Here is a 1,121,806-nt window from a genome sequence, read left to right as displayed (position 1 = left end):
GCCAATAACACTGCCTCCTTGCTATTCCACAAATAACACACTCTGTCTCTTGGCTGTTGTCATTTTCTCTGGCTGGCTCCCATGCAAAGAATGCTTTTGTTTATTATCTCTATATTCTTCCTTTCCTGGTTTCCTTTAAGTCCCATTGTCTAAAATCCTATGTTCTGGAACTCCTCTTATTTCAAATATACATATTTGTTTGTTCATGCTTTCCTCCATTTGCACCTTTTTGTATCCCCAGAACTTAGCACAGTTGCTGGCACATAATAAATGTTTATTGACTGCCTGATTGAGTTTCGAGTAAAGAAGTAATCTGTTCAGATCTATGTTTTATGAAGATCAGTTTGATAACTATGGCAAATGCATTAGTGAAAGTAAAAGACTGAAAGTATACAATTAGGAAGCTGCAATAATCCATGCAAAAAAGCCTAGAGTAGAGGAAATATTGGTGGAGAAAAAAAGAATGCTAGAGATATTGTGAAAATAAGATCAACAAGGCAACTGGTTAAATATGGAGGCTAGAGAGAAGGAAAGAGTTAAGGATGACTTCAAGATTGTAACTCTGAGCAACTAGAAATATAGTAGAGCCCTCAGCAGAAATAGGGAAGATAAGGGACAAGATACATTTAAAAGAAAATATGAGGAATTTCATTTCAGATATGTTATAGTGAAGTTGTCTAATAATCAATTGCTAATGCAGTATTAGAGTTTATCAGAGACTGTATATGCATTTACAGACCAGGATCTCATCTTCATAAATCTTATAATGAATCCAATAGAAGCTGATAAGATCACCAAAGTATGATATACTATAGAAAGAGAAGAAAGCCCAAGTCAAGCCTTATGGGTTTCCAAACTTAGTGGATAAGAGCAAGATGGTGATTCAAAAGAAGAGAGAATGAACAATAAAACAGGAAAAGGAACAAGACTGAACAAGGGTTATGGAAGGCAAAGGAATAAAGCACATCCTAGAGGAAGGAATGGTTGACAGTGTCAAAATCTGCAGAAAGGTCAAGCCATATGAAAACTAAGAACGGACTTTTGGATACAATAATGAGAAGATTGTGGGCAATCTAGGAAAGAGAAATTTTAGTAGAGCAGAGGAGTTGGAATCCAAATTGCAAGAGGCTGAGAAGAATGAAGGGTCAAGAAATAGAGAAAATAAGTTTAGACAACCCTTCTTAGCGGCTTAACTTTGAAGAAAAGGAAAGAGATCTATGGTGGTTTGCATTTGTTTCCTTTATACTTATTCTTTATATACCTACATAAGTAGGTACATAATTTTACTTAGTAAGTAATTACAACACTGTAATGTTAGCTTATGGAAAGTAAGGATTTTTTTTTTTGTATCTCTAGCACTTAACATAGTATTTTATTAGGTGCTTAATAAATACTTAATAATTGATTAATGTTTTTCAAGGATAGCAGAGTAGAATGTGGGTGACTGGGGCAGCTAAGTGACAAAGTGGATAGAGAACAAGCCTTGGAGTCAGGAGGATTTGAGTTGAAATCCAGCTTCAAATACTAGCTATGTGACGCCAGGCAAGTCATTTAATCCCAATTGCCTCACCAAAAAAAAAAAAAAGAATGTGATAACCTTGATACTTTTATGGAGAAAGGAGAAGAAACCAATGGATATGAAAAGATTAAAATGAAGGGATGAAAAATCAATGGGAAGATGAGGTATCATAGGGAAAGAAAAGGAATAACTAATTATATAGTATTGTGCTAAAGATTTTATGAACATTTCATTTGATTCTCACAACAAAGTAGATGTTTTTACTATTCCCCTTCTTTTACAATTGAGGAAAACTAAGACAGAGGTTAAGTAATCCTTACCTAGGGCCTCACAGCTAGTATCAGAGATCAAATTTTAATGCAGGTCTTCCAGACTCCAGGCACAACACTGTATCTATTCCACTACTTACAGCTGCCTAGGAGGAAATTAGAAGGAATAGAATTAAAAACACAAATGGGGAAATTTGTTTTGGCAAAGGAAAGGGCCATCTCTTCACCAGAGACCAGAATATAAAAGAGAAAAAGCTCCTTAATCAATCAATCAACAATTATTTATTAAGTTCTTTTATGTTTCATGCACTATGGTAGAAGTAGGGAAGAAGAATGAGTCCTTAAATGAAAATCTTTTTTTTTTCTTATCTTTTCTTTCTTTCTTTCTTTCTTTTTTTTTTTTTTTGATAAAATGAGACATGAAATCTTCTCAAAACAAGATGATCGAGGTATAGGAGTTTTAAGGTGGAAGGAGGTTATATGGAACAGCTAGTCTAGAGGAAGTGCTCAGAAATCAAGGAAGAGAAAATGGATTTCTAGATAGCAGTAATGGCACAGCTGAAATTAACTGACATTTGTAATGAACCCAATCAGTGATGTTATATGGTATGAATGACCTAAAGGTTTTGCATGACACAACTAGTGACAAGAGGGCATGGAATTCAAGAATAATAAAGTATATGATTGAAATGATCAACTATGCAGTGTATACTGAGAGAAGTGAGGCTGAGTAGAAATAAGAGACTGGGAGAATAGGCAGGGATGGGATGGTGAGACTGAAAAGCATTAGGAAAATAATGATTTTATGAGGAGTGAGATAAGAAGAGAAATTGAAGAAAAAGAAGCTGGGTTAGAGAAAGGTATTTCAGAGTCCTGGATTACAGAGGTGGCCATCAAGGCAAAAGAATGACTATACCTGTAAATGAAAGCAATGGAATGAAGATGAAAAATATGAAAATTTAAGAGACTTAACTGGGAAGCTAATGGTGAGAAAGAAGATGAACAGATCTAATGTGAAGGGAATTTATTAATAATGGCATGGTAGGGGCAGTAGGTGGCATGGGGCAGCTAGGTGGCCTGTTGCTAGAGCACCAGTCCTGAAGTCAGGAGAACCTGACTTCAAATCTGACCTCAGACACTTAATACTTCCTAGCTGTGTGACCCTGGGCAAGTCATTTAACCCCAATTGTCTCAGCAAATAATAATAATAATAATAATAATAATAGCAGCATAGTACATGGAAAGAATACTGAACCTGACTTCACAGGATCTGATTGTGGATCCCATCTTGCTACCTATGTGATTATGGACCATTTACAACTTCTCTGAGTCTTGGTTTTCTTATATGTGAAGAAAATGGGATTAGATAATCTATAGGGTCTCTTCTTGCTTTGGAAAACTAGATCTATGTTTTCTATAAACAGAGCCAGGATTCTAAAGTTTGCACTGGAATTAGAAGAGTAGAAGATGATGTGGATTGTGCAGGGGTGGGGTGAAGGGGGAAAATGGATGAGAGTATGCAGAAAAAAGGATGGGAGGAAAGGAATTTTATCTCAGTAGATACTGTCTCTAAATCATAGAAAAGTAGAGAAAAGGAAACTGGGAAACTGAGTCAGAGCATAGAGAATGGCCAATGGATAGGGGTTCTCTGAAATCCAGCTAGGTGATCCAGTAGAAAGAGCACTAGGCTTGGAATCAAGACTTGAGTTCCAAGTGACATCAGACACTTACCAGCTGTATAACCCTGGGCAAGTGACTTCTGTTTGCTTCAGTTTTTATTTCTGTAAAATGAGAATAATAATAGCATCTGCTTCACATGGTTATTATGGGGATCAAATAAGATAATAAATGTAAAATACTTAGCACAGTGTCTGCCACATGATTACTCTATATGAATATTTGTTATTGTTGTTGTTGACTAATTATTTAATCAAGTATTAGATAAGTGTTAGAGAGTTGCCTGAGGTTCAGAGAGGATACATGATTTCTCCACATCTAATAAATGTTTGAAGTAGGATTTCACCCAGGATTTTCTGACCCCCAGCCCAGCCCTATGCCATGCTACCAGCCTCCCACCTAGTACTCCAGTTTATTTGTGGCCATATCATCCCATCCTACTCCATCTTCCCTCTCTCCCCACCCCCAGCATGAGATTGTAAATGTTTCTGTGAATTTCATCGGTAAAAAAAGATTGTCCTTGTTGATGAAATCATGATTCTGTGAAAATATCAGCATCTTTGAACTAGATAGTTCATTATATATAATCACAGTTTCCCACAGGAAAAAAAATTACAAAGGAGTCTCATTTTTATTTTTTAAGTTTTACTGATTTTTATTTTTGCAGTGCTATCCATTCAGCTCTCCTTAAACTATTCGTAATAACAAAAAATTGTAATTAAGCAAAACCAGAAGCATGTTTGCAAATATCTGTCAGTATTCTGCACCATGATCTTTATAAAAGAGAGATATGGTTGATCATCATTCTTCTGGAATTAAGATTGATAATTGCATTGATCTAAGTTCTGATTCCTTTTAGTGCAAATCCTTCATCCATGTATCAAATTTATTGAATTTCATTAGCATGACATCTGAGATCATCCACAAGCTGACAAGAGTCTTTCTTTTCTTGTATGATATTATTCCCCTCCACCAACTCTACATTGCAGACAAATTAGACTATTCTTTGTGCTTCCAACATGCCCTATACTTTCATACTTCCAGGATGTATGAAGAGCTCTCAAGAATGACATTCTGAAAAAAAAGAGAGAAACAACACTGATGAAGATTGAAAGAGAAAGCTATCCCAAAAAGATCAATGTAGATACATAAAGAACTCATGAACAATCTTAATTTTTTAAAAAATAAGCAGAAAGTGAAAGCAAGGATAGCTAGTGCAGGGTGAATAGAAAAATATGGCACAACCCTTTAATAAAATTGTCAGGAATGCTAAATTTGGGAATGAGATGAGCCTGACAAAGATAAAAACAATAAAAAGGATTTGGGAATGGGGGGTCTTATACTGAGAAAGTGGGGAGAGTATCATGGCACAGAGTAAAAAAGATGACAATAACAGATGACAGAAAGCAGGCAGAGATTATATATATATACACATAAATATTTTGCTTGTTTCTCTGTCCAGAAGAATGTTTTCTTGGACTGAAAAAAAAAATCAGAAAGAAATAGCTAATGGAGAACTGATAACCAAGATAATTAGAAAGACAGTAAGAATATAAGTACTCTTAAATGCAAATTAAGAAAACTCTAAAGTACCAGTATATACTACTACATACCTCTCAGATTGACTAAAATGACAAGATAACGTTAAGTGTTGCAGGGGATGTTGGTGGAGTTTTGAACTGATCCAACCATTCTGAAGAACAATATGGTGCCATGCCCAAAGGGCTATCAAACTGTGCATAGCTTTTGACCCAGCATCTCTGTTCTACTGGTCTATATCCCAAAGAGATCATAAATAAACTGTTTGTAGCAGTCCTTTTTATAGTGGGAAAGGAACTGGAAATTGAGTGGGTGCCCATTAGTTGGAGAATATCTGAATAAGTTATGGTATGTGAATGCTATGAATTATTATTATTCTATAATAAGGGATCAGCAGGATAATTTCAGAAAGGCCTGGAGAGACTTACATGAACATGTGAAGTGAGTAGAACCAAGAAAACATTGTACACAGCAACAAGATCATGTGATGATCAATTCTGATGGACGTGGCTCTTTTCAACAATGAGGAGATTCAGGACAATTCCAGTAGACTTGTCATGGAAAGAACCATCTACATCCAGAAAGAAAATGTGGGCACTGAATGTGGATCATAACATAATATTTTCACCTATTGTGTTGTTATTTGCTTGCTTTTTGTTTTCTTTCTCATTTTTTCCTTTTTAATCTGATTTTTCTTATGCAGCATGGTAAATGTGAAAATATGTATAGAAGAATTGCACTTTTAACATATATTGGATTACTTGCTGTCTAAGAGAGGGGTTAGGAAGAAGGGAGGGAGAAAATTTTGGAACACAAGGTTTTGTAAGGGTAAATGCATATGTTTTGAAAATAAGCTAGGAAAAAACATAGATAGTTTTGAGGAGTTCAAGTAATCAGACCTTGATGAACTACCATGGAGGTTATTGATAAAACTGGCCAGCTTGATGATAAGCCCCTACCAATGAACTTTGAAAAACACTCAAGAATAGGAGATCTGCAGACAAGATTGGAAGACAAATATTATTCAATGTTTAAAATAGATCTTAGAATCTATAAACTATAAGGCAATGGACATGATTTCAATTCCTTTCAAAGTTCTCATAGTTGTCCTTCATTCTCGAAGAGGACCAAAATGATATAAAGTTGAATTATGCTGTATGCAACTATGACTAATCAGATCAATACAAGCTTAGGATGCTCTGCCACAGATCAGACACAAATAGTACCTACAAACATCTGGGGTAGATTCTTTAAATTTTACACATCTCCCATTTCTTTGGAGCTAACCAATTCTGCTTTGCTCATAGAGCAGAAAACCTTGTCTGATGAGAGTACACTGTTCTGGGTGGTCCTTTGCCAGTGTCTTCCATGTCATACAATCAATCAATTCTTCTGTTCTTAAAAGATACCTTGAGAATGTCTTTGTATTGCTTTTTCTGACTACCTTCTAAGTGCTTGCCCTGTGCAGCTTCTCCATAAAATATTCTTTTTGGCAAGTATACATTTGGCATTTGAACAATGTGGCCAGCCCAATGGAATTGTGCTCTCTGTATAGAATTTGCATAGTTGGCAGTTTAGTTTAAAAAAGGATCTCAGTGTCTGGCACCTTATCCTGCCAGGTGATCTTCAGAATCTTCCTAAGACAATTGAAATGGAAGTGTGGTGCTGGTATACTTTCCAGGTTTCACAGGCACATAATAATGAGGTCAGCATAATGAATCTATAGACCTTTGGTTTGATAGTCAGCCTATTTACTCTCCTCTCCCACACTTTCCATCTGAACCTCCCAGAAACTGAACTGACTTTGGCAATGCATGTCAACCTCATTATCACTGTTTACATCCCTACAAAGTATATAACCAAGATAACTAAACTTATCCACAGCATTCAAAACTTCTCTATTTGCTGTTACCATCTATATGTAAAGTGGTGCTGGCTGATAGAGCACCTGGGTTTTTTTGTTAATTCTATAAAATATTAAAAGAATGGCTGCTGGACAGCAAGAAAAAAAAAGCATTGTTTATAAAGAACCAATATAGTTTCATCAAGAATAAGTTGTAATAGACTCCAAGAGATAGCAGATTCCCTATCACTAGAAATCTTCAAGCAAAAGTCGTTTGACCACTTCATGGAATTGTTGGAATTGTTATTCAGGGCCAGGTTGGAATCGATGTTTTGTTTTTTTTTTTTTTAATTTTTTATTTAATAATTACTTTATATTGACACTCGTTTCTGTTCCGGTTTTTTTTTCCCCTCCCTCCCTCCACCCCCTCCCCTAGATGGCAAGCAGTCCTTTATATGTTGGATATGTTGCAGTATATCCTAGATACAATATATGTTTGCAGAACCGAACAGTTCTCTTGTTGCATAGGGAGAATTAGATTCAGAAGGTATAAATAACCCGGGAAGAAAAACAAAAATGCAGATAGTTTACATTCGTTTCCAGTGTTCTTTCTTTGGGTGTAGCTGCTTTTGTCCGTCATTTATCAATTGAAACTCAGGTCTCTTTGTCAAAGAAATCCACTTCCATCAAAATATGTCCTCATACAATATCGTTGTGGAAGTGTATAATGATCTCCTGGTTCTGCTCATTTCACTTAGCATCAGTTCATGTAAGTCTCGCCAGTCCTCTCTGTATTCATCCTGCTGGTCATTTCTTACAGAACAATAATATTCCATAACATTCATATACCACAATTTACCCAGCCATTCTCCAATTGATGGGCATCCATTCATTTTCCAGTTTCTAGCCACTACAAACAGGGCTGCTACAAACATTTTGGCACATACAGGTCTCTTTCCCTTCTTTAGTATTTCTTTGGGATATAAGCCCAATAGAAACACTGCTGGATCAAAGGGTATGCACAATTTGATAATTTTTTGGGCATAATTCCAGATTGCTCTCCAGAATGGTTGGATTCGTTCACAACTCCACCAACAATGCATTAGTGTCCCAGTTTTCCCGCATCCCCTCCAACATTCATCATTATTTTTTCCTGTCATCAGCCAATCTGACAGGTGTGTAGTGGTATCTCAGAGTTGTCTTAATTTGCATTTCTCTGATCAATAATGATTTGGAACACTCTTTCATATGAGTGGTAATAGTTTCAATCTCATCCTCTGAAAATGGAATCGATGTTTTCTAAGTTCTCTTTGAACTCATATTTATAATTCAAGGAAGAGATGACTCAGATGACATCTGAGATCCCTTCCAATTCTTTTATGACTCATGCAAGCTAGATATTTCCAGACTCCAAGATTCAGTCTTCATTCCAAGGAAGCCATTCTGTTCAATGTTTCCCCAAACTGGTGGTGTTGGAAAAGGAAAAGATCTAAGATGATGAGACTGAAAAGATTACAAAAATGAATATTTGAAAGGGAGGGGGAAGGAAAAAAAAGATTTGGAATTTTTAGAAGTTAAATGAGATTTTTTTTAAAAAAGCCTTATTTGTGGTCCCTAGTTAGAAAGACTAATCTATATTTGGACCATCTTCTTCTCCCCTCACCATAGCAGATACCCTAAAGAATTTGATTTGCCCTGAAGGATGAGAAGATAAAGAGGATTTCAAGATGAATCCTACAGTGGAATAGGACTAAATCAATTGAAAAGATTTTGCAAAATACTTTATAAATAGTGTAGACAACCAAAACAATGTTTAAAAAAATATGAGGTTTTGTGTTAAAATTTTCTTCCTGACACTGTGAACCCCAGGTAAAGATGGGATTCTCTCACTTGCCTGACTCTTTGCTCTCACCAAAGGAATCTGAGAAATTAAAATTAACATATACTCCCTAAGAAATAATTGGATGTCAAATAAGACTGACTAAATGAAATAAAACTAAAACTGAAGGACCACTTAGAAAAACCCAGTAGCACAATCTGTGCTAGCTGAGACCTCTAGACTGATCTACCATGGGCAAGTCATTTAATCTCCCTAAAAGTTTTTTTTTTTCATCTGCAAAATAAGGATAATATGCAAGACTGCTTGTTTTGGAAGAAAAGATTCTGAATGTGAATCCTAGCTTTGCCAGTATTCTTCACACACAATCTGTGTGACTTGGGAAAAATCCCTTAGTTTCTTCATCTTTAAAACTAGTCAATGAAATTTGACTTAGTTTTGATACTTCTAGCTCTAAATCTATGACCTATATCTATTTTAAAGAATTGTCTTGAGGATTAAGTGAGGAATCTCATATAAAGTGCTTTGTAATCCTTAAAGGATTATATAAATATATACTCAATTAAAGGAAGTAAGGATGCTTTCTTGGAGAAGAGAAGTGCTAGGGAGTAAAGAGGCTAATAGCCTGCATTTAAAAATCAAGGAAGATATTGCTAAAATATTGGGAGAACATCCCTGTGTTTTCACATAAAAATATCTTGAAAACATATCAGTGAGCAGAACCAGGAAAACACTGTATAAATTACTATGACAACATAAATGAAAAAACAAACACAAAGAAATCGAATGCTACATAAAGGGATAAAATTTAGACTCTAAAAAAGATGACAATATGCTGAAGCAAGAGACTATCTTTGCTTTCTTTATACAGGTAGGGAACTATGTATGTATAACACCATACATACTTTGAAGATCTGTTAATGCATTAGTTTTACTGAACTACTTTTTTCCCTTTAATTTAATCATTGTATTCATATTTTCATATCACAATATTCATATATTATACCATAACATGTACAACCATTCTCTACTTTATAAACACTTTTATTTCAAGTTCTTCACTAAAAAATTTGATGCTTTTACTAATTTTATACATATGGGCCCTTTTTTTCTATCATTGATCTTTTTGTGTTATATGCATACTAATAGTGTTTCTGGGTCAAAGGGTATGCAGGATTTAATAATTTTCAAAATATACTTCTGAATGGCTTTCCAAAAAGATTAGACCAATTCATTTCCACCAATGGTGCATTAGAGTGGCTTATCCCACAGACAGTTCAAAGTTTTCATTTTCTCATAAGATTCATGATTCTGTTCTGTGATGACTGCATATTTAAAATCAGCCGGATTCAGGAATTCAGGTTAAGGGAGAATTCTTCAAAATTTATTCTTTTTGAGGTGAAGGGGAATTGCGATAGCAATATGGGCAGCTGCGACAGGAAGCTAGCCAGCAGAGGTGAAGGGGGGATTGCAGGAGAAAGAGGGATCAAGGTGAAGGGGGGAGGTCGCAACAGCAATGCGAGCAGCTATGTCAAGAAGCCAGCCAGCAGTCTTTCTTTCTGCTTCCCTTTCCACTCCCCTATCTCCACCCAACGTCATTTCCTATACAACTCATCAAGACTTGCACAAAGAGTGGGAGGGGCCATTCTTTCTCCAAGCATGCATATTAATAGAGTATGGTCCAATTACTATTTAGCCTCACATGCTTGGGACCTCAGTGCATCAACTCAAGCCTCAGCCCATTACACTGTTCCTTTATCTAAGTTTTATTATTATCCTTATTCTATAAAGTAGCACTCTAATTTAAAATATTGTCATTTTTGTTGTATTAGAAGGTCCAACCCTGAGTAATTAATATCTATTCATTTCAGTCTTTATTTCAGTGAAGAGTAAAATTATATTCATATAATTCCCAAGTGTTTTGTTATGAGGATTTCCAAATATCTTATACATTTTATAATTATTTTGACAGAAATTTCTTTTTCTAGCTATCCCTGCTGGGTCTTATTGGTAATATAAGAAAAAGCTGATGATTTTTATGGGTTTATTTTAGATATTTCTACTTTATTGGAGTTAACTGTTCCAATTAATTTTTAGGTAATTCCATAGAGTTTTCCAAATAAAACATTTTTTAACTAAAAAATCCTAATTTTCTTTCTGCTTCTCCCATTTATTCTCTCTATTTCTTTTTTCATGTCTTATTGACATAGTATATCTATATAAGAGAGATATTCTGATTGGAAAATCCTCTGGTGTTTCTCACAGTTGATGTTAGCTCCTGGTTTTAAGCATGTTGTATATTATTTTAAGGCAAATTATATTTATTTGAATAATTTTTAATGTTTTTTTAGCATCACTATATGTAGTATATTGTCAAAAAGGGTTTTAGGTACATCTTGAATTATAATTTTTGTTGTTTTTCTTAAGTATTATGTTTATAATTTTCTTAACATTCACGCTACTATTCAATCCTAGTATATATCCAGCATAATTACATCCATACATAATTTGAATACATACATATATATACTTATATCCCTTCTAGTATTTTATTTAATGTTTTAAAATCAATATTAATTAGGCATGTTGATATATAGTTGTTCCCCCCTTTATCTCACCTTGGTTTAAGTATTAAATTTATATTTGTCATTTTATTTAACAAGACATTGTTGGATTCTGTTTTCAAATCCATTCTATCACAACATTCACTTTGATAGTTATAATAATATAATAATAATAGTTATAATATATAATCAATTATGTGTTTTCATCATGACCTTCTTTTACTTTTTCTTTTTTTAGTAGATTTTAGTAGAATTTTATTTAGAAAATTAAGTTTTAGTATAATGCTTTGCTTTAATATATATGAAAACAATTAATATTATATGGAAATTAATTGATCTTTGAATGTCTGATAGAATTCACTTGAAAATGCATGTAATTCTGCAGTTTTTTCTTCTTTGGGAATTCATTTATGGCTTGTTCAATTTCTTTTTTCATAAACTAGATTGTTTAAATTTTTCTTATAACTATGATCTGGGTATTTTATGTTTTGGTATTTCATGTATTTGCAACTTCCTAGTTATTGTATTTTAGATATATTTTATTGGCATGTAATTAAGCAAAATAGTTCTTAGTAGTTTTCTTTATTTTTTTCTTTTCTTTCCTTTTGTGCATTACCCTTTTTCATTTTTAATTTTGATAATTTGATTTTATTCTTTTTATATCAGATTAGTAAACTTCTTGTCTAATTTTTTTTAAAAAATTCTTAGTTGTATCCATTCTATAATGGATAATTATTTTCGTTATATTTTATTTGACTTTCATAATTTCCATTTTTATAATTAATTAGGATTTTTGTTAACTTCCTCTCCAGTTTTTTTTTGTTATATACCCCAAAATTACACTATTTTTTGTTGATAAAATTGTTTAGTAGCGTTTTTTGCCTATATCCCAAAAATTGTTCTATGTTGTTATATTGTTGCCATTTTTTGCTGAAATTATTTATTGCTTCTATGATTTGTTCTTTGATGCATTTATTGTTTAGGGTTAAATTTTAAAAATTCCATTTAATTTTGAATTCTCTTTCTTAAAATACCACTTGAAGATTATATAGTTGTTGTTGCCTTGTAGATAGTAAAATATATGACTAATATTATTGCTTTTCTGCATTTTTATGTTTGTATATCCAAACATGAGGTCAGTTTTTGTGAAGATAGCAATCATACCTCAGAGATATTAATGCTCATTTTTTTCATTTAGTGATTTCCACAGAATTCTCATAAATTTTCTGAAATGCAATTTAGTTCCTTAATTTCTTTCTTATTTATCTTTTTGTTAGATTTTTCTAGATTTGAAAGGGGTAAATTGGTATGTCCAATGATTACAGTTTTACCATTTATTTATCTTTAAGTATCTAGATACTATATTATTTAGTATATGTGTTAAATATTAATATTATTTCATTATCTAGACTTCTTCTCTCTCTCTTTCTTTCTCTCTCTCTCTTTTTTTAACTGAGGCAATTGGGGTTAAGTGACTTGCCCAGGGTCACACAGCTAGGAAGTGTTAATTGTCTAAAGTCAGATTTGAACTCAGGTCCTCCTGACTTCAGGGCTGGTGCTCTATCCACTGCACCACCTAGCTGCCCCAAGAGTTCTTTTAAGCATAATTTATTTTCTGTGTTTTTCTATTTTATCCATATCTGTTTTACTACTGATTTTCTAGATCATTATTAGTACTTTCTGCCTTTTAAAACTTACTTGCTGATTCAGGCCAGTCGAATGGTCTCATGATGAAGAGAGCCAATTGTATTCCGAGAGAGGACTGTGTGCATACTGAGTGTGGATCACAACATAGTATTTTTACCTTTTTATTGTTTTCTTACATTGTGTTTTCTTTCTCATTTTTCCTTTTTGAGTCGATTTTTCTTGTGCAGGATGATAACTGTGAAAATAGGTATAGAAGAATTGTACATGTTTTATATATATTGGATTACTTGCCATCTTAGGGAGGAAATAGGGAGGAAGGGAGGGAGAAAAAAATTTGGAACACAAGATTTTGCAAGGATGAATGTTGAAAATTATTTATCTCTGTATTTTGAAAATAAAAAGCTTTAATTAAAAAAACTTACCTTAGATATAACAAATTCTCTGCTAGCATCTACCATTCCCCATTTTAATTCTGTATGAGTCTATATTTTTCAAATGTGTTTCTAATACATAAGACATTGTTATATTCTATTTTTGAATCTATTCTGCTATTTTCCATTTTATGGGTTAGATCACACCATTCATATTTATAGGTATGATAGTTAACTGTGTGTTTTTATCATTATCTTTTACTTGTTTTTACCAGTTTTTTATCTTGTACAATTTGTAAATTTTTTTGTCTTTTGAGTTATTAAATTTTAAGATTTTTCTCCTTTTTAATAGTTAAAGAATATGTGATTTTGAATGTGTATCCTTGGTGTTTAAACTCTTAATTCTATCTTCCTGTAGTATTTTTAATTTGATATGAAAGTTTACATTGTTTTCCAGGTCAGTTAATTTTTTTTGTATTAGTTACCTTCTATTTTCTTCTAATATTTGAGTCTTTTGTCTTCATCCCACTATCATTGTTGTCACTCAGAATCATTGAATTCTGTTCATTTAATTCTATTTTTCAGGAAGTCCTCTCTATAAGTAAGTTTTTCTATCTTCTTTTCTATTATTTAACTCTTTCCAATTTGACTTCTCACAAACTTTAATTTAAATTGTAGTTTAATTTTTTTTTAATCTCTCTCTTCTTTTCCACTTATTCTTAGACTTGTAGATTTATTATCTTTTTCTAGGTTTTACCTTTTGGGCTTTTCTTAACCTATAGTGTTTTTTCAATGTGTTCATTAAGTTCTTCTGTTTACTTTTATTTTCACCTTTAGTTTCTGGATTATAACTTTATGCTAGGACTAGGCTATATTCTCTCCTATGCTCTTGAATAATCTGTATAATCCCTTTATATAGAATGGTTTCTGATATATTGCAGTTCTGGCTGGGGCAACTGAGACTGGATACCATCCTCAACCACAAATCCCTGGCTTATGCCTCTTCTCCTGTTAACTCACTTAAGATATTAACCCCAACCCATTTCTCTCCGCAACTTGGGGTTCCATTTCCTTCTATTATCCTAATTAGTCTCAGTTAGATGAAACACTGCTTTCAAACTCCTGCAAGTCACTCCAGTGAATATGTCCAGTTATTGAGCTGGTTTTGTCCACCTTGTCTCTCAGAACATACAAAGCCCAATTCTGTCTCTACTCAGATTGAGGCCCAGTTCTATCCCTGGATGCTGCTGTAATAGGTTAGGGCTTAGATTTTTCTTGCTGCAGAACCCAACTGCTTGAGGTGTTTCCACAGCTGCTGACATGTTCCCACTCAGAGTGGCACATACAGAAAGAGAGACAGAGACAGAGACAGAGATAGAAACAGAGAGACACACAGAGAGAGACAGAGACAGAGAATTCATTAAATCAAGGAAAATGTGTCATGTAATGTTTATAATTTTTTATGGAACAGAAATAAGAAGTATTCTTCTGAGTCAGGTTTCCTAAGTCAGAGATGATTACTCTATATTACAGTTAAGTCAATTGTGGTGATTTGTTACTATTTTCAGATAGTCAGAATATAAAAGACCTGAAATGATTCCACATTCTAACCATTCTCACTTTCCCCTCCTCTACCTTGTCTGCCTCTTACCCCCACTAATAAAACAAAAATGAAAAACAATGATATCATCTCTGTCCTCAAGGAACTTATGATCTTCAAATATGTGAAATACTATTATTTGAAAGAGAGATTTGTTTTATTCTATTAGGTCCAGAGGACTAATTGTTGAAAGTTATAGGAAGGCAGATTATGCCTCAATGTAAAAACAAACAAAATACTTTTCAATTAGTGCTTTCCAAAACTGGGTCAAGCTACTTCACATTGTAAAACACACCTGATTCCTGGAGTTCTTCCAACAAATGCTAGATGCTGACTTGTTGAAGTTATTGTAAAGGGCATGCCCACTTAGTTATAGATGAGGCTCATTTAGCTTTAACTGTTAAGCAGTTAGGTGGCACAGCCCATAGAGTGTCAGGTCTGGAGTCAGAAAGAATTTTCTTCTTGATTTCAAATCTGTCTCAGACATTTAGGAGCTGTGTGATCCTGAGCAACTGACTTAACATTGTTTGCCTCAGTTCTTTATCTGTAAAGTGTTCTGGAAAAGGATATGGCAAATCATTCTAGTGTCTTTACCAAAAAAAAATACCAAATGGGGTCATGAAGAGTCAGACATAACTGAAAAATTACTCAACAAAAACAAAGCTTCAGAGGTCTCTTTCAGCTTTGTGAGACTATAATTGACAATCATATTGTTCTATAATATCATAAAAGGAATTTCTGACTAGATGGCTTTAGAAATCTATGAATTCTATGAAGTTTTCCTTATGTTCTACTTCCTCTCTCCTCTATCCTTTCTCTATTCATCTCTTCTTTTCTTTTTCCTTCATATTAGTTTTCCAAAAATTCTTGTACACATACATGTTATAGCCTTCCTATTAGATAACATTGTGCGTTAAAAAAAAAAAAAAGGAACAGTTTTTTTTCCTCATATTTTTGTCCTTGGAAGGAAAAAGTAAAATTATTTTTAAAATAAGGAGATATTCTAGGAGATCTTTAATTTTCTAATACTGAAAATGGCACCATGCTTCCCTGATTGGTTTTGCTTTTGATATGGAGTGATCATCTCTGGCTTAGGAAACCTGACTCAGAAGAGCTTTTGTTTCCTATCTCATTTTTATTCCTTAAAAAGGCATAAACATTTCATCCCACATCTCCTTTGAATAGCTCATATGGCCTTGATGCGTTTTCAAACTATTTTTACTTAAGAGCATAGGGACGCTCACCCAACATTTTAGCAATATCTGTCTGTCATGATACTCTAGAGATTTTTGAAATGCAAGCTGTTAGTCACTTTACTTCTAAATAAAAAATCCTTGAAATGCATCAAGGTTACATGAACACTTCTATTGAGGTGAAGGACAAGCAGAATAATACCAGTTTACTGATGCTAATATCTTAGAAATGCCCAAAGGTACATACTCAGTTCAATCATTTCTTATGTATATACTGCCCTGGCCATTTATATTTTCATTAAACATAAGTCACATCAAGTATCTTAAGTTTATATAGTATTTTGTAGCTTATATAGCTCTTTTCCTCATAATAATCTTATGAAGTACATCCTGTGAGAATTATTGTTCCTGTTTTATAGATGAAGAGGCCAACCTCATAGAATGTAAAAGGACTCACCTATAAAGACATAGCTAGTAGATATATGGCACCCAGTTTTCTTGATTTTAAATCTAATTTATCAATAAACATTTATAGTGGTTATTCAATCATGTTTGACTCTTCGTGATTCCTTTTTGAGATTTTCTTGGCAAAGGTACTAAAGTAGTTTGTCATTTCCTTCTCCAGTTCATTTTACAGATGAGGAAACTGAGGCAAACAGGGTTAAGTGACTCACTCAGGATCACACAGATAGTAAATATCTGACTGAATTTGAACTCAGGAAAATGTCTTCCTTTTTCCAAGCCCAGTGCTCTATTCTCTGAGCAATCTAGCTACTCCACATAAATAGATCAGTTATACATTAATTCACCATATCCCACTTGTGCATACTGTGAAGATCATGCTGGTGTTTTCAAAAGTCTTGGAGTTGATAGATAGAATGAATTTTTGTAAGTAAAGAGGACAAGTAAATTCATAGAAAGCTTAAACTCACCTAGCTTAAAGATGAGTCCAAAACTAATTTTTTCCCCTGAGGCAATTGAGGTTAAGTAATTTGCTCAGGGTCACACAGCTAGGAAGTGTTAAGTGTTGACTTCAGGGCTGGTGCTCTATGCACTGAGTCACCTAGCTTCCCCCACAACTGTCATTTTACAGATAACAATTTTAAAGTTCCATGAAGTTTAAGTCATAGAGTGGTAGAGCTGGAATGGAACCAAGTTCTTAGGCATCTTTCAACCCTCATTCTGTAGCATCATACTGCCTTGTAGATTAGGAAGAAAGACGCTTAGATTCTTCTATTAATCATGTCCAGTTTATCATTATTATGATGATTAAGATCAGAACTTGTGAATCCATTGGTGTATAACATTGGTGGAGAATAACTTTACTACCAATGTAGATCAGGCCCTTCTTTCCAGATTATTATCTTAAGAGAGCTGCCTAGAAAGCTCCCTAAGAAAGCATTAAGAAAGTTCTCTGTCCACTGTACCCTTATATCTCTATCATTATTATTATGGTCATTAATATTTCACATATGGAAATTCTACAAAGGACAAGGACAGGACACTAAAATCCACAAGAAGAGTACTTCACAAAGTAGGGAGAAATATTGGTAAGGAAACGTTCAAACAGCTTTGATTGGGTTTGGTGAAGTAGGATTCTGGACAGTCTTAGGCACTTTGAAAATTCTAAGCCAATCAGTGAGTCAGCAAGCAGATATTACTTGATTACTGTGGGTTAGGCACTGTAGCAAGTTCTCAAGAAGCTCCTCATTCAGTGGTTCTACCAGCCAGCAGCCATATTAGTTATCATTACAATACTACTTTGGCTTAAAAAATGATTCTACTATATATTTTGTTAAAAAGAAGATAGAGTCAAAAGTATTTCTACTTGAGTGAAGAATAGGCAAGAAATTCTTTCATGATTTTAAATTTTCTAGAAATAGCATGCTTTATGCTTGTTATTATCCATGTAAATTTTGTTAACCATTTAAACTACCTCAGTTTCCTCATGTATAAAAAAGATGGGATTGAGACATAATGAATGACAATTATATTAATTATTAATTTATTAATATGGAATTTTAAGATTTATATACTAGTTTACATAATAACATAGAAAATTTGAATAACAGGTCCTCGGCCATAATAAAGTGTCATTGGAGACAGTCAAACTCAAGTCTCCCTTTCTCCAGGTACAGCACTCTCCCTTCTAGCTCTAAATTGTAAGACACCACAATTATATCATCATTTCAGTTTAAGGATTTGTATATAAGTGGGATAATTGTATTTTATTGTATTTTTGGTTTTTTGGCAGCTGCATGGTTCAATTGATGGTAGTCTGATGTGCCCTGCCTGAATCTTGATCTCTCCTTTTCTTGAGCCTTACAGCTTTTGTGCCTCCCTTTGTCTAGGATTCTCCTTAGTTCCCAACAAGTGATGTCTCTTACATATGCTTCCAAAGTCCACTTGGTTAAGTTAATTCCCTTGCTGTGGTAGAATCGCAGATAAATTGTGAAGCTAGCCCAGGGTGACTACTCTAAAACTTCTTCCTTGTTCTGTTGTCCCCACCAAACTTTAGCCTCATAAAAAGTCAGGAATCATAACCCAAAAACCTACTTGCTTCATCTTGATCCACACATTTCTATCATTGATGACAGGCTGAACTCTCCATCTGATGGCTGCTTCCTCTGCCTGTGTGAGACTTTTCACATGCCAAAAGCATGACAAAGCATCATCATTTCTCTCCAATTGTCTCTCAAATCCCACAAATCCTAGGCACAGTCGAGTAGAGATTATTCAAATTACAGGGGATTATTGCTCTTACTAATCACAGAGGTGAAAGAAGTGGCAGTAGCAACAGCAGTCGTAAATTTACATTGAGTATGTTATATATAGATGTAGATACTTGTCACTTTCCTCAGTCACTTAAGATTGATAGCAAACATATTCTCATTCCCATTTTATAGATGAGGAAACAGAGGATTAGAGAAACTAAGTAGCTTGCCCAAAGTTACTAGGCAGCAAACATGATTCAGCCCTGGATCTTTTGACTACAAATTCAGAACTCATTCCTCCACTTCACACAACTATTCCATTAAAGTAGTACTCTGTAGGTGTTATTCCATGAGTACTAAAGATAGGGAGAGATGGAGATGGGGAGGACAGAGAGGTTTGGGAACAAAGAGATAAGGAGATGATCTCTCACTAAGAGAGGAGATCACATCCCAGAATGAGGTTCTTTTCCTTCCCAAGGATGGATGTTTTTATAATCAAAGCCTGCTATTTATTTGCAAAGATAAATACAAAAAGAAAAAATGTGAGACAGCCGAATGCAGACTCAGTCTACTCTGCTATTCAATGTAGTACCATCTCCAGGGAACAACATGCCCCTTTAAGGTTAAGTTCATTATTTCATATATGTATTTGTACATGTGTATGTATATATTCTATTTCCTCCAATTACATGTTAAAAACAATTTTAAATATTTTAAAAAGTTTTCAGTTCCAAATATTATTCACCCTCCCCTTCCCTCTTCCTGAGACAATAAGCAATCAGATATAGGTTATATAAGTACAATTATGTAAAACAATTATGACATATTAGTCATTTTGTACAAGGAGACTCAAATAAAAGAAAAAGAATCAAAGGAAGACATGAAAAATAGCATGCTTCAGTCTGTATTCAAACCATATTAGTTCTTTCTTTGAAGGCAGATAGTATGCTTCATCATTTGTCCTTTGGGATTCTTTTGGATTACTGAATTGCTAAAGCTCACCATTTCTAATATCGTCATTACACAGCTAGCTCAAGTCCTAAAACTACCACCTCCCTCTGTTTCCTATCCTCTTTGATCGAAGGTCTGAAGGATGGAGAGCAAAACTCCTTCCAGTGCCTTTCTTTTTAGAGAGCAGAAGTTGGACTTTGGGACTCCCGACATTCACATCTGAAGTTCTGCCTGGTTTCAACTCCACAGAACAAAATGCACCCCACCTCCGTGTACCCCTCTGATGTGTGCTCATCTCCCACTCTTTCCTGCCTCCTTTCCATATTGCCTCCTTCTCCCCAACTCTTTAGACTGTAAGTTTCTTGAGGGCAGAGATTTCTTTCTTTTTATTATTTATAACTAACTAAGAAATGAGGCTATTATTACAGATTCATTGTCCTTGAAGGCTGATTATTTAGCATACAGAAGGCTAGTGTTTATCATAGTACCTGTCTCATAATAGGAACTTAATAAATGTTTATTGGATTGATTGCCATTACTGGCCTAGGCAATTGTGGAGAGGAGGGGAAGGAAATTTATTTTGTGATTCCTACACTGTATTATGCAGTATATCTAGGGGTCATAATGGACAGAATACTGAGCCTGGAATCAAGAGTTAAGAAGTTAAGAAGATTCACATTTCACAAATGAGGGTAATAATAGTACCTACCTCCCAAGATTGTTGTGAGGATCAAGTGAAAAATAATTGTAAAGTGCTGAGCACAGCATTTGGCACACAGTTGACAAAATACATAAATGTTAACTATTAGTAGTATTAGCAGCTGAAGAAGGAAAAAGCATTTATTAAGCACTTACTATGTACAAACTTTTGCACGTGTGATTTAATTAGTAGAGAGGACTCCCTTTACCAATGCTGGTCAGTACTTTTGCTACAAATTACAGTCTCAAAGAATTGCGTAGAGATTCAGTGACTTGTCTGAGGTGACATAGCAAATATGTGTAAGAGGCAGTATTTAAACCTAGATCTTTTTTTATTTAAAACTAGCTCTCTATCCATTACAGTGGCACTTTTAAACGCTCAGGACACAAACTAAAAAAGAAACCAACCCCAGCCCTCAGGAGTTCATATTCTATTTTCTCAGAGATTGAAGAAATAGCTTGAAAGAAATGATACTTCTGGTCTCAGGAGTCCACGTTGTAGGCAGCACAATGTCATGTGCTCCTGTGCTTTCCGTGTTATTCCAGACAACTTGAAGAAAGGGGTACAGATGCAGTTCTCTTTCTACCTCTTTGACTTGCAGAATGCTAGATCTTTCAATCAGGCCATGTTTCACCAGTTGCCAATGGATTATTTAAATCCCTTTGACTTTCTCAAATGGAAGTTTTTACACTGAAAAAATAGTTCCCAAGTTACTCCTCCATGGGTTGCATGGAGAGAACAGATTCAGGACATTGAAAACATCAGTGCTGCTAGCAAATAAATCAATTTTAATGATCCCTGAAGTAAATTATTGCTAAACCCCAACCAACAAGCTGGAGATTTGAAGGTGCAGCTATGAAAACTGAGGTAAAGAAAGTGAAATATAAAGACTCATTGCACTTGGGTAGCATCTCCATTTTCTTCTTCCATGGATCATTGTGTTTGCTCTTTTGTCTGCCTGCTGCAAGGAAGCAAATGTATCTTACCTAAATACATTAAGAATTTATAGTTAATCTTGAGTTGTGATGAGCCTTATCAATCTTGGTGCTGGTACATTTTCCATAACTGTGCTGCCTATATGCTCCAAGATTAGACTATAAACAAAAATCCTATGGACAATGGCAGTCTTCTCTTAGAATGTTAAATGCTTAATGGAGCAGAAGCTGAAATTTAAAGTTCTTTTTATTCCCTCTTCTCTCTTTAGGTCAATAGCATTTGCCAGAGCTCAAAACCTATGCAGTTGTCAGAGATGCCCTAAAGAAATGAATGATTTCCTCCCAGGTGTTTGCTATAGTCCCTCCTAGAGAGTCAACCTTCATGAGGGTTGGAACTGAATAGGTATTCATGACACTGAGTAAAAACCTTTGGTTTAGAGAAGAGCGAGGGGAAAAAGTCAACCAAAAAATTTCTTTCCTGAGTGTGGCCAAGAATCCAGTGACAGGGAGTCCAGTAAACAAGCAGAGCTAGACAAAGTGAGAGTTAGGGTCTAAAGTAGAGAAACAGCATTAAAAGGAGAAAATACAAGAAGATTTTGGAGGAGCTCAGTGAGCTGTGAAATATCGGATTCAAATTACATAAGTCCAATGCCAGGCAAGAAGCTGTGATTTAAACTAGTTTGTGGAAAGACCTCAATTTGTTGTACTTGCTAGCCTCATAGAGATAGATAAATTTTGAGCATAGACCATGTAGTCTTATCTATATTACCTATATTAATAACCTCCTGTAATTTTGGCAAGTATATGCTGTATTAAGTTAAATAGTTGATAATGGTTTAAATTTACTAGGAAAGACAAATCTGTTTACTCAAAGTCAGCACATTTCTAGGACCATTTTGGCATTAGATAACCTGAAAGTTGTCTCAGTTTTTATAGGGGTAATAGGTTACATGTATTTAGCACTTTTAGGTTTGCAAAATGATCTAAACTTTATCTCAGTTGATACAAACACCCTATGAGGTAGGAACTATTATCCTTATTTTATGGATGAAGAAACTGATGTTGAGATCATGAGCTGATTTATTAAAAGCTGGAAAATTTCTAAGACGGGATTCAGACTGAGATCTTCCTAACTCCAAGTCCAGTGTTTAATCCAATTTGTTATCAAACTGTCTAAGGGTTAAGTGTTAAGAGCAATATGAAAGGATTGTGGCTAAGGCTAGGTCAGATATCCTGAAGTCAGGTGCCAGACTCGAGTTACTATGCCTGTCTTTCTAGTAGCTGCCACCACCTGAATAACGGTGTCTTATTCTTGGTTATATAGACAAAGCAGTTATACGTATTGGTTCTTTTAAGCCATGGAAGATGGATACCAGCTGGCAAAGGGTTAACAACTGTTTGATAACATGAAATGTGTTGCTATGAATATTTTTTCTATATATGGACCTTTCTTTTTATCTGTCTTCTTTAGAGTATCAGTTTGTTGGATGTGTGGCCTTGGGAAAGTAAATCCCTTAATCTTTCTTATCTTCAGTTTTCTCACTTGTAAAGCAAAGTGGACCACTTGTGACCTGAGATTTCTTCCGGCTCTAAAACCCTATGCTCCTATAATCTTTGAACCTTCCATTTGATATGGAAATAGAACCACCTGGATATGAATACTAGTAGCTGGGAAATGGGAAATAGCAAAGTGAGACTTTATTATTTAATTTGTCAGCCATATCACCTTGCCAAATTATTTATTTCTTCTTCCCACTCCCATCTTGATTTTCCCCATCTATAAAATGTATTCGATTAGATGATCTCTGTGGTCCCTTCCAGTCCTAAATTACATTATCCTATGATCTTCTGCTCTATAATCTTCCATTAAAATCCCACTCCCAGACTTATTTTTTCATCTCACTGTTCTATTATTACATTCATTATGCATGTGATTTCTTAGAGCAAAACATCCTTTCTTGGCTACCATTTTCCTTTGTGTTGTTGTAAAGGGCAGAAATTTTGGAGAAATATACTTAAGGCTCAGTATGGTTAATTTAAATAAGGTGTTAACTAGGTGGGATTGATAATACAATGGTTATCTAGTTTAGCATGTAAGTTCTCTAGTTCAGTATGTTTGCTCTAGTGATAAAATGATTGGTTTATACTCAGTATACTGTAATGATGTAATTGTAATAGAGCATATAAACTGGGACAAACCCAGCCAGAGACAGACTTGGAGGAGACAGAGAACTGGAGGCTGATGCTCAAGCTCTCCGACTCAGGGAGACTTCCTGGTGGCTTTCCTGCCTTCATAACTTCTCTACTAAAGACCAAGGACTTGGGGCTGGTCCGGAGATCCTCCAGATAGTCGTCTGGATGCTATATTTTAACCACCCCGATGTAATGATACGTTTTGTCACCACAATTTGGAGGCTCTAGAAAGCAGGATATTACATTTGGATGTGCAGAAGGCTGACTGGCTGATTGGCTGAGACTGCTGACGAAGACTGTGAGAGTATGAAGGAGATAATAAAGAATTTGGACTTTACCTTTGCTATTCTCATGGTGATTATTCTGCTGGAATGAAGACTGGTCCCAAGACCTCCAGAAAGCTAAACCAGAACGTTACATGTCTTGTCCTTGAAGGCAGGAATTGTCTAATTTTTAAAATTTGTATTTAATTGTATTTGATATTTAATTGTGCTTGGTACAATACACAAAGTAGGCACTTAATAGATGCTTTTTAAAAATTCATTTACTTACTCATTCATATTCATAGATATCCTTTGATCTCAAAAATTGACTCAGTTACCTAACACTCCAGATATCAACATTGCTTTGATTTCCATCTCTTTTCTGAATCTTGAAGGTATTATTTTTTTCTTAGGTTTTCCTGCACTTTACCCATCTAATTTGGATTGTGCTGATATACAGTCTTTTCCACAAAATTACAACTCCATCAATTGGATTTCCATTTATACAGGGAAGCAGAAAATATCTTCTTGAGTCCAGAAAGAAAAGAGAGGGGCATTGTTAGCAAACAATTTTGTGAAAGCTTTAGTTTTGATCTTACCTTCCCTAGGATGACATTGTTCATTAATTACATTTGAACCTACTTTATAGAAAAGTATTAAGAAAAGAAATATCTGTATTTGATCATTCAAAGCAAAGTGGATGCTTAGTTACAGGGACAATGTACCATAGTAACAGATATTGGGCTGTTCATGCATCTAAGAAGAGCAAGGTGACTTCAGCCTAATGCAGTCATTATTTAGAGGTTGGTTATCTACTGTGTAAATTATCCAGCCTTCTTACTTGTCATTCTTGTGTCTACAGGCTTTTATCTAAGTCAGTTTTGAGTGGTATATTACCTGAAGGTAATCTGAGAAGAAAAAGTAAAAATTCAGTGTTTTATCAGCATCTTTACAGGAAGAAAAGTTGGTGAGAAAGAAAAGTGAAGCTCTTGGTTTAGAGGTTTGGGATTATCTGTGGATTTCAACTACCTAGTCTGTATGTGACCCCTTTTAACAAGGACAGGTGAGATTTCAATGAAACTAATGAAGAATTACAAAAGGGTATCTCCTAGTCCTTTTCTGGCTTTTTAAAAATATAAATGAAGGACTTAAAGCTTAATAGGGATAAATATAATTGAGTACACCATAGGAGCATAGATTTAGAGCCAAAAGAGGACTTAGACATCATCTAGTCCAAATTTTCAACTTTATATATAAGTAAGCTGATCTAAAGAGGTTGGAATTTGTTAGAATGTGAACTCTTTTATACTCTTTTATTCTTTGTATTTGAATTGCTCAAGGCTTAACAACACTAGTATATCATAAGCACTTAATAAATGCTCATTGATTACATAGGCTGGTTGTCCAAGAACACACAGGTGTGTTAGAGCAAGGTTTCGAAACTAATACTCTTTCAAATATGAGATTTTTTAAAGTCCTGATTTTTATTATTCGGTAAAAGTAGAAATTCTAGCTTGTTCATCTACAAATCTGATAAGCATGATATCTACAGTCTTTCATTTTATGTCAGTAATTTAAACGATTGAACAAAATAAGGGTCAAGGACAAGACTTGACTCACTTTACTAAGGCCTTCCATTAGAATGATATTGACCCATTAATCAGCAGTCACTGGATTTTGTTATGTAACTTGGGTCAAATCCATCCAAATGTACTGTTAAGTCATGTGGTGTGTGTGTATGTATGTGTGCATCTTTCCATTCTTTTCTTAAGATCACTAAGACATACTAGAACTACTCCTAGGCCTAGTCTAATTAGATTCCCTCTGATGATACTATAGATCATATAGGATACCTTTATTATCTACTTATATTATAACATAAACAAGTTATCCTTGTTTAGTCCATTTCTTTTTTTCATTCATGTTTCCTTTATATTTTTCTTAACTCCTGTGTTTAAAACTTCAAGGTTTCTATGCAACTTTGGTCTTTTCATCAGGAATGCTTTGAAGGTCTCTATTCCACTAAAGGTCCATTCACCTATAACATTATGCTCAGTTTTGTTGGGTAAGTTATTCTTGACCATAAGTTTAGATCATGTTCTTTCTGGAATTTTGTATTCCAAGTTCTCTGTCTCTTTATAATGACAGCTAAATGATGTGTGATTTATTTGGTTCCAGCCCACCAAATACATATACTATGCTTTCTTTTGAATTGGAAACTGAATTTTAGCTATGGTCTTCCTGGGAGTTTTCTTTTTATTTTTTTTAAGGAGGTGAATTTTAGATTCTTTCTATTACCACTTTTTCCTCTAGTTCTATGAGATCTGGGAAATTTCCAGGTCAGTGTTTTTTCTATGAGAAATCTTACATTTTCTTTAATTTTTCTTTTTTGGCCTTTTAACTTTGTTTTAATGGAGTCATTGGCTTCTATTTGGTCCATTCTAATTTTCAGGGATTTTGTTGCTTGGAAACAAAGCTGTTCCCAAGCTCTTCATTCCCAAGCTATTCTAATTCTTCTATTATCTTTATGATTTTTCCATTGTTTGTTCTTCATCTGTTTTTCTCCATAATTCTCATTTCTCTCCTATTTTTTTCCTTCAAGTGCTCTCATTTCTTTGATTTAAAAAAAATCTTTAATTTTTAAAAATTCTTGTTTTAAATCATTTCTAGGAATTATAATTGAATTTTTGCCCAAACTACATATTTCCCAAAGGTTTTGCTCATGTATATCAAGGAATCTTTCCCTTTTGTATTTGTGTCTCAAATGTCCCTGCTATGATAGTAGCTCATTATGGTGGAATTCTTTTTTTTTTTTTTTTGTTTACCCATTCTTCTAGCTTATTTTCTGATTTCAGACTTGTTAAAGATAAATTCTGCATATTTTTGTAAGGAAAGTCTGGGCTGGTCCTGATGCTGCTTTCTTGGTACATTAAAGTGTTCTCTTATTTCAGGATCTTATAGACATGTTGAGGACCTGAAAGTTCTCAATACTACCAAGGTACTTCACCTAGGCTAAGTCTAATTATTAGCCTCCTGGTCTGAAAGTTTTTTACCTCAATTTCAGGCAGAATAACAATAGAATGGTGCTGGATTCATCCCCTATCAACCAGTTAGGAAGTTCTTCCAGTTCAGAATGATGGAACTATAATAGGTTCCTCTCCGCTCTGGGATTCCTGGCCACAGACTTGAGTTCGATGCTGGAATTGAGATCCCGCTCTGTTCCTGGCTCTGAGTTAACTCTCCTTGCTTCTGAACTTCTTCCTTTCTCAGAATACCACCCAGGATTTCCTGTCCAGGAATGCCACCCCCATGTATAGGTCCCCTTCATGGTCTAGCACTTGTCCCCACACAGAAACCTTGATATGAATCTGGGGGTGCACTGGTATGGATCTGTGACTCCTTCCAGCCCTGATACACAGTCTCTCCTTGAACCCTGAAATACTCCACTCTGCATGTTCCTGGTCTAACCCTGTTCCTAATGCCAGGAGTCTTCTCTGACACCTTATGCTTTCCTGGACAAGACAAAAGACTTGTGATTCTTTTTGGATTTCCCATCATGATTCATTAGATCTGATGTATTTTCTAGGTCTATTTTAGAGGAGCTTTGTAGATGGAAACATGGTTACATTACTCTATACTCACCATTTCTCACAACAGTTATATTCCATTACATTAATGTACCATGGTTTATTTAGCCATCCTCCAACTGATGGACATTTACTTAGTTCTCTGCTACCATGAAAATTGCTACTATAAATTGTTTAATGCATATAGGGTCTTTAAAAAAATTTAATGTTCTTGGGATATATGCTTGAAAGTTGAATCTCTGCATCAAAAGATACAGACATTTTAGTCATTTTTGCATATTTCCAAATTGCTCTCCAGACTGTTTTATAGTCTGACAATTTCATAGTGGAGTAAACTGGAGAAAATGTGTTTGAATCTGAATGATAAAAGCAGAGATGGCAGTAGAGAGAAAGGAATATGCCATTTTTTCTCCTGGTTCTGTGCTTCCTAAGTTGTAAGAGAAAAAGCAGCTCATTTTGTTGAGGGTACCAAGAGATATGCCGTTTTTAAGAAAAAGGTATATTTGAGAGATTACCAGAAGAAAGAAGAATTAGGAGAGAAAGAGATGTCGAAAAAAATTTGATAATGATAGAGAAAAGTTTCATAGGGCACAATGGAAAAGGAGAGCAGAGAAACATAGAAATTGGAGAGGAACAGAGTTGATTTACTATTTGTAGGAGGAGTGACACACTGTCTTGGCCACTAGCACCACCACCCATCTTTTGTTTATCCTGGGGGTTATAGACCACGTGGCACACTGCTAGTAGTCTAACCCAGTGATAAGGTGGCCTGGGAGGAGGTGTGATGTCCATTGGAACTTGGGGCCAGGGAGAATGGCTCTATTATCCTATGCTTGATTTAATCCTGATTGTTAATATCTACATAGGTAGAAACGAAACTCACACCAATGCATTCTCTGATCCTTGAAACAAACCCTTTTATTTCATTTATCCTTTTCAAATTTTGTTCAAGAAGATTTTTCCTAACCAAATTTTATAGCTTTCTTTTTTCTTTTTAAATTTTTAAATAATTTTCTTAAGAACATAGCCCTGTGATATTCATTTCTTGTCCTCTTCCTAAAAACTCCTCTTTCCATAAGTAATATCATTCCAGTGATTTTTAATGTCCTTATCTTTTGGTGGTTTTTTTCTTTTTTTGGCTAAGATGAAGTACATTTAATGGAACCCACTTGCATCCTTCCCTCAGCTCTTTTTTTCTGATGACCTCTATCTGCCTCTTCCTGACATCTTTTTTTTTTTTTAGTTTTTAAATTTATTTTAAAGTTAAATACAAAATAAGAAAAAAAATGCCATGTACACAGAAGAATGTAAAAGAGGGTTCAATATAAAACAATAAATTTACATTTTAAGAAAACCTATATAATAAATAGTTTACATTGTTTTCAAGCTGAGTTAAGTCGCAAAATATCACTTTAAGCCAAGCCCAAACACTTCTTGAAGAAAGAAGCCAGAGACAGAGAGAATGTACCACTTGTGTACCAGAGCAAGTACAAGGCTGAATTCACATTTATTTGATTCTTCTCTAATATTCATGATTATAGTCAGAAGAAAGATTAAGTGACCAGGCCTTTCTCTCTTTAGGGATTGAATAATACTTGTTTTCATTACTTATCTTCTATTATTTCATCTTTCTGGGCTTCTCCTGTCTTCTCTGAATTCTATGATAATGAGAAGATGCATTCAGTTTGGGAAAGGGAAGGGAATAAATACTTATTAAGCACCTATTATGTGTTGGGCACTGTGCTAAATGTTTTATATATATTCTCTCTTTTGATTCTCACTATTATTATCTCTATTTTATAGTTGAACAACCTGAAGCAGACAGAAGTTAAATGGCTTGCTCAGGGTCATACAATTAGTAAGTGTGGGGCTAAAATTGAATTCAGGTCTTCCTAGCTCAAGACCCAGTTCTCTATCCATTGTACTTTAGAGAACATTGTCAAAAGAAACAAGGTTAAGAAGTCTGTGTTGCATTTGGGAGGTAAGAGGACCTGGGTTCAAGCCACTGTTCTGTTATTTTCTAGAGATGTGGTTTGAGCAAATCTTTTAACCAATTTAAGCTTGTTTGCCCATCTATAAAATGTGAAAATTGAACTAGGTGCTCATTATAATACTTTCCAGTCCAAATCAATATTTCTCTGATCTTATTTCTACTTTAGAGTGAAATTCCTGGACTGTATATGTTTGTTATATTAAGGGCCACTAGTATCTCCCATCTACAATTAGTTCATCTTGCATACCATCACCAGATTTGGAGTCTAAAATCTAGAGCTGGAATATACCTTAAAGAACATTTTGTCTAACTTGCATTTTATAGATGGAGAGACTGAAGCCTTGAGAGGTTAAAGGATTTGCCCAGGGTCACTTAAGTAATGAGTAGAATTTAGAAATCCCAGATTTCCCTAAACATATCATTTCCCCATTCCCAAACTTTTGAGTTTTTTTTGTTTTGGGTTTTTTTTTTGTTTGTTTGTTTTTTTTTTTTTTTTGCTGAGGCAATTGGGTTAAGTGACTTGCCCAGAGTCACACAGCTAGGAAGTGTTATGTGTCCGAAGCCAGATTTGAATTCATGTCCTCCTGACTTCAGGGCTGATACTCTATCCTAGCTGGCCTTTTTTAATTTTTGTTTTTGTTTACTACTATTTTTAAAGTATGGCTGAGCCCACCTTTCCTAAAATATTTTCTTTCTCCTCAATGTGTCTGATTGGTTCCAAATAGACTTATTGTCTATTTAACTATTTAACTATTTTTATATATTTTTACTATTTAACTATTTAACTATTTATTTATTTTTAACTAATTTTTACTATTTAACTATTTTTTTAAACTATTTAACATATTTAACTATTGCCATCTTTTCACCATTGCATCTGAGATTTTTTTCCCCCATTACCTCTTCAGGTCTGACTTAATCTGACTAGAGGTGTCTCATTTTTCCATGAAAACTACTCTGATCATCTGAGTTCACAAACACCTCTTCTATTCCTAAATTCCTATTTCATCTTATGATCTAGATCCCTCATGTAGCATTTATTTCATTATAAGGAATGATTGGTTCATTGGATTTTATCGCTTGAATAACCCTTAAAAATGACCACATCAAAACCCCTCAGTTTTATAGATGAGGAAACAGTGCAGGGAATGAAAAGTGACTCGCCTATGGTAACACAGCTAGTGACTGGCTAAATTTGTATAGAATTATCTGACTCCTACACAGATCTATCTACTATACCACACAATTTCTTTATTAGTTTGTATTGTTTATTAACGTATGTGTATGCATGCATGTCTTATCTCCTTAGCCACACTGTCCTTGAGGACAAGAGCCAGATATTATGCTGCTTTTTAGCTCCCACAGTATGTAACTATGTAATAATGTGTAGTAATGCCATAAATATTTGTTGAGTGAATGCTCAATAGACAAATTGTTATTATTACTATTGTTGCTACTGTTAATAATAGTTATGTAATAATAACCTTCTAGCAATCTGTTTTAAATAGGTACTAGATTCTGAAAGGCTCTTTTCAAATGTCTTCCACCAGTTTGTTACCCAGAGAGAAAGAATGAAGTTGATAATGACATTCTTAGAATGATCAGAAAAGAGAAAGAAATGATTGCTGAACCCTGCCAAGCTCTGAGTTTGTAGTTCTTTCAACTGCAGTAGAAAATATACTTTTTCCTGGAACATTCAGAACTAACACATGAATACGAAAATAGGATGGTGGAGAGGTCCATGGTGATACTGACCATGGATTTTCTCTTCTACATATGCAAGGGTCCTCAAACTTTTTAAATAGGGGGCCAGTTCACTGTCCCTCAGACTGTTGGAGGGCTGGACTATAGTAAAAACAAAAACTTTGTTTTGTGGGCCTTTAAATAAAGAGACTTCATAGCCGTGGATGAGGGGGATAAACGTCCTCAGCTGCCACATCTGGCCCGCGGGCCGTAGTTTGAGGACCCCTGATTAGGCCTTTGGAATATATTTCAGTTCTGAAAGAGAAATTAAGGAAAACATATTGCCCATGAAGAACAATGTTCCACACACATGCCAGTATGTATATACAAACATTTTGGCCCATATCTATGATTTCATTGGTTTAGGGAAGTACTGGTATAGGAATTCTTCTCTCTCATTCAGTTAATAAGCAAACATTAATTAAATGCCTACTATATTCCAAGCAGTATACTAGCTAGGAGGAATACAAAGACAAAAACTAAACAATCTGCTATAAAGGAGCTACAATTTTATCTGGAAAAAAAACATGTCATATTATATTTACATGTATGTATGTATATATATATATAATATATATATATACAAGGTAAATAAAAGATAAAAAGATTAAAAAATAAATCTTGGAATATGGGAGAACTGGAGAATCATGTAAAAATGCCACTTTACTTAAATATTGGATGGAAAAAATTGGGGGGAAAGTGCCATGTTATCTGAATGTAGGAAATAGGATTACTGAATCCCATATGAATAAGGAATTGATTAAATGCAGGTGGTGACATCAGATTATTGATTTAGAAAAAGTTGTTTCCAGGAATTTTATCTTATTTCAAATATGTATTGTTGCCCTATTCAACCTGCTGGTTTTAAAGAAGAGGTTAATGCAAGCTCATGTTGTTAAGCTTTGGTGATGATAACAGTGGAATCAGCATGAAGGGCAGGAGGTGTTCAAGTAAGATAATCAAGTGGGGACAGATAACATTTTGTTCCTTTGGGGTTTTAGCTTGCTATTAAACAGAGATGAAAGGAAAAGAGAAAAAATTGAACAAAAGATAATCTGATTCCTTGCCTAACATTTTTCTCACTATGGACTCTGAAGGTAGATGTGTAGATAGCAAGAATATCAATGTCATATTTGAGGAAACAATGAAGTGTCATGATAAAGTGAACTGGATGAACTGGAGTCCCAATTCTGTTTTTCAATAGTACTGGCTGTAAATCCAGTTCTACCACTTGCTAAGTAACCTTCACCAAGATATGTCACCTCTCTTAGAATGCAGCTTCTTTTTTTCTTGGAAAAAGGAGAAGTTTGGGATCTTGAGATTCCACTGTTAGCCATACTACATGGAGATGTGAGAAAAATAAAGTCCTAGGTATATCAAAATGGTTATAGTAGCACTTTTTGTAGTAGCAAACAACTCCAAACAAAGTAAGTAACCATCTATTGAATAATGACTAAACAAGTTGTGGTACTAGAATATAATGAAACAATACTGAGCTTTAAGATATAATAAATACAATATATACAGACAAGCATTTGAAAACATATGAATTCATGCAAAGCCAAGTAGGAAGAACCAGGAGGATATAAAACATGATTACCTTAATGTAAATGGAAGGAACCACAATAGCAAAATAATTAAAACTGAATACTATGAAATTATAATTACCTAGCATGGCCCCAAAAAAGAAATAGGGGAAAGTATCTCCTTCTTCTTCTGTGTAGAGAAGGTAGACTCTGGGTATGGAACATTCAATAAATATATTGTCATATGTTTTTTAATATGTTGGTTAGCTTTACTAAACTGTTTTTTCTTTTTAATTCTTTGTTATTTAGAGATAACTATCCTGCAGTAGATGGGGGAAAAACATTGGAAGATATAAATGATGTAAACACAAAAGATACAAAAAAATTTTTATGAGGGGATTGACTAAATAGCTTCTGAAGTTCCCTTTACTAAGACCTTCTATAATTCATTCCAGAATCAGAAGATAACTGGAAGTCCGACTTTTGCCTCCACTTCAACCAATGTCTCAAAAGGGGTTTCAGTTATATCATTCTTGACAAGTGATTAAGAGGCTGTTTAGCTTCCACATGAGGACTTCCTCTGATGCAAAACCCATCATCTCCTGAAGTATCCATTCCACTTTTAGACAATCGTCATTGTTAGGATCTGTTTCTTTACATATGGCCAAAACCTATCTTTTTGCCACTTCCTCCTGTTGTTCTTAGTAATATCTTATCAGAACATACCTGATCTTTTTTCTGTGTGATAACACTTCAAATATTGGAAACTAGCTATGTGATAACACTTCAAATATTGGAAACTAGCTACCCTGACCCCTCATTGCCCCCCATCAAAGTTTCCTCCTTTGTGGTTAAACACCTCCAAGCTATCTCCATTTGACATGGTCTCCAGTCTCCTTACTGACCATACTGGTCACTCTGCTCTGAACAAACTCCATGTGATTTACATGCACTTGATATCTAAGTAGCATAGTAGATGACGTGTTGGGTCTGAGACCAGGAAAGCTTGAATTCATATTCAGCCTCAGACACTAGTTGTGTGAGCTCTGGCAACTTAACCTCTGCCTGCCTCAATTTCCTCAAATATAAAATGGGCATAAATTGGTACCTGTATCTTGGAAATAAATTTATATTTATAAAGCAATTAAAACAGTACCTGTTATATATTAAGCATTTTTAAAATGCTTATTTCTTCCTTCTTTTGAAATGTTTCAGACAGTGAAAGAAAAAAAAAACATTCTAGATGTTTTCTGATGAAGAGAAAGTATATAATAGTTATCACCTCCTGTATTTTGTGATTTCATTAATGTAGACAGAGATCAAGTATTGTTTTTGCTTGCCATGTCACATTGTTGCTTCATATTGATCATGGAAATCCACAGAAGCCACTGAATCTTTTTCATGTGAATTGTTGTCTAATAATGTCTCCCTCATCCAATACTTGTCCTGGTAATTTATTAATCCAAGTATATCACTTGCCACATGTCCTTATTTAATTTAGTCCTAAAAGATTCTGCCCATTATCCAGTTCCCTGTGGAGACCCACTCTTTCATCAAACAGGACAACAGTTATTATGAAGCCAAGAAATCTATGTAATTTAATAAGCATGTTATCTATATTTTGATTCCTCACTTAGGAAGCTTCAAACAGAGATGAATATGACCAATTGTTAAGTTTGTTATAGTGGGGAAATCCTTTTAGTATATGGGTTAGTATGTAGATATGATGGTCAGTATGGCCCCTTCCAACTCTAAAATGTTGTGATGTCATTGATGTAAATGTTGAAAAGCAGAAGCCAAAACACCCATCTCTGAGCACATTATTAAAGGTCTTCTAATATCCTGCCAATCAACCTATTTTAATGGTGACTTTTTAGTCCCAGTTATTCAAGCAGTTATGAAATCACTCAGCTGTGATATCTAACCTTCGTCCCTCCTTTCTTCATCCCAGCAAGAATAGTATGGGATGATTTATTGAATAGTTTTCTAAACTACAGAAAAACTATATTGATGTTATTTTCATGAACTAGAGTTTTATTTGGCCTATTCTTATTCAAGGAATTCATTTAACTGGGCAGGTGGGAAGTACAGTGAGGTAAAGGGCTAGACTGAGAGTCAGGAAGAGCCAAGTTCCGATCTGGCCTCATACATGTACTAGCTATGTGATCCTGGGCACATCGCTTACCCCTGTTGGTCTCAGTTTCCATAGGCCACCAACAGGTCCTAGGCCAAGCCCCATTTGGTCATTGTTTGGTCAAAAAAATGTTTTGAATGTAATTAGGGAAAATATTAAACAAAATTTTAAAATTGATTGACTCAGATTAACTGTAAATAGCATCATTTCTGCTTTGGCCAGAAACCCTGAAGGTCTTTCCCTCCCAGATTCATTCATTCATTCATTTAGAGGCTTGGGTTTTTTTTTTTTTGGGGGGGGGAGACTAGGTGAAAGAATAAATTCTTTACTTCAATTGCTTTTCAGCCTTAATCATTGAATGGGCACAGTCTCAGTCGAACTGAGACCTGTTGAGACGTTAGCTTAAAAATAAGTGGTCTCCCATTGCATCCAGGGCCATCTCCAGTTGTTCTGATCTATATCTGGCCACTGGACCCAGATGGCTCAGGAGGGAAAAGTGAGATAGGTGACCTTGCACAGCCCTAACTCACTGAAATCCAAATTGCTTTCGTGTCATGACATCACTTACCTGATGTCATGGTCCTCTTTCAGAACAAAGGACAAACAACAACAACAACATGTTAGTTTTTAGTGATTTGTTCCTTTCTTAAACCTCCCAAAATCTTTCTTTAATCATATATTTTATAATTTTGTAAGGAATTAAAGCCAGCTTCACCAGTCTGTAGCTTAACTATTGACCCTCTTTACTTTTTTGAAAATTATGACAATATCGATTTTCAGTTTTGTAACACTTCAAACATTCTCTATGATTATTGACAACAACTCAATAGTCACTCTAGTCAACTCTTTCAAAATCCTAGAATGTTGTACATTTGAGTCTGTTAACTTGAATTCATTGAGAGCAACAGTTCTCTTACAAGCTTCTTATTTATCTTGAGTTTTACTCCCTGTTGGCCATTTTTGTTCTAAACTTCCCAGACTGTAGATGATTCTTCTGTATAGAGAAAAAAATCAATATAACTATTAAATAATTCTGACTTTGTACCATCTGTTATCATGAAGCTATTCCACCTAAACACCAATCTAATTCCTTCTTTCATCTTTCTCTTGCCCTAAAAATAACTTTTAAAAAAGTCCCTTCCTATTGCTTTTGGCATTCATCATATACTTACTCCGAGTTTTAGAGTTTCTGATACCAATTCAGTCTAACAGATATTTATTAAGTACCAACTTCATATGTGAGAACTAGATCCCAGCCTAGGGACCTAGTAAGATAGTCTCTGGCCTCAAAGTATTCTTAAAGGAATGTGGTACTCTTACTTTGATGCTCTGTTACTTGTTCTTGCTTTTATCTTCTGTATATAGCCTTAAAAAATATCTTGACTCGCCACTGAGTTCCCTTTGCATCCAGATTCATCTCTTTAGGCAATTTTACTTTTTCTTAATCCTTGTAATTATATCATTGGAATTTTAGTCTTGAATCTGAAGGAGAACTTAGTTCAGCACAGTGAATAATGGATGTTTAATAAATATTATTTAAAGTCTTTGTTGATTTGAAATCAATCCTTCTGAATTCTGAAATCAGTCTCAAAAAAGGCTTTCCCCATGGTTTGTGTCTAATATCATGTACCCCCAGCAACAACTTTAGAAAAATTTACCTTAATCTTTATTTTAAAGAGTGAAGGAGGGGCAACTTATGATTCAAGTTGCAAAACTTTCATGATTCTTGAAGCAAAACTTTGTGGGCACATTTTATGCTTAATGTCTAAAACATGTTACCTTTTGTTTTTTAACCCAAGTCCAAACTGAAGAGCAGCAGCAAAGTCTAATGAGAGTATTGTCATTTCCATCAGCATGTTTATTGAAAACCAAGTCCTATACCTAGATTTTGAGGATGTTATAGTTCCAAAGGAAAGAGAGTTAGGAATAAGGATACTTGATTTTAGTCATTAATGCTTCTTAATTAGTGATTTGAACCTGAAAAATCACTTAACTGCTTTATATTTCCATTTGTTCTCCTATAAAATGGGGTTAATTATATCTTCTGTCTACTTTATGAATGAATGAATGAAAAATTATTTAGTAAGAGCTTAATATGGACCAAATCCAGAAACCTTTTCATCCTGGAAGATTTCTTTAGCACTGTAATTCACACTTCAGAAATATCTTCTGCCTCTTTGGTCTCTTCCTCTGATTGGATGGCTCCTCCCATTTAAGGTAGACACCTAGTTCAGCCATCTCTTCATTTCTTACCAACATATACTTGGGACTTCGTCATGCCCCCTAGACTGGTATCTCCCTATCTCCTTTTCAGCTCTCTTTTATGTATGGTCTTACTTTTATTAGAATGTAAGTTCCCATGGGTGGGGATAAGGGAAAGAACATAGAACTCAAAAATTTTTAAAAACAAATTTTAAAAATGTTTTGAATGTAATTAGGGAAAATATTAAACAAAATTTTAAAATAGAATTGGGCAAATAGAAGCTAATGACTATACAAGACATGAAGAAAAAAATAAAATGAAATCAAAAGAATTTAAGTTTCTTGAAGATAGGGATTGTCTTTCTTGTTTGTATTTGTATTCCTAGTACTTAGCTTGTTAATTGACTGATTGATTGATCAGGTCCTGGTTCTGATACTAGGAATTCAAATAGAACAAAGCAAAACAATTCCCACTGACAAAGAGTTTATGTTCTAACAGAAGAAAACCACCTATTTTGGGGAGTGATAGTCAGGGAAGGGTTTTGGTCAGGGAAGTCACAAGAATGATAAGTTGAACCATAGAATGATTGATTGAAATGTCCTTTCTAAGAATGGAAATAGATTTGTTTGTTGTTCTCTGAGCCAGAAGTGAAAAGAGAAAAGAGTGCTTCCATTTGGAAGCATGGCAGGAAGATTGTTATAGAGTAGCCATGTCATGGTCTGGGTTCAGTCACAGATGGTGAACATTCACCCATTCCCTAGGGAAGTAGAGGGAATGCCATGTCATGCTATATAGATGAGAGATAACTGATGGGAGAGTACTTTGGAGAATAAATAAAGAGCCCTGGGTAAATACACAGTTGTCATCCTTGTTAGATCATTTGGTTGGAAAAACTAGAATTCTATTCACAGCTTTCCTACTGGCTCCCATAGGTGACTTTTGCTTTCATCTCCTCTCCCTCTGACTACCCAAGTAAAGTCAGCCTTTCAACACGGGTAGCCCTTCTGGACAAATAAACCAGAGGAACCATTAGCTCACCCATATTACCCCGTGGCAACTCTCCTTGCTAACTCTTTTCAGCATATAGTCATTAGTTCTAATAAAAATACTTTATTGGAAATAAATGTCATCCCCCTGTTGTACCTGATATTATTGCTCCTGACAGGAAGAGTGCATTACTCAGTGTCTCTAAGCAAGAGGACACAATAACCAAGAGGCACAGAAGTAAACTGAATTATATTCCAGATGGTATTTCTAGCAGAGTGTGGAAGATTCATAAGTGAAACAGTAATAACACATGAGATATCCTTTTATTATTTTTCAGGGCGGAGGGAGTGTTTCTTAATGTGGATCTCTCCAAAGGTTTTAATTAACTTGACATCTGATTTAGTGGGAAAATAATCCAGAGAGGAGGCTAGAAGCCAAATTAGATTTGGAGTTTTTGTTTTCTTTAATTTTTTTTATTTGGCTATGATTCATTGTTGTGGGAAGAATCGCAGTTCCCACTCAATATTTGTTGCACCTAAGAGAATGATGCATAATAATTAACTAATGGCCTAGTGGATAAATAGCTGTTCTCAAAGTTAGGGGCAGCTAATTTCAAATCCTGATTTCCACTCTGGTTGGGTCAGTGATTTCACCTATCAGTGCCTCAGGCAATTCTGTAAGATTATAAAATTATGAAAAGGTACAAACAAACCTGTATTTGTAGAGGAAGTTTTCTTATGGAGAACTTCCTTATATCGATAATATGGGTCCAGTTCCTATCCCAAGGCGAGAAAAGAGAATTCAATTTAACTTTTAATGGATGCAAAGTTTCCCAGAAGGAAACAGATAGGCTCCATTTCTTTTTGTACCAATATGTTTATTCCTCTAAAGTTCAAATCACTCTTCAGGAGCTTCATCAAAAGTTCAGCTTGGTCTTTAGCTCTCCTCGCTGTGGCAGACATTTTTCTTAGCTACCTGGACTTTAAATGTGAACTTGAGCTTCCTGGAGTCAATCCTCAAATGTCATTTTCACCCCCGATGCACCTGTTGATTGGACAACATGCCAGTGCATGACTCCATCTGTCACAATGGCGCAGTGCCTTTTCTGTAAGATGGCGTGCCAGCATCCACCAGTCTTAAGCATCAGCCAAAGTGGCGTGAGCAATAATGCCCTGCACGATACAATAAATTGTATACCTATTCAGTGAGAATGTCCTCTTGGGGATTGGAAGGACTGCCAAATTAGGAACACATGGCCCATTACAGTGAGGAACACATGGCCCATTACAGTGAGGAACACATGGTCCATTACCATGTGGACACTGTCCCACCAGTTAGCGCTTTAAGCTCAAACTGCTTTTATGGAGAGTTCCCTCAGACCAAAGAGTCCTGCCTTTCACATTTCCTGTGGAGACCTGCCAGTCTTCAAAATACCAGGAAGTAACTCTACAAGAAAATGCCCATCAGACATATTCTTCCTTGACCTTGAGGCTTGTTCCAGCCTTGCTTTTATCTACATTAGGGTAGAGAGAGAAAGGAGGGAAATACTATCCCTGTCCTCAAGAAGATTGTAATTGTAATATGAAAACTTACTGACCCAAAAGAAATAATAGTGTGAGACATCATAGGATAAAGTGTTAAATTAAATATAATTAGCTACCTTTCAGTATTACAATTTGACAGCTGAATTTGCTTTTCTACACAAAATGTCTATTATCATGTGAAATATATCTTTTTTTCCTGAGGCAATTGGGGTTAAGTGACTTGCCCAGGGTCACAGAGCTAGGAAGTGTTATGTGTCTGAGGTCACATTTGAACTCAGGTCCTCCTGATTTCAGGGCAGGTGCTCTATCCATTGTGCTGTCTAGCTCAAAATAAATACATCTTTAAATTTAGCCACTAAGTCTTTTCCTCCCTCTCCCTCTTCCTTTTCTCCTTCTCTCTCTTTTCCTTTCCCTCTTTCTACATTCTTTCTTTCTCTGTCATACACACACATACAATGCTGGAAACATTCATATTCTTTGTTCTTATTTTAGACTTCTTTCAAACCATGAACCATGTTGTCAGTCGCACATCTAATGTCTAAGATGATGATTCTTAGTTGAGTTACTTTAGCTAGATTAAATGATTTAGAAGAAAGCTTCTTAAATTGTGGATCATCAAACAACTGTAGAGGTCATGAAAAATCTAGCAGTAGTAAAAGAGATCAATTATTCTGCCAAGATTTAATTCTTTAGGTAAAAATAAGCAAGCACATACATATCATTAATATACAAATTTGCTTTTGTCTATAATAAATTATGATTATATGTATACCAAAGGATTGTTTGAAAATAAATTTCTTTGTGATTATCAGTATGCCTATTTTATATAACTATATACTTGGGGTTGCATAAAAATTTTTTGGACTAAATGGGGTCACAAGTAGAAAAAATTTAAGAAACCCTGATTCAGAAGATACATTATTCTCTTAATGAGATTCAGGAAGCACCCCAATCTTTACAACAATCCATTTGCAAACCACCCTTTCAAATGTATTACTTTTTGGATGACCAACTATATCCTTTTCATGTTGACCCTTGTTAGCATCAATTTCAGTGGATAATACTTTATGATTTTGTTCCTCACTTCTAGGGATATGTCTTATTTGGAGCTTGTAGCTGCTTTTTTGTGTGTGTGGATCCTCAATACTCCCCCAAACAGATACAACTTGAAGTTGAGGGAGAGATTAGAAAAGTAATATGAAACAGTGCTGTGATACTAATGGAGAAGAAGAAAAAGTCAAACAGATTAAAGCCTATAGTTGGAAATATCTTGATGGGCATGTGTGTATGTGTATATACATTTGTGATGTCAAGCATAGCATCTGAGATACCCCCTCACACATGGGTCCCCCAGAAAAACTAATCCACAACCAGAGTACTCTTTATTCACATCTATTTAAAACTCCTAACTCCTGAGCCCCTAACAATGTACTTAGATTTATTAGTGAGCCAGAAGATGTAATAAACTCAAAGCAAAGATTTTTTAATGAAATACAATTATAAAAAAAGAATCAAAAGAATATTTTCCTAACAAAACTAGGGGATATTCTTCCATAATTACATACATCAGTGTGAAGTTAAAAAGTGAATACTGATAAAAGAGCACACATGTAGAAAATATAGTCAAAACTCCTGCATGAAAGAAGTAATTCATGTTTGCCTTGCTATGGGGCCACTGGAACTTTATGTTTTTGCTAAACCTGCTCTCTGCTGACCACAAGTGGTGTATAGTCTCTGATGGACCATATTCTCATAGTTGCTATTTGGCATTATTCTGTTGGTTATGAATCTTCTGTTTCTAACACCCATCATGCATTTAGTATCAGAGACCAACTTCTACATGAAGCCTTTCTCAGTTCCAATAATGCTGTTAAATATTTTCATTTTATCTTATATATATTTTATTAACACATAGTTTGTCTCCCTTTTTTTTGGTTGGTGAGATTCTTGTGAGCAGACTATTGGGGTTTTTTTTTTGTTGTTGTTGCATTCTACCTGTTAATCATGGTGATGACACATAGTAGGTGCTTAATAAATGTTTGTTGACTGATTATAAAAAAGCTCTCAACTTCATTTTCTCTATAAAGATAACCTATCCATTCCCAGAAGTTTAAGTGTGTGTAGCTTTTCTCCCTAGAAGGATCTTTGTCTCCAGAGACAGCCTACTCTTTTGGAGTACAGATAAGCCAGTCAGATGAGTAAGGGGCTCTGCAGGCATTTAATTTGCCTTTGAATTTATTTTATCTCAGTCTGAATTGCAGTGTTTTGCCCCACAAAACTATCTGATATAGAAGTAGAAATTCTTTGTAAATCTGGCTTAAAACCTTGTGGGGATTCTGCATCCCCAAATCTCATTTCAGGGAAAATCCTTGCCAAAGAAACTCCAAGAGCTGTATGTGTCTCAGAACCCATTGTCTTTACTTCCTCTCTTCCTTCCTTCCAGGTCTCCTAATTCAAATAAAAGGTAGGAAGGAAAGACAATGAATGAATGAAAAGAGGTGGAACTAATGAATGTCACCCTTCAGCTCAGTCATTTGTTCCAAATTTCTTCCCCATCTCTAGACAAATATCAATGCATAAAACACATATAATTATCTCTATGGGTAGTCAGGGAGGGGGAAAGACTCATGGTGGTAGGAGTTATCAGAGAAGGCTTCACCAGGGGAGATGGACTTTGAGAGCGACTGAGGCAGAAGGGGTCACTTATTAGGTGGCAGTTCCCCTTCACTAGGAGAGCTTCATGTAGAGGCTGGATGTCTGCTTTGGAGGTATGTTATAGAAGAGATCTTGTGCAAGTACAAGTCAGAATAAAGGACTTCTGAGATCTCTGAGATCCCTTCCTGTTCTGGCTTATCAACTACTGAGGTTGCATGTGAAGGAGTATCAGTAGATTTGGGAGTTAAAAGTAGATCACAAAAGACTTGAATGTCAAGATGAAGAGTTTGGACTTGATGCAATAAACAATGGGGAGTCATTGAAATTAGTTATGTAGGAGAATAGAATGACATAAGTGATATTTTAGGATTGGAGGCTACTGCAAAAAGAGTCCAGACCTAAGTAATGAAGACCTGAAATAGGAGCAGACAATGAAAACTAAATGTAAGAATTTAACCTGAGAGATTCTGCAAAGTAAAAATGGATAAACTAGCACATTCCCCAACTGGGGAGAGGTTCTAGTAGCATCGCAGCTTAGAAGTAGCTGGGTGGCACAATGGATAGATCATTGGGCCTGGAATCAGTAAGACCGAGTTCAATTCTGATCTCAGACATTTACTAGTTGTGGGCCTATATGAGTTTATTCATCTGTAAAATGGGAATAATAACATCTCCCTCCCAGGGTTGTTGCAAAAGTAAGATGAGATAATATTTGTAAAGTACTTTGGAAACCTTAAAACCAGAAACTGCACTTTATGGTTGGATGGAGGGAATGTGAGATCACAGTTGAAGGTCAGAATTTTGGTTTTAAATAGTAATTCTGGGGGAAGTTGTTGATCTGATCTGTAGATTCTAGAACAGATTGTAAAAAGTATCTTCTGTTCTGCTTTCTGATTTTCTTTTGGGGCTTGAATGGGAAGATTGTCTCATCCACCTACTTGAGTATATGTAGGAGGTTCACGTGCCTGAGTTGAATTTCCAGTGGCAAGAAAATTACTTCACAGATGGAGTATCACAGAATATAAGGGACTCCACCAATTAGAACATTTCCATTTCTATTAAAGTCATTTTCTTTTTTCTAGTATTTAGCTTTTGCTAAGTAACTTCTACCATATGCTTCAAATATCACTAATGCTCTATGATTTTAAAAACGAATCCCTTTTGGTACTATAATTAGTACCACCAATTCCCTAATGCAGATGTTGGGGTCTTATAAGAAAAATGTTTTTAACCTTTGACTTGAACTAATGAGAATAATCGTCATTGTTGTGTAGTCAATTCAATGTAATTCTACAAAATACAAAGTCAAAAATAAAGTGTACAAAGAAAAGCATTAAAACATAATATTGGAAAGGTAATTGGAAGAGAGTGCTCTAAGTGTGAGGCTGGAATTTTGCATTTTATTTGAGATGCAATAGGGAGCCACTGCAAGTTATTTAGTAGAAGAATGATCTGGACAAATCTGTGTTTGGTGCATATAAATTGGCAACTGCCTGGAGGAAGGACAGGAGAAGTTAAGCGACTAAATGGGGGAACATCAGTCAGGAAGCTATTGCTTTCTAGTCTAGGTTCCTATTGTTAGTCTAGATGAGAACTTCTAAGGGCTGAGCTAGGTTTAAGGCAATGTGAGTGAAGAGAAGGGGGCAGAGGGCAGAAATTTATAGAATGTTGAGCAGATAAAACTTGACTTGACAAGTGACTGATGTAGGAGTGAGGGAGAAAGAAGAGTCAAGGATGATCACAAGCTTACAAACTCAGCTATGTGGTAAGATGTCATAACCCACAACAGAAACAAGGAATTTTTGAAAGGGAGGTTAAGAAGAAGAGAAAATGATTAGTTCCATTTTAGACATTTTGAGTTTAAGCTGCAATGAAATGTATAAGAGGTGTTTAGTAGGTATTTGATAAAGATGAAACTAGAATTCCAGAGAGAAATTAGGGCAACAAATATAGATTTAGGAGTCATCTATATAGACATTATAATGAATGGGAATTGGTGAGCTCACCAAAAAACAAGGTATAGAGAAATAAAAGAAAAGAGAATAAAGACTTGGGGAATTTTCTGGTTACATATTGGTAAATGGATGATGAAGCAGCAAAAGAGGCTAAGAAGGAATGATCAGACATATACAATGAGAACTAAGAAAGTAGTTTCACTGAAGTCAAAGGAAGAAAGTGTCCAGGAGAACATAGTCAATGGTTTAAAAAGCTACTGATAGATCAAATAAAATGAGAACTGAATTAGCAGTGTAGATTCTTAATAACCCTGGAGAAAACAATTTCAATATAAAGGGAAGAGCCTTGGATTTGAAACCAGAGGATCTGAGTTTATTTCCAGTTTCGACACACATACAAGTTGTGTGACTAGTCACTTCACCTCTGTAAACCTTTGTTTCCTCCTCTGTAAAATGAATAACATTTTCCTTATATTTCCTACCTCTGGAAGCTGCATGAGGATCAGTGAATATTTTGTATGTAAAATGCTTAAAGTAAGATATAAATGTCAGCTATTATTATTATTTAAAGTGGTAATAATAAAGGCAATAAGGAGCTGGGGAAGGGAGGACTGAACCCATGATTTCACCAATGCAAAAAATTTCAGACATGAAAAGTCCAATCACTGTAACTTATTGGCAATATGATAATAACTCGTAATCTTAAAGAGTCATGTGAGGGCATTGAGAAATCCAATGGCTTCAGCATGTTCTCTTTCAAAGAGATCTTTAAAAAGTTCTTTTGAAACATTCAGGAATTTATAGCATGAAGATAGCAATGATACAATAAAAAGAAACTAGTTCTGGAGTCAGAGTACCTTAGTTCAAATCCTGCCTCTCCTGCTTATTACTTACATGATTATTGGAGTTTCCTTCTTCCTTGAGCTTAGAGTGGCTGGCCTCTGAGGACGAGATGTGAGCTGGAGCTCAACATCCCGAATCCCACAAACTTTATGCTGAAGACAAAAGAAAAGGGAGGCATTGAAACTAATACTTCCATGGTTTTGCTTATCTTATAGAGTTTTAAGTCACAATTAATGATTTTGACTGTTAAATGTTCTTAGAAATTATTCTGAACAATATGGCTAGGTACCAAAGGACTATAATGTAAACAAAGCTCCCCAGGACTTAAGGGAGGTCTCCTAACATGATCCCCAGGCTCACCAGAGGAGCCACTCCTCATTTTCCTAATATGGAAGATCCATCAGTAAGAAATGGAAACCCCTCAAACTTCTGCAGAGTGGAGGTAACTTTGGGTTCTCAATGCTTATTATCCCAGTGGAACAAAAACACTGACAGATTTTACCATGTTGGAGTCTGGCCTTTGCAACAGATTCTCCCTGCTCTTTGAGGACCGGGCTGACCTGCTCCAATCTGCCATTCCTGGGCTTTTTACCATTTATAAACCTGAATGGAAGCCATGTTTTACAATAAAGAGAGCAATTACAGAAAAGCTTAAGGATATGGGAGAGTTTGCTTGCCTTAAGGTAAAGGGATTCTACAGGGCCCAATGTAAGGACAAGGAGAAGAGTGAATAGCCAGGAGAAGGTCCAATTGGATCCAATATAGGAGAAGTAATCAGGCTCTTGTGGCAACGTTTCCCAATCAGGAAAGTTTGGAGCTGCTGACAATTGGAAATATCACTCTGAGTTAATCTTAGAACCATTTGAACATTTTTTTTTTGAAAAGCATTTATTATTTTTTTGGATTTTTTTATTTTTATTTTTATTTATTTATTTTATAATAACTTTTTATTGACACCATTTGAACATCTGTGGAGGACTATGCTCTTTCATGAAGTCTGACCTTTGGGGTAAGCCTCTTGAAGTGGAAGACTGAATTTCACACCTGGAATGGTAATTTCAGAGAACTTGGTGATGTTGTTCAGACTCTGTAGAGCTCCTGCCTACAGCATTTCAACACTTTGTCAGTGATGTTCCTTGGGATTTGCTTGATCATTCATAATCACATGCCTTGATAAAATTTTTCCTTCCCTTAAGAACACATCAAGGACAACCATCTTGTCTTATAAAGCCTCAGACAACATATCTGCAAGAATGAATAAATGTAAACTATATCAGGAGAAAATGGACCCCCCCCAAAAAAAGTGCTGCTTTGAAGCATCTATTATAGAGGTGATCTTGTGAACTCAATATTATGCAAATAGAGTTCTATCTTGCTACAGATGCTCAAGATGTGTGGTCCTGGCAACAGACTGTGCCTGTTCTCTGAGGACCAGGCTAAGTGCACAGAAGTTCATCACCAGAGAGTCAGTCACCAGATGATAAATTAGACCCTAACAGAGATCTATGAAGCATATTCAGGGGAGGGGGAGTTGTTCAAATAGAACTCAATAATGTCAGCACTATTGATTAGGAAATACCTGCTCTTGCCTGGAGAGGCAATTTTGGGCTTTGCCAACTTATATAACTGGTTCTTTCAACACACCGATTCTTTTATTATTGTTATTATAGCTTTTTATTGACAAAACATATGCATAGGTAATTTTTCAACACTGACCCTTGCAAACACTTCTGTTCCAACTTTCCCCTTCCTTCCCTCCACCCCCTCTCCTAGATGGTAGGCAGTCTCATACATGTTAAACATGTTAAAGTGTATGTTAAATTCAATATGTGTATACATATTGATACAATTGTCTTGCTGCAAAAGAAAAATTGGATTTAGAAAGAAGGTAAAAATAACCTGAAAGGAAAAAAATGCAAGCAAACAATAACAGAAAGAGTGGAAATGTTATGTTGTGGTCCTCACTTATTTCCCAGTGTTTTTTCTCTGAGTGTAGCTGGTTCTGTTCATCACTGATTAGCTGGAACTGATTTGGTTCCTCTTGTTGATGAAGAAATTCACTTCCATCAGAATACATCCTCATACGATATCGTTGTCGAAGTGTATAATGATCTCCTGGTTCTGCTCATTTCACTTAGCATCAGTTCATGTAAGTCTCACCAGTCCTCTCTGTATTCATCCTGCTGGTCATTTCTTACAGAACAATAATATTCCATAACATTCATATACCACAATTTACCCAGCCATTCTCCAATTGATGGGCATCCATTCATTTTCCAGTTTCTAGCCTCTACAAAATGGGCTGCCACAAACATTTTGGCACATACAGGTCCCTTTCCTTCCTTTAAGAACTCTTTGGGATATAGGCCCAGTAGTAGCATGGCTGGATCAAAGAGTATGCACAGTTTGATAACTTTTTGAGTATAGTTCCAAATTGTTCTCCAGAATGATTGGATCCTTTCATTGTTCCACCAACAATGCATCAGTGTCCCTGGTTTCCCACATCCCCTCCAACATTTGTCACTATCTTTTCCTGTCATCTTAGCCAATCTGACAGGTGTGTAGTGGTATCTCAGAGTTGTCTTAATTTGCATTTTTCTGATCAATAATGACTTGGAGCACCTTTTCATAGGCCTAGAAATAGTTTCAATTTCTTCATCTGAGAATTGTCTGTTCATATCCTTTGACCATTTATCAATTGGAGAATGGCTTGATTTCTTATAAATTAGAGTCAATGCTCTATATATTTTTAATCTATATCTTTATCAGAACCTTTGACTGTAAAAATGTTTTCCCAATTTATTGCTTCCTTTCTAATTTTGTCTGCATTAATTTTGTTAGTATAAAAGCTTTTTAACTTGATATAATCAAAATTTTCTATTTTGTGATCAATAATGATCTCTAGTTCTTTTTTGGTCTCAAATTCCTTCCTCCTCCACAGATCTGAGAGGTAAACTATCCTATGTTCTTCTAATTTATTTATAATCTTATTCTTTATGTCTAGATCACGAACCCATTTTGATCTTATATTGATGTACGATGGTAACTGTGGGTCCATGCCTAGTTTCTGCCATACTAATTTCCAATTTTCCCAGCAGTTTTTGTCAAACAGTGAATTCTTATCCCAAAAGCTGGGGTCTTTAGATTTGTCAAACACGAGATTGTGATAGCTATTGACTATTTTGTCCTGTGAACTTACACCTACCCTATTCCACTGATCAACTAATCTATTTCTTAGCCAATACCAATGGTTTTGGTGACCACTGCTTTATAATATAATGGTACAGCTAGGCCATCTTCATTTGATTTTTTTTTTCATTAGTTCCCTTGAAATTCTTGACCTTTCAACACACTGATTCTTGAAAAGGGATCCATAAACTTATATTTAAAGTACTTTTATTATCATTTTTAATATATTTGATTTCCTTTGTAGTCCTATCTTATTTTATGCATTTAGAAACATTATCATAAGAAAGGATCCACAAACTTTACCCGATAGGCCAGGGGTTACATGGTACAAAAAACAAATTTAAAAAACCAAATAACTTTTAAGAACCACTGTTCCAAGTCTTTCATATCATAGTTTTCTTTTAAAGGTTTCTTTCTTTTTTAAATAAAATGTAAGCTTCACATCATCACTGTTTTACTTGTCTTTGTCTTCCAAATGCTTAACATAGTGCCTGGTATATACTAACCTCCTGTTAAATATGTTTTAATTGGTTGCTTGATTGAAAAAAAAAATCTGAATCCTAATGTTAAAAAAGCAAGGGAAAGGGAAAGAGAAAGGATGGACTCACCTCCATTAAATCAGCTGTGATTGATCTGTTTCAGAAAGCCATAGCTAAGGAAAAGCAGCTAGAACTTTACCCTAAGTATCAATATCAAATGGGGGCCATACTTTCTCTGTATGGTGGTCCAGAGAATATTGAACTTGTGCTTTGTGGTTCTCTTTCAGCCTGAGTCATTCTTAGGAACTCTGTGTGTGATGAGAGAGGTGGAAGGAAGATCTTGAGTAGGGAAAGGAAAATAGATTGAAATTCAGGACAGGAAAAAGATGAGGCACATCTTTCTCTTTCAACTATCAAGTAGGACCTATTTCCCAGGGCTTTCTGGTATCAGAGCACCATAACCCTTACCAGCTAATCTTTCCCATCCCATAGCTCTAGGGTTCTGGACTTCCCAATTAGAGCTCCATTGTCCCATCACCAAAGGCTAGTACTTATTATGTTCTTTCATTTTTCATTTGAAACAGTTGACACTAATAGGATAAAATTATAACATCTAGGTTTTTAAGCTATTATCCATCAAAATGACCTTCAAGGAAGGGAAATATATAACCAAAGGTGCATAGCAAGTATTTGATATATTAATCACTCAGCATTGCAATCTTCTTATGATCCATGAGATCCCAAAAGCTTTATCAAGCCCAATGGGGCTTTAAAAAAATTTTATAATCATCCATTGCTAGTAGAAGTCAAAAATAGTAATTCAAAATTGTGTCAGAGAAAAGAGCACTGAATTAAGATTCAGAGGATTGAGGTTTGATTCTTGTCTCTGTTGCTTACTAGATATGTGTCTTTAAAAAAAAATCATCTCATCTCTGTGGGCCTCAGTTTCCTCATCTATAAAATGAGGAAATTGGATTGAGGAAGCAATAAGATTCTTTTCAATTTTAAATCCTTTAATTTAAGATTCCTTGTTTCATATATAATTGTTAAGGTGGACATCCCCAGTTCCTAGAGCAGTGGCTGCCACATACTAGGTACTTAAATGCCTGACAAATGAATGCTAATAATATTTACCAACTCCAATTTTGATATTGTCCTTTTAGGCCATATTTAACATATGCTCATTGAAATCCCCATGCTTTCCAAAATTACCTTGACTCTTAAGAAAGGGTCATAGTTTCATCTGACTTTCAAATATACAAAGGCTATGTTCTTTTTTAGGACAAAGTAAAAATCCTTAAAGGTCTTTTTTTATCCTTTCTAATTTTTGAACTTAAACATAGTAAACACAAACATTTCAAATTACAAAAAAAGAAAGGGAAAGAGGGCTATGAGAAACCATGAACTTTTATTATACATATAAGTTTAAGAATGGGTGTGCATATGTGTGTGTATAAAATTTAACAAGGTAGTAACAAAATTGCTTTGTTTATATTCCTTTCTTCATTTCTTTTTCTTTTGTGCATATAAAAATGTTTGTTAATTTTTTTATAGTTACTAGCACCCACTAAACTATCTTCCCCTCCCTGTCCCAGTAAGAACTCTTCCTTGTTCTGCTCATTTTACTCTGTATTACTTCATGCAAATCTTTCTACACTGCTTAGAATCTGTCTCTACCATTGAGGGGAATGGGAATATCATAAGAACCAATCATAGAAACCAGCTCCTCACATCCACTTCATGTACCAGCAAAGGGAATCTCTTCCACCTATTCTACCTTGACAATCCAAGGCCATTAATTATGGCTGAGTTCTGTCATGATCTACTTTTAACTCTGATCCACAGTCCTTATGCCAGTCAGATTGGCTGACTGTTTCTTTAATGTAGCTCAGCTGAGCACATTGGACAGCCGTGTGCTAGGATTTGCTTCTTTACCAGGAGGAAGCATGCAAGTGACTTTTTAGTTCAGGAAGAAGATGCTGATGCTTTCTGGCTTGCCTTATCCATTGGTATCTAATTTTTTTTTGTTTTGTCTTTCATTTTTGAAGAGGACCCATGACATTATAGGATGGTGTCATGACTCCTGAATGAATTGAATTTAAGAAAGGGAGAGTTGCACAAAGTCATCAGCCTCCCTCTCTCTTCCAGAGTTACCAAAAGTTCAGTGGCAAGACAAAAGTTAGGATGACCAGCAATGGCCTGGGACAGAGTAGATGTCTTCAATATCTGATCAAGCTCTAAGTATTTCACAGTTAGTTTCTGCTTTAGATGCCTTCATGACTATTGGAACAAATTGTTCTCATTCACTGGTTCTACCAGGCAAAGGTTTCACATACTTTAAGTCACTGACAGGTTTGAGGACTGACAGTTACTCTTAACCTGATTGATTTAGCCTGCCTGCCAAGATGTTTTACTGGGATAGAGTCACTGCACATGCTACAGTTTCTTGGAGCCACAGGTGAGAGTTAAGTGCCAGGTGGGCACAAAAGTATTTGAACAGTTCTAAAAAGGTCTCAGCAAGTTATTCATTACACCAGAGGTATTAGTTTTCCTTGAATACCCCATGCACACCTAAGTATTGCCTGGTTCATGACTCTGATTTCCTTGATATTCCTTCCTTAATTCCTTACAGTTTGCCAGGTTGCTAGTCAACTACCTTGGTATCTAACTGTTGGTACATTCCTTAGGCACTGGTTGAAGCCTTCTTTTCTCTTTATACTCTTTTCTCTTGGTAATCTCATCAATTTTCATGGGTTTAATTATTCTCTCTATAGAGATGACTCACAGATCTGTATTTCCAGGCTATGTTTCTTCCACGAGCGTCAGTCTCATTTCACTAATTGCCTATTAGACATTTCCAATTGGATGTATCAGAGACTTGTCAATTTCCCCAAATGACAATCTTTCCAATCAGTTCACAATCTTTCTATACAGATATTCCCATTTTCTGGATTTCCATATTTCTTTTGAAGACAGCACTCCTTTTTTTCTCAATAGTATTTTATTTCCTCAAATACATGTAAAGGTATGTTTCAACATTAATTTTTGTAAGACTCTGTGTTCCAAATTTTTCCTTCTTCTTCTCTTGCCTCCTCCCTCCCCAAGATAGCAAGCAATCTGACATATTAAACATATTTTAATTATATATGATGCATGCATATGATACATAAATTATAATTATAAATTAAATATATTGATGTATATTAATATATATAGTTAAATATGTGCAATCCTTTTAAACATATTTCCATATTTGTCATGTTGTGCAAGAAAAATAACAGCAAATGGAAAAAAAGAAAAAAATAAACAAATTTTTAAAAGGTGAAAATACTAGGTTTTAGCCTCCATAGTTCTCTCTCTGGATGCAAATGGCATTTTCCATTCCAAGTCTACTAGAATTAGAAGGCACCACTCTTTTTTCAGAGTCTAGGTTCATAACCTGATTATCTTCAACTCCCAAATTCTTGCTAGTTCTACAACCACATCTCTTCCACTAAATCCCTACTTTCTGCTCATATCATAATGACTTTAGTCCCAGCCTTTTCCATTTTTGCCCAGATTATTGCAATTATTCCTCTTCTCAACCAATTCCAATGACTTCCCATTGCCTCTACAGTAAAATACAAACCCCTTATGTTTAATTTTTAAAACCCTTTATAATTTTACTCCAAACTACGTTTCCAATGGAATCATACATTACTCCTCTTCAGACACACTACAATCCAGTGAGACTGACATTTTTTCTATTCCTCACATAGGATAGTGCATCTTCCTGCATCTTCCATCTTTTTGCCTTTTTTCCAACTATGTCCCCATCTTAGAAAACAAATACATATATAATCTCCTTCAGAACTCAGCTCAGGGCCCACCTTCTATATAAAATATTTTCTTATTCCTTATATTTTTTTTATTCCTTCCTACTGTATTTTGGGGCTATTTATTTTCTATAGGCTTATAAATATGTACTTGTTATGTCCTTTGTTAGACTCCTTAAAAGCATAGCTTGTTTCATTCTTTTTATTTATATTCTGTTTGATCTTTAAAACCATTCATAAGTTGACCTTCCCCACTGCCAGTCTCCTCACACCATACTCACCCCCATGCCCTTCACTAGCATTGACTTTCTTGCTGTTCCTCCTGCAAAACATTCCGTCTTCTGCTCTGGGCATTTTCACTGACTTGTCCCCACATTCAGAAGGTTTTTCTTCCCCATCTCTTCATGGTTTTCCTGATGGCTTCCTCCAAGTCCAACTACCATTCCATCTTCTACAAGAAGCCTTCCTTATGCCCCTTAATAATAGTGATGCTGGTGATGTTGATCATCTCTAATTTATGCTCTCCATATCTTGTTTGTATGTAATGGTTTCCATATTGTCTCCCTTTTAATCTGGGAGCGCTTTACAGCAGTTGTTATTTTTTTTTAACCTTTCTTTGTATCTGCAGCACAGTGTCTGGCACATAATAGGCACTTAATGAATACTTATTGATTGACTGACCGACCCAGAACTTAGCACAGTCCTTAGCATACTGCAAACACTTAATAAATGCTGATTGATTAATTCCTAATACTTGTGTGCTCCCTAACTCCTGTTTATCTGACTTCCTTGCTAATTGTCTTGATTACCAACTTGTAGGCCTTTCCTTGGATATATGTCATTTACTTCCCTGCTCTTTGTTCCTAATGTTGGCTTCCCTCTTCCAAAAGCAGCTTCCTGTCTCTGTGACTTACTATGGCCCCGAATCCCAACAGAACAGGATGATACCAGAGATGGTTGTATCTTGAAATAGGAACTCGGCCCAGGGCTTGTGAAGAATGACACCTGAGTTCTGTTTCTGCCTTCTACTTCTGTCTTGTCGTCTGCCCTCAGGTGATCTGTGTTATTCCTAGAGATGTGAAGAGTTGTTTCTGCTGAAATCAAGGACCACGAGCTTCATGAATTTAACATAGAAATGAGGAAGAGCCTTGCCATGAAAGTTATTACTAGGATATATTTGCTTCAAGAAAGCAAATTTTGTGGACCCACGTAATATTGTCAGCATGAAGTGGGAAAAGAAAAAGCCCAGAATCCAGGTGCTATAATCAAATCTCCATAGGCCCCAGTGCCCCTGAACACAGAATTTCAGGGACAAGAAGCGTCCAGTGTAGCTTCTGAGAAAAAAAAATAATTTGTAATGGGAGAGAAGAGAGCTGAAAAAGGAATAAACTGTTATTACCAGTTAAGACTCTTGGGAGGAAGAGGCAGAAGGGCAACTGCTAAGGCAATATTCAGTGATCTTCCATTCCTTACTGAGCTAAGCAAGGGAACACGAAAACAAGGTGGCTGTGATGGACTGGGGGATGGAGTCAGAACCACTCGAGTTTCCCAAACCAGGCTTTCCCCAGCTGTAAAGCAGAGACTGCTCTCTCCCAGGGGAAGGCTGTCAGGGAGGCTGTGAGGCACAACTGATGAACATAATCATAAAACAATTTGCAAACACGGCAGATCACATGTCTAAAGGTGTATTTGTGTATCCCTTGTGGAGATCTGGCTGCAAAGAAACCTCGTGTCAGAGAGTAGAAAATAATTTTTCAAAAACTTTTTCTGTTTATGAGAAGAATCAGAGCTCTGAGTTTGAGAAATAGAAAGATGGAGCAGATCGAGTGCTGGACAAGGAAGCAGGAAAATCTGGGTTCAATTCCTGCCTTGTGTACTTTACAGAATGTGTGATGAATGAATGAAAGAGCCTTTAAAAGCTTACTATATAGGAAGCACTGGACCAAGGGTCAATGTCAGAGTGAGACAGTTTCTGCTAAGAGCTTACATTTGAAAAAGGAGAGGCAACATATAGAGAGGGTTCAGCTGCCAGACGGAGGGAAAGGCCAATAGTTCTTAAGCTACAACAACCAGGTAGATGATAGGGCAGAATCTGGAGGAGCAGGAGTGTGTGGCAGGTAACAATGTCTGAAAGTCCTCAGGACAGAAACCTTTTATCTTCTTAACCTTTTTTCCTCTCCTTCCCTTTTTCCTCTTTCCTCCCTCCCTCTCCTTCCCTCTTCTTTTTTACTCCTTTATCTTTTCCTTCCTTCTATCCAGCAAGTCAGGTAGTAAATTAGGAAAGTCCAGTGATCTAAGTAGCAAATAATCCAGTTTGGCTAAAATATATACTCAAGAGAACATAAGGGCGATGCACAAACACATCTTTAGTGTTTCATTGAACAAAGTTCTATTTCTGACAATGAACCATTTAACAATGATAAGTGCTAGTCAGAAAAAAAAAAAAAACCTTCTTCTTGTCTTCATCTCAACCTCTCAGAGTCTCAGTTTTCTTCAACTATAAAACAGAGATAATAATAAGACCTACCTCACAGAATTCTTGTAAAGCTCAAATGAGATGATATACATAAAGTGCTTTGTAAACTTTAAAACATGCTTTAAATCACAATTGATCAGAGAAATACAAATTGAAGTAACTCTGAGGTACCACCTCACACCTCTCAGATTGGCTAAGATGACAGGAAAAGATAATGATGAATGTTTAAGGGGATATGGGAAAATTGGGACACCAATGCATTGTTGGTGGAGTTGTAAACTGATCCAATCATTCTGGAGAACAATCTGGAATTATGCCCCAAAGGCTATAAAACTGTGCATGCCCTTTGTCTCAGCAGTACCATTACTGGGTCTGTATCCCAAGGAAATCATAAAGGAGGGGGAAATGTTTGCACATGTGCAAAAATGTTTGTAGCAGCTCTTTCTGTGCTAGCAAAGAATTGGAAAATGAGTGGATGCCCATCAATGGGGGAATGGCTGAAAAAGTTGTGATATATGAAGATACTTCATATTTTCATATGCTACAAGCCACAGTTTTCTGCCTCCATATAATAAAAAGACGGATACCAATAAAAGGAAACATACCGTAAATGCTAAACGAGAGTTTCAGTCACTAAACACTATGGGAGTTTGGACGGTGTGAGCCTGAAGGAAAGTAAGATCCCAGTATGGGGTCACGAAGGATGAAGAGGATATGGAGAAAGAAGAGAGGGCATGTTTAGGAGGGAGCCTTTCAGGCAGGGAGAACAGCATGAGCAAAGCACAGAGGCTATTGTTTGGCACATACACATTTTCTCTTTAATCCAAGGAGCTCTTTGTGCCTTACAGACATTATTACCTCATTAACTCCCACTGTATCTCTTGGGGGCTGGGTTTTGTGACAAGTGCCATTACCCATAGAGTAAGTGAAGCAAAGTATGTTCAAAACACAGCTCCCCGAGAAGCTTGGGTTCTGGCAGGTCTGGGAAGTGTACCCAGGCCCGCTGTCTCTCAGCTCACTGCTCCAGCTCATCTCAAACCACTGCCCTGAGGACACACATTATCCCCTTAAAAAAAAAAATCTCAGATTCCAAGAGGATGATGAAAGAAGAGATAATTGACCAAGAGCAAAACTCCCTCCCTCTCCTCCCATCCCTCACAAGGGCAGGGGGCTTCCAAAGAGAACAGATAAAATTAAAAATCACTTATCCTTGTGCAGTGACAAACTGAAGTTGCTATAAATGTCAAGGCAAAACAATACAAAGAAAATGGATGTAGTTACTGAAACATGTTCATAAATTTACGTGACAATTGTACTGCATGCACGCCAGTCGGCAAACAGCCCGATCTAAGGCAATATTAAGGCACAGCATAATCTAAGTTAATATAACATTTCTCTGGTTTCCAATTTAGATTTATGCCCTCTGTAGTTTATGGGTTTTAAACAGCTTTTTCTTTGGCATTAAATATTTAGCAGCTACAGTTAATTTGTCACTTTAATCTTGAATTTTTTTTTTCTGCCATGGTGGGTGACAGAAGTTATTCAAGAGAAAAGAATGATGAGGCTGTAGTATGGGTCGTGGGAAGGAAAGAGTAAGAATGTCAAACCAGATAATTTCTGTGCAGATTTCCTGTGTGAAATGGAGAAAATGAAGTGTTTTCTACTTGGGATAGAGCTGGTTTTGTTGCATGATTAAAGTAGATACTGTGCTTTCTAACTGTGTGATAATGGGCAGATTACTAGCCCTCTCTGAGCCTCTGTAAAATGGAGATAGATAATAATCCTTGAATTTCTTACCTCAGGGAAGCTGCGAAGAAAACCTCATGTAAACCTTAAAGCACTATAGAAATGTGAGCTATTACTATGGCAAAGTATTCAATAACTTCATTTTATAAGTCAATTTAACGCTACAAATTTGTTCAAGAGGAAGAAGGCAGATGCTGTTACCCCTCTTATGGGGGAAAAAAAAAACTGAGGTACTACAAGCAAGTTCTATAACTAGCAATCAAAATCAAGACAGAATTAATCTCAGAGTTACGACCTCTTTTTTCCCCAATTTCTCTGATTCATAGTTGTACCTTTATCATTTTCAACCCAAGACTGTAGCATCTGGTCTCCCCCACGAGGAAAGAGGGATTCTATTTTCTTAGGTCCAGAAGAAAGAAGAAAACCTAATTTTTTATTTATTTGGACCAGACCAATGATCTCATGAGCGCAGAGAACTCTAAATGAGGAAGTTCTCCATCTACGATGCTGATTTTCATCTGCTCTGCGATTTATCATCTAAGTAGCTTTGGGGGCACTGAGAGGTTAATTAAAGGACCTTAACTGAGCAGAACCAAAACTAACCTCCAGAGAAAATAGTGGGCAATGATGTAAACTCAGACCTCTCTTTACCCCCACTCCCAGCCCCGGAATTAAGAGCATTTGTACAGGGAGAGGAAGGGGGCAGTACTTGATATCAAACAGCCAGAGTACTGGTGACCAAGACCCTGACCCTATTCAGTGAAGACTGTCAAATAATGGTTTCCCCAGTACAGTCCACCAATCCAAAGAAGCCTTTGGGTAACTCTAAGATATTTCAGGCCCTCTAGTTACTTCTATCCCTTGCAATGTCTTTTCATTAGTCCAGTGATATGGTATATATGAATTTGAATCAAATAAATTCATATGTCTCATGGAACCTGTATCCATTGGGAAACTCTAGAATCTCCCCCCTAGCTGCTAAGATTCAATAGTATTCCTCCCGGTGAAGGCAGGTATTGAACTGAACAGTTTACAAATAGTGGGCCCAGTTTAATACAGTGAGTTGTAATAGGAATAAATGTAAATTCTAATACTCGAGTTTACAAAATTAACTATATAGTTGCAGAATGGGATGTACTATAGTTTAGGTGAAAATTTTTTAAAGCACAACAAGTTCAAAATGATCTTTAGTATTACTTTAATAGAGACACAAACAGAAGAGAAGAGGTTTTTTTGGACTCTGGTCAGATTACGTCTGAAGTATTGCATTAGCTCTTGGTATTATGTTTTAGGGATGAACTGGAATGTGTCCAGTAGAGGGAGGCAATATGAAGCATTGAGGATGCTCAGCCTAGAGATGACGAGACTTGGGGGCTGGGAAGAGGAGAGACACAACAGCTATCTTCAAGTATTTGAAAGGCTGTTAAGTGGAAGAAGAATTTGATTTTTGTCTGCTTGGTCTCAGAATGAATGAATGCATGGATATAAGAAAAAATCATTTAGGTCAGTTCTCACTGTGTACAAAGCAGTGTGCTAAGCCCCGAGGATATAAATAGAAATGTGGAAATAGTCCCTACTCTCAACAAGCTCACATTCCAATAAAGGGAAATAACAAATATGGGTTTCAGCTACATCAGGTGAAAAGGCCCCATGATCCTTAGGGTACAGCAGCAAAGTAGACGGTAATGTGTCTTTTTAAACATTATTGTCACTGATAAAAACCATGTCTGTTTCTGATGTTGAATCAAGCGATAATGTCAAGGATCTGGATGGCAAGAATTTTCTTTTCTGGGTCTTTCAGTTCTTGTGGCTTCTGAGGTTGGATCACCTGCAGAAGAAATTGCCAGAGGGTTGTTTCCATGAAGGTGTTTTAATATAGTAGAAAGGTTAAGCAATTGATGCTAAACTAAATATCCAACTTGGTTGTTTCCACGAATGGTTATAGGGATTGGGCTGGAATCAGCCCTTGAAATTCTGTGGAAGCCGCTTCTTCAGGGGATAACGGATCAAAGCTGTAGAGAAGCAAATTTCAGTTTTATATGACAAAAAACTTGCTAGTGATTAGTGCTGTCCAAAAGTGAGATGTTCTGTTTCAGGAGGTATTTTAATATAGTAGAAAGGTTAAGCAATTGATGCTAAATGAAATATCCAACTTGGTGCAGTTTCCAAATATAACAATGGTGGGAAAATATTTTCAGTGTGAGTTCTTAAACCATGGATTTAACTCATATCTTTGATTTGTTGCTTTCCTTAAGAACGATGAGTAGTCCTACCCTTGAGTGATCAAAACTAGCAGGAACATTAAGGAAATTGATTGCAGTGTTTGGGAGGGTAGAATCCTGACTCATCCTCCCCCTGCCCCCCACTCATTCTGTCTCCCATTTAGCAGGACCTTGGCACCCTGGCTCATTTTTGACAAGAAAATGAAAGCCCGAGTAAGGAACTAGCAAAGAGAAGATGGAAAAGAGGTCAGAAAAGAGAATCATTTCAATCAAACATGAGACTAGGAATCTGGAAGCTCAAAAATTCTCATCCCAACATCACTACTGATTGGCTATACTGTGTATAAAATAGAGTGAGTGATTTCTGCTACCTCTGAGAACTGCAGTGAAAATGAAAGAATTTAAACAAAATAGATGTCTCCATAATGCATTATCCACATTGAACAGAGAGAGGGAGAGCCATAAATTCTAGACGCGGATGATAGAAATCAATGTTAACTGTTGGTGTCATTATTTTACCCAGCCAATCCTCTATAGCCCCAGGCTATAGCAACTGGAACCTTCAGTCTCACCTGTCTTTTACCCTATTTCCTTTTGAAGCTGCTATATATTTTTTTCTATATCAAGTTGCTACATGTATTTAAAAGAAATAGGATAAATTAAAATAGATTTCCCCCAAAAAACTTAACTGTAATGAAACAAGTTGGGGATGGGGATACAGGTGGCACAGGGACCTACCTGTACTTGCTTCTATCTAACAGTTATGAAGCTTTCAGTGATTCTCCCGTTCATAGCTTCATGGCAAACAGAAATGCAGGTTTGCTCCCTGAATTCACTAAGATCTTCTAATCTATCAGGTTCTGGGAATTCAGCACCAGGTTCTGTTTGTGTCTCTCTCTTTGTGTCCCTGCAACTTTCAGTTCTGAAACAATTTTATTATAAATGTAACAGTAAAATTTTAAAATCTCTAAAGGTGAAATAGATTAAATAATCAAAACTAAAACTGATTCTTTAAAAAAGACTCAAATAGTTGTGGTATGGTTATATGGTAGTATGTTACATGGTAGTATCCAGACTAATTGCTCTTTCTTGCTTACCCCCATCTTCATGTCAATCGGGCTACTCCTTATAAGCCCAATTCCCTTGGCTCATCCCATCTGGAGAAGTAATTTTCCTTCCAATTAGGGCTTCAGAAACAGTGAGAAATAAGGTGGTCACACCCTACACCCCCAATGCCATGTAGCTACTCCTAATCTCAGGAAAGATCCAGACCTGTTTTAATAGCTAATTATAGTTTCTGTTTTTGTGGCACTTACTATGCTCCAGGTACTGTGTTAAGCACTTTAAAATTACTATCTTATTTGATTCTCATAACAACCTTGGGTGGTAGGTGTTATTATCACTTCCATTTTATAGATGAGGAAACTGAGGGAAATAGGATTACATGATTTATCCAGGATCACACAGCTAGTAAGTATCTGAAACCAGATTTGAATTCAGATCTTCCTGACTTTAGAACTGGTACTGTATCCATTGTGCTGCCAAGCTGCCCCCATTTCCTCAGTTAAATATGCAAATATATTATATGAACACTACAATCTCTCTCTCTCTCTCTCTCTCTCTCTCTCTCGAACACTACAATCTCTCTCTCTCTCTCTCCCTCTCTCTCTCTTTTTCTCTCTCTTTCTATCTCCCTCTCTTCCTTCCTCCTTCTCTCCCTCTCTCCCTCCTTCCTTCTCTTTGCCTTCTGACATGCACAGGGCCCCAGAATTATTCTGGATCTTTCTCTCTCTCTTTTGGCCCATCAGCCCCTTATATAATTACCCATACATGATTTGGGTAAACAGATACCCAAATACAAGGAGACAAATTTGTTTTCATGAGTGTCACTGACATCCTCATGTATTCACCCGCTTCCCTTTTGGAGATGTGATTGTCTCTCCACCCACTCCCTCAACTCCATCTTTTGAGTAGGACTTTTCCTGGAGCTATGCTTTCAGCTCCATTTTTGTTGAATGGTGGTTCAAACTGAGCCAGTGCAAAAAAATGGTGGCCAAGGGTGGCCAAGATCCTACCTCCTATTCCAGCCAGCCGGTCACATTTTTCTTCCCTCTCCCACTCTGTGTACTCATTGACTAGAAAGAAAAATCCCAAATTAAGTGTTTTCCTACTGTCTCTGATTTGATGACTGTATCTATGTAAATATATCTATGAATAACTAATTATATTGCCAAGTCCTTAGCCAGAGAAAAGTACTCTAGTAAAATGCTTCAACTATAAATGTCTGCCCATCTCTGACATCGCCTTATCATCCCTCTCTGCTAAATTGCCTCTTTTGCAGCTTCATCTTGCTTCCCCACCTAGCTCCTGGTCAGATAACTGAATCGTCACATGTGGTTCTGGCGTCAGCACTCTTACTCCAAGCTTATTTTTAGATTGCCTGGATAAAATTAATCGAATGAAGTACAGTGGATAGAGTGTCAGACTTGGAGTCAGGAAGATTCATCTCCCTGAATTAATCTGTCATCAGACTCTTATGTGACCCTGGGAAAGTCACTTAACACTACCTTAGTTTCCTCATCTGTGAAATGATCTAGAAAAGGAGATGGTAAACCATTCCAGTATTCTTGCCAAGGAAACTCCATACATGGTCAAGAAAAGTCAGACAGGATTGAAATGACTAAATAACAGGTAGAATCATGATGAGTAAAGATCTGGCTGGTTTTATTTGCATTGCCCAAAGATGGCCAATCTGATAATTCTGATACCATTCTCTGGCTGAAGGGAACTGCTATTGATATTGTGATTATGAGTCTTAAAAGTTTGTCACTATTTTATTAGTTTGAAGGAAGAAAAGATTTGTTTAGCAGATAAGTGGTGGGACACATAAGGAAAAAAGTTAGCAGACAAACAGATGGCACAGATGTTGCTGAATGGACCAATGATCTCAAATATTGGAGCCTAAATTATTGTGAATTACCCACACTCATGGATTTTCCTTACTAACATGTTTTCCTGTAAGATTTCTATAAGTGAATGGTCACTCTTGCTCATTTTACTGATTGCATTGGTGAGAGGCTGGGACCCAGGTTTATATGTGGACTGTCGTGTACTGATTCTTTGTAAATTTGTTCTATATTGATTACTTATGATATGCTTATTATTACCACTTTTTCCTTATTATTTAGTAAATTATATTAAAAAGCTAATAGTATTATCCTGGTATATGCCTGATTTTGTGAAAATGAAAATTGGACCAGTGGGAAGTTAAAATTGGACCAGTGGCGAGCAAGGGGTAGTTTATTTCTCCACCACAGGACCCTGAGAGAGTGATGGTGGTCCTTCCAGGAATCACAGACCTACCAGTGTGAGGGAAGCTTGGGGTGAATGAGGCAGGATGGACAGTAAGTGTGAGATCCCATACTAGATATCCTATATTATTAATAATCAATAACCATGTCTTTTATTGCTTTTGTTAACCCACACAATACCTATTTATATGTAGATGAGACATCTGATAAATTCTTTCTAGTTTGAATCTTCTGTCATCCTATCATTCCAAATATAGGTGATTGACCACCTACAAATTAGGTAAAGGCAGGGTCCCAGGCTTCACCTGAGTGACATTCACTAGGTCAACTGGATGGACCACCCTTAACAATTCAGAAGATTTGTACTTTTATTCATATGGGTATTTCTTCTGTCTACATAAACTGCCTATCTGTGTGCCTTAATTGATGGTTTCATTAGCTCCAATGTCGAAAAAATTCAGCATCTGGATGAAAACCTTCTGATAAGTGTTTCCAAACATAACTAGGTTGATCTCAGGAGAACAGACATAAAGTCTGTCATCATCATTTTACCTGAAGTCTTTCTAGCTTCATAAGTACTTGAAGGAATCTTCATTTTGCTAACAATCTTCCAGAACCTAGAGTCATTTCCAACATCATGAGGCATATAGCAACAACAACAATAATAGTATTAGTAACTGGCATGAAGGTTTACAAAGCACTTTTAGATACTATCTTACTTGATTTTCACAACTATCTTGGGAGATAGCTGTTATTATTATCCCCATTTAACAGATTAATAAACTCAGACAGATAGTAGGTAAGTGATTTGTTCAGAATCACACAACTAGTAAGTGTTTGAGACCAGAATTAAATTTTAGTCTTCTTGACTCCAGGTCCATCACTCTATTCATTGAGCTATTTAGCCACCTGTTTGCATTGGTGACATTTGCCAGGCTATTGAGGAATACACTTTAAACTCTACATTGTGTAAATTGTGTCCATGTGCCAAATGGCCCAGGGTTATAAGGTGCTAGCTTTTTTCTTTTAAGTTTCCTTCGTGTTGTGTCATCTTTTGAATGGAAATAGATCCATTGATTTATGGTTTCTGATTAGTTTTGAAGCAATCAATTTTAGTCATGTTGAAGATTGACTCCCTTATTAACTAACTGCTATATTTAATAGAAAAGGGACAGATGTTGGATTTGCAACATTTATTTCCATGTTAGGCTTCAATACTTCAATGAATCTATGATCTCATCTATGTGGGTCATTTCTCAAACTTGATGGATTACAACCTCTAGGAATTTTCACATTCTGAGTAACCCTTATTCTTATCCTTCCATAAATTTTCCAAGTGGGTCCATTCAGTGTTATAGCAGCCTTCCTCTGGGTCTTTTGATTTATGTGAATATTAATAGCAGCCATGGACTTTCTATTGGTTTTTTTTCCCCCCATTCTTACTCTTGACTATATGACTAACCAAACTCTTTTCCTGTCATACCATTCTCTAACAATATTTTTTACTCTGCCTCTCCCGGGCAGTTATTTTTATGTGGTACATTTTAGGCTAAAACCCCCCGTTTACCCCTCTTCATTGTCCTCCATTTCTTCAGAACCTTAGTTCTTTGGAGACAGTGACATAACACCCAATAGAAGCTTAATGGATGTTTATTGATTCTTTAAACTGATTTCATGATTCATATCCACATAGCATGATTGGAAAAAACAGTGGTGGTTAAAAAGATAGACTTTTCTTTCAGGGAGAAACTTGGGGTCATCAAAGTATTGTATAATATTCCAAAATTAATATTGCATGCTCACCTATTCTTTTTCAATTCAGAACCCAGTTTATTGTCAATTTGCACTATCTGCCCAAGATATCTATAGCTATATATCTGTCTACACATAGCTAGATATAGCTATAATCTATATAAAGATATATATGATACATATACATATAAATATATATATATATGTGTACTTACACGTATGTATGTTTATATGTGTAGACACATATATACAAGTTCATGATTGTCTATCCAACTGCATATCATAGTATAGACAAAGGGAATTTTTCTTTCACATAATTTATTCCTGCATGTATAATTAGTCTGAATGTTTTAAAGCAGCTCTGAATTCTTCTGGGCCTGATTGACTCAATACAAAGTTTTCTGTAAAAAAGAGTATCCAGGGGACCTCATTATCTATAAGGAATCAATCTTTCTTTCATTTGAACTCTGTGCTAGACATTGTCTATGATAGCGGAAAATACTTTTGGCAAACATGTCTCCCTCTTTTATTCCTTACTTGATATTACCAATCAGAGAGTTATTGAACAAAGTTATCTCTGTTGTTATACTTCCAAGGAAGTTTATATTTGACATATGCATGAGAAATACCTTGTTGGAAAAGAGTCTGTAAAAACAGAATTTTGTTATACCAAATCAAATGCTTCTTTTAAAACTGACAAACTATGAAATACTATAATCTTATATTCTCTATACTTTTATTTCAGTTGTTTGACAGTAAAGATATGGTCTGCTATGGAATATCTTTTGTCAAAAACCTGCCTATTCCCTTCTCATCTTCAATGACGGTTGTGTATATTATTCATTTTGTTAAAATTTGTAATGATGTCTAATTAAAGTTGATCACATTTTCTTTTTTAGTAATAATAATGTCTGTTTTTTCTTTCCTAAGTCTTTGTTATATTTGACCATTCACAGAGATCTTAATAATTGAATACTCAACATACTAAAAAAAAAAAAAAAGTCATCTGTAGTATGGGCTTCCTCTGTGTACATTTGATTTAGTGGTGTATGAGATATTTAGGGATGAGTTTGCAAATCACTTTTCAGAGCTGCTCATCCACCTTTGGGGTCCACCTTTCACCCAACTCTCACCTGTGGCTCCAAGAAGCTGGATCATGTACAGTAGCCACAACCTGATAAATTGTCCTAGTTGAAGTTTACCAACTCAAATCTGTTGATGACTTACTACAGGGATCCTCAAACTTTTAAAATAAGGGGCCAGTTCATTGTCCCTCAGACTGTTGGAGGGCCGGACTATATAAAAACAAAAACTTTGTTTTGTGGGCCTTTAAATAAAGAAACTTCATAGCCCTGTGTGAGGGGGATAATCATCCTCAGCTGCCGCATTTGGCCCGCGGGCCGTAGTTTGAGGACCCCTGTGACTTGGAATATCTAACTCAAGCATGTAAAAACTTCCTTTAGTGGAATGAGCAGATGAGAATAATCTATTCCTGTGGCCATGAAAGTGGCTTCTAAAGCAAGTGCTGGGGAACACTTAGAAGTTGGTCAGACTTTGAAGACATCAAGGTCTTGCATCTGGGCCATTGCCAGCTGTCCTAACTTTTTCCTGCCACTGTACTTCCTTGACTTTGGAAGAGAGAGTAAGACTGAGAACATTGTGCAATTTAACTCAATTTACACACAAGTCAAGACCTCACCCCATTATGTGTTTTTCAAAATCAAAGGCAAACATTTGATTTAGTTCAGCTCCATTTTCATCTTTTGTTTTCTTTAAAGCCATCTATTTCTTAGATAGAACATCTAGAACTGATGTTCGAGTCCAAAGAAAGTAGCTCTACTGTCATCAAAGGGGGAAAGGAGTTTTTTATAGAAAAATTTTATAGCTCGTTTCTTTTGTTTTGTTTTTTTCCCTTTCATTTTCCTTAATTTTGAGATGATTTGGCTTGAGTCTCTAATCCAACTTTCACTAACCCTATTTTTTTCCCTTCTAAGTGTTTTGTGAGGTAATGCTGCCCATAATATTCCATTGTTGTCCTTCTTGGTTCAGTTTTACAAGTGAATTTATATTTTAAACTGATGTTGCCCTTCACTGCCCCATAGCTCTTCTAGACAAAGGGATGGTGTTAGCTGAGTGATTTGTTGTTATGGTTATTTGGTCTTCCCACTAAGGGTATTTGACTTATAGCCATTAAACTTCCTTAAATATGGTGATGGTCTTTGTGCTGATATCTGTTCTTTTAATCATTTTCCATTTTAAGGGGGATTCAAAGGATCATTTAAGGATATCACATGAAATTACCTCAATTACACTTTATTTTTCTAACATTTTTATTCTTTCTTCTGATTTTGTATAGTTTTGATCTTTGCCTTAAAAAATAAGCAAACTAGGGGCAGCTAGGTGGCAGAGTGGATAGAACCGCAGCCCTGAAATCAGGAGAACCTGAGTTCAAAACTGATCTCAGACACTTAACACTTCTTAGCTGTGTGATCCTGGGCAAGTCACTTAACCCCAATTGTCTTAGGGGGAAAAAAAGCAGACTTACCTTAGAGATAACTAATTTATAAATAGCTACCTTATTTCTAGCCTTTCTGTCTTTTAAAGGTGATTGACTTAATTTTTGTGACATTATTTGGTGCTCACCATATCCACCATTTTTCAGTTCTTAAAGAAAATATTCAGGATATGTAGGCATGAGGTTTCTACATGCTCTACATATTCCTGCCCTCTTCTGGTAAGATCAGCACATACAACTATTACCTTAGACCCTGCTTTAAAGACTAAGATGAATAAATCCAAGAAAATTAGTGTGGCAATAACTGGCTAAAGGATTTTAAAAATTCTCAGAAAAAGAAAGAGCATTCATATATTGTCAGTTAGACTAGGGGGTCATTATCATGTGCCTAACATGAATCTCTACAGAGTCCTATTCTAATTTCTTATTATGATGTAGAGGTAACCCCAAAGGACATGTTAGCAGAGGACAAGCTTTTCTTATGTCTTATTCCTGACACATGTTTATGTGTTTTCCAACATATTTTCTACTATCCTTCCTTAAACACACATATTAATTTGTCACCAAGGATTAAAATACATGTTAATTTAATTTGGAGAATATTATTGAATTCTACATAGAATTGTTCTGCCTTTTTATCCTCTGAAACATATGTTTGCTCATAAGCTACAGATGGTATGAATGATCTTTATTTTGCAGATGTTTACCAAATGTACTACAACACAAGGTGACACAATATACCTTGACATGATCTTTTTTATTGCATTTGAAACACAATGAAAGAATTGCTATCAACCCCTTTATTTATCTCTCAAGAAGGAACCTGTGGGCCATCTTTGCATTTAGTTGAAATTTCCTTTTGTCTTCTGAATTCACTTAGATCTAACATCTACTTAACATTTTGATCAAGGAGTTCTTAACTTGGGAGTTCATGAACTTAGATGGGAAAGATACATTTTTATTTTCATTTGTCTCTGATTGAAAATGTATGGAATTATGGAATTTTACAAACATCATTCTGAGAAGGGTTCCCAGTGGTCGACAGAATATTTAATGGGTCCATGACACAAAAGTTTAAGAACTGCTAGACTAGATGATTTCAAAACTATGATTCTGAGTATCCTATGCTTGCTTTTCAAATACTGTATAATTCTCACTATAAAAGTGGAATAAAGACTGAGAGTCATTTTATATGTTCCTTTGTTTTATGTGACTCTATATCCAAAGAATTTATCACTAAGTGACCAGCCCACTGGTGATGAACTTCCCTATACTTGGCTAGGCTGGATCTTAGAAAAGACTGAATTTGTTTTCTGACCTACATTTGAAGGGTTTCCATGACAGAACCTACCAGAGTTTGTTCTCTGCTGACACGTCCTTCAGAATCCAGAATCAGATAATCTACATTATGATAAAGAATTAGAATAGGACTCTGTAGAGATCCACGTTAGGCACATGATAATATAAAGACTCCCATGTCCAACTGACAATATATGAATGCCTCTCCTTTTTCTAAGAATTTTCTAAATCCTTTAGTCAGATATTGCCATCCTTATTTTCTTAGATTTGTTCATCTTAGCTTTGAAAGCAGGGCCTGGGGTAATAGTTGTATGTGCTGATCTTACCAGAAGAGGAAAATTCCAGGCATTTCAAAGTCTTTCTTATTAAAACTACACACATACACATTGGGATGAAATAATGATTGCAATCTGATCAGGCAATATTACCAGCCCAGTATTATATAAATACAAAGTATATTACTTAGATGACTTCCCCATTGATTTAGTTGGGGCTGGTATGATAACTATCTCTAAGCTCAGCCTAAAGGATTTATCACCTAGTAGTTCTACTGCTGAAACAAGAGTCCACCTCAGATATGATCAAGGGTTGACTTTAAAAATTGAAGTTTAATATGATTTTCCTATGAGAATTTATCATTTTCACATCCTCTCTTGCTTGTCTGAATACTCCCTGTAGGAGAAAACAGATATGGTCATTTCTAAACAGCGGGGTCTTAGGACTCTGCACTGTCCTTGTATATAGGACAAACTTTCCACTGGATTCAGGATTAATATAAAGAAATGTACATAATTTGCATTCTGGAGGGGAAAAGGGACATACTTAGAAGAGGAAGAAGCATTCAAAGAGGGACAAGTTTCAACAATAATGAAATAGGATCAAGTTACAGGATGGCTCTTAGCAAGTAATCACTGCCAATGGATAAAAGAAGCAGGTGGTGGTGGTGGGAGCTGTCCAGCTGCTGCAGAGCTGGAGGACAGGACAGGCTTCACATAATGGGGCATAAAAACATGTTTGTGTTCATAGAAAATGGAGGGCAACGAATGCAATGAAGTAATCCTTGGATTTCTGCCCCTCCCTATTATCTATCTCAGTGTCAGACCTTTGCAGCCCAACTTCATGTCTTCATTGCATTCTTGATACTATCCTCAGTTCCACTCTAAATAGTGTATTCTGTCTCAGCTTCTACAATTCAGCTGCCTTGGAACCCAGTGACACCCGCTGACTTATTGTGGGATGTTTCTGCCTCAGCACTCTTTTTGGAACTTTGTAGCTTTCCCTTATTCCCCAATCTGGAAAGTTTCATCCTCTGTCATGGAACCCATTCAGTTTCAGCACAGGGATGGACTCATACCTAACCCAGATGGAATAGTATATTTTCTACCCCAGGCAGAAAAATGTGATGGATGCTTATTGTTAAGGGAGGAGTTCCTTGTACTGTCCCAAAAGGTGAATATCTCACATAACCCATGTCTAGGTGCCCCCAGCCATGCTTTACTTTATTCTTCTGACTTCTTGTGGACAATCAACCTGCTGCAAAGCCTTTTGAACAGAGATTATTCCAGAGAGGACTCAATGCTTTTTTCAGATTCTGAATTCCTGCCTTCTCTTTCTCCACAATGTCTCAATGAGTGAGTGCTTCACATGGTCCTTTAGGTCTAAGCAGCCTCTGCCATGTATCATTTTAATATCACTCCCGTTCCGGGAACATTTTACTACCAGCCACCCTACCATGGCATGTGCTCTTGCCCCCTCCCCCTCAAACCAACTCTCTACTTTCAGTTCTGGAACTAAAATCAAATCAATCCTACTACTGTTATTGGAAAGGTTGTGTCAATCTATTCCCCTGTGGCTCCACTCACCATCTCTAGAAATTTCCAAACCAAAATGCCCTTCCCTGGTCACCACTTCTCTAGAAATAATCCCTTCTATATTTGAATAGAGGTTCCTTTTGGGCTTGCTTTTGTATTTGTATCCAGGATGCTTAACACAACTGTTTTGTCATTGTTCAGTAGTGTCTGATTCTTCGTGACCCCATTTGGGATTTTCTCTGCAAGAATATTAGAATAGTTTGCCATTTCCTTCTTTAGTCCATTTTACAGATGAGGAACTGGGCCAAAAAGGGTTATGACTTTTTAAAGGTCCCTCAGTTAATTAGTGTCTGAAGTCAAATTTAAACTTAAGAAGATGAGTTTTCCTGACTCCAGGAGTGGCTCTCTATCTACTATGCTACCTAACTGCCCTTTGGCACAGTGTTAAAGATGTCATTATTGAATAAAAATTGATTCATTCCATAGGAGATAACATAAATAAGCCACATGCCATGACTTGTATCCCCTGATACTTTTAGTAACCAGATCGCCAGCTGTTGAAACAAGGGAAGAAGCAGAGAGTATGTGCATCTATCCCTTGTAAAGAAATGATCAGCCACAAAACAAAAAGCAGGCAAAGACACAAGTCTTTTCATAATCTGTGGATTCAGGGTCAGCCACTCTGATGCTCTAGAGTGTTCTTTTAAGTATATTCATTGTGCATAAGTGTCTTTACTCACTCCCTTGGAATCCAGCAGTATTGCTTTGACTTGCAACTCCCTCTGGTTCTTTTTTCTGATTTTCTATCTGTGTGAGTTTGGTCTATTCTTTGGTTCTTGATTCCAGGATGATATTCTCAGTGTGTATGGGGCAATTTGGGAAAACATCATCTAGTATTCCTCTCTGGAGATGCGGAAGAGAGTTAGACATGGCTAGAGCATAAGCTGAGTGGTATAAGGAAGAGCTGTGATAATCACTGGGATCAGATGCAACTAGTGAACATATACACTTTTGGGATGGGTGTGGACCCTTTCCCCTTTTGTACAGTGAGATGCCACACACATTGGACCATTAAATCACCTGTCCCAGCATGTCAGGAGGCTTCCCTGAAATATGGGAATTGGAGCATGAGCCTTCATGACAAAACAGTGCAGTGGGTTTGATTCCTGCTTCTGACGCTTGATTTCTTTGTGATCTTTAGTAAGTTACTCATCTCCCTGGACTTCAGTTTTCTCATCTGTAAAATGAAAGCATTAACCTAGATAGATCTAAAGTCTCTAATAGATCTAACGTTATAATCCAAAGACTCACCCATCAAGTACAGTAGAAATTTTCAGGACTCATGGGACTCTTGTAGCTCACTCTTGCTTGCTTTATTCAATGGAAGAAAGGAAACAAATATTTATTAAGTGGCTACTCTGTGCCAGGCACTGTGCTAAGTGCTTTATAAATGTTATCTCATACAATAATCCTAGAAGGCAGATGTTATCTTTTTTCATTTTGCATTTGAGCAAACTAAGGCAAACTGGTTAAGTGACTTGCCTAAGATCACATAGCTAATGAATGTCTAAGGGCAGATTTGCACTCTAGGTTTTCCTGCTTCTGGAGCCAATAGTTTATCCATGAAGCCACCTAGCTGATTCAGTGTTGGGAGGTAGAGCCTCTTTGGGGAAATTGGCAGTGGGGATTATAGGACCAAGTCCTTGGAGAGATCTTAGAAACCATCTGATCCAATCCCTGTATTTTACAGACTGGGGAATTACGGCCCAGAAAGAGTCTAATTTGCTCAAGGTCACATACAAGTAGCATGTAACAGAGCCTCCATTCCCATTTTTCCTGTGTTCCTTCTGCCACTCCACACCATCTCCCAAGCTGGGACTATAATTCTGGACCAAGCACTAGATATATGGGAAGGTCTCTGAGGGTCAGAATTGCAGTCTTCCTCTTGTCCTATGCCTTTTCAGGACTCCTCTCAAAATAGACTAGAGTAAGCACATTGTTGTGGATTAAATTTCCAAGATGGATTGAAAGAGGAAGGGGTGATTCCTCTCATGTTTCAGAGACCAGCATGGGGGGCAAAAACTGTGGGAGGCAAGGAAAGCTCTCCATTAGTAAAGAAGTGCTGGACAGTGGGTGGCAGGGAACTTTATTACAGGAGCAGCTGCACACAAAACTCTTTTCTTCTCAATACTTCCTTGTCATTTAGAGAAAAGACAGTAAGCTGTTTAAGGACGCAGAAGATTGCAAGGGATTGATGGACCTCCATGGTTGGCTGGGCTGGTGATTTTGTAATTACGAAGCAGGTTTTTTAGACAGAATGGTTACCCCAACAGTGTAATTAAGAGGATCGTTAAGAAATGTTGCTGGGCTTTGCATCACCCTGGGGCTGGAGCAACCACATGCTTACCATAGAATAATATAGTCAGGCTACATCATGGGGGTACTGCTAATTAATTGAAACAAATATTTGTGATAACAATTCCTATGCAAGTTATATGTGAAATATTTGGATGCTACATGGATCCATCGGGGTCCGGTCCGACCTAAAAAGGCCATAAAACACCTTTGGAAATTCCTGGGATAGAGGTTTGCAACTATGACATTTAAAACAAGGTGGTCACGACATAGTCGAATCAGGACCGTACTATGTGACATTTGGTCAAGCTCTAGGTCTATCCAACCTATTCATTTTCAGAAGACAGTGGGAAAGCTGGAGTATACTGTGGAAATAGAAAAATCAATTAAGGAGTTGCAAAACAGGGTTTATGAAAGAAATGAAAGTGACTGAGGTTATAGGGAAGTCTAGGGAAAAGAAAGCGGGGTGAGGAAAAGATAAATACATTCAAAAATGTGATGAATTCCTTTGGTGAAGTAGGTAAGGAGGTAGGAGGATGGGGCTTAGTTTTTTGTCTCCATGGAATAGAAGAAACAGGCATTAGTTGCCCAGGATAGAATTTGGATTAAGTACAAGAAAGAGCTTCCTAATTCAACTTCCCTTTTAGACACTGACAGGTTATCAGACCTATAACTAGGGCCTAACAATGTGTACTTTTCCCCAATGCACTACAATGTAGAGGGATTTAACAATACTCAATATACCTGAGTTCAGCACCACATTAGCAAGAATAATTTGTTAAAATGGGAAGGTATCAGAACAAAATAGCAATCAGGTGAATAGCTCTCCCACCTGCACTACCCCAGTTTTGCCCACCCCCACCCACCCACACCCACACTCCAAAGTAGTAGCCTCCCAAAATTGGCCTTGTATGCTTGTCCTGGGCGTGTTTTGTGCTAATTGTCTTGCCCCAAGTGCAAAAGTCTCTACTTCCAGCTCTACAGTTGATTTAAAATGCAAAGTTCATTCAAAGCATTTCTGAATCTTCTATTGCAGGATTTAAGACTTCCCTCTTAGCACAAGCAATATAATGTATCATAAGGTCAACCTATCTAGTGTTGCAGGGACTCAGCTGTTGTCCTGAAAACAATCAGGGTGGTGATGGTGAGAGCTCCCTCTTAAAGTAAGGTTTTAGAAGAAATGGGAAGTAGAGAGCAATCATACATAGTAGGGCATAAAAACCATTCAGATGTTGAGAAATCAAGATATCTCTTATTCTAGCTCAATCCCCAATTACTTACCCAGTACTCAATTTGCTGAAGCCTAAAATCTAGACCTTTGCACTCACTGCTCTGTCTCCTGTCAGGTTTATTGTGATATTCTTGATGTGATTTTGTTTTTGCTTCAAACATTGCTTCCCATCTGTGAAATCCTCTGTCCAGTATTTAAAGTCCCTACAGACTGGCTCCCTCCGATCTTTCTAGGCTCCTGACACTTTATACCCATGAACTCTACTGTTCAACTATACTCACACCCACTGTCCATAGTCCCCATGCCTGGAAGGCTCTTCCTCTCCTCCACCTTCTAGTTTCCTTGGATACCTTCAAGCCCCAGCTCAAATTCATGTTCTGTGGGAGCCTTTCCTGTTTCTCCATCCTTAGGCAAACCTGTTCCTCTCTCTTGTGCCTCAGTTTCCTCACCTGATAAAATAAGGTGAATAGATGATCTTTATGTTCTCTTCTAACTCTAAACACTATGATTCCCATTCCTCTCCCAGCTCCTTGATCTTAGGGGATGTAGTGGTCTGGAGAGGGAGTTTCAAATGATTACCATGGATGTTACTCAGTAACAGTCCTTGATGAATATCTCTCTGAGCTTTGCTCCTGACTGGAATCAGGAAAAAACACTAAGTGTCAGAGAGAATATAAAGACAAATACTAATATTATTCTCCAAGCAACATCCCACCTTCCTACCCCGGTCTTTGTTCTGGCAAACAAAGTGATGGAATCTTTTTTGCTGGAAATTAAAGCAAGAGCAGATACCCAGCTTCTTGCAATGCATTGTTGAGCAATATTGTACAGTGGAGAGAGTAATGGACTTGTAGTAGACCAAGATCTGGAATTTAGTCTCTGTGTGACTATGGATTAGTCTTTCAAGACTGATTTTTTTTAGTATGAGCTAAGTCTTATCACTCAACCTCATGGTATCTAGGCAACTTTCTAAGACAAGAAAATGTAAGGAAGGAACTAATTTGCTTTAGTAAAGGAAGTTTCCTCATCTGGAAGTTCTGATTACTAGTGAAATCACAGGTTCAGTCCTTATCCTTGGTCCTAAAATGTATCATTCATTTCCCCGGGATATACATGTTACAATGATGAGAATTGTTCTAATTCTCAATTAGTTAAGTGACAAGCATTTATTAAGAGCTTGCTATATACCAGACATGGTTGGTCGTTGGTTGGTTGTTGTCCTTTGTTCTTGAAGAAGATCAAAATGACATCACTATGTTTGAATTGAGTTACAGTGTGTCTGAATGTGGCTGATCAGACCGATAGAAGCTCAAAACGCTCTGCCACAAGTCAAACACAAATAGTCCCTATGAACATTTGGGGTGGAATCTCTTACTTTGCACTTCTCACTGTCTTGTGAGATAATTCAATTCTGCTTTGCTCATAGAGCAGAACACCTTCTCTGATGAGGACATGTCATGGGCAAGCAGATCGAAAGAAATGAAACAATCTCTACTCTTGAGGAGCTTATATTCTATATGTAAGTACATATAATAAATAAAATCTATGTTATATATCATATGTTTATCATATATTATAATATACATTATTATTATATTTATTACATATTATTATATTTATTACATATAATATCAATGATATGTGCATATCTTATGTTTATTGTATACAGTATATTTGGGTGACTAAATGAAATAGTGAATAGAGTATCATGCCTAGAGACAAAAAGTTCAAATCTGGCCTGAGACACTTACTAGCTATACAAACTTGCAGAAGTCAATTAACTGTCTCAGTTTTTTTTTTTTATCTGTAAAATGAGCTGGAGAAGGAAATGACAAACAATTCTAGTATTTTTGCCAAGAAAACCCTCAAAGGGGTCATTAGGGATCAGATATAACTGAAAAAATGATTAAACAATAGAAGTATATTATTTTTAAAGTTTTTTTCCTTTGGAGGGTCAAGAAAGTAATACTGAAGAGTATCCTACCAGAAACTCTACACAGAAAACATCACCACCACCATCCCCATTATCACCATCAACAAAACAAAGATCAAAGCCTTAAAATCAGAACTTTTGTCAACATGGATGGAAGCTGTTGTTAAACAAAGATACCTTGCAAAGGGCAAGGAGCTTCTCACATCTGGCTGAGAAATGTTTCTAGGACCCAAAAAAAATGGATTTGAAAAAATTCTAGTGAATCTAGACATGATTAGTTTCACAGGCAGGAAGTGGCTAAAAATGGAATAGAATGGAAGAAAACAGTCTTAGGAGCAGGAAAAGATGCTACCTATTTCTTCCACCTCACTTCCATAGTTCAGCATCTCAGTAGGAGGATCCTGGCCAAAGATAATTTCTAACTGTCCCCTTTGGGATTTCACCCTGTGTTCTTGGCTTATCATAGCTGTATTTTAATCTGTATAGCCTAAAGAGAAAGGAACAGCAGAGGGTGAGATGGATAGACAATGTTATGGAAGCAATAATCATGAGTTTGGACAGAATAGGATGTAAACCAGGGTCCATTATTCAGGAACATAGTCCTTCCATCTTACTTCCACAGTTCAGCATCTCAGTGGGAAGAGCCTGGCCACGGTCAGAACAGGATGTAAAGCAGAGCTCCATTATTCAGGAACATAGTCCTTCCCAGTTAGGTATACCTCTGGATGTTGGCCAGCCAAAGAATGGCCTCATGGGTCAGGTGCAAACCTGAAGAGCTCGAGTGATCCTGCTCACCACATGCAAGACTCAGCTTGGTTTCTCTCCCAAAGTGGAAGTGGAAGACGCAGGATTTGGAGTTTCTGAGAGTGCCTGTTGGTGCAGCTGTATGAATACAACCTAGCATTGAGCAGTGGCTTCAAAGATATAAAGAGAGCCAATTATCCGAGCCAGCCAGCTCTCCCTAGATCACTGACAGAAACAGGATCAGTTAGGAAGCTGGGCTTTCTGTTGTGATGAGTTACTCCCACTGAGAACCTGCTGCTTTGCAGGCGGGACACGTAGCATCACATTATACATCTCCCAGCTTGCCACATCCTGTTATGTTGCATCCTATCAACCTAAGCAACGATGGAAGCGAACACAACCTGTGGTGACATAAAGCACTTTGTAATGCGTTGTAGCATTTATATGTACATCAGCCAAGGTGCACACATTGGCTTTTACACTGGATGCTCATTATCCAGGAGAATGTGATCTAATGTGCAGGAGCTGCTGGCTAAGGGGATAAAATGTAGTCAAGTGACAGCCACTGTATTCACCTCCATCTAAGCACTAGAGTTCATCCACCACCTTGAATTACTGCAAGTCCCTCCTCAGTTCTCTGCTTCTAAAAAGTAAATAGCCATCGGACTGAGAGATGAGAGAGAAGTAGGAAATAACATCAACATTTGTAAATGAAGATTGTTTTCTAGCGACAGTGTTAAATGGATATGTCATTGGATTTATTCCTGAAGAAGCAAGAACCAGTGACCAACAGCAGATCTTTGTAAAATGACTCCAATGCTAAAGTCTGGATCACTGAGTGAAGATAATTTCTAACTGTCCCCTTTGGGATTTCCCTCTCTGTTCTTGGCTTATCATAGCTGTATTTTAAGCTGTGTAGCCTAAGGAGAAGGGAACAGCAGAGGGTGAGATGGATAGACAATGTTATGGAAGCAATAATCATGAGTTTGGACAGACTTTGGGAGATAGTGGAGGACAGAAGGGCCTAGTATGCTGTGGTCCATAGGCTCATGAAGAGTTGGACATGGCTAGAAAAATGAACAACAAAAGCCTGTTGAGCCAAGTGGGTGAGACATTGCAAAGGAATCAACACCCACTAAATCATTTGATGAGTATCTTGAGAAGCTAGGGGTTCCAATAATGAAAATGACTCCCTATGCCTCAATTTTAAGATGCTACCTAGGTGAGCTGAGTCCCTCCTCAGGCTACAGAGACTAGTACTATTTGGCCCCAGAGGTCAGCAAGGGTGCAAAAATGAAGAATTACATTTGCTGTAGGAAAAACAATGCAAACTGGAAATAGATTGTTCTGGAATGGGATGGATCCCTTCTCTTCAGGCAGAGACTGAAGGATAAATTATCAGGATTGTTCTGGAAGGAATTCCTGTTGAAAGACAGATTAGATAGAAAGAGTTCAAAGGTCTCTTCCAAATTTACAATTCTGTCATTCTGAGAAAACTTGAGCTCCCCAAATTCCAATTCAAAAGTTAGAGTAATAGAAAGACTTAAAGCCCAACTGTTGAGAGTCCCTGAGACGGTTCTAGGATTTAGCAATAACAAAAACAACAACAAGCATTTATAATGCACTTTAACTTTTGTGAAATGTTTTACATGTTATCTCATTGAATCATCACAATAAATGGAAAAATCTAAAGCAGGCTGGGGAACCCCAGCATCTTCTTATTCTGAGTGTTGCAAATATTTTTGTTTCAGAAATTCTGTGAGAAATCTAAGCCTTTCTCTACCTTTAGCTACAGATAATTTCCATCCTATTCCTCCTGGAAAACCATGCTTGTAGAAGAAAGAATTAGGGTTTTTTGCTCCCCCTGTGATTTTATGGGGCTCTGAATACATCAATCAAAATAATAACAAAAGCTAGCATTTTTATAATGCTTTATAAATATTACCTCACTTTATCTTCCCAACAACTTGAAAGGTAGTTGCCATTATTATCACCATTTTTATCCCACCCCTTCAAAGGAAGAACTGAAGCTGGGAAAGATTAAGTGAGTACAGATTTGTTTTCTGTTCTGTTCCTGACTCTAAGCCCAGTGCTCTATCCACTACCACTTAACTGCTTCTATTAAAAGTTTATTAATTTCCTTTTTTGTGACAAGTATGAAGGTTAAGCACCAGATGTTCCAACAGTAAAGTAGTTTCTGGGCAGGTGGTGGTTCAATGGATAGGACAATTGGACTGGCGTCAGGAAGATTCACGTTCCTGAGTTCAAATCTGACCTCAAACACATACTGGCTGTATGATTCTGGGCAAGTCACTTATCCCTGCTGGTCTCAGTTTCCTCGTCTCTAAAATAACCTGGAGAAGGAAATGGCAAATAACTCTAAATAACTGAGCCAATAAAACCCCAAATGGAGTCACGGAGAATCAGGTACGACTACAATGACCCGATAGTGACAACAAAAGTTTTGCTGTTCAGTAAGCTTACATTGAGCATAGAATACATGTCTTGTAGGTACATACTTTAGGTAAAAGTAATTAGGATAAAAGGCACTAGAAGCTGGGATGATTAGGAAAGGCTTCATAGAAAAGGTGGTGCTTGAGCAAAGCCTTGGAGGAACCTAGAGATTTTAGGTTACAGAGATGAGGAAGGCATGTATTCCAGGTATGGATGATATGCATCAAAAGGCAAATGGGAGAAGTATGTCATGGATTAAGCTATGATTATAGGTAGAGAAAATATATAGGAAGAAAGATACCTCTGTCATAATAGAATTGATTCCCTCTACCCTTGTCCCCATCCCTTACACAAGATGCCTCATTGATTTGGTGAAAAGATCCCTAAGCCATTGTCACTGTCATATAATCTATGAGTGGCAGCTTGACATAGCAGGCAGACTGCTAGATTTGGAGTCAAAAGATCTACTAGCTATGTAATTATGGGCAAATCACTTACTATGGGGATTGGTCTAGCTGACATCCAAGCTCCCTTCTAGTTCTAAGACTATAATCCTATAATCATATGATCTCTCAGTTTCACAGTTTTCATATCTGTAAAACTGGAGTACTATGTATATTGTCTAACTCAGAGGCTTAAAGTTCTAGATAAACATTGTCCTTTGAGTTTCTAGATCCTCTGGCCATCTTCATCTTAATTAAATTCTTAACTTTCTTCTCTGTATTCCCATTTAGCTAATGTACTTTCCATTTCCATGTATTCCCCATTTTCCCCGTGTCCTACTGCCCTACGCCTTATCCAAACTCCACATACTTATTTCCCTTCCTCCATGTTTCATTGTCATTCATTCATTCATTTATTAAATGCTAAGAAAGTTGTTAGTGATACAAACTTTTTGTCCTTTAAAAGTTGTTTTTAAATCCATTTCCATGAAGTTTTTGTTGATTAAATAGAATAAATGGGAAGATAAAATGCAAGATCCTATGGCATTTAAACTGTTTTGCAACTTGGCCTCTTTTTACTATAATGGGCCATCTTACACCTTATTCCATTCCCCATGTATAACATACCACATCTCAAATCTCTGTGCCTTTGCTTTGGCTATTCCCCATTCTCGAAATGCCCTATCTCCTTTGCTTTTGCTTCCTCATTTTCTTGGTTTTCTTCAGGATTCAGCTCAAATCTCTTCTTTGTCAGAAAAGGTTTCTCAGGACCTTCTCTCATTAATTCGCTCACCTACTCAGTCCCTTCCCTCTGACATTATCTTGCATTACGCTGTATGCATATAGTTTTATGTATGTAGCTATTTGAATGTCTCTCATTCAAATGTGAGCTCTTTGAGGACACAGACTTCTTCTTTTCTTCTTCTTTTTCTTCCTCCTCCTCTTCTTCTCCTCCTTCTCCTTCTCCTCCTCCTCCTCCTTCTTCTTCCTTTCTTTTTCTTATTTACTTTGTTTTTGCACTCCCAGTCCTTAGCACAGTAACTAACACACAGTAAGCATTTAAATGCTTATTGTCTAATTGAAGCATTACTCATTACATAGCTATTTTCTTCAAAAAGGTAGGTAGGCAATGTGCAAATCCAAGACAATATTCAAAGCCAGACAATGTAATTGTGACAGTTAAGGGGAAAGGAAGCATTAAGGAAAGAGATTGTGGTGCTGATAATAGTTTAAGTATCAAATTGCCTCATATTTGAGTTTTTAAAAAAGATTATTAGTGATTTCATAGAGGGGAATGATGAGACCCACAGACATTACTATGATGACTTTGAAATGTACTTGGGTAGGATCTCTGCAGAAACAAGAAGGCAGGCTTCTGCACAAGGTAGATGGGTGGCTTAGTGACCTGCCACCTACATTCACTATCTCTCATGTACCAATTTGTAGAGAGTTATGAAGGTGGCAAGATAGGAGAAAGAATTTATTGGCTGCTTTCCAGTGTCTGTGAATGTTGAGAATAGATATTTAGCAAGGGTGAGATAAGGAATCGTGTTTAGGGGGCATTATCAGTATTATCAGTCTGAGACATAACCACTTGTCTGCATGCCTAAGGCCAGCAAAAATTAAAGATAGAATATTACTCTTTGTTTTGTCTAGACACAAAAAACTGGAAGGGAAAGAAATTGGTTAACACAAAGAATATTTTGACTTTAGTACATATGTGTAAAATCCCAGAGAAGCTAAAATATAGAGTATTCCAAAAGATTTAGAGCAGTTTTAACCAATTATGATATTTAAAAGGTTTGAAAGACATAGTTTCTGGGTAGTTTAATTATTTTATTAATAATACCAGCATGCCTAGTAATAAAAGGATGATCATTTGGCCATCTGTGTCAGAGCTAAAATCCCTCATAATGGTGAGCTTACAGTTTATATGCTCTTAGAAGAAATGTGTTCCTGAAAGTGGCAGTCAACTCTGATTGGTTAACAATTAATTATCATACAGATATTTACACATATACATTATATATATATACATCTGTATAAGATCATATTATGCTTGTTTTTCCTCTTTTCTATAAAGGTGGATAACTTCATATTTCATAAATCCATGTCTTTCCATATTTTTCTATATCCCAAAATTCATCATTTCCTTCACTGCAGCAATATCCAACTCTATATTATTTTAAATAGTCCAAAACAATATTGATTAATATGGCTGATACATAGTGCAGTTTCTCTGTTTTTTTTTCCTTTGGATTAAATCTATTTTAGCTTTAACTTTGTCTGAAATCAATGATTGCTACCCCTACTCCAAAGAAATTGTTTCCTCATCTTCCTCATGAAGGGAAAAGGAAAATGTTATTTCTGCCATTTGGGAAAAAATCCAGGCTTTCAGGGCATCAAGATTGAATTTAGTCATCATCACATGCATGGGTCAAGGCATAAAGGAACCTTTTAGCCCACAGGGAGAAGGAAAACAATGTGTCCTACCCTCTTGAGCACAGAAGTGAAATTGTTACACACGCATTGGCCGTGTTCTGAAACAATACACTTCGTTCTGTAAGTCTAGTTACCTCTCTAGCAACAGGCAAGAAGCATGAGCCACAATTATCAAAGATCCAGAAAAGAAAGTTTTTTTCCTACCACCAAAGTCTTTTTGAATGACTAAAGATCAGAGATCACTTGGCTTTCTTATCATTTACCTTGATGCTGTATTGAAGGGACCCTTGGACCTTTCAGTCTCTTGGGCAGCCTGGCCCTTTTATCTGTGCTGTGTCCCACCACGTGAACTCTGGGAGCAGGGATTGCTTCATGCTTCTATCTGCTCCCCAATGCTTAGGACAGAGCTTTGCAGTAAATCATTCATTCATCTATTGCAAGGGCATTGGCTCACTCCATGGAGAGATGAGAAAGGGGCGAGATGCATCCTCCTTATTTGAACCCAGGAGGCAGAAACAGGAATGAAGAAATGTTGTCACTTTATATTTACCACGTAGACAAATCTTGACGTATCACTAAAAGAAGAAGGTAATCCCCTACTCTCACCCTCCAGGAAGTTCTGGGGAGTCTCTAGAGAAATTCTGGTGAACAAGCATCACGTGCATCCCCACTGACTGCATCCAGGTAAGGTAGATTGTTGGTGGAAAGCAGGTGCAACTAGTTGTTGGCAGAAATATATGCTGTGGTACCACAGGGTTAGCTGGTGGCTCTGTCGATAGCGTGGCTTTATTCCCCATCCAAGGATGAGTATTAAATATCATTTATGTCACCATGCCTTTCATAGAAATGCAGGTAGAAGCAGACTAGAGAGACCTTAGGGATTGAAGCAGGCTACCCAAAAGCTGCTAAATCCAGGGTATTATAGGCTCTTATCTTCCTACAATTAAACAGATAATTAAGACATAATAGCATATTTTCCCAATATAAATTGATAAATGCTGGTTGGTAATGTTATCATTAGGAATAAATTGGGCCATAATCAGCAAAGGATGTTATTGCTATTATAAAAATAAAGATGTCTCCACAACCAATCAATTCAACAGATATATACCAACAATCAAATTGTTAAAAAACGACTTCTATAAATTACCCAGTGTTCCATCTAATGGTGCCAGAAGCAGCTGTGATACAATTTGGGGCTGATAGAACCATACGTTGTGAGCCCTTTTTCATTCTGATGCTTTTCGTTCCTTTCAAAGTGGTTCTACCAGAGCCGGCATCTTTGTTTAATGTCCCCATGTGAAAACAAAGTATATTTCACACCGGGTTAGCAGAGTCATTTTGGCAGAAACACTCAGGAATAGATGCATTTAATATGGGAAGAATAATTCAATTTTCCTTCTATTATTTCAGCGATAGTAAGGCAATATTCTTAATTCTTCATTAAGTCCTCTGGGTTGCAAGGAAGCTGCTATTCTTTATGAGCTGCCATGTCTCTTTCAAATGAATGTGGAAAAGACCCACAAAGGAATGGTTATAATCATGTATTTTTTAGTCATGTCTACCAGCCATTTCTGTAGAGTCAGAACAATTTAGTACCTTTACTCAGTACCTACAGCACTCCCACGGTCATCCTGTCCAAACTTTTATTGTTTGTGATATTGTCTAATCGCCAGCCCTCCATGCAATTTTGCCAGTGGCTCACTTTCTTTTGCATATTCATGGCAGCTGGAAAATTCTGCTAAATGCTGGCTGAACTGAAGGCAATTTTCCCAGCTGGAAACCTTCATACAGCAGGAATCTGCCTTTAGTGCGATGTTCCCAGACTTAGCTCTCACACTGTGGCATAACTGCTCCCTGTGTTGCACAAGGCAGCCTAAGCTACTGCCTAGGCTGGAGGAGGTTTGAGTTTCTCTAAGTATCACTAGAAAAATGACACAAAATTTAGATTATTCAAGAGAAACTAAGCATCCAAAGAACAATCTCCCATAGGATATATCTGCTTATTGGAAAACAATAAATTACTTTCCCCTCAAAGGTAGAAGTGGTATGAAAAAAAATCTAATTTTTATCCTCTCCTTTTAAATGGCGTCCTTCCACAAAAAAAAATAATAATCCCATTTCTTAGGTTTGCAAATTCATCAGCCATTGTCCTATAAATTTGGTGGCAACACAAACATTGTCTCTGACCTCAAGGAGCTCACAATTTAGTTGGAGAAAGAAAGTTGTATGATCATAAATTTAGAGCAAGAAAAAACCATCATTACCCAATCTAATCCCTCATTTAAATAAAATTATTATTGATAATTTTTATTTTTCAAACACTTTGACTGTTGAATTTATTCCTTCCTCTTCCCCTCTGCAGCAATTCATTCCTTGTAAAAAAAAATTAAAAATTAAAAAAAGAAAAAGGAAAGGGGGGAGAGGGAAGACTTTCAGTAAAACTAGAATATCAAGCAAATCTAACACCATGTGCAGTATTCTACAATCATTGCCTCTCATCTCTTCAAAGAAAGGAGGGAGGCATGGTTTCATTTTTCATGTTTTTTTAATTGAAGTTTTTATTTTCAAAATATGAGATAATTTTTTTCAATATTGATCCTTGAAAAACCTTGTGTTCCAATTTCCCTGCTTTTCCCCCCAGCCATCCTCTAGATGGTATGTAATCCAATATATGTTAAACATGGTAAAAAAAAATTTGTTGAGTCCAAAACAGGCATACATTTATACAATTATCTTGTTGAACAAGAAAAATCAGATAAAATGAGAAAGAAAATAAAATCCAAGCAACCACAACAAAAAGAGTGAAATGCTATGTTGTGATCCACATTCAGTTCCCATAGTCCTCCTTCTGGGTGCAGATGGCTCTCTCCATCACAAGATCATTGGAAAGAGTCCGAGTCATTTCATTGTTGAAAGAGCCATGTCCATCAGAACTGATCATCAGGAGGCATATTTTTTCAACCATTCTCTAAAGTCAAATTGGGCACTATAAAAACAATATGTTCCATTTCCTTTTTGTTTTATTTTTTGAGGTTATTTTCATTTTTATAGTTGTAGCCTTTGTGTATATTCCTTCCCCAACAATTCCCTTTTTCTAAATGAGAAATTGTGGCCCCAAGAAGAAGAGAGACTTGGCAAAGGATGCATAGGTAGTCAGTGGCAGAGCCAGGATTCAAAGATTCAAAGGTGCATCCTCCAGCTCCAAACCAAGGGGCCATCCTATGGTGGAAACATACAAAAATAAGACAACTTAAGGCAGGAAACTTAGGCAGACCAAATAAGTGGCATATGCAGTAGGTATCTGGGAAGCAGAGAGACAACAATCATTTCAAGGAGAAATAATCAGGGTAGGGATGTGATCTGTACCTTAAAGGCTAAGTCATATTTGCATATGATCTGCTTTATAATCAACCTCCCACTAAGAGCAGAAAAAGCTCTTTTTCCCTAGTACCTCAGGTTCCTGATGGGTGACTGTCTCTGCCTATCAACTCATGGACAATGGATACTCTTTCCATGCAACTTTCTCACCTTTATCATCCTTGAATGATAAACAATCAAATTTGCCATCGTTCCTGCATGGACTGTGTTAGAATTCTTCCCTATGGTCCAATCACTATCCCTGTAAACTTCTAGAGCAAAGTGTCCCCTCCTTGGTTATTACCCCTCTTATGATATAAGTTCCTTCGTGGCTCTTCAACCATGAGATGATTCAGACCAGTTCCAATTGTTCAGTGATGAAGAGAGCCATCTACATCCAGAGAGGGGACTGTGGGAGCTGAATTTGGTTCACAACATAGCATTTTCACTCTTTTTGTTGTTTTTTGCTTGCATTTTATTTTGCTTCTCAATTTTTTTCTGGTTTGATTTGTTTTTTCTTGTGTGGCAAGATAATTGTATAAATATGTATGCATGTATTGGATTGAACATATACTTCTACCATGTTTAAATTATATGGGACTACTTGCCATCTAGGGGAGGGAGTGGGGGAAGAGGGGAAAATTGGAACACAAGGGCTAATGTTGAAAAATTGTCCACACATATATTTTGAAAAATAAAAAGCTTTAATAAAAAGAAAAAATGATATAAGTTCCTTGGAAGCAGGGACTCCTATAGACTTTTGCTTTGGGCATTTGGGAAGTCAAAAAGAGGTAAGCCCAGGGGGAAAAAAGAGAGAAAAGGGAGGTATTTCTATTTGGGCGACTTGAGGGTACGGGTTCATTCTGCTCCTAGCTTCATGGTCTCTGCCTGAATTCAAACTTACTGCATGATAGACAGGACAGAGAATAGTTTGTTGGTCTTCTATTCCTTCCTTCATTTTTGTGCTGTGACTGCATTTGTTGCTGAAAACAGTGTTCCTAGAAAGGGGAAATCCCTGATGACCCTAATCCAGATTCAGCTACAAGGCTGCTTACCTGATTAAGCACTTTCCCTTTTCCTTTCTTTAGGAATTTGTCTGAGTGATCCTCATGCATGACAATTGCTGAGCACAATGTTCTGCCCATAGGCTCTGATGAGTAGATGTTTGTTAAATATTGCAGGATGAACTAAATCAGAACAACCTCAACCTTGGGAAAGTAAAGGAAACCAGAATACAGGAAGAAGTCGATACTAAATGAAAGGCTGGCTCACTAGTTCTCCCTGGGGAGGAAAATAAGGATTGGCAGATGTTATTTTTGTCAGGTGACCAAAGGCAACAAGAAATATCATTTCACAAGACATAGGTTTAGCTTGTATTACAATGCTCATGATAAGTATTTGGAAAATGACCACCATGAAAATAATTATATCTCCTTCCTCCTGCCATTGTAGAGGTGGAGGACTATGGTATGGGATATTGTATGTGCTGTCAAATGTGATTGATGAATTGTTTAATTTGGCTGAAATGCTTTTTTTCTCTTTCTTTCAAAGTCTTTGTTATAAGGGAGGACTTGGAAAGGGGGAACATATTCAGAAATAATAACTGGCATTTACATAGTGGCTTAATGTTTGCAAAGCATACATACACAGATACAGACATATATGCAATTTTGATCCTCAGTCCTGGGAGGTTGGTCCATATTACTATTCTGTGTTGTTTTGTTTTTTCAGATAAGAAAGCTGAAGCAGACTTTATGCCTTGCCCAGCCAGGGTCATACCACTAGTAAGTATCTGAGGCAGAATCTGAACTCAAGTCTTTCCAAGTTTAGAACTAGTGTTATATTAACTATGGCATCTAGCTACTTAAATAAATGTGATATAAAAATATATACCAATAACAAATGGAAAAATAATGTGGGGGGACCACAATTTATGAAATATCTATTACTGAATATAAGATAGAAAAATTTTATAAAATAAGAAGCCTCAATAAAAAGGTTCCAATTAAAGATAATTAAATTAGCTTAGTGATTTTAATTTGAATAATTAAGAGTGATGAAACTTAACTTAGGTAGTAAGGATCAGGAATAAGAAATGAAAGAAATCAAAGGTTTATAGTTTACCCAGAAGATTTGTGCCTGTATATGATAAACACTTTCTTGAAGAATGGAATTTAGAGGCTCTGGACATGGCAATTACCAATGAAACTGGTCATACAGAGCATATATCACAGATAGAAAGCAACTTCTTACTAAAGTGGGAGATAATCCTGCATAAACTGTCTATTTATCAGTAGAACGTTCACTCGTGAGAGCAAATATCAAAAGTAATACACAGCTCAAAGAGTAAAAATTTTAAAAAAGGAATTAGCATGCAATTAAAACAATTATAAGCTGACCTATTTGAGCAAATTTTAAACTTTGTTTAGTTGGTATCTTTTATTTTCTGTCATCTTCCTAAATATATCTATCCCCTCTACCTTTGAAGGCAACCTCTTGTAATAAATTAAACAAGTTATTGATTAATAAAAAATGGGATAAGGGTGAAAGAAATGTCATAGATACTAATTATACTAACTTCATATAGAAATTTAACATAAGGCTATTGCCTCAACATGGGAAACAAAAGAGCACAAAAGTCACCTTAGCAAACATTTTACTTACTTCCCAAGCAAAGAAAGGACACCCAAAGATAACTCCAGTTTAGAACATAAACTTGTTTGTAAAATTCTACTACAAAGGATGATGGAAGATTATGGGTGGTATCACCTCATAAAACAAAGAGAAGTAATAGAGGATAAAACAAGTTTAAAAGAAGCTTGCCAAGATATCCAATGAAGAAAAGTCATCCCAAGAGCATTTAAAGATGAACACAGGAGGAAAATAAACAGAAGAAAAACAGAAGAGATCTACAAAGAGTTATTTTTGTTTTGTTTTGTTCTTAAGTCACATACTTTCTTCACAATCAAGAATACTAAATCTCTGCCCTTGGTCTCTGATATCATAATTCCAGATGTGTTTATAGGAGAAGGAGAAATATCACTGAAAGCCTCAAGAATAAGAAAAGAGTCTTGGAAACAATATACATGCTACAGGTACCAAAGTTTTGAAGGACTGAGAGATCAATTTACAAGGTAACTAAAAGAGGAAGATATCAAAATTCATATTAGAAAAAAATCTCAGATCTTTAGATAAAAAAAGACAATCCAATAGAGCATTACCAATTACCAATCTAAATGCTTACTTTCCTAACTATATAATTTTTTTACATGAGAATACCATGCATATATATCAAGAGCATCCTTAATGAAGTTATTATTAAGGAACAGATAAGTTTTTGCAAGCAATATTCTACAGTAAACTGTTTTTACCATCATATAATTGTCTAAGAAATATAGAGAATAAAAAATCCTGCTGTGCCAAATCAATATTTGTCCACTATAAAAGAAGCTTTTGATCTGGTAGAACAAAATGATGACTTAAAGGCTTTCACAATGAAGTTCTTTGCGTCTTCAACACAGTGCATCAGAAGATTCTCTGAAAGATATAATGAAGATAACCTTATCTGATGATCCCTGACCATTGTTATCGGAGAAGCATAAAATAAGGAGAGAAGTTTTCTTTTTTGTTTTGTTTTATTTATTTAATATTTTCCCCAGTTACATTCAACATGATTTTTGTTTTACATTTGTTTCTAAAATTTTTGAGTTCAGGTTCTCTCCTTTATCCCCACCCACAATTAAGAAAGCAATTTGAAGTTATACAAAACATTTCCATAAAAGTTAAGTTGTGAAAAAAGCATAGATCTCTAATGAGAATTAAAAACCCTCAAGAAAAATTGAGAGGAGGAAGGTAAGGGGGCAGGGAAGGAGGGAGAGTGAGAGGAAAAGGAAAAGGGAAAGAAGGAGAAAGAGAGGGAGAGGGGGAGGGAGAGGAAAGAGAGAAGAAGAGGGAGAGAGAAAGCTTCAGTCTGTATTCAGACACAATCAGTACCTTCACTAGGTATGGATAGGATTTTTCATCATAAGTCCTTCAGAGTAGTTGTGGATAATTTTACTACTGAGAATAGCAAAGTCATTCACAGCTGGTTGTCCTGGAACATTGCTATTATTTTGTATACAGTACATTTCATTTTGCTTGAATTCATGGAGGACTTTCCAGGTTTTTTTTTCTTCTGGGAAGCATCCTCCTCATCATTTCCCAGAGAACAATATTTCATCATAAACATACACCAAATTTATTGAGTCATTCCACAATTGATGGGCATCCTCTTGAGTTCTAATTTTTTTGCTCTAAGAAGAAAGATGCTCTGGATACACAAATCAGTACATGAGTACAATGAGAATACATACATGAGTACAAAAAATGCATATAGATCATTTTCTTTTTTTTCCAAATCTCTTTTGGTATTCATGCCAAGTAGTGGTTTTATTAGGTCAAAGGATATGCATGAATTTATAGCCCTTTGGGATAGATCATATCTTCTGATCATTTATTGACTGGGACATGGCTTTTATTTTTTTTTTATAAATTTGACTCAGTTCCCTCTATGTTTGAGAAATGAGGCCTTATCAGAGAAAGTTACTTCAAAATTCTTTTTATAATTACTCTCATTAATTGTATTTCCCCCCATTTATTCTCTCTCTCCTTTCATCTTGTCTTTCCTCAAAAGTGTTTTGGTATTGATCACTCCTTCACTCAATATGCCCTCCCTTTTATCACCCTCTTCCCTTCCCATATTCCATTTCCATCCTATTTTCTTGCAGGAATAGATTTCTATATTTCTGTTGAGTGTGTATGTTATTTCTTCTGTGAGCCAGTTCCTGATGAGAGTAAGATTCATTTTCTTACTCTTTCTTTCCCCTCTTTCCCTCCAATGTAAAATTTTTTCTTGTTTCTTTTTTTATGGCAGATGATTTAAACATTCCATTTCTTGCTTTCTCTTTCAGGGAAAGATAATTTTTTGCAGATTTTTAATTTTTTTCTTTTTTTAAATTAAAGCTTTTTATTTACAAAACATATGCATGGGTAATTTTTCAACATTGACCCTTGCAAAACCTTGTGCTCCAAATTTTCCCCTCCTTCCCCCCATCCCTTCCCCTAAATGGCAGCCAGTCTCATACATGTTAAATATGTTAAAATATATGTTAAATCCAAGCATACATATTTATACAGTTATCTTGCTACACACAAAATATTGGATCAAGAAGAAAAAAAAACTAAGAAAGAAAACAAAATGCAAGCAAACAACAACAGAAAGAGTGAGAATGCTATGTTGTGGTCCACACTCTGTTCCCATGGTTCTCTCTCTGGGTGTATATAGGAACTAGTCTGAATCCTGTCATTGATGAAGAGAGCCACGTCCATAAGAACTGATCATCATATAGTATTGTTGTTGCCGTGTATAATGATCTCCTGGTCCTGCTCATTTCACTCAGCATCAGTTCATGTAAGTCTCGCCAGTCCTCTCTGTGTTCATCCTGCTGGTCATTCCTTACAGAACAATAATATTCCATAACATTCATATACCACAATTTACTCAGCCATTCTCCAATTGATGGGCATCCATTCATTTTCCAGTTCTAGCCACTACAAACAGGGCTGCCACAAACATTCTTGCACATACAGGTCCCTTTCCTTTCTTTAGTATCTCTTTGAGGTATAAACCCAGTAGTAACACTGCTGGATCAAAGGGTATGCATAGTTTGATAACTCTGAGCTTAGTTCCAAATTGCTCTCAGGGAGAAATATATTTTCACCCAAAGTGTTCACCACCATCATGGAAGAAGTCCAATGAAGAGTTCATTTTCATTGAAATTTGTAGATGATGATTCCCAATGCTCCTGTTTGATTATGATATTACACTGGTAATATCAAACTCTAGAACACTGCAAAATTTCCCAGATGAGATTTGTCCTTTTCTATAAGTTTGACCTAACCACCCATACTGGAAAAACGAGGTGGACGAAGAACGTCCATTTTCCAGATGATGACATATATTTACATGTAGGATCTAAAGAGTTCCTCCTAGTATATTTTTGGACAAATACAGCAAATGGACAGTGACTAGATTTGATCATTGGAAAGGAGAAGAATGAATTGGATTTTTGATTGGAAACTACAGAGGTTCTTTAATGACCTCAAATATCTTCCTAAAATGAATAATTTTTCAAAATTGTTACATTGACACAAATTATGAATTACTATGGTCTCCTAAGAATTGAAAATTGAATATCATTCAGAGGTCAACATAAAGGTTCATGGTAGGTATGACTGGCTGCAACACATAATATAAAGTGAATTATGAAGGAATATTGAAAAATTAATGAAATGTATATTTTAAACAGAATATGGGTTAGTCATATGTTAAGAGTGGGTTCCAAACTTTTTGGCTATACACCCCATGAGTAAAAATTTTTGAGCATCTCCAAATAAGTTTATTTATTTGTTTAAGTTATTTGTTATCTGTGTAGTACTATGGTAATATATGTTACAAAATTCAGAAATGATAAAAATGTTAAAAGATTCATTCCATCAACTAAGAAGCATTTAATAAATACCTACAACTATGTCCCAACCACTGTGCTCAGTATTGAGGATACAAATTAAACACTCCTTTTTCTCAGGGAGTCCACATCGTATCTGAGGAGAGAATGGTTGAAAAATATGTAGGGGAGAAGGAGCCTGAACCAAATTGTGTTTTATTAATATTTTAAAACTTAAATACTATGGTATTAACTTTTAACTTGAGTTACCCCAAAGAAGAAAATTTTAAAAAGCCATTTCCTATGCTTTCCTCTGTGGTTCAAAATAGAAATCAAGCTATTTTTCTAAATGCTAAAAAAATTTTTTAAAAAAACAGTTTAGAGAATCTTTCTAAGGCTCTGTAATGACAGAAATAGATATCATAAAAATGTATGGATCTGTGGATATTAATATAAAGTATGAAAATTTTCTGGGTTGAGATTTATATGATGTCATTATATCTCCCTAACAAGGTCTGATCTGGTGTGTGCATTTATTCAACTTAACCTCACATTCATGCACCAAAAGTGTTATTCGATGCTCCCTGAGTTTGCACCTATGTGCTATATCTTAAGTCCCACTGTGATTTCCTCTAAAATCTGACTTCTCAGTTCCTCGCTCCTACTTCCACACTCTATGCATTTTTCCTTACTAAACACCCAAATCTGCCCACCCAATTTCTACCACAAATCTATCTTTCCTTGTCTAAATTTTCTTGTTTGTGGGTTACACTCCTCAGATTTTCCCGCAGACTTAGACTTAGCACCCCTGGATCCTCCTTTGGTCAAAAATCTCAAAATGATATATTGCCTCAAAAGCCCCAACCTTCACTTGATCACCAAATGCCCTCTCCACTGCCTCATGAACACAGCATTGCAGGTGTTTGGGAGTCCTTCCCTATAGTTCCGAACCGATTCCTTTCTCTGTACCTTTGACTACCCTCTGTACCTGGAATTTTCTCCCTCCTCACCTTGGCCACTTACAATCTTTGACTTCCTTAGAGATCAGTTGAAATCCTGTCTTTTTTAGGGGGCTGTTCCTGGACCTTGAGGTACCTGTGTCTTCTGCTTTAAAGTCACCCAACATCTACTCTATATCATACATACTTATTTATGTATGTGGGATTTCTCCCATTAGAATATAAACTCTTTAAAAAGAAGGACTATTTATTTTTTCCTTTTATCTCCAGCACCTAACACAATGTCTGGCACAGAATAAATGTCTCATAAAGGATGTTGATTGATTAACTGATTCACATCCCAATTGGGTTATTTGCTGGTCTATTGCTTCCAGTCCTATCTTAGTTTTCAGGATTATATCACTTTGTCAAGTGTACAAATTACTGACCGGTATATATACTTCATTCTGTGATACTGGCTCGTGGTTCCTGACTTCTATTTTGGATTTTTCTTTCTGTACCAAAATGTACTTGTTACAGGATTTTCCACTAAAGAACCTTAAAGAGAAAAGAAAAAAAAAAAAAACTTCCATAAAATCTATAAAGCTAAAATTGTGAGTTTCACAAGGATTAAGATTAAAGCTTGGTGTAATAGAAGGAACACTGGATTTGGAGTAAAAAAAAATCTGGATTCAAATTCTGACTGAAGTTTGCAACTTATGTGACCTTGGGAAAGTGACAATCTTGTAAAATTTCACTTAATTCCATTGGTCTAGATAATATCTAAAATTCCTTCTAACTCTTATGATACTAAGAGTCTATAAAATGACATCCATCTGAATATTTGTCTATTCTATTTGTTTTTTATTTCCTCCATTTCTTCTACCCTGCCACCTACTTCCCAATCCCATTCTAGTTTTTCTAGGCTAATTTCTATATAAATACATTTGTGACCATCAGCAAATTATTTTTCGATGCCTACCTCAAAAAATTGTAGTGAAATAATCATAAAATCATACAATTCTAGAGTTTAAAATGTGTTAAGAAAAAAGCCATCTAGTTCAAACTTTGCCTAAATCACAAATCATGTTTTTTAACAGGCTGACTTTAGTGTTATTCTTCCTTCCCAGTTCTTGGACCAAAAGGAACTAAGTCATATGACATTAATAATTTGAAGCCTATCCTTAATCCTTAATCATGGAGTTCAGCTCCAAGTTCAGCTATCAGTGAATACAATGAAAACCAGCATTAAAAAGTAGATGTGACCTTAGAGTTCATCTAGGAAAATCCTGATCTTCAAATTTTAAAAAACTTCTGTTTTGTTTTTTTTTTTTTTTTTAAGTTAAGTGACCTTCCCTAAGATCCCATAGACAACTCTTTGGACCTGGCGATATCACCTTTTTTTTGTTCTTATGGGGGCTATTGTGATGGCCTAAATCATTGTTGTGGAAAGCTGGCAAAGTGCACCTGTCAATGCATATCTTTGCTGAGGGTTCATATGTAGTAAAAGAGTTGTTGTTTTTTAAATTATCTGCCTCATTAGCTCTATCTCTCCAGATCTTGACCTTGTGAAATCAGTGTGAACCTGCCCTAAAATACATGCCTTGCAAACTGCTTTGCACACATGATTGATCTTATTTGATTTTCTCAGGAACCCTGTGAGGTAGAAAGGTCACATTTCTTCCTCAGTACTGGTTTGTCTATTATTCAACAAAAACTAAGCTTACTGTATTTTGCTTATGCCTATTTACATAATTAAGAATTGCCCATTTACTTTAAATTTTAGGAAACTGAGGCTGGGAGGGATTAAGAGACTTGCTCCAGTTCAAACAGCCAGGAAGTAATTAAGACAGAATTCCCAGGTCCAAGTCCCACATGCTATGAACTGTATCTAGCTGTCTCTCCCATTGATTGCCTGCACCCCATAGACACACTGAGTAAATTAATGAGTTAATTTTTAGTCAAGGTCACATAACTAGTAAGTATCAAAGCTGGATTTAAGCCCAATCCCCTACATGCCATTCTGGCACTTTTTCTATGCCTTTATTTTGAAATTTCAGACTTCTAAAATTCTGAAATGCTAATTGAGCACAGTTTGAGTGGAAAGCTCACCATTTCCTTTTGCCAGATACCTAGAAACCCAATTCACAGAATGGTAGAGTTACCACAATAGCCAAAACTAACCATTCGGGAAATTAATAGAAAGAGTGGCTGAAGAAAAATGAAATTTTGAAATTCTGATCTTTTCACCAGATCATTAATTTGGCTAGATGCTTGGGAAGCTTCCCATATTCCCTCCTAAAAAATGAGCTTATTTAACTCTGACTTAGCAGCAGGAGCCCCCTACGGATTTTTCAATGAATCCGAAGCTGCTTCAGCCTAGGCCCCTACAATCGACAGCTTGTAAGTAACTCTCAAACCTAATTTATTAAAAACTCATTTGTTCTCAACAATACCAAATTTCTGATTAATTTCCTAACACCATGGGTTACTTAATGCAGTGAGGTTTTATTGTCATTTCAGATTTCCCAGAGTACTTGATTGATAGAAGCTATTGTGGTCTTAGTCTCAGATATATTGTTCCCTTGTCAGATGACAATAAAAACCTTATTGATGAAATTGCTAGGTGTCTCTTAAATAAGGCAAAGCCATTGTACAGGATTGCTTTCCCTCTTTCCCCCTTTTCAGATGCCCAGGGATGCCTAGAGGATTTGGAAAAATTCATCCCAGAAAAGTTGACCTTAATGCAAGAAGCATTCTTCCCCTTACTCACATACATCTTTCTACCCACAAAGATTTGCCTGCAGTTGTGTCTCCTGATATGATGTTAATCAAGGAAAAAGGCTCTTTTTATTTTCATTTTGCCTTTTTATGAGAGCTGCAAAAATGAAGTCATGTAGATTCAGGATCATAAATCACTTTTAAATTAAATCAGCCTTATAGGTGTTTCTTGAAGTTTTTTTTTAACTTCCACAAAGTTAAAGACCCACTGGAATGACTTTGAAAGTACTTGACATGTCACTTTATATTCTTATAAAGAAAAGTTAGTTCCCTCTCTTCTTAAGTTAAGAACAAGACCAAGGATTTCTATAAATTTCATGGTATACTACTTCAAGGAATAGTGGATTCTATTAGTGAGAGTATTTCCTTCAGGTATCCACATTATAACCTCTCCACTCTTTCATAGGTAGCTTCAGGAATTGCTCTGGCCCCCCCAAATCCCCTATTTGACTATCTTGGAATGAGCGTCTCTGAGTTCAGGCTGACTTAGATAATAGCAGATGCAGTTCAAGGCTAAATTTGAAGTTTTTAGTTTGTCTGAGCTTGTAATCCATTGGCATTAGTCAATCATCAGAGTCGAACTCCAGTGAAGAAACAAAGTTCATACAAAAAGAGTTCCCAGATCAGAGAAGCTGTTAGATCTGTCTCACCACAATTTTGCTGTCTCTCCTTTGGTCAAAAAAAGTATCTTATAATTCCTCTAATCCACCTTTCCCATTTTACAGATAAAGAAAGAGGTCTAGGGAAGTTCAATAAATATAAAATAATTTCATGGAGGAATGGGGTGAGCACTGACAGGTACTAAGCTTGAAAGGTTTCATATAAAAACAGACATGACTTAAGGCTTAAAGGGGTCAAGAGGTTCCCAAAAAGTGAAAGTGAGCAGGGATTACATTCTGAGTATGGTTATTCCAGGCAAAGGAACAGAGGAAGAGAAAAAATCTCTTATGTGAGGAAAAATAAATAAATTGAAATGGAGGGTGTTAGAGAACATCTTCAGCTATGACCAGGATCAGCAGATCACAGCATAACCAAAAATACGAACTGGTCTTCTTTTTAAGACTATGAACTCTTATTATTTTTCATAAATCTGAACCTAGTGTTGAGTATATGGGAATTTATGTGATTAGAGATATAGATCTGAAAGGGACCTCAAAAGCTTCTATTCCAACCATCCCCTCCCCTCTTTCCTATAAATGAAACAAGATATAAACTAAGCTCACTTTCAAGATCTCAGTACAAATTACATTTGTGGAACTGAAAAGCAGGATATCTGAAAATTTAAATACTGTAAAAGAATAGGCTACACTGATGCTTTCAAGTCCTTAGACTTCTGGAGCTTGGTAAATCACAAGAATGCCTAGCATTTATAGAATGCCTACAAATCATTTTCTAGTCATTGCCTTATCTGAATTTCACATCAACCATGGGAAGAAGATACTACATGTATCTTTTCTTTATATATATATATATTTGTCTGTAGATATGATTCCAAGACCTGCAGTCTTTTATTGTAGTTGCTGATAAGTCTTGTGTAATTCTAATTGTAGCTCCAGTGTATTTGAATTGTTACTTGTTGTTGCTGCTCGCAAAACTTTCTCTTTGATCTGGGAGTTTTGAAATTTGGCAACAATATTCCTGTGTGTTTTCCACAAAGGTGTCTTTGAGGTGGTGTTATAGGAAAAAACTCCCTATATGATTAAAAAAGACTGCTGAGAAAACTAGAAAGCAGTCTGGCAGAATTAGGATTAGACTAACACCTTGCACCATATATCACAATATAGTTTAAATGGATACATAACCTTCATATTAATGATTCTACTATAAAAAAAAGTTAGAAGAGAAACAGGTCATTTGCCTCTAATAGTTATAGGGAGATATTAAACTAATAAAGGCAATTGCAAAAGATAAATAAATTTGATTACTTAAAACTGAAATGCTTTCATACAGCATTAATGCATCTAATATAAGAAGGGAAGTGGTCAAATGGGGTAAAAAAAACTTTGTATAAAATTTCTTTAATAAGGCTTTGGTATATAAACAATGAATAAAAATATATGACCAATATCTATTCCTCAATAAATAGTCAAGGAATATGAACAAACATTTCTCATAAGAAAGTAAAGTATTCACTACCACATGGGGGGAAATGCTCCAAACTACTAGTAACAAGAAAAATACAAATCAAAACAATCCTAAGATTTCATATCATACACTACAAACTGGCAAAAATGAAAACAAAACAGTCAATACGGGAGGAGTTGCAGAAGGTTAGACCCCCTACTCTATTGTTGGTAAACTGTGAAATATTAAAACTGTTTTAGAAAGCAAATTGGAATTATATAAATAAAATGACTAAAATCTCCATACTCTTTAAACCAGAGTCTCATTATGGGCTTATACGCCAAAGAAACCATCAATAAAGAAAAGATCCCTCATATACTCCAACATATTTATAGCAGCATATTTTGTGATAGTTAAGAATTGGAAACAAAGTAAACATTCATCACTTGGGAATAGCTAAACAAAAGTGTGCACAAATATAATGGAATATTAGAGTGCAGTAAGAAATTATGTATGAGTTGAATACAAAGAAGTATGGAAACTTCTATATGATCTGATGCAAAGTAGAAATTATAGAGCCACAAAAATAATATTCACAATAACTTCAAAAATGTAAGTGGAAAGAACCACCTATCATAAAATCAAAAGTAAATATTAAATCATTCATTAAATTAAATTCATTTATTAAATTAAAAAATTCATAAATTCACCTTTCTCGGAGGAGGTGAATGATATGAAACTATCTACATTTAAAACAAAACAAACAAAAACCTCTGGAAGTAGCCCAATATTTTTAAAAAGTAATTTAGAGACAGGTATGATGGAGCACTCTTATAATCCCTGCTATATGGGAGGCTGTCTGGCAAATCTTTTGAGTCAGGGATTTCTAAGTCTCAGTGCTCTATATCCATTGTATATACACACTAAATTAAATATTAATATGATAAAGCCCCAGAGACAGAGGCTAGTTTGCCTAAGGAGGAGGCAAAGCAGTCCAAGCTAGAAATGGAGCAGCTCAAAGTTACCATAAAAATCAGCAATGAGATCTTTCTCTACGTGGCCCCTACATTACACAAGAAAAGACGCTGTCTTTTTTAAAAAGTGTTTTCTAAAGTAACAATGCAAAGTACTACATAAGTTCTGAAGGGAATGGTTATTACTAAAAGGGGAATAGGAAACGTTTCCTGGAGGAGGTAATAACAGAAGATTAAATGTGAAAAGCAAGGGAAAGATAGGAAAATGCTTTCCACATCCAAAGAAAGTACTGATAGAGTCTGAATCCAGATCAAAGCATAATATTTCACTTCATTTTTTTTCATGGTTTTTTTCCTTTTGATCTATTTCTTCTTTTACAACATGACTAATGTGAAAATATGTTTTTCATGGTTGTCATATATAATGTGAATTAAATTGCTTATAATTTTAGGGGGAGAGAAAGGAGAAAAATTTGGAACTAAAATTTTTTAAATGAATGTTAAAAATTCTTTTGACATGCAATTGTAAAAATAAAATACTATTTTAAATTATATAAATAAATAAAATAATATCTAGTATGCTATATATAAAAATAGAAATATAACAGAAATATAAATAAAATACTACATAAATTATATGTATATATAAATGTACATATACAAATCTATGTAGGTATATATATGTTTGTATATATAGTACATGCATTATGAATAATATTATATTTTTAAAAAGAAAAGTAAAAAAGAGGAAGGAGTCAAAGATAGATAGAAACCAAGTGATGAATATGGGAGGCCATGTTCTCCCTGCAGACAGAATCTTGGGAAATGCCTAAATTAATGAACCAAGGAAGAAAATAAAGAATGAGTGGTTCAAGAGGTAGAAGAAGAACCAGAACAAAGGGTGATATAGTTTCTGAAACTGAGAGAAGAAAAGACTTCAGTATAAGTGGATCAATAGTGTGAAAATCTGCAAAGAAGTGAATGGATTTAATGATTCAGACCTTGATGACCTCAAAAAGAATTTTAGCACAGTGGTAGGGGTTGAAGTCGAGTCTCTAGAGGCTGAGGAGAATAAATGTTGAGCCTTTGGAAGCATCAAATGTAGACAACTTTTTCAAAGATAAGTAAGGTCTCCAATCTGAGTGATTAGAAAGATGACTTCAATGGAAACAGAAATCTGGAGAAGGAGCAAATTTGGAAAGGAAAAGAATGAGTTTGTTTTATATATAAAAATTATAAATATAAATATAAATAAATATTTAAAAATTGAGTTTAAGATTCATACTGAACAACTTTGGAGGTGTTCAATAGGCAGTTAGTGCTGTGCTGATTTGACCTCTAAAAAGAGACAAGGGCAGAATCATTTAGATTTGGGAAACATGCATAGAGAAAATAATTGTGCTTATGGAACTGATAAGATCTTCAAGAGATAGGTTGTAGAGAGAAAAGAGAAAAGCATCCAGGACTAAACCTTAGAGGACAGACACTGCCACTGGAAGCCAAAACTCAAATTTGTTATATATTTGGCATAAACAACAGGCAATACTGGATAATTTTCATTAATTTTAGGTATACTCTTCCCACAGGAAAACTTTTCCACTTTTTTCTTCTGATTTTTGAGATAGTCCCCTATTTTTGGAAATGAGAGATGGAACATTATGCAGAAGAAAAATGTAAGTTTTTTGAAGGCTGGAACTCTTTAAAATTTTGTTTTTGTTTTTGTATGGCTAGCACTTTACACAGTACTGTTGGCAGGCAGATGTTATAGTGGATGGAGTGCTTGACTTCAAATTAGGAAGGCTTGAGTTCAAATTCTGCCTCAGCCACTTACTAACTCTAAGTTAACTCAGGTTAATCTCCCAGTTTCAGTGACATTATCTGCAAAACGGGGATAATAATAGTACCTATGTTATAGAATTTCTTTATGTCTCAAATGAGATAGTATCTGTAAAATTCTTTGTAAACCATAAAGTACTATGCAAATGCTAGCTCTTATTACACTTTAACAGGGCTAAATGAATATTTGTTGAATTGTTCAGCTTAACCACTGCAACTTACTCGATGTGTGCCACTGGGGAAGTCACTTAATCTATGGGATCTTAGTTTTCTCATCTGTAAAATAAATTAAGTTGAACTAGGTGATTGCTGTTTCCTTTCCATTCTAAATCCTAAATTGTTACAGAAAATAGTCTCTGATTATAAACAGACTCTTTCACACATTACTTGGCTTAGATTACAATGCTGCTTGCAGAGGAAAATATTTTCCTTCCCTCTTGGCAGGAAAAGGGAAGAGCAGGACAGGTGAGTGCTGGTGAGGCGCTTCCTCTGTTCCTCCCCAGAGCCCCTTCTCCATCGGAGGGCTTCCCTCCCAGACGGATGTCAGCGTTCTCTGTGCGTCTCAGCCTCTGCGCTCTCCCCATCCCCAGGAATACGGAGGGCATGGAGAACACCTGCCTACACAGAGACAGCCGGAGGAATTGCCAGCCAGCAGCCACTGAGCAGCCATTAGATGCTGATGATTCTTGGCCACCAGCACCTGGGCTAGATTGGAAGTTGATGCAGTGAGTGGAAAGCTACCACAGCTCATTGCCGTTCCCATAAGCCATCCAGGTCCCCAGAGGCCACTCAATTGGAGTCTGTCGAATGTCTTTCTCCTAATCTCATCCCTGTCCCTCTTTGTATAAATAGAAGCAGTGTCTGCCCAAGCGGTTCAAATTTGCTCCTTAGGTGTTACTTCAAGGTCAGTCTTGAGATCTACAGTGGCTTATTCAAATCAGAGACGTGGCCAAGGTCAAGGCTACTGATTGAATTGTGCCCTGATTCCCCGTGTGTCTTTCCTTTGAGTCAAAATACTTACCCTGTACTCCAAGCCCTGTCCTATTGATTCTGTTAGTAATAATCTCCCTTAACCATTAGATCAGAGTGGGTCTGACAGGAAGTCTTGGATAACATTTAAAATCCCAACAACCAACATTCCACCAGCCTGTGGCTGGGTTATTCAGGTACAGTCGGGGCTATTGAGCCCCCTCCGGGAGCCCCCTGCCTCAGGCTCCTTAGGCAGCTGATACCTCCAGAAGCTCCAGGGCAGACGGCTTAGACTCTAGGTGCTTTAACAGAATTGTCATATCTTTGGATCTTGATTGCCCCAATAAGGCTGTGACGTGTCTTCAGCCTCTTGATAAATCATGTAGATTCTTCATTTGGTGAATTATCCATTGAACTTTTTGAAATTGGTTCACGTGGGTGACTATGAGGTCAGTTGGCGTTAATGAGACCAAGTTCAGGGATTTCATCCTGTTTCTGCTCCTCCGACTCAGTCCTCAACCCTTTACAATTCAACTTCCAATCTCATCACTCAATGGAAATGGCTCAGCATCCTATTCTATCTCTGCTACATTTGACCACTTGTTATTGACTACACTCTCCTCCTGTATACTCTCTACTCTCTAGGTTTTTGTGACAGTAGTCTTTCTTGATTCTGTGGAATCATTCTTCTATCTCCCTTTATAGCTCATCACTTATATTATTTCCACTTATTGTAGGTGTTCCCCAAAGGTTCTGCCCTAGACTGGTGTTCTCTCTCTCTCTCACTCTCTCTCTCTGTTTGTCTGTTTTTCTGTCTCTCTGTCTCTCTGTGTCTCGCTGTCTCTCTCTCTGTGTCTCTCTTTCTCTCTCTCTTTCTCTTCCTCCCTCTCTCCCTTCCTCCCTCCCTCCCTCTTTTCTTCCCTCCCTCTCTCCTTCTTCCTTCCCTCCTCCCTCCCTCCCTCTCTCTCTTTCCTCCTTCCCCCCTTCCTCTCTCCCTCTCTCTCTCTGCTTCTCCTTCCTTCCCTCTATCCTTCTCTCCCTTCCTCTCCCTTTTTTCCTGATAACTTTAATGCTAATATATGATTGTGTATTTAACTGCTTTGTATATGTTTGTGATCATTCATTTTGCATTTGCTAATATATGAAATGCATATTATATATTTTACATACAATATTTTATTTATGTTTATATATTTATATTATAAATTTGTTTTATCTATTTATCATATATATATATATATATATATGTTATGTTAGCATTTTCTAATGGGCAAAATACATATTTTTATTCAGGGTATCCAAGCTTTAAACTATTAAAAATTAAACTTTTTAGTTTTTAAGTTATAAAGTTTAAAATTTCCTCAAGATTTTTGGAATACCTTGTAAATGTATTTGTCTCCACCATCAAAATACAAGCTCCTTATCAACAGGAATGGTTTCACTCTTTATACTTATATACACTTAGCACAATGCCTAGGACATAGTAGGCACTTAATAAATACTTGTTAATTGATTAAATATCCTCCTGAGCCTTTTGCATTTACAGCTAACCCAGACTTTTTTTTTTGCTCTTCTGAATAAACTTGATTTGTGAATATTCCTATCTCTTTTTAGCTTTTCTTAAATGGGGAAAACAACAAAACAAAATTGTATTTGTCTAGGTAAAGACACTAGCCATCTTCAGATATCACAAAGAGAGCTGTACTGAGAGGAAGATAATTTGAATGACTCAATATAAATCACCATTATATCAGGAAAATCCACCTAAAACATTTATCAGCATAAAAAAAATAATAATCTCAGTGTCAGCTGGAGCCTGATCCTTGACATGAAAATTGATAGGAACCTCTTTCAAAAACAATCTTCACATTCCCACCCAGATTGTTTTCTTAGAACATTAGAATTTGGTTCAGATATCTCTAAGGGCCCTTTACCAAATATTATGGCCAACAAAACATCAGGCATAGGACCAGTTTTATTTAACTTACATAAAAAGCCTTTTCCAAGCCACACAGCTTGAGCTCGTGTCCAAGCCCCCTCAGTGGTTAGGAAAATTGAATTTCCCTTGCTTTCTTTGTTCCCTTTGAAGGTAAAAGAATCCTCTTGTTCTGGTGGTCACCAACTTTCCTCTGGTCTATGTAGTTCACCTGACTCATAATAATTCACAGACTCACAGGCTGCTCCAAGGTGCTTGTGATTCCCTTCTGATGGACCAATTCTTCTTTCCCTTGGGGACCATACAAATGGTATCTGATGTCCTGAAGGTCTCATTCTAAGAATGAGACTCAGCATCTCATTCTTGTCTACTGATTTCTCTGAGTCACTGAAATACTTTTTTCTTTCTCTCATTGAGACTTTCTCTCTCCTTCTACATTCCTGTCTGATCTGGCCTCTGAGTGCATTTGGTTTGCACCTTGTCCAGGAAATTTATATCTAGTTAGAAGACAGTAGAAGGAGAAGGTGTTTATTGGACTCTTGTGTGTATATGTCTGGATATGCTCACTATGCAAATGCTGAGGAAAGTCATTATTGTAGGATTTAGAGCTAAAATTTTATGGATCACCAAATCCAATCTCTCTATTTGATTTAGAGTCAGGGAGGTGACTTAGTAGATGGAATACTGAACTTGGGGTCAAGAAGACTTGAATTCTTATTGTTATAAGAATCAATTAAGATAATAGAAGTAAAAGCCATTTACAGACTTGAAATTGCTATAGTTGGGATGGGGAAATTAAGACTCAGAGAGATTATATGATTTGGCCAATAAACATAGTTGATAAGTAACAAAGAAAGAATTCAAACCCAACTCTTCTGACTCTAAATCAACTCTATTTTATGCTTTAGTACCGTCTTTGTTAGCCTGTGTTATTAGAATATCTTGAAGGATTCATTCATTCATGCTTTCATTCATTTAAAAAATATGCATTGATTACCTGGCACTGTACTAGGGATTTGGGGGATGACAAGATTTCTGCCCTTTAGAAGCACACAGCTTGATTAGGAAGGCAAGAAATACCCTCATGAAATAGTTAAGTAATTGTGCAATGTGACCAAACCTTTCATATCAAAAAGTCTGAAGGAAGGAGAATTTAACAGAAAGAGAAGTCTATTTGTAATGGATTGGTTTCAAAAATAAAAATAAATCTTTGAAATGTATGTGGGGACTAAAGGGAGACGGAGTGGAAATAGGAATCTGGCCATGTTAGAAAAATATGCTTTAAAGGTTAGTGGATTTCACAACCCTAATAATAGAGTTTACTATTAAAACTTAATGAATTCTACCATTCAGAGAGGGTTGCAGAATCTATCAAAAGCCCCTTCCCGTACTGCCATTGCCTTTCACCAATTATTATTATCAGTCTTCCACAGACTTTGAATGTCAATATACACCATTTGAGTTGTTCTTGGTGAGTGAGGAGATGGAGAAGGGCAAACTAAACATGAAGAAAGTTAGTGGGTGGAAGGATAAAGGTGAGGGTCTACCTTGATATAGATTCAAGACTCTAGAATTGTTCATCTTAGCCAGTAGTAACATTTTTATTACACAAACAATTCAAAAACCAACTAATCAGAGACCCAAGGATAACTTACAGTCCAAGTGTTCTATTGGCACTTATGAAATGGCAAGAGAACTAAAAGGAAATCCCTGGAACATAAGATAGATCCCCTGAGAGGAATTTATTTATGGAAGGATTTATAAAGGGAGTTGTCTGGGAAAAGAGAGCATGATTGGTTTCTGATCTATATCATTAGAGAATGTATCCTCATCCATGAAATCAGAGTCATTGAGATAGAAGTTTTGAAGTACCCATAGATGCAATCAATTTTTAGTTTTTGTTATCATTCGCTGTGGAAAAAAATTCCTGTCCCAGTTAATTGTGGATTATATTTTGTCTATTTCCCTATCTAAAAAGTTAGAACATGCAGATATTAGTTTAATATGCTAACATAATGATGATTTGACTGGGGAGAGAACAATGAGACCAGGTAGCCAGCGGAGTATTGCCAACAGACTTGGGGAAGGTCATAAAGATGAAGAGATAAATGAAGCTCTTTAATTGATTTGGGGATCAAAAAAAACAGATTGATTTGATAGATGGGGGAGGGCTTTAGGGACAGTTAGATATCAATATATCAACTGGATACTTCAGAGAATGTTCTAAGATAGGAGGAATGTTCCTAGAGGAGAAAGTACTTGATGGTGGGATTACTGTATGGTGGGATTTGGAGGTGTAAGGATCAAATTTCTAGGGCTAGAAAGGGCCAAAGAGTTATTTAGTCTGATCTCCTTCTTTTGCAGATAAATAAACTGAGTCTCAGTAACAATAATGGGCAGCTGGTGGTGCAGTAAATGAAGTGCCAAGCCTGGAATTAGGAAGACCTAAGTTTAAATGGGGCATCAGACATTTAATAGTTATGTGACTTTAGGCAAGTCACTTAACCCTATTTGTCTCAGTTTCTACATCTGGAAAATGAGCAGGAGAAGGAAATGGCAATGCACTCCAGCATCTTCGCCAAGAAAACCCCCGAAAGGAGTCACAAAGTCACTCAGATGATACAACTGAAAATGACTAAACAACATTGAGAACAAATGACTTAGCCATGATCACCTTGATAATAAGCATCAATTTGGTGATTTGAACCTGGGTCTTTTGATACCAAATTCAACATTCCTTTTACTCTACCCTTCTAGAATCTTAAAAATCATTCATCCCGAATCTCTCATTTTATAGATGAAAAAAGAGAACCAAACAGATTTAGTTTCTACTTGAGATTATCCCAATAGTAAGGAGCAGAACTGAGATTTAAATCTGGTTCCACCAATTTCAAATCCAATGGTCTTTTCACTATATCACGGTGCTTTTCCTACATCCAAACTTGTCAGGAACAGTTTTTTGTTCTCTGTGTTAGAAAGAAAATTGTTTCATTTTTAAAATATCTTTTTTTTTAATTTTTTGCAAAACAATTGGGGTTAAGTGACTTGACCAGGGTTATATAGCTAGAAAGTGTTAAGTGTCAGAGGCAGGATTTGAATTTAGATCCTCCTGACTCCAGGGCCAGTGCTCTAGCCAAAGAAAACTATTTTAAAGGAGCTGCTGTGGAAAGATTCAAGGGAATAATTAGGGGCTTCCAAGAGCCTAGAACTAGGGAGTGTGAATGAGAGAGATGTCAATTAGACACCAGAAGGGTTCAATTTACAAGGAAGCAGGGAGAGAGAGAACATGAGAGTTTATAATATGGGTAGATAAGTTTATTAAATTGAATCTAATTGAATTGAGTGATGTGACTATCTCTAATTTGCCTACTGGAATATAATTTGAATTCTAACACTTTTATATGATATTATAGGGGTTTCTAACTTTGACCAGTTGACCATACTAGTTTCTAACTTTGACCAATTTCTGTTTTAGAGACTTATATGGAAGAAAGGTACAGGGGAAAAAAGTATAGAGTAAAGGCCACGTCTCCTAGTTGTGGTCTTTAGAAAAGAAAACTGAATCTTTGATCAAGGTTCCTGAGAATCTTTCTTTCCCAAAGATATCTGCCTTGCAACTTTGTTGTACAGTAGAAATTATCTAAAATCTTTCTTAGAGCTTATTTCTTTTACACTCAAAACATCCCTTCTATTTTCTCCTCTCTTCCTCTCTCCCCATCCTAACTGCTACTTAATTTCTTTATCTTTCATTTTTACCCTCTTTTAATCTTCTCTCGAAGGCCCAAAAAAGGAATTTAAAATGTTCATCATTCAGCATTTTGGATTTAACTGGGTTTTGATTAATATCTATAGATTAAGGTCAGATCCCTCATCTGAGTTCTTCGGCATAGAGATGATGAAAGTGTAAATGTAGTTCTGCCTGAGGCATCAATCCAAAATGCTGCAGTAAATCTTACCTCTCCCAAACTCTGACCAGCCTCTCTCTAATTCAATTCCAGTCCACAGCCACTGGCTCAGTTGAAGACAGATTCCAATGAACAGAAAACCAGCTCAACAAATCACCTGTCAAAATAGTTATATCCTGTGACAGGTTCATAAGGCCTGGATTCATAATTTCCATAGGTCTTATTCTTCCTCTACTTTATCAGGCTCACCGGGTATTTCTCAAGTAAGCACTCACCTCCATAACTGGATTTTTTTAGCGATATGCTTTGTCTGACAGATTGAACAAACACATTGGGTACAAATTTTTCCTGGTGACATAGGTTAATTAAAAAGCATCATGGCAAATCACTTTATCCAATAAGTCTCACCTTTCCCAAACACTGCTACCCTCTAGGGCAATTCAATTCCAGATCAGACTTACTAGCAGATACCATTGAAATCTACCATTCCGATGATCTTTCCATTTCAGGTATCCTGAAATAGAGGGCCTTCCACATGACCTCCTATTCTGCTCTCCGCATATAAAACCATACTATGGGTAACTTGGGGATAATTCTAACAATATTCATCAAGAACTATTCCAAAAAAGGATAGGTCTGAAATTAATTCCTGAATCTTATTTTGTAACTGTCTGTATCAGAAAATCAGTTAAAGTATCTAAAATATTGGTTGTCAGAACTACATTGGTCTACCTAGTTTCAGATTTCTTATCTCTTTACTGGGTTTTTGGCCTTATCTTGGTCCCTCTTATGGTGAATAACTGTACAAGTTGTAATATATGGATATAATGGGATATTATTAGCACACCATAAAAAGGACTAAATATAATAAATACAGAAAAGCATGGAAGGAATTATGTGAACTGATATGAAGTGAAGTAACCAAACCAGTAAAACAATATACACAATAACTACAAAAACATAAATGGAAAGAACAAAAGCAAAACTATTTAAACTGAATCTGTTCAGATATAATGACCAAGTCCAAGCCCAGTAAAGAGTTATGGAATTATCTCTCCTTTTATCCATGGGGGGACATGGGTATAGAAGTGTGTCCTAGTGGAACAATGGAAAGCCTCAGACTTTTTCAATAAGCTGGTCAGTTCTGCTAAACTTTATCTTTCTCTTTATTGTTCTTTGCTGTAAGGGATGGTTCTCTGGGGGAGAAATGTGAGATGTAAGTAATGAAACAACAAAAGACATCAATACAAATTAATTTTTAAAAGAAATTACTTTGTGACTTGAAAGCTCATTGTTTTCAATAATGTTATTCCATTATCCACTAACAGCTTACCAAGATTAATTTGACAACAAAGAAGAAAAAGTTGTGGGCATAGTTGAAGTGCCTCAAGGCACTGACTAGGATGCAAAGGAAGGATTGCTACTCTCCCATCCAAAAAAGGGATAACTGCAGCCACCTTGAAGGGAGCTGCATCAGTTCATTGTTTCTGAGGTACGCAATTCTTTCTATACATAACTGGTTTCATCCCAGTTCAGCTAAATGTTTTATAGCCCAATGATTGAGGCCATAGCTTGGCTGTCTTACACGGAAGGAAGCACACTGCTGCCATGGAGTTGGTTTTCATGATCTTTCTCTGAATAGCCTCCTCTGGCTTTGGAACTGAAGCTCCCAAATTCAGATCACGCTCTCCTTCTTGCCCTTTCAGATTGCTATCTTGTGACCTGAACATTAGTTATTCTCTTAGATCTCTGTAATTGGGCAGCGTACTTAGACATACCTCTCAGGGATAATCTAGACTAAGTGAAGATCACCAAAGCCAAAAGAAGAAGAAGAAGAAGAAGAAGAAGAAGAAGAAGAAGAAGAAGAAGAAGAAGAAGAAGAAGAAGAAGAAGAAGAAGAAGAAGAAGAAGAAGAAGAAGAAGAAGAAGAAGAAGAAGAAGAAGAAGAAGAAGAAATCTGGAGTGATCTCATGACATTAATAAACGGAAGCTCAACCAGGGTTTTTGCTCATCCAGTGACAGGGTATCCTAGCAGATGCATTCATATTATATTACATATTAAACTATATTATGTCCATTAACTTTTGAAACTAATTAAATGGAAATAGAATTACATTCAAGATGGTATAGATGTGTATGGATTCAATTCAATAGTCTAGAAAGCCTATGGATTTGTGGTATACTTTTAGTCAAAGCAATCACTAATCTGGACTCTTGAACCAAGACCTAATTCTCCTTCTTTAGTAAAAGTCAAACTATTGGAAACTACAACTTCTTCAGCTAAGAAGTGTATGTTTTACACTGGCAAATATGGCAGCTTTCTATGTTAAATCAATTGATTGATGTCAGATCAATAGTCAATAGGCAACATTTATTAAAAGCCTCAAGTGCTAGCACTGTGCTAAGAGCTAGGAATACAAATACAAAAAAGAAATACAGTCTTTGCTATTAAACTTAATGGGGGAAGAGAACATACAAAATAAGTCTGAGAAAAGATCAGGGGAAAAGGAATGCAAAGAAGGTGCCTGGTACTTGAAGGCATTACAGAAAATTAAAAGATGTAGAAATGGGTTCAACTGGGTAGGAAATGAGAAGTCTTTCCTGTGGCCCTCCCTTAAATGGAAATTGATGAGTTCATGACTCTACTCTCTAATCAAAGGGATAGAGCCACAAATCAGGCTGATTGGATCTTGCAAAATGATGAGATTTCTTCATGATAAGGTTCCTAGGCAGATGGGGAAGAAGTCAAAGAAGATCAAAATGAATATAGCTAAATGGGAAATGGAGAAGTGATTGCCTTCCCACAGCATAGACATGGAACATCAGCTATACTTAGCTACAGATGACAGTTCCAAGGCAGCAGGCTCTCCGGAGTCTGCATATTCCAGCACATTATTGCCCAGTGGCCATGATTTTTATCTGAGAAAATTTTTACTTTGCTTGCTCTGTAGGATACCCTTTCCTACCTCCTGAAGGAGGTCAAATGGGCATCATATGTCTTTTGGTGATGTTGTTGTTCAGTCACGGTTTGCTGTTTCCTTCTTCAACTTACTCTACACATGAGAAAACTGAGACAAACAGGATTATGTGTCTTGCCCAAAGTAGTCATACAGCTAGTATGTGTGTGAGACTGAATTTGAACTCAGGCCTTTCTGACTCCAGGTCCTAAGCTTTATCTAATGCCCATTCTCTTCTATGTTCAGGTGAATAAGCCAGGAGCTTTGTAAAAAGACAAGAAAATCCCTTTAAAATTTCTATCCTTTTAAAATCTACTTTGGGAAGCCAAAATGTTCATCTTCCATCAATTCAGAAATCAAGTCTCAATATCCTTTCAAATAACTTTATATTAGTTTGTTTATTGTTGAACCTACAGGAAAGGTACCTATCTATCTATCTATCTATCTATCTATCTTTATTTATTTATTTTTGCTATTTGACTGCTTTTAAATTTTTTTCCTTTTTTATTATAGCTATATATATACGAGTAATTTTTCAACGTAGACCCTTGCAAAAACTTCTGTTTCACCTTTTACCCTCTTTCCCTCCACCCCCTCCCCTAGATGGCAGGTACCTATCTATCTTTTACTGTTCTGATTTCATGAAAGGGAGTTTCAGAACTAATAATATCTTGTTTTCTGAGCAGGGCAAAAGCCTAATTCAAATATATTTTTTTATTTAATCAGAGCTAACTTCAGAGTCTTATTTTGTGTTTCATGAGAAAAATAAAAAGTACCAATTAGCATAAAATATAACCAGAAGCACTTTAGTAAATAACTGCTTGTCCATTTGTACTGGGAAAATATAATTTATGTTAGGTAACTAGTACAGGTATTTGATTTCATGTATTTTATTACCTGTATATTTCTAAATGGAATTGTTTATAGACCATAATAAAATAAAATCTATAAATTGATCAACTTGGTCAATATCATGGAATTAGAAAAATCTTAGCGATCACTCAAGTTTATTTCCTAATTAATACAAAAATATACAACAGCTGGGATGGATGGTCATTTGGTTTCTTCTTAAATATTTCCAGCAATACAAAGTATACTTCTTTCTGAGGTCATTTTCCCATCATTGAATAGCTCTAAATTTGCCCAGTGTTTTGTTTCATTTTGAACTCAAACATCTTCTGGTTCTCTCTTGTATAGACAAAAGAGAATACCTATCTGTTTTATGCATAATAGTGCTTCCAGTTATTTAAAGACAGTGATCATTTCTCTCTCCTCATCTTATTTCCTTCCTTCTTCATTCTACTGTTCTTCATGTTTCAAGATGTCTCACCATCTTAGTCAACCTCCTTATGCTCTAGAGGCCGTTTATTAGATGGAGTAGAAATGACAGTGTCTCTAGAATCAAGTGGTGATGGTGGCAGCCAGGAGGGAAAGATAACGTAGGCTCCTGGAAAATAAAAAGATAAAAAAGATTATTTTACTTAGTTTCCTAAAACTAATAGTACTAAGCATAACAGAAGCAGTCTTCTTGGAGGCAGAAGCCGTTAGTAGAAAATCCACTAATAAAAAATAAAATATAGACAAAAAAGGGTTCAGGGAACAGAACCAAATTGGAGGTGTGCTCAACAAAAAATAAGAAAATAAGTCCTTTCTGATCTTAGTGATTTTTGTGTGCAGATATATAAATCACTGACATTTGTTACTAAAATGAAGAGTAGGAAGAGGGATTGGAACTATGATTTCACTGGCATAGAGAACTCCCTCTATCAATATAAGGCACTACTTTCTGTGTAATGTGTAGACTTAGAGAGTTGCCAAGAGCACAAGCACTTAAGTGCCCTTGGAGATATCACAGAGCCGTTATGTATCAGAGACATGATTTGAGCCCTGGTTTTCCTGCATTCCTATCCACTGCCCCACACTGCCTCCCTTAGCTATGTAATTATAGCAAGCGTACTATTTACATGTTGGGGTCATCATAGCAGAGACAAGAGGTGAAGGAAAGCCCAGCAGTCAGAATATCCTGGAACTGATCTGGAGATTTGGAATTGATGAGAATCCGCCCATATACCAGCCAGACGCAAGATCTGATTTTCATTCTGGGCTGGATCTATAGTTATCAACAAAACTAATGTTCACATTTCCATGATTATTTTTGTAATACTTGGAAGGCCAATTATGTCTATGTCACTCCCTTCTCAACATGTTAGTGCAAAGTTACTTCGCCTCTGTGTAGTACTCTGTTGGGAGTGAATTTGATTTTTTAAATAAAATTGTTAACAAATTGTCTGAACATGCTTTAAAGGAAAGAATCTGTCCAAAGGAACTGAGAGGAAAAATGGAAAAGCTAATCTCCTGCGGGCTGCCCCTTTTCCTCCTCCCTCTTTTTTCTGCTTATTTCCATGCCTTCTTCATTTATTTGAGAATCCCCACTGAGAGCTTCCTTTCTACCCCAGAGAGAATTGGAATGGTAAGTAAGGCCTACTTACTGATGTTAACCACCTCCCACCTTGATATGTGAACATTTTCCATTGTCTAAAAGGTTTGCATAGTTGATGTTTGTATAATTTATACAGCATATATGTAAATGTTACCACATGCAGAAACCTGCCCTTTATAGCCAGCTGGGCCCAGTTCAAGTGCATTTGAAAGTAATCAAAGCCCCCTGTCTCACAAGTACCTTCTAATGGATTCATGGTCTTGTTTATTTTTGTTAGTCTGAAGCAACTTGATAGTAATGAAACTATTTGTGGAATTGAACTGTCAGCTGCCTTCCAAAGTGTGTTGATAATAGTTGGTTTTGAATGGTTATAATTGGTTCTTGGCACTTAGACAGGGTTCACCTCATCAGTGCAGCTAAGTCATTTGTCTATGAGGAAGTGGGCATTTTTCCATCTATAAACTACAAAGAGAGACTCAAATATGCTCTTTCCATCTGAAGATGGTACCTCTCACAGTGGTGATTATTGCAATAAATGACTGGAGACTCACATGCAAGATAAGCTATCTTCCAAATTGTGTTCACATAGTGAATGACTTTGGGTTTTCAGTAAAGTTTAAGGCTTGAGGATCCAATGTCTTTTTGAGACATTACACATTTAACTTAATGTCATGGAACAGTCGAAAAAAAAAAAGGCTGTTCTTGGTTGCTAAGCACTGGGCTTCTTTATCCCTGCCCTTGTTTCATTAGCAATGATAGCAGTGTTGTTTAAAACTATGTTTCAGAGCATTTTTATTGGTTTAAAATGTACAAAATCCAGTCAAGAGCTATTTCTAATGGCAAATTCTACTAGTGATTAATCTACGACTGGCAAAGCACAGGTGAAATATGTTATTTGATTTGTTTATATCCAGGTCAGCATCTCAGTGATACTGTAGATTCAGAACAACTCACTAATATTTAGTAGCTGAAGCTCATAGACAATAGGGATGAGGTTAGGATAGCAATTCCTAGTTTGAAATAAACATGTGACTCAATAAGGGTATAGAAATCTATGTTACCCTGCAAGAAAATAGGAGAGCAATGGAATACAGGAAGGAGGGAAGGGTGAATAAAAAAAATGGTATATTAGAGAAGGCAGTAGTCAGTAGCAAAACATTTTTGAAGAGGTACAGGGTGAAAGGATAGAGAATAAATGGGATGAAATACAATTGACAATAGTAATTGTAAAAAAAAATTTTTTTGAATTAAGTTTCTCTATAAGGCTTCATTTCTCAAATAAAGAGGGAATTGAGTCAAATTTACAAAAAATAAGAGCTATTCCTATTGATAAATGACCAAGATCAAAAGATATGATCTGTGCCCCAAAGGCTATAAATTCATGCATATCCTTTGACCTAATAACACTACTACTAGGCATGAATACCAAAAGAAATTTGAAAAAAAAAAAAAAAGAAGAAGAAAAAGAAAAATGACCTATATGTACAAAAAAATATTCACAGCAGCTCTCTTCTTAGGACAAAAGATTGGAAACTGAGGGGATGCTCATCAATTGGGGAATGATTCAATAAACTATGGTGTGTTTGTGATAGAATATTATTTTTCTATGGGAAATGATGAGCAGGATGCTCTCAGAAAAAAAAAAAGTCCTCCATGAAACAAACCTACTGTTTACAAAGTAATAGCAATGTTCTGGGACAACAAGCTATACATGACTTTGCTATTCTCAGTAGTATAATCATTCATGACCACTCTGAAGGACTTATGATGAAAAATCCTATCCATACCCAGAGAAGGAACTAACTGTGTATGAAATAGATTGAACCATTCTTTCTCCCTCTATCATCTTTCTTTTTAAACTTAATTTTTGTTGAGGCTTTTTATTTTCATTAGGGTGGGAGATCTATGTTTTGTTTCACAGCTTAACTTTTATGGAAATGTTTTACATAACTTCACATGATTTCTTAATTGTGGATGAGGATAAGAGAAAGAATCTAGAACTCAAAATCTTTAAAAACAAATGTAAAAAATTTAAATGTAACTGGGGAAAATATTAAATAAATACAATTAAATTAATAAAAAGAAATAAATATGTAACAAATTCTCAATGGTCATTCCCTTTACCAAGACATAGGTGTATTTAGGAGAAGAGGTTACTCAAAGGATGTAAACAGATAATTTTCAGAGGATGAAATTGAAACTATTACCACTCATATGAAAGAGTATTCCAAATCACTATTGATCAGAGAAATGCAAATTAAGAAAACTCTGAGATACCACTACACATCTGTTAGATTGGCTAAGATGACAGGAAAAAATGATGAATGTTGGAGAGCATGTGGAAAAACTGGGACACTGATGCATTGTTGGTGGAGTAGTGAATGAATCCAACCATTCTGGAGGGCAATCTGGAATTATGCCCCAAAAGTTATCAAACTGTGCATACCCATTGATCTAATAGTGTTACTTCTGGGTTTATATCCCAAAGAAATACTAAAGAAGGGAAAGGGACCTGTATGTGCCAAAATGTTTGTGGCAGCCCTGTTTGTAGTGGCTAGAAGCTGGAAAATGAATGGATGCCCATCAGTTGGAAAATGGTTGGGTAAATTGTGGTATATGAATGTTATAGAATATTGTTTTCTGTAAGAAATGACCAGCAGGATGAATACAGAGAGGCTTGGAAAGATTTACATGAACTGATGCTAAGTGAAATGAGCAGAACCAGGAGATCATTATATGCTTCAACAATGATACTGTATGAAGATGTATTCTGATGGAAGTGGATTTCTTCGATAAAGAGAAGATCTAACTCAGTTTCAAGTGATCAAGGATGGATAGAAGCAGCTACACCCAAAGAAAGAACACTGGGAAATGAATGTAAACTGTTTGCATTTTTTGTTTTTCTTCCTAGATTATTTCTACCTTCTGAATCCAGTTCTCCTTGTGTAACAAGAGAACTGTTCGGTTCTGCACACATATATTGTATATACTGCAACATATAGGACTGCTTGCCATCTAGGGAAGGGGGTGGAGGGAGGGAGGGGAAAAATCGGAACAGAAGTGAGTGCAAGGGATAATGTTGTAAAAAATTATCCTGGCAGGGGTTCTATCAATAAAAAGTTATTATAATTTAAAAAAAAAAGGAGAAGAGGTTACACACAAAATGAAGAGGTAAAATAGGCACCAGAAGTGAATAATATGAAATTGAGTTGGGAGAGCAATAGGTTTACCAAGGAAAGGAATTTGGAAGAAGCCATTAAAGGACTATGCCATTGATTGGCAAATTAAATCCACAGAGGTATTTGCAGACTAATCAGAGTTAGTTGTCATAAGGAGAAAGACACCAGTAAAGGGAAGACACTATGAGGAAGAAGAAAGAGTACCTCATAATGGGCTTAGTTCCTTAAAAGGACTTAGCAAAGATCTTCATTATGAGCAGATTTGTTATAGTGGAAATACTACCTTGGGGGTTCTCAATTGATCCTCACCCCCCACCCTGTCAGAACCGGATTGATGGAAGGCAAGAGAGAGATTCTTAAACTGAACTGTGCAAGATCTGCCCTGAGGCCTTTTGTGGATCTCAGAATCCAGTCCTCTGGTACTTCCTAATCCATTTTACTCACTTGTTGCTACTATGGTTGCTGCTTCCTGACTTCTAGAGCCTCTAAATAATTTTTCTATGCTCAATGATTCTGTGCAAGGTATTTCATCTTCATCCAACATAAATCTATTGGTGAAACTCAAGCCAAATTTTCTTCTTAATTTTCCTTGATAGAAACCCCCAAACAATGCATCAATGAGACCAAATTTCAAATCAGAAGCAAATGATAGTCAGAGACCAACCCTAAACCTAAAATTTTAACAATAGAGTTTAGTAGAGCTGGGAGAGACTTCAGAATTCACCTTGGATAAGTTGCTCCCACATGGATGGTAGTGAATGTGGCTAATGTGGCAAATGATGTGGCACCAGGTGATGTGCTTTAGGGGAAGTACTAAATATTGAGATTTGGTCATGTGAAGAATTTACAACAGCTGTTTTCTTTGGCAAAAGGTAGATTTACTTAGGAAAAGAGGTTACAGACAAAATTGGAGAAATACCATAGACACTAGGAATGGTAAATATGAAATAGAATTGGAAAAGCATATGAAAGACAAGTTCCTCAGCAAAACTCACAATTACCCAGTAGAAAGGGAACATCCCATGAGGTTGGGGCATGCCCTTAGCTGGCAGGCTAAATTCTCAAAGGGATTTAGCACCTTAAACAAGTTAGTTAACTATAAGGAGGAGAAATGGGATTAGGAAGCATAGCAGAGTTAGAAGAGATAGCATGTGACATGGGGAGGGATAACGGGAAAGATAATGTGAGAGAGAGTGTCATAGCAGACTGACTCAAAATGGTTTGGCAGTGATGACATGGGCCATAAGCAGATTATAGGGAAAATTTAATCTTAAGAGATCTGTCATAACTTGGATTTTTGACTGGATTACCTCTACAAAGGGTAGGATCAATGAGCTAAACTGATCTCTATCACACCCTTCTTCTTGTCTGACGCAGGAAACAATTTTATCAATGTTCCAGTTTCTCTCTACCAATCATACCCACCATTCAAGATCTCATCAGTAGTGGCTGGGTTAAATTTTTGTCATGGATACAGAAAGATTTCCAACTGATAAAAAGAATATAGAACACTCTACAAATACTAATGTTTTTTTCTATAAATATAACTTTTAATTAAAGTAATAAACTATTGTAATGCTGGAGAAACTGAGGCAAGATAGAGATTAGAGTTTTTAATATTGTATTTGGATTTCTGAAAGGGAGAGATTTTCTGGGGCCAAAGGATTTATTTTGGTCCCAGGGCTGATGTCTTAAAGCATTCAGCAGCAAATGTGAAATTCCTATGATTTTTATATATATGGCTCCAAGATCAGGAGAGACAAGGGCAAGGGGTGGAGTCAGAGCATTAGTGAGAATTTCCAGAAATGGACCATCAATCCGGTTCTGACAGGGTGGGGGGTGAGGATCATAAATTCTGATAATTTAGGAGGACTTAGGAGCCAGGATGGCTGAACTAGAAAATCTTCCCTTATCTGAGATTATACATTTACAGTTTGACTCTTTTGGAATGCCAGAGTGGCCAGATCTCCACAGCCTTAATTATCTCAGTCCTAATGAACAGAAAAAGGGGGTTGCAACCAGGAGGATTGAGGCAGAACAATACAAGGAACTGAGGCAGAACAATTTAGGGAAACTGAGGCAGGACAATAAAAGGAAACTGTGGCATAACACTATGTTTACTGATCATACAGATAGAACTCAATTTTTCCCCTCATTTTACCAGTTCATCCATTTGACACTAACCAGTAAAGAATAATCTACCACTTTCTGTAATGTCAGAGAAACTGAGGCATGATAGAGATTAGAAAGTATGTAATAATTTATTTAAAAGAGAGAGATTTACTGGGACCAAATGGATCCATTGTTTGGTCCCAGGGCTGAATGAGACTGTCATCTCCGAGAATCCAGCAAACAATATGAGTTCTTAATGACCTATATACACAAGTCAAGGGAGTAGACTGAGGCAGGGGCTGAATTAGGGTGCTGAGAGCAAGAATGGGACTCTGACAGGGTGTGGTGATCCCCTGGAGATGGGATGACATAATGGGGGGAGGAACCCAGAGATGGGGAGAGGCATCTTGATAAGATGGTATCTGACGTTCCTGTAGCTTGGGATGGGGAGATGCATTCTGATATTCTAAAACATAAGATTTTTATCCTTATCAAATATTCTGATTAAGAGGGAGATGTAGTTTTGAAGGACTGAGGAGAACAATTATAAACTGAAGCAGAACAATTAGGGAAACTGATTCAGAATAATTAGAGAAACTGAGTCAGGACAATAAAAGAGAACTGTGGCATAACATTTCCAGACAGAGAAGTCAACAGTAACACATGAGTAATCAGTATGGAAGACATGTGGCCAGGTTTTTTGCCACATAACGATATATAATCAGAAAAGCTTGATAGCCTTAAATATTTTACATCCATAGTGACATGGTTTGGAATAGAAACATAAACACTTAATATACTGATTGCTGCTCTCTCAATAGCTTCTAACTTTAAAGTCATTGCTTCTTCTCAATATGATTAACATTGAATAAAATTGTCCATGGTGTATCTACAACCTTGAGATCTTGAACCAATTTCATTGCTAATCAACATGCCTATGTCTTCTTTTCTGCTTTAGACCTCAGCCAGGAAACTTTTTAATCACCTTGATGCTGTTTGAATGGTCTAGATTAGTGGCTATTAGAGAGTTGTTAAGAATCTCCTTTAAATCAGCCACAGTTTTTAGGAGTGGAAAGAATTCACTCATTCCTGAATTATTAGTTGCAAAATGAAAGTTTGTTGTTAGATAAAAATCAGTTTATCAAAAGACTGACTTCTATAGTGACAGATCTATTGGAAAATAGAATTTTGCACTGAGAATGCAGTTCTCAGTGGACAGAAAGTCCTGGCAGCCAAGAATGCTGCCAAGGTCCATCTGCAAAAGACCTTTGTTGAAGGAAGCCATTATATTGGGACTTAGTAGGGGTTGGGACAGCCCAAGTTGGCTCATCTACAAGCTGGATTTCAGCTTGAGCTGGAATTTGAATAGAATAGAAGATCTTTAATTGCATAGGGTTGGAATCCTTTTGCTTAGGACTGAACCAACTCCACCTAGATAACAGAATGAAACTGTCTTGTTTCCCTCACACAGTGTCCCTCACTGAGGCAAAGTTGAAGGAGATTTCCTCCTTCAAGGATTTTTAGAGTTTCAGGGGCCCTTCTTCAATCTGAGATTCTTCTAAGGATGCTAAGTGGTACCCATAGTGCATGGAGTGCTGAGCCTGGAGCCAGGAAGGTTTTATTTTCCTGATTTCACATCTGGCCTCAGATACTTCCAACAGTATGACCCTGGGCAAGTCACTTAGTCCTGTTTACCTCAGTTTCCTCACCTGCAAAATGAGCAAGTAAAGGAATTAGCAAATCATTCCTTTATCTCTGCTGAGGAAACTGCACTCAGGTTCATGAAGAATCAAACCTACTGAACAAATGAACAATAGGTACTATGTTTTGCTAATTTGATTTTGACTATCTAGGTACTGAAAAACAGGCTCTATTGCTTCGCTAATTTTATTCTGACTATCTAGATATGTAACTAACCTAAGCCTTTCTGTGTGTATGTATGGTTTTGTATTTTGGCTTTCTGGAAAAAATGGCTTTCTGTTGGTTTAGCAAACTGAAAAGAGTTATTCCTTCCTCTCCCCCAATCTATTTGACTACATATTTCAGGAGAAAGAATCCTCCAAATAGTTCTTTTACAATTAAAAAGTATTTCCATAATCTTTTTTTTTTAAATTCCCCCTCAACCTTTCTGATATTTAACCTACATTTGCATACAATTGGTCTCCTTAGTAACAGCTTCCTTTTCTGCTGCTGAGTTTGGCCTCTTTTCACAGACTATCTACTCTTAAAAGTAACATGTACCACCCCCACCCCTAACACATTTTTACAGAACAAGGTCTTGAAACAGGTACTTGACAATGGTTTGTTAAAGTGTTCTATCATTTTTACACAGAAACTTTCTTTTTCTCCCACCTTTCTGAAGCCTGGAGCTCTCTTTGACAAACTTTCAGTACCATGGCTAGCGCATATTTACACTTGTATTCCTGAGATCCAGCTAATTTCATTTCAAAGCTAATTTATCAACTATATCAGCCTCAAAGTATTAAATCCTGCTTTCTCTGTGGAAGCAGATTGAGGGAGTTGTTCAATATCAAAGACACTGGGGGAAACTTCTCTGATGTCCCAACTCTTAAGATGGGGGCAGTGAAAGAGTAATATGAGGACTTGTAGATAAGCAGAAAACATGCTAGCCACTGCTCCTAGAATTGACATTTTAACATTTAGAGCAAGAGCCAAACAACATCTGATCAAGAGTGAATTGTGTTGATAACAGTGCAATTGACTGACTTATTATTACTTTAATAGATGCTGAGGAAATTAGAGTACTATATATGTTGCTTCCATTCCCATTTCATGATTCTAGAATAAATTAGAATATAAAAAACAACTGTGTGTAACAAAGAATGCTCTCTCAGAGCTGGGCATATTATGTCTCCTTTTCCTGAAATTCTCCTTTTACCCCACCCTCACTCTGTATCCTAAAGGAAATAGAGTGTCTCTTTTCTCTACCTTTACCTAGAGCCCTTGTCAACTGTGTTATCCCTAACCTCAAGGTAGCCAGTGATTTGCAGCCCTCCCCATTTAAACAATTAGATTAGATTAGCCATTATAAAGAGATACTTACTTTAGGTTCCCTAGGTTCCTAATGCCCTTGTATTTGACTTTATTATTCATTTTGCATACATTTTGTACATTTTGAATTGTCTGATATAATGTAAGCTTCTTTAGATAAGGATTGCTAAATTTGTTGTAGTATTTGTACCCTCATAATAGTACTTATTAGTACTACTTAGGTACTTAATACTAGGCACTTAATAATCTTTTCTTGTTGATTAGTTGGCTGATTTATTGAGAAAAGGTATACCACCAGTTGATAAAAAATTTGGAATATCACAGAAACTCCTAACATCTCATTGCCTAAACCAGTGAAATCAAGGATGCTGAAATATTGTGTAATGCCAGAGAAACTGAGGCAAGATAAAGATTAGAGAGTTTTTAATATTTTATTTGGATTTCTGAGAGGGAGATATTGTGCTGAGTGCATGATGCTCCCAGAGCTGATATCCAAAGTATCCAGCATCAAATATGAGTTTTCAATGACATATTTATAGCTGTTAGCTCAGGTAGCTAAACAAAGGCGGCGGGGGGGGGGGGGGAGAGCCCAAACTCTGGTGAGCAGGAATCTCCAGGCAGTGACCATCAATCCAGTTTTGACAGGTTGTGGGGTAGGACCATAAATTCTTGATAACTTGGGAGGAATTAGGAGCCAGGAAGTCTGAACTCCTCCTTATCTTGAATTTATACATTTACATTTATAACTTTAGAGCAGTGGTCCTCAAAGTATAGTCCAAAGAATTGTTAGGATCTCTGAAACCCTTTCAGAGGATCTACAGATTCAAAATTATTTTTTATTTCTAATATAGTAAATAGCTATAAATATAACCCATGTGAACAAAAACTCTTTGAACAGATCCATGATATATTTTTTTAACAACATGAAGATACTGAGAACAAAGGTTTGAGAACCACTGCCTTAGAGTAACTAGCTCTGAGTTATATCAATCCTAATGAACTGGAGGGGGAGTTTGCAACAAAGGGCATTGAAGCAGAACAATTCAGGAAAACTGAGGCAGAACAATTGGGAAACTGAAGCAGAGCAATTAAAGGGAACTGTGGCACAATTGAAGCAAATCTGTTTATAGCAGACAAAGAACAGGAAACCATTTTTCCACCCATTCCAACATAAATGATTGCTGATCCTATATAAACATCAAGGCAGCAATTTCCTGAAAGTCTCAAATTTCCATAAGTCGGTTAGTTACCTGTCTACAAGTACAGTAGGATCTTAGACTAACAGGGGAGAAGGCTATATGATTTGGGGCTAGTCCATTCACGCTGCCAAGGAACATCACAAGGAATACACAGGTAAACCTCTCTGAAGTCAAAAAGCCTTGCACAGTAATATCTACATATATTTGTACTTGCTAAGTTATCTGTAACATGGTGTCCTGCCAAGAATCTTGAGACTTCTTAAAAATCTCCATCAGGACCTCCTCCTTGCAAGGCAAAATAGCTCTCAACTGGTAGAAATTGTTCATGTACTTGAGCAATAGCCTTGCTTCCTGCCTATAATCATAGAACCATTACCAGATACTCCACTTAGGAGAAAAGCCAACATCTCTGAGAAGGCTTTCAGGGAGATGGAAGAGAGTAATTTACTTAATGAACAGAACCAGGCAAAGAACAAATCTCAATAAAACCCCTATTCATCGGTGTGGGTACTATATCCACAGACATAGATTGCAATCCCCCTCATACCTCTGCAGATGGTGTTTGTGAGTTTTTGTGATCTCCAAAATATGATCTTCTCAGTCTGATTTTAAAGACTCTATAATCTGGCTCTAAAACATCTTTTCAGGTTTCTTGGGGTTTTTTTGGGGGGAGAGGGTTGTTTTTTTGCTTCTCAAATCCTGCATTCAGAGTCAGAGAAACTGAGTTTAAATTCTGTCTTTGCTTGTTACTTATTATCTATGTGATTTGGGGCAAATCACTTAATGAGGATATTGGACTATATAATTTCCAATCTTCCTCCTATCTCTAAATCTGTGATTCTGAATATGATTCCCCCCATCATGAGAACACAACATTCATATGTCTGAAATGCATTCCAACAAAAATCTTCCTTCAAAACTCAGGTCAGGTTTTGTCTTTCCAGTGAAACCATTCCTTCCTTACCTCATACTTACTTATCTATACACTTGCCTTGTTCAATCATTTCAATCAGTCATTCAATCAAGATTCTTCATGACACCATTTGGGGTTTTCTTGGCAAAGATACTGGAGTAGCTTGCCATTTTCTTCTCCAGCTCATTTTGCAGATGAGGAAACTGAGGCAAACAAGGTTAAGGGACTTACCCAGGTCATGCAGCTAGCAAGTTTCTGAAGCTGGATTTGAACTCGTGAAGATGAGTCTTCCTGACTCCAGGCCTGGTACTCCCTGCATTACAAGCATTCCCTAGCTGTCCTTTACATTGCCCTGAGTACTTGGTGTTAAAGCCCTGGAGTCAGGAAGACCTGAGTTTTAACTCTGATCTCAAATATTTACACTAGTTATATGACCTTAAATAGAAGTAATTATAGCCTCTATCTCAGCAATGAGATGAACCAAATCAGTTCCAGTAGAGCAGTAATGAACTGAACCAGCTATGCCCAGTGAAAGAACTCTGGGAGATGACTAGAAACCATTACATTGAATTCCCAATCCCTATATTTTTGCCTGCCTGCATTTTGGATTTCCTTCACAGGCTAACTGTACAATATTTCAGAATCTGATTCTTTTTGTACAGCAAAATAACGGTTTGGTCATGAATACGTATTATGTATTTAATTTATATTTTAATATATTTAACATCTACTGGTCATCCTGCCATCTAGGGGAGGGAATGGGGGTAAGGAGGGGAAAAATTGGAACAAAAGGTTTGGCAATTGAAGAGAGCCATGTCCACCAGAATTGATCATCATATGGTATTGTTGTTAAAGTATATAATGATCTCCTGGTCCTGCTCATTTCTCTCAGCATCAGTTCATGTAAGTCTCTCCAGGACTTTCTGAAATCATCCTGCTGGTCATTTCTTACAGAACAATAATATTCCATAATATTCATATACCACAATTTATTCAGCCATTCTCCAATTGATGGGCATCCACTCAGTTTCCAGTTTCTGGTCACTACAAACAGGGCTGCCACAAACATTCTTGTACATACAAGTCCCTTTCCCTTCTTTAAGAACTCTTTGGGATATAAGCCCAGTAGAAACACTGCTGGATCAAAGGGTATGCACAGTTTGATAACTTTTTGAATATAATTCCAATGTGCTCTCCAGAATGGCTGGATGTATTCACAATTCCACCAACAATATATCATTGTCCCAGTTTTCCCACATCCCCTCCAACATTCAGCATCATCTTTTCCTGTCATCCTAGCTAATCTGACAGGTGTATAGTGGTATCTTAGAGTTGTCTTAATTTGCATTTCTCTGATTAATAATGCCTTGGAACATTTTTTCATATGGCTAGAAATAGTTTCAATTTCTTCATCTGAAAATTGTCTGTTCATATCCTTTGACCATTTATTAATTGGAGAATGGCTTGATTTTTTTATAAATTAGAGTTAGTTCTCCATATATTTTGGAAATGAGGCCTTTATCAGAACCTTTGCTGTAAAAATGTTTTCCCAGTTTGTTTCCCTTCTAATCTTGTCTGCATTAGTTTTGTTTGTACTAAAGTTTTTCAGTTTGATAGAATCAAAATTTTCTATTTTGTGATCAATAGTGAAATTTAGTTCTTTGGTCACAAATTCTTTCCTTCTTCACAGGTCTGAGAGGTAAACTATCCTATGTTCTTCTAATTTATTTATAATCTCATTCTTTATGTCTAGATAATGAACCCATTTTGATCTTATGTTGGTGTGCAGTGTTAAGTGTGGGTCAATGCCTAGTTTCTACCATACTAATTTCCAATTTTCCCAACAGTTTTTGTCAAACAGTGAATTCTTATCCCCAGAGCTGGGGTCTTTGGGTTTGTCAAACACTAGATTATTAAATTTATTGACTATTTTGTCCTTTGAACCTAACCTATTCCACTGATCAACTAGTCTATTTCTTAGCCAATACCAAATAGTTTTGGTAACTGCTGCTTTATAATACAATTTTAGATCTGGTACAGCTAGGCCACCTTCATTTGATTTTTTTTTTTATTAGTTCCCTTGAAAGTCTTGACCTTTTGTTCTTCCAGATGAATTGTGTTGTTATTTTTTCTAGGTCATTAAAATAATTTCTTGGGAGTCTGATTGGTATAGCACTGCATAAACAGATTAGTTTAGGCAGTATTGTCATCTTTATTAAATCTTCTCGACCTATCCAAGAGCACTTAATATTTTTCCAATTGGTTAGATCTGACTTTATTTGTGTGGAAAGTGTTTTATAGTTTTGCTCATATAGTTCCTGACTTTCCCTTGGCAGATAGATTCCCAAATATTTTACACTATTGGCAGTTATTTTAAATGGAATTTCTCTTTGTAACTCTGTTGGATTTTGTTAGTGATATATAAGAATGCTGATGACTTATGTGGGTTTATTTTGTATCCTGCAACTTTGCTAAAGGTGTGGATTATTTCTAATAGCATCTTAATAAAATCTCTGGGGTTCTCTAATTCCTTTAATCTCTTTTTCGACTCTTATAGCCAAAGCTAGCATTTCCAATACAATATTGAATAGTAACGGTGATAGTGGGCAACCTTGTTTCATTCCTGATCTTATTGGGAATGGCTGCAGTTTGTCCTCATTACATATGCTTACCGATGGTTTTAAATAGATGCTACTGATTATTTTAAGGAAAAGTCCATTTATCCCTATACTCTCAAGTGTTTTTAATAGGAATGAATGTTGGAGTTTATCAAATGCTTTTTCTGCATCTATTGAGATGATCATATGGTTTTTGTTAATTTGGTTATTGATATAGTCAATTATGCTAATAGTTTTCCTAATATTGAACCAGTCCTGCATTCCAGGGATAAATCCTACTTGGTCATGGTGTATTATCCTGGAGATGATTTTCTGTAATCTTTTTGCTAATATTTTATTTAAGATTTTAGCATCAATATTCATTAGGGAGATTGGTCTATAATTTTCTTTCTCTGTTTTCAACCTACCTGGTTTAGGTATCAGTACAATGTCTATGCCATAAAAGGAATTTGGTAGGACTCCTTCATTCCCTATTTTTTCAAATAGTTTATAAAGCATTGGGGCTAATTGTTCTTTAAATGTTTGGTAGAATTCACATGTAAATCCATCTGATCTGGAGGATTTTTTCTTAGGGAGTTGATTAATAGCTTGTTCTATTTCTTTTTCTAAAATGGGACTATTTAAGCAATTTATTTCCTCCTCTGTTAATCTGGGAAGTCTATATTTTTGAAGGTAGTCATCCATTTCATTTAGGTTATCAAATTTATTGGCATAAAGTTGGGCAAAGTAACTCCTAATTATTGCTCTAATTTCCTCTTCATTGGTAGAAAGTTCTTCTTTTTCATTTTTAAGACTAATAATTTGATTTTCCTCTCTCCTTTTTCTAATCAGATTTACCAAAAGGTTATCTATTTTATTTTTTTTTCACAAAACCAACTCTTAGTTTTATTTATTAATTCAATAGGTTTTTTTTTTACTTTCAATTTTATAAATTTCTCCTTTTAATTTTAGAATTTCAAGTTTAGTATTTGATTGGGGGTTTTTAATTTGGTCTTTTTCTAGCTTTTTAAGTTGCAAGCCCAATTAATTGATCTTTTCTTTCTCTATTTTATTCAAGTAAGCCTCTAAAGATATAACATTCCCCCTTATTACCATTTTTGCTGCATCTCACAAATTTTGGCATGTTGTCTCATTGTTGTCATTCTCTTGGGTGAAATTATTAATTGTGTCTATGATTTGCTGCTTTACCCAATCATTCTTTAGGATGAAATTATTTAGTTTCCAATTATTTTTTGGTCTGTTTACTCCTAGCTTTTTGTTGAATGTAGTTTTTATTGCATGGCAATCTGAAAAGAATGCATTTACTATTTCTGCCTTTCTGCATTTAATTTTGAGGGTTTTATGTCCTAATATATGGTCAATTTTTGTATATGTTCCATGAACGGTTGAGAAGTGTACTCCTTTCTGTCTCCATTCAGTTTTCTCCAAAGATCTATCATATCTAACTTTTCCAGTATTCTATTTACCTTTTTAAGTTCTTTCTTATTTGTTTTGTGGTTTAATTTATCTAATTCTGTGAGTGCAAGGTTGAGAGTTTTGCTGTCTATTTTTTCTTGCAATTCTCTTAACTTTTCCTTTATAAAGTTAGATGCCAAAACACTTGGTGCATATATGTTTAATATTGATATTGCTTCATTGTCCATGCTACCCTTTAGCAAGATATAGTTTCCTTCCTTATCTTTTTTAATTAGATCAATTTTTGCTTTTGCTTGATCTGAGATAAAGATGGCTACCTCTGCTTTTTTGACTTCACTTGAAGCATAGTAGATTCTGCTCCAGCCTTTTACCTTTACTTTGTATGTATCTCCCTGCTTCAAATATGTTTCCTGTAAGCAACATATTTTAGGATTCTGGTTTTTGACCCAGTCTTCTATCCATCTCTGCTTTATGAAAGAGTTCATCCCATTTACATTTACGGTTAAAATTACTAATTCTCTATTTCCTGTCATCTTATTATCCCCAGATTTTGCTTTTCTTTTTCTTACCTCTCCCTCCTTCCCCCTTTCCCCAGTATTAAACTTATGGACACCACTTGCCTCACTCAGTTCTCTCTCTTTAGAATCCCTCCCACCCCCTTTGAATCCCTTCTCCTTTTTTATACCTTTCCCTTATTGCTCTTTTCCTTTTCCTTTTTCCTCTCCCACTTTTTAATGAAGTGAGAGAAGTTTCTCTCTAAACTAAATATGTCAATTATTTTCTCTTTGAGCCAAATCTGATGAGAGCAAGAGTTACACAATATTCCTTCCCCTCCATAGATTCTCTCAGTTATGATAGGTTTCCTCTGCCTCTTCATGGAATGTAATTTCCCTCTTTTTATCTCCCATTTTCCCTTTTTCTGATACTATCCCCTTTCCATTTCTACTTCCCCTATTTTTTATATTATATCAATAAAATCAAATTATATGTGCACTCATTATGTATGTCCACAACAGAAATACAGTTCCCAAGAGTTTTTTTTTTTTTTTTTTTTTTTACCTTTTTCTGCTTCTTTTGAGTCATATAGTTGGAGGTCATATTTTTTGTTTAGCTCTGGTTTTTTCACTAGAAGCTAATAGAATTCACCTGTTTCATTAAATGTCCATCTTCTTCCCTGGAAGAAAATGCTCAGCTTATCTGGGTAGTTTATTCTTCGCTGCATTCCAAGTTCTTTTGCCTTTCAGAATATCAGATTCCAGGCCCTTTGATCCTTTAATGTGGAAACAACTAGATCCTGAGTGATCCTTATTGTGGTTCCTTAGTATTTGAATTGTACTTCTGAAATTTATTCCTTGGAGTTTTTATTTTAGGATCTTTTTTAGAAGGTGTTCAATGAATTCTTTCAATGCCTATTTTACCTTCTGATTTTTTTATATCTGGGCAGTTCTCTTTGATGATTTCCTGTAAAATAGTGTCTATGCTCTTTTTTTTCATCATAATTTTCAGGAAGTCCAATAATCCTCAGATTATCTCTCCTAGATCTATTTTCCAGGTCTGTTGTTTTTCCGAGTAGATATTTAACATTTTTTCTTATTTTTTCATTTTTTTGGTTTTGCTTGACTGATTCTTGATGTCTCAATGAATCATTCATTTCTAATTGTTCAGTTCTGATTTTTAATAGGTTATTTTCTTCATTAGCTTTTTAAACTTCTTTTTGTATATGTCCAATTGAGTTTTTAAATGAGTTGTTTTGCTCTGTGGAATTTTTTTTTTCCATTTCACTAATTTTTTTTTTTTTTTACTGAATTATTTTCTTTTTCCAGTTCACAAATCCTACTTTCTTGGGAGTTCTTTATCTTTTCCAGTTCACAAATTCTGTTTCCTTAGAAGGGAAACCTTCTCAATTCACATTTCAGGAAATTGTTTTCTTTTTCCACTTTATCAATTTTTTCCTTAAGTGAATTATATGCCTTTCTAGACTCTCTTACAAAGCTTCTCTTTCCTTTCCCCATTTTTTTTCTAGCTCTCTTTTAAGATCTTTTATAATTTCTTCTAGGAGAGCCTTGTGTGATGGGGATGGGGATCAGGTTACATCCCCCTTTGGGGTTTTGTCTGGAGACTGTCTGCTAGTAATCTCCTTAGGGTTGAAAACCTGCTCTCTTTTTGTATAGAAGCTATCAAAGGTTAGTGTATGCTTGGCTTTTTTACTCATTTTTTAAAAGCCCTGAACATCTGCCTTCAGGGCAAGGAGATTACCAGCTTTCTCTGCAGAGCAGGCATAGATATATGGACAGTAGCTGTCCTGCCAACTGGCTGCTAAGAGTGGCCGAGCTGGGAGGTGCCCCGGGAAAAGCCCCAAACAGCGGAAGTAACTCTTGCCCTGGGAAGAGCCCCACACTGGAAGTGTTTCTGCCCTGGGAAGCATAGCAAGGAAATTCTATTGCCCCAGGCAGAGCCTGCCCATTGTGTAGATTTGTGGCTGCCCCAGACAGAGCCCACTGCTGTGCAGATTTGTAGTTGCCCCAGGACAAAAGCCCCATGCTGCAGAATGTAGCTGCACAGCTGTGCTGTGATCTGTGCTAAGTCACTTCTAGTGCTGGGTGGGTGTAACCAGATTCTGTTAGATCCTATTAGATGTTAGGTTCTATTTCTTGGAGTACAATCCACCTTTGGCCTTTTTGTAACTTCTCTGCTGATCTACTGCTTTGCAACCAAAGCAGAGCAGCCAACCTGTGGTAGAGTCCTCCCTGCAAAATCTTCACCCATGGAGACTGCCCCTGCCCCTGTCCGCTCAGTGTGCTAGCCTCTGCCTTTTACCTCCCTGCCTGCACTGGCCTGCTCCAGGCAATTGGGACAAACCTTTTCTAGCCATCTTCCAAATTTTCTTTGGTGGTAATTTTTTGTACTCCCAGTATTCATGAATTTTACCAGTCAAGCTCTATTTCTGAGGCTGAATTTAGTAATTAGTAGTGAGGGTAGGAGAGGAGATAAGAATAATGCATGTGTCTTCTCCACCATCTTGGCTCCACCTTCCCAAATATATAGTTTTGAAGATCATCTTTATAGAGATAATAATTAAAGAGTTTTATAGAGAGCAATGTTTGTTTTTTTCAGAATACAAGCATGGGGTATAGTTTAGTTCCTCTCTCATTAATCCTTCACTGATCTCAATCTTGCTTAGTTTCACATTAATCTTATTCTTAGACTTGTTTAGAATGCTTCTTTCTCATTACCCTATATCCTTATCTCATAATCAGCTCAGTTTAGAGTCAAAATTCCTTCAAATTTCCCATAACTCTTGCCTCTGTTTGCAACAGTTTAAGAACTGAAGATCTCATCTGTCCCCCTTCACAGCTGCCACTGACATGAGCTCCCAGTTTCTAGCCCCTTCAGATTTCCTTTTTCATTTCTTCCATACAATGGAAAGAAGAAAGATTACAGCTGCTTAGGGCATCTAAACACTTTTACATGAAACCACTAATGATCAATTCTTTCCAATCCCAGGTTTTTCTCCTCCTGACTGCTTCTTATCTTTTCAAGTTTTTTTTTTCTTTTTGAGAATATTTTCTTCAAGCTTCCCCCTCTTCCTTTTGATCAATATCTTATTTTGCAAACAATGAATTCCCTTATTAACTCCCTAACAACTTACAACTTTTATAAACTGTCTTCATAGAAACTGCTTACTGAAAGAGCTGCTATCTTTACTATGGAGCTTTATTTTTTGAAGAATGTTTTTTAAAGAAATTTTAAGGCTTTTAAAATGAGATTTTTAATGATTTCATGACAACAGGATTAGAGCAATTATTGGGATAATATAAGTAAAAAAAAATAAGCCAGTGGGGGTTTGGTTTTGAATAAACTACCTTCTCTGAATCTTTTACTCTCATCCTTGACAAAGAAAATTTATCTGTGAGGCACAGGAGGATGCCACAAATACATGGTCCTGGGAAACTAGCATTGGGGAATGGCAATTCAATTCAATTCAGAATATAAAACATACATTTATTAAATGCCTACTATGTATAAGAAATCCTACTAACAACCTTCTCTGATGCCTCATCATTGGGTGAAGGTCACTATGTTTTACAAGGTTATGCTTAAAAATCATAAGCTCTGAAATATCCTATCAAGCTGGGAAATCTTTGAGTAGGAGACAGACTGCATGCTTAGATGGTCTGAGTTAACCAGTCTAGTTAAGTTTGGAAAGATTCATCTTCAGGCTGACTGCCGAATTATGAGTTTTTCAACTATCTCTTTTTTTTAGATTTTTACTTTCAAAATATATGCATAGATAGTTTTCAATATTCACCTTTGCAAAATTTTGTTTTCCAAATTTTTTCTCCCTCCCTTCTCCCTATGCTCTTCCTTATACAGCAATCCAATATAGGTTAAACATGTGCAATTCTTCTATACATATTTCCATAATTATCATGTTGTACAAGAAAAATCAGACCAAAAAGGAAAAAATGAGAAAGAAAACAAAAAGCAGAAAACCACAACCAAAAAAAAATGAAAATACTATGTTGTGATCCACATTCAGTCCCCATAGTCCTCTCTCTGGGTGCAGATGGCTCTCTCTATCACAAGTCTATTTGAATTGGCCTGAATCATCTCATTGTTGAAGAGTCAAGTCCATTACAGTCGATCATCACATAATTTTGTTGTTACTGTTATAAGGTTCTCTTGGTTCTACTCACTTCACTTAGTATCAGTTCATGTAAGTTCATATAAGATAATGCTGCTGATCATTTCTTATAGAACAATAGTATTCCATAAAATTCATAAACTGTAACTTATTCAGTCATTTCCCCAACTGATGGTCATCCACTCAGTTTCCAATTTCTTGTCACTACAAAAATGGCTGCTACAAACATTTTTGCACATGTGGGTCCTTTTCCCTTTTTTATGATTTCTTTAGGGTACAAGCCCAGTAGAGATATTCCAGGATCAAAGGAAACATACAGTTTGATAGCCCTATGGGCATAGTTCCAAATTGCTCTCCAGAATACTCAACTAAAGTCTTTAAGACTGTGAATGAAATTAGGGAGAATCTTTAGCATAACAGGGAGAAAGTTGGCCTTGGTCTCAAGATGTCTTGGGTTCAAATCTTTCCTCAGATACTAGTCGGCTGTGTGGTCCTAGGCCAATTGCTTAAAATCTTTTGATCTCAGTTTCTAGACCGACAATTCTCAATTTAAGTAGTCGAACCATCCCACAGCTCTCTACATAAGGCAGTTTTTTTTTTTACTAATGCAAATTTCCTTGAAGATATTGGGGAGAGGGTTAAGTAGGAAAGAAGGGGGCCCACATACCTATGGAGGGAGGGGATCGGTGCATTGTTCAAGGTCATGTGGAGATTGAGAACAGAGAAGTGAGAAAAGGAGGAGGAACACACGGGGGCCAGGGACAGAAGGCATATTCAAGGAGGCTGGACTTACCAGCAGGTGGGAAGATGGGGCAAAAGTCTCTTGTCTTGGTGCCAAACTCAAACTAATCATAGATCCAGACATGGCTGCAGTAATCTCTCTCCCTTCACTTGGAAGGGTTTTATTAGGTTTGTTTGTTTTTTGGTGGAGGAGTGGGAGGCCACAGAGCACAGAGCCAAGGAGAAAGATGAAAGAGAGACAGAGACAGAGAGATAGACAAGCAGAGAGAAACAGACAGACAGAGATACAACCAGCACACATTATTGTACAGCAAAATTAACATAGATGGGTTTTTTGGAATGGGGCTTTCTTTCAGAATAAATATAAAATAGAATTTATTTATTCTACTTTACTTGTGTAAAGTAGAATTTATTTACTGTGAATTTAAGGAAAGCAAAAACCCTGCATTTTGGATCTTATGATCTGAGTTGCTTCTGGCAGTTTTCACACTAATGAAATGAACAAAAGCTTTAAGTGCAGCTCAAAGTCTGGGAAACTTGATGTTGGCTATTTGTCAATAATAAAGAAAGGCATGTGGAACAAAGAATACCAATATCAGCTAGAACCAGCCTCTAACCTATGGGTGGCCCAAGTTGCACAAAGCAAGCTACAGACAGGAGAATCAGGACACAAACAGAAGTTTAATTACCTTCCGTGAGAAAATGACACCTGCAGGTGGAAGCCCACCTCTGAAGTAGGAGGACTTAACACTACTGACACTGGGGACCACTTACATAGATGAAAGGGATTGATTCATAACACAATCATTCTTAGCTCTTGAGATAGTTCTCATGATTGGCATTTTTGGGGACAATTCAAGTGTTCTCTGGTCCCATAGGAGTAGTTGTTATCTCAGATTTGGAGGAGTCACAGCTAACCTATAGGGCACAGAACCAGATTTCTATGATGGGAACAGTAGTGCAGTACATATCAGGGACTAGGGACAATTGTGAGCATGTGATGGACAACCTTGGGAAATAAGAGGAGCTAACTCCCTCAGTGAATACCTGGTGCTGATCCAAGCAATACTCTTTGCCAGAGGATGATGTCCTGATTATTGTTATACCAAGTTTAAGATTCAACCTGCTTGCAAGACAGAGATTAAGTTTTTAATATTTTAATAGTGGAGAGTTTGGACTAGTTGGCTGAATGGGACTCTTGTCTCAAAGCATCCAGCATCCAGCAATTAATTCCAGAGACTTTTATAGGGCTCCAACTATCAGGGAAACAAAGGCAAGGGGGGAGAAACATTTAGTAAGTCATAATTTCAGTAAGGACATAAATTCTGATAAGTTGGGGGTCAAGAAGGTGATCGAGCAGGAGACAGAAAGTCTGGGCCAAAAAGATACTGAGTGCCATCCAGGTATTTGAGATAAGCCATCTGGAGTTTTGACTCTTCAGAATGTGAGAGTGGCCAGAGCACTGAGGCCCTAATCCTCGCAGTCCTAATGGCCAGGAAGGGGAAGGGGGAGGGGGGGGGTTAGACTCATCATACTAAGTCAGGGAAATTGAGATATTATAATTCAGGGAAACTAATGCAAGATAACTGAGGTAGGGAAAATGAGATATTACAATTCAGGCCTTCACTCTGGGAAATAGGGTATCTTCAAAATTTTGCCACCAAGTAGAGGGACAGCCTACCACCACCCATTTATCTCAATTTTTTTCATTGCCTTTCCCTTGATTTTCATTTGCATGGGAGTCTCAAGGAATACCAAGCAGAAGAAAAGCTAAGGTAATCTTTCTAGAGTTTCTTTGCCAGAAGGGCTTCTTCTAGAGTTTCTCTCCACCCAAAATGGGTATAGGTAAGCTCAGAACAAGGAAATTAAATAAGAGGTATAAGAAATTTCTCATCCTAAATAAGATTGTCTGGGATAACAGAAGACACTGGTAGCTTGGGAGATAAATTGGTCCTCTATGCATGTGCCCTGACACATATGTTCACTGCATATATATTCTTCCATGTTTATGACTCGGCCACATTTACCTATGTGGATGTCTCTTCATTAATATTCATCAGATATAGCCAGTCTTTTCACCAATTGTGACAGTATATCCTAAGTTTGTGGAGAAAATGTTCATTTGCTACTTTCTTATTTTGACATTTCAATAAATGCTTCTGCTCTGAACTACTTGTATCTTATGGCTAAGAAAAGAAAGTACATTGTTGAGGGTTCTTGAGCCGCCCCTCACCAATGGTTTTGAATGGCTACCGACTGACAGAATCATTTAAACCTGGGCTAGTCTGTGGGAGGAAGGGCAGGGCATGTGGGAGTGAGATTCCATTTAGGTACTGAAAAAGACCCCAGTCCCCAAAGTGAAGGAGAAAACAGTTACATAATAAATATATATAAATCTGGTACCTTCTCTTAAAAAGCTCACAATCTAATGGGGGAGAAAACAAGTTTGTGATGTGTGTGTGTTGGGGTGTGTGTGTGTGTGTGTGTGTGTCCTATGTACAAGATAAATGCAAAATAATAAAAGAGTTATAGTCAGAGTTGACAGCAGAGCCCATGGAAAAAGCCTGATGAGTTTTAAAATTTTTGGCCATAGAAATGACCATGCCTCAGGTTGAATTTTTGCAGTGCAATTTTGCAAATTAGTATTATTTGAAGACAGTTTTCTTGCACTGTTATTTCTCCTCTGTGCATATTGGTTTCTCAATTCAGAATACATTTTTCTGCCTCCCCTGTTTTTTGTTTCATATGATATTTGGATTTTGATCTTTGAGTTATTTCAAATAGTTGGCTATTTGAACCTTGGATTGAGCTATTTTACTTAGATCAAGTAAACCAGTCCCTAAAAAATTTGTTACCTTTCCCTCTCCTGTTAAACACTTGCAAATCTCTTTCAAGAGCTTTAATCACCTTCTGAAATTCGCAGGAACAGGTGACTACTATAATCTCCAATTATGCAATCATGTGCATCCATTTCCTTTTCTTCTGCTAACACACTCTTGAAGGCCCTATCTACTTCCTGGCACATTTTCCCCAATCATAAGAACGATTTTTTAGGATCATAGCTAAAATGAATGTCACTTTACTTCATTCCTTTGAGTTTCTTCAAGCAAAAATCAACATTTATGCAGGTAGATATATATGCATGTATACATACATACATACATACATACAGATATATGCATGTAGATATAACATGTGTGTATACATATAGATAGCAAGGGGGTAGACTGAATAGAGTGCCAGGTTGGAAGATTCATCTTACTGAATTCAAATCTGGCCTCAAACACGTCCTTGTTATGTGATCCTGAAGAAGTTATTTAATCCTATTGCCTTAATTCCTCATCTGTAAAATGAGCTGGAAAGGGAAATGATAGAGTATTCCAGTATCTTTTCCAAGAAAACCCCAAAAGAAGATTGCAAAAAATCAGATACAGCTGAAAAACAACTTAACAAATAATATACATACACATACACATATTGGTATATGTGTATATGTACAGACACATGTATGTGCGTATGACAAAATGAAATATCAAATCAATTGGCTGATGAAAACTTATTTCCAATAAAACCAGGCCTCAGCTGCTGAAGAAATGTCATGGTCTTGGCATTTTATTTAAAAGATTCAAAAAAGGCAGGGTTGAGATAGAGGTTCAGCTTTCTTGAAAACAAGCAAACATTAGCTCTTACAGTGTGTACAGAAATATAGTCTAAAGTTCAGAGGATAAGAAAGTGAAACATTTGGGACATAGTGGCAAGGCTTGGTAGGCAATTCCAGGAATGAAATTCCCTTGAGCCCCTCACCCAGGCAAGCAAAGAGCCAGATGAACAGAGGAGGCCTTCTCCCTACTTTGCTCTCTTGGGAGCTATGTCTGGCAAGCGATCTTTAGATAGTGTTTCAGTTTAATATTTCTTAAGCATCTGATTCAGTGGGACTTGTATAGAGTTGGGACTGGGTGATCTGTGCTATAATCCTGACTGAATTGTAAGACCATCTGGAAGGACTTTAAAGTTGTAGAAGCAGCCTTAGCCTATAAGGTAGATCATAGAAGAAGTTTAAACCTTCCGAACTGGAAAGAACCTTAAAAATCAGAGATGATCTGTTCCAACCCTTGCATTTTACAAATAAGGGCACTGAACTATATAGAAGTCTTTAATCTTTACTACTTTGTAAATTGTTTGGGTTAAAATCATATTTCAGAGCAGTCATCTAAGTATCTAGAATTATTTGTCTCTGAAATGTATCTATCAATAAACATTAAGTGCCAACTATGTTCTGGACATGTACTAAACAGGAGTACAACAAAAAGCAAAAGATAACCCCTGTCTAAGGAACTCACACTCTAATGAGGTAAGAAAGTAAAGAAACATACAGAAATGCTATGAACAGGATAAATGGAAAAAAATTATCAGAGGAAAGGCACAAGAATAAAAAGGGTTGGGAAAGACTTCCTATAATGGAAGGAATTTTAGATGGGACTTAAAGGAAGCTAAGGAAGTAAGAGAAAATGTCTGGAACTGAGAGATCCAGCGTCTTGTTTATGAAATGACAACAATTAGGCAAAGAGTAAAACGTAAGAAGACTGGAAAAGTAAGAGGGGACGGGATTATAAAGATATTTGAAAGCCAAATGGAGGATTTTGTATTTGTTCCCAGAGGTAATAGGAGACAATGGAGTTCATTGAATCTCTCCCCCGCCACCTCCCGCAAAAGACCTGAGCTTTAGGAAATTCATTCTGATGACCAAATGGAGAATGGGTTGGAGTGGGGAGAGCCTTGAAGCAGATAGAGCCTTCTCTCTTGGCTACCATAATAAGCCAAGCACAAGGTGATGAGAACCTGTACCAGAGTGATGGCAGTGCCAGAGGAAAGAAGAGAGCCTATATGTGATAGTGCAAAGGTAAAATTAGCAGACCTTGACAACACATTGGACTGGGGAGTGAGAGATACAAGGAATTGTGGATAAATCCCAAATTGCAAATCTGAGGGATTGGGAAGATGCTGTTGCCCTCTACAGGATAGGAAAGTTAGGAGGTGAGAGGAAGGTTTTAAAGGGAAAGTAATTATTTCTGTTTTGGATGTATTGAGTTTAAGCTGTCTAGTGGACATCATTGAAGGTCCAGTTCAGATTGTATAACAAATTTGTTATAGATTCAGTCAGACTTAGACCCAGAAGGGACTCAGAGACCAGTTGGTCCAAATCTTTCATTTCACAAATATGGAAAATAGATGACTTAATCCATATCACCCTGGTAGTGAGAAGAAAAGGTTTTAGCTCAGGACCCCTACCTCAGGACCCAAAGATAAAGGTTTTAAAGTTGATAAGCATATAGGGTGGAGGTGGTAATAAAGGAAATGATGTGATGTATCATTACCTTTCTGGGGTAGGAGGATTTTGAGATTTCTCCTCTTTCTTTGTAGACTAGATCTTAGGAATTGATGTAGCAGTTGATATAGCTCTAAGTGGTTCCTCTTGGGAAAGCAATCCTATGTCAAGCAGCAGAGCCTTCCTTACAGCTACTAAAGACACAATGAGCCTTTCTTCAGTGAACAGCAGGGACTATTTTGCATGGCAATTAGAGTATTCCTCTAGCATTGGACATGTTGCAATTCCAGTTCTCGAACTTGAAGAGTAGATGGACAGCAAAGTTGTTGGACCTGAATCAGGAAACTTTTTGACCTGGGAGCAATAGTTGGTAAGTCGTTTGGCTCTAATCTTAGCTGTTGAGAGTGTTTGTTGTTAATACCTATTCCTGACTTTATCCTGCTTTTTTTTTTTTCTTGAAGTGTGATGGGAGATTGGTCAATTTTTTTTTTTTTTAGCAACTTAGCTGACCTATCAGGTTTTTAAAGGAGAATAATAAGAAAGAAAGTAGGTCAGAGCCAAACTTGGAGGTCCTTAAATACTAGGCAAAGGAAGTTGGACTTTTCCAGAAGTCCAGTAAGTGACAGGAACAAAATGACCATTTTTAAGCAGAGGAGTGATGTGGACAGAGTTGCATTATAAGAAGATTAATCTAGCAGCGATATATAAGATGTTGGTGATAAGGCTGGGGGAAGCTCATTACAACATTCTTGTACAATGTGCAGTTCAACAGCAATGGAGGACTTGAACAGAAGGAACAGACTTAAGACATGTTATACAGGTCCAATAGAAATTGTATTTCTTGTTTTTTAAGATAAGAGAGAGGGACTTTTTTTTTTTCATGGAAGGAATTAATGGAGCAGGAAAGAAGATAAATGAGGGAGGCAGAATAGTTAAGGCACAGTACACAAAATTACATTTTCTTTGTATGGTATTTACTAATTCATGTAATTCTAAAAATTTTGTTTTACTCTTTTTTGTATATTATCTTTAGACAGTTATTAAGCTTATATCTTCAGAGTCAAAATCAATTAGCATGTATTAAGTACCTACTATGTACCAAGCATTGTGCTAAGAGCTGAGGAGAAAGATATAACACCACCCCTGCCCTCAAAGAGATCACAATTTAATGAGGGAGACACAGAGATAGAATGTAGACAGTAGAAATAGGTTACCTAAGCAAGGCATAATGAAGTCATGCATCGGGATGGAAAATTATATGAGGTGATATGAGTTTTTGAATTGATTTCATCTTACAGAATGATAAAGTGATCTCACTGATCATCTGCCAATGAGGCAGATGACAATTTACCCATAATCTCTCATTCTTTATGACTCTTCTTCATGACTGTAATTCTTCCATAGAAAGTGTACACAATGTAATAGGACTTTCTTTAGATCTCTTGACAGTTCATGGATGCTGATGAGGCAAGTAAGGAAGTGTCCATAATTTTTCAACATTTTTAAACCTAATGAAACCTTGGTTTTGTCTTCACTCTGTTCAGCCTACATGTGCAATCTTTGTCAAACCTTGTTATTTCTACTTTCATCTGTGCTTCAAGACTCTTAAATTGTATGAAAAAATTGTTAATATATATTGGTAGAGAGAGTTTTCCTAATTGGAACTTTCCTGTAACAATGAAATCACAGATTTAGTCCCTATCCCCTATGTATCCATTTATTTATATGTTGTTTTCCTCCTTTAGGATATAAATTCTAATTATTGTTCTATAAAAAATGGTCAGCAGTGGGAAAACTGGGACACTGATACATTGTTGGTGGAACTGTGAATGGATCCAGCCATTCTGGAGAGCAGTTTGGAACTATGCCCAAAAAGTTAGCAAACTGTGCATGTCCTTTGATCCAGCAGTGTTTCTACTGGGCCTTATACCCCAAAGAGATACTAAAGAAGGGAAAGGGATCTGTATGTGCCAAAATGTTTGTGGCAGCCCTCTCTGCAGGAGCCAGAAACTGGAAACTGAGTGAATGCCCATCAATTGGAGAATGGCTTAATAAATTATGGTATATGGAATCTTATGGAATAGTATTGTTCTATTAGAAACAATCAGCAAGATGATTTCAAAAATGCCTGGAGAAACTTATATGAACTGAGGCTAAGTGAAATGAACAGAACCAGTAGATCATTATACACAGCAACAACAAGACTATACAATGATCAATTCTGATGGACGTGGCTCTCTTCAACAATGAGATGAACCAAACCAGTTCCACTTGTTCAGTGATGAAGAGAGCTATCTGCACCCAGAGAGAGAACCGTGGAAACAGAGTGTGGAACACAACATAGCATTTTCACTCTCTCTGTTGTAATTTGCTTGCATTGTGTTTTCTTTCTCAGTTTTTCTTTTCCTTTATTCTTGATCTGATTCTTCTTGTGCAGCAAGATAACTGTATAAATTATGTATACATATATTGGATTTAACATGTATTTCAACATATTTAACATGTATTAGACTACCTGCCAGCTAAGGGGGGTGAGGGACAGGAGGGGAAAATTCGGAACAAAAGGTTTTGCAAGGGTCAATGTTGCAAAAATTACCCATGCATATGCTTTGTAAGTAAATTAATTAATTTTTTTTTTAAAAAGAAAGTAACAGTCAGCAGGATGGTTTCAGAGAGGCCTAGAGAAAGTTAGATGAACTAATGCTAAGTGAATTGAGCAGAACCAAGAGATCATTGTACATTGCAACAGCAAGATTATATGAAGATCAGTTCTGATGGACATGACTTTTCAACATTGAGGTGATTCAGGCCAATTCCAATGATCTTATGATGAAGGGAGCCATCTGTATCCAGAGGGAGAACAGAGGACTGATTGTGGGTCACAACATAGTATTTTCACTTTTTTGTGGTTGTTTGCTTTCATTTTGTTTTATCATTTTTCCTTTTTGATCTGATTTTTCTTGTGCAACATGATAATTGTGGAAATACATACAGAAATATTACACATGTTTAACATATATTGGATTACTTGCTGTCTAGGGGAAGGGGGAGGGGAAGAGAGGGAAAAAATTTAGACCACAAGATTTTGTAAGGGTGAATGTTGAAAATTATGTATACATATGTTTTGAAAATAAATAATAAAAATTTTAAAAAGAATATAAATTTTTTAAGCGCAAAGAGTATTTGGGCCTTTCTTTATATTCATAGCACTTAATACAAGTACTTGGCAGACAGCAATAAGTGTTGATTGATTGATCAGTTGATTGACAAGCATCACTGGTGAATGTTAGAAAGTCCTTGAGCTAAATCTGACCAGCAGCTAAGAAATTTTGAGACTGGAATGAGGATGGTTGAAGCAGCAAGATGAAAGCAGACACAGTTGCAACCTTGACAATGCTGAGCTGGGGAACTGATACCATAGAGATCTTTGTATTTCTAACAACCTGAATCAGTACCAGTCTTAAGGATTTCAGTGAGGACTAAGTGTTTCTGGAGGAAAAATAAGCAAGCTCAGCTTCTTGACTTAGAAGGATGTCAGTCCAGGTCTTACAGCTTACTTGGAACTTTCCCTGATAGATTTTATGAGCATTGACTGCTGAGAAGTATAGAAATCTATAATGAATAGAGATTCTGTGTTCTGAGAGTGAGAATACTTTGTACCAAGGATCAGAATTGGAGGCAGCAATAAACAATGCCCAGAGTTTCCAATTTCCTTAGTGTTCTTTAGATTTAACTGTCTTGAGCACTACCCAGGTTTCTGCTTTCACTTGTTCCTAAAATCTGCAGTTAAATCGATCAACCTATTCTTTTATTGATTTTTAAATTCTTAGCTGAGATTTATGGAGCAGTCTATATAATGTTGGTTAAGGATTGGTTTTATAAGGGTTTAAAATATATCTATTTATACTACAAGTTTGGGTTCATTAATACTAGCTCATGGTTTGATGTTTTAATAATCAGAGCTGACGGTTCAGCCCTAGAAGGGAAGATGAAATAAGGGGGAGAAATGGTGGTGGTTCCTTGAGGCCAGTGACTTTCATGCATTTATCTTGTGTCTACCTCAGAGAACAATTTCAGGAACAAAGCAGGAACTCAGTAAATACTTGTGAATTGGATTTTAAATTACCACTTTGCCGATGTAATAGGTCTATGTATTAGTTGTAGAAAAGCAAATGAAAGAATAGCCAGGTTTTGAGTGAGAAGACCTAGGCTGAAATCCCAGCTCTGCCATTCACTAGCTATATAATATAAACATAGATTGAGAGTTGGTAGGGATCTTAGTTGTCATCTCATCCACTCATTTTAGAGGTCTAGGAGATTAAATGATTTTCCCAATGTCTCCACAGGAGCTCAATTAACCTCAATGAAAGCCCCTTGGGTGTCCCCAAGACCCTTTTAGGAGATCCTTAAAGTTGAAACTATATTTATAAGAATATTGAAAAAATAAATAATTGACAATTTCAGGAAAGTTGTAGTATGTAAAATAAACCACATAAATTATCAGCATTTCTACATACCACCAACAACATCTAGTAAGAAGTGGTAAAAAATTTCACTCAAAAAAAAATGCAGGCATTATAAAGTACATGGGAATCTACCTGCTAAGACAAACTCATGAACCTTATGAATACATTTACCAAACACTTTTAATAAAATAAGTAAGATCTAAATAATTGAATGTTAATTGTTTGTGGGTATGTTGAGCCAGTATAATAAAATAGCAATTCTACCTGAACTAATTTACTTATTCAGTGCCATACCAATCAAATTACCATATAGAAAAAAAATCATAAAAAAATTCATGGAAAAAAACAAAAGGTTAAGAATATCAAGGGAATAATCCAAGTTCAGAGCCTTAGACTTCTCCTTGACTCTTCTTTCATTGTTATCTCCCATATCCTATCTGTGGTCAAGTACTGTCAATTCTACCCTTATAACAACTCTTGCATGCGTCTGCTTTTCAAATGACCAGTGCAGGTCATTACATAACATCTGGTGTTTTGCTTGTATTGTTATTATTCAGTCATTTCAATTGTGTTTGCCTCTTTCTGGCCCATTTGGAGTTTTCTTAGCAAAGTCACCGGAATGGTTTACCATTTCTTCCTTTAGCTCATTTTACAGATGAGAAAACTGAGCCAAATGGAGTTAAGTGACGTGGCTGGGGTTACATAGTTAATTAAGTGTCGGAGGCCAGGTTTGAACTTAAATCTTCTTGACTCCACATCCAATGCTCCCTCCAGTGCATGACCGACCAGCCCTTTTTTGCTTTGCTGATTGGCTCCCTGCTTTTAGTCTTTGCTAATAAGATGCACCCTTTATCCAGCTGCCAAAATTTACTTCCTAAGTCATGGGTTTGACCGTATCACACTTTTCACCATAACCCTCAGTGGATCCCTATTGTTTCTTGGATAAAAACTCATCCTGGACTTTATGATCCTCCATATGCAAGGCATATTTTTAGAAGCTAGAAATGCACAACCAAAAGCAGGAAACCATCTCTGCTCTCAATAATCTTATATTCTACTGGATCAATTAATAAATAAGAGAGAAAATTGACATTTAAATAGTGTTTTTGAGTGTCCAATGTGTTTTGTCTCATTTTGAGTATCACAACTATCCTATAAAACTGATACTACACGTGTTCTTGTATCTATTTTACAGATGGCAAAACTGACATTCCAAGATATTAAATGAATTGCCCATGGTCACACAGCTTAGTGTTAAAGGTAAGACCTGATCTCGGTTTGTTTGATCTCACATCTAGCTCTCTGCCCACTGTATCACAGGAATCTGCTCCCATTGGTTATGTGATTAATAGGACTTTAGCAGTCTACAATGGAATGCAACATGGAGATGAAAGGGGATAAAACAGTTGCAGAGACAAAACCTATAACAAATGACATACCCCAACCAAATTTTTATTCCAAATCCCAAAGGTTTTCTTCTTAGGGCAGATTTTATAGAAGAATATGCCAGTCACTCATTGAACACACAGTCTTTAAATACAAAATTTCCAAAAAAAAAAAAAAGTTTTCAAAGGTGATCATTCAAATGCTTATTTTTCTGCATATTATACAGCAATTTGTCGTTTCTTTTGTGTTTTGATAGATGTTTCCTGGTGTTTAGCTCCAGAAACGCTTCCTTTCATACATTTGAAACACTGTCATTTCCTAAAGATTCGAGGGATGCTTTTAAAAATAAGGCACAGCACTACCTATGTGACCCTTTCTTTGAGGAAGGTACCTTACAAAAAGAAATAAGAACCTGCTCATTTGTCAGAGCCAGAATTCTGCCAAAATTAGTTAAGAAACATCTGCTAATTGTTGTATGTGGAGCCCTGAGCCTGGGGGAAAGAGAAAAGTGAGTGAGGAAATAAAAGAGGCTGCTAATAGTAGTGGTCAAGATTGACTATTAAAAGAGAAACATTATTAGCCTTTAGGCTGCACTGTTAGAATAGCATGGATAGAAAGCTGACTTGGGATTCAGAAGTTGGATTCAAGTCCTGCCTGTGATGCCTGCTGGTATTATGACTCTAGGCAAATCATTTTATTTCTCAGTGCCCACAAATAACTCTCTGATGTCCTAAGTCACAAACAAATTTATTAATCTGTATGAATGAGGGAGTTTTCAAATAACCATCATAATTTAAGGCTATTTCTGTTTTCTGTATACCAGTGGTATCAAACTCAAAAAGAAATAGATCTCTACAGATTATATGTTGACTTATAAAACATAAATTAATAGGATCAGTTTTAGTGCCTTTCTATTTATTTTGTTAAACATTTCCAAATTATATTTTAATTTGGTTAGAGAGTGTTGGGACCCAGGTCCGGAGATGACTGGAAATTTCACCTTTTTACTCTTAAATAGTATTATTGACTACCATCTCTGTTCATTCCCTTCCGTCATGCAAGTTTCTTCTCATTTTCCTGCCACTGTCTCATAAACTAGAAAAAATCATCACACTAAACATATACCTATTCACTTTCCTCTCATTCAAATTTCATTTTTTTAAAGATAATTTTACAAATTAAATGGGATTGATCACCCCAAGAGAATGTTAAAAAAAAAAAACAGGGGAAAATAAAACACAAAAAACCCTTTTATTTTCTTTGTGTCCTTTAAAATTACAGATACGTATAACAAAAACGGACATGTATACATTCCAATCTTCAAATGGGGACCTTCCTCTAATACTCTTTGCCCAGGTATCATTTTGCTTTGGGTCATGTACAATTTAATACTGAGAGACTTACAATTGGAGAAGAAAAAGAATCCATAATTGACTGGTAAACCAGGAAAGTTGATGACTTGTCAATTTACAAAAGGTACGAATTTGACTCCCCATCAACCTCTTACTTCTGGCTATGAAAGATCTAAACTGTGTTGAGCAGAGTCCCAAGATACGGACGAAAGAAAAATGTAATTTTCCCATTTTCCAGTCAATTTTTATTTAACTTTTTAGCACATGGTTACTTCTGCCTTCCTCATGTTTGTTATTTCCTGTCTTAGTCAAATGAAAATACCCTGGTGATCACGTGCAAGACTGATGGCAACCTGTGGGTTCTGAAAGGATGCTGCAGTCTTGGGAGATTTATGGATATTCATGGAAGCTGCTGTATGCCTGGAGCAGCGATGACTGAGCGCCAGAGGAAGTTTCTATATTAGAGAGTCTAGTCTCTCACTTTGTGGGAATCAGTTATGACAATGCCAGGCCAAGGTGAAATATACTGTGGCTAATTAGTAGTATTGCAAAGTTAAATATTACTCTCATCCAATTGTAACTGTTTATCCTAAATTGTTGTGTTTTCTTCTAATCATTCTGTTTATGAGTATAATGATTCTTTCATACTAAACATTTTTTTCTGAGTTGGAATAAATTACCTTTTCTTTTTTCTTTCTTTTTTTTTTTAATATTTATAACTTTTTATTGACAGAACCCATGCCTGGGTAATTTTTACACCATTATCCCTTGCACTCATTCTGTTCCAACTTTTCCCCTCCCTCCCTTTATCCCCTCCCTTAGATGGCAGGCAGTCCTATACATGTTAAATATGTTATAGTTAAATTACCTTTTCAATACCCACTTCATATTGTGCTTTGGATACCTTGTTTATTCCCCATTTTGTGGTAGCTCTTAAACTTTGGAGTCATAACCTTTGCTATATAGTTAACTCTGTCCCTTACTGAATGCCAGGGTTGGAGTTTTAATGAGCTTATGATTATTGTGGTGGGGAGAAGTTGATAAGGAGACCCTTTTTAGTAATGAAAATGTCCAATAAATATTGAACCTGGCACAGTTCATTGTAGAGGGCTGGAACTCTGGAAAAGTATACTTGAAACAAGGATACTTACAGCAGGGTGTTTATTCAGTATGACTGATGAGATAATGGTTCTGTAGTTCACATATACTTACTTAGTATGGTGATGTAATGGTTCTACAGTTGGCACATGCTCAGTGTGCTGTAGTGATGTGATTGTACTAGGGTACTTCAGGGCTGAAGGACTGGAGACAGGGGAGAGTGTGAGTGAGTGTGTGCTCCAGGTCGATCTCAGACTCCAGACTCCATCCCTGACCATCCTCAATCATCCTCATGGTAACTCTCCTACTAAGACCAAGAGTTGTCCGGTGATCCTCCTCCAGAAAGCTAGTCCAGACATTACAATCCATGATGACTAGGTTCAGTAGCAATGATATAACTATTCAATCTCCAATACCTCAGCAATATTTTTTCTCTTTTTTTCATAAATTATTTTATTTTTCTCCTTTAAATATTTTACTTTTTCAAATTACATATATTTCATATTTTATTTACATTATCTACAAATTACATTATTTTATATGAAATTTTGAGTTTCAAATTTTCTCTCTCCCTCTCTTGCCTTCTCCCTACTCTCTCCCTAAGACAGTAAGCAATTTAATATAGTTATATGTGTGCAATCATATAACACATTTCCATGTTAGGCATGGTTGTAAAAGAAGAAACAGAACAAAAGGGAAAAGCCATGAAAAAAAAAATTTAATGAAAATAGTATGGTTTGATCTGCATTCGGATTCCATCCATTCTTTCTCTGATATGAATAGCTTTTTCCATCATGAGTCTTTTGGGCCTGTCTGGGATCATTATATTACTGAGAAGAGCTAAGTCAATCAACTTTATCATTGCACAATGTTCTAGCAACAGTTTTTCAAAGCTAGTAATTCCTGAAACCTTACTGTGACTATCCTCACTGCTTAAAAAGTTTGAATTTGCAAGTTGAATAGAGGTTAATTAAACCCTTGTAGGTAACTATGCTAGCTGAATGGCAATAGTCTCAAGAGCTAAAGTCTTTTGGGACATGGATAACTCAAATAAGCAGTTATATAGTATGTTTAGCCTCTTTTTGTCGAATTTTCTACCAAAACAAAATCTTACCAATTATATATTTTGCTCAATTTTTATTTTTTACACATAATGTTAAAAGTTAAACTACTTGAGTCTGGCCTTCATCAATTCTAATGTGTATAAAGTCTGATTGCTGTTGTGCCTGGAGAGACTTACTTTTATCTGCAGTCACAAACTTTATTTCCACTTCTCCAGGCTTATTCATATTCCAAACACATCTAATTTGAATTTGCAGGCTTAGCATGGATCGCATGCTGAAACACAATGCATTCATGTACAACATTAGCAGGAGTCCCAACCAGGCAATTAACTTAAAATTTTAACTATGTAGTATAAGCCTGCAACACTATAATGCTTTACTGGGTATCATTAGTGGGCAGAGGGACGTTGAAGAGAAAGGTCTCAGACATCAAAAGGAATCTGTGTTTGCTTCATGGTTCTCTCTGGAGCTAATCCTCAGATTCCTTCTACTATTTTCTTGGTCTCTCTCTGCTAGTTCCCTTTCTTCCCCCTCCTCCCCAGCAATTGTTTTGTAGAGTCAATAAGAAGTAAGTGTGTTCTTGGTATCTCTATCATTGTGAATACAAGATATGGGTAATCCTGGAAATTCAAGACAGTTGTGGTTGGCTTAGGAAAATTGTGAATATGATAGTTGAATTTGTTGTCAGGAATTTCAGCAAGAGATTAGAGTTCTATTGAGAAATCTTGATATAGAGGGAACAAAAAATGTAGAACATTACAAATCTGTGCAATACAGAGTTGTGCAAAGATTAGACATTTTTCTTTGTAGATGCTTTTGGTGATAGCAAAAAATTGGAAACTGAGGAAATGTTAATTAATTGAGGAATGACTAAACAAATTGTGGTATATAGTTATATTGGAATACTATTGTGATGTAAAAAATAATGAAAGTTATGTTTTCTGGAAAACCTGGGAAGACTTACTTTATCTGACACAAAGTGAACAAAACTAGGAGAAAACTGTATATGGTAGTAACAAAATTATAGCAATAATCAACCATGAAAAACTTGCTCTGAACACTGCAATGATCCATGACAATTCCAAAGGATTCATAATGAAAAATGCCATCTATTGCCCTAGAGAAAACTGATGATCTCCGTACAGATTGTAGCATATTTTTTTTCTCCTTTAAAATTCTTCTTACTTTCCCCCCCACAATGTGGCTACTGTGAAAATATGTTTTGTATGATTTCACATGAATTATGGCTAAGAATAATATTGAATACAATTTGAATAATATTGAATAGTAATGAATAACAATAATAATGAATAATATTTCTAAGCTTCTCAATGGGCTGGGGAGGGGTAAAGAAAGGGAGGGAATGTGAAACTAAAAATAAACATTAAATTAAAATTTAAAAATTGAATAAAGATTAGGCAATTTGTCATTCTACAACGAGTAGTGCCACAGAAGGCCCTACAAAGATAAAACATTGAAATCACCTATTGCCTATTAAGGAGTTGGTTGAGCTCCTTGGTGAACAGGAAGAGAAAAGCATTGTTGAGTCAGCCAAATAGACTCTTAAAGAGTCACCTCACTAGTAATAGATATTAAAGCTGGATGTTTCATATGGAAAAGGTCTAGATATTGGGGAAAGGGAGAATGGGAGGAGACATTATGAAATAGTGTCCAATATAAGATTAAAGACAAGTCACTGAATCTGTTCTGAATCAGCTCATTATAATATTAGCTTTAAATAACACATTAAGGTTTTTAAAGCATTTACAAATATCATCTATTGTATTCTCACAATGACTCTGGGAAGTAAGTCCTATTATTTTCTTCATTTTACAGATAGTAAAACTGAGGCAGATAGAGGTTGAGAGGGCCTAGGATCATACAGCTAGAAAGCATCTGAAGTCAAATTTTAGTCTGAATCTTCCTGATTCCGGTCTAGCACCCTACCCTACCTAGCTGCCATCCTTGAGGTAAGTCTCCTTGATTGACAGCTAAACCTGAAAACTCATGCTGTGAGCTCCATGTGTGGTTGAAGCTTTGAAAACAGTTTTTGAGAAGACTAGATATGATTACGTTAGAGGAAGACAGAGGAAGGAAAGGTCCTATATTTTAGCAGAACAGTGAGATCTCCAAGCCTGCTCTCCACATAGAGTATTGACTCAAAAACTAGGGCTTATAGCAGAGGCCTGTGGGTACTTTTCCTTTTCTTTTAAGAGGAATGCTATCTAGTATTAACCTTTTGAACATCAAAAGGTCCTGGAAGGCCTGCCATGGGCACTATCAACTGGAGCAGTTAGGCTGTAGCAATAGCAGTATGACTGGGCTTTCAGCAAGAAAAGGGTTAGTTTAGAGAGCTACCCTCCCCAAACCGCCAGGAAAATCCCACTGATGTTTAATAAGGATTGTGTCCAGTGGAAGTGAAATGTAAATGGCTAATTAGCAACCTTGCAATTAGGAAGGTTTCACTATTAGTCTCCCAACACATTGTGGTAGGACTGGTGTTAAGTTAATGGATTCGGTTCTAGGCACTCTGTGATTCCTTCAAGGAGTAAACTAGTGAGTCAGTAAACATTTATTAAATACCTGCTTTGTGCCAGACATTGTACTAAATACTGGAAATGCAAAGAAATGTAAATGACATTTAAGCAGTTCACCTCCTAATGGAGAAAACAATCTAAATAACTATGTACAAATAAACCAAATGCAGGATAAATATTAAATAATCAACATAATAAATGTTTGAGTTATATTCCCCTTTAGGAGGGAAGACCCTAGAATAGAGTCAACAATAGGATTGTCCCCAGAGTAGTTGGTGATACGTGGAAGAGCGACCAAGAGAGCTTAATTCCCCTATCCTGGAATCAGGTAACTTCAGAAAAGTGAACCCTAAGATCAAGTAAAGGATAAGGATTGGGGCAGACCATCTGCCTTTATGGCGTTAAGTCTACTTTCTAGGCTCCATTTTTTGATATATTTATATGTAAGTTATTCCTCTCAGTAGAATGTAAATTTTTTGAGGGCAGGAATCGTTCCATTTTTTTATCTTTGTATTCCAAGCACCTAATATAATGCCTTTCATATAGTAGGTGTTAAAAAAAAAAAAAAAGTTACTTTCTCCAAGTAGTCATACTTTTGGAATAATTCAAAGGAGTGGATCTGATAGGGATAATTTCAGAACTGGTGTCTAAAAGGGGACAGGGGTGGGAGCCTCCCAAAATTATGCCCTTTATGTGGGCTGCATTTTAAATTTATAGCCATGACCACACACAGATATATCAGAGGAAAGCTACTTGGGTAGCTTTCCATTATTCTCCTGAATTTTTCTTCAGGTCTATTTAAAATATGTGGGAGTAGCCTTCAGGTTATAGCTGATCCTCCTGGAGGTTGGCCTGGATATGGACTGATTGCTAGATTGGACAGTGATGCGGCAGGTATGGAGAACATGCTATGATCTGGTTAACCTGGGTACCATTCCCTAGAGGAAAAACTTCTCATAGCGCCTCTTCGTGTTGGAATATATTGTTATATATATTAACATGTATAACATCTATTGGATTACTTGCCATCTAAAAGAGGAGGTGGGGGGAAGGAGAAGAAAATCTGAAACACAAGGCTGTACAAGGGCCAATGTTGTCAGATTATCCATGCATATGCTTTGAAAATAAAAAGCTTAAAAAAAAGGAATATATTGTTACATGTGCAGGAAGATGTAGACAGAAACAGACTGATTGACTGATAGGTCCATGAAGCTCAGCTCCTGACACCAAAGAAACCCTACCAAATCCTGCATGGCTCTCAGCTGGCTACTCTGGAGGAGTGTTTGGGGTTTGTTTTTTTCTTTTTTTATTCCGAATTTAACAAATACCGGATAAAACTAGGATTTTCATATGCATAAGAAGGCTCCACATAAAACAAGGAATTGTTGTGAACAGCTTGTTTTTCTTTTTAAATATATAATAAATTCAACAAGTTACTTTCAAAACTGCCCTGCTTACTGTGATTCTTTCTCACCTTTTCTTTTCTATGAATTTATAACACTTACACTTACACAAAATGCTTCAGTGATCCTCCCTTCTTTTCTTTTTCTTTTATTTCTTTAAGCAGCTCTACTTCTTAGTAATCAGAAGGCTCTAAGGCTTCTTTCTTGTCCCCTCTCCCCCAAAGGGAGTCTTCTCATCATTGCTCTTTGTGTTGGTTCCTCTTGCTGATTGGTGGGGTGATGATGTGGGATGAGAAGGAAGAGAGGCAATCACAAGAACACAATCTCCCACTATAGCCCTGCTTGGAATATGAGTTCACTATACATCTGCAGCAGAGCAAGGTTTTAGATTGTGTGTGTGCGTTTGTATATTCTCTTTTCTTTCTTCTTTCTCTTTTTTCCTTTTCTTTCTCTCTCCTCTTTCCTCCTCTCTTTTCCTTTCCTCTTTTTTCCTTTCCTCTTCTTCTCCTCTCCTCTCTTAATCTCCTCTAATCTTAATCTTCTTTCCTCTCTTATTTTCTTCTCTCTCCCTTCTCTCTCCTTTCTCTTTCCTTTACCTCTTTCTCCTCTTTCTTTTTTCTTTCCTTTTCTGTCCTCATTCAGATGTGATTGATATTTACTTAATCTAGAATAATACATTTGTTCCATTTCCTTTTTTCTACTTTCCTAGGCCAGTTCAGCCCTCAGAAGCAGTTTGCAAAGTTTGGGGAAGGGCATGTTGCCAAGAACTATTATTCTATCTGTTTTAGCTCTTTTGAGCCAATACTGAGCTCCGAGGAGGTGATTGAGACATATATATCATCAGTATCTTTTGTGCACTAGATTGATTTATCTAATATCAATTAACCCCATATTTAGATTAACTAAAGCTATGTCTTTGTATTTTGAAACTTAGGACCAGAAAGGTGGATACTTAGTGGAAGAGGATCTCTGTGAATAGACACACATACACACACACACACACACACACGGCATATATACTAAACCTAGTCGCTTTGCCCAGCTCCAGATGTTAGTGAGTTCATACTGAAGGGGCACCATATATGAGAATCTGTGTTCTTATGCATTGTCTATGTTTTCTCCCCCCCTAACCCCCATTCAGCAAGAGGGATCAATATGAAGAGTGATGCTAAACAAATATTATTTACTGAAGTGACTGGTTATGTTTTTTGGGGGTGGAATGCCTCTGAGACACAGATAATGTAGTAAATGTGATTATAAGTGTAAGTATAAGTATGATTTTAGTCTTCTGGGATATTAGTGATTTGCAAGGGATCTTCAACATTAAAGCATCTTACCCACCTTTGATTGACAAATTCACCACTTGAATTCTGTTGGATGATTGATTTGTGGGATTCCATTGCAGAGCTGGGATGAAGATTGGGCTGTCTAAGGCAAGAAGAGACTAAAACAAGATGGAAAGAAGAATGGCTTTGGAGTCAGAAGGCTCAGTTCAACTACTAATTAGCCTGAAAAAAACAGTATTGAATTTGGAGTCAGAGAACCTGGTTTCAGATCTTGGTTCTGCCACATAATAATAGAAAAGAAACATGGCTTCATAGATAACATGCTGGCCTTGAAGTTAGGGTAACTGGGGTAATAGGGTTATCCTGACATTGATTTACTGTTGTCATTTAACTTCTCTAAGTTTCAGTTTCCTTATCTATTAAATGAGACAATTGGATTTTCTGGCTTCTAACATCCTTTTTAGAACAATGCTTTCTTAAGGAAGAAAACAAGTATTTATTAAACACCTACTATTTATAAGGAACTGGATTTAGTGCTTTGTAAATATTGAATCAAATGGTGTCATCCTTTCTAGAAAAATGTTTTCTTAAGGAAAAAAAAACCCCACTATTTTATCAGGCACTTTGCAAATATTGTCTCAAATATTTTCTCACAACAACTCCGGTTATTAGGGTATTATTACCCCCATTTCCATTTTATAGTTAAGGAAACTGAGGCAGACTTGCCCAGGGTCCCATAGCTAGAATCTGAGGCTAGATGTGAACAGGGATCTTAATTTGTCTTATTTTGTGTTTGCTTCTTAGGAATTAGAACAAGGAGCAGCTGAATGGCACAGTCAATAAATAGAGTGCTGGGCCTAGAGTCTGGAAGCTTCATCTTCCTGCGTTCAAATATGGCCTCAGACACTTAATAGCTGTGCAACTCTGAGCAAGTCACTTTACCCCTTTTGCCTCAGTTTCCTCATCTGTAAAATGAACTAGAAAATGAAATGGCAAAACCACTCCAGTATCTTTGCCAAGAAAGTCCCCAAATGGGTCATGAAATGACCAAACACAAGTTGGGACAATAATGGTCCCTGGCCCTTGTCACCTATTTACTCTAGATGCTAAGAGGCTTTGTGAGATAAAAGGTACTTTAAGATTCAAGGTGAAAAGTGCTATAAAATAACAAAGTGTTATTATCTAAGCACACAGCACACATTACCCTTTCAAAACTAATGCATTTAGACAGACTGCACAGAGAATACGGCCCCCTGGGAACTTGCACTTTCAACAAGAAATGGTTTATTATGATAATGGAGTATTCAATTACTGGCACTAGGGGTGGGGGAGTCTCTAAATTCATTGTATTAATTTAGAGTTTTTTGGAGGAAAATAATTAAAACTGTAGGACACCTATGGGTGCTACATAATATGGATGATCTAGTGTGGTTATAATGAGAACGTAATACATTTTATTTATACAGTCTCTAGCCACAAAGAGTATATTAAGTACTTTGCAGTAGGGCTCAGAAGCTGAAAAACAAATAAGATTAAAATCAGCAATAAACCAGATCGCTAGATTCAACAGTAGTACAGTTCAGCAGTAAATTCTATGTAAAAACTGATGTGATGGGCCCAAGGCTTTTGAGCATTTTCTATATATAGATGCTCTATGGTGCTTTGGTTCAGGGATACAGGGAACAAATCAAAGTCTGGATGGGTGTGTGTGTGTGTGTGTGTGTGTGTGTGTGTGTGTAGAAAAAAAGGATAGTACTGAGGAAACATTTAGTAATCTGGATAGAATAACTGATCATTCCTTTATCTCTCTAGTAGATGTTTTCTCCTCAAAAGAATGTAAATTCCCAGAGAGCAAGGGACTTTTAAATTTTTGTTTGTGTATGCTTGGCACCTTACTCATTGCCTGTAGCATACTAAAGACTTAGTAGATGTTTTTGAATTGAATTATAGATATTAAAGCTGGAAGAGGTCTAATTACCATCTAATATTATTCCCTTATTTGGTGAAGTCACAATTCCCTATTTGTGTGTTTTTTCATATAAATTCCTTATGTGTATAAATTCTTTTTACTGATATGTGCATTTGTGAGTGTGTCCCTGCTTCATGGGGAAAATATTTTATTGCTGCTTATATTACTATAGTGTTTAAATTAGGTACTTTAAAACGCCTACTAGTTAATTCTGTTCTCTGATTGAAGTGGACATGTTGATAGGGGCTTTTGACCTATAGTTTAGAGTGAATATAGACCCACAGAATATCTCAAACTGAGGGTAGCCTTGGGGGATCAATGTGCAAGATCAGAGATTACTGTTGGCCACGTATAACATGGTCTCTTAGTATTCCATGAAACTAATGTGTCATATTTTAATCATTTTTGCATTGTTGTTCATTTAGGTTGTTAAAATTTGTTTATGTTTCAGTTCCCAGTCAAAATTGCAGATTGCTGGCACCTATTTTTAGATTTCCTTCATATATTACCTAGGATAGTATGGTGTATATAATAGAATCAAAATTGAATGCTGCTATGTGAATACTAGGATTTTTTTTTTTCTGGGGAGGTGGGGTTATTTGTTTGTTTGTTTTACAAAAATCTATTTCTATAGTACAGGAATATGAAAAAATTTCTCCATCATTTTTACCCCTAAGATTTTTATGATTCTTAGTAAATAGAAGAAAAAAAATCATGTCAGAACTAGGGCTAGAAAGATGAAAGTTTATATAAATATGTGTGTGTGTGTGTGTGTGTGTGTGTGTGTGTGTGTGTGTGTGTGTACTTCTCAGATCCAGAATATAATCTACACCTATAACCTATGTTAACCAATGTTGAGGGGAGCCTGAAACTGAAGGGGGGACCCCAAAACTCTCTCTCTGAAACTCCTTCAAGGAGAAAGTCTCCTTTAATTCTGGCCTCTGTAAAAGACCCTGCCTAAGGGAAACAGGATAAATAGCTTCATTCTGTTATAGACTAATCTTTAATTCAATAAAGGGTATAATCAGTAATGAGTGTTATCAGTGTGAGGGGGGGGTGTCCTCCAGGATAACAGAATGAAACTCCTTTTCTTGATTCTCTAGGGAGGGTCTTTCTCAGGGGAGAACTTCTCCAAGGGTTCAAGGAGTTTCTCAAGAGTTCCCTCCAAAATCAGAGAGAGACAGTTTCAGGTTCCCCTGTCATTACTGTTATTGTATAAATTATTCTCCTGATTTTGTTCACTTCACTTAGCATCAGTTTATTTAAGTTTCCCTAGGCTAAATAAGAGTTTAACTGGAGTCTCTTCAGCCTAAGACTTCTGGCCTTGAACCACTTAACTGAAGCTTATACAGCGCAATATGTTTAGAAAGCTTATGCCTTCTTCCAGTGCTACAATTCAGTAAAATCAATACATCATGTTTCATCAGAGAGAAAATCATGGGAACTCAGTTGGTTCTAGAGAAAAAAGCAAAGATATTAAACTCTGGTGCCTTATAATAGGAAGCTTTACATCATTCATGTCATTATTATTATCAAGCTCAAACCCCCATTGATAACACTCACTACTAATTAAGCTCTCTATTGAGGTGGAGATTAGCCCAGAGACACTGATTCACTTCCAAGATTTTCTATTCTGATTCCAGCTGAAACTGCACCCAGTCCCCACCAAGAGCAACCCCCAGCTTCTAGCCATAAAATGAGCCAACTTGGGGCTCAGTCCTGGCAGAGGACCTAACATGCCATGCTATGCCAAGGAACCTCTCTCTCCCCTTTGCATAGCAGCAACTCTCTGCCTGCTGAAATGGTATTCTCTTTCAGCATTACCTCCTCTTTATCTCTTTCTCACCTATTTCCCTGGTAAGACTTTATATCTCTCTGTTGGGATTTCTTTGCTAGAAACTTTACTTCTCTGTCGGGACCTTTGCCACCAAAGAATTCAGTCTTTCTATTCATGCACAGCAAAGGCTGACTTCCCAATGTCAGTAATAAACTTCTTTTCCCAGTCTAGCTTTTCGGGTTCATAAATTCCTTTATGAAGGGCCTCTGTGCCGCCAGAAGGGATTCCTACAACTCCCGCCCTGCGCCAAATCCTAGGTTAATCCAGGGGAGCCAAACCTCTTTATTTGGTTCTCTGAACCCCAAACCAGCTACTAACCTCGTCAACAAGACTATACAACAATCAATTCTGATGGACGTGGCTCTCTTCAACAATGAGATGATTCAAACCAGTTCCACTTGTGCAATGATGAAGAGAGCCAGCCCTTCTACACCCAGAGAGAGAACCGTGGGAACAGAGTGTAGACTACAACATAGCATTCTCACTCTCTCTGTTGTTTTTTTGTCAGTTTTTCTTTTTCTTCCTTTTTGATTCAATTTTTCTTGTGCAGCAAGATAACTGTATAAATATGTATACATATATTGAATTTAACATATATTTTAACATATTTAACATGTATTGGACTGCCTGCCAGCTAGGGAAGGGGGTAGGGAAGAGGGGAAAATTTGGAACAAAAGGTTTTGCAAGGGTTAATGTTGAAAAAATTACCCATGCATATGTTTTGTAAATAAAAAAGCTTTAATTTAAAAAAAGATAATTACCCATTGTTGGAATCCTTACAACGTGTTAACTCATTAGAGTTGATGAGAGACAATAATTATCTAGTAACATTTTAACTTAAGAGGATGTAGTCCCATAAAGAGTGCAACCCTTTTTCAAATCTTTAATTTTTTCCAAATTAAAAGGAGTGTATCTTCTCCCTTTTTTTACCTGAAGAGTCAAGGTCTTCCATCACAGGGTATGCATTTATAAAATCAGATATATCTTCTCCTTTGTTTTTTGCTTTAATTAATGCTTTTTCTAATCTTGTCATATTCTCCTTCACAGGAGACGCTGATTGTGTTTTTGCCTCTCTCCCTCCCCCTTCTTCCTCCACCCATGAAGGGTTAATTGAGGGGGGAGGGTCATGAGATGTGGAATGATCTAATTTCTCCTGCTGTAAAGTATCACACTCCAAATTGTACTTAATTCCATCCTTATCTGATTCTTCCTCCTTTTCACCTAGTTTAGTTGCCACTTCCCTCTCCTGCTCTTTCTTCTTTTTCTTCATTCTAACACATATATTTTCCTAAAGCCAGTTGTATTAAATTATATGTATTAAGTATGTCTTTGAAAATTGCATTTTTATTGCAGAATTGACAAAAGATCCTCTCCTAATTTCCACTCCATTGAGTTTGGATTAGAATTGTAGTATTCACCCAGTTGCTCTCTGAAACTCTGCTGGATTCTGATAGATGATCTTTCACCTCATCTTCCTTAGAATAATCATACTTCCCAGCTAAGTCCCCATTATGTGACTGTGTTATAGGAAAAGCTACCTCCCTCTTCTAGTTCCCTTTTATATCTTACTTTCTTCCATTAGAAGTTCTTTTATGCCCAAAGGACTATAAAACTGTGCATACCCTCTGATCCAGCAACGTCTCTACTGGACCTATATCCCAAAGAGATCATAAAAGAGGGGGAAAAGAACCACATGTGCAAAAATGTTGTAGCAGCATTTTTAGTGATGGCAAGGAATTGGAAAATGAGTGGATATCCATCAGTTGGGGAACTGCTGAACAAGTTGTGATATATGAATGTAAAATGGAATATTATGGTTCTAAGAGAAATGATGAATAAGTTAATTTATGAAAAGCTTGGAAAGACTAACATGAACTTGATGGGGTACAGCCTTTAGGGGAAATATAGCAGTGATTCTTAGGTTCCCTTACCTTAAAGTGCTATTGTTCTAACAATGTGTCAATGATCCTAAAGTGTTCTGGCCTTAAAATCATCCTGCAAACATTACTGTCAGATAGATAATCTATTGATCAGTTATACTCAATTTCCTGAGACAATAGTGAATAGACCATTCCTCAAACCAAATTGTAAGCCATAAAATTAGCAAATAAGTGACATGAAGCTCTGGTTTCTCTAACTTTGTCCCATAAATGTATCTTCTTTCTCCTGATTCTTTGCTAAATTCTTTTGGAACTTAGTCCTCTTCAATTGATATTACAATTACAATAAACTTTGCCCCTTGACTTGGAGATGGATTCAAGCTTGCAAATTCTTTTGAGATACTTTGCAATACCAGTCTGTGACCCCAACCTTTTGGGGTCTCCTTTTGAACATCAACAAACTTATGCTGAGTGAATCAAGCAGAACCATGAGAATAATGGACACAGCAACAGCAAGATTATATGATGATCAACTATGAGAGACTAGGCTCTACTCAGCAATTCACTGATCCAAGGCAATTCCCATAAATTTTGTTTGGAAGATGCCATTCACACCCAGAGAGAGAACTATGGAGACTGAATACAGATCGAAGCATACTATTTTCACCTTTTTTCTTGTATTTTTTTCTCATTGTTTGTCCCTTTACTGATTTTTCTCTCCCAACATGAGATAAAAATGAATGCATATGTATAACCTAAAACAATAAAATAAAAGGTAAAAAACAAGCAAACAACAAAACATCAGTTCTTTGAAGGCAGAGATAGTACTACTTATTTAAATTTATATCTTTAGCACTTAGCATACACCTGCTATGCAGTAAGCACTAAATAAATGCTCTCCCTGTCTATTGATATGGGTTCTGATTCCAGAAGTTCTCCTACAGCAGCCCAGGATGGTACAAGGGGTAGAGTCCAGGTTCAGTGACAGTATATGGTAAAGAGATATTCCTTACATTATTCAGAGATCCCAAAACAACAAAAAGTAAATTTCTAAAATGCACCCTAACTTAAATCTTCTCTAACGTTCTCTGCTTTTTCATCCCCTTCCCCCTCGCCCCCCAGTTTTGGCAGAGGGCAGAAGAATATATTTGGAAATTCTTTAGTCAATGCATTGTTAGCTGCAGATATTTTCTCTTAGCATTTGCTAATTTTTTTTTTTTTTTAGCCTTGAAAAGAAAACCCAAAGTATTTTAGTTAAATGGATTTGATGTTTTGATGAGCTAGGTTAGAATATTGTCCTATATTACATCTAAACCCCTAGTGACAGGGTTAGCTTTATATAAAATTGTGAAATAGAAGAAGCTTGTTTGCAGAGGCCATTGTTTTCTACTTTGGCATTTGGGTGATACTCCCTCTTAGCTGTACACGATTTTCCTTTTGGTTCCCCAACCTGCTCAAGTATCACTTTCTACAAATCTTTCTTGATCACCCAGGCAACTAGGATCTTTCCTTCCAAAAATCAGCTTGTTTATTATAATAATAGCTAGCATTTATGAGCTAGAGATAACTAAGTGGTACAAAACTTGGAATCAGGAAGACTTGACTTCAAATTCTGCTTCAGACATTTTTCTTGTGCAGCATAATAATTGTGGAAATGTGTATAGAAGAATTATACATGTTTAACAAATATCGGATTACTCTGGTCAAGTCATATAACCTCTGCCTGCTTCAGTTTCCTTATCTGTAAAATGAGGATAGCCATAGCATCTTCCTCTCAAGGCAGTTATGAGGACAAAATGAGACAATATGTGTAAAGTGCTTTATAAATGCGAGTGCTGTTATCATACAATGCTTTAAGTTTTGCAAAGCATTTTATTCATTTGAAACTCATAATAGCATTGTCAAGGAGGTAGAGCTACACTATCCATTTTACAGATGAGAAAAATCAGCTCAAAAAGGAAAAAAAAAATGAGAAAGAAAAAAAGCAAGCAAACAACAACAAAAAAGATGAAAATACTATGTTGGGATCCATATTCAGGCACCATAATTCTCTCTCTGGATGCAGATGGCTCTCTCTATCACACGTCTATTGGAATTGGCCTGAATCATCTCATTGTTGAAAAGAGTCACGTCCATCCACAATTCCACAGTTCTTAAGAGAGACCTAAGTATTCTTGTATCACTTTTTCTGAGCACTATGTGAATTCTTGCCCTATGTGAATTATCCATAAAATAGTCTTTTTGGCAAGTGTACATTTGGTATTCCAAGAATGTGGCCAGCCCAATGGAACTGTGCTCTCTGTATAGAATTTGAATAGTTGGCAGTTTAGCTTGAAAAAGGACCTCAGTGTCTGGTACCTTCGTCCTGCCAGGTGATCTTCAGAATCTTCCTAAAACAATTCAATTAGAAGAGGTTCAGTTTCCGGCTTGGAGCTAGTGAACTGTCTAGGTTTTGTGGGCACACAACAATGAGATCAGTACAATGACTCTGCAATAAAATTATGAGCTATTGGGATGGATTTCATATTGCTCTATTAATAGTACCCTCTGTTCATAGCCATATAATTATATACAACAATCTAGTTCAGGAAAATCAAAAGCCTCTATTAGGTGAAATAATTTATGAAAATGAGAATATGGTAAAATCTAAAGATTCACTTAAAACAAACTACATAAAATGACATTAATTTTTAAAAATATTTTGAAAAAGAAATGATCATACTTTGAAATTTCAAGAACCCTTTTTGAGTTTGATAACATATATTCTAATTAAGATGCTTTAAATTCATGAATGATGGATTGAATTTTGAGGGGATTATTATTTTTGCTGTTTTTATTACTGCTACTCTTATTGCTGGGGTAAATTAAGTGGCAAAGTGGATAGAATAGTTAGCCTGGAGTCAGGAAAATATATCATTTTGAGTCAAATTGATTTCCAGCACATTCTAGCTGTGTGACTCTGGCCAAATCACTTAACCTTTGCCTCAGTTTCCTGATCTGTAAAATGAGCTAGAGAAGGAAATGGCAAAGCATGCTAGTATCTTTGCTAAGAAAACTCCAAATAAGTCCATGAAGAGATGGATACAGCCAAACAGCAATAGCAACAACTTACTACTATTATCTCCTATTTCTTTCTTTCTTTCTTTCTTTTTCTTTCTTTCTTTCTTTCTTTCTTTCTTTCTTTCTTTCTTTCTTTCTTTCTTTCTTTCTTTCTTTCTTTCTTTCTTTTTTCTTCCTTCCTTCCTTCCTTCCTTCCTTCCTTTCTTTCTTTCTTTCTTTTTTATATAGTTCAGATAGAATAGAATCGATGCTATATGTAGTGTCATGAATTTAAAGCTGGACAGGAACTTAGAGGCCACTGAGCCAAAACCTCATTTTACAGATGAAGAAACTAAAACAGAGAAAGGTAAATTATTTATCCAGGGCACAGTTAGATGGCTCATTGGAGTCAGGAGGACTTGAGTTCAGATTCAACCTCAGACTTAACTCAAAAAACAAAAACAAAATTACTTATTCAGGGTCACACAGCTGGCAAGTTTCTGCGATGAAATTATCTTTTCTCCAAGTCTAGTACTTTATTCATTATTCCACACATTATTATTATTATCATTATCATTATTTTATATTTAGCATTTTGGAGATTACTGCCTAGGTGGATAAAATAATTGATATTTGCATTTTAATAGAAGTGTTGGGCTGTAACTTTATCTTCCTTAGGCTTATTGAAAACATCTTTGAAATAAGTCCAAAGGAAAGAGGCTGATGATAATATATTTTGTCCTGTGCCTGAGTAACTTTGATTCCTTAGCTTTTTGTAGGTTAATGCTATTTGGGAGCCACTATGGGCAATGTGTTTAATAGATCCTGTTGTACTAAATACTTATAATCTCTGGGCAATGTAAAAGGAAAATATTTAAAATATAGCAAAAGAAATCATTAAAAAATGAGTTTCCACTGAATAAAATGCCCATCTGTTGTGGGATGGCTGAATAAATTATGATATATGAATGTAATGGAATATTATTGCTCTATAAGAAATAATGAGCAGATTGATTTAAAAAAAAGTCTAGAAAGACTTACATGAATTGAAATAGCGAAGTGAGTAGAAACAAGAGAACATTGTATACAGCAACAAGAAGATTATGTAATGATCAGTTCTGATGGACTTGGCTCTTTTCAACAATGAGGTGATTCTCAGCAATTCCAACAGATTTGTGATGGAGGGAGCCATCCACATCCAGAGAGAGAATTATGGAGACTGAATGTGGATCACAGCATAGTATTTTCATCTTTGTTGTTGTTGTTTGCTTGCTTATTTTTCTCATTTTTTTCCCTCTTTTGACCTATTTTTTATTGCAAGCATGATAAATGTAGAAATATGTATAGAAGAATTGCATGTGTTTAACATATATTGTATTAACTTGCTGCCCAGGGGATGGGGGGGGGGGGAGAGGGAGAGAAAAAATTCGGAACACAAGATTTTGCAAAAGTGAATGTTAAAACTATCTTTGCACGTATTTTGAAAAATAAAAAGCTATTTTTTTAAAAATGAGTTTTCAAACTATGAGGTCTTCTTCCTCCCTTTAATTCTCCTTTCTGTAGTTCAGACCCAGTACAGTTTATTTGTTGAATTCTCAAGGATATTTTGAAGTATTTGTGGCTATTTCTCAAGGAAAAACTCCCTGGGAATACTACCCCAGGATATGCAAGCAACCCATGAACACAAAACTATGTGTTCATAATTGTTGCCTGGTACTGAGATATTATTTTCCTCAGGGCCATACACCTAGTATCTTTTGCAGAGGGAAAAATCACAAGGATTAATCATGATACCATGCATGAAGATGCTTTGACTTATGAAAAATTGCAGCTATATTGTTATTGAAATTAGTCTAGAGGTTGGGATTCCAAATTAACCAGTCCCTGATGGAGAGAGATAAGATGGTAGCGGCTCCCTGAGCTCTGACCACATCTAGGGCTGGTTCCTCTAGAGCCTTTTCCCTGAATACTCCTCCCCAGCATCATTTGTAGCCTAGATAGATGCTTGGCAAATAGCAATTTGATACAGATCCCTAAGAGGCCACTGAACTGCTAGGCTGCCTTCACTTACACACTTCATTTATCTACAATAATAAGAATATCAATACTGTGGATTTATCTTCAGCTTTTCATCTGAGGAGGTCAAAGCATTTTAATTTAATTGTATATTCCCCTGACTTTAAGACCCACTGGGTGTATTTACAAATGTAATAATAAAAACTCAGCTTCATCTCAGTTCACAATTGAGCAGATAATATCAAATCAAAATCTGCACATGCACTAGTTCCTGCCCTGACTACACAAGTACCTTAAAGAAATTAGCTTTGGGTCCAAGGAACTGCATTCATTCTAAATTCAACATACATTTATTGATCATATACTGTGTGCAAAGGGAAAGGCTGTTAATCATTACAGATAAAAGTCTAGTCTTAGAACTGGGAAATCTAGGGTTCAAGTTGGTGTCTGATATCTAGTTATATGGCTGTAGACAGGTAAATTAACCTCTTAGTGTCCCTGGCAACTTTTTAAGATTTGAATTGTAGAAAAGTTGTGGATTTATGCCACTGGATTTATGTGGATTTATTTCCACACTGAAAATTTGCTATTAAAAGGAAATCACAAAATCTTTCTCCTAGACTTCTAGAAAACAAAAATAGAAACAAACCAGAAGTCACTTATAGTCCTAAACACGATGCCTTTTCTGATGAACTATCATCTCCCTCCATGTCCCGTCTTTTGCTTGCTGTTCCCCTGCTAATTGAAATAGATTTTTTTTTTCTCCTTCCTCCTTTCTAATCTGCTATTTCACAGGCAACTTCCAAATGCCCAGTCTTGTTTCCTAGTCCACCAATTGCTAAGAGAACTTGAAGATATGTTTCTAGGTCTGCCTAATCTTTGGTGACTAAACCTCCAGAATCCTCTTCTCCCTGATTTTGGCCTCTTAAGTTTGAACCACATCAGAAAAATCGAGTTTAATGCTCTTCCTGAATTCTGCAAGTTCAAGTTGCTTGATGAGAACAGAGAGCCTTGTGAGCAGACTGGGGTAGCAAAGACTGAAAAGCCTTGGGCATTATTGGTTGAAGTTTTAATTTAGAATTATTGATTCAGGTACACTCACTGAATCATCTATTTGGCTTGCTGCCTTTGTTCCTTGCCTGACTTCAATTTAAAAAAAAAAATGCAGTCTTTGGAGAATGCTGATTCATAACATTAGGATGCCTGAATCAATTTGATTTCTTCTCTTCTCGAAGTTCTTTAATCTTCACCATTATGTGTTTCTTTTACATTTTGTGGCATGATCTTTTTTTCTAGCTTCTCCCTATTCATCTTTCCCCTCATTTTTCTGTCATTTATATTTCTTCCCAGGCTTAAAATATTTTTCCCCTTGTATTTGACATGGTGAATGATCTGTTGCCTGATTTCTAGGAGAACTCGTCAACTAAAGTTATTGTTTCAAGTAATGTAAAAAAACTATAAATAAAAATTTAGCCAGATTGTTATTATTTCTATATATCTTAAACTTTATTCTGACAGAGACCATTTTAAAGTTCTAGACACTTACTTTGTACTTCTTTTATTCAACTATGAATACATAGTTTAGCATCTGGAGATGCTGTAATATTGGCATAAAACAAATGTGTAAATCAAACTCCCCCAAAAAGGCAGAATTAAAAATATAATTTTAATATAACCCAAACAAAAATGTGCATTTTTATTAAATTTTAGGGTTTTAGATAATTATCTTTAGTAATAATGTCTTAAGTTTTCAAAAATTCACAAGTCAAATTTGTAGAAACTTGGGATATATCAATGTCTCCTATATATTTTTTCCATCTGAGAATTCATAGGACAAATGGGCAATAATTTCTAAAACTCCAAAAAGAGATTTAAATTAAAACATCACGTGAAAAACACTACAATTAAGTATAATAAAAAAATAAAACCGGAATAAAAATAAAGAACAATGATAAGAGTTTTATGAAATTGTCATTGGTTTAATTTTCCCACGCTTCCAACGCCTGCTAGAGGGAAATGAGCTTGACAACGGAAATTCACAGTTCATTGACCGAACTACAAGTACCAAGATGCTTTGGGGAAAAAGCCGCGCCACAGAAGCTTGAGCCCTCTGTTCCCGCCTTCTCGTTTTTTCTATTGGATCCTTGGGCGTACAGCCACGCCCTTGCCATCATACGATTGGTGCAAACTCCTAACGGGTTCGCGCTCAGTGGTTGAGCGTTCTTTTTCCGCTTCTTCCCTCCTCCTCACCTCTTCCCCTCTCGCCCCGTACCAAGATGGCGGCAGAAGCAGCTGGTGGGAAGTACAGGAGCACAGTCAGCAAAAGCAAAGACCCCTCGGGGCTGCTCATCTCCGTGATCAGGTGAGGGAGGGCAGAGGCAGAAGGCCGCATTCAGGGGCTGGGGGCCGGGATGTCTGGACCCCGGCTAAGGGGCAGGGGAAGAGCTGTCAGTGGTTCTCAACCTCTGGACCCTCCCCTCTCCTCCCTCCTCACCTCTGATGGGAAGCTCGTTCCAGGGCAGGTGCCCCCCACTCCCGACCCCGCTTCCTCCCCTCGCCCACCACGTTGGCAGTGGTTTCCCCTGAGGTCCTTCTGCTTTCCAGGGGGTCTCAGACCCCCCCCAGCAAGGCTAACTGGGAACCCGGGACAGAAAACCAAGGAATTTCCATCCATCCATCCATCCAACATGGACCTGGGGCCCTGAACGCCGAGTTACGTCTCAGGGAGGGTGGTCTGCAGTCTTGCCTAGGTTTTTTTGGAGGGTCTCTGAGGTCTTGGTCAGAGTTGTACTAGTTGCCCTGGGTCACCCACTCAGGGCCACAGGTTTGAAATACAGAACCCTAGCTGAGAGGAATGCATGAGCATACTCATCTTACGGAGTCGTGCCTCCTTCAGGTCCTTTCCACTCTCCATCTCAACCTGCTCCCTTAACAAACGCTATATATTGTATTACCTTGGACTCTGTGTTTGATTTCTAGGCCCTGTAATTAAAATAGCCCGCAAATCTAAATGAATTGGTTGAGAAAGGGGCTGAGGGTGAGGGGGAAAGAGAAGGAATCCTCACATCCAGGACCTAAAGAAAGAAGGTGCTGGTTCTATGGAAGCTGTTAGTCTCATCCTCTAGTATTTCATTTGGTTTGGAAAAAGCAAATAGGCCAATTTACTTGAGCTCTAGTCAGTTTCATTCTGAACTTCTGCTATGGTGATTCTATTTTGTGTTTCTGCACTGCCTGGGGATGTTTGACATATTAAGAATTAAGTAGAAAAACATATTGAATAAAAGGTTTTTTGAAGTATGTGGGAATAGACATCAACCCCCTTCCCTTTTTTAAAAATTCACTTTTTTTCAACATTAATATTTTAATTTGTGTTGAGGTATTCTCAATTTTTAAAAAATCCTCCAAAAATAAAGCCAAATAGTCATTGACAAGAAATTACAAGTAATTATCCCAGGAGATGATACTGATAGATTAAATGCCACACTTTTTGTGGTGTTCTCTTCTTTAAAATATAATGGTTCTCTCTGTAAGCAGGTTTCTTGGGGAGGTTTTCTGGAGGTAGCCTTAGTTTCAGTTCAGAGTAATAATCACCCCAAACGCAGCCAGGTGTTAAAAGTTCAGATCTTTTATTGCTTCCTCCAATATAGCCCGGTTAGCTTAGAGGCCTATCTCTCTGCTTGGTTCCAAGAGCTCCCTCCGAATGTCTCCAAATCCAAAGGTTTGTCCTTTATCCTCCAGCCAGCGCAAAGTTGGAAAATGGAATGAATCTCTCTTGCCTTTGAGAGAGGGCTTCTGGCTCTCAGTCTCCCAGACTGCTCCTTTGGAGTTTTGTTTCCTTGCCTGGGACTGGGCAGCTTTCTGGAGAACCTTTCAGACTAGCCTTGGTCTCAGTGTGGAAAGTGCAGGAGACCAGCCATGCTGGTGTGAGATGGGATGAATGAATCTGGTGTGCCTCGGAGAGTGAGCTTCTTCTGAACTGACTGATTTGGCTCACTGAAGCTGTTTATGCTGGGTGTAAAAAGTTGACTCCTCCGAGGGAGGGATTAAGAGAGGTGTGAATTTACAAAGTTACAAAGTTAACTTTGTGAATCTTCCATACTTGTGAATGAACTCCAATGAGTACTTAAATACATTAGTGAGTTAGAGAATTTGCTAAGTACTATGCTAAATTAGATAATTATTGTCTCCATTAACTCTAATGAGTTAACACTTTGTAAGGATTCCAACAACTTTTATTCTTTCTTTCTTTATTTTTTTACTTTTGTTCCTTCAAAAAAATGTTTATGAGTACCCATTATGTGCTTGGCACTTAGTGGCATCTGTATATGGATAAGACAAAGTCCCTGGCTTTAAGGAGATGAAATGAAACCCATGTAGCTAATTCACTGTAATTTTCTTACCCTATTTATGAAAGTAAGACTGGACAAAATTGAAAAGATCAAAATTTGTAACATTAAAATAGTTTCATCCTTCCGTTACTCCTGTTTCCATAAAAGTGGGGAAGCATTTGCCATTGATTTCTAATCTTTTTGCTACAAACTTAGGGTGGAAATTGTGAAGACCTGAAATCCACTCCCTGTGTTTTTTCTTTTTTCTTTTCTTTTCTTTTTTTTTTTTTTTTTTAAGACAATAAGAATAAAATATGGTTGCGCTTGAAGAATTGCTATATTTGTGTTTGTCAGGGTTGGTGTAACGTGTATTGACTGTTGAAGGCTGATGCACATTTGACCCATTGCTACCTGTGGATCCTTGGTTCTTTTGTTTAATAGATGTTTCATCATCTGCCAAATGCCTTAGCACTTTGTATTTTGAGTGCAATTAATAAAAACAAAATAAAACAAAAAACACAACCATAGTGCCTCAAAGTAGCATCTGAGAATTTTATATGATTTTATATTCTTATTGTGGATGAGCCTATTCTTTCCTGATCAAAATAGATTCTAGAGAAGATGATCTAAGACTAGTACAAGGTTTCTATCTCCTGAAGATGAGAAAATTAATTGTCTTGAATATGATGAAGGGTTTCTCATTTTCTTATCTTTTTTTCATTGTTTTGTCACTCTTTTCTGTATTAAGGCACTGGGCAAAAGATAAAAGTTAGGAAATAGCTATTTGAATTTCTAGGACCCTGAACTTAATGGTCACATGAAATCACAGTTCCATAAGCTTTTATCATATAATTTTAGGTTCTTGATTTGGTGGAATCTCTAAGTTGGAAAAAACTTCATGGATCTTTTCTCATCCATCCATTCATTCATTATTCAACAAATATTTATTGAATGCCTACTATATACATAGCAATATATTCAGTATTGATATTTTGTGATGACCTCATTAGCATCCAGGGTACTTTAAAATCACCCGGAGTCAGGATAAGCGAAAGTCCTTGATCTATATTCTCTGTGGAGGTGAACAGGAATGGCAATACGAAGTGAGAGGAATTGCGACACAAATCCAGCCAGCAGTGCATCTGGCTCTCACACTCCACCCCCTAAATCCTCTACCCAGTCTCCTATATAACAGATCAAACTTGCCCAGAGAGTGGGCAGGGCCATTCTTTCTCCAAGCATATACTAATAGAGTATTATCCAATTGGTAATTAGCATTAAGTGCTGGGACCTCAGTGCATTTGCTCAGCTTCAGCCCATTACAGTATTTCATTCAGTTTCATTCACCAGGACTGATATTTCAGTCCCACTGACCTGTATTTTACTTTCATGCTTAGTTGTCTTTTTTTTTTCTATCTAGCAAAAATCTTTTTAGTCAGTTCATATCTTGTGATTGTGCTAATAATTATGGGGCTAGAAAGTTTGATAATTGAGACTTCCAGTGAGAGGTGGGGAAACAGTCTTCTCCATCTGCTACTTCAAATACCACTGGCTACCTTTTTACTGTTTAGAATATGATTTCACTACTGTGAAATTGATTCCTATTCAACTTCTTAGGACCCTGCTCTTGCTTATTGGGCAAAGGCAACTGGGGAAACTGTTCATGTAGTAAGATGAAGATAGACAAGGATAGACTATTATGGACCTATAGATTCATATTGAATGGGAAGCAACTAGTAATCCCCTGTCTCTCTGCTCAAAAGTTTCTGAGTAGTTTGGGCCTGAGAATTTTTTCACTTTTATTTCTTTGCTATTATGTATTACTGAATGTTCCTTCCTGTATCTTTGTCTATGCTAGACCAAAATGACAGTACTTTCCTTTAAAAATTGAGGATGAAAAGGTGTACACACATACATGGTGTTATACTGAACTGGGGATGAGGATCCAACTTACCTCATTATCTAAAAGTGTGGGTCAGGTTGGTGGTCTAATGTTTTTATTCTTCTGTCAACATTTCTTGAGTGGCTCTCAGAAATCTTGTCAATTGTCTTTAATTATCTTTCCATTGCAATTCTGTTTCTGTTTCTATCCTATACCATAACTGGGAGAAAAGACAGTGTCTGTGGATGAGAAAATGGTGGCATTCATCACTTTGAAGAATGGAGAAAGAATGACAGATATTTTTAGGTATTTCTGGGGTAAAAGTTTTACTGTTTCAATAAAGATAGAGTTTGAATTATTGATACACCTGTTCCATTGGGACTATTCCATTGCTTCTTTTTTTTTTTTTAAGTAAATTTTTTTATTATTATTATAACTTTTTATTGACAGTACATGCATGGGTAATTTTTTACAGCATTATCCCTTGCACTTACTTCTGTTATGACTTTTCCCTTCCCTCCCTCCATCCCTTGCCCTAGATGGCAGGCAGTCTTACACATGTTAAATATGTTATAGTATATCCTAGATACAATATATGTGTTCAGAACTGTACAGTTCTCTTGTTGCACAAGAAGAATTGGATTTAGAATATTCCATTGGTTCTGACTAACCTGGACAAAATTTCCTCACTCTCTCTCTGATCACTTCCAAATTCTCTGCCAAAGATTGTAGTTGAAGTACATTGTGTGTTAAGGTAGTTTCTCTGGTGGTCTTGTTAATAATAAACTGAAAGAATATAATTGAGCATTTTTATATTTGTTTATGCCACACTGACTATTACAAAACTAGCTGTGGTATAAGGACTCTTCTGGACCCTCCACATGAATGAGAAGCTCTCACAAGAATCAGAAAATATTCCAAATACAGTGTTCTCACACAGAATTGGGGATGTTCTTTGGGACTTTGGGACTGCTGAGATGAACTAGGTTGGTTTGTCCACCCTAGATACATGATCCTCTGTGGAATATGAGTAACTTGTCAAAACAATATGTAGAATATTTGGTAGCTATTTTATCCCATTTGAAGTCCACCAATCTCTTTAATTTTCTTTCATATTGAAAAGGGGAGTTTTTTCTTATGTCCATAAACACGACAAATTTTATAATTTATTTCCTCTCATATTGAATAGGATGTGTAGGGGATTATTTATGGAACATCAAAGAGTAGAGGGATCAAAAAGGTTGGGGATTCCTGATCTAGATTGTAAAATTAGTTACAGAATCATATGCAAATGCTGTTTTAAAGAAGTGACTGTAGAGAAGCACAGAAGGACTCCTTTGCTGGGGGTAAATCGCTTAGATGTTTCAAAAAGCAAAATTAATGTGCTGCAGAAAACTTGGACACTAGTGATATTGCAAGTGTGTGTTAGTGTAGGGGCTTTAAATGAAAGAAATAGAAGGAGAGGATTGGGCAGCTAGCTAATGTAGTGAATAGAGTATGGGGCTTAGAATCTAGAAGATCTGAGTTCAAATCTGTCCTCAGACATTAGCTATGTGACCCTGGGCAAGTTAATTGACTCTCCTGGCATCTTGGGTCATCACTAGTAGTCTTGCCTTTTTCTTGTCACTGAACTTTGATTACTTTGGAGGGAAGAGTGAAGCTGTGAGCTTTGAAGTTCTGCCCCACTCATATCCAATTCATGAGCAAGTCAAGATACCATCCTAGTAATGTCTTAAGTCCTCTTCGAGAAAGAAGTATGAACAAAAGAGTTCCACATGAAGTCCACCCAGAGAGAAGGACTTCTAAAGCAGGTGTGCTGAGTTAAACCTTGTGATACATCTTTCTTAAACATGGGCCATCATTACAGGGATAGTGGTCTAAGTTTAAACTGACTCCTCCCATGGAAGCTGTATTTATTTGAATAAGTGAGCTAGGTTCATAGGATATTTTGTATTAATTGTTTTTACCATATTTTTGAAAGAAGTTGGGGACTGCTGCTATTTTTCCTTTTCCTTCTTACATACCTATTTATCATGTTAATTTTCTTTTTCAATAAACAAGGACAATTTACTTTTTGTCCCTTGTGGTTTTCGTTTTTGATATCTTGAAATGTAGGCTTTCAAAAAGTTCATTGTCTTTTAAATGGAGCTCCTTGATTCCATCTTAAAACCTAAACATTGGTTTTCAGTGAATGGCCCATAACTCCAACCCAAGCTTCTGTGGCTCCTTGTTTAGGTTTTGAGTGCAAATACCAATTGTTTTCTGTTCTGGCCAGAAACTTTGAGCATCTTCACTTCCCATATTGATGTCTTTGTGCTGGTAAATTGGGCCATCTTTTGTCTGAATTCTTATCCAGCCCTCACTCTTTGAATGGGCTCAGCTTCAGACCAACTGAGACCTGGGAAAGACCTTCATTTAGAAAGGCCAGGTTGCCACTGTATCCTAGACCACGGTCAGTTATCTTGACCTTTGTCTTGCCAATGAACTTCTATTTCTCTGGAGTAAGATTGATGATTTTGAACAGCTCTGCCTGACTATTCATATCCAATTCATGTACAAGTTAAGACATGATCCCCACAATGGCATAACTCCTCTTTGAGAACAAAAGATAATCACCAACACTAGCCCTTATTTGTCTCAGTTCCTCATCTGTAAAATGAGAGCACATTGGAGAGGAAAATGGCAAACCATTCTAGTATCTTTGCCAAGAAAATCCTAAAACAAAAGTCCATGGGGTTACATTGAGTCGAACAAGACTGAATGATTGAACATCAACAATAACAACAAAGCAAGTCTGCTAAGTTTGATACCATGGAGAGTAACTTCAGAATAGGAAGAAACAATCTATACCTAGAATTCACAAGAAACAAAATTCAAGAAAAAAGCTAGTAATAAAACCCTGGCTTCCTAACACACAAAGTATAGTTATTCCTTCTACATCATAGGCTTAATTGGCTGGCACCTCAGCAATCTGGAAAATTCTCATAAAATTTTTTGACTCTCCATACCAGAGAAGCCCAAATTATTATGGTATTAAAAGATAAAATATGTTAATATTATTTAATTCTATATGTATATTTTATTTATTTCTGAATTTCTGAACTTTTTCTGTGCTGTCTACTGGCCTTTGTGTGTTGTCTTTAGCTTCCACAGAACTCCTCCCAAATTCCTATTTCATTTTTAATGCTGACCTGTGATATATCAGATATCTGTAATTATGTTGGGGAAAATTGCAATGTGGAAGGAGCCAATAAAATGTACCAGAATGCCTAATTGCTTGGAGACTTCTAATGAAGTTTTCAAAAAAGGATGTATGTCAAATGTTGAAGGAAGAGTTCTTTTCTGGGTATGAATTGGATTGGATGTACACTGAGGTTCCTTCTAAATTTGACATTCTGTTAATTCTGTGCAGGAAACAAATTTGACCTTATGAGTATTGCTTAATCTTGGTAGAGTGAAAACAATGGCTGGAATATGCTCTGGAAGGATGTAGTTTATTGAAAAGAAGTAGCATAGGTAAAAGAAGGAGTAGCATTGTAAATTAAGACAATATACTCATTGAAGAAATTCATGGTTTTCTTTTTCTTTTTTTTTTAAATAACTTTTTATTGATAGAACTCATGCCAGGGTAATTTTTTACAACATTATCCCTTGCATTCACTTCTGTTCCGATTTTTCCCCTCCCTCCCTCCACCCCCTGCCCCAGATAACAAGCAATCCTTTACATGTTGAATAGGTTACAGTATATCCTGGATACAATATACGTGTGCAGAACTGAACAGTTTTCTTGTTGCACAGGGAGAATTGAATTCAGAAGATATAAATAGCCTGGGAAGAAAAACAAAAATGCAAGCAGTTTATATTCATCTCCCAGTGTTCTTTCTTAGGGTGTAGCTGCTTCTGCCCATCTTTGATCAATTGAAACTGAATTAGCTCTCTTTATCGAAAGAGGTCCACTTCCATCAGAATGCATCCTCAAACAGTATCATTGTTGAGGTATATAATGATCTCCTGGTTCTGCTCATTTCACTTAGCATCAGTTCATGTAAGTCTCACCAGTCCTCTCTGTGTTCATCCTGCTGGTCATTCCTTACAGAACAATGAAATTCATGGTTTTCATCTGAATTTGATGATGAAAACATGGTAGAAAACATTTGGATTAATGAAGGCAAATTGAAACAACAAACTTCTCAAAAAGCAAATAGATAAGGAGTTCAGAAATACCATTAACTTGGCATAGAACTACTATATGGTAGTGATACACTTTATCAAGATTTCTGCTGGAATTCTTTCACTGCCAAAGCAGAACAGCTCATAACTTCTAGACTTGACTTAATGGAGAATTAACAAGTGGGATTCTGGTCCTGATTCTCTCAATAGGGTAAAATGATGGGCCAAATTTAATCTCATTTAATACAGATAAGTATCACTGTTTCTTTTAGTATAAGTCAATAAAACTCCTACCCCTTCTTAAGATAAATGCTGCTTAGATGGGCCTCTTCCATTTTGTATTCATGAAGATCATTGCTTTCAAACCAAGCATAAGATTTTTTTTTTTTTTTAACGTATTTGCTTTAATCTTAGGCTTCACTAGGAGCAGCATAGAACAGAAGTTCTAAACTTGGACCCTGGGCTCTGGACACTTGCTTTTTCAGTATTTTGATAACTATTTCAATAGAATAGGTTTCCTTTATAATACTATATGTTTTATGCATTTAAAAAACAACATTCTGAGGAGGATCCATATTATTCCATTAGACTGCTACAGAGGTCCCAGTACTAAAAAAGGTTGTGAATTTCTGATCTTGGACTTGGAAGAGAGATTGTATTTTGGCATCATTGTCCGATTTGGTTTGGTTTAGGAAGTACATTGCCAAGTTAAAGAGCATTCCAGGAGCATGATGAGGATAATGAAGTGCCTGTGTCTGTGTTATTTGAGAATCATTTGAAGGAACTAGGGATATTTAGTCTGGGATAAAGAAGGATTGCAGGGGTAAGGAGCTGATTGGGTTCACATACACTTTGTCTTCAAGCATTTGAAGGACTGTCTTATGGAGCTAAGGGCAGAATTAAGAAAAAATGGGTGGAAATTTACAGAGTTAAGTTTAAGCTCAAGCTGATAAACAGAACTGATCCTGATAGAGCAATCCACAAATAGAATGGATTTCCTTGGATCTAGTGAGTGACCCCTTTATTGGAAGCAATTTCCAGTTATTTCAGAATTTCAGTAATTTAGAAGCAAAATGACCATTTCTTGACCATATTATAAAATTTACTCTTATCCAGATGTATGTTGGATTAAGTAGCATCTATTTCTAAGCTCTTGAAATTCTATGATTCTTGAGTCAATAAATATTTATATAATTAAAGAAAAGTATTCTTTCTTCCTCTTGTTCAACACATTTTGGGGTTGCTCAGATAACTTATTTATTTAGACCCAGCTTTTTCAAAGGTAAATCTAGTATATAATAATTCTCATCTAGGTTTCCATGAGCCCATGACTGTGTCTCAGGATTTATCTTTTTTCAGTGACATGGCAGTACTGCCACTTCCTCTGGTGTAGACTCTCATCAGCCCCTGCTTAGACTACTATCATAGCATGGTTTGCCTGTCACAAGTCTTTTCACTTTAATCCATCCTCAGTTCAGCTGTCAGACTGATCAAAGTGGTTTCTCTAAAGCACTGATCTAAGTGTGTTATTCCTATCAATAAATTGTATTAGACAACAGGATTAAATACAAACCTGCTTGGTTTGTCTTAGCTCTTTGCATCTTTCCAGTGTGTATATTTCTTTATACTTTCCTGCCCCAAAGACACTAGCCTTCTGCTGTTGGTTGTTTCAACAAGACATTCCAGCTCTTGTCTCTTGAGTATTTTCCCTGGCTGTCCTCCTGGCTTTCTTCAGAACCCACCTACAATTCTGCCTTCTACAGGAAGCCTTTCCTAGGCCCTCTTAATTCTAATGCCATTCTGCTTTTGGCTATTTTCTTTTTATTCTGTGTATAGTCTGTACATAGTTGTTTGCCTTGATGCTGGTGCTGGTTGTCTGACTTTTGTCTTCTTTTTGTCTTCTCAATGCTTAGTATGGGACCTTATACAAAGTAGGCACTCAAAACATGATTGGTGATTGGTTGCCTGGAATATTGAAGACTTACCTGAAAAACTTCAATGTTGGGTTCCCCCCTCACCCCACCTCTGCTAAGGAAGCTTAGAATATAATTATAGTGCAAGGGAGATAAATATTTGTAAAGTATATCTGGAGGACTTTGAGGGAAATTGGCATTATTGGTAAAACTACACTTTGGGGGAAATATTCATATTTCCCAAATGAAATATAGGGGTGTGGGAATGTCTTCAGGTCTATAAAATAATATTTTGAGAAAGCTATGGAAGGAATGAAAGAGAGAGAGGGGATTCTTAAAATTTAGTTACATACTAAAAGGGTGTTGGGTTAAAATATAACCATTAGATCAGATTTTTGGTTATTTAACTTTGCTACTGGCCTTTTAAAATGGAACTAATTGGATGGACAGAGTTCTGGCTACCTGCTGTTTTTGTTTTTGTTTTTGTTTTTCCTATATAGAAGACATTCACCTCCATTTGTATTGATTTTTCCTAACCTTTTGTTTGGTCTGAAGTTTGTGGAGGCAGCCTTTTTACATGTAAAATAAGCAAGCTGGCATTTTGGAGATGCTATTTTATTTTGCTAGACCTTGTCAGATTTTTAATTGGCAAATGTGTCTGCCTCTTACAGTTAGGTGATTCGCTTTCCAATTAAATTTTTTTCTTTTTTTACAAGTTGGCCTTTAATAGCTGCTTTAATTGGGAAGACAAACTTTGGTTGTGACTTGAGAAAGAGACCTCATTGAAACCTCAGAGCAGAGCTTTTAAAGACCCAGATTCTGGTTACAAATGACAAGGAGGATTGAAAACAGCCAAAGTATCTATCAACTTTTATGTCTTCACAAAAGTTGGACTTTCAAAAATCCTCTGAAAATCCTTTATTTTAGACACCTATGAAAACCCTTCCTCAGAGTATTTTTTTGGTTAGCACATTTAATTCAAAGGCAGCCTTACAGAAAAGTCTAGTCTTTGATAAGATCTCTGAAAAAAACAACCTTGATTTCAATGGCATGGTTGGTAGAAAGAAAAGAACATTCATATGGTGGCCAGGGCTCATAACAGGGTTGAATGTCATTTCTTGAAATGTGTTTAGGGAAATATTTTAATTTTTATTAGTTATTCCATTTCCAGGTAGACTGGGGAATACCAGGTACTAGTGGAAGCTGGAGTCTTTGAAAACCATTTCAAGAATACCTAGAATTGGATTCTTAATAGAAAGTCTCAGAAATTTTAGGAATACTTGGACAGCACATTTAAGTTTAAAGGAAAAGAAATAATTTAGACATGGCAATTGGGATCATTGTTAACTTTAGAGAGAGATTTTCAGTTGAATGATGAAGATAGGCGTCAGACTGCCAAGAGTTAAGAGGAGAGTGAGAGGAAGGAAGTGTAGGCACCTTTTGTGGATAACAGTAAGTTCAGCCACAAATTGGACATGCAATGTAGGTCTGTAGAAGTGGAGATGAACATATCAAATGACAAATCAAACTTTAGTCTTCTAGAAATCCCTATATGTAACCTTTAGGTTCTTTTAGTCTAGGACAGTAGAACATTATATGGTGGGTAAAAAAAGGGAATGCAAGCTTATATACAAAAGCAAAATAGGTAAGATACTATGTATCTTTTTATCTTTAATCTTTATATTTATATCTTTTTAAAAGTAAGTTGATGATTCTACTATGTCACTGGTTAAAACCCTGCAGAAACAAATTTAGATTCTATATAAAGGAAAAAGCTTCCTAATAGGTGAATTATCTAGAAGTTGTGTGGGCCTGCTTTGGGAGGTAGATAGTACATTTCCTCTGATTTGAGGACTTCAAGCAAAGGTTGGGTGATTACTTGCTGGATATCTTGCAAAAAATACTGGATTGTATTGGATTGGCCACAGAGGGCTCTCCCAACTCTCAGAATTTTCTGTAATTCTTGGTATAATTGTCTATAAAAGTGTAGATAGAGGATAGTGGACTTGTTCAGCATCTCTTCATTTATTGTATGGAATCATAGAGATTAAAACCCTGAGCTACCAATAGGATCAGTGTTCTCTTTGCTTTACTGAATGATGAGATTTCTTATGTTTTAGATCTTGTTAATTTGGCTTTTAGAATTAAAGCTTACATGCATTTTCTTGGTCAATTTTTGAGATGAATGTAGGCTTGGATTTCAGATAGGTTGTGTCTAGAACAAAAATAAATTGATTTAGTTTCTCTAGGATAGTTATCATTCTGTTTGCCACATTTCTTATCCTATGCCATTTCAGTTAAAAACTTGTAAACTGGTGGTTCTCCAATCATTAGATTTGGAGTCAAGGGACCTAGGTTCAAATTCTATCCCTGCACTTCAGACATTAGTCCTGCTCCTAATTTCCCCATTATTTTGTAGAGCTGTGTTTTCCCCCAGTTCTCCCTCAGGCTCACTTCCTCAACTCCTTATCTGCTGCCAAGGCTGGTGATAACATCTCTGATGTATGCCTCCTTTTCAAAACCTAGGTTGTGAACCTGAACGATTGGGAGAATGATGGTATCTTCAATAGTAACAGGGAAATTGGGAAGAGGGCAGGGTTTTTTTTGGGAGGGAGATAATTCATTTTGGGGCATATTGAGCTTAAGATGTCCAAGGGATATCCAGCTTGATATGGTTAATGGGGGCTTAGAGATGTAAGACTAAATAGGAAAGACATTACGGTTGGCTAAGTAGAATTGAGAATCATCAGCATAAAGATGATAATTGAATCCAGGGAAATTGATGAGAAATAGTCTAATGGGAGAAAAGAGGAGGGCCCCAAACCATAGAAGATAGCCAGTTTTAGTGTGTGGGACAAAATGAACATTCAGCACAGGGAGACTGAGAATCAAGAGACATGAGAAAAGAGTGTACAAAAGAAAAAAGGTGATCAGCAGCGTCAGAGGCTGAAGAAAGGTTAAGACAGGTGATGAGTGAGAAAAGGCCACTAGACGGGGCAGTTGGGATTATTGTTAACTTTGGAGAAAGATTTTCAGTTGAATGATGAAGATAGAAGTCAGACTGCCAAGAGTTAAGAGGGGAGTGAGAGGAAGAAGAGGTACCTTTTGTGGATAACAGAAGTTCAGCCACAAATGGGATATGCAATGTAGGTCTGTGGAAGTGGAGATGGACAGATCAAATGAGAGTTTTTTGAGGGCATTTTTGTAGGCAGTACATAAGGAACCAGTAGAGAAGAAATGATAGAAGACAAGCGAAAGGATAGGGATGATAGTGAGAGCAATCTATTGGAGAAAACAAGATGGAATAAAATGACCCTGTACACATAAAAGAATTGGGATCAGAAAAGAGAACCACTTCTTCATATGAATTATCACTGAGGGAAGAGATGGTAATAGAAGACATCTCATGAAGTGATAGGAGGAGAGGAGAAAAGAGAGCTCCTGGTAAATAGCTTCAACTTTTTTTTAGTAAATTGTGAGTGAGGTTCTCACCTGAGAGGTGGAGGGAGGAGGGGCTCTGAAGGGTTTGAGGAGAATGAACAAATTGTAAAAGTTCCTCTTGTGGATAAGGCCCTAATAAGATTAAGGAAATGTAAAACCTTGCTGCAGTGAAGGTTTAGTTAAGATTATGTAACAGATTTCTAGTGGACTCAATCAGAGTAATTTCATGATTTTCTCCTTTTTCTACTATAAGTAGGAGCAAGGGCTGGGGATGGTGGAACTAATACATAAAGCTGAGGCTTGGGCAGGACCAGATTGTTAATAGACAAGAGATTCAAGAGAGAAGTCTAGTGTAGGGTTGAACTGTTTAGTCAATAGGACAAGATAAGGAAGGAGAAAGAGTGTAGATAGTTCAGAATTTAAAAAGCTGAGGGATAAAAGGATTATAGTTTACAGTAAGGATGAAGAATAGGAATTGAAATTGCAAGGCAGAAGAATTGGAATGACAACAGATGGCTATGAAATAAAGGAATTTCAGACTTCATGAACATAGAAGTGGAACATTTTAAGTGGTGGCAAGATAAGGGTCTGACCATCTCTGGGGTCAGAAAGAGTATATCTTAGAAAATGATTAAGTTGAGGAATTGGGAAGCAGGGTGTTTGAGGTCCTAACATAAAAGCAGGAGTTGGGGAGGAGAGAAAGGCCATGAATTCACTGAGGAAGAAAGGAGAGAGTCCTGGAGGTCCATTGACTACAAACGTCAGAATCTTGATTGGGTGGTAATGCATTTCCTCCTTACTTATGCCACAGAGAATTTTTCCTTTTCCTTCTGAATGTAATTGAAGCATCATCTACCAAAAAAAAAAAAAAGAAAAGAAAAGAAAAGAAAAGAAAAAAAAAAAAGATTCCATCAGCTCTTAGTGACCTTGCTTCCTAATCACCATATGTTTAATACTTCATTTCTTCTTGGTATTATTTTTATTTGTATTCCATATACTTAGATATGTACTTATCTCTCCATTATAATGTAAGCTCCCTGAGAGTTGGTATTTTCATTCTTTATACATTTGTCTTTACTTAGTGTAGCTGAAACCTAGTATTCTCAGTAGTACTTAATAAAGCAACAAGTATTTAATAAAATTGGAAAAAGAAATGACAAACCACTCTAATACTTTTGTCAAGCAAACCCTATGGAGTTGGACACAACTGAACTGATTGAACATCAACATCAAAATTTAATAAATGGTTTAATAAAAGATCAATAAGTTCCACTAATACTGATTATGACAGTAAGACTGTCATGCCAGGCATTTATGCTCTATCTACCGTCTGGTTTTCAGCTCATTGAAAATTTTAATTTTATTTCTTCTTCTACTTGAAGTAGTGATAGTCTCAGTGAATTAAGTAATGCCAACTAAATTCAGAACAGATGATTTTCATATTAGAAATTCATTTATTAACTTATAATAAGAAATTGTTATTGCCAGACTGGAATGTTTATATTGACTGTCAGCACATTTTTTTTGTAGCATGCAAACCTTGTAAAGTTTGATTAAGATCAGAAGATTGCTTCCCTGAGGGCATTTATTGTTAACTTTTTGGTTTTTTGTCCCTAGTCAGCATTTGGACAGTCTGCGTTTGATTAGTGTTTCTTAGTTTGGATTGTACTGTATATAGAGTTATAACAAAAGAAAGTAGGAACTTAGATTAGGGTTTTTTTTTTTTCTTAATGAATCAACCGTCTTCATAAAAGGGATACTTATGCCAAATATATTGGATATATCTCTTAAGAAATTGCTGAGTCTCAGACTTGGGAAAGGAGGATGAGACTCAGGCTATCTAATTCAATTCCTGCCTGAAAAAGAATTCCCTTTATGACCAAGTCAACAAATGATTATGCAACATTTTATTTTTTTAAAATTGGGTTTTGAAAAATTGATATCTACCTTTTGTTTACATGTTATATCCATTCCAGTTCCTTTACATTTCAGTTCCTTAATTTCTCTATATCTGTTTTCATAATTATTTTTGTTACCATGAAAACATTTGAAGCTTTTTGGTGTCTCTGGGATCTTTCTGATTTTGAAACTTTAGGTTTTCACTTATTTTTCTATAATTCCAAATTTCCTTACAGAATAGTTGGATCAGTCAATAGCTCCACCAGCTCTGCCAAATGAGTGAAAGACTGTGGATCTTAGGTGGCACTTGAACTGGTCCTTTACAAATGAGTAGAATTTGGATAGTATGAGAAAAGAGGGATGGGGTTCCAAGCTTTCACATCAGTGATAGTATAACTGTGATATCTGCCTTATGTGTGGTCATGTGACTGATTTTACTTAAAATTTCAAAAACATGCTTTTCACTTGCCTTTCTTTCTATAGTTTCTCCAACATGGATGATGACTTATTGAGATGACTGAAAAGGAATTGTCAGATATTTAGGAAAAGAGCCTAAGTGTTCTGGAATCCCAAGAGGATGGAGGTGATTGATTAATAGGGTCAGATGTTGCAAGGAGTTGAAGGAGAAAGTCTAGGAAAAAGCCTTTGAATTGAACAGTTACAAGATCTTTTTGAAGGGCTGTCATGTGGAGATGTGATTAGTAGGGCAGCTAGGTGACCCAGTGGATAGAGCTATGACCCTGGAGTCAGAAGAATCTGAATTCCAATTTGACCGCACACACTTGCCAGCTGTGTGAATCCAAGGAAGTCACTGAACCCCAGTTGCCTAATGCAAGGGAGAGGGAAAGAGAGAAAAAGAACTGGGATTAGATTTGTTTTACTTGTTCCCAGAGTGGAGAATTACATGGATGTTTGACAGTGAAAAATGCCAAATTAATGTAAAGACAACTTCTTAACAGTTTGTTGTCCAAAAATGATATGGGTTGCTCCAGGAAGTGGTTAATTTACAATCTGGGGATTTTCTAGCTCAAGTTGGATGATCACTTTTGGGGGACATAATAGTTTCTGCTCAGGTACCAGATCTCATCTCACTTAGAGGTTTCCTCTAAGCTTAAAATTCTGCAATTCTTTGAAGTTTTGCCAAGAATTGAGTGAAAGATTTTGTGGATCTCAAGTTGAACTTGAGCTGGTCCTTTAAAAATGAATAGAATTTGGGTAGACTGTGAAGAGGGGAATGGGATTCTAAATTTCCACATAAATGGTAGTATAACTTTATATCTGCCTTATGTGTTGTTAGGGGACTGATTTTATTTAAATGTGGATATATGCTTTTCACTTGATTATGCAATTTTATAGCTCATTGTCATCAAGAGTATTTTGTAAAACTGAGTTAATCGAAATATTGAAAAACTGTATTGTGTGTAGCAATTGGCACTAAGTGCTGTTTGGAGCAAGATATCAGTGATTTTTCAATTGATATCAAGAGGGAGATTGTTTAATATCACTTTATATAAAATGGATTTCTTGTATTGAATTTAAGGATGGTGGTTTAATGTAAAAATATTTCAGAGAAACTTGTATTTTTGAGTTATAAGTGAGTTGGTTCCTTTCCCTCTCCTATCCCCTCCATGTTTATGGCATCTGAAGAAGCCAGATAGAAATTTTCAGTGAGAAAATAACTCCATCACAAGGTTGCTTGATGGATTTTGCCATGCTTTGAATAAAATAATATCCCTTGGGTTCATAGTGATATAGATCCTTTCTCACTCTGCTATGAAGAGCCCATAACATTATTCTTAGCTCTCTATGCTAGCATTATGATGGACTTATGTTATATTTATAGTTCACTGGTAATGCTAATAGTGTACCTAACACAGACTAAGTGCTCTACTCAATGTAGTGTGCCATTTTGCAAAGATCATTTACTTAGTTCTTACCCAGTTTTCTGTAGTGCTTAAATACCTTGCAGTCTCTTCTCAGTAGCTTACTCTTCAATCTGCAGTTTTACTCAGCCAACACTTTCAACTGACCATGAGTAGTAATACCGATGCTGACAAAACAGGTATATTCTGCTGTCAGACAACAGTCTTGAGTTGGCTAGTATACACTTTAAAGGAAAAGAAAATCTGTGAACCTGACACCTTGAAATGCAGGTTAAATAGATGGTGTAGCCTAATCTAATCTCTCTTGGTTATAGGCAGTTTGAGGAAGGAGATGGAAAAAAGCTTATGAAAGAGCATGAAAGCTAAGACATCATCCTTCAGTTAATTTAGCTTAGTTATCTGTTCACCCAGATGGGCACACATACTTGATAGCCTAAACATAGTAGAACACTAGGGAAAATGAATGTTATGTCCCCTGTCTCTCTATGATTCAAGATAGTACCTAGGTCTTACTCCTTAGAAAGAGGACCAAAATCCTATTTATCCTTATTGCATTTGTGTGGAGTGTTGTGTTTTAAATTAAATATTTTAATTCTTGAGTATCACTAGACTTCTCTAGGCTTCACATCAAGATTGTAAACAAATGTCTTTTCATACTATGTGTGTGAATTATTATCTAGATTATAACCAAGTCAAGGTCTGTTCTACTTTCTATATTACGTTTAACTTGTAGATTTAAGTGATATTTGCAAATCCCATATGTAGTGGGAGTGATTTCATTTTTTAAATTGATGCCTTTAAAAAATACCCCTTATTTTCTCATAGATTATTGTTCCCTGCTCCTTTGTTTCAGGGAAACAGGTTCCCTGAACAGGGAAAGGTTCAGGGAACCGAGGTTGTTTTGAAGTTACTCTGTTAGCTGCCTTTTCATGTTTTGACAACATTGTAGTCATTGTGTATATTGTTCTCTGGGATTTCTTTTATTTTGTTTTACATAACTTCCTATATTCTTTTTGTGTCTTTCTGAATTTCTCATGTCTTTTATATCTCATGATAGTAATATTCTGTTACTTTTCATATGTCCATAGCAATTCTCCAAATAATAGCCATTCACTTTCTTTCCAATGGGTTTTGTGAATGTGTTTGTTTTTGCTGCCACAAAGAATATGTTTTAACATATAACTTTGGTAGCCCAATCTGTCATAGGTTTCTTTGGGTTTAGTTTTTGCTTTAATTTATTATTTTCCCCCAGTTACATTCAAAACAGTTTTTTACATTTGTTTTAAAAACTTTGAGAAATCACATGTAAAGTTATGTAAAACATTTCCGTAAAAGTCATGTTGTGAAATATCTCTCACCCTAATTTTAAAAAGCAAAACTTCAAGAAAATGAAATTAAAGAGAGAGAGAGAAGGAAGGTGGAGGGGAGAAAGAAAAATGGGGAGGGGGGGAAAAAGGGAGAGACAGGGAGGGAGAGAGGAAGAGATACTTCACTCTGTATTCAGATAATTATTTTCTTCTCTGGGTATGGATAGAATTTTTCATCCTAAATCTTTCAGAGTAGTTGTGGATCATTGTATTGTTGAGAATAGCAAAGTTATTTATAGCTGGTCATACCAGAACATTACTATTACAAATTATATTGTTGAGGTCTAGCTTTGGGGTACCTAAATGAAATTAGGGTTAAGGTCTAGTAGCAGGTTTGGGGTACAGATTTGGTGCAAGGGGGTCTAGTAGCAGCGCGAGTTCCCAATAAAAGCATTTATTGGCCCAGAGAGCTAGATTGATAAAAGAGGTTTATTATTAGATAAGCAAAGTTAAAGTATAGGAGAAGGTAGAGATAAAGAGGGCACTGGACAGAGGGTCCAGTGGACAGAGGGTCCTCACATGATAGCCATGTTTGGAATCTCTGCAAAGAGGGGTTCCCAGCGTGGCCTTTTTATAATAGGAGACAGCTCGAGGGGCTTTCGGGTGTAGCCCCAAAGTTGGCTCATATCCGGGTGGGGCTGGGAACAGGTCAGATCTTCTATTGGAATTCAAAGGGACCAGGATTTGTGAGTTAAAGGGCAATTTACATTATTAACTAGGAGAGGGTGGGAATCTAGAAAGGAATCTTTCCCGCATCAATATTACAGTGTGTTTCACTTTGCTTGAGTTCATGGAGGACTTTTTAGGTTTTTTTTTTTTTTTTTTTTTCCCTAAGAACATCCTGCTCATCATTTCCTGGAGAACAATAATACTCCATGACCATTGTATATTACAATTTATTCATTCATTCTCCAATTGATGGGCATCCACTAAGTTTCCAATTTTTTTTTACCCTGAGAAGAGAGCTACTATAAATATTTTTTGTACATATACATCCTTCCCCTCCCTCCTTCCCCCCCTCCCTTTTTTTTTTTTTTTTTTTTGGGTATTCATACCTAGTAGTGGTATGCTTGCATTTATAGTCCTTTGGGCATAGATCATATCTTTTGATCATTTATCAATTGGGGCATGCCTCTTATTTTTTTATTTTTTTATATAAATTTGACAACATTTCCTCTGTGTTTGAGAAATAAGGTCTTATCAGATAAACTTGCTTTAAAATTCTATTTACAATTACTATTACTAGCTATTTTCCTCCATTTATTCTATTCTCTCTCTTTGGGTTTAGTTTTATGCTGCAAACATTCAGGTAGGACAGGCTTAATTTTTCTGGGTAGATAGTATAGTACTAATTTACAATCCTTGAATTATATTTGAAAACTATATGAGTCACTTGTCATCTCACAATAGTAGCCTTTGGAATTTTTTCTTAATTTTGTTGCATATGTTATAAACAGATCCTACATCCAGGTAATCAGATAGGTAAATTAGGATAATCCAGGTAAAGATCTGAAGATAAAGATAGGTGGATTCTTTGTGGCACACTTTGAATGAGTAAAAGGGAGAAGGCCAAGGCTTTAGATGTATAATGTCAATGGGACTGAGACTTCACTTAAGTGCGGTAGCTAGGTGGTACAGTGAAGAGCACTGACCTATAGCCAAGAAGATCTAAGAACAAGTCTAGCCTCCAACACTAATAACTGTGTGACCCTGGGCAAGTCAGTTAGCCTTTGCCTCAGTTTCCTCACTGGGGTAGCTAAGTGACTCATTGGATAGAGAGCTGGGCTTGGAATCAGGAAGACCTGAGTTCTAATGTGGTCTCAGACACTTACTAACTATGTGACCTTGGCCAAGGCACTTAATCTCTATTTGCCTTAAACCACTGGAGAAGGAAATAGCAAACCCCTCCAGTGTTACTTGCTAAGAAAATCCCATGAACAGTATTGGCACGTGGTCATGGGATCATGAAGATTCAGATACTACTGAACAACAAATGCTATATAAATATTAGCTGCTATTATAATTGTTATTGGCTACTACATAAGTATTTCAGATAATTTAAGTAGACCCCCCTTACGTGACAGTGCTTTAAAAATGATTTTGATGGAACACTTCCTGAAATGCATTACCCACCGCGATATTTTAAACATGACTAAATTTTTCTTAAGAACTCATAACGTTTGTCTTTTGGTCATTGTACTCTCTTTAAGATGAAGCTCTCCAGGCCATAATTGGGTATATAAAAGATATTTGCTTATAAAATAGTGTCTTGGATCTAGTGTTGCAAGAGATGTTAAATGCTCAAATTCCTTATTTTCCAAATGCAAAAAATGAGGCTACCAGGCAATACGTGACTCCTTCTGGGAAGTGGCAGAGTTAAAATTTAAACCCAGGTTCTTGCATCCTAAATCCATAGCTCTTTGCACCATACCATGCAGTTTCTACCACAGACCCAGACTCTAAAATAGCCCAAACCTAATTTATTTCTAATTTTTGCGTCTCATGTCTGCCTCTTATTTTACTTTTCTTCTTTCACTATCCAAATATCAATTTTCTTTTCTTGCTGCTTGTTGGCTTATCTTTAGCTGTGCTTTCCTCTTCTCATTTGCTTCTTCTGATTTGCTTTGAGTTTCAGAAAATAGAGCAGAGATTTTTAGAGCTAGAAGGGAACCTTTGAGATCTCCTCATGAGAGAATAATTATTCTAGTGCCCTCATTTTGTAGATGAGGAACTTGAAGCCCAGAGAGATTAAGTGAATTGCTTGGAGTCCCCAGGCTGGTTAGGAGCAGAGCAGAGCTACACTCTAGATATGCATGCTGGGATAGAATTTCATGATGTCTCTGAACTTGTTAGACTTGGGACTAAATCAAGAGTCTATTGATGTTTGTGTCTCTGAGCAAATTGCATAAACTTGGGTTTTTCAGGGGCTTTTAAAATTCTTTAATATTAAATTCTTAATATCCTTGCGATATATATTATGTTTCATAGTTGGGATTTGTTAGATTAATGGTTGCCAAACTTTTTTGACCAAAAAGTTTTTGATAAAATTTTTTGACTACCTTTCTCCTGCCTATATGTATCTTGAAAGATGAAAGATTAAAAAAAAAATTTGATCCCATGGTCTACTCAGGGAGATTTTGAGTAGAATGACATGGTTATTAGATGTGCTTTAGGAGAAATGTCAGCTATATGGTAAATAGATTAGAAGAATAAGGAGAGCCTAGGTGTAGGGAAAATAGGAAGTTAGTGCAGTAGCCAGGGGAGAGGTATTAAGGACCTTATATAGGATAGTGGCTATGTGAGTAGAGATAAAGAAACAGAGGTGAGAGATGTGGAACTGATTGGCTGTGGGAATGTGGGTAAGGGAAAGTTGAGAACTGAAGTGACTATGAAGCATTCAATCACTGGGTGACCATAAAGGGAGTTTGGAAGATGGATGGGATAGGGGAAAAGATGTCAAAATATCTATGATCCTGTGATCCAGATTACAATGCTGGGTCTAGTTAAGTATTTTTTTCCCCATCCAAAATGAAAATGGGCAAGAAAGACGTTTATTTACTAGGTACTGCTCCAATTTATAGCCTCTCCTAAAATGGTCTGTTGCCCCTTAAGGTGATCTGAGGGATTATACAGGATTTTCCCAATAATAGTGGAACAAGTTTTGTAGGTAGCTGTCAGTTTATGTTATCACAGCCCTCGGGGCAGAGGAAGAGTGCTAAGTGGGTGACTTTTTGAAGATAAGATTTGGTATGGTTGTTTTGGATTCAAATCACATTATTGGATATTCAAGTGGGTGGGTTGCTATTTGTCTTCCTTCTTTCTGATTACACATACACACACCCACACACACACACACACACACACACACACACACTCTTGATCACATAGCCTCGTGTCAGAATGTATCCCTCTATGATAATGAGACTACAAACCTTCAAGGGTTTCTGTTCTTCACTTTGGAGACCACAGTGCTGAATAACTGAAATCTATACTCATTTCCACATGGGTATGGTGTTAATGTGATTGATTTTTTTTTAAATTGCTTAAAAGATCTTATGTTTATCACTAGGTTGATTTCTTTGCCTCAGTAATATTCTTATTTATTAGATTTGAATTTAGTGGTAACAAGGGTTCTGTCTTATCTTGTAGTAGTATTTTTAGGGGTGCAGTTGTATGAGTTTATTGGGGGTGGGATAGATGATCTTGATCCTGTTATTCGCTGGTGGCTACAAAAATGTAGCCAAAATGATTGTAGTTTTCCACCTGAGTGACAGGTCACACAAATTTCCAAAGGTTTTTTTTTTTTTTTTTTTTTTTTGTCTTTACTCTTGCATGCCATTCATCTTTTCAGGGCATACTGATATATATTTTATGTATCTGGATTTCATTATTTTAATAAAGTGAAGACAAAATTGTATCAAGAAGGTGCTAGTTCAAGTTGCTTGATCTATCTTTCTGAAACACATGAAAAGGAATCTGACAAACTCATACTTATACCTCCGTGGGTATAGAATTTTTTGGAATTGACAGCTATGGATTTAGTAGTAGAAGCACATTGCATGTTAGTATTTATATACATATACATATATATATATTTAACATGACAGCTTTAATATTCTCTTTCCTTTCAACTTCTTTGTCTTTTTGTGAAATGAGTGAACACCCCAACACCCCCATAGGCCAAGACAGACATAAACTTGTACCCAGAGAGAAGAAAAATGTGGGGAGGGAGGAGGCAAGCCAGTGTTTGTATTTTGTATTATTAGTTATTGCTATGCCAGTACATGGATAATACATCCCAGTGTCTATTGGATAAATAATCCTCTTTGAATAGTAATGAGACATGTTTGGAAAGATATTTTTAAATTTACTATTACTTCATTATTTTTCTAAGGTAGCTATTTACTGAAAAGACTCAAGTTGCTGTACAGGGTCTCTCTTGTTACATGTGCCATCTATTTTAATATATTAATCTTCTGTGAACTTAATCTTGGTGAAATCATCAGATTTTTGAGGTAGAAATGGAAAGATTCAGAGGGAGGTTCAGTGACTTCAAAAACGACAGGTTTGATGGAGTCCAAATCAATTTGGCCTCCTATTTCTGAGTTCATGTTATGTATTCCATATCTGCCTACAAACACCTGCTACCTTTGCCCTAGACTTAAGACTCTTGCAACTTCAGAAGCTGCTTGAAGATCTCTTTGCTTTTCACTTATTCTTATCTTTATTAAGTTCCTCTAGTTGACCATTGCCTCTCTCTAAAGTACAGTTTTGACATGAGCTGTTTTGATTAAGGGAGAGATCCCGCATCAGGAGTTGAAGAGAGGATGTGTTGTAGAAGACAAGTTTTGTTGTGAATTCTAAGCCTGAGCTTTAAAAAGGATAAATATGAAGTCTTGAAAAAAATAAATGTATAAGTGTAGCATGGGAGAGATCTGTTGACTAAATTTATGAAAAAAAGCACTGAATTTTAATTAATCAGATACCTTGAATGTGGAAAAAAAGATAATTCAGCATTGGCATTTATAGTGATTTTCAACATTTTCTGTATTACCTATGGACTATACCTAGAGCACTGTATTTAATTCTTAGTTCTTTGCTTTAAGAGGTTAATTGAAGAATCAAGACATTAAAGAATCTGGATAACATGTCATTCAGTGAATGATTTAAGGAATTGTGGGTAAGAAATCTAGTGATGAGAATATGAAATAAAAATATAATTATTTTCTTTTTTGCCTTTTTTATTAAAGCTTTTTATTTTCAAAACATATGCACAGATAATTTTTCAACATTGACCCTTGCATAGCCTTGTGTTCCAAATTTTCCCCTTCTTCCCCCTCCTCCCTCTCCTAGATGGCAAGCAATCCAATATATTATTATGTTAAATCCAATATATGTAAACATAAACATATTACAGTTATCATGCCGCACAAGAAAAATCAGATCAAAAAGGAAAGAAAATGAATAAGAAAACAAAATGCAAGTGAACAATAACAAAAAGAATGAGAATGTTATGTTGTGATCCACACTCAGTTCTAATAGTTATTTTCAAATATTCGAAGGATTATCATAAAGAGAAGTTTTCTATTGTTCTGAACTACAGATTTAAATTATAAGAAGGACAAAGGATATGAAAAGGCTTAAAAATCCCAAGGTCTCCCATTTCATTCAGAGCCATTTCCAGTCATCTTGATCTATATCTTGCCACTGGAGGGGAAAGAGAAGAGAAATGAGCTGACCTTGCCCAGCCTTCCCTCACTGAAATCCAATTTACTTGCAGGTCATGGCATCGCCTCCTTGATGTCATGGTCCTCTTCAAGAATGAAGGACAAACAACAGTGACACCATAGTAACAAATTATAGGGGCAGCCAGATGGCACAATGGAGAAGACACTGGTCTCGCAGTGAAGAGGTCCTGAGTTCAAATTCTACCTTAAACACTTATCACTTTTTATCTCTTTGACCCTAAGCAATTCATTTAACTGGAATTAACTTGCAAAAATAAAACAAAACAAATTATAGGTAGGTTATAAAGTATTTAAGAAATAGAGAAGGTTAATGATATGCAAACTACTTTGCATACTTTTGTTTTGGCTTTTGTTTTTAACTACAGCTAAAATATCCATATCAAAAATCTAAGTGAAGATATATTCTCTTGAGTATCATTCTTTCTTCCTTGGACTTCATTCGCCTACTGTACTAGGTCACTTTTCAAATTTTTTCTATAGTCAGTTACAATAGCAAGAACAAAATGTTCTCCAAAAAAAAAAAAAAAATTAAGAAGCCAAGGAAAAGGTCTCATTTCATAGAGATGCAAATGAATCAAAGTTACACCATATAGACTTATTATTTGGGAAGTGTAAACCTGAGGTAAGGATCTAAATAAGGTCATTTGAACTGGGAAGTTTGACAGAGACCTGGCTCTTATTCTTAAATGAAGCAATTGCTTCTTTATGCCTCAGTTTCCTTTCATGCAAAACGAAGATGGAAACAAAGGCCAAAAACCTGTGCAGTGTAGTTAAGTAAAAGTTGAATTCAGCAAATTAATTTAATATAGAAAGTTATGATTTACATAATTGTTAACAGAGCATGTAGTTCAAGGTTGTATCAGTATAATTATAATTGTGTTTGTAAGTCATTTGACAGGATGAAATAGGAGACTTTGGCCCCCTTTTTAAGCTAAGGTCTTTACCAGGTCACAGTTTGACAGATTCATTCAGTGATTGAGGCTAAATAGCAATTGAGTTATCTTTAGTCTCTCACTCTGTACTGAGATATTTATTGTGCCATCTTTCAATTCACAAAACATTTCAAATTGCCCTCCTTATCCCAGCCTAAAAAACCTTCTAGGACCTTCTTACCAGAGTGTTCAGCTACCATTCCATCTTTCTCTCTACCTTTTCTACCAAACTTCTTGAAAACCTGTCTACAATAACAATTTCTTTTATCTCTTACTGTCTTAGTTGACAGAGAAGAATGTGTCCTCATTGCACCATTTATTTAATGGCTATTTCACTAATTAACCTAAGCACTAAAATATTTTGTACTTTTCCCTCCCATAAATGAGACGTATTGAGGATATAGAGAAAAGCAACTAAGTAGGAAAGACTAGAGAGGGACTTGTAAAGCTCTAGAGAGATAGGGAAATCAATCTCAACATACTTTATTGCTCCATGTTGTCACCATGGTTATACTCCTTGATGACAACAAAGAGTGGCAGTTAAATATTCAAAAAGCCACTCATCTTGAGACATTTGACAAATTAAAAGAAATCTAAAATCTTGCTCTGCTCTTTACCAGCACCTTGGAAGTCTTCAGATTTAAAGAGCAGAGCTAAGCATTCCAGGTACAGTTGTTAGACTTGCTCCATTATTATCTTGGATTTTGGTTTTGAAACAAATCTTTGTAATCCTAAACTTACAGTGAATTTTCCAAGTGCTCTTCCATCTTCACCTCTTTCTAATCCTTTCCAGATGCCATTTTTTCTTCATAGTTTTTTTTATAATCTCTGCTTCATATTTGATGACTGACTGATGGATTTTTCACCCTCTTTGCAGCTTGTAAGATCTTTAATTCAGCCTTAAAGTGGTATTGACTTTGTGATCCTGGAAAAATCACATAGTCTTTCTGAGCTTCATGAATCTCATCTGTAAAATGAGGGGAATTTCTACTGGATAATCTCAAACCTCCCTTCCATCTCTTAATCTGGTACATTATAAATTTCTAGGCTGCTCAGATTTTCTTCAAATAAAATAAGAAGGAATATTTCTATGCTAAATAGCTCCCGAGTTGAGGTCTCTTGCTTTAAATGTTCGTTTGGAGAAACTTCTGTATTTTTCATGGAAATACTGAAAGTAGATTTATAATTGACTTACTGACTGCCCTGTCTCTTAAAGGAGTTCTAATGATGGTCCCACAAATAATGGCATTTGTCACTGAGTGTCTAAAGTACCCCTCCCAAATTAAAAAAGAAAATGAAATGCATGTGCTCAGGATACATAAGGACAAACCTGAGGGGATTTAATGAAACCCTGTAGTTGTAGCAACTAACAGATAAGAGGAAGAGAGATTTTTCTCTGTTACTGAATATAAAACTGAGTGAAAAAAAATTTAACTGCAAATAAAATAATGGAAGAAACAAAGATCTGGCTCGTGTATCAAGCTGAAATATTGAGAGATTTTTTAATAAGCGCCTTATCCCTTGGTTATTGTTGATGTCTATCAATCTCTTAGTACTGTTATTAGAATAGTAAATACAAGATAACCTTTGCGTAGAGTTCAGATTTCTGTGGCTGCAACATCTTCACAGTTCATGTAGCCTTTTGTTCTGGTCCAGTGCTTGTATGGTACCTAGTTCAGTTAGATCAGCTGTTTTTAATCCTCCCTGAGAAACTTTGATAGTTTACAAAAACGTTTTTGTTTTGTTTTGTCCTCTTAAAGATCTATAGAATTCCATTAGATTTATGTGCAACATGCTTCCTGTGTTGTAGGCACATCTCCTCCCCCTGCCTAACATCCATATCTTGCCTCTTTTGTAGTCTTCGTAGCTGGAGGGCTCCATAGTGGAATCTTCCATGCACGTGGTGGAGTAAGAACCTCACTGGCCAGTCTCTAGCATTTGTCTTTCTGATAGCAAGAACAAAATCCACGAGGTGTATAAATAAGATACTTTATATCCAATATTGTCGTCTTCTCCTTACTGGTAGGAAAAACAAAATAAAATGAAACTTGGAGTTCAGCTGCATTGTGGTGTTGTCTAGGTGTGGAGGATGAAGTCTGGCTATCTTTATATTTAAATAGGAGTAGTAATAAATGTGTGGTTTAATCTGAATGTATCAAGTGCTGAGAACTCCCTTCTGTAGACCATTAATAATCCCTTTCCTTTTCTTGTGAGTTGGAACTCATCCCCATGCCTTGAAGCCTTAATTACCTCAAGTAATACTTGATTTCTATCAGATACATCTGTAATAAAGGCCTACCTATTAGTGACACTGGCCAGTCTAATTCTTGTGTTTCATTGTCCTGAACCAGGACAAAATATCATCCTTTCTCAGAAAGTAGTGTTTCTTTTGGTTAACTGATTTTGATGTATTTATTAAAATTAGACTTTAAATGTTTTTGTATTCTGTTTCTATCAGGACTCTATCTACCAGTGATGACGTGGAAGACAGAGAAAATGAAAAGGGCCGTCTGGAAGAAGCCTATGAAAAGTGTGACCGTGACCTGGATGAACTGATTGTACAGCACTATACTGAGCTCACAACAGCCATCCGCACCTATCAGAGCATCACAGAGCGCATCACTAACTCTCGAAATAAAATCAAGCAGGTGAATGGCTGACTTGTGCTCACAAGGAGCTTCTTTCTTAATTAGAGGCTTCATGTTGTAGGGGTTGGGGTTTTTGAGCCCTTGCTTACTAATAGTTGTGTTAGGTTGTTTCCAACTTTCCTTCAAGTGCACAGAGCTTTACTGAAGAAGACCTCATTGAGTACTTTGTATCTTGTTTCTGCTCTGTCCTGTATTCACTTCTCTGCCTATGTGAGGTAACACATTATGTTGGGGTGAGTATTGGACTTGGATTAGAAAGAACTGGGTTTGAAACCACTCCCTGGCATGTACTTATTGGTTGTGTTACCTAAGCTCCTTAGGGTCCTGATTATAAAATGTCTGTAGTATGGCCTTCCCACAATTTGGAGAGGCTTAAATGGTAATGTGTGGAAAAAGCTTAAGAATACCTATTAGACTTTTGGTTTTGATGTGCCTGGACCTGTGCCTTCATCAGTAGGGAGCTTCCCACTATGGAAACTACTATCAGCATAGTGAACTCTCTATAACTTAGTTTTGGAGACTTGCCTTTGGAATAGAGCGATTAATGACTTGATCATGGTCATGTAACTCTTATGTGTCAGAGATAGGAATTAAGTGCAGGTATTTCTGGACTAGAATACTAGCTCAAAGTGGGGGATTGTGTCAAGTGGAAGATATTTTTGATGGAGCCAGCTGATGAAATAAGTATTGCAGGATTTCTTTTCAATTACAGTTATGTTTATTTGTCTTACCATTTGACTAGTTTGCAAGATCAAGGAGGATACAGACAGTGCTTTAGCTAAATGTTGTCTCTCCCCAAAGCGAGCACAATACTCTGCATATAGTAAGTGCTTAATATTAATTGAATTTAGTATCTGCTGAATGCCTGCTATATTTGAAGAATTTGTCCTGTGTATTTTGTTTTTCATCCAAATGAAAAACCATAGTTTTGGCTTTCCTAGATTGTAAATAAAAATAATTAAAGTATTGGGGTAATGGAATTGCCTTTAAAAGTATCTCTACTTTCATAGTCATAGCAATTCTTCTTTCTGTATTTTCTGTCCTTGAGAGCTTACAATGTTAAGATGTTGGAGGCAGATACATATATTATTGTTTTGTTTGAGAGGAGCTGTGGAGATCATGGCTTTAAACTTTCAGAAGATCACTGTGGAAGCAGAAAGCCATAACCCTATTTGAGCAGAATGCTGACCTTGCCACCTTGTAAAATTAACTGGAGTATTTCCAAAGGGAAGGCTGCAGCTCTTATCCTTTACAAGTTAAGAGTTCATCATAATGGATTTATGTTTGAAACCAGGGGAAGCTTGAGATCAATTGCCCTAGATTTCAAATAAACTGTAGTCCATTTTGACCCAATATATACTAAGCTCCAGAGGGGTCAACAAATGAATGTATAGAGCCACTGACCTTTTGGTTTTACTTAGAGTAATCACAGCTTGGGTGAAGGATCTTTTGATATTTGTGTTTTCTGATTAGTTTTGGTTGATGTGTACTAAAAGGACTTTGTTGTTATCTCAAAGGAAGAACCATCAATGATTCCTGACTTGACTTCTCTTCACTTTGAGTTGATATTATCTTTGCTGATAAGAAAGAATGTTCACATTGGAACAGACTTGAAAAGACAGCATTTTGAGCTGATTTTTCTAATCCCTTTTTTGATTATTTCAGATGCTCGTTTTGGGAGCCAAACCATTTTCTACCACCTTTTTCTCCTTCCGAGTTTAACCAAAAAAATATAAAAATATAAACATAACCCATATAATCAAAATATAAAAATATAAACATAACCCATGTAATCACTACATCAGTCACTTATCAGGAAACTAATTGTCATATATGAAATTCCACATTAATGACTTAACTATCAGATCATATAGGAAGAATATTAAATTTAATATTAATTATAATAATTAATCACAAAAATATAATTATCGTATTATATTTAATATAATTTAATATAAAATTTTAAAAATGATAGATGCCTTTACTAATTGGCAAGTATGCAAAAAAAAAAAAAACTGGTAGAAAAACAAATGAAAGGTGAGTAAACTAATTTTAAATGGATAATTTGACAGTTTCCTACCAGGAGAGCCCACTTTCAATGCATTAAGGAAACATTGACATTTCTTTTCCAACCTTTTCCTTTATGTGTGTGTGTGTGTGTGTGTGTGTGTGTGTGTGTATGTGTATATATATATAAAAGCTTTTTATTTACAAAGCATATGCATGGGTAATTTTTCAACATTGATTCTTGCAAAACCTTCTGTTCCAAATTTTCCCCTCCTTCCCCCCACCCCCTTTCCTAAATGGCAGATAGTCCAATACATGTTAAATATGTTACAATATATGTTAAATCCAATATATGTATACATAATTGTACAGTTACCTTGCTGCACAAGAAAAATCAGATCAAAAAAAAAAAAAAAAAAGAGAAAGAAAAAAAAATGCAGGCAAACAACAACAGAGGGAGTGAGAATGCTGTGTTGTGGTCCACAGTCCTCTCTCTGGGAATTGTTCAGTGAAACTGGTTTGAATCATCTCATTGTTGAAGAGAGCCACATCCATCAGAATTGATTATTGTATGGTCTTGTTGCCGTGTATAATGATCTGGTTCTTCTCATTTCACTTAGTATCAATTCATGTAAGTCTCTCCACTTCTCTCTGAAATCATCCTGCTGATCATTTCTAATAGAACAATAATATTCCATAAGATTCATATACCATAATTTATTCAGCCATTCTCCAATTGGTGGGCATCCACTCATTTTCCAGTTTCTAGCCACTACAAAGAGGGCTGCTACAAACATTTTTGCACATGTAGGTCCCTTTCCTTCCTTTAAGATCTCTTTGGGATATAAGTCCAGTAGAAACACTGCTGGATCAAAGGGTATGCACAATTTGATAACTTTTTGAGCATAGTTCCAAATTGTTCTCCCGAATTCCAACTTTTTCCTATTGCTTTTTGGTTTCATATATGTGTGTGTGTGTGCGCGCGTGTGTACCACACATACGTGTGCGCGCACACACACACACATACACACCAAAATTGTTAAAGGTATGAATGTGAATGATTTTGTTGTCTGGCACACACACACACACACACACACACACACACACGTATACACATACATGTATAATACACACATATGTATACACATACATGTATAATACACACACACACACATACATATATATACCATAGTTGTTAAAGGCATGAATATGAAAGATTTTGTTGTCTGCCCAATTGCCCAATGGATTATTTGGTTTCTTCAGGGATAAAGACAGCAGAACATTGAAAATTCACTGGGCCATGAACTGAAATTTTCTTCTTGCTCTTAGCCAACAAAATATAATTAGGAAATGGCAAATTCTTTGCTTTCATGTAGAACATGACACCATGGTATTCACACTTTGAGTGGGCTGGCAGCATAAAGATACTGAGTTGTGACATTGTTTACATATAGTCTCATGGGACTTTGTGTATTTGGTAAAATCCAAACTTTTTATGGTAATATAGACAAATGGATTAGGATTAACCAACTAGTACTTTGTCAAATGCAATTGATTCCTTTTTCAGATCACATAAAAATTCATTGGAAATTTTGTCCAATTAAGAAATTTATTTCTCAATAAAATGACCTGATTTTTAGACATACAGTCCAAATAATGTGAATTTTACCAAAGGAGTCAGGTATTTTGTAAAGTGCTATTGATCTATATAAAAATTCAGCTGCTTTGAAAAGCAGTTGAGGATTTTTTTTTTAATAACTTTTTATTGACAGAATCCATGCCAGGGTAATTTTTTACAACATTATCCCTTGCATTCACTTCTGTTCCAATTTTTCCCCTCCTTCCCTACCCCCCCTCCCCCAGATGGCAAGCAGTCTTATACATGTTAAATATGTCACGGTATATCCTAGATACAATATATGTGTACAGAACCGAATAGTTCTCTTGTTGAATAGGGAGAATTGGATTCAGAAATAGAAATAACCCTGGAAGAAAAACAAAAATGCAAACATTTTACATTCATTTCCCAGTAATGAATGGTTTTTTGGAACCCAAAAAGTTCCATTTGGGTGTAGCTGCTTCTGTCCATCATTGACCAATTGAAACTGAGTTAGATCTCTTTGTCAAAGAAATCCACTTCCATCAGAATACATCCTCCTACAGTATCGTTGTTGAGGTATATAATGATCTCCTGGTTCTGCTCATTTCACTTAGCATCAGTTCATGTAAGTCTCTCCAAGTCTCTCTGTATTCAGAGGATTGGTTTGTTTGCCTTTATTATAACTATAATTTTTATAGCTTCAGAACTGTAATGGATAAATACCAGTTTAGGCAAATGAGGTGTGACAGTCATTTTGGCAGAATTTACCAAAGATTTTGGACTACAATAGACCTTAGCAATTACCTAATCCAACCCCATCATTGTATGTATAAGGAAACTGAGGACCAGAGATATGAAGTGATTTCACCAAGTCTACATAGCCAGGAAAGAGCAGACCCAGTCTTGCTAATGATAAGTCCAGGATTCTTTGTTATTTCACCATATTGCCTTGTTCTGATTTAGGAACAGTTAGTTTAGTGATTTCTCAATTATTTTTCCAGTCTTAGTATTTCTATATTTTCCTCATATACTAGTAGGGAAAAGACTTAAAGTTACTGGTAATCTTACTGTTTGTCCTTCGTTCTGGAAGAGGACCTGATATCAGGGAGGTGATGCCATGACTTGAAAGTGAATTGGATTTAAGTGAAGAAGGCTGTGCACAGTCATCTGCCTCTGTCCTCTGGAGCCCAGTTGGAAAGAAAGAGATCAGAATGAGTGGAGATGGCCCCAGACACAGTGGAAGACCTTGGCCTTTTTAAGCTTAAGTCTTTCCCAGGTTTCATTGTGACTGAGGCAATGCAAATCAGTGATTAAGGCTAGATAGAAAATGAGGCAGAGAATGGCCTCTTCTACCTACTCAAAAAAAACCTCCCAAAATACCAAAATCAACCTGGGAGGGCAAGACCCTCAGGGTTTCTGAGTAAAACCAGAAACAGTTATTATTTACATTCACTCTTAGCCAATCAGGACCCAAACAATGCTAACCAGTCAGTGAGAGTCAAAGGGATTTGGGTTTCAGGCATGGTCCTTCATAAAGAAATCTAGCCTGGAAACCCTAGGATGGCTTGGCAGGTTTTAGTAATCTAAATTTACATCCCTTGCTGATGAGGGTACGATTCTTCTGTGTGGGCAGAGGGAAGGGAAGAGAAACATGGTGTCAGGAAAGTGATGACTTGCAAGTAAATTGGACTTAAGTGAGGAAGGGCTATGCAAAGTCAACAGCTTCACTACCTCCTTTAGAGCCATTCTAACCCAGTAGCAAGTTGTAGGAATAGAATGATTGGAGATGACCCCAGATGCAGTGGGAGACCCTGGACCCTTGAGAATCCCTTCAAGACCGAAGAGTCTCTGGAAGATTAGAGAGGAATAGCAGCATAAAGTTTTCATTTCAGTCTTTTCCCCATGAAATGTATTTAACATTTACATAGCACTTAATATTTTCAAAGTGCTTTATATCATTAGTTATGTCTTATGGATTTACTCAGAGCTAAGTCAGGAATAGTATTCTCATTTCACAGCAGAGAAAACACAGACAGAGAGAGGTGAAGACTCATTGAAGTGAGTCAGTGTCAGAGCCAGGATTAGAACTCAGAAAACACATTAACCCAGAGGATTAAGGAAAAGTGGGAGTTAGCAACTGTATAAGTATACTTAGCACCAAGGAACAATGTTAACTGGTTAGTGGGCTTAAAATGGGGAGAATTTGGACTTAATCAAGATTGAAATTTCTCTTTTCTAGGTAAAGGAAAATCTGCTTTCCTGCAAGATGTTGTTGCATTGCAAACGGGATGAGCTCCGGAAACTATGGATTGAAGGAATTGAGCATAAGCATGTCCTAAATCTGCTAGATGAAATTGAGAATATCAAGCAAGTGCCTCAAAAACTGGAACAATGCATGGCCAGCAAACACTATCTCAATGCCACAGACATGCTGGTAAGATGTAATGTCTTCTACTAATGGACAGTTTTTCTAAGACCTAGAAGCTCTCCTGGCATCTCAGATTCCTATTTAGTTCTTCTAAATCTGGACTGATGTAATGATTGTAAGAGGTGGCCTTGGTCAGCAGGTCATACAATAGTACTTTACAATTTGAAACCATCACTGAGCCCTGATACTTTCTTCTTAGAAATAAAATGAAGGAAAGGTGGTGATTGGTCAACCCTTCAGAACAACATAGAAGAAAAAAAAATGCTAAGTGTGGTTTCTAGTTAGATCTTTTAATTAGGGTTTATAGTTGTTATAATGAAGTACCCTGTCTCCTTAATAATCCTTTTCAGTTCTAAAGGACTGTCCTTACAACAATGCTGTGAAGTACATATAAGGAAGATTGTAGTTTTCATAAGAAAACTGAGAATCACGGAAAGATGATGTGTTTTGTCCACCTTTGTGCAGCTGCCAATTTCTGGAGCCAGAATTTGTACCCAGATTTTCTGATTCATGCTCTGTATAGTTTCCACTGTTCGACAGCTTCCTACATCTCTGACTTATCCAATCTGCCCTTTATCATTCCTTTTACTTTTTAATTTCTTCCTGTCACTTCTATTCAGAGTAGTGTAGGTTTACTACTCTTATTTTCTTACTGTCTATTCTTTCTATAACTTTTGTTTTCTGATTTACAAACCTATCTTTTTCCTGAAATTCTTTCCTTCAGGGATAATAGCCATCCCCTAATTGCCATCCCTTGGCTAAAATAATATTTCTAATGTACAGGTTTAATAATTGCAATACTCTGTTGTTCATATTCTTTCAGTGGCTCCCCATTGCCTGCCATATAAAATACAAACTTCTTATTGTCACATTTAAAGATCTTTATATTCTGCCTCCAGTATTTTTTTTTCCGTTTTATTTCATCATATTTATATGCTCCAAGCCCATACTAAACTGGATTACTCCTTGATAGCATTTCTTAGCTCCTTGCCTTTGGCTAAATCATCCTACATCTTTGAAATTGACTCTGTTCATATCTTAACCTATCGACATTGGATCTTTTCTCCCGAAGACCTACTTTAACTTTTCATAAAGCCTCCCCTGGAAGATCTCTACTATAAATGGTTTCTCCCTGAACCTCTCAGGCCATTTATTTGGCCTCTACTGTCCATTTAATTATTTTCTACTAGACATTTTACTCCGAAACTTCTTCTCTTTTGAGATTCACCCCATTATCCAGTCTGGATCCTTGTTTCAGTCACCTATTGGCCTCCCTCCCTCTCCCCTCCTCCCTCAAGTTATTTAGCTCTTGGCTTCTGCCTTCATGTTTGGGGAATTAATTATGTCCATGGGAGTCCCCTTTAAGCACCTTGGTATCCTAGTTTATCTACTTTTTAAACTCCCAATATCCATTATTTGCCTTCTTTATTAGTTACTCACAGGTGTAATCATACCTTATGCCAGAGATTCTTAACCTGGGATCTGTGAACTTTTTCATCATTTTTCATTAAAAATTTTTCATTATTTTTTAATATGACTTATTTTTTTACATTTCATTTGTTTCATTTTAAGCACTTAACATTATTTTAGGAAGTGATCACTAGACTTCATCAGATTATCTAAAAAGTCCATGACACAAAAAAGTTCAAGAACCCCTGCCTTAGATCATAGCATCACCCATAACTGTACTACTTCTGTTTTGAATATAACCTCCTCTATTTCCATCTTTCCCTGTACTTTACTCTTCCTAAATCTATCCTCCCTCCTTTCTGTAACTTTCAATTTTTATTTCAGGTTTTCCTAGTTCTTCATCCCTGCTGTGCTCTCACTTTTGTTCTTTGATAGTCTTCAGCTTATTATTGACCACTTCAACTATTCTTGTCATCTATCCTTGAGATCCTTGGCTTTTTGTCTGTTTCCATTTATACCTCACCAAACCATAATCCTGGGTCACTTCCCCCATCTGCTGCCTTCTTTTCTATATATGTAAGAGGAAGGAAGGAAGGAAGGAAGGAAAGAAGCATTTGTTAAATGCTTTCTAAGTGCCAGGTGCTATTAGAACCTTTACAAACATTATCTCATTTTAGCCTCACAAAACCCTGGGAAATATGTGCTATTGCTACTCCCGTTTTATAGCTGAGAAAATTGAGGCAGATGGAGGTTAACATTAAACACCATGTATGTTTAATACATGAAAGGACAGTTATCCACAGTTAAGAAATTTTCATGGTTATAGGCCACACATAAATTCAATATTGCATTTAGAGTCAAAAGTTCTACAACTACATGTTAACTCTGTAGTCATCTTTCCTTGAAAGAATGGAGGTCCTGTTCCTTTGTTAGGCCAAATTAGATGTGCTGCAATATTAGAACATACATGTAAAGTGACTGGAAGGGGAACAGGTTAAATGATCTAAGTAAGCCCTTCGTGTCTTATTTTCTACAGTCTAATTTATTCATACTTACAAGGAGCATTTTGATAAAAGTCCTTTATGAGATGCTTTTAAGGATATTTGGTAGCCATGAGGTGAGAGATGCTCTGATATCCTGTCATGGATTAAAGCCTACTTATGTGATAAGGAATGAATGGTCAATTTTCACAGTTATTCTATGTTAATAGTGGTCTGCCCTTGGGAGTAGTACTAGAAATGTTGATTCCCAGTAACTTGCTCAAAGTGTTATCATCTGGAATAATAGTTATAGAAATTCTAATGGAAGTCATTCCTATATTAATATTGGTTTATAGATCCTGAATACATGTATATTATATGGATGTTTAAATGTAAAAGCTTTTCTTGGTTACATTTTTATAGAGACTTTTAATAGGCTTGTCACTTTTTGGATCAAGTGCCTTTTTTTTTCCCCAGTCCCACAGAATATCTTCTGTATTTAAGGCAAAGAAGAATAAAGTTTGCTCTTAGCAGTCATACAGATTATAGTCTAGTAGGAGAGAGTCATGAACATGACTTTCTTATAGGGTAAAAAATCAGAGAGGTGTGAAAAGATACACCATATATTATGGGAGTTTAGAGGAAAGGAAGAGACCATTTTCATGTTCTCTAGGTTATTGCTTCCTGCCAACACACACGTAATTTCGAGAGCATTAAATGCCTTTATTTAAAAAATACATGCCAATTAAAGTTGTGATGTGAAAAGGCAGAAGACAGAATAAAACAGATTTGTTGCTGAAATACTTCTATGTGGTTCAGTTTTGAATTGGGTCTAATTTCAAGTGTAGTCATTAAATGGGTCATTGGAATTTTTTTCAGATCAGATCTTTATCCCTTATAGGATTTCACATATCTAGTTTGAGTTAAGTAAAGTAAGGCTTATCTGTTTACTAATTAAAAATCAAATATTGAAAAGACTTCCCTTTACTTCTAATCCTTGGTTTATATTGCTTTGGAAAAACCTCAACAAGGCTTTATTTTGTATTTAAGACACTGACTATAAGAGATGATATAAGAGAAAAATTTATGTAGGGGACAATCAGCTATCTAATCTTGAGCAGTTGAAGAGTCACAGGATTATCTTGTATACGTATGATATGTATTACATATAGATTCTGGCTCATTTATAGCAATCTTTAAAAGGGATTTACTATAGTTCTTAAAATGATCCATGATTTTATTTGGTTCAATTAATATAGTAGCTCTTTGACAACTAAGTAAACCATCTTCTTGAATTGATTGACCAAATTCATCTCCTGGAGACAAACCTTTTGTTGATGGTAGTGAGGTTACAGCATAATAGAATTTGAATTTATTTTATGGCATGATGTTTTCATTAATGATTCCTTCAAACCCCAAGTGCATACGACTAGTATTTGGAACAAAGAGAGAAGATAGAAAACTCAGATGGATGGCTAGACTGTGACACCGTAAGCCTAAGATAACTAGTTCCAGTTTTGATGTAGAAAAGATTTGCTTTCTTTTTTCAGAGAATTCAGTAAAATTTATATAAAATTGGAATTCTGTTGCTAGAAAACATTTTACACATTCTCAGTAACATATTTAGATGTAAAATTTGCTTCTCTGTTATATGAACTTGACAGCAGAGGGAGTTTGAGTGGAAGTGTTGGTACATGTCAGGCTCAGTGCGCATTTGTTAATGTGGGCTCAGAATTGAGAGGGGGCCAGTCCCTCTTACCTCTGCACTGAACGTGGCAGCCCAAAGGGCTTAGAAGATCTGAGGCTGGAGAGCAGGAGAGTGTCCAGTGCAAGGACAGTGATGGCCTGACGATAGTATCCACTGCTGAGATTGATGAATTGAATTGTGTCCATAAGAATGTGGCTAGGATTATGAGGACTCAAATCTAGGTCATTTGCAAATAAGTTGAAAGAAATTAAGGTATTTTGGTTGAAGAAGAGGTCCTTTACAGCTGTTTACAAGAGTCTAATTCCTCTCCTATCTTTAAAAGAAGTAATGGAGGGACCAGGCTCTGGTTTCACAATTGTGTAGTGGTGGCGATGTGACCATAGAAGTCTGTGGAAGAGGTATTCCTTTATATATAGAAAGATATTGTTTCTCTTTGCTATGCTTTTAAGTGTTTTTACTTTGTGAAAAAAAAATGACTTGGGAAAGTTAAAGGAGGAATTAGATACATTGTAGTGGTGTTCAAATATTTAAATAAAGGGCTGCCACATGGATGTAGGATTATTGGTCAACAATTTTATTTTTTGTATTTTTAAATTAAACTTTATTTTCCATTGCAGGAAGCTGGTCAGGAATAGAGGTTTTTAGTCAACTCCAATCTCTACCCAAATATAGCAATTTCTGCAAACAAGCTGGGCCATTCGAATATCCCATTAGTGTTCCATCCTAATAGAGAAAAGGTATCACCTCATCTTTCATAAGATACATGGAGAGTCGTTCTTTACTCTGGTTCAAGGGTAAGGTTTCTGGAGGCTAGGTACTGTAGTCAAACTTGGCTAGCATTTCCTTCTTATAGCCTGTCACAAGTGGACAAGATGTATACCCACTATGCTTGTTGACTGGTTCTTGATTCTTCAATTGTGTGGTCAAGCATTCTAGACTGAGTAGCTACTGCAGGTGCTGTCTTTGATGTGGAAAGGTTGGTGCAGTCTCCAATGCCAAAAACATTTGGGTATTTCTTGTGCTGCAGTTTCTTTGTTCACATCTGTCCAGCCAGCAGCATCTGTGACAGAACCGTCCCTGACCATATCTGGGGGCTCCATGGGTAGGGTAACATGAAGCATCTCATAAGAAATCACTTTGGCCTCTCCAGGATTGTCCAAGTCCTCAAACACTGCCTTTTGTTTTTCTGGCCAAATTTCAATAAGGTTTTGCTGATAATTCATATTGAGGCTCCTGGCCTTGATCTTTTAGGGCATCTGTTTACTTCTTAACCCCTCCAAGTATTGAAAATTATATTGGCTTTGGCCTGCTTTCCTGTCTTCCTCATGTAGGCTTCCAACAAATACATGCTGTTCTGTGGAGCTTCTGCACACTTAATCAAAGCGTTTAGGAAGGTGAAGATGACATTGCCCTCCTTGAAGCCCTGCAGAGCTTTCCATGTTTTCTCCACAGTCCCAACCTAATAATGGATCCTATTTTAGAATATCTAAAACCTTCAGGCAAACTTTTGATGTTTTCAAATTCCAGTTTGATTCTAGGAGTGATGATGCAATATTTATAAGCAATCTCTACCACCTTCATCAATGAGGATGCAGTTCTTGTCTGGATCCAGCTATCTCATTCTGTCTCTCTCTTTTTTTTTTTTTTTAATAGCTTTTTATTTACAAGTTATATGCATGGGTAATTTTTCAGCATTGACAATTGCCAAACCTTTTGTTCCAATTTTTCCTCTCCTTTCCCCCACTCTCTCCCCCAGATGCAGGTTGATCAATACATGTTAAATACGTTAAAGTATAAATTAAATACAAAATAAGTGTACATGTCCAAGCAGTTACTTTGCTGTACAAGAAGAATCAGACTCTGAAATAGTGTACAATTAGCCTGTGAAGGAAATCAAAAATGCAGGCAGACAAAAATAGAGGGATTGGGAATTCTATGTAATGGTTCATAGTCATCTCCCAGAGTTCTTTCGCTGGGTGTAGCTGGTTCAGTTCATTCCTGCTCCACTGGAACTGATTTAGTTCATTTCATTGCTGAAGATGGCCACGTCCATCAGAATTGATCATCATATAGTATTGTTGTTGAAGTCTATAATGATCTCCTGGTCCTGCTCATTTCACTCAGCATCAGTTCATGAAAGTCTCTTCAGGCCTTTCTGAAATCCTCCTGCTGGTCATTTCTTACCAAACAATAATATTCCATAACATTCATATACCACAATTTACCCAGCCATTCTCCAATTGATGGGCATCCACTCAGTTTCCAGTTTCTGGCCACTACAACCAGGGCTGCCACAAACATTTTGGCACATACAGGTCCCTTTCCCTTCTTTAAAATCTCTTTGGGGTATAAGCCCAGTGGTAATATTGCTGGATCAAAGGGTATGCACAGTTTGATAACTTTTTGCAGCTCTCTCACTCTTGATTTGTTCCATTCTACTCCTGTTAGAATAACTCTTGCCATGCAATGGCTAGATGATGTCAACTTTTTGGAATTAGCACCCAGCAGTGTCCACAGAGGCTGCTAAAAATGTTTCTCACTGATTCTTCTTGTACAGCAAAATAACTGCTTGGACATGTACACTTATTTTGTATTTAATTTATACTTTAACGTATTTAACATGTATTGATCAACCTGTATCTGGGGGAGGGGGTGGGAGAAAGGAGAGGAAAAATTGGAACAAAAGGTTTGGCAATTGTCAATGCTGAAAAATTACCCATGCATATAACTTGTAAATAAAAAGCTATTAAAAAAAAAAAAAAAGAAAGTGAGAGAGCTGGATCCAGACAAGAACTGCATCCCATTGATGAAGGCAGAAGAGATTGCTTATAAATATTGTATCATCACTCCTGGAATCAAACTGGAATTTGAAAACATCAAAAGTTTGCCTGAAGGTTTTAGATATTCTAAAATAGGATCCATTATTAGGTTGGGACTGTGGAGAAAACATGGAAGGCTCAACAATGGCTATATTTTCAACTGCTTTTTTCTTTATTTGGGAGCCACCGCTCCCACTCAGGATCAGGACCTCAAAGTAGTCCTTGGCAGCACAGAGAGTTTCTGTGTGTCACTGAAACCTGCTAGCCTGCTGGAGAGATGGGAGCAGAAGGCCCACATGACTGGGAGTTGGTCAGTCTCCAAGTTAGCTGTCGCTGACCTGGTGCATCTTACCCAAGAGAGCTGTTGGGAGTAAGCCAGTAGGGGAGTTTGCAGAGCAATAGGGTCCCCTCAGTCCTGGGCAGCGCCCCGAACCCCTGTGAGCTCAATTATAGACATATTGAATTTGTGACATCTGGTTTTTGTTGTTGTTGTATGAGAAAATTGGGGTTAAGTGACTTGCCCGGGTTTACACAGTTAGGAAATATTAAGTGTCTGAGATCAGATTTGTACTTGGGTCCTCCTGACTTCAGGGCTGGTGCTCTATTCATTGAATCACCTAACTGCCCCGAGTTTATGATGTCTACAGAATATCTACTATGTCAAATAGGCAGCTGATTTTATGAAAACAGAGGTTTGAGAGAAGAGAGAGCTGGACAAGTAGCTCTGAGAATCTGAATCTGTGGAGAAGTGAAAAGGACCCAGGATGGAGCCTTGGGAAACACCCATGCTTAGTAGGTGTGATCTGAGTGAAGATCCTGCAAACGAAGCAAGGAGGTGTTAGCTAGGTGGAAGGAGAGCAGGAGAGCATCATCATGGAAATGCAGAGAGTATCCGGGAGTAGAGGGCGATCAGTAGTGTCAGCAATGAGAGAGAGGTCAGGAAGGGTGAGAACTGAGAAAAATCCATTATTAATGTTGTCTGAGCCTCAATTGTCACATCTGAGATCAGAGGCTGGAACTTGTGGAGAGGTAGCTTTCAACTCAGTATAACACTAAACGTTCTTTAGTGTCTCCATTTCATTTCTTTCAGCCTTTTTCCTCTCTAATACATCTCTGTATTCTCTTTATTGTATTCACACTTTTAGGAAAATCACTACAGTCCAAAACTTGTTAGGGATATGGGAGAGGGAAGAGGAAGGGAGAATCTTTGCATTCTGATATTTGGTACTTAAATATTCTATCTTGTGTTGTTACATATTCTTGCTAATATAAATGTTGCTGTCACCTGAGGAAATGGCACTTACCATCCTCTGTGGTTGAGTGCCACTTGGCATTATCAGTATTATGAATATTAACTTAACAGCCACATGTCTGCACTAGGTGAGGGAGGGCTGCCTCTGGTAAAGAAAGAAAGGATGCTGTCCCAAGGGAAAGCAGAGACTTCTTCCCTGCTGATGGTCTTGTCCTTGCCCAAGAGATTGGGACTAGAGGCCTCTTTGCCCTTGGTATCTGCTCTGCAAGTTCCATTTGAAGAATTGGTGTGCATTTCCATCATGGGACCCCATTGGGCAAGGACCATCACCTTCCAGGAGAAACCTGGAAAGAATTGACACTTTCCTATTCTGGCTGCTCTATATTGAGATGAGTAAAAACTTCAGTGACCCCAGCTTTAGTCCTTTGACCTTTTAAATCTTGAGAACAATTTTACTACCTTCTGTAGAAAAACTAGTTTGATTTGCTGGATTTGCAATCCAGTTTAGTGATTTGCCATCATTGAATGGAAATACTCTTATTCTTCCTTTATAGACTATCCTACTCTCTATAGCTACTATTTTAAACCTTTTCTCTTCCTCTAGGCCTTTCCCCATCCTCTGTCTCTCCTGCTCCTACTTTTCTCAGGGCATGTATTGTATGGTGCTTAGGAAATGTTTATTGCATTGAACCAAATTATCTCTTCAAGTAGAATGCAAGCTAGGGATTAAGAAGGAGTGACAAGCTTCCCTTGTCAGTTCTATTCTATTTATTCATTTGACCTTATTGAATTAAGATTTTTATAGTCAGTTCCTGCAAAGTGGAAAAGCTATGGCAAACAGATGGTTAACTTTGGTATACCTTGTTGATTCTTTTGGTTAGAGACTTGTAGAACTTTGCCTTAAACTTTTACCTCTTTTCACCACTAGATGGTGTATGTGTTTTCATATGTATACGTGTGTGTGTGTGTGTTTTTGTATGTATACATATATATACAATTTCTTTTGCTTTTTAAGGGGCTCTTGAGGGAACCAGACAAATGAAGAGATTAAAGATTTTGAAAGCAGAAATATAGGGTCTTTTAAAAGATCCTGTTGAGTGATTGGAGTGACAATCTGCAAAGGATTAAAAAGTATGTGCATTGCCTCAACTTTATTTTTGGGGAGCCATATTTACCTGATGATTTCCATCAAATTAGTTATAGTAATATGTAACATTTACATCGTACTTTTACGTTTGCTAAGTGCTTTAGCCTACTCATATCTTATAATTACCCACTGTGGTAGGTACTATAGGTATTTTAAATCTCTTTTATAGGGAAGAAAACTGAGTCTTGGGTTATGATATGCACCAAGTCATTTAACTAGTAAGTGTCAGAGGAGATATTTAAACCTAGACTTCTCATTCAAGGTCCAATATATTTTTCTGTGATAACAAATTATACAAAGATTAAGATAACCACTGTGTATATCCAGGGACCAGCCTGAGCAAACCAACTCACATCAGGAGGCTTCAGATTGGCTTTTCATCTATAAAATGAGAAGATTGGACTAGATGGTCTTTCAAAGCCCTTGTAGCCCAAAGTGTATGTCCTGGGGCCAGCCAGGACCTTGTATGTGTATAATCAGGGTTATCTACACTACAGTCTTGTCACAAGTGCTTTAAGTCTCCAGAATACTTTGAATCTGAAAATAGGAGTTGCCTGTGAAAGCTGTGTATTTGGGAAAGCTTACTTGTCTCTGTACTATACATATAACATGGTACAGTGGAAAAAATAATGGATTTTAAATGAAAGGACTTGGATTTAAATCCTAGCTCTTCTGTTTAATACTTCTGACCAGAGCATTTAACCATCAGGACCTTGGTTTCCTCACCTGCCAATTGAGGATGTTGAGTCACTTTCTGCCCTAGATCTGTGATCCTAGAAGCAGAGTCTCCCTGCACAAATGAAAGACTTGGAAATCATGATAAAAAATTTCATTTCATTACAATTTGGACTACTTGTTCTAGAGAAGAAACTCTTAACAAATTCATTAATTAGGTCTCTATATTTCTTTGGGAAGCATTTCTCTTACTCCCTAAGTTACAAAGCTGTAAGTACATAGACATTAGTAAAGGTGGTTCCTTGCTAAGAAATGGGCTTATTATACCTTTTGAAATACTTATAAAATTCAAGTACCATCTTTTGACAAGCATGAATTTTTTAAAATAAATCTGAGGATTCATTTTAACAAACAACTATTTCTAGTTAACAAATAATTGTAAAATGGCTTAATTAATGGATTAACTGTTAACCTGGGGAAGGATATTGGCCCAAATTCATTGTCATCTGTTTGAGTGAGGGTGTGTGTGAAGAGAGTGAAACAGAGGGAATATATTAGTAGAAGAGGTTGGATGCCAGCAACATTATAGTCATTTTTGGTGTAAGGTTCTGGAATCAACACTTGAAATTTGTTGATGGGAAGAGAAGAAAGGGTAATCTCAAATGATGTCTGTGACATTTATCTTTATGCCAAAGAGAGGCCCTTGACTCAAAATGTTTGAGAGCTACTGATATGGAATTAAATTTAGAGATCTATTTTGGTTAACATTATCCTACCTTTATACATTTGATTGCAGTGGCTTGGCTTCTACAGTCTTATTGCTTTCATGTGAATTCTGGGGAGCATGAGCTCCCTTTTAGGGGAATAGAGATAGGTTAATATCTTCACATATTGTTGTAAACTGATTATGTACCTTCTATGAATATTCTTGTTAAGGAGACTTTTATCAGTTTGTTAATCATGAAACAGCTTGATGTTACTGTGCTGCAATGTATAGGAATCCATTTCAGTCTGAAATATAAAGGTTCTTCAATTTTTCTAAGCAATCGCTTTTTATTAAATGCTGGGAGTAGGTTTTGATGATGAAAGCAGGATTAAGGAGGGGCATGAAGGAAAATGTTGAAAAAGCTTGAGGCTTTCAAGACTACTGTTTATAAAGAATTATCAGTCTAACTGAAGAGATAATATATGAAAATGTCTCACAATATGAGACAGTAGAGTATTTAGGAAGGAGACATCACTGTGGGAAGGCTTAGCCAGGGAAGAATTTATAGAATTAAGATTTAGAATTGGTCTTTGAGGTAAATTGATATGATGTAGGAAGGCTTGATATGTACATAGGTAATCTGGGTTAACGATACAAAGATATGGTAGTGGGAAAACATGAAACAGAAAAAAGGGGGGGAAAAAGGTTACATCTCTTTATATTAAAAATATTAAAAAGCACAGAAATAAATGGATTCTTTGTTAGTGTTGTAAATAGTATCTGTTTAAATCAAGAGCTAGCATTATGTGTATTTAGAGGAAAACTAGAGTTCTTTGAATAAGATTAGTCATACCAAGGATATCCATTGTCATTTCTGTATAATTCTAAAGATGCTAATCATAGCAACAGTGCAAGAAAAGAAATTGAGGAAATAAACAGAAGTAAAAAAACATATTTTTTGCAGATAAATGGAACCCTATAGAATCAACTAAAAGTTAGTTGAAACAACAACCACTAAAGTAGCGGAATATAAAACAATCAATAGATCATTAGCCTTTCTGTATATTTCCAACAAAATCTAGCAGAAAGAAATATAAAAAGAGAAATTCCATTTAAAATAACAACATATTGTATAAAATATTTAGGAATCCATCTAATAAGACAAAATACAAAAACTATTGAACCTTTTTTACAAAAATAAATACCTAAGTAGTTGGAAAGATTAATTGTTCATGGTTAGACTGTACCAATGTAATAAAAATGATAATACTATCTAAATTAATATATTGATTCACTGCTGTGCTAATCATATTATAAATAGTAACTTTATGGAAATAGAAAAAAGTAATAGTTTCTGAAGAAACAAAAGGTCAAGAATGATCTTTTAAAAGTGGGAAATGAAAGAGACTAATAGTACTGTTTCTCAAATTGTTCTGCAAAATGGTAATCATCCAAACTGTTTGGTACTAGTTAAAAAATATAAAAGCTGATGAGTAGAACAAATTGGGTACACAAGATTTAGAAGCAATTGAACACAGTAGCATAGTGTTTGATAAGACCAATTACTGGTTTAAAGACTTAGTATTTAACTCAAAATGTTGGGAAAGCTGGAAAGCAATCTGACTGAAATTAGGTTTAGATTAGCATCTTATATTATATAATATAATCAGCTCCAAATGGATATACCTATATATAAAAAGTTGGAAGGAGGACTAGAATTGTTAGTAACTTTTTGCAACTGATTTTTCTGATAAATGTTGCATATTAAGGATATTTGGGAACTTGATAGAAATATATAAGAAAAAAAGCCATTCTTCAATAGATAATTGCTCAGAGGATATGAACACGGATAGATTATTTCATTAGAATTAAAACAAAGAATAGTTCTGCTTTTAATGGCACACTATTAAGAAAAATATTTTATTCTGGAAAAATATAGATATTATATTAAATTAATATTGGAAGAAATCAGCCTGGCAATCACTTAAACCCAAACTTTGTCAAATTTTTAAAAAAATAATATTTTATTTTTTCCCAAATATATGTAAAAACATTTTTTTTAATTTAAATTTTTCATTGGTCTTCTTTGATAGTATTTTTTTCTAATTACATGTCAAAAGTGTTTTCAACATTCAGTTTTATGGGATTTTGAGTCCCAAATTTTTTTCCCTCCTTCCATCCCCTCTTTCCTTCCAAGGCATCAAGCAATCTGATATAGACTCTACATGTTTAATCATGTTACACATTTTCATATTAGTATAAAGATGGTTTTTAGCATTCATTTTTTAAAACAAATTTTGGAGTTGTAAATTTTTCTTCCTCCCCTCTTCTTAAAATAGTAAGCAGTTTGATAAAGATTATATTTGTGCAATCATGTAAGACATTTCCATATTGGTCACAATGAAAGAAGAAACAGATCAAAAGAATAAAAGTCACACAAAAAAATGAAAATAGTATTTTTTGATCTGCATTCAGAGGCCACCTTTTCTTTCTCTGGATGTGGATTTCTATCATAAATCCTTTATAATTATTTTGGATCATTTGTATTGTTGAGAAGAGCTAAATCATTCATAGTTGTTTATCACACAAGGTGGCTACTACTGTATACTGTGATCTTCTGGTTCTGCTCATTTCACTTTGTACCAGTTCATGCAAGTCTTTCCAGATTTTTCATAAATGAGCCTGCTTATCTTTTCTTAAAGTACAGTGGTATTCCATTACATTCCTTTACCACAGCTTGGTCAGCCTTTCCCCAATTGATGAGCATCTCCTCAATTTTCCAATTTTTTGCCTCCACAGAAAAGAGGGAGGGAAAGACTACAGGAATATTTCTGGACTATAATTTTCCCCTCCCTCCTTTTTAGTGATCTCTTTGGGATGTAGTCCTCATGATGATCTTGCTGAATCAAAGCATATGCAGTTTGGTAGTAACCAAACTTGTAATATATTTTACATCATTTTTGGGGGGGGAGGGGGAAGGGAGGTAATGTTATCATTGTAAATACTCTGATGCCATATTCTAATTGTCTTATTCCAATGACTTTGAAAGTAGAACAAAAATTTAGGGTATGGTCTATGTGTAGATAGAACAATATATAGGTAAAGAATTTGTTAAGCACTTATTTCAAGGCTTTGTGGAAAATGCTGAAAATACAAATATAAGTAACTCCCCCCTTCCCTCCAATATCCCTGCGCTCAAGGATTTTATATTCTAAAAAAAGGAAATGATACAAAAAAGGGAGTTAAAAGTTAGAGGGGTTAAGGGAGTTAACTATATATAGATAAAGCCCAAATGTAATCCAGAGAGATCTTTGTGCTATGTTTGCAGAATGCACAGTTGGTTAGGAAAGCACAAACAGCAACTTCTTCTGTGGACATTTCCTAAATTGGAAGTTCAGGAATGAATCTAACAATCAGAGGAGGAGACTGAAAAGTTAAAAGTATTGCAGAATGAAGAAGGCTGATAAAAGTAGTTAAAGTAACATTGATTACAAGTAGTGAATATGCCAGGTACTTTTAGGAAATGTGAACTAGAATTGTGGAAACATATTATCCACCAATTTAGAGGCCAATTACCTTATCTCTACATATTTTTATGGCAATTTTATTATTTGGGCTTCAATTAATCTATGTTGAAATGACTGAGACATGATATAGAACATGCAGACAGCCTAACCATTCCTTTAGAAGCTATTGGTCCATCTTATTTCCCTTCCTAGTTTTCTAAATCATCATTTAATATTTCCTTCCTTTTTCTCCTTCCACATTGATAACTGTTCATAATGATTTGGTATGTATTTACTATATCTTTTTTTTTTTTTAAATGAGGAGAGAGACCTTTAGTTTTGTCCTCATTCTTAGAACTATGGAGAAAAGGATAGCAAAGGGCAACAATAGCTCTTCTGTAAGCCTTCCATGGAGGGTGGGGAGGGAGGGAAATCACATTTCTTTCCCTTCTAGTATAGTTTTGGAAGCAAAATGTACTTATGGCCTCTCAAGGGATCAAATGGAAGTCTTTGCTGAAAGATACCAAAAGGAAAGTGATGACAAAATAGTTTAGTTCTTAGATGCCAATTCTCTTTTTACTTTTTTTATCAAAAGATTTGTATCTTCCATTTCAAGAAGATACATAATATATTACACAGGATGCCCAGTAAATGTTAACCTTGCCAAGAGCAATGTTGCTAAATCCAAAGCAAATAAGTCAGTGGGTTGCCCTTGGATATTGCTAACTCCTCTTGTCACCCCCTTCAATATCAAAATCATAGGTACATTGTCTTGATTGGATTTTTTTATTTTTACTTTTGATATGATAACTCAAATATTGTATGAAATAATTAAATTGTCATAACTAGGAATGTTTGCAAATAGGCTTGTCCCTTTGTTTCCTTCTTCAAGGTAAACAGCTGCTGTTGGCTTATGAAAAGCTAAAAATGATCCGACAAGAAGCCTGTTTCCGTCACATTGAAATCGGAGACTTGATTAATATTGTTGCCTGTAGCTTTGTGATATGTACAGTCTAAATTAGACCTTTGCAGTCATTGTGCTGGGTGGATGCAAGCACATTAATGACATAATTTCTGGTTGCTGCATCACATTTCTGCAGTCTGTCTTTTGTATTCCACTCACATTAATTGAAGTAATTTTGCCACTGAAGCGTGTTTCAAACCTCTGCATTTAAATTGAAATTTTAATTCCCTTATTGTCTTGAAAAGACGGCTGAAGATGCCTTGTTACAGGTTTCATTATCACTCAAAACACTCCAGCTGCTGGTTCTAATGTACAATGACTGATTAATTCTGGGAAGAATTATTAATATAAGAATAGCAGCTTTTCCCTGGTGACATAAGCTAGCCAGGAAGATATTTCTGTGACAGCTCATATTTTTATGAACTTAGGTTTATTTTTTAAAAGAAATTTTTGAAAAAAAAATAACAGTTTACATCAAACTAAAATTGCACAGATGAGATTTGAAGATCACTTATCCAAGTTCTGATTTATCAGCCTATAGAAGTCAGTTCATAATTGCAGTAAAGCACTGCAAAACCAAGCCAATGAGAGTAGTTCTGGAGCACTTTAGCTGACAGTCACAAGGCTTGTGACTAACAATATATATATATATATATATATATATTTTTTTTTTTTCTAAACCTATTTCAGCATGTAAAGCTTTGAATGTCTCTTAATCATTTTATTTGTCTCTTTTTTATTTATATGCCTTTTTAAAAGAATTTATAGCTGTACAATCAGATAAGGATTATTATGATAATTATAATAATAGCATATTTATATAGCTGTGTTCCTCCCAGAAGGTGTCAGAATACTTTTCTGAGAACTATAGAGAGGAATTGTTTTATTCCCACTATTAACATGTGGCTATATCTGAACTAGATTAAATGAGACTACTCTGTTAATTGGGTAGATTTTCATGCAGGATAATAAAAACGTGCTGCTGTAACCTTTTCTGTTTTCAAAACCCCATCCTGTTGTTTATTGTTAGGTTTTTTTTTTTTTTTTTTTAACAATACTCTGGTGAAAGACAGAAGTAGCCATCATCTTAAAATCTAGAAATAAGTCTCAAGGTTGAATTAGTATACTTTTTTTTTTGAGTCCTTGAGGAAGTTTATATAGAGGTGAGATTAGCATTCTGATTCCTCATTTTTCTGTTTGTGAAAAGCAGAGGAAAGACCCAGAGGCCATCTGCTAGACTTCATTCAGGCACATAACAGTTTTCTTTACAACGTTTTATGGGCTTCTATTATAGGGATAGTGGAATTGTATGATATTATGTGCCTGCCAAGTCACAAATTTAAAGTATAATTAATATCATGTTTTATTCTTGGTTGGGAAAGATTGAAGTAATATTTAACATTATACACATCATTTGATACTGTTATGTAACGTATCTTCATTGGACAGGGAATCTTTGAACAAAGAAATCTTTATTTTCAGCATGCACATATGTGCAGATGCACACAGGGCTGTGGCAAAGAAGCTTATTTCATTTGATCCTCCCAAGAACCTTGTGAGATACAGCAGATCAGTATGATTATCTCCATTATATAGACAAGGAAACTGAGGTAGAGGAATGAAGTGATTTGTTCAAGGTCACAAGGTAAGCAATTGCTGACTTGAAACTCCTGTGGACTCTTGTCTCTCAGGCCAGACTTTTTCCATTTTTCTTTGCTGCTGGTCATTACACTCTGATACCAGCCTCCCACTGGAATCCTATAAGGGTGCTGGTATCCTCAGGAATATTTGATTCTTAAATTATTATTATTTTTTAAATTTTTATTTAATAATAACTTTATATTGACAGAATCCATGCCAGGGTAATTTTTTTTTTACAACATTATCCCTTGCACTCGTTTCTGTTCCGATTTTTCCCTTTCCTCCCTCCACCCCCTCCCCTAGATGGCAAGCAGTCCTATATATGTTAGATATGTTGCAGTATATCCTAGATACAATATATGTTTGCAGAACGGAACAGTTCTCTTGTTGCACAGGGAGAATTGGATTCAGAAGGTAAAAATAACCCGGGAAGAAAAACAAAAATGCAGATAGTTCACATTCATTTCCCAGTGTTCTTTCTTTGGGTGTAGCTGCTTCTGTCCGTCATTTATCAATTGAAACTCAGTTAGGTCTCTTTGTCAAAGAAATCCACTTCCATCAAAATATGTCCTCATACAATATCGTTGTCGAAGTGTATAATGATCTCCTGGTTCTGCTCATTTCACTTAGCATCAGTTCATGTAAGTCTCTCCAAGCCTCTCTGTATTCATCCTGCTGGTCATTTCTTACAGAACAATAATATTCCATAACATTCATATACCACAATTTACTCAACCATTCTCCAGTTGATGGGCATCCATTCAATTTCCAGTTTCTAGCCACTACAAACAGGGCTGCTACAAACATTTTGGCACATACAGGTCCCTTTCCCTTCTTTAGTATTTCTTTGGGATATAAGTCCAGTAGAAACACTGCTGGATCAAAGGGTATGCACAAATTGATAACTTTTTGGACATAATTCCAGATTGCTCTCCAGAATGGTTGGATTCGTTCACAACTCCACCAACAATGCATTAGTGTCCCAGTTTTCCCGCATCCCCTCCAACATTCATCATTATTTTTTCCTGTCATCTTAGCCAATCTGACAGGTGTGTAGTGGTATCTCAGAGTTGTCTTAATTTGTATTTCTCTGATCAATAATGATTTGGAACACTCTTTCATATGAGTTTCAATTTCATCCTCTGAAAATTGTCTGTTCATATCCTTTGAGATTCTTAAATTATTGAATCTTAAATTAAGGGTGAGTAAAATGTCTGGTGGTTGTATATCATACAAAAATTTTATCGCCTGGGAGTCCTAGAACCACAGGCAAGGCTCACCTTAAGTGGAGCTTAAGAAAGCTTCCTATCTTTGTAGTATGATTTAAGAGGAAGTGAAAAATTTCTGGCTAAATCTATCTTCCCCCTTCATGGAGGCCCAGACCTGAATTTCCCTGATTTTTAATGGAATGTTTATAATCTCTGACTCTTTTTTTAAAAACTTATTTTAAAAACTTACACAGAAATTTCATACTAGAGAAGTAGTATTTAGCAAATCAAAGATATGAGTACTTTAGCATATATTCAGTAAACATTGAACTATTGCTGTCTGTCGACCTTTGAGGTAGGGCCTGGGGAAGAGGCATAAACATATATAGCTTTTGCCCTCAAGGAGCTTAAAGTCTTGTAGAGTATTAAACAACTCAAGTAGATAATATTCTATAGTATAGGATATTAGATTCAAAATGTAAATCCTGGGTGAAATTCAAGGGAAAATTCACTTATAGGAAAACTGTGGAGAAAGGGGTGTTTGAAATGGGTAGGAATTTACCTGATAAAATGGGGAAGGGAAGGACAACAGTAATTTCTCAGGGCCTGGGCTCCTTCTTTGGGCTTCTGAGGATTATTCCCTTCCTTCTACCAACTGATGCATCCCATCTTCAGCAGCCTTATGTAGTTTTATGTATTGGTTACCATTTTGACCTTAGTGTCCATAACTTTTCTATTTAAATTCTGCATCTCTAGCAGATGTTCTGTTCTCAAGTCAGATGTTGTAAGTCAGGCTCTGTCATGGATTCTGAGAGCCCTTCAACTAATGTCTATAAATGATCTATTTTGTACCAACTACTGCGCTGACTACTGGGGTTACAAAGACATAAGTACAAAGGCAGCAATTGTAACTGTTGGGGGCTTGATTTACTTTTCCATGTTCTTGTCCTTAAGTACCTCTTGCAGTTAAATTTTTAAATGCAAAAGTAGCTTCAACTGCAGAAATTTATATGCAGGAGACTGAGAGATGTTTTTGCCTTTCTTTGTATTTCCAACCCTTTGAACAGTTCCTGGCACATAATAAGCTCCTCATAGGTGCTTTATTGACCCACAGAAACTTAATTAGAAATTAAAAAACAAACCTACCACTAACCCCCAAAACTTGCTAAATCAGTGACTTTAACTTTATACACATAATACAAAGTAAAGAAGTAAATAAGGATGGTTATAGCCTTGTCCAATATAATAAAGGCCTTGTCTTTATTAGAAATGCTGCTCTATCTTTTTCACTTTTGGCTTTTAAGCTTATTGCTGGAAGTCTAACCATTGGGTACATGGATCATTTATTGCACTAGTTTTAGTTTCTTTTTGAAATGAGACATTTTGACATAAAAAGTAATTTTACTTTTTAATCTTTACAACCTGTATTTTTTGTTATCACTTTTAGTCCAGCTTTATGAATAACATGAATGTGCATCCTTTTGTTGGGGAGGAAAATACTGACTTGCTGTCTCATTTTCCTAGCATTTAGATCTCAGAGGATCACCTAGTCCAACTTCTCATTTTATAATTGAATAAACTGAAACCCAGAGAGGTTAAGTGATGTTTTTAAAATCATATAACTAATAAGATTTGTTTTCATAATGTGTATGTAGGGGTTCTGATTTGGTTCTCTTTAGGAACCAATTGCACATTTTTTCATGATGGCAAACTTTGATTAAAGGGATAGCTTGTGGCAATGGAACAGAGGAAATCCAAATGGCTCTTCATTTTGAACCTGTGACCTTGGCTTTGGGCATATTGGAAGCTGCCCAACTGAGCTAACTGGCCACAATCAAATGGTGAACTCTTTATATAGACAGACCTTACCCTTATGGCCATGTTTAGATTTTCTTTAAAAAGTGCTGTAACATTAGATTTGCTTTGTTGCCACCTTCTGTTTTAGCTCTGTAATTGAGCTGATGGAGATTTCACTAGCATTTGCATTTCATTGAGTGTTCAGGCTGACATAATCTGTTAAGAATATGAGCTTGGCTTGTTAAATTAGGGTGTTTTTGATCTTTGTGCTGATTTAACATGCTCCAAAACTGCCATGTTTACCTTTTGCATCCTGATGCTGTGATACTGAATCTTTGCTGTGGCTCAGAATCTCATTTATTGAAATGAAGCAAATTTCTACATAACCCTGCCAAATTGTTATCATGCCAGTCTCTTCCTTGTATGCCGATCTCTACCTCTAATGGATAAAGCACAAAGCAATGCTGTTGATGGACAAAATGCTGAGATCTCTAATATATGTAGGAGAGAGCTATTCAGTAAATTGAAGATGACCAAGATGTCTTTTGGGAGACGGCCTAATGATGATGGTATGGTGCCAATGACAAACCAAATTAAGAACACATGGAGCAATTCTAGTATGCACTGATAATCCAAGGATTTTCCAGATCATTCACCTATTAGATCAAAACTCAAGGTTAGGTTGAGGTCTGGCCTTAGGTACTGTTTCCAGTCAGCTTAAGGAGAAGAAAGGTGTATGTAATTTATTCTTAAGTGACTTTATTAGTGGCAATTTGTCAAACTAACATTAGATCATCAAACAGTCATTGGTCTGCTACTGGCATCATTGCATATTGGCTATCAGTTGGCCAGAACAAGCCATTAAAACATTGTTTTGTTTAGCTAGTTTTTGACAGCTGGGTGGGGAATAGTATGGTCCATTTAAAATGTAGCTGCCTAGATTTGATGACAGGACCTGATGATGCTGATTTGTAACTTTGGCCTGGTTTAGCAAGATGAGAACTTATTGGGGAGTCTTTTTGAGATTATGTCCAGTATTAATTAGTTGTGGTTGCTCATAATTTTGTTTAAAGTCATCTTCTACTGAGATTCCTTTGTAATATTTTAATAGTTTACATTAGTAAAGTTTTACCTGTTACACCTATTTCAGTCATGTCTGACTCTGTGACTCTATTTGTTGTTTTCTTGTCAGAGATACAGACGTGGTTTGCCATTTCCTTCTCCAGCTCATTTTACAGATGAGGAAACTGAGGCAGACAGGGATAAGTGACTTGGCCAGGATCACACAGCTAGTAAGTGTCTGAGACCATATTTAAACTCAGGAAGATGTCTTTCTGATTCCAGACCTGGCACTCTGTCCATTATGGTGACATCTAGAAAGTGCTCTTATTGAGGACAGGGATAGTGGTAATTTTTTTTTTTCCTTTTCTTTATGTCTCCAACACTTCCCATAGTGCCTGGAACATGGCAAATGCTTCATAAAGGCTTGTTACAAGACTGATCAGTGATATGACTGAAAATAATACTAAAAGTATTTTGAATATGTGAACTGTTTGGTGCATCTTAGAGTTCTGGATTCTATATGAGCTCCTTTTCATCTTAAGTGATTATTTCAATTCTTTATTCCTTTTTTTTTCACATTAGGAAAATAAGGATGGTAATAGTTGCTTCCTAACTACCTCACAGAGTGTTATACAAACAAATTAATTTTTCAGATATGAGAATGCCTTTAAAACATTTTCTATAAACATAATGGTGCTCATTATCATCATTACTTCTTCCAAATAATTTTCTTTTTTATTGATACTTTTTGTTTTGACATAGACACATTCCCTTAAAAAAGTGATTATTGATTACAGGTCCAATTATGAAAATGAAACGTGACATACTGTGGTGTATTATGAAGTTATGCAATTTATAATCTAGAATCAGATAAGCAGGTTACTTGCCACATTAATTTTCATTTGTCTATCATGAAAATTCTAGTGGACTGATAAACAGTAAGTCTAACTAGTCTAATTTAACTGAGAGCTTAATGCAGTGGATCATAGAGTAGACAATTCCTTATTGCTTGAATCTGGTCATATCATGGATGATCCAGCTAGATTAACATTCTTGGCCACTCTTGCTCAGTCAAGGCAGCTGGGGAAACAGCAGATAGAGAGCACTAGGCCTGGAGTCAGGAAGATTTGAGTTCAAATATAGCCTTGGACACTTAATAGCTGTGTGATCTTGGACAAGTCTCTTCATTTCTGCCTCAGTTTGTTCAACTGTAAAATGGGTTAACTATAGCCTGTGAGAGGATCAAATGAGATAATATTGATGAAATATTTAGCACAGTGCCTGGAGCATAGTTGGCCCTTTATAAATACTTATTGCCTTTCCCCTTTCCTTTCCCATTCTGACTTAGTAACTTTGTAACTTTGATGTGATGTCAGATAAAATCAACAGACTGTAAAATCCTTTTCAGGCATATAGAGGAATAGGTTTGGCAGAAAGACTGAATTAAATGCACTTCTTTTCTGATCTCTTAATTATTTATATTACCCTAGGACATAGTTGTGGTTGTACTTTTTGAGTGATGGGAGTAGTTAAGTGGTGCAGTGCAGGATAGAGCATTGTTCCTGGAGTCAGAAGGATTTATCCTTGTGAGTTCAAATCTAGCCTCAGATACTTACTGATTGTGTGACCCTAGCAAGTTACTTGACCTGTTTACCTCAGTTTCCTCATCTGTAAAATGAGCTGGAGAAGGAAAAGGCAAACTATAGTGTGCTTTCTAGAGGCCCCACACAGGGGTCCCAAAATATACCACCCAGACTAGCTCTCCGGAGGATCTTGGGACAGCCCAAGTCCTTGGTCTTAATGGAAGAGTGATGAAGCAGGAGACCCACGAGGATGGTCAAAGATGGAGTCTTTTTATTTCAAGTCTTCTCAGCCCCTAAATATCTTAGTATAATTACATCACTGCAGCACTCTGAGCATGTGCCAACTGTAGAACCATCACATCACCACAACACACTGCATGTTTTAACTATAAGCACTTTGCTATAGATACGTAAATTCCTCTTTACTGTAAGGATCCCTTGTTTCAAGTAGAACACAAGTGGTCCCACCCTCCCTGACTTCTCAGGAAGGCTGAGAGGCACCAAAGGGAGGTGGGGAGCCGAAACAGACATTGTCAGCAGGTTTCCTCTGGGCTGAAGGGTCTTATACCTTACCCAGAGTTCCCCCATTATCTGCAGCCCTCTACAGCAAACCACTCCATATTTCTGTCAAGAAAACCCCAAATGGGGTCATGAAGAGTTGGAAACGACTGAAAATGATTGAACAGCAATGACACTTTGAGTTATCTCCACATCAATGTTAGACTGGAATCACTTTCAGGGTATAGGTCTATACCTTCATTTCTTTTTCTTTTAAAATATTTTTTATTGATCCTTTTTTTCTTTATCCCCTTTGAGTCATGACTTATAATTAATAAAAAGGTTAAGAAAACTCAGAAAAAGCATCCATCCCTGCCAGCATATTCTGTACTCAAGATTCTCCCTTCTACCAAAGAGATAGTTATTGGTTTCATTATTGTTCTTGGGAAAGAAAGGCAGTGAATTTCAATTAATCTGAGTTCAGTCGCTCTTTGATATTGTCATTTACCTTAAGGTCATTTTATTTGTGCTACTGTTTTTTTTTTTTTCATTTGGTATCATTTCACACAAGCTTCCCATGTTCTTAGAATTTTAAATTGTTATTTCTTGTGATATAATATCATTTCATTATGTTTACATACCAGAGTTTGTAGAGACATTCTTGAATTGATGAGTGCTCCTATTTTCTAATTGCCACAATAAATGTGCTGCTTATAAGGACTGTATGTGGGATCTTCCTTTATGATTGCTCCCCTTGAAGTATATGCCTTGTTCTGAGAGGGTGAGTCAATGTACACAGATACTTTAGTGATCTTCATTTTTATTCTTTTCCCCTTAGTTTCTGTAGTAAGTGTATAATAGGTACTCAGGAAAAATACTGTTTATCCCTTTCTTTGCACATTTTGATCTAATTTCAGAGATTTGGTGGGAGATTTTGATCCAGTCTTTGATCAGGATATATGAAGGATGAATTAATATGAGCACCTTGTCAAGAATAGTTAAGGAAGAATCAGTTGCTTACTGTCATGACTCAGAGCCTACCATTATCTCTGGTGTACAGGGATGAGTCAAGAATTCCATGCCGAATTGGGAGAGAGGGGGACAAATGTACAGCCTTTTTCCTGAATCAGTGAATCTGTATGTGACCCCTATAATCTTTGTATTGCTGGGGAAAGAGCCAGGTTTTCCAGGAGGACTAGATTTCTCTTTTTTAGCTTAGAAGATTAATGTACCAAACTGTTGGACAACATATCTGATCTTGATATCTTTCATATAAGTATATGTATATACATATGTAAATTTTCTGAATATATATGTATATAAACATATGTAAGTGTGGGTGTGTATATGCACTTAGACCCCCCCCCCCCATAACCCTTTCCCATACATCATCCTCACCCTATCCCCCGATTATAGCTTTTAACATATTCTGGCTCCTTACCAGAACTGGCGTTCTATTGAACTCTTGGGTAGGATGGGTATTTTGAATATATAGAGAGGCATGTCATGTTCTTAAAATGATTGGAAATAAAATCTATGTGCACAGATATTAGAATTGTTTGCTAAATAGGGGGAACATTTTGAGATTGCATTGCATGATAAGATATTTTAGTAGCTATGAAATTCTATGCTTATAACAATTTCTGTTAAATATTTATTAAAATTGTTAGTGATCATTAATCCAACTTTCTGCCCCTTAACCAGTACTAGCTGAAATATTTTATATTTCATCTAAATATTTGTTAGATTAAAAACATTATTTTAGCATCTTTTTATCCTTTAAGAATGCAGAGAAACTATAGAAAAAAACAAACAAATTTTAGGTAGGGCAATGGAAATTGGAAAGTTATGTATAAAGAAGAATTTGGAGAAATTTCACACATAAATATGGACTTATGTATGGAACTTTTTCTGCTTATTGTGGCATGGTTAGGGTACTCATTGCCACCATGAGAGTCCTTTCAGGGAATAGTCTAGTATCTCTATTCTTTTCCCTTCAGAAAGAAATAAAAGAATTACATAATATTTAAGCTGGAAAGTCCCTTAGATTAGATTAGTGGCTCTCAAACTTTTGTCCTCAATATCCCTTTATGGTATTAAAAATTATTTTAAAAAATTGAGGATCTATCCAAAGAGTTTTGGGTTATGTGGATTATGTTTGTAGATATTCACCATATTAGAAATAAAAACTAATTTTGAATTTGTAGACCCTCTGAAAGATTTTCAGAAACCTCCAGGATTTTTTGGACCATACTTTGAGAACCACTGGACTAGACTACTTTGTCCATCTCCCTCGTTTTATAACAAACCAACATTTAGTTTGTGTGATTTTGAGGCCTTTCCCCCAGTAGGTTTTTCTCTTTCCTACCCATAGATGGTCTGTACCTTCAGAATGGATTTCTTTCTTTCTTTTTTTTAATGTAGTTGATAGAGCATATTGGCTTTTCTTGATTTTATCTCCATAGCACATATTTTAAGATGCCATATAATGAGGAAGATTCCAGAGGAATAGAGAAACATCAAATGGTATTTTAACAGGGAAAAAAAAGGTGCCTGAGAAGATTTTGGGAACTAGTTAACCAATTCCTTTTTTCATATTTTTGAAGATAATATAATAATTGACATTTATAAAATACTGATATAGTGCACAAAGTGCTTTGTGTCCGTTATCCCATTTTATGATAGAACCGTATCATCTTAGAGCTAGAAAGGCCATCAGGGACTTATCTGAACTGGCTCATATCTGAGCATCTTTTATTACATCCTAAATCAAGTTGGTTATTTAGCATTTGCTTGAAGATTTTCAGTATAGGGCAACTCACTATGTCCCCAGACTGCCTAGTCCACTTTTGGATGGTTTTAATTGGAAAATTTCCCTTTCAGTAAGCCCAAATTTGCCTCTTTGGAGCTCTAGTCATTGTTGCTGCTAAGTAGATCTGTGATCATTCTACATGACTGCATTTTTAATACTTGAATATAGTTATCATATTCCTCCCAAGTCTTCTCGTCTCCTGGCTAAACACATTTAATTTTTTCAATTGATTAGTTATTTAGCTGATATATTATGGCATAATCTGGAGGCTTTTCATCATCCTGGTTACCCATCCCTGAATGCTTTCTAGTTTTTTTAAGTGTTTCTAAAATATGGCATCTAGGACTTAAGACAGTACTTTAGATGTGATCTGAATAGAGCAATATATTCTAAGACTCCCCACTCTTTCTAAACACTTCTGCCTTTCTTAATGTAGCCTCAGATTGCATTAGGTTTCCAGGCTCCCACTTCATAATGTTGATTCATATGGTACTTTTAGTCGACTAAAACTTCCCTATTTTTCCCATTTAGACTGCTCTCTAGCCATGTCTCCCTTATCGCATACTTGTAAAATTGATTTTTTGATCCCAAATATAAGACTTTCCATTTATTTCTCTTAAATATCATCTTACTAGATTTAATTTGTTCTAGTATTTCAAGATAATTTTTTTTGACTTGGTAATATTATGTGACATATTGGTTATTCTTTGCACCTTTATGTCATCTACAAATTTGATAAACTTGTCATCTTTATCAAAATCATTGACAAAATAGTTGGTCATCACACTGTCAGGACACTTAAAATAGATTAATTTTCATGTTAACATAGAATTATTAATGCATACTCTTTACATTCCTTAATGTTTAACCAGACTATATTTACCTAATTGTACTCTCATTTCAACAATATCTCCCCTTGTGTATACAAACAAGAGTTTGTCAAATGCTTTGATAAAGTCAGTCAGTTAATAAACATTTATTTTTATTTTTAATTATTACTAATTTATTTTTAGATTACACATATACATTCATTTTTTACATATTTCCTTATGAGTCATGTTGGGAGAGAAAAGTCAGAACAAAAGGGAAAAAAATCATAAGAAAAAATACACATAAGATGTGTATTCAATCTCCATAGTTCTCTCTCTGGATGCAGATGACATTTTTTATCCCAAGTTTCAATAAACTTTTAAAGTGACTGCTATCCCAGGTACTGGATCAAGTGCTATGGACATATATACAAAAAAAAAAAAAAAAAAAAAAAAGACAGCCCTTTTCTCCAAGAGCTTACTATCCAATGGATAATATAGAAAAGAAAGCTGAAACGCAGGGCAGTGGAAAGTTACGTGGCTTGGTGACGTACTTGGTGTACTTGGAAAAGTACAAAGGAGGGCAGCTGGTGCGCAAATGAAGAGGAAGGCTGGCCTGGGCCCCTCCTGGACTAGAGGTTTGGGGAGGCGCTCTTTGCTGCACCCTCTTTTTCAGAACAGTCAGAGGTGAAGGATGACAATGACATCTGAGCTCCAAAGAGGTTCCTGATAACAGGATTCCTGAGGGCGTGTTGGAGATCCAGAGGAGGGCAGCTGGGAAGGAGTGGCCAGCTCCTCTAGATCTAGGACTCTGCCCGACACATAAGGGAAGTGAATTTAATTTGATTCTTAGATGACTCCTAATGGTTCTTTTTGACAGCATGTTCTAGATTGTTCTCAACAATTAAAGTCATGCACATTGGTCTATATTCTTTTTCCTTTAAAAAAAGTCAAATCTTTCAATCCTGTAGTATCTGTCCTGTTCTCCCCAGTCTCTCCCGGTTACTGACAGTGACTCTTCATTGACATTAATCACTGCTTTCAGGCCCTAGGAATGCTCTTCATCAGGGCTAGGTGACTGGAGTTCATCAGAAGCAGCTGAACATCAGAGCTGGTGTTTGAACTACAGGTCTTTATGACTTTGGGTCTGTCACTCTTCAGGCTTTTGTTGTCTACTTTGTATAGAGGATCCTAGCCTTACAGTGACACTGCTGAGAAGGTGGAGAACATACAATCCTGATGTATAGCTTCTTTTGGAATTTTTAAGAAAGTTATTGACAACAATTTTAGTCTAACAGGTTGTCCTCAGACACAGTATATCTCTTATGGTGTGACAAGATCACTTTGTTCAACTGTATTTGTTGAAGGTGCTTGCCCTTGTCATTGGGTATGCCTTGCTAAGTCCATGAAGAGAAGGATTGCCTCTCTGGTGGAGTTCTTCAATTTTTGATCACATTGTACCATTTGTATCAGATTCTGGAGTTTTTTCAGCTTCTGTAGTGAAATCCACAGTACAACAAAATAGTGTGATCTAATTATTTGTATTGGAAAAAAAAAAACAAAAAGTGCATATTGCTTAGATCATGATATGATGATATGCAGCTGGATGGGCAACCTGTCAAATTAGTCCTTCAGTAGAAATATCTTGGACAAGTGCTGCAGATGGTTAATTAGTTGGACTGGGAATTTAGTAGGAGGAAGATATTGGACTTTATTGCATTTGGGAAAAAGTGTAGTGCTTTCAATGATCCTAAAATGTCCCTTATTTCAAAAAACTATTTCTTTAATATCAATATTTTCCTAACTATATTATCTGACTTTGAATCTTGGAATACAATATTTTCAAAAGAATTAAAATAAAAAGGCAATGGAGAATCAAATAGGTAATTATGTAACAAAATGAATTATAGTAATTGTCATTTTTTTTTTTTTTGGAATTGCTTTGACTAGAAAAGAAATGGGTTAGTTTTGTGTCAAGAATGAAAGACAATAAATAGATAAATTAATTGCTTCATTTATGATCCCAAGCTATATATAAACTGGAGTCCAGTATCTTGCACTTAATACTCATTTGTATTTTGTTTGTTGAAGATTAAAAAATGAAAGGAAGGCCTTCAGTAAAATGAAGAGGTAAAAAACAATTTAAATTTATTTTGAGATTAATTGCATAGACACAGAAAAACAAAGCATTTCCATGAACATAAAAAGAGGATTCAATATGAAATCATGAATTTCCATTTCACTGTTTATTTTTTTTAGAAACATATATAAGAATTACACATCATTTTCAAAGCTATCTTGCTTTTTGTGCTTCCTTCTAAATTTTCTTTTGTTCTCTGCTGTGTGCTTTTTATTTTCCTCTCTTTCTCCCCACCCTATATTAGAGAAGGCTATAAATATGTGTGTGTGTATATATATATATTATATATATATGTAAAACTGTACTATAAGTACTTCTTTTCATCAGTTTTTTCTCTGGAGATGGATAGCATCTGTGTTCATTGGTGCTTTGTAGTGGATATGAGTATAATACTCAAAAATGTTCTTAGAACAGTGTTGCTGTTACCATATACAACATCCTCTTGGTTCTGCTCATTGCAGTCTTCATTATTTCATGCCAGTTTTTTCCATGTTTTTGTAAAATCAACCAGCTCATCATTTACTATATAGCACAATAGTATTTCATCACAATCATAGACCACAACTTGTGCAGTCATTTCCAAATCTTCTCACCTTACAATTCTTTGCCCCACCACAAAGAGTGCTGCCATAAATATTTTAGAATATGTAAATTCATTTCCTTTTTCCCCAGTCATCTTGGGAAAGAGATCTAGTAGTGGTATTGTTGGGTCAAAGGGTAAAACACAATTTTATAGCTCTTTGGGCATAGTTCCAGACTGCTCTCCAAAATGGTTAGAGCAATTCACAATTCCATCAACAGTAAATTAGTGTCCCAATTTTTCCATATCCCCTCCAAGATTTGTCGCTTTCCCTTTTTATCATTTTAGTTAGTAGAATGCTAAGGTGGATTCTTTATAGAAAACTAATCGAGAGGTTTGGGCAAATATTATATTGAATGATCAAGCTTTGTAGGCATTTCCAGACATACTAATGAAGTAACTTACCCATACTGATAAAATCATGACTCCATCAAAATATCATGAAGTTTGAGAAATCGTATAGTTTGGGAACTCTTGGCAAGCAATATCTTGCTAACAAATGTCCATGGAGTACCTCTTGTTTATGTCTAACATGATCCTTGTTTCCCAGGAATTGAAAAGAAAAAGGATGAACTTTTGCTTTAATAAAATGTTTTGACTTTTTTGGAATTCTTTTACTTGTCTTTCATTGATTTTCTGCTCTCTCCCCCCAAACCCCTCCTCTCCCCCTCCACAAACAAAGCAAAACAAAAAACAAAAGTAAAATGCTTTTAATGAGAAGTTTGGTACCCCATTACTGGTCAGGATATTATTTTTGATCAAAGTGAACTGTGACATTTACTTGCTCTTGTGGTTTATTTCTTGTGATATATTTGAAAGAATCTTTTAAAGTAGAAATTCACAATTAAAATGGCCTTTTCTTTGACAGCACTTTATCTGTCAAACCTCTCCCCACTTCATGCACTTATCAATAACTTCATCTCATTTACTTGATCTTGTGAATTCCATTATCTCTGAGGCAGTCTATTGCATTAAGCTGTTAGTACCTAATATTGCCTCATTTACATTGACACATGCTTGACCTCAACCCTTCTACTCTCTTAGTTAATGCCCCAACAAGCACTGATATCTCTCTGGAGCATTATCATTTGGCTGTTAGCTCAACTAATAACAGCCATTCATTTGAGCTGATGAAGGTTTATTAAATAAAAACATGCAATAACCCTGGCAGTAATGAAGGTAGAATGGCGGTATAGATAGCATCCTGGTTTTAATGGTGAGACTATGCTGAGTCCACATTATAGATATTGGGTTTCCTGAGGGATAAGAGAGGACATCCAAGTAAATCTGATCAATATTTTGTTATCAAACTGATTTAGAAATGGGCATATCTAAATGCCTGAAATGCTTATTGAGAATTACCATCCAGGCTGAATAAAAATGATGCTGCTGTTGTTGCAGGTGTTGATGGGCAGTTGAAATTGCCCTTGTGATGCATCTTCTATAGGATATTTCCAAGTCGTTACCCTGAGGGTGTTAATGGAAGAAAACTAGCCAAAGCAAGCCAAAACTTTCCAGTGAAATGGTATTACTTCTCTGAACTTAAGTTTTTTAATCTGTAAAAGGAGATAGTTGCACTAAATTTTAAAGAATGATCCTCGAAAGAAATTTGTGACCAAAGATGAACTAGAGACCATTACTGATCACAAAATAGAAAATTTTGATTATATCAAATTAAAAAGCCTTTGTACAAACAAAACTAATGCAAACAAGATTAGAAGGGAAGCAACAAACTGGGAAAACATCTTCACAGTTAAAGGTTCTGATAAATGAGAAAAAGGTTCTCATTTCCAAAATATATAGAGAACTGACTCAAATTTATAAGAAATCAAGCCATTCTCCAATTGATAAATGGTCAAAGGATATGAACAGACAATTTTCAGATGATGAAATTGAAACTATTACCACTCATAAGAAAGGGTGTTCCAAATCATTATTGATCAGAGAAATGCAAATTAAGACAACTCTGAGATACCACTACACACCTGTCAGATTGGCTAAGATGACAGGAAAAAATAATGATGAATGTTGGAGGGGATGTGGGAAAACAGGGACACTGATGAATTGTTGGTAGAGTTGTGAACGAATCCAACCATTCTGGAGAGCAATCTGGAATTATGCCCCCAATCAAAAGTTATCAAACTGCATACCCTTTGATCCAGCAGTGTTACTTCTGGGCTTATATCCCAAAGAAATACTAAAGAAGGGGAAGGGACCTATATGTGCCATAATGTTTGTGGCAGCCCTATTTGTAGTGGCTAGAAACTGGAAATTGAATGGATGCCCATCAATTGGAGAATGGCTGAGTAAATTGTGGTATATGAATGTTATGGAATATTATTGTTCTGTAAGAAATGACCAGCAGGATGAATACAGAGAGGCTTGGAGAGACTTACATGAACTGATGCTAAGTGAAATGAGCAGAACCAGGAGATCATTATACACTTCGACAAAGATATTGTATGAGGATGTATTCTGATGGAAGTGGATTTCTTTGACAAATAGACCTGAGTTTCAATTGATAAATGGTGGACAGAAGCAGCTACACCCAAAGAAAGAACACTGGGAAACGAATGTGAACTATTTGCATTTTTGTTTTTCTTCCCGGGTTATTTTTACCTTCTGAATCCAATTCTCCCTGGCAACAAGAGAACTGTTTGGTTTTGCAAACATATATTGTATCTAGGATATACTGCAACATATCTAACATATATAGGAATGGTTGCCATCTAGGGGAGGAGGTGGAGGGAGGGAGGGGAAAAATCGGAACAGAGACGAGTGCAAGGGATAATGTTAAAAAAATTACCCTGGCATGGATTCTGTCAATATAAAGTTATTATAAAATAAAATAAAATTAAAAAAAACATTTTCAATTCAAAGTAATTAAAAAAAAAAAAGAATGATCCTCCTTCTAGCTCACAATCTATATAATTAGTTTACATATGTAGTTGTCTCATTTGATCCTTGTCCAGCTTTGTCTGTTTCATAGTCAGTGTAAGTATTGTTCTCATTTTATAGATGAGAAAGGTGGGATTCAGGGCATTAAGGCTTGTTAAATTGTTAATGTTATTTGTGGACAAACTTTCCTAATCCCAGCAAGTACATCTTTCAGATCTGTATGGGTCACAAGGCCAGCATTTTAGGACAAATAAGTGAATTATTAGTGAAGTAATCATCTGAACTTTTACTTCTTTAAAATTTGCACTGACATGTAGCATAGTTCCTTAAAGTTGAGATTTTTAGCCCTCAGGTGCTGTTATTGACCTGAAACTTTTATGCTGATGTGCAGTGGTATTTGCCCTCCTTTCAGCTTTTGTTCTCTTGTGTAAGTGAACAAAGTAAGGTACAAATCAGTGTTTTGCATTTATAGAATCTGACTAATGATCTTTTTCCTTTTTCATATATGCCAGTACAGATGATCATTGTTATGCAGTATTAGAAATCTATCCTTATCAGATCCAGTATATTTATTAATTGGATAACTTCTGGGAAATTGATGTCTTTTCAAAGTAATAAAACCATGAGCCTATATTTTTGTAGCCTCCTTTGTATCATGGCATGTGTATTATACAAATCTTTCATCCTTGGAACTCCTGAACAAATGGAACCTTTAAAAAAATTTTTTTTTGAGGTGATAGTTTTTGTTCCTAAAAACTCCTGTTTTGGCCTGTTCATTTTTTCTCTGAACTATTGGCTCCTTTGCTGGGAAGTCTCAGGAGGATTTTGGTAATATAGACTCTCTACATTTTGGGATTTCTATTTTCTGTTTCTAATCTTTCCTAGTATTGGAAGATAATTGGTTGTGACCAACACATGTGCTCTGATTTCCCTTGCTTCTATACCCCCTCCCACATCCATCTGTGCCTCCTTAAATATCTCTTCCAAGTGCATGTGGGTCAGGTACCATTGATATGCAGTACATTACAGACATTAGTTTTCAGTCTACATATTTTTTTTCATGTCTGGGTTGTTCCCCCCTCTTACCGTCTCCCCTTCCCCAGGTTTTCTGCCTGTTTCCTAGTGACTTTCTTTTCATACACATTTGGTTAATTTCTGTATTATGTAGCTCAGAAACTGATCCCTTTAAATTAGACTTAATCTTGCTATCTCTCTTTCAAAATCTGTTTTTTTCTTCTTTTTGGTTCTGTCTTCCCCGCTGGAGGAAGCATTTGTAACTCTTTAATTAATCTTTTTCAAGAGTGCTTTGAAGATTAAAACGCTCTATAGAAGTATTATTATTAATTTGTTACAGACTGTGTGACTGGCGAGTACTGAAACCTGTAAATAGACTGCTGCAGGGATGGTAGTTTTGTAAGCTTTATGGGGAAGCCATATTTCTGTTTATTGAATCTGCAGATAGTCCATGTTTCCTTCATTCCCTTTAGTTAATAGAATATTATTCTGGTTTTAATGGCTCTAATACTTCAACATGTTTTTGTTGAACATACACTACTGGGCTTTCAAAGAGATGTAGAAATGTGAACCTTGCCCTCATACCAGTTTATAGCTCAATTTAACAAATGTTTATTAAGTCTATGCAAAGCATTGTAGTAGACACTGGTTATACAAAGGAGAAAAACCAAACAATTCCTTCAAATATATGACCTTGGGAGTTTGTATGTATGCATAAAAAGATAAATGGCTGAGAGTGGTGCTCACTTACCTGTAATCCCTGCTCTTAAGAGATGCTAAGGTTGGAGGATTGTTCATCCTTGGGAGTTCTGAGCTACGGGAGGACTATACTACCTGTGTCCATATTGGAGTAGAAACCCACCAGGCTGCCTAAGGAAGGATGAACCAGACCAAATTGGAAATGGAGCAGGTCAGAGATCCTGTGCTGATAAGCAGTGGGGTCAGACCATGAGTAGCTAATGGATTTCCATCCTGGGAAAGTTGGGAAAACTCAGTCTTCCCATAGGGGAAAAAAAGATAATTTATGGAATTTCATACTCCTTATTTTCTAAATTTAAAATAGACTTTTAAAATGGAGTTAGGATGTAATAATAGAATCATAAGTTAGCACTAGAAGGGACCTAGTAATCACTTACTCCAGTCTTTTAGTTTTATACATGAGGAAGCTTAGGTCCATAGGTACTATTACACAACAAATTCGTTTCGGAATTTATATTAGGACCTGGATTTTCTGATTCATTTTCCAGTTGTATTGCCACTTTGCAGTACTATCATTTACTAATTAAACCCTGGTTCTGTTTAGGCTGTTTTAAAAGACCATATGGTTTTAGGTTTATCTCAGATTTCATTTTTATTTTCTTTAGTAATGCACTTATATCCACGTTGTACTGTTTATGCAAGACTACAGGAGGTAATCCAATTCTGGCAGTCCCCGTTATCGTCCAAAACAGTGAATTGAGACATGTGATGCTTTGTGACAGTAGCATTTTATTTTGGGTAAGCATAATTAAATTTGGGTAAGCAAAATCCAGATTATAGATAGTAGTAGAAGGCACTGTATTAAAAATGTGTTGAAATGTGATCTTGGTTTCTTAGAAATTGTGGTGTTCCACATGATATTATCAGCCTGTCATCTATAGATTATGAACAGTAAGTGTTTTTTCTAGTATTGATAACTGGAAGAGAAGTAGAAGGAATATTGGATAACATCTGATCAATTATGAGTTCTTTTCTTCATTGCTATTTGCCTTCATTGATGGATATTAGATGATGGATTCCTTGGAACTATCCATGCTATCTCCTGTAGTTCTTTTCGCGACAACTGCAGGTTCTGGAGCAGAATTTTTCACTTAGTTGGTCCATGGAGTAGTGTCTTGTGTTTAGTAAACCCAACCTAAGAAAATGCAGACAAAAGAAAAAATTAGGTGTATCATTACAGAACTTTAAAAGACTTTTGAGATAATCTAGTTTAATCTTTTTTTAACAGATGATTCCAGAGACCCAGACACATTAATTGACTTTTCCAAGATTGTAATTTGTAACAGAACGTGGACTAGTAGGATTCTCTCTTCTCAGTTCAGTACATGTTTCTTGGCATTTTACTGCATCTCTCCATTGTATAAAAGAGATTTACAGTGGAATTTCTTTAAATAGAAAGTTCTCCTCTTGCGATGAAAATACAATTTGATTTACAAAATTTTGTTTTATTCACAACTTTGAGAAAACACATATTGCCTAGTTCCCAAGGGGAATACAGTATGCAATAGTGGCCTCATTATTAATAACAACAATGGCAATAAAAGAAAAGCTTGTGTTTTTTTATGGTGCTTTCTAGTTAGAGTACTTTCATGTTATCTCATTTTAATCTCATTAGTCTCCTACTCTAACTCAGTGACCTAACAGACTCAGTGTATTGTTTCAGGCAGGATGAAAATGTGTTCTGCTGTTGGAAACATTTCATGATTATCTTTTACTGCTCTTCTTCTGACACAGAGACAGATAGGAAGTGATTTGTAGTCTAGCAGTAACAGGAGCGCTAAAATGACTGCTTGAGAAAATGAAGTGTTTCCAAAAAAGTAACCTGGACTCTGCCTAGCCATGAAAGTTTCATGTCAAGCGGGGCTGAATGAGAATACCTGAAGGAGACAAGCTTGGCAATAGTGATGGAGGAGACCAGTGTTGCAGTTCTCTTGAAGAAGCCCTTGGATGACAAGAAAGTTAATAAATGAATAGGGTACATCTCATTATTAAGTTGAGTGCTTATAACTTGGTGATTTATTTAATTTCTAAATTAGTACTATGTCTCTTCCTCTGTATCACCTGTATCTTTTTAGTTTTGTTGTGATCCCAATCATTAAAGAAGAAAGATTTTGAAGGGTCTTGTGTCCCCTTAGACTTATTTATGTGTCATCATGTTACTAGGAGAAGGTATAAATACTCTGCAGTGCCCTCTGTTTGCCTACATGTTAATTGCATGTTTAATTTTATTCAAAGAAATAATTATAGAATGCCTATATTGTCTTTATGTTCAATATGTTTCCCTGAGAGGTCAAGAAAGCAACAACCATTTTTAAAAAGTCTTTGGTTATCTTGACAGTTATAAAAGAAACATTTATTTTGGCCACAATATTTTTTTCCCAAAAAATTTTCTTTTGGAAAAGAAAAAGAAAAGTTAGTAAAACAAACATTTTTATGAAGTAACAGATGGTATAGTTGTAAAGATGTTTTTCTTTTTCTTTTTTTTGCCTAAGTCAGATTCCTATTTAGAAACACTAATGTTGTCTTATACATTTCTTCCCTAGGTTTCTTTTACAACTTTTTTCTAATGAAAAAGGTGTTGAAAATGGCAAAATTTCTCATTGCCTCCATAATATTTCAATTGATTCATCCAAAACAATAAAAGTAAACATTTCTGGTTAACTAGTGTTCATGAGTAAGACTGACAAAAGGACACCTTCTTCTTTACTGTAGGAATAGCATTTTTTTGACTTTGAAGTGAAAATGTGAAATAAGTTAAGGAGAAAAATTTTTTATAGGTAATATTTGAAAATCACAAAATTTTCTTTTTGTTGTTGTTATATTGTATTTATCGCCCCAGAGGTGAAAGCAATAGACTGCTAGAGCAAGGAGGGACATCAGAGATTATCTCATTTGTTCAAATTCCTTATTTTACAGATGAGGAAACTGAGGCACAGAAAGGTTAAGGTTTAAACATTTTACCACACACCACATGAATGGCCACTTGTGGGCTGGAATTAGAGTTCTCTTTCCATTAGATTGTGGCTCAGTTTAATTGCAAAATCATCAGCTCTGGACTTCCAAATTAGCAGACAACAGAAATCTGTTATTTAGAATGTACCTATATTTTTGGATTTTAAAAAATATCATATTTACCATTATCTTTTTCAGAAATTTATACTTTGAATGGATCTGTGGTTTCATCAGTGTGGGCATTAGGCATAGTATCCAGACTGTCTTACTTTGTGTCTATGTCATTCCATCTGTTCCCCACAGGAGATCATACCAATGCATTAGAGAAAAGATACTTAAATATACATTTATCTGTAATTTGTACTGGACATAACTACTATTTAAATATGGTACTATAACTCAGATAATAATAAGTTCCAACAGTCGTAGAATTTAGAATGAATAAATCATGACTGATTTTAAGAGAACTCCTTTAGTAGCATGGCTTTCAGCTGTCATACTGCTTTTTATCTCTTTGGCTAGCATAGTGGGAGTCAATGCTCTGTAGTTGGACAGAAACTTAGTGATAAAACTTGGAAGAAAACTGAGGATTGACCATGTCTGGTCATAGCAGGATTAAACTTATTACTATGTCTACTTTTCAAATAAGATTGACTTGGTCTAAGTCCAAAGCTAATTAGATATCTTTGTTGTGATGAAAGCATCATTATAAGGTAATCATTCTTCAACATGTTCATCTGCAAATAGAAAATGCATAAAAAGCAAAATGTGTTTTTTAACCTAAGGATATTTTTATCCTATAAATTATGGACCATTTTCTTTGTGTTGGTAAAGGCACCTTTGAAAGTTTTAAGCTGATAGAATAACTTAAAAAAGACTTTGAATGATGTTTTTTTCCTCTCCGTCATTCCAAATGGGAATATCAAAAATAGATTTCCTTTCTTTCTATTTCCCATCTTATATGGGAATATAAGATGATAATATAAAAAATATTATTGAGTACCTAACTAAAAAAAGATAAAATATAGACTTAAGAAATCCTGTATTAGTGCTGCCCAGATGTGCAGAGGTGAAGATGTTGGGATTTTAACAGAAAGTAAACTGCTAATTAGTCCCCAGGGAAGCAGCATCTCTTGCTTTTGGAGAGATAGTATTTTCAGGCTTCTTTATGCAACTTGCTTATAGGATTTAGAGCTGTAAAGGACACTTGAGACTGTTCAATCTATCCTCAAAAGACAGGTAAAGCATATACTCGGTGGATTGTAGGCAAGGTAATACAGTGAAAAGAATATTGAAGTTGAAGTTAGAGGCCTTGTTTGGCTAGTTGTTTGAACTTGGGCAGGATATTTCCCCTCTTTGGGATTTAGTTTTCTTACTTGAAAAAAGTGAGCATTAGATTAGATCATCTTCTAGTTCCTTTCTAGTTTTAACCTTCTTTTGAACTGAGTTTTCCTTAATTTGTGAAATATATGATGTGATCTATGCAAAATCAGATGAGAAAATGACATATCTCTGATGATCTAGAAATCATCTGTTAAATTGACAACTACTTACTTCAGATCGGTGGTGCAGTGTGGGTAGAATGCTGGGCCTGTAACGAGAACACTCATATCTGGCCTTAGACACTTACTGGTTGTGTGACCCATGTCAAGTCACTTAACCCTGTTTTTTTCGTAGTTCCTCATCTGTAAAATGAACTGGAGAAGGACAGGGTAAACTACTCTAGTATCTCTGCCAAGAAACCCCAAATGGACTCAGGAAACATTGGACATGACTGAAATTACAGAATAGGAACAACTATGATATTTCAAATTCATTGGACCCGTCACTTAGAAAGGTTAGAGTTTTAGAGGACTTTGATCTTGTAGAATGCTTTTAGTATAACTTTATAAAGATTTTATTACACGTAGTCCTATAGTAGAGATTCATGTTTTTCTTGAGTAGAAATAAAAATAATATAGAGCTGGGGAACTTTTTAGCTATTTCTCATTTTATTGATCATGGATGGAATCATTGATGAAGAATAATTTTGTTTTTTATCAGAGCCTCTTACAAGACTTTTATGCATTTTGGAAGAAATTTAATAATTAAAAAATGATGAAAATAAATTTAAGATAAATTGTGGAAGAAGTTAATAAGAGCTTTGAAAAGTATTTTCTAGAGTGTTTGGATGTAGCTTTGAAGCCTAGGTAGTAATAATTTTTCCTGAGCCAGCATATTTTCTGAAATTAACTTTTAAATAAGGATACTTTTCTGATTTTCACATTTTTCAATTTTGCTACTTTTAAATTTCTTATGCTTTCCTAGAGAGACACTGTAGTTTTATATTTTTCTGCTGCTATAACCTGAATACCTAAAAAATCTTTCTAAAGAGTATATGCCATGAAGTGCTTAGCATCTGAAGATTTAGCCGCTAGTGACAGACAGAATCTGAATGCCGCATACTATATTGCCTCTGGATACAAGGAATATTATAGACCTAATGTTATGTGAAAATGGATGTTGTCTTAAAGTGCAAATGGTAAGAAACTTCCCTTCAAGAATGGAATTTTGGGGGGATTTTTTTTGGAGATTTCGGTATACATTTTTGGCACATTAACAGAATGATCCTTATCTCTGTCAGGTAAGAAGGCCTCCATTATTCTCTTTGCCATTTCTGAAAGAGGAAACTTAATAAAGTGTCAGAATCTGTTTTTGTTTCTTCTACTTTTAGCCACTTAGCTTGTTTCTATTGGAAAGGAATTGGAGACAGTTACTTTGCCAATCAGTTCTTGCAAAGATTAAACCGCTAAAGAAGCCCAATACAGATCTTGCCCCCATTTAGAGGTAAGAAAGCACATCTGCTTTTTAGATTTGGATCTTAGTGCTGTGTTGCTGTCATGGTACCTGTCGCTTTTTCTATGTACAAATTAACAATTTTGATTGTCAACTTCTTCGATTACTTAATATATTCATGTACTAAGAGTTCAGAATGTTGAATTTAGAGTCAGAGAAGCCAACTTGGCAAGAATTTTGGCAAGTTATTTTCTCTCTTTGAATTTTAGTTTCCTTATCTGAAAAATGGAAACATTAGACTAGATCACCTTTCAGTTTTCTTCTAGTTCTAGCCTTCTGTAGGGCTTAGTTTTCCTTAAATTTTGAAATTTATGATGTGTTTTGTTGAAGATCAGATGGGAAAATGGCAAACTATTGATGAACTATGCATCAGTTGGTTTTTTTTATTTTAGTAAGTGTATTTTTAATAAACTTTTCTTTATAAATCTTGTTGGGAGAGAAAAATTAGAGCAAAAGGGAAAAATCATGGAAGAGATTAAAAAAAAAACAAACAAACAAGAAATGCATATTAGCATGTGTTGATTTACATTCAGTTTCTGGATGCAGATAGCATTTTCTGTTCAAAGTCTATTGGGATTGCTTTGGATCACTGAACCACTGAGAAGAACCAATCTTTTCATAGTTGATCATCACACATTCTTGTTGTTATTGTGTAAAATGTATACCTGGTTCTGCTTGTTTTGCACAGCATCTGTTCGTGTAAATCTTTCCAGACCTTTCTATAATCAACTTGTTCATCATTTTTTAAAAATCAATAATACTCCATTACTTGCGTCTATCACAACTTGTTCAGCAATTCCCCAATTGATGACTATCCATTCATTTTCCAATTCTTTGCTGTAATGTTCCCTGGTGGGTTTCCTTGGGGGTCTCGGGGAACAGCCTTTGTTTAAGTTCAGTAATCACCATAAGTTCAGCCAGCTATTAAAATCCAAATCCTTTATTATCTCTTTCAAAGTCTTGTCTCCTTTCCTGAGCCCCGGTTAGCTTTCTTATAGTCCAGATCTTTTATTATCTCCTTCCTGGGACTAGGTAGCTTTCTGGAGAGCCTTACAGTCTGGCCTTGCTCTTAGTGGGGGAAGTGCAGGAGGCCAAGCCAGCCACCAAGAAGATCGAAGATCAAATTGAATTTTTTCTCTTGGTTCTGAAAGCTTAAGCTCCTGCTGCCAGTCCTTTGCCTTCTCTCTGACTCCAAAAGTTTGTGCTTCAGCCTCCAGCCACCACAAAGGTGGATGATGGAATGAATCTGTCTCAGCCTCTGAGAGCTTCTAGTGTGCTTGTCTTTTTTGGCCCTGAGAGCTTCCAACTTATATGCTCTACTCTGAGTGTAAACCAATCATTATATCACTAGGAAACCATTAATTTGTTGTAGGATTAAATCAATCATACTGAACCATGCTAAATTAGATAATCATTTTCTCTATCATTTCCACTGACTTAGTACCTTATAAGCCTTTGTTTCAAGTTCAGAGTCTGGCCCATAATACGTTGCTACCACAAAAAGAGCTGCTGCAAACGTTTTTGCCCATGTGGGTCCTTTTCCCTCCTTTGTGATTTCCTTGGAATTACAGACCCAAAAGAGACACTGCTAGATCAAAGGATATGCACAGTTTGATAGCCTTTTGGGCATAATTCCATATTGTTCTCCAGAATGGTTGGGTCATTTCACAACTCCACCAACAATGCATCAGCGTCCCAGTTTTCTCACATCCCCTCCAATGTTTACCATCATCTTTTCTTGTCATTTTAGCCAATCTGAGAGGAGTAAGGTGTTACTGCATAGTTGTTTTAATTTGCATTTCTCTATTTAATAGTGATATAGAGCATTTTTTATATGACTACAAATGGCTTTAATTTCTTCACCTGAAAATTGTTTGTTCATATCCTTTGATCACTTATCAATTGGAGAATGATGTACATTGTTATAAATTTGACCCAGTTCTTTATAGATTTTATAAATGAGACCTTTATCAGATATACTTACTGTTTTTTCCCCAGCTTTGTACCTTTTTTTTTTTTTTAATTTTTAAATAACTTTTTATCGACAGAACCCATGCCAGGGTAATTTTTTACAACATTATTCCTTGCATTCACTTCTGTTCTTATTTTTTCCCTCCTTCCCTCCACCCCCTCCCCCAGATGGCAAGCAGTCCTATACATGTTAAGTAGGTTACAGTATATCCTAGATACAGTATATGTGTGCAGAACCAAACAGTTCTCTTGTTGCACAGGGAGAATTGGATTCAAAAGGTATAAATAACCTGGGAAGAAAAACAAAAATGCACAGCTTTGTACTTTTAATCTTGTTTCTGTTGATTTTATTTGTGCAAAAAACCCCATAAAACTTTTAAATTTAATATAATCAAAATTGTCCATTTTACCTTTCATAATGTTGTCTAGTTCTTCTTTAGTCATAAATTCTTCCCTTGTACAAAGATCTGATAGGTAAATTATCCTTTGTTCCCCTAATTTGTTTATGGTATCCACCTTTATGCCCAAATCATATATCCATTTGGACCTTATTTTGGTATGGGGTGCTGAGCTTTTGACATATATTTTCCAGTTTTCCTAGCAATTTTTGTCAAATAGTGAGTTCTTATTTCAGAAACTGGAGTTTAGGAGTTTTTCAAATGCTAGATTGCTATAGGACTTGCTTATTGTATTGTGTGTATCTAATCTGTACAGTGAGTACTGATCCACCACTCTCTTTCTTAGCCAGTACCAAATGGTTTTGATGACTGTTGCTTTTATAATATAATTTTAGGTTTGGTACTGCTAAGCCAACATTTTGTATTTTTTTCATTAATTCCCTTGATATACTTGATCTTTTGTTCTTCTGAATGAATTTTATTATTTTTTTCTAGTTCTATAAAATAATGTTTTGGCAGTTTGATTGTCATGGCACTGAACAAATATTCCAATGTTGGCAGAATTGTCATTTTTATTATATTAGCTCAGCCTAGTCATGAACAATTGATATTTTTCCAGTTATTTAGAATCTGGTTTTATTTGTGTAAGAATTGTTTTGTAATTGTGTTCATATAGTTCCTGGATTTGTCTTGGCAAGTAGACCCTTCCCTTCTCCCCCTCTCTCCCCTCCCCCCCCCCGCCCCAAGTATTTTATTTTGTCTACAGTAATTTTAAATGGAATTTCTCTTTCTATCTCTTGCTGATGGACTTTGTCATTAATATATAAAAATGGTGATGATTTGTGGGTATTTATTTTATATCCTGCAGCTTTGCTAAAGTTATGAATTGTTTCTAGTAGATTTTTGAATGGTTTTTAAAGATTTTCTTCAGTATATCATCATATCAAAGTAATAGTTTTATTTCCTCATTGCTTATTCTAATTTCTTTAATTTCTTTTTCTTTTCTTATTGCTAAAGCCAACATTTCTAGTATAATGTTGAATAATTTTGGTAATAAGGGGCATGCTTATTTTATTGCTGATGCTGATATTATTGAAAATGTATCCAGCTTCTCTCCATTGCAAATAATACTTGCTATAGGTTTTAGATAGATACTGCTTATTATTTTAAGTAAAGTTCCCTTTATCCCCATATTCTCTAGTGTGTTTAATAGGAATGGGTGCTATATTTTGTCAAAAACTTTTTCTGCATCTATTGAAGTTATCATGTGATTTCTTTTGGTTTTGTTATTGATATGGTCGATTATAGTAATAGTTTTCCTGATATTGAAGTAGCCCTGCATTCCTGGTATAAATCTCACTTGATCATAATGTATTATCCTGCTGATAAATTGCTATAATCTCTTTACTAATATTTTATTAAAAATTTTTGCATCAATATTCATTGGGGTGGGGATAGTCTGTGATTTTCTTTCTCTGTTTTAGCCCTTCCTGGTTTAAGTATCAGTACCATATTTGTTTCATAGAAGGGATTTAACAGGACTCTTCCTTTACCTATTTTTCTCAATTTTCATAATATTGGAATTAATTGTTCTTTAAATATTTGGTAGAATTCACTTGTGAATCCATCTGACGCTGAAGATTTTTTCTTAGGTGCTCATTAATGACTTGTTCAATTTCTTTTTCTAAAATGGGATTATTTAAGTATTTTATTTCTTCTTCTGTTAACCCAGGCAATTTAAATTCATCCATTTCAATTAGATTGTCAGACTTGCTGCCATAGAGTTGGGCAAAATAGCTCTTTATTCCTTTAATTTCTTTTTCATTGGTGGCAAGTTCATCTCTTTCATTTTTGATGCTGGTGATTTGGCTTTTTTTTTTTCTTTCCTTTTTTTGACCAAATTATCTAAAGGTTTATTTATTTTGTTAGTTTTTTCATAAAACCAACTCTTATTTTATTAGTTCAACAGTTTTCTTAGTTTCTATTTTATTGATGTCTTCTTTGAGTTTCAAAATTTCTAATTTGGTGTTTAATTTTAAAATTTGTTCTTTTTTCTAGCTTTTTTAGTTGCATGCCTAATTCATTGATCTTCTCTTTCTCTATTTTATTTTATGTAGTTAGTTAGAGATACAAAAATTTCCCCTAAGAACTGCTTTGGCTATATCCCATAGATTTTGTTATGTTGTCCCATTAATGTCATTTTCTTGGATGAAATTACGCATTGTTTCTGTGATTTGTTATTTGGCCCACTCATTCTTTAGAATTGGATTATTTAATTTCCAATTGGTTTTTAGTTTATCTTTCCCTGCCCCTTTATTTAATATAATTTTTATTGCATTGTGTGTGCAATGTGGAAGCATTTACTATTTCTGCCTTTTTGCATTTGATTGTGAGCTTTTTATGCTTTAATACATGGCTAATTTTTGTGTAGGTGCCATGTACTGCTGAGAAAAAGGTGTATTCCTTTCTGATCCTATTCAGTTTTTTCTAGAGGTCTACCATATCTAGGTTTTGATGATCCCATTAACCTCTCTAGTTTCTCTCCTGTTTATTTTGTGCTTAGATTTGTCTGATTCTGAGAGGAGAAGGTTGAGATTCTCCACCAATATAGTTTTGCTATTTCTTCCTGTTACTGGCTTAAATTTTTCTCTAGAGTATTTGCCTGCTCTGCCACTTGGTGCCTACATATATAGTATTGTTACTAATTCATTATTTTCTGTACCCTTTATCAAGATGTACTTTTCCTCCTGATCTCTTTTAATAAGATTTATTTTTACTTTTGCTTTATCTGAGATCAACGTTGCTACCCCTGCTTTTTTTTTTTTTTTTTTTTACTTCAACTGAAGCATAATAAATTCTCTTCCAGCCCCTTACTTTTACTCTGTAGGTATCTCTCTGTCAAATGTGTCTCTTGTCAACATCATATCATAGGATTGTTCTTTTTAATCCACTCTGCTATTTGCTTCCTTTTAATGAGAGATCATCCCATTCATATTCACTTACAATAGAATTTCTCTATTTCATGATTCATGAATTCATAAATTACTAGCTCTGTATTTCCCTACATCCTATTTTATATGTATATACTTTTGTCCTCTCTACCATTGCATAAATTTCTGTACCCAACTGAATGATTAAATTATTCCTTCTTAAAGCCAAAAGGGATGAGATCAAGCTTCAAACAATGCTCATTCCCCTTCCTTTTTTTCCTCCATTGTAATAGGTCTTTTGCACCTCTTCATGTGAAGTAGTTGTCCCATTATGCCTTCCTTTTCCTCTTTTTCCAGGTCAGATCTTTTTCCACTCTTTAATTTCTTTTTCTTTGATGTCATCACATCAGAGTCCACTCACAACTATACCCTTAGTCCATGTGTGCCAGATACAGTTCTCAAGAGTTACAGATTAAATTTTCCCATCTAGGGATGTAAACAGTTTAATCTTTAGGGATGTAAACAGTTTAATCTTTATATGTATATATATGTATATATATATATATATATATATTTTTTTTTTTTTTCCCCCCTGTATATATTTCCCCCCCTCCCCGCATTTATCTTTTTATGGTTCTCTTGAGTCCTGTGTTTGTCGATTAAATTTTATGTTTAGTTCTGTTTTTTTCAATAGAAATTATTGAAAATCTCTTCATTATATATTTGTATTCTGAATTTTATATTGTAATACTATATTCTATGACAGACGTACAATACTTTGTTTAGCCTTTCCCAAGTTGAAGTGCATTAGTTTAAAATTTTTTTGCAATCTTAAAGAGGACTTTTATGAGCATTTTGTACATCCTTTTATATTTTGTATCACTTTGCATTATATGCCTTTTATTTGGATAGTTGTATCACAAGATATGAACAAATTTAATAACTTTTTTCTTTTACACAATTCCAAATTGTTTTCTATATTGAAAATAATCTTTTAGAAGTTTTGTAACATTTTTTTCATCTCGTTAAGAAAGAATATATGCAAAGACTTAGACTTAGATGCTCTATTCATATAAGTTGTATGGATCATGAAATGGGTTCTTATTGATGCTTTCGTCATTCCTAGAATAAATTGTTAGCTATTGAGTAGTTTTGGAGATTGTGCTTTATTACATAAATGCAAATTCCTCCAAATAAATTATATATGTCTGTTCAGTCTGTTCACATTATATGTGATTTTAAAACTCCAAATTTCATCAGGTTTTGATTATCTTAAGGGATAAGGCTGCATGATGACATGGTTTTACCAAATCATTTTTTCATTTTCTGGATCTAGATGTCACAAGGTTAATTTATCTTTATTTTATTGCCCAAGACATGGGTTAAAAATTATTCTAGAATACCAGGACAAATATGTTCGTTGTTTTCTTTCTCCTTGGGGAATGTTTGATCATTTTGTGAAGCTGTTAAATTTTCCTTTTGGAGATGTTGGCAGCTTGTAAAGAGCCCACGGGCAATGACGAGTCAGACTGAAGACAAATGGGCTGGTTTCACAAGCAGAATTGGTTCAGGGATTATCACCTCTGGATTTCTGGGAACTTATCTTTTTCATAGTCTCTGAAATTATTAAGGAAAATGACTTTGCTATTGATATTTGAATGGAGAATATTTTGTAAAACAAAATATTAATTCAACAAATATTTATTGTTAATAAGTACTTACTATATGAAGAGCACTGAACTAGGTACTGGTGAAGAGACTGCTTTTTTTTTCTTTTAAGTTAAAATGCAGTCCTAGTGGTCATGGAGTTTATAGTCTAGGAGTATAACAGAACAGTTGAATGTACAACAATAGAGATCATGGAAAAAAAAATCAGAGTATTATGTGATAAATGTTATAAAACAAATTGCTATGTGAGGTCCAAAGGAGAAGGTAGTTTTAGGTAGGGAGATCATGGGAAAGATCTGGGAGAGGTGACGTTTGAATTGGGCTTTAAAGATTGGTTGGAAACTCAAAAGTGATAAAGAAAGAGTATAACAGATACTAGAAACTGTAGGGACCAAAGCGTAGAAACAGGAGCGTACTGAATGTGTTGGGGAAGCATGGAATAATTTTATTTTTGGTGTATAGTGTATAGAGAGGAGCAATGGAAGATTGGGCTGAAATCAGATCATTTCTAGATTATAGAGGATGTTATGTATTAGGCAGAAAGATTTGAAATTGAACTGATAGGTAATAGGGAGGCATGGAATATTTTTTCAGCAGAGGAACGACAAGAATATGTGCAAGGGATAAATTTTTTATATATTTTGCATGAAGTTGCATGAGACATGGATTGAAGAAGGAAGATCTGTAAGAAAGCGCTTGTAATAATCAAAGTCATTTGAAATGAGAATGGTAGCAATGGGAATAGAGAAGTGAAAGTGATTTGAAAATATATTGTGGGGATGCAGTGGACTGGATTTGGTAACTAGTATCTTCTTTGCCTTATTTCCTCAGTCAGTGGATTGTTTTGCATTAACAGTCATGTTTAATGCTTGTTGCATCAACTTTCCTACAATACTAACTTTGTTGGTGATTGTAATCTTAGGGCTCTAAAATCAAATATAGACCCTGAGTGCATGTATTCTTGTTGATTTCATTTTTGATCAATAGCATACTTTATAGTGCATATACAATTTTGGCATAATTCTATTTAATATATTCAAATCAGGCTCTTTAATATAAAGGCCCTGTAGGGTATTGAATAATTTTCATCTTTTAGCTCCCCAATGTTTTCCTTTCATTCTATAGTACTCACTTAAAAGGGAATACCTGCAGCATAGAGTCTATATTTGTGTTTTAAGTGAGGGCATCTTGGACTACCGGAGTTCTCCTACCTTCTGCAATCAGTTGCCTCCAAAGCTTTTCCAAAATTTCTTTATGTACTTGGCATACTTAGCAGTATGCCCTCTCTAACATGCTGGGTCCTTTTTCTTTCATCTTTCTTTATTCAAATGTTGCCTCATTCTTGAAAATGAATGGCTGGGGAGTGGGTAAATGAACTCTCCTGTCTAAAATTCCCTTGGCTCACTACCTCTTAAATTTTTGCCTTTCATATGTAGATATTATGGTTAAAGGCCAAACTCCAGTTAGTAGCCACCAAAGAGGAGAACAATTAGCAAATTCGTGAATTATTCTTCTATATATTCTATTCCCTAGACTAGTTGTTTAAGTAAGGACTGGTACATTGATTAATATGGTTATCATGTGGAAGTATTTTCTCAATTTTGAACTATGAGACATGAAATTCAGAAATGCTTGGGTGAATTCAAAGAGTTATTTGATTTAAGGGTTCTTTTCATATTTTTATTCAGTAATAGATAATATAATTCTTGACTGTCCTTTGGTATTCTCCATCCCTATAATTTGTGTTAGAATTGTCTTAGATTTTAGATTCCCAAAGTGTAGTCTTTTTAAAAAAATAATAACTTTTTATTTCCAAGATATATGTAAAATTGGTTTTCAACATTCATCCTTTCAACATTAATACTGTATTCCAAATTTTTCTCTTTCCCTTTTCTTTATCTCGTCCCCTAGGCAGCAAGTAATACAACTTATGTTAAAAATGTGCAATTTTTCTCTATATATATTTCCATAATTTTCATGCTGCAGAAGAAAAATCAGATCACAAAGGAAAAAAAGAAAAGAAAGAAAAAAAAAGCAAACTAACAACAACAAAAATGGTGAAAATACTATGTTGTGATCCATATTCAGTTCTCACAGTTCTTTCTCTGGGTGCAGATGGTTCACTTTTTCACTAGTTTATTGGAATTGGCCTGTAGCACCTCATTTTAAAGAGCCACATTACATGCATCAGACTTGATCATCACATAATCTTGTTGTTGTATACAATGATCTCCTGGTTCTACTCACTTCAGAATTCACAGATTTGGTTATGCTTACTTCACTTATTAGTTTATACAAATTTTGTCACATTTCCTTGAAATTATTCCCTTCGTAATTTCTGGTGGCACAATAGTTAGTATTCCATTCCATAAATTCTGATATCACGAATAGTAGATTTGTGTACCATAATTTGTTCAACCTTTCACCAATGGGAAGAAAACCATTTAGTTTCCAGTTCTTTGCCACTACAAATGAGCTGCTATAAACATTTTTGTGCTATTGAGTCCTTCTATTTTTTTCTTTAATTTCTTCTGTGATGTAGGCCTTCTGTAATTTATAGGTCACAGAGTTGTACAATCAAGTAACTTTTATTATGTCATCTAGAAAATAGATGACAAGGAGCTATAACCAAAGTTGCCTGTTGGGAGATTAACTTTTCAGGCTGTACTATGCTACCCTCTCCATTCTTAATGATTCAGTGACACTGACCTTTTATGTTATTTTATTTATTTATTTATTTATTTTTGATGAGGCAGTTGGGGTTAAGTGACTTGGCTAGGATCACACAGTTAGGACACTGGCCTCTTTGCTTTTTTTTGCATTCAGCATTCCATCTCCCAACTCTATCCTTTTCATTGACTATCCCCTATACCTGGAATATTCTCCCTCTTGTTTTCTGCCTTATTTCAAAGTTCAGTTCAAATCATCTGTTCTTCAAGAACTATACTCTTCCCTGTGAGATTATTTACAATTTATTCTGTATATATCTTGCATATATATATATATGTATAGTTGTTGCATGTCTTTTTTTTTTTTAATCCTTAGGGCCTATTGTGAGGTTTTACACATAATAAGTACTTCATAAATATTTGTTGTTTCAATTTTTTTGATTGTTCTAAGTAGCTTTTTAGCTACTTAATTTTTTAAATTTAAATTTAAATTTAAAATTTTAGCTACTTAAATTTTTGGACTAATTTACAGCTCTAATATTAGCAGTATATTAATGTACCTATTTTTAATGTACCTATTTTCTTTTAGCTCTTCCAGATTTAAAGTTTTCTCTCTCTCTCTCTCTCTCTCTCTCTCTCTCTCTCTCTCTCTCTCTCTGTGTGTGTGTGTGTGTGTGTGTGTGTGTGTGTGTGTGTGTGTGTACTTTGAGAGATCTCAGGATGTGAGGAATTGCTTCATATGGAATTTTACAAAAATACTTTTTGATGAGGGATTTTTCCTAAGTCTTTCATTAAAGACATTGAAAATCTATTTGCTTATAACAGCAGTTTCCTTTTCCTTTTCCAGGTGTCAGCAGTAGATTCTTTAGAAGGCCCTCTCCTTCAGGTAGAGGGTTTGAGTGACCTGAGACTGGAGCTTCACAGCAAGAAGATGAACCTTCATCTGGTTCTCATAGATGAGTTGCATCGACACCTGTACATCAAATCTACTAGTCGTGTTGGACAGCGCAATAAAGAAAAAGGAAGAATGAGGTTGGTTTCCAAAATGGTTCTCTGAAAAACCTAATTATCTTAGAATTCTGTGGAACATCCTGTTTTGTACAACTATTTATGCTTCTTTTGGCTTTTCCTTTACCTCACTGATTTCCTTTCACCACATTGACTCTATAGCTAAACAACTGTGCCATAATATTAATGGGGACTGCTGCTGTATGTATTCTGTGTCTGCCTTACTAAGAGCTATATTCATGACTATAATTTTAAAGAGTGTTCTATGGGCAACAGCAACAATGGCTGAGATTAAAAATTCATAGACACCTCTTTTCTATTTGAAAAAATACCTTGTATGGGGAATAGAAGAACAGGACAATTGGTTCCAATGTTTATCTTGGGAAGTATATTAAAAATTTTAGTGATATGCAAAGAAGCCCCAAAATGCTTGTTGCCTAGCATAACATCTAACTTTAGGGAGCTTTAATTTTTAGGAATTAGATTAATAATAATCTGAAGAATGGACCCTCTTTTTACTTCTGGGTTGGTTTCATTGAAATATTTTAGAGGTGTATATTAGGAATTGGATAATTCAAGAGGATTTGCTTCATTTCGCAGTATACCCAGTAGCGAATTAACCCTATCCTCAAGTTATATTTTGTCTTGTCATGGCTCATTTTCTATATGTAGAGTCTTTGGTGGGTGGGACTTTAAAATCTTGTGCCAAAGCACAACTTTCTTGGTTTCCTGTAGAAAGAAAGAAATTTTGTTTTATTTTGGATTTAAGCTCTTGTGTGGTGAACCTAGATCCCAAATGAACTTTTCAAATTGAAGAATCTATACTTTTTCCCAGTGGTTGTATCTATTCTCCGAGTATTAATCTTGCATTCTTTTCTGTTATCTTTTATTTTGACCTTTGCCCTTCTTCTGTTTTATCTCATTTTTATCTTCCTTTTCTTTTCAAATCCTATGCTTTTGTCTATAACTAACTATTGCAACTTGTGTCTCTTTATTTTTCTCTCATTCATTCAACACAACTTTTCATCTTGGAAGATCATTTCAGTCCTGGAAATCACACTTTGGAAGTCCCCCTCATCCCTCAGGTACTCCATGCCCTTCCTCTAATGGATGGCTTCTCTTGGAACTTACATTTAAGGAGCATGTCCAGGCCAGCCATCTATTCATTTTTCATCATACTGAGTTTCAGAATTATCTCAGAGCTGGCTACTTTCCTCTCCCCACACCTTTTCAGCTTCCGTTTGCATGGTGTCTTCCTCCATTAAAATTTAAGCTTCTTGAGAGCAAGGACTCTTGCCTTTCCACTATATTTGTATAATTAATACCCAGCACAGGCCTTGCCACCTTAAAATGTGACTTCCTTATTATCTTAAAGTTTATAGTCTAGTATATATCATATATAAATAACTATGATATAAAATAACAAATCATAAGTATAGGAGATGTGTAAAAAAGTGCTTTGTGAGATTCAAAGTAAAGGAGGGGTATCATCAGCTGAGGGATAAAGGAAGGGTTCATGGAGAGATGACGTTCAAGATAGAGTGATCATATATCCCTTCATATATTTTAGAGTCGTTTATGTACAGGCAGTAGTTGAAGCCATTAGGGTAGATGAAATTATCAAGGAAAGAAGAGACGATCAAAGGAGAATCTTAGGAAGCACCAATATTCTGTTTCTCTCTTTCTCCTTGCTTGATCCTTATCCTGTTCTTCTAGACTCATAAAACTCTGGCCCTAGGTACAGTTGGATAACATAGGAATAGATATGTAGCAGTATGCTGGGCACCCCCTGTTTTTGGCTGCCTTGTTGTATGACTATTTCTTTTTCCTTGCCATCATTTCCCTTGTCTTACTACGATGAGGTTTTGGCACTTTAATCCTAATTGTTAAAAGATGTACCTAGGGATCTACTCACTGTCATCGCTTTTTAAATTTAACAGTAATTCCCTTTCTCCTACTCCTAGACAAGCTTTAATTTTTTGCACAGTTAGACCTACTATGTGATAGTATTGAAATTAATTTTTTCTGATGAAAGAAGAGCACTTCTGATAGGCTAGGAACCTTTTCAATAAAGCACGCTTATCTATGGTTATGACCCAGAAGCATTGAATTAAAATTCCTTGAATTGAGACCTCTGGTGGCAGCAGCTGTTTAGATTGTTAGTAGACAGAAAATATTGAAATGTGTTGTCTGTGTGTTAATTTACTACAGTACATTTCCTCTTTTCACCTGTGATTTTGATTGCCCTTGTGGTTATAACCAGTAAGCCTCATTTAGTCCGAATCTTTCTGGTTAGACCTATGTTGAGTTCTTGTACCCTGTTGGCTAAGAATTCTGAGAATGCTATTTCTAGGAAGTGGTCTTTGTATCTTAAATTAGTCTAAATTAAGAGTTTAGTTTTGACATGGAATAACATATACTTAAAAATAAAAATAACTACAACCAATCAATATTCCTTGCAAAATGGTGTTCTAGATACATTCCTAGTTATTAGAATTCCTCCTCACCCCAATACAGCAGTAATAAAATTTTTTGTTTTGTTTTAAATGCTTTGGCATCTTTTCTCTGAGACATTAAAAATCCTCTATGAAAATTAATTAATTCATTGCCAACTTTCCCTGTGATGTATGAAGAGGAGAGATATTTTTACACCAGTAAGTCCAGGTGGAAATTGAGCCAGAGTATATTTAAAGAAAGTCTTTGGTAGTCTTAGGGCTGCTTGTGTCCTCTTTGGGACAGTTCATCTTTATTTTTTCCTGATAATTCAGTGACTAAGTGGGCCATGGATGGAACTTTTTCTCTTGAACTCTAAAACAAATCTACCAATTAAAAAATCCTATATGGAACTACTTGCCTGTGGGTCACTGTTCACAGAGGAGAAAATTGAAGCCTATGGGGAAAATTTCAGAGAGAAGAAGAGATAGATATGAGCACATGAAGATAGTTTTGAAGCAAATTGGCTTTCCCCCTCCTGGCACCTGTGATAATGTCTGCAGGTCATATTGCTTTAAAACTATGATAGATAGAGAGTCATTATTCTATATATAACCAAAATAGTTTAAATTTATGGCTGAAACATCTAGATTTTAGCTTTGGGGGGTTATGGAAGCAGGTTTTTATATTTGTATATATTATAAATATTTGTATTTAGATATAAGGTATAGATGATTATAATGCCAGTATGAATACATATATACTGATAGATACACAGTATATCCCACATTGACAGTGTATATTGATACCTCATTGGGACATGAAGATAACCTAAATTCTTAAGGAGTACTGGCTCTGGTAGACCACATTAAACTACAAAAGCTTTTGATGCAGGGTATCATTGTGTGTCTTTTGTCCATGAAGCATATTACTACAAGTTTGGCCACCAGGTAATGAAGTTTTTGACTACAGTAACATGTTAAGACTGTTGGCAAATGGGCTAAAGTTTTACAATCTGCCTCTGTGGAGAGAGGGTTTAAGTGAATAAATAAGTCATATTAACACATATATGTGTTTATGTGTGTGTGTGTGTGTATGTATATATTATATATATATGTATATATATATATAAAATAATGCATATGTAGATCTATCCATGTATATATGGTGGGAGGGGGGAGGAAAAGAGAGAGAGAGAAAGAGAGAGAGAGAGAATGAATATGAGTTTGTGTCTAATGAACATTTACTGGACATCATTATGCAATGATATATTCCACATATCTGAATGTTTTGTAACAGATATTTCCCCCTTTATGCATCACAATTTTTTCACATGTTTGCCATTATTGGCAAAAATCTTATGTATTATTCTCCTTCTGCCTTCTTAGTGTAACCTCAATATAATTTAACTTTAAAAAAAAATTTTACTCTAATTCACTAATTTGAATATCATTGTTTAAGGATGGTGTTATGTTACCCTAAAGTAGTTGTTCCCGGTGTTTTTGCTTCTTTGAACCCAGTTGAAAAACAAACAAACAATGATGAATTCCCAGGTAACTTAATAATCTGCTTATAAAAATATTCTTTTAGAATTAGTTGTTTTATCACAACTTTATTGATAACTCCCCAGCTTCAAGTTAAAATTTCATTATTGAATTATAATTATTAAGTACTCTATACAATTATAAGCTCAAATTAAAAAAATAATTATTAATGTTTTTATTTGGGACATTCTGTAAGAATTTGAAATTTTAATTCAGCACGATTTCATATGCTTATTGTAATCTTTGTCTTCATTTTAAATTTATTTTTACAAATTTTGTTGAATATAAATAGTATTTTAAATGAAGTAAATTGTAACTTGGAAGATGTTTTTATAATCATATAAAAACTTTATTTCAATGTTGAGGGTTTTAAAAAAATTTACATAAAGGTTTCTAGTATTTATTGGACATCAGATGAACAGGGTTTGAAATTTGGTCCCATGTTGAGTTTCTGTATTTTTACTTAAAACAAAAATAAAGTGAAAATGCTCACATACAAATATGTAGAAAATGGTAGAATTTCAATGAGCTTTCCTGCTGAAAGATGGAAATTAATTTAAAAAATTTTTATACCCAAATAATTGATGAAAATGAAGTTACATTATAAAATAGTTGTTTTTCTATTGACTAATGACAAACACTATATTAAATGATAAATTGTACCTAAAGTTCAATTGATTTTTTAAATTGTTTATCTATAATAGCCTTTATAAGGAAATAATTTCTTCAGATGTGACTTTTTTCTCTTCTAATAATGGCACATGGACAACATTCTCACATACTAACTCGGGACTTCTTACACTTCTTCCATTCTTGATCCCTTTTTGTCCAAGAAATTTTTACATGGCCCTAGGTATACAGATATATAAAATAGGCATGCAAATAAAATATTTACTGGCAATAAATCATAATTTTGCATTTCCCACAACAGTTATGAGACCTCATATGGAGTCGTGACTTGCAGTTTAAAAATCTGGGTTAAAAATGACCAGCATTGCCAGGTTCATTTGAAAATGTATATTAGAAGAATTAAGTAGAGGATAAGTTTAAATCAGAAAATGGCCTTACTACTGCAACAGTACTATAATCAGAACATTTGTGAAGATCCATGAGGATTTCAAGATGGCATATAATATGTTTGCTCAGTGATATAGTTTTCACATAGCAGATCTTGGTGCTACAAAAATTGAAATGTTGATAGTATCTTTTTTTTTTTTTTAACTTTTTATTGATAGAACGCATGCCAGGGTAATTTTTTACAGCATTATCCCTTGCATTCACTTCTGTTCCGATTTTTCCCCTCCCTCCCTCCACCCCTTTCCCCAGATGGCAAGCAGTCCTTTACATGTTGAATGGGTTACAGTATATCCTAGATACAATATATGTGTGCAGAAGCGAACAGTTTTCTTGTTGCACAGGGAGAATTGAATTCAGAAGGTATAAATAACCCGGGAAGAAAAACAAAAATGCATTTTCTTGACAGGTTGGCAAACTTAAGACCATGTTGCACTTAGAAATGGTCAGAATTTGACTCAGTTACTGCATGTGCAGGGCACCCATACTGCTGTGCACATCATCATGGTTATTTAGAATTGTTGCAGAAACAAGCTTATAACGACTCGAATAAACATCTTTGTTGTCACAGAGGAAAAATGTATATATAAATAAATGAACAGCTATTGATTGAGTGAGGTGCCAATAAAGAATTTTAATTGCAAACCCCTTGAACCATTGTGGTTAGCTAAGTGACTACCACTGTCCTGAGGCAATATTGTTTGTAAGTATTTGTCCTCATGCCAAATGTAGTCCACACAACAGCTTAGCAAGGACAGGACAGACAAATAAGTATTTATTAAGTATTCACCATGTTCCAGTCACTATGCTAAGTATTTTGCAAATATTATCTCATTTATCCCCACAAAAGTTCTGAGGGATGGATGCTATTATTATCTCTATCTTACTGTTGAGGAAACTGAGGTAAACAAGTTAAGTGACTTGCCCAGGGTTGTATGGCTGGTGCATGTCTTGAGCCTGAATTTGAACCTATTTGAACTTGATGCTTCATGACTCCAGGCCGAGGGCCCTACCTGATGCACCATCTAGCTGTTTCTCTCACAATGTAGAAAAGCAGTCATTTTAAAAATAATAAAGGTTTGGTTTTCTTAGGAAAAGGAGAATAGGATTAATATGGAGTGAACATTGAAATATGGAGTGAACATTGACTTAAGTGCATGGTTAAAGGGTCAGTAATCTTTTGAAAGGAAAAGTGTTTGGTACACTAGTTGGGAAGAATATCTTGTATAAAGAGCAGTTTTGACAAAAGACAGATCAAAGTGTGCTGAAAACATTGGAGCAAGTGCTAACGTCAGATTCTTTTTGTTCCTTCTAGCTCTCTTGTGAAAGATGCTTCCCCAGTACCCCTGATTGATGTCACAAACATGCCGACACCTCGAAAGTTTCTTGATGCTTCTCAATTTGGTACTCCTGGAAACTCAACTGGTAAGTATCTAATTTTCCAGTTACTCAAGTTTTTTGGTTTTGTTTCGTTTCTTCATGTATTTATTTTTTTTTCATTTCCATTCTTTATAATTACACATGAATTATTCTCTACTTTGGTTTCTATGGCACTATTGCTTATATTGGTAGAAATCCAAGTTGGCAGACTAAAAGAGATTATTGAAATTCAACCCACCGGTCAATATGCAATTTTTGTGCTAGGTAATGGGAATACAGACATAAAAATGAAAAAAACTTGGCCCTCAAGGAGCTTACATTTTAATGAGGGAGACCATATGTACATATATAAATACTTAAAGAATATATATGAAATAAGTGCAAGATGATTTGGGGAGCTATTTTAGGAACTGGGGCAATTGGGAAAGGCTTCATATAGAGGATGATACTTGAGGTAATTCTTGAAGAATTTAAGGGACTCCAAAAAGTATAGGTGAGGAAGGAGGGCATTCCAGGCATGATGGACAGTCAGTTCAAAAGCTTAGAAGTGAGAGATTTTTGTCCTGTGTGAAAAACAGCAATTTGTCCTGTTTGCCTGACATGTAGAATACAAGAAGGGGAGTTAATGATAATGAAACTGGAAAGGTAGATCAAAGCTAGGTTATAGAGGAAAGTGAGAGTATGTAGAGAATATGTAGAATGTAAGTTCCTTGAGGGCCAAGTTTATTTCATTTTTATGTCTGTATTCCCATTACTAACATAAAAATGCATATTGACCAATGGGTTGAATTTCAGTAATCTCTTTTAGTTTGCCATTTTGGATATCTACCAATATAGGCAATAGTATCATGGAAAACAAAGTAGATAATAATTCTGGAAACCAGGCTAATGTGGTCCCTATGGGCTTGTTGTCTGAGAAGCAGCCAGTGCCATTTAAAGAGGTTTACCTCCAAAGTTTACCTCTACTTTGGGGCCAAAGAAGATGTTCTTGGCCATACCGTCTTGCAAAGAGTGCCTATTCAAACTTGGAGTGTTTTTCATCTGTATTAGTGGCTAGAGTGCTCACAATGATCAAATTGCAGATTATTGAAATATGTTCAAATGATTAGCAATGTTAATAATAGTAATCATGATAATAACAGATAGGGATTGTTTTATGGTTTGTATATATTATCTTTTTGATCCTCATGATAGTACTGTAGGGTTGGTGCTTCTACTTTCATTTTATAGATGAGGAAGTTGATGCTCCTGGATTTTAAATGACTGATTTGTAGTTACTTAGTAAATGAGAGAGACAGGATGGGAATCCTGCATGATCCAAATCTTCCTGATTTGGAGTCCAGCACTCTTTATACCATGACCTACTGACATTCAAATCCTTGTGCTAGGTCTGAGAGAGAGAAAAAAAAAAAAGCCGTTCTGCTTTCAAGGAGCTTCAGTTGAATAGAATGGAAAATTGTTAAAAAAATTATAGTATATTGTTAGAATCCTTACAAGCTGTTAAGTCATTAGAATTGATAGAGACAATAATTATCTAATTTAGCATGGTTTAGTATGGTTGATCTGATCTTACAAGGAGATGTTATGGGCTAGAACTTGAAACAAGGTACTAAGTGGAACTGATAGAAACAATGCTTGTGTTTACACCTTTAGAAAGTTCATATAAGGAAGAAGCTCTCAGGGCCAAAGAGCACTCTGGGAGATGCAGAAGCCCACAAGCCCACTCTCGGAGGTGGAGTCAGATTCATTCCATTATCCACCTTTGTGCTGGCTGGGGGCTGAAGGACAAAGCTTTGGATTTGGAGGTATTCGGAGGGAGCTCTTAGAACCAAGGAGAGAGATAGAAAATACACGTTTGGATTTTATCAGCTGACTGCATTTTGAAGTGATTATTACTCTGAACTGAAACTAAGGCTCCTCCAGAAAACCTCCCCGAGAAACCTGCTCTCAGAGAGAACGATTATATTATATAAAAGAAGAGAACACCAAAGAATATGCCTTGAAAATTCAGAAGAAACAAACTCTGTGTGTGTGTGTGTGTGTGTGTGTGTGTGTGTGAGAGATTTGATGCTTTTATTGAGAATGTAGGTATTGTCTGTGGTTTGGAAATTTTTTTTTTTTTACAAAGATATTTATTAAAAAAGAGTTGATGACAGACAGCTAGGTGCTATAGAAAATACAGTAAAGGATTTGGAATCAGTAAAACATGATTTCAAATCTTTCTTCAGACACTTTGAAAGTATGTGACCCTGAACAATTTACTTGGATTCTCTTAGCTTCAGTTTCTTCATCTGTAAAATGGAGATAATTATAGCACCTGCCTTACAGAATTGTTGAAAGAATCAAATAAAATAACTTCTTTAAAATGCTTTGCAAACTTTAAAACTCTTTCTATATGTTACCTGTTACTGTTATTTTAAAAAAAAAAAGTTCAATTAATTGTGTTATAAGAAATGATGAGCAGGATGCTCTCAGAAAACCTGGAAAGATTTCCATGTAGAAAGCAACAGCAAAATTGTAAAATATTCAGTTATAAATGACATTATTATTCTTGACAATACAATAAAAAATGCTAGACATATCCAGATAAAGAACTGATAATCTGCAGATCAAGCATCTTTCTTTTTATTTATTTTATTCTTTCTTGTGTTTTTTTTCCTTTTGATCTGTTTCTTCTTTCACACCTGTTATAAATATAGAAATAAGCTTTACATAATAGCACCTGTATAAATTAGATCAAATTGCTCATCTTTTTGGAAGAAGAGAAGGGAGGGAGAAAAACTCAGAAATCAAAATATTGCGAAAATAAAGACTAAAATTTTTTTTGTAAAGTATCTGTGGAAAAAACAAAATACTGTTGTAGATATAAAAAATTTTAAATAGGAAAAAAACAAAACAAAAAACCGAAGTTCAGTTAAAGGCAAATAGTTAGAATTCTTCCTTTAAGTAAATTGGAGAAATTAAAAATAAAAAGGATATTTGGCTGCATTTTACCATGTGATTAAACTAAAGGTGTTACAATGGAGTGGGGAGTTTTAAAAAAGTAAAATAGTAATTTGGAAGCACTTGAACTTCCGTGTAGGCAACCTCTAATTTACTGATTGGGAATGCATTTTGAAAAATTTATCTGTGAAATCAATTTTGGGGAACTTGGTATATATTTGCTCACTGAATTTTATATGTTTGTGTCTCACAATAGTTCACAAAAACTTTTTTAACATACAACATAGTACAAGTTTCACATTGTAATAGTTACACCACAGAAACTAACCATCAGGCAAAATTTATTTCTTTGGGGAAATAAATTCGTAAATATTGGGAAACCCGAAATACATCTTTTTTATGCGGAAATTATGCTGTTGTTTTTAAATGGAGAAAGTGTCTGCTCCCAAATGTTTACCAGTACGTGGATGTGTAAACCTCCTTATGGCCGAGATTTGTGCTGACTTGGGCTGTGAAAGGCTTGGAGCTGGAATTGGAGCAGTGAGAATAGATTCAAATGATGAATGGGATAAGGCTAGAAATCCAGACTTTTTCCTATGAAATTAGCATAAACAAAGGCATGGCAATAGGTATGTATTAGTATGTTTATGAGACAGTGAAGAGACTGTTTGGGCTGAAGCTATGATTCAGGTAGGATGGTGATGAGTGAGAAGACTGAAAAGGTAAGTTGGGGAAGACTTCAAATTCTGTACAAGAATTTTTTCCTCTTGATGGGGAGCCTTTGAAGATTTTTGAGCAAATGTATGATATGACACAAGTGGCAGTTTTAGAAGATTAATCACTTGGAGACATACCAGTCTTTTTTTTATATTGAGGGAGGATGAGGTGATGTGGGACCAGTTAAGAGGCTTTTGTAGTTGTCAGGGACTAGATAAGACTAGATTAGATTGGGATGAAAAGGATAGAATGAATATTGTGAAAGAAAAATTGATGAGATTTGAGTACTGATTTGGTATGGGAAAAAGGGATAGGTTTTAAAATATATCCTCAAGGAAAGGGTGGGCTTTCAAACCTGAGGTCATGAGAATGTGATAGTTATATGAAAGAAGTCAGGATGAAGCACTGGTTTTGATGAAAGATGATGGAAGTTTGACTTTGTTTTGCTGAGATTAAAGTGACAGTAGGAAATCCAGATGAAAGGTGTAGTAGGCTTTTGAGAATTTGGAAGGAGAACTTGTCTTGAGTACTCAGGCATGGAGATGTAGATTTGAAAATCAAGTCATGAACCTTGAAGACACAAGAAATGGTTCACATCTTCTAGGGATCTTCTAAACCTTATAAGGATCTTCTATAAAATTTAAGTAGAAAGTTAAGGACTATGCCCTGGAAAAGATTCTTTTTCACAAAGGAGAAAAATCACAGGATCATAAATTTAGAGACAGAATCTGAGAAATCGTATTACATATTACATATCACATTACACTTAAGGAAACTGGCCTATAAAAGTTGAGTTTCCCCAAGTAGGTCACTCAGTAGGTAAGTGGAAGATCTGGTCTGTGACCCCTGGTTTTCTGCCTCCAGGTATGGCTGTCTCTGTCCATAAGTTTGAGAAGTAGAATGAGACAGTGTAGAGGGACAAAAAGTATATGGGAATGGTCAACAATTTGTAAAGCCAGGAGCTGGTGAAGGGACATAAAGATGAAAAACATGAGGCCAGTTTCCTCTGAGGTGCTAGAAATAGGTGTAAGACTTAAGCCGGATGATGACAGGGACTGTGGCCAAGGAGCAAAACAACTGATGAGGCTTCCCTTTGAAAAGAAGAAGAAAAATACAGTAGTAGGTAGAAGGGTGTAGGTCAAGCGAAGATTTTTCCAGACATGGGTACACATACAGGTTTGGTTTTTTTTTTTTTTAAGCCAATCAGAGTTAAGTGATTTGCCCAGTGTCCCACAATTAGTAAAGCAGGTGAATGAGGTAGGATTTGAACGCAGGTCCTCCTGACTCAAGGGGTGGTGCTTCATGCCCTCTGCTACTTAGCTGCCCCTTCCCTTCCATGTGCATATTTGAAAACAAAGGAGAGCAATGTACAGCCTGACTTGAGTAACAGAAATAAAAAAGCCACTAAGAAGAGGCCAAATTCTATATTTTTTAAAAACTAGGAGTCTTATTAAATGAAACATCCTCCTCCTAGGAAAAAAAAGACCTGTCAGGGATGGGGGGGGTGGGAGAAGGGGCAGGTGGTGGTGATAGTGCAGAATATTATATACGCCAGCAGATGTGGTCATGGTACTGAACTTTTTTGCTTCTTTGCTTTTCTTTGTCACAAGAGGAAGCATTTAATCAATAGGAGGAAAGGTATTTCTCTTCCTGACCCCACGATACTTGTGCTTTAGAGACAAAGGCATCTTTTAGATATATATGTTTTTTAAAAAAGTGGAAGGAAAATCTAAAGAGAAGTAAGGGAATTTGATTTGAGAGCATGAAGTCTTGGAGGAAAAAAGAGGGGATAGAATTGTAGAGTAAATTGCCTCTGAAATAGTAAGTGGATGAGGTATCTTAGATCCAGAGATATCTATATCTATATCTATATATGTATATATATATATATAGTGACAGTTTAGTTGATATGAAACTTTATATGTATAATAACCATATTTTTATAAAGTAATTTGGATTATTCCTTTTTTGAATAACTATTCAATGATCCCTTATTTCAAGATAAAATTTTCTTATGCCTCTTTAAGCTTAATAAAAACTTGCAACTTCATGTACAAAGAAATATTTTTGTTTTTCAGTCATGTCCAACTTATTGTGACCCTATTTGGGATTTTCTTGGCAAAGATGCTGGAGGGGGCTTTGCCATTTCCTTCTCCATCTGATTTTACAGATAAGGAAACTGAGGTAGACAGAGTTAGTGATTATTGAGTGTCTGAGGCTAGATTTGAACCCAAGAAAAGAAGAAGTCTTCCTGGCTTCAGGGCTGATACTATATCCATTGTTCCATTCAGCTATCTCTACAAAGAAATATACGGGTGCCTAAAATCCAGATGAAAATTCTAAAAAATTATTCTTTATATTTATATGTATCATTTACTGACTTGCATTAGTATCCATTTTTCCTATCTTTATTGAGTACCTCTCTCCTATTTCAAAGCACTACAAGTATTTTCATCCATGAAGGAACGCTCTTAGTATCTCATTTTACACAGTGTGGGGGAAAATATTGCCACTCCTATAGAGAGTTCAGAGAAGTGTAAATAGAAGCATCTTCCCCAAATAATTCCATAGAGAGAGGGGCTATACAGTATTCATTTTTTATTGTTGAAAAGTATATATAAATAAAATAGCAGCTTTTCTCTTTACTATGTTCTCATAAATATTTTTAATAAAATATTCCAAACTAGTTCTTTTAAAAACATATTATTATGTAACTTTAAAAGGATTGCTATTGCCTCTATTTTGGAATCAAGAAAAGTATTTTACCTTATGGTGGAGTTTATTCTACTGTTTGCAACCTTATATAGTTTTAAAATTAGACCAAAGATCTATTTCTAAATTTAAATAGGCTTCTCTCCCTACTTTGGGTTTTTATTCCCAGGTGTTAGTTACACTAATGCCTTTGTCTAATGTAGATTATCACATTTTAGCTCAGACAGGTCATCAATTATATTTATTGCTAAGCCACTGCAAATGATTCTATTTAAAAATCCTAAAAAGCTTCCAAGTGAAATAAAAAACTTCTTATTATTGATAAAAAAAAATAATTGGGAAACATTGCAAATGAAAAGTACTTTACGAACACCAAATTTCAAATGGTAATAGTGGCAGTAACTGCATAATTCAGTTAAATGGTAGTATTTTTATCTTATGTATTTTTTAATAAGGAAGCTTCTATTCTCTTTTGATGGTAAGTTTTTCTTTAAGCCCTTAAAGTTTGCCGTTAATTTTGATTCTTTTGGTAGAGACCATAACAATTCTATGATTTTAGCATCTGTTTTCCTTTTATCATGAAAGTCTCTGAAAGGTCCAAATGATGGTTCACCATACTGGGGACCATAATGGAAGCTATCTGTGGAGTTACGCAAAATAAGTCTTCTTTTCCCAAGAGATAACTCTTTGTAGACTGGTGTTCTTGGATTTTTCTGTGAGGAAAAGAAAGAGGAGACATTGAAGAGATGCAAAAGAAAGGTAAAAAATTTTCAGTGTGGCTCCTGTTCTGTCTAAAATTGTCTTCACATAGCAATGTGGATGGATTAGAGACTCTGGAATTGAAGCAGGTAAAGCCTTTCATCAAATTCCTAGATTTTAAGATCCTATTAATCTGCATCATCTTGTCTAAGAGGATTAGTGCCAACAAAAGGGTATAATTTGGGATGCCATAAATCAAGCAAAGAACGGTATAACATTTTACTGGGTACATGTACAGTCTTGGGACTAATGAAATATACTATGATAAATGGCAGCAATTTGGTATCATTTTTAGTAGTGAAGAGTAAGCCCACAAAGCTTACTCTTGTACAAGGTAGGACTCTCTTACAAGCTGGACTTTTAACAAGAGGCCTTAAAGTTTTTTCCTTAAGAGTATAAAAGAGCAAACATGAGGGTGTCATCCATTACAAGAGACATTTATATCTTCCAACTGCAGATCCGATGACAGAATAGCTCTTCTAGACTATTATGAATTAAATGAAAATCTTGATTGCTTGAAAATGGCCCTTTTTCAGATGTCTTGTTCTGTTGCAGAGTTCTAAGAAAGACTTTTCATTGAGAGTAACCACTTCATTCAGTTATCAGGGTTTTCTCTTGCATTGTCTTGTCTGACATTGTGTTTGCAATGCGAGGGAGAAACTAGTGTCTAATTTAGATAGAGTAATTCAAACATAAATTGGATGGAAAAGATGGAAAAGTGTGGGGGGAAAGCCAGTAATAGTAGCAATTTGTTGGTTTAAATCATTGGACCCACAATATATTTTTTCATTTGGCAAACTGCCTTTGAAACATTTAAACTGAGCAATTACTCCCAGGGCACACAGGCATTTTATTTGTGGTTTCTTTATTCATTTTATTCAAACTCCTATTGGGATCACTGTGAATATGACTGTAATGAAACTGAAGGCCTTGCTTCTTTTCTTTTTGGTTTTGGCAAAGGTTAAGCAATAATAAAACCTTTAGAGAACACAAATCAAATGACTTGTTACAGTGCTTATTTAACTGTCTTCTTTCACAGCTGTGATTTTGGCTTACATTTTATTTCATAAAGCCTTGTTCTAAGATGGGATTTCTATCTTCAGAATTTTGTGGTCCAAGATACTTAAGATTCTCTTCATATAGCATGAGAGAGAATATGTCTTAAAACTCTGGGGAGATGGAATTTGTCTTGACCATCTGCTATAGGATGGGACAGTGGAGATCTTGATGATTACATTTACTTGAGCTGCTTCCATTCTCATGTCAAAGCTCCCAAGCATCTTCAGTTTACCTTTTCTGCATTATTTGATATTGTTGACTATCTTGTTTGAGAATATGACCATTGAGAGCCATCTAGAGCCAGAGAGAAGACTTTGGGGACTGACTGTGCCACAACTTTTTTTCACTTTTTTTGGTTGTTGTTTCCTTGCTTTTTATTTTCTTTCTTTTTGGTTTTTGATCTGATTCTTCTTGTGCAGCAAGATAATTGTGGAAATATGTATAGACAAATTGCATGTTTAACATGAATTAGATTACTTGCTGTCTAGGGGTGAAATGGGGGAAGGGAAGGAGAAAATTTGGAACACAAAGTTTTGCAAGGGTGAATATTGAAAATTATCTGTGCATATGTTTTGAAAATAAAAAGCTTTAATTAAGAGAGAGAGAGAGAGAGAGAGAGAGAGAGAGAGAGAGAGAGAATGAGAATATGACCATTCAGGTAGAGGGGAGCTGGAGGAATATGGTATAGTAGAACGTACATGACTCTCTCCCTGTGGTCTTAGCCAAACTGGTCATCTTGTTGCTTCTCACACAAAGGACCCCATCCTGGCTGGACAGAGAATTTGCCCCAACTATCCCCTTGCCTGGAATGCTCTCATATTTCAGCTGAGTCCTAAGTCCTTCAGGATTTGGCTGAAGTCTTTTTTTTTCTGCATGAATCCTTTCCTGGTACCCCCATCCTAGCCTGCTTTTGTCCCCAGAGCTCAGCATAGTGCCTGGCACAAAATAGGTTTTCAATTAATACTTGTTGATTGAATATTATTAAGTGAGAATTTTCCAATTGTGTTTTACTTTTAACATCTTGTGAGGGAACAGAGTGTTTGTTCTGTGACCTACTTTAATGGAAACTGTGAGAGGGACCACAGAGGCCATGTGTTCCAGTAGAAAAAGCCCTGACTGTAGATTTTCAGCTTCAGGGCTAGATCCTGCCCCTCCTGCTAGCCACCTCTGGGACCTTTGGAAGGTCATTTAATTTTTCTGGGCCTCTCTTTGTTTGTATGTAAAATGAGAGAGTTGGGCTGGTAACCCTGAGGATTCTTTACAGTTCGAGTTTTTTGATTCCCTCACCCATGTCATTTCTAAACTTACTATTTTCTGGTACCCCAGATGCAATAAGCTATTAATAAATGTTTGGTGAATTGGGACAGCTTTATAAGTATTGCTTAAGAGAGAGTATTAAGCCAGACTATACTGGGCAGGGCCCTTGATCTCCAATTTCAGTCTTTACCTTTCGACTACAAACATAGTGCCCTCTCCATTAGGCCACATAGACCAACTGAAGTGGAAGAGAATAAGAAATGAGACCTGACCCCAGCTGACATCACGAGGTCACAAGGATGGAGCCCGTCATTGTCAGAGTCGACTTGGAGTCTCTCATTTCACTTTTCTTCCTCCTTTCATTTTTTCATTGGTGAAGTGTAATGCCGGAGAAACTGAGGCAGGAGAGAGATTAGAGAGTTTTTAATATTTTATTAATGGGAGAGTAAGATTGACTGGACAGGACTCTCGTCTCAGATTATCCAGTCAGACAGAGATAAGTATACTGGGACCAAGGAATCCATATTGGTCCCAGGGCTGGAGGACCCAAAGAATCCAGTGTCCAGCATACAGCTGCCAGCCGCCATTCTCCAGCAATGAATGAAGGAACCCCAACTTCTTAAATACCTTTTTGGAGACAAAGAAGAGAAAGGGAGGGAAAGTTTTTTATCAGGGAGGGGAAGCCATAAAACCTAAAAATTCCAGAGACAAAGAAGTAAGGATATCATGGGTTGATCTTGGAATATTCTAAAGGAATATTGTAAATCCATAAAAGAATCAGGAGATCTACTCTTTTATCTTGCTAATTCATAACCCGAGAGCGAATAATCCTTAGTTTTACTGGGTCAGAGACAGAACAGTTAAGGAAACTGAGACAGGGAAACTGAGTCAGGACAGTTAAAGAAAACTGTGGCATAACAGAAGAACTTTGGGTCTGCTTAGAATTTCTGATTTGAGAAATTGCAAGAGGGAAAACACAGGTATTGCCAGTGGATGTAACTATTTTTTTTGTGACTTTTTTATTTCATACTAGTTTGTAGACTCATGAAGACTAGCTTTGTGACCCTGAGCAAATCTTTGCCTGCCTCAGTTTCCTAGGGATAAAATGCAGATCATAAGACATCTACTTCTTAGGGTTTTTGTAAGGATCAAATGTTATAATTTGTGTAAAGCATTTAGCATAGTATCTAGTACATAGTAAGCATTTAATAAATTCTTATTCTCTTTGTTTCTTAAGTTGTCAAGTTCTTAAGATTATGTTGAGAGAGGCTTAATTAAAGTACCTTCCAGGGTTTTGCTATCTAAGAAAGATAACCCTGATAAAGATTCTTGTTTAAAAATCCTACAAGACATGAATACGTGATAAGTAAATAGGTCAAGGATAAATGTTTGTTTACTATGGGCAACATAAATAAAAATGTATTATAGTACTATTTGAAGCATATAACTATAGAAACTTTTAGGGGCTTTACTTAAACAAAGACTTTCACCTATATATTTGAGATATTAGGAGCTATTCAGTGCCTTCCCATTACATTAAATAGAAGCTTACTTTTTATAGTCTTGTGCTTTCTGGCTTTCGTGAAAGTCAAAGAATTAGTAAGAAAGATAGTGTCCATTGTTTGGCAAATGACAAATTGAGGAATTCAGAAAAACATGGAAAAATTTGTATTAACTAATACTGAGTAAAATAAATGAAACAAAGAGATGAAGGAAGATACACAATAACTGCAACATTGCAAATATTGTATAAATGTTAGTCACGGTTAATTTGTTGGGGGTCCTTCATTCTTAGAGAGGACCAAATGACATCACTATGTTAGATTTGAATTACAATGTGTCCAACTGTGTCTGATAAGACCAATATGAGCTCAGAATGCTCTGGCACACGTTGGACACAAATAGTCCCTGTAAACATTTGGGATGACTTCTTTAACTTTGCATATCGTGTGTTTCTCCTGAGCTATTTCAGTTCTCAGTTTTGCTCTTAGAGCACAGCATCTTTTGATGAGGGCATACCATGTTGGGCAGTCCTGTGCCAGTGTCTCCCATATGATACATTCAATTCTAAAGTTCTTAAGAGAGACCTTAAGAGTTCCTTGTATCACCTTTTCTGACCATTGTCCCGTCCACCGGGACCTAGTAATTCGTGGGGTGTCGAGGAACGACTAAGACCTGCAAGAGAAATGGGAGAGAAGGAGGAGGGAGACTACATTGCGGTGGAAAAAGGTCTCGTTTATTGAAAAAAGGAGCTTAGTTATATATGGTTTGACTGCCTGCGTTTTCTGGGTGGGGGGGTGGCGGCAATGTAAAGAGAAGAATGTCAGAACACGGGTATGGCTGACCTCCTGGGGCATACTTGTTATCTAGTTCCAGGGCGGATATGGCCGACTTCCTGGGGCACACTCGTTATCTTGTCTCAGGAATTTAGGACTTATTGTTTGTTCACAATGTTTTAGCTAACCGTATCAGAGTTTACTCACAGGTCGCCACTTCTTCTTGGCTCTTCTTTGTTTCCTGTCTCCAACAGACCATCTTGTAAATGCTTGCCGTGTGAATTCTCCATAAAATAATTTTTTTGGCAAGCATGCTTTTGACATTTGAACAATATGGCCAACCTAAAAAAGTTGTGCTCTCAGCAGTAGAATTGGAATGCTTGGCAATTTAGTTTAAGAAAAGACCTCATTGTCTGATACATTCTCCTGCCAGATTTCAGAATCTTCCTAAGACAATTCAAATGGAAATGATTCAGTGTCCTGGCATGGCCCTGGTATACTGTGTAGGTTTCACAGGAATACAAAGTGTAAGTCACTAAAAGGAGGTTGAGCTCTGAGGAATGGAAAAACCAATGAAGGTTCTGAAGAAGAATTGGTGAAACATATGTTTTCCTTCATGGCAGAGAACTGAGTGACTAATGTTACAAAACATCATATGCATTGTCAGCTATGGTCTCTATTGGATGCTTTTGGTTAATTATTTTTCTTGGTCACAAGAAAAGATCTGGTATTGAAAGGAAGAGATGAGAAATTACTACTGTGTCAAGATAAAAGGTATCAATTCAATGAAACTTCGTTTTTAAAAAACAGTGCATTCTGTGAGCCTCAGAAATCTGAGGCTTTCCAAACAGCTTACTGAAGGGAGGTTGGAAATGTAAGAAAAAGAAGTTACTATATATGACTCCAGTTTTCACTCTTCTTTATTACTTTCTTTTTTGTTCATTCTGGAAAGACATTTGTCATTTCTAGACTACTACTACTTTTATTCTTACTGTAGGATTTTTGCCTAGTGACAGTTATTCAGAGAGATCTTTCATCAGCATCAGCAAAGCTGTGAGATCATTTGTACTATATATATGTGTTCAAAAGAAAGAAAAAAAAAGGTTTTTAAGAAATTTCACTTTCTTATTTCTCTTCCCTGAAAGCTTTTCTCTTTCTGAAGTCCATTGACTTAGAGTGTACTAGAATTAGCTCTTCCATTGCATTTTCTCTGCTATTTTAAATTTTAATTATTTATGTGCTTTTTAAAATATTCATTGTCTTTTTCATTGTCCTAAGGTCTGCTCTATTAGTTGAATTTAGGTTACTGACTTTCCTCCAAAGCTTACAGTGAGAATGCTTAATTTTCTTTTTTTCTCTCTATTTTTTATTAAAAAAACAAAACAAAACAAAAGGTGATTTTAAAAAATCGATTGTTCTTTCCCCTAACCCCCAAATTACCTCTTCCCATCTTGCCATAACTCGCCATCACAACCCTACTACCCTCAACCATGATCATCACTTATCATGGGATCATAGAAATGCAAGAAGATCCTCAGACCAGATTCAGTACACCATGCCCCTTCCCTGTCTCTACCCACTCCTCAGACAGCCTATTTGTTCCCTTTCTTGGAAAAGCTGAGGGCTGAGGCAGAGCTCAAGAGAGAAGGAAACATGGGCCTGCTGGCTACTGTCTACCTGATCCAAAAACTACCCACCAGAGCCTCCTGTCTATCTGAGAATGCTTAATTTTCTTAATCTGTTGACAAGACAAATGAAGTGGCAAGGTAGGCAATTGAAGATTCCCTGTGGCAGACTTGCCAGCTTTGTATAATTATAATAAATGTTTTCTGCCTTTCATTCTTCATTGGTTGAGATGATGCAAATAGGGATATGAATGTTATATTTTTAAGGAGCAACATCTTCTTTAGTTCATACCTTATTCCTTCTAAAGAAATATGGAAAAATAACCAGCTTGTTTGTTGAGGATTACCTCTGTGTTAATACTCTATTTTTTACATTTGATATTTTGTGTGTTTTCAGTCAGAGAATTGAACCTGCAAGACATCAAGGAAGATTTGGAGCTGGATCCAGAAGAGAATAGTAACCTCTTTATGGGCATTCTCATCAAGGGGCTAGCCAAACTGAGGAAGATCCCAGAAACAGTTAAGGCTATCAAGGAACGCCTGGAACAAGAACTAAAGCAAATTGTTAAGAGGTCCACGACTCAGGTAGCAGACAATGGCTACCAGAGAGGGGAGAACCTCTCTTTGGAGAACCAGCCAAGGTATGTGTGGGCCAGAAAATGAATTTATTGAAGTCCTCGTGGGTGAGAAAATCTGTATGACCTAAAGGTCTTTTACACTTTGGTTTTACCTAAGTGTCTGCCACTAACTTGCATTCTTTCTTGGTTTTAGATTAATCCTTCAGATTATGGAGTTTCATTTTATAATCTCTTAGGCTACTTCTCTATTTCAGATTCTGTAATTTCATTATTTCTCACAATATATCCAAAGTAATAATTATAAAAACAAGTAATTTTAGGTCTGCATGTGGGCCAGCCAATCATCTTATTTCTAGATGAAATCAAGGAGGATGTACATTAGGAAAACAAAATAAATTCTACTCCTAAATAACCAAAGTAAGTCCTCTTTGATAATTAAGAAGTGTTATATGTCCAAGATCCAAGCTATTTCAGGAATCTATCAATAGGAGACCCAAGAGCTTCAGTTACACAGTATAGCTAACAGGATTTAGAAAGACAATCCTGTTGTATAGGGAAAAAGAAAAAGACATCAAGGGAAAAATGCAGATCCTAATTAGGTTGTACCTTTATCCCTGATTAATGCAGAGTCCTCTGGGAGAGACTGGGAGTGTATGTATAATCCTGGAGTCAGCCATGCAAAAAATAAACAGGGAAGAAGAAAAATAGAAAGAGGGGGAGGAAAGGAGGAAGGAAGGAAAAAGGAAGGAGGAAGGGCATGGGAAGGGGAAGGGGATTAAAAAAAAAATAAAAGAACCCTTAAATGCAGAATAGGTCCTGTTTGCTAGGAAGTCTTTAAGTATGTGGAAAGGAGGGGTTAATTTCCTCTCAGTATAGGTCAGCTTGTGATATCTAATTATCTCATTGTAACCTTTTTTAAGAAAATGCAAGCTAGTTCATTACTGTGGGGTCTTTGCTTCTCTATTCTCATTCAGTTCTTGGCACTTAGTAAGGACTTCAGAAATGCTATTGAGTTGGATTGTTTCAGCTTCTGAATTGTGAGACTTCAAATGAATAAATATTTCTTTTTTTTAAATTCATATATGCAGTCTAAAAGCCCGAGTTCCCTAAAAATTTTCATTAAGTACTCAAGATTTTGAAACAAAGTTTTTCTTCCTTTCACATTTTTGGTTCACTATTTTGAATGTTATTAAAACTATTTCAGACATTAATTTTCCTGAAAACTTTTTTTCTTTTTTTTGGTGGGGGTGGGGTGGGGTGGAATAGGGTGGGGAGGAAGGAGGAAGAGAGAAGTAATTAGAATGGTAGGAACAGGGGCTAAAAAATTAAAATAAATTTTCAAAAGTCTGAATTAATCAGTCACTGGCAGTAGATAGTAATCAGTATTGGACACTCCCAACTTAGGTCATTCATTTTGTAATGAGGAGAAACTGGAGAAGGATTTTGAATTTGATTTTGCTTTCCCTTCACTGCCCTGACTTCTCCTTATTGATTGAATTTTGACAAAGACCTATTTGTTTCCCTATTAACAAAAACTCCCATGCATTGGCTTACTATTTACCCTCTTACTCTATGTCCCTAGGTAACTGTATTGAGCTTTCATAGGGAAATACATTACTAAAATATATATATTGGAAATAAAACAGAGGTGCATAGATCGATAGCTTTTTCACAGAACTCATTACAGTGCCCTTAAAAACGTGGTATCTTTCACAAGTGGATTTTCAGTAGACTGCCCCAGGAAATAATAAATGTTCCAGTACAAGGAATGAGTCAGCAGTTATTTTTATTAGTTTGTTAGTATTTAAAATGGCTCTTATTGGTAGGACACATTGGACACTAACTAGTGAACAAATTGTTTACCATGGTTTTTGGTCAGTAATATGATCGCATTTTGTAAAATGTACAACTCTCACTTTTGTTATCAGAAAAACCTGTGAACACATAAAATAATGAAGATCTTGTACATTTTTCTCTGAGAGATTGGAATTTAAATTCTTTAGATTTTCCATTGCAACTGATAATTTCGATCCAGTTTCCTATAGTATTATGATACTACCCAATTTAGCTTGATGGACTGTGTCTGCTTGTTTGATTTGAGAATTGACTAATAATGGATATTTAAGGTTAGTTTGCTAGTCTACATTGTCAGAATTATAGTTGTGAGAAGCTTATATTCATGATTCTTCAGATTTATCAATTTTGTTTCTTATGTGAATAAATAACCCTTGCTTTTATAAATAATTAAATCCCCTAAATCTGGCACATTGTAATACAGCTAAAGGAATCCTGTTAGTAATCTTACTCTAAGAATGATTCTTTCCTTATTTTAGCCTTTAGAGAAACCGAACAACACATGAAATACAAAACCTTTAAATTTCCACCTATGAAAGAGCTTCAAAATAGATCCAAATATAGTAATTTTTCCTTGAGGGAATCATTGTAGAACATAATCTCATTAAATACAATCTGGTTGTGATGCATTACATCCATGTTTGCATCTGTCTTTATGTAAAGGAAGTTAATGTTGCATGTTCTTTTGCTGGAAACACATAAGAGAGCAAGGTATGAATCATCTTGCTTTGAATTCCATTGGAGTTAGGATAGTTTTTTCAATCAGTTTTCACTCAGTTAGGAGAATCACTCATTAATTTTTGTTTCTAAAAATTTCTGTTCCCTGTTTTCAGCAGAAGTACTCCCTCTTTCCTTTTGCTTCAATGCCATCCTGATTCTGTCAGCCATCTTTCAATTACCAGTGTCTTTTTTGGAAGAAAATTTTGTATATTGTTATTGCCATGAAAATAAACATTCATATATGATGTTTCCATCTCAGTGCTGCCAGGACCACCTTCCTCCTATTGTCCCTAAAAGGCCCTGTCTCTGGCTTTACAGTTCTAACATCATTTTCTCTAAGCTTAAGCTGTTTTTATTACTACTTTGTTTCCAAAGTAAGTCTAGCAACTTTGGCATTTCCTGTTTTGGAAGAGCCCTTATTTCTAAAATTATTACTTAATTAAGAATGACTTGAGAAAAGATTTAAAAGTAGAGAAGTATTTATCTTATGGGTTCAATACAATCTTCCAACAATAGAAAATGGAGAAAGTAGACTAGACAATTAAAGGCATGATTAGTGTGTGCATGAGGAAATCACTTGTTTTCTTGAAATGTATTTTGAAATTTTCTGAAAGTAAAAAGTATTACGATTTTGAGAAAGGGCCAGAGATCTGCTATACCTGAGTAAAGAAATCTATTCAGTGTTGATTAGACATTTGCTGAGGAGGAATTCAATAAATGAATAGTGTGGCTACCAAGGAAATTCTTTCTAATTGTAGAGAGATCTGTATTGGATTTTTACATAGAGTCAGGGGACTTCATTCTTCTTATTTTATTATTATTATTTTTTAAACTCTGAATGGCTAAAGATATAAGAACTAATAGGGATATTGTGATTGCAAGATAAGGTGGTTTAAAACCTTGCCTGATATGAGCAGAAAACCATTTCTCATTTATATATAGAAAGATCAGGTGGGATACTCCAGAGCATATTAGGAACCTTGAAGAAGCAAACTAAAACCTCCTTTTAGAAGAGTTACAAGCAAGTTGAAAGTTTAAATCAAAGAAACTGAAAGCTTTGAGGCTCATTTCCTGGTCAGATTCTGATTTTAAGTAAAGCTTCAAGATGAATTTTCTGATTAGGAGTTAAAAAACAGGATTAGATTAGGCAGTGATTTATAATAGTTGATATTTCTTGGCAGAACAATACCATATTGTACTTTGGAGTTTTTGTGTCTTTAATTCTATTCTTATCTTTCATTGTTTATTCTTAATAAATAGTGAATATATTTGATTGCATCTGGGAAATGGTACAGTACCAATTTGTTTGCAGGTACAGAAGACTGTCTCTTTAATAGCAGTATATTTCCATATATTCTCTTATATAGTATGGTCCTTTATAGATCCCAATCTTGGAACATACAACATAGAATAGAAAGATGCATAGGGCTCCTAAGTAGCTGCACCATGTTTTCTGGCAATGATTTCTGTATAAAAATGACAGAAAAGACATTATTGTGGATAGAGTTCCCTGGAAAACAAGATAGATCTGTCATGTAATAAGAATGAGAGACAAAAAAGGGATAGCTAGAGGAGATGGGGTACATTACTACCCTCAATATACTTAAAGATGGAGTAGAAAGGCTTCATTGTGATGGGTTGTTCCTTTCTAAAAGCTTCATGGGAAGTCATACACAAGAACTAGACAAAAAGTATGAAAGAGTTGTGACCAGTGTTGATGAAGGGACTACTCAAAATGATATCATAGAATTATTAAAGTTCAACATTTAAATAATTTGTTTTATTAAAGTATATTATTTTTGTACCAAAAAATTGACTAATTATAAATTGAAAATATATTGCTTAAAAGAAAATGTATAGTTGAGTAATCCCAATTTTTGAAAATAATTGTATCTTAATGTAAAAGGCACAGAGGTGAGTAGAAATTAGAAATAATAGAAATAGCATATGATTCAGGCATTGAAACAAAGGATATTTAAATTATAAGATAATTTTATTCAGGGGAATTTTATTCTTGTATTATATTATGAAAATATGGCACATGTGGCCTTAATTTTGTCATATGTATAGATTGGTTTCTCCTAGGGTTCAATTAATTATTTCATTCCTTTATACTAGAACTCAATGCAAAGACCTTCAGTGAGTGACATTTCAGCTGTGATCTACCTTGGAAATATTTCTTACTGAAAAGAACTGATTAGAAATGTTTGATAGAGAGTTGATACTCAAAATAAATAAATGGTTAGAAAATTCCTGGCAATCTTGGAGGTCACTGTACCCCCATGAATTATAGTCTGAGCCATTGTCAGTGATTTATGAATTTTTTGGGGAACTAGAGAGATACTATAGGTCTGGGAAAAGGCACATGTTGCACATTTTGTTTTTCTTAAAAGGAAAAAAAGGGAATCTTGCAACTCCAGTGAATGTGACATTGATTCGGGATCATGAAATGAGAGAAATAATGAGTAAACATTAAGACAAGGAGAAACCATGATCACAATCCTCTCTGTCCTAAGCCCTCCCCCTCCAAAAAAAAAATCTTACCAAACCCAAAAAAACCCCTTGCTTTTATTAAGTACAGATGATAGCAAACTCTTATTAGTATCCTTTTTTTTTTTTTAATGGGATGCTAAATTAGTAGATCAAGGGACTACTGTGGATGTAGTTTATTCATATAAAGTTTTGAATTTTAGTAAAACAGTTACAAGGTTTCTCATTCTACTATGATCAATAAGAATAGTGTAGACTATATCCCAGTCTCCGCTATTCTGTTTGGAGAAGTAACTTCCTTTATGTTTCTTCCCTTACTCTTTGCCCTAGGTTTGTAAAGTTAGCAAGCTTCCCAGCAATAGATTAAAAGAGAAGTGTATAACCTTGATAATCCACTTTTTAAGCTATACTAATGCCAAGGAACATATTGTTTCATAGAATGTAAGCTATTAGGCAAAGATTCATTAAAATCAGGTTTACCACAGAATCCAATTCAAAATAAGGTAGATCTATTTTGTATCCCATCCCAGAAAGGATTTGATGTCTTTAATGTCTTAGTGATTATCTCCCATACATTGTAAGCCCCTTGAGGGCAGGGACTTTGTTTTTGCCATTCATTGCGTCTCTAGTGCTTTAATATAGTGACTGGTCCATAGTATGTGCTTGCTTAACAAATGCTTCTTGTCTTGACTTTGTTTCCTTGATGAAACAGGCCAATAGTAGTTATGGGCCAGAACTCTGTATTTGAAACAAGGATTCTTACAAGGTGCTAACTCAGTGGAATTGATAAGACAATGGTTATCTACTTTAGCTTGGTGATTAATCGTTCTCAAGTTGAGTATGATTGATTTAATCTTACCACAAATAATGGTTCCCTAGTGATATAATGATTGCTTTATACTCAGTATATTGTAAATGATCTAATTATAATAGAGCACAAAACTCAGGGACAGACTCAGCCCGGGTCAGACTTGGAGAAGACAGAGGACTGAAGGCGGGAGCTCAAGTTCTCAAAGCCAGGAGAGACATTCACTCCATCTCACACCCCTGTGATGACTGGCCTGTCCTCCTGCATTTCCTCCACTGAGACCAAGCTAGCCCGGGCCCCAGGCAAGGAGACAGTAAAGGATTTGGACTTTAACACCTGGCTATTCTTGTGGTGAGTAATCTGTTGAAAGGAAGGTTGCTCCAGAAATCTCCAGAAAACCAACTAGAACATTACAAGTAGTATTAATACCCCTTCCTCTTTCCCCAGCTCAGGGACAGCATTAGAGTGAACTTAAAACATATACCTAAAGACAGATTTAGTAAGGATTCCCTTAGAACTGCAACAAGCATGAGACTTGTTTCTATTCAAATATAATAGTATTTCTTTCATCCTTCTTTTCTGCAATAAGCATTTTCCTTTTATATCTGAAGATATGAATTTTAAGATATTTGTAGAATTGGTTACTTTCATTTAAAGAAGAATGGTTGAAGAAGAGTGTTGTGGTCAAATCAAGAAGCATTTGTCCTTGTGGCTTTTTGTAGCCATTCTCAAGTAGTGCATATAGCACCTGGACATACTTGGAATCAGGAAGGTCCTGACAGTAATTTAGATGACTAGTTAATTTGAATCAAAGCAATCGAGGGAAGCAAGCAAATTTAACTTCAGTGATTATGATTCCATTTGATTAAATCTCTACTTTTGATTGCATGTGACAGTGAAAATATGCTTTAAATATACCCAAGAATCAAATACAGAAGGGGATAAATAGTATGAACAAGGAGATACATAGATGAAAAGCTATATTCTGAAACTGTAGTCCATTTTCAGAATATTTATACTAAGATATTTTGAAAAGACAAATAACATTTATATAATTTTAGAATATTAAAGGACTTGACTACTCATAGTATTATAGATTTAGGCATGAGAGGGTATTTGTTACCTAGTCCATTTTCTACATTAGCATAGATGAGGAAGCTGAGATAAAGAGATTATTACTTGACCTGTCATTTCACAAATGTGAAAACAGGGACCTATAGAGATTCTGTAGCTCACCCAAAGTCATATAGCCAAATGAGTGACAGAGATGGGGCTAATCACAATTCACATTTGTGAAGCATTTTTCCTCACAAGCATTCTGTGATGTGTAGATAGTATAGATATTATTAATTTTCACATAATGAAACTGAAGGTTTTAATGTGTACACTTTTAGAAAGCACATAGCATAAGTCTTCTGATATTCATTTGGGTGTTCTTTTCCCTATGTTAAGCTGCCTCCTCAATAAAAAGAATTTTTTTTTTAATAACTCAGAGAGTGAACACAGAGAACTTGTTACTTTGAGCTGTAGTACTAGCTAGAAAATATAATTTCACAAGTGTAAGATTCAATTTCATACATATTTGTTAAGCACCTGCTTTGGAAAGAGAAATCAAACTTCTTGGAAAAAAAGGTCACTATTTGTGGCTGCATTCGACATTGATATGGCTACCTAAACCAAAATTGCCTCTCCTAAAATACGACTTCTCTGTGTGTGTCTGTGTCTGTGTGTGTGTCTTGCCTTGTTAGAATATGAGCTCCTTAAAGATGGTTTGACTTATTTGTTATCACTACTAGCACCGGGCCTGTTGCACAGCAAGCACTTAATAAATTTTTTTTTTTTTCCTATTCATTCATCATGGAAAGGAACTATAGGATTTTCCAGCACACTTCCACTGGACCCTGCAGCAGATTATAAGCTGTTCTGCTATAATAAAACTTATGTTCCTCCAAAATACTACCTTATGGAGAAGATGGGGTTAGGGATGCAATGCTCAAAAACTTCATTAATAATCTATCTATCTATCTATATGTACACATATGTATATGTATTTTTTTTAAAGATAGGAACCAAGTAAAAAGAATCACACAGTTTTATAAATGTTAAATGGTTATGAAATTCGTTAATACTATGATAATTAGTATACGAATCTATAATCCTGGGCTGCTATTGTGTCTGTACCCTGAGCCATAGGAACTAGTTAGGCAGGATAGGCCACAACTCCAAGCCAGAGACTGTGGCAGAAGCAGGAGTGCTATGGGCCAACTCTCCTCTTCTCCCAACTCCTGCTGTGCCAGAAAATACACAATAAATATGGCATTTTACCTCTACAAAGGCTTGAGGAGTGCTTATGGAAGCGTCCATAGGATGACTGTAGCTTATGAGTTACTGTGAAGTAGTACAGTTGTCTGCATCTCGATGTTTCCCATATAGAAACTCAAATTTTGCTCAAAATGTTTCCTAATATATCAGTTGGTTCAGAACAAAGTCACATTTTTGAAACACATGTTATAACAGAACTTCCTTTACTAATATGGAGGGACCACTGGCCTAACTCATTATTACATTTCATAAGTTGTGATGTATTTTCAGCACACTTCCCCTCTGCCTTCATAATCAGATTTTATCAACTTGAATTTCAAGTTAGAGACCAGACCAATAAAGAAAGTATTGATAAAATCTACTTAGTGAATTGTTTGATAACCTTATTTAAGTGCCAACCATCATGTTGCATCAAGATATATTTCTTCATTTAGCAGCTAATGAGAACTGCCTCAGGATTTGTCACTTTCTGCCTGTGAATTTGCCGGGTGTCATAATAGGGAAAATGCTCCTGACTCAAACTCTTGTGCATGCTGAGTCTCATTTTTTCATTCTTCATGCCTGATTGGCTTAGGTCCTTGATCCTGAGAGGGAAATGCTTGTATAGAAAGAAATCTCTCCCTTGAAGAACAGAAACAACCTAGATGGTTGTGTTGTCTATAGTTTGGAGTAGACTTATTGTAAGAAAAAGGGTCAAAGGGGAAAAAGTACAGAGAAAATGAAGCCTGATTAGTGTAGTTAGTTCATAACTGCCCTTTCATAAAATTTGACATTCTTTTTGTTTAAGTATTAAGTTTATTTTTTAAAATTTATTTTATCTTCAATTCACAGAACAAAACAAGCATTTCTATAATACAGTACAATAAAAGAGATGATTTTACATGGAACTGCAAATCTATAATGTACAACTTTCTATTTCCTCCAAATTTACAACAAAATTATCATGTAAATTTTTTTCATTTTTTTCTTCCCTTCCTCCTTCCTGTTCTAGAGACAGCTACCTTAGACACAAATATATATATATATGTATATATATATGTGTGTATATATATATATATATATATATATATATATATATATATATATATACACACACACATATACATATATATGTGTGTGTATATATGTATATATATATATATATACACATGTGCATCTACATATTATATATATATTTATATATATAGCATTGCTATTATTGTATAGTGTTCTCCTTCCTTTATTCCTCATCATTTCGTGCATGTTTGCCCATGCCTTTCTAAGATCCTTGAACTCATCATTTCTTATAGCATATATATATATATATATATATATAATATATATATATATATATATGTATATATATATATATATATATATATATACATACATATACACATACATACGTACACACATACACATTCTATCACAATCATACGCCCTAATTTGTTCAGTTATACCCCTATTGATGGGCATCCCTGCAATTTCCAGTTCTTGGTCATCACAAAGCTGTGATTCACATTCCAGATTATAATTTCTATTTGTGAATTTCCTTCCATCTTATTCCCTTTTCATGTTACCTTATCTTCCTCCTCCCTCTCCCCTCCACCCCCACCCCCAGCCTTCACAGCCTTAGGTAGAGGAACATCTGTGCTTTCGCTGGTACGAGGAACTTGGTGAAGAAGCTTCCTTTACCAGTGAAAGTTAATACCTAATTGCCCCAAATTTTGTGAGGTTATGTGATTTGACTGGAGTCATATGACTAATATCTATCAAAGATGGTATTTGAGTAACTTCCTGGCTTCATAGTCTGCTCTATCTGCCACACTCTGATGCCTCTCAGTTATTTTAGTAACTCCACTTAGCTCTGAGGTTTTACATAGAACTTTCGTTTAAACAACACTGTGGCATAGGGAAGTCAGCAAGCATCTATTAATGCTTTCCATGTGGCAGGCATTGTGCTAAGCACTAGAATACAAATATAGAAGCAAAAACTACCACATAACAACTCCTGCTCTTTAGGGTATGTTCTAATGGGAGAAGACAACATATCAACAAAGAAACTGAAAAGAATAAGAGGGAAGAAGTGGAAGGAAGTCTTGAATGTCAGGAGTGGAGCGTGGAGACTAATCACCTATGGCTGTAGGATGAGGAGGTTTCTGGGACCTGGTAGAGAAAGAGTTTTAGAGTAAGAAGCAGAGTCCGAGAATATAGATAGTCTGTGTAGTAGCAGAGGAGGAGGGAGCCTGTAGCATACACCTAGGAGGCCTCAGGGTCAGGATCCTAATCTGGGGGTCCTTATTCTTTAGAGCCATTGTGCCACACGCATATGACATCTCATTTGGTCCTTTTAACATTTTCTGAAGTAGGAAATTAAATTATTTATCATATTCCATATTACATGGGATTCTTTGAACACAAATGTGGTTTAAAATCCAGTTATTGATCTTTTTCTATTTCACATATCAGACATCTGTATGCTCAGAGAAATTAAATGACTTTCTAGAAGTCACATGAATGATGATGGATGGAGAGAAGACTAGGCCTCTTCCTCAGGCCACAATTCTTTCCATTAAACCAGGATGTTTCTTATAATTGTGAAGATTATTTTGTTCAGTGTTCCTAGAATATGTACTTATTTCTCTCCATCTATCCTCATTCTCACATAGTTTGCACTGTGATTAGATATAGGCATTTGTGAGATGATTGGTTATGATTAATGTTGCAATCTGTGGCTGTGAAACCGAATAAAACTAACTCACATTAACTCACAAGTTATTGACCTTGGGGCCTTCAGAAAATTTTTTTTAACTCATCTGGAGTCTCTGTAGACTCTGAGTTAGAGCAGTGTCATTGAAAGTGTAGGGACTTGGGTTTATTTCCCAAGTTTAGTCACTGATTTGCCACATGATTTTTGGAAACATCTATTGGTTTCTTTGTGACTCAATTTCATTACCTTTAACACAGGATGCTTTATGGCAGGGGTTCTCAGACTACTGCCCATGGCCAGATGCAGCAGCTGAGGATGTTTATCCCCCTCACCCAGGGCTATGAAGTTTCTTTATTTAAAGACCCACAAAACAAAGTTTTTGTTTTTACTATAGTCCGGCCCTCCAACAGTCTGAGGGACAGTGAACTGGCCCTCTATTTAAAAAGTTTGAGGACCCCTGCTTTATGGTATGGTATGCTTCCAAAGTGCTGTGAGGCATGTAGAGCTCTGAAGAGAATGCAATGTAAATATATGCAAGTTCTTTTAAAATTATTGCTGTAGAGACTAGAAGGGATATTTAATATGAGAACAAAAGCTAAAGTGACAAAGGGTTAACTAAACTCTAAGTTAAACTTGACTACTATAGAATTGTGCTGTTATAATGTAGTAAAATATATTGAAGGAAGAAAAGGAGGCAGAGAGAAGAGTGTGCTGAAAAGAGACCTTTGTGCTTCTCTCTTCAGGGATGCCCTTTTAGAGAGCTAGAGGGGGATTTAGAGGCTGTCCATACAACCCTTTTCATTCAGGTGATAGTTCCAAAACTGTTTCAGACAAATACCAGTCTATTATATTCATGAACAGCTTTAGGAAAGAAAATTGAATAATTTTTTTCTGTTAGTCTAGTAATATTTTAAAAGAGCCATAAAAAGTTATTCCTATGTCTGAACTATATTACCTTGCTTATTTGAATTCTCTTTCATTGATTCTTCCTTCACATTTTAGAGCAGGAAGGAGATTTAGAGGTCAGCCAGTGTAATTCTGGCCTTTTACAAATGGGGAAAATCCAGTCCAGTGAAGTTATGTGACATCCCCCAAATCACACAAATAATTAATTGCATAGCTCAGATTAGAACCAAGATGTGACTTGAGCTCATATCTCATTCTGTTTCTCAGAAGGTATTTCCTCTTGTCTGTTTCTGAGTGGAGATGGTGGCTGCTGATTACATTTCTATATTGTCTCTTCCCTTTTAACTTAAATACCCATTATTGAATTGTTGCTATTAGAAAACTCAGGACACTTGAAAATAGTATTATAAACTTTTAATGATTAGTGACATATACTCCTTTTAAAGTGGAAAATAACTACCGAGTAGTCAGCGTCATTGATGGTATAATATGGTATATATATATATGGGAGGCATAGCTGAATCCATTGTTTCATGGGATATTTATAATCAGTTTATTTTGTAATTATCATGTAAGACCTGAGCTCAGGATTTGGTATTATTGCACATTTATGGATTTGGCAGTAGAGGAAAACTCCTTGGTTATTGTCTTTGACTGTCAATAGGAAAGTAGAGGACCCTGAAATTAAGTTTTCAATAGGTACATAGCAGAACTGAACTGATTTATATCTCATGTATATCTTTGCTTCATGACCAAGTCCGACATACTTTTGGCTGCAGCACTGCATTTTCTGGCCAAAGGACTAATTTAAAGTTCCTTGTGTGCTAAATTTAGATTTAGGGGAATTTTTCTCCTTACCTTACATATTAAGCATTTTTCACAGTGTGTTTGGATCATATACTCTTGCTTTTTTTTTTTTTTAATCAGTGACACATATTCCTTAAAAATATATCCTTTCTACCATTCTGTCTGGTTTTTGTTTATTTATTTATTTTTGTTTATTTATTTATTTTTTTTAGTGGAAGGAGACACCATATATTTCATATGTTAATATTTAGATAAAAGAAGTGAGTTCCTTAGTGGTAGTCCTGTATGAAATATTGTTTTGTAGCATATAGTACATCATTATTATTTACTTAAGGAAAGAACATGGTCTTAAAATTTTTCTGGAATTAGTAGTCAACATGCTCAGATTCTATTTCTTGACAATTAAATATCTCCTTAACCATTTATAGTTTTTTTTGATATCTGTCACTTTAATTACATTGCTCTCCCTATAATCACCAGAGACTTCCTAATTGCCAAGCCCAGTGACTTTCTAAATCCCTGTTTTCCTTGACTTCACAATTTTTATGTCCTTGATTTAACTCCTCCTCCCCCACCCCCTTAATTTTAATGATAGGATATAATCCTTGTTTTATAGCTTTCATCTCCCACCCCCTAACCTCCCATTTTTTTGGTGTGAGTTTTTGTTGTTGTTCTTTTTTTTTTTTTTTTTTTTTCCACTATTGTCTCTTCCATCTCTCCCTAAATTTGGTCAGAGGGGTGTAGGGGTGTGTGTGTGCGTGCGTGCATGTATGTGTGTATGTGTGTGTATGTGTGTGTATTTAGAGAGAGCCAGAGAGGTACAGAAAGGGACAGATAGAGACATACAGAGACAGGGAGAAGAGGAGATCTATTTTTCATTGCTTCACCTGATATTTAGAAATTAATGAGTCTCAAATTTAAATCTCTAGCCTTGTCTTCCCTCCTGAAATCCAATTGTACATCTCTATCCATTTGTTAGCTCTTTCTGTCTCTTATTTGTCTCATATTCAACATTTACAAACTCACCATTCCTGATACCCCAAAACAACTCTTTACATATATTATTTGATCCTTATGATAATCCTTTTTACAAATGAGGAAACAAATAAGAGAGGCTTTTGACAGAGACAGTGTTCGGGGTGGACTTTGAATTAACATTTTTCTTTCTCCAAATCTAGCCCTCTGTCCACTAAGGCACCTAGCTGTCTCAAGATTAAAACTTTTGACCTTTTCTTTACAAAATCCTTTTCTTCCTATTCCCATTTGAACAATTCTAGTTCAAGGTTTAGTCATTTCCTTCAACTTCTTAACTAGTTTTATTTACTTCTAATGTTTTTCTTCTAAACTATATTGTTCACCATAACTGAAATTATTTCAGAGATCTGTTATCTCTTACTTTTCTAATCATTTCCTTAAATTTTTTCTTGTTTATTTTATGCTTAGGTTTATTTGATTGATCAGAGAGAAAGTAAATTGAGGTCTCCTAGTATAGTTCTTTTTTCTGTTTCCTCCCATAACTCATTTAACTTTTCCTTTAAAAATTTGTATCTATGGCATTTGAAGCATAAATGTTCAATATTGATATTAATTCATTGTATATGATATCTTCAAGCAAAATGTGATTTCCTTGATTATTTCTTTTCAATAAGTCAATTTTTGCTTTTGCTTTGTCTGAGATCAAGATTGCTACCCCTGCCTTCAGGGCACATAATAAGCACTTAACAAATACTTGCTAATCAATTCTTTAATACCTCAACTATCTTGAATAAATATGTAACTACTGAATATATAAAATATATCTTAAAAACTACTAAAGAAGAGATTTTACCAATCTTGCATCTTGAAAAGGCAGAGCTAGAAATATTAGTTGCACCTGATTGAGTTTCTAAAGAAGAAATGTTTGCTGGAGGTGACATAGTTACTTGGTTATAAATTCTCAAACTATGTGAAAGAGCTGCAGAGATAAGATGAGGTCAGCAGGAAGTGCATCATTTTCAAAGAAATGGAAAAGACCAGGGATGACATTATTTTTTTAAAAATGCCAGTAGGACCACAATAGCAATGTTTGAAGGGAAAGGGGAAAGAAGATTGAAAGAAAAAGAGAGGGAAAAGGAGAGGTAGACAGAGGGAGGGAGTAAGGGACAAAGGAGGAGGAAGAGAGGGAAGAGAAGCAGGAGGAGGAAGAGGAAGAAAAGAAGGGGAAGGGAGGGAAAAAGGAAAGAAGGGAAGGAGGGAGGGAGGGAAGGAGAAAAGAAGGAAGGAACAAACCTATATTGTAATCTAATGAGAAGTCATATACCAAGAAGTTTTTGGCTTCTCAATCTTCCTTGTTTAACTCTTCTCCCAAGAATCAGCACTGTGTAATAAGAAAAACCATAAGACCTCGGTTAATAGCCAGTACAGGTACATCATATCATAGCTTACATTTATAGGATACTTTACAGGTTACCAAAAAAAAAAAAAAATGTTAGATTAACTCTTTTGATCCTCAAAAGAACTGTGTGAAGATTGTTATAACTGAGGTGTTATTTTCAGTTTTCGAATGAGGAAATGGAAGCTCAGAAGTAATGATAGGGCTAATAAGTATAAGAAATGGTACTGAAACTCAAGTCTCTTCTGAAACCAAGTCTACTACCCTCATGCTGCTCTTAATGGGTCTATGACCTTGAGAAATTAATTTAGTGATGTCATGAGCTTTCATGATCATATAGCTAGATAAGATAGATGGAGGGAGAGATACATATAGATATATGTAAGTGATAAAACTCTAATTCATAGGGTTGCTATGAAGATCAACTGTGACAATGAAAGTGAAATTATTTGGAAAATTGTAAAACATCATAAAAATAAGGAATTATTATTAGTCTGTTCTCATTCCGATTTCTCTTTTCCTTATCCTTTTCTTCTTTCTTCTTCCCATTTTTATTTCAATTTCCTCTGCTTCATCTCTCATCTTTTTCTTTTTCACCTGCTGTTTTATAGTCCTTTTTCTTTTTTTTCTTCATTACTGATATTTTTATCTTTACCATTAAACACGACTTCCACTGTGCTCTATGAAATTGTCATACCATAATGAAAAAAATCTCCATTTATTTTGGACCCCTTACTTTCAGACTCCTATCTACTATCCTTCACTGAGATTTGTCTTCCCCGTGATAACATTGCGTCTGCAATCATTCTCTCAATCATTAGCCAAACCTTCTCTCCTTCTGAAGCACTGGATAGTAAGTTGGAATACTTTTTGCTCTCTCACAGTCACTTCTAGATTCTCCCTTTACTACCTTCATTCAACATTTCCTCCCTTAAAGGTCACTCAATTAAAATTTTCCAATCTAACCCAGATAACCTCCAATGTTCTTTCTTAGTTTTAACTCTGATCCTGTAAATGTATTGCTGTAAAAGTTATTAGTATTATGAAGACCAAAAAGTTTATTAGTAATGAAAGATAAGCATGACACAAAAATATAGCAGTGGCATTGTTAGAATAAAAATAAATACTTTATAGTCATGGATTAGTAACATTGAGAGAGCCCCAATTTTACCACGAATAATCCTTCTTATAGTTGGATCCTATGGGGGAACATTTGTAATACTAGAAAAATCCTTTGGTGGAAAAATCTATATGTGGATTTAGATAGATAGATATAGATATAGATAATCTTCCTATTAAAAACATTATTTGATATCAATACTTATGGGATCATTGAATAAAGTTACTTCTGCTATCACATCTCTCATAATGTTTTGTTTGATTCTTATGTACACATGGAAGAGACCTTAATTGAGAAACACCGCTGAGATAACATTGTACTCCAAATCAAATGCCTTTTTAGAAATCAATAAATAATCAACGCTAAGATATTCTTTTCTTGACACTTCTGATTTGATTGTATGACTTTAAAGATGGAGTCAATTACAAAAAACTATTTATTAAAATCTTGTCTTCTCCCTTCTTAAATCTTCATCAGGGTTACCTGTCATGTATAAACCTTTGTCAATACAGATATTTTCTCTCTCTCTCTCTTTTTTTTTATGGTAACTTTTTTATTGACAGTACATGTACATGGATAATTTTTTACATTATCCCTTGCACTCACTTCTGTTACGATTTTTCCCTCCTCTCCCTCTGCTCCCTCCCCTAGATGGCAGGCAGTCTTATACACATTCAATATGTCACAGTATATCCTAGATTCAATATATGTGTGTGGAACCGAACAGTTCTCTTGTTGTACAGGAAGAATTGGATTCAGAAGTAAAAATAACCCGGGAAGAAAAACAAAAATGCAAACAGTTTACACTCATTTCCCAGTGTTCCTTCTCTGGGTATAGCTGATTCTATCCATCATTGATCAATTGGAACTGAGTTAGATCTTTTCTTTGTCGAAGAAATCCACTTGCATCAGAATACATCCTCGTACAGTATTGTTGTTGAATTATATAATGATCTCTTGGTTTTGCTTATTTCACTCAGCATCAATTCATGTAAGTCTTTCTAAGCCCAATACAGATATTTTAGAAATATTTAGACATTGCTGCTATATTTTTGCTGGCTTTTTTTTTTTTTTAATAATATCATCCCTAGTCTTTTCCATTTTTTTGAAAATGATACATTTTCTCTGTCTTTGTCTTATATTTCCCTCTTTTCCCTGTTTCTGCCCAGTCTCTGTTTACCTCCGTCTCCATGTCTCTCTCATGTCTCACAATCGAGGAGATGATATACTATTAAGCTGTCACTTTTTACTTAGATGATCCGATATGTGCTTAAAAATAGTTATCATCTCCTTGTTATGTAAGAGCTCTGAAGATTTTCTCTTGCTGGGTAGGACTTGGTGGTTGATGTGGTATGAGGTTCCTTTGGCTGAAATGAGCAGAAATGGCCAACCCTGGTCAGACATTTACTCTCTCAGTATCCCTATCTTCTCCAAATGAAGTGATTCATCATCGGTAGTTAAGCAACTGCTGTGGGATGGAACTAGGACTTGGATCTGGATCTTCTGAGTTTCTAGCCTTCATTATCAGGCTGTCTTGTCTGTCATGTTGCAGTGCAGTGACCTACTTGTAGCTTCTTCGTGATGTAGCAGCTAGAAAGGGAAGGGAGCTAGATGTTGTCAACATACTGCAGGGTACCCTTCTCTTCTGTGATACTGAGACTACATTCCATCTGTTCTTTTTTTTTTTTTTTTTTTTTTTTCATTCCATCTGTTCTTGACCATTCCCTGGAACTCTTGTCTGTGTCCTCTCAGAAAGTCGCTATGAGGGGATCTACCCACCTTATAGGAAGGTTTCTCTTTACATGATGTTAAACAAATGTTTTCATTAGAAGTATTTTGTTTTAAACTACATTTACTCTTTTTGATCTTATGTGCAAATGTAGCCTTACTTGGTTAGTATAATGTTTTCTGGGTCCAAATAATATTTGAAATTGATTTTAAGTTGTACAAATTAGTTCCCAATTTAGAACTTACCCCTGAGAAACCTTACTCTCATCTGTTTTCCCATTGGATGACATTATGAGAACATTTCAACAACATATAAGGGATGCAAAAAAATATGTGTAAATATCAGCTGCAGACTGGAAAGGATAAAGAAAATCCTGTTATTTGAAAGGTTAGAATAACTGGTCACCTATACTATTTTATATATGTACATATGCAATGTAGATCAATATATAAATTTCCATTGATTCTTTTTCTTCTAAATTACAATGTCAAATGTAAGTTAGTGTTTTATCACAAGGTAGTTATGGACTGTTGCATTGTCACATTAATTACAATAATTGGGCAGTAAAGAAGCCATAGGACCAGATTATCTGCTGTACATTTTGATGAGCTTGTGGTTATGGCCTTTTATGGATGATAATAAAATCTTGTTAATTGACACTTCTGATCTGCTCTCTTGCTCTCATTTCTACTTTTCAGGTGGTTTATAAATCTTTTCAGGAACTATGCATCTAGATTTTACAAATGAATATTTCCTATAATTCTCTGTCATTATTTTTTTAATTCATTTGTTCATTCATTTAACAAATACTTGTTGAGCAATGGGCAAGGCACTGTGCTAGGCTCTGAGAGAGACCTATGTAAGTCATGACTCCTGACTTTAAGGAGCATTATGTTTTAGACTTCTGTATGAATCACCATAACATAAAGCAATGTGTAATAATTGGGTACAGTGTACTATAGTTCAGCAGAGAGCGATTGATCACTGAAGGCTAAAGTACATAGTTAATGTTAGAGAAGCAGGTTTTGTTTTGTATGTATGAAAGTCCTGAGTTAAATTCTGCTAGAGATGGTCAGTTGTTATATTCTAGAAGAAACTGTTCTGTGGCAGAGGATAGATGATATAAAGAGAGCTTTGGGGGGCCAGCCAGTAGAACTCTGACAGTGGTATGGACAATTTACTTTATTTCAAAGATGTCATTATTAGGATAACCTTCTAAGAACCTAGAAATTAAGGTCACTGAAAAAAAAATGCCCAGAGAATCTTAGCAAGGAAAGGATATAATACACAAAATTGCAGGTTTTGACAATGAGAGTTAACAGTCAATAAGCAGTTATTAAGCAGCAACTTTGTACCTACTATTAAGCATTTATTATACACTCAGACCTGTAGATCTTAATTCTTTCAACAGAGCGATGTAGTCCCTGAAATGGATCAGTTATTGTTCAGTAAACTGGAGACTGATGGCCACTTTTAAATGTACCCATGTCTTGAATTGAATTTTAAGATAAAAAGAGGTACCTAAAATTTTGTTTGTAGTCTTTATTTTTTTAAAAAGAAGATAAAAATTAAAAAAATATATATTATATATATTTTTTACTAACCATTGACTCCCATCTCTTGTTAGAGATCCCTCTTGTTTAATTTAAGCGAAACAAAGCAACCCACTGGCCTCTTAAGAATCATTCTGCTCCAGTAGACTATCATCTGATGGAAGGAAAATAGTACTGCATTTGAGTCATAGGAACTGGGGTAAAATCCCATCTTTCTACTTGAGTAATGTTGGACAAGTCACTTCTGAATTTCAGTTTTCTTACCTGTAAAATGAGGAGTTTGGAGAAGATAGTTTCTTTAAGGTTCTATGTAACTATAAACTGATAATCCTTTTATCATTACATTGCTTACTGTTTTGATATTTTTCAGTATTGTTTTTCTTTACATTATTATGGTCTTTGTGTAAATTGGTCTCTTGATTCTGTTTTACTTCTTTTTTTTTGTATTAGTTCATATAAATCTTTTCAACTTTCTCCACATTCTCCATATCCTTTATTTCTTACAGTGTAACATTATTCTATTATATTTATGTAACATAACAGTCTGTTCAGTCATTTCATGATTTTTTCCCTACTACCAGAAGTGTTATTAATGAATATTTTGGCACAAATGGGACTTTTCTGTCTTTACCCAACCATAGCATAGGGTCAAAGAATATGTATGGTTTCTTGATTTTTCTAGTATCAATGCAAAGTTGGATTGATTCATATGCACCTTGTGGGGAGCTCCCTTCACACCCTCCAATATTCTGTAATTTTAATCTTTTCTCACGTTTGTCAGTTTAATGGGTGTTAGATGACACTTTGTTTTTCATCCATTTATCTTCATGACCTTGAGTAAAACCCTTTCTCTTTGTGTCTTGAGCTGTTTTTTATTTTTATTTTTGTAAATTTGTGCCCTAATAATTGTGCCCTAATGAATTACAGTGAATGAAATGTATGTGACCTAGACAATTTGCTTGAGTCAATGTTAGGCTTTTTAAAAGGTGGTTATGGGTTTGCTTTTTTTTTTGTTGTTGCACCTTACTGCTTAAGTGGTAGGCAATAAAATTGCATTGGCATTGGAAAAAGTCAATATTCATTAGAAAGAGCCTAGTTTATAGGAAGGCAATGGCTTCAACTGTATGTAAAACCTGATTTATTGCACTTTACAGTGTCTCTAGTTTTAACATCTAACATTTATGTCTATGTGAGCTTGATAGGGTACACACTCTGTGAATAGAAGTTTTATTATAAGCCTCACCATATACTATTTATAGAACTTGAGTGTTAAGTAACTTAACTTTTTGAATATCCAATTTTATTATGTGTAAAATGAAGGAGTTGGATCATAGAATCTATAAAGAACCTTTCAGTTTTAGAGGTTTTGTGAATATATTTGGTTTTTTTCCTTGAAGAAGAATGAAAACCATTTCTCTTGCATTGTAGATTGCTTCTGGAGCTTCTGGAGCTTCTCTTTGACAAATTTAATGCTGTGGCTGCTGCACACTCTGTGGTCCTGGGATACCTCCAACAGACTGTTGTACCTCCGTCAACTCAGCATGAAGACATCAAATTGTATGATATGGCAGATGTTTGGGTCAAGATACAAGATGTTCTGCAGGTGAGATTCCCTTCTAAAATATAGTGATAAAGCATAAGATTTTAGAAAAGTATCACCTCCCAAATACTATCTTTAATGGCAGAAAGGCTTAGAAGAGAATTTAATTATCAGGCAATCTAGTGCTGTCGTGGACATCTATCAACTACCAAAGTTCTCATGATCTAGTTTTCTTATTGCATATGAGTAGACTACTGATTTTCAAATGGTATATGTCTTTTAACTCACAGAAATCCATTACATTTTTAGATAATTTTGTAATTACTATGCTTGATCATCTCATTGTTTTATGGACAGTATAAGCTTATGTATAAGTTCCTTTGATAGGCTTATAGATGTATAAGTGATATATGGAGGATTTTAATTAATTAATTAGTACATAATTGCTCCCTTGTTGCATGATGAATTGTATATTTAAGAAATGAATCTCCATAAGTACATACCAGTCTTACAAATGGTTTTTGATGACATATTGTGTTTATAGCCAATTGTAACATAAAGTTTTTGAATTGTGTGTTTAATCTGTCTAGTTCTCTATATAGTTCATTCCTTGTGAATTTATATTTCAAATTACATAGGACAAGGTATTAATATGAAACTTAAATGAAAGGCTGAAATTTTCCATTGCAGAATTATATATATTACCTTGTCTCTCTTAATTATGTGGTATTTTCCATTTTCTTATAGACCTTTCCAGGAGCTAGTACTGGTTTAGAAAATCTTGCAGTTTTTGAATTTATTGGAAATATTATAACTTGTTCATAATAATATTATCATAAACTATTTGATCAGTGAAAAAAAGACAATAGGTTAAATTTGCAAAGTGAGCATGCTAAACATAGAATCAAATTCCACATTTTTTAAAAAGTAGGATAATTTCTCTGATATTGTAAAATGATTTATTCTTTTTAACATTTCTTGTATTTTTCACTTTCCTTCTTTTTCTTCTTTATCCCATTATCAGCAATTTAGGCAGAATTTAACCCAAATTTCATCTGTGTCTACTGTTTGCTTACTAGTTTAGCTCCCATGTCAAGTGTGATTTTACTTACAAGTTCATAAAACGTTTTGAAACAAGAGAGCACTTTTCTTCAGTTCTTCAGTTGCTTGGAGCAGTAGTAGATATTTAGGCTTTTCTGTAAAGAAACATTGATTGAGCATAAGCTGCCTGTAGAATATAGGGGAAAAAAAAGCTGACATGGTCAGTGCCTTCAAATAATCAATCAGCAAATTATGTTTTGTGCTCCCACTGGTTCCAAGGACTGGAAATATAGGTACAAAGAAGGAAACAGTCCCTATTTGCAGGCTGCTTCTGTCCTAATGCAGAAATAAAAAATACATAAATACATACAACATAGACCTTAAGCAAATAAATAAAAATACAGGGTTCCAAAAAGTCTTAGTTTATGCTATTAAAGCTTAAAACTATATTGAGACTTTTGGGATGCCCTGTCTATGAAGTGTAGTTAGATACAAGCTTAGGAGAGAAGGTACTAACAAGTGAAAGTAATCAAGAAAGACTTCATATAGAGTACATTGCTGGAGCTACATCTTTAAAGAAGAGAAGAACTCTGTGAAGTAGAGAGGAAGTACGTTCCAGGCATGGGGGATGGTGTAGGCCAAAGCTCAGTAGTGGAGATGCAGTATCACATGTGAGAAAAAGATAAAAGGCCTGATTGTTTGAGAGCAAAGAGTGCAGGAGGAAGAGTATTGCTCAGCAAAGATTGGAGTCAGATTGTATCATCATTTTAAAACTTTTTTTATCCTAGAGACAATAGGTAGATAACTGGAGTTGGCTTAGTAAGGGAGTCATTCATAGTCAGATTTACATTTAAGAAAAATTATTTTGGCAGTAGCATGTAGGATGAATTAAAATGAGGAAAGACTTAATGTAGGGATGTCCAGTAGGAGGCCGTTGAAATAATCAAGGTGAGAAGTGATAAGGACTTAGACTAAAGAGGTTACTATGTGAGTTCAGACAAGGGGGTCAATGTGAGAGATATGTAGCTAGAAAAAGCAAGATTTAGTAAATCATTCAATAAACATAGGTGAGCTGACAAAGAGTGAGGAGTCCAAGATTATACTGAGGTCATAGACCTGGGAGACAGGAAAAATGAGTGTACCTAGAACCGAAAAAGAAAGGTTTAGAAGAGGGAAGGGCTTAGAAAGAAAGCTAAATGGGATCAGTTCAGGATGTCTCTGAGATACTCTCTTTGAAGTGATCTATAGTCAGTGTGAGCTAGAAGCTTAAGAGGGAGATTGGACTTGAAGTATTAATATGTGACTATGAGAGAGTTAAACTCCTGGGAGCTGGTGAGGTTATCAAGACAAATATTGGGAGAGTAGGAGATAGAGCCTTTTTTTTTCTTTTAAATTGTAGTAAGTTTGTTTATTTTTAATACACATTGCTTTATAAATCATGTTGGGAGAGAAAAGTCAGAGCAAAAGGGAACCATGAGATAGATAAAAACATAGAAAAAAGAACCATGTGTTGATTTATAGTCAGTCTCCTTAGTTTGTTTTTGTTTTTGTTTTTCTGGATGCGGATGGCATTTTATGTCTAAAGTCTATTGGAATTGCTTTAGATCACTGAACCATTAAGAAGAATCAAGCCTTTCATAGTTGATCATCACATTTTCTTGCTGTTATTGTGTACAATGTTTCCTTGGTTCTTCTAGTTTCACTTAGCATCAGTTCATGTAACTTTTTCCAGGTCTTTCTAATTTCAGCATGTTCATCATTTTTTATAGAACAATAATATTCCATTATCTTCATGTATTACAATTTGTTCAGTCATTCCCCAGTTAATGGGCATCTACTCATTTTCCAATTCTTTGCTATCATAAAAAGAGCTTCAACAAACATTTTTCCAAATGTAGGTCCTTTTCCCTCCTTTATGATTTTCCCTCCTTTATGATTTTCCTCTCAGGAGGAGATAGAGCCTTTAGGAAAATCCACTGATATGGTCATCATTTGGATCATGGACCAGCATAGATGTCTGAGAAGGAGCCAGTCTGAGAGGGTAGAAGGGAATGAAAAGAGATTAGGGTCATGAGAACACAAGTGAGAGCATTCAAAATGGAAAGGTCATTAATTGTGTCAGGTGCACATTCAAGTCATTTTGGAGTAACTCCCAAATAAATACTCTGGCTACTTTGGGAAAGAAGAAATCTCTTCTTGTTGATGTGCAAGGTTTCAAAGAGGAATTGTGATTTTTGAGGTAATCTTTGAATGATAGAAATAGGCGTTGGGTAATCAATTTTACATAGCTATTGAAGAGGGGGAGAACACTTTTTGAATAAGAAGACACCTGGAAGGAAGGAATATACAAAAGTATTTAGGGAAAAGTGAGTATGTTTGGCTTGAGTTATTTGATGCTGGTATACAGGGAGGATTATAAAAATGTTAACTGGAGTTAAGGAACACTATCTTATTGATAACATTGAGTTCTTTGAAGTTGTTTAGGAAGTAGTTTACTTTTCTTTTTTTTTTTTAATTTTCAAAACATATGCATGATAGTTTTCAGCATTCTCCCTTGCAAAGTTTATATTCCAATTTTTTCTCCCTCCTTCCCCAGACAGCAAGTAATCTAATATATGTTAAATATGTATAATTTTCTATATATATTTCCATAATTATCATGCTGCACAGGAAAAATCAGATCAAAAAGAAAAAAAATGAGAAAGAAAACAAAAAGTAAACAACCACAAAAAAGTGAAAATACTATGTTGTAATCCATACTCAGTGCCCACAGTTTGCTCTCTAGGTACAGACAGCTCTCTCCATCACAAGTCTATTGGAACTGGCCTGAATCACCTCATTGAAAACAGCCACATCAATCAGAATTGATCCACAATATAATTTTGTTGTTGCAGTGTACTCTTGGTTCTACTCACTTCACTCAGCATTGGTTTATGTAGATCTCTCCAGGCCTCTTTGAAATCATCCTGTTGATTGTACAATAATATTCCATAACATTTATATAATATAACTTATTCAACCATTCTCTGACTGATGGGCATCCACTGAGTTTTCAGTTCCTTGTAAAGTAGTTTACTTTTCTACTGTGTCTCTTCTACTGTAAAGGACTTGAGCTGTTATTTTGGACATTGGTGGAATTTAATGTACACTTTTTTAGTTTTCAAGAACTAGAAGGAGAAGAAATAACTTTTGTTTTTTTCTTAGTGTCTTAGAAAATGCACAAATGTTCCAGTGGATATGCCTGTTCAGTTCTGTTGAACACGTGCTGGGATATTCATAGTTTCATTTGAGATAGTCTTCCTTACTAGTTTTTTCTTCTTGATGGCAATGGTGATCTGGCATAAAGGATGATACTAGGAGCTGACTGGAATATAAATTAGGTAAAGTCTGTTTGTATGTAATATTCAGGGAAGAATTTATTGTTTTAAATGTTTATGTAGACTATACATATAGTCAATTTCATTCTGAAGTGGAGCTGTTGGTAAGATCCTCTTTGGATAATATAAGCTACTTTTGAAAATTAAATATTTGGTTGAGAAGAATGAGACACCTGCTGCTAAGCATGAAACAACATAAATAACTGAGGCAGCACATTATGATTAATGGAGTTAAACATTTTGGGGACAGAGTTAAAGATACTTTCTTGAATTACTTTTTTCTTTTGCTAGAACATTGAAGCATTCCTTTGCAGAGTGAATTTTAGAAAAGAAAACATTGCCTCGTATTGAAAAGATGCTGATGATGGAATTTACATTTTTTTTCTGTGCCTTCCCAGCAGGTGGGATCCAGCCTGTGGTTGGAAGGCTCATTTGTCTCAATGTATTTGTGTCTGAGGACAGACAGCTGGGAGACAAGGCCATCACAGAAACAGGGTGTCAGAGCTTCTTCCTGCCTGGTGTCAGTCCTTTGACTTCACACCACTGCTCTCCGTTTTCAGGTTTACACTCTTTTGGAAACTGTGATAATGGAAACACTTGTCTTGGCCTTCAGAGCCACAGTAGCACCTTCTCAAATGTCAACTACTTGGTGGTATGCTTGTCATCCTGTCGACTGTACACTTTCAAGTATGAGGCTCTGAGGTTCACTGGAAAACACAAAACATCCCATTGTGTCATGCAGTACAAATGATGTGGCAGGATCACTTTGAATGAAGTATATGCTTCTGTTACTTGTGCCTTAGAAAAATAAATCCAAAACTTGATGGAGAAATGGTTCCATTTTAAGACAACATAATTCATATAGCTGTTGTGGAATGAGTTTTATATCTGATTGTATTAAGGAGTGACTGTGAATTATGTGTTATGGAGACTATGATTTCCAATAATAATAGCTCATGTTTATATAGTGCTTTAAGGATCATAGAGTCAGGAGTTTAGAACAGGAAGGGATATTAGAGGCCACCTAGTCCAACACCCTCATATTTTAGATGAGGAAATGGGGCCCAGAGAGGGGAAATTATTTGCCCAGTGTGATACAAGTAGTAACAAAACTAAGAAAACAAACTTGTACAAGCCAGATGTGCCCAGCATAACTCAGAGGCCTTGATTAGTACAAATAATGAATTCTCTTTGAAGTGATCCCATTATTGGAATTAACAATGCATGTTTCCATTGGTCTGGAAACAATGTATTTTGCATCATTCTAACTTCAAAAGATATGAATTTGAAGACAAGCAACTACTTCAGAGGGTTCATTATTTGCTTTTTTTGAGTCTTGCTTGTAATCAGGAGAAGGCAGACACTAACAAGCATTGGGGAGTGAAGTCAGGAAAGGCTTCTTGTGGAAAAATATGGGACTTGAAGGAAGCCCATAAGCAAAGATGGGGGGAGGGAGAGAGTTCTGGGCATGGGAGATGAAAAGTCAAAATGTTCATGATTAAGAGTTGAGGTATGTTGTAAGAAACAAGGAGACTAGCCCCAGTGGATCACAGAATAGATGTTGGGGTATAAGGTATTAGAAGATTTAAATAGATTATATTTATAATATAATAGAATTTATTAATTTATATTTATATGTATTTGTAATATATAAATGTAATAATTTTAAAATATAAATATTATAATTATAGATTTTTTTTTAATCTGTTCCTGGAGATGATAGGGACCAATTGAAGGATGCTGGTGTGGGACATAGTCAAACCTGTGCTTTGGAAAGATATTTAACAGTCAAGTGGGAAGGATGGACTGGAATAGGTAGAGACTTGAGGCAGAGAGACAATCATCAGGCTATTATAGGTTCGGAATGACAAAGAACTGTACTAGTGTCAGAGGAATGAGGGGGCAGATAGAGGCTATGTTGAATAAGAGATGTGACGGAGAGGAATCAAGGATGGTGTACAGATTGCAAGTCTAATGGACTAGGAAGCTGGTAGTATCTTCAACACCAATAGAGGAGTTTGGAAGAGAAAAAATTTTTAGCAAAAGATAATGAGTTCACTTTTGGACAAGTTAAGTTTAAGAAATATCCAATAGATAGTTAGAAATGTTAATCTGGAGCTTTGGATAAAAGTTAGGGCTGGACTTAACTAAATTAGAGAATGAATGACATGGAGAGGATATTTGAATTTAAGGGAACTGATGAGATCAGAAAGTGAAAGCAGGGGGAGAGGAAGAAGAGAAACAGCCCAGAACAGAGCAGTGGGGATTCTCCATTGGATAGCAGGCATGATGTGGGCAAAGATTCTGCAAAGGAGACAGTCAGACAAAGCAGTCATCCAGGTAGGAGGAGAACTGGAAAAAAACAATCTCAATAAAAACTTAGGGAAAAAATATTACAGGTGAAGGTGATTGACAATGTTAGAGACTATAGAGAGTTCAAGAAGGATGAGCATTAAGAAAAGGCCATTAGATTTGGCCAATAAAAATCATTGGTAACTTTGAAAGAACAATTTCAGTTGACTAGTGAGCTTGGGAAGTCAGTTTGTGAGAGTTAAAAAGAGAGTGAGGGGAAAGGAAATGAAGGAACTGATTTTACACAGAATTAGCCTCAAAAAGGAGAAAAGAAAAAGTAGGATAGTTAGAGAGAATGTTTGAATAAAATGAGATTTTTTTTTTTTTTAAAGTTGAGGGCACAGGTATATTTAGGGAAGCAGCCAGTGAGATTGGGTACAGAAGGGAGAATCTTCCAGATCCTTCACTTTGTTGATTATCTTCACCTATACATATCTTCCTTGAACATAGTTGGTTGTATGTTGCCTCCTACATTAGATATGAGCTCATTGATAACAAGGTTCTGTCTTTCCTTTTCTGTGTCTTCAGTGCTTAATGCTGTACCTGGTACATACTTGGTACTTAATAAATGTTTGTTGACTTGACTGTCCATTGTGCATTCTATTATCCCATCCTGCCTCTCAAGATTTGCCAAGGACCTTTCCTCACAATTACCTTGTGAGATAGGTATGGTATTTTTATCCCAGTTGTAGAAATGAGAAAATTCTGATTCTGAAGGTTTAACTTACCTGTTATCACAGAGCTAGAAAATAAGTGAGACAGACTTCAAACCCAGATTTCCTTATTCCAATTTTATCCCTTAGGCTACACTCCTTTTCAAGACAAACAATGATACCCTGGACCAGTAATTTTCCTTTCAATACCTTAGTTTCCTTAGAAACTAATTCACATGGAGAGAAAATATAAAAATCATGCTAAGGCATTTAAGGTATGTCAAATGCTGCATGAATGTTTAATGATGATAAAATTAATCTCCTAGACAGGGAGCCTAAAAGCTGCTGACAAATTAAGAAAAGTTGCAAAGACAAATGATTCTGATCTGTGACCTGGAGGGCATTTTTCAGGAGACAAACGCAGTTTTTGTTCTGTGTCCAAATCTAGAACAAGGTTATTTAGAAGTCTTTGCACATTCTGTTTAATAGACAACCATTCTTTTGGAAGTGAAGTTAACTTCCTATGGTGTTTTAGGCCACATGAGAGGAATATGAGAGGAAGACTGTCTAAGCTCAGTTTCTCATTTTTGTTGGCTAGGTACGTGGCTAGTTATTTTGGGGATCTTAATTCTCTAGAAAGTAATTATCAATTTCATGATTTTCTTTTTTGGTGCAATATTTATGACTTTATCACTGGATGATGTTTTGCTTAGATAGAGAACCTGATGATTATATATACTGAAGGATGTGAGATAGCTTGTGAAGCTTAAAGTTAAAATATTTTCCCCTAAATTAGTTTGCAGACTAGACATATTGGCAGTTAAGTCCGGCTATCATTGATGCTTAAAACCATAACTATTAGATAATATGGGAGCCCTTTTAACCCTACCTCCCTGTAATAGCTGAAATGTACAGTCTTTAGGTTTTTGTTTTGTTTTGTTGCCAAAATATTTGATTTGTTCCATTGCTTTGATATGAATAAATCTGCACACCCTGAGCTGATTTAGAACCTCAGGAATTCTCTTAGTCACCCTCGGGTTACTTAAAGGGACTACAGGAGGTCACTTTGCTTGCAGACACTGGCCATCCCCAGAAAGCTGTTTTGGCTGCAAGTGATCACTAGAGAGGAAGCCAGCAAATAATTGAGTTATTTTAGGCTTCAGATTCCTGCTCTGTAAAGTAACTTAAGACATCTTCTTCTCTAATTTAGTTCCAATTCTGAAATATTGTGGTTAGAGAGAAAGTAAGCAAGAGGTTTCTCATCAACCTTTTGTCATCATTGCTTTCCTTTGTTTGACTTGCTGTATTCCTGCTTATTGTGCTTCCCTTCCAGTCTAGAAGTTGAGGCAGAAGACTGGGATTTTTGCTTTATTTTTGTCTTCATGCCTGTAGAACCTAGTATACTTACTTGCCAGTGTGATGCTTAACAAAATGCTTTGGGAATTGAGCTGGAAGGTTTATTGAAATTTCGAGGGATTTTCATTTAGAAACCAAGAATGCTTCCCTTAGGAAATATGTTTGACCTTGTGGTTCTAGATTTAGGATCCTATATTTAGAGCCCTCAAAGAGCTTTAGAGGCCAGCTAATTTCATCACCTCATTTTACAGATGAGGAAATTGAGGCCCAGAGAGGTTAAATGACTTCCCGAGATCATACAGATAATAAACAAACATCTTCTCTCCAGTTTACTCTTTGAGCTTTGGGCCAAGGAGATAGCATTTATAGGAATGGAAGAAGTATCAGCAGGGAGCATCATCACACCTCTTTTTCAAAAGAGATGAAAAGTATTGTAGCTAGGAGAGTTTATCCATCAGCAGCATAGCTGTTTGTGGATGCCTGTGTAAACATATTATGGCAGCTGTGTGGGCATTTTGTATATCTGTATGGGTGTGTGTGTGTGTGTGTGTGTGTGTGTGTGTGTGTGAGAGAGAGAGAGAGAGAGAGAGAGAGAGAGAGAGAGAGAGAATGAGAATGAACTAGAATGATATCAATATGGGGAGTTGCTGATGAGAAAATTTCTGTTAAATGCAAAACTTCCTCTATTCTGCAATTTAAAATCTTAAAACTTTTTCTCCTTCCTTATCTCCAATCAGTTGTCAAGAATCATCCATTCCACTCTCCACTATGTAGTTCAAATCCTATCCCTTGTAGCTACTCACATGACAGCTGCCCTATTTTGGATCCTTACCTATATAATTTTAAGAGTTTTCCTGTTGCTTTTCTTGTTTCCACTTTACTGTCTACACAATTGCTAAACCAATGTTTCCAAAGCACATCTTGACAGTAAAACTCCAATGGCTCTTCCCCCATCCCTATCTGTTTCTGTCTCTGTCTCTGCCTCAGTCTCCACCTGTCTTTGTCTCTGTCTCTGCCTCAGTTTGCCTTTGTAGTTTTCTCTCTGCCTTTGTCTTTCTCTGTCTCTCTCTTTTCCTCCTATAAAACAAAATGCAAAAACTCTCCAGATTTTTTTTAAGCACTCTCCACAATCCAACTCTACTTTCTTTTTCCAGCCTTATACATGCCTGCTATGCTTTCTGCATTCTAGTCAAAGTGATCTCTTGAATGTTCCTAGTACATTTTTACCTTCTGTTTCTGTGCCTTAGACAAAGTATGCACTTATTTTTTCCTTTTTAGAATACCTGCCTTTAAAAAAAAAAAAAGTTAGGGTTCAAGTGCTGCATCTCTACAATAAGCTTATCCTGAGTCCTTCAGTTTGCAGGGTTCTCTCCTCAGAAATTACTTTGTTTATGTGTTTTGTATTTAATATCTATGTACATGTTTCCCCCAATAGAATGTAAGTTCCTGGAGGGTAGGAGCTGTTTCATTTTTGTCTTTGTATTCTCAATGCCTATTCTTCACATAGTAGGTGCTTAATATATATGTATTGAATGTGGTTATTGAATTATTTAATTGCTTGTGGTACTTAGAAGTTAAGTGATTTAGCTTGAGTCACACAACCATTATGTCAGGGGTGAATTCAGGGAGGGAACTCAGACCTCAGAGGCAGATCTCTCTTAGCTAATTGAATTCTGTTTCTCAGTGTTTGTTATATGTCAGGCACTGTGAATATGTTAAGAAAGGGGAAAATGCCATGTGGTAATAGGTAACTTTATTTCCTGGTGTTGCTTTAATTATAATTATGTGTAGTCCATGTTGTTTATATGGGAAAATATTTTAGCTCATTTGATTCAAAATAGCCTTTGGTTCCAGTTTCAAAAATAGTGATGATTGATTTCTTTGAGTTTCCTTTTAGTAACTGAACCAGAGGTACATTGACATGAAACTTTTGCTAGGTCTTCATTACAAAATAAAGGTCAACATTTTACTCTTGAATTCATCTGCTTAATTGGTTGGAGAGTTTTGAAATGGATATCCAGCCCAGGAAATGTTAATGGATTTAGTCAGATTAAAGCAATGCCCATTAAAGAAAAAATTAGAAAAATAAATCCCCCTTTTTTCTTTCAGAATTGTTAGGTACTGGGTTTATAGAAATTGTTATAGTATATTATATACCCTGTATTTTGTCTGTCACTATTTTAAGGAACTAAAACTTCTCTATACATCTTTTCATATTTTTTTTTTATCATTTGTCACATTATTACCATTAGCGTTAGCAAAACTAAGCCATGAAATTTAAATTTAGCATTTCACCTTTGAGAAGCAACATATTGTAGTGGAAAGGCTGACTGGTTTCAGGAATCAGGAAAGTCCAAGTTCAAACTGTACTTTTCGAAATATTTACAGTTCTGTGAACTTGGGAAAATCATTGAACCAAGATGTGACTCAGAAAACAACCTGTTACACCTGGCTCCCTGTTCAGATGAAGCCAAAAAAATCCTACACCGAATTTAGGTTAAACAGGCTTCTTCCTCTGAATGTGTAGACTCCTCATTCCCAATTCTGCTTTTAATATTTCTCGGTCATGCTGCCATTTACTTAAAGGGATTTTACTAGATTCTTCTAACAAAGGGAAATGAACTTGGGAAGTAAGTATGTATCACACATAGTTCTTTTGAGGCAGTTTTTCAAAATTGGTATTGTATAGTCAGATGAACAACACTGGGCTCATGCTGGCCCAGAGGGCTCCAAATGAACTATTTTATGTTTTTTGTTGATCATTAAATTTTTTTTTTTTAAAGTACACTCTTTTCTAGAGCCCTTCTCCATCTTCTGCAAGAAATCATGACAAGAAAAGATGAGACATTATTTCTTGTCCTCCTTGTTTATTCTAATTGTGTGATTGTACTCCACATGTTACTTCACCTCACAAGTTCTTGATAACACATTCATTTGGTGGCAATTTTTGTAAAAGGGTTGCCTTAAGCATCTGCATCTTCCTGTAGATGCCTTGACACAGCTTTCTCCTCCCCCCCCCCCCCCCCCCCCCCCGCCCCTCCTTCCTCATAGGGTCTTCTGCACCTACTCCCTACCTTGATAGTAGCCTTTGGTTATGTTAGAGTTGGTACTGTTTTTGATACTATGAGTGGACTGGCCTATTGGGAGTTGAATCAGACGACTTTTGCTGGAGGGGGCCTTGTGGAACTGGAAAATGCATGTTACATCTGGTGTTTTGGAATCGGATATTTCTCCATGGGTATTTTACAAATACTTTTATTTGTTTATTTATTTATTTAAAAAAAACTATTTTGTAAAATACAAATATCTGGTTTTTTTTTATAAGAATAATACTTTGATTTTATTGATAATACAGTGGCCACTAAAGTTAGTGATTATTGTATTTTGGTTGGTTCTGTGACCAAAAATCCCTGGATTCCTCATTCACACTTTTGGACTTCCCTTTTATTCTCATTCAGGATTTGTCTGTTACTTCACAAATTAATCTAAATGTGATATCATTCCTTCCTCAGAGCTGCTGTGGCACCTGTTCTTTGTCATTTCTTTGATATACTGCCATGATTGGGATTATCAGTCTTCTTGTGTTCTTCCTCCTTCCTAAATCCTCCTAAATCTCAAGGTCAAGAACCACACTGAATTTAGCACTTAGAATCCACCTCTATTAGGGACAGCAACAGCTATAGCAGCAGTGACTGACATTTACATAGTACTTTGGTGTTTACAAAGAGCTTGTATACATGAGCTCATTTCAGCTTCACAAGTCTGTGAAGTAGGTGCTACAGGTATTTTTGTTACCATCTTTTACAAGTGAAGCTGAAGCTTATGTGTCCATGATCACATAGTTAATAAGCATTGGACTTGGGATTGGAACTAGGTGTTCATGACTCTAAGTTAATTTTTTCTACCTACTCTGAGAATGGTGGTAAAGATGGTGGTGATGATGATGGGGATGAAGATGATGGTGATGGTGGTACTGATTATGTAGTGGTGGTGGGGTGGGCATGGTCATGATGATAATGGTAGTGTTTATCAATACCACTTTCTTTCTGGGCTTCAGTTTCCTAATGTAAAATGAGGCAATTAAGCTAACGAACCCCTACGATTTGTTGTTTTAAGCTCTAAATTTTATAAATTCTGGCATTATTATTTGTGTATTTTATATCTAATTACTTACTCTTTATCATTGTGTAGGGATGGTTTTTGTTTTTAGTAAAAAGAGGAACAGATATGACCCAGGTACCTTGTTTTTATGTAATGCTTATCTGCAAAGAGCACAGATTGCTTTCATTTACTGCTGCTTTGGTGTCTTAGAGGGAATGAGTTACTTCTCTTCCTAGCTGCTTCTCCATTGATGGATTGCATTTAAATACTGGCTAAAGTAATTCTAGTATTTATTTGTGGGAATTTAAATTATGACCTTAATTTGAGTATGCAAAGCTTAGAAACTAAGTTTCCAGATATTAATATTTTGTGACTTAACCTTAAACCTTCTGAGGCAAAAGGCAATGAAAAATTTGCTATTATAATATTCTTTCCAATTTGACCTATAAAATCTCCATTAGTTGAATGGATTCTGGTAATGAAAGAATCAGTGAGTATTTCTCTCAACATGGTGCTTTTGAATGAGAAGGGTTGAATTGCCAAGGTTAAATGGTGGTAAGAAGCTCTGAAGGTTCAGAAATCACACACAAGGCCTCTTTTGATCATTTGAAGGTCATAATTCAATCTTTTTTTTTTTTTTTTTTTTTTAGTTTTATAAGTGTGTTTAATGTGGTTGGCAATGTGTCCTGATTTGTAGGGTTTTTTTTAATTTTAAGGGAATATTTTAAAAACATCTTAAAACATTCAGTAATTTTAAAATATGGCATATATATTTGTAAAGGAGAGTGCAGGTTTGATCAATATTTCAAAGAAAAAATAAATAGAATTTAATAAATGATAGGCGATAAAGAGGATATGAATCAAAGATGGTGGCGTGATGAATGGGTGGCAAGGAAGATAAGTCTCATTCACATAAATGTGAAAGTTATCAAGAGAAAATAGTGTGAATGTATATTTGGGAAACTTTACTCCCTAACTCTCTCAAGTCTCCATGACACTAAGACCTTTTCCTGTTGGGCTGTGCTGATTCATGATTGCCTTAGTCATCAGGATTAACGTTACCCCTGCTTCATTTTTGTCTCTGACTATTCCATCAGGTGCCATGGCACTACCAAGTAAATCCTCCTCTCTTTCCACTTGTGAAACCATAATCAAATCAAGTATGTCATTGTCCCTGGAAAGAGTGTTCGAGTTCCTTGTGACTCTACTAAGCATTTCTGTAACTTTTTAAAACAAAATATCCCTCTTTGGACACTACTTCTCTGTTTCACTTCGTAAATAACTGGAGATGTATGATTTTTCCTACTCTGTACTTTTCACCAGTATTTGAGGATGATGCTAATGACATAGCACAGAGGCAAATGTTATTATAATCTTGTCTGATACCTAACCCCAAACTGCAATATAGGTTGAGTGAGTAAAGCTTTTGAAGTTTTTGGAATATAGCAAATTAAAAAATATTGCACCTAAAATAATTAGTTGTTAATAACAATAAGGAGATTGCTGCTAAGTGAGCTGCAGAAAATAAAGAAAGCTCTTGAGAGGGATATCTGTTCTCATGGGGGACAGGCAGGGGTGATAACTGACAGCAAATTAGTATGTTAGCAACATGATATGGCATTGAAAAAGGCCAGTCCTGTTTTTGTCATTGCACAAAATGAAATAACGTCAGAAAGCTAAGAAGTGATAGTCTCTTTATATAGAGTTCTGGTTATGGCATATGCTTCATTTGCTGCTGTTTTGGACATGTCAGTACCAAAATCATACAGACAAGTAAGTGGGAATCCCAAGAAGAGCAACTAAAACAGTTTGAGAAGTAAGCTGAGAAAAGAGTATATACAATTTAAAAAAAAAAAAAAAAGAGTGAATGCTGTGCAGAGAATGGTAAGAGTAGAAAATTTCGGGTCTATGTAAGGAAAAGACTTCCTAACAGAGCTGTCCACAACTGAAATGTAATTCCTTGGAATGGTACTCCATCTTTTGAGTCCTGAAGTTGAAGCTTATTGTCAACTTTTCAGGCATTTTGTGGAGTGTTCCTGTTTAGGAATGGCCTGGACTAGATGACCTTTGACACTCTTTACAATTCTGATTCTTTCTAGGAGAAGAAAGTGATAACTTTTATTGCCTGGGCAATAAACTGCTTTTGAAATAACAACATTGTTAAGCTAGTCACTGAAAATGAAGTTCAGCCCTCCTAATAATTTTCAGGAGTTTAATTTCCACACTTCAGTGGAGTTACCTTGGCATTTTCACAGGTGATAACAAATAGATTCATTTAAGTTATATAGATAGCACAGACTAAACAATTTCTTCAAGGACCCTGAAGTTATTTACACTTGTTTAGGTTTTGTCCTAAGCCATCCTCAGATTCAGTAGGGTAGAACAAATTCTTGAATATTAGACCATCTACCTGTGTTATATTTACTAAAGACAAAAACGGAAAATATTTTACAGGAGGAAACATTAATGCAAGTAATATGCTTTATTTGGGAATTTCAGATCCAAATTTAAAATTTGGAAATGATTGAATTTATAGCATTTTTAAAAAATGTAAACATAAGGAAAGAGGGAGAATTAATATTTCTTAGGGCATAGATGAGGTACATACAGCAGAAAGGAATCAAATGCAGGCTGTAGATAATGCCACGGGAGATTTCTGATAGTGAGAACTGTTAGACTGTAGGATACTCTCCAAGGGAATTGGCATTATATTTCTTTGGACATTTGAAACCATATTGGATTGAATGTAATATCAGTAGAGTTACTGAATCAATGGCCCGTTAGATCTTTTTCATTTTTCCTTCCTCAGACTCCCTGTGATGCTGAATTGATCACCTACTGTGATCAAAAAAAGAATTGTATGTCTTGGTTTTATAAACCTGACGCATTTTTAGTACTGCTAAAGATTGACAATGCAACTGAGTTGACTTGCAAAATTGGCCTGCAGTGTTGACTGAGACACCATCCTCTTGGGTTTTTTAAGGGATGAGGAGGTAGAATGGAGTGTGAAGAAGATTTCTTTTCCATAGTAAAAATGTAATAAATAATATGAGACTTTACTGGAGTGCAATTACATGATTTCAGGAAAGACTGGTCCATTTGAGGTCAGGTATTGTTTTAGCAGGAAATGAATCCATAAGGAGTAAAGTATTTATGTCTGGTGAGTGTCTGATCTTATCTTGAAACTCCTACTTATCCTCTCCAAAAAATTTCAGATAAAATATATATCAGACCAAGTCATCACTGCTTCAGACTGTGCCCTGGTTTAAGTTGGCAGTACAAATAGACTTTGATTAAGATGAAAAACATGTACTATTAGAACTTGGCTCTTCTAGTGGTGATATGATGAAGGTATATGTGCAAGACTCTTATTTCAGGTAGCATGTGTTCTTAAAACATTGTCTGTTGTTTTCCTGTTTCTGTTGTTTTTTGCAATCAGTAGAATAAAATCTAAATTCCTTAATCAGATATTAGAGACCATTCAAAGTGGGAGAAAGAGCATTGAACCTAAAATTAGGGACCTGGGTTTGAATCCCAGCTCTGTTACTTAATTCCTAGGAAAACACAGGTAAGTCACCTAATATCTTTGGGTCTCATTTTCATAGATCACATGAAAAACTCCTTTCAGCTCTTAAATATGATTCAGCAAGCACTCATAAAATCTTAATTCTTATCAACCTCTTTTTTCCTACATATAAATCTTGTGCTTCTGTAAAATTCTAACATAGGCATTTATAACTTGGGTTCCATTAGATTTAAATATATATATATATGTATTTTAGTAACTGTTTCAGTATAAATATTTTCATTTGTAATCCTATGTATTTTACTTTATTCATTTAAAAACATTCTAAGAAGGCATATTTAATAATACTTCACCAGACAGCCAAAGATCGATCATGTCACAAACAAACATTAAGGTCTTTCTAGATCATTTGGCTTGTAGAAGTTATTTGAAATATCACATATTGCTTAATGTTCATAGTTTCTTTTTTGTGTGTCATCTGATGCCTCCAAATACCTTACTCAATGTGGGCAGAAATCTTGGCTTCATATTTATGTTTTTAAAAAATATATATTTCATTAATATATTTTATTATATTTAAAGTTATAGTCAATTCCAAATATCCTTGAATGAAAGAAAAACAGTGAAGCAAAACTGGCAGCATGAATTACATTTGACTGTCTCTGTAACTTTCACCCCTGAAGACCTTCCACCTTCTTTCCAATAAAAGAGAAGTGTATTTAATCATCTCTGCTGTGGGACCAAGCTTGGCCATTGCAGCTAATTTGATTTCAGCTGCCTTTGAGTATTGTTTTCTTTGACATTATCATAGTCATTATATATATTGTTCTCCTGTTTCTGTTTTCTTCCCTTGGCATTCATTTACTTGAACCTTCCAATGTTTCTTTGAATTCTCCATATTCACTATTTCTTAATGTACAATAACATTCCATTATATTCTTGTGCCTAATTTATTTACTCATTTCCCTGTCGATGTCTCTGTACTTTGTTTCCAGTTCTTTGTTAGCACAGAAGTATCATTATGAATATTTTAATATAAATTGTATTTCATTTGGGTATGTGCTTCATACTAGGTAAACGAGTACCAACAAAAAAAATTCTATGATTTTTCTCACAGAATTCCAAATTATTTTCTGAAATGGTTTAATTTCTTTACAATTCTGACAGCAGGATAGTAGTGTATCTACCTTTCCCTTTACTGAGGCTTCCTTAGAGTATTTAGCAGAATTTCTTTGCAAATGTTGATATGTATTAATTACATATTGATTAGCATGATGTACTTTCAGATGGCATGTAAAACTGGTGTTCTTTTGTGGGTATCAAAGTTAGTTTTTCATCATTAGAAATTTATGTCATAAAACTGTAGTAAAATTCTAGGAGGTCAATTTATCCAGCTTTCTATTTTTTGAAAGACATTTTATTAAATCATGCTAAACCGAAGATTGTTAATCGTTAAAATTAATACAGGCTTGTCAATATCGGTCCTGAAATGTTGTGGGTGAACAAAATTGTCATGTCATCAGTACCCTGTATCACTCATTGTCAATGACTACATTGTTGCCCTGGAACAGTGTTTCCTTGGAAAGCCTGGCAAAGGTAGTGACAGTTTTAAATGTGAATAATGATAATAAATCTATTCATACAGTTGGTCTATCATTTTCTTTAAAAACTTCCGGAGCAGGACATTTCATACCTACATGGTCATTCTGTAATGCTGGAGAAACTGAGGCGAGATAGAGGTTAGAGAGTTATAATAATTTAATTTTTTGGAGAGTAAGTCAGTTGACTGGATCAGACTCTTGTCTCCAAGTATCCAGTCCTGAATGTGAGGTATAGAGATTCTTTATAGGGAGACAGAAACAATGACATAATGGGGAACAGATGGGGATGACATAATAAAGAGGCACTGGAGATGGGAAGGTTATCTGATATTCTGATGGGGAAAGGTATATGATAGGCTAATAGATTGGGATGTGAGAGCATTTGATATTCTAAAATATAAGATCTTTTATCCTTATCAATTATTCTGATGATCAAGAGGGAAGAGTGGTATGAAAGCCTGAGGTTTGGGGCAGGAATGACTGCGGTAGGGCAGTTCAAGGAGACTTGTAACATTACAATTCATTGTGGTGTACTTCATCTTTGGCTTACTAATTCCTCATTTTTTTTTTTCTGTCAACCATTCTTCCTTTTGTAGTCAATCACTTTCTCCCATTCTCAATTCTTCATTCAATATCTTTTGAGTTTCCTCTCTATAACTTGTGAATAGTGAAGCTCTTTAATTAGAGAGTGTATTTCACCTGAGGGGTGGCTATGCTTAAGTGGTATCAGAGGTGTTTTCTCTAAGTGTAGCTTATAATATGTTTTTGTGGTCCTCTGGGAGGAAAGGTGCTATAGAAATGTAAGACTATTATTATGACTCCAGAGCTACTATCCAGAACAGTGCTAACATCATTGATGATTTTTTTGCATAACCAAAGAATTAAACAAAAAAGTCATATTAATTTTCAGCTCCATTAGAGATGCAGGAAAAAAAGATGTTTGCCTAATGAAAAGAGGCTAAATTGGTAAGGGGAAGAAATTTTAATTTCAAGCTTCATGAGAATATTACAAATAATTGAGCATTAAAAAAAAAAAAAACCCTCCACCAAAAAGTCCTTTACAGTGTCTTTTTAAAGTCCAGTTAAAAACCAAAAAAAACAGGTAACCAAAAGGACGTGAAATTCAAATTCCTGTAATTATGTCACTTTATAGTAACAAATGACTTCTGAGAATATAATTTTAAAGATTCCCAACTGATCTCCAGTAAGTAGTATCATTTTTGTCATGGTTACCAAGTATTTATTTTATTGTCATGGGTCAAACACTTGTGCCTCCTGCATTTCCACTCTGGGAAGGGTTGAAGATGACCAGGGGTTATTTCTTCTTTCTTTAGAGAGATAGAATGAAACTTTATTTTTTAGTGATACAGTGAGGTACAATGTTCTTATGAAGGATAAAAATCCATATTTATCATGTAAACAAACAGTGTTTGGTAGGAAGTATGGTGCAAGAGCACTGAATTTGGAATCCAGAACATGGAGCTTGGCCCCAGTTCTGTCCCTTGCTCTCTATGGATCAGTGTTACAGGCCAGCTTCTTCACTTCTAAAATGGAGATAATGATGCTTTCAGTTGAAGAGTTATATAAATTCAAGCTGTTACAACTTTTTCAACCTACAGATAAATGTAGTGAGAAGTGTTAAAAAAATAAGATGATAGTGCTCATCTTCTAGGATTGTAAATCAGCACAAGTTAACAGGAGAGATGAGAAGAATTTGCCCTTATGAGTAGCGTCTTTTCTTAAAACAAAACAAAACAAAACAGAAAACAAAACTGTGAAGTTCATCAAATAGTCTGCAAAGTCCTTGTTGGCTATCTGGACTTTTCAACTTGAACTTTTAAAAATTCTTTGGCTAGCCAGAATCAGGCTGTTTATAGGCAGTTTGCAACATTTATGGAAGACAGTTAAGAGAACTACAGAATTGTGGCAGTTGTTGATGTTCTGAGCTTCTTCACACGTTGTCCCGTTGTGACTAGCTCTAGCGGCAGAGAGATGCATTATCCAAGAATATACGAAAAAGTTCTTTAGATTGGGAAAAGCCATATGCCTACGCTCGGTGGGGTCTAATCTGACAGTGAATCATTTGGGGTTTATACTAGATAAACCTCATTACTGTTAAAGAGCTGCTGACACCTTCTGGAAAACAGAAAAACTTTCTGTTTAGAGATTGCTCAGACAGATGCTTTTTTTAAAAATCACATATGTATCTTCACAATATATAGTAAAAAAAGGCTAACATGAAAACATACAAATTCTTTTTGACATTAGTCTTTTTTGACTGTATATTTGTTAGGATCAAGCCTCTGAATTATATGGCAATTTCTGTGGTCTAAAAATGTGATGACAGGGAATCAATACTAGTATTTAATCCATCTAGCTCCAGTGCTTACATTTACAATCTATTGAGAATTTCTTATTGGCTGAGAAGTCAAATAGTAAGTGCAGGACTTGAGAAGGAAATTATTGGCATAATAGATGTTATTATAGGTGGTGAGATGGTAGTGTTAATAAGAGATTGGATTTTGAGTCAGAGATCCTGAGGTCAAATCTCAGTTTTATTCTTTTACTATCTTTACTATCTAGACAAGTCAACTCATTTTATGAGGTGGGATGAATTAGATTACCTCCAAAATACCTCATGCTCTAACTTTCATGTTCATATGATTGAATTCCTGAGCATCAGTGAGTATTTTATATTGGACTCTTTTCTTAATGTTATAGTCATTAAAAAACAGAAAGAGTTAAAATCATCTAATCATATCTTTAACATTGAGGAGTAAGTGTAACCTTTGAAAGGCACTATACCTTTTTCTACTACTTTCTTACTGTGTAAAATGGAGACTCTTGTCATGAACTAGCCACACTATGTAATTATTTCTCCAGAATTCCATATTGAAGTCAGTAATTGAGACTAGGATGAGAGAGAAAAGAATTATTACTTTTATTGATTTTCAGTGATAGATATTCGTGGGTTTTTAAAACTAAATAAATTATATATAGGCAATTTAGGAGTTAACTGATCAGTTCAGTAGTAGTAAGTGCAGAGGAAGATATTAAAAACTCAATTGTCCCATTATAGTCTTGGGTCTGTCTTTTGTTAGTAATTCTTGACCTTTGGGTCAGCTAGTTGGTGCAATGGGTAAAGCACCAGCCCTTAAGCCAGGAGGACCTGAGTTCAAATATGACCTCAGACACTTAACACTTCTTAGCTGTGTGAGTCTGGACAAGTCACTTAACCCCAATTGCCTCAGTCAAAAATAAATAAATAAATAAATAAATTCTTGACCTTTTAATAAGCTAGGTGCCTTATATACTTTTCTACCAACAAGCTCTAAGTACTTCCTAATGTTTATTTTTTCCTATTAGATTTTAAGCTAATGAAGGCAGAGACCTGTATTTTACTGTGGTATTTTGCTCTAAGTGCTTAATTGTTGAATATGTATTTATTGAGTCATACTTGTACCCACAAGTTCTGTATAAGATAAGTAAAATACCCATTTTACAACATTAACATTTTGCCAGTAAGAAAACTATCATAAACAATTGAAGTAATTTGGAAATGGGAGGTTATTCCATCCAGCTCTGCCAAATAGAGCTTGCTTATGTTACAAATTTTACATCTTTGATTTCCTGTGAGAGAAGATTTGCTATCCTTTAATAACTAACAATGAACAAAGACTGAGAAATAGAAGAAATCATGAACAGATTTCCCAAAATAGAATCTTGTCCCTGGAGTTACATATATAGTCATAGATTTTTCTTCTTTCATAATATTTCTTCTATTTTCCATTTCATTTCCATTGCCATAGCCTTTATTCCCTACTTTCAGACTTATTTTTCAGTCCTGTCCTTTATGCCTACATTTTTCTTACATAGTAGATAATGTTTCTCAGTCTTAAAATTGGTATTTCATGTCTACATGTTATTTAAAACCATAATTAAGACACCTTAGCTGTGAACTCATCTACTTTTAGGTTTACCTAGAACACATCTTCACAAAAATAGGCATCAGGTGAATTACACCTCTTCTTCCTTTTCTGTTTCTTTTTTCTCCTCTTCTTTCTCCTCCAATTCCATATTGCTTTATTTTGTGTTTTTTCTTTCCCAGAATAGTAAATTCATTAAATTTTTCCACTAAGACTTTACCTCTGTCATTCTCAAAGCTCTGTTCAGGCCATCCTTCTGGCTCAGGTGTTATGCCACAGTTCTCTTTAACTGTCCTGACTCAGTTTCCCTGTCTCAGTTTCCTTAACTGTTCTGTCTCAATCTCTTATAAATTAGCAAGATAAGAGAGTAGATTCCTGACTGTTTTGTGTCCTTTTACTATATTCCTTTAGAATATTCCAAGATAACCCACGATATCTTTCTCTTCTTTGTCTCCAAAAAGGTATTTAAGAAGTTGGGGTTCCTCCATTCATTGCTGGAGAATGGCGTCTGGCAGCTGTATGCTGGACGCTGGATTCTTTGGATCCTCCAGCCCTGGGACCAATGTGGATTCCTTGGTCCCAGTATACTTATCTCTGTCTGACTGGATAATCTGAGACGAGAGTCCTATCCACTCAATCTTACTCTCCCATTAATAAAATATTAAAAACTCTCTAATCTCTCTCCTTTTTTTTTTTTTTTCTCACGGAAAGGAATTATCAAATGACCATTCCCCATATAAATCCCAAGAGCAAATCAAAATCCCTATACATAACAGACTAATACAGTAGCATTTCCTAAAAAGCCCTCAAAACATATCAGCAATAATTACATAGTTTTAACAAATCCATATCAAATCTTAAACACACAGTAATAGATAATCCAGGTAAGGTTTAACAGTCAGTCATCAACCATTTCCCAAGTTGGAAGCCCCAGCGAGATAATAGAAACTGAGACAGGGAAACTGAGTCAGGACAGTTAAAGAGAACTGTGGCATAACACAGGACTTCTTCAACTTTTTCCACTCGCAGCCTCTTTTTGCTGAAGAAATTTTTACATGAACTTGAGGATATAGGTATGTACTATAGATATACAAATCAAGCATTTACTGATAATAAATATAATTTTGTGAGCCCAACATTCATTTATGAGAACCCATATGGGGTTGTGACTCACAGTTTAATAAGAGTCTGGGTTATATAGCTCAAGCTGACATCCCTATTCTTCTTTCTTCAACTGTAGACCTTTTTTCCTTCAGAATATTGCTTACAAATCCTCTTCTCTTAAATCTTTCCTGATTTGGGCTTAGTGACATTAGGCCAATCATAGAACTCTAACTAACCTCAATTTCCCCATCTTAAAAACACATGTAAAATTAGGGAATTGAGATAAATGAATCCTAAATTCACGCTTCTACCTGTTTAACTGTCCTCACAAGGGAGGGAGTTCCAGTTATTTCTGTCATTTCAAGCAACACTGTCTTCATACCTGTGTTAATGATGCCAAAGTTTTAATGGATTTTGTCATGAGAGAGAATTCTTACCACTTTTTAAATTATAATTTGAAGTGGGATTTTGTCAGGATACTCTAGTTATTCCATAGACTTTTTGGATTTAGTGTTGGAATGGACCTGTGACAGCATCTGTTATTTAAATTCCATTTTCTTTGTAGAATTTGCTCAAAAATTCTTTCTTTCATCTCAGATAGCAAAAGGAACAGATGCAAAGCAGAATTCACACACACACACACACACACACACACACACACACACACACACACAGTACCTGCTATCTCCTCTCTAAGCTATAGAAACAGTCTAAATAACCTCCAGCCCTTGTGTGTGACCTTAAGTAAGTCACTTTATCTTTCCAGAGTCTATTTCCTCAAAATGGAAATGTTTACTTAAATTGCAGGGAATGCCCTGTGGCTTAATTAGTATCTCTAAACTGATTAGGGAATGTAAAGTAGCATTCAAATGCTTATTATTTTTTAATTACATTTATAAAGGTTAAAGTAAGGATAACTCAACTATTATTATCATCATTATTTAGAATTTGTATATAATTTATATTTCCAAAGTGCTTTCCTCATGATAATTAGCTCTTTTCATGACATTCATGTGAATTATGTCATTATTATCCTCAATGAAATGTTGCCATTTCTCTTGTTAGCCATTATTCAACCATACAAAACTTAGAGGTGAGGATGAAAAGGACAGATCCTTTTGGTGCTGAAAACAGATAGGGTCATTAAATATTCTCTAACAGCCTTGCAGATAACCAAGAGCCTGAAGCTTTTTAAAGTAACTGTTAGGCCAGTAGTTAAGATGATTATTATGTTATTTTTTTTTATTCTAACTAGGATAAATGCTATAGTCAGCCAGGCTTGAATCTCAGAATTATTTTTGAACCCTTTATCCCTCATCCCCTACATCCTATCAGTTTTCAAGTCTTTGAAAGAATTTTCTGCATCTGGCCTGTCCTCCATTTTATTGCTTTCACCTTAGATCAGCTCTTCATTATTTTTCACAGGGAATATTACAATAACTTTTCTTCCTCACTTCAGTCTTTCCTCTCATCTATTCTTCACACAAGAGTCACATTCTGATATAGAGGTGTGACCATCTTTTTCTCCTGCTCAAAAACCTTCACCTTCAAGGGCTTTTTATTGCATATATGGGAGAATACAAAGTCTTTGGTTTGAGATTCTCCTTTTCTAGACTTCCTTATCAATATTTTTCATGTGCTTTATATTTCATTCACAACAGACTACTGCTGTTACCTCATCTCTTTATGAATTGTTGTGCCTCTGTGTAGTAGGCTGTCTCTTGAGCCTAAAATGTACAAATTTATTTCCTAATTGTTCAGTTCAACTTATTCATTAAATGTCTGCTGTGTTGATATGTCTCTTCCTTAAAGACCCGAAATAAGCTGGGTCTTTACCCATTACTCATTACATAAACCTAGGCTGGAAATCATGAAAAACTTTCTGATGTTTAGAGCTATCCAAAATTAGATTTGGCTAGCTTTAGAGTTAATTGATGTGTCCTGTCACTGGAGGCCTTTGAATAAAGACTGGATAACTATTTGTTGGGTATTTTATAAAAGAAATTCTTATTGAAGGGACAACTATGTGGGGCCATAGATCAATAGACACCAGGCCTAGAGTCAGGAAGACTCATTTCCCTGAGTTCAAATCTGGCCTCAGATACTTACAAACTGTGTGACCTTGGGCAAGTCACTTAATCTTGTGAGTCTCAGTATCCTCATTTGTAAAAATGCACTATAAAAGGAAATGGTACACTCCAATATCATTGCCAGGAAAATCCCCAATGTGGTCACAAAAAATCGGCCACGAAGGAAATGATTGAACAACAGCAACATTCCTGTTTAAGTATGTGTTAGTCAGAGTACAGTGTTTCTTAGCGCTCTTCCAAGTGTGAGATTTGGGGATTTATGAGAAAATATTTGTTGATGCAATGTGGAAGGTACTGTAAGTATTAGGGATACAAATCAGTCAAACAACAACAAAAAAGAAACAAAACACATTCCTGCCCCTACAGAGCTTAAACATAGATTTTATGGATATAAAGGAACAAAAAGTTATATTCATATCTGAAAGCCATTTATTATTTTATAGTTTCATATTGTTTGAATAAACAAATAAATATGTATCTATATATCTATTTCTAATCTTTTTGCTATTAATTAACTAATAGCCAACTGAGCAGTAAAGACAATAATTAAAATCATTTCTAAGATAAGAAGAATACATTGAACTGGAGTAATGAAGGGAGGTTTTGTGGAGTAGATGTTGAACTTTGAAGAAGTGGTATTAGACAATAGGAAAGGAGTAGGATATTCTAGCTTGGGACAGTGTGATGATCTATTATTGTTTGTTGCTGGTTCCTTCTTCCGAAGGATCATGACATTGGGGAGCTCTCTGCCCCTTCTCACTCCTTGACAGTGGTGAGCAGATCTCTTTAAAGATTTGCCTTGTGGAGGAGAAAGAAATTTGTGACCAAAGATGAACTAGAGACCATTACTGATCACAAAATAGAAAATTTTGATTACATCAAATTAAAAAGCCTTTGTACAAATAAAACTAATGCAAACAAGATTAGAAGGGAAGCAACAAACTGGGAAAACATCTTCACAGTTAAAGGTTCTGATAAAGGCCTCATTTCCAAAATATATAGAGAACTGACTCAAATTTATAAGAAATCAAGCCATTCTCCAATTGATAAATGGCCAAAGGATATGAACAGACAATTTTCAGAGGATGAAATTGAAACTATTACCACCCATATGAAAGAGTGTTCCAAATCATTATTGATCAGAGAAATGCAAATTAAGACAACTCTGAGATACCACTACACACCTGTCAGATTGGCTAAGATGACAGGAAAAAATAATGATGAATGTTGGAGGGGATGCGGGAAAACTGGGACACTAATGCATTGTTGGTGGAGTTGTGAACGAATCCAACCATTCTGGAGAGCAATCTGGAATTAAGCCCAAAAAGTTATCAAATTGTGCATACCCTTTGATCCAGCAGTGTTTCTATTGGGCTTATATCCCAAAGAAATACTAAAGAAGGGAAAGGGACCTGTATGTGCCAAAATGTTTGTAGCAGCCCTATTTGTAGTGGCTAGAAACTGGAAAATGAATGGATGCCCATCAATTGGGGAATGGCTGGGTAAATTGTGGTATATGAATGTTATGGAATATTATTGTTCTGTAAGAAATGACCAGCAGGATGAATACAGAGAGGACTGGCGAGACTTACATGAACTGATGCTAAGTGAAATGAGCAGAACCAGGAGATCATTATACACTTCAACAACGATATTGTATGAGGACATATTTTGATGGAAGTGGACTTCTTTGACAAAGAGACCTGAGTTTCAATTGATAAATGACGGACAAAAGCAGCTACACCCAAAGAAAGAACACTGGGAAATGAATGTGAACTATCTGCATTTTTGTTTTTCTTCCCGGGTTATTTATACCTTCTGAATCCAATTCTACCTATGCAACAAGAGAACTGTTCGGTTCGGCAAACATATATTGTATCTAGGATATACTGCAACATATCCAACATATAAAGGACTGCTTGCCATCTAGGGGAGGGGGTGGAGGGAGGGAGGGAAAAAAAAATCTGAACAGAAACGAGTGTCAATATAAAGTAATTATTAAATAAAAATTAAAAAAAAAAAAAAAACAATATGCTCTTAGGCATGAATCCCAAAAGAGATTTTTTTAAAAAGGAAAAAGATCTGTATTACAAAAACTATTTAAAGGAGTTCTTTTCTTTTAAAAAAAAAAAAAAAAAGATTTGCCTTAAATCTTTTTCTATTGCAGAAACTGGTGGAAGCAGAACTCTTCTACTTACTCTGTGTTGCATGATTAATGGGATTTACATGGTGGATTGATTAATGAGGGAGTGAAAGGACTGATATATAGAAGAAGTAAAAAAATGAATGTAGAGATATATGGAACATGTAGGTGATAGATGGTAGCTATGACAGGGTGAATGGTTATGAGAGAAGAAAACAGGAAGTGGAAGAAAGGAAAAAAAGACAGCAGAAAATAAAACGAAGAAAAAAGAGGATATATACAAAAACAGGGACAAGAGAAAGGATAGGGAAAACTGAAAAGATGAGAGACCTAAGAAATGTTGGCTTTCTGACTTTTGTAGTTGAAATTAAGTTCCACTCCCTTGAAAAGTGCTTGAAAATGCAAAGAGAAAACAAATTTTAATTTTATTCCATTACTAAGCTTAATATGTATATTTCTTCATGGAACAGAAGCTTATAGTTTCTTACACAATCATTTTTTTCTACTATTTGTATCTTGAAATATTTTTGTTAGTGACTAATTGCACAATAAAAAGGAAAATTAAAAAAAAAAAAGACAACCCACATTTCTTCCAAATAGGTCAAGTTTAGAAATCAACAACTTAGTTTTGATCAGTGCTAGAGAGATCTATAATAGTCAGAGACTTTTTAGAGACTTTTTCCTCAACCTAAGATATTACATGATTTTTCACACCATTCTGGAATGATTCTTGAAAATAGTGATCTTTTCAGAACAATAATCGGTTGCATTCACCAGTTTCCTTTGATGCCTGATTTCTACTTCCATTCTAGCCTCCAGTGTGTTGAACTTTTGTGGTTTGAAGAGGTTCATGCCTGTAACACTTCAGTATTTCAAAAGGTCAGAGATTACTTAATTAGTCTCTACCTTTGAGGATATTCAACCTTCATACCTTAAATTTAGAGTAAATTGTACTTCCTGAGTTACCAACAAACCAAAAGACCTCGTGATCTGATGGACAACATGTTTAGCCTACAGTAAGGAATTGAATTGATTTTTGAAGTAGACATTACATATTACTTTAAAAGTTGCTTTTTCATTTTTCTGTGTCCATCTATGACATGATTTAAGCTTCTTCAGCCTCTCAATACATTTCTGAATTTATTATTTTTAATAACTGCTGTATTTATATTAGAACTAGCATATTAATTACCCCTTTTAAAGCGAGTCACTACCTAAAACACATTAACTTTGTCTGCATTAAGAACTGTGGCAACACATTTTCACCTGACAGAAGGGGGTGGAAAGGAAATTAACTAATGAAATAGTTGTTCCAGCTTGGTCTGTAATTAGAGAGACTTTGCAAAGCTCTTTGGGAAGCTAGATTACTGGGAAAGTGTTAGAGAAATAGCAGTCATCTGTTGCTGTACTAAATGAATATCTAATAGAAATGAGTACTTTTGGAAAAACTGTTTAAAGCAAGAATGTCAGAATTACATTTTTTTTCCTTATTGTAATCTAGATGAGAAGCTATATATGAGCTCAGAATTTCATTTTCATATATATCAGTTATTACAAAGTACCTGTACAACACTTTAAAAAAAAATAATTAAATCCAAAAGGCATTTATTAAACACCTACCCTGATCATACCACCCCACTTAATTCTGGGAATACAAAGACAAATTAAATAGTTCTTGTCTTCAAGATTACATTCTACTACAGAAATACAATATGGATATAGATGAGTAAATATAAAGTCACTTTAAAAGGGAGAAAAACCAGGATTTATGAGTTCATTGCTTTTTCCTAACTCTTAAAAGGGAAGTCAGAGACAATGTTTAGTAATGGATCAGATGCTGCTCTTGGAATGAAGATGACCCGGTTTATTTCTGGCCTTTCTATAGCCATACCACTTTAACATATCCTGAACATGCTGAAGCTATTTTACTCATGTACAAATTTGACTCTATTATGATCAAATATAAACTTTTCTGACATTTAAAATTTTTTACAATCTGACCTTTCTGTCTTTCCAGTCTTCTTACTCATTATGTCCCTCCACATGTACTACCATCTAATTGTGTTGGCCGATGATTGTGTGTCCTATAGGCAGTCCATATCCTTTCTGCTTGCCTTGATACTAGCCATCTCTCATACATGAAATGCCCTCTCTCCTTATCTCTTCTTCTCAAACTCTTTAACTTTCTTCAAAGCATCTCAAAAGCTTCCTACTGGAGGAAATGTTTCCTGGTCCTGCTTTCCCATAAGGTTATCTTATTCTCATTCTATATTTATTTGTGTACTTCCATTATTTGTGTCTTTTCTATCAGAATGTGAGCTCCTTGAGGGCCAGGACTGTTACATTTTCTTGGTTTTCCTAGTACCTTTCACCTTGCCTGGCGCATAGTAAGTGTTTAATCAATACTTATTGATTGATTGTTTATTAGTGCTGCAATATTTCATTTTTATCCTGTTACACAGTGAATTAGTTTCGGAATTGGATGAGTGTGTTTGTATGTATTATGTGTAAATGATCACATGCAAATTCACATATATATGGTGCCAGGGACCTGATGTTGATAAGCCTCCTGAGATGTTTTTGCTTTTTGCAATTGCCTTTTGGAATTTTGGGCTTCCTCTCTGTAGAATTTTAGAGCTGGAATAGGCTTCAGTGAATAAAAAGTATTATCAAACTTGTTGCATATAGTCATTTATCAAACATGTCTATGAGCATCATTTTCCACACAGGTTGGTTATGATAGATTTTTTTTAAGCTCTTATTACTTAGCCTATTCTTACATCTGTGGGAAGAAAAAGAAACTTCTCAGTTATGCAGAAGTCACTTATAGAGAGATCTCAACAATCTAGAGTATTGCTGAATAGTACTAGAATATAGGCAACAAATGACTATTGAGTAGCTGAAATTAGAATCATAAAAATTAAGAGCTGGAAAGGACCTGAGAATCTATGCTCTTAATTTTAGATATGTGGAAATTGAGTCTCAGAAAGAAATTTGCCCTATGTCAAAAGTGGATGTCACAAAGTCCACATATTCAATTCACTTTGACCAATGTCAATGAAGTGTCTCCTGTTGTGTATAATACAAGACGACTTCATATGATGGACTTTCCTTAGAATTTATTCTTTTAAAAACTAATTTTTTTTTTACATGACCTTCATTTCCTATTACCTTTTCTAAGTAGTAGTTAAGTTCCTGGACCAGCTCTCCAAAGACTCCAAAGCCAATGAGATAACCGAAATGTAATTTTTCTTTGATTAACTTAAATTGAGTCCTGAAGGAGGCAACCATGTAGTATAAAGTGGAGAGCAGAAAGAGTGATTCTTACTCTTTTCTATGCACATGATTATTGTTTGGAAAAATGTTTTAAGTTAATAGATTACATATGAGTTACTCTTTCACCTCCTGGCATCCTCTTGCCCATGTCCTGAGTGCTCACATATCTTAAACCTTCCACTGTGGCACTCCAAGTTACTCCCATTTCACAAAATATTCTTTGCTCTAAAATTATCTACATCTTTGCTTCTCAACTAAAACTCCCATTCTTTTGTGGTGCTAAACTAAAAAAGCAGTCTGATTGAAATAATTCATATTATCTAAATGACTTATAGTCTCTTACCATTTTCAGAGTTATTTGCATGTTTAAAAGAGGATGCTTAACTCCTCAATGAATCTTAAATTGGTGCAATTTTAGGCATTGTATCAAAAAAAATATTATGGAGTATGAGAAGATATTTTTAGCAGGCAAGTCTGTCTGGGATTCTGCCCCCAGGGTCAGTTTCACTATGCTGTTCCTAGAATGTTTCCTATTCTTTCATATATACCCACTGACTTTCTAGCACTTCTCGCCTTTTTCATAATGACTTTTAAAATAGGTAGAGTTTAAAAATATATAGGAATTGCCTTTTATAAACATGTATTTTTATCTTAAACCTGCCTATAGATGTCATAGCTTATCTTTCATTGGGAATAAATTTCACATATTAGTTCTCAGGACCAATTTACTCATATTTTGCACATAATTCTAATAAGCTTTATTATATGCTTTCCTGACTCATAGTATATTATAAATATTGGGACAGGCCTTTTAGAAGTAGTGATAGTGAGAGCAGCAAGATATGATAGTTGACAGTATGACAGCAAGGAAAATTTGGGAAAACTAGAACATTTAAATTCAAGAACTCCAAAAATTTGAATGACATTTTGAGAACATATAAGAGCAAACATTTCTCTAGGTGACCCTGAGGTATTATAGCATAACACAATAAATACTATTTGTAATTCATCAAGGCAAGGTAAGCTTGCTGAATCAGAAAAGGATGATAGCATTGGAAATCACCTTAGAATGTTATCTAATTCAGTCTCACTCATTTTACATGTGGAAAAACTGAATTCCCATGATCTCATAATTATATATATATATATATATTCTGCAGAAGAAATGGCAGAAGAAGAACTTAGTTTTAAGAAGTGGGGAGGTATATAGACTATTTCAGAAGGATTTCTGTCAAATGTGGTTTTAAAGAGGGCATTTATAGTGAACTTCACTTATGAGAGGAAAGCTCACTTCCACTGAATATCTCATTCCTCAATTATGTTGGACTGGTAAGATATTATAGTTAGGACAGGATTTATGTTTTCAACTGGGACAGTCCAATAAACACATCTTATTAAATGCCTATTATGTGCTGGGCTAGAAATAGCATGGCATAATAGAGAGCTGGCTTTGGAGTCAAGAAGACAAGTTTCATCTCTGACACCTTCTATCTGTGTCCCTAGGCAAGAGACAAAATCTTTTCATTTCCTAGACAACTCTTCTTTTCACATTGTAGAGAAGATACAGTGTGCTCTGTTAGAGGAAGCTTCCTTCTATTCTTTTTTTTTTTTCTTTTTTTTTTTTTTTTTTATGAAGAAATTACAGGTCCAGTTGAAAAGAAAAATGTGCTAAGCAAAGGGGATAACAAAGACAATGTGAATAACATTCGCTACCCTCAAAGAGCTTACATTCTATTAGGTGGGGGGGGGGGGGCGGGGAGCGCTGGGGTGTTTGTGTATACACACACACACATTTGGGGATCATTTAGGACCAGAGAGATGAAGGGAGGAAATGAAGTGCCTTATATTATAGTGTAATCAATTTTGTTCATCTCTGTTGATGGATCAATCTAGAGCATTTCATTGGACCTTCTGTGATACCAAGGAAGTGAGAGACCCTGACCTTGAATGACTTAGAATAACATTAGAGAGAATAATGGTGGTGGTAGAAAAAAAAAAAAAAAAAACCACAAACCAATTCCAGTTCTTTCTGTGAACCTGATCCAGGCAATTTTTGCCTTTGACCTCAGATCTATTACATTTACTGTTTTCTAAATCCTGCTCTTGCTTATGGTATTGACCCTTTTAGCTTTTCTTGGCCACTGAGATGTCTTTACTTCCTACGTCCAGAAATTTTCCTCACTTAATCCTCTTTCCCCAGGTGCTGTTGCTTCTGGGTTGTGGAACCCAGTGCTATAGTGAAAATCTCATTTCCTATTTAATGCCGTTGTTACATACACCAGGTCAAAAGAGCATGTTTGATAGGTTTTTTTTTAATGAGAAAGGTGAAGCAAAGAAGAAGAGAGAGTAGAGAGCTGGTCTTGAACTTTGAAAGACTTGGATTCACATCTTGCTTGTGATACAATGGTCGTGTGATCTTGGGCAAGCCATTTAATCCCTTAGTTCTCTCACTGGTTCTAAGGATATATGGTACAGAACAGTTGCCAGGTTGTATGCATAGAGAGAATGTTTTCACTAATAGTTTCCTATTCATTAACATTCAAGTCAAGGCTTCGATATTTAAATTATGAAACTGGGATTCAAACTCACGGTACTCTTTTCAATACACCATGTTGTCTATCTCTAAGCTGAGCTGCTAGATCACATTCATTTATTCTACAGTTCCCAACCTACTTTTCTAACTTATTCAGTTACAAATCATTAATTTACCTTTATATATCACTTAAGGTTGAATAATTATTTTCTTTTAAATAACAATCAAGTTACTGGTATCCAGTAAATAAGATAGATAGCTTCATCTCATGGTTTAGTGAAAACAAAGAAATGCAAATGATATAGACAGTATTTCTATCACTTAAAAAAGTAAAGTAAATTCAATACATATAAACTCCACTTCACAAGAACACCTTTGTTTTCTGGGTACCTCTGTTCTTTAATAATACTTCTATCCAATCTCACATCTTTTAGGTGGGGCTTTTTAAAAAAAAAAGATCACAAGTGATCAAGTAGTAATTCTCTCTCTGTCTTTTCCTCTCTTTCTTTTCCTCCCCCTTTTTCTTTGCAAAACCCACAACTAACTTCATTATGTATACACTGAAAGACCTTTCTGATCTACTTCAGGTAGCTTGGGTTAGGGAATCGGTAGGGGTTATTTCCTTTGCTCCAGCTATCTGAAGGGCCTGTATGAAAAGAGAAGTGGAAACAAAATCTGATAAACTTCCTAGTAGGTTAGTAAATAGATCAATCATTGTTGTTCTTACTCATAAGCTTGACTTTCCTTATTGCTCATAAGGGATTGTAAAATAAACTCACTGATTTATAAATGTTTAGCTAAAATACAATAACAGGGTGATCTCACTTTATTGCTGTGATTTGGAACTGCCTTTTCTACAGTGGTCATCATTTTGATGGCCTCCTAAAAACATTAGCTTTCTAGCCACTTTCTTTTCTAGGTTCCGTCAAAATTCCATTCTCTTATGCTAACCTCAATTGATTCTCTAATCTAATTCAATGTGGCAGTTTTTTCTTCTGAACCTGCTTATTGTACTAGTGAGAGCAGAATTACACATATGAATGTCTGCATCTAGCACTGCAGCTTTCCTTCTAAGTACAGAGGGTCCCCTCCCCTCATCTTCTGAAAGCATTCATGTAGAGTTCTGTCACCTGGGAGAGACAGGTGATGCTGGAGGCCATTTTATTTTATTTTATTGTTGAGCTAGAGAAATGTTTTCAGAAATGGTCAAGGGAATTGATTTGCTTTTGTTTTCTTGAGTATTTTCATTATTGGTCTCGAGATAACTAACTGTGAGTAGCATTTACTGCCTTCTGTTCTCCTCAAGTTGCCCCTGATAAAAACCTTTTTTTACTGTCGAATACTTTAGCAGCTGGCCTTAATCAGATGTTTGGCAATCTGGCACATAACTATGACCACTCAAGTAATTCTTTCTTTCTATATATTTTAATTACCCTTGAGAGCAGGTAGACTAAGGAACTTTTTCCTACATGAGAAACATTTGAAATACTCCATGTTTTTAATTGACTTGATCAGGGAGTTTGACTCAAAATTGAAACCACTGGACTTTGTGGAGAATTTTTCTGGAAGTTGTATTTTGAGAGTTTTATGCTTGTTAATTAGTTTATCCTTATGGTGTTGCTTTCAAAAACGTAAGACTTCATAACTTTTTTTGAGTCAAAGAAATAGAGGCAAGAAGCCTATTGTGCCTAGATTTCCATGGTATAGAGGGAATTATTGAGATTTGAACTTTTGCTTTCTATCTACTTGGCTCTTCTCTCTCTTCTCTTCTTTTGTTTTTTCTGCTCTATCCTTATTATCTAAAAAGGATATTCTATTGAGTAACTGCCCAGTGAGTATACATTTTAAAAATGGCCTGTGAACAGTTAATTTGAAATAGTTGTATTAATTGGTTAGGCTTGTGTTTCAAGATAAGTCAGAGTCTTATTTATGCTGCTTAAAACTCACCGAATATCAATTTTATCATCTCTTTCAGAACTGATAGGAAGGAAGAAATAAAATACTATATAGGGAAATATGCCCTTGGCTGGAATTGTAGTAGAAGGAATTGACGATATTTGTTCAAGGTCGTTTAGCCAAATCTATAAGTTGGAGGTAGGGTGTGTGTGTGTGTGTGCACATGTACACAAAAGTACATACGTAAATTATTTGCTCTCCTGTTTTCATTCTTTTCAACCATAAGATTGAAGGTATTTCTAATTTTGGGGAGGCTATGTGAAAATATATCCACATCAGCAGATATAAATGTATATTACTGTGATTTATTCAATTTAGAATTCTATGTATCAAAACAGATTGTAATCCCTCTCTACTTTTGTAGTTTTGTGAGGTATAATCAAAAAAATTAATTACCTATCCATCAACTTTATGATGATAAGTCCTTTGATGATAATCATAAAATTGATTGCCAGGTTCAAACTCAGAGCCATTTTGGCTTCCTCAGTAAGATCTGATAAACCTCTTTTATATAATCTTTGAGAACCCAGAGTTACCTTTATATCAAGAGGAATCATCAGTATAAAACTTGATAATTTTCAATTTTTCTTTGGGGGGAGGGTGCCCTAAAGCAATTGAAGTTAAGTGACTTGTCCAGGTTCATACAACTAGTAAGAGTTAAATGTCTGAGGCCATATTTGAACTCAAGTTCTCCTGACTTCAGGCCTGTAATCTATCTACCGGTGATTCTCAGTTTTAAAGCAACCCAAACAACATTCTTAGATATTCTATTATTGAAAATTCGAACCTCATGTGACTTGATTGGGCTTAGTTGTTGCAGACTTTGCATATATGAGCCATAAAGAAGGAAAGTTACTATGTGGCTAGATTGAAGAATATCCAACCTCTTCTGTCTCCCTCTCCAAAAAATGGGCAAAAGTGTATGTCCTCTTTACTAATGTTAAATTGATAAGAGTAGCCTTCAACTTGAAATTAACATTCTAAAAAATTTTTTAAAAATATATGAAGAAACGTTTCCTAAAATTAAAGCTCCCAGAAAGTGTTATAGGCTAGTATATATGAGGTAATAATTTTTCTGTCTTTGAAATTTTTCAGTTAGAGGCTCAGTGATGATCACTTACCATGAATATTGTAGAATGAATTCCTTTTTCAATTAGATATGGGCTGTAATAGATGACCTCACAGATCTCTTCCAACTCTAAAATTTTCTGATTTAAGGCAATTATAAGATTCTAGATTCACAACTCGCTCTTTCTATGGACAACCTTACCTCTTTGGATCACGTTTGCTGCTGTGCTGTCTTCAGTGGTCGATAATTAGATTAAAACTAAGTTCTTGAAATCTCTTTATATTTTTAGTTATTTACTCCCATTACATACACTTTACATTCCAGTACTTTTCCTTGTACCTTCCAATACATTTAATATATTCTCTCACTTGGGCTGAATACTTATCAGGTACTGTCTTGCATTATGTAACTATAGATATTGTTTTTAGGATTTGGGCATCCAGAACTAGGCCGATCCAAACATTTCTTGACTTCTCAAGAAAAACATTTGTATAAAAATCCCCACATCAAATACCCCTTCAAAGGCTTCTGCAGGTGCAGATCGTGGACTTTAAGGGACTTCTCTCCAAGGTCATGAAAGTATGCTGACTTACAGTGTCATGTGTACGTGATTAATCGTCATACATCTTGTGGATGTGGAATCTAGGCTTAGCTCTTCAGAATGAAATCCTTGACTGTGAGCTAATACATGTCTATTATCACCTTTTATCACACCATGAGTGAATGGTCAAAACAAATGTTTTTTAATGTCTTGAATGTTTTTATCTCTGGATAATGCAATTTATATTCTATATATGACATGTGAAAAAAAAGTATTGAATTCTTGGTCTTAAAATGGATGTTTAATGCACATAGCATGATTATGGGAATTCCTTCTTATGGGTCATTGGTTGTCTGTTGTGTCCAGGTTAAACTAGTTTTTCTCTGTGTTTCTAAGGTGACAGAACAGTGTATTAGTTTTTGCACATCAAGCACTTTTTCAGCAAGATTCTTAAACTATTTACCCAAATTTTCATATATTGGAGGTATTTTTAGGATAAAAAAATAGAGCTTTGCAAGGAGCCAGTTTCCAAAGATAAGAAATACTACTTCATTGTCATTTGATTTAAATATTTTTATGGTTCTATCCATTTCCCCTCCCTTTCACTTATAAATTCCCTCATTTTTTCATCTAAGTTTTTATGATGATCTTTTGCCTTTGGTGTGGCATCTATTTATTTCTAGGTATCCAGGAATAGGTTGTTAGCCTTTGTCTGAGGTGATAGCCAGCATTCATTTGGCAGCTGAATAATTGAATGTCAATAAAAAATCCTAAGGTATAAAATTAAATTTTCTTTGAGTTAGTTTATTAAAATGGTACCTAGGCATAAGTATAAATTCATAGGATTCTGATTATTGTGTATGCATATGATGAACCTTATACAATAGGTAGAAATCAGTCATATTTACTGACTTAATGAAACTTTTCAATAGAAAACTAATTAGTAACTAATATTAGATTCCAAAGATTGAATTTTATGAAGATTTTGTTCAGAGTCACTCCCCACCCCCTTTTGAAAGTGAGATCCCAAAATAGGGCATTATTGTCAAAGTTAATTCAGAGCAAATTGAAAACTACTAGGCAAGGGCCACATCTTACTCTCTAGAAGTGCCAGAGGCATTGTTGATACTCATTCCATGTTTAATAACATCATTATTCATTATTGAAATGTGGCACATACACTGGAGTTAATGCCACTGCTTTTAGGAAAAGGGTGATTGGCATTTTAATCAGTGCAAATGTATAGAACCTCTGTGTTAGATCTCATCTGAAAGACAGTATTTCCAAAAACATAGACTTGTAAGATCTGTGGTTCAGCACCAATTCATAGGGGAGAGCTCCATCTACTGATTCCTTATTTCTAAGTGATTCTTTCTCTTCAATTCCATCATTTTCCCCTTTGCACAGCTCATTGAATTTTACTTTAATTTATAAGCTCCAGTGAAAGTTGTGCTTGAGCTGGTCATTTGGTGATTTCAAAACCAAAACACTTGTCCCTTTGTTCAGTACTTCAACCAAAGAAGTTTACTAGTCAGTGATCGAAAAGCACTGTATTTAATATAAATGGTTGTGCTTTTATGGGGACTTTACTCTTTATATTTCCCTAAGGGAAATGTTTCCATAGGTGAATCCCCCTTTGGTGTTCCCTTATTTCTATTTGATGCCTTTCCTAGCTGCCCCATACCCTGCTTCCCTCGTATTCTATCTGCTTTAAACCTTTTCATTCCTTTCCCTTCCCTTATTGGTGAATAAGAGAAACTGCCTTCTGTTTGTCAGCAATGGCCTTGGACCTCAGTGCTAATGACAGTAGTCAGCAGTCTGGTGGCTAGATGTAGCTATCTTTTATGTGGCTCCCTTTTATGGACTATTTAGTCAGGGAAAAGTCATAATAAAGGACTTACTTCTACTGCATGGTTTTATGGCATTCCCTTAGATTCCAGCATGTCTGTGATATAAGTTGTATTCCCATGGTAATAACTCAACATTAATATAATACTTTAATGTGTAGGATATAACGTGTTTTCCTTTTACGTGACATAGGCGGTATAAGTATTAACCTCATTTCTCATATGGGAAAATCATCTCTGAGTGGTTAAGTGATTGGCCTTCTATTCATACAGAATTAAAACATAGGTGTCTCCTGCCTATAAGCCTAGCATTCTTTCTACTGCATCATGCTTGCTAATGATTTGCTATTATGATTTTGGATATCATGTACACATATGCATATGCACATATAGATAAGTCCCATTGTTTTTGTTTTGATATAGTGCTTTATAAAACCTCTCCTCCTCCTGTTATGCTACACTTCTCTTTTATTGTCCTGACTCAGTTTCCCTAATTAAACTGAAAAAGTCCTGCCTTGATTCCTGCTTCTCAGTCCTGCAAAACCTTCCCTCCCTCTTTATCAGAATACTTGATAAGGATAAAAGATCTTATGCTTTAGAATATCAGAATGTCTCTCCTCATCCCAAGCTATCTGAATGTCAGATACCATCTTATTATGATACCTCTCCCCATGTCTGGGGTGCCTCCCCCTGATTGTCATCCCATCTCCAGGGGCTCACCCCACCCTGTAAGAATCTGTTCTGCTTTCAGCACCCTGACTCCACTCCTGCCTCAGTCTACCTCCTGCGTCTGAGCCATGTATATATATATGTCATTGAGAACTCACATTGTTTGCTGGATTCTTGGAGATGATAGTCTCATTCAGCCCTGGGATCAAACATGGATCTGTTTGATCCAGTATATCTCTCCATTAAATAAATTATTAAATACTCTCTAATCTCTATCTTGCTCAGTTTCTCCAGCATTATACTCCCTGCTTTATAAAACCTCCTCCCTATGCAGAGGAAAAATTCTGAGATGTCTGTACTCATTATTCACAGCTGATCCGGACAAATCTTAAATATGTGGGATTGAATTACATTGAAATGGTGGCATTACTTTAAATTTTGAGATTGTGTCTTCCCCCCGAACCTCTGTCCTTTTGGATAATTCATAATTTATGTTTCCATGAATTAGTATAAGGTTTTCCCCTTTTGCCAAATTCTAGAATTTGAGACTTGAAGTTGTCACACATGCTGGAGCTATGTGCCCATGCTAAGCAATATAACAGAGTTCAGACCTACAAGGGATTTCTTTGAGAATTCAGTGTGACTCTTGCTAGCCATTTGGGGGAATCATGATTATTGCTTCTAAAAGGCTGGAGCTCTGCCTTTCTTCTTGGAAGTGAACCTTTTCCCTTTTGTCACCATTCTTTATAAACTCTGACTCCTACATTTGGCTAGTAAAGACCTTCCCTGACTCTGAATGTGCCTTGATTCAATAAAGTATCCCAAAGAAGTCCTTCAGTGTACAGGTCCAAGTACATTCTCTACTACTATGTTTTTTCCTTCTCATTCCAAGGAAAATGAGGCTCAAATTAATTTAATTGCAGTAAAAATGCATTGAAGCATTTGGACTAGGTGATTTCTCAGCTTATTTTTAGCTCCTAAATATCTCTGATATTAGAAAAGAAGGCTATGATATCACCATAAAATTTTGTCACTATTTAGATATGGAAGACAAGGGAGAGAATAAATACAAACTGAATGGCAGCTTGAAAATTGTGAATTTGTGGTATTAGAGAATGAAAATAACATTCTGTGAAGGGGGAAGTGAGAGAGAAAATAAATGCTTGTTAAATTAAATACCAAAAAGATAAAATAGAGAAATAAGGAAAGGAAGCCACTTTGGGTTTTTTGATACTTCGAGTTTGAGGAGACAGGTGAAAAATGGATTGTATTTAATTTGAGATACTGATTTGAGATGCTGATTGAGAAGTCAGGAGTTGGTATATCAATCAATATAGAAATGATATTTGAAATCATGAAGGCAGAAAAACAGAATAGGGTAATGTCACCAGAGTAGGGTGATGCAAGTAGGAGAGAATTTTCTGAAATTTGGGATAATTTTCTTGAGAGGTCAGGAAGAAATAGAACTGCAAAAAAATTGGTTTTGACCAATTTCTTGATTGTTGATGATTTTGGGGAATGTAGTTTCAGGAAAGTTGAGGATAGAAGCCAAATCTTAAGACATTAGAGAGCAAGTAAATTGCAAATGTACCAAATGGTATAAATATATTGAAAAAAGTTTGTCAGTGAATGGAAGAAGACAGGTCTTAGATTGAGGTGTGTGTGTATATATATATATATATATACACCTGGGAGAAAATTTGTTTCCAGACTAGCACAATAAAGTGAATATTTATAATAAAGTGAGTTATATGCATTTTTTTGTTTCCTTGAACATATAAAAGTTATGTTTACACTATATTGTAATCTATTAAATGTGCGATATGTCTTAATAATGTAAATGCCTGAATAAAAAATATTGCTAAAATATGCTAATCATCATCTGAGTCTTCAGCAAGTTGTAATCTTTTTTGCTGGTGGAATATCTTGCCTTGATCTTGATGGCTACTAACTGATCAGAGTGATGGTTGCCGAAAGTTGGGGTGGCCATGGCAATTTCTTTTTTTTTTTTTAATCTATTTAGTATTTTATTTTTCTTTAATACAATTAGTAATATTGAATTTTACAATGTTAAGTTTTAGATTCTTTCCCTTCCTTCTTTACCACCACCACCCTCTTTGTTTTTTTGTTTTTGTTTTTTAAGATTTTTTTTTAAATTGTATTTAATAATAACTTTATGTTGACAGAATCCATGCCAGGGTAATTTTTTTACAACATTATCCCTTGCACTCATTTCTGTTCTGATTTTCCCCTCCCTCCCTCCACCCCCTCCCCTAAATGGCAAGCAGTCCTATATATGTTAGATATGTTACAGTATATCCTAGATACAATATATGTTTGCAGAACTGAACAGTCCTCTTGTTGCACAGGGAGAATTGGATTCAGAAGGTAAAAATAACCCGGGAAGAAAAACAAAAATGCAGATAGTTCACATTCGTTTCCCAGTGTTCTTTCTTTGGGTGTAGCTGCTTCTGTCTGTCATTTATCAATTGAAACTCAGTTAGGTCTCTCTGTCAAAGAAATCCACTTCCATCAGAATACATCCTCATACAATATCGTTGTCGAAGTGTATAATGATCTCCTGGTTCTGCTCATTTCACTTAGCATCAGTTCATGTCAGTCTCTCCAGTCCTCTCTGTATTCATCCTGCTGGTCATTTCTTACAGAACAATAATATTCCATAATATTCATATACCACAGTTTACCCAGCCATTCTCCAATTGATGGGCATCTATTCATTTTCCAGTTTCTAGCCACTACAAACAGGGCTGCTACAAACATTTTGGCACATACAGGTCCCTTTCCCTTCTTTAGTATTTCTTTGGGATATAAGCCCAATAGAAACATTGCTGGATCAAAGGGTATGCACAGTTTGATAACTTTTTGAGCATAGTTCCAACTTGCTCTCCAGAATGGCTGAATGTATTCACAGTTCTACCAACAATGTATTAACGTCCCTGTTTTCCCTAAATATTCAAATTTTAATGAAAACAAAAGCATTTCAAACCACATGCTTATATGAGTAGATGACAAAATTAAAGTCATTGACAATGTACAGCACTCATTTATGCTAAACATCTGGCAAAACATAGGCCTAGAAGGATCTTTTAAAAATTTAATAAACAGTATTCAAAACAAAAAAAATGTGCTTTCTCATATAATGCAAATAGTGAATCCCATGAAATAGTTGTATTCTTCAATTTTATACTTCATATTGGCATTGGTTTGCAATTAGTTTGCAAAATTAAACATTTTACATGATTGTAAGTTTGAAAAAAATAAATTCAAATATATATGTCCACTTCACAGGATTTCATTATTTACACTAATTTAGATTTAGCTGCATATCAAAGAGAAATACTGGAGTGAAGCAAAGATCACTCTTCCTCCTTTCCACAATTATAGATATGCTGACAATAAGATAACAGAAAGAAATAAGTAATTAAAAAGGATGTCAGGATGGTTTATCTGGAAAATCCTGGGGAAAAGCAAAGAAACTACTGGAGACAATTACTAGTTTCAATAAACTGGTAACAAAATAAGCACACAAAAATCAGTTCTATATAATAACAAAATGTAAAAAGGAAATAATAGAAAGGAAAATTCCACAAAATTCATTAAAAAAATATGGAGTTAATTTAGCAAAGCATCAAGAGTGCTATATGCACTAGCATATAATGCAATAGCAAAAGGACTTTTTGTTTTTGTTATTCATTTTTGTTGTTTTTATATTCAGTTCCACATTTTCTCTCTCTTTACTCCCCCTTTTTTTGATGCATTGAAAAGGGAAGAAATACTCATTAGAGATGTAAAGTTAGAAAAACATATTTTCAGATTAGCCATATTGCCAAAAACAAAAACAAAAACCCAAGAATAAGAAAAACTGGAAAAAATATGCTTCCATCTTCACTCAGAGTTGATCACTTCTCTCTTTGGAGGTAGATAGCAATTTTCTTTGAGTCCATTGGAATGACTATATATTGTTATATTGTTCACAGCTTACTTCTCTTTCAAATTTGATTATTGTCAGTGTTGTTTTTGTTTTGTACAATGGCCTTTTGAATCTGTTCACTTCATTTTACATCAGCTCATGAGCCTTACCAATTTTATTTGGAATTCTCTCAGTTGTTACAGTACAATACAATATTTCTTCACATTCATATACTATTGCTTATTCAGAAATTCCCCAATTGATGGGCATCTCGATTTTTTTTTTTTTTTTGGAAAACAGACCTAGGTGGTGATATTATTGTATCAAAGGACATACATAGTTTTATAACCCTTTGGGCATATTTCCATATTTCCAAATTGTTCTCCACAGTGATTGGACAAGTTCACAATTCCACCAACAGTGTATTAGTATTTGTCATTTTTTTCCTGTCATGTTAGTTAATTTTATAAGTTTGATATTTGACCTCAGAATTGTTTTAATTTGAATTTCTTTACTTATTAGTGATTTGGAATATTTTTTCACATGATTATTGATAATTTTGATTTCTTCTGAAAACTGCCTATTTATATACTTTGACCATTTAACAATTGGATAATAGCCAACATGCCTTTATTTTTATTTTCAAAATATATGCAAAGATAGCTTTCAACATTCATCCTTGTAAAACCTTGTGTTTCAAATTTTTCTCTCTCTCTTTCCCCCAAAACCTCCTAGACAGCAAGCAATTCAATATTTGTTAAACATGTGCAATTTTTCTATACATATTTCCACATTTATCATGCTGCACAAGAAAAATCAGAAGAAAAAGGAAAAAATGTGAAAGAAAACAAAAAACATTCAAATAACAACAAAAATGGTGAAAATACTATGTTGTGAATTCACATTCAGTCCACATAGTCCTCTCTCTGGCTGCAGATGGCCTTCTCCATCACAAAGTCTATTGTGATATTATGAATCACCTCATTATTGAAAAAAATCACGTCCATCAGAATTGATCGTCACATAATGTTGCTGTGTTAAAATGTTCTCTTGGTTCTATTCACTTCATTTAGGATCAGTTCATATAGGTCTCTCCAAAACTCTCTGAAATCATCCTGTTGATCATTTCTCATTGAACAATAATATTTCATATCATTCATATGCTATAATTTATTCAGCCATTCTCCAACTGATGGGTATCCACTCAATTTCTAGTTCCTTGACACTACAAAAAGGGCTGCCACAAACATTTTTGCACATTTGGGTCCCTTTCCCTCTTTTGTGATCTCTTTAGGATACAAGCCTAGTAGAGACACTGTTGGATCAAAGGGTTTGTACAGTTTGATAGTCCGTTGAGCTTACTGTCATATTGTTCTCCGGAATGATTGGATCAGTTCACAATTCTACCAATCCCTCTAACATTTGTCATTATACCTTTTCCTGTCATCTTTGCCAATCTGAGAGGTGTGTAGTGGTACTTCAGAGTTGTATTAATTTGCATTTCTCTGATCAATAGGGATCTAGAGGATTTATTCATATGACTAGAAATATTTTTAATTTCTTCATCTGAAAATAATTTATTCATATTCTTTGACGATTTATCAGTTGGAGAATGGCTTGTATTCTTATAAATTTGAGTCAATTTTCTAATTTAGAAATGAGACCTTTATCAGATCTCTTGGATGTAAATATTTTACCCCAGTTTTCTGCTTCCCTTTTACTCTTGTCTGCATTAGTTTTGTTTGTACAAAATTTTTAAATTTGTTTTAATCAAAATTATTCATTTTGGATCTTATAATATACCCTAGTTCTTCTTTTGGCCACAAATTCCTTCTCCACAGGTCTGAGAGATAGACTATTCCTTGTTCTCCTAATTTGCTTATTATAGTATCACCTTTTATGTCTAAATCATGAACCCATTTCAACCTTATCTTGGTAATAGGGTGTTAGGTCATAGTTGGCCACATTATTTTCCAATTTTCCTGTGAATTTTTGTCAAATAGTAAATTCTTTCAGAAGCTAGAGTCTTTGGGTTTATCTAATACTAGATTAATATAATTATTGGCTATTATGTTTTGTGAGCCTAACCTATTTATTCCATTGATCATCTACTCTACTTCTTAGCCAGTATCAAATAGTTTTGATGATTGCTGTTTTAAAATATAGTTGTAGGTCTGGTACAGCTAGGCCACCTTTGGCTAATGTGACTCTTAAAAGAAGTAAAGTATAACTTAAACATTTGAAAAGATCTCTGTATTCATGACTGAGCCATGCCAATATAATACATATAATAAAAGTTAAAACTATGTAAGAAAAATAATAATGAGAGTCTTTTGGAGAAACCACCTAAATTTTCTTTTTTTTTCTCAATAGTTTTTTATTTTTCCCAATTACATATAAAGATACTTTACACCATTCATTTTTGTAAGATTTTGAGTTCCAAATTTTTCTCCCACCCTCCCTTTTCTCCCTTCTCCCCAAGACACCAAGTTATCTGATATAGGTTATATCATATATATAAATTTTAAAAATATTTCCATTCAGAAAAAAAGGGGAAAAAACCACCATTAAGAAAAATTAACTAAAATAAAGCAAAGAGATGAAAATAATATGTTTCAATCTAAATTTAGTCTCCATAATTCTTTCTCTGGATATGGATGCATTTTCCATTTTAGGTCTACTGAATTGCCTTGGATCACTGAATTGGTATCATCACATAATTTTAGCATTGCTACACAACCAAAAATTTTAAGGGATATAATGTTTAAAAAAAAAAAAAAGGAATGGAGGGGGAATAGCACTGCTAGATTTCAAACTGTTACACAAGACAAGAATCATCAAAACTCTTTAGTACCAGTTAAGAAATAGAAAAATAGAATATTAGGATAGAAAATCAAGGAATTGTCAGAAATAATTGGATTGACAAATCCATTGTTCAGTAATTCTCCTAACATAATAAAATCACCTAAGATCAATTCTCTAATAAAAACATCTGGGAGAATTTGAAAACATTGTAGCAGAAAGCAAGTATAGAATAATACTTTGTATTAGACGCCATAATAAACTTTAAAATGGACACATAAACTGATTATTAACTATAAAAAATGAGAAAAGAACCAGTTCATATACCTTTTACAGTTATAACTGGGGGGAAATTCCAGTTAGGAAATAAGAGGTAATTATAAAAAATAAAACTGATATTTTCATCATAAGAAATTGAAAAGCTTGGTGGTTCTAGATTAAAAGCTTGATGATTCCATTTAAAAATAAAATACAACTAGAATAAGAAGGAAGTAGTAGACTCAGAATAAAATTTCTATCAGTTATTCTGTTGAAGAGTTTAATATAAAATATAATAATTTATATCCAACAAATTTTAAAAGATATCTAAGACAGGAATAATTATTTTAGGAGAAGTTGTAGACAGAAGAGCTTACTGGAGAAATATTATTGGTGGAACTGTCAATGGATCTGCCTATTATGGATAACAGATTGCAATTATGCAAATTAAGTTACCTAAATGTCTATACCTTTTAACCTAGAGATTTCACTGCTAGGCATATACTCATAGGAGATCAATTATACAAAGACCCTATATAAACTGAAATATCTCTATGGCATCTTTTTTTTTTTTTTTTAAACTGTAAAGAAGTAGAAATAAAATATATACTTTGTAGCTGGAGAATAGCTAAGCAAAATATGGATAAATATAATGGAATATTATTGTATGTATGATGTGAGTATATAAGTGAATTGTTGTTCTTTGTTTTGAAAATGATCAAAATTACATCACTGTGTTAGAATTGAGTTATAGTGTGTCTAACTGTGGCTGATCAGAACAATATGAGCTCAGAGTGCTCTGCCACAGGGCAGACACAAATAGTCCATATGAACATTTGGGGTGGCTTCTCTAATTTTGTGTATTTTGCATTTCCTTTGGGCTAATTTGATTCTGCTTTGCTCATAGAGCACAGCACCTTCTCTGAGGGGGCATGCCAGACTCCGCGGTTCTATGCCAGTGTCTCCCATATCATACAATTCATTCTAAAGTTCTTAAGAGAGGCTTTGAGGGTATCCTTGTATTGCATTGTTTGACCAGCTTGTGAGCATTTACTTGTGTGAGTTCTTCATAAAATACTTTTTTTAGCTAAGCATACATTTTGCATTCAAATAACATGGCCAGCCCAGGGGAGTTGTGCTCTCTGTATATATAGAGCAGCATGGAGAGATATATATGATCTGCTACAAAATGAAGTAAGCAGAGCCAGACAATGTACCCAATGATTACAACAAAGTAAATGGAAAGAACAATGGAAAACCATTGGAAATGAAATCTGTAAAATTATAATGTCCAGGCTTAAACCCAAAGCAATTGAAGATCTTCCCGCCCCCCCCCCCCACTTTTTTTTTTGACAGAAGTTGAGGACTACTGATGTAAACATTATATATATAAAATATCAATTTTTCCCCCTAAATATTCTTTAGTTATGCTTTCCTCCCTCTTTTAAAAATATTATTTGCCATAGTGGATTGGGTTTTTGAGAGAAAAAAATGGTTAGAACAATGATATGTTAAAGAAATATAGGTAATATTAAAGAAAAAGTAAAATTTTTTTTCTGAGTCAATTAGGGTTAAATGATTAGGATCACACAGCTAGGATATGTTAAGTATCTGAGGTGAAATTTGAACTCAGGTCCTCCTGATTTCAGGACTGGTGCTCTATCCACTGCACCACCTAGCTGCCCCAAAAGTAAACAATTTTTTAAAAAAAAGATTGATACTCTTAAAATTGTTAAAAACACATTTGTACCCTTAGGTCATACCCTTAGTGTGTCTTTTTCTCAAATCAAATTATTTTCTGACTTTCTTGAAATAAAAAATAAGAATCTTTCATTTTATTCAAAGAGTATGTGGCTACTCATCTATCAGATATTTGAATTCTTTACTCAAGATTTCAAACGTGTAGCTTTTCAAACGACTTTCCTTCCCTTCTTTAGAATCTGCATGTTTGGACTCTTGCCTTTGAATACAGGAAATTTAAGAAATAATAATCTTGTTCTGTTTTCTGTACTTTAACTTCATCATTAGCTCACATTCTTTTAGATTTTTTACATCATTTCTGTTTCTCATTAATAATTAAGAAGATGTAATTCTCTGGATTCATTCGCTGCATAAACAAAATTCTACTGTCATATTTTTTAATCCAGAGGCCAGGGGCAACCTATTGAGGCAATGTATGTGTGATAACTTTTTTCTTGGCTCAGTGCTTAACACATCTAAACTCTGTCCTGTTCTGTTTTCCCCCAGGATTCCACAATCAACTCTCTTTTGCCTTAAAAAAAAAAAAAAAAAATCTGGTACATTTATAGTGCCCTGAAGTTTGCTGTTATTGTCATTATTCTTTCCTCATTTGAATGTGAAAAGAATTGAAAAGTAGCTTAGATTGTGGAGTTGGCAAGTTAGGGCTTTTTGCTTACTTTGCTTTTATTTTAATCTTTGGACAGCTAGGTAATCAGACTCAGAAATTACCTTAGTGTTCTTCTGCTGAGACATCATGGTATTGAGGTCACAATATTCCTTAAAAAGAATTTACCTGTATTTTTTAAAAAAGAATGTTCCAAGGAGAATTTGGTCATCTACAGCATGGTCTAGTGAATAAAGTCTGGATATTAGGATTAGAATAGGTGAAATTTTGTATTGATTAAATGTAAAGGAAACTATTAAAATTCTTTGGTAAGTTTGCTAACTTTAAGTAAAAATTGTATTCATGGAATCATCTTGTAAGGAAGTTGAAGAGTTAAACTAAGTTCAGCAAATAATAAATTTGCTTTTCCTGTGTTGAAAGATAATTCAGGCAAAGTTTCCTGGAAAACAAATTAACCTGAAGAAGTAATTTGAGGCAGAAGCATATTGGAATATATGCAATGAATTTTAGATGAGGACATGTATCAGGTCATAGGACAGTCAGGAATGCCCAGAGAAGGCCACAGTGGGACAAGTGTCTCATAGATAAAAATTTGTTACAATTTAGTAGACATGTGCCTGCCATATCATAGAAACTTAATAAATCATCATTGGTTGGCTGTCATTGGAGGGATTATTGAAATGACCAACACTAGCACCAGCATTAGAAGAAAAAGAATAGGAAACATTAAAGGGATTAATTTGTGAATGGTTTGGGGGAATAGATGTGAGTGGTAGCCACTCATAATTTTATGCGTTGTGTCACTGTGCATAAGGGCAGCACACTTGGAATCAGGAAGACTCTGATTTAAATTCCATTTTTAGAACCAGATATGTGAACAGGGCAGGGCTCTCAACTTCTCTTCACCTTCCTTCTATTGTTGTAAGGTCCACATGAGATAGTGTATTTGAAAACTGAAATACTCTATAAATGTCATTATAAAGTAATAACAAGAAAGCTTTTAGAAAGTAGAGAAGAATGTTTTAACTATCCATGATGCTTCTGTTGAATTGATTTAAAGAATTAAGCCACCATCGAGGTGAAAGTGAAAATCCAGAAGATAATAGGGGTGTGGAATTTGTATAAAAGCATTTTAAGGGAAGTGTTAGGTGAGCTATTAGCTTTGAGTGAATGAGAAATGGGATTGCCCCAAATGCTAGATTTCAGAAATGGAACAGTCCTAAGATGACTTAAGCAAATATGTAGTTGTGAAGACATTAAGACTTCAGTATTTCTCTAGTTGTTCTGTATCTTTTCTTTGAACAAAGTAGATAACATGCTGAGATTGAAGATAATCTGGGGCTTGCTTGGTTCAGGTGATAGGTAATTGGAAATAGCGGTTTTTTTTTCTATGGGCCATCACTTCACATCTGATTAGAAAATGTAGAGGTGAATAGCTGAGTTATTGTCATTCCTACGTTGAGTTTATGTTTATGACTCAAAATGTTTATGACTCAAAACTCTTTGAGTATGTTTAGCAGTTTCTTGTAGAAAAGAAACTGGATACCTAGATCTTTTAAAAGAGAGGATGCAGTATATGTTGTTTGGAGGAAAGCTTGTGACATTTATTTCTCTTTATCTTTAAAGATTTTTCTGGTAAATCAAAAAATATTTTATTCTATAATGTACAGTCATGTATGTTTTCTATCCTTTTCTCTGTATGTATCCCCCTGTGTTAAATTTCATTCTCTTTTCCAAATCCCCTTTTCAGCCCCTCCCTACTTCTTTCCTAATAGGAGTATTTGAAATTTCATGTAGTTTGATCCTAAATTTAATGTAATAATTTAAGATATCTGAATGAAAGCAATAACTAATTTTATCTAAATAGAAAATAAATGGATAAATTCTTGTTATAACAATGTTACCTGCAAATTAATCAGGGTAGTATTTTGTTAAAATGAATGAGTTATGAAGAAAGTGTGCCTATTTGCAATAAGCCTACACAAATATAAAAAAGTTAGGAATAATATTATTCTAACTAAAGTGAAAATTTACTTTAAAAATATTTTTGGTTATGGATTATCTTCTTCCCTTCCCCTACTTATTTAGGAAGGAAGAGAAATAAATCATATTAAAAAAATACATGTAATTCACATGTCTCAGTCCACACCTCTAAGATGACAGGAAAAAAATAATAACAAATGTTAGAGGGGATATGGGAAAACTGGGACACTGATACATTATTGGTAGAATTGTGAACGAATACAACCATTCTGATGAGCAATTTGGAACTATGCTCAAAAAGTTCTCAAACTGTTTATATGGGCTTATATCCCAAAGAGATCTTAAAAAAGGGAAAGGGACCCACATGTGCAAAAATGTTTGTGGCAACCCTTTTTGTAATGGCAAGAAACTGGAAACTGAGTGGATGCCCATCAATTGGAGAATGGCTGGGTAAATTGTGGTATGTGAATGTTATGGAATATTATTGTTCTGTAAGAAATGACCAGCAGGATGATTTCAGAGAGGCTTGGAAAGACTTACATGAACTGATGCTGAGTGAAATGAGCAGGACCAAGAGATCATTTTACATAGCAACAAGAAGATTATACGATGATCAACTCTGATGGAAGTGGCTCTCTTCAACAACGAGATGATTCAAGTCAGTTCCAATTGCTCAGTAAAGAAGAGTCATCTACACCCAGAGAGAGAACTAAGGGAACTGAGTGTGAACTACAACATAGCATTTCCATTTTTTCTGTTGTTTGCTTACATTCTTGTTTTCCTTATCAGATTTTTTTTCCTTCCTTTTTAGATCCAATTTTTCTTGTATAACAAGATCACTGTATAAATATGTGTACATATATTGGATTTAACATGTACTTTAACATATTTAACATGTATTGGTCTACCTGCCATCTCGGGGAGAGGGTGGAAGGAAGGCGGGGAAAAGTTGGAACAAAAGATTTTGCAAGGATCAGTGTTGAAAAATTACCCATGGTTATTTATACCTTCTGAATTCAATTCTCCCTGTGCAACAAGAAAACTGTTCAGTTCTGCACACATATATTGTATCTAGGATATACTGCAACCCATTCAACATGTAAAGGACTCGTGCCATCTGGGGGAAGGGGTGGAGGGAGGGAGGGGAAAAATCGGAACAGAAATGAATGCAAGGGATAATGCTGTAAAAAATTACCCTGGCATGCGTTCTATCAATAAAAAATTATTTAAAAAAAAAAAAAAGAAAAGAAAAATTACCCATGCATATGTTTTGTAAATAAAAAGCTATTTAAAAAAAATACATAGTTATTTGAAATAAATCCCTACATTAGCCATGTCTCTCCCTCCCCCCAAAAAAAGAAAAGAAAAAGGAAAAAGTCTTCATTCTGAGTCCATTAGCTCCCCGTCTGAAGGTGGATAGCATGTTTTGCTATTAGTCTTTGAAATTATGTTTGGTCATTGTGTGATTCACAGTTGCTAAGTCTTTCAAAAGTGATTATCTTCACAATAGTGCAGTTATTTTGTAAATTGTTTTTCTGGCTCTATTCACTTCACTTTGTATTAGTTCAGACTAGTTTTTTAAAGTTTTTTCTGAAATGGTGTCCTTTATCATTTCTTAATGGCCAATTTTCCATCATATTCATATACCATAATTAGCTCAGCTATTGTCTAATTGATAATTTTTCCCTTAGTCTCCAATTCTTTGCCACCACAAAAAAAAAAAAAAAAAAAACAAAAAACAAAAAAACCAGAAAACTGCTAGAATATGGATCCCTTCTTTCTTTGATTTCTTTGTGGCATAAGCCCTTTAGCAATATTGCTGAGTTAAAAGATCACAGTTGGACTATTTCATAGCCTCACCATTTGTGCATCAGTGTATCTATTTTAACACATCCTTTCCAGCATTTGTCGTTTTCCTTTTTTGTCATCTTTTCCAATTTAACAAGTTCAAAGTGGAGCCTCACAATTGTTTTAATTTGCATTTCTTTAACTATTAGTGATTTAGTGCATTTTTATATAGCTATTGATATGTTGAATTTTCTCTTATAAAAATTGCCTATTCATATCCTTTGAAAATTTGTCAGATGGGAAATATAAATTTGAGCAAATTCATTTTGTATGTTATTAAATGAGATCTTTGTTAGAGAAACTTGCTGAAAATATTAGCCCCAGTTTCCTACTTTTCTTCTAATTTTAGCTGATTGGTTTTGTTTATGCAAAAAGTTTTGTGTAATTTCTTTTTTAATTTAATAGAAAATAGGAAGATACAAAAGTAAAATGTGCAATTTTGATTGGTCACAAACTGTTCTTCTATCCATAGATCCATAATTTGCCAGTGATGTCAATCATTGTCAGTAAATATTTTTTTAGTAAGTGCATAATATGTGCCAGATACTGAGATTATCTTTGGAGATACAAATAAAAACAAAGATGTTCTCTGCTCTCAAGGAGTTTATAATCTAATGGAGAAAAATAGCATAAAAAAGGAAACTGAACTATGGGGAAAAGGGAAAAGATACTCAATGTGGAGGCATGATGGATTGTTCCAAAGAAATACAAAAGAAGTGTTATTAGTGGTTAGTAAGGAAAAAAAAAAGCCATGCTCAGCCTTCTTTTTAAATAGATACCGTGGAGCCTGTGGCTCTGCCTTTGAATCAGAGTCCCATCAGAGGGGCAGTGGGGACTGATAAGTTGTAAATACTTCTAAGACTCAATCTTGATGTCATTTTTTCTAAATCATATATCTGTTTTGAGTTTATCTTGGTGTATGGTGTGAGATACTATTCTGTACCTACTTACTGTTTTCATAAATTTTCATAAATTTTTGTTGAATAAAAGTTCTTGTCCCGGTAACTGAAATCTTTAAGTATAATAAACATTAGATTGCTTATTATATTCATTTGTTTCTGTACATTGTGTAGCTAATCTGTTCCACTGCTTACCCTCATTATTTCTTATTCTGCGCCAAATTGTTTTGATGATTATAACTTTATATTATAGTTTGAGACTTGTACTGGTAGGCCCTACTCCATTTCATTCCCCTTTCTATCCCTTGATTAATTCTTTGTTATTCTTGACCTTTTGTTCTCCAGATAAATTTTGTTATTTTTTGACAATGTACTTTGAAAGAGGTCTATAATTTTTTAAATGCCCTTTCCTCTGACTTAGGATAAATAGAATAACACATTGAAAAATTAATTTATAATACATTTAAAGTTAATTAGGCTTTAAAATTTTGATTTCATGAATTTGAAGGGCAATTAAATTTTAGCTAAATTAACTCCTGAGTATTTTAATTCTACAAGATGTATATATCTAAATTTATATTAAACATTTTTGTATCCTTTAAGTCAGAACCAATAAATGATCCTAATGATTTTAAATGATTATTAATATGACAAGTAATGCTGTTGAGTAGTTCTAATCTTACCATTTGCCTTACCATTTGCTAATAGTACTTAATGAAATATCCTGTTAGAAATTAAAATTTCAAATTGTGTAGTAACTGGAACTATAACAGAATGAACTTTTAGATTCTTAAAATACTGAAGAGAATTTAAAAGTTAAAAGAAATGTTTAGTCAGGTAAGGAGGAGATACTATATATGTATGACTTACTTGCCTGTTTTGTTTTTCCCCTCTTATCATTTTTCCTACCTCTGTTTTCATAAAGTTCTACAACTTTTTGCATGTGGGAAGCTGTTTTACTATTTGCTTGGAGAATTTAGGTGTTTTTTCCCCCTCTAGATTAGTGTAGGAGAAATTACATTTTGGTGATAGAACAAAAACACAGAGCAAACTTTGGATGATTTCATTATTTAATGGTACTCTTGCAAGCATGAGAAAAATAATCTCTGAGAGCTGGAAAGAACCTTAGAGGTGGATTGTTCCAGTTCCTATCTAAAGCAGGAATCTCCTCGATTTGAAGCTGCTAATTCCCTTAAACAGATTTGTTATAAAGGATTATTCATGTTAGAGAATTTATCATTGGCAATAAAGCATAATTATTATCGAAGCAACTTTGGGGAAATTCAATTAAATAAAAAAAGTTATCTTATTCACAGTATCATAGGGATTAGATTTGTTTAGCCTTAGAAAACATGTAAAAATTGGCTAAGTTTTAGTCTGTGGTAAAGAAAAACTTCTGAGCAATGAGAGCTATCCAAAAATGAATTGTACTGGTGAGTTAGTAGTAGTTTCTCCTTTAATAAAAGGTCTTAAGTGGTTTCCCCTCTTACAAAATATCCAGAGATCTAAAAGATAATCTACCTCTTTCCCCTACCTCAATGGGAAAAAAAAGCAAGTTGAATGTACTCTCTGGAAGGTTTACTGAATATAGACAAAAGTGAACAGGTTTAAGTATAAACAGATTTTGATCTATACCATTGGAATGATATGGTACCTATATCTATGATATAGTGGATCTTTTGAAGTGTTGAAATGTGTATCTTATATGCTAGAATATAGAAATAGATTTATTATTTAGAACACTTAAGATAATAGAGATTTTATTTATGGAATGTTCTGGAAAGAATATCTTTTATGGGACCTGCAAATTAGAAGTTAGAAGATTTCAGGCAATCTCAATTGTTGTTTTCCTATCCATTAATATCCTTTTGCATTACTTCTTATAGTATGAGATCTTAGGTTTAAATCCTCTGCCCATTCATTGTATGACCTTGGACTTGAGTTTCTTGATTGTAACATAGAGTTTGACTAGATGACCTTCAAGTTTTCTTTAATACTTAAATTTATGATTTAATCCTGTGATCTATGATTACATTAATCTCTAGCAATATTATATATGATAGTCCTTTAAAAGTTGTTTCACTTTTGACTTATTTTCAGTATTTTTGTCACCAGAAGTTGATTTTAATCTTTACCACTATTTTTTAGTCATATCTCTTTTCGTAATAGGAAGTCAAAAAGCTTTTTGTGTAGGCTTCTTTTTATTAAGAAAATACAATTATTTAAAAAAAAAACACCCATAACACCACACCTCAGATTTTTAATTGCCAAATCAAATTTTTCAGTAAACTTTGATGATTGGGTAAGCCAAAAGCTAATCTCACAGGCTTTGTACTTCCAAACTTTATATGGGGCTAGAAATACAAAGGAAAAAATAAAATCATTCCTACCTTCAAGGATCTTAAAATTTAACAATAGGGAGTATGCAAATAAATGTTATAAAGCTGAATATGAGAAATTTAGACAAAGTGTTGTGAGTAATTAGAGGAAGGAAAGATTTTTTTTAAGTGGAGGGAAGTAGGAAGAGAAAGAACCTCAAGCTGAAGGTGGTACCTCATTGCTTCCTTAAAGGCAGCGGGGTGAATTACAGCAGCTGCATGGTGAGGATTGAGGATTCATTTGGGGATGTGGCAAGCAGAAACACAGAGATGAAAATAAAAAATAAACAGTATAAAAATGTAAATAATACAGTTTAACTGGAATGTATAATTGCAAAAAGACAGTATTTATATAGGAATTAAGCTTTTTAAACTTCTTTATTATATGCTATTTCATTTCTTCCTCATAACAACCTTAAGGAGGTAGATATTTCTGTTTTACAGATAAGAAAACTGAGGATGAAAGAGATTAAAAGACCAAGTCTAAAAAAGATAGGGTGAAGCCAAATCTTCATACTTTATTTCATAGACATTAGGAAAAAAGACACTTTATACAGTGGAAGACAGAAAACAGTGAAATTATAATCATACTTCCTAGGCCTGATTTTAAAGCCTCAATTTCTTAACATAGAGGTTATCTAGGTTACATGTTTTACTGGCTCCTACAGTATTTCAAAATGACCCAGTTCAGAATGACATTCAACTTAGAGAAAGTTGGTTGAAATGGGCATTTGGCAGAAAATCCCTTGGGGATTTATGGAGCAATTAAAGAAACCAAGGATCTTATTCTTTTTAATAGTAAAAAAGAAAAGAAAAAAACTAGCAAGAAAGAATTTTAAAGAAGGCTACATCTTAACATGAAAATTTTAGAAAAGTGATATATTCCATTTTTGAAGGAATGAATAATACATAATTGGGCCTAACTTTAATTCATAATTTGGGAGGTTGCTGGAATTAATGAAGTTGCTTCAAGATAAGTTAAATAATTATTTTGTGAGAAACTTTTACTTATTGTAACACTAAAAGAGAGCTCATAGAGAGAAGTGAAGCATACAAGTCACCTGGATCCAAGGTTAAACATTTTGTTTCTTTACTCCCCAAAGTTTTGTAGAAAATAAAGATTTAGCATCAACATTTCGAATTTAAGCTTTTGGCCATTAATTTGATATTGCATGTGGCATATTATTCTTGGTAAATAATAACTGATTATGTGTTTGCACAGTGTGATTATTATACACATTCTTCTACTTTGTAGTCCATCTGTCTCTATTATCCCACTCAGATTGTTCTTCCTGTAATCCCCTTCCTCTCTCCCCTTCCCCCCATGCCCCTCTCTTCTTTTCTCAAGGAATTCTGTATCTGCCTCATACTTTTCCTTTCCACTCTGACTCAAGTATGAAAATATTTGTGGTCATTCATATGTCATCCCTAATTGCCACTTCCTTGATCCTACTTCTCTTTCTTATCGGATTTCTTCTTGCACCTATTCATCATATTTATAATCTCCAGGTTCTTCTTTTATCCTTATTCTCCCAGTCTATTACCACTCTTCTGGCCTCCCTTTCCTACCTGCAGTTAACTAATTCAATTATACTGTACTCCAGTCTTGTATCCTTTGCTCCCTTCTCCTACTTCCATGTATGTCCTGCTATTCTTTAATTCTGAATACTCCTCATCATTCAGCTTCTCTGCTCCTATTGTCCTGTTGCTAAAGAAAGTTGTCTTTCATTAATTGGAAGCTAATGCGTTAATTTGTTATATTTTGCATTTATGTTATCCCAGTGCAGTTAACCCTTCTGAATGGAAATATTTTTATTAGTCTTTTACTGACCTTTTTTTTTTTTAAGATATTACTTTTACTGGATGTTAACCAACTGTTTTCTTAACCCCTCAGGGCCAATCTTAGCAAATCTCTTAGCAAATCACATATATCTTTTGGCTTTACTGAACAATTCAGCATCATTTCTTTATACCTCTCTATGTCTTCAGTGCAGTCTTCTTTTTGGTTTTGTCCCTGAAGAGGAGATGGTCCTCCTCCTCCTCCTCCTTCTCCCCTCTCTCCTCCTTCTCCTTCTTCTCTTCTTTCTTTTCCTCCTTTTCCTCCCTTTTCCCTCCCTCCTCCTCCGTTCCCCTTCTTCCTCCTTCCTCCTTCCTTCTTCTTCCTCCCTTTTTTTTTTCCTAAGACAGTTGGGGTTAAATAACTTGCCTAGGGTCACATAGCTAGGAAATGTTAAGTATCTGAGATTTTCCTCCCCCTTTCTCTCTTTCTCTCTTCCTCCCTCTGTCTTACCATGCTTAGGAGGACCTGCCTGATCCTAACATTCCATCATGTTATTGCCCAAGTTTTCTCCTAGTGTTTGGCAAGCCAGCAAGTACTTAAATGGTTATTGACTTTTCCCTTACTCTTAATGGCTCCACTTTTTCATTGACCATACTTTTCATAACTCTTTATAAGTTGGCTTCTGAGCCCATTCTCTTCTCATGTCTCTAAGTCTCACTTTGCTCAATTTTTATCCTTAGATGCTTAGGCTAGATGCTCTCTAATATTATTATAGATATAAATCTATCCTTCTATGGATGATTCTCTAAGGCACTTACTTCATGTAACAAATTCTTATGCCTTTTATATATTTTTTAAAATCATCTTTAGTAAACAAAATTTCTAATTATAAGATGTAATATTGTTAAGTGCATCCATTTTGTTAATAGAAGTAGGATCCTTTCACCTCTGCTATTGGGTGGATGCTTCTATATTTCAAGCTTTGATAGTTTCATTGGTACTTTTTAAAATTGGTGATCCCAGGCCTCCTTGAGGATGGAAGACGACATATAATCTCTTGATTTGTACCACTAATTAGACTACTTACTGAACCTAACTTCTTGTGTTCTTACAGATGGCTTTGAGTCTGTCAAAAAAAAAAAGAGTAAGATAAATATTTTCTTAAAAATATAAAAGGAAGAATAAAACACTTATTATTTAGACACTAAGTTGATAAGCATATTACATTGTTTGAGACACCAGAAATAAACAAATTAATTACATGCAAATAACTGTTGCTTAGGAAGAGTTGGATATTAATAGTATCTGTTTGAGTGTTTATGGACAAATTTATTTACAATATGGTTTGATTCTTTAGTTTTTTTTCTTGCAGAAAATTATGAATATTCATTTACATTTTCTTGCCTCTGTCTTACAGAAACATTAACAATTTTTGAAACACATTAACCAACCTCATTATCATTCCCTTGCCAAAGACAAATCCAAGAATAATATTTCTGTGTTTTGAATTAAGAACTGTTATTCACATGTGTTTTGTAGCCAAGAAGAGATAAACATCATCAGTATTGTCATCAAGGACATAGTTTCAAAGGACATGTAAAAAAGAGCCTTGTCATGTTAAATTATCTTTTATGTTGACCAATCTGAAATTGGTTTTCTGGTCATCTTTTTCATGGATATCCCATGTCAGTTTCTTGGGGAACTTGGAATACTTTTTTGATGTTACTGGATTAGGGCAAGGCATATAATTGAATAGTGTGTGTTGACAAGGTGATCTTCTATTGTGCCATTTCTGTCTTTTCAACTTCAAAACTGAGATGAATAACCATTGTCTGTGTTTCCTTACTTCTCACAGTCACTTTGGCATTGACTGATGGTACAAAGGAACACCAAATTTGTACTGAGAGGATCTGGGTTTCAGGCCTACCTGTGAGATCTTGGGCAAATTTTTTTCCCTTAGTGATGCTTGATTTTTAACTTACACAATTTTTAACTTACACAATGAGGAAACTAGATTAGATGATTGCTAAAGTCATTTTGATTTTCCATCTTCTATAGTCATATGAATGATGTCTTAAGTCAAAAAAATCATGAAATTTTAGATATTTATGTTATTATTTAGATAAAGCTAGAAATGTTAAATAGCAGTCACCCAAGGAATATTTCTAGTCCAGCCCACTCAAATGAGAAAGCTGATGACTTTGCTGGTAAGGAAATTTGGCCAAAGTCACATGATGAAGAAGTCGCAAGACCAGGTCCAGAATAGAGATCTCCTGTTCATTCTAGGTCCAGCTGAGCACTGCATGTTTTCCTTCCCTTTAATTAATGTTACATTTTGGGGCAGCCAGGTGGTGCAGTGGATTGAGACTGTCCTGAAGTTAGGAGGACCAGAGTTAAAATCTGGTCTCAGATACTTAACACTTTCTAGCTATGTGATCCTGAGCAATTGCCTCAGGGGGGAAAATATATGTATATGTAAATATAAAAAATATATATGTTGCATTTTAAATGATTTGTTGATATTCAGTATATGCATGTTGACTGCCCACTTTTTATAAATTTTCATAGACATGTGACCTTTCAGCATGAAATTTTAAAAATCTTATCTCATGGATTGTGATGAACTAGTCACTCTTGTTGCTCATGATTTGTGAGCCACAGAGTAGAATTTGCTTCTACACATGAGATTAATCTTGAGCTTTCTCTCCTTGTAGAGCAGTTATTTTGCCTTCAATTTAAAAGGAACCCTGAAGATGGAGTACTAAAATGTGGTATATTGGTGGTTCTAAAACTTTTATGCTAACACATGACAATTCAACACAAACTAGTGATGGGGAATTGGGATCTCCCACTACTCAGTGTTATTGTGTAAAGCCTTCATCTTTCCTTTTGTATCTCTGTAGTTGATTGTCACTCCTCTTTCTTTTTCTTTCATTTTTACTCCCCAGTGATTGCCAGTTTGAAGACAATGTGGGGAGGCTAGTAGTTTAAGAATCCTAGTCCCTGTCATAATCCTTCAGCATTCTTTCAATTCTTCCATTCAGTTTAGCAAACATTTATTAAGCCTTGACTATGTATACCATTCAGCTAGGTAGTACAATGGATAGTGTTGAGTTTAGAGTCAGGAGAACCTGTGTTCAAATGTAGCCTCAGGCACTAGCTCTGTGACTCTGGGCAAGATACTTAACTTTGTTTACCTCTATTTCCTCTTTTATAAAATAAGCTTGAGAAGGAAAGGCATATCACTCCAGTATCTTTGCCAAGAAAACCCCAAGGAGTTGAACACTACTGAAATGATTGAATCACAATGTGCACAGTACTGAATTTGGTATTTAGAATACAAAGATATATTGAGTCCAAGAGCAGTCTTGGGCCTTGACTTGAGATATATTGATATAGTTCATACTCTAATGAGTGTTTAAAATAAGAAAAATCAATTAGTTGATATTTGGAGAATATTCAGTATATTAATAAAAATAAAAATTAATAAAATAAAAAGGAAATATTCAGTGCATTAATTTAAAAAATGAGAAATATAACAGGTTTTTTGGTTGTAGATTATTTGCTTTCAGTCTGTGATACTTTCAGGGGGTTTGATAAATGGTATTTAACTTCTCAACTTATGACTGATAGGATCAGGCTAAAAAGGGCTTTAGCCTAATGGGAGTTTGTAATGTATCTTTCAGAATTGCCAAATCACAATTGACAGTAATTTATATGTCTTTGGATTATTAAAACTTCAGCTTGGAGAATGGCCAAATTTTAAAATTTCCATTTTGTTTTACTTTGTCTTGAATGGATAGTAGGAACTCTTATCCATTGCCCTTGATACTAGAATCCATATTTTCCATTATGTTATTTAGTTTTTTATTAGTGCCCAATAAATATAAGTCTTGAGAATATATACCTCTACTCACCCAGCCAAAGTAACTTGCTTCCCTTTTTCTCCTTGAATTTGGACTAAGAAGAACTCAGATGTTATTGCTTTGTGTAATAATTCATAAGTATGCATGTACTCACACAGAGAAACACAGATTCAGACACATATACAATACAATCTAATCACTTGATATGATTACCAAAATGCATTTTTTGGTAAATGATGACCTTTCCTTACTAAAAAGGACCTTTCTACTTACTAAAATGACTATAGAAATGTAATATGTAAATATTTGCAATATTAAAACTTATAAATCACGAAACTGACTTAATATATTTATTTGAAGACTTTTACAACAATTTTTGAGTTGTATTTGTTTTAAGTATTAAATTAAGTAATAGATGAAGAACATTAATTATACCTTCTGGAAATATTTATTGAACACATAATAGGGATATTTAACATGCCTCAAATTGAATCCCTTATCTCTTTCAAAGCTGCTCTCATTTCAGTTTTCTATTTTGTTTGACAATACTATCCTCATAGTTAACTAGATTTGAAACCTTCATGTCATTTTTAGCTTTTTTTGTTTGTTTCAGTCATTTGCCAAGTCCTTCTGATTCTATTTTCATGATGTTTTTGTATATGTCCTCTTTGTTCCAATCACAGTGAAACTGTCTTTTGCTCATAAAACCTTCAATATCTTTTCACTGACAATAGGATAAAATTTAAATTCCTTAACTTGTCACTTAAGTTTCTCTACTATTTGGTTCCTATTTACCTTGCCAGTCTATCTCCGTCTACTCCCATTTAGGCACTTTATGTGTCAACTGTCTGGATTATAGTTCTTTTTTTTTTTTTTTAATAACTTTTTATTGATAGAACGCATGCCAGGATAATTTTTTACAGCATTATCCCTTGCATTCACTTCTGTTCCGATTTTTCCCTTCCCTCCCTCCACCCCTTCCCCCAGATGGCAAGAGTCCTTTACATGTTGAATGGGTTGCGGTATATCCTAGATACAATATATGTGTGCAGAACCGAACAGTTTTCTTGTTGCACAGGGAGAATTGAATTCAGAAGGTATAAATAACCCGGGAAGAAAAACAAAAATGCAAGCAGTTTATATTCATTTCCCAGTGTTCTTTCTCTGGGTATAGCTGCTTCTGTCCATCTTTGATCAATTAAGGCTCTCTTTATCGAAGAGGTCCACTTCCATCAGAATACATCCTCAAACAGTATCGTTGTTGAGGTATATAATGATCTCCTGTTTCTGCTCATTTCATTCAGCTTGTGTTTGTAATAACCTCATTTCATAATTCTGTCCATTAAAATCCATATCATCTTTTTAAAGTGTCAGTCTTTGATCTTTCCCAGTTGAAAGTGATCCTTCCCACAAAATTTTTTATAGCTTAACATGCTTATTTTGATATATGTTTATTTACTTTATTGGATTATAAGACACGACTGTCTTTGTATTCTTAGTGCTGAACACAATTCTTTTGTATGTAGTAAACATGAACCAAATGAGTATTTAATGAATAATACCTTCCTATCCCTTGAATACTATATTGTTTCTTTGTTATAGAAACATTATTTTATGAATGCCATAAGCAAATTTAGAAATTTATTTATCAAGACTAAAGAGCTAGGCAGATTTAATAGGGATGAAAATATTGAGGTTACAAGTAAGCTGGACTGGAAATTAAATTAAAAAGCAAAAACTGAAAGCCTACTAAGCCAGAGTGGAAGAATTCAAACATTGAAATTTGGATAGATGAAGAAACCGCTCTGAAGTATGTATATTTCCCATATGCACAGTTTCAACCTAACGTACCAGTCAGAAAAGATCATGTTTTCAAAGGAAAAAATTGAAAGAATGAATAATTTGACCTGGAGGTCATATACTTGGTATATCAGGAGACAAAGCTGACTTAGTATTAAGTCAGATGAAGCTTGTCTGTTTTAAGATTCTTTTATAGGTAGAGCTTGACTCTATCTATAAAGATAGAGCATATCTTCCGTGGCTTGAATTCCTCACACTGGAGCAAAGTAGACTTTGGGTTCCAAATTGTTTATTGGGTTGGTTAATTGGTTATTGTCCTTTGTTCTTGAAGAAGACCAAAATGACATCATTATGTTGGAGTCAAGTCATAGTGAGTCTGACTGGCTGATCAGACTCATATGAGCTCAGAAGCTCTACCATAGGTTGGGTACAAATGGACCATATGAACATTTGGAGTGCAGATGTCTCTAAATTTGGGCATCTCACATTTCTTTTGAGCTGTAATTCTGCTTTGTATATGGGCACTGTGCAGGTCCTTTAACAGTATCTCCTATGTCACATTATTGATTCCAGTGTTCTTTGGAGAGACCTTGAGAATGTCCTCATATTGCCATATGAGCACCTGCTTTAGCTGAGCTTTGTAGGAATACTCTTTTGCCAAATATGCATTTGAACAATGTGGCCAGCCTATTGGAGTTGTGCTCCCTATCACAGAGTTTGAATATTTGGCAGTTTAGCTTGAAAAGGGATCTTAGTGTCTAGTTCCTCATCTTGCTAGCAGATTTTCAGAATCTAAGACAATTCCAGCGGATGCAGATTGGTTTCCTTACATGGTACTGGTTTACTGTTTGGGTTTCACAAACATACAGCAATGTGATCAACACAAACAGCTATGTAGACCTTCATTTTGGTAGTTGGTCTAATATTTTTCTCCACACTTTCCTTTGGAACCTCCTGTGGTGATCTTCTTCCCAAATGCATCCAGGTGATAAAAGTTCAGATCTTTTATTATCTCCAATATAGCCCAGTTAGTTTAGAGGTCTATCTCTCTGCTTGGTTCCAAGAGCTCCCTCCGAATGTCGCCAAATCCAAAGACTAAACCAAGAGGTCCTTCAGCCTCTGCCTCTGCTTTCTTCTGCCTCCAGCCAGCACAGAGATGGAATGAATCTCTTGTCTCCTTCACTCGGGGCTCGGCTAGCTTTCTGGTGAGTCTTTCAGACCAGCTTGGTCTCAGTGGGGGAAGTGCAGGAGCCCAGCCACCAACTCCTCTCCAATGCAGCTGAACTCTCTTCTGCGACCAGCCAGCCAAGTGGAAAATATATTCTCTCTTGCCTTGCCTCGGAGAGAGAACTTCTGGCGTAATTCCGCTGAAATCTTGACTTGTAGCTTCTTCACTCTGAAAAACTTCTTTGACTGGCCCATTGAAGCTCTATTTATGCTCCTTCAAGAGAGGGATTGTGGGTTTTCTCCCATAGTGTTCTCTGGCCCAAAGAGCTTCAAGGGAGGTGTGAATTCCCAAAGTTACAAAGTTTACTTTGTGAAACTCCCATACTTGTGAACTCCAATGAGTAAAGGTGTGAACACAAGCCTTGTATTAATTAGTTCTACTTAGTACCGTGTTTCAGGTTCTGGCCCAAAACATCTTCTTGTAAGATTAGATCAACTCTAATTAGTTAGCAGTTTATAAAGATTCCAACAACCTCCCAAACACTGAGCTAGCTGGCAGTGTTTACACCAACCTCTTCATCTATGTTATACATTCCTGGAAAGTACACTGCAAAGGTAAGTGGACTTGTCCACAGTATTCAGAATTTCTTTACCTGCTGTAACAAATGGTTCCATGTATGGATATGTGGCGCTGGCTGGTGGAGAACCAGCATTTTCTTGCTGTTAATTGTTAGGTAGTTAGCATAAGTAACAGAGAGCCAATCCATACTTTATTACCTCTTAGCCTCCAGTGGTTGAGGTTGAATTGAGGGCATAATAATCTGCAAACAAAAAAATCATCCACTATCTCTCCATGGCACACTATGGAGAAGGGCTTCCATTAAGTAGTGCTCATTACTAATCCAGTGTAGGGCACCATAGTGCCCAGAGAGGTAGGCCTGGATTCTGGAAGAACTAACTTCAAATCTAGTTTCATTAGATGAATGACCCTGGATAAGGCATTTCCCCTGATTATCTTAGTTTTCTCATCTGTAAAATAGGGATATTAATAGCACTTACTTTACAGAATTGTTGTGAGATTTAAGTGAGATGATACTTGTAAAAGTGCTTATCACAATGCCTTACACACAGTGGAATTCTAATTAGATGCTCATTTCCTTCTCTGCTTTGGTATTTTTTAGGTTTTTAAAATCTCATCCTCCTCTGGAATTTTGAGAAGGATAGGGGTTCTTTCCTGGAGTAGTTATTTCAGTAACAAAATTAAGTGGAATTAGCAGAGCAGGTATATTTTATAGCTTTTCAGTGAGTCAGTCATTCATTAAATACTTAGTAAGTGTCAGGCACTGAGCTCAGTATTTATTATTCCATTCAGCTCATTGCTGTAGTTTTTGTTTTCAACCATGCACTGTTCTGTAAAATATAAAAACAACTAACTTTGCTTTTATATTTTAATTCATTTTAATGTTATTTTAATACTCATGAAGATTAGCTTCCCTTTCAAATATTTGAGTTTGTGCTAAAATCTTAAATGATTTATTAAATGATATGGCCAGGTTATTTTCCCTCCAAATGACTTCCCTTTCAATAACAGATCTCTTATAAGCAGTCTTTTCAGGAATTGTTATTGTGCGAGGTGAAGTTTATCTTGGTTGCAAAAAGAGAAATTTAGAAAATGAGAAATTGAAAGAACTTTCTTATGATAAGGACATTAGCCACTGTTTTGAATTATTATAGGTGACTTTGGAAATTCTGCCCCTGGACCTTTTTAAGAAAAGGAGAAACATAATTTCAAGCAGTCAAACTTCAGTGACCATTAAGTATGTGCTAGGCCTGTGTGTGTGTGTGTGTGTGTGTGTGTGTGTGTGTGTGTGTGTGTGTGTGTGTATGTGTGTATGTGTGTGTGTAATCATGAATAAGTCTCTTAAGGTCTCTTCACTTTTCTTTCTTCCTCTGTTAGAGGGGGCAGAGATGGAGGCAGCTTCTTAGGTTTCTCCCAGCTCTAAATGTGATCTTTCATTTGAGAAAACTGGGAAATGAAGAGATTAAGTGATTGGTATAAAGTCCATCTTTCATCTAGTGACAGCGCTGGCAATGGAAGAAGCACCATCTCTGACTCCTGGGCCAGTGGGTGGTTGCTTTCTCTCACACGCTGCTATATTCAGAAGACTGGGACTGATCTAAATTCACTTTTGAGTATACCTTACAATATTTTTGTATGTGGGGGATATCTGGGAGTGTCACAGTTTACAAATCTAGCTTTAGACACTTATCAGCCATGTGACTCTGAGCAAGTCACTTCACTGTTTGCCTCAGTTTTAATCTGTAAAATGAGGTGGAGAAGAAAATTGCAAACCACTCCAGTATCTTTTGCCACGAAAACTCCAAATGGGGTCACAGAGAGTGAACCAAACCAAATCTAACTTTATATTAGTGGCGTCAGATTCAAATAGTAATGGGACCACTAGACTATATATAAGGATTCCTGAGGCTGCATATTGACTTAGAAAGCCATATATTAACATTATCAGTGTTTTATTTCATTTTAAAAGTTATTTTTAAAAAATTTCCAATCACATTTTGATTTGATTCAGGCCAAACTCAAAGGTTTTGTGGGTCTTTTGTGAGCATTTGACACCTCTGTTTTATGGAAATTTTTGACTTTTTTATTCCTCTAGAGATTAAATGATCTCTATTTTGTTGCATTAAAAAAGCAACCACTTTATCCAGTCTTCTTTCTGAGCCAAATGGTTTAAAGATGACACAAAACCACCTAGTATATTGTTTACTGCCAGTTTTTATCACTGTGTCAAGGGGGTTTTACTGACTTTTAAAAAGTGTTTTTGTTCTCAAGTAATTTACATGTTTACTGCTGAGGACAGCACTCACAAAATAAGAAAAACAGTTTAAATAACTGCATTTTATCCAGGAAGATAAATCGCTGTCACCCATCAATAAATAGATAACTTTCATAGCTGCCAAGATTATTAGATAGTAGAAGACAATAAATTTGCATACTCCCTTGTGAGTCACAATGTCTTAAAAAAATTCACAACTAATTATCTTAAAGTGAGACAAGTTAATGCACGTTTTCTATCTATTAGCTTTCCTTTCTTTCCTAACCAATCTGTGTCAAGCTTTTTCCCTTTACTATCCTTTTTTTCCAAAGTAATATATGTATAAATTAAATGTAGAATGGCATAAGTAAGCATAGATTACTCAGTATCTGCAACCATGTTCTTGGATCCATATTTGCATGTTAAGTGGAGTCGTGTGCTGTGAAGGATAGGTTTATAGACTGGACCTGTAATGAAGTAAAGAATCACCGTGCAGAAGCTGTTGATTGTAGGGGAAAATCTTAAGCCATAGAATACAAAAAGCATGTGTTTCACTTTCTTTGACAAAAATCTTTATTTTATGTGGTTTTATGGAAAGCAGTTGGTTCAGATGCTTTAGTTAAAAATTCAGTGAAGAGGGACATTAAGACATTGGTTGAAGATACTTGCCTCTTTTCAATTGAAGCCTTTGGTTGAGGCCAGAAGAAGTAGCTCAGATAACCAAGTTAAATAGGTTAATTAGCTTCCTGCTCTTTGATGATGAAAAAATCGTATTCCTTCAGCATTTGCTAAAATGAAAGATCTATGGTTTGTGCCCTCTGAAATGGTGTGTGGAGAACATTGCCCATGCACTTCTTGTGGATTCTGGGGAAACCATCAAAAGTGGGTCCATCCTGAGTAGGCAGCTAGGTAGTGGCCCAGGCTACCTGAGATTTGAAACATATCTTTGTATCCCTTAGCATCTAGTCTAGTGCCTTGCTCACTTTAAGTACTTAATAACATTTGTTATCTTCCCTCATACCTCAGGTTAGAAATGTTCTTTCCTTAACAATTTCAGAACATTTTGCTCCATTTAGTCCCTTCACCTTTTATTTTTCAAACAAAGCTTACCCCCCTCCCTTCTTTTTCTCCATTGTAATAGGCCTTTTGCAACACTTCATGTGAATACCTCCCTTTTCTTCTTTTTTTATTTTTCAAACAAAGCTCACCCCCCCTCCCTTCTTTCTCTCCATTGTAATAGGCCTTTTGCAACACTTCATGTGAACTACTACCTCCCTTTTCTTCTTTTTCAAGTACAGATCTTTTCACTCCTTAATGTCTTTTTCTTTGATGTCATCATATCTGAGTCCATTCACAATCATACCCTCAGTCCATGTGATAGCCTCTTTTGTCTGTCCCAGTGTCAGATAGAGTTTGCAAGAGTTACAGATAATTTTCCTATATAGGGATGTAAACAGCTTAACCTTTAATTATTTATTTTCCCCTTATTTACCTTTCTATGGTTTTCTTGAGTCTTGTATTTGTAGATTAAATGTTGTATTTAGTTCTGTTTTTTTCCATAGAAATGATTGAAAGTTTCTTACTTCATTGAAGCACCATCTCCTTTCCTGAAAGATAATGCTGAATCTGGCTAAGTAGTTAATTCTAGGTTATAAACCCAGTTTCTTTACCTTCCAAAATATTATATTCTAGGCCTTCTGATCCTTTATTGTAGAAGCTGCCATATCCTGGGTAATCCTGACTGTTGCTTCTTAATATTTGAATTGTTTTTGTCTGGCAGCTTGCAGTATTTTTTCCTTGAGATTGTAGTTCTGGAGTTTTGCAATATTGTTCCTTGGGGTTTTCCAATGTGGGATTTCTTTGCAGAGGTGATTAATGGATTCTTTCAATGAGTATTTCCCCCTTTGTTTCTAGAATATTGGGGTAGTTTTCCTTAATGACCTCTTGTGGCTCTTTTTTTTGGTCATGGCCTTCAGATAGGCTAATAATTTTTAAAGTATCTCTTCTGGATTTATTTTCCAGATTGGCTGTTTTGTCAATGAGGTATTTCACATTTTCTTCCTTTTTTTCATTCTTTTTAGTTTGACTGATTCTTGCTGTTTCACAAAGTTATTAGCTTCCATTTGCCCTGTTCTAGTTTTTAATGTGTGATTTTGCATCTCTTTTTCTATTTGGTTTATTCTACCATTTAAGAGTTGTTTTTTTCAGACAATTTCTTTGTTCCTTTCTAAACTGTTGACTCTCTCATGTATACTTCTCATTTCTTTTCTCATTTTTTCTTTTATCTCTCTTATTTTCCTTTTGAAATCTTTTATGAGCATTTCTAAGAAACCTCTTTGGGCTTGAGATCAATTTATCTCTTTGAGATTTCTTTTTTTTAACATTCTGTCATCCTCTGAGTTGGTGTTTTGGTCTTCCCTGTCACCATATGTTGTATCCTGCTTTCTAGAGCCCCCAGATTGGGGTGATTAAAATATCCTGCTTTCTAGTGGAGAAGTAATGTGACGGGACTTCTGAGGATGGTGGGAAAATGGAGTTCATTTATTTCAAGGACTTTCCCCTTTACATAATGTAACAAACAACACAATGAATGTAGGACCACAAGAACAACTTGCTATTGTATGTAGTTTGCCACCTGTATCACTCTTCCACCTGGTGTCACTCTACTTCAATCTCATCACAGGTTTGTCACTGCCCCCTGACTTCTCAGAGAGCCTGAGATGCCCTAAGGGGAGATAGGGAACTGAACCAGACATTGTTAGCAGGTTCCCTCTGGGCTGAAGGGTCTTATATTTCACCCAGAGTTTCCCTACTGACTGTGACCCTCTACAACCATAGTAGTTTTTTATGGTCAAGGTACTTTTCTATTTCTTACTCATTTTCTTTCTTTTCCTTTTGGCATTTCCTTGTTTTTTTTTTTTTTTTTTTACTTTTAAGGTGGAGTTCTGTTCCTGGTGTAAAGGTGGCGCTGTCCCAAGCTTCCTGTGTAGCTCCAAGCCTTGGCTTTGAGCACAGGGGACCCTTGTGTTTGCATAGAGTTACTTCTATTCATTCTCCATTCTCTTCAAGATTTCATCATATCCTTTCCTTGCACAGAATACTTTTATTTGCTCTGTTCAGGAATCAGCCTGCTTTCCCAGAGTTTGCCTTCTGAGCTGGGTCTGGAAGCTGCCCCACTAGTCTGCTCCTCTACTGAGCCAGGACTGAGGGTCTTAGTTGCTGATTTATTGTGATTAAGACCCTCTCACCACCTTTTCCTAGCATCCATCTGTGCTGGGCTGAACACCCTTATCCTCCCAGTGAGACTATCTTTCTTGAAGTTTTTTCAGTCTTGCTTGAGCTGGAGAGTTGTATTATTCCAACAGAGTGTTCAGAAGCTTCATTTCATGTGTTTTTTGAGGGAAAAACCATTTAGGTATTCTTGGTATTTTTTTTTTAATGGTGATTTTTTTTTTCAAGCTTCTCTTTCCTTTTTTAGATTATAATACAAAGATCATATCTTATTAAATTTTTTAAACAGCTAAGCCTGTTTAGCTTGGCACTTTGTACATAGTAGATGCTTAGTAATTGTTGTATGAATGACTTATGCTTCTGATGAACTATTTCAAGATTATTCAAATAGATTCATTAACTTTTCCTATGGTTTGAAATACTTCTCAACTTTTTCCATTACAGCTTTTGTACCCCAGGTTAAAAGTATCAGTTATCTTTATTCTTCTTCATCACATATCCAAACATGCACCCAAAGTTTTTGATTCTTCATAGAATAACAATCTCAGAGGTTAAAAAAAGACCTGGAGGCTCATATAGTCTAATTCTTACCTGAAGCATACACCTTTTATTTTTAAATAATTAGTTACCTAGTATCCTTGAAGATTTCTAGTAATAGGGAACCCATGACTTCAGAAGTTTCCCCTTCTACTTTGGAATCTCTCCCTTATTTACCATCTTTACTCACCAGCCTAGTCCAGGTACTGAGCACTATTATTTAGTTACTATGGGGAACTCTCAGGTCAGGAAAGTTCATCTCCAACACCAGTGCACCTTGGCCACTTAAGGTCTTAGTTTCCTAGATCACCTAGAGAAGATGCTGAGTGACTGTTCTAAGATCATATAACCCTTAGGTGTCACAGCAAAATTTAAACCCAGGTCTTGTATACTTTGAGGATGTCTCCGTTTACTCTGCCATACCCAGACAGTACAGTTTTCAGAAACGTTTGCTTCACAATAATCATCCCTGGGATACCTGCTTCTATTCATTCTCCATTCTCTTCTTCAAGATTTCATCATATTCTTTCCTTGTTCAGAAACTTTCACCTCTGGTTTTAGTGTCAAATCCAAATTTCTGAGCCTCAATAAAGACACTTAGCAGTATGGTCTCACCCTAACAATCCAACTTTTATTTACCCCTGTTTCAGAATCCTCTGATGCAGCCAGGCTAATTTCTTACTTTCTGCCCTACTCCCTTCTCCTGTCTGTTCCCCTCTCCCCCTAACAAACAAACAAAACTCTCCAAACTACTAGTATTGTGGACTTCAAGCCTTTTTCTTGGAGTCCCTTCTTTTCCCCCCACCCTCCTTGCAAAGTGAAATGTTATTGTCCTTTCTTTTCCTTCCCTAGGCCAAACTTTACCATGTCATCAATGCCCAGCTTAGTTTCTTCTTCTACAAAACCTTCCTGCCCTCTCCAGCACTCCCTGATCTGTATATTTGAATTTGTATTTCTCCACCACTGTTTCTAATATAATTTTTTGCCTTCTGTTGTTACTCCCTTTCATGTTTGTATATCTTGTCTTCCTGAGAAACTATAGCTTACATTTCTATTGTTTCCCCTTCAACATTTCTTAAAGAATTCTTATGGATGTACAAGATATATAAGATGTTCAGTAAATATTTGATTACATGAAAGTTTTAGAAAATATGCTTTTAGATACTCTAATACATAGTATTTAGTTAATTTTTCATAGCATAATTTCGGGTTATTTCTACCTTCTGTATCTAAGATATACTGTGACATATTTAACATGTATAGGACTGCTTGTCATTTGAGGGAGGGGGTAGAGGGAGGGAGGGGAAAAATTGGAACAGAAGTGAGTGCAAGGGATAATGTTGTAAAAAAAATTACCCTGGCATGGGTTCTGTCAATAAAAAGTTATTTTAAAAAAAGAAGAAAGAAAGAAAGAAAACTGAAGAAGAAAAAAAAAAAGAATGCTTTGCACTTTGATATTTTATAACTCTTTGAAATAGGTAACATTATCAATATGATATAGTGCAAAAAGTCTTGATTTTAGTCAGGGGATGTAGGTTTGAATTCTGATTTTGCCTTTATTAACCTTAAACTAATTAGTTTTCTGATTTTCTTTTTCTTCATTTGTTAAAGAGACAAATTGGCTGCTTTGGAAACTTTAAAGAATTAGTTTTCAACTTTTCAACTAGCATCCTTTTTTAAAATAACATGCTTTCTTATAATTCTCAAAATCAGATTTAAATAAATTCTGAAGTTTGAACTTAGGAAATTGATAGAAAGTTAGGAAGATAGAAAGATAGAAATTTGAAAGAAAATCTATTGCACAATCCCATAAAGTTCATATTCAGTTATGTAAGGTATATTTTGTATTATAGAAGCCTTTCTATTTCATAGAATTTTAATTATTACAAAATAATATGGGGAAGTGTGGTCCTCCAAAGGAATCTTTCCTGTGTAATAGGCTCAGGACAAGAATATTTGTATACATGAAGATTCCATTTTATGCATTCTAGGTCATTCTGCTGTTGATTTCTCTCTCTCTCTCTCTTCCTCCCTCCTTCCCTCCCTCCCTCCCTCCCCCTTTTCCTCCTTTCTTTTTTCCTCCCTCCCTCCCTCTGTATATATGTGTGCAAACCCTGTGTCTCACTTTCTCTGTTTTTCTTTATCTCTGAATTACTTGCTAGCAGTTTTTTGATCATTATTATTTTGTTGTATACTTTAAGATCTAGTACTAAAGAGCTCTTCCTTCATTCTTTCCTCCCTCTCTCCTTCCTTCCTTTCCTTTTTGCTTTCTTTCATTCAACTATATTTTCATAGCCAAAGGATGAGGAAATAATATCTTTACACATAGACTTATATTTCTATTAGGAAGTGTTTGTAGTTGTACTCATAGTGTTTCTGTGCTGATAACAAACTCCTTTATATTTTATGCATTTGTTTATTTTTAACAGTTTTTCTTTCTATAGCTTAATAGTGGGTTTGGATGATAACATATTAAAAGCCTAATAATTTGAATGAGATTTTTATATACATTTACTCTTCTGAAGTTATTGTTTTAATTGTTTTTTATTGATCTCAGGTTCTCTATGTATTCCATAATATCTTCTGTGAAAAGTTTTTTTTTGGTATTTTTTCTTTTAAATGATTTTTTTCTACTACTAAAGTGGGCATTTTTGTCACTGTGAAAAAAATTCTTTCATAGCAATAGTTATTCTCGTTCTTACCTTTATCTCACTTCCTGGATTTCCCATGTACCTTTTTTTTTTTTTTTCTATATTTAGTTATAATGATTATATCAAAATTTTTGTCATTAGATTTCATATTTCCTATGAATATACATGTTATACCTATTTATCTAAAGCCCCTAATCCAATGGTTAATCAGTAGTATAAAGTACCTTGTATAATATACATTTCAGAGAGTAGGCCCTGTGCAAATGTGGGTCGATGCTAATGCTAATGCAAGTTAGACAATATGGGAAATAGCCTATCCCTTTCAAACCAGTAATCATAAACCCCTAAATTAGGGTGCCCTAATCAGCACTCTGCAGCAGTAGTTTAGTACTCTTCATTAGTCATTTGCTGAAGCTGGTACAGCTCCCAATGGTGCCATACCTACATTGCAAAACACAATCTGTTCCCCATCTTCCACTTATATCCCTAATGAAATCTTATTTTCATTCAGCATTCCTATGAGGCAGGTAAATTCCATGCTTCTCAGGCTGCTGAAAGTAATTCTCTAATTCCATGAAAGTATGATGTTAAGTAAAGCATTGTTGCAGGAAGCAGTTAATTCCATAGGAATGGTGGATTTTGTATAAGTGGGTTAGTATTAGAACATTTTAAATTGGTTTCTCAACTTTATAGTGTATTTGTATTAAAATATTATGATTTTGTTACAAAATTACATTGTTTATGTGTCTTGCAGTCTACCTACCTGCTATGTGTTAAACACTATGCAGTGATTTACCTGTATTTCACATAGAGATTTTAATATTAGAGAGGGGTGTGTGTGTGTGTGTGTGTGTGTGTGTGTGTGTGTGTGTGTTTATCCCAGCAGTGATGGTAGGTGCATAAGAAAATAAAATTCATGATAATCTATTTTTGAATGACAATGTGTAGCTATTGATACAAAGATCACAGGAATAGGAATCAGAAGTCTACGTCCTAGCGCTGTGTATTATTAGACGTGAAACAGTGGGCCAAATGCTTCTCTGGGCCTCAGTTCCATTATGTGCCACACAAAAGTATGCTTATCTTCTATTTGCTGATTTATGTATGTGTTGTTTCTCTCTCCCTCTTCTCATTAGATTATAAGATGTCCCCAAAACCTCAGTGTGCAGATTTAAGCTTTGGATAAAAGTTAACAAGCTTTTATAAACTTAAAATAGCATTAAGATTTTGGGGATGCCTTGTATAAGCTCCTTGCAGGCTGGTATTTCTTTTATAAAAATGTGTTCTCATTAGGCAAGGAGAAAGCACAAGGGATAGAGTGCCAGCTGTAGAGTCTCTTTTCCTGAGTTCAATATAACCTTAGATACTTCCTAGCTGTGTGACCCTGGACAAGTCATTTAAGCCTGTTTGCCTCAGCTTTTCTCTATAAAATGAGCTAGAAAAGGAAATGGCAAACCCCTCCAGATCTTTGCCAAGAAAGCCCCAAATGGGATCACAAAGAACTATAAAACAACTGAAGTCCCATTGCATAACACCATACTTTGCATATAGCATTTAATATATGCTCATTAATTTATTGATTGGTTTATTAAATGATCCTTTTAGTTCCAGCTATAGTTCCCATTTTGCTGGATAAATGGTCACTGGCTTTGTATTGCTGGCTTTACAGGTAAAGCCCAAACTGTATTGACTTGACAGCCATTTCAAAACTGAAGACTTTAAAAAAAAAAAAAAAAAAAAAAAAAAAGCAAGCTGTGTTCCTGATAGAATCAGGTGACACTATGGGTTCAGTTAAACCACTGTTGAGTTTATTCTGGTAGGAGGAGTTGGGTGCCCTTTGTGCCTTTGGATCTGCATGGTGGGCAGAAGTTGTTGTTGGAATCTTTACAAACTGCTAACTAATTAGAGTTGATCTAATCTTACAAGAAGATTTTGGCCAGGACCTGAAACAAGGTACTAAGTAGAACTAATTAATACAATGCTTGTGTTTACACCTTTGTGTTCACACCTTCCTTAAAGCTCTTTGGGCCAGAGAGCACTATGGGAGAAAACCCATAATCCCATTCTCTCAGAAGATTCACATATAAGGCCAATGAAGAGAGAGCTATTCCAGAATATATTTTCCACTTGGCTGGCTGGTCGCAGAAGAGAGTTCAGCTGGACTCGAGAGGAGCAACTCTGGTGCAGACAGAGAGCACTTTGACAGATTTCAGCGAAATTACGCCAGAAGCCCTCTCTCGAGGCAAGGCAGAATATTTTCCACTTGGCTGGCTGGTGGCAGAAGAGTTTTCAGAAGAAGAAGCTACGAGTGGAGAGTTCAGTGGACAATCAGATTCATCTTCATCTCACACCACTGTAGCTGGTGGCTGGGCTCCTGCACGCCCCCCACTGAGACCAAGCTGGTCTGAAAGACTCACCAGAAAGCTAGCCAAGCCCCGAGTGAAGGAGACAAGAGATTCATTCCATCTCTGTGCTGGTTGGAGGCAGAAGAAAGCAGAGGCAGAGGCTGAAGGACAGAACCTTTGGATTTGGTGACATTCGGAGGGAGCTCTTGGAACCAAGCAGAGAGATAGACCTCTAGGCTAACCGGGCTATATTGGAGATAATAAAAGATCTGAACTTTTATCACCTGGCTGCGTTTTGAGAACAAGATCACCACAAGTTGTGGTATCTATCTCTATTGGATAAAGAGTAAAATGTAAGGGAAGGAGCAATAGCAAGCCCATCGATCTAATGCATCATTTTTTCCATGTATTTTTGTCCCTTCTAAGTACCCAAGAAATAATCTGAGTTATGGAAAGAATCCATTAAAACTCACTTACTTTGTCTTCAAAAATGAAGGAATACAGAAGAAGCCATATAAACCTCTCTTTAAGATCATAATTGTATTGGCCTAATTTTATCTCAGGATTACCTTATTATTCTTATCTTCTTATCCTTATTCTATCTTCAGAATTATTAGGTGACATTCTTTTGTAGAGATTCACTTGCAAAGAAAATTGATGGAAGGAGAGGAGGTCTGCTACTGGAGAGGCTTTTTTGAAGCAGAAATACCAGGGATCAACACCAGAAGTCCATTCATTTTATTTTTACTGGATCTCAGGGCTGCTGAGTAAAAAAAGGAGATGATGAGAACACTTGGTGAGCTCTGAGAGAAAACAACCAAAGCTGTTAAACAGAGTACTAATCTTCACCCCTTTCCTCCTGGAAAAGAAAACATTTGAAAAGAGAAAAGAGTTAATGCATAAAAACTGAGGATTTCAAACTTCTTGGCTACCCATTGTACACAAGAGAATTCCCTTGGCACTGAGCTCCCCCCTCTGGCACTCGAGCTACATTTATTTCTGTTTTGTATTCTCCAAACTTCAGAGCTTCTCTGTGCCTGTCTGTCTTCTTCCTATGTTATGTCATGGGGATAGCTGCTTCTTCTCAACGGAAGAAATGGAAGAAAAGACAGTCCCATGGGGCAGAACTTCAGCCTTTTTCCGGCTGAGCAGGAAAACTGGAAAATTCACTACAGCACCAATGTCTTCTTAAGCTAGACTTGTTGAACCCTTCTTCAAAGCTCTGCTGCCTCTGTGTAAGAACCCGATGTAGCTGGGCCCCCGGGACCATTTAGCACTGTCTGCAGCACTTAGGCTCACCCAGGAGGCCAGACTCAGGCAGCTCCTTTCCTTTAAGGCAAAGGGCATCTTCAGAACACTTAAATTTTTTGTTTTTCTATTCTAATTACTTTTGTTTTCTTTTTGTAGTCCAATGGAAAGAATATTGGAAATAAACAAAAATGAAAGGAAAGAATATGGGATGTGGTGTCAGGATATCCAACACAATTTAGTAGCTATGTAGCCTCCCAAATAGTCCTCTCACCTGATTGTAATTTGTAAAGATGACTTTCATCTTTGAAATGAAGGAAGTTGGACTCTATAGAGGATGTCCTGTCCTTTCCTTCTTTAAACAAATCACCAATCACACATGGTACATTTTCTGAAAAAAAGAAATATGACCAGGTTCAGTTTATACAGAGTGGTGTGCACATGAGGTATTTCACGGAAATGAATTTTCAGGGAAGCTGTTTTTGATAGAATTTAACAGACAATCGGTTTAGGATCTCTGGATCTAAATTCAAATCCTACTTTTGAGGACTGACTGTATTAGCTTTGAGAGCTTGGGCAAATTACTTACCTTTTCATTACCATTGCCCCAAACAAGAATACCTACCTCATTAATATGGAAGTTAATTATCCAGCATGAAATTATTATATTCAACATAAGTAATTAATATTGTTATTTTCAGCAAACTTCCAATTTTTTATCATCATTGTTTTAATGGAATTTTTTTTTAAATATGCTAAGAATAATTTAAATTTTTCTTTATCCCTGAGGATCATCATTATGAATGTTAATGATTATATTATACCTAATGGCTCTGAAGTGACTCTGACGCATGACTATTTGTCTTATACCAAATGGCCCCAGACTATTTTGTCTTTTTATTGTAATTTTCATCTAAAAAAATCTTTACTGATGCTTTTTTTTCACATTAGTCAATTATTACTATATCCTACACCAAATCATCTTTTATCACTCCCCACAAACCAGTACTTTAGCCAAACTGACAAGATGACTGTCAAGATATGTGATATTCTGTATGTGTGGGATCTCATATTTCATTATTTGTTCTTCAGTACCAAGAAGAAGCATTGTAACTAATCTGATTCGGCTGCCTTTTACTGTTGCTTTCAATTGCATCATTATAGAAATTATTCTCTTAATTTTGATTTTATTGTGTATCTTGTAAGTTTCCCCATGTTTCTGTGAAATTCTCCTATTTGTCATTTTTTAATGTCATAGTAACATCTTCTAATAGTCATATACTTTTGTTTGTTTGGCCATTCCTTCTTCCTCTCTCTTTCCTTCCTTCCCTCCTTCCTTTCTTCCCTTGAAAGGGTGCTACAAATATTTTGTTATGTATAGTTTCTCCTTTCTATCTTTTATCTCTTTGGCAGTAGCTGCTTAGCAGTGAAATTACGGGATCAAAGAGTTTTCTCGCATCATTCAAAATTATTTTCAAAAATGATATAACCAATTCACATCTCTCTAAATAGTATATTGGTATATTTCAGTAGCCATAGGTCCTGTAACATAGCGTGTTTGTATTTTTATCATCCTTCCCAATTTGACAAGAATGAAATGAAACTTGGTAGTTTAGTGATTCTGTGCCTTTTTTAGTCTTGACATTTAATAGAGTTTTAAATTTTTCCTTTATTGTCAAGAAATCAATTTTTATTACTATTTATCATTACCTTCCTCATCTTGAGTTAAAATCTTTGGCTTCCTTAGGGTTCTTAATCTATATTGCATTATCACTATGAATTAATACATGTATTACCGTTACAGTACTGATGACATTTCAATCATCCAATTAGCTTTTTATGTTTTTTAAATACTGTTGATGGAAACTCTCTCAACCCAATTTGATATTTCTAATTTGTGGTAGGTAAGAAGATAATCAGTTTTAGTAAAAGTATATATAAAACAATAGCATATAGTCTTTTAATGAAGACTTGAAATTTTCTCCTAACGACAAAATATATAATATAATATTATTATTTATTTTAGTCATATAATTTATATTTTATTTACATAATTTATTGTGTAATTATTTATATAATTATATTATTTTATTATTATAAAAATATGATAATAATAATATAAGGCATGTAGCATTTTTCTAGATGTATCTGGTTTTAAATGTCCCAATAATGGTACTTATTTCAGAATTCTTTTCAAGTATTTCATAATCTAGAGGATTTTAAAAATTTCTGACAGTGTTTGATCTGCATACAACCCTTTTATTTGCATTACTTCTTTTTAGCTTTTCATGTTTATTGGAAACTTTTATCATCCTTAAAGTTCCTAGTCTATTTTAATCTTTTTTTGTTGTTTTTGACATTAATTTACATGCAGAACCTTTTTTTCCCCTCTAAATTAATTTTTGATCACTTAGATTGTTCTTCTCTTGTTCCCCCTACCCATTTTGGGTGATTGAGGTTTCTTAAATTATTATATTCCCCGTTCCCTTTTTTTTTTTTCCTAGAGAGTTTTTGATGCAATTTTGAATGAAGTGGGAGATAAACCTTTATTGCAGATTTGCTTCTTTTTGAAGTAGTTAAGAGATTATCCCCTCCCACTTTCCCCCCTTCCTTCCCCTCCCCCCCCCAGTCCCCCTGTCTTTGCCTTAGACTGATCTTTGGACTATATGGTCATATCTCAGAGTAGTCCTTGTACACATTTAGATGACTACTAAGGGCTCTGCAAGAATTGGTCCTCTAGCTTAATGCATAGAAACAAGCCAAGCTGTATCTTGCATACAACCATGTCTTTAAGGGAAGCCTTTTGCCACTCTTGCTTGCTTGTTCTGTTCCATCAGCAAAGGCCTTTGTGTCAGCTGCTGGTACATTTTTTCTATGTTCAGATGTCTTTTAGTTCAGACTCCATTCAATACTGTGATGCCAGATATTGTCATCATTGAAATAGTAGGCTATGCACCTGGCCTCCCTGCTCTGGATGAAAAGATAGACCAGTATTTTTACCTTCTGAATCCAATTCTCCCTGTGCAACAAGAGAACTGTTTGGTTCTGCAAACATATATTGTATCTGGGATATACTGCAACATATCTAACATATATAGGACTGCTTGCCATCTAGGAGAGGGAGGGAGGGGAAAAATCGGAACAGAAACGAATACAAGGGATAATATTGTAAAAAAGTTACCCTGGCATGGATTCTGTCAATATAAAGTTATTATTAAATAAAATAAAATATTAAAAAAAAAGAAAATAAACAAAATTTAAAAAAAAAAGAAAAAAAGAAAAGATAGACCAGTTCTGTCCTGAATCTGGAGAGTAGTTGTGAGCTTAGAGGCCTGATCACCAAGAGAATTTTAAGGTTTGGTTTTCTATTTAGATTATTTTAATTTCCTAACTAAACAAGAATTAATTAGCAAATAGAAGCTACTATCTGCAGTTTTGAGTCTCTAATAGCATTGGTCCTAGGTAGATTTGGGCCTGCTATGCAGTCTCACTAAACCTATTTCTATAATTGTTAATGCTATGGCCTCACTGAGAACTTACAGCACGAGGCAGAATGGGAATGATTAGAATGATGGGAATGATGGAAAACAGAATTTTTAGCTCTCAGGAAAAGAAAAATAAAAAGGAGATGAAAGTGAAGAGGACATAGAATGTTTCTAGTGAACATCAGTGGTCAGACTCAGCTCAAGACCCAAATTATGGTTTGTATAAGAACTATGGAGAGAATCCTTTGGAAGGACTGAAAGATAGCACTTAACAGAAGTGACCAGTTTCCTCTCCCATCATATACAGTCAAGGCAGGAGTCCTCCCCTCACAACTCCCAGCTTTCCTGTTTCTTTCCTTTACCACTACCCTACTACTTAGCTCTCACAGGAATCAGATCCCAGCCTTGACTCAGGAATAGCCTGCCCTTATCTTTTCAGTTTTCTTATATCTCACATCCTTTTTGATTCATTGACACTGTCTTCCCTGTCCTGACTCTCTATTTTTACTGGCTGTCCTCCAGGATGGGAATGCTCTAATTATTTCCACCTCCTGGGACCCTTGACTTCCTTCAGTTTCCAGCTTATGTCCAATCATCTGATTTCACCTTTATTGCAGGTTTTCATTTTTTTTCTGTAAGCAATGCAATATCCTATCATTTCTTCTCCCTTCCCCATTTTTAGAACTAATTGAAATCCATATAGTGTGCTTTTCAATCTATTCAGGTAAAATTTTCTAGCAGGTGACATTATACAAATAATTTTCCCATGCTGTCTTGGCCTGATTCTTAATAATTTGAACATTGGATAATAAAAATCTAGGTAATATCATGAATTTTAATAATCAAAATGATGTTTTTTCCCCTGATATATTTTTTATTTTCTGTAATTTTTTTTAATGATGTCTTTTTGTTTTAGAGTATGTGGCAGTTGGTTTTCAATTTATTTGCTTGTTAAATGAGTTGGAATTAATTTTTCCAAAAGAAATTCAACTACATATTGTACTTGCAGTGCAAATTTATAATTTTCTATTATTATTCTTTTAGTTTTCATTTTCATAAATATATTATGTTTATATTTATGGATTTTCTTTTTTAGGGGGGGATTTTGTTCCGTTTGTGGTTTATGATTCAATTATTTTGCTTTTTTCTCTTCTCTTGTTTCATATAAGACAAGCACAATTTAGTTGTAAGGAAAGGAGGGAGACTTTTGACAAGAAGGCTGACTGAGAAGTGGCATCTAAATCTAGCTTCCCCTCACCACCCTAGAATATTTCATCTAAGGAGAAATATTCAATATAAAATAACAAAAATAAACAAACAAAAAAAAAGAGTAAGGTAACAATTCTTCACAATGTTGTTCCTACCGAATAAAACCAAAGAAGGCTACATTATTAATCATGAATTAAATCTGAGTCCTGGTGATCACAATAGGAGACAGCAGAGAAGTAAAAATGAATAGTGATCAGCCCAGCAATACTGGATCTGATCCAGTGCTTTCTGGAACAGAAGGGAAATAGTTTCTGGTCAGAAGGCAGAATAGATGTCTCTAAGATTCCTTCACCTCAATATCGGTCTTCTGACATTATGAGAGAATGGGTATGAGCCTAGTCCCTATTTGGCACATCAGAACAACTGAAATGGAACCATTTTGCAATGTAATAAAGAAATATGGTATAAGAATATAGTAAAGGAATAATAAGAAATGGCAAAAAGGAATTAATATAAAACTTAGGAGGACATCACAGAAAAGGTAATGATAAAGAAGAAAAAGTGAACATTTTTAGAAAAGGAGCTAATATAATGAATGAAAAAAGTAGGGAAGGAAAAATGATTGAATTTCTGATGAAAAAAAAAATTATATAAGATTCCCAGTAATTACAATGGAATTATGTATTAAAAATCTCCAGCCTAAATAGATCCCCCCCCCCCCCCAATTAACTGAACTGTGCAAATCCATTGGCCGCTTCCTCCTTCTCTTCCTTTTCTTCCTCCTCCTCCTGTTCTTACTCCTTCTCCTCCTACTACAAGGTATATATTATCTCTGTTAAGAGATCAAAGAAAGAAGAATAAGATATGTATATAAAATGTTTATATCAATTATCTTCATATTTGCAAAAATCTAGACACTAATCAGATGCTCAAATATTGGGAAAATGGCCAAAAATATTGGCATATGAATGTAGTGTTATTGTGCCATAAGAAATGATAAAATGAACATTTTGAAAGGAAAGTGAGAAGTACTTTACAGAACCAGAATAGTTTCTATACCAACAATGTTATAAAGATGAATGACTTTGAAATACTTTAGATCTCTGGCTAATGCAGTGATAAACTACATTTTAAAGGAATGAAAGGGAAGCACAATGTTTACCTCTATGAAAAGGAAGGACAATGCTCACCTTCTGATAGAGAGTTGATAGAACTCAAAAAAATAGAATGAGACATAATTTTTTTTGTACATGGCCAATGAGAAAATTTGTTTTGATTGGCTGTTCATATTTATTATAAGGATGTTATTTTTCATTTTATACAGTTGGGGAGGAATATGGAGGAAAGAGAACATAAATGCTTATTAATTGGAAAATAATTAAATTTAATTAAAAATATAAAAATCTCTAGTGTGGATCAGATGAGCAATACAAAAACTGGGTTGGTTTTAAAAAATAAAAGTGACAGTAACTATGCAATTTAGAAATAAAGCAGCAGAAAACTCAAAAAACAGAATGTGTTCTGAAAAAAGATAATGGCAGGTTTAAAAGCAAATAGGCATAAATAGAAAAAACTGAAATAACAAAATTTAAAAAAAAAATAGAATTAGAAGAGTAAATATCATACTAGCCAAGGAAAGTATGCTTACAGTAAGAAAGAATGAGGAAAAAATTAAAGATCAGACTTTTTTTTTTTTTTTTTTAGAAAAACAAGTGCAAGAAGCAGAATACTATACTTCAGGAAATTATACAAGAATGTTTCCAAAAGAAAGTCATAGCATAGGATAAAGAATATATGGATGGACCAAACAGTAGAAGAATCACTGGTAGCAAGTGAACCACCAACTAAACTTCCTTGTTAAAGAACAAATACTCTAAGGCAGCTTGGAGAATGCTCTTCACATATCAGGAAAAATAAGTACAAACTCTTATCTCCTCTTTTTTTTGTGAGAAGTCAAAAAAAATTGGAATATGATATTCTAATAAGTAAAGGAGATAGTTCCCTCTACCATTCTCCCCAAATACAGTCCTACAAATCTGCTTACTTTCCAATGAACAAAAGATAGACTTTTGAGAAAAGGGAAGAATTGGAATTATTTCTTCAAAAGAAATCAGAGTGATCAGGACATTTGATATGCAAACTTATGAAACAAAAGAAGCACAAGAAATGTAAATGAAGTTAGCAAGAACCGCCACCAACAATAAAAACTAATCAAATTTATGTTTTCAAGTTTCTATGGCTAGATAAAGCTCTATTTAACTTAATATGATTTGATAACGATTAAGGAGATAATAGTTGAATGTATATGGACAAAAGATTTTGTTATTGTTCATTTGTTTCAGTTGAGTCTTCATGAATCTCTTTATACAATTTTCTTGGAAGAATTACTGGAGTGATTTGCCATTTTCTCCTATAGCTCATTGTACCTTTGAGGAAATGAGGCAAACAGGGTTGTCACACTGCTACTAAAAATCTGAGGCTGTTTGAACTTTAAAAAAAAAAAAAGTCTTCCTAGTTCCAGAGCTGGTGTTCTATCTGCTGTGCCTCCTAGCGACCCAGAAAAAAATTTAAGGGGGTCAAAAGAATCAGAAGAAAGAAGAAATATTGCATGAATATTCCTTGCACTAAATCTTATACTTTTTCATTCAGTAAAGCAATATTGGAGAGATGGGTAAGGAAGTACTGAAAAAAATTTGTTCATTTGAGAGACATGGAAGGTAAAGTTGGAGCTGATTAGTAAATGGAGGCCTGTCTATATCATTAATCTGTATCAGTAAAACACAAGAACATCATTGTGATTATTGGTAATGTTAAGAGTTTTGTTGCATAGTTCTTTGTATTTTCCCCACCTCTTCTTAATGTCTTCAGCTTCTTTTAAATTCCTACATTTGGTCTTTTACCATGCCCATTTTTGAATGAAAAATTCCCTTGATATCTTTTTTTTTTCTTTTTGAAAGAGATCTTTCTCTAATTCTATTATTTTCTTCTATTTCTTTGCATTGTTTTTTAAAGAACATTATGTCCTTTGTCATCCTCTGGAATTCTGTATTCAATTAGATATATCATTCTCTTTCTCCTTTTCTTCTTTCTTCACCTATTTGTGAAGCCTCATCAGACAGCCATTTTACTTTCTTGCACTTTTTCCTTTGGAATTTTTTTTTTTTTTAATCTCTGCTTCTTATACAATATTGTGGGCCTCTTTCCATAGTTCTCTAGGCACTTTGTCTACCAGATCTAATCTCTTGAATCTCTTCATCACTTTTACTTCATAAGGATGTTTGTTAAGTTATACGTATATGGTCCTTATGCTTTTCCCTACTCTCTTTCAATTTGTTTGAATTTTGCAATAAGAAGCTAATGATATGAGCCATAGTCAGCTCCAGCTATTGTTTCAACTGATTGTATAGAGGTTCTCCAGCATCTTTACCTTCAAAGTATATAATGAATTTGATTTTGATATTGACCATCTGGTGATGTTCATTTGTAGAGTTACGTTTTGCATTGTTGGAAAAGAAAAGTATTTACTCTGATCAACAGGTTGATACAATTCTTCTAATCGCTGGCTTAGTTCATTTAATACCCCCAGGCCAAATTTGCCTTTATTCCAATTGTCTTTTGATTTCCCATTTTAACATTCCATTCCTATATGATGAATGTGACTTTTTTGGGGATGCTATTTCTAGATGATCTTGTAGATTTTCACAGAACTGATCGGTTTTAGCCTCTTCAGCATTAGTGGTTGGAGCATAGGCTTGTATTCCTATTATGATGAATGGTTTATCTTGGATTCAAACTGACATTTGGTTATTTTTGAGATTATATCCCCCTTTTACCTTTTTATTAACTATGAAGGTAGTTAATTTCTTATAAAAAAAATTCCTGCTCAAAGTATTATATGTAGTAATGACATGAATTAAATTTACTCATTCCCACCCATTTAAGTTCACTGACATAAAAGACATCAATCTTTAATCTTTCCACCTCCTGTCAGACCACATCCAACTTACCTTTATTTATATATCTTACATTTTGGGTTCTTATGAGATATTGATCTTTATAACCTAGGACTTTTCTTTCACCAGACCCTTCCACAGCTGAGCTCCTTTTTGAATTTGGTTCAGTAGCTTCATTAGTATTAAATGTATTTGTGGTTTTCCTCCATTCTTCCCTAGTAGCACAGACTGAGGTCCTCATCTTCTGGAATCATATTTTTTATCATTATAATGCCCACATCATTTTAATATCATAGAGTTTTCTTGGCAAAGATATTGGAAAGGTCTGCCATTTCCTTCTCCAGTGGATCACCTTTTATCAGAGCTCTCCAATAAGATATGTCTGTCTTGTTTAAACTTGCATGGATAGCTCATATTTTTATTGAACTAAGCAAGCCTCTCTGCCATGACAAGGCAGTGATCCAGGAGGAGATATAAAGCTGTACAGATGGCTAAATTAGATTTCAAAGTTGTTTAGTGAATTGTGAATGACAATTATTAAAGAGTAAATGTGTTTGTTAGCATTCTTTAGGAAAAAATGATGTATGAGAAGTCTTGAATGAATGCAAAACGTCAAACATGATAAACACATTCCTTAAAGAATGTAACACAATAAAAGAGCAATTAATGGGAACTTGAATAAAAGATACAAACCTAAGTTTAGTAGATCAAAGAACAAATGATAGAAATTATAACAGTGAGATAAGATATAACAATTTATGTAATGCAATAAATGGTGTTCACAGGCAAATTTTCTTTAAAAGAAAAATTAATAAAATAGAAGCAATGAATTCAGCATGCAGCTTAAAAAACAGAAAAACAACAAATTAATCATACCCAAATAAATATAACCATTTTTAAGAACAAGGAGAAATAAATTAAAATAAAGAGATTATTGACTTGTTAAACAAAAAACCACAACTAAAACTAAAACTTTTAAAAATTATTTGTTAACTAAATTTAAAAACAAAGATGAAAATCAGATTACCAAAATAAAAAAAAGAACAAATTGCCTTCACAATGTAGAATAAAGAGACAATTATATGCCAATATATAGACTTAGAATTTCAATTAAATAGATGCCTACATATAAAAGTAAGAAGTTGTTAAATTAACCAACCCCCCTCCCCACCCCCAAAGATCTCTTACTGTTTTTTCTTAGAAAGAAAACTCGAACAGACCTTAAATGAATAATTATGGTTTTGGGGGGAAAATCTTTATCCATATGGCTTAACTCATTACTAGTATCTTGTATTTCAGAATGATTTAAACGGATAATATAAATAATTTTTAAAGAAACCATTTTACTAAACTCTGGAGGACAAATAGTTATATTGTGTTGTGTATCATTTATATCATAAATACTGATATAAAAAATTGAAATAATGAAATACTTTAGGAATGTTTAGGAATGAAATACAGAAAAATTAAAATGGTTTATTCTGATTTTGCTTCTCTACATTATTTGACTCTATTGACATTCTCTCTTCCTTATACTCTTTCTTCTCTGTGTTTTTGTTTGGAAATTGACAAACAGGGAATGATGCTCTCTTTTGTTTCATTTCTTACTTGTATTCTGACTCCTCAGTCTTTTTTGCTGGATTATCATTTGTTCATTCATGTCACCTGTGAGCATAATCTAAGACTGTCCTATAGTGTCTTTTTTTTTTTTACTTTGCGCTTTCTCTTACTTGAGGATATCATCAGATCTCATGTATCATCTCTATGTAAGTGATCCTAGATCTGTACATCCAGTCATATTGTCTCTCTTGAGCTTCAGTCTTGTATCACCAACCTGCTTGCTGGACATTAGATGTCTCATTTTTATCCAAAACTTTTTTTTTTTTTAAACTCAGTATATTTTAAAGAAAACTTGTCTTTCCCCTAAAATATGCCTTTCTTTTCAACTTATGTATTACTGTTACAAGAACCAGAACATCTCTTCCATTCTAGTTCAGGTAATTCCTTAACCTCTTTAAAGAACAATCACATTAGTCTGTTTTTTTGTTTAAAATTTTTCTTCTCTCTTATCCATTATAATATAATTTCCCTAAAATACAGATCTCATCATGCCAGCCCACCACCTAATAAATTCCAGTGGCTCCAGGTAACTTTCAGGATCAAATATAAGCTATATTTGGCATATAAAACTCCTCACAACCTGCCCCTTTCCTACATTTTCTATATGCTACACATTATTGCATTCTGCATTTCAGCTACATTGAAATACTTGCTTTTTGTCACATATATATTTTCCTTCAACCTTATATTTGGAATTCACTCTCTCTTTACCAATGCTTCTTGAAATCTATTTTTTCAGGAGTCCCCTGAAATCTCATCTTCTACTGCTTCAATTTTGTCTTTGTTTCCTTAGTGTTTAGCACTTAGTTGGCACTTAAATGCTTGTGGATTGATTGCTTATATGAGGAATGTAAGGATGGTTCAACGTTAGGCATTAAAGTTTATATAATTAACTGTACAGACAAGCTAAACACACAAATGTATCAATAGAAGTTGAAAAAGCCAGTAACAAGGTACTGCCCCATTTATGTTATGAAAATCTTGAAAAATGTAGGCAAACAAAGATCCTTTCCTAATATGATGAAGTGAAATCTCTGAAACCAAAAATCTATTTTCAGGGGAGAAATATGAGAAAGTTTCTTACTCTATGCTCTTTCCCTATTATTATATAGTGTAAGCTATTCTCATAAAACAAGACAAATAAATTATAAGAGTTAATATCAGAAATAGAATTGAAAACTATATTTTCAGAAACTATGATAGTTTGTTTGGAATTAGATAAGTTCCTGGATTTGCACCCTTATCTTATCCTTGACATTCTTCATTTTCCTTCATCACACATAACAGTTAAGTTACAAAATTTTGTTATTTTTATTTTCACATCTCATGCATTCAACCTCCTCTATGCCCAGTTCAGCTTCCACCTCAGTTCAAGCCCATATCACCTCTTGCCTAAATCGTTACAACAGCCACTTAATTAGTTTCTTAACCTCACATTTCTCCCTACTCTAGTATATCTTACACTACTTTGTATGTGAATATCTGACTATGTTAAACTCTACAAAGCCAGGTCTAGCTTTTTATTACTTCTAGAATGAAATACAAACTTCTTTGTTTAGTTTTGAAAGCCTGGAACAACTTGGCCTTTATGTTAATCTCCCCTCACTGGACATTATTCATAATCTCTCCTACACTGAGATCCAGCCAAAATGACCTTTTCTCTCTTTTTTACACTTTACAATCTATCTTGTATCTTTTTACCTTTTACTACCTGTGCTTGGAATGTACTTTCTTATTTTAGACTCTTAGAGTACATTTTTTTCCTTTAACACACTTTAAGTACATCTTCAGCATAATATTGTCACAAGTGAAATTGTGAAATTCTGAGGCCGATTTTTCTATGAGCAAGACAACGTTTTCTTAACAGGAACAAGTGTTACCTGCAAATAGAATGGGAAAATGGATACCTTAGTTTAAAGCAAAAACCCTGAGATGGAGATTCACTCCTTTTTTATGCAATTAGAACAAAGAACAAACAGAGTGAAATAGTACAATTGGTCATGGGGTAGTGACATCATGGAGCTGAGGTTTACATGACTGAGGTGTGGTGAACAAGACTTTTTAGAAGTTGTTAATGAGAGACAGCTCCCTCTTCCCTTCCTTTGGCTAAGAAAGATAAATTGTTTTAGTCTACTTGTGAAGTTAGAGATAGTAGGCCAGATTTCTTTGGGTAACAAACCAGAAATCCTTCCTTGAAGAATGGCTAGACTACACTAGACTGAACTTCCTGATGTTTACCTGCATCCCCAAGGATAGCAGATTACCCAGAGGCAAGATGAACAGGAGAACTGGATTTCTAAATATAAATCATTATAGGCCATCTGAATTCTGCACTGTTTATAGATGAAGAACTATGACTTAGTCACATGAATGAATGAATTGTAAATAGGATCAATAAAAAATTATACAGAATCATTTTGATCTTTAAATCTTTCCTGATCCCCCAAAATGTGAACATTCTCCTTTCTAAGCTACTTTGTATTTAGTTCATTTTTATAAATTCATATTTATTAATTATCATATTTATGTCATGTTACATCTTCCCCATTAGAAAATAATCTTCTCAAGGGATTGTTTCATATTTTGTATTTGTGTCTTTTGTATTGTTTGAATTTTTCCTGTTATTTAGCTCAGTAAGCCTACTCTTAAATTTATATATACAGACCAAAGTATTATTAAGTGTGGTTTTACGGTGGAAATTGGGAATTGAAGTAAATGTTCTTTGGTTGGGTAAATGACTGAATAAATTGTTGTATACGAATTCAGTGAACTACTTTTATGGCATAAGGAATGTCAAATAGGAGGAATTCAGAGAGGCATAGGAAGACACACAAAATAATGCAGAAAAGTAGATCCAGGAAAATAATATATGACTAAATTATTATAAATGAAGGCAACATTAAAAGTCAATAAAATTGAAATTAAATGAAGTTCTGAAGAGAAAATACACCTATTTTTACTAGAGATAATATAGACTACCTAGTCTAAAATGTTGCATTCATATACTGTCATTGTACTTGCTCTGATGGTTTATTTTAAATTCTGTTCTTGTTTTATGAAGGGGAAAATACTCTGGTGAAATGGGAGATTTTGAAATACAATTATGAGGTAAAACATACAATGTATCACTACTATGAAAATAAAAAAAATGAAATGGAAATCCATTTCAAGTCTATACATTCTCTTCAATAATCTTCTATAATTACCATTTACTGAGTACTTTTTATGTGGTATATACTAGTTTGTATTGGGGAACATAGAGATAATGTACATTAATTCCCTCATGGATTTTACAACATGCAGGAATTGAAGAGATAAAATAGACACACATAAGGAAGGGGCACCTTTTTAAGTTCCTTGTAATGAGATCTCACTTGTATTGCCATAATCTTGTCAGAAAGGAAATTTACATAATTGCTCTTTTTAACTACTTTAAGATTGATAGTCTATTTTCCTATTCAATTTTCCCCTACCCCCATTTTCAAATCTTTTGTTTCCCCACCTTTCAGTGATATTTCTACTGTGATTGTAAGTGACTCAGCAAATATGTGAACCAATTCCCTCAGCTTCTCATCATACAAGCTTCCTGATGGGTATATGTTCAGCTTTATCAAATGTTCCCCATCTGCTCTTTGTCAGTCATTATTTTTGCAAAGTCTTCGTTCTCTTCTAATTATACAACTGTCTTCATTTCTCTTGTCAGAGACAAATTAAAAAGAATTAGTTCAGTTTGGGAGCTAGTTTAGCATCTTCATTAATTCCATGCCCTACCACATTTACAAGTAGTTTTTTTTTTTTTTTCCTCAACCCCAGGCTTTTTTTCCCTTGATAATTCATAAAAGCCCTTCTTATATCTAATTCATTTGTATAGCATTAATTCATTCACTACCTGCACTTTTGGCTAGTAAGCTGTGACTTTAACAAAGATATACTGTGTCTTTTGCCTTTTGTACTTGTCACCATATTCTGCTTTGAATACTTGAGTACTAATTTGTGAAAACTGCATTAGGTGTTTCTTGTTCGTTATTATTTCTTTACTTTCCTCAGAGAAATTATTATCCTCTATGTGTTAATTATTTCATTATCCTAATGATGTCTCAAGACACTCTTGGCATCTTGCACACTGATGGATTTTAATCCATCATCCTAGGGCGTACCATAATTTTTAATTCTTTAAACTTTGCTCATTTAAAATCTAATATTCTTCCTATGAACTGGTTAGTTGAGACTTTTTTCCTTTGATACTCAAGCACTTGAGAGTTACCTTTCACTCAACCAATCTGCCAGCAAGTATTTATTAATCAGAATGTTCCAACTAGTAGGAATAGAGAAACAAAGATTGTGGTGATTTTCTTCTTTAAAATATAATATAATGATGGTTCACTCTGGGAGAGAGCAGGTTTCTCGTTCTGGAGGCAGCCTTAGTATCAGTTCAGATCAATAATTACCCCAAATGCAGCCAGGTGATAAAAGTTCAGATCTTTTATTGTTTCCAATATAGCCCGGTTAGCTTAGAGGCCTATCTCTCTGCTTGGTTCCAAGAGCTCTTGCTGCTTTGTCCTTTGCTTCTGCCTCTGCTTTCTTCAGCCTCGAGAGCCAGCACCAAGTTGAATCTGTCTTGCCTCTGAGAGAGCCTTCTTAATCTTCAGCTGAACTCTCGACTAGTAGCTTCTTCCTCTGAAAACTCTTCTGACTGGCCTCTTTGAAGCTCTATTTATTCGAGAGAAAGGAATTGTGGGATGCAAGAGAGAGGGATTATGGGTTTCTCTCATAGTGCTCTCTGGCCCTAAGAGCTTCAAGGGAGACACAGTTTATTTTTTGAATCTCCCATATTTGTGAATTCCAATGAGTAAAGGTGTAAACACAAGCATTGTATCAATTAGTTCTACTCAGTACGTTGTTTCAGGTTCTGGCCCAAAACATCTTCTTGTAAGATCAGATCAATAATCTATCAATTTAATGAGTTAGCAGTTTGTAAAGATTCCAACAAAGATGAAACTGTCTTTGGCTTCAGAGAGCTTAACAATTTATTTGGGGCAGGCGAGGGAGGGAGGAATTCCATGTACATGAGTATATGCTAAATAAAAGATAATAGGAGGCATTGCACCTGTAGGGATCAGGAAAGGCTTAATGCAGAAATTGACATGTAAGATGAGTTTTGAAGGGAGGAAAGTATTCAAAGAGATAGAGGTCATGCATGAAAGACTTTATTTCAACCATAGTCATAGCCAGTACAAAGAATAGAGATGATAAATGGACTTTAATGTGATGAACTATAAGACCAGATTGGGTGGATCAACATGATATAAATTCTATGTTATATAATAGGTGATGATAGGTTATATTTATATATCTTATAAATAATATAGTGATGTATTAAAGTTATAGATTGAAAATGTAGCTTTGGGCCTGGTTTATTGTTGTTATTAAATTGTCTCACTTGTATCTGATTCTTTGTGATCCCATTTTGGATTTTTTTGATAACAGTACAGAAGCCATTTCTTTCTCCAGATCATTTTACAGGTAAGGAACTGAAGAGACAGGGCAATGTGACTTGCCCAGAGTCACACAGCTAATAAGTGTCTATGGCCAAGTTTAAATTAAGGAAGTTGAATCTTCCTGACTTTATGCCCAACATTTTATCCACTGTGAGATTTCTTTATCAGATCTAGGAATTAAGTGATCATTTCAGGTTTTTTAGAGAGAGTTTTAATTAAGTGAAGTCATAAGACAACTTGCAAAGCGATGAAAAGAGAATGGAGATAACACGTGCAGATGGATTTTTGAGGAAGTTGACTGGAAAAGGGTTTCCCAAGTGTAAAATTCGAAAATGTAAAACGCACTAGGTGACTTCTAAGGATCCCTTCAACATTGTAGGGGGATATATAATTTAAAGATGTGCTGTTTTTATAATTATAATTTATATATAATTTATTATGTTTGTTGACTTATTGGTCTATTTATATTGATAACTAGGTGACTCAGGAGATAGAGAGCTGCATCTGAAGTTAGGAAGATCTTAATTTAAATCCTCAGAACTTTTCTCAGACCCTTACTACTTATATGGTCTTAGACAAATCGCTCAGCATATGCTTGCCTCAGTTTATCAAACTTAAAAATGAGGATGATGAGAGCACCTAGCTCACAGGGTTGTTGTGAGTATAAAATGGATTACTAGTTATTTGGCATAATGCCTAGTATATACCAGGGCTAACCACTATTATTATTAAAGTCCTGAGGAGATGATGTACTCAATGACAAAGGAATCAAAAAGCATTTATTGAGTACATTGAGTAATAATGACATAATGTAATAATGATGGCACTATGTGCTGATTTTTCTGTGGGTTTGCAAATACAAAAATGAGATGATTACCAGCTCTCCAGGAGTTTATAATGTTATAGGAGTAGGACAAATATCAAAGAGAATGACATCCAGGGATGGATAGTTTGGTTTTCTTAATCTCTGGCTCTGGAAAGTAAAAGCAAGGATATTTTTCTCATCACATGACAATGTTAGTTCCCAGGTTGAGTTCCCAGGGGGAAGAAGTCAGTTAGGGATTTGGAATAAAGGCATGAGAAATGTTATGGGCCAGAACTTTTTTTTTTTTTTTTTTTAATTTTATTTTATTTAATAATAACTTTGTATTGACAGAATCCATGCCAGGATAATTTTTACACGACATTATCCCTTGCAATCACTTATGTTTCGTTTTTTCCCCTCCCTCCCTCCTTCCCCCCCCCCCCCCCAGGATGGCAAGCAGTCCTATATATGTTAAATATGTTGCAGTATATCCTAGATACAATACATATTTGCAGAACCGAACAGTTCTCTTGTTGCACAGGGAGAATTGGATTCAGAAGGTAAAAATAACTCGGGAAGAAAATCAAAAATGCAAATAGTTCACATTCATTTCCCAGTATTCCTTCTTTGGGTGTAGCTGTTTCTGTCCATCATTTCTCCAATGAAACTCAGTTAAGTCTCTTTGTCAGAGAAATCCACTTCCATCAGAATACATCCTCATACAATATCGTTGTCGAAGTGTATAATGATCTCCTGGTTCTGCTCATCTCACTTAGCATCAGTCCATGTAGGTCTCTCCAAGCCTCTCTGTATTCATCCTGCTGGTCATTTCTTACAGAGCAATAATATTCCATAACATTCATATACCACAATTTACCCAGCCATTCTCCAATTGATGGGCATCCATTCATTTTCCAGTTTCTAGCCACTACAAACAGGGCTGCTACAAACATTTTGATGGGCCAGAACTTGAAACAAGGTGTTGACTCACTGGAATTGATGGAAGCAATGCTTGTGTGCTTGGGTTTGCACCTTTGAGAGTTTACACATTAGCTCACACACATTTGTTCACAAGTTTGGGAGATTCACAAGTCAGAATTCAATATGAGATTCATAAGAATGAGAGTCACACCTCCCATAATCTCACTCTCGGAGGAGTCAACCTTTGAGTGTACACCTTTAAGAGAGCATAAAAGGAGCAGAGTCAGTGGAGGAGTCAGTGGAAGAGATTGAAATCCAGAAGTCAGTCAGTTTGGAAGATTGCCAGGAGTCGGAGTTGAGCTAGAGGTAGAAGCTGGCAGAGGCAAAAGACTGGCAACAAGAGCTCTCAGAACCAAAGAAAGCTAACTGGACTATTTTGGAAGAGACAATAAAGATTTGGATTTTAACTGCCTTTGAGGTGATTATTACTAAGAACAGAAACTAAGGCTGCCTCCAGAAACCTCCCCAAGAAACCTGCTCCCACAGAGAACAATCATATTTTAGAAAAAGAAGAGAATACCACAGAGAAGTGTTGGAATCCTTACTAACTGCTAACTAATTAGAGTTGATCTAATCTTACAAGAAGATGTTTTGGGCAGAACCTGAAACAAGGTACTAAGTAGAACTACCCATAATCCCTCTCTCTGGAAGGAGCATAAATAGGCCAATGGGCCAGTCGGAAAGTTCTTCAGAGAGGAAGACGCTACAAGTCGAGATTTCACCGGAATGACATGAAGAGTTGGAGCTGGGGAGGCTGAAGAAAGCAGAGGCAGAGGCTGTAGGACCAGACCTTTGGATTTGGTGACATTTGGAGAGAGCTCTTGGAACCAAGCAGAGAGATAGGCCTCTAAGCTAACCGGGCTATATTGAAGATAATAAAAGATCTGAACTTTTATCACCTGGCTGTATTTTGAGAAGAAAAAGCTCACAACATTTTGGCGCCCTGAACGTGGGACAAACAGACCCCTCAGTGGATTTCAGTGGAAAAGCTCCGATCCTGATTCAAGTGGAAAAGCCTCTGATCCTGATCCAGTGGAAAAAACTTCAACCCAGAAATTAGGGTGAGTGCAACAAAGAAATTTTGTTAAAAATTGGACATTTGAGAGCTCATTGTAGATATGGAGATAGAGTGAGAAGACAGGGTGAGAGAAAACCCAAAACCCCATGTCCAAAATGTAACCGAGGCTTTCATTGGGCCTCTAAATGTATATTGACCCAGAGGAATGAGAGGCAGGGCCCAGCTCTAAAGTATCAATCAAAGGACAGGTGGGGCATGATAGCAGCTGAGGTTACACCCAGAGAGACTTTAGAAATTCAGAACTCTGATGTCATCAACCAACAGAAAAGCAATCAGGATTACAGTTGGGAAGAATACAGGCCTTTTAAGACAACAAGACAATATCCAATGCAAACAGCTCCAATGTAATTACCAGATTTACCAAATTTGGTAAATAGAAGGGAATTAAATTAACTACTTGGGGAAGAGGATCTGCTTATATTTCCACTGATGAAGAAAGAATCAGATGGCTGACTATGAAACTGTTAAAAAGACTTTTAAAAGCTTCAGGAATCATTGGATTTCCTAACACAAGATGAAACTGTTTTACTTCTTGAAAAACCAGCAAGAATCATTGGGTTCCCTGAGATGAAAAATTGTTGATGAGACTTTTGCAGTACTTCAGGGCTTACAGGAACTATTGGATTCCTGGCACATGAACTAATGGACAATGGAATCCTATTGGACTGTTTCTAGGACTTATGGACATGTGTAAATTTTTAGGTTGATTCATGTTGTTACATTACTACTAGCCTGTGTTATATTGCTATGTGCTTATGTAAATTATGTATAATGCCTCCCATATTGATGGATTTATGTATACCATGTATATCTGTTACAAAGTTCTGGCCCATATTGATGGATTTATGTGTACCCCCTCAGAAACCCCCTATGTTTTAAAACAAAAGAAAGGGGGAGATGTTGGAATCCTTACTAACTGCTAACTAATTAGAGTTGATCTAATCTTACAAGAAGATGTTTTGGGCAGAACCTGAAACAAGGTACTAAGTAGACCCATAATCCCTCTCTCTGGAAGGAGCATAAATAGGCCAATGGGCCAGTCGGAAAGTTCTTCAGAGAGTGAAGACGCTACAAGTCGAGATTTCAGCGGAATGACATGAAGAGTTGGAGCTGGCTGGAGGCTGAAGAAAGCAGAGGCAGAGGCTGAAGGACCAGACCTTTGGATTTAAAGACATTTGGAGAGAGCTCTTGGAACCAAGCAGAGAGATAGGCCTCTAAGCTAACCGGGCTATATTGGAAATAATAAAAGATCTGAACTTTTATCACCTGGCTGCGTTTTGAGAAGAAAAAGATCACAACAGAGAAGGATATATGAACAGCAGCAATGTGGATTCTGAAGCATGAGTGACATTGAGAAGATATTGTGAATGATCTCTGCATGTGCGTTCGTGCCTGATCATTCACCATTAAAGTAATCAAATGTCCCAGATCAGAATTCTTAAACTGAGGGAATTAAGTCCCCAAGGGCATGTTTTTTGGATATATAAAGGTTTAAATAATTATTTGACTGGAAAGACAGTTGGATTGGGATGTTAGTCATGGCTAGGGCCAAGAAGGATTATTATATCCTCCCAGTTCATAAAGATTCATGTGTAACATTGGATTTGGAAATAGAATAAAAGCTTTTAGATTCTTATTTCTGATCTTTTGCTGGCTTGTGACCCTTGTGATTTGTATCATTCAATTCCTTTTATTATGAGATAAACACCTGAAATTAGAAAAAAAAAATATTCATATAATGAGAATCCATTATTGTTTTCATTACAAGGAGCTCCTTCAGTTTTTACAGATAGCTTAGTATTCTGCAATTTTTAGAGTATTGTTTGTGGCCTTCTGAAGTTTGGTGTCTAAACCTCAATCATACAGCCAATCTATATTGAAGGCAGGTCTTGAACCTAGGTCTTCCTTCCTTCAAACCTGCCCTTTCTCCACCATACCATATTGCTTCAAGTGTAAAATAGTTGTGTTGTTTATACTGTCCAGCAAGTTTTTATCATCTTTGATATATTGACCGATTCCATCATATTATTACTTTCCTTTACATTTCCTTTTCCTTATCTTTGCATAGCAGAAAATACTAGTAAAAGTAATAACATTTATGTAATGCTTTACCTATGTTTCCTGATTTGATTTTCACAATGTTGTGAGGAAAGTATTACTGTTATCTTCATTTTACAGATGAGGAGAGAGCCTAAGAAATGTTCAGTGATCTACCCAAACTCACACTACCAGGACATGGCTGAGCCAGGATTTGAACAGAATCTTCCTTCTAAACTACTATGCTATCTAACTACTTTGAATCAAAAGACAGTTCTAGTTATAATCCCACTATTTACTAGCTTTTGAAATTTGGGCAAAATGAACCATTCTTCCCAAGCATTTGTTTATTTATAACTGAGAATAATAATACTTGTAGCTATCCTTCATAGAGAAGATATAAAATGTGGCAATGGGGACAACAAATAATAGATACTCTTAAGAGCAGAAATCAAAATCAATGATGAAGAGACAGAAGATATCTGTATAGAAGAAAGAATGATTGCCAAACAGCTATCTTTACATCTCTGAAAGCATGGAACTTATCACATCTGTAATATATTATCTCATATGTTGTAAGAGAGAAGGTTAAAGCTTTCTTTATTTTAATACCATATGGCACTGATGTGCCATGCTCAAAGGACAGATACTTGCACAATTTATCTGAGGGGAAATAGGAAGGGATTGCGACTGCAGAATGTAACTGGGAGTAATTGTCAAAGTCTTTCAGGTCTGTGTTTCATTGTTTATAATTAACATCTAAAGCTGTTCATTAATAAACATAATAATGAACCAGAATCTTCAGAGCAAAGTTCATGAAATCATAATATTTAGAACCTCAATGACCATTATAGCCCTTGTCATTTTTACTAAGCAGTAGAACACTTAGTTGAATCCCAGCTCTTATGGGTCCAAATCCATTGCTCTTTATTTCATGTCATCATTTTTGTTATGCTATATTTCAGAAATAAATGTGCGTGTGTATCTGGATAAAATTTTAGAAATATTTCCTTAAAAACATTAAAAGTTTCCAAGCCTCAAGGATTAACTATCCTTCCCAGTTATTTGGATAGTTCCCATATAGTTCTTCTAAACACAAAAGATTATATAAAATTTTCAAATCAGATCACTTGAATTCTTTGTTTCTTTACTGCCTTAATTCCTAGAGCAAAATAATTCTTTTTGGTCATGAAGTTTTTTGAATCCTTGCCAACTTAGATCATCAACTTCTATAAAGCAATCTAACAAATGTATATAAAGTCATATAAGCAAATGTTACATATATGAAAATTGTATTTAATTTCAATAAAAGTGAATTCTATAGATGCTTGAAACATACATCCAGTTTTAAGTGTTGTAAATTATTCTCCATTTTGTACAGTTTAAAAATAGCTTTTTATATTTCCAAGGTTCCTTATGGCATCAGTAATAGTTCACCAATTACATTTTCATTAAATGTTTGAGCTGTGTACCCGTGCCCTGTCAGTTAAACTACTCTATGTGTTTACCTGGATAAATAATGTGTGATTTCATGACGGGCTTGTAGCGTGCTTTTTCTTTGTTGGAACTGAAGAAATTCTAAATATGAACTAAATTTATAAAGAGGCCAAACATAAATCACTAAGAAAAATTATCATGCAACATTTTAAAGAATATAAAATGCTATATAAATAATAGATAATACAGTATGGTAATGCCAAAGAATTTATTTGTAGATAGGGATGCTTTACTATTTTCCACATTTGGACTCAACGATTTAAATCTGAGTAACATATTCTGAAGCAGAGTATGTGAAAAATTCTGTTCAGAAGCTTATGAGTAAATGGTTTTTAGCAGGAAACATTGAGGCTCAGTAGCTGGCAATGTATTTATTTGGTATGGGTCTCAGATACTTTGTTTTGTATTATTTAGAGAAACCTTCATTTATCTGTAACCTTGGTTAGATAAAGAAATCAAGTTTTATTACAGAAACCTGTAATCTTTTTTTTCAGATTAAAATTTTTCCCTGTAGGTTTCAGGAATTGTTTTATGACCTTATTTTATTAAGAGGTAATGATTCAGGCATGGGTCATTTCTTTGAGATGAATGACTAAGAGTACTTTGGGCTGCTTGTTTTGTGATGTGTCTAGAAAACCCATTTTATTAATCATTTTTCTGTTTCATTTCCTTAAATGAGATTTTCAAAGGAAAATTAATCTTAGAAATATAACATGAAGGTAGTCAACCTTTTGGCTGATGGATACTTTCTTTTATTAGTATATTCAGGGTAATTCTATATTATATATTACCGTCTAGTGGTAACTTTTCAATAAACTTTTCATCCCATTTGTTAATGTTTTTTGCATATTCTTCAGAAGAAGATTTAAACTTTTTTCAATTGTGACTACTTTTCACTAGAGAAATAGGTGTACAAATCAAACATTTACTGATAAGAAATCATAATTTTGAGACCCCTGATTCATATGTGAGACCCTATATGGGGTCATAACATATAGTTGAAGAAGCTGGCCTTTGGAATATTGAATGATGTGGTGTTCTTCTTTAATATAGTTCTCTCTGGGAGCAAGTTTCTTGGGGAGGTTTTCTGGAGGCAGCCTTAGTTTCTGTTAAAAGTAATAATCACCCAAACGCAGCCAGGTGTTAAAAGTTCAGATCTTTTATTGTCTCCAATATAGCCCGGTTAGCTTAGAGGCCTATCTCTCTGCTTGGTTCCAAGAGCTGCTTCCGAATGTCTCCAAATCCAAAGGTTTGTCCTTCAGCCTCTAGCCAGCACAAAGGTAGAAAATGGAATGAATCTCTTGTCTCCTTGCCTGGGGCTGGGCAACTTTCTGGAGAGCCTTTCAGACCAGTCTTGGTCTCAGTGCGGGAAGTGCAGGAGGCCAGCCACTATTCCAAATATCTCCAGCCAGCACCAAGGTGAAAGTTGGAATGAATCTGTCTTGCCTCCAAGAGAGGGCTTGTGGGCTTCTGTATCTCCCAGAGTGCTCCTGGCTCTCAATCTCCTAGAGTGCTCCTCTGGGACTCTTGGCAATATTCCGAACTAACTTGAAGCTCTAAGAGCTTCTATATATATATGATCTCCCAAAGGTTGATTCCTCCTCTGAGGCAGGGATTAAGGGAGGTGTGAATTCACAAAGTTACAAAATTAACTTTGTGAATCTCCCATACTTGTGAACTCCAATGAATAAAGGTATAAACATAAGCATTGTATCAATTCCATTCAGCTAACACTAGGATTCTAACATCTCCCTTGAGTTATCACCTTATTTAAAGTTAATACTAGGATTCCAACAGAATGATTCTTAGGAAATAAATGCTAAAGAATCCTTTAACACCACATTAGGCTACTTAGGGAATATAGAAAAAATGGAATATATAATCCATGACCTCAAGTCCCTCACAATTGATGGGAAGTTGACTAAAAACCATATTTCAGCTGCCTAGTTAGAAGAAGATTAAATTAGTGCTTAAGTAGCAGTTTCTACAGGATCATTACTGACACTTTTGGTGCTGAGAATTCATTTGTGTTGGTATGTATGTATGTATATGGGGAGAAAAAGTGGGTATAGGGAGGGGAGAAAGAGAAAAGGAGAGAAATTGGCTTTGGACTAAGGGAAAGTTGAGTTTAAATCCTGCCTTTGACATATAAATGCTCTCATGTTCCAGTCAACTCCCTATGACTTTTAGGTTACTGAGAAGGTATTGACTTTCATTGATAGAATAATTTTCCTCATGCGGAAATTCTCTGAACCAATAAAATGTCATGTTGGCCCCCCTTATCTCGTGTGTGTGTGTTTGTGTGTATGTGTGTTTTTCTTTTGATAGAATATAAGCTCTTTGAAGGCAGGAAATATTTCATTTTTATATTTTATCCTTAGTATCTGTCACATAATGGGTGCTTATTAAATTTTTGTTGATTAATTGGAGAATGAGTAGATGAAAAAAGAATCATGAAGGATTATAAGTATAATAATATAGTATGTATATACATATATATATATGTATATATATACTATAAAAGTATAATAATAGGAATCATTTTGTCTTATTTGTATGACCATAAGGTCTGAATAGAGTAGTAGATTTGTGTTGATTACAGTGTGTAATGTAAATGGAATGAAGGCATAGTTTTATGGAAGTTTATTCCTTCCTTTGTCATTCTTATATCTTTCTCCAGTTCATTTGGAATGTTTAATGTTATTGACAAGAATATAATGCTTTTGAGAGTAAAATTGTGGGTTCCTTTTTTTTGAGATTTATTTTAAAAGCCTTGAGAAGTTTTGTTTTATATATGGTTTTTCTAATATCTAGCCAGCTGTTTCATAATTCTGTGAGTTACAAGCAATATCAGTCCAGAACTGTATAAGAAGTACAAATCTGTGTCTAAATTGAAACTTCTCTCCATTCCTGTCATCTCATATCAGTCAGTAAATAGTATTCATACCTATCATGTGAATTGGGTATAAAACTTTCAAACTGTTAGGACAAGAACACACACACATAGATGCATATATCTATATCTATATTTTTATATACACACACTTACACATATAAATATATATTATACACACATATATATTCACACACACATATACATAGACATATATCCTGAACTATTGGATTGTGCCATTCTCAGCTGGTTATTGAAAAAGAAATTTAAACTCTGTGAGAAAGAAGCTCCATTTGCCAAATCAAATTGTTGAGCAATGAACTCCTTCTCTTGTTATTTTTCTTCCTAAAGCAGATCAAGTGATATATATGTAAAGTTGTACACCATTGTACACTAAAGTTGTACACTGCTTCCTTTCTAATCTTGGCTGCTTTAGTTTTGTTGGTACAAAACCTTTTAAATTTAATGTAATCCAAGTTATCCATTTTGTATTTCATACTGTACTGTAGTTCTTCTTTGGCCATAAATTCCATCCTTCTCCATAGATCTGAGAGGTAAACTGTCCCTTGTTCTCCTAATTTGCTTATAGTATCACTCTTTATGTCTAAATCTTGAACTCAATTTGACCTTATCTTGGCATAGGATGTTATATGTTGATCAGTGCCTACACTGCCTATAGCTGCTATACTGTTTTACAATTTCCCCACCAATTTTTGCCAAATAATTAATTCTCATCCCAGAAGCTGAAATCTTTGGGTTTATCAAACACTAGATTACTCTAATCAATGTTTATTGTATCTAGTGAACCTATTCCACTGATTCTCTACTCTATTTCTTAATCAGTACCAAGTATTCTTAGAAAAGTATTCTTGCTTGTTGCAAAAAGTGAACTTCGTGTTACATTCTTTCCAATCAGAACTTTGATATGGGACCATTTTAGATGTAACCCGCTTCTTGGAACTACCTGTTTTATCCTGCACATTGAAGTAAGGGACTTTTCACAAGTTCATACCAATGACTTTTAATTGAACAATTGACTTTCATAATGAATATAATAGAGTTCAGATCTATTCCATTACTGAAATTACTCTGTTTATTTTATTTTGTTTCCTTATGAAAAGTTAACTGTCATTAGCATTCTCATCATTCTCATCATATTCATGCTATTAACTGGCTCCATTGACTTTGTCTTTTTACATAAAGAGTTCTTATAAGTGAGGAACTCTGACTTCTTGTCCATTAAGACTCTATCATTGGTTTGTTAATAACAGTGGTAGAAAGAATTTATGCTTTTCTTTCAGAGAACCCATTGCAATTTCATTGAACTTAGTGAACATTTCTCAAACTTCTATATCCAATAATAGAAAAGGGAATCAGAAGAATTAGAGAACAAAAGACAATAATAATTCTTGCATAACCTACCATGAATATTGTTGTGAGAATAAAATTTGATAGTATATGTAATTTACAGAAAGAATACAGGAGGAAAGTAGAAGATTGCAATTTAATATGTAGATTAAAAAATCTACATTTCATTAAAATTTTATAATTTAGCTTTCTAGATTTCACTCTTCACTTAAAGTGCTCTCCACTTATTTCTTTTATTCTTCATCACAATAATTATTATATCTCTCTCCATTACTCAGGCAGACAATCTGGAAATTGAGGTCTATAGCTGGAATGAGAACTCTGTGCATGGGTTTTGAGAGCTTTCATTTATCCCTCTTGAGCACATTACCTCTCACAGGTTGTTTTTTATAATTTACCCCAGGGACACAGTTTTGCTTTCTACTGGGGAGACACTATAGTTGCTCAAGCATGTTCTTTAGAGAATCATAAATTTTCTTGGAGTTTGAAGCTGTGTCATGTTCATTTGTCAGCATGTCATTCCAGGGACACAGGTGCAACACATTTATAGCGGGAAGTAACTTGTGTTTCTCCTTGTGATTGAACTCCTCTGTCTTTAAGAATACTCCTGAAGACAATGCAATTAAGACTCTCTCAGTGTAACACATTTTACTGTGGTTGTAAGGCTTTCCTAGCACCGAGCTAAGGAACAAGTCTTGAGGGAAAAGGAAGAAACTTTTTTAAAGACCTGTAGATATCTTCTCAAAAAAGAATATCAAGGCATTTATGCTCTGGTGGAGCAAATATTGTACATTTTTAGTCAAGTATGTGATTAAATTTGACATTTGAAAATAGAACTTCACGTAGAAATAAGTATGGTACTTCTGCATGTTTAATTAAGATGTTTAGTTCCTGTCAAGGCTGATATTTTTTCCCCCCCTCTGTGAAGGGCAATATATTCTCAACTTCTGGAATTTCAGAAACCTGTACTTAACCTTTAATCGTCATTCCATTTACATAGAAATCTGATTAATAACTTTTAAAGTTCAGGAGCTCCTGGTAAATGCAATTAAGACCTTTTTGGAGTCTGTTATTAAGAATTGGCATTTAATGAAAACTGGGACCAGGCTACTGTTTCTGTCTCCACCAGAGCAGGTTGTCTCAAACAATTAGCAGACAACGGGAAATACATGAATTGTACTGTGTTATCTCTGAGTTAACATGGTTGGTATTTAAATAGCATGCTGTCTCTTTCTCCAGTTCACTTTATTGTATGTGCTTGTTGTTCAATGATAGAATAAGATTTTGGATAATTAGGTGGAGTCTGGCACTTCTTACTGCTTTTCTCAATTGCAAGAGCCACACGTGCTATGCACTTTGGATGTGCCAAAGTTGTGTTTACAAACATGCTCTCATTCATCCTACTGAGTCAAGTTAATAATGCAATTAGATTTTACCGACTGCAGTGGGAAAATAGATTGGGGGTTTTTCCAGTAGTACCATTAAAAGAAGCCCATTTGAAGATAGAAAAGAAATGTGATTCTTCTATACTACTTTGTCCAACCAAAGAGAAGAGGGGTTTGAAATTTGTGGTCAATGCCTTGTCTAATCTAAATTAAGTCTTGACTAAAATCTAATAATTTCTGGCAATGTATTAGAAACTACAGAAGATGACAAGTATAAAAGTATCTTATTTGTCCATTAAAGAAGTTTCTTCCTGAAGGCAAGGTATTTTGAGAGAAATTTTAAGTCAGGCCAAACTGAGCATCATTTACTTAAAGTATACTAAAATAAAATAAAAAGTATACTTTTGTTTAAAAACAAACAAAAAGAAAATAATCCTATTCCAATTCATTAGATGCTGATTGAACTCTTGTGAATGGAAGGGTATAGCCAAATTGAATTTCTTAAACACCTCCTTTATGCAGAATATTTTAACATATATAGAAAATTTTATTCAGTTCAACAAAACCTATGTTTCATCACATAATCTCTTTTAAACTTTCTGTTCTCATCTCTATATTACTTTTTTCCCCTACCTCATCACCTCCTACCTTACTGAGAAAATTAGGGGCATATATTCTGTTGCAGTTCACAGTTCAAAACTCCTTCATGCTAACCCCTATTTCCTCTTTCTTTGTTCCATTCTTGGAAGAAGACATAGTTCTTTTTCTTGTCAAAGTTAACAACCAGTATTGATTGAGTGATTGTCTTCCTGATAATTATTTATTTTTAATTAATCTTCTATATTCCAGTGTGTCCTGGCTTTTTCCTTATCACTTATAGTATTCCCAAGTTCTTCCATCCCTAAAAAGCACTCCTTTACTTGACCCTGTGATTTCTGCAAGGCAGAGTCTCCTTATTCTTTTCTTGGTTCTGCTCACTTCATTCAACATCAATTCATATTAGTCTTTCCAGGCTTTTCTGAGATCAGTCCGCTCATCATTTCTTAGAGAAAAATATTTCATTACATTTATATAACTTATTTAGCCATTTCCCAATTGATATGTTATATACTAAATTTCCAATTCCTTGCAAGCACAAAAAGAGTTGCTATAAGCATTTCTGTATATGTGAGTCCTTTACCCTCTTTTTTTTTTTTTTTTAAACCTCTTTAGGATACAGACTCAATACAGACACTGCTGGATCAAAGGGGATTCATAGTTTGATAGCAATTTGGACATAGTTCCAAATTGCTCTCCAGAATGATTAGATCAGTTCACAACTCCACCAACAATGCATTAGTGTCCCAGTTTTCTCCCATTCCCTCCAACATTTATCATTGTATTTTCCTGGCATCTTAGCCAATCTGAAAGGTGAAAAATGGTATATCAGTGGGTCATTTTGCATTTCTCTAATCAATAATGATTTAGAGTATTTTCTCATATGACTAGAAAGGACTTTAATTTCATCTCCTGAAAATTGTCTGTTCATATTCTTTCACCATTTATCAATTGGGTAATTCTTATGAATTTGAGTCAATTCTCTATATATTTTAGAAATGAGGACTTTATCAGAAACACTGTATATAAATTTTTTTCCCAGCTTTTTACTTCCCTTTAATTTTGACTGCTTTAGTTTTATTGGTACAAAATCGTTTAAATTTAATGTAATCAAAATTATCCATTTTGCATGTTATACTGTATTCTAGTTCTTCTTTGGCCATAGATTCCTTCCTTTTCCACAGATCTGAGAAGTAAACTGTCCTTTGTTCTCTTAATTTGCTTATAGTATCACCCTTTTATGTCCAAATCTTGAACCCAATTTGATCTTATCTTGGAATAGGATCTTAGATGTTGATTGGTGCCTAGTTTTTGCTATACTATTTCCAGTTTCCCTACTGATTTTTGTCATATAATTAGTCCTTATCCCAGAAACTGGAGTCTTTGGGCTTATCAAACAATAGCTTACTCTAGTCAATGATTATTGTATTTTGTGAACCTAACCTATTCTACTGATTCTCTATTCTGTTTCTTAACTAGTACCAAGTACTCCTGGAAAAGTGTTCTTGCTGTAAAATCAGAATTTTGATATGGGACCATTTTAGATATAACCCACTTCTTAGAACTACCTGTTTTATCCTGCACATTGAAGAAAGGGACTTTTTTTTATTATTATTATATCTTTTTATTTACAAGATATATGCATACATAATTTTTCAGCATTGACAGTTGCAAATCCTTTTATTCCAACTTTTTCCCTCCTTCTGCTCTGTACCAAAAATTTTGCCCAGTAATTTAATCTAAATTTCCTGGGTGTAAAAGGCTTAGCTATAGTGTTTGGGCATTTTGGGACCCATAATTGTTCAGGGAGTGACATTGTTATTGTCAGGATATGTCTAGGGGAGCATAGCTTGAATGAACCTCTTCTTGCGAACCCCTTGTTCAACCCCTATTTAGTTAGGTTCTGGTGATAACTATGTGACTTTATTTTTTATGGGAGGAGGTGGGGAAGACTAGCATAGATCTTGCTGAAGAGGGAAAGGAAAATCCTATTCGTTATTGGTCCTATCACAGTATCCTATCCTACCATCCATCCTGGACATCTTCTTGCCATTTGCCCTGTCAATATACATGCATACCCTTTTTACTCACCTTCCTCTGTTCTCCATTTTTAGCTGTGGGAATAGTAATCAAATCCATACCACCATAACTATTGTAAAACTATGCTAACCGATTCCCCTATGACTCTACTCATCATCCCTGTGACTTCTTAGACCAATATAGCAGTTCCTGCCTACCACTCCCTTATATAGTTATCATAAGTGCTTAAGAAATGCTTTTCATTCATAACTCCAAATCTCTGTTCCTTTTATCAAGTCATATGATCTCAAAGCTATATAGCATTGTGATTTTTTGGGGGGAGATTTTAATTTTCTTTGAAATTATTTAATAAAAATACCTAAGGAATGTGAACATATCTATTTTTTTGCTCATGTCCTAACTATTCCTTTTTCTCTTCCTTTTTATGTTTAAACATTATTTATTTTTATTTTTATAATAATAAGAAATGATTTTTATTTTTCAAAATACATGCAAAGCTAGTTTTCAACATTCACCCTTGGATAACCTTGTGTTCAAAATTTTTCTTTTTCGCTCCCTCCTTCCCTGCCTCTTCTCTCCTCTAGACAGCAAGTAATCCAATATAGGTTAAACATATGCAATTCTTTCCATATTTAACTTGCTGCACAAGAAAAATCTTATCAAAAGGGGAAAAATGAGAAAGAAAAGCAAGCAAGCAGCAGCAACAACAGAAAATGAAAATACTATGTTGTGATCCACACTCAGTCTCTACAGTTCTCTCTCTCTCTCTGGGGTGAGAATGACTCTCTCGATCACATCTCTTAGAACTGTCCTGAATCACTTCACTATTAAAAAGAACTATGTTCATCAGAGTTGTTCATCACACAATCTTGTTGCTGTGCACAGTGTTCTTCTGTTAAACATAATTTTAGTGAGTCTTGCTTCTGCTCTGTACCAAAAATCTTGCCCAGTAATTTAATCTAAATTTCCTAGGCTTTTTGTTGTTTATCAAACTCCTCTCTTTCCCCAAAGCCTTTTCCTTTTACTTCAGGTTCTTTTCTCAGCTTTTTAAAAAAGAAAGCTGAAGGAAAACAAAGCAAACACAGTGCCTCTGTACCCCTCTGTATGATCACTTCTCTGCTAATAGCTTGTTTTCCCAGCAAGAAAGAAATATTTTCCCACTTTACTGCCTAGGAAAGATTGTAGGATCAAAGGGTTTATAACTAAAACAGACAAGAGATAGCACAGCTTTCTTCCTTTTCTTTCTCCCTTGTCTTTTAAAATTAAATTTTCATAAGATCTCTAACCTGATGTAGCTAACGGTTTTACCATGAATTACCTAGAATTTCGCTTTAGATACTGCTGCAGTTAGAAATTTAAAGTGACCATATCTTTTACAATAGGACAGAATTTTTTAAGCAAGAAATTATCAATAAATTAAAGAAAATGTTGAAAAATGGGGAATATATTAATTTACATCACTAATGTGTTCATGTATCACACATTAACTTATTATGACATTAATATATTTTAGGATAAGAAGAAAGGAATAATCCCGAATATAGTTTCTGCTCTCTACTTGGCACTGTGTTAAGCACTTTACAAATACTATTTTATTTGATCCTCGCAATCTTGCAAATAGGTACTATTTTTTTTCCCATTTTAGCAAGCTAAAATTAAATAGCTAGTCCAAAATCACTCTATTAATAAGTGTCCTGGGTGGTGTTTGACTCATGTATTCTTCACTAAGGACATCACCTTTCTGCCTCCTGGTAAATTTGATTCCATTTACACTGGGAATTAGGATCACTAGGTATATAGATTCTTTATCTACACATGTTTCAGGCATAGATTCTTGGTACAGGAACAATCTATCCTATCTATAGGAAGATTGGAGTTCTGGGTAAGTGAATATAATTACATTTCCCTGCCTTAGTAAGTAAAGTATATTGGATTTAAATGAACATTCTTCTACTACAATATCTTTTGTACAATATCTATTGGAAAGGTATTATGTTATTTATAAAACATTAATCTTATTGTGTAGCATTATAAATCAAAATTGCATAATACTTGCAAACATTTTCTTACCTGAACATGAAGCGATCCTTAGGAGACTGAATGGTGGTTGTTGTTTTGAAAACATGTTAACTCCTTACAATGGCCTCTATTTCACAGAATTGTTGAGAAATTTTAGTTATTTGAGGATTTTGCTAAATATTCTGAATAATTGAGATTTATATTAAAGTGTATTGAATGAGAAGGGACAAGGAAATTGAATGAATTCCACCACATTTCACTACCCTAGATGTTAAATCAGTATGCTTTAAAAATACATGCTCTTTAGAACCAGGAGATCATTATACATAGCAACAACAAGACTATATGATGATAAATTCTGACAGATGTGGCTCTTTGCAACATTGAGATGATTTGGACTAGTTCCACTTGTGTAGTGATGAAGAGAACCTTCTACACCCATAAAGAGAACTATGGGAACAGAGGGTAGAACACAGCATAGCATTCTCACTCTCTTGATTATTTGCTTGTGTTTTGTTTCTTTTTTCTCAGTTTTTCTTCTTTCTTGATCTGATTTTTCATGCACAACTGGATGGCTGTGTGAATATGTATATACATATTGGATCTGACATGTATTTTGGCATATTTGGCATGAATTGGACTGCCTGCTGGGTGAAGGAGGGGATGGAGGAAAGAAGGGGAAAATTTGCAATAAGGGGTTATGCAGGGGTCAGTGTTGGAAAAAATTACCCATGCATATGCTTTGTGAATAAAAAGCTTTAATAAAAAAAAAAAAACTTGCTCTTATATCTTTTTTTTTTTTTTTAATGATGAAATTAAGCGATGAGAGAGAAATATACTGAGAGAAAGGGAAAGGGAGAAGTGGATTGGTACAAATTATCTGACATAAAAAAGAGGCAAGAAAAAGCTGTTACAGTAAAGGGGAGAAAAGTGGGAGAAGAGGGTGAGAGAGTATGAAACTTACTCATCAGAATTAACTCAAAGAGGAAATAACCTACATATTCAATAGGGATATAGAAATCTATTTTATCCTGCAGGAAAATAGGAAGGGAATGGGATTTGGGAAGGGGGGGGATAATAGAAGAGAGGGCATATTGGGGGAGGGAATGGTCAGTACCAAAACACTTTTGAGGAGGGAGGGGGTAAAAGAAGAGAGAGAATAAATGGAGTTGGGGGACAGGTGGAAAATACAGTTAGCAATAGTAATTGTGAAAAGAATTTTGAAGCAATTTTCCTCTGATAAGGCCTTATTTCTTAAACATAGAGAGAACTGAATCAAATTTATAAAAAAAATAAGAACCATGCCCCAATTGATAAATGACACCTATATTGATTCCTTATTTTTTTTCTTTATTCTTCTTGAAATTACCCTGAGTTACTTTATATTTAGTTATTTGTGTTTTTTGTTTCATCACTTGGTAGATAGAATGAAATTCTTGAGAGCGGGGACCTTGTTTTTTGATCTTCAATGCTTAGTACAAGGCCTTATAAAGGCAGATAATAAATTTTGGTTTAAGTGAAAATATTTATCCAACTACTCCATTCTTAACAGTACTTTGATTTGAGTAAAACCTTTTCTGTCTTTTGCCCTTCTACTATCTCTTTCTCCTTTCTCTGACCCTTTAAGTATGGGGAGCAGGAAATTGACTAGTTATTGGAATAGTCTTAATTTTAGAAAACAGTTATGGAAGAACTCAAAATATCTGGGTTAGTATAACTTTGGCTATAATGATATGTAATTGAATTATTACTTATTTGCTGATTTGAGTCTTGTTAGATTATTGGAACTGAATATATGAAACTGTTTTGTCTATTTGTGTAGATGCTGCTGACAGAATATTTGGATATGAAAAACACTCGGACGGCTTCTGAACCATCAGCTCAGCTTAGTTATGCAAGTACAGGACGGGAATTTGCAGCTTTTTTTGCCAAAAAGAAACCTCAAAGACCAAAAAACTCTCTCTTTAAGTAAGTAACAAGAGGGCAGATAGGAGCAATTGTTATATTCTCAAATACACTGGGACTTATGCTTGACTGTAAATTACAATATTAATTTAAAGCATTAGTTTGAATAATGTCATAGTAATTTGATTTCTGACTTTTTTCAGTTCCTTTTACTTTTGTTTATTGTTAGTTAAAAATGTAGTCTTTAACTTGATTCTTGCAATATCTTCATTATTTAATACAAAATCCAAGGAGCCTTGGGAAAATTAATGGGAAAGGAAAATTCTACCTTCTGACAAAATCCCTAATCCTACGTACGTACTTATTCTTTTTAATAAAATTGCACATTATTTATGCTCTTTATTGCTCTTTGGATACAATATTAATTGGTTAAAGAAAAATTTCTTTTTTTTTTTTTTTAAATCTTTTCAACCCTATTTGCTTCAGTTTCCTCATCTGTAAAATGAGGTGGCTATAGAAATGACAAACTGCTCCAATGTCTTTGCCAAGGAAACCCTAGATGAGATCATAAAGAGTCAGATACAACTAATCAATGGGGAAAAAAAAAAAAAAACCTCTCTTTTCTCTCCCTTTTTTTAATATTATTTAGGAAAAAATTCATTTTCACTGTTTTTTGGTTATAACTGTTTTACTACCATGTATTCACATTTTGTTTTTCCACTGGACACAAGTGAAACACATACTATCTGTTTTCTCTATATAATATATGAAACAAAAATGTAGTTAAGATTTTGTTTTTATTGTTGTTTTAAAAAAATTGAATTTCTGTTTATTGTAATATAGTTGAGTCTTTGTGCCCTTTAGTGAATCAATTTTGGAATTGATGTGCATTTTGTATTTTTTAAATAGTTGAATTCATTTATTTTGGAGTGTTTTCTTTTCTCTTTTCCATGTTATTATTCAATTACACATAGGAACTAGATAATTTTGACACAATTAGTGTACTTCATTCCTTCTTCAATCTTTATCTGATATATTAAATAGTTTTAAGAATTTTTAAGCAAATATTCTTGATCTTAAACTCTCGGTTCTAGGTTTTTCACACACAATTCTAACTCATCCATGATCCTCTTGGGATCGTAGATCATTTTCTTCCAGAAGTTAGAAAGGATTTCAGTTTCACAAAATCTTCCAATTATGAAGGATTAACATTTTGGTAAAAACCCATAATTCTCAAGTGTAAGAAGTACTTTATTATTTATCATTAACTGTCTCTAATTAAGGTTAATTGTGTGTATTTAGTAGCTATCTTCTCTTAGTAGACTGGTCTTTCCTTTCCCTTTTTACAACCCTATTTTTCTCTTGTCCTCTGGCCAATAGCTTTTAACATGCTTTTTGGAGGTCACTCCTGTCTTTTCTACAGTTGACTGGTTGGTAACATTATGATGGAAGGACTCCACACTACCTTATATCATACTTTTGATGGCTATTTAGTTTTGGCAAGTACATAGAAAAGAATTACATGTAATGATTTTTTCTATCAGGCTTTTAACCCTAAACTGTTTATTCCTTTCTGTTGTTCATGAATGACCTTTCTTTCTTAGTCCTCAGAGTTGCTGTGTTAAAATATGATAGTCCAGATAATGGAAATCTGACTCATTATCTTTCCTGCTCTTGACTTTTACTCTTTAATGTCAATAACAGTTAAGACTACTTTCTGTATCTACTGTCCATTGGAGGGTTTTGTTTTTGTGTTTTTAAATTTCAGTGTTCAACTGCACCCTACCAATGGATTCATTCTTCAGTTGTTGTTCAGTCATTTCAATTGCGTCCAGTTCTTCTTGACCACACAAATGACTGGCCATAGGATTTTCTTAGCAAAAGACACTGGAGTGGTTTTCCATTTCCTTCTCCAGTGATAAACAGGCCAAGGTCACCCAACTAGAAAGTTTCCAGAACTGGATTTGAACTCAGATCTTTCTGATTCTTTTTCTAACTTGATTTTTTAAAATTGTCTCAGATTTTAAGAATCTATTCAGTTTTGTTTTACATACTTTTGATTTGATTTTTTTATATTAATTTTTATATTATTTCAGTTTTTATTAATTTTCTCTATGCCTCCTTGTACAAGGCCATATAAAATAGGTAACAATCTCTCTCACTTGGTTATTGCAAAACTGTTTTTATGGAAGATAGTAACATACATTTAATTATGTAAAAGTGTTTTATTTGATACTTTGTAGAGCAAAAAACGAATGATATTTTAACAGATATATTGCCTCAAGAGCTCTAAATTGTAGTTTGTGACTTTGGGTTAGTTAGTTAGCAGTATTTCTAGAGTAATCCTGATTACAAAAGCCTTCTGGGAGTGACAGAAGTGTTGCTGTCCAAATAGAAGGTGAGAGAGCTGAAATACTGAATCTTTTCTGAACTGGGTGGTAATACGCTCATAATCATATTTAAAATGATTATTTTTTTAGCCTTATGATTTTATTTTAATTTAATTTAATTTAACTTTTTTATAGCTTTTTATATACAAAACATATGTATGGGTAATTTTTCAACATTGACCCTTGCAAAAACTTCTGTTTCAACTTTTCCCCTCCTTCCCTTCATCCCCTCTCCTAGATGACAGGTAGTCCAATACATGTTAAAGTATATGTTAAATACTCTCTCTCTCTCTCTCTCTATATATATATATATATGTGTGTGTGTGTGTATATATATATATATATGTATGTATATATATATGCATTTTAATTTAACTTTTTGTTTATTTTTAACACACATGAATCATGTTGGGAAAGAAAAAATCAGAACAAAAGAGAAAAACTTGGGAGAGAGAAAAAAAGAAAAAAAAAAACGTAGCATGTGTTGATTCACATTCAATCTCCTTAGCTCTTTTTCTGAATGTAGATGGCATTTTCTGTCCAAAGTTTATTGGGATTGCTTTGGATCACTGAACCACTGAGAAGAATCAAGTCTTTCATAGTTGATCATTACACATTCTTGATGTTATTGTGTACAATATATTCCTGGTTCTGCTTGTTTTGCTCAGCATCAGTTCATGTAAATCTTTTCAGGCCTTTGTAAAATCAGCTTGTTTGTCATTTTTTATATAACAATAATATTGCATTACCTTATAGAACAATAATATTACATTACTTTCATGTACCACAACTTGTTCAGACATTCCCAGTTGATGGGCATCCACTCAGTTTCTAGTTCCTTGCTTTCACAAAAAGAGCTGCTACGAAAACTTTTGCACATGTGGGTACTTTCCTCTCCTTTATGATTACCTTGGAATATGGACTCAGTAGTGGCACTGCTGGGTCAAAACTTAAAATGATTCTTATTACTCCACAATTCTGATCTTGTCATGCCTCTGCTCAAAAATCACCAGTTCCTCCCTAGTGCTTTTAGGATAAGACTGCAGCTTAATGTAGTATCCTCCAATCTGACACCAAACACTCTTGGCAGGTATATTTTATATTACTTCTCTTGTTATATGTACCCTATATTCCTATTCCCTAAAAATTGGTGTTTTTGCACAGGCTATCCCCAATCTTCTTCTGTGGCCTGCCTATTAGCATCCTTAGCCCCTTTTAAGGCTTAGTCCCACAGGATGCATTTCTTGGTCCCCTAGATATTAGGTTCTCTCCGTTAATTACCTTGTATTTATTCAGTGCTGTTTATTGGAGGAAACTTATTTTGGGGAGAGAATATTGAACCTGGAGGTAGGAAAACATGTGTCAAGATCCTGCCCCTGACACTTTCTAGTTGTTTGATTATAACTGGATTATTTAAGTTTTATGAGCTGCTATTTTCTCTTCTGTAAAAGGCATATGAAAATATCTATAATACCCACTCTTTAGGACTGTTATGAGATTCAAATGAGATATTGAAAATAAGACACTCTGAAAACATTAAAGCATTATTATACCAATGTTAATTCTAATGTTACTCTCTCTTCTCATCCCCTTAATATAAGGTGTACTTGTTGAGGACAGGAATTGTGCATTTGGTTTGTTTTTCATCTTTTCATCTCCAGCATTTTGGATATTGAGTTGCATGTAGTAGTCACTTAATAAATGTTTCTAAGATTGTTGAAGTATCGAATGTAGATTAAACCTGGGAAAAGGCTTACCAGGAGACTGAAAAGAGTTTGAACAGTTCAGCAGAAGTCAGATACTGACCTTGGTCTTGTTACTGTTGTTATTCTTCTTCTTTGCTTCCCGTAGTTTTCTTGGCCATGATGCTGAAGGAGCAGGTGTGAGGTGATTGGGATATTGTTCTTTTGGATTAAATGGCTTTTGGTTGGTCTGTTCTATTAGCATATAAACCTTTCCTGGCCTTCTGTTCCACTGTAGGTTTGAGTCATCCTCCCATGCTATCAGCATGAGTGCTTATTTGCGTGAGCAGAGAAGGGAGCTGTACAGCCGCAGTGGAGAACTTCAAGGTAGGTAACAAAACTTCCCAAGCAAAGTTATTTTTATGGGCAAAGTAGGAAGTTTTCCTGACTTGTGAGTTTATAGCCTTTATTCACAGATTATTTTTGAAGATAACAGAAACTTAAAGACTTGCTAATCTGTTTCTCCTATCACTTCCCAGCATCTGCTGTAGGGCAGCTCAAACTGCCATTATGACCACAGAATTCAGACTAGTTGCTATTCAAGGAGCTCAAGGCAAAATTGGGATCAGAGGCTTCATGCTCAAAGCTGGCAGGCTTGGGCCTTGTCAGATTCCAGGAAAATTCCAGTATTCTGTTTCTGTCTGCCACCCTTGATTTTCATTATTATTTTTGAGAATTCCTGCAAGATGGAAGGCATGCCTGTGGGTTGCAATTTGAGAAATTTAGAGCCCATTATTATAAAAGGGAAGAAGGATAATTCTGGAGGTTATAGGCTAGTCAGCTTACTTATGGTATATGGAAAGATATTAGGACAAATTATCAAGAAATTAATCTGTGGACAACTAGAAGGGCACAAGGCAAAGGAATCTTACATGAGAGCAAATAACCTACGTTTATGGAAAGCAGATCATTGTCTTAAAAACACTGCCTTCTGTGACAGAGCGATGGACTTGATAGATAAAAAAAGAAGCAATACATGGATTTTGCTAAGGTTTTTGATTTTGTGCCACTTGATATTCTCAGTAAACTGATACTATGGAATCTGAATCAAAAAAATTGATTTCATGGTTGAAGAAGTGCTCAGACATATCTCCAAGGACTAGTGAAGAACAGAGCTTCATCATTTGGAATACTTGTGAAATGGTGAAGTAAGCGATCATTTTGGGATTCAGTTTTATTTCATATTATATTTTGGATTTGGAGAGTACAGGTGGCTAGTGATGGAGGTAGGTTTATTATGTTTCTAAATGCTTTGAAAGTTGGGGAATGTATGTTGATTGCTGTCTCAGACTCATCTTTTGGATGACAAGCTGAGTACCAGTCAGCAATGTACTAATGAGATATTGGGGCAGATTAGTAGAAGCACAACAGCCTGTGGATAAATAATCTTTCTTCTTTACTTTATTATTGATTGGATGCTGATTAGAATGCTATATATTATTTTGGTTCCCTCATTTTATGTGGAATATGTAGAAATTAGGTGGTTCCTAGGAAAGAGTAGAAAAAGTAACTAAAGTGACTGAAAAAAGAAATTATTGAAATGGAGCAAATTTAAATGCCATGTTCTTGTTGAACACTTGCTTTATGCAAGGTGTTGTCTGATAGTAGGCAATAGGTTAGTATTAGATGAGTGCTGCAGATAATAAATGAGTACTACAAGATCTTAGTGGATGGAAAGGTCACATTTTACTGCAAGTGAAATTGTACATGATTTCATCTTCCCAGAATATAGTTTTAAGCTAAATGACATATACTAACCCAACTTTGCATGATTAATGATGATTTAAATTTTTTTTCTAAAGAAGCTTTATTTGCAGGAGATCCATCAATTGACTTCTTGCATAAATGACATTTGTTCAGCACTGAATATATTGGAGCTGGGCATGGAAATGAACCTATTGGGAAAGTTTTCCATTTTTTAATAAAATCTCAAAAGTGTGGTACTAGGCAGAAATATTCTAATATAATAACCAATGCTCACTGAAGTATAAGGATCCTTTTTGGTAATGGAAAGAAGGTCAGACTAACTGTTAAAGGAGAACTTTGGCTCTTTTGCCAAATCACCTGATAGGAAAGCTGCCCATCAGCTAACCTGATCTTTTAAAAAGTTAGCTAATATTTCATTTGGGAAGGAAAGTTTCTGTGCCGAATGCTTTTAACATTTCAACAGGAAAAAAGAAAAGAGAAATCATAACTGCTTTCCATGATAAACGATTGTTCTTTTTCAGTCTTTCCATTAATCTGTCTGATCCATGGACCATAGCGATATCTGCATTTTAGCTTTATCCTTGAAAATCTAATTGAATTGTTGCATCAGATTGGTAGGCAGTGATGGAAAGCTGTCTCTTATGTGAATGCTGCACAGTTGTAAGCTTCTTTTCGCAGCAGCTCAGGCCACAGGGGTTGGCTGTTCCCACTACCACATAGGAGCATGACAAAGAAACCCACCAAAAAGAGCATCAAAGTAACATAAAAAATCTCATATTAAAAAAAGTCCCTTCTAACTTCCCTCCCCCACTTTTTTTTCAATTAAAGTGTTACACATTCGAAAAGCAAAGGAATTAAAAAATCAGGTCTTCCCAATTGGCTCTAAACATTATGGTACAGATGGTTCGTTATCCCTTCTACTTTTAGGGGTGGGCTAGTTCATTTTGAAGTTTTATGGAATAGATGGTAGATAGATGGCAGACTTCTGTGAAGTTCTCTGATTTTGTCAGTAGCAACCTATTTCTCTGAACCTCTTAAGGAATTTGATTCTATTTAAGTAATTGTGTTGTAAGATAACAAGAAAGATAATTATTTTAATGAATATTTAGTATGACCATAGTTTCTTGAATTAAATTGTCGTTAAATATTAAGATAAATTTAAGTGATAGTTTACCTCAGTTTTTGTGCATAATTCCAGAAGGAAAAGAAGGTTAGTTTGATTAATAGAGAATTCTTTGGGGAAAATATTTTGCTGTGAATTAGGCAGGTTGGCCCCATCTTTGCCACCAACCATCTGTGTGATCATAAGCAAAACTCTTTTACCATGTTTCTGTTTCCACATGTTGAAAGTGTGAATAATTATACTTGATTTACTGGCCTTTACATGTTGTGATGATAAAATTAAGCTACATATAAATATGAGTGCTCTTTGAAAAAATAAAAAGTGTGAAACAAGTTCAAGTGAGGCTATTATTTTTAAATGTAGGAATTTTGCTTTCCTTATTTCTGAATTTTACCTCTAATACTACTTATCACAGTAGGTAAGAACCTCATATATATATATATATTTTGACCTTTGTAACATAATGGCTTACGTTATCAAATGATTCAGGCTTTGGAATGATCTGATCTTACTACTTTAGAATTGCTATCTCCCAAAATAGCATCATAAGAGTTGGTTGCCAGTAATACCTGTATTCTAATCCGGCTTATTCTGGCTTTTGACATTTTTATTGAGTCTATTCCATTATAATTTATTGGTTGAGTTATAAAGCCTTAAAAATTTTCATCTCTATCTATTCCTTGACCTATATATAAAAATCCAGATTTATCATTGGTCAACTCGCTTGCAATTATTTATTTTGCAGAGTAATTCACTAAAAGATACTTTTAATTAATAAGTTCCCTGATAGTATATTTAAAATGCAACTTCATTTGTACACAATTTTTTAGCAATATGTCTTTTATAGAAAATGAGGTACCTTCGTATGGTAGAACAATTTTATATTTGTGTCATAAAATCCTATCACAGGTGTAGCTTTATTTGTTTAGGCTGGGTGAGAAAATACTTAAAGATCTGTTTACTATTTGTTTAGGGAATGGATAAACTATGCAGAGAACCATACAGAAATACAATTTTTTTCCTAAAATGGGCAGTTACTATAAAATTGTTCTAGTCTTTCATGTGTTAGCACTTTCATGCCTTAGAAACTCATCAAAACTTATTGCTAATTGTCCATTTAGGTTCTTGGGATTTTAATCTTGTCATTTAATTTTAATCAACATAAATATAACATTTGCTTCATAATGTGATATACTCATAGATTTTTAGCAAGACCTAAAATCTCTACTGTTGAAATTTCTTTTACTAGTGCAAATTGTATATATTTCTTTCTAAAATATTTCTTTTTTTTTTTAACTTTTTCTTTAAATTCAGAGTTTTAGAGTTCTTCCTTACTTATTGGTCCTCTCCTCCTCATTCTTTCTGTTAATTTTCTATGGAAATATACCCAATATTGAAAGACAGTAAAGATTGGAGCTATTCATCCACTATGTCTCATTCTCATAATATGGCTATTCAACTTCCTTTCTGTAGTTATAGGATAATAAAGTTTGATATGAAAGGGACCTTAGAGGTCTTGTACTTTCCTTTTCAAATGAAGAAATTGAAACCCTCCCAGAGAGATGATGTGATTTGTCCATAGGACACTGAATTGCACTTCAAGAATTGATTGTTAATGAAGAATTGGACTTTATTTTAATGGTCTCTATGGATTCTATTTCTAGTTTCCAAAATATTTTTCAGCTCTTATCATCAAGATCCCTCATAGTTTCAAAAATTATGTACTTTATTCGCTTTTTGAAAAAATATTAAATATCTGACTGCCATGGGATAAGAGGGACCCTATTCAGCACATAACCAAAAGTTTACATGTAATTTTATTTAATGATAAGATTCCAAAGGAAATTTTGAAATGCAGTTTTTACACGATTAAAATAAAATAAGTTCACTAAACCTAGGTTAAACTCAAGTTAACACCTTGTTTTAGATCATTAGATTTAAAGAAAGGACATTACCATTCATTTGACAAATGAAGAAACAGAACCCAGAGCAATTACTTAAGGATACAGATTTAGCCTTGATGATCTATTCCCTCATTCCTTATTGGCAAGTAATAATTGGTCACATGATATAGTTCATAGACCCTACCATAAAATTTTCAGTTGCTTTTTGTATCACCTAAAGTTGTAATTCTTTTGAAATCATGGTGCTTATAATTTATAGCCATGTAGTATCTGTGGGAGAATAGAGTTATTGTAAATATGGGCTTTCCAAAGAACTAGATACAAAATAATTGTACTTTGAATGAGGGCATCTTTAAATAAGCTATTGCACTTGAAAGTAATGGAATTTTATTACACTGTTAAAAAACAGTAAATATGAGGAATTATGAAAAGCACAGAAAGATTTTTATGTACTAATGGAGAATGAAATGGGCAGAACATGGTGAACAACGTACATTTGTATCCATGATGATATAAATATAAATTACAATATCACAAAAAAAGAGCTAAACTCTTAGGTAACTGCAATAACCTGTTTTGACCCTAGAGATCAGATGGTAAAACATACTCTCGTCTTTCTTTTGATCAAGCAATGGGAGCCTGAAACATATAAGTGACATGGTCATAGACACAGCCGGTTTCATTTAGTTGCTTTTTCTGGCATAAAGTGGGTATTCATTGGTGATATAAGGATTTATATTTGGTAAATATAGCAAATAGCAAAATATTGCAAAGCAAAAACAAAAGACTAGAAGGCATTAATAAAATTTAATTTAATTTAATTTAATTTTTATAAAGAATTGTAACTGACCCGACAGTATTCCATGCATGGTTCTTATCTTGGGTATAGTTAGGATTGTTCCAACAGAGACTTTTTCCTTCATTCTGAAGCATTCTGCTTCCTGAATATTCCCTGGCAGAGTTGGGGGAAAAGAAATCTTTGGATTTATAGCTGGAAGGGGTCATAGATCTAGGGCTAGCCATATCCCCTGTGGCCAAATACAGTCTTCTCATTTTATAGATGTAGAAACTGAGGCACAGAAAGATGACTTTTTCAGGTTTATGTAGCTCTTAAGGGTTTGAACTTGAGTTTTAATGACTTCATATTTAGCACCCTATGCACTCTGCTGTACAGTTGCCTCACTTTAGAGATAATCATTTTTTTTTTTCTCCTTTCTTCCGCTTATTCTGTTCTGGAAAAGAAAACCAATAGTGTTGTCTTTAGATAGTCCAATCAGCTAAGAAAGCATTAGAGCTACCCTTGTATGATTCTTTTACATCCAGGGCAGAGATTTGCTTCAGAATCATTAAAGGTTTTTAAAAATTGGGATATGGAAATCGCTTCCGGGGCGGAGCCAAGATGGCGGAGCCAAGATGGCGGAGCAGGCACACACGACTCTCTAAGCTCCTCTCATTACCCTCATAACCAAATATTTAATCCAGCCTCAAAAATAACTCTTCACAGCTTAAATTCATGAAGATAAGAAGCACTACAACTTACCAGCCGATCCAGAAGCTCGCCAGGAAAGGTTTGTCCTGAGGGGCCAGGAACAGACTAGTGCAGGCAGTGAGAGGCTAGCGTCCTGAGCAGACCAGGGGCGGGGATGATCTCTGTGGCTAGAGAAGTTATAGAGACGACTCTGCTATAGGCTAACTGCTCTGCCTTGATTACAAAGCAGTAAACTGGCAGAGAAGTTAAAGCCTAAAACAGATGGTCCTCTAAAAAACACCAGAACCTAACGAGATCTGGCTGTAACCCCTCAAACCCGGAAATGACTCAGGCAGACTTTACCCCAGGCCTGTGGCCACATCTGGCAGTTTGGGGCTTTTGCGGGGGCAGTTATTAATCTGCATGACAGGGGGGCACAGCCTGGGCAGCCTCTAATCGGCAGTGTGGGGGGCTCGGCCTGGGGCAATAGAACCTCCCCAGCTGACTGCACTTCCCGGGCAGACGCTTCCAGTCCCTGCAAATCCATTCACTGCTCAGCTGCTAATACCCACAGCCCCAGGGCAGGGTTTGGCTTGGGGCAGTGAAACTCTCACTGCTAAGTGTCTAGCCCCAGGGCAGTCATTATCTCACACAGCTGAGGTTCTTTGAAAGGCACTTTCCCAGCCCGGCCCTGCAGGCCTGAGTTACTTTCGGTTGGGGAACTCTTTCCCAGAGCATTCCAGTACCTCGCTGCTTTTTGTAGCCGGTGGACAGGACAGCTACCCCGTCCATATACCTTTTACTGCTCTGCAGAGGAAGCTGGTAACCTCCTGGCTCTGTAGGCAGACCTTACAGGCTTTAACAAAATGAGTAAAAAAATCAAAAGAACGATTGATAGTTTCTACACAGAAAGAGAACAGCTTTTCAACCCTGAAGAGACTAATAGCAGACAGTCTCCAGACGATTGTTGGTCTCCAATACAAAAGGCTCTCCTAGAAGAGACTATTCAAAACCTTAAAAGAGAGCTAGAAGAGAAATGGGGAAAGGAAAGAGAAGCTATGCAAAAGAGTACAGAAAAGGCACATAACTCATTAAAAGAAAAATTTGATAAAGTGGAAAAAGAAAACAACTTCCTGAAATGTGAATTGGAAAAGGTAAAAAACAGAGTTTGCGAATTGGAAAAAGAAAATGACTCACTAAAAAAAAAATTAGTGAAATGGAAAAAAATTTCATAGAGCAAAACAACTCAATTGGACATATACAAAAAGAAGTAAAAAAAAAGCTAATGAGGAAAATAACTCACTAAAAATTAGAACTGAACAAATAGAAATGACTGATTCATTGAGACATCAAGAATCAGTCAAGCAAAACCAAAAAAATGAAAGATTGGAAAAAAATGTCAAATATTTACTGGGAAAAACAACAGATCTGGAAAATAGATCTAGGAGAGATAACCTGAGGATCATCGGACTACCCAAAAATTATGATGAAAAAAAGAGCCTAGATACTATTTTACAGGAAATCATCAAAGAGAACTGCCCAGAAGTAATAGAACCGGAAGGGAAAATAGGCGTTGAAAGAATTCATCGAACACCTTCTGAAAAAGACCCTAAAATAAAGACTCCAAGGAATATTGTGGCCAAACTTCAGAATTTCCAGACTAAAGAAAAAATTTTACAAGCAGCCAGGAAAAAACAGTTCAAATACCGAGATGCCACAATAAGGGTCACGCAAGATCTGGCTGCATCAACATTAAAGGATCGAAGGACCTGGAATCAGATATTCTAAAAGGCAAAAGAACTTGGAATGCAGCCAAGAATAAACTATCCAGCTAAGCTGAGTATTTTTTTCCACGGAAGAAGATGGATATTTAATGAAATAGAGGAATTCCATCTGTTTCTAAGGAAAAAACCAGACTTAAACAAAAAATTTGATCTTCAACAACAGGAATCAAGAGAAGTTGAAAAAGGTAAAAGGAACTCTTGAGAACTGTATTTCTGTTGTGAATATATATAAAAATCATATGTATAATTTGATTTTACCAATATAACATAAAAAAGGGAAGTAGAAATAGAAAGGGCATAGTGCCAGAAAAAGGGAAGAAGGGAGATAAAAAGAGGGAAACTACATGCAACAATGAGACAGAGGAAACCTATCATATATGAGGGAACTTAGAGAGGGGGAGGAACATTGTGTGAATCCTACTCTCATCAGAGTTGGCTCAAAGGGGAAACAATTGACATATTTGTTTTACACAGATTCTTCTCTCACTTCATTAAAATGTGGGAGAGGAAAAGGGAGAAGGAAAAAGAGTAATAAGGGAAGGGTACAAGAAAGGGGAAGGGATTTCAAGGGAGGAGGGAGGGATACTAAAGAGGGAGAGCTGTGCAACGTTAGTGGGACCAATAGGGAAGAAGGGAAGGAGGGCAAGAAAAAGAAAAGTATAATCTGGGGATATTAGGATAACAGGAAATGCAGAATTGGTTATTTTAACCGCAAATGTGAATGGGATGAACTCTCCCATAAAGAGGAGGCGGATAGCAGACTGGATCAAAAGTCAGAACCCTACAATCTGTTGTTTACAGAAAACACATTTAAAACAGGAAGATACATACAGACTAAAGGTAAAAGGCTGGAGCAGAATCTATTATGCTTCAGGTGAAGTCAAAAAAGCAGGGGTAGCCATCCTTATCTCAGATCAAGCAAAAGCAAAGATTGATCTAATTAAAAGAGATAAGGAAGGAAACTATATCTTGCTTAAGGGTACTATAGAGAATGTAGCAATATCAGTATTAAACATATATGAACCAAGTGGTATTGCATCTAACTTCCTTAAAGAGAAGCTAAGAGAGTTGCGAGAAGAAATAGACAGCAAAACTATAATAGTGGGAGATCTCAATCTTGCACTCTCAGATTTAGATAAATCAAATCACAAAACAAATAAGAAAGAAATTAAAGAGGTAAATAGAATATTAGAAAAATTAGGTATGATAGATCTCTGGAGAAAACTGAATGGTGACAGAAAGGAGTATACTTTCTTCTCAGCAGTTCACCTACACAAAAATTGACCATATATTAGGACATAAAGACCTCAAAATTAAATGCAGGAAGGCAGAAATAGTAAATGCTTTTTTTTCAGATCACAACGCAATAAAAACTACATTTAACAAAAAGTTAGGTGTAAATAGACCAAAAAGTAATTGGAAACTAAATAATCTCATCTTAAAGAATGATTGGGTGAAACAGCAAATTATAGACACAATTAATAATTTCACTCAAGATAATGACAACAATGAGACATCATATCAAAATTTATGGGATGCAGCCAAAGCAGTAATAAGGGGAAATTTTATATCCTTAGAGGCTTACTTGAATAAAATAGAAAAAGAGAAGATCAATGAATTGGGCCTGGAACTTAAAAAGTTAGAAAAAGACCAAATTAAAAACCCCCAATCAATTACTAAACTTGAAATTCTAAAATTAAAAGGAGAAATTAATAATATAGAAAGTAAAAAAACTATTGAACTAATAAATAAAACTAAGAGTTGGTTTTATGAAAAAACCAATAAAATTGATAAACCTTTGGTAAATCTGATTAGAAAAAGGAGAGAGGGAAATCAAATTGGCAGTCTTAAAAATGAAAAAGGAGAACTTACCACTGATGAAGAGGAAATTAAAGAAATAATAAGGGGTTACTTTGCCCAACTTTATGCCAATAAATTTGATAACCTAAGTGAAATGGATGACTACCTCCAAAAATATAGGCTTCCCAGATTATCAGAGGAGGAAGTAAATTGCTTAAATAGTCCCATTTCAGAAAAAGAAATAGAACAAGCTATTAATCAACTCCCTAAAAAAAAATCCCCGGGACCAGATGGATTTACATGTGAATTCTACCAAATATTCAAAGATCAATTAGCCCCAATGCTTTATAAACTATTTGAAAAAATAGGGAATGAAGGAGTCCTACCAAACTCCTTTTATGACACAGACATGGTACTGATACCTAAACCAGGTAGGTTGAAAACAGAGAAAGAAAATTATAGACCAATCTCCCTAATGAATATTGATGCTAAAATCTTAAATAAGATATTAGCAAAAAGACTACAGAAAATCATCACCAGGATAATACATCATGATCAAGTAGGATTTATACCAGGAATGCAGGGCTGGTTCAATATTAGGAAAACTATCAATATAATTGGCCATATTAATAATCAAATTAACAAAAACCATATGATCATCTCAATAGATGCAGAAAAAACATTTGATAAAATCCAACATCCATTCCTATTAAAAACTCTTGAGAGTATAGGGATGAATGGACTTTTCCTTAAAATAATCAGTAGCATCTATTTAAAACCAGCAGTAAGCATCATATGTAACGGGGACAAACTGCAACCATTCCCAATAAGATCAGGAGTAAAACAAGGTTGCCCGCTATCACCATTACTATTTAATATTGTATTAGAAATGCTAGCTTTGGCAATAAGAGTTGAGAAAGAGATTAAAGGAATAAGAATAGGCAATGAGGAAACCAAATTATCACTCTTTGCTGATGATATGATGGTATACCTAGAAAACCCTAGAGATTCTACCAAAAAGTTATTAGAAACAATCTACACCTTCAGCAAAGTTGCAGGATATAAAATAAACCCACATAAGTCATAGCATTCTTATATATCACTAACAAAACCCAACAGTTAGAGATACAAAAAGAAATTCCATTTAAAGTAACTACTGATTGTATAAAATATTTAGGAATCTATCTGCCAAGGGAAAATCAGAAACTTTATGAGCAAAACTACAAAACACTTTCCACACAAATTAAGTCTGATCTAACCAATTGGAAAAATATTAAATGCTCTTGGATTGGGCGAGCAAATATAATAAAGATGACAATACTACCTAAATTAATCTACTTATTTAGCGCTATACCAATCAGACTCCCAAAAAACTACTTTGATGAATTAGAAAAAATAACAACAAAGTTCATATGGAAAAACAAAAGGTCAAGAATTTCAAGGGAATTAATGAAAAAAAAAATCAAATGAAGGTGGCCTAGCTGTACCAGATCTAAAATTATATTATAAAGCAGTAGTTACTAAAACCATCTGGTATTGGCTAAGAAATAGACTAGTTGATCAATGGAATAGGTTAGGTTCAAAGGACAAAACAGCCAATAACTTTAATAATATAGTGTTTGACAAACCCAAAGACACCAGTTTCTGGGATAAGAATGCATTATTTGACAAAAATTGCTGGGAAAATTGGAAATCAGTATGGCAGAAACTAGGCATTGACCCACACTTAACACCGTACACCAAAATAAAGTCAAAATGGGTTCATGATCTAAAGAATGAGATGATAAATAAATTGGAAGAGCATAGGATAGTTTACCTCGCAGACCTGTGGAACAGGGAGGAATTTATGACCAAAGAAGAACTAAAGATCACTATTGACCACAACATAGAAAATTTTGATTATATCAAATTGAAAAGTTTTTGTATAAACAAAACAAATGCAAACAAGATTAGAAGGGAAACAATAAACTGGGAAAACATTTTTACAATCAAAGGTTCTGATAAAGGCCTCATTTTCAAAATATATAGAGAATTGAGACTAACGTATAAGAAATCAAACCATTCTCCAATTGATAAATGGTCAAAGGATATGAACAGACAATTCTCAGACGAAGAAATTGAAACTATTTATAGACATATGAAAATATGCTTCAAATCATTATTAATCAGAGAAATGCAAATTAAGACAACTCTGAGATACCACTACACACCTGTCAGATTGGCTAGAATGACAGGGAAAGATAATGGGGAATGTTTGAGGGGATGTGGGAACACCTCCAGCCATTCTGGAGAGCAATTTGGAATTATGCTCAAAAAGTTATCAAGCTGTGCATACCCTTTGGTCCAGCAGTGTTTCTACTGGGCTTATACCCCAAAGAGATACTAAAGAAAGGAAAGGGACCTGTATATGCCAAAATGTTTGTGGCAGCCCTGTTTGTAGTGGCTAGAAGCTGGAAAATGAAAGGATGTCCGTCAATTGGAGAATGGTTGAGTAAATTGTGGTTTATGAACGTTATGGAATATTATTGTTCTGTAAGGAACGACCAGCAGGATGAATACAGAGAGGACTGGCGAGACTTACATGAACTGATGCTGAGTAAAATGAGCAGAACCAGGAGATCATTATATACCTCAACAATGATACTGTTTGAGGATGTATTCTGATGGAAGTGGACCTCTTTGATAAAGAGAGTCTTAATTGATCAAAGATGGACAGAAGCAGCTACACCCAGAGAAAGAACACTGGAAATGAATATAAACTGCTTGCATTTATGTTTTTCTTCCCGGGTTATTTATACCTTCTGAATTCAATTCTCCCTGTGCAACAAGAAAACTGTTTGGTTCTGCACACATATATTGTATCTAGGATATACTGCAACCCATTCAACTTGTAAAGGACTCTTGCCATCTGGGGGAAGGGGTGGAGGGAGAGAGGGGAAAAATCGGAACAGAAGTGAATGCAAGGGATAATGCTGTAAAAAATTACCCTGGCATGCGTTCTATCAATAAAAAATTATTAAAAAATTTTTAAAAAAATTGGGATATTGTTCCAGGAAGCTAGTGGCTATATACATAGTTCCCCTCTGTACTACTATTGGAACTAGTCTGATCCAGATGTTGAAATTTCTGGACAAAAAAAAATATGTGTATAAGGTGTAGGTCATATTTCAAGACCTCCACAATGAAGTTTGAGTTCTTGGATTAAAATTAGAATATTCACCTTAGACTGTTAGTGGTTGAGGCAGCTTGGTTATGTATGGAGGTAGATAAAGTTCTCTGTACATGTTTAATTTTAGACTTTTGGGGTTGTGGTGTGGCTGTAAATATGTGCAGACTTTTGGCTTTGCCACAATTCTAGGCTTAAAAAGCTTATATTGCAGTAGTATATGTGAATGATGTATGAATATTGTAATAGTCATAATATAGGATGTTCATTGCTAGATTTGTGAATTGCAGTCTGTTCATTTGCATATTCATATATGATTAGCCCACATAAGTCTCATTTTGTTTCCACATTAAAGCTTTCTTCTGAACATCAGTCAACTAATTTACATATTCTTATTTCTTTGGATAGTAATATTCAGCCATAGAGTATAAAGCTGTTCTTATGTTCTGAGTAGTTTTTAGCTTCACATCAATTCTAGACTAATAAGATTTGGTAAACTCTTCACATTGTTGGTCTGGTTGGTTGGTGTATTGCTGACATACCTTATTTTAACTCTTAGCTTCCATGGTCAGAGGCTGAAAGGTAGAAGGCTTTCTCAGCCAAAGACTTACATACCTTTATTAATTTTTATTATTATTATTTTTTTATATCCAGTGGAAGGAATCTTGGCTTTGGAGTTAGAAATCTTGGATCCATGTTCAAGCTCTGCCACAAAGAAGCTATTTTACCTTTCTGGATTTCAGTTTCCTCATTTATTAAAGATGTTTGATCTTGATCAGTGATTTCAAACTTAAATAAAAATGAGAGCCACTAAACTACATATAAGGATCCCTATAGTCCATATATCAAGTTAGAAAATCAAATACTCATATAATCTATATCTTACTGTATTTTTAGTTATTTTGTTAAACATGTCCCAATTATGTTTTAATCTGGTTTGGACTGTGTTATGGGCTGAGACTACATGTTTGATATCTCTGCTCTAGGATCTCTGGAAATAATCTTCTAGCCAAAGTTTTGTGATCTTAATGATCTTACTGCCGTCCTGGATACATTGTACTCTGGGACTTTAAACTCTGTGAGAGTTAGATATATTATAAATATTTACACAGGAGTTCCAAACTGTAGGTCTTGGGTCCCTGGAATAATAAAGGGTTTATGAAACCACAAAAAAACATAAATAAGCAAACATTTTCTACATGCATACACAGTCTGTCCTCTATTTGAATGTAAGCTCACACTATAAGTAGGGGTTGTTTCATTTTAATATTTGTATCTTCAGTACTGTCAGAGTACATGATTAATATTATTGTATTTTTAAATGTATATAGATAGCATGATTTATAAAATCCAGGTTCTTTTAAACCTATTCTTAAATTCATAATAGCTTTTTATTTATATTCACAGCTTACAAAAACATTATAACATTATAGTTTCTATCATGTGGGGCTATAAATACTCAAAAATAAGAAAAGAAAGAAAAGTAGAGAGAACTATTTTATTGTTCCTTTGACCAGTAGAAGTCTTGGAAGTCTTCTGCTTTGTTCTCCTGAAAAAAATTGAGAAGTTTTTATGTTTCCCATTATATTTCTCAGAGAAATTTCCCAGTATTTTCTAAGGGAGAAAAAAGCTAAGACAGAGAACATGATTAGAATAGAGTCATTAGACTCATATTTGGTTGACCTGAAGGGAAGAGAAAGGAAAGGAAAAGAAAGGAAGGTGGAAAGGAAAAGAAAGGAAGGTGGAAAGGAAAAGACTCCAGCAAACCTACATATCACTTACAGTCAAATCATGTTATCTTAATAATAATATGTCTTGTTAATTTCCTCAGATCTTTTGCCAGGGATGATCTCATCTACATTCTAACATTTCAGTGAAGGAATCAGTTTTGAATCAAGATAGTGTTCTCCCATTCATGATCAGTCCCTTCAATATTGTTCACATAGGTAAAGGGCATTAAATGTGTTACAGAAATCTAAAATCAAAAGAGTTCTTCTCTACTCATAAACAGTAAGCTGTGCTCTTAATTTGGGACTCATTGCTGAATACTTTTTAATTGGTTGGAACCAAATAAGGATGGAGACATTTCCTCCTCCCATTTCAAACAACTAGATGTTGTCATTTGTTACTACCTTTTCCCCCAAGGATAGTTAGGTTCCTATCAATGTTGACCACATTAGTTAAATACTTTATTCCATTATTTATTTATTCCATTATATTATTCCATTTTTTCCATAGATTCCATTCCATTCCATTCCATATATTTATTCCATTATATTATTTATAAATAATTTATAAAATTAAATATTTATATATAATTATAAAATTATATATATATATGTGTATGTATATATATATTTGGTGAGGCAATTGGGATTAAGTTGAAATGCCCAGGGTCATGGAGCTAGTAAGAGTTAATTAAGTCTCTGAATTCGTATTTGAACTCAGGTCCTCCTGACTTCAGGGCCAATGCTCTATCTACTGTGCCATTTAGCTGCCCCTATCCTTAAACTTTCCTAGCAAAACAGTCTTGCTTCTTTCATTTATATTATCTAGACTTTAACCAATGACTTTAGAGTAACTATGACAATAGTTATTAGAAAATTCAGCCAAAAATTGATGATTATATTAATCCAGCACTGACAAAGGCTTATTTCAGACAATATTTGAGAGAGTCTAATGGACCCATTAAATGACCTTTTAGATTTTTCAGGTGTTATCCCTTTATAAAGTTAGCTTATCAGAAAGCAAAGAACCTGCCTTGATTTCTCTCATCCTCTTCCATACATGCTCTCATGAGTCAGGCCAGCATACCATACCATCAACATCTAGAGGGTCATGGAAGAATTTTCTTTTTGAGGAGCATTGATTGTTTTTGTATAACTAGAGTTAAAAATCATAAGCTTGGAATTACTGAGAGACATTGATAAAAAGATCCATATGTTATATTTCTCCTTAAGTTCAAATCTAGGAAAAAATTCGTCTCTGCAAATGAATTTGCATACTTTCTATTATAACGTAATCAATACCATATAACCCAGCATGTTTCTTTTTTTATGCATTAGCTGCCAGGAAATTTGAAGCTAAATTTAGTAATTAGCTCATCTAAAGTGCCTGGTAACTGCTATTTCTCATTATCTTCTTAGGTTATCTCTTCTGATTTGAATGCCTAATTTTTATTTTCAAATTGTTCACTTTTGTATATCGCCTCAACTCCTTTTGGATATAGATGGGATTTATTTATTTATTTAATCAAATTAGATACTTTTCTCAATATCCCTAGAATCTTTAACCTTTGATCTTCCTCTTTTTTTTTTTAAAGTTCCATACCATTTACCTAGTAACCTTAAAATTTTTCTCTCTTGCCTATCCCTGTTTCCTTCTCTTTCTGCCCTTCCCCTCCCCCCACTCCTTTTGAGGGTGTTGGGCCATTAGATATAGCTCATCACAATATCTGTGCACATCACTGGGCCCTTTTCATTGATAAGATCTAGTTAGTTCCTTTTCATTCTGTGACTTTTGTCTACGTGCTTCTATAATTCTCTATGGAAGTACTATACCTAAAGTGTTAGGGATCTTTCTCCATTATCACCGGATTTTATGTAATTATCAGTTTAGGTGTTGATTGTATTTGATTATACTACATGACCATCTTATTTCTTTCTCTCTCTCTCTCTTTTTTCAAATGTCTCTTAGATAGTGTTTTTAACTCCCCTATTAGGAGCAGTTTGTTACTAGTAAAATGCTGTAAGTAGCCTGTTTTGTTCTCTATGATACACCATTGTCCTTTCAGTGACCTGAAATTTTGATTCATTGGAGACTGTGAATATTCTGTGACTTGTAGTCATAAAACATTAATAGTAGAATACTGAAATTAAGAATATTTTAGAGATATGAGCAGGAAAGAAGAAACTTAGAATCACTGAAAATGCTGTATAGTTTCCCACATTCAGTTGGTCCTGCTGTCTCTTCCAAGTAATCTCTGGGCCCATCCATCTGCTGCCCAGAGAAAATTTGGAACTTGCCCATTCTCACACAGATTATGAATCAATTAGTCAAATTTCAAGCTTAGATAACATACATATTAAAATGGAATTTGTGCTGATTTTGAAGTTACAGAACCTTAGTTGGATCCCACCTTTGCTACAATGGGCAAGTCAGTTGTTCACTGCCTCTGGTATCACTGTTTCTTTATAGGTAAAATGAAGGGCTTGAACTACGTAACTTTTGAATTTCCTTCCAATTTTAAATTTAGGATCCTCTAACTCCAGATCAAGCAGTTTTTTCAGTCAAACATTAATTCTTTGCAATTATATTTTAAAATAAACGTCTTGGACTGTGATCCTACCTTCCCTCTCCCCTGTTCATCTTCTTGCTTCTAGGCTTCTCATGCTTATAGATCCTAAAGGTCTAATGCAAAGTCGTCTTTGTAATTCTGTGATTTAGATGTCTCACAGATTAATGGCTTTGATCATCCTTTGATGTAATCCTCTATTCCTCAGTTTCACACTGTTGCTAACCTGTTGCTTCTTTGCCAAATCTGAATTTTTGTTTTTAAGAAGAAAGTAAATATATAAATATTATTGAGTGTACTGTAATTATTGTTCTGGAAAGTTATTTGAACAATGGTTTCTATATCTAGCTCATTCTCCTGTATCCTTTCCCAGAACCCATGCTTTCATGATCTTACTCTAGGCAGGGATTTAGTTCTAGTCTTTCCTCAAGCCTCCTGAATGGCCAATTCTACTAACAGTCTTTTGAGTTAGTTATGACCAATGCCATTCCTAGAAAGTAAGATACAACTTATAACTTTGACTGAACCTTGCCATGATTTGCCCATAGAGCATATATATGTAGATTACACTCATTGTAACAACTCTTAAAAAGTCTTTTAAAGATACCAGAATACTTTTTTTCTTCATAAGCTCATCCTTCCCTTTCTTAGGCAAATAATTATCTCTTATTGTCCTTCTTCTCTTTACTTTTTAGTAAGAAGCTTTGTAATTATTTTAGTTTATATCTATTTCATTGTTTTCTAAAATTGCCAAATATTTCCTTAGCAGGTTTAATGCTTTTTAATCTGGATCTATGATCTCCATAAAATCTGTATCCTCCCAAAGAAGTTAAAAAAGAAAAATATGTAATCCATTCTCCTTCTACTTTACATCATTAGGAAATGCTATTATCTCCAGTTTGCTAGAAGTTCTTGGGTAGGATGTAGAATTAATGCCAGTCTTATACCTTTTCATGTTATGTAAGGCTGGCTGTATATGGTCATTATATTTAGGGAGATGTGATTTAATCTGTAACTCATTGTAACCCTAAGTTTGTAACATAGTTTTATTTCATCAGTTTCTATAACATGTATTAAAGAATATATCGATTATTTTTTTGTAGGAAGTTTTTTTTAAATTGTAGTACATTTATTTATTTTTAATACACATTGCTTTATGAATCATGTTGGGAGAAAAAATCAGAGCAAAAGAGAAAAACCATGGGAGAGATTAAAAAAAAAAAACATAGAAATGAACATAGCACATGTTGATTTACATTCAGTCTCCTTAGTTCTTTTTCTGAATGCAGATGGCATTTTCTGTCCAGAGTCTATTGGGATTGCTTTGGATCACTGAACCACTGAGAAGAACCAAATCTTTCATGGTTGATCATTGCACATTCTTGCTTGTATACGATGTGCTCCTGGTTCTGCTTGTTTTGCTCAGCATCAGTTCATGTAAATCTTTCCAGGCCTTTCTAAAATCAAGTTGTTCATTATTTTTTGTAGAGCAATAATATTCCATTATCTTCATGTACCACAACTTGTTCAGCCATTCCACAGTTGATGGGAATCCATTCCTTTTCCAATTTTTTGCTACCACAAAAAGAGCTGCTACAGACATTTTTGCATAAATGTGTCGTTCTCCCTTTTTTATGTACTCTTTGGGATACAGACCCAGTAATGACTGCTTGATCAAAAGGTATGCAGTTTGATAGCCCTTTGGGGATAGTTCCAGATTGCTCTCTAGAATGGTTGGATTTGTTCAGAACTCCACCAACAATGCATTAGTGCCCCTGTTTTTCCACATCCCTTCCAACATTTATCATTATCTTTTCCTGTCATCTTAGCCAATCTGAGAGATGTGAGGTGATACCTCAGAATTATTTTAATTTGCATTTCTCTATTCAATAGTAATTTAGAGCATTTCTTCATATAACTATTGATGGCTTTAATTTTGTCATCTGAAAATTATCTGCTCATATCCTTTGACCATAATGACTTGTATTCTTATAAATTTGACACAATTCTTTATGTATTTTATAAATGAGACCTTTATCAGGTACACTGGTTGTAAAGATTGCCTCTTCCCCCTTCCCCCCTCCCCCCAATTTGTACTTCCCTTTTAATCTTGTTTCTGATGATTTTGTTTGTTTTAATGTAGTCAAAGTTGTCCATTTTGCCTTTCATAATGTTTTCTAGTTCTTCTTTGATCATAAGTTCCTTCCTTCTCCAAAGATCTGATAGGTAAATTATCCCCTGCTGTCCTAATTTATTTATGGTATCCTTCTTTATGCCCAAATCAGGTGTCCATTTTGACCTTTATATTGATATGGGGTGTGAGATATATATAGGTCTATGCTGCATTTTTGACGTATTATTTTCCAATTTTCCTAGCAATTTTTGTCAAATATTAAGTTATTATTTTAGAAGCTGGAACTTGAAGGTTTATCAAATACTAGGATTGATTGCTACAGGGCTTGATTATAGTGTTGTGTGTATCTAATCTATTCCACTGATCCAGCACTCTATTTCTTAGCCAGTATGAAGTAGTTTTGATTACTACTACTTTATAATATGGTTTTAGATTTGGTACTGTTAAGCTACCGTCTTTTATATATATTTTTTCATTAATTTCCTTGATATTCTTGACCTTTTATTCTTACAGATGAATTTTGTTATTATTTTTTCTACTTCTATAAAATATTTTGGCAATTTGATTGGTATGGCACTGAACTGAAAGTAGACCAATTTAGGCAGAATTGTTCTTTTATATTAGCTCAGCCTACCCACGAACAATTGATAGTTCTCCAATTGTTTAGATCTGATTTTATTTGTGTGAGAAATGCTTTTTAATTGTGTTTGTATAGTTCTTTATAAAGTCCAGACTAGCTCCCTGGAGGTCTCAGGATCAGCCAGAATCAGGATAAGCAAAAGTCCTTGGTTTTTAGGGGGAGAAGTGAAGGAGATGGACAAAACCGCCAGGAGTTTTGCCAAAGATATCTCCTTGATTCTAGAGTCCAGAATCTCTACACTTTTCTCCTCCTCGTGCTGTAGCCAAGTGCAGTTCTCTGGCCTCCCTTACCCCACCCCCTATTCCTTACTTACAATTCTCTTAACCCCAAACATTGAGCCAGCATTAACTGTGAAAAGAGCGTTCCAAACATATGCTAATAGAGTCATTGTCCAGTAGGTAAATAGTCTTAAGTGCTCCGGTTGTCCGATTCAAGCACACCTTTTAAGAGTTTCAGCCCTTGTTTTAGCAGGTAGACCTCTTAAGTATTTTATTTTGTCTACAGTAATTTTAAATGGAATTTTTATTTCTATCTCTTGCTGATGGGCTTTGTCAGATATGCTGATGATTTGTGTGCATTTATTTTGTGGGCAGTTATTGATGAAGCATTAAATGGAAATAAAGATTGGGATTCCTTTATCAGTGCTAGAATTTATTCCTAATTCCTTTAACTTTGCAGTATTAGCCCAGATCTTTCACTTTTTATGTATTTTCCTCTGGGGACACAACATAATAATGAAAGGAATCCTGGATTCAGTGTCATGCAAGTTAGAAAAAATGAAAACTTAAAAAAAAACTACCATTTAATGCAGTCAATCAGAGAGAGAAAATATACCCAAACTGATTAAACCCTAAGCCTAGAGTAAGAAGATTTGTATTCAAGTATAAACTCTGTCTCTTCCTGGATGTTTACCTTTTTACAACATATCCTTCAACTATGTTGATATTTATTAAACATCTACCTGTAGCAGCCACTGGAGATACGAAGACAAAGCAAAGCAGTAAGAGCCTCTTAAAAGCTCTTATCCTATGGGAAGAAATAGCAGGTACATATAGAAGTCAGTACAAAATGTATACAAAGTACAAGATTTTGTTGGGGGAGAGCCCTAATATCTAGGAGGCAGGGGAATAGGTAAGACTTTGGATAGGACTTGAGCTATTCCCTGAAGGGAGCTATAAGCAGAAGATGAGGAGGATGACTGCTCTCCATCCATGAGTGACATGTCCTAACCTGTACAAAGGCCCAGTGGTGGGGAATGGAATATGATAGAATGTTACAGACCACAGCAAGTAGACCTTAAGGAAATACTTTCCTAATCATCTGTGTTTTTGTCTGTATAATAGGGGCAGGGGCCTTGAATACCACATGTTGCTTATTTTATCAGGTGTAGTCAGTTTTTTTGTTTGATTTTACTTTTTTCTTGGTTACAATTTAGGGTTCAGTGGGGGGAATTAAAGTGGATATGAGGAAATCATTGTAGAATAAAAGCAAAAAGCATCAAACCTTTAAAAAACCTTAGTAAATTGGGAGTGGGGATGAAGTTGCCTAGGTGATCCCAAAAGTCATTTTTATTTCTTATCTTTATACTTGGTTGCCAATTTTTATGCAAGTATTGAAGGAAAAAAGAGAACAGACTACAGTCTTACAAATCAATCTGAAACAAGTGCTTAGTAGTGTAGTGATAATACAGATTATACAATGTGTCATGTCAGTCCAGCATCTTCTGAAATTGGTTCAACATTATTGAATCCTAGATGAACACTGCTCTACAAATGAAAATCCCCTCTTTAATAATTAGAAGAAGAATTCAATGTTCTCCTAATTAAGACTTTCTTTTCTGTGTGAGTGCCACCTTGGCAGCCAATGGCATCCCAAAATGATGAGCTGTAAATTTAAACCTGCAGCATGCCAGGTCTGGTCTGAGGGAAATGAAGTTATGTATAGGTGCCTTGTTCTATTTGAATTAATCAAAGGGTTCCTAGTGTAGACCAGCTGTGTTCTCTTGACATTTTGTATAATGAAAATTCAGTTCAACACCTCTTGGAGATATATATGATAATATATTGTCAGTCTGAAGCAAAGGGAGAAAGAAGCAAAATCCTTGTCTTATTAAAATAGACAGTGTGACAAGTGGACATCCCCAGATCCCTAGTTACCAGGTTGAGGAGGGGATATGAGGGGAAGCCAAAGGAAAGCAGTTAAAGAAAATGAAGGGAAATGATGTTTTAGGAGGTGAGGCAAGAGCTATGACATAGTACCTCACCTCACTGACAGTTATTTTTTTTCATGATGATTAATTTCATGGTATATTTTACTGGGGTGTGGTGGGGTTCTGGGAACAAGAATCACCTTTTGGATTTTACAGTATTAATACAATCATCTAGTTCCTACCTTGTAAGCCCACTTATTATTTCTTCTGCATGTATTTTTTCTAGTTTAGTGGATTAGCTGTACTGTCTCTTCAAAGGCTAGCCAATCAAAGAGGGGTTATTAAAACCAGGGCGCTTTATGACTGAGAATTAATTAGAGAAGCATTTTCATGCAAAACATCCAATTTTTTGATTAGCAATGGAGCAGGGCTGCAATTAACACTCTAGGAAGCTTAAATTTCCAGCTTTTTGATTCTCAGGAAATGAGATTATCAAACCAGGGTCAGGCACTTGACAGCAAAAGGGGAGATTATGTGTTAAAAAAAATTTTTTTTTCCTTGATTTTGCTTTTGAGGTTGCTGTTAAGACACTGGTAAATTCAGAGGAGGGAAAGAAAAAAAGTTCCTGAACATACAGGAAACAGACACCGATTCATTAATATCCTACTTGGTATGCCAAGTGTCTGCTTTCTACGTTTGACTGAATATAATTAGAAAGCACAGTAATAATTTTTATTACTATATTATTGTTTATTATTATTCATTCTTTCTTAGTAACTCATCTGGAGGTATTTGGAGGTTCCAAAATATTCAAAATATTTTTATCCTTTGTGAAGAGACAAATACTTCAACCTTCCTCCCCCCTCAAAAAAAAAATGCACAAACAAAAATAAAACCAAATAGAAAAATCAGCATACCAAAAGATTTGTCTGTAATTGGTACTATTCCACTGGGGAATGAGTGTATTTTTTTTCTTGTAGATCTTAGAAGCCAATTTAAGCCAGAGTTTAAGTAGTGAGATGTCTCTTGATATAGATTACTGCTTATTAAAATATGTCCTTTGTCAGGCTTAGGTGTCTGTGATAAGGAGCAGAGCATCCCCAGAACTGTTGTAAAACAGTTTCATCATCAACATAATTAGTGCTCCTTAGGGAGGTGAGATGTAATGAAGAAATCAATTTGGTGTTAGAAAATATTTCACTTTCTCTTTCTTCCCATAATTTAGATTTTTTTGAATTATGGAAAAGGAAGAAAAACTAACCCTTCATGTTAGATACTTCTACCACTTTATAATAATGTTTGTATTATATTATATATTTTCCCAACTTGTCTAATATTTAATTAAGTTCTCCTACAAGTCTTAGAGAATAGCAACACATTATTTTATACCTATCTCTGAGCTTCAGTTATCTTTATCTACAAAATGATGGGATTGAACTAGCTGACTTCTATGCTCCCCAATTCCCAAGTCCATTGAGCATAAGAGGCAACATGGGGTCAAGGGCGACTCTGAATCTGGGGGGAAAATATCTCAGTTCAAACTCAAGGTCTGCTATTTCTTTTGAAACCTTGGACAAGTCCTTTAACCTCTGTAGCCCTCAATTTTCTCATCTGTTTATTTTAGCTCTAACTATGACCCTATGAAATTTTATTTTCCTTGTATTTTAAACATTTCCTTGCATTTTAAAGATTCTCTTAATTTCCAAGATTTTTTTTTTTTGTCTCTGTTTAAATTTATGTAACTATTGTCATCCTTTGTCTGCCTTGGTATTTCCATTTTCAAAGAAGGATGGCTCTTATAAAAAGATTTTTCATTAAGAATAACTACTTCAAATAAAAATTATATTGTAAAGTCCTTAGATGTTCTGCCAGCACAATGAATAGAAATGAATATATGCCTTCCATACCACCAATGGCTTTGGTTATTGAATTTTGCCTCTAAAACATTTCTGGTTTAATAACATGATTCATTGATCTGTCTTTCGTTTATACAGTCCCACTATGGATCTCAGCTTTGTATGTCAGCCTTGCTTAATCCTCCTTCCTTTGTTGTTGAGGAGAATCTCTCATGCCTGGATGAAAATTGGCTGCAGTTTAATCTTGAGGAAAGAGAAGAAAACTGTCAATCAAAACATGTGGAGTTGATCTTGTCAAATTTTTAGCTTTTAGCCTCCACCTGGATCTTAATGGATTTGAATGGTGATGGTAATATGATTTTTGGTGCTCAATAAATATTTGTTAAATGGATGAGCTTACAGTGATGTATTCATAGACCTTTCCCTTGTATTAGGACAGTCCTCTGTCCATTACAGGGTCCTTTGTTTTCTGTAAGCAAAAGGACAGATATCTTATCTTCGTTTTCTTTTTTATCTCTAACAGTATTTCATCCACCTTAACTCACTAGGGATATACTCCAACTTTTTATAAAACAAAATAGTGTTATCAAATTCTAATTTTTAGTTGATTTATATTACACAAATAAGTGATAAGAGAAATGGATTCCACCTTGCAATTGAATTATACTATAAGAATACAGCAAACATTATGTAATTTAGAAAAAAATAACTTTCTGATAAAAATTTATATTTGTGAAAAAGGATCCTGTATATAATTTTTTTCTGTTCTAATTATTTATAAAAGTGTTCAAAGGAAGGGGAGAAAAAATATTTAATCTGAAAAAAGTGAATAATTTATAGAGAAAAGAAGAGCTCCCTATGTCATGAACTTAGTTATGTAGAGGATTTTTTTTTTTTTTTTTTGTAGGAAAACCCACATGATTGGAAGCACTTTCATAGAAAGTGGAAAAGGGATTCAGTGTGATTATCTTTTTGTAACCTGACCTGGAAACAAAAATACCATGATTGACTTATGAATTCCAGATAATAGTACCTCTAAAGAATAAGTGAATCTTTAGGGAATATGACTTGTGGATTCAATCCTATTCTAATGATGACAGCAGTGATACTTAAAATAAGAGAATATCACTGGCATTGTATTATATTTGAAATATTTGACAATTAAAATAATGAAGATAAAAATGCTTCAGTTATACAGTCTCCATAGCTTTGTTAAGAGTTCTTCCTAGCCTTATAAATCTTTACATGTCAAATATTTTGGAGTGGATTGGAGAGGAAATTTCTTTCATAGCTTGAACATATTTGTTCCTTTACAGAATTTTAACCTAATTATAACTGTACAGTTTGTTATAGATTCTCACAAGAGACTATATCAGTATATGAAGCTCTGGACTAAACTATTCTGTGCTTATTTAGCAGTTTTATCTCACTCCATTGTCTCTTGGGAAATGTCTGCTAATTACCTAATGTCTGAATCTAGAAATTAGAATCATAGTATCTTAGCATTTAGAAGGGGCCTTTGAGGTCAACCTACCCAGCCATTACCTAAGCATTAATCCCTTTTATAGCACCTCAGACAAAAGAATATTGCTTCCACTTAAAACACCTCAGTAATAGAATATTCACTGCCTTTTGAGGATTCCCATTCCATATTTGGACAGATCTAATTGTTAGAAAAATTCCATATTATATTAACATTATATCTCTTCTCCCCAGAAGAAAAAGAGAAAGTTTCATTTCAAAGTTGTTTAAACACAGTGTCAGTGAAAACAGTTTCTTTTAACTCTTTTCCCAAGAAAGATATCAAAAGATATCTGCTTAAAGAAACTATTGACTTTGGTCTGTATAGTTGTAATGAGAGAATAAGAAAAATTGCAGGTTTAAAACTAGGACTAATGATACAGTCCTTATTGATTTTTTATGTTTTTATATAATTTCTGAATATTAATAACTGCAAAATCAAAATCAAAGTTGGGGAATACAAGCAATTCAGCAAAACTAACAAACACCTCAGATGAATTTGACAGTAAATATAATGTATTTATACTTGTTTTCATTTCCTATTTTTCTCTTGCCTTCTTTAAGCAAATAAAGAAAATAGATTTTTTTCATCTTTTGTCAAAGGTGTCATGTAATCTTATAAGAAATTATATGCCATGGACCAAGAACCATTAAGAGGTAGGCTTTGGAGCCAGAGTGGCAGGATTCAAAGTGACCTTGAACCCAGAGAGTATTTTAATGAATAGTCTGATTGTGTCCTGGGAGATGTGTAGTGCTGTGAGAGATCCACACATTTATTATTAGAATTTTAGTCAAATAATGCTGCCATATAAATTTTCATAGTTGGAATTAAAACTCAGTTCTTCTGACTCCTAATCCAATTAAGTCACAGCAGTATAGAGTTGATAGGTTTAATAGTATTGGAACAAGCTAACTAGGGCAAAAAAAAATTGGTGCCAAGAGAATTGCAGAGTATTCTTTTGGAGTTGCCTATTATCAGCTTTTTAAGAAAGAATTAGTGAGAACTAGTAGATCAAGTAACCAGGATTCCCTAGGGTGGGGAGAAGGTGGGACACATATCTGATGAAATGAGGTAATCAAATGAAGAAGAAAGTAGAGATACCTGGGGCCAAATCAGATAGAGCAGAGAGAAGAGAAATAATGATATAGTTAGAAGTTAGGAGTCAAGGAAGACCCAAGATAAAAAGACAGTATCAAAAGTAAACCTAAATACTGAGGGAGCTAGGGAGGAACATGAGGTGAGTGAATGTCTTTTGAAGATATGAGTGACCCTTGTGGCCCCAGATTGTCTGAGAGCTGATGATTATCATAAGATCATCAAATCATAGATTTAGAGATAAGGATATCCTCTAAGGGCTATTTTACAGATGAAGAAATTGAGATCCAGAGAAGTCAAATGACTTTGCTAAGATAGCACAGGCATCAATTGGAAGAGATTGGATTTGAACTCAGGTGTCTGATTATGTATATGCTGGAATACATTTTTTCTTCTTTACCATTATGCTGTATTTTGCACTTAGTCTGCTTAATGATTACTTTTTTTTTTTTTTAACCAATGGCTTTATTAGGAGCTAATAATAGAGCAGAATAGTGTTTTTTGTATGATGACATAGCAAAACATTCATCATTGTTGAACATAGCAGGAAGAGTTTAGCCTAGGATCCATTAGAGAGAGGACTAATATCTTGGTGCTGTTTGCTATTTCATCTATATTGTTAGCATTTTTCATCCTTTAGCTTTTTGGTAAACCTTCATAGAGATAAAAGTAATCCCCTTTCTAAGGTGAAAAAAAGTCATGGAGACTATTCTCTTCAAGTAACTCAGCAATCTGTCAACATAATCATGAGAGGTTGGCGTTGCCATTTCCAAAGACAGGGGGCCATTGTTACCATCATTCTACTGCTCTCATTCTTGTCTCAGTTCAAGGGATGGTCCCTAGCACCAGCCCTTCCAAGGAATATTGTTAAGGACCACTTGTAAGTGAAGGGGAATCTCTGAAAACTTCCCACAGCTCCGAATCATAACACACTTGAAGAAATTGCAAATCAGCCTTTCCTGACATAGAAGTTGCTTGTGGATTGGGAATGAAATAAATCGGAGGCAAGAGGGAAGGAAAGAGGTCAGAGAATGCAACTGCCTCTCAGTCTCTTTGTATGGTTATTATCCTCTCACATGAAGGGATCTCTTCTGCTGGTCAGAAATAGATCCCCAGTAGCCACTAGCAGGTGACTCCTATAACAGAATGTTTCCTCTTTTTAAGGAGGAAATTTAGGACAGTCATTTACTTATTTCTCACTAGGCACCCATGTTTTGGACTTTTCTGTTATGCCATCATCCCCTAGGATCCTCATCCTTGGGAAATCTCACCAGCTTTCAGGACTGAACCAACCTTGCAACTCATGTCATTAGTACATTCTGCCCCCTCCCCCTTTTTTTTTTTTAAAAGATAAAGCCAAGAATTCCAAAACTTGCATCTAAAAGGGGGGCCCAGAATAATTATTTATCCTGTATATGCTTGCTTTTACATAATTATTTGAATGTTAGCTCCCTTTTTAAGTTGTGAACTCTTTAAGAACAGAAAAATAACTTTTCTTTGTATCTTCAGTTCTTAATCCATGATTGTCCCATAGTAAGCAATTTAATAAATGTTTATTGATAGTTGCTATGATGACCGCATATTTTAAAATCAGCAGGAGTCAAGAATTCAGGTTAAGGGAAAATCTTCAATCTTTATTCTCTGTTGAGGTGAAGGGGGATCGCGATAGCACTGTGAGCAGCTGCGACAGGAACCAGCCAGCAGTCCCTTTCCGCTTCTCTCTCCACCCCTCTGCCTCTACCCACCAAAATCATCATTTCCTATATAACACATCAGGATTTGCACAAAGAGTGGGCGGGGCTATTCTTTCTCCAAGCATATATATTAATAGAGTATGGTCCAATTACTATTTAGCATCATGTGCTTGGGACCTCAGTGCATCAACGTGAGTTTCAGCCCATTACAAGTTGCAAAGTAATTAACTGTTTAGTTTGTAGCTCTATAAAATTGGCTTTTGGTCATGTTATGATTCTTTATAAGTAAATGTAAGTAGCATTGTGTGGAACTGCAATGCAATTCCTTCCTCAAAAATGATTATTCAGAGATTTCTCAAAGTAAAAATCAGAAACTTTATTAGAATCTTGTGAGAAGCAGGCAGTCTGCTCATTGGGGTCTCAGAGAGAGGAGGGTTGATTTTACAAAGGCTAAGAGATGATTTAAATAGTCAAAAACCACAGGAACATCCATGACCCCTTTTCCTCATTTGCTTAATCTTCCCTGCCTGCTTAAATGGAAGTAGCAAAGGTTTGCTAAATTCTAGTCAAGCCAATATAGTTGACTTATTGCAGATGTGTTTGCTTAAGTTTATAGTGGTCAATTTGTTAGTGTTTGCAAATGCTTACTTGAGCACTCTATTATTGTAAGGTTAGTACAAAGAATTTCATTTTTCCCAAACCTAAACTAAAATTTAAATTATATGTTCAGTCTACCTTAGTTAATGATTTTATGAGAAACCACATAATCCCTCACAATAAGGAGATTTATTTAGAGATAAGTGATGGATTAAGCCAGAGGGGTTAAAGGTTTCTAGAATAACTAAGGAGATTTGACTTTCTCAATCAACAAATAGAGATAGTTAGTTTGGAGGCTTCTCAAATATCTCCAGGCCATTAAATTATTAGTCAGGTTCTTCTCTAAACATTTAAGTAAAGGTCAAGGGGGTTGTCATAGGTATTTCTGCTAGAAGAACAAGTCTTTTGCTCTTCTTTCAGGAGCCTTAATGATTTACAATCCTTGATGCTGAGTCTTGAATTACTCAGAGTTATTTTGAGAAGTCCTCAGTTTCCCCATTTCACTCAGCATTTTATATATATTACCTTGGCATGAACTGAATATGAACAATTAATTCCTTTACATATATTTAAGTCTGTATTTCTATCAAGTATTTTATAGTTATGGTCATATAATTCCTATATATATCAAACTAGACTCCCATAAATTTTCTACATTGTATAATTTCTTTAATGGAATTTCTTTTCTCTTTCTTCCTTTTATATTAAAGAGTGGGAGGAAGATACTGTCAATAATATGTAGAAAGACTGATGATTTATATACTTTGCTGAAGTTATTAACAATTTTACTTCATGTTAGCTGTATCTCTTGGCTTCTCTACATAGACCATATATCATGCACAAGAAGTAAAAAGTGTTTTCACTTTGCTTATGCTTATTCTTTTGTGTCTTTCTCTTTTTTCCTTTGGTTGGCATATTTAGAATGATGGTGTAACCAAATAATAATGGTGATAATGGATCTTTGCATTATTAATGGTTTTACTGAAAAGACCTCTAATATTTTTATTATATTCATATTATTGATTTTATTATATTTACATAAATATTATTATATATTATTTATATGTTGATATACATTATTAATACATTATGTTATATATAAATGTTATTTATATATTTATGTTATGCTTAATATGATATTTCATATTATATTTAAGTTTGAATCTTTTATTCAAAGGTCCTTTATTGACTGATGAACATTTTTACTATGTAGGGGGGGTCAATAAATGGTGTTTAATACTTATGCTTTTCTGCACTTATTTGTAAGGAATTTATGCTCTAGCACATAGTCAGTTTTTATAAAAGGGGGAATGCAGATAAGAAACTTGTATACTGTTTCCTGATACCATTCAGTGATCGTTCAAGAGCAAACATAACTAATTTTTCTAAAATGCTATTTCAAGATATTAATTGCTTTCTTGTTTGTCTTCTGCTTAGATGTGTCTAAGGAGTAGTTCATTAATTTTCTTAATCATTTTAATTTTGCTGTTCAGCATTTAATTTTCAAAGATGTGGTGCTTCACTATATAACTCTCAGAGAGGCTAAGATGACAAAAAAAAGATAATAATAAATATTGGAGGGGATTTGAGAAAACTAGTGTTGTGGAATTGTGAACTGATCCAACCATTCTGGAGAGCAATTTGGAACTATGCCCAAAGGACTATCAAACTGTGCATATGCTTTGATCCAGCAGTGTCTCTACTGGACCTATATCCCAAAAACATTATGAGAAAGGGAAAAGGACCCATATGTGCAAAAATGTTTGTGGCAGCCCTTCTTATAGTCACAAGGAACTGGAAACTTGAGTGGATGCCCATCAGTTGGGGAATGGCTGAATAAGTTACGATATATGAATGTAATGGAATATTATTGTTCTGTAAGAAATGACCAACAGGCTGATTTAAGAAAAGCCTGGAGAGACTTACATGAAATTTTGCTAAGTGAAGTAGGAAGAACCAATATTGTACACAGCAACAACAAGATTATGTGATGATCAAATCTGATAGATCTGGCTCTTTTCAACAGAGGCCAATCTCAATAGACGGGATAGAAAGAGCCATCTGCCTCCACAGAGAGAATTATGGTGACTGAATGTGGATCACAACATAGTATTTCCACCTTTTTTGTTGTTGTTTGCTTGCTTTTTGTTTTTTTCTCATTTTTTCCCTTTTTGATCAAATTTTTCTTGTGCAGCTTGGTAATTGCGGAAATGTGTATGGAAGAATTGCACATATTTAACATATATTGGATTACTTGTTATCTAGGGGAAGGAGTAGGAGGGAGGAAGAAAAAAATTTGGAACACAAAGTTTTCCAGGAGTGAATGTTGAATATTAAAAAAGCAAAGATGTGATGCTTATTTGTGCTTCATTCTGAATTTAACTGTGTTTCTGTGCACAATGACCCTCCTTTACTCCCCTCCCCCTTTTTTTGTGTGTTATGATTAGGTTTTCTCTTTTTTTTCTTCCTTTCCAAAAAAAGTTGTGGGTGTGGAGAATCATAATCTTTATAGCTTGCAAGTATAACCAAGCAAAATAAAGTTTCTCATTTGCCATGTCCAAAATATCTTGAAACATTTTGACCTTGCCTTCTGTTGGTGAGTAGTATACATCATAGTCCCTTTAGGGGAATGAATATTCATTGCATTCAGCTGTATTATTCTTTCTATTGTTCTTCTGGTTCTTCAATATACATCATTTCATAAAAATATTCCCAATATTCTATGAATCTGTCTATAATAATTTCTTACAAAGTAATAATATTTCCATATACCATTATTTGTTCAACCTTTCCCCAATTCATGGATACAATCTTAATTTCTAATTCTTGTTTCACTTCTTATATTCTTTGAGATCTTTTGGCCAAACCATTTCTCCCTTCTGGGATTTTACTTTTAGTTGTTGTGGAGTTGTTCTTTTCTTTTGGGTTTACTTCTTTTCCATCTTTTGACTCATAGTTCACTTGACCCTGGCTTTTGTCTCTCTTTATATCTTCATACTCAGTGCATTGATAAATTTAAAATTCTCTTGTGTTGCCATGGGCCACTGTACTGCAATTATCAAGGGCCTTCAAAATGACCCAGGTCATATTGTTGCAAACTAATGATCCTACTGGGGCATAAAACTCCTGTCTGAATCATACTATGGGTTTCTTACTCCCTCTTTTACTTTCCTACCTGGGTTTCTTATCTACTGGAAACAAAGTGCTCCAGTAATTTCAAAGCCCTTTTGGTCAGAATATTGTCAATCTTCTGGCTTGTTTACCTGAGCTTGAATTGACTTGATTTGTGAGACCCTTTCCTGAAGACCACAGACTTTGGCTGACTTTTTCTGAGCAGAGAAAAGAATTTATTTCATTTGCTTCTAAGTTTTTAAATCATGATTTAATCTGGGTCCCTCTTTACATTTTTGTTGGTATACATACATATATATATATATGAGAGAGAGCTTGTGTCTATGACTTTTTGTGCTGCCATCTTGACCAGAAATTCCCCTTTTTTAAATTATGACATCATTTCTTTAATGGAAATGGCTTGTTCTTATGGCATTGACTCAAAAGAAATCAGTGTAGCATGTCACTTTCCTTTGTAACTGCAAGAATGTCAGTTTACTCATCATGAACCTTCTCTGTAACCCAGCTGGTTGCAATTCCTCCCAAGTCACTGAGAAAAACCCACGCTAATTCTGTTTCCTCTAACTAACGACTACTGCTCAGTACTTTTGCAGATCTCATTAGTGTTTTCAAATTCCTCTCTAATTGCTTGATGGTATAATAACAAAAGCTTGATGTTCTATAGCTGGATTCCCTTAAATAATATCAAAAATATTATAAGTGATTAGAAGCTTGGATGACTTCCCGTGTTTCTCTCTGGGAATTTTTAATTGCTGTGATTCTGTGGTTGTGTTCAACTTAATTGTCATTAACCACTGCTTAAGTCTTCAGCTCATTCATCGTAAAGTCATTGCCTATCCAGGGCATTTAGAGAAGGGTGAACAAACAGTCCCTTCTTTGTGTATTTAATGATTATATAAATACTCTTAAATGGATTCTCCCCAGACTAGAGGTTTTTTTTTTTTTTCTAATAAGCAGAAATATGCTAGAAATAGATTTATAGCACCCAGTTTGGTAGTTGTAGAATTTGTCAGGATTTAGAGTACTTGAATGGATTATGAAAGCTTGTATTTTGAGACAGATAAAAGATTAGATGCAGGATACAAGTATAGTTTTCAAATATTAATTTGGCTACTCATGATGATGTTAAACATATAAATGTAGAGTTGAGGGTCTAAGGACCCTATAAACATTTGTGTGTGTGTTTTTAAAATTTAGCTATATCTTTTATTTGAAAGGCCGAGCTAAAAAAGCCTAAAGTTCATTGAGTTTGCTCTTTTGTAGGAATATTTTCAACCATTTGGGCAGATGTGCATTTCAGTTTGGTAAATGTTAGCTTTTGATGCATGTTATAAACAACTTATTTCATTGGCACAGGTGAATTGTGAAGTAGTATATACTATACTATAGTATGTAGTATATACTATAAAACAATTTTATATGTGAGTAAGCTAAGATTTAGAGAGATTTTATTGTAGACTTCACACAGGAAATGTCCTCACTCAGAGCTGTATCTTCTCACTGTCACTATGTGGTGAAAAGTTTCCTGGTTCTGGATACTAAGTTTCAATTTATTTCCTTTGTGATATCACAAAAGTAATTTACCTTCTCTGAGCTTTCCTTTTTTCATCTGTCAAATTAGGGATTTGTACTAGGTGGCCAATAGTGCCTTTTCCACTAAATATTAACTATCTTTCCATTAAATCTTGCTGCTGAGAAAAGAGATTCCACAGTCCCCGTTGGATAATTTCTTAAATTGTACAATAATCTTTGACTAAGTTATTTTGCCTAGTTATCCAAGATTTGCCAAGCAGGTTTAGCTAGAATCCATTCAGCTTAAAATTCTGCCTGTAATGCTGTTATCTGAGCACATTTAAATGGGAGACCTAGTACTCCCTATATTTTAAAGCTTTAAAAGTTTTTCATTATGTTTAGTCTGACTTCCTTAAATTTGACAAAATGACATAACTAAATTAATAAAAGTATATATTTGTTGTAGCCACCAATATTAGCTATACTCTGTCTTCTCTCACATATGAATATAACAGATTGACCTGGGTCTTCGCTTATGGATCCTTTTCATGACATCTCTATAGGAGAAATGGGGAGTTGACATAAGTTGCACTTTAAGGTACTGAAAAACAGATGTTATATAACCTGCTAAAAGTCATACAGTAACAGAACCAGAAAGGAAAAATTCATTCTGGTCAGTGCTTTATCCAGAATGTATTACCTGATTATAGGATATAGTTTAGGACATAGTTTACTTTCTCAGATATATGTGCTTTCATTCCAATGCATAGTTACCTGTAAATGGTAGAGGAATAAATGCTACGTTCTGTTAAGTACTGTCTTTATGAAGTTACTCTTGTAGCATTTTAGGAAATGACAAGAATTCCAGTGTATTCTATAAGACTTCATTTTCTTCTACAAATCCTGGAGTTTAATGCTAACATATGAGATAATGAATCTTCTTTCCTCTCCCTTCCTTGTTCCCTTCCCTTTGTACCCTCCTCTCCCCTCTCTCTCTTTCTTTTAAATACTCATTACTTTATTAATCATATTGGGAGAGAAAAAACAGGACAAAAAAGGAAAAACCATGAGAGAAAAAAAAAAAAACCCAGAAAAAATGCGTTAATTCAAATTCAGTCTCCATAATTCTTTTTTTGGATGCAGATGGTATTTTCTATCCAAAGTTTATTGGGATCTTTACTCTCTCTTCACCTTCTTCTCCTTCCCCTATCACATTTCCCCTTCATCCCTCTCAATTTTCCCTTCATTGTTTATCTGTTTCCAACTAGAAACCCATTTCAAAACATGCAAATGTCATATTTAGAACTGGGGTCAGCAAGGTAGTCCCATAGATAGGTCCCTGGGCTAACAGTCAGGAAGAATTGAGTACAAAACCAGCCACATATACACTTATTAGCTATGTGACCCTGGGCAACTCCCTTAAGCTCTTATTTGTTTCAATTTCTTCAACTGTAAAATGGAGATAATAATAGCACCTTACTCTCATATTGTTGTAATGATAAAATGTGATAACATTGGTTAAGTATTTAGCATAGTACTTTTCTCTGGGTCCATATAAATGCTTATTGTTATTATTATTACTCACTAGAAGGGACCTTAGAGCTCCTTTATGTTTTATACTTGACTTTGCTGCCAGTTAGTTGAGCTGGCCATTGGTGAGATGTTGGTATTGTCCAGATCTATGGATGCAGTTGGGCAGAGAAGGGTGGATTCTTGTTATTTCTTTGGGTAGTTTTTTGCATTTTGTTTTTTCTTGTGTTCATAGAAATGTCAGTGCAAAGGCCATTTTGTGCTTGCTACCTGAGTGTTGTGTGTGTTCTCAAGTTTTGCAGGTAATGACAGGACATCCTACTTTGTGGAGTGGTACATGACAACTAACATGGGAAATAGTGTTATAACCGTGGTTAGTCCCATGGCTGAGAACTAGCCCAAGGGAGTTAATGTCACTGTTACTCAGGAATGGCTAACTGGAATCTGCTGACCGCTTGGTTTTCTTTTGTTTGATAGCTCAAGTGATGTTTCAGTCTGGCTTTTGAGTGTTGCATCAGAATGTGGTTTAATGTGCTGATGATGATGTGAAATAACATGGTCAGAGATTTCTTCAGGTTATGCCAGTATTCCTGACAGGTGGCCCAAGTTCCCTCCAGAACAGCTCATTCCCAGCTGAGTTCCTGCTAGATGTTTAAGTATGAACAAGTGTCCTTGACAACTATTTAAAGGCATTCATTGGTAGAGGGAATTGGTTTACTGAGAAATTCCCCCCATAGGTGAAATCTTATGTGAATCTTGTATAAACCCAAACCGGTAATTGCTAATGAATTTATGCTGATCTATAAACAACACATTATATATACTCCCTTAATTCCTACCACATACAGAATTCCATGCTAGGCTCCACAGTGGATTCAGTTTGGATGGGAAATTAAGATGCCAATGCATTTACCTGTAATATACAATATAAATGCATCAGAGATGTATCATTAACAAAATGTTGTGTGAGATCTGAGGGGGAATGTCTTTACTGACTGGGGAATTGATTTAGGCGGCCAGTTTTTAAAAATCCTTTTTTTTTTCCCCACAAGAAGATGTTAGGGAAGGGGTTGGGAGGAAAAGGAAGCAGTCTTTAATGTGTCATTAATATTCTCCTCCTTCCTTTGGATATGTTCTGAATTTGATAAAATATATTTTGTTTCTTCTGAAGACATGGGCAAGAAACATTATAAATAACATAGCATGATGAAATTAACTGAGGAAAAAAAGAGATGGAAACCTTTTTTCCTTTTAAAATAGATGCAAATAGAAGCAGATAAGCAAATTCTAATGTATTTGATGAAAAGTCTCTGCATTTGGAATTATAGGGTTTGATTGTATGTATTTGGAGTTAATGATGCATTTGGACTGAAGAGAGTATAGGGGGAGGGAGAAACATGGATGTAGTCCTGGAAGAATAAAGATGGTTAGTTCAGACCCTTGATATAAGAACGTTATTATTTGGAACCATCAGTACAGCTTATTGAATTGTTTCCAAGCATGAAGTTAACCCTTTAAGTAGTACCTGGCTGTTTTATAGTGATTCTGTAGCACTGATGACTAGATATATATATTTTTTTCTATTCTTTCCCCACCTCACTGATTGCTGAATCCTTATCCTTGCTTTAAAGTGAACCTGAAATGTCATTAATTGTGGGAATACTTGCCTTGATTTTCCTGTTATCTCCTCTGTGATGATTTCTTCCCCAGGAGTTAATGACATTTCTCCTCCTCAATTCAATTAATTTAATTTTGCAACCATTTGTTGAGTGTCTGTTCTGTGCAAGTGTGTCTGCTACGGGTTTGAGATAAAATGTTAAGAATTAAGAAGTACCTGTCTTCAAGCAGTTTACATTTCTTCTGGGTAAGCCAGTGTCTTGAGAGAAGGAAACAGGGTATTTGCCTCATGCATCACACCTCATATTATGCCTATACCTCTTTTATATACCTAGATATAATTTTGTTAAATTAAATTTCTGTGTCAGTAACATGGATAGTATCTTGTTTCAGTTTGACAATGTAAATAAGAATCTTTTAAAACTTATAATAATACCCTCTGAAACACATACAATTCTGCTCCACTCCTACTCCTAAGATATAAATCTAACATTTAGAATGGATCTCACAGGTCCCTTAGTCTAACCCTTCCTCAAGTTATCAGTCTTATCCATATTATACAGTGACTTAGAATTTATTACAGTAGAGAAGAAAATTCTTTAGGCTTTTACTCTGATTTGCCTTGTTAGGCAAAAGTCAGGAAAAAGAGAATTAAAATTTTATTAAAGTCACCTCAAGGTAGCACATCACAATGGTGGGCTGATCACGGAATATCAGAGATAATTTCAAATAACATTCCTAATGTGATAAAGACAATTCAGACAAGCCTATATCAGCCAAAGTTATTCCCCAATTCTTCCCAATCAGTTTCAGCCTTAATCTAGGTAGGGCTACCAGTAGTATCACAGATAGAGATAAGTGACAAAGGACAGACTGCAGACTCCATGTCACCTTCAACCAAGCCTCCTCCAACAATTATTGCCAAGTAGGGCAGGGTCACTAAGTCGACATAATTTTCAGTATTGCCCACTAAGAAGCTCATGGCATTTTGGGATATTTCTGATTGTTAGGAAGTTTTTCCTTATGTTAATCTTACAATCCTTGAATATTTTTCATAAGAAATCCTCTTTGGGGTATTTTAGAAGATTTTGAGGTGAAGATGCTGCTGAATCATATAGAGATCCTTGGATCTTTAAATTACTGAGACACAGAGAATGAAGGTAAAAGAAGGTCCAAATTTAGCTCAACCAGGAAAGAGTATCACAGTTTCTGAATTTGAAGGGATTTCAGAATACATTTAGTCTAACTCATGTACAACTAAAGGAGAGGAGACTGGGAGATTCATGATACCTTCAAGTATTTGAAGGATAGTCTTATGTAAAAGGGATTAAGAATTGTTTTTTTAGATTTTTTTTAGATTCTAAGGGTCAGAAAAATAGATTCTATAGGTAGGTAGAAACTGTAAAGAAGGAAAGTTAGGCTTAATGTTAGGAAAATTTCCTAACAATCAGGACTGTCCAGAAGTCAAATTAGCTACCTTGGGAATTAGTCAATTTCATTTGAAATCATCAGGCAAGGGCTGGATGACTACTTGTTCCCTAGGTTATTATGGGGGATTCCTTTTGAAAATAGGTTAGATGACCACTTTAGTTGCCTTCCAATTCTGAAATTCTGTGATTTCTTTGAAAAGGAATTGCCATTGTGCCATACTTGAAAAGAACATATTAACAGCTGAAGTGAAAGCAAAATTGGATGTGAATTGGGTTGACATATAAGATTTCAGTTTTGAAAGAGTAAGGATAATTCATACAAGTGCAAGATCCAGGTTAGTTGAGAAGCCCTAAATAGACAAAGCAGGAGAAACTAGAAACCAATCACAATAGGGAAGAAGATAAAGTTATAGAATATAATAAATTATTTTTATTCAATAGGAAGTTGATGATCTGTGACATTTTTGTAACATTCTGATAATATATGATGAATAAACATATGCAGAGATTTCACACTAATGAAATCCCAGACATAATTATACTTGTCTATATTTGTATGTATCTGTTTCTATTTGTCTGCCTATCTATCTATTTACATGTCTGTCTGTCTACCCTTACAATTATGGGGCACATAAAAACTAAACAAGGAAAAGGCACTTCTAGTTAGGGCTAACTGCTCCCAAATGGATCAGGTGTCTGTCAACAAGCACTTATTAAGTACCTAATGTGTGCTGGATTCTCTGCTAGGTGCTGGAGATAAAAGAATAAAACACTCCTCTCCAAGAAATTAACTTTGCTATTATTGTGCTACTGATGGTGAACTCATTATATTCTCTGGTACCTTTCTTAGTATGTTGACTTTTTGGTCTTGGTTTTAGGAATTTCTCTTTTCTCCTCCTTCTCCCTCTCCCCCCAACCCCTTGCTAAGTAGGGAAACCTTGACTCATTCACTTTCACTGGATGGAAAAGATAGTGATGGATGGAAGACCTTTACTCTGATATTTATTTTTAATCATTAAAAAGTATCAAACTTTGACAAGTGAATTCCCTTAATTGGAATAGTGTTCAAAAGATTGATGCTATGAAAAATCTTATTCCTACTACATCAAGGGCCAATTATTTTATTCTTTTAAAAAATTTTCTGTAAATTAAGAAAGTTTGAAAGCAAGTTTCTCAGATGAGAGGATAAGATAAGAAAGGATCCAAAAATTTTTTTTTGGTAAGCACTCCTTTGGCAAGAGATAGTGAATCGGTAAGAGTGCTGTAGTAAGGGCCAGTTCAGGGCCAACATAAATTTTTAGTGGACTCTTTTGAAATGTTTGTGTGATTTTGTCCACTTTGTTCAGTTGCACATGTATAGCAGTGAAGACAGAAGATCTTGGGAGTGATCCAAGGCTGAGCCTTGGCAGGACACAGTCAGACACAGTCCCTGCTAAATATCAGGGACTCAGAAAAAAAAAAAAAAAAGAGAGAGAGAGGATAAAATTTAATTGTTTCATAAAGGGGTTGAGCTGGGGAGAGAAGAGAATGACTAATGCAGGAATGATACCTAGGAGAGGCCTGAATTATCAAGGTATTGGAAGTTACAGTATAGATGAAGAATAGGAATTATTATGGGAAGGCAGGAGAGTTGGAAAGACAATAGATAGGGGTGAGATTAAGGAATCTGAGAGTTGTTGAACATGAAAGAAGTGAATTTGTGAATGATGGTAAGATGAAGGATATGGCAATCTTTGTATATGACTGAAATGAGGTAGAAGAGTATATTGTGGGAAATGAGTAAACTGAAGCAGTGTCAAAAAAACAAAACAAAACTGGGAAAGGGTATATGTTGCAACCCAGAGGTAGGCTAGAAAGATAGGAAACCAGGATAGAGGCAGCAATATTGTCCAATATGCTTTAAGGAGGAGGAGTGGGAGGTACAATGGAGTAAGCAACTTCAAAGAAAGTAAGTTGAAAAGTAATAGTCCTTTTCTCTCAGTACACTATTGAAATAGAGATTAAAAAGTATACTAAAATTTGAAAATGGCTATAAAGAAACTTTTATTTTGAATTTTTCTCCTTTTAGCATGTAGGGAAATAATGACCATTTCCAAACTAAGTAAGAAATGTACCTATTAATGATATTACCTATTAAATGCAAGTTATAGAGACAGCTTTATTGTCAGTTGAACATAAAATATTGCTTGAGAGTTGATAGGAATTCTATTATATAGAATGAAGATAAATTACATCAAGTAGAATTTGTTTGGAATAGGGAACTTATAAAAACTGGGATTGGAACCCAAGGCTTCTTGTTCCTGGAAAGATGAATGAAAGATTGTGTAGAATATGTCTTCTTTAAATTGCTTTAAAGCCCATCTCATAGATTATGTTTTCTATATATCCTCTTAAGATATTGGGAAAGCTTTTCTAATTTGGCTACCCTGTAATGAAGCAAAAAGTGTAAGATAAGATAGCAAGAACATTGAGTCAGTAACCAAAGAATAGCATCTACTGAGTATACAGTGAAAATGTCTCATAAGATGAAATATGTACACTAATTTTAATGTGTACACAGTATATGCAAATTTGGAAAGAAAAGTGAACATTGAAACAGCACTTTAAAAACATATCTCGAGAACATTCCTTACCTTGAGGTAAAGAAGTGGCAAAAAAATTACCGTTCTCTCTTTTTCTTCCATTCTCTCTATTTATGGGAACAAACTCTCCCTCTCCCTCTTTGGTATTTATGCTCCATTTCTTTTTTTTAAATCAGCTATGTGCTTCACAGAATATTAAAAATGGCTATTGACAAACAATAAATGTATAATAATAATACAGCAACAGTAATAGGCACTATTTGGTTTTTTTATATTTTTTTATTTACAAGATATATGTATGGGTAATTTTTCAGGATTGACAATTGCGAAACCTTTTTTTTACCAACTTTTCCCCTCCTTCCCTGCACCCCTTCCCCCAGATGGCAGGTTGACTAATACATGTTAAATATGTTAAAGTATAAGTTAAATACAATATATGTATACATGTCCAAACAGTTATTTTGCTGTACAAAAAGAATCGGACTTTGAAATAGTATACAATTAGCCTGTGAAGGAAATAAAAAATGCAGGCAGACAAAAATAAAAGGGATTGGGAATTCTATGCAATGGTTCATTAATCATTTCCCAGAGTTCTTTTGCTGGGTGTAGCTGGTTCAATTCATTACTGCTCTATTGGAACTGATTTGGTTCATGTCATTGTTGAAGAGGGTCACGTCCATCAGAATTGATCTAATGATCTTCTGGTCCTGCTCATTTCACTCAGCATCAGTTCATGTAAGTCTCTCCAGACCTCTCTGAAATCATTCTGCTGGTCATTTTTTACAGAACAATAACATTCTATAATATTCATATCCCACAACTTATTCAGGCATTCTCTTAATGGGCATCCACTTAGTTTCCAGTTTCTGGCCACTAGAAACAGGGCTATTATATCTCTATTTATGTCTTTGTCTTTGTCTCTCTGTGTCTGTCTCTTTCTCTCATATACACACACATTAAAGCTAGTTGCTTAGTTTTAAATCATTTTAAACATTTTTGCACATACAGATCCCTTTCCTTTCTTTAGTATCTCTTTGGGGTATAAGCCCAGTAGTAGCACTGCTAGATCAAAGGGTATGCACAGTTTGATAACTTTTTGAGCATAGTTCCAAATTGCTCTCCAGAATGGCTGGATGTGTTCACAATTCCACCAACAATGTGTCAGTGTCCCTGTTTTCCCACATCCCCTCCAACATTCTGCATTTTCTTTCCCCTGCCATTCCCACCAATCTGACAGGTGTGTAATGGTATCTCAGATGCATTTCTCTGATTAATAATGACTTGGAGCATCTTTTCATATGGCTAGAAATAGTTTCAATTTCTTCATCTGATAATTGTCTGTTCATATCCTTTGACCATTTATCAATTGGAGAATGGCTTGATTTCTTATAAATTTGAGTCAGTTCTTTATATATTTTGGAAATGAGGAATAGGCACTATTTGTAAAGCAGTTTATAAATGTTGTATCATTTTATCTTCACAGTATATCTGGGAGGTAGATGGTATTATTTTCTTTGTTTCACAGAAGGGGGAATTGAGGCAGACAACAGTTAAGTTAGACTTGTCTAGAGTTATATGGTGTTTGATTCTGAATTTTGAATTCACTTCTTCCTGACTCCACTTCCAGCACTCTATCCATTGTGCTACCTTTATTATTGAATATGGATGATGGTATCTGAAATAAAAGAAGGTTGTTAAAATGAATATCGACTTCTTAGGGCTGGTTGTTCCAAATTACATGATTTGGATGTAATGCTGGTATCACCTTTGACCTTTCTCTCTCATCTGTGCTCCCTGGTCTCTTCTGAAACTGTCATCACCCTGGTGAAGATGGAGACTATAGTAATAGCTTTTTGGTTGGGTGTTTCTTTCTTAAGTCTCTTACCAATGTATAATTCTCTCCTTTCATCTACCAAATTGATCTTCCTAAAATGAAAGTGATCATGTCACCCTTCTTATTTAATAAACTCCAAAATCAAATACAAAGTCCTCTGTTTGGCAATCAAGGTCCTTCATGAAGTCTTAGCCCTTTCTTTTCTTTAAAAAGAGCTTCCTTGTTCTTCCTCATAAGACATTCTATCTTCCTATTATGAGAAGTTTCATGAGCTCTTCCTAGTGTCTGAAATACTCTTCTTTATCTTCATTTCTGGATTCCTTAATTTTCTTTAGGTTCCAGTAAAAATTTTATCTTATATAATAATATAAGATTCTTTTCTGATTCTTCCTAATATCAGTCATTGCTCATCATTATCATCAGTAACAACAATGATGATTAGTAATTATTCAATGTTTTTAAGGTTTCCAAAGCACTTACAAATATTATCTCACTGTGATCCTCTCATCTACTTGGAAGATAGACCGCTAGAATATACATAGTGGATATAATCTCATAATCTGTGTTTAAATTCAATCTCATACTTAGTAGCTCTACAACTTTGAGCATATTGGTGTCCTCTTCTACACAAACAGGATAATATAAATAATAACTGCTTTACAGGGTTATTGTGAGGATAAAGTGAGATAGTATTTGTAAAACCCTTTGCAAACCTAAAATACTATATAAATGCTTGTTCTTTTTCTTCTGAACTTAGCTCTGTGATATTGGTATAATGAAGATTGCAGTTCATTAGCATTCATAGTGAATGAAGTGCCGTAGTGTCTCCATCTCTGTCTGTCTCTGTTTATCTCTCTTTGTTTGTTATGTCTCTATGTCTTTGTCTTTGTCTCTCTATCTCTGTCTCTGTCTCTCTCTCTCATACACACACATTAAAGCTAGTTACATTGTTTTAAATCATTTTAAATAACATTTTTATGGATTGAATGCTGGAGTTGGACTTAGAGAAACCTGGATGTTCAAATCTTATTTCAGATGTGTGCCGTTTGTGAGATACTTTGCTGAGACTCCCTTTGCCATTTATAAAATCAGAAATATTATTTACTTGGGGTTGTGGGGAGCACGAAAGGAGACAAGTTTGTAAAGCATTTTGTAAACCTTAAAATGTCATATTAATACCAGCTCTTATTGTTATTTTAAAGGTTTGACAGTTGCAATATTAATTTGACCTTTATGCCCCTTTGGCAATAGTAACTAAGCAAAGTAAGAAGAGTGACAATTCTTATTGATTTTGCATTTCTCGTTGAAATTAGCTTGAATGAAATAAATCCCCATAAATCCTCACTATTTTTATAGATCACCAACATAATCCAACAGCAAGAGATACAAAGAGAAATTCCATTCAAAATAACTGTCGACAGCATAAAATATTTGGGAATCTATCTATCAAAGGAAAGTCAGGAATTATATGAGCAAAATTACAAAAAACTTTGCACACAAATAAAGTCAGACTTAAATAATTGGAAAAATATTAAGTGCTCTTGGATAGGCTGAGTGAATATAATAAAGATGACAATACTCCCTAAACTAATCTATTTATTTAGTGCTATACCAATCAGACTTCCAAGAAAATATTTTAATGATTTAGAAAAAGTAACAACAAAATTCATATGGAACAATAAAAGGTGGAAAATCTCAAGGGAATTAATGAAAAAAAAAAAAAAAGCAAATGAAGGTGGTCTAGCTGTACCTGATCTAAAACTATATTATAAAGCATCAGTCACCAAAACCATTTGGTATTGGCTAAAAAATAGATTATCAGTGAAATAGGTTAGGTTCACAAGACAGAATAGTCAACTATAGCAATCTAGTGTTTGACACACCCAAAGATCCTAATTTTTGGGATAAGAATTCATTATTTGATAAAAACTGCTGGGATAACTGGAAATTAGTATGGCAGAAATTAGGCATGGACCCAAACTTAACATCATATACCAAGATAAGATCAAAATGGGTCCATGATTTAGGCATAAAGAACGAGATTATAAATAAATAAGAGGAACATAGGATAGTTTATCCTATTCTTTAGGATATTATAAATAAATAAGAGGAACATAGGATAGTTTATCAAATTTCTTCCAGACTTGTAGAGGAGGAAGAAATTTGTGACCAATGATGAACTAGAGACCATTATTGATCACAAAATAGAAAATTTTGATTATATCAAATTAAAAAGACTTTGTACAAATAAAACTAATGCAAACAAGATTAGAAGGGAAGCAACAAACTGGGAAAACATTTTCACAGTTAAAGGTTCTGATAAAGGCCTCATTTCCAAAATATATAGAGAACTAACTCAAATTTATAAGAAATCAAGCCATTCTCCAATTGATAAATGGTCAAAGGATATGAACAGACAATTTTCAGATGATGAAATTGAAACTATTACCACTTATAAGAAAAAGTGTTCCAAATCACTATTGATCAGAGAAATTCAAATTAAGACAACTCTGAGAAACCACTACACACCTGTCAGATTGGCTAAGATGACAGGAAAAAATAATGATGAATGTTGGAGGAGATGCGGGAAAACTGGGACACTGATGCATTGTTGGTGGAGTTGTGAACGAATCCAACCATTCTGGAGAGCAATCTGGAATTACGCCCCAAAAGGTTATCAGATGGTGCATACCCTTTGATCCAGCAGTGTTACTTCTGGGCTTATATCTAAAGAAATACTAAAGAAGGGAAAGGGACCTGTATGTGCCAAAATGTTTGTGGCAGCCCTGTTTGTAGTGGCTAGAAACTGGAAATTGAATGGATGCCCATCAATTAGAGAATGGCTGGGTAAATTGTGGTATATGAATGTTATGGAATATTATTGTTCTGTAAAAAATGACCAGCAGGGTGAATACAGAGAGGCTTGGAGAGACTTACATGAACTGATGCTAAGTGAAATGAGCAGAACCAGGAGATCATTATACACTTCGACAACGATATTGTATGAGGATGTATTCTGATGGAAGTGGATTTCTTTGACAAAGAGACCTAACTCAGTTTCAATTGATCAATGATGGACAGAAGCAGCTACACCCAAAGAAAGAACCCTGGGAAATGAATGTAAAGTATTTGCATTTTTGTTTTTCTTCTCGGGTTATTTCTACCTTCTGAATCCAATTCTCCCTGTGCACCAAGAAAACTGTTCAGTTCTGCATACATATATTGTATCTATGATATACTGCAACATATATTAACATATATAGGGCTGCTTGCCATCTAGGGGAGGGGAGGGAAGAAGGGAGGGAAAAAATCGGAACAGAAGTGAGTGCAAAGGATAATATTGTAAAAAAATTTCCCTGGCATGGGTTCTGTCAATAAAAAGTTAATATTTAAAAAAAAAAAAGAAAGAAAGAAAGAAATTAGCTTGAATGGTTCTGTTTCCTAGTACTGAATCTAAAAAAATAAAATTGGGAAATATTTTTGGAATGGGCTATGACAAAAGAAGATATTTTCAGCTACTAAGCTGAAAGTAGATTTGCCAGTTAACATTCAAGAAATTAAGGCATTGTTTTAATACTACTCCCAAGTAAGCTTTCCTATAGTTTTAAGTTTTAAATTCCTAGTGCAAGGAAAAAACAGTAGGAGCTATTTCTATTGTAGTTAAGGTTACTGAATATTATGCCTTTTAATGTGTTTTGAATCTTTCTAGAACACAACAATACATTTTGTTTTCATAGATTTCAACTATACCTTAGTTGTGATTTTTCTCCATAATGGACTTTACACATAATGAATTTCAGAAAATACACAACAGCTTCTCCTGGTTGCAGATAAGGAAATTAATATGATAGAGTGATCAAATACAAATGCCTCATTATTAATTTTATGAAGAAATTTAGCCATGTTTTATTTATAAGGCAATTGAAATAATTTATTTTAAATGGAAGTCTTATTTTTGTGAATAAAAATATGATATTATCATAATCCAGCTTTTTGATGATGGGGAGGATATGATGAAAGCTATATTTAAAAATAAAAATATAGTATTGTGATTTCAGTAGTCACAATTCAAGTGATAATGAAGCTTTTGTTTCTGATAGAGTAATTATTCTGATAACGGTACAAATCTGGTAAGCTTAAAACACTGACTAGATTCGAAAACATACTGTATGCAAGTAGAGAAATGGTCTATGTCTTTTCAGGTAAAGAATATTTTAAATATGCAGAATTAAAAGACTCAGAAATATCTTCGTTACCAAAACTTTGCATACATAACACTTATAAAAGTTCCATTATAGGGCTGTTCAGAGTGATTAGGGAACCCGGGCTACTAAAAAGATGTCCTAGAGTACACTCATCCATAGCTAGTTTGTGTGCAGTAGAGAGTGTTCTGGTCCTGGAATCTTAACAGATCTGAGTTCAAGTATACCCTAAGACAGATATTAGTTTTGTAATCCTGGGAAAGTCATTTAACTTCTATTTGCCTCAGTTTCCTTTACTGTGAAATGAAAATAATAATAGTATCTACCTTCTAACGTTGTTTTTAGGATCAAATGAAATAATATTTGTAAATTGCTTGGCATAGAACCTGGCATAAAATAGGTGCTATATAAATACTTTTTCCCTTTTCTTTATTATCTATCTTTTGGGGATCATTATTTTAGCATATCAGGTAGAATTGAATTCTGTTTTTTCATTTTGGTTGCTCAAATATCCATTCATAGACCTCCAAAGAACTCTTATTTTTAAACCCAATAAAGTTATCCTCATGTTATTTTCTATTAATATATTTCAATTTTTATTTATATCTTCTGTTTTTATATCGCTTTCCAAAATATTCTTTTGCTGTCTTTGCCAGGGAATGGATAAAAGTACGTAAACTAAAACTACAGTTTAAAATTCTGACATTTTTAGTGATTTGCATCCATAGTTTCTACCTTTGGATAGGTAAGAGGAAGGGAGATGCCTTCTCGTATCTCTTCTTTGGCACCAAGCTTGAGCATTATAATTTCATAGCATTCGGTTTTGATTGTTTTGTTTTTCTTCCCATTTGTGTGTATTGTTTGGGGGGGGGGGTCTGCTTACTTTATATGTTTTCATGTCTTGCCGTATCTGTTTGTGTTCATTTTATATATATATATATATATATATATATATATAATATATATATACATACATACATATACATTTCTTACAGCAAAGCAATATTCTATTTACATTTGAGTTCTATGTGGATAGCTTTGGTTTATGATTGGGTAATCCATATAACTTTTAATTTTTAGATATTCCCAATTGATAGGCAACTATTTGGTTTCTATATCTTTATTATTGTGAAAGGTGCTACTAATGTTTTGATTCATATGAGATCTTTCTTTTTGTCTTTGATTTCCCTGAGATATATATTGAGATGTAATGAGAGTAGGAGAATGTCTAGTAAAGATCTGGACATTTGAGTCATTTTCTTCATAGTTTCAAATTGCTGTCCAGAATTGTTGGGCCATTTTACAGCTCTACCATGTGTGCCTGCCTTCCCACAATCCCTCCATCGATCACTAGAGTTCTGTCTCTTGTTAGCTTTGCCAATTTACCAAATGAGTTTGGGGAAATTGCATGTTTCTTATTGATCTGAAACATTCATTTATATTCTTGTTATTAATTGCAGGGGTTTTTTTCCCTTCTAGAACTAGATCTTTGATTGTTGGGAGAATAGCTTTTGGTTTTATATTCCTCTTAATGTCTCTATAACTTGGATATCAGAAATCAGATCTTTTTTTGGAGATGAATGGTATAAATATTTTCCATTTGACTACTTAATCTCTATTCTAGTTGTATTACTTTTATTCATTTATGAGCTTTTCATTTCTGTGTATTTGAGTTTATTTTATTTATAATATTCTACTCTATATTTACATTTGCAGTTAAATGCAATTTAACCAAAAAAAAAAAATCTTCATTACTATTATTGTTCAACCTCAGTTAAAACTCTTATATAGTGGTTTTAAGAAGTAATAAAATGTCTTAAACATAGAAGCTAATATTCATAATAGATGAACAAAGATTAACTCACTAAGTCAATATCTCTGACAAAACAGACTGAAAATATAACTAACTTCAAGAAACATTTAGAGAAATTCCTTGGCTTAGAAAGCAACAGTAGATTTTTTTAGGGAAATGAACAAGCTTTTGAGCTAGAAAACCTCTTAGAGATTACTTGGTTCATTCTTTAATTTTTTTGATGAAAAAAAAACAAAACAAACAGAGATTCACAGAGGTAAAGTGGCCTGCCCCAGGTCAGAACTTTAAAAAAATTCTGTTGAATTCTGGGGTTATTGGGGATGGGGAAGGGGGGGGGGGGCTTAATGGTAGTTCTTTGTAGTAGACAGTCAGCTACAGAGTCAGGAAGACCTTTATGTAGGTCTCACTGCAGTCAGAGACCTGCTGTGTCATTCTGGGTCATCTCATTTCATATTCTGGATTCTAATTAGTTCTCCAAGACCTAAAGTTCCCAAGAAGGTACTCACCTGCATTGGCAAAAAGGGCTGCCTAAGCCAATAAAATTATGGATCCATTGTTTAGCACTCTCCCTGTCCTGGTTCCTACTAAGGTTATATCCTTAGGTTTTTGAGCATAATAAAGAGTGTTAATGTGTAATAAAAATTATTTTCTTTGCAACAATTCTTCAAGGTATTTAATTTATTATTATCTCTGTTTTTACAAATGAGGAAATTGAAGCTTGTCAGCTGCCATGCTTTGCCAGAAATTGTTTATTGACATCACTGTCAAAGAGAGATTGCTGAATTGAATGGACCCTGAATGTTGTCTCTGTGGACATTTTTAGTTTTAAGGGAAGGCAGGCATGCAATGATTTTAAATACTTTAATATTTAAACATAAATGTTACAAATTACAAAAATTAGGAGGGGGGCAATTTTTCAAAGCACTTATGAAGAGTCTCTTTTTTGTGATTTCACTTAATGCATTAAAATATAAATTACAAATTATTTTACAAATATATCCTTAGTATATGTAAATTGGAAATAATAAGGCTAAATTTTATAATTTCATAAGAAACTGTTTCTGAATCTAAGTAGCATTTGTTTTATTTTTATTTTTAAGCTATTCAGCCTTAAAAGAGAAAGGAAAATTGTTGTCCAGTTGTTTAAATTGTGCCATCATACAACCCCTTTTGGGTTTTCTTGCAAGACACTAGACTGGTTTGCCATGTCTCTCTCAGCTCATCTTAATAGATGAGGAAACTGAGGCAGAGAGGGTTGAGTGACTTGTCTAGAGTCACAGCTAGGAAGAGTCTGAGACTAGATTTGAACTCAGTTGTTTGTGACTCCATGACCGGTTCTCTATCCACTGCACCACCTAGTTGGTCCAAAAGGAAATTATCTCCCTAGGATTGTCTAAGACAGACTCTTCTTTAGTTACTTCTTTATACTAAAAGATTATGTTTCATTGGCTGACTCAGAAATATTTTTTTAAGTACCCCAAGCAGTGTATTAGGCTGAAGAGAATGTGACTGTCACCAGTCCATCCCTTGTTTTCATACAACAGCTAACCCCTTAAAGTGTCCGTGGTTGTGAAGATTTAGAGAGAGAATAACAGATACATTGTGTGCTCAGAAAAGAAAATATGGAGATTTTTCTTGGGAAGGTATTGCTTTTTGTGTTTGGAATTTTGCTTGAGGCATTCTAACTCTACTTGGAATGCCTGCATCATTTTCAACTCTGCTCTCTACCCATCTTGGCAGCAGCATTATAATGTTAGCATTCCAAAAGGAATTGTATACTTTGCTACTCCTTTGAGTAGCCTACCTTTGAATTCTAAAGATACAAGGTCCTTAAACAGTTACCAGTTCAGGGCCATTATACTACTGAACAAATAGTATAATTAGCTTCTTGCACCAGGGAAAAAAACAAAACAAAACAAAACAAAACAAAACAAAACAAAAAAAAAAAACTTGTGGTTAGTATATTTTTCTCCCTTTCTCAAGTAACTGACTTCCCACATTTGAAATTTTAGATATTATAGACCAAAGTTTCCTAGAATGTGGGATGTGATCCCACCTGGAATTGTGTAACTGAATGTAAGGTCTGTGAAATTATGATTTATCATCAGTAAATGTTTGATTTTTATGCCTATTTTTATACTTATACCTAAGGTCATATAAAATTTATTGGGTGAATAAAGGTCGCAAGTGAAAAAAGTTAAGAAATCCTGATGTAGACAACATAAATCCAAGCAGGAGAAATCCTCTGTCCTTTTCCTTTCAGTTTGTCCAAGAAGATAATTTCAATTATAAATATTGGCTAGTCCTGCTTTTTCAAGCTTGATATTAGATTAGACATTCATTTAAGAAATATAGTAAATCCTCAGCTTTCACAGGGGTAACATTCCTAGAAAACAATGAAAGTTAAAAATGAAAATATTACATTTGCATTGAACTTATGGGAAATAAGGGATTAGTTTCCTATGATCACCAGAAACCATAATCTTTTGCTTGTTGTTGTTCAGCCATTTTTCAGTTGTGTCTGATTCTCCATGGCTCTATTTGGGGTTTTCTTGGCAAGGATTCTGGAGTAGTTTGCCATTTCCTTCTTTAGTTCATGTTACAGATGAGGAAATAGGATGAAATGACATGTCCAGGGGTCACAGAGCTAGATTTGAATTCCAGGTTTTCTGATTCCAGATCCTGCACTCTAAACACATATCTTTTCTGCATACAATTCTTTAATGGAAACATTAATTCTGATAATATGCTCTTTTCCTTATACAGTAACCATGAAATAAACTGTGAGATGTGGTACATAAAATAAAACTGGTAACATACAAAACATTTTTCTCTTCATTTATTCTTGAGGATTGTGATTTTTTTTTTTTTTTGTGCTACCATCTCAATTTAAAGCAACATTTATTTCAGACAATGTTCATTTTTCCTAACAAGAAAATCTGCAGTAGCATAAGTATTATATAGCAAGTAAAATTCTTAAAACTAAAACATTTTTCAATCTGAATCCACCTTTTACCATTATGTGGTGGTTGTGAGAATGTTGTACTATATATTACACTATCCTAAATCTCTTTACTTTAATTGTTCTCTGAAAACCAAGGTAGAGGTTGCTGGGATTTTAGTCACTGTCGTCAGAAGCTGATGAGACTCAAAATCAGTTCCCACATTCTGTCCTTCAAGTCTGATGGATAATATCGGGCATTATGAAGGATGCACTATCTTGAAATAACCCATTAGTGACATCTGCTTTAACCCTGTTTGAGATCCTTAAGGGTTCCAGATTATAGGAGCATCACAGAGCCTAGTAGACTATCTGCTGCTTGGCAAACTTGTGTATATTGAACTTTATTTTTTTTTTTCCCTCTTCTACGCATAACCTCAAATATAAAGGATTGCCAAGGTGAAAGTGAAAATGAAATTACTAATAAAATCGCTTGAATACTTAAAGTTGTAAAAATTGCAAATGTTGTTTGCAATCAGTAGGTTACAGTGACTACTATGACTAATGGCCTTATTTAGTGAAATGGAGTAATTTAAAGGAATGATTTTCTTCTTTTTTCTTTATCATGTGATGCAGCTTCTTCTGTATCCCAACTAAAAATATATCTTGGTTGTTTTCTATCATCTATAGTCTTTCTCCCATAAACACAAGGCTTTGATTTTCCAAGCCATCAACTTGAATTACATAGGGATTTCATTTGTTATTAAGCTTCATTAGAAGTGAAGTAACATAAAGGTAAAAGAAGCTTAGTATAGAGTTCTACTAGAATTCTGGATGAGGAAAAGAGGAAAAGATAATAAAGCAAAGAAAAAGATTAACCATAATGTCATGGAAAATTTTTCTATACAAACCAATGTGGTTTAAATTACTGAGTCAAAAATAAATATTTTCCAAGTACATATTGGCTTTATTTGTTGTTCAGCTGAGAAAATATGGGGAATTACTTTGGGGGGGTGGGGAGAAGGAAGTGATTAAGTGAATTTTATACCAGATTTGTGTTGCTTCGCTTTGTGTACCTCATCCTTCCTATAGTATATTTGTTACTCTTTAAATCTGTTTTTTGCTGCTGGGATGATTATAGTACAGGGAAAGATGCTACAAAAGCCCTTAAAAAAAAAAAACCCACCAAGTTTCCCCCATCCCCCCTGGCAAAATGTGTTGTATTAGTTGTGTTTTTATTCTTATTCTTATCATCATCATCCCTGAGAGATATGGCAGATCCACTATCAGGTTTTTTAAATTTCATTTCTTTTCTTTATAAAAATATTTTATCTACTTCCCATCTCCACTCCATTAAAAAAAAAAAAAGAAATAGAAAAATAAGTGTTGTAAAAAACATGCATAATCTACCAAGGCTAATTCCTTTGGCTTGTCTATTTATTGGCTTGTCTAAAAACATGTCCCAATCAGCACCCTTAGTCTCTGGACTGCCTGTTTAGTTTTGGGTCCTTTGGAACTGTGATTATTCATAGCATTAAACAGAATTCCCAAGTCTTTCAGAGTTACTTTTCTTTACAATGTTATAATATTATAAATATAAAATATAGCTCTTAATAAGGAATCATAACACAAATGGCACCAATGCTAACATACAAATATCAAATTGGTTTTGAATTTACAGATATTGGAAGGATGATCACTGATTTCTTCAGTATGGGGAACACGGAATTTAGAAACTCCCTTTACCAAGTAAAATTATAATAGTGATTTGAAATTTACTTAAAGTCTATCCCTTCTATAGTAGATAGTTAAGCTCCTTAGAAGCATAACTGTTTGGTTTCTCTGTTTGTATATTTTGGTGCTGATCAGAGTGCTAGTCCATTGTAGGTATTTAACAAATGTGTATTGATTAGGGGAAAACATAAGAAAGCATGGGAGTTAAAGATAAATTTAGGGAGAACAAAAGGTTTTAGTGTCCCTTAATACTGTTTTCTTTGATACATAAAACTGAATAAGATCTTATTATAGAAAAATGGGTTAGCTAAAAGGTAGTCTTGTGCCTTCTGTATATTGACTTATAGACATAAAGTGTTATAAAAGTCATCAATTTCCATGACAAATATATTTTTGGAGTTCATTTCTAAAAACAATTGAGAGTTATCTCTTCCTGTTTTTAGGGAGGGAAAAAAAAGGAATTATCAATATGCTATTCATCCTTATTTTTCTTTCTTTCTTAACAGTATATCAAATAAAAAAAATTTTTAATAGAAATATTAGGTCATTAAAAAAAGGATAAACCAGTATGTCAAACATAAGCTGATAAAATAAATCTTTATATTATTTGTTATATACATATGTAAATATATACATATTCACCATATGCATTTATATTCATATATATTTATTTTTAGTAATAGTAATGATGATTCATTTACCTCATGAGTTCATTTTTTCGTTCATGACAAATAATGTTTATTTGATTAACCTGAATGACATATCTAGAACTAGAGGAAGCCTTCTCTCTCAGTTAAGAATTACAGACTAGCATCTTAAAATGTTTAGGAGGTATAACTGAGACCAGACAGCAGTATACTCAGGTGTTCCATACTGGTGATAGGAATTTTGATTTGTAGGTCCATTTTGTAATTGTGTTTTCCTATAGTTTTAGCCAGCCTGAAGATGAAGGTTATTTAAATCTTCTTAGTTGGCCTATCGGATTCTGAATGTACAAATGAAACACATATGGCAAATCTCTCACTTAAGACTATTGAACTAAAAATACAATCAGTAGCTTCTTTCTTAATACGTGCATACTGCTTTCTGATGCTGAAGTATGTCTCTGTATCAGTAAACTATATAGTTTGTTGGGTTCATCAGTAGATGGTTTTCCCTAACCTAAACAGGCAGTGCAGTTTCAAACACTCTTCTTTAATCACTTAATTTAAAGATTTTTTTTTTCCCCATACCCAAACTCTTGGAAGGAAGAGTCGGTTCCTCTTCTAGTTTATTATTTCATTCATTTTTCTGCTAATTAAGTTTTTATGACATTTTATTACAAAAAAAGGTTCTATGGGTAGAAGTGGTCATTGGGTAGTATTGGTAATGTTTTTAAAAATTAGCATCAATAAAACTTGAAAAAAAAATCTACTAGCAGTTCTCCAGGCTGAGGGAAAATAATTTGTTTATCAGAATGCCCAAACGCTCAAATCTAGAATTCTTTGACTGAATAAGATTAGAAAAAACTAGAGAACATATACTCTTAGGGGAGAAAGAATATGAATTTTTTTTTTAGGTATTTGCCACCAATATAAGTCCCAAATCAATCCATATGTAATTTAGTTTTCCCCTAAACTCCTGAGTCTGACTGGAGTTTGTGCATATTGGTTCTTAGTCACAATATATTTAGTGTTTTGAACAGCTGGGAGTAGAATGTATAGCTCATTAAGACAGAAGATGTTATCCAAGGCTCCCTTAGCATCCAGAAGAATACTGAATATATTATGCAGCATGAGATCTAAAGTATCCATTTCTTTACCACCTAGTGTTTTCCTGCTTTTATTGAAAAGTCTTCTGGCCCATTGCATCTTTGAATGATGTTCACACTTTCTACCAGCTGTTGCCTTTTAAAATTCTTTTATGTGTCTCCTTTGGCTTTTCATTAAGTTTATAGTAAATCCTATGCCTCTTATTTTAAACAAAAGGTATCTGATGCAGTTAGTGCTCACTTAATTGACTTTTTAAATTAACTTGTGATTTCATTGGTACATGGGGCTTCTTGAGATATGAGATGAGATTGACATCTGCTTATTTTGACTTATCATTGGAATTTATGACTGTTACCAGTTTTTAAAAAATCATTCAATCTATATACTAGAGATTTCTGATGAGGCCTACTACTAAAAATGAATGTTTCTGCTGTCTTTGATAAATCTGTCAAAAAAGGGGAAGAGGATGGAGACAGGGTCATTCATCAATATATAGCTGAAGTGAGACTCTAACCCAGGTGTTTCTGGCTTTGAGATCAGCTCTCTCCTCACTAAGCCAGTGTTATCTCTCTTATTTTGTAAATTAAGTTTTAAATACAGAAAATTACATATAGATTCCAAGAAATATATTATCACTTTTAGCCATGCATAAAATATGTCTTGGGGCTCACGCTAAGGATATATCATTGTTAACTACTTAGCAATATTTTAGGCAACTGAGACTGATGAAAATATTCATCCAAAGGAATGTTGTCTCTAGCTATCATTGTAGCTGTTCTTGGGAGACCCTGTGATGTGATCCTGGGGGAACTAAGAACTTTCAGGATTCTCTAAATTTAGTACAAAAATCTGTAGCACCACCTCATGGTATCAGTGTCATGTTATATATATACCCAAAGGTCCAGCCTCTTCCTTTTAGAAGAAAGGAATATAACATCTGGCTCCATTTAGGCACCCTTGCAATTTGTTTTCTGCGTCTTCTTCCCCATTTATGACCTCTCCCATTTCACCTTTATGCCAGTGCAATATAGGAACTCCATTGAAATAAAGGCAGCTCTCTTTCTAGCCAAAAATTAGCCAAGACACCCATCCCAATGCTTTGTGTTTCAAAATTATCTGAAATTTTGCCTTTTTTCTCCTTTTCTTGACTAAAAACACACCTTACACATACCACAGAAAAATTTCATTTACTCAGATTAATCCAACTTTTCCTTAAACTTTCTTCCCATGTCACCACCTCTTTTTCTCCTTTTGGCATATATTAAAACTTATCATGTAGAAGATATCCTTTCATATTCCACTCCTTACCTTCTTCCCTCAATAAAAATGAGACAGATTAAAACGAGCCTTAAGAATTGAAAGCTAAAATGGAAGAATCTTATCTACCCCAAAGATAAGCCTACATCACATCTTTGTGAATGTCCCCTTTGGTGCTAAATGTGTCTACTTTGAAGGAAGATTTGATTGATAGAAATGGTTCAAAGTCATTTGAAGCCAAGTTTGTGAATAAGGTGGGCAAGCCAAATGGATAAAAAAAATGAAATAAATGATGAGACCAACCCTTTTGCATGGTTCATAAATTATCTCTGGAAACAATTTTAAGAGCTGGGTTCCAGGAATGTTCTGAGCATTTGCAGCATTATTGAAGAAAGTATGTACATCCCAAAGGGACTACTATGAAAGACAGTTCTGATTTGGATGTATAAATTTTGTATGTTTTTTTTTTTTTAAAGCACAAACCATAAAAGAAACAATTCTCAAAAAAAAAAAAAAAATTGAAAGCTGAAGGAAACATTAGGGTAACTCCAAAGAAGTAGAGAGTTTGGAAACAGAGATAGAAACTGAACCTGTGATGTCATTGATATACAAGCAAGCACCTTGTTATGAGTTCAAATGTTGGAGTTCTTGTTCTTCTCAAAACACAGCCGGTTTAGCTTAGAGCCCTCCGGATGTCTCCAAATCCAAAGGTTCTGTCCTTCAGCCTCTGCCTCTGCTTTCTTCAGCCTCCGACCAGCACAGAGATGGAATGAATCTCTTGTCTCCTTCACTCGGGGCTTGGCTAGCTTTCTGGTGAGTCTTTCAGACCAGCTTGGTCTCAGTGGGGGGCGTGCAGGAGCCCAGCCACCAGCTACAGTGGTGTGAGATGAAGATGAATCTGGTTGTCCACTGAACTCTCCACTCGTAGCTTTATCCTCTGAAAACTCTTCATCTGCCACCAGCCAGCCAAGTGGAAAATATTCTGCCTTGCCTCGGAGAGAGGGCTTCTGGCATAATTCCGCTGAAATCTGTCAAAGTGCTCTCTGTCTGCACCAGAGTTGCTCCTCTCCAGTCCAGCTGAACTCTCCTCTGCGACCAGCCAGCCAAGAGGAAAAATGTATTCTGGAATAGATCTTTCATCACTGGCCTTATATCTGACTCTTCTGAGAGAATGGGATTATGGGTTTTCTCCCATAGTGCTCTCTGGCCCAAAGAGCTTTAAGGGAGGTGTGAACTCCCTTGAAGTTAGAAAGTTTACTTTGTGAAGCTGGCATACTTGTGAACTCCAATGAGTAAAGGTGTGAACACAAGCCTTGTATTAATTAGTTCTACTTAGTACCTTGTTTCAGGTTCTGCCCAAAACATCTTCTTGTAAGATTAGATCAACTCTAATTAGTTAGCAGTTAGTAAGGATTCCAACAGCACCTTATTTGAAATTTACCACCTCAGTGAGTTGCCTAGAACACAGGCTTCAAATAGTGATCTGAGGAGACCCGTTAAAATGTAATTTGGAAAGTGTTACCAAAAAAAAAAAAAGGAAATAAAAATACAATAAGACATAGATAACATTTTAAAACTAAAAGAGCTTTGTGTCCTGCAAAGGTCTTTATGTATGGAATAGTGTGTGTGTGTGTCTCACACCATGGATTGGAACAGTGAAAAACTTTAGTATCTTGTCTCTATTATGTATCTGAGGAAGAACCACAATGCTGGTCTTCCTGGCTTAAAGGCCAGCTTTCTTCTATTCATTATGCCCACTGCTTCTCTTAGAAATTGAGTTCATAGAAAACATGGAAACTTGAGAAAAATTGAAGTATAGTTTAGAAACATATTTTATGTAACTAGAACTAATGATAAAATAATCATTTCTGACATATCAAATTAAAAATATATATTTAGATAGTAATTTAATATATAATAACTGAATTTCCTTTGGAATATTAAACTTTTTCTCATAAATAGAGCAAAACTTGCTGTACTTTAAAGAGTAAGATGCTGAAGCATCTTAGATTTTCCTGGTTTATAAGAAGCAACCCGGAACTTAAGAACCAAAGATATCATCAGCATTTTAGATTTTTTTTTTAAGGTATTGCTATGTCCATAGAGTTTTGTGTTGTTCCAAGACTCAGATTCTGGCTTCCAGCCATAGATGAAGTGAATGTGGCTGCAATGTTTCAACTATAAGATGATCTAAGTTAAATTATCACTTATCTGATGAATATTTTAAAAACCTTCATCCTTTTTGGCTCCTCCATGATCCTCATAATATCTCTAATAATATTTCAATTTACTAAACTACTTTAATATTTTTTCAAGATTTTAAATAGCTCTCCAATTTTGTTTTGTGATTAGAATAACATGTGAATTTTGTTAGCTCGATTGCTAAAATAAAATAAGAAACTATTTAATAAGTTTCTCTTCTAAAAGTATATGGGATTATGCATATATTTGGAAATAAAAAGCTTTAATTAAAAAAAAAAAAAAGCTTTGCTGTAGGGACTACAGGGAGTTTCCTCTTAGATGAGATCTAAAACTCTCTGTTAGACTGGGCTATCTCACTTCCAGTAGGAAAGCTCATTCAGTTTGTATTGTCTAGCATATATTCTCTTATTTACTCCCTGATTTCTGTTTTGCTACTGATTTTGGTAAATGGATTTCTTTGTTAAAAAATATGTATATATATATATATGGGATTTTGGTTATGGTAGTCAAAATTTTCCTAGTCACAAGATAAAAAACTATCTAACTCAAAACCTTAGAAGAACAGTTATAGCTATATAATTATTTTGTTCTGCAGAGTTGATAATTGACTTACTCAGAAGTAATGAGATAATTCAGATATAAATTCATTTTTTGAGAAGGTATTGTAATAATAGATAATTAACAAAATTGTGTTATAAGTGGAAAAAAAAGACTATTTAACAAGGAATAAGGACTGTTAAAATTTGGAGGTTGAAGTGCTTCCTTACTTTGTTGCTAAAAAAAGCCTCTGTAAATACATTTTGAATTTTTGGGATAAGAATTACATGGATTAAGCATAACCCAGAAACAGCCTTGAAGTGCACTTGCAATGCAACCATTGAAGATCTGCTTCTGCTGATTGACTTTGTTCATCTGATTATAAAACACAATGTGAGAAATCCTGTTTTCTTATTTCTCTTGTCCTTTTTTCTTAAAAATGCTTAGAAATTTAGCTCTTTTCTATCTAGTTTCCTTACATTTAGAAAGTGAGTGTCATTTGAGGTGCCATAGTATAATCTTTTTGTTAGCCTTAATGGTGACTTCAACATTTTGAGGTACAATACCTAGTAAGAGATATATTATCATCAGGTAGGATTCATGAATTTCTGTGGCCAGAAAAATTCACCACCTCGCATTCAACCTGAGAATGTCATTACTTGCTTTGTGGATGACAGAAACATAGTTTGTCATTGGATCCATATTTGAAGTCTTTATAGCTTGAATAGTACTTGCTAGATAGAGTGTATGCTCAAATCTAGAATCATTTATACACCACAATGAGCCATCAGAGCCAGACTTCACCGGAGTCTGGTGAATATTATTATATCAGTATTATCAGTATTAGAGAAATTATGAGTGAAAGTTTATATTATGGCTTACACTCATACTTTTCTGGCAAAACATTAATTTCCTCATTTTTTTCCCTTTAATACATTTTCCTTATGGATGTTTCAGTTTAAATAGCTCTTGTTTCACAATGCCAAATTGTGGCTAGATAACATAGATATTGAATGTTAACATTTTTCCTATGACTGTCTTTGGTACGGTTTAGCATTTGATGCCTGATGGCAAGGTTTGAGTGAAACTCTTTGGAAATTCAGTTTAATGTGGTCAGCAGTAAAAATCTGGTGCTATTATCTAATAGCATGTAATCATCTAATAGCATGAACCATGTATTCTTATATTATATTTGGGCAGTGCCATTTTCACGCAACTTTGTGTAGAGTAGGCCTGGTGAAATATTTGCCTGTTAAGGAAGTTTTGGCTGGCATTTGTTTCATCCCCTTTGCATATGTGTCACATAAAAGAAGGGACTAATTTTAGGATGATGCTCCTTCTATTTGGATTTGGGCCTCAGGGAAACCCTCATTGTACTTTTGGTAGCATTGACAGGAGTAAGGAGGACTAGACTGGAGAAGCAGTCATGAAATTCACTGATCCCATTTTATTGATGACACATTTTATGTTCTACTTAGTGATTGATTCCTTTGGTGCCTGAGGTCAGATATCTTGGCCCCTCTGATTTGAGTCCTCAGGAAAATAGTTTGTTATGATAGTTCCAATTATTATGAGTGTGTGAGAACACACCCATGATGCTTGCACATGTATACACACACATGTATGCACACACACAGGGACCCACCCCTCAGCTCATAGAAACATTTTAATGAGAAAATATCATTTTGGCCTATTTTTTGCATCCTTGAATACCTTCACTTAGCTTTTATCGCTGCAACCCCTCACATCAGCTCTGAAAGATCTTTAGTTTGTGTTTGTAGTATTTCTAAGCATTTTTAGAATAGAAGTATTAAACATTTATTAAATGCTTTGCCCAAAACTTTATATGTATATGTTCATGCTTTTGCTGCTGACTGAGATTCTTTTTAAGTCTTGATTAGTGGCTGTATGTATATATTGAACTATGTCCTCTGGCAGCATATACTGGGTTTTTTAATTGCCTGAGTTTGTAGATCATCAGGAAACATATGTTTTTCTTGTTTTCTCTCTGTTTCAAATGTACAAGTTTGACCCAGTTGTTTTCAAAGCCCCTTCATTTCATCTTCAGTTGAAGAAACTTGGCTAATTTTAATCAACCCTGAGCTGTCAATCTTATTTTTCAATGTCACATTAACATCATTCCTGTTTATCAATGTCATATTAACAGAAAATCTGAACTTGCTGATTAGCAAAGTGGATAAAAATCACATCTCTGTATGTGGCCAAATAGCTACTCATCAGCCAGGCTTGTCATGGGGACCGATCATTTAATGCAGACCCTAATTAAGGTCTGAGCCTTATTTTCTCTGCACTTAAACTTAGCTGCATTGAATTATACTAACATGTAAACACACTCCTACATACACGTACACACAGGGTTTATGTTATGTCAGTGTTAAAAGACAGTCAGACATTATCAAACAAAGATCCAAATCAACAGAAATGGAAAGTATCTTATCAGTGATCACAGATCTGCAAATAAAGACAGTGTGCTTGCTTTCTGTCTCAACACTGTGTCAGATGCTAGATATTGAAATGCAAATACAAAAATCTTAGGAAATGTACCAGGTGATTGTGGTGACCCCATTGCATTCATTTCAGAACTCCCCAAATCTTATTTCCCCTAGATCTCTAATTGTGGTGACTAAAACCTGGTGTGTGAAATATGGGCTGGTGGGGTAGAAAGTGGGTGCTAGCCTGGGGATGTAGAGACCTTGGCGAGAGACTTGACTTCTCCTTATACTCACACTATCTCTGTAACTGTCTACAGGGCACCTCTGACCTTCAGTTTCCTCATCTGTAAAACATGGATAGTAATTGCACCTGCCTCCCAAGATTGTTGCAAGGATCAAAGGAGTTAATAATTGTGTTTAGTATAGAACTTGGTGCATAGTAAGTGCTATACAAATGTTAGTTATTATTATTATTAAAGTGATACACTATCTCATAAGGATAAGGAAAATGCTTTGTAAATGTTAAAGTTTTGGATGGATGTGAGTTTTTATTAATCTTATTCCTTCTATATATTGGGAAAATTAGTTTCTTTTCTCCTGGATCACTCTGTAGTTTTGGGCAGATCTAAATTCTTTGGGCCTAATATTTAATAATTAATAATTATATAATATTTTAATATTAATAAATCAGTAGTTGTCAGAACTTAATTTATTAAGAATGTAGATGAGTACCAATAAAATGGAGGTCATTCCAACTTAGGCAAAGAGAATTCTGTATAAATAAATGCTGAACATTTATAATTCACAATTTTTCGTGTCTCAAGTATACACTGAGCTACATAGTTTCAGGTAGTAATATATATATATATATGTATATATATACACACACACACACACACACACACACACACACACACACACATATATATAGCAAAGAGAATGCTGTATAAATAAATGCTGAACATTTATAATTCACAATTTTTCGTGTCTCAAGTATACACTGAGCTACATAGTTTCAGGTAGTAATATATATATATATATATATATATAGCCAATGCTGAGAAGAGACAGACCCTTATTAAGCTAAGAGACACAGCCCCCTCTTGCTTCTAGACCCCTATTGGGATCCATATAAATCTTTCTCTTCATTTTCATTTTTTTTTTCTACAAGAAATGTTCCTTAAATCTCTTGAGAGAAATTGGCAAAAATCCTGAGTTCAGCCATACAGTTTCTTTTCATAAGCCTTTGTCCTATATTGCAAGTGCTGAGATTGGGAAAAAGACTCCAAAGGTTGGAGTCACAGACTATTGTCTCGAGGTGTCTCAAAAAAATTTGTAGGCTTGAACCCATCTCCAAATCAAGGGGCAAAGTTTATTGTAATTGTAACATCATTTGATACAGGTTAAGTTCCCCCCCAAAAAAAAAAAAATTAGCAAAGAACCAGGAGCAAGGAGGCAAATTTATCCAGTTCTTCGTGTTCCTGATATGCTTATATTATGGCCTAGAGATAGAACTGAGGAGTGCTTTATTTACTATGGTCTCAGGAATTTGAGTATCACTGACCAGCAGATTTTCTGACAGTCAGCAATGTGTGTAGGACTATCCTAAGACCAGAAGACTTCAGAATCAGACAAATTGTTAGAACAAAAGCACCCTAAGTCCAGAGGGCTTCAGGATCATTAATATATCTTCCCTAAAGTTCAAGGGAAGAAATATTATTATATTTCTAGTCCAGAAGACTTTTCCAATCATTGATGGACAGATTGTTAGAACAGTAGTGCTCTAAGGTTGGGAGGTAAGGGTGGGGGAAGGGAGCACTTCAGGATCATTGATTCTAAAGCCAGAAGACTTTAGATTCATTGACAGATTGTTAGAACTGAAGTACTTTAAGGTCAGGGTACCTAAAAATTATTGCTATATTTTCCCTAGAAGCTGTACCCTATTATAAGGTTCTGATCTTGATAAGGGGGTGGTCTTGAAGAGATTCTTAAGTCTCCTAAGAAGGACTGCATGGGGATGGGCAGAGTGGGAATCTCATGTCCCCGGAGGAATGGAAAGGAGGGGGTCATATAGGAGTTTTGTATCTACTTGTAATTCCCCTCCAATAAATTTTAACAGCAGCATCCTGCAGTGCTATATTAGTTTAGGATCTTGGGATAAGACCATAAAGCTTGGACATAGGAACTTCAGTCCACTTGCCTTGTATACAACAAAACAAATCAAGCTATAGATAGTATTATAGTTAGTGAATCCATCAATGGGCCATTTTTCCTGGTTCCCCCCATTGAGGCCAGGCAGTATTGCAAAAGACAATAAGTTTCTTAGTTTTAAGATCTTTTAGGCCAAACTTCCCTCCCCCTTTTTTAAGAGACAGCCTAGGGGAGAATTTTTAGGGATAGGGACAGAGGTGAATTGTCCCATCTTTGCCACCTTAGAATTTCTGATCTTCTAGTACTTCATTTCTTTCAGTGTCCCAGGGAGGGTGCAAAGGGTAGCAAAAGTTCCCCAGAACTTTACCAAAAATTTCAAGAATTTCCAAATCTGGGCATCCCCAGTCAAGGATGCAACACAATCAAACACTGCTAGAAACACCTTAGATTCATTATACGTTTGATTTTAAATTAATTTGTTGTTGTTGTATTCAGAAGCCTTTTACTATAGATTAATTTTTGTCACCATCCTCCCCCCAACATTGAGTTTTACAACCCCATTTGGAGTCAGAGTCTAAGAATCTTTGCTGTACAAAATGATTGAATCAGTTCACAGTTCCACCAACAGTGCTTTAATGCCTCCATCCTTTATCATTTTCCTTTTCTGTCCTGTTAGCCAATCTAATAGGTATAAGATAGTACCTTAAAATTGTTTGAAATTGCATTTCTCCAATCTTTAGGGATTTAGAGTATTTTTTCCTTATGGTTATATATAGCTTTGATGAATTCATCTGAAAACTGTTCATTTGATCATTTATTAATTGCGGAATAGCTCTTCTCTTTATAAATTTGACTCAGTTCTCGTTATGTTTCAGAAATGAGGCTTTTAGCAGAGAAACTTGCTTCAAAATTATTTTCACTGTTACTTTTATTAACTATATTACATCATCCTATTTCTTCTTTCCTCCCTTTTTTCTACTCTTTCTCCTTTTACCCTGTTCCCTTCTACACCTTATTTTCAAAGTTGAGAGGAACTATGAATATTGTAGCATTCTGCTGATGGTGTCAAATGTTTTTAACATATTAGTCAGTTTTGCTAAATTGTTTTTCCCCCCATCCCTTTTTTTTTATACTTTATTATAAGAAATAAACTGTCTGGAATAGTGAATAGAGAAGTTTTCAATAAAAATTTACATTTTAAAGTTCTGCTGTGGATATTTTGCTTATATATGTTAAACAAGGACCTTCCTTAATGTCTTTGATTTTGGGGAATACTCCGAGTATTGGAACTCTTAAGTCACAGAATGTGAACAGCAAAAGATTCCCATCCCCCCCCAATAACTATTATGTATAAAGCCAGATGTCTCTAATAAACTTGATTATTAAATTTGAATTTAAGACCTTACATTTATATCTGTTACAATTCATGTTATGTATTCCTACTTTTTATGTATTCCTACTTAATATTATAACACTTTGAGACAATTTTGATTCTTTTGGTTACTATAGTATATTGTACCATTAGTCAAGATTGTTGGGTCTGTTTTTCAACCAGTTATGAATCTCCTTAAAAGTATTATACAATTAATGTTTTACTGTTTTAGCCACAAAACTGTAATGTGAGCCTTTGTCATATGCTTTACTGAAATCAAGCAATAACTCTCTACCAACCTAGTTTAACCTATCAAAAGGGAAATGAGATGAATTTGGCATGGCTTATTCTTTGTGAACACATGTTGACTCTTTGTGATCACTTTTTTCCCCCTGAATATTCACATACCATCTGTTACAGAATTTTTCTAGGGATTTATATCAGATATACTCATTTGTGGTTTTTATAATCTATTCTTTTTCTTTTTTGTAAATCAGGTTAACAATGATCAATTTCCTATCTTCAGTGACCTCCTCAGTTTCCACATTTTCTTAAAGATTATTAATACCAGATCTGACATCACATATTTAAATTCCTTTAGTATCCTCGGATATAATTTAAAATTTCTATGAGTTCTCATATTGGGAAGCAGATTCTTCTTTGTTCTCTATATTCTATATATTTTTAAAAGATCCTTCATTTCTCTAGGTAAGAAATAAGCAAAAAAAGGAGTTCTTTATTGCTTCCACATTTTTTATCAGTTTATTTGTATATTTGTCCATTTTGGAATTTACAAAGGACTTGCTATGTTGCTTAAAAAAATTGGTAACAAGTCATACTTTATTTTTAAGTTATTAAAATGCTAGCAGATGGAAAGTAATCTCCCCATCTCCTCCGATATTGTATCTTGTTTCTGTTACATTTTTATAATCCCTATTAATAGGGCATCATTTATAGTCTTCATATGATTAGGTGATCTATACTATGCACCCAGTAACATCACTTGTTTCTGTCTTCTACTATTCTAATGGTGCTCTTATATTCAGATTTATGAATTTCCTTCTTTGGCCAAGTTTCCTCCTCTACCTTTTTTTTTTTTTTTTTAAAGCTGTCTTTAAGATTTAATGGATTCTTAATTGTGCCACTTGGCATTTGTTGTCTCAGATGACCAGTGATGTGGGAGATCTGCTCTGGGCCTTAAATGGCTGTCATTTCCTACACAGTTCTAGACTCTACTTAAATACCATTTTAAATTCTTTTACCAGAGGAATTGTTTGAATCTAAGGCAGAGTGGTGCTTCATACCTTTGGGATTTGAGTTTCCTGCTTACCTAGAATTCCTGAGGGTGACTTTGTAGGGGTCCAAAAACATAGTATTTCATCTTCTCTTTCTATGCCTTTTTTTATAAGTCATCCCTAATGTTCAGAATATTCTATCTCTTCCCTTCTCCTCCTTTTAACCCTTAATTCTCTTGAATTTTCCTTTTATTATAAGAAAGTCTTTTTCTTGTTCCCCAATTGTTATTGATCTTCTAGAAATTTCTTTGCATGATTTCTATTTTGTATTCATTTATCTTTGTACTTGTTGTCTTCCTCACTCCTCGAGGGTAGGTTCTGTTTTCTTTTTGTCTTTGTGGCCCTAGTACCTAGTACAATTCCTGTCCTTAATAAATGCTTGTTGAATTGAATTTATCCCTTTTGAACAAAGCATACCTTTATATTACTGTATCCTCATGACATAAAATCTCTTTTCTTCTGAGGTACATTTCTTGATTCATAGAATCATTGAATTTCAGAGGGATACTTGAATTGAACAGTCATTTCATTCAGCCTCAACATTTTATTGAGAAGGAAAATAAAATGAAAAGAGGCCAAATGCTGCCTTTAGTAACAAAAGCTAATTAACCAGAGAACCTCCACTGATCTACAAGTCTCCAGAATTCACACCCCATCCTCAGTTTCACTTTGATTGTTATCCTTAGTGTATGCAATGGCACAGAGATGTAGAAGGCCATAGGTATAGTTTCTAATCAACTTCTTAGTTTTTAATTTAGAAATAACTTGGCTTCATCTCCACTGTCTTGTTTCCTCTAATAATATTCTTCTTGTCAGAGGAGTATAAAAATTGAGAGTTGAAAGTGACTTTTGTGATCATTTACTCTAGTTACCTGTTTTTATAGATAAGGAAACAGAGGTTCAAAGAGGTTAAAGGATTTGCAGTCATAATTTAGTTAATAAGTGATAGAGCCAGAATTTGAACTCAGATCCTTTGAGTTCTCTAAGTCTCTTTAGCCTTTCCACTATCGTGTCACATTCCTTCAGGGCATATGCTTTTAAATCTTTAAAACATTTCTGAGAGCATCTATGATGAATGATGTCTTTGTATCATCCTTAATTTTCTATTAAAGTTATTTTGCTTCTTTTTCAAAATTCTGAAGTTACCCTTCCTGAGGGGAGCCTTGTTTCTTTTCCTCTTTACTTACTTCCATTCTACTTTTTTGGAAGCTTTTTTCCTTCTAATTTTGCTTCTTATCTTCTATCACACTGAGAAAAGGGTGATTACCCAGTTTCAGGAAACTGAAGATGTCTTGAGAGGTAAATAGCATGTAGGATGATTTGTCTACATCTTTATCTTATCAAATCATTCAATATGGTGCAAGCTCTGAGGGGGTTTTTAACCTTCTTTTTGGTCTCCTTCATGCCCAGAAGCTACTATGCCTGATGAGATGGGCTGTCTCTCTCGGACCTGGAGATGACCGCTTCTTTGTCCTTGACATATCCATCTTCTCTCCATGTACCAAAGCTTGATACTTGTTTCTTCCCATGTGGTATATTTTGTCATAGGATCATATTTCTTGATCTGAAAGGTACCTAAAGGGCAAGTTTGGACATGTTTTAAAGGATCCTTTAGTCCTTTCATTTCAAGAGAAAAGCCAGGGAGTACTTTTGAGCTTCTGCAAAGAAGTATGCCTCAACTTGCCCTACTTCAAACATGGATGTTTTAATTAAGCAAAGGTCTTTCTCTCTCTTAATATTCTCAGTTAGTGTCTGAAGACCAGTCCTGCTTCTGGTAGGTCTCTTTTTGCCTTTACTTTTACCTCCTAGGCCAGCATTTTTCATTCTGCATGACAAATGAAAGTCTCTAACCTTTAAAATGAGCTCAAATTCGTTCCAGAGAGTAAGACCCTTTTGTCCTTTGCCTGCTTGTCAATTCTTGTTGGCTTAAAATCTCTTAATAACTTAGACAGAAGCAAGCTATTTAATATCAATCCAGAACATGGAAAAAATAAACCCAAAAAATTTTTAAAGGCTTGTTGACTGACTGTTGGGCCATAGTATGATTATATGTCTTGAAACCACTTTGGATTTTTTCCCTTTTATCAGATTTATTAATAATTATGAAAGATATGACAGGATGTTGCAGATATGGTGATGAGTTCAACAACAAGAAGATTATGTGATGATCAACTATGATAGATTTGGTTCTTCTCAGCAATTCAGTGATCTAAGGCAAACCTATAAACTTTGGATGGAAAACACTATCCACATCCAGACAAAGACCTATGGAGACCAAATGTGGATCAATGGACACTATTTTCACCTTTTTGTTTTTCATTTTTCTTTCTTGTGGTATTTCCTTTTTGTTCTGATTTTTCTCTCCCAACATGAACCATTTGGAAATATGTAAAAAATGAATGTATATGTATAACCTTAAAAAAATAAAAAACAAAAAAGAAATGGTGATGAGTTGCCGACCCCTTTGAATATACCAGCAAACAAACTATTATCATATAGTAGATTGCACCAGTTAACCTGTAAGGTCTCATCTGTTTTGGATATCCTCTGATTCTATTAGGGATTTAGGTTAGCTGTCTGCATGAGGTTCTTAATCACTAAAGTTTGTGTAACACCAGAGCTAAAGACTTGTGGAATCTCCTTGCCAAAGGAATTTGTTTGTATTATTCTGGAGTGTTGTTAGTCTCTTCTGAATTCTATGAGTGTCTTCTGAAAACTTGGAGATAGGCATGATTCAGGTATTATTCAATCTTGGCAGCAAATGACTTCTCAGGGACCCTTCTATCTTTACGACAGGAGAGTTCCTATGGCATGCCATTTTATAATTCAGCACAAAAGTTGTCCAAACAAAAACCCCTTACCACCTTAGAAGGAGAAATTAGATATTGCCCGCAAAGAATTTTGAGCACTTAGAAGAAAGGCAATAGATAAACATAAGGCATTTTTATTTTTCCTATTGGCATTACTTGTTATCATTTATGTAACACCTGGGTCACTAATGCAATTGCTTATATGAGCTGCAATTTTACTCCTGATGGCTTCTTTTTGTCATTATATAATCTGTTGGAAACCACAAACTACCTAAGTGTTTCATTGGATTTCTTTTCCCCCCTAAACACTGGTCCAAAAATTCTATTTCAGTTCTATTTATCAATGGGCCACTAATGGAAATTTCTTAGCAACACATAATATAAAGTGCTCAGAAAAAGAAGGCACATTAACTAATATAATTTGAACTGATTACTCTATCATAGTTATCATTCTTTCAGAAAACTATTAAAAACACATTAATAAGTTTCTTTTGCATGGTTTCATTTTTGGGTAATCATTGGCCAAATTGCCATTTTATTCACTATCAAAGTGACAAACATATATTTCAATCCTATTAATTCCTTAATCTCTATATAGGTATGTACCTGTTGTTCTGACATATTGTCATTTCTCTTTTGTTTTTGTCAGTTGGTCTTTTTACTCTGACCAGAATCCCTGTTTCTGAACCCTTACCATTTTTGGAATTACCAGCAGATTTCAGATTGTATATGGACTTTGTAACTGACACCTAATTATTAACTTCCTATCATGTAGGAGAGAATAAAATAATTTTACAAAGAAACTAATTCATTGCTCAAAGTTTCATGAAGTTAGTGTTATTTTTTTATATTTTGCATTGAAATTAATTGATACCGGGTATCTCTTCCCCTCCCCTCATTTTGTATTTTCCTTTTTTTCATAGGGTGTTATGGCCAAAGATTTGGTCACTTAATTATCAGTCTACTCATTATGTATTTCTTCATATTCAGCTATTTTTTTCTTTGAGACATTGATAATAGACTATAGCTAGTATCATATCAAAGTCTTTCCAGCATAGTAGAATCTGTCAGAGCTGTATTTAAAATTTCCTTCTCTCAAGAAATCCAGTAGTAACCAGGCATTAAAGTAAGAATTTTATGAAAGCTTGTCCAGCTCATGATTACATATACCTTACACAATCATAGCCAGTGGACAGTAAATTGCATCAGGAATTGGTCCAACCAGGAAAGTGCCTTGAATAGTATTAGTGGAATTGTGCTACCTTTTCAATGTGCTTTCCCATGCCCACCCCAGCTCATCCTTGTCTTTTAGAATGATCTGTAGTCTCCTTATTGTAGGAGGATCTCCTGTAATGCAGATCTAAACTCATCTCATGCAACTCCGATCCATGTTTTGTAGTGAGTTGTCTTCAAGGAGTCCATCATTGTAGATGCCTTCCTTGTTTTTCCCTAGCTTTCCACCTGTGATCTCTTGCTCTAATCCTATGATCAATCCATCTTCCCTCCTTATCCTACATTGCTTTAGTGACATTCAGAATTCTTCATTGTTTCTGTTGCAGCCTGATTACACTGACAATGCACTTTCTCTATCCTTCTTTTAAACCCCAGGACTTGATTTACTTCAATGGAGGACTCTTACTTTTCCTCTTGCTCCTTGTTTACTTAATCCATCTTCCCCTTTCTACCTTCCTTTCACAATCTTGACTCTTTATCAATAAATGACTGTTGACAGACTATAGTTTATCAGTTCAACTATATTCTATCCTCATCTCTTCCCATCGTCTTTCCCCCTTTTATTATCATTATTTCTGTCTGAGTTTTTGTGTTGTTTAGTCATTTCAATTATGTCCAACTTTTCATAACCCCATTTGATATTTTCATGGCAAAGGTACTGGAGTAGTTTGCCATTTCTTTCTCCTATACTTTTACAGATGAGAAAACTGAAGCAAGTAGAGTTAAGTTGGTTGCCCAGGATCACATATCTAATAATTGGAGAGCAGATTTATACTCAGGAAGATGAGTCTTCCTGACTCAAGGGCCATCCACTTTGCCACCTCCTCTACCATATAATTCTTCTACTTCTATTCATATACTGCTTAACACTTTTGGAGCTATATCATTCCAGTTAGATTCACTGTAAATTGTTATTTGATTTGCACTGGTTCTGTACTTTTTAAAGAAAACTCTTCTATTCCTGATTCACTTTTTATCATACTTCCCACAAGAACTAATCTAAATCTTCTTTTTCTTTTCAGGTTTCTTATACCACTCCTTTCTATCTCTTCCCAGAAGAAGAATTTGCTTTGTAATTTATTGAGAAAACTAATTGTGTTTATAGTTAACTACCTCTTCTTCCCTAATTCGTATCCCCAAACCTTTCTACACTAATTCCCATTCTTATCTCCTTTACGTAATTTGTGATGAAGAGATAGCCTTTTGTGCCTTGAAATCTCTCCTTCTGTCTTCTTCTAGAATATATATGTTTGAGTCCTTCATTTCTATCTATAAATATTTTCATGCTTAGTCCCTTAAAACCCTTTATTTGGCTTTGCTGTTATCATCTTTCCTTCATACCAGCTCTCAGAAAAAAAAAAATTCATCTAGATTATTGCCTTTATTTCCTTACTTCTAGTATATTTCTAAAACTCTTAGAAACTGGCTTCAATTTTCAAATGTATAGGGAATGAGTCAAATTTATTTTAAAAAAAAAGCTATTCCCCAGTTGATACATGATCAAAAGTTCTGATCTATGCCCAAAAGAGTTAGAAAATCATGCATACCTTTGACCTAACAATACAATTACTAGGCATATAGCTTCAAAGAGATTTTTTTTTTTTAAAGGAAGAGGACCTATATACAAATCTTTTCTCAGGGCAAAAAATTGGAAATTCAGGGGATGCCCATCAGTTGGGGAGGGGCTGAATAAACTATAGTGTATGATTATGATGGAATACTGTTCTATAAGAAATGATGAACAAGATGCTTTCAGAAATCCTAGAAGTTCTGCCATGAGCTCATACAAAATGAAATGTACTATGTACAAAGTAATAGCAATATTATGGAAAGATCTGCTGTGAAAGACTTTGCTGTTTTCAGCAATACAGTGATCCAAGACTGCTCTGAAGGACTTATTAAAAATGCTATCCATACTCAGAGAAAGAACTGCTTGTTTCTGAATACAGATTGAAACATACTTTTTTTGCCTTGAGAGTTTTTTTGAGGAGAGGGAAGATTTCTGTTTTCTTTCCTGACTTTTATAGAAATGTTTTGCATAACTTCCCATGTGCCTTCTTGATGTAGGGGGGATGACCTGATAAGCGAGCAAAGGAGAGAATCTGGAGCTCAAAAGTTTTTCAAAACAAATTTTAAAAATTGGTAACTGGGAAAAATAAAATATAAAAAATTTTTTACAAATTTGAGAAATAAAAACAAATTTATAGAAAACTTTTAAAAAAAGAAAGAAACTGACTTCAAACCCTCCAGTTGATTTGAACTACTCTTTCTAAAGTTACCAGATAATTCCTTAGCTTTTAAAGCTTTTAACTTCTCTCCCCCTCAATCCTCATTCTGTTTGATCTCTCTGAAGCTTTAGATATTATTGACAACACACTAGTTGCGCTCTCTCTCTCTCTCTCTCTCTCTCTCTCTCTTAGGTTTTTATATGGTAGGAAAAATATTTAAATTCAAGGTCTTTGGAGGAGATTGTTTTTTGGCAGGAGTACACCTTTTTGGAGCTCTTTAGTTAACTAATCTTGGACCTTTCATATTTATCTCTATCATGAAAGAACACATGCTGTCTTTAGAAGTGGGCATCTACATTGAAATCGTCATAAAAGTATGGTACAACTCCTTGAATGTTAAATTCCAGGAATTGAAAATTATTTATTCTTCCATTCATTTACCAAAACAGTTTTTGGCTTTTTCTTTCTAAGCTTTTGGCTGTCTATACATCTCAGCACTGAATTTGAGAGTATATGCTATTGAATGTGGTAGAAGGTTCTAAATCTTAGTATGTGTGGATTAAAATGAATAGTTAAATGAATTTCCTTCTGAACATCTATCCTAGTGAAAGCATAACAAGCTAAGAACTTTTCATACCTGCTCCTAAAAAAACCTTTTGGTCAGATTTGGGCTTTTATTCTAAGTGTGATGTAATATAAAAGTTTGAAAATTTAAGAAGATGAAGAAAGATTCCTGATAGCTTGGTTCAAAGTCTCACTGACAAGGATTTCTCTCATTTCAACTTAAATTATTATTCTTTGGATATATATAGAATTGCAGAATAATAGGAGTGATAGGGATCTTTTGTTTCCAAATTTACCTTCCTGGTGCCACCTAGCCAAAGCCAGCTTCTGACCCTAACACATAGCTCACTAGATTTATTCTATTCTTTAAAATTTCCCGGAAAAGATATTCTATGTCCTTGTCAATGCCTAGCAGCAAGATGGATAGACAAACATATATATAGATATGCATACACTCAGAAAGTTCTTTTTATATTTACTGGAATCCTTTCTGTCAAATTTAAATCCATTTTCTCTTGGGTGGTTCTCTTTGAAAAACAGCTGCTGCTATCCTCCACGTAATAAGCTTCCATATATTTGATAACTGTTATTAAGTTATCTCAAAGCCTTCCTTTCTCCAAGTTAAATAATTCCAGTTCCATTAAACATTATTTACAAATTCTCTTTTCCCCTAAGCCTTTGTAATTTTTCTGGCTTTTCTTCTAGCTCTTTTTTTGGGGGGAAAGGCTAGTATAAGGCTATAACATGAACCTGCTGTTAGAGGTACCGTCTGCATTTATCCACTATACTAGTCAAATCTTTGTGGTGCTTGAGCTGAAGGCTCCATGGAAACATTTATTATTTGTTCAAATAAAGCCATAAAAATTGACTTTCCAATCATATTTGAATTCTCTTGACAGGCTATGAGTGACAGAAACTAATCTTATCTGCTGAGTAGCATTTTAAAAATGATAAATGGACCCTCAGTCTTTAGTTAACCCATAGATGAAATTAGGTTTATCTTATTTAGCCCCAGAAATAGCATTCCTTAGAAAATTTTGAATTATACCTTTCTGGTAGAAGTTAAATAGCAAGGGCCAGAGGCTACATTTTGATGGTGATTATTTACATATATTTTGGGACTGTCTCTTAGCCCCAGATAGTGATGCTTTGGGAAAAGAGATTTGCTTAAAGATCCCAGCATACATTTTTCGAACACAATACAGGATTCTTGATGCTCCAAGGATGTGACTGAACCTTTAAAAAAAAAAAAAGACCTGGGTCGATTGAAAAAATAATTGTTCAAGGTGAATTTTTCTGTGCACTTGGACTCACCTGAGAGTGTATCATAATCCCAGCTTCATTTTTAGAACCTAAAGTACATTTTGAAATGTGTATAATCACAGCATGCCCAGGGCTAATATCTTCATTGTTTTGTCTGTGTTCTCCCTGGTCCCTTAATCATTTTAACACCAAGTTAAATTGATTTCTGGTAAAATTCATGCTGTTAAAATGGTTTTTCTTAGTGACTTCCTCAATCCATTTGTTTCCCCAGTGGGAAGCTGATTTACCTGACTTCTCCATATGATTCTATTATCTTTGTTTTGAAATTGTCTTTTCTTTTTCAGTCTGGATCAAGGACTTCAGTACCCATTTTTATCACTCATATAACAAATTAAATTAGGTCACCTCACAGTGTCCCCTATTTTTTCATTCTTTCATCTTAACTTAAATTTCAGGGCACCAGCATTGTTCTCTTTTCTCATGTTCCATTCTTGATGACCAGGATCATGCTAATAAGTTCATTAGATTGTTTTTGTGCAACATGTGAGGTTTAGCCAAATAATGGGAATTAAAGGAGTAACCATTTGTATTCTGCATATTAAGCAATGGGATGTTGATGTGCTGGGATGAGGGCTGTGGGAAAAGCCTGTTATCTTTGAATTGTGGGCATTTCTGTCCCTTTCCTAGTCAGTGTGGTTCAGGGCCTTTCTCTTTGGCCCAAATAAAAGAACATGTAGAGAGAGGTTGACTGATTAGGAGCATGTCTCTTCACCTTTTGTTCCATTCCTTCTCGTTCCATTTTACCTTGTTCCTTTTAAAAGTCAAGGGATCTAAGAAGGATTGTTCTCTATTTGAAAATTTTCAAGCTGAGTAAAAGGCTCTTTAAGCCCCATTGCTATTGCTTTGCAGACTAAAATTTAAGATAAAAGTTATTCTATCAAACTCATAATTTATCTCCTTCTCACAAGGACTTCTTGCTTTAGAGAGTATGTCCCAATTACTGGACTTGTTTGGAGAATGAAATGTTCTGCATATTTGAGGCTGGCCAATTTAGGCAGTAATATTTGTAAAAATTTAACTATTTAAATGGAAATCATGGAAAAACATATTGCTCATTCCACTACCTTGAAAATTGTCTGAAGAAATTTGACCTTTTTTTGGTGTGTCCTATAATCATTATTCATATGGATAATTATGCTATGCTGTAATGCAATACTCAAGGAAATCATGAATGCAGGTTGTATATGTAGAAGTGTGTATATTAACATATAAGGTACCTGTTCCTCTATTTGAATGACATAATATTTTAGTTGGATTTTTCTATTCCTTCCTTCCTTCTTTCCTTCCTTCCTTCCTTCCTTTTTTCCTTCCTTCCTTCCTTCCTTCCTTCCTTCCTTCTTTCTTTCCTTCCTCCCTCCTTCCCTCCCTCCCTCCCTTCCTCCTTTTCTCCTTCCCTTCGTTCCTTCCTTTCTTCCTTCCTTCCTTCCTCCTTTCTTCCCTCCCTCTCTTCCTTCTTCCCTCTTTTCTTCCCTCCATCCCTCTCTCTCCCTTCCTTCCTTCCTTCCTCCTTTCCTTCCTTCTTTTTTCTCTCTTCCTCTCTCCTTCCCTCCCTCCTGCTCTTTGTTCTTTACTTTCTTCTCTTTGAAGTCAGCCATTACTTCTTCCATTTTGATTAGCTACCTTCCTCAGCCCAACCACTCCCCAAAAATGTGTACTTTAATCTGTATAGACTAGGATTCTACAGTCTGTTTATTAAAAACTAGACAAATAATTTTATTCAACTTGTGATTAGCTTTCAAGTGAAGTTCTCATTAAGTACCTAAAGAGAAATTTTACTTTTTACAAAATATATGTGCTCTGTTTCACAGACTTGAATTAACTTTTTTGGGTTCCACAGGTCTGTTTTTTTCCATTTGCTTTGATTCTCAGATATGTTCCAGATATCAGAGGATTATCATTAGATGAAGCATATCTATATGAATACTACTTCAATAAATTTTTATCTCATCAATGACAGCATCCTGCATTCAGTCAATAGACATTTATTAAGTGCTCACTGTGTGCCAAACACTGTGCAAGTACTTGTATTGTGTATGTATCTTTTAAGTTGTTTTTTAGTTATGTTCAATTATCTGTGACTCCATTTGGAGTTTTCTTTGCAGAGATACTGGAGTAGTTTACCATTTCCTTGTCCAAATTATTTTACAGATGAAGAACATGGGGCAAATAGGGTAAGTAAATTTTCCAGGGTCATAGCTAGTAAGAATTTGAGGGCAGATTTGAACTCAGTATGATAAATCTTCTGGTCTCTAGGTCCTGTGCTCTATCCACTGTGCCACCTAGCTGACTATCATTAGTACTAGGGTTATAAAGCAAAGGAAGCAGTCTCTCCCTTCCAGGATCTATTATTCTATTGGAGACAGCAATATCAGGTAATTTGGAAGGAAGATACTGGTAACTATGGAGATTGGAAAAATGGCTTCATGTAGAAGATAGTGTTTGAGTCTTTTCATCACTTGTATTTCTTGCCAGTATCTTTCTATAAGTATTCTGTGGAGATCTTTTTAAATGTCTCATGGATACCAGTGTAACACATGGTAACATTTGCTACTTGACTAGTTCATCTCCATCCCTAGTCCTAACCAACTTCAATAATGTATTTCTGTGAATAAAAAGAGCAATCATTCTGTTAGACTCCAGGAATATAAAGAAAGGCAAAAAGTTCTTTCCTCAAGGAACTTATATTCTAATAGGAAAGGAACATGTATGCATACATTTATTTATATGTGTATGTTATGTATTTATGTATATATATGGAGGAAGAAGGAAGGGAGAAAGAGAGAGAGAGAGAGAGAGAGAGAGAGAGAGAGAGAGAGAGAGAGAGAGAGAGAGAAAGAAAGCGCAAGTGAGAAGTGGAGACAGAACAAAGATATATAAGATGTCCTTGTTCTCTATAAATTTATAACTTAGAGATGTTAAAATCATAAAGAAAAAAATCTATATTTTAAACTATTGAATATGGTTTAAATGTGTACCAAGATCAATTTTTAAAATTCACACATGGTTTGTACATGTTATCAAAGCTGGCTTTAAAAAAAATAACTTTTGAACTATAACATATCTTTCTATTTATTATATTCTTAAAAACTAAACTGTTGCATAGCCACACTTCCTTTAATACATTTCACAATTTACCCCATCATACTTTTACTCTTCAAAATAATTTGATCAATTAAAAACAAAAAACCTTGTGATCAAAGATGTTTCATTTTCTGCCTCAGTTATTCCAACTAACATTATTTGACCAAATATTCTCTTGGCGAGAAAAAAAGTGATTTTTATAAGAAAATATATTTTACTACTTTTCTACATATTGCCTCATAAATGAAAATGTCAGGTTCAATTTTTTAAATTTTAAAAGTACTGTGTTCTGATTTTGCCATTTGTCAAGAGAGTTTGTCAATTTATGACATAAAAGACATCAGGATCAATGTCATTTGTGCATAGAAGCACATAATCAGTTATCTTAGTAGTCATCTTACTCCTCTTATTTTAAAGACAGGGAACTAAATCTGAGAGAAGAAAAATGATTTAATAAAAATGATAAAGTGCTAGTTCTTTGTAAAATCAGCTTTTTAACCTAAATCCCCAAATCCTGCTTCTTTCTATTATGCCATGCAGCTCTCTTGCTGCCTTAAAAGCAGAGACCAGTCTTTAAAATTCACCAGATTTGGGGACCACAAGCTTCTTGGGATTTTTCCAAAGGTGAGATTTTATAATTCTCACTTTACCCCAGCTCTTCTTGGCATGTTGATCATCTCAGCCCAACTTCTTGGAGAAAGGGTAGAATTAATCAACAAATATTTTTAAGTTCTTGCAATGTGTCAGGTACTGCACCTCTAAGTACAAAGAAAAAAAGACAGTTCCTAGTAACAAAGACTTACGTTCTAATGGGAAAAGACAACTGCCTCTAAGAATATACATAACATTAATATAAAATGAATAAATGTAACCATATAACAATTAGTGAAATCCAAAGAAATTTGGGGAGGAAAACTCTAGAAAGTTCAGAAATCTGGAAGGTTTCAATTAGAAAGTGGAGCTTGAGGAAGGAAATGCTATGAAGCAAAAGGGAAGAGAGGCTGCATCCCAGTCCTGTGAATAACCCAGTGCAAAGGCATTTAGAGGGAAGACAGAGAACCATTTGGGAGAAACAGAAAGAAGTATTGCTGGATTGGAATGTGTGAGAGGGAAAATAATGGGAGGCTGCAAAGAGCATGGACCCATATTGTATAGAACTCTAAGAGGTAGAGGAGGTTAGCTGCCCTTATCTAGAGGCAGCAGAAAGCCATTGAAATTAAATGGTCACAGGAGTCATGCCATCCATTATCTACACATAACTTTTGATAGCTATGTGTACAATGACCTTGAATGAGGAGAAAGTTGACTCAGGGAGACCAATTAAAAAATTAAGGTATTGTTGCAATAATATAAGCAAAACATTATGACGGGCTAAATTAAGCTGCTAATTGTGTGGGTGGAGAAAAGGGATTGGCCATGAGAAATCTGATCGTAGCTTACATATAGAAACAGCAGAATATGACAACTAATTGGGTATGTGAAATGAGGGAGAAAAAAGGAGTCTGGGATTATTCTGAGGTTACAGACTTGAAAGACTGGAAGGTTGATGGTGTTTTCAACAATAAAAAATAAGAAAATTTGGAATAGGATGAGGTTTATTGAAGGAAGATGATTCTGTTTTAGATGTATTACATTTTAAGTTGTTGAGATATTCAGTTTGAATATAGATAGATGAGACAATTGGTAATATAAAACTGAGGTTCAGGGAAAGACTGGATCTAAATAGATACATCTGGGAGTCATCTGCCTAGAATATGAAAGTTACCCCTAAGGAACTGATGAAATTATCAAGAGAGTGAGTATAAGGGAAGGATAGAAAAGAATCTAGGACAGAACTTAGGGTTTCACTCACAGTTGGAAAATATAATATGGCTGGTGAGCCAACAAAAGAGACTTAGGACTAAGTGGTGAGATCGATTGATGGAGAACCAGGAGAGAATGTATATAGGAGGAAAGAGTGGTCAGATCTCTGTTACTGTTGGAGAGGCAGTTTCATTTGAGTGATAGGTCAGATTGAAAACAATTGAATAATGAGGAAGAGGAGAGCAGGTAGAAGCAACAAGTATAGGCAGCCTTTTCAAGGCTTTGTTTGCCTGAGAAATGGAGGTGAGATACAGGACAAAAACTTGAGGGGATAGTAAGGTCTTGTGAATAGTTTTTTTTAAGGGTGGAGAGATTTTAGCATGTGCTAAGGCTTGAGAAGAAGCCCACTGATAAGCAGTTTGAAGATTTCAAAGAGAAAAAGATTATTGAAGAAACAGTTTACTAAAGAAGATGAAATGGGAAGAGATAAAGTGCATTTGTGGAGTGTTTCCCTTTAGCAAGAAGCTACTTCTTTGTCACGGACTAGGGAAAAGGATGAGAGACAAGGAGATGAGGTCCGGACTTTGGGGGACGATGAGAATGAGAGAGTCCACATCATAATAGTAATTAAATGTTAAATACCCAAATGAGCCTTTGATTTCATTATTTGGATCTTTTCTTACATGATGCAAATTGCAAGTTATCTCAATACATTCTATTTGGTTCTCATCTGCACTTTTCCTTATGTTACCTAAATGGAGTTCACCCAAGGGTGCCAGAGGGCCTTTCTCACTTACTTTTGACAACTATCAGTGGAGCACTTAGAATGTACCCCTTCCTACCCAACTCAATTGTCTAAACTGACTACTAAGAAGATTAAGGGGTGGCTGGGTAATGTAGTAGTAGATAGAGCACTAGCCCTGGAGCCAGAAAGATCTGAATTCAGATTTGACCTCATATACTTGACACTAGCTGGGCAAGTCACTGAATCCCAATTGTCTTGCCCAAAAAAAAAAAAAAAAAAAAAAAGGAAGAGAAATGTTCTTGATTGTGGTACACTAAAAAGAATATGTGTCAGGTACTCAAGCCCATCCTTTTAATAAAATGCTCCTTGTTTAATAAAATTTGGAGCTCAGTTTGGTGTAAGGGAAAATAGGGCTAAAAACAATGTTATAAGGAAATAATTCAAAAAGAGTTTTGATTGAGTTACTAGGTGGAGATGAACTCACACAGTTCCTAGTCTATCAGAGCAGGAGACTACCTCTACTGATCATCTTGCAATTTAATTTATCCAAGATCAAAGTTTGCCAATGACAGAGCCAGGAAGAATGGTCAGAAACACTTGAATCTGGTTGCCAAGCTGACGTAAGATGGACAGTCAGGCTTATTAGTTCACAGTCTTGAACCCTACAAGTCAGAGACAGGAGAGGAAAGGACAACATCACTAAAGCTAAGGGTCATAGACAGAAGAGAAGAAGGTTTATTCTTGAAGAAACAGAGTACTTTGAAAGACTTCCATAGTTGTCTGTTTTGGGACACCTTTTTCTCCATGCAACCTCTGTACAATTTTGGCATGCTTAAATTTAACAGGGACTGATACTTTGGGTGGTCACAAGCCTGTTCTTCTTGCTTTTTCTTAACTTTGATTTGTCTATTTTCAAAGAATGTGTATCTTTAGAGCTAATGAAAACCTTGGATCATTCAGATAAACCTCTAAATTTTATCCATGAGAAAATGAAGCCCACAGAAGGAAATGGCACGCCTAAGCCTATAGAGTTAGTCAGTACTTTCCATTAACTATAAACAACATAAATGACATACTTTTTTTTCCCTTGCTTAAGCCTTTCTTATGAATCAAATCCAAAAGTAAATAAGGTATATAAGAGGTGTGTATTTTAATTTAAAATCTTTGGTTTGTTATAAAAGATGTGGTTGAGGATCAAGAATATAAGAAATGCTACCGCTGTCTATACTGAGAAATGTTGCTCTGTTAACTTTCGGGTTTCCAGTTGATAATTATGACAGCAGATCTTGAGTGGTTACATTATCATGCGTTCCTCCTAAGATTTTTCTTGTAATATAGCTTGATTATTACAGACTATTCTGTTCACTTTTCCTATTCTCTTGATTTACTTATAGATCAGAATAGCATTAATAGATACTCACCCCTGGAAAAGGTGCTTTGAATCACCACTAATTTTAGTTTGTAAGAGAGGATGACTCCTTTTGTAGGGATCTTTGAATTCGAATTCCCTATAATAGAATTTATCCACCATGAGAATGAATCAATATACAACTTGATAATTTTTTAAAATGGCAAGATCAGGTCCCTATGATTATGTTTCAACCAATTCTCTGCCCTTACTTCATTTTCTCTTTTATGTGTCCTGACAAATATATTCTCCATTTCTTCATTTTAGGTTGCATTTGATATGTTGACTAGTATTGTGCTCCTGACTTTCTAAATCTCTTTGTGGGAAAATTGATTGGATTTTATAGGTGATATCAATCAGGAAAGCTTAGTAGCCAAAGCAACTTTCAGCTGCCAATTCTAGGTACTTTAGCTAATGAAGGCAGTCTCAATTATTGCCCCTTTCCACAATTTGCTGCTGTGTCACCCCAGAGGACTGAATTTCCTTTAAATACCTTTTGCCAAGGTATGTACATGCTGAAGAAATAAAACTACTCTTGTGATACAGTTTTCAGAAAGAGATATTTCCCTGGTTCAGTCATTAAGAAAAATAAAGCAGTTTCCCTCTTTTTCTATCTTTTTAACTTTATATTTGCATAACCTTACCATCCTTTGTCACTTTCTAGTAGTGGTAGAACTTACTCAAAAATGTAATTTCTGACCATGAATATAAACCCTTCTTAGAATCATTCCAAAAAAGGGCCCATATCTCTTTCCGTAAAACATTTTAAACAAAATTTAAGTAAAATTTAAAAGCATAGACTTAAAAAACAAACTTTTTATGATAGAATCATAGAACAAATCACTTTTCTTTTGAATTAACATGGCCCTTACAAGGATTAACACAATTCTCTTTTTATCTTACCTAGTTAAAACTCCCCAAAAGAAATTTGTTCACTCTTTTTGGAGTATACTGTAGTGGACATGAACTGATGCTGAGTGAAGTGAGCAGAACCAGGAGAACGTTGTACATAGTAATAGCAAGATTATGTGATCAACTGTGATGGACTTGACTCTTCTCAGCAATGCAGTGATTCCAAGATGGATGCTTTTATCTGCATTTTACAGCTGAGGAAATAAGGATAGAGGTTATATGAGTTAGTGAGGTTACATAGACAAAAAGTCTGAGGCTTGATTTGAACTCGGTTGTTCCTGACTCCAGGTCCAATGCTCTAGCCATCGTTTCATTTAGCTACCAACATAGTGCAGTGGGAATTGCCCAGGAATTAGAGTTGGAGGACTGAGTTTTGAACCCAGATTTTGAAAAAGAAACAAGTTTGATTCAATGACGCATAAGATACTTCCTAAAATCTCTAGTCTGTAGTCCTAAGATTCCCTTTATTTTCTTAAGTTTTGTTCAGATGAAAATTTCTTGGGCTTGTAGTATAGCACAGATCTGTTGTTGTATTTGGATATTGGAGGTTGCTGTGTTCACTTTTTGGAAAGGGAAGAAAGTAACTGCTGTGCATTTTATGTTTATTGCTCAATAGTTAGTCTTAGAATATGTCAGAACTAGGTTTGAAATGGAAATGTTTGAGGCTTCCAGTCCAGGGAATTGATACAGACGGTATGTCAGTTGTTCTGAGGTAGGATTCCAGGATTTTGTCACATGTTGATGTAGTGCCAAAGCATATAGATCTCCATATGGTGTTTCTTTCTGGTTTTATACCACCTGTAATCTAGCTGATTTTCAGTCATTTGAATTTGCCCAAGAGGTAAAGCAAAATAAATATGGAAATCAGAATAAGATGCCAGTGTTAAAACGCTGTTTTGGTGTGAGTTACTGTTATTACAGTAATTACTAAGGGAAAAAACAAATTTATTTAATGAGTGCATTATAATATAGAAGTCATGTTTCTAATACCTCATTAACAACAGGGAGCAATGCATCCATTTCTGAATTGCTAAATAGAGAATGAAATTCATTTTTTTTTGTTTTATTGAGTTTTCTGGAGAAGATGGAGTAAGTTCATTTTAGGCATCTTTAAGAGCAATAATAATAATGAATTCAAATGCATTTTCATGGTTCAGGAATAATGGTATTGTGAATGACATTTGGCATTTTGATTGAATATAAAAACTGATTGTATTCTCACTGTATGGCATTTGCAGTTTTATGTCATTAAGAAAAGGTGACTTCAAAAATAAGAAAGAGATGGCTTTATTGAACCATGATTTTCATACGTCATAAAAATAGCCCTGAAACTTGAAAAAGAGTTATTAGTTTATGTGTCATCTTTGATTGTTTTGCATCATATTTTAAGTATTTTAGTGGGTTTTTTTCAAAAATAATTTTTCTTCCGTAGGATCATTTTAGTGAGGCTATACCTATACCTATACCTATACCTATACCTATACCTATACCTATACTTATACCTATACCTGTACCTATACCTATACTATGTTTATCTAGATCCTAAGATATTATGGGATTATTGCCTTAAGGTTTGTGTTTGTGCTTTGGCAGGTTCCTTGGTGCTATAGATACTTGATCAGTGAATTAAGAAGCATTTCATTGGGGTGGGAAGAACACCATATTTGGAATCAAAAGACCTGACTTCAAGTTCATCCTTTCTGAGCCTCAATTGTTTTATTTGTAAAACAGATTAAATAATACTTTCCCAATTTATTTTGTAAAGTTGTTGTATATATAATGGAGATCTAATGCACATACAGACTAGCCAAGCAGACTGTGGAGATCTGTACATGTGTCAGTAGTACAAGTAGTCAATTTAAAATCCTATATATGCTTTTAAAATGTGAGCTACTATTATATTTGAATGTGTTATGTAAGTATGACTTATGATCATGTTACTTATATCATTCAAATTCAGAATCAAAATTGAGGCAAATTATCAAAGGGATAGGTAGTTGACATCTAAAAAGTAGGCAGTGGTTATAGAAAGCTAGCATTCTGTCATAAAGAATAGGTTCTGTAATATTAATTTCAGTCCTAGCATAGACATAATTAATGCACAAAGAAACGAGTTTCCCATGGGACACTAAAATGTAAAGGATACTTACATTAAAATATTTTTAGAAGATTGTGCAAAACACTTAAATTTTGATTGCCTTTGTATTGCAACAATTTAGATAGAATAAGTTTGATTAACATATAATGAATAATATAAATCTGTTAGAATTGAAAACTAGGAAATGACTTCGTCTTTATCCCCATAATCAATCTCCAGGTGAGCTCCTTCTTGGCACATAGCTCCATCTTTATCCACCTCCCTTTATCCTACCTTTTTGAATCTTCCCAGCAGTGACTTATTGCCTTCCAGTGTTCTTTTTCTCTATGGTTTCTCACACTCCTCTCAGCTCTGTACCTCTGTACTCAGTCTCTTCTCATATTCAGCTACATTGCTTTAAATATTATTTGCATTATTTTCACATCATGAATTACTAAGTTGATTTGAGGGCCAAGCTCATTTTTCCTATTGTTTTGCTCTAGGCACCAAAATAGTTAGCTACACTTTTGTTGACAAGGTTATTAGATTGATAGATGAAGGGAATGACTTAGATGTAGGTTACCTAGATTTTAGTAAACATGTTTCATGCCATTTTTGTGGACAAGATGAAGAAATATGGTCTAGATGATAGGTACAGTTAGATGGATTTGGAACTGTTTGAATGATTAGACCCAACGAGTAGTCATTAATGTTTCGGTGTCACCTTAGAAGAAATTGTAGTGGAATGCCCCAGAAATGTCCTTGATGCCTACACACACACACACACACACACACACACACACACACACACACACACACACCATTTTAAAGAGTTTTTCACTTCACTTGGTAACTTGATTATCAGAAGATTCTGATTCTAGTAGCTCTTTTCAAGACTTGGAACCTAATTTTGTTAGGTCAGAATAAAAGTGGAAATTAAATACTCTTATGCCTTTTCCCCCCATTCTCATAATAATTTTAGTTAATTTATCAATGAAAAGTATAGGGCTTTAAAGAATTATCAATGTATACTCTAAATCATAGGTACTTTATCTTCTTTATTTTCTCTTCATAACAATTCTATATTCACTTAAAAAATGCTGGAGCATCAGTTCATATTAATCTTCCCAGTTTTCTCTGAATCCCTCTTCTGTCTTATTTTTTGGTACAATGTTATTCTATTATATTCACATACCATGATTTGTTTAGCCATTTCCCAATGGATAGGTACTTTCTTATTTTCTGTTTCCTTATTATAACAAAAAGTGACTCCTTCCTTTTAAATTCATATATGTGTGGCTAGCAACATCTATCCAGTTTCCCTAAGGAGCTTTGTGGTAAGAAATTCTATCCCATCAGTCCTGAATGAGAAACAGTTATATCAGGAATTGTGGCAGACAACTAGAGCCACAACTGGAAGTCCTTTCCTTTCTTATTTATTTGTATTTTTATATGCTCCATAACTATTTTTGGCTCTTCTAATACAAATCTTGCCAAGGATTTGTTTCTTCTAGGAACCTCCCCCCCCCAAAAAAAAAATGGATAGCAAAAAAAGACCCAGTTTCTTTGAAACAAATATATTCATTATTTTGATATTTTTATTCCCCAATATTAGAAAGGCATATCTAAATCCTTATTTCTTTCCTAAATTAAATAAAGCTTGCTTTCTGTCAATCTTACTCTATTTTCCTAATTCCAATATATTTAAGGTACTTCATCCCATTTTCTTGCTTCTATCACTTTTATGATCCCAAAACCATTTTTTCTTATATTTAACCTTGAAAACAAGAAAAACCAAAAATCTTGTAAGAAATAAGCATTAGTCTAACAAAACAAATCATCATAATTGTGTACAATTCCTTATGACCCCATTTGGAGTTTCCTTGACAAAGATTCTGGAGTAGTTTGCCATTTCCTTTTCCAGATCATTTTCCAGATCAGGAACTGAAGCAAATAGGGGTTAATTGATTTGTCCAGAGTCACATAATAAATATCTGACTTGAAATCCTGCTTCAGACACATTCTGGCCTATGCTTCTCATTAGTACCTTCTTCACAGGATTGTTATAAGGATGAGATAATATATATAAAGCCCTTTACAAATCTTAAAAGCATTATAAAAATATAAGCTATTACTATTGTAGTTATTATTATTGTCAATTTTAATATATTTAGTTTGTAAATAATATAACATGTTATATACGAATATAATTATCATTGATATATTGCACATAATAATTATTGATATTGAAAATAATAACTGTAACTACAAAGTGCCCATGAGCCCCTCTGCTAATAAGAAAGCAAAGCCCTGGCCTTGTTGTACCTGAATATATAACCTCTTGGCTATGAATTGCCCATTTATATTATCTTTAAATCTTGAAGATTATCTCTTTAATATTCACTTAACCCAGATTTCAAAGGATATTTGAAGGAACATTATAGAGTTTGCTTTGGGTTTGATGACAAGTTGAATCTTTCTGCTAATTTTCAGCGTGTCATCTTCTTAAGGTTGCTCTCTTGAATGTAGAAGCATTCTCCTTTCTGTTCTGCAAATGAGGCTATGTGAAGAATAATGCTGATTGATGGTCTCACTCCTGAAGTACGCTTTAAGAGCTTCTGTCTTATTTCTTATGTCCTGATCTATATCTGGCTCTGGAGGGGAAAGTGAGACAGGTGACCTTGCATGACCCTCTCTCACTCAAATCCATTTCTTTTTTTCTTTCCTAACTTTATTTTTCTTGATTTTTTATTAGGTTGGAAGATTTATGTTTTGTTTCATATCTTTTATGGAAATGTATTGTCTAATTTCACACGTGATTTCTTTTTTTATTTTTTTATTAAAGCTTTTCATTTTCAAAACATATGCATGGGTAATTTTTCAACACTGACCTTTGCAAAAATCTTGTGTTCCAAATTTTCCCCTCTTCCCTCCATCCCCTCCCCTAATGGCAGGTAAACATGTTATAATATATGCTAAATCCAATATATGCATACATAGTTATACAATTACTCAAATCTATTTCATTCACATGTCATGGCATCACTTCCTCAATGTCACAGTCCTCTTAGAAAAGGAATGAATGACAAACAACAGCAATAAATACTGCCTCATAAAAGCTCCAAAAAATTGGGAGTTCAAGTTTTTTTTTTTCCCTAGTTGTACAGATGAAGAAATAGAGATCTTTTGGTTTTGCCAGGATTAACGGAACTGCCATTTGGCAGTGTTAGAACTGGAATCAAGTCCAGGATTGTTTCCTATTATTCTACCTCTTTCTGATTTTTCTAATTGTCATATTCTGGAAAAGCCATTTATCAATTAAATAGTAATTTAAATACCTTAGGGGAGTTTGCCATTTAAAGGAACAATATATTGAATTTTTTTTTTCATTTTTGTAAAGTATAGAATCAGTTGTTATGTGCAAAAACTACTTCACAATTTTTTCTGCGTTTATAAGTTTGAATTTCTATAAATTAGGTTTTTCTTATCAAGTCATGCTTATTAGATGGTAGCACCTGTAGGCATAGTATGTATAATATTGAAAGTGAGTTCCATTATAAAATACAGTAAGATCCTATTAGAAAATCTCACTTATCAAATTTTTTCTCATATAATCATGGTCCAATTTTTCAACATTCTCTGTATGGTTCTGTGATGTGATTTTCCTTTGAGAAAATTTTTCTAAGTTTAGAGGTCTAAATATGTGAAAAGATCTCAAAAAGTGTCACATTTTTAAATTACAAGGGCAATTAAAAAGTTTAGAATGGTTTTCTGACCATTCCTAATTACAAAAATTTTAAGTCTATTTAAAAAATACTGAAATTTGTGTAATTAAAATTACCAACTTTGGCTCCAGAGAAGAATTGAGAAAATATACTTCCCTTCTTTAAAGAAGAGTGGAACTCTATGTAAGTGAATATTGTATATACTGTTTGACATGAACCAATCACATTAGTGAACATTATGCTTCCTCCTATTCTTTACAATCCAGTGAAATTGGCCTTGTCTGTCATACTAGATACTCCTTTTTAAGTTTCTTTCCCCTGGTAATCCCACATGCTGAGAATGCACTCCCTCTTCTGCTCCCAGAGTCCCTCTCTACCTCTAAGATGCAACTTCTTTCTGCATGAAGTTATCCTTCATTCTCCAGAACAGAAATGTCCTTCTTCCCAAACTACTGCATACTTAACTGTTTAGTATTCATCTGTACTCCAATTACAGTGCTTAAACTTAATATATACATTTATTTGTCTTCTCTATTAAAATATATATTCCTTGCAAGTAAATATTGTGTCATTCTTTGTTCTTGTATCTTTAGAACATAGTAGATACATATTAAAAAATGCTTTTTGATTGATTGGAGATTTTTCTGAAGTGCTTTCCCCCCCACCCCTGTGTAATTTTAATTTTTATTATAAGAGATGGCTCACTGGGTAGAGGAGGAGGAAGATGAGAGAGCTTCAGAAATCAATATGATGTAAAAACAGAAACCATAAATAAAACTAAGACTTAAAAAAAAATCTGTACACATTTAATTCCCCCATTGGGGGAATATTGGAGCAGCTGCTTCATTAGTATTGATATCTATACTCATTTTGTTTTTTAATATACTTAAAAATGACATTTTTTTGGGTATGTGATCCTCATGAATCAGAAAACTGGTTATTCAGGTGCTAGCCTCTGTGTTATTGAATATGCAGAAATCCTCCCTAATCTTTTCCTCATCTTTCTTCTGTTTCCCTTCATGATAAGGAAATAGCCATTATGATACCCTTTTCCTCATCATGTAAATGGATAATAAAATTATGAAACAGGAGCAGGCAAGCCTGGTTCTTTGAGAAAGAGCACAACTGACAGCAGGAAATGGAGATGGTAATCATAAAAGGCACAGAGAACAGTAGTGAAAAAGGTACTAAGGCAAATAGCCATGATGTTGAAGGAAAATCACATGGAGGAAAGTTACGGGAAGGCAGTAGAATAGAGAGTGTTCATTAGATTTGGAAGCTCTGGGTGGCATGGACCCAGTAGAGTTGGAAGAAGATGATCTTGGGAGTGAGGGTAGGAATCTGAAGAGTTGTTTTTATAGATTTTGGGGGACAAATATCAATTCCTATCTGTTTCACTTTGATTCATTAACATATTAACATCTCAAAGTTTTAGTAAAACTTCAAAGTCAAAATACCAGAATTATAGCAGCTTTTTAAGGTTCTCTTCATCTGGAGCTATGGAAGTCTGGATTTTGGCTGGAATTTATTTATCACATGACCAGAGCTTTGCCAAGCAGTGCCTAGATGGTTTCCTGTGATGTGGAAGATATTACCAGCATGTGAATTTTAGTTACTGTATGGTACAAATTATAAATTATGCTCCTTCAATTTTTTTAGGATAGTTTGTATATGACTGCCAAGTTTCCCTTTGACTAGAAAGGGAGATGGTGGTCAGGAGGACCAGAACTAGATACCATTTTAAACCAATGGTTACCAAATAATAGTTTTTAAAAGAGGTTTACCATCACCCTAACCAGCTACATTCCATATGCCACAAGGCAAAGAACCCTAGATTTAGAGCCAAAGGATCTAATTTTGTGCCCTTTCAATACATCTATGACCTCCTTTTAACTCAGCTTTCATTTGCCCATATAAAAAAATGTCAAATTAAACTGTATGCCCTTATTTTAAGTCCCTTCCAGGTCAAGAACAATGGTTTTGTGATCTTACAATTTTGTGATCTTTTTCAATTTTTATTAGGGAAGAAAACCTTGCTTTGGTACTGTTATAATGGCATTTTGAACTCTTGGTATTGAGATAAAAAGTCTGAGAAATAAAATGCCTGGGTAATTGATAACCAATTTATTTATTAGGCTAGATGGTAATAAATTGATGATTAGTAGTTTTTCTTGGTGACCAAATATATCTAATGAAAATACTGAATGACTTAAATATTTCTAAAAAAGGAAATGCTCATGATAGGAGAAATCAACACTGATTAGTGAACAATTTATAAGGGGATAGAAATTTTTTAGCTCCTTTTGCTGAGAATGTAATTTGAACATGAGATTCAGCTACTTCCAGGAATCTGGACAGAGAATCCCATCTCTACCCAAATCAACTTGTTGGTTTTCTTCTTCATGAACTGGGTCACCCAGAACTTTAATGGAGGGGGGCAAAGGCCTGGATTTTATGTTTTAGGGTTGGGATATACTTAGACTCTGTTTCTATTCCTAATAAAAAAAGTAGGGTTTTCCAGTTGGGTAGTATCCTGCTCAAGATTGAGGAGTATGTTCCAGGAGTATTTGGCAATCTCCTCTATCAGACTGACGGACTGATTCTCTTACAGGGACTGGTTCTTGTGGAAATAGAATTGTTCAGAGATAAAAATCTGCTTTAAACATATCCTGTGTACTGTCCATTAGATGTTGCTGAAGAATGGGGGAGATTTTTTTTATGAGAGACATTTTCAACTCTAAGATACATTACATTGAAACAAGTAAACAGTTTAACAAACAAGTGTCATTGGATATGTCTACAAACACAACGGATAGTACTTGACATATAGTAGGCATTTTACAAATACTTGTTCACTGATTGAAACATAGCATCATGAAATCTTATATTTGTTAGGGTGTTTGAGAATTCATGTAGTCTAACATATCATGACTTCTCCACTATTATTGTTAAGATAATAGTTTGGACTTAAGCTATACTAAAAATAAAAATTCCCTTTACCTAGACATAGAATGCAGGTCTCCCTTTTAATCATCACAATATGGAAAATAATTGTCACTTGATTTATATATTAATTCTGCTTTGCTACTGAGAATTGGCCAGACATTCATGGCTTTTTTTTGGCTGAAATGAGCTCTACATCACAGAAAATAATACTGACTTGAGTTGATTTTATACCAACTTCATTGTTCCTGTCGGTTGTTGCCCATGGTTGAATTGTTGCAAAAGTACCTGTACTTTTTAACTTGTCACCAGATATGTTTCTAATGGATTGTTGTAACTTTAATGAAATCCAGTCTTGCTGAATCACTAAACTTGGTTTCTCCTGGAAGGTTTTTTATTGGGACCTGACAGATCACCTCTCCAGTGCTTCCGGACGTCCTGGCTCTCTAATTCTTCTCCATAACGAGGTTTGTGCTGGATGATAAAATATTCATGTTAAAATAGGTTCTAAACTAATTATCTGCAGCCAGCAGTTGCCACTGCAGACATTTGCTGTTAGCTTGGCTGAAGTTAATGGCTTATATTTCAGTACAAATAGTCCCTTCTGGCTGTTTCCTGTTGCTGATTCTTATCCTAAATGGAATTTCCATACATATCGAGAGTTAATTCTTCTTTGAAAAGAGTGTTCTTGTCCTACTTTTCCCCACCCCATTTCTTAAAGATTAGGTTGGACTCTGCCTCCTCTCCCCTCTTTGCCCCCCATCAACAACAACAACAAAAGAATGAAAAAAAAATCCTGAAACTATTCCTGCATCCTATCCTAAGACAAAAACTCAGCAGTCTCTATCTCAGCATTTAGCAAATGTCCCCTGTTAGACTTTAAAGGAAAACAAATAAAATAAAAACATGGTGAAATCACATCTGAAATCAGTTATTTTTTAATTGAAAGTTTCATATTATGAAGTTGCCTATGTCACAAAGAGATTGATAAATCAATCAAATATTATGTCTCGATGAAAATGGGATGAAGGAAAAAGGACATATGGTAAAGGGTCAATGCCTGAAATGGGGAAATAAAGAGAAAAATTAACAAAGACAGAGAAATAGTTGTTAAAAGAAAAACTAGAAGAAGCAGCTTAGGGAAGTGACAAATTGAAGAAACAGTCTCAAAGAATGTGGCAGAAAATGGAAACTGAGAGAAACTCATCAACTTTGGATAAGATACCATTGATAACTATAGAGGAAAAACCAAAGTACATAGGGATCCAAAATAATGATTGAAATGTTAAAAGTGTCCGTCTTAATTTCTTTTAATAATAGGAGAATAAATGTATATAGAATGTCTTTTCTGTTATTAAAATCTTATCAAATAAATTTCCAAGGCTCATAAAATCATCTCTGTTTTGGTTTAACTCTAATTTACAGACCAGTTATATAAAACCATGAAAAGGGAAAAGTAGTCATTTAAAAATAGCTAGTGGATCAGTCTTTTAGAAGACAAACAAAACCTTTAGGGTGCATATTTAAGGGACAGTTGACTTTTGACATTTTCAAAAGTCTCAATATAGTCTGATTTTAAAACTAACTTAATTGGTTTTAATTATATTTAGGAACCTCTCATTGTATTTGTTTTGCCACCTTTTGGACATGACTATTTAAGAATTGTAACTAAATTGTAAACACTCATCTTTGTTACCTCCACAGTATTTTTTACTTAGTATGTATGTATTAAATACTGATGGATAGATCTTGTGTTGAGGTTTTAGGTTTCGTCTCATTGTGTAATTGATAATATTCTGGACTTGGAGTTAGAAAGAGCGGGGTTTAAATTAAAAGCTGGGTTTCTGGTATTTATTAGTTATATGACCATGACTGTAAACAAATCATCTGTAAAAATGAGGGGATTAAACCCTTTATTCACTTATGGTCCCTTCTAGTTCTAAATCTGTTATTTTATGACCTCTGACTCAGTGAAGTTCTTAGAAGCAACATGAATAAATTTTGTAGTTCTTCTTAAGGAACATATATAATGCCTGGAGATTGTTTTGAGAACTGTTGATATTTGTTTCTTTGGCAATTTTATTATTTTATTTTATTTATTTAAAAATCTGTATTTACTTAGAATTTTAATCTTTGTCAGCTACATCTGGGTTATTTAAGTTGAATGCATAGTAGAAATACACCTGAACTTTGGATAATTTCTTGAACCACTTTGTGAAAATGACAGAGTTGTTTTCATACAATGCATGAATGATTTTAATCCTCATTTTGTAGGTAGTGAGAAATATAAAAAATTATAGAAACTTCTATCCTTTGGCTATGGACAATTTAACGGGGGAAGTCATTTCTTGCAAGTTTTTAACTAAAGCATTTATTCATGTTCATATTTCTTCCCACTGATTAAGAAAAATTTTGTTTCTCATGTAATTCTTCCCAAGTTCTTGTTGTTCTAATCCCATCCCACTACCCCAACCCTTTCCTTTGAGAAATACAAGTGGTAATGACCCCCAAAGTCAAGAATAACAGGATTTGTGTTCCTTCATTGTTTAGTGATCAAGGCAAGTGATAACCTTTGGTATAGGGTATTTCCTCAGCTGGAAGATCTCTATAACAATGAAATCATAGGTCCAGTCCCTTTCCAGCTTCTATGGGTACAGTTATATCTGAGCATTATATCCAGAATTATATATCCAGCCCTAACCTCCTTCCTGAGCACTATTCTCCCATCAGCTGCCTTTGGATATCTTAAATTGGATGTCCTGTATACATCTCAAACTCAGCATTTCCAAAATAAAACTCATTATTTTCCTTCCTGCTTTTGAAACTCTCCTTTAAGCTCTCCTCTTTTCAATGTCTCAAGAGCACCTCAATCCTCCCAGTCTTGCAGGCTCATATTCTCAATTTCTCTTTCAATCTTAGTAAGCTACACTTTTTTTACCATGCCTTCTGACTTCCACTTTGATTCCCTCTCTCTGTGTCCCCTTTTCTTCACTCCCAGAGCCAGAGCCAGAGCAGACTCTCATTATCTCACCCTCAGAGGGTTGCATTGTCCTGGTATTGTCTCTTCTCCTCCCTCCCGCCCCAGTCTCCCTTCTCATCTGCCAGACTGGCTCTCCTAAAACATGGGATTGACCCCAGGGTTTCTTAGTACTCTTGCTGCAGCACATTTAGAACCCTTCCCAGCCTTTCTGCTTTTTATTTTTCATTCTGTCTGACCTCGTTTTGCCTTCATGCCCTTGAAGATCTAGCTACATGAGCCTTCTTCCTCTCTTAGAACATGACTTTTTCTGCCTCTGCCTGCCGGTTTCCCTGGCTCCCTTTACGTCATCTTAAAGCCTTTCCAGTACTCCCAGGCTCCACTATCATACCTTCTCTTGGAGATGACCTTCCCTCTGCTCTGATTATGTCCTATGTATGTCCCGATGACCATGGGAACTCCTTCAGTTCAGGGAACTTGTTTTTGTCTTTGAGTTTGGAGGCAGTTACAAAATGCTGGACCTGAAGCTAGGAAGATTCCTACTGGCTCTATGACCATCTGTATTACCTTCCTCAACAGTAAAATGGTGATAAAAATAGCCCCTTCCTCTCAGCATTGTTGTAAGGATCAAATGAAGTGACTTTTATAAAGTCCTTTAGCCCCTGCCCGATGGTGATTAAGAAATATTTGTGAATTGACTGACTTCTTTTCAAATAGTAGCCAAGGCCATTAACTGATGCTTCTTTAGGGCTTTTAGAGTATAAATCAGATTAACATTCTTTGCCTTTGCTGGGGCAGAGAAAGGGTTAAATTGGAGACATCTAGTTTTTAGCCACTGAGGGAGAACAGAGATCCCATGGATTTTAAGAAAAGCTTGGAGATGGGCACCAAGTACCAGCTGGTATTCTCTTGGGCTTCTCAGCACCATGCCGCCTGCTGCATTCTTCTTGAAAGGAGCAAGTATCTTAATTACCATCATTTTCTTCAATGCTTCACTGGCCCTCTCATGTTCTGTAAAGAGGCTTTTGCTGATTCTCACAGACTTACACATTGCAATCATTATGATCTTTAACCTGGTCATCCTCAAAGGAAGAAGCATTCCTGCTAAAAGAACACAGTTTCAGATTTGGCTGGCTTCTGAGGCATTGAACCATGAGTGTTAAATACATTCTGTTCTTGACTTAGAAGTATTTCAGTCTCAGAATTGTAGTAGTTTTATTTTTAAATCAGAGCCGTCTTTTTTTTTTTTTTTTGTGGGCTTTTTAAAATGGGATTTTATTTTGAATGAATATAGTTATTGGAATCATGCCATTACTCAGGGACCATCAGTGTGCTGAGATGCAGGTGTGCAGTGAATAAAACATGCAGTGATTTTTTTATAGAGCCCTGAACATTGAATATTAAAGAAATCTCTCTGTTACCAACTGCCCAAATCCAACAAACCATTCTTTATTGTCCTTAAAATAATGCACGCAAGGGGAATTGGTATCCGAAGCATTTTCCCATCACGTACTGTTTCTGACCCCTGCCATATGTTTGTTAATTCAACTGCTTTTCACTTCTTGATCAAAGCACAAAGATGCCTGTTAAAACACCCCCTATGAAATGCTTCCTGGAAGGAAGTGTTAGTTGGCATTTTGAGTTCCTTCATTTTGTTTTTCCACTGAAGGAGCTTTTAGACATTGAAATTAGCAACAAATATATATCTTAGGCAAGTGCAAACAGAGAATGTAATTCAGAGCAATAGAATCATGACTTGTTCCAGAATGTGTTTTGATGTAAATTACCACTGAGAAGTAGTTATCACATATTTTGTTTTCTGTACGTTGCCCATGTGTACAGAGTAGTTGTCATCCTGAACTTGTATTGAATTCATTAATATTCTTTCAAGATGAATGTTTTCTTGATTCCCAAGGACAGTTTTGAGTAGATAAGACACAATATTGCAATAAAGGACCAAGTTCTCAGAAACTTCAAGGCCAACTAATATTGTGAACAAAAATCCAATTTTAGCTTGAAGACCTTCAGCACAACCAAGGTTCAATCCTGTTTCCTCTAACATCAAATTCAGTGTTTTTGGCATTTCTTTAATCCTTACCTCAGGCCTAAATTTGACTCAACAAATTCAGTGCCTCACCTTAAGGAGAAAAAAATCCATTTCTCTCTTGTATTTGAAACATTGATTTTTTTTTATTCAAACTTAAGCTTTTTATATTTATATATATATATATTTATTTATTTTATATTTTACTTATATATATATATTTATATATATAATATATATATATATACTTATATTTATCAAAATTAATGTCTTCTTATTAGATTTTGCTCAATGTTGTAGCCCTTCAACATCTTTTGGATCTGGACTCTATGATCAGAGATCTAGCTACCTCCCTTACAACTTTGAGTTATCTGCAAATTTGACAAGCTTGGCATTCCTGCTTTTCACCATGCCATGGATTAAAAAAAAGTTAAAAACAGAGTCAAAGCACAGATCCCTGGTGCTATCTTTCAAGTTGACATGGAAATAATAATATTGGTACTCTTTGGTTCTTGCTATTTTACCAGATTTAAGTCCACTTAACTGTACAATCATATAATCCATGTTACTCTGTTTTATCCCAAGAATATTAAGAGAAAATTTGACAGATAATTGGTCTGTCATGACCTGTTCTTTGTAAAGTCATACTGCCTTATTGAGACCATTACTTTCAATCTTTAGTGTTCAGTAACCCTCTCTTTCATGAACCAGTCTACAATTGGCTAGGAAACAATCCAGTTTTGTTGCTATTTGGGGGGGAAATCCCTGTCAGAATTGAGAATAGGCCTTAGTGTTCCTTAGGTTAGAGCTGCAAAGTGGTTGGTAGAGCATTCTCTCTGATATTATAGTCATGGCTAAACTCATGCCTTGACTTTGGTGGCAAAAGTTTTCTTCCCTTGGTCTTCACTAACTGCATTGCCTGAGGCCACAGAGGTGGTAACTCCTGAAGAAGCTAGGTTACACCCTTTAGGAGGGTCAGTCCCTGGATGATAGTTGCAGGATCCAAAATGGACTGAGAACCCATAGTCTTTGGAAGAGGAGCACTATTATTACTGATCCTGTTGGATTAACTGGAGTCTGAGGTGGTCAAGATGATGGGAGTGGTTTGACTTGTCTCATGTGTCTTCTTTCTCAGGACTCCTTGCTGTGTCATCTAAATTGGCTTCCTTGCTTTTTAGGTGTCAGTCATTCTTTAGTTGTTGGGGATAATTGATTATAATGTTTGTTCTTCAGGATAATGACTGTGGGAGCTGGCCTCACACCAAGACCAGTGCTTTGAAGTAGTATTTTTGGCATTATTGGCTCACTCACCTGTTGATCTGTGGCAATTTATCAATTGGTATTCATAGTAGGTTCATTCTTCAAGAGGCCTATTTCCATCAGTAATGGCTACAGATTGGAAGTAGGGCTGGTGGTCTGGACTATCACTAAGTTTTCTAAACTTGCCAGTTTTGTAACCCTGTAGGATTCAGTTTCCTCACCTATAAAATTGGGGTGTTAATAGAACTTACTTCACAGGATCATTTAAAAAATCTAGTGAAATAATCTTTGTGAAGTGCTTTACAAACCTTAAGAACCATATAAATGCAGCTGTGATTAGCAATAAAATATTTCTCTTTTTGCTATTATCTTGTATTGATTCTCTTCTTCAGCTATTCTAACATCGTAACCAGAGCTCTGTGCTGACTTCAGATAAACACTGCTTCTTCGTTTTTATGAATGTAGTTCTACAGGTTCCCCCACAGCTCACAGCTTCAGACCTTTTATTCTATTATACTGCCTCAGCAGTTACTATATAGCATTAACAAATGCATCTTTCTTTCTTTCTTATTTAGGAAAAACATTACCTTTATTTACTCACAGCAGTTTTCACAAACATACGAAGAAGCAGAAAATTGCAATTAGACTCAGAGCAACAATGCTGAGATGTTCTTTATTAGGTAGCAAATAAAAAGACAGATTGAAAGCATTGAGTCATCAGAATTCTTTCTCTGATACAACTAATGCATTATGGGTTCCTTTTGCACAAGGAACTCTGCTGCTTAGGAATTCTAAAAAAAAAAGTGGGGGGGGGGTTCTTAATATGCCATTAGTTATCTTCATGCCTCATAATAGAAGCTTTTAATTTCTATTCCCTGAGTCATCACATTTTTTTGCATTGCTAGCCCCCGGCGCCAAACCAAATACTTTTCCTAATTAATTTTAATAATAGAAATGTTCATTAGGGATGCATTGGTCTTTTGGGATATGATGACAAGTAGGGCCAGGAAAAAAATCATTTTGGGCATTTAGTGACATGATTTTTTTAAATGGCCATTTTAGACTAATATGGGATATTTGTGACCAACAGTCAGGAGGTTAAATGTTATGTTTCACTTGAAATTGTTGGGTTGTCTGGCACTGAGAAATGAAGGAATTTTAAAAGCCCATAAAGAAGAAAAACTTCAAATGGTGGGAATGACCTCAGATAAGGAAGGAAAGTAAAAATGCATTTAAAAAGAGTTTTTAAAGGGTTGCAAGTAAGTCCCAAGAGTTGTATCTCTTAAAAGTGAATCAATTTGGGCAAAAAAAAAAAAAAAAAAAAAAAAAAGTTTCCTGTGAACATCTGTAAACTGTAAAAAAAAAAAAAAAAAAAAAAATGAGTTTAATTGACCCTCCAGCTGTTGTTGATTGTAAGTTTGTGGCTTTATTCCCCAGTTTCCCTTCCTTCCATTTTTACATGTCACTTCATTTCCTCTTTTCTACTGTTTCCTGGGTCAGATGGGTTTACTGGAATATAAAAATAAAGGAGCATTTAGGTTTTATTTGTGTTTTTTTTTTTAAGAGCCCTAAAGAGAAGTATGCTTATCTTAAAGCCTTTCCCTCTAAACACCTGTTAACAGTTGAATTTAATCTTCACCAGCTGTAGCCCAATTATGTGGAGTGAGTGGGAAGTGTCTCCTATATTGTCTTCTGTCACTATGTTAATTTTTATTTCATTGAGACAGATTTTAAAAACTGGATGACATAAGAGATGAAGCCAGCAAAACCTTAGAGCCCTGGCAAGTTCCAGTAGGCTGGAAAGAGTCTAGGGTATATATTGTGGGAGGACCAGCTGAGCTAACTTTGGGGGACACTCCTCCCCAGGTGCATTTAGCCTTAATTCTTGAGAAAGGACTATAAAGTTACTTGGGGATTGCACTCTGTGGCAGTAGAAGGAGAATCAACAGTGACCAACTGGTGGTCCTTGAAGTGTTGACAGAGATTTTACAAAAGAATTTCTGAAGAATGCAGTGGGGCACATCTGCTCACATTTTTTACAGGAACTGCAAGATTGAACTACTGAAAGAGTTTTGCTACTATCTGCAAAGTTGTCAAAAGATTCCTGCTAACTAAAAGGACAGAGCTTTTGGCTGCTCCTTATAAATAGAGCAAAAAAAGTGCTCAAGCATTTGTAGTCAGAGGAGTGAGGATTGGAACAAAATCCTGTTATTTGTGAGCAAGATACTTAATTTCTTCATGTTATGGCTTTTCTTTATGTAAAATGAGGACATTGGATTGGACCCTCCGAGTCCATTTCATCTCTGAATAGATGATCATTTGATCTTATGCCATAGAAAATCTTTTTCAATTGTAATGACTTGTTAACATAGTCCTAAGGATAGAAAATACTCTAGGGAGAAGGTACAAATGCTAAAATGTCTTTATCTGATCTTATTATTCATTCATCATTATTTGGCAGTTAATGCAACAGATATGACATATTACTTATTGTGGAATCAGATTGACTACTTGGCTGATTTTTTAGAAAAATCACAATTGCACATTAAAAATAAACAAACAGTTTTTCTTGCAGCCTATTTTCAAAAGGATACTTACGCTGTTGCATGATGATGTTTAAGGGTCTATATTATGGGACAGAACTCTGAACTTGAAACAAGGATGCTTACAAGGTGCTAATTCAGTGGAATTGATGAGATAATGGTTATCTAGTTTAGCATGGTGATAAATAGTTCTCTAAGTTCAGTATGATTGATTTAATCTTAAAACAAATAATGGTTTTCTAGTGATATAATGATTGGTTTATACTCAGTGTAGAGTGTATAAGCATATAAGCATGAATCTAGCTGAGGTTCCTAGATTCATTCAGAGGGCAAAGACAGGAAGGAGCTCAAGTTCTCAGAAATAAGGAGAGAGATTCATTTGCTCTTCAGTCAGGCTCGTGGTGACTCTCCTGGGGGACTGAGAGGCTCAGAGAGAGAACTAGGGAAGACAAGTAGACTGGAGGCTGCTGAAGCACAAGCCTTTGGACTCAGATTCATTCATCCCATCTTACACCACCTTGGTGGCAGGCTCTCCTTCATTTTCTCCACTGAAACCAAGACTCTGGAAGGCCTTTAAGAAAGCTAACCAGGCCCCAGGAAAAGAGACAAGATTTTGAAAGAGATAATAAAGGATTTTAACTCCTGGCTACTCTCGTGGAGAATACTGAACTGAAACGAAGGCTGCTCCATGACCTCCAGAAAACCAAACCAAGAACATTGCAGATCTATGTATGAGAAAATAACTCACCTGATTTGAAATATACAATATTGTATCCAGAATTTAAAAATTGAGGATAGGAAAAACCTTGAAATACTGAATTTTGGTGATTAATTAGCCAACAGAAATGATAATATATTGAAAATAGAAGAATGATTAGTGCATAAGCAAGGCACAGTTAGTCATGCACTATTGATTACACAAAGAAGATAAAAGGTCAAAGTAAATGTAGATTTGAATAATTGAAAATTATATCATTCCAAACAACTTAGATGCATTGGAAACATGAGGATAAAGTAAATACCTGGAAAGGGCTGAAGGATGAATACATATAATGGAGAAGAATAATGGGGAGATTACTGGTTTAAGAGTGAATGTTGCCACCACATTTATGATTGGATCTCAGCCCCCTAAGCAAGAGCTTTTTAGTGGTGATTACAAAAATGTTATATGCATCAGCTTTTTAATTTTTTTTAATCCTCAAGTAAAAACAGTGAAGAAAACACAAATAGTAAAGTGTATGCATGCTTGTATGCTATAATAATATTCTTATACGATGTAAAAGGGAAGGTTTTAATTAGGGATTTTGTTGTGACACAGCTTAGTGATTTTTAAATCTGGTATTTTTAAAAAATTATTACTTGAGGTAGTTTCAGTTGGTCACTCATTTTCTATGTAAATTCTATGATAGTTAATGTGGAAATGGGAGAGTTGATGGTATCATTAAAGAAGAAGCTAGAACTTCCATCTATCTCCATTTCTTTCCTTTTATACCACATACATTCTAGAAATGAGAACTTTGCCATAACTGTGGTCTACCAATAATATTTAAAACCTTAAATTACATAGATTAAGCCTTTGCCATGTTTACCAACCTTTGGAACACTATATCAGAAGAAATCCTACTAAAGTAGTATGAGTAAAGTATATTTATTTATTCTGATACTGTTCAGCAAAAGCTAGAAATAAACCAAGAGATAGAAAGTGTCATATAGGATGTCTTGTTTTACTGGGGGATGATTTTTTTCCTCCTTTAACTGTAAAATTGGAATGAAAGTTAAGAGTAAGTGAAGTAGCAAGTTTTAGCTTAGTAGATGATACCTGTCAGCTTAAAGGAATTGACTAAGATATGGATGAAAAATTTTAGCATTGGTGAGTGGACATGACTGATTTCAAAACAAAGTGATCTGCCTTCTTTTTCTTGATTCTAATACTGACATCACATGGGAATTTATGCTCTTTCCTTTAGGGAAATATGTACCATGAACTCTAAAAGCCCACAATTTCTTGATTGAAAAATTGATCAGCATTCTTTCTTTTAGAAATGTTGAGAAGAAAAGAAATGCTATCAAGATTATGGTATTTGAGTAACTTCATTGATGCTAATTATATATCAGTAGCTGAGTTCAAAATTAGAAGAAGAAAAAAAGAACCAAAACATTAGGTGAGGATATATAGCAAATCAGTCGAGCTTATAGTTTTTTTTTTTAATTTTTATTTAATGATTACTTTATATTGACAACATTATCCCTTGCACTCGTTTCTTTTCCGATTTTTTTTCCCCCTCCCTCCCTCCACTCCCTCCCCTAGATGGCAAGCAGTCCTTTATATGTTGGATATGTTGCAGTATATCCTAGATACAATATATGTTTGCAGAACTGAACAGTTCTCTTGTTGCATAGGGAGAATTGGATTCAGAAGGTATAAATAACCCGGGAAGAAAAACAAAAATGCAGATAGTTCATATTCGTTTCCCAGTGTTCGTTCTTTGGGTGTAGCTGCTTTTGTCTGTCATTTATCAATTGAAACTTAGTTAGGTCTCTTTGTCAAAGAAATCCACTTCCATCAAAATATGTCCTCATACAATATCGTTGTCGAAGTGTATAATGATCTCCTGGTTCTGCTCATTTCACTTAGCATCAGTTCATGTAAGTCTCGCCAGTCCTCTCTGTATTCATCCTGCTGGTCATTTCTTACAGAACAATAATATTCCATAACATTCATATACCACAATTTACCCAGCCATTCTCCAATTGATGGGCATCCATTCATTTTCCAGTTTCTAGCCACTACAAACAGGGCTGCTACAAACATTTTGGCACATACAGGTCCCTTTCCCTTCTTTAGTATTTCTTTGGGATATAAGCCCAATAGAAACACTGCTGGATCAAAGGGTATGCACAATTTGATAATTTTTTGGGCATAATTCCAGATTGCTCTCCAGAATGGTTGGATTCGTTCACAACTCCACCAACAATGCATTAGTGTCCCAGTTTTCCCGCATCCCCTCCAACATTCATCATTATTTTTTCCTGTCATCTTAGCCAATCTGACAGGTGTGTAGTGGTATCTCAGAGTTGTCTTAATTTGCATTTCTCTGATCAATAATGATTTGGAACACTCTTTCATATGAGTGGTAATAGTTTCAATTTCATCCTCTGAAAATTGTCTGTTCATATCCTTTGACCATTTATCAATTGGAGAATGGCTTGATTTCTTATAAATTTGATTCAGTTCTCTATATATTTTAGAAATGAGGCCTTTATCAGAACCTTTAACTGTGAAGATATTTTCCCAGTTTGTTGCTTCCCTTCTAATCTTGTTTGCATTCGTTCTGTTTGTACAAAGGCTTTTTAATTTGATGTAATCAAAATTTTCTATTTTGTGATCAGTAATGGTCTCTAGTTCATCTTTGGTCACAAATTTCTTTCTCCTCCACAAGTCTGAGAGATAAACTATTCTATGTTCCTCTAATTTATTTATAATCTCATTCTTTATGCCTAGGTCATGGACCCATTTTGATCTTATCTTGGTATATGGTGTTAAGTGTGGGTCCATGCCTAATTAGCTTATGGTTTTGATGGTTTTTGAGAGAAGAGAAAAAATAATGAATGTGAGTCAAATAAAGCTAATGTAGGAAAATCTACAAATCTTGGTTAAGATAGCTAAGTCTGTTGTGGTTAGAGAATGCAAAAAAGAGATCAGTCAAATCACACTGAAGAAATTGTGCACCAGATGAAAATAAGCAGATTGTTTTCAAATATCATGTATGAAAACTAGAAAACAAGTGAAGTGGATTACAAGATGGGCAGACACATCCACCAGATTTATTAATAAGAGTTCAGATTGATTTTTTTAAAAATAAGATTAAATGACATAATAGTCAGGAAAATATATAGAATACACTTATCAGAAAGTAGAACCCAATAGATAGGTTTTGTTTTTTTTTTTTAATTTATTTATTTTTTAAAATTTAATAACTTTTTATTGACAGAACCCATGCCAGGGTAATTTTTGCAACATTATCCCTTGCACTCACTTCTGTTCCGATTTTTCCCCTCCTTCCCTCCACCTCCTCCCCCAGATGGTAAGCAGTCCTATACATGTTAAATAAGTTACAGTATATAGATACAATATATGTGTGCAGAACCAAACAGTTCTGTTGTTACACAAGGAGAATTGGATTCAGAAGGTATAAATAACCTGGAAAGAAAAACAAAAATGCAAACAGTTTATATTCATTTCCCAGTGTTCTTTCTTTGGGTATAGCTGCTTCTGTCCATCTTTGATCAGTTGAAACTGAATTAGCTCTCTTTATCAAAGAGATCCACTTCCATCAGAATACATCCTCATACAGTATCATTGTTGAGGTATATATTGATCTCCTGGTTCTGCTCATTTCACTTAACATCAGTTCATGAAAGTCTCTCCAAGCCTCTCTGTATTCATCCTGCTGGTCATTCCTTACAGAACAATAATATTCCATAACATTCATATACCACAATTTACTCAACCATTCTCCAATTGATGGGCATCCATTCATTTTCCAGCTTCTAGCCACTACAAACAGGGCTGCCACAAACATTTTGGCACATACAGGTCCCTTTCCCTTCTTTAGTATCTCTTTGGGGTATAAGCCCAGTAGAAACAGTGCTGGATCAAAGGATATGCACAGTTTGATAACTTTTTGAGCATAGTTCCAAATTGCTCTCCAGAATGGCTGGATGTGTTCACAGTTCCACCAACAATGTTAGGTATTTTCCACTGGGGAAAGAGGAAAACACAAAATTATGTTTAAAACCAAAGAATGACTTTACATACTTTCTAACTAGTTACTAATCCAGTGTTAGGTAAGTAAAGAGGAAAAACTGTTAGTGAATACACATAAATTTGCATATCTATCTATAAATGTCTCTATGTATGCATTTTAAGCATAATATATGAGGAAGAAGTGGGCAAAACCTCTACATAATTGTAATTTAGAATTCTGATGATAAAACTTTGAGTTTCTCAACAGACAACTGTCAGCCCATGCTCAGAGTTGGTGTGGTGGATATGTCAGGTTGAAGTAATATCCAAAAAGATATAGGAATATAAACTTATAAGCCTTTGCTATGACTTTGGGGTTTTGGCAATATGTGAGTCCTAGCAATAGGAAACAAAAATAAAATAAATGAATACAGTAAACCAAGTGGTTCAGAGGGAGGCACAATTTTGACATATATATTACACACACACACACACACACACACACACACACACACACGGTGTCTGAACCCCTTGTGTAGCACGCATCATTGAAGGCCAGAATTCCTGCGAGCTTTGTTTTCACATAGGCCTGGGAAACTGGCACGGTATGATGGAGAAGGCATTGGATTTAGTGTCACATAATCTTTCCAAATTGTGTGACCACGAGCAAATCATCTTACCTTTATCTTGTTTCTTCCCTGTAAAATAAGGATAACAATAATGTGTGTACAACCTAATTAATGGGATAATTGTGAGGAAAGTTTTATAATAACAAATTATTACAATGTTACGTTATCTAACTGTTGATGCATTAAAAACTCAGTAGAAAGTTAACTTATTTAAAGAGACTGTTGATTTGTTTGAGCAAAATAGTCTCTGCCTATTTTTTGATATAAGGTAAGTAGGAGGTACTTGCTTTACTGTAAAGAGTATGTATGGTTAATCCTCAACTCCTTTTGGCACCTACCAAAATACACATTGTGTTTTGTGAGCAATGACTTAGTTCATCCATTCATTTCTGATAGTTCTAGAATTTTGCTTCATTTTCAGCTATCATTTCTTGGTTTTTTTTTTTTTTTTTTTGAGCTCTCTGATTCATAACTATTGAATTTTTTTCTCCTTTCTGAAAAGAGTCCTCAAAACCAGAGCATCAGCTGTCTGTTGGAAGTTTCACCTTGAATGTCCATTTGGCTTTTTAAACCCAACAAGACCAAGACAGAACTTATTAGTCTTCCCTTCAATTCCATTTCTCTTTTATTATTGTTGAAAGTTTCATCCTGCTAGTCAGCCTGGGGTTGCCAGCTCAGCATTATTCACAAACAACTTTCTATTCAAACTGTTGTCTTCTTGTTCTTCCTATTTTGGCCAGACTTTGTGCATTGACCTCTACTCATTACCCACATAGACACACCCTTGATCCTGGCTTTCACCTCTTTTCCTTAGTCTGTTGTTTTGGTCTCTGAAATGACCCCCATGCCTCAAGTCTTTACACATCTGCTGATGTGTGACAACTGCGTCTTCTTTCTTTCTTGTCCACCGCAAAAAGTGACTCTGGCTCGTTTTACTCCACCCCCTAGTCCCTCCTACAATTCTCTGTATACCAATCATTGAGCCAGCATGGATAGGGCAAAGGACCATTTTCCAAGCATATGCCCATAGAGTATTGTCCAATTGGTAATTAGCCTTAAGTGCTTGAACTGACCTCAGTACAATGACTCAAGAGTTTCAGCCCTCTATACTGATGTAAAGATTTTAAGCCCAGGTCTGACTCCCCTACTCAGTCAACTGCAGTGGTAGCTTCTTTTTTCCTCTAGGATTATATATAAACTGACTTTTATGTCCTTCACAAACTTGCCCCATCTACCTGTCAATATCATTATACTTCTCCTTTCTGAAGTCTTCAGTCCAGCCAACTGGGCTTTGTTGCTGTTCCTCACATATAGCATCCTTTCTCTCTGTCTTTGCTTTAGCTTATCTCTTGCCCTAAAAGGCAGCCAGCAGGCACAGTGGGTAGAATACTGGGCCTGGAGGTAACATGACATGAGTTCAAATCCAGCCTCAGATACTTAATTGCCATGGGTCCCTGGGTAAGTTAAGTTAAGTTAACTCCTGTCTGCCTGTGTTTCGTCATCTATAAAATGGGGATAATAATAGCACCTGTATCTCAGGATTATTGTAAGGGTCAAATGATATATTATTTGTAAAGCACTAAGCCAAATAAGTCTTACTTCCTTCCCTCCCTCTCTCTCTCCCTCCTTTCCTCCCTACTTCTACTTCCCCCTTTCCTTCTCTCTTTCCCTCATTCCCTTTCTCCCATCCTTTCTTCCTTCTTTTTTCTTTCCTCCCTCCCTCCCTAAGTCCCTCTCTCCTTTCCTCCTTCCTTAGAATCCCATCCTCAAGGATGAATTCAAATATCACTTTCTATTCAAAATCTTTATTGATTCATCAAACTGCTGATGCCCTCCCTCCCTAAGTTCCCTTGCTTTTGTTCTGTGACTATCTATATATCTATATTTACTTACATATTGATGTGTTATTTCCCTGATACCCCCACCAGAATGTAAATTCCTTAAGAGTAGGGTTTACAAAGCAGGAAATTTCAAGGTTTTTTTTTCTTTGTATTTCTAGCATCTAGTGCATTGCCTGACATATAGTAGTCAGTTAATAAATACTTTTTGATTAATTGTTGTAAAGAGACATGTTTCTTTCATCAAAAACTGACATGTTGTAGAAAGTAACATAACCAGTGCTCCCTAATGGTGTGGGAACACAGAGGATTTAAGGAGCATCCAAAATCAGCAAGGTTTAATCTTTCAAAATGATGTGTATCAGTTACCAAGAAGGAAGAGATTGTGTATATGGTGCTTTAATGGAAAATAGAAATGAACTAGATTTTTTTCTAAAATGTCTGCATTTAGAACTGGTTATTAATGAAAATGCTAATTTATCAATACCTAGTCTTGTTGATAAGATGTTTAATATATCAACATAATAAATATATCAACATGATAAATTAACATTTTCATTAAAACCAATTTTAATAATGTATTCAATAATATATTTATCATGTCAAGTTAATTTATATTTATTAAACCTACTGTGTGTCCAGTGCATTTGACTCAGTGTAATATTGAATTCAAAGCTAGTTTAAGAAATGAGATCTGCCCTTGATTTTATAATCTTTTTAGGAAGGTCAACTTGGATACCAGAGAGATTTACAGTATAATGTAAAGCAATACATAATAAAGTCCTAGATAATTTGATTAAAATTACAAAGTATGTGTGTGTGCATGTATGCAAACATGCACACGTCTAATTTTTTAATGTCTATTTATTCATCTATCTATGTATCTATTTATAGAGATGAAAAACAGTTTTTTACTGTGGAAGTATATGAATAACCATGAATAGCCTATAGAGAAAAGAATACTTCTACTGAAAATCAATAATTTTAGAAAAAATCTGGCAAAGGTACTCAATGCAAAAAAGCAATTCTGCAAGCATACTAAATAACTAAATCACTCAGATAATTAATCCTCTTATAAAGAATGAGAGAAATTGATAGTGTCTATGTGTCTAATCAATTATTTCTTTTCTAATTCTTAATTAGCAAGATTTGATAACATAAAGGAAACCGAGACAGGAAAAATAAAAATACTTTTCTTTCTCTCCCAAATTAATAAAAAAAAAATCTTAAAAAAACAAAACAAAACACAATGCACCATAGAGAAGATATACCATTGATTTATGGTTGGAATTCTGGGAAATATTTTAGAGGTTCATAAATATCCTAATATTTAAATAGTGTGGTCATGATTGCTGATCAGGAATCAAATAATAATGCAATATTAATATGAGATGGGTTGAATATAAAAAGCCTTATGACTCACATCCTAACGTTTGCAGGTGATGAGTTCAGCTATTGAACTCTTAGTGGCTTTTATGGCAAGCAGTACATATGGCAAGTAAAGGTTATCTATGTCATATTATATTTTTTAAAATTGGAGAATATTCTGAAATAATGAATATGTGGGGAAGCTTGAGTTTTAGTGGGCTGTGAAGCTACACCCATTACTTTAAGATAACACTTAAGGATGAATAGCATATAAGAAACCAGTTAATCCTCATACATGATTTGAAATTCTCCATCATTTCCCAAGCAGCTTTATTACCCCACTAACTGCTAAAAGAAGGAAATACACCAAGTGAATAGTTATTTCTCAATATGAGTTGAATGAATTCTTATATTATCATGTGTGTGTATATATATATATATCTGTATTTTGATACTTTGATCTGACACTGGTATTACTTCTTCTTGATCTATATTTTCCCATAAATCTTCTAAACAGTGTCTCTATCTAATATACTCAGAATCTTTGGTTTTTAGGTCCCTTGACATTTTGTGCCTAACTTTTCAGCCCATGAACTGTTTGTTGGTTATTCCTCCCCCTTGCTTCATCATAGGATCATGAATCTAGAGGGATTCTTCTAGGTTATGGGGGAAGTTCTAGATTATGTAGACCAAATCTCCATTTTTCATGTATGGAATGATTAATCCACCTCCTTTTCTGGCCACAATTCTGTCTCATGATATCTTTTATGTCAAAGGTATCACACACAATTATACAAAAATCATTATGAACCAGATTTTTTTCTAGTATCTCCTGAACAAGAATAAAATGTAATTGGGGAATATTTAACAAAATAAAAATATAATAGAGCATAGATAAAAATGTCTTTTTCTAGGTCAATCTGTGGTACACAGGGTTATTTATGTATAGTTTAATGTCCCCCATTTCTATTTCAGTTTGACCCCTCTATTTTATGCCATATTGATTAAAATCATTGCAGTTTTTTAAATGTAATCCAAACTACTCTTTTCTTCTTATTCATGCATTAAGAAAAAATTAATCTAAGAAACAGAACTAAATTAAAAATATAATTATATAAAAGCATGTTTAGATTTCTTTACTGTTTCAGATATTCCCAGGCAATCACTCTTGTTTTGGCTATATTTTAATCCCATCACAATTTTGACCCCTTATGTGAATAAGTTGAATTTTATGCTGTCCTCTTCTCTTCATTTTCTTTTCTCTATTGTATTATTTCAACTCATCATTATCAAATTCCAACACTAGATCACTCCCACCTACCTCCTGTTTTCTGCTTGTGTGTTGCTTAAATCAACTAGAAGAATTTGTGCATTCATGTTGGCTGAGTTCTCTAAAAATTTATCTAATCTCACCTGGGGCTTCACTATAGCAAGGCAGCCTTCAAAATTCTCCTGAGTTCATTCTCTGTCCCACTCACCATAGCAATTGTTCCAAATCTTCTCTTCCCTCAAGCTTTCACCAATGTCATCTCCACCCACTTTTAGCTAAGGACCTTGCCTCATACTTTACTGAAAACATTGAGACCATTTACCACAAGCTTCTATTCCCCTTATTTTATTTACCTCACCCTCCCCACCCCCATCACCCCTTGATGTCATTCCTCTTATGTGAGATAGCTTAGTGATACATACAATGGATAGAATTCTGGACTTTGTATTTAAGAAGACCTAAATCCGAATTCTGCATCAGACTCTTATACTTCCTTTCCTAGCCTAAAAATAAATATAAAAACAGAACCTTAAATAAGATAACAGCTGTAGAACACTTTGGAAACTCTAAAATGCTGTATAAATTTGCTCTCTTTCATGTCATTCTCTGGTGAATAGATAGCCCTCCATTCCTCTAAGGGGCATTTGGTCCCATCCCCTCTTCTCTTCTTTAGTAGGCTGCCCCCACTACCATTCCCTTTTTCTTTATCTTGCTCTCTTTGATCTTCAATTTCTTTCTGGCTCTTAGTTCCTGCCTTGCTGTTTAACAATAAAATTTTGGGCATATTAAAATTCCCTACTAGAACCTACTATCCCCACTGGAGTTTTGATTCTCCATTTTTTTTCCCATTCCCAGACAAATTCCTTGAAAAAGCTGATTATACACTGCCTTCTTTCTCTCTTCTCTAAACTCTTTAATGTGTCATCCCTCTACTTAAACTGCTTTCTCTCAGTCACTAATGATTTTTTAATTGCCAAACCTAATGGTCTTTACATAAAATTCATCCTTCATGTTGTGTCCCCAGTATTTAATTTTTTTTGACTTTTCTTTCTTCTTGTATACTTTTTGCGTTCCCTTCTACTACTTTTTCTCAGTCTCCATTGTTGAGTCTTTATTCAAATCCATATCACTAACTGTAATAATATATCCCAGGTCTGCCCCTTCTTTTTAATTCTTCCTTCCATGTATCACTTGTCAACTTTATCAGCTCCTTTAGTTTCAATCCTCTTATTTTTATAAAGCATTTTCTTTAGTCTTTACACATGTATATGTGTAGTTTTAATCTCCTGAATTTCAGTTCTGTATCTTCAACTGTCTATTGGATATTTATTTCTAAGTAGACATTTCTAATAGTTCCATAAACCTCTTAAACTCATGTTTCAGAAATTTCCTTCTTTAAGGTTAAGCAAACCTTACCTTCTGGTCATCTGGCTTTGCAGCCTCAGGGTCATCTTTAATACCTTATTTTTGCTATCACATAGATCCTTTCCTTTGCCAAATTGTTCGTTTCTATCTCTTCAGTATCTATCACATACATTCTCTTTCCTTTACTTACACAACCAACACTCTGCTTTAGAGCCTCATCATCTTTTGGTATATTGCAATAGTCTCTTTTTTTCCCTGTCTATAGTCTCTCTAATCCTCCATACAACTATCAAAGTGATTTTCCTGTAACAAAATTTCAATAGGAATTTATGACCAAAGAAGAACTAGAGAACATTATGAAAAGGCAAAAAGGATACCTTTGATTAAAATTAAATTAGATTAAAAAGATTTTGCACAAACAAAACCAACAAAAACAAGATTAAAAGGGAAGTACAAAGCTGGGAAAAAATCTTTGCAGCCATTTTTCTGATAAAATAAATTTCACACAGTTCTTTGCATATTTATAAGAATACCCGTCATTCCCCAATTGATAAGTGGTCAAAGGATATAAACAGACAATTTTCAGATAACAAAATTAAAGCTATCTATAGTTATATGAAAAAAAAGTGCTCTAAATCACTATTGATTAGTAAAATGCAAATTAAAACAACTCTGAGGTACCATTTCACACTTCTCAGATTGGTTAAGATGATAGGAAAAGATAATAGTAAATGTTAGAAGGGATGTGGGAAAACTGGGACACTAATACACTGTTGATAGAGTTGTGAAATGATTCAACCATTCTGGAGAACAATCTGGAATCATGCCCAAAGGGCTATAAAATTGTGCATACCCTTTGACCCAGCAGTGTTTCTACTGGACTTATAGCCTAAGATCTTAAAGGAGGGAAAGGGACTTGTCTGTGCAAGAATGGTTGTGGCAGCCTTTTTGAATTGGCAAGAGGTTAAAAACTGAGTGGATGCCCATCAGTTGGGTAATGGCTGAACAAGTTGTGGTTCATGAAGATAATAGAATATTATTGTTCTATAAAAAAATGACAAACAAATGATGAACAGGCCTTATTGAAAGTCCTGGAAAGATTTACATGAACTGATGCTGAGCAAAACAAGCAAAATCAGAAACACATTGTACAGCGAGAATGTGTGATGATCAACTATGAAAGATTTGGTTCTTTTCAGTGGTTCAGTGATCCAAAGCAATCCCAATAGACTTTGGGTAGAACATACCATCTGCATCCAGAAAAAAGAACTAAAGAGACTGAATGTAAATCAGCACATGATCTGTTCACTTTTTTTTGTTTGTTTGTTTTAATCTCTTTCATGGTTTTTCCCTTTTGCTCTGATTTCTGAAAGTTGTTCTTCCATTTTTCCAATAAAAGTTTCCTATTCAAAACACACAATATTAGATTTTTGGACAAATTTAAATGGAGAAAATCCAGCACCCATGATGTTTTAGTTGTTTCTGAGAGTACCACCTTCTTTTCAGAAAAAACATCAAGACTTTATTCCCAAGTTCCACAATTAAACTTTTGTTTTCATGTTACATCATAAATCCAACTTCTCTGAGGGTGAAGAAAGGTAAGGTCTAATTAAATAAAACATGATTCATAAAGCAATGTGTATGAAAAATTACAAAAAAGAAAAAGTTTCAGTCGTGTGATATTCCTACATTCTTAATTCCAGTGACTCCCTGTTATCTCTAGGATCAAATACAATGCCTCTGATTGACATTTAGATGCCTTCATAACCTGGTCCCATCATACTCTTAGAGTCCTTTAGAACTCAGCTCATAGTCCATTTCTGCATTAGATCTTGCCTGATCCCTTAAGATGTTAATGTCTTTCCCTCCAAGGTTACTTTGTATTTGCTTTGCTCATGGATGTGTGTGTATGGGTGCTTGTATATGTTGTTTCCCATTAAAAGCCCATAGTGCAGAGATTGTTTTCTTTTTTCTCCCTCACAAATTAAGTGCTTTGATTGTTGATTGATTAAATAGCTTTACTGTTTTCTAGATGAGGAAACTGAGGCTCATATTATACCTTATCTAAGATTAAGTACTTATCCTTGATGAATATTACTATCATTTCATGGTATAATATGACAGCAAAAATAAGAGCAAAAGAGTAACCCAAATTTTTCAGATCTTGAAAGTTCTACAGTACCTCACAAAATTCTGTGTTAGATTCAGAGGGATCTCTACACTTCAAAATAAAGAGAAAACCTTCAGTTCTAAATACCTATCTTGTAAATTCTTTGGTTACATTGTACTCTAATTATTCCAATTATTATTTAGTATTTATAAAACATTTTGTATTACCAAAGTGCTTTTTAATCACATTACTTATTAAATAAGACTTCTAATAAAATATTGCTCCTATTAATAGAGTGAGAGATTGTATATGATTATTTATAAGCAGCATCTGGCATTAATAAGTAGGAGTATTAGGTATAGTTTTGAAGAAATTACTCTGGTTTTTTGTAAGTAACAAAAGAAGGAGCTATGTTGCACAACTAGTATACTGCTTACAACTCCTGTAAAGATATCACAGATATTTTTATTTAGTTAGAGCTTACCTTTCTTCACACTCAGAGAGGTTGGATTTATGATGTAACTAAAATGAAAGTTTAATTGTGGGACTTGGGAATATAGTCTTGATGATTTTTTCTGAAAAGAAGGTGGTATTCTTGGAAGCAACCAAAACATCCTAGGTGCTGGATTTTCCCCACTTAAATTTATCCAAAAATATTTTACCCTGTGTTTTGAACAGGAGACTATTATTGCAGGAAATGGAGAGACAACCTTCAGAAATGAAGTCATAATAAACCTATATGCAACACAGGACAGCTACTGTATTTTTTTTAAATTTTATGGAAAGAACCATCATTTGATAAGGAAAAAATGTTGTATGACATCTCAGAATCAAGAAGACTCAGATTGAAATCCTGCCTCTAACAGAGGCATATTGTCTGTGTAACCCTTGGAAAATCACTCTATCATTGACTCAGGAAGCTCTCCAGTACTCTGAGATGTGCTTCTGCATTGGTAGAGATTGTTTCCTCATCTAAACTCAATGTACACATTGATGAGCTCATAAGTTTAATTTAAAAATGTTTATTTAGACAACCTTTAACAAATAATAATTCATGAGCTTCTTAAGAGCAGGATCATATCTCATCATTTTGGCATCAAATATGATATTTGTCACTGTGCCTTTTGCCTAGTAAATCCTTAATTTGCTGAGTGAATAATTATGACAATAGTTATAGAGTAACTGTGTTTTCATCTAAAGGAATATCAAAGAATATGAATTTTTGTGTAACTCTGAGCTCTCTTATGGGTGAAAATTTTGCCCTATATTTGCTGGAACATCACTTTTCTTCTATTTTTAAATCATGCTGCTTTTATCCTGTCCATTTTCCCCAACTTCCTCCCACTTGGATGATGTTTTCCTAACCTCACTTCCTAGCTCCTCCTTTTTTGTTATCTTCCCTTATTAGAATGTAAGCTCCTTGAGAAGAGGAACTGTCTTGTTTTCTAATATTTGTATCCCAGTACTTAACATAATGCCTGGAACAGAACACACAATTAATCAGATACTTTTTTTTTTCTTCATCCATCCATCCATCCATCCATCCATTTATTCATTTGGCATTGTCTGTTATCTCAATTTCTGTAGAGAATGAGTTGTCTGACCCAGTAAGCATCTTGGTCTTTATCCTGAAGTTTTTACAGTTGAATTTTAGAAAGAAGAACCTTGTGGCCAGAACAACTATTGCTTCTACAAAATGTAAGACTACCCGATCTCATTAATGCTGGGTATTACCATTCATCAAAGCCATACTTAAGCCTCATGCTGACTTCTGTTCTTTGCTTCTCTTCATCTTTCTCTCATTATAACTGTGTCGCTGACCTTTGCACCTAAATGCTCTGGAAAAGGTGACACCTGCAGAGATAGTCTTTGGTGAAAATTTTGCTAACCTTTTAATAGTTGAAATATTACCCTGCAGCTTCAGTGGGAATGAGAGATCTTTTTGAAATTATTCTTTACTGTGAGTGTTTTTTTTTTAAAGATGTGTGATCCATAGCCAATAAAAACCAGCGTAGTAATGAGGCAATTATTAATTACAGATGCTGTTCATTCTGCCTTTAAGTTATAGCTAGTATTGCAACGTTTGACACTACCATACGGTTATTTTTCAACATTTTGCACCTATCTAGCCCTGCCTCTGCAATTGTTAGCCATCCTCCCACTAGCTCAAATATCACACCCCTATGATCCTCCTTTATTTTTCTACCCTCTTGCTAAAAATTATCTTTCACTTTAAACCTCTTAGTACTTCTCCTCATAAATTTTCAAAATCTTTCTTGCATTATTGTTGTTTTTTCATTCATCTACACTAAATTGGGAGCTGAAGGAGGGCGAGAACACTGCCTGTTCTTTTTTAAAAATATCATTGCTACAATAGTTTGAATATGATTGGTGTTTAACATACAATAAAAGAGTATATTTGAAGGAAGCTGTAAAGCATAATTCTTAGTTGTATTTTTAAAAATTGAAAGTATTCCCCCCTTCCCTATCTCGTTGTTTATTAGGCAATTCTGTAAGCCAAACACTTTTAGAAATTCATCTATTTTAAAATTTTCTCACATTTTGTTTATACTCTGAAGAAAGAAAGGAAGGAAGGAATGAAGGAAGAAAAAAGAAAAAAGTAGGGAAGGAAAGAAAGAAAAGAAATAAGAAAAAGAAAAAGAAAGAAATAAAAGGAGAAAAAGAGAAAGGAAGAATAAGGAAATGAATGAAGAAAGAAAGGAAAAAAAGAAAGAAGGAAAGAGCAAGAAAGGAAAGAGAAAGAAAAAGGAAGGAAGGAAAGAATGAAAGAAAAACAATTATGGTAGCCAGCAATTCCAGTGGAAAGGACTTTGTATAGTTTGTTTTATAGGTTCCTATTTTTCTAGCATCAAGACAGAAGAGCTCAGCACATTAGATATGACCCTCCATAGGAGAAATTAAAAGAGAGGTAGAGAGAGTTAGACCTGCTCACATTTAAACAGAAACACAAGCTAAAGTTAAAGGAAGATATGTAACTTATTCAAAGTCATACAAGTATTAAAGTATTATTTCAGTGAATGAAAATATGTCATTATTTGAGGCACAAAAAATAATGTGATCTGAATTCTGACTTTTTTCTACTTTCTACCACTGAAACTTTGGATAAGTTAATAACTCGTGGTTGGATAACTTTTCATTGATATTGTTGATGAACAACATTCTTTGAAGTTCAGATATCTGTGAAATGAGCTTTAATTAGATGACTTTTTAGTTCTCTTCTAATTCTTGATCCCTCAGCTTACATTTAAAGGTACAGAGGAAGATGAGGAAGGTATGAGAAAAGAAACCAATAGATACTTTGTTTGACTAAGAGCATATTTGAAGGAAAAAAAAAAAAAAAGAAAACGCTATGTAATGAGATTGGAAAGATTAAAATCAGGACCTGATGAGGAAGTCCTGGAACTCATCTATAGGTGAAAAGTATTTGGTTTTAGCTAAGCAGGTGTGATAATAGTAAACAATTAGGCTAAAATTTAGTCATTAGGCTAAATAGTAAACAATTAGGCTAAATTTAATCAAAAGAGAAAAATAAGGACGTTTTGCTTGATGTCAGCCATATTAATCAGTATTGTTTTAGACTATTTAAAATAATTGGACAATATAACATTGGAGTATTGCTGAGATATGTAGGAAATGATGAGCTGATAAAGTGAAAAGAATATGGAAAAACTTGGACTTATGAAGGAAGATGTTATCTACCTTCAGAGAAACAGAAGATAAACCAATATAGTATGGTCTTACATAGATACATATGAATGTATGTGTGTGTGTGTGTGTGTGTGTGTGTGTGTATGCACATATATATATACATACATGATTATAAATATATATAGATTATAGATATAGACATATGTTTGTATTTATGTATATATATAAGGTTGTGTGTATATGTGTATATGTATGTGTGTGTGTATTATCTACCTTTAATTATAGCCATCTTTAGGGATAAGGTTGAGGAAGAAAGGGAAAAAGGAAAGGGAAAAACAAAAATAAAGTAAAAAAGTTCACAGTGGAGAATAAAAGAAAACCTACAAGGAAACAAAGAAAAGATGGACAGCTCTGAACAATAATATGTGGTATTTATTATATAGGCTTCCTTGAAGTAGATATTTATTGCTTCATATTTTGAATCCTCTCATGTTCTGTTGTATACATGACAGTGTTTTTTTCCTTTTCCTGTTTTGTATTTATTTAAAATAAATTTTTAAAAAGAAAAGAAATATTAATGACTAGGATACCTAAGTATTGTATTATTTGTGCCCTATTGTACACAGTGCCTAATATGTATTGATTATTTTAAACACTTGCTTTAAATTTTTGATTGAACTGCTATAAATAGAATATAAAGGTGAATTAGAACGGGCTATTAAAATACTTTTACAAAAGAAATGATATTATCAATTATACACATACTTTCTCATCTTCAGTTATCTACATACCTTCTTTTTCATCTCCATAAAACTTCTCTGAGATTGTGCATAGGCAATTTTTTGCTTTGGACCCCATCTTTACAACCACATAACTTCTTGAAAATATAAAATCCTTCTGGATTTATTGATTATTGATTTTTAGAAAATATTGGACTTGATTGAACACAATGAAATCGAAGATTATCTTTCAACATGGTGCCTACATTTAATATGTCAAAAAATTATATAGGTTCCTGAGACAAACATATGCATGAGCTTCACATATTAAGCAATGTTTAAACAGAGAAAAAAATATTAACAAAGTTGTTCTTCAACTTCATAGAAGACATCCTAAGTCCAAACAGAAGAATTCCTATTGACAGTGAGGTTTTCCAAATACTTCTATTCTCAGAAGTTAGCAAGCAATTACTTTGAGCCCTGTTATGCACATAAAAGATTCTTCACTGACATATGCAGTGATTTGAAAGATTGGTCTAAACCAACATTTTACTGTCAAACAACTATCACTTCCATCTTTTTTTTCTTCTTGTTCAAAAACTTGCAGTGCTTTCCTGTCTCTTTTGAATTATGTCTAAATTCCTGCCTGACCACAATCATTTGACCCAATTTCCCATCCTAGATTTTGTTTTGATGTCCCATTAGACTTTCCACTGACCTCCAAAATTATACCATGTTTAATTCCATCTCAGTAGTTTTACTCTTGCTGATTACACTAAGTTTACCCATCCAAAAAGTATTCACCATTTCAAGTCCATGTTAGCACTCTAGGATTTAGAAGTAAAGAAAAGATTAGAGGTCATCCAGGACAAACATTATAATGGAGCCTCCCTTAGTGACCAGAATAGACACTGTTTTCCCCATTCTCTGAGGTTTTCTTTCATTTAGATTTTCTGCCATTCAATTCAGTCCTTTGTGTCCTACCTTGAATAGCCTTTGTTAAATTGTAAGCTCCTTGAAGCCTAGTGCCATGCATTATTTTTTGGTAGTACTAACAGTGTCCAATCTCAGTGTTGAGCATATAGTATGAAATTTTTTTTTTTATTTTGTCTAGTCTGCCACTTGTGTATCCTTGGGCAAGCCCCTTCAGCTCTGGACCTTGTGTCATTATTTTAAAATTAGAGAATTTGCTATTTGCAACATTTCCCTTTATTTAATCATGATAAACATACCCTATATTAAGACAGTATTTCTTGGTTACAAAGAAAATGTGTGTGTGTGTGTGTGTGTGTGTGTGTGTGTGTGTGTGCACGTGCGCATCGCGCACGTGGATAAGTGCTAATATGGTTATTTCTTATGTCTGGAATGGGTTACCTTTTCCTGTCAGCCTCATAGATTCCTTGTCTTTAAAGCATAACTAAGGGGCTACTTCCTATAAGAGATCTTTTCTGATCCCTCCCAGTTTTCACTCCCTCTTGAAATGATTTTGTATTTATTCAGTTATAGTTAAATATATATAGTTAAATTCTTTCTCTTCCATCCCCCACTAGAATGCAAGTGCTTGCAAATGCTGCTTTTTTTTTGTCTCCCTGATAGCATAGCACCTAGCACATGGTATACCCATGTTTAATAAGTGTTTGTTGAATTGACTTCCCTGGCCAACAGTAACATGGAATCTAAGCAGGTTCTAGTTGACCACTTTCATGCTTTGGGAACTGTTTTATTTCCTTTTTATCCTCCTACCTTTGTGTTCATCTGCTCAAATGGACCCTTCTTTGGTCCCATAAGGCCAGTCTGCTTTCACATTCCTCAGTTTTGATTCCTTTTGGCAGGAAGATGAGATGTGGTTGACAGATTACGTCTGAAAAGGGCTTTGGTAATTACTCGTTCTGTTCAGTGACTAAGTTGCTGACAGATGGGCATAGTGAAAGCTGAAAATATTCTGGACCTCAGCGTGGTCCTTCAGCTTGTGCATTGTGAGGACTGCCAACATTTTTGTTATTATCTATTAGCCAAAAAAATCTGCTTGGATCATTACATCTTTCTGGACCTTTAACAATATCACGTTTATGGCTTACTTCGTTCTTCTCATTCTCCCATCTCCTATATTCCTCCTTTGTTTTTTTTTTTTTTTTTTTTTTTTTTTTTTTTTGAATAGAGAAAATCTCAAGATGTTAGTACAGACTGGCATGAATGAGTGCCAACTGCACTTACAGACTTGTTAAAAGATTTATTTTTTGCCTGAGAATTACACATATGGCCCAGAATGGTAATATTAGGGTCTGTGGTTGAGCTCACTGGCAGATCACACCTTAAGAAAAGTGATTGGTTTCCTTGTCTGTCTAATTTTAATCTGTCATCTATGTTATAGTCTTTAGAATACTATTATGTAGTAGCATTGGAGCATATTAACATTTTTTCACTTATTTAGCCCATTTATTGAGGCATCTGTTGTCTGAATTAGACTTATTTAAAGAATTCTCCTGTATTTGCTAGTATAGTAATATAGTTAGATAAGCCCAAAGGGAACATAACTGGGAATCCCAATAATAACAGACCCATAAGACCAATTTCTCAACTGGCAAATGAGCAAGTATTTTGAAATCCTAGATAAGGTTTCAAGCATTTGATATCTTCAAAGAAAAAAAAAAAAAAAAACAGTAGCAGATATCCAGATTGAGAAAATGAAACCTAAGAAATAGTTTCAGTGAAGTTTTTTTTGACATAGTAATGATAAATAATAATAATTTCCATTTTTGTGACAAAATCCTTTCATTCATATAATCTCATTTGATTCTCACAATCCTGCAAGATAAGTGGGATGTATTATGACGTAATAATAAGCAGATATAATAATAAGCAGATATAAAAAATAAGCTGATATTTATGCGGCATTTTAAAGTTTACAAAGTACTTTGTTTTATTATCTTTTTTGAGCCTCTTGACCCTTATGTGAGGTAGTTGCTCTGGCTGTTATTATCTTTGTTTTTCAGAAGAAAAAATTAAGAACATTGAAGTGCCTACCAAGAAGAGTGTGTAAGAAAGAGACCCTATGATTATCTAGAAGAGTAGATATGAGACTTTGTGATCTTATAGACTTTTTCCTACCTCATCCTTATGAAACCTCTGGAGATCTAGAGTATGATAAAGGAACTACACATCTTGTGTACAGTCCCATAGGACCAAAGTGGAAGCAGTAAGAGTCGATTTTAGTTTAATATAAGGGAAAAATTCCTAATAATTAGTTCTGTCATACAGTGGAATGGGCAGCCTCAAGTATATGCTTCAGGTATAGTTCTTAATAGGTGATATAATTTCTTAACCCTGAAGGCCCATAAGTAAAGACTAAATAAGAACTTGTCCTATATCGAAGAAGGAAGGCATGGGTTCTTGGTGCTTTGTGGGTTGAATTAGATGATATCTGTTTTTTTCTAACTTTGAGTATATAGGATAAATTTTTTTGTAATAATAGCTTTCTATTTTTCAAAACACATGCATAATTTCGAACATTCATCCTTGCAAATCTCTGTGTTTCAAATTTTTCTTCCTCCTCACCCCCTCCCCTGGTATAGGTTAAATATGTGCAATTTTTCTAAACGTATTTCTACATTTATCATTATGCACAAGAAAAATTAAATCAAAGGAGGAAATATAAGAAAGAAAAAAGTAAGCAAGCAAACAACAGCAAAAAAGGTGGTGAAAATATTATGTTATGATCTTCATTCAGTTCCCATAGTCCTCTCTCAGTGTATAGATGGCTTTTTTCATCACATATCTATTAGAATTGGCCTGAATCACCTCATTGTTGAAAGGAGCCAAGTTATGGGATAATTTTAAAAATATTTTTATTTTTTTCATTCAATATTTCCCAATTACATTAGATTATTTTTTTACATTTTTTTAAAATTTGAATTTCAGGTTTTTTTCTCTTTTTCCTGCACCTCCCCTGCCCTTTGAGAAAGCAAAAATATATTGATGATACATATGAAATCATGCAAAACATATTTCCATAGTAGCCATGTTGCAAAAGAAAGTACATCCCTATGTCCTCACTCCTATCACACTCAGACAAGAAAAAGAAAGTAAGGAAAGTATTTTTTGTTTGCTCAGAGTTCATCAATTCTCTCTGGAGGTAGATAACATTTTATATCATTGTTCCTTTTGAATTATGTTAGATCATTGTCTATATCAGTCTTCATCAGAGTAGTTAATTCTTTTAAAGTTGATCATTGTTACAATATTGCTGTTTACTATGTACAGTGTTTTTCTATTTCTGTGCTTCAGTTTGCCTCAGTTCATAGAAAACATCCCAAATTTTTTAGAAACCATCCTACTCATCATTTCTTATTGCATAATAATATGTCTTCACAATCATATACCACAATTTATTTGCCATTCCGCTAGAAGCTGGAAAATGACTGGATGCCCATCAATTGGAGAATGGTTGAGTAAATTGTGGTATATGAACGTTATGGAATATTATTGTTCTGTAAGGAATGACCAGCAGGATGAATACAGAGAGGCTTGGAGAGGCTTACATGAACTGATGCTAAGTGAAATGAGCAGAACCCGGAGATCATTATATACCTCATCATTATATACATTTTCTCATTGATAGCTTTGATTTATTTTTTTGAAAACTGTTTGTTTAAATCTTTTGATAAAAATTTTCCCCCAATTTTCCTGCTGCCTTTAAATTTTGGCTACATTAGTTTTGTGTGTATAAAAATTTTTAAGTTTCACTTAATCAAAATTATTTATTTTGCCTGGAATAATTTCTTAACTGATATTTAGGGGTAGATATGACATTTTATTTGGGGAGATCAGGTGTCAGGACCTGTAATTTTATAAATGCATTCTGATTTACTTTTAATTTATTATTTCTGCTATATGTTTGTTTAGACCTTTAAAGTACTTTAATGTTGTAATAGTTTTCTTTCAATACGGTGCAGTAGTTAGGTAGTACTAATATTTATAGGCATGGAATTTAGCTAATATTGGAAAAATAAAAAAAATGTATGTGCTGTGTATGTATGTATGTGTACATACATTTCAGGGGAGGGACACCAGCTAGTCTTTCAGAGTATGTTTTACGCACTTATGTACCAAGTATTGTGCTAAGTACTAGAATTACAAAGAAAGGCACAAGACTGCTTATGCTCTTAAGAAGTCTAACAGGAGTGACAACATGCAAAAAATTATTTGTTAGAAGTTATATTCAAGATATATTGGCAATTATCTTAGAGGAAAGGTACTAAAAATAAAGATGATAAGGAAAGTTCTTGCAGATGGTTGGATTAAAGCCTAAGGAAGCCAGAAAAACAGGAAGGTGTTGCTGATGAAGAACATTCTAGGTATAGGGTTGGCCAGTAAAAATACTTAGATTTATGGTATGGATTATTGTGTGAAAGGAACATGAAAGAAGCCAGTAATACCTAATTGTGAGATATGTGGAAAGTAAGGTGTAAGATGACTAGTAAGCTAGGAAGAGGTCACATTACAAGCCAAACAAGATTTTAGATTTATTTCTGGAGGTGATAAGGAGCCACTTGAGCTTATTGAATGAGAGTTTGTATGTATGTTATGATTATACTTATGTTTTAGGAAGATTAATTTGACAGCTGAATGGAGAATGAATAAGAGTGAGGAAAAGAATCCAACCAGTCTGCTGTTGCAGTACTGCAGCCACAAGATGATGGTTGCAGTGTCTGAGAAAAGAGGGAATGTAAAAAAGGTGGTAGGAATCACAGTATTTGACCACTGATTGAATATGGAAAGAGAGAGAATGAGGAGTTGAAGATACACCAATAATAATTTTTTAAAAGTTAGCAAAAAGAGGAAGTTTAGGGGGGAAAGATAATGAATTCTGTTTTGGACATGTTAAGTTTATACTGTCTATAGGACATCATATAGAATATAGAATAACTAGTTTGAGATGTGTGATAAATTTTCTTTTCTTCCTAACAATAAACAGTTGGAGATACAAGAATTATAGTCAGCAGAAAGGTTAAGACTCGACAGGTAGATTTGAAATCAGTAGAAAAATGATTAAAATCATGAGAATTTTTGAGATTCCCCAGGTGAAATAGTATAGATGAAAAAGGGAAAAGTGCCAAGAACATAAACCTTGGGAGCTACTCATACTTAGTAGGATGAAGATCCAGCAAAGGAGACAAAAAAGGTGAGAGGAGAACCCCGGAGAATTTCACTAGAAATAAAAGTGTGATTGACTAAATATTAGAGCTATAAAGAAGGATGAAGACTGAAAAGGGTCATTGAATGTGGGCAATTAAGAGCTCATTTGGTAGCATTGGAGAGAGCAGTTTCAGTTGAATAATGAGAGCAAAAGCTGGACTGAAAAGAATTGCCAAGAGATGAGAGAAAAGTAAGAGGAGACACCTCATATAGAAAGCCTTCTCAAGAAGTTTAGCCACAAAATGGAGGAGACATATGTGATAATTGCTAATGAGGATGGATATATTGAACTCCAGAGGTTTTGCTGAGATTTAGGGAGGCATGGACACATATTTTAGGTAATATAGGACATATATTTTAGGTAATAGGAAAACAGCCCATAGATAGGTAATGATTAAAGGTAGCCATGTGCCAATGAGAAGGAATGAGATCACTTGGGACATTTAAACAGGGTTCCTGTTGGAATCCTTACAAAGTGTTAGCTCATTAGAATTGATAGAGACAATAATTATCTGATTTAGCATGATTCAGTATGATTGATCTGATCTTACAAGGAGATTTTATGGGCCAGAACTTGAAACAAGGTACTAAGTGGAACTGATAGAAACAATGCTCACACCTTTAGAGAGCTCATATAAGCAAGAAGCTCCCAGGGCCAGAGGGCACTTTGGGACAGACATGGAGCACTCTGGGACAGACACGGAGCCACTCTGGGACAGACACGGAGCCACTCTGGGACAGACACGGAGCACTCTGGGACAGACACGGAGCCACTCTGGGACAGACACGGAGCCACTCTGGGACAGACACGGAGCACTCTGGGACAGACACGGAGGCACTCTGGGACAGACACGGAGCCACTCTGGGACAGACACGGAGCACTCTGGGACAGACACGGAGCACTCTGGGACAGACACGGAGCCACTCTGGGACAGACACGGAGCCACTCTGGGACAGACACGGAGCACTCTGGGACAGACACGGAGCACTCTGGGACAGACACGGAGCACTCTGGGACAGACACAAAGCCACTCTGGGACAGACACAGAAGCACTCTGGGACAGACACAGAGCCACTCTGGGACAGACACGGAGCACTCTGGAACAGACACAGAGCCACTCTGGGACAGACACGGAGCCACTCTGGGACAGACACGGAGCACTCTGGGACAGACACGGAGCACTCTGGGACAGACACGGAGCCACTCTGGGACAGACACGGAGCACTCTGGGACAGACACGGAGCACTCTGGGACAGACACGGAGCACTCTGGGACAGACACGGAGCCACTCTGGGACAGACACGGAGCACTCTGGGACAGACACGGAGCACTCTGGGACAGACACAAAGCCACTCTGGGACAGACACGGAGCACTCTGGGACAGACACGGAGCACTCTGGGACAGACACGGAGCACTCTGGGACAGACACGGAGCCACTCTGGGACAGACATGGAGCACTCTGGGACAGACACGGAGCACTCTGGGACAGACACGGAGCCACTCTGGGACAGACACGGAGCACTCTGGGACAGACACGGAGCACTCTGGGACAGACACGGAGCACTCTGGGACAGACACAGAAGCACTCTGGGACAGACACGGAGCACTCTGGGACATACACGGAGCCACTCTGGGACAGACACAGAAGCACTCTGGGAGATACACAAGCCCACTCTCGGAGGCAAGGCAGATTCATTCCAATTTTCACCTTGTTTCAAGTTCTGGCTCATAACAGGTTCCCTTGGCAGGAAGAAGGGTTTCTGCTTCATGTAAAATACATATAATTGAGGAGATAGAGATGGAAGATAACTGAATAATTTGAGATGAAGAAGGAAAACAAAGGAAGCTTTCTGTGTACGGTGTCAATTTATTTCAGCTGAGAAGTGGGAGGAAAGGGACCTGTGGGAAGTTTTGAAAGGGTAGAAAAGGTTTGGAGAAACGACTATGGTGATAATATAGTAAATCAGTTAAGGTCTAATAGAATTGCCTTGCTACAGTGAGAGCCCAGTAGAAATTATGTAGCATAAATTTTTATTGGCCTTAATCACTACAACTTGATTTTTCTCTACCTTCAGTTATCCTAGCAAGTCACTAGGATGAAAGGCAGACTTGATGAGGTTAATTTAAAGCTCTGATATATAAGGGTTATATCTTTGATAGAATAAAGAATTAAGGCACTCTGAGGAAAAGAATAGTATAGGTTTGAGCTGATTCTCCTGGGGCTCAAAAGAGTAAGCACAATTTGCATGAACTAAGTAATTATTAAATTCCTGGAAATACAAATACAAGTAGAAAGAAAGATAGTTCCCGCCCTCCAAGGAGCTTCCATTTTAATGAGGGAAGATAATATATATAAAAACCTAAAAAGGGGTATATGTGTTACAGTAGTACTTGGTGTAGGGGCATGTCAGAAGACATCTATATTATAATCCTTAAATAGAGATTCTAGGCAGAGCCATACAGTTAGATAGAGAAGCTATGGGGACCTATGTCTAAGTGAAAATGAGTAAGTTCAAGAATTAGAAGTTTAGGGTATTTGAGTATTTATTAATATGTAAATTGAATTTTTCTTTTATGAGAAAAGGAGTTGGTGAAAAAGACTGAGGATGTTATTGAGGAAGGAAGGAGAATGTTCTGAATTACTACTGGAATTTTGATTGGGTGATATATTTGGATTGAATTAACCTCACAGTAAGATTTCTAAATAATAGCCATAGAGGAAAAGTCTAAAAGTGTCAATGAGAGAATTCCTCCAATACAACTGCTGAATCAAAATGTATGAGTGAAAATGCAACCGTTTCTGGAAAGGATAAATGGGAACTATAAGCAGTGAGATCTCAGTGAGTACAAGAAAATGGAGGAAAGAAGAAAGGAAAGATTTAAGATGAAATTCAGTTTGTTGCCCATGGAGCCAGCCTTTCAAAAAGTATAGTGGAAGAGTCGGGATAGCTTTAGAGTAGGTGTTTGACTTGAGGGGATGAAAGTAAGAAAGTAGTGGCAGGGGGTGGGGGGGAAAGGATTGGGGAAAAAAAGTTGGACAGGCAACTGAGTGTTTAGAAACAGTGTGATATGGTGAATGTGATGTGGTGGATGCCTGTGAATCATTGACTAAGTTGAGGTAGGTTATCATTGTCCATAGAGATTTCATCCTTGGCTAGAGTTGTCCCTATATCCCAGGGAATTGGACAACTGTTTGTTTTTAGATAGGAAAGTAGAGTGGATGCCTAGCCAGGGGCAAGATGAGCCTTGTAGAACTCTAGGCAGTTAAAGAAGACGTTTACCTAGAACATTATTGAAGTGCATAGATATCAGCAACATAAGAACCTTATAGAAGGATATAGATGTTAGCAACATAAGAAAAGGTTTCATGAATAAGATAGCTTTGAAGAAAGCTAGGATTCTCTAGTAGAACCATCTTGTTTGCTGGGAAGAACACAGAACTCTCTCTATATGAATATACAAATACACACACACACACACACACACACACACGGAAATTGCTTTGCTTCTATCTAGATAGAATCTAAGAATTTTAGTATCTGCTACTCCTTCCATAGTAGCCACTAGTATTCCACGTGAAGTTAAAATGCTTCTAAACATAGATGTTTATTTAAACAGTAAAACATGCAGAAAAGACTTCTATCTGGGCCTGTAGAGAATCAGGCAAATGGGCAAGCCTTTGTTAAGCTCCAGTTATGTCACATACTTTGCTAGGTGATAGGCTTACAAAGAGAAGAATAAAATTATTTTCCCTCGAGGTACTTACATTCTACCAGGGAAAGTAGTGTGTAAATAAAAATTAATGGAAAACATACAAAATAATATTTTTGGAGGGTATATCCCTCCAAACATCAGGAATGTTCTTACCTAAGAGGTCACACTGGAGATTATTTTTCAAGGCAGTTAAGGCTTCTTTTTTTAAATTTTATTTTATTTTATAATAACTTTTTATTGACAGAAGTCAAGGCTTCTAAAAAGTGGAAGAGAAGTGAGAGTTCATGACTGGACTGAGAGACCACCTATAGAAAGGCAAGAAGATAGCAGATAGAATATTTCATACTAGGAACAGTACATAGGCTCTTTTGCTTGAATGTAAAGCATATGAAAGAGAGTACTGACTGACAGACTAGGAAAGAGAGGTTGTAGTGGGATTGTGAAAGATTTTAAAAGCTGAAGAGAGAGACGTTTGCATTTTGTTCTTCAGGAAATGGGTACTCCTTCATGTCTCTTGAACCTCTTGTTGTCATATCTCTATGCAAGAAATACCACTTTTGCAACTTCATAGAGGAAGGATGGTTTGGAGAGGTGAAAAATTGAATCAATAGTTCTAGCTAAGGGACACACAAACATTGTTGGTTCTGAATATATCCAAGCATTTCTAGAGAGCAATTTGGAACTATGCCCAAAGGGCTATCAAACTGTGCATACTCTTTGATCCAATAGTGTCTCTACTGGGCATGTATCCCAAAGAGATCATAAAAAAGAGAAAAGGACTCACATGTTTATGACAGCCCTTTTTGTAGTGTTAAGGACCTGGAAACTGAGTGGATGCCCATCATTTGGGGAATGGCTAAATAATTATGTTATATGGATGTTATGAAATATTATTGTTCTATAAGAAATGATCAGCAGACTGATTTCAGAAAGGCTTGGAGACACGTACATGAACTGATGCTAAATGAAGTGAGTAGAACCAAAGGAACATTGCACATAGTAGCAAGATTATGTGATGATCAATTCTGATAAACGTGGCTCTTTCTAACAATGAGGTGATTCAGGCCAATTCCAATAGACTTGTGATGGAGAGAGTCATCTGCACCCAGAGGGAGGATGGTGGGTACTGAATATGTGTCACAACATAGTCTTTTTACCTTTTTGTTGTTGTTTGTTTTTTGTTTTTTCTGAGAAGGAGGGACCAAATAGGAAAAAAAAAAATAATGCCAGTTAGGAGACTAAGATTTCAGGTAAGACATGATGAACACCTGATTTAGAGTGGTTCCTTTGTGAATAAAGTGAGAAAAAATGGATGTGAGAAATATTATTAAGGTCAAATTTACAAGAATTTGGCAAGTGCTTGGATGTGTAGGGTATGGAAAGTGGAGACTCAAAGACGAACCTAATGTTTCAAACCTGTATTATTACAAGGATGGTGATACCTTTGACAGAAATAGGGAAGATAAGAAGAAAGATGGGTGTGACAGATAAAATAATGAGCTCTATATCAGACATGTTGAGGTAGAGTGGTAATGTTTAAGTGGACATCAGAAGAACTCTGATAAATGTTTAGGAGTTATTTGTCTAAAGGCAATAATTGAACTGATAGGAGCCAGTGATCAATGAGAGAATGTGTAGAAAGAAAAGAAGATGCAGGGCAAAGAGTTTAGGTTCACCATTGGCATCAGAAGCAATGATCAGGTTGATAAGTGCTAAGTGATGAGAAACTAGTGATACTAAAGGAGAGGACAAGTAGCTGTGTCAATTATCATAGAAAAGCAATGATGAGCAAGTGCTGAAAAAAGACCAATAAATTTGTCAGTGATAAAGTCAGAAGCCAGATTGCAAAGAGAGAAATGGGTAATAAGAGAAGAAGTTGAGACAATAAATATAGACTACTTTTTCTTGGAATTTGGTTGTGAAAGGGAGTAGAAACAATAAAGTATGATTCCTAATAGTTAAGGAACTGGGAGACTCAAGTTAAGCAGGAATTAGACTATTAGAGAACTCTTCCTTCAATAAGTCATTCTTCCCCAGGAACCTATACAGTCCTTATGACTCATAACACTGCTTTTGATAGCTCCTTGGTATAGACTGTGCTATCAGTTCTTGCCTCCAGTTGTAGCTTTTCTACCCGTCTGTTGTGAAGACCCTCCATTTCTAGCAGGTAACCTCTTTTCTTCTTTCATTGCTGTTTTCACCTTCTGGTATATATACCATATGTCATGGTATATATTTCTTAGTATATTTAGCTTTGTCTTACTCTTCTTTGCTGTTTAGCTGTCCCTCAGAAGATGGTGTTTGTTGGTTTCTTTCCAGAAACGATACTTGTCTATGATACCTTGGGGCCTCAACTGACATTGTTAGAATTCTGGAGATGGAGTTAGAAGATATCTTCCATTCTTGTCTGATACACATACACCTTATTCTCTTCATGTTCATGGGAATGTATTTTTCCTGATCTCTACTGTATACCCCAAGGTGTTATTACCTCTCCTGAGTTACCTCATACTCTTTTAGAATATATTTGGTATAAACTTACATTGCACATATTGGTATGTTCATATCACTCTCAATAGAATTTAAACTCTTTTAGGGTGGGAGAGGTTTCATTTTTATTGTTTCATCTTCTGTGCCTACCACATAGTAAGAACTTAATAAATAATTATCTATTCATTGATCTTCTTGGCCACTTCAAAGAATTTCATTTTTTTATTCAAAATCAACTGATAGAGAATTTGTAGAAATTTTTCTCTTTGTTCCATCAATTCCTATATGCATTACCGCCCACTCACATCAGCATCTGTAACTAAGAAGGGATGTGGCAGTTGGTTACTATAGGTCCAAGCTAGTTCAAAAATGATCATGAGAGCTGGTTCAAAAATTATCATGAAGTTTACATATTGTCAGCAATAAATTGTATGACTGGACTTAATATTTTTTTATTGATTCCACATGATTTTGTTCTTATTGTGTTTCTTTAAAACAAATATTGCTTATGTGTATTAATTGAAATTTTTATTATATATTTTTCTCACAATGACTAGGGCTTGAATTTTAATAAAAATAATCTTTAGAGAAAAATAGCCTCTGAAATGTTTACATAGGAGGACTGTGAGGTTTTTATGCCCTATTATTTGGTTAGTTTTTGTGAAGGTGCCATGTACTGCTGAGAAAAAGCCATATTCCTTTCTACCCCCATTCAGATTTCTCCAAAAGTCTGCGATACCCAACTTTTCTGAAAATTTTATTCACCACTTTAACTAGATCTAAATATAGATTTAACTAGAACTTAACTAGAACTAGAACTTTCTAGTTCTGAAAGAGGGAGGTTGAGATCCCCACTCTACAGTTTTGTTCTCTATTTTTTCTTGCAACTCACTTAGCTTTTCCTGAAAGAATTTGGATGCTATGCCACTTGGTACATATATGTTTAATAATGATATTTCTTCATTATCTATAGCATTATTTTTAGCAAGATGTAGCTTCCTTCCTTATCTCTTAATTAAATTTATCTTTGCTTTTGCTTGATCTAAGATCAGAATTACCACCTTTGATTTTTTCTTTTTACTTCAGTTGAAGCATAAAAGATTCTATTCCAGCCTTTTATTTATACTCTGTATGTATCTTTCTGCTTCAAATATGTTTGTTGTAAACAAATTATGGGTTGTAATTCAGTCTACTATCTGCTTCCATTTTATGGGAGAGTTAATCACATTCACATTTACAGTTAAGATTACTAATTCTGAATTTACTGCCATCCTATTTTCTCTTTCCTTTCACTCTTTCCCTCTTCACCAGCGTATTGTTAATAACCATGACATCTCTCAATCTGTCCTCTCGTTTTTCTTTCTCCCTTCATATCTCTTTCCCTTTTTACTTCTGCCTTCCCTTCTATTAGCTTTCCTCTTTCCTTTCTCCTTTCCCCTCCTAGTACTCTATTGGAGAAAATAAATTTCTATACCAAATTAAGTGTATATGTTTTTCCCTTTTTGAACCAAATCTGATGAAATTAAGATTCAAAGAATGCCTATCCTCCTCCCTTCTTTCCCTCAGCTGTAATAGGTCTTTTGTGCTTCTTCATGTGGTGTAATTTGCCCTATTTTACTTCCTCTTTCCTATTCTCTTAATACAATCCCTTACTCACTCCTAATTTCTTTTTTATATCATCTACATTAAAGTCAGCTTATAATGGTATTCTCTAAGTATACCCTTTCTAAGTGCCCTGATAAAGATATAGTTCTCAAGAGTTACATGTATCTTCTTCCCACACCAGGATGTGAACATTTTAACCTTTACTATTTTTTTCCTTTCATTTATATTTTTATGTTTCTCTTGAATCTTGTATTTGGATTTTCTATTCAAAAATGATTGAAAATCCTCTTTTCATTGAATGCTCTTCTTTCCCCCTAAAAGGTAATGTGTAATTTTGCTGCGTATTTAATTCTCAGTTATAGTCCAAGCTCCTTTATCTTCCAGAATGTCATATTGCAGGATCTCTGATCCTTTAATGTGGAAGCAGCTAGGCCTTGGGGTAATTCTGATTATGGTTCCTAGATATTTGATTTGTTTGTTTCTGATTCCTTGCAGTATTTTCTCCTTGATCTTGTAATTCTGGAAGTTAATTGTAATATTCCTTGGAGTTTTCATTTTGGGATCTCTTTCAGGAGACGATTAGTGATTCTTTCAGTGATAATTTTATCTTCGGTTTTAAGTTATCAGAACAGTTTTCCTTAATGGTTTCTTGATTTCAACAGCTTTCTGTTGTTTAGGCTTTTTTTTCATCGTGGTTTTCAGGTAGTCCAATAATTGTTAGATTCTGTCTCCTGGATCTGTTTTCTAGGTCAGTTGTTTTTCTGATGAGGTATTTTGCATTTTTTTCTATTTTTTCATTTTTAAAATGTTGTTTGACTGATTCTTGATGTCTTATTGTCATTTATTTCCATTTATTCAATTTTAATTTTTAGTGAATTATTTTCTTCAATTACCTTTTTTACCTTCTTTTGCATTTGTATATTTGTAGTTTTGAAGGAATTGTTTTGTTCATTGGATTTTTTTCCCATTTCACCAATTCTGTTTTTAAGGAATTATTTTCTTCAGTATGTTTTTTCTTCCATTTCATCAAATTTATTTTTTAAGAGCTCTTTTCTTCAGTCAATTTCTTTGCTTCCTTTTCCAAAGTATTGACTTCCCTCCAAAACTTTCATAACTCTTCTGCAATGCTCCCGTTTTTCTTCTATCTCTCTTTTTAGATCATTTTTTAATTCTTCCAAGAAAATCTTTTGAACTGGAGACCAGTTCACATTCCCTTTTGAGTCTTTGCTGTCCCCTTCTGGGTTTGTGTTCTGGTCTTCCCTATCTCCATAATAGCTCTTTATAGTCAGAACTCTTTGTTTTTTTGCCCATTTTTAAAAAGTTGTGGTCTGCTCTTAGGGCACAGAGGACATTGTCCTGAGTTTTATTGATAAGATAACAAGGGTTTCTCACTGACTACACAGGGACCAGTGCTGCAGATTTCCCCACTGTGTACTGAGTGGCCTGGCCAAGTTCCTCTTGTTCTGCTAGGATTCACAATTTGCCTTCTGTGATTGTGTTGGAGTTTCACAACTGTTCTGCTGATCTGGCTTTCTGAATCAGGATAGAGTAACCAACACTGCTATATTTTGTTTAAGAGCTTCCCGCTAGAGTTCCTGCACCAGGCCTTCCTAAGCCCATGCCTGGGCTGGATTTTGTTCTCCCATCCCCACTGTAAGTCCTCTCAAGCTATCTTAAGTTGTAAAACTATTACATTCCAAATGTTTTTGAATTCGGTCACTCCTAAATCCATTCAGTGGCTTGGTCTAGTGTTGATTCTGAGGGAAGTCAGGAAAAGTTCAGGTAATGCCCTGTTTATTCTCTACCATCATTTAAAATTGACATTATTGTTTCTTCACTCTTTTTGGAAATTTAGATCAGTTATAAATTAGCTGCAAAATCAAAAGAATACAAAATATTGATATTCTTTCCACATATGAGCTATGTTCTTTAAATCTTTCTTGCCTCACTATATAACTTATTATATAATATTTTTAGTATTTAGTATTTAGTATATATCTGTTTTTGTTTTTCCTTTATGAAGGATTTCCATTTGAAAGAGATGGCTTATCTTTGAATCAGTATGATGCTATTTTCTTCAAAAAATCATTTGACTTAATTTATTAATCAATATTCTTAGTGTTACGGTTGCCTCTTTCATTCTAAGGAATGGGTAGAGGGACATGGATGTTAAATTCTGTCATATTGGTATGTTTTTATGTATTTATCAGGACAACATTAAATCCGTTTAGGTACATGAAAAAATATAATGCTACACTCTCAAAGTTTAGGATAAAATAAATTTAAAATACTACAATCATTGTAACCTCCACTCTGAAAATGCAGTGCACATTCAGCTCTTATTAATCTGGAAAAACTCTAGGATTACATAAATAATGAATGGATTAAAATACCTTGGTTTTGTAATGTAGATTAGGTTAAAATGTCATGTCAGGACTGAAATTTGCATATTAGAATAATTTAGTTATAGTATCTTGTCCTCCAAAGAAGTGAAATAGCTATGAATATTCATAGGTTCAATTAAAATATTAATAGCATACTAATACTTCAATTTTAGGTCTCTAGTCATCCATAAACAGTTTCATTTAAACATGATTAAGAGTGAAGGGATATTGTGGCAGTGAGGATAAAAATACTGGCTTTCTACCCCTGCAAGAAAAAGGCCATTTTTGTCATGAGTAAATGAGATGTTTACTCTCCCAAAGTAGTTTCTTCTTGGTAAAAAAAAAAAAAAAATAATAATAATAATAATAATAATTCATCCAGTATCTAAGGATCATAAAAATCCTTCAAGATCACCTATTCTTGTTTTTCATTTTACAAATGAGAAAACTGAGTCCAAACAGAACAAGTGACCTGCTCAAGAACACACAGTAAAGAACAGTCAGAATTTAAACCTGGGCTCTTTTAACTCATAATTCAGTGTTTTCTCCTTTGCAGGAATTTGCCATTTCTTGGTTTGCTTTTATTTCACCATGGGAGCAAAGTGTAAATAAGGTGGACATTTTCTTATGTCCCTATTACTTCATTAAATAAGCACCATTAATTTTATGTAGTCTTCCAAACAATTAGGGATATGGAATTCAAATATTCTTATTGATTTTCAGAACACTAGATGAACAGAAGTCTCAAATAAATGTTTTATATGAATATCTATCATTAAGCCATAGTGATGGAAAACAGATTATTCAGTATCTCTTTGGCTAACTTGTTGAATGGTCACAACTAGAAGTTAGGTCATCTTTCCTCTAGTCTGATATCTAAGTAGGAGAGATCTGTGAGACTTTAGGTATATAACAACGTTAATTAATGCTTTAAATTTTAAGTCTGTGAAGTGCTGAGCATATCTAAAATTTTTATCAATTTAAAATAGATGATAAATATATAGAAGAAAATGTGGCATAAGTAGATAAGGGTACTGGGCTTGAAGATGGGAAAACTGGGGTTGAAGGCCCTTTTCCTGATATATTGTCTTCTTAGACCTAAGAAGAGACAATAACTTATCTATGCCTCAGACAACTCCCTGGTAAATACAAGCTAGGCAGCATCTCCTTTGTATTTGATGATTTCCATTTCAGGAGTTCTCAAAAGTGAAACTATTACAAGCTCCTTAGCCTTTTCATTTATTTGTGCATGAAAATAGAATTTATTTGAGACTTAATAATTATAGGCTAATTTCATTTCATTTCTTTGCTTTATTATACTTGAGTTGAAAAGGAAGGAATGAGTTGGTCTCATATGAAACTTCACGTGAGCAAAAAGTGTATTTTATAAAGTTCTATTTTCAGTTTCTGTTGATTTTTCTTTATTCTTGCTACCTTTTTCTTTTCCTTCCTGTCTTTCTTTTTTACTTCCTTCCTTCCTTTTTTTCCCAAAAAGGTCCTTTGATATGGAATTATGAACATTTCAAAAGTTGCCTTTCTTTCTTTCTTTTTGTTGAGGCAGTTGGGATTAAGTGACTTGCCCAGGGTCACACAGCTAAGAAGTGTTAAGTTTCTAAGCTCAAATTTGAACTCAAGTCCTCCTGACTTTTAGAGCTGATGCTCTATCTATGTACTACCTAGCTGCCCCATGAGTTGCCATTTTTTAAAGGTAAAAGATATTTATTTGCAGTTTTCATAGTGACATTTAATAAGATTACTAACCACAATAGATTTAACCTTATTTTATCTTTTAGACAACCCAGCTGTCTCATAAATTTAAAATCATTGTACTTTTTATTTTAAAATATAAACCAGACATTTTTCTTAACATAATCCACACAAGAGAAAATGTGTGTTGTCATTTAGTCTTAATATAACTAATGTTCAGATTTTCCTTTAATTAAAGATTCAAGAAAGTAAGTTTTAAAAGTGCTATGTTGTGATTCACACTTATTTCCCAGTTTTTTTCACTGGGTGTAGCTGGTTATGTTCATTACTGATCAATTGGAACTGATTTGGATCCTCTCATTGTTGAAGAGAGCCATGTCCATCAGAATTGATTCTCATATAGTCTTGTTGCCATGTATAATGATCTCCTGGTTCTGCTCATTTCACTCAGCATCAGTTCATTTAAGTCTCTCCAGACCTGGAGAGACCTGAAATCATCCTGCTGGTTGTTTCTTACAGAACAATAATATTCCATAACATTAATATACCACAATTTATTCAGCCATTCTCTAATTGATGGGCATCCACTCAGTTTCCAGTTTCTGGCCACTACAAAAAGGGTTGCCACAAACATTTTTGCACATGTGAGTCCCTTTCTCTCCTTTAAAATCTCTTTGGGATATAATCCCATAGTAACTTTACTGGATTAAAGGGTATGCACAGTCTGATAACTTTTTGAGCATAGTTCCAAATCACTCTCCAGAATGGCTGGATCCATTCACAACTCCACCAACAATGAATCAGTGTCCCAGTTTTTCCACATCCCTCCAACATTCGTCATTATCTTTTCCTATCATTTTAGCCAATCTGACAGGTGTGTAATGGCATTTCAGAGTTGTCTTAATTTGCATTTCTCTGATCAATAATGATTTGGAACACCTTTTCATATGAGTAGAAATAGTTTCAATCTCATCATCTGAAAATTGTTCATATCCTTTCACTATTTATCAATTGGAGGATGGCTTGATTTCTTATAAATTAGAGTCAATTCTCTATATATTTTGGAAATGAGGCCTTTATCAGAACCTTTCACTGTGTTTTCCCAGTTTATTGCTTCCCTTCTAATCTTGTCTGCATTAGTTTTGTTTGTACAAAAGCCTTTTAACTAGATATAATCAAAATTTTCTATTTTGTGATCAATAATGATCTGTAGTTCTTCTTTGGTCACAAATTCCTTCTTCCTCCACCTATGTTCTTCTAATTTATTTATAATCTCATTCTTTATGCCTAAATCATGAACTCATTTTTATCTTATCTTGGTGTACGATGTTAAGTGTGAGTCAATGCCTAGTTTCTGCCATACTCATTTCCAATTTTCCCAGCAGTTTTTGTCAAATAGTGAATTTCTGGGCTAGGTAATTTCAAAATACTTTTTTCAATAGAGAAATTGTATGATTCTGTCATGCATAAGAAATTGTACTGTCTGAAGTCACACACCTGGGTAGTCACAAAATGATGAGGTTGTACTCACTGATCTTTCAGGTACTCTTCATATTGTTCACAGAGATAATGTAAGGAACTGTTTAATTCCTCATTGTAATGCCGTTCATTGTATCCACAGCCTCCTCTGATTTATCTTTTCAATTATCCATCCCAAGTCTACTTATAGATTCAATTTATAATTCATTTATTTAATACAATTTTTTAAATGATATTTCATTGTGCCAAAGTAATCCTGCATGTGATTTGAAATTGAGCTTACTCTTTTATGACTTTCTTAAATGGTTTTTGGTTATGGCTTGGTAGAAGATAGAAAATTTGAAGACTGTTTTTTCCTAAGACTAGAGTCTTTTACAAATTTTCCACTTATCCAGAACATTTACTTTGTATTTTTTGAGAGGAATCATTATACAATGGAAAGAGCACTCAATTTAGGTGAAGAGAATGTTGCTTTGACTCCCTTCTCCTTGGTACATCAATCAATAAAATTCGAGGATGTGCCAGACATTTTGCTAAGTGCCAAGAGATAGACATGTATGAGGGATTGAAAGAAACATCTCTAGGTACTTCAAGGGCTAATTCTTTGAATTATGACTAGAATCCAGATATCATTATCTGCTTCTTTCAATTTTCTCATTCCTTTCTAAGTGAAGGGGATGTTCTCCCTTTGGATAGTATCCTCAACCAAATAGTAAGTTCCTTGAAAGATGGCTGCCTCCTTTTTTCATTTAATATTTTCTTATTTCAGATACTTGCCTTGTAATTATAAAAAGTTGCTAGGTGATGAATTATTGTGCCCCTTTATTCTAAACAGTCATATGTCCTATTGGTGAGGTTAACTAAATTCAAGAAAAAGTCACAATTTTCTACACAGTTATGTTTTTTGTTTCCCTCGAAAATGTTTTCATTAAAACTGCTAAGTGTAAACACAGAAGAGAACTCTATACAGAATTGAATGAAAAGAGAAAACTTATTGCCTTTGAGAAATTGCATGGTGCATTTAAGGATTCCTAAACATACCCTTGAAATAAAGGCCTGTCTTTTGTAACAACAATCTGCTTATGATAATGTTATAAAACTGAACTCATGGAATATCACATCTTATAAGGAATTAAAGTTGAAGCTCATCCAAGAGGCTAGGGAAAGACACATGGTGGGTATGAATATCTTACAACATGTTACCAAAGAAGAATTTCACAAGAGAAGGATGGGGTAAAGAATATACTCAGAGAGACATGGGACCATAAAAGACAGTGAGTGGGTCATATAGAAAGAATGAGGGAAAACCAATTGACAGCACATGTGACCCTGTCATATTTAGAGGGATGCTCTGAGCACGTTCAGTAAGCCTCCTTCTTGGAGGATTTAAAGGAGTACATAGGTTTCATCAAATAAGAAGGCACAGAACAGAAGTGATCTGTGGGGAGTTGTTTATGTCCCCTGGAGTACTGAAGTACAATTTAAGGCGAAATGTAAAGTGATATAAACATCTAAATGTAATTACCTTCCTTACTAATTCTCAACTATTAGAAATGATTACCTACTATACCATACTTATCATATTAGAAAACAGCTTTTGTTTTTGACTCCTGACTTTTACAATTACACTCCTTAAGTTTCTTTCACAATGGTGAGTTCCTGCCATTTAAAATTCTCTTCCAACTAACTCTGCTGCATTTTTGTATCCCCCTATTAGTACAAAAACTCAAAAGGTCACAGGTGATAGCAATAATCAACTAATCTTTGGTAAAATTAGTAATCTATGGTAAGCCTGGATTGGTGTAATGTTAACTTTACAGGCCATATTAGCCTGCTTCAGATGTTGACAGAGAATAGCCCTTGGACCAGAACTGACTTGCTACCTGTTTTTGTATAGCTTCTGAGCTGAGAAGCTAAGAATTTTTTTTTTTTTTTTTACATTTTAAAATATGGTTTCATTGGAATATGACTATAGCTTATCCATTGATGTATTGTAGTTGTTTTGGGGGCTACAATGACAGAGCTGAATAGTTTCTTCAGAGACTATATGTGATGTTGCTATGGCTTCCCAATGTTGCTTGGTGTCCTGCAGGTCACAGTGACACAATTCTAACGTGACAAGAGTTTGGGGGCAGAGTGCTTTGCCAGTACATTCTTTTTTCTTTTCTTTTCTTTTTTTTTCTTTTATTCTGTCAAAACAACAAAAAGAAGAAAAATGTTGTATTGTGTTTTTGTGTGTGTGTGAGCTTAAATCTGAGTTTGAAGTTACTTATTTATTTATTTTTGGTGAGGCAGATGGGTTGCCCCATGAGTGAGTGAATTACCCATGATAAGAAGTGTTATGCATTTGAGGCCAAATTTGAACTCAGGTCCTTGTGACTTCAGAGATGGTGTTCTATCCACTGCACCATTTAGCTGCCTCTATTTGAAGGTTTTTGGGGGTTGTTTTTTTTGGATTGAGAACTGCTTGCAACCATTATTTTCAAATACTGAATGGTTTGGGGAATTACTTTTTGTTTCACATTTGATATTGTTTCTTAATTAAGTCAACATAAAATAACAAGGAAAAGCAGTACCTCCCTGTAAAGCTTACACTGCATTAAAATCAATATGATGACAACTGTTTGAATCTTAAGCAAAATTAAGCAGCTGTATATACTTTCCATGCCATCACAAGGTAAAACAAGAAACAAAATCTCCATTCCCATACAAATGGACAGCAGTTATTTTTTTCTGAGCTCAAACTACACTTCTAGCAGTGGTTTTTTTTGTACCTCATGAAATTACAAAAGAAACTCACACATATTTAAATTCACTTAACTCTGCAATTGAGGAACTTCTAACTGAAGTTAAAACTTCCATTCAGTTGTGATTAATTTGTAATATCTGCCAAAAGGCACATATCAAGAAAAGAAACTAATATGGTTCTGTAAATGCTGTCCAAGTAATGAATATACTCAGTTAAAAATATATGCTTATGAAGTGATATCAGTATTTAGTAGTACTTACCTGTATAAAAAGACATTTTCAAATATGAAATACTCAGAATCCCAGTACAGATCATCATGAGTAAATGAATTACAATTGGTTTTAAATATATCAATCACTAACTTTTAACCTCTGTTGAGTGAAATGTTCACTTTTTCCCCCAGAAAAAGAATTTCATTCTTCCCATTAGTAAGTCTGATGGGAAAAAAAAAAAAATCCTCTATCATTATTATTATTGCTATTACTTTAATTTTATCCATAAAATTGTTTTCACTCTTATTATATAAAGTATCTTTATAATATTTATTGCTTTTGCCTTAACCCATGAAGCCTATAATATTTATTATCTGGCCCTTTAGGGAAACAATTTGTCAAATTTAGCCTTGTTCATGACTAATTGGATTCCAGGGTTTGAAATCAAATGAGACTTATATTAGTAAGATGCTACAGTGACAATTGTTTTGATTGAATGAATTTTTCATTTGTAACAGTTTTCCCTATCAAGAGACTGAATAAATGTGCTGTGTAGCATATAATGCAAAAAGCCCTGGCTTTAGGTTCAGATGATTGAGAATAAAATCATGATTCTTTTCCATCAGTATGATCTTGGATCTTTTCTTTTACTTCTTAGGCCCCAATTTTCATTTGTAAAATGAAGCATTGGACTAGAGAATTTCTAAGGACCCATCTATCTTTAAATTTTATAATTTTCTAAGATTATTATATGTCAAAAGACAGCATGATTTAATAGATAGAATTTTGAATTTTGAATAGAAAAAGATGTGAGTTCAAATTCTGCCCCTGCTGTTTGTTAGCTCTGTGTACACGGACAAATCACTTACCTTCTCTCAGTTTCAATCTCCTAAGTGTAAAATAAAATTATGAAGACCAATACATGGTAATTGTAAGACTCAAATGAGATATCAGTTTTAAAATGTTCTTTGCAAAGGAAGTTTAAAGCAAAATAGTCTCTAATTATTAAAAGGGTTGTGTCTGATTGCTAGACTTCGAGCTTAATATCAAAATCAAATTATTTCATTTAGATTTGGAATTTTCATTGGTCTCCTACCAGATGTCCTTACTTTTTTGTATATTGCCTAAGGAATATGGGATACAGCATTAGAAGAAAATTCTCTCCAAAGGAGAATTGTCCTGGGAAGAGTTAAATTTCTTCTCAACAGTGACATGAAAGCTATGTTGCTGCTATTGCTTTTGTTTTGAACTTTAAAAAAAATCCACAGAACATTGCACTTTGATTAGTTCTAGCAGGTTTTCCCCTGAGGGAAAACTAGAATGTAATTTCATCACAAAAAAGTGGTGCCTGAGCTCAGACCAAAGTTTGAGTTTGTTTTTCCCTCGGGGAGTTGACATTTTCTGTTTCCTGACATTTTCCCCATTGTTAGACACACTTCTTTGTACTTTTGCCCTCTGCCCAACCCCTTTCAAGAAACTATATATTTGATCTTCTAGAAGGTAGAAATGCCTTCTGTTTTGGACAAGCCACTTAATTGTTCAAATAAACTAAACTATTGTGTGATAAACCAGTCATTGGAAACTGTGACTATTTATACTCACAGCACCCAGAGACCTAGTTAATTCTAAAAAAGAAATTAAATACTACTTAGGCAAAACAAATGATTTATTTTCCTTTCACTTCATCCCTTTCCTTATCTCCATGGTTTCTCTGCTAATCCTTCTTTATTGTTATTATTTTTGGTTAAAAACAAGCAAGAAAAAAAATAAGCAAAAAATAGAAAGTTATAGTATGAAGTGATTTCAAGTTTTTTTGTTTTCATTTTTTTGAGCATGCACATTCAATACATGTAAATTTCATTTGTTTTAAATTTATACTCTACTAATTATAAAGCATGGAAGAAATAGATATTTTAGAAGAATGAGATTTGATCCTAGAGTCAGTGGGGAGCCATTAGAGTTTATTGAGGGGGATGGAGTGACATTTATTTAGAGTCATGCTTTTTAGAAAACTGCTTTGTTGGTTGATGGAGGTTGTATTGAAGAATGTAGCCTTGAGTTAAGGAGAAATTTAAAAAGATGTGCAATAGCCCAGGCAAAATGTGATGATGACTTGAATGATGATGGTTGCCACAAAAATGATAGTTATTATAGAGGGAGAAATGAAAGGAAATATCAACTGATTTGATATGTGGAATGAGTGAGGAGGAATTGAAAATGAAATTGAAATGTTTTAGGTTGAGCCACCAAATAGCCATTCTTTTTGCCAAAATGTATTTATTTAGGAAAAGAGGTTACAGACAAATTGAAGAGAGATGATTGGCACCAGGAGTGGTAAATATGAAATAGATTTGGTTGAGCAATAGGGGGGGGGGAGGGAGGGAGGGGAAAAAACGAAACATAAGTGATTGCAAGGGATAATGATGTGTAAAAATTATCCTGGCATGGATTCTGTCAATACAAAGTTATTATTAAATAAAATTAAATTAAAAAAAAAAAAAAGATTTGGTTGAGCAATAAAAGAATCCATTGAAGGAATATGCCATGAGATGGGAGTACTCCGTTGACTGGCAGGCTAAATCCATGGAGGGATTTAGTACTCTAAAAGAGTTATTAGTAAGCTATAAGAAGGAGAAAGATACCATGAGGCATGGGGAAGGGCTGAGGAGAAAGATACCAGAAGGCAGAATCCGTGTCAGGTTAACCCAAAAGGGTTAACAAAAATGGCATGGCCCAAAATCAGATTTATAGGGGAAATTTAACCTCACAGTTTTGATATAACTAGGATTTCTGTTATATGCACAGATAGGTGGGGCCTCAAAAATGAAAGTATAAGGTTGAAGTGATCCCCATCATGGCCTTTCCCTGCTTGCCTCAGAGTAATTTTATTAGTACTTCAGGCTTTCTCTCTGCCAACCCCACCTAGTAACCCAGGACCATATCAATACTGAGATTGCAGACTTTAGCTATTAGAAGGATGATACTGCTTTCAACAGAGATAGAGAAGTTTGGAAGAGGGATTTTTTTGGGGGGAGGGAGGAATGTAACAAGTTCTTCCATGAAGATTTCAATCTATTGATGACTGCTCATTCAGTGCAACTCATACGACAGGGTGGACTTCGAGAGTCTTAGGAGAAAATGAAAAGAAAACACAATATGATTCTTTGTCTCCTTTACTTGCTCCTTGTCCTCTTTCTATCTATCTGTCATGGATACTCTGCAAGATGCTGTCCTTGACCATTTTCTTCCTTTCTTTCCATTCATAGTCTCATTTCTTTCAACAATTTTATCTGACATATCTAAGCAGATGATTTCCATGCTGGTATCAATAGTCCACATTACTCTCCAGAGCAGCCAGTTAACTATCTTTTGGAAGATGGGGTGAGGTCCTTTCTCCCACTTTTGGCTGACTTCTCAGGAATCCACTGCCACATAATGGTGAGCTTCAGTGTTGAAGATCATTGATTCCAAATTTGAAGGCTTTGCAGGACATAGAAATTATTTTCTTCCCTCTGAACCGTGTAGTTTATAGAATAGTATACATAACTGGGATTAAAAAGAGTGGTGGGGAGAAAGAAGGAAGAGGAAAGACTATTCCCCCTTCTCTTTTATAAATGTTGAAAAATTAAAGGATTTAGGCTGAATAGCTGGGGAAATCTCAGATTGAAATTCTAGTATGACTCTTTTCAGTTTTAGTTTAAATGAAATATAGATGAAAATACCATAAACAAATACCACTACTATTCAGTGGTTCAGTGGTAAACAGTGGTTGTTTTTTAGTGCAATATTTAGAAGCAAAGTGGGAGAATATATTTCATATATGCAAAAAGATTTATCAAGGCAAAATGGGAGATGCTACTTTATTGTTCTGAGTGTGGACCCTGACATTACTTCATTAGTTCTTAGCATTTCCATATACTATCTGAAATTAACTCTGTTAATCCTTACCCAGCAGGCATAACCTTCAGAGCCAGAGCTAATCCAGCTAGAAATCTTCAAGCAGTAGGCCATCTTGCTGCCAGAATCAGTAATGTGTATATAATTATAAAACAGGAATCGGTTTGTCTTTTGGCGTTGTGCTGAAGAAGAATAGAGGGTGGGATTCTATTGTCAGATTTATACAGCAAATTATGGTTGAAGCTTTTTATGGATGAAAACCCTTGAATTATGTTCTTTGGAATCCCTCCATGCTGCAAATTGTTCCTCAATCTAGTGTTTACCATTCTTTTCAAATCAAAGACTTCAGAAACAATTCTTTCCAGAAACAATCCTCTTATATTAGTTCATCATGATTTAAGCACTTCTCACCAAAATATATGAAAGGATTTACTTCTAAGATTGAGGCAAGACTATACCATGGTCAAAACCAAATTATGAAATATTTTGCACTCATGAAAATATAGATTTTTATTTCTGTGAATAAGGCACAGTTTAGGAGATTTTGACTTGGAGTCGCAAATATTTTAGTGGAAATAAAATTGTTCAAAGAAAGTGAATGTGTTGGATAGGAAAAGAATACCAGAAAGCTCTCTTGCTCGAAAAATATATTTCACTAATTAAATATCTTTAATTCACAGAAGAGTTATTTATAAATGAGAAAGCCTTGGAAGAGTTAAACCCTACTCCTGACCCCATGCTCTTACCTCTGTTCTTTGCCTCCTTTACTTGTTCCTTGTCCTCTTTCTATCTACCTGTGATGGATGTTCTTTAGGATGTTATTCTTGCTCCTTTTCTTCCTTCTTTCCATTCCTAGTCTCATTTCCTTCCACAGTTTTGTTATATCTAAGCCAATGATTGGTATTGATAGCCCTGATCATTTTCCAGAATAGTCAGATATTTACATTGAGAGCTCCTATTCATATTTTAAACTCATCATATCCTAAACTAAGCTTTTTAGCTTTCTACCCTCCTTAATTCTCTATTTTTGACAGTAATGGTACCATTTTTTTGTTCTCCTATGTTCTAAACTTTGTTTTTGCCTATGGGCCTTTCCTTCAATTAATTGTACAGTCTTGTCTGTTTTATTTCGGTATGCTTAGTCAAGATTTCTTCTCTCTTTTTCAGCTTCCACTGTCCCATTACAGCCTCTATTACTCCCTAACTAGATATTTGCATTGGTCCTTTAATTTTTTTTTTTTTTATCATTTCCATTCTACTCTCTCCCATTCATACTGTCCATATCATGATTAATCTTTATGCTTGGATCTGGTCTTAAAATTCTTCCATTTTATAGGAACCCTTTTTTTTGTCAAAGCAAATTTAGAGTCCTCAGTTTGTCAATATTCCATCTCTCCGTCTCATGTCATTGTCATCATCCTCTCTCTCCATTTTTATCTCAAGTTGTTCTTGGCGCAGCTAGATGGCACAGTGGAATGAGCACTGGCCCTGAAGTTAGGAGGACCTAAGTTCAAATATGGCCTCAGAAACTTAATACTTACTGTGTGATCCTGGACAAGTTATTAACCCCAGTTGCCCCTCAAACAAACAAACAAATCAAGTTCTCCTCTGTTCTGTACTTCAGCCATACTCATAATGCCCTTTCTATGAAATAAAAATAAAATTATTGTCTGTTTTATTTCCGAGCCTTTGCTCACTAATCAGCAAACAAAATCTCTGGTCTGTCTTCAGACATCTATTGAGCTTCTGCTCATGGCTTATAATCCAGTTTACATGCCATGTCTTCCATTAAAGCTTCCTTACTCTCCTTCTCTCTTCAGCTGATAATGATATTTATGGAAGTGAAGTCTGAATTTTTGAATTTTACATAAATTATCTTAATCATATAACCAGATTATTATTATATACTAAAAGCAGCATTTAAACAATCTGAATTTTTATTGATTCATAGAAGATGAGGGATAATTTGTATCTTGATGCCATATAAGAGAATAGAGACCTTATTAGATAAAGGCGAGAAAATAAATAGGATCAGTTAGTGACCCAAAATATGAAGGATACTTCATATCACTGTCCTTGTTGCTCTTCTTTCTCCTCCTTCTCCTTCTTCTGTTCTTCTTCCTCTTCTTCCTTCTCTTTCTCCTCTTCCTCTTCTTTCTCCTCCTCTACTCCTCCCTCTCCTCCTCCTCAGACATCTCCTCTTTCTTCTTCTCCATCTCCTCTTTCTTCTTCTTTTTTCTCTTTTCCTTCTCCTCTAATTCTGGTCTACAGGCATGTAAATGGTATAAGCAGTAGGTGCAAAGTCAGGAATACCTAAGTTCAAACCTGATTCAGATACCAGCTGTGTTGATCCTGGTCAGAGCTTTACCTCTTTGCCTCATTTTCTTCATCTGTAAAAAGGGAGTGTCTTGAGTTTTCTCTGCCTCTAAATTTGTTTGATGTATGATACCTACCCTCAACTTAAAACTATTCTCAAGAGAAATATTTTTCTCCTTTTGGTGACAAGATACAAGTTGATTAAAAAAAAAAAAGTAATGTTTACCTATAGTTGGAGGGGAGTTGATCTGGATTCTGTCAGGTCAGTTGCTGAAATTACCCAAGTAGAGGGGCCAGGTAACTGAGAAATTGTGGTCCTAAGGCCTAAAGAAAGTATAAAGAAATGTTATGTAAACTTTGTTATCCAGTATATGCCAGTAAGTGGCATATGAAGAATCAGTCTGAGAGTACTGAAAAATCAGTCAAGCTTGATAGAATAATGTGGTGCTTGTATTTTAGATAGCTGAAAGAGTAGTGACAACATCTGGTGGCCCTAGAAAAGTCAGACACTCTGTAGGAGTGAGTAGAGCCAGGGACAGCTTAGGAAGAGTGTTCTAGCAACAGAGGAGAGAGCCATCCATGAAGAATATAGCTCTTGAGAATCAGCTCCTTAACCTCTTTGATCATGGAGAGGGTTTCATAATTGTTAAGAGGGGACTGGGGAAGAAAGAGAAATCCTTTCCCCAACCTCCATTAGCTGTAGTGTCTTCAAGTACATTTTTATAAACTGAACCTTGGATGACAAATGCATAATGTCTTTGTTCCTCCATTCAGACACTTTCAAGATTGGTAAAACTTTCCAGACTTTGTTTTGCTGCTTTAGCGTTCATGAGCTCAAGATGTAGGATGGAGTTGCTGTTCAAATGAGAGCATTAAGTGTAATGTGTTTTGTAACCATAAAGTGCCATGTCAATGTTCGATATTATTTTAAATTTAAGTATCAATTTTCCTCTCTCCTTACAGAGCTTTCATCCCAGTTCAGGCCTTCATTTCCTCCTTTTGGACCACAACAGGAACCTCATCTTTGGCTATTCGATTTTAGCCTTTTCCCCATAATTCATACTAGTCAGTCAACTAAGGGATTTTCCTAAAGTCCAGGGCTAGTCAGTGCACTCCTCTGGCTCCCTATAAATACTATGACCAAGTATAATTCCTAGATTGCAATTAATGCTGTTTCTACTTCTTTAGTCTGCTTACATATCCTTCCTTTCTATGTACTCTCTAGTAAGTCCAGTGTATTTTTTTTCCCACATAGACTTGCTGCTGTCCTGTCGTCCCCCCTCTGCATCTAGCCCATGTCCCTCTGCTCAATTGATGCGCATAGAGTATTTCTCTCTTAGAATCTTTGTTCTCATTCAAGATTCTTTCAACTGCTAGTATCTCCCTTTCCACACTGTTTTGTGTTTATTTGGTATATATTTTGCACATGTTTATGTATGTCCATGTTTTCTTCCTTCCATTAGAATGTAAGCTTATTATGGGTAGCGATGGATGGTTTCCCTCCTGTCATATCCCTAACACTTAGCATAAGGGGCTTAATAAAAACTTTTTGATTTATATAAATACACAGCCTTGCTTTCCTGATTAGTTTCTATCAGGAATAATTTTTTTTTTTTCTTGGAATGAGAATAATGTTTTTCTTTTCCCCAAATAGTGGATTACTATTTTGCCCTCCCATTCTCCTCAGATTTTCCAAGGAATAAGGGCAGCTATTGTATCTTCAGGGTCATGGCTTTTGTCATTTGGCAGGTCTACAACCTAAAAATAGAATTGATAGCAGAACTGATCCAAGCCATAGAGTTTTCTGAACATCTGGGCTTTGTGTCCCTTGCCAATGTGAGACTCAACATCCAAAGTGCTCTCTCCCAAATTCCTGTTTTGAAGAGAGTTCCTGAACCATTTCTGCTCTGTGGGGGTTATCCAACCCAGATTCTGCACCTGTCCTCCCAGCTGGTTTTCAGTTATTCACATGCTGAGTATTTATGATGATTCCATGACTTCTAATTTACATGTATGTTATGTGTATATTTATACATATGTAGTTTTTAATACAGGATTTGTGCATATTGTCATCAAGCAAATTAGTATGTATAGAATGAGTGTTATGTCTATTTGTAATGTTTTTGGAGTTTGCTAAATTAGGTTCAGCATGATGCTGACACACTGACTTTTATGAAATTGGTTTTTATTAAAGTCTGCAGGTTGTTCTTGTACTGGCAATGGCTTTGATTAAGCACTGTATTAGGGTCATATCCTGGAATAACAGCATTTTGAAATCCCTGGCTGTGTTTGAAAGAATTGTGATTAAAGTTCTGGCTGTTTTCCCGTGATTACTAATGTCTGCCGAGGGTTGAGTTACCCCGGTTGTTATTGGCGATTGAGTTGTGTGGCAGCCCCTTGTGCTTTCTTGCCAATATCAGTGGCATTCTCTAGAGAAAAGTGATTTTGCTTTGAAATGCGAGAACTAAAAGCTGTAACAAAATTAACACTGGTGTCTCGAGTTTCTGATGTGACTAGAAAGCCAGAGTGGGGAATGTTTTTCTAATGCCTAATTCAACTCTGATTGAATTTCAGACTAAACAAAGCTACTATGATGAGGAGGTAGGGAAACCCATCTAAAAGAGATTACGGATGAACAGGTTGAGGAATACTTTATGACAGGCTAGATTCTAGGCAATCAGATCCATTTTGAATTTAGTTGGACGTTCTTGCTGGTTGTTCTTCGTGCTTTGGCATGAGTGCCTGCTCATTCAATGGATATGAGCCACCTCCATGCTCTTAGCAGTGAAAGCTTCCTGCTGAGCAGTGAGTTAATTTCACAGATGTTATCATGTAGCTGTGGAGGGCATCTTTTGGTGGGGAAAAATATATTTTTTTATTTTTTCAAAATCCTTGAACTGGGATAGCTTTTAAATGTCATATGAATAGTGACTCACCAAGCTAGCAAGTTAGGTTTACAAGTCTGAAAATATTCCCTCATTTTGAATTGGCTCAGTTATTATAATCCAGGTTGTTGATGTTAAGGGTCTTTTGAATAAAGAATAGTTGAGCCTCTTCTCTTTCTCTTCAGGGTGCCTTGTCATACACATTTAAAAAGGGTGCAACAGATTTTATTATCAGTACAGGTGGTGTTGGAAGAAATTGATATGAAATTTTGTGTATTATTCAATTTAAAATTGTATATAGATTTCTCACAAGGCTAATGAAATCTTCAGGTCATTTAGATGGCACCATGTTTGGTGCATAATAAGCACCGAATTAATGCTTTGTATATGTTATTTATCCATCAATCTGTCTTTCTTTTTTTTCAACTATAAAATGAAGAAATTGAACTAGTTCACTTCATTCTAAATCTATGATCATATAGTATATGCTTTTTCCCCTGACTAGTCTTTCTGCTTCTTGGAAGATAGTAACCATGTCCTTCCCTTCTGTGTCATAATACCAAGCTTAATACTATTTACAAGTGCCTTGTAAATAAATACTAAAGAAGCAGGAGATATTTTTGATTGATTGAAAGTTTATCTTTTCCTTCCTAGTTCAATAAGGTATTCCAAAATCTCAAGAGCTAAATATATACATGTTTTTATACTCATAGAAACCTAAATTTCAAACAAAAAGGCTATATACACACACACACACACACACACACACACACACACACACACACACATATATGTGTATATATATATATAAAATGCTTAATATATATATACATATATATATATATATATATATATATAAAATGCTTAATAAAAGCATGTTTTTGAAGAAACCACATGACTATACATATATAAATACAAAACATTCAAAATAATCAGAAAATAATTTTCTGGTGTTCTAAAAACTGTGAAGAAGATCAGAAAAAACCTTAAGTAATAGGAAATTTTTGACCTGAACTTTTAATGGAGCTAGGGATTTTCAAAGGGAAAGAGGAGAAGAAAGTGTGCCAGGCATGGAGGATAACCTATCCAAAGACATGGAAGTGGGAGATGAAATGTTATTGAACTCGATTAAAACTAGAATTCTAAATGATAGTAAATACAATTCTTTTATTTAAAAATTATCTGACTCGTTAATAAATTTGTTCATTAATTGATTTATTATTTAAAAATATGTCTTCTATATTAGAATTTGTAAGAAATTAGTATATATAATATATGGCATATTTATTGATATATTCAGAAAAAATTTATTATATGTTTTCTTCTGTAATATGTGTTGGGTACAGTGATATAGTGACATATATATATATATATATGGAATCCCTCTTCTTAGAGGACTTATATTCTTTTTCTATTAAAGCTTTTTTATTTTCAAAACCTATGCATGGATAATTTTTCAATATTATCCCTTGCAAAACTTTGTGTTCCAGTTTATCCCCATATCCCTCCCCTATATGACAAGTAATCCAATATATGTTAAACATGGTAAAAAAAAAAAGTTATATTCAATATATGCATACATATTTATATAGTTATCTTGCTGCACAAGTAAATTAAAAAAGAAAAAATGAGAAAGAAAATAAAATGGAAGCAAACAACAACAAAAAGAATGAAAATACTGTGTTGTGAACCACACTCGGTTCCCACAGTCCTCTCTCTGGGTGTACATACCTCTCTTCATCACCAGATCATTGGAACTGGCCTTAATTGTCTCATTGTTGAAAAGAGCCATGTCCATCAGAATTGATCATCATATAATTTCTGCTCATTTCACTCAGCATTAGTTCATGTAAGTCCTTCCAGGCCTCTCTAAAATCATCCTGCTGATCATTTCTTACAGAACAATAATGTTCCATAACATTCATATACTATAACTTAATACAGCCATTCTCTAACTAATGGGCATCCACTCAGTTTCCAGTTTCTTGCCACTACAAAAAGGGGCTGCCATAAAATTTTTTTCACATATGGATCCCTTTCAGAGTACTTATAGTCTACTAAAGGAAAGCAACATGTTCATGTCCATAGATAAGTAAATTTTTTTAGTAAAAAAAATTAATATCATTTTGGGAAAATATCCTTTGGAAAGTAAAAAAAATGAATAAAAGGGTCAACTCCAAACTTTCTGAGCTTAATTTTCATATTGTCACTGAAAGGTGCCTCTATCTTTGATACCTTATTTCTTTTAGATATATTTGTATCACCAGAAATGGAGTAGGGAGAAAATTGCAGAACAATAGATGGTATATATAAATGTAGAAAATGTAGGAAATTTGAGAATACTATTTCTCATTAGCATAAGGAAACCTTGTGTTCAATTTTGGCAAATGTTGGTGCAGCTGATTGGCATAAGAGAAACCAGCAAGGGCAATTACCTTGAGACCAACAGAAATTGTAAATATAAGAAATGACAAATGCATTAATCAAAACTCTTATTACACTGGCCTGTTGAAAAAAGCATGAATTTTAAACAGATTATGCAGTTGAAAAGAGACTTTCCACATGTGTCTGACATGCTGATCAGATGATAAAGTGAGGGAAAATTTAACCTTAACCTTTTTACTCGGCTTGAGAAAGTAAAGGCACGTTACAGTTTTTTGAGACAGGCAGATGTAATGTGAACAACTAATAAATCAGGTTTTGAAACACTGAAGAACAACTTATTTTAATGCTTATGGTATTGGATCTCAGACAACATAGTATTGGGAAATATAAATAGATCAGACACAGCAATATCAGAAGGAGAGTGTGCCTAAGCATCATCTGCATAACAATTTTTAAATCCATTGCATGGCATCATATTCAGAAATTTAGTAAATAAATGGTTATGGTTCGCCAAGAGGAGGCTTGCAGATCTCCATTGGGAGTTGTTCAACAGAGATATCATAATGAAACCGTATTTAAAAATCAGCTTTCTGTGATCATTCTTTTATTTTTAATGTGCTAAAATTTATAAGGAACAGAAGGATATAATTCCTCATCAGAAATGTCATCAGTAGGAGTGGAATTTCATACCCAAATAAATAAATTTTCATCAGCCATCTAGAAAAACAGTTTCTTCTATTGAGGATCAACATAGCCTCCTAATAAAGTATCATTTTGAATTCTTCAGAGTGTGTATCATGTGATGATAAATGTTGGAGGGATTGTAGAAAAACTGGGACATTAATGCATTATTGGTAGAATTGTGAAATGATCCAACCATTCTGAAGAACAATTTGCAATTATGCCCAAAGGGCTATCAAACTGTGCATACCCTTTTATTCAGCAGTGTTTCTACTAGGTCTGTATCCCAAAGAGATCATTAAAAAGGGAAAAGGACTCACATGTACAAAAGCGTTTGTAACAGCCCTTGTTATAGTGGCAAGAAACTGGAAATTAAGTGGATGCCCATCAGTTGGGGAATAGCTGAATAAGCTATGGTGTATGAATGTTATGGAATATTATTGTTCTATTAGAAATGATCAGTGGGAAGATTTCAGAAAGGCCTGGAGAGGCTTACATGAACTTATGCTTAGTGAAATGAGTAGAACCAAAAAAACATTGTACACATCAACAAGATTATGTGATGATCAACTCTGAGGAACATGTCTCTTTTCAGCAATGTGATATTTTCAGCAATGTGACAATTCCAGTAGACTTGGGATGAAAAGTGTCATCTGCATCCAGAGAGAGAACTATGGAGACTGAATGTGGATGGAAGCATAGCATTCCTCCCTCCCCATTTTTGTTTGTTTGCTTGGTTTTTCTTTCTTGTGGTTCCCCCCCCCCCCTTTTGGTCTAATTTTCCCACAATATGACAAATATGGAAATATGTTTTAAAGGATCACACATTTAACTTATATCAGATTGACAAATATGGAAATATGTTTTAAAGGATCACACATTTAACTTATATCAGATTGTTTGCTCCTTGGGGAGAGGGAAAAGTAAGGGAAGAAGGGAGAAAAAATTTACAACACTAAGTCTCACAAAAATGAATATTGAAAACTATCTTTACATGTATTTGAAAAAATAAGATACTATTGAAGAGAAAAAAAGCGTGTATCATGTTTAGAATTTATTTAAAAATAGGCTTCTATACAAGACCATGTTGAAAGATTACATAAGAACAAAAAGGAAAACAATAATGCATCTGAGACTGGGCTATAATAATTGCTAGGAATAGACTTGGAAGAAAATCTTTTGATGAAATTAAGTCAAATAAGCAGTTCTTTGTCAAATATTTAATTTTTGTTTTGTTTTTGTTTTGCTTTTTGTTTTTCAATTCATGTGGCATAATGAGACTTGCCTTTGAATTTTCCCAAACAAGGCATATCTTCTTTCCAGTAATGTAACAAGTTATTTGCTATTTAAAGATTCAAGTCACATAGCAGTATTTATTTGCCAGAGGATTTTTTTTTTTTTTTAAATCCAGGGTTAGCTAGGAGTATATGTTGTGTGTGTATATGTGTGTACACATGTGCGCATATGCATGTACATTTGAATGGTATCTTGAGATTACTTTTTCAGAAGATGAACAGAAAGGAATTATTAACATGATGATTTTGGGGAAAACAAGATGAATTTTAATATATGTCCCAAAATGAATATTTTTCTGCTTTATTATAAATGATCTTCTGTCTTAAGTGTTTGATTCTTTCTTAAGTTTAATTAAAATGGGAAGTTAATTTATATTATAATTTGTGGAAACACTGGTCTTACCAGACTGATTATAAAATTCATTGTTCTCATCTCCTGTATAGACTTGGGGATTACACTAATATTAGAGAGGTATTACAGCTTACCTACAAAGAGGTACAGTTTCTAGAGAGAGAAAATATATGTAGAAACAATTACCTGAGCAAAAGAACAATTAACACCATTGAGCATTAACAGAGAAAAAGTAAACTATCCAAATGATACATGGAACAAAATAGGAACTTAATATGATTGGTAAAAACTACTATCTTGAACCTTAAGAGATATCCCAAGCAATTTCTATTTTAACTGCATGTGTAACTATTCATTCAGGGGTCCTGACAGTTTGAACATATCAAGGTGGGATGGAAATACTGGCCCTAAACATGCTCTCTGTGGTTAATAGTAAGTTAGTGAACCATCCCTCAGCTTTGTCTCTGTGCATAGGGCATCACCTACTTATTTTCTTGGAGTACATAGATTTGTAGATTTGCCAGTTAGTACTTAACTCTGAGTCCTCAGTGATTCCATTTCCTTTTTAACTCATGGCTTTCACTTGATTCTTATTACATGATGTTCATTATTATATGTAAAAGCTTTTCATAAAAACAGATCTGTGTGATAGAATATTTAGTATGCAATCAGTAAAAAGATCAAAGATCATAATAACCAGAGCACAATACATATTAAATATATAAAGTTCCACCAAGGAAAGCATTTCTTTTTTACATCCTTGTTTTTGTTTAGTTTCCCATTGTGTACTTCCCATTGAGGAGGTAAAAGAATGAAATTCAGGCTCTTTGCTCTCTAGAAAAAGTGACACAAACTCTGAAAGAATCCCAAGACTCAGAATCTAGATGAAGCCAAAATTTTGACTCAGAATAAATATGGAATGTGATCACTGGTGCAACCTCAAACACAAGAGATTCATGCTTCCCCAGTTTCCGTAGTCTAGATGCTTGCTGGGATCTCCATCCTCTGGTCACAAGAGCATGTGGAGAACATTCATAGATAAGCTCTAGCAAGAAGTGATGCTGTCATCACAGGTCTTAGCTTCTTCAGCTTCTCTAATCTTTGAGCTTTAATAGCCTTCATTTCTTCCACATCTTTATTTGTGTCACCATCTATGGTCTCAAGTCCCTACCTCCATCTCCATGTGACAGGCTGTAGGAAAGGAAGACTAAGTGATGAAAATAATGAATGAAGAATGAAGCCAGGTCCAGCATTTTTATTTGTACTTTTTACCTGCTTACTGCATATTCTGATGGGGAGAAATCCTTTAGTCATCAACCACAGTTTCAGTCACGTTCTGAAAAGCATGATCTATCTTGATGATCTATCTGTTATCACAACTGATCAAATGCTCACCAGTGAGACATAAGGTAACCCTGTGTTAAAAGGAAGATGTCTTGCCAGAAAGGTAATACTTTTCTTAAATCCAGTACATTGTTACAAACATATTTTTAAAGTGCCTTCTGGGTCTAAAGCACTATCTTTCGTGTTGAAATTTAGGTTTAAAAAATGATCCCATCTTCAAGAAGCTTATTATACTTTACTAAGGAGATAAATCCAGGTTGCTGTTATGTTGCTGTGCAATTTTCAGGCATTCTGGGGTACCATTGCTTCATTTAAGTAGCTAGGGGTAATTATTCCCAGAATCAACATTGGAGATAGGTAATGTGATTTATAGTCCTTTAACTTTTAGTTAATGAAAAAATGAGCATTATGTGCCAGGACAAAAGAAAACAATATACGGATGAACAAAGATCCTGAATGAAGCACTGGAAGATGAAGGAAAAATTTTAATAGTGTTGATCAAAAAGTAAATGTAACTACTCTCTTTTTAGAAATGGAGGTTGATATTTCTCAGTATTGTCTATCCACTTAAAGGAAAGCATTTATGTGTTCTGACTTCAGTGTTGACAGATTAAAAGGGGGATAACCTAGAAAACTGATTAATTACATGATAACAAACCCCAACATTTAGTCATAAAAGGACATAGTATAGCAAATCATATTGATGCAATTCATCATAGTGTATGTGTATGTCTGTGTTTGGAATGTATGCACGCTTTATTGAAGCTCATAATCTGTGAGGTCTTGATCCAGATATTTCCATTAAATATTTTTTTGGCTTTTATGAATGTAGCACATTCCAATTATATGCATGTTATTTCTGAAATGAGCTGGAAACTACTAATAATTTTCTTTTATCACTGTTACAATAGCATTGTGACAATCACCCCATTTAGCCTAGCCTTATTGTCACAGTGAATGTTCAGAAAAGCAGAAGACATTTGAAAAGCCACATGAAAAATACATTTGGACTATTTTTTCCTACATGAGGGTGCATTCTATTTACAAATCTTACACAGCAAAGGTACTTTGACATATAAGTACTTTCCTTTAAGCGGATAAAAACAGTAATATTAATACCCTGAGTATTTTTTTTTCATTATCGACACAGATTTGACACTTAAAATATAAACAGAAATGAAAGTGGGACCATCTATAATATATAGTAAATGTAATCATATTCATTATTGATTATTTTTGTGAAACTGAATGATCATTTGAACGCCAAAATCACCACTTTTGTAAAAAGTATGAAATCTACAAGTTGTCAACTTTCTGTGAGAAAAGTCCCAAGTATTTTGGGGTACTGTACTTTTTGTTAACACTGAAAAATGCTTGGAAATCTGCTTTTGTTTTTCCCTCAACATGATTGTCATTTTCCCTTTTCCTCTTTATAGTATAATTGCACATTTGCAATTCTTTGTAGCTATGACAGAATATGGCAGCATGCTCACATTGAAGAATAGAGGCTCCCTAAGTTTAATTCATAAGGCTTCTGCTACACCTTAGTATAAAGCTCAGTGATTTGGACCCAGTTTTTCTTTGAAATTCATTTCTCTCACTATGTAATTTTGATGCTAGTGGTTATCACCTGGTGCCCATTTTAATATAATGGTTTTAATTTGTCAGTTTTATCAGTACTGAAGAGAGAAATATTGTGAATGAGAGAAAGATCTGGCTTTAAAGCTTTTCTATTTGCATTCTAAGGAATTTCTTAACAAATTATGGGACAAAAATGCCTTCTTTCTTATGACTTGTTTAGAGTGACTTGATAGTTGGCTGTGTATTTACAAGTACCTCCCTTCACACTATTCATACATTCTTCCCATGGCCTCTTAGATCAAACATATGGTGTGTAGATCTTTTAGACCAGACAGATGGACTAGACATCAAATACTTTTGTATTTTCCTAATCCTTTCCTCATTAATCTCAGTTTAATTTCTAAAAACACTTGGTGGTAATGCAATGAAACAATCAATAAAGAGATTAAAAATGAACCTATAAAAGGCACAAATATAAAGTAATGAGCTAGTTTTTGCATTTTTCGAGAAGAGGTCTCAGTTCTATAATCATACTTGTATAGTGATAGTGTTTTTCTAATGGCATTTCAATGAATGTTCATTAGTTTTTCTGCCTTTTTATTATTTTGGTATTGGATTGGATTATAATTTATCTATAAAAATATATGTTATTCTTAGCCCTTGGGGCATTGTGAAATGTTTCTGCTGAGACAAAGTAAGTTATTAAGGTCTAACCTGCTGTTTACTGGATAATATTCTTTTTAGATTTTCTGTTTTATTGGAAGTGACATTTCTTGATTATCCTAAACATCATGTTTCTGCTCAAACTCAGTTAGTTGGAAAAGGGAGGAATATGATCTATTTTCAAGATACATGAATATATAACAAAATATTAATATAATTATTACTTTAGAATAAGTGTTTTCAGAATAACTATTCTTTCCTTTTAACAATATTTTCTTATTGATACTTCTAGTTTTTTATATCACCTTTATTTTCTTTTTTCATTGCTCCTTTTCAATCCCTGAAAGCCATCTGTTATAACAAAGAACTAAAAGAAAAAGGCTTCAAATGGAAAAAAAAAATCTTTAAAAACAATTAACACTTAGAAAAATATAACATTATGTGTATGTTTATGTTCTATCTTCATCCATAGACTCACTCTGCAAAGAAATGTTGTTCATTTGTTTCAGTTGTATCCTGTTCTTTGTTAAATCATTTGGAGTTTCCTTAACATGGATATTAGAGTGGCTTGCTATTTCCTTCTCCAGCTCATTTTACAGATGAAGAAACTGAGACAAACATAGTTAAGTGACTTGCTCAGGATCGTACAGGTAGTAAGTGTCTAAGACCAAGTTTGAACTCATAAAGATCTGTTTTCCTGATTCCAGACTTGGCACTCTGCAAAAGAGTAAGGATGATTATTTTCTCAAATCACTTAGGGTCACTTGTTCTTTATAATATTTCCATTATTTTGTGATGTGTTTGTTCTATTGATGTTTATTGTAGTCATGATGTGTATTTTTTCCTGACACTGCTTACATCACTTTGTAATACTTCATATAACTCTTTGATGCTTCACTAGAAACATTATTTTGTTTCTTGGAGCATAATGATAATGCATTAAATATGCATACCACATTTTCTTTAACATTCCCCAGTTGATGGGAATCTATTTAATTTTCATTTTGTTTCATCCATGAGAAATTCTATTATAAATATATTAGAACAGAATATTGGAATCTTTGGTGGTGTTTTTGTCATTGTCCTCCTTGAGACATATGCTTAAAAGTAGTATCTTTATGCCAGAGAGTTGAACATTTTAATCACTCTCTTCCCTTCATTCCTAATTGCTTTTCAGAATTGTTGGATCTATTCTACCAATGCATTATTTTCCCATCTTTCCACTACCTCTCCAATATTGACTATTTCCATTTTACTTCATGTTCACTGATTTTTTGATTAAGAGATGAAACATCCGAGTTGTTTCTATATTTTTCTTATTATTAGTGATTTAGAGTATTGTTTGATAGGATTGTTAATAGTTTTTGTAGTTCTTCTTTTAATTGATTACTCATATCTTTTAACCATTTTCTATTGGGGAAAAGTTTTTCATCTTAAATATTTTTGTTCACCTATTTTGGATAACAAACTCGTCTCAGAAATATTCCATACAAAATTATTTTCCCAAATTTACTACTTTTATTTTTGTTCAAAATAAATATATTTTTCATGCAAAAGGGTTTTTTTTGCTAAATGTAATCAAAATTATCTCTTGTTTTTAATTACATCTATATCATGTAGATTTAGTAATTCATCTCCAACTTATCCTTGTGAATGGCAAATAATTTGCTTCTCTTCAAAATTTAAATTATATGATCTTGAATAATCAGGTTCTATGTCCATTATGAATTTATTCTGGAAAATGATATGCACTATTGGTATAAGCTCAGTTCTTCTTAGATTGTTTTCTAATTTTTCTCACCAGCTCTATTTATTTATTTATTTATTTATTTATTTGCTGAGGCAATTGGAGTTAAGTGACTTGCCCAGGGTCACACATCTAGGAAGTGCTAAGTCTGAGGCCAGATTTGAACTCAGGTCCTCCTAACTTCAGGGCCGGTGCTCTATCCATTCTGTCACCTAGCTGCCTCTCATCAGTTCTTATTACATAGGAAGTTCTTTCCCAGATAATTTATGTTTCTACATTTATTAAACACTGTAACTGAATTCATTTATTTCTGATTCCTTTTTATCTATCTTATTTAATTGTTAAAACCAGAACTATATACATTTCATAGTTTTCCTTTATGATATAGTTCAAGATCTGGAAATGATAGCTTTCTTTTCCCACATTTTATATTATTCTGTCTTGCTCTCTAAAAATATCTCTTTAAGGTACCTAGGTGGCACAGTGGATAAAGCACCAGGAGGACCTGAGTTCAAATCTGACCTCAGATACTTAACACTTCCTAGCTGTGTGACCCTGGGCAAGTCACTTAACCCCAGTTGCCTCAGTCTCCCCCCGCCCTCCCCCCCCCCCCCCCCCCGCCCAAAATCTCTTTAGTAGTGTGATAGACATGGTAATGTGTATGATTTCATTTTTCATTATATTGTTATGAGTATTCTTCCAGTTACTTGTCTAAGCATAGACAGATTTTGAGTATCCCTTGATTGATAGATTGATTTCCAGGAATTCTTGCACTTTTTGATTATTTTCAATGGAATTTTGTAACTTGAAACAATGTAGTTTCAATTAATTTCTTTTCCCACTTGCAAGGGTACCTTGATATCAATAAATAGGATCATTTTGTTTTTCTGTATTTTCTTTAATAGTTCTGTTCAGAATGAGACACAAATATTTTAATTCTCTGTTCTCTGACAATTTAATTCTGTATTTTTGCTTTTGTTTATTTTTCTGTTAGAATTTTCCAATTTGGAAAGGGGAACAATAAATTCTCTTGATGTTATTCTGTTACTTTCTATGGATTTTAGAAATTTTTTTTCCATTGTGAATTTAGGTGCTATTCCATTTGGCATATGTAAGTTTAATGTCAATCTGATTCATTGTCTGTGGTTCCTTTAAACATAATGTGATTTCCTTTTTCATATGTATTTATATTGTGAAGTGTTTTGGTTTGGTTTTGTCTGATAGTATGAATATAACTCCTTTTGCGTGGCTTTGATGCATAGTAAATTTTGCTCTATCGTCTTCTTGATTCTGTGCATGTCTTTTGCCTTTTGGACTTCTTTAGTAAACAACAGGTTGTAAGGATTGTTTCCTTATTCAGTCTGAAATATCTGGACTGTTTAATTTGATCACATTTAACACAAAGTGCTAGATTACATTTTTATCTATTTGTGTCTTTAATATATTAATTAGCATATTTTATGTTCCCCTTCCTCTTTTATTACCTTGCTTTGTCTCTGTAATTCCTTTTCTTTAATCTATTTTAATGTGATCGAATTCCCATATTACTCTTCCCCTACTTCTTAAATTTCCTCTGCATTTATTCACCTTTTCCCTTGTTTTAGAGGGTTTTTTTTTTTTGAGATTTATTGATTTATTTAGTTACCTAGTTCTCTCCTCCCTTTTCAATAAATGTTTTGTTCAAAATTTTTTCTATCCTTTATAACTTTTCCAATTTGTTAGGTTTTCTCTTTGCACCCTTTTCTAAGAATTATTTTTTCATTTGTTCTTTATTCTCTTTCCTTTTTGTTTTCAAAATAGATCTAAATCCTCTTTTATTCCTCTCTCTCTCTCTCTCTCTCTCTCTCTCTTCCTCCCTCTCTCCCTCCCTCGATATATATATATATATATATATATATATATATATATATATATATATATATATATATAGCTTGACATTTGCTCATTTTCTAATTGTTTTGTGTATTCCTCATGGAATTAAAGCCTCTGGTATACTAAAGTTGAGCTCTTCTTTCTAGCCACTTAATATATTATGGTCTTTTTAGATGTTTCCCTGTTGTCCCCTATCCCCCATTTTTCCTGTTAATCCTCAGTCTATAAATATTAATTAATGAAAGAAGAAATGATATTCTCATAGCAGAAATTGCCTTTGTCCCACATTGTGCAGTCTTATTTTGTTCTCTAGTCTTTCCTGCTATCACTCTACTACGATGACATTTCCTTCCATCTTCTCTGTACCAGTTGTCCTTCAGGAGGCTTTTTTTCTCCTGAAACAGAAAGTTTTCCTTGAAGTAATAAATAATATTCCCTCAGTGAAAATGGTCTACATCTGTATCAGGGAGATTAAATGAGAAATAGCCAGTCAGTGCATATCCAGGACCTGGCCTTGGATCTTTTGATCCTAAGTCTAATATACTTGCTTCTCCACCACGTCTCTCTTAAATAAGTCAATTTCTAATTTAATGAACAATGCTTTTACCTACCATTGACCATCATTAGCTTTGATTTTTTCATTGTTTCAATTGACAAAATTATAAACTTTTTGAGGGGAGGAGCTACTCTTTATTTAAGTTTTATATAGTGTCCTCCCCAAAATCTTAATGTACTTTTAAAGTTTGATAAAAATATTAAACCTTAAAACTACACTAGCACTCTGTGCTAGTCATGTGCCATTAATTGCATATGGCACTTAAATATTCAATAAATTTTAAAAGGTAAATATTAAATATGTTGGTTTCTTTAGAATTTTAGTTATAATACTTTTGTCTTGGAAATCACTGTAGGAGTTTGTGTGTGAAGAGAAAGGGCAATGCTAGAATTTTTCTCACTTTCCTCAGTTATGGGAAATATATGCTATAGGAATGCTTCCCATAGAAAATAAAAATTAAAAAGCGAGTTTATAAGATAATCATAATTATGGAGTATAAAAATGTCATCCTAAAAAGATAGCAATTATTATATTTTCCGAAGTATAACTATTACCCAACCAAAACATAAATGGAGTTTACTGCCATTTAAAAACTCATTAGAATTATTACTTGTGAATATCTTTATGATTGCACTAATTGAAATACACTTCTGCTAGGAATAGGTACTACTCTAATTATATTTATGCATCCTTAAAATACCCAAACAAAGTCAAAAGGTTGAAAATATTTCAAAGTACATTATATCGCCTAGAAAATGGAAGCTTAATACGATTTTAGGATATAAGGCAGTTTAGAGATCATCAAGGCAGATACTTTATATCACAATTCAACTCTAGTGAATGATTTAATTGCTATTATAATTCAAAATTACTGATATTATATGTAACATGTTTTCATTGATGGTCTGTCTTATCAGAAGGTCTATTTATGTTTGTTTTTAAAGAATATATTCATGTTGCTTACATGAGTAATTATCTTACATATAACTAACACAAAGGAAATATCACTGAAGTAAGAGTCAGAAAACATGCTATAGGAATGCTTCCCATAGAAAATAAAAATTAGCTACAAATAAAAATGTTAAATTTGAAATGTTGAATTATATCTATTACTTATTTTAATGTTAGCTTCTTTTTTTTTTTAATCTGCTTCTATGCTTTCATTGACTATTGGTACTCCTGTAAGAAATCTCCTGCCATTTCAGGTCACTAACACTGCTCTACTTTAAGAAGATGCCTAAGGAGGTTTAGCAAGGGTTAATGTTGAAAATTATCTTTGCATGTATTTTGAAAATAAAAAGCTATTATCAAAATAAAAAGAAAAAAAGGAACTTGCCAGAGGGCACCCACAAGTTTGTGGAAACTAGGGTGACTTTTGAGAGGGGGAATTTGAATTTAGGTCTTTCTGATTGAGACTAGCTATCTATCTTCTATGCAGCTCTGCCTCTCTAATTAGTATTACTCCTGGGTTATTCATTTTCTTCATATTATTGAAGTTTACATTGTTAAATAAATTATATACAAAAGTATTAAGTTACTGAAATGTGACCAATTGTGCCTTCCTTGCAATATTTAATTTTAAGAGAAATTATTTCATAGATATTTTGACCCATAATAGATTTGATAGATCATTTTTATTGTACAAAAAAGGAAGCTGATTCTCAAGAGTTTTTAATAACTTGTCATGGTCAAAAAGATAACTGACAAAAAATTGATAATAAGACATAGAGTCCCCTCCCCCATCCCTTTTCATAATACAATTTTAAACTATTTTGCAGTTTGGGGTGGGAAGTTTAGAGGGAGGACACTGGAATGATCTCAGAATACCCAGACATTACTCCAGTATTCCACTGAATCATTAATCTCATTCATCAGTCAAAATACTAACTTCCCCAGTGCATATTATACTGCCCATCTTCTATAATTCTTGTTCATGTGCTTTAATGTGGAAGGACCATTCCTTTCTTTCTCCTGACTTTACATGACACTAGGAGAGCACCAAAAATGGCCGTCAGTTATACTTAGAGTCTGTCACTCATTCTGTGGTCAGGGCAAATTGACCTCTTTGCCACCCTTCACGTACCACATTCCATATGTAATGTATGATGCACAAATATAGCAGATTGTTATTTATGCTAGCTAGTGTACAAGAAGTAGGCATATTTTTCAATGTACGCCATCAAACATTATAAACCAAAGCATATAAACCATATCTTCTAAGAACAATCACCACTATGACATTTTAAGGCTTCTTTGTTACCAACCCCAAAAAGGTTCCTGCTCTGATCAGCCAGATTTCACGTGTCTCTCTTAAGAGTAGTACAACTACTAGCAAGTCTCCAAAAATTTGTGTCAGCTAATCAGCAACCTTGCCCTCTATCCAACACAGATTTGCTCATGACTCAAGTATAGAAGATGTAGGAGAAAGTCCTAGTTGTGCCTTAGCAAGAGTTGGTAGCTAGGATCTGAATTGGATTTTGTATACTTTAAGAAATGGGTGTTTCTATCCAGCCATTCTGGAGAGCAATTTGGAACTATGCTCAAAAAGTTATCAAAGTGTGCATACCCTTTGATCCAGCAGTGTTTCTACTGGGCTTATATCCCAAAGAGATACTAAAGAAGGGAAAGGGACCTGTATGTGCCAAAATGTTTGTGGCAGCCCTGTTTGTAGTGGCTAGAAACTGGAAATTGAATGGATGCTCATCAATTGGAGAATGGCTGGGTAAATTGTGGTATATGAATGTTATGGAATATTATTGTTCCATAAGAAATGACCAGCAGAAAGGCTTGGAGAGACTTACATGAACTGATGTTGAATGAAATGATCAGGACCAAAAGATCATTATATACTTCAACAGCAATACTATATGGCGATTAATTCTGATGGACCTGGCCCTCTTCAACAATGAGATGAAACAAATCAGCTCCAATAGAGCAGTAATGAATTGAACCAGCTACATCCAGGGAAAGAATTCAGGGAAATGAGTGTGAACCACTACATAGAATTCCCAATCCCTCTATTTTTGTCTACCTGCATTTTTGATTTCCTTCACAGGTTAATTGTACAATATTTCAAAGTCTGATTCTTCTTATGCAGCAAAATAACAGTTTGGACATGTATACATATATTTTATTTAACATATACTTTAACATATTTAACATGTATTGGTCAACCTGCCATCTGGGGAAGGGAGTGGGGGGAATGAGGGGAAAAATTGGAACAAAAGGTTTTGCAGTTGTCAGTGCTGAAAAATTACCCATGCACATATCTTGTAAATAAAAAGCTATAATAAAAAAAAAAAAAGAAATGGGTGTTTCTAAGTTGTTAAGCACATGATTTTATTGCTATTATAATTCAAAAGTACTGATATTATATGTAACATGTTTTCATTGGTGATCTGTCTTATCAAAAGGTCTACTTATGTTTGTTTTTAAAGAATATATTCATGTTGCTTACATGGGTAGTTATCTTTTTTATTTATTCATTAATTAATTTATTTATTTAAACTTTTTATTGACAGAACCCATTTCAAGGTAATTTTTTACATTATCCCTTGCACTCATTTCTGTTCCGATTTTTTCCCTACCTCCTTTTACCCCCTCCCCCAGATGGCAAGCAGTCCTTTATATGTTAAATAGGTTATAGTATATCCTAGATACAATATATGTGTGCAGAACCAAACAGTTTTCTTGTTACATAGGCAGAATTGGATTCAGAAGGTATAAATAACCCGAGAAGAAAAACAGAAATGCAAGCAGTTTACATTCATTTCCCAGTGTTCTTTCTTTGAGTGTAGCTGCTTCTGTCCATCCTTGATCAATTGAAACTGAATTAGCTCTCTTTATCGAAGAGATCCACTTCCATCAGAATACATCCTCAAACAGTATCGTTGCTGAGGTATATAATGATCTCTTGGTTCTGCTCATTTCACTTAGCATCAGTTCATTTAAGTCTTGCCAGTCCTCTCTGTATTCATCCTGCTGGTCATTTCTTACAGAACAATAATATTCCATAACATTCATATACCACAATTTACCCAACCATTCTCCAAATGATGGGCATCCATTCATTTTCCAGCTTTTAGCCACTACAAACAGGGCTGCCACAAACATTTTGGCACATACAGGACAGGTAATTATCTTACCATTGAAAAGCAGCTTAGAGAAAAACAACTTAGAATGACTCAATCACAAAAGGGAGGCATAAGTTGACAAACTTTTTCTTCTGTCTTATTAAGGTATTAATATTTACTCTTACTACACTGTCTCCTATCAGTTTATCTTTGCCCAATCTGTCCTCCCTCTTTACTTCTACTCTTTAGACTCTCTAGCTTCCTTCATGGCTCTAGTCAGTTCTGCCTTCTTTAGTCAAGACCTTTCCAGTTCTACAGAAGCTATTAGTTCTCTTTCCCTGATCCTTCCTTCATTACTTTGTGCTTACTTTTTGTATGTGTCTTTTGGTGTGGACTTATCTACTCTGATAGAACAATGTGATTATTTCACTTTTATCTTTGTATCATCATTGTATGGTACTGTGCCTGGCGCTAAGCAAATGCATGTTGTTATTATCCTTACCCACTTTTATTCCTTCCTTCCTTCCTTCCTTCCTTCCTTCCTTCCTTTCTTCCTTCCTTCTTTCCTTCCCACCCTCCTTCCCTCCTTCCTTCCTTTTCCCTTCCCTCCCTCTGTCCTTTCTTCTTTCTCTCCCTCCCTCTTTTCCTCTCTCATTCCTGCTCTCTCTTCTTTCTTCCTTCTTTTGTGTTCTGAACAAACATTTCATATATTTCTGATGCTATCCTGTATACTACTTCTTCTGCAATAATTCCTTATTTGAAGTGTGCTGAAGAATATTCATATTCACCATGTGTCTTTCCATATTATAGAAATTAATACATTCTTTATGTTGTTTAAATCATATTTTATGATTAGTGACTCTGGTTGTTAGACATGGAACATTCAATTCAGAACTGACCAAGTGCTCACAAGCAGTCCCAATGGACTGATAATCTAAGCACATATCATGGAGAATTGTAGTTTTTTAACCTCAGAAAGAATTGTGTTAACTATCTAAAGGCAGGTAATTATACTACCCCCATTCTCTTTTTTGACACTCTTATCACTCTCATGTCAGCCCTCATTGTTTCTTGGACTATTACACTAGCCTGCTGGTTGCTATCTTTGACTCCAATTTATCCTTCCCTCAATTATCAGATTGCTTTTTCTAAATCTTAAGTCTGGCCATGTCATACCCCATTTAATAAATTCTAAATTTGGCTTCTAAAGTTCTTCACAACCTGGCCCCTTCTTACCTATTAAGTGTCTAAAATTGGCTTCAAACCTAGATCTCTTAATTCCACGGTTCTTTATACTATGCCATTTCCCATGGAGTTGGCAATTCAGTCAGTGGTTGAAACACATGCACATAACTACTACAAGACAAGACAAGTGTGCATTCCCATTAGTTGAACTTTATACCTGTACTTTTCTCTCTCTTTATATTTGCTTCCTGGCTTCCCTGACTTCCTTCAAGTTCCAACTAAAATTTTATCTTCAATCTCCTTTAATGTTAGACCCTTCCCTCTCAAATTACTTGAAATTTACCTGGTATATATCTTATTTATATGCCATTGTTTGCATCTTGTCTCTGCCATTAAATTGTGAGTTTCTTGAGGTCAGGAACTATCTTTTGCCTCTTGTAACTCCAGAGCTTAATACACTGTCTGGTGTATAGTATGTGCTTAATAAATGTTTAGTGACTGACAGATGTTTAAAGGAAAAACAAAACAAAACATCTAATGAGGTTAAGCAGAAAATGGTCATTAATGACTGTAAAAATTCATGAGGTATTGGGAGAGATATAAAACTGTTCTTACCTGTAGTCTATGACATCAAGAGTTAATCTTTACTCTGCTGAATTACTATAAGGTAAAGCCAAACCAATAGGAGGCAGGGTGAAGAGTAAAAGCAAGTAACAGATTTTTCCCAGGGAGTTACCTTTGGACTTTTCAAGGATAATTGACTTTCATGTCCTAAAAAACACAAAAGGTGGTCTCCTGTGTAAGATTTATGTAAAGAAAAGCAGAACAAATAATTAGATACATCCCATGGATTTTTTTTTTTTTTTTTTTTTTTTTTGCTATAATGAGCCATACTGAAATGATGAAAATGAGGCAAAAAGTCTGTCAAGTAGTGCTTTTTCTTTCTTTCATTCCTTTTTTTCAGTTTCCTTTACATTGGCTTACTTTCCAAGATAGTAAGCCCTCTTGGGAGCATCTAGAATATTGGTATATGCAGTTTATGAAGTTCTAACTTCATATTTAATAATAGATATAATGATAGTCACTATGAGGATGATCATCATCATAACCAGCATTTATATATTGCCCACTCTGTGCCAGCCACTGGGCTAAGTACTTCATAAAAAAATATCTCATTTGATTTTCACAACAATCTTAGGAAGGAGGAGCCAATTAATATCTTTATATTTGAGGTACCTGATGCAGACTGAAGGTACTAACCTTCATAACTTGGACAATGTCATAACTACTAAGTGTCAGAGGCTAGATCTGAACTTGGCTCTTTCAGACTCCAGGTCTGGTGCTGTCAGGCTTGACTAATTCACATAAGGAAGAGGTGGAAGGATATACTATGATGTCCAAAGTCTGCATTTTAGAATTTTTTGTTTTTAATGTAGTTTTATTTCAGTCAAGTAAATATGATCTCTGAGAGAAACCACAGAATTTAGAGTTATAAAGAATCACAGGACTTTGGCCTTCTATGACATTAGTCTATAACATGTTGCAGCTGAATAAGGGGCATAAGGAAATGAGCACTAGACCTGGAGTCAGAAATCCTCAGTTTCAATCTTCGTGGGACACTTACTGTTTTTGTGTCCTGGGCAAGTCACTTCTCAGCTTCAGTTTCTTCATATGTGAAGTGTGAATAATCATAGTAATTGAAAGAAAAGGATTGTTAAGAGGATGAAATGAGATAATGTTTATAAAACACTTTGCTAACCTTAAAGTACTATATAAATACTCTCATAGTCATTATCATCCTCATCACCGGACAAGTGGATGTTCATTCTCTATTAAAGGAAGGCTCTTCAAGGAAGATTCAGACTTAAAGGAAGATTTCTACTTTAGAATATTTGTCTAATGCAATGCAGTGAATCATTATTATATATCCTGCTATATAAGAATCATATACTACATACTAAAGTAGACTTAAGGTCGAAGTCAGACCCAGTTCCTAGTGACAACCTGACAGATCTCTAATGTATTCTATTTTCCAAAGCATTTTACATCTATCAGCTCATTTGAATCTCTCAATTGCCTAATAAGATGCTATAGGTATTATCATACTCATTTTACAGATAAGGGAACTGAATCCAAGGAAAGTTAAGTGTTTTGCCCTATTTACTCAACTAGTAAATGTCTAAGAAAAAGATTCAGATCTCAGTCTTCTAATTCCAGATCTATTACTCTTCATGCCATGATGCTTCTTGTGGGATTTATAGTTACTTAAAAGTAACTATAACACATGTCAAATGCTTTAGAGATGGACAAAACAAAGAACTTTTTAAGGGTCAAAGGATTAAAAGGCGTTATTGATTGAAAGAAAGAAGAATGATTCCATGAAGATTTTGCATCAGAGGTAGATTCAGCTGATAAGGAGGTGCTCTCATCTCATTTGGAGTACTGCGTAATTCTGGGCACCGTAATACAAGCAGGACAATGCCAATGGAGTGAGTATCCAGAGGAGGAATGACTTTGAATTATATGAGAATAGCTTGAAGGAACAGAACATGTTTAGCCTGGGGAAGAGAAGTCTCTGGGAGAATACAAATAATTGCCCTTCTTCCCTTCTTCCCCTCCCCCAGGCAATTGGGGTTAAGTAACTTGCCCAGGGTCACACTGCTTAGGAAGTGTTAAGTGTCTGAGGTCTGATTTGCACTCAGATCCTCCTGACTTCAGGGCTGGTGCTCTATCCATTGTACCACCTAGCTGCCCCTGCCTTCAAATATTTTAAAAGCTCTTGGGTACTAGATTGTTTTGTTTGACCCCAGAGGACAAAATCAGGAGCAATGAATATGAGACCAGCTTAGACCTGATGATTAAAAACAAGCAAAAAAAGTAAATGACAAAACAAACCAAAAAATACCCTTCCCAACCAGTAGAACAGCCAAAAAATGGAATGGACTACCCTCAAAACTAGAGGGTTCTCTTTCTTTGGAGATCTTCAGCAGAGGCTGGACCATCATTTTTCCAGTGATAAAGTTAAAGATGAAGATAATATTCATGATAGCTAGTATTTGTATGCCATTTCAAAAAGAAACCATAATCTAGGCCAACATGACCATAAATTTTAAATAACTGCAATATAATTGAATGACCTTTTACAATCAGGTAACAGTTTCAATGTTGTTCAACAGTCATGATCATTCATATTATAAATAGAGTATATAAAACTAGTGATGTAAATAATTAAGAAAACAATAATTTGTATATCTTTAGGATGTACTTCTCTTTTTGTGTGTGCATATCCTATGTATGATGGCCATACTTAAGAAATATTTTAACTTTAATAAAAATATTATTTTTTGATAGATGTACCAACTTAGCTAAATTTGGAAAGTTCCATCACCATAATGTCTGTAGATTGATGAAATCTGAGGCTGTAACAGCTCATAAAATAACTTCTTAGGACAAAATAGGGTTGCAATATGAATGGGTGGGAGGAATGTTTACATTGTTAAAATTAAGGATTTTTTTTAGTATTGAAATAAAATTATTAAGCATTTATTAAGCACCTACTGTGTTCTGAGCATTGTGCTAGGCACTGGTACTATAAAGACAAAAGTGAATTTGTCCCTTCTGTCAAAGAACTTATGATATATGTGGATAAAGATAAATGTTTATTAAATTTATACAAAATCATTTTACAGGTTGACTCTACCAGCTTAGATCATCAAGAAAGGCCTCTTATTTTATTCTTTACAAACAAGGTATAATGTGGTTCTTTATAAACTAATGATTTGCCAATAACATTTATTCTCAGCAAGACTCCATAGTGTTTCACTTAAACTTTATCTATTTTAAATTTATAATGATCTAGATGTTTATGTTTGTGGTTTGACAGCTAACATCCTAAGCAGTGGACCTTTTCTGCATAAAGATCACAGTTTACCAGATTTTCTAGTATGGAGAATTAAATTGCAGAGTTCTGGGGCAATGAAATAGTCTGTTAAAATGCCTTATCAAGTTACCTTGGGTTTTTCCATTTCTAGTTATTCTGCATGTGTTCATACTAAACAAGTCTTAAACATTTGTTAAATGCTTTACTTTGAGCTAAATGTTCTTATTTCTCCTGTTAAAATGTAAAACCATAGACAATAAAGATTGATTCTTTTGTATAACATTGTGCCCAGCACAGAGTAGGCATTAGGCACTAAATAAATCCTTGTTGATTGATTGATAAATGTTAGGATTAATCTAATTGAAGCATTTCACTTCATTATTTCTTACTTTAGGAAGCTCAGTCCTACATGTTTTCCTATACCTGGTGTAAAAGACCATTTAAAGCCTGAGTATTAAAACATGGCATTTCTTTAATAAAAATATATTTGTTAATCCCAGATAAAAGCAGTTAACAAGGGGGTAAAAGTAGTTTACAAAGGGATATAAACAGATAAAAGCAAACTGCAAGAATATTTTCTAATGGCTCAGGGTGAGTTTTCCACTTGATTTCCAAAACTGTCTTTTATATTCCTCATTCAAAGGACTCATAACTAGGGTCCATATCAATCCACCTGGAAGTAAAGTTGATGTAAACATCCTGAGGATTGTGCCATAGCAGTAGTATCAAACTCAAATAGATATGTCACCTCTCATCTGTCTACAAGATTCCCTGCAGTCAGTTTATTGACTTAGCTTTAAAATGTATGTTATCCATATTTTTTGCGTTTTTATTTTGTTAAATATATCACAGCTCTGCTTTAACTGTTCAGCCACACTTGGGAGTTTTTTGGTCTGTATATGTGTGTTAATGTTTCTACTCCATAACATCATGATTCATAATATCCTCAAATGATAGTGTGGAAATATAGTGATTAACTAAAGCTGTACTATTTCCACTAGTGTTCTGACCCACATCTGCTAATATATGAGATTGTACTGGCTACTGGAAACACTGAAATCCAAACAAGGCAAATTATATCATGAAAGTTGGGTCATCAAAATTAATTGTGTGTATGAGAGTCCATAAGTAGAAATTTCCTTTTGGTTTCAATCTACTGTTCTCTTGTCTTCAAATATTAGAAATTTTCAATGTTGGATACTGACTGAGAATATTGTACCACATTGATTATTATTTATTAATTAATTCCTTACATGTTTGCTGAGTTTATAATATATACCAGGGACTAAATGCTATGGAAAATATTAAGGAAGAGCATTGTATCTATGCCATCATAGAGTAGTTTTTAGCAGTTAAAACTATCTATCTGGATAATGTAATAATATAATGTAATATGTACACTATATATATAATGTAATATGATAGAAGTAATAATATACTAGAATCTCAGATAAGGAGAGAAATTACTTCTGATTGGGGAGAGTAGAGATTTGAGATTTATACCAGGTTTTGAAGGATAGACAGAAGGAATAATGTAAATGATGTTATGAAGATAGGAAAGTTATATTGCACTCAGGGAACTGTGAGTAGTTCACTTTGGATAGATTGTAATGTTTATGATAAATTAAACTAAAAAGGTAGTTTGGAGTTAATTTATCAAGGATATTAGACACGAGGTGAAGGAGTTAGGATTTTATCTGGTATCCACTGGTACTTTTTGAGCAGAAAAGTGTTAGCATTTGAAATAGATTAATCTGGATATCCTCTGCTTACATCTCATTTTGCTGCTTCATCCTGGCATAAAGACTCTGGGTTCTGAGGGCCATGCAAGCAGAGCTTTAGCTCTGGCAGATCCTTCCAAAACTATAAATAAAGACTTCAAAGAAGCCCCATGAAGTTCCTCTTGTGAGGAGCAGCCTGGATAAATTGGGAGAGGCTCATTTCCATGAGGCTGTAGGGTTTTGTGGTCTGAGTTGCTTTTGAATACCTGACTCTCATCACCTCTTGCTCAGATTATTCCAATGGCAGCCTTAAATTTGTGTCCTTGTCTCAAATCTCTCCTAATTCCACTCTGTCCTGCTTGCTTCTGCTAACGTGATTTTTGCACAGATTTGTCACTCCATATTCATTTATTACCTCTTATCTCTAGGGTTAGGGTTAAGAACAGTAAAGCCTCTTTATCTGAAACTAGAGTGAAAGCTCATTGGCTATTTTAATCATGAAAGATGAGCAAGCATCTGGGGGAGTGGGTGGGGGGGAAGGAGGGAAAAAATTGGAACAAAAGGTTTGGTAATTGTCAATGCTGTAAAATTACCCATGCATATAACTTGTAAATTAAAAGCTATTTAAAGAAAGAAAGAAAGAAAGAAAGAAAGAAAGAAAGAAAGAAGGAAGGAAGGAAGGAAGGAAGGAAGGAAGGAAGGAAGGAAGGAAGGAAGGAAGGAAGGAAGGAAGGAAGGAAGGAAGGAAGGAAGGAAGGAAGGAAGGAAGGAAGGAAGGAGGGAAGGAGGGAGGGAAGGAAGGAAGGAAGGAGGGAAGAAGGAAGGAAGGAAGGAAGGAAGGAGGAAGGGAGGGAGGAGGAAGGAAGGAAGGAAGGAAGGAAGGAAGGAAGGAAGGAAGGAAGGAAGGAAGGAAAGAAGGAAGGAAGGAAGGAAGGAAGATGAGCCAGCCCTGGCATTTCTTACATGGTGCAAAAAAAAAAAAAAAAAAAAAAAATACCAGTAATTCCTACTTCTAGTTAAAATAAAGGAAGAGCTATATGAAGAAAGACAAGATGCAGTGAAATTCTCCAATCAGATCTGCCTACAACTCAGTGCTGACATAACATTTATGTTTGGTTAGTAATGGGTGTCTCCTGATAATAACTTGCCAGTTGAGTGGTAGATTTATGGTGTGGATAAGCTTCTCTTTAAATCTTCTTTTAAATCCTTGAACCTTCTGGCTCTAACCTGCTTTCTAAGTGGACATTATTCCCCTCACAACCATACCAGACCTCTCTCTTCCTTTCAGATGCAACTCAGTCACCAGGTGCATCAAGCCTTTCTTAATCTGTCTACTGGCCTTCTTCTTCCAAACTACCTTAGGTTTAATTTCTTTGTATTTATTATCTTGATGTTTATTCAGTACATAAGTACATGACACCCCCCCCCCCCCCATCAGACTGTAAGGTCCTTGTGAACAATTCTTTGTACCTGTGTTCTAGTGCCTAGTACAGACACTGGCACATAGTAGGTGCTTAATAAGTTTTTACTGATTGATTTAATAGTGAAAGGGTTACCCACGAAATGTCTTAGAGGTGTAGAAGTGAAGAATCTGGCAGCTACCATGACAGATTAGATGGGAGAAAAGAATGAAAACAGACCAATTAGGAGACCTCATTACCTCTGAAGGAGGTCATATGAACTAGGGACATGACAAGGGAAAGGCGCCAAAGGAGTTCCGTCACTTTCCTGTCTTTGCTGAAATCTTCTCCCTATACCCCCTTCACATAAGACTGCTAATATGTCCCTTCTGTTCATCAGCACTTATTTAATTACTACAAATTTTTAAAGATGAAACTCAAATGTCACTTCTGCAAAGCCTTCTCTATTAAGAATGAACCTTTCTCTTTACATTTTGTACACTGTCTTTTTATTATGTACCTATCTTATTCTCTTAGTAGAGATCTAATTATTTTTATTTTTAGCCTTTCTCCAATACAGTACAAGCTTCTTGAGGGCAGGAATCATTTCTTATCATCTTTATATACAATGTAATATAGTTGGCATTTTAAAATCTTTCCTCAAATTTTTATTATTATTTGGATTGTTTGGAGTATAATTATTAGCCCAGGTTGTTACTGAGTAGGAAAATACCCATTCATGTAGTGGTAATTGCTAGAAGCAATTCTGAGTGATAATAATGCCATGTCTCATAACTGATGAGAAGATCCATTTTGGTTTTTTGTGGACAGAGAAAATATGCCCTTGCTTGAAATGACTAGGACATTTACTATTGCTAATTACAACTTAACAGTGACTTTGGGTTTGATGGTAAAGAAATTTAAAACCAACTGTGCCTCAGTATGCTTCCAATGAAGCATGAAATAATGCTGTTTCTTTTAGGGAGGCCAAAGATGATTACTTTTATCAGGAAGGTAAATGCTACCATGTTTTGCAAACACTATTTTGCTGTTCAGTTTGTTTGAATAGTATTCTATTTAACCTATTGTTTGTATTCATTTTTCTCTTGTTTTGAATTTTCTATTTCACTTTTGTTTTCTCCCCAGTTCTTAAAAATGAGTCTCTTCCAATATACAGAGTATTTATATTTAAACATGCCCCAGGATACGTAAAAGACAAAGCTAACTTTTACCAATTACATCTTTCTTCTGTGATCTAGTATATTTATGTACTAATCTTTTCTGGTACCTTGGGCTCCAATGTAGACCATTTCACAGGCGAAATAAGATTGATGGTCTCAATCTGTTTCCTGCTTGATGCTTATCCACATCATAAATCTACCACTCAACTGGCAAGTTATCATCAGGAGACACCCATTACTAGCCAAACATAAATGTTAGGTCAGCACTGAGGTGTAGGCAGATCTGATTGGAGAATTTCACTGCATCTTGTCTTTCTTCATATAGCTCTTCCTTTATTTTAACTAGAACTAGGAACAGTAAAACCTCCTCATTTGAAACGAGAGTGAAGAGAGAAAGCTCATTGGCTATTTTCAACATGAAAAATGAGCCAGCCCTGACATTTCTTATATAGTGCAAGGAAAAAAAAAATTCCAATAGTTTTTCAATTCTACATACTTGATATGCTGCTGCTGCCCTCATCTGTTAAATCTGATAGTACAAGCTGAATGGTCCACATTACTCTTACAGGATTAACTATATTGGAATATGGCCTTGATGTGGCCAATTTTTTTATTAAGCTTTTTATTTACAAGATATATGCATAGGTAATTTTTCAGCATTGGCAGTGCAAATCCTTTTGTTCCAACTTTTTCCCTCCTTTTCCTCCAACCCTTCCCCCAGATGGCAGGTTGATCAATACATGTTAAATATGTTGTTATAAGTTAAATACAATATATGTATACATGTCCAAACAGTTATTTTGCTGTATAAAAAGAGTCGGACTTTGAAATAGTGTACAATTAGCCTGTGAAGGAAATCAAAAACGCAGGCGGACAAAAATAGAGGGATTGGGAATTCTATGTAGTGGTTCATACTCATTTCCCAGAGTTCTCTTGCTGGGTGTAGCTGGTTCAGTTCATTGCTGCTCTATTGGAACTGATTTGGTTCATCTCATTGTTAAAGAGGGCCACATCCATCAGAATTGATCATCATATAATATTGTTGTTGAAGTATATAATGATCTCCTGGTCCTGCTCATTTCACTTAGTTCATGTAAGTCTTCCACTCCTTTCTGAAATCCTCTTGCTGGTCATTTCTTACAGAGCAATAATATTCCGTAATATCCAGTACCACATTTTATTCAGCCATTCTCCAATTGATGGACATCTACTCAGCTTCCAGTTTCTGGTCATTACAAACAGGGCTGCCACAAACATTCGTGCACATACAGGTCCCTTTCCCTTCTTTATGATCTCTTTGGGATATAAGCCCAGTAGTAACACTGCTGGATCAAAGGGTATGCACAGTTTGATAACTTTTTGAGCATAGTTCCAAATTGCTCTCCAGAATGGCTGGATATATTCACAATTCCACCAACAATGTATCAGTGTATATGGCCAATTTTTTTTTAAAATCACTTTTTGCTATTATGAGCTTCACGAACACCAACAAACATGAACATTCAAAGAAAGAAAAGATTGTGAAACTATGACTCTTACATACAACTTTTTTAAAGTATATAACTAATATATAAAGTATAAAATATAAAATATATAATAAATTCAACACATTAGTTCTAGAACTGTCTTCCTTGTCTTAATCTCCTTCTGAACTTCCTTCTGTTTTGTTCTGTTCATTAAAAAAAAAAAAAGTCTCATTAATTCATTAATGTCCTTTTCTTGGGGAGAGGGGATGTATTTTTAGCATGATTATCACTTTTCTTTCTCTCTCCCACACAAAAACATACCTCCCTTATAACCAATAATTATAGTGAAGCAAAAATAATATTGATGGAGCCAATTATTACTACTGTAAATGCCCCTTATTCTATTCACTGTATCTATGTCGGTGGAATTAAGTTGGCTTAAGTATGAAGAACAGTTTTAAAATTGGAAAAGAAATAGAACTAGATGCTACCTGAAATAGAATACAAATGGGGATAGGATTTGGATAATGGGGATAGAATGTTTTTAGATTGGTTTCATAGATACAAACATATACATATAATATATGTATATATACACATACATGTAACTGTCTATATGCATATACCTATAAAGACACACACACACACACACACATATATATATGTGTATATATATGTGTGTGTGTCTTTATAGACATCTGTGGACACAGAGAGAGAGAGTCAAAGTATATAACTCTGGTATGTTATTCAGCTGATGAGCTATCATCTTCTCCTGTGATTGCTTCTCTGGCAACCTGAGTCACTTCTAAATTATCTAGCTATACAGAATTGGAGCTTCACTAAGCAAGTGTGATTTCTTCCATTTGCTATAGTGTAATATATTTATAAATATTCTTTAGTGATGAGCACTGTACACATATCCCTTAGCTTCTGAATAATTTTTGAAGCTGTGATAATTTCATAGGGATTTATTGGCTCTTAGCAAGGACTATGATGGGTAGGGTCAACTTTAGTGCATGCAGATGTATGATAGGGGCCCCAGTCAATTCACATCGAAGCCTCTGAATCTTTAGTATCACTTTACTGGTTACTAAAAGGTACTTAATAGGTTTGAGATAATTAGGTCAAAGGAATCTATAAAGAATGAAAGGAAAGGAAGGAATCAATGCACTTTCCTTATATAGTATTAAAATAAAGTGAATTACAGGATAATGTCACTAAGCTAGGAACATTCCATAAAGATTATCAGTTAAAGTTCCTTTTTGCTTTATTGATCAACCATTTTCCAAATGTGTATCCAATGATTGTGATTCCTTTGGTAATTTAGTCATATCTCCTATTTTACTCTTCATAGAGCAAGCCATTTTAGATATATTTCATATGAATATATACATATAAAAAAAGTAGAACCATACATTTAATTAACAGAGCATGATATTTTAGACATATTACTTTTTTTTAATAACTTTGTATTGACAGAACCCATGCCAGGCTAATTTTTTACAGCATTATCCCTTGCACTCACGTCTGTTCAGATTTTTCCCCTCCCTCCCTCTATCCCCTCCCCCAGATGGCAAGCAGTCCTTTACATGTTAAATAGGTTACAGTATATCCTAGATACAATATATGTGTGCAGAACCAAACAGTTTTTTAGACATATTACACACATTATGAAACATGTCCAAAATAGCATGTTCTCCAATTTTTACATATACAGGCATATTTGTATGGAAATTCAGGATACTGATGTACCCATATTTGTTTTCTACTAAACGAAAATATCAGGTGAACATATTTTGTTGATTGTTTTTAGGATTTAAGATCTAAGGTTTTAACCATCATCCAGTTTAGCCTTTTTTTTTTTCACAAATTAGTACACTGAAGCTCACAATTGAAATGACTGTCCTAAGAGAAGCTATGAAGCAGAAGGATAGTTAACTTGTTTTTAGCTAGGAAGATCTGGTTTTGTGTTTTGTCTCTGAAACATGCTGGTTCTATGACCTTGGGTAAGCCATTTAACACTTTGGACTCTAGGCAAATCTCTAAAACAATAGGTTGAGAGAAGGTGTCTGTCTTCTTTTGTAGAAGGAAAGCCTTCATCTGCAAGTTCCATTTGCCAGTGAAATCTAGTTCCTATTCCTAGCTTTCCTTTAGTTCCTAGGAATAATTAATTTCATGTCTGATTTTGCTTTTTTTTCTCTCTCTATTCTTTTGTTTCTAAGAAGAAGATATCGACAAGTGACTAGTCTTCATCACCCTCAAAAGAGTGGGGAATGTACTTTCCTATTCTTGATAGAAGGATGGAGTACTTGTATAGTAGACTGTTGTCCTTGCTATCAGATGCAGTCATTTTGTTTGTATAATCTTGCAGAGATTTTTCTTTGTTATTGCATCCATTCAGTGGAAAAGTAAATAATGGGAAGCTATTCAAATGTTTTGTTTAAACATAAATAAAAGTTATCATTTAGAAAAATAAAAGAAGCAAACAGCTGAAAAACAAAAAAGAATAAATAAGATTATATTCTGTCCCAACTAAACAAAAACTGCACACCAAAAACTAAAAATAAACACTACTTTACAATCAAGTATTTAACAATTCAATTATATTAAATCTTTCCTTGTCTCTTTTATAAAAGAATGCCATCATCATTTCTTCTTTGAATGTTTTCTTTAGTTGCCCTCTCCCAAAGGTGCTTCTAATACCAACATCCTGAAATTTTAGTGCTCCTGGCCTTTTTAAAAGAAAATTGACATAAGTATAGAAATATATATAAGGGTAGTAACTGTTAATCAAGTCACTCAGCTCCATTTCAAGTTAATAGTAAGATCCCTTGTTACCTTAATCACCTATGGGTCAGAAATCCTTGGAACTAGAATGATAGGTAATTAATAAAATATCCAAGTGGTTGACAGGCAGCATTATTCCAGAAATTGAACTGAGTATGGTGTTCCAGTAAAATCCCTGAAAAGGAACTGCTTGGGAGGCATTGGGGAGGAAAGGTGGGACCAATGCTTTGATCTTGACTTAGTATTCCTTTTTCCTTCCCCTCCCTTTAACTAGAGGAAGAACTTTAGGATAAATGCCTCTGCAAATGTACTATAAGAATAACTAAAAAAGGAATTTAGACCTTCTCTAATCCATGTTTTACAATTACATAAGGAAACTCTGGTCAAGAGAAATGTTGAGATCACAGAAATAATTAATTACTGAGACCAATCCTGTTTTTGCTCTATCCTTGATAGGATTCATGAAGGAAAGGCAGTGAAAATCTAAGAAGGGGGAAATGCTGAGCAAGGTTAAAGATTGAGTCTTGGAGGAAGAGGGAATATATATATATAGTGTTTAGTATTAGTATTAACTGATCTAAAGATCAGCTACATTAGGAGTCAAATAGACATTTTTTTGTATTCTGGGCTTAGACTCCAAGAACCACTTATATTATTGATTACAAGGAAGAAATACTTCCTGACTTCCAAAAAAAACCAGTTTTAAAAGACACAGTTTATTTATAAATTGGGAGCTGTATTGATTTTTTTAATGTAAATTATAGCCATCTTTTTGAACCATCATATAGTATATGGTTATCAGAAACATTTGGCTACATTAACTTTATAATTCTCAAATTTGTGAGCAACATTACAGATTATATTTAATATCTATTTTTGTTGTCTTCTTGTAATAGCAAAATTGTGATTTCACGAAAATATGAAAGTTTGCAAGATGCATTTGCTTCTCAAATGTGGTGGAAGTCACCCTTTGGAAGAGTGTCTTCTGCCAATAATATATACCAGTATCAATCATATATGACTCTTTTTCGGTGTTTTCTGAATGGATAAAGTGGAATATATTCAGTGTGTATCATGGAGTTCTGAAATTTAAATGCCTGAGGTTTGAAAATGCCCTTTAGAAACAAGACATTGGAATGAAAGAACGGTCAAGTTCACCATAGTTCTTCTCCCTTACTTAGTAGGCAAGGGGAAATCACTATAATAAGTCTTAGGATTATACCCCCAGTTATCAGTAGAGCCAGAATGTAACTCTAGGTATCCTGACTTTCAACACAGCACTCTTTTCACTATTCCCAGCTACTTGATAGTCTAGTAAGTGGAACATTGGGCTAAAAGCATACATAGTAATTAATATTAATATATTATTATATTATTTTATATATTAATATTAACAGCTGACAAAGTACATAGTGCTTTCAGGTTTGCAAAGCATTTTGCATAAACCAACTCATTAAAACCTTACAAGATTTTTATGGAATGGGGAGTGAGTTGATATTCTAGTCATTATTATTCTTTTTATAGAAGAGGAAGCTAAGGCTCAGAGATAATGGGAAGATAATCTTGCCCAAAGTCTCATAGTGACTCAGCATCATGATCTACATCTACATCTACATCCAGATATTACTGCCTCACAAGTCCAACCATTTCTTTGTATGCCAAAATTGTTTCTCCAAAGTTCTTCCCTAGAGTTATTACCAGTTAATGAGTTAGTGTATTCTTTGTTCAGAATACTGTGTGTATATTTTCTATATTCTTCTAAGATACTACCTTCATTAACTCACTAGAAGTCCATCACCACTAAATCCTATACTTTGCCTTTTGCTTTCACATTTTTAACACCTCCCTAAGTAATTAGTGATTAGAAGTAATTAAAACTTTGAGAGTAAACTCTTGTTTCCATTTCTTTTATAAGTGTAAGCTCTACACTCACATAATGTTGCCAAACAGATAAGATGATGTGTTTTATTCATTGCTGTAAAGTTAGTGGGAGACAGAGATGATAATCATTAGTGCTAGGTGACTTCATGTAACAAGAATAGCATCCTTTTTCTTAATTTGAACCTGCATTTCTTAGTTCATGCTTCAGTTATTCATGCTTCAATTACTTCCTTCATAAGTCAGTTAGTGACTCAGTCTATTGGAAATTGCAGAGTCTTTTGTTAATAAGAATTGGATGAGAACCATTTGATGACCTGTTTCTCCTCTTTAGACTTCTTTCTCAAATGTAAATTCAGTTATATATATATATATATGAATTTAATTATTTTTAGATTATTTCGGGAGTAAACTTTATAAAGCCTATTTTTAGGAAAACTTTTAGTTGGTCTGAATAGTTATCAAATTATTTTAAATTTAATATTTTTATAAACATCTTGCATATTTGTATAAAACACAATGTTGCAAAGCAGGAAATTGAAGAAAATGTCAAATATTACTGTAATATGTCTTGAACATTTCTCAGGCTAATGAATTTGAGGACAATATATAATTACTAACATAACCCTCATTCCCCTAATGTTAACTAATCAACATCTTGTACATCCATCTCACTAAAAATTTTTCTCTTTTTTTCTCTTTACATATTTGTCAATAATATTTATCTCAAAGATTTTCTGGTACTTGTAGTTAATTGACTTTCTACTTATTAATGACTTAAAAAGACTTACAATATATGGACACATTTTATCTCAGATAAGAAGTGTGGGATAGTGGACAGAAATCCTGCCCAGCATCAAGAAGACCTGTGTATAATTCCTGTTCAGTTCTATTATATACTGTACTTGTAACCCTGGGCAAGTCAATTGATTTCCCGATGTTCTATATAACTCTTCAAGACCAAAGTGCAAAAAAATTGCTGATCTGTATTCTGATGAAATCAGATTCAGATCTACTACCACAACAAACTACTCATAGCATATATTTGTCAAATACATATTAATCAAGGTAAGAGACAGACTTAATAGCAGTAGCATATTTCTAATTTTTAACAACCAGCTCTGAGAAAAAATATATGCACAACACAAGTTTGAGTTTTATCTGAATTATTGGCATGTTCTCCATCACTTTCTTAAGTCCAGAAAATCAACATAATAATACATCAATCTCTAATTTGGATGATTTGCCCCTTTCTGAAGTGTATATGCTACCCTGAAAATTTAACAGTGAGCTCTCATAAAATGAATCAAAACTAACTGTATTATGCCTGTGCTTAGTATCACCAGCATCATTGTCTCTTTTGAATAATGATTGATTTTAATTTTATAGATGTCAGAAAATTGATTCTTTCAAAAAATTTATTGTCATTTACCCTTAGAAATATAAGAAAATACAGAGTAATGCAAAGAACTAAAGGACCTCTTCTTTATATAGTATGCCTTTCCTAAGTAGCTCATATTGATCTTAGAAGTACCTAGTAAGCCTTGATTTCACTTCTGAGTCCCTTGAGTCATCCTGTCATGTTCTCATTTTTTGAAACAAATACTATAATTGGATGCAGTTTCCACCCATCTTTCTGCTATATGTATTTCACACATCACACTATTGTCAATTTTTCAACTATCTTATCATTCAAAATTTTCTTTGGTGTTTATCATCAGAGTTGCCCATCACCTAGGTATTCTGACAGAGAAGATTAAGCTATAAACATAATAAATAAGGGACAGGAAGAATCTATTTTTTTCTCTCTGCACTTTTTGAGATTGAATTGTATGGTACTTGAGAATGTCCATGACAGAAACCTACAGGTACTGGATTAGTGAAAGTTCAAGAAGAGAGGCAAGCTTGTGTTTTTAGTCTAAATATTGAATTTTTATGCCTTTGAATTACACCATCTTTCCTGATATATATATATATATATATATATATATATAATTTGTTGTTTACTGACCTATTATATATTCTATATTTCTCCATGATTCTAGCATATAGTTAATAGTCTTTCATGCCTTCCATTCTGCTTATATCATCCTCAGAGACTTCAGTATATATATTGATAATCCTTCTGTCACCCTATCATTGCAATTTTTGAACCCCTCTATTCTCAACCTTCATCTATTTCTCATTGGATTCTCTGAGGTATAAGATTGTTATAGGGCTTGAAAACCCTCAGGAATCATTGGATTCTTTGAGACGTAAGACTTGAAAACTCTCAGGAATCATTGGATTCTCTGAGACATAAGACTTGAAAGCCCTCAGGAATCATTGGATTTTCTGAAAAATGATAAGACTCTTACAGGACTTCAAAATCTGCTGGAATTATTGGATTCCCTAACACATAAAAAGACTTTTGCAGGACTTTTAAAAACTTGGGGGGATCATTGGATTCCCTGACATGTGAAGCAATGGACAATACATTGGTTTTGGACTATCTCTTAGCTGCTGAAGAAGGCGTATATATGACTGCTGTTTACATACTCTCCTTCTAGGACTTCTGGCAATCTTTTACAACACAATGTTGATTTATATTGTTTGTTATACCGTTACTTGTGTGTACAATTCATGTTTGTTACACCACATCAAGCCTGCACTAGTTGTGGGGAGAGTCATCACTAATAGCCTCTGGGTTATTGCTATGTGCTTGTGTAATACATCCCATGCTGATAGGTTTGTGCATAATAAGACCCTTCAGCCCAGAAATCCGCTAGCAACCCCCACTTCCCTTTGGTGCTTTTCATCTGCCTTCCTGAGAAGTCAGGAGGGTTGTGATCACCTCCTTTTTGGTGCTTTCACCTCCTTTCCTGAGAAGTCAGGGAGGGTGTGATCACTTCCCCTTAGGGGCTCTGACCTCCCTGAGGAGTCAGGGATGGTATGACCACTTGTGTTCTAAAACAAAAGAAAGCAGGAGATGTAATGGGCTGAGGCTTAAGTTGATGCACTGAGGTCCCAAGCACGTGAGGCTAAATAGTAATTGGACCACACTCTATTAATATATAAGCTTGGAGAAAGAATGGCCCCCGTCCACTCTTTGTACAAGTCCTGATGTGTTGTATAGGAAATGACATTTTTGGTGAGTGGAGGCAGGGGAGTGGAAAGGGAAGCGGAAAGATAGACTGCTGGCTAGCGTCTTGACACAGCTGCTCGCTTTGCTGTTGCAATCCTTCTTCATCTCTACTGAGAATAAAGATTGAAGATTTTTCCCTTAACCTGAATTCCTGACTCCGACTGATTTTAAATATGCAGTCATCACATATTTCTGCAATATCTAGTTCACTTACCCAAGTGGGTGGTCATAACAGCACTGGCCAACACTTGAAATTTTAAAATCCTATAAGATTCTCTTCTTCTTCCCAATTCCTTACTTTTTTTCTCCTTCCTTCCTTTTTCTCATTCCTCATTATGCTTTCATTGTTCTGGCTTTGATTTCTTTCCTAGTGAATCCTATTCCTTCAGCTACTTCATTCAATATGCCTTTATTTCCACCTTGCAGTCCTTCACTTCAGTCCATTGTTTCTGTTTTTGAACTGTCAAATATTTGTGGAGGAAATCACAAAATTTTGATCTTTGGCACAAGATTCATTATGAACTTAAATTATTCTAATCTCACCTGTCCTATGACAACTTCTTGGCAATCCTTTAATTACTTTTGGCTCTTGATTACACCATAGTAGCTGTTCCAGTCTTCTGAAGGCTTTTATTCCCTTTTCTAAGCAACTGACTTCATCTGTTTTACCTAGAATATTGAAATTGTTGTGAACTCTCTATTCCTTACTCTTATTAATGCCTTCTGCTCTTTTCTTCTTTTAGTATCAGAATAAAAGGCTTTCCTCTTTGTTAAATCCAAAACATCTATTCATACTCAAAGGCCTGTCACCTCAGTCTTTTCTATAATCTCACTTCCTTTCTCTTCAGTGGCTTATTTCTTCTATCCTTTCTTTTGGATCCTTTTCCTCACACTATAAACATTCTCAAGTCATATCTTAAAAAGACCTATTCCTGATACCATTATCAAGTTATTAAACTATTTTTCTTCTTTCTTTTATTGCCATATTCCTTATAAAAGTAGCTGGTGCTAAATGAGCAGAACCAGAAGATCATTATTCATAGTAATAACAAATTTATATGAAGATCAATTCTAATGGATATGACTCTTTCCAACAATGATACAGTAACAGTAAGATTTTGTGATGATCAACTGTTATGGGACAGAACTCTGAAACAAGGAGTCTTACAAGATGCTAATTCATTGGAACTGATGAGATAATGATTATCTAGTTTAGCCTGGTGCTAAATAGTTAAGATTGATTTAATCTTACGACAAATAATAGTTTCCTAGTAAGATAATGATTGGTTTAGAAGCAGTATAAAGCATATAAACTGGGAGTCTCAGCGAGAGTCAGGGCAGAGAAGATAAGAGGACTGGAGGCAGAAACAGATTCATTCCATCATCTCTCTTTGTGGTGGCTGGAGGCTGAAGCACAAGCCCTTGGACTCGGACTCACTTCATCTCACACCACACCTGCATTTTCTCCACCAAAACCAATTCCCCTCTGAAGGCCATGAGAAAGATAGCTGAGCACCAGGTAAAGGAGACAATAAAAGATTTTTGGATTCTAACTCCTGGCTATTCTTGTGGTGATTAATCTGCTGAAAAGAAGGCTGCTCCAAGACCTCCAGGAAAACCCACTTCAAAATTTACAATCAACAATGAAAAGCTTGGTTCTTCTCAGTGGTTCTTTGATCCAAGGCAATCCCAATAAACTTTGGATAGAAAACTCCATCTGCAGACAAAGAGAACTATGGAGAGTGAATGTAAATCAACACATGCTATGTCCACTTTTTTTTCCTGTTTTTTTTTTTCTCTCCTGGTTTTTCCGTTTTGTTCTGATTTTTCTCTCCCAACACGATTCATAAAGAAATGTGTATTTAAAAAGGCAATATACATGTATAACCAGAAAAATAAAACAGTTAATTAAAAAAACAAATACATGCAAAGAGTTTTCAACATTAACTTTTGCAAAACCTTGTAATTTTTCTCCTTCTGCCCCTACCTCCTCCCTTAATCAGCAAAAAAAAAAAACAGTATAGGCTAAACATGTGCAATTCTTCTAAACAGATTGAAAAGGAGAAAAAACGAGAAAGGAAAAAACAAGTAAATAACAACAAAAAAAAATGAAATACTATGCTTTGAACCACATTTGGTCTTCATATTTCTTTATCTGGATGCAGATGCCTCTGTCTTGAATCACCTTGTTGTTGAAAAAACTAAATCCATCCCAGTTGATCATGATATAATCTTGTTGTTTCTATGTAGCATGTTCTCATGGTTCCATTCACTTCATTCAGCATCAGGCTTTTAAAAATCAGCCTGCTCATCATTTCTGATAGAACAGTAATATTCCATTATATTTATATATTATAACTTATTCAATCATTTCTCCAAATGAAGGGCATATACTCAGTTTCCTGTTCCTTGCTACTACAAAAAGGACTGCCACAAACATTTTTGCACATATGGGTCCTTTCCCCTTTTTTATGATTTCCTTTGGATACAGGCCCAGTAGAGACACACTGCTGGATTAAAGGGTATGCACAATTTAGTTGCACTTTGAACATAGTTCTAAATTGCCCTCCAGAATGATTGGATCATTTCACAATTTCACTAATAATATATTGGTGCCCCAGTTTTCTGTTTTCTTTCTATTGTTGGCTGCATTGGTTTGTTTATACAAAAACTTTTTAAATTTATTATAATCAAAATTATCCATTTTGTATTACATAATGTTCTCTAGTTCTTCTTTGGCCATAAATTCACCCTTCTTCACAGATCTGAAAGGTAGACTAATAACCCTTTTCTCCTAATTTACTTTTAGTATCAGCCTTTATGAATAAATCATGAACCCATTTTGACCTTCTCTTGGTATAAGGTGTTGGGTGTGGTCAGTGCCTAGTTTCTGCCATTCTATTTCCCAGTTTTTCTAGCAATTTTTGTCAAATAGTGAGTTGTTATTCCAAAACTTGGAATCTTTAGGTTTATCAGACACTAGTTAATATAATTGTTGCTTATTGTGTCTTGTGAATCTAACTTATTGAATTGAATACTAAACCACTACTTAGCAAGTACCAAATGGCTTTGATGACTATTGCTCTATAATATAGTTTTAAGTCTGGTACAGCTAGCAAATCTTCCTTTGCATTTTTTTTCATTAATTCTCTTGAAATTCTTGGCCTTTTGTTGTTCCAGATGAATTTGGGTTTTTTTTTTCCCTCTAGCTCTAAAATAATTTCTTAGAATTGTTTTTATTATATTAACTTGATTTACCCATGAGCACTTGCTAAAATTTAAACTTCTTGAAGGAAGAGTAGTCTTTCAATGATTAGACAGGTGATCTGAGAGAGTTGGTCAGGTAGGGAATGAATGGAAGGTGGGTAGAAGCAGTGTATTTTTAGGGAAAAAAAAAACAAAGGAGAATTTATGGGATTGTTCAGGAGCTCATTAGGAGACTAATTTGCCATTTTTGAGGTGTGGCTGGACTCATTTATTGAACAAAACTGTCCTACAGAAATTTTTTTTGTTTTTTTCCTAGTTATATATGTGCATTAATTTTTTAATACACATATCTTTTTGAATCATGTTGGGAGAGAAAAATCAAAACAGAAGGGAAAAACCACAAGAGAAAAAAAAACAGCAAAAAAAGAAAAAATGAATATAGCATGTGTTGGTTTACATTCAATCTCCAAAGAAAATTTTTGTATTAAACTAATATATTAATTTGGCAGGGTTATATTATGTTGATAAAGAATGACTTATGCTTATTTTGGAATAGATTTCTTCCTTTTATATATTACTATTTAGTAATTCAAAATAAGCTAGCATTCTTTCAAAGTTGTATGGGTTATTGAGTCTGATGAAACAAAAAATGGTTGTGTTTCTTAGGATTGGCAGTGAAGAATGGGAATAGAAAGGAAGGGCAACATGATTGATTGACTAGGAAAATAGACATGTTTATTGTTTTTTTTTTTTTTTTTTTAAGGTCCTATGACCTTTTTTTTCTTTTTGCATTTATTCTATATGTTCCCCTTAGTGTGGGTTTTATTGTTGTTTTTAAATAAGAAAAGTAGTTCAGAGTTTATATTTTATTCTGTTTTCTATTTATACATTTATACACATTCTATATGTATACAGAATATACATATTCTAGTCTCTTAGCCAAAAACTAAGAAACAAAGCAAAAAACAAAAACAAAAAACAACCTAAACAGTGCTCTAATTAGTTGATAGAAATACTATGGTAAATATCTGTCCATATTCCAAAATAGTTTGGACACAGAATGGTTTGGATTTAAAAGTTTCCAAATTCTGGCCTGAGATTTAAAATGAGCTATTTTAGAAAATTTGGAAGCAAAAATAGTTTTAACATTAGAAAATTGTCAAATGTTACAAGTTTTTTGACATATAATTTTATATTTAATTGTCTTGTTGGAGATAGATACCTGTCGTATAAGGATGCTCTCTCATATGGCATATATTTTTTAACCATTCATGATATTTAGAACTATATAGAGCTTAATTTAGTGTTGGAGACAGTTTTTTGATCAATCTTATATTTTTTGCATTGACTTATGAGTCTTGAAATTATATACAAATACATATTAGTTTCAGTGTGTCTCCTCTGTCATTGATAAGTATAATTTATTTTTATTTTTTAAGCATATCTTTAAAAATTGTGTCTGGCACTATTGGAAAAAATATATTGCAATGATGCAAATGATGCACATGATGAGTGTATGTTTATGTTTCAAAATTTAAAGTGAACTAATGATAATTAAGGTACAGATTGGCATTCCTTTGATGCCCTTATTTTAAGAAGTAGGGTCAAATTCTTGAATTAATAGCATTATGTTAGTTGGAATTATATCTGAGAATTGGAATGAATTTTCAGGAGCATCAGGCTCACCTTTATTTTGTAAGGATTCCCAAAGAAATTTAGAGACTTGTGTAAATGATGTGTTCAATTCACTTTGCTAGTTAATAGGAAAGCCAGTTCCGGATTTATGTTCTTTTAATTCCTAATTCCTTGCTTTAGCTCTATTGTGACTGCTCCAATGGTTTAGTGGTTGAAGGGAATTCTCTATTCTGAGGAAGGAAACTTTGGCTTAAATTAACTTCAGATGCTTACTATGTGTGAGATCTTGATAAAATTATTTCACTTCCTTGTGCCTCAAGTTTTTTTATATGTAAAATGAGAAGTCTGGACCTCATGGCCTTCAAATCTATGATCCCATAATCCAGTTTGCCTAAAAGTTACATGTAGGTTATTGGCTAACTAATTTACTGATATCTTGGTGACCATAATTGTACATCACTTTAAATTCTGAAACACATACACCCATCATTTGCAAATGTTATATTTTTTTCCAATAGTGCTTTTGCTTTGCTTGGCATATGGTTTGGTCAGAATATTTAACCTACCTGTTGCTGAAATGACTCACCAGTAAAATAAATATAGTCTTAGAACCTTACCATATGTGGTAGCTTATGAGACATAACTGATTAAAAATGATTATTTAATAAACATCATTTTATTATCTATTTTTTAGAGAGTGCTACTCACTATTAGTATACACCAACCTCTATGATTTTGTTTTATAAGTCACAGTTAGGTAAATTTTTTTTTAAATCTTTTATAAAGGAGGACCTGATGACAACTTAATTGAAGGTGGAGGAACAAAATTTGTCTGCAAACCTGGAGCCCGAAACATAACTGTCATATTCCATCCATTACTCAGGTAAGGTTGCACGTGTGATTCATTTTTTTTTTTAATTATTTCTGCCAGTGTGTTGAGGGCCAACAGTGTTTTTCAGTTTTCTACATGATTTGAAATACATTGGTTCCATTCTCTCCAGAGTCTTTCTATCAATTAGTTCATTGGTAAGAAGTTAATCAACCAAGTATATCCTCAGGTCTTAGAAGGACAAGTTCCTAAGTGTTTGATTTATTTTCATTTCTGAGATAATGAATGCCTATTTTATATTGTGGAAATCCTTTGTGAATCAGTAGGTTTTTTAACAAATATGATTGTCTCTCCACTCTGGAAAAAAATAAAAAGCTAGGATATAAAGTCTTATTATAGTTTCTTAATTATACGGAATAATATTTTCTTTTCCTGTTAAAAGAAATCTTAAACCTGAAATATTTATTGATACAGATATAGAAGATAATATTCTTTATTTTCTCATGAATTGGAAGATATGAGTGTTGTATATTTTTAGAATAGAACTCAAATGTAATCACACTAGTTAACTTCTTTTAGAGTCTATTTAGTTACCTTTTCATTAATTCTTTTGGGTCATTCAGATACTATTTCTAAGTGTCTAGAGTAACATTTTAATTAACACTACTCTTAATTTAACCCAGGCATGATTGTTATCACTTCATAATATAAGTATTTTACTTACTATCATCATTACCAACCCTCTTCTCTCTGTATTAAATGGAATTTATTAAAGATATTTTCTGAGAACTATTCTGCTTGGCTAGAAATTAGACTTCTTCATGAATAGCTACAGTCTTCACGAGTAGCATCTTCAAGTCAAGAAAGCTCATGTTCACATTCTATTCTGACACTTATTAATTGTGTGATCCTGCCCAGGTCAATCACCTAAGTGCTCCAAGACATCTTCCTAGAAACTTATAATTTGAATATTTATATTTATGATCTGTCTTCATGAAGGAAGTTCTCTATCCTGAGAAAATCCTCAATAAAGTACATATAGACATATGTATGAAACCAAGACCTTAATAGATATATCTTTGGAAAGGCTAATTGATAAAGGGCTTTTGAACACAATTGTCATTGCTGACTTGTAACCTTAAACAGCTCTGGTTTAAATAACCATGATAGTAGAAAACAAATGGCTTTGGCAATTAGTTTATCATCCTCTGTTTCCCAATTACATTGATCTCTTTTAGCTTAGTGCTGCTAATTGTTAAAAAGGGCAAAAAAAAAAAAAAAAAGCTTTGATTATTATAGCCATTTCTTAACTGAAATTTAACTCTACAGTTAACCAAAAATATATAGAGTTCTCCTACTTGTGTGCCTTAACTATATATATTTTGTTACTTATTTATTGTTGTAACAATAACTACTAGCCTTTAGTAAAGGCCTTTTCCAAACTTTATGGGTATTTTCTAAGACTGAAATGAAAGATTCATAGAGAATCATAAAGTTAAGATGTGACCTCAGATCATCAAGACCAACCAGTACTTGAAGAGGAATACCCTTAGTAGCATCTCAGATAAGGGATCAAACAGTTTTATGTCTCAAAACTTCCACTATAAAGTTTTCTTCCCATTGCTTTCCAAGACAGGCTTACTTCTGGGTCAGTTCCACTTATTCCATTATGTGAAAATGTATCTCTCTTTATCTATTCCCTTTTGTTACTAGCTCTATTTGGCATCTTCATTAATAATGATTCTTTCTTTCTATATGTTGTTTAGAATACTGATGCCTTGTGGGGCACAAAACATCTTGATAGTAATTTTGTCTTGTCTTACTTATGCAGTTATACAAGAAAATTGTTCTGTATATTGTGATATGTCACTAGATAGCGTTTCTGCTGATTACTAAGTTTTAAGGCTCATTATGTCTCCCACTGATTTTACTTGCTTATTTGATGTCTTCTACCTTATAGTGTTATAATTTATTATTGATTAGTACTGGGAAAAATGTACTTGTAGCACTTACTAAATTGTTTATCATTCATTTTCTGTGTAATGTTTAATGTAAAGCCAGAATATGTGCATTACAAGGTAAGTTAATTCTTTGATAAAAAGGTGCCATGTATGGACTACAAATTAGTTCATGTTGCACATATCTTCTCTAAATGTAAACTTTGTAGACTGTAATTGGATATTCACAAAAAAGCTTTTGAAGCTTAAAATGACTGAAATGTTATAATTGTAAATATAAGACCATTTTAAGTCTTAGGAGCTGTATTTCTCTTTTTATATTTTATTATGAGTTTCATATTAATAGCATTTACAGAATAATGGTTATCTTTCTGATAAAAAAAAGTTTTCATTTAATATAGTATTCCATCTTTTAGCTTTAACATTGCTCTTTTTGATCGTATTTGCTTTTAGGTAGATATGTGTACTATCTTAAGAGTAGTTTAAATTTTCATGGAATTCCCTAAAGTCATCATAGACATGGTCACAGTTTTTATAGCTTGCCAATTGAAAATGAGACTCTTTGTGATCTTATTCAGTTCTTCTTACTTGATAAATTTTATCTTTTGAATTTTTCTGAGGTATTTTAAGCAATATTTTCTTTGACTCAAGGATCTATTTGACCATTTGTGGACACAAATGTAAACATTGATGTAGAACTCAGCAATTGTATGTTACTAAGATGCTTTATTAGAGCATCTTAGATTTTTCTCAGTGTCTCTCTTGCTTTATTTTTTTCCTCTGCTTATCATCATACTTCTGTCCCTATTCTTTGGTCCCCCAACAAAAGCAAGTCTTTGTACCTCTTAGGAGAATGTAATGAAACTCCTTTATCTATTCATCTTACTCTAGTTGTTAAATGTTTAGCTGCTTATAGCTAGTACCTCAAATTCTCCCTAATGAGCCAATCTTTATCTTTCTCATTAATTTTACATGGCATTTTAAAGAAATTTACTTATTAAAATGTAAATAATCATTACAAACATTTAAACAGAAAAGATTTGCTATCCTTATGGCTAATCTTTTAGCAAATCAAAAAAATTTTTCCTGTGGAAGGACACACTTTTTGATGTGTTATTTTAAAAAAAGTCTTTATTTTGAGTTTGCTATTGTTCTTGGTAAAGTGTTCCAGATCTCTGCCTTCTTTCCTTAAACTCTACACACATCATTTTGATCTAATTTTTTAACCAAAAAATATTAAGCCTTATAAATTTCTCAAAGTTGATTTTGAATTTCTTTGGCTAAAATAGTTTTCTATTTTAAAAAATGTTATAATGACAACTTAGCTAGGACTCACATATCTCAAAAAGCTGTCTTTTAAACAAAATGTGTACCAAGTCAACAGCAGTTACATTTGATCAGCCTCTCCTCTTTTTACCACAGATCTAGGGAAATAGCATATTATTTACTAGCTATAACATGTGGTTATATAGTATGTGATATAGTATGTGGTTCTTCTAGATATAGATGGGTTAAAAATATTTTTCATGTGATTCTAGTCAGTCAGAAGGTTATTTTAAAAACCAATCGAATTTAATATCATTTTCTTAAAAATATTTATATGTAATATATGTAAATAACCAATGATCAAAGTCATGAACTTACTTTTTAGAATCCTATCCCTTCTAGAATGTCTGCCATAATTAATTCTGGAACTATTGTTGATGTCATCTGATGAACTCCTCTACTCTCCTTCTTCACTCATAACCCCATGAAATAGACAACTTTTTTGTTTATATTTAGTGGCAAGTAATAACTTATTTAATTTACATATTTAATGTTTGTTCTTAAAATTTTTGTGCTAGTTCTATGTTGTTTCTTTTAAAGGGTAAAATTGTAGAAAGCAGGAAGCATGAGTTCTAGTCACTTTATATTATACATTGCTTATTGAAGCATAATATATAATTAGACACCTAATGAATGCTTTTGGTGATAAGAGGTCATCTAATCTATTTTCTTGCCTAAGGGTCCAACTGAACAAAGACCAGTGCAGATAGATGTCCTCCTATCCTTTTCTTAAATGGATTCCATAATCTCTTCTAGAGAAGTATAGACTTTGAAGATGATACTACTTATGCTCTTTCTTTGTTTTTTTTACCAAGATATTTGTCATTTGTCAGCTTTCACCAGAGGCCTTTGGGGAAGAATGGATGAGTTCATTTTGATTAATGGAATTTACTTTATCCTCCTGGGCCTTTAATTTAAGGGTGGGATGGGAAATATGGTAATGATGAAGCCTGTATGACATACTTTTTCCCCTTTGACATGCAGATTTGATCTGCATTTAGATTTCCTCATTGCATAAATGACTAGTAATTAATAGCCACTATGTAAATAAACTTTCAGTGAGTGAAGCATATTTCATAAAGATGACTAACCACTTTCTGACACAGAACATTATAACAAGCTGCACAATGGGATCATTTGTCAGAGGTATTCCAGTATTACTCTGACTAGTCTTAGTAGTACATGTACAAAGGAGGAATTCCCTTTTTTTTCCTTCTCTTTAATTTCTTCTCATCCTTTGCCAAGATTGGCAATCTGGTGCTAAGTAGATCTGGATTATAGCTAAACTTACTTTTTTTTTTTTTTTTTTTTAAGATTTGATCTCTCATCAGTTTTAGACTTTCTTCCTAAGTTGAGTAGGCTTTTTTTTTTTTTTAATAACTTTTTATTGACAGAACCCATGCCAGGGTAATTTTTTACAGCATTATCCCTTGCCCTCTCTTCTGTTCCGATTTGTCCCCTCCCTTCCTCCACCCCTTCCCCCAGATGGCAAGCAGTCCTTTACATGTTGAATAGGTTACAGTATATCCTAGATACAATATATGTGTGCAGAACCGAACAGTTCTCTTATTGCACAGGGAGAATTGGATTCAGAAGGTAAAAATAACCCGGGAAGAAAAACAAACATGCAAATAGTTTATATTCATTTCCCAGTGTTCTTTCTTTGGATGTAGTTGTTCTGTCCATCCTTGATCAGTTGAAACTGAGTTTGATCTCTTTATTGAAGAAATCCACTTCCATCAGACTACATCCTTATACAGTATCGTTGTTGAGGTATATAATGATCTCCTGGTTCTGCTCATTTCACTTAGCATCAGTTCATGTAAGTCTCCCCAAGCCTCTCTGTATTCATCCTCCTGGTCATTTCTTACAGAGCAATAATATTCCATAACATTCATATACCACAATTTACCCAGCCATTCTCCAATTGATGAGCATCCATTCAATTTCCAGTTTCTAGCCACTACAAACAGGGCTGCCACAAACATTTTGGCACATACAGGTCCCTTTCCCTTCTTTAGTATCTCTTTGGGGTATAAGCTCAGTAGTAGCACTGCTGGATCAAAGGGTATGCACAATTTGATAACTTTTTGAGCATAGTTCTAAATTGCTCTCCAGAATGGCTGGATGTGTTCACAATTTCACCAACAATGTATCAGTGTCCCTATTTTCCCACATCCCCTCCAACATTCCGCATTATCTTTCCCTGTCATTCTAGCCAATCTGACAGGTGTGTTGTGGTATCTCAGAATTGTCTTAATTTGCATTTCTCTGATTAATAATGATTTGGAGCATATTTTCATATGGCTATAAATAGTTTTAATTTCATCTGAGAATTGTCCGTTTATATCCTTTGACCATTTATCAATTGGAGAATGGCTTGATTTCTTATAAATTAGAGTCAATTCTCTATATATTTTGGAAATGAGGCTTTTATCAGAACCTTTGACTGTAAAAATGTTTTCCCAGTTTATTGTTTCCCTTCTAATCTTCTCTGCATTAGTTTTGCTAAACTTATTTCAATGAATGTAGGGTTTGTATGATTTAGGTCAATTCAAAAAAATTAGCTTAATTTTCTCATCTTTAAAATTGGGACAATAATAATACCTCTTTATTGCACAGTATTTTGTGGAATCAAAAAGATAATTTATATGAAAATGCTTTGTAATAGTAAAATTTCATGCAAATATAAATAAGGTTCATTTCTATTTTTACTCTTTAATGAAATGTACCTTGGTAAAGTAATTATTTACCAATTTAATGTTTTTAATAACTAACAACTGAGGACTCTTGAAATCTTGTATTTACATTTTTACTTCATAGGCAAGTTGTTTGACTAGACTAAATTTGCAAATGCAGTCACCATCTTGAATCTGATATAAATGTACCTGCCATTTCACAAATGTTCACTAAGAAAATATCACTGATTCACATTCTGTCACCACTGTAGGGGCAAAATACAAAGCTAGACTCTTGAGTCAACAATATAAGACCTGTATAAGCTAAGTAGAGGGGATAGCTTGGAGAATGATCCTCAGTATAAATGGGATTGAGCATTGCATAGTGCAAGTGTGAGCTTTGAAGCCAAGAATATCTGGGTTTATATCTTGTCCCTGATACAATCTGGCTATATTCTAAGCAAGTCATAACCCCTTAGTGCTCCATAAATCTTTAACAAAATAAATTGCAGAGCAGCTACAGGCTTGTATTGGTAGCAATCCAGGGGTTAGCTACAGCAATGAAATCACAAATCCAGTCTCTAAACCTATAACTGAATAGAGTGAATAGTTCATTTTTTTCTTGCCCAATTCCTAACTATGCAATTGGGTCAAAGAAAGTTGCAGCACTAAATGGTTCCCTTCATCTGAGTTTGAAGAGAAAGAACTTACTGTATACTTTTAGATGACTTTCAAAAGTCTAGGAAGGATCTTAAATCTCATATACTTTGAAATTTGGCAGGCTAAGTGATAGTGACGAGGTATGGATCGTGACAGGAATATGAGTTGGTCTCCTAGTCTCCAGAAGACCAAGTTAGGGTGTGTTCACAGGGAGAAACTCTACACAAAAGGCTATGATAAGAAAAGGCACTTTATTAAAGAGAGAGACACCAAGATGTTTGCAGATACTCTTCTGGGCAAGGCTGTATTGTCCTCATCAATAGATCTTAAAAAACATGTTGGGTTATTCTTTTTGCTTATTTGCTTCAGCTGGCTTTTGAAAGTCATTTGATTCTTCCCGATAATAATCATGCTATACATATGAAGTATGTTTATTATTAGACAATCAATGAACAGATGTCTTGTGTCTTAAGGGTGATAAAGGAGAAACAGGTGGTTAAAGATGTTGAGAATGATAGCATTTCAAAATGCCAGTGATCCTGGTATTGTTGACTGGTAGTAAGATCCCAAGTATAGGGTGATGAGTATCTCTCTTTATTAAATACATTAAGATCAGAAAGCAATTAAAAGTGTTCTGGCATGGCATTGAATGAAAAGGCAAGTTTGTGTCAGAACAAGAGGCACTGAGCTGTTAGGGTCCCCAGTTTTCTTGTTGCTGGGCAGCATTCATCAACTACCTGCTTACCTTAAGGTGTAACTGCAGCAGAATAGTAAAGTTATAATCATATCATCCAATCATAGAAATGCGTAACTTGATGAAATTAAAGCATCTGAAACCAACAATTGTATGGGCAGCCATCTTAGCATATATTTTTCTGATTGTGGTTGTTTATCAGCTCTGGTATATGTATGAGTATGAGAAGGGGTTAAAGTTATGATATGTGAACATGACAAAAGGGTAGGCACAGGCCATTGCAAATCATCATCAAGGAGGACAGCCTCCAAGGAGCAATTTATAATTGCAGAATGATTTTGCAGAGTAAATTACAATGACAGCTTGAATTTTTCTCTCAAAATACCATTTTGTTTATCATATGTAGAGCATGCTAAAAGGTTAAATTAAAATATAGTCACGCTATTAGCAAACAAAACTCAGGATTGTAGAAGAATCGTATATGCAATGACTTTTTTGGCATTTAAGAGTGTACCTTTTTTGAAATAAAAGGAGGCTGTTTTGGTTCTTTAGAAAAGTATGTGGTTTTGACTAAAAAGCGTTTTTTATTTTAACCAAAGAGGCAATGATTTACTCTTTTCATCTAGTTGAGTGCTTACCTATAGTCTTTCCTTAGGAGGATTCAGTGGTATCTTACCAAAGATCTCTGTCACAGAGGTTTCCCTTTTGTCATTCATTTAGCTGAACACTCTCCGCAGTCTTGCAACTAGATAAAAAGGAAAACAGTACTTTGGAAAGAAAAGATTCAGGAAAGAATCAAAAGAAATAAACCTAAGGAAACAACTAGGAAACCTTTTGGAGAAATTAAATTACTTCAAAATTATAGAGAACCTTATGAAACTTCATCATGTTGGAAATCTCAATGTAAATAGAATTACACAAACCTAAGTAATCATTTAGGGAATAAAAATCTGTATTCTAGGTCATAATGTTGTATGTTTTGCTTCCCTGAGATAAAGAATCTTTAAAAAAGATATTAGAACTTGTAAGTTGTTTTTTTTTAAGTGCACCAGGAAATGTAAGTGGAAACCTCAAAAGGGAATTTATTTACTTGGAGAGAAGTTACAATGCAACAAATATAATTTATTTCATACCTACTGAGTTCAGAATCCTGTTCAAGGTAATGGGGGAGTCAAGGCAATTTAGATAAGACACTGTTGCTGCCAACAAACCTAGAGTCTAATAGAAGGATGACACCAACAAAAAGTAGTTATAATTGTATTAAAAGTGCATTAGAGAGGTATATAAAGTTTGAGATAGAAGGCAATTATTAACCAGGGACATTTTCTGGAGAACATGGCACTTTTGATTTAAAGACTGGGGTTAATGGGAAGAAAAGAAGAAATTTTATACATAGAGAACAGTTTTAACAGTTTTAACAAGGTGAGAAAGCACAATGCATGTTTGGGGCATCATGCAAATTTGGTGCTATAGGGGTGGAAAGAGGTATCTGAGGGGATTCAGCTGCAGAAACAAATGGATTTCAAATTTCTTACAAAAGAAATAAAACGCATATGATCCTTGAGCATAAGTGGAATTGCTGCAAAGTATTGCTGACATCTTTACATTTTGTAATCCTAACCAATTTGGCAGGAAATGGATTGACTAGAGTCCAGGAAAGCCTTTTTAGAGTTTTATTCTGTAGTACGTGAAAAAGATCCTGCCATTTGAGTCTTCTGTCCAATGTTGGCTATGTCACTGAAATGTTTTACTTACAATTTAGTTTTAGGAGGAGAAAAAAGATGGGAAGTTTTTAAAATATAAGCCGAATAAGGTAAATATTCTAGGGTTTTCTAAAGATTTTTTAGTTTGATAGCTGTGATAATGACAAGTACTTATTTTTGTCTCAGTAAAAAAGACTTATGCTATATTGGATTTCTCTAATCTTTGACTTTCTGGGAAGAATATGTTCCTTGTCCTCAACTAAGTTAGTGACACCTCTGTGGAGTTTCCTATGTACTTATTATGCCTAGTCTAGCATTCATGAAGAGTTATATGGATAGCAGAGATCCCTTTCCTTGTCTTCTTCTTTCCTAGTTATAAAAGATCAGGGGGATATGTGGAGATTAGTTTCAGGACAAGTGGAAATATTCTTTTTTTCTAACTCAGTTCAATCACAATCCAGTCCCTGTAGTACTGTGGTACTGTCTATCCATAGTGACAGTAACTTTGTATCAGATTCTATGCCCTTACCCCTTCACACCTTCACAAACCATCAGGATCCATAGCAAGTCTCCCCCTCTACTTTAACCTTCCGCAGAAATTATCAACCAACTCATAGAGCAAAGATTCTCCAGCTGGACTTAATTGGGCCCATGGAAAGATTTCATGAACTTTAATAGTGGTGTTCTTTATAATCCTACATATTTTATTATGTTCATTTAAAAATGTTATTCTAAAAAGAGATCTCTAGGCTTCCCCAGAGTGCCAAAGGAAGACAACAAGGTTTTAAGTCCTGTTTTAGAGGTTTGGTGTCCTTTTTCCACTGATCAGTATCTTCTCACACTTTTAGTCCAACCTGATTTGAGTTCACTTTATTCCCCTTCCTTTTTGAATCTTGACCCTGTAGTTAATTATTTTAATTTAACATAGCACTGCTTTCAAATCTCTTTTCTCCTAATCTTGTTACCCTTCATCTCTTGTTAAATCTCAGCCTTCCATTACTTCCAATATACAATTCCCCCTCCATTCTAACTCAAAGCTGGTGAATATTACACAATTATTGTACATTTACCATGTACATTGCAAATTCGTGTTACCTATTTTAAATTGTTTCTCATTCCAAAAAGGTAGTCCTTTTATTTCTATCTAGTTAATTTTCTTCTATCACTTACCACAGAAGCATTTCTAAACCTTCTTTTTCTTCTTTAGGCTTTTCAATACTTCCTGCACATCCCCTCCACTTAAAACCTTACCTCTTGCTTTGTGGAGAAAATGGAGGCTGTTCAACATGCATAATCTCAGAACTCCTTGACATCAATTCTCATTTTTGCCTCCTTTCCCACCTTATCTGATAGTGAGCTAGTTCTTCTTGACAAGGGTAAGCCTTCTAGATGTAATTTTGATTTCATCCCTTCTATCTTCTTTAGCAAATTGTAATTTTGACTGCCTTTTCTTGAACATTCAACCTCTCTCTCTTGATATTGGTTCCTTCTCTATTGCTATCAAACAAGCCTATCTCCCTCACTAGAACCATGTCTTCCCCTCAAGTACTGGTCCTATTCCAGTTTTCTATTTCTCAGACAGATTCCTAGAAAAAAACTGCCTGCAATTGATGTGTCTGCTTCCTTTTCTCTTTCTCTTCAACCCTTTGCTATTTCGTTTCTGACCTCATCCCTCAATTGAAACTCTTCTCCAAAGAATCATTGATCTCTTAATTGTCGAATCAGATGATCAGAGAATTTGTCATTTCTCTTCTCGATCTGCATAATACATTTAACCCTGTTGATCATCTTTTCCTCCTGAATCATCTTTCTTCTCTGGGCTTTTGTGATATTGCTTTCTCCTGGTGCTCTCCTGCTTCCATTCTTTTGATAATTCATCATGGAGGCTATACCTCTAAACTGTGATTATTCCTCAAGGTTCTGAAGTATAATATACACCCTATCCTTCTTTAGAAACACCCTCTCTTGGTAACTTCATCAGATTCTCCTCTCTGTGAAGATAACTCCCAGACTTGTATAATTTTACCCAATATCTCTTGAGCTTTAGGTCCATATAACCACTTGCCTAACAGACTTTTCAAACTGGATGACTCAGAGATATCTCTTACTTAAGATATCTAAAACTTGATTGTACTAACTCCCCGAAAAAACCCTCCTCTTTTCAAAGTTCAATCTCACAAAATAGACACAGAGTTTTATTTAAGAAAGAGATTAATGGAAATAATCAAGTGTCTGGATTGTTAGCAAGGTCAAACATTTCAAATCCTTTTCCTACAGTGGTTACTGGCGTAAAGGGACTGTGTTAATTAACTCTATTGATGATAGGGCAAAAAAGATGGCTAATCCTTTCAAATTTTGGAACCAACTTATTTTTCGAAGTATACTAGTGACCTAAATGGTATTTTTCATTGCTTTCTATCCTGTTGTCATCACAATTAATATTTTTGAAAACTTACATAAAAGGAAGATCTTTCTTTTAGGGGTATAGTGTTTATCTAACAAAATACCATCTTTTATGTGTTCTGAATTTATCTTCTGCACCACTGTGACCAAAATATACCTATGCTTTTATCCTGGAAATGTGCAACTGCTCAGACCCAGGGTTTTCTAATTTATTTTTCAGATGTGAATTTCTAATAGAGTACCAACTAGCCACGTGATGAGGTATGAACATTAGGCCTTGAATTTATTCTTAAATTCTCTTGGTCAATAACAATTCCTTTTGATATCTAATTTTTAAAAATTATTTTCTCCTTTCCATTCTTTTTTTTTTTTTTTTGTCACGGAAGATTTATTGTTCTTTCTTGCATAATATTAAAAGTTTCTTCCATTTACTTTCCATATTTTTGTTCATTTTTGTTTTCTCTTGACCACTTCCAGTAATAGTAATTTAAATACAATTAGTTGATAGTGTTGCATTTTCTCCTCTTCAAAGACCTAAGGCATATATTAGAAATAGGACTCTCTTTCTCATGATCTCTTTAGGCTAAGGAGTTATCTTGGAGAAATTTTCTCAGGTGATTCAGATAAACACACATTCTCTGCAATTTCTAGTCTTACAAACTCATTCAAGGCATTGAAAGGTTACATAGGGAGGACATAGCATAGTCTACTACAATAAAAATTTTCTTTTGAGTAATTATCTGAGATCTTGAAACTACAAGTAACCATCAGAGTCTGGCGGCCCAGTCCTCTACGTTTAAGCAAGCTTTCTAAAGATGAGATTGGTATGTTTTAGAAGTGCAGAGTGCTTTGCTTGCTTTAAGTCATACAGCTAGTTTGTGAAACAAATGATATATGAATCTCCCTTGTCATGTCTGAGCTTTTTTTCCCCAAAAATCTTCATATTAGCTTTGCTGTTAGCAAAATGAGATTTTCTCGGCTATTGCTCAGTACGCCATAGAGACTTTGCTGTTTGATTGACAATTGAGTCAAAAAATTTCTGTGATACAAATCTAATACAAACTTATAATAGAGAGAAATGGGTAGCAGCTGCCACAAAAGACTTTAGGCTTTTTTGCTGCCTTAATCTCATTTTTTTTGGTAAGCTAGAGCAATAGTTTCAAACTTGATTTTGCCAGGACACCACTTAGTAATTTGTCTTAAGACAGAAAAAGAAAGTGGAGCTCTTGATGTCTACAAGTGGTTTTCAGCACATTTGAGTGAGAGATAGGCCTTCTTCCCATTACATGATAGTAACTGTGATTATTGGCCTTATCAGCCTTCTCATTTTAATCACATCCATGTAATTTCCCACTTTGTAAGATAGGGGAGTAAAAAGTAATGGATGGTAGTGGATATTAAATAGATGTTTGTATATGTTCAAAATGTTTCTGTATTCCTTTTTTAGAAAATCAAAAAATCTATCAGGTTCTATATAGCCATCTGCTATATGCTAGCCAGTATGCTATTCTCTGGGAAGATAAATGTAATAGTGACACCATCTTTGCCCTATAGGGGCTTCCATTTTTTTAGAAAAAATTCTCGCTCTTAGCAATTTAGTAATTCAGAGTTTAAATAAATTTAAATTCAGTATTAGCATTTTTTGACTAAGATGTTAAGAATGATTTGTTCTATGAATTGGGGGGGGGGTTATTGTAACTTAAAATGAATACCTTTCAAAGCAAATATTAATTCTTCTTCCAGTGTGCCTTAAGGATCTTAATGTTAATTCTTATCTATACAAAGCCAAATAATTATAATACTATATAATATTAGACATAGCAGGGCTTACCTTGAAACTTTTTCATTTACTTCATTTGATTTATCCAGGTTAATATCTTAATTTATGATGTACTTGATTTGAGCTAGTCCAAAACTCAACAAATACAATTCAGATTTTTGCCAAGTCAGACTGATCTCTTAAATGCCTCTATTATTTTTAAGTAGTGAAATCTTACTAATGATGCCCTCTTCGATATGTATATATCGATATGTTAGACATCAATGAAGGCAATTATACTTGCTCAATATCTATTTACATTTAAATGAATATCAACACATAAAATGCCATGATACTTTTTTTCGGACCTTCTCTCAAAGTCCCTATCATCAAATTTCATATTTGTAAAATTGACAAATTAGAGGGCAATCACAACTAAGTTCTCCATTTTCCCAAAAAAAATATAACACATAGTTCCTCCCTTGAATTCATAGGGTCATGAGGATTAATGCCCATAAAATATTTAATAGACCATGAACAAATTCTGTGAAAATATGACTATCTTCTTCCACATTTGAAGTAGTGCATCTTCTAATACTCCATGAGATCTGTTGCATACAGAGCTTCTGACACCTCCCCATCAAAAAGTTGCTTGATATTTTTATATATAATACTTCAACAATAAAAGCTGACATTTAACTAGGACTTCAAAGTGTACTTTCTATATGACTTATCCAGATTGTATAGCCAGGAAATCTCAGGGGCAAATTTGAACTCACTTTTTCCTTACTACAAACCCAGTTTTCTGTCTACTGTGCCATCCACTGGCCTCATACCTTGTTTATATTTGTAGGTCTACATGTACATGTACGTTATAGAGTATGACGTCCTTAAGAACAGGGACTCCAGCATGGTGTCTAGAACATAACAAATACTTAATACATTCTTGACTGATTAAATGAATTAATTATATGAATGTTCATCCACACTATCCTGTAACTTTTATTTAAAGAAATAAAATGAGATAAATATGTACCTGATCATAATCAGATGAGGAAGACTTGGAATGGAAAGCAATGGAAATATTTCTTTATCAAATTTCCATTCTGGTCTGCTTAAAGAAAGATATTTTATATATACCTTGTTCAGAAAGAATAGCCCTTGTTGAAAAGGAAAAAGAATGTAACTTTGAAGGCATGTATTTGTATGGAAATCAAAGAATTTGATTGAGGAAATAGAATGGAGAACATTTGGTTGAGAATAAAAGGAGAAAGAAACAGAAGTGGTGTCATTATATGAGTTTACATATCATCCAACCATATGGTGGGTATAGATGAGTTTTTCTTAATATAGATTATACAATGATCATAGAGCCAAGATACTATTGGGAAGGGAGGGAACAGATTTCTACTCTTTTCTGCTAGAAGTCTCATTCTGGTAAAAGTAAAATATATGATACATTCCTAATTCTCTTCTTGAAAATTTTCTTTCCCATAACATATAGCAAGTATTGAATATGTAGCAGAGAGATAATACCTTGTGTATAGTATGACTTTTCCCTTTGCAACCTATAGTTTATTAAATTATTCTACTTTTGTTCCAGATCTGTTATATCATCAATGTAGAGTAGTCCAAGAAAGAAAACTCCTTCAGTGCACATGAGTAATTCTTATGCAAGCTGTACTTTTAAAAAAGCTGATTAGGAAACTGAAACATTAAGTGATTTTCCCATAGCCATTCAGCTAATATGGACATGAGATAGGACTTGATCCTAGGTCTTCCCAATTCCAAGGCTGGCCTTCCATCCATTTTATCACGATGCCACCCATTTTGGGGCCTGTGATGTACTTGATTTGAGCTAGTCCATATCTTACCTCATATTCACCTATTATAGTAAATAATAGGGGACTATTATAGACAAAAAAACATGAAGAAGAGAATCTCTTATCCCAACTTTGTCATGATGTCTCTTTCTCATAAGATAAAGGAAAGCCCCCTGGTCTTATCTAGGATATTTCTTATTTTCTAAATTCATATATACTTACACATATACTTATATATTTACAAACATATGTGTGCTAGTTAAGAAAAAACACTCTGTCTATGCAACTCTCTGTCTTCTACGTAAGTCACGTAGTATTGCACGGGGCATTGAGAGGTTAAATGAATTGCTCCCAGTAATACAACCAGTATTAGAAATAAGACTTAAACCCATGTCCTGCTGACTCTAAGGCTAGTCCACTACATTGTGCTATTTCAGATTTCTTATTGAATCATTCTCATTCATGATCACTGAATAGTTTGTTTAAATGGCTACAAAAATGATATAAGTACTTTTTAAATTGTCTTTTGTCCATTCAATAAAATCTTAAGAACTTATTGTTTATTGCCTTTCTGATGTATATATAAAAATCATAAACCTTGCTCATTTATAATTCTCCCCTTCCATCTGTATGTCAATTTAAAAATATTTTCTAAGTTAGCAATCTTTAAAGACTCCTGTGAGTTTTTATAAGAATTTTTCTTAACATTTCTAAAATCCTAAATGTTATTTTTTATTTAAATATGAAAGCAATATTACATTTTAAGCTTGCTCCCTTCCACAGGGCCTAACCAGTATGCTATCTTAATAAATATTTATTGATTACCCAACTTTCTTGTCTTCAGTTGCCCCACTTCCTGATAAAACATAGTTTTAATGGCCCAGTTTTCAGTTCATGTTTGAATAAAAGTTCTGGGCACTATAGATTATAACTTCTAGAGCTGGAAGAGACCTTAGAAAAGTCATCTAGTTCAACTCCCTGATTTTATGGGGAAAGAGGATGGAAGAAGGAATAAATATTTATACATCACTGTGCTAAATGACTTTTCTAATAGGAAGGATCTCATTTGATCTTCATAACAGCCCTGCAAGGTAGGTACTGTTATTTTTCTCATTTTATACTTGGGGAAAACGAGTCAGATTAAGTGATTTGCTTGGGACCACACAACTAGTAAATGTCTGAGGGTGAATTTGAACCCAGGTCTTCTTTGACTAGGTCTAGTGATCCATTTAGATGAGTAGAGTTTAAGCCTCTCTAGTATTCACAGAGTTTGGATTTCGAATCCAGGACTCACCTGCTTAAAATTTCTCCTTCCACTACATTATGCTTGTGGTTGTATCTGATTCTACAAGACTTTATTTGGAGTTTTCTTGGCAATGATACTGGAATGCTTTGTCATTTCCTTCTCCTTTACAAATGAATTGGGGCAAACAGGATTAAGAGACTTATCTTACCTAGGATCACACAGATATTGTCTTCAAAACAATTAAGAAAAAAGGATTTTTGTAATAACCTGAATTAAAATTAAACCTCTTCTTCACAATGTAGTAGCAAAAGATGTTTGCAAAGCTAGAATTTGACTACTGCAATTTCACAACTATTTGTCAAAAGAAAACTATGTATTGATATACTCTACTAGAAATTGATCCCCTGAGTCACTAACAGGGGGGCTTCTCTAGATAGGTCTCTTGAGATCTTATTAAAGTAAAGAGAGTCACAAATTTATAATAGTTCAAGCTATTCTCCAATTGATAAAAATGGTCAAAGGATTTCAGATGAAGAAATTGAAATTATTTGTAGCCACATGAAAAGGTGCTCCAAATCACTATTGATCAGAGAAATGCAAATTAAGACAACTCTGAGATACCATTACCAACCTGTCAGATTGACTAAGAGGATAGGAAAAGATAAGGATGAATGTTAGAGGGAATGCGGGAAAACTGGGACACTGATACATTGATGGTGGAATTGTGAACAGATCCAGCCATTCTGGAGAGCAATTTGAAACTGTGCTCAAAAAGTTGTCAGACTGCACATGCCCTTTAATCCAGTAGTGTCCCTCCTAGGCCTGTATCCCAAAAAAGATCTTAAAAGGAGGAAAGGGACATACTTGTGCAAAAATGTTTGTGGCAGCCCTCTTTGTAGTGGCCAGAAACTGGAAACTGAGTGGATGCCCAGCAACTGGAGAATGGCTAAATAAATTGTAGTATATGAATATTATGGAATATTATTGTTCTGTAAGAAACGACCAGCAGGATGAATACAGAGAAGCTTGGAGAGGAACTGATGCTGAGTGAAATGAGCAGGGCCAGGAGATCATTGTACATGGCAACAACAAGACTATATGAAGATCATTTCTGATGGACGTGGCTCTCTTCAACAATGTGATGAATCAAACCAGTACTAATTGTCCAGTAATGAAGAGAGCCATCTACACCCAGAGAGAGGACTGTGGGAACTGAGTGTGAACCACAACATAACATTCTCATTCTCTCTGTTGTTGTTTGCTTGTACTTTATTTTCTTTCTCAGTTTTTCTTTTTCTTCCTTCTTGATCTGATTTTTCTTGTGCAGCAAAGTGGTTGTATAAATATGTATACATATATTGGATTAAACATGTATTTAAACATATTTAACATGTATTAGACTACCTGCCAGCTAAAGGAGAGGGTGGGAAGAAGGAGGAGAAAATTTGGAACAAAAGGTTTTGCAAGAGTCAATGTTGGAAAAATTACCCATGCATATCCTTTGTAAATAAAAAGCTTTAATAATAAAAACAAAAAAGTAAAGAGTTCAGTTCTCATACACAGTGAGCAGCAAGTTTTAAACACTTAAAATGCCAACTTTCATGGTATTTGTTGTTGTTCAACCTTCCTTTCTGAAGAAGACCTATGACATCACAGAGGATGTCTTGACTTACATATGAATTGGATTTAGGTATGGCACAAAGTCTTCAGCCCCACTCTCTCTTCCAGTCATCAAAGTCCAGTGGCAGGATTAAAGTCAAGGTAACCAGCACTGGCCTGAGGGGCAGTCAATGGCCTTGGTTTCTTGGATGTCTCATCAAACTCTAAGGACTTCCACATGCCTACTTCAGCTGCTTTAATTTAGGCTTCAGCAGAAGATGAAAATATATGTTTAAATATTTTATTAATCATTGTTTTATGGTTTTTTTATTTTGTTTTATTTCTTCTTGATTTTTATTTTTTATTTATTTTTTTTTTGCTTCGACACTTGCCCAAGCTTACACAGCCAGGAAGTGTTAGGTGTCTGAGAACAGATTTGAACTCAGGTCCTCCTGACTTTAGGGCTGGTGCTGTATCCACTGCACACAACTAGTCTCCCCTATTTTACTAATAATTGCCAAAATTAACTAAAATAAGATAAATTTTTATTTCTCTTTCTTTCTCAAGGATTTTTAATTTTCCTTTCTCAATAGTCCGTAATTTCATCATTGTGGGCACTCCTTTTACAAAGATCATCATTCCTCTTTGATAATTGCTGTGCAGCTGAACTCATGAGTCTTTCTGCACAAAACTAGATCAGTCCTCAAACAACAGATATGAAGCTCCATACCAGGCAGATATAACATAAGCCTTTTCTAAGAGTTATGAAAATAGTTAAGAAGGCATTTAGGTGGCCTAGGGGATACATAAAGTGCCAGCCTTAGAGTCAGGAAGACTGGAATTAAAATCTGCCCTCAGACACCTGCTATCTGTGTGATAAGACATCCCTTTGGGAAACAACTCATTCCAACCTGGAGTGAGGGATGTTACAAATCAAAAGCATCTTATCATATGATTTGGAGGGTCTCTATTAAGCACAAAAAGAAAAATTTCATGTTCTCCCTTTTAAATAGCTTTATTTCATCTTCTGATTGATTGCTACCAAGATACAAATGGCTAGCTAAATGCTGTCTCCAAATACTCATCTTCCTGCTTCCAGTGTCTCAGAGTGTAATTTTTATCTTTTCCTTATGATTTTTGCGTGTGTTTATTTTACAGTGCTAAGAATCTTTGCTTTTCATGTCCATTTGAGATCACATTTTGCTTTTTATAGTTTTGGTTTCCAAGCACATTATAGGCATTAGTTTATGTGGTTAATGATTGATGAGTAGCTCTTGAGCTAGAAGCTATTTGTCCTCTGGAATTAATAAGTCATTCCTGTCCTCTAGGAGTTTGCATTCTATGTTAGTAAAGCCAGTTAGATACCCTCTGCAATGACAAGTAGGGGAAGGAAGGTGCATTTCTAATGCAATCAGAAAATCTCTCCATAATTTAAATATATTAGCATAGCCTAAGCCTATATTAGCATGTCCTAAGATAGCATATAGTATCTCCCCAACAAACATGATTGAATTACTAGAGGAAGCACATTAAGACTGCAGGAAGGGTCCTTAATGGAGCTGCTCTCTCTATGCTCATTTTTGCAGCAAATGCTAAGAGAACCATCACCAAAGCTATAAGGAGTCTGATTATTGATGCTGCTCTAGTGATTTCACTCGCATGCTTACATCCAATTTGCCAAAAAAAGTTTGATGATATGCAAACATTGAACCCTGAAACATTTATATTTTATTTATTTTTTTGTAAGTAGCAAGAAATAAGAGAATGTGTCTTGAGTCTCTATAGTTTGAATCAGAATTTGTTATATAAAACAAAATGTGTAATAGGTTATGAATATTTTTTGACTCTAGAAAAGTTGGGTAATGAAGAATAGAATTAACTCTGAATGCATATACGTAATGTCTAGCATTAACAGGTTTATTATGTGTTATTCATAAATATCAAAGTCGTAGTTTAGTTAAGAAACTGTTCAGTTTTAGGCATTATCTTCAGAATACAAACTCATCCAGACATCTAGTGGAGGGATGCTTTTCTTTAACTACATGAACTAGACCTTTCCAGCTGTCCCCTCACCATGCAATCTATACTTAGGCCATCCTCTTCAATATTCTTCCCTATCACCCCCCCCCCCCCCCATCCCCAGCTTGAACTCTGGGGATTTCCAGGCCCTCATAAGTGAGTTTTTTAAACATATTCTGGGAACAGGACTCTATTCTATTTCCTGTACATCTCAGAATATTGCGATTCCTGAGAGGATATAAATCTTTTCAGGAAAAAGACTATCTTGTTTGATAGTATTTATATTCCTAGGGATTAGTATAGTACCTGCCATATAGTTAGTACTTAAAATATGTTGTCATATTCTCTGTCTCTCTCTCCCCTTCTTCCCCCTTCCCCCCTTTCTCTCTCTGTCTCTCTTTGTCTTTCTCTCTCTCTCCACTTTAATATTTGTGTTCTCTGGGAATATCAATTGACAGTAAATAGGAGGTGCATAAAACCACTTATCAGTCTTTAAGGTGATGACATATGTCCAATCTTTGACTCAGAAAATGTAGGTTAAAGAAAATCACAGCTCTTTCAGATTTACACATGCATTATAGTTCCAGAAGAGATTAGTTTTTATTACAAATAAGCACTAGGCCACACTTTTTAGATTTATTTTCAAATTTAAAATGATAAGATACAACCTAGTTCTGCCTAGAAATATATACCTCAAAATTGAATCCCCAAATTAATTAAGGGATGATTATTTGTGATTCTTCAGTTTTCAAAAGGATTCAAAGTAGTGTTCATTAAGTGAATGTATGTATAGAATCATAAAGTCTCAGGTTTAAAAGGGTACCTTTTCCAAATATTGCCTACCCAACTATAATCTCTACCAAATCCCTACCATTTGGTTTATAGCTGAAGAACTCTGGTGAAGAAACTTCCTACCACTTGCAGTAACCTATTTCACTTTTTGGACAGCTCTCATCATTAAAGAATTTTTTTCCCCTTTCATTTAACAAAAATCAGCTTTTGTACTCCTTCCATCTCTTGTTTCTTTTTCTGCTTTAAGGCCAAAATAATCTCTAATTCTGTTTCTACTCAGTTGCAGGTCTTCTCCTTCCAAGTCTTCTTTTCTCTCTGCTGAGAATTCTCAGTTCTTTATTTTGTGGTAATGTTCACTCTTATACTCACCCTCCTTAGGACATGCTTCACCTTGTCAATTTGCTTTCTAAAATGAAGTATCAAGAAATGAATTTGACTCCCCATATCTGCTGTAGGCCTAGATTTTGGGGCTCCTCTGTCAAACTATGGACTCTAATTGAGCTTACAGTCAATTAACAAGTATTTATTAAGAACCTACTAGCTGGCTATACAAAGAAAGGCAAAAGACCCTCCAGCTCTTCAAGAGTTCACATTGAAATAGATGAGACTACCTGCAAACAACTTTGTGTGAACAAGCTATATATAAGATAAATTATAGGAAGCAATGAATAATATATGGTTTAGTCTTAAACTCCTCCATTCGGTCTTGTGTAATTGGCTTTTAAACCAGGTGTAGTACTTCATACTTAGTCTTGTTGAATTTCAGCTCACCCGATTTTGCTCATTGTTCTTGCCTGTTGAGATTTTTTTAATCCCAATTATGTTATCTGATATGTCAAATATGCCACTTAAGCTTCATGCTCTTTACAAATTTGATAAGCGTATCATCAAAGCCTTCATTCGTGATATTAACAAAAATGATGAAAAGCACAAGCTTAAGGACAGAGTTCCTATGGTCTTCCAGTAAAGGCTATCCTCTGGGTTGATAGTCATACCTTAATTGCATATGTTTGAGTTGTCATACAACCAACTCTATAACTTTATTATCATATAGTCTGACGTTTTCAATGTTGTCCATATGAATACTTTACAAAATGCCTATAAAATACTGAAACCCAGGAACATAGAGTCTAATTTACCTGTTTAATTTTCCAATTCCACTTAATGATTCAATTTATAAAAAGATTTGTTTAAATACATTTTTGGGGGGATACATCTGTTTCCATAAAGAAATATGTCTGTATTTTAGTAATAGAGTATTATGCAATGATCTTCTCAGATAGCTTTTAGCTTCAAGTTGGTACAAAGCAGAGATTTGAAAATATCTGTGCTGAAATCTTAAAATATATTATGTAAATTCCCTACCCTCATCTTAATGACACTAGAGCAGTCATGTCAAATTCAAGTAGAAAAGGGGGCCACCAAGCTATATATATAAAATTCTGGAGACTGTATATTGATTTAATTTTGAAATGTAATATTGTTTGTGTTTTATTGAATTTTTATTTATTTTGTTTAATCTATTCTAGTTTCATTTTAATCTGGTTCAGGTTGCATTTGGGAGTGTTGTGGGCAGCATATTTGACACATCTGCTCTAGAGAATGCCAATTCTTCTGCATCTTATATTGGAATCATGCAATTCCCTGTGTTTTGTTATTTCACATTGACTTTGAAATAACTGCCATCTTTGTGATTCCCTCCTTCCTTTGAATAATGGTATTTTGATCTTAAATATTCTAACCCCTTGCTACTAAAAATAATTGACTTTCAAGAAATATTTTCCCTGATGTGAACACCTTTCTGTGTTTAGATTTCCACATTCATTTTAAAATGTAGTGTCTATTTGGAGCCTTGAAGGAAAATAAAAACATTTTTGTATTACTATTAGTTGAAGATAAAACCTGAGGGGTTTGTGCTTTCATTACTTACTGTCCACATTGCCAACTCCTTCGGATATTGGAAGGGGGGATTAGTCTCCTTTTAGAGTAATGTAATCAAATAGGTATTTTGCTTGGAAAGCAGTTGAAAGTTAGAGTTATGGAAAGAAATATTGGAAACAGTATATTACATCTAAAGGACAGCAATAACCTTATTTTTTTTTCTGTTTATCTGTTTGATTGTATCTGAGATTTCCGTATTTATCTCTGGATATGAGGAAGAGGGGGGAAGATGAAGGAAGCAATTTTTTCTGTTTTATTATAATAAATGTTCAAGAGACTTTGGTAGAATGCTTTTAAGGAAGCTCAGTAACCACATTGGGGGAAAAAGGGAAAAATCAGTGAGATAATTTATTTTTATTTGTTGTTTTCTAGAGTTTAATATTTTAAAAGGGCATTAGATTAACATTTTATTAGATTGTTTAGAATTTGAGTGACTAGCATCTCTAAAGGTTCATAGAATACTCTGGGAAACTTATTCCTATTTTGTGGGGCTCTGTCTTCTTGAGTACCAACAAAAATGGTGCACTGGTCAAAAAGTACATGATACCTTTTCTGCCACTCACATATATTTCTTCTTCTCTTTACATTTAGCTATATTTCATCTGATATAGATATAGATATAGATATATGATAAGGCTCATAGCCAAGCTAAGTGGCATGAATTTGGCAGCCAATCATTTCAGAAATTGGCTGTTTTAGCTAGCTTTCTTGGATGCTGCCTTGTGTGAAGTAGTGCTACTTTTTCACCACTAAAGAATATTTTTAACTATCACTTCTTTTCTGTTCATTTGTATCATTAAAGAAGATGGTTGCTCCTTTTGTAGTGTTTCTCTTGGATTTCTTCTAAGACCTAGCTTCTGTTGAATACACATGTTAACATGTGAGTTCAGTCACACACACACACACACACACACACACACACACACACACACACACACACACACATCCCTACCCCTAGCCTCTAGGACCATAAAGCTGAAAGAGTCTTTAGAGGGCATATAGTTTACTTTCTACCTTTTCTGAATGAAAAACCTGAAGCCCAAATAGATGTAATAGCCCTGCCTTGTATAGATAGTAAGTAGTAAACTAAAGATTCAAATACAGATCTTTTGACTATAAATTCAGTATATTCTCTCCTGTGTCACACTGTAGGAATTGTAGGCATTGCTTTTCAGAATAAAATGTACAGAAAATTCACTGTAAAATCTCATGGGAAAGACATCATTTAACTTATATTATCTACTATTGGCTTGAGACTACATAAAGAGTAAAAAAGATATTTTAGTAGAAGCAGTGTTAGCCAAGAAGAAATATTTTTTAATGGACTTTGAGAAGCCATGTATTGGAATCATGGCCTGCCTTTAATACAAGTGATATGACCATAAGTGATGTTTTAAATCTTGGAATGCCACAGGTATGATGCAGAGGTAGTTGCTGATATATATTGGTGTTTTATATCTCAGAGCTCTGTCCCCAGTGAAATAATAAGCTGCTGTTACATGAAAACAAAAGTCACTTTTTCTTTAATCATTGAAATGCAGTATTTTTACAGTGACCTTGTTTCCAAAGCAAAACTTTGGGTCAGTTAGAGTCTTAAGAGTTATCTGTAATTCAAAAACACATTTTATTTGTACCCAGAGCATTCTTAAAATACTCTTTTATTAGATCACATTGCCTTTTTCATTCTTCCTGTTCATTTGCTTGAAGGTTCAGTTTTACGGCCCAAATCTGTTGCCATTCTTGCCTTCCCAGTTTAGATATTTCCCACACATGGCATGATTAGCAATCTTGTGTGAAATGATTATGTGGCAACATTACTGGTGAATTACAGTTTCTCTAAATACTGTATGTTTTTGCTTGAGAACATTGGCTCTTATGTGTAGTTCTACTTCCGTGAAGAGAAAGTCCTTATGGTAAAATACAGCCAGAATTTAATTTGTGAAATGGAGCTTTAAACTAGATTATTCTTCTTCAGTAGTGGCAGTGGATGATTTCTTATTCCCTTTCTGAAACAGAAGAGCACCCTTTGAATATTGCTCATTTAGGCTTATTTGTATCTTCAAATTGGTATTTTCTTTTAATAAAGTGCTAAAAGCTTTACTTGAATTCCCTGAGGGGTTGGGAAGGTGGGGTAGAGAAAATGATTTGGAGTCTATCTGTATCCATATATTTTAAAAAGAGCTAAAGAAACTAAAACTAATGGAATAGCTGTTACAGGAATTGCTAAATAAGGGAAGAGAATTTTTTATTAAGATTTCATTTTGGTTACCCTAACTCACTTCTCCTGTAGCAAAGAATCCTAGTAAATGTCAGAATCATACTACTTGAATCAGAAGACTTGATCAAATCACCAATACTATGGAGTATTCACCACTTGGGGAATTGGCTCTAATCCATGAAACCAGAGATAGAATATAAGTGGATGGGGGAAATCTAACAAACTTTAATGGACATCGTTTTATTTTCCTTAGCTTTTTATCCCTCACTAGAGAGAGACAGTCAGACTTTCCAGGACCATTTTCTTCACATTGATGTTTGTTAGTTTTATTTCTAGAAAATGAAATTCTGTTTCTTTATTGATTTATTTAGTATGATCATGAAAGTGGCTTTGAGTCTTTCCTGGAATACACTCAGTGTGACAAAGAAAGACTGAAAAAAGCTGCCTGGTACCCCTTCACTTTATTATTATTATTATTTTTTTGTCCGTTAGAGTTCCTGAGAGTGTTAGAATAAATTCACTTTCTCTGCTTTCCCCATTGTTTGATATAAGTGACTGACAGTATATATACCCGTGTTTCCCCGATAATAAGACCTATCCCGAAAATAAGCCCTCCCTTTGCTGTGTTAGATTTCTCTAAAATAAGCCCTCCCCCGAAAATAAGCCCTATTGAGATTGCTACTGTAGTGAAGGTGATCCCCTGCGCTACACGCTACATTACGGTATCCTCTGTATGCACCGTTCCCTCTCCCTCCCCTCTCTTCCCCCCCCCCCCATGAAACGCATGCCACACTCCGAGCTGCATCCAATCAGAGCTGTAGCAATGAGCGCGTCATCCTGTTCTTCCCCAGTGATTTGCTTGCTGGCGCCATTGAGAGCAGTGCCGGGGAGGAGAGCTGAGGCAGGACAACATAAAAACCCGGTATGTAAGCGGGAATGAGGGGGCATGATGGAGGATAAAAGAAGAACTCAGGGGGAATCATGGAGGATAAAAGGAGCACTCAGGGAGCATGATGGGGTTAAAACATTATTAAATAAACGTACTTTTTTTGTTCACATTTACCTGTTTATTAAAATTGCTGTCAATGTTCATTAAAATAAGCCCTCCCTTGAAAATAAGTCCTCTGGTGTTTTTCTGTCCAAAAAAATAATAAGACAGTGTCTTATTATCGGGGAAACACGGTAGAGACCTAATCTTGTTAGGATCGCAGCTGAAGAAGACATCAAACTCCTCCTTGAAGCAGAAAAGTTTCCATTCAGACTTTTATAAATCTTGGAGGAAAGGATGATCCAGTTTGAAATAATTAAAAATTAAACACATACACACACACACACACACACACACACACACACACACACACAGAGAGAGAGAGAGAGAGAAATCCTTATATATCCAAAGGCTCTTGAATACTATAGAATCCTTATTTTAAGTCAAAATCAAGCCAGTAAATCATTAGAATTTATTACCAGTCTGAAAGGTATCAATTTTAACTTAAGAAAAGAATCAATAGACTGTATTTTGGAGATGAGACTGAAGAAGAATACAGAAAATGATATAAAATTTATTCAGAAAATTGTAACTTAGATGGTTATTTGTTTGACAGCAACCTTCCAGCAAGAAATTGTTCTTTGGGCTAGAGTGGCCAAAGTAATATTATTCTATGGCCTTCAAAAATGAAATTAATTTTAAAAATTAAATTTAAAATTTAAAATTTAAAAAAAAATTTACATCACAAAACACTACTCAGAAGTCATCAAAAGTTACATAGTCTACAGTAGTCCATGTAGTCCCCTCGAATTGTTCCTCAAAACTTATCTAAACCATCCCAGAGCTCGTATTTGGCAATTCCTCCGAATTACCATTTCCATTTTCTAATAACCTTTACTATTAGGATTTTTTTTTCATAATTACAGAATTTAATCTCTCTTGTATTAATGTAGCTTTTGTCTTGATTGGTTGTCTGTCAATCAATCCTCAGTGTAGATGAAAACTAGTTAAAAAGAGAACTTAATATTCACAATTCAGGAGTGTTACATGTGTGTGATCACTCCATTTCTCCTGTGTAATTCTTCATTTCTAATGCATCAAGCTAGTTCACCTCAACCTAATCTCTTTGATATTCCTTTGTGTGATCCTTAGCAATGATTGGCACATTGTTGGCACTTAATGCTTGTTGATTGATAGAAAAATAGACACAAAGATGGGAAAATTTATAGTGCTGTATAAATGATAAAAACATTAAATAAATGCTGACAAGATTATCTTTTCACTTACTTTTAAATGGTCCTGTCTATTGTCAGAGGTTTCTGAGTTTTACAAATAACTTTTCTTAAAGTAGTTAACCAAAAAGATTCCCTATCCTTCTGGCAGATAAGAGAAAACAGACTAGGCTTCCAGAAAAGTAGATGAAACTTTTATATCTATTGCCTCCTCTAAAACAATCTCTCTGTCTTTTAAATTCTACTACAATCTCCTGCTTCCATGAGTTAGAAAAAAGGCAAAGTTTCTTGAAATTGCAAAGATTGGCATGATTGCAAGAAAAGGCTGGAAGAAAATTTTCTATTTCAAAATGAATGGGTACAAAAGGAATTCCTTAATATAGGATTAGGAAGGAGAAATGACATTCCATCTGGATTACATATGAACTTTTTCCTTTCTAGAGGTATATAATATATGTATATACATACACATACATACAAATTTATTTTTTTTTAGGATGTCATGTTTATGAAACTATGCAAGTAGTATATTAAATAGCCTTGTCCTTTACACTTGTTAGTGATATGGTATGCCTGATTCATTGTTGACTGATAATCTTGTCAGTCTCAACCAAATTCTGGAGACTACTCTTCTTTCCTACCTATGAGCCATAGAATTAGCATATCTATAATAGAAAGTTGAATAAATATGTTTCCTTGCTTCTGTTCCTCTGCTAATTTCTTCTGGAAATTCAGCCCGCTTTGTCATGGCATTACAATTATAATAAACTTTGTCCCTTGGCTAAGGAGATGGGTTCAAGCCTGCAAATTATTTTGAGACACCTCATGATACTGGTCTATGACCCCAAACTTTTGGTGTCCCCTTCCCAAACTCAGCATTAGTACTACCTATGTTGGGATGAGCAAGTATAAAAATAAATCTATCAAGGAAATAATACATCTGTGTGGAATTAACTGAGTGAAGACACTCTCATGGTAGTATAGCCTTTAACTATACTTTGTGACTTGAGACTTTAGGATAATAAATAGAGCTATAGCTAAAAAGTTGCAGATGTTGTCCCCTTCTATTTCCCCCATCTCTTAATTAGCATTTAAATACTTCTTTTAAAGGCAATGATGGCTTTATTACTCCTATTCTTTTATTTCTGGTTTATATTTCCTAGATTAAAATGTAAGCCTGAACTCCCTCAAAGAGTGGGAGAAAAGAAAATCCCTCCCCCCCCCCCAACTTGGGGGAGGATGAAGGCCTTGGGGGCTTCTGCTCAGGGTATTTAATCTTGTGTTTCTAAATTAAGCTTGGCACTTCTTTACTAACAAAAACCTTGTCAGATGGGAGATGCCTTTTCTCATAATAAGCCCCTTTTTGTTTTTTCTTACTTTGAGAGTCTTTGTTTTTGTGGAGGGTATGTCCCACACATATCTGAGAGGAAGATTGAGTTGTTTAATAAGAATTTCTCATATATAATAACTAGTCTGAGCACTTAACTTTTATTTTGTGCTGTTATAGACAGGGATAAAATAGTTTGTCTTTGGGATCTATCTCAGACTTCTTTCCCTGCAATAATTCTCTTTGTCCCTTTTCCAGGAGACACCCAGTGCTATAAACTTTCCTATCACTTCTATAAAAATATTAAATTCTTTCACACTAAGTTGCTCAGGACTATTACTTCTTCCATTAGTATTTGAATTTTAAAAGAGTTCCCAGAAAATAAAGTTGATTAAAAGAATAAATTCTTAAGAGGATAATTTCAAGTTTTTGCAAGGGACTAACAGAAAGGTAAGGGCCAGAAATATTGTAAAGTCCTTTTTGGAATTCTCCATTTCATTATTGTTTTTTTCCATCTACTTGTAAAATATTGATGAAATTTTATGTCGGAGTCACATTTACTTCAAATAATATAATGGTGTGGTCTTTGAGATAAGTGTAAGTAAAATCCACCAATAATAGACCTGATCACTGTATATATATTTTGTAAAATTCACTTTTGTGAAAGTCATTTAGTCCCAATTGTCTTGCAATAGCCCAGGCAACAAAATTCAAGATGGCCATAGTAATTCATAATTTAAAAATAATTTATTTGTGTAATGACCACGTATTTAAAATCAGCCTGAGTCAGGAATTCAGGTTAAGGGAAAAATCTTCAATCTTTATTGAAGTGAAGAAGTGAAAAAGGATTGCGATAGCAATATGGGCAGCTGCGACAGGAAGCCAGCTAGCAGAGGGAGATCTGAGCTGAAAAGCCGTCAAAATGGCAATGCGAGCAGTCTCTCCCTCCCCTTCCTTTTCTTCTCCCCTGCCTCCACCCACCAAAATCGTCATTTCCTATACAACACATCAGGACTTTCACAAAAAGTGGGAGGGGCCATTCTTTCTCCAAGCTTATATATTAATAGAATATGGTCCAATTACTATTTAGCCTCATGTGCTTGGGACCTCAGTGCATTAACTCAAGCCTCAGCCCATTACATATTTGTAACTGGCCTAGATGGTGTGTGTGGCCAGGATGGACCTCCAGTAGGATGCTGGCATGGTTCTGTGCCCAGCTGAAGTAGGGGCAGCCTCATAAGCATTCTTGTTCACTCTTGCTGGCACCTTTTGCAATTAAACAGTGACTCAACTTTACTGGACAAAAGATATAATGGCAGATGTTTTATAGGTCAGGGTTATCGAACAGATACCACTCATTGTTGAGCAGGCATTTTGAAGTGCAAAACACCTCCTTTAATCTAGCTGAGCAGACCTTTCTCTGCGAGCCCCAGGCCCTTTAACCTAAGACTGAGGGAGGGGAGGGGAGGCCAGTCCTTTGTCCATTTTAGTCCAAGCAAAAAATAATAATAATAAATAAATAAATAAATAATAAGACTGTCTCAACATCTCAGTACATATCCTTGTTATTCCCTAGATCCAGTCTTTATTTCTCCCTCCTCCCATGAAATCTTAAAAATCATGTCTTCACAAAAACAAATTGCTGAATCATCTCTGAGTTTGCCTTGCTTAAATGTAATTGGTTTGAGCCCATGTGCTATTCATGTAATAAAACAGCAAATCTCTATTACCTGTGATGGAAGTCATATCATGGTTACTCCTTGTCATGAACTCAATCTCTATTATACTGTTTTTATAATATTCTTTTACAATTTTGCTCTCCTAAATCTATTTCATATTTCTACTCCCTAATACTTCACTTATTATCACTTCAAAAGTTCCCTAAGAGTAGGGATTATCCTTTTTGTATTTGTGTTCCTGAATGCAAAAATTTTGCATAGTACACCACTAACCCTCAGTTAAGTGCTTATTAGATCAGTTAGCAAGTTAACATCTGTTTTCATTTTCAGCTAGATAAATTGGTAAGTAGACTACTGACAAATATTTGTTAAGGAAATGAGTTTAATTGGGAATACAAATAAAAGAAAAAGGAAAAGTATTTTCTACCCTCAAGGAACTAGACTTTCTAAAGGGAAAAGACCACACTGAAAAAGGAGTTGGGGTATGAAGAGCCCCAGATTGGGCCAGAGGAGAGAGAGAGAGTCAAAGAAATGAAGACATGCTTGCTAAAGGGAGAGGCCTCAAGGAAGTGAGGCTGCTTCCAACATGAAAAATAGTGCAGGGTTGAAGTGAGCTTTCTGGGCCCTTATCTTTCCCCTTAAGCTCCTTGAGCATTTATCCTAGAGTTTAGAACACAGTAACCACTTAAAGAAAACTTTGTTGCTTTGCCAAAATGAATTTTCCTACCTCACCCAGATGAAAAGCAGGATCCAGTGTCTTAGACTACAGATTTAGAGTTTTTTAGTACGTTTGTAATTTCCTGTCTTCTAAATTCTAAAATAAAACAGAACAAGGTTCTTTTGATTTAGTTAGCTCTCCCTTTTTTCCTTTCTGCGGCTTCCTTTTACATGGATACTTTCTGAAACCAGAAAGAAGTAACAATTGCTTTTCTTAGATAAGATTTATCATTACTGGACACCTCTTTCCTCTCAAAGGGGAAAGCAGAAAGGTTAACCTCGGTTCACCTCTTGTATTCAAAATAAAGTAGCTAACTACAATCCCCTTTCTTTACTTTGGAATTTATTCTTGCCTTTGAGCACTACACTAGCTGTCTGAGTGCTAATAACTATGTATTAAGGACCGTATATATTTCTGTGCTTGTGTTTCCATTAATTCCTTTTCAACCTTGAATTGATTGCTTCTCTTCCTCAAATCTCACCCCAGACTTCCCTGATTTAGTGTGGCTTAATCCCTATACTACAGAATGAGTAATTTGTTTCCTGTTCAATTCTTTAGTGAGGAGTTTCAGACCAAAGCCAAGTGCCCAGGAAACCTATAGACTGGGTGGATATGAGGATGAGAATTGTTGGATGCTGCTACTTGTTTGTTAACTGGTGATATACTGCACTTTAACACACCCATCACACTCTCTGAATAACAAGCACAATTAATTCTTTGGAGACTACAACATTTCATAACTCAGACCAATATGGTACCACCAATCCAAACTGATGGAGTAAGGTTACCAACAGCTTTCCTCAAACAACCCTAAGAACAAAATGGCAACAGCAAGACTGTACGATGATCAATTGTGATGGACATGGCTCTTCAACAGTGAGGTGATTCAGGCCAGCTCCCATAGAGAGAGCCATCTACATCCAGAGAGCCAACTGTGGGAACTGAGTGTGGATCACAATATAGTATTTTCATTGTTTATTTTGTTGTTTGCTTGCATTGTGTTTCATTTCTCATTTTTTTCCTTTCTGATCTAACTTTTCTTGTGCAGTATGATAAATGTGAAAATTTGTATTGAAGAATTGCACTTGTTTAACATATATTGTATTACTTGCCATCTAGGGGAGAGAGTGAGGGAAGGGAGGTGATGCGGGTGTGGTCCCTTTAAGATTCCTTTCTTTCTGATTCCCAACTCTCTATTCCCTACTCCCAATTCCCTAGTTGATGTAATTATCAATCAAGGACCTTTTGATTCACAAATCCTGGTCCCTTTGAAGTCCAAAAGAAGATCCGGATCTGAGCCAACTTGGGGCTACACTCAGAGGCCACTCTAGCTAAATCTCTCATTGTAAAAGGGGCTAAGCTGGGACCCCCTCTTTGCAGAGGTCCCAAACATTCCAGCCTTACGCCTGGCATGTCAGGACCCTCTGTCCATTGGAACCCTGTGTCCAGTGCCCTTCTTATCTCTACCTTTACCTATTTCCTTAACTATACTTTAACCTTTACTTCCAAACCCCATAATAAACCTCTTTTATCAATCTAGCTTTTTGGGCCAATAAATGCTTTTATTGGGGATTCACATCGCCACTAGACTTCATTTAACTCAATATCCTTGCACCGAATCCAATGTGGTTACAGGGGAGCTCTCTTTGACTCCCTGTACCCCAAACCTGCCACTAGACCTCAATTAAACCCTAATTTTATTTAGTTACCCCATATCTAGACCTCATCATGAGGAAAAAATTTGGAACAGAAGGTTTTGCAAGGGTGAAATTTGAAAATTATCCATGCATATGTTTTGAAAATAAAAATCTAATTAAAAAAATAAAAGAAGAAAAAGTTATCAAGTAAAACTTTCTGTAATACAAATTATTACAAAACAAAGATGACTAAGATTCTATTCTGAAATGTTTCCCTGATATCCTTCTAAATTCTTTAATTTCACAAATCAAATATATCTGACCTTTTGCTATTTTTTTTTAAATCTGTAGAATTACTAGAATGGGCATTTAGACTAAATTTTGCCATAGTCAAGAAGTATCAATAAAGTAAATAGGGAAAAAGGAATATGTCTACTCTTCTCCTTGTTCCAGAACATCTTGTGGAAATAAGAGCCTTAAGAGTTCAAAAGTTTTACAATAGTTTCTTCTTTTCTATCCTTCTCTCTTCCATATTTTATTTTCATTACAGTAGAATACTGACAAGGGAAACCCTAAAATTCTCTTACTTTCTTTCTCTCTCTCTCTCTTAGACTTTGGGAAAAAGCTTGGGAAACTCCCTCAGAGATCCTCTCCCCTGAGAGACCCACCCCAGGAAATCAAGATAAAGTGGTTTCATTCTGTTATCTGTATGGGACTGGTTGTGTCCAGGACCACTCCTACCTAGCCTGAGCTGGAGATTAAGATTTCTATCCAACTTTATTGAGTTGGAGATTAGTCCAGGGATACTCATTCAATTGGAAGATTCTCTATTCTGATTACAACTCAAACTGCTCCCAGCCCAAGAGCTACCCATAGAAAAAGTTTCCTTCAGCTCAGTTCCTTGCAGAGAGGCCAAAGCTGGAATCATGCCAGGCCAAGGGACCTCCCTTGGCATAGCTGCCTGAAAGGGACTCTCTGCCCACTGAAAGACATTCTCTTTTCAACATTAACCTCTCTTTGTCTCTCTCACACATTTCTCTAACAGCACGATACCCCTCTTTTACCTCTCTGTCAGGACTTCTCTGCTAGACCTTTAATCTCTCTGCCAGGACCTTGCCCCTTGAAAGTCACTCTTCCTAGCAAAAGCTAACTTCCCAATGCCAAGTGCCAATAAACTTCTTTTTGCCAGTCTAACTTTTCAGGTTCTTAAATTCATTTACAAAGGACTTGTGCCAACCAGAAGGGGTTCCCACAACTCTCTGCTCTGTGTTGAACCTCATCATTTGGTTCCCTGACTGGGAATCAAGGGGTGCCAAACCTCATCAATACCCACTGAAAGATCAAAGAAACACATATTAGAAATAGAAAGATCTTTATTGTGAGATAAATAAAGGTTAGAAAACTTGTGATATTTTAACATATCTGGATTGTAAAAACATGAGAAAAGATTTTAAATCTAAACATATTAGAAAAACCAGGAAAGAAGTATCCAACAATTTTCATCCCCATATCTATCCAGTCCATAGGTTTCTTTGGGCACTTGGCCTTGGTCTGAAACTACTCAGTAAAGAAATGGAACAGGAAATAAATTACTCATTCTGTAGTATATGGGTTAAGCTACCCTAAATCAGAGTCATGGTAAGATTAGAACTTTTTATAAGCCTCCATTGTCTGTCCTGCCAACCTTTGAGATATTGATTAGCATACCTTTAGATAGGTCTGGGATCTGGTTTGCTAGGTGCATTCCATCTGGCTCCTCTTTGATCCCTCCCTCTGAGTTGCCAAATACTTCCTTGGTACTTTCCTTCCTAACCTAAGAAACCTTCAAGGTTGTATTCTCTTATAAAAGATGTGCTCAAAATAAAGATCTTTGCTAAGTCCTTTTAAGAACTCAGCCTGCTATGAGATACTCTCTCTCCCTTTTCGTAATATCTTCCTTTTAATGATATCTTTCTCCTTACAATAGCTAACTTTGATTAGTCTGCTGCACTCCTCTATGGATTTAACCTGCCAGTAAGTGGTACGTACTCAGACCTCATAGCATATTCCTTTATTGAATTGTTCCAAACTCCTTTCCTGGGAAACCCTATTGCGCTCTCAAATCTATTTCATATTTGCCATTCCTGGTGCCTTATTTTATCTCTTCATCTTGTCTGTAAACTTTTCTCCTAAATAAATGTCCCTTTTAGCTAAGAGAATGGTCATTGTGAATTTGTAACATGTTTATTTTAAATTAGGAATTACTACTCTGACCTCATCAGTGACTCCATTTAGGATTTTCTTTTTTTTCTTTTATAAGTAGTATTTTATTTTTCCAAATATATGTACAGATAGTTTTCAACATTCATTTTTTTTAAAACTTTGTGTTCTAAATTTTTCCTCCTTTCCCCCCCTTTCCCCAAGACAAAAAGTAATCTGTTATAAGGTAAATTTGTGCAATTCTTTTAAACATAGTTCCATATTTGTCAGGTTGTACAAAAAAATCAGATCAAAAGGGGAAAAAAAGTCATAAGAAGGGGAAAAAAGAAAGCAAATAGCAAAAAAAAAAAAAAAAAAAGGTGAAAATACTATGCTTCAATCCACATTCAGTCTACATAGTTCTCTCTTTGATGCAGATGGCATTTTGTATCTCAGGTCTATTGGAATTGCCTTCGATAAGTGCATTGTTGAAAAGAGTCAAGTTGATGTATGATCCATTACATCATCACATGTTTTAATGTCTACAATGTTCTTTTGGTTCTGCTCACTTCATTCAGCATCAATTCATGTAAGCCTTTTCTGGTTTTTCTGAAATCAACCTGCTCATCATCTCTTATAGAACAAAAAAATTCCATTACATTCATATACTATAACTTTATGGTAAGTTTGTTTTTAATATACATTGCTTTATGAATCCTGTTGGGAGAGAAAAATCAAAGCAAAAGGAAAAACCATGGGAAAGATAAAAAAAAACAAAACAGAAAAAAGAAGTGAACATCGTATATGTTGATTTATATTCAATCTCTGTAATTATTTTTCTGGATGCAGATGGCATTTTCTATCCAAAATCTATTGGGATTGCTTTGGATCACTGAACCGTTGAGAAGAACCAAGTCTTTCATAGTTTATCATCGCATATTCTTGCAGCTATTATATACAATATATTCTTGATTCTGCTTGTTTCACTCAGCATCAGTTCATGTAAATCTTTTCAGGCCTTTCTATAATCAGCTTGTTCATCATTTTTTATAGAACAATAATATTCCACTACCTTCATATATCATAACTTGTCTTGCTATTCCCCAGTTGATGTGAATCCACTCCTTTTCCAATTCTTTGCTACTACAAAAAGAGCTGCTGCAAACATTTTTGCACATGTGGATCCTTTTCCCTCCTTATGATTTCCTTGGGATACAGACTCAGTAATGCCACTGCTGGGTCAAAGAGTATGCACAGTTTGATAGCTCCTTTAGGTATAGTTCCAGATTGCTCTCCAGAATGATTGGATTAGTTCACAACTTTACTATATATGTTTTATTTACTGTACCACCTTCTACCGTCAGGTAAGTATCTACTTACTTCTGTATTTCACAGATCTCTGATTTTCTCAGAATGTCTCTTTCTCCTAGCTACAGCAAAAATTCTCTATGAATTGATATGCCCTTAAGAGTTCATCGAAATCTGGCAGACAATTTTTTTAGTGATGAGCCTTTCCAAAATATAACTTAGGTTGCTCTTAGCACATACAGTCTGTTGGTAGGCTTGTGCCTGAATTTGTTCTGCCAGCATGGTAGAACTTCCCAGAGCTTGTGCTGTGACGGCATGGTTTGACAGAATCTAGCATTCTACCACTTCCCAATTAAACTTGCAATAAGAACTGTATTGGAATCACACAACAAAAGAATCAAAAATAAATGTAACAAACTTATAAAGATCAAGCATGAAGAGCTGAGAAGGGCACCCTTGAATCCAACCCTTTTGTGGAAATGAGAGCTCTATTTTGTCCATTTGGGGACTTTTTAAATCTTAGTTGTGATGATTTTTTTGCTCATTAAAAAAATTTGCTATTTGTTATATGGGATGGCTTTCTGGGAGCCACCTAGCTGCCCCTATTGGGAGAATTTTTGTGTTTATATGTCCCCGCATTTGAAAATGTGATGTGGAGAAGTAATCTATAAAAGTGATGTATAGGAGCAGCTAGGTAGTACAGTGGATAGAACACCAGCCCTGAAGTCACGAGGAACTAAGTTCAAATATGGCCTCAGACACTTAAAACTTCCTAACTGTGTGACCCTGGGCAAGTCACTTAACCCCAATTGCCTCAGCAAAAGTGGAAGAATTTGGAAGAATTAGTAGTTAGAACACCAACCCTCATGTCAGGAGTTCAAATCTGGGTTCAGACTTTTTAAACTTACTTGTTGTGTGACCCTGTTTAACCCAATTATCTCATTAAAAAAAAAAAAGATGTATAGTCATTATATTGAGAATAACCTTAAATAATGATAACAAAATATAATTCAAGAGGAGAGAATAAAATGCCTTTTACACATTATGAACTACTTATGGTACAGTGGAAAAAGTATTGAGTTCAGAGTTTAGAGTCAGGAATTTGATGTAAACATTTGTAGTTCCACTTATTAATTGCTTAATTTGGTAACAAGCTATGTTTAGTAATAATCATGATTCCAGATTTGGAGTAAGAGGGGAAGAAAGAATATGCATGTAGTAGCAAGCAATTAATTTCACTTCTCTGGGCCTCAGTTTCCTCATCTCTAAAAATGAAATTGGAGCAGATTCAGTTTTACTTCTGAGCTGGTTTTTAAAAATTGTATCCTGTTGTTTCAAGTAAGTTTCTTCAAAACTCACCTAATTCACAGTTTATTATCAACGAGTCCTTGTTGAGAGATCCCTGCCTATCAAGAGCTTGGTGTCTTGTTGGGGAGACACATAAGTTATGTGATATGAGTAGTAAATGTTATAAGGAGTATAGGAGAAAGGGAGATTATTTTAATGTGCGGAAATTCTCAATTATTTGTGGACATCAATGGGCCTAGAGTATATATGTATGCTTGTAGAACAATGGCCTGCCTAGCCTGTAAGTTTAGAGGGTATTCTCATTCGATTTGTCACAGGATTTAGTTATAGCGACTCTTGAAAATAATATAGTAAGTTTAAAGAAGTAGCAGTGTAAATCAGTGGGGATTTTGTAGGTGGAATATATACCCTATTGAAATATTTAAACATTATTGCTAATAATAAATATTGCTGTTAAGTCCAGGAAAAGAAATAAAAGTGAGGATGACATAGGGTAATAAACATAGTAATTGACTCTTTAAAGATCTGGCACTACCACATTTTTCCTCACAGTATTCTAAATAATTTATATATTTACTCAAATTGTCACAAAAAGAAATGTATCCTACATAGAGGGCAAGGTGTCTTTCACTTTTTGTTGACAGAGAAATTGAAAGCAATGGGGGAAGGTATTGTCAAAAATTAAACAGCTAATTCAGAGTGGAGTGGCAAATCTACGAATTTTGCTTCCTATCTTTCTTAGCCTTTACTCTATCTCAACCTGGTCTGAAATGGGTCAAAACTGTTTTCTCTATCTTGGTAGGTGTCAGAGCTGAAGATCAAGAGTTGCTGATGAAGGCTTTGTCCTGCCTATTGTATATACATGTGTATGTACATACAAGCACCTCCTGATCTTTGAGTTGTAGCCTTAAGTTAACAATTTTCCTATGTCAGAGAAAAGTCTTTAGAAATGCTCACTGCTTCATTTCATTATAAACAAGCATTGCTTATAGAACTCGTCTGCAAAGTATGGCTTGACACCGCCAATCTTATTCAAAGCTTTTCTGCCAAAAGTGCCTTTAAAATGTGGTGTCATCTTGGCAAACCTGTCTTGACCCTTGAAATCCTTCCTCCCTCTTCTCATGCATCAGTCAAAATAAATCTATGCAGAGTTCAGTCAAGGGACCTAGTAAACACATTACTTTATGTAATAATGGATGCTAATTGCCTGTGACAAAATAGTCTCTGTTAACTTGACCACCAACAAGTGGTGATTTCCTCCCACTTTTATCACAATGACAGGAGTAATAAAATTATTCAGTAGAACCGAGAAAGAGCCTCTAAGCTGTCTGTATAGTGAATTGTCTCTCTCTGTCTCTCTGTTTCTGTCTCTCTGTCTGTCTCTGTTTCTTTCTCTGTGTGTCTCTGTTTCTCTGTCTCTCTGTCTTTCTCTATCTCTCTACCTGTCTGTCTCTCTTTCTCTTTTGTCTCTCTCTGTCTCTTTCTCTCTGTCTCTCTTTCTCTCTCTCTCTCTCTATGTCTCTCTCTCTCTCTCTCTCTCTCTCTCTCTCTCTCTCTCTCTCTCCCTGTGTGTGTGTGTGTCTCTGTCTGTCTCTGCCTCTGTCCCTGTCTGTCTTTCAGTATCTTCCTCTGCCTCTTTCTCTTTCTCTCCCTCCCTAATCTCTCCCTCTGCTTTCCTCCCACCCTTTATCCCTTCCATCCCCAACCTCTTTCTGTAAAGGACTCAGTTACTGTTAGCAATATTGTGGCAAACTGTAGGAAGGTGGGTGTGTCATATAATCTCATTAAACTATTAATAGCTTATTATGAGTAAGATAGTATATGGCATAATGAATAAAGAGCATGTCTTGAAGGTCAGGAAGATCTAAATTCAAGTTCTGTTCTTGACACATGTGGTGTTGGGACAAAAAGAAAATCACAGAATGATTTAGTGCTCTGGACAATTCTTGAAGACTTTAAATTATTAGCTGATTGCTAATCTGTATAGTAGAAAATTTTTCTTTTTTTCACACTGGGATCCTATACCAGGATCCATAGATGAATTTAAAAAAAAAACAAAAAAAAACAACAAAAAAAAAAACCTTGTTGACCATATAAAAAATGTATTCATTTAATTTCTCCAACCAAAGAGTAGCTCTTAGTAGTGCAAGTATTATTATCCCCATTTTAGAGATGATTTAGTTAACTAGCTTTTTGGTTTTTAATCTACTCTGTATCAGGCATTATGCTAAGTATTGGTGATACAAAGACAAAAAAAGATCCCTCTTCTCAAGGAGGTCATAGTCTAAGGGGGTAAACAATTTATACAAGATAAATAGGAAATAGTCAAGAGAAAGAAGGAACTTATATTGAGGGAAAGTGGAAAAAGCTTCCTGTAGGATGTAACTGAGACTTGAAGGAAGCAATGGAAGCTAGCTGGTAGAGAGGAGGCAGGAGTGAGCTCCAGGCTCAGATTAGATGAAGGTTATGCTGCTATTGGGCAAGCTAGAATTTGAAAACATCTTTTGAAATTGATACAATATTCCAAATTCTTTTAGCCCTGTTTGATGTTAGTGTGTGGAATAGAGACATAAGGTAAAGAACTTACAGGAATATGTGAATTCTTTTTCTGTATTTTATTTTCATTATTTCTGTGTTTCCCCTATGACCTGTATAATATGTGCAGGCCCATAAGTACTTGAGCCTTGGTCAGCTATATCTGAAGCCTAATGGCCTGATTTTCTGTTTCCTAGAAATCAGGTGATTTCATCCAATCTCTTTGGAGAGCAACAACCAATTAGATGCCTCCCCCTCCCCTTCTCAATGCTCTCTTACTTGTTATGTAATCTCTTGTATAAAAGCTGTGTATCTCTACTACTTCTTTAGCCCTCCTAGTGGGAACTTCTTTTTCCCTTATCTCATGATAGAACGGCTCATCCTCCAGAGGTATAATAAACGACCTTTCTGCCTTCTATTTTAAGTGATTTCTGAGTAATCATTTTGGGTAAGGATCTGCTACATCCCATACATTAGAAAAAATGCTCTTGGTTTATGGGAGCAACATAATAGCATCTTTAAGACTGATGAACCTTCCAGCCTGGTATATTCTAGAACATTCTCTGCTATGGGCAGTGAATTCTTTGCTGAAGAGAACAGAGGCAGGGGAAGGTTTCAGGAATTAGACCTTAAGTTGTGAAGAAATATTGTATATTAAGAAACATACAGAGGCAACCTAGAATGTTTGTTCTTCCAGGCCTGTTCTGATGAAACTATGTAAGTAAATAATATTAATAATAAGTAAGCTAAAACTGTGAAGTTAAAACTAGGGGAAATGGTACATCAGTAGGTGGCTATTGAAACATAGGGGGCCTGTGTTCTTCCTTGAATTATTAACATTTTTTAAGAGTCTCTTTAAAAAAACCATAACCTTGCAATCATCAAATCTTCTTACAATTGCAAAAACATAGAAGTGTGTATTTTTAATAATTAGATAATATTATGCAAAATATCACTCCCAGGGAGACATTCAGCTATTGTTTGTGTTAAAGCAAAGAAAAAAAAAAAACAAAACTAGAATGTAGTAACCCAAGTTCTTAGATGTTCAAATAACTAATTAGAACTTTTCTGTAATTTACATTTTTCTTTTTCCTTTCATTTTAGTTCTTTTCCTTGATTTGTCTAGTCATCTGTTCATATAACAGTAACAACAGCCACAATAACTATTAGAATTTTACATTTCTATAATACTTTAGGGCTTCCAAAAGTACTTTGCTGTTACAAGCAGTGCTGTGAAGTATGGGGAGTTGTATATTATATTATTATCATTCCCATTCTTTAGAAACTAAGTCATTAGCAACCCTGTGGAACTTGTACAAAGCTATATAACTAATTAGAGGCAACATTTTGTGCAAGAAAGAGCACTGGCAAGCTTTGCTGCCAATCGTTTACCAGGAAAGCTTTTGATAACTTTATATATGGGAGAGCTATGTGAGGTTCAAGTCCATACTAAAGGAAATATGACAGCTCAGGACTGTAATCTTGTCAATTCAGGACTCAGTTGCATTGTCTATTACTTCAGAAGGCATCCATCTCAGTTTCAGACCTACACAATAACAAAACTGTATTCAGTTTCTTATTAGTGAGTGATTGAGCCATCGCTCAGTAAATAGAGTACTGCCCCTGAAGTCAGGAAGACCTTAGTTCAAATCTGGCCTCAAACATTTAATACTAGCTGTGTCACTCTGGTGAATCACTTAATCCTTTTTGTCTCCTAAATAAAATAAAGTGCTATTAATGGGTTATTTTATAGATCAAAGGATTAAGTTCATTGACTGACTTTGCCATTGAAATTTGAATTCCCTTTGTAAAAAGGTACAAAGGTTATAATAATATGTATTGAGATATACCCAATAAAAAGTCATGCTAGCCTAAGGCCAAGGAAACTAGGGCTCAAGCCCCTGAGTCTGCCACAGAAAAAAGTCATATGCTCAGGGAATCTGGGTCTTAGTTTTCTCATCTATATAATCAGTGAATTAGATTGTAAGAATTCTAAGAACCTTTCCAGTTCCCAACTACCTTGAAAATCTGAGATTCTGTTTTGGCTTTTGGGATTTCCAAACACGTATACCTCAAACTATGTAATAATTTAAGGCAGGCTGGTTGTTTTGGGGTACCTGTTCCGAATGTCAATGTGACTTATGCATATTACATTTTTTAGTATTTGCTTCTTAGCTACTCAGAAGACATATGATTTCCCACAAATCCTCTTTAGCAATACATTGCCTTCTGGATCATGAATCCTCCTGGATGATTGACAAAAATAACATCCTCATTTGATTCAAAATAAAATTGTGGTATATTCCATTTCTATTAGGCCAGTTATATTGCTATTATTATAAACTAGATTCTGATAGCCTGGTCAGAAAACTCACTGTTGCTTTTCAGTCTTGTACTGGTTTTAAAAACATTAAAAAACCAAACACCCACCAGCCCAATTGTAGCTTCAGAAGGAAAGGGGCCCTATGTTGTTAAAGCCAATTTCAAGACTTCAGTTTTCCCTTCCAGTCAGCAAAATTCATATTCTAAAAACCTATTTTTTTTAATCCATTTGCTATTTTCAGTGCTAATTCATTTCATTCAACTTACCTCACATGCTTCACTTTTATAGTCCCATATAAAGTGCAGTGCTCTGCCATATTGATTTAGTAGTATGTTACAATAAATTTCCCCTGTTACAGTGCTTTCTCCACACCAGGCAGTCAAGGGGAAAAACAGACATATGTGCTGGTTAACTAATTTTAGAAGAGAAGAATTCTATTTTCTCTATTCTTTAATGTCATAGCTGTCCCACCAATGACCTGATTCTGAAATGTATTAGGTTCCCCCTGACATATGTTGCAGGAAGTAGTGACCTGACCTTTTAAAATTTTTATTAACATTTATAAATTTGTTTTAGTGTTTTAGGTTGGAGGCAATGATTTTTCACTGGAATGTATAGGGGGTGGCTGGTATATGAATTGATTGCCATGTTATAAGTGAAGTTGATGGACATTTTGTGGAATAGTATGACCTTATATTTTTATCTTGTTCTTATTTGCTTCCTACATTTATCTCTAATATTAATAGGAGTAAAAACATTTAGACCTTCTACATAGATGAAATGGTTTATAAATTGCTGAGAAGTTGTTTCAACTACATTATTGTCAGAAATTCCATGCCAGGGAATCTCTATATTGATGAAATCATAAAGCCATATCACCATATCCCAAAACAGACCTCAGGGAGAAAATCCTGACCACCCCCCCAATGTGTAGTTGCTAATGTTTGCTTACTGCTTTTTTATAGAAATAAAAAATGAGGTATCAGAAACAAGTGGTAATATCAAGATCACAAACTAGGATTTTTTACACCTCAATGTGATCATTAAACTATATAATTTTAATTATAATAACATATTGCCTTCATATCATGCTTTACAATGTGTTTCTCCTATAAACCTTATTCTTTTATCATGTTTTTAGTGAGAATGATTCATTGTCTGGATGAGGAAATTGAAACAGTAAGATTAAGTGACTTGTCCAAGTTTAAAAAAATAGTAAAAGTCAGAACTAGGACTTAAACCTAGGACTTTAATCTTCAAATCCAGAGTTCTTTTCATACTTGTCATAGCTATATCTCCTATTAACATTTCTTCTTCTTGGAAATTCCTTAGCTGCTATTATTAATTTGTGAGTATGATATTTGAAAATAAGTTCTTGAATTTTTGTAGTGAAGGAAACCAACAGAATTAACTGATTCTCTTCAGACTTCTGTCATTTATCTTGGTCCCTTTTCTCATCATCTCTTGATGTTGAGTTTTGAACCCTTGAGTTTTAACTTTTGGAAGATAGTTATCCTATAGTGAGCCTTATGGGGGAACCATAGCAGTTATTAAAGCTAACAATGCTACATTATGTACCATGGATAATTTTATTATTATTATTATTATTATTATTACAACTGTCCTGATTGTGATGATGATGATGGTGGTGGTGATAGTAATAATGATGATCTGTATTTTTAACTATTCTCTACCATTTTCAGAATTTCTCAAAAAGTTTAATTAAGCCAACTAACACTTTTGTGTGAATGTGAATTGTTAGCTTTACAATCTAAAAATTTTATAAAATGAAGTCATATAAAAGAGTATTTCTTTGTGAAAAATGCTTTGTAAAAATTTTATATATTTTAACATATCTTTTCCTTTTTGTATCCAAATTTCACAATCCTTAAAAAAAAAAAAAAAAAAAAAAAAAGAATACTTTTGCCAGTTCCAGTGGTCTTGTGATGAAGAGAGCCATCTGCACTGAGAGAGTGAGAGAAGACTGTGGGAACTGAGTGTGGATCACAACATAGTATTTTTCCCTTTTTTGTTGTTGTTTGCTTGCATTTTGTTTTCTTTCTCATATTTTTCCTTTTTTGTTTGATTTTTCTCATATAGCATGATAATTGTAGAAATATGTATAGAAGAATTGCACATGATTAAAATATATTGGATTACTTGCCATCTAGGGGAATGGGTGGGGAGAAAAAGGGGAAATTTGGAACACAAGGTTTTGCAAGAGTCAATGTTCAAAAATATCCATGCTTATGTTTTGAAAGTAAAAAGCTTTCATAAAAAAATTTTTTTTTAAAGAATACTTTTTTATGTACAGCGTTTCCAGTGGGAAAAGCTAATGACTCTGAATCTGATAAGAGTCACCTAGAAGATATTGTATAGAAACTTTATGATAACTATGTAAATATGAGCTCTTTTCTGCCTTCCTTAAGTCTGGGCCAGGATTTCAAGAGATAGAGACAGAGACCCAAAGATGGGATTTTTGACTGTATATGAGAGATTTTAGTTGAAAAGAAGGGTGAGGAGGCTTCACTTATTATCACCCAGGCTCTCTGTATTGATTCTAGTTCTCTGAAATAAAGCAAGGCAAGCCATATTTGTGAGACCCCTGCCCTGGTCAGAACTTTGCAATCTTGTGGGCTGGAATTTGCATCTGAGCTAAGCAGAAGAATTTAGAGCACTTTATAGTTGGTGGGGAAGAGAGGGCCTAAAGGTGCTGCAAAGTGAGCAAGTCAGAGCTGGGGAGGCAAGGAGCCATGGCTTTTCTTTCTTGGGAGGAGGTGGATTTCAGGAACAGCCATCTATTCTTTTCATTTTTTGAAATAGGCTGAAGAATAGGTGTATTTAATAGAATGGAATGGAGTATGCTTTTAGAGTGTTGTCAGAGACCTGTACACTGGATCATCTTGGGTACTTTCTGCTTCTCTGCCCTCAGCAACATATCCAGAGACTTCTTGAGGTTTCTTTTTTTAATAAGGGAGAACCTGGACCCTGAGGCTCCTCTGGTTTTCTAGTTCTAAATCTGCCATCCTATGAATAGCTTATTAGGAGAGGAGTTTCTATATAGCTCACCATTGGTAAAATAGAGGGGAAGAGGTATTCCCAGAGTTATATAGCTGTCATTGCCTTTGCCTCTTCCCCTCTTCACTCTTCTTGATACCTCCTCTCTCTTTCCTCTCTCCCTCCCTTCCTTTCTCCCTCTCTCCTTTTCTTCTTTCCTTCCTTCCTTCCTTCTTTCCTCCCTTCCTCCCTTCCTTTCCCTCTCTCCTTTCCTTCCCTTCCTTCTTTCCCTCCCTTCCTTCCCTTCCTTTCTTCTTTATTTTTTTTCCCTTCCCTCCCTTTTTTCCCTCCCTTCCTTCTCTTTTCCTTCATCCAGTAATGGTAGAAAAATAATAGCTAATAATATGAGTGTGCATTTATTCAGTGTGTTTGCAAAGCACTTTACAAATGGCATCTCATTGGTCCTCACAGCAGCCTTGGGAGGTGGGTACTGTCATTCTCAGATAAGAAAACTGAAGCACAGATTAAGCAGCTCCCTAAGGGTCACAAAGCTAGTCAGTGCCATAGGTCGGATTTGAAACTGGGCTTTTCCCCCTCCTACCCATCCTTAGAGCACTTTCCCTCTTCTAGCTATTCACTTACTTCCCTGTAAGTCCCAACTAAAACCCTGCCTTGTAAAGGAGGTCTTTCAAAGTCCCCCTAATTCCAGTGCCTCTTTAATTATTTCTTCTTTACAGAATTTGTGGCTTGCTCTGTGTATATTTGTTTGCTTGTCATCTCCTCCATTAGATCATAAATGCTTTGAAGAATGGGACTGTCTTTTGCCTTTCTTTGTATTCTCAGCACTTTGTACATTGCCTGGTACATAATAGGAGCTTAATGAATGTTTGTTGATTAAGGTCATCCTGACTCTAGGTTCTGCACTTTTAATACTTTAAGGTAGTCTGAGACCCAGACTTTTGAGAGTTTCTGCTGAGCAGTAAGATAATGGGAGGGGGAAGATCTAAAGCTCTCTTCAGTTTTAAAATCAACTAAGGCATCAATACCAAATCACCAAACTGCCTTCAATGATTTAAAGCTCTTGTGGAAGCAGACAAAAGCAAAATCTCTAGGGATGCCTAAAATGCAATCCAAGTACTGGGAAAGCTTTTGCTAACCACTGGAGGCAAATTCATAACCACAAGCAACTTCATAAAATCCTTGAAAGCACAGATGAAAATGACAGTGAATTACACATATTACAGAAGATAAACATAAGACACACAGTCCCTGCCCAATGGGCTTTCAACCTAAGACAAACCGATTAAGACAAAACACACAGTAATTAAGGCATGATATGAGAAGATAGGGTGGTGGATTCCTCAAGCAGTGTATTTTGTATTCCCTTGTTATACTAATTGTTTTCTTTTAAGATGCGAATTTTTTGCAGCCCTGTTGCATAGAGATGATTAATTCTCAAATGATCTACAGATGCTTCACCTTATATGTCAGCTTATGTGCTCTATCAATGGCAGGTAACTTTTAATGTCGGTGCCCATTAACCCAAACTGTCTTACTTTATTGCCGCAATATTACAATGAATGTTCATTCTCTCTCTCTCTCTCTCTCTCTCTCTCTCTCCTCTCTCTCTCTCTCTCTCTCTCTCTGTCTCTCTATTTTTTTTTTTGGAGACTATCTATTAACAACACAAAGGTTGGTATAATGAACTCTGAGTATATGAATATAGTTCATTTTGGTGAATGAATTTAGCACTTTAATGCTATTTATTTACTCCACACTATAAAATTCAATATAATAAATAATGAGTCCCATGGGGGTGTTGGAAAACTCAGTGATCATCTTCTCAGCAGGAAGAGGAACACAGCTCGACTGTAGAAATAATGATCAAAATTTGCAGGGCTCCCTAGGATGCCATTTATATACCTGAATCTAATAAAGGAAGAATTACAATGCTTAACATAGTGCTTAGTATTTGGCATGTGAATGTAATGAGACTGGGAGAGGGAAAAGACACAATCCCATTACCAAAAGATCCTCTTGACCTCAGATCAGCAGTCTGGGCAACTAGAAGTTTTTAAAAGGTTTTAGCCCCTTATTAGTAAATTCATTGTTTGTCCACTTCTGAAGAAGGTAGGAAACACAAAATGAACGGAGTTAGTTTTTGAGCACCTTGCTTCTGAAAACCATTTCAACACAGTGGACCCTTACGTGTATATTTTATTCCAATTAAATACTAGAAACATTTCTTCTAATATGCATTGGTGTTCAGAAGAACTCTAAATGTTATCTTTAGCATACAATGAAGGAGCTGTCTAAGCTAAAGATAAATAAAATATATAACAGCATTTTATTAGAGCACATATACTTTTTTCATCATTTGGCAGTATAGAAAGATATTTTGATCCTATAGGTTTCATGTCAGTTCTGCTTTCGATTATCAAATATTCACACATTATGACCCTGATATCAGGTGGAATTGAGGTCTCTACTCCAGTACTCTAGATAGTGACAAAAGAGACAAATGTGATTATCCCTGTCAAGAGCTGTCAGTTTACTTTTTGTATTTTTTTCAGTTTCATATATAATATTCCATGTGTCCATAGAATCTCAGTGGTATAAACTAAATTCAATATGTCCAAATTCTAACTCATTATTGTGATTTCCTTATCGCTATTGTAAGCATTTATCCTTCCAGTCACTGAGCTCACCACATCCTCCATTTCCCAACATCCAGTCAAGCCCTGTCATTTCTATCTTCTTAAGATCTCTTTGATACACATTCCTTTCTTATTTGTTTTACTGCTACTTTGCTTCAGGCCTTCATGCCCTCATGCCCTTCTTCAAGTTTCTCTCTGTTCCATTGTTGAACTGCTTTAATTTAGTTGGAAAGTTTCCTCTTAATGGGCCAAACAGAAAGCAATGACTCCATGAAATAGTAAATCAAAATTTTAAAAAGGGGGGAGGGGAAGAAAGGGTAAGAAAATGCAAGATGCTCACTATCAAAAACAATTGACCTGGAAAACAGATGGAGTGTAAAAAATTTCTCTTTTGAGATTTTTTTTTTTCTTGTCCTTCATCATCCTTACTGATGAGGTCTAGATTTGGGGTACCTAAATGAAATTAGGATTTAATTGAGGTCTAGTGGCAGGTTTGGGGCACAGGGAGTCAACTAGAGCTCCCTTGCAACACCTTTGGATTTGGCACACATGGATATGGAGTTAAATAAGATCTAGTAGCAGGGCAAGAGTCCCCTGTAAAGGAATTTACAGGCCTGAAAAGCTAGATTTATAAAAGAGGTTTATTATGGGGTTTGGAAGTAAGGTTAAAGTATAGTTAAGGAAATAGGTGAAGGTAGAGATAAGAGGGCACCAGAAACAGGATTCCAGCAGACAGAGATCCCTAGCATGCCAGGTGTAAGGCTGGCTGTTGGGAACCTCTGCAAAGAGAGGGCTCCAGCTTGACTCTTTTATAATGGAAGATTTAGTTAAAGGGATCTGTGGGTGGAGTCCCAAGTTCCGGTGGGGGCTAGAGTTTGATTGGTGGGGGTTGGGAAACCTGAGCAGATCATTAGAATAGGGGCTGGGACAGCCCAAGTTGGCTCAGATCCCATGGGGGCTGGGACAAGCTTGGATCTTCTATTGGGATTCAGAGGGATGCTTTTGACCAGGATTTGTGAATCAAAGGTTCTAGCTTCCTGGATTGATAATGCATCAGCTGGTAGGGTTTGGGAATCAGAAAGAAATCATTTCTTAAAGGGACCACAACCCGCATCATTACCACCCTTTTTTGAATGTTCATTAGCTTATCTTTTCTTAAAATAGAAAGCTTTAGAACTGAGCGAAATATTTTGTATTTGCCGAATGCCATAGGATTACTAAAGGAGATCATGTCATATCATGGAAATAATATTGGATTTCGAGTCAGAGCACCTGATTTTGAATTCTAGTTCTGCTTATCACATATGCCTTCTTAGTGACTCACTGCCCTACTATGATCACATTTCCCTCATCTGAAGAATGAGAGAGTGGTACTAGATTGCTAAGAGCTCTTCAAGATCTAAATTCTATGACCCTTATTATTGTTATTTTAAGCCCTTCTTCCTCTAAGAAAGAAAAAATAAAATTTCAGTTTCCATTCTTGTACAAATTAGTATTCTTAATAACAAAGTAGAATTCTGCTTCCTGTCAGTAGACTTTACATAGTTACTAAATCATTTTATTATTGGCATTTACTTAGCACTTAATTTTGTACCAGGCATTGTGCTGAATCCTGGGAATACAAAGTATGGTTCTATTCTCAAGGAGCTTACATTCTGATTAGAGAGACAACAGACACATAAATCTGTGCTTATCAGATTTATGTAGGGTATGTAGAAAGTAGGGAGAAGGCACAAGTAGCTAGGGGAATAAGACAGACCTCCAGCAGGAAGTGACTAGGCTGACTAGGCTGAATTTCATAGGAAGGGAAGATCCTAACCAGTGGAGGTGAAAAGGGAAACATTATAGGTATGGGGGACAACCAGTGGAAAAGGAGAGAGAAAAACAAATCATTTTGAGTATGACTGGGCTTTAAAGTTCATAGAGGGGATAATGTGTAAGAAAGAATAGAAAGATAAGAAGGAGCCATGATGTAAAGAGTTTTCCTTTTAAGTTTATTGGGTTTTTTTTTGTTGTTGTTTTTTATATCACCCACACATAATTCTGTATTCCTCACTCTACTATTGTCTTCCAAAGAGCCAGGCCTTATATTAAAAATAAAGTTAAAAAACTTTAAATTCCAGTCTTTATATTTGATTCTAGAGATGATAGTCAGCCATGCAAATTTTTTAGGCTAAGTAGCTTATTGGTACTTTAGAAAAAAAGTGTGCTATAGTAAAAATTACTTTAGCAGCTGTGTGAAGGATGGATTAGAGTGGGTGGGAGAAGGAGTGTAGTTAGACAGGCATTAGAACAGTCCAGGTGCAAAATAATGAGAACCTAAACTAGAATGGTGGCTGCATAAGTAGAAAAAAGGGATGTCTTTAAGAATTGTTGTGGAAGAAAAAGTTACTAGATGAGGCAACTGATTAGGGAAGATTGGGTGATCAAGAATGAATAGTCAAGGATGACACCAGTGATCTGAATTAAAACCTATAAATCCATTTTCAAAAGCTTTCTTTAGTCCAACTTTTCATCCTTCTTATTCTTTCTTCCTATTTTCCAGATTCTTTCTTTCTCATTCTTTCTCTATTGTTTTCTCTTTCGGTTAATTTTCTTTCACTTTTCCCAAGTAGTATTAGAGGAAGAGGTTTCATTTATTCTTATTACTCTTAATGATTGTACTTTCTTCATTTTGACTTCATTGGTTAATAAACATATTATGTGAAAGGCAACTCTTTTAGTAAAATAGATTACTTGTTGAATGTCCTGTAATATGGTTAATGGTACTTTCTGGTTAAAATGTAGTATAATTGTTTACCAAAGTTTCATTTGCTGCTTTGAACAAAGCTTTATTTATTCCCTTATTTATTGAATTATGCAGATAAGCTATACCTAGGTCTTCTCTAATAATACAGTAGTGGGCTGTAAACTCAAATAGACCTTCCTTTTGGTTAGCTCTAATCCCATTGAGAGTAAGCTTGCTATATCATTTGGAAGTATCCTAGATAGGCTACATTAGTTCACAGCCTAAACCCAATACTAAAAAATGGGGAAATCTTAGTTAACCAATTGAAACACTTATTTGGATGGGAACTTAAGCAAGGTTCAGTAATTTTCAATTTCCCACTTTGCTTGCAAAACAGTGTAAGTACTGAATTACCCTCTTCACAGCTTATTACACTGTGTGTTCGCTCACAAGGAAATAATTTAATGCAATTTACTCCCAACTGTTTCCCCCATGCTGACCCCTTTATTAAAGGAACTGATCTCTCAAGGTAATATTTTATTTGGAAATTATTTTGTTTTCTCAGAGGTCATGAGCTTAATCATCACACTAACAACTACAGTCCCCTCCCTTTCCCCAAAGCTTAGGAGTTCCCTTCTATTTTCTGCTGGATGATCTGAGGTATCTTTATAACTGTTGAGATTGGGAAGGGGGACCCCAAAAGTTTGGGGTTCCAGACCAGTATCACAAGGTATCTCAAAAGAATTTGCAGGCTTGAACTCATCTTTTTATCAAGGGGCAAAGTTTATTAAAAGTAATTTTAACGCCATTATAAAAGCGGACTTGAATTCTAAAGGAATTCATCAGAGAAACAGAATCAAGGAGAGACATTTATCCAGCTTTTTAGCATTGATATGCTAATAATTTGGCTCATAAGTAGGAAGGAATTTGGTTCTCACTGACCACATTATTACTATTCTCTCAGGAGTTTCTTCCAGTCAGCAATGAAATGAGGAGTGGTCTTATTCAAAATCAGACACATTGTTATTCTTAGATTGGGAATGTGGGAAGTCCTTGAGGTAGAGTCAAAAACTAGAAGATTTAGGATTTCCTGACATATTGTTAGAACAGAAGTCCCCCCTAAAATCAGGGGACCACAAAATCATATTACCTCACTACCAGGTGAAAAAACAAAACTTAATCTCTTTTCAACAATAACGATGTCACCTTGGCACTTGAAGCTTGAGTATGTCTCACTTTTTCATTTTGTCTTTGAAGGTCTTTCTGGCTTTAGATAGGCAACCTTTCCCAAGGATCTAATTTAGCTCTAGCATACATTGCAGAGCTATTGTTATGCCACAGTTCTCTTTAACTGTCCTGACTCAGTTTTCCTGCACTGGTTTCCCTTGTCTCAGTTTCCTTAACTGTTCTATCTCAATCTCTTTAGTTGTAAATCCCCCTCTGACCCAGTAAAACTGAGGACTATTTGTTCTAAGGTTATAAATTAGCAAGATAAATAAGAGAGTAGGCCTCCTGACTCTTTTGTGTCCTCAAGAATTTACAATATCCCTCTAAAATATTCCAAGATACCTCACTAATATCTTTACTTCTTTGTATTCAGACATCCTGTCTCTGGGTTCTTAGAATTTGTGGCCTCCCCCATCTTGATAGAGATAGATTGTGGCCTCCCTCACTTCTTACCCCTTCCTTTGTTTAGAGAAAAGGTATTTAAGAAGTTGGGGTCCTCCATTCTTTGCTGGAGGGTGGCGGCTGTATGCTGGATGCTGTCCGCTGGGTTCTTTGGGATGATAGTCTCCTCCAGCCCTGGGACCAACATGGATTCCTTGGTCCCAGTATATTTTTATCTCTGTCTGACTGGATAATTTGAGGCGAGAGTCCTGTCCAGTCAATCTTACTCTCCCATTAATAAAATATTTAAAACTCTCTAATTTCTCTCCTGCCTCAGTTTCTCCAGCATTACACTATCTTCTGCTCTCTTCTATTCTTCTTTGCCTTCTTCTAAGACCTTTATTTTTTATTTCCAGCTCATCCTTCTCCAGCTCATCTCACTCTTTGTTTTCCTGGTCCTTGTGCCAGTTTTTCATTTCACTCATTGATCATATTCTTTTATATCTCTGATACAGTTTGTTGAATTTAGTTTTTTTTCCCCATTCTGTAATTGTTTAAATCTAATGCGCTTATTATGATTTCTATGATATGATCTTTTTAGGAATGATTCCTGACCTAACTCATCAATGGATGAATATCAAAGGATGCTCCCAATTAAGGGTATCAGTGTATAATCCCAGCAGTTTCTCATATGGGAAGATTGTATTTTTGTTCGAATAGCTGAGTTAAATTTATTGTAAATGTAATCAAGGCTTAGTTCCATTTTCCATCTCCATTCTTCCATCCAGTTCAGTCATGTATAGCAATTTTTTGATTTGAATTTGTCATGTGTTTCTTGTATTCCTTTGCCTGAAATGGTAGCATTTCTCTTAAAATTCATTCAGCACAAAAGCAGACATTTTTAAACTTTCATAGTAAAGGATATAAGGCATTCTATTGAAATTGTGAAGCCAGTAGTTCACATGTGCTTGGTCTAATACTTTCCTCACCTTACATAAATCTCCAGATAAGCTCTAGGAAGGAAACACATTCCCCTGACATGACAGGATGTAAAATGGACACAAACCAATTACTTCTTGCAATTCTTAGAGCAGTCTCAGGAATACTGACCCTTCTGACTTCATTTTCAAGCAAGAACTTTTTACCTCCATGCTGCAAGGAAAAATAATTGAGCCGAATTCCTAGTCAGAAGCAAATCTGGCTTTTCGAAGAATAATTGTGTTAGGACTTATGGAACAAATCACCTCTGAAATCTTCTGAGGTTGTTTACTTAAATACATTTAAGGGCCTAATCACTGAGGCCTCTGATGAACTTTTCACACATTAAATACATTAAAGTAAGCTAAGGGAATAGAGAAAGCCATTAGAAAGTCATTATAATAAACACCAACATTGATCCACTTCCTTTTCCCTTTGTCTCTTCCTTTTTCAAACACTCTTGCTGCCCACCCTCTCGTTTCCACCAACTGCTAAGACTATTGTGCTCAAAGAACTTATCCCAGCCTATAGCTCTGAAGTCTGTCTTAATTTCGTTTTTAAATGATATTTACCAGCATTTTCCTTATTTAGGATCTTAAGGGACCCTGTCCCTACTGGTTTCTACTGCTAGTGCCCTATTTTCAGCAGGGCCTTTCAGTTTCAACCTTTTTGATGGTAAACGCTCTCTCTTCCTTATGCCTCTGTGTTTTGGTTTTAAAAATCAATCTCTGAGAAAATGGGCTTCCATCTCCCTTTCAGCCCTGTCTCCTTTGATGATTGATGTTAATTCACTAAGCTGCTGACCCAAGAAAAAAGAATTGTTTGTGCTGTTGTTTTGAATAAATAAACTTACAAAAGAATCAATGGCACTGGCTTAGAGAAATTAGATGGCTAGGAGAAGAAAACTGCTCTCTGTTCGTGATTCCCATGTAAACAAAAGAGGCAAAGGGCATTGCAGTTATGTGGTGACTCTGAATGACATAAACTTGCTGAGACTTTTCACAAGTCCAGAGGAAAATATTTTGTGTCATTTGCTGCAAAGGAGCTGTATTTGTGTATGGAAAGAATGCTGAATTTCAAAACAGAAACTGGGTTAAATTGTGACTCTTCATCTATCCTTGCTCATTCCAGGCTGGTGAAACACATGTTTTGTTTTGTTTTAATTTTCAATAGTATTTTAATTTTCAATAGTATTTACATGTAAAGATAGTTTTCAAGATTCATTTTTGTAAGATTTGGAGTTCTAAATTTTTCTCCTTCCCTTCCCAAGACAACAAGTTATCTGATATAGGTTAAATACTTCACATAATTTTTTTTTAACAATGACCTTTATTTTTGCTGGAAAGTTGAAGTTAGAATGAATGATATGCCATTATGCTGACATGTTATTTTATTGGCAAAATTACATTGTACCAAAATCAATGCTTGATTCATTCTTTGCTCACTCATAATATTAGTAGATAGTTCATAAGACTGTGGGATTAAAGCATTAGAGCAGGCAAGGACCACAGAGATCAGCTTTGCTCTATTCTGTCATTTTGTACAAGAGGTAAAAGCCCCAGAAAGGCTGAGTGATTTTCCCCCAAGTCACATAGGGAGTAAATGTTAGAAGAGGAATTTTATTTTATTTTGTTTTATTTTTAAATTAACAAACATGTATTTATTCTTCTTCCTAAGTGAAAAGAAAAAAAAAAAAACATATAATACATGGTCAAATAAACAGATTCTCTGTGCCTTCCCACCATCACCACCACCACCACCATTCCCACACCCAAATCTTCTTTTGCCTCTTGAGCCCATGGCCTCTCTTTTAGGAGATACTAGTTTAGTTCATTCTCAGTCTTCCACATTGCGATTAGACATTGCATTGATGAAAGTTCTCCCATCTCTCCAGGTCCTTTGTCTTTATAATTAGCTTTTTTTGTACTACTTGTTTTCCTTCTGTTCACCTCACTCTCTGCCTGCCTACCCAGAGGAGATAATGGAACTCCGGTCCTCTGCCTCCAAATCCTTTGCTCTTTCCTTGCCATCAGTTGCCATTATAAAAACATTTATGGCAAATATGAGATAAAATAAACTTCTTCCTATAGTTTTTAATCTAACTTTAAAAAAATTAAACTTGGATCCAACTTTTTCCTTCTATAATTTTCAATGAAATAGCAGTCCCCATTTAAATGGCTTCATTTTAGGTAGGCTTTTTCCTTCTCTCCAGATAGGGAAGACCTGGTAATCCTGTTGTAATAGACTAAAGGACTTCACCTAAGACCTGGTTGAACCGCCATATTGCATAGTGACAATGCATTTTCACTCCCTGTGACATAGATTTTTAGTCCAGCCATAACATTGCATGTTACAGCTAGAGATAAGAAACTTTATATATACTTATCACTATTTTCCACCAGGAAAAAATGTAACATGATTTTGAATGTAGATAATTACATAATAGCTCAGATTCTTTAGTGCTTTCAGATCTACAGGGTATTGCCTCACAACTTTGAGAAGTGGATAGAGATAATAATCTTCCTCCCTAGTTTTAGCTTAAGAAACTGAGATTCACAGAAGTTGCACAGAGTTAAACAGGTAGCAAGCATTAGAACAAACTTTTGAGTTCAGGTATTGTTGAGGCTCAGAAGGAACCCCAAAAGGTTGGGGGTCACAGACCACGAAGTGTCTCAAAAGAATTTGCAGGCTTGAACCCATATATCCAAATCAGGAGGCAAGGTTTATTTTAATTGTAACACCAATTGAAGTGGGCTAAGTTCCAAAAGAATTTAGCAAAGAACCAGGAATAAGGAGACAAATTTATCCAGGTTCTTAATGTCACTAATATTCTAATTATGGCCTAGAGATAGAACTGAGGAGTGGTCTCAGGAATTGGTTATCACTGATTTGTATTTGTACAAAGGCTTTAGAATCATTAACAAACAAATTGTTAGGACAAAAGCACTCTAAGGTCAGAGGTTCTTAGGATCCTTAATATATCTAAGAAATATTATTATATTCCTAGGCCAGAAGACTTTTACAATCATTTATAGACAGTGTTAGAACAATGGCATGCTAAGGTGAAGGGGACTACGGAGGACCTTGAGATCATTGATTCTAAAGCCAGAAGACTTTAGAATCATTGAGAAATTGTTAGCACAGAAGCACTCAGGGGATCTTAAAATTATTGCTATATTTTCCCCAGAAGCTGTACCCTATCACTATCAGGTGTCCAACATTCCCTGCTGCTTCCCAGCAAGAAAGTGGATCATTGGACAGCATCTGGCTTTGAATGAGCAAAATAACACTCCTATCCTTGAAGGGCCTTTGCTGCTAGAGCTAAATATGAGAGAGAGAGAGAGAGAGAGAGAGAGAGAGAGAGAGATACCAGATATGCTCAGGTGCAGATTAGTTCACAAACTTTGCTGGGATTGCCCACTTGGAATAGAGCAGATTTGTACAAGCATGTATGCATGTGTATTACAGAAATGTTTCCAAGAACTAATACTGAGTGTCATTTTAAGTGTTTAAAATACTTCTGTTATAATAATTTTTTAAAGTTTACATATTTTCAGCATTTAGCACATAATTAAGTATTGAAAATGTTTACATTTTCCTAAGTTTGTTTTAACTTGATTCATAAATTTTCTCAAAAAAAAAAAAAAAAAAAGGAGGTTGATATTGTTTTCATGTCACAGCATGATTCCTGAACAGATCTATATGATTGGATTAAAGATGTATAGTAAAAACTGCCTCTGCAGGTTTTTCTCAATCCATTTGAGAATTTGTTGAGAAAAAAAAAATCTAAACTTTAATTTGTTATTTTTCCTTAGGACAGCATTTAATCTACTTAGAATGATTTCCTGAATCCAAAATTTCAACAACTATTTATCTCTTTGGGTTCTAATTCAGGTTTTATCTTTATTCTTACCAAAGGATTCATTTATGATTTATAATGTTAGAAATTTAGAGCTGAAAGAGACTTCAGAGTCCAAACTCCTTATTGTATAGATGGAGAAATTGAGACCCAGGATAATTAAGTAACTTGCCTAAGGTAGCCAGCAACAGAATTTGAATCCATTGCTTTTTTGTACTGTACTCTCCCTGACATTCATCACAGTTCTCATTGAATGCAGTGCAGTTCTTTAAACTTGCACTGTCATTTCAGAGCAGTTATGTATATTTTATTTGGAAATAATTTCTTAGAGTACTGTTGGTGATAAACTTTCATTTGTGAAATAGTTGTCATTGTGATAAGATTGTTGGACTTGGAAACAAGAAAATTTGAATTCAAACCCTGCCCTAGACACTTCATAGCTAGGGCACTGTGGAAAATTTATTTAACTTCTCTTAGAGTCAGTTTTGTCATGTGTAAAAGGAAAAAATTAGATTAGATGGTTTCCAAGATCCCTTCAGCTTTTTTCCACTAAGTGTGGAGAACAAGAGTATGTCTTATTTGAGTTGGGTGAGAATTGGTGAAAATTATGATTGAATGGCTTCTGGAATCCATAATTAGGTCTTTCAACTTTGTTGACTCAAAGAACAAATGTAATAATAGGATTCATTTTTCTGTCATGTTTTATACTTGTAAAATAGTTTACTATTTTAATACTTAAAATATTTAATCATCTCATTAGGTTCTTAAATCAATTCTTCCAGATAGATAATATTATTGTATGTATCTGAGGCTTGGAACAGTAGTGAAGTCAAGATTTCAACCCAGGTATTCTGCCAGTACTATTTCCCATACATGGGCTAGTCCTCTGCTCTCTGAAGCGGCACATCTGTTATTAGACCCATAAACTATCAAATCTCAGCTCGATATTTAGTGGAATCAAAGGAAAGAGAACTAAAACCTCTCAAAAGAGTGATGCCTCGGGCCTGTGTTGCTACACCTATATAGTGAGCAGTGTCTAATGTTATGGAGGACTGACATTTACACACAATGAGTTTCTGAACTGCCTTTCCAAAAAATCTTAAAAATCAGATGGCTCGTAGTAGTTCCTGTATTTGTCAGATACCAGACATAAGTTGGTTTTTATCCTTAGGTTCAGCAGATATACGTACTCTATCAGCCTTAGACTACCAGGCAGTGACTTAGAGATTGGATCCTTTAGGCTTGAGATGTGAAGGGGCAGTTTCTCTCAAAGGCCGATTCTGTACAGTTTGGTGGTGATGGGCTGATTTTCACTCTGTGGGATGGAGCACAAACATGAAAATACAAGATATATATATTCCTTTAAACCATGTTGGTGCTCCTATCTTGTGGAGTCCTTGTCGGGGGCTGAGGCAGGGAGAAAAGTGTGAGGGCAGTAGTCCAAGTGTAGGTTACCCCGGATCTTCTCTTTAGTTTTTCGAGTTTTCTGACACTCTTCAATGTCATATCTTCTTACTTTGCTTTGCTTTGCCTGTCTCTTTTATGCTATCCTTTCTTCCTTTGCTAGACTTCACCTCCTTTCCTGAACATGTTTATATTATGCTTAAATTACATGGTTCTTTCCAACTGACACATTTTGTTAGTGTTATCAGACAGATTAGAGGGAATCAAATCAGTAGGAGTGTTGTTTCATATTCTTCCAGGTCAGCAGTCTTATTTTCAAGGATAACACTCCCTGATTGCTCTGCTAGGGGCATAATTGATCAATATCAAGTTTGCTTCTTATGCTACATCTAACTTGTTAATTTAAATCATGGTGTACTGATTTTATATGCAGCGTAGACTCATATCTTAGGGCATCGTACCTTAGGTGAATATTAAGCTCTCTGATCAGGCCAGCAGTGGGCAAATTTGATCAGCCAAACCAGAGTGATGTTTCTCTGTTAAAAAAAAAAATGAAATAAAAAATTGAGTATTGTTTTGTGGTATAATTGTCACTAGTTCCTTTCTTTTGCCAACCTCACACATTCCCTGTCTCATTTCCTAGCTTTTGAGTATTTCCCCTCATTCCCCCCACTTCAAATATTCTTGTACAAAAATATTTTCCTATGTCAAGTTTATTATATCATCTTGTGAGATGCTTATTTGGGAGAAGACTACTAATATATTTCCATAGGAAAAAGGAGAAAGTTTTTAAGCACATAAAGTCTAAATATTCAGTGAATTGGAAAAAAAGGGGGGAAAACCCTACAAAACAGGAAAATTATCATCATAATTTTTTAAAAGTTTCCTTTCTTTTTTCAAAGAAGAAAAATTGCATATTTATGGAATTTAGAAAACTCATGAAGTATAGTCAAGAGAATGTTCAAAGGAAATTTTATCCAGACCTACCAATTTGCCCTAGGAAGAACTAAAAAGAAAAATATCTTAAGATAATTTCAAAGATTTAATATGAACTCTTTATTCAGCTGACCCTAGTGTCCTCTGAATTTATATTTTCACATTCCCCCTTCAAGGGAAAATTGCCCATCAAATTTTCTATATAAGGAGGCACAGAAACCAAGGCTGGCAAAAAACCTTTGAACTCATTGAGTCCATTTTATGTATGAAAAGACTGAATCTCTAGAGTAGTTTTATAAGTGGCCATCCAGCTTTTACTTGAATACCTCTTAGGATGAGAGAATTTATCACTCTCTGAGACATGGCTCCTCATACTTTTGTAACTCTTGTTAAAATCTAAAAATCTTTTCCTTTGAATTGAGCAAATCGGTCTCTTTGATACAATTTTGTATTTTTCCACACACAATTAATTATTTAACTTTTTACATCTGATACTTCCCACACAGCTTATTTACTTTTCTCTGCTGTTAGAATATCAATTCTTTTTTTTTTTTTTTTTTTTTTTTTTTTTTGGCTGAGGCAATTGGGGTTAAGTGACTTGTCCAAGGTCATACAGCTAGGAAACAGCAACTTTTTTTTTCTTTGTTATGCAACCTCCTCCTCACTAGAACCTTCAACTCTATCCATAGAACTATCATAGGTTTTTATAGATAAACTTGTGCCTTCTTTCCTAGAACCTTGTTTTCCCCTCACTTCTTGGCCATTACCAGAGTAGTTGGCTCTTGCCTGCCTGTCCTCCCTCTCCAAATTCTTTCCATCTTTAAAAAAAAAAAAAAAAAAAAAAAAAAAAAAATTGTCTTTCCCCCAATAAAATATGAGCTCCTTAGAATTGTTGGCTTGTTTGTTGTATGTGTCTCTCCAACACTTAGCATAATTATATAGTAAGTGTTTGGTAGCTGCTTTATCATGAATTCACAGAATTTGGTATTTGAAAAGGACCTCAGTGGTCATCTTGTCCATCCTATAAACTATTTTAAAAATCAGTCTATTTATTTTGTTAATTTAATACTTTTTACCCCAATTATATAGAAAAACTTTTTTTTAAGCATTCATTTAAAAATCTTTTGAGTTCCAAATTCTCTTTATATCCCCACCCTACCACCCCTCCACCCCAGCCTTACTCCTCCACTCCTATTGAGAAGGTGAGCAATTTGTTATGAAATATATACACTAGTCATACCTAACAAATTATTACCCAGTCTCTGTTTAAAGATTTTCTCCAAGGAGAACTCTAATCCTTCTTGAGAGAAGGTATCATCATTATCATCATTTAATTTTTTTTCTTTTCTTTTCTCAAGAAATGCCACGGAATTTAGAAAACTCATCACAATGTGTATTCAAGAGAATGTTCTAAGAGAATTTTATACAGAACTAGCATTTTGTCCCAGGAAGATCTAAACCTTCAGTTAATTACTGTATGAACTCAAACCCTATCAGCAACTTGGTTGCCCTCTTGTACATCTTTTAGCTGAATACAATATCACTCTGATATATTCTTATTTTTAGCCTACACTCCTTTGATTTCCCTTCTCAAAACAATCAGAACTAAAACAGTATATCTCAGGCTTCTGTTTTTCTTACTTAACTCAATATTCTTTGAAGACAGTGTTATAAAGGGATAGTTGTTTTTTTTTTTCCTGCATAAGAAAGTTAGCACTGTATCCTTATATAGTTCCATCTATTTGCTCCAATGAATATAATCTTTTAAAGTTTCTTCAGACTCTTGTGTAGTATTTCAGAATTCTCGTTAAGATGTGTTTTTTTTTTTAAATCAGGAATACTTGAAAGTCCTCTATTTTATTAAAAATCCATTTTCCTCCATGTAGAGTTTTTCCTCAGTTTTGCAGGGCTAGTCAATTTTAATTGTAAATCTTTACCTTTTTAAATATATTTTACATATTTTTATACATTATATTTCAATATGTCATCTTGGTTTTAGTAGAAGCTCTCAGAGGGATGTGTATGTCTACATGAACATCACTATATAATAATAATGATAATTTCACCTTTGAAACTCCTAATGAAATTAGACCTTGGATATCATTTAATTAATCCCATTCACTTTACAACTGATAGGACTAAATCCCCAAGAGATTAGGTGATAACTGCTAAGTCCCCTGAATGTAACAGAAAATCAGATACTGCTAGTTCTGTTCACTATTTTCCCTGCCCACTGGATCTCTTTGAAAATGTGGTAGTATCTATTTATTTGGAATTATTAGCTGGAGGGATCCAAGAGAGACTTCTTGAAGTAGTGGGGTGCTTGAAGTTAGTTTTAAAGTTAGTTTACTCAGAGGTAGTAAATCAAGGAGCAGAAAGTGCATTAGGCTGTTGGAGGGGGCAGCTGGAATTTCTTCTGGGAGGAAGAGAGTGAGAGATCCAATGTTACTGAATCATAGATTGTAAGGAGAGGAGTAAAAAAAAAAAACTGAAATAATGGGAAGAGGACACGTTGTGAAGAGCTTTTACATACCAAGCAGGGGCATTTACATTTGACTCTTAAGGCCAACTGTTCTCTAACTTTTTAGTCTCAGGACTCTTAATAGTTTAAATTTTTTTTTAAATTTTCAATAGTATTTTATTTTTCCAGATACATATAAAGGCAATTTTCAACATTCATGACTCTAAGACCCTTTGTTCTATAGCTTTCTCTTTTCCTCCCTCACTTTCCTTCTCCTCAAGATAGTAAGCAGACATACGCTAAACATATACAATCCTTTCAAACACACCTCTACTTTATTCATGCTGTACAAGAGGAATTAAAAAAAAAAAAAAAAGCCATGAGAAAGCTAAACAAACAAAAAAAAGGTTTAAAAAAAAAAAAACAAACTCTCTCCCTGGTTGCAAATGGCATTCTCCATCTTAAGTCTATTGAAATTGCCCTGAATCACTATATTGCTAAGAGCCAAGTCCATCACAGTTGATCATCACATAATCTTCTTATCACTGTGGACATGTTCTTCTGATTCTGATCACTTCACTCAGCATCAGTTCATATAAGTCTTTCCTGAAATCAGCCTGTTTATCACTTCTAATAGAAAAACAATATTCCATTACATTCATATACCATAACTTATTTAGCCATTCTCAAACTGGTGGGCATCCACTCAGTTTCCAGTTCCTTGCTACTGCAAGAAGGTCTACTATAAACATTTTACTCTCTTTTATGACCTCTTTGGGATACAGACCTGGTAGTGACATAGCTGGACCAAAGGATATGCATACTTTGATAGCCCTTTGGCATACTTCCAAATTCTTCTCCAGAATGGTTGGATCATTTAACAACTACACCAGCAGGAATACATTAGTATCCTAATTTTCCCAAATCCCCTCAAATAGTTATTAACTTTTCCTGTCATCTTAGCCAATTTGAGAGGTATGAAATAGTACCCAAGAGTTATTTTAATTTGCATTTCTCTAATCAATAGTAATTTAGAGCATTTGTTCCTATGACTAGAAATAGCTTTACTTTCTTTATCTAAAAATTGTCTGTTTGTGTCCTTTGACCCTTTATCAAGTTGGAGAATGACTCATATTCTTATGAATTTGATTTAATTATCTACAAATTTTATAAATGAAGCCTTTATCAGAAACACTCATTATAAAATTTTCCTATTTGCTTCCCTTATTTTATAGTATTTTATTTTTCTAAATATATGCAAAGGTCATTTTCAACATTCATCTTTGCAAAACTTTGTGTTCCAGATTTTTCTCTCTCCCCCTCCTTCTTTCCTATCCCCAAGAGAGCAAGCAATCCAATATAGGTTAAATATGTATAATTCTTCTAAACATATTTCCATTTTTGTCATGCTGCACAAGAAAAAAATCAGATTAAAAGTGAAAAAATATGTGAGAAAAAAATCAAGCAAACAATAATAAAAAGGTGAAAATATTCTGTTTTTATTAACCAACTCCCTAAGAAAAAATCCCCAGGACCATATGGATTTACATGTGAATTCTACCAAACATTTAAAGAACAATTAACTGCAATGCTATATAAACTATTTGAAAAAATAGGGATTGGACCCACACTTAACACCATATACCAAGATAAGATCAAAATGGGTCCATGACCTAGGCATAAAGAATGACATTATAAATAAGAGGAACATAGGATAGTTTATCTCTCAGACTTGTGGAGGAGAAAGAAATTTGTGACCAAAGATGAACTAGAGACCATTACTGATCACAAAATAGAAAATTTTGATTACATCAAATTAAAAAGTCTTTGTACAAATAAAACTAATGCAAACAAGATTAGAAGGGAAACAACAAACTGGGAAAACATCTTCACAGTTAAAGGTTCTGATAAAGGCTTCATTTCCAAAATATATAGAGAACTGACTCAAATTTATAAGAAATCAAGCCATTCTCCAATTGATAAATGGTCAAAAGATATGAACAGACAATTTTCAGAGGATGAAATTGAAACTATTACCACTCATATGAAAGAGTGTTCCAAATCATTATTGATCAGAGAAATGCAAATTAAAACAACTCTGAGATACCACTACACACCTGTCAGATTGGCTAAGATGACAGGAAAAAATAATGATGAATGTTGGAGGGGATGCGGGAAAACTGGGACACTAATGCATTGTTGGTGGAGTTGTGAACGAATCCAACCATTCTGGAGAGCAATCTGGAATTATGCCCAAAAAGTTATCAAACTGTGCATACCCTTTGATCCAGCAGTGTTTCTATTGGGCTTATATCCCAAAGAAATACTAAAGATGGGAAAGGGACCTGTATGTGCCAAAATGTTTGTAGCAGTCCTGTTTGTAATGGCTAGAAACTGGAAAATGAATGGATGCCCATCAATTGGAGAATGGCTGGGTAAATTGTGGTATATGAATGTTATGGAATATTATTGTTCTGTAAGAAATGACCAGCAGGATGAATACAGAGAGGACTGGCGAGACTTACATGAACTGATGCTAAGTGAAATGAGCAGAACCAGGAGATCATTATACACTTCGATAATGATATTGTATGAGGACATATTTTGATGGAAGTGGATTTCTTTGACAAAGAGACCTAACTGAGTTTCAATGGATAAATGACGGACAGAAGCAGCTATACCCAAAGAAAGAACACTGGGAAACGAATGTGAACTATCTGCATTTTTGTTTTTCTTCCCGGGTTATTTCTACCTTCTGAATCCAATTTTCCCTGTGCAACAAGAGAACTGTTCAGTTCTGCAAACATATATTGTATCTAGGATATACTGCAACATATCCAACATATATAGGACTGCTTGCCATCTAGGGGAGGGGGTGGAGGGAGGGAGCGGAAAAATCGGAACAGAAACGAGTGCAAGGGATAATGTTGTAAAAAAAAATTACCCTGGCATGGATTCTGTCAATATAATTATTATTAAATAAAAATTAAAAAAAAATAAAATAAAATAAAAATAGGGATTGAAGGAGTCCTACCAAATTCCTTTTATGACACAGACATGTACTGATACCTAAACAAGGTCGGTTGAAAACAGAAATAGAAAATTATAGACCAATCTCCCTAATGAAAATTGATGCTAAAATCTTAAATAAAATGTTAGCAAAAAGATTACGGAAAATCATCCCCAGGGTAATACACTATGACCAAGTAGGATTTATACCCAGAATGCAGGGCTGGTTCAATATTAGGAAAACTATTAGCATAATTGACTATATCAACCAAATTAACAAAAACTCATCTCAATCATCTCAATAGATGCAGAAAAAGCATTTGATAAAATCCATCATCCATTCCTTTTTTTTTTTTTTTTAACTTTTTATTGACAGAACCCATTCCAGGGTAATTTTTTACAGGATTATCCCTTGCACTCACTTCTGTTCTGATTTTTCCCCTCCCTCCCTCAATCCCCTCCCCCAGATGACAAGCAGTCCTATACATGTTAAATAGGTTACAGTATATCCTAGATACAATATATGTGTGCAGAACCGAACAGTTTTCTTGTTGCACAGGGAGAATTGGATTCAGAAGGTATAAATAACCTGAGAAGAAAAACAGAAATGCAAGCAGTTTATATTCATTTCCCAGTGTTCTTTCTTTGAGTGTAGCTGCTTCTGTCCATCCTTGATCAATTGAAACTGAATTAGCTCTTTTTATCAAAGAGATCCACTTCCATCAGAATACATCCTCAAACAGTATCGTTGTTGAGGTATATAATGATCTTCTGGTTCTGCTCATTTCACTTAGCATCAGTTCATGTCTCGCCAGTCCTCTCTGTATTCATCCTGCTGGTCATTTCTTACAGAACAATAATATTCCATAACATTCATATACCACAATTTACTCAACCATTTTCCAATGGATGGACATCCATTCATTTTTCACCTTCTAGCCACTACAAACAGGGCTGTCACAAACATTTTGGCACATACAAGTCCTTTTCCCTTCTTTAGTATCTCTTTGGGGTATAAGCACAGTAGAAACACTGCTAGATCAAAGGGTATGCACAGTTTGATAATTTTTTGAGCATAGTTCCAAATTTCCCTCCAGAATGGCTGAATGTGTTCACAATTCCTCCAATAATGTATCAGTGTCCCTGTTTTCCCACATCCCTTTCAACATTCCGCATTGTCTTTCCCTGTCATTCTAGCCAATCTGACAGGTGTGCAGTGGTATCTCAAGAGTTGTCTTAATTTGCATTTCTCTGATTAATAGTGATTTGGAGCATATTTTCATATAGCTATAAATAGTTTTAATTTCTTTGCCTGAGAATTGTCTGTTCATATCCTTTGACCATTTATCAATTGGAGAATAGCTTGATTTCTTATAAATTCGAGTCAGTTCTCTGTATATTTTGGAAATGAGGCCTTTATCAGAACCTTTGACTATAAAAATGTTTTCCCAGTTTATTGTTTCCCTTCTAATCTTGTCTGCATTTGTTTTGTTTGTACAAAAACTTTTCAATTTGATATAATCCAAATTTTCTATTTTGTGGTCAATAGTGATCTCTAGTTCTTCTTTGGTCATAAATTCCTCCCTTTTCCACTGGAAACTGAGTGTATGCCCATACTCTCAAAAGTTTTTAATAGGCCAACATCCATTCCTAATAGAAACACTTGAGAGGAGAGGAATAAATGGACTTTTTCTTAAAATAGTCAGGAGCATCTATTTAAAACTGTCAGTAAGCATCATATGTAATGGGGAAAAACTGGAACCTTTCCCAGTAAGATCAGGAGTGACACAAGGTTGCCCAATATCACCGTTATTATTCAATATTGTATTAGAAACACTAGCCTTGGCAATAAGAGTCGAAAATGAGATTGAAGGACTTAGAGTAAGTAATGAGGAAACCAAATTACCACTCTTTGCAGATGATATGATGGTATACTTAGAGAACCCCAGAGATTCTACTAAAAAGCTATTAGAAATAATTCACAACTTTAGCAGAACTGCAGAATACAAAATAAATCCACATAAATCCTCAGCATTTTTATACATCACCAACAAAATCCAACAGCAAGAGATACAAAGAGAAATTCTATTCAAAATAACTGTCAATAGCATAAAATATTTGGGAATCTATCTACTAAAGGAAAGTCAGGAATTATATGAGCAAAATTACAGAACACTTTTCCACACAAATAAAGTCAGATTTAAATAATTGGAAAAATATTAAGTGCTCTTGGATAGGCCGAGCTAATATAATAAAGATGACAATACTCCCTACACTAGTATCTATTTATTTAGTGCTATACCTATCAGACTCCCAAGAAACTATTTTAATGATCTAGAAAAAATAACAAAATTCATATGGAAGAACAAAAGGTATTTTCAGAATTTCAAGGGAATTAATGGGAAAAAAAAAAATCAAATAAAGGTGGCCTAGCTGTACCTGATCTAAAACTATGTTACAAAGCAGCGGTCACCAAAACCATTTGGTATTGGCTAAGAAATAGATTAGTTGATCAGTGGAATATAGGTTAGGTTCACAAGACAAAATAGTCAATAATTATAGCAATCTAGTGTTTGACAAACCCAAAGATCCCAACTTTTGCGATAAAAATTCATTATTTGACAAAAACTGCTGGGAAAACTGGAAATTAGTATGGCAGAAATTAGGCATGGACCCACACTTAACACCATATACCAAAATAAGATCAAAATGGGTCCATGATTTAAGCATAAAGAATGAGATCATAAATAAATTAGATGAACACAGGATAGTTTACCTCTCAGACTTGTAGAGGAGGAAGGAATTTGTAACCAAAGAAGAACTAGAGATCATTATTGATCACAAAATAGAAAATTTTGATTAATTCAAATTACAAAGCCTTTATACAAACAAAACTAATGCAAACAAAATTAGAAGGGAAGCAACAAACTGGGAAAACATTTTTACAGTTAAAGGTTCTGATAAAGGCCTCATTTCCAAAATATATAGAGAATTGACTCTAATTTATAAGAAATCAAGCCATTTTCCAATTGATAAATGGTCAAAGCATATGAACAGACGATTTTCAGATGATGAAATTGAAACTATTTCCACTCATATGAAAGAGTGTTCCAAATCACTATTGATCAGAGAAATGCAAATTAAGACAACTCTGAGATACCACTACACACCTGTCAGATTGGCTAAGATGACAGGAAAAAATAATGATGAATGTTGGAGGGGATGCGGGAAAACTGGGACACTGAGGCATTGTTGGTAGAGTTGTGAACGAATCTAACCATTCTGGAGAGCAATTTGGAACTATGCTGAAAAAATTATCAAACTGTGCATACCCTTTGACCCAGCAGTGTTTCTACTGGGCTTATACCCCAAAGAGATACTAAAGAATGGAAAGCGACTTGTATGTGCAAGAATGTTTGTGGCAGCCCTGTTTGTAATGGCTAGAAACTGGAAATTGAATGGATGCCCATCAACTGGAGAATGGTTGGGTAAATTGTGGTATATGAACGTTATGGAATATTATTGTTCTGTAAGAAATGATCAGCAGGATGAATACAGAGAGACTTGGAGAGACTTACATGAACTGATGCTAATTGAAATGAGCAGAACCAGGAGATCATTATACACTTCAACAATGATACTGTATGAGGATATATTCCGATGGACATGGATATCCTCGACAAAGAGAAGATCTAATTCAGTTCCAATTGATCAGTGATGGACAGAATCACCTACATCCAGAGAAGGAACACTGGGAATTGAGTGTAAACTGTTTGCATTTTTGATTTTCTTCCCAGGTTATTTTTACCTTCTGCATCCAATTCTTCCTGTAGAACAAGCAGTTCTGCACACATATATTATATCGAAAATATACTATAACATATTTATCATGTATAAGACTGTTTGCCATCTAGTAGAAGAGGTGGAGGGAGAGAAGAGAAAAATCGGAACAGAAGTGAGTGCAAGGGAAAATGTTGTAAAAAATTACCCATGCATATGTACTGTCAATAAAAAGTTATAATTATTTAAAAAAAATATTCTGCTTTAATTCACATTCAATCTCCTTAGAGAACAATGAATGTGGATGACACTTTCCATTACAAGTCCATTGGAATTGCCTCAAATCACCTCTAATTCCTTCTAATCTTGGCTGAATTGGTTTTGTTTGTGTAAAACCTTTTTAATTTAATGTAATCAAAATTATCCATTTTGTCTTTTCATAATATTCTCTTGTTCTTCTTTGGCCATTAATTCCTCCTTTTTCCAGAGATCTGACAGTTAGACCATCCTTGCTCTCCTAATGTTTTTAAAGTATCACCCTTTTATGTCTAAGTCATGAACCCATTCCAACCTTATTTTAATATAGGGTATTAGATGATGTTTAATGCCTCGTTTTTGTCATACTGTTTTCCAACTTTTTTTTACCCAGCAATTTTTGTCAGATAATGAATTCTTATCCCAGAAGTTTTATAAATTATAGAGGTACTCTTTAAATTCAATTATTTTAAGAATAAAAATTTTTAAAGATCTCAAAGCATTTTAATGTGTTAATATCTATCAATGTTTACTGTATTAGTAATTAAAAGGATAAATTTTAAAAAGTGTTAGCTAAGTTAAGTAGTTACATTTTATTAGAAATGATATTTTAATGAAAAACTATCATAATTTCCAAATTTTTAAAGTATTAGCTGAATTTAGAAATGATATTTTAGTGAAAAACAATCATATTTTCCATGCAAAAAAAAAGCAGTTGGAAGAATGGCATTATTTTATGTATATTTTCACATCTCTTCACTTCTGACTTAATAGAATACTATTAGACTCTCATGTTAACTTCTGCAATTAAGCCATTATAATATGTTGCTTCAGTTAAAGTTTACATGTGTATTTCTGTGTGTGTATTAAAATGTTCTTTCCTTTTCTAAATATGCCTCTTTGTAAAATAAGTAAATATTTTATATAGGTAATAAGTAAATTTTAATAGGTAAATCACATCTGTAATCACATCTGTACATCACACATTAATAAGTAAATCACATACATGGAGGACCCCCAGAAATCCTGGAACCACATCTTGAGAACTGCTTCTCCACCTAATAGAAAGTCACCTTAGTTTGTTGAGTATGGATTATGAAGATTATGGGCATGATAACGTGATCAGATTTAAGATATGGGAAAATATCATTGACAGCAATATGCGGAATAAGATGAAGGCCTGATTGAAGTGGAGTTGTTGTAGTGGCTATTTGGAGTTAAGAGGTGGGGACATATTCCAGACATCTAAAAATAGAAATAGCAAGATAGAGAACTAGTCTAAAATAAGAGGGAAGTATTGAGGATAACACTGAAGTTTTAAACCTGAGTGGATATTTACTTTTAGAAATCTACAGAGGACTAGTAGATAGCGCAGTGGATAGCACACTGGCTCTGGAGTTAGGACCTGAATTCAAATCTGGCCTCAGACACTTAACACTTCCTAGCTGTGTGATAGTCAATTATCCCCAGTTGTCTTGCAGACCACCAGACAACAGTGTTGATGGGGCATGGGGATTGACCCCCCCTCCAATACATTGAATTTTCTGCTAATGTCATGAGATGTCTCAAAAGAATTTGTCGGCTTAGTCCATCTCCAAGAGACAAATATCTTATTACACTGTTGGCAGTGGGCTAAGTTTCCCAAGGAAGTGTAACGATTAACAAGGGGAAAGACATGAGCTAAATTCTCTAGCAGAACTCACCATTAAGAAGGGGAAACTCCATAAGGTGGGCCAAGTTTGATGCTTAGTAAGCAGGAATAATCACTAAAAGAAATGATTGAAAAAGTAGGATACTAGTAGTTTTGTTTGTTTTTTTTTAATAGGAGAAAAATAATCTTGGGGTCAGACTTTTGATTGGATATAGTAAATGTAGTGGATGGTTTCTAAGATTCCTTCCCATTCTAAATCCTCCAGTCTCCTTTGGTGAGGCTGAGAGAGAAGAAGATATATAAACACACAAAATCTAAATTTGTGCCTTGACACTAAGAGATGAAAATAGAAAGGACGACCTTATTTGCCTTGAAGGGATATCAAAACTGTCTAGAATAGAACTGTTTAGCATTACTTTACAGGCCATTGAACTCAGAGTTAGACTCCTGATTGAGACACCCTAGAATGCATATAGAAATGTCCTGAGGTCATTTAGCTATTTTATAAGCCATTTCACCCAAGCCAGAAAGGAGAGAGCAATAGGTTTATAACACAATTAACCCTTAAAAAAAAAAAAAAAAAAAAAAAAAAGCTCTGTGGAAAAGCAGATTTTAGAATTGAATTCTTGCGATATAAATTCAGCACTCTGTAAGGTATACACATGCAGAAATTATGCATACATCCACATGCAATTTATCTTTTTACAGGGCTCATATGTTTAATAAAATCTAATGGAAACTTCTACAAGAGGAGAATACATTTTGAAAGAGTGATGAACGAGGGCAGCAATAAAACAACAGCTTGCAGCATTTTGCTTTGAGTCCCACTAGATTCGTGGTTTTATTTTACATTAGAAATGACAGTACAGTGATGATTATTGCTCCTTGGGGACTGATAGGAAAGGAAACAGTGCCCAATTATATTAGTCATTAGTATTCTCTGCAGAGTGGGAGTCTCCATAAGGAGAGCAACCGGGTTGAGATATGAATCTGAGTTTATTTTTTTTAACTGGTGAGCCATCTTTCCTGTAGGTAAAAATAGAATTTCAGTTCTTTTTTTTTTCCCCACTGCTTTGAAAGAAAGGAAAAAAAAAAAAAAAAACAAGTACCCAAAAACCTTCGTAAGTCATCCAGTTGCTTTTTATTACTTAAAGTAGAAGGTATATCCCAAAAGTCTGGTCTCATTCCTATTTCTCAAGAGATAGTCCTCTGAGCCCCATGTTGACATTTTTCAATTTTTTATGGCAGTCTGGATATTTTTGAAACTAAAAGGCAAGCAACCAGTTCCTTGAGGAGCAGTCAGCTGGAGGCCAACTATCAGTCAGCCTCCTTGCATGCTATTCAAGCCACCAAAGTGCCCTTCCTCCAACTTATTTTTATTTTTTTGCATTACCCACCTTCACCCCACCACAATTCCACTAATAAACAGACAAAGAAACAAATCATTAAAGGTTTTTTTTTTTTTTTTTTTTTTTTTTTTTTTTTTTTTTAATGTTTGCACCTGAGTATTAATTTGGGAAGAAACCTAGGGAAAAGCTTTTGCCTAGGAATCTGATCCATGCTTTCAACAATAGACTTGGCTGCCCCACAGCAATATGACAGTGAGGGCAGGAGAGCCTCATTGGTTTTCCTTCTCTTCCTAACTTCTATTGTAATATGTGTAAAACTCATTTTGACTCTTAATTATTTTGAACTTTTACTTCTTTGGAGAGATTCCTTGTTTTCCTACTCTGTGTGTGTGTGTGTGTGTGTGTGTGTGTGTGTGTGTGTTTGGTTTTTTGCATTGAGTTTTATTTCTGATCTAAGTAAGTTTCTAAGTTTCTTCTTATAGGAGTTTTTGTGGGGGGCGGCTAGTTGGTATAGTGGTTAGAGCATCAGTCCTGAAGTCAAGAAGCTCTGAGTTCAAATGTGATTTCATACACTTAATATTTCTTGGCTCTGTGACCCTGAGCAAGTCACTTAACCCCAATTATTGCCTCAAGCACAAAAAAAAAAAAAAAAGTTTTTGTAGGAGTATAGTTGAAAGAGTGCTGAAAGCAGAATGTTTACAGAAGACATAGAATTGTTGGGAAATTTCTAAACCCAGGGAGGTCCTAGAAGCTTAGAATAATTCTTTCCATCTTGTTTCTTTTGATTGGAGGTCAATAATTCTGGGGACTAGGCTAAAAGATTAAAAGTTGAACTGGCATCTACTGAAGGCAGTCATAAATAGTAACTTTTCAGAAGAAAGAAATTTAGATAGGTGTATGGAATTTAAAACAACATTAGGGCAGCATTCCAGTCTGCCATATAATGAAGCTGCTTGGCTGGCCACTTTCCTAATCTGAGAAGTTGAGTAATAGGCCCTGAATATCAGGTAATGATTTGGTAGGGAGAAAGTCTTAATCTTGAGGTTGTAACTTGTCAAACTTGTCTAAAAAATTGCCAAAGATCTATTCTGGTGGGTATATCTCCCCGTAGTTAATCTGACCAATTCATCTTGGTGAAACAGCAGGTAGTAGAAGTCTCCATTCGATCTTAACAGAATATTTAGGTGACACAGGGTGTCTCAAAGGTAGAATCTGTGGATCTATCTCATTAAAATACGTAGTGATGACCTATTTACACAGCATTTTAGCTCTCTTTAATTTCTAGAGCTACTTTTTATTGGAAAGACATTTTTCTGAAATTCTTATCACATAGTTTTTATTCATTTCCTATACAGGCACTCTTTTCCTGAACCTCTGTCTTGTGATAGAGGTACTTGCATAGCTGTATGAAATTATGAGCTGTGACAAAAGCAGGGTTACCCAAAACAGACAGCTCCTAGTGGAGCGTTCTGACAAAAAGCGATCCACTAGAGAGGCAAATGGCAAACCATTCCAGTATCTTTGTCAAGAAAATCCCTTGAACAGTTATTAAAATGATTAAAGAGATGACATTAGAAGATGACCTTAAGATGCAAGGTGTTCATTATATTATTGGGAAAGCATGCAGGACAATTACAAATAGTTTCAGCACTAATGAAGCTACTAGGCCAAAACAGAAATGAAACTCAGCTGGAGATGTGTCTGGTGATGAAAGGAAAGTCCAGCGATGTAAAGAACAAATTTGCATAAGAACCCAGAATGTAAAATCTGTGGTGGTCAAGATTCAGCAATATAGGGTATAGCAATATGTGAACTGATAATTGCCAGCAGAGGAATTAAGAGACCAAATCGCCAACATTTGCTAGGTGGCCATTGTTTTGTTGTTCTTTTCTTCCTCCTCTTACTTCTCCTCCTCCTCCTCCTCCTTCTTCTTCTCTTCCTTCTCATCCTCTTTCTCCTCCTCTTCTTCCTTTTCCTACTCCTCCTCCCCCTTCTTTTCTTTCTTCTTTCTCCTCCTCCTTCTTTTCTTCTTCTCCTCCTGCTTCTCCTTTTCCTCCTCCTCCTCCTTTTTCTTCTCCTCCTTTCTCCTCCTTCGCCTTCTCCTTCTCTTCCTTCTTCTCAAATCTTTGAATCACAACAACACATGTGGCAAGTCTTTAAAGAGAAGAGAGATCTCTTCTCACATCATCCTACTTATCTTTTAAGAATCCTGTATACAGGCCAAGAAGCAACAGTTTTAATCACACGTGGAACAACTGATTGGTTCAAGATTGGAAAAGGAGTAAGACAAGGCGCAGTGCATTGTCACTTTATTTAACTTATATGCAGAATGTGTCATGTGAAATTCCAGGCTATGTGAATTTAACTGGAATTTAAGGTTGCCTGGAAAAATACCAACAATTTCAGATAAGCAGATAATATATTCATTTGGCAGAAAGTGGGGGAGAATTAAGCAGCCTTTTGATGAGACTGAAAGAGGAGAGTGTAAAAGCTAGCTTGAAGTTTAACATTAAATAAACCAAGACCTTGGCAACTGGGCCCATTTCTTGTAGTCAGTTAGAAGGAGAAGATACGGAAGCTGTGTCAGAGTTTATATTTCTGAGCTCAGAGAGCATTGAAGACAGTGAATGCAGTCTTGAAATTAATGCTGCTTGCTCCTTAGAAAGAAAGCTATGACAAATCTGGACAGCATAATAAAAAGTAAAGACATCACTTTATTAGCAAAGGTTTATATAGAAAAGTTGTTGTTTTTTCCAATAGGAATGTAAAATGTGAAAGTTGGACTATAATGAAAGCTGAGCTCCATGGAATAGACACTTCTGTATTGTGGTGCTAGAGAACTTTTGAGGATTTCTTGGACAGCAAGGAGATCAACTCAATCAATACTTAGAGAAATTAATTTAGACTATTCACTAGCAAGTCAAATACTGAAAACTTAAAATTCTTTGTGTACGTAATGAGAAAATAGTGTCATTGGAAGAGATCATGATATCAGGAAGGATAGGTGAAAGGAAAAGGGGATAGCAGACTGCTGTATTAGAATTTTGCTATCGATTTATCACTTGAAAAAAGTGGGTTCTGCTAAGTTCAACAGACTGTTCTACAATAGATATCAAAATAGATACAGATACTGCATTGTCAGGGATCATTCTCTATTGGAGGTCAGTTATTTTAGTTTTTAAATGGCATGGAAACTGATATTTTTATTTTGACTGGGGAACTATGGTCTCAAAATTGAAATTTATGTGGTAGGTTTTTGCATTATCTGTTTTAATAGGATTCAACTTTTTAATTTTACATTTTATTCTTTGGAGGTATATGAACTTGAGTATCTCATAAAAAAGGATGGTGAAAAATAGTCTACAGATTTTTGAAAGATAAAACATATATGTTGAATGATGAAAGGAAAATAGTTTTGATAAAGAAGAAAAACAAAATTAGATATGTAACTATTATTAGAAATATACCAATTATATAATACTCATACCATGAATAGGTTTTTGCTGTAATCATAGAAATATGGAATGAGTTTTTAGAAATTTCTTCTTGGAAGTAGTGACTGAATTTCTTGGTAGAGAGGAAAAAAGAAAAATTCTGTGAAATTAAGGGACAAAAAGGAAAACAGAATTTGTTGATTTTGAAAAGCAAAGCAAAAAAGGAAAGATCACTGGATTTGAAAGTCAGAAGACCTGGTTCTCTCATTCAATAAATTTATCTTTGGGTAAAATACAAACCTCTTTGATCTTCCAGTTTCCTAATTAGTAAAATCAGGGGAATAGACTAGTTAATCTATAATTTCCTTTAAAAAAAAAACCCAGGCCCCATGATTTTTGTCATTCCAAGATAAGAGTGGGAAATAAAAAATGAAAAGTTTAATTTGATATTGACATGAAAATGTTGAAAATGTAACTATGTTATTAATAATATTAAATTGAAAATAAATATGCCAGAGTCTACATGTCCAAAATAATTATCTTCAGAGACCATTCATATACAAGAATAGTATCTATCATTCACTGTTCAAATCATTTTTGGAATGTCTCTCAAGCATTTTTCTAAGCCACACAATCAATCCAGTCTCATTAAATTATAGTGTTACCTTATTTCTGTGGACCTAAGTGATAGTACTCTATTTGATTATTTACCTTAATTAATTTACCTTAATTCACCTTCAAAGAGCCAAAGCTTTTTTGCCCCTGAGAATATTTATTTATTTATTTATTTTTAAATAAAGCTTTTTTCTTTTTCTTTTTTTTATTATTTTATAATAACTTTTTATTGACAGAACCCATGCCAGGGTAATTTTTTACAACATTATCCCTTGCACTCACTTCTGTTCCAATTTTCCCCTCCCTCCCTCCATCCCCTCCCCTAGATGGCAAGCAGTCCTATACATGTTAAATAGGTTATAGTATATCCTAGATACAATATATGTATGTATGCAGAACTGAAGAGTTCTCTTGTTGCTCAGGGAGAATTGGATTCAGAAGTTAAAAATAACCTCACTGAGAATATTTAAAGAAATGTTCCATATCTCATTAATTTTGAGATAGACTCAAGAATCATAATTCCATTACCATGGAACGTCATTAATATATCTGTCAAGGCAGGTATTAAGTATTAGTCACAAAATGATTGTTTAATTTTTGCATAGATGATGTATTTTTTTCACATCTTATTTTGATATAACAGCTTATTTTCCCCTTCATCAAATCTCAGAATTCATATAGTCTCATCTATAGAACTTTATATTTTTCCTCAGTTAAATTTCATTTCATTCATTATAGCTTTTGTTCTATCTTATATTACAATCTACTAACTGTACTCACAGTGTTTATTTGAAAATTTGCCAAGCATATTGGATAAAGTGCTATACTTGAAGTCAGGAAGACCTTAGCCCACCAAAAGAAAAAAAAAAAAAAAGAAAAGATTAATCTGAAAGGATCTGTACTTGATAGAGCCATATTATGTTGGTGTTTATTGATTATTGCCTTTTTGCAGCCTCAAAAAAATCATTCCTTTAAATTGAGTTCTAGAATTTTGACAGAAAAAGAAGTTAATCTTACTTATACATAGTTTTCAGCTTCTGCCTCTTCTTTGTTTTTAGTTGTTGTTTTCAAAAATTGGGTTAATATTTTCCCTTCTCTAGTCTTTTGATACCGCTCCTATTTTTCAAGTCCTTCAAAGACCTTTAATTTCTTCTTAGAAGTTATATCCACCAGTTCTTTCAGTTTTGCAGGATGTGGTTTGTTAGATCCTGGTGTCTTTAATACATCAAAGACAGCTTGATTTTTTTTGCTATACACATCTCTACTTCACCTCTACCCCAACCCCACCATATATACCCTAAATTTTGGTTTCTGTTCCCTGCTAATATTTTTTTATTCTAGACTTCAGAAAACGTAGGCAAAGTAAATGTTGAGTAGTTCAGCTTTAGATCCTCTATGATCATTATCTCATCCATTCTAAACAGTGTAGCTCATGTTTGATTATTTCAAAAATAGCTAAGGAACCAAAACAAAACAAAACTTGTTTATTGTTCATTGAAGTCAATGCCAATCTCAGCCTCTTCTGGGTTTTAGTGCTTCTGATATGCACTTCCTAAAAGATTCTGCCAATCTTTTCTAATTATTCTCAGTTACTTTGCCCCTCCTTCCATCTGTATATCCATATTGGTCCTTTTAGGCAGATTTCCTTTTTTCCCCTTCTCTATAACTTAATATTTCAAAGTTTTCCATCTCTCAGGACAATTTTCTTTGTCAAATAGTAGGCCATATAATCCTAAAGTATGTTGTTGTTTATACTGATCCTCTGTTCTTTCCAGATCTAGAGTTTATGTTAGACAATTGCATAGTTCATTTATTTTCTACATTTTCTGTTGATGCAATAGTCACTTGCCTCCAAAGAACCTGTCATTACTGTTTTAATAAGTTATTCTTTCTGTGTATGCATTTCCTTTTCTTCATTTGGTTTCTACATACCATTGCATTTCTTTCTCTAGGGATAGAAACATTCTTTATATAGTTATGTATCCTCTATGTAGTTTGTTTTCACTGTGTCTTATATATCTATGACCTCTTATTTTGTGAATATAGTGATTCATTCTGGACTAAAGTGGGAGGACAGCCACCCTTTTAAATAACATATCCCCTACTACAATTAGGGCAAAGACATCTAATTCAATAGTGGAGACTCTCTTTAAGATTATCTAATCTTTAATGATGTGATAAATGACACTATCCTTATAGCAACCTTTTCCTCTTATGAAAATATAAGAGAATAGATGATAGAGAATAAGTAAATGGTCTTAGTCTTGAACTTTGATTTCTGGTTAATTGGATGCTTACTCTCTTTTTTTTTTTTTTTTTTTTTTTAGCTTTTTATTTTCAAAATATATGCATAGATAGTTTTTTTAACATTCATCCCTACAAAATCGTGTGTTCCATTTTTTTTTCTTCCTCTCTTCCCCCAACCCCTTCTTTAGTCAGCAAGCAATCCAATATATGTTAAACATAATCAGTTCTTCTATGCATATTTCCACATTTGTCATGCTACACAAGAAAAATCAGATCAAAAAGGAAAAAAAGGAGAAAGAAAACAAAAAGCAAGCAAACAACAACAACAAAAGTGAAAATAATGTGTTGTGATCCACACTCAGTCCCCACAGTCTTCTCTCTGTGTGCAGATAGCTTTTTCCATCTTTGGAACTGGCCTGAATCAACTAACTGTTTTATTTTAATTGAAGTAATTTTATTTATTTTTAATGCACATTGCTTTTTTTTTTTTTTTTTAACACACATTGCTTTATGAATCATGTTGGGAAAGAAAAGTCAGAGCAAATGGGAAAAATCATGGGAGAAACAAAAAACAGAAAAAGAAATGAACATAACGTGTCTATTTACATTGTCTCCTTGGATATTTTTCTGGATGCAGATAGCATTTTCTGTCCAAAGTCTATTGGGATTGCTTTGGATCACTGAACCACTGAGAAGAACCAAGCCTTTCATAATTCTTGCTATTATTGTGTACAATGTATTCCTGGTTCTGCTTGTTTTGCTCAGCATCAATTCATGTAAATCTTTCCAGGCCTTTCTATAATTAGGTTGTTCATCATTTTTTATAGAATGATAATATTCTATTACTTTCATTTATCACAACTTGTTTCACCATTCCATTGGCTGAATTGAATTGAATTGAAGGGCATCCACTCCTTTTCCAATTGTTTGCTACCACACAAAGAGTTATAACAAACATTTTCGCACACATGGGTCCTTTTCCCTCCTTTATGATTTTTTTGGATTTATAGACCCAGTAGTGGCAATGTTGGGTCAATGGGTATGCACAATTTGATAGCCCTTTAGGCATAATTCCAGATTGCACTCCACAATGGTTGGATAATTTCACAACTCCATCAACAATGCATTAATATACCAGTTTTCCCACATTCCCTCCAACATTTATCATTATCTTTTCCTGTCAATCTTAGTCAATCTGAGAAAAGTTAGGTAGTACCTCAGGATTGTTTAATTTGCATTTCTCTAATCGATATCAATTTAGAGCATTTTTTCATATAACTGTAAATAGCTTTAATTTCATCACCTGAAAATTGTTCATATCCTTTGACCATTTACCAATTGAGAGATGATGGGTATTCTTATAAATTTGACACCGTTCTTTATATATTTTATAAATGAGACCTTTATCAGAAATACTGGCTGCAAAAAATTTTTTTCCTAGCTTTGTACTTCTCTTTTAACTTTATTTCTGTTGGTTTAGTTTGTGCAAAAAATTTTTAATTTAATGTAATCAGAGTTGTCCATTTTGTCTTTTATAATGTTCTCTAGTTCTTCTTTGGTCATAAATTCCTCCCTTCTACAAAGATCTGATAGATAAATTATCCCTTACTCTCCTAATTTGTTTATGGTAGCCTCATTTATTCCCAAATCATATATCCATTTTGACCTTATTTTGGTATGAGGTATGAGTTATAGATTTATGCCAAGTTTCTGAAATATTATTTTCCAGTTTCCCCAGCAATTTTTGTCAAATAATTTGTTCTTATTTCAGAAGCTGGAGTTTGGGGAATTTATCAAATACTAAATTGCTATAAGCTTTAATTATTGTGTCCTATGCATCTAATTTCTTCCACTGATCCTTCACTCTATTTCTTAGTCAGTACCAAATGGTTTTGATTACTGCTGCTTTATAATACAGTTTTAGGTTTGATATTGCTAAGCCACTACCCTTTGTATTTTTTTCATTAATTCCTTGTGGTATTCTTGATGTTTTGTTCTTCCAGATAAATGTTGTTATTATATTTTCTAGTTCTATAAAATGATGTTTTGGCAGGTTGATTGGTATGGAACTAAACAAGTAGATCAATTTAGGCAGAATTGTCATTTTTATCATATTAACTCGGCCTAGCCATGAACAATTAATATTTTTCCAATTGTTTAGATCTGATTTTATTTTGTGAGAATTATTTTATAGTTTTTGTCCTGTACTTCTTGGATTTGTTGTGGCAGGTAGACTGGCAAGTGTTTCATTTTGAATGTAGTAAATTTAAATGGAATTTCTCTTTCTATCTCTTGCTGATAGGCTTTGTCAGTAATATATAGAAATGCTGATGATTGTTGTGGGTTTATTTTATATGCTGCAACTTTGTTAAAACTGTGAATTATTTCCAGTAAGTTTTTGGATAATTTTCTAGGATTCTTTAAGTATATCATCATATCATTTGCAAAGAGTCATCGTTTTATTTCCTCATTCCCTCTTCTAATTCCTTTAATTTCTTTTTCTTTTATTAATGCTAAAGCCAACATTTCTAGGACAATGTTGAATAATAGTGGTATTAATGGCATCCTTGTTTCAACCCTGATCTTATTGGGAATGTATCCAGCTTCTCTCTATTACAAATAAAGCTTGCTGTAGATTTTAGATATTGTTTATTATTTTAAGGAAAGCTCCCTTTATCCTTATGCTGTCTAATGATTTTAATAGGAATGGTTGCTGTATTTTGTAAAAAGTTTTTTTCTGCATCTATTGAGATTATCATATGGTTTTTTGTTGGTTTTATTATTAATATGATCAATTATGATAAATAGTTTTCCTGATATTGAATAGTCCTGCATTCCCGGTATAAATCCTACTTGGTCATAATATATTATCCTGCTGATAAGTTGCTGTAATTTCTTTCCTAATATTTTATTTAAATTTTCTGTCATCAATATTCATTAGAGATTGGTCTGTAATTTTCTTTCTCTATTTTGGCCCTTCCTAATTTAAGTGTCAGTGCCATATTTGTGTCATAGAAGGAATTTATACTCTTTCTTTACCTATTTTTGCAAATAATTTACAGAATATTGGAATTCATTGTTTTTTTAAATGTTTGGTAGAATTCACTTGTGAATCCATCTGACTCTGTGGATTTTTTTCTTAGATGTTCATTAATGACTTATTCAGTTTCTTTTTCTAAAATGGGATTATTTAAATGTTTTATTTCCTCTTCTTTAACCTAGGCAATTTATATTTTTGCAAATATTCATCCATTTTGATTAGATTGTCAGACTTGCTGCCATACACTTGGGCAAACTAGCTCCTAATTATTTCTTTAATTTTTTTTTCATCAGTGGTGAGTTCACCTTTTTCAGTTCTGATGCTGGTGATTTGGGTTTTTCTCTTTCCTTTTTCTGTTGTTTTTTCATAAAACCAACTCTTAGTTTTGCTTATTAGTTCAGTAGTTTTCTTAGTCTCTATCTTATTAATCCCTCCTTTGAGTTTCAAAATTTAATTTGTTACTTAATTGGGTGTTTTTAATTTGTTTTTTTCTTAATTTGTTTAGTTGCATGCCTAATTCAGTGCTCTCCTCTTTCTCTATTTTATTTATGTAGCTATTTAGAGACATAAAATTTCTCCTAAGAATTGCTTTCACTGCTTCTCATAGGTTTGGGTATGTTTTTTCATTATTGTCATTTTCTTGGATGAAATTATGTATTGTTTTACCCACTCATTTTTTAGAATTAGATTATTTAATTTCCAGTTAGTTCTTAGTCTATCTTTCCCTGTCCCTTAGTTGAATATAATTTTTATTGCATTGTGGTCTGAAAATGAAGCATTTACTATTTCCATCTTTTTTTGCATTTGATTGTGAGGTTTTTATGCCCTAAGTTATATTTAATTTTTGTGTACTTCCAAGAAAAAGGTGTATTTCTTTCTGTATTCAGTTTTCTCCAGAGATCTATCATATCTAGATTTTCTAGGACCTTCTTAATGTTCCTAGTTTCTTTCTTGTTTACTTTTTGGTTAGATTTGTCTGATTTTGAGAGGGAAAGGTTGAAGTCCCCTACTAGAATAGTTTTGCTGTTTGTTTCTTCTTGTAACTGGCTTAAAATCTTCTGTAGAAATTTGGCTGCTCTGCCACTTGGTGTATACACATTTAGTATTGTTATTACTTCATTATTTACTGTACCCTTTATCAAGATGTATTTTCCCACCTCTTTTAATAAAATCTATTTTTACTTTTGCTTTAATTGAGATCAGAATTGCTACCCCTAGTTTTTTTTTTTTTTACTTCAGCTGAAGCATAATAAATTTTCTTCCAGCTTTTTACCTTTACTCTGTATATGTCACTCTATGTTAAGTGTTTCTTGTAAATAACATATTATAGGATTTTGTTTTTTTAATCCACTCTGCTATTTGCTTCCTTTTTATGAGAAAGTTCATCCCATTCACATTCACTTTTGATTACCAGTTCTGTATTTCTCTCCATCCTATTTTCTCCCATATATACTTTTTCCCCCCTCTTTCTACCCTATCTTTAGTGGTGTGTTCTTTTTACCCATCCCACCCATTACCTTTACTTCTATAAACCCCTCCCTCTTTTTCTTACCTTTTTTCCTTATGTTTCTGCCTTCCCTGTATTCTGTTCCTCACTTTTCTTTTCCTCTTTCTCCTCCTATTTCTTTACAGGATTAGATAAATTTCTATACCCAACTGAATGTTTCAGTTATTCCCTCTTAGAGCCAAAACTATTGAACTCTAGCTTCAGACAGTGCTCATCCCTCTCCCTTTTTCCCCTTGATTATAATAGGTCTTTTGAGCCTCTTGGTGTGAATTAATTGTTCCATTATACCTACCCTTTCCTCTTTTTTCCAGTACAGACCTTTTTCCATCCCTTATTGTCTTTTTCTTTGATGTCATCACATTAGGGACCATTTACAACCACACCCTCAGTCCATATGATGCCCTACTCTGCCCTAGTGTCAGATACAGTTCTCAAGAGTTACATATATAATTTTCCCATTTAGGGGTGCAAACAGTTTAATCTTTAAATATATTTTCTCCATGTTTACCTTTCTATTCTTCTCTTGAGTCCTGTGTTTGTAGATTAAAATTTGTTTAGTTCTGTGTTTTTCAGGAGAAATGATTGAATGTCTCTTCTTTCACTTAAGTTCCGTCTCCTTCCCTGAAAGATGATGCTGACTTTCCCTGGATAGGTAATTTTTGGTTGTAACCCCAGGCCTTTGCCTTCTGGAATATCGTATTCCAGGCCTTCTGATCCTTTATTGTAGAAGTTGTCATTCTGGGTAATCCTAATTGTTGCTAGTTGATATTTGAATTGTTTTTGTCTGGCAACTTGCAGTATTTTTCCCTTGAGATTATAATTTTGGAGTTTTGTAACAATGTTCCTTGGGGTTTTCTTTGTGGGATTTCTTTGCAGAGGTGATTGATGAATTTTTTCAATGAGTATTTCCCCCTTTGTTTCTAGAATAGCGGGGCATTTTTCTTTAATAACCTTTTGTAGAATGCTATGCAGGCTTTTTTTTTTGGTCATGGCCTTCAGGTAGGCCTATAATTTTAAAACTGTTTCTTCTGGATCTATTTTCCAGATTGACTTTTTCTTTTTTGTCATTGAGTTATTTCACATTTTCTTCTACTTTTTCATTCTTTTTTAGTTTGTTTGATTCTTGCTGTCTCACAAAGTAATTAGGTTTCATTTGCCCTGTTCTAATTTTTAATGTGTGATTTTCTTCAGTTATCTTTTGTATCTCTTTTTTTAATTTAGTTTATTCTACTATTTAAGTAGATGTTTTCTTCAGACACTATTTTTCTCCTTTTCCAAATTGTTGATTCTCTCATGCATATCTCTCATTTCTGTTCTCATTTTTTCTTCTACCTCCCTTATTTGCCTTTTGAAGTTTTTATGAGCACTTCCAAGAAGTCTCTTTGGGCTTGAGACCAATTCATGTCACTCTTTGAGATTTCCTCTGTGGACATTCTGAACTAGTCTAAGTGTGTGTGTGTGTGTGTGTGTGTGTGTGTGTGTGTGTTTTATTAAAACTTTCTTATTTTCAAAATATAAGCAAAGTTAATTTTTCAACATTGACCCTTATAAGACCTGTTCCAAATCTCCTCCTCCCTTGTCCCTATTCCCTCCCTTAGTTGGGCAAGTAATCTAATATATGTTAAACATATTAAAGTATATATGTTAAATCCAAAATATGTATACATTTTTATACAATTAATCTTGCTGCACAAGAAAAATCAAATCAAAAAGAAAAAAATGAGGAAGAAAACAAAATGCAAGCAAACAACAACAAAAAGTGAAAATGCTATGCTGTGAACCACATTCAGTTCCCACAGCCCTCTCTCTGGGTATAGATGGCTCTTTTCATCACAAGATCATTGGAACTAATCTGAATCATCTCATTGTTGAAGAGAGCCATGTCCATCATAATTGTTCTTCGTATAATCTTGTTGTTGCCATGTACAATGATCTCCTGGTTCTGCTCATTTCACTCAGCATCAGTTCATGTAAGTCTCTCCAGGCCTTTCTGAAATCATCCTGCAGGTCATTTCTTACAGAACAATAATATTCCATAATATTCATATACCATAATTTATTCAGCCATTCTCCAACTAATGGGCATTCACTCAGTTTCCAGTTTCTTGCTACTACAAAAAGGGCTGCCACAAACATTTTTGTGTTTGTGGGTTCCTTTCCCTCTTTTATGATAGTCTGAGTTGGTGTTTTCCTCTACTCCATCACCGTAGTAGCTTTCTATGTTTGAGATTGTTTTCTGTTTCCTCCCTCATTTTCTTTCCTTTTGGTATTTCCTTTTTTTTTTTTTTTTTTTTTTAACTTTTAAGGTGGACCTCTGCTCCTAGGGTAAAAGGGGGCACTGTCCCAAGCTTCCTATACAGCTTCGAGCCTTGGCTTTGATCACAGAGTCCCCTTGTGTTTTCAGGAGGAAGTTTGTCTGCTCTTTACAGGAAATAGCCTGGTTTCCCAGAGTTTGCCTTCGGAGCTGGTACTGGATGCTGCCCCTGTGATTTGTTTCTGTATTGAGCCAAGACTTAGGGTTTTAGTTTCTGATTTGCTGTGATTAAAACCTTCTCACTGCCTTTCCCAGAGTCTGTCTGATCTGGGCCATACACCCTTTTCATCCCAGTGAGACTGACCTTTCTTGAAGTTTTTCCAGTCTCTCTTGAGCTGGAGAGTGATTTCAATCTTTTTTTTTTTTTTTTAATAACTTTATTGACAGAATCCATGCCAAGGTAATTTTTTACAGCATTATCCCTTGCATTCACTTCTGTTCCGATTTTCCCCCTCCCTCCCTCTACCCCCTCCCCAGATGGCCAGCAGTCCTAGACATGTTAAATATGTTGCAGTATATCCTAGATACAATGTATGTGTGTAGAACCGAACAGTTTTCTTGTTGCACAGGGAGAATTGGATTCTCAAGGTATAAATAACCCAGAAAGAAAAACAAGAATGCAAGCAGTTTATATTCATTTCCCAGTGTTCTTTCTTTGGGTGTAGCTACTTCTGTCCATCCTTGATCAGTTGAAACTGAGTTAGATCTCTTTGTTGAAGAAATGCACTTCCATCAGAATACATCTTCATACAGTATTGTTGTTGAGGTATATAATGATCTCCTAGTTCTGCTCATTTCACTTTGCATCAGTTCATGTAACTCTGGCTACACCTCTCTGTATTCAGAGTGATTTCAATCTTTAAGGATCTGTTCAGAGGCCCGGTTTCATATAGTTTTCGAGGAAAAACTTGGATGCTTATTCTTACCTCAGAAGAAAGTCCTAGTCAAGAAGCTGTATGACATAGCATTTGAACATCTACATATATTTCAATTCAATTTAATAAGCATTTATTATTACTATATACTCTCTCCTACCTTTTATTTTTGGAACATCTTATCCCTTTGGCTTCTCCACCTGATCTTTATCTTTGCCAAACTCGAAAAGGAACTTGCTTACCTAGATTGGTAGATCCTATAATTCAAATTCATCAAAAATATACCCTGCTGCTAAGAAACTTCCAGTCTAAATATGAACAATGCAAATATAGAAAGGCAAACATTTGCTCAGAAAATTGATAAAACATTGAGCAAGGTCATGAATTTTCATTTATTATTTGAAAAGTGCTATTCAGTTACATATTTAAGGAAGTGCTTTTGACAATACTTTAGTTGAGCCTGATTTTGATATTGACTTCTATTTATTATGAATGTAGTGCTGTATCCAATAATATATATTAACCCTTCCATCATAATGTTTTCTAATTATAAAACACACATATATATGCATATGTATAATTACATAATTATAAAATTAGATTGTAAATTATAAATTTATTTTATCATAATTATATATCTTCTGATAATATGAAACTGATACTCAGAGAAATTAAATAATTTATCTAAAGTCATGTGTTTAATAAGTGCTTGAGCCTGAGACTAAAACCCACATTGTGTCTGACCTCAAGGCCAATGTTTCATTTTTTTTTGTTTTTATTTGTTTTTACTGTACAATACAGAGAATAAGAAGGAATGTAAAGCAAGATAAGCATCTGGGTTATCAGAAGAAATGGATAGTTCTGGAAGAATAACTTACTTGCCAGAGGAATTAGCTAAATTAGTTCTTTTGGTTTGCTGACAGAAGCAGAATTTTCTAAAATTCAGGTAGCTATAAAAACAACACAAATCTGTAGTCCCTGCTAAGCCCTTTGGAATAGGGGAAGAAAAATTTGTTAGTATCAAAAGTTGCAGACAACCTGCAGAGATGGCATGTCTGCTGTAGCCCACTAAGCTTTCTATTAGCATTCTTGGTATGCTGGTTAGGGGACTAATGCTGTATAGAGGATAACTTCTGAGTAGTTTGAGTAATTTGTTTCTGCAAAGAAATTGCAAATGGACTGCAGTCTTTTAAGGCCAATTAATATGTTCATGAAAATAGGCAATGTGAAGAGACAGCATTTTGAAACTTTTAGCTTTAACTGGATGCATTACAATATGCCAGGCTCTGTTAATATTAGATAGTATGTTAAATGTCCTTTCTCCCCAGCCTGTTTTTTATTAATATAAAAGCTGTGGACTGAGACTCATTTAGCACATAATTAATTGTCACGTGTTTTGAAGGGCTTCCAGTTAAAGCACGGGTTCATGAAAGCAAAGACATAAACTTTAAAAAGTGATGAACTGAGAAAATGTGAGACAAGCCATTACTAGACACACAAAAGACTGAAAAATGATAACCAAACATCAGTTACATTTGCCTTTGAATTTAATATATATATATGTATATATATATATATATTCCAACTAGTTTTATGTTTTGTTTTGGTTTTCATTTCTCCAAAAGAAGTTTCAAAAATAAAATTAACAATTTTGTTTTATTTTGTTTTACTTTTTTCCTCTCTTTCACACGTGAACTTTTGGAAGTTATTAATGGGTAACTCTTTGTCAGACTTAGAATTACGGAACTGGACTATAGAGAGAACCTTAGATGTCATTTAACCAATCCTTACATCCTCACTAAATAGTCATTATCTTTTTGAACAATTTTAGTAATGGGAACTTATTACCTAATAAGGCATTCTATTCTATTTTTAGATATCATTAATCATTTAAAAGTTCTTGCTTATTCTGTTTCCAAATTACCTTCCAATAATTTTTACCATTGGTTTTAGTTTGACCTTTGATATCAGGTAGCATGGATAATTTCCTTTTCACATGAAAGTCTTTTGAGTATTTGAAATGGTAATTTTGGCCTTCTTAAAGTTTTCTTCTTTTTAAAGCTAAACTTCTTCAGTGTCTTCAGCTGTTCTTTGTATGTGAATCAGACTGGTTCATAGTTGCATAACTGCTGTCAGCATTCAAATATGGGTTATCTGATTCCAAATTTAAAAGTGTTCTACTTTATCATGGTAGAAAAGCAGGTGATTATCAAGTGGTTTCTACAATACTCTACTCTGCCATAGGATCTTTCAAAGTTTAGATTTTTTATGAAGGAAGAAAACAGAAGAAATGACTTAAGAAAAGAAGGCTATAACTTTTCTTTTCCATGGAACTTGCACTAGTTCTTCTTGTCACAGCGAACTCAGATTCGCTGAAATAGTCCATCCAAAGAATTAGAAGCTATAGCTTGAAGAGCTATGAGGAAGTACCAGTCACTACTGACAGAGATATGAAGGTGAATCCTTCTTAATTTCTCAAACTGAATCTTTTGTTTATATTTGACTTGGATGGTATATTTTATTTTATAATTGAGGACACCTTCAAGGAACTTTTATTGTGTGTACAGAATGCATGACATACCGTGCATTGCTGTGCTCTGATTGAATGAACTTAAATAAGCATTTGTTATATATTCTCTGCCTCAGTTTCATCATTGGAACATATTATTCATAAGATGTCATTTAAGTAATGTAGTTTTGTGTTGTATGGTTTCTATGATTAAATAATGAAATTTGGTAACATCAGTAGGACCTTTAAAAAAAAGGGGGGATTATAGAATTTAAAACTGGAAGGTGCCTGAAACATCTCATCCATCCATCCATCTATTTTTGCAGATTAGGAAATGGGGACTCAAAATTGTTGAGTATTTGCCCAAGTTCTTCCCACATTAAGTATTAGACATGGGCTAATCAGGTCTTCATTTAACACCAGTTTTCTCTGGGATCCTCATTAATTCCTCAAACACATGGTTCATGAGAATATGTTATTCTTGTATCAGCAAGAAAGTAGAATCATGAGTAAGCATCTCTTTCTAAAAACTTTACTAGAAATAATAAGTAGCCTTTATTTGTTTTTACAAATGAAAAATTTGTGGCCCAGAGAAAATTTAGTTGCAGAATAAAGGGGACAAAAGAGATGGAGTAGATAGTTGAAAGGGGTAGAAGAGTCCAGGAGAATTGTTTTTTTGATGGTTTGTTTTTTTCATTGGAGAAAAGTGAATCTGTCTGTAGACAGATAGTGATGAGGTAGAAAATGAAGAGTAATGAGAGAGAGGGAATGACTATAGAAGTTGTAGAGAATAAAATTATGTATGTGTGTATGTATCTGTATTTGTGTGTATATATGTATTTATGCATATATGTCTGTCTAGACAGCCTTAGTAAGGTGCAAGGATACCTTTTGTTCACAAACCATGGGTAATTGGGAGATAGAAAATGCTAATACAGGTTCATTTTGGGTATCATAAATAATATTTTTAGACAGTTAATTTTGAACTTCTCTTATTCCCACACATACTCATAAAAGTGCTCATATTGACTATCTTGTTTCTTGGCATTTTATCTTCTTGTAATTAGGTATATTGCCTTTTTCTTTAATAATCCTATAGTCTCACTTATTTATATCAATCTTATTGGTAAAAGCAGTTACTTTTAGTGTCTCTAAACCAAAGTCTTGTAAATTAATATGTGCAGTAAAACCTCAGTAATGTTTGGGACAAAAGACCAAACTAAGACTCAGCAGTATCAGTATGGGTGATACAGGTAAACATCACCAAAAACTCAGTTCTTTTTTTGTGTAGCTTGTTTTTTAAGGTTTCATGCTGAATCTTCTCTTTCCCTAATATCTCTCAACTACTTGTCTTCTATTATTCCAGTTGTATGTTGATTAGTTAGTTATGAAATGATTTAGTCACGGAAACTAGTTGAAGTTGAATTGACAGGGTCAGAAGCTAAATGCTGGTATCCTGAAACATCCTAATTAGCATATAGGGAGCTAAAAATCATGTATACTAGAATATAGCAGATAATTCAAATATTTCCACTTTTTTTTCCTTTATGGAGTAATCATGAATTGGGATATCATTCCTTATAAGACACATTTTTTAAAAATGAGATTTTTAAAAAATGTAATAAATATTAATATAGCAACAACAGATGAAGAAAAAGGTGGGGGAAATTAAGTATGTTGCTGATCTAATGGGATTCCATGGATTGGGGTACAATATGCCACACTATTCCTGTTGAACAAAAGCAATAGAAGATGAACTCTATAATTTTTCACTGACTTGTTTTGTTGATGATTGAGGCATTTCAGAGCACAACCAGGAAAATAATAGGTTGCTCACACAATGGTAGAAGTTTAACAAATGCTCAATCATTCACCCTACATCATCGCTGTCATTGGTGAGGGCTTTCGTGTATGATATTGATGCCTTGCTTCATTCTTATTGCCGTATTCTTTTCAGATTCAATCAATCTGTCTGCAATGGACCACTAAACATTTCAATTTGCTACCTGTAGAGCTGGATTGCAATGCTCAAGCTAAAATAAGAAAGAAATGGATTTAGTGAGACAGAAAGTAGAGGGTGTTTCATGGATTTCTATGTAAGGCATGCACAAACCGAAATTCACCGATAAGACACACGTTCACTTTTGAATGGCTCATAAAAGTACATGGTATTAAGCAATTCAGGGATGTTTATACGGGAAAATATGCTCAGTTGGCTCCTGATAAGACCCCCTGCCTTTTGAAGAACTCTGAATCTCGTCAACCCGAAGTGTACTTTTCTTATCCTTGATGCTGTTATAATAATCTAGGGTACATTTCCCTATGTGCATTGCTGTTATCATAACTGTTGAATAAATCTAAAATGATACTTATTTAGATGTTCTTAAGAGAGAACTCATCTAAAGAGAAGTATATCATCATCAGAATAATTTGGCATCTACCTAGTATCTCTTCAATGGAGGAGCCATTCATAAATTTTTTTGAATTCAGAGATTATATAAAAATTGATATTTTAAAATATATCCAGTTGTTTTAAAACACTATAAAAGTAAGATTTTTTAAACTACATTCTCTGATGCTTGGATTCCTATTTAGTGTTAGAGTCTGTGACACTGAAGGACTAGAGCATGAGATCTCTTAAAAACTTCTCTCTGTTTCCATTGTCAAAACTGGCTTAGTTATAACACTATTGATCTGTTTTTTGCATATAGATAAGATGCTGTACTGCAGAACATGTTTGGCACTTTGTCCAGATGCCCTAAATGGTAATCTGTGATTAGCTGGGAGAGTCACTGAAAAATTTCAGGAGTTCACCTGGTCTTTGGGGTAATTATAGTTTTGGTCCCATTGATTACTAACTCTGAACTGCCGAGAACTGCCAGTTCCCTTTTTATTGTAAGTTTTATGAGTCTCTGCTATGTGACTTAGTGACCAATCTGTGGTTTCTTCTGTCCTCACCACAAGCTGACTTTATACTCCAGATTGTGCCTTGAGTGCTAGCTTTGATATACTTCCTTTGATTTATTTTATGCCTGTTCCTTCCTTTCCTCCCACTTTGGTTGTGGTACTCTGATCCCAGACCAATCTCTTAAGATTTACTGACATGCTCCTCTACCTCACCCCCCCACCCCATGATACATGCAGTGCCATTGAGATCCTGTTAAAAATTCTATGCTGTGGTCCCTAGATAATGCTATTAATTCTTGAAACAATTTGAATTTAAAGAAGGAAAACAAAAAAGCAGTGGCAGAAAGTGTACTTCATATATCTAAGACCTAAGTCTTTTTACATTACTTTCTGACTTCTTCAAAGTTGATCTTTGTGGATTTATCTAAATTCTCAAGAGGAATAGTGTTCTCAGAAAAATTTTTCTATTAGTCATAAAAGAGACTAATGTTTGAAAATCCATTGAAGTCAAGTCTGAAGGAGAATAGTAAACACACACACACAAAAAAAAATTGGTCCCTATGATGAAATGTCTGATTTCAAGAAAAAAAGACTTTTCAAAGTCTCCAAACTAACTAGCTAATGTCCATTAGTCTTGAGAAATATGATAATCCTGCTCAAGATGATACTTTTTATTTCAATTACTAACTTATTTATTTAGCTGATGTTCACTTAAGGAACTCCAAATTCCCCATTCACAACAAACAAATAGGAACTGTCATACCCTTGTCAGTGAGTGATAGAGCATATGCAACCATTGTGAACTCTGAAAAATACCAAAAAGAACTTACAGAAATAATACCCCAAGTATTAACTCTGAAAAATAAAATAAAATAAAACCAAAGAAGCAAAAAGCTTTCTTAATTCCATTGGAGGAGGGAAACTAGACATGAATGCTGAAGGCTTCTCTAGAGCAGATTCACTTTAGCAAGATCCAGTCTTGATCCATAAAGTGATGACAACTACCCAATGAGCTGTAGCCATGACAAGGAGGGGTAAAAGCAACAATGAGAGAAGTTTGATTCATAGAAAGATTTCTTGATTGGAACATGCTTCCTGCAATGCTTGTCTGAGCTCAGGGATTATCTGAGACTGGTGTGGAAATAGTTTTTGGATTTTGTTGCAACAGAGTTCTTCCAGAAGATAAGCACAAACAATTTTGCTGAATTGTTGTTGTTACGGCTAGTCTAGGGTCTAGCTTGCTTGCTGGACTTTAGCTCAGGAGTAAAAAAAAAAAAAAAAAAAAAAAAAAGAGGGATAGTCTTGGCTTGGGACTCCTGACAGAACCTAATTTAATTCTTTGCCAGTTCTGATATGCTTAGATGTGACTCATAAAATGAGAAAAGCCATCAATCAAAACCAAAAAAATTTAGGCAGAATTTTCTGATTTTTCATTTTGGGGCAGGTAAGGTCATTGATTAGGCAAACATAAATATAAGATTAGAATCTGAAACTTCTATGAAAGAAAGAGAAAAGTTGAGGAAGAAATGATATGTGAATGATTTACAATTTATTTGAACAAATCACTTAATCTTAGCAATCTTCAATTTCTTCATCTGTAAGATGGGGGACAAAAACCGAAATATGTTTTACTAGCTTTCTCAAAAGAAAAAAAATCTCATCCTTAAAATACAAAAGGAATGGAATTCATATCCTGATTATCATTTTCATCATTATTAAATTTGGTTCTTTGTTCCTTGATGCCAGTAGTGAAGAATGTATGTGTATTTGTATATTTTTCTTAGATGCTAGAACATAAGTAGCAGGGGATTGTGAAAGTAAAGCACTGAATCAACACTGAATACTCACTGCCTTAAAGGGTCAGATATTCACAAAAGGTTGGAACAAGTGGTAAAACTGCATTGCAGGAAGGTAATCTAAGCCCATTTCCTTATACTTTATAATAGTCTGATGGCTACTGGTTAGTAACTGGATGCTACTCTGAGAATTACACAAAGACTTTGGGCATCAAATCTGGGAGCACTGGGGCAGTGAACCCAAGTATAGAGAGTCTGTGTATGGGTCACAAACATGAACAATGAGCAGGATCTTGAATACCAAGTTGTATTTCTGACCAGAGCTTTTGTGTGGTTCATTTTGAGACAGAGACCCTCCAACTCCCCAAATCCAACTCCTAACTAATCTTTCATATTCTTCTTCCCTAAGGTAGATGGTACTAAGTAGCCCATCTGTTTGTAGTGGAAGGGGAAGGCAGTCTTGGGAAAGGAGCATCTAATGGGTATTCTCTACCCTATCCTTCCACTTCCTTTGCTTAGGATACTTATCAACAGGTGCATGTACCCACTGAAAGTATTCTCCAATCACATCCTAACAGTAATTCTGGGAAAATGAAAGACCTAGAAAGTTGAAGCTCTGGGGTAAAGCCTTGGTGGTCTCTTGCACCTATACAGAGTTCATAGTAGGCCTTAGTGGAAAATGAGATGGACTAATAAGGAAGATTAGTGAGCTCAGGAGTCTAGGTTGACATAAGGAGGGCTAACAAAAGCTTTATGCTGTTCTAAAACCGTGCCAAATTGTAGACTTTATATTCTTCAACTGACTATTTTGTTCCTGGAAAGCCCCAGACAGGAATAAATGGTCCTATGATCCACTTTTATCATCCCCTTCTAAACCCTCTTTGAGAGAAATGTGATAGCAAAGGCATTGTCCCTATAGACCATAATCTAATCAGTTCAATTCAATAAATATTTACTAAGCATAAACTATTTATTAAGCATCCAGCTAGGTGCTGGACAAAGACCTGGGGAGGTAATTAAGAAACATTTTCCTGTCCTAGGCAAGTTTACACTTTAATGAAAGAAGAAAACATATAAAAGAAAGATAGTATTGATTTGTCCAAACCTGAGTTAACTGCATAATAACAGGTATCCTGGATGGGGCATTATGTTCTGTGGGGATTTGAACCAAGGAGAGCTACCAATGGAAAGTGGAGAGTTAGCTGGAAAATCCAGATGCCAACCCTCTATAAAGGAAAGCTTTGGGAGGAGTTTAATACTTTTTTCCCCAACCCTCTAATCTGAGGGAGCTGGGAATATGTTGAGTGTCCAAAGCTGAGTTAATGGAATGAAAATGAGATATTAGCAACTAATATATTGAAGATCCTCAATGAAATACAGAAGTGTCATCACTTTTGCAAAAAAGAATAACTCTAAAGTTTTGGTTTTTAGTAGTAATTGTTCCATTTAGCCTTGACCAATTTTGTGTGTGTGTGTGTGTGTGTGTGTGTGTAATATTAATTCCTCATTTGTTCATTTAAAATATAATCATGATTTGCACACAGCTATATAGTGTAAGACCAAATTTATGTAAAGAAATAAGAAATGAAATTATCACTGATGATTAAGTCAGAGAAATCTATTTGTCTTGTTAGCAAGCAATTCTGTATGGCATATTCTATAGTTCCAGATTTTGTACTTAAAAAAAAAAAAAAAAAAAAAAGGATTCCTGACAGTGATTGATTGCTTAAAATCCAGAGCAGGTGACCACCATTCTGGTTCTTAGTCTCCCATATGTCTTCTACCAATGAATAAAATCAGTACAGTGAAACAGCATTACAGACTACTTGTAGTTATTAACTAACTTTTGAACATTTAATTTTATCATTTTAAAATGGTACAGTCCCAATTAATTTTTAAAAATTTATTTTTGTTACATTTTAAGCTTCTAACTGTCTCCCTTTCTCCTTCCCACTCCATACTAGAGAAGGCCACCATGTTTCTCTCAAACACACACACACATCCACACACACACACATCACACTATACATCTATTTATTGGTTCTTTCTCTAGAGGTGAAATGTATCTTCCTTCATAAGTTCTTTGTAAGTGAGTTGAGCATTTATAATACTCTTAATAACTTAGTTGTTCACAGTTACTGTATACCACATTCTAATTCATTTTTAAATGGACAGAGTGCAGTAATGAAAAAAGGACTGTGTTGATTTTAGAAGACTTTGAGTTTTAGTCCACCTCTGATCTATACTCACTGGGTTTTAACTAACCAATACTGAGAATTTATTATGCGAAAGTTCCTATGTTCTACTCTGTAGGAGATAAAAACAGTCCTCATGTTCAAAGAGTATACAATATGATTGGAGCAAAGAGCCATACATTCTAATACTATCAGTATTATTAAGTCATGATGTGATACAAGAAGTCATGTAGGCGAGGAGTCGTCTGCAATGAATTTACAACTCAGAACATCTCTAAGTCAAGGAGCAAAACTTTATTATAATGTCATAAAGTGGGGAGAGTTCCTAATGAACTTGCAATTAACAAAGGGAGAGGTAGTATCTCTTATGGGAAAGGACCCTAAACAAGGTATAACTTTGTCCTTGAGAATTAACATCTATAACTTAATTTCCAAAACGTAAAAGGTAACAGTGGACATCAGTACAGGATAGTTCTGTTTGTACAAGATAATTCAACAGGTTAGTTTGCAGTATTAGAATGAATAGACCCCAGAAAAAAGCCATCTTTGTATCATTTTACCTAATCTGGGTATGGCATCCTATTGAAAATGTAGTTGGAACAGCCAAATGACTCAGTGGATAGAATACCAACCCTGGAGTTAGGAGGACCTGAGTTCAAAGCAGGCTACGTTCATTTGACACTTACTAGCTGGGTAATCTTGGTCAAGTCATTTAACTCTGTAGAAGGAAGAGGAGGAGAAGGAAAAGGAGAAGAAATTGTTGTTTTACTTTCAAACTTGTTCCAGATCTGGGTCTTTTTTTTATGCCAATATTAATTATAAAAACGTATGTATGTAGCACTTTATAATATGCAGAGTGGCTTCCTAACTTTCTGGTGAAGAATGTAATAAAAAAGATTTATTCATTCACATTTTACAGATAAAGGAACAAGGACCACAAGAGTTCGAGTGAGTTGGTCAAGAAAATATGTATTGTAAGCCATAATTGAACTCATCTCTTCTGACTTCAAGTCCAGTAAGCTTTCCAGGAAGGCTAAAATTGAAAGAAACGTCAACAAAATAATAAATTCCTAAAAGGAAAACTCTAATTAGAATTCGAAATAAGGGGGAATAAGAAAGTAGAGGCTAGGGGAAGAGATAATTGTTGGTCAAAAACCCTAAAATTCCTTAGAGAATTACAGACTTAAAAATGAATGAGACTTTAGAGGTTATCTAGTTTGATCCTCTCATTTTATTTTATTTTTTTTTAAATTTTATTTTATTTAATAATAACTTTGTATTGACAGAATCCATGCCAGGGTAATTTTTTACAACATTATCCCTTGCACTCGCTTATGTTTAGTTTTTTCCCCTCCCTCCCTCCACCACCACCCCAAGATGGCAACCAGTCCTATATATGTTAAATATGTTGCAGTATATCCTAGATATAATACATATTTGCAGAACCAAACAGTTCTCCTGTTGCACAGGGAGAATTGGATTCAGAAGGTAAAAATAACTCGGGAAGAAAATCAAAAATGCAAATAGTTCACATTCGTTTCCCAGTGTTCCTTCTTTGCGTGTAGCTGTTTCTGTCCATCATTTATCCATTGAAACTCAGTTAGGTCTCTTTGTCATAGAAATCCACTTCCATCAGAATACATCCTCGATCCTCTCATTTTAAAGATGAGGAAATTGGGGCCAGAAGAGGCAAAATGTTTTGCTTGAGATCACACAAAGTGTGGTATGCAGAACATTCAATAACATTTGAAGGACTTCCTGCCAATAGTCCATCCCACTTCCAATTCACTCTCATAATAGCCTTCCTAAAACCCAGCTTTTAATGTCACTACCTTGATCATATACCTTCAATAGCCCTTTGTTACCTATAAGATTAATTATAAAGTCCTTTTTCTTACAGTCAAGGTCATCAAAAGAATGCAGCCCCACCCTCTCCTACCAAAAAGGAGTCCTAGTTCTAGGCTCAGCAGTAGTCATGGGGTCCTGTGTGAGTCCTTATTCCTATAGGACCCATTCTAGGCATTACTCATATATTAGAGAGAGCTTTGTTTTTATTGTTAGCTCAACTGCTTTGGCAGTGTCTCAAGTGAACCACACATAAGCCATCTGAAATATCAGCAAAAAGGTGATGACTGATAACCCTCTCTAACTATGTTTACATACCTTAATGATCTTTGAAATATTTTATTATCATCTATAGGGAAACAGAGATTATGGCATTTATTTTTTTCCCCTATTTGTTCGTTTGTTTGGGTTTTTTTAAGCTGTTTATTTTCAAAACATATGCATAAGTGCTACTACTGGGCTTATTATACCCCAAAAAGATACTAAAGAAAGGAAAGGGACCTGTATGTGCCAAAATGTTTGTGGCAGCCCTCTTTGTAGTGGCCAGAAACTGGAAACTGAGTGGGTGCCCATCAATTGGAGAATGGTTGGGTAAATTGTGGTATATGAATGTTATGGAATATTATTGTTCTGTAAGAAATGACCAGCAGGATGATTTCAGAAAGGCCTGGAGAGACTTACATGAACTGATGCTGAGTGAAATGAGGTATATAATACCTCAACAATAATACTGTATGAGGATGTATTCTGATGGAAGTGGATTTCTTTGACAAAGAGATCTAACTCAGTTTCAATTGATCAATGATGGACAGAAGCAGCTACACCCAAAGAAAGAACACTGGGAAACAAATGTAAAATGTTTGCATTTTTGTTTTTCTTCCCGGATTACTTTTACCTTCTGAATCCAATTTTCCCTGTGCAACAAGGAAACTGTTCGGTTCTGCACACATATATTATACCTAGGATATAATGTGACATATTTAACATATATAGGACTGCTTGCCATCTGGGGGAAGGGGTGGAGGAGAAGGAGGAGAAAAATTGGAACAGAGGTGAGGGCAAGGGATAATGTTGTAAAAAATTACCCTGACATGGGTTCTGTCAATAAAAAGTTATAATTATTTAAAAAAAGAGTAAAGTGAAACACTAAAAAAAGAAAAATGCATAGATAATTTTCAACACTCACCTTTGCAAAACCTTGTATTCAAAAAAATTTTCCCCCTTCTCCCCCACCTGCCTCTAGATGACAAATAATCCAATATTTTAAATATGTGGCATTTACATTTTAAAATAATCTGAATTATATCAATAATTTTGCTCTGTCAGATATGAGCTGTGGAGCGCGTTATAAAAATAGCAACCTTCTTGAAGATTCTTGTGAACTTTCATGTTTTGACTTTAGTAACCTCGACATTTATCTCCCCATGTTCTTATTCTTCCTACATACATATATACATAGTGAATATAAAAGCAAAAGTAAGAATATTTTAACATATGCCTTAATATCTGCTTGTGGCAGTGTTATTTTTCAAGCAAAATACAAACAAAAATCCCTCATTTTTATTTTTTAATTTTTTCCCTCCTTTTGGATCACCATGGACTAATGGATATAGAATATATCAGTTCTACAGAAGGAATGCGCCCAAACTATGTTAATATTTTTTATTCAAAGTCTAACAATTTTGAACAAAGCAAGACTGTGATTAAATTCACAAATAAATTCCCAAATTAAATTCACAAATAAATATCTTTGAGCTGAAACAGAACTTCAGAGAACTAAATAGAAATCTTCAACTCCTTAGAATAAATGCAAAAGCAAAGATGACATTTGGGAAATACATTTTTGCTGCATCACCATTTGCTTAATACTGTTTTTGACTTTTGTTTATTCCATGGCTCTAATTAGGGAGGAAAATGGAGAAATAGAAATGCAAAAACTAACTTCTTCCTGACAGAAATTAATGGTAGCATTTAGTTTGGGTTGAGAAACTTGGAGAATTATTTATATTTTTCCCCATTATAATTAACAGCAATAGTCTTATTTTACAATTTGTGACTATCTTGTACTCGAAAGGCTTATTAAAAAATGACTTTAAAATATTATAAAGAACACTTTTCTTTATTCTGTTTAACTGTTCAAAATTTCAAAATCCTTAAATTTCAATAATGAAAATCATTAGTAAAGCCTTGTATAAGGGAAAGAATGGATTTAATCTGGACTTTGCTGCTATGTTCTGAGACAAACCATTTTACTTTCAAAATTTAGAAAAATGAAGGACACTTACAGTGTGATCTTCAAAGCAAGTTTCAGTTAGAATGAAGTTTATTATTAAATTAGAAATAGATAAAGAGATAGAGATAGATAAATTGAGGAGAAAGAGATCACTCTCAGCTCATGAAATGCAGGAAGGTTTTTGGAAAGGGATGGTATTAAAACTGTCTCTTGAAGGAATGGGGAGCTTTCAATAGGAATGGGATTGGTGGATAGGAAAGAATTTTATATCAAACACAAAGGATACTATGAGCAAAAAAAAAAAATAGAAGAAGAAGACATGGACAGAATATTAGGAGAAGGAGGGGGATAGAATCCAATTTGACTGCAGTATAGAGTGTGAAGAAGAGCAAGATGAGGTTCCAGCTACTTTGTGGAAGTATTTGAGTCCTAGACTAAGGATGATCCTGTTCTTTGCATTTTTTAGCCAAATCATATAGATTTAAATAAATAGATTAGAATGACATAGAGAGAGACTGACTGAAGGCAAGCCAATCAGTTAGAAAGATGTAATAATAGTCAGTTACAAGCATGTTATGAGTCTGAACCAGGAGAGTTGTAATTGGAGTGAAAGAGGAACATATCTGAGATATATTTGTAAAGGTGGAACCTGAGAAGATCCTTTTGTACTAAATTATTGATTTTTATCTTGTTCTTTATCATTTCACTATGTATGGCAAGATTGCCATTTAGAGACTTGTTAGTGATTTATGTTTTTGTCCTGTATCACCAAAATTCACCTAATTGTAGCTCCTGAAATTTTGCCTATAAGTAAATAATCAACCACCATTGAAGGCTTGAAAAAATCAAATCTGTTGAATGATAAGTGTTATAAGATTCCAGAAATCTAAAACATATTTATAACTTTAATTTATATAGCACTCTATGGGCTACAAAGCACTTTTCTTGTAACAGTCTATGCAAGGGGGATACCGATGATAGTTCACATTTTGTAGATGAGGAAATTGATGCTGAGAGAAGCTGTGACTGTACAGAATCACAAAATCTTAGATTTGGAAAAGACCTTAGAGAATCTCATTTTGCAGGGAGACTATTTCCCACTATACCGTGGGAAGAATGATGGATTTGGTGTCAAAAGAAGCAGTCTAGAATCCTGGCTCTGCCATTTAATCTGTAGAGGTCTTCTCTATAAAATAAGGAAATTGGACATGATTTTTACTCACTTTTAGATTTAGTTTGGAACTTGTAGTTCTAAATCTGTGATCATAATAAATTAGGCACCAATGATAAAGTATTAATACATGGCAGAGCCTGAGTATGAACAGCGACTTTTCAAATCCTGTTCTTTGTCCATTATGTTACTTGTGTACAAACTCAGAATTAAGTCATTGGAGGAATCAGCCTTGATGTGTAGGTCTTTGTACACCTTGTACAACACTTTTTCCAAGACATTCCTCATTCTGCTTAGGATATACCTCTATAATTTATCCTATCTCACATTTTCCATTAATAAATACCCATCCATCTGTTCTAAGATGGGAATTGGTATCTCTGACCCTAATTTTTTTGCAGTACAACACATAGCCATTTTGATTTTTAAGTTTTCTAAAATTCATTTGATCCTGAAATAAAATATGGGTCTAATCTTTGTTATATGTTTTTATTAACAAATGATCTTTTAGTGTCAGAGAGGAAGATTTCCTCCAAAAGTTTATTTCAGTAGGAAGCAAGTAGACATTATGTTTAGTTTTTTTGCCTAATTTCAATTAATTAGAATGGAAGAAATATCCTATCCAGTAGACGCAATTAATATAATAAATAGCCCTTTCTTTTTTTTTATTTTTTTGAACTGTTTTGTAGATGGTCAGCAATTCCACAGAGTAAATACAATTGAATTGTGAGTTAGAGGAAATAATTCATTTTGATCAGGAGAAAAATGGGATGTTTTGTTTTATTTATTTGTTGTATTCCAAATCTTCATGACCCCATTTGGTATTTTCTTAGCAAAGATACAGGGATGGCTTGCCATTTTTTCCTCTAGCTCTTTTTACATATGAGAGAATTGAGACAAATGGGGTTAATTGACTTGCCTGGTGTTACACAGATTATGTGTAAGGTTAGACTTCAACTCAGGAAGCATTATCTTCCTGACTTCAGACCTGGTATTCTACTGCTTAAGTGCCCCAGGTGGATGGAGAGTTTCATTTTTCCTAATTTCAAAACAAGAACCAAAGGAAACAGTTGTAGGACATATCTCTCTTGCTACAGAGGTATCAGGAATATATCAGCCCATCTTCGTTCCAGGACTTTGGTCTTTCGGGCTTTTCCATAATCCAGCAACATTTTTCTTCAGCTTAAAGAAGATTTTCCTGGTGAGAGGAGGATTTTACCATTTCTCCTGGAGAGAATTCACTCTTGTGTAATGCTGCAGGGCCATTGGGAACTTGGCAGCCTTAAAAACCATTCTTTTTCTCAAAGCAAAATCATATTTTGTAAACCTATTCAGAAATCACTTTGGATTCAAAGAGTTTAGTATAAGACAAGTGACCTTGACGACACATTTTCAGACAATTGCCCTAGATTCATTAAATTCTTACTGACATTGACTTTACCCAAGAATCAGTGGAAAATCAAAGTTCTGAAAATGGAGAAAAACATGCTAATTCTTTTCCCCTTTTCCTTAGAATCAGGACTCAGCAGATAGAGGTATTTGGGGGGGGAAATGTATAGATTTCAAAAGAATAGGAAAAAAGGTATTGTTAAACTTAGCTTTAGGCAATTACAGGTTCCTATCAGCAGCCAATCTCTGTCACAGTATTAAAATGTTAGGACTATGGGATAATAAAACTGCTGCAATAAGCAAAAGGTAATAACTGTTAAACTATTTAACTGGAATTTTAAGAGTTTTAGAGGTCATTGGGAAAGGAAAAATAATCCATTAATTCTTTTACAAGTATGTTCTTTGAATGTCTTCTGTAAAGATCAATGTAAAATTTCACTGCCATTCAAGATGCAAAGTGCTATATAATATCTCTGCTCAAAACTGCCCTAAATTGTTGCATTTTTAAACAAGCTGCCTTTGAGTTAATGCCCTCACCACATAAATTCAGCTTGGAGATTGGATTATTACTATGTGTATGCAATAGCAAGAAAAATGAATTCCTGTCAGTCTGAATTCAGCTAAAGCATTTATTATTAAAACTGCTCTTAACCTTTTCCTAGGTCAGTGATCATCTTGCAGATTTGCTTTTATTCTCATCCCTTGGCAAATAAAAATTCCTTTCTTTATGAGGATTATTTATAAGCCAAATGTTACTCTTCCATTTACATTAATCACAGTAAATTATTTACATACTTTGGAATTCATATGTTACAAATTTGCTAGATGAAAGCTGTCAAATGAATGAATATATTTGTTGCTACCAGTTTGCTACTCATTAATGAGGCATTCCTCAGGATCATTGGTTTAAAAAAAAAAAAAAAAAGAATTGGGAGTGAAGGGCAAAAATGAGGAGGAAAGAGATAGATGGCCCAAATCAGAGGAACCAGTATCAGAGCTAGAACCAATTGGCTTTGGGACAATTTCTGCATAACCCTGAGATATTGAACTCACTCTCCCACCTCTTAAGTTGTCTCCCTGTCTAAACTTCAGGTTTAATGATAGGTCGAGTTGGAGAGATTTTATTCTAGCAAAAATAAATTAGACTACCAATATAGACTTCTATCTCTGAGGTAAGTTATTTTGAGCAAAATTGATCAAATAGCTATGTAAACCAGAAAGTATTTTTATGGTCATGGTAATCAAAATTACACAAGAGCCTAATATTATCATCATTAAAGATTTAGCTCAGTCTCTGAGCTTTCCGATGGCATTCCCTGTCACGGAGCAGGGAAATGCAATTTGTGGCCTTAGGGTGATAGGTCAGCTTCAGTTTTCTCAGTGTGACATTTCAGATGACCGTACAGCATGTGACCTTGAATAGCCACAGGGAATGATGCCCATTCTCTGAAATCTGCTAAGAATATTTCTTGTGCTTATTTTTTACAGTTATCTGAAAAGAGATCTCAAACATTTAAACTAGTAATGAGGATATATTTATGCTTCTTCCATATGTATTAGAATGATTTCAGGATCATTTTTGACAAAGCAATGTAGAAAAATGGTAGAGTAATAATGAATTTCTGTGGATTTATGGAGTTGTATATTGATTTCCCCTTTGTATATCGGGTTCTTTTAACACTTCAGAACATTAAGATATTGAATACATGTGATAATTGTTCCTGAGCGATCTCTAAGCATTGGTTTGTAAATACAAACTTGTAGTTTTTAACATTAATTCAATGACAAGTCAAGGGATTTCTCAAATGTTCATGACAGCCTTCTTTGTAAAGTTAAATTAATAGAATTTTAAGATATCAAGCAATTTAACAAATCAATGCTTGAGAAGGTTTTTGGTGTTTTGTTTTTTTTTAATATAAGCACAACTTTGTTTTAACCATTAGAGTCTTCAATTAAGTGTGGCAGAATTACTTTTTCCTTTCTTTGTTTTGTCCTCCAAGCTGTAAATTTAATATTAGGTTTCAGATTCTTTCTTTGCCCCACAGCATTACTTTTCTGCTTAATCAACAAAACCATGTAGTAAGGATCTGCATCTTAGGTCAGTACCTAAAAGTTTGTTATTAAATCTTAATCATTGTGTTGAATTTTTTTCATGGGTAAGAAAAGAAATATGTGATGAAATAAACCTTTGGTTAATAAGTTGTCAGGTTTTTTTCTTTAGGGTGTATATTTATTTACTACAAGTAACTTGTAAAAATCAGGGGGGAAGAGAGAGAGAGAGAGAGAGAGAGAGAAAGAAGAGAGAGAGAGAGAGAGAGAGAGAGAGAGAGAGAGAGAGAGAGAGAGAGAGAGAAAGAAGAGAGAGAGAGATACACAGAGAGATAGAGACAGAGAAACAAAGAGAGATGGAGATACAGGAGACAGACAGACAGAAACAGAGAAAGAGAGAGACTCAGAGACAGAGACAGAGAGAGCATATTGATTCTACCAAAAATAAGTAGGGAACTGTCAGACTTTTAAGTGGGAATTCATGTTTGAGAATTTGTTCCATTTATTACTAGTTAGTCTAGATATGTGTAATGTTCCTTTTCCTTATTTTCATATTTATAATTTGTACAGTAGCTACTTATTAGAATTCATCTGGTCTATAATTCAAATATGATGCTTTATGTCTATTTTAATACTCAGTGTTGGTTATAATGAATACTATTTATTTTAAGGTTCCTTTTGGTTTTTGTTTTGTTTTGTTTGTTATTGACTTTCTATTAGAAGAGACCAATGCCACACCTTTAGTTCTTAATTGAGGTCCAAGCCAGATTATATTAAAACTAAGCAGGATTAATGAGAAAGGGATGAGGAAATAAAAGATGTGGAATGCAGTAATACTGAGAAACAGCATGGGACAGTAGTAGTTAGAGGTCCAATTTCTGTCTCTCATTCATGCCAAGTTATTCATTCTCCCCTTCCTGCCCACCCTCCCCCAAACTTCAGGGAAACTTTGTAAGACTTTAAATTACAATTGAGTTGCTACATGTATTAAAGGGGGGTTTTGATGTCCAGAGTTCTCTACAACGATGAAATCACAAGTCTAGATGTATAAATACAGTAAGACAACAAAGAGGATCCCCAGCTGCTTCTTGTGCCAGTGTGAATTTGTGATGGGACAGCTTCAGATCTCAAACCAACAGACTTTCCCCTAGAAATCTCTACCTTTCCTTTACAAACTTTCAGTCAACCAATGATTTTTATTGATGTCTACTCTTGCCCTATGGTGTACTTACAGAGTAAGGTGAATTGAGATTTTAGAACCCAGTTTCCTCTAGTTTTGTCTTCCTCTGCACCCAGCATGTAGCACTCAGAACTGCTAGGCAGCCTGGGTGGCTCAATAAATGGTTTTTTTACTTAAAATCTCCTGCCTTTCATTCTTTCCCAGATTTCCCAGATTTCCAGAGTGACCAAAAATAAAACTACAGCAACAGCAGCAGCAACAATAACAAAATAACTCAAACTAAAAAACCCTGGCGGTCTTGAGTAAAGAGAAATAAAGGAGTGATTGACAGGTGCTTCAACTATGGCTCCCACACACACATTAAAAAAAACCCACTTGAGCCATTTTCCTAAAGTCTTGTGTTTATGAAAAGCTAGTAATTGCATTTGGTATGGTGTATAATTGTTAAAATACTATTATTTATGAGCCTGACACTAATCATGCCTTTGGACTCATTTTGGGCTATTATGCAAATCTCTTTGAAAAATCTCTTTTGAGGGGGGAAAATTATGTATCTTAGATGAAGGTTACTGTCATGTAAATACTTATTTATCTAGAAAAAGACAGCCCTGCCTGGGCCCTGCACATCAGGGGGCCATGCAAGGATTTTTTTGTGTTTATATATTGTGGAAATGGTATTCTTTGGGATTCCTAGGAGGTGGTACTAAGCTATCAGGTGCCAGTAAATTTTCTAAAATTTACTTCATCTATATATTCTTCTCAGTCCATGTTATATTTGTGTTCAATTAAAATAAACATACATCATTTAATGCTAATAATATACCTGCTGCCCCTAAGTCTTATTTTGCTCTAATGTATTTCTTAAGAGACAGTGTTTCTTTTATTTAAATAGCAAAAAAGTTTTTTGCCAGCAGTAGGCTGCTTGGTGAGATAGTAAATTCTTCCTCCCTGGTCTTTAGACAAAGGCTGGATGTCCTTTGCTCTTCTGGGCATGTTGTAATGGTTCTCTTTGTTCAAGTGAAGGTTGGACTAAATGGATTTTATTTCCCTTCCCCTAGCTGAAATTCTGTGATATCTAAGAATCTTGAGGTTCAGATCTGGAAGCTCAGAATTTATACTAAGGGAACACTTTAAAACATTGAAAATCAGCTCATTTGACCCCCCAATTTATAAATAAAGAAATGGCAACCCAAAGTAGCTAATTGACTGGTTTAAATCACAACTGGTGAATAGATTCAGAGCCAGGCTTCCCCTGACCTGGTACTGAGGGAACAAGAGTCAGGGTTTTCATTTCAGCTGGGGTTAAAGAAGTCTTCTTCCTGTAATATTTTATTTGCTTAGTCTGTATATTTTAGTGTTAAACTGTGAGGTGAAGGTTATGGGTGTGAACAGTTTAACAGCTCCTGTGAATCCATTTGCCAGCCAGGGCATCAGTAGGTAGATAAAAATGATGCTGAATATATGAGTATTTGCTTCCTTTAGTAGCATACGTGCAGATCTCTGAAAATCAAATATTGGCACTGCTCCCAGGAGCAGCAAAAAAGTGATTCATGTAGCTAATGATTAAGAAAGTTATAGATCCCAAAGTTGCTTTTCAATGACCATCAATAAAGAGATGAACTACAAAGGAAATGTTAAGAATAGGGTGATGATTGGTGAAAAAAATGTCAGCAGAAAGAAATAGTGCTCTTGCTAGTAGAAATCATACCTTTGCAAATGTGCCTATAATGGGGCTTTGCAGTTCAAGGAGTATAGGATCATATTTTTTAGAGAAGAAAGAGACATTAGACATCATTTAGTCTGACTCTTTTATTTTAAAAGGAAAGAGCCTAACCTAAGTTCCAGGCACATGAAATGACTTGCTCAAAGTCACCAGGCAATAAATGTAATAGCATTGATATTTTGACAAAATTAATTTTTATTTTTATTCTAAATGTTAATACCAAATGGAATAGGTATTATGCACATAGCAGAACAGAAAAAGATTTCATTTGAAATGGCCTATCTCTATTATAAAAAAATTTGCTTTTCTTTTTGAGGCTATGATAAAATTAATTTGTGGTTTTCAAACTTTTCTGACTTCCTTTTGTTCCATTCTCTCCATTTTTAAGAGAATTTTTTTTTTTCTTTTTTGATTCTTCTTTCCCTTTCACTTGACTCCCTATTCCCCACTTGGTTGTGATAGTGGTGATGATGGCAGTGGTGAAACCAAAAGGTAAAATGAGACAGAGAGACAGACACAGAGAGAGACACAGGGATACAGAGGGGGGGGCGGAGAGAGAGAGAGAGAGAGAGAGAGAGAGAGAGAGAGAGAGAGAGAGAGAGAGAGAGAAAAGGAGAAGGAGAAAGGGAGGGAGGGAGGGAGGAAGGAAGAGAAGGAAGGAAGGAAGAAGGAAGGAAGGAAGGAGGAAGGAAGGAAGGAGAGAGAGAGAGAGAAGGGGAGAGAGAGAGAGAGAAGGAGAAGGAGGAGAAGGAGAAAGGGAGGGAGGGAGGGAGGGAGGGAGGAAGGAAGGAAGGAAGGAAGGAAGGGAAGGAAGGAAGGGAGGAGAAGGAGAGAGAGAGAGAGAGAAGGAGAGAGAGAGAGAGAAGGAAAAAGAGAGAGAGAAAGAAAGAAAGAAAGAAAGAAAGAAAGAAAGAAGAAAGAAAGAAAGAAGAAAGAAAGAAAGAAAGAAAGAAAGAAAGAAAGAAAGAAAAAGAAAGAGAAAGAGATAGAGCACAAGCCCATGCATGGTCGGCGTGGGTGCAAGTTTATATTTCTTTAGAGTTTACTAGTAAGCTCCATGGTACTTAGATGGATTGGCCTGTACAGATAATGAAGTTATTCAAAGAGATAATTAGATCATACCCTGTGGTAATTTTTCTTCTGTGGGAAATCTTTTCAACTGAACATTTGCAGTGATTATTGACTTTGTTGACTTTCTTTTGTTTTCCTGGAAACCTAAAGGAAAGAGTCTTGTCTTTTTGATCTTTTTTAGAACCTAACTTGAACCTTTTTTTTTTCTTTTGTACTGTTGCACAGTCAAAAAAACCTTCTTGATTATCAAATCCATTTACATCAAGAAGGGCTTGGGGAAGAGAATTAGTGAGAATTTCCTAAAATAAAGTTAATGATATTTTTTTATTAGTAAAGGCAATAGGAAAGCATTCTTCTTCCATATCCTTCTAACTATGCTTATGAACACTATCATATAGACAATTGCATCTTTTAATTGTCCCTTGGCAATTGAAATAGCTTACTGCACCTGCTAATTAATCTAACTAAATAAAATCCCTCTTCACATTCTTTTGCCAATTTTCAAAAAACAAATCAACATTTGTGAAAATGCAAAGACACGTATGTGTAAACATACCCACTCATACTCTCTTTCACTGGTCCCTCAAGGAATGTTAGTTTTCCTCCTACCAAAAATTACTCTTGTCTTGTTGAGTGAACCAGCTGGAAATGTTGACAAACTTAAAATGACTATAATGCTACTTTATCTCAACTTGTAAGAGCCCAATTTAAAAAAAGATGTCTCTAGTCACCTAACCCTGACATCATTTTCTTTTAGATGTGTAGTAGTAAAAATTGCTTTTTAGTGAGAGAAATTTCCTGACCCTGTAGAGACCCATTTCCCTTTTCTATGTAATTCCAAGCTTAATTTAGTCTCTTCTATTTTGCCCTCTCAAGTTTTTCCTCTTTTGTTTTGCTTTATGTGAAATATGCATTTCTATTTGGGCCCTTTTCAGTGTTCTTTTGCTTTATTCTAAGGCAATAACTTGATGTTGAAGGATATAGTCACCAAATTCCAGGAACAGGAATTATTACACCTTATTACAAATATCCCTGATCACTTTCTTCTAGTTTAAAGAAATAATACCATTAAATAGCTTTTGTGGGCACACCCCACTGCCTTCAGTAATTCCATTTAGTCAAAGACCTTTATTTCTTCTCTTTTTCTAGTGTAGGTAGCAAAACTACATAAACTAGAAGTATTCTGATCTTTGATTCCACCAGCATTTTTAAAGTACATTTTACATGCAAAGCCTTATTATGCTCTGAAGGGAAAAAAAAAGACCTTACCTTCAAAGAGTTTATAGTTCACTGAAGCTTTATAGGATTTTCACAGGAAAAAAAAAAAAAACACAAATAACTTGGGAAGGGAGACAATACTGACAACTAGAAAGATCGGGAACTCACACCTTGATTATTAAATAAATATGTTAAATATATAAACTTTCATCATACCTCTAATCCCACCTTCTCATATGTAGACCTACCATGTATGTGTCTAAACAGCAGGAACACAGGCTACACAGTAGGCTCTCCCAAGGCATTGAGCAGTGAGGCAGTCACCCCCAGATGACAAATAATAATAGAACCTTGTAAGAGTAAAGAGGAGCTGTGCAGGAAAGGTTGAGATCAGCCTTGTTGGAATGAGAGGGAAGCAACTGAGAGAGGCAATCAAAGGTGAAAAGGAAAAGCTGGTGATATTTTCTTGTAGGGATAGAGCAGCAGCTCAACGGAAAGGCAAAGCAGCCACTAAAGCTCACATAGAGCCTATGTCTAGAGCAATGATTTTTAATATGGGATCTGTGGGTCTGGTTTTTTTTTGTTGTTTTTTTTTTTTTTTTGATATCTTTGTTTCAATGTAATTGGTTTTGTTGGAGTGTAGGGACTGAACTGCCCCCAAATTGGGGCTCCATACCGTTGTTGCAAGATGTCTCAAAAGACTTTATAGACCTAGACCATCTCCAAATCAAGAGGCAAAAAATTTCATTATTTCACTATTGGTAGTGAACTAAGTTCCAAAAGAGAATTTAACTAAAAGAAGGGGAGAGAAAGGACAAATAGGTGATTTTATAAGAGGAGGTGAGAGAAAACCAGGTGTTGCTTAGAATTTCATTATTTCTCTTTAGCACCAGGATGTCATTGATATTCTAATTTTATAACTTGGCATGTTGGTTTTATCTTACTATTGTTACTCATTATAGTTGACCCTAAAATGTGAAATAAAGTTAGATCATTCTTTTAGAGACTGGCCATGAGATATAAACTAGGAAAACCTGATCTAAAAGTAGACCTACAGCATTACAATCCATCAGTTTCTATTGTAATCCACAAATTTTATCTTACACATTGTTAGAAAATCTCTGTTAACTACAAAAAAGACTCAAGAACGAAGTTAGTTGGTTCATTTATGGTTCTTGCAAGAAGAGGTGATCAACCAAGGGACTGTTCCTGAGAAGATCCACCCTAACAGACAAGAGAATTAGCCTTTTATTTCTTGGTCCAAAATGCTAGGTCCCTTCCTCCTCGTTCTATTGGCTGGGGATGAGAAAATTAACAGACTTCCTGGTCCTGCATGTTCCTCCTTGAATTGGCCCCCCTTCCTCATCATATAATCTATGTTCAAAAATAGTGGAAAACTCCTTTTGGGAGGGGGGGGGGAAGAAGATAACATTGACTCATTAAGCATGCACATTCACTGCTTGCACCTTTCACTCACTTCATGTTTTTTTTCTTTCATTTTTATCAGTTTATCTGTTCAGTGGCTCAATATCTTGTTTTTTAACTAAGGCAGCTGACATGGCTTTAAGTCTTTGTCCCTATGAAAGGATTGTGGTCCCTTTAAGCAACTATAGTTCCTATTGATCTGTGATTCCTTTCAGATTCCCAGCCCCTCCTGGCTGAGGCGTATCCTCTCCAGAAAAAAAAGTTGTCTTTCCCGCAGGGCCTTTGATTCACAATCCTGGTCAAAAGCACCCCTTTGAATTCCAGTGGGAGATCCGGCCTTGTCCCAGCTCCCACCGGATCTGAGCCAACTTGGGCTCTCCCAGCCCCAACTGGTTCTGATCTGCTGGGGGGAGGGAGGAGGGAGAGGATTCCCAACCCCCACCAAGACAATCAATATAATGAGCTTCCATCAAAGAAAGTCTTTTGCAGATGGACTTTGGCATCTCTCTTTGTTGTCAGGACCTTCTGTCCACTGAGAACTGCATTCTCAGTGCAAAACTCCATTTTGCTGAGCAGAACCAGGAGATCATTATATACCTCAACAATGATACTGTTTGAGGATGTATTCTGATGGAAGTGGATCTCTTCAATAAAGAGAGCCTTAATTGATCAAAGATGGACAGAAGCAGCTACACCCAGAGAAAGAACACTGGGAAATGAATATAAACTGCTTGCATTTTTGTTTTTCTTCCTGGGTTATTTATGCCTTCTGAATTCAATTCTCCCTGTGCAACAAGAAAACTGTTCAGTTCTGCACACATATATTGTATCTAGTATATACTGTAACCCATTCAACATGTAAAGGACTGCTTGCCATCTGGGGGAAGGGGTGGAGGAAGGGAGGGGAAAAATCGGAACAGAAGTGAATGCAAGGGATAATGCTGTAAAAAATTACCCTGGCATGCATTCTATCAATAAAAAGTTATTTAAAAAAAAAAAAACTCCATTTTGTATAGATCTGTCCACTGGAATACTATTCTTTTCCAGTGTTATCCTCTCCTTATCCTCACCTATTTCCCTAACCAGACTTGATGCCTCTCCGTCATGATTTTTAACCTTACTTCCCAGTCCCTATACTAAACCTCTTTTATCAATCTAGATTTTCGGATCTGTAAATTCCTTTACAGAGAATCTCTGCGCTGCCAGAAGTGAGTCACCAAAATTCCCTACCCTTGCACCAAATCCCAAGGAGGTGCAGGGGAGCCAAACCTCTCCATTTGCTCCCCTGAACCCCGACCCTGCCACTAGACCTTATCATGTAACTCCCTGACCACCAGAAATCGTAATTTCATTTTGGTCCCCTAAATCTAATTCTCATCACCTATATGGAAATGCAATTCTATATATTGCTTACATACATTTAAAAACATGATTCTGAGAAGTGGTCTGTAGGCAACACCAGATTTCCATAGGTATTCATGAAACAAAATGAGTTTAAGATGCCATTGTCTAGAGTGAAATAAACTCAGTTAAGAGTAAGCATAATAGAATATAAAAGACACAACAAAAATTATAGGCTCAACTCTGCTTTGATATAGTTTTGTGACATTTCTTAAGTTATTTTACCACTTGTTCTCTATTCATTTGTAAAATGAGGGGACTTAATTAATTGATCCCCATGGTTCCTTCCAGTCCTTAATTCAAGGACTAATAAAGGATAAAGTTGAATTCTGGAGAAGCATTATTGTCAACATGATATTGGCTAATTTAGTGCTTTTTTTTATAGTAGTGACTGAGAAAGACAGAAAGGCACATTGACCAGACAAATGTTTTGCTTTTGTTATTTGATGAGATACAGCTGCAAATTGTAGATGGTTATAACAGGAAGTCACAGATGTTACCGTGTCCCAATCATACCCACAAAATATTTATTTTTATTTTTACCATTTGCTCACTAATATGCATAATTTTAATACTATACAAATGACAAAGACATGGCATGATATTTTTGAGAAAGTGGTTTTCTAGCATGTGTATTTTTATCATATTTGATGATTTTTTAAAAAATGTTTTAATAAGAGGCCCTCCAATAAAAATAATTCAACATAAAATGATCATTCTTTTCTGCCAAACTGTTTCTTTGCTATTTCACGTAAGTGTAGCCCTGTGACAGAAGAATATGAAATTTAAATCAAATTTTTATAATCTAGAAAGTGCCAAAGTTAAGAACTTAAAAAGAAAGGAAAAGGCTATTTTATCAAGTCCATAATTAACATTCTGTCACTGCTTAGACTTTATTTCATTTCTGCTCAACTCAATATATGGATTTTTATCCAAACCATTTACCAAGCACTGGACAATAGTGCCTTTGGCAGTTCAAATCTGAACAGGTAAGTTGTTTGTTACCCACAGGAGAACTTCCTTTTGTCACTTAGTTTCAGCCAGCTGCTCATAGTGACAGTTGGTAATAGTTAAGGACTCAACTCTTGACATGAACATCTCAAATAATAGAAAAGCTTTGAAATTAAACCATTTATATTTGTGTGGTCATTATCACATTAAGAAGGGAGAAGGTGATGACTTCTAAATTAGTTTTTATTTTATTTAAATAAGATCTGGCCAAATTTAAATGGAATTTATGAAATTTATTTATATGATTATAATTTTTCACTTTAAAAAAACTAGAAGAAGCTGAAATTGAGATGATCTTTAAGTGTTTTCTATGGCTCAGATACCATTTGATGAGAAAATTAAATTTTGTATTCCTCTCTAAAGCTTGTCTGGGCCTTCTAGAGACCCAAGGATTGTTTTATAGTCTTTTCCTTCTTCAATGGTTTTATGATTTCATCTTAATTTATGAAGATTTGAGTAACTTAATAGAATGTAAATTACATTGTCATCACCAACACTTTAAAAAAAGGATTTCTCTATTCAAAGCTGAAAATTAGACCTGTTTTTTTTTTTTTTCCACATACAGTTGTACCTCATCTCTGTAGAATGGGATCTTTTTGTTGACTGAAATTTTCTATTAATTTTGGGTTAATCTTTTTATGTAGCATAACAGTTTGGGGCAATGATATCCTTTGGAGTTACTGACCTTCATCCTTTGGCTCATTGTGCATAGTTGTATTTGTTGATCTCTCAATACATATTCATAGAAATAGAGCACATAGCCACAATTTCCATCAAGTAATATTGATATAATTTAAAAGTGACCTTATAAAAGCCCCTTTTTGTTAACCTTATAATTCAGTTAAGCTGTCATATGCAGAGTATACATAGAGATAAAAACAAACTCTTTCCCCAAACCTTCCCTCTACATCATTTCACACTGGGGGAAAAACATTTTTTTAAAAATAAGTTTGATTTAAAATGTAAGAAACTATAGATGATCCTGAAAAAAATAGATAGCCAAGATATGCTTAATAAAATATTTTTAAAGAGTCTGTAATAAACATGTGAATATCAGGTTGATTAGCTTTCATAGAAAACATATGAAGAATTTAATTATCTTTTGATCTTATGATCAAAACAATTATCTATTTACTGAAAAGAAGGGAAAAGAGAAAGGAATAAATATTTGCATAGTGTCTATTATGTGCTGGGCACTGGGTTAAGCATTTTACAAATACTGCCTCATTTGATTTTCATCACATTGGAAGTTGGTGACATAATTGTCCCCATTTTATTTTTTAAGGAAACTGAAGTAGATAGTGGTTAAGTGACTGTACTAGTATGATAGTGTTATGATAATACAGGCTAGAAATAACAATTGTTAAAAACAAATGAGAGGAGATGGATTATTGGAAAAGGCAGGAGGGGTAAGTCCTATTATCAGATCAGGTTTAGATCTATGGTTTTGTGTTTTCTGTCCTGTAGAGAGATAATAAAGAGTTTTTAGCTCCCCCTTCAGAAGGAGGAGGAAAAATTTATTACTAGAAAATCCTTCCAAAGATAATGAAAGGATTGGCAAATTTGATTATTGAGCTACTATCTTGAGTATAGCATTGAATAGAAGATGTGGAAAAAGACTAACATTTCCCTTGCGACCCTTTATTAAGAAGCGTATTTTTTAAATTTTCAGTGGTATTTTATTTTTCCAAGTACATATAAAGATCATTTTCAACATTCTCCCTGACTCTCTTCCCTGTCTTCCCCAAGACAGTAAGTAATCTGATATAGATTAAATATGTAAATTTTAGATATATTTCCATATTTGTCATGTTGTACAAGAAAAATCAGACCAAAAGGAGAAAAATTATGAGAAAGAAAGAGGCAAACTATCAAAAAAGGTGGAACTATATGCTTCAATCCCATATTCAATCTCCATAGTTCTCTCTCTGAATGCAGTTGGCATTTCCCATCTCAAGTCTAACAGAACTGCTTTGAATCACCTCATCGTTGAAAAGATCCAAGTCCATCATATGATCTTGTTGTTACTTGTAGTATGTGCTCTTGCTTCTGTTCACTTCTCTCAGCATCAGTTCATGTAATTCTTTTCAGGCTTTTCTGAAATCATCCTGCTCATCATTTTTTACAGAACAGTACCATTCCATTGCATTCATATACCATAACTTATTCAGGCATTCCCATTAATTGATGGGCATTCATTAATTTCCAGTTCCTTGTCACTATAAAAAGGGCTGCTACAAACATTTTTGTACATGTGAGTGCTTTTGTCTCTTTAATATTTCTTTGGGATGCAAACCTAGTAGTTAAATTGCTGGATCAAAGGGTAGGTATAGTTTTATAGCACTTTGGGCATAGTTCCAAATTGCTCTCCAGCAACACAACTCTACCAACAATGTATTAGTAAAGAAACAATAAGAAAGTATTTTTAAATCATCCTTGTTTAGGATGGACAGAAGCAGCTACACCCAAAGAAGGAACACTGGGAAATGAATGTAAACTGCTGGCATTTTTGTCTTTCTTCCCAGGTTATTTTTACCTTCTTAATCCAATTCTTCCTTGTGCAACAAGAGAACTTTTTGGTTCTGCACACATATATTGTATCTAGGATACACTGTGACATATTTAACTTGTATAGGACTGCTTGCCATCTGGGGGAGGAGGGTGAAGGGAGGGAGGGGAAAAGTCGGAACAGAAGTGATTGCAAGGGATAAAAAATTATTGTTAAAAAAATTACCCAGGCATGGGCTCTGTCAATAAAAAGTTATTTTAAAAAAATCATTTTTGTTTGAAACCTATGATTTGATCTGGAAGAGCAACTGATGTTCTGCTCTTCTTTTTCCAGATTAATGCAACAAGGATTTCTAGAATAAAACTGGACAAGGGCAAGGGACCCATACTTGATCTGCAGTAACCTAAGAAAAGAAGGAAGTTTCTTTGATTACTTCAAATATTGAAAATCACTCTTAGTCATTTTTTTTTCCTACTTCTTTCTAAAGAAGAAGCCTTAAAGGGAGTGGTCAAAGGAAATAGATTCTTCATACTGAAAGTTAATTCACTTGTTCTGTTTGATAAAACATGCTCTTAATTGAACTTTTCTTTACCTTACCCTGAGGTAATGTTCCATCAATTTGTGAAAATTTCCTTGCTCAAGAATACTATAAACAATAGCCTCGAAAAGGGCTTGTAAAAGAGACATTTTCGGTCATGAAGTGATTCTGAAACAAACACCTACTATATGTTGCCCTTTGCTTGCCTAAAGTGTTAAGTGCTTTAATATTAGTTAACCAATCTTTTAAAAGTGGTTTATTGCAGACATTTGTAGCACAAAGCATTGAGTTTCTGTAACATGTGGCTTTTAAGGAGACTCTTCTAGACAGAGGTGTTTTCTTTCCTTTAGTCCACTGCTGTCCTAAGAATATCCTAAGACCCTTGCCCAAGCAAGAAGAACTAATTTTTCCTTAAAAGATATTGAAACTATCCAATGGTCTTATTTGACTAAGGAGATGAAGACTCTCAGGGCCTCTTCCTTCATGGTTTTGACCTATTTACCAGTATGACTAATAAAGTCATTTAGTCACAAATGACTAAAAAAATCTATGCTTAACTGAATAAATATGTTCTTACTAAATATTCTTTCATGCTAAGATTAAGTAAACTGCTTTTTGTTAATTGCTTTTTGGTCTAGGAATATCTCATTTTGTTAGTTCCTGAACCAGCATACCAGCCTGAGTGATGTCTGGCCTATATCTCTTTTTCTAAGCTTGCATTAAAAGCCATTATGCCTGCCCCAATAATATCTGTATTTGAAATATAACATTCAAAGTTTAGATTTGGTAGCAAAATAAATATCATAGGAAATTGAACACAAAATTTTTAGGATCTTTAGATTTCTCCTGTCTTTCTATGCCTTCCAGTTACTGGATCCAAAATGTCTTTATGCTATCTTGAAGAAAATGAGATTTCTCAGCACTAGAAAACAACGGTGTCAATCTATTGGAGTGTTAATGACTCATTTATAATGCTGGCAGACATACGAATGCAGGAAAAATTAAATGTGTGGCATCATTACCTTTCTTAGCATTGCTGGGAAACTGCATCCTCTTTTAATGTAACATTTCATAAGCTTGGAAGAATTCTCTTACCCAAATAAACTTTATACTTGAGGGTTTGGATAATGACTGAGAAACTGATAACTTTTTATTCTTTGAACTGACTGGCATAGAGCTCTCTCAGTGATTAGTTGTTTATATTCTGCAAGGGTTTTTGTATTGTTATAGCCTATTTTGCATATGTTTCTTGACATGTATTTTTGGAAGAGAGAGGACATTTCACAAAGTATCTATCTAAATAGTGTAAAAGAATTCTGTTTTAGAGTCATTCTAAAGTATGTTCATTCTTTTGAATGTGAAAATAATGCTACTGCCAGGGACACTGTGGAAAGGATTGAATTGATGACCTTTGTGGACTCTTCCAAATTTAAATTTGAGAATTATGTTACTTTCCCTCCTCATAATTCTCTAACATTTCCCTCAATTCTTTTCCAGTAATTATGATTAATTTTTTTGCTGCTGCTTTTTCTGTGCTGCCTCCTTTAACTATGAGTTTTTAAATAAAAACTATTTTAATATTTTTATTAGCATTAAACCAATAGCTTAGTCATAATAGATTTGTTTAATGGAAATGTAGATTTATGATAGTGAGTCAAGATCAGATCATTCCTATCAGAAATTATAGAAATTCTCCCCAACAACTTTCCATTGGAAAAAGAAAAAAAATCACCTTGTAAAAAATAAACATTATCAAACAAAAACAAAATCACACCTTAAGTATGTCCCAAAAGATACATCTTATTATACATATTGTTCTAGTATTCCTTTGCATAGCATTCTTTATTATATTTGTCTTCTGCAATTTTGGCTGATCATTATATTGATCAAAGTTCTAAAGTTTTTAAAAATAGTTTTTACGATGATATTTTAGTGTAAATTGTGTTCCCAGTTCTGTTTATACCAGGCCTCTATCTGAAACCATCCTTTTTCATTCCTATGGCATAGTGACATAACAGTACATTTATATGTTATAATTATTCAACTGTTCCTCAACTCATGAGTACCTGCTTAGTTTCCCTTTCTTTTCTCTATAAAAACGAGCTTCTGTAGATATTTCTTACATATAAAGATTGTTTCTTCTTTAATCTCATTTGGGAAATGGACCTACTAGTGGTATCAATCAATGGGTTAAAGGGTATGCTCAGTTTAATAACTTTGTGGACATATTTTCAAATTGCTTTTTATAATGGCTATACCAATTTACAGCTCCACCAACAGTATTCTGTTTTTCCCCACATCTTCTCCAACATTTGTCATTTAACTCTTTTGTCAACTCAGTCAATCTGATGGCTCTGAAGTGAAACGTCAGAGTTGCTTTCATTTATGTTTGTTTATTAGTGGTTTGGAACAATTTATATGAGTATGAATGGCTTAGCTTTCTTTCTTCTTCATATCCTCAGATTAAGTATGAATTCTGGAAATGTGTCTTATTCTTATAAATGTGAATCAGTTCTATATATACTAGAAATGAGACTTTTATTAAAAAAAAAAAAAAAAACTTTGCTGCAAAGATTTTTCCCCACATATTTTTTTCTTTAATCTTAGTTTCTTTGGATTTGTTTTGTGCAAAATCTTTAATTTTAATAAATCAAAATTGCCCATTTTATCTTCAATGATCCTCTCTGTCCTGTGAACTCTATCCTCATCTATTCATCTGAAAAATAATTTTATCCTTGTTCCTTTCTTTTGTTTTTGCTGTGATATCTAAATTTCTTACCTATTTGGAGCTCATCGTGGCCTGTGCAGTTTAGACTTTTCAATCAATAATATTTTGCAAGATAATAATAGAAACTTTGAAATATATCACTGTAAGGTGCAAAATTTTAACAATTTTTGAACACTTGTATAGCAAGAGAAAGATATAGTGAGTAAGACCATTGTGTAGATGGAGGCCTAACTGACCTTGATTGGCTCAAGTGAAGCAAATTGGAACAAACATCTCTAGCCTCTTCTCTCCCCAGTCTTTTCAAGGAAGACTACCATTCCTGTTCAAAGGACAAGCAGGAAATTAGGGAAGAAGCCATTTTGCTTTCTGGAATTATTACTACTTCTTTAGATGTTGTTAGTTTTAGGATATGGACAGGTTCTATTTAATTTCTGATTGTGTCATTTTTTTTTTGGTGGGAGTTGGGGGAAGGTTTCCAAACTCTATCCAAGGCTTGACCTCTTTTCCATCATATTCCATAGTGAGCACACATAGAACCCATTTATTCAAAACATAGCAAAACAAATCACAAGATATACAGAGAAAATATATAGAAGAGATAATAGAGTAAAATGTCTTTCCATTGTGAATGAAGTAACCCATCTTTACCAAGATAATCTGTCCAAAATCTTACCTAAGGGTAAGAGTTTACCTAAGGGTAAACTCCCTATAGTCTCTAGAGTAACCAACTGGTAATAGGGACATACACTTCACTTTCACCAGTAAGGAGAGTGCCCCATACCAGTGAGCTTTAGCATAGGTGTTACACCTAGAAAGAACTAACAAAAAATCACAACAATCATATTTCTTTCCTCTTCATATCTTTAGTCCAATTATAGGTTGGTAAATGGCTCTTGTTTTTATAAATTGTTTGGGGTGCATGTTAGAAGAAACTAGATTTTTTGACAATAGGGAAATGTTTTACACGATTGTACATGTATAACCTTTATCTGATTGCTTACTATCTTGGAGGAAGGGAGAAGGAAAAAGAAGGATATAGAATTTGGAACTTAAAGCTTAAAAAAAATGTTTTTAAATTGTTTAACATATAATTGGGGAAAACATAATATTTTTTCTAAAGAAAGAAGGGATTGCATTTTTAAAAAGGATTGGAGAGTCTACTCTAGATTGTTGCATTACTATGGGGAACTCACAAGTTGGAAATTACCTTTACTGATACAGAAAAATAATTCATCTGTTACAGTAGAGTCCTATAGAGCTTCCAGAAGTCCTAGGAGCTTACGGGACTTGCTTGTGATCACATAGTCAGGGAGGATTTGAATCCTTACCTTCTTGACTCCAAGGACAATTCTCTGTCCACTCCACTATACAGTGTCTTGTTCTAAGTATTCGTTGGCTAGTTGATTTCTGTTTAATATGTGTCTCTTGGAGTATAGCAAATGGTAAAGAAATACTTGTTTGACTTTTTTGGGGTGTGCACAAGACATAACTGCATTTAAAAAAAAAAAAAAAAGATACGATTTTCTTATTGCCAAGCACAAACCTGTATTCCTAGAAACAGTTCTTTTCAAGTAAGCTTTATTTTGTGGTACAAAGTGACTTTGAATTTCTCTCTGACAAAGATGACATAATGACTGTTAAAAGCAGCTTCTGATAATGTTCTAATTTTCAGTACAAATCACACAATAGGACTTTCTTTAAAAGTTGAAGCTTTAAATACATCAGCATAGTTATTTTAAAAGGAGCACATGCACCTCTGAAAAATGTCACCTTCAGCTTTTGGCTCTTCTCCCTAGAGTTGTTGACCTGAGAGTTCTGTCAGACTGGATGCTGAAAACAAAACAGAATTTCATCCTCACTTCCAAGACAGGACAAAGCAAAAGGGGCATGTACTTTTTCTCAACTGCCCCCTGTGGCAGATAAATAGCGATAAGATGGGAGCCTGAAGGCATGTTTAACAACAATAACAATAATAATAACTAACATTTATATAGTACTTACTGTGTGCCAGGCACTGTGCCTAGCAGCTTATTATTATTATCTCATTTAACAAAGCTACTTGCAGTGTAGCTATTCTGCTTGTGATTTTTAGCAGTAACTGTCTCCTTTCTCTGCATTTAATTTGGTGCAGCATAACCCCAACTGCTCCTGAAAAGGAAGAGTGGGATATTGGGTTCCCTAATTGCATTTTGCTTCCCAACGGCATCTGTTCTTATCATAGCTGCACCAGACCCTAGTAGCTCAGTCAATACTTGTATATTAACAAGAAACAATCGATAGAAAAATTAAAAAGGAAAGTCAAGGTAATTAGGCTAAAGCTGCTGCTTATGAGTTTTCAATAATTACTTCAGCTTCCTCTTGTTTTCCCATCTCCAGAAAAAATGGGGCTTGATTGAAGAAGTAGATCGCGTTTGACTGAGGACATGTCAAAATTACACAAAGCCGAGTAGGAAATAAAATTAAGCCATATTTGTTATTGGAACAGAAAGGAGGCCTTTTATTGAATGGTGGGGAAAGAACAGACTTTGATTTAAATGTGCCAATTAGTGGCTGGATCATTGTTGCTACCTGTTTTCTGTCATTGCTTTTTTCCCCTATGGCAGAAGCCCTTTGACATTATTGTAGCATCTCATGTTTCTGAATGGAAGCTTTTAGGACATGAGGTGACTGGATTTCTTAAAGAAAAATTGGGAAATTACTGTCTCTTATAAAACTGCTATACAGGTTGGAACCTCAAGAGTCTGTAAGTGGTGTTGGAGCTACCTTATATTATTGTTTTATGTAGTTACAGGTGAAAATTAGTCAGGCATAATAATTTTTTTTAACTATATCCTAATGAACAGACTTATTCTTACTGGATCTATATAGGCTGGCCCTTGGCTTATGGCTTCATTCATTAATTGCTTGCATAGGCTGACATTGTTTGTAATCTGCTCCTGAGACTCCTATTCTTCCAAACTTTCTATCATGAAGAGTTGCTTTATTTTTGGCTGTTGCATGTTAAGTTTCTTGCCTATTTCTCTAAGGGAAGTCAAGAATCCTTAATTTGGGAGAAAAGGAATTAAAAGAGAAAGAGGACATATTCCAAGTTTTATTTTCATGCATAATATTGCCATTCGCCTGGAAGAATTTCAAAGTACTTTTCTAACTTTACAACCAAATTACACACCAATATTATTACATTTACTACTGAGAAGTAGCTGTTAGACATCTGCCAGGTGCATATATCGTGATGAAAAATGAAAATGAGTCTCAGTTTCATTTAAATCCATAGAACAGATTTATGGATGGATGAATATAATCAATAGATATTCAACACCTGCTGTGTACCTAGTGTTGAGAATTACTTCTTGCCCTGGTGAAGCTAATAATCTAGTTTAGTCATATAAGATATAAAAATACAAAAAAAAAAAAAAAAAAAAAAACCAAAAACCCAAAGAGTTGTGTAAGATTTCTGTAGAACTACTGAGGAAAGGAAAGATCATCTGTGCTGTCGGTATGAAAAATACCAATATTTGCAAGGACTACTATGGCAGATAAACTAATTGAGCCAGAAGGGCTGGTTCAATTAAGAGAGTTAAATTTATTTTTATAGACTAAGAACTGTGTGACTCTTAGCACTGTCTTTCCCCCTACTCCCTGCCCATTCTTTCCACTATCGTGTCACTAAAACTTTAAAATAATGGAGGGATACTATGCAGAAGTAAGGACTGCATGGACAGATTGTGGAGGACCTTCAGCATCAGGACTCTGGCCTTCATCTTTTAGGCCTATTGGGAGTTGTTGAAGGCATTTAAGCTGAGATATTCATTATTTCATAAAATGGTGTCCTAGCTGCAGTGTTGACCAAAGGCAAGGAAATGGATTAGATATTTAAATAGGCAGTAGTTGAAGTGATTAGGTGTGAACTGAGGTAAAGAACAGGAGAGAATGATTAGGCTGTAGGAATGGGAATAGGATATTTAAACTAGTAAAAATGTTATTAATAATAACTGACATGGTAGAAGTTAAATCAAATTTTAAAGATTATAATAACAGGATATTATAATAATTATTTATATATCATCTTAAACTTTCCAAAGTACTTTACAATTTCTAATTTTACCCTCACAATAACTTCAGGAGGTAGATATTACTTTAATCCCCATTTTAAAAGATAAGGAAACTGATACTCATCCGTAGTCAGTAGATTTTACAGCTAGTAAATGTCTGCAATCAGATTTCCTCTCCTTGCACAGTCCAGCATTCTAGCCGCTGCACCACTACTTACCTCTAGACATTGAAATGTGGAATACAGGGTGATACTGGCATATCAAGCTAGAAATTTCAATGCATTCATTTAAAGATAAAGAACTAGAATGTGTAAGGAAGATGTCCAGATTCAGTATAGATCTGTTGAGTCATTTTAATAGAAGTGATAGTTGAAGCTGTGACTACAGAGGAATTCAGCCTGCTAGAATGTCCCAAAGAAGAAAATGCCCAGAACTGACTCTTGGAAAGAAAGCATGTACATTTAAGGGATCTGGAGGAATTAGAAGAACCTTTGAAATAGACATAAATGGATTTAATCAAAGCCAATTTAGCTTATAAAGACCTAGAATGGTAGTCAAGTCATAAATTACCCCAAGCAAGCCTCAGCTCACAGTGCTGAGTGAATTAAGAGATTCTAGAAAGAGCCTTTACCTAAGAGGCATACCTGTATTTCATTCTTGGCTATCATTTATGAGGTATTCTTAAGGAAATCACTTTGCCTGTTTCAAGCTTTAATTTCTCCATCTGACAATGTCTTCCTATGACTGAAGATGTAATTAACTGAAGAGAACTGTGGAAAGAATCAATGTGGTATCATGGGAGAAGATCTGAATTTAGAGTTAGAAAGATTGGTTTCATTCCTGTCTATGTCACCTTATGTCCCTCTGATCTTGAGCCTTCCATATCTCCATACTCAAAATATGGATAAAAAAAAATCCTTGTTACATTAATAGGCTTACAGTTATATGATACCAAAAATTTACAAAGTGCTGCATCTGTATTATTTTTCTTATTTTTTTTTCTTTTTTGAAATATTTCAATTCGGAAACATGCATAAAAACGTTGCCAGCTTTGTGTTATGGGAACTACAGTTTCAAACAGGAATGAGGGCATATAATAATACATATGTTTTAAATCAATATTATCTACCAGTCAAGCATACAGTCAAGCTTACTTTACATATTTAATATGTATCAAGTACTGTGACAGTAACTGAATATTTAAGTATAAAAATGATCTAGTCCCTAACTAATAAACAGCTCCAATTCAATAAGCATTTGTCAAGGGCCTACTACATGGCAAGCAATATGCTAAATGCTGAGGATACAACTAATAAAAATACAGTTTCCCTTCTCCAGGAACTTAAGTTAAGAGAGACCTCCTCAAGGAAGTAATACCTTAGTTGAGCCTTGAAAGGCACCATAAAATTAAATCACCTTACTTTTTCATTCTCTTTTGTAATTTCTGTAGTTGGGGCTATGTCTTATAGATGAATGACATGCATATGCAGTTGTTTCAAATTGTAATTACTGATGAATGGAGAAAGAGTGACAGTAAGTTATTAGCAATATGGATCTGTTTGCTAAACTGTACTATGAGACTTTCCTCTACAAATACAAAAGTTAGTGGAGTCATGTATTATCTTTCAATCACTCTGTGAAATAGTTACCACAGATAATTCTTTCCCCATTTTACTGATGAGGAAATTAAATTTTTAAGAGATTAAATGATTTATCCATGATTACATAGATAGGGATTTTCCATTAGTTTCTTAACATAATTTTAAACTATTTTCCAGGATGGTTTGACTAGTACTTCATTATGCCCATTTTTCTACAGATTTGTCAGTACCTCACCTCGGAATAAGTAAGAATATTTGTACCCCAAACAATTTACTATTAGTGATATATTTTAAGTTTCTTGTAAAAACTTTGGAGGAGTACTCTACTATGAAAACACAGGATGTTTAAAAACTAAAGTGACTTATTCTTTCATTTAATTAAAAAACATTGCCAGTGTACATTCACCATCTATGGTTGTAAGAACTCCAAGAAATAATGTGAATGTATTTTGAAAACTGTGAAGTATCCTGGGATAGCACAATCTGTCTGCAGCCCACTTTTCCAACTTTGTTAAATGCTGTTCCCCTCATGTCCTCTGCTTTACAGTCAAAGTAACTTTCCTCTTATCCACACAAGATGGTGTCATTCCCCATATCTGGGGATATCTACCTGGGATGTACTTCTTCATGTTCACCTCACCTGGGCCTTGAACTCATGCCATCTCCTATAGGCAATCTTACCTGATTGATCTAACTTTTTATCCTTTACCCTCCTATCTTACACATTGTATTATATATACTTGTATTTATTTTTCTGTATACTTTGTTCTTCCTTCCGATAGAATATAAACTCCTTGAGGAGAGGGACTTTTAGTTTTTAATCTTTATATCTCCAAGGCCTCACATGGTGAGTGAATGAAGGAATGATGTCCCTTATCCCCGCAATGAATTGCCATTTTTGAGCTGGGTTCAGTAAGTTTCCACTAAGATGACTATCCTAAAACCAGCCTTACTTAAAGGAATATATAAATGCCTCAAGGAACTTATAGCTGCCATCTGATAGCTTCTTGTGGCTCAATACTTTGTTCCTCCATACTGGGTCCTGGGGAATGGTGGTACAAGTGGGAGCTGACTACATGGTAAGCTCCATGAGGACAGGCTATTTGTCTTATTAAATATTGTATCTTTCCCACTGTCTAGCAGTATTCTGTATGTAGTAGATGCATGATAAATGGGGGAAGGGAGAAGGAAGGCAAGCAGTAAAGCAAATGTCTCTCTGTGCATAGATTTCATTTCTCTGGACCCGATACTTCTTTATATCAAAATCAGATAATTCACTATCAGTTTTGAGCTCTTATAAATAGCTATCAAGTTCACATGCTTTTCCTCTAGCTTACACTACTGTACTACTTTGACTTTCTCATTTATGGGAATCACAAAATTGATTTATATCTTAGATTTAATATGACACAGACAACAAGTATGCTAGGCTTATGGTCAAGGAGACTTAATCTCTGATCAGGACTCAGAAACTTAAAAGCTTTGTGACCCTGAGCAAGTCACTTAACATGTTTGAACTTAGTAAAGGAAACAATATCAGAATGCAGTTATTAATATTATTTCATTTTATATCCAATCATTATACTTTTTAAAACTTTTTCTTATCTGTTATTTAATTTAATTTTTCCAATGAATTCATGAAGTTTTAGATGATTATTATTATTTCAATGGGATAGATAGAAAGATAGGAACTGACTTGTTTAAGATAGCCTAACTAAGATACAGGGGACATGATACTTTAATAGTTGTCTCCTGTCTCCAATGTTCTTGCCAAAAGACCACTCCCCCTCATAAATACCATCAGTTTATATTTCAAAACTAGGAGACTATTATATCTAGATATTTTCTGTAAAAAAGGGATTTGCTACTTTTGAGGATATGACAGGGGATGGAATCCCCCAAGGATCTACAATAATCGACTTCTATTAGCACATGAGACGCTCTTTATCTCCAAGACTTGCCTGTTATCACTGAGACTTGCCAGTTATCACCATACAAGGAAAAGAAGTTCTAGAATGATAAATTTAGTGATGAGAGGGTAGGCAGCTTGCTAATTGATGATTCCTGAACTGAATAGGAGAATAGCATAAAGGTCTCACTGGGATGTCTCAGTGTTTAGTACTAAATGAGAGTAATGGGCCAGGGAGCCTAGGTCTGCCTTGGATGGTAAGAAACCTAAGTAGGTGCATAAGAAACATTATGGAAACTTCAGTAATGTACCCAAAACAAATAGGCCACACTCTTCCAACTAATTTTTTTTTTCTGAAACTTTTTTTGATGTCATTATTAAAAAGTTTTGTTCATTCTTGGTCTAAAGAATCCATGCCTAAATTTAAATATGGGTCACATATGTAGAAACATGAGTTGTCGAGAATTGTTTTACATTTTTATTCCTCTGTGACATTAGTAAGGCTTCCTTTTCCTTATGTTGGTTTGGAGAAGCTGATTCTCATATAAAATTCAGTATAGAGGATCTTTGTTTCTCATTCTGTTTCTATGATCACAGATGTAAAGAAATTTTTACATCACATTCTTGATCCTTTTCTCTTTTTTTCTAATAGCTTTTTCTTCTTCAAAATACATGCAAAGATAGTTTTCAACATTTGCCCCTGCAAAAAACTTTTTCTCTCTTCCTCTCTACCTATCCCATCCCCTAGATAGCAAGTAATCCAATACAAGTTAAACATGTCCAATTCTTCTAGATATATCTCTTCATTTATCATGCTGTATAAGAAAACTCAGATCAAAAAGGGAAAAAAATAAGCAAACAATAACAACAAAAGGTAAAAATACTATGTTATGATCCACACTCAGTACCCACAGTCCTCTCTCTGGATACGTACGGCTCTCTCCATCCTAAGTCTATTTCCTTGAATCACCTCCCTGTTGAAAAGAACCACATCCACCAGAACTCATCATTGTATAATCTCATTATTGCCATGTACAATGTTCTCCTGGTTCTGCTCACTTCACTTGGCATCAGTTCATGTAAGTCTCTCCAAACCTCTCTGTATTCATAATATTCCATAACATTCATATACCATGACTTAATCAGCCATTCTCCAACTGATGGGCATCCACTCGGTTTCCAGTTCTTTGTGTGTGGGGTACAAAGACCCTAATTCAAAATCACTACTCAGAGACTTCTCCAAGTGAAGGTTAAGAGGTTTTATTAGAATCTTGCAAAAAGCAGGCAGTCTTTATCTCTGGGAAGTCCAGAAGGAGAAAGCCAATTTCACAAAAGGAGAGCTCATTTAAATAAGAGAACATTGTCCAATCCCTCCCCAACATCCCCTTATGCAAAGCTTGTAGTCTAGGTTGGCTCTTGGGGTTACTTTTCCCTTATATGGTGGGTGGGTGATAATGGGCTGACTAGAGATGAGGTAACTACATTAAAAGTTTTGTTTCTTCAAGGTCACATGATTTCTAAGAAAGCAAAGCTGAGGCCTAAGGCTTCTCTTACTTTAGCAGACAATTTCTCAGAAACCACATTGCTTGCCCCACACACTTGCCACTGCTGCTATAAACATTTTTGCACATGTAGGTCCTTTTCCTCCTTTTATGACTTGATTCTTTTTCAAAACACATTTCTTATCACTTTGCTATTTCAAAATCATAATAAACCCCCAAAAGCTCCAATAGAACAGAAGCTCCTATATGTCATGGATTGTATGGTTTAACCTCTTTGTTTCTTCATAGTCTAACATAGTTCCTTATATATAGTGGGTACTTAATAAAGGTTATTTTAAAATTGAATCAAATCAATCTCTAAAGCTTCCCACTGCCCCCAATTGACTGGTCAGTTGATTTTCCTCCTGTTTTCTATTGTTATGAACAATGAATTGATAAGCAGGAAGAGACATTAAAGTATCCAGTGTGGAGAAAACAAATCTGAATAATGCAAATATCTTCTTATACATTTTGTGGCGAAGGGCATGGCTGAGCAAATTCTGGGCAAGGAGTGGGCAAGAACTGGCTCAAGGCTAAGGATACAAAGTCTGATAATATATCGGAGGATCTAAAAATAACTGAAAATATCCTTCCTTTCCTTCCCCAACTTTTGTGAGGTAGGAGATAAGGCATTATTCCAAGGACTGGAACTTGTTATCTTGGAACTGGTAGACTAGAAGAAGGACAAAATACAGAGTATTACTTATTAAATTCAGACTGACGATGGTGATTATTAAAAAAAAAAAAAAAAAAAAGAGTGACCTTTATTGATTGTCCTCATCTGACACATGTATAGATGTGTTTCTCTTCAGAGGTTAGATAGAATGATTTCTGCAGTGCATCAGAAGGAAATGGAGTATAATGGGCTCTGGAAGTTAGAGTTGAGTTGTGAGTTTTGACCACCTTCTTACTATGATTAAACAGATTTATATGAGAAAAGAGGCTTCTTAGATGCATCTTTAAGCATCTATCTCATTTACCCAGAAAAAGTCTATCTCAAAAACCAACAATGTTCACTCCTTAAAGAGTGGTATTAAGGGAGGCCTTTGCTGAAATGCAAATTTGAGGACTAATAATATCAAAATTAATTTTTTGAACAAAAATAGGAACTATGGAAATTATTTACATATATTATTTTATTAAAAATTTAAACAAATGAGCATTTTAAAATATATTTTTGTTCATTACTCAATTGAAACTGCTCATCTGAAGTTATCAATGGTTTCTTCATTGTCTGGTATAAATTTTCCTATCTCCTTACCCTTCTCAACCTAGATACTGCATTAAATATACTTCTGGACATCTTCATTTCTTCAATCTTTGGGGATACTACTGTACCCCAAAGACAGCAGTCTTCTGGTTCTTATATTTATTTACCTTCTCGGTCTATTTTATGAATTCCATCAGCCACCTCTCCCTACATAATTGTAGTTGTCACAGTTAACAGTGGGCTTCCTCTGTATTCTGATGGAAGTGGTTCTCTTCGATAAAGGGTGCTAATTCAGTTTCAATTGATCAAAGATGGACAGAAGCAGCAACACCCAAAGAAAGAACACTGGGAAATGAATATAAACTGCTTGCATTTTTGTTTTTCTTCCCGGGTTATTTATACCTTCTGAATTCAATTCTCCCTGTGCAACAAGAAAACTGTTTGGTTCTGCACACATATATTGTATCTAGGATATACTGTAACCTATTTAACATGTATAGGACTGCTTGCCATCTGGGGGAGGGGGTGGAGGGAGGGAGGGGAAAAATCGGAACAGAAGTGAATGCAAGAGATAATGCAAAGGTAAAAAATTACCCTGGCAAGGGTTCTATCAATAAAAAGTTATTTAAAAAAAAAAAAAAAAAAAAAACAGTGGGCTTCCTCTTCTCTTTCTATGCTTTCCCCTTTAGTAGTCTCATCAGCTCCTGTGTTTTTTGTTTTTTAAATTCTGAATTTAAACACCAAACTGAATGAGAATTTTCATATGCATTGTAGCACACAATAGTGGACTTCTACATGAAAGGAAAAAAAAAAATAACCCAATTTAAGTTAATTTTTTTTCTTTGCACAGAGGAGCAGAACGGGCTTTTCCCCCAACCCAAATGGTGCATGGTCCCTGAAAGTTTAAAAGCCATTTGTGGTCTCATTGTGTGTGTGTGTGTGTGTGTGTGTGTGTGTGTGTATCCCCAAATCTGTTATGTCATCATTGTACTTCATACAGGCTATTCCCCACCTTTACTATCTTCTAGATAGCTACTAGACTTCTACGTAGTCTCCTTGCCTCAAATTTCCCCACTTCATTTGGTCCCTCACACAATTGGCTATTTTCCTTAAGCATAGATATGAACTTCAATCCCCTGCTTGATTAGCTCCTGTAGTTACCTATTGTCTCTAGCTTCAAATACTCATCTGCTTAGCTTTTAAAGTTCTTCTCAGTCTTACCTCAAGCTATTTTACTAAACCTCATTTATTATTCTGTCTTGAACTTAGCCAAATTGGCTTTCTCTTTTCACAGGGCATTTCATTTTCTGTCTTCTCAGTCTTGTTGTGAGCTCCATATTTAGAATATTTTCCTTCCTCACCTTTTTGTTTAAGACACAGATCAAACACTGCCTTCTACTGGAAGCCTTTCCTCATCAACCTAGTTAATTAATATAACTATCCAATAGCATTATGTTTAAATGTGTTGTAATTACTTATTTTTTTTGTATTTTGTGTATGTATATACACACATATATACAAGTAAATATATACCCCCTTAGAATGTAAGTTTCTTACCAATAGAAATAGCTTTATTCATTGCATTTTTTTATTTCTAATGCTTACCATAGTACCTGATACATAATATTTAGAAAATATTTGTTAATTTATTGATAAATTTTAGAAATACCATCTTAAGTGGAAGCTCAGAGTCAAATGGTTTATATATTGGCTTTCTCCCTGAAATGAGTGACCTTGGTGTTTACCATGCTCTTGGAAATCCCAGAACTTTCTTTGCTACTTTATCTATGTAACTCCAGATGAAGTGGTGCCTAAAACATCAAGGGATATGGAGGAAGGTAGACTTCATTTGGGAGATTTTTAATAGCCCATATTTGCAGAACTCAAACACTCTTCAAATAACATAACTAGTTCATTTGGATTAAAATATCTTGGGTGTTTTTCCCCCTACACATTAGTACCACCCTGACAGAGATCCATCATTCAGCATGAATTTCCCACTATTCCCCCCACACCCAGTACTATATTGCTCACCCTTTGGAGACCTTTGTTTCAGCTACAGACAAAACCATCTAAAATGTTTGGAAGGCCAGCTCATCTCCCCCACTCCCCAACCCCCAAGAAACCTTTAATTGCCTGTATGAAGTTCGTACTTGTCTTTCTCCTTTCCCAACCAAATGACATTTATTAGCATTTCTATGGTGGTTATTAGTAATTGCACTGCTGTTCACAGTGCCCAAATGTTACAATTAAATTATTTGTGATCCTAGTCACATTGCTAAGCAGCTGCACCAAATTACAGCTGAAGACTTTTGCTTAAAATCTGGAGTTCCAATTAGTAAAATATCTGGGGTGGGAAGGTTTGCAGAGGGGAGGAGGGGTTGGAAAGACCAAAGAAAACATATGGCCTAAAATAGTCCAGAATTCTCTTGTTGCTCTCCTCCTGCCCAGCTTTGAGTTTGTCAGCAATACAAGGGGTATTATAGCTTCGAAGAAGCTGCTTGGTTTCTTTTCTTTTTCCAAAGCTTAATTTGGTCCATGATATTTCCATGTATTCAGTGAATTCCTGTCATCCTCTGTTGGCTTTAAGATCAAATATTTTTTTTCTTTGTTTTTTTATTCTTCTGTTTGATATTTAAAGCTTTTTATTACCTGGTTCCTTCTTATCTTTCCAGTATTCTTGGACTTTACTCCCTTCCATTAAACAAGATTCAATTATCTTACACTACTTGCTATTGTCATTGTTGTTGATGATGATTTTGCACATCTCTTCATCTCCTATTTCTGTGCTTTTGTTCTACTGTCCATGCCTTCAAGTGTTACCTTCTTTAGGAAGCATCTTCAGGACCTCTCCCTTTCTATTCTCTCCCTTGTTATATTATAAGTACTTGCTAAATGATTTCTGATTAATTGATTCCATGGATTAAGGTAGGACAAGAAGTCAGAGATTAGATTGATGATGTATGTGAGGGTGTTGGGGATAAGGAGAGAGTATAGGAAAGGTATCAGCTATTGAAAAGTATGTCATGTGAAAGCAGGATTAAATGTTTTCCACTTAATGTTTGAGAAAATACTGGGTAGACATTGCAGAGGCAGATTATGACTTAATGTAATGAAAAGCATTGTTACAGTAGAGCCACAAATGTGTAAAGAGCCACCTTGAAATGAAGAAGTTCCCAGTCACAGAAGTTCCAGCAAAAGTTGAAAGTCCTACTTTCAGAAATGCTGTAAAAGGTAAATAATGCTCAGGTGACATGGATTACATGTATCACCTGCACATTGCCCTAGCATACTCTATACTTAACTAACAGTGCAGCAAATTTTGAATTTATCATCCAGATACCACAATGGGAAAAAAGAAAAAGAAAAAAATGGATTCCAGGTGGCACAGAAAATAGACCTTGAATCAAAAAGACCTGAATTCAGTTCTGGGTACGGATAGTTGATAGCTGTGTGACTCTAGGCAAGTCAGTTAACCTCTTTGTATTAATTTCTTCATCTATTATGAAGAAATATAATAGTATAATGCTGGAGAAACTAAGGCAAAACAGAGATTAGAGAGTTTTTAATATTTTATTTGAAAAGAAGAGATTTACTAGGACCAAATGGATCCATGGTTTGGTCCCAGGGCTGAATAAGACTATCATCTCCAAGTCCAGCAAACAATGTGAGTTCTCAATGACATATATACACGTAGCTCAGACACAGGAGGTATACTGAGGCAGGGGCGGCGTCAGGGTGCTGAGAACTAACAATCCAGTTCTGACAGAGTGGGGGAAGGCATGGGGGATATCTGATCATTGGGATTACAGAATGGGGAGAGGCACCCAACATTCTGATGATGCCTAAGATAGAAGGTCTTTCTCCTTATCTGGATCATCATGATTAGAAGGGTAGGGTGGTTGAACAGAACAATTATAAACTGAGATAGAACATTTCAGGGTAACTGAGGCAGGACAATTTAGAGAAACTGAGTAAGGACAATTAGGGAAACTGAGTCAGGACAATGAAACAGAACTGTGGCATAATAATAGCACTTATTTCCTAGAGTTCTTATGAGAATAAAATGAAATAATATTTGTAAAATGTTTTCTCAACCTTAAACCATTCTAGAAGTATTAGCTATTATTATTTCCTGAGGAGGTGGGAGGAAACAATTGACAGATGAACATACTATCCAAGATTCATACTAAATAGCTTACATTCATGTAGAACTTTATGTTTATGAAACGCTCTATATCTCATTTGATCTTCAAAACATCCTTCTGGGATATGGAGGGCACTTTGTTTCAGAATGAAACTTAATAATAGGTGGTTCAATTAAAATACAAGTCAAAAACTGGAATTAAAGGAATAGTAAATTGGTCATTCAGCTAAAATACAAAGTGTCTAATGGAGATATAAGCCATTTAAGCTGAAGGGTTTTAAGTGCCAACATAAGGAGTTTATGGTGATTTGAGAAGCAAGATTCAGAAAGCATCTCATGAAATGACACAAAAGAGAAAAGATGGCCTAGTTATCTGATTTTAGGCAAGCCTTTGAGACTTTGGATAGTCTATTAACATCTCCTGATGCTTCATCATGATGTAAGGGTGATTTAAGTTCTTGAAAGTTATGCCCACAGAGTACTGGTTCTGACAAGGGCCACAGAATTTCAAGACTTTGAGGGAAGAGGTAGCAGTAGACTCTTGTCCAAGGACTAAACTAGTTAAGTAGGTAGAGACTTATCACTGAAAATTTGGCAAATGGGTAATGAATAGTTTGGGACGGGTCAAGTCATTAAACTATCTACTGAGGCATGAAGAGATTGCTTTCTGCATTGATGGATGAAATACTCATGTGATGAATCCACAGATGCATCTTTTGAAATATTGAAGAAGCCACATTCTTCACTATAACCTCATTTCGTTAAGTGGTAACTGAGAGAATGATCTAATGGATAATACTCTTTAGATTGTTATGTAAGTATTGGCTAAAACGAATTGCAATAGATTTAAACTATTTGGGGCTGACATGACAATTATTATTTAGTTTGCAAGGATTGCTGGGATTCTAGTTAAAGTAATGGTGACAGTTGGATCTGTTCACATAATTACCAAGTTTAGACTTGTAATAGAAATAGGAAAAAAACACTGACAAGATCATGATTGCCTTGCTTCTTTCTAAAAAGAGTTTATTAAAGGACTAAATGCATTTCCTGTGCATTAGAAAGTGTATCTGTGCCATTAGCTATTAGAAATTTTCTTTTCTGTTAGCAGATGTTAACATTCCTGACTTAGTACATTTGAACCCACTCTCAGTTTTAAACCCCCTCTCCTTTTTCTGGGGAAGACAGTGCAATATCTGCTTTTGAATAAGATTGTGGTAAGGAAAGGGGTAATGTTAAATTCTAAGTCCTTGATTATCAATGGCATCTTATATCTGTAGTTAAATAGCTTGAGAGTTTTCTTCTGAGGTGAAAGAAAGAGACAGGGGGAAAAAAAGCAATTAAACATATCCCCATGTAGTTTTGGGAGGTGGCCCAGACTATTGCTTTGTGATTTAGATATTTTAAGTAGTGTCATAAGGATCCTTCTGCTTGGAAGGGCCAAGTTGATAAGAAAAAGCAAGATGCCAGTTATTTAAAAAGCTGCCTGGAAAACTTGTCTGTAAGGTATAACACCCCATTTTGTTTTAATCGTTGCTCCAAAAAGAAAAATAATATAAGAATGTGATCAAAATGTCTTTCTTCATTGCATAACTGTTTTCTTTTTACTTCAATTTTAAATATAATTGACGCTTGATTATTTTGATGATCAATTTTTTCCTGTGATTTGATTGGTATGGCAAACTTTGTTTAACGAACTTCTTTCACCAGTGTTAGTTGGCCCCTTCTCTGCAACTTATGCTCTTAGAGATTAATGAGATGTTAACCACCTTGCCTAACGTCACACAGCCAGTAAATATGAAAAATGTATAAAAAGCCAGTATCCTTGCTCCAAGAAAAATTACAAATAAATCCATTCCCCAGTTTCATTGTGCATTAGAAAGTGCATCTGTGCCACCATATTTTCTTTTTTCTTCCAGGGGAGTACAAAACATAGAAAAATAAATGTTTATAGAATTTCACTGAATGAATCATCCCCCTTTCTCTGGATAGGTTTCTTAATCAGGTTGTTCTAAAATATTAATGATATTATTGTCAGTTGTAAAGTTGTGGATTTTGAATCAAAGGGAATTGTGACCAGCCTAGGATTATACAATAATCTATAAATTGAACCGAAACCAAGTCTTTCATTTCCAAGCCTGTATTATGCTAGGCATTTAATCAAAAACTAGTAATTAGTCATTCTTGTCTTATTAGATAGACTGACAACATATACAAGTTCAGCTAGTGAAGTTGACCTTCACTAATTCTCTTATTATACAACTTATTTTGCCAGAAAAGAGTCCTGGATTTATATTCAAAAATCTTAAGTTCCAGTTCTCATTTTCCTCTCTGTGGGACAAGAACACTGACTCATATAAACCAAATAAATTAAGGAGATTTCTCAAGGCAAAAACAGAAAGGAATTTTATTATGATCTCTTGAGAAAGGGCATCTCCCTCCCCACAAGCAGTTAGGCCAGGAGAGGCAAGGCCCAGTTAATAGATAAGAATTATATAGGGGCCTGGGCTAACACTCCCTATAGGCTGGGTCTTTGCCTTGATTAGCCAGGATAAATGATCTCACATTCTAAGTCAGAACAACTAAGTCGTTGAGGTTAGGAAAGGGAGGATCCTAAAAGTTTGGGGTCCCAGACCAGTGTCACTAGGTATGTCAAAAGAATTTGTAGACTTGAACCCATCTACTAGTCAAAGGACAAACTTTTATTGCAATAGTAATTCTAAGGCCATTACAAAAAGCCAGCTGGAATTCTAAGGGACTTTCAGCAGAGAAACGCAAACTTATCCTTCTTTCAATCATAGATATGCTAATTCTGTGGCTCTTAGGTAGGAAGGAGTGGCCTCCATAAGCAATGGACCAGATTATTACTGACAAGATTACCAGTCAGCAATGATTTGGAGTGATTTTATTCACAATAGTCTCAGGAATTTGAGTGGTCAGAATCAGACACATTGTGTGTGGGGGTTTCCTGAGGAAGATTCCAAAGCTAGAAGATTTAGGACTACTGATTTATTGTTAGAACAGAAACCCCCCCCTAAAATCAGGGGACCACAAAATCATATTATATCACACCCACAAATACTCACACACACATACACAAATACACACTTTACTATCTTTTCCCATTTCTACCTTAGTCACTCAATATCCTCATGCTACATTGAGTATCTTCTTCCTCTCACAGAAAAAAAAAAATCTCAGACTAGTTAATAACACTAAGATGTTATTAGCAGAGCTTCTAGAAATATCTGCATTTTAAAATAGACACAACTTAACTTCTTCGAGAAGTTGGCTTGGCTACTATGGCCCTCCTTGATCTTCCCCTGAACTTCTGGAGCATCTAGTCAATACTCTAGAACTTAGCACCTATATAATTAGGTGTCATTTTGCTTCAATATTCATTATATATCTGCTCAAGAGAAATCTTGGTGTAAGAGACAGCCTGAGCCATTCATTAAGCACACATTACATCCCAGAGACTATGCTAAGCAAGCAAACCAGTAAGTCATGCCCTCCAAGAGCTTACATGCTAACTGGGGAAGACTATAGCTAAAGAAGAACTTGAAATAATGGGCCTAGAAAGAGAATGTTGTGTAGATAGCTGGGGAAGGGCAAAGAGAGCTAGGGACTCACCCCTCAGAGTCAGCACCTCGGGAGCAGAGATTCCAGATTAGGGGGATGGGGCCACCATGGGTATGATGACTTAGCAGAAGGTAGTGTGTTGTGAGTCTGGCTGAGAAGATCCAGAGTATACTTGGAATCTGGGTTGAATCCTATCCTTGCTTCCTCCATTTAGCTGATGTGTGATGGTGAGGAAGGTACTTTGTTGGTCTGGGGTTGTTTTCTTAACTTTAAAGTAGGAGCATCAAATGTCTTGGCTTCTGAGTTCTCTTCCACCTCAAAATCTGTGATCTGTGTTTTCCAACTAGACTGTGAAGGCTGTTTGATTTACACCAGTTCTGTATACCCCAACTTATTGGTTGTTTGATCCCTTAGAAAGGACAATACTTAAGTCAAATGAGTGACTTGACTCTAGGAGGGTTTAGCTTTAATTTAGTTAAACTCAATAGGCACTTATTTATTAAGCACTTAGTATGTGCTGAACACTGGGATAGGTGTTAGGGATGTGAAGACAAAAATGAGACCTTCCCTGTCCTGGAGGATTCTGATAGGAGAGTAAGCATTCTATTTTGAATAGAATAGGTGAGGAAATATTTGAGGTTGACCACAGATCTAACATCAAAGAGAAGCTTTCAGGTCATTTAGTTTAAACATCCCATTTGACAGGAGAGCAAACTGCACCACAGAGAAGTAAAGCAATTTCCCCAAGTGCTTAAAGGAAGGCAGTAGCAGAGGCAGATTTTGAACCTTGGTCCTCTGCTCCATGCAGGAGTTTTTCCAGAGTTATATAACACTTTCTCTCTCTCTCTCTCTCTCTCTCTCTCTCTCTCTCTCTCTCTCTCTCTCTCTCTCTCTCTCTCTCTCTCTCTCTCTCTCTCTGTGTGTATATATATATATATATATATATATATATATATATTTAAAGCACACAGCTGATTGCCTATTTCAGACAGCCAGTCCTGACAAATAGGAATTTTTGCTTTCTATTAGAGGACCCTATATGTATTTACTATTCCTGCTCCTACCCTGCAAGCTGTCTTATTCTGTTACACCACTTAGAATTCTGCACTAAATAAGGACTAAATCAGAGCATCATAGTAGATGACCCCTTCTTTTTAATTTTTATATTTTATATATGTACTTTATCTCTTTTTCATCTTCTTCCCAACATCCATATCTGAACCAGTGTTACTCCTGAAAATACTTATTTGGAGCTGAAATTTTCATAGCATAGACTGCCTTGCTAACTATAATAACATAATTATCATGTTACAAGATTGACAGAGCACTTTCAAGGTCACAAACAAAATAATCAGTGTTTTTTTTTAGTCATAAAATATGACATTTTTTTTGATGACCATTCTTAGGTACTCTTGCCAAGAACAAATGATTGCTATTAGGTCCACATCACACTTAAGTTTTAAGCATTTTTATATGTTAGATGCTTTGATTACAATTTATTTGTTAGATGACAGATTTATTATGTTAGGTACAATTTATTTTAGGTCATAGGATATGCCTTTATGAAGCTTGATATTCTTAGAAATATAAGACAAACTGAAATAGTAGAAAACAAACACCTATTAAATGATTCCTAGCTTTAAGACAAATTGGAACTAGGTGCTGGTAATTCATTAATGCAAAATGGATCCTGTCTCTAAGACCTTATATTCTATTAGGGCTGGAGTTAGGGAGATGGTAGATGGAATACAAAATAAATAGAAATAAGTAAATAAAAAACATATACAAATTAATGCAAAGAAATTCTTAAAAAAAAAAAAAAAAAAAAAAAAAAAAGGTGGGGGGGGAGAGAATGCTAATAACCAAGTATGTCAGGAAAAAATCTCTTGTAGGAAGTAGTGCCTTAGTGTGTTTTGAAAAGAATTAGGATTCTAGGAGATAAGAGTAAGAAGGAAATAGATGCCCTATGATAAGTACTACTTATAGAAACATATGCAAGTCAGAGATTTAATAAGGTATGCCGGGAATAGCTCTCATGTCCCTAGCTGGCTGGATTGGAGAGTGGGGAAAATGTGAAATGGGAGCACTATTGCAAAAGACTTTAACTGCTAGGTTGAGGAGTTTATATTGATCCCAAAGCTAACAGGAATCTCTGCACTTTGGGATTTGGTTATTTTTGGTTTTGTTTTTTGAGTATGGGACAATGTCTTTAGATGCTGGTTTTAGGAATATCAGTTTGGTAGTATATTGAAGAGAGGAGAATGCTGGAGACAAAAAGACCATTAGGAATCTGTTCTGGTAGTCCAAGAGAGAAGTAATGAGACTCTGAAGTATATTAAAGAATGAATTCAACAGATATTGTGAAGGTAAGATGGACAATACTTGGCAACTAATTGATTTGTTGTGGGACTGAAAGACAGATGGAATGACTCCAAGGATGTGAACCTAGGTGACTAGAAGGATAGTATGCTTCAACAGAAATGGGAAAATTTGAAGGAAGAATGAGTTTGAGAGGAAATATAATTAAATCTTAAATTGTCTCATACAGACACTAAATGTTTTTAATGCTTCAAAGAAGGAAATCAGTGGTCCTTACACAGTCACAGAAGGTGTCAGGGACAAAGGAGAAAATTTCTGAGAAATGGATAGATGTAGAGGAGCAAAATCTATGTCAGTGAAAAGAGGAATTTCCTAATCATTAACCCTGTTTAGAAAAGGAATGAATGACTTTGGAAAGTGATACATTCCCCATCAATGAAGATCTTCAAACAATGATGGATAATAATTCCTCAAATTTTAGAGGGAATTTTTGATAAGAGTGGTTTAACTACATGATCCTAATTTTGAACTGAGTCAAAAATGACAACATTTTTGTAGTGTGTGTCAAATAGAAGTTGGGAGGAGTTATTTTGCAAAATATATTTATATGGCTTAATGACTACAATAAAGTGCTTGATTATAGGTAATAACTTTACATAATAATTAGAAAATATAAGCTGAATATTGGCAAAAAATTGATATACCACTTGTAATAATATGATTAAATACAAGACAACCAGTAACAAACATTCTAAAACTGCATATTATATCAGCCAGCCAGCCATATACATCAGTGATTTACTTAAATGAATAACATACCGTGTTTTAAAACACAAAGCAGCATTTATAAAGGATAGTTTTTATTTTATTAAATTGTAGTAAAAAGGATGTCTTTATAGTATAGAGCTCTGGAAGCAGAGTTGTTTTGAGTTCCAGTCCACCTTGATATTTTAGACTTATGATGTCTTTGATAAATCACTTGACTTTCCCAGGCTTCAACTTTTTATTTGTTAAATGAGGAAATTGGAGTAGAGGATCCTTCTAGCTCTAGATCCATAATCCTGTTGCCCTAGTCCTTCCACAAGTTTTTGTTTTAGAAGACTATGATAGCCCCTTTCCTATTTTTCTTTTTTTTCTTCATCATTTGTTAATATACAAAGAATACTATTTAATGTAAAAGAAAAATGCATGAATACTTTTAGGATCTATGATTTTGAAGGCATTTTATGCATGCCCTCTACTGATGAAGATTATAATCTCCTCCATGCCTTAGGACAGTGGTTCTTAACCTTTTGTTTTCAGTATCTTTATCCTATTAAAAATTATTGAGGATCTCTCCAAAGCGTTATTTATCTGGGTTATATTATCTGGGTTATATTTATAGACATTTACCATATTGGAAATAAAAACTATTTTTGAATTTGTAGACCTTCTAAAAAAGGTTTCAGAGATCCCCAGGATTCTTTAGAGTCTAGACCATACTTTGAGAACCACTGCCTTAGGAGGTGATATTAGTGAGTTCTACAAGTAAAAAACAATCTCATCATAGCAAGATTGGTCATTGTACAACAGACATATGTCCATAACATTAATGTGTACCTGAAATTTCATACTTGGTGTAGGATCTGCCAGACCTTGAAATACATTCACAGAATATTTGAGAACCTGAGGACATTTCTGAGATGTGATGAGATGTTATAATAAAATTTTAGTGGCAAAAGTATCATTGAGAACTCCATTTAAATGAAATGTATTTTCTTTACCACTGCATCAGTAAACTTCCAGTCTAAGACTTGTGAATGTCAACTTTGGTATTCCAGCATATTTATTGGATTGGACAATTTATAAAATATTTATCAGTTGAAAGGCACTTTACCTATGTTACTTCACCTGATCTTTACAGCAACCCTTTGAGTTCGTTGAAAAATATAGTTATAAACCAAAAATTTCTATTACAAAGAATTAGCTATTAGTTTTGTTACTTATATCGACATTTGAAGCAACAAAGTGATACTGAGCCAGAAGTATTTTTCCTTGTCCTTGTAATTTCCTTGTGAGAGTATTTGGCCTGTAATGTACAACTTTACCAGATGATTATGATGATGAATGGTGATGATGATGATGATGAGATAAAGGAAATAGCTTCATCCGTAAATAAATGTCATTCTATTAATGATAACAAAGGAAGCCAATTATATCAAGAAATTGAGTATATATACCGAGACTTCAGCCTTCCCTGATTAAGTATTTTACAAGATTATAATTTTTGCTTTCTTATTTACTTTTGGATTTTAAAAAAAAAACCAAAAGATGAGCAAAAGATGTACTAAGTTGCATTTTTGGAAAAAGTCCAACTTTGCAAAGATTTACACAGATAAATTAATTTAACTAGCTTAGATAATACGGTTTCTCCTGAAATATATGAAACAGACTCAAAAACTAATATGTAACTTGTGTTTGGTATTATGGTAGAGAACTTAAGGATGTTTAAGAATCCATTTATGTGGAACTGCTATGAGTCTTTGCCCTAGGCCCTAGGCCGTAGGCAAGTATCTAGAATAATAAAGAAGTAGCTTTCAGGCCAAGTCACTCTGATATATCATTAAAATGTAGAGTTTGAAAAGTATTTGGATGTCATCTAGTCTAGTCCATCTTTATTATTTTCATATGGGGTCCAGAGCTACAGTGACCCTGTACTCTATACACTGAAAATATTTTTTGATTGGAAATTCCATTCCAGACTCAGTAACCTTATGTTGCTGGCATGGCCATTTCAAACCCACTTCTTTGAGCCCACTTTGGAGAGGGACGTTGCCTTGATCTTCCTTCCATTAGAATGGGGATAATTCTGATTTCATCAAGCTGCATGATTTTAGAACATCAGAAAATAGGCCCTGTGCTTTAGGAAACTGAGATTTGATTCATGTTTCTAGTTAGTAATTCCCTTACTTTTGCTCACTATCCATAAGGTTTCCTTTCCTTTTCTGATACTAGCAACACTGACATTGATGAATCAAATAATTTAAGGCTGCAAAACTCAAATACAGGCCTGATATTGCCAACTCTGATGAGCTTGCCATTGTTAGTTGGCTCCCAACTCTTTTGGCTTAGGAATGTGTTACTTATCCATTCACATACCCTTTAATTCTATGATTTTTATGCTCATTTGCTTTTCTACTACTCGTTTACAAAATTGGATGTATGTGACCATCAGTTCTGCTAGGTTGTATGAAGCAAGTTATGTTGCCAAGCAATCTTAAGATCTTTCTTTTTGCTTATCTCTAAAGTTTTCCTAAGACTACCTCCTTCCAGGCCAAAATATCTTAGTGACAAATACTTAATTTAAGCAAGGAGATCTTTCCCCATTGTATCTCTACGATTGACATTATACTATCTGTTTTCTCTGTGGGATATCCAATTTTTGTATGGAATGCCATTTCAAAGAATTGATGACATTACTTTGGCGCAGTGACTTTCCTTTCTCCATTCAGAGCATTGCACAATCACGTGTAGCTTCTTTCAATTCCTCATAAACAGAAGCGCCCTAGGCCGAATCAGTTGAAAATACTTGGGCCTATGTACTAAAGTCCGGTTGCCATTGTCCCAGAAGAGTAAATTTTCATTCCATTTTCCTGCTCAAATGAGTAGGAATATAATTCCTGGGATGCAACTTGTATGAATGTTGTTGCTAAGCTATGATTCTTGCAATCAGTGAAGATAGCAGTTTTAATTCCTTTCCCAGGTTTTATCCCTTCTCTATCAACCCATCTAACAGACCACCTTCTTGGAGTGATTAGAGAATAAAGATAAGCTAAAAAGGGGAAATTTCCCACATGAATAGCAAGACTTCCCTTTTCCCCTCTCCTCTTTCCCCCTCCTCTCTCCTTGCTCCTTTGTCTCTGTCTGTCTTCTTTCTCTGTCTCTCTCTCTGTCTCTTTCTCCATATGTTTCTGTCTCTTTGTCTCTCTGTTTTTCTCTCTCCCTGTTTCTCTCTGTGTCTCTGTCTTTCTGTCTAGTTTTTAAGGGAAAGTTCATGTGGAAATAGGCATGTTAAAGAACAAAATGGTAGGGCTTTAACAAAAGCAGAAGAGATTAAGAAGAGATGGCAAGAATACACAAAAAGAACTATTCAAGAAAGATCTTAACATTATGGATAACCATAATGGTGTGGTTACTGATCAAGAGTCAGACATCCTAGAGAATAAAGTTAGGTGTGCTGTTTGTCCCAGTTAGTAGTCATCTTTGAAGAGGAGAGTTGCCAAAATTGTTAGTTACTATGGTGATAAGAAAGATATTCTTTATTCTGATTTAGACAGCATGGTACCAATATTCCAATAATGTAAACTAGTTTGAAATATTCTTCCTTTATATGTTTCCCCACACATAATATATCCATTCATCTCCTTTGTTCTTTTATGAAGTAGAGAAATAATATATTTAATAGAGTTCCTTAAGAAGACTGAATGATCAACAAAAAACTAAACCAGGTGACTACCAAGGTACCTTCCAGCCCTAAGGTTTTGTAGTTAGCACTTAATGTGACCCTGCTCAGCTGAAACTGTCTCATGTTGGGAGGGATTTTTTCTTTTTTTAATATCATTTATATTATATCATTTTAAACTAGAAATGAGATAATGTAGTGGAAAGAGCATTGTAAAGGCAGCAAATCTAGATTCCTGCCCTGACTCTGCTCCCTCCTCCCCTCTTCCTTCTTTAATTATTGTAGTCTTAGTCAAGTCACTTATCTTTAAGTCTCAGGCTCCTTTTCTGTAAAATGAAAATGGACTGCATGTCATGTGTTTGTAACACACACACACGACTGTGCTCATAAAAGAATATTAATAAATTTATATTGATTAAGTTTTTCAGGAGCCTCGGTTTCATGTCATACTAGTTTTTAAAAGAAAAGAGAGAAACTCTTATAAAACTTTCAACTCCTCTATAGCTTTACTCCCCAAGGCCACAATTTCTATGGAAGTATTGGAATTGAGAATATTAAATTCACTCACTATATAGTATAACAACCTAAAATGTGTGGAAATTGCTGCATCCATGTTTTGAAGCATTTAGTCTTAATAGGAAACTTTAGTGTATCTGTAGTCATTTCTCTGATTTGAAAACATATCATGTGAGCGCCTTTTGATTACTCATAAGCGTACATACCTTTTATTTAGTGTAATAATAGTTGTATAGACATATAAAAAATGACAGACATCAAGATATTTATGGTGAGTATATAGCTAGTTAGTTACTAACAAGATTGTAGACTTTTGTCATCCCATTATTTTAGTGTATGATGCTAGGTAACTAATCTTGTCTTTCTGTTGTCACTGAATTAACTTACCATGAACCTATTTTGAGCAATGATTCAATGAAAGAATTTAGTGAAAGGAAATATAGATTAGTTTCTGGTTAGAAGCATGTTTCTATTTTCCTTGAAAGCAAAGAGAAAGCAATATTTATATAGATTAGAATCTCTATCCTACTTTGACTCCATTTTGTTACTTCCATTAACAATAGGTAAGAAAAATAGGAAGCAAATATCTCCTATTTTCCAATGATACAGAATGCCCGGGGAGTGGTTGACTTGCAGCCATCTGCTTTTATATAAATATAGAAAAGTTACTAGCTCTCATATAAATATATCTAATATTGCAGATTCGGAGATGAATAAGACCTTCAGAGAACATTCAATATAAGAGTTATTTTGTTATTAGTGCCTTGTAATATTTATATAGCCTTTGTAATTGCCCATTATCACAAAGATATCTGGGGAAAGACTTTTTTTCTGCACCCAGGGAGAAGACAGATTTATTCTCAATATAACCATACAAAACTTCAAATACACTTCGCTTCTCCCCTTCCCCCCGCTCCAAAAAACAACTGTATAACTGTATTTGAAATCATACTATTGGATTTTTATTTCAAGGACATTTTAGTTTCAGCATAGAAAACAGATTTTCATGAAACTACCTAGATAACGTGACCATCGTTGATGACATAATTTCATCATGAAAGAAAATGTACTGAGTTCCTAACATCTCACTTATAAATGAACTTTTGAGGTTCAACATCTCTATTGTTAGAGATATGCTTACATATTTAACATACATATGCCTGATTGTTGAAAATGAAACAAAAAAGCATCATTTCCAGTTCTTTTCAAAACTCTGGACATCTAAACATCCTTCTGAGAGAAGGAAATGGTAATCTTTAGATCAAATAGAAAAACTGAGACAAATGTTTTAATAAGAGTAAACAAGTGAAAAATAAGATTCTTTCTAAAGGTAATTTATCTGACAGGTAACTCTGCTGTATGGGCTGCTTTTACTAACCCTTCTAAGACCATACACAATCTTTTTTTTATATAGTTCTTCTTGAACATCTGTGACTTTTCTGTCACAGGAAAAATATGTTATGAAGTAAAATGCCAGCTATGCATGTTTAGCCTTGAGGAAAAAAAAGTACATTTTGTACCGGGAGAATTAAAGTGGGCAACCTAATTTTAAAAGTTAAAAAGTGGTCTTAAAAAGAAATAATTAAGATAATTTCTGGGCTGCTTACCTAGGAAACTCAGGGAATAGAAAGGATTCTAGGAAGACAAGCCATTCAGATAATCATTGATGGGAAAACAAATGGCCTTTTGAGATGAGATCAATCCATTGCTTTATAGCAGGAAAGGCAATATTATCCAATAAACCGAGAGGATTTTTGTTTTGCGAACTTCTGTGTGATGAATAGAAAAGACTCCACAGGTCAAGTCAGAAGGCCAGGTTTTGAATGAATGTGTCATTACTTACCAGTTACTACCAGGTACAATTGCTCCTTTTCCTTCCTTGGTCCAAGAACTCCTCAGTCACTTTTCTCCCTCTTTTACTGCCTGCCATTGCTAGAGAGACTGAAGGCTTTCTACCTGGGAATTGAGTTTGGATTGTAACCCTGATCTAAATCCTTTTCTCCCTTCAAGTTCCTCGAGTCCCTGTTGGTAGCTCCCTTTTAAAGGTAAGCAGAATGTTATAGCTCAGTGAAGTTCAGCTTGTCTGGAAGGCCTGGGCATACCTTTCTGGCTAGGATAGGGAGAGTAACTCCCACTGCATCTATGTTGCTAGCTATTTGTGTAAAGCCCTTTGCAAACATTCAGTCTTCTAATAAAACTGGCTGTTTCCATTAAAGATTTCACAGGGTTACTATTATACTGGCCTCCTGATAGCTGGAATGGATCATCAACCCCAGTATTGGAAGCCCAAGGTACCTTAGAGATGATCTAGTCTCATTTTACAAGAACTAAACTGAGGTTTAGAGAAATGAAGATACTTGCACAAGATCACCTGGGTAGGAGTGGGGGGATATATGAACCAAGTCCTCTGAAAGCCCTGTATATCCTAGAGAGCACCAAATAAATAAATGGTATTCTTAATATTGTTCTTCTCAGAGTAGAAAATTTCACCATATAGGAATGACCATGTTTGGATCTCTGGAGTTCTGTAAACTGAATATTGCCAGATATCCTCAGCAGAGTTCATTTCCTATAAAGTGAATTGAGAATTTCATTTTTCATTTGCATTCAGTTGCCACTTAATTTTCTCTTATCAAGTTTGGAAATAATAAAAATATTTGTGTATTTTCAAAACTGATAGCTTTTCCAAATGAGAGAAATTTATTTGTCATTATCTAGCTCAGCCTGGAATTGCTTATTATTGATCGAAAACATGGTTCCTTGGGAAAAGATATCAATCTAGTCTCTTTTTGGACAACCTTTATGTCTCATAATTAATTGCCCTTTCTGTAAACTAACTTACTATCTCCCAAGATTTCACACATTGCCTTGCACTTAATCTTTTTTCCATTCTGTGACAGGCATTTATCGGACAATTCACTTAATCTCTGTGTATTTCACTTGCTTATTCTGTAAAATGAGGATAAATAACAGTACCCATCTCATAGGATTATTTTGAAGATCAGATGAATTAACATATGTAAAGCACTTTGCAAACCTTAAGGCATTATATAAATGTTAGTGATTATCCTTATTAATTTATATTGTTAATTATTTTTAGTAAACAAGAGACCCATTTATGTATTAACTTTAATATTATAAATGATAAAATAACTATTAATAGTTATTAATAGCTTAATAATGATGATCATAACAAATATATTTACAGTAATCTAGTGAAAGATTACAGGTTTTGATAGTTGTGGAAACCTAATCCCATATTTCCTGGGAGTTCAGTATATCAGCATACACATTATTTACTTTCACACCATTTTCTAGGAAAGTTAGTCCTATGTAAGTTAAGAATTAACTATATAGATTATTAAAAGAAATATAAAAGACCAAAAACCATGCCCCAGAATGTAAATGGTTGAAAAATAAGAACACTTCACAAAAACTATAGATTTTTGTCATATGAAAGGATATTCCAAATCAGTAATAAATCAAAAATAAAAAATCTAAACAACTATTGAGGTTTCACCTTACAAACAGTAAATTATAGCAAATTGGCAAACATATCAAGAAATAGAAATAATTTTGAATTTTTATAGAAAGATATTCATTCTAATATATTGCTGGGCTTTTGGTAAATTTGTGAAGTATTCCAAACCTCATGGAAAACAATTTGGAATTATGCGAAAATGTAATCCATTGTCTATCATATCTTTTGACCCAGAGAGTCTACTCTTCAGAAAATACCACAGAATGGTTAATAACAGAGAGAATGATCTCATGATTCAATAGCCATTTATAGCAATACTTTCTGTAGGAGCAGAGAAGATATACAATAGATGGTTATTAATTGAATAGTGGTTAAAATAATTATGGTACAAGAACATAATGGAATATTACCGCTTATGAAACAATGAATAAAACATACGAATTGCTGCTGAGTGAGATAAACAGAAGCATGAAAACCATAAACATATTGACTACAAATAAGTAGAAAAAGCAAAAACAACAAAAATCAAAGCTAAATACTATGTAATCATAACAACTAAGCTAAGCTATAAAGAAGAAACATGAGATTGCATCTGCTTCTTTTCTTGCAAAGGTAAGGAAATACTACACAAGTAAAAAAAAAAAAATACTACACATGTCAGCATGTACTTGATTGGTATATTGGTTAGTTTTGCTGAACTGCTTTTAATTTTTTTTTTCTTACTAAAGGGGATTATTGAGGAGGAAGGATAAATTAAGAAATTAAAGTTATACAAGCATAAGATATCAATAAAAATTTTGAAAACTCTAAAATAAGTTTATGGAATGGCTTTATAGGGGTATTTTTAAAATTGATATCTTTTGTTTTAATATGACCTCTATATTCAGATGTTTTCCCCCTGAGCTTAGAGTCACTTCTATAACAAAGAGAAAAAAGGAAATTGAGCAAAACTAACATTATCAATCTATTCTGTCAGTCTTGTTATTGTTCAGTGCTTATGAGCTCCCACTTTTTCAAAAGTGGAAATTATCACTGCTTTAGGGCTAAGTTTGGAATTTATAATTACATAATAGGATTTTGTGATTTTTTTCTATTTGCATTGTTTTAATTGTATATGTCATTTTCTTGATTCTACTTATTTCACTTTCTATCAATTCTATCATCTCTGTATCTATATTATCAGTAATATTAAATTATATTTACATACTACAATTTCTTTAGCCATTCTTTAACATATAGGAATATTCTTTTTTTCACTTTAGTTCTTTGCTGTATAGAAATGTTTAAGAATTCATTATTTGTAAGCATAATTTCCAATGAAAATGATCATTTCTCCCCTTCAAGACTTCCAATTAAGGGAACATGATGTTTAAAGTGATATAGCTATAGCTACATATCCTTTAATTGAACACATCACTATTCTTGTGCCAAGAAGAGAGAAAAATTATTACCCAGACGGATCTTAGACATCTGAATGAAGGCAGATCATTTTTTAAATGACCTAGTCCTTCTTTGGGAATTCACCTGTAGGAGATTTAGGTTGAGAAGATATAGATTGCATTATACTCATAGGAAACAGAAAGGCAGTCAAAAGTCCCTTTTATGAACCTAATATTTAACATATTACCATTTATTTAGAGCTTATTTACTCTTTCTTTCCAAGCTTTATAAAGATAAAAAGAGGATGGTTTTATAAAGATAAAAAGATTAAAAAATTAAGATATCTTTGTGATATCCAGTATAATAGTATGTCACTTGAATAGCACTCCAAAAATGACCTCATACAAATTCCTTTATTCATATTGCTCATTTTCCTTCAGCTTATATTCTGTCATGTATGAAGACTGAGCAATTATTTCTCTATATCCTTTTCCCTGGATAAAATAAGCAATTCCTGTAAATTTTCCTCATAAAATTTCTAGCTTTTTTAATTTTATTTTTTTCTTTGTGGGTTTCTGGGTTCCTCATTTGCTTTTGGGTCCTCTGATTTGCACATTGTTTAGGGAAAAATAACTGCTTGTGTTTGCATAACTAGAGCTGGACTTAAATAGTGGTACAATCCTAAGTACTTACTCAACTAAGAGAATCATGAACTACTTAGAAGAATTCAGAGGACATCAAAAGATATTATGAAAGGGAAGAAAAATTACTGTTGATCCTAGATGGTACCATACAGAAATTAAAAATATTTAAAATGTAACTTCATAGGATTGTCCTACCTGATGAAAAAACTAAAATCCAGTAAAATGTAACAAGGGTTGACAACGTAAACTGATAGAATTTTTTACTAGGAGTTCTGAATGAAAATGTGTTTCTTTCCCCAAATTGTCATTTATTTAGTTTCTTCAACTTTAATATGGATTTCTATGAGAGTGTTATCTAGAATTTCTTTTTTATGATTGTTTTGTAATTAGTATTTTAAAACTATGAAGAAGGGAAGAATACATCGGCAAGGCATATTACAATTACTTTGTCATGCATCTGGTTATGTTGACATATTTGTTTAATTAAATTCTCTGCTAATTATAACTGTATGTACTTGTGTTAATTATTATTTGCTTAATATAGTCAACAGTGTAATTCTTTTAAGGAAAGCAACATGCTTTCTACTTAAATTGCTGATTTCATATGCTTTCTGAAATAACTGTGGTGCCATTTTGTGAAAATGGTGCTTAAAAATTAATTTAATTAAAATTGAATTTGGATACACTGGAATCTAAAAGTTGTTTTATTTTTAAATGGCAGCTTAACCATTTTCCACTTGATAAATGGTCAGAGGATATGAACATATAATTTTCAGATGAAGAAATTAAAACTATTTCTAACTATATGAAAAAATGCTCTAAATAACTATTGATCAGAGAAATACAAATTAAGACAACTCTGAGGTACCATTATAGACCTCTCAGATTAGCTAAGATAACAGGAAATGATATTGATGAATGTTGGAGGGAATGGGGGAAAACTGGGACACTAATACATTGGTGGAGTTGTGAACTGATTCAGCCATTCTGGAAAATATGGGACTATGCCTAAAGAGCAATCAAATTGTGCATACCATTTGATCCAGCAGTGTCTCTACTGCGTCTGTATCCCAAAGATATCTTCAAAAAGGGAAAGAGATCTACATATACAAAAATGTTTGTGGCAGCCCTTTTTGTAGTGTCAAGAAATTCGAAACTGAGTGAATGCCCATCAATTGGAGAATGGCTGAAATACATTATGATATATGAATATTATGGAATATTATTGTTTTATAAGAAACAATCAGCAGGATGATTTCAGAGAGGCCTGGAGAGACTTACATGAACTGATGCTAAGTGAAGTGAATAGAATCAGGAAAACATTGTACATGGCAACAAGAAGATTATATGATGATCAACTCTGATTGACATGGCTCTGGTCACATAGGAAATAAATGCTTCTTATTCAAACGCCAGATTTGAGTTAGTACTCTTCCCATGACAGTACTCATCTACTTCTAATACTAGTTGTCCATCTTTTCTGTTTTGATAGACAATATGCTGATACTGTGTGGACTTTTAAACAGGTGATGTGATTGTGATGATGTTTACAAAAGATTATTATTGTCATGGTACGCAAGTTTCCTAGGGCTATTTAGGCCCCCAACCAGCTGCTATATAGTATGGAGTATGTAAGTATTTACTAAGGGCATACAATGAGGTTTTGAGAATAAAGTGTTCAATGGCCTAATGGAGTTTATGTTCTCCTGAGGGGATGCAAAATATACATAGATAATAAGCACAGAATAAATTTGAAGTAATTCCCAGGACAGAGTAGGGATGTTGAGAGGCAGCACCAACTGGTTTCTGTTGATGATTCTTAATCTTCTCCCAAGAAAAGCTCTTTTAAATCATTACATCCATCTTGTGGGAACTTAGAAGTAATCCAAACCCTTTACTTTCCAGCTATTGCTAAGAAAATATAGTATCTTTAATATAACCCAAATCCCAAATTGTTACTTTATGGGTTAAAAATATGTTGCAAAAGTAACCCATGTGGAAATAATTTCTCTTTGCCCTGTTAACATGAGTATTCCCTAGCTTTTAGCATTGAATTGAGTACTTCATTGTACATGAATTTAGTAATTCATTGCTGAGCTGATGGGTTGGCTGCCATTTAGTGATGCATTAGACAGAATAGACACATCTTCACACTAACACCATGTTCAAAGACATTCACCCTGAGTCTTGAAAATTAAAGAGAATGGTCCGACTGCCAAGACAGCCAACTTTTAGGCCTTGATAACAGCTGAATTTGCCATCCACCATAGCAAGTGATCATGCCTGTAGAATAGAAACCTACAATCCCAATTAACGTTCCCTTTTCTCAGGGGCTTTAAACAGACAAGTTCTTGATCCATCAACCCTTTCTGTCCTGGGGTGATGTCTGGTCTTTATTCCTGTTTTAAGATCTGTCTGCATGCATTTGTGCCTTAAGTCATGTAGCACTATAGAGGCACAAATGAGATCATTTTGTGCAACTAAGAGGAATATTTAACATTTATTCAAAGATGACTTATTTGAGAGGGACTTTTGGTTATTTTCTAATGAGAGAAAATCTCCCAATGTAATATTTCACTGCCCACTGTTTCCTGGATAACAAAGCAAATCTGAAACTGTATTGAACTTTTTTCTCTTCTTCTCTCTATGTGTCATGAATTTTTAATAACTAAAGCGTCCAGCCACATTTTGTTCAGAATTAGCTTCCAAGTTTGAAGGCATGTTGTAATTACCCCAGGGAGCCTTGGGCTCTGATTATAATCACCACCTTTCTCTTGAACAGAATTCTTTTCTGTGTAGACCTAGATACAGTTTTTGTTTCACCAAATCCTTGGTCTTCTTGTTCTTCTTCAAAGTACATTTAATTCAATTCAACTAGCGTTTTAAGGGTTCATCATGCAGAGCACTATGCCAAGTACTGGGATACATATAAAATTTAACTAAGATACAGTCCCTTGTACTCATGTACTTTAAGACTCAGAAGAGCTATGCTTAAATTCCAGCTTTGTCTTTGGCATAATCACAATTAAGTGAGTGGACTTCAAACCTTGTTAATTTCATTCAAAAAATGGGATAAATTAATGCTTGTGTTATCTCTAATAGGGAAAATACTTTGACAAGGCTTGCCCTTGGTATGGGGACTTTCAGTCTCAATCTTTTGATTAAGCTTGACTGGTCTCTAAATCTTAATTTGAGCTATGAAATTTCCTTATTTGAAGGGCCATCAAGCCTCTTAACTTGACACTAAAATGATTGGCATGCCTAGAATTAGAAAGATCTGAATTAAAATCATATCTCAGTTATTTATTAGATCGTTAGTTGTTGTTATTATTAGCTACTGAGTTCACAGATGTACCATACACAATCCCTAATTACTTTTTCTTCTACCATCACTACAGTTGTGTCTTGATACATATTTCTAGCACTCAAAACTTATTGACTTTGTGATCGTAGACAAATCACTTAACTTTCTGAGGCTCAATTTTCTTAACTGTAAAATGGGTGTAATAATATTCTAGTACCTATTTCACAAGGTTGTTGTGAAACTCAAATGAGGGAGAATATATGTAATATATGTAACATAATAGTGGACTTGGAGTCTATAATATATGAGTTCAAATTCTGCTCTAGATTTTTATTTACTATGTGACTCAAGTCTTTCTTATCCTTCGTGATTCGTGATTCTTGCTAGACTTACTTTCTTTCAGCCTAAGTTTTCTTAAAATGAGAGTAATAGCATCTACTTCTAAAAGGTAATGGTGAAAAGCAAATGAAATAACACATGTGAAGGCTGTGAAAGCAATGCACCCTATAAATATTAGCTATTATATAAGTATAAAGAGCTGTAAATGCTATGTAAATATTAGTTACTATATCATTATTACTTTTTCTATGGGGTTCAGATAAATTGAAGGATAAGTCACTGTTCTACTTTTATTAATATCTTATTGCACAGATTGATTAAATGTCAATTTTTAAGTGAAATAAGAGTGGGTATAAATTCATCTTCCAATTCAGTGAAAGCATTTTGGGGACAACTCCATTAGTAAATAGGATGACAGAGATGACACATACCTCATCCTGCTCTCAAGTGATTTCAACTTCTTTTATTGGGTCTCTATGTTTTGAAAGCCTTAGAAATTATAAGCATTTAGTATAGAATGACCCAGTATTATGTCTGTATGGTATTATTGCTTATTATTAGGCACATTGCTGCTATTATTACTAATACTGCTACTGCAACCTTTCCTTCCCCCCCTTACATACTATACTTTGATGATCACAAGTACACTTTTTGTAGGGTATATTTCAAAGGTAAAAAAAAAATTTTTTTGATATAATAACTATAGAATTGTGAAAAAAATGAGTTTTATACAATACAGATATTAAATTTTTTTGAAGTTAAAATTCCTCCACCATTCATGATTCTTCTTAGCTCTATATTCCATTCGCTTTTCTGACCTACTCCTTTTATATCCTGCTATAAGGATCCTCTTTCATATCAGATTTCCTTTTTCCCCTTCAATATTATTATATTTTTCTAAAGATATATAAAGATAGTTTTCAATATTCAATTTTGTAAGATTTTGAGTTCCAAATTTTTCTTTCTCTGTCTCTTTCCCCCATTGCCAAGAGAACAAACCATCTGATATAGGTTAAACATGTATAATCCTTATAAACATATGTCTATATTTGTCATGTTGTTTCACATCAAATTTCTCCCACTCTTAGGGTGAGTATAGGTTTATTTATATCAGTGTCTTAAAGCAGAGGTTATTCTGTAGTCCCAGTGCCAATCCTAACCACTCAGAAAGCCTTGTGATTGCTGAAAAAGTTATTGTTGGATTTGGGCAGGGTTATGGGGAGGGGGACAGCTGAGAGGAGGGAACACTATTCTTATACTCCTACTTAGTCATAAAGTAATTAGATAGTTACCTTTCCTAGACCCAAAGAAAGAAGTGGGGGTGGGAGAGGGAGAACTTAGAATAGATTTGTTTTAAACCATTATCAAGGTTAAAATATTCTTAGCTCAATACCCACTTCATCCCTAACATTCATAAAATATAGCCTAATTTCTTTCAAAATCCTTGAAGAGTTTAAACAGCAGTGGTGTATTTTGCTCTTTAAAATTTACAGAGTGCTTTGAATATATGTCTCTTTTGATTCTCACGACAACCCATTAAGGCAGGTACAGTTATTATCCTGATTTTACAAAAGAGAAAACTAAACAGAATTCATAATCTTACCCAGAATCACTTTGCTAGTAAATGTCTAAGATGGGATTCAAGCCCAACTTTTCTTGTCTCCAAGTCCAATGCATCACCTATTCTGCTGTCTTGCTTCTCAAGATCAGATCTTGCATTCTGAAAATTAAAATAGAGAAGTAGATAGCATAGTAGATAATGACTTTGTATCTCCCAATATTATGATATTATTGTGATAAATTCCTAAAATGTTTCCCCATACCCACTTATCCCCATAAGGTATTTTGTTACCACAAATCTCATTTTACATAAGAGAAGATTAAGAGTCAAAGAGCTAGGGTCAAATTTGCAATTAAAAAACAGGTTCCCTGATGTAACCCTCTTTCTACTATTTCCCACTACTTCCTATTATATATATGTGTGTGTATGTATGTATATAAATGCTTTTAAAGCATTCTAATTCCCTCTTCACTCCCACATGCTAAATCATGTCTTTTTCTTGATCTCATCTGGCTTCTCCTGGTTGATGCAGTTCCTGGGCTTCTGGTTAGCTCTAGAGTGAGTGTATTGAATATTTTAAGTGTCCAAGACACAAGTGTCTGAAGTCCATTATTCCATTTTTAAAAATTGCTAGCTTTGAACAAGCTATATCCCACTGAAACAATTTGCAGCTGTATTTGCTGAATTTGTCTGTGATCCTTAAGGATAAATATTCCAGGTGGGTCATAAAGGGAATTCAGAGGAAAGAAGTTACTTCAGAGATTGAGTTGGAGGAAATTGCTAACTGATAAATAGTGTGGAATAAAAATGACATCAAAATTTCAAGTGCTAGAGACAGAGTAAAAGGCTGTGTAACTAACAGAAAAAGTGAACTTAAAGGAAGGTATAAGTTTTGGAGGAAGGTAGAAAGTTGGTAGCAAAGACAAGGAGAGCAAAAAGAGATACTACTTGTGAAAAATTTAAGATGGTTCTTGAGGGCAATAGACAAGCCCCTTGTTTGGCAGTTTATCTAATGAAATGGTTAAACTTTTGAATACTGAACATGTTATTCTACATTTTCCAGGCCAAGAGCAAAGGAGTAAGGGGGAGAGAGGCAACAGAGGTGATAGTCCAATGAAGGAAAGAGTATAACAGAGAAAAATGAGGGTCAAGGAAAGAACCTTAAGGCCTGCTCACTTATCTCAAAGATCACAGAGAAAAGAAGAAATCTATGTAAGAGAGGAGCAATTAGAGGGAGAGGAGGAGAATCAAGAGAGTTGGTCTTTGAAAATTAGAGAAGAGTTTCAAGGAGAATGGGGGAGTCAACTGTAAAAATGTCAGGAAAACTGAAAATTTAAAAAAAAAGAAAAATATAAATGAAGGTGATTATATTATGATAATAATGAAGTGATATCAATTATTTTACATTGTTTTAATTTTGATATTTTTATTTATTTTAATTATTATATTAATGATGACCTTAGAAAAAGGTATTTCTGTGGAATGATTGGTAAAGAAGCCAGATTTCTAGGTATTAATGAGAAAGTGGGTGGTAATGACCTGAGGACCTTAAATACATAATTTTGACCAGGAAAGAGAGAGAGAGAGAAGTGGAACAAAAGCTATTTGGAGTTAAGGGGGTTATTATTTTTTATTAAAGTTTTTTATTTACAAAGCATATGCATAGGTAATTTTTTCAACATTGACTCTTGCAAAACCTTTTGTTCCAAATTTTTCCCTCCTTCCCCCCACCTCCTCCCCTAACTGGCAGGTAATCCAATACATGTTAAATATGTTAAAATACATATCAAATCCAATATATGTACATTTTTATTTATTATTTATACATATTTATACAGTTATCTTGCTGCACAAGAAAAATCAGATCAAAAAGAAAGAAAAAGAAAAACTGAGAAAGAAAACAAAATGCAAGCAAAGAACAACAGAGAGAGTGAGAATGCTATTTTGTGATCCACACTCAGTTTCCACAATTCTCTCTGAGTATAGATGACTCTCTTCATCACTGAACAATTGGAACTGGTTTGAATCATCTCATTGTTAAAGAGAGCCACATCCAGTAGAATTAATCATCTTATAGTCTTGTTGTGTTGTGCCACAGTTGTCTTTTAATTGTTCTGACTCAGTTTCCCTAAGTTGGTTCTGCCTCAGTTTCCCTAAGTTGGTTCTGCCTCAGTTTCCCTAATTGTCTTGACTCAGTTTCCCTAAATTGTACTGCCTCAGTTTCCTTAATTGTTCTGCCTCAGTCCCCTTAGTTGCAAACCCCACCTCTGGTTCATAAAGACTGATATAACTCAGGGCTATTTGCTCTAAGGTTATAAATTGTCAATGTGTAAACTCAAAAAGGGGGAACCCAGACATTCTGTCTCTAGCCAGACACTTTCTTAACTCCCAGCTTGTTAGAATTTATAATCCTAACCCCCAACCTGTTAGAACTTAATTGATGGTTGCTGCCTGGAGATTCCTGCTCACCAGAGTTTGGACTCCACACCCTTGCCTTTGTTTAGCTACTATGTATAATTATGTTATGGGAACTCACGCTGGATGCTGGATTCTTGGAGACCATAGTCTCATTCAGCCCTGGCACCAAACCATGGATCCACTTGGTCCTAATAAATTTCTCCCTTTCAAATAAAATATTAAAACCTCTCTAAGCTCTATCTTGCCTCAGTTTCTCCGGCATTACAGTTGTTGCCGTGTATAATGATGCAGGAGGGTTATTTTAAAGAATATATTTGTAGGTAAATAGTAAGGATTCATTTAAAAGACTTCACTCCCAGGCTTCAGCTTATTATTCCTTTTCATGTGTTCTTTGTGCTTGGCAGACTGGCCTACTTAACTGTTTTCACTGTACGTCTGCCTGTCTCCCTCTTGTGCCTTCATACATGCTGCCCTCCCTGCTTGAGATTCACTTTCTTAGCAGAATCCCTAAGCCCCTTAAAGGCTCAAATATAATGTGCCATTTATCTATGGAAAACATTTACTGATCCTCTTGCTTCTCTCTACCTCCTCATCAAATTATCATCGATATACTTACCTATTCCATATTATATCCCCCTGGTAAAAACAAAGTTTCTTGAGGATGTGGGCTGTATTTCAGTTTATCTTCCTTTTCTTAGTGCTTAACGCAGTGTCTGCACATAGTAGATGCTTAATACATGTCTGTTAAATTAGATTGAATTGGATTAGAGCCAAGGGAGAAGTATAGATTGAAAATGCAAGAAAGAAAGGGGCTAATGTTGGATTAAGTCCCCAGTAAGGTAGGAGAAGATAAAATTATGGTAATTTAGAGAAATTAACTTTTAACAAGCAATAGCAGTGCCTCTTCTTCTGAAACAGGAGACTAGGTGAGAGTAGATGATGTGAAGAAGTTTTCAGAAGTAGAGAGTTGTTGAAGGTGCTCTTGTTCAATATTCAGCCTCTGAGAAAGGCTAGTTAACTCTTATTAGTGGTGGGATGCATGAAGTTAGATTTGAAATGGGCAGATTTAGAGAAAGAAAAGGAATCAGTAAGCATAAAAGACAGGAGATTATTAAATAGGAATGAGGCATTGTTATATAGCAATAACATATTCATAGAAATACTTCTGGATTAAATCAAAACCCAAAGATTTCTTTATCCACACAGTCAGCCAATCAAATAGTATATATTAAGTGATTAATATCTGCCAAACACTGTGCTAAACCCTGGGAATATAAGTAGAGAGAAAGTCCCTGCTTACAAGGAACTTAGATTCTAATGAAGAAATGTTGCTTCCTTTGATCCAGCAGTGTTTCTATTGGGCTTATATCCCAAAGAAATACTAAAGAAGGGAAAGGGACCTGTATGTGCCAAAATGTTTGTAGCAGCCCTGTTTGTAGTGGCTAGAAACTGGAAAATGAATGGATGCCCATCAATTGGAGAATGGCTGGGTAAATTGTGGTATATGAATGTTATGGAATATTATTGTTCTGTAAGAAATGACCAGCAGGATGAATACAGAGAGGACTGGCGAGACTTACATGAACTGATGCTAAGTGAAATGAGCAGAACCAGGAGATCATTATACACTTTGACAACAATATTGTATGAGGACATATTTTGATGGAAGTGGATTTCTTTGACAAAGAGACCTAACTGAGTTTCAATTGATAAATGACGGACAGAAGCAGCTACACCCAAAGAAAGAACACTGGGAAACGAATGTGAACTATCTGCATTTTTGTTTTTCTTCCCGGGTTATTTCTACCTTCTGAATCCAATTCTCCCTGTGCAACAAGAGAACTGTTCGGTTCTGCAAACATATATTGTATCTAGGATTACTGCAACATATCTAACATATATAGGACTGCTTGCCATCTAGGGGAGGGGGTGGAGGGAGGGGAAATATCGGAACAGAAACGAGTGCAAGGGATAATGTTGTAAAAAAATTATCCTGACATGGATTCTGTCAATATAAAGTAATTATTAAATAAAAATTTTTTAAAAAAAGAAATGTTGCTTCCGTATGTAGGCCTTTTAGTAATAACTCAGTACATTTTCTTTCAGTCAAATTAATATTTTGTTTTTGGAATCTTTACAAATTGTTAAGTCATTAGAATGGATAGAGACAATAATTATCTAATTTAGCATGATTCAGTATCATTGATCTGATCTTACAAAGAGATGTTTTGGGCCAGAACCTGAAACAAGGTACTAAATAGAACTAATTGATACAATGCTTGTGTTCATACCTTTACTCATTGGAGTTCACACGTTTGGGAGATTTCAGGGTTTAGTATGAGATATCCGAATCCACACCTTTCTTGAAGCTCTTAGGGCCAGAGAGCACTCTGAAAGAAAACTCATAATCCCACTCTCTCAGAGGAGATCATATATAAGCCCAGCCAAGAGAGTTCAGTGGAATTAGATTGGAGAGGAACATTCTGGTGCAGACACAGAGCACTCTGGGAGATTGAGAGCCAGAAGCCCTCTCTCGGAGGCAAGACAGATTCAATTTGAAGCTGAATTGGATGCTGAAGAAAGCAGAGGCAGAAGCAAAGGACAAAGCTGAAAGAGCTCTTGGAACCAAGCAGAGAGATAGGCCTCTAAGAAAAAGCTAACCAGGCTATATTGGAGGCAATAAAACTGAACTTTTATCACCTAGCTGTGTTTTGAGGTGATTGTTACTTTCAACTGCAACTAAGGCTGCCTCCAGAAAACCTCCCCAAGAAACCTGCTCTCTCCCAGAGAGAATGATCTTATATTAAAAAAGAAAAACACAAACATTTTGTAATCCTTGAAAGCAGTACTTCTTCAAGTGTGGTCTATAAAAGTCCTCAACATGGGTTGGAGGACCTTTGTTCTTTGGATTGGAAAGACTATGATGGGAATAAGAATTTTGCTTGTAACATGATTGATGGCTACTTTTGACATTTAATAATTAATTCTTTCTTAAAAATATAAACCATGGGATCAGCTAGATGGCACAGGGGATAGAACACCAGTCTTGAAGTCAGGAGGTCCTAAATTCAAATCCAGGTTAAGGCACTTACTAGTTGTGTGATCCTAGGCAAGTCAACTTAATCCCAATTACTTCCCTCCCAAAAAATAAACCATAGCTTCTCTCTCTGTGTCACAGAAAATAGGACTATCTTCACCTAATTTTTTATATATTGGTTTGCACATGGGAACAGATCACCTTGTTTATCTATTCCAAATGCTATACAGATCCAAAATTTTGAAAACTCTATTTGTTGTCTTTTTGTGTATGTGTCCAGACCTTTGATTTCCTTTTCAAAGGGTACCATGAATGTGAACATTCTCCCCACAAATAAAGATCAAGGATTCTTCTGTAATTTGTCATCTCTTAGAATTATATGGAGATCTTTAGTAATAAAAACACTTGAATTGGAGGTGACACTTAAACCCATTCTTTCTGACTCCAATGCTAGCCCTCTGGCTACTGTGCCATGCTACTAACAATCACTACTATAATCTGCAAAGTTTTTTGTGCAAATAGTAATGTTTAAACCATATCCCCATGGAGAAAAGTTACATAAAGTTTTATCCCATATACTGTTGTAGGACATAGTTTATTTTTACATAAATCAAGAAGAAAAAGGTAGATTGTACAGTACATAGTGTCAGACTTGCAGTCAGCAAATCCTGAGTTGAAAACTACTAACTTTGTACCTCTGGACAAATCACTTCACCTCTGTTTGCCTCAGTTTCCCCATCTATAAAATGGAGGTAATATTGGTATCTGCCTCACAGAGTTGTGAGGATCAAATGAGAGAATTTTAAAGCCCTTAGTACAGTGCCTAGCACATAAGTGCTATATAAATATTAGTTATTATTAAAATAATAGTAGGTAGCTTTTTGAATAACATGTTTTTCTTGCTGTTTTTCTCTTTTCTTCCAAATTTTTACAAATATGAAATAAAATAGGCATTTGCAAATACATAATAGAACAGAAAAAGAGGATTGTACAGTAAACTTTAAATCTGTTTTGTACAATTTGCTTTTTTTTTTTTTTTAATATATGATTTCAGCCTGTGGCTTTCAAAACTATCCTGCTTGTCTGTACTTCTACCTGCCTTTCCTGTTGTTTTTTTTTTATTTTTAACAATTATAAACTCTACTCCATCCTATGTAGCACTCATTCCATTAGATATCAAGAAGTATGGTGGATAAAGACTGAGTCAATTAGACTTGTCCTAACCCCCAGTCATTGGAACATTCCCTCCCTTTTCTGATATGCTGTTTTTCAAAGATTTCTGATCATGTGATTGTGGCATAATGGATCTGATCACGTGACTTAGCCTTTTTTTTCCTTTTCTTTTTTGAAGATGGGGTTTCCCTATTTTGTCCAGTCTGAAAGATTAGCAGCTACTTATGACCACTATTGATCAGCAGGAGCTTTGACCTGCAGGTGGGGTAGAATAGAACTGGTTGCCCCTTTCTAGACATCCTGGTGGGATCCTATTATAGGGCCATCATGTTGGTACCAGACTTCGTGGGGTTCCCAGTTGGTTTTGCCAACTGCTGCTCAGAACTCCTGAGCTCAGTCTGCCAACTTCAGTGTCCTCAGTAGCAAAAGAGCTGGCTTAAATCTTCCTATTGTTGCAGGAAAGAGACCTTAGTTGTTCACAGGGTCCCAAACCCCTAATGCTATTGCTTTTCCATTCTTGTTCCTTTTCTTCGTCAGTGAGAGTTGATGCAGGTTCCCAAAGGATATGACCAATGAAGGTTTCATAGTCCTGTCTAGCAGCCAGAGAAAAAACCCTGCAGAAGTACTCCAAATACTGTTGCCCAATGCTCATCTCTCTTGTTCTAACTCTTCTCTTCCAAAGTCTGCGCACTAACGGAACTCTCCATCATTTCTATTTCAAATTTTTGCCTTTTTTTAAAAATAGAAACTTTTGGACTGGTCTCAAACTAAAGACCAACATTTTGTTTCCTTCTCCTCATATTCCTGATGGGGGAGAGAGAGAGGGAAGGAAAAAAGGAAGGAAGGGAGGGAAGGAGGGAGAAAGGAAGGGAGGGAGGGAGGAAGGAAGGGAGAGGGAGAGAAGGAGAGGGAAAAAGAGGGGCAAAGTGGGGGTAGACAGAGAGGAAGAAGAAGAAAGAGACAGAGAGAGAAATAGACACAGAGAGAAAAAGAGAGGGAAAGAGACAGAGAGAAAGAGGGAGGGAGAGAGACAGATAGACACACAGACACAGAGAGAATGAGCATATTGGGGAATATTTCAAGGTCACTCATGAGTGAGATTAAGTAAATAATAAGTATTAAGGCTATATAATTCATATTATCTGTAATGAGTATACCTGATGGCCTAAAGTCTTTGGGTACATGTGTTAGCAGTACATCTCCTTATATGGAGATAGCCTTTTTTCTCACTTTCTAATTATGAATGAGCCCAGCCTTGCTTAGACTTTTTACTAAGTTAAATGTACTGTGGATTATTTTGGGAAATATTTTGACAAGGAAACAGCTGAGTAGCCTTGAGAGAGTGAGTAATTCCCTTTTCTCCTAGATTTAGGTCCTACTTCATCTTCATCCTCTTTCCTCTATTTAGAGATACCACTAATGATTCCCTTATCACTCTTCATCCCAAAATAAAATTAATTGGAAGCTAGATAGTTCCCTAAACCCATGCATGTTTTTTGTTTGTTTTTGTATAACAGAAGGAAAAAAAGATTAATTTCTTTGTTCTCATTAATAAGAATTAAAGCTGAATCAATCTGTGGTGTAGAGAGATGAGAGAAAATAAGTCTCATAAGTAATTGTCATGGTTGTTTAGGTATAATTGTTTCATTATTGAGTTAATAGTTTTTACAGACAGCTTCCACTTCCATATCATATTTCTGCTCTAGCTCTTCCCTGCAATTGTCTAGTCTGAAGATGACAAGAAGTTGTTTTAGATCCATCACTTGTCTAAAATATGAGCTCCAAAGTGGTTGGGGGGTTGGTGTTCCATGGAAGGGTAAAGGGTGGTGGGGAGGATTTGGGAGTGAAGTTGGATTGAAATCAGTTGATTAATAAGACAACAAAATTCATTCACCAGCTTGTTTCAAAGGAGACTCTTATTATTCTGGAGAGAAATTAGACATCAGATCCCTCATAGGCCCCAGGCTCTGACATGTGTTTTATAATGACAGTTAATTAGATGCTGTCTGCAGCAATCATAGGCTGTCATTCCTAATACATTTCTGGGAAGTTGAAGGACAGGAGAAGTCAACCCCCCCACTCCCCATCTTTCCCCTTCCCGTAACTGAAATCGGTTGCCAAAATTAACTATGAATATATGAGGCACGAGTTCAACAATTATACAGCCGTTCTGCACATTTTAGCTCCCTGCTTAGTATGTGTTCTGCATTCCAGGCTGTGATAGGTCTCTTCTTGCAGATAGACTAGTAAATGCTGTTGCAGTCTATTTAGGAACATCACACACAGCACTTTCTAAACACCTGGTCTCATGAGAGATGCTACCTGTCATTGTACCTTATGGTTTCCAGCATGAAGAATCTTTTAACCTCCCCAAACTGGCCCCATATATTTCCTCCAGAGTCAAAAAAGAGTTGAGAAGGCATTGCCAATGAAAATCAACTCTTATATGAATAAAGACAGACATTTTTGGTCACTGCTAGACATATTTTGTGAATCAGATTTGACTTACTTTGATCCAGTGGTTTAGGCTCAGAATCAGAACAAAGTGTGATATTCGAACTCCAAATAGCATTTAACAAAAGTGAATTTACTTAGCAATAGTATGAAAAGGATACTCAGCAAGGATACAACATTGATTCTGTTAGGCACAATTATTCTGCCTCCGTGCATTATTTGCCATAGTGATGTGACGGATCAGCAGGTTGTGTGAAACTTAAAAATCCCCTGACTGTTTATACCTTGGACTTCTTTATGAATTACAAGGAAGGTTTCGGTAGTTGGCTCCTTAGTCCCCTGGTCTAGTTAGGCTCAAGGATAATTAGATTGCCTTTGACTTAAAAGCTGTCTTTATCCCCTAAGCCTGTACCAGCAAATACTTATCTGTCTATATGTTCCAAGATGAATAAATTTTTTTTTGTATTTATATCCCTTTGTGCTTTGCTTATAGTAAGCATTTAATGTTTGTTGAATTCAGTGTTTCACTGAATAATTGTTTCACAAATTGGATTGGTGTTTCTCTGATTGCTTGAGAAAGAAATAGAGAAGATAATCTAAAAAGAGTATGTTCCTCATATCATCAGTGGGGTAGATCTGCTATAGATCCATTTCTAGGAAACAGAAAAAGATAGTTGTTGGAATGAGAGAAGCATGGAGAAAAGGGAAAAAAGAGAGACATGGCAATAAGAACAATTGGCCCATTGTAACATTAGTCCCCCATCTTTTGTTATCCTTCCTTTTTATTATTTACTGACCAGTACTTTCCAGTTTACAAAGCACTTTTACATACATTATCATGATGTTCACAACATTATTATTGTCCACATTTTATAGATCAGAAAGCTAAGGCTCAGGTTAAATGGCTTGTCAAAACTCATAGGGGTATGCGTATGAAGAGCCAGGACAGATTCCCGAGTCTTCCTGGATGATACTTTTTCCAGTCCAGATTTAACTTTATTTGTGTAAAAAAAAAGGTGTTTTGTACTCATAGTCACATAGTTTAGGGGTTTATCTTGGCAGATGATTATTTTATTTTTTTAATAGTATTTTTCCCCCAGTTACATGTAAAAATAATTTTCAGCATTCATTGTTACATTTTGAGTCCCAAATTTTTCTTCCTTCCTCTATTTCTATTACCCCAAATGGTAGGCAATTTGATATAGTTTTCCATATTAGTCAAAGGTATTTTTAAAAAACAGATTTAATGGAGGGAAAAACATGAAAAAGATTACAGAATATGCTTCAATCTTCACTTAAAGTCCATCAGTTCTTTATCTGGATAAGCTTATCATTTTGCCTTCATGGGTCCATTGTACTTGTCTTAGATCATTGTGTTTCTGAGAATGCTTGAGCCTTTCATAGTTGATCATCACACAATATTACTGTGTGTGATCAACTATGAAAGGCTCAAGCATTCTCAGAAACACAATGTTATTGATACTATGTACAATGTTTTTTTGGTTCTGTTCATTTCATTCTGCACCAGCTTGTACAAGTCTTTCTAGATTTTTCTAATATCTCCTTATTCATCATTTACTATATTGTATTCTGTTGTATAATAGTATTCTATTCTATTGTATATTATTGTATAACAGTATTGTATTACATTCATACCCCACAACTTGTCCAGCTATTTCCCTCAGTTTCCAATATTTTACCACCACAAAAAGGATGGCTAAAATATTTTTTGTACATGTAGGTATAAAGGGCAAAACTCTGAAGAAGTATACTTGAAAGAAGGTGTTAACTCAATGGAATTAAGATAATAATTCTCTAGTTTACAGGTGTTTAGTATTTAATATAGTTCTACAAGATTGACACCTACGATGGTGTACTTATAATAGAGTATATAAGAGTCAACAAGGACTGGAAGGGAAATATTCAGTCTCCCACCACCGTGATGGCTGGCCTGTCCTCCTTCACTTCTCCACTGAGACCAAGGCCAGTCTGAAGGTCCCCTAGAAAGCTAGCCTGGCCCCAGGTGAAGGAGACAGACTGTGAAGGAGAATAGGCCAGCCACCACGAGGGTCTCTGTCTTCAAGTCTCTTTGAGTCTTCTTCTACATCTGACTCTGACCTCTTAAATACTCTATTACAATTAAATCCATTCATCATACTGAGTATAATCCAATCATTATATCACTAGGGAACCATTATTTGTTGTAAGATTAAATCACTCAAACTGAACTTAGAGAACTATTCATATTCATCACTATGCTAAACTAGATAACCACTGTCTTATCAATTCCACTGTTAACACCTTGTTATAAGAATCTTGCCTGAAGTATATTTCTCCAGAGTTCTGGCCCTTACATGTAGGTCCTTTCCCCTTTTTTATGACCTTTTTGGAATACAGACCTAGTAGGGATATTGCTACTGTGTTTCCCCGATAATAAGACACCGTCTTATTATTTTTTTGGACAGAAAAACACCAGACGGCTTATTTTCGGGAAGGGCTTATTTTAATGAACATTGACAGCAATTTTAATAAACAAGTAAATGTGAACAAAAAAAAGTACCTTTATTCAATAATGATCATGTCATCTTCTTCAACAACATCATCATAAGTGTCCATACCCTGAATTCTGTCCTGGATGTCTTGCACCTCTATTTCCTTCAGAAGAAGTGGACCCAATCTGTCATGTCCAGCAATATAGCTCTATTTAATGAACATGTCTTGTCCAGGTAACCTGCTCGTAGTGCCTTGGCGACACAGCTGTCAGTAATTTTATCCCATGACTTCTTCACCCAAGTCACGACTTCTTGCAGACAGGGCTTCACAAAGTTTCCACGCTGATTTCTTTCCATTCTATTTTCAATGTAGTCATTGACTTCCATGAGCAAATGGTCCTTGAATGGCTTGTTTATTGCAATATCAAGGGTCTGGAGATAGGCAGTCATTCCTGCAGGAATCATTACTTGATCTGTTCTTCTCTCTGCAAGGAAGTTCTTCATTTCTTTAGCGCGGTGAGTGCTGGCTGAGTTCTTCTTTTATCCTCCATCATGCCCCCTGAGTTCTTCTTTTATCCTCCATCATGCCCCTTTTATCCTCCATCATGCCCCCTCACTCCCGCTTACATACCGGGTTTTTATGGTGTCCTGCCTCAGCTCTCCTCCACGGCACTGCTCTCAATGGCGCCAGCAAGCAAATCACTGGGGAAGAACAGGATGACGCGCTCACTGCTGCAGCTCTGATTGGATGTGGCTTGGAGCATGGCGTGTGTTTCCCCCCTGGCGGGGGGGGGGGGGGTGCATATAGAGGGTACCGTAATATAGCGTGTAGCACAGGGGATCACCTTCACTACAGTAGCGATCTCAGTAGGGCTTATTTTAGAGGAATCTTACACAGTAAGGTGTTGGAATCCTTACTAACTGCTAACTAATTAGAGTTGATCTAATCTTACAAGAAGATGTTTTGGGCAGAACCTGAAACAAGGTACTAAGTAGAACTACCCATAATCTCTCTCTCTGGAAGGAGCATAAATAGGCCAATGGGCCAGTCGGAGAGTTCTTGAGAGAGGAAGACGCTACAAGTCGAGATTTCACCGGAATGACATGAAGACTGGAGCTGGGGAGGCTGAAGAAAGCAGAGGCAGAGGCTGAAGGACCAGACCTTTGGATTTAAAGACATTTGGAGAGAGCTCTTGGAACCAAGCAGAGAGATAGGCCTCTAAGCTAACCGGGCTATATTGGAGATAATAAAAGATCTGAACTTTTATCACCTGGCTGCATCTTGAGAAGAAAAAGCTCACCTACATTTTGGCACCCAACGTGGGGCTAACAGACCCCTCAGTGGATTTCAGTGGAAAAGCTACGATCCTGATTCCAGTGGAAAAGCCTCTGATCCTGATCCAGTGGAAAAGACTCTTCAACCCAGAAATTAGGGTGAGTGCAACAAAGAAATTTTGTTAGAAGAGTTAAAGTAGAATTTCATCTAAGATGGGACAGATATTTAGAAAACAGCCTGTTTCTGTTCAAGGAAAATGTTTAGAGAGCATTGTCAAAGTTATGGAAAGCCAAGGTTTAATTATAAGTTTACAGCAAATCACTGAACTTTTACAAACTGTAAAGGACATATGTCCTTGTTTCTCTCTTGATAAGGAATTAGATCTAAATGAATGGAAATTGGTTGGAGAGGATCTTTGTCAATTCTATGATAAAAATGGACCTAACTCAATAATTAATACATATAATGTAATACAATTGGCTATAAGAAGTTATTTAAGTGATAGAATGATGAAAAGGAAAGTACAGGAGGAAGTGCCAACTTTACTAGGTGAAAAGGAGGATGAATCAGATGAGAATGGAGTTAATTACAATTCTGAGTATGATACTTCACAGCAGGAGGAATTAGGTGATTCTACATCTCATGACCCTCCCCCTGCAATTAACCCTTCATGGGTGGAACAAGGGGGAGGGAGAGAGACAGAATGCAGTCAGCTTCTCCTGTAAAGCAGAATTTGACAAGATTAGAAAAAGCATTAATTAAAGCAAAAAATGAAGGAGAAGATATATCTGATTTTATAAATGCATATCCTGTGATTGAAGAGCTCAACTCCTCAGGTCAAAAAAGGAGAAGATACACTCCTTTTAATTTGGAAAAAATTAAAGATTTGAAAAAGGGTTGCACTCTTTATGGGGCTACATCATCTTATGTGAAGATGTTACTAGATAATTTGTCTTATGAAATCCTAACCCCGAATGACTGGAAATCCATAACAAAAACTTGTCTAGAACTGGGACAAAATTTATTGTGGCTTTCGGAGTTTCATGAATTATGTAGGATTCAAGCCCAACGCAATAGGCAAACAGGAGCTATTGTACAAGTTGCTTTTGACCAACTAACTGGAGAAGGTCAGTATGCAGAGAGTTCAGAACAGATTTATTATCCCATAACAGTGTATGAGCAAATTTCTAAGGCTGCAATAAAAGCTTGGAATTCTCTCCCTGGACAGAAAGATGGAAATAATGCTTTCACAAAAATAGAGCAAGGTCCCAATGAACCTTTTGCAGATTTTGTGGGACGTTTACAAACAGCTGTAATAAGAACCATTGGAGACAATGCAGCAACAGAAATAATGACTAAACATTTGGCTAAGGAAAATGCCAATGAGGTTTGCAAAAGAATTATATGGGGGCTAGACAAAGATGCTCCTTTAGAAGAAATCATAAGACGCTGTGCCACAGTGGGCACAAATGCTTATTATGCCCAGACTATGATGAACATGGAAAGACAAGGTCCTTCTTGGCAGAGGAATTCTAGAGAAACTCGTCGATGTTTTCAGTGCGGAAAAATTGGACATTTGAGAGCTCATTGTAGATATGGAGATAGAGTGAGAAGACAGGGTGAGAAAAAACCCAAAACCCCATGTCCAAAATGTAAGGGAGGCTTTCACTGGGCCTCTAAATGTATATTGACCCAGAGGAATGAGAGGCAGGGCCCAGCTCTAAAGTATCAATCAAAGGACAGGTGGGGCATGATAGCAGCTGAGGTTACACCCAGAGAGACTTTAGAAATTCAGGATTCTGATGTCATCAACCAACAGAAAAGCAATCAGGATTACAGTTGGGAAGAATACAGGCCTTTTAAGACAACAAGACAATATCCAATGCAAACGACTCCAATGTAATTACCAGATGATGAGGAGAAATCCCAAATTTGGTAAATAGAAGGGAATTAGATTAACTGCTTGGGGAAGAGGATCTGCTTATATTTCCACAGATGGAGAAAGAATCAGATGGCTGACTATGAAACTGTTAAAAAGACTTTTAAAAGCTTCAGGAATCATTGGATTTCCTAACACAAGATGAAACTGTTTTACTTCTTGAAAAACCAGCAAGAATCATTGGGTTCCCTGAGATGAAAAATTGTTGATGAGACTTTTGCAGTACTTCAGGGCTTACAGGAACTATTGGATTCCTGGCACATGAACTAATGGACAATGGAATCCTATTGGACTGTTTCTAGGACTTATGGACATGTGTAAATTTTTAGGTTGATTCATGTTGTTACATTACTACTAGCCTGTGTTATATTGCTATGTACTTATGTAAATTATGTATAATGCCTCCCATATTGATGGATTTATGTATACCATGTATATCTGTTACAAAGTTCTGGCCCATATTGATGGATTTATGTGTACCCCCTCAGAAACCCCCTATGTTTTAAAACAAAAGAAAGGGGGAGATGTTGGAATCCTTACTAACTGCTAACTAATTAGAGTTGATCTAATCTTACAAGAAGATGTTTTGGGCAGAACCTGAAACAAGGTACTAAGTAGAACTACCCATAATCCCTCTCTCTGGAAGGAGCATAAATAGGCCAATGGGCCAGTCGGAGAGTTCGTGAGAGAGGAAGACGCTACAAGTCGAGATTTCAGCGGAATGACATGAAGACTGGAGCTGGGGAGGCTGAAGAAAGCAGAGGCAGAGGCTGAAGGACCAGACCTTTGGATTTAAAGACATTTGGAGAGAGCTCTTGGAACCAAGCAGAGAGATAGGCCTCTAAGCTAACCGGGCTATATTGGAGATAATAAAAGATCTGAACTTTTATCACCCACCTGGCTGCATCTTGAGAAGAAAAAGCTCACCAACAGTAAGGGGAGGGCTTATTTTCGGGATAGGTCTTATTATCGGGGAAACACGGTAGATCAATATCTAGCTTTGGGCTTTGTTCCATTTTGTTTTCCAGAATGGTTGAATCAGTTCATAACTCCACCAATGTGCACTTGTGTCCCAATTTTCTCATATCTCTTTAATATTTGTCACTTTCTTTTTTTATCATATTAACCAATCTGATAGGTATGAGGTGGTATCTGAATTGCATTAATTTGCATTTCTCTAATCAAAAGTGACTTAGAACATTTCTTCATATGCCTATAGATAGCTTTACTTTCTTCAAATGAAAACTACCTGTTCATATTCTTTGCCCATTTGTCAATTGGTAGATAGCTTGTATTCTTATGAATTTGACTCAGTTCTCTATCTATTTTAGAAATGAGTCTTTTATCAGAGACATAAAGTGTAAAGATTATTTTCCAGCTTTCTTCTTTCTTCCTAAATCTTGATTGCATTGGCCTTGTTTGTACAAAAGCTTTTTTACTTAAATCAAAATTATCCATTTTGCCTTTCGTAATGCTTTCTATCTTTTGTTTGGTCATGAATTCATCCCCTCCCCAGAGATGTCAGGTAGATTACTCCTTGCTCTTCATGTCTAAATCTTGCATTCATTTTGACTTTACTTTTCGATGTATTGTGAAATATTGCTCCATATCTTGCTTGTGTCCTACCATTCTCCAGTTTTCCCACAAATTCTTGGCAAATAGTGAGTCCTTATTCCAAGAGCTGTGATCTTTGGATTTATCAAACATTAAATTACTTTAGTCATTAACTTCTTTGTCTTGTGTACAAAATCCATTCCACTGATCCATCACTCTATTTCTTAGCCAGAGCCAGGTAGATTTGATGATCACCACTTTATAATATAGTTTGAGATCTGGTATTGCTAGACCACTTTTTTTGTAATTTTTTTCATTAATTCTCTTGATATTCTTGACCTTTTGTTCTCACAGATGAATTTTGTTGTTTTTCTAGCGATATCAGATAATTATTTGGTAATTCTATTGGTATGGCGCTGAATTAGTAAATTATTTTTCCAGTTGTTTAGGTCTTGCTTTATTTGTGTGAAAAGTATTTTGTAATTGTGTTCATTTATTTCCTGGGTTTGTCTTGGCAAGTAGATTTCTAAATATTTTATGTTGCTTACATTTATTTTAAATGGAATATCGCTTTCTTTCTTTGGCTGCTGGACTTTCTTGGTCATATAAAGTAATGCTAATGATTTATGTGGATTTATTTTATATCCTGCAACTTTGCAAAATTTATTATTTCGATTTTCTAGGATTCTTTCAGTATATCATCATATCATTTGCAATGAATGATATTTTTGTTTCCTCATTGCCTATTCTAATTCCTTTGATTTCTTTTTCTTTTCTTATTTCTACAGCTAACATTTCTAATCCTGAATCGAATAATAGTGGTCATTATGGACATTCTTGCCTCTCTCTGATCTTATTGGGAAGGCTTTTAGTTTTTACCCATTAAAGATAATGCTTACCATAGTTTTGGATAGATACTGCTTGTTATTTTAAGGAACACTTCCTTTATTCCTACATGCTCTGGTATTTTTAATAGGAATGGGTGCTATATTAATGTTAGGTGGTGTATTTTGTCAAAAGCTTTATTAGCAAGTATTGGAAAATTTTCTGTTGGTTTTATTATTGATATAGTCAACTACATTGATAATTTTCACAATATTGCATTAACCTTGCATTCCTGGTGTGAATCTCATTTGTTCATAATATGTAATTTCTATGGTATATTGTTGTACTCATCTTGCTAGCATTGTGTTCAACATTTTTGCATCAATATTCTTTAGGGAAATTGGTCTATATTTTCTTCTTTGTTTAGCTATCAGCACCATTTTTGTGTCACAAAAGAAGTTTGGTATTACGATTCCACCTATTTCTTTTTTTTAATAAAATAGCTTTTTATTTTTCAAAATATATGCAAATAATCTTTTCAACATTCACCCCTGCAAAACTTTGTGTTTCAAATTTTTCTCTCTCCCTCTTTTCCCCCCTCTTCCCTAAACAGCAAGTAATCCAATATAGGTTAAATATGTCCAATACTTCTAAACAAATTTCCCCATTTATTAGGCTGCACAAGAAAAATCAGATCAAAAAGGAAAAGAATGAAAAAGGAAAAAAAAAAACCAATCATAACAAAAAAGGTGAAAATACTATGTTGCTTCACCTATTTTTCTAAATAGTTTTATGTAGTATTGGAATTAATTGTTCTTTAAATGTTTGATAGAATTCACTTATGAATTCATTTGGCCCTGAATTTTTTAATAGGGAGCTCATTTCTATGGTTAAAAAATATAATAATTCAATGGTCAACCTCTCCAACTTTAGTTAGGCTAGGCTTAAATTAGTAGGCCTTTAATATAGTTGAAGTAAAAGAATAAATATTGCTCCCTAAGATTTGCAAAGTACTTTCCTTATATTAACCCTATGAGATTAGTAATATAGATATCATTGCTTCTGTTTTTACAAATAAGGAAACTGAAGTCCTGAAAAGTTAAGTAGATTATTCATAATCCTACACAGCTGCTAAATGTCTGAGTAATGATTAGAACCTAGGCTTTACGACTCTCCTCACTTCCCAAGAACTTTTTTGCTGTTTCTCAGTATTATATTTTTGGAAAGGAATAGATAATAATAGGCCTTTAACAATCAGCAAGCCCTAGCTCAGAAACTTATAACAAAGTGTAAGTAACTTTCTCTAATGCAAAAATGCCAGGGCCTGAACTCACTAGGTTTAAGTACCAGGCAGGAATAAGGCAGCCTACAAGTATAACACAAATTAATATTTTCCCAACCTAAAATAGGCTACAAATGATTAAAATAAGATAGTTATCTTAGAAGGCTGTGTGCCCTTGGCATGGTCAACATAAAGAGACGTTAGGTCAGGAGAAACAGAACACAAGGAGAATACTTTCTTTTTCAGTTTGTGAGTTTTTAAGAAATTAAAACTTTTGAGAGTAAAGATTTTGAACTTCCCTCATCTGGCCCTCTTGCTATCCCTTCCAGATTTCTATTGACTATATTTCTCATCTCCATTAAATCTTCCTCAAGTTCAGATGCTAATCCACTGCTACTTCTACCACTACAAGTTGCCACTAGGAACTTTGTTGTTTCAAAGGAGGAAGAATACATATACACGCTAAGTTTTTATAAAAATATATCTAATCCAAAAGGTATGTAGGCAGGGAAAGGGATAAAGAATATTTTGGGGGAGTGATAAAAAGGAGGCCAGTTTTAGGATTTAGTGGTCAGAAGCAAAACAGACTTTTTTTTTTGGGGGGGGAGGACAGAATAAAAAAAGAGAGAGAAGAATAAATAGAAAAAAAAAATAAGATGGAGGGATAATCTTAATAATAACTGTAAATGTGGATAAGATGATATAAAAGGAAGTTAATATAACCTGGAAAAGATTAAAACATGATTGGTTGGGGCACCCTCTCTAAATGGATGTTTTGGGAGGAGCTATCCAATCAGTGGGAGAGATTTCCGGAGTGGAAGCTATTTGCAAAATATGAATTTCAGGGTTAGAATAAGCTTCAAGAAGATCTGAGAAATGGTAGAGGAAAACTAAAGTGCAATCTGGAGGGGGATGAGTCTCATTGCCAAACTGATTTTCCTAAAATGAAAGCTTGAATAAATATCCCCCTTCCTACTTTGTACTCAGTTGACGTCATTTGTTCCTTCACAGTCTGGGTCTTTTTAACTTTTCCATTCTTATATATTACTGTCTTCTAGTCAAAATAGTCAAACATTAAATACATCTACACAAAAAATAGGAATGAATTTATATTAAAATATTTTCTGATGACTGGAATCAAAACACAATTCATGTTTGTTGTTGTTTTTGGTTCTGTATTGAGACAGAGTTGAGTTCATTTACTGTGAACCTGTTACTTGTTTATTGTATTGTGTATCTTTCAATAAAAATCTTTTAAAATGCGGTTAAGATAATCACTCATAAAACATAAACGTGCACAGCAGAATGGATTGGAAAACAGAATCCAAAAATATATTTTTATAAAAGACATACTTAAAACAGAAAGGCACACACAGAGTTGAAATAAAGGGTTGAACAAAATTTATTATGCTTTAGTTAAAGTAAAAAAAAAAGTCAAGGGTAGCAATCATGATCTCAGACAAAGCAAAATCAAAAATAAACATAATTAAAAGAGATAATCAGAGAAAATACATTTTGCTAAAAGGTACCATGAACAATATAATAATATAAGAAAATTACAACCAGTTTCTTGCTCGTTCCCCAAATATATAGGAAATTGAGTCAAAAACAAAAACAAGAGCCAGTTGATAAGTGATCTAAGGATACAAACAGCCAATTTTTTGGAAAAAAAAAAAAGAGAGAAATATGGGTATGAAATAGGCTTTTAATTTAATAGCCCTATGGAAATGGTTGCAAATTGTTCTTCAGAATGCATGGACCAGTTCACAACTCCACCAACAGTTTGTTGGTAGACCTATTTTCTTTCATCCCCTGAGGAATTTGTCATATTTGATAGGTGTTTTACATCCTAGAGTTTTACAAAAACATTTACAAATGTTTTTATTTGCCTTTCTCTAGTCAATAGTGATCTAAAGCATTTTTTCTTCAAAAAGTTGCCCATCAATCTCAAATAATGAGTGGGATTGTTTCTGGAAAAACATGTTAAGACTTAAATAAATTGCTCCCAAATAAAGTGAGAAAAACCCAAATATCCTCACACACAATAAAAGCAAAGATGGAATGTTATCAACTATTAAATATTTGGCTATTCTGATCAGTACAGTGATCCTAGACAATTCCAGAAGAGGCATGATGAAAAACTGTCATCCACCTCCAGGGAGAACTGATGAACTCCTAAGTGCAAACTGAAGCATAACCTTTCTTCCTTTTTTTCCTTCTTCTACAATATGGTTCATGAGAAAATATGTTTTGCATGATTTCACGTGTATAATTGAAATCATTTTGCTTGCCTTCTCAGTGGATAGGGAAAGGGTCAGAGAAAGGGAAAAAATTTGGAACTCAAAATGTAAAAAATGCTAAAAATAAATGTTAAATTTGTTTGGGGAAAAAAAGTGCTTTTGGATACAGGATGAGTAAAGCTTGATTAAACAATTGTTCTTGTGGGAAAAAAAAATCTGATAGTCTTAAAGGACAGCGGCGTCAGTATATATCAACATGACATGGCAGCCATAAAAAAAAATATTATTTTGACCACATCAAGAAAGACATAATATTATTTACTCTTAATTCTCTGAAGGGCTTCTATGTTCAAGAGATTATATATTTGTTCTGTTTACTCATAAACATCAGAAGTAGAAGCAATAGGTTGAAATTGCAAAGAATGAAATGAGGCTTACTATTAAGAAAAAAGCACATTCAGTTGCTGCAATTAAAAAAATCAAATGCTCTATCTCACAGGATAGTATTTCCTCCAAACAATAGTTATTATGCCCTTTGTCTGCCATGTTACAGAGGAGATCCTTGGTCAGTTATGAATTGGGATATATCATCCCAAAGGGTACCTTCAAAGTCTTTTGTAATCCAATTCTATCCTTACATGAAGGCATTTTGTTTTGTTTTTTTCTTGCTTCTGTAGATATGCAACTGATTGTTTTTCCTACATTAAACACTAAACTGAGAGTCTTTATCATTTTCTCTTAGTTTCCTTATCTATAAAATGAGGGCAAAATGGAGAAAGGGGCACATGATGTTTTGGGTAGATGCTCTTGAAGATTCTTTTCAGGTCTAGTATTTCATGAAGCATCTAATGCACTTTCTTAATCAATAGCACTTATCAATAATCTAAATGAAGGAAAAGTAGCAGGAATCTAAACCGTTGTAATCCCTGAAAAATCATCATATTTTATATCTCACTGTCTACCTAACTATGAGTAAAAAACTTATACAAAGCATGGTCCATATTTGTTACTTTAATGGCACTTCTTGACCTACAGAGTGAATAATCACATGCTTCATGTCAAGTGCAGTTTCTTATCAGATGCAACCTTTTAATAATTTTCAAGAGCCAAAGTTTACTGCAATATTCCTCAGCAGGATGCTTAATGCTAGTTTATTTTTATTTATTTACTTTTGTTTAATGCTTCTTGAATGAAGATGTTGAAAAAATGTATGTTGGTTACAGAACATGAAGGCTATATCAAAGAGCTAAACAATAAGCATCCCCTTGATGAAGGAATTTCATTAAAAAATAGCAGACATTTTGTACCTTCAGAAAGATATAATAGAAACCTTTTATTTAAACCTCTTGTGTATCTTTTCGATAGTGCAACTTCTTTCTAAAGGAAGTGACCTGCAGAGCAAAGATGAGTGATATTCCCCAAACCAAGAATACTGGAACTGTTTGAAGGTCATTCCATTTCCTCTTACATTTCGTGTATTATTATATAATGGAATGCATTCATGTACTTTTCCCTGACCTAACCTACCAAAAATCTACCATGTAGATTCGGTGTTTTGAGATGGTTCCCCTTCCCCCATCCCATGTTTCCCTGTTTCCCATTCTTTGTTGCTATTCTTTTAATTAAACACAAAGGAATTAAAAAAAAAAAAAAAAAACACATACACACAAAAGCCTGAAGTCTATTTTGCCTCCTAGAAATCCTGCAGGGTCTATAGAATGATATGCCATCTCTGTCCATGGATTCCGGCCCTGAGTTATTTGTAGGACTTCTTCCTGGGGAGGGGGGGTGGAGAATCTTGGGGGACAGAAGGTACCAGTGTGGTACGTGGGGGTAGGGTATAAGAGGCTTTTATATCCAGTTTCCTTCTGTGTGTTGACATATGTTCCCTACATTATGTAGTACCACATGTCAAAGTTCCCCAGTCATAATTCAGCCATCATTGCTACAGCCTTCTCTATTGGGGGAAAAAACTGAAAGAACTAGAGTGACAGGCAAATCTTTCACATGTATGGATTGTCACATAAATCAGCAAAGTTTGCATATGCCATTCCAGGCAGAGAACAAAAAGAATGATGTCCAAGTCACTCGTCATGCCTTTCTTCTCAAGTTGTCAGCGCAAAATCCCACTGGGAAATCTGTGAGCCCAAGAGTGCTTCAGCTCATGTCCACAGTAAGCATCATCTTCACTACTCTGATGTTTCATCCTCAATAAAGTCAGACAAGGAGATAAATTAATTTCTTCTGCTAAGAGTCATAACAGATGTATCTAGTAGAATATTGCTATAATAAAGTTGGCTATAATAGGCTCACCCTTACTTTTCACTAGCTTTGGGGCAGCAGGGGGAAAAATGTGTGTGGTCTTAGAAATGAAACCTGAAGTTCACAATCTATTTCTCCGTTCGTGCCATTCCAAATGTGTCCAGAATTCCACAAACCTATCCATTCAATCTTCTATCACCTTAACCAGGAATTGCTTAACAAAAGTATTTCCAATTCCTCTTTTTGACATTGGGTATTATAATATACATGAGTACATTAGAAATAGGGCTTATTGCCTAACTGTAGGTAGTTAATGATCCCGGGCCATCTGTGACTTCCTAGTGTCTGCTAAAAATGAATTGTAGGTTGGTTTCTAATTCTCCAGGAAAGCATGTGCCAGAAAATATGAAGAATGTTTGGTTATTAGAACAAAAGGAACAGCTTTGTTTTTCCTTTTGTTCTAATAACTAATGGTTTGACAAATCTGAAAGTTCTTTGGTTATCTCCTGGTGATTTTTAGATGAAAACTGTTCTATAAATAGAAAAAATAAAATAAGAAACCACGGCATTGTGGGAGGAAGAGTTTAAAGCTGGGGCATGAGGCCAGAGCAAGGAGAGAATAGAAGTTGTTAGTATGAAATTTTAAATGATATTTTAGCTGGTTGAAAAAATTCAGGTTGTAAGTTATCTTGCTTCTGTGTCAGCTATTGTTCCATTTTTCTTTCAGGTGTCAGATTAGAGGCAATAACTTTCCTGCCTTATTCTGAACATACAGCCTTCAGTGGCAGTGTCCTTTTCCCATCACTATGGTTGGCTCAGTACAAAAATGCTGCAACAACCTCCAAGCAGGCTACCCTGCATTGCCATCAGCCTCTGACATTGTGGCATCACAAACCCATAATTCGGTGTGGTTCTACATGAATTAATCCAGTCATGCTTAGGAGTTAATTGAATGTCTCTCTCCTTGTTCCAGACGTTCAGTAGCATTGCCCCAAGTCCTCTTTCATATCCTGGATTATGGGACAGCCAAAGAGGCCTAATTGAACTCTTTGTGAATGAAGGACTTTAAAAACTAAATGATGAATTGGATTTCATTGTGAATTGTGGACCTGATTTATTCCCTCTTCTGTGCAATTTTCAAGATAGTGTATAATTTATGAGAAATTCAATCCATGTTTGATTTGTATCCACTTAAATCATCAACCTATTATTTTTTAAGAGTTATCAAATGTTCAAGTGCCAACATTTGGCCCAGAATAAAACTACCCATATGCCAAGTGATTCAGGTTAAACTGAGAAGTCTCTTGTCTTGGGTTCCCAGATGGGACTCTATAACAAAGCAAGTTTCCCTTCCCCTCTCAGTTACTAGATGGATCCACTATGTCTCTTGTACTATTGAGATTTTCTCTTCTACTTTTAATATAATTATTCTGGCTCCAAATTCTACTGCCTTCGGTTTTTTTATTTTTTTATTTTTTGGTTTTTTTTTAGTTGTCCCATAATTTTAATGCCTTGGGAATATCCTTTGAAATAATCCCCACAGAGAAAAGAAAATGTAAATTCCCTTTACATGGGAGTCTTTGAAGAGAAGCTGGATGATCCCTTGAGGAGGATATTGTAGAGGGAATTTATGTTCAGTTTGGATGAGCTGACCTTTGAGGTCTTTTTCAAATCTAATATTCCTTAATTAACTTAATTCTAATTATAAGGCCATTTGGTACCATTGAATGTTGGAGCTGGAGAAGATCCCCAGAGATCGTTTACTTCTAACTCTTCTTTTTATAGATGAGGGAAAATGATTTGTCTGGAGCCACACTAGTGGAAAATGGGAAAGCCAGGACTTAAATACCAGATTTTAAGTGTTGTCTTCCACTGTGGCCTTTCTGCTATACTAGCATCAAGAAAATTTGTTAACTTATTACTAATTTTAAATTTTATCTTCTGATAATTATCCTTTATTATTGATTTTACATATATAATTAAAATGTGTTTTCCCTTAAACCTTTTGTGGAGACTTATTTCCACAGAACATCAGGGAAATTTTTTTTAACATCAGGATCTGTTAGAGGCTCTGTCAGAATTGAATAGCATCTGCTACACTTTGCTCATTCTTGTAGGTCTGTGCTAGTTCTGCAGGGAGCATATTCTTCTTTTAGTCAGTATGCAGCTTCTAGGTAGGGGTACTTTTCAGAACCAATACCTGCCATTCTTATTCTTGGATTCTAGTTTTCGTTCTGATTCAGGCAGTCTGCATGTGGGAACAGAGAGTCCCCTTTTGGGCCATGCTATACAGTAGAAAATTGACTTCTCTCCCAGATATCATATGAGTGATTATTACTACAGAGGAGAAAACTTAAGTTCCAGCTTTCTTTGAAGTGTACCATATGATGTAAAGCATTTTAGCCCCAATGTCCATCTCTCTGCCAAGCCTCACTCCCACATTTCCACCTGTCTGCTCTGTACCTCTCCACCTCACTGTCACGATAGTATTGTAAATTCAGCACATCCCAAACTGAACACATAATGCTCACTTCCCAAACCTGATTGATTTAAGAAACTAGGGATGTTTAGCCTGGGGAAAAGACTTAATGGAGATAGAAAAGCTGTCTTCAGACATTTAAATATTTGTCATGTGCAAGAACAAAAGATCTATATTACTTGGATTCCCAAAGGAGATATGAGAATAAGCAAGTCTTGTTTTTGTTGTTTAGTCATTTTCAGTCATGTCCAACACTTCATGACCCCATTTGAAGTTTTCTTGGCAAAGATACTGGAGTGGTTTGCCATTTCCTTTTCCAGCTCATTTTACAGGTAAGGAAACTGAGACAAATAGGGTTAAGTGAATAGCCCAGGGTCACACAGCTAAGAAATGTCTGAGATCAGATTTGAACCCTGCTCTTCCTGCCTCCAGATCTAATGCTCTATCTGCTGCCAACTTGCAGAAAGAGGGATTTAATCTCTATGTATAAACAAGCAAACAAATAAACAAAACTTATTAGCAACTAGAGTTATTTAAAAGTGAGACAATTTACCTAAGAAGCAAGTGGATTTCCCCTCATTCAAGTCTTCATCTGGAGGTTAAAAGTTTTTGGCCAGATACTGAATTATTTCACTTCTTGAGGTCTCTTTCAATATGTGAGATTCTGTGATTCCTCCTAATGTCTCCATGTCTATCAGTGGCATCAAGTCGCTGAAAAATGTGAGGTCTTTGAGGTAAGGATTTCAATTTTTTTTTTAATATCATCAGAGCTTCAAACATAATAGGTACCTTGCTAAATGTGGAAATGTGTTTAGAATGATTTTACAAATTTAACCTTTATTGGATTACTAGGGGATTCTAGGGGAAGGGAGAGGGGAGAAAACTTTGGGACACAAAGTTTGCAAGGGTGAATGTTGAAAATTATCATTTGTATGTATTTTGAATAATAAAAAGCTATTATTAAAAAAACATAATAGGTACTTGACAAATACCTATTCAGTTTTATTAAATTGAATCAAAGTCTCTCATAATTTGTGACTAACCATTTTCTAGTTTGTGTCTGATGTTCCCTTTGCTTAGACTAGTCATACAAAGTAATAACTCAGAATAATATCACACCATCTCTGATGGCCTTGTCATCTTCACACCAGGCCCACCCAGCTACCTATGAGGTTTCTATTTCTCTACTTTTTCTCCAGTCACCCTTACTCTTGAAAAAGGATCACTGAGACTAAAATACATCTTTGTGCCTTTGCTCATGCCCAGTTCTTGGAATGGCTCCCCTAGCCTCCAGCAGGATCGATATTTGTTTCCTTCAAGACTCAAGGTGGGAGAATATATAGGATGATAGAATAAGGAAGATCTGAATGTGAAATCCACCTTACATACTTACTAGTTATGTGATCCTGGGCAAGTTACTTAACTCTTCTGGGTCTACATTTCCTTATTTGTAAAAATGGGAAAATAATGCCGCTTAACTCACAGAGTTGTTGTAAGGATCAAATGAATCACTATATGTAATGGACTTTTCACGCCTTAAAATGCCATATAAATATTAGCTACTATTATAGCATTGTCAAGTGAGATACTACTTCCAGGGTGGCATCTGGCATCCTCTCCCTGAAGTGAAAGTTTTCCTTGCAATTTGTACTCTGCCTAAACCTGTACTTTGCCTCTATCCTGCTCTGCGTGTTACAATGCCTTTTGCATTTTTCTGCCTTCATTGTTATATGTTATATGTTCCTTGAAAGCATGGTCAATTTTTATATCTATGTTTATATGTTCAGAGCATAGCATAGTGTCTTGCATATATTGGATATTTAATTAAATGAAGAGTTAAAGTTCCATCCTACTCCAACTTACCCCTTTTTTAAAGGTCTGCTAACTCTTTTTGCCCAGTGACCAATAAGAGGGTCTCCTGAAGTGCCAATTGTACCAGGCTGAATTGGGCATGACTGAATACAATACACTTATTATCCCCAAAATACTCAGGTGCTAACTTATTTCACCTGGAATTAGGCATGGCATTTTTACCCATACTTTGTTCAAACTCTGTTATACAGATGTAAATAGAAAACAAAAATGATATAGAATAAACTCAGTATAATTTTAGTTGGGAGGATTCTTTAGCAGCTGGGGAGGGAGATGGTCCTAGAAAAACTCACCTCAGTTGACAGGTGACACTTAGATAAGGAACAGCAAGCAGGTCCATTTGCTTGGTCTGTAGAATGAATATGCAAAGGGTAGTTATGTATAATAAGACTTTAAATTCCACACTGAGAGAGTTTTATTTGATCTCAAAGTCACATGGAAACTGCCAAAGACTCTTGAATGGAGCAAAGGTGGGGAGACATTTGGCAAAGCTTTCACTTAAATTCCATATCTGAGCGGTCCTTGTCGTCCAAGTCTCTGTCATTTGTTCTCCAAAAATTATTTCTTTTTTATTTTTTTAAATAACTTTTTATTGACAGAACCCATGCCAGGGTAATTTTTTACAACATTATCCCTTGCACTCACTTCTGTTCCAGTTTTTCCCCTTCCCCCAGATGTCAAGCAGTTCTATACATGTTAAATATGTTAAAGTATATCCTAGATACAATATATGTTTGCAGAACTGAACAGTTCTCTTGTTGCACAGGGAGAATTGGATTCTCAAGGTATAAATAACCCGGGAAGAAAAACAAAAATGCAAACAGTTTACATTCATTTCCCAGTGTTCTTTCTTTGGGTGTAGCTGCTTCTGTTCATCCTTGATCAGTTGAAACTGAGTTAGATCTTCTCTTTGTCGAAGAGATCCACTTCCATCAGAATACATCCTCAAACAGTATCGTTGTTGAGGTATATAATGATCTCCTGGTTCTGCTCATTTAACTCAGCATCAGTTCATGTAAGTCTCACCAGTCCTCTCTGTATTCATCCTGTTGGTCATTTCTTACGGAACAATAATATTCCATAACATTCATATACCACAATTTACCCAGCCATTCTCCAATTGATGGGCATCCATTCATTTTCCAGTTTCTGGCCACTACAAACAGGGCTGCCACAATCATTTTGGCACATACAGGTCCCTTTCCCTTCTTTAGTATCTCTTTGGGGTATAAGCCCAGTAGAAACACTGCTGGATCAAAGGGTAGGCACAGTTTGATAACTTTTTGAACATAGTTCCAAATTGCTCTCCAGAGTGACTAGATGTGAAAAATCAACTCTTGCAGACCAACCCTTCCTTTTCCTTTCCCCACCAACTAAGTGGTTATTAAAGCAAGTCAGAAATGTGTCTCTGCTCTGTTGGTTAAGAGACTATTAGATGTCTAGAGAGTTGAAATGCTTATCACTGTGCTATTGTTTGTCTATGCCTGGTTTGTAATCTGTTTCCTGAACTCATTATCTACTTCCTCCTTCATCTTTGTATCAATATCATTATTGTTGCATTCTCTACTGATTACTCAAATATTCTCCATGCTTAATAACCCTTCTGGTTTCTGAATTACTTTACATTAGTGCATCTTAATATATACTACTACCCTATCACCCCTTTTAACTAGTCTTTTGCTTTTTGAATAGGGTTTGCCTTCCCAAGGCCATACATAGTCTTAACAAGGTCCAGTGTTACAAAGTCTCTGGGACACTGTGAGGTTGAATTAACCTCCTTGTGTTTCTGCTCCAAGTGTCATTAAGTCTAAGATCCCATTTCAACCAGGACTTTTCTTTTTTTTTTTTTTTTTTTTTTAGGGAGCAGATGCAGATTTAAAAAGAAGGGTCAAATCCAACCTTCTGATCTTAGACATTCTACAAAGCTGTGCCTTTTTTCTGCCACATCACATGATAAAGCCAGTGCCCAAACTATAATTGCTTTGTCTAATCCCTTATTAGTTGGTAATGTGGCTTCTGCCATGTCAGATTTTTTTATTTCATTCTAATAAAACGTTCACAGTATTTTTCTCCTGGTTTATTTCCATATAGGCTGCTTCAGAGACTTTTAAGTCAATTGTTACGGCATTAATTATGATTTCATGGTCAGACCTCGTTTGTCTGTAGCAGTGATATGATTTTGTCCCTTTTGCATCTTCAAGAAAGGAATCCTCAAACATCCTTGTGATGTCTCCTGCTGCTTTAGAGGATTTGATATAATGGAGGGATGATGAAGCAATCAAACAAATTCTATTGATTCATCTCTCTGAATATAATTCATGCATCACTGAACACCTTGGATGGAAAATTACCTTTGGAGTTTAAATTTTCCATTCCATAGTTGCGTTACAAAGGTAATTTTGTTTTGGTAGGCCACAGGGTTTTGCTATTAGAGACCATGAAATTTATATCCAGTTGCCAGCTTCATTGTATAAGTGAAAGGTTTAAATACTATGTTTTTAATGTCCCAGTCTATAAAAGTGAGATTCTTTTATGGTTTACTCAATACTATTAACTCTTACTTTTGTTGCTTTGCTGGGTCAGTGGTATGGATTGATGGCCTCATAAAAATAAATGTATAGGAAGAAGAAAAGGAACAACTATAGTCTCCTGGAAACTGGTCAGAATGGATCAGGTCTGTGGTTCACTTAGGAAATTTCCATTAGAAAGTTCTTTAAGATTAGGTCACACTACATAACTCCATGATTTGCTGGAGAGCAAGAGAGTTGGTACTACAGAGATTGAAAGGGCAGGAGTTTGATCCTGTAGAGATGGATTTTCCTGACTGATGATAGTTCTATAATAAAGTTCAAGTTCACTGGCTGTACTTCAGAATCAGCCATTTTCATGTCTGGTTGTCAAGCAGGTACTTCAGTTCTTGTGGTCTTAAAAGTTGTTGTGCATTTCCTAAGGTTTTTATTTTTGTAATACTTTAAATAGTTTTGACTTCTTTTCACTGCTATCTAAGCATCTCAAGGCACTTCATAAAGCCACATCTTATCACTTAACATTATTGGGTGAACAGAATAGAGGAAACAGTTTTCCAGTCTGAAGAATAGTACTCAAAAACCTTAGATGTATGTAATGAATACTCTTAAAAATGATTGTGGAAGCTAGTGACCAGATGGGCTTATTAGTAAATGAATAAAAGAAATGCTATTTAAAATTAACTAAAATTCTCTCTCTTTCAGCATCCCTTTCTCTCTCTGATTCCCCAGGAGTGTACTAGTGTTTTCTGACATGCTCACAAATAATAGCAGAGATAGCTGACTTTGAGTGTCTAAGGAAGTAAAATAGCCTGGCTACATAATGGCAGGACTCCCTCCCAATGTGTCCCCAGAATTAGCACAGACTTAGCTGGGAAGCTGGAGGAGTTGGTCCTATAGGATATAAAAGACAGGCATGTAGGGGAAAACCATTAAGAAAGGTTGGTAATGGGGATCTGACTTTAGAAAATGGGACAGACTCAAGTGCTGCATTTTAGGATTAAATTGAGGCAGCTAGGTGGTACAGTGGAGCAAGCACCAGCCTTGAAGTCTGGAGCACCTGACTTAACACTTAACACTGGTTTCAGACACTTAACACTTCCTGGCTGTGTGACCCTGGGCAAGTCACTTAACCCCAATTGCTTCAGGGGGGAAAAAAAAGATTGAGTTTAATCTACTGGAAAGGGGGAATAAACCAAGTTGGCATAGATGTCTAGCTCATATCAAACCATATGAAGATCTGGCTGAATTCAGTAAATGGGGATGTTTATTCTGAAGCAGAGAAGAGTTGAGGAAAAAGAATGACATCTATAGATATTTGAAGGACTACCCTAGGAAATGGACTAGACTTTTTCTTCTTGGCCCTCAAAAACTGGACTAAGAATAATCCATTCAGGCCCCTTGTGATGCTGAAATTCTATAAGAATTAGTAGTAATAAGGATAACTGCCCTTGAAATATGATTTCAGAAGTACTCCTTAACTCTTTCCCCTTCTTACCCTCCCACCTTTCTCATTCTCTTTCCATTCCCCTTCAAAAGCAAAATGTTACTGATATTAGGAATTCCTTTTAGGGATAAATCTATCTTTCCTTCCAAAATTGAAGATAAGGCCTAAAACATAGAATCCCTTATAAGAAATGACAAACATTTAAATTCACACTAAGACTTAAATATCGATATATAACATTTCCATACAGTACATTTTGATAGGACAAAAACAGTAAACACACATAGTAATAATAGAAAGCATCCTGACAGAGGACAAAAAGGAAATGGGTAGCAATGATGGTAGTGATGGTGATAGCAAAAGAGAGATGTCCTGAGTCAGCTTTGATTGATAGAGTAAGGAAATAGAATGGCAAATAGAAGCATCATCCTATAGTTTAAGCAGTACTGTCTCTAGTGACCAAGTGGTAGAATTGCAGCCTTTGGGAAATAAGGAAACGAATTGAAATATGTTTCAGAGTACTTTTTCTTCTAACACTCAGAAAAGAATATTCATAGTCAGCTGGAATCCACAAGCCTTGCCAAAACAGAAAGGACATTTTAAATGCTAAAGCTTTTTTTTTTAAATCCTCTTTCAATACAGTTCAAGAAAATGATCTCATTTTAAAGAGAATCTCCATGTCTAGAGGCACAGTCAAAAACGACATATATTTCTTTTTACATGGTAGCTCTTCTTTGCCAAGGATAATAAAGTGACAATGATTTTTTCCTCTTCAATAGCTTTCAAAAAGTTTAGAATAGTTTTAAAATAGTTTTGTTGGGCATTATTGCTGCAGATATTTTTTCTCATTAACTTGATTTCTGTTGAATTAAAATTTTGAGGTGGTTCAAGAAAACAAGGTTGAAATAGAGAATACTGAAAAACAAACTAAATTAGGTATTTATATATATGTGTGTGTATATATATATATATATGAAACATATGATTTTATATACACAAAAAACAACAAAATATAACATTCTACACCTGTTCCAATATAGAATATGTCATAATATATATTCTGTGTACATATATCATATGTATTTTATAGTACGTTTGTATATATGCACATGCATATGTTTTGAACCTATTATTTCTTTAATGGTAGGGGAGAGGGAGAATCTATAATTTAAAAATCTTTCTTAGGGAACTGAGGTACCCATGGTCCCACAGATATTTCAGAAGAAGGATATGATTTTAGGTCTTTTTGACAGCAAGACAAGTTGAGAAAGTATTGATCTGTTATGAATTTCTTCAACTTATATACATACATATGTGTATACACAGATATAGTACTTACTTACATACATATGTTTTAGATGGGGGGGATAGTGGAGCTGGTTAGAGAATGGGAGCACCAGAGTCACTCCTTTGATCTCAGAAGTCCTGAGAAGTCTTTATAAGAATAGAAATATATTTTCTTAGTTGTGTCTGAGGTTTCATCTTTGTGAATTATCTTTGTAGATAATCATGGCAAAGATTTCTCCCCACCAATTGAAATAGATAACTTCTTTGTCAAGTTTTGGAGAACTGCCAAATACACTAAGATGTTAAGTCAGTTAAATACAATCACAGAGTTGATAATATGTTAGAAGAAGGATTTGAAATCACGTCTTCTTGACTTACATCATCTCTCCAATCCTCAAGGCTATGCTGTTTTTCTTCTATATTGCACATTTATGTAATATTTCAAAGTTTGCGAAACTCTTTACATCCAATATTTCATTTGATCCTCACAACTTTATAAAGTAGGTGCTACACATATATTGTATCTACATATACTGCAACATATTTAACATTTATAGGACTGCTTGCCATCTAGGGGAGGGGGTGGAGGGAGGAAGGGGAAAAATTGGAACAGAAGCAAGTGCAAGGGATAATGTTGTTAAAAAAAAAAAATTACCCTGGCATGGATTCTGTCAATATAAAGTTATTATAAAATAAAATAAAATATTAAAAATAAATAAACAAATAAAGTAGGTGCTATTATTACTCCCATTTTACACATAAGGTAACTGAACTGAGGTTCAAAGAGTAGATATACATGTATATTTTCTATCATCATGTTCAAGATGACATAAGTATATTAGCTGGATGAAGAGACTTAGATAAGAAATTTATTCTTTGGACTGTTTACAAAGATAACTTTTCATACAAGATCCCCCTTTTCTTCAAACAAACATTCATTAGTAAAGGGTTTTTAATTTGCGGAAAGTAGTTTTTTCTGCAACCCAAATGGACCATTTTAAAATGTCTTGTTGCCAGAGAAGTGCCTCACATGCAATATTCATAAGTTAGGCCCTCAGCAGAAAGGAAAGAAGCCCAGAAATTCTTCTTAACCTTCATAGTCAATACCAGTCTCAGTGAGATCAGTATCTGATCATTTGAGTGCTTCAACAGTAGGAAATCACTTCATCTAAGATTCACAAATTATTCCTCATAAAGTAAGTAGAAGAAGAAGGTTGCTCAGAAATGCCAGGCTAGTGTCACTTTCCTAGAGGTTTTCTACTTCTGGGAAAAACATCTATTTTTAGTTATGATGACTGAAGTATCCTCACTATCCTTACTCACCAACTGATCCTGTCCACTGACTACTGCTTCTGTTTTTCATCTTCCAGATTTATGATCATTTTAAATTGCTGCCAAAGAAGCAGGTAATTCACAGAGAGTAATTCTAAGACAGTATATTCTACTGAATGAAACAGTTTTGGATGTTAGAGGTTTTTGCTTTGTTGTGGGTTTTGTTGTTGATGCCGTATCTTTTTGGAAAAGTGGCAGCTTGCCCTTAGGTTCTTGTTTTGTGAAAGGAATATATTAAATATAGTCACTCTCCAACATCACTGAACATAATGCATTTCACACTAGCTCACATTTTTTTTTTATTATAACTTTTTATTGACAGAACTCATGCCAGGGTAATTTTTTACATTATCCCTTGCACTCACTTCTGTTCAGACTTTCCCCTTGCCTCCCTCCACCCCCTCCCCTAAATGGCAGGCAGTCTCATACATGTTAAATATGTTATAGTATATCCTAGATATAATATATGTGTGCAGAACCTAACAGTTCTCTTGTTGCACAGGAAGAATTGGATTCAGAAGGTAAAAATAACCTGGGAAGAAAAACAAAAATGCAAGCAGTTTATATTCATTTCCCAGTGTTCTTTCTCTGGGTGTAGCTGCTTCTGTCCATCATTGATCATTTGGAACTGAATTAGATCTTCTCTTGGTCGAAGAAATCCACTTCTATCAGAATACATTCTCATACATCCTCATACAGTATTGTTGTTGAAGTATATAATGATCTCCTGGTTCTGCTCATTTCACTCAGCATCAGTTCATGTAAGTCTCTCCAAGCCTCTCTGTATTCATCCTGCTGGTCATTTCTTACAGAACAATAATATTCCATAACATTCATATACCACAATTAACCCAACCATTCTCCAATTGATGGGCATCCCTTTATTTCTAGTTCCTAGCCACTACAAACAGGGCTGCCACAAACATTTTTTCACATGTGGGTCCCTTTAACTTCTTTAGTATCTCTTTGAGATGTAAGCCCAGTAGAAACACTTCTGGGTCAAAGGCTATACACAGTGATAATTTTTTGAGCATAGTTCCAAATTGCTCTCCAGAATGGCTGGATGTGTTCCCATTTTGGAGGGTATGTTGTGACAATCAAATGACATAGTATTTGTTGAAAAAAAGAGCACTTAGCTTAGTGCCTGGAACCTACTAAGTACTATTTAAATGCAGCTTGTCCCCTTCCCTTGCTTTCCTCTTTTCCTTTTTGAAAAGGTGGATAGCTCCTCAAATCCTGTCTATTCTCTAATTTAATGGTTCTCAAAGTATGGTCCAGAAAATCCTGGGGCTCTCTGAAACCTTTTAAGAGAGTCTATAAAGTCAAATTTAGCCTTTATTTCCATTATGGTAAATATCTATAAATATAACCCCACATAAACAAAAACTTTTCTGACAAATCCTCAGTGATTTTGATACCAAAAAGCTATTGAGAACAAAAGTTTGAGAATCGCTGTTCTAATGGACCCCTTTGTACCTTGATGATTTTCTGAATTTTGTTGGTCTGTTCCTGCAGTGGAAGTTGTAATTGAAAGGTTAATCATTACAAGTAATAAAATATTGGCAAATAATAAATTGCCAACATATCCTTTAATAGAGTGAACTTATGGATATATAATATAGTTTGTCTTGGTAAAAAGTTGGCCCCATGTTGGATCAGTTGTCCTCTACATTCTATTGTGATCACAGATTGAACTTGTAGCTTTTGCTTTCCCCAGTGAGTAAGTGAATGGATCCTCTAACGGTTGCATCTATAACAAGATCTTCTTAACAAATGGAACTCATTCTTTGTGGTGCTCTCTCATATAACATTGCCTGACAGCACTCAGATGAATGTTTGTTTATCAGTCTCTCACCTTTGAGTTACAATATGCTTGCTGGCCCTTTTTTACATAATACTCCCACTTGTGAGACTCAGCCAATATTATCAGTGCCTGGGCTGATTTTCTCTTGATTGAATGTAAGTAACATCTTTGTTTCATTTCAAGTCAATTAAAAAAAAAAAAAAAAAACCCTGTTTCCCATTGCTTCCTATGTGCAGAGAATCAGGGAAAATACAAACTATGGATGATAGGGAACTCATTGATATTATTTTCTAAGAGTATAATGGACAGGATAAGTACATGAAGTGTGAAATTAATTCTATGAAGGGAAAATTTTATATTTTTCTATTTGATCTAAGTTTTTTTTTGAGCATTTCAGAAAAGTAATGAATTTTGATGAAATTTGGAATGCTAGTAAATTATATCTGGGTATATCTTAAATTCTATTTGTGATGCACTTGGCTTATCTTGATTCAATATGGTGATCAGTACTGTTTTTCAAATGGACATATTGTCTATAGTTTTTAATACCAATTTCAGTGAAACTTCTTATAGGATCAGTGGTCATAAAAACATATGATTGTATCAGATATGGTCTATAATTCACAGAATCAATAGATGGAATATAGCATAGTAGTAAAAGTCCTAGATTAAGATTCAGGAGATCTGGTTTTGAGTCCCAACTGCATTACTATCTGTATGACCTGGAGCAAGCCAGTTAATTATTCTCAGCCTCAATTTTTTTTTATTTGTTTCATCCTTTAAAATTGATTACTTACAGTTCTAAAAATCCAAGAATCTTTCAGTCTTATTTAACTGTTTTTAAAATGTTACTCTCCCCTTTCATCTATGTGCTTTTGGCTACAATTTCATCTGGAATAACTCCACTTGTAAATTTTGACACTTTGGTTTTTAAGAAGCCTGAAAATAGCCATTTAGGGGGTGTTACCTATTTATGGCAGGGAAGTAAAAAGAAGAAACTAGTTGCATTAATTTTACTGCTAGTATTCTAGGGAAGGAGGGAAAGGGAAGAGAGAGAAAAGGAGGGAGGGAAAGAGAAAAGATGAGAGAATGTTTAGTAAGAAAATATAACCTAGTAAATAATTTATGTGTCTTTGCAAGACAAATAGAAATTATCTTACTGCTAGGCTCTTCTGCATTATAGCCCTTTATTGGGAAAGTCTTAGGTTATATTTTCCTTTTTTTTCCCACTTGAAGCACAGATCGTTCCAGTTATCTGCTTCATCTAGGGGGTATGGAGACATGTAATTTTTTATTCTAATACTTTGTTATATGATTGTGGCCAGACTATCACCATCCATGCTTTCCTCCATATTTTTGCCTGTTTCAGTGATAGCTGTCCCTTAGGAAATGTAATAATTATTTCAGTCTAAATTCTAAGCATTTTGTCATTCCCAGGGAACCCTTTGTAGTAGGTAGGGTTTCCAAGGACCTGGTATCATGTCATTGTATCTTTTTAATCCTGGGTGATGACTTTGCTAAGTAAATGACGTTTAAACAGATTCTTCTCATCCTACTGGGAACAGGTCAAGATTTTGCCAAAGCCAAATTAGAGAGAATGATGTCCATTTTTAATGGGAGACAAACCTAATAGATGGTCTTGGAGGTTATAAAAAATGAATTCCTTCACCTCATAAACCTGTGGTGTTCTTCTTTTTCTATAATATAATGGTTCTCTCTGAGCAGATTTCTTGGGGAGGTTTTCTGGAGGCAGCCTTAGTTTCTATTCAGAGTAATAATCACCTCAAATACAGCCAGCTGATAAAATCCAAACGTTCATTTCTTATCTCTTTCCTTGAGCCTCGTTAGCTTTCTTAGAGTCCTATCTCTCTGCTTGGTTCCAAGAGCTCTTACAACTTGTCCTTTGCCTCTGCTTTCTTCAGCCTCCAGCCAGCACAAAGGTGGAAGATGGAATGAATCTGACTCCACTTCTGAGAGTGGGCTTGTGGGCTTCCTCCCAGAGTGCTCCCCTTTCAATCTTTTCAACTGAACTAACTCACCTGAAGCTCTAAGAGCTTCTTTATATATGATCTCCCAAAAGTTGACTCCTCCTCTGAGGAAGGGATTATGGGAGGTGTGAATTCATAAAGTTACAAAGTTAACTTTGTGAATCTCCCATACTTGTGAACTCCAATGAGTACTTAAACCATTAGTGAGTTAGAGAATTTGCTAAGTACCATGCTAAATTAGGCAACTGCCTTATCACTTTGTAAGGCTTTGCTCTAAGGTGTGAACCAATAAGCATTGTATTTATTCCATTGCATTAACACTAGGAGTCTAACATCTCCCTTGAGTTATCTCCTTGTTTCAAGTTCTGGCTCATAACATAAACCTTCAGAGGCCTTATTTTATCCTGAGCTCAATTTGAAGAATCTGATTCATTGTCATTAGCTTTTTTTCTTTTGAAAGTTTTTTTGTTTGGGATTTTTTTTGTTTGTTTTTTTGTCAGGGGAAAAGGGGTACAGTAAGGGACAATAAAAAGGAATAGGAATAAATTGTGAAGGATTGGAACTGGCTGGTGTGATTGGGCTCAGAGTGTCTGATCTGTCTGTAGCCCATCCTCAGTTTGGAGAAGAAGGATCCCTTGAATGTTAGAACAAGTTTTTAAGGGCATTGGGAATCCAGGATCAATCTACACTCCAGTGGTAAGTTTGGGGAATACAAAGATAAAAATAATATATTTCCTACCTTCAAGGAGCCTTACATCCTAAGAGAGGACACACCATATATGTATATGAATATGTACCAAAAGAATCCAAAGGTCTGATCCTAAAAATCTGACCTGTTATGAAGTCTGACAGCCACAGTACAATACAGTGGAAAGAGCCACTAACTAGCTGGGTGTCTTTAGGCAAGACACTTCATTGTCCTGGTTTCTCTTCTGTATAATGAGGAGATTGGATCAGATGAGAAGCCATGTGTTGGAGAAGACAGAGGGCAAAGTTGAGAGCAGGAATGCTTAGACTCCATTCCGTTCTGACAAAACCCAGTGATTGTTTATAACCTGTAGGATAAAACATATTCTTCTGTTCAACATTTAAAAGTCTTCATTCTTCTTCTCCTCCTCCTCCTCCTCCTCCTCCTCCTCCTCCTCCATTTTTGCATTTTTTTCCCCTTCCATGTACTTTATAATTTAGCCATGCTGGCCCACTTGCTCCTTTGCATGTATTTTTACATTTTTAACACCTCCTTCAGCTGCTAGTGTCTTCTTTACCAAAACCAACATTTATTTTACATATGTTACATATATAAACCTGTCTGTCTGTCTGTCTGTCTCTGCCTATCTCTGTCTCTGTCTATCTCTCTGTGATTCTCTGTCTGTCTGTGTGTGTGTGTGTGTCTCTCTCTCTGTCTCCCTCAGTCTATCTATCTGTCTCTCTGTTTCTCTTTCTCTCTTTCATACACAAACACACGCACACTTTCACACTTATGTACAATAAAAATGTCTTTCCTGTTTGTAAGGTTCTTCTTTAAAATATAATGTTCTCTGGGAGCAGGTTTCTTGGGGGTCTTCTGGAGGCAGCCTTTGTTTCAGTTCTGCATAATCACCCCAAATGCAGCCAGGAGTTAAAGTCCAAATTCTTTATTATCTCCTTCCTTGGGCCCAGTTAGCTTTCTTAGAGGCCTATCTCTCTCCTTGGTTCCAAGAGCTCCTGCCGCTAGTCCTTTGTCTCTTCTAGCTTCAGCTTCTCGTCCCTCCAAATCCAAAGCCTCCAGCCAGCACAAAGGTGGAAGATGGAATGAATCTATCTCCGCCTCCGAGAGTGGGCTTGTGTGTCTTAGTGGGCTTGTCCTTTACTGGGCTCCTCCTTATATATGCTCTCTTAAAGGTGTGAATCTTGTGCAACTGTAGTAAGTACTAAGTACATCTAGAGAACTGTTAAGCACCCTGCTAAACAACCATTGTCTCTATTAATTCCACTGACTTAGCACCTTGTAAGAATTCTAACACCTGTTAGAATGTATGTTTCTTGAATCTAAGATCCCCTTGACTTTTGTCTTTGCCCAGGACTTACAAAGCAAGCAATGAATAAATGCATGTTATTTGTTGATTGATGGATGGATTGTATGACCCAGAGTCAGTCACTTAGTGCCTCTTCATATGCTAAATAGGGATAATACTACATTTAGTACTTATATCACAGAACTAATGTTATCACATGTGTCATCACATGAGATTAACATGTGCAAACACTTTATATAAATGTTAATTTTCCTTATTACATTTGGGTTCTTCTCTAGTTCCATCATTCACTGTTAATCTAGTTGATCCCCTCCCTAGAGTAGCCTGTTTCAGTTTCTAGTATCCCTTGCCTCCAGTACACATGCTAGTGTGCTAGTGTATATAAGCATAGACACACATGCACATACATGCATACCACAGATCTTCTCACATAGAACCTATATCTATTATAATTAAATTGACCTCTGAAAATGGGGATAGTAAGACATACTTTGTCAGAGTTCATGTCAATGATCTAAATGATGTGAAAATTTATTTAAACATTTGTTAGATAACAAGCCAGGGGAAGAATCTCAATTCTTGCTGACTCCTTGGTGACATGTTAATTCTTCTCCTCCTCAGTCAACCTATATGTGAATCCTTTTAATGTAGTTTAATCTACGACCTGACTTAGTTTACCTATAGAGTTAGTGAGGAGGAATGTTATGAGATCATGACTATATAACTCAGTTTGTTCAACTTTTATGGCTTTGAAGGATACATTGGAATTATGAATCTTTTTTATTTTTTAATATTGTATAGCCTAAGAAGTATATATGAGATTGAATTTGTAAAAGAAATATTTCTCTATCACTTTGATGTAATTTTGCCTATTAAGAGGGTTTCTGAGACTCCCCATGGGGTTCAGTTTTTTTCTGAGGTAGGCCTGAACCTGTGCTTGAGCATAATAGCACTTAGGTTTTTACCTTTATAATTTTTGTTTCAAGCTAAATGTATATTTGGCAGCAGTTACCACCACATGAACTCCCATAGCAGCATAAATTACCCTTGGGTATTTCATGGAGAAAACATGAGTATCCTTTTAGCTTTGTGGACCTATCAATTGCTTCTTTGATAGCACTTTCCTCCCAGGGTTGTTTTGAGGATCCAATGAAGAAACATTTGTAAAGCTTAGCACAGTGCCAGCATATAGTAGGTACTTAATAAATGTTTATTCCCTTCCCTTTCCTATTTATTTGCCCAAATAATAGATTAGGGGAAATGTAATCCTTTTTATATGTAACTAGATTTCCTAAAAATAAATATCATCTCAAAAAAAAATAGTCAAACTGGCACTCAAGCTATCCATTGACAACTACCTCTGAATTAAAATAAATATTGCAATTTTCATTTTTAAAATTCTGGATATGTTATTCCTGTTATTTCAAATAATTAAATATATCCATTTTGGGGCCTTAAAGGCATTAAATTTAGTCAGTAATGCAAAATTCAATTAGAATTTATGTGAAGCTTCCTGCAAGCCAGTCTCACTAGGCAAATAACTCCTTTGGCAATAATCTCCTAGAACAGATAATTTGGATAAGACTGGCCAATGACAAGGAATGATTTTGTTAAATGAGAAATGAGAACGTTGAAGAGATTTGAAACTTTTTTGAAGAGATATCTATTGACTTTAGTCGGGGAGGGAACAAGTCACATTGTTTGAACTATCTATAACTTTTTTCCTTAAATACTTCAAGGAGCTGATATTTTGATTATGTGATTACTTGTCTATCCTCCTATGTTGCTAGCTTAAGAGATGGTCTTTTTTCTATTGTTTTTTTTTGGGCGGGGATAAGAAGCCAGAAGAAGAATCTTAACTGTTGCTGACTCAGTGGTGACATGTTAATCCTTCTCCTAAGTCAGCCTATATATGAATTCTCTTAATGTAGTTTAATCTACAACCTGACTTAGTTTACCTATAGAGTTTGTTTGATGAAGTTTGTTCCTGCAACATGTTGGTGAGCCTTTTTTCAAATAACAAATCTATAGTCCCTTACCAAGGCCCTATTTAAACTCTTTTCAATGTGGTAGGAGCTAATGCTATGTTGGTATGGTTCTTGAGAAACTAGTATCACTTCCATTCCACAAACAGGTTGAATATTAGTAGTACCTTAGTATGAAATGACAATTTTAGGGGAAACAAGAGAAAAGGAGATTGGCACATAATGGAATTGGCTTTTTTATTATGATTGGCCCCTGCCCTCCTCGCTTGATCATTGGTTGATCCTGACAACTTTCAGATCATTGAACCAAGTCTTTTGTTAATAATCCTTCAGGGTCACATTTAAGTCATATTTAACATCTTGGAGCATTTAACTCTTTGTCATTTTTTTTTGCCCCAGTACTCCAAATGACCTGCAAACTCTTTGTTCCTATTCAGTTCAGTTCAACTCAAGTACACATTTACTAAGAGCCTGTGGTGTGCCAGGCATCTGTGCTAAATCCTAGGAATACAAATAAGGGGAAGAAAAGACAGTTCCTATCCCTCAAACTTGTAGCTATAATGGAGGAAGAAAACACATTTTTAAAAAAAGCAGAAGGTGGGAGGAGGGGAGAGTTAATCCAGTTCTCCTGTGGCTCATGGGAAATGTCTAGGCCATGAGCTAGCTCCTTTCCCTTTTCTTTCCGTCTCCATCAGGTAACACAATGCCTAAGATGGAATAAGTACTGAATAATTGCTTGTTGATTGAATGACCATGTTAGTTCCAGATTGTGAAGAGTCACTGAAAAAATTTTTAAGGAAAGTAGTGACATTATTAGGCTTGTATAGTAAAAGATTATTTTTGCGGTCATGAAATTAGAAAAGTAAGCCTGGAATTAGAGAGGCCTGTTACTATGCTATTATAATGGTCTAAATAGTAGGTGAGGAGGGCTTAATTGACCTTGTAATGTTGAAAGAATTTAAAACAAGGGATTCATATAATTGATGACAGTTACATGAGCATTAATTTTTATCGACAGCAGTCATTTTTCCAATTTTATACATTTCAAAGCACTTTATACACACAATATCATTTGGTCAATATGTTGTTTAGTATTACCTATGTTTATATCTTTCTTTTACCACTTCCATCATCTCTCCCTTTCATGGCAGAAGGACCCATGGGAGGAGTCCAAGCATTATGACTGCCTTTCTGTTTTCACTATGTTTTAGTGGTTGAGACTTCAGGAGGACACAGAAGGCAGAAGAAATGAGGAAGCTAAGTTACTTTTAATTATTTTATCTAATTATAATAATTTAGAAATATCCTATTTTTAAAGCTTATGTTCAGTAGATATGTAATTCTAGTAATTTATTGTACTTTAATTTGCAACCTCAGTCATTGTTTCTCTGTGTTTTTTAATCTACCATGAACAAAGTAATAAGAAGAGCCCACTGGACATGAATATGAAGAGGATGGAGTATAGACTATGACCTGCATCTTTATGCCTTTCTCCCTAAGTTCATACCTCCTCTCCATGGTGTGCTCCATCTGGGAAGCTGACAGCACAGGCTGGTTATAATGATGCTTTCAAATTTCTTCACTGAGTCTGTAATTAAATGACATCACTGAGTCTTAAATGCATCTGCTGTGAAAGTCAGAAGGCTAAATTATCCCATTAAAGGGAGAAAAGTGTTGCTCAGTGTTAAAGAAGCTCAAGTTTAGTATGCTGAAGAGTTGCTTCAGGAAAGCTGTTGAAAGCCAGTTGAGCATGGTACATTGTGGAAAGATTGGGAGGCCATGGGATTTAGAACAAGCTGTTCAAGAACTACAGCTGCACTCTAGCAAACTTAAAAAAAAAAAATACTGTTTTCTCTAAAATGTAGTTAACTGCTTGGCTGCTGGAATTAGCTCCCAGCAGCTGGGATATTATAATCCAGTGAGATAAGCAGATCGTCCTGAGAGCTATGTAGTGTGAGGTAGCTGTATCATGTTAGTGAGGTCACAGATTCAATCCCTAAAGGGCAGATAGTACCACCCTTTTTCTTGACCACAGATAACTAATTCACTAAGAATGGGGAGGAAGTTTTCTCAAAATATTATGCAATGGAATAAAGGGGACCAGTCAAGAGAATGGCAATGGATCAATACAAATCCATCACTGTTATTATAATAATCTAACAGCCATGGTAAGGATGTGTGTAGAAGCATAAGCAGAAGTCATTTAAGACAGTTTATCTGAACCCCATCTTCCAGCTTGAACAAAATGATTCTGTAATTCTACAATGAAGAGGTTACTGGTTGTGCATTGATATTTTTCACCCACATATGTGGATTTGGTAATCATCTGTAGTATCATCCTTTTTAAATGCAAAAGATAATAATATGAGTACTTAAGTGATCTCAGTGTGGCTGGCTTTCTAAGCATTCTCTTGTCACTAGGAATTTTCATTTTTTCCTACTTATTTATTTTTCCTTCTATACCCACATTCAGTTGATTTATGTTAAATCATAATGATCATGATGAAAATTATAACTGACATTTATATATTATTTTAACATTTGCCAGGTGCATTATGTCCTCTAATTTTATCCTAACAACAATTTTAAGAGGAAAATGTCACAGATAATACTATCCATACTTCCCTTATCTGTATAATGGGATAATAAATCAATTTCTACTACTTTTTAGTGATTCCAGACTGTTTATTAAAGCATGAAATTTTTGCTCAGCTTTGGTTATGATGATCAGCACTAAGTGCTAAGTGAAGGAACTGGGAATCCTGGTAACTGCAACTATGGGGCACAGTGATGTAGGACAATTCTTTTCTAAAGCAAGCCAGTGAGTTTGTTTGGATTTTTTCCTCAAATGGTAGGTACTGACTTAAAGCATCAGGCCATGACTGAAGAAGCAGCATGGCATTAGTAGCACTGAACTTGGAGTCAGGAAAACCAATCTTCCAGTTCTGCCTCAGAAATTTACCAGTGTTGTGATCCTACACAGCAAACCAAGAAAGTCAATGCCACAGCTTTGACTATCCCTATCTGGCTCATCTCAGGGTGATTTAAATGAAACCTAGGAAAGTTGCTTTACCTCTCAGGGCCCCAGGCAACTCCCTAAGTACCAGTCTGTATTGGTGAAAGCAGTTCTTCACTTGGAACTCCTTATTTTGCTGAAATCCCAAATCTATCACCAGATAAAATAAGTGTATGGTCAAATGTTATATTATTTTAATATTCATTATTATAGTTAATTTTTGGTAATGTAAAAATTACTTTAGTATGTATTATATATTAGGAGTGAAGAGATTATTTAATAATTTTTTTCTTTTATTATAACTCCACCCAACCAAAATGTCTATAATTGATAAGATCTACAGTTTATGATTTGATGCTCACTATCAAATCCTATCCAAAGTTTCCCTGGTTCTGATATTTTCACTAACAATCGAAATGCTAGCATCTAACACTTTTTAAATAAATATTTGCTGAGTGACTACTTTGCCAAAGTCTCAGTACTAGACACCGTTGGGGATAGAAAAATGCTTACTGTCCCTGCTCTGCAGAAACTTATAGTTCATTAATTCCTATAGTAGTACATATTTGCTGCCATTTCTCTCATATGCCATTTTGGCAGTTCAACAGAATGCAAACACCTTGAGGTCAGGGATCTGTTTTCATTTTGTCTTTCTGTCTTCAGTACCTAGGACACAGTAGATATTTAATAAATGGTGGCAGAGAACGGGGAATTGCAGAGATGCCCATCAGCTGGGAAATGGCTAAAAAAGTTGTGGGATATGATTGTGACGTAATACTACTGTGCTATAAGAAATTATGAGCACATTAATTTTAGAAAAAACATGGAAATACTTGCAGGAAATATGAAGAGTAAAATTAGCAGAACCAAAAGAACATTGTATACATTAATATCAATATTGTTTTAAGAATGACTTTGAATGAATGTTATTTTGCCTATTACAAATAGCCAAATTAATTATAAAGGACATATGAAAAAGAATGCTATCTGAATCCAGAGAAAGAACTGATAAATAGAAGTATTTATAGAGTAATTTTGCATGTATGTGTATACATACATATATATATAAATATATACATATATTTATATATATATGTATGTATGTATGTATTTCTAATGGTAGTCCTCTTTAGGGTGGGAGGAGAAAAAAAATTTACATGATAATTTAGTTTTGTATTTGAAAAGAATAGTAAGTTGTGCATATTTTGCATTTTCATAGACAATCATCTTTTTTATTGTACCATGCTGTGAAAATGCTTGACTTCTTCCATAAATTAAATTTTTTTTTAAAGCATTCATTGAATTGATGTGTTCTATAATCATAAGGGTCTCATAAAGAAATCCAGGGTCCTCGGGCATATCTTCACACACAGGCATACTCCTAAGTAAATATCAGATCTTTTTGTGTAAGTTCCCTACTCACTAATGTACAATCCTCAATTTTTTCAGCTAAATTAGCAATACCAATACTTTTCCTGGACGATTACAAGCATAATATATCCAGGAGTGTTTAGACTTTCAAATAATTGTACTCACATGCATACGTACATACATATACACACAATCAACTATAGAGCAAGTTTGTATTAATTTGGAGTAAGCACCATGGAGATACTAAGAATAGGGACTTTTACAAACTGAAAAACAGGTGTCTAAGGCATTTCCAGACTAATATCTCTTTTAGAAATATGACTGAAGTTTTTAGTAGTATGTGCAGTATTATGGAAGAATAGCCATAGGTTGCATGTTCAATATCAACAAAAGCAAGCCTCCTTTTTCTTCCTCTTTGCATTTTCCCAATGTGCTCATTCAGTTCTTCCCCAAAAGACCTGCATTTTGTTTTTTACCATAATAAACTCTCATTTATCAGTTTCTGGCAGGTTTTGGAATCAAACTCAGGCAGCATTTTGCTTTATCAGCAAGTGTAGTAGTGACATCTAGTGACAAAAAGAAGGGAATATGGTGTAGTGGAAAGAACACTGAACCTGGCTGCCTACTTGACCACTCCCATGATCTTGGGTAACATCCTTAAGGTTCTTTGCTCATAAGTAAATTAGAGATAGCAATGCCTGTTGAGAAGTCTGTATCATAAGCAGATACAAAGTTTTGAAATAATCATTGTACTCTAAGGTTTTTATGCATTTTATACCATATTTTCCAACCTTTTATTTTGCCATTCTTTCTGTGTCACAGAATAGCTGTTGATCTTATCAGATTTCTCATGAAATTTCTCTACTTCATCCTCTACAGCAGACATTGACAAGTAAGCTTCCAATGGCATGTAAGTTTATGGTCGGCTGCTTGCGTATGCATAAGCAAAACAGGTCAGTTATGTAGAAGGAGCTTTGCAATGCACAAAATAGAGATCCAGATAGTGTCCTCTAAAGCCTTATACAGGATTTAAAGAGAGTTCTGGAGGAAACCCTACTGCATGAGAAGACATGGAAAAGTTGCACTCAACACTGATGGAGAGAGCACACGTAGGGATGAGGTGATAGATTAAGTAAACTAGCCAATTGTTAGGCTTCCAGTCTATTCTTCATGCCTCCCCTCCCCTTAGTGTGAAGATTAAATAAGATATTATGTTGAAAAATTGCAAAATGTTTTATATATGCATATATATATATATATATAAATTATGTGTGTGTATGTGATACTTTTCAAAGGTAATTGAAAGTTTTTCTCATCTTTATAAGCCATTCTAACTATATAACAGGATATGAAGGAAACTTCGTCCATTGTAGTGATAAGCAGAAAGCTTAGCTACTTAGGTTGTACATTTTTTACCATTATAACCTGATCATTCGATTTAATTCAATAAGCATGTAAGTGCCTACCATGTTCAAGTCACTGTGTTCATTTTGATTTACATTCATCAGCCACCGATATAGTTCATTAAAGATGATTTTAATCATCCTGGAGATTTCCATTCTGCTTAATGCCTGTTGTCCATACAGATAGATAATGTAGACTCTTTTTTGTTTTGTATTGAATCTCCAAATCTCTTTAGCCCAAACTCAGTGTGTCAACATGTCCAAAAGAAAGCTTATCTCCTTCCTGTTGCTGACATTACTGTTTCTCTCTGTGGCACTCTCATTGTCTCGTAATTTAGAATTATCTTTGACTCTTCTCTTCCCTCACCCTTCATTCAGTAAGTTCCATCCTCATAATGTCAGATCACTCTTAATCTGTTTTCCATCACCATAATATATACTATTCTTATAATTCACCTGCAATAATAATCTTCTAATAAGTTATAGTCTTCCACTGTAACTGCCCTCCAATCAGTCTAAATACTGCTGCTGCCAAAATATTTCTTTCATGCTCCACCCACTGATCAAAAATCTTCAGAGTTTGCCTTCCAAAAAGAAAAAAAGTTTGTATTCATTTGCTTGAAATACAAGTTAATCTTAAGACTTATCTCATATTATTCATCTTTGTACATTTTATGTCATAGTCAAACTGCTCTGTGAACCCCCAAATAAGCCATAACTCTCCCATGTCTTTGAAGATTCCATATGCCTGGAATGTTTTTTCCCTTGTCTTTGTCTGTTGAATTCCTAATCATCTTTTAAGCCCCAATTCAAATGCTACTTCTGAGAAACCTTCCCAGATTCCCTTCCTTTTCTCATTGAACATTACATGATACCATATTTTAGAAGCTGACATGTTGTCTCGATCAATAAAATGTAAGGTCCTTGACGTCAAGGGTTGTTTCATTTTTGTCTTTTTTTTATACCCAAAGCCTAGCACAATATATAGTTGGCAATTACTAAATGCCTACTAATTGATTACAGCTTTTTAGTGTGTTTATCATGTAGCATTTTATTTTATGATTATCTATGCTTTTATTTTATTTTCCTACTTGAATGTATGGTTCATGAAGAGAAAAGCACTCTCTTAACTAAACTTTTTTTTTTCATACTGCCAATGGAACAGTGCTTTGCATATAATAAGATCCTTAAAGGTTTATGAAATGAATGAATGTTTTAGCTCTAATTGCCTATCTCTTAGTATGTAGAGTCACCTTCTAATTGTTATTAAATGCTTATTGATTGATTTAGACCTAGAAGAGATTTTAGAAATTATTTAGTCTATCTTCCTCATGTTAAAAATGAAGCTGACATCTAACAAGGGAAGACCTTGTTTGTACAAGATCATAAGATGGTGAGCAGCTAAGCTAAGATTCAGCCCTTCAGATCTAGTGCTATTATGAATCTCTGAGGTCATTGGCGAACTTCTCATGTGAAATGAGTTACTGAGTGACTCCTCATGCTACTCAAAGGAAAGCATATAGCCTCATTACCCCTATTCATGTTTCCTGCCCTCCTCTTTATGAATTGGAGGCTGAGATTTGTAGTTTATTATGCCTCGGGCTCTGTAGAACCTGATTTTCAGATAAACAGGGAACATCCATTCTCTGGAATGTCATTCCCAACAGCTTTCAAAAGCATTAAACTCACTTAGAAAATAATTAGTAATCAAAAAGGGCATTTAAATTCAATTCTCTGAAGCATGGAAGGAAATGTACTTTACATCGATTGAATTATCAGTACAAATATCTGCTTAGTTCAAGTAATAGTAATTAGGTTTTAGTGAAAGAAGACATTTGTGAAGATTTGGAGGTATGGGTTGTTTGAATCATCTATGCTTCATTTTTAGCAAGGCCAAAGAAGAGTGGATACCAACAGGATTTGAGTTGCAGTTACTTTCACCTTTGCGTAGAATCATAGAACTTCAGAGCAAGGAATATGCTTAAAGATTCATGGTTTAGATGGGGAAGCTAAAATCTACAAAAGTAAAGTGTCCTCTTTTAAGATCACATAGCTAATTAATGGCAGGGTCAGGATGAGTGCTTGCATATCTTAATCTCTCTTTTCAATGATTTTTACCAAGTACCCAAAGGTAATGAACCAAAACATGTTCTAGATATGTTAGCAGTCAAATTTCCATATCGTTAACAACTTAGTTTTAAATTGATGCTCACTAGATTCTTTTTTCTTGTATAGCAGTGATACCAAAATACTAATGAATTTTTTTTTTTTTTTACCTGCAAAAGGATTAGGGAGACCTGACATTTAGAAACTTGGGTTAGCAGGAACTGTTCTAGCCATTTGTTTTGCCTTCCTTCTCCAGAATTGTCTATCTTTGACCTTTTGCTATTGCCTAAGCAAGTGTTAAAAGTCTTTAATGTATTTTATTTATGCATTTACACATTCAAGTTGCCCATAAAGGAGCCTTCATCATGTCCAAAGAGGATGATTATTTTATTTGTAGTTGAGCCTTTGTAAAAACAGTGAAAAGCAAAATACATTTATGGAAGAAAGTTGTTCACAAGGAGCAAAGGTCTGAGTTACTATCATATTGCCATAAGTGATAAGATATGAAATCAAATTCTAAAATGGAAATGAGACCAAGATAATTGAGGAAAATTTGAAACTTTGTAGTTGAATGTGTTTTCTTTTTTTAAGTGAATGGCAAGAAGTGAGCATGTGTTTAAAATCTTTCAAGAGATGGCATTATATAACAGAAAATAATACTCTATTTTTGATTCTGTGAACTAATGGGTTAGAGCATTAGTGTAGATAATATTAAATAGTACATGATCTTTGAAGAGCTTTTCTATCTTGCTATACTATTTGGATGTTAGAGCCAGATATAGGGGAAAAGGCAGGGATCTTTGACTTAGTTTCAGAGTTGTCTTAGAATTGTGAGGTAGTGAATTTAGAGAGCTTTCATTTCTTTTTAAAAAATGTATACCTTCTTGTGGCAGCCCTGTTTGTAGTGGCTAGAAACTGGAAATTGAATGGATGCCCATCAGTTGGAGAATGGCTGGGTAAATTGTGGTATATGAATGTTATGGAATATTATTGTTCTGTAAGAAATGACCAGCAGGATGAATACTGAGAGGCTTGGCGAGACTTACATGAACTGATGCTAAGAGAAATGAGCAGAACCAGAAGATCATTATATACCTCAATAACGATATTATATGAGGATGTATTCTGATGGAAGTGGATTTCTTTGACAAAGAGACCTAACTGAGTATCAGTTGATAAATGATGGACAGAAGCAGCTACACCCAAAGAAAGAACACTGGGAAACGAATGTGAACTATCTGCATCTTTGTTTTTCTTCCTGGGTTATTTTTACCTTCTGAATCCAATTCTCCCTGTGCAACAAGAGAACTGTTCGGTTCTGCAAACATATATTGTATCTAGGATATACTGCAACATATCTAACATATATAGGACTGCTTGCCATCTAGGGGAGGGGGTGCAGGGAGGGAGGGGAAAAATCGGAACAGAAACAAGTGCAAGGGATGTTGTAAAAAAATTACCCTGGCATGGATTCTGTCAATATAAAGTTATTATTAAATAAAATAAATTTTTAAAAATGTATACCTTCTAAATAACCTTATTTCAATTTTTTGCTCTTATCTGAGGAAAATGATCAGATGAGTGAGAGAGTAGAAAAAAATCCCCTTATGTGACAATTTTTTTTCATAAATGATGCTTAGGTCAGTTTCTCAAAGTCTCTAAAATAATTTCAAAATGACATTTAAGGGATGTTTATTCAGTTAAACATAGCAAGCATATTAAATGCTTATTCTGGGCTTAACACTACAGAAATGAAGTAAGATACAGGTTCTGTCTTCAATTAATTTATCAGCTAGTTTGGTAGAAGACATATAGGATCCCAATTATCATGAATAAGGATTCCCATGAATTGACCCCATATTTGAATTTTCGTTGCATAATTTCATCGGGCTGGAACCAATTACCATATTGTAGACAAATAATTAGGAACAACTCAGTGGGACAGTGGATAATACTCCAGCCCTGGGGTCAGGAGGAGATCCTCCTGAAGAAGGTTCAAATTAAGACTCAGACACTGACCAGCTGGGTGATTCTGTGGAGTCACTGAACCCTGCTTGCCTCAGTTTCTTCATCTGTAAAATGAGTTGGAGAAGGAAATAGCAAACCACTCTAGTATCTTCTCTAGGAAACTCCAAAAGGAGTCACAGAGAGATGGATATAACTGAATCAACCAAACAATACAAATAATTATGATAAAATCAGAACATGATTAATGTGAGTAAGAAAGTTGAAGAGAGACTGATAACTCTAAGATGAGAATACAAAAATCTGAGAGTGCTTCATCTGAACTGAGTCTCAGGAAAGAGGATAGGAAAAATAGCATTCCATGTATAGCAATTAGTGTGAGCAAAGACATGGAGACAAAGGCAAGAATGGGGAAAAATTAGAAGGGAAGTTCAGATAGAACAATGAGTATGTTTAAAAAAAAAAAAAAGAGTAATAAGACTGGAAAGGTGGATTGCAACAACACTGTGAAGTTCTTCCAGGTTCAGAAATTTATATCTTATATACTAAGCAAGAGGAGGCACTGAAGATTTTTAATAGAGGAGTGACATAATCAGGAATGACATAATCCTTTAAATTCATAAATGCTTGATTTCCTTTGTAATTGGAATGTAGGGAAGTAGAAAGTGTAAACAGTGGTACAATGTAATGCTGTAGAAAGTGAGGGGGGAGGGATGAAACTGTTTGCCAAGCATATGCATTAAAGAAAGGCAGCACAAAGATTATGTGGAGTGGATGAGACAACAATCCATACAGAATTACTGAGAGTTGATCAATATTCCCTGGAATTCTCCCTGATGATCCCTGTGCTCATCTGAGGACATTGTACATAAACACTAGATGAGTAATCAGCCCATCATTTTTGCTCTGTGATTTTGACAAATTTCTTTGCCAAAGAAAAAATTCTAGGCTTTCAATTTCTAGGCTTCAATTTTCTCTTTTATAAAATAAATATCAATCAATTACCAAGTATTACTAGAAACTTATCACTTTAAGACAATGTTATATCCCCAATGGAGCACACAAATAGATATCAACCTTGACCCTCACTGAGCTGAAATGCTACCTGGACAGACTATATGTAACCAACATTGTCTTCTTTTGACTTGTTAACATTTACTCTTAATATTGTACTACTTTACTGATAATCATATACTACTTCATGATACCTATAGTAATAACAACAAGCTTTCTGGTATGACAGTCTCAACATTCCCAATTATAAAATATGGATAATATTTGTACTACCTGCCTTTTGGGCTGAATTCTTGTGTAAATAGGAGCTATTATTGTTATTGAAAGAGGCAGATTTGTCAAGATATTTGATTGCTGAGTTTTATTTCCTACATCAATCCAAGTCTTTATATCTTTTCTATTTGCAGTATTGCTAGTGACATGATTTTGAAAGGATTTAGAGATTATATAGGAAGATATGACATATATGGAAAAAATGATTTAAATTATCCAAATTGATCATTAAGGTAATTACTGGTAGCTACTAACCTATTGGCCTAATTACTTATCTCTACAAAATTTTAAAGAATAATTTGCACACACTTTTTAAGGCATATTTTTTTTTTGTCACTTTGGGAAATGTTGTTGGGAAATGGCTTCTTACGGTTAATTATTTCTGTTAATTCCCTAAAATTCTTAGAATTTTTCCAGAGGCATATGGTGCATTTTTTTCACAACTGATAGTTTCCATTTTCCCTAATTGTGTTAATTTATTTGAGACATTTTTCAATATTGTACAATCATATTTGTCAATTTCATAACTATATCTCTGCAGTTCCTTATTAATTCAGAATTCTTATCCATTTCTATATTTATAAACGTTTTCTACATTTTTATTGATTCGAAATATAGGATGAGAAAGCATGGACCTTGATTAAATTATGAGAAGAATACAGGCAGGCTTTTGTAAATAATTTTCCATAGATGACTTAATCTTTATGTTCATTAAATGAACTCAAAAGAACAACAAATACCATTTCTCACTCTATTTATTGTTTATGGATTCAAATTTTAGTTCTTATGGTTCTTCTAGAAAGTATCTCTCATGAATATATTAAGGTGAATCAACATTCCTTGATATATATGACAGAGATAACTTTTATTATTAATATCAAGCAAAATGTAAAACAACCCAGAGACCAGTTAGGTGGTATAGTGGATAGAATACCAACTTTGGAGTTAGTAGGACCTGAGTCCAAATCTAGCCTCAATCACTTGACACTCTATCTGCATAAGTATCTACCTAAGAAAAGCTAAGTAGGAAAAAAAAATTTGTTTTGATATATAGTTGGATGGACAGCCTATATTGTTCTGTGTGTACCTTAGACAAACACCATAGATGAATAACCAGACTCAGAATTGACAGATTGCATTTGGGAAATCACATAATGCTTCCAGTGATGCTAGACTTCTTCCTGAAAATAAAATCCTATCCTTGTAACATCATTATTTTGCCACTTAGAAACATGGAACACCACAACAACTAGGGGAAAAAATTATAGATCACCTAAGGGGCAATGGATAGATATACTGTGTGCATATATAGGCTGCAACATATTATGAATAAGTGTTTATGAGGCACTATAAATCACACCATCAAAAATATCTATAGTAGGATCATCCAACAAAATGTCAGTAGGTCTAAAGAAAGCCTCTATGGACAATTTATCAGAGGACATGGAGAAAAATTTTACATCATAAGAAGTTACAAATGTGTTTCAGTCTGCTTGAAGAGAGGCCCATATGTATTTGAATATATTGAATTGTTGAAGGATTCATTCAAGAGGCAGCTTTAGAGAATAGTGTCATCTGAAGGCCAGTAGCAAGTAAAACCTTCTCAATGTGGATAGTAATGACCCCTTCATAATGCCTCTAAGGGCTTTCCCTAAAGGTTTAAGGAACACCTATTAGGAAGTCAGCAACTTTGCATTAACATTCAGGATTTTCACAGGAAATAGGTTGATATTTTCATCTTTGGCTTCGAAATGAGTCCCTAGGAGAAGAAAAGCCCCAATCTTAACTTAGAAGTCATTTTTCTACGAAATTTTGGGAGCTGTTAGCTGAGACTCCCTATTGACTGCTCCTGAGACAGTTCATCCTGTTTATATTGCCCGCTGTGATTCTGTTTTATAACCCTTACTTAATTCTCAGGGCTTAATTCCCAGTGTTAATTCAAATCAATTTTTTTCCTGAATTAGATCTTAATTTCTGGGCTATTTGATTCTGTCATTTAGAACCTGATAGGTCCTACTCTCATCCAGTTATGGTTTCTGGTTTCACCTATTTCAAATATGTTTTTTCTTGTTATTGTGTTTGTTTAGTTGGAAGATGGCCAAGATAGCTGATAACTGTCTTAATGCTGCACAGATGCCACTGATACTTTCCTCTCCTTCAATTGCAATACTTCCAGACTCCACTGAACTGAGATTGTCTCAGTCCCTGCCTTCTTAGTTTTTTTACGGACCCAGCACATTGCTGGTACTTACTTCCATATTAAATAATAATAGAGAATGTACACAAGAGCTTTTTTTCAGTAAGTTTCATAATAATATCCCTTCTTCCCTTACCCTTATCCTGTGACAGAAACAGGCATAAGTGACAGACAAGACAATCATGTAGCATATGCTATGTTTTACACCCATATTTTACTATCTCTGTTAATACATTTAAAAAGTGTCTTATCTGTTCTCCAGGAATAAGGTTATCTTTGCAATTAATCTGAATTTGACTGTTTATTCTTGTTTTCACCTATATTATTGTAGTTACTATAAACATTGTGCTTGTTTTGCTGATTTTGCTTTGTATCAGTCCATATGTACCTTGCCCTGTTTCTCTGAATTCCCCTCAATCCAAGATTCTTACACTGTAATAGTATTTCATTATATTCATATGTCATAGTTTGCTCAATCATTCTGTTGCTGGCCACTCATTTTGTTTCCTATACTTGGATTGCACAAAGAATGTTAATATTTGGTGTATATGAGATTTTTCTTTCTGTCTTTGATTTCCTGGAGGTGTATTATCATCTGTTTTGTAATTCAGCAGATTTATGGTGCAACTGCTATCATGTGGAAGTTCATGAAAAATATTTTACACTAAAAACAAAGAGAAGTATTTAAAGATAGTATTTTAAAACTGGGTATCTAGATTAAGGTGAGTATCATCATCAAAAATAGGGAAGTTGGAGGAGCATGTGCTGAGTTCTGTTTTGGACATGTCAAATATGATGGAGCAGAGGCCTGTCTCCTTTGTAAAGCCTTCTCTGATATTTCCAACCCACACAATTTTCTTTCTTCTCTGGAGCCTTAGAGTTGAAATCAGAAAATCTGGGTTAGAATAATGGTTCTTTCATGATAAATGATAATAATGATGTTGATAATGATGATGATGACAATACCGTTTAGTCTTGCTTTATGTACTAGCTGCATTTATTTCATTTGGTCCTCACAACAATCTTCTGAGGTTAGTACTTTAGCTGTCATTATCCCCATTTTGCTGAATAAATTGAGACTAAATAGTTACGTGACTTGCCCATTTTCTCACAGCCAATTTCTAGGATGGAATATAAAGCCAAGGTTTCTTGACTTCAGATCTTGCATATGCTATATCTCTTCAATTTTTTAGGTCTTCATTTCTTTTTTCATTTTTAAAAATTTATTAGGGCAGCCAGGTGGCACAGTGGATAGAACATGGATTATCAACAGAAAAGAGGGATGTATCTTTGAACTCTGGTATTGTAGTGATAACATAGAAAATTAGATTTGATCAGATTTTATTTGTCCACATTGACTTTATTTAGATCACTGCAGTTGTTATGTATATTGTTTCTTTGGTATTGGTTTCTTTTTCTTTATCATTTCATACAAATATGCCCATATCTCTGAATTTTTCATCATTCCTTGAATCTCTTTTACTAGTGATTTTGAATATTTTTTCAGATTATTATTAATACTTTGCAAAAACTGTTCATGTTCTTTATTCATTGATTTATTTGTTCATGTTCTTTTGGGGTAATGATTCTTAATTATGTTTAATTGTTTTTATTAACCCAGATTTCATCGGTATAGAAAACTTTCAGTTTCCTTTACTGATGTTTTGGCAACTTACTTACAACTTAAAAAGAGTCTTACAAAGTCATGTGAGATCCCTGAGAGTTTATGCAATTTGCCCATAGTCTTATAATTTGCCCATGGTAACATAGCTAGTATCTTACAAGCAATATTTGAACACAGGCTTTCCTGACTTCTTAGCTGGTTATTATGCCAACTCTTTAAGCTTATATTGTGGGAGTTTGTAGTATATTTTTGGTGTCAACTTTCTGTGAGCAATATTTGACTGCTTGTAGTCTATTTCTTCTGATTCTAGCTTCCTAGATTTTACTTATGTTTTTCATTTTGTGTAATCAAGATGATCTGTTTTATCCTTTTTCAATACCTTTGTCTAACTAAAAATGTTCTTCCTCTCCATAATTGTGAAAAATCTTCCATTTTCCTCTATTTTTAAAAATGTGATTACCTTGTCTGTTTCTGAATATATGCATTTATATATACATATATATTTATATGTAACATATATATATATATATATATGTGTGTGTACATTTATGCTATGTGTATGTGTTTATGCTTGTTTCCCAAAAAAAATGTGGTATTTTTAATAGCAGAGCATGGATAAAGCATTTGCATGTCTTCATCAAGGTTTGAAAATTATCCTTCTACATTTTAAAATAATATATCTTACTGTACCAAGTATGCTCTGGGCCTTCTCTATAACATCAAAGCTGATATAAAATGACTTATTACAAAATAAATATCTTTGTATCCTGAAGCATAGACACCTCCACCATTAAAACTCATCTTCCCTTTCTTTTAGTTTTTGGGTGATTACATGCATTCTTGAGTGGCCCCCAGATCAACATCAGACGAAGAAAGAAAAGTCCCTCAATGATAAAGTAGACAAAGCACCCCACCCCTTTTTCCATGAAAGAAGCTAAGAAGAAAGGGTCCTTGGTCAGTCCAAGGATGAGTTGGAGGGATTTGCCAATTGCATGAATATACATGGATGTAACTTGGGGTTACAGGACTTTTTTTAATGACCTTTGTCTATGGTTTCATGTGAAGAACACCTGATTTCAGAGATGGACTTTTCCCCCAGTTATGTGCCTAGAAAGCTAATTATTCAGTCGGATGGTAATGAAAGACCCTGCCATCTGTCTGCTGATTTAATGGAGTGTCAGCACATCCCAAATAGGAAGTAATTGGATTGACAGACACAAAGCCAGTTATTAGACCGTTATTATCTGATTGGAAAAAGCAAGTAGAGGAGCATACAACTGTAGCAAAACTAATCTGATGATGTCTGTTGTTCCTGAAACACGCAGTCTGCCACACAGAATTCATGGGCTTTGAAACCCCTGACCGGCTTAGGAACGTTTGGAGCGCCTTCTCTCTGAATTCATCTTTGCATTCTTATTACAAATCATTAGAATGCAATCTAATAAAACACCGTTTGCATAAAGATGGGGCCCATTTATAAAACTGTCACCGCAGCCACTCTATTAATAGAGCCATTTTAAAGATTTATTGTGAGCATATGTTACTTTTTACAGGGGGCCAGATTGAGAGCTGCAGGATTTGAACATGTAAGACTGTGCCTCTGGTTGTGATGATTAGAAGAAATAAGTTATCCTGCCCAAGGAATGTCATGAGAATAGTACTTGTTTCTTGCTTTTCAGGTACAGTCATCCAACAACATTCTTAATGAAGCAGTGAAGAAAGATGACTGGCTCTGGTGCAGTGTTGTGCACAGAGTACTTACATACTCACACATACTCCTCTTTGGAGTTTTCTGCTTAAAAACCTTGGAAGTTAGAGGCACATGGCTAGGGTTCGGCATCACTCTACAAGCCAGAATCAAGGCCTGGATGCCTTCCTCTCTCCATAGGATGCTAATGAGACTGAGCTGATGGGGAAGGACCAGAGAGGCATTGGCCCTTCCTGTTCGTTAGTTAAACAAGAGTCACAACACTATGTATTACACTCCCTGGAATTCTAGGAGATCTTGGTCTTATGGAGAGATATCTGGGCAATAAATCAGAAAACTTAACATTCAATGTCACTAACCAGCCATATTACTTTAGACATGTCATATAATACCTCTGATCTCTAAACGAAGGGATTGGATTTAAAAGCCTCTAAAGTTCCTTTAAATTCTAACAGTCTTTGAATAGATAATTAACCTGTGAATAGCAATAACAACTTGTATTTATAAAATACTTGATATTTGCAAAATAATTTTATCACAACAAATCCATGACACAATTCAAGGATTGATTATTATCCTCGTTTTTCACATGAGGAAACTGAGGCTCAGGAAGATAAAATGACTTATTCTAAAATTACATAAATACAAAATATACTTTAATACTAGAGCCTGGAATGTGCGATTTGATTCAATGTCAGTATTTTCAATTCAATTCATTGAATGCTTTTTAAGTATATACTATGTCCCAGGCACCTAATGATAAGCCCTGGATAAAAAAGGCAAAAGAAAGTTCCTACTCAAGAAGGTTGCAATCTATGAACATAACAGGAAATCTCTAGTGAACAGTGGGTTTGTTCTTGGACTGCATAATTTTTTTTCAATGATTTACATAATGGTATTGATAACATTTTCATCATTTGTAGATGACACAAAGCTAGCAGAGGTGGCTTAACACAGCAGATAATAAAGATCTTGACTGATTAGAGTATTGTTGTGAATTAAAGAAGGTGAAATTCAGTTGGAATAAATATAAGTTCTTACACTTGAATATGAAAATATTAATTTTGCAAATACACAGTAGGGAGGATGTAAAACAGCAGTGGATCTGAAAAAGATCTGGAGATTTTGGTGGATTGCAAGTTCAATATGAATCAACAGTATAATGTGGCAACCAAAGAAGCTAATACCATCTTAGGCAGCATTAGAGATGCAAGCTTCAGGAATGAGGAAGTAGTAATAGCTTTGTAGTCTATAGCACTCAGATCTCACCTGGAATATTGTATTAAGTTCTGGGTACCACTATTTAAAGAAGTACATTGATAAATTTGTCCTCTGGATGAGCATTCAGAAAGGAGGCAAGCAGGATTGCAGAGGGCCTTGTAAGACATGTCATATGAAGATCTGAGATAGAGAATCATGTGCAAATAGCTAAAGGAATGTCTTATAGAGAAGGGAAACTGTTCTTTTTTCCCTAGAGATAACCAGGAGTGATAAGGCAATTTAGATTTAATGTTAAGAAAGACTTTCTAACAATTAGAGTTGTCCTAAACATGGGATGGATGGCTTTGAGGTAGTCGGTGCTTTTTCCTTATAGGTCTAGGTCTCAGAATACGAATGATCACTTGTCAAATATATTCCTTTTGGAATTCCTTTTGGGTATGGATTGGGTACAGATAGATGGCCACTGAGCTTTCTTCTCCTCAGATTCAGTGGCTTCCAAGTCCAATGCCCTTTTCATTATATCAAACAACGTCCCACAGCACTTCTGTTCATGGGATACCAGCAAGTCACTTCTCCCTTTGTTTTACTTTTTATCAAACAGCAGCAGTGCTTTCTTTATTTAACTCATGGAAATAAATTGGAGGGAAATTTGTAATTATAAGGTTTTTTTCATCATAAGTTCTTGGGAACTATCTTGGATCACTGTATTGATCATAATAGCTAAGTTGTTCATAATTGATCATCATTAAAACTGCTTTTTACTATGCAAGGGATCTCTCAGTTCTTCTCACTTCACTTTACATCAGTTCACAGAAGTGTTTCCAGATTGTTGTTTTCTTTCCACAAACTACCCCCCTCATCATTCTTTACAGTATGATGATACTTCTGGGCATTGCCTCCCTTCATTCACCATAGTTTTTATCTCCTTGTCCATATCTCTTATCCTGTTCTCCTTTTATTTCCTTTTTGAATAAGATAGATTTCTGTGCCAAACTGAGTATGTATATTCTTTCCTCTTTGAGCCAATTCCGTTGAAAGTAAGGTTCAAAAATTGCTATCCTCCATTGTAAAAGCTCCATTATAAAAAGCAACTCTTTTATGTGAGAAAACTTTCCACTTTCTACTTTTCCTTTCTCCCTTCTCCCAGTGCATCTCTCTTTCTCACACATTTTTTTTTTCTTACAATATATCCCTACATTGACTTACCCTCATATCCTTTATGAAGACTCCTGCCAATTGCACTAATAATGATAAAACTCTTAGGAATTACATGTTTTATCTTCCCTTATAGAAATGTAAGAAGTTTAACATTATTGACTCTTTTATGATTCTCTTTCATATTTACCTTTTTTATGATTCTCTTGAGTCTTGTGTTTGAATGTCAGATTTTCTGTTCATCTCATGTCTTTTTCCATCAGAAATGTTTGAAAGTTCTCTTTTTCACTAAATAGCCTTTTTTTCCCCTGGAAGATTTTACTCATTTTTGCTGGATAGATTTTTTTTAGGTTGAAATCCTAACTTCTTTGCCTTCTGGAATATCATGTTCTAAGCCATCTATTCCTTTGATATGGAAGCTGCTAAATCTTTTTGTTATCTTGACTGTGGTTCTATGGTTTTTAAATTGTTTCTTTCTAACTGTTTAAATCATTTTCTCCTTGACTTGGAGGCTCCGGAGTTTGGTAATGATATTCCTGAGTGTTTTCATTTTGAGATATCTTCATGTGGATATCATTTTTGGTTTCTATTTTGCCCTCTAGGTCTAAGATATCAGAGAAGTTTTACTTAATATTTTCTTGAAATGAAATGTCTAGGCTGTTATTTTATTATGGTTTTCAGGTATTCTAATAATTATTAAATTATCTCTCCTTGCTCTATTTCCCAGATCAGTTGTTTTTCCAATGAGATAATTCACATTTTCTTCTATTTTTTCCACTTATTTTGACTTTGGGTTTTTGTCTCTTGCAGGATTTTTGAACTAGTTCTAGGTGTCTGTTGTTGGTTTCTTGATGAGTCATAGAGTTGTCATCTTCTACTTGTCCAATTTTTATTTTTAAGGAATTATTTCTTCAGTGAGTTTTTGTATCTCTTTTACCATCAGGGCAATTCTTCTTCCTTCTTCCTACTTCCTTCTTCTTCCTCCTCCTCCTTCCCTTCCTCCTTTTCCTCTTCCTCCTGCTCCTCCTCCTCCCCTCTTCCTTCTCTCCCTCTCCCCTTTCCTCTCCCTCCTTCACTATTTTTGGCGGATACCTTTTATCAAACTGTTAATTCTCTTTTCATAATTTTATTATGCCATTCTCATTTCCTCCAATTTTTCCTCTACTACTTTTAGTTCTTTCTTTAACCTTCCTGGGAATTTTTGTAGGGTTAATCAATAGTTTTAGTCAATATTTTTTAAGGCTTTGCTTGTAGCTGTTGTCATATTGTTGTCATCTAAATTTGTCTTTCTGATGTTGTAGTAGTTTTTTATGGTCAAGTCTTTTCCCCCCCTTCTTACCTCATTTTCCACCCTTTTTCTTTACTTTGAATTTTATGTTAAAGTTGGGCTATGCTCATCTGACATTGGGGAGACATTGTCCCAAGTTTCAGACTTTTTCAGTGTCATTGATTTCTGAGCTAGTTCTAGGTGTCTGCAAGTTTTTGGTGCTTCTAAGGTGGTATAGTCCTGGGAGAAGTATGGTCACTGCTCTCCTGGTCTGAATTCTGGTCTTTACCCAGGAAAAGCCGCAGTTCTCCTGCAATCACAACTACTAGCATTCCTCTCTACCTTGGAACTGACAGGAGAGCTCCCACTCCTTTGTAAATGACCACAAGCACTCTTTTCTGCCATGGAATTATAACCCAGAACTGTTTATGGAACTATCTGCATCAGCTACATGCAGTGCTAGCAGTCCTCTGTCATCTCTTTCTGACCAATGGCCTGATCTCCCCCTCCCATTATCTCTGGACTGAGAGCTTCCAAAGCTGCTGCTGCTACTGCAGCAGACCTATATCAACAATCTACCATTGGTGCTTTTGTCACAATCTGCTTCCCACCACAATGTTACAAGCCTCTTCTGTTGATCTCCTAGTTTGCAAAAATGTCTCTCTCATCTTTTGTTGGTTCTGCACTTGCAAAGTTTATTTGAAGAATTACTTTAAATTTGTTTAGATGGGGATGTTGGGTGAGTTTGATTAGATTGTTGCTCCCTTTAATTTGTAAACTCAGCTCACACAGGTGTTATAGAGTTTTGTAGAAATAAGGGAGCAGAATAAACTGGAGTAATCAGTAAGGAAAAGATTTAAGGTACAGAGGGGTTGGAGGACTTGAGTCTACCTCAAGAAATTAGTAAGTGAGAAAGGAGGTCATTTCAGACAAGAGGAAGAAAATCCAGATGAAGGGTCAGAAAAGAGGAAATAACCATGGTTCATCTTCGCAGAACATGAAGATGTAGCTGGCTCTGTCTGTCAGAGAGGACATGTTAGGGAATATTAAGGGATAAGAATGAATAGGTGGGGCAGGAAGATTTTTCATTAGGAAGACCCTTGAAAACCAAGCAGAAGGGCTGGGGATCCATTCATTCTTTTTTGTCTTTTTTCCATAATGTAACACTTGATAAATATGATATTTAAGGAAGATTACTAATTGTTTTATTTTTCTGGTTACACATGTATATTACCTTTTAAAATACACATTTCTTTATGAATCACCTTGAGAGAGAAAACTCAAAACAAAAGGGAAAAACCATGAGAAAAATTTTTTTAAAGTGGACATAGCCTTGTGTTTACATTCAATCTCCATATTTCTCTTTCTGGATGCAGACTGTGTTTTCTATCCAAAGGTCTTGGATCATGAAATCACTAAGAAGCAAGTCTTTCATAGTTGATCATCACACATTCTTGCTGTTACTGTGTACAATGTATTCCTGATTCAGTTTATTTCACTCAGCATCAGTTCATGTAAATCTTTCCAGAACTTTATATAATCAGCTTTTGTTCATCATTTTTTAAAGAACAAAAACGTTCCATTACCTTCATATACCATAACTTGTTCAGCCATTCCCAACTGATAAGTATCTACTCATTTTCCAATTTTTTGCTACCACAAAAAGAAATGCTACAAACATTTTTGCACATGTGGGTCCTTTTTCCTACTTTATGATTTCCTTGGGATACAGACCCAGTAATGATACTTTTGGGTCAAAGAGTATGTATATTTAAGGAAGATCAATCTATCAATGATATCCTTTGAATGAGTGAGTATCAAGGAACCCTGATAGACTATTGCCAGAACTTCAGTGTGAAACAGAGTATGGAAATAGTAATTAATAAGACTTGGAAAACAATTGTGCTAGCAAGCATTGGACTGTATAAGAGGAAAGAATTAAGTCTGTTTTTTTTTTTTAATCTAATGTCATCTCATCAAAGCAGTTAAAGATAAACAGATTTAAATTCTATACAAGGTTTAACAAAATTTTTTCTGGACTGGTGAATTGATTTTATATGTGTATTCATTTATCCAGCTATGTCCTAAGTTACAGGCACCTTTGTATAGGAGCACTTCATCTATCCAGAGGTAAGTGGGCTCAGAACTCATTGCATGGAGAATGACATAAGCATTACTGAAAGGGAGCAGAGTGAGTGGGCGAGTGTACAGGACCCAAAATATACACCAGTGTCACAATTTTGGCTTACATTTACCCAGCAAATATGCCTTGAAACACAATCATCTAGCTGGATTCCATTAAGGACTGAGGTTATTAATTTCACTTTAATATATTCTGCATGGTTTGGAAAAGTGTTAGGTATATGGACTATGTAAAAGCTTATAGACTTGATAAGGAATCACTCCAGTTTCCAGGCAAGACTATCCCTCCCTCTGATAGACAGGCTAGAACAACTCTCAGTAATTCAAACTTTGTCTTTCAACTTAGTAGAATAACCAGTGAACTGACATTATGTCAGAAATTCTAAGTTCTTATTCTAATTATGCTAATTACTAGTAATCCTAGTAATTGCATGTAATCCTAGACTAAATTTGTGACTGTCAGAACTGGAAGGGATCCTTGGGGCTTACCTAGGCAATCTCTTTACTTTGTTGATGAGTAAACTAAGGTGTGGAAAAATGAAAGAACTTGTCCAAGATCACCCAAGAAGGTCATTACAGAGCAGAAATTAGATAGGCTGCCTCTTAGCCTAGTGTTCTTGTCTTTTTCTCACAGTTTCCCTCATTTTGCTTCTCTGTTTCTTCTGTAAAGTGGAGATAATAATGCCTTCCTTGTCATGGAATTGTCATGTGATGCAAGTCAGATACGCATAGAGGGATTTTGAAAAGTATAAAGCATCGTACAAATGCGAGATGGAATTATCTATCTGTCATCCTTGCTGCTGCCTCTTAAAGCCATGTTTAGGTGAGACAAGAGAAGATTCATTGCCCTGTATGTGTGTTTGGAGAGACAGATACTGCACAACAAGCCTGTGTTCCACTATCCTGACCCCATCTGCATTTTTAAGACAACCTCTTTAACATCATAGATGTGCAGCTGAGAGGCAGATGATGGAGGGCTCGCATGTTGGGTCAGGCTGATTATAGCCCAAGGATGGAGCCTACGCCATCTCTTTCTCAACAGTACTGTATTCTCTATGCTAATTTTGTGAGAGGATGGGATGATAGGAAACGATTTTCCTCCTTATGGCTGGGAGCAAGACATCACTCACTAACATCCTCTTGTTGATACTAGTGGTTAAGTGTGTTTTGTGTTGATCTTCACAAATTATCAAAAGGTTCATTTCCTACATACCAATGCAGCTAATAAGGGACATGGTTTTTTGAAAAGCATTGTCTCCTATCTCTAGCCCCTACTGAAGTTATGTACATGAGGAAAGGAGTTATTTGGAACTTGAAAGATTGAACCTCCCAGTAAATGCTGATGCTGTCATATGGCGAGGAAATGAAGGATGCATCTGCCTCAGGATATGTTCCTATCCAACCCCAATACCAGCAGTAGACTAAATGACCTTAATTTGTGTTAAAGTAAGTCCTATAGTAAGCAAGTTCATATATATTCAATATCACATTCCTCTCCCATTTTTCATTTGTATCATCTGTATGTCTATATTCTAAGTATCAAACTTTATCAAATCCCTGCTTACCTAACTTTTGGACCCTCTGGGTAAAAATCGTAAGGGTGACACCAGTAGCACCAGCCTTCTGAAATATTAGCTCTTCAATGTCACCCATTTCATATACCATTTCTTGATTTCTCCTCTCTTCCTTCCCAGCTAGACATTAATATTCCCCTCTTATTTTCACTGAACTTTACAATCTCATTTTTCTTTGTCACATTTACTTGAGTATCTTTATTTTCCACCTTCTCAGATGCATTAGATTGTCAGCTTATCGAAGCCAAGAGTTACAACTTAGCTTTTTAGGTTATCCAACACTCAGAAACCTCAGTACCTTGATATATAGTAGGTCTGCAATATTTTTAGTGAATTAACTTGAACCAAAAATGTCTTCAAGATGTAATGATTTCACCCTTGCTAACTGGTGCATCCGTTTAAGAAACGGGTTTGAGAAATGGACATAGTGACACAAAGGAAAAAAAGGCAGTTTACATTTTTATGGGACTCAATCTTACTAATGTGTTTTTGGTTGTGAAGACTGGATTAGCTCCCTGGAGGCCTCAGAATCAGCCAGAGTCAGGATAAGCAGAAGTCCTTAAGTGCTCGGTTATCTTATTCCAGTGCACCTACTCAGAGTTTTAGCCCTTTACATTTGGTATCTAGTGACTTTCTAAAAAAAACCACAATGTTAGCAGTGAAATAAACCTACATTCAATGATCTTCTGTTGAAAATGATGCGTCCTGACCAGCTATTTGCCCTGATGTTCATTAATATTTCACTGAATATTAAAAAGTCAAAATTATTAACATGATTTCTTTTCCTCAATATAAACAGAAGCACTCTTGTCTCTTAGTACTCTAAAACCTGCTTTGTAAGCTTGGATTTCATTAAGGGGAATGACTGTTAGTTGGGTACATCAACAGCACAATAGATTCCTATGGGAATTGGAATAATTCAAGGCTCTGCTGTTGAATAATCCTCTGGTTAAATCAAATTTAATCTCATTAGCTGGGTAATTGTGCTGTTGAGGGAAGTGACCAACAAGGCTAAAGGAAAACCAGCATTGTCTAATTGTTATTTCATTTTTTGTCATTGGAGGAAGTGACTGGACTCATGGATGCTAAGGTTGTTTCCCTATTTTGAATGAGCTATTTGACAAATGCCATGTCAGTTTCAACTCTTAGCACTGTGGGGTACTATGGTGCTATAGCACTTTCTCGGGGAACCTTCTAAGAATGTTTCAGGGAATGTTTCACTCATTGTCCAGAGGACCCTAAGAGGATTGTAAAATGCTAGTGATTAAAGGAGACTTAAAGATCTTCCAGTTCAGTGATCTCGTTCTACACCTTCCTAACTCTCCTTCCTGAGTTCAAATTTGGCCTTAGACATTTATTAGCTATGTGATTTGGGCAAGTCACTTAATTCTTTTTTCCTGAAGAAAATAGCATACTACTCCAGTATCTTTGACAAAAAAAATCCCCAAAGAGGGAGTCAGACAAATTGAACAGTTAAAATGTGAGCTCCTTGAGCAAAGAGACTGACTTGAGTTTCTATTTTGGGCAGCAAGTTGGTACCAAGTTTGGAGCCATGAAGTTCAGAGTTCAGATTCAGTCCCAGACATTTACTAGCTATATGACCCCAAGCAAGTCAATTAATTCCTATTCACCTCAGTTTCTCTTTTGTATAATGGGAACATACTGGAGAAGGAAGTGGCAAACCACTCCAGTATCTTTGCTAAGAAAACCTTATGGACAAGTCTATAAGGTCATATAGAGTTGGACAGGACTAAACAGCTGAACAACAGCAAGTATTTCAAAAATGCTTATTGATTGATTAATTTTAAAAAATATAACAAAACTGACATATGGAGAGATTAGGTAACTTTGCAAATATCAGGAATATCAGAAGTAGGCATTTTGAACTCCAGAATCATGTTCTTCTCTCTCTTCTAGCAGCTTTGTAGAATGAAACACAGTTCCCTCCTTTTCATGGGTTCACATTGCCCATTTTCTGTCTTTGCCAGGATTTTGCAGCTGCTCAGTAAGCAGTAGCTTAGGACTGATTTTCAAAAACTATATAAACCCTGATTCAAGATTAGTTTTGAAAGGAGTTTCTGTCCTATTTGTAGGAATGATCTCCAGTGCACTGTTTGTTCCTCTGCACATCGCAATATTGAATTGTGCTCCACCTCACCTTGATATAAGTGCTTCTAACAATATTATTTCATGTTATCATTATATAGGGATGATAGAAGGCTTTACATTGTGTGTACCACAGAATCAAATGCATTACATGGGTTATATTTTGCCTGGGATTAAAATATATGAAAATAATTATTACAGAGAATTAGACTCCATTATTAATTATTGTGAGAAGAGCAGCATCAGTGAAATACACTATTGCAACACAAAAGAAATTGAAGATATTTTTCTTGTCTTTAGGAAATTTACTAGCTAGTCATGTAGATAAAATATAGGAAGGGATTTTAACATGCTTAAAATAGTAGCATATTATTTTTTCAACGATATACAATCTCATCAACATAAGTACTGCATACAATCATACAGATGGCAACCCAATCATACTTTCTCATCCTCAACTGTTCTTGTGCATGGTTCCCTATAAATACTAACCAAAATGTTGAAGTCTTTTCCTAGATCTCTTAATATTATTTTGACATCAGTATAGCATCACAAAGATAGTAAATCTCACTTTACCTGTAGAACTATCACACTTCATTTTTATCATCCTTTATGCCACTTCATTAATGGCAATAAATAGTCAGTAAAATTTTATCAATTTCCTTCTATGTACTAAGCCTTGTGATGAGCATCAGGGACACAAGTACACTAAAAGAAAATCTTTGCATAGAAATAACTGTACAAATAAGCTATGTCCAGAATAATTTGGAAATCATCAAAAGGAGAAAGGCATTAGAATTAAGGAGAATCAGGAAAAGTAGAATTTTAGATTTAAAGAAAAATCAAAAAATCCAAGAGAGTTGAAGAAGAACATTCCATGTAGGAATGACAGCCAATGAAAATGCTTGGAGTGGGAAATGGAGTGTTTTGTTCATGGAACATCATGACCCTCTTAACAGGCAGATGTAGAAACAGTGGTAGAGTTATTTAGATCAAATGTCTTCTCTTTGTTCCTTAGGTCACCTATGATTTTGACTCTTTGGAGACTGTAGTATTCACAGTCATACAGTGTCACTAGGAGAATATTGGTAATTTAAAACTAGATTTTGTTTCAGGGAGAGATTTGGTAACATGACTTATTTCTTCCCATTTAATAGCCAGTTAAAAATCCCAGTCCTTACAACTAGTCTGCCAGTAATACAAAGTTGACTGAGAGTGAGCTAGTCTGCTTTGGAGCCTATTTAACTTCAGCCAGTTAATTCACATTGAATTCCATTGACATATATTATCCAGTCATAAGTTGCCACAAAATATGTACGTGCTATTTAATATAGAACAGGAATGCTAGCATGAAAAAAGAATGAAGAACAAATTAATTGGGTGAAGTTAAATAGCCTTAAAGGTAACTGTTGGTGCTCTTGCCCCTGGACAATTTATTTCATAGCAGGACAGTTGTAATGTGTGGGATTTTACTAGGGTCTTTTACAGGTAGAGTAAGTTGTATCAGAGTGACTTGACTGTGTTGGACAGGCCAAAAATTTCTCCTCACACATGAAAGTAATTTTCATAAAATTGTATTTTTAAATTAGAATTTATAGCACATGTGAGAGATTATAAAGAATTTAAATATTTCTTCATTTTTTCCCATTGCTTTGAAAACAGGAAACATTTTTATGCAAAAGCAAAGCAAAAGTGGCTATATTTGGAATTATTATGATATATACTACTCTGATTTGGTTTTTCCTCTATGTTGTCCACATTCAGCTGCAATTCCTAGTAGCAATCAGCCCAAGAATATAACTCAGTGAACACATATTAACCTTCGTTCAGTCATTTCCTTTTGGACAGCTGGTTTATCTTTCATATGGCGTAGGTATTTGTCATCAGCACATTCCAGAGAGAAATATCAGTTCTGCAGGAACTGATAATATTGTAATCAAAATTATTCCATAGGGTCTAGTTTTTCTTTGGACATACTGTGTATTCCATCATTTTAATGTCTGTAAGATTGATGGATAGTCGCCTGCAAATAATCTCTGGCACATCAGCTAGAATAGAGATTTTTTTTTTATTATTTTCACTGTGTTTATTATTCTGTATACAAATTTAATAATCCCTACTCTTTGGCAACTCGGGTTCCTGAGTAGAATTTTTACTCTGGATAGGCTTTGAATAAAATGAGATGTATAATAGTGAGAATTATAAGACCTTTAATCCCTATCTAATCATGGAGCTATTTATGAAAGCAGACATAAGGAAGAAAATGTCTTGTCTGATGTCTGACCTCTAGAATGAAATATCAGACTTCTGGAGAATGATAAACTAAGGTTCTATTTAAAAGAAGATTTTTGTGTTTAGCTTGTTACTCCAACACATTTTGTAGATATTAGCATCTTGGTGAAAGAGTATCAAAAAATGGACCCTTTGAAATTGGATGACTTCAGTAAATTAACAAGTATTTATTAAATCCTATGTTTCATGGGGGATGCAAATATGAAACTGAGAGTTCCTGCCCCTAAGGGACTTGCATCCTAACTGACTTCCTTTAGTCATCAGAGTTAAAGAGATGTTTGAATGATTAAAATAAAGTAATTTGATAAATAGCATCCGAGAAGTTTAAAGTATATAGATGGATCTAGAAGATAGCATAGACATGTGGGAGTAAAAGGAAGAACCATGTAGATATAGGGAGGTTAGTACCGGTTCAGCAAAGACTGCATTTGTCTAGTATTCAAGAATTAACCTAGCTAAATTTTGATGAGTCTCACATAACTGGGGTAACTGAGTGTTGCAACTCATAGAGTGGTGGAAACTACACGAATGAAGTCATAGTTCTTTTGGCCTACTGAATTATATCTTTCTCTCATTATATGAACAAAGCTCATTCTTTGAAAACTGACCATTCAGAAAAAAATCCCATGTACAGAAACTCCTTTTTTATTCATTTTAATGGAAAGAATTATCAAATATTACTCAAATAGCAAATTCACACTCACATTACTCCTTTGTTAATAACATTTACAAAAAAAGAAAGAACCTATATGTAACTTCATATCTTATGTCTATCTCACAATGAACTTTTGATCACTTTTTTCTTCTATATTTTCTCTTCAAAACTTGAACTATTGAAATGATCTGCCTCCTTTTAATTGTGAGATGAAAAGCCACATGTTTGAATTTTAATCATTATAAATGAACATATCTATTTTTTTTTCATTAGCCCATCTCATTAAAATAAATGTTAAATAAATTGTAAATCACTAGCTTTAGGAGTGAGTAAAGCTCAGGAATAAAACTATATAATATTGATCCTCCAAAATAAAATCTACTCATTCTTAACATCTATTTGGAAAAAATAAAATTTCTTTTTTTCTTATATTTTTATTTACTTTAAAAATAGACCTTCCTCTATACACAGTATAACCAAAAAAAAAAATATTACCCCTGAAATTTATTATATTTTTAATCATGTAAGTTTAATTTGGCAGGATGACCAATACATGTTAAATATATTAGAGTATAAATTAAATACAAAATAAGTATACATGTCTAAGCCATTATTTTGCTGTATAAAAAGAAGCGGACTCCAAAATATTGTATAGAAATATACAATCAAAAATGTAGGCAGGCAAAAATATAGGGATTGGGAATTCGATGTAATGGTTCATAGTCATCTCCCAGGATTCTTTCGCTGGGTGTAGCTGGTTCAGTTCATTACTGCTCCATTAGAAGTGATTTGGTTCATTTCATTGTTGAAGAGGGTCAGGTCCATCAGAATTGATCATCATATAGTATTGTTGTTGAAGTGTATGATCTCCTGGTGCTGCTCATTTCACTCAGCATCAGTTCATGTAAATCTCTCCAGGCCTTTCTGAAATCATCCTGTTGGTCATTTCTTACCGAACAATAATATTCCATATTATTCATATACCACAATTTATTCAGCCATTCCCCAACTTATGGACATCTACTCAGTTTCCAGTTACTGGAAACTGGCCACTACAAAGAGGGCTGCCACAAACATACTTGCACATAATATGTTTATTTTCCTGAAACCCTTCCAACAGTTGTCATTAATCTTTTGTATCATCTTTGACAATTGATAGGCACAAAGTAGAACCTCAAACCTGCTTTAAATTTTATTTTTCTACTAATGATTTGGATTTTTTTTTTGTGAATAGCTTTTATTTCATCCTTAGAAAACTGTCTGCTTATATCCTTTGACCATTTATCTATTAGATAACAATTCATTCTTAAAATTTCATCCAGCTCCTTATTATATCTTGTATGTGAAGTTTTTAACACAGAAACTTGCTGCAGTTTTTTTCCGATTTCCATTCTAAATTTAACTTTGTTGAATTAAGTTTGTTTGCACAAAAACTTTTTAATTTTATGTAATTAAAATTGTCCATTTTATAATCTGTGATTCTTTCCTGTCCCTTGTTTGGTTGAACTCTTCCCTATCCAGAGATCTAAATAGTAATTTTTGGGAGCCTACATTCTAATGTAATATGTTTATCAGGACTTGTTTTGTATTGTAGTTAGACTTTTGTGTGTGTCTTATTCTCAATATTAGTTTCTAAGCCCTCACATATGCTCCAGGAGAGCTGAGACCATATCTTGTCTAAACTTGTCTCCCCAGTGCGTAACTAACTACACAGTGTTGCCATGCTCACAGTAGATGCTTAGAACAGAGATGTTGAATAAAAGAACAAATGTCCCTTTGTTGCATTTTTAAAAAGACTTAAACTAACTTTAATTTAAGTATTGACTGTGGTAGGAAAGAGAGAATGGAAAGTCCATTTTTCCTTAATAAGTGAAATTTAAAAGATAAAACACAGAATTCTAGATCTTTAGAAAACAATTATTTTATATTTTTTCTGGGGTTTGTGTCAATAACTCTTAAAAAAAATTTAATATTTTAGGAAAAGTAATTTTCTTAGTGTTAAAGTTTAAAGTTTGACTCACTTAAATTTCTGTAATGATTTACCTTAAAAAAAAAATCAAATAATTATTTTTTTTCTTTAAAGGTTACTTCATTTTATCTAAAGTGTTTTTCTGCCTAGTGGGAACACTTAAGTGTAGTCACAAATCACCTGCAGTATATTCATAGAAAGATTAAAATAAGTTAAATTTATTTATAAGCCTGCAGGTTCCAAATTTCACAGATAATGTTCTCTGCATCCCCTCCCCCCCCTTGCTTAAAGATTTTACCCTTTTCTATTTCTGGTTGTAGCCATGAATTTCATGTAGCTATAAATGTGAGCACCTGAATACCATTTTGTTTCATTAGAACAGCAAATTGCCTCCTAAGGGTATAAGCTACGGACAGAGAGTTATAGAATTTTAGAATTGAAATGGACCTTAGAGATCATCTTGTCCATGATTGTGTTCCAGTGATATTAAGCTTACTTTGCACTTTTATCCAGAGAAAATTTTAAGTACATGAGGAGTAGATAATAGTTACTCTAAATATATGCATTTATGGAGAGTTAGAGAAACAATCTCTTCTTGACATGCTCATGACTTGCTCCCATGAATTAAGTGGTGAATATGACCCAAAGTGCATTAACCTTTATGGATTTTTCTTTGGTTTTCATGTTCCACTGATTTATAGTCTTAAATATGGCTGTTTCTGCCGTTTCTGAATGAATTCCTTGTAAATCATTTCTAAATGATCCTTTCCTAGTCAGGTAATCCAAGTAAATTCAATAAATAGCCAATCAATTCCTCTGAGGTTTCCATTCCTTTGTCAGACTTGCTTACCAATTTGTTGTGCTTCTAAGATATTCCTTTTGGGGATATAGGAACTTCTAAAATTGAGATCTCCAAAGAAGTACATTTATCATGGCATGTTTTCCAGGATTGTGCATTTGATAAGGTTTTGCTTAGATTTTATTTCTAAAGAATGAAAAGGGGGCAGCTAGGTGGCACAGTGTATAGAGCACCAGCCCTGAAGTCAGGAGGACCTGAGTTCAAATCTGACCTCAGACACTTAACACTTCCTGGCTGTGTGACCCTGGGCAAGTCACTTAACCCCAATTGCCTAAGAGGGAAGAGAGAATGGAAAGGTGCTAAAAAAAAGATGTGCTGTGGCTCATTGTGAAAGACCTGGATAAATTCTAGGTGTAGATGTTTGTATACAGTGTGATTATGTAAGACATACTTGATTACTAGGGATTTTGGGTGTAATGTATTGAGTGAAGTATAATTTTTTTTGGCTTTAAAAGGTTGTTGATTGTTTAAATGAGCTATGGGAACATCATTTATATATTATTAGAGTTTGGACATTCACATTAGTATTAATGTTGGCTTGTCTTCAAAGTTTTAGGGATTTTCTGCATAAGGCCTAAAATGTTGACTTCTCAGTTATAGTCTCACAGTGTTTTGGAATCTGGTAAAGACCAATAGTATTATTCAAACCAGTCTGTTCACTTTGTATGGGCTGGTTGGAGAGCTAGGAGGAGGGGGTATAGTTATGTTCAATTGTTGCAGTCTTATCTTACTCTTTGTGACCCCATTTGGGATTTTCTTGGGAAAGATGTTGGAGTATTCACCATTTCCATCTCCAGCTCATGTTGTAGATGAGGAATGAGTCAAAACAGGTTAAGTGCTTGTCCAGGGTCATCCAGCTAATACATGTCCTGAAGTCAAATTTAAACTCAGGAAGATCAGTCTTCTTGACTAGGCTCTGTACTCTTATCTACTGGGCCTTCTGGTTGCCCCCTGTCTTCATTTTATTAATGAGAAATTCAAACTAGAGGCTTACGTACAAGATGTTTTAGCTTTTTATTAGACTATTGGGTTGAAAAAAAAATCAGAGCAACCAGATTCAAATCTTGGTTCCACTATTTTTTATCTCTGTGACATTTGACCTCTGAACTTTTCTTCTCTTCCAAATGAAGTGGTTGAGATGCTTCCTAACAGCTCCAAGACCTATAATTCAGTGATTCTAAATGAATTTTTAAAAAATTTTCTCTACATGTAACTTTCTGGTATGGTTTTCTTTTCTCTATTTTACCATAAGACCAAACTACAAAACAGAAATCATGCCACTACTTTGTTTCCATATTTTCATTTGGATATAAATTGGATTTAAGATAAAAATTGGATATTAATATAGAACATAATTAGAAAATGCTATGCTGTGTGAAATATTTATCTTTTCCTATGTGGTACAATTGCATTTTATTTTCTTTGCTTCTAGGTTTTAGAGACTGGAGAAATGTCAGGGTCATCCATTGTGACCTCTCTGTATTTGTAGGACCTTTCACTATATCATTTTCACTAATGTATTCTCTAATCTAGTCTTGATTCTCTGCAACAGGGGTATCTTGACCACCTCCCTTGGATTCTTTTTCACTGCCTAATGGATCTTCTTGTTAAGACATTTTCCATATAAGCTTTTTCCCTTTCCATCAATTTATGCCATTGTATCAATGTGAAAAGAGCTTCTGAAATGTGATGTGGAGCCAGGTGTATGTTACCCTAAAGCAATCTGTCTTATTCATAAACATGCCCATGTTTACCTGTTTATCTCTGTTGTAAATAAAAACTTTATGTGTATATTGTTAGCTTGAGTAGTTGACCACAGAATTTAAAGTTAGGGTCTAGGCAAAGAAATAGTTATTTAATATTAGCAGCTTTCCTCAGAGGAATTAAAAACTGTTCCTTTACCTTAAATCCCATAATACAGTGTCAGGCCACTCTGCTCAAGGATGTTTCTAGCTAGTCATTGCTGCTAGACTTGGCTGAGATGGAATGAGAGAAATGGAGCTTTACAGTGAAATGGAATTTGTGATGATGAGCCTCAGCTAAGCAAAGGACTTTGCAAATCAGAAGCCCATGCAGCTTGAGTGAAATTTTAATTAGTTCAGAATTTCCCCAGTGGCATCCTGTGAAAAAGGATGGAAATCAAATCAAGATAGAAATAGTGGAAATTATTGGGGTGGGGAGGAAGAAGGAGGGGAGAGAGAAAGAGAGAGAATATTCATGCTCAGAGAGAAAACATATAGAACATACTAGTATGCTTGCTCTTTTATTTTTAATTTTTTTAATTTGCAAGCATGGATTTTTTCTCCTTCCCATTGAGGAAAAAATGAGAAGAAAAGCAAACCCTTTGTGACAGTTAATAATCAAACAAAACAAAATCCCATGACCAAAAAGAGGGGTGGGAATGGGAACTAATTCTGCATTTTGAGTCACAAACCAAAATACAAGTATTTCAGATGTAAAGTTTTTAAAATCCTCTCTTTGGTGATTATTCAAAAGAAAATTTTAACCCATATACTCAAAGATAAGAACCAATATAATCTTTAAGAAATCAGCCTTATTTCCTTAACTAGGTTGTAAACTCTGACTAAAGAGACTGTGGCTTATTTGTCATTCTAGAATCTCCTTCCTCACCAAAGTACTTAGCATAGGACTGTATCCACAATAGGTATTCATTAAGTTTTCACTGAATTGAATTAGGACTAATAACAATAGCTAAAACATATAACAAATAATTATGTTTCAGACACTGTGCTAAACTCTCTACAATTATTATTTTATTTAATCCTCATATAATAACCTAGAGATTTTTTTCTGAGACTTGTGATTTCCTTAGTGTGAAAATTCCTCTAATATAGATTAGCAGATCAACAACTTTTCTGTAACTTACTTGAAGAATTCCCAGGATACTCACAGGTGAAGTCCCTTCTCCATGTTGTCCAATACAAAAACTGAAATAAGGTCTTTCTCATTCTAAGGTCAGCTTCTACTATATTATATTATTTCTCAGTAAAGAGATTCTAAGGCATTTCTTAATCCTCTATCTTCTCACTTTCATTTAGCTATTTAGGAATCTTTTCAGAACACAAGAATTTTTGCTGATTTCTCATTCCTCCTCAATCTCATCCATTCATTCAGTGAAAATTTATTGAGTTCTTTCTGAGCTTAATGCAGCATCAAACACAAAAATGTAGAAAGATCGTCTAGGATCACATCATCTACTTCAGAGGTGTCAAATGCATACTCACATGCAATCCAAAACAATCCCAAGTGTGGTAGAGTCAGATTAAAATATAATTGGGAAAGATTTAACAAAGTAAACAATAATGCAACAAAATTTAGATAATATTACATTTTAAAACTAAATCAATATGCAGATGAAGAAGCTGAGACCCAGAGAAAGGGAACGATTTGCCTAGGCTCCTACAGAAAATATCTGACCAAGCCGGGATCAAATCTCAGACTATCTGACTCCAGATTGTCCTCTTTGCCCTACACTACCACCACACGCCCACCCAGACTAGGAAGCATTGCCTTCTCCCAGGAGAAGTCATACAAAGCACCAGCTCCTCGTCCTTCTGCTAAGCTGTCCAGAAGGAAGAAATGAAGGTCATTTACTTCTTCTCTGTATAGAAGTTATAGACTAAGGACCCAGAACAAGAACTTTTTTCAAATCTGATTTATGATTTAACCATTTCCTGTTATGGATAAAGATTATTGGCATATGACAATGATGTAAAATAAATATTATATATGCATATCCATAATGATAAGATATGTTTAAGATATTAATATATTTAAGGAATATGTATGCACATATATGAAGAGTTTTTTTGACATTTTTTAAAGTACAAATTCACATAAAAAGTATTTCCTAAATAGGTTATTGTTATAAATCCTATTGAGGCATCCTAAGACCCACACAGGATATATTTATCTTGATCTCCAGAAATCCCCAGTCAGAATAAGATACAAATAAATTTTAATGTATACAAAGAAGTAAAAATATCAAGATAATCACTTAACTCACAGCACTCTTTTAATAAGGGGGAGAGAAATTTTAGACTTGGGCTTTTTTAGCTCCTCAAAAAAAAAAAAAAAAAAATCTTCCTTCACCCTATATTCAGTGAATGGGTTTTGGATTATACCATCTCTAGGGTTTCTTCCAGACTTTAAATCCAGTGATTCAATTGAATGATAAGCCTGTTTTTCTAAGGCCATTTTCTTGGGTCTCTGGGCTTTGGGGTAGGGGTATTAACAGAGGCTAGAAAATTCAACCTTGGAAAATAGTACTAGACCAGTGTATTTGTAGGAGAGGAAGGGAAAGGGGAAGGGAGGGAGAAGGTGATGACAGTATGTCTACATGAACTCCTGAAATGAATTACCCTTATGGTAATGAAGTTTCCAAAAGTTTCCAGCTAAGGCTCTCATTCCCTGCTAGAAATGGCTATAAGCCATGGAAAAGCAGGCAAGATAACTGTTCTCTGGCAGCTCAATGGAATTAATCACTCTCATAGATCAATGGATCACTTGTAATCAACAGGTTATATACTGCCCTGGGTTATAAAAAGCATGAAGCTTCAACATAACCTCATCATTGAAGTTAACCAATTTATTCTTAATAGAAGTAGAGGATCATATAGCTAGTGGATACTGTGAAGAAATGTATACTATAATTAGGGTGCTAATGAAGGAAGATTTTTTTTTGAGGAATATTGCTTTGGCTTATGAGAGATCAGGGACCTTGAGGGAAGGACCAATTGCAATCCCAAGAGACAAGGGGCCCTTCCTGAATGAAGACCAGACTAGGAGAACAGTAACCACCCCTCACCCCAGATCATACCACGTTGGAAACATTAAAGCCTGAAGCTTGAGAGAGAACCCTTCCCACCCTCCACTCAAGGAACAGAGCCCAACTTGAACATAAAGTTTAAAATTAGGCTAGAAACAACAACAAAAGAACCTCACCATAAAAATCTGTAATTATAGGGAAGATAAAGACACAAACTCAGAAAAAGACAATGAAGTCAAAACAGCTCTAAGCAAGGAATGTGGATTGAACACAAACCCAAACAAGTATTCCTAGAAAAAACAAAAACGATTTTTAAACTGTAATAGTGGAGAAGAAAAATTAAAGAAATAAAAGCAAAGGAAAAAAGTATGAAAAGACAATTAACAATTTGGTAAAAGAGGCACAAAAATACTACACTTAAAAACTTAAAAAAAAAACAACACTTAAAAAACAATTTTGGTCAGAAGGGAAAAGTGGTACAAAATTTCACTGGTGAAAACAATTCCTTAAAAATTAGAATTGGACAAATGGAAACTAATGACTCCATGAGACATTAAGAAATAATAAAATAAAGCTAAAAGAATGAAAAAAAAAATGGAAGAAAATAGTGAACTATCAGAAGAAGTACCTGATCTAGTAAACTAGAACAAAATGCCTGAAAGCCATGATCAAAGACACCATTGTTCAAGAAATTATTAAAGAAAACTGTTCTATTATCCTAGCTCCAGAAGCTAAAATAAAAATGGAAAGAATTCATTAATTGCCACTTGAAAGAGATCCTAAAATAAAAACTTCCAGGAATATTTTCACCAAGTTCTAGTGTCCTGATGTCAAAGAAAAAAATATTGCAAGCAGCCGGGAAGAAATCAATCAAATACTGTGACCATGGTCAGGATCACATAAAATACAACACCTGTCATGTTAAAGGAGCAGGGGGGCTTGGAATATAATATTTTGGGAGATAAAAGAACTGGCATTACAACTAAGAATACTCAGCAAAACAATATAATCCTTCAGGGGAAAAAATAGATATTTAATGAAATAGAGAACTTCCTAGCATTCCTGATGAAAAAAAAAAAAAAAAACCCAGAGCTAAATAAAAATCTGAATTTCAAATGTTGGACTCAAGAGAAGCATAAAAAGGTAAACATGAAATAATGTTCAATTCAATATGTAAACTCTTTACATAACATGTAGGAAGATGATACATGTAACTTTTATGTAATTTATCTTTAAGACTATTACAAGGATTTTACAGAGACTGAAAACAGGAGTGAATTATTTTGGAATAATGTAAAAAAAATCATTGGTGGGAAAGAAGAAGAGAGATCTTTATATGTAACTAAAGATAAGTAAGAAAGAAGCCAAAGAATGAATAAAATTTTAGAAAAGTAAGACTTCTGGAGAAAATTGAACAGCTGGAAAAAATTCTCAGCTGTATATGGCATCTTGAAAAAACATTTGACCATTTATTAGGGCATAGAAACCTCACAACCAAATGAGAAAAAAAAACCAAAATTTTAAATTCACTCTTTTCTGGCCATAATGTAATAAAAATTACATTTAATAAAGGATTATGGAAACAACAATGATTAATTATTAATTGGAAACTAAATAATCTAATATTAAGAAATGAATAGGCCAAAGAACAAATTATAGAAATAATCAAATTCATTAAAAATAATGAACACAGTGAGACAACATATCAAAACTTGTGGGATACAGCTAAAGCAGTACTTAGGGGAAAATTTATATCTTTAATTGCTTATATCAGTAAAACAAAGAAAGAGAAAATAAATTGGGCATGAAATTTAAAAATGCTTAAAAAAAAACAAAAGAACAAAATAAATTCCCAAATAAACACCAAAATGGAAATCCTAAAGTCAAAGGAGAAATTAATAAAACTGAAATAAAAGAAAACTAGCAAACTAATAAATAAAACTAGCTAGCCTTGTTTGATTATTTATTTTTTTTTTTAGAAAGAAGAAAACCAAATTTCTAAGATTTACTAAAAGGATTATTATTATTTATTATTATTAAAGGATTAATGCACCAGCAATGAAGATAAAATTAAAGCAAGTAGGAGTTGTTTTGCCTAATTTTATGCCAGTAAAATTGGCAATTTAAGCGAAATGAATATTTACAAAATTAAACTCTTAAAAGTAAGGATAGAACTGATGGACTCTTAGGGTCCTTTCAAGTCTGAGATTCTACAATCTAGCAAAAAGAAATTAATATATATATATAATATAATTTTTTTTTTTTCTTCTTGCTTCTACTTCTTTCTCCAGTCTTACTAGAAAATACCAACAGATGCCATTCCATTCAGATTCCTGCAAGGCATTGAATGCTTCCTCAGTAAGCAAAAATTGCCCCTGATTTGTGTCTTCTCTGAACAGTTTTTCAGCTTAACAAAGTTTCTTACTGTTATTGACTGGAATAAAGAAAGAACTGATAAGAAAGCTTTTTTTTTTTTTGTGGAGCTTCTCTTGTTCATTTTCTTGTTTTGTTTTGTTTTGTTTTTCTCTATTTTTCTTTTTTATTCCTTTTCACACAGAGATCTCTCCTAATTCTGAGAGCAGATTTGGAACCTTATGTTAAATGGGTCCCTTCGAGTTAGAGGTGATAATATCAACCTGGATATATCATTTTAAACTGATAAAGCCAACATAGTATAAGCTTTAGGGAATAGATGGTTTGTGTTTGAAAGAAATCACTCAGCTAAAATTGACAGAAAGCACTCTTGTCAGTGCTACTCAAAGTTTTGTGTCCTACAGACACCAAAGGCAAACAAAGAACTAATACAGAGATAATTAAGAGCATTGTATTGATCTGTTTAGGGCCATGGTGACTAGTAAAGGAAAAAAAATCTCTGTATTAAATGTTATAAGTTTTGAGAATGTCAGAACATTGAGTGTTCAAAAAGTATCTGTTCAAAAGACGTTTTTTTCCCCAACCATTCCTTTGAAAAGAATAAATCAATTAATTGCTATTCTGGTACTTGATCCCCATAACCACATTTTCCTTTTTGAAAAAGAAACTTTGGTGGAGTCCAGTGTCTATCATATTCACAAAGGTAATTTACTTTCAAAAGTGAAGCAATGTAGAAGAGGGATTTCTTTGCAGGCTGACTAGAGATTAGTTGTACTAGGGAATGGGGATTACAAATTCAAAAGGAATATTAGTCTCACCAGTGTCCTCCAACCAGCAATGACTAACCAAGGAATATCTCTGTTCTTTCTCTTAACTATCCAGCTTGCTTTTCCATTTTCTTCAACTTGTTTAAGCCTCCCTTAAATAGTTTTTGCTACTTACAGTTGTACTCATCACCCTATCTTCATTATTCGGGATTCTTGTTGATATTGTTTATAAAAATTAAGAGGCCTTAACAAGATTTCTCTTTGACTAGCCATTCCCATTTTCTTGTCATGGGCTACTTCTGCTGTGACAATCTTAGGTGTAGTGTTCAAAAAACTTGTAATTAGGTTTGTCTGGTAACTTTCAGAGTTTCCTAAATTGGGAGGGTGCAGGGAAGGCCAATGATGGCAATGGTTGTAATCACTTATAAGACAACAAGGCTTTTAGTAAATTCTCAATATGTGTCATACAAGATGCAATGGAGATAAAAAGAAAGGCAAAAGAAATTGTCCCGATTTAAAGGACATCATACGCTAATGAAGGAAACAATATTCAGATTAACAATTCACACAAGCTATGTCTTGTGCAAATGGAAAATAATCTCACTTCTGTTCTTTAGAATTCTACCAAGAAAATTGATGTTCTGGGAATTTCCCTCATTTGCTCTGTAGAAGTGTTCCTACTTTCTGGTGATATTTTGAAAGAATTGTGAAGCATTTTTATGATTGCCCCCTTTATTCAATGACTTTATTATATATAGTTTCTCTCTTCTATTCTTCTAGGTTTATTCAAGAGATCGAGCATGCCCTGGGACTTGGTCCAGCCAAACAGTGTCCTCTTCGAGAGTTTCTCACCATGTATATCAAAAACATATTCCTCAACCAGGTCTTGACTGAAATCAACAAAGAGATTGAAGGAGTCACCAAAACTTCTGACCCTTTAAAGATCCTGGCTAATGCAGATACCATGAAAGTACTGGGAGTACAGCGGCCTCTCCTACAGGTAGTGCCTGGCACATTTTTGCTCTTATCCCACTGATTTTCAAACATAAATCATACAAGGACTTTTGAACTGAGTCAAAAACCCTAGGCTTGAGTTCAAACTGATACTTCCTTTGAATTTTAAAAATTCACTGAAATGTTTCATCAGCTGTTAAATGGAGAATATACTTATACCATACATTTGCTTGTAAGCCCTATTTATCTCATACCAGGCAGTATGGTGTAGTGGGTAGAGGACTGCCCTTGGAGCCAAGAAAAGCCAAGTTTAAGGCTTGCTGTATATTGGGCAAGTCACTAGTAAGTAATTATTAAATTCCTTTTGTGTGCAAAGCACTATGCTAAGCACTGGGGAAATGACCTCATTAGCAGGAGGCAGCAAGCAAGCAAATATGTACAAATGAGCTATATATATCATAAATAGGAAAGAATTAGGAGAAGAAAGATCTTAGAATTAAGAAGGGCTAGGAAGAACTTCCTGTAAAAGATGAAGTTTTATTTGGGATTTAAAGGGAAGCTAGGAAAGTCAATAGGTAGAGATGAGCAAGAAAATCATTCCAGACATGGAGGAGAATAGCCAGAGAAAATTCCCACCTGGAGCATTTTGTTCCACTGGAGTATACTGAGGGAGAGAAAAGGGTGATATGGTCAAATTTGTTCTTTGGACCACTTTAGTGACTGAATGGAGGATGAATTGGGGTGGGGAGAGATTTGAGGCAGGCAGCAGACTGTTGCTGTAATCAAGATGTGGGGTGATGAGGGGACTGAGTATTGACAGGATCATAGGAAAGAAAGTCGTTGTAAAGGTAAAAGATGAAGACTGCAAAAGCTTGGACATAGAAATTTAGGATGACTCGGAGATTGTAAGCCTGAGCAACTAGGAAAATGTCATTGCCTTCAGGAGTAATAGGGAAGGTGGGATAGGGCAAAGGAAGGCTTAATTTGTTTACTTAGTTATTTCTATATCTTGGATGTAAGAACCCGTATCAAAAGAAAACCCATATCAAAGAAATCTGATAAAAAAAGATTATTTTTTTCTTTCTCAAATGCACTATTTTGTCTATCTGAAAGGCTTTAATTTTCAAGTAATCAAAGTTATTTATTTTGTTATCTTTTATAATAGCCTTTATTTATTGTTTAGTTAGGAATATATCTAGCCATAGTTGTGAGAGGCATGTGTTAATTTTTTTGTTATGATAGCTTTTTATTTACAAGTTATTTGCATGGGTCATTTTTCCGCATTGACAATTGCAAAACCTTTTGTTACAGTTTTTCCCCTCCTTCCCCCCACCATCTCCCCCAGATGGCAGGTTGACCAATACATGTTATATATGTATACATGTCCATACAGTTATTTTGCTGTACAAAAGGAATCGGACTTTGAAATGGTGTACAATTAGCCCGAGAAGAAAATCAAAAATGCAGGTGGACAAAAATAGAGGGATTGGGAATTCTATGTAGTGATTCATACTCATTTCCCAGAGTTCTTTCACTGGGTGTAGCTGGCTCAGTTATTATTGCTCTATTGGAACTGATTTGGTTCATCTCATTGCTGAAGAAGGCCACATCCATCAGAATTGATCATCATATAGTATTGTTTTTTTTTTTTCTTCATTTGAGTTTTTTAATATTTTTTTTATTTTATAATAACTTTATATTGACAGAATCCATGCTAGGGTAATTTTTTTTATCATCATATAGTATTGTTGTTGAAGTATATAATAATGTCCTGGCCCTCCTCATTTCACTCAGCATCAGTTCATGTAAGTCTCTCCAGGCCTTTCTGAAAATCATCCTGTTGGTCATTTTTTACAGAACAATAATATTCCATAATATTCATATACCACAGTATATTCAGCCATTCTCCAATTGATGGGCATCCACTCAGTTTCCAGTTTCTGGCCACTACAAAGAGAACTGCCACAAACATGTTTGCATATACATGTCCCTTTCTCTTCTTTAAGATCTCTTTGGGATATAAGCCCAGTAGTAGCACTGCTGGATCAAAGGGTATGCCATGTGTTAATTTTTAATGGTACAATCTTTAATACTAAAGTGTGCACTAAATGTGCACATCTGCTTAGAATGCTTTGTAGAAGCATTTAAGGTGTTGGTCTAACCCTAATTTCTGCTTGATTGTTTTTCAGTTTACTTAACAGTTTTTATCATAAGAAGATTTTTTTTTCCCTACGTAATTTGTGTTTTTTTCTACTTTTTTTTCAGAATTCAGTGGTTATTGAGTTCTGTTATTTCTGAATCTCCCTTGTGTAGTCTTTTCAATTGATTTAATTCTGTTCCTTAATCAATACCAGATGGTTTTCATGATTGTTATTTTATTAATATAGCTTAAAATATGGAAGTACTTTTCTTTCAGAAAGTTTTTAACCTAACGGTTCTTCAATGAAACGAAAATAGCTATGATTGCATTCATAGAATCATTGTTAGGAAAGTGTTCTGTAAACTTAAAAGTAAACAGTAGTTTTTTTTCTGTGGTTTTAGGAGAATACCAGTAAATTGTCTGGTTAAGCCTTTGCTGTCAAACAGTGTGAATCTAAGCCACTACAGGGCCACACTAGCAATCACTTAGTTGATTTAGAATGACTCTGAACCCAAATGTAACCTGGATTGTTTTTAGTAAAATTAAATTGTTTTATTTAGAAGATGAGCTTGTTTGGAGATTAAAATTTCATTTTCTCTATTGATATTTGACCTTAATATATATCTGAGTAAGAATTCAGGCAAATGGGCTCAAGCTATCTTTCATAGACCTCTTGGCTTAACAAGATGGTTCTTCATTTCTCCTAAAACTTAAGATGCAGAGAGTATATTAATTTATGGTTGTGCATTGAATAGCTTATATACCATTATGGAATCTCTTTTGTTTTCCTGTAAGAAACTGTTGGACACAACCCATTTGTATCTAGGTTTATGCTATTAGGATATATGAGAATTTCCAGGGCTTTCATGGTCATGGACTCTTTCAGTACCAGAACCAGAAAGAACTTCAGAAATCATCTAGTCTAGCTCCCTTCTTTACAAGTGAGGAAACAGGGTCACAGAGTTTCACTATTTTTTTGCCCAAGTCCCCTAATTCACAAGCAGCAAAGTCATGGCTAGAAGCAGAGCTCCCTAGCTCTCATTCCATCACATTTCTTTCTCTGTTTATGTTATCTTCTGCCACTCTCTGGTTTCCTAGACCTTTTTTGAATTGTGATACCATTCTCATTTTAATGATAACTTATTCTTGAACAGCTACATGTCACATAGATGCATCTTATAGTGGTTTCCCTTAAATCTTTGATCTTTTAAGCCCTACTTTGTTCTTATTATTTCCATATCTAAGAGAATTTATTGCAAGGACATAGCTTTAAAATAAAAGTCTTGTGGGTCCCAAAATTTTAGTTTTTTTTTATTTCTAGAAAAATAGCTCACCTTTTCTTTATCATTGGAGAAATAAGTTTTATGTTTTTGGATCTTCAGGGACTTGAAAAACAATATAGACTTGTGTGGTGTGCCCACTTAGACTGTCTAATACCATGTCTAACACCTCACATTGATTATAAATCTAATTCATTTCTCCTTAGAATATATTCAATGTGGAAGGCAAAGGGGATAGAGTTGTTGATTTAAAGGTACACTAAATTAAATGTATAATAGTTGAGCTAAAATAGTATTTGTGTCATATCAAGGAAAAGTAATCATTTTTTAAAACTTGAAAGGAAGACATATTGAATAATACAAACAGAAGCAGTTCATGTTTTTCACTCATCATCAAAAAAAATTTAAGCCTCTCTTTACATGTTTAAGCCTCTCTTTATGAATATTGTATCAAGATAGTTAATAGTTATTGAGAAGCACTAAGTTTAAAGGAAGAAAAGAGAAATCCTACAATTTCTACATCTGTAGAAGTCATCTAGAGGGTATTAATACAACTCAGATCGTCATTATTTTAATGTCTAACCACTTCAAAATTAATATATCTAAAATTTTATCAATTTGGGTACTGCTACTGACTTAAACTTAAACCCCCCTCAATAATGTTATGATCTTCTCCTGAGCAAGTGCTGCACCTGACCTGGTAATGATCTTCTCTGTTCTTACATAGATCAGTCCTCAGGTGTACAGCTCATCAAGGAGCCTAGATTCAGGGCATTTCCAATTTAGTCATACCTGCTCAGGTCTGACTTTGAGAACTCAGGTCACTTTCACACCATGATGAGGCAGTGAAGTTAGACTGGAATATTTTTTTAAATTATGTTAAAAGTTGTATTACAACATGGAATATAATCTAAACATACATGAGTCTTGATCAATGATGCACAGAAGCAGCTATACCCAAAGAAAGAACACTAGGAAATGAATAAACTGTTTGCATTTTGGTTCTTCTTCCTGGATTATTTTTATTTTCTGAATCCAATTCTTCCTGTGCAACAAGAGAACTGTTCGGTTCTGCACACATATATTGTATCTAGGATATACTGTAACCTATTTAACATGTATAGGACTGCTTGCCATCTGGGGAAGGAGATGGAGGGAGGGAAGGGAAAGTCAAAACAGAAGTGAGTGATAATGGTGTAAAAAATTACCCAGGCATGGGTTCTGTCAATAAAAAGTTATAATTATTAAAAAAAATACATACATTAGTCATAGTCTGAAACATCAATAAGTATGTACTATTTCCCATATGTTTGAGCACTATACTGAGCACTGAGAGTATAAAGAAACAAAGACAAAACAGTCATTGCCTTCAAGGAGCTTATACTCTAAAGAGAGAGATAATATGTGCACATAAAAAGGTAAATATGATATTGATACCAAGTAGATCTAAAATTGAAAAGGACCTTGGAGATTATTTAGGCTACCCTTCCTCCCATCCCCATTTTACTTTATTGATGAATAAATTGGGGTTCAGAAGTAAAGGGCCCTGTCTAGTCTGATAGTCATTACATAGCAGAACCACTCTTGAAGCCTAGAGTCTGGCAGTCAGTGAATAGCAAAGTCAGCAGTCAAGCCCCAAGTTTTGAATTCCAACAGCAGTGGTACTTCTACCTTTCAAAGCCAGCCAACTGAAATAACATCCCTGAGCAGCTCTATTGAGTATATATATCAAATCACTTATCCATTTCTAGCCATCTTCTTCCTGTCTTTTAAATTAATTATTCCATCTTGAGGGTGCATAAGAGCTTTGAGTTGACCTCTGCATTTGGGTGACCTCATCAGGGTTAGATAATTATATTGCAATATGTGACTGTGTTAACCTTGAATCCAAGGCCATTGCCGTTATTAACCTCACAAATTTGTTTCTGGAAGCTAAAAAAGCTGTTGTATTATTTGGCTGTTTAGCTGCCCTTTCACCAAGTTCCTTTTATGGGTATGCAAATTGGATAAGCCATATCAATAAATATGTTTAATATTCTCAAAGTGTTGTGAGGCCAAAAATGCAAACTGGATGTTGCTGGATTTTTGTGCCCATATTGAGAATTCTTTTTTTTTTGTAATGAATGTAAATCATTTCCTGAAGCAACTATTCATGGTCAAAATTCTGTGTTTCTTAAATGTGTTTATATGATCCTTAGATATGATTATTGTAGGTTTTTGTAAGTGCCTAATCTGAAAGAAGAATAAATAATTGACTACATGTATTTTGCCTCAAGAGTCTAAGCAGAAGTGTTGGAGTGGTGGGGAGAACAAAAAGGGGAATGTTTATTTAGTATTTGAGTATTGAGATTTTTTTTAAAGCCCTTAAATTTATTTTTTTTTCCTACTAAGTTGGCCATATTTAGTCAGCAACAAAACAGTAACAGCAACCAAAAAAAATGTAGTACCAGCTTCTCCCATGGCAACACCTTCTATCATGTAGCATCAATTAAGTTCATTTAAACAAATAGTAAATGCCACCTGGGTACAAAACATTATACTAATCATTGGAAACCTCAAATAAGAGGAAAGGAAAAACTGCCTGGATTCAGGCATGTGGACACATGCCCAGGAGGTGAGGCTGCTGTCATTTGAATCATAAGTGTTAGAAATTTGATTAAAGGGTAGCTAGATGGCCCATTGGACAAAGTGCTGATCCTGGAGTCAAGAAGATTTGAGTTCAAATCTGGCTTCAGACACCTACTAACTATGTGACTCTGGGCGAGTCACTTAACCCTGCTTGCCTCAGTTTTCTCATCTGTAAAATGATTTTGGAAGGAAATGGAAAACCACTCCAGTGTCTTTGCCAAGAACACCTCAAATGGAGTCACAAAGATTTGAACATGATTGAAATGAACCAGAAAAAAGGAGTTTAAAAAGGACCTCACAGGTCATTTAATTTAACCCATACTTGCACAAGAACTCCCTTTATACTACCACCAGAGAGTGATTTGAGTGGTTATTTAAGTCTTTACTTAAAAACAGCACCGTTAACCTGCTACCTTCCTAATTATTAGGGAGTTTTTCCTCATTTTAGGCTAAAAACTACCTTTCTCCATTTTCTACCCAATTCTGTCTTCTGGGACCATGCAAAAGAAATGTAATCCTTCTTTCAAATGATAATCTGTAATGACCATGTATTTAAAATCAGCCAGAGTCAGGAACTCAGGTTAAGGGGAAAATCTTCAGTCTTTATTGAAGTGAAAAGGTGAAAAAAGATTGCGATAGCAATATGGGCAAGAAGGATTGGGATAGCAATATGGGCAGCTGTGACAAGAAGCCAGCTAGCAGAGAAAGTGGGGCCTGAGCGAGTCTCCTCCCCTTCCTTTTTCACTCCCCTGCCTCCACCCACCAGAATCGTCATTTCCTATACAACATATCAGGACTTGCACAAAGAGTGGACGGGGGCCATTCTTTCTCCAAGCTTATATATTAATAGAGTGTGGTCCAATTACTATTTAACTTCATGTGCTTGGGACCTCAGTGCATCAACTCAAGCCTCAGCCCATTACATCTCCCGCTTTCTTTTGTTTTAGAACACAGGTAATCATGCCATCCCTGACTCCTCAGGGAGGTCAGAGCCCCCAAGAGGAGGTGATCACATCCTCCCTGACTTCTCAGGAAAGGAGGTGAAAGCACCGAAAAGGAGGTGATTACGACCCCCCTGACTTCTCAGGAAGGGAGGTGAAAGCACTAAAAAGGAGATAATCACGCCCTCCCTGACATCTCAGGAAGGGAGATGAAAAGCACCAAAGGGAAGTGGGGGCTGCTAGCAGGTTTCTGGGCTCAAGGGTCTTATTATGCACAAACCCATCAGCATGGGAAGTATTACACAAGCACATAGCAACAACGCAGAGGCTATTAGTGATGACTCTCCCCACAGTCAGTGCAGGCTTGATGTGGTGTAACAAACATGAATTATTCACCCAATTAACGGTATAACAAACAATATAAATCAACATTGTGTTGTAAAAGATTGCCAGAAGTCCTAGAAGGAGAGTATGTAAACAGCAGTCACACATGCACCTTCTTCAGCAGCCAAGAGATAGTCCAAAACCAATCTATTGTCCATTGCTTCTCATATCAGGGAATCTAATGATCCCCCCCCCCCCAAGTTTTTGAAGTCCAGCAAAAGTCTTTTTATGTCTTAGGGAATCCAATGATTCCAGCAGATTTTGAAGTCCTGTGACAGTCTTATCATTTCTCAGAAAATCCAATGATTCCTGAGGGCTTTCAAGTCTTATATCTCAAAGAATCCAATGATTCCTGAGGGATTTAAAGTCCTACAACAATCTAATGTCTCAGAGAATCCAATGATTTCTGAGGGTTTTGAAGTCCAATGATTTTCTATGTCCATGAGTCAAACGTCATAACTGCCACACTCTTTCAATGGTGAGCACAATCAGCAACAGAACCACCCAATGTTTCTTGGATCTTCTCCTTCGTTTCAAGGGTCTGCTCCGTCTCTCTGCGAAGGACAACGCGAATACGGCTCGTTGGCACCCATCTGATTCCTTCTCCACCTGTAGAGATACAAGCAAACCCTCTCCCCCAAGCAGTTAGCCTATCTGGTCCCTTCCATTCACCACTTTCTGGGTCTCTCCACATCACCTGGCGATTATCTAAAGATAGTGGAGCTGCTCGCACTGGACACTGCCCTTCCAGTGGGTTATAAAACCTGTCTGCCGGAGCCAGTGCATCTTTGTCAAAAATCAAGAAGTTAATAGTATAAAGAGCTAGATTTAGAAGCTCTCTAGGGTTACCTGTGGCTCCCCCTTTCTTTTGTTTTTGGAGCAGCATCTTAATGTCTCTGTTTCTCCTTTCTACTATTGCCCGTCCTTGAGGATTAAAGGGTATGCCAGTGGTGTGTAAAATCTTATACTGTGCACAAAAGTGTGCAAAATGTTTGGAGGTGTATGCAGGACCATTGTCTTGTTTTTATTGCTTGTGGCACTCCCATAATGGCAAATGCTTGCGTGAGGAATCCAGTGACCACTCGGGCTGTCTCTTTTGCTGCTGGTATGGCAAAAGTGAATCCTGAAAAGGTGTCTACCACAACATGGATAAAAGACAGACGACCGAAAGATTTATAATGGGTCACATCCATTTGCCAGATTTCATTGGGTCTCAGACCACGAGGGTTCTTCCCTGGAGGCAGTGTAGGAGCGTGGAAAGGAAGGCAAGCTGTACAGCTTTTCACTATGCTCCTAGATTCCTCTTTTGTAATCCCAAACTGTAAACGCAAAGCTCGAGCAGCCTGATGGTATTTAGAATGGGATTCCTGGGCCTCCTGAAATAAAAGCGTACTGGCCAACATAGTTAAAAGACTATCTGCCTTTGAATTCCCATCAAAAATAGGGCCTGGGAGTCCCCTATGTGAGTGGACATGCAAGATATAAATCTTACTTGGATGTTTTCTCACTTGTTCCTGAAGTTCCTTAAAGAGCTGATATATATTAGAAGCTGCAAATTTTATTTGGGCTGTGGCAATTCTTTGTACCACACCTACTGAATAGGCTGAATCAGATATTATATTTATGTCTCCTGGGTAATAAGTGAGAGCTAGCATCGCATATAATTCGTTCTGCTGAGTGGACTGAAAAGGAGTTCTGACTACTTTCTTTATCGTTAAGTCATGAGAGTATACAGCACAAATATTGTGTTTGGACGCATCTGTAAAGATAGTTGGTCCTTTAAGAGGAACTTTAGAAACTTTTTCTTCAAGAATCTATCGCCAATTATGTAAAAATTTGGTTATCTTTAATGGAGACCCATGTGTAAAATTTGGAGCCATGGCTAATAAAATTTGCCATGGGATGGTCTCACAACACACATTAATTTGTGTATTGGTGTAAAAGGTGTATATCTTATCAGGTCTTGCCCCAGATAATTGTACTGCTCACTTAATGGCCTTTAACAAAATCCTAGCCACAAGCACTGGGTAAGGAGTAAGGCTTTGTTCTGGTTGTGCCGGGAGGTTCACCCACTCTATCACACTGTCTCCTTGATGAAGGACTGCTGTGGGTGCCTCTTGTGTGGCAAAAACTGATATTTCCAAGGGTTTTTGAGTGACTCTTTCAACCACATTGGATAAAGCCAGTTCAACTTCTCTCAAAGCCTCTTGAGCTTCTTTTGTAAGCTGGCGTGGTGAATTTAAAGCACTGTCTCCCCTTAAAATATCATATAATGGTTGTAACTGATAGGTAGTTAAGCCTAATACTGGACGCATCCATTGGATATCGCCTATCAATTTCTGAAAAGCACTTAAGGTGTTTAGCTTCTCTGTTCTTAAGGACAGTTTTTGTACTGTAAGCACCTTAGGGTATACTTCATATCCTAAATATTGAAAAGGAGCATGTCTTTGAATTTTCTCTTCAGCTATGTACAATTTGTAGTATCTTAGTGTTTCTATTGTCTTTTGTAGACATGCTTCTAGCATTTGTTCCTCAGGTACACATCCCAAAATATCATCCATATAATGTAATAACATAACTTTTGGAAATGCTTTTCTTATTGGAGCAAGAGCAGCAGCAACAAACATTTGACACATAGTGGGGCTGTTCTTCATTCCCTGTGGCAAAACTGTCCATTCATATCTTTTATAAGGCTCAACTAAGTTAACGCTGGGCACTAAAACGGCAAATCTTTTCATATCCTCCTTATCCAGAGGGATAGAATAGAAACAATCCTTAATATCGATGACCCAAAGAGGCTACTCTCTAGGCAATTGAGTAGGAGATGGAAGTCCAGGCTGAAGAGTTCCCATAGTTTCCATCTGTTCATTCACTTTTCTTAAATCAGTGAGCATCCTCCATTTTCCAGATTTCTTTTTTACAACGAACACTGGGGAATTCCAAGGACTTAGAGAAGGTTGTAAGTGTCCTCGTTCAAGCTGCTCCTGTACTATATCTAATAAGGCCTGAATTTTATCGCTACCTAAGGGCCACTGTTCTATCCACACTGGTGTATCAGTTTTCCATTGGATAGGAATAGGTGAAAGTGTTGGCAGGCCTTCAACAGCAGCCCTGCTTAAAAAACCGAAGTACTCATTTTTAACCCTAATTGCTGTAAAACGTCTCTTCTCCACAGATTGATGGGGATTTTTTCACTATAAAAGGAGTAAAAACTCCTGTTTTGCCTTCAAAAGTCCATCTCATAGGGGCAGCACTAACTTCAGCTACTATTGATCCTCCTACTCCAGACATGTAGGTGTCTGCCTTAATCTTTGGCCAGTGACTGGGCCAGTTGGCACCTCTAATGACTGTACAATCTGCACCTGTGTCTACCAATCCTTCCAATGGTAGGCCATTTATATAGATAGTGAGCATAGGTCGGTCAGCCGTTACAGCTGTTGTCCAGTATATTCCTGGATTTTGTGGTCTGGAGTCAGAACCTGGGTGACTATCACCAGATTGCTTATTAGGATTCTGTATGAGTAAATCTGATGCTACTACTTCTCCTGGGTGATAAGTCACACATTGTCTACTTGTATTAGTGACTGGGATATTATCTACACATTCCCAGTTTCCCACATCAGTGTGTGGATGGACACTGTTTTGTACGTACAAAAAGGAGGTGAAATGGTCAAAAGTAGGCTGTGCCTGGAGGTAGGGGATCCATAGGCTGGAGAGGAACAGATTTCACCTCTCCAGGGGGTATCTCAGTTGTCCCAGCTGCATACAGCTCTATTCTCCCCAATTGTAATTCCCTTCTGCCATCAGGTTGCTTCCTGGCTGGTTGACTGTGTAATCCCCTTCTCCCATCATATGGCTTCCTGGCTGATTGGTCATGTCTGGGTACTGGACTTCTAGGCACTCTCTGGGTGCACCATTGGCTGCCATCATGCCCCAAGTGTTTTTTGTCTTGGGCCCTGGGACTGGGCCCCTCATCCCGTTTCCCTGAATCTGTCTACATTCTGAGGCCCATTGGAAGCCTCTGTTGCATTTTGGACATGGGGTATTGGGTCTTGTTCTCCTACCCTGTTTTCCCATTCTATCTCTATACCAACATTGAGCTTTCAGATTTCCTACTTGGGTGCCAATTGTAATGACCGCGTATTTAAAATCAGGAACTCAGGTTAAGGGGAAAATCTTCAGTCTTTATTGAAGTGAAGAGGTGAAAAAAGATTGCGATAGCAATATGGGCAGCTGCAACAGGAAGCCAGCTAGCAGAGCGAGAGAGGTCTGAGCTCTCCTCCCCTTCCTTTTCCTCTCCCCTGCCTCCACCCACCAGAATCGTCATTTCCTATACAACACATCAGGACTTGCACAAAGAGTGGGCGGGGGCCATTTTTTCTCCAAGCTTATATATTAATAGAGTGTGGTCCAATTACTATTTAGCCTCATGTGCTTGGGACCTCAGTGCATCAACTCAAGCCTCAGCCCATTACAATAATCTTTCATGGAATTATTGTCTCCACCTCCCACAAAGTTTTCCTTCTCCAGGTCAAGTATCTCCACTTCCTGTCACCAACCCTCATGTTGCCTGATGATGTCACCCTGTGCTGCACCCACTTCTTACTTTATTATACTTTCCCTTTCCTAAATATGACACTCAAAATAGAAGACAGTAATTCAAATTTTGTCTGGCTAGGACGGAATACAGCAGAAACAAAAGGAATGTTCTCATTCTGTATGAATGTATGAAATACATGGGGGAGAAAGCATTTATTAAATGTCTATTCTCTATTAGGTCCTGGGAATACAAATGCCAAAGCTTTGAAAGTCCCTAACCTCAGAAAACTCTCATTTAAGAGACAATAGGAAGTTTTAGGCAGGTAGTAGAGCCATAAGAATGGTGAGGGAAACCACAGGATTGTCAGTTTTCATACTTTTCTAATTATGCTGTCAGATGTATTGCGTTATCTGGGTTGGACTCAGTCACCCCTCAAGGTAATTCAGCTCTCCCCAGCATGGACTTAGAAAGGTGAATGATCTAATAACACCTCCCGAGTCTGTGGAGACAGAGGATAGTGTCCAAATGTGGAATACTGGGCCTTCTTTAATCTAAGCTCTGATGGAATTCATGTTTTTTGCTGATGGATAATACTGTTAACTTGTTTTGAGTCCACTAAAATTCTTTGATGTTTTTTCATAAGGAACTATTGTCTAGTCACATGTCTTCTTTCTTATTGATTATTTGAACCCAAATTTTGCACTTAAATCACAGTGCCTGGACTGATGATGCTTATTGAATTGAATTTATCATATTAAATTTCATTAACTCCAACTCTCAATTCCAGTCTGTTAATTTAATCTATTACGTTTGACCCCCTATTAATCTGTTGAGACTTTGCATCCTATCTCTTATCCATTGTTAGCTATTTTTCCCAATACTGTGTGATCTGCACATTTGATAAACATGTTTTCCAAGTTACTGTTTAAAATATTGAATCATTCAGAACCAAGTAATCTCTGTAATAGTCCTAGTAAGTTGTCATCCAACCCCATATTTGATGTTTCTACTGATAAACTCCCTGCCTCAAAATTTACTCCATTCCACATTTATATAGTTTTCATTTTTATAAAGTTGTCCTTATACAGTACTATGACTTTTATCTTTCAACCCACAAAGTCTTTGGACCTAATTTCAACATGTTTATTCTTAGCCCTATTGAATTCTACTCAGAGTAGTATAAGGTTACATGCCAATATAATGAAAGCCTATTCATTACTTAGGCCTGTAAGGGATGCTGGGACAATTAATCTGTAAGCATATTGATGTTCTGTGATCATATCCTTGCTTAAGAAACATCTCCACATCTGTATATCACAAATATATGCAGTGTCTGATATACAGTACTATATCCTGTGTCCAAACTACACATGATACCAGTTGTGGTTGTAGCTCTTAAAATTGAGGCCCAAATTTATTTAATAATTACCCGTTCATCTTGTAAGGGGGAATTCTCAATAGTGCAGGGTCAGATACATATGTGTGGCCTTGAGAGGAAAGTGTTATTTCTAGTGACCATGCTCTTAAATCATTCGTCTCCCCCCTACAACACAAACAATTGCACTGAAGGAAGGAGGAAAGCTTTTGATTTAACATAAATTTTTGAACATCTTCCTGACCTCTCTTCAGAAGTGTAAAGCAGTTCTTATCCTGCTATGATCTTGGTTTAAAACTCACAACAAGAACTTCAGGGATTAAAAATGAAGCTTAAATGTTGGTGGGCTTCTGACTTTTGCTATATGAAAAGTGAAAGAAATTAGTATTAACACCTCTTTCCCTTTGTTTTCTGTATAGCTACCATGGCTGTGTTCAGTTCCAAGGCTAAAACATACTGATTGGAATTGAGGGGGAAACTTCAAAGTCCCTTCTTTTACCTTAGAGAGAAATATTTCTCATCTTTTGCATTTTGAAACAAAAGGCCTAGAGTTAAAAAGGGACCAAAGTGGATCCCTTCATGTCCTGCTAATAAATAGTTAGTTCATGGTCTACTGAAGTGTATCAAAGGCTTAAGGTCTGTTCATCACCATTTTGCTGTTATTATTGACCTGGGAGATATAATTTAATTTCTTGTCTCTTCATTTTCTCTGTTTAAATATGAGAGTGATGGCAGCTCCTGCTTATCAGGTATCTGGTCAAAGAGAGGGGGGAGGGAAGGAGAAGAGGGAAAAGGAGAAGAGAAGAGAAAATGAATGAGTCAGGGAGTCTTTGTGAGACCAGGAGATAGAAGAGTGAGAAGGTATGAATGATTTCTCCTCTTTCTGTTCAGTTGTTCAGTGTCCTTCAATGGATCCCCCTTGTGTACAGGATTCAACACAAACTCATCAGCTTGACATTCCAGGCCCTCCATTTAGGCCCTGACTTATCATTCCAAATATTCCTCCCCTCCCTAGTCTCCTTCAGGTACTGTCTTCTAGCTGAGGTTGATTTCTTTCTGTTCTCTAACTACGTGCAGTGTTTTTCCAGCACCATAACCTTCCCTCTGCTTGGAATAACCTCCCCTCCATCCTCACCTTTTCAAATTCTACTCATTCTTTGAAACTTAAATATTGATACTCCAATGAGATCTACTTACACCGCCTTCAGTTTGATGAGATCTCTTTCTTCTCTAACCCTGCCCTACCTCTGACAGTTCAAAACCATTTCTTACATTTTATTACAGTGATTTGTTTAAGATTCTAATCTTCCCTCCCCTCCCACTTGAAACTCCTTGAAGTGGGACTGATGCCTTCCAAAATGGTTGATAATAGTGCCTTATGTAAAATAAAGAATCATTTAATATGCATGAATGTGAATTTGTTGAGATAGGATCAACAGATATGATGTAACAATGACCCAGTGATGGTATAAAAACCTTAAGGTTGATGTTTGCAATTGGATTTCCTCTGCTAAAAGTTCCTTGGAAGGTTGGTATTATGTGCCTCAGGCTTACCTGCCTTCTGCAGGTTTATGAGGCTTATCCAGTGAACTCTAAAGGTGTTCTGGAGCAGTTGCTGATGCTCTAGTTGAAGCCTTGTGGACAACCTACAGAACTCATGGCATTGAAGTTACTATCTGGCAGTAAGTATGGTATTGCCTAGACTGATTATCTCATACCCCAAACTAAGAAACTGCCAGGACCACTTGCATCTTTCCCAAGGAAATATGGCCAACAGAAGTAGCATATTGTTTTCCTCAAGTCAAATTATGTTCATAAGAAAGAATGACTGAAATGAGTGCCATTTGAATGGTGATCAATTATTTTTCCTCTCTATGAAATAGATCTATCTTTTAGTAACTTTGACACATTCCCATTTAAAATCTGCTGGAAGTTGAGATTTAAAATTTTTAATTATTTTAAAATTTATTTTTAAATATTTTATTTTAAAAGTGTCCCTGGGACACTCCACTAGAAGCCTCCTCCCAAGTTGACAATGTACTGTTAACAACTACTTTTTTTTTTTACTTTTTAAAAACTTTTTTTTAAATCTTTTTTATTTTTAAAACATATGCATAGATAATTTTTCAACATGGACCCTTGCATAGCCTTGTGTTTCGGATTTTCCCCTCCTTCATTTGTCCTCTCCCCTAGATGGTAAGCAATTCAATATATGTTATACGTGTTAAAATATATGTTAAATCCAATATATATAAACATATTTATACAGTTCTCTTGCTGCACAAGAAAAATCATATCAAAAAGGAAAGTAAATGAAACAACTACTTTTTGAATCTAATTATCCAGCCAATCCTGAATCTATCTACTTGCATCATTAACTAGTGAATACTTTTCCATTTTCTACATAAGAGTAATATGAGATTTTATCAAAGGTTTTGCTATTGATTATAAGTAAATGAGAGGTTAGCTATAGTAAGTGAGACGCATAAGCTAGATCTGTCTTGTGTTATAAAATGTTTGTTTGCTTAGAGGAATATCAGAATGGCATTAATATGAGCCCTTGTTTTAAAAAATCCCAAATATTGGGATTTTTTTTACATTGCAAGTAAATATTGAAATTGTGTTATAATTGATGGAATACTAGTTATGAAAAGAGAAGTTGCTTAAACACTTAAACATTTGTAAAAAATGAGTGCGTTGAACTAAATTAATTATAAACTTCCAGTTGTCAAATGCTGTGATTCTGTGAATATATCTCTACAATGACTTTCTTGGTTATACGTAGTGTGTTCAATTAGAATTGACTCCATTTGGACATTTTCAGGAAGAGGTTTACCTCTGGGTGTTGATTGGCTGCTGTCTATTTTGATCCTACTGCAGTGGATTCCTTGGTGATTAAACAAGAGAAAAGAGTAATCACTTATGACAGATCTGCTGATGAGGACTGAACTACATTAGCACTCTGTCAGTCAGCTCTTTGAAGAAGTGCTTTTGCTTGAAGTGTATATGACTTTACTTGTTAAAAAAGGCATCTTCAAATCCCTCCCTCTTGCCTCCTCCCACTCCTGCTAATGTGTTAGAGAAGCAGGAGCCAAATCAAGAGATACCACAAATAGAGAGAGGAAGAGCTGGAGCCAAAGCTCAAGGAATTGATTGCTATCGTTCTACTCAGGAGTAGAATGCTGATCCACGGAGATTTACTATGTGGAGCCAGCTGAGTGTGTCCAGAGCTGCAGCTGTTGGGAACTTTTTTATCTTAGTCTCATCCTAAGTAATTTATGCTCTAACTAATATTTAACCTAGGTGAAAGAAGCTTTGGTAAGAAAAAGAGAAAAGGAAAAAGACATGGAGACTTAATTGTTTATTAATATTAACCATGTAAAGACACTAGCTTCCATTCTCACCCATTCAAGAAATTTAGGAATATTTGTCTTTGCAACAGCAAGATAAGACTTGCTCTAGTCCTGCTATAGCAACAGGAACAGTTATTCAACCATGCATGTATTGTTTTTATTAAGTCGTTTCACTCATATCCAACTCTTCTTGAGCCCATTTGGGGTTTTCTTGACAGAGCTAGTGGAATGGTTTGCCATTTTTTTCCCCAGCTCATTTTACAGATGAGGAAACTGAAGCAAACAGGATTTGTGACTTGCGCAGGTTCACACAGCTGGTAAGTGTCAGAGACCAGATTAAAACTTAAGAAAATAATCTTGCTGACCCAGACCAAGCACTCTAACCACTTGTTATTGGTTAGATTATGTGCCTTGTTGCCTCAGACTGTGGTCTGGTGATTATATTATATAGTTATTCATTAGATTAGTAATGGACAGCTAGATGGCATAGTATATAGAGTGCTAGGCTTAGAGTCAGGAAGGCCTGAGTTCAAATCCAACCTGAGATACTTACTTGCTGTGTGACCCTGGGCAATTCATCTAACACTTTTTGCCTCATTTCCCTCATCTGTAAAATGAGCTGGAAAAAAGAAATGGCAAACCACTCCAGCATCTCTGCCAAGAAGACCCTAAATGGGCTCTTGAAGAACATGACTGAAAAATGATTAAACAACAACAAAAAGATTTATTAGTCAACTCTCCTCAGTGCTTATCATGGTAATAAATACCATAGGGATGCAGAAGCATAGCCCTTGCCCTTAAGTAGTTTATGCTGGGGGGAAGAAAATGAACACAAATTATACAACATTACAGAGTATAGAATTCAGGACTAATAGCCCAGATGCTCTGTCTGTGTTTTGCATTTTTATATTGTGGCACATAATTACTCAACAAATATTTATTAAATAAATGCGTAATATAAACCCAAAGGACTGTAATAGAGTCAGATTAAAAAAAAAAAAGGATTAGAAGAAATAGTTAGGAAAGGTTTAATTGGGCTTATCTGTCTTTATCTTGAAAGACTGGTTAGCTCAGAAGTAGAAAGAAGAGAAGGCATGAGAGCCCAGGAGACAAGATAGGTGAAGACACAGCACAGGGGATGGAAGGGGATCTGCTCCTGGATCTGTGAGGAGACCAGCCTGGCTGAAGCAGATGAAACATTGGGGGTTGGGGGAGGAGGGGAAGGATAGAATAGAGGTGGAATGGAGCCAGATTACAGAGGGATTAAAAGTTAAACAGTCAGTCAGATGCAGAATGGATTGAGACTTGGAGAAGAGAGGCTGAATCTGAGCGTTACGGAGGACAGTGAGAAGTATGTTACGGTAATTGAGGTGTGAGGTGAAGACAAGAAGGTTCTAGTCAATCTTTTTTCTGCACAGCTGGAGGCTTTGGCTGATGTCACGATAGCTGTCTGACATTTGGTGATTGCCAGCATTTTACCTGGTTCTGCCTTGGAAACCAGTCTTGATTGATTATTTTAATTAGACAAACAACCCAAACAAGCTGCCTTCCTGGGATAAATATTGCATTCATAAATCTTCATTCAGCTTTCCTTGCTGAGCCCTCTCAGCCCACTTTTGGATAGGGTTCTCTGTCATCTCTGTGTCCACAGGAGTAGCCATTTGGCTGGGGTTTGTTCATGTTTGTTTAAAGATTAAGCTGTACATTTCTCATTTATTACCTTGTTAGGCACACAAGAGCCCTGCCAGGAAATGTCCTGATTTGGGGGAAAAGACGGCATGGCTAGCTATTAACAGGTTATCTGGGTCATTCCTCTTTCTTTGGTTATAACATATTGGAAATTCAGTTGTTTTTTTTTTTTTTAATTCCATCTTAGTTTTCTCTTTTTCTTTTTTTCATTTTTAATCTCCTGTTCCCTCCTTTAGTTACTGCTGCTTCTATGATGGTCCTATCTGTAGGGTCCAGAACACTCTTAGCATTCACTTGCAAATAGCTACAAAGGCTAATTCAGATAAACTGCCACTAAAAGAGAGAGCAGCCTTACCTCTCTTGATTGGATATATAGTTCTTCTCTTTATCCAGTTTTTAGTAAGGGAGCTTAATTCCATCTTCCTTTTGAAGTGTTTCTGAATTTGCTGTCCTCTTGGTCAATCCAAGGTCAAGGCTTCCTATCACTCTATTGCAGAAATCCTCCTGTGACCTCATTTTTCAGTGCTGCAGGGCTGGCAGTCAGGGTAGTAGTAGGCGTTAGGCTATTTACTGGCAAAGAGGACCATTTTTGGTACAGAAGAGAGTAAGTACCTGCCTGTGTTACTTAGCATTTTACCCCACAGTACATGAGGTCCTGTAATTCATGCAATAAGTTATATTCTGGTATAGATCTACCTAATTCTCTGCCTAGTGGAGGGAAGAACTTTTTTTTTTTTTTTTTTTCAGATCAGGGAGAAAAAGTTTCCTATGTGTCTGCTTCCAAACTGCTTCCTGTGGCTGTTGTAAAGTTTATGCATAACTTGGGCTTTTGCGAGGCTTCAGCTAATAGTACTGTGAAGAAAAAAAGAATCCAGAAGATACTCATGCTTACTATTATTAATGAATTCTGAAAGAGCATTTTATTGGAGAAATGATGGCACATGAATAAGTCCCATAGGACTGACATATATTATAAGTGGATGCTCATTGTGACAACATTTTTGTTGCTTCTAGTTAATTTTTTTAGTTATTTTTAATTTAATTAATTTAGTTAATTTTTAAAGTTATTTTTAAATTAATTATTTAGTTAAAAGATTTTTTTGCAAAACATCACTGCTCAGAGTACCATTGGGCAGGATGTGTCTCTGTAGAGTCCATAATATCTTATATGGCAAAAGTTTCCACTTTTGGAAAACAGACATTGACCCTGAGAGAGAAAGGAAAGAGAAACAGCCTTCCCCTGTGACTCCAATCCAATATTAAGCATCAAGTTAAATCTAGAAGACCCACCAAAAATGTCATGTCATGCAGCTGGGGTGAAGGTAGGAGGGTGGAGAAGGTCAGTAATTGTTCTAAACTCTGTGCCATGATGCAATAGAAAGAGCATCTCATTTGTTGTCAGACTTAAAATAAAATCCTGGTTCTTACAAATCCACTTATTACCTTTTTAATTAAAGCTTTTTATTTTCAAAACATATGCACAGATAATTTTTCAACATTGATTCTTGCATATCCTTGTGTTCCAAATTTTTCCCTCCTTCCCCCCATCCCCTCCCCTAGATGCCAAGCAATCCAATATATGTTTTACATATTAAAATATATGTTAAATCCAATAAATGTAAACATTTATACAATTAGAAAAATCAGATCAAAAAGGAAAGAAAATGAATAAGAAAACAAAATGCAAGTGAATAACAACAAAAAGTGAGAATGTTATGTTGTGATCTACACTTAGTTCTCACAATCTTCTCTCTGGGTATAGATGGCTCTCTTCATCACAAGGTCATTGAAAATGGTCTGAATCCTCTCATTGTTGAAGAGAGCTCTGTCCCTCAAAAATGATTGTTCGTATAATCTTGCTGTTGTTGTGTACAATGATCTCCTGGTTCTGCTCATTTCACTCAGCACCAGTTCATGTAAGTCTCTCCAGGTCTCTCTGAAATCATCCTGCTGGTCATTTCTTACAGAACAATACTATTTTATAATATTCATATACCATAATTTATTCAGCCATTCTCCAACTGATGGGCATTCATTCATTTTCCAGTTTTTTGCCATGTAGTCTTAGTTTCTTCATGTCCTAATTGAGAAACAATAATCATGGGGAATACATGGAGAGTATCAAGAACATCCAAACCTAAATTCTCCTTGGGGTGGAATATAAACCTCTGCTCTGCAGAGAAGGACCAATTATGATTTTTAATGGCGCATTTAGAGACAGCTAAGAGCAAAACTGGCATCAGCTATAAGAGGTCAATAATTGGGCACCATGTATGGCCTTTGGATGCCAAAAACATAAGTGAGAGCTAAGTGAATTAAATTCAGCAGATTTGAGTAACTAGATTTCACCTAACGACTAATAGGATATAGAAAATAGAATGCTAGATTTAGTGTTAGAGGACCTCATTTCAAATCCCAATTCAGGCACTATGAACATTGTAGCCTCTGAGAATGAACTTCAGTTGTCCAGGTCTCAGTTTCCCCATTTGTAAAATGAGAAGATTGAATTAGATAGCTCCACCCCAACATCTTTAAGGCCCTGAATATAGAAAAATATATGTACTCATTGGCTAACTTTTTAAAACTTTTACAAACCTATTCCTTCCCTTCTCTCTCTAAAGGCAGAGCATATTTTATTCCAAAACCAAAAGCAAAATCCTGTCCCAACATACATTAATTTGTGGTTTTCAAATTCTTAAAAATGTTTCCCCCCACTGGGGGTCCATAATGTTGTCTGAAAAATCACAATGATTTAAATAATTGATGGCTACTTTATGAAATTGTCAGCCTGGATCCATCCTTCTCCTTCGCACAACCATAAGTCCTTGAGCAGCTAATTCTTTTATGTCAAATTACAATTTTTAAATGTTTCATTTAGATAGTTCTATTTATTCACCCTGGAAAATTCACCCTGCCAATTTATAATGATAGAAGGAAAAGAGGGAGGCAGTTGGGTGGGACATGCCTGCTACTGGCACCTGCAGGTCTTACTATGTCTGTAAAGTTCTAACCTCTAATTTCATTGCCAACTCCCCTTTTAAAGGTTTAATTAGGCTAGTGTAAAGGTATAATTTGAAATGTGACTTCTAATTCTTGTAAAAGATAAAAGATGCATTAATCCATTGTTAAAATCAAGAAGTCATAGTAGTATGATAGAAAGAGACGAAAACTTGAATTTCAGGAGACTTGAGTTCCAGTCTTAGTACTGGTACTCTATCACTGCAAGACCTTATATATGTCACCTCACCCCCTTGTACCTCACCACCCGCTTCTGCAGTATAATGGAATTGGCTTAGTCAATATCAGAACCCTCTCCAGTGCTAAAATTCCATGGTTTTAAGGAAAGGTGCTATAGATGGCTGCGGAAATACACTGGATCACATGACTAAGAGAAGGGGGGCGGGGTGGGGGGAAGTGTAGCTTACCTGTGGTTGTTGTGTCTTCTGTGAAATCAAGTCAGCCGCATATGATGACATCTCATGCTCAAATGCTTTATTTGCCTCCCTCTTCTCTTCTAAGTCTACTTTACTCATAGGACGGATTATAGAGGTGTTTTCTGAGAAACATAAATTCATCTCCCAGTGACTGACTTTTTTAAGTTGGAAAAATTTCCAGCTTAACACAAAGTTAGATTCTGAGTCTAAATTTATGTTTTAAATAAATCTAAATTTCATTATGTTACTTCATAGGATTATCCTACGAAGTATTACTCTTTATGTCCTGGAGTAGAAATTCAAAAACTGGTCAGTAAATATGTTTCAGTTTCAGCAGGATCTAAATCTGTAATAGTTGCTAGACTCCCTCGATCTCCTAACTACGGGCCAGAATGTGTGTATGTGTGTTTGCTGGAGATGAGAGATTCCTGCTCCAATTTTTTAAGGCATATCCTACAGATGCCAACTTTAATTGGCTTGTCCTGATGATTCCATTTGGTCTTTGGGGCAAAAAGAACAGAAGCACTGGGGAGAGTTACATTCTGATGCCCAGTCTTACACTAGGGCTTGCACCATAAAAAGAAAAATGTCCTGCTTCAGGAGAGAAAGATACTTCCTCTTCATTTGTAATTCTGGGAGCCATTAGGCAGATGGTGCTTGTGCCCTTTAAAGACTAATGTCCTTGTGCGTTAGTCTGGATTAGAGGTAGAGAAATAGAACTACAAAACTGAGAAAAGAAGAAGGATGGGAGCAGAGGCCAAGTGAGGGTTTTGCAGCTTTAAGGGAATAGGAAGGAATGATATTCAGCTCTGTCAGATCCTTATATGTCTGAAGAGTGTCAACCCCAAATGACAGCATGTTGCCTATTACAAATGGAAAGCAAATAACACATGAAAGGGGGAAAAACGAATTTAGAGTGGGTTTTACAGTGTGTTTATTTTCAGGGAGCAAATCATAACCCATTTGCCTTATTGGAAAAACAATTTTCCTGTTACACTAGGGAAAATGGAGTATTTAAAAAGGAAATGAATGTGACAATCAAATGGACCTGGTTGAATTTAGCATTTTCTCTCCTTTGTGTTTGGTATTTATTTGTAGCAGGGGAACTAAGTAAGACATGCCCTTGACCTGCTTCTGACAGTAATCACTTTTCAATGGAAAACCAAGGTGAATAGACACACTATTATAGAAGCCCCTGGTACAAAACCTGGCACTTGTCTGAGACGAAGCAAGACTATTCTGCCTTCAGATGAAGAACCATGTTAAAATCTGCTTCATTTTGTACTTTTCCCTTCACTTTCTCTCTCTTCTCCCACCCTAGTCTTCAAAAGCAGCCCTCCCCATAGCTATGCCAGGTACCTATTGCTATATTCACTTTGGTTCAGAGACTACATAAGTTGCCTCAGGTCACCCACACATCTGGCTAGTGGCAGAGTTATGGCCCATCTTTGTCTTCTGGCTCCATGTCCAAGGAGTTTTATGTATCCCAAATGGCTTCAAGTCCAGTCATGGCAGTTCTTAAGTACTCTTAAAAGGATTGTATGGGAAATCATGTTTATTAATAGTGACATAGCCCATCTTTCTATTTTAATTAAAATAATCATGACAAGATAACATTTTGCTTTAAAAAAACGAAAAAAAAAAAAAAGGAGAGGGAACCATGTGGTTTTAGTGACCTTCATGCTCAAAATGAAGTGACAAGAGGCATACTACATCTAAGAAAGTTTTCATGGGTTTTTGTAAGAGAGGCCCCAGGTCCAGAAGTATGGAAGGAAGGGATACTGCAACCAGCTCTTTTCTACTAAGAAGGCGCTTGAGTATTACTCAGTTTTAGGATCTCCATTTTGGATATTGACAAGGACATTGATAAATTGCAAGATGACCAAAGGAAGATAAGCAGGATAGTGAAGGATTTCTATTTTCTGCCATCTGTGGCTGAATGAAAAGTACTGAGGATATTTTACATTATGAAGAGGAGCTTTGAAATGAGGAAATGGGATACCTAATCTTTATTGGAAGGGCAGTCACCTGAATGTCACATGAAAGAAGCAAGTTGTTCTTAGCCCCAGAGGACATAACTAGTAGCAGTGAGCAGAAGATGTAAAGAAGCAAATGTGGCCTTTATGCTGAAGGCTATCCCAAAGTATAACAGGCTGCCTCTAGAGACTGGGTATGCTTTCCCAAGAAGTTTTCAGTCAAAGGTGGGTGGTCCCTTGTTGGGTAAATAATCATGAAGGGGAATTATTATTCAGGTTGAATTAGGCACTCCCTGAAATCCCTTCTGATGCTGAGATTCTGCAGTTTTGCTAATCCATGCTTCCTGATATGATACAAGATAGGTTGGAAGGGATAATGCTTCAGCTCTACTTTGGCACAATGACAACAATTGTTTTCAGGTGTCTCCTGGGTAGGCAGAAGTTACTCCCCTGTGTTCCATATATACATCTCCTCCTGAACTCTTGGTTCTCCTCTGTGTATATATGTTTCTTTTATAACATCTCTTGCCATATCATCTGGCACTAATCCATATTTGGGTAATGAGCAAGTTTGTTGTGCCTGCAATGAAGAAAATGATTTAAAATGTTTTTTAATAAGTTAACAGGAGCAAGTGTTGAAATTACTGTAATGAGATAATGACAGTGCAGCATATTGCTTTGAAGATTGTGCTCTGGTGAAAAATAGAGACTGTTAATAAATTCATCTTCACTTTATTTTCCTGTCCTGGTTGTTCAGAGTTTGCCTGTCTGCCTACTAGTAATAATGAAATGGGCAAAAGAACTGGGAGGAATGAGGACTAAAAGTGGTCATAGAATTTAGTTTAAAAACACAGCTGTGCAAGATTTATGATGAAATCCTATACTTGAATCACCTCTGTGATGTTCTTTCTCACTGGATCCTGAATGCCTCTGTGATGAGCTCTGTTTAGGTGGGTGGCTTGTTGAAAATACCAGAAGGGCAAGTGGCAGAAGCTCAAAATCAGCTCATCTTCTGAGGGGAAAGGGAACAAACCTTGCTCCAGCCCAAGGTTAGGCTAGTTGAGTTTCTTCTCCCTGCCTCCAGTTTCTCCACAATTATCACTCCTCCTCACATTGATGGACATGATTGCATTCCCATCAATGGACCTAAACTTTGTCCCATCTTCCCCTTCCTCAGCCATCTCTTAATAGCCCCTTCCCCATTCCATTCATCCATGTTCCTCACTTCCAGTTTGGAACCCAGCTCATACAGAGCTAGTCAATTCTATTGAAGTCAAGAAGCAAAAACCCTTGGTGCTTACCTTAATGGATTAAAGGCTCACTTTATTAAACATGTCATGAGAGTATAGCCCAAGATAACCCTGTCATCTTGCTGCAGTGAAGGCAGAGTGCTGACTGTGCAGTCTCAGCACTTCCAGGGGATATAACATGTCTCTAGTTGACTGCCTCGAGTTGTCAGTTTGGTAGAATTTAAAAGAACAGAAAAAAGGGACATGTGCTCTGAAGTAAACCAGCAGTATTTACAAGGTTTCCTGCGAGAACTGTCTACTACCACCCAAGACAGAATTTAATTCCCAGTAAAGGAAAGCAAAATACCATGTTACTTTTTATAAAGACAAAAGGGAGCTTTGATCACAGACGGCTGTCAGAGAAAGGAAATGAAGTTGATGGAATTGATAAGAACAGGCATCAGTGCAGTTAGGCAGATTGAAGTATAGACGGGTTATAGAATATCTTAAATTCCAACTCTGGTTCTTTTAGAGACATGCATGCTGCCTGATCTTTAGCATGATTTAATCTTGTTCTAGTGCTTCTCACACAGACGTGACTACGAAGTTGCCATCAAAAGCATCTTTGTATGATCAGTGGTTGCCTTGCGGATAGCCGACATTCAGCAAATGTGGTGACTTGAAAGGAAGAAGTCTCAGTCTTCTCTGCAGTTTAATTGAAAGTCATCTGGCTACAAGGCATTTGCTACCAGCACCCCAAATGAGGACAGATGTACCTGATTGTATCCCGTAATTTGTAGCAATTTCAGCAAGCTTTGACCTCTAAGAATTGAAGTTTGCTACGTCCTGGACAGAGCCGACCTCAATTCAGCTTTTAACAACCTGTGGTGGTTTGCTGTGGGTGGACAGTCATGTTCATTCTGCCCATTGCTGCTGAATGCCTGAATTGTGCCTTATCAATCACAGAGGGGCTCAAACCCTAGTGTCCAAACCCTAGATCCATCTCCACCTTTCAGAGCCTCTCTGCTTCTGAAGCTGCTCTCCCCAGCTTTGCCTCAGTTATAAGCGAAACTTCTGAATTAATGCCAGCAGCTATGAGTGTGTGCTGAGGATTTTGGCTTCTGCCAAGCGTCAGGAATGGCAGATGCTCCCATAACTAAAGAATACTTTGCAGAACGGCTTTGGTGCCTTGAGGGGGACATCACACTGAATGAAGTTTTCTCAGTTACCCAATTTACAAGACAAACAAGGACATCACGCCAACCTCTCTCATCTGAGATGATATAAGAGAAAATAATTAATGAAAACAATCTTTAATGTCATTGTCTACATCCTACATGGGGCAGCTAGGTGGCGCAGTGGAGAGACTCCCAGACCTGGAGCACCGACTCATCTCTCCTAGTTCAAACCCGACTTCAGCTACTCAAGAGCTGTTTGACCCTAGGCATCTGTTGGCCTCCATTTTCTAACCTGTAAAATGCGCTGGAGAAGGAAACGGACAACCACTCCAGTGTCTTTGCCAAGAAAACCCCAAATAGGGTCACGGAGAGTCAGAAACAACTGAACAACAAAAAACATTCTGAATCATAAACTTTCCATTCCTTCTAAGAGTCATCCCTCATCATATTTTATGCATTCCTGGTTCAGGGCACTTTTATATTATTCCATTCCCCCTTTCCAATTCTGGAATCCTTTCTCACTTCTCTTTACCTGTTAACTCTTGCCCATTTGTTTTTCTGTTTTGTTTGGGGGGGGGGGGGTGAAGGGATATCTCTTTAAAAAAAAAAAAAAAAAGCTTTTTTAACCAAATTTAAATTTTTACTTCCATTGTGTGCTAAACTTTAGAAAGAGCAGATACTTCTCACAGCCCAACTCAAACACTATCAATAAATAGTTTATATATATCAGAGACAATATGTCTCAAAAAGATAATCCACTTAATATGCGGGTAGACCTACATTCTTTAGGCCAACGCACTTAACGTTTCAATGCCCAAGGCAACTCTCCAAGACTGAGAGACATGGATAGACATGTGTATGCATATGTAAATATACACATATATTAGTTTAGATGAAATATATAATCACAATTCTATAAATTAAAGAGACAATTACCTATAAATTCTTGACTAGAAGTTGCCTATGCCAATGAAATTGGCCTAAAAGGAAGAGCCAAAGAAGCTTTAAGATTGGAAAAATGCTTTAGTTACATTACCCCAATTGTTCTCTCCAAGTACCCTGTACTGCAGGTGCTATTTATTGTGCCTCCCCTTTTACCTCCTGAAATGACTCCTCCCCCAGCCCAGTCATTTGACATTTAAGATTTTTTACTTCATATTATTAAGTACCTTCTTATGTACAGATTGATATCTTCCCCAGAGAAAATCTAAGTTCCCTAATTTCTGAGACTAATCTTTTGCCTGTCTCTATAATTCTCCCAGGGCCTTACACACACACAATGGATATGCAAATCGCTAGTCTTGGGTTATTAAAGTCTTTAACATATAGTAGGTATTGAGGTAGGTAGTCTTAATCTTTTTAATTTCTTAATGGCCTTGTTAAATGTATGGAGAGGTAAAATCAAAGCAGAAATATAAAAAACTTTGAACTGTAGCTTTTTTTTTTTTTTTAATGGAAGACATAAGGTATTTTCTGTATTATTCTTAACTATTAAATCACAGAATCTGTACTCTTCAGACCAGGGAAACAAATGGTTAAAGTTTTGTTTTGTTTTTGTTTTTAGAAATCTGATTTTCTTTTTCTTTTTGATCAATTTTGGAAATGTGCTATAAACATCCATATTCAAGCATTTACATATATGAAATATTAATGCTCTCAATATATTGCAGCCAGCATATGTAACATATCCCTAGGCAGAGAAATCGAAGAAACAACTATTATTATAACTATGTTAAAGGATTTTTTGGTCAATGGAATATAAATTTCTTTGATATGCCTCTGCTGTTCACCTGCACTAAAGCAACAGAATATTGCCAATTTCTTGTTGCTATAGATTGTCTTTGTAAAATATTGGGAAATTTTACATTTGTGCCAATTAGAGCATTGAGAATATAAACCTACAGTTTTTAGCTATCTAGAATAGAAAATCAAAGCCTTTAGAAGTATAGGCAATCCCAAAGAGAAGACAATTGTTTTGCAGGCTAAAACAGTGCTTTTGTAATGCTGGAGAAACTGAGGCAAGACAGAGATGGTTCTTTAATCTTTTAATGTAGAGAGTTTAGGCTAGCTGACCGGATAGAACTCATGTTCAAAAATCATTCAGCCCTAAAGAACTGAGGCAGGAAACTTTTATAGTGTTTTAGGTAAACAGGGTTTGCAAACAGAATACATAACCTGAGTATACAATCTTATAGGGGAAACAAAGGCAGATAAGGAGGGCGAGGACATTGGTTAAGTGGACAAGCCATAATTCCAGGAAAGGTTCATAACTTAATCCTGACAGGATAAGGATCAAGATAAGAAAGTGGAGGGCAGGAGACAGCAAGGGGAAGGGCAATACTCCAAAGGAGGGGGAATTATCCTAGCAAGGATTAAGATAAGGCACCGGCCTTTCATGACTCAGTGGTGTTTCAAGGTTTTCCTGACTCTATTCTCCCAGTTCTAATGGCAAGGAAATGGGTGTGTGGCAATAATAATTTTATTCGGGGCATAGCAATTCAGGGCATGATAGTTCAGGGCATAACATTTTTACCTCTTTCCCAGTAAAATGTGTTTATACTTAGAAAGCTTAATAAAAAGTTAGCATCACATGAGACTTTACAGGTTCCTCTTCTCTAATATCTTATCCAATACCACAATCCCTTCTAAAGGCATGGAGACCGGCAGATGGTCTCTCAGTATCTGCTTGAAGATTTTCAATGATGGAAAACTTACTTCTGCAGAAAGCAAAATATATCAAATAATTTCAATTTTTAGAAAACTTGTTCCATATTAGATAAACTTCTATAACGTCTACTCTTTGGTCTCACTTTAAATTCTGTGGCACAGTAAAGAACAAGTTCCTCCATTTCCCACAAATTTGTCCTTCAGATGTTGAATATGTCTCTCATGTTTCCTCTATAGTCCTTACTTCTCCAAGATCAATATTGCTACCTTTTTCAACTGTTCCTCATACAGCATGGTCTCCAGTCACTTTGCTCTCTCGGTCACTTTTGAATATTTTCTGGTTTGTCCCTCTTAAAATGTGATGCTTATAATTGAAGACAATAGTCCGCATCTTAGGACCAACCAACCAAATGTACAGTAAGTACTGTTATGATCACCTGCTTCTACACTAAAACTTGGGATAAATGGCTATGTCAGGGATGAGAATGATGATATGTGCTATAATCCCTCAGCGCAGCCTAAAATCACATCTACCTCTCTGGCAGCTATGTTCAATTCAGTTCAAATGAAGAAAACATTTATTATTAAGCTCTTGCTACATGCAAGGCAATGTCTGAGCTAGGTACTGGAGAGACAGAGAAATGACAGTGTTTTGTTAGGACAGTGTTGGGTGAGAGAGGTTATCCTTTGCCTATGTGTATGCAAAACTATCGATAAAATGTTGAACGAAAACGGACAAAGACAGAATCCTATATCTCCCTGGATCTCATATTCTGCTGAGGAGACACATAACTCATGCCGATAAACACAGTGCAAGGATAATTTGGGAAGGAGAGAATGCTAACAACTGCAGGAATCAAAGAAGCATTCATGGGAGAGGAAATACCTGAACTGATCTCTGAAGGAAGATGAGAATTCTGAAAGGACAGAACAAAATAAGGAAGAGTCTATTCCTAGTAGTGCCCTGTGATCAGCTAAAGTCCTCAAGAACTTTTTTTTTTTTTTTTTTTTTTTTTTTTTGAGGCACAGCGAGGTAGTGAGAAGATGGATAGAACTCTGGTTTTAGAAATAGGAATATCTTAGTTCAAATTCCACATCAGACACTGGTCAAATCACTTAATCTTTCTCTCTCTCACTTTGCTCTTCTGCAAAATGGGGATAATAATGGTATCTACTTCTCAGGACCAAAACTCCTTGCAAGCAAGCCTTAAGGTGCTATAAAAATGAGAGTTGCTGTTATTCAAGTTACCCACTATCTGCTCGATTTTCCCCATTCTGTATTTGCACAACTTTAGTTTTTTGGGGTTCACCCATGAAGTCTAGGTGAAACAACACTGACTAATGCCAGAAGAGGGGGAATCACAGGATGCCTCTGATGCCCACCTTTGTGAGCCCAAACAAAGCACTAAACTCCCTGGGCTCAGCTTTCTTTTGTGTAAAACGAGGACTGGAACTGGATCAGATTTGAACTCTCCTCCAAGTTTGGCTCTTTGATCTCAGGATCCTACATTTGTGCTTTTTAATTTCTACCCAGTATTCTAGCTTGTCAGGAAAATAATTCATCTTGATTCTTTCATCTATAATATTTGCTATTCTTTTGAATTTTGCATTATCTGCTTATTTGATATAAATGATTTGATCACTATTTCATTTATCATTTTTATACAAAATGACTGATTTTAAATTTTAAAATATTACATGGAGGCAGAGAACAGTTAGCAAGGTAGGGAATATTAAACCTAGAGTAGTAGTTGAACATCTTAATGTCAGGATAGCTAGGCTTAGTGCTGTGGTTAGTGTGATTATGCTGTCATAATAGTTTGTGTATGTATGTGTGTAGTGCTGGTGTTTTTTTCAAAATAACTTTTGTCAGAACAATAATGGGGGAGAGTGGTCACACTTAAACTTTTGCCTGTTTGTGTCCTTATGCAAAATATTGATATAATGTTGAACATAACATGACCAAAGATAGAATCTTATGGCATCTCACTGGAAACCTCACTCCAAATAGATACAAGTACATTAATCAAAATTCTTTAGCAACAGTTGTTTAACCAACTGAAAAAAAACAACAGTCCTTTTTTAAAAATCAGCCTATCATATACTGTGACATATTTAACATGTATAGGAGTGCTTGCCATCTGGGAGAGGGGGTGGAGGGAGGGAGGGGATAAATCAGAACAGAAATGAGTGCAAGAGATAATGCTGTAAAAAATTACCCTGGCATGGGTTCTGTCAATTAAAAGTTATAATTATTAAAAAAAAAAAAATCAGCCTATCCACAAAGATATCTTGAAAGGCTTTGTTAACTGTTAATATCAAAATCAAGCATATTCCACTATCCTGAATTATTAGAATGCTATTTAAAAGTGAAATGAAGTTTGTTTGGCAAATTAGTCCTTTTTTAAGGCTTTATTTGTCTTTTGGTTTTATATTTAAAATTTATGAATAAACATCCCTCTCAAAATTTACTTCCTATAGTGAACTTTCCCTTGTGACAAAGAAAAACAACTTGGTAGATCTAGAATTGACAGGGGCTTCAAAGGCCATCTGTTCTGATCTCCTCTTTTTATAGAGAGAAAACAGATTAGGGAAGTGATTTAACTAAGATCACACAGGTAGCAGCTAATCATATACTAATAATCCCTTTCCTCTCCAGTAAAACAGGGGAGGTTCATTTTTCATCTCTCTATTTAGAGCCAAGATTATCATATACTAATGTAGTGTTCTGCTTTACTTTGTTGTTCTTTTAATTTACATTAATCTCAGTCATTGTGTATATTTTCTTGTTCTGCCTTTCCTATAGATTGATTTACTCCTATGAAACCCACATTGTGTCTAGTCATAAGTAAAATCTCTCCTGAGAATCTAAATTCACTTTATATGTGTATGTTCAGAAACTTTTTTAATAATCCATTTTAAACTTTTTTTCCCTGGGATAATTTGTAAAGTTAATGTGAGATTGTTATTAATCCCTTTGAGAACATGTTCTTTTCTGACATTACCGTTGAAATAATCAACTGGAATATCTTTACATAAAAGCCAAATTTTCATAGTTTAGATTCATTACTATATGAATTTTTGAACATTATCTTTATGAGGCTCAGTATCACTAGCCTTACTACCAATGGTCATATTACAGTCATGAGTAGCTCATTTTTCTGTATCTGTTAAGTATTAGATGCATGTCATACTCATTAAAATGGCATTCCTTTGACAGCTAGCACCTGAGAATCCTCCACTTCTTCCTAACAGGGAGCAACAGACTCTAAATGTATTTTGTTGCTGGCATGTCTATTAGCATGGAGATGCTCTTGAAAAAATTCTGGCACTTCACATTCCCTAGTGGGTGATATTACTGTGTTTACATTTGCCTTCTGGAGGTAGAGCATTTAACCATCAAGAAGATGTGGTGCATTGAGAATAACTCCTTAACTAGGAGCTGCCATGCAGCTGCTTCCTCATGCAGGGTGATGTGCAAATGGTCCAGCCAGTTTGATGATGGGGACAGCACTCATAATGACTATCTACAGCAGCCATTCCGTACATTTTCTCTCCTAGTTGCAGCGATTTACTCTTAGACGTGTCATAATGAGCACAGGGTAGAACCTTGATTGTTAAGTGAGAGAACCTAAGAGTAAAGGAACCTTGGAGAATAATAGAAGGGTGGGGAAGGCTTTGTTTCAGAGCCAATAGTAAATATAATGCTTTCTGTTCCCTATTAGTCTGAGAGTTTTTCTTCAGCATTATTTTAGCTTTGGCTCCCTGGTCAAAGCTTTTAAATTTTTTCTTTCACATGGTCTGAAGCTGAGAAGAATATGTAAAAGAAGAAATTTTGATTAGATCTGACATTTTCTTTGATTAAACATATGTATGTGTATGTATGTGCATGTATGCACACCCTGGGAATTCAGTTCACTCCTTTAATCTTCTTGGCAGATATTTTATTTTGAAAAAAACAATCACTGCCTCAGTATAATCCAGAAACTGGAAGGCCTGAAGTATTCTAGACTTGGAAGCTTCCTTAACTCCCACCCCTCTCTACTCTTAAACAGTCCCTTTTATCCTTTGGAGCTTCAGTGTCTCCTTTCTCTCTTTTACTTTCTTTCTCTTGCCTTCACTCCCTAACAAGTTAAAAAAAAAAAAGTAAGTTGCTTTTTTGCATTAATTAAAGGAGTATGATTTAATTAGCCAGACTATATTATGGAGATGTGGACTATAAACTATAATGCCCATTGCTTATATAATTTCCTTAACCTCTCAGTGTTTGTTTTTCATTTGCAGAAAAATACTTAACATGATTCTGACTTCTGTAATATTGTAATAATTCAAATGCTTCCTGCCTGCTAGTCTTTAGGTAATCCCATTTGGACTGATTTTGCCACCAAGAGAAATAGATGGAGTTGCTCTTCAGGATTCTCTCTTCCCTGACACTGTGCAGAATATATCTGCTGTTCTTCATTCCTTTAAATGAACTTAAATGCTTTTTATAAGAAGAGGCATGAAAACCAGGAAATAAGCTTGATTTTAGCTGCCAATTTCAATGACTACCTTCCCATTATAGTAGGTCTCTAGAGTGAAATGACAATTCTTATGAGAATACAGCTATCCATATGATCTCCCACCTCTGGGAGATATAAAAATCATTCTTTATCATTATCTTTATCCTATGTTTAGGGTAAAGGTCTTTAGTCCACATTCTTGTTTTTAATCTTTTAAAATACCATATTTTACGTAGTAAACCAGTTTCTAACTAGTGATATCTTGGAATTACTTTGAAAATGCATTACAATGGCCAGTAGTATGAAAAGTGATATCAAACAGAGGAGCATGGAATAAATTACCATGGATAAAAGAAGAGGTCATGAACAGGCAAGAGATGGAGAGGTTCAAAAGAGATAAAGTTGACAGTTTTAATTGCATAAAATTTAAATAGTTTTGCACAAACAAAACAATGCAACAAAAATAAGAAAAGTAGAAAATTGAAAGGAGGACAATTTTTGTAGAAAGTTTCTCTGATAAAGATCCCATTTCTAAGATTATATAGGGAACTGATTAAAATTTATAAAGATAAGAGCCATTCCCCAGTTGATACAGGGTCAAAGGATATGAATAGGCAGCTTTCAGAGCAAGAAATCCAAGCTGAAAAAATGAAAAATGAAAAAATGTTCTAAATCACTAATAATTAGAGACATTCAAGTTAAAACAACTTTGAACAAATCATCAGATTGGCAAAATTGACCAAAAAAAGAAAATGCCAATGCCAGAGAGGCTTACCAGGAAACAAGAACATCATTGTGTTATAGATAGCTATAAACTAGTTCAACCATTCTGGAATGCAGTTTATAACTCTTCCTAAAAGCTATTAAACTATGGGGAGGCAGAGCCCAGGTGGCAGAGAAAAGGCAGGGACTCACCTGAGCTTTTCCCAAAACCCTTACAAATGATTTTATATAATTCCTCAAAATAAATTCTAGGGCAAGAGAACCCACAAAAGAACAGAGTGAAATAATTTTCCAGCCTAAGAAAACTTAGAAGATCTGTTGCTTATTTTTTGGTGAGGATAAAGTGCAGTATAGGACAGGTTGCACCTCAAGAAAATCAGTAGTAATTCTTTTTTTTATTATAACTTTTTATTGACAGAACCCATGCCTGGGTAATTTTTTTACAACATTATCCCTTGCACTCACTTCTGTTCCTACTTTTCCCCTCCCTCCCTTCACCCCCTCCCCCAGATGGCAAGCAGTCCTATACATGTTAAATATGTCATCAGTAGTAATTCTTAAGGGTAATTGAATCAAAAGGGGTGATGGTAGTTTCTGTACCTGTCAACCCAGAGATGGTAAGGAGGTCAGATACCTGGTCAGGAGGAGATGTCAGGGTTCCTTTTGCTGGCATGAAGGCAGATTCTGTTGCATTGCCCATATTTGCTGGGTTGCAGACAGAGCTTGTGGTCACATGGGAGCTGGGAGCCTGATTATAGTTTCAGGGTGGAAAAGAGTGCTTATGGTTCCTCTCAGACAAGAAGATAAAACTGGAGAGTAATGAATCCTCTTTTCCCTAGATCATACTGTCTTGAAAGAATAAAAAACTTATAGACCTCTAAAATTGCCTTTGAAAATGACTACACAAAAAAAGTTGAAACTTAGGGAAGTACCCTCTTTGCTCCAGAATTAGAATCCCACTTTAGCACAAAATTAAAAATCAAGAAATAGGCTTGAAAAATGTGCGAACAGTAGAAAAAGATCGTGATCATAGAAAATTGCTATGGTGACTTGGGAAGAGCAAAACACAAGGTCAGAAGTTGACAAAATCAAGACTTTTCCATTCAAAGCTTCAAAGAGATATATGAATTGGCCTAAGGCCATGGAATACCTCAAAAAGCATTTTAAAAGTCAAGTAAGTAAAAGTAAGAGAAGTAGAGGAAAAATTGAGAGGAGAAATGGGAGTGATGCAAGAAAATCATGAAAAAAGAATCAACAGCTTGGTAATGGAAGCACAAAAGTACTGAAGAAATAATAACATCTTAAAAATAGAATAAAGAAATGGTAAAAGAAAAAGAAAAAAAAAAAAGATCCAATGAAGAGAAGATTGCCTTGAAAAGCAGAATTGGTCAAATAGAAAAAATACAAAAATTAATTGAAGAAAATAATTTGTTAAAAAGTAGAATTGGCCAGATGTAAAAGGAAGTATAAAAGCTCACTGAAGAAAATAATTCCTTAAAAATTAGAATTGGGGGCTAAGTCCTTTCCAGAACTAAGTCTGTTATGAGGTACTCTCTCTTTCTATCTTCTTAATAGTGTCTTCCCTTTAATGGCATCTTTCTCCTATCTATAGTTAACTCTTGTTAGCCCTCTAAACTCTTCTATGTATCTAACATGCCAGTCAATGGCATATCCAGGCCTCATGGAATATTTCCTTAATGGATTCTTCCGAACTCCTTTCCTTAGTAACCTTATTGCTCTCCTAAATATCTTTCATAATTCCCACTCCTGGGTCCTATTTTGCCTCTGCATTTTGTCTATAATCTCTTCCAAATAAATCTGTCTTTTGGGAAAGAAAAAAATTAGAATTGGGCAAGTAGAAACTAATGGCTTTATAAGACATCAAGAAACAATAAAACAAAATCAAAAGAATGAAAAAATGGGGGAGAGAAATATGTAATGTCTCATTGAAAAAAAAAAAAACAAAACAAAACAAGTGACCTGGACAATATCTGTAGGAGAGATAATTTAAGTATTATTGGACTCCCTGGGAACCATGATCAAAAAAAGAGTAGAATCATCTTTCAAGAAATTGTCAAGGAAAACTGTCCTGATATTCTAGAACTAGAGGGTAAAATAGAATTTGAAAGAATCCATTGATCACTTCCTTTAAAAAGTCCCAAAATGAAACTCCCAGAAATATTATAATCAAATTCCAGAGCTTCTAAATCAAGTTCAAGTAGCCAAAAAGAAATAGTTCAAAATCATTGAGCCATAGTCATAAGAGTTAGCAGTTTCTGTTAAAAGATTGAAGGGCTTGGAATATGATATTCCAGAGAACAAAAAAGGTAAAATTACAATCAAGAATCACCTTCTCAGCAAAACTAAATATAATCTTGGGAGAGGAGAAATGGACATTCAATGAAACAGAGGCCTTTTAGACATTCCTGATAAAAAGAGCAGAGCTGAATAGAAAATTTAGCTTTCAAATATAAGTCTCAAGAGAAATATACAAAAGTAAACAGGAGAAAGCAATCATAAGGGTTTCAATAAGATTAAACTGTTTATGGGAAAATGATGCTTGTGACTCCTAAAAACTTTTCTCGTTATTAGGGCATTTAGAATGAGTATACATAAATAGAGGACTCAGATGCAAGTTGAATATGATCTATGTATGTATGAAACAGATATGTAGTAACATACACTCAAATGGGTGCCAAAATGTTTCTTACTATATAGGAAAGCATGAAGGGAACAGGATAAGAGAAAGCAGAGCCAATAGAAGGGAAAATGGATTCGGAGAAGTAAAAGTCAGAAGCAAAACACTTGAGAACACACAGAGTGAAAGGAGGGCATAAGATAAACAGGGATAAAATAAGATTCTGGTAAATCCATAGTAATTATTTCTGTGGAAAAAAATTACAGCACATTTCTCTGATAAAGACCTTTTTTTCTCAAATATTTAGAGACTGGATCTAATTTATAGAAATAAGATCCTTTTTTCAATTAATAAATAACCAAAGGATATGGACAGGCAGTTTTCAGATAAACCCATATTATTGATAGAGTGCTATTGTAACATAAGAAATAGTGAAGGAGGTAATTTTGGAAAAACCTGGGGAAGATCTCTTATATGAACTGATGCAAAGTGAAGTGAACAAAATCAGGAGAACAATTTATACAAGTAACAACACTATAAAGAACTTGGAAAAATTTAGGAATTCTAATCAGCACAGTAGGACAAACAGTTCCACAGTATTTATGATGATGAAATTTGCTATCCACCTCCCCATAGAGAAATGGTAAACTCATAGTACAAATCGAAGCTTTTTTAAAAAACAAAGTTAATGAAGACTTTCTTTTACTTGAACTATACCCATTCATAATGATTTTGTTTTTCTTGTACTCTCAATGGGTGAGAGAGAATTCAGAACTGAAGACAATTTTTTTAAAAAGAAAGAAAAAAGATAAAATATGAAAAATGCTTTGCACCAAGAGAAGTGATGATGGTGGTGGTGGTGGTGGTGGTGGTAGGAGGAAAAGGAGGAGGATGAAGAGGAGGAGGAGGAGGAAGAAGAGGAGGAAGAGGAGGAGAAAGAGGAAGAGGAGTAATAGTAGTAGTAAAAAATACCCAGTATTAAAGATAAATCTCAGTATCTTTTTTTTGAGAGAAAATTGAAGTAGTGTTGTAAAATCATGGTAGTTCCTAATTTTTATCTCTTGATTTACAAAGCACTTCTCTCATAACAATCCTATAAGGAAGGCTAGTAATATAGTATTCTCCTTTTGCAAATAAAGAGCGAGCAGTTCAGAGAGGTTTAGTGATTTGTCTCTGTCTACACAGACGGCAAGTGGCAGGGCTAGTGTTCAAATCTAAGTCTCTCCAATAACAAATTTCCTTTCTGTGTAGCTTTTAGTGGAAAGCCACACAATGAGGAGTGAGAAGGCCTTCCACTCTCACTTCATGTCTCTGTGTTTCTTTGGTTTGGAGTTTGTTTTTTAACATCTCTGTCACTTCCCAATGATATTAATGCCTCTTTCCTCCTCCACCAATTGAATCCTCATTTGTGACAAGCAAATAATCAAATAACACAAATCAATACATTGGCAGTACTTGAAAATAGTCCTTAGCCTTTCCGCCAGGAAGTGGGAGACATATGTCATCTACCCTGGGAAGCCACTTTGTTACTGCACTGATCAGAGTTCTGAAGTCTTTCAATGTTGCTTTACTTTTTTCATATAAAATCAAAATAGTTAAATTAGTTGGTTTCTAAGATTCCTATCACTGCAGTCCTTAGGTTTTTGCTAGAGAAAAACTATCTTAGCTTCCCTTGACAGACCTCTTCCCTCAATGCTTCCATTTCCTTATCTGAAAAATGAGAGTAGTTAACTCTATATGCCTCTTTCTCCCTAGGGATGTTGTGGCAAAATCATCTTTTATTTGAATCATAACTAGGTACACAAATAAAAAAAAAAAAGCATCTAGCACTTTGGAGCAGCTTACAAACACGAAAATACAAAAAAATGCAAAATACAGTTATTGTTATCATATGTAATAACTATTACACTGTTATTTCTTAAATATCTATCAATAATAGTAGAAAAAATAATAATAATAAATCAGAATAGTTATACATTGACAGACTGATACAAAGGAAGCTTACAAGAAATCCATGGCCCTTGCTTTGCCTCTGCTACCATTCATTTCCCCAAGGAGCTAGGTGTTCTCTCCCATGACAAGCTCTGATAGGGGGCCAATAGTGCTGAGACAGGAGTTATGGTTAAAACACGATTTTCAAAATCAGTGACTTTGCTTGTGATAAGCAAGTCTGCTTGGATGAGTGACTCCTACAAAGTCTGGGCTTGGATGGCAATTCTGGTGCCTTTAAACACTGCAAATAAAGACTCATACGGCTTTTCTGGAATTTTTGGAATCTCTGCTTTTGAGATATCTTCTTACCAAGTTTTCATTGTTATTTCATGTTAGCTGAACTGAGCCCCATGATATTAAATCAGTTAGTATCAAAATGAGTCACCATAGTGGTGCTGTCCATAGTCTTAGCTTTCTCTTCTTGGACTGTTGTGAACTACAAATGGGATCTCTTTGTTGCCAAAGCTTCTCCCCTCCCAAGCTGCGTTTTGAATTGTGATCACTTATTTCATGGCAGCCTGCTTCCCCAGTGATCCCCCTCCTCCACTTTTGCCAGTATCAGCACCCTTGGGATACCCAGTATTCTTCCCCCCAAACTCTTCATGATCCTGCACCAATTTATTTTTCCATAGACCTTATTTTGTTCGTTTCATTGATCCTTTTCGGTTGAGTTAAATCTGCTGCCATTGTTTGTGCTGCCTTAGCTCCCTGAGCAGCCGTTAGAAGCGAATGGCACCGCAGCCCCTGCTACATTTCAAGCACATATCCCGGAGGTAGCAAGACATCCCATCAATCTTATGTGCCACCTGGCTCCCTGATAAGCTTTTGTTTTATGTGACTGCGTTGTCAGGAGCATCAGTCCCCCTATCACTGCCACCTCGCCCGGAGAGCTTTTCTAGATATGACAACCATCTAAAGACGAATTATCTCCTCTCCAAGTTAATTTCTATTTCTCAGTGGGGTGCCCCGGGGCCCCCCACTGGGTTTGGAAGTGCTGCTGTTTGGTTAATGGATGAGTGTCTCTTGGATCTGGGTACCCAGGCTGGAAGTGCTGAAGAGCCCAGCTCTCTTTTCTTTTCTGCTTTAATTTGCTTTAATTTCTCACTTGCAGCTGGCGTTAGGAGACCTAAATGGGTTTATTCACAGGACAGTAACTTGACTGTCATTAACATGGAAAGCAAATCATATCAGAGGAAAAGGAGCAGAGTATAGCTCTCATGCTGTCCTTGACCAACTATGAGAGTTTATTTTTCCCCAGAGAGTATGGGAAGGCCTTTTGGAGACTGGAACAAATGGCCTACTACAATAAGCCTATCTCTGACTTTGGGGGATTAGAAATGAAACACTTTCCAATCTACCCCACTCTAGCTTCTTAAGCATTGTTATAAAGATAAAATGAAATAGATTTAGAATTGCTTTGAAAAATTAAAAGCATTTTGCAAACATAATGTGTTAATTTCAAGTATGGCAATTTTTGTAAAAGGTGTTATATTCCAGATATAAAAGCCATTGTCAGAGTCGGATGACCACTGCAGAGGGAACTCGGCAAATATTCACAATACAAGTGTACTGAGCAGACTTCTCAGAGCTCTAAGATACTCTTCATTTCTACTTTATATACTTTTCTTAAAAAGTTAAAGAATACGGGTAATCCCACAGCCAGCAACTAGTTTTCTTCTGGAGGAATTGAACTTTCTTATCCTATCCAGAAGGGAGTATAGGGATTAATTGGGTTTTGTATATGTAGAATAGATTATGGTTAATCATCAGTTCAGAGGAAACATAGCATAATGGTTAGAGAACTGGCCTCAAAGACAATGAAGACTGATTTATTCTGGCTATGTGACAGTGGGCATATCACTTAATCTTTCTGTGCTTAAAGCAGCTAAACATTAATTCTAAAGCAGGTGCTAGGAGTTGCCTAGGTCCTATCCAAAAAAAAGAGGGACAGAGAGAGACAGACACAAAGAGAGTTTGAGAAATTCTTCCTTGAATTGGCAAATCCAGTTTTTTGGTCTGGATGACGTGTCACAAAAATTTTAATTCCAAATGTCATGTTATCTTAAATATGTTGCTTCCTCTTTGAGATTGGGGTGCTTGTCTTCTTCAGTGATTTTACTTACTATAAAATTAGAAAACTTCAGATAAAAAATTATTAGGCAGAGAGTCAAAGAGTTTGAATTAGTACCCTGCTGACTCCTAACCAAATCATTAGTTGTTAGTCATTATGGAAGATCATGCCTCTTTCAGGTTTTTTCCTTAAATTTAGCATCAATCATGACCTGGATATTTTATACCACTTTAAATCCAACACAAATGTCCAGCTATATGAAGTAATCATCATACTAATTACGATACTAAACTATAATCTCCCTTTCTAATTCATTTTTCAGAAAACTGCTAGGCTAATTTCTAAATACCCCCCAGAAATACCCTTAAATGAAAAGCCCTTAAAAAAGGAAATTATTCTGTAGGCACTCTTATATTTTTTATATTCTTCCCCTCTCCCTAACCACCATGTTTAGAAAGAGGAAGAGGCAAGAGGATTGCAAAGTGATTTTTTTTAATGGAATTCACATTTAGGTTTTCTTTTTCTTTAATGTTTTCAGTTTGAGGCTTAAGCGAGTCTAGAAGGATGACAATACTTTGCATTCATAGAGCATTTTACACTTTTGTATATATATATTACTCATAAGGACCAGGAGGCTGTTACAGCTCCAGTTCACTGCTCATATTTCTCCCAAGGTACTATTAAAACCTCATATAAATATCTACTTAGAACTAGTTGCTACACTTTGTTGCCAAACAACTTTGGCTGTAACAGTCTAGGGGAGTGAGCATGGAAATAGATGGAAAGGAAGAAAGGCAGCAGATAGAAACGTAGTTGAAGTGAAGTTCTGTCTCCTAGTACTCTTGCATCTCTACATAGTAATTAGAAATGTCGAGTTGAAATGAATTTTCCACTGTCCTGAACCCCAAATGGCAGCATCCCTTGTAAAAGTATGTTCTTGTACCTATCTGCCTGTGCACTCTCCTGGCCACCACACCATTCTCCATTAGTTAGTGGGGTGCTGCTACCTGGAGGCTTTACTGGCACTTCAAACATGATCATCCAGTACCTAGATTGTTATCTTTCCCCCTTAATTTGTTCTTCCTTCTTCCGTGTTTCTTTCTCTGGCTCTACCATTCACCCTGTCTTCCATGTTTGTAACACTGAAATTCTCTTTTACTCATCCTTCTTCCTCACCTCTCACCAAATTACATCAGATCTTCTTGGCAACATTCCTCTCTTCTTTTTTCTCATTACTGCCATTTTGGTGCTAATAATTATCACGAGCCTGGCCTCTTTCAGAGGCTTTCTTTCAAGTCTGCCCATTTCTATAATCTCCTTTTCTTTTTTTTTTAAGCAAAATAAAAAATTTATTGAATTTATAATATAGCATATAAATCTGATTACATTCTGATATATATTCTGCATATAAATTTTGATTACAATTGTGTTACACTTCCTTCGAAAAGTCATTTGGTAAACAAATAACCCTTAAGTCCTCTTTCTGGTTTGCTTTGATATTGTTCCATGGTTTGGACCACATTCCATTATAAGACTCCTAACCAAATCATTAGTTGTTAGTCATTATGGAAGATCATGCCTCTTTCAGCTTTTTCCTTAAATTTAGCATCAATCATGACCTGGATATTTTATACTACTTTAAATCCAACACAAATGTCCAGCTATATGAAGTAATCATCATACTAATTACAATACTAAATTATAATCTCCCTTTCTAATTCATTTTTCAGAAAAATGCTAGGCTAATTTCTGTTATACTTAGATCTAGAGTAGCAGAGTGGAACAGTACATAAACAGTTGGCCTTGATGTCAGGTTTTGAATTCAAATGCAGCCTGTGACAAATAGTGGCTAAAGGATGCTAGGTAAGGCATTTAATTGTTCAATGCCCAAAATGTTATGCCACAGCTCTCTTTTATTGTCCTGACTCAGTTTCCCTAATTATCCTGACCTAGTCCTGTCTCAGTTTCTCTGCTTCAGTTTATAATCAGCTCAAAGCTCAGTCCTGCAAAACCTCCCCTCCCTCCTTATCAGAATATTTGATAAGGATAAAAGAGCTTATGTTTTAGAATATCAGAATGCCTTTCCGCATCCCAAGCTACCAGAATGTCAGATACCGTCTTATCAAGATACCTCTCCCCATGTCCGGGGTGCCTCCCCCTATTATGTCATCCCATCTCTGGAGGCTCATCCCACCCTGTCAGAGTCCCCTCTCAGCACCCTGACTCTGCCCCTGCCTCAGCCTACCCCCTGAGTCTGCGCCACATGTGTGTATAGGTCATTGAGAACTCACATTGTTTGCTGGATTCTTGGAGACGATAGTCTCATTCAGCCCTAGGATCAAACCATGGATCCATTTGGTCCCAGTAAATCTCTCCCTTTTAAATAAATTATTAAATATTCTCTAATCTCTATATTGCCTCAGTTTCTCCAGCATTACAAAAACAACTCTGGTACATTGTTGAACAGCTACAAATCTGCTTTGGTAGAAGGACTTTCTGATTTGAGGGCTCCCTGTTCTAAGGAAACCACTGCTTACTCCCACACTCCCAGAAACATCTATAATTCTGGACACGTTACTTCTCTGTTCAGAAATCTTCATTGTCTCTGTATTTACTTCCAAGAAAAGTCCAAATTGTTCTGCCCAGAATTACAGTTCTCTGTGACTCTTTTAAAGGTTTGTATTTAACTTCTCTATGCCTGGAATAACCTTCCAACCTCTTTTTACCCATTGAATTCATAACTTATTCTGTAAAACCCATCTCAAAAGACACTTCCTGTTGGAATCCTTCCCAGTTTCCTGAATTCTTTGGCAATTACTTCCCTGCTCAGACCTCTCATCCAACTTTATTGTATGACCTTCAAATGCATTTATTTTGTAATGAGAATGACAATACATCATTCTTTAGCATTTACAAATTGATTTACTTTTTTTTTTTATTTCAACCTCACCATAACCTGTGAAGTAAGCACTCCCAATACCATAAAAGGAAAATCTCAATTCAAGGTTACAGAGACTTAGTGAGAGTCACATAGTGAGCGAGTGCCTTTAGTAGGATGGACTTAAAGCTTTCTAAGATCAGTTCCCTTTCCACCATACATATTATAGGTTGTGCTTCTGTATATTCATGGTTTGTTTTCTTACTAGATTATTGAGCTTCATGAGGATAGAGACTTTATTATAACTTAATGTTTCTTCCAGTAGATAACACATTCGGATCTTTAGTGTTTGTTGTATGCTTTGATTTGAAAGAGAACTTGTTCCCATATAATGAGAAATAGGTCGATAATAGTCAAGCACTTAGGATTATTCTCTACACTTCTAAGTATGCTTTTGAGTGTGATTTTAATCACAAATTAAGTAAACAAGTCTGCCTAAAATAACAAGATTCTACTTTTGGTTGATTGGCCAAAACAGTAGCCAGTGAGAGAGACCTACTGTCCGAGTTTCATTCCAGTTATCCCTTTTTAGTAATCCAGGATGGAGAGAAGACATTCTGGCTTCTTGAGGAGTTTGAACAAAGTCATAATAGTTCAAGTGGCTGTTCACCAGACAGAGCAAAGGTGGCACCTTGACTGACCCTTGAAGAAAATTAAGGCTTCTAACAGGAGCAGGCGAGGGGAAAGAATGTATTCTACTGTGGGAAAAAAGGCATTGCTTTCTGAAAACTAACCTAGGAAGTATTTAGCACAGTGAGGAAGAGCTCTAATAAAAACTTCAAAGACTATTTCCAATGGTAGCTCTGGCAAGGCCTGAAACCCTTGTTAGTTTCAAGCAGTGGGCTTTCCTTTAATGATTTCTCCATTCTATTCCTCTCCAGCCACTTTCACCAGATCTTATTAAAGCCAAATCAGTTGAGTAGCCTTCTGGCCAATAACAGGCCAATACAAATACATAATTTCTTAGGTCAAACTTAACACCATACTTACTCATTGTGTGAGCATTACCTGACCAGATAATCGTGTCTCTTTTTATATGGGCATAAACTGGCTGGCAGATACATCCGCTAGTGACTAGGATTATAATTCTTTATTTCAATGTGTCATACTTGCTTTTATTCTGGATTAATGAGCATTTGTTTGCATTATAACTTGGTTTTTCTCTCTCTTCTAGTTTTCACTTAGTATTTCTTGAAGTAGTCTTAATTTTAAACAACTTGGACCAATCTCATTCTGCAGGATACCTGCATCCTAGACCCAAATCTGACATTTGCTATGGGTCCCATAGCATTAGGAATAGGGATCAATAAAGAGCAGTTCTTCTTTCATCCATGGTTTTCCCCTTCAAACTACTTTTTCCCATCCTTTTCAGTTTCAGAAACAATTATATGTTATAATAAGCCTTTTTGTTAAATCCTGGGGTGACAACACAATTCCAGACCTTTCTAATGTCTTCCAGACATTCTCATGGTGGAAACACTATCTAAACAACTGTGCATATATAAGATAGAGACAATGTAAAAGGAAAGTGATCTCAGAGTAAAGAGGAAAACAAAATGCCTCCTGCAGAAAGTAGAATTTTAGCCAAGTCATTGATAGAAATCAAGAAGACTAAGAGGCAAAAGTGAAGAAGAGCACTCCAGGTGTGGGGAAAAGGCAGTGCTAACACAGAGAATTGAGAGCTTTTTTTGTGATGTGCAAGGAACAGAGAGAAAGCCAAGCCATTGTCACTGGGTCATAAATTGCTTAGAGAAAAATAAAATGTTGAGTAGAAATGTAAAGAGGAGATGGATCACGAAGGGTTTTAAGTGTCAAACTTTTAAAGACTCTGTATTTACTCCTTCAGGTATTAGGACCCACGAAGATTTAATGAGCAGGGGGCAGACATGAGCTAGCTTATGCTTTTAGAAAGATCATTTTCCCTAAATGAAGGGTAGATTAAAGTGAAGAGAGATTGAGGCTAAAAGATCAAGCAGCAGATTATTATACTGATCCACACTGGAAGTGATATGGGTCCTACCACAGTAGTGATTGTTTAAATAGAGAAAAGGACATGTATATGAGATGTTGTGAAGGTAGAAATGCCGCAGTTTTTTTCACCTATCCATATACTACCCATTCTTCAGCTCATACCTTTTCCATGAATGTTTCCTTTGTAATTCTAATCTACTTTTATTTCTGCTATTTTTAGAAGCTTTCACATATTTGTACCCAGAAAATGACCTTTTTCTCACAAACTGTCATATTTTTTATTTCATGTGTATATGTTTTATCTCCACAACTAGACTCCAGACTCTTTGTAGCAAGGAATCCTTTACTTCTTCTCTAGTGTCAAGAACAGTATAATAAAACTAGCTGGCAGCAAATAAAGATTGTACATAGCTTCCTTAAGACTCCCAAAATTTCATTTCCATGGATGGTTCTAACAAGAATTGCATCCGCTAAGTATAACACCACCATAAGGATCTATTGATCATAAGGATCTATTCCAATAGTATGCTTGTCAGAAACTTCATTACTAGTTATTTTGAGCTGCATCAGATTCAAGTCTCCTGTTAGTTTAGATCCATCAATGATGCAAAATGAAACACTTGTAGGTCATTTAGCAGTTAAGAATAGCGAGTTCACTAAGCTACAGCATTGAAAAGGGTACTCAACTAAGCTAAAGTACTTTAGAAGCGTCCCTCTTTCCCCTTGTCTCCATATTGAAACAAATCTGGTTAGGAGAACTCCCAGCCAGTCCCAGATGGGACATCAGATAAATCTGCCTTAGCATGAACAGAATATTTTATGCTCTCAGGTAATGAGAAAACCTACATAACAAGATCTGAGGCCACCGGGAAGTTGGGTCACTTGTAAGAGTTGACTTGGCTTCTTGGGCCAGTTGAGTCTTAGGGGAAGCTTTTTTGCCTTTTAAAGAAAGAACTAACCTAAAGGGGGTGAGGTGAGGAAGTTACCTTGATAGAGGCTGATCTTATCACAATGGATATAGACTAAATAGGGATTATTTTCTCGAATGACAGAAAAGGGAACTGAGAGCCAACTATGCCATTAGCTGCTAATTCCAATCAGCATTTCTAAAAAGTATGAGAAGGAAGTGAAAATATAATGATGGGGGAGAAATGATGTCAACTTTTGCTTAGGTAGGAAAGTGAGAGAAGGGGCTCCAGTGTATATTTGAAAGGAATCTATTTGCTGGGTCAACTTTTTCAGAGGACAGTGGATAAAACTCATTTAATCTTAGCAGATCCTCAGAATAGATTCAAATCTAAAGTAGCTGGCACTGAGTTAGAAGGCAAGGTTAACAGATGAAAGTGGAAATTTAGATGAGTGGCTAGAATTATTGAATATGTGTGAATTTTTCCTTTCCCCTTAATATTGGGAAGAGTTTAGCAATAGTAAGGCACCAGGTACCTGTCAAAAGGATCACCAGGCCAGAATGAGTCACCGACACTACCCACATATTTTTGTCCAGGGTAAGGATCCATTTATCTTAATCTATGGGATAAAAATAGTAAGTCCTGCTGAGACTGTTTTTCTGATTCAAGCTTTGCTTCTGTTATGGCCATAAGAAGCACATAAGGAAGATAATTGGTAATGGATTTGTCTTTCCAAAAGCTGATGATTCTCCCATAAATATCAAGTCTACTGGTTTATTTGTAAAAAGAGATATAGATCATGAGATTCAAATTGGAAAAGGAAGGTGCCCATATGTGAAGTTGTTAGGAATAACAAATAATATGATTGCTTCCTAATCTACTAATTTAACTAGCTGATTTTTGGTAAATCATTTAACTTCTCTAAACCTGAATGGGACTTAATAATAACATATTACAGCTTTCTGATTTCTCTACACACAGTTTCACAGGGTTTACAAATTGGGTTTATTTCTTAATGTCACCAGCTTCATTGTCTTGTTCCCAAAGGATTTGTTAATCGAGGCATCACAGGACTTGTTGGTTGGTTTATTGGTTGAAAAACTTCACCACAGCAAAGCAAGGAAGAAGTTTTAGGTGAGCTAGATCTTTGCATCCATCTATGAAACTGATTAATGTCCTGGTCCCCCAGGAGCCTCTGCACTGCATCCGAGGTTAACTTTTAAAAGCAGAGGGAGGAAGAGCAGGGATAATACAGTTAAAAAAAAAACAAAACAGTATTTTTCTTGATCTCCTGTTCAGTATGTGTGTGCCTAGTTGAAGAGGAAGGAGGAAAGAAGGATTACATACAAGTTAAAATATATGAATGGTGTCCTTATTCCATAGACATTAACTTCTGAAAGATGGCATCCATTTTTTGACAGCTGTCCTCCTTGTGGTGGAATTTTCCAGGCCCCACAGTTTCATACTACTCTATGACAAAATGGTTTTGAGCCCAGGAAGGGAAAGCAAGCAAATGGCATAAAAGGAAGAAAGTAGCAATTGAGCTTTTTATTTGTTTTCCATTTGTCCCCATTTATAATAGTGTTAGCTATAATAATAGGTATGTACAGCATTTTTTTTGTTGTTGATGTACCCTTCCAAATGCCAAGATTTGTCATTTTTTCAGTGTGTGGGATCATTATCATTAGCTGCATCATTAGTTCTTCTCTTGATAATTGTTGGCCATGTGCTAATTTCTCACAGCTAATTATCATATGAGAAGAGGGCTAAATGACTGAGATATTTACTGTTTATTTCTAGCATATCAGAATGATGTTCTACAGTCTCTGCTCTTATCTTTGCTTGTGCTATGGCCATAAGAAACATATAAGGAAGACAATTGGTAATGGATTTGTCTTTCCAAAAGCTGATGATCCTCCCATGAATATCAAGCCTACTGGTTATTTGTAAAAAGGGATGTAGATCATGAGATTCAAATTGGAAAAGGTGCTCACATGGGAAGTTGATAGGAATAACAAATAATATGACTGCTTCCTAATCTCCTAATTTAACTAGCTGACTTTTGGTATTATTTAACTTCTCTAGACTTTAATTTCCTTATCTGTAAAATTCAAAAGGGTAAGATTACTCTCCCTTTAAACTCCTTAAAATTTGACTGTAATCTTGTCTTAGAAAATAGGTGGCTTTGATAGGTTACAGAAACATCACTAATTGGTCACTTTCTAGAAATTGGTAGAAGTAGAAACCACTCATATATCTTTTTTCAGGTTTTTTTTTTGGGGGGGAGGGCCATGTTTGTCACTCTGCAGGCCATGTTAATGAAATATGAGAGCCCATAGAATATCTAGCCTTGCCAGAAGTCACAAAAGTAACCAAAATCATTGAATTACACAAAAATTGAATTACACACAGTCCATGCAGTTTATAAGAGAAATACTCAGGCTCTTACTGAAGACATGATATATTCTACATGCAGTCTTAATAAACTTGCTTATCTAGTTTTCTAGTGCACAGTAAACTAAAAGTAGCACATTAAATATGGAAAACAACTGATGGCAAGGAATGACAGGATAATTTTTTTTCATTGTGACAGCTCTCCATCTGACAGCGAAAAATCAGATAGGAAAATTATAAAACTGGATACCAGAACTAAAAGCAATTTGAAGCCATTTCATATTAAATAGTTTGATAGAAGAGGGGGAACCCCCATACACATCATTTTCTACTAGATGTTGTCTGTTGCTCTTCCCCAAACCACTTTATATTTGAGTACTCCTAGAATCTTTTTAGCTATTGGTCACAGATTGCTAGTGAAGTTGAACACCACAAAATAAATAAGAAATTTTACTTGAGAGAATGATTTAATGAAAATATTAGCATAAAATGTATTAGGGGAATTCTTAATTCAGTAAGAGACATACCAATTTTATATAAGCTAAACTACCAAGGATGTAGACTACCAGGCAAACTATTAATATAATGAAGTTAGAATATTTAACAATCATCCTAACTACCTAAAACGTGATATTCCTGGAAATAGGAGTATGGTAGAGCAATACTTCTAGTGTCAGAAGGACCAGCCTGAGCAAGCAGCCATGTAGATTCTTTATTTTCAAGAGAGGAGAGAGTTAAAGAAGGAAGAGAGAAATAGGGGAGGACAAGGGACATTTTCCAGAGACCCAGCTTGGTTCACCAACCAGAAGGGAAAAAAGGTAGACAGGAAGCAAATTCAAAAGCAAGTAATACAGAGATGCTGGCCATGACCCTTGTCCACAACATTCAATCCAACTAAGTCTCATCCTTCCAACCACTTCAACTTCTTTCCCCAAAGCTGATACAATATCTGTCCATTTTAGACTGCCAGGAAGATTTTGCTTATGAAAGTCACCACCTTCCTCAGCTCCTCAGTGACCAGATCTCTGGATCTCAGGATTCCTGTTGAGCTGGTCCCTCAGTCTGGTGGCCCAGTTTATGAATCCTGTGGTGGCCGGTGGTAGATGAGAAAAGGGGGCCTTAATGAGGAAACCAAAGTATCACTCTTTGCAGATGATATGATGGTATACCTAGAGAACCCCAGAGATTCTACTAAAAAGCTATTAGAAATAATTCATAATTTTAGCAAAGTAGCAGGATACAAAATAAATCCCCATAAATCCTCAGCATTTTTATACACCACCAACAAAATCCAAGAGCAAGAGATACAAAGAGAAATTCCATTCAAAATAACTGTTGATAGCATAAAATATTTGGGAATCTACCTACCAAAGGAAAGTCAGGAATTATTTGAGCAAAATCACAAAAAAGTTTCCACACAAATAAAGTCAGACTTAAATAATTGGAAAAATATTAAATGCTCTTGGATAGGCCGAGCGAATATAATAAAGATGACAATACTCCCTAAACTAATCTATTTATTTAGTGCTATACCAATCAGACTTCCAAGAAAATATTTTAATAATTTAGAAAAAATAACAACAAAATTCATATGGAACAATAAAAAGTCGAGAATCTCAAGGGAATTAATGAAAAAAAAATCAAATGAAGGTGGTCTAGCTGTACCTGATCTAAAATTATATTATAAAGCAGCAGTCACCAAAACCATTTGGTATTGGCTAAGAAATAGATTAGTTGATCAGTGGAAAAGCTTAGGTTCACAAGACAGAATAGTCAACTATAGCAATCTAGTGTTTGACAAACCCAAAGATTCTAACTTTTGGGATAAGATTTCATTATTTGATTAAAAACTGCTGGGATAACTGGAAATTAGTATGGCAGAAATTAGGCAAGGACCCACACTTAACACCATATACCAAGATAAGATCAAAATGGGTCCATGACCTAGGCATAAAGAACGAGATTATAAATAAATTAGAGGAACATAGGATAGTTTATCTCTCAGACTTGTGGAGGAGAAAGAAATTTGTGACCAAAGATGAACTAGAGACCATTACTGATCACAAAATAGAAAATTTTGATTATATCAAATTAAAAAGCCTTTGTACAAACAGAACGAATGCAAACAAGATTAGTAGGGAAGCAACAAACTGGGAAAACATCTTTACAATTAAAGGTTCTGATAAAGGCCTCATTTCCAAAATATATAGAGAACTGACTCAAATTTATAAAAAATCAAGCCATTCTCCAATTGATAAATGGTCAAAGGATATGAACAGACAATTTTCAGATGATGAAATTGAAACTATTACTACTCACATGAAAGAGTGTTCCAAATCACTATTGATCAGAGAAATGCAAATTAAGACAACTCTGAGATATCACTACACACCTGTCAGACTGGCTAAGATGACAGGAAAAAATAATGATAAATGTTGGAGGGGATGCGGGAAAACGGGGACACTAATGCATTGTTGGTGGAGTTGTGAATGAATCCAACCATTCTGGAGAGCAATCTGGAATTATGCCCAAAAAGTTATCAAAATGTGCATACCCTTTGATCCAGCAGTGTTTCTATTGGGCTTATATCCCAAAGAGATACTAAAAAAGGGAAAGGGACCTGTATGTGCCAAAATGTTTGTAGCAGTCCTGTTTGTAGTGTCTAGAAACTGGAAAATGAATGGATGCCCATCAGTTGGAGAATGGCTGGGTAAATTGTGGTATATGAATGTTATGGAATATTATTGTTCTGTAAGAAATGACCAGCAGGATGAATACAGAGAGGCTTGGAGAGACCTACATGGACTGATGCCGAGTGAGATGAGCAGAACCAGGAGATCATTATACACTTTGACAACGATATTGTATGAGGATATATTCTGATGGAAGTGGTTTTCTATGACAAAGAGACCTAACTGAGTTTCAATGGATAAATGATGGACAGAAACAGCTACACCAAAGAAGGAACACTGGGAAACGAATGTGAACTATTTGCATTTTTGATTTTTCTTCCTGAGTTATTCTTACCTTCTGAATCCAATTCTCCCTGTGCAACAGGAGAACTGTTCGGTTCTGCAAATATGTATTGTATCTAGGATATACTGCAACATATTTAACATATATAGGACTGCTTGCCATCTTGGGGGGGGGGGGGTGGAGGGAGGGAGGGGAAAAAAACGAAACATAAGCGAGTGCAAGGGATAATGTTGTAAAAAATTACCCTGGCATGGATTCTGTCAATACAAAGTTATTATTAAATAAAATAAAATTTAAATTTAAAAATAAAAATTAAAAAAATTAAAAAAATTAAAAAATAAAAATAAAATAAAAAAAGAGAGAGAAAAGGGGGCCTTATCCACATCCTCATTCATAGTTAGAATCAGCTGACAGCCACAACATGGCCAAATATAAGAATTTAATTTTTGTCTCGAAGAAGCAGCCTTTTTACTTCCACAGACCTGATGGCAATAATTGTCATTAAGAATGATAAACTTGAATCATGAAGGAAAGGAAAGTTTATGTTCCTGTCCTGCTTACAAAAGCAAGAAAATTTCTGATACATTTTATTTCCTCATTAGAATGTAAACTCCCTGTTGAGTAGGGATGGTTTCACTCTGCATTTGTATTCTCAGTACCTAACACAGTGACTTGGCACTTAATAAATGCTTATTAATTGATAGGTTGATTTGAGAACAATTTCTATACAAAATGGTTTAGTTTTTTTAATTGTGTCTTTAGCAAGCTGGAATTTCTTTTCATCAAAAATTGCTTTGAAATAGGTAATGCTGGTAAGAGTTGGCAGTCTTTTAGTTACATGTAGGTTATGCTGTAATGGGATTTTTTTCTTTTCTGCAGAACCTTTACCTAAAAAAAGGGAAGTCAGGATAATCTTCATTTAATTAAAAGGCAATTATTATAGTGTAGGCCTTTTGTTTTTCCATAGATAAATTCCATGGGACAGAGCTGTTCTTTTTCATAATTTTCATTTTCTAGTGAAAAACTCTCAAGGGATCTGAAGTGGGTTTTATTTTTTGCTGAAGTTCTTGTTTTCTTTCCCTCTTAAAAAATTGACACATTATATCTGGAATAATGATGATTAAGAACCTCAGTGGGCAAGAAATTGAAACAAACAGCTGGAAGGCATGGTTGCTGATGGGCTTATTCTCCAGGGCCCCTCTCCTGAAGCATGCTCAGAAATGATGATATGTTCAGTAGATGCCAACAATTATTCCAAATAGTGATAAATGGTCTCTAATGGTTTAGTTAGAAAGCTTATTTTGCTCTTGAAATACCACTGGACCACATTTTCTCTCCCATATCATGAGTTTCAAGTTTGAATTTGATTTGGTATCATATGGAAATGCCTATATATCCAAATATGTTGTTATCAATTCTCTTTAAGGTACTTTCATTATTGACTTCTGACTTGATCTTGGACAAATCTTTCTTGTTTATGTTTAATTTCTCTAAATATAAGACAATAAACTTTCTGATCATCTGTCATACGTAAGGAAATTAGAAGGATTAAATAGATCAAGAAAAATTAATTTTCAGAATGCTCTGAGCTCTTTTTATTAAATATTTTATAAAAATAGGGAACATTATTATAACATCTTGCTCGTTTGATACTTTTCATTTTTTGGTCTTGATTTATGATTGCAAGTACATTGGGGAACAAAGGGAACAAAGCAACAAATGTTTATTAAGAGCCTATTATAGCTTAGGCACTATTCCAAGTGTTGGGGACACACCAGGAGGCAAGACATTCTCTGCCCTCAAGGAACACACAGTCTAATAGGAAAGGTAACAGGCAAACATTTATGTACAAACAAATTATGTATAGGATAAATAGTAATTAATTAAGAATAAAAGCACTACAATTAATAGGAGCTGGGAAAAGCTTCCTGCCCAAAATGATATCTTTACCTAGGACTTGAAGCTAGGGAAACCAAGGAACAGAGAAAAGGGAGAGTGTTCTCAGCATGAAGAACAGCCAAAGAAAATGCTATAATAGAGAGATCAAAGATGTGTTGTCAAAGAATAGCCAGGAGATCAGTATTGTCGGATTGAAGAAGACAATCACCCCTCAACTTCTGTGGGTTTTTCAGATGCATATTTCTGGTTATTTGTGGGTTGGCTGTCAATAATTGAACGGTAATTGTTGAAGATTTGTGGCACATTGTACGTAAAGTTACAGGTTCATGTATACGTAAAGATAACCAAAATAAACTTAGTAAATCATAAATGCACAAATATTGGATATTATTAATCAGTTTTTTCATTTACTTCCATAAATCTGCATATATAAATTTTTTATAAACAGTTACATTTTGTTAAAAGTTTCAGTGTACAAAAGAACTCTGAGCCGTGCACTTTCTTTGGGAATACCCCACTCTTTTTATCTCCACCATTCAGACTCAGTCACATAATTTTCTTTCACAATGATCATTGCTCCAGCTACGCTAGAGGGACTGAAAACTCTGCATAGCGTGTGAGAGATCTTTCGAGTAGCAACTGCAATTTTTTATGGACACAATGTGTTAGTTGTTTTGTCTGTTAAATTAATAATTATTTAAAATAAAGGTTCAAAATGAGGCCTAGATTTATTTGTGGTTTTTCACATTTATAGGGTCCTATATACCTACCCTGCAAATGTTGAGGTTTGCATACTTTTGGTGCAAGAAACCTGGGAAGGAAAGTAGGTTATAAAGGACTTTGATTATTAGAGGATTTTGTATTTGATCCTGGGATGATAGAGAGCCACTAACATAGTTGGACCTGACCTTAGTGAAATCACTTTGGCAGCTGAATGGAGAATGGATTGAAGGGAGGGAGTCTTGAGGCAGGCTGACCCACCAGCTGGCCATTGCAACAGTCCAGGTGGGAGCTGGTGGGAGCCTGCACCAAAGTGCTAACAGTGTCAGAAGAAAAAAGGGAGCCTATATTGGAAAGACTTTGCAAAGGCCCCATCAATAGAACTTGGCAACAGCTTAGATTTGTGAGGTAAGATAGAGTGAGGGGGTTCAGAAATCCACCTAAATTTTTATCCTAAGCAACTGAGAAGATAGTGTTGCCTTGTACAATAATAAGGAAATTGGGATGTCAGAATATAATTTAGGGGAAAAGATAATGTGTTCAGCTTTGAACATGTTGAGTTTAAGATGTCTACTAGACATTCAATTCAAGATGTCTGAATTGCAGATTGGAAATGCAAGATTGGAGATCAGCAAAGAGGAGGGGGATGGATAGGTAGATTTGAGAATCATCTATTTAAAGATGACAGATTCATGGAAGCAGCAAGTATTTTATGTGTTTTGGTAGATTGATCCACAAATACTTTATGCATTTTGTAGTTTTTTGGAAAGAGATTTTCCTATTATTCTATTATTACCTCTTGGATTTTGTTATTATTATTGAAATACTGTTGATTTGGGGGGCAGGGGGTTTCTTAGGAATTATTTTGTAGCCTGCAACTTTGCTAAAACTTTAAGTGATCTTAATTAGTAACTTTGCTGAATCTCTTGGATTTTCTAAGTAAGCCAAATAGGGATAGTTTATCTCAGCTTTATTCATCTTTGTGCCTTTAATTCCCTTCATTTGTCTTATTACTGTGACAAGCATTTCCAGAATTATGTAAATCAACAGTGAGAAAAGTTAATATCTTGGATTAATCTTATATTTATTGAGAAAGCTTCTAGTGTAGGCCCATTGAATATGATACTTGATTTTGATTTTAGTTATATACATTTAATAATACTTTAATGATATGTGCCTAAACTTTGTAGGATTTTTAGCATAAGTGAGAATTGTACTTTATCAAAGACTTTTTCTGTACCCAGATATTGTGTGGCTTTGAATGTTATAATGTTTAATATGATTAATTATGTTAATTATTTACCTAATCTTACATCATCCTTGAATCTCTGGTATAAATCCAACTTGGCAGTGATCAGTTTATGATTTGCCATAATCTGTTTGTCAGGATTTCATTTAAAACTCTTTAATCAATATTCATTAAATATATTAATTTATAGTTTTCCTTTGCTTTATCCTTTCATTGATTAGACATTAGAACTACATTTGTCTCATAAAAGATGTTCTATTGTACATAATGTTTTCTATCTCAAATTTTTAGAATAGTTCAAGTAGTTTGGGTACTAATTTTTCTTTATATTTATGTGTGGAGTATGCATATATATTCTTAGATTTTTGTTTTTGGAGTTTTAGTTTCATTAATGTGTTTTGTTTTTACATTAAAGACATTTATTAATTATCTCTACTTGAAATGTCTCTTCTAACAAAATAAATCATTAAGTAAAACTAACAAAATAGTGATTTCATCCGAAAGTGCATATAACATTCCACATGTATAGTACCCCTTCCCCAGTTTTTTTTTCCTTTTTAATTAGCAGAAATCTAATTTTTTTTCTCCTTCCTACCTATCTCATTGAAAAAGAAAAAAGAAAAAAAAATTACCTGTAACAAATATACATTCAGAAGTTAGGTAAAGTTCCTTGATACATATGTCTCATTCTATGTCATATATGTCACCTCTCTATCAGAATATCAGGAATGATCTAATATGATATTTCACCATCAGTCTTCTGTAATCATATATAATAATTGTATTTAGTGTTATAGCTCTTAAATCCTTCAAAGCTGTTCTCTTAGTTCTATTCATTTCATTCTTTATCAATTTATAAAGTTCTTTAAAAAATATTTGTTTTTATAATATTGATGTTATAGTTTAAATTTTTCTTCTGACTTATTTCACTATAAAGCACTTCATATATGTCTTTGCATGTCTCTATGAAATCATCTATTTTCTTATTTATTAAAGGAAAGTAGTGTTTTGTCACATTAATATTTCACAATTTATTAATCTAGTTTTCAATTGATGTGTTCCCTTTAGTTTCCAGGAGTGGGGAGAAGGGAAAAATTGCCACCATAAAAAGATGCCATTAAAAGTTCTGAGAAAACCTTTTCCTGTTTCTTCGATGTTGAGGGTACAAGGTATAGGTCCAATTTACTCAAAGGGCTAAGACTATTTAGTAACTTTTTGAGGATAATTCCAAATTGCTTTCCAGATTGGTTGTTTCAATTCATAAGTCTATAATTATGCATCATTATGTCTCTTTACCCATAGACCCTCCAGTGCTTATCATTTTTCTTTTTTGTCATCCCTGCTTATCTTTTGGATAGAAGGTAAAATCTCAGGATTGCTTTAATTTGTACTTTGCTCATTATAGAGATTTGGAATAGGTAGGGATAGTGATAATCTGGTTTTTTTCCCTAGAGAATTACCTGTTCATATCCTTAGACAGTTGATCAGTTGAGGAATAGCCCTTATTCTTATAAATTTCCTTATAAATAAACTACAGATTATAGATATACTACATATGCCCTGTCATATCTAAAATAGTATCTGATGTATTGTACATAGACTGTATTTATGAATATTTTTTGACTCATAATAAAATAGAAGTGGCATTTATAAGGCAGATGGGACCTCTAGAACTCAACTTTTAGATTTAATTATATTAACAGTGTTGTCAATGGAGATCCTTTTCTTTCTTCTTTTTCTTTTTAGCTTTTTATTTTCAAAATATATGCATAGATAGTTTTTTCAACATTCACTCCTGCAAAAACTTGTGTGGCAAATTTTTTCTTTCTCTTTCCCCCATTCCCTTCCCTAGACAGCAAGTAATTCAATATATGTTAAACATGGGCAGTTCTATATGTATTTCCATATTTATCATGCTGCACAAGAAAAATTAGATCAAAAAGGGGAAAAAAAATGAGAGAAAACAAAAAACAAGCAAATGACAACAAAAAAGGTGAAAATACTATGTTGTTTTCCACCTTCAGTCTCCATGGTTCTCTTTATGGATGCAGATCGCTTTCTCCATCACATCTATTGGAATTGGCCTGAATCATTTCATTGTTGAAGAGAACCACGTGCATCAGAATTGAGGAGATACTTTTCTTAAAGACTTTTGATATAAGAAATTCTAGTTCCTTACATCCTAGTCAAAAAATAAGAGAAATTTTATATTTTTATTTAATTTTGCAATATATAATTTTGCAATATTCTTTCTCAAGATTCAACACTTCAACACTGGCCCTCCAGCGAGTTAGTTTCTTTGGTTCTTCATATAACCTCACATAACTCATACCTTCAACAAATGCAAAAAAAAATCCATGAAGGTCTCTTCCCTATGAGTCCTATTGTCAGACCTCCTAGACTGACAGATGCTGAGCAATTACAATTAGATTTACAGCTAGCAGTCTATACAGAACAATGTTATAGGTCAACCAAGAATAGGTTTTCAGTTTCCAGGTGACAGATGGTAGGTTGTAGTTGAACCAAAGTTGAAAAGACTTCACTTTTTAACTGAAAAATAGAAGCAAAGCTATTAATCTTTAGTAAAGTTTGGGCAAAGCTTATGCTGAACCTCTGGCTTCTTCAGCTTCAGTTAATATAACAAGTGATTATTAGTCAGACTTTGACTACTAGAAAAGTAAATGTGGAAGTGTGTGTGTGTGTGTGTGTGTGTGTGTGTAGTTTTCTAACAAGTGAAATAACATTTCATTTTATAAGATTTTAAATTCAGTTCTATTCTGCAGTCATTTATGAAGCATCTACTTAGTGTACAAGATATTGTTCTTGTGAAAAAAGCATAAAAATAAAGCATCTCTGACTCTTCTAGAGTTTATAGTCTGCTGAGGCTGAGTGTATTCAGATTATAAATGGTAGAGAAGGAGCCTTGAAGGAAGCTAGAGACTCCCAGAGATAGACGTGAACATGGAGCATTCAGGATTTAGGAGGCTTAGAGATAAAATACTGAGGATTTAAAAATTAGAAACTAATTTAGAACTGAGGTAGTCCCACCTCTTTATCTTGTAGTTGAAGACATAGAGAGGTTAAATGACTTAAATAAGGCCATATATAATGGAAGAATCAGGACTAAAAACTAAGCCTCTTGAATCCTAAGATCTAGATCTATCCCATTACCTTTCTTTCCCTTTAGAAAAATACTGAGGGAAAAAAAAAAATACCATCACCACCCAAAAAAACCCCAAAACATAAAGTGACTTATTCTACTAATGTGGAATTGACCTGAATACTTTTGAGGTAACCTTTATTTCAGGAAAAAAAATTTTCCATTAAGACTCAGAAAATTAAAACAGGAAGATAGTGTTTTTGAAAATCTATGAGGTTGTCTACAGTATTTATTCAGATAGTCATTTTTTTTTAATTGCAAGATCAAAGGAGCAACTGATATAAATCAGATTCATCAAACAATAGGATTATTTAACTCGGCAGAGAAAGTGGTAGACAGATAGGATTGGCTAAGAGCTGGCTCCTGGGAGCACTGAATCAGTCTAATGTAAAGTAGTTTGGTTTTATTATAATGAGCTGATTATATGCCAACAATTAAGAGAAAGCACCACCTAGTATATTCTAAATGTCTCTGGAAACCCAATATGCCCCTTCCAGATATATCAGCAATTTTTCTCCATTACAGAATTCATCCTGTACTATAGAATATGATCTATGGGAGAGAATTCATAAACTTTGAAGTGCCACCTAATTGTATAGTGTTCTGCTTTACCCTTTCGAGGATAGACATTGTTGTGAGACAGTGTGGCATGGTAGGAAGAACAGTGGACAAAGAGATCTGGGATTCTATTTCTGGCCCCAATTAGTTGTGTAACCCTGAGCAAGTCACTCTCTGGGCTTCAGGATCTTACTTTGCAAGTGATTGCATTGAACAGTTATCTGTATTATCCCTTCCAGTTCCTACCACCTTATGATTAGGAATTTTGTGCTGATACCTTCAGTAGTACAAAGGCTATCTCGTATGCCTTATATTTCTGAAAGGCTATGATTCAGAATCTTTTAAATGTTTCCAGAGATTGTTAATAACTAGTGCAATAGTGGCTGTCTTGCAGGTTGGAGAATTGCTCAGGGTAGGGAGAAATCTAATCTCCTAAAAAAAATTAGAATTTCCCTGGGTTTCTGCTAGAAAGGTTTCTCCTATATTTTTCCCTGACAAAAAGGTCACCGTTGTGTAACTCCTGAGTGAAGCCTTTCATCCACAATGAACTCTTTCATCAACTCTTAGTGAAACCTTCCACCTATGAGGCAGGCAGCTATTCCCCAATGTGAAGTGAACAGCACAAATTAATACTAAAAATAATAGCATTTTAGAGCAGTGAGAGACCTCAGGGATTGTGGTACACAACAGCTTCATTTTGCAGTGAGAAAACTGAGAACTCTGAAAAGCTTAATGATTTTTCTAACATCATGCAATTGGTTAGTGGCAGAGATGGGATTAGAATCCAGGGCTCCTGACTCTCCCAGCAATATCGGGATTCTGCTATACCTCCCCACCCAATCCTTCTGACAATTGATGTAGGATTGTGGCTTCTGGGGAATTCAGATGTTGCCTCCCTAGGAAAGGAGTTGATGATCAAATAGCATAAGTCCAACTGGTTGCTAGCACTTAATTTCCTAAGAGGAGGGAGAGTTTCTCAGTTTGATTTACTTTACAATCAGGGATTCAGAAAGTAAAAGACTTGAACTTTATCTGCCAAGGCATCTTGTTACATTATAATCAAAAGCTTGACTTTCAAGGGAATTAAAAGTTCTTTCATGGGAAGTGAGGCTAAAAAAAAAGCTTCCAGTCAGGGTTGTACTGCTCATAAAAATGATACGGAATTTTTCTGGCTTTGGGGATTTGGGTCATCAAATCAGACCCTTTCAAAGGGCATCCACATATAAGCAAGCCTGTACTACCCTGGAAGTGGGGGAGGGAAGAGGAGAGAAAAGAGAGAGAGCAATGGAAATGACTATATTATTGAAGCTTAATTTCTATTTAATCTTCTCAGTAGTCAGGCACACAGAGAAGGGATCCACTCCCAAGTGTGGCCGTGGCCCTTACTCCTTCACATCTGCCTTACGGTCAGCAGGGAATACTCCCCAGCACAGTAATAGTCTTAATAGTCTTATGCCTCTCACAGGTAATGGAGAAATGGCTTTTAATAGCATTTTTCTCCTTAGAGTTGGTACTTAAGTATATTTCAGTTATCTGCATGTGATTCTAACTTGTCATAAAAGGAGGTACCAGAAAGAGCTGGACTTTTAATATGCTTTAAGACCTGTACGAGGAGTATAATGAAAGAATAAGAATTGAACCTATGGAATAAATCAGAAATAAACATTTCCTCTAGCTCTGTCTGTGATTTTGTGATTTTTCCCCCCCTTCTTTAAAATGCTCTTCAGGATTTCACTTGTTCACTAAAGTTGTTTATCATTTGCATGTGCTAAATATTTAGATCATGTGTTCTAGTCTAGATAATTTAGGTTGAATTTTACTTTTAATTTAATTTATTCATAATTTAAAGTTATAATTTAATTTTAAACTTTATTATTACAGGTTCTTTCACAGTTTCTCCAGTTTGTCTTCCTCTGTTTATCAAATTAATTCTTTTTAAACCAGCACTTAATATACCCCTAGTATTTATCAAGCCTTATGCTGTAGATTCAGTGAAAAAAATCAAATAGTCCCCTGCTTTTGAAGCATTATATTCTATTGTCGAGAAATATCATGTTCATCTGTATGTAGCCATATCAAATATACAAAGTCAATGCTTTGTACTTGGGCAGGAGGAGAGAACTCCCAAAGGAAGGTGGGGGACCCAGAAAGCTCTTAATGGCTGGTGGTGCTTCAGCTGAGCTTGCTTGGGGACCTAGGATTCCAGGAGACAGAATTGAAGAGGAAAAGCTTTCTACAGAAGAGACAGGTTACACAAAAGCAGAGACAGAAAATAGAATGTGATTTAAAGGGAAATGCAAATAAATCACATTGGCCAGAACATAAGTGTTTGAGGTAGAGTAATATGAAGCCAATCCAGAAAGATAACTTGAAAATAGGTTGAAGCCAGAATATCTACAGCTTTAAATGTCAAACAGAAGAGTTTATATTTAATCGTTGTCTTAGCAGAGAGCACTAATGTTTTTTGATACGGGAAATGATGCTCTGCCCTGCGCATTAGTAATGTTCATTTGAAAGCTGGGTAGAAGATGGATAAGAAAAGGGAGAAATTTTGCAGGGAGACCTCCAAGGAAAGTATTACAATAGCACAGGGAAGAGCTGGGGAGGGCCTGAACCAAGATGGTGGCTGTATGAATGCAGAGAAGGGAAGGCATTTGAGTATTGTGGAGGTAAAATCAACAAAACCTGGTATCTGGAAATTAGATGGACACACATGAGAGGGAAGAGTCAAAGATGATTTCAAAGTTTTAAAGCTGAATGATTGGAAGGATGGTGGTGCTCTCACATTCTTGTTACAAAGGGTTTTGGTGGTTGTCCTTCATGCTGAAGAGGACCAAAATAATGTTACTGTTGTCAGGGTCCAGGTACATGGTGTCCCACTGTTGTGGATCAGACCAATATCAATTCAGAAGGCTGTACCACAGGTCTGGCACAAATAATTCATATGAACATTTGGAATGGAAATATAACTAAATTTGTGCATCTCACATTTCTTGAATTATTTCAGTTCTGTTTTGTGCCATAATAAAAACAGAGAGATTAGATGAATAGTCTAGAAAAGGAAGAGGACAGAGGATGGTGGAGGTACATAAGCCCATGTAACAGATCTTTTCTACTCCTGAATTTGTTTCTCCTTTGTCTTTTCCTTTTAAATTAAATTTTGATGGCATTAATTAGAGGAGATTCTCATTGTTGTAAATAAAATTTTTACTAATTATCCATCTTTCTCTACATGACATATAATAAAGTTATTATGAAGACTATTTCTGCAGAAAGTTACCAAGCCACTAGCAATTCATAGTCAAAGGCAATAGAATAATAATAGTCATTTATTTCTCCTGTTCCCATACCCATTTCAGTCACCAAATACATCATTCTGTACATTGTCTTTTTTCTTTGGGGATATTAAATTCCCTTCTCCTTCCCCCCTAGCTCCACTACCCTCAAAGTATTCTTAAATCCAATTCTCCTTGGTGCTGCCTTGCTCACTTCTATACTAGCTTCTCTTTTTCCCAGACAACCTCTCTTAAGTACATTAATGAAACAAGATATGCTGATAAGTTGACTGTGTTACATTATAAGCCCATTCCCAGACTGAGTTGCCTGTATCATCTAGTATAGTATATACTAGTATATACTCTATATAATATAATACAGAATCAATATAGGTAGGAGTTAGAGAAGGATAAAAAGGAAGAAAAAAGGGCAAAAAGTTAATAGAATCAGAAATTTAGAGCCAAAAAATGTTAGAACACATCCAGTGCAAGTCCTTCCCTGTTTTACTTATAGGGAAATAGAGGTACAGAGAAGTTTTAAAGTGACAGGTTCAGTGTCACATAGCTAGTAAGTTTTTTTTCAAGGCAACTGGGTTTAAGTGATTTTCCCAGGGTCACCCACCTAGGAAGTGTTAAGTATCTGAGACCAGATTTGTACTCTAACCATTGTGCATCCAATTGCCCAACTGCTTGGTAAGTTTTTAAAGCAGTATTTCTTAAATCCTCATGACTTCCAAGTCTACATAGCTTTAAGAAATAAGAAAAATGGTTATATTTATCATCAGCATTGGCTACAAATAAAAAAGTGGAAGGCAAAGAGTAAGAAAGAAAGGAACTCCAGGAGAGAAGGAATGGAAAGTAGGGGGCAGAGAGAGTTTAATTATGGCAGAAGAAATCAAAATAAACATAGCCATTATTGCCAGTGGTTAAAAAAAATATATATGGTGAATATTACATTTTATATCTAGAGTATAAGCACCAGGGAAATAAAGAAATAGTTTTGAGAATCCGCACACAAAAAAAATCCCATTTGATTAGAATAATTGAATCAGCTTTGATCTGGATTTTATGCAGTAATTTCATTGTCACACATTTAAAGCACTTTGACTGGAATGAAGCTTGTATTGAATAGAAGAGCCATAGAGACCCCAGACAGATATGTATATCCATATCTATACAAAATGGCAGCTTAGACACTCAAGTGCTTATTTGTCTGGCCATCTGGAAATCTCCAGTAATCTGAACTCTTAATTTTACCCTCTTTTTTCCTTTTAACAACAGGGGAACAAAGCAAAAGAAAATGGTCAGTTCAAATATTCTATTTTTTATTCCTTAAAAAATAAATTTTAGTATTGCAATGAGTGGAGAGATTAAAAGGAAAAAAAAAAGATAAACTCCATTTTAAGGATTTGAATGCTTGTCTTCATTTTCTGGAGAGCTCTATTGTTTTCAGTTGCTTGGAAATTGTGGCAATTTAATGAATCATTAGAGTTCTCTTTCCATGTATTTCCATGTATAAAAATACATATGAAGTAATTCCCTCCCAAATCTCTTGCTAGAAGGAACTTGTAAATGGTTTTATTACCTTTTGAGTCTTTTTGAGCTCTATTTTAATTTCTCATCTTTAAAAATGTTTAAAAATGTAATTGGTCAAAGTTAGAATCTGAGCAATTTATCTTTGGATGTTTCCATATATATTTTTTCTTTACACATTATGTATTAGCCCTTTCTGTACTCTTGTAGTGGAAATGGCAATGTTAAGCAGCAGTTTCCTGGGGCTCCAGCCTTTTGGAGTAGAAAAATAAATGGTGATGGTAAGGGGGGATATAGAGAGTGTACACTTTTCTTTTAAAGACAAAAAGCAAGAATAAAAAACATTTGAACACTATCTTTTTCTGCCCCAGGATGGATAAGAGGAATGTAGCAAAGATTGTTGAACTCTTTAGCTCTGCCAGTCTTTGACCTTGAAAAGTGCCATAATTGGTAAGCCATACTGTTGAAGAAAAATTTGTGCAAACATACCTAATAAATCCTTGTATATTTGTATCTCTTGCCTTAGAGAAGCTTGAGTACTTTTTAAGCAATTAACTATTTCCTTCCTAGTGAGTTAGCTGCTTTCTACTCAAAGACACATGGGAAAAAATTTACTGTTTCAGGCTTTGAAAAAAAAATAATAGCAGTTTAGAACTAAAAAGGACTTGAGAGTTTATTTACTTCCATTTCTGTCATTTGACAGATGAGAAAACTAAGGCCAGAAAAGAGAAATGGCGTGTTCAAAATCAGAGAATAAGCTCCTATCTGAGCTGCCAGAACTGTAAGGGGATGGAAGTGGCAGAGATGGTAATAGCTAACATTCATAGTGCTTTAAAATCCACAAAACACTCTCCAGAGATTATTTTATTTAATTCTCACAACTCCAGGAGGTAGGGGCTATTCTCCATTTTACAACTGAGAAAACTGAGGCTGAGAGATTAAGAGATTTGCCCAGGAAGTCACATACCTAGTAAATACCTGTGTTTGTAATTTCAGCTCTGTATCTCCTAGGCCACATGGTTGCTTCATATTTATGCTTTAGGGTTCAGCTTAATACAACAAATATGGGTTAGGCCCTTCCTCTATGCAAGGCTCCCTATTGCTATACACTGGGATAAAAAACAAAAAGGACAAAACCGCAAGTCCTGTTCCTCAGGGTGTTTACCTTGGGTTCACAGATGAGCTTCTTTTATGGTTGAGGAAGTGGAGGCAAACAGGGTAAAGGATCACACAGCTGTTAAGTGTGGGGGGGGCCAGATTTGAACTCATGAAGATGATTTTTCCTGACTTAAGACCTGACACTCCATCCACTGTACCACCTAGTATAGATGCAAGATAAATAATACCAACTTTGAGGAACCAATAGTTAGTACAGTTTGGCTAAAATGTGGAGTACACAAAGAATATGTAATGAGCTGGGAAAGTGAAAGCCCTTAAATACCTCCATAACACAAATTGAAGCTGTACTTGCTTCCAATAGCAAGTCTTCATTATCTTTCATGTCTTACTATGTTGTTCCCTTGTTCAAAAATCATCATGGACTTCTTATCATCTCTGAAATTAGCTAAAGCAACCAACCAACTAAAAGCCAAACCTGGCATTCAAGGTCTTTCACTATAAATCCATTTTACTTTTCTTTGTCAGTTCAAATCTAATATCAGAGCTATAACTGTGTGACCCTGCGCAAGTCACTTAACCTTGTTTGCCTCATTTTCTGCATTTGTAAAATGAATTGGAGAAGGAAATGAAAAACCAAGAAAACCCTAGATGTAGTTACAAAGAGTCAAACATGACTAAACTGAACAACAATCACAACAATGACATCTTGCATAAGTATTTGCATAAGTGGAGAAGGGAATGAGCATTTTTGCTGAATTATACTTACTATAGGTTAGGAACTGTGCTAAGGACTTTACAGATATTTACCATCTCACATGATCCTTACAAAAATCTTAGTTAGTAGATGCTATTATTACCCCCCATTTTATTTATGAACGATTTCACTAGAGCTAAGGAGAGGGGGAGGGCATTGACTATTGATGGAAAGTAAATTAGAGACAAAGTGAGGACACTTTGAGGACACTAGTCTCTTAGTTCTGCGTTTTTGCTTTGGCCCCGGCCCTTTATCTGTGAAATACTGCCAGTATTGTGAGTGCCTTGAAGAGCAACTGAGTTTAAACCTGGAATGAGTCAGAATGACCAGAATCCTGAGGCAGATCCCAATTAGTTTTCTTGAACCTGAAAACACTTTTCTTTGGATTTGGCAGTAATGAAGTTTTTTTGGCTCCCCACTCAGAGGGATAGCTCAGCTCTTTCCCCACCCCAAAGCTTCCCTAAGATGAAGGTCTACGAATGTGCACATATACACGTACACACGTGTATTCCTCGCCAGCAATTCCATATGTTGCATTTTCCTGGAAGCGAGGCTCCCTGCTCATGTGCCTCCTTGGAGTGTTCCACACCTCTCAGAGGTACACGAGTAACTGATGCTGAAAGGATTTGTACGGAAACTTGTCAGCATAATTGATTATTATATGGCATGTGCCACCAAAGACAGGTGAGCCGGCACAGAGCGGAACAGATCTGTATGGGGCATGCATTTCCCATGGTTCAAGCTGGACTTCCTTCTCTGACACGGTGATTGATATATTTGTAGCTCTTCCCTAATGAATAATGCCCCAGTATGGTTCACTGGGGCCCCCTGCTGAACAGACCCTGACATTGCCAGTAAAGAGAAGAAAGTTTGCAAGATTTTATGTCTTGAATTTTGTAGTTCCTTGGGCACTGAAGGATAATGGATAAGGATATGTGGGATTTTTTTTTTCCTTTAATAGCTGCAGCAAAATATATAATTCCTTAAGAAGTCCTACTTCAAGTGGGGAATTTCTGTGACCACAGAAAATTCACAGCATGACTCAAAATACATATCAATCGCATGAGAATTTTAAGAGATTGAAAAAAGTGAAATCATTTCAATCTAGCCTTATTTTTTTATCTCGTGCTCCAGAGCTCCTTGAAAACCTTTTTCTTAAGATTTATGTTTGTCCCCTGAAAACATCTCATATAGACTGTTAAGCCTGATGTTATATAATTGAGATGGTAATGATTCTCTACTCTTCTTACAACCCGCTGGGACATTAATTGAGATATTGTTTGTGAAGAACTACAGATTTTTGAGAAGAGTATTAAATGACTGAACCTATTGTTAAAAAGGTTGAAAAATCACACCAAAAAGAATGAATAAAACTGCTTTGAAACAGAATTTTGGGTGGATGGATCACTAGGTTGATCTGGTGTGTGACTTTCTTTTGTTCCTATCAGATATTAGAAACTCTCTTCTTTTGGGCTCCCAACTCAGGTGATTGTAGAGGAAGAAAGTGTCAGGAGGGTGAAAGGGGAAGAGTTTGTGGCAAGTATACCCTGACGTGTGCTTCTTACTCAACACTCAGTGAAAGGCATTTGGAGATTTTGAAATTGTAATACTATTAGCCACAAATATCTTCCTAATTTAGAGAAATATATAGAGAGTAATCCAGCCTTATTTCTAGGACCATAGCAAGTAATTTTTGTCTACAGAATAACCATGAAGAGATCCTTCTTGGTTGGCTTACAGTGGAGACAGAGATTCTGGGACACGAGCATGAGGCTATTATTGAGGAGCACATCACATGATTGTAGAAGGAGTAGGCCACAGTAGCCTAGCATAGAATAGTTTTTTATTTTAACTAATTATTCTTGCTAGTTGTTTTTGATTGCTAAAGGATTGCAAGTCCCAGAGCAAAGCATTGATCAGTCTGTCCTAGTTATACCTCGTACTATTTCTCTCTTTTTGTGCATCATCAAATTTATGAACTACCCAGTCTATGTGCCTATTGCTTCTATTGCCTTATCTATTTCCTCCTTATTACTAAGCAATCGTTTTATCTGGGTAATAAATGAGTCCATAGGAGTAGATACAATCAAAAGGTGAAACATACCTTTTGCAAGGAGGGCAATAGATGAGAGATAGAGATAGTGACAGACAGGCTAAGTCAGTGTATGAATTGTTTCTCTGAACTATCATGTTTATATTCAGCAGTTTTGTATGGTTTTTTTTTTTATTTTTTTTGCTTCTGGTTTTGTTCATTGAAAGAGGATATGGGGAGAACAGATTATAAAAACATGCTAAAATAAATAAATAATTTTAAAGAATAGATGAAGTCAAGTAAAGGAAATACAGAGAGAAGAGAAAATGCCCAGGACGGAAATTTAGGCAACCCCCATATGTATTTGGCAGGAGTAGGAAGGTGAAGTAGTGCCACGATGGAGAAAAAACAACCTATGAAGGTAAAAGGGAATGGAGACCAGTATAATGGAAATAAGAGAAGAAAGAGCATCCAAAAGGAAGGAATGATCCATAAGGTCATACACTCTAAAGATCAAGGAGGATAAAGACTGAGCAGAAGCCAGTGGGTTTCATAATTAAAGGTTTATTGATAACTATGAAAAGATACATTTCAATTAAAGTATTAGATAGTGTCAGTTCTTTCCTTATGGCTTTTGTAATCTTAGTTAAGTAACTTTTCAGACCTTAGTCTCTTCACTATACAGCAAGAGAGTCGGCCCAGATTACAGCCATGTTTTCTATAATTAGGAATTTATGATTCTTCAGCAAACATTTATTAAGCACCTCCTGTGAAACAGCCAAGTACTGTACTGCATGCAGGATGATGTGGTTGTAGATAATATAATCGAGAGAGAAGATGCAAATGTCCCTGGAAAGTGAGAAAGATCTGGCTTTATAAGCCACTGAATTCTAGAGACAAATTCAAGGTCAAAAGAGTAAAGGAGAAGCTTCAAATCTGGGCCAAAGAAACAGAAACTGTAGTCAGTACAAATAGTTGCAGTTATAAGAGAAGAAGGGAATCAATTTCCTGGTTCCCTGGAAGAAAGGAAAAATAATAAGGAGGCAACTCTTCAGGGGAAAACTATCCCTGGAGATTTACACTTAGACACCTACCTCTGGCTGAAATAACTTCCTTTGCTTTTTTAACAAATAACAGCTTCCTATGAATATTTTAAATATTGTGTACATCCACACAGATTAATGAAGTAAAACTTGTTTCCTTTCAATTTTTGTCCTCATTTATAATTGGTTACAAATCAAAGATATCTGTAGTTTTTTTTTAGTAATATAGTAATTATATGTTGGTCAGCTCAGGTGGTTAGAGTGCCAGGCCTCGAGGCAAAACGATTCATCTTCATGAGTTCAGATCTAGTCTCAGACACTTACCAGCTGTGTGACCTTAGGCAAGTCACTTAATCCTGTTTGCCTCAGTTTCCTCATCTGTAAAAATGAGCTGGGGAAAGGAATGGCAAACCATCCTACTGTTTTTTTCCAAGAAAACCCCAAATGGGGTCACAGACATGACTGAAGTGATGATACAAATATGAAGTGACATATTTTAAGTATGATAAATTCCACTGATCTATGTTCAAAATATATTTTTGGGATGCAACAAAGCATTTGGAATGCAACAAGCATTCATTCACCCCTAAATGCTGGGATCCTACTAAGAGAATACCTGGAGATAATGGAATAGATGAAAAGGAAACATATTTTTGGATCATACTTTCTGTCTCTTGTATCACTATTTCAAAGAATTCCCTGGTAAGACATCATGGAATACAGACTGCCTTTTCCAAAAATCTTCGAATCAGTTTATTTGACTTTATTTCCTTGTTTTTTCTGATATCCAGCTTTTTATTGAAAACTCTAGAGGTGAGAGTCAGTAAACCCTAGCAAGGCCATTTCTCAGAAGAGCTTGACTTGTAATGTTATCTTTCCCACTCCCTTGTTTTGTGACCTGAGATAGTCGCAGGAGTTCCCATCCTCTGAATCTCTCTTTCCTCAACTGTACAATGATGGAGCGAAATTCAATAACAGTGCATAATGCAGTAGAGTGAGTCAGGAGATAGTGGGTGCCTGATAATAAAATAATTATCAATCCAGAATTGGCTCCACCTTTATCTATATTTCTCTTTCTTTACTCTCCAGCATTCCATCCTCCTTCACTCTCACCAAGCCAGTTTTCTCACCATTCCCCAAATGAAATGAGCTCATACACAATCCCAAACCTGATCTATCTAATCATGACACTGTCCCTGTGTAACCTTGAGCAAGGCACTTTACATTTTGTTACAGTCAATTGTTTCCATCTGTCAAAAATGAATAAATAATTCCTGCCAGTTCTAGTTGGGAACACTGTAAGCATATTAGAGAATACATTTAACAGTGCCTTGAGTTGTTCAGAAGAAATACATTATTAAATCAGAAGCTATTATTGAGGGTATCACTTAAAAGTTTTTTTCTTTTTTAACTCACATTCTAGTTACTGAAGAGATTTTTTTTTTCTTTTCCTGGAGAATGACTCCTGAAACAGTATGCCATCTTCTGAATGATTCATTTGTGCTATAGCTGAAGTTACCTACATTCTCTCTCAGAGAATCATATGGTCATTTGATCTTGCCCAGTTAATAAATCCTACTCTGTGTACATGAATTAGCATTAAAATGTGCATTAGTGACAGTGTTCAAAGTCACTCTGAGCAAGTTAATCTAACTAAAGCCTTTCTGTTTCTAAAGCTTCCTTGTGGTATACAGATGACTCTGGGTCCCGGAAGACAACTCCAGGGGAACACAAGCTCAGATGTAAGAAGGACGAACCAAACTAGGGAATAAAGTGTGAATCTGAGTTTCATGATGTCCTGTTCTGCTTGGTTCCAGAAGGTAGTCCTAGAAGTAATAGGTAGAAGATAGAGACAGATTCTAGTTCCGTATGAGGATAACCTTCTTAATGACAGTTTTCAATTGGGATAAACTGCCTCCCATTCTGGAGTCTTCAAGCACAGATTAGACAACCACTTGGGGGGACATTATCATCCAGTTGGTCGGGTAGGGATCAGACTTTCCATTCAGAGCTCTTTGGATTTTGATCTTGCCAATGATCCTTATCTCATAGAAGCCTTTCCCTAACCTCTTTTCCCCCCAATTACACATTATGTTAAACAATTCTGTGTCTTAGTGGAGTAGTGGAAGGCTAACTCCTTCCTAAACCCTGCAATGAGGAGATGCCGGCAATGTCCTGCAGCATATCCTGTATTTTGGATCTGGGTGAGATTTTTAGATTCTTTTTAGCAGCTTGGGGACACAGAGCAGAGCAGAATCAATTTCTGTCACTCACAGGCAAATATAGAGGAACAGGATTATGGATAAGGGTGAAACTGCAGTGCTTTAATCTTAAAATCAATATAAAAAAGGAAGTTGTACTTGTGGGGATACTATAGAAACAGTAATTTGGGCTCCTATGAGGTTTTGCCCTACAGAAAATAGCTCTTTTCTCCTTACTTTTCTCCCTTTCTGATTAATATACCTCACTTCACCTTCTGATTAATAAACCAAAAAAAAAGCAAGAGAGAGAGAAAGAAAGAAAATGAAGAGAGCTTCAGAATTGAATAAGAATGCAGATATAACTATAGCTAAGATTCCATGGTCTTGGGAGAAGCCTATGCATAGTTGCTTTATATCTTCATTTCCTTTTATTCCCTTTCCTTTTATTTTTCAAAAATAGTTTACACTGATAATTTTAGGAATCTGTGGTTTCATTGTTTCGGTTACTTCTGCAACAACAGAGATCACATCCCCTCTATGCCTTCTTCTCTTTTGCAACAACTTGACAATCTTTGTCTCCATGCTTTATAAAGGATCTGCCCACCACATGGAGGCCCTTCCTTTGGTTTCTTTAAAAGCCTGTGGTTCTAGTATTTCACTCAGGATATCCTTTATTCTTATTTATCCTCCCTACTAAACTGGCTCCATCTATCTTCTTTCTCAGTCATATATTATGCTAAGTAATAACCCATGGGCAAATCACTGTTGGTAACATGCCAGTTCTCTTTCCATTAAACATGAATCTTCTCACTGTCCTTGGAATTACCATTTTCCTTCTTCTGAAACTAGTGAGTGAAGACTCACAACTATATGATGTCATTGAATGAATATTGTATTCAGGCTGTAGACTTTTGACAGCAGCAAACAATCTGGGATTACTGAAAGCATTATGTAATTTCCCAAATATGCCTAGTACTAGGTAAATATATGATAAATGCTTGTTGAATTATATGGAAATGCTATCCAGTCTGATTTTCTCCTCCAACTCTGGGCACAATTTGTGGCTACTCCTTCTTCATAGTCTTTCTCTGTGTGTGTAAATGTATATAGAGAAATAGAGCTATCAATATGCAATCATACTTGGAGATATGGATATCTCTATTTTCCATTTTGTAGCTCTTTATTATTTTCTTAACTTTAGATGATGCAACTTACTGTCTCTGACTTCCCAGTCCAGCCACCACTTCTTTTTTATCTTCTTTTCCCTTATTAAGAATGTAAGCTCCTAGAAGACAATAACTGTCTTGCTTTTTTATATTCCTATTCTCAGTTCTTCATAAGTGCTTTTTCATCCACTCTTCTACCCATTTAATGATTTTTTTCTCAACATGACTCAGTGTTAAAAATGAATCTCATTTCTAAGATATAGCTCAAATAAATATACATGACTCAGTGCCATTCTGCAAAAGATAAATGATCAAGCAAATGAACAGTTCTTAAATGAAGTAATTCATATTATTAACAGCCATATGAAAAATGCTCCAAATCACTAGTAGTAAGAAAAAGTAAATCAAAATAAGAGAGATTTTACCTGATACTCAGCAAATTTACCAAGATTACAAATGGGAATAGTTAGTATTGGAAGGGTTGGAGTAATATGGGCACACTAACGCACTGCTGTAAATTGGTCCAACAGTCTGGAAACTAATTTGGAATTACATGGGGAAAAAATGTTTATAGCTGTTGACCCTGAGATACCTCCAACAGGCATATACCTCAAGGGGACAGTGACAAAAACAAAGGTCCCATTTAAACCAAAATATTTATAGTAACTCTTTTTATGGTGGTGATGAACTTGGAAACAAAGATGTTCATTAATAAGGGAATGACTAAACAAATTGAATACATAAATCTAATGGAATATTACTGTGCTATAAGAAACATTTAATGTAATGAAGACAGGTAAATATGGGAACCCTTAAAGTGAAAGGAACAAAACCAGGAAAATAATATCCTCAATGGCTATAGCAATGTAACAACAAAACATTCCTAATAGAAGACTGAGATATTGTAATGACCAAGTTTCAACCCCAAAATGAGCTATCCCCTCACTTCTTTGCACTGATGGAAAATTGTGGATTGGGAGCTCTGCAAACAGATTTCCTCTTTTTAAAATTCTGTGTTACAAGAGATGGCTTTCTATGAAGGGAAGAAGAAGGAGATGCATTAGAAAATGTAGGAGATGTAAAAGAAAGAGCAATAAAATATTTTAAACAAAGTATAGGTTAAAGCTATTATCACACAAATGGTATTTAGTTTGACCTTTACTCTAACCAATCATTTGACAGCATACAAAAAGTGAATTCCAAAATTCAGTATCTTAAAAAAAATTTTCCTGTCTGTTAAGATATAGCAAATTTCTCTTTTAAAATGATCTCATTCAGGACTGGCCATTACTTTCTTAAAGAAATTTTTCATGTTACAACATATGGCTTCTCACTAGTCTTTTGAGCCACTTTCATATTGTAGTTTAAAACCATTTTTTAAAACAACTATCCTTTGATATAGACACACTCCTAGATTCACTTATTTCGGAGTTCAGTTTTATTGTTTACTCCCACTCTGAATCCAGAGATCCCTGTGCTCTTTCTAGCTAGTTCAGAGCAGAAACTTTATAGAAGTAGAGCAGACCCTTGTTCCCTTAATTCCTAAAATTGTGTTGATACACTGTCATTTTGTTACTTACCTAGGTCCTTCCCTTCTATATTCCACAAAATTCCCCTGTGCCCTCAGAGTAATACCCCTTGCCCTCCCAATGCCCACATATTTTTCTCTCCCAGTAGCACAGGTATGGTTGCCCTGCAGCTATCAAGGGATTTCTAGAGTAAGTTCTCCTTCCCACTTCAATTATTGAGTGCTCAGTGGAGTGAATTCGCATGCCGCCATCCCATCCCACTATGATCCTATATCTCATTCACTCATTTTGCTGTTCATCTTTCTTTAGTCAAGTACTGGACAGAGAGTTACCTTTGAGATTATAATAACTCTATATTTGAGTTTAGGATTGGCCTTGATTCAAGATTTGGAAAATATTTCCTGGTATTCCTTATTTCCCAAGGATATTGAAATAATATGTTCTATAAGAAGTTCTTTGAATTCCTATGGAAAAATTAAAGAACTACACATAGATAGATGTCAGGCTTTATTTCTGTTGTAAAAGCAATAACAATATCATTTTAAATTTGAGATTAGGAAGACCTTGATTCAAAAACTGCCTTTGATTCAAACTTATTGAATAATCCATAAGCAATCCACTTAACTTCTCCGTGCTCTAAGTAACTCTCTAAAGTGCCAGCTTGTATTCCTAGAGGCAATTTCTTCACCATAGACTTTCCTAAAACTGATGAAATCACAGTTCCAGGCTCTATCATTATCAATGTTATTAGGATCATAGATTTAGACTTGGAAGCAATCTTAGAGGACATCTTGTCCAACACCCTCATTTTAGAATTGAAGAATTAAAATATAGAAACAGGTTAAATGACTTAACCAAGTGAGTGTCTGAAGGAACATTTGAATCTAAGTCTTCCTGACTCTAAATCCAGTATTCTTGGCCACAGAATGTTCCAATTCCAAAGGTCACTTCAATATTTCATTCCCCTCTAGTCAGTGACATTACCTGTAATGTTTAATCTATGCATCCTTAGTATAATTTCTGCTTCATCCCAGGAAGTATGTCTATACACAGAATTTTTTGCCATCTTCCCAAGTGCTTACTTTGGCATTGAAGACACACACTGAAGACATCAGTGTTTAATGGTTACTCAGTTTAAAGTATTTTGCTTAAGTTCTCCATAGAATTTCTGTTTCATCTTTTGCAACCTATTATCATTACCATAACTTGATTCCTGTGTTTATCTTGTTTAAAGATAAAACACCAAATAACCCATAGAATGATCTTTCTATCTCTAGAAACTTCCTTACCTCACTCAGCTCCTCTCTTTATCATGCTGTCAAATCCCAAATCTGGCTTCCATATACTGGGTACTTTCTCTTTCAGTTTCACTTATAGATAGAATATCAATATGAATGTGGTTCTCTTCCTTTAGTAATATTAAACAAGTATAGTGTATTGAGTGACAAGAATAATATTAATGCTTATTAATGTTCTCGGAACTATTTGAGTCTTTAGCACTTTTTATTCCCCATTCTGCCACTCCATTACCATCATTATAGCAAAAGAAGGGAGGCATAGAAGATTGAGAACCATTTTGTATTTTTTTTTTCCATTTCATGTGCCATTTGTTCATCTTAAAAAGACCTGGGAGCCAATTTTCTAGAAATGAGTTTCTTTATATTTGGCTAAGTTGGTCTTTGGACAACAGACACATAATTTTATGCCATTCTGTAGCCAAAGACTTTATAGCATGAAGAAATTGCTTAAGTTTGAACTCTAGTTCTTCCAGAACCCCAAGTCATTGCCTCATAACCATGAGCCCTGGGAAGAAGACATCTTTTTAGATTTCCCAATTCATTGGATTAATCATATCCAAATAAATGCAATCTAATCTAAATGTAGATTCGGCCATTTCTAATGATTGACCATTTCACACTGAGTTATTTAGTTTTAAAATTATCCTATGGGTCAGGTTGAAACTAGCACTTTAGAAATTATTTTATCTTTACCATGGCTTCCACAGATATGTTATACATATGTGCTCTACAACAGCTTTCAAATGAAGGAGTCCAGGCTGTTAAGCATGAGGCTAGTATTTCAGTGAGGGGGAAGACCTACAGAAATCATTTATGTGAGTCTAAGGCATAAGTGCATCAGAAGATAATGCAAATGAGGAGTTTAAACAGTAAAGAATTGAAATATCCAATTTTACATCCTAATTAATATTGCCCAAGAATATATTTTTTCAGGTTTGACATGAACTTGCTATGTAAAAAATTCCTACAGGTAAAATATGGATTTTTTTTCTTCTTTTGAAATTTGTATCCTTAATTTTTAAAACATATAAAAGCCCCAACAGAAATAATGTACACAAATGAAAAGGGATTATCTTAATTTTAGGACAAATTTTGGATTTTAATATTCCCTGGTAGAAGTAGGAATTTGGTGGCAGGCAAGAGATGGGGAGACCTTTGTATCCTTGGAACTTAGGAGGGTGACTGATCAGAGTGAGCAATTAATAAATATTTGTTGATTCATAAATTGATTTTGCTATTGCCTGACAGACCATGGATAAATCTGTATCTTAAATTCTATTCCTTATTTTCCTCATTTATAAAATGGTACCTGTACTATCTTCCTTATAAGATTATTATGAAGGTAACAAGTGTAAAAGTTGTAAAAAAAAAAAAAATTCTTTAAAAACTCTCCATTAATTTAAAATGATATTGTTATTGCTTTTACGACAGAAATAAAGCCTTACATCTATCTATGTGTAGTTCTTTAATTTTTCCATAGGAATTCAAAGCATTTCTTATAGAACATATTATTTCAATATCCTTGGGAAATAAGGAATACCAGGAAATATTTTCCTCATTTTATACCTTTGAAATTTTACTATATAAACAATAAAGTGTCTCTCCCATAGTTCTTTGCACAAACAGAAATTGATGCTTCTGAATATAAATCTACTTTGGCTGGCTCACAAACAATTTATCTTTTTCTGATATCAGAGTTTTTCTCTGTGTTGTCCTTTCTGTCCTGACCTGAATCTCTGATCTTTGCAACAGGTCAATGAGGTAATCTAATTGATATACATTAGGCTTGTCCTTAGAAACCCCCAAAAATGTCTTATTGAAACTGAGCAGTACAATCTGAAACTTTAAGGGTTAAATAAGCAACATGTAAATATCCCAAAGTCCTTGAAAGAACAGCCCTGTGTGGAGATGTTGCTGCCGACTCTGATTATCATTCTTGTGTTGTCTTTCCCAATCTGGGTGATATCAGCATCTTAAATTATGGTATTGTTTCTTTTTGCTATATTTCATTCCCTGAATGAAGATCTCACAACCTTTTGTTTTCTTTGCATTTCCTTTTCAGAGCACAATAATTGTGGAGAAGACCGTGCAAGACCTCATGAATCTGATGCATGATCTCAGTGCATACTCCGATCAGTTCCTCAATATGGTGTGTGTTAAGCTCCAGGAGTACAAGGATACCTGCACAGTTGCCTACAGGTAGAAAAGTACTTTAGGAGAAAGCCACATTCATTTCAGAGACACACTAGTTCACTGTTCACTCATGGAGAGATTATAATCTTTCTTTCTCATAACCTTACAATAAAATGTGCTTCATCAGAAACCTGAAAAGTTTATAGTATATTCACATACCCTAATCTGAAGCCTTCAACTCACTCACCAAAAGATGAAAAATATGGGATATGATTGAAGTTTCTTATAATTCCTTCTGAATCATTTAGATGGAGCTTTGTTCGCATATTGATTTGCATGTCTTCATAAAATCTTCAGTCTGGAAGGAGCCCAGAATTTACATAGTCCCTTATTCTTCTGCCACTTGTTAATGAGCACCAGGGAAAGAAGGCAAATTCACAAAATCCATCACTAACTTGCAGGAGTTCTTTTCATTCCTCTCAGATAGGAAATTCTTTTTCATCTGTCTCTTGCTGCCCCTGGAACTATAGAATAAAATAAATAGGAAATATTTTTTAATCAGTATACCTGCCACAAGTAAAATGGGCTGTAGAATGTCTCAGAGGTAGTGACTTCCCCATCACTGGCATAGCTTTGGTGAAGTCAGGATGACTTCTTGCCAGAGTTACTATAGGTAGAATTTCTGCTTGTGTATGAGTTGGACTGTGTCAAGGATTCTTTACCATTTGGGTACTATGATCTCTTTGGACATTCTGGTGAAACTTAGCATACCCCTTTTAAAAATCCAGTTTTTGAATTTATAAAATCAAAAACATTGGATCACAAGGGAAAACAATTATATTGAAATAAAGTCAAGTCTTCTTTTAATTCTTCTCGATTAAGAAGTCTAAGACTAAATGATAACTAAAGTGCCTTCCCACTCTAATGATTTTTATGTCCATTTCCTCTTGTTGACACATTAGTAGATATGAAAAATTTATAAAATTATATTTTAGTTTTCTTTTCCCTAAGATAAATATATGTTTGTAGGGAAGATCACAGTGCTTTTCCTGAAGAACTTATAAAAGTATAAGTGGAAGAAAAGTCTTCCATACTTCAGTTGTCTGGAGAGTTTCTGAGTTTGTATATAAAATAAAACATAACAATGTCCTAAGATTCTACTGATTCCGTAAAATAGTATTCTGTCATGCTCATCATTGAGGGTCTCTTATATGCTGGCAGTAGACATTATAGGGAATACAAAGAAAGGGGAAGACAAGACATGATTCCTGATTTAAGAAAGAATAATGCCTTAAATAGTTATGAGGGTCTACTTGAGCAATATGGCAAATTAATGAAAAAAGGAATGAGATCAGTATTCGTTTCAGTAATAAAGAAGGGTTCATAGAGGAGATGCAGTAAGTAAGCTATGAAGGAAGGATAACATATAGGTAGGTGAAGAAAAAAGAGGAAAGCTTTGAGGAATTAGGAAGAATTAGAAGAATGAGAACGAGTTAAGAGTCAATGAACATGGAGGGTAATGGAAACAGTGAAGAGAAGTGAGAGTTTTAGTTCAAAGCAGAGATAGGATAGGGAAAGTGGAATTAAATATGACCTTGGTCTCCAGGGTAAGGATTTTAGAATTTTTGTGGAAAGCAAACTTTTTCTACTCACAACCCCTTTTCACCTGAGAAGTTTTTATTTGACCACAAATATTTAGTTATATGAAATAGGTATGTAAGTCAAACATTTACTGAATAATTTTGCATCTTCCACTTCTGTTATGAGACCCCACATGGGGTCGTGACTCACAGTTTAAGAAGCTGGAACATAGGAAGTAGTTGCCATAATCTAGGTTGTGAGATGATAAGAATAAAGAAAAAGAGAGAACTCTAATAACCATTATGAAAAAAAGGAACAAGTCCCTTAAACAAAGGCAATTGGATAATTATTGAGTGATAATTAAGAGCAAAAGCAGTGATTGAATGAATTCCCTGTGTCCTTATCTACACTTCTTAAATTGTACTTCTGATCTACAGCAATCTACCAACAAATGATTTTTCTTTATATAAGATTATGCTTCAGCTCTGGATAGACTGTTATAAAAGTCAACACAATTCCTTATGGGAAGAGAATCATATACCAATAACCATATCTCTCTTTGTCAAAGAAGGTGATGTTAATGACCTTCCCCCACCCACACTTCCCCTTTAGTAAAGCATTGCTTTTAAGTTGATTTTCTTGTGACCATGCTGCTAACTCAAGCCCAAGTTGACATCAGCTCCCTAAGCCTCCTCTCTATTCTTATTGGATGGGAAAATAGCAAACTATTCCCATTGTCTTCCTTTATAGAGAGCACAGACTGAACTTTCAGCCCGCTACATCTTTGCATCTGATTCTATTGGTTTCAACTCCAGGGAACAAGATTTTGCCCCTGGTACCTTCTGCTATCCCCGCCCCCCCCAGCCCTTTGGCTTTTCCACTTACTTTTGTGTATTGTCTTCCCCTTTAGGTCACAAGATCCTTGAGATCAGGGACTGTCTTCCTTTTTATTAATTGTATCCTCAATGCAGAATGCAGTACCTGGCACATAGTGAGTGCTTAATAAATGTTTATTGGTTTGGATTTTCTGGTAGTACAGATGTTTTTACAGTGATCAGATCTTATTGTCTTCACTGTTTCCTCCAGGAATCGAGTTTATAAAAGTGCCTAGACCTGGAGGTGTAAGAGAAAATCAGAAAGAAAGAAAGAAAAGAAACTAGGCCTCAAGAATCAAGTTTGTGACCTTGGCCTCATTTACAGCAGTGCTCTACATCAGACATTCATTTGTCAACATTATTTAAGCCAGAAGAGAAAAAGAAAATGACTTGTTATTAATCTTCACTGACAGGTCTCAGAAGAGTGCCCCGCCCCTCAAATCAGTGGAAAAAAGAACCATTTCCTTATATTTTTAGAGATTCTGTTCTCAGTAATTAGGTTAAATTTTCCTAAATTTCTTCTATCCCATAATGCCTTAATTAAAATTACCAAACAAACCTGGAGTCACTTCTTTTTCTCTCTCCCATCACCCATGTAAACAAAATATACTTTTTATTCCAAAGTTTTTATTGGAGGAAGTAAAGTATTTATTACTTCTCCACTCATACACATATCAGCTATGGGTTTTTGCAATAGTTTATAGTTGGTTTCCCTGCCTCTAATTTCTCCAAATTCCAACCCATCCCATTCCTCACTGCTAAAGAATTGTCCCTAAAGTTCAAGTCTGATCATGTCATATCTCTGTACAAGGAACCTGACTGATTCCTTAATATAAAATTACAGAATTTGAGAGTTGGAAGGCACTTCAGCAATGATCTATACTAGCCCGTCCTAAAAGGAATCCCCACAATAATATAGCCAACACATGCTCATCCAGCCTCTTCTACTTTTGAACTGCTTTGATTGTTAGCATATTTTCCTGATATCAAGCCTAAATTTGCTTCTTTGCAGTTTCCACCCAGTGTTCTGGTTTTCTTCAATTGAGGCTAAACAACAAATTTATTCCATCCTCCATATGACAGACATTCAAATATTTGGAGACAATCAACATATTCCCCCAAAGTCTTTTCTTCTTTGGGCTAAATATATCCATTTCCTTTAACTGATCTGTCTATGCCACAGACTCAAGACCATCTTGCTTGCCATCCTATCTATGAACACATTTCAGTTTATCAAAGTCTGATGAAGGCAGAGTACAGTGAGACTATCACCTCCCTCTTACTAGAATCTATGTGCCTCTTAATATAACCCAAATTGGCAATAGCTTTTTGGACTGCCATATCACATTTCTGTCCACTTAAAGTATCAGAGCTTCCTCAGAACAATTATTTTGTCCATGTCTACCCCATATTATACTTGTGAAGTTGATTTTTTTTGGTACCAAAGTTCAGGACTTGATATTTTTATTCCTACTGATTTTTCTTCTTACTAGATTCAGAGTTCTAGACTATCAAGATCCTATTTGGATCCTATTTGAATCCTGACTCTGTTATTCCCTGAATTAGCAATCCCTCCCAGCTTTGTGTCACCTTCAAAAATGATGAGCATACCATCTATGCCTTTAATGTAGTTACTGATTTAAAAAAAAAATGTTCAACAGTTCAGGACCAAGGACAGAGCCTCAGACTAATTTCACTGGAGACCTCTTGGTCTTGTTGACACTAACACTATAAACTCTACATTGAGTCTAACTGGTTCCTTACTTGAGTGTATTGTATAGTTTATATATCTCTATCTTCTGCAGAACATTAGAATGAGATACTTTATCAAGTTTTGTTAAAATCTTGTTAAACTTTTATTTCTCCACAACGTTTTCTCCAACTACTAGGTTAGTAATCCTGTGGGGAAAAGGGAATGAAGTTGTCCTTCATCAAATCTCACTAATTCTTTGTAATCACTGTTTCCTTATCTAAATATTCACAACTTTCTCTCTTAATGATCCATACTAGACTTTTCCCAAGGAATCAAACTCAAACTCACTGAGAGACATTTTGTAAATTCTTTTTTGAAAATCGGGACCACATTTGTCCTTCTTCAGCATTCAGCATGTATTTCCAGTTTTCCATGATCTTTCATATATATGACTGACAAGGATTATTACATCAACCAGTTTTTTCATGACAGGAAAATGTAATTCACTGGTGCCAGGTAATTGGAATTCATCTCAAAACAACTAGATAATTTCTTACTATCTCCTTACCCATCTTAGGAATCATCTCCATCTTAATAGTATTATGTTGTCAATCCTAATGTAAAAGTTAATTTTTTTTGCAGACAAAAAAGAAACAAAATAAGTTTTGATCTCAGTTTTCTATTTCTGGTCAGTTATCAGTATCCCATCTACCCCACATAAAATTCTTATCCAAGTCAGATCCTCCTTTGGGGGACCTTCCTTAACTTCTCTTGCCAACTTTAGCTCATTATGAGCTTTGGCATTTTTCTACATTATATTCTAAGGACTATGCTTTGTTTTTCTTTTCATCTTCTGTTGCCCACTCTCAATTCCATCTTCTGTGAAATTCTTTTAAAAATCTAAGTCAATTGATGAGTTCTTTGTGCATCCTCATTGTTCCCTTCAGAATAATCCTATTTTTCTTCCTTAGCAGAATTATTTTCTCTTATATCTTCAGATTTTTACTCTTGAACATCTCTTATCAACCTTGGGCTAACTTATCCTGAAGCACTTTACTCACTGATATCCCAGCTAAATTTTCCTTGAATTCTTTGAAATCTGCTTTCCTAAAACCTAGGAAGAGTATCATATCATGCCCATCTTCTCTCCCCCACCACATTTGTTGAATACAAAGGCTCATTTAGCGTTTAAACTCCTTCATATTCTTACTCTCCCTGCCTTATTATTATTATTTCCTCTTAAAGTACTTGTTGTTTCTCATCTAACCCTCCATCACTGTCTCTATGTCTTTATTCTTTCCTGCCTAGCATGCTCTCTTTCCTTATCTTTCCTTCTTAGAATCTTTTGTTCCCTTCAAAATTCAGTTCTAGTGCTACCTTCTAAATAAAATCATTCCTGATGTTTTCCCCTGCCTCCAATAACTAATTCCTTCCTCATCTTTCCTCGTATTTATTTAGTATGTACTTGTATGTTTGTATATTGATTCTGTGAACTTCAAGGGTTAGGGCTTTTTCATTCTTGCTTTGGTTTCTCTGATCCCTAGCACTGTTCCTGGCTTATAGTATGCAAATTATTAAGTACTTAGCAACTAAATTGTTAGCTCTGAGGATACAAAGAAAAGTAAAGACCGCATTTATTGATTCTTGAGTGATTGGTTGATAATTAATTGTACACTGACTACAATACAGATTTTAGTCCACTCATTTTTTGTTCTTCCTCCCTCCCTCCTTTCCCCCCTCATTTCTTCCCTTCCTCCTTCCCTCTCTTCCTCATTTCCTCCCTCCTTCCCTTCCTTCCTTCCTTTCTCTTTTTTCTCTCTTCTTATTCTTTTCTTCTCCTCACCACATGACCCATTGCTCCCAATAAAGCATAAAAAGTGTTAAAAACCAGCCCAGTAGCAACCATGTTACATACCATATGCAGTATTTCACACTCATAGTTCCAGTTCTATAAAAACAAAAAATCAATCATTAGCATTATTAAGTACCTACTTTGTGTCAAGAACTTTGGGAATATAAAAACCACGAATGAAACAGTTCCTACTTTCGGGAAATTTATATCCTAACAGGATGGAGAAAAGTACATTTTATTGTCTTTTTATTTTAAGGCCTTTGAAAATCAGTTCCATATCTTTTCTTTATTTTTTAACACTTCTTTTTTTGCTTTATTGTTGTTATTCAGTCTCATCTGACTTTTTGTGACTCCTTTTGGGATTTTCTTGGAAGAGATACTAGAGTGGTCATTTTACAGATGAGGAAACTGAGGCAAACACGGTAAAGTGATTTGCCCAGAGTGACATTGCTAGTAAGTGTCTGAGGCTGGATTTGAACTCAAGATATGGTGTCTTATTGATTCCAAGTTTGGCACCATTGTACCACCTACCTGTGTGGTTCTATATCTTTTATACATTTAATGAAATAACTCAGTTGGTGCCATACAGAGTATGAGAGTTTAATGAATTCTATGTAATAATAATGAATACCATAATATAAATAGTTAATATTATGGATCTATGATTTTTGTGAATTTGGAGTACTTCTACTGTGGGAGTTCCCTCCACCAATACATATTAACTTAGCCCAGTTTCCAAAGAAGCTGAATTTCCAAGAGTCACTTAGTCAAAACAAAAACAAACGATAATTAAATGCCTATTGTGTACTAGCTAGGGTCCTAGGTAGATCACAACAGCTAGCATCAGACATGGGATTTGAATCTCTTTATTCCAAATCTGTCCTCCATTTCCTCTGATTAAAGATAAAGATGCAGGAGAAATATCTAAACTCTGTGTTGCTTATTTTGTTTCTACTAGCCTATCGAATATATCCTGTTGATTTCACCTATGTAACATCTGTCCTCTGTACCCCCCTTTCCAATACTATTTTCAGTCTGGTGCAGACTCATCACCTGCTAGAAGGTCTGTCTGCCTCAGGTCCTTCTTCACTACAGGCCTTCTTCCATTCAGCCACCAAAGTGGATTTTTCTGAAACTCACATGTGGCTGTGTCATCTCTCCTACTCTGTAAACACAATGGCTCTGGTCATCTTCAGGATCAAATACACAGTGCTGTGTTTAATTACCTGCCTCTCCTTTCTTGCATTGTACTCTTTCTACACTGTACTCCCTGCCATGAACTCTTCAGCTACCTCTTGGCTCTTCCTACAAGAGATTTCATTTCCTAGACCTAGGCTTTTCCCCTGACTGTGCCCCGTGTCTTCAGTGTTCACCTTCCTCATCTCCACTTCCTGCATTCCTTCAAGTGCCTGCTGAAATCCCATGTTCTACAGAAAGCTGTTCCCAAGCCCGCTTAATTCCAGTTCCTTTTCTCTTTTAATGGTTCCTTATTTGTCCTGCATATATCTTGTTCATATCTTGAATTTCCTCTCTCCTTTTAGATTATGAATTCTTTGAGAGCAGGGACTGTCATTTGCCTCTTTTTGTTTTTCTAGCACTTAGTACAAAGCTTGACACATAATAAGCACTTAATAAATGTTTTTGACTGACTGGCTCCTAAGAGATCTCTAAGGATTTCTTCCTAAAGCAACGGCTACCTTTCTTATTATTCTATTTAAATGCCAAAGGAAGTGCTACCTGCCTACCTGCCAAATTTATCCCATCCGTCCAGTAGAGGTGGTATTCTTCACTGTTTTTATGCACTAAAATTGAACATGCCAGTGGTATATAAATACATACATATACATAGAAAAAGACATCTTAGAGATGGGTGAAATGACTCTTGAAACGCTTTGGAACAAAAAAATTATTTTATCATTGTTATACAACAATGCAAACATATCCTGGTGTGTATAGCTTGTTACCTAATCAAATCTTACCGGTAAAGAATATGTTTTCCTTTTCGATGAGTATGAAAATTCTGAGTGTCCTTTCTCACTTCCTCTCCCCCTATTTATTGCCCTCCCCAGGATTGGCACCTGCTGAGCAGTAATTAGGGCAGCCCTAATTTGGACAGCCAAATCCTGATTACAGTGAGAGGAAAAACAGGAAATGTTCTAGTTTTGCTGCCAGCAAATGACTGACTTAAATAGAAAGCCATATACAATTCAAATGATCCAAAAAGATATAACAGGATTGGGGGGTGGGAGGAGAGCACCAATCTGATTCCTTTATCTGCTTCTCAGCAAATATTCTACGGAAATTACCGAATCCATAAGCTCATAATGCCCTCTGGTGAAAGTTAATATGTCTTCTAAGATTTCAGCATGAGAACCAGAGTTTAAAAAGAATAGTGAGGTCAAGAATTTCTCACTTCCCCAAGGGGAGACATACTGTATAATAAGAGAAATCATATTTATTGCATGCTTAATTTCATGTTGGGAACAAAAGGAGAAGGCTTCTTATAGAAGATATACTCAGGAATATCAGGTTAAATTATATCTTAATTTCAGATAAAGTCTAAAAAAATTGTTATAAAATCCATAAGGAACTACATTAGTAACTAGTATGATTTTCTATCTGTTGTAAAAGATTTGCTTTTTTATCCTCACAATGCTGGCACTAAATGTGCAGCTGATAGTTCCCAAATTCATATTTTATGAAGGCAAATCCTTTTAAAAGCTTTTTAAGGAAATTCTGACCACCATCATCTAGCAAACAATGACGACAACTACAATAATAGGTAGCATTTATATAATGTTTTAAATTTTGCAAAGCATTTTATAAGTACCATCTGATTTTTTCCACACAACCACTCTGAGATTTAGATGCTGCTGTTCTTCCTACTTTACACTTAAGGAACTTGAAGCAGATAGAGGTTAAGGGATTTGACTGAAGTCATACAACTAGTAAGTGTTTGGGACCAGATCTGAATTCAGGTCTTGATTCCAGATCCAGCTCTCTATTCTTTTCGCCACCATTTACCAGTCAGCAAGGATTTATTACCAGATTATATTGCCATGGTATAGTAGTAGGGGATCATGGGACCCACACTCAAGCCCTGGCTCTCCTGCTTAGTCCCATGGTGACCTTGAACAAATCATTTCTCCAGGGATGGGAGCAGATGATCTCTAACATGCTTTCAGCTCTTTGTGTTCAACACACAGAATTATTTAAATAAATAAATAAAGTAAAGCGTAAGAAACAATCACCCTCCCAAATAAGGTTCCACAAATCTTCAGTGGAGGCCACGTACACAAAACCTTTAGGGAATAACACTGTATAATGCTGCATCACCAATCCAGAATGCTGCTAGTGTCAACCACTGCGCGTGGAAATTGGCCTGCCACTGAAGTCTCTGTGCTAAGTGAAAGTCACACAGCAATGGAGCCTGTAACAAAAGTTTGCTGTTTCATACACAGTCCTTTTATTATTTGTTAAATTAACTGAAGAACAGCAAAAAATAAAAAAAAAAAAAGGAACCAAAGTTTTGTCTAAGGTGACAGATTATAAATAGTGACATAAAAATAGTATTTTTAAAATGACACCTAAGAGCAGAGGAAAGAGACAGAAGAACTTTGTCTAAGAACTGTTTATAAAAGGATGGGTTTGTAGTAGATGATTTCGAAACTTTCTTGCATCTCTTGATAGACCATGAGTTTCCATGTTCTCCAGTATGCAGTATTTTTGTGAAAGATTAAGCAGAAAGGCAGCTAGATGGTGCAGTGGATAGAGTATTGGCACTAGTCAGGAGGACCTGAGTTCAAATCCAGCCTCAGTCACTTAACATTTAGTAGCTGTATGATGCTGGGCAAGTCAACTTAAGCCCAATTGTCTCACACACAAAAAGTAAGCAGCAGACCGGGAATCAGGAAATCTGGGTTTAAATCCAGGTTCTGACATTAATTAGCCATGTTATTTCAGTTTTTCCATCTGTAAAATGGAGATAGTAATACCTTCACTATCTTATAAGGTTGGTTGGAAAGTGTATTAAAGATTATAAATGAATACACAAGTTTGAATCATTATCATTACAACAATTAGACTAAATATTGAAAGGAATTTTACCCTACTGCTGGTCTGCTATTTCCATAGGTTTACGTAAATTGCCCCATCTAATGTGGACAGGCCTTGTCTATTTGCCTCAACTATCAGATTTTGAAGCGGCTCACAGATTCACCCTGCAAAAGTAAATGTCATACCCTACCCTGTCTGTCACCAAACAGTTGAGTTCAGTTAGTCCTACTTGACCTTAGTTGTTACTTGATGAAAAGGCTCAGCACCCCAGCTGTATCCAGGGACCATGCTCCCTTGCACTTCACAACTGTTCCATGGAAGCAGCTCCCATCAGAGCCAGTCAACAGCACCGACAGCTGTTTTCTGAATGGAATTCACCGAGCTGTGTCGAGGGGATGGACTCTCCTTAATGCAGCACCATCACCTGTTCCAAAGAGTTCCACCTATTTTCCTCTTCCTCTTGGGAGTGGGTACAAATAGTTACACAGATGGCTCTGCCTGTGGCCCGTTGAGCTGTGAATTAATTAGTAGATTATGGCTCTGGTAGTGACAATTAACCCTACTCCTCTTGTGGAATAATTGCTTGGGACTTCTCCCTCTTTGTGTGTATTTGTATGGCTATTTAGATATGTTCTGGATATTAATAATGTGGATGATATGGGGCATCACAGACTCATAAGCTAATAAATGAAATTATTAAAGGGCAGTAACCTTGCCACCCAAATGGAAAGTGATTCTTAGGATAATTTTATGTTGCCCACAAATGCTACCATCTTCCAGATTCAGAGTTGCTGATAATATTGTTGTTAGCTCCATTCTAAATTTATTGTTGAGTGGTATGAGTATTCAATATGTTTTTACCAGTGTGAGCAGTAAAGTAAAATTAAATTCATCCAGAGTAAATGGGAAAATGGATCTGTGATCCATCTGTTCTACTGCGTAGTGGAATAAAAAGCATTGATCAGGAAAATATATATTTCAGCCCATATCCCTGGAACCCAATTGAGTTTCTAAACCATCTAGTAGGGCACATGAACCCAGTGACCCAAAGAATGAAAACCAGGTGAGGTTTTCGTTTTCTATTGTCTTGCCAACCAGATCTAAATTTCTAATGTCAGGCTAAAAACTATTAGAGGCTTGAACTACCCAAGGAGAGAGGCTTCATAACAAGGATTCCTGGGACAGCTTCTAGACCAGAAAAGGCTCCTTTGACATTAATTTCATGACACATTTCAAGAAACTGATAAGAGAAAGAGCATTCATTTAGGAAACAGGGGATTGGGTTGTAATTCTAGTTCTACCACTGATGACAATGAAGACCTGAATGAGCTAAGTCACTTTATCCCATTCATTGTTTCAGTTAACATTCATATTCTCTCCCTCTTCCTCTTTCCCTCCCTCCTTCTCCCCTCTCTTCTCCTCTCCTTTTCTCTCTTCTCCTCTCCTCTCCTCTCCTCTTTCTCTTTCTCTCTTTCTTTCTCCTTTTTCCTCTCCCTCTTCCCCCTTTTCTTTCCCACTCCTCTTCTCCCTCTCTCTCCTCTTCTTTCTCCTCTCCACTCCTCTCCCCAAAAAAGACTAACAAGATCCTCAACAAGCAACCCTATTCAAGGTTCTAGGACTACAAAGAACACAAGAGTGCCATATCAATGCAAAGTACTTTCTTATTACTATTGATGTACTTCATTTTCCATATATGTGTTCTAGAAAGTGAAATCTGTTCTCCTTGTCAGACCATTTCTGGAGTCTTGTGTTGAGTTCCAAGAGCCATGTTTGAAGGACATTAAAGAGCTAGTATCTAGAGAAGAGCAATCTAAATGATAAATGGCCTTCAGCTCATGCTGCATGAAAATCAGTTGAAGGTATTGGTGACATTTAGGTCTGAGAAAAGAAAGCTCAGGAATATCTGACAGCTACATTTAAATATTTGAATGGTTGTAATGTGGAAGAAGGATTAGACTTACTTTGCAGGGTCCTAGAGGATGGGATCTTGTATTTGGCTATATGCTATTTCTGTATCTCTTAGGAGAATGTAAACTCTTAGAGATCTAGAACTGTCATTCTTTTTTTATCTTTGTTTCTTAACACCTAATATAGTGTTATTTATACTGTAGATGTTTGTTGAATAAGTGAGATTCATTAAGTGATTATTATGTAATAAGAATTAAGCTGATGATACAAATACACCCAAACAAGACAGTCTCTGCCCTCAAAGACCTTATATTCTAGCAGAAGATGGCAATACATAAAAGGAAGCCGAGAGAGAAGGAAGCCATTTTGAAAATGAACAGGGAGTGGTGTGGGGGCCTGTTTTCAGGCAAAAGTCAAAAGCTCGCCTGTCAGAGCTCAGTCACAAGGGCAGAATCCAAGTTTTAGTGGGAAGTAGATCAAGAAGATGGTCAGAGTATAAGAGATGTGGTTTGGAAATGTTCCAGGTGAGATGGCCTGGTTTCAGTCAGGAAAACTGAAAGCTCATCAGTGAGAGCCAAAGGTCAGAGTCAGAGTTCCAGTTCCAGATTCAGGGTTTGGAAGTACTGAATTTACATTTATTATAATAAGAACTTATAGCTTATTGAAGAATAGGATAGTTTGTAATTGTGTGATCTGGAGAATAAATGCAAAGACAAATTAAGGAAAGATATAGATTAATATAGTCATTCGCGACTGTCTAAGAGATAGAATTAGAAATGCTTTTTGGTGGCAGTTGGTCAATAATTATTGCTTATGGTAATAGAGAAGACAGGCTACTTAATTTACAATGATTTCTCTTCTCAAGGATAGTTTGTTTGCTGAAATGGAAACAGGGTTTTGTGGCTTGAGAGAAACTGCTGTTCCTGAGACTTATGGAGTCAAGGTCCTGGACTATCTCCATCAGGGTCAAAGGGTCCTCCCCTTGGTGATCAAGGTAGTGTTGTGGTATGTGCTGCTTCCCTTCTCCCCTTTACAGTGACTTACTGCTTCAACAAAGCTGGCTTCCCTACTCTGTGAGACGTGTCAGTAATTATGAAAAAACAGAATCTCAAAACTGAAAGAGACTGAGTTCCCTGTTATTGGAGAAATTCAAATGAAGGCTGAATGATCATTGGTTGTAAAGAATATTATAAAAAGAGGATTGTTCAAGATGACTCCTGAAAGTTGTTCCAGAATTCTGAGATTTCATGACTTTATTTCCACCCAGACTTATGCAAAAATTCTCTTGGCAACATCATAAGTGAGAAGTCTTCCACACTTCACCCGAAAACTTCAAGCATGTATAAATAATTACCTAAACATCACATTTCACTATTGGGCAATTCTAATTGTTAAGAAGTTTCTTATAACTTAATGGTGAATCAAAACCTATATCCAGGCAATTTTTTCCCATTGCTGTATGGGAACTACAGAAGAATAGTTCCAATCTCTCTTCCATATGAATGGGATAAAGTGACTTAGTTCCTTCAGGTCTTCATTATAGTCAGTGGTAGAACTAGAATTAGAACCCAATCTCCTGTTTCCTAAACGTAACATAAACGCTTGATAGTTGCTATCCTAGTTTTAGTTTTGTCTTCTCCAGATTAGATATCCCTAGTTATCTTTGCATGGCATGTTTCAAGTTCCCTAACCATCCTTGTAACACTTTTTTCTTTTTTTTGCAAATAAACTTCTTCAATATTTTTAACATTTTTCTTTTTATAATTTGAATTTTTAATTCACTCCCTCTCTCCCACCCTTCCCCCAATCACTGAAAAGGCAAGAAGAATGATATCAACTATACATGTGAAATCGTGCAAAACTCATTTCCATATTAAACATATCACAAAAGGCTTCCAAAAGTGAGAAAATTGTCATTTAATTTATGCTCAGAATCTATCAGTTTCTCATGGACATGAATAGCAATTTTTTCATCATTAGTACTTTACAAATAATCTTAGATCATTGTATTAGTTAGAATAGTCAAATCTTTTATGACTGATCATCATTACAACATTCCTATTAATACTGTTTCTTTTTACTTTGCATCATTTTATATGGATCTTATCATTCTTTTTGAACCTCCCTCCTATTTCTTATAGCACAACAGTATTCTACTATAATCATATAACTTTTTTAGGCATGCTTCAGTTAATGTCCTTCCAAAAATATGGAACTCAGAATGGAACATCTTCTCTAATATATAAGAGGAAAGACTACAACAGAATAGTTTCATTCATTTTACACAAGGAGCTTGTATTACAGCAACATAAATTCAAATTCAGATTAGTTTTTTAGGTTGCCATGTTACTCTATTGACTCTTATAAAATTTGCAACCCTTAATTTCTTTATTGTATACATTAGAATTTCTTATTGTTGGATTGCCTGTGAGAGCAGGGCACATCTGTGTCCATTCAGTCACCTTTATGAGAATATGTCCAAACTGCTGTATGTATTCCCCAAAGAATATTCTGATTTGTAGCAGTTAAACTTCTTCTCACTATTGAAAAAAACTTTACAGTGAATCCTTGCATAAAGAAGTGATTTGCCTAAGTGCCAAATTAGCTGATCACTTCACTAAGTCCTTTAATGAAGAGATTTTGAATGTGTATAAACACCAGAGAAGGAAAGGGATTACTTAAGGTGAAGACAGTAAGTGACAGAGACTCCCCAAACTGAGTTTTCTCTCCTTGACTTTAGATGCATTTAGTCCATCCAAACAGATCGTGTCTATCTTATTGTTAAGAGCTTTTATGTCATAGTCCTTCCTAGTCACTATTTTCCTGTCTTTGACCTTTTTCTTCTATTAATCAGTTTTTCATAATATCTAACCTAGAGAGATAAGAGAAACCAAAGATAAATATATAATATTTAAAATGTCCTTCAGGGATCCGGTGAAATATTGTTCTTTGCAAGGAGCTGCCTTATGTTTCCTTAACTGATAGATATGGGGAACTCCAGTGATGTAGTCTGTCTATAAAACTTGTAATAACTTATGCTATTTTTATTCAGAAGCTAGAGAGATGTGGAAAAGGCAATAATGTGATTATATGTATGCAAGAATGGTTGGGTTGCTCGAATCAAAAAGTAATCAGTAATGGCATGATGTCAACATAAAAGAAATTCTTCACTGGAGGATCTCAGCAATCTATGCTTGTCTCTTATTTAATATTTTTATCAATGTCTTGGATAAAGCCATAGATGACATGTTCATTAAATTTGTAGATGACCCTAAACTATAAAATATGTCTAATATGGTGTATAATAGAATACAAAAAAGATTTTGACAGACTAGAACATGGGCCTGAATCTAATAAGATAAAAAGCGATTGGAATAAATATTAGTTCTTATATGTGGGTACCCCAAAATCGATTTCCACAATTATGTTATGGGGAAACATGTTTAGATAGCAGGTTGTCTGGAAAAAAAAAATCTAGGAATTTTAATGGAATGTAGATCCAGTATGAGGCAGCATTGCAAAGTGGCAGCTTAACATTAATACCATCTTGCAAGGCATTGAGAAAGATGCTACCAGGAGCAAGGGAGATAGTCTGTACCCCTGTACATTGCTCTTTTCAGTTCTCATCTGTAGTATTTTGTTCAGTACTGGATATCAGTTTAAGAAGGACATTGATAAATTGAAAGTGCTCAGAAGAAATCATCCAGGATAGTGAGAGGCCTTAAGTCTGTGCTATAGAAAGAATATTTGAAGGAATTGGAGTTGTTTAGTAGGGAGAGTAAAGGATACAAGGTTAACACAATAGATATCTTCAAGTATTTAAATGACTGCCAAGTAGATGAGAGATTGGATTTGTTCTGCTTATCCCCAAAGAACAAAAGCAGGAGCAATGGGCAGAAGTTTTAGGAAGCAATTTCAGGTTTAATATCGGCTCCTAGTCAATCAATCAACAAGCATTTATTAAATATTTGCTATGTACCAGGAATTATGCTAACTGCTAGGAATAAAAGGGGAAAAAAGACCAGTTCCTACCTTCAGGGAGCTCACATTCTAAGGGAAAAGAGAGCATGCTAACATGATATGTTCATAGAGTTGGGAGATAGTCCAAGAAGAAGGGGGCACTAGCATTGATTGTGAGAGAGCAAGACTTTTTGCAAAAGCAAGGATTTAAGCTGTGTCTTGAAACCAGGGAAATGAGGAAGCCAAAGATAAATACAAAAACACTGGAAATATAGGATAGAGCAAACTTGGGGAAAATACCATTTTATATTGGTATTGGTATAAAAAATGCATTTTATATTTGATCTTAGAGATAATAGCCATCTAATTCATGGATTGGTGACATTATCAGATCCAGGCTTTATAAGGATCATTTGATCCGAGACCGGAAGACCAACCAGAAAGTTAAGACATTAGTTCAAGCATCTGACTTCAGGTGGTAGCTGTGGGACTAGAAAGAAAGTGGTGTATATGTGGAAGATGTTTTAGAAACAGCAAATGTCGCTAACGTTGCACATGTGAAGTAAGTGCAAGACACTGGTTATTGGAAGGATGATCATTCCCTTGAAGATAATAAGAAGAAATTGGAATGAGAAGAAATTTAGGGGAAAAGATAATAGGTTTTGTTTTGGACATATTGAGTTTGAGTTATCAGCAGGAAATTAAGTGTAAAATGTTCAAGAGGCAATTAGTGAAGAAAAAGTCTTGCCTGTAATTTGAAAATAATTTCTTGTAGCTTTTGTTATCTTCACTGGTACATAGTAGGTGCATAATGAATATTTGCTCAGCTGGTAGATTTAGTTGTTTATTCACTGGCAAATTTATACTTCCTAAGTAAATAAGTACCAATTATGCCACTAAAATTACTAGCAAGATTTGGGGTCATAGAAATAAGTTATTCTGACACAAATGGTAAATAGAAAGTGAATCATTATAATTAAGATTAAAGTGAACACTAAATGTAGTTTTAAAAGTACATTCTAGTAAGAGGAGATATAAACAAGTAAGCCATGGGGATTTGGAATCTTTTAACTTTGGATCTTCATTATTGTAATCAAAACCTATTTCTGCTTAACTAATGGCAGGCAGGAAAATGGTAAATTAATGATGATGGGACTTATAATACACAGATGATAAAATTTACTTATGTAATACTGATAGAGTAAATTGAGAAGCCAAGAAATGGACTTTCATGTTAGTCCCAAATGTTTTCTTAAAAGTGATATAGCTGATGTACGTTTATAAAGCTTTTGTTATCTTTTCTGTGGTATCCATGTTTAATAACTTAACAATTAACTTAATAACTTAACAATAAACAAATAACTAAACAATAAACAATATTATGGATTATCATGGTCACTATTTAATATCTTTCTTTAAAAAGGCCAATAAAACTTAGAAATAGTATTTCAGAGCCCTCTGCATCTGCTTTCTAGAAGTTGATGCCCAAGGTAGCCCATTAGTGTAGGAACTTTGTGTAAGTTGAAGCCAGTGTACATATCATAATTCCTTATCCATTATGCTTCATTACCTGCACACTCATACAATAGATTTTTTTTCCTGAGAAAGAAGAGGACAATAATTTCTACCAAAGAGGATTTTTTTTGAATATTATAAATTTGATTTAAATATATGATATTTTATAATATTTTTGAATATTATAAATTTGATTTAAATATATAATTTTTTCCCCTTATGCTTAGGAGCATTGCCCAATCAGAGGAGAAACTGGTAATCAGTGCATCTTGGGCAAAAGATGATGACATCAGCAGACTTTTAAAATCTTTGCCAAACTGGACTAATATGGCTCAACCCAAACAACTGAGACCTAAGAGAGAAGAGGAAGAAGATTTCATAAGGTAAAGAATCTTTCTTCCTAGAAAATTCATGAAACATAATGAAGTTTTTGTTTCAACTCAAACTCTAGGATTTCATATTGTTTATGTGGAATTATTTAGTTATACAAGTAGAATTTTGAAGTTAACTACAGTCTCTGATGCTTTTCTGAAAAACCTATTCCTTTTTATGTGGCCATCTTGCCACATTACAACATCCCCACCTTTGTATCATTTTTCATCTGTATCAAATTAAGTGCTAACTATATACGTAAAATGTTTTGTTGTGTTAAAATCAACGTCCAGGACTTCAAGAAGAATGGTAGAATGAGTAGTCCTGTCTATGCTAACTCCTCTTCAACACCCTCAAACAACAAATAGGCCAAATAAAGTAAAAGAACAACAACTTAGTTGAAAGGAAAAAAATCCTTACAGAAAAATTGGCAAAAAAAAAAAAAAAAAAAAAAAAAGGAAGGAAGAAACAACTAGGGCAATAAGTAAAAAAAAAAAAAAAAAAAAAAAAGACTTTCAAATACAAAAAATAAGCACAATGAAGTATAAGATATTAAGAAGAAATCTATGGAAGGAAAAATTAATACTGCAGCAAAAACAAAAATTAAAAGCTCTGACATCTATCCAGATGAAAATAAAATCTCTTAATAATGTGAACAAACATGAAACTCAACTGCAAGAAGTAGACTATCTTTATAAAGCATTGAATTTTCTAAGAGAATGGCAGAGATTGAATGAACAAAAAAAAAGCAAGGACTCAGCTCATCCCATTGCAGTATAAAAAATAGTACTTGAGAACTCTACAGAACAAAGAAAATGCCTTTAAGGTAGAACTTTATAAGACAAGCTAAAATTGACTGGACTCTTTAAAAAAGAATGATGAAACAAAAAGACGAATTTAATATTCCAGAAAATCATATAAGAAAATTGCCTGAAAGTATTGGAAACTGGTGAGGGAAATACTGCTCAATAGAATCTATAAGAGCAATCAGAGAAACTCCAATATAAATTCTCCTGGAAATATAGACAACAACTTATACAGCCTAAATATCAAAGAGAGAAAATCTTTTTTTCTTTCTTTTTTTTCCCCCTGAGGCAATTGGGATTAAGTAACTTGCCCAGGGTCACACAGCTAGGAAGTGTTAAGTCTGAGGTCAAATTTGAACTCAGGTCCTCCTGACTTCAGGTCTAGTGTTCTATCCACTGCGCCACCTAGCTGCCCCCAAGAGGGAAACTTCTAAGCAGAAAGGAAGAAGCAATTCACATATCAAAAAGTATAGCTTTCAATCATTCAAGCATTATAGCTTTGAGGAGAAATGAAGGAGGAGTCTGGAATACAATGTTCCACAAAGGTCATAAATCTAATTCTGGAGGGAGTCTTATGGGTGATATAGTCCTTTGACTATAAATCTACTCTTTCCTTGATACCCCAAAAAGCAAATGAAATTGGCTTTTATTCAAAAATTATATTATGCCCCTTGCCTTATTGTACTTTGTAAATGCTGCATTTTTTACAGAGTGAATGTTGGTAGCAATCCTGCATTGAATTGAGCAAGATTGGTGCCATTTCTCCAAATGTATATGCTCATATTATGTTTCTGTATCATATTCTGCTAATTCTCACAATATTTCAAACCCTTTCAATATTATTATATCAGATATGGTGATTTGTGATCAGTAATCTTTGATATTACCACTGTAATTGTTTTGGGGTACCTTGAACTACATCTATATAAGGTGACAAACTTAATAATAAATTTTGTGTCTGACTGCTCCAAGAATCAGCCATTTCCCCCATCTCTCTTTCTCTTTGGTCTTCCTCATTCCCTGAGGCACAACAGTTTTGAAATTTGACCAATTAACAGCCCTATAGTGGCCTCTAAGTGTTCAAGTGAAAGGAAAAGTTGATACAGCAAACTTCTTTGTTATTTTATTTTAAGAAATCTCAACAATCACCCCAAATATCAGCAATCACCACCTTAATCAGTCAATAGCTATCAGCACTGAGGGAAGACCCTACATCAGCAAAAAGATTACAAGTCCCTGAAAGCTCAGATAATAGTTATCATTTCTCAAAATGCTAATTAACTATTTTTTAATTAAGATATGTATAGTCGTATTTTGCACATAATATTTTTGTACACTTAGTAAATTACAGTGTAATATATCATAACTTTTATATGCACTAAGAAACCAAAAGATTGATGACATGTTTTATTGCAATATTCACTTTATTACTATAGTGTGGAACTGAACCTACACTATTTCCAAGGTATGTCTGTATATTTGCAAAACTGAACATACTGCTTTCATAAGAAAAGAAAATCAGTCAGTAGAATCATAGACTTTTCTCAATTTTTCTTAAGGATTGGGAGAGTGGAAGAGGAAGAAGGCAGAGACAGGAAGGACTTACATACAGATCTGCCAAATGACAAAAACCTAACAGATAATAAGCAAGACAATATAGGATAAATTAGTAATTTATAGCTTGACTACTGGGAAAGAGATTTTTTATTTGACAGAAACTACTGAGAACACTGAAAAACAATTTGATGCTTAATGGGTTTCGACTGACATTTCATACATTTCATCTCAAAATAAAACTCAAATAGTTAAAATGATGAGTAAAAAAATTCACCATGTTTAAAAGTTAGAAAAGAATAGAAAGTTTTCTCTCTCAAAACTCTGAAAAAGAGAAAAAACTCATAACTGACTATGGCACAGAAAACATTCTAAAAGACTTAAAATGAAAATCTAAATTAGACAGAAAATTTTAAAACTTTTATACAGACAAAATTAATAAAGATTCAGTGATATAATTGATTAATGCTTGACATTCAAAATCTGTAAGAAATGAACACAAATCTATAATATTCAAAACTATCCCTCCATATATGTGAACTCAGGCAATGAACAGTTTTCAAAAGAAGAAATACAGACTATGACTAGCCATCTGAAAATTTGTTCAAAGTGTCTGAAACTCAGAGAAATTCAAATTAAAACAATTCTCAGGTGTCATATCAATCCCATCATATTGACAAATATAAAAAATTGAAAAAATTCAATGTTGGAAAAACTGGAAAAACAATCTCACTGACACTATAAGCTATGAATTGGTTTAACTATACCAGAAAGGAGTTGAATTATGCAAAAATATATATATATATATATATATTTGATATATAAATGAATCATTTAATATATATATACATATATGTATACATATATATATGCATATATGTATATATATATTAAATGATTCATTCCTTTTCAACACAGAAATCCCCAATATTAGATTTTATACTTGTATAACGTTAATGACAGCAAGAAAAAATTCAGGCACAAAAATATTTGTTTTTAGCAACATTTATTTTTAATAATAAAAAGCTTGAAACAAGTTACATTCCCAACCACTAAGAACTACTGATTAATAAATTGTGGTATATGAATGTATGTATCATAATAATGATATGAAAAATGCAAATAAACATGGGGAGCGTAGTATGAAACCAGTACAGACTGAGAAAAGCAGAACCAAATGAACAATACATGTCACAATTGCAAGTGTGTAAATGAAGACAACATTAAAAGTCAACTTAACTAAGGTTCAGTATATTGGATGACATTTGTACCAAATTGCTAAAATTAAAGCACAAATCTGTCCTTTCTGTTATAAAATGGTAAATTACAAAAATGAAACATTATATGTACTATCGCAATTACTCTTTTAGGAGCTAACATTTAACTGAACATGATGGGGGGGTATGGCTTGAATGTCAGACATTAATCAGTCATATCTTTTAATCTTCATTAAGCATGTAGATTGGGATTTTTAGGTATAAGGATGTTATTCTCCTCCCCCTCCCAAAAAAAGAATGTTTTTATAAAAATAGTATAAAGTTACCTTACACTTACAAACATTGGATTCAGTTACTGTCTTTTGTCCATTCATATAAACTCATAAAGTCAAATATTCAGTGAACTTAATAAAATAAATAATTGCTGACATTTTGTTATGATTTTTATAAGACAAAAAATTATTCTGATAGTCTGGGGTATTATGTTTTAATATGTTTACTGCTTACAAAATAAACTGAATTTCTATAGATTATTTTTTAGTTTTCTTAGTATCCTGATATGACTTTTTTTGTAATTTGCCATGAAATCCTCATTCCTTTTTTTTTTTTCTTCCATATTGATCAGATTGACTTAATTATGGTGGCTGTCAGCTGTCTATATTCTAAGATTAAAGCAAAAATATTTTAAAAGTGTATTTGAATATCTTTTCACATATTGAATCCAATTTTGCAGTCATAAACCTTCCAAACTCTCCATAGTTCTCTACATTCCACTTCATTTGTGGAGTTATTTATAGAGGAGAGAGTAAGTCTACTAAGAGTAAAACTTAATGTCTTTAATAATGGGAGAAATTTGCATGAGCATGGCAAAATTATACACTTACAAATATACCTACATTGGAAAATAATTTTACTAACCTTAAAGTAGTCACCAAACTGTAGGGTTTGACTCTTTCACGGTTTTCTATCCTCAAAAATATTCAGATAGATTTGTGATCTGCATTTGGAATTCTCTTCAAATAATATAAAACAGAGATGTCAAACTCATGAAGGCTGCTGCAGGCCACATGAGCCCCCAACACTCCTGAGTGCCCCAGCCAGATTAAAATGTAATTGGAAAATGTTTAATAAAGTAAAAAAGGTAATAAAAAATAAAATGTTGACCTGTAATTTTTTAAGTCAGTATATATCATGCAGGTTCTATTGCTATTTGAGCCAACACTACTAATCTAGATCTCAACCATGCAGGCCTGCCTGTATGACTTCCAAAATTCCCCATCGGAGTAAGCCCATCAAAAGTGCTAGAGATAGATCTTTCTTGTTTTCCCAACATTACAGGGAAACGTGCCTCAAGCCATGCCTTTTTCTTGCCCCCTAACCAAGCCATGTCTCCTTCCCATCATACAAGTCTTGACATCTTTGATTCTTATTCTTTTTTGGAGTTTATTCTTAGTTGTATGTTTCAGCTCACTCCCCCATCATCTACTTGCTGTCCTCAAAGAACGTTCCTTTGTAGTTTTTTATGTCCCACACTGCAGTATAGCAAGCCTAATTGCATGTTAGTATTAATAAGATGAATCTGTCTTTTCATTGGAAGTTTGGGAAATAGAAGAGATTAACCATTCACATTCACTTCTAGGCCCTAATCATCCATCTGTACTGTCTGTTCCAAATTTAATTAAGAAATTGGACAAACTCGATAGAGTGTCCATTCAGATGGATATTGAAATCTAGACAATAGACCTTCTGCATTCACAACTTTTCATATTGCCAGGTTTATTTTTAGATAAGACCAGACATTGATTTGACCTTTGATTGTTCCAATGTTTAGCTTCATCCTGTCTCTTTAAGTGTACATATATAACAATAGCTATAATTGTGATGATCATGTAAGAAAACAATTTCTGATATGAATTTTATATGTGTATGTGATACACATTTTTATTAAGTTTTCTTGTGTTGTGTTTCTTCTTCCCGTTTTTCCACATGCCACTTTTACATAATATTGAGTTGCTTTTTGTATTTAACAAAGGCTTTTCAGTGACTTTTCTACTGAAATGGGCTGCTTTGGGAAGTAGTTTGACCTTTCATTGGAGTTTTTCTAACAAAGACTGGATGCTCATTTGTTGGATTTATAACAGAGAGAATTTTTATTCAAGATAGGATCCTAGAGTCATAGATTTAAGTTCTTTGGGAGGGACCACAAATATTGTCCAGTTTAGCCCCTAAGTGAGTGGGGGCTATCTATCTATAGAGATAGAAAGAGATTAAGTGACTTCACAATGGACACCCACCCCGAGTCTCTGGGACAGGGTGTCCCATGCCATGCTGCCTGATGACATCCCAGCTTTCTAATTTTGAGATTCTGTGTTCAGTTCCTTTAGAGATGAAAGTTAAGGTTTCTAGTCTTATTTCAAAGAGAAGAACTCCACAGTACTTTAAGGTCAGGGGAGAGAGATTAAAATTCAAGACCAGGCTTTTCTAGATTATCCTTTAACTAATTGAATCATATTTATTCCCAATCTTACCTTATGTTCTAATAAGTCACTAATGTTTATTTTAAGAAAATGGTGAGGGGAGGGAGTGACCTGCTGGGGAGTGTTCTGTTTTATGTGGGATGGTTTTTGTCATCTTAACCTGTCACATACTCCATCGTGATTAAAATCTGAAAGCCCAGGTAAGTACTAGAGGACTTTTCATTAATATTCCAGTGCGATGGGCTCGACAAGGACCTTTGATTAAGCACATTAGAGGGCCGTGGGACTTGGCCTGACCAAGAGTAGTGAGAAGGCAGGCTTCACTTCCTGTAATTAATTTTTACAACTCTTACAGCTTCTTGGCACTTGTATGAATATGGAAAATGGTACTCTTTACATTGAATAAAGGTTAGAGTGTCTTCATTTCTAAGATGAAGCCCCTTATTCTTCTTCTTTTAGCTTTAAATGTAGACGATTCTTAGATTAACATTTGAATTGAATGAAAAATTTCAGCAATGATTTTAGTGATGAGAGAGGCTATATCGTACAGTGGATAGAGACCTGGCCTCAGAACCACTAAAGTCTGGGTTTGAATCTGACCTTGGATGTCTGACAGAGACTGGCTGGATGAGCCTAGACATGTTCTTTAGGTAAGGGGGTCAAATTCGAATGGAAATCAGGACCATTCATCCACACTGTCCAGAACCGGCTAGACAGAGTGTGTGTAAAAAGGCCCTGTGAAGAGAGAAGAGGAAGGGCGGGACAAGAGACGCGCAGAATTGGAGACAAGACAGGCTTTCTGATCAAGTCTCGTTTATTGGTTTGTGAGGGAGTGGGGGTCGTGCAAATTCAGTACAGAGGAGACCCTAGACAAAGGATTTGTTTCCCGCTGAAAGAGGAGTTGACCAGAGACCTTTGATGATGTAGGAAGCTCCAGGAGGCATCTAGATGTCTATTTATTCAAGGTTAGAGGAGTCTTAAGAATGTGGCTTTATCACCTGTAGATGCCGGCTCCCCACACCACACATTAGGATTCCTGCAGCTGCAGGTAGCTTAATACTAAAATGTAATTATCATTTATGTTTCATAGTATTTTCATTTATTTGTTAAATATTTACCAATTACACTTTAATCTGGTGAGGGCCCACACTCACGAGTGTTGTGAGCTTCAGTGCATTGTTGGCTGGGTATTTGATACCTTGGTTCTCCAGAACTCTTCTAAAATTATATTCTAGAGAAGGTGTTCCCCTTTACTGGTAGATCCTATACCTGTGAAATCATGGGTCCAGTATCCAACCCTATCATTCATTGGTATAAAAAGAAAAGTATTACATAATTCTTACTTTACTTGGAAAACCTCGGGGGTTTTTTTGTATTGCTTTTCTAGATCCTAGCCAGGTTTCTTTTCTTCCTAATAAAAGTCCCCATAGTCCAGGTGACCCAAAGACAGGGGTATGCTGGAACCAGCTCCAGGAACGAGAGCTGATGGTCAACTTTTCAGTATAAAAATTTATATCTTAGAAATAAGAAAAGGTTAGAAATCAGTTTTTTTGTGATGCTAGCACCCAGGACACCCCAGAATCAGCCAGAGTCAGGATAAACAAAAGTCCTCAGTCTTTATTCTTGGTCTTTAGATGCAGGATTGAACCAGATGGAAACAGAATCTCCACAACCGCCTTCTCCCTCACCTACCGCCAAAGAGTGACTCTGGCTCATCTTACTCCACCCCCTAGTCCCTCCTACCATCCTCTATACACCAATCATTGAGCCAGCACGGATAGTGGGAAGGACCAATTTCCAAGCATATGCCCATAGAGTATTGTCCAATCAGTAGTAAGTTAGCCTCAAGTGCTCAGCAGTCCTGACCTCAGTGCATTGACTCAATAGTTTCATCCCTCTACATTTTTTGATTGTTATATAAGCATAGAAGCATGTTTAAGAAAATATGAAGTACATTCGATTAGAGAGAGAGTTATGTTTGTTCTATTTATAGATGGATGCATTTTTTTTGTTGTTGTTAGAGCAAGCAATTCCTTCAACAGAAGGATGTGACTGGTGGAATTACATTATTCTGTCTATGAGATCTAAAGAACACATATGTACTCTCAGTCAGAGCACATTTTACTGCCTTGCAGTCAGCTGCATGATAAGAATTTAAGTCTGTTAAGGGATTAGAAAGGTTACACAATCTACTAGAATAATAGTAATTGACCAGCATAATAATTGACAAGGAATTGAATGTGCTTGGGAATTAAAGCTAATGCTCCATCAGTTGGTATCATCCTAAGCTCCATCACTGGTACTCTAAATTCAACATTTTCTGTAGCTTAAAGGGCTTTATCACTTGGCCTCTCATACAACAGCTTTTGCCTTTTGTTATTATTGGTCTTTTGATGTATTAGGAAAGCACATTGGAAACCATAAAATGCTATAGAAATCTGAACTACTATTCTTATATGTCATGCTTGCTATTCTAGGCAAGAGCTCTGGTGAATGTTTGAAGACATTATTAGAATATATCTAGGAGAAACAATGTGATAGAATGCCTAAGAGCCATTTATTTTTCTAACTCAAAGGCAATAAAAATGGAAAATCATTGTAGAAATGGGAAGGAAAAAAAGGTGGTTATTGAGAGACAAATATGAGGAAGGCCTAAAACCAAACATACACCAAACCAAACAAATATACAAAGATAGTTGCAAAGAGAAATCAGAAGAAATTACAAAATAATAATAATAATAAAAATAATAAGACCTGGCAATATTCAGAGATTTTCTTTAAACTTCTTTGATTGGTATTTGGGCTGTTGGATGATAGAAATTATGTTGAGATTTATTTTTACTTGTTTATGAAACAATTTAATTAGCTCAATTAAAAAAGACAACCAAAATGTTCTCTTTTCAGATTAAAAAAAATTAACAAACCTGATAATTATCATTCCTAAAGTTTTCTTTGGCATGATGTTTAAAATTTTAACAAAGAAATAATAGAAAATCAGGAAAAAATTTGAATTCTCACAAGACAAATTAGCCACCTTCTAAGCAGAAAAAGGAGTAAAATATCCTAAAATAGGGGAGAAATAAGAGACCAATCCTGAAGATTTGGGGGGCAAATAGGAAAAGCATCTTTGTCCTGGCTTAGACAAGTCCTATCATCAGCTCCCTGAGCTTTGATTTCCTCATTTGAAAAATGAAGGAATTGGGTGATAGCATTTCTAAGATCTTCAAGCAGAAGGGTGCCAGGGGAAAAAATTTAGAGAGGCTAAATGGCAATATAAAGAAAAGAACCATTGTTTAAAGGGATCCAAAGAAGACCAGGAGCAAGAAAGTCTATAGATATACTTAAAGGAAGAAGTAGAAGATAGATCTGATGGAAGAATTTGGACTTTGTTTGCCAGCTATGACAAAATGCTTGGAATGGAGGCATTTATTTCACCATATCAAAACACTTAATGTGATTTATATTAATGTAGTTATGAAAAAGAGATGCATAAGAAAACATAAATATATTAAATTAGAACAAGGGAAGAGACAGCTTTACTGAAACTTTTTTTTTTTTTTTTTGGCTTGATTAAATGAAGGTTAGAGATGGATATAAGCACACTGCCAATCAAACCTGAATGAGAAAGAGACCCAAATATCAAAATTAAACATAAAAGGCTGGTACTTAACTGGGAATCAACTAAAACATATCTATTAATATTCAAAGTAATTAGTTTAGGACTGTATTATTATTATTATACCACAGTTGTATGGCTGTTGTTAATAGAAGATTGGCAATAAAATTTGACCTAGATATTGCATAAACACTAATCTAGTAAAATATTTATTTGGGGATCATACTGTTAAAAGTTCAGTGATTTGATGTTTTTCACATGCTCATTTTTTTTTGGTCCTAAATTCATTATTGGCTTAGCAAAAATTAAAGGGAATCTCTAATGTTGAAAGCAGCACATAGCACTGACGGATTTTAAAACCAAGGACCCATCACAGGCCACATCTGCTATAGGTTAGGATTTATGTGGATACTTGGCTATGTTGACTGTATGAAGGTAATCTTAATTTATAATAACTGTTTCTATTAGTCACCTTGTTTCCTTTCTATTACTTCTAGAAATATTAGCATCAGGGAGCAAGATGGGTAGTTATAGTTGTTTTTCAAGATTTTTCACATAGTGATAGGTTTCAACATTTCCAGAGTGTCTGTTTGTGTGGCTCAGACAGAGAGGTGAGTGACCACTATATAATAAAAACAGCTGGAGATATCTCTAGGAACAAAATGAAGATTTATTATATGTTTGGGCATCCCTCCAGTAGACAGATCAGCAGACCAAATAAGTCCCTAATGCAAAAACCCTCCCACCACTGACCCTCATTGGCTGAAGGTTTTACATTCCAAATACGGGAACTACCCAGGAAATTGAGCTCTGGCCAATAAAAACATAGCTGCCCATATTTGGTTTAGGCTGAGGTAGGAAGTGAATGATGTCATGGAAGAATAGCAGGAAGGGGAGGTAGGTATGTCCTAATGGGTGTTGGTTTGGGCCTGCACCAACTCTGGAGTGGGTGAAGCCTAACTCAATTTTCACAACTGTCTCACTCTATCTTGTTCATGTTAAAACACATTTGTTTTTCTGTGGTCTTTGTATTTAGCCTATGTATTAAGCTCATGTGTTTCCTGTATTACCAACAGCTTATCTACTGATCATAGGATTTTAGTTTTCAAAGGAAAAAAACAAAAAACAAAATCCTTCTTCAGATAAGAGCAAAGGAAGAGGTATGATAGTGAATTTTCCTTTCAATTAAGGCCATTGAATTTCATGTAACTTTTGCCTTCTTTAACCTTGATAAGAGTTTCTCAGTCAACCAGTAGTCCCTTGAACCAAGTATCTGTGGTATGTCCTGAGGCTCAAATTAAAAAACAGATTACAAGTAGAATGACTGCTTTTCTAATGAAAAACAAATATTTAGAATGAAGGAACCACAAGTATTTATTTGTGAGTTCATTGGTAGAAAACCTTCAAGGTGTTTGTCTGTACACTCTGTACACCAACTGATAAAACATGGAGACTCTTCCCAGAGCTGGTATTGTTAACCCCCAAGTCAGATAAATCAGAAGATAGACATATATCTCTATCTGAGATATTTAAGTCAACAAATGATTAGCAAGGGAATCATAGATCTAGAGATTCAAGTGATTTTGGAGATTCACTAGTCCTGTAGGGGCCCAGGTAATGTGAACTTGGCCGCTCTGAGCCACTGTACCACAGACAACTTCCCCAGTGTCATCTTGTATCATTCTCATTCCTAACCTTAGGCCTTTTCCACCTCATGAAGATCTCATGTATGTTGAACTCGGGGTTTTTGTCTCCTTGTCCTCTTTCTTTCCCATCCTCCCCCATTTGTTTCCTTTCCAACCACCCCATCCTATCTGTTCCTCTCACCTTAAAAATTTTAAATTAGATATTTGACTCTGCACATTCAGTGGCTCAGTCAATTTTTGTTTATGCACGAGAAGCTTTAGTGCTAGACCATAGTTAAGCAATCTTCTGTCTGTCAAGCAGGTTGTTGTGGAAAGATGGGAGAGGGCAGAATGCATGGTTTCTTTTCTACGGGTCCCCATTTCCTGTGATTTGACAAATGTGTGTTACGTCTTTCTTCCTCTAATGCTATTAGAGTTGATTGTTCGCCAAGGCCAATTCCGGCTAGAAGTGATTTGTGGATGACTTGAAATGGGAAAATCTGAATTACTGGAAAAAGACAAAAGGAAAAGGATTCATTCAAGACATTGCAACTCTTTTTTAAGAGTTCATGCATATAGTATGATGCACAGAGCAGGAGGCCAGAAACAAGACACTTGGCTTCTACCTTTGCTTTTAACATTGATTCTTAAACTATATTACCAAGTATGTCAGGCAGTTAAGTGGTGCGGGGCTGGACTCAGGAAGACTCATCTTGAATTCAAATCTGGCCTCACTCAGCAGCCTTGTAAACCCTGAGCAAGTCATTTAACCCCTCTTTGCTTTAGTCCCTCATATATACGATGAGGACAAATGGAGAAAGAAATGGCAACACTCCATTATCTTTGCCAAGAAAACCCTATAGATAGAATCCATGAGGTCATAGAGGGTTGGAAACAACTGAACAACAACAACCAGGTAGATCACTTTCTACCTTTGATTTTAATTTTCTCTGTCCTCAAAAATGTTAACTAAATATTTGTCATCATCATGCCTCAAAGCAATATACTGAGAAAATTAAATGGAATAATTACTATATTAGAGTTAAAGCTAAGCTCACTAAGGAGGGGAGAAATGGGATAAAAACTCAAAAAAGGTCCAGACCAAGTTGGAAGATCAGAACCCAGAGCAGTAAGTGGAACCAGAGTACAAGACAGGTTAAGGAAGGGTGCAAAAAGCTATTATATAACACAATAACTCATATATGGGTAGACTCACTTAGTCAAACTCACTTAGCAGAGCTAGGCAGATACAGGCACCAGGGCCAGAGGGAAGAGCAATTAGAGCCAGGGTGCAAATCTTCCTCACAAATGAGACCAAGAATCCAATCAAACAAACTGTGTAGTAGAAGACATGACACCCAGATAACACAAACAGGCAGCTGCTGGCATAGTGGTATAGCAGCCTGCTCCCTCTCAGGAACAACACTGACTCCACACCTGGCCCAGTATTGGGGGGCCAAAGAAAGAGTAGCAGTCTGCATCTAGTAAAGGCATTGCAGCAGAAGGGACATCAGGCATTGGACTGAATAGGATTGGATGAGAGTTTAATTCCAAAAACCATAAAAATCCTAAACCATATAAAGTAGGAAAACTTATAATCAAATCAGAGTCTTCTGATTCTAAAATCATATCTCTTTTCTACTATACCACTCAGTATCTAAAGGGATAAATGATTCACTTGGAGAATTTCTGTGGACAGTTGGAGATAAAAGAATGGGGTCAAGTACAATTAGAAAGTACTTATGAAGCAGAGGGAGTTGTGACTGAATATATTAGCAAGATGTGGACAACAGTTTTAGCAAGTGGATGAAAGTAGGAAGGGAAAGAAAGAAATAAGTAACAAGGAACTGGCAATCAGATAAAAGGCAGACTAGTGAAATAAAAGCTAAGATCATTACGAAAAAAACTTTTAAAAATCTGATGAAACTAATCAGATTGAGTACTGTTCCATGGTTTTTGACTGTCTGGTGGCATAGTTTAAAGAGAGATTAGTTATTTTTTTATTATTACTAGCTTGGCAGACTGGCATTACACAAATAGAATCATCTTTGAAAGATGGAAGAATGAGCAGTTGTGAAAAGCTGAGTGATAGATGAGAGCATCATTATCACAACTGACTAGAATCAATTAAGTATCATTAAAGAGATAGATCTTTCTACAATCTTTATCAATCTGACTTGCCATTTGCTTGGTATCTGGTCTTGGACAGACCACTTTCCTTCCTCTTAGCTTCTCCATCTTTATAATGAATCTTAATTACTCCAAATGCAGTAGAAGTTAGTACAAGTTAATACAGTGTTGGTAATTTTAAGAAGAGCAAATTTTTGTTAGCAGACCTGCAGATAAATCATTCAAACTTTGTTAAAGTGATGGCTGAACAGTGCCATTGTCATATAAGCATTAGGGACTATGATGTTGGGTGCAAGTATGATGGTTCTACTGTCCTTAATGAAGAAATCAATATGTTAAGATGGTCTTTACCTTACATTGTCCATTTTTCTTCTGGTCTGTAGCCCTACTTCCATTTTCATATTTACATGCTTTCGGAATGATATGATGGTTGGAGATTTTGCCAGTCTGTCTTTAGAGTGTCTCACTCTTTAGGTTCCCATTTGGGATTTTCTTGGCAAAAACGCTACAATTGTTTCCCGTTTCTTTCTCCAGTTTGTTTTACAGATGAGGAAACTGAGATAAAAAGGATTAAATGATTTGCCCAGGGTCAGACAACTAGTAAATTTCTGAGGCTGGATTTGAACTCTAGTCTTCCTATTTTCAGGCCTGGAATTATATCACTGTGCCCCACAGCTACTCCAAAGTAGCTTTTACTTTCCACCATGTTTTTTTGCTGCCACAAAAGATGATACTGCTTATGCTGGTCCACCCTACTTCATAGAATTTTACAAATTAATTATATTTATTGTTTTTGACAAGCATCTCTCTAAAGCACTTTCTGGGCTCTCTTGGTCTCCTTTTTGTATAAGTTAATTTTCATTAGTTATACCACTAGAGAAAAAATTGATGTCATAAATATGATAAATATGAAGCATATAAAAAATAGAGTAATCTGTACAACATGAAGCAAAGTGAAATCAGATTCAGATCTGTGTACATGTTCCCTGCAAATCTATTAAGAAGGGAAGAAGAGAAGGAGGACTGGAGAACAGGACCTCTGTCAGGATAGTATAACTTCTGTCGATAAAAAGTTATTTAAAAAAAAAAAAAGAATAGTATAACTTCAGATAGGTTTAGAAGGAGACACAGAACAAAAAACATTTCCTTTGCTTAATGTTTTTTTAATTATTTCCTTTTACCTTTTTAAAAACTTAAGGATTTGGAATCAGATTTTACTTTGTTTTATATGTATAATTATATTATTCATGATGCAAAATTATAAATTGCATTTACAGAAATTGGGTAAAATATTACAGGCATCTCTTACTAACACTAACATCACTCTGGCTTCTGCTGCCACCTAGGATGTCCCCTAAGTAAATCAGATTTTAGCTAGGTATTGTGTTTTGTGTGTGTATGTGTGTGTGTGTGTGTGTGTGTGTGTGTGTAAGGATTTTTATTTTCTTCATTTAGGTTTTCTTCAAGAAGATCAAAATATGGCTTGTGTCTATCTAGTGTAGTTAAATAAGGAAACACTCATTTCCAGGAGACTGACTACATGCCAATGCATTTTGACCATGGACTTATGAAACAGAAAACTCCAAAATGATCCCCATTCTTTTGCAAAATAACCCCTTTCCACTTCTGTATTGATGATGAGGAAGAAGAGACTGCTAAGAATCACCCAGTTTTTAGGCAGTCTATAAATATTAATTTAGCTATTGGTATCCTATTGTAAAATCCTTATCCAGTGACCAGTGTTGACACTGGTAGTAGAGATACTGAATTATGTCATTCTTCTTATTCTCCTTCTGTTCTCCTAAAAGATGAAAAGAAGTTACAGCTAAATTGATAGATGGATAGGAAGCTCTTTCTGACAAAGAAAATAAAGAGATTGACAGAATTAATTTTATTATGTGTCCAAAGACAACACTGAGCATTTCATGAGACATTTAAACATCTTTATACTGCAATGCTTATGATAAGCATCTGCAAAAAGATAACGATAACAATAATTGCAGGTTATACATTATCATCTTTGTGAAGGATGAAGATGTTAAGAAATTTCTTGAAGAACTCGGTAAGACCCTCAGAGTTGAATTGACACCTAAGACATATTAACAGAGAAAACATTTTTTTGTCCTCTGATTATATCAAGCAAATCCTAAAACAAGAAGGCATATTATCTTCAGAAGTATTTACCACTATCTTGGAGGAGGTCCAACAGAAAGGCAACCTGTGAAAGAGGGATTCCCTAAAGATCAATTGTGTCAAACTCAAATAGAAAAGAGGACCACTAAACCATACATGAGAACCCTTGTGGGCTGCATAATGACATTGAAGAACACATGTTAACATTATCTGTATTCTGTTGTATTTTTATCTCTATTATTAAATATTTTACAATTACATTTTAATCTGGTTCTGGCAACAATTGAAAACCTGCAGGCCACGTGTTTTTTACCTCTACAATAGAAGACAAGATATTTTAGATTCTCCTATTTTAGATTGACATTGTATCAAGACAACGAAAATTGCAGAGTGAGATCCATGATCTGGTGAAATTCATGATAGTAAAAGAGTTTGACTTAAAACAATCCACATAGGAAAAGCCGAGTAAATGAAGAGTTCCAAATGCAATTGGAACATTAAAAAATTTTTACTTACGCCTGCAGTCCCTACAAAATATCATTTTATACCTCTCTCTTTTCACAACAAAACTTGTAGAAAAATGTGTCAGTATTTTTTGCCTCAGTATTATATTCACATATAGCAATCTGAATTCTGATCTCATCATTCAACTGAAACTTCTCTGTCCAGTTATCAATGATCATTTAATAGCCAAATTTAATGACTTTTTCTCAATCATTATCCTTCTTGCTTTTTGTAAAGCATTCCACTCTGTTAATAACCCTTTTCTTTCTCAATGGGTTTTGTGACCTTTGATTTTTTTAATGTCTAAAAACACTTTCTCAGTTTCCTTTATTAAATCATTATCCTGTTGTTGTGCAGTCATTTCAATGATGTCTGATTTTTCATGGCCCCGTTTTGGCATTTTCTTAGCAAAAATATGGAGTGGTTTGCCATTTTCTTCTCTAGCTTGTTTGACAGATGAGGAAACTGAAGCAAACAGGGCTAAGTGACTTGCCCAGGGTCATACAACTAGTAAGTGTCTGAGGCTATATTTGAACTCAGATGAGTCTTCCTGATCTTACGCCCAGTGCTCTATTCACTGTGCCACCTAGTACCATTTTCCATATTATCAAAGGCCAATTAATTGTGAATGTCTCACAAGGCTTTATCTTCGGGCCTTTTTTCTTTATATTTCCTCTCAGTAATCTCATTCAGCTCCCTTTAATTCATAAACTCATCATCTCTCTGAAAATCCATCTATCCTTACCCTTTCCTTCCCTGTTTCCACAAAATCAACTACCTTTTGAATATTATCAATCAGATATCCTACAGGCATCTGAAACTCAAAGCAGAGCTCATGATCTTTCCTCTAAAACCTAATATTTTGCTAGCTTTACCTACCAACAGGTCATCTCTCCAGCTCACAACTTTGGAATCATCCATTCCCTCTCACTTTGTATATCCAATAAACTGACAAGTCTTATTGATTCTACTTTCACCATATCTTTCTTAACTGTTCCTTTTTCTCCATCCACAGCCACCACCTGATTCCAAAAGGCCCTTGTACCTCTCATCTGTACTGCTTCTGTGGTTCATTGGTTTCAGTTGTATCCAACTCTTTGTGATCCCATTTGATACTATGGTACTTCCTAATTGGTCTGCCTGCTTCTTTCTCCCTTTCCATTTCATTCTTTACACAGTTTCCAAAGTGATATTCCTAAAATACATTCCTAAAAGGTTTGGCTATGAAATTGTTCTGTTCAGTAAATTCCAGTGGCATCCTATTATCTCTGTGTTCAAATTAAAATTCTTCCATTGGCTTTTAAAAGCTTTCTCAGTCTAGCTCCATCCTAGCTTACCAGTCTGTTCATGAGCCCATTTATCCAGCCAAACTGTGCTTTGTACTTTTTGTAATTCCATCTGTTCATCTCCCATTACTGTGCTTTCTTTGAAGCTATCCCTCATGCGTGAAATACATACTTTCCTCACCTTCTCCTTCCTGTTTTCCTTCAAAACTCTGCTCAAGACTTTTTCTGAATATGCCATTTACTAGTGCCTGCCCCCAATATAACTATGTATTTTATCTTGTATAATGTCATGCATTATTTATTTTTCAAATATACTTAAGTGTACGTATTGTTTTCAAGAATAGTTAACATTCATAAAATGCATTTGTAATAAAAGGAGAAGATTGGTTTAAATGTTGACTGTTGGCCATTTAGGAGGTATACTACCATTCTAGTGGACTGATGACCACATCCTCCGCAATCCTTAACTACATATCCTATCATCTCTGCTTTCAGTCCAACCACAAAACCTTTCCAATATTGTGCAGAATTAATAGCTATTCTTTTTTCCCTCATTGAGTTTTTATTGCCTATTTTCCTATCTTGTAGACTCCTAAAGTGTGAATTTACAAGGTTCTGCAATTCTTAAAAAAAAAAAAAAAAATTGGCAGTGAAGCTGCACGAAGTTAAACCATTTCAAAATTCTGTGATTGTAGGACCCCTCCATCAGCACCTTGCATGCACACAGATCCTTGAAGGAATGGGTTTACTGAGTAACTGGCTCCAGCTGTCGATCAATTATTCTCAATGTCATGGTTCCTGTGCTCTTTCCAGGTTGTTAGGGGTGATTACGGATTCCTGTCAAATGAGATGTCTACTATATATTCAACATGAGGCATTTTGTATTTTCTCAGTCTATGGCTCTCGAGGCTTAGGAGGTTAAGCAAATTTTAACAAGCCAAATGGAACACAGACTAGGAATGCCATGCTAGGAGCATGCACAATAGACATGCCAAAAGCTTGAAGATTGCTGCACAAGCAGATTAAAATTTTATATAAACACACTCATCTTGATTGTCACATTCCACCTGGCATTTCCCCTACATGCATAAAAATGACCCAGGGCCTAATTTTCAAAGATAGTTGCCTCCTTATTGCTGATTTTAGCTGTCCAACACAACAAGTATTTTGTGTGCTTTATCTGGTATCAGAAATAATCAAGGTGCTAGAAGGATTGATTAGCATAAGGGTAGGTTAAGAAATCTAGTTCTTTACAACTTGGCTGAATGACAACAAAATTGGAGATAGGAGAACCTTTTTCTGGGCTCAAGGACTCCAGTGAGGAATGGGGAATTTGTTTAGCATGATCCCAGGAAGCTTATCTAAAAGTAGCAAACTCAGAGAAAGCTTACTGAATACTGAGGAAAAGCTTCTTTTAGGCAAAATTGTCTATGCTGATTATCCATTTAGCCTCCAGAGAAGTCTCCAGAGTCTGAGGTGCTTTGAAATATCCAGCATGCTTTGTAAGTTTTGGTTGGTAAGGCTGTTTATGAAGATCTTTTTATATATGAGGGATAACTGCCTGTGCATGGACCAATCATTTAGAATATTTCCTTATATGGATATCTAACGGTATTTAATCTGGGCACTTAGTCTTTTTCTTACAGAAATTTGAAAGGACATTTTGCAGGGGTAGCAGAGTTGGAACTGAGGGAGAAAGGTTAAAACCTATAATTATATTAGTATAGAGAATTCCTAAAGTGGAAACTCCCTCTCTGGATGCACTTGTGTGGCCACTAAGAGGTTAATGACTAACTCAGAATCTCACAGAAAGTTTGTGTCAGCAGCAGGACTGGAATCTTTCTGACTTTTAAAGCTGACTATTCACTATACCTTGCTGCTTCTAATAAAGAATTGTAGCATGTAAAATTTAAAGACAAAATCCCTACGTAGGAATTATTGGATTGTAGATATAGATCTGGAAGAGACTCTAAAGGCTATTGAATTCAACTCTCTCATTTTTCAAATGAGAAAAATTAGGCACAGAGAGGGTAAGTGATTTGCTTGTAGTAATACAGATCCTGAGTCAGGATTTGAATTCAGGTCTTTCCACCTCCAAGTCTAATATGCTATCTACTCTGTCAACTTGCTACTTTTCTAAAAGCATTTATTATTTACTACTGCCTAACATAACCTCACATTTCCTTATTCTGCTTTAAGGAGAGCACTTCTTTTCTTTTGCTTTGATGATTGAAGATCAATGGTATGGTATAATTGAAAGAGCATTGGATATAGGATCAGAAGATGACTTTTGAGTCATTATTCAGCCATGTATTACTTATGCTTTATAAGATATCATTTAATCTTTCTAATTCTCATTTTCTTTATTGTAAAGTCAGGATAATTCCCTTGGAAATCTCAAATTTACCATGTCCAGACAGATGTCGTTATTGCCGTCATTTTCCTTCATGAATCCTAATCCTGTTTCACTTTTCTTTCTCTTTTTCTGTTTTCTCTACACTTCCTCAGCTTTGTAGCCTCTGAATCAAAATCAACCCCTTCCCTGTCACTTCTCCTCATTATTAGTCAGTTGCTGAGTGTTATTGATTCTGTCTCTACTACATAACCCACATCCATCCCCTTGTCATTCGCGTGGCAGCCACCCTAGTTCAGGTCTTTAAGCATCTCTTGCTTGGACTACTGAAACAAACAGTCTTCTAAATGGACTCCCTGATTCCAATCTCTCTTTCCTTCAATCTTTCCACACAAGTGACAAAATTCTTAAGACTCTAGTTTGATCTTGTCACTCTTTTTGTTGGAGAATCTTTGGTGGTTCTCTCTTGCTTTTGGGATAAACCATGACCTGCCAAGGTTCATAATTTTTAAGCTTTATTTCACATTCATATTCTTCACACACCCCAATTCCAACCAAACTATCTGAAGCACTATTCTTCAAACTCAATTTTTTATCTACTTCTGTACTTTTCCAAAGTCTAAACCTATCGTGCCATCTCATTTTCCTTTTGATTTTTACCTGTTAGAATTGCCCTCTTTCTTCAAAGCTCAATCCATACAGATCTTCTCATGGGAAGCCTTTCCTAATGTCCTTAGGAAGCTGTTAATGTTCTCTTCTTCAAATTACTATGTATGTACTTCCATGTGTACAGATTGTCTCCTCCATCTCTTCATGCCTTGTAGAAAGAATATAGTTACCTTTGAGTAGGGACTATTTCTAGTTTTGTCTTTGTAACCCCAGCAGTAAGTACTTAATAAATGCTTGTGAATGTAATTGATGAGTGAGCCTGATACTTAAAAATATCACCTAGCAAAACCTGTCAAGAGTCCTAACCACAGTTTAGAGGGGGAAAGTATGAATTCCAGAGTTAACTTTGCAAGATAAAGAATTCCTGTGCATAATTGAGAGGTCCTAAAGGAGGGCAGTTGGGTAAGATTATATGCCATCAAAAATCCACACACAAATTTGTCTTACTACTCTTACTGAATTCTGGGTGCACTGTTCTGCCATTATAGTCCATTTCTGTCCCATTTATGAGAAGGAAATGACTCATTTCTTCATGATTTTGTTTTCCAGACTAAAATGGTAGCCAAAGTGGGGGGAGAAATCTTCTATATTTTATATGTGTGTTTGTGTTTAGGCACACACACATTTACATATGCAAGTGTACACATACAATACAGCATATATACATACATATATACATATACAGTATTATAAATCTCTCAAAACTATCTTTTTCCAATTAGGAAAGCAAACTTTATTAACTTACCTTATCAATTGATCAATTCTCAATCTCAATTGAATCCATTTTTGAATATCTATCTCTATTTCAGACTTTTGGCACAAATAGATATTTTCTTATTGGCAACCATGCACTTAAAAGTATTTGAACCCAAAACAAAAGCTTTTAAACAGAAATATTAATGGTATTCTTACAAGGAAAATTGAAGACAGTAATGATGCATGGTAGGAGAATGATAGCAACTCCTGATGTAAGACCAACATGTTAGATTTGAACTACACAGTATTTTCCCATTTCTAAAATTCTCATACTATTTTGTGATGTATGTTTTCAATTTGTGTTGCAGGGCAGCCTTTGGCAAAGAATCTGAAGTTCTAATTGGGAACCTGGGTGATAAATTAATCCCGCAACAAGAGATCCTACGTGATGTCAGTGACCTGAAAGCTTTGGCCAATATGCATGAAAGCTTGGAGTGGTTGGCAGGACGAACAAAGTCAGCTTTTTCTAATCTTTCAGCATCTCAAAGTAAGTGCCTAATATAGATTGTTTTATGTAGAGGATGACTAAAAGGCCAAATGGGGTAATTTTACTTAGATGTGCTGATTGCAGGTAACATTGCCCTGGCCAGTGGTCTGCTCTGTTTGTTAGAAACAACTCCACTTCATAGAATTCTCAGCTTTTTTCAAACTGTGAGAAAGGCATGAAGTCTTTCCTGATTCCTTCCAAGGTATTAGGACTCTTGAAATTACTTTGAATCACTCTTATCTCTCTCTATATATATCACTATGATTATCTAGTTACCTATTTCTCTATTTTTATGTACACAGAAATAATACTTTGCCCGTTAGTCACTTTATAAAGATTGAATTGAAGTGCAATTGTGTTTTTGTTCTCAGATCTTTTTCTGATCTTAACTAAAATAATTCAAATCCCTATTTTCTCACGTAACATTCCAAGGAAACATGTTTTAATGCATCTTTTATACTAAACCTCAGAAATATGTCCTGAAACAGGCCAAACTTCGGCATCTCACAGAAATAAGTTCTTGTTAAGGAGTAAGTAGAAAGCTATGTTCTTCATCCTTGCCACATCTTGCCACAGTGACTTAAAAAGAAGCTTGAGCAAAAGTGCTATGTTTAACTATTTGATACAATACATTGTAGTAGGTATTTAATAGAAAGTAATTCGTTGGAAAAATGGGGGTAGGAAATCTAGAAAAAAAGAGAAATAGTTGGAAATGAGGTAATTCTTTTGGACAAGAAATGAGGGAGTAATCAAAGAAGATTACTATAAGGTGATTCCTTAAAGGGAAAGAGAAGAGAAAGAGCAAAAAGAGACAGAGGAAAAAATTGATTCTGAGGTGAATGTTAGGATAAATTGTTAAAAGAGTGTTAGAAATAAAGTGTTTTGGTTATAACTTGCTATTTCCTTAGATTGTAGGTTTCATAATAAATGATCATACTAGTAATATGATAATAAGAGCTGACATTTTATAGACTTTATTCACAAAGTACTTTGTATATATCATATCTTTCAAATTCCATAATAGCTCTGTAAGGTAAATAGAAGTATCATTGTCATAGCCAGTAAATTGATAGAATTAGGAGTCAAGCACTGGACTTCTGACTCGAAAGACAACAGTCTTTTACTACCCCACATTGCCTGGTCATTTAAACTTTCCTTTGAAATTATGGTCAGCTGATTATCCACAGTTCAAGAGATGTTCCTCCTTTCAATGAGGTAGTCATAGAAGCTGAGCAGGGGAAAATAATTCCCTGGGCTGCAGTAGCTATAGATAGAGAAATTTCTCAAAATGGGATTACTTTCTGCAAGCTAGTTATATGTAGCCTTTGGGCCTGCAGTTCTCCACTTCTTCAGTGGGGAATGCCAGACAGACCAAAGAAAATGATTTAAATTTCAGTAGAAAAAAGGTATATGAGAGATGTGATTTCCAAGGTTATGAGATTCTAAAAACAGCTTCTGAAAGAAATCATATAATCTTCCCTCCATGACCCTTAAGAAGAGAAGACATATCTATTTCAGGCTGTCCGCAAGTACTGCTTGAAAGTTAGATGTTTGCTAGGTGAACTTCTCAAGGATTGCTTTATGATTCTATAATGTTGGAAACTATATTGCAATATAGGCAAGAGTTAAATCTGAGCACCCAAGTATAAAATTTCAGAAAAGGCTTTATGGCCCTTTGTTAATTGTGAAATAAACACTTAATGTCAACCTCCCTATCATCTTTCCTGCTTCAATGCAAAGGCTACTTGGATGTTTTAACATCAGTAATTGTAAGAGCTCATCTCATCTGTAGACCTTCTGCCCCAGGAGACAATTACCTAGTGTTTCCAATAATGCAACATTCCAAATTTGATATGATCTGGACTAGAACTCCTCCACAAAGCAATATAGTAGATAACCTCTGTAGCTAACTGCCAAGTGATTCACACATGCTATCCTAGAATCAACTATTTTCAAATGGCAAGAGATGCTTTCTGAGCTAATGCTCAACTTTGTAATTGCACAATTTTGCCTGTTGTGTTCATGTCACTAAGAGTACCCTAGTGCAGTAGACGGCCAATTCATGCCTTTAATCACCTGCGTGATTCTGACAAAGACCTATTCTACCAAACCTGTTAACATTTCTGATGTGCTCAATTCTATCTCATAACATAAGTAGTATGTTCTCAGTTGTTCATTTCAAGGTAATTATTCCACCCAGTGAGTGATTTAAGTAACTGTCATCATTCTGATATTCACTGTGGAATACCCCAAGTGAATTGTAATCACTTCTTTTATTGTCTTTGGTGAACCAAAGCTTCAGGTGCTCTGGTTCATCATGCTTACAGGTCCAGTCCATGCTCTCTTCTATGTCCTTTGGCATCCTAGTAGTTTATAGGCCGAAAAGAGCAATGGATGTAGACCCCCTCCCCTCCCAAGGACCTGGCTTTGAAGCCAGTCTTTTCTACTTCTTCTGTAATTTTGAGTAAATGGCTTTAGTTTCCCTGAGCCTCAGAGAAGATAGGACTTTGATAACTACTCTGGTTCCTCCAGCATGAAATCTATGATACTATGATGATTCTGAGTGGGTCCCATATTATGCCACATTATGACCAAACTTTCATCCTACAGTAAGGAAAATTTGCCTTCCCAGGGCATCTGTCATGAGATACAAATTGACATTTGCAAGAAATCATTTTGGGTAGTCAAACCTTCCTTTAGGACTAAAAGAAGGATTCTTTCTCACCTGAAATCATTTATATAATCCTGAACCAAGCACAGACTTTATAAAACATGGACATGCCTTGAGCAAGGGACCTTTTCTTAGATATTATCTGCTCTTTTTATTTTGTTTATCTTTCCTGCATGCTTATTTCAGTTCCAATCTGTCCAGATCCAAATCACCTTTATAACTTTTTGTCCTTATCAGTGATCCATAATTATACTCTATTTCCTTCATTCTGACTGCCCTTAATGGTTCCTTCTTGAGTTGATCATTACTATATGAGCCATGCCAAAACTCCACCAGTTCCTAGTTCATATTTTGTAGCATCACTCTTATTATTTCATAGTCATATTATTTCATAGAGTGAATTCTTACCTTGGTTTCCTCTATTAATATTTTTGTATGTATGCAATTCTGTGTATTCATGTGTATGTATGTCTGTACACTAAAAATGTGAAAAATTCTGGGGACTTGATAATCAGAAAAGTGCTCAAAAGTCATGCTATTTATTATTATTTAAGGTGGTGAAGTAAAAAAAAACCAGATTTATGCATTTCTTTCTTTTGGATGTAGATAAAGTTTGTCAGGTATAATTCTGTATGTTCTTTAAGAATGTCTGGAAAATATACTGAACTTAAATGTTTTTCATTAGGAAATTTTTCAAGAACATATATGTGACCTCCAAAGAAACTAGTTGGGAAATCACCTTCCAGTAAAATGTTGTCACATTTTTAAATTTTATATTTTATGCTATAATTTTGTTTAAAGACTTTCATTTGCTTAAAAGATAGTATTCATAGAAACATATTGCTGAAAGCAATCTTGAACTCAGCTAATCCTCCTTTCTTCTTCAGGCAAGATCATACTTTATTAACCATCTGTTTTAGATAATTTATTTAAAGCTCATCATGAGTAGAGATCCTGTAAACTTCTTTGATATCCTGTTTTGATATTTAATCTTTCCTACCTTATACCTAAATAAATGTTCAGTGGTCCTTCTTCCCTTTCTTTTCTCGTTCTTCTGCATTATTTTACATGTGTGTGTGTGTGTGTGTGTGTGTGTGTGTGTGTGTACACATAAACCATAACCTACCTTGCCTTGGTGCTGATTAAAAGTAAAATGACTTCTTATCCTTCCTCAACCTGTTATTAGTTAGGCATAAAGTCTCTCTTGATATCAAGGACTGAGAATGCCAAACCAGTTAGATGAAAGTGAAACTTTTTACAAAAAGTCACCCTAGAAATTAGAGAGAGAAAAGACCCAAATGATCTATAGTTACTCCTGATCAAGACTGTATGACTTCCTATTTTGTCTGACCTAAGATTTCCCAAAAGACTTAAGTATGAGCTCCACCTTAGAATTCAGGGTCAGGGCTTTTGTTGTACTTTAGTGATTAATGAATTCTAAAATACAAACCCACTGATGTGTTTCTACCTAGCTACACAATTGACAGTAATAATTTGACTAGCCAAGATCCCCTGAGGTATCACCCAGTTTTAGTTTTGTTTTTCCTAAACCATTAGACAAAATTTTCCTTCTCCTAATTCCATTTGATTATTGCTAATTAAAGTCCCTTGTATGGTAATTCCTTTCCTGCTCAGGTATTTACAAGTTTTAAATATTTGTAGACTGTTATCAGATACTCTTTAGTCATTGCTCAGCCTAGCTGTACATATTTAGTTTCTGTAATCTTCTTTCCTAAGCTAGGCTTTCTGTGTGCCTTTAATCTTTTTCTATTCTATTCTTGTTCATTTTCTCAAGCTGATTCATTTAGCAATTTCCTCTTCTTATACCTAACCTCTTCAGGTCTGTTTTTATTATTTCTCCATTCTTACCGCTGTTGGCCATACCTTTTAATTCAGTGTCATCTGTTAATTCCATTATCTTTCTGCTTGTTGAGAAAATCACCATTTAGCATTATGCTTTTGTTTATGAGTTTTCAGTCCATTGTCAAGCTGAATGACATTGTCCTCATTCAAACTAATTGGAACCAATTTTACTTGTAAATTTTTATGAGTCTTTATCAAATGCTTTTCTAAAGTCCAAATATATATCTATGTGTCTTTCTTTTCAGAGTTAATCGTATTATTTTGTGGGAGAAAAAATCACTGAGTGGTAATTTTAGGAAGATTCATCCTTATTATTCTTCAGACTTAATTGAAGTTTGTTCATATATAAAATTTCAATGAAATGTATATTTAGGAAAAATAAATGTATGGAGTCCCTGTATTCAGTGTCCTGACCATTGTGAAGACTCTTATAAAAATGTTGCCACTGACAACAGGAATAATAGTTATTCTCTTGTTAGTTTCTGAGTGGCAACATCCGGGGTCCTCTATTTCCTTCTCCATGGCTGACATTATTACTGATTATCAGCTAAGCCTCAACTGGGACGTAAATGGATTTTTCTAGCTTTGAGTCTTAAATGTCTGGGTTGGATTTTTTTTGCCATAGAGAAGTGTTCTGTCTCTTGTACACAAATGCCCTGGCTTGCATATCTTGTGCCAACTCATTCCTCCTAAAGGAACCCCCCAGTCTTATTGAACTCCTGTCTTCTCTACTTCTTGCTCTTTTCATAGTCACTTTTTTCTTTTATCTGGATGAGAGAAGTTATCTGGTTCTTCTTCAGCCACTTTCAACACTTTGTTGTTGTTCACTCATTTACTTTCTGGCCCTATGGACTCTACTGTCAATGGGGTTTTACCATAGGCAAATAAAAATTAAATGATTTGCCCACTTTCACATGGCTATGGTATTTCTGAGGCAAAATTTGAACTCAGGTCTTCCTGATTCTAGGCCCAGCATTCTATCCACTGCACCACTTAGCTGCCTAAAAATAGGTTTAAAGTTGCTTTTTTCCCCCATGCTTTTGTTTTTTTCTTCCCTCTTCAAGATATTCTTGTTGTTTTTGTTTAGTCCTTCAGTTGTGTCCAACTTTTCGTGGCCTCCTATAGGGTTTTATTGGCAAAGATACTGGAGTGGTATGATTTCTTCTTCAGGAGATTAAACAGTGGAGTGACTTGTCAGGATCATAACTGCTAGTGAGTGTCTGGGGCTGGATTTGAACTAGAGGTCTTCATAATAGAACGAGGTCTCAGCTTCCACTTATTGCCAGAATCTGTTTAGCTGCCACATCCAAAATGGCCAAACACAAGTCCTTCAACATCATCATCATTCTGCACTTCTGCAATACTGTGCAAGCCTCTAACATCCTAAAAGAATATCTCACTAATTTCCCCAAAAAAGATGGTTTTGAACTTTAGAGAAATATCCCAAACTAAGATTGTCTCTATATTAATTCAAGGTCTTTAGGATTTTTTTTTTTAGTTTTTTTTGCTGAGGCAATTGGGATTAAGTGATTTACCCAGGGTCACACAGCTAGGAAGTATTAAGTGTCTGAGCCCATATTTGAACTCAGGTCCTCCTGACTTCAGGGCTGATGGTCTATCCACTGCATCATGTAGCTGCCCCAATCCTTAGGATTTTTAAAATATAAAGAAGACTTTCTTAAAGTGCAGCTGATTATAATTGTGAAAAAGATATATATATATATATATATATTTTTTTTTTACAAAAAAATAGATGAGTAAAAAGATGCATAAATCACCTATTCTCTTGCAGTCTTGGTGTTATTTCCATTGTATAAATGATATAGATTCTAACCACAGGTGCCAGGAATATTTATAAAGCTAATGAATAACATCCTCATGATGATGACTTGAATTTGAACACAAAATTGGATAAAGGGGAGAAGGATGGAAAAGGGGACAACTGCACCAAAATAAGCAAAACTGTAAGGACTAGCTAGTAATAATGGTAAGTGGTGCTAAGAAAGGACTATTAGTATAATTAAATTTGAGCCATCACTTAAAGAAATTCCGCATGTACTTTGCAAACTCAGCTTAGCTAATTAAAAGATGTGAAAGAGTGACTTGTATAATAATTATCATATTTAATAGAACTTATGTCTTAAGATTTTCCTTCTAGTGTAGTAACATGTAGTTGTATCCCTAACCATATATGTAGGTTGTGTGGATAAGATATGGCAAAGGTCTAGAGCTAGAGAAGCTATAAAGGATATGGGCCAAAGGTGAAGGTAAAGCAGAGTGATTAGAAAAGGAAACATGACTTTTCATAGGAAAAATTTTCCTAATTTTCACTCTTTGCATCTACATGATCAGCAACAAAGCTAGAACTCAAGATCATCCAGCAGTTGATAAGTCAAAGCACCCCCAAGGATGTGCCTTTGCCATGTTTTGCCACAAAAACTAAAGGGGTTTGTTAAATCTGGGCTTTTTAAATTTTTCCACTCACTACCTCTTTTTGCCCAAGAAATTATTATACAAACTCAGTTATATAGGTATATAAAATAGATCTAGAAATCAAACATTTATTTAATAAATCATAGTTTTGCTACCCATACATTCAGTTATATGATTCCATTTAGGGTCAAAAACTGCAGTTTAAGAAACTTTGTATTAGATATGGTCCCCCTGTTTTCTACATGCTGGGAAAATGATATGGATGCAAATAAAATGTCTATGTGTAGAAGAATTAAAAACAATAAATGTAAGTGACATGTTTAGAATATTGAGGAAGTCGTCACTCCAGCTGCAGCTAGAGAAATCTTTACCTCCAGTGCCTCTTAAATCCATGAGTCAGAATCCTAATACAGAAATAGTACTGGTCTTCTGAGTCCAAAAATCCAGCTCTAAATCCCAACTCTGCCATTTACCAGCTCTATGAGGTTAGGAAAACAACTTCATCCAAGCCTCAATTTCTTCATCTATACTTGGAAATAATACCAAGACTGAGAGAGAATAGATTTTCCCAAGCTCACAAAATGGGAGAATTAGAGCTAGCATTTTGACTCCTTTTGGCTCCAACTTGAGAGTTCAGTATCTTTTGCCCCAAACCCTTCCCTCTTCGTAACCTCCTTTATTTGTGTTCTTGCCCCACCATGCTTCTAATCATCTAGCCTCATACTCATCTTCCACCTTTCCCTTTTGCTCTTCCCTTCTACCTTCCACAGTTGCTAATTCTTGTTGATTGGACATCTAATCATTTCTCTCACTTTCACCCTTCTCCACTCAGCGTGGCTGCCACATGAGGTGGAACCCTCATCACTTCTTACATGGACCAGGGAAACAGCTCCCAAACCATTCTTCTTATAGCTATCAAATCGATATTCCTACGGCACGTTTGACAAACTTTATTAAGTGCCCAATATGTGCCTGGCACCATGTTGGTGCTAGGGCTACTGAGAGGGGATGAAGTCCTTCCCTGCCTCAGGATGCCTATCATGCCCTTCAGGAATCTCCAGCATCTTCCTCTTCTCTAAGATACCAACTTCTCCCTTTGGTTTTCAAAGTCCTTTGTAATCTGGCTCCAGCTTGCCTTTATGGGATTATTGCATATGATTTTCTTCATATGCTCCACTTTCCAACCAGCTATTCCCTGTAAGTGATTACCTTTGTTTCCAAAGGTACTCCCTGCTCCTTAGCCTCATGGGTCTCAGTTTCTTTAATATCTCACTCAGAAAGCTTAGCCTTATCCTTCCTTTTCTCCTTCTTACCCCTGGGTATTACTTTATACCTATTTTATATTTTTCTAAAATTTAGATGTTTTTCCCTTCTTCATCCCCCAAAGAATGTAAGTTTCTTGAGGACAAAGACCACTTTGTTTTTGGCTTCTCTAGGGCCTAATAGTATACTTGGTACCTAGTAGCTGCTTAATAGTGGTTACTGAGTTTTGTTTTTTACTTACTTAATGTGTAATGCCGGAGAAACTGAGATAGGAGAGAGATTAGAGAGTTTTTAATATTTTATTAATGGGAGAGTAAGACTGACTAGACAGAACTCTCGTCTCAAATTATCCAGTGCTGAATGGGAGAATCTCTAACCTTTATGTACCTTTTGGAGACAAAGAAGAGGGAAAGGGCGGGAAAGCCCCTGTCAAGCTAGAAAAGGCCATAAACCAAAAAAAAAAAAAAAAAAAAAAAAAACCCAGAGACAGGATGTCTGAATACACAGAGATAAAGATGTCAGTGAAATACCTTGGAATATTTTAGAGGGATATAGTAAATTTTTGAGGACAGAAAAGAATCAGGAGGTCTACTCTCTTGTTTATCTTGCTTGAGCTAACAATTTATAACCTTAGAGTAATTGGTCCTCAGCCTTAATGGGCCAGAGGGAGATTTACAGCTTAGGGGAGTAATTAGGGAGACTGAGATAAGGGAAACTTGTACAAGGAAACTGAGTCAGGACAGTTAAAGAGAACTGCGGCATAACAAACGCAGGACTGTTGTTAAGGTTCCTATCAGTATAATCTATCATTATCATCATTACTGTTCATATTACTCTTGGCAAAAATACATGACTCTTACACCTCTGGTTTCAATAGAAGAGAGTGCTGTGATCATTGCTGCCTTTGCTCTTCAGAATCAATGCCATCTTTTTATTATGCACCATTTTCCTAATAATCTCACCTTCACTTTAGGAAATTATCATGGTAGGATTTTTTGTTTATAGTTTGAAGTTGGTTGTTACAGCATGGAACTAGAAAATTGTTCTGAATGCACTTGTTGGGTAGCTTAACTAATTATCAGTGAATAAAAATTGTGTCCAACCATTCTGCCAGTAATGAATGAAAAGGTTCACCCAGAGGGTATGTGCACATATTGTCCCCACAGGGAATTATGAAGATGATAATAATTCTTAACATTTACGGAGAGCTTTCTACTAACAAGCAGCTTTACAATCATTAATTCTTAATCTCTCCACTCCCCTCTAACTCTGAGAAACTGGTTATCTTATCCTCTCCATTGTACAATTAAGAATTGATTGTTTAAAACAGAGCTTCGGGGATTTTCTCAAGGACCCAAAATGAGTTAATGGCAGAGTCAGGCTTCTACCTGACTTCCTCTGAGATCTGAGGCCTCTGAGCAGTTGGAGAGGAAAAGACAGAAGAGGAAACAATCCATCATATTGGTGCTCTTTGATTTTATATTCACTGGTGTGCCCCGGTTTCCCCGCATGTAACACTGAACTAATAGTTGTTCCTCTCCAAAGCAGAGCAATGAGATAGATGAAATGCCTCGAGACCATAGCAAGACAAGAGCTGTTGGAGTCATAGAAGAGGGGAGATGAAAGGTCCCTTAAGTCTATCTCACTTTATTTAGCATATTAGGACTCTAAAATCCAAAGGAAAAAAAAAGGGGGGGGGTGGGGCGCTTGTCTTTAGCTATGGAGCGGTGAGTAGAGCCTGGGCTTAGAACATGGGTCCGGTAGGTCTTAATTCTCAGTCTAGGGCCCTTTCCACTGTGCTATTTGGCTTGGCTTGCCTAATTTGAATATTATTTCACTCACTATCAGAAGCAAAATCTTAAATATCATGTCCCCAAAGGGATCTGTTTGGGGACAAAAATTCAGGACTCATACTTTAAGGGGAAAAAAGTCTTTTTTGTTTTTATATCCTTCTCTATAGCAATTCACACAATTAAAATGAAAAGGAAGTATCTGTGAATAAGGTGCAGGTCTTAGCTTATATTAGGTCCAGGGCTCCCAGGCACAGTGTTGCTTATTAATAACAGCTAATACTGTGAACTAGCATCTTGACTCTCTAGTAGTCAGTGAAACCTTGGTGGATTTGAACTGGAGTTCTTAACTAGCAGCTTAATCCAGTTTTTATTAAAAGAAGAATAACTGGAGGTGGGGGAGAGGAAGGAAAAAAAGACAAGCCTGATGAAAAATTAAATACCTTTGTGGAAACAAAGAATATCTGCCTGGCTTCTTGGAAGAAGTAGAAAATACTGTGAATGTCACAAATCTGTTACATGCTAGAATGTGGAAAACCCCTCTGGTCAATTTCATCTGAAGGAGGTACAATATGGAGGTGACTTTTTGGTGAGCCTGTCAAAGGCTCTTTGCTGCAGATAAAAATTCAATAACCTTTCAGTGTGGATGTGCCACAATTATCACTCATTTAAAAACAGTTTCTCTAATAGAGTGTTTTATCATGCTGGACAGTCTCTGCATTGTTCATTATTTAGTGTTTGCTAAGCTGATGGCACTTCCATAGTGGTTCCCTTATCTCTACTTCTTCAGAATTGGATTTTATATTTCCGAACCAGTCAGATATGACAAGTCATTTTCTTCCCTCTTGTCTTTTATGGGAACGCAAACTTTTTTTTTTTTTAACCTTCCTTTCTTCCTACCCCTGCCCCTTTTTAAACAATCATCACTTAAGGATTAAAGTTATTGGAAATATCCACATTAACCAGAGTCAGACTACAAAATGGGGAGGGAGGATTATGTTTTAAATGGAATTGGAGTTTTCCCTCTCCTTTTTTATTCCTTTCTTTTGTAATATGTGTATAAGTCTACATCTTTAGAAACCCCTCCTAAAACACAGGGAGGGTGCCAGAATAAGGTATAATGTAGCATGATGTAGCTAGAAGACAAGGCAAGGCATTATCAGAATGATTATATTATAGAACCTCAATCAAGGATGTGATAAGCTGTGTAAGTGAATCTGTCCACAAATAGAGACTATTTATAGGAAAAACTTATGGAAAGTAAAAGAAGATAAGATAAGAAGGTAGCCTGACACTTGGGAGATGGATGCCAGTTCAAACACCTTTTCCCTTCAGAATTTAGTAACTTTTAGTTTGTTATTAACAATTTTAACTACCTGGGAAATTTTAAAAGGCCTGAGGATTGATGAGATAAAACTCTTGTAAGGTAGTAGAGTATTGGACCTAAATTCAAATGTTCCCTCAGGTACTCTCTAATTTGTGCTCCTAGGTTAGTGATGTGACTTCTCATCTATAAAATGGGCATGATAATAATAGCCATGTAACAGAATTGTTATGAATGAAGGCTGGAAATAGCTGTGTAATTAGATTTGCAAAAGAGCCATTATTGCTGTTGATATTATTACTGACGTAAATATTGTCATTTCTTAAAAAGATGAATATGAAAACATTTTCACCACATATCTACTTTAAGAAATAAACAAATTTTGGCCAGTTTCTTCTTCACATATAGTTTTTGGTCTTGATTGGAGTTTTGAAAGTTTATCGAAATGATAATAGGGAAAATGGAACATTGAAAGGTCATTGGATTGATTGGAAGACTGGAGACCTGATTTACAATTCCTACCTTGCCTGATATGTGCCAAACCCACAAAAAGAGGCAAAAGAGTCCTCACAAAGCTTACAATCTAATAAAGGATCTATTTTGCAAATATATGTAAAAGCAAGCTATGTACAGGATAGAAGGCAATGGTTACCAAAGGAAAGGCATTGAAACAAAGAGGGATTGGGAAAGGCTTCCTATAGAAGATGGGATTTTAGATAGAACTTAAAGGAAACAAGGGAGGTCAATGTTCAGAACAGAAGAGGGAGAGTGTTTCATCTAAGGGAGACAGCCAGAGAGAATGCCTGGAACTGAAAGAGGCTATCTTGTCATGGAATAACAAGGAGGCTAGTGTCACCCATTGAAGAATACTTGTGAGGAGTAATTAAGGAGACTAAAAAGGTAGGGGAGGGCTAGTTGTGAAGGGCTTTGAGTGCCAAACAGAGAATTTTGTATTTGATTCTAGAGACAAGGGGGAGCCACTGGAGTGTATTGAATGGGGGGTTGGTGTTGGGGGGAGACATGGACCTGGGCTTTAGGAAAATCACTTCAGTGGCAGAATGGAGGAGAGATTAGAATGGGGAGAGAATTGAAGCAAGCTGACTCACCAGTGGGCTATTTATTATAATGGTCCAGGTGTAGGATGATGAGGGCCTGCCCCAGGGTGGTGGTGGTATCAGAGAAAAGAAGAGGGCATATCTCAGAGATTTCACAAAGGCAAAATATAAAGTGCCTTAGCAACAGATTGGTTAGGGAAGTTGAAAGATGGTAAGAAGGTTGTGAGCCCAAAAGACTAGGAGAATGGTGTTGCCAAAGAGTTGGAGTTTAGGAAGAAAGATAAATAAGTTCTGTTTGGGATGTGTTGAATTTAAATTGTCTACCGGGCATCCAGTTCAAGATACCTGAAAGGCAGATATGAGATTGGATATCAGCAGAAAATTGGAACAGGATAGGTAGATTTAACAATCATTGGCAGGGAATTGGTGATTAAATTCATGGAAACTGATTAAATAATCAGTGAAATAGCGCGGAGGGCAAATAGAAGAGGGCCTAGGACAGAATCCAGATGGACACCTACACTTAGAGGGCAATATGGGTAGGAAGTTCCAATAAAGGCAATTGAGAAGGAGTAGTCATATAGATAGGAATAGAAAGAACCAGAAGAGAATTGTGTCTCTTTCTAGGACTTGGGACAGTTAACTTTGTAGGCCTCAGTTTCCTGAGTTGTACTAAATGACTTACTAGACATTTTCCAATTCTAAAATTCTATAAATCTATGAGATTATTTTTAATCAAGGCTTATTAAAATTGGATTTGGTCTCAAAGAGAGGCCAAGAGTTTTCTGACTTAATAACAAAACCCCCCACATTTCCTCATTCAATATAATATCTAAATTGAGTCTTTCAGATGACTTAAAAAAAAGATCATAGCATGGTATCTGTTAGTTATAATTAGGTGGAAAAGTATATAATGTCAATATTGACAATTTTCAAGACATGACTTATAAAGTAGAGAAATATTGTAGTCCTGAGGAAATGTTTGAAAGATCTTTTAGAGTTTTTTAAAACAGAAATAAAAATTTCAGGATATCCCATTGTAAGCATTGCAACAGAAACAACATTAAACTCAATCTTTCATCCAGGTCACTTAGTTGGGAAAATGAAAAGAATAGGGAAATTATATTGATTAATTAGTTGTATTTTAACTTTTTACAATTGCCTTCTAACTCCTAATTGACTATAATATAGATGTAGAGCTGGCTAAAAGAGACCTTAGATGAGGAAACTGAGGTTTATTCTCTTGCCAAACTTTATTTTACTCCTACCATCCATTTTTCTCTATTTCTATTTACAAGGGGCTGAGCCAAGTCAAAAAAAGTCCCCCAACTGCCTGAATTCATGTTATCCAACTTTAACTTAGCTCTGCCACCCTCTAGCCATTCGTTCTATTCCTCCATAATTGTTTTCTGTCTCACTCCTCACAAAACTTATTCCCAACCTTCCCTTTTCTCTTAAAGCTCCTCTCCATGCTCAATCCCCTCAGCTAAGGATTTTATTTCTTACTTGACTTGAAAGAAAATGTTAATACCATTCTGCTTCCATTTTCTCCAATTCTGTTTATTAGAAAATTCTTTGGCTTCACATATTGCTCTCTCTTCCTTTACCTCTGACATAGAGGGGGTCCTGCTTGCCACGTCCAACTTCTCTTCATATATACTTGATTCCACCTTCTTCCTCTTCCCCAACAGTTGACATCCAAAATCCTCTCCTAATTCCCTCAGTCTGGATTCTCTGATTTCTTATTACCAATTGGTTTCTTCCCTTCTGTCTTCTAACATGCCATATCTCCCCCATCCTTAAAAAAAACCCAAAACAAAACAAAAAAAAACCTTCGCTAAATCCTAATATCTCCATAAGCATTTGAACTATCTCTCTCCTGTGTATCTATCTCATCTCCCTTTCTCAGCTAAAATCCTCAAAAAAATGTCTGCCCTCACTGCTCTACTCACCACCAAGTCCTCAACTGATTGCTTCTGTGGCTCCTGAAGCCATCACTCAATCACAACTGTTTTCTCCAAAGTAAGGAATGATCTCTTAATCGTCAAATCTCTTTATTCACCCAGCTAACTTCCCTTAGTTCAGACTCCTAAATTACTGCAGCAGCCTCCTATTTGGTCTCTTTACCTAAATTCTCTCTTCCCTCCAGTCCATTCCATACACTACTGCCAAAAGGAATTTTCCTTAAATGCAGATCTATGTGACTACCCTACTCAACCAACTCTACTGACTTCCCATGACTAGAATAAAGCAGAAATTCCTTTGTTTAGCCTTTAAATTCAGCACAACCCAGCCTTACCTCTTTCCAACCTCATTGAACATTACTTTTTTTTTTTTTTGGGGGGGGGGGGGGGGGGGCGGGGCAAGGAAATTGGTGTTAAGTGTCTTGGCCAGGGTCACAACTAGAAAATGTTAAGAGTCTTGAGACTGGGCTTGAACCAAGTTCCTCTCAACCCCAGTACTGGTGCTCTAGTCAATGTACCATCTAGCTGCCCTACTCATGGAATATTTCTCTTCTCTCACTGTGTAAAGAGAGTGGTTGTGAAGGTCTTGGATATGTGGTATAAGGGAGAGGCACAATGCCCAGATTATGAATTAAAGAAACTTGCAGGCCTTTGAAGTGCTTAATAAATATTAGTTATTATCATCAGTATTAATTTAATTCACACATACATATATGTGTACCTGCACGTATATATCCTTTGTGGTTGAGAGGTTCAAAAAAGACAAATATATTTTTTTTCTTGGTTCTCATCTTTTGGAGGAGGGCGTTTGGTCGTAATTTCTCTTTTGATGATAGCAGAAACTAACCAATCCCCATTCTAGAGAAAAGCGATTTCCCCCAATCTTAAATTGCCCAACTCTCTAGAGTCCAGTGTGATCTCTGAAGGAAAGATTGTCTTTGAGCTACCCTCTTATTTGTATTAGAGTTACCACAGCCCTAATTAACGCATTCACTCAAGCCAACAGCACATGTGATTTTAATGGGAAGTGAGGCGATATATCATGGAGACACCCTAACAAAGGGGCTTTGCATACACTACAAGAACTGCCTCATTCCAGGAAGAAGAGCACAGTTCACTGTCAGACAGATGGTTTCCAACAGCAACACAGAGTTTCTCTCACCACATCTTAGCCCTTAGAGACAAGGAGGGAGAGGTTGAGCTCATCAACACCCTGCCAAGATCAGCTTTCCTTTCATCTTGAGGTAGAAATTGTTGTATTCCTCTACTTTTTTCTGCTTCCTAGCATCATTATCTTACTCATTCTCCCTTGAATATATTTTCCTTTTGACTTGTTCACTTGAGCAACCACTGCTTTATTCCAGAGATATTCAACTAATAATGCCCATATCTGTCTCTAATTGGTTTTTTCCTTGAACTCTACTGATTCAAGATGGTGAGGCCATTCTGTGACAGAAGTCATTCATTCTATGTATTTTATTTGAAACTAGAAAGTCCATGTTTTTGATATCCATCTAATGTCAGTGGTTACCTCTGAATGTAGATAGAGACTAAGATGGAACATTTTCTGAGACTCATGGTAGGAGAAATTTAAAGTTTAAAGTTCTTGTATCTTAGAAATCCTCTTCTTGCTACATACACTATATACACTAAAATGTGTCAGGAGGCACAAAAAATTAAACTGCTTGCTGCATTGCATTCTAGAAAGAAATGGGATTTAAGTTACTGATAATATTTGATATAGCCAGTTATTTATACCTGAAGCCCAGTGTAGTTCTGGTCTCTGGATCTGTTAATCATCAGGAAAGTAGGTCCAAACTAAGGTGGACTTATGAAACTAGCCAAGTCAAGACAGCAAACATTTATTAATCATCTCCTATGTGCCTGCACTGTTATAATTGCTGGGGATATAAAGAAAGGCAAAAATTTCCCTTAAGGTTTTGAAAAAAACACCATGAGCAATCAATTCAACAAGATATATTACAAATCAACCCCCTAAGTACCACCTCCTCCCATGAAGAAAAAAACAGCCTTGACTTTAGGAAAAGATGATTTCAGTGAAAATTTTCAATTCATTTTATATCATGGGGTTAAGCACAAAGACCCTTTCAAATAGGCCCTCAAAGCATACTAAAAGGAAAGCATCACTTTTAGCAGTATATCAATTATTCCCACACTGACAAAACCCAGTGAATCCTTTGCAGAAACCTCCAAGATAGAGTTGTTCTCTGCATGGTCACAATTTATTAATTACAAAACTACTCCTATATATTCTAATATCTTCTCTCATGATTTGTAAAGCTTGCATACAAATAATGGTATTCATTCTCTCTTGGCCAATGACAGGTTTTACATTCTTGGAATTAAAAGAAGACTACAATAATGAAAGGGAAAAAAATTTCAAAATACTTTAAGAAAGGCAACTTTTTGATAGTGACTTTGGAAAAGTTAGTTTCAATTGAATGATGTCAGAAGTCAGACAAACTACAGAACTCAAAAGAACATGAGAGAAAATTAGCCCTAATCAAGGCCTGAGCTGGCCCCAACTCAGAAGACAAGCAAATAGGCAAGTTGGTCTGTAAGGATCCAGTTGTCTCAAGGCTGTAGAAGCAGTAATCTAGAGGTATCGTGTGGCCTGCTTTTCTCCAGAAAGTTCTGGCTTCCTTGATACTATAAAAGAATTATTGTGTTAAATACAGCATAATATTTTGAATGCTATCATTCCTAAGGCAGGATTCAACCATATAAGACAAAAAAAAATTGTTATGTCTGCTACTCAAAGACCCAGAACTTAAACACATTTTTTCTGTCCATTACTCCTATGCTACCACCTGTTCCCATTCCTGATTGTATAGAAGGTATCTATGAGAAACTCAGGAACCATTGCAGATATGTCAGTAATCCTTATTACATGAACATTCTGGGCCAGAAAGGAGGAAAGAAATGAATTATCTTCATTTCAGAAGGAAGCTAAATGTCTGAATTGTGTCAGTGATGAAGTCACCTAGTTTTTTTCTGGGACTCCTGTTTCAAGGCTGCATTTACTAGACAATGCTGCCTCCAGATGGTCAGGTTAAGAGACCACAGGGGGCAGCATTATCCTCGTGAGCACATAAACCATTGCTTGGGGCTAAAACTCTTAAAAGAGGATTTTCAGGGCTGACTTAGAGTCTGCTTTTTCTTTTAGAAGTCAGATAACTTTGAACCAAGTGATGGAGAGTAGAGCAGATTTAGGTGATAAGGGATAAGGTGATAAGATAGGAGAACAGCAACAGAAAATGTTCATGGAGGGGTAGGGAAGGTGGAGGGAGGCCATAAGGCCTACAGAAAGTGGGAAGAACGATTTGTTTGAAGGCAGAGGACTTGGCTTTGAATCTCTACTCCGTTTGTTAGCTCTCTGTGATGGCTTTGAATCTCTACTCCGTTTGTTAGCTCTCTGTGATCTTGGATAAGTCACTTCCCTTGCCTTGCCTTTGGAAAATAAAGGGGTCAGATAGACCTCTAAATGATTTCTAAACCTATGATTCTGTATTCTTGTGAAAACTGAGGCAGAAAGCATGGGAAAAAGTGAATCCTTTATTACCTGACCATAGGAGGATTTAAAATAAATACAAACTTTATTGATGCTTTAAAAAAAAAAAAAACCAAACATTTCTGTCACTTCTTAATTCCCCTAACCCTCTTCCTTATAACAAAGTACAAGTCAGCAAAACAAATACCTTGTCCCTGTCTGATAATGCATGCCTCATTCCACATGAAGTCTTTTATAGAAAAGCTTGAGTGCCACCTAGGAAGCAGCAGTCTCAGGTCCCATACTAATCTCATCATGTCACTTGGAGGATGTCACAAATTTCTCTGATTTCCCATTTCTTCTTCTATGAAATAACAAAACCTGTAAATTTCTTTCTTCCATGAACTTTATCAAAAAGTTGCCTTTGTTAAAGCATTTTGAAATTTTTTCCCCTTTTATTCTTGTAGTCTTCTTTTAACTATAAGAATATAAGACCTGTCATTGCCCAAGAGAGGATGAATACCATTATTTATATGCAAGCTTTACAAATCATGAGAGAAGATATTAGAATATATAGGAGCAGTTTTGTAATTAATAGGTTGTGACCATGCAGAGAACAACTCTATCTTGGAGGTTTTTGCAAAAGATTCACTGGGTTTTGTCAGTGTGGAAATAACTGATATACTGCTAAAAGTAATGCCTTTCTTTTAGTATGCTTTGAGGGCCTATTTGAAAGGGTCTTTGTGCTTAACCCTATGTTATAAAATGAACTGAAATTTTTCACTGAAACCATCTTATCCTAAAAGTCAAGACTTTTTTTTTCTTCATGGGGAGAGGTGGTCGTTAGGGGGATGACTTGTAATACATCTTATTGAATTGATTGCTCATAATGTTTTTTTTCTGTTAAACTTTTTTATTAATAAGTATATTTAAAAGTCAGAATAATTAAAGACTGTTAAATGTCTAAGTGATCCTGAACAGCCCTGAGAAGGTGCTTGGAATACTGGTACTTCATTAATGCAATAAATGGTGTGATTTAAAAAAAAAAAAAAAACCCAAACTATAAATCTACACTTAATGTGAAACATCTACCATTAGCTTCAAGTACTAAATTTTGAGCGTGCATAGTCTCCAGTGAATTCCTATTGGCAAGGCATAACTTAGTGTAAATGGGAGCTTTCTTTTTTAAGGGCCTAAAGAGCACAATCCATCCTAGTGTGTAGCTTAAGAAGTCAGGATTCTTAAATGTTAATGGGATATTTTCTATACTCACTGCTTAGTTAGTAGATCGTTCAGTGATCCCCTCTGTATATCAATCCTTTGGTAAGGATCATTTACTCAGGCCTTACATAGATCACAAAAAAACTTCATCAAGAAATAACTTTCATTCTTCTCCATCTGCATTCCTATTCGAAACACAGAAAGAGGTCGAGAAACACATTCCCTAAAATAGGCACTATCCCTTATCCAAACATAATCATTACAATTCAGTGCCTTGGCTAGACAAGGGAATGGAGTTTATAGGCAATTATCTTGGATTTGTATTATTGTGTTGGTTACCCATGTTGCATTTCACTTGGCTTTCTATTTCCCCCACATGCATGGAAGGTCATTTGAGTTAACAACCCTGACACCATTATGAGACAATGCACAAGGGCCACTTAGGATCTCCCCATCCCCATTCTGTGTTCCATTTGTAGTGTAAATCTGGTCACTTGGTAGAAATCACAGCTAAGGTGAATGCATGTCACTGGTAAATGTTATATATAGGGGATTCATATCTTCTATACCCCTAGGGCCTGGCCTAGGTGACCTCAGATGCTTAGTCTCAAATTCTTGGGTTCATTTTCTAACTGCTTAGCAAGTGGTGTTCATGCTTGTATTCTTAACAGTAATTGCAGTCAGGTGGAGATAGTGAAGAATGGCACATCATAATTTTCAGGACTTAAAATCATACTGTCACCTTTTAGCAAAACTACTTATTAAATTTGTGTCTGTGAATAAATCATCTTATCTTCTCATTTCTCTGATTGAAACCTTTCCATTTTCTTTGTTCTCTCCTTTCAAATATTCATTAATCAATTTTAATATAATAATAGCACAGGGCTCTAGGGCATTTCAGTTGAGTCTCAGCAGGAGAGATTAGGAGAGGGGAAGTGAGAGGGCAGACACTGAGGCAGCCATGACCTCTAGTTCAGTCAGTCCCTAAACATTGGTTAAGCTAGCTGCTATTATGTGCCAGGCACTGTGCTAAGTGCTGAGGATACAAAAAGAAGATGAGACAAGCCTGGACTTCACAATCTAATGGCAACAAGCCAAACATACATGTGACCGCTATAGCCTCCTAATTGGTCTCCCAGTTCATACAAAATGATGCTTTGGCCAACGTAGAGGTCTGCTTTCTCTGAGTGTCACTACAGTGGTGGTGGTGAGCTGACTGTTCCTTGGCCCTCACAAAATGGCAGCAGTAGTATTTAAAGGGCTAAGACATGAGTTTCTTCACTCTTGTATTCTATATGAAATCTTATCTACAAAGTTTACCATAAAAACAAACCCACAAAAATATAAACAGAATTGGTTTGGACCACATGTACATATTCTTGATCCATATATTTCTTTGGAGTTTTCTGGAAACTTGAACCAGGCCATTTATGCTTCATAGGCACAGTTTATATCATTTCAAATACTCAATAAAAATGCATTCTCCTTCTACAGATGGGTGTCATTTAATTAAAATATGTATTTAAAATTAAAGGGCTACATTAATTCAACACTGTGGCTTAGATTTTAATTGCACTCAAGTCAGGAAATTCTGAGTTAATGCTCCCTTGGCATCTTTATGTAGCCTTTTTGCACAGATGTATTGTGATCAGAAGAGGTTTTCAATATGCTTTCACATGCTGTAAATGTAGTAATGACTTCAAGATACTAGGGTGGTAGGCAGTATAATAATAGAAAGAGATGTTTCTAAACAGAGGAGACACTGCTCTCGTGGCTTTTCTTCATGCTCTGCCATTGGCTTACCATTTGGCATCTGGCTAATGAGGCTCATGTACCATACCTTACTCCACTAAAATATGAGCAATCGCACTTGCTAGGAGTGTCTCAGAGCTCACTTAACCAGAATAAAATGCACCAATCCTCCTAAGGTATCACCAGCATATGAGACATGATGCCACTATCAGGACTTCACTCAGACACTCTGGTCCTTTTATAACAGGAATAGGTAAACTTGGACACAGAGATGTTTCAGTGAGGATTCTAACTACTTCATTTTTTATAACCAAAATGATATGGGCAGATAGATTCATGACATGATCCTTGTGAATTTTTCCTTCAATGACATAAATCAGGGCTTCTTAAACTTTTTCCCATTCATGATACTTTTTTACCTGAGAAATTTTTACATGATCCCAGGTATATAGATATATAGATTAGGTGTACAAATTAAATATGTACTGATAAACAAATCATAATTTTGTGAACTCCACATTGTATATGACTCCATATGGGATTATGACCCACAGAAGTTTTGATATAAATAACAATCAATCTCTGACTCATCTGTAAAACTCTTATCCATGTTCTCTTAATTGTCCATAAATTCACCACAGTGGGTCCAGATTTCCCTTGACATCAAGAGGGTAGCAGTGGAGAGCATGAATTTAATGTTTCTTCATTCAAATCACATAATTCTACCAAATGTGTTTTGTTTCTTTTCTTTCGGGAGAGCACTTGAATATAATAAAATACAATATAGAAATAAATGATACCTCTTAAAGGTGATCTTCCAACAAGCTGCCTCTTAGGCATGCATCCAAAATTGAAAGATTCTCAAAAGATAAGATAGTTGCAATCACCTTGTTGAAGGTCTTTCTTCTCTGGGCATAAATATCATGAGTCATAAAATAGAGAATTGTAGGCTCACAAAGGGAGCAACCACAGTTGTGGAGAGATATATAATACAATGTCTGAATGGGAGACATTCTCTAATGATAGTGAAATGATCCAGAGATTCTTTTTCTGTATGGCATTGTGCTGGTGGTCTCACTCTCCAGAATTTATTGGAGTCTCTTGGACAAGACCCATAATCACTCAGAAGAACTTGCCCTAACCATCCACATGTGAAAAAATAAAGAGAAAAAAATCTCATCTATCCAGATTATGACAGGTAATTAGATGGATGACATATCATACTTATCCTTTAGAGTGTGTGTGTGTGTGTGTGTGTGTGTGTGTGTGTACGTGCTTATATATATCTCAGATTTTTATTGTTTTTGTTGTCATCTTTTAGTTGTGTCCAACTCTCTGTGACCCTAAATGGAGTTTTCTTGGCAAACAAACTAAAGTACTTTACCATGTCCTTCTAGCTTATTTTACAGATGAAGAAACTGAGAGAAGCAGGGCTAAGTGACTTGTCCAAGATCACATAGCTAGGAAGTGTCTGAGGCCAGATTTTAACTCACAAAGTTGAGTTTTCCTGACTCCAGACCTATCCCTCTATTTACTGAGCCACCTAGCTGCCTCTATAACTTAGATATTTACCAGTGGGCAATGAATTGGTCCAAGATTAAACAAAATGGGATCAATGAACTTTGGAAAATGGCAGAGATCCTTTAATTGCTCCAAACTTATCTCTGAAACAAAAGCCCATTCTTTTCAATACCTATTTTTAGCAGTGTTGTTATATGTCTGTGTCATGAAACACAATCTTTGAAGAATTAAAAATTAATATCCTCAGAGGGCAATCAAGAAACACACAGTATATGTAAGCAAGCTGGAGCACAAAACAAATAAGGAACTATGAAAAAGAATTAAAGAAAAAAGATTCCATTAAAATGTATGACTGGGGAAAAGATGAGACAGTTTACTACTAAACAGGTCAATAAAGATTTATTCAGCAAATATTTATTAATCACTTATGATGCATTAAGCAGTGAGCTAAAGGAGGTAGCATTGGAGCTGGGTCTTATATCTATATCATCAATCAATAGATATTTTTAGGAACCAGTCATGTGCCCATCACTGAACTGACTGTTAGGGAATACAAAGAAAAAAATTAACTCATCTTTGCTTTGGGGGAATTTACATTCTTTTGGAGGAGAGACATCCGTAAGGGTGTGTAGATGTGAATGAGTATATATGTGTGTATGTATATATATTCAGAATAAATATGAGGCAGTTAATCACATCGTGACTATATCATAGTGACTGAGAAAGGGGGAGTGATACATGAGGAGACTGGAAAGGGAAGGGCAGCTTAAACCATCAAAGAAGGGCTTTAAAGGACCAACAAGTGCTCAGATCCAAGGAGCAATAGAAAGCCAGTGGAGTCTATGGAGAACAAATGCAACATGATCCCATATGTACTTAAGGAAAATCACTTGGACAACTGGGTGGAGGATGGATTAGAGAGGGAGAGACCTGAGACAGTGAGATGAATTAGAACAGTGAAGGAGAGTGAAAGGTGGCCAGCAGGTAAACAAAAGATGCTGTCTGTGTGAGCCCTGAGAGCCGGTTGTGTGGCAAAGACTGGAATTAGCAATGGCCGGGTTTGGCTCATTGGCTGGACAGACTGAAGGAGTTCAAGAATGCAGGGCTAAGGCCCTTCCCCTCTTTTGTTTCATGGACCCCTTTGGCGGGATGGGAGAAGCTTGCTGATTCTTTAAATGCATAAACATTAAATACCTAGGATTACAAAGGAAATCGATTATGGTGGAGTTCAAATCTCAAAATATTTTTACAAAAATAACGGACCTGGATCCCTGGTTAAGGACCTCCTAAAGTTACCTGGACTTAGATTCCGTCCTCTAATGCTGACTTCTTGTATGACATTGGCAAGTCTTTCATTTTCTCTAGGGATCAGTTTACTCATCTGTAAAAGGAGGGAGGATTGAATTAAGTGAATTTTAAGGTTCTTTCCTATTGGAATCCTTACTAACTGCTAACTAATTAGAGTTGATCTAATCTTACAAGAAGATGTTTTGGGCAGAACCTGAAACAAGGTACTAAGTAGAACTACCCATAATCCCTCTCTCTGGAAGGAGCATAAATAGGCCAATGGGCCAGTCGGAGAGTTCTAGAGAGAGGAAGACGCTACAAGTCGAGATTTCACCGGAATGACATGAAGACTGGAGCTGGCTGGAGGCTGAAGAAAGCAGAGGCAGAGGCTGAAGGACCAGACCTTTGGATTTGGTGACATTCGGAGAGAGCTCTTGGAACCAAGCAGAGAGATAGGCCTCTAAGCTAACCGGGCTATATTGGAAACAATAAAAGATCTGAACTTTTATCACCTGGCTGCTTTTTGAGAAGAAAAAGCTCACAACATTTTGGCGCCCAACGTGGGACAAACAGACCCCTCAGTGGATTTCAGTGGAAAAGCTCCGATCCTGATTCAAGTGGAAAAGCCTCTGATCCTGATCCAGTGGAAAAAACTTCAACCCAGAAATTAGGGTGAGTGCAACAAAGAAATTTTGTTAGAAGAGTTAAAGTAGAATTTCATCTAAGATGGGACAGATATTTAGAAAACAGTCTGTTTCTGTTCAAGGAAAATGTTTAGAGAGCATTGTCAAAGTTATGGAAAGCCAAGGTTTAATTATAAGTTTACAGCAAATCACTGAATTTTTACAAACTGTAAAGGACATATGTCCTTGTTTCTCTCTTGATAAGGAATTAGATCTAAATGAATGGAAATTGGTTGGAGAGGATCTTTGTCAATTCTATGATAAAAATGGGCCTAACTCAATAATTAATACATATAATGTAATACAATTGGCTATAAGAAGTTATTTAAGTGATAGAATGATGAAAAGGAAAGTACAGGAGGAAGAATTGCCAACTTTACTAGGTGAAAAGGAGGACGAATCAGATGAGAATGGAGTTAATTACAATTCTGAGTGTGATACTTCACAGCAAGAGGAATTAGGTGATTCCACATCTCATGACCCTCCCCCCGCAATTAACCCTTCATGGGTGGAACAAGGGGGAGGGAGAGAGACAGAAACACAGTCAACTTCTCCTGTAAAGCAGAATTTGACAAGATTAGAAAAAGCATTAATTAAGGCAAAAAATGAAGGAGAATATATATCTGATTTTATAAATGCATATCCTGTGATTGAAGAGCTCAACTCCTCAGGTCAAAAAGAGAGAAAATATACTCCTTTTAATTTGGGAAAAATTAAAGATTTGAAAAAGGGTTGCACTCTTTATGGGGCTACATCATCTTATGTGAAGATGTTACTGGATAATTTGTCTAATGAAATCCTAACCCCGAATGACTGGAAATCCATAACGAAAACTTGTCTAGAACCGGGACAAAATTTATTGTGGCTTTTGGAGTTTCATGAATTATGTAGGATTCAAGCCCAACGCAATAGGCAAAAAGGAGCTGTTGTACAAATCACTTTTGACCAACTAGCTGGTGAAGGTCAGTATGCAGAGAGTTCAGAACAGATTTATTATCCCATAACAGTCTATGAGCAAATTTCTAAGGCTGCCATAAAAGCTTGGAATTCTCTCCCTGGACAGAAAGATGGAAATAATGCTTTCACAAAAATAGAGCAAGGTCCCAATGAACCTTTTGCAGATTTTGTGGGACGTTTACAAACAGCTGTAATAAGAACCATTGGAGACAATGCAGCAACAGAAATAATGACCAGATATTTGGCTAAGGAAAATGCCAATGAGGTTTGCAAAAGAATTATATGGGGGCTAGACAAAGATGCTCCTTTAGAGGAAATCATTAGATGCTGTGCCACAGTGGGCACAAATGCTTATTATGCCCAGACTATGATGAACATGGAAAGACAAGGTCCTTCTTGGCAGAGGAATTCTAGAGAAACTCGTCGATGTTTTCACTGCGGAAAAGTTGGACATTTGAGAGCTCATTGTAGATATGGAGATAGAGTGAGAAGACAGGGTGAGAGAAAACCCAAAACCCCATGTCCAAAATGTAACGGAGGCTTTCATTGGCCTCTAAATGTATATTGACCCAGAGGAATGAGAGGCAAGGCCCAGCTCTAAAGTATCTTTTTTTTTTTTTTTTTTTTTTTTTTTTTAATTTTTTATTTAATAATTACATTATATTGACACTCGTTTCTGTTCCGATTTTTTTCCCCTCCCTCCCTCCACCCCCTCCCCTAGATGGCAAGCAGTCCTTTATATGTTGGATATGTTGCAGTATATCCTAGATACAATATATGTTTGCAGAACCGAACAGTTCTCTTGTTGCATAGGGAGAATTGGATTCAGAAGGTATAAATAATCCGGGAAGAAAAACAAAAATGCAGATAGTTTACATTCGTTTCCCAGTGTTCTTTCTTTGGGTGTAGCTGCTTTTGTCCGTCATTTATCAATTGAAACTCAGGTCTCTTTGTCAAAGAAATCCACTTCCATCAAAATATGTCCTCATACAATATCGTTGTCGAAGTGTATAATGATCTCCTGGTTCTGCTCATTTCACTTAGCATCAGTTCATGTAAGTCTCGCCAGTCCTCTCTGTATTCATCCTGCTGGTCATTTCTTACAGAACAATAATATTCCATAACATTCATATACCACAATTTACCCAGCCATTCTCCAATTGATGGGCATCCATTCATTTTCCAGTTTCTAGCCACTACAAACAGGGCTGCTACAAACATTTTGGCACATACAGGTCCCTTTCCCTTCTTTAGTATTTCTTTGGGATATAAGCCCAATAGAAACACTGCTGGATCAAAGGGTATGCACAATTTGATAATTTTTTGGGCATAATTCCAGATTGCTCTCCAGAATGGTTGGATTCGTTCACAACTCCACCAACAATGCATTAGTGTCCCAGTTTTCCCGCATCCCCTCCAACATTCATCATTATTTTTTCCTGTCATCTTAGCCAATCTGACAGGTGTGTAGTGGTATCTCAGAGTTGTCTTAATTTGCATTTCTCTGATCAATAATGATTTGGAACACTCTTTCATATGAGTGGTAATAGTTTCAATCTCATCCTCTGAAAATTGTCTGTTCATATCCTTTGACCATTTATCAATTGGAGAATGGCTTGATTTCTTATAAATTTGAGTCAGTTCTCTATATATTTTGGAAATGAGGCCTTTATCAGAACCTTTAACTGTGAAAATGTTTTCCCAGTTTGTTGCTTCCCTTCTAATCTTGTTTGCATTAGTTTTTATTTGTACAAAAGCTTTTTAATTTGATGTAGTCGAAATTTTCTATTCTGTGATCAGTAATGGTCTCTAGTTCATCTTTGGTCACAAATTTCTTTCTCCTCCACAAGTCTGAGAGATAAACTATTCTATGTTCCTCTAATTTATTTATAGTCTCGTTCTTTATGCCTAGGTCATGGACCCATTTTGATCTTATCTTGGTATATGGTGTTAAGTGTGGGTCCATGCCTAATTTCTGCCATACTAATTTCCAATTATCCCAGCAGTTTTTATCAAATAATGAATTCTTTTCCCAGAAGTTAGGGGCTTTGGGTTTGTCAAACACTAGATTGCTATAATTGACTATTCTGTCTTGTGAGCCTAGCCTTTTCCACTGATCCACTAATCTATTTCTTAGCCAATACCAAATGGTTTTGGTGACTGCTGCTTTATAATATAATTTTAGATCAGGTACAGCTAGGCCACCTTCATTTGATTTTTTTTTCATTAATTCCCTTGAGATTCTCGACTTTTTATTGTTCCATATGAATTTTGTTGTTATTTTTTCTAGATCAATAAAATATTTTCTTGGAAGTCTGATTGGTATAGCACTAAATAAATAGATTAGTTTAGGGAGTATTGTCATCTTTATTATGTTTGCTCGGCCGATCCAAGAGCACTTAATATTTTTCCAATTATTTAAGTCTGACTTTATTTGTGTGGAGACTTTTTTATAATTTTGCTCATATAATTCCTGACTTTCCTTGGTAGATAGATTCCCAAATATTTTATGTTATCAACAGTTATTCTGAATGGAATTTCTCTTTGTATCTCTTGCTGTTGGGTTTTGTTGGTGATGTATAAAAATGCTGAGGATTTATGGGGATTTATTTTGTAGCCAGCTACTTTGCTAAAATTATGAATTATTTCCAATAGCTTTTTGGTAGAATCTCTGGGGTTCTCTAGGTATACCATCATATCATCTGCAAAGAGTGATAGTTTGGTTTCCTCATTGCCTACTCTAATTCCTTTTATATCTTTCTCGACTCTTATTGCCGAGGCTAGTGTTTCTAATACAATATTAAATAATAATGGTGATAGTGGGCAACCTTGCTTCACTCCAGATCTTACTGGGAAAGGTTCCAGTTTTTCCCCATTGCATATGATGCTTACTGATGGTTTTAAATATATGCTCCTGACTATTTTAAGGAAAAGTCCATTTATTCCTATGCTCTCAAGTGTTTTTATTAGGAATGGATGTTGGATTTTATCAAATGCTTTTTCTGCATCTATTGAGATGATCATGTGGTTTTTGTTTGTTTGGTTATTGATATAGTCAATTATGCTAATAGTTTTCCTAATATTGAACCAGCCCTGCATTCCTGGTATAAATCCTACTTGGTCATAGTGTATTATCCTGGTGACAATTTTCTGTAATCTTTTTGCTAATATTTTATTTAAGATTTTAGCATCAATATTCATTAGGGAGATTGGTCTATAATTTTCTTTCTCTGTTTTCAGCTTACCTGGTTTAGGTATCAGTACCATGTCTGTGTCATAAAAGGAGTTTGGTAGGACTCCTTCAATCCCTATTTTTTCAAATAGTTTATATAACATTGGAGTTAATTGTTCTTTAAATGTTTGGTAGAATTCACATGTAAATCCATCTGGTCCTGGGGATTTTTTCTTAGGGAGTTGATTGATAGTTTGTTCTATTTCTTTTTCTGAGATGGGACTGTTTAGGATATTTACTTCTTCCTCTGTTAGTTTGGGCAAGCTGTATTTTTGGAGGTATTTTTCTATTTCATTTAGTTGTCGAATTTATTGGCATAAAGTTGGGCAAAGTAACTCCTAATTATTGCTCTAATTTCCTCTTCGTTAGTGGTGAGTTCTCCCTTTTCATTTTTAAGACTAACAATTTGATTTTCCTCTTTCCTTTTTTTAATCAGATTTACTAAGGGTTTGTCTATTTTGTTGGTTTTTTCATAGAACCAACTCTTAGTTTTATTAATCAATTCAATAGTTTTTTTACTTTCAATTTTATTGATCTCACCTTTTACTTTTAGAATTTCAAGTTTAGTGTTTGACTGGGGGTTTTTAATTTGTTCCTTTTCTAGCATTTTTAATTGCAAACCCAATTCATTGACCTTCTCTTTCTCTATTTTATACAAATAGGCCTCTAGAGATATGAAATTTCCCCTTATTACCGCTTTGGCTGCATCCCATACATTTTGGTATGATGTCTCATTATTATCGTTTTCTTGGGTGAAGTTATTAATTATGTCTATGATTTGCTGTTTCACCCAATCATTCTTTAGTATGAGATTATTTAATTTCCAATTATTTTTTGGTCTACTTCCCCCTGCTTTTTTGTTGAATGTAATTTTCATTGCATCGTGGTCTGAAAAGGATGCATTTACTATTTCTGCCTTACTGCATTTGAGTTTGAGGTTTTTATGTCCTAATATATGGTCAATTTTTGTATAGGTTCCATGAACTGCTGAAAAGAAAGTGTATTCCTTTCTGTCTCCATTACATTTTCTCCAGAGATCTATCATATCTAACTTTTCTAGTATTCTATTTACCTCTTTGACTTCTTTCTTATTTATTTTGTGGTTTGATTTATCTAATTCTGAGAGTGCAAGGTTAAGATCTCCCACTATTATAGTTTTACTGTCTATTTCTTCTTGCAGCTCTCTTAGTTTCTCTTTTAAGAATTTAGATGCTACCCCACTTGGTGCATATATGTTTAATATAGATAGTGCTTCATTATCCATGCTACCCTTTAGCAAGATATAGTGTCCTTCCTTATCTCTTTTAATTAGGTCAATTTTTGCTTTAGCTTGATCTGAGATCAGGATGGCTACCCCTGCTTTTTTGACTTCACCTGAAGCATAGTAGATTTTGCTCCAACCTTTTACCTTTAACCTGCATGTATCTCCCCGCTTCAAGTGTGTTTCCTGTAAACAACATATTGTAGGATTCTGGCTTTTAATCCATTCTGCTAACCGCTTCCTCTTTATGGGGGAGTTTACCCCGTTCACGTTTATGGTTAGAATGACCAATTCTGTATTACTTGCCATCTTGTTAACCCCGGTTTATGCTTTCCTCCCTTCTTTCCCCTTTCCCCCCCTTCCAAGTATTAAGCTTGTGAGCACCCCTTGCTTCTCACAGCCCTCCCTTTTTAGTGTCCCTCCCCCCGCCTTAGAGTTCCTCCCCCTATCTTACCCCTTTTCCTCCCAGTTCCCGTATTCCCTTCCGCTTAGCTTATTCCTTCCCTTTCCACTTTTCCCTTCTCACTTTTCAATGAGATGGGAGAAGTTTCACCATAGATTGAATATGTCTTAAGATTTTTCACTTAAAGCCAATTCTGAAGGCAGTAAGATACCCACTATATTCATCCCCCTCCATTCTTTCTCTCAGATATAATAGGTTTCCTATGCCTCTTCATGAGATGTACTACCCCCACTTTACCCTTTTTCTGGTACAATGTCCTTTCCACATCAATTTCTAGAACAAGGTATACATGTATTCTTTATACATCTATATAGTCAAAATATAGTTCCCAAGATTAATCTTTACCTTTTTAGATTTCTCTTGAGTTCTATATTTGTAGATCAAACTTTTTGTTAAGTTCTGGTTTTTTCATCAGAAATAGATGAAATTCGCTTACTTCGTTGAATGTCCATCTTCTTCCCTGGAAAAAGATGCTCATTCTCGCTGGGTAAGTTATTTTTGGTTGCATACCAAGTTCCTTAGCCTTTCGGAATATCATATTCCAGGCCCTTCGATCTTTTAATGTGGATGCTGCCAGATCCTGGGTGATCCTTATTGTGGCTCCTTGATACTTGAATTGGGTTTTTCTAGCCGCTTGCAATATTTTTTCTTTCATCTGAGGGTTCTGGCATTTGGCCACTATATTCCTTGGTGTTTTGATTTTTGGATCCCTTTCAGTGGGTGATCGATGAATCCTTTCAATGTTTATTTTTTCCTCTGTTCCTATGACTTCTGGGCAGTTCTCTTTGATAATTTCCTGGAAGACAGTGTCCAGGCTCTTTTTTTCATCATGTTTTTCTGGGAGTCCAATGATTCTCAGATTGTCTCTCCTGGATCTGTTTTCCAGGTCTGTTGTCTTTCCCAGAAGGTATTTCACATTTTTCTCCATTGTTTGATTTTTTTGGATTTGCTTGACTGATTCTTCTTGTCTCCTCGAGTCATTCAATTCCACTTGTTCAATTCTGATTTTCAGTGAAGTATTCTCTTCACTCACTTTTTTAAAATCTTTCTCTAATTGTCCAATTGAGTTCTTTTGTTCTGTGGAATTTTTTTCCATTTCGCCAATTTTGTTTTTTAGAGAGCTGTTTTCTGTTTCCAGTTCACCAATCCTATTTTTCAAGGATTTTACTTCTTTATCCACTCTCTCTTTAACTTTCTCCAGGCTCTTTTGCCAAGCCTCCCTCTCCTTTTCCCAAGCTTCCCTCTCCTTTTGCCAAGCCTCACTCTGCTTTCCCCATTTTTCTTCTAGCTCCCTTGTGAGAGCCTTTTTAATCACTTCTATGAGGTTCATCTGTGCTGAGGAGCAGACAATCTCCTCCTTTGGGGATTCACCTGGGGACTGCCTGTTTTTAGTCTCCTCAGGATTTAGAGTCTGCTCTCTATCTGTGTAGAAGCTGTCAAGGGTTAAAGTCCTCTTCAGCTTCTTGCTCATTCTGTCTATTAATCAGAGACAAACTTTCTTGGCGGATCTCAAGGATGGCTTCTCTTGGTAACTATATGTGGGTTTTTTTCAGTCAAGCATTGATTCAGAGGCTTGTAATGAAGTGGATAGTGAGAGAAAGCGCGGAGCTTATGCAACTGTGAGCCTCCTCTCCGCCATCTTAACCGGAAGTCCAGCTCTAAAGTATCAATCAAAGGACAGGTGGGGCATGATAGCAGCTGAGGTTACACCCAGAGAGACTTTAGAAATTCAGAACTCTGATGTCATCAACCAACAGAAAAGCAATCAGGATCACAGTTGGGAAGAATACAGGCCTTTTAAGACAACAAGACAATATCCAATGCAAACAGCTCCAATGTAATTACCAGATGATGAGGAGAAATCCCAAATTTGGTAAATAGAAGGGAATTAGATTAACTGCTTGGGGAAGAGGATCTGCTTATATTTCCACTGATGAAGAAAGAATCAGATGGCTGACTATGAAACTGTCAAAAGGACTCTTAAAATCTTCAGAAATCATTGGATTTCCTAACACAAGATGAAACTATTTCAGTTCCTGAAAAACCAGCAAGAATCATTGGGTTCCTTAAGATGAAAAATTGTTGATGAGACTTTTTGCAGTACTTCAGAGCTTACAGGAACTATTGGATTCCTGGCACATGAACTAATGGACAATGGAATCCTATTGGACTGTTTCTAGGACTTATGGACATGTGTAAATTTTCAGGATGATTCATGTTATTTGTTACATTACTACTAGCCTGTGTTATATTGCTATGTGCTTATGTAAATTAAGTATAATGCCTCCCATATTGATGGATTTATGTATACCATGTATATCTGTTACAAAGTTCTGGCCCATATTGATGGATTTATGTGTACCCCCTCAGAAACCCCCTATGTTTTAAAACAAAAGAAAGGGGGAGATATTGGAATCCTTACTAACTGCTAACTAATTAGAGTTGATCTAATCTTACAAGAAGATGTTTTGGGCAGAACCTGAAACAAGGTACTAAGTAGAACTACCCATAATCCCTCTCTCTGGAAGGAGCATAAATAGGCCAATGGGCCAGTCGGAGAGTTCTAGAGAGAGGAAGAAGCTACAAGTCGAGATTTCACCGGAATGACATGAAGACTGGAGCTGGCTGGAGGCTGAAGAAAGCAGAGGCAGAGGCTGAAGGACCAGACCTTTGGATTTGGTGACATTCGGAGAGAGCTCTTGGAACCAAGCAGAGAGATAGGCCTCTAAGCTAACCGGGCTATATTGGAAACAATAAAAGATCTGAACTTTTATCACCTGGCTGCTTTTTGAGAAGAAAAAGATCACAACACTTTCCAACTCTAGATCTCTGATTAGAAGTAGTGAGGTCGCACAATGGAGAGAGCACCCATAGAACTGGAGTTCAGAGGGGCTGGAGTCAGAAACTCCACCCGTTGACACTTACTATGAGACCCTAAGCAAGTCATTTCACCTTTCTAAGCCTCAGCTTCCTCATATGTGAAACCGGGTATAATAATAATAATAATAATATTATATATATATATATATATCCCTTAGGGTTGTAGAGATCAAATGAGATAATAATTGTAAAGTGTTTAGTATAGGGCCCAACACATAATAAGTGCTATATGAATGTTAGTTTTTATTTTTGTTATTGTATATCCTGGTTACAAACCTTAGAGATTAGAAAAATTATGGTGACTTTTACAGAAATACAGAGTGGGTTTGGAGAGAGACGAATTCTGTTTTAGTCATATCTTGATATAAAATCCGTATTTCCCTTTGTATAATTAAACCAAACTTTATTTTTTTAACTAAAGTTTTTTTATTTACAAAACATATGCATGGGTAATTTTTCAACATTGACCTTTGCAAAACCTTCTGTTCCAAATTTTCCCCTCCTTCCCCCCACCTTCTCCCCTAGATGGCAGGTAGTCCAATACATGTTAAATATGTTAAAATATATTAAACCAAACTTTAAAAACAATGGATGCTTAATATATACATGTTGGCTGTTGATTCATATCAGATTCACTATAATGTAACAACCATTCCTGCTGCATAAAATACTGCCTTTATTAACAGTTTCAAAATAATATTGTTAATACATTTTAACCAAATCTAATGCAACATTAGGACAACCCTTCTGTTAACAGTGTCATCCTAGCATCCATTTATAACATTGCTATTTATTTTAGCTGCCTGCCCCTAAAGGGATGTATAGTGTAATCTACACCTACATACATACATACATTATGCAGGGCAAGAATAAAGAGAATGGAAAAGTGACCAGAACCAGATGTCATGGGAAATAGAGATCAATGGAATATATGTAGAAAACCAGAGAAACAAGACAGATAAAACATCAAAATAATCAGAGAGGATAATCCAGAAAGATGGAAGTGTTAAAGAAAAATGAAAATTTTTATTAAGGAAAAGTAGAAAGAAAAGTTGATAAATTATTTTAAAATCTAGTACATATCTTGATGAATTTAAGAATTTTGGGGAAGGAGTAATCTAGGCAGTGTTAAAGTTTGGAGAAAATAAGATGTAGTGCATCCAAAAAGGATGAATAAAAAGAACACTAAGTTGAGAAGCTGTAATAAATGTGTATATGTATTTTATGAGATTATTTTTATTGTGTATTTGTGCCCCTGTGAAATATTTTTAATTAAAAATCTATTTATCTAAAATGAAATAATATATGAGAAAGCACTTTGAATCCATAGGATAGAAGATAATATAAAAATCTTAGGGGGAAAAATAAATTTAAAATCCATGTAGGAAATGAGTAGAAGGACCAGAAATAGAATTCTGGCTTCCTGGTTCCTCATCTCTGTCTCAGTTTACAATGAAGTCTTTCTGACATTAATTTTCATTTTAAATATGTTAGATTTAAGTATGTAGCCATATTATATTCTGCTAGACCATGTTTTAATTTTTCAGTGTATTGTTTCAAAAGATTGTGCTTGTCATACATAGAACTACTCTCAAAAGAAAGGGCTGCCTAGGTGTTAATATAACTTTTCATTTGTGAGTCAGTGTCTAGGTGAAGAAGTAAGTCCCCAGTAGGGGAAAAAAAACCGTCTAGTTCAGGAGGGACTACCTCAACCAGAGCTGTGCCATCTTTAATGGGCAGCTGAGGTAATAAATATACCAAAGAGGTGAAATATAATTATTTGTATCAAAGGCCCAGACCTGACTTCCAAATTCTGCAGGTGGAGATAAGGCTGGGAGGATCTGGTAAATGAAGGAAACCTAATCATCAGTTTTAATGTGGAAGACTTGGCACATTGTAAGAAATTGATTTCTGTTTACAATACTGAAAATTAATAGGATGTCAGAGTTGTTTGGTGGTGGTTTTTTTCAAACATTCCTAGTCATATCATGAGATCCTATGCAAATCAGCCACCAGTATGTGAAGGTCATTCCAAAAGACATAGACTATCTTTTTTTTCTTCTTTTTATTTTCGGGCAGAATGAAGGAAGAAGTTGTAATGGGCATGAGAGGAGTAAGAATGGAACAATAAACAAAAGTCAAGGATCTCTAAGAGTGGGTATGAAGAAATTAATGGAAAATAAGCCACTTTTAAAGGAATTATTCTCTTTTTTAAAGTGCTAATTTGCATGTGGAGTTTATGCCTTCCCACAGAAGCGGCAGAGGAGTATCCCTGGCAGTGCTGAAGAGACAATTCATTAACTGGCTAGTGTACACACGCCATAAAGGACATTAATTCGCAAAATGAAAAACTAATAGAGTGTTTAGCTGGCTCTTTATCACCAATGACAGTCCATACTCTTTTCATCATTAGTATTTACTGAACTGATGGGGGCTGCAGTCCAACCTTATCACAACTCATCTCAAATGAGTTTACATCACTTTTTCAGCTTGGTTAGGCATCCTTCCTCATCTCTCTTAATTGAAATTAGTGGTCCAACTTTATCCAGAAACCAGGAGCACTTCTCTATGTGTTTTATTTTACCTTGTTTTAATTTTGATTCCCTATTGGGTCCCTAATGACAAAAATGGCAATATTTCTGTGGTACTATTCTTTATTCACAAACTATTTTAAAAGTCTTGTATTTATTATTTGAAGCCTAGTAGATTTTATTCCCATTTTGCAGTAGAAAAACTGAAGCAGAGCTGAGAAATGAGACAGCCTAATAAAATAGAAAATGGCTGGATCTGGATGAGACAAAAAAGAGGATTTGGGTATGAATGGTAGCTCTACAAGTCAGCAGCATAATTGGGATAAAGGGACTTGAACCATAGTAAATTCAATTTTTCTTCACTTCTCCTTTAATATTTCCCACATATTCACTCTGCTTTTAAGTTATTACCAAAAGCATCTCTATGCTTTCTGTCTTTGTACTTTTTCTTCATTCTGAAGCATCAGCCCTAAATATCTTTTATCTTCTCCAACCCTATTGACTTTCCTTTATAAAGTCAGTTCCTAGCTGTTCAAGGATTGGCAAGATAGATTCATTGTTGTTCCTGATCTTTCTTTTCTTTCTCACTTTTTTGGCTTGCAGTTTTTGTTGTTTGTCCTTCATTCTTTAAAAGGAACCAAAACAGCAAGAAAGGCGATTCCATGACTTGCAAGTGAATTGGATTTAAGAATATACAAAGTCACCAGCCTCATTCTCCTCCTGAGCCATCTGAATCCAGGGGCAAGATACAAATCAGGATGACTGAGATGAACCTGGATGGATGCCTTTTAAAGTTAGGGTCTTTCTCAGTTCCCAGTTTAACTGAGGCAACACCCATTCACTAATTAAGACTAGGTACAATGAAGCAAAGAATGGCCTTTTTTACCTCTGGCCTCCACTTTTCACATGAGTTTTTGTCCCCAAAGCTTGTATTTTTGCATTTTATCAAATATTAAATTAATCACTTAATATTGTGTATTGTGAACCTAATCCATTCCACTGATCCACCACTTTATTTCCTTTTTTTAAAAAATGTTTTGTTAATTGTAATTTTTTCTGGTTTTACATGTAAATTAACTTTTTAAATACTTTTTATGAATCGTGTTGGGAGAGAAAAATTAGAACAAAAGGAAAAACCAGAAGAGAGAAAAAAAAAAAAACACAGAAAAAAGAAGTGAACATAGCATGTGTTGAGTTACATTCAATCTCCATAATTCTTTTTCTGGATGCAGATGGCATTTTCTATCCAAAGTTTATTGGGATTGCTTTGGATCACTGAGAAGAACCATGTCTTTCAAAGTTGATAATCATCTTACTGTTATTGTGTACAATCTTTTCAGGCCTTTCTAAAATTAGCTTATTCATCATTTTTATAAAGTAATAATAATCTTCCATCATCTTCATATATCATAACTTGTTCAATCATTCCCCAGTTGATGGGCATCCACTCATTTTCCAATTCTTTACTACCACAAAAAGAGCTGCTACAAACATTTTTTGCACATGTGGGTCCTTTTTCCTCTTTGATGATTTCCTTGGAATACATACCTACTCCACTATTCTATTTCTTAGCCAGTATCATATTCTATTAATCTTTTCATGACTACTGCTTTGACATATGTTTTGAAATCTGGTAGGCTTCCTTCCTTCACATTTTTTTAATTCATCCCTTGATTTCTTGAGTTTTTGTTTTTCAAGATGAATTTTGTTATTTTTTTTGTAGCTCAATACAGTAATTCTTTGGGAATTTGAATGTTGTGGTACTTTTTTGGCTATCTCACTGTTGACTAATCGCAAGTATTGTTGCCTTATTGATATACTTAGAGTACAAAAATTGCTTCCTTAAATGCAATGTGATTTAAGTGGAACCCTATTGCCACAGTGAATGTAAAAGATATTATTTACTTGGGAATCTATTGCTTCTTTAAATATAGCAAGTGATTAATGTAGATAATAATTTAATTTCTGTACATTGTTCAGTTTCTGCTTTCTTGGGATGTAGTGTCTTTGAATCATACCGAGTAAAAAAACAGCTGAAGAATATAGTAGTTAAGAAGTTGTTGTAATAAATTAGATGTTGTAATAAATGTATTTATATCTAATGAACTCTCAATATTTTTACCCTGTGATCCCTGGATTTTTAAACTGCTTCATTCCCCAGCTTGCCTTCTCTACTTGTCATCTCCATTAAGAACCTTTTGAAAACACCTAATCCTTGAGATTTTTATTTTAACAGAATTTGTTAAAAACCATATTTATTAAATACAGTTTCTATAGACTATGGTTATGAAAACTTCATGGAAAGAACTATGCATTATAGAGGAATTCATTAAAATAGCATTTTTATTTGAGTATCATAAATGAACAAGTAGAAGAAAAAAATGTAACTAAAATCCATTTATTCTGATCTTGCAGTTCACTAGTAATTGGAAGAGGGAATGCTGCCCTCCCAAAGGGATATTTTGTCATTACAATAATAAAATAGCTCTTTGAGGTTTCCTTACAATAACCTTATGAGGTAACACATGAGTAATAATAATATTTTATTAGTATAGTTATTGCAGGTCAAAACCTGTTATTAGCCAATTTTAAAGCATTTTTTTACTAGAACTTGATTGTGTCAGCCTTAGTTTAGAATAAGCTATTAATATTAATAGCTATTTAATTAATAGCTGGGGGCTTGAAAATTCAATTAAGTAAACATTAATTAAGTCCCTAAGCCACTGTGGAAGATTACTAGGAGAGTCTTAGACAAAAAAGAAGATAGTACCTGCCCTCATGGATCTTAAATACAAATAAATTGAGGAAGAGAACACTAGCAGTGATGAAGGGGTGAGAGGGAAAGAAATGTTAGAGAAGGCTTTTTCCAGGAGGTTGCAGTTTAACTGAGCCTTGAATGAGGTGCAGAAGGAATGCCTGAATTAGGATAGTCGTGTCACCAAAGTGGGAAGATTTAAAATTTGTTATAGAGAAGGAATAGCACAACTTGACATCTGTTAGGGTATGGCAGGTGAGGGACAGTGAAGAGTCAAGGATGGTTCTGAGGCTCAGAATCTGGCAGAGTTGGAGGTTAATGGTTTCCTCAATAAAAACAGGGAAGTCTAGAAGATGGAAAGAATAGGGAGTAAATCAACTTTATTTGGTACATGTTAAATTTGAGATCATAACTGTAAAGCAAGAAGGCACCTTCATGTTCTAGTTTCCTCCCTTCATTTTACGATGAGTCTCAGAGACATAAGTGATTCATCCAGCATTACAGAGTCTGAATTGAAGTCCTTGGATTCCAAATCCAATGTTCTTTCCTCCCTCAGGAGAATTCAAGGTGTTCAGATAACTAGGTGCAGATGTCCAGTAGAGCAATTGGAAAGGTAGAAGTGAAAAATAGAGAAAGAGATAAGGACTAATTATATAGTTTTGGGGGTCATCTTGTTTCTATAGAAACAATTCTCTCTAATTATAATCACTAGGAGAATTCCTACAGGGAGAAGAAAAGCAACATGGGACAAAACTTTAGGGACTTTTACATCAAATCTAGAATATCAATTTACTTTTAAGGTTGTCATCCACCAAACCTTCTAACAAAGCCGGTAACAAATAGCAAAAACAATTCATTTTAGTTGATCTTATCCTTCTTTTATCTAATCATTTAGCAGATGATATGGAGATATGAGAGGCAAATCTAGAAGACAGAGAGTAAAGAGAGATTATTGTGTGGAATGCAAAATAATAAGCATTAAAAGTATCTAAAAACATGCAGCAAAAGAGAAATGGGAAACAATTTAACAGAATTTGTTAAAAACCATATTTATTAAATACAGTTTCTATAGACTATGGTTATGAAAACTTCATGGAAAGAACTATGCATTATAGAGGAATTCATTAAAATAGCATTTTTATTTGAGTATCATAAATGAACAAGTAGAAGAAAAAAATGTAACTAAAATCCATTTATTCTGATCTTGCAGTTCACTAGTAATTGGAAGAGGGAATGCTGCCCTCCCAATTACTAACTAACTATCACTAACTGGACTATCATTCTCTGATGAGAGAGATGACATTACTGTTAATAATTCTAGTGAAAGTTTAATAATGAGGTTTAACCTTTTGATTGGAATAAAGTTGTTAGACTATCTGCAAGTTTCATCTAGATTTATGAAACCTAGATTGGTTATCCCTGTCCCCTGTTATCACAGATGAAAATTGATTCTACTATTGGTTTTACAGTTATTTATGTTTGAGGTATGTACAGTGTTTATACTTAGAACAAGAGTGCAGCATTAAAATTGCTTTGTTATGTCACTCAGACAAATTAAAACCCTGAACAAACCCTCTACTCTTTAAGTAGCATATTTTATGCATAATAGAATATAGTTCTCAAAGGCCTTGGAGAAACATTAAAATATGTGGAGTCATATGTATAGAAACCATATCTATAAAGAGATATGCTATAGACCAACTGGATAGAAAGATGATATGGATGATGCTTTCCTAATATAGCTTAGAAAAATGTCACAAAGGCTGTCATCTAAAATTCTTACTTTCTCTTATATTTGTTAAATACTTAAATCAGTCTATTTAAAGGAAGAAATTTAAGAAATGAGTAGTAGATGATAAAAATGAAACCTACTTATAATGGAATAGTAGTAGGTCCCTTATAAACACTGGTGTATCTAAGAGCCACTAAAGGTAATTTTAGGTGAGTTTGAAGTGAAAGGAAGCAACAAAAGAAAATTAATTGTGTGCTTTTTTTTTTTTCCTTTTCATTCTCTTCCGTTTTCATTGGGAGAAAGAGCAGGAGGAGGAGAAGATGTGGTAGTAGGAGTAACAGTATTAGTAGTGGTGGTGGTGATGGTGTAGTATAGCAGCAGCAGCAGCAGTAGTACTAGGTAGTGGTGGTAGTAGTAGTAGTAGGTAATAGATATGATCATAATCATCAGGTCATCCTTGTCATCATCATGATAATAATGATTCACATATAGATTGTTCTTTATAGTTTATGGAATACTTTTCTCATCACAAATATTATTTCCATTTTTACTTCTGAGGAAATTGTAGTAGCAAGTTAAATGACTTGCCCAAAGTCCCACAAGTTTTAAGAATAACTTTGGGATTCAAACCCAGATCATCTGAATCCAAATTTAATTATATGGAACTTACTCCCTTGACAAGACTTATTAATTCTAATACCAGCTAGAGTAGATAATCCCCTTTGAGACCAAAACTTTATTACCTTCTAGAAAGTTCAAAAATCTATGTTTTCACAGTGTTAATGGCCATTAGCTGTATGAACAACTAAGCCTAATTATTACTTCTTGCCCCCTCGGTTTTCTGCAAGGTTTTCAGAAAGTCTTCCTGATTTTTGAGAGGTGCTGTCTTATTATTCTGAGGGGATCTGTAGAACTTCATAATAGCTAGCTCTTTGAGGGTTTTATATACGGGAGAGTCAACCTCAGAGGAGTTCCTAACTTCAAACTTTATTATTAGAGTATATATTCATATAGAAAAAAAGATATTTAGATTTTGAGATAATTCATTCTGACATTCAGTATAATCAACTAATAAATTATTCTGCCTTATATGCCCTAAGAGCTCTATCTTTAAACTGGTCAGAAGCAGATTATAAATATATAGTTTTCAGAAAAGAAAAAATACAGAATATTAATTATTCCCCAAACTATATGGTGAGTGAAATAGGTGTGAGAAAAGGCTTCATAGTGACAGAAATATGGTGGCATATTGTTAACCATCACAAAGCATTAATCAATATATGAATGTCACCAGCTCATCAATTTAGCCCATGTAAGGAGCATTTGACACAAGAGAGATAGACTGCAGCTACTTAGTGTTATCTTTGCAACACATTGGAGGAGTGTCTCCTCTTGTCCTCACAGATCAAAAATTCCACTAGGAAGATTATGCATCTACAATTGCTCTCCTGTATGCAAGGGAGTTCATTGTCTTTCCATTCCTTCTTTTCTGACATGCTCATTTCCAGAACATCTGGCCTTTCCAAACAAACAATTATCCAACATGACTGTGTCTTCAAACTTGGTCTAAAAACTATTCCAGAATTATTTCAAAAATATCTTTCAGTAAAACCAGTCTTTTAACCAGAGTAACTCAATGTGAGAGATCAGAAAAATCCATACTTCTTTGATCCTTGCTATTATGAATGACACTAGTCAAATTTCTGCCATCCCTTAAACATGTGTTAGTATATTTTTTAAAAGGAGAAAAACAGATATCTATTTTTTTTGTAAACAGATAAACTGCTCTATTAGCTATTAATTGTACATCAAATTTCATCCCCTGATTTCATGTCTTTGTATAGACAAGGTCCCTCCTGTCTAGAAATCCTTACCTCCATGACATAGATTCCTTCACTGCTTTCACAGTATGGTTCGTGTGCTGCCTTTGTTCCTTGCATTTTTCCTATACTGAGACCCATTTGTGCTTCTAATTTACATGTGTCTATATTCTACCTCCTCAGTGGAATGGAAGGAAGTACCTTTTGGCTGGAGAGTGTTTTTTGTCTTTACATCCCAGCATCTAGCAATATATGCCTTGTATATTGCACTTATTAATGTTTGTTATACTGAATTAAATATGTATTTGTTCATGAAAAAAACAATGATCATAATTGAACCTGTTATGTATAAGGAATTGTTGGGACATGAGGAGAGTGCAGAAGAAAAGAAAATATAAAAATCAATAAGATAAAATACCTTCACTTATAGTCCAGTTGAGGAGAGGAGATATATACATGGTTAATACAGAGAATATGAGAGGCAAGAACAAAGACCTATCAGAGATTATATTTCAAAATTTGAATAAATCTACTATTTAATTGTTGTGGGTATTCTTCCATCTCATCCAGCATAATTCTTATATACATTTTCTTCCATAGATCCTCTATTGGTGGCCATGCTTTATATTGCATAGGTGCCAGTGTAGCATTTGGTCCTTCCTTCTGTTATCCTTTGCTCTTGCTAATAACCAGGCTCATCTCCTTTTTCAAACACTAATTTCCTGCATGAGACCCTTATATGATTCTTGTAAGCAGGTAATTATTGGAAATAAGATGAAGTCTATTTGAGCCTACCATGCATCTCTTTTCTGACCTTTGCAAAGATCACCTTCAACTTTTATTTTTTAGACTAAATTATTGCAGGATTTGCAAGTATGCAGCTCCACTGGAGAATTGTTGTCTTCCAAAGTCATGCTTTTGTATTGGAAAATAGCTTAGTATCATACAAAATCACCATGCAATTTCTCACATGCAATCTAACCACGCTTTTCTTCTTTTTCAATATCACATCTTACTCATTGTCCTTCTGCAGTGACTGTCCCTGTCCCTGACATATATGCCAATAGACTAATCATTGAATTTGTCTTCCAATTTCATATCATAGCTTTTTGTTTAGTCTGTTTAGCTTTTCTTACAAGGTTTGTAAGCTGATCCCTTTTGAGTAATCATGGATTTCATTGAGGAGGTCCTATAATGAGTTTTCATTTACTCAAAATTCTTAATGCCCAAATGATCTCTGATTTTACTCATGTAAATTCCTTCCAACAATGGCTAGCTGTGGTATCAATTCAAATAGAAACAGATCCCTGAGGGCTTGCATATCAATTTAGAAGACCCAAATTAGTATTGTATCTATTGTATTATATTTTTGTTTCTTTTGTTAAACATTTTCCAATTACATTGTAATCTGGCTGGTGCTCCATAGTGCCACAGAGAGTTTGACCCTTCTGATATAGAGCATTCACAGTCCATTTATATCTGCCTATGCTATATGACTATCAATAAAAAACAATCAAGCAGCATGTATTAAGCACTGTGGTAGGTCTGAGACTAAAAAGACAACAGGAAAATAGTCCCAGACTTCATGAAGCTTGTATTTAAATGGGGGAGATAACTTTTTCACAGAATATACAAATTGAATACAAAATTGTTTTAGAAGGAGGGTACTAGCAGCTAAGAGAACCCAGAAAGACCTCTCTTTCAAGCTGGCACTTGAGTTGAATCTTGAAAAGAAACCAAGGAATAGCTAGCTAATGCAGAGATTTGTTTTGCATTCTAAACATATCTGTAATGGGTTTTGTTTTTCTTTTCCTCCCATTGAGTGGTGAATGGTAGGAGAAAGGGGAATAATTGGGAACTGAAGAAAAAATAAAATAGTCTTTGTGCTTTAAGGAAAATAAATTAAATCAAAAAGAAAAAGAAAAAGCAGAAATCAGGGATTCTAAGAGGTAGAAGTGAAGAGAGAGGCCATGTTTTCCATCAAGGATAACCAGGGCACAAGCAGAGAAACAGGGGATAATATATGTATAGAAGTAGTGAGAAACACAGATAAGCCAGTATGACTGGAATGCAGAATGCAGCAAAGGAGGGAGTAAAATGCAAGAAAACTAAAAGGGTAGGAACTGTCCCAGTTCTGGAAAGCTCTCAACACCAGAGAGAAGAATTGATCTCTGACTCTTGAGGCTATGGTACTAGAATTTGCTGTGGCTGAGTATGGCTTTGGCAACTGTGAAGAGGATCGGTTGGAATGGAGACACTTGCCATGATGAGAGCAGAAGGAGGTATAGCTGTGGTCCCAAAGGATGGTGATCAAGGCCTGAACTCAAGGCATGACTATGTCAGGGCAGAGACATCTAGGAGAAATATTGTGGCAACAAGACTGGGCAAATGAGTGGCTCCATGGAGTGAGGGAGAACAGAGTAGAAGTATCAAGCCCGGATGACTGGAGTTTACCACCAAGAGGAGTCCATTGGATGCACTGGTCCTCTTCCTAGCTTCCTCTTAAGATGGAGGTCATACCCACAGATTGCATAGAAGTTATTGCTCACTCTTCTTATTAGCACCGTAAAGATCTTCTATTTGGCCTCTAGTGAATTTGAATCCTACTCAGGACACTTACAAGTGCTGAGACACTCTCTAAGAAGGAAAATAACAGCTGTTTTTTAAAGTGTTTTGTAAACTTTAAAGTGGTATTTGTGTAATTAGGCCAAACATGCAGACCTTGCTCTCAAGGAGCTCACAATCTAGCTGGGGAGACAATCTGCAAACTATGCACAAACAGGCCTAAGACAGAATGAATGAATAGCTTTTATTATATCTTACACTACTTAGGTGTGTGTCTTATCCCCTACTGGACTGTTGGTTCCTTATAGGGTTCTATAGTGTCTTAGCTAATCTTCATATCTCCCTCAAAAGCCAAGCACTGTTATTTGTTGCATTTAATTGAATTGGTTTCTGAGTCACTTAGTGAATAAAGTACTCCCCTGAGGCACTTGGAGAAGTGCACAAAGTCTAAAGCTAGGAGGAAATTTATTAAACACATCACTGGATGGTAACTGTGCCTAAAAAACGCTGTCTAGCCCTTTTTACTGTTGTCTCTGACTTGACTTGACTCCCTTATTCACTTGGGAAAATCTGATCAGGTTTTTGTTAATTTCTTAAGTATTTCTTTGATTTGACATTTTGTAAAAATGCAAAACATTAGTTTATATAAAGTTCATAAGAGATCAAATATATCCTTAAAACAGTGTCTTTCCAGTGAATGGCAAAAATAATGTAATGCCGGAGAAACTGAGGCAGGAGAGAGATTAGAGAGTTTTTAATATTTTATTAATGGGAGAGTAAGATTGACTGGACAGGACTCTCATCTCAAATTATCCAGTCAGACAGAGATAAGTATACTGGGACCAAGGAATCCATGTTGGTCCCAGGGCTGGAGGAGACTGTCATCCAAAAGAATCCAGCATCCACCATACAGCCACCAGCCTCCAGCAATGAATGGAGGAACCCCAACTTCTTAAATACCTCTTCTCTGAACAAAGGAAGGGGTGAGAAGCATGGGAAAACTGTCAGGATGGAAGAGGCCATAAACCCCCAAAAACCCAGAGACAGGATGGCTGAATACACAGAGATAAAGATGTCAGTGAAAGATCTTGGAATATTTTAGAGAGATATTGTAAATTCTTGAGGACAGAAAAGAGTCAGGAGGTCTACTCTCTTATTTATCTTGCTTGGGCTAACAATTTATAACCTTAGAGTAATTGGTCCTCAGTAATGGACAGAGGGGTGGGGGGTTAACAACTTAAGGGATTGACACAGAACAGTTAAAGAAACTGAGACAAGGGAAACTAGTGCAGGGAAACTGAGTCAGGACAGTTAAAGAGAACTGTGCCATAACATTGTCTTTTGATTTTTTTTTTTTTATCAACACCCTCCCATTACTTTTCTTTTTGAAGTAATGGTAGCAGAATTACTATAACTATATTGATGAGGTTTAGGTTTGGGGGTTCCCTTTGGTCAGGGAACCAAATTATGATGAGATCTAGATTTAGGGTTGTCAGGGAACCAAATGATGAAATTAGGGTTCCTGGTGATCAGGGAGTTAAATGACTGTAGCAAGAAATGAGTTAATGGGAGAAACTGAAGCCATTTAAAACTCCAATTCGGTGAACACTTTTAAGGAAAGAGGTCTGTCTTTCCTGTTATATTTTTCTCAAATTCTCTAGACTTGTTCTCTGTTCTATACTTGGTCCCTGACAAATTCTCCCTTGCTCTGTCAAGTTTCCACTTCAGTTTCTCAGGCATTACAGCTCAAGGAGCCCAGGGGCTATAGAATATGAATACTAAATAGAGTTAGGTGAGGAGCTATTGAAATGGAGAACACACCCACTCCTACCACACTTCTCCTTCCCTACCCTGTGCTCAGTATTGGTGACCCTCCCAGGAGGTTTCCACTGAGGCAAACCCATCACATCGCCCTTCTATAGCAGGGACAGTTCGAATTTCCTCGGAAATTGGTCAAACCTGTTGGAAGCTAGGAGGACTCGTCTGTAGTAGGGACACCACAGGGATGAAATTTGTATTTTGGCAAATGGCTCTGAGAGAGACTTTATGGCTCCTTCCTAGAGACATCTTGAGAAGGTTACATTATAGAATGGTAAAGTTCTCGGGTTTGCGATGGGTCACCTTCTGTCCCCCATCCCTAGAGATTCTCCTTTAAACTGTCGCTTAATGCAGAGACTCACTGGGCTTGAAAAAAATACTTCCATCTCAAACCTGAACTCCAAATAGATTAGCTGAACTTCAGTCTCTCTCCACCCACTAACTCTCTGGACAAGTCCATCCTTTAAAGTGCTTTTTTTTCCTTTCGAATCCTAGGAGTGATCAACACTTGTGCTCTCAGGCAAAAAGCGGGGAACCAAAACACACCCAGCATACTTGTCTCTTTCAAAGCTGAAAAACTCAGTGTTTCTCCCACCCTGCTGCTAATACCTGTTGGTTTCCCTTTAACTCTCTAACCTGAGACTCTCAGCTCTTTTCTTCTCAGGGCAACTTCTGACTCCTGAAAAAACGCTCAGAGCAGAGGTGCTTCTTAATACAAATCTCTCCCAGACTTAGGCCTGTAGGTGCCCCGGAAACTGTCCGAGCAGACCCCATTGGCTGTCCTGAATTCAAGCAGGAGGAATACTGGAGAAATTATGTCAGCAAATACCACAGAGGCTGAACTGCCCCCCCCTCCCCTGGCATCTTGCTCCCCAGTAAGGAATTGGGGTCTGGCCCTGTTTCCCCTTCTATCCCAGGACAGTCAGAACACCTCAGGGGCTGGTAAACTGGGTTGGCAGTGCTGAGATACTTTGCACTCCCTCTGACCCCTTCCACTCTTCCCCCATAAGAGTGGGGAAAATGGGGGGAAAGCTCAGGATCTTTGCTTATTGAAGAACCAACTCTTTTTCCTAAAGAAATGCAGCGCATTTAAAATATTTCTAAGAGATTAAACTGCATTCTTGACTAGATATCAAGGCCTCCTGCCCATCCAGACTTTTTATTTCACACCCTTAATTCCAACCCCAGGAGAAATTAGCTTTCCTGGAAATCTAGAGTGAAAGGGCTAAACTCTAGGCTACTGGATGACACCCCAGTTTTAATCTGCTCCCGTGATCTGTTTTCTCTGGGCTTCAAAATTTGGATTCTCAACTGCCCTTCAACCTGGAGAACAACTGACCGGGATACACACCCCTTAGATGCCCTGCTGCCATCCCCACACCCCACACCCCACACCTCACACCTCACCTCCTGGCATGAACTCCCAAATATCTACGATCCTTGCCAGCTCGAAGCAGTTAAGAGGAGATCGTTGCCCCTTTCCCCCACATGCATTTGGAGGTGACTGCTTGAGGGGAGAATGAAGAGGGGACCCCTGAACTTGGAAAATCCTTGAAGGAGAAAATCTTCAACTCTGCCTCAATTAGAGACTTTGCCCCTTGTCTCTTTTTTTTCTTAAATTAAGTTTCAGTTGCTTGAGGTAGGAATGATGGGGGTGTGGTCCCTTTAAGATTTTTTTCTTTCTGATTCCCAACCCCTCCTAGTTGATGTAATTATCAATCAAGGACCTTTATATTCACAAATCCTGGTCCCTTTGAATTCCAATAGAAGATCAGGGCCTGTCCCAGCCCCACCCAGATCTGAGTCAACTTGGGAGTCCACCCACAGGCCCCTCTAGCTAAATCTCCCATTATAAAAGGGCCAAGCTGGGACCTTCTCCTTGTAGAGATTCCAAAAATTCCAGCCTTATCCCTGGCATGCCAGGACCCTCTGTCCACTGGAACTTTGTGTCCGGTATCCCTTTATCTCTACCGTCACCCATTTCCTTTAACCTTATTTCCAAACTCCATAATAAGCCTCTTTTTATCAATCTAGTTTTGGGGGCCAATAAATGCTTTTATTGGGAACCCTTGCACCACCACTAGACTTATTTTAACTCCATATCCTTGGGCCGAATCCAATGGAGTTGCAGGGGAGTCTGTTTGACTCCCTGTACTCCGAACCTGCCACTAGACCTCAATTAAACCCTAATTTCATTTAGATACCCTATATCTAGACCTCATCAAATAGTGGCAGGTTTGGGGTTCAGGGAACCAAATGGAGAGGTTTGGCTTCCCTAAACCCATCTTGGGATTCTGCATATGGGTAGGAAGTTTTGGGGAACCCCTTCTGGTGGAGCAGAGATTCTTCATAAACTTTTACCAAGGAATTTATGAACCCCAAAACCTAGATTGATAAGAGGGTTATTATTGGCATTGGAAGGTCAGCCTTTGCTATGCATGGACAGAAAGGCTGAATTCCTTAGTGGAGGAGTCCTGGCAGAGAAGTAAAGTTTAGAGAAATCCCAACAGAGGGGTATAGAGAAATCCTGACAGAAAAGCATAAAGTCTCTTTAGGGAAAAAGGTGACGGAGAGATAGAGAGGGTAGCATTGCAAGAGAATATTAATTCCAGTGGGCAGAGGTTTCTTTGGCATAGCATAGCATAGCATGGCATGACATGTACCTCTGCAAAGAAATGAGTTTAAAATTGCCATTTTTATAAGTAAGTCTTTGGTTATATTCCAAGGCCTGCTCCCCTTCCCAATGAGGCTGGTGGGTGGAATTGGAATTGAATAGAATATCTTCATTTGAATAGGGTGTTTCTCCAGTTCAATGTAATTGGTATCTCCAACTCTGGACTCAGCTAGCCCCACCCAGCAACAGAATGAAGCTGCTTGTCCTCCAGTGGGGTCCGCACAGTGGCAGGAGTCAAGGAGAATTTGTCCTTCAAAGAGTTTTAGAGTTTCAGGTCCTTTCAATATATCCTTTTTGTTGGTGATTAGATTTGTGCCAAGCCCTTGGGGAGGATTATTTGGAACAAAGTAACAAAAAAAAAAATTCTACTATTTTCCCGTAAGACTGGAGGAAACTGTTCCCTGTAATTTTGGCCTATGAGATTTAAGAAATATGGAATTGTGATTTTTTTAAAAAGTACTTGCTTTTTACTATGTACTGTGAGCTGGAAGGCACCTAAAGCTTATCTTAACAGGTCTAGAAGTTGCTTACTTGGTATTAACATCAAAGACTCAAAATGTGTTGCATTGAGCTGAACTATGTATAGAGTGCCTGGCAATCTGCATACATTTAATTTCTTTCTCTTGTAGGAGCTTAGAAAACAACTGTCCACCTTTACCTTAGATTTGTATTTATTTTACTATTCAGAAAGAGGCCTTGCATGAATCTTCTCTTTTAATCACTATTTATCTCTATTTCTGGCACTTTCATTTCATTAACATTCAAGTTGAATAATCATCTTGATCAATGTAATACTTGGAAACCACTGGCTGAAAGATTTTATATAGTTTTTAGAAAGATGAAGGGAATAAAAATTTAAGTTTCATTCTTGTTTTGATTGTACTCATTGAAAAATTTACCCTTCTAGTACTTGGACATTCTTTTGTAAAAAGATTGTAAAGATTAATTAAAGCATTGGGGCACTCAAAAAGACATCTACATAGGAAAAACAAAATGGAAGAAGACTACATGCCCTGATTATGATGTGTATTTTCTCTTTGAGTTAGTCCATCATTACATATATGTGTATAAATATGACAGTGATCTGGATATAGAGTTAAATAGAAGAGAACATTTGGAAATATCAAATTATGCAACACTTTTCAATGATCCCAGATTTCTTGCTATCATAAAATTATGTTCTTCTAACCATTATTTTGCAAGTGATGCTGCATGATTATGATTTTTGAAGCATTGTCATCTTGGAAGAATCACAATTACCTTTGACCCTAGACCACTTCAAGAAAAAAGGGCTGCTAAATCTAAGTATAATGCTAATAATGATGTGTGTACAACCATTATCATAAAAGACATTAGCAAGGACACAGTCTGTGAAATCTGGATAGTATAGCTATACTGAATCTCTTCCATTTGAATTGTCTTAGGAAGATTCTGAAAATCATCTGGCAAGATAAAATACAAAAGGCCTTTTTTGAACTAAACTGCCAAGCATTCCAACTCTACTACAAGAGCACAACTCTGGTGAATTGGTCACATTGTTCAAATGTCAAACGTACACTTGCCAAAAAGACTATTTTATGGACAACTCATACAGGACAAGCACTCACAAAGTAGTCAGATAAAGTAATACAAGGATACTCTGAAGAACTTTAGAATTGATTGTATAACATGGGGAGACACAAGCACAGGACCTCCCAGAATGATGTACCCTAATCAAAGAAGGTGCTGTGCTTTATGAGCAAAGCAAATTGAATTAGCTTAGAAAAAATGCAAAATGTGAAAAGTTAAGAGAAGCTATCCCAAATGTCCAAATGGACTATTTGTGCGCTACCTGTGGCATAGAATTTCAAGCCCATATTGGTCTGATCTCCCATAGTCAGATACACTTTAACTTGACTTTAACATAATGATGTCATTTTGGTCCTCTCTGAGAACAAAGGACAACAGGTGGTACCCAGTACAAGCTGTAGAGCTGTTATAAAACTCAAATGGCATAATGTATATAAAGGTCTTTACAGCTTTAAAATGTTATGGCACTGTGAGTTATTATTATCTAACCCAAACTCATGTGTTATATGCCCTTATAAACTCATTTCCAATTTCTATCTGCCATTAAGTACTAAATGAAAATCAAAAGATAATGAGACAGAGGAATCATTCTAACTGATCAGGGAAGAAAACTTTGTGTAAGAGACAGGCTTTGAGAAAACCTTAAAAGGTGACTGATTTAGATCAGAGGTGTGCCGCCTACAACACTCCTGAGTGTGTAGGAAACCAGATGAAAACGAAATTGGAAATTATTTGATAAAATAAACAAAAATACAGTAAAGCATAGATAATGTGAATATGGTTTTCTAAGTCACTATGTAACCTAGAGAGGGTTTAGTGGCCTCCATTTCTGTTTAACATCTCTGATTCAAATACGTGATCAGAAGAGAGGAGAACATTTCATATGAGTGAAAGCATCAAGGCAAGGGTGATGAGTATCTTTGCCTAGGGAAAATGGTTCACTTTAGAGGACTGCAGATATTGGGGAATTCTGGAAAAGTATACTTGAAGCAAGGATACTTACAGCAGGGTGTTAACTCAGTGTGATTGATGAGATGAGGGTTCTCTAGTTCACATATACTTAGTGTCATGTAATGATGTAATCACTCTAGTTGGCATATACTTAGTGTGATATGGTGATGTGATGTTCTACAGTTGGCACATGCTCAGTGTGCTGTAGTAATGTAATTGTACTGAGGTATTTAAGGGCTGAGAGGACTGGAGACATGAGTGTGTGCTCGAGCTCGATCTCAGACTCCAGACTCCAACTTTGACCAGCCTCGTGGTGGTTCTCCTGCCTTCATCACTTCTCTGCCTGAGACCACGTCCTGTCCAGAGATCCTCCAGAAAGCTAGCCTGAACACTACAGTTCATATAAGGAAGTAACCAGAGATAAGACTGGAAAGAGACAAGAGACAAGGAAAAGCACCACTACCATCTTGGTCACTGTCTCTCTTTAGACTTTAATTGGAGCATCCCAGATTCCTGAACCCAAAAGCCTTGGGAAGAGGGAATAATCCAGGACCTTCAGACTCTATTACTGTTATATTTACATCCCTGGATAAGATTGGAAAGGTAGATTGAATCTAACTTGTGTAGAATCTTGGGTGCTAGACTAAAAAGACTGAATATATTTCTTTAGGTAGAGGTCTTTGTTCAGGATAATGACATGATGTCTTCTGCTTTAGTTAGGAAATGACTTAGCTTTGTTTTTACAAAATTGACTAGAAGAGGAAAGACAGATAGGAGATTCCTGGATTGATCTAGGTATGAGGTGATAAGAGTTTATCTAGTCATAGTGGAGAAATGGATGTAGATAAATATCAGCAGGCAAGCTATTCTTATCAAGAAGTCCTCCTTGTCAATCAGCTGTCACCTTTGGGACAGGCAAGCTAGCCTAGTTATAGCAGTAAGAAAGCCTGCAAGAGAGACAAGAGACAAGGAAAAGCACCACTACCATATTGGCCACTATCTCCCTTTAGACCTTGATTAGAGCAGCTCAAGTTTCTGAACCCAAAAGCCCTGGGAAGAGGGAACAATCCAGGACCTCAGACTCTATTACTGTCATATTTACATCCTTGGGAAATAGCCCCTGAAGACATGTGGCCTGTCTTCTGCAGAGGCTACTACCACAGCTACTAAAAGTCAAGAAAAGAAATTTTTGCCACCGAAGTTCTTGGCTCTGTGAATTCTAATCAGTGTCAAAACCTGATAATTTTAGCAAGGGAAATGACTTTAAAGAGTTGTCACTTTTTGCTCTGATGATATGCCCTAAATGTCTTGGGACTTTTCCATTTGATTTGCATTTGAAACTGGTGGTACAGAGGATAGAGCACCTGGCCTGTAGCCAGGAAGACTCATCTTCATGAATTCAAATCTGATCTTAGACACTTAATAACCATGTGACCCTAAGCAAATTACTTAACCCTGTTTGCCTCAGTTTCCTCATATATAAAATGAGCTGGAGAAGGAAATGGCAAGCCAGTCCTATGTCTTTGTCAAGAAAACCCAAATGGGTCATGAAGATTTGTACAGGACTAAAACAATTGAAGAGCAACAATCATAATATGTGTGATCTTCTAAATTAGAATATATCTTCCTTGGAAGCAGGGAATAAAAACGCAGGTCTTTGGACTCAAAGGCTAAGGCTCTTCCCATTATAATATACAGCTTCTTTACCTCTGAACAACTTCTAAAGCTGTATTTTCAGCTCTGATGTGTCTACTAAAATCTCTTAGCTGCCTGCTGGATATTTCCATTGAGAAATGTCACCATCTTTTCAAAATATACATGCCTGAAACCAAATTCATTATTCTTGCCAACATTAGCTCTGTTTTTGCTTACCTATTTCTGTGAATGCTACAATTTCTCCCACTGCTCAGATTCAGCATTTCTGAATCAGCTTTGGTTCCATCTTCTCCCTCAGAGTTTTCCCTGAAAACTAACTCAGTGATTCCTGTTCTGAGGTTCCAAGATAATGCAAATCCAATCAGTACTTTACACATATATCTGTTGTATTTTCGAATATTTGAATGAATGAATCAGAGGCTCCATTCAATGAGACAGGAAACCTATAAAGTAATAATATCTCAGGATCTGAATGTGAATTTTAATCACTATCATTACATCAAGTGACAGTTAGAAATCTAAGGTTTTTATGATTAGATATGGGGATTTCATCTCCTGTTGGATCAGTCTAGGAAACTCACAGTGAGGAACTTATTTTACCAATGTAAAAACATCATTTGCTCTCTATCATCTTCAAGTGTTGCCTGGAGCCCTTGGAGTTTAAGTGATTGGCCCAGACACAAGGTCTTTGTGTTTCAGAAGAGGGACTTGAATCTTAGTATCCTTGACTCCAGAGCTGATTCTCTATACATTATGCCACACAACCACCTTTTTCAGAAAGGAAAACTAAGAAACAGAAATGTACTTACTTTCTTTATGTTCCCTGGAGTCATAATTCAGAGTAGTGTTCACTAAGCATTAAGTACTCCAGTATTTTCAAATTTTCTATCATATTACCAGGGTATGTACTCCTACAATGTAGGTACTCCCCCTGCAGATCCCAAATCCCTTTATGTCTTAGGACTAAGGTTCTTAATTTTGGACCAAAGGATCCATGGATAGATTGATAATAGCACATCATCTGAGATTAAAAAAAAAATTAGACTTTTATTTCAATATATCTTATTTCTTTTTAAAGTATTTTGTTTTATGCATTTTAAAAGTTATTTTGAGGAGTTCATGAGCTTTCTTTGATTTCTTTGGGATATTGAGAAGGCCTATCCTTTTCTAATTACACCATAACACAAAGGACCCTCTCTTGCCTTACGAGATAATTGTATGAGTAGTGAAATTTCATCACTTCATTTTGGTCACTATTTTGATGATGAGCTTTTTCCTTTCTTAGACTGATCCTTAGATGAAAGTTATACAGTCTATTGTCAGACCCTCCTCCAAACCTTTCCAAATCATCATGACCTTTCAGAACTTGCATTGTGATGTCCTAGCTTTAAGAAACCCAATTTCATCTCTATGCTGTAATGAAGCATCCAAGGAAGGCATTGATGGAGAAACATATGTCATAACTTTGTGAAAATCTGAAGAGGATTGACAATTTCCCAGAATCATAGAATTTTAGACCTAGAATGGACTTCTGGAGAATGGTCTAATGTTCCTGGGGAGGAAATTGTGTGGAATTATTCTTTGGCAATTTTCTGTCTCCTAAAAAGCGTAGATTTACTGGATTAACCTCCATTTTCCTGCCACAACTATCTTTTCTTTTTCAGTTTTTCACTTCCATCCTAGTTGAGACCAATATGTAATATAACAAATTCAGCTAATACTGCAGATGCACAAGGACATCCTTATATGGATCGATTAAAGAAGTTGCAGTAAGTTGCCATTGAAAGCAGAGCAGCTGCATCCTTGAAAACAGATGCTCTTCTGGGGCTGAATAAGCCCAATTTTGACTAATTTTAAGAACTAAACAGATTTAGGTCTTGTTAATATTTGGATGTTGAACCACCTGAGACTTCCTAATGTCCTCAACTGATTACTACTCCATAACAGCTAGCATTCCAGTTTTCCTGAAAGTTGTTCTGCATTTAATATGCCACGGGGAGTGGTCAAATGACTTGGTTATTTTCCAGAAGGAGAGATCCAAGTCCCTTGATTTCAGCAAGATGGACCACATAGGGGTTTATTATATCAGACTCTTTGAAATCAGAACATTTATAGAGCTTAATACTTAGGCTCTCTGGAGTAGTTAGTAAAGGTAAGGTTGAAATTCTTAAATTGAACATCCAATTCTGAAAACAGAGACATTCTGGAGAACAGCCAGAAAATGCTACTTTCTTATTAGCCTCATCTGTTTGTAGAAGGCACTAGGAAGGGAGAAGTTACAAGGGCTTGGATAGGCTCCTATCTTCAACAAGCCCTGAGGTGATGAATCCTTATCAGCCTAAATGGACTTCAGAGCTACTGCCCTGTCAAAAACTATAACCACCTTAGGAAAAACAATATGAATCTTCTGTACTTGCTGCTGCTGCTGCTGCTGCTGCTGAACAGTTCTAGTGCTTTAAGGTTTTTAGTATGTTTTCCTAATGATTTGAAGTCCTTGAATTGAATTCCCAACTTGGTGCCTCTGTGACCCTAACCAAGTCACTCCCCCTTGATGGGGCTCAGTTCCATCATCAATAAAGCCAAGAAGTTAGACTTTCTGGGCTTCTTAACTTGAGAGGTGTGTGAGCTTGTTTTTGAAATATTTTGACTACTATTTCAGTGTATTTGGTGTCTTTTGCAAGTCTAGTTAGTTATTTAATTCTGTGTGTTTTACAGTATTATTCTTAAGAAAGAGTCCATAGGTTTAAGACTGCCATATGGGCCCACAATACAAAAACGATTAAGAGTCACTGGACTAGATGAGCTCTAAGAACCCTGTCAGCTCTAAATCTATAATCATAAGTAATTAATACTTATTATCAGATGTGTTCACAGAAGTTTAGTGACTTGGTTCGAGTTGCACAGTTAGTATTAAATTTATAACTGCAACCTACATCTCCTGATTTCAGAGCTTGTAATATTTTTCAAATAAAAATATTTGTTTTCTCTCTTTCCTACTTCTGGCCCTCATGGAAAATATAAAAACAAATATGTCTTATCAAACAAAACTAATTCCTACATTTTCTCTGTTCATATCTTTTGTCTGTCCTTTCTTTGTCTGGACATGGGCAGCATACATCATCATTGGAATCATAATTGACTGCTGCATTGATCAATACTTAAGTCTTTCAATACTGTTCTTAGAAGGTTGTTATTGTGTACATTATTCTTTGATTCTGCTCAGTGTACTTTGCATCAGCTCATAAGTCTAAACTTTCTCTGAAACTGTCACTTTAGTTCTTCTGGTACAACAATATTCCTTTGCATTCATTTGCATTCCTTTGCATTCCCCAACTTCTGAACATCCACAAAAAAATAACAACCATAAATATTTCTTGTCCCTATGGGTCCTTTTTCTCTTTCTTTGATTTCTTTGGGATACGGAGAGGGCCAGTACTTTTCTAATTACACTATGCTGCCCTATCAACTATAATGATGGAGGGTCAGTTTTCCACTCAACCTCTTGTCCACCAAGGAAATGAACTACATCTTTAAATCAGAAAGATTTATATCCTTCCTTCATAAATTACACACCTGTACCCCACCAGTATTCATCATTGTGACTCCTTTAAAATAAATCAGTAGTGAAGAAAAACATTGTAAACATTTATGTGACTTTTACACCAATTGATTCTAATAGTTATGTGGTGAAATACTACCATAAAACTTCATATCTGGCTTTCTCTTCCTCCTGCCTTCTTTGTTCCCTGACTTCTTTCAAGTATCCACGCAAATTCTATCTCCTTCACAAGGCTGTTCTGAGTTTTCATTCTAATTATCTTTCCCATTAGAAGATGAACTTCATTGAGGGCAGGAACAATTTTTTATCTTTTCTCATCACTTAGTACATTCCTTAGCAAAGTATAATAAAGTGCTTAATAAATGTTGGCTGTCTAACTAATGTTGCAGTGTTTAAAGAACATTAACACTCAAGTTTGGCTGAAACAGATTATCTTTATGAGGAGAAGTAGTCTGAGTTTAGTTGGAGCCAGATTGTAGAAGGTCTTGAATGTCACCTATTGTCAGGCCTTCTCTGTGCACAGCCACAGAAGAGCAGGAAAATGATTTTTGGTTTTTTTGAAGCAGTTTTCCTGCTGGGGGAATAAAATCTTGCAGTATAGTCCAGGCCTTGACACGCAGTGCCAGAAATCAATCTCCAGATGCTGAAAACCGTAGAACTTTCTGCGTCCTATTTAAATTGAGTTCTTAGAATGAACTTTTATGCATCTAAATTTAACTGATTTCACTGCCCAATAGTAATTATGATTTGAGTCAAATTTCTATAACTGAATTTCAGAATGCTCAACACACTGACAAAAATCACATTCCTCCCCCACCACTAAGGAAATGAGGTGAGTTTTCAGTCTTGGTTGGTGATCTCCACCCATCCCTAAGCCTTTAATATAAGGGGCTGGCACAGAATTTTACAGTTGGTTAGCTCCTCCAGTCCAATAGCCCCTTCCTGAGTTCTGTGAATATCAATTTTTTCTTAAATCTCCAAAAGACCTTGAGTGGTGTTTTTTTTCTTTCTGTAGGAGAGATAAGACCCAACTCTTTATTCTTCTTCATGCCCTCTCTAAAATAATGTAGGATAATTACTGGTTGATATTGTAAAGAGAATTCAGTGTCCCACATCCAGTCTGGGAAGGAAAATAATGTGACATGATCTGTGCTACACATACCTCTTAGTCCCCTGACTCATTATGGCCAACAATTTGTACTTGTGAATATATCAGCTAGATGAAGGATGCTATGTATAGCTGTAGGCCAAAGCTTTTCTATGTGCAGTACTAAGTGGGCTAAATGGTACTGAGCCTCAATCTCTGCCTACTTATTTCTACAGTATAGACATATTGTTTCTAGCCAGATCTTTTTTCCTCTGGATCTATGATTTCATCAGCTTGGTGAATTCCAAATGTAAAAAATCCCTCCATGCAGATGAGTACTGTGTTTATAATTTATTATCTTAGGTAGTTGCCTGGAGCACTAAGAAATTAAGTAGATTGTCCTTGGTCAGGGAGTTAATTGTGTTATGATGATTACTTGAAACCCACTTTTCCTAACTTCAAGACTGAGATGCCTTGCTGCCTTTCAGTGTTGTGACTGACTACTTATGAGTAATTCAATCTATAAACATGCATATATATTTTTATGTATCATATTTTATAACAATAATATTAGTTTAATACATAAATAATATTTGTTTGCCAGGCATTGTGCAAAGCACTTTACAGTTATCTTATTTGATCTTCACAAAATCTCTGAGAGGTAGGTATCACTATTATTCTCATTTTACAGAGTGGGTTAAGTGACTTGTCCAGGGTTACATTGTAAGTGTCTGAGGTCAGATTTTAATTCAGTTCTTCCTGTGTGGGTCAGAAACCATTAATAAAACAAGTTGATAGATCTCTAGAAGCAAAGCAAAGTTTATTTATGTCCTCGAGAACGGGAAGGGAGGAAGCACCGTAGGGGGCAGGGTCAGTGCTCTTATCCCTAACACAAATTCCCCCTCCCACCACTGACCCTCATCTTTATTGGCTGAGGATCTTACATTCTAAAAGCGGGATTATCCAAGAAATTGAACTTGACCAACAAGTACATAGTTGCCCATATTTGGCTGAAATAGGGAGGATAGCAGGGAGGAGACTTTAAGTATGTCTTTAAGAAGATAGCAGGAAGGGGCTTTTGTCTTTAAGAAGATAGCAGGAAGGGGCTTTTGTCTTTAAGAAGATAGCAGGAAGGGGCTTTTGTCTTTAAGAAGATAGCAGGGAGGAGATACTTTAAGTATGCCCTTGACTTAATGCTTAAAGTCCTTCAGGCCTACTCAAACTTTGAAATAGATGAAGCCTTACTCGATTTTCATAACTGTCTTGAAAGATCTCACCTTATCTCATTCATTCCTAACTCTAGACCTAGCTCCTAGACAGAGCATTTTCAAAATGCTTCATGTTGTATCTTTATATGACTTTGAACATCAGTTTCCTCATCTCTGAAATGGAATAATAGTGTGTGAAATAACAATGTTATTATTAAGAATTCCTGTATAAATATTATTAATTATTATCTTTGTAACCGTGTGTATTTTCTAAGTCATGTTGTGTGTTTACAAAGTATAGCTAATGATGGGAAGGTTCCAAACTTAATCAGTGTTGGAGCTAGTTAGGATAGCTCACAGAAAATTTTTGGCCTACAGCCACATACTTCCTTCTTTATGTAATCTGTAGACTCAAAAGTGCACATTATTGGTCATCATGAGGTTAATCTGTCTGATCATGTCACTTGCTTTTAGTTCTTTCCTGTTTCCTGTTGTTCTGTGGCTCCTGTCTTTCGGATATCCTCATTTATCTGTTTACAGCCTGAATCCAGCCCACCCATTCTCTCCCATTATCTATCTTCCTGACCAAATGGCCTATTTCATATCTCTTATTCAGACCTTGCTGGTTGTCCCACCTACCTAGAATGTCTTATCTTCTCACATTTGCTTCCTTGAATCTCTCATGGCCCTGAAGGCCATACTTCCTCCTACAAGTGACTTAGCCTGGTTCTCCCATTTCCAATGTGCTTCCACCACCCCAAATTACTTTGCATTAGTTTTTATTTATTTTGTATTTACTTATCTATACATATGCTGTTTATCCTCAGGAGAAGAAAGCTTCTTGAGGGCAGGACTTTTTTTTTTAATCTTTGTATCTTTGGTACTTGGCCAAGGTAAGTACTTGGCCCTTGATAAGAACTTGAATTGACTTGGGAGTTCAATGAAGCCCAATTCCAGTGGTAGTAGTGGAAAAAAAAAACAACTCAAAATTCAGGTCCTTCCTACTAGGGTTACTCATTTACATCATCTTTGAACCTGAAAAAAAATATTATGTTAAAAGGAACATATTGAAAGAGGAACAGAATTTTGTAAATAAAGGTCACATTCATCCTTCGGATCATTTTACAGAAACATTGTTTACAAAAAAAAAAAAATGCATATGTGTGCATGTGTCTTGTGCCGTAAATCTTAACTGCAATCACCCTGAACACATTCTAGTAAGCCAGCACTGTTTCTTTCTGTATTTCCATTTGACATTTAGGAGCTACTTAATTATTTTTGGTTGTCTCTGTTTGCCCAATTCAGAATTTCTTTACTCAGTTCTGTCTCCTATTTTAAAAAAACTTCATAAATTTCAGTGAACCCTAAGGAGTTCAGAGAGCAGTTTTCCAATCACGCTCTGGATTTAATGCTCAGGTGGTTTTTTGGCTTTTTGATTTTTTTTTTTCTCAATAGACTATGCTTTCATCATAGATTGAAGCCAAATTAAATATATCACTAGCTAATTTTTCTACTGAAATACTTTGATCCTACTTTTATAGTTTGAACTCTGCTACTTCTCTAGACTTATACCTCTGTGTCAATTTCTTGATCATTTGTTTACCACATAAAATGTTTTCATTTTGCTATTATTATAATTATTGCTTATCATCGTCATTATTAATAGGAACAGAAGCATTAGAATTTCTTAGCAAGATGTTTGGGAAATGTTTGGAAAACAATTTTTTTTTTTAATTTAAAAAATACTTTTGACATTGAAATTCTAAAGCCAGAAATAAAATTTCATTGTTTTATTCCTAATTCCCTTCGTTTATACAGGTATAGCTTCTTTACTTCTCCATGCCACAGGTATAGAAAATACATCCATATCCAGAAAATATCACAGAAGTCAGGAGGTTTAGTTAAAAGACTTCAGAGTCTTAGTAGGCCAAGAATCTTCCCTTGTTTTGATATTATAAAGAATAATAAGAGAGTGCAGTATCACACATCTGGCTTCCAGTAGATAGATTTGGATAACTGGCTAGATGATACAAAGGTAAACAATGGCTAGTAATGTACACTGTTAAATCTTGTTTCTCCTTTTACATCAACTACTAGGAACAAGGCTCAGCTTTTCCCATTGTTTGCTATCATCTTTCTCTTTTTCTTCTTCCCATTATTTCTTGAGGAAGAACGTAATTAACCCAGTAGTCTGGACTATAAGGTATTGCTGTCTCTAGCCTTGGCAGAATCTAGGTTTTGGTACCTAAACAGAATATTTGCCAGCATAGTAGAGTAGGGCTGCCAGCAGATGCTGGGTCCTTCCCCTTCCAGAGGAAGCACCTCTGGTTTTGTCTTTGAATCCTCCATAAATAGCTTTCAGTAATCACTTAATAAATGCCTATAGAAGTGAAATGGAGTACATCATAGACCATTCTCTGTCTTGTCATTAAAAGAAAAACACTCTGGGATTCAAAGTAGCAACTGTGGATCCTGAGCTCATAAAGGTCTGGATAGGCTGACTCCACATGGCTCTCATTGGATTTGAGTCCATCAGATTTGCATCAGTGTCTAATCATTTGCTAAAACAGATATTTCTTTCCGTACTCCCAGTGCTTCATATTTTCATATGAAGCCAAACTAGTCAAGGTAGTGAAAGAGATATGAGACAAGATGCTGTTTGGATTTGTGTTGTTGTTGTTGTTTTTTAATGTATGCACCAAGTGAAATTGTTCATGTTTTTATTATTTCCCTTTCTTTCAGTGTCTTCCCCTGGTCAAGATAACCACATGAGCATGGATCTCCCTCCAGGATCAGAACAGATCATGCAGACTCTCAGTGAACTGGCCAAATCTTTCCAGGACATGGCTGACCGCTGCCTGCTGGTTCTACATTTGGAAGTGAGGTGCGGCTTGCCAATTTCAATGCATGAAGAATCATCTCTCCCTAGTTTGTTTCTAAAGGAGCATTTTATGAGTCCTCTTGGATGTTTTAATAAAAATGTTCATTTTACAGACTGCAAGTGAATGACATTTTACAGAATGCAAGCAGTTTATATTCATTTCCCAGTGTTCTTTCTTTGGGTGTAGCTGCTTTACTTCTCCATGCCACAGGTATAGAAAATACATCCATATCCAGAAAATATCACAGAAGTCAGGAGGTTTAGTTAAAAGACTTCAGAGTCTTAGTAGGCCAAGAATCTTCCCTTGTTTTGATATTATAAAGAATAATAAGAGAGTGCAGTATCACACATCTGGCTTCCAGTAGATAGATTTGGATAACTGGCTAGATGATACAAAGGTAAACAATGGCTAGTAATGTACACTGTTAAATCTTGTTTCTCCTTTTACATCAACTACTAGGAACAAGGCTCAGCTTTTCCCATTGTTTGCTATCATCTTTCTCTTTTTCTTCTTCCCATTATTTCTTGAGGAAGAACGTAATTAACCCAGTAGTCTGGACTATAAGGTATTGCTGTCTCTAGCCTTGGCAGAATCTAGGTTTTGGTACCTAAACAGAATATTTGCCAGCATAGTAGAGTAGGGCTGCCAGCAGATGCTGGGTCCTTCCCCTTCCAGAGGAAGCACCTCTGGTTTTGTCTTTGAATCCTCCATAAATAGCTTTCAGTAATCACTTAATAAATGCCTATAGAAGTGAAATGGAGTACATCATAGACCATTCTCTGTCTTGTCATTAAAAGAAAAACACTCTGGGATTCAAAGTAGCAACTGTGGATCCTGAGCTCATAAAGGTCTGGATAGGCTGACTCCACATGGCTCTCATTGGATTTGAGTCCATCAGATTTGCATCAGTGTCTAATCATTTGCTAAAACAGATATTTCTTTCCGTACTCCCAGTGCTTCATATTTTCATATGAAGCCAAACTAGTCAAGGTAGTGAAAGAGATATGAGACAAGATGCTGTTTGGATTTGTGTTGTTGTTGTTGTTTTTTAATGTATGCACCAAGTGAAATTGTTCATGTTTTTATTATTTCCCTTTCTTTCAGTGTCTTCCCCTGGTCAAGATAACCACATGAGCATGGATCTCCCTCCAGGATCAGAACAGATCATGCAGACTCTCAGTGAACTGGCCAAATCTTTCCAGGACATGGCTGACCGCTGCCTGCTGGTTCTACATTTGGAAGTGAGGTGCGGCTTGCCAATTTCAATGCATGAAGAATCATCTCTCCCTAGTTTGTTTCTAAAGGAGCATTTTATGAGTCCTCTTGGATGTTTTAATAAAAATGTTCATTTTACAGACTGCAAGTGAATGACATTTTACAGAATGCAAGCAGTTTATATTCATTTCCCAGTGTTCTTTCTTTGGGTGTAGCTGCTTCTGTCCATCCTTGATGCAAATTGTACTTAGATACATTCAAGACATTGTGCTAAAGCAGTATTTGTAATGTACAGAATAAGAAGACTCTCCCTTGCAATATTCTTGGAAAGAGAAAACTCAAATATGAGCAAAGTTAAGCAGTGATCTGAAATAACACAAGAAATTCTATTAGGTTGTCCAGTATTAATTGTCAAAGAGATAATAGAATATTATGAGTTCTAAGGAGTAAGGCAGGAATATTGGCCAGATTAGGCCTTCTTCATGGAGGAAAAATGATATTTATGATCCCTAGACCACAGGATTATAGAATTGTAGAGTTATAGACTCTGAGGAGTCCTTAGAGATCATTGAGACCAACCCCATCCTTTTACAGATGAAGAGACAGAAACCCACACAGGTGAAATATTAAGGAGCAAACCCAGGTCCTTTGTGCCCAATTTCATTGCCTTTTCCACTAGGCTGAAGCACTTCCTCTTCCTAGTCCATTGTTTGGCCCATCCAACAATCCTCCTTTCTGTTTGTTGTCTGTCCATTTTCCCATTTTAGAGAATGCACTAGATATCTCATCATGCTTAGTGGTTTTTTATCCTCAATCTCAGTGTTGAGTTCATCAGTTTAGGGAACTCCCAGGAAGGAAAAACTCTTTACCTCCATCGATGTGCAATTGCTGTGGAACTTCAGGCTTGTAAAAAGCTTCCTGGAGCATTGAGAGGTCTAGTTCTGGCTTACCTAGCATTAGTCAACAGGTGTCAAAAGTAGCATTTAAAATCACATAGATCTAATTCTTTTTTATTTATTTGTTCATCCATCTATCTATTTATTTATTTGTTTGTTTGTTTGTTTGTTTTTGCTTTAATGACTTTTTATTAACAGAACCCATGTCAGGGTAATTTTTTACAGCATTATCCCTTGAACTCACTTCTGTTCCAATTTTTCCCCTTCCTCCCTCCACCCCCTCCCCCAGATGGCAAGCAGTCCTTTACATGTTGAATAGGTTACAGTATATCCTAGATACAATATATGTGTGCAGAACCGAACAGTTTTCTTGTTGCACAGAGAGAATTGGATTCAGAAGGTATAAATAACCCGGGAAGAAAAACAAAAATGCAAGCAGTTTATATTCATTTCCCAGTGTTCTTTCTTTGGGTGTAGCTGCTTCTGTCCATCCTTGATCAATTGAAACTGAATTAGCTCTTTTTATCGAAGAGATCCACTTCCATCAGAATACATCCTCAAACAGTATCATTCTTGAGGTATATAATGATCTCCTGGTTCTGCTCATTTCACTTAGCATCAGTTCATGTAAGTCTCGCCAGTCCTCTCTGTATTCATCCCGCTGGTCATTCCTTACAGAACAATAATATTCCATAACGTTCATATACCACAATTTACTCAACCATTCTCCAATTGATGGGCATCCATTCATTTTCCAGCTTCTAGGGCTGTCACAAACATTTTGGCACATACAGGTCCCTTTCCCTTCTTTAGTATCTCTTTGGGATATAAGCCCAGTAGAAACACAGCTTGATCAAAAGGGTATGCACAGTTTGATAACTTTTTGAGCATAGTTCCAAATTGCTTTCCAGAATGGCTGGATGTGTTCACAATTCCACCAACAATGTATCAGTATCCCTGTCCCACATCCCCTCCAACATTCCGCATTATCTTTCCCTGTCACTCTAGCCAATCTGACAGGTATGTAGTGGTGTCTCAGAGTTGTCTTAATTTGCATTTCTCTGATTAATAATGATTTGGAGCATATTTTCGTATATCTATAGTTTCAATTTCTTCATCTGAAAATTGTCTGTTCATATCCTTTGACCATTTATCAACTGGAGAATGGTTTGATTTTTTTATAAATTAGAGTCAATTCTCTATATATTTTGGAAATGAGGCCTTTATCAAAACCTTTGACTGTAAAAATGTTTTCCCAGTTTATTGTTTCCCTTCTAATCTTTTCTGCATTTGTTTTGTTTGTACAAAAACTTTTCAATTTGATATAATCAAAATTTTCTATTTTGTGGTCAGTAGTGATCTCTAGTTCTTCTTTGGTCATAAATTCCTCCCTCTTCCACAGATCTGAGAAGTAAATTATCCTATGCTCTTCCAATTTATTTATAATCTCATTCTTTATGCTAGGTCATAAACCCATTTTGACCTTATCTTGGTGTACGGTGTTAAGTGTGGGTCAATGCCTAGTTTCTGCCATACTAATTTCCAATTTTCCCAGCAATTTTTGTCAAATAATGCATTCTTATCCCAAAAACTGGGGTCTTTGGGTTTGTCAAACACGATATTAAAATTACTGGCTGTTTTGTCCTTTGAACCTAACCTGTTCCATTTATCAACTAGTCTATTTCTTAGCCAATACCAGATGGTTTTAGTAACTGCTGCTTTATAATATAATTTTAGATCTGGTACAGCTAGGCCACCTTCATTTGATTTTTTTTTTCATTAATTCCCTTGAAATTCTTGACCTTTTGTTTTTCCATATGAACTTTGTTGTTATTTTTTCTAGTTCATCAAAGTAGTTTTGGGGGAGTCTGATTGGTACAGTGCTAAATAAATAGATTAGTTTAGATAGTATTGTCATCTTTATTATATTTGCTCACCCAATCCAAGAGCATTTAATATTTTTCCAGTTGGTTAGATCAGACTTAATTTGTGTGGAAAGTGTTTTGTAGTTTTGCTCATAAAGTTTCTGATTTTCCCTTGGCAGATAGACTCCTAAATATTTTATACAATCAGTAGTTACTTTAAATGGAATTTCTCTTTGTAACTCTAACTGTTGGGTCTTGTTGGTGATATATAAGAATGCTGATGACTTATGTGGGTTTATTTTGTATCCTACAACTTTGCTGAAGGTGTGGATTGTTTCTAATAACTTTTTAGTAGAGTCTCTGGGGTTCTCTAAGTATACCATCATATCATCAGCAAAGAGTGATAATTTGATTTCCTCATTGCCTATTCTTATTCCTTTAATCTCGTTCTCAACTCTTACTGCCAAAGCTAGCATTTCTAATACAATATTAAATAGTAATGATGATAGTGGGCAACCTTGTTTCACTCCTGATCTTATTGGGAATGATTGCAGTTTGTCCCCATTACATATGATGCTTACTGCTGGTTTTAAATAGATGCTACTGATTATTTTAAGGAAAAGTCATTTATTCCTATATTCTCAATAGTTTTTAATAGGAATGGATGTTGGATTTTATCAAATGCTTTTTCTGCATCTATTGAGATGATCATATGGTTTTTGTTAATTTGATTATTAATATGGCCAATTATATTGATAGTTTTCCTAATATTGAACCAGCCCTGCATTCCTGGTAGAAATCCTACTTGATTGTGGTAAGATTTTAGCATCAATATTCATTAGGGAGATTGGTCTATAATTTTCTTTCTCTGTTTTCAACCTACCTGGTTTAGGTATCAGTACAATGTCTGTGTCATAAAAGGAATTTGGTAGGATTCCTTCATTCCCTATTTTTTCAAATAGTTTATATATCATTGGGGCTTATTGTTCTTTGAATGTTTGGTAGAATTATGGATCTAATTCTTAAGTCATCTCAGTATTCACACCATACTGCTTCTTGGCCTACTTTTATTTCCTTAATGTCTCTATCCCCTATTCTCCCCTCTTTTTGGGGGGGGAGGGAGTGTCTATCTTTAAGTATGATATTATAGTATTTCAAGATGGTATAGCCAATGATATAGTAGTAGCTTCAAGTATTTTCAGCTTTTGGGATGGAGTGACTTCTTATTGTTTCCTTAGGATGCAAAATAGTGTAATCAGAGACAGATGTAGAATCAGGGAGGCTCTATGGAGAAACAGCCTTCTAATTTATGTTCCCCAGGACATTAGGTTCTCACTTCTTGTTAAGTCCCTTCAAGTACTGGATGGGTAAAGGATGAACAAACAAAAGAATCAATTCAGATTGTTCCTGAATTAACTTTTTTTTTTTTCAATCTCTCCATTAATGTGATACAGGGGTAAAAGCAGCAGACTTGGAGTCTGGAGCTCCAGGTTTACATGCCATTTCTGGCTCTTCCTAATTGTATAATCACTTAACCCCTTGAGTGTCATTTTCCCTATTGGTAAAATGGGCTTACATCTACAAATTTGTGAGGAAAATATTGTGGAAGTCCTAAAATTTTAAGCAATTTGAGTTGTTAGCATTAGTAACAGCAGTAGTATGATTTGTCTTTTGAGCTTTCCAGAAACAGTGACATTTCCTGTTTTATTGGTTTGTTTTATACTGATTTTGAATTTTTTTCTATTAATTTTCAAGATAGCAATTAAATATATTCCGTGCTTCTATGAGTAGATCAAATGGAACAAGCTCTTGAGAAAAAAAAAATACCTAATAACTTTTTGATGTGCCAAATTGCAGATTTGCAGAGCGAAGCAAATAGAACACCAAACTAATTACTATCAAAAGCCACAGAACTCAGGTTATTGATTGTGTAAATGTGTAATATTTTTTAAAACCAGAACTATCTATGTCATTTAGCTAATTCCCAAAAGACATTTTAAACACATTGAAGTAGGTCGTTAACTTCTCTATGTCTGTCCCTCCCTTCATTTCTGCACATTTTGACAATAATAATCATAACATTAGACATCATTTCATCTAATACTTATTGGGGATGCTGTAAAGGCCATTAAAGCTTGAGGAGAGGGAATTAAAGTGTGACCACATAAGAATATTTTGAACTCTAAAATTTGGGAAGAGATTACTCCCTCTCCTCACCTGTCACTGGGCAATACATTCAATGTCACTATCCCTTAGTTCTCCCTGCCCAACTTCAAGAGATCATAAAGTTTCCCAAAGCTTTAGTAGCCATCAGAGCAGAAGACCAAGAATTTGAAGGCTTGGTTTCTGTTTCCCCTTTGCCATGTTTCCATGCAAATTGTCAGTGATAATGGGCATATCATTTAAGTTATTTTTGCTCCACAATCCCAATCTGTAAAATGGGGGTAACAATGTCAATGCTATGTAAGTCAGTGGGACATAAAAAATATTAATATGCATTGAAAAGTAAAGTTGAAAGATAAAGTCAGGTCATTATTATTATTATCAATTTGTTCCAAAAACTTTAAGAAATGTCTTCTTGACAAATTCTGAGTTTTTTCTCCACTGATATTGTTTTGAAAGGAGTGAAGATGTTTTGAAGTCCTTAGGTACTATATGATTTTTCTTAATCATAAGAGACATAATTCAGGGATCCCTTAAGCTGTCTTTCAATGTTTGAAGGGCTATCACATGGAAAAAGGTACTAGATTCATTCCCATAAGACAGAATCAGATCTAATGAATATAATTTGCATGGAAATAAATTTTGACTTGATGCAATAAGAACTTTTTTTTATGTGATAGCCATAACAAAGTAGAAGGGGCTAGCCCAACAGACAGTAATCTGTCAGCCTCTAGAGTATGTTAGCAAAAGCTGGACAATCTCATCAGGGAGATAGAGGACATCTGTTAGAGTACGAATTGAACTGGTCCCTGCTATCCCTTCCAACTCTGAGATTCTGTGATGCCTTAAAGGTTCCACCAAGCACCAATCTAAGCACTTTTGCACACTCATGTCCCCTTTCATAGTTATCAGGAGCCACTGTTGATGTATAGACTATAGATGACTGGATCTCATAAGGCTTATTAAAATCATATTCAGAAAGATTCTAGAAGAAGGATACTAAATACAGAATAATATTACTGGGCTGTATGTGTTTTTTTTTAAAGGTAAAAGTAAAAAAGCATTTCAAAGAATCTTGGAATGAGAAATAGTTCATTATTGTTAGTGAAAATACCATTGTTTCCAATGTACTAAGAAAAGCAAAAAATTTAAAATATTCAGTGTTGATTCATTAAAGTGAGGATTTTAAAATATAAAAATACTTATGTTCAGCAAATGTTATTCATAAGAATTTAGTGAGTAGACTTCACTGTGTTGTGTTATTTCATTCCTAGAGCCTAGTGCCACATATAAAAGTTCTAATACATTTTTATGCTACAGTGCTGAAGAAATGAAAGCATATGTTAGTAGCCTGCCAGGTGCATGAATGATAGCTACTTTGGCTCAGGATTTTAAATTTAGTGTTACCACCATTACCACCATTTCTTTGAAACCCAGATACAGTGGAGAAAGGTCCAAGGACTTGGGTTCCAGCTATCTTATATAAGCATGTGATTTTGGGAAGGTACTTCAACTTTTTATGCTTAAGTTTTCTCACTCAGCGTTAAATCAGATGACCTATAAGGCCCAATTTAAATTTAAAGCTATGATGCTAAGTGGGAGGGAAAACAAAGATGAATTAAAGAATCAAAGACAGTGTTAAGGAGTCAGGATAGCACTGGGGACCCAAAAAAAGCCAATAAGAATTCCAAAATGGCACCAAAGATAGAATCAAACTTTGGTCAGAATTTAAAGTGCCAGGATGAAGAAGTCAGAGAAACACCATCTGCCATATGTGATAGTATCAGTTTGAAGGTTAAAAAACCTAATTTTTTCCCTAGTTGGTGCTGTAATTATTGGAGGACAGTTATGTTTTTTGGTAATAAAACTTTAGAATTTAAGAAGTCAGAGTTCTTCTAATCCTGCTCCATCATTTTGTAGATAAGTAAAGAAAGCCTAGAGAGAAGTGAAATCAGGTACCCATGGGCATCCTAATAATTTGGAATTATATTGTGTTTTAAGGTTCACAAACTATTTTTCTTATAATGGCCTTGTGAGGGGAATTTCACAATTATTATTATCTATTTTAAAGATGAGAAAGTTGAAATCAGAGAATAGACATGACTGAACCATGGTTATATAACTCATATATGTCAGAGCAAAGGTTTGAATGCAGGTCTCTTTGATTTTGAACCCTGACTCAACGTTCATTATTGCACAATGCTTTATTTTGTTGAATTATAAAGGTAGTTTCCAGGGAAGAATTAACACATTTAATGACATATCTAGCACAATTCTCAACACAGAAGTAAGAATTTGATTAATAATTGATTCATTGACTTTTCAATGAATTAATTAGAAATCATCTGTTTTGACTGAGAGCCAAATAAAATTCAACATGAATTTTTTTTTTTTTTTTTTTGAGATTCAAAAGAAGTAAATTGCATTTGGTATTGCTGTTAAGATTTGAATGCAGGTTTCTTGGGTTTTGAACCATGACTCAACACTGTTTATTACATACTGTTCTATTTTGTTGAATTATAAAGGTAGTTTCCCAGGAAGAATTAAACACAGTTAATGGTATATCTAGCACGATTCTCGGCACATAAGTAGGTGTTTGATTAATAATTGATTCATTGACTTTTCAGTGAATTAATTAGGAATCATTTGGTTTGAACTGAGAGCCAAATAAAATTCAACATGAACCTTTTTTTTTTTTGAGATTCAAAAGAAGTAAATTGCATTTGGGATTGCTGTTTTCATATTATTCAGTACTCATAAAGTAGACACAGAAATCTACAGAGAATGAGAGCACACCTGGCCATGATAATAAATATTTACTATGTGCCTTTCATTTGCTGAATGTACTATAAGAAAGCTAGTCTGCATGTAAGCTCTGTCCTCCAGGAATGGATGCTCCAGTGAAGTATCTCAAATCAGCCTGACTTTTACCTTTATCCAAAAAGCAACCATAATTTTTTTTTTTAAATTAAGGCAAATAAATAGGCAACACATGACCAGAATTTAGAAAAACTTTCAAGTGCCAAAAAAAACAGTTTTGTTCCAAATAATTTTATAATAGTGGTCCTCATTATTCTTTAGCATTGTTAAAATTCAAACCAGAAAGCCTTAGCAAAAGCCAACAGGTTCTAATGAGTTGGAGGACCCAGCTGAAAAATATTTGACATTTTACCTGAGAAACTGTAGGTCAAATTTAATCCCGAGGAGGTCCCTTTTCTGTGGTTGAAGAGGAAAGGCAAATGACACCCCAATTATTAAAAGACATTGCAGAGGGATTAAAAATTGTTGAGGTTTCCTACCATTTGAACCCCAGAGGGAAAATATGAACTTGCCATTTGAGTTGGGATGACAAGAATGTCACTTTTATCAGGCGTTTTCTTTTACCATCAGGAGGTCTTTAAGTAGGTGCAATAGCAACTGCCTGTGGCTGGTGTAGCATAAGTGTGCACTTTCTGAAAATCAACCCTCATGCTGTGCAATCAACAGTGTTTTCAGAAAACCTTAATGCCAAAGTCATGTTGAGGTCAGCAGCAGCTTGCCTATGTTAGAAAATAGTACAGGATTTTCCTTTTGAATTTGACACTTCTTTGTGACCATATTAATGCCCTTTTACAAGACTAATCACTTGGGGACTAGCTGATACCCAAAAATATCATGTAATTTACCTCAGGGAAGTGATGGGCCTTTTGCCATGACATTCACAGCTTTTCACCTGTTTGTGAAGAACTAAGTTTTGCTTTTGGCCAAAATATAAGGGGTATCGGTTTGGGGAAATTTTTATTGTTGCTGTTTTGTTTTGAAGCCATACAAAATTTGTTACAGCTTCCCCTTTTCAAAGTGGTTGGCTATTTAAAAGTGACCAGAAAAAAACATTATTTACTCCAGTAAAATCTGTCATTAACAACTTACCTGTTTTCTCTCTCTCTCTCTCTCTTTCTCTCTCTTTTTTTTCAGAGTTCACTGTTTTCACTATCTCATCCCTCTGGCAAAGCAAGGGAATTATGCCATTGTTGCCAATGTGGAAAGTATGGATTATGACCCTCTGGTGGTTCGGCTTAATAAAGACATAAGTGCCATTGAAGAGGTCATGAGTGCCAGTCTCCAGCAGCACAAGTTCCAATATATCTTTGAAGGTCAGATCTTTGCCCATGTGATTGGAAAGAGGAAGGATAGAACTTGTATACATTTCTATTTTCCTTCAATTTGAAGCTGTTTAGGAAAAGCATTTTTTCTTACATGTTTAGAGATGCAAATTATGTGTGTGTGAGTGTGTGTGTGTGTGGCTAAGGTAGACCAAAGTATGGTTACCATCTGCTCCTGATTGATAAGGCGATTTAATCAAACATGGGGCAGATGGCAGTCCTGCTGCCTACATCCCGTGCTGCTCATAAGGTCTGGGTACAGGTGGGGAATGGGCCCTGACTTAATTCACGCAAAATTGAAGGGAAATAGGGAGAGGGAATCCTGAAAGATTCCTCATCAATAGTATCATTGACTATAAAAAAACAGTCTTTTCCTCTGTGAATGCTATCTTCATCTTCTGAAAAGAGCACACACCTCTGATTAACAAGGTTCCTTCAGAACATTAAGGTGCATTTTCTTTAGTCCCATGTTGGTGAATGTGAAGCTTGCCATGTGCAGTGAGAGCTGTTGGCTTCTACCTCAGAGTATAGCTAATTTCCATGAAAGTGGTTATTCAAAGGAATGTGATCACATAAAAATTGGAGAAAGGAAGGAAGTAGCAGTGCATGGCAATCCTCCTGTTTTGAACTTTCTTCTAACAAAATTTGACCTTAAAATGATTCTTGTTTTCCTTTTGACTTCCATCATAAATTATAGATTTGTTCCCAGGGGAAGAAATCGGTAGGCTAAGTAGAAAACATAGTAATGAGAGACTGAATATAGTAACAAGCTTATGGTGTCCAGTTCTATAGTAAATGGTCAGCCCTAGTAGAGAAAAGATGTTAGGACTTCTGGGACTTGGAGTTCTTACCCAGAGTCCCATTTTTTCTTTGCCACACATTATTCAAGAACATCCCCTCTGCTGTTGGCCACCATTCCATCCTTTCTTCTTTTGAAGAAATATTTCCGAGTCCTGAGTCCATAGTCATTTCTCTCAGAATTTGCTTCCCCTTCCTCATCATCTACATGCCCATTCCAACTCTACTGCAGTGGTCTGCTTGAGGAGATTCTCCAAACTTTGAGATCCTCCAAGTTTGAGTTCATCCTAGGTAAAACAAACCAAGCCTATGCTGTTCAGTAGTTCAGAAGACAATGGCAAATTCCACTACAAGAGATGATATGGATACCATCGGTACATTGGTCTGCCCTCATTTTAAATAGCTTGTCTACTTTCTAGAAGGCCAACTGCTAAATTTGTTTATCTCTTGTATCATTTAGAAGGGGAAAATACTCTCAAGAAATGACTCATCTAGTTGAAACTTCATGGTATTCATATCAAATTCTTCTTTGACTACTGAATATAAGTAATATCCTGTTGGTCTGACTCCATGTATGAGACTCTATGTGTCAGAATAAGCTGCACTCAGATCTGCTGAGTCTCCCGCCAGAAGGTACACGGACACTGTACCGTACACATGTCTCCAGACTGGCTTGTTCTCTTTCAGCCACTGTGTTCAACCTCTCAGTTTACTGCTTCTAGTAATAAATATACTCACTGTAATTATTGCTAGTAATAAAAATGCCCACAGAAAGAGTCAATAATTCAATAAGGATGAATACCAGTCATCAAACCCTAGCATGTTTCTATATAGCCATTGATTGTATTCCTAATCAGCCATTATGTAAAAGAACCTGTTTTTTTCTCTTTACACATTTGCTTTCAGCAATTCTGATAGTATGAGGAAGAGGGAGCCCACCCCAAATATTGTATTTTATCCTACCTAATTCTCTCCATGTATCAGCTGGTCAGCAACCTGAGCAAAGATAAAGAGATGCAAATTCAATTTGGCATCTCATAAGAATATTGTGAGTTCTCTAGGTGTTAGACATGGCGGCATCAGGACTGAAATAGAAGGAGTATCCTGTGCAACCTTCCTCCATTTGTAACTTTTTAGGTCAGTTTCCAAAGCGATGACAAAACCAGTCAGAAAGGTGCTTTTTCTTTCATTTCAATTTAAGGAAGACTAAAAGTTCATCGATCGAAGGCTAGAAGGGACCTCAGAGCCATCTAGTCATTTTACAGTCGAAGAAACTGAGACCCAGGGAAGTTTAATGTTTGTCTCAAGATGGTAGTAACCATCTTCAGATGTATCTTTTATTGCTGTTAGGAGGGACTGTCCTCCGTTTCTGTCTCATTAACTACTCCTGCTTTGTTCCAACAGGTTTGGGCCATTTGATTTCCTGCATTTTGATCAATGGGGCTCAGTACTTCAGGCGTATCAGTGAATCCGGCATCAAGAAAATGTGTAGGAACATCTTTGTGCTTCAGCAAAATTTGACCAACATCACCATGTCACGAGAGGCGGACCTGGACTTTGCAAGGTACAGGGAAAGCTTGGGGTCATGTATGAACGTATGGTGCACATAGAGCCTGGGATCTCATGAGCAAGTAAGTACATGCACTTGTAAAGGGCCTGAGGTTCCAGAACACATGTTTGTTTTCATCTCTTTCCATGGTGCAACTGTGCCCATTTGGAGAGTAACAGAAAAACAAGCATGTCTTATCCCTGGCAGACAAGCCTTCGTTGGACTGAACCCATGATTTCAGTGTTGCAGGGAACTTCTCATGGGGAAAGCTCCTCCACCGATGCAGATTAATACTCATTCTGCAATTTATGACCTTAGAGACTTATTTGGGGGCATTGAGAAGTTAATAACAATCAATGATTGATTATTATTATAGCTAGTATTTATGTAGTGTCTACTGTGTACCAGATGCTGTGCTGAGTGCTTTTCACAGATTATCTTGTTTGGGCTTCACAATTACCTGGGGAATTAGTTGTTGTTATTATCCCCATTTTATAGATAAAGAAACTGAGACAAAAAGATTAATTGACTTGTCCAAGTTCTCAGTGCTAGTGAGTGTCTAAGGTAAGATTTGAACTCAAATCTTCCCGACTTAAGGTTCTATCCATTGTACCAGCTGGCTACCATGGGTCTCACAGTCATAATGTGTCAGAAACAGCCGTTGTATCCAGGTGTTCCTGACTCTTAGTCCAGCACTGTATCTGCGCTGCCACATTGCTTCTCAATAGAGAAATAAACACACTATCACCCTACATACATGAAAAAGACAAAAACAGATGAATCTATGAACTCCATCACTAACAACCAGCGTCTGACAGCACTCATGGTCAAGAAATCATCCCTTATTCCTAATCTTGATGTCTCCCATGTTGTCAAAAGGTGCTTTTATTTTTATATCTTTTAATTTGACTTTTTGCTTCCTAGAAAAGTTCAGGAAAGATAGAAAATTGGGGTAACATTTAAATAGATAAAGAAATGTCACGTCCTATGGAAAGTTATTACAACATTTGGTTTTTGTTACATGACTCTGTTGAGCCTATTTCTCTTGCTCCCTGTCCTCCTTTGTCCTCATATATTTCTGTGTGTGTCATAAACTGAATTAGGTGGAAAGCCTCCCTTGCTCACATTAGGAAAACCAGGTGTGACTGAATGTTGCATTTATTTGGCCTGTCTTATGGGGAATGATCTCATTATTGAATTAGTCTATTCATAATAACATTGACAAGGGGAAGTTAAGAACATGGAGGCCTGAGGGACACTGAGAACCATTACTAATTCTCTGTGGAATATAATTCCTAAATTCAATCATCCCTTTTTAAATGATTTTTTTTCTTTAGCTGAAACGTTAAGTAAATTAGCATGGTTTTTGGCAGACAGTGTGGGGCCTGAACATGTGCTAACAGCAACTGGCATCCGAGTTAATGAAATGCTGACTGAGCAGTATTTAGGTCCTGAGATTGGCATCGGCGAACTATCTAATGGGGAAGCGTTGCTCCAGGCGATACCTGATGGCCACTGAGTTTTGCCTTACCCAGATGTCTCATGTCAATCCTTGTCTGGGACAGATCCTGCCCTTCTTAGCTGTGATTTCACTGGTTCATCTCCAAAAAGGTGCCAGACCAGTTCTGGATCTTAGCCTTTAGATCTTGCATTAGCAAAGAGAGAGTCAGCCTTGGAATTATAGAAACTTGGGTCCAAGTTCAGTCTCTTCAGGCACACCAACTGTGAACCTGGGCAAAATCAGGAGCCTCTTAGACCCTTCAGGCAACACTCCAAACTCTGCATTTTCAGGCCTTTTACATATGTGCACTGGTAGAAGAAATTTCACTATCCCTTCCATGGAGCAGAAATCTAATGCCATCGCTGCCCTTCTGGCTGTGTGACCCTTGGCCAGTCAGTCCCTTAAGCCCAGTGATCTAAAAAAGAGGAATAATAACATCTGACTCAGAGTTATGAAGACTAAATAGACCTTGTATTTAAAAAAGTCAGTTGAAACATAAACAGTATATAGAGATGTGAGAGATGCTGAGGATTTTGAGCCAGTCAGTCAAGGTTTATTTGGTGGTAGATGGTGACAGATTTCACCTTTAGTATGGTAAAGTTGCTAACCAGGAATCTAAGAAAGGCTTTACTAGCCTCTGGTGTGAGCATATTCTAACTTGATTGAAGATCAGAAATTTCCTGCAGAATCTCAGCTTACCTACATTGTAACAAAGAGAAATCAATGTGTGTGTATCTGTTCACAGTGCCCATTCACACACCTACACGTGTACATGTCCATATATGTATATGCACAAGAGAGGGTATGGTACATATGTGTACTCCTGGATGGATTTGGTTCCCCACATCCTTTTCTTTGTTTCCCTCCTATTTCCTCAGTCATGGACACATACCTCCTATAGCCTTATGTTTTCCCCCTTTGCTATTCCTGAGAGAGGCAGTTTCTGTGAAATGTATCCCATTAGTTCTACTGAATTTCAAACTATGTAAGATAAACTAACAGAAATAGCCAAGAATAGAACGTTAGGAGTATGGCTCAGCATTCCTTAAACAGTGGCTAATCAAGCATGGACAGCATCTGTATTTCCACTGACTCTCTATAAGAATGTTATCTTCAAGCACAGTAATTAATCATTGGTTTGCCATGTGTCAGAAAACTTATTTAACAAGAAGTTGCAAAACTTTCATAGTTTCCCAATTTGTTGTTGTTTAAACTCTATGACCTTGGCCTTTGAAAAGGGAAAGCCTTTTCTATTAAATTGTGGGAGCAGGAGATGGGGCAGGGAAGGGGATAAGATTTTGTGGAATCCCATTTATGCCGGCACTATCAAGATAATTTCTTTGATGATTAATATTCGACTGTGGATACCTTGAGAATTTTTACAGCATTTGTGACTGTGATAGATAGATATTACTCATTTTTCATTGGTTGTTTCATTCTTTACAAACCAATGATATAATTTAAACTGTGAACAGGGAGATAAAACCTCAGGTGAACAAAGGATTCAAAGCATCTTGCAACATCACTGGGATAATAGTATGCCCTTCCCTGTCTTCTATGGTAATGATCGCTTAAGCCCTGATGTGGGTTTGACTTCTTTGACCCTGCTGTTAATTTCTATACTCAGAAGGATAGTTTGTCCTGGGAAATCACTGCAGATTAACTGGAAAGCCAAAGGGCGTCATCAGTCTGCTTCGTAATTCCTTCCATCGGACACTATCTTTGCTATGATGTGATTCTCTAAATGTAATTCACAGAAGTATTGACAGGACCTGCATGTTCTTTTTATTTTTTATTTTTTTTTAATTTTATTTTATTTAGTAATAATTTTGTATTGACAGAATCCATGCCAGGATAATTTTTTTTTACAACATTATCCCTTGCAATCACTTATGTTTCGTTTTTTCCCCTCCCTCCCTCCTCCCCCCCCCAAGATGCCAAGCAGTCCTATATATGTTAAATATGTTGCAGTATATCCTAGATACAATACATATTTGCAGAACCGAACAGTTCTCCCGCTGCACAGGGAGAATTGGATTCAGAAGGTAAAAATAACTCGGGAAGAAAATCAAAAATGCAAATAGTTCACATTCATTTCCCAGTATTCCTTCTTTGGGTGTACCTGTTTCTGTCCATCATTTCTCCAATGAAACTCAGTTAAGTCTCTTTGTCAGAGAAATCCACTTCCCTCAGAATACATCCTCATACAATATCGTTGTCGAAGTGTATAATGATCTCCTGGTTCTGCTCATCTCACTTAGCATCAGTCCATGTAGGTCTCTCCAAGCCTCTCTGTATTCATCCTGCTGGTCATTCCTTACAGAGCAATAATATTCCATAACATTCATATACCACAATTTATCCAGCCATTCTCCAATTGATGGGCATCCATTCATTTTCCAGTTTCTAGCCACTACAAACAGGGCTGCTACAAACATTTTGGCACATACAGGTCCCCTTCCCTTTTTTAGTATCTCTTTGGGGTATAAGCCCAATAGAAACACTGCTGGATCAAAGGGTATGCACAGTTTGATAACTTTTTGGGCATAATTCCAGATCGCTCTCTAGAATGGCTGGATTCGTTCACAACTCCACCAACAATGCATCAGTGCAGGACCTGCATGTTCAATATTCTTGCATTATACTGAGATATGGCCGTGTTGGACTTTAAGACTGTATATATCATATGGCAATGTTTAACAAAGGTATTGTGATTCTATGGAATTTTTAAATAAAGATGATATTCAGGATAAGTAGTCTAAAATTTCCTCTCCATCCACTGCCATGCATTTGCCTTATAACTGAATTCTCTCCATAGGGTAGTTAAATTATCTCATTCTTATTTTTCCCCCGGTTTCTGTCTTTACTGCTTTCTTCTCTCAAGTCATTTTTGCAGAGGCCACATGGTTTAATGGAAAGAGAAAAGATTTGAAATCAAAAGACTTGGATTTATATCTTGGCTCTACTACTTACTATCTTTGTGACTTTGGGCTAGTCACTTAAATCTCCAAGGGCCATAGTTTACTCATATATAAAATAAGAAAATGGAACAGATGATATCTAATAAAAGATATTGCATTCCCTTTTACCTGTCTTTGAGCTGTATGTCTTTTCAGTCTCACATTTATCAGGTTATTGCAAATAAAGATGTGGGCACTAGAAATTCAAGTCAATCAAGGAGGAACAGTACTAATTTATGATAAAATTAACTTCATAATTCAGAGAGGGTAATATTTTACTGATTTTTTTTCAGTAATGTTATTCCTTCCAAATACCCTCAATCCACTTAGAAACTTATCTTGTAGCAAAGAATTACCAGTTAAGCAAAAATAATGCATTGACTGGCTTTCAGTATATGACTCATTCTTTACCTATAGTCGAGCACCTCTGTATTGAGAAAAAAAGGCACATATTTCATCCTAAATCTTCTGGAATCAAGACTGATTATTTCATTGATCTATATTCTAATGTCTTCTAGCATTTTTCTCCTCCATATTTATTGAGGTATCCATATATACCTTAATATCTAGGTATTTATGTCTATGTGCACACACATAGACATTACATATAATTCTCTTGATTCTGATTACTTCATTTTGTTTCATCTCACACAAAGATTCCCAAGTCTCTCTGGAAGGAAAATATTTCGAGGTATTTTACTGATAGATTTCCATCTCTTCCATATCTACCTTAAATGAAGTAGCACTTTATAGAGATGTAGCAATGGGATTCTGAATTTCATATCTGAATTAGAGTCTGAGTATGGGTAGGAGATAAATGTGCAGTTAGACTAAGAGGGTTCTCAAAGTATGGCTTGCAAAATGCTAGATTTGCAATATCACCTTCAAACTGAATTGGCTTTGTGGATCAGGCAGAAGCTATTGTGTACCTTACAGCACAAACCTTTAAAAAATGCTTCTTCCTAAATAGTCACCTTTGTTTTCATACATATGCTCAGTGAATCTCTTGGATTTTTATTATTCCAGAAGTGGAATAAATCTTTGATTTTATTTCCCATTAATAAACAATCTCTATTCTTTTATCATTAAAGTCTATATATTCAGTTGATAAGATAATTCAGTTGAATTTGATACCTGGGAAAATTCTAAGATATACTATTTAACGGATGGTTAGTCATCTAGAAAAACAACTAATTTAATTTTTATAGGGTTATCAGATTGGTAGATCAAAAAGGATTCCCATAAAGGAATGTTGTAGATATAACTTACCTAGATTTTATCAAAGCATTTGATAATCTCTCATGCCGCTCACGCAGAAAAGCTAGAAAGCTTTTAAGTAGATGGTCATACAGTTGGGTAGATTAAGACTTTTTTTAAAATCACTGTTGTTTCTTATGACATCTTGGAAAGAGGATTCTAGTAGAACACCCAAGGGATCTCTGCTTGGCCTTGTGCTAGTGAATATTTTTATCATCCTGAAACAAAAGCATAACTGCGATGTTTGTTAACTTAAAAACTACAAACCATCCTAGTGGATGACAGAGATAGTACAACAAACAAGCAAGACCATTGAGCTTAATACAACAAGACGAAATCTAATAGAGACAAATGCAAAGTCTAAAACTTAAGTTCAAAAGATAAATTTCAAGAGTACAGAGAAGAGAAGGTGTAACTAAACAGCAGTTTTCCTGAAAAAATTATAAGTGAACTACATATTCAACAAGTAAGCAATATGAAAGCTACCATATTAGCTGCCTTAGAATTTGTTAAGAGAAGCATAGTTTCTAGTTTTAGGAAGGTGATAGTACTGATTTTATACACACACACACACACACATACACGTACTGATACATATATACATATACATATGTATACGTAGCATAGCAGTATTCTGTTATTATTGTTATCTCTTCCACATTTTACATTACTGTGATATGGAAAATCGATGTAAAATTTTTCAACCTTTCCATTATATCAAAGAAGTTTGAATTATATTAAAAGATAAAAATGTTTTTATTGTACACTATATTATACATATATTTTGCACATTTCTGAGTTTCTAAACTTTTCCTGTGTCATTTGTTTGCCTTCATGTGTCATCTGCAACTTCTGAAACATTCCCATTTAATTTCTTAGGCCAACCAATGCCATATCGAAATTGTAATGGGGAAGGAACAACTGTATTCAGCTACAGGTGCCACATTTTAGGAAGGACATTGCAAAGCTAGAGAACATCTGGAGAAAGGCAACCAGCCAATGACAGCGCTTAAGATCATGCCTTATGAGGATGATATATAGAAACTAGAAATATTTAGCTTGAAGAAAGGAAGATTAGGGAATATATGATTCTATCCTCAAGTATTTGACAAATTGCCATGGGGAAGAGTGATGAGCCTCAATCTGCTTGGTTCAAGAAAGCAGAACTAGGAATAAAAGGATTAGAGGATTTAAAAAGAAGCAAATTTAGGAAACATCAGGTTAAACTTGCTAACAATTAAAACTATTCAGGAGAGAAGAGGTTTCCCTTCATCTAAGATGGCCACTCATCAAGTAGGATTTAGAGGGAAGTTCTGGCTCATATACAGATTGGACCAAATAGGCCCTGAACTTCTTTCCACTTCCGAGCTTCTGTGACTCATATGCATCCTTGCCATCAGAACTTTGGGAGTGACAAAGTGGAAGAATCCAATCCAGGACCCCAGGACAGCTAGAGAGAAAGCTACAATTGCCATGGCTCCTCAGGGGTGGTGGTGAAAGGAGTGAGAAAAAATGACTCATTGATGAAGAGAGGTTTTCCTCAGAGCTCAGCGTTAAGAATATGAAAGGTTATATTTTGGTATAATAAAGCAACAGGTAGTTGAAAATCAGAGACTGAAATAATAAAAACTCATATTTATGTAGTTCCTTAAGGTTTACAAAGTACCTCCCTCCCAATATGCTTTTAAAACAAGTAATAAACCCCTGAAACAGTGCCCCAATAGTGTTTTCATATTAAGCAGAAAACTTTAAAAGAAGCAATGAATCTTTTGAATCTTTTCCCCTTTCCTGAATTTCTATTAAGTGGTGTTCTCAAAGCCATGCAAATTGCTCTCACTTGTTCAGCTGTCCATGCTGGTCTTGCAGAAAGCATCCATGCTGCACCAAGAGAGCAGTCATTTGATCACCCAAAGAGTTGTGTAGATTTTATTTATTGCATCATCTCTCCTGTTCTTCACTCTGCCATCTCACATACCCTAACCCCACCCCCACCTTATTGCTCTCTGTGCCTGACTGGTGAACCAAGAATTTTGATCAAGCAACTTGTAAAGTTCTTTCATGTGATCCAAAAGAGACATTCTTTTTTCTCAGGAAAAGTATTTTCTAAGAATCTGAATGTCCAGGTATATCATAAGCACCCAAATAGTATCAATAAGGTTATGTCCATATATTTATGTAGAACCTTTGTTTTTTCTTTCTCATTTTATTCTTTCTTAATTACATGTAAGAAATAGTATGAACATTCTTTTAAAAAAAGTTGAATTTTGAAATCTTTCCCTCTCTCCCCCCCTCCTCCCTTCTTGAAAAGGCAACAATTTTTATTTTCTTCTCCTTAAACCTCCCATATGCCTTCCCAAAGGTTACAGTCAGTTGCAAAGGCAAATGGAAATCCAGGTTTCCAGACATAAAGCAAGGCTTTTATCTTAGACCATACATACACCCTCCCGTAGGTGCAGACAAAGCCAAGAATGGTGAATTTCTCCCAGAAGGAGCCTTCAGGAAGATCTATTTCCTATATCCTTTTGGTCCTAAGATTATTGCTTTCATTTTCTGCAAGAAAGATTCCAGTTTTCCTACTTGAATTGACCAGTGTGTGATGTGATTGAGAGGGATTAGCAATAACATGCTGCCATCTACTGGAATCCTTTCACAGAATTCTAGACTGATGAATCCAAGATGCTTTCTCAGGTTCACAGTCAAGAGTAGATAGATACTGTGCCTGAGTTAGGCTTCAGGGGATAGTGTTTTTTGTTTTTTTTTTTTGTTTTTTTTTTTTGTGGGGGGGGGGGATGGGAGGAAGCAGAAATGCTTTGCAGGGAAAAGTTTTTTTTTTTTTTTTTAATAATTTCAGCGTTTTAAAAAATAAACAAACAGAGCTTTACATAGGCGTTTCTCTGTGCATTTGCTGCCAGAATGCTATCCTGTCACCCAATCAATCAATCAATCAGTATTTATTAAGCACTTACTATGATCCAGGCATTGTATTAAGCACTAGGGATACAGAAAGAGGCAAAAAGCAGGCTCAGCCCTCAAGGAGCTGGAAGTAAGCTCTCCTGCTATAATTCTCCTGGGTTCTTGCACAACAGGGCCAAACACATCTTTCTCCTGATCTCTGTCAGCACCATGATATTCTGAGGCTTTTGATCCATGACTGTTATCTATGTGGGTTTGCGAGTGTTTTGCTTTCTTTGTTTTTCTTTTTATTTTAATTATTTCAGAGATTAGGATCATCTTAAAAATAAATATTGCTTCTACTTCCCAATGATGCCACTAGAAAATATGTGTTTTCTACATATTTGGTGTCTGGCTTATCATATAGACTTGATAGATATTTTTTCTTCATCCATATATTGTACAGTATCTGTTGTAATTAATCAGTCATATGTCCTACCAGATGAGAAAGAATTATATCTCTTAGAATTTATAAGATTCTCCCTTAGTGGTCATTTAACCCAGCTGTCTTTTAGATAGATAAACCAAAGCTAAGTTCATTCCCTTTCACTCTAAGCCTCCCCTTGCCTCTTAACTTTCCATTATTCTTTAAGTCACTCAAGTCCCTTCTGACTCCTTCTAATTCTCCTTTTTGCCTCATCCAGTAAGTCACAAGATCTTGTCAATTCTTCATGCACATATCTTGCATTCAGCTCCTTCTCCAAACACCCTGGGTCAAGCCTTCATCATCTCTTACGTGTACTTTGGCAGTTCCCTTGTCCATATCTTCATGCCTCATTCTTTAATCTCTCTCCATAACTTAATACTTCTTTTGGCCACTCACACTTCTTCCCTTCTGTGCTTCTACCCCTTTCCATTGCTTTTGTTGGCTATTTTTCTTCCTCTGGTCTTTGGACTTCTAGACTTCTTTCTCAACACTAAATCCCTTAATGATCTTTTTTTGTTGGTGATTTCTGTTGTCACCTCTAGATCTCTCTAACAAAGCTAGTTAGTTGTAGGGTAGATGACCAAATCTTTCTGTCTCTGAATCATTCTCCTTCTCTTTTCAAATTGCTAGTTTAAGTTCTCATCATATACCTACTTGTCTCATTGCTGTCAGGGTTTCTTCACCTCACACATCCTGGAGCCTGTTACAAACATTACAGTTCTTCCTTATTCATTTCCCTCCACTAGCCCAGTATCTATATGATACCCCCTAATTGTGAGTGTTCCCCAAAGTTCTTTCCTGGGCCCTCTTTTCCTTCTATTCTTACCTCTTCCAAATTTTCCATCACCACCATCCTTCTCAAGTTCATAATCTGCAATTTTTCTTAAGTCCTTACTCTCCCTCACTTCACAGAGCAATTACTTGCCAATGTTGGTGTTACCATTACTTGATAATACACATCCCCTTTTCAAGGAGGGACCCATCTGCTCGTTTTTCCCTCATATGTGACATACTCATTCTTTTTTATCATGGTTTGGTTCATGCTTGGTTCTCTGTCTGCAAGGCGCTTCCCCTTTGTCCACATACACTCTTACATCTTCCTGGGCCTAGATTTCTACATTGACAACATCACTCACATCCAACCCCTTCTCTCTGCTTACATAGCTCTCATCTTAATTTAGGCCCTCATTACCTCTCATCAAGTTATTGCAGTAGTCACTCCTCTGGTCACCCTGCCCTTCTCTCCCCAGTTTTCTAGTATAGCCAACATGCTGCTATAAAAAATAATTTTTTAAGCCCAATTCTGACCTTGTCACTCTCTATTGTATTAATTCCAGTGGCTTCTTATTGTCTTTAATATGAAATATAAATTCCTCTTTTTAGCTTTTAAAGCCCTATGCTATCTGACCCCAATCTACTTTTTCCAGATCAATGGACATTACTTCACCTTGTCTGTGCTCTCATCCAACCCAACAGGCCTTCCCTCAATTCCTTGCTACTATAGCTCTCAACTCTTTGTCTTAACACTTGCCATTTTATATCTCTGGAATTCACCTACCTTTTACATCATAAGGTCCCTCTTTCTCCTTTAAAGATGCATGTTGAAATGCACCATCTTCTGCATAATGCCTTTCTAGGTTCCCAGGACTATATTTAACTGTTTTGTCTTTACACACTTTATACTTATGCTAAACAGATTTCATTCAAACGTGTTATCTCATCTTCCCTTTTAGAACAAAAACTTCTTGAGAGTAGTATTGTTTCACTCTTAGTACTTGTAGCTCCAGCTCTTAGCACAGTGCCTGATGTATGAAGTGCCTTTAGTATGTATTTATTGATTGATTACTGAACAAAGGACATTGACTGAGTCTCCAGTGCCTCCCCTATGAAGTCTAAATGTCTTTGCTTGATTTTTCAAATATTCACACTGCCTAATCTGTCCCTATCAACTTTGTTTTTTCCATTACTTGACAATGTACAGCACTCCCTTTTCCCCCATATATGATATATTCATTCCTGCTTCTGTCTTAGTTCACGCTAGGTTCTCTGCCTGGAATGCCCTCTCCCTTCCCCTTTGCTCACATATCCCTACACTTCCTAGGTGTAGGCTTAACTCTCACCTATACTGTGAAGCCATTTCTAACTCCCTAGTACATACTGCCATCTCTCTTTTCTGTTTTTCTTTTACATTTCTTGAGGAAATTTACTTGAAATTCTTTAAACGAATTTGCTGTTCGTCTCCTAAAGTATCTTTTGTATCTATCTTTTTTTATATCATTTCCAATGCTACTGTACTTGTTCAGACCATCATTATTTCTCACCTGGACTATTACAATTACTCCCTACTTTCCTTTTCAGCCCCTTTAATCTCCTCTTATCCATTCTATTAACTGCTTCCAGATCAAACATCCTTAAGCATAGCTCTGATCAGGTACATTTTTCTCCCTCCCCATCCCAAGTCAAACCACACTTCTTGTTATCTACAGGATAATATACAGAATCCTTGACCTGTCCTTTAAATCCTCCACAGTTGGCCCAGCCTACTTAATGATCCGATTCCTCACTGTAATTCTTCTTGTGCCCTGAGGTCCACCCAGACTTGGTATATGCTGTTCCCAAACACATCCAATTCTCCCACTCCCCTTTTCTAAATGCTTTTTTACTTTTATAAATTATGTCATAGTATTAACAAACTATTATATACCACATTGGGTTTTTTAAATTTTCTAATCACAGACTTGGATCTTTTTTTGCTCCTTAATTTTTATGTGCTTATGCTTACATCTGCTGATAATATCTGCCTCAATGCTAGGTACATAGAAAGTGCTAAGTCATTGATAGATTGATTTTATAGACCCTATATTGTAATCTTTTCATTGTCATGCCATCATGTCTGAATTACACATATATCTTTGGCTAGCATCTTTGGCCAATCTTAAATCGATAGAGAACAGGATAAATTTTTCTCTCCTGATGCCTCATATCAGGAACTTTGGTGTCTCATAGTTTTTCTCCAAGGACAAAATAGCTTCTGGAAGACAAGTACCTTCTGCAGGAATTAGTCCAGGTGCTTAGAAAGAACTCACTGTTCTGTTCATGCTTGCAAAGTCAGAACTATGATTCAATGGTATACATTAGGCTCCTATTCTGTTTAGCTTCTTTAATTAAAATGTGGTTTTATTTTTCAATTAGGAACTAGGGTTTCTAAAATATTTACATTTTATTTCTTCTCTTTCCTTTTTTTTTTTTTTTTTTTTTTTTTGTATCTATCTAGTTTGTTTTCCCAGCCCCTGCCTTGGTTTCTATTGAGCTCTGATCTCTATGTTGCTTAATTAACAGTTCTGTATCATTAACCAAAAGTCCCATCCGTTAAGGATTTCTTAAACTGCCTGTACCCTAGATTGCTTCCTTGGGATGAGAGCCTTTTTCTTCTAAGAGCAGGAGCAGCATGGCCTAGGAAGTACAATGAGCTAGAAATGACAAGTCATTCCCACCACATGGTGTCTGTGGCAGGCGCATTCATTAATCTCAAATCTTTGTGCTTGTAAAAGAATCAACAGATCAACCTTGAGTTCTCTGTAATCATTAAATGTCAGACCTTTACTCCTGTAGCCTGCTTCTTTCTGTCCTGGGTCCTTCTTGCTCCTCTTTCTCCGATTCACATAAGAACAGAAATTCTTTGCTTTTCCACAATGAGTTTATTCATCTTCATAAAAGTTCTTCAGGATATACCAGTATTATTGCTTTTAGTTTAAAGAGACAGTCAAGCTGGAATGGTTCAAACCTCAGAGTTCTTTACTCTTTATTTTGCAAAATCTAAGGACCAGAGTGTGTATGGTAGAGATATCTAATGACTAGGCTCTACCCCTGTCTGTGTAATGTCAGACTTCATCAGAATGATAGATCAGAGTTAGAATGAAGGTGGTGATTGAGCCAGTTCAAACCTGGCTCCCAAGAAACATTTATCATTTACACCTTGGAAATCGGCAATGTTACAACTCCAAGCTTGATTTATTGTGTTGTTGATTGTCAAGAGTGATGAAGAAAAAGATAATGATGCAGATTGAGCTTAAAAGTGTGCCATAGGCTACATTTTTCTTTTAGAAAGCTGAATGTTAAACATTTATAAGCATACCATTGTCTAGAATCAATCAGTCAATTGTTGTGTCCATCAGAAAGCATTTCTTTTGTATATCTTGTGTTCTGCGCATTGTTCTGGAAAAGATTTTAAGGAGCACTGTGAGATGTGGGAAAGGACAATGAATTTGAAATGAGAAGATCTGAGTGTGAATTCTGATTTTGCTACTTATTACCTGAGAAATTACACCACTTAGCGAGTAGGACCAAGAGAACATTGTACATAACAACAAGATTATATGAGAGATGGCCCTCTTCATCACAAGACCATTGGAACTGGTCTGAATCACCTTGCTATCTAAAGCATTTCTGATACAATAATTGTCCAAACTTTAAAATATGCAAGAATGTAGAAATACAGTAATAGCATACACAATACCATGTATTTAAACATTTATATGATGATCAATTCTGAGGGATGTGGCTCTTTTCCCAGGTGATTCGATAAGACTTGTGATGAAGAGAGCCATCTGCACTCAGAGTGGACTATGGAGACTGAATGTGGAACACAACATAGTGTTTTCACTTTTTGTTGTTTGCTTGAATTTTGTTTCTTTCTCATTTTTTCCTTGTTGGTCTGGTTTTTCTTGTGCAGCATGACAATTGCAGAAATATGTATGGAAGAATTGCACATGTTTAACATATATTGAATTACTTGCCACCTAGGGGAGGGACTGGAGGGAAGAAAGGGAGAAAAAAATTGGAACACAGGGTTTTGCAAAGGTGAATGTTGAAAACTATGCATATGTTTTGAAAATAAAAAGCTTTAATAATTAAAAAAAAAAAAGAAATTACATCACTTTTCACATGTCCTTGTATGCAAAGGGGAGATAAAAACCCTGTACCTCACAGGATTGTTGTGAGGGTACTTTGCAAACTGAAAAGCTCTAGCCCAAATCTAAGTTAACTAGAAAAAAAGGCTGAGTTCTAAAGTCCCTCTGAACGCTCACATCCCAGGATTCCATTAGAATAATTCTCACTTGACTAGGGTTGCTCCCGAAGTAGTTAGCGTAGCTAAAGAGGAGTACTCGGGATGCTAAAGCTCAGCCCCCCGATTCAAGGCCAGGGAGAAAAGGCAGGCAGCTGCCTACCAGGGGCTCCAGAAAGGAGCACCCCAGGAGCTCCGGGCTCGGCTGCGCTGCGCCTCATTCAGCCTCTGCTTGTGCTCGCGGGGACCGGGCAGCGGCCGCCCACACCTGGCCGTGAGCCGCGGAACTTGGCTCCCCGGCAGTGAACAAGAGTGGAAAAAAAATTAAGCAGCGGGCACCCCCAAATGTAAATGTCACGGCTGCCGCCCTTCTCCGTTTCTTTTGTTGGGCTGCCGACTCCCGATTGATGGAGAGGTTTTATTCCGAACAGCCATTTCGGGTTTTGCTGGAGGCAATCTTAATCTGGGTTTTAACCTTTAAAGATGCAGGCTCTGGGTAGCGGCGGTAATGATTTTCACTCCTGGCATCTCCATATTTGGATTCCTCCCGAGAAATGTAGGGCTTCCATTTTCCTAAATCAGGGATGGAGGAAAACAAGGAAAAAAATGAGTCGGGGAGGGAAGGATGCGGGGGCTGATTGACTTTTCTTTCTGGATAGGTTCGGGAGGGGAGATGCGAGGGAAGGGGAAATCAATGGGCTGAACTTTCCAACAGGCATTAAAACTGCTTCTCCTTTAGGCAATACACTTCACAAAAGTTGCTGATTACACATTTTGGGGTGTCAGGAGGCAGAAGGGGAAGGGAGAGGTGGAGGAACCTTAGTGATTAGAGAGCATTTTTATCCAAAGCATTAAAGGCTTGCTGATATATTTGAACAGAAATTAATTACAAGCCATTTTCCCATTTCTCCCTTAGGTGACAGTCTTCTGCTGATGTGTGCTGTGGAGAAAATAATAATAGGTTTCAAATGTTTATGAAAAATAAGAAGCAATTACTTTTGGTGTAAATCAGTCATTCTAAACCCCAGCCCCTCTCGTGTCCTCTCAGTGTGTCTGTCTATCCCTCTTTGTTAACATTAATTAAACCCCCTAAAAGGAATGTTATTTTGCTGTTGCAAGAGTTTTACTTCTCAACATCTTGGTTCATGTTTCTTCCTGGGATGTGGCCATAGAAATGATAACTACCTGAAACGGATAACTGACTGCTCGAAACAAGGAAAACATGCCTGCCAGGGAAATAGGTGGCTTAGTTCCGATCTGTCCTGTTCCCTATCAGCAGCTTGCCAAAGTGTTGTAAATAGTTACAATTTGTTGTTGCTGTAGCAAGGAATCCTCTTTAAGTCATGGCACCCGCCTCTTTCTCTAATGACTTATGGAAAAAGGATCTAGTCACTTTCCTTCTTGAAGCAAGATTTAGATTGTTTTGTATTGGTTCTGATATAAAAGCACCTAGCCTTGCCATGGATTCTAATGAATGGGAGCCTTCCTTTGTCCTCTCCTCCAATTAGAATGGAAGCTACCTGAAAATAATGCAGATTTGATTTTCTACTTGTGTCCCCAGTATTTTCCTCCTATCACCTACTTTCCTATCTATTCCATTCCAAACTCCATTATTCCAATCTGAGGCCTTCAGGTCAGATTGGAGAAGTAAGAGCTCAGAGGATAGACTTTCCTTATAAAAAGAAGGAGTCATTGGGAAAAAAACAAGGGTAGCATTTAGAGAATTGGAGGGGGAAGGGGAAGAAGAGGAGTAATATAGGTCTGCTTCTCAAGGTCAAGAGCTAGAAAATGGGTCAGTGGAAAGAGAATAAGTATTAGCAATCCAGTTCAATTTAGTAAATATTTATTGAGAGCTTAGTATTTACAAATTGCAAAGGGAAATTCAAAACAAAGTAAGATGGTAAATTTTAGTGAGAAAAAGGCATAAATTTAATCTTTATCTTTTATTTGAACTCTTTATTTGACAACATTTAACAATAATCATAATCACTTTCATTTAAACAGCACCTAATATTTTCCAGATTCAGTGTTAAGAATTTCATAATTATTATCTCATTTGATCCTAACAATAGGCCTTGGGAGGTAGGGGCTGTTATTATACTTATTTTGAAGATGGCCTCTGAGACAAACAGAAGTTATAGTCTTGCCCAAGCTCACAAAACTCATCAGTGTCTGGGCCAGGATTTGAACCCAGGCCCAGTGCTCTATTCACTGCTTCAGTGGCTGCCCACTAATTATTTCTGAACTTTACAAGTGGAAGGGAAAAGTTTGAGCAGGCCTGATTCCCAAGGAAAGAAATTGGTCAACAGAAGAGTTTTGGTATTCACTCATTTTAGTCGTGTTCAGCTCTCTGTGACCTCATTTGGGATTTTTTTGGCAGAGATACTGAAGAGGTCTGCCCTTTCCTTCTCCAGCTCACTTTTACAGATGAGGAAACCGAGGCAGACAGGGTGAAGAGACACAACTAATAAGTGTCTGAGGCACATTTGAACTGGGGGAGATGAGTCTTCCTGATTCCAGGCCCGGTGCTCTGTCATGGTGGCGCCACTTAGCCGCCTTAACTGACAAGAATAAAAACTAACAATTACATCTTAGGTAAGATCATCCTTATAGCTGGGGAGATAAGATTATGCCTATAAAAAGTCTAATAACAACCCAGCTCTATAGTGGCAATTAAATGCCTTGGGCAGTAAGTGCTGTGAGGTCTTTGAGTTCTTCAGTGAAGAGATCATTGTGCTAGAACAGTTAAAAAGCATATCATGGAGGAATCATCAAGCAGCTGGAGCTTGGCCTTGAAAAATGGCTAAAGACTGCCTAAACAAGAGAGGAGAAGGGATTACTCTCCAGACGGAGTGAAAAGAGCCACAAATAAGTCTTATGATGTTCTGGAGGTCATTGACATATCTAAGGAGATTGGATTTTATCTTTCAAGCAATAAAAATGGACTTCATTTACGCGTGGTTAGAGCTCAAGCATTTTCATATATCTTAGTTATTTTACAGGAACCTCACAACAACTCTGTGGCATAGAAGGAGCAGGCCATTTTTGTCATTTTACAGATGAGAAAGTAAGGCTTATGTGATCAAGCAATTTGCCTCAAAGTTCTACAGCTAATAAGTGTTGGAAGCAAGACTCCAAAAGGCATTGAAAGGTATTCCTGAGAAACAACTTGGCTTCATAAGAGTCAGCCTCAGAGTCAGGAATATCTAAAATCAAATCCCAAACCTAATACTTGCAGTCTTTATGACCCTCCGACATTCTCTACGACTCTTAAGTTACAGAGGAGCTGTTGACCTGTTTTGAATTTTCATATACCAAAAAATCATGGGTTCAGTCTTAAGAAGACAGGGAGTATGGAGGTGGGGAGATAGTTGGATAGAATTTATTAGCTATTATAAACAGAAGAATAATATAAGTAGATTGTAAACCCCTTGAAGGCAAGTCCTTGAGGGACTGATTTTCATTTTTGCCTTTTTATTCCCAGTCCCTAGTATAGGGCCTTATAGGTAGAAGGAGCAATAGGCAGTCGTGTATAAAAATGGCTTGAAATGGAGTTAGGGAGACAATTTAAAAATTATTTAAGGGAGTCAAACTTAAAAGGATAATGTCACCAGCCCTGGAGTCAGGAGAACCTGAGTTCAAATGTGGCCTCAGACATTTAACACTTCCTAGCTGTGTGACCCTGAGCAAGTCACTTAACCCCAATTGCCTCAGCAAAAAACAAAAAAAAAAAAGGTACCGTGAATTCCATTGTGAGGGCAGAAATAAAATGGAAGCAAGAAGCAAAATGAAAGGAGACTTAAGTTTGATAAGTTGGCAAGTGGAGAATGATGTAGGAAAAAGGTAAAGGTGATTTCTCATGTTTCAAGTTTGAATGATTGGAAGAATTATGACTGAGAAACAGAGATAGCCAAAGAGGAAGCCACCTCTTTCTTTGAGATGTTTGGGGGGAAGAGAAGGTCAGGGGAAATGATGGGTTAAATTTGAAATGATGGTGGGAAATCCAGGTAGAAGTGGTAAGCAGGAGTGGAAAGAGATCAGGTCTAGAGCGAAAGAGGTAAAGGTCACTCACATAAAGGTGATATAGTACAGACTATGCAGGTAGCTAAGATTCCATAAAATGTTAGTTGAAAGGGATCTTGAAAACTAAACAAGTAAGGAAGCTGATCCCAATGATTAGAGTAAAAGAAAACAAACAGAGATCCAGCAAAGTAGAGAGTGTAAATATCTGAAATCTTGGGTTTCCAGGAAACTTTTATAAGCTTTTGGTAGTTTAAGGTATTGTATCTATTGCTTGAAGAGAAAGACATCTGTCATTTGCTAGTGAATATATCAGATAATCTATCTTCTCATTAGTATAGCCTGAGTTAGTTAAAAAGCATGAAGTTGTTCTATTCCAATCTACCATATTTTCCCTAGGAGAAAATGACACTGCAAGGAGGAGAAGAGGCTGAAAAGTATAATTGCTAGGATGCTGCTATTCCCCTGAAACTATGCCTTTAGGAAAATAGAGAGCAAAGGATAATGTGTTTCAGCAAAGTGAGAGAGAGAAAGGTGGGAGTTGACAGCAACCCTGTTAGCATAGTGACTATATAGGGATGTCAGGCTATAAAGAGAGTCTTAAATTTGGTTAGTTCTGTAGGAGAATTCTGTTGGCTTTTTGTAACCTTGGAGGTGACAGAAACACTTCCAGTTGGAATTTTTAAAGTGTTTAAGGGGGCTGATAACAATAAGCAAGCTTTCAAGGTGATTGTCATGAAAAGAGAAAATCTTTTTGTAAAAAAATAACAACAGTTGTGCATCTTTGTCACCTTCATTAACAATGGATGACGGAAATAACTAGAAATAATGGCAGGTTGTACATATGTGTTCCTGCTGAAACTGAAAATGTCCCTCTGTGTGAATTAATTTTATTTCACATTCCCATTTTGAGATATCAGGACATCATGTACTGAGGAAAGAGGGGTCTTATCCTGTAAGGGAGATAAGTCAGAGTAGGAAATTTGAAAAGAGCAAAAAAAAGGGAACTATATTAATTGCCCCCAAAATATATGATTGTGGGAAGTACCAAGCAGAAATATGGCATGAGGATCACCTGCTGGTTTGAGAAAAGGTCATGTCTTGGTAAGAAGAGTCTATTGTAGTTTTCGATTAACCTGGCTTTCTCCTGCTCAATTCTTAGAATCATTACATTCTGGGCACAGGATACATGGATTTATCAGGGATGAGCCCCAGAGCACTGAGGAAAAGCCTGCCAAGATTTCCACGGCCTCAGCTATAAAACAGAGGCTTTGGATTCAGGGAGAGACACAATGTAGCCAAGGCAAAAGGTGCCTAGTCTTTGCATAAGAAAGACCTGGGTTCCATTGCTAGTCCATACATTAGTTAACCTGGGCAATTAACAGAGCCTGACTATCTACACATTCCACATCTATAAAGGGAGAGAGTTGGACTAGATGACCTCAAAGGAGCCTCTCAGCTCTAAATCCACAATTGTGTGTTCCTTCAGTTTCCAAGATCCTTTCCAAAGCTAACCACCTTTAATTCTAAAATTTTCTTTCTATTCACCAGCATACTATTACTTATGTTGTTATAACCGTATATGTACAAAATGAGATATGCTGGAAATGTCTAGGGCTCAATATTTGTAATGTCCATTTTTTTTTATGGAAGTGCAGTAGTCATCTAAGGTGCTTCTGTGTTTTCATTAAAGAAAATATAATAGAACCTGTAACATGTCTCTATTATTTAGGTTCAGATATAACACGAATCAAAACACATCCCTATTGAAATATAGCAACTGCAACCACAAATACAATAAAAATAAAAGTTGTTTGTCTATCATAGATGGGTTGAAAACATTTGTATTTACTGTTACTTATTAAACTACAAGGTGAGGTAGTCACATAGGAGGCATTTAATATATCTTATGGATTGGTTTCTGATAGAAATTGTTAATGTTTGATTAATTTTTTGTTGGAGAGTGTTAGGCCAAATGTTAGGGACCAAGGTTAAACAACCAGAGAAATGTATGAGAAAGTTATTTTTTAAAATTATTTTCAACTTGCAGTGAAGGTTATCTTTCCCAAATTTATTTTGTGATATTAAATAAACAAATTTTGCAACAAACAAGTTGTAGCTGGGCTCCTGGTCTGACACCAGTGTTGTAAAAGGATTCAATTGTACAGCTACCTAATAATTGTGCAGAAGGATTTGTGTTCCATCTGTAATGATCTTTTTAGCAAAATTCTGTATATTGGAGATTATTCCATTGGGTTTTTTAAAGTATTTTTATTTCATTAAACATTTCCCAATTAAATATAAATTTTTTAACGTTTTTAAAAAATTTTTTGAATTCTCTCCTCCTCCCCTCCCTTTGAGAAGGCAAGCAACTTGAAATTGATTATACATATAAAGTCATACAAAACATATTTCCATGTTAGCCATGTTAGTTGCAAAAGAAAAAACACAAAGCAATAAAACAATAAAAATTAAAAGAAAACTTTTAACAGTATAATTTAATCTGTATTCAGAGTTTATCAGTTACTCTCTCTGGAGATAAATGGCATTTTTCATCATGGATCCTTTGGAATTATCTTGGATCATTGTCTCAATCAGAATATCTTAAGTCTTTCATAATTGATCAGTTTTACCTGATTGCTGTTAATTGGTTCTGCTTATTTTATTTTGCATTAGTTCATATATCTTCCCAGGTTTTCCTGAGATATCAATTTGTTCATCCATTCCCCAACTGATGAGCATCCCCTTATTATTGTTGCAGATCAGGTTTGAAGTCAGTTGTTACCATGCTGCAAGGGTGCAAGTACTCCTACCACCTTCTAAATTTTATCTCTGCAATAAAATCCCACCATCTCTTCCCTAGTTCTGATCTCCAGAATTTAACACAATACATTGCACTTAGTAAAGTTATAAATAAATTGTTGAATTGAATTTGTGAATCTCAAGGATAGATAAAATATCATATTACTGGGGTGGGTTGTTAGTCATGTCCCTTAGAGTATCTTAGGGACTTTTTGTTCATAGTTTTAGGATTTTGTTTATGGTTTTAAGATAATACACACTATAAATGCTGTAAACACAGGAATTAGAACAAAGAGTTAAGCAGGCAAGTGTTCACAGTTGCCAAAAATGAAAGATGGTACAGTATGATCATAGATAGGTTACTCTCTTCAAGTGATTTAGATTAAGTCAATGTACAGATAGAGAAGATCTCATTGGAAGCCGAGATATAAAATAAGATCAGAATACACTTAGTTACCTACCTCAGCGTGTATTTCTCCTATCCTTATTATTACTAATTCTCGACTCTCTCTGTTTAAACTTGTCTTATCTCAGAAGCCATCCTGGCAGTTACAGCCCCACATCTCTAAGCCAGCATGCCGGCCCCAGAGTCTTAGTCTTAATTGTGCTGACTGTCATTAGAAAATTCTCAGAATCTACGTATGAGCCTTAGTCTTAGTCTGTAGAGCCTTTAATCTCTATTGATGGCATTTAAGTTCTATCTCTATAATTAATGACTGTTTAGGCCATTAGAGCTAATAAAACGGGAATGCTGTCTGTTTTTTCCCCATATTCAATTCAACTTCACACTAAACTCAAAAAGAACAATAGAATGACTTTATTTAAAGTCTCCTGGCTATGTTTTTCTCTCCTGAACTTGGAAATACTGATGTGAATTCATATTGCCTATGAGTATTAATTTTGGATTTACAAAATTACCACATAGCTCTTTTCTTCTTGCTTAGGCCCTAGGAGGACAAGGAGTCATTGACTTCAGAATTCAGTGTCTCTGACTCCTGTCCCATGGAATTTTTATGTAGGATCTTAGCCTGAGGTTTTTTTGTTTGTTTGTTTGTTTGTTTTTTACTAACTGCACTTGGTTTTTATTTTATTTTTATTTTTAAAATAAATTTTTATTAATATCTTTTGGATTTATATATCACCATAATTTCATCCCAACACTCCTTCCTGTATTTTCTTAGGAGAGCCATCCCATATAACAATTAGTATTTTGAAAGAGGAAAAAAAGTAATTCCTCTCTCTCTTTTGAGTATAGGATATAGTTGAATTGAATATGTTTATGTAGATCTTTCTATACTTTTCTTTATTTATCACATTGGTCTCTTCTTACTGCACAGTAATATTCCATTCCATTATTGTACTTCTGTTTGTTTAACCATTTTCCAATCAATGGGCATCTACTTTATTCCAACTCCTTATTTTTACAAAAAAGTACTGCTGTAAATATATTGATACATGTGAGACCTTTCTTTGTAGTACATAACCTCCTTGGAATATAAGCATAAGCAATGGAATCTCTGGGTCAAAAGATATGGAAATATCAAAAGGGCTGATAGAAAGGAAAGCTCAAAAAGGCAAAAAAAAAAAAAAGGTTTATTTGCATGATTCCAAATTAGTTTACAAAATGATTGTACTAATTTACAGGTCTATCAACAAGGTAACAGTGTGCATATTTTCCCTCAACCCTTCCAATATCAGTTTTTCCCATGTTTGTTATGTTTGCCAATTTGTAAAGATATAAGGTGCAACTCAAGGATGTTTTTATTTGCATTTCTCTTATTAATAATATGGAGCATTCTTCTAATTGGTTGTTGAAAGTTTGCAGTTTTTCCTTTGAGAGCTGCTTACTCATTTCATTTAATTACTTATCCAATGAGGAATGGCTTTTGATCATGTATAAAAATATATGTACATATCAATAGCATGGAATATATCTGTGTCCCTGGATAGAGATATACATACACTTTTATTGTTATTCAGTCATGCCCAATTCTCCATGATCTCATTCTGGGGTTTTCTCAGCAGAGATACTGGCGTTCTCCAGTTCATTTTACAGCTGAGGAACTGGAATCAATAGGGCTAAATGACTTACCCAGGGTCCCACAGCTAGTAAATTTGAGGTTAGATTTGAATTCATGAAGAAGAATTTTCTTGATTCTAAGTCCAGTGATCTATCCACTGCACTACCCAACTGTCTAGATATATAAACACTTATATACATACACACACATATATATGTATACACGGAATATATGATATACACATATATGTGTATATGTGATATATATGTGTGTGTGTGTGTGTGTGTGTGTGTGTGTGTGTGTGTATTTCAGTCCAGTGACACTGGCCTCTTAGCTATTCCTTGAATAAGACTCCCTTAGCAACAGGCTCTGGGCATTTTCTCTGGCTATCCCTGGAACTCTGTCCCTCTGCTCTGACTACTGACCTTTCTGTGTCCTTTAAGTCCCAACTACAATCCCATCTTCAACATGAAACCCTTCCTAACCTCTCCAACACTTTCCCTCTTTTAATTATTTCCTCTTTGTTCTGTATACAGCTTACTTACAGACGCGTTTGTGTGTTTGTTTTCATGTTAGCTCCCCCGCTGGATTGTAAGCTTCTTAGGAGCAAGGCCTCTCTTTGGCCTTTTTTTTATTCCCGATACTTAGTCTGACATGTTGCAAGTACTTAATAAATGTTTATTGAACAGAATTCATATATCTTAGATACCAAAACCTTATCAGAAAAAAATTGATAACAGGTTACCATCACGCAAGATTTTAATACTATGTGGCCACCAGCCGGTTGCTGGTGAGTCTCACTATAATTAGGCCAGCCCTCATAAAGTGGGTACATTCTGTTGTTGGTAGCGTACTCAAAAGACTTTCCGGGATAGTGGAATTTGCCAAATGAATAAATAAATGAAGTGTTTATTAAAAGCTAACTGACATAGAGAAGTAAGACAGTCTCTTAAAGCTGTCTCGTAAAATGAAGACAACACACTTGACAGTGCCAAAAACTTTAGTGATAGGAACTTTCTTCCTAGTCTTCAAGAGTTATGGCTGTAACACCAGGAGAGCCGTTGTAAGACCGCCTCTCCTCAGGGCTTGTTCCCCTGGATGTTGGCCATAATTACTGGGATGGCAGCATTCCTGAGCCAGGGTTCTTGGATTCAGGGTCTTGGGCTTTCTCCTTCAGGCACGAGGGAAATGGTTAATGTGATGGCTGTGGTTTGACTTGTCGGGTACTTGCTGCTTCCTATTGCCTCTCCCGTGGGTGTCAGTTGGTAGGGATGGGACAGGTTCCTTCTCTATCTCCTCCGATGATGGCTGGGAAAGCAGGGCTAGAAGCAGGACTGGTGATTTGGGATGGAGGTAATACTCCAGAGCTCCTATCCCTGTTTGTGACAACCTGCTCTCCTGGTATAGCCTTCAAAAATGCAGGGTTAGGCCAGTGTGGTGCACAAGAAGGCTGAGGCATGAGCTTAGGAGTTAACGCGCTAATTGGGCAGCTCTGCTAAGTTCAGCACCAGCATGTTAAGCCCTTGGGAACAGGGGGCCACCAAGCCACTTAAGGAAGAACAAACTAACTAACTCAGCTTAGATGTGGAATAGGTCGGTGCTTCCATGGCAGTCAGTGAGAAGAGACTCATGAGCAGCCACTGAACTATTGTGGGCAAAATAGAAAATACAGGATTATGTCTGTAACACTGTGAGTCATCGGAGTAGGATTGTGTGGACATTGACAGAAATCATTGTAAAATTTTTTTATAATATATATGGATAAATAGAGGGATTTATCTCTCCATAAGCAATATATACACAGTTAAAAAAAAATAGAAGATATATAAAGAGTAAGGAAGGATAGAAACAAAAGGGAAAAAATAAGTAGCTTTGATCACCTCTTTTCAGTTAAAGACTCTGCACCCTGTCACCATTACCTTGAGCAGAATGCCACAAAGTTTCATTGAATATAAATTAATTGAAATGATTTCTTCACAGAGAGTAAGTAGTGTTCTTATTCTCTGAAATACTTTGAATTGTAAAGAGACATCAGGAACCTCAAAAATCAAAAAGTTGAAGATTCTAATTTCCCAAACCTTGAAAGTCTCCTCTGTCACTAGAAAGGGAGCTGTAGTTTCTCATTCATCCACCACATTCCTGGGATGCAGATGAAGGATTGATGAGATGTAGCAATATATCCAAAGAAGCGCCCTGAATTTGGTATCTCCAGATATAAATAAATTAGGCATAGGACAGCCTCTTTCAGAGAGTGGCTAAGAAATGAACTGTTCTTGTCCTCCTCAGGAAAGGTTTAGGGAATTCATCTTCTTTGTTCTCTTTAATTCCTGTGTTCATGCCCTTGGAACATCACTTCCCCTGTCGTTCCCCCCTCCCTTCAGTTCCCCCTGCAAACACTCACACTGTGAGGCAGTTTATTGAAAAGGTAATGAAATGCCAACACGAGCCCAAGTCCACCATCTGCTTTTTACTAGTCCTAATTTCAAGCTGTAGCCAAAGATGCTGGAAAAGACACCTCCTTTCAGTCTATGTTCCAAGAATAGAGATACCGATTTTCCCCTCTGGATATTGTTACCTGCCATGTTAGTTTTCTTTAGTTCTGGAGTGATTATTTGGAAATGATTATTTGGAAATTCAGCTCCAAGTTAGAGAAGGAACTAAAGCAAGAGGCCACTTGTCCTTCACACGATACATCTTTCAGCTCTGTGAACTAAAGCAAAGACCAGTACAGTGTGGGCCTGTTCCACTTCCTTTGGGGACTTCGGTGTGGGAGACAGCAGATTCCAAAGCAGGTGTAAAAAAGATGGAGTTAAGGAGGTGAGGTATTGATTTCACATAATCATTAGCATATCTAGCAGATGGGGACTGTCTGAGCACATTTCAGTGAGTGGCATCTGCACCATACTGATTGGCATTGCTGAACTTTCACGCATCAGATGTAGGATTTCAACACACAGACTCTGATATGGCAATCAAATTCTTCCCCGAGAGCCAAGACTTTTCAGCCAGGGAAAGTTGTGAACACATAATAGGATTTAAACCATTATTAATTTCAGGATGTGTTAAGTTTTAATACATATATAGAAATATAGATATAAAATCCTCAACTGCTGTTTTGATACTGTAGACACTGTGTGTGTGTGTGTGTGTGTGTGTGTGTGTGTGTGAGAGAGAGAGAGAGAGAGAGAGAGAGAAAGAGAGAGAGAGAGAGAGCGCACACACTCTTTAGGAAATCACCACTCACTGTTAGTTAATGTTGTTAAAATAACAAGCTTTTCTCACATGTTGTAATGAAAAGAACTCCAGACCTGGGATCTTGGGGACCTGAGTTCTAGTTTCCCATTCCCACCACTAAATACCCATATGACTTTTATAGCATGTTACTTAATCTCTTTGGACTATTTAGTATTCTCATCTGTAAAAGGAGCCATTTGAATCAAGTTGTATCTAGGGGTCCTTTCTAGCTTTAAAGCTCTTTGAATGTGTAAATTAGTCAGCTGTAAATTCTTAGAGAGCAATGAAGTAGAAGGACTGGGTTAAGTTGCTCAGAGGGCGTAGTATTGGGCGTGGGATCAAGAAGACCAGAGTTCAGTTCCAACCTTAGACACTTACCTGTGTGACACTGGACAAGCCACTTAATCTCTGCTTCCCTTAATCCACTGGAAAAGGAAATGGCAAAATACTCCAATATCTTTGCCAGTCCAGTATTGGCATGATATGGTCCATTGGGTCATAGTCAGACATGACTGAAAAAAAAAGATTGAACATTCAGAGTGGAAGGCAGGTTTACAATCCATGTTCCCACTATCCTGCTTCCTGACTTACCCCTGTTTCCTTTGCTAGATAAAACATAATACATAGATAGAGTGCTGGACTTGGAGGTAGGAAGACCAGAGTTCAGAACTTACTGCTATTTTTTTTTTTTAAATTTCAGTAGTATTTTTCCAATTACATATATATAGTTTTCAACATTCATTTTTATAAGATAATGAATTCAACTTTTTTCCTTTTTTCCCCATTCCCCAAGACAACAAGCAATCTGATGTAGCCTATATGAACAATCATTTTTAAAATATTAATATAAATTAATAAAATAATATAAATATATTAATAAAATAAAATATTAAAATATCATTAAAAATATTTTTAAAATTCCATATTAGTCAAGTAGTAAAAGAAACATTAGAACAAAAACCATAAGAAACAGACAAAAAAAGTGAAAACAGTATGCTTCAATCTGCATTCAATCTCCATAGTTCTCTCTCTGAATGCAGAAGGCATTTTCTATCCCAAGTTTATTGGAATTGCCTTGAATCACCTTATTGTTGAAAAGAGCCAAGTCTGTCCCAGTTGATCATCACTTAATTTTGTTATTACTGCAAATAATGTTTTCTTGGTTCTGCTCACTTACTTAGCATCAGTTCATATATATCTTTCCAGGTTTTTCTAAAGTCAGCCTGCTCATCATTTCTTATAGAACCAATAATATTCCATTACCTTCATATAACTTATTCGGCCATTGCTTGACTGATGGACATCCACTCACTTTCCAGTTTCTTGATACTACAAAAAGGGCTGCCACAAACATTTCTGTACATATGGGTCCTTTCCCCTCTTTTGTGATCTCTTTGTTGACATAGCTGAATAAAAGGGTATACAGAGTTTTATAGCTCTTTGGGTATAGTTACAAATTGCTCTCCAGAATGGTTGGATCATTTTACAACTTCATCAACAGTGCATTTGGATTCCAGTTTTCCCAAATCCCCTTCAACATTTATCATTTTTTCTCCTATCATCTTAGCCAACCTGAGAGGTGGGAAGTTGGTACCACAGAGCTGTTTTAATTTGCATTTCTCTAATCAATAGTGATTTAGAGCACTTTTCCATATGACTATTGATAGCTTTGATTAATTCATCTGAAAATTATCTGTTTATATCCTTTGATCATTTACCAATTGGAGAATTGGTAATCTCCAATTTTTTCTACCTTTTGCTACTGGACTTTGTTGGTAATATGTAAAAATGCTGTGATTTATGTGGGTTTATCTTATATCCTGCAACTTTGCTAAAGTTTTTAATCTTTTCCTATTGTTTTTAAGTTGATTCTCTAAATATATCATCTTATCATCTGCAAAAAAGTGCCCATTTTGTTTCCTCATTGCCTACTCTAATTCCTTCCATTTCTTTTTCTTCTCTTATTGATAAAGCTAACATTTCTAATACAGTATTGAATAATAGAGATGATAATGGACACATCCTTGTTTCATTCCTGATCTTATCAGGGATACTTCTAACTTATCCCTATTACATATAATGCTTTGCTGATAATTTTAGATAGATGCAATTTACAATTTTAAGGAAAACTCCATTTATTCCTATATTTTCTAGTACTTTTATTAGGAACGGATGCTGTATTTTATTAAATGTTTTTTTCTGCACCATTTAAAATAATGATATTATTTCTATTAGTTTTGTTATTGATCTGATTAGTTATGTTGATAATTTTCCTGATTTTGAACCAACCCTGCATTCCTGACATAAATTCTGCTTGATCATAGTATATTATCTTAATGATAAATTGCTCTAATCTCTTTGCTAATATTTTATTTAAGATTTTTGCATCAATATTCATTAGGGAAATTGGTATATAATTTTCCTTTTCTGTTTTGGCTCTTCCTGGTTTAGGAATCAGTATCCTATCTGTGTCATAAAAAGAATGTAGTAGGATTCCTTCGCCTATCTTTCCAAATAGTTTATATAGTATTAGAATTAATTTTCTTTAAATGTTTGGTAGAATTCACCTACAAACTTTATGACCAATGGAGTATGCCACTGAAATTCTCAGACTCAGTATCTCATGTGTAAAATGAGCACAATTATATTGCATACTCCACAAAGTTGTTGTGAGAATAAATCTAATGTTAATGGAATAGAGACCAGACTTGTTATTTCATTGGTAAATTGAGCTACCAGGTGAAAAAATGTCTTCTCCATTGTGAGACAGCACCTTCTCTCATCTCATAGTCTTAAGAGTATTTCCTAGAGCAGGAAGAAGCAATTTCTGACCTGCATGACCCTGAGACTCAAGAATGGTTTTTATATTTTTAGCCTATGGGCTGTCATTTGCTCACCATCACCTCCATGCCATTATATGTCATAGCATAACCTCTTGAATCCACATCTTCCTGGTTTCTGGGTCCATTTATCTATCCACTGTTTCATGCTGTGTTTCTAAAAATACTATCATTGCAAACTTGTTGTCATTAGTTTTCCCAGAAGTTTCCTTAGAAGCAAGAACCTTCATAGGTTCCATGTATCTTCTAGCCTTACTCTTTATTTCCTTCCAGCCTAAAGGGTGATTTAAATATATGGTAAATACTGGATAAATGGGAGACAGGTGTAAGAGGTCCTAGGTCAATTAAAAATAACATCTCAGATACAAAAATGAGGCTCTTCATTCAAGAAAATAATGAACAATAAAGCTGTCATGAAAAGCATTTACATTATGTTATGTACTAGACAGAGATGGGACAGCCAGAGAAATACTGTCCATTTGAGTATCAGAGTCTGATTTTGGGGCCTGCCATATATTTTCCTCCCATTGAAAATCCTAAAGCCTAGAGAGATCTGGAGGCAGTGGCGTGTAATTTCATTTGAGCTCATGCTGTAATAAGACATGTAATAAGGCAATCTTTTTACTCTTCCTTAACTGATTTTCTATAAACATCAGCCCCCATTGGCTGTTCCAATTGTCTTTCCTTTCTTTATACCTCTCATACTTTTGCTTCCTTCTACCTTCTCAGCTAAGGACTTTACCTCATATTTAACTGAAAATTTAAAGGCTATTTGTCATAAACTTTACTTTTCTTTGTCTCTGAAAAGGTAATCCTTCTTCTAATTCAAGGTCATGCCTTTTCTAGATACCCTCAAAGGTATAAATTTCTAGCTCCTTCTGGAGATTGTCCCTACAGTGGTCCCCTCTCTCTATTTCTCTAATCTCATTTTTCTCTATTTGCTTGTTCCCTCCTTGCCTCCTAGAAAGACATGCCAGTCTCCCCCATTTTTAAATTAAATGCTCATTTGACCCTACTATCTCATCAAGCTATGATCCATATCTTTTTTCCCTTTCATAATCAGCTTCCTAGGGAAGGAAAACATCTATCAACATTACTTCTACTTCCTCTTCCTCTCACTCACTTCTCAGTCCTTTGCAGTCTGGCTTCTAAAATCATCACAATTAAAACCTCTCTCTGCAAAATTACCAATGATCTCTTAATTGCCAAACTAAGTGTCTTTCTCAGTCTTCTTCCTTTTTGCCCAGTTCCTCTGCAGCATTTTTATATTCATTCTTTTCTGGGTTTTTGTGACCCTGTTTTTTCATGGTTCTCTTCCTATCTTTCAGACACTCCTGCTGAAGCTCTTTTCAATGGCTCATTTTTTGTGTCATATCTTAATTGTGGATATAATTCAGGATCTTTCAAGAACTCTTTTCTTTTCTTTCATATATTTTCTGATTTGGTGATTTCATCTGTGAGCTTTGTTTTAATGACCTTTTTTCATTTCATATCCTCCTTTTTCAATAGCTGCTCCATTCCTCATTTACTTTCCTTTCTCATTTCACCTCATGGACTCACTTCCTTCACAATACAGCTCAAGCAGTACTTCCTACATTGAATCTTTTCTGCTTCTCCCCCTCCCCCCCCCCAACCAAAGCCATGTTAATACCCTTATTTCCTAAAGAGTCTGATTTTTATTTTTTACTTATTCTACATTTGCTTTTTTTTTCCTAATTGAATGTGAGACTTCTTGAGCAGGAACTATTTTGTTTTTGTCAGGGCATGGCACAGGGTCTAATATATAACAGGCATTTAATTAAACACTTGTTTGATTGAAGGAGCTTATAATTTATTGGAGAAACAAAATTTTGACTCACAAGGAGCTATTTAATGTATACAAAGTAAATATGAGGTAATTTGCAGGAAGGAGGAAGCATTAACAATTGGAAAATCTGGGAAGCTCTTGTGTGGAGCATAATGCTTGAGCTGAGCTTTGAAGAAAGTTAGGAATTTTAAGAAGAGCTGTGTTCTAGGCATTGGAGACACCCTTGCAAATTCAGAAAGAGAGGTGGTATATGTCATGGGTATGTTGCAAAAGAAAGACTACTTCTGGTTGTTAAGTCAGGTTGCTCTAGGTTTTATTAAATCATTTGCCAGAGCCCTTTTCATAGTGGCTAGAAACTGGAAAATGAATGGATGCCTATCAATTGGAGAATGGTTGGGTAAATTGTGGTATATGAATGTTATGGAATATTTTTGTTCTGTAAGAAATGACCAGCAGGATGAATACAGAGAGGGCCTGGAGAGACTTACATGAACTGATGCTGAGTGAGATGAGCATAATCAGGAGATGATTGATTATACATGGCAACAGCAATACTATATGAGGATCAATTATGATGGAAGTGGCTATCTTTGGCAATGAGAGGATCCAATTCAATTCCAGTTGATCAGTGATGAACAGAACCAGTTACACCCAGCAAAAGAACACTGGGAAATGAGTGTGGACCATAACATAGCATTTCCATTCTTCCTGTTGTTTGCTTGCATTTTTGTTTTTCTTCCGAGGTTATTTTTACCTTCTTTCTAAATCCAATTTTTCTTGTGTAACAAGAGAACTGTATAAATATGTACACATATATTGTATTTAAGATATACTTTAACATGTTTAGCATGTATGAGACTGTCTGCCATCTAGGGGACGGGATGGAGGGAAGGAAGGGAAAAGTTGAACAGAAGTGTTTGCAAGGGTCAATGTTGAAAAATTACTCAAGCATATGTTCTGTCAATAAAAAGCTATAATAAAAAAAAAAGAAAGAAAAAGAAATAAATCATTTGCCAGCTGAGTAACTCATCTCTTTAGAAGACAATTTCAATGGCTTAAGATATATTGTCAACACTACAAAAAGGAAAAGAAAAATTTTATGTACAAGCAAACAAGGTACCTGTTAGATCCAAGTTAAATTCGGATATTTTACAGTTACAGAAGGAAAGGGAACAGGCAGTTGCTAAAATGATAGCAGGCATTTAATGGTTACCTGAGGGTCAATTAAATTAAGCCTCTTCCATGGTTGGTTAATACTTTCCTGAATGTAAAAGAGTGGACAATTTTTTAAATGGAAGTACTAGGCTAAACAGGCTGCTACATATGTGAGGGAAAAAACAGCCAAATTAAGGGGATCATAAACTGCAGGAAGAGGAAATCTAGAAAAGTACATAAAATAAAGACAGATTATGAAGCATTTTAAATGTGGAAAAGAAGTGTTTTGTATTTGATTCCAGAAACCACTAGAATTTCAGGAGAGTAACATGGTACTTTATGAAAAATAATTAAGCAATTTTATGGATTAGAGAGGAGGAACTTGAGACAGGTAACTCACTTATTGCTCTTGCAATAGAGCAAACTAGAAGTGATGAGCACCTGCCTTATGGTGGTAGCTATATTAGTGGACAAAAGGGGATGGATACAAGAGATGTGGACAGAAAATCAACAAGATTTGGCAATTGAGTGACTACAGGATATGAAGAAGAATGACGAGTCAGTCATGACACAACTTGTGAATCCATGAGACAATAATGGTACCATTTATAGAAATAAAAAAGTTTGGAGGGGGGAAGCATTTAGAAGAAAAGATAATGAGTTTTTTCTTTGTCATATTAACTTTGAGATACCTTTGAATGAAATATATTCCCTCTTTTTTCCTTTTTCTTTTCCTTTTTTTTTTCTTGAACATGGGTAATGTGGAAATTTGTTTTGCTTGACAATACATGTTGAATAGGGTTGGGCTGGGACTAGGGCCAGGGCCAGTGTTGTGCCAGCATAGCCAGCTCTGGGACTGCATGCTTGGTGCCAGAGAGCTTTCCTACTGGCCTTCTAGGTTACTTTTGGCTAGAAAATATTCTACTTAGTCTTTTGGGGTGTTCTGATGCTTTAAAATTTGTTTAGAGTCATTATTTAAGGGAATTTGGAGAGGTTCAGGGAAGAGGTCAGGCAAGTTCCTACCTTTACTCCACCATCTTGACTCCACCTTCTTACACCACTTTTTACATGTAATTTATCATTGTCTTTTCATGCCCAGTGTGGACTTTTCTATTGAACATTGAATGTTCTGTGTCTTGTATTTTTTCAGACTCTGATATTCTGTAATCCATAACCATGTAGTATTCACCAGAAGAATATTTTTAAAAATACAATCCTTTGTTTCAAGAGAAACTTGAGGAAACCCAAAGCCTCATTCAATTTCTCTAAGGTAATACAACCCATCATTTTTCTTCCTATTCAATTCTTTGCCCATCTGCAGTAACTGTCCAAGAAATATGTACTGAATCAGTCCAAATGGTTTGTCCTTAAACTATATCAGAGGCTGGACAACAGGGATGCTTTACGTGTTAGTTGTTAGGTTAAATTGCTTTGAGTTATTGTAAATCTTCATTTCAGAAGCCAGATGTTACATGCAAAGAGGAGCATTTTGAGGCATTCCTAGTCTATAGAGAATCCCTCTTTCATTTGATTTCTGACTGTGTGGATCACAACAAAATGTGGCAAGTCCTCAAAATGTTGGAGTGCCAGATTTTACTTGCCTCCTGTGGAAACTATATGCAGATCAAGAAGTAACGATTAGCACAAAACATGGAACAATTGATTGGTTTAAAATTGAGAAAGTACAACAAGGCTGTAAATTGTCACCTTGTTCATTTAACTTATGTGCAGAGTATACATCGTGTGAAATGCTAGACTGAACGAATCAAAAGCCAAAATTAAAGTTGCTGGGAGAGCTATCAATAATCTCAGATATGCAGATGATACCACTCTGATGGCAGAAAATAAAGAGGAATTAAGTGTGAAAGGAATAAAGAAGCTTCTTGATGAGAGTGAAAGAGCAGTGGAATGAAGTTGTAGGTCACAGGAGTTGAGCAAATTGAGGAATCTGGACTCCAGAATGACTGAGGAAATAGCAACATGTGTGGATGTCCCTCAGTTTAAGGATAAGGATTGGGATGAAGTAGAAGACTGTGAGCCAGGTATTGAAAATCTTGAAAATCCTGGAGGCCAGTATTAGAGGTGTAATTCTATACCAGTTACCTCTTAGTTCAGATAGGAGCTTGAAGCATTTGTAAGTCGTTAAACATTTAACAAAGAAGTTTACTTTGCCTGAACACAGCAAGAGAATGCAATAAGGATATAGTTGCACTTAGATTTTCTGGACATGTCTTCTCCTTGTCTTGATCTGGAAATACATCAGATCATGAAGTTACCAGGTACAGCAACTGGCGTAGTCTTAGGCACCCACTAAATTGGAGAAGCACTGACTCGATGTGGCTGAGGCCTTTTTATGCCCCTAGATGATCAGGAAACTATGTTAGGAAAGTCAGAGTCAATGAGAACCCAGAGGCAGCTTTGTCCAGAGTCTACCCCATCTTGGCTGGGAGTTGAGGAGGTAGGAGGGAGGCTTCATCAGGAAAGGCAAGACCAATCAGATCCCAAGGACTGCTTTGTTGTTTAGGTAAAACCTTCCCGTGTTGTGGTGGGAGGGAAAAAAATTATGTCAAGGAAATGCTAGTCCTACCATAGCCAGTGACTACCAGTTGGATGTGGACAGAGAAAAGTGAATTTGGAGAGCATGAATGTCAGAAGAAAAGAGGTGGTTGCTAGGAAAAGTTTTATTGGCCCAGAAAAGAAAATAACCTTGTTCAACCATCGTTTTCTTTATGAGGCCAGTGTCTGGCATCTGCAGAAGAAAAGAAAGGATGTGCCAGTGAGTCAGCCAGCCCAGACCAAAACAAGTATTCCTTGGGTTTGCCCAGCAACAGGTCCCATTTACTGATTATATGACTATAAACAAGTCGTATAATCTCGCTGACCTTCACTTGTAAAATGGAGATAATGACTACAGAAAGCCTGTGAGAAAAACATATTGTAAACCAGAAAATGCTAAGTAAGCATAAACTATTATGATCCTAAGAATGGCATATAATACTAGTACCACATGTCATGATTGTACCATGCTATGCAGGGGACACACAGGCAAACTATCTCAGTCTGAATTAATGGTTACTCCAATCAATTACCCAGACTCTATGGGTAAAGGCAAGGTTATTTTTTATTTTTTTGTTCCCAGTGCCTAGCATAGTGTCCTTCAAATAGAAAATGATTAATATACATACTCAGGAATTGTCAAACTCAAGAAGAATTTGGTTGCCCCAGACTCATTATTTTGAGTATAAATCATGTCCTAAAGAATGATCCCACTAAAAACTTTCTAAACATTTAAAGTTCCTTATGACTCTTTAAGTGTTCAAAGACTGAATGATCTGACCTCATAGAAGTGTTAGAGAGGGAATGCAGTAAGTCTGGAGCTCAATTATATGGCTTCCATGTTATGGTTGCTTTTGACTTTGAGTCAAAAGACACTTGAATTTAAATTCTACCCTTCTAACCTTGCTACTTTTGTGATTGACCTTGGATAAATCACTTAAATTATTTTCTTGTCAGTACAATAGGTACTAATATGGTACTTTACCAGCCTTATTGTGAGGATCAAAAGAAATAATGTTTTAAAAATATCTGGTAAACCTTTAAGCTGCTATATGTCATCATCATCATCCTTCTCATTTTCCTCCTCATACCCATGACATATTTACATATACAGATTTTGACATATACTGAAGATGTGTTCTCACTAAAGATGTTTTACCAGTGCCATGGACTACGTTCAGCCCAAAGTCCAGATGGAAAAGGGAATATTCCTCCAGATGTTAATCTTTGCAAATGACACTGCACTTTACAAGAAGCTTGGAACATTGCAAAGCCTTGCATTAAGACTCACAACTCCTCAAAAGAATTCAGTCTATGCAGTAATAAAAACTGCTGGTTTTTTGGGCCTCATTGAGCCTCACTGAGATCCATAAGACTCTTAGGCAACTGGTTGCCTCTGCTGTAAGCATGATGCATCTTCTTGCCTGATAATGCTCATCTTTTTGTGGAACTTATTCTTCCCAGAAGTGTCCATGTTAGAAACTTCCATATCCAATGCAATCTTGTTAACTGGTTGTTGTTTCCTTTTGATGATGCAAAAGGTGGAAATAAATCAGACACACCTGATTCAGGCCTCGGACTTTCCTAGAAAATTGCCAACATTGTTCACATCACCAAGATGGCCTTTTGTTCACTACCAGACCTGGTTGTTCCCACATCGAACCAAGAGCAATAAAAGCTTGCCATAACCCGGGAGCTGGTCTGAAGGGTGCCTTTGTTGCTCCCCTTCCTTCTGCCACAGCCAAAAGATCATTTCTCCCGAGAAGGGAGTAACACTCTTCAGTGGCTGAGTAATAGATGCATCTCGTCCCTTTGAAGGCTATAACCCAGGTGTATGTCTGCCCTCTGGCAATTATGGTCCAAAGAGATCTGCCTTAAATCTCTCTTCACTTACTTACATCCTTATGCCACCAGATATCTCAAGGTAATCAGCATGTTTCTCTTTGTTGTGAGTAAAGAAGACATCTGAAATAAAAGTCCTGTTGTTTTAGCGCTGTTGACTAGTAAACCTAGCTGATCCAGATTAGTACACTCTAACAGCTAACATAGGAAAAACCAAATGTAAGAAGAAAATCTATTATTTCATACTATGCTATGCAATTGTAAATATTTTTATATAGAAGGGTCCTTTTTCTCTTTTTACCCTATTTGCAGTATACGCTTAGTAAAACTATCACTGGATTACAGGATATTCACAATTTAATAACTTTCAGGACATAGTTCCAAATTGCTTTCCAGAAGAGCTATACCAATTCACAGCTCCACCAACTGTACATCAGTACCTGTTTTTCTCTTATATTTCTCACTTGCCCCTTTTTTTTTTTTTTATCAATTTTTCCAAACTGATGATTGTGTGGTAATTCCTCAGAGTTGTTTTAATTACTTTAGTGACTTAAAACATCTTTTTTTCCCCCCATGGCTATTTATACATGCTATGATGGATAACCCTTTGAAATGATCCATCAATACCTAGATCTTAGACAGACTCCACAAATAAATAGTAAACTGAGCCCAACATTAAATAGATGGTAGAGAGTAGCTTACATTGCATTTGAGAAATTATACAGTTTTCAAAGAGTAGCTGGATTGCACAGTGGATAGAGTGCCAGGCCTAGTCCTGGGCAAGTGACTTCACCCTGTATGCTTCAGTTTCTTCTTCTGTAAAATAAGCTCGAAGAAGAAAATGGCCAAACCACTCCAATATCTTTGCCAAGAAAACCCCAAATGGAGTCCAAAGAGTACAACACAACTGAACAATTCTTTTCAATCCCATGCTTCTTCTTAAAGAAAAGCTCCATCTTTAATATTCTTCCATTGTTGTATTTGTTAAAATAATAATTAGTGCTTACATAATATTTTAAGGTATGTACAACACAACCTATTTTATCTCATTTGATCCTCACAACAATCATATGAGGTGCCATTATTATTCCTGTTTTGTAGATGATGAAACTGAGGCTGAGAAACTTTAAGTGATTTTCTAGGGACATATGAGGCATTTAAACTTATCTTACTGACTTCAACTCTAACTCTCGATCCATTATTCCACTCAGCTATCATGTATGATTCATCTCCAAAAAACCACAATTGAAGGCAGTGTATAAATGTGTAATAGGAATGAAGAAAGTGCAACATATTACTATTTTCAATTTACAAACAAGGAGTAAGCATAAAAATACCATCAAATGAGCAAGCTGATTTCAGAAAAGCCTAGAAAGACTTACTTGAACTGATGCTGACTACTAAAATGAACAGAACCAGGAATATATTGTACATAATAACAGCAAGATTGTGTGGATCAACTGTGATAGACTTGACTCTTCTCAGTAATACAGTGATACAAGGTAATTCCAGTGGACTTGGGATGAAAACTTCCTTCTCATCCAGAGAAAGAACTATAGAGCTTGAATGTGATCACAGCATATTATTTTCATCTTTTTATTTATTTCTTGTGGTTTTTCCCTTTTGTTTTGATTTTTATTTCATAACAAGACTAATATGGAAATACTTTAAATGATTACGTGTGTGTGTATATAAAATACCTATATCAGATTGCTTATTGCCTTGAGAAGGAAGAAGGAAAGGAAGGAAAAAAAAAATTTTTTTGGAACTCAACATCTTAGAAAAGTGTATGTTGAAAACTATCTTTACATGTAAGTGGGAAAAAATAAAATACTATTATGTGAAAAAAAATACCATCAGAGAAATATATGATCAGAAAAGAGGTAGACTTAGAAATTTAGTAATATATAGATAGCTTATATTTTACCCTGTTACTCACCTATGTAAGTCCCAAATGAAGGCCTTTAGACCATTGGATGAATACCCAGTGGAAGAATGATATGGATTAATTGTCATCTGCATTGATAGAAAGAGTATTCACATCATATAGTCATATATCCACTAAATTCTTGAAGTATACATACACACACACACACACACACACACACACATTTTAATTCTAAACTCAAATTAAAGGTGCACGTAGCTTCTTGACTCATGTTAGGAAAAAGATGTAAACAATCTATTCTGATCTTTTTAGCTGAGCTTAGAAGACTCACAGAAGACATTTTCCTCATGGACAGTGTTGTACAACACAATCTTTTAGCATATGTTATTTTGTAGGCATGTTTACTTCTTTGAAGAGTAAAGTTCCAATCCCAAGTGAATATTTAGCACCTGTCCCTACATTGACTTGTCAAACCTTCATTGAGTCATGCCTTTACCCTCTGATAAAGAGCAATATTCATTTTTCTCTCTATTAAGTGCCAGTACATTTGAATGTTTCCATGTCTTTCCGATTATGGCATCAGGCTTTTGTGTATGATCCCATACCAGTTGATTCTAAATAAGGGATATTTTGCTATGGTAATTGCTGTTCCCAAAGGGTACCTAGAACTGTTTCAGTCAGCAAAAAAAAAAAAAAAATACAATTTTTGCCTTGCTTTCTATTGAATTGCTGACTCCCTCTTCTTTAGACCCTATGTTCATTTCTACTCCTCCCTAATTTATGCATGAACCCAAAAGAAAATCACTTAATATTCTTTATAAAACTGACATATGGTTTAGATAATTTTTTTTTTTTACTATATGCAGTAAAAATGCAAATCTATGTGGCTTATTTGCCAATGTGGACATTAATAACTGATATTTAAACAGTTCAGATTAGCAGTTTTACTGATATATGTAAAAGATTTTTCCAATCATTTGCACACTCAAAATCAATTTGAATACAACATGTAAATTGAATTTAATTTTTTTATATAAAATTGTACTTATCAGCTGAAACCATTAAATTTACTATTTAATATATGCTTTCCAGCTCACTTGGCTAGAATTTCATTGCGCCTTATCTGTATAAATTTAATTAGGCTTGATATCATCAGTATATTATAGAACTAATTAAAGATTTAGATAAGTGCTGAGGGGGCTTATTGAAAACTCCATAAAGTTCCATTTGGAAAATGAGATATTCTATCCTTTAGTTCATTGTGAGAGAGTGAAACAGCAAGAAGCGTTTCAAACAGTGTTTCTTAAAAATTATTTAACAGGATTTAATGGACTTATTCCATTCTTTGAAGAGCTTTTTAATTACTCTAGATCTTTGTGTGGTCCAAGAACAGCTATGATCTTTATTTAAAGGGTTTTAAATGCTCATTTTCTTCTTTCCCCACCGAGCCTTCTGTCTTCTGTTTGGAGGACTCGCATGTGTGTGCACATGCCTAGCTGGAGTCTTGTGATTTGTAGTTAAAGTTGGGCAGGAAGGTAATTCCTTAGTACCTCTGGGAGAGGAAGACATTGAAAACTAGAAAACACTTTAGTTAGTATCTTCAAAAAGATAAGAAAAAGAGAGAGGGAGGAGCTGAACTCATTGGTAGTACCTGAGCAACTGGTGGTGTTTCTTATACTCAAGCTTTTGTAACTTAAGTAAATTGATTTGTAGAGAGCCCTTTTATATTCTCCTATGTCGGCATTTCCACTACAGGATACAAAGAAGATTAGTTTAAAAGAATGTGATTTCTATATAAGTGCTTTGTATCTTCATTACAAAGCACAATATAGCTCTTTATCACAATGGGCTGCTATTATTGTCAATTGAATGTACATTCAAATAAGGTTATAGTACTACTTTACCAGGTGTGTGCTCATTTTCTTCCCAAAAGCACATTTTTAAAAGTATAAGCTCAATGGCTGTGCATAGTGGAGGGGAAAAAACCAAATGGTACCTTTTAATATAAACACAGAGAAGAAATAATCTCTTCAGAGTGAATCTTATGGGCTAGTATAAGGGGCCACCAGTGGGGAAACCGTGGCATCATATATGGAATATTATATCCATCACATCTATACAAGTGCATTCAAGCAGTAGATGGTAGTATTCATTCCACATAACTATTTCTGAAACATATTTCCAGTTCATACTGCCCGAGTGATTTTGTAAATATCTGCACCAATTGGACTCACCCATCCTGAGTTACTAAAACATTGGACCAGAAACCAATATTTGTTTAACCAACATGCTCAGACTAACATTTTCAACTTGAAAACATTAGAGATACTTTGCAGTAAAACACTTTCTCAATAAAAATAAATCCTGAACCAAAGGAGACATCCAGAATGTCTACTTGGAATTTCAAAATAGATACTTCATACAACATGTGTGTAACATATGAACTCACATCAGTGCAATATGGCAAGAATACTAATTTATCAGAGTGAGAATTCCCTCCACCCATTCATGTCACAACCTATCTCAAAATAAATGGATAAGTTTAAGGCTCTGAGACCAAATGACTTACTTCTGGTCTTATAACTACTAAGTGCCAGAAGCAGAATTTGAATCTCTATCTTCCTGTTTACTGATCCCACACTCCTGCCTCTTGAATATACTTTGTCACATTCAATGACTTTCACTTAGTGCTCCAATGTATTTATTCTTATATTTTAAGGCAATTTTGTATAAATCTTGTGGTTACACTGAGACTAGTCTGAAATTATTACCCAGGATGAACTAACATTAAAGGAACCACTTGTGAATCAGAACCTAGTTCAATTAACTCTGAGCCCTAACTCATATATCTCCCTGTGTAAACTTTTGTACCATCCTTTGTTTTATCTTCATGGTTACAGTTTCCTTATATCAGGAAAAAATTTTATTAAAATTCTAAGACTCAGAATTACATAATACTCTAGCCAGATTCTATTGGATCACTGATCATCTTTTTCTTTGAACCCATTGGCAGTTGTGACCTCATGGCAGCTCAGTGGGAGGGAAAAAAAACACTGAGCCATAAAATTAGAAGTTTGGAGTTCCACTATGCTCAAAAAGTTATCAAACTGTGCATACCCTTTGATCCAGCAGTGTTTCTACTGGGCTTATACCCCAAAGAGATACTAAAGAAAGGAAAGGGACCTGTATGTGCCAAAATGTTTGTGGCAGCCCTGTTTGTAGTGGCTAGAAGCTGGAAACTGAATGGATGCCCATCAATTGGAGAATGGTTGAGTAAATTGTGGTATATGAACATTATGGAATATTATTGTTCTGTAAGGAATGACCAGCGGGATGAATACAGAGAGGACTGGCAAGACTTACATGAATTGATGCTAAATGAAATGAGCAGAACCAGGAGATCATTATATACCTCAAGAATGATACTGTTTGAGGATGTATTCTGATGGAAGTGTATCTCTTCCATAAAGAAAGCTAATTCAGTTTCAATTGATCAAAGATGGGCAGAAGCAGTTACACCCAAAGAAAGAACACTGGGAGATGAATATAAACTGCTTGCATTTTTGTTTTTCTTCCCAGGTTATTTATGCCTTCTGAATCCAATTCTCCCTGTGCAACAAGAAAACTGTTCGGTTCTGCACACATATATTGTATCTAGGATATACTGTAACCTATTCAACATGTAAAGGATTGCTTGCCATCTGGGGGAGGGGATGGAGGGAGGGAGGGGAAAAATCGGAACAGAAGTGAATACAAGGGATAATGCTGTAAAAAATTACCCTGGAATGAGTTCTATCAATAAAAAGTTATTAAAAAAAAAAAAAAAAGAAGAAGAAGAAGAAGTTTGGAGTTCCAATTTCAGCTTCTCTATTTACTACCTGTGTGACCTTTAACAAGCTATTTAACCTTACTGAGGCTCAACTTCCTCTTCTGTAAAATGCATATAAAATCATACTACTTACTATGCAGTCTTCTTCTGGGGATGGATCAGATGAAAGGGCATGTAAGTATAGCTACCTCTCTGGAATCATTGTTAACACCTTACTCATCCAGGCAGATTGAGTCCTCAAAGATCTACTGCTCTCAAGGTTCTAGAGGCAACCCTCAGGGGTGGGGATAGTGATCTGATACTCATCTGGTATGCTTCCAATATCAGTTAAGCAATTAATATCATTTAGCTTTTATAAAAAGATTTCTATCCCTGTTCTATTTTATTAATATATATCACATCATCCCCTCAGCCCAAATTGGAAGGCACACTCTGTCCTGAAGAAAATCAGCTTAGACTTAAAGTGGTGGGTTCTAAATTCTCCCCCATTCTCACCTGGGGAGGTACTTCTTGAGCATGGGGAGCCTTTTCTACCTTCAAAAACTCCCTACTAAGTCCACTTCTCCGTGTGCCATTTCTGATGAAGGAGCTCTGAGCATCAGCTTCCTTCACTAGTTGACTGGCTCAGGCAGGGCCACATCTTGGGGTGAGGCTGGTTCTAGCAACTGCTGCTCCCCAACTTGGGGACTCCCAGTGTCTGTGAGCCTCAGATGGCATGGATGCTCTTCCAGTCTTATTGTTCATCTGGGCACTTGCCTTCTTAGATAGTCATTCACCAGAGATCAGGAAAGAATAAATACAAAAAAGAAAAAAGAAAGGGGTGCTACATGTTCTCAGACATGCGGACATAGGGTAGGCCCCTCTGATGGCACCCAGAAATCCTCCTCACTTTGAAGATTCCCAGGAAGAACTGCATGTCTTGTATCTACATTCAGGGCTCCAAAAACCAATGAAAAAGCTGTTGTTATTGCACAGCAAGCTAACAGGAAACCTTGGTATGTTCTAAACTGGGGGCAGGATCCCTTTATTTTTCATGTCCAGACGTAGGGTTCTCCAAGTTTCCACACGGATGATAACCAGGCAGGGAACATCATGCATTCTCTAAGGACTGGGCCCTTACCTATTACATGTTATGTATACTTCATAGCCATGTGAATATGTTTCATGGCCATAAAACTTCATAAAAGATCAGATAGTTATTAGAATTGAGTATAACATACCATCAGTCATTTAGAATAATGACAGTTATCCTCATTACTCACTTTGGCTTATAATATACTAACATACAAATAAAATCTTTAACCCTCTTCTCTAGTTCTAACATCTGCTTCCAGTTCAGCGATACAACTATTTCAACAGCTCTTCCACAACTGCAACTAGTCAAGGAGACTGTAAAGCACCTAGTGTGTGCCAATCATTGTGCTAAGCAAGGATAACATAGGATAAAAATATGGAAGGTGTGTAGTCTACATGTAAAGTAAATACCATCAATCTTCTATTGCGATAATATGGCAAATAAAATGAGCCTTTCCATGGGATTAAGATAAGAGTTTAGTTGAGATTGTATTTTTACCCCACCCCCAATTTCACTGCTTTCCCCAGGCTATTAACTGCTGTTAAATAGAGCTTTTTAAGGCACCTATTATGTATTAATCAATCACTGTGCTCAGATTAAAATATGGAAGGTATACAATCTACATGGGTAGAGAGGATGCCATCAAACTACTATGACAGATTATATGGCAAATAAAATTAGCCTTTCCATGGCCTATGTGGCAGGATCTCAGAGTGTAGGAGGGGAAGTAATGTCCAATGAGACTGGAAATGGAAACATAAGATGGAGCCTAACTGCATAGGGCTAAACAAAAGAATTTATATTTGTTTCTAGAGGTAATAGGAAGTCATTGGAGTTTATCAAGTAGAGAAGTGGTCTGGTCAGACCTAGAGTTAAGTAAGAGGCCTTTGGTAGCAGCTTGAAGGATGGACTGGGGTGATGAGAGAGATTTGAGGCTGTTGCCATAATCTAAGTAAGAAATGATGAGAGCCTGAACTAAGGTGATAGCCAAGTAGAGAAAAAAAATTAGATATGAGAAACACTGTGAGGGTAGAAATAGCAAGCTTTGGCAACTTGTAACAAACTTATGTGCTAAGTGATACTAATATAATTATTCCTATTTTACAAATGAGGAAGTTGAGGCTTTATAATGGATAATGATAAAGCCAGCACGAAAGCACAAATCATTCAATGATATAGAAAGAACACTAGATTTTGAATTAGGAAATCTAGGGTCAAACCATGACTCAGTTACTTGCCAATGGGACCAAAGGCCCTAAATCCTTCGATCCCATTATCTTTCTTCTCCTATTCTTTGGTTCATTCCATTATGCTATTAAACTCCCTTTGAACTCTAATGATCTATGATTATGTTTAAGGGGAGATTAAAAAAATAACAGTTTTATAACTGCAAAGGACCTTCCTTACATCATATCTTGGCCAACCTCTTTATTTAACAGTTGAGGAAACTGAGGCCCATAGAGGCTTAGGGTTCAGAGTCAGACAGCTAGTGACATAATTGGCATTTATGCATACATTCCCTAATTCGAAATAAGCATTTGAAGTTTTAATCATTTTACTAGTTAATTCTGGTTAATCTTAATATTATAACTAAACTCTGAAGGTCAGGCATAAAAATTAAGAGTTGCTACTTGCTTATTTTTTCCAAGAAGGTAGAGAAGAAACACTCACCAATCTGCTCTAGATACAAACTGTGTTCTTGCTGTGTGACAAGGGATGGACAAAAGGGCCTACAAGGTCTCTCTCTATGTGTTCTCCCTCCTGTTGTCTTAAGCTCTGGCTGGCAGCAAGAATGGCACTATCACTTTGCACCTCCTGAGTCCCAGTCTTTATTCAGATTATTATAAAAGCCAATTCAGTGGAGACAAGAGGTGGGAGCTGTGGAGAGGACAACACTTAATCAAGTACAATTTGTAGTAAATTTTGCTTTCCGAAGAGAAATGATATTGAAAGAAAATTCACATTTGTGACTAAGAAGGCACCCAGAGCTAACTCTACCAGTGAGCCTGTATAATTAACTGGCCTGTATTGTCACCAGCTCAGTGTGATGGTTCTCCTCTAATCAGAATGATATTCTACTTAGGAAATGCAGTGCAAAAAACTGCAATCTTTACCTTCAAAGATAAAAATCTTTTTTCTTAAAGAAATTAGGGTTTGATTTTGAATTCACTTTAAGTGCCTTTGGAAACCTTTAGTTTTTGTGTGGTCCCAGACTTTAGGCTGGTATTAGCATTTAAATAGAGGCATTAAGAGCACTCAGAGGCCTCCTTCTTTTAGCATTGCCCTTTCAGGGAATTTTTTTTTCTGAACTAGACACTCTTTTTCCCTCCTCAAAAAGAATTCTAGAGAGATAATTATTTTCCCCAAAGTCTCTTTTCTTAAAATGCATGCTTAGGAGAGCAGTATTGCTGAGCAGTTTCAACATCAGGCTTTTTTTTTTTTCCTCTTCTTATTTGGAAAGGACCATTTAAACATTTTTCACAGCCACCCTTGTAATAGTTGATTGATTCTGCTATCATCATCTGAATCTCTAGCCCAAAGTCACAGTCCAGGCTCCATCAATAGAAAATTGCCAAAGAGGATTACTTAGGATGAAAATGTAGCCCTTGCCTTTATCCTGAAGTAGCTGATGTACTAGCAGAATTTTCCTTTGGTTTTGTTCCCATCACATCACATTTTTCCTGCTCTCCTATTTCCCAAAACATAACTGGCATCCTTAAAATATAAAAACTATATTCTCTGTACTTTTACCTAAAGGACCTCCCCCAACCTATTCTTCATAACTATTAGTCTGTCAGTCATAGTGTTCTGAAAGAGAATTCCTTTCTTGCTGACCAGTTTGTAGATTTTCTAATATACTTAAAGATACTCACTTAACCTCTCAGGGTCTCAGTTACTTCATCTAGAAAATGAAGGAGTCGGATTAAATAATTTCTACGTCCTTTCCAACTTGAATCCAATGATTCTCTGAGCCTTTGATTTTAATTCTTCTGTTTCCAACCCTATTAGCCACACAATCGTGGATTTGGGAGCAGTATGACTGGAGACAGAGGAAATGAAGTATAGAGTTGTGTGCATATGTTTATGATATCTTATTTTTGACCAAGAAGTAACAATGACCTTGAGCTGAGATTTGGGAGTTCTTAATGACTCAGAGAGAATGGACATGCTAGGGCCATCTTTAATTGTCTTTAGCCTCTCGTTTAGTTGCTGACTTGTTTGACAACAGTATTTTTTTCTTTCTTTTTTTTAATTATAACTTTTTATTGAGAGTACATATGCATGGGTAATTTTTTACATTACCCCTTGCACTCACTTCTGTTCTTATTTTTCCCTTCCCTCCCTCCACTCCCTCCCCCAGATGGCAAGCAGTCTTATACATGTTAAATATGTTATAGCATATCCTAGATACAATATATGTGTGCAGAACCGAACTTGTTGCACAGGAAGAATTGGATTCAGAAGGTAAAAATAATCCGGGAAGAAAAACAAAAATGCAAACAGTACATACTTATTTCCCAGTGTTCCTTCTCTGGGTGTAGCTGCTTCTGTCCATCATTGATCAATTGAAACTGAATTAGCTCTCTTTATCGAAGAGATCCACTTCCATCAGAATATATCCTCATACAGAATCATTGTTGAAGTATATAATGATCTCCTGGTTCTGTTCATTTCACTCAGCATCAACTCATGTAAGTCTCTTCAAGTTTCTCTGTATTCATCCTGCTGGTCATTCTCCAATTGATGGGCATCCACTTAGTTTCCAGTTTCTGGCCACTACAAAGAGGGCTGCCACAAACATTTTGGCACATACAGGTCCCTTTCCCTTCTTTAGTATTTCTTTGGGATATAAGCCCAGTAGTAACACTGCTGGATCAAAGGGTATGCACAGTTTGATAACTTTTTGGGCATAATTCCAGATTGCTCTCCAGAATGGTTGGATTCGTTCACAACTCCACCAACAATGCATCAATGTCCCAGTTTTCCCGCATCCCCTCCAACATTCATCATTATTTTTTCCTGTCATCTTAGCCAATCTGACAGGTGTGTAGTGGTATCTCAGAGTTGTCTTAATTTGCATTTCTCTGATCAGTAGTGATTTGGAACACTTTCATATGAGTAGAAATAGTTTCAATTTCATCATCTGAAAATTGACAACAGTATTAGGGAATTTTTCCACAAAGTGGATAGAATCCTGGACTTCCAAGTCCAGTCTGTAAGACATGGATTCAAAGCCTGCCTCTTAGATACTTAATAGATCCGTGTGATCCTCAAGCAAGGTTCTTGATCTTACTCCCTCATCTCTACCTATCTCACAGGATTGTTGTAAGGACCAAATGAGATACATATATACATAAAGTACCATATACATGCTAGATATCACTATTATTAGTATTATTGTGAAAGAAGAGGGAGAGAAATGGGAGAAGTCAAGGACTGAGTAATGGAGATTTGGGATTCTTCTGGGATCCTGAAGCGAAAGTAAGGGGCAGCTGGAATAACTTTGAGGATTGTGAGAATAGCATTGTCAAATTATGCCAAATTAATTAAGTAATAAGAGACTGTGGACCTCTAAGTTAATTCATCTCCACATATCTTGATTTTCATAATTCTTGCATGATCACCAGAGAAATCACTTAGCATTTGAATAGAATTGTATTTGTGACATTCTTCAAAAGTAGCTAGTGGTGTAATAACTAGTGATTCACCTGAAATCAGGAACTCTTGAGTTCAAATCCAGCCTCAGACATTTACTAGTTGTGTGACCCTGGACAAGTCAGTTAACCCTGTTTGCCTCAGTTTCCTCATGTGTAAAATGAGGGTAACAGGAGGTATCTCATAGGGTTGTTTTGAAGATCAAATAAGGTAATTTTGGTTTTAAATAGGCATTTGGCACAGTGCCTGACACATACCAGACTTTATATAAATGGTCATTATTTTCCTCCTTCCCCCTTTCAGTAGACATATTTGAGGAGAAGAAACCACTGAAAAAGAGAGCAGGAGAGGAAAATCTTTAATGCCATGACACATTTCTCACAAGAGAAATTGTCCCTTTAACCTTATGTGATGGCATAGAAAGTTCTTCAAAACAACAGTAATAATATTATTTTTTCTTAAGTCTTTAAAAGTTGCATAGTACTTTCCCAACAGCAATCCTGGGAAATAGGTAATGTATTATTATTATTCCCATTTTATAGATGAGGAACTGAGACTGTAATTCAAATCCAGATCTGATTCCAAGCCAAGTAATTTTTTTTTAATTTAAATTTTATTTTATTTAATAATAACTTTGTATTGACAGAATCCATGCCAGGATAATTGTTTTTTACAACATTATCCCTTGCACTCGCTTATGTTTCGTTTTTTTCCCCTCCCTCCCTCCACCCCCCTCCCCAAGATGGCAAGCAGTCCTATATATGTTAAATATGTTGCAGTATATCCTAGATACAATACATATTTGCAGAACGGAACAGTTCTCCCGCTGCACAGGGAGAATTGGATTCAGAAGGTAAAAATAACTCAGGAAGAAAATCAAAAATGCAAATAGTTCACATTCATTTCCCAGTATTCCTTCTTTGGGTGTAGCTGTTTCTGTCCATCATTTATCCATTGAAACTCAGTTAAGTCTCTTTGTCATAGAAATCCACTTGCATCAGAATACATCCTCATACAATATCGTTGTCGAAGTGTATAGTGATCTCCTGGTTCTGCTCATCTCACTTAGCATCAGTCCATGTAGGTCTCTCCAAGCCTCTCTGTATTCATCCTGCTGGTCATTCCTTACAGAGCAATAATATTCCATAACATTCATATACCACAATTTACCCAGCCATTCTCCAATTGATGGGCATCCATTCATTTTCCAGTTTCTAGCCACTACAAACAGGGCTGCTACAAACATTTTGGCACATACAGGTCCCTTTCCCTTTTTTAGTATCTCTTTGGGGTATAAGCCCAATAGAAACACTGCTGGATCAAAGGGTATGCACAGTTTGATAACTTTTTGGGCATAATTCCAGATTGCTCTCCAGAATGGCTGGATTCGTTCACAACTCCACCAACAATGCATCAGTGTCCCCGTTTTCCCGCATTCCCTCCAACATTCATCATTATTTTTTCCTGTCATCTTAGCCAATCTGACAGGTGTGTAGTGATATCTCAGAGTTGTCTTAATTTGCATTTTTCTGATCAATAGTGATTTTGGAACACTCTTTCATATGAGTGGTAATAGTTTCAATTTCTTCATCTGAAAATTGTCTGTTCATATCCTTTGACCATTTATCAATTGGAGAATGGCTTGATTTCTTATAAATTTGAGTCAGTTCTCTATATATTTTGGAAATGAGGCCTTTATCAGAACCCAAGCCAAGTAATTGTTCCACTTAGCGAGAGGTGTCAAACATGTGGCCATGGGCTTACACGTGGCTCACAACACTCATAAGTACAGCCTGAACCAGATTAAAACATAATTGAGAAATATTTAACAATATAAATAAAAATTCAACAAAATATTGGTAATGTTAATATATAGCCCACCTGCCAGGGATCCTCACATTTGGTTTAATAGTCCCTCATTTCTATGGGCATCTGATACCACTCCTCTCTATGCAAAAAACTCAAGCAGAGAACCTTCTGTTTGGAGCTATATTAGAATCCTGGTTTTTATTTTCAGAGCTTTCAAAACAAACCAGACATTTAAAAATCTCCTATCTTTAGAACCCAGCTATTTCACTACTACTCCCTCACCTCTTCATCTCTTCCTGATGCAATGCTGAATTCTCTTGTAGTAGCAAAGAATCCTACACTGCTGTTATGTTGCTCTTTAGCTATCACTTAAATAAAATACAGAGTTAACACCTTTAATCTTCCACCCTCTGACAAGCTCTCCATCGACATAATACCATTTGATGTTCTTTGCTTCCAATTGGCTCATAGCTTTCTAGGATGGGATGGTACCAGGGCACAAAGTATAACAAAGAAAGGGATTACCTCCTCCTTGCTTTTAAATATGTTGGTCAGAAGAGCTTTACTTTCTTTTGCTGCCACTTCACATTGCAGATTCTGACCTAATTTGTCACCACCAAAGCTCTCCCCTTTCTCTCTACAGGGTCGGAAAGTTGTTGAATTTTTCCCCCTGCTTCTTAATGTTTATATATTTGATTTTTTCAGATAAATTAATTTGTATCTTTATAAATTGTAACTCATTTGTTGTTCTTCTTCATTTGTGCCAAATTCTTTGTTTTTCTTTTTTATTATTATTATTAAAGCTTTTTATTTTCAAAATATATTCGTGAATAATTTTTCAACATTAACTCTTGCAAAACCTTTTGCCCAAATTCCTCCTCTTCCCCCATCCCAACTCCTAAATGGCAAGTAGTTCAAAATATGTTAAACATGGTAGAAATATATGTTCAATCCAATATATGTATACATATTTATGCAATTATCTTACTACACAAGAAAAATCAAATCAAACAGGAAAAAAAATGAGAAAGAAAATAAAATGTAATTAAACAACAACAAAAAGAGTGGAAATACTATATTGTGAACCACACTCAGTACCCACTGGCCTCTCTCTGCGTGCAGATGGTTCTCTTCATCACAAGATCATTGGAACTGGCTTCAACCATCTCATTCTTGAAAAGAGCCGAGTGCATCAGAATTGATCATCATATAGTATTGTTGTTGCTGTGTACAGTGATCTCCTAGTCTTGCTCATTTCACTCAGCATCAGTTCCTGTAAGTCTCTCCAGGCCTCTATGAAATCATCCTACTGATCATTTCTTATAGAACAATAATGTACTGGGCTCAGCTAGATGGCACAGTGAATAGAGCACTGGCCCTGAAATTAGTTGGAGCTGAGTTCTAATCTGATCTCAGACACTTACTGGCTGTGTGATGTTGGGCAAGTCACTTAACCCCAACTGCCTCAGCGGGAGGAAAAAAAAAGAACAATAATATTCCATAACATTCATATGTCACAATTTATTCAGCCACTCTCCAATTGATGGCCATCCACTCAGTTTCCAGTTTCTGGCCACTACAAAGAGGGCAGCCACAAACATTTTGGCACATACAGATTCCTTTCCCTCCTTTAAGATCTCTTTGGGATATAAGCCCAGTAGAAACACTGCTGGGTCAAAGGGTATGCACAGTTTGATAACTTTTTGAGCATAGTTCCAAATTACTCTCCAGAATGGTTGGATGTATTCACAATTCCACCAACAATGCATCAATGTCCCAGTTTTCTCACATTCCCTAAAATACCCATCAATATCTTTTCTTGTCATCTTAGCCAGTCTGAAAGGTGTGCAGTGGTACCTCAGAAACAATGTTTTTTTTGGGCAAAGATATTGGAGTGGTTGGCCATTTCCTTTTCCAGCTTATTTGACGATGAGGAAACTGAGGCAAACTAAGTGCCTTGCCCAGGATCACATGATTAGGAAGTGTCTGAAGTTAAATTTGAACTTGGTCCCACTACTCTATTGCACCAAGTAGCTGTCCTTGAAACTCGGTTATTTCTTTACAAATGAGATAATACACAAAGCTCTATATAAAAGACAGTCATCCTTATATGAACTGATGCTGAATGAAATGAACAGAACCAGGAGAACATTGTACACAGCAACAGCAAGATTAAACGATGATCAACTGTGATGGATGTGGCTCTTTTCAACAGCAAGGTGATTCAGGCCAGTTCCATTGATCTTGTGATGGAGATTGCCATCTGCATCCAGAGAAAGGACTGTGGAGACTGAGTGTAGATCACAGCATATAGTATTTTCACTCTTTTTTATTGTTGTTTGCTTGCATTTTGCTCCCTTTCTCAGTTTTTTCTTTTTGTTCTGATTTTTCTTGTGCAGCATGATAATTGTGGAAATATGTTTAGAAGAATTGCCCGTTTAATATATATTGGATTACTTGTCATTTAGGGGAGAGCATGGGGAAAAGGAGGGAAAAAATTTGGAACACAAGATTTTGCAAGGGTGAATGTTGAAAATTATCTATGCATATACTTTGAAAATAAAAAGGTTTCATTGAAATAAAATTTTTTTAAAGTTAGTATCATTATCATCATTATCCATAATTCTTAATTCCCAAAGGCCCTACATTTCTTGTGCTCTTTTGGATACTACCTATGTGACTTTGGACAAGTCTTATCATCTTTGAACCTTGGTTCATCTCATCTGTTAAGAAAGGGGGTTGTTCTATATAAAATAGGTGACTTTCTGAAGTACTTGCCAGTTCAAAATCTGTGTTACTGGGATGTCTCTTTACTTTCATTTGCCTTCCCCAGAAGCCCTCCTCCTGTGTTTCATTTTGAGGCAGAGCTACCCTTTGGTTCTTGAAGTTTGGGCTCATCAACCACAGGTTCTATCAAGTCCCACCATACCCAAAAGGAATCATGGACTAAGAACAGATTTCTGTAGCTTTTGGATCAGCTGAACTAAGTGCAGGCTTGGTCACTGCCAGGTGATGAAGATTTGGTCACATTCCCTCCAAGGGAATCATCAAATAAGGAATGGAGGGCTTGGTTTTTGCACCGATGGAGAGAATTCCCACACATATGAAATCAAAAATCTTTTAAGAAGAAGCTATTATTTCAGTATCTCACAATTTTGTAACAAATACTATTCAAGTTTTAAAAAATATTTTATTCATGAGTTTGTGAGGTATTGTTTTTAAAAATCACCATTTCCCAATAATAATAATGCCCCAAAGAAGCATTCTTCAAAATAAATCAATAAATCAACAGATAACACATTTATTAAGTGTCTATTATATGTCAGGCACCATACTAGGTATTAGTAATGCAAAGACAAAAACAAACCAACTGCCATTCTCAGGGATTCAACTCAAGCCAATACATCAATACATCAGCCTTGTCTAACCCTATCAGTAGCATTCAGAATCCATAGTTCACCATCTCTCTTGAAAGGAGGAAAATGTGTTTGTGTCAGCCCTCTGAAATCAAGATTAATCATTGCATTCAGCTGAACTCCAATGTCTCTCTCTCTCTCTCTCTTTTTTTTTTTTCTGAGACAATTGGGGTTAAGTATCTTGCCCAGAGTCATACAACTAGGAAGAGTTAAATCTCTGAATCTAGATTTGAACTCAGGTCCTCCTGACTTCAAGGCTGGTGCTCTATCCATTGTGCCACCTAGCTGCCCCAACTCCAATGTCTTTTAGTGTTGTTTTACAAGTTGTTGTTGTTTTTTTTTTTTAAATCATTGTGTATATTGTTCTTTTAGTTATGTCATCTTCATTCTGCATCCGGTTTTTACCATCAATTAAGAAATTTAAGCAAGACAGCTTGTTTGGTGCTAACTGGATATTTTTGTCTCCAAGTCTATTCCCTTTGCCTTTATCACTTTATCACCCCTCTTACTATCAGAGTAGTCATTCAGAAGGAATTCATTTTGTTAGTTACATTTTTTAGAAACATTTCTTCAGATGGTTCGGGATATCCAAATATAGAGTAGCCACAACAGCTTCTTCATCCTCAAAGCTCATATAACATCCAAAGCTATCCATCAGATTTGTCAGCATATTTGGATTCTTAATTAAACCCTGCTGGATATTATACGTGTTCCATTAGCGTCTTCCTCCTATTTATTCCATTATTTTTCTAATTGACATCACATCTGACTCATCTGCCCTTGAATCTCAGGTGGCACATTTCACTGCTTTGGCTTACTTCAAGTTTTTGTTCTTTGATGAATAACTGAAGATTTCATAAACCCCGAGTTTGCCATTTCTAAACATCCTTGAATACTTGTCATCAGTACCGCTGATTTGTATGTGCTTACAGTCTCCATATCATCCACTGACTGTCAGCAATTATTTTTGCAAGTTCTCCAAGAATTTCTAATTAATATAGTTTTCTTTCCTTCATTTCCCCAACAAAAGAAACATGAATTTATTGCCTCTTGCACATTTCTCTGCAAGGTCCTCTAATCATAAGTAACCATTAATTTCAATAACAGGGAGATTCTGGCATATTCCTTCATATGATATTTCAATGTGCAAACAAACATTTTCCTCAGAGTAACTTTGTGGGGCTGAGAATACAAGAATTATTATTTTCATTTTACAGATGAGGAAACAGACTCAGAAAGTTGAAGCAACTATCTTCTTTCATATCTAGCTAGAAAAAGTCAGAGATAAGCCTTGAATGCAGTTCTACTGATTCCAAGTCCAGTGTTCTTTCTATCAAGCCCAGTTCTCCAAGCCCCCTTCCTTTGTGATGAACTGGGGCTGACAGTTCTAACCTTGAACAGTGCCTGGCACACAGTAGTCACTTAATAAATGTTCGTTGAATTGAATTAAATTGAACCTCCCTTTGATAGGCAGCGCTGGAAAGGCTGAATGAGTTACTGCATGCCAGTCATAGAATTGTTGACCTTTGCACTTCAGTAGGCATCATTAGGCCTTGAGCTTAAGAGTTATCTCAAGTCATTTTGATGGGTCTGGTGTGCCCTGTAATGCCACTGATTCAGCTAGCTCTCTCTGCCATCTTGCCCCCACAGTATATTTTTGAGATGGTGGCTGGGATCAGGGTGCTGTCTGGGAAGATTTTATGTGCAAAGCTAAGTGACCCATGAGAGGATCAGACCATCACCCTGGAAGAACTTAGTCTGATTTCCTAAGCCACTGTGTGCGCTCTGTGGAGAATCCAATCTGCCCTTGAATACTTTGCTCATGAATCACTGAGTTGTTTACTTTCATTTCACTGATACCTTTTGTTCCTATATTACACTGATTTCCAAGTATGTCCCCCTACTTAAGTATTTTTCCTCTAGTCAGAAAACTTTCTCTTATAACAAGAAGAGAGACTGAGCTAAAGACAGGATTTTTAAAGCATCAGAGCAAATATTCCAGGTCTCTTTGCTCTGTATCCACATTGCATTGGTTGTCTTTTTAAAAAGGGCACATTGAAGGCAGGAGTGATGCCCTTCTTTTTATGTATAATATTTAATATTACATGGACTTCTCCTAAGAGAAAGTAATAAAGAAATAGGATTTAACTTTATAACAATACTTGACATCCCTCAGGAATTCACTCCACTTTCTTGTCTATTTAAAGTCAGAAATCGAATAATAGAGCCCCACACTTCAGCCAAGAAAACACTGGGTAAAGGACATGATTCACCTACAGTATGCAGAGACTAGGCCAAGTTTATTCAGCAAGCCATAGCAATTTTTCCTCAGATTCCTAATCTGGAAAATCAGAATTATACACAACATTATGCCAACTGGCAAATTAACAAACCTCTTTGAGAGACACTGTGTATTATAAAACACTATATATTGTCTCATCTAATTTTGGATAGAGTCCTTAAAAAATAAAAATATATTAAAAAAAAAAAAAAGATTTTCTTAAGTGGTATTCAACACAAAATAGCTCTCCTTAACCTGGGCTTACCTCTTGGTAATCAAAAGAACATTTACAGGGCTTTGAGACAAACACAATTATAAAAGTACATTATGAAATTAAAATGAAGAACCTAAATAAAAAAATCACAGAACAAGAAGGTAATTCCATTCACTCTTTCATATTTCATTATTTGATAACATCAGAAGATGAATCCATCAGAATTACTTTGGCAAGTGCAAACAGAACTATGCCTGATCAATATTTATTAATACCTTCAAAATGGGAGAAGTTGAGCAGACTCCTTAATGGAGTGAATAATTATTCATGCAAATAAGGTTTGGCCAAAGGCAGTGCCAGACCAAAGAGACACAGTTTTAATTGTACTGAATTAAAAATGTAGATCTTCCAGCTCTGACATAGAAAACCATAATTAAAATAATAATCTGACTCACCAAAGAGTGACATGTGAATCCTTACGCTGATGAAGTGAATGCTTCAACCTCAAAGATTTATAATTTAGAAATAGTTCCAAAGGTGGGGAGCAAAGTTTTTGGCTGAGGGAATCAAAGGAAAGCTTCTCCTCCTCTCCATGACTGAAGCTAAGGATAGAAGAATGTCATTGACTTTTAAAGGTGGCATTGGGTAATCATATTCTCCAATGAGATGGAAAACCAAGGTTCTAGCTGCAATTCAGGTATTAAAGATCTCACAAAACCCTCCTTCATAGAGAGAAATTCAAAGGTGCCCCATGATGCAGTGGGATGGAACACTAGATTTGGTGATACGTGACCTGGATTCTAGTCTGAGCTTTATCATTTATTTACTCTTGAGTGAGTGTATTAGGCTCTCTGACACTCAGGATAGAAATTATTCCATTTCCTCGATAAGGAAACTACCTATTTTGTTAGGTGTAAGAATTAAATAAAGCAGTAGTAAAGGAAAGGGTCGATAAACCTGTGGGAGTTGTGGATGAGGGCTTGTCTGTTGGTCTTTGTGCCACATAAGAAATATGAGGGGCAGAACAATAGCAGAGGATCAGGAAAACCCAAAAGTTAAAAAAATTACTGACAGTTTTTGCCACCTGGGAAACTTTCCATCTCTGTTCCCTGAGAGTTCAGAGAAGGCTATTGTATCTTCTCTAAAACAGCACCACCAGCATGATCACTTCTCCCTTTTCTGTACTGGTTCCAAGCTTTTCCTGTCACTCCTCCTGTCATGCCATGCTTTGTCATGCCTTCCTGAGTGAATACATACGTAGTCTGTTGTTTCAAGTGCAAAAGCTGTTTTTCTATAAAATAGTTTTGAATTACACCAATGATTCTGAAAAAAAAATTTCACTGAACTATGCCTTAGTTTCTCCATTTCTGAAGTGGAAATAATGATTCCTGTCTGCTCTCTGTTGGTTGAAATTGTGCTCATAATTCACTTTGAATTCTTTGGGGAGCTAATCATATAAGAAACACATTCTGATTCTCTGCTAAACTAATTCATCCCTCACAGAGGCTATTTGCTGTTGATCTGAAAATTTCTGTTTCCTAACCAATGGTGACTACCCCATATCCTGCGTTTTTGAAAAGAAGCTCAAGTTGAGTTGTGTAGTAGGAAATGTCTTGGATTTGGGGGGTCAGAGAACCTAGTATTGAATCCTGGCTTTGCTCATTATTCATCCTTGTGATCTTGGATAAGTCATTTCTCATGTCATGCACACTGTAGGTGTGCCCCAAGATTCCATCTTGGGGCCATTTTCTCTTTTCTTTGTACAATCTCTCTTGGTGACCTCATTAGCTCCCCTGAGTTTAATTATCATCCCTACACAGATGACTCCCAGATCTCTATGTACAGGCTTAGTTTCTCCCTTGAGCTCCAGTCCTATATCACCAGCTGCCTACTAAACATTAGGAATTGAGTTTCCCACAGGCATTTCAAACTCATCAGATCCAAAAAAGAACTCATTATCTTTCCCTCAAATCCATCCTTCTTCCAAGTCCTATTACTCTCAAGGATACTACCTTCCTTCCAGTTACCCAGGTTCATAACCTTGGTAACATTATTAACTCCTCCCTCACATTCCATATATGTAGTCACTTGTGAAATCATGTCATTTCTATCTCTATAATATTACTCACATTGGCCCCTCTCTCCACACACACACAATGATCATCTCCATTCAAACTCTCATCACTTCTCCCCTGCTTTATTACAAAAGCTCCTTAATTGCTCTCCCTGCCTTGTCTCAACCCAATCTATTCTATCCTCCACACGGTTGCTAAAGTTATTTTCCTATAGCATATCAACTTGCTAAGTAATAAACTCTACTGGGTCTCTATTACTTTTGGAATTAAATATTAATTTCTCTGTTTGGCATTCAAAGCTAATACATTTCTACTCTTCCAGTGTTCTTACATATTATTCCCCTTCTTCATTCCAAAGTCCAGCCATTCTGACCTACATGCCTTCCCTCAGAATTAATGCTTCAAGTCCCATCTTCATGGCTTTATACTGGCTGCGCTCCATTCTTTAAAAGCACTTCTCCCTTCTCAACACTAACTCTTGGAATCTCTGGTTTCCTTCAAAACTCAGCTGACTTGCCATTTTTTCCATGAAGTGTCCCCCAACCCCCCAACTCTTAATGCCTTCCTTCCCAAAGCAACCTTCCTTTTATTTACTTTGCATATATAATGTTCCTCTCTGGGAACACACCCCTCATCCCTCCACCTCACTACACATTCATAATCCCTCCTCTCAAATTCTGGGTTTAATATTGTGGACCCGTGCTTTTAATCATGTAACTTTCAGATCACCACTAGTGTGCTTTCCATCAAAATGAGACAGACTAGCACCAATGTTATTAAGTATTGGAAATCCTAGCAGTAGCAATAAGAGAAGGAATCAGAATAGAAAACTAGTTTGGGAAATAAGAATTCATTATTTGGTATATAAAAACTGTTGAGAAAGCTAGAAATCAGTCTAATAGAAATTGGGTTTGGATTAATAACTTACACCATTTACCAAAATAAGGTAGAAATGGATAGCTGACTTAGATATAAAGAGACTACAAGGAAATTTGAAGAACAAGGAATATGTTACATATAAGATTTATGGTTAGGCAAACAATTATGAATAAATAAGAGATAGAAAATAAGGCATAAAATTAATCATTTCTATTACATTAAAAGGTTTTATACAAACAATATAAAAATAGCCAATATCAAAAGAAATATCATTAAAAAATGGGGGGGAAATTTTTATAAACAATCTCATATCTCAAATATTTGAAGAACTTTATCTAATCTACAAGAATGAGTCATAATCCATTTGTTAAATTGTCAAAGATATGAAGAAGCAGTATCTGCTGAAGAAATCAAAAAGCATGAAAAAATGTTGTAGATCATTAATGATTAGATAAATACAAATTAAAACAACCTTCAGAAATCATTTTATACTTATCATATTAGCTAAAATGATTAAATGGGAAAGTAACATATGTTGGAGGGGATATGGAAAAATTGGGACAGGAATCAATCCACTGTTGGTGGAACTATGAATAGTCCAACCATTTCGTAGAACAATCTGGAATTATGTCTAAAGAGTTATTAAACTGCCTATGTTCTTTGATCCAGAAATACCACCGTTTAGTCTGTTTCCTAAGAAAATTAGAAAAAAAGGAAAAGAAGCCATATGTTCTAAAATATTTGTAGTAGTTCTCTTTGTGGTGGCAAAGAATTGGAAATTGCAGAGATAGCCATCAATTGGGGAGTGGCTGACTAGGTTATGGTGATTATGATGAAATATTACTGTGCTATAAGAAATGATGAACTTGATGATCTTAGAAAAACATGGATAAACTTGCACAAAATAATGAAAAGTTAAATGAGCACACTCAAAAGAATTGGATACAATAATAGTAATATTGTTTTAAGAACAACTTTGAATAGGTTGTTTTGTCTATTATAAATACCCAAATTAACTTCAAAGAAGGTATGAAAGATGGTATCTGCATACCGAAAAATAGAAATATGTATAGGATGGATATATATATATATATATTACACACACACACACATATACATATGCATATATATTTGTATCTAATAGTTGCCATCTTTAGAGCAGGATAAGAGGAGAAAAAAAGAGAGAAAAGAGTTATATGACAACTTTAACATATATTTAAAAGTTACGGCAGGTTTTTCATGAGCAGTCACCTATTTTTTCTATTATGTTATAAAAATGCTTTAAATTTTAGTTCTTAAGTTCAGAATGAAATAAGTAAAATTTAAAAAAAAACAGTGTCAGTAAACAATTAGTTTTAATCAAAGATATACAAATGGTATAGTAAGGATAGTTTGTACAAACCATTTTTTTCATGAATCTGATTTACACTTTCCCATGATGAACATAGTACACAAGGGAAAAATGGGCTTAAGTTTAACAAAAACTTATAGTAAGCATATGCAAAGACTTGCAAGGCCTAAAAGCCCTTTCTCTTTTCATAAAATCTGCATGCTAGCTAGCTAAGGACTGCTTTTCTTCACAGCTGGATTCTTGATTGCCAGGGCTGCCTGTTTGACCCTCTTCCTCTTTACAATGACTATCTCCCTGATTTCTTCCCCTCTGAAGTGTATCTGTGTTTTTTACTGGATATTTCCTACTGCTTCAATGTCTGCCCTTCAGAGTTACATGTCCAGTGGTAGGGGCAGGAGTGAGAGGTGGTGAATTTTTCTGTCTTTTGACTAAAATGACTAGGAGAAAAAAATACATTCTTCCCCCCTCCTGCCCCTGTGCAGCCACCTTCTGACTTGCAATATCTCTAACTTGTAATCTGTTGGATGAGCTTTCTCTGTCTCAGCTGCTAAATATCATGACAGATGAGGCAATGAAGAGAGAAAATTCATCCTCCCCCTGCCCTATCTCACTCTATGTCTGCTCCCAGTGGCCCTCAACAACTTGGGGTTTAGTTATTGAAAGCCCCCAGAAGTGCCTTTTTTTTCTTTGCGGACCCTACTGAGTTGTTTATTTCCTTCTTGACCCAAAGAGGTATTGGAATCACATAAAAGGATCAGGGTCTAGGGGCATTTTTACCATTCTTTTCACATCTTATTGGCACCTTGTGATTCCATACAGCCTTCTGTACTCCAGCTGCTGGAGTGGGAAAAGATCCTCTTCCTTTTATGTTTGTTTTTACCTTACACCTTTCCACATTGGACTCCATGAGAGTAGAACCGGGTGTTGCTTTTGTCCCGGCACATACTAGGAGGAGGTTTGATTGCTTTCATCCCTCTGGGACCCAGTTTCCCAGTCTATAAAACCAGGGAATTGGACCAGATGAGTCCCAACTCCAGATCTCCCAGGACTGCCTTTGGATAGCCCCTTCTCCCTTCCGCTGCCCATCTCAGGACCAGGCCCAGCTGGGGCCTGGATGTTTCTGCCCCAGTATCTCTGTCTCTATCTTCTCCTGTTCTTATTGAATGATTTGAAAGAGGATTTACCACAAATCTCTACGGGGGTGTGCAGGATGTCCCAAAGGTCTTAGAGCAGCATGAAGCAATGAAAGCTGCATCAAGACTTCTGGGACACTCTGACTCTTAAAAAAAATGTGGGTTTACAGTAGCAGTTGAAAGGCTAACAGCACTACAAGTTGGATAGTTGTTATAGTTTAATCCTAAACCTAACACCAATTAAAGGCTGCTTGTGCTAGCACTGCTTTTCTTAAGACTCCCTCTCATTAAACTGTGCTATCCATGGTATTATACTGTAAGCTATCATGTTCTCAATATGGATTTGCTCACTGGGGCTTTGTATTTCAGTTTTTTGTTAACTACTTCTTAGATTCTGTTAACTGGGATTGTAGGATCTAGACAACAACCAGCTGAAAATAACCCAAAACCCATTGACTTTAGCTGGAGGAAGCCTCTTAGTCACACCTGACCACCACTGCAACTGGGCCTCCAAACTGCCTTCCTTTAGATTGCAGGCTTTGCAGCCTCTCCCATCTTCATGCTCTGGCTCCCAGAAGCCTCTCTCTTCACTCAGTCCCTCTTCCTTTGTCACTAGTTTGCTCGTAGCAAATTCTGCTAGCTGGTCCAATACTTATTTGACTCTATGTCCTACTGTAGGGCAGCTAAAGGGCTCAGTGAATAGGGTACTGGACATGAAGTCAGAAAGTCCTGAGTTGGCTTCTGACTTCAGGTACATATCATGTGACCCTGGGTAAGGCTAATTTAGTCTTTTGTTTGCCTTAATCCACTGCAGATGAAAATGGCAAACCATGTGTACCATTGCCAAGAAAACCCTATGGACAGTATATGCATGGGAGTCCCAAAGAGTTTTGACATTACTGAACAATAGCACAGTGTCCTGCTGGAATTTGAGAGCTCCTGGACTTGAGGGATCCCAAACTTACCCACTCCTTAATTATGCACCTGAGATGGACACCTTGTTTTTAGTTAGGGATCAAACCACTTCTCCAACTGATGATAAATCGGAGGTCCTGATGAGGTTCGGCACAGGGCAGAGAGTTATGGGAACCCTTTCTGGTCAGCGCAGAAGTTCTTTGTGAAGGAATTTACGACCCTGAAAAGTTAGACTAGCAAAAAGAAGTTTATTGGCTCTGGGAAGTCAGCCTTTGCTAGGAGGCTGACTTCCTTAGCGGCAAGGTCCCAACAGAGAAATAAAGATCTAAGAGGAGTCCTGGCAGAAAGATAAAGAGGGATTAACGCTGAGAACAGGGAGTCTTTTCACAGAGGGTAGAGGGTCCTTGAAGGCAGCTATGCCAAGGAGGGAGGAAGAGGTTCCTTGGCATGGCATGTCCTGCTTTTGGCCCTCTGCAAGGAATGAGCCCCAAAGTTGCTCTTTTAAAGAGATTTGAGACTGAAGTTTCAATTGAATGAGGTTACTGCCCCCAGGCCTAGATTTCCAGTAGAAAGGGACAGCCTCCTGGGAATGGTGGAGCCAATTTTCAGCTCAATAGAGGTGGACAGAAATCTGCATCTCCAGCTCCCACCAAGTAGGAGTGGTCCTGGACTCAACTAGTCCCATCCAGATAACAGAATGAAACCACTTTATCTTGCTTCCCTGGGGCAGGTCTTTGGCAGAGACAGGGTTCAAGGAGAATCTCTCCTTCTCAGAGCTTCTCAAGAGCTTTATCTCATAACTTACCCCCAAAGTCAGAGAGAGACAGTTTCAGGTTCCCCACATCAGTCTCTTCCTCCCTCCTTTACAGCCTACCAAGGAGAATTTCAAGGGCACTCTGCAGCATCAGCCTATTCTAGACTCCTTGGTAGTTGAGAGGAGTCTTGACATCACCAATCCAGCCTGTGGGTCAGACTGGCCTTTCATCTTCTCTTCTCTTCTCTCATTCATTAACATATCTGCTGGAAACCTAGACAGAAAAAAAATAAAAAGAGAAGAAGTCTGAACTGGCAGTTGAGCAGCATATCTGCAAATGAGTAAACATGTTCCAAAGATGGTGAAACTCTAGGCAGAGAAGAGGGTTGGAAGTTATATCAAAGGTTCCTCTCCTTCAGACTTCCAGTTAACATTGTCACCTAAAAGAACATTTTAGTTCTTTTGTTAACTATTGTCCCCCAGACAGAACTCAGAGAAAAAAATCTTTTAAGCAACAATACTGAATTATGCATCTCCAGATCTTTGTTGTTACAGAAAACTAGCAAGTTTGGGAGGAAAGGGTCTGCTCTGCTTAGGCTGGTATTTCACATGAATAGAAGATATAATCTTGGCCCCTCCCTTCCAGGAATACTCATTAAGGAGTTATACAGGAGAACTGGAACAAGACAAGATGAGGAGCTAGAAAGTTGTGTAGTTTCTCCTGAGTTAGCTCTTCATAGTGACTTGTTACTTGGTTTAAAGCTCTGTGAATTACTAGGTTAGACACACCCATATTTGAATATAAATGCAAAGGCTCTGTAAATAGATTTTCAATTATCTGCCTCACTGCTCTGTTCCATTAGCATGGAAAATAGAGAGTTGACTCTATATGTAGGTTTCAAGTTATTACTTTCCCATACCATGGTTGAGTTAGTTATACAGGTATATATATATATATATATATATTATATATATATATATATATATATTCCCATACCATGGTTGAGTTAGTTATACAGGTATATATATATATATATATATATATATATATATATATATATATATATATATATATATATATATATACCCTTGCAATTTATGATTTTTCCACCTGCAGTTGTAAGTATTCATGGCATAATTACCATGTACCACTAACTGTGCCCCACCATGAACACCCACAACTGGTATGAGATTCGAATTGTGTGTGTGTGTGTGTGTGTGTGTGTGTGTGTGTAGAAAGAGATGCATTTGTGTATATATTATGTGATCAATGGTGTGGAGTGTGTCACCAACTGATGGCAGGTACCAAAAGTTGGGGTTCAATCATGTGAAGAATTCATAATGGCCATTCTCTTTGGCAAAAAGTTGATTTATATAGAGGAACATCCCTCTTCAGGACTCAGAATTCCCTCTGCTTTCCCACCCAGAGCTCAGAAACTCCTCTTCCATGTATTCTTGCAATTTGGAGCTGACCTTCTGTTGCCTATTAAAAAAATGGGGACTTTTTGCATATTGGAGACCTGCATGTATCAGCTCTTCTTTTTACTAATACATATTTTCCTAATGATAGTTACAGTTTTATCATTTGTAGTTATCTCTTCCATATATTGCTAACTTAATTACTGCAGCTGTCTTCTGCAGCATGGTACTTTGAGAACCACTATTCCCAAGGATGAAAAAGAATAAAGATGGTTAACCCTGAATTCCCCAAGCCCTTCCAACTCTAGTGGTGATCCAGAGTGTTAACTTAGAACCTCTGTTGGCAGAACAAATTGAAGGTGAGGAGGAAAAAGTAGGACCAGTCTGCACTAGCAGGAACTTTAAAACTTCACCCTTAATGAAGGATGATTTAGAAAATACCCTCACTTTTTTGGAGGTCAGTCAGTCAGCTAACATTTCTTAAGAACTTCCTACATGCCAGGCCCGCTAAGCTCTGATGAGACACAGAAAAGTAAAAACTCATCTTTGGAAGGCTACAATTTTAGGGAAAGAGACAGTTCGTGTCCGCTTCAACCCCACTAGGACAGTTGTTACGGCTGTTCTAATAGTTAATGATGAAGACAGAGCTCTCATTTTCCTGAGGCCCCAATAGAAGCTGCTAAATTATTTATTCCAAACAGACTACAGAATTTAATGTAATTTTTGCAGCACTGTTTTTTTCTGGGAACATATTCTAAGAGTGTGGAGGCTACAATTTCTCTCTTTTCTCTTTGGGCCATTTTTTATCACCCCTCTCTCATCATCTTCCCAAGGAAAGTATGGAAACCACCATGGTAATTTGAATTAGTTTTTGCTATTGTATACTATTCTGGAAGATAAATGAATTTTTGTCTATTTTAAATATTCATGTTTCTTTATGAACTAATATATCATCACAGTTATGGTAGAATTTTTTCTCTCTAACTATATGAAATACACTATCAGTCAACCTGTCAGGAGTGTATAATAACTTGGATTTGCAGCTCCTGCGTACCATTCATCTAAGGATCTTAGAGTCTCTATAAGTGTCTCCATTCTCTTCTTTATAGTGTCACTGTGGAGTAGATAAGTGTTTTCAGTGTATAGTAGATATTAGCACATTAAGGAATTAAGTGATGTGCCCTTTATCACCTGTCACATATTGAAAGAGATAGGACTCAGGATCTAGGCATTTCTTTTTCTATGGCCTTCTGTGGTCTTCATCAGCCTTGGAACAACATTCTCTCCATATAACTAGCCGTTCTACTCAGCTAAAACACTAGATTTACAATGAATCTCATTGTAATTCCCAGGAAGTAACATCTTCCTACTCTTCCACCAACTGCCAAGAGATATGCCCCCAAGATAGATTTAGAAATGTTGTTGGTTTAATGAGAACCCTTTCCCTTTCTGGTTTATAATAATAGCTGGCATTTATAGATCTCTTTAAGCTTTGCATAATGCTTTAGATGGATTTTCTAATTTTCTCCATACAACCACTCTGTAAGATTAGCTGACTATAAATTTTATTGTCCCCACTTTACAGATAAGGAAACTGAAACTCAGATTAAGCGACTTGTTTTAGTCAAACACTAGTCAGAGCTAAAATCTAACCCCACACCTCCCATGATTCTGTGTCTTTACAGTTTTTTCCAGACACATTTATTTTATTAATATGATTATTAGATAAGACACTGAAAAGTTATAGATATATCTTGATATTTATAAAGTTTTTGATAAAGTCTCTTATTCTCACGCTATCGTTGTAAACAAGATGGAGAAATGTTAACTATATCCAGTTAGGTGACTGAATAACTATTTCCAAAAAATAGATGCCAGTCTGTCTGTAGGAGAGTCTTTGGAGGCATACCACAGGACTCTGCCCTTGTCTCTGTCCTGTTCACCATTTTTCTTTGTTAGTGATCTTGTGCAACTGTGGCTGCACTTCTCCAGTCTCCTGGGTATAAGGGAGCTGAGAGAGTTGCTGAGCTTCCAGGCTTTCGCAGTAATCAAGTATCTTTCCTCTACCCCATGGTGCCCTGGGAACACCACGTTTCAATTGCTTTCTCCCTCTGTGTCGAGTGGACTCTACTGTCTAGATTACTCCCTTGCTTAACCCCTCCCCCCCTAAAATTCTTTATTCCTCATCAGATATGTTTAGAATTTCTTAACCTGGCTCCCAGAGCCTCCCCAATCTTCCACTTGCCTCATTTTCAGCTTACCTCATATTTCTTTTCTCAACTCCTCTCACCCCGCCTTTTGTCTCTGCATTCACCCATGCCCAGAATATTATTTCTTCCTCATCTTCACCTATTGAAATTATTCTCATCCATCAAGGCTCGATTTAGGTATCACTTTGTCTGAAAAACCTTCTCTAACTCTCCCCATGGCATACTCTAAAAATGAGCTCTCCCTACTCAAGTTTTCTTAGAATACTTTACATGGTTCTATGCTTTCCTCCTACCACTCTGTACTTTGGTTCATAAACAAAGTGTGTGTGTGTGTGTGTGTGTGTGTGTGTGTGTGTGTGTGTGTGTGTGATTTATCCCTTGGGAGACTCAACTTACGGTGAGAAGAGATTGTATGTTTTTTCATCTTTTTATCTTCAGGGCTTAGGATAGAGCATTACACACATTGTTCATTCATTTTTAGTGACTCCATTTGGGACTTTGTTGGGAGGGATTTGCAGTTTCTTCTTCCAATTCCTTTTATAGATGAGGAAACTGAGGCAAACAGAGCTGAATGACAGGTATCACACATCTGAGGCCAGATTTGAACTCCAGGCCCTCAATTCATTGTACCACCTAGATGCCCACTGCACTACACACAGTACTTGTTTGATAATGTTTGTTGACTTGGATTTTCACTACAAGTTCACCCCCATTCTTCTCTAACACCCCTGTGATAACCTACTATCAGACTGCAACATTCTCTAATAGTACAAAGGATTGTAAACAATGGTGAAATTGCTTCCTCCTTCAACCTGCTGCTTCATTATGGAATCCAACCAAGTTAATAATAATAATTTAAAGTGCCAATGCTGCTGTCTTCTTATCTGGAGATCAAAGCTGAGGACATCCTAAAGACTGCACATAATTCCTTTCAGTGACTTCATATTGCATTTTTGAACTTTTCAATTGCAAAAATGTAAAAGCAGAGAAATATAAATCACCAAGGCCCTGTTCTCATATTTCTATGATTGAAAAAATTCAAACTGCATATGAAGTCATGAAAAAAAATTTAAAAGCAGGCTCCAAAGAGGTGATAAGTTTAGATCTCTGCCTCCCAGCAGAGAAGTGGAGGACTTCGAAGTTAGAATACATTGTCAATCTCTGAGTTGAAAATTTTTGCTTATTTGTTTTTCTTTATTGCCAGGGAGAACATAGGAGTGAATTGGGAAGTAACTGTAACTTCAGGATAAAAGTCAACTACAAAATTTATTTTTTAAAAGAAATGAAAAATAAGTCTTCAGAAATACTCAAATCTGCTCCTCCTACCATGCATTTGCCCAAATGATCCTCTTTGCCCAAAAAGCAATTATTCCTTCTCTGTGTTTCTGAGTTCTTACCTTTAATAAAGCAATCCTAGAAAGTGGGATATGACAAGTAAAATTCTGGAACAATTTGGCTCACTTGCCCCATATCTGAATTGACGTTTCTGAATTCCCTTAGTCTCTATAAGAGAATACTCAAGAAGTTCATAGACACAGAATTTAGGGTTCCATGGGATTAGCCAGGAGTGTGTCTGGGTCAGTAACAGATTTATGATCATCATGAAGACTGAACATTCACATATGAAGGAATATCAAATGCAATTATTTCTTGTTGCCTTTGGATGCACAATAAAACCAACTCCTTTTGTTTGCTTCTTCAAGGATAATCATCTGTGAGCCCCACTTCCATTCAGATGGAACTTCATTTATTTTGAGAATATTGATATTAGAGTGGCTCAGTTTCTTCAGGAGTCTATTTACCCAACAGCTAAATTAATGTTTATGGTCAGTTAAAAATTCTAGGGGATTTAATATTCTCTGCTTCCTCTTCCTCTACTCTGCTACTGTCATTTTAGAAGTGGAAGTAAATTGCACAAATCTACATTGCATATTTTTATCTGCCCTCCGGGTCATGTGCCCAAGGACATCATCACCTACTGGTGATGAAACTTTCTATACCTAGCTGACAAAGTCAGCTAAAGGATTCATGATCACCCCCTCAAGGTTTTCACAACCTTTGATCCCAGGGCCACCTCCACTCTTAGGGCAAGAAGTCAAGGAAGTAATTCAAGGAGTCAGATCCTAAGTCTGCCAAGAAAAAGAAGACTTTTACACCCCCCCCCCACCCCTCCCCCCCGCCCCTTCCCCAGCTTAGTTCTGAAGTATATTCCACCTTAACAAATATTACAGACTCCCATCATGATGTAGCCTGTTACTTATATTCACAGTACTGTTTGTTAGTCTGGCACATTTTGTGAAATCTAACACAAGACCCCCTCAAAGCAAAATAAAATTTAAAAATAGTAGAACACAGGAATGAAACTTAGAAACTATTATCTCAGTATGTAGAACAAACAGAAAATAGGAACGAATTGGGAGAGGGTGTTGGAGAGTTGGCAAACTTTTATATTTGCCCAATTTCTAAAGTGAAAACCATCTTCCTAAGACAAGCGCGGCTATACTTAACTTTAAAGGGGCTCACAGATAGGATAAGCAGAGTCCCCAAGGTACCTCTTTTATAATAGTACATTATCTATGGCTAATAATAATTTATTCACAGATTGTCAGAACTCAGAGGCCACTTGGGTCAGTGGTTCTTAATCAGGGAATCTGTGGATTTTTTTTTCCAGTATTTTGATAATAGTATTTCAATATAATTAGTTTTCTTTATAATTCTATGTATTTTAATTTATGCATTTAAAAACCTTATTCTGAGAAGAATTCTGTGTATTCTTCCCTACTCCAATTTCACCATGGAGAAAAGAAAATAAATAGTCTGGGGCCTTAAACAATGCAGGGACAGTTTAGATTTTAAGCTGGATTCAAATATTGCCTCCTCTATGAAGTGTTCCCTGATCCCCCCCTCTTCTTTGTAATGTTCTTTATTGATATAGCACTTTATAGTTCTCTTATATACTAAACCTGTATTATTTTATAATGGACATATTTGTGCATATGTCCTATTCTCCTCCAGACACTTTGCATCTCCCCCAGTGAGTATATAGCACCATTTCTCTGCATGCAGTAGGTATTAAACATTTGCTGAGTTAAATTGAATAAGGTGATAACTACCTCTACCTTCTCAATGTTTGGGTTCCCCCCCCCCCATTTCCAAAATGGGTACAGCTCTGGGAATCAGTCCAATGAGCATATTCCAGTTGCTAAAAGTAGGAAGCATGTCTATCTATAAAAGATATGAGACCACCATACATTTCCACTGGATTCATTTCCTTGGGATCCCCGGTGTACTTAGTCTAACTAAAAACCTATTTCTTTATTGTAAGGCCTTAAAACAATGTTCTTTCTTTTCTTTTTCCAGACAGTATTATGAAATGCTGTACAACACAGCTGATGAGCTTCTGAACCTGGTGGTTGACCAAGGGGTCAAGTACACGGAGCTGGAGTACATTCATGCCTTAAATCTGCTGCACCGAAGTCAGACAGGAGTTGGGGACCAGACCACGCAGAACATGAGGCTTCAGCGCCTCAAGGAGATCATCTGTGAGCAAGCCGCCATCAAACAAGCCACCAAGGATAAGAAAATAACCACTGTGTAATCGGAGCCTCCGCAAGCTGTGATGGCCAGTGGCCACTACATGTATACTCAGCTTTGTTTTGTTATCTGTCTTCATCATGCATCCTTCTGTATGTTATCTGATCAATTCTACACTGAGGGATCTTACTCTTAGGAAAGTTTTAGGAAAGGGAAAGTTTTCTTTTCTTTATACTAACCCTAAAGGGAGGGTTTAAAGTGGTGACTCCAAAAGAATTCAGAGTGTGAGTAGAACTGTTGGGAATGGTTGAGACCTGAGTAGGGAAGGAAGAATACACAGTTCCTCTCACTTCCTTAAGCATATAAACGCTCTGACATTTGAAAAGAGAGTCCCTTCCTGTAATCTCGTTGATCTAAAAGATATTATAAAGGTTCTATTTCATAGACAGTAAGGTTCTTACTCCCTTGATGCTATTAATTTTTAGTACAATGAAATATCTAGCTCTCTGCTCATCTCTCTTTGCCTTTCTCTTGCCAAGACCCACCAAAGCAGTTAACTGAGTAATCAAGGCAGGCCGCAGGCTCCAGCAGGGATGGCCTTCCCTCCACATCCCAAGAGGATGGATCCCCTGCTTCTATTCTGCCACACACAGGGTAGTTGTGTTGTGGAATATTTTGCTGACTGGGTTGTCTTTGTCTCCACTTTTTCTGAACCAAAAGCCATGACACTGGTGGCAAGGAGCACGAGCAACCATGGAAGCAGGGATCCCCCCACTGTCCAAGAGGACAGGAAGAGGACTGGTCATTTACTGGGCGGTGAACATGCTGCCTTACTCGCCAAGTCCAAGCCAGGAGTCTCAGAGTCACCCACAGGCCCTGACTCGCCACATGAATTCCTCTCTGACTGACTGGTATTGTCGGTCACCTTTCCTCTAGTTCAGTTTGCCCCGGCCCCGCTCACCAGACTCTTGAGTACTGTTGGTTCTCATAGTGTAGACATTGTTGAAATCTTGGAAGAAGGGCACATGGTGCATGTCTGTGCTCCCCATTCTTTGCAGGTGCAAGGAGAACCTCCACCATTGTGGCCCCTCTCACTGATGGTCTTGAATTTCTCAAACTGCTTGTACAACTTTGGACTTGGAGAAAATGGAAAATTAAAGGATGTTTTGAGAACACTTAAAGTTTGTTTCTTGTATTGTTTTTGTTTTAGTTTGATTAGGTCTCCATGGCCTCTGGAGCTCCTTTCTAGTCCCAAATCTAGTATCCTCTGATCCTTGTAATTATCAGCATTGGAAAAAAGCAGTGAAACTTCGATGGCCTGAGGCAGCATGTCCTAGTGTTAGAGGCCCGCCCTTGGAATCTGCAACTCAATAAGTATTTTAAGCACCAATTATATGCCAGGTACCATAAGCTTCTGGATATACAAAGATAAAAATGGAATGGTCTCTGTGTGCAAGCCTTGCGTTCTACAGGATGATGTGGGTTCAATTCAATTTAATAAGCATTTCTTAATTGCTTACTGTGTGCTAGGCACGGGGCCAAACACTGCAGAAACAAATAAGAAAAACACTAGAAAAGCTTACAAAAAGCAACCCACAAAAGGAGGTGGGAAAGAGATTGGAGAATGGGGACCCGGCAGAGCAGCAGATGAAAAATGGAATGAGTTGCAAATCTAGTCTCTGCTCCCCATAAAGGAAAGCATTTGGGAGAAGGAAGAAGGCTGAGGGGGAGGTAATGTCAGCGACAGCATGGGGAGGACATTAGAAGTAGCGATTTGAGGCGCAGCTAGATGGCACAATGGATAGAGTGCTGGGCCTGGAATCCTAGATTCATCTTCCAGAGCTCAAATCTTGCCTCAGTTTCCTTATCTGTAAAGTGAGCAGGAGAAAGAAATGGCAAACCATTACCTGCCAGGAAAACCCCAGATGAATCAGACATTGCTGAAAAATGACTGAAATGGAGGATGAAAATAATTTTATTATCGTTGCTAGTGAAATCTTCTATCCCTTCAGATTTATGCAGAGAAGTTCTTAATAAAGAAATGTTTAACTGTTCTGGGTAAGAGTTCTTAACTTCAGGCCCCTGGACTTTTGTTCTAAAAACAATCTGGTAATCATTTCTGAAAGGTGCCATACTTTGTGGAGAGGAATATAAACCAGGAAATCCAGAACACTAGCTGAATAATCAGTTTCAAAACCCTCAGGAATCATTGGATTCTCTGAGACATGATAAGATTGTTGTAGGGCTTGAAAACCCTCAGGAATCATTGGATTCTTTGAGACATAAGACTTTTGAAAGCCCTCAGGAATCATTGGATTTTCTGAGACATGATAAGCCTCTTACAGGACTTCAAAATCTGCTGGAATCATTGGATTCCCTAACACATAAAAGACTTTTGCAGGACTTCAAAAACTTGGGGGGATCATTGGATTCCCTGATATGTGAAGCAATGGACAATAGATTGGTTTTGGACTATTGGTTTTGGCTGCTGGTATGGCAAAAGTGAATCCTGAAAAGGTGTCTACCACAACATGGATAAAAGACAGACGACTAAAAGATTTATAATGGGTTACATCCATTTGCCAGATTTCATTGGGTCTCAAACCACAAGGGTTCTTCCCTAGAGGCAGTATAGGAGGGTGGAAAGGAAGGCAAGCTGTACAGCTTTTTACTATGCTCCTAGCTTCCTCTTTTGTTATCCCAAACTGTAAACGCAAAGCTCGAGCAGCCTGATGGTATTTAGAATGGGATTCCTGGGCCTCCTGAAATAAAGGCGTACTGTCTAACATAGTTAAAAGACTATCTGCCTTTGAATTCCCATCAAAAATAGGACCTAGAAGTCCACTATGAGAGTGGACATGCAAGATATAAATCTTTCCTGGATGTTTTCTCACTTGCTCTTGAAGTTCCTTAAAGAGCTGATATATATTAGAAGCTGCAAATTTTATTTGCGCTGTGGCAATTCTTTGTACCACACCTACTGAATAGGCTGAATCAGATATTATATTTATGTCTCCTGGGTAATAAGTGAGAGTTAGCATGATCGCATATAATTCGTTCTGCTGAGTGAACTGAAAAGGAGTTCTGACTACTCTCTTTATAGTTAAGTCATGAGAGTATACAGTACAAATATTGTGTTTGGATGCATCTGTAAAGATAGTTGGTCCTTTAAGAGGAACTTTAGAAACTTTTCAAGAATCCATTGCCAGTTATGTAAAACATTTCAATATAATTGGTTTCTTTTGTAATCCTATAAATTTTAATATGTTTTTTATTTTTTTAATTTATTTTTATTATAACTTTTTGTTTACAAAACATATGCATGGGTAGTTTTTCAACACTGACTCTTGCAAAACCAACTTTTCCCCTCCTTCCCCTCCCTCTCCCCCCAAGATGTCAGGTAGTCCAATACATGTTAAACATGTTCAAGTATATGTTAAATTTTATGTGTTTTAAAAAAAAAAACTTTTGAAAATAATGATAATAGCTAATATTTATATGGTGCCATAAAGTTTAAAAAGCACTTTACAAATGGGGCACCTAGGTGACAGAGTGGATGGAGTGCTGGGCCTGGAAACACAAAAAAAAAGATTCATCTTCCAGATCTCAAATTTAGCCTCACTTTCCTTATCTGTAAAGTGAGCTAGAGAAGAAAATGGCCCTGGGACTTTTGTTATAAAAACATTTTGATAATCATTTCAATATAATTGGTTTCTTTTGTAATCCTATGGACTTTTATTTTGTGTTTAAAAAAAACTTCTGAAAATAGCCAGTATTTACATAGTGCAATAAAGTTTAAAAATCATTTTACAAATAGTATCTTATGTGATACACCAGACTGATAGAGAAGTCCAAGATTTTTTAGATAAAAACAACAACAAAAAATTAAGAACCTTTGGGCTAGGTGAAGGGAAGAGCCAGTCCATCTTGGAGATTTTTAGTCTGTGATTTACAAGCATCTTTCACTTCCAAATCCAATTAAAACAACCAGTTCAGGCATTTTCATCTCATCAAAATTTCTATCTCGCTTATCTGTGGGATTTTTTAAGTGACTGCATCCCAGCCGTGCTAGAACAACTGATTTCAGGTGTGTGCCTCATTATATGCATCCAATTTTAGCTATAACTAGATCTTTTCCACATCTGATTACATACCTTGTAATTAGAAGCACATCTCGTGATACCCATACCTTATGAGAATGACTACTTCCAGCTCTTGAAAGACAGGCTGTTGCCTGCTAGAGCTGAAACAAACCCAGGCTATCAGTGAAGAGTTCAGCACTCCCAAAGCCCCTGACTCTGAGAGAGGGCTCGGTTAGCTGGCTCCTCACCGTGAACTACTGCCTTGTACAATGGGTTTGTTCACAGCTGCCTGATCACCTCTTGGAATCTTCCCTCCTAGAATTATTGTGACCTTGAAAGAAAAGTTGAAGGGAAAAGCTAAATTAAGAGATGTTGATAAGCCCTCGTTATGAAGCTGTCTCCCACCAAATTCTTTTATGCTGCTTCCAGTCATTTTCACAGCTTCTACTCCTGTCTCCCTGAGTTCTGTATCTTGGATCCCTGTAACTGAACTACATTTACATATCACCCCTCTTGAATCAGGAAGCCTGAGAACTGGTGGTTTTGGACCAGGAGTGTGGCAGTTCCAGCTTGAACCTGCTTGGAAGTCAGCTGATACTACACATCAAGACTTGGAGAAAATGTTAAAAATGCAAATTAAATTTTCAGTTGTATCATCTTTCTTTCCTAAAGAGACAACTGTTAAATATTTATCAGCAGCTCTCTGTCTTGGACCTTTGGAAAGTACCCTTAATTACGATCTTCCCCTGGTCCACTCAGAGCAGTGTTGGAGTTCCAGAAGTTTCAAGAGTCAGGAATAAGGAATCCCACTTTAAAAAAAAAAAAAAAAATGGCAGCAGCTCAGACCCAGCAGCCGGCCAGCCAGCTTTGGAGCAGACTTTGACTGGGACAGTGTGATTTTAGGAGGCAGAAAATGAATGTCCTAACTGGGTTCAGAAACAAAATGATATCGGATGCTGACAAGGTGTGGTCAATAGAAACTGACCCATCCATGCGGTACTGATGGTAACTGATAATCAAACTGGCTGCCTACTTCTTGGCAGAGAAGTAGGGGCTACAAATATAGCAGGAGGCTTATATCTTCAAACATTATCAGTGCGTTGACTTGTTCTCCTTAACTGTTATTCTGTCATTTTTCAGTCATTTGTGACCCCACTAAATGACTTGTTCAGGGTCACACAGGTAGGAAATATGTGAAGCTAAATTTGAACTCAGGGAGAGGAGTTCCCGATTCCAGGTCCAGTGCTTTGTCCACTGTGCCCCTTTTGCTGAAATGTACTTATTTATTTCAAGAGAATTCTATTGTGGGAAAATTGGAGAAACCATTGGGAAGTGACAGATATCAAAAAATAGAAGAGCATCAGTAAAACATCAAAGGAGAAATATCTCTGGCTTGCAGTCAGCCTGCTCCAGCGGAAGGAGGATTGGCTCTTGGTTCAAGTCCTGTCTTTGATGCTTAATACCTATGTGACCTTGTCTCAATCTCCCTTACCCTCATTTTCTCATTTGTGAATGAAAGAATGGGACTAGATCATAGGTAATAAAAATGAGTCTACTGGGGAACACATGGCCCACAACACCCTTGAGTGCAACCTGAATCAAATGAAATTAGTAAATATAAAACAAAACAAATCAAAATATAGTAAAAGATAAATAGATAGATGGACAGTTAGGGGGCAGAGTGGATAGAGAGCCAGGGCCAGGAGTTAAGACTCAGACACTTACCAATTGTATGAGATCCTGGGCAAATTACTCAACCCTGTTTCCTCACTATAAAATAACCTGGAGAAGGAAATGGCAAACCAGTCCAGTATCTCTGCCCCCAAACCCCAAATGGGGTCACAGACACAACTTAAAAAATGACTGAACGACAAGAACAAAACATAGGTAATGTGACCGTGGTTTTGTAGTCCAATGTACAGCCTGCAGGGATCCTTACACATAATTTTGCAGGCTTTTTTTCTATTTGAGTTTGACACCACTGCTTTCTCGTATTTCTGTATTTATGCCCCTACAATCAACTTTCTAGGTCTGGGAAAATCAGGACAATTCTGTTTCCTCATCTATAAAATAAGGACATAAAACCTGCCTTTTTGTGAAGCTCAAATGAAGTAATGTAGATAGAAGAATTTTTAAAGTAATCTAGTAAAAGGGTATAATATATCACCATCAACAGAGTTCTACTTGAAAAATCAAAATGTGTAATGAGATGTATAAACCCGAGACTGTTCATCCTAAAGTGGCAGGGATGTGAGAGATTATGCATAATTTGAAAAGGGTATAGTAAGTTGGACTTAATGTAGAGAAGGTGTAATGAAATGCCAAGAACAGGAGAGCACAAAGGACAATTAGATTCAGGAAATATCCAAACCTTGTCCTAATTAGGCTTCGGTGTAATAAGGAGTGCATCGCTAATAAGTGTGTGATCAAACGTGAAGCCCAGAAGTTACGCCTAGAACCGGAGCGGCTCTGCGATACACACGGCGATGGATGGGGTTGTCCTCGTTTGGCTGGGGTGCAGGGCGCTTCCTGGAATTATGAAGAGAATATGATGAGATGTCTACCACAGGGTTATCCCTGGAAACAAAATGTTGTAATGAGATGCACACACCAGACAGCGCTTGTTCCAACCAGGCTGGGATGTAATGGGATGTGCCTAATTATCAAGGATGTAGTAAGATGCAAAACCCACCAGAATTAAGCCTGAAATAAAGAGGTGTAATGAGATGCAAACACCTGAAAGGAGTTTCTGCTAAGTGGGCCCGGTGTAATGAGATGCACATAATTTGAAGGATTGTAGTAGGAGGCCAAAACAACCGAGTGAGGGCAAGAGATTTAGCAGGTGTAATGAGGTAGGCATCTGGAGCAGGTCGTCCACAGTCCGGTCGGGCTGCAATGAGACACACATCCCTCAGCGCGCTCCAAGTCCAAAAGACATAATTTATTGACAGTTAAGGAAAACAGAGAATAGGAAGGACCCCCACTTGAAGGTGACTGTCCTAATTGGACTGAGATGTGTGTAAATGCAGATCGTTAATAAGGGATATAGGATAGGGAGGGAAATCACACAAATGCACCCTGCTGAAAGTGAACGGGGTGTAATGAGAACACAGCCCCCTGATAAAAGACCAATTTTGGACTTGAGAACACCTGTTTTTCTGATTCTGACCCGTGGCTTGTCACTTAATCTTGAAACCTCCTTGAAAATTGTCTAAGACTGTTAAGTTACAAACTAGTTGTTGATTTGCATGGGGAAAAGAGATTTCCTCAACAGAGTTCCCTACATAGATGAAATCTAAGGTCCAGGGGCAGCCAGATGGCTCAGTAGATAAAGCACCAGCCCTGAAGTCAGGAGGGCCCGAATTCAAATGTGGACTCAGACACTTAACACTTCCTAGCTGTGTGACCCTGGGCAAGTCACTTAACCCCAATTGCCTCAAAATAAAAAAAGAAAGAAATTTAAGGTCCAGCTCCCTACCCCACCTTCGAACAAAAATAATAATTTTGGGAGGTGAGGAAGAAAATCCTGAGCCCTCTGTGGAAATGAAAAAGAATAATAAGATGCTCACACTTGGACAGGAGGAAAGTCAGCATTAGCCCTCACTTTGCACAAATCAAACATTCTAGTTTGCTTTCTGAATCCTTCATTTCTCAAAGTTCTGCTCCTGAATATTTGGGCTTATCTCTCCACCACAGCCTAATACCTTGTAGCCCCTTCCTTCCATTAGACAGTTCCTCCTGGAACATCCGTTTTAGGGAAAGTGCCTGGGCCAGCTATGTGTAACCTCTCATTCCTCTCTAACTTAGGGTCTGACTCTCTGGCCTTCTTTCTTCATCCTGCCAAGACTCTTCTCTTCAATCCCCACTTCTTTTAGATATAGTCTTCTCCCATTAGAATGTGGACAGGAGTTTTTGCTTGTTTTTAGCTCAATACAGCACTTCATCTCTCACTGTCACCCCCTGTATGGAACCTTCTTCATTTCCATCCCTTAGGAATGCTTATTTTCTTTTTTTCACTTGAATATCATATTTTTCCCCCAATTGTAAGGGACATGCTAGACCCTGACCCTGCATCTTAGAGTAGCTTATGAAAATTACTAGCATAAACATCTTCTAAAATCACCAACACAAGTATGTTTAGACTTGATGGGCCCATAGAAGGAACACCTGCCCAGGAAACTGTTCTATGAACTCAAATAACCAAGTTGCTATTTTGACTAATTCTGTTTTTAACAGACCCTGTGGTTAAGCTACTGTCTGAAAGGGATTCTGTTTTTAGCAACTTTAGCATTCATAACGTGGCTTAGAGTCAAAATTTTGTTATAAAAGCTTCCTTCTCCCGACTCTAATTGCCAATTAGTTGCCAATATTATTTGGTCCATCCAAATTATTACACATTATATATATTATATACATATATTTGTATATGTATGTGTACACACACACACACACACACCACCAGCAGCAGCAGCAGCTTCTGGAGCTCTCAGCCCACAGACAGCTGGTAAGAAGGAGATTAGAGGGGTTCTTTGCTGACTCTCGGGGCAAGACTTGAATTACTCATACAGGGATCCAGATTGTAGTCCCAGGGTGAGGAGGAGTGTCCATAAGGAATTATGCAAACACAAGATGCAAGAGAAATATAAAAAAGTAAACCGAGGAAAATAATATATTTAAAGGTTAAACTACTTACAGTCCCTAGATAGAAAAATGGAATCTGTAACTCTTGAGAACTGTATCTGTTCTTGGGGCAGTTAGAGGGGCCATAAATGGATGGAGGATGTGGTTATGAAGGGACTCTGATGTGATGATATCAAAGAAAAAGGCATTAAGGGGTGGAAAAAGGTCTGTAGTGGGAGAAGAGGAAAGGGGACAAATTAGATCACATGAAGAGGCACAATAGAATGGTGGAATCAATTCACAATTCCACCAACAAAGCATTAGTTTACAAACTTTCTCATATCCCCTCCAACAATTTATTAGTTTCCTTTTCCATCATGTCAGCCAATCTGACATGATGTTTTAATTTGCATTTCCCTAATCAATATTGAATCCCTAGTTCCTTGGTCATATCACTTCCCACATAAGGCCTTTCCTGCTCCCCCATACTGCTACAGGTCTCACCCCCAACCCCAAGTTACATCGAATCTGCTTTTTATGAATGTTCCATATACTTATGTACGTATACATTATATTTTTCCTGTATGAATTTAAGTTCCTTGAGTTCCTTTAAGTTCCTGTTTGTCTTTTGTCTTTGCACACACACACACATACACACATACACACCTGACCCACTCCCCCCACCATGCCTGACACAGTGCCTGACACATAAAAGGTGATTAATACATGATGATTGACTGATTAAAGTAGTCAATATAAGTATTGTCCCCATTTTCATGATGAGAAAGTAGAGATGTAAAGAAATCTGTTTGCTTGGCAGTAGTTAACAAAGCTAATCAGTATCAGTATTGGAATTGGAGGCCAGGTTTCCTGACTCCTAATCCCCAGCTATTTTTTTTATGTTAAAACTGCATCAGAAGCAAAAATGACAAGTGATGAGGAAGAAGCAGCAAGAAAACATTCATTCACAGAGTGATTCAATTTCCCTCAGTCTCTTTATTTCTTTTCCCATTTTCCCTTATTTTTAGAAAAGTTATTCCATGTGAATAGTTTTTAATCCAATCCCTTCAGAAAGCCACGATGTGAGTCTAACAAATAAAAGTTAATATGAACAATTCTTAAACAACGAAGCTGGGTTCAAAATCTATGTTTAATAAGGTGCTTGCGCACATTCATGCTCCTCAGCTTTCATTGAGACTACAATCCACTCACCAGACTGACCCATTTTTTCCCTATTGGAGCGCTCAGTTCCTCTGCCATTATGGTATACTATACCAATTCTGTGAATTGAGTTATTTTCATCCTCTGTCAACCTGGTTCCATTTACAAAAACATAAAATGACTAGAGGAAAATCTGTTTTCTGTTTTTCCATTCCCTTCTCTGACAACCTAGAGTTATGTTAAACTTTTCAGTTGTCCTGATGGAAGCAAATGTTAATGGCTTTGAATGAGAGCTGAAATTAACTTTTTTAAAATTAGAGAATGTAACATTAAAAAGTAGCCTTTTTAGGGACTAATAAAGCAAAGTGTTGAGCCTTTGGGTGATGAAATAGCTGATATTCAGTAATCTATGACATCACAAGATATTTTCATATAGGTTATAGAAATTTCCAGAAATTTTTATGATGTTATCATTTGGGGAAGGCTTTAAGTACCCTATTTTTTTTTTCTTTCTAAAAAAATTTGATTCCTTTTTTTTTTTTTTACAGCATAGTTATTTCTTAATATAGCCCTTTCTTCCCAACCCAATCGGCTTTTCCTTTTTTAAAAATCAGCTTTTCAATTAAAAGAAAAATAAAACCAGGCTACCTAAGCAAGTTGTGAAGTAGAAGTCTTTCTTTGATGTTGCAAAGAGAGGGAAGAAACCAATTGCTTGAAGTGGCGATATGTTAAGTGCCTACTTGTGCTAGGCTAGACACCATGCTAGGCATTGGGTTTACAAGTACAGAGTGAAATAATCCCTTCTCTCAGGAGATATTCATTCTAAGTCTTCTGAAAGATAGGAGCTAGAGAGCTCCTACAGGTTTCTCCTTTCCTTCCAGTCCCTTCTCCTAAAATATTTGGCAAATTCTAAAATGAGGCATAATGAAATTAAAAAAGTAGTAATATCCCAAAAGTCTGACACCCCTTTCCCAATTTCCAAAAAGTTCTGGTTTTGAAGAACTTCACTGACTTAAAGGATGATTTCCATTTACCCCCAGAAGCAACAGATAACATGCATACAAATTGAGGTATGTCATGTGTAAATTGAAGGTGAAGGTGAAGTTCTGGTTCAAGAACTAGGTTGCCAAATAGAGTCAGGGCATGAATAGCCTACTGGTGGTCTGGAGAAGTAGCAAATCAGCCAATAAAAAAGTAGAAAAGAAAATAACCAGAAGACCCCAAGAGACAAAAAAGGCAGAGTGGACAGGAGGCTAACTGAGATAGAAAAGTGTGACAACCACAAGAAGATGAACTTGATTACCAAATGGAGACCCAGAGATGGGACATGTGCTTTTTCTCACCTGCTTGTCCTTGTGATCAATGATATAAATTTGTAAGAGAGTGGCTGACTGGGCCCAGGAACAGGAATGAAATTCAGCCTGCAGAAATCTATTACAGGACCCACATCTCATTCATTCAGTTCTCTAAGCCAAAGCTTCTTAAACTGTGGGTTCTGACCCCATTTAGGGTCACATAACTGAATGTGAGGGTCAAGAAATTATGATTTATTTTCAGTAAATGTTTGGTTTGTATACCCATTTTATATTCTTTGGGTCTTTATATGCCCTATTTTATATACCCGGGCTCATACAAAAATTTTGCGAGCAAAAAGAGATTACAAGTTGAAAAAAATTTAAGAAGCCCTGCTCCAAGCAACTGAACTGATTCCATAATGGACCAGTCTCTGACTCCAGGGCTATTTCTTAAACTGAGTAGACACTAACCTTTAATCAACCCACTGATTGCTGGTACAAATTGGTACTTATTATCTGGCTTGTGTAGCTTTATCTCTTATTACACAAGAATAGGAACTGGCTTAAAATATGCTATTAATAACCAAGGCCATATTACCAACTGTAACTTATTAATAATTTATAGTAGCATCTCTTGACTTAGTTAAGCTGTAAAAGTACCTCATCTGCATGATTAGTTCTTATCTTACTGATTAAAGGAGGAAAGTTTCTTTCGGTCATTCCTGTCCTTTCAATAGGCCATTCCAAGGTGGATGGGGCATCAAGATGGACTCCCAAATCAAAGAGACAATGAACATAAAAGGACCGATATATTTTCTTTGATAAGTGAGATGCAAATAGTTCAATAGATTAAAAAATAAAGCTCCCCATTTTGGTCAAGAATATGAGAGTCTGCAAATGTGTGTGCATTTATATTCATACACATGACCTTATGCCAATAATTCATATATTGAGGGTGACAATCTGTAAGGCAATATACTGTAAAGGAAAAGTAGAATGTCCAAAATGTTTCTGTGCATAATTGTACTGAATGATTCAAAACTCTTGCTTTTAACCTTGAAACGAGTCATTTGCTCTCTCAGTTTCCTCTTCCCATAGCAAGAAATCTCTCTTTTGGGATTTTGGATTTACTATGCTAGTAAAGCTAATAGAGAAAGAATGTGATCATCCTGTCTTAGTCCAGCTTTCTTAGAGGGGCTAGGGCACAAATCTGAGGATCAGGAAACCCCACATCCCTCCATGATTAGGTCCAGCTTTAGTGTACATGAACTAGTGGACAGTAACAGATCAGCAGAAGCAAAAATGTGTCATCAATACAGGGAGTCATGAATCAAAGCAGCGAGAGGACAACGGGTGCCATAGGGGAATAAAAGGAAGACTTGGCCATTAGGCTTAGCAGAGAGGGCACTCACAAAGCATTAAAGGTATCCAAGAAAGGCGTAAGCTAAAGTGGGATCAGATGAGAGCAGCTCTGGTTGGAGCTAGCTCCCTGTTCATGTGGTAATGGTACTAGACACACCTCTCCATGCTTCCAGATGAGTTGCAGCTGCTATTGCAGGTATCGGAGAGTCTCCCAGGGACTCAGAAGAATGATAGAGGCATGAAAACAATGGCCAAGGAAGGGTTTCATCAGTAGAAGGTCATACTTGGGAAATACAATATTGGACAGAATATGTTAGATTGTGGCTCTTGAGTGAAATTGGCTTAAAGATAATACTTTGAGGCTATGAGAAGGGACCAGAACCTCAATGGAGTGTACGTGGGAAAGCAGCACAAAGCCTCCTACTTTATGCTTATTGGGTTGGTACATGCAACTGTACAGTGCAGTTGACACCTTCTTTGCAATTTAGGGTTGCCAACGGATGCTGAGAGAGTGAATGATTTACCCAGAGTCATGTAGCCAAGACGTGAGGTTTTGAAATCAGGTTTTCTTGGCTCAGAGACCATCTTTCTCTGTATCCATTCCCTTTATTTATGCATAATACTTGTTTTCTCTGAGGAAGTTCAAAGAGGTTTTTACACTCCCACTCATCTCCATATTTTTCTTAAGTTGCTTTAATGAAGATATATGGAAGGACATCATTGTGATGCAATGGATAAAGTGTTCCTGCTATCAGGAAAAGCTGAGTTCAAAACCAACCTTAGACACTTTCTAGCTGTGTGACTCAGGCCTAGTCACTTGGCCAAATTTGCCTCCATTTCCTCAACTGTAAAATGAGTTGGAGGAGGACATGGCAAACTACTCTATGGCCTAGAGGTGTGTGGGGTGCTCAAGGAGGACTAGGATCTCTGGGGTGAGGGCTTGCTGAGCCTTTTCAGGGATGCTCATCCACTTTTGTGTCCACCTGCCATCCAACTTTCACCTGTAGTTTCAAGAAACTGTAGCATGCACAGGGGACCCACCCACAGAAAGGTTTCAACAATTGGGCAGCATTCATAGGTCTCAAACCTAGTTAGCCAAAGGGATGTCTACCCCAGCAGGTGAAGACTTATCCCAGTGGAATGGATGGATGACAACAATTTGTTTGAATGGTCAGCTGAAGGCAGCTAAAGTAAGCATTGTGGAGCCCCCAGAACGTGGTCAGACTCCAAGGTCACCCGCTGTTTCCCAGGCCATCAGCGTTCATCTTGACTTTTGTCTTGCAACTGGACTTTGATAATTCCAGAAGAGAGAATGAGGTTGATGACTTCATGCACTTCTGTCTCACATGCAGTTTGCACACAAGTCAAGCCATGCTATCGGTGGTCCTCTGAAAATAAAGGATGAACAACAGATCAACACTTCTTAGATTTAAAAATCATCTTGCATTGAGTAAGGGTTTGGACTGAATGGTCTCTTAAGTTCCTTCTCTTCAAATATCCTGTGGTGCTCTATTGTTTTCTTCTTTACTCTGGATGGTATTACTATACTACAGTCATCTTCATTTGCCATGCTCCATGGTATTCCAAACTTTAACTTGGGACCTTGGATTTCAGATTAGTGAATATCTACCAAATTTATTCTGGACCCAGAACCTTCCCACCACTCCCCAACCAATTTAATGCCATGTCACTGCATGAGTACCGTGCACACTTCCACTCTCCTACTTTGGCTCTGAGAGTCATAATCCACATCACCAAAATACTCCTTCTCTTTGGCTGTCATTCCCTGAATTATTAGAATATAAATCTTGTGAAGGTAGGAACTATCTTATTTACATCTTCAATATTTAGCACAATGTCTGGCCCATAATAAAAGCATTATAAATGCTTTTCCATTCTAGCCAGATAAGGGAAGCTTCCTGGAAATACTAAACTTTGAGAGCTGTCTTGTGAATAATCCCAAATTCAAGAATTCCCAAGTCCAAGAGCTCAGGCACCAACTTCCTTGAGGAAAAAGATTTCCTCAAAAGCCTGATTCTTAGAAAAGGAAGACGTCCAATGTGGCCAACAGGAGGACTAGAGACACCTCATGGAGGGGAGAGGAAAAGTGATAATTTTGATCTTTCCTACTATTGCCATGAGCTTCCTGAATAGCCAAAGATCAAGCCAAAGGCAAATGCTTGTTCAATAGTCCCCAAAGTATATTTACTTTGAAGGGTTGCATTTGTTCAGTTTTTTCCATTATATTTTATTCTCCATGTTCCTTTTTTTGGAATGGTTTGCCATTTCCAACTCTAGCTCATTTTTTACAGATGAGGCAACTGAGGCAATCAGGATTAAGTGGTTTATTCAGGGTCACATTGGTGCCTAAGACCAGATTTGAACTCAAGAGAATAAGTCTTGCTGATTCCCATCCCAGTGCTCTATTCACTACCCATCTAGCTCTGCTGCCTTTGAAGGAGTATGATTTTGAGTAGTTAAATGTTTTGTGTTTCTATGGCTAGGAGTCCATGTGAATCTTTTGAATTCTTTGCATTTTTCTCTGAGTGTACTTTCTCATGGCTATACCATTGTCTGATACTCATGCTGTATAGTAAATACTTGTGTGGAAGCTGGGAACCTTATTACCCATTTTTGGGATATTTGAGCATGAATAATCATGAATCCACCATAATATTTTCCTGAAGCAACTCCATAGTGGGGGAATAAGTCAGAATAATAACTCTTTGGATTATCACATTGATCCATGTAAGCTCAGAGTCCTTTGGGAGTTCTGAATCATGGATTAAATAGCCAAAATACTTCATTACAACCCTGTAAAATAGTTGATACAAGCATGAGTGTCTCCATTTTACAATTTAGGAAACTCAAAATGATAGAAGTGAAGTAAAGTGTTATGGCCACATAATAAGTTTAGGAGCTTGGGATTTAAATCTAATTCTGTCTCACTTCAGATCTAGCATATTTTTTAAAAATCACTTAATACCAAGTCACTCAGACTTTTTGGACTTAAGTTTCAACCTTTAGAAAAGGAAGAATTGAACCAGAGGGTCTCAGAAGTTCCTTTCATCTCTAGACTTATAATCCTATGGGTCATCATGTTACCTCTCAGTATAGAATCCTAGAAAGACAGAGATAAAGGCACACCAACACACACATTCCTTAGCATAACAGTGAAAGTAGAGTTCATTTTCCATTGTTCCACAAAGACCCAAAGGTCAGAACTGATGAGCACCTGGTATTTTCAACATCCTCCATCTTCATGCCAGACATATTTCCTGGTGCTCAAGATTGAGGAATTGGGATAAGAATAATCACTCTCCTGCTGGAATTAAAGCATGCTGTGATGCTAATAAAGAGCTGCTGGTGAGGAAAATAGGAAATAATTTATTACTTAATCCCTTCACTCCAAGGCACACCTCCTCCCGCCCCAAAAAAGCCTGTCCCAGTGAAACAGAACAACTCTTAGTGAGTCCTACAGCTCAGTATTTCCAGTTTATGTTAATATCCATTTGCTCAATTGTCATGACTTGACCAGCTAATTTTTGTGATTTCTTAGTAATTTCAGTCATATGTGACTCTTTATGACCCTATTTGGAGTTTTCTTGGCAAAGACCAGAGTAACAGTTTGCCATTTTCTTTTTCAGCTCATTTTACAGGTGAGGAAACTGAGGCAAACAGGGTGAAGTGACTTGCCTGGGGCCACATAGCTAGTAAGTGTCTGAAGCCAGATTTGAACTTGGGACTCCCTGACTTTGGGCTCAGCACTCTATGCACTGCATTACCTAGCTTCTCTCTGCTCATTTTACAGATGAAGAAACGGAGGCAGGGTTACACATCTAGTGTATGAGGCAAGATCTAAACTCAAATCTTTCTGCCTTTAATTCCAACACTTTATCTTCCATGAAAAGTTACCTTCTGAAGGACAGAGACTAATTCATTTTTGTTTTTATACCAGTTTTGAGCACAGCACTTCATAAATGGTCATGGATAGATTTGTAGGTTTTTATTTCTTCTGGATTGGACTATTATAATGGCCACCCAATCAAATCCCCCACTCATCTTCCCAGAGACCACCAGAGTTTGGATTTATTCAAGAAAAACTGGTTATATGAGAATGGATATCTTTGCTGTCTCAAAAAATCCTCTTCCCTTCTTTCTTCTGGTCTTTCCTAAATGCATTTTCTATATTGAACCCTACTCCATTGGCAGTGTGATCTCTGCTTGGATGCTGCTTCTGTGGAAAAATACCTTGTCTGGGTTGGACATTGCCTCATACAGCTCCATGGGTACTTCTCACTGTTTCTGGCTTCTACTTTCAGCGGGAGTGATTTCTCTTCCTCATGAGAAGGGATTCTTCCATGCTCTTTTAAGGTTAAAGCCCCCAAACTTTACATATCTCTTGGAGAAAAGCTACAACTCTTACATTCAGCCTTGAGACTAAAGGGAAAACCCTTGACCAAAAGAAGCTTTTTATCTTCACAAGGAGGGCCTTTGCTCCAGAAATTAAGACTCTTTAGAATAAAGAGTCTCATTATTTGAACTTTATAGTTAGTTCAACAGGGTTCAAGTATCTTTTGAACTTCATTATTATAGCTTAATAATAATAATAATAATATAGGTTCTCTCGGCAAACCTAACTTTTTTGTCTTTCTATCTTTTTCAGATGATGAGGCTACACTTATGAGGCTGCTGGACCAACAAATTGCCAGGGTATTCAGAATCCAAGGTCCCCTCGTCTCACAATTTCAAAATCTTTCCTATTCTCCCATGCAAATGATAGGGTGAAAGAGTATTTGGGGGGGCAGGGAATTGGGGGAGAGTGGAAGACATACAAGCAAAGATAGATTCAAGGAGCCAAATCAAACACAGATAATTAATACATAATTATGCATGGTAAGTATATAAGAAAGTTGTAAAACTATGTACATGGAAGATTCAAGGAGAAAGCATTAGTGATTCAGAATGAATTGCTTCTACTGAGTGTCCTCATCTCTAACTCCTATTTTAGACTTTCACATTATGCTTTCTTTCTTCCTAATCTTTTCTTTCTTCTCTTTTTGCCTTCCTTTCCCCATGAAAATCAAATTAAAATTTCTTACTAGAATAACATCCTCTTTGAGGTACAGACACAATTACACCATATTATGTTCTTTTTCCTCTTTGATCAGGAAAAAAATCCCCACTCTATTTTGTAGTCAAAAAAGAAAATTGTTAGCAACTGGAACTAGAATTTTAATGATACTAAAAATCTAAACATCATTCAATTTAAAACTTTAAATCATATCTCTTCCTACACAAATCCCCATTAATTCATCATCAAAATAATGTTGCTGCTTCTAAAGACTTTGACACCTAATTCCCTGCTTGTACAACTTTATTGCCTGGGTGAAAATATACTGTCTCCTTACTTTCATTTTTTAAAAATCAAGCATTTTGAAAACATAAAATATTGCTTGGGAATTATATTGGATGATTTGGCAGCTATGTTGAGAAATGGTTGGACTGGGAGATATAAATCAAATCTTCTCTCCAAGTTTCAAGTTATTATTTGAATAAGTAGGAGGGGATCAGAAATGGCTAAGCTATTAGGAAAATAATTTTTAAAGTATGATTCATACCATCTAATTTTGTAAAAAATTTCAATAATGTATTATCGTAATGATGATGAAGAGTGAAGACTATTTAATTTTGTGGATTCTTTGTGGTCACTATAATTGTATTGTTTTTGCATAATGAGTGATCTAAAGGGGGATCATTTCTTCCTGGGGTTCTATGTCTGCAATTTCTATAGCTTCCACCAGCTAGTGGTAAGTTATTTAACTTAAACCTACTGATGAGGTTATTTTAAGATCAATTTTTAAAATACTTTGATATATAATTAACTGAAAGAATTGATAACTAAAATACACAGAATGAAAGAATACTTAGAGTGAAAAAGATTGAAGAGGTCATTTAATTCATCTTGCCCTTTTTTTTCAGGTGGGGAAATAGAGACCCAAATACACAGAGCAAGTTAATGGAAGACTTTGGTCTAGAATATTGGTCTTCTGCCTCCTAAGCCAATGTTCTTCCATATAAACCAATTTATGACATATTTGATAGCATTATATTTAAAAGAGTCATAGTTGATCTTGACCATTAAAAAAAAAGGACAGTGTTTGTATTATTGACTAATGACTTTGACTTCAAGCCAAAGAGTCCATGACCCAGTGTGGAAGAAGATTGATGGAAATGTTAATACTGACTTAAGTTGATAGTTGGGAATTGTCTCTTGTGTTTAATTAGACTGAATCAACCCTAGTTCAGATAGGATTCAGAAGATTCGGGATCCAGAGGAATAGGATTTCAGAGCTGAAAGAGACCTTATACATTGACACAGGTTTGTGATTGGCTCCCCCTCACCCATTTCTAAGGTCCTTCCAGATTCTATCTAGGAGAAGATTAAAGTATGAGAGAAGTTATCAACAATATTTCTAGTATACCTGGAGCATGTATATCATGAAATCACATATTACCACAGATAACATATTAATCTTTATATTGCCTTCTCCCAGTTTGTGTTCATCTGATATGCTAATACAAGGGCAAGAATGTCCCTTTTTTAATCTAGTGTCTCTCGGATGTAAACCAACTAGTCTTTACTGCTTCTGGGCATAAAATAACGCTCTCTCTGATGTTCCATTGGCTCCTTGGACTTAGCCTGGTATTCTAGAGGGGCCTTGTCATTCCTGGATGTATACTACCTTTCCCAGGATTAGAACTGGACACCTGAGAATCTCAGAAGGTGGGAAACCCTAAGATAACTTTGATATTGTATCTTGTATCAGCCTTACAGCTAACTTTCTGGCGATGAACCTCTGACAACTAAGTTAGACTATTGCCGGATCCTTAGACAAAAATATAGACATTTGCTGAATTTATACATGAAAGCTTTGTAGATTTATAAAAGCACCTACAGGAACTTGCTCTGGTGCTAGCTTTCAGAACCAGGTTCAACTCCACACCACAATGAGGCATCATAATAGGGCAACAACAACCCCAACAACAGAAATTTTAAAGAAAACCACATTTTTTCTAGGTTTCTAAAAAATGATTTTAAATTAGTAGAAAGTAGGAGTTTTCTCAAAGAAATCACTTCATAAGAATAGACTAAAGATTAAAAGAGAAAATATAAACCATTAGGAAGCACCTTGACAATAGACCTGGATTGAAGTTTTACCTCTGACACCTTCTGGCTGTGTGAACCTGGGCAAATCACTTAATTTCACATTATCTAAAGCAGCTTTCTAAGATTATAAATTGCAGAGGTAGCAACTTGCTCTGGTCGAGGGAATTTCCTCATCCCAAAATCAATAAAATTAGAGGATCTTCTAAAAAGCATCTTAGAGGCATATTTTTTGCTGCCACATAATTTCTGCTACTAATCAAAGGCACTGGCAATAAATTGGTTATGGATTTATTAGCACAATGAAAGTAAATCTTTTGTTTCTTTCAGTTGTATGGGGTTTATCAGTATTTATAAATGCATCCTTTCTGTAACTGTTAAATTGGATAATGTGTCCACTTGGAATATTAAAGTCAAACAAATAAGCTGTTGAAATAAAATGTGATCTCATTAGACATGGTGGTTCAAACAGAAATCCTCTGACAAGTAGCTCTAGTGGAAATGAAACATTAATGCTGAGATATTTTTCCTTTCAGGTTTCTAATGGTTAACAATTATGCTTCTTTATTGCACTTCTCAGCCAAATCCATGTTTGGGTATCCTAATGCTCAGCAGGGTGCAGAAACATCATCAAATTGTCTTATATCATAACTCTGTGTATATGTGTGTGTCTGTCCTTTGATTCTTCCTTTCAATTTTAAATGTCTGGTCTTTACTTTGAAAAGAAAACAGATTTTTGAAATTCAAAATAGGGTTTTTCAATCAAATTTTTTAAAATCAAATTTTCTTGAATGAACCAGGATCTGGAAGCTCCATTTTCCAGTGGATATTTAATTCCAAGTGCTTAATTCCACAATGAAGGACTGCATCAGCTTATCTTATTGGAGGGAAACTGACGTCATTCCCTTTTTCTCTGCCAGGCTGAACATATGGGACTTGTGTGTGGTCTCTAGGTATGTGTTCCTGCAGTTCTTAATAATCTCTACTTCTGTTTGCATCATCATAAACTCTAAGGAGAGATGCAATGTTCTCCAGATGGTAGGAAATAAAGTCAGAGAAACTTCCAGGCAGGGAAGTCATTAGCCCTAGATGGCTAGAATCCAAACCTAGAGAAGTTCCTACAAGTGCTTTGGATTCTGTCTTTCTCTTACAGGCTCCCTAGGACTTCCATTCTACCCTATCTCTGTTGTCTGACCGTAGAAATAACCATTGGATCATTGCAAAATATTCACTTTTTGTTTACTTTGGACTGGGCCATAGTACAGTTTCATTCAAACAAAATTATGAAAGTAAAGCCTTCTTGACAATGAGATGAACGTTTATATGTGTATAAGACAAATGTACAAGTTGTACTGAACGAGAGAATAGGAGTAGCAGGTGCCCATAGGATCATCATAAAGCAAAATTCTTTAGAACAGAAGCTCCTTGAGAACTGATTGGTTAACGATTATAGTTCTTTATTGCACTTCTCAGCCAAGTCTATGTTTGGGTATCCTAATGCTCAGCAGTACAGAAACATCACTAAATTGTCTTATAGCAGAACTCTGCATATAGTGTATGTTATATATATGTGTGTGTTTCTCATTTGATTTTTTGCCCTTATTTGTATCCACAGTGTTTAATACAATGCCTGGCATATAGTAAGTGCTTAATAAATGCATATTAACTGACCAACTTCTGAATGCAAGAATTCTTTTTATGAGCACCCATTAAATGCAAGACAAAGGCCATCTCTGTAAGGATAAACAGAACCAAGATGCCATTAATGAAAATTAAATGAAGGAGTATAAATGTAATGTAGCATGAACATGGTCAAAGGAAAACCCTGGATTTGGAACCAGGGTTTGCATCCCAGCTCTGCTAAATGTCTGCACATTTGGGCAAGTTCATTTAAATCAGATAATAGTTGTATTCTCTACCTCACAAAACTGTTGTAACAATCAAACCCAATAAAATAAGCCAAGTGCTTTATCAATGTAAGCTATAATTATTATTATAAAAATTAGCTGTCGGTGTGCAGTCAGATCATTGTTTAATTAGAGCAAAGGTTAAAATCAATATCAAATTAAAAGAAAGGATAAAGATGAGAAGATAATACATATCATTGGAAAAACTTCAACCTCACCTCTCCAAATCATCTTTTCATGCTGAAAAATGGGAGCTCCTTTAAAGTGAAAAGATTGATTCATCTCTGTTTTACAAAGAAATATTTAGATGATATAAAGCAATGGCAAGGAAGCCCAAAGATCCTGCAGCCAGTGCAGCCAGTGCCGTGGGTGTCAGTTCTGGAATCCCACAGTTCCATGTGGGAGAAAAAGATGGCTTGAGCCTGTCTGGTGCCTACCAACTATTGTTCAATCACTTCAGTCATGTCTGACTCTGGGACCCCATTCAGTGTTTTCTTGGCAGAGACACTGGTATGGATTGCCATTTCCTTCTCCAGCTCATTTTACAGATGAGAAAACTGAGGTAAGTGACTTACCCAGAGTCACACAGCTAGGAAGTATTTGAGGCCATACTCAGGTCTTTTTGACTCCAGGTCCAGAGTTTTATCCACTGTGGGCAGGCAATAACCATGAACCAAACGACAAAGTTCTTTGACTGGAACAAAATGGTAGAAACACATCATCCCACAGAAATATACAAGTAGAATCTCCCACAGAGTCATGTGTTGGGGAAGATGGAAATAATTCATTGACCTTCTCATGCTCCAAGGAAAGGGCTTGAGAACTGCCTGCCTCTTATTCCCTTGAGGAAAACCTCCGTTGCTGGAGTTCTCACACTTGGGTCTCCTGGCAATTGGCTGTGTCTCCCTACTGCAGTGCTTGGAGTGCTCCAGTTGCTACTTGGCCCTTATCTGCTGAAGATCATTTGCCCTCTGCCACAGACCTGTTTTTGCTGGGCCTGGAGTCAGGAAGACCAGAGTTCAAAATCAACCTCAAACTTACAGACTCTAGGCAAGTTATTTAACCTCTCTTACCTGACTCAGTTTCCTCCACTATAAAATGAGAAGAGTAATAACACCAACTTTATGAAGGTTTTGTGAGTAATAAGTGAGATGATATTTGTAAAGCCTTTAGTATGGTATCTAGCACAGGGTAGGTGCTTAATAAATACTTGTTTCTCTTTCTTTTTTGTAATTTTTAAACTTAAATAAAAAATGAGGAAAAAAACACATTGCTATGGACACCACAAACATAATAAAGGATTTAATATTAAATAATAAATTTCCATTTTCAATCAATTTATTTCTAAAATAAAAGTTTATAGAGTAAATACTATACATTGTTTCTAAAACTGCTCCTCTTTAATTTGGTTCCTTTTAAGTTTTCTTTTGTTCTCTGTTGTGTACTTTTTACTTCATTTTTTCCCCATCCTAAAGAAGACTACAATTGAGTGTGGATATATAGATATTTTTATATTTATAAACGTACACATATATTCATATGTATATAATATATACTCATACATATATGTGAGATCATACTATGCTTTTTGCACTTGTAATATTTCTCTGAAGGTGGATAGTATCTTTCTTCATAAGTCCAGGCTTTTTCATGTTTTGCTAAATCAATCAGTTCATCCTTTCCTGTGCTACAGAAATATTCCAACTTAATTACATCCTATCTGAGAGATTGTCTATGAAATTGTTTCTCCAATTTTCTGCATTCTTTCCATTCTTGGTTGCATGGGTTTTATTTATACAAGAAAATTTTAATTTAATGTGATCAAAATTATCCATTTTACTCTTCAACAATACTCTTACCTGATAATAAAGTTTAAGATCTAATACTACTGACTCTGCTTCTTTTACATCTTTTTTCCTGGCTTCCTTGAAGTTTATGACCTTTTATTCTTCCAAATAAACTTTGTTATTTTTTAACTCAATAAGATAATTTTTTAATAATTTAATTGGGATGTTATTAAGCAAATAAGTTAGGTAAAATTGTCATTTTTTTATTATATTGGCTTTACCTACCCATGAGAACAATAAATATTACTTCAATTATTTAAAAGTGACCTTATTTGTATAAAATATTTATATTTATGTTTATATCATTCCTGTGTCTGCTTTGGCAAATATACTCTCAGGTATTTTAATGTTTGCTTCTTTCCTTCCTTCCCATGATCAGAACTCTATCCTATGCTGAAGGGACTCCTAGGTCAAAGACAGAATTGGTAATGATGGGGAAAAAAGTACTTTAATCCATAAAAGGTAATATTGGATCTGTCCTGAAACAGGAAAATAAATATTTCAATTGATATCCTTGGTACTTGATACCAATCTCCAGCTATTTTTGCTAAGCCAAAGCATAAGCTTTGTTTATTTTTATTATTGTTATTGTAATTTTTATTGTGATTCATGATTAACTTTTATGTAGCATTTTGAGATCTGTATGTGTGTATGTGTATATATAGTCTATATGTATATATACATACACATACACACATATATGTCTCTAATGGTAACCATTCTGAGGAAGGGAAGAAAAAAATATTAAAAAAGAAAGTTACATGATAACTTTATTATATTTTTAAAAGAAATATCAAGTTGTATCAAAATCAAATATTAAAATTTACAGTTTCGTATATAATCGTATTTTTTTCTATTCTACTATGTCATGGAAATTATGTATTTGCTATATTTCTTAAGTTCAGGATAAAATACATTTTAAGCAAAGAGAGAGACTCCTGGGAAAGAGAAACAGCAATAAATGCAGATTACTAGATGAGGAAAAGCATGCTATTAAAAAAAATGGGAGAAGTATCAAGGTAGATACTCCAGGCTCAGGGCCTTCAGAGTAAACCCTGAAGAATTTCCACAGCCAAACCTCGAGAGAAAGCTGGAAGAGAGCTAGCAAATATATGAAGGCCACTTGCCAATTATGCTGGGTAGGACAGATCCCTTCTTGTACATGAGCCTCTGAGGTCCCTTTCAATTCTGAAATTCTCTGATTCTGCGCTTGAATGGTAGCTGCTGACCTGCATCCTTCCTTTTCTTAAATTGCTCAGCTACTGAATTGTGGCCCTTAGGACAGTGCCCAGCATGGATCCATCTGCTTTTGTAGCTCCAGCCCCACTCGTGGTGACAGTACTGAAATGTTTGTTTCTAGTCCCTGGGCTTCGATATAATATAGTCATCATCCACGAGGAAATGCATCATTTGCTTACCATCAACACTGTTTCCTATTTCCCCATCAAGCTCATGGAAAAGTGACTCCTCCAGTAAGGCTTCTCTACAACTCCTGGGAGGTTGTATCCTCCTGCTTCGTTCCCTGGGTAGATTTATGCATCATGGGTCATTGAGCATCATAATTTCTATCAACATAGCAGTGGCGTGTTTCTTCCATTAGGTCTGTGTAATTTAAACACATTCTGATTTTGTGACACGCAGTGAAGATCGTGTTATGTTCTGTTGAGTTGAATGCTTTCTTATAGCCCTTGAATGTCAGGCAGATTGGAATTTGATGTTCCTAATGTTTTTCTGTTATCTGGAGGTGGAAATGAATATGGTAGATAGTTAAATACCCTGGAAATAATGTGACTTTGAGGATCATAGATTTTTAGAGCTAGAAGAGAATTTAAAGGTCACCAAGTCCTACCCTTTCTTTTTTACATGTGAGGAAAAGGAGGAGAATTGACTAGTCCCTAGAAATCAAGAGGGATTTGAACCCAAGTCATTGGATTGTAGATCTAATTCTCTGTCTACTTTAGCATGTTTCAGTTTCTCTGGTCTTTCTGAAATGCAAATGATCTTGTGAGTATATTTAGTAGGAAAAGGATAAGTTGTCTACTGGGGTCTGAGCCAGGGAACTCAGCTGATTATGATTACTTCCTTTGCTATCCCCTAAATAACAGTATTCTTTTTTTATAATAGATTTTTACTTTTCAAAATACATGCAAAGATAGTTTTCAACATTCACTCTTGCCAAACCCTATGTCCCACATTTTTCTCCCAATCTCTCCTTCCCCTAGACAGTAAGTAATCCAGCAGAGGTTAAACGTGTGCAATTCTTGTAAACATAATTCCACATTTATCATACTAATGAACAGCAGCATTCTTAAAGATTTTAGAACTGGCTTCCTTCATCCAAGTAAATGAATGAAAATGCATTAAGCACTTTATGCTAGGCATAAGTACATTTACTTAGTGCAGGAGATATTAAGTATAAAGTGCAAGACAGTACTTGCCCTCAAGGAGCTTACATTCTAACAGAGAAATAAAAAACACAAGTAGTGGGGCAGCTAGGCAATGCAGTGGATTTGAAATCAGAAAGACTCATTTACATCAGTTCAAATCTGGCTTCAAACATGTGGATAGCTATGTGCAGCCCTCTCTGCCTCAGTTTCCTAATCTGTAAAATGAGTTGGAGAAGGAAATGACAAGCCAGTATTTTGCCAAGAAAACCTCAAATGGGGTCACAAAAATTTGTACTCAACTGAAATAATTAAATTACAACAATAAAAAAGATAACTGGCAGCCAGGGAGTGATATTATCATTAGGGATATCATAAGAATAGTAAATAGAGTCACAGAATCAGAGAGGAAGAAACCAGCACTTCTTGATGTCTTGGTTTGCATTTCTCTGATCAAGAGTGATTTAGGGCACAGTGGATAGAGCCTAAGCCCTGAAGTCAAGAGGACCTGAGTTCAAATCTGACCTCAGACACTTAATACTTCCTGGCTGTGTGACCCTGAGCAAGTCACTTAACCCCATTGCCTCAGCAGCAAAAAAATAAAAATTAAAAAAATAAAAACAGTGATCTAGAACATTTTTTTCATATAATTAGAAATGGTTTTAATTTTTTTATCTGAAAATTGTCTGTTCATATCCTTTGACCATTTATCAGTTGGAGAATGGTTTGTTTTCTTATAAATTTGAGTCAATTCTTTATATATTTTAGAAATGAGGCCTTTGTCAGAACCCTTGGATGTAAATTTTTTCCCCACTTTCTGAACAAAGCTATTTCTTGCAAATAATTCATCATTAGGAATATGCTT

General features: G+C 35.4%; 1 protein-coding gene and 1 long non-coding RNA gene across 5 annotated transcripts; one reads left to right on the top strand and one right to left on the bottom strand.

The window, feature by feature from the left end:
* Positions 1-164,608: 164,608 nt before the first annotated feature.
* On the top strand, positions 164,609-1,096,296 carry EXOC4 (exocyst complex component 4). Of its 4 annotated transcripts, none has more exons than XM_052001551.1 (18): positions 164,609-164,703; positions 192,863-193,052; positions 198,899-199,093; positions 249,326-249,510; positions 255,853-255,962; positions 269,663-269,906; positions 290,641-290,815; positions 402,124-402,269; positions 406,577-406,665; positions 596,442-596,538; positions 833,478-833,697; positions 911,177-911,313; positions 928,915-929,070; positions 950,494-950,672; positions 1,013,715-1,013,856; positions 1,022,704-1,022,882; positions 1,025,094-1,025,253; positions 1,094,942-1,096,296. In XM_052001551.1, exons 1-18 carry the CDS (start codon positions 164,618-164,620, stop codon positions 1,095,177-1,095,179), a joined length of 2,928 nt encoding a protein of 975 aa, XP_051857511.1. In that variant the 5' UTR covers positions 164,609-164,617; the 3' UTR covers positions 1,095,180-1,096,296. The 4 variants fall into 4 exon arrangements, with proteins under 4 accessions (XP_051857511.1, XP_051857510.1, XP_051857512.1 ...); XM_052001550.1 differs by lacking the exon at positions 1,013,715-1,013,856 and adding an exon at positions 1,012,471-1,012,612; XM_052001552.1 differs by lacking the exons at positions 928,915-929,070; positions 1,013,715-1,013,856 and adding an exon at positions 1,012,471-1,012,612.
* Positions 658,578-888,101, bottom strand: LOC127564794 (uncharacterized). The gene is made up of 2 exons (XR_007954358.1): positions 884,547-888,101; positions 658,578-659,837 (listed from the first exon to the last, which is right to left on the bottom strand). It is a non-coding gene; the product is annotated as an uncharacterized LOC127564794 (long non-coding RNA).
* Positions 1,096,297-1,121,806: the final 25,510 nt, after the last annotated feature.

The sequence above is a fragment of the Antechinus flavipes genome, chromosome 5 (assembly GCF_016432865.1).
Source record: "Antechinus flavipes isolate AdamAnt ecotype Samford, QLD, Australia chromosome 5, AdamAnt_v2, whole genome shotgun sequence".
Lineage (NCBI taxonomy): Eukaryota > Metazoa > Chordata > Mammalia > Dasyuromorphia > Dasyuridae > Antechinus > Antechinus flavipes.
The sequence above is the reverse complement of the archived record's forward strand: the minus strand, read 5'-3'. Positions and strand labels throughout refer to the sequence as shown.

Coding starts and splice junctions, on each gene's coding strand:
- EXOC4 (XM_052001551.1), top strand. CDS start 164,618: ATGGCGGCAGAAGCAGCTGGTGGGAAGTACAGGAGCACAGTCAGCAAA. Junction 402,270..406,576: donor CCAAAAAACTCTCTCTTTAA/GTAAGTAACAAG, acceptor GTTCCACTGTAG/GTTTGAGTCATCCTCCCATG. Junction 833,698..911,176: donor TACAGCGGCCTCTCCTACAG/GTAGTGCCTGGC, acceptor TTTCCTTTTCAG/AGCACAATAATTGTGGAGAA.